The sequence below is a fragment of the Rutilus rutilus genome (assembly GCF_951802725.1).
Source record: "Rutilus rutilus genome assembly, chromosome: 17".
Taxonomy (NCBI): Eukaryota; Metazoa; Chordata; class Actinopteri; order Cypriniformes; family Leuciscidae; genus Rutilus; species Rutilus rutilus.
In genome coordinates, this window is record NC_140230.1 from 28,658,298 (window position 1) to 29,811,730 (window position 1,153,433).

Genomic DNA, 1,153,433 nt, shown 5'->3' on the forward strand with positions numbered 1-1,153,433 from the left:
GTTAGAAAAAACATTGCTGGAACGTTAGCATAATGTTGCTGGAACGTTATCTTAAGGTTAGCATAACGTTGCCGGAACGTTAGCATAACGTTGCTGGAACATTGTCTTAAGGTTTGCAAAATGTTTCTGGAACATTATCTTAAGGTTAGCATAACGTTGCTGGAACGTTAGCACAATGTTGCTGGAACATTATCTAAAGGTTTGCATAACGTTGCTGGAACGTTATCTTAAGGTTAGCATAACGTTGCTGGAACGTTATCTTAAGGTTTGCTTAACGTTGCTGGAACGTTATCTTAAGGTTTGCATAACGTTGCTGGAATGTTATCTCAAGGTTAGCATAACGTTGCTGGAATGTTAGCACAACATTGCTGGAACATTATCTTAAGGTTTGCATAACGTTGCTGGAACGTTATCTTAAGGTTAGCATAACATTGCTGGAACGTTATCTTAAGGTTTGCATAATGTTGCTGGAACGTTATCTTAAGGTTTGCAAAACGTTGCTGGAACGTTATCTTAAGGTTTGCATAACGTTGCTGGAATGTTATCTTAAGGTTAGCATAACGTTGCTGGAATGTTAGCACAACATTGCTGGAACATTATCTTAAGGTTTGCATAACGTTGTTGGAACGTTATCTTAAGGTTAGCATAACATTTCTGGAACGTTAGCACAACATTGCTGGAACATTATCTTAAGGTTTGCATAACGTTGCTGGAACGTTATCTTAATGTTTGCATAATGTTGCTGGAACGTTATCTTAAGGTTAGCATAACGTTGCCGGAACATCATCACAACATTGCTGGAACATTCTTAAGGTTAGCATAACGTTCATGGAACATTATCTTAAGGTTAGCATTACGTTCATGCAACGTTATCTTAAGGTTAGCATAACATTGCTGGAACATTGGCATAACGTTGCTGGAACATCATCTTAAGGTTAGCATTACGTTCATGCAACGTTATCTTAAGGTTAGCATAACATTGCTGGAACATTGGCATAACGTTGCTGGAACATCATCTTAAGGTAAGCATAACGTTCCTGCAACGTTCTTTCCCCCAAAATGTTATTATCAATACAACATTCAAAGAACGATAAAATGTCCACTTTCTTTCAAGTTAAAATGTTATTTTAAGGTTAGAAAAAAAATTCTGCACTATTCGTCCAACTTTATTTTTTTATTAACACAACCATGTGAATTATAAGTGCACACTTTTACAGTATATCAAAAAGCAGAAAATTTCATATGATTATCATACATTTTAAACGCTACATTATAGCTTAAAAAAACAACAACAAATATTTTCATATAAACATTTAAATGAAATGAAAACGGTGTTTAAGGGTTAGTTCACCAAAAAAATCTGTCTGTAATTACTCACCCTCATGTTATTCCAACCACGTAAGACTCCCGTTCATCTTCAGAACACAAATTAAGATATTTTTGATGAAATATGAGAGCTGGCTCACTCCTCCATAGGCTTCTAGGCAATTTTATTCTGGCGAGTTTATCAAGCGACGACAACAATTTTTGTACACACAAAAAAAAAAAAAAATAAAGACTTTATTCAACTATTAATTTTCTCCCGTATGGGCCTCTGAGTGACTTCACTAGTGCTGGGAGAAAAAAATCGATTCACCTAGGTATCGCGTTGTTGTTTTTTTTAAACGATCTTAAAAAAAATTTTTTATTACAGAATCGATATTAATTCAAATTAAATTGCTTTATTTTTGTCCTTGCTTATAGATGAGGTTGACCGAAGTAAGTCACTTTCGTTCCAACAAAGGATGAAATGTGTTGTTAAATTTTGAGTGTCGAGTAACGTAATATCCCTTTCAAGTGGATGCGTAAAAGCGACGTGAGATTGAATGCATTGAAAAGCCCTCGCGCTACTCATATACTGGGAGAGAGATAAGACAATAGAGCTGCACGATTCATCTTTAAAAAAATGTGATCTCGATTCAAACACCCACGCAATCTGCTTCCATTTTGTCTGTCTATTAAACCTTTGACAAAATCACATCGCAACATTTAAAGCTGTGCTGACTCAGAGTCGTCATGAAACAGCTTCACAAACAGTCTTTTCAACCTCATAGTATCATTATTTCTGTGATACAATAGTTAAAATTATCATAGAAGTACTAGGATAAAAGTTAAAATTTCAAATATAAACACTGATGTTTATGATAGCGATCAAAATAGAGTAAAGCCCCAATCACACCTAACGCGTTTTTCCGGTTCGAAAACGCGAGGCGCACAGCACTGCCCCAATCACACAGAACGAGCAGTGAACTGCGTTTTTTGTTGCTAGGCAAACACAGAAACCGCTGTCCTGTCAGACAAGTAAACGTCAAATCAGCCTTTTATTAACTTTGTTTATTTTCTGTTAACATTGTGGTAGTTACGATTCGTGCAGTAAAAAATCGTTACGAAAAGACAAAATCATAATACCAGCAGTATCAGCACCTATAGGGATGTTCGCCGGAGTCAAATGTGACGTCACGATATGGGCGTGGGCGCGAACTGGTTGGCAGAAAGAACCAAAACATGTCGCAGCAGTCTACCTGTGTTTTGTCAGCATATGTTAATTATTTGTCCGAAGAAGCTAAAAAGAGATATAATTAAGCTTTTATATAACCAGGGTTCATGTTCTCTGCCTGATCCATATCACCTGAGTGAGAATTTTTTGTTGTTCTTTGACATTTAAACGAAGTCAGCAATTTCGTTGGATTTACAGCTAAAAAATCTGGCGGCACATTACTGGAGTAAAAAAAGCATCTGTGAAAGCAGTGCAGTTTGAGTGTTTCGGAACGTGTATGTGATCGGAGAGAAAGATGAGGCCCTTCTCTGACTACGTTGGTGAGATGAGATGAGATGAGATCATGCAATGCTGACAGTACAATGACAGTTGCACAGATGTTGGGAGTTGGGAACCGGTGAGAAAATGTCCGGTAGCCTACCCGGTAACTTCACCAGTAATAACAATATTAATTTAGTTCTGCTTAACGGTTCCTGAACGCTGTAACTAACAGCTGCCCAGCCATCAACACAGCCACGTGTAATTTGTTTACATACGAGCTGCACTAGGTCTATATCGGTATTCTAAGAGTTATTATTACTTATGGATCTCGTTAATAACTTGACAGCACTTAAATGTGTATTCTTACAAGTTAAAGAACAAATGTTTGTGCAATTCCTTTTTTTCACCTTTTATGAGGCCAAAAAAAAAAAAAAACCTGTCTGGTAAAAAGTCAAAAAAGTTAACTTCAGGCCCTGTATATAACATTGGTTAACATACGTAAAAATGTATGAAAATACAATAATTTGCCCTTAATTTATAAGGATATGTACACAGATGATACACACAGTACAGTAACCAATCTTGCTGATCACACAGCACGATACAACCATTTTTGTTCTGTGTTTGCGCTGCGCAGCAAGCGGCTATTACTTTTCTTCTGCCAACCAGAGCGCATGTAACCGCGTCGTGACGTCACGGCGAAGATCCCTATCGTGATAGTATCGAATCGGGAGATAGTTGTATCGTCCCAGCCCTAGAGTTCACAAGAGCAGCGAGAACTGAGAAGATGACGCAGATGGGTCTCGGATGTAGTGCGGCACTTTTGTGAACTCACTCAGAGGCCCACAAATAAAAAAATTAATAGTTGAATAAAGTTGTTATTTTTGCACACAAAATTGATTGTTGTCGCTTGATGAATTTAAGGTTGAGCCAGTCACTTGGACTATTTTAACAATGTCTTGACTAAGATTCAATTTTGGTATGTTTTAGCTTACCTCAAGGGCATCCAAGATGTAGGTGTCTTTGTTTCCGCAGTAGTTTCAATTTTGATATTTTTAGGTCAAACCGTTCTTGTCTGTCAGTCATATCATGCAGGTCTATGGTTACTGTCTCAAAGAGCATGCACCATTAAATTAAAGTCCAAATTAAAACATCGTCCAAATTAAACAATTCCCCATCGTAAGTACACATTGATGGCCTAAGACACGAAACGAGCGGTTTGTGTGAGAAAACGACCAGTATTTATATCGTTTTTTACCTCTAATACACAGCCACGTCCAAGTGATCTGAGGGCAGGAGCGCATCCTGGTGTGTGACGTGTGCGCAGACTGGTGCATAGATATATACACTAGATGTCGCCTTGGCTACGGCAGTTCATTGGAACGAATGCCGTAGGCAAGGCAACATCTATTCTAGTATATATACATCTATGCCCTCAGATCACTTGGACGTGGCTGTGTACAAGAGTTAAAAACGATAGAAATACTGGTCGTTTTCTCACACAAACCGCTCGTTTCGTGTCTTAGGCCATCAATGTGTACTTACAATGGGGAATTGTTTAATTTGGACGATGGGGAATTGTTTAATTTGAACGATGGGAAATTGTTTAATTTGGACGATGGGAAATTGTTTAATTTGGACTCTGTGCATGCTCTTTGAGACAGTGACCACAGACCTGCATTCATAGGACTATCAGACAAGAACGGTTTGACCTAAAAATATAAAAATTCAAACTACTGCGGAAAAAAAGACACCTACATCTTGGATGGCCTTGAGGTAAGCTAAAACATACCAAAATTTAGTTTCAAAGTGAGCTATCCCTTTAAGGGATAATTCCAGTATTTAGCACTTTGAGTCTCTTTTCTGGTTTGTTTTGGATGAACTAGAGTGGTGGACAAATCGCCTTTGACAGCTTCAGAGTCGCTGGCTACCGGCATGCACGAACATGTCCTTAAAACAACCCTCAACGCTCGTTTCCAAAACTGTGCAACTCACCGAGTGGCTAGTGGTGTTCGTTGATGTTCCAAAACAAGTAGCGTAGCGAAATACAGTTTCTGTCGTGTTTTATTTGACATTTTGTAAAATCCCATTGATTTCTGTTGGAGGACTCATTGCTCGTTGATATTACTGTGCTTCAGACTCAAATATCGAGCGGAAGTTTATACGCAGTTGTGAGTTATCTGAATAAATAGTTCCACTATAGCAAATAACACGGATTGAAATCATACATTGTGCCGATATATTTGTTTTTAATCATCAACGAACACCACTCTGTGAGTTGCACAGTTTTGAAAACTAACGTTAAAGGTTGTTTTAAGGACATGTTCGTGCATGCCCGTAGCCAGCCACTCTGAAGCGGACAAAGGCGATTCTAAACGAGTCAAAAAGTCGAGACAGGACCCATCGTCAACATTTCTGTGTCCACCACTCTAGTTCATCCAAAACAAACCAGAAAAGAGACTCAAAAGTGCTAAATACCGGAATTATCCTTTAAAAGGATTAGTTCACCCCTAAATGAAAATTTCCCAATAATTTACTCACCCCAATGCCTTCCAAGATATCTATGTCTTTCTATCCTCAGTGGGAGAGAAATTATGTTTTTCGAGGAAAACATTTCTGGATTTTTCTTCTAACAACAGACTTCATTGGTGACCATCGTTTTTAAGTCCAAATCAATGCAGTTTCAAAAGTCTTTGAAGTGTTTAAACGGGCTGTACGCGATCACAGCTGAAGAAGAGGTTGTTATCTAGCGAAACGATTGGGCGTTTTCAATTTTTTTTTATAATTTATAGACTTTTTACCTTCAATAGTTCGGATTGAGATGATCAACAAACGGACAGGGAACTACGTCATCACGTTGAAAGGTCACGCCGGCACCGGCAGAAGTATCGCCTAGGGGTGCACCGATCCGACTTTTTCAGTCCCGATACCGATACCTGGGCTTTGTGTATCTGTCGATACCCGATACCGATCCGATACTATAGTTGAATTAATAATAAACTGTATACCTTCCACAAATACCTTCCTTGAAGAGACTAAAGGCACCAGACTTTACTAACTAAACATAACTAAGACAAAATAACAGATGTATGTAATGTGTTGTATTCTTATTTATTTAAAAAACAATTGTGCATTCAAAATCGAAAATAGAATATAATCAAACTTCTTTAAATAAATGTAATCGAAAATAGAATATAATCAAACTTCTTTAAATAAATGTCAAAAAAAAAAAAAAAAAATGTAGCGGTGGAAACAAAAAAACTGTGTATTGGTCAAACGTGTCACACCACCATCACAAACATGACCTGAATGCTCACTTAATCAGCAATGGCAAATTTAAATGTCAGTTTTAATGATCATTATGTTTCATATTTTTTAAAATGAAAACAAAAAGAAGCAGGGTTGTGTTTTATATTTCGTGTTGTTAATATGCAGTAAAGATAATCAATGTACGCGTTTGCCTGAACCACATTTATGTGGCCATTAATATGTTTAAGTTTTTTTTTTTAAATGAAAAGAGGCAGAGTGGTGTTGTATAACATACTTCGTTTTATTGTTGGCTAAAATATACATAAAGGGATTACCGGAGTAGCCAGAGCGAGCTGAGTGACGCGATCAAGTACACCGCTGTTCCATTTGCAGAATAACCGGACTCGCGTCCTCTCGTCCTCGGGAGTTCGTTCTCCTGAGTCGAACTTGGCAAGTCCGAACTACCAAGGAGGACGCAAGTCCGAAGTTTGCGTACTTGGTATTGAGAAACGGCCTCTGGCTCGCTCCATGTTGCTTCTAGCATGCGACACGCGTGAAGCTGACGAATGACGTAGGTTCTGCTGCGACGACGAGAAAAAAAAAAAAAACCTGGATCGGCCCGTGGATCTGTTATTTTTTCCGATCCCCGATCCAGCTATTTTATCAGTATCGCGGCCGATATCCGATCCTAATATCGGATCGGTGCACCCCTAGTATCGCCCCACTGTTTACAATGCGACCGTACGTAGGAGGATAGTTCAAATAGTATTGTTTGCAATTATATATAGTAATAGTATTCACTGAATATGAATAGTATATGAATAACATTCTGCTGAATATGAAAAGTAGTTCAAATAGTATTGCCGGCGTGACCTTTCAACGTGATGACGTAGTTCCCTGTCCGTTTGTTGATCATCTCAATCCGAACTATTGAAGGTAAAAAGTCTATAAATTATAAAAAAAAATTGAAAACGCCCTATCGTTTCGCTAGATAACAACCTCTTCTTCAGCTGTGATCGCGTACAGCCCGTTTAAACACTTAAAAGACTTTTGAAACTGCATTGATTTGGACTTAAAAACGATGGTAACCAATGAAGTCTGTTGTTAGAAGAAAAATCCAGAAATGTTTTCCTCGAAAAACATAATTTCTCTCCCACTGAGGATAGAAAGACATAGATATCTTGGAAGGCATTGGGGTGAGTAAATTATTAGGAAATTTACATTTAGGGGTGAACTAATCCTTTAAGGGGTTGGAACAACATGAGGGTGTATAATTACTGACAGAATATACATTTTTGGGTGAACTAACCCTTAAATATAAGTAGTGTGGGGGTGCCAAACTAGCACTGTGGTCCAGTCTCTTCATGCTGTGGTCCAGTCTCTTCATGCCCCGTCTATAAAGTGAACAGATTGACTGATGTTACTAATGGTGATTTATTGTTTCATAAACATTTAATAATAACATTGTGACTACTCAATAAATGTTAACCCTTAAGTTATTTAGGCTGTGCTTTGAGTCCTATAAATATTAAACCACACAAGATTAAAATGTAGCTTACAAATGTTATACAATGGAAAGGTTCAATAACACATTGTAAAGGATTAGCTACACCTGAAAATGAAAACTATCATTGAGGGGAAAATAAGATAACGTGCATCAAAATTCTGTACCTGCTAAACTTTTCTAATTTGTACTAATTTGCCATACTATATGGAAGTAGGAATATAATACTTTCATTGTATGACAATAGCAGCATTGAGAAAGGTCTTCTGAAGCTAACGTTATTATAATAAAATTATAAAAATGTATAAACCAGGGGTCAGTTGCATAAACATAACCACTATGTTAAGACTGTGTCTTAAGAACTAGTATGATCAACTAGAAGTTAATTAGGGGTAATAATCAGTCTTACTGTTCGGTGTCAAATTAGACCAATCTATTATGTTACTGACTTTAAAAAGTTATTAACAGTTTTAAAGAATAAAATTGGATGACTAACTTGTAAGACTAGTCTTAACAGTTTATGCAACTGGCCACAGGGCTTAGCATTAACCCTGGTCTTGTAAGTTACTTGTCCTTTGGACAAATAAATCGTTCATTCACTTGTTAAAAAAAAAAAAAAAAAAAAAAAAAAGTAGCTTGTCCAGGAATATATCTTTTTTTTTTAAGTAAGGTTATTAATCTGTGTGTAACGTATGTGTGTGTGTGCGGCTGTATGCTTAAATTAAAAGAGCACATTAATAATATAAAACGGTGATTCAACTGACTTGAAACTTGACTTGAAACGGTTGCATGTTAATACTAGGGATAAATGGCATTATAAAACCCCAATTTGCCCTCCAGGTGGGCATTCCGTCACGTGGAAACTATGAATTAACGGTCCAGTGAATACTTTTAAGATAATTTAGTTTAACGTTACTTCCATTCACATTGAAAAAATGCCAGCAAAACCTTTACAAAACCTCTGATTAAAAGCCTAAAGCCTAAACTTAGCAGCTAAAGTCTAATCAACCTAACCTTAACTTACCTTGACGTTAGCCTAAAAGTTGAGATGCTAACGGACTTTTCCCGAAGACACTAAAACCATTTCTATAAAGTAAATATTCAACGGAAGCGTATCATTTACATGAAAGAATGTGTCAGAAACATTTTTATGTACAATTTGTTTAATTTTGGTGACTAAACTTACCTGAAATTAGCGAAGAGACAACAGTGAGAGACGGAGTTGCTGCTTGTCGTCAGCATAGACTGTGGTGTGGTCGTCAGTTGAGCTCCCCGCCCGTTTCCATGGTAACTCCAGTTCAAATCTGGTTCAAATCCAACTCGAGTGCGCGCGCTAATTAAAAGACGTAGAAGTCACGCTCACGCAGCATTTAATATAAAAGAAGAATTGATGGAGGGAATTATTTGATAATCATATAAAATATCCTGAAATGTGAGGTTAACATTATTAAGTGTATGGCTAGTGGCCATCACCAAACTGTAAACGGAATGAGTATATGAAGTATGAGTGTAAAACAATGTTTACAAAATCATTTATATAATAGGTTAATAGGCTATATATAGTTATATATTATAATATAATGTAATATATTATATAGCTTTATAAATGGTTAACGTGGTGTAGAAATAAAATTGCAAAAACATTTATTAAAAACTAAACATGATAAAAGGCATGAATATATTTTGTGAAATATACACAATATGTACACATATTTAAAGATGTAACATGAGGAACAATTTAAAAGGTTTATGTTCAATGTATTTTTTAAATAATATATTTTCAAAATGTATTTCAATATATTTAACAGTGCTTCACATATTTGAATAGCATATCTATCTATCTGTACATCTATCCAAATTATAGGAAGGTCTGTCTGTCTGTCTGTTAACAACATTTTCAAACTTGACAGGTTTTTTGCTACGGGCACAAGTAAGTGCAGTCAGTGTAAAGTTTGACGTTGTTTGGATTAGAAATGCAAAAGATATTGTTAAATATATCGGTAAAAGAAGGTAATTGTCTAAAAATTAACATTCTGGCATAAACACTCTGTCAGCTACACTGTTTACTTCTGAATATTGTATTTTATTCACAGCTTTTCTCAGAGTTCACTGTAGCCTGCTCCCTGAATCGTATATAGTCAAATTTTACTTGGTGCTTTCTTCCATGCATAAATAAAAATGTCACTGAACTTTTGCTGTGTAATTGTAACAATGAGCACTCAAACACACCAAAACAACAATTATTAAAAACACACACAAAAACTGATTTTGCACGGGCACTTTCCCATCATTTGTAGTAGCTATTCACACACTGTTTGCTCAAGGGTAGCGTTTCCTCTGAGTTCACTGTGTAGCCAGCTCCCTGAATCATCACGCTTACTCATTAGTGGATGTTAACTGAATCTGTAAGTCAGCTATGCTGTTAACTTCTGAATATTTTATTTCATTCTGGTGCTTAACATTATCACTACTGTGTAATAGTAGCATGCTATTAACCAACAAAACATATCCTATTCAATGCATTCACAATCTCTTTCATGGGCATCATTTGTAGTAGCTATTCACAAACTGTTTTTACTCAAGCGTAGCGTTTTCTCTGAGTTCACTGTGTAGTCTGCTCCCTGCATCATGTAGTTCAATTTTTTACCTTTATTTATGTCATTATTTCAGGATCAGTACTTGCTTTCTACCATTCACAAATAAAAATGTCACTGAACTTTTGCTGTGTAATTGTAACATCAATGAGCACTCAAACACACCAAAACAACAATTACTAAAAACACTCAAAATATGATAGCCTATGATAGCCTATGATAGCCTAAATATAACATTCAGAAAATACTAATAACATTATAAGGACGTTCTGAGAATGTTGTTCTAAGAACGTTTTCTATCAACGTTATGAGAACTTTCATCAATCACAAATAACGTCATAAAGACGTTCCAAGAACCTTGTTCTAAGAACGTTTTCTATCAACGTTATGAGAACTTTCATCAATCACAAATAATGTCAAAAAAACGTTCCAAGAACCTTGTTCTAAGAACGTTTTCTATCAACATTATGAGAACTTTCATCAATCACAAATAATGTCAAAAAGATGTTCCAAGAACTTTGTTCTAAGAACGTTTTCTATCAACATTATGAGAATGTTCATCCATCACAAATAACGTCATAAAGACGTTCCAAGAACCTTGTTCTAAGAGCGTTTTCTATCAACGTTATGAGAACTTTCATCAATCACAAATAATGTCAAAAAGACGTTCCAAGAACCTTGTTCTAAGAACGTTTTCTATCAACATTATGAGAATGTTCATCCATCACAATATAACGTCAAAAAGACGTTCCAAGAACCTTGTTCTAAGAACGTTTTCTATCAACGTTATGAGAACTTTCATCAATCACAAATAATGTCAAAAAAACGTTCCAAGAACCTTGTTCTAAGAACGTTTTCTATCAACATTATGAGAACGTTCATCCATCACAACATAACGTCATAAAGACGTTCCAAGAACCTTGTTCTAAGAACGTTTTCTATCAACATTATGAGAACTTTCATCCATCACAACATAACGTCATAAAGACGTTCCAAGAACCTTGTTCTAAGAACGTTTCCTATCAACATTATGAGAACTTTCATCCATCACAACATAACGTCATAAAGACGTTCCAAGAACCTTGTTCTAAGAACGTTTTCTATCAACATTATGAGAACTTTCATCCATCACAACATAACGTCATAAAGACGTTCCAAGAACCTTGTTCTAAGAGCGTTTTCTATCAACGTTATGAGAACTTTCATCAATCACAAATAATGTCAAAAAGACGTTCCAAGAACCTTGTTCTAAGAACGTTTTCTATCAACATTATGAGAATGTTCATCCATCACAATATAACGTCAAAAAGACGTTCCAAGAACCTTGTTCTAAGAACGTTTTCTATCAACGTTATGAGAACTTTCATCAATCACAAATAATGTCAAAAAAACGTTCCAAGAACCTTGTTCTAAGAACGTTTTCTATCAACATTATGAGAACGTTCATCCATCACAACATAACGTCATAAAGACGTTCCAAGAACCTTGTTCTAAGAACGTTTTCTATCAACATTATGAGAACTTTCATCCATCACAACATAACGTCATAAAGACGTTCCAAGAACCTTGTTCTAAGAACGTTTCCTATCAACATTATGAGAACTTTCATCCATCACAACATAACGTCATAAAGACGTTCCAAGAACCTTGTTCTAAGAACGTTTCCTATCAACATTATGAGAACTTTCATCAATCACAAATAACGTCAAAAAGACGTTCCAAGAACCTTGTTCTAAGAACGTTTTCTATCAACATTATGAGAACTTTCATCAATCACAAATAACGTCAAAAAGATGTTCCAAGAACCTTGTTCTAAGAACGTTTTCTATCAACATTATGAGAACGTTCATCCATCACAACATAACGTCATAAAGACGTTCCAAGAACCTTGTTCTAAGAACGTTTCCTATCAACATTATGAGAACTTTCATCAATCACAAATAACGTCAAAAAGACGTTCCAAGAACCTTGTTCTAAGAATGTTTTCTATCAACATTATGAGAACTTTCATCAATCACAAATAACGTCAAAAAGACGTTCCAAGAACCTTGTTCTAAGAACGTTTTCTATCAACATTATGAGAACTTTCATCAATCACAAATAACGTCAAAAAGATGTTCCAAGAACCTTGTTCTAAGAACGTTTTCTATCAACATTATGAGAACTTTCATCCATCACAACATAACGTCATAAAGACGTTCCAAGAACCTTGTTCTAAGAACGTTTCCTATCAACATTATGAGAACTTTCATCAATCACAAATAACGTCAAAAAGACGTTCCAAGAACCTTGTTCTAAGAACGTTTTCTATCAACATTATGAGAACTTTCATCCATCACAACATAACGTCATAAAGACGTTCCAAGAACCTTGTTCTAAGAACGTTTCCTATCAACATTATGAGAACGTTCATCAATCACAAATAACGTCAAAAAGACGTTCCAAGAACCTTGTTCTAAGAACGTTTTCTATCAACATTATGAGAACTTTCATCAATCACAAATAACGTCAAAAAGATGTTCCAAGAACCTTGTTCTAAGAACGTTTTCTATCAACATTATGAGAACTTTCATCCATCACAACATAACGTCATAAAGACGTTCCAAGAACCTTGTTCTAAGAACGTTTCCTATCAACATTATGAGAACGTTCATCAATCACAAATAACGTCAAAAAGACGTTCCAAGAACCTTGTTCTAAGAACGTTTTCTATCAACGTTATGAGAACTTTCATCCATCACAAATAACGTCAAAAAGACGTTCCAAGAACCTTGTTCTAAGAACGTTTTCTATCAACGTTATGAGAACTTTCATCAATCACAAATAACGTCATAAAGACGTTCCAAGAACCTTGTTCTAAGAACGTTTTCTATCAACGTTATGAGAACTTTCATCCATCACAAATAACGTCAAAAAGACGTTCCAAGAACCTTGTTCTAAGAATGTTTTCTATCAACATTATGATAATGTTCATCCATCACAACATAACGTCTTAAAGACGTTCCAAGAACCTTGTTCTAAGAACGTTTTCTATCAACGTTATGAGAACGTTCATCCATCACAACATAATGTCATAAAGACGTTCCAAAAACCTTGTTCTAAGAACGTTTTCTATCAACATTATGAGAACTTTCATCAATCATAAATAACGTCATAAAGACGTTCCAAGAACCTTGTTCTAAGAATGTTTTCTATCAACGTTATGAGAACGTTCATCCATCACAACATAATGTCATAAAGATGTTCCAAGAACCTTGTTCTAATAACGTTTTCTATCAACGTTATGAGAACGATCATCAATCATAAATAACGTCATAAAGACGTTCCAAGAACCTTGTTCTAAGAACGTTTTCTATCAACGTTATGAGAACGTTCATCAATCACAAATAACGTCAAAAAGACATTCCAAGAACCTTGTTCTAAGAACGTTTTCTATCAACGTTATGAGAACTTTCATCAATCATAAATAACGTCATAAAGACGTTCCAAGAACCTTGTTCTAAGAACGTTTTCTATCAACGTTATGAGAACGTTCATCAATCACAAATAACGTCAAAAAGACATTCCAAGAACCTTGTTCTAAGAACGTTTTCTATCAACGTTATGAGAACTTTCATCAATCATAAATAACGTCATAAAGACGTTCCAAGAACCTTGTTCTAAGAACGTTTTCTATCAACGTTATGAGAACTTTCATCAATCATAAATAACGTCATAAAGACGTTCCAAGAACCTTGTTCTAAGAACGTTTTCTATCAACATTATGAGAACGTTCATCCATCACAACATAACGTCATAAAGACGTTCCAAGAACCTTGTTCTAAGAACGTTTTCTATCAACGTTATGAGAACGTTAATCAAATCAAAAATAACATCAAAAAGACGTTCCAAGAACCTTGTTCTAAGAACGTTTTCTATCAACGTTATGAGAACGTTCATCAATCACAAATAACGTCATAAAGACGTTCCAAGAACCTTGTTCTAAGAACGTTTTCTATCAACGTTATGAGAACGTTCATCAATCACAAATAACGTCAAAAAGACATTCCAAGAACCTTGTTCTAAGAACGTTTTCTATCAACATTATGAGAACGTTCATCAATCACAAATAACGTCAAAAAGACATTCCAAGAACCTTGTTCTAAGAACGTTTTCTATCAACGTTATGAGAACTTTCATCAATCATAAATAACGTCATAAAGACGTTCCAAGAACCTTGTTCTAAGAACGTTTTCTATCAACATTATGAGAACGTTCATCCATCACAACATAACGTCATAAAGACGTTCCAAGAACCTTGTTCTAAGAACGTTTTCTATCAACGTTATGAGAACGTTCATCAATCACAAATAACGTCAAAAAGACATTCCAAGAACCTTGTTCTAAGAACGTTTTCTATCAACATTATGAGAACGTTCATCAATCACAAATAACGTCAAAAAGACATTCCAAGAACCTTGTTCTAAGAACGTTTTCTATCAACGTTATGAGAACTTTCATCAATCATAAATAACGTCATAAAGACGTTCCAAGAACCTTGTTCTAAGAACGTTTTCTATCAACATTATGAGAACGTTCATCCATCACAACATAACGTCATAAAGACGTTCCAAGAACCTTGTTCTAAGAACATTTTCTATCAACATTATGAGAACGTTCATCAATCACAAATAACGTCAAAAAGACGTTCCAAGAACCTTGTTCTAAGAACGTTTTCTATCAACGTTATGAGAATGTTAATCAAGTCAAAAATAACGTCAAAAAGACGTTCCAAAAACCTTGTTCTAAGAACGTTTTCTATCAACGTTATGAGAACGTTCATCAATCACAAATAACGTCATAAAGACGTTCCAAGAACCTTGTTCTAAGAACGTTTTCTATCAACGTTATGAGAACGTTCATCAATCACAAATAACGTCATAAAGACGTTCCAAGAACGTTGTTCTAAGAACGTTTTTTACTCAACGTTACAAGAACGTTAATAACGTTGTATGAACGTTCCGAAAACATTATTTTACTAACGTTTTGTGCTAACATTTACACAACTTTTAAAGAACGTTAGTGAAAGTTGTGGGAACGTTCCCTGTTAGCTGGGAACCTCTTCGGGACAAAACATTGACTTCCTCAATGCTGGAGTTGATATTTTGGTCATGAATCATTTAGAGATCCGTTGTTCGTTGCCAGCGCTTAACTTCATATTTTCCCGGTTATTTCTGAGGCGTTTGTATTTTCCATTCACATCACGATCATCTTCTATGTTCCACATTTGCCAGTCCTCTCAGTTATCAGTAATTCTGTTCAATTTTTTTTTTTTTTTTTTTGCAATCCTTTGCATTCCTACAATACCATAGCAGACTGTAATTGCATAATTCTGGCACATTATTTATCATATAGAGCCGCAGAACAAGAGATAACATAATAGCTTTGGCCAGCTGACAACCTCCAATACAGTGGCTGCAAATTGTTGATTGTCACATAAATTATTTTCACATTCATAATGTAAATAGGGGGAGGGTGTACAAGGAGAGTAAATTTGATGTCTTGAGTCATTATTATTGTTGTAATTTGTAATAATGAATCTCTGGATTGTTGGGAGTGCAAATGAGCTCTTAATTTAGAGACTAAACATGAACATGCATTTTAATGACATCATTTGCATACATTAAGACGGTAAATGTGGCATCCTGGCATATTGGAGTGCTCAGGATTAATTGCTCGGCTGACCCGCTAAACAGAGCAGTTTAACATAGTGTGTTGTCACTCACTTATCCTTTCTGCCTCTCTTGATTAGTAACTTTTAACCTGTCGGGAGCTTCGTCTGAGTTATTCTGCAGGGAGATTTTTCTCCAAAACTGCTGCGCTGGCTGCTAGATGACAGTGTAATAGAATTTCTAAGACTTAAATAAAGAATACCACAGCTGTGTCTTTGCCGAATTGCTGTTTGAGATGGCCGACTAATCAAATGCAGTTTTACAAATTAATAAAAATGTTCAGCTTCAATACAGCTTAAGCGCCAACTTAAAACATTGGTGACATGCTGTCGGTTACTACAAATTTAACTTACATTTTTGTAACAGCACTTTGTTAATTATAATTTTTTGGTGAGACTATAGTATTTTAGGTTTTAAGTGTTGTGGTTATGCTGTACTTTTGAAAACAAAACACAAGAACAAGAGGAAATATGAGGATTTTTTGCACCATTAAAAAGAAATAATAGTGAAACCAAAGCTATTGGGTTCTGACAATATCACGTGAAAAAAAAATTCTAAATTGCTAGAAGCATAGCCTATTACACAGAGCAGAATAGAATTTACTATAATCAGACATTATTTTTCAAGAAGTGTGGGTATTCTTCTGATTTGATCAGAATACAAATTCATAATGACTACGACCTGAATAAATTTGATTAAAAGTCTAGCATATGGATGAAGCAACAAGAACATAAATTATATTAAATCTATAATATATGCAGTGTTTCTTTTGTATTCACTGGAGAGTGATTTTGACATCCACATGAGGTAATGAGGGACTCAGTGGAAAATTTGAGGATTTTAATTTTTATTCTTTTAACAAATATTGCTATATTTATAAATATTTCCTTTCTGACAAACTGGGCAGTTATTGTGTTTTTTTTGTTTTTTTTTTTTTTTTCTCACCATTGTCACTTGCTCACTGTTGGATGACACTATTATATGTAAAACTGCTTTGGAAGCATATTTAATTTGCTGACTGAATTAAAATATGTATATTCAAATATTATCAAATTTTTGACAGGTGGCTTTTAGAGGCTTTTGCGTCGGAGGTCTTCGTATTTTCCATGTAATATCTTAGTATTTTACAAAATACCCAATAATGTCATCGTTTTACACAAAGGGATCAGTATATTAAGGGATTCTTGACTTTAAAATTAAATATATAAAAAAAACTGACTCGGAGGACTTGTATGTTGAAATGACGTGACGCTCGTGCTCGTGATGTAATTAGGTCCGCCTTCACGCGCTTTGAAGATGGCAGCCGCCGTAAACACACCGACACCTGAGATCGCGTCAACGAAGACTGATGATGGTGAATATGACCAAAAATGTATTTTCTGTAAAATCGTGAAGGGGGAGATGGGAACTGAGCTCCTGCACAATGTAAGTGTGCTGTCAGTGTTTTATCTAAGATAACAAATAAGTGACAGTGAAGATAATAAAGTGTGACGATACGATGAGGCTAAAGATCACAATGCAAAATGTTTCATGAAATCTTGAAGTAATACACCGACATGTCTTTAATTCATAAAAGTATTACTTGCATTTTAACTTTGTCAACAACAACAAAAATGTATCAAGATTACTATAGTTCCATAGTCAGTTACTAAAGAATAATTTTACTACTAAAATAGCAATGTGATTAATTTGCACAGCCATCGTCATCAATTATTAATACTACTAATGAAGAAATTCTGCATATTAATATGAATTTGATATGGTTTTACAATAATTTAAGTCATGTTTTGTTGTTTATTAGTCACTTAAGCACATTTAAAACCATCAGAAGTAAAAAATAAAAAATAAACCTATCACTGTTATTTATTTATTTCAAATAAAACCTTTCTCTTTTCAGGATGAGACTGTATCCTGTTTCAGAGATATACACCCTGGAGCTCCTCATCACTATCTGGTTGTGCCAAATAAACATGTTGGCAATTGTAAATCTCTCAGAAAAGAGCATGTGCCATTAGGTAAACACGCTGTGATTTATCAGAGACTGGTGTAAATGTTTAGACGTATCTGACAGTAGCTAATCTAGAGCCTTTCTTTAGTAACAATCAGAAGTAATGAGTCAGTTTTACCATCACAATTCCCAATTTACTTACACATACTGCTGCATGCATGTTTGACAAAGCAGGCATCTCTGTATAATCTATGTTTGTGGTTTTTAGTGGAGAAGATGGTGGAGCTGGGGAAAGAGATACTTCAGAAGAACAATGTAACTGATTTAAATGATGTTAGGTAATGGATAAAACATCTGATACTTTGCCACTTATACTAAAATCAAGTCCTTGTTCATGTAGCATGCCAATTTATGCCAACATGTCAATCGTATTTCCAAGGTTTGGCTTCCACTGGCCTCCTTTCTCCTCTGTCACACATCTGCATCTCCATGTTCTCGCACCCGTCAGTCAGATGGGCTTCATGTCCCGCTTGGTCTACAGGCTAAACTCGTATTGGTTCATCACGGTAAGCAATCAAATCAACCGCCCAACAATCCACTATTCCCCCTATCCTCCAAGTGCACAAGTAAATTACATCCACTAAAACTAATAATCACATTCCCTTGGAGCAGGTTATTGATGCATTAACAAACAAAATGTTTTCTGAGCGTAGCAATTTATTACGCCCGTTGAATGAGACCTTTTGTCTTGTAATTGGAACAAGCAAATTGTATTAAATTATAATGGACAAGCTACAGTGGCAGGGGATGAAACCCTTTTTTGTTTTTGCCAGCAGTAGATGCTGCTGGAGGGATCTGTGTGCAGAAATGTTCTTACGAGTTCTACCACTACAACCTTTTTCTTTACGTTTTAAATAATAGAATTGTTGATTTACCCTTGCTTTTGAGTATGCAAATAGTCAAGTCACATTTATTTATATAGCGCTTTTTACAATACAGATTGTTTCGAAACAGCTTTACAGAGATAACAGGAAAATAATGCAAGAAAGTTTGTTTCCAGAAGAAAATAGCGTCACAGTCTGTGATGTTTCATTTTTGTTGTAAAAAAAGTTATTAATTTATGTTATTTATATATATATATATATATATATATATATATATATATATATATATATATATATATAGCCACTCTGGAGAAAACCATGATGTCATTGACCAGCTCAGTTCAGTTCTCATATAATGGTGTCAATGCAGGCAGATCAATATTATTGTTGAAAATTAAATTAAATGTTCAATTTAATGTCCCCAACTAAGCAAGCCAAAAGCCAATGGCAACAAAGGTGAAAAAGGCGACATAAAAACATAAGGCAAAAAAAGCGATAAAAAAAAAAAGCTTCAAAAAAGGTCTTTAAAAAAAAGATTTATATAAGATTTTTATTTATATTAATTTATATAAATTATTGCATTCTAGTGGCAAGGTATTTAGTATCTTTAGCATCTGATTTTACTTTTAAAGACAGAAAAAACTAATAACAATCTAGTTTTTAGACATTTGTTCACTTTGACTTCTTATTTGTTGGTTTAAATCAAGAATTTACATGGCTGAATATCAGTTGTGCCACCTGACAACATTAATAATGACAGGGAATATGCTGAATACTGGATTTTTTTTCCCATTTCAATTACAAATAAAAATGAAATACAAATACAAGTGTTTTAGTCAACAGTCTCTATTGAAGTAAAAGTGGTCAATTGATCAAGAACAGAATAAATCACATTCGGAACGCAAGAACTGTAATAAGCTACAGTGCAAGAGATTGGTTAAATACACTAGTTTGCTCAGCTACAACAGTTATGATGCATTATCATGCTTACGGTTATTACCTCAATTCATAACTTAATGTTTAATTTTATGTGTTATATTTTATTTCGAATTTCTTCTTATTAAAACACCATTTTAAATAGTTTTCTTTATAGTCTGTTTATTTCTGGGGACGGTTGAGCCACCTGACATTTTGGGTGTTTAAGATACCAAAATATAAAATAATATTTATTATTTGAATGTACTGAAAATGAATTCAAACTAAATAGGTTTCACAGAATGAAGTGATACATGTCAAATATCTTAAAAGGAAATAATGCCTTGGACACAAAAAAAATGCACGTCATGTCACTGACCCAAATGTATAGCTAACTCTTGTCTGTTTTCACTTTGCAGGCAGACCAGTTACTCCAAAAGCTGAACTCTATGAGCTAAATGTACAGGAAGTGAGAGGAACTCAAAATACATTCATATTTGAGATGCCCAGAGCCACTTACACATAACAACAGTCCAAGTCAATCTGTTTGTGATGACAAAAGGCCACAGACGAATGCCGCCCTCGGGATTATAATACTCATTAATGCTACTTTCATTGTTAGTTATATTGTCTGCCAGACGGGCTAATCAAATTTGCAGCTACAAAATTGTAGCTACTTTTGAATTGATTTAAAAAAAAAAAAAAAAGCATGCCTAATAGTAATGACATTGATAAACTTGACAAAATCATTAATCTTTTACGGTGAACAGTTGGGCTTCTTTCGGTCGTACTAAAAAAAAATAAGATTTTTAAGGATACAGAGCAGTGACAAAGACTTTTTAAAATATGAACGAGCTGAAAATGGCAATTAAGCTCAATAATAATTGGATTTAGCTTAGTCCAAATCCACTTCTGAATGATTTCAGCATCAGAATGCGGCAGTGTTTTGTCATTCTGTACTGCATCAGACAGTGATGTAAGAGCAATTTAGTCAGTTTTCCTCTAAATGAAATGTTTTACCTCTGTTTATGCCATGACATCGATTTTACTGTATAGATATAAAACATGCCTCAGATGTATTTAATTGTTGAGTGATGTAAAGTTGTATTTGCACTATATGATGTGTGTAAGCATGTAAACAAAATAAATAATAACCTTCATATGTTTTATGCTTTTTAATAGGTTTTTTTTTTGTGCTTCAAAAGTATCACATGATCGTCACTCTAGATATATTTTATATTAATTATATTTATAATAAATTCAAAGCAACTCCATACACAAAAGTAGACATTTCTAGACAATACTTGTAATATCCTTGCAAGTGATTCATCATATTAGAAAATGACATACAGTTTCAATAGTAAACCATTGTGTACCTTAACACTGTGCATCAAAGTGATGGCAAAAATGTGATTATGGTTAGAGTATTATGGCTTCTCAACACTACAATGTTGCATGTTATTGTAGGTGTTCATTTAAAGGCAAGGTTCACCCAAAAATGAAAATTTTGTCATCATTTACTGACTCTCAAGTTGTTCCAAACCTGTATGAATTTCTGAACAATTGATGGACCCCATTGACTTCCATAATATGGAGAAAAATTATTTGGTTACCGACATTCTGCAGCAGAAGAAAGAAATTCATATAAGTTTGGAGCAACTTGAGGGTGCATAAATGACAGAATTTCCATTTTTGGGTGAACTATGCCTTTAAAGGTGAAAGCGTGCATTTTTTGAAAATACATTTTATCCTATCACAGTTTAGTGTGCAGAGATATCCAGAAATAAGTAATTTATAGGTTTCCCTGTTGTTCCCTGTTAAACCAATCTAAGTTGGTCTCCTAACTAGACCTCTATCTGGAGAGTACTCAAAACCAGCAAATAGACAGCTTAACTGGCTGACAAGGAACATGTGAAAAGTGTAAGCGTTGTTGCTTTGCTTTTATAGGAGCCCCACATAACCAATGGTATGAGATGAGGGCGGGGCTACTTGTTTGGTTGACCAATGACAGACAAGAGTGTTTTGAAATCTTATCTAAAACATTATTTTTCCAATTCTACTTGGTGGTACAGAAATGACACACTTTGAAAGCATGAAAAGGTAACAGAATATACCAGTTTGCTACATTTAAATTCATGACACTCAGTTTAAAATAGTTTCTTTGGCCGAAAAACCGACTCCTAACCCCTGTTCAAGTAAAACGGATGTCTGTAAAGCAATGTTGGACAGTAATATTGACTTTGAGGCAGGCACGTGGTGTCCATCACTTCTGTAAATCACTGTAACAAGGTGATGAGAACTTCATCATCTCTCCCCTGCCACAGCATCTCCCCTTCAAAGTGCACCAGCCCTTGCTTGCGGGCCCGCAGAAGAACTCCCACCAGTTTGTCAGAGATGGTGACGTATCTCTCAAACAGCGCCCCGAACCGCACAGCCGGCCTGCCGTTGTCTCTGCTTTCTCCGATCTCCTGAATGACCTGGCAGAGCTCCGTGACCTCTCTGCTGATGTGGGAGTGGGCGTCTTTTCCTCTCTGCTCTGTTTTAGAGCCCTCTAAAGGCCTGCCGTAGCCCTCCTGTCCTCGCTGGATCTGAGGGGGAATCACCTTGCCGTTGCTGAAGGGATTGTGTTTCTGATACTCGCAGTGGTCGTTGGACCATTTCTGCCAGTTCTCTGTCAGACCTTTGACAGACACGGTGCAGGTCTCTGCCCTGTCGTCATTACGCTGCTCAGGTGTTTCGTCCGTCTCCATGGTGACCTTTGGCTCACAGGACGGCTCTAGTTTTCAGCATGCTTCACTGTTGGCACAACAAAGGCTGTGAGTGAGAAGATTGCATGTCAAACAGGCCTTAAATAACTTAGAGCCTCATGAAGTCTACAAGTACCACTGACCCAATGTAATCAATACTCTGTGCACTTAAACTTAACTATATTGTAAAGATATATTGAGTTACAGACTATAAATAAATACTGATCTCAAAATTTGAGGTAGAACCACACAAAGTGTAGGTACTAGTTCTGTCCTGTCATTTTGGATTTTAAGAAAAAATGGCCAGGACACGGTTATTATCGTTAATCAAACTATTAAAAACATTTGTTCATTGACATAGGGCTGAAATAAAATAAAATATAAATATTAGATGAATAACTTTAACTAAACGGAAATTAGAAATGTTGCAACTAACTGAAACAAGTTTCAGATGAAGCAACTAATTAATAAAAACTAAAACTGAATTCAAACTTAAACTGAAATAGTAATTAATGAATGACAAATGACAAAACATACAATGAAAACTTAAAATATAAAAAGACAATACAAATGATAAATAACATATATTAAATACGTGACATTTCAAAGATTGATTATTACTATGTTCATCAATTCATATGAACTGTTTATGGAAATATCCCATGTTCATAATGGAAAATAAAATAAATTATATTATAATGATCATTATATAAAAAACTGCAGATGGAGATTCCATTTTAATAATAGGCCTACTTCCTCAAAATTGGACAATTCTGCAACCTCAATTCGAATTCTATTTAAATTGAGAAACTGATTTTCTTCTCAAAAAGAATTCATTCTAAAACTTCAGAAAGATAGACATTAGAGATATTTTTCTCAGTTCTATTCTGAAGGTCGCACAGCCCAGCATAAAACGGCACAATATACAATACACATAATACAACAATACGAATCTATATCACAGTAAAGCTTAGTTAGACGATTTAGTCGACCTTACAAAGATTTAGTTGACATCGAAATATATACATCACACGTTAAGTGTAGGCTATTATAACACCTTACCGCCCTTGTTTGGCTTCTTGTGAATGGTTGTCATGATGTAACAGCGATGGAAGTGGATACATTACAAGTTGTGAAGTGGATACTTTTCTGACCGCTTGTGAGAGTGATTGACGTTGTAAACTAACCAATGAGAGCATGACAATCATGTCACTGTACGAGATGATGGACCAATGACATGGAAGATGTTAGCCCCTTAAGAAGTTAATGAGTGTGTAAATAAGATTAAAAGATATTATCAGGTGACACTAAATCGTTTCCATTTTCTAAAAAGACTATACATAAAATCACAGGGCAAATATGATTCAGCTTTCACGAAGGGACCGTTCTGTCGAGCACATAGGCAATTTACTTAATTTTACTCACGGCGGTATGACTTAGTTAAAACAGGCATTGAAAAATGCAACTATCTAATCCTTTTAGGAGATTTTCGAGCAGGCGATTTACGTACGGTCCACGGGGATGCCAAATAGGAACTTTTGTTACGGGCGTAATATACCCAATCGGATGATGTTGAATGTTGCACACAAACATGGCGCTCCACTCTGGTCGGGCGTGCTGCAGACAATATTTACTTCATCTGGCACATGATAACGTCGATTTTAGATTACCGGTACAAACTGTAAACCTTCAGTACACTTAGACCTTCGTATCAAAATGCTTATTTATTGGATTAAACTGCCAGAGTGTATTTTGAACTAATGAGCTCGTTATTCATACAATTTTTTGCACAGCTCAGTTCATTGTTGTATAGTTAATTATGTTAATTTGAACTGTATTTGGTAAACATTCATGAATCGCAATTTGAATTATGTATTGCAGGAAATAAAAGCATTGCTGTCTCTAAGGAACCAGTCATTTGATACATCAGAAACATTCATAGAAAAGGTAATGCTAAAATATATTTTTTTTTTTTACTTGACATAAGGGATTTGCTTTAAGTTGTTTTTTATTTCCTAACAATTCTAACTTTTTCTTCACAAGTCCCCCTTTTGGCAACTAAATGGCTTGTCGGAAGATGATATACGGAGTGTCATGTCCAGAACGGTTTGTGGCAAGTAGGTTGTAATATTTTATTATTTAAATAACATTTAAAATGCTTAGGATGACAAACTAGTATAAATATGAATATAATTGCATTTACTCAGCGATATTTATTTACCTAAATTTTGAGTTACTTTGCATATGATTCAGTGACCCTATGACCAGTCAGAACTCTGCATATATTTGAATGTAGCCAATGATTGGCTTAAGATCAATGTGTGAATATTAGATGGAAGAAAACATGGGTGTTTTTGTCAATATTATAACAAGGTTTCATTTGTTACTAACATTAGTTAACTTTAACAAAGAACAATATTTCTACAGCATTTATTTATCTTAATGTTATTTTCACCATTTACTACATTTTTTAAAAATAAAAAGTTGTTCCAAAAATGAATGAATTTCTTTCTTCTGCTGAACACAAAATATGATATTTTGAAGAATGTCGGTAACCAAACAGTTGATGGGCCCCATTGACTTCCATAGTATTTTCTTTTTACATACTATGGAAGTCAATGGGGCCCATCAACTGTTTGGTTACCCATATTCTTCAAAATATCTTCTTTTGTGTTCAGCAGAAGAAATAAATTCAGAACTATTTTTGGGTGAGCCTGCATGAACAAAGAGTGAACAATTGTATTTTTATTAACAAAGATTAATAAATACTGCAAAAAGTATAGTGCTCATTGTTCGTTTATGTTAGCTAACGCATTAATTGACTTTATCACATGAAACCTTATTGTAAAGTGTTACTAAAATAAGCCACGATAAAAATAAATAAAAAAGTGCGGTGACATTTATTAAATTGCTGGATTTATGTAAAGTTTAATATTGATTTAAATGTCAAGGTCTGCATTTGAACTTTGGGGTCATGGAAGAACAACAGACGAGTTGAAGAGGTCATTGTTGGCGTATCCAGCAGAAAGCATGGTTTGTTCATGTTTCCCTCACAGTAAAGTACAATGTGTCCTTGAGATTTACAGAGTGTATCTCTGAATAAACCGTCTATTGTATGAATTCTTCACAGGCTCCATATCTACAACAGAATTCAACTTATAAGATCAACGTCTACACTTTCAACAAAACGTTAGAGTTTAAAGACAGAATCAGTAAGATTGATGTAAGTATTTTTAACATGTTTGTACGCTTCGAATCCATAATTAGCGTTAATTTAGTAACAGCTTCAATTGCAATTTTTTGAATGTCTTAATTATTATTGACACAGGCTCTAGACTTCCTGCCGTTTGAAGGGAAGGTCAATCTAAAGGATCCAGAGCATATTTTCTGTTTGCTGGAGGATTATGGCTCTGATCCTAATGACATCCCAGAGGATCCTTTCCATTTGTACTTTGGGAGATGGGTGAGCAGCTCTTTCCGGATATATAATGTTTCAGAATGTTTCTTTAGTGATGTGTGCAAGGCTTCACGTTTGACGATTGTATGGATTTGTAAAACGCTTGATTTGTGCCCTAGATACTAAAGCTGAATGATGCTCTTGAAATAAGATGTAACATACTGTATCACCTCTTAAATGTTAAATAGGTTTTCTCTTCAGATTGCAGATGGTCAGAGAGAATTAATTCGCTCTCACAGTGTGAAGAAGAGACATTTCATTGGGAACACTAGTATGGACGCTGGCCTCTCTTTCATCATGGCCAATCATGCCAAAGTAAAGGCTGATGATTTGGTTTACGATCCTTTTGTTGGAACAGGTGAGGAAAAGTCTGTGCAGATAGAAGGCTTTGAAGTCTATTATGCTCACCATTCATTTGATCAAAACACAGTAAAACACTCATGCTGTGAAATATCATTATAGTTTAAAATAACTGTTTTCTATTTTAATGTATTTTAAAATGCCATTTATTCCTGTGAGGGTAAAGCTGAATTTTCAGCATTACTCCAGTCTTCAGTGTCACATGATCCTTTAATATCCTGATTTGGTACAACATTTCGTATTGTCATCAGTGTTGAAAACAAGTTCAAATAGAATATTATTGTAACATCAATGACTTTACTGTCACTTGATCAATTTAATGGATCCTAATTTATTAATATCTTAACATACCATCGCTTAAATTCTATATTAACCAAGGCATCATAAACTGAATATTTTCCAGAATAATATATTTTTCGCTTCGGTATGTTGCTTGTCAATCCTAAAGAGCGTACAGTTAATGAACTGTATCATTTGGTGGAAGAATTATTTGATCAATTAAGTACTATTTAATTATTTATTGACTACATGAAGGTTCTTTTACTTCATATACTAGTTGTCAGTGACTGTATAAGTTTCTCATCCAACACATTTCTAAAATCAGATATCTTTATTCTGCAAATTAATCATTTAGTCTTGTAGATTGTTTGTTTGGCAGGTTGTTAATCAGAAAAGTTTTGACTCTTCATTTTGGGCCAAACTGAAGCAGGTGTTTGTCTCATTCTGAGTGAAATCACATCTGACAGCTTGTCTGGATGATTGAGGATGTGTGCCATCATATTCTGTTTCTTATTTGCGTCTAACAGGATCCAGGAGCAGGTTTTTCTATAATCTTTTGTGATGGCTCACAAGAATTCTCACTTTCCCATCTCAGTTGGCCCACTTTTACTCTTTCTTTTGACTTTGAAAGGACCGATTTAGAGCGTCATTAGTCAAACGATGGATTGCTGGCTTTCTAAACAGCATGAGGCTGCATTTCTCTCTTTCTCAGGGTTTTTCCCAAAGCGAGGCTCACTGTAAAATTATAGCGTGCCATGATGTTGCCAGGCTTTATCATAAGTCTATTGTCACCACATGCACTGAGATCTGCTGGCCAGATGTGCTTATTTAGTTGAAAACTCTCTGGATGGCTGGAAATCCTTATAGGCCGTACTTTTAAAGTGTCATGCATATATAAAGATCTACAGTCAGATATATTCCAGAGACCACTTATTTAATTCTCTCATGATCATTGTGTTCCTCTTGTTTTGCAGGTAGTCTTCTGGTAGCGTGTTCACACTTTGGGGCTTATGTATGTGGAACCGACATCGATTATAACACTATCCATGGAATTGGTACTTTTTTTTTTTTTTTAAGACATCACTATCATTTTCTCCTTCTAGTTTTCCACACAATATAGGTTTAGTCAGTAAGTTTGCTGTGAGTGTGCATATTTGAGCATTTAAATCTGTTGCAGGAAAAGCCAGCAGGAAGGATCAGAAATGGAGAGGACCAGATGAGAACATCAGAGCAAACCTGCGGCAGTATGGGAATGAGAGTCTCTACGTGGATGTCATGGTCTCCGATGCTTCCAAAGCGGTTTGGAGGAAAAACCCACTGTTTGATTGCATTGTTACAGACCGTATGTTCCTACAAACTGAAGGCCTTTAAAGGTGAAGAGTGTCCTTTTTTTATGTTAAAATACTATGGTATACCTGAAAGCTAAAAACCAGCTACCAGGTTCCAAAACACCGCTACTACTGTAGCTTAAGCTGGATTTTTAATCACATACGTTTAGTGGCGTAGAAATGACACGCTTCACCATTAAGTCACATTTGTTTTGTTTTTATTTGTTACCGTTAACTGTTGTTTTGAAGCTTCAAGTGTTTTTCGTTTCCCTTACGCAGCTCCATACGGTATTCGTGAGTCCACAAGGAGAACGGGATCTAATAAAGATATCATCAAACCTCCTGAGGATTTGTAAGCATATCACTTTTATCCACCTGCATTTTTAATAGAACCACTTGAAACACTCTTTAGATGTGAGACAGTCATCAAATAAGCCTACTGCCTCACTACTAGCTCAACAAATAGCACAAGACTATGCAATTACACTACCATTCAAAAGTCTGGGGTCGATAAGGTTTTTTTAATTCGTTTTGAAAAAGTCTCTTATGCTCATTTTATTTATTTGATTAAAAACATACATTGAATGTAATTTATTCCTGTGATGGCAAAGCTAAGTTTTCAGCATTCATTACTACAGTCTTTAGTGTCAGCATTTATTTGAAATAGAAATCTTTTGAAACACTATGCATGTCTTTATTGTAAAATAATAATAACCAAAGCAACTTTTGAATGGTAATTAGAACATTTTGTATGACAGTTAGAACATATATTAATTCAGGTTAATAAAAAATAATGTATTTGAGACATTTGATTATCTTTGATTTGATTATCAATGGAAAATGATTATTGATGTTGAGTTTAATGTAAGGATGGTTCTGTGTATTGGAAACTAGTTCTTATGTTGTTTCAAATAAATGCGATTGTCTTTTTTGGCGTGAAACACAAAAAGCAATGTACAATGTATCAGTCACCCTTTTCCGTTCATTGCATTTGTATAAGAACTGTAGATTTTTCAAAAAGGACACAAGAGACCAAATTTTAAATTGATGTTTTTAAGTCTTCATGAGTGATGTGTGATCGGTGACTGAGATGTTCTTTGAGATAGATCACAAATAGTGTACAAATACCATGGATTACTTAATGAGTATATAGTACGTTTAAGGTTCTTGTGTTCTTTTTGAAGCTTGAAACCTTCTGTCCCGATTTATTGCATGAAAAAGAGCGAACAGCACGTTCAAAAATGTATCTAGATTATTATAATTTTTTTCTGTTCCACGGAAGAAAAGATTTTGGAACAACTTGACTGCAAGTAAATGAAGGACTTTCTATTTTTTGGTGAACTATCACTCTTGAGTTTCTTCTATTGATTATATTTTTTTTGTTTCATATCCCAATGCAGCTCTGGAGAGAATCACGTCCCTGTTTCTATGGCTTATCATCTGAGTGATATCTTTGCCGACCTCTTGAATTTTGCAGCCCACCACTTGGTTTTAGGTGGACGTCTCGTCTACTGGCTACCAATCTACAGACCAGAGTAAGTCAATCTAATCAGGCTGAATGGTCACATGCACTGTCTACATCAGATATAGCATATGTGTACTGAATTAGTCACTAGGGGGATATCTTGTACCTTCTTATGTCTGTAAATATGAGCTCAAAGCATATCAGTAGTTCAAGCCCCCTGTTTCAGTGCAGGGTGTTAAACCTGCTCAGGCTTGTTGACCTGTGGTCAGCCCAGCATTGGAGCAGGTGTGAAGCCGTGGGGTATTTTCCACTGACCACAAACAGCAGTGTCCACAGATCGTGCTATCCACTGATTACAGGGCCCGGGAAGAGTAGTGACTCAAAGGAGGGACCCGCTGCTTGTGATCTACACCTTTACCTCACCTCCAGCTCACTTGTAGACAGATTTTACATCATGTAGTTACGGGATTCACTCCCTCAGGATTGCTGATGCCAACAATCATGAATTTAGCTTGCGTCATCTGTTCCGATTTAAAAAATCATGCATCACACAATTATTTTTTATTAATGTTTTCATTCGTTTCAAAGTGTGTCTGGCAAAATGTTAACAAAATACTTTTTTGATTCACACTGCCATTCAAAAATGTTAGGTTAGTAATACAAATAAAAATAAAATCTCTCTCTCTCTCTCTCTCTCTCTCTCTCTCTCTCTCTCTCTCTCTCTCTCTCTCTCTCTCTCTCTCTATATATATATATATATATATATATATATATATATATATTATTCACCAAGGATGTGTTAAATTGATCAAAAGTGACAGTAAGGGCATTTATAATGTTACTGTTACAAAAGATTTTATTTAAAATAAATGTTTTTGCTGTTCTGAAAAGTATCACCGTTTCCACAAAATATTAAGCAGCACAACAGTTTTCAACACTGATAATAATAATAATAAATGTTTCTTGCGCAGCAAATCAGCATATTCTAATGATTTCTGAAGGATCATGTGACACTGAAGACTGTAATGATGAAAATTCAGCTTTGCATCATAGGAAAATATATTAATATAGAAAACAGTTCTTTTAATTTGTAATATTTCACAATAGTACTGTATTTTTGATCAAATAAATACATCCTTGGTGAGCACAAGAGACTAACAGGAAAAATCAGAATACAGACACCAAGCTAAAGTGTCAGAACCAAAATTGACAGAACTGAATTCTAGCATGTCTGGCCGACGGTTCAGAAGATGATATAATGACTGCTGATCTGAATATGTTTGAGTTTGCTGACAGACAGAAATGATTTAATTGAGAGCAATCAGTAACATCCACCACAAGGAGGCGCTGGCGTCGTGAACGATCTTCAGAGCTGGCCTTAGTATAGCAACACTTGTGTTTATAAATTTGGTGTCAGAGGAGCGGATGACTGCCGCTGGAATCTGGGGCTTCGATGTTGATTACCCTTGTAACAGTTAGAAGTGGAAACAGCCCTCAGTATCCGATTCATCCACTTCATCCTGTGGAGAAAGTTCACAATCCATCCCCAGACCAGATGAAAAAACATCTGCCATAGTAAATGTCAAGATTTCCCAATTTCTGGTGACGCAGCAGTTAATTCGTAACAAACAAAGTTAAAGGAGGGATGATCGAGTAACACCCTAATGTATTTTGAATGGTGTCCACAGTGATGTAGACATCAACATGATGGTGAAAAGTGAGTCTTTTGCGTCAAATGACACATCTTTGACCTTTACTTTAATTGTTTTGTTACCACTGCATATTGTTGCAAACAAAGAATAATCTCTTTTACAGGACATGGACGTCATGAAGAGAAAGCAGAGATGAGTGTAATCCACATGGGATGTTAGTCAGTCATTAGTACCCCATAATGCACTAGTCTGTTCTGACTCATTGCCCTATATTCAGAAATGTGATTCTGTCAGGTGATTTCTGTGGACAGAGTTCTCCAGAGGGCCCTTTACTGGAAAGCTGACATTTGTTAGACATTTCTCCAAGGTGACAGGAGTAGCTCCATGTAAACAGTACGATGGAGAATATGTATGCTTTGTATGGCTCCTTGTTTTACTTTGTCAGGTCCGTTGAAAAGAGGGCACATAATTTATGATTTGTTTGAAACGGAGCTAACTGCGTGTGCGCAATGGTTTGTGGATCAGTGGCTTTGTGTGGATGAGGTTCAGCTACAGCTAGCAGCGCTCGGAACGATTTTTTCATTGATTTCAGGCACTAGTCATATTTACGTAATCGTCTGAAAAATGAAGGGAGTCGGTGCGTGCGAACACGTCTGTCAGCGTGTGAATGTTAACAGCCCACCAGCTCAACTCCCTGTTGAGTTAATGTCCCTATTAACTGTCTTCACAGCCTCTTGGAACAATGAATAGTTTGGATCTTCTCAGTGTTTCACATAGTTGCGGCATGGCTCCAGATTGTGAATTTTTTTTTTTCAGAAATGCAACAAAAAATGTTGTAACAATCTAGTCACCATTCGCGATTTATGTTGTTTCGTCGGTTATTATTTCATTAATATAATTCATCGGCCTTTAAAGCGCACACCGGGTTTTCTTGCACACCGCAACATTGCAACATGCGTTCACACATAAACAAGCAATGTACAGTTCAGTTTTACTGAAAAAAAACAAACACTGGCATCCTAAATCTCAGACCCAAAGGTAAAAGCCTATCCCCCGGTTTCACAGACAAGGCTTAAGTCTAGTCCTAGACTAAAATGTAAATCTGAGCTATTTCAACTGAAAGAAACTTGCACTGACTGATCTTAAAACATGTCAGTGCATTTGTTTTGTCTTAAGATGCACACCAGTAATGCCTTTTTCTAAGGCATGTTTATAAAAATTACTTAAACGCCTAATTGAACTATGACCTAATCCTGGCTTAATCTAAGCCCTGTCTGTGAAACCAAGCCTATAATATGACTTTCATGGCTTTAAGACATCTAGTTTTGTAGATTTGTTCTAAACCAATCAGACTGATACCAAGTAATTTAGTCGCAAAACTTAAGCCTTTCCTAAAGCCGGGTGTGCCGTCTGAGACAAATTGAGCAAATCCTAAAAGAATCCTCTGATCCTAGGCTAAAATCTGAAGTCTTTCATCGTTAGTTTGACATGTTCACCGACAGCCGATTAATGACCGTTGCGACCAGATTTGACCTCAGACAAAATTCTGGCAGTGTCAGAAGATTTGTCTCACAGTCCTGCAGTGTGACTTCTCCAACGACCGTCAAATTGTCTTCGTTTTTCAAGACAGGCCATAACCACAATTAACGTTAGAGGTTTCTTTGTAGCCACCATTTCAATCCCGCGTATGCAGCTCACATCACCGAACGTGTCATTGATTGATGATGTAAAACTCCGGACAAGTTTTCTTGCGTGCGTCCGTTTTTAACACGTTTTGACTGTCGTACAGTCTGACATTGACAACTGAGATCTTACAGTGTCATGGCTCACAGCGATGATCATGTTCGGACAGTCTGACAAGCAACAATCCCAAAGGACTATTATAAATCGCACAGTGTGCATCCGGCTTAAAGTTGACTTTTTTGTTACACTGTGACATTTCCAAACCAGCAAGTTATTCAAATGTTCAAAACACTTTCAATAAAGTAATTATAAAACATTTTAGTATTGAGACACTTACATTAAATGACACCAACTTCCTGAGAAAATATAGTCCGAGTCATTCATAAGAATTTTGGACACAGCATTGAATTTGCAGTTTGAATCCAACTCGTTTAAGTCAGTTATTCGTTCTGAGGCGGTACTGAGTTCACAATCAACTCCCTCACTGAACCGCAACCGATCTAGCTTCATGTTAATTTAAGTCACTTGCAGCAAGTACAAATAAAACATATTTTATTAGATTGTCCTGGACTTAATACAAGCAGACTGCTGTTTTATGAAGTTATCTCACTTGGACTTATTTAGTAAGATTATGCCTGAAAAGGGTTTGGAAATTTTTTTTATCATATGTTAATTAAAAAATTCTTGTATAATATGACTTGCTGTTTTTGTTTGTTTGGTTTTTATTGTATTTATATGATATTTGTATTTTTGTAATTGAATTTTTGCCATGAAAATAGCTTTGAATGCTGACATGGCACTAAATAAAATAATCTGAATCTGAATCAAGTACAAATACAAGGGGTAAAAGTGAAAGTTAGTGAAGTTTTGTCTGTAACCCAACAAATGTGGTTGCAATTTTGTCGCTATATTTACGTTGTTGTTGTTGTTTTTTCATAATGAACACAGGCAGATATTGTAATTGCTATAGCAAGATGTCAAATGTTGTCCTTGATTGGCTAGAGCCTTAAATGTGACTCAATTTATGCATTGCTTCTGTGTTTATTTTGGTAACCTTCAACATTGTTTAACTTCCAAAGTGAGTAGGGAATGTAAAAAAGTCAGCCACTCATTTAATCACCCCCTTTCCATTGCTATACAGTGCATGTGATACAAGTGAGCAGTGGTGCAATTTTGAAAATAACAGTTGCTGGTTGTGACATCCCCTACCACTATCAAGGTGTTTCATTTGATAAGTGGCCAGCTGGCTGATCTAAAAACTGTACTGTTGTCTGCAGGTACTGTGAGGAGATGGTGCCTCTTCACCCTTGTTTGACTCTCATCAGCAACTGCGAACAAACTCTGTCCAGCCACACGTCTCGAAGACTCATCACCATGGAGAAGACCAAGGAGCCTGAGGTATGCAAGGCTTTTTTGGGTGAAGACCCCTTGCTCTTAAGATGAGCTTGATTTATGCAAACTGTTGGCATGTGCCCCTGAATATGTTTAATACGGTTACGTCTTTTATGGTGCCGCATTGAATGCTCTGAAAATAACCTGCCATCTGGCTGTGGTTGACTCGCTGTTTTTAAGCTGCTTTAATGACTTAATCACACATTGTATGGAAAATAATCCATCTTTGGATTTGACAGCCACTTCACTTCAAAACCCCAAATTGTTCCCATAAAAGCTTTCCTGAAACACACTCACGAATATCTACGCAGACTGACATTTGTCTCCTCTGACTTATGCTCCAAACTAGGGCTGCACGATTTGGGGAAAATGTCATATTGCGATAATAGAGGTCAATATTGCAACTGCGATATGCGATAAACAAATGGTTTCGTGAGTCAACTTGCTCGGTTCTCAAGGAAAATAAATGCACACACAGATTAGTGATAATCTGCCTAAAGAAAAAAGTTCTTTAATCAAGAGCAGTGAGTGTTTTTCTCTGTTCCCTTTGTTCTTTGATTAACTTTAGCGACAGATATAATTAGTGGCTACTGTGTACTGTCCCTTTAAGACCAGCTGCTGCTCAGAGAGGCGGATCTCACACGCCTCATTCTCTCACGAGTCACAACTCTTAACGTTCGTCATAAGACTACTCTTATGTTATGAAGATACTCGACAAAAATACATTTTGGCATAATTGTGTGTGTTATTGTTCGTTCAAGCTCGAAAGAGAACTGTATTCTGGCATGCTGTTTTGTGCGCACGCACGATATTAGCGCGAGTCTTTCTGTCTGTCACAGTCAGGACATTCACAGGCAGCGCGTTCATTTTGGCATACAAGTGTGTTGTTCGTTCTACCGCGAAAGAGAACTTGATACTGCCGCGCGTCTATCTGTGGGTCGTGTGTGTCAGGAGGACGTTCACTGACAGCGCGTTATTTTTTGTCTTATCGCGCATGAATGGTTAAGCATTTGCATGAATAAGAGCGGGATCATGTAACACTATAGCCAAAGGATGCCAAAAATGAACAGATGCTGCGTTAATTGCGTTAACAGCGCTAATTTGTTTATTTAATATAAAATCGCAGCATTTTGCGTAATTTAATCGCGTAGGCTTGACATCGCGATTGCGATACGATTAATCGTGCAGCGCTACTCCAAACCTGGAACGAATATGTTACCTACAGATGCATTGTCCTTGGCTTCCTCCTGAACTTGCTTCAAACCCGAAAGACAAAAAAAAAAAAATACTATCAAATGATTCTCTTCTGTGAAAAACTGGCCCTTTTCCCAAAGCTCAAGTATGTGATCTTGGCATCAGATCCCTCAGTACGATTATGGAGATCTCTGCCAAACTTCTCCTCATGTCCAGCAGTAGCTGAAAAAACATCTGAATAGTGTCCTCTGCTTGTTGTTTATGTAAGTTTATCCTAATGTCCTTGATTGGCTGTGTTAGCACCCTCAATGCTCTTCACGTGGGTTCTGTTACTTTTTTTGAAACAGAAGGAACATGTCTTGTTGCATTATGGGATAAATATTACCCAGTGAAGCTTATTTTTAGAACGGAAAACAAAACTTTCAGGAGCTTAGCAGATCTAGCATTAGTCTAGTACTGTCAAACAACTCTTGAGTCCAGATGAGGCCCTGTTCCTGCCTTGTGTCCTTCTCTTTCTCTCTGTTTCCATCTCTTACTCTGTTGTTTCTCTTTACATTTTGCATTTTGGCACCCAGAATCTGTGTGTCCTCATCTCCCCTTGTAAAGTATCTAGATCAAAGATCTGTTTGTTTTCCTGGTTAAAGGGTTAGTTCACCCAAAAATGAAAATTCTGTCATTACTCACCCTCGTGTAATTCCAAACCCGTATGACTTCGGAACACAAATGAAAATCTTTTTGACGAAATCTGAGAGCTTTCTGTCCCTCCATAGACAGCTATGCAAATGAAACTTTGACGCTTCAAAAAGTTCATAAAGAGATCGTAAAACTAATCCATATGAATTGTGCGGTTTAGTCCAAATTATTCTGAAGAGACTCGATCGCTTTATGCGATGAAAACAGATTGAATTGATAGAATAATTTATTTAAAAAAAGTTTATATATTTGCATTACAGTCAGAAGATTTTATTGTTCATTTTACAGTATGGTGCTAAGAATTGAGATAGTGGGATAAATGTGCATAATTGTCTTAAATAGACTATTTGTTCTATTCTGTTTGTGGAGTGAAATAGGACTTTGACATTTCGTGACTGTTTGCATGAGATTCTCTGTGCTTTTTTTCTTCATTTGTTCATCCTGTAATTCTGATTGACATTACAGCCCACTTAGGCCGCGACAGACACTAGGGTCTGTTCCTGTGGGCTTGTGTGGTCTGTCTTGCGCAAGTTGTGTTGTAAACTAAGGGCTCGGCGCGTGTGACCTGAACTGAGTCCTTGCTGACTGGCAGAAGGGAGTGTGTTGTAGAAGGTGCCGTTGATGGTTTGCAGGCCCAGATCTGGAGTCATCACTTTGAGCTCAGTCTTTCTGCCACCTCGTTAGCCTGCGCGCAGTGTGCTTCCCTCCAGCAGGTTCTGCTTAAGATCCTGGCCTCCACTCTGAGCAGGAAAATCTGAGGAACTTAGCACTCTGCTGTCTGTCATTAGGCACTTGACTGTGAAAACTTAAAAGTGTGCTGTACTAAGCCAAACATTTATGCCTGTTTCTGCCATTTTTCTTTAGCGTGCTTTTAGTTTTTAATGTACAGTACCTGTCAAAAGCATGAGTTTTTTTTTTTTAATGCTTTTGAAAGAAGTCTCTTACGCTCACCAAGGCTGCGTTTAGTTAGAAAACAATTATTTTAAATTGTAATATTTCACAATATTACTGTTTTACTGTATTTTTGACTATTTTAATCCATTTTAAAAGTACTGTATTCCTGTGATACAAAGCTGGATTTTCAGCATCATTACTCCAGTCTTTAGCATCACACGATCCTTCAGAAATCAAAGCTCAAAATAGATGTGGTTTTAGTTCTCGAATGATGCAAAGAAAAAAAGTTAATATTCGGTGGAATATCCCTGATTCCGTATGGACAAAATCACTCTTCTGAAGTTAAAACATTAGTATTGAGTTGTTTAAAAATGAATATGTACCATTTCAACTTCCCGCCATTGAAGAACTGCTTGAATCCTGCACTTTCTGTCTGCTGTTCTTTATTTAAACTGTTTAAAATGCTTTCTTGCAGGATTCGGACAAACTAGTGCACCTTGCTGACTCTCGCTTCACCTCATACCAGGGTCACAACTCTTTCAGAGAGAAATACTTCAGTGGTCTCACAAAGAAGAACGGAAAGGACAGCAAAGCCACCCCAAGAAATGATGATTAAAACATGAGGGAAAAAGAAGGTTTTAAATTGAATTTTTGTTTTGATACTTTGATACTATCTTTTTATAACTTAATTGTTACATGTAAATATATGTTGTTTCAATAAAAAAAAAAAAACATATGTTTACTTCACTTCTTTTTATCTACCTCCTCTCTAAAGCGAGCCCTGCAGACGCGATTGAGTTTGTTGCAGCATTAGCAATGTGTCGAAGATAAATTGGCGACAGGGATTAGCGTAATACCTGTTTCTCTGAGTGCTTGCGAAGTGGGAAGATGTAGGGGTGAAATGTAATGTGCCTACTGGACGTTTGCAGAGGAAGATGGAGCGCTGGGCCTGCTATCTAAACTCCCTTAAAGAGTTTTTACCAGGTCAGGTTGACATCTGACTAATGAATCTGTCTTAGACTTAAACTCACCTCAAAGAGAGCCGTCTTCAACATAATTAAGATCTCCTATGAAAATAAAGAGAGATCTTAGGCAGAGATTTAACGTGTGATGTCATAAACTGTTCGATGCATGTTTTTATTAGGATAGAGCTGCGAGCTGTCGTTGCCGTCTTCATTTTGCATTACTGAACCTGATCTCAAACAATATAAAACACTGATATTGTGTTCTGGCACAATTCCTATTTCCAGTTTCTCTGTCTTTTTTTCCACATTCAGGCATTCTTTAGAGTAAGCAGAAATGAAATGGATCAAGGAGATAAGCATCCTTCCATTCCTCAACTCTCCCCTGTAGAGGATTGATGAAGTGAAAAGCCACAGAACTGTCTGCACAGCCTTCAACTATTCTAGGCCGAAACCCACTTTCCATTACAAGATGAGCTGGCATTTGTTTCGTTTTTGCATAAAAGGGTTATGAATGAAAAATAGACTGCAAACTGTTGCGAACAAGTTAACAAATCAATTAGTGGACAAGTTGTTGCAGTTGCCTTCATGTCGAGTTTCTCCCCGTTGTGCCTCAATGTTCATTAGTTAAATGTTTAAATTCCTTTCAGACCATCCTATCATCATTATTCCAGGTTAGCAAAAAAAATATATTTTGTATGTAAACATGTCTAAAATATAATGTAACACTAAGTTTGTGGTCTTTACAATTTTTAAGTGTTTTAAAAAGAAGTCTCTAATGCTCTCCAAGGCTGCATTTACTTGATAAAAAAATTCATTAAAACAGCAATTTTGTTAAGTATTGCGATTTAAAATAACTTTTATTTTTATATATTTTAAAACTTAGTTTATTCCTGTGATGCAAAGCTGAATTTTCACCATCATTACTTTCTTCAGTGTCACATGATCCTTCAGAAATCATTCTAATATGCTGATTTGCTGCTCAAGAAACATAATTTTTTATCAGTTGGTCAGGCCCCATTGATAATTGAAAAGTTCAAAATAACAGCATTTTATTTTATTTTATATTTTTCTTAACAATATATAAAATCTTTACTGTAATTTTTGATCAACAAAATACATCCTTGCAAAGTATAAGCATTAATTCCTAAAAAAATTAACAAAAAAAATACACACTGTACATATATTACTGACCCTCTTACTGAACTTTTAAATGATAGTTTATATTTATAGTTTAGCCATTTCTGAAAACATACCAATGTTATTTTTGGATAAAATTTGAGGAACATCACAATTGTGACATTCACATTTTATTTACTTATTTTTTTTATTTACTAATTTATTGGAAATATTTTAAGGTCCCCTTAGGTCATGTTAGTGAATTCATTCACTAACATTAACAATCGGCAAAACATTTGTTACAGTATTTATTCATTTTTGTTAATGTTAGTTAATAAAAGTACAACTATGCATTGTAAGTTTATGTTAGCTCAAATCCATTAAATCATATTAACAGATATACAACTTTTGATTTTAATAATGTATTAGTAAATGTTGAAATTAAGATTAACAAATGCTAAGATTTTTGGATTAAACTATCCAAAAACCACTAAACAAAGTTATATATTTTGTTGACTTGTCTACTTATATTATCCCAAATGTTTCCAACAATGTTTAAATCCAGAGGAATCAGCTATTTTAACCAGTGTAACGGCCCGTTTCATTGTGCCACCTGTCATTGACGTCAGATCTGCGGTATCCTCAATTTCCTTAGAATTAAATCATGTGAATTTAAATGATCAAACGTAACTGTAACAAAGTTCAAATTCAGGGGAGGAGGAGGCGGTGAACGTTAAACGTAACTTTAATAATTAAATAGGCATAAACGATAAAACTAAAGGAGCGGCAGCGGCCGACTGCGGCATATAAGCATAGTAAAAACAGCAACGTAAAATGTCCCAGGCTCTCTGGCCCGCCTGCTTCATACCGCAGTAACGTTAATAAAACATGAATTCATTAGCTCATCCATGAATTTGATTTCAGTCCCGTCGGATTGCTTTCATTCGGCTATGGAGGTAAAGACGACAACTCCCATGATTCCACGCTCATTCACAGCGTCATCAAGCTATGCCTTTGTTATTGTTTTGACCTCTAGTGGCAAAACTGCATACTGTGCCTTTAGTTTTATTTATCTTAGTGTCGTGCTCCTGCCAGGACTGGACGTTTTCAGTTATAAGTGCTTAAAAATATCTAAATTGACTCTAATACCCAACATTTCCCTTTTGTTTTCAAATGAGCTGTGCAGTTTAAATGGGGTGCTCAAGAACAGCCAATAAAACTAATAACCAGCAAAAACAATAACGCTCTCAGCAGCGCAGAGCCTTAAGAGATCTTTGAGTCAGTTTTATTAGGTTCATATGGCAGCAAAACAAATATGTTGCTCGTTCACCCACACGCGCACAAAGGATGTTTAGGAAAAAGAGGAACAAAAGACCAAATAAAAATCAACAATTTTTCATAGTTAGGATTTAGCTTTTGTGTGTTCATATGGTTTGCATGTGCTCATGGTCCTTTTTCATCAACACTTTTGGTTTTGTGTCATTTACATTTATGCATTTGGCAGACGCTTTTATACTTTGCATTTCAAGGTACACATTTGCATTCTTATCAATTCTAGATTTCCCTGGAAATCGAACCCATGACCTTAGCGTTGCAAGCGCCAACGCTCCACTGTTTGAGCTACAGGAAAGTTGATATCTGCGTCAACCTGCAAAACAGAAAGTGAAGGATATTATTGTGTGCTTTTTCTGTGTGATTTGTGTTTTTTCAGGTTCCCTGTGATGATCTTCTCAAGCCCACCTCACTCCCATCTCCCCGTTACCTCCTCCGGCCTACACAAACAAACCCTTCAGAGGAACAGATGAGTCTAAACTTGTTGTGTTCATTAATTTCTCTCTGGAGCTCGGCCATTTTGTGTCCCTTGAATGTTTACTCACAAACTCTGGTGTTAAGAGTTTGTTATTCTGGCTCTTTGATTCCTTACGTTTTCAGCTGTGTCTTGTTAAGCTGTTTTGTGATTCTCACCCTCTCCGTCTAAATGACAAAAGTTTTTTGTTTTGTTTTTTTGGAACATTTTTACATGACATACTATTTATTTAAAGATGACATGAACTGCTATTTGCAATCCATTTTACTTCCACCATGTGACAATTCATTGTAAAACAGCATGTTCAACAAGAAATATAAGGCTGGAATTAATTTTGTTGTTTAGGAATTGATTGGATCTTGAAAAGTGGGCATTACATACCAGAATGAAGCCAGACTATTCCAAATAAGTGGCCATTTTTCTTCTTTAAAATAACATGTACTAATGATTCATTCATAGTAAGTGAATCAATTTTGATTTTATGTTGACTTTAAAGCTAAATTTGTAGTAATATTTTTGTCACATAAACAATGCAGAGGTAGCCTGAATGCCAGCCGAACTTAGCCCCGCCCACAACATTTGAGGTCGGGAAGTTCGGTCTGGACCTGATCCGTTGTGGAGCAACTATGCTCTAACCAGAGCTGTTCGGACCAATCAAATTGTCAGGGCGGGCTTTATACCATGATGGACAGATGATCAACAGTAACGCAATCATCCACGTCACCAAAGAGCGCTTGGGTTGAATTCATTTACAACAAAGATGGCTGCCGCTGGAGAATTGAGATGCATAGATTCCGCCATCGTTATAGAAGATATCGACAGCGTTTGGCATTTGTCGATCGGAAAGATGAATGAAGAACATACGTCACTTACTCCGTTGCTCTGATTGGTTGTAGGTCTATCTAATTGAGTGCAGAGGCATTTTCTTTCCTGGTTTGGTTGAAACGCCCCATAATCACAGCCCAATGGAGCAGTATCAGACTCATATTCTGACTAGAATCTGAGTATGACGACGTCAGGCTAATGCAGAGGTGCTTCTATTATAGCAAGGAATCTGAGACTTTAGTTAACCCTCTGCTAAGCCTTAGACGTCACACCCACGGACTGTTGGCTGAAAGTCTGATGCATAATGCACACAAAATGGAAAAATTTCAGCATCTGATTGGTTGAATTCTATATTGTGTCACATTCTTGAACTGCCCACCTGAAAACAAAGCCGCTGTGATCCCAAACCCCCTCATGGAAGAAGAAAGCCACCATGTTTACAACTGTGGCAATGAGCGCTTATCAGGATCAACTAAACGCTGGATTTTCAAAAGTATGTGAAGTTCACGGCATAGACTCTTTAAAATACATCCAAGAGTTTTAGACACCGGTCGGTTATTGTAGGGACATCAATGTTAGATTTCCACGCCCCTAAACATGATGCGGAACAAAACGAACTGATTGCCAGCCAGACGGCCTTGGCCAATGAAAGCTTCTGTCGTCAGTCTGAAGGTCTGGCTATGTGAGACTAAAGCTAATTAATATTCACAAGCAACGCCTATGTTGATATATTAACATCTAATTAGTATTTGCAGCAAGATGTTGTAGTTACGAACTCCTAAAATAAACATTATTTATTGGCATCTAGGTCCATGACGAACCTTTAACATGCATGGAAACTTTCCATTGCACAAAAGGTTCTTTATAGTGAAAAAAGGTTGTTTAGATTAAGATTGCAAACCCCCCTTTTAGAACCTTTTTTTAAGAGTGTCATCCAAACCTTGACCTATTGAGTGTAACTATGGTTGTTTTGACCGTTGAAAGCTAAGAGGAGCCTCTGCAAATGATAGCAATGGTCAATGACTCTTAAACTTTTCATACATTTCCATAAATATATGACAAAAAATTCTTTACTACTTTGGTGAGGGCTGTTCTGTTTTGACCGCGAGGAAGGCTCTACTCCTTCCAGCCGCTTAAATTATCATCTCACTTCCTCCCACTGGACATTCCACTACTGTCCCGACCTTTTCTCACTTCAGTGGAGTGGCTAGGATGCAATAAACCCGCTTTGATTATGACTTGCATCTTGAGAAATCCCAGATGAGTCTAGAACGCACGCCATGCTTTGAAAAAGTGGAAATTGAGAGTCACTGACCGGCCTGTCACAGAATCTCGTCCTTTATCGCGTCCGTTTCCTTGTGACCTGGCGTGACCTACAACTTACATAAGTCTTGCATTCTAATTTTGTTAAAAACAAAAATCTGTTTTCATCCCGTCGGTCAAACTGCATTTTATTACCTCTAGAATTTCAGAGGTAAACCACAAACTTCCCTTTTCCCCCATTATGAGGCAAGGTTGACAAACACTGAAAAAATGTGTCGCTGACACTATTAATGGAGTCGAAAGTCCCTAAAACATCTGTGCAGGACGTTAGCGGAAAAATGGCTTAACGATGGCCTGACATAATTATCCTCAATGAGGGGAACCTCTAACGGGGTTCATCCCACCACATTTTAATGACTAGTGGGTGCCAAGTGGCAAATGTGGTTACTATGACACCATCCTCTGCTTGTTTCTCTTTCCATTCCAATAGGCATAAACAAGTCTGATCAGTTTCAACAGAGGAAGAAAGCAGAGGTTCAATATTGGAAAATTTGGGGTAATTCTCTTCATTACTATTTTATAGATTCATTATTATATTAAATGGTGGACCACACAAAAATGACCAAAAACAGACTTTCTGTTAATAAAATCTGTCTTTGTTGTGTCAAAACTGTAAGCTTTTTTTTCTTTTCTTTTTTTAAACAAAATACTTTTTTTGAGCAAAAATGCATTAAATTGAAGTGGCATTAAAGACATTTATAATGCTGTTATTTTGAACATAAAAAAAAAAAAAATCCTGAAAATAAATTGTATTAGTTCCTACAAAAATAACGACTGTTTTCAACTTTGATGATGATAAATGTTTCTAAATCAGAATATGAGAGTAATTTCTGAAGAATCATGTAACACCGGAGACTGGAATAATGATGCTGAAAATTCAGCTTTGCCCTCTCAGGAAAAAATTACTTTTGAAAATGTATAATTTTTTAAAAAATGTATTAGAATAGAAAACCAGTTATTTTAATCATTTTTACAATACTACTGTTTTCACTGTATTAACTAAATAAATTCAGCCTTGGTGTGCATAAGAGACTTATTTTAGAAATATAAAAAAAAATTTACCAACCCCAGACTTTTGGACATAGTGTATTTATACATAACACAAAAATGTTTATTACTTGATGAGCCAATGGTTATATAAACACATTTTTAAGAATATTATAATCAATTAATATTATTTACTGAGAAAATACCAAATGAACACTCAGTGCACTGCCAGGATAATAATATATTTAAGAATTCATTTTTTTCCCCCCTCTGGGTCATTAGGTTTGTATTTCTGTGATCTGCTTAAGTGCACACAGGGAGGATGTGATTGCAGCGTGAGGGTGTGTAATTGGGGGTGTCGAGCCGCCAACACCAGGCTCTCACGTCTGACTTGCGCCGTGGAATGTGCAGTACATGTGGGTCTGCGTTAGCCAAAGCCAGGAAATACGCAAGAGACTGAATTCTTGCTTTCTCCCCCATGATTCCTCAAAGACCATCACCCCTATCGAGGCAGACAAATTTGTGCAGGTAAACATGGCCCCTGGAGGCTCACCTTGGCTGTGGCAGCATCACACCTGTCTATGACCCACAGGTGAAGGAGCTAAACGGGCCTGTTGGATAACAGCTCCCAGGCCCCTGAAAACCCTAGCCAGGAAAGTGCCTGTCGTCTGTGAACCCTGTGGTTTTATGGATGTTGTGTGCAGGGTACACAAAACCAGATGCATTTTAGATCCGAAGAACATCAGTAAAAGTAGAGTTTTAATGCAGCTGGGGATCTTGGGTGACGTAATGTACATCCACACAGAGCACTCTCAAAAATAAAGGTTCTTCTTTGGTGTCTTTTCCACCGTCGGGCCGAATGGTTCTAAGAACGGTAAGCAACGGTTCCAGTTATGTTTTCACTAGAGCCTGGTACGGCACGGCACAATTACAAACCGTTCTTGGCCCCTGGAATTCTCAGCACGGTTGGCTAACCGTGCCGAACCCTGCTGATAGAATGCGTGTCAGGATTGGTCACTTGTCTGTTGCCTGGCTACCAGTTTCTCATCCATATTGCTTTAAAATATAGCATTCTGTGCAGAAATCAAATGCGTTTTCGGGTCCGCGCCGACTCTGGCATGTGATACGCTCTGTGCTATTGGGTCTCTGGACCGCAGCAGACTTTACTGCAGGGGTTCAGACTTCATTCACCCCAATGGAAAGCATATTTACACTGTCTGAATCGTAAATGTGTGAACAAGTGACCGATTTTATCCGCAGCTTCAGCGTCTGTTTATAATGTAGGGGGCGGGACACTTCAGATCTTAGAGAGCATTTGATTGGACATAAAATCTGATGAGAAGCTGAAGTGTAGAGTGATGTCATCGAAATCATTGATCCATATTGGTGGAAGTGAGAGATTTTTGTCATTGTTTTGGAGCGCACCTGCTTATAGATAGCAGTAAGGCAAACATATTCATACTAAAAGCCAAAAAACTTCAATTTTAGATTTCACGGGGACTTTAAGAACTGTTCACTGAAAGTTTCTTTGGAGAACCCAAATGGTTCTTCTATGGCTTCGCTGTGAAAATCCCCATTTGAAACCTTTGTTTTTAAGGATGTGTGCTTTTCTAGCAGTTACTGAAGTGTTTTATGTGTACTTTGTGTTAATGTAGTGTGAACAAATCAGAAAGTACAGTTATTCATTCAGCACCTGCTCATTTCTAAGATAGATATTCTGTCTGAAATTTGATCTAGATCAATTAACTTTGTGGATAAGGATGAGCTTATTTTTCAAATGTGACCTTATCATTTACAGCTGACTTGAAAATGATTATTTTTTAGGATTTTAACATTCCATTTATTTCTATAAAAAAATATTATGTATACCATTAAATCAAAATAAGTGTCTTGTAATCAATGTAGAGATTTAGACAATTTCTTTATATGGCTGTGTGTTATAAAACGTGACTATGGACTCTTTTCTATTACAAATAGGGGCGAGTAAAGAGAGCAAAGAAGAATATACAAGTGAGAAAAAATGTCTCATTTGTTTGCGAAGACTTGTTGTCAATCAAAACACTTGAATAGCTTTCAAAAGTTGATGCCACAAATTTCATAAACCTTGATGAATCCTGCAATTAGTTATTTCTGAGATCTGAGAGCTTGTAAACACAATTTTGTTTCCCAGATTAAAAACTCCAGCCAACCAGATAGATGCTTCCCACTTTTTAAAAAAATTATTGCAATTTTAATATTAATATTGTGTCAGAGGCTCAAAAAAAAAAAAAAAGGTGGATGGAAGGTGGTGGTAGAAAAATATTTTTTCTATTTGGATCTTACCATGCTTCTTTTGATTAACATACTTGAAAACCTTGACAGTTGTGTATTTTAATTGTGCTTGTTTTAGTTTAATTGTAGTTAATGTTGCCGTGAGGCTTTTTTTTCTGCTCTGCAGCTGCAAATGAACCACAAAGCAGCACAGCTTGGTCACCAGTTGCTCAGTGAGACAAAATTACACTCAGAACTGTTTCTCTCATGGGGGCTATTTGATTTGGAAATGATTAATGGTTTTTGCGTGCGGGTTATTGCCAAATATGGAACTGGTTGCATAAATGAATGTGTGATAGGATTCCGATTTTTTTATGACACAATAAATAGTGTTCTGTATTGAAATGGTTTGTGTATTGCAGCGTAAATTCAGTTACGGGTTTGATGTGCGATTTCCATGTTTGTTACCAATATTTCTAGACCGTGATGTGTTTATTTTGATTGTTCAAAGAAATATACACTATACAGCCTTCAGACCATCAAGAAACCATTAATCAATGTGCATTTATCATAAGTTTTTCCATGTGTCATTCATATCCACAAGAAAACAGACTTGTATACATCCAATGGGGTCGAAAAGTCTGGAACCACATTGTAAATCCACACCAGATCTTTCAAATGTAGGCAAAAACGTGTCAGAACTCATATTTTTATTGTTTCCAGGTAAACAGGAGGAAAATAAATGAAACGGGAACATTTAAAAACGCAATAAAGTATAGCATGTGGCTTAACTTGGCAAGGTGTGTGTTGCTTGGTTGCTAACACCATAGTGATGGAAAGATGAACCTAATTTTTCTGGGTGTGCTGTTCACACTCATGCAGAGTTATGCCATCAGGGGACAACATCATAGGCTTTTCCATTCTGTTTCCTTTTGAAAGTTATTGAACCTCAGCTTTATTGAATTTGGCTTCCTGTATGCACTTCATTTCCTCATCTGTGGAGATCCAACAGGTCCAAGTTTCCATTTTCTAAACAATTATTTTATAGGGGTTTTTACACCCTTGGTACTAAATCCACAGGTCTTAAATGGTTACAAAATTCCACCTTGTTGGATTACGATGAAGACATGTTGAATTATTACAGGTTTGGTGAATACAGGAACAGTTGAGTGAAAATGAAAATTTTGCCATTATTATTCCAAATCCAAATACTGTTATATTTATGTGGAACACAAAAAACATTTGTGAAGAATTGTTTCACAATTTTCTAGTCTAGCAGGAGAAATAGGTTCCCATGTATCCGTTTTCAAGCTATCCCTCTTTGGGTTTGGTTGCTAGGGTGCTCGACAGGGGTAGCTAGTGCATGGCTAGGAAGCGTTGAAGGTGATTTGTGATTGGCTGTTTACTGCCCCGTGTCAAATGAGCCCACCCTCATGTTTCTATGACACTTCTATCCAAAGATATCCCTTTGACCTCTTTCAGTGGAAGTCTAAGGAACTTGTTGCTAGGGTACTTTAAATGGTTGCTAAGGCATGGATTGATGGCTTCTTGGTGATCCTGAGAGCCCACCCCTGTCTCTGACACTGTGATCCAGAGTAATGTTCAATACAAAATTCTTATGCTAGTAGGATAAACACTTATGCGCAATCCCTGTCTCATGGGTCGTCCATTTACCATAGTATATCTGTAGGGCAAAATTGGGCAGCTCTTGCCCCCCAGGGGTACAACTTACACCCAATTGTGAGGTGTTTTCTTACAGAGCCTGCCAGCCTCTTCAAATGTGGTAACCCATATGTTTCTACAAAATCCTTGCTCAGAGCTATGACTCGCCAAAATTCATTGCAATGTTAAATCTATAGACGCCTCATTCATGGGTCTATGACAAGCAGGACTAATGCAGGAAACTATTGCAAAAACATAATAGCAAAAGTTACATTGTATAAAATGTTTTATTTGCCTGTTTTTCACCAATAAAGAGTGGCTGTACCATGTCAACAACCTTTCCATTTGATTCCTGGTGTCAGAATTTTATGAAAAAGTGGGTTAAATTGTCTTTGTATGTTGTGTGGTTCAGGAGATATGAAAATCTGCATTTTTCGCCCCTAGCGCTGACATCACTTCAAGACGGCCGCCAAACGAACCCCATGGGACATTAGTTGACCTCAGCAACATCAAAAATTCTTAACCAGACACCATTAGGGTCCTAAAAAAATAGGTTACAAAAAAATGCCAAACGGGTACATGGGAACCTATTTCTCCTGATAAACTATTTGCTTTTCTATAAGTTTAATGGCCGAAATGTGTAAAAAGTTGATTATTTTATAAAACTTAGTTTTTGTCAAAAACTATTTTTTTTAACTGTAAAAATTGCTTAATTTTTTTATATACTTTTTTTTATTATTAATTTTACAGTTTAGAATGTTACTATTGACATTGGTGTTGTTTCAGAACAAAATTGCAAACAACATTCTATTCTAATATCAGAATTTTCCAAAATAATTTCAGCTGCTGATTCCATTAATAAATACATATCCCCTTCATTTTACACAACATTCAGGTATTAATATAATATAATATTTTTTATTGTAGCTTAACAGCCCCTGATCACTATGATCAACTATGAAATCTATACCTTAATTTTAAATTGAAAAATAACAACTTGCTTGGAATTACGAGGGTAAATATTCTTTAATTTTAATTTTATTAAAATTTCTTAAATCTCCAGTCTAGGTTGGAAAAATAATCAGTAGTTTTGACATCATAAGCAGTAAAGCCTTAAGTAGTACCCGTAAATCATAGTAGCTCGCTCTTTCAACAGTTTCCTTGGCTTATGAAGAAAGAAGAAATTCACCAAGCGAATAATAGCATATTATTTTTCAGCACCCCTGACGATGCAGTTAAACATCAGTGCACGGTGTAATTATTTAAGCCGCAGTTAGCTCAAGGTTTTTGAAAGCTGAAGAATAAAAGAGCCCTCACCTGATTTAGAGAGTGCTGATCTGCCTTTATGACACACTTAGCACCTCATCATACTTCCCCAGATGCAGCTGTAAAGATCTAGAGCCTCGCCCGCAACACTTGGAACAGCGCTGATATTTACACAACAGATCACAGCCTGCTGTTCCCCACATCACACCCTACTGCAGTGCTAGGAGAGTCAAAGTTGACATGTCACATTGTTACATTACTTCTAATTAAAGTAACCAATGTCATTGCATTATTAATTTTATGTTATTTACCTTTTCTACTTCTGTTAAAATCTCACATTTTGTTGTAAACTGTATGCGTTTTATTAAATAAAAAGAACCAGTTCATTAGAGTCATTCGTTATGGAAAATGGCTGCATCCGAATGCCTAAAAATGCTGCCTTCGGAGGATGCATTCCAAGGTTGGAAGGCATCACGTCCGAATCCAATGTTAGCATCACTTCCTGTCTCCTGAGATACCTTTTGAAGGCAGCATAGATGTATCCTTAATTCGATATCCCTTGATTGTGAACATGATTTTACCAAGGCTACAACATGTTCCTGGATCAACATCTTTGTTGATCCTGGAACTACATTCCAATCAACCAATCAGATTAGAAAGACAAGTTTACAGTTTGTCAAATAGGCTTACCACCAGGGTTAGCTACTTCTACATCAGTGTTATGCATCTATCATTTCCCTCTGGTTTTATAGATATGTAATAGGGTTATGTTTAGGGGTAGGACAACATTTTCAGACGGGAATGTTGTTCCAGGATCAACAAAATATGTTGATCCATTCCAGGAACACGTCTTACTTGGCAAAATCACGGTGATCATCCTTTGACATCCCGCGATCCTTCCACTCTGTTACGGTTAAAGGGTTAGTTCACCCAAAAATTATAATTCTGTCATTAATTACTCAACCTCATGTCGTTCACTCGTAAGACTTTCGTTCATCTTCGGAACACAAATTAAGAAATTTTGGATGAAATCCGATGGCTCAGGGGGGGCTCCATTGACAGCTATTTAATTAACACTTTGAAGGCCCAGAAAGGTAAAGACATTGTTAAAATAGTTCATGTGACTACAGTGGTTCAACCTTAATTTTATGAAGCGATGAGAATACTTTTTGCGCGCCAAAAAAACCAATTTATTCTCTTCCGTATCAGTCTCCGACGCGCGTTTACGGGAGCACCACGACGCAGTGAGTGTTAATTAAATAGCTGTCACACCACGCCTTCAAAGTGTTAATTAAATAGCTGTCAATGGTTTGGAATGACATGAGGGTGAGCAATTAATGACAATTTTCTTTTTTGGGTGAACTATCCCTTTAAGTAAAAAAAATAAAGATGGTGACTTAAATTTGCAGTTGGTGGTCAGTTTGTGTATAAATGTACTTTTTTGACCCATGATTTCCACTTTTGATGTACTTTCTAGTGAGAACTTAGTATTGTAGTAATTAAATATTTGCTTCTCACCAAAGCTCTCTCTAATTTTTAGTCATTAAACCATTATGCTGCCTCAGAAGTCTGTCCGAAAGCATTTTTAATTTTGCGAGATACCTTGGTGTGAAAATGCTTGGTCCTGCAAAGTCATTAAACTGATAAGGAAGTGCGAGGCAACAAGTCAGCTGACAAAGCTTTCGGATGCAGCCTATGACAACACTGGTTGCATGATTGACTTAGATTAGAAGAACCGGTTTATAAGAGTCATTACCGGAGAACCGGTAACAGAAATGAACGTTATTCAGTTCTGGAATTTGTTTCTAACCCTAGTGAACATGCTGTTGTAAAAGAAAAAAGAAAAAGACGGGTGCTTCCAATTTATCAGCAATACTTAATGTCCGAAGAGCAACAGAATGGCTGAAATGGACAGGAAAATATGATTACCCTGTAATAAGAAGCAGGTGCTGTGTCTGGTTAGTAATAAACCCTTCCCCTTGATCCTGTTAACAAGACTGAAATATGAACAAATGAATTAGCCTTGAATGCAGCAAAATTGCAAATACCCACAACTACGTAATGTTGGAACACATAACTGAATCTCCAAGCAATGCGCTGGACAGTATGTTTCGTGATGTTGAAATCCCTGTACATCACGCATTATCAAAAGGTCAAGAATGTGGTCATATCCTATCTAAGGATCAAACACAATGTGTTGAATACTGAATGATGTCAGGAGCTTGAAAGCATGGCAGTAAATCTGTATCATTTTCATCACCTACTTCAGATGACGTCTATGCATGAGACATTAAGGCTCTAAAAAATATGTGATTATTTATTGATGTCAGTGAGTCATACTTGAAAACTGAGGTACTAAACATTAGCTGAAAGTTATTTCCCATTTCTCTTCTTGGTATTTGTTTCCAGCTTTAAATGTGCACTGACAGATTTTCAGCTTGTTAGCATCTCCGAGCTCTGGTCTGAACTTCAGAGTGCTGGACGAGCTTTGGCTTACTGGCCAGAGTATAAAGAAAAGTGGCAATTAGACATTATACTAGTCCATAAAACGTCAAAGGTATGAAATCTGACATTTTTAACAGCAATGCCTGTTCAATATGAAAGCGATTGAGGGATTCGCTGTGTTTTTATTAAGATTTAGTTTCTGCTGAAATGGAATTAGACACAACAGGAATATGCTTCACGGGAATCTTGATGCAGCACAGGGATATTGCTGTTGTAGACTTAAATATAACTACGTACATTGATCAATGCTTTTAGCTTAATCCTGAACCTCATTTTTCTCTTTGCACAGTACATCTATTTTTAGACCATTCTCATTTACGCAATGTTTATCGTCTCCACATCATCGCCAAATAACTCGTGGTTTTTTATCACTCAGTAATAGAAGTAATTTAAGAGATTTTGTTACCAAATATAGATATTCTACCAAATATGCTCAAGTAGCCAATCTGCAATCAAATAAAGTTTTTTGAGGGAATGCAAAGTTTCTAAGGGGAATGGAAAACATTTGCGAGAAAACTCAAAAGCATTGTCGAATAATTTTTCCTTCCATCTCATTATTATTTTTTATTATTTTTTTTCATTACCATGTCCCTTTAGGTGCTCCATATCAATGGTTTAACAATATCATTTTTTATTGCCTTTGCCATTCTTTCAGCTTATTCAATGTGTTGAGTGTTGAGTGTTGAGATTAGAGACCTTGATCATTTCAAAATCTGTTGTAAATGTGTTTCAAGCAAAACCCAATTCACTGATTTTTGCTCATTGCCCTCATTTCACTCTGGTTATTCAAAGTACACTTGCCTGTTTACATTTTGACATCCAGAATAACTTGCATATTCAGTTTGTTTATTTGTATATAAACCCTTTTTAATGAGCTGATTTTTTGTTATTTCAGCAATCATGGTGATCTATTATACCTGAATGCAGCTGCTCAGCAAGTACAGGACCCCGGAATTTTTTGTAACGTTTTTTTGACAATAAATGTCATGTGACTGTACACTCTGCAGTTGCAGTGATGCACTTATATGATGATGGCACCACAAGGACATGCAAAGAACAGTATATTTCACACTTGTAAGAGCCCTCCAAAATATCTATACAATTAAATCTAATTTGCAAATTGCAATATTAAATGTTGCTTGCAAAAAAACAATCTATTTCTTAAGAGTATGGCTACATTTGAATAGCTGTTATCAGAGAAATATGCTATTCGCAGCCAGATGGTGTAGTTACGGCATACTAGCAGGATAGACGGATGAAGCCATTCTAACCAGCGTAACCTTTGCCCTACGGCTTCAGACAAGAAATTTTGAGATACGACAGTTGTTTGTGTGCCATGAAAATGCATTACCACTCTGAATGAGCTGCTCTTCAGCACTCGAAGCATCCAAATCCAGTTGTCACAGCTAAATTGAATGATCCCATCATATCCTTATATGTGCCAATCACTCAGATGAGGGGTGAGCCCTCTGGAAGAGCCCCATTGTTTGATTTGACAGAGTACAGTTAAGAGCTCTTCCTTTGAGTTGCAGCTGTTGGCCCGAGTGGACGGGAGGGAGACTACGGACTGCAGGTATGTGGAGGTGAGCAATGACAGGCTTTTTAAGCCTCCTCTTTGATGTCCTGCCCCCCTCTGGGAGCTAAAAGGGTAATGTGAGAAGTCAGGGAGCACAATGACTCTCTCACCTGCACCCTTTGAAGATCCAAGCATGCCTAGGACATCTCCATCAGAGGATCCACAGACGTTTATGGGCCCTTTTTCTTTCTTTCTTGTTTTGAGTGCACTCGTCAAACTACTCCCGAAGTCTTTGTGGCCGTGTGTTTCTCAGCACTCTGGTTACAGCGGCTCTTGTTCGGGATGAGACCCGGTGTCAACCTGTTCCATGGCCCAATCAGCATCAATCGTTCAGCCGCTGTATGTCAGTGAACCTTGAGGGTCACCTCCTGCACTGACCAATTCTCCAGCCAGATTCTCTTTCCAGGATGGTTTCTCACGACTTACCTCTGCAACTGTGACCTGCGCTTTTATCTATAAAATACTGTTGCTTCTCAAAATTTTCCTTAGGTATAGACTTGCAGCTGTTGCATGTGATGCAAGCTCCGGTTTGCCATACTTCCTAGGCAGAAGTCACAGTGACTGACCACGAAATTGACAGAGTTCAAGTTAAAGCTGAAGTTTCCTGCACCACTATCATTATATTTTAGAGAAGTGGTTCTTAAAAGGACATAGGTCGGTTATGATAGGGCCGAAGAGAAAACTGCAGGGAAAAACATTCTAAATCCAATTTATTTTAATTGGCATGTTTTATTAACAGTTAGTAGCATGTTATGTGCTTGCTAGGGTTTTCTGTGTTTTTTGTGTGTTTTTTTAGCATGTTGTGGTTTCTAACATGCAGCTTGGAGGTTGCTAAGGCTTTCTGAGAGGCTGCTAGGGAATTGTAGGAATGTTACTAGGGTGTTACTATAGCTGTGTCCCAATTCAGAGGCTGCATCCTTCGAAGGCCGCGAAGTTTGGACCAAGCGTTGTTAAATAACGCGCAATGAATTCTGGGATCAATCCTTCATTGCCCGGGAAATGAAGGATGCATTTTGAGGCCACTTTTGAAGGAGCCTTTAAAATGGGACAGCCTTTGTTGCGCCATCTGGCTTCCAATGGAGTCTTCGAAGGATACAGCCTCTGAAATGGGACGCAGCTTACGCCGTTTTAATGTTGTTTGGGTAGTTGCTAGGGTGTTGCTATGAGGTTGCGAATAATAAACTTTCATATTAAGCAAAACAAAGCCATGTCCAAAGTTCAGTTGATTTGCACAGGCTATGAATTTTCTTTTTTGTAAATGTTCTTATTCTTATTCAGCCTACATGTCATGTTAATGAGTTTGAGTGTTGGCCCTATATATGCAGGGCTTGGTGACATGAATACATTTTAATATTTTAATTTGTAATAGAATTTGGAGAAAAAAAAAAATCATTCATTGACAGGCACCTCTAGCCCTGACATGGCCACAGGAGGGAGTCGGAGGGTCAAGAACAATTTTCAGCTTAGTTATTTTAAACGGGTCTGTCTCTAAAAAATGCTGTACTAACGGATACTCTTGTTGTAGGATGCTCTACAGCCAAACCAGAGGAGCCAGTGTGAATCAAAGCAACTATAGCCAATGGCAACAGTTCATGTGCAGACAGGTGAAAAAGATACTTCTGTAGGTCAGCACAAGGTCATCAAGCAGAAGACAGATAAGTGACTCTGCATGAGGTAATACCGCATCAACCACGCACACCTATTTGGCTTGGCAAAGGGAGCTCTTTGTTAGTGCATCGAAGTGCTGATGGCTTCTGTCCCCCTCTGGTAGGGTCACAGGGGCCCTTTTCTGAAACAGAATAGGCCATGCACCTGACAAAGATCCAGCATCATCAAATATTGATCTATATTTACACTACCAGTCAGGTTTGGACTTGACTGAATTTGTTTTATATGATTTTAAAAACCTTTAGATTTTTCTCATGATTGCTTGAAAGTAGATTTGTAGACTTAAATGGTGCCTATGTATTTATTTTTTAGGTGAGTTGAAGTGTACATGCGAACTTCAATGCTGTATATATAAATGTATTTTATTTTTAAATATTATTTATTAATATTTAAAAGTAATTAGATTTTTTACAGAATTCCCTTATAATTCCATTTTGTTATTTATTATTAAAATGTTTAATTTATTTCATTTTTATATCATTTATTAATATTTAATTGCAGAATTCCTTATAATTCCATTTTGTTATTTATTATTCAATATGTATATGTATTTTATTTTTTATATTTTATATTATTTATTGATATTTAAATGTTTTACATAATTCCCTTATGATTCCATTTTGTTATGTAAAAGTTTTATTGACTTTACTAATATTCTAAAATGTGGAAAATAGAATGAGTAGGGGTGTACAAGCTTTTGACTGTATATTTATGTAAGATGCTGAAGCTAGACATGAACTATATCTTCAGTAAGAGAAATGCAATTGTATGCATATTATTTTGGAGGAGAATGGGGTAACGTGTCGCCCACTTAAACTGCAAAGCGATAACATTTTATTCTTTCTCTTTGCAGTTTTGTGTCACTCTCCGAGTCCTATCCTATTTCCATCTGGAATTAATGACCACATGAATCTGGTCTCTCTGTTACTCATCACCCATAATTCCCTGCTGCGACCTCTATGACCCTCACCTCCTCTTGTGTCTGTCCTCTTCTCCTCCTCATCCTCTTTTCCAGCAGCATTCACCTCTGAATGACTCGAGGCTCTGGCAGGGTGACAGCCCCTGTCTGTCTCTCCCGGACCAGCCTGAACCAACACCAGCCTAATCCCCGGGATCACCTTTCCCCCATGGGGACACAAGTGTGGATCAGTGGGACAGAGCTCCAGGAATCTCCTCATTTAATTTGGGTACAGAACCACGCAGCGCCATACACGAAACATCTTTATTAGAACAGATGTCATATTTTGAGCCCCATTTAATGAAAGTTGGAACAGGCACGTTTTGGTACTCAGGTGTGTCCTTAAAGCTGCAGTCCGTAACTTTTTTGGGTTAAAAATTATCCAAACTAATTTTTTGAGCAAGTACATAACCAGTCAGTGTTGAAAACTATCTGCTTGCCTTAGCTCGATTCAAAACGGTAAGCTTGTAATAATGTTTTTAATTCCAGTGGTACTGGTGGATTTCCGCGGGAAATGCAAGCATGTCTTTGCGTCATTAGGTCACATCTGTACACATAAAGAAGATGTCTCGGCTAGTAGGCTATATTGCGTGCGAGGATGTTGGAGGTGGAGATTTATAGCCTTTTCTCACAGCACTTGATATAATTAAACTTATCAATTAGATGACGGATTCAGAAAGGTTCAAACGACAATCACCAGTGACAACTGAAGATTCACCCGTTGTAAAATACAAAAGACTTCGGAGTGGCTACAGACAAAAAGAGACTGCAACCGGGCCCATGCGAAAACAAGGATAAATATCGGAAGGGCTTTTGAAAGGTGGGGTGAACTCCGTGTTTTGAAGGGGTTCAAAACAGACGCAGAGATGGCTTTTTTTCTGCTGGACAGGTAAAAACCAGTTCTAAGGAACATTCATTTGTTGGTATGACAATTGGAAATTAGACTGCACAGAAATGGAAACTGAACTACAGGTAGCCCTAATACACATTAAATGTAGTCACGCAATGCTGATGTTGTTAACATTAACAATTTGAGAACAAAGAATAATTTGCACGGTTTGACGTGATATGATGAGTGATCGTTAGATATAATCAGCGCAATTTACTGCAATGCTTTTTTTCCCCTTAGTTGGTCAGAACAAAAGTGAACTTACTCGTTCAAATTACATTTTACGGTGAAAATTCTAATACTTCCAAAAAGTAGAATCTGTAACTGCGAATGACAGTATCCACACCGGCTTGGTGACTGACAGCCGCACATTCTTCTCCAAACATTGGATTCATCCGCGCTGTGCCGTGCCAAGGCATAACCCACGTAAAGTTGATATTTCCGCAAATAACTGCAATTGCAGATTTCGAACAGAGATGGCGACAAAGAGGAAAAACTACGGACTGCAGCTTTAAAGGGATAGTTCACCCAAAAAGGAAAATTAAGTCATTATTTACTCAACCTCATGTTGTTCCAAACCTGTATGACTTTCTTATTCTCTGTGGAATACTAAATGAGAAAGTTAGTGGAATGTTTTGCTTATGAAAAAAAGTAAATGATAACGAGACTCTCATGTTCAAGAAATGACCACTGAAGTACTATAACAGTATATTCCACATGTTCTGAAGCTATATGGTATGAATTTTTAGCTGTTATTCACATTTTCTCCTCTGCTGCAGATCTCAGATATCATTTATATTCAAATGTCACATCCAGGCTTGTCATCACAGATTTGACATCAGTGGTGATGATTGTAATTGGTTCTCTTTTGTCTTGTGACCAATTGTGATGTGCTAAATTGTAATATGCATGTATTCAAATCACATAAATGTCACATAATGACATTTATGATCTCATAATCACATAAATGTGATTTGAGAGCTGCAGGGGAGGGCAAATTGTGTTATTCTTGCATATACACTACCGTTCAAAAGTTTGGGGTCAGTAAGATAATTTAATGTTTTATAAAGAAGTCTCTTAAGGGCAATTCACACCGCACAGACAATCCCAATCCCAATCCCAAACACGTTTGTTGGATTTTGTTGGATCATTGTGTTACATCTTTTGGTGTTGGTTGGGGTTTGTTTTCACCCGACTGAACATGTTCAGTCAGTGTCGTGTCTGCTGAGGCAGTGTAAACATGACAGCTATTTTTCAGAATTCTAAATCCAGCGGCCAACTTGTTTGTTGGCTTTTGTCTGTGCGGTGTGAATTGGCTTTTATGGTCACAAAGTTTGCGTTAATTTGATCAAAAATATAGTAAAACAATACAATTGTGAAATATTATTACAATTTAAAATAACTGTTTTCTGTTTAAATATATTTTAAAATCTAATGATTTTTCAGCATCATTACTCCAGTCTTCAGTGTCACATGATCCTTCAGAAATCATTCTAATATGCTGATTTGGTGCTCAAGAAATATTTCTTATTATTACTTATATAATAAGTATATTATATTTTTGTGAAAACCATAATATACAGTAATCTGCAAAAATCTTAGGCACGTTAGTATTTTCACCCCCAAAAATGGTTTTAAGGCAGTTATTTATATATTTTGCTGTAGGGTGTCAGTAGGAAATATCAGTTCACATTTCCAAACATTCCTTTTGCCATTAATTGTTATAATCCAGTGAGATATTTGTATGCTCAAAGAGTCTGACAACAGCTGATATGATCCACACAGAGATCTGATCTCACCATCATCGAGTCTGTCTGGGATTACATGAAGAAACAGAAAAAACTGAGACAGACTAAATCCAGAAGGACAGCGGCAACGTCTCCAAGACACTTGAAGAAACCTGATGTTTCTTACTTACACACAACAGCAAAATACAGTGGGTACGGAAAGTATTCAGACCCCCTTACATTTTTCACTCTTTGTTATATTGCAGCCATTTGCTAAAATCTTTTAAGTTCTTTTTTTTTCCTCATTATTGTACACACAGCACCCCATATTGACAGAAAAACACAGAATTGTTGACATTTTTGCACATCTATTAAAAGAAAAACTGAAATATCACATGGTGCTAAGTATTCAGACCCTTTGCTCAGTATTTAGTAGAAGCACCCTTTTGATCTAATACAGCCATGAGTCTTTTTGGGAAAGATGCAACAAGTTTTTCACACCTGGATTTGGGTATCCTCTGCTATTCCTCCTTGCAGATCCTCTCCAGTTCTGTCAGGTTGGATGGTAAATGTTGGTGGACAGCCATTTTCAGGTCTCTCCAGAGATGCTCAATTGGGTTTAAGTCAGGGCTCTGGCTGGGCCATTCAAGAACAGTCACGGAGTTGTTGTGAAGCCACTCCTTCGTTATTTTAGCTGTGTGCTTAGGGTCATTGTCTTGTTGGAAGGTGAACCTTCGGCCCAGTCTGAGGTCCAGAGCACTCTGGAGAAGGTTTTCGTCCAGGATATCCCTGTACTTGGCCGCATTCATCTTTCCCTCGATTGCAACCAGTCGTCCTGTCCCTGCAGCTGAAAAACACCCCCACAGCATGATGCTGCCACCACCATGCTTCACTGTTGAGACTGTATTGGACAGGTGCCTGGTTTTCTCCACACATACCGCTTAGAATTAAGGCCAAAAAGTTCTATCTTGGTCTCATCAGACCAGAGAATCTTATTTATCACCATCTTGGAGTCCTTCAGGTGTGCTTTCATGTGTCTTGCACTGAGGAGAGGCTTCCGTCGGGCCACTCTGCCATAAAGCCCCGACTGGTGGATGGCTGCAGTGATGTTGACTTACTACAACTTTCTCCCATCTCCCGACTGCATCTCTGGAGCTCAGCCACAGTGATCTTTGGGTTCTTCTTTTCCTCTCTCACCAAGGCTCTTCTCCCCCAATAGCTCAGTTTGGCCGGACGGCCAGCTCTAGGAAGGGTTCTGGTCGTCCCAAACGTCTTCCATTTAAGGATTATGGAGGCCACTGTGCTCTTAGGAACCTTAAGTGCATCAGAAATTTTTTTGTAACCTTGGCCAGATCTGTGCCTTGCCACAATTCTGTCTCTGAGCTCTTCAGGCAGTTCCTTTGACCTCATGATTCTCATTTGCTCTGACATGCACTGTGAGCTGTAAGGTCTTATATAGACAGGTGTGTGGCTTTCTTAATCAAGTCCAATCAGTATAATAAAACACAGCTGGACTCAAATGAAGGTGTAGAACCATCTCAAGGATGATCAGACGAAATGGACAGCACCTGAGTTAAATATATGAGTGTCACAGCAAAGGGTCTGAATACTTAGGACCATGTGATATTTCAGTTTTTCTTTTTTAATAAATGTGCAAAAATGTCACCAATTCTGTGTTTTTCTGTCAATATGGGGTGCTGTGTGTACAATAATGAGGAAAAATTTAAGGGGGCCTTAATACTTTCCGTACCCACTGTATATAAATAACTGGCTTAAAACCTTTTTTGGGTGAAAAAACTAATGTGCCTAAGACTTTTGCACAGTATTGTATATACTGTATTAGGATTTTTTTTATTTAAAAAAAGTAAAAAAAAAAAAAAAAACAGCATTCATTTGAAAGATTTGTTTGTAACCATGTAAAATTAACTTTTGAGCAAATAAATGCATCATTGCTAAACTTTTAGACGGTGATGTATTTAACAATCTGATGAGGTAAAGCAAACAAGACTTAAATTATTATTTTATTTTGTCATAAGATGTCGATATTTTTAATGCAAATATCAATTTAGTAAATTATTTTATTTGCAGTGTAAATCACGTCGAGTGTGCATCTGAGCTCATTTTCAGATTATTTTGTTGATCTTGCAAAGCATATTATAGCCTATTAGTACTACATTAAAGTGAAATATAATTTTTATCATCTGATATGGTACTGAATCATTACCATTTTCATATAGCCTACCATGATAATTGCATGACACGTCAAGGAAGACCATGATTACTTTTGTACAAAAAATGATTTATGTCCATCAGCATTGCTAATACTTTTTGCTAGGTAGGATGAAAGCATAAAACGTTCAAAGACGGAAATAATTCGTTTCAGATGAGTTTGACAAAAACTGCTTGATTTGTAGTGCGGGGGGGTGTTTCTTGCATCTGTATCTGAAATAATTTAGTTCTCCATAGCTGACACAGGCTCATCCAGATATAGCACTCGCACCAGAGTGGAGTGGTGTCAGAATCAGTAGCTCTCATGAAAAACTACTTGCGTCTGCTTAATTTCACTTCCCTTGTGGCAAGTCAGAGAATGAATTACCAAGAGGGAGGATTTATTAGCCATGCTGATTTAAACCCATGGGCGATCACTCTGTTTTGCGTCTGTTGGACTGTGAGAAGCATACATAGGAAAAAAAGCGCAAGTCGAACGCTAAACTTCTGGTGTCCGATGGTCGGTAAAGATAAGATCTAGCACAATGGAAACATTTCGGATGAGGAAATACCCTAAGACACCAGTAAAGGAGAGAGGGTGGGGGGGGGGGGGGGGGGGACTCCAGTCATGAGAGGCATCTTAGCTCTGTACACTCATATGTTCACAGGCTGAGGTCAGTGAACCTGAGAGTAAAACAAACCGTTAAGCTAACAGAGGGCGCCATGCATCACTGCACATGCATTCTTGTCAGTGGGAGATCTCATGGCTCACAGAACCAGACTGGTGGATGCGTTGTTTTTTTTTACAGCATGGTTTACCAAAGTCAAGGAGACTGCAAAGATTTGCACATTAGCCTGGTTAGATATTGTGATGTGTCTTTGCCAACATAGTCTCATAACATATGGTAACACTTTATTTCGATAGTCCACTTTAGACAGTCTACTTGTACTAACTATCAGTAACTTTACAACTACATGTCAACTACCTTTCTACTAGTACTAACTATAAGTAACTTTACAACTACGTCAACTACCAATCATTAGTGTATTTGAGACAATCTGCTTAATATCTGCTAACACTTTATTTTAATGCACTCCAACAGATTACTGACTAGCATTGCAAGTACTGTACATGACTACATGCAAACCCTAACCCTATCCTAACAGTTTACTAATACACTAATACTCTGATGGTTAGTTTGCATGTAGTTGCAAAGTTAATTATAGTTAGTACTAGTAGAAAGGTAGTTGACATGTAGTTGTAAAGTTACTTATAGTTAGTATTAGTAGAATGTCTAAAGTGAACTATCAAAATATTTATAATAATTCATATTTATAAAAAAATATATATATATATATATTTTTTTAAACAGCAGGATGCGATTACTTGCAAATAGTACTCAAATACTCGATTTATTTATTTTTTGATTACTCAAGTAAGTAAAATAACTGAATTGGCCATCTCTAGTTTGAATGCTCTTCTGTATGTGTGTTTGTCTGTGTAAGGGTGTGTGCTCCCACCCTCTGTGCCCCCTCACCCTGGTGCCCTGTGGTTAATTGGATTCAGACAGGGCTTGTTGATGGGAGGGAAGAGTGTGACTGCATTGTTATCTGAGGGTCTCGGTGCAGCATCGGCCTGATAACATAAGCTTTGCACTCCCTGAGCACTGACCCCTCAGAACAGAGAGACGCGCTTTTACACAAGACTCCGGAGCATGGCACAGCCGACCGGATACACACACACACACACACACACACACACACACCACAAACATGCTTCATCAAAGAAAGGAATCCTGCTTATTAGGAATGGGAATTTAACTGACTCTGTTTCTGATTCCATTTGATGCTGTAAAATGAACATAATTGGAAATACTACCACTACTGTTTAAATATACTATCATACTAAATACTACCTCTTTTGTAACATTTTAAATGTTTTTATTTTCACTTTTGATCAATTTAATGCATCCTTGCTGAAAGTATAAATTAAAAAAAAAAAAAAAAAAAAAAACCTCACTAACCCCAAACTTTTGAACAGTTGTTTACACAATATGTGACCCTGGATCACAAAACCAGTCACAAGTCGCACGGGTATATTTGTGGCAAAAGCCAACCATACATCATATGGGTCAAAATTATCGATTTTTCTTTTATGCCAAAAATCATTAGGATATTAAGTAAAGATCATGTTCCATGAAGATATTTAGTAAATTTCCTACCGTAAATATATAAAACATTTACTTTTGTGAGTGAATGCAGCACAATCGCAAACATAAATGGACAATTTTAAAGGTGATTTTCTCAATCTTTCGATTTTTTTAACCCTCAGATTCCAGATTTTCAAATAGTTACATTTCGACCAAATACTGTCCTATCCTAACAAACCATACATCAATGGAAATCTTATTTATTCAGATTTCAAAAAATGGACCCATGTTTTGTGGTCCAGGGTCACATATACAGTATATATGAATATAAACAGAAATATAAATATGGGGTCGTATTTAACATGATAGCTCTGTTTATTTTGCGTCCTTTTACAACAGTACAGTAGAAGAAAGTCATATGGGTTTAGAACAACATTAGGGTAAATGAATGAAATCAGCATTTATTACAACAAAACTCCTGTATCTTGAGTAACTTCAGTAATGGGTTACCCAGTTCATTCATTGATTCATTTGAACCTATTCATTAAAAAGAACCACCTGAAAAAAGTGATTAAAATGTGAATAGGGCTATATGACCTTAATTTATGTAAATCATTTGGGTTTTATCTTTTTTTTTTTTTTCTGGAATAGTTTTCAGCCCAAGTGCTCATGATTTTTCCCTGGTCTCCTGAGTTCAGGGAGGACCAGAGAAGGGAGAACAGCGAGCAACTGTGTATTTGTGGATGTTTGTGGGTGTTCATTGCACAGGGGTGGTAACTCAAGTTTAGACAGTTTTATATAGTTGAGTACACTCTGAAAAGGTGCCGTAAATCAATTTTATTTGCTGTTTGCTCTGATCACACCTCTCTTGACCTTTGACCTCCTCTGCTTGACAGATATTGTGCGGCTTTGGGTTTGCTTGAGCAGTTATGCCTGTTTATGTTTTCCTTTGTCAAATGTATGTGACTTTCTCCCTGCACAGCATTTTAGGGGGGGGTACATGCAATTCCTTAGTCAGAATTAAAACAGAGGTTCATGCAACTTTTCACTCCTTTTGTACTTCCAGGAAGAGAGAATATAATACAGGATTGGGTCCGTAAATAAGGACAGACTATGCATTACATCAAGAAATAGCCTGTATTGACTGTTTCTAGTGGTTGAGGCCTAGCACTGTATGTTGAAACACTGTTATACAGTGGTGGGAGCTTGTGATGTTCTGATAAGACAGTAAGCTAGTTGGAATATTCACTGTGTCTCTGACTCCTAGGAATGTCATCAGATAACAAACCATATGAAGTGAGACAGGAGTGTAAATCACTGTAAAGATACACAGCGAAGAAGGAGAGAGAAAAAGAATGAGTTAAAAGAGATGGATGAAAGGTCAGTAGAAGCGTAGATGTGGGAATACCACTGCAAACACTGTGCTTTTCTCTAGCATGTCTGGCTTGAATTCCCAGACAGCACAATATTGATCTGTTAATGGGTGATTCATCAATTAGGGGAACTTTGTCTCTGAAGATGATTAAGGGAAATGCTTAAAAAATATATTTAAAATGTAAAATTCTGATAAATCAGGAAAGTTCTATGTTGCACTAGATACCAAAATCCATTTGAATCCACTGAAGAATCCCTGATATACTTTACCAGCATTCTTTAACATAACTGCTGCTTCATTCCCATAACAAATTGTCCATTCTCCGATAGTCTCTTTGTTTTTCTTCAATCAGAATGGGTTTTCTGTGTTTTGCGGCCTGTTTAATCCATGATCTTGTTGTTGTTTGTCACGGTAAATGCAGGGAGTTCCAGTGTCCCCCGTTCACACGACTTCAGTCTGGCATGTCGTCATGCACTGTACCGCAGTGGACATAAACATAAAGGGGGAATGCAAACAGCGCGCACGCTTTCTACTTTAACTCACACTCACTCTCACTCTCAAAATCTCACTTCCACAAGTGGTTGCATTTCAAAAGGCCTCTCAGACAAAACTCTCGTGAACTCCTCACGAGAAAATTATGGTTAAATAAGCGCCGACTTAATGGATTGGGTTTGCAACTAGGCCATTTAGTTATTTTAATGGCATAACGGAGAAGTAGGAGACATACATAGACCAAGCAGGAAGTATCAAAGCAGCCAATCAGTATTGTCATGACATCATCCTGCAGTTCCAGAGTGATCAGTCATGTGGCATTTATTGCTCAGGTGATTGGCTAAAAACACCCATGAAATGTTAATGCTGTTTTCATTCCCATTCTGTTGCTTTTAGAAAAACTGTTGAAAACACACACACCCACAGCATTACTATCAGATGCATAATGCTGACATATATTTCACATGCAGGTTCATAATTTAAACAAAGACAGGAAGCCAGTGAGAAAAATGTTGAGTTATGAAACTCCCTCTAACCTTTTTTCTTCTCCAGGGATGAGATTCATGCTGAATCAACACCACTGGTCTCAGAACAGAAGAGATATTGTCCACATGGAGAGCACGCTAACATGTGAGTTCCTTCCAGTAGTAGAATGAAGGGATTGAGCAATCAGAATGAAGTATCCCTGGAAGCTGTATAATAAGTTATTCATCTCATTACAGAGCAAGTGTATGAAAAAGATGATTTTCTTCATTTTTTGCCCTCATGTTCAGTCTCTTATGTTCACCAAGGCCACATTTATTTGATCCAAAATACAGTAAAAATCAGTAATTTGTGAAATATTATTTAATATATTTTCAAATTAAATGTTTTCCTGTGATGGCAAAGCTGAATTTTCAGCATCATTACTCCAGTCTTCAGTGTCACATGATGGAACGTGGAAAGTTGCTGTTGAAAATAATGTGTCCTTGCTAAATAAAAGTATAATAAAAAAAAATCTTTAGATCTTATATAATGTGAGTTGCAGAACATGATATTTTCCAAGCAGATGAAAATTTTCTGTTGAAATTGACTTATGAAAATATATCTGCCCTATATCTTTTACCCCATGGAATATGAGTTTATATCCAGAGTCGTCCCTTTGAAGTTTTACTTGCAGAATTCCAGAGTTCAGGGATCCATGACTGACTGATCATACTTGCAAAAAAAAAAAAAAATCTGAAAATACCTTCACAGACCTCCTGTGGAGAAAAACGCCATAAACGCAGTTTCTGTCCAAGAAACATACACCCATGATCTAATACAGCCAGGAATCAAAGACTCCCATGATGCTGCAGGAAATGTATTAGCCAATACTAAGATTTTCCATGGTAGCATCTTCAGAGTTATCTCCACCAGTGTCATAGTAAAACATGCCAACATGTGATTTGCTTTATTCATATGGAATGAGTTTCAGTTGCCCACAACCATGTTGACAAAGGTTATTAATCCCATCATCTTCCATGAGGAGGATGTTCCTTTCATCTCTTAGGACAAGCAGACACATGTTTTAAATATAACTATTTTAAAAATGTTACGTTTAAGATACACTCTTTTCAAAAGGTACACCTTTGTATCTAAAGAGTGCATATAAGTCCCTCAGAGGTACATATTGGTACCAAACGTGTACATATTAGTACCTAAATGGTACATATTAGAACCATTTTGAAGGGTACTGTCCCAGTGACAGCTTTTGTACCTTTTTTTCTGAGAGTGTATTAGATGTTTAAATGCGGTCATAATGGCTCTGTGTGTTTCTTTGTTAATAACACATTCCGAGCAATGTGCATACTAATGAAATGTATTGCTTGAATGTGCTGTAAGTTGTTTTGGATAAAAGTGTCTGCCAAAAGAATGAAGATTGATATATAAAATGTTTTTAAATGTTAAATAAGTACAGGGCACAATGATAACATATTGAAATCCTTATTTTGCACCTGTTCACAAATCCGTATGTGGAGCATATTTACCAAGGTGTTATGACATTCAGCAGGAGCTGAGAAAACCCTTAACACGTTTCTCCTGCGAATGTGTGTGACGTACTGCAGCATTTAAGCACCTGTTTTAAGTTACAAATCAATGCTGGAGGTCCATATCTGATTGGTCCCTTATCAACAATGTTGAAGCCTAAACTTTGATGCACAATTGTTTGGATCTGTGCGCTAACATCCATTTCAGTAAAAAAAAGCTTTAGATGTCAGATATTATAGTGTTTAAATGCTTGTTCAGAATATATCTGTGCAGATCATATGTTATCTTAAAGTAATATCTGTAGAACACCTGTTTTAAAAAGCTTGTTCTTATCAAAGTCTTGCAACAAAGTACATAAAGGCTGTCTGAAGATTTATAATCCATTTACTCTGGTTTAAATTACGCATTGTGGCAAAACTTCAAACACTGGATTCAGTAGGACTTTTTTTTGAGCACCTGGTTGCTACATTTATCAGCTATGATAAAACAATTTCATGACCCCCATTACTTCTTCTGTTGACCTGCTGTGTGCTTTATTTTAATACCGAACAGAGCGCAACACAAATGAACCTTCTTAGGTAGCATTTCAATGGGTTCCTATCACTGATTGAAGAGCTGATAAATTAGATGCACATTGGGACAATGTTTGGAGAAGGTAATTCACTTGTTCTAATATACGGCCCCTTCTTAGACCCCTTGATCTATCTGTCCACTTTGCTTGATTTACCAAAACGGTGATATCCACATAATATTATAAATCTGTGGCTTCTTAAGTGGTTGGGAGTGATTGCAGCACACATCTAAAACTGAAGTATTTCACCAGTGACAGTCTGCGTTTGTGTAGCATTACGTCTGTCAGCCTTTGAAACATGTGTCTGCGGTCCATACGCTCACCTAACAAAGGCTGCAGTGTGGAGGAGGAAACTGAATGAAAGCTTATCACCTCCATAACTGCTGCTTTCTGTGAATGAGACTCGGCTTCACAAGATTAATGTAGGAAATGGGATGGTTGGGCCTGGTAGAATAACATATGGTGGTGTTAGTAGATGTGTGTGAAGATGAGTGTGATAGAGCTTTATTTCCAAGAGTTGCTACGGCAGTGGTCTCGAGTAAATGATGCATGAAGCTTTGGCGGAGACTGCCAGCACATTCCATCAAAACAGGAAGTGGAAAAATCTGTTTAGATGCTGATTAGATGCTATGTCTAAAGAGCATAATTATTTGTAATAGAAATAAAAAAGTAGAAACATACCAAAATGGATCTGTTATGTTTACATGTGTAGACAGGGCTTAAGTTTTTTGCTCACCAGCCACTGTGGCTCTCAGCATTTTCGCTGGGCACAATTTTTACCGATACCATGGGGAAAAACTGCCATTTAGATATTTTTTATGTTATCTCATAATTTGGCAGCAGATATATTAGATATTTTAGGCCGCTGTCACTTTAAGACCTGACGCACGGATCCATTACACTGTTACACCCGCTTTCTTTATCAACTGTTTGCGTTCATTTAAAACATAACTGACTGTGTTTAATTGAATACTCTCCATGACCGGCATTTTGACATTGTTTGTGTGTGTTTGACTGTTTCAATGCAATAAGCAGTGAAAAAGAACTCAGTTTAGAACTGAGAGGCGGCTTTATGCACGTGCTTTGTGTTTGAGCCCTGTAACATCAACAATATTTGAGTGAGTGAGGGGAGGCGGTTTGTGTGTCAACTCGCTGTCGGAGAGATGAGAGAGCGAGAAACCGCAGCTGGTATTGTGTATATTCTGTGGAAAATGATTATTGGAAACGTTTCAGATGTCAATATGTTTTGAAAAATCTAAATTTGACAACACTACATTGCACTTGTTTCAGATGCCTTTTTAAAAGACTACAATTGAAAAATGTATGTTACAAAAAAATTTCAACTCACCAAAGTGGCTAGAAGGAGTGACTGCATTACATGCCACGGTTTGCGGGTGTTATCAAGCCCAGGGTGTATATATTTTCCTCCTTTTGAAAAATAGTTTTGAGGTTGAAGATGTGTCTCTATTTAGCCAGTGTGAACCAATGCCACTATTTTACTGTACATACTTCTCATTCTCAATGTGTTTTAAGTACTTGGGAACAATATAAAAAAATAATAATTATTATTCTCGTATCAAAATATGGCAAGTATTAAGTTAAGATATTTTCATTTAGTTCTGGGTGAGATTACTTGTGCACTTATCCATGTAATTACAAGAACCCTCCAGCTGAAAATATCTGATTGTGTATGAAAATGTCTCGATCCAAAAGATTCTTAGCATCTGTAAATGAAACCCACATGAAATACCAGAACAAGAACTACCACTAATCAGTCCTTTGAAGTGTTGCTCCACTCCTTGTTTTTCTGTCGAAAACTCCCACGCTTACAAATTATGTTGTTTTAGTGGCATTCTGAGGTTAGAGTAAAATTAATATATATATATATACATGCAATAAACACTTAAAAATAAGTTTTCAATTACAGAAACCACATTGTTTCTTAACAGCTCAGTTGTTTTGTATCACAATTTATCAGTTAAGAAAGATCTTAAGCAGATAAATGAATCAGAAATGCAGATATGTTTTAAAAACACATTTTTTGCTCCATTAAAGGGGAGAAATGGCCGTGCTTTCACAGTTGTATTACAAACCTGTAGTGAGAATGGGGAAAAAATGAGTGGGTCGAGCTGATACATTTTATTAGTGAATAAGATGAATAAAGCCTGGGGCTATTCTCTTTCATTTTCAACTCAGCCAAATGCCAAAGCCCAGAGCAATTAATAGAAACCATAAAACATTGCCATTAAAATGGACTCAAAGTTCTGGCAACGGTTCAGCTCCATCTTATATATTAATTTATTTTTAATTCAACAAATGCTTTGCAGCTGTTTTACATTCTTTGAGCTCAGGGGACAAAAAAAGTAACCTACACCTAAAAAAGAAAGGAAATAAAAGTCTGATCTACAAAAGCTTTTTTATGTCGTGTTAAATGTTTGTTTTATTCTCCTGTATTGTTTTGTATTTTATATTGTTAATTTCTTAGTAGGCTATTATTTGCTTTATTACCATTACTGGCATTTTTTATGTCATTGGTTTGGTTTAAGCTATGGCAATAAAGTAATTTGCAATTATTTGAGTAATAAAATAATGACATTCTTGTTGCAAATGAAATAGCTATAATACCTACTGAGGGAATTAAAAGATCTCCTTAACAAAAAGGTTCAAACAAGACTCACTGACTCTAAATTTACACGTGAGTAAAATAATTAGGCAAAAAGCAGAATCAGATGAATAAAATAAAAAGTGTCTGACTGTTTTTTAATAGTACAATTTCTCCCTCTGGTCCATGTAAACACGCACAAAGCACGTGCTGGCGAGTGAGCTCTTTCAACGTCATCATCAGGAGCCGGTAGTGAAACGCGCGGTTTTTTGAATACAATAAACACAAACAGACGCTAGCTTTACTTTCGATCTTCAAATCCGTAAACTAACGCTTTCAAGCAGCCAAAACATGTCAAAGAAAGCACCGAGGGCAGCGCTGAAGCTCCATATGAAGAAGAATGCTAATATACGGATAGGAAAAAACGCGGACTTGATGGTGAGTCGATGAAAATGAAACACACCAGTTTCCTCCGTACAAACGCGCGTCGCATTCGCGTGAAAATATACTTTCAGATTAATCAAATGAGTAATTTAACTGCCAAATGACGTGTACCGGTTTGCAGTTGTTGTGTAGTCAGAATATTGCCTGTTTCGTTTGTAGGCTACGTTATATTTATTGAGTTGTATGTACATGCTGTCTTGGTCTGTGTTTCAAAATCTAGTAAGCTGCCTTCGTAGGGAGCATTTTAGGAAGCTCGGAACGTTTCAAACGCCCTAGAAGCCCAGAAATGCTGTAGGGAGCTCCGTAGGTTTTAAGAATCAGATAGGTTGTCATTAAGCAGGTAATTTCGTATTTTGAAAGACTAAAAACATCGTCCATATTACAATTAACGTTTACACGTTACAATCATTTTTTTTTTTTTTTTAGTGTTATGTTCTGTTAAAAGAGCAAGATCTGGTCAGATGTGATGTAAGTGGTGAGCATTATTATGCAGTAATGTGAGGTCGCACATTTATTAGGTTTTCTCTTTCAGATCTGCCTTTATACTTTACAAGACATTAGTAGGTAAACCCCTTATTGATTTGAAACAAACATTTTATATATAGCTTAGACGAGCATGGGTGAGTCTGTTTAATGAAAGGAATACAGCTGATGTAAATGAGCTGGATACATGTGGCTTCGTGGGCTCCTTTCATGTTGTCTTTTTGTAGACCTTATTATGGCAAAGATCATAAAGTAGCATTTTCCAAATTAGTGCTTTTCAAATGGAGGTGAATTTAAATGTTTAATGCAACAGTAGTCTGATTCATTTTATTGCTCATTTGCATTATTATCAGGAAGCATGCAGATCGTAACTTTCATAGTCAATACACCTGAACTCTTTAAGCAGATAATAAGCTACATAAGTTATTTTTCCCTTAGTTTTTAATGATTTTTGTTTGGTTTTTATGTACTACTACTACTAATCTTTTTGCTAGTTTTTATTGCTATATTTATTATTATTATGTGGAGTGGGACTGGTCAATTACGCTAGCCATATTCATTCTCACATTGTCTCCATGAGCTCCATATGTCAGAGCATGTGCAATAACTGCAAGACCATGGCTCTGGCAGTAATGACTTGTTTGCCACCAGTGTACATTTCTTGCCCATCTTGTCACTTAGCAAAAGATCTAATTCTAGGATCAGGAAACCACAAATGGGCAGACAAGCCATTAAATCCAAACCACCATGTTGTGACTTTTGAAGCTGGTTTTATTTGAAGGAACTTGGCCCCAGATGTTTACATTTGTTTAACGTTTTATATCCGAACAGCACTGATGAAACCAATTTGTTTTATGCATCATCACGTGAAGTGGCCACTGTAAATGTTGTTACATGCAATAGATGTATAGCAATGTCGCATGCCGCCTCTTTGATTGCTTGATACTGACCACTTCATAGCTCATGATGATTAAAAGGAACTTCTATTTTCAAAAGGGGAGTCTGGTGGTTTAGGTTGATTGAGGTTTGCCTCTCGGCAAGTTTGCCTAGTGTTTTTCGTGGGAATAGGGGAATTGCTTATCCGTTGTTTTTAAGTTGAGAGGCACTGTACATGGTTGATTGTACTCTGTGTGTGTGTGTGTAGGATGTCCGTGCACTAACAGGGTCCTAATTAAAGGTCCATTGCAGCTGGTCTCACTTTATGGAGACTGGAGGTGGGGATGTTAAAGCCGCCTGAAAGGTGCTCTGCTTTACAGGGGTCTAATCCAGCCATTAAACTAAAAGGAAAATTCAGGAAAAAATGAAAGAAAGGCTCCTTTTTTGCCGTCCTATGAATATGTCCTGGTTTGATCTGGTTTCCTGTGCTTTTAATGACAAAGTACCTAATAAGGCCCTTCGCATTTTGCTTTGTACATCTACTTGTAATTGTTGGTCAAGCTATGATTGTGTTTTTGGCTTTCTGATGAAGCCGTTAGTCTTGGTTCTCTGATTGTAGACCTACAAGTATTTCCGCCACTGATATTGAATCCCTTTCTCTTTTTTTTTTTTTTTTTTTTTGCTGGATTCACTCAAAATTCAGTGTAGTCTGATTCACAAACAAATTACTTTTACCAACCAGTTAATTTAATGAATCGCACCAAAAGACTCACAAACTAGACAGTTTGGCTGCATGTGTCCAAAATTGCATACTGAGTAATTACTTGTTTTTCGAATAAGTAATTACTTCACAACTTCTAAAAAGAAAAGTAGTCCTATGTTCTAAATAGTATGACTGTAATCCGGACATACACATCCTGTGGCCTCATGGGATAGTAAAGTGTCCATCATATGTGCACTTCAGAATCGTGCTGGAAATCATCCAGGTAGTACTTTTTGCTACTCTTTCATGAGGACTGTGAATTTGGACATACTCTTGTCATACACTGTTTTTCGCCTACTAAATAGTAGGGAAGTATGTGATGATTTCGGATGAAGCCTTTAAATTAGTCTGATGAATCCTTCAGTGTATGAACATTGAATCCTTCAAGTGTTTGCTTAATTAAAATCTTAGTCTATAATATATTCTATGTCTCGTGAAGTCATTTAACAGCTTGGTGTGTTTCTGAGGAACAGACTGAAATTGAAGTCATATGCAAAACAATCATTCTGTAGAAAACAGAATAATGTGTTTTGCAGGTATTTATATAGTTTACAGAGGCAATTTTAGGCCTTAGTTAACTTAAATAAGCTGTTAGAGTAGATGTCAAAATGTCAAATTAGAAACAGAGGTGTTTACACCCACTGATTTGAACTGTAAAACAATAACAGGAATACGGTTTCACTTTCCTCAGAAACTTCAGATCCAGATTTCCAGGACCATGACAATCACCTTGATGGCTTTTTCCTTATTATTCTGTGCCCTATCAAATGTGCTTAGACTCATGTTTTCTGTCTCCTGCATCAGATCTTACTGCATGAGCACCGAAACAGCTTGAGAGATTATCCCGGACGTACTATTTCATCTCTCCTGTTTATAAGTGCGTCCTGCCGGGTGGAGCAGTGGCTTAGACAGCACTTTGTTCCCCATGCCGAACTGAGATAGCCTATGCTGCATTTGATGGTTGATTGAACACAAACAATAATCAGCTGCATCCTGCAAGGAAGCTTTGAAAGTGTCTGTTTTCTTTTTCCAGACCACCCCCCAAATTTTCGACCCACTTTTGCTCCCCGACAGCAACGTTTCGTCCCTGGTGTTAAGGATCTCTGGGAAAGTGGAGAAAATCATGGGTCTGTTTTGGAGGCCCAGGCCAAGAGCTCCTGGCGTTTTCACACCAAGTCATTAGATGTTGTGCCTGGCTTGTGTACTGTAATTGGATGATGTGTTCCTGAGAGCGAATGAGCTGAGGTTTGTGGTTGCAGGTTATTCAAAAGTGTTTATTTAAGAGCTGATAATGCAAATATTAGTCTGTTGAATCTGGTCAGGTGAATAGTTTGAATTTGTGCTCCGCAATTTTTCTTCTCACACCATGCAGACTTCATTCAAAATGTTTTCACTTTAGGTGTGCTATTTTTAGTTTTTATTTTAAACTTAAGAAAGGTGAACATTTTGCATTGTTACAATTTATTTATTTCGCTAGAAGTTTCGGCATGAATTGCTGTTGGTCTTCTGTGTTTTATTTATTTGCATAATGAATTGAGATTGGACTTTTCTTTGTTACAGCCTATTTATTAATTATCTAATAGGGGTGCATTTTAATTCGAATTAAAAAAAAATATTGTCAATATTAGACTGAATTGTGGGTGCTCATTTACAGTAATCTTATTGTTTAAGTACTAATAATTTTCACAACCAAAACAGAATCAAAGCTTAAAGTGTAATAAACACTAATAGTTTTTGGTTTTGTTGGATCAGAGTGTTAACTTTTCTGGTGCTTATTGGGGCAGTGTGGACTAGGCTATGGCCTTAAAACTTATGCTTACTTGAAGCTTTAACACTATTTGTTTGCTGCTTTTTTTTTTTTTACACACAAGAACAAGATGCCATTTTTTGGAGGATCGCATTTGGATAGTGTGACTTCTGCTCTACACACTCTAAGGACTCTGTTCAGACTGGTTTTCTCTGCACTCCTTTGCCCTCGGTGAGGATTCCATGTGCTTTCCGTGAGTCAGTAGAAACGGCCTCTTCTGTAATCAGTTCAGCTCGGCCGTTTTGTTTTGGCAAAGCCTCTGGCACAGGGGAAACCTGGGCTTCTCAGTTTCCTTCTCGAAAACGCTCTCAAGACCAGCTGTTGTCGAAGTATTCAGACGCCCCAGAGATGACCCACAATTATGAAAATGAGGTATTAATAGATTTAAATTACATCCAAATGGCTGTTGTGTAGATGCACAAGGAGTGCTGCCTTTTTTCAGCTGAAATCATTAAGAAAACTAGCTGGATATGGTTCAGCGGATCTGGTCACTGGTTACGTTTGTGTGTGCGTGTTTTTGAGACAGAGCGAAAGTGCAGGAGATGATGTACAGAACTTTCTCTGTAGCAGTTTGTAGTCAGTACTCAGACCACGGTGCAGGAAATAGGTTTCTCATTGTTATTATGAATATCTTTCTATTATTTTGTTATTATAAAGCTCCTTCCCCAGTATACTCAGTCAGTTTATGAAAACTAAGCTGTAAAAACAGGCCAGAAATCATCAATATTATAATGTTAGAAGTCTTAAAGGTACAGTAGCAAAAACAGTCAGTTGAATTCTAAGGGTCAGTTGGAGAGTCGAATACATGGGCCTATATATTATAGGCAGATATTGGATATTTATTGTATGACATTGTATGTTTAATGGCCTGTTTTAATATTTAGATGACTTTTGCCTTCAGTCAGTTGTAACTTAAAGGCAAATGACAACATGACATGTAACAAGTTGGGCCCTATCTTGCACCCAGCGCAATTGACTTTGTACACCGACGCATGTATCATTCCTATTTTGCACCTGACGCACAGCAGACTTTTCCCTCCACAGACGCACGTCGGTAAGTTAGGAAATGAACTTGTGCTCCCGGGGGCGGTTCAGCGCAAAGAGGAGGCGTATTCCGGCGCAAACGTTCCCTTGTGCTATTTTGCAGGTTTAGAAAACAATTCCGCCACTGACCAGGAAAAACCTAGTCTGAAGTCATGTTATTCATATGCTATTTTAAGGGCGCATGCTTGGCCATAATCAATGTAGCGTGTACACAACGCACATACACTTTGCTTATCTCATCTACACACAGACTCATTTTTACACTCATTTTTAGAAAACCATACATTATTACAAGGAAAAATATTAACACACGAGGGAAATCATTGTTGTGTCCATGAAATCTAGCTTACACATTTACCCAAATTATTATACGCCTGTTTAACCGAAGCTAATTTGGGTGGGTTTCTCCCATTCCCATACAATGTAACTTCTCTGTCTTTTACGGCCCTGACGAGAACGTCGGTCTCCACGGCTGTGAAGCGCTCCTGGTGCACGCCTGGCAAATCTGCCGTTATAATAGCAATCCGCCATGGAACAAGCGCGCCTGCTCTTAAAGGGAATGTGAGATGTCGCTCTGATTGGTTTATTTCACGTTACGCCCAAACCACACCTATGAATAATGAAGCTACTTCAGACCAACCCATTTTAGATTTGCGTCGGGCGCAAGAGTAATTTATCCCGCCGGTATAATAGCAACAGAGCCCAAGACCCGCCCAGAAAGTTACTTGCGTTTCGCGCTTGATACTTGCGTTTCAGATCGTTAAAATAGGGCCCGTTGTGTTGTCTAAATTCACATTAAAAATACTTTACGTTTTATTGTGCTTTTTAAAATAAAGTAGTCAAAATGTATAATATCAGCCATTTATTGGTTATCGGTCATAGAACGAAAGTTGTTATTGGCTTTTTAGAAGAGATTATATTTTCATGCAAAGGAAATGAAATGCTAAACAATATGAGCATTTGAAGACTGGACACAGTGACATTTGGTAGATTGTAATGGCAAATTGTGATGTACACTCAAAAGCAGAGCCATGTGATCTTATTATGTATACAGTGAATGTTTATATACATGGCTTCTATGTGATTCAGAACCAGTGACCACCAATAACGTTTAATGATGGCAAATAACCCTAGCAATGGAAGGACACACCTGTACATTGACACAACAAGCAAGCTACACAATGAAGACACCTCTACGTTGAACTAGATTCAGTGACATTATATTTCTTTGTTTAGTTCTTTGGATCATATTGTTGTATATAGAGTAATTTATATACAATGTTGTCATGTTAGCACATGTTCCAGTGCAAGTAGGGCTGATTTTAAATATGTAAACCCAATTTGAGCTCAAGGCTGATCTGAAATCAATCCACAAGTGCAGACCTCCTTTCAGCATCTCGTGACAAGATGCGCTAAGACAGATGAAGTGCTGAAAATGAAACAATTTCCTGGTCTAATCCGACAAGGTTGCACAAGGGCCCTTGTCTTTGGGGAGGGCTGGAAGATTTATCTTTCTTGGACGACACCCTCCTTCTCCTGTTGGACCTGCCTAGCAGTTCCTGTAACATAATCCTCCTTTACTGTGGTACTTATCTGTGGATCCATGCACAGGTATAGGGAAAGCTGCAGCATACTACACCTGGCGGAACAACAGAGCATGATATTCACTTGAGTCGCTCAAAACATCGAATGGTCCTCTTGACTCCAAGCGTTTGGCCTTTTGTGTGGCAAGTCACTAAGAGCCTCTTGAAATGATTAGGCTACATGGTTGTCCATCACTCAAGCATTGTGGTTCTTTTTCTTTTTTTAGTTCTGGCTTAGTTTTAGTAGAATTTTTGGTTAAAGGAAACTGATATGTTTTCTGCCTTTGCGTGTTTATTTTGTATATATCTATATAAAGGCCATTTGTGCAATAATTTGTAGTTTGGAAATTCTGCAGACATTATTTCATACATCTTGACAAATTAAACCATTATTTAATTAACAGTTCATGTGCTATTAACAATTGTTCTCTGCGTTTTCCATTCACATGCTGTGGTCCCTGAGAAAGACACTTAGGTTATGTTTACACGACAGTTTTCAACTGAAAACGGAAAACTTTGTATGATTTTTGGCCATTCGTTTACACGACAGTGGTGTTTTTGGGGCCTGAAAACGTCTAAAAACAGGTTTCAAAGTGCAAGGTTTTGAAAACGATACGTGTTTGCAGGGTTTCTTGATGCATAATACAGCCTTTTTAGTAATTTTTTCGCAGATCCGCATGCGCGTGTCTAAGTCCATGAGACCTTAGGGTGTCCCATTTGTCATTTTAAGTTTCAGAAGGGTGTTCACGAGCGCTCCCTTTGCGGTCAATATGCGCACTTTTGCCAAGCCCGCACTGATGCGAGCTTCGCAACAGACTTCTTCCCGACAGTCAAAGCGCCGCTACGTCACGAAAGTGCGAACTCGTAGGAAGACCGCGAGTGCTTAGGGTGCCATTTGGGACAGGGCCTAAGTGTACTGTAATTTACTTTACATAAGTGTCAGCTAAATAACAAATTAATTTACTTTCCCTTGTGTCCACAGGCCCAGCTCAACCTCCTGATTGTCCTGCATCGTCTAGCAGAGGAGTCCAAGGTGAAGGCCTTTGAGGAGAAGTCAGCAACCATCAAAGTTCACCACGTCAGAGCTGTTGCAAAGGTATCCAGCACCACCATAATAATTTAGCTAATTAAGAGCCCTATAAGCTGCATTCGCTTTTTGTTGCCGGGTTCTATGGACAGATATTTTGTTTTGATTATACATTTATATTGTAGATTTTATTACTACATTTTTATTTTATTTTTGTATGAATTATTAATATTATTATTATTATTATATCATTTATTTTGTAAAGCATTTTTGTAGTATTTATTGTCATTTTTTTCATTGTTGAATGCAAGGCAACACTGTTAAATTGTTTAAAAAAAAAAAAAGATATATTGAACATGGTCTTATGCACAAAATATGCTACTTAGATTGAGGACTATCCACATATTTGTTCTTGAACCTTTGTTCTGTGAGTGTAGGTCTCTTATGTAAACATTTAGTTGCGTTTAAGTGATTTTTATCTCTGGTCTCTGCGCCGTTGAACTATCAAACAAAGTGTACTTCTAACTTCCCTCCTTTATTCTTCAGTTGATTTATTTTAGCCTGAGGTCCAACAATGTGTTGAGGCAGTGATGTTCTCTAACAAGCACAGTGGGTACCCTAAGATTGGCTGGGTTAGGTTTCCAATGCATATTAATTTAATCAGGCTGCATTGTTAGCAGATGTCACCCGTGGCCTCCCTATTGATCTTCTCAGCAGTATGTGTTACAGCAATCAATTTGGTCATTAGTGAACTGCCAAGAGATACATTATGTGAATGGCAGCTTATCTCCAGGTCTAGTCTACCATTCCCATTGCAGACTATTTTTTAGAGTGAGACTGGATGAGTTCACATCAACGCTTACAAATGGGAAGAAATTGGCAGCTGTGTGCACCCCTGTGCTGATTACGATAGATTCAGATATAACTTTAAACACCATGCTGGAGTGCATGGAATTTAGTTTTAAACAAAATCAGTACAAAATAGCAGAAAAACACACTCCCACTCCCAGTTCAATTACAGGTCAAAAAAAGAGAACAAATTATATTTTCCGTAAAGATTTCAGGTCTAATTTTAGGGCCGTTACGAGTTTTTCCACTGACACATTGTTTTGACCTGTAGATGTTCTTAGTGACATTCACACTAAAGTGATTAAACATTTTATTTTTTATTTTTTTTACTCAGTTTTCAGGAATGAAAGAATGTGTTTGATCGTGAATGCAGTCCATGCTTTGGCAGAGTTGACGTGTTGATTGCTGTTGGATTTAGTTTAGATATAGTGTTTTACTATAGATTAGGCCCAGCTGAATCTCCTGTAATTTCTATTTATTTATTCATCTATTGTTTTGAAGTTCAGGCCTTTCATGACCTGAAAAAGGAATTAAGGCAGCAAATGAACTTGCTCGTATTGCAGCCGGTATTCGGCTACATCATCTTGCAACCGCCCCTTTGATGGATATTTTTTTTCTCCAGCGCTATAGATTTGAACAGGGCAACACATCAAATGAGTCACAATAACACTGAACAGAGATCCGGCCAATTTTGAGTCATCGTGCTGCGTTTATTTTCACGAGGGAAGGCAGCTTATTTGATTAAGATGTAATTGTGTGCAGAGTGCTCCTTGTACAGATGCACTTGAACAGCAGGGGCATGAAAAATTCGATGCTTGTTCCAAATCAAGACTAAGTCATGATGGCCTGTCACAACTAAACATGTTAGGAATTACACGCTTTGCAGAGTTCAGGCGCAGACTGGTTCAGCATGGCCGCCTTTGAAAGCAGGTGTGTAATGTAGAGCTCTGCCATGGAAAGTGGGAATTTGAGGGAAAAAATGGGGGGCGTGACTGAGAAACTGGGTGTTACCACACAATATAGGCTATTAGTAGTTTCTCTAAATCAGGGGTCAGCAACTCTCTGTACATGAAGTGCATTTTTAGTAGTTTCACTGTGTAAATCTATTGAATCTATAAACTCAATTACATATATTTCAGTTCAGTTCATCATACATCTTAAAATACTTAATACTAAATGATATATAATATTTTATCTACATTTGATTTACATAGATACATAGATGCATATATATGAACACTCAAATACTGATAACTTCCAAGTGTTTTCCAGAAAGCAAAAAGCTGAACAGAGCCTAGGCTATCAACCATGCAAAACACACTGGTTTACTTACACTGAAAGTGCAGTGCTGCCCAAATTGATCAGAGGGTTGTGATACTGAAGTTTGTTGAATATTTCAGTTTCATCACCCTTTCATGGTGTTTGGCTTCCCATTCAGCTCATAGCTAAGAACCGAGGCAAGAATTAGATTGACATACAGGTGCAAAGGTCCTTTTTAAAATGTGTAAATAAAACAAATAAACAGGCTATTTATTGCGTGACAATGATTACCCCTCTGTGATTTTCCCCCTCCGGTGCCGACCCCTGCTCTAAGTAATTATATTTCTTCTTTTTGTTACAGAAACTGTTAAAGAGCACACGTGGATAACAGGAGCTCCCCACCACAACCCTTTGTTTGTTCTACAGCATTGACCATGTGACCTTAAATTTACTTAAAGACTTTAGTATGTATGATCTATGGTGTGAAGCACACTACAAATTTGGGACTGGTGAAGATGACCATTTTACTTCTATTATTTCCTTACGACTTTTTTATGTACAGTGGAATTTATGTTCCCTTAAGTTGGGCCCGTTATTAGGCTGTGATCCATGATCATTTTTTCTTCATGACTGTTGAACTTTTGCTTTTTAAGATTTGTGTGAACCATGAATGATAGACAGTATCTAGCCCAGATATCTAAAGTAACACATGTGTCCCTTATCTCTTTGGATCATATTATGACTTAATACCTGTTAATAAACAATTTGTACTGCTTTACTTGGGTAGCACATGATTGAGTAACCGTGCAGTGTTTCTTTCCTCGCTCTGTAAAGCAACAAGATATCTGGCTCTCGGCCACTGACAACATTGGGACCATTATCAGTGGCTGCTCACGAAAGCAAGTTTTTAGCAGTAAAGTTTGCTCGGATGATATTTCGCTCTCCGGTGTTGACTCAGTATCAAATGGACATCTTGTAATTTTCATTTCAAATTTAATCGCTACTATCTAACTGACCTATAAGAAAACACTTCGGTAAATCTCATGAAAATAGTCAAGAACATGTCCTTTTTTAGTGTTTCTGACATGTCCAAATTCAAAAGTTTAGGGTCGATAAGATTTTTAAATGTTTTTGAAAGAAGTCTCTTGCTCACCAAGACTGGATTTATTTGATCAAATACCATAAAAACAGTAATATTGTTTCTATTTTAATGTAATTTATTCCTGTGATGGTAAAGCTGAATTGAATCAGCACATGTGATACATGTGAATCAAAGATGAATCAGCATCATTACTCCAGTCTTCAGTGTCACATGATCCTTCAGAAATCATTCTTATTTACTGATTTGGTGATCAAGAAACACTTTTTTAAACGGTTGTGCTGCTTAATATTTTTGTGGAAACCTTGATACTTTTGTTCAGGATTCTTTAAAGAATAGAAAGTAAAAAAAGAAAAGCATTTATTTGAAATGGACATCTTTTGTAACATATCTCTATTTCTCTAATTTCGCTTTTGATCAATTAATTTGTATTAATAAAAGTATTAATTTCGTTCACAAAACAATTTTTTTTTACTGACCCCAGACTTTTGAACAGTAGTGTATGTAATTTCTATATAATTGTTCTCTTCAGGTGTCGGTCAGTTCTGTGCTTGTATTTGCTCCATGCTTCTTGCTCCATGTTGTGTGGTACCATAGGGCCTGACCTGACCCCAGGACCACAGGAAAGTAAATGTTTGGGTCTCACTTTTCGGGTGTATCCCACCAATGATCACGGGACATGGGAGTCACTCTCCTCTAATCCTTCTGTCAGAATTAATTGGGCTGCCAGGGATTGATCAGTGTTGTGTTTGTTCTTTCTGCCCGCCTTCGAGTTTTGAGAAGAGTTGCCTGTTGATAACAGTCTAGAATGTTCTCCAGACCTCTGAATCCACCTCTCTTATCTTCATCTTTCATGTGTCATCTTCATCCTGTTCATCCTCACCCATCTACATCCTCACAGTGGGAACAGTGCTGTTTATTCTTCTACTTTTTCCTCATCATGCTCTTTGAGATGTAGCATGTCTCTTTGACAGGAGCAAACTGGAAAAGCGATCATGATTAGCCTTGTCATGCATGACCAGACGAGGGCAACAATGAGAATATATCCAACATGTAGACAATTTTATTTATTTACACTAAATAGTAAAAAAATTGTCTGTTTCTCTGAATGCTGTTAAATGGATATCATGCATGTAAATATAACTTTTAACATTTAAAGACGTTTCTCATATAGATCCATATGTCCAGAACGGCCATTAAGTGTTATATAGAATCTGTTGGGCATTTATGTATATAAAGTAGGGTTACATATACATTGTCTCAACTTTGGTCATAATGAAACCTAATGAATGTCCCGCCCAAGTTGTGACTTGTTTATATCCCTCTTTACTGAGAGAGATTCCTAGATTCCTTGGTTAAGCATCGGCTTCTGGACCATTTCAAAGGAGTATCCTACTGTTCTTCAGTCAAAAGAGTATGTTGTCATCTGGCAAAAAATTTGAGGAGGTACACTCTCAGAAAAAAAAAGGAACAAAAGCTGTCACTGGGAAGGTACCCTTTAGAGAGAAAAAAAGTACACCTTTATACCTTATTTACCCCTAAATGGTGCATATTGCTACTTTAAAGTCGTCTTTTCTTTCCTGTTGTAATGTATATCTGAGTGAGATGGCTTTTCGAACAAGACAAACTGTAGAGCGGAACTTTATCTCATCCACTGGGAATTGATTGAATTGATCGTTGTGGTTTGCTATTGCCGTGATCTCATGTGAGTGACAGGTTGTCCCGCCCTTGTGCTTCGCGTCAGTAAACACATCATCAGAGAAGAGAAGAACTGTTGCTGCAGGAGGGAGGGAAGTTATTTTGATTAAAGATTATGAGGGCACATGAATTTAAAACAAATAATGATCTGTACAGAATAATCATTTATAATGAATACATATATATTCCATAACATTTTTTTTTTTAATTTGTTGATTTCATCGTGAGTTTAATGGTACATATTAGTACCTAAACTAAAGTGTACATGTTAGTACCTAAATGGTACCTTTTTGAAAAAGTAGTGCCACAGTGACAGCTTTTGTACCTTTTTGTGACTAGCTTCATCAAAGAGTCCAGAGTCTATCAAAGAAACAAGTCTCATACATTTCTCTCAGAATTACCTTGTTTTCCTTAAAAGGGAACTTAACTCTATTGATGTGTCTTTGCAAACTCCTAAGGTTTTTGTGACTCATGCAGCACTGAGCTAATGGAACTTACTGCCATTGCGATGGGGTATGGTGATGGTCCTCTTGGGGAGATGGTCCTTCTGCTTTCCCAGCCCAAACCAGCTTCAGGAGCCAAACGCTCCCTATCCCTTCTTTGAAGTAGCGTAATGGTGATGCCATATAAGCTGACCCTCTGTGGCATTGCGGTTTGTGGTAGGGATTCCTCATCCCCACCTGCTTATGTTACCCAGCGATCTGCACTGACCCTTGGCGTTACATGATTTAAAAGGGCTCCAGGCCCTCTGATGTCATGCAAGGTGTTCATGTGCCAGATGGGTGCCATGCATCGGTTAATCTTTTTACTTAACCGCGGCTTGCAAAGCCCTTAGCTTTTATTATTGAGCTAGAAACAAACCTTTACTCTCCAAATGATGTGCCATGATGCATTGGAAAGATGGTCACTATGGTAAAATACATGTGATGTTTCTCGGCCATAGAACATTGATCATTTAAAGTTTAAGACAAAGCTGGTTTTTCAAAACACTTTTTTAAAGCTCAGTGTGATTTACTAAATTTATTGCTAATTTTCCAGTTTTATTTTATTTTACTCTCGTACCAATAGCATCCATCACAGAACACTAAGAGATTATTATTGTTGTAATTTAGTTTTTTGACAACTTTTCTGTTTTTCTATAATATATTATATTTCACTTTGTCTATTCATTAAGTTTATTGTTCAGCAGTTCCCTTTCAGAGGTTCACTCAACGATGCGGAAGCCGTTGCTATGGGAACACCTTCGGTGTGACGAATGTCTGAAGCCCTTATACCATCACAGCATTTTTTTGGCCAGTAGGGCTTAGCACCGCCCCAAGAATGTCACGTATGCTTCATATCAGCGTGCTACATGCTATTTCATCATATTTCATTCCTTCAGGAAGCGAATTCTCTGCTGCCCATAGGAAAGTGTATTTCTCATATTCATTGCTACATTTCAGAGCAGATTTCACTCTCAAGTGGACACGAGTTACAGGAGATGCATCGACCTGTGCGACAGGTTCATCGCAGTAGGAGACACTCATGACAGGTGTGTGCAATGCTTCAGCCTTCAGCATGCTCAAGCCATGCTTAACGGCCTATCTGATTGTCGACAATGCGATAGTCTGTGTTCAAAAGTTTTGCGCTCGAGGCTCGCCTCCTTTCTGAGGAAAGAAGGTTTGTTCTTATTATCAACCCCCGCCATTCAATTTCTGCAGTTGCCAAGACTCTGCACGAGACAAACGCTTGGGGTGATTACGAGCCGGAGCACATGCAGAGCACATCTCCCCGAGCTGTGACTGCAGCGCGGACCTCTTTGTTTCCGTTCGGGATGACTTGCGGCCTACCCCAGAACCTCGTGATCTTTGATTTTTTTCAGTTGTGGCACATTTGACGATGAAAAAGGGCTTGCAACCCGGAGAGTGAAGGCTATATCCTCATATGGCAGAGGTTCAGCTGAGCGGAAGTGGATGTGTTTGCTTCGAGCATGCCTCTGGGAATAGATGCTCTGGCTCAGGAGTGGCCCAGGACCAGACTTTTTGCCTTCCCACCATTTTGTTTACTCTCAATGGGTGCTGCTCAGAGTACGAACAGATGAAGTGGGACATCTGTTGTTGGTTGGCCCAGTTCTGGCCCACTCAGATATGTTTTTCAGACCTGTTCAGTCTGTTAGTCAGCCCTCCTTGGGTGGTTCCCCTAAGATCAGATATATGATTTGGCACCCCCTTCCGGACTTATGGAACCTGTGGGTGTGGTCCCTGAGCGGGGCGCGTTAATGTATTCTGGTCTCTCGCCTGAGATTACAGATACTATTCTAAATCTTAACTCTAGGGCCCCTTCCTCGAGGCATCTGTATACTTTTAAGTGGAATCTTTTTGCCTCTTGGTGCAGGCAACGTGACCTGGACCCAGTTCATTGCCCCGTCGGTTCAATACTGGAGTTCTTGCAGAGTCGCTTTTCGGCAGGGGCAACCCCAGCCACTCTTTAGGTTTATTTGGTAGCTATATCTGCTGAGCATGTGCTTAAGGGGGCTGTTTCTGTTGGTCAGCCAGAATATTTTAAACTTACATGTGAAAAGGTTAAGAGAATAGGGGATCTATAGGCTCTTTCAATCAGCCCTCTTGTATGGATTTTGTCCTGGGTTGGTTAAAGTCTTGTTGCGACCTAGGCCAGGTTATGTTCCTAAGGTTGCTTCGACTCCTTTTTATTGCCAGCAAGTGGTCTTGGAGGCTTTTCCCCCTCCTGATTCGGAGACCGGGAGCAATGTGCACCCTCTTGGCCTTTGCCCACTGAGGGCGCTGAAGATCTATGTCGACCAGACATCCCAGTGGTGTAGATCAGAGCAATTGTTTGTGTGTTTGGCGGTAAAAACAAAAGAGCTGCCGTCTCCAAACAGAGAGTGTCTCATCGGGTGATCTAAGCTATTTCTGCGGCTTATGAGACACATGGTTTGGCTTCGCCTCAAGTTGTGCATGCTCATTCCACCAGAGGAATGGTTTCTTCTCAGGCTCTTTTTAAAGACTCTTCTTTGGAGGATATTTGTGTTGCTGCAGGATGGTCCTCTCCGAACACCTTTATCAAGTTATACGGTCTGCACGTGAGGATGGCTCCTGGCTCCCAGGTTTTATCTGCTTGAGCGGACGCTTTCCCTGGTCTTCCAGCTACTCTCAGGTATGTGAAGGCATTATGGTATATCGTTCCCATAGTAACTGCTTCTGCAGTGTTGAGTGAACCTATGAAGTTACGTATGTAACCTTGGTTCCCTGAGTAGGGAACGGAGCGCTGTGATGCCAGCCGTTCCCTTACCTTTGATAAGTAGCTTCCTTCATCTTGGAAATCTGATGAAATAGCACGTTGCATGCTGATATGAAGCAAACGTGACGTGTTCTTGGGACGGTGCTAAGCGCTACCGGCCAAAAAATGGCGTGATGTATAAGGGCTTCAGACATTCGTCACACCGAATGTGTTCCCATTTTCAACAGATTCTTCCTGATGTGTGAACTGGCCCAAAACTCTGGCCCATGGCCTTGGGCCTGTGGGCCATCCTTATTGTTAAACCCTGCGCTGTGGGTTTTTTATTTATTTATTTTATTTATTAGTATTAATGTGTCTATCTTGATACTCATTGGAGCCACTGCAAACCGTTAACTTCAAGTTACTTTAGATAAGCTTTAAAATCTTTTGGTGTACCAACTAAAATATGAACCTGCAAAGAATGAATCAAAACAAACAGATTAGACCCTGTGATGCAGCTTTTAGTAAATCTGTTTCTGCAGGTCATGGGCAGAAGAAGAGTATTGAAACGTATCTCCCACGCTTTGTTTCATTACACCACAGAAGTCATTACATTTAAATGGCTTTGCATTTGTTTGTTTGTGTTACACATGACCTGATGCAAGGCACCCAGCCTGGAGCACTCTCAAAACATATGTATTTGCACAGCTGGATATTTACAGATGCTGTTCCAGGTGAAGGAGTTTAACACTGTTCCTTACCTCACTAGTTAACCAGCTGGCTCACGGCCCACCTCTTTGTCTCTGGGCTGTGGTATATAGCTCTTTTACTCTTTCATGCCCCTAGGCCCTCTCAGATCTGCCTCTTCTCTAAATGCACATGACTGGCCTGCTTCTAATCTCACTTTTCTAGGGTCTTGGTTGTTTTACTTGTCCAGAATCCCACATAGCTCTTACAATGCCCGGGACCAACTCGAAGCATTCAGATTTAATTTGATAACCCAATGAAAACGCTGAAGAATTGAAATTGGACATGGTGTTTGGAGCACGCACTTGTGGCTTGACTGCAGCCAGTGACTTTTGTGAAAAAAAGAGAAGCTTGTTTTTTTTCTTCAAATAATTGCATATACACAAAGACTACAATATTCTTCCTGGAGAGCCCAGTGTGGTCAGTGGCTACAGTGTCTTTTAAAATTCTGGAATCACCCTAAGGCAAAGTGGGGTTTGGAAAATATCAGCATTTTCTGATGACTTTGCAGTGATAAGAGAAGACATAAACAATGAAGCTCATGTCAGTGCATAAAAATAAACAAGTTCAAAACATAGAAAAACTATTTTATGTCAAGAAATGGTAAGGATTTGCACAGATATTGTCTAAAACCCCATTTTGAAACCAAGCTCAATGTTTCCATCCAAGTTACAAATATCCATAAAGTTATATATTGGAATATCGAAAAAACTGTTTGTGAATAAAACAGAATAGCCATTCCTTTTAGATGAAAGCCTTTGGCTCTGAGTCCTGACACTTTAAGAATGACCAGAGTAATGTTTTTTTTTTAATGTTTTTTTTTAGTGTATTTCATTTTCATTTATGCCTTTTGGCAGATGCTTTTTTCCTTCTCATTTTTCAGGTCAAGAATTGAACCCATGATCTTAGTGTCACGTGCACCAAGCTCTAAGATTTTAACTATTCAGTCACATGACTTGAGGCACAGTCACGTGTCTTTTTTAAATGCATATTTGGGAATGTATTCCGTAAATGTGTTTATATCACAGTTTATGTGTACATCTTCTAATGAAATACATTTTGGACATTTCATCACTTTGTTTCAATCCAGCATTTCAATTCAATATCTTAAAATTCACTTTAAAATGTGGATGAAACCGTGGCTATTGAGACCAGGGCTGCGTCCGAAATTGCATACTCCCTTGAGTAGATACTTATTTTGAATAAGTAATAACTTAACGACTGCTAAAAAAGTACATTATTTATAGTACGAGTATGTGTAGTATGAATGTAGTCTGGACATACTACATTCGCCATGTTGTCATTATCATGTGACCTACTAGCATCAGTTACGTCGCTTCACTTTCATTGATAAATCCTCTCCTGTGGTCTCGTGGGATAGTAAAGTGTTCATTGTATTCACACTTCAGAATCTCGCCAGAAGTAGGAGGTCATCCGGGTAGGTTTTGCCTACTCATTTATTTATTTATTTATTTTTGTATACTGTGAATTTGGACATACTACTTTTGTCACATACTATTTTTCACCTGCTATATAAGGAAGTATGCGATTGCGGCTGCAGCCCAGGTCTTTATGTGAAATTATCCCTCTAGAGCACAGATGCAGAATGGCCCTTGATTTCAGAAAATGGTTTTGTTTTGCTTTAAGAGGTCTATATGTGTTAGATGAGGGGGAATCAATCACAGCTAAAGCTCTAGATCCTTCTGGCCTGTAGCCTAATGTTTAGATGGGTAATGGGATTACCCATATAACTGTCTACACCCTGGGTTGAAGCCAAAACCATATCAGTAACAGATACCTTTTTTTCTTGATTCATCCTCTTTTCCTTTGTCTTAGGCAAGATGCCAGTTATAATTTAACTACAGTACATAAACAGTCAATATTGCAGGATCTCCTTGATCCACATGGAAAGTTTGTTTTTAGTCTCTAAACCAGCTGTTTTTATTCCTAGACGGTTGATTCCAGTTCAAAACAATTCAGTATGCCAGAGCTAAATAACAACTGTTTACTCTGGTTTTACCCCTAAGCAGCGCTGGTAAATTCTTTGGACCTCATTCTCTAATAACAGGGATTTTAATATTAACATGATCTTCAGAGAGAATTAGAACCTGCACGATTCAGGTGCATTTGATTACAGGCAGTTCCAGATCTTCATTAGAGTTATTGGAGGTGGAGAACATTTGGAAGGTCCCGTGTGTCTGTGCTCTTCTTTCATCTAGCTCCCAACCCGCTCTTTGCGGATCATCTAATTTAGCCCTCTGTACCTGAGCTGAACTTTATTACTGCTATCATTACAATTGGTAATCAAAAATAATTTAATATCAACATGCATTAGGGCTTGCAAATGTTTTTTTTTTGTGTGTGTGTGTGTGTGTGTGTGTGTGTTCATTACCCATGCAGAAATTTCAGCCATGATGCTAGGGTTTCCATAATTTTTCTTGTCTGCCAAGCAAAATTTGTAAGTTAACAACACACCTTTCCTTAAAAATCTGCACAATTTGAGTCATTCTTGTCCGTAGCACACACACATACACATACACATACACATGTTGTACCAGCAGTTTCAATCTAATAAAACTGATTCTGAGAAGTCACTTTTGTAAATTACAGCTCAGTAATTCATGACATGCCTAAAAGAGACACTTGTAAACACTCAATGTAACGCGTTGTACTTCTCAAAGTATTTTGGGTTCAGTACAAATGATGGTTGTGTTATTGTATCATATACTGTTGTAAGAAATCCCAGATGCTGCATTATTAAAAAAGCCAAACATCTGCTCACTGGCACATAATGACAGATCTGCAGTAGATTGGTGTAATGCACGAATTGACTTTCGCACAAAAAAAACACACACATTTAGTTGTCTTTTCGAGCTCATTCCCACACTCTTCCCCTGTCACATGATTCCTGCTGCTTCTTTGCTTTGAAACATCTGTTGACAAGGGAGGAGTGTGTTGAATGGCCGAAATACTCCAATTCGCCTGATATTTGACTTCAAACAACACACCGAAGGTCCAGACGATGGGAGAAGACCTTCTAGAAGTTTTCACATGGTTCAACCCAATCAGTTAAGATGATTAGATAATATAATTACGCAGATGCACACGAAACCATGTTCCTTAGTTGTTGCACTTGGTCGTTTGCCTTAGATGAAATATATTAGTTCTCAGATAATTGAACAAAAATAGCATTGCCACAACTGGTTCATGTTTTAATGACTAACCCCTATTGAGCTAATTGTTTTTACAGGTCAGATACATTGCGGATCCAAGGTGTGAGAAGTTATGCATGGTTAGTTATTTGCAATGTTTATACCCTAATGTTATACCCTATTTAAGTGTTGGCCTTATCTCAACAAAGTTCCTCTGTTTGCAATGCAACACCTGCGTCTCGTCCACTTCTTGAACTTGCTCCAGCATGAAATTGTTCTCTTTATCTTGGTGCACAGTCAAGGACATTGTGAAAGTGAGATGGCAACATTGCTGATGTTTTTAAACTCAAACCGCTCTCTCTCTCAAAAGTGTGCAGGAGGGAATCATATGAACGGGCGATTCCAAGAGAAACGGACCTGTCACTGATACAAGCCAATCAAAACTGAAGGTCACTATGATATATTATATAATGATCCCAGCAGCATGAAGACAATCACATAAAAATTCCAGGTAATGTTTTCTAACGGGAGTAATTGTTTGGCGTAAAAGCCAGCAGGTTTGTGTTTGAGCAGATGGGGGAGAATTGGCCACGTTTCCCAAGGGATGAAATTTACTCTGCCATGGAGCCCGCCCCATGTTTATCTTTCAGCTTTATTGGATGTTGATGTTGGCCCAGTGAGAGAACCTCTTGTTTAAGGCTATTTTTAAGGGGTGAGCAGAAGGGGGTAGTTCTTGGACTTGAGTCGCTGCAGACCATTGTGCCGTCTCAAATTCAGTACAGAGGTAAACCTGGTAATCCTCCATGAAAAATACCATGGACTATGTTCAATCACCACACATACAGTGTTGGACAGTACTGCCCTACAGCAGTATTCTCTGTACTATACACTATGATTTTCTGGTCGGTAGATCTTTATCAGTTATTTATTTATTCCTCCATTGATGTATTTTTAAATATCCAGCTGCGTTTATGTTTCTTCAAAGCTCCTTTAAAGATCATCCAGAGCCCAAAGTCTAGTGAAACTGGCAGACGATATGAAGTAAAGCTTAACCTTTGTCCTCTATAGTGTTATGGGTGTCCCACCAGCTCTTCACAATATTTAAGTAACCATAGAAACCAATCCAAGAAACACTTTTTGAGGCTAAATATTATTTTTGCTGCGCTGGCCGTCCAGTGAGTGGATGACATCACACGATGTGTGTAAAACACTGGATGAGGGCACTGCGCACCTGAGCGGAGTTTATAGATGACTCATGGGAAAACAAACCCGAGGTCCAATTGCCCCTGACTGAGACTGGCGGGCTCTGCTACACTAACTGTTTAGCGCAGGGCAACATGGATACTGACCTGCTAATCTGAGGTGCTTCAGCAACACGGTTAGCATAGTGTGTGAACTGGTTGTTATTTTTTATCTTAGAAGTTGTTAGAAAAGCAATTCTGCCAATTTTGAAACTAGTTTTGTATACAATGGAAAATTCAGTTAAGTTATTTCACAAATCATCTGATGCTTTATTTCCTAAGCATGCTTTGTTTCTTTTTTGCACACATTTTCCAGAGTTGAGAAATATTTCACAGCGATATCTCTGCATCAAGGAAACATTCTGAAGTTTTTGGCTGCACTTCACTAGTAATGAGGACTTATCACTATTCCATGGTTTCCTATGCAATTATGCTGTTATTTTGCATTAAACAGGCCAACATCACAATCCAACCTGTTTGAGTTTTGTTCTTAGTCCAGGCACAAGGGTTTCTGTGAGGTTTTTGAACAGCAATTACTTACGTTGGATGTTTTGTTGATAAGATAAAATAATTTTTGACAGATGTATAGTGATTTACAAAAACATATCCTGTTCAGTGTTTCTACAGTGAGTGCTGGAGAAGCTAAAAGAAAGTTCAACCATACAAGTTTGCTATTTAATATGATTTAATATTTAATATTTTGATGATTTTCCTTGAGTAAGTTAAAGGTAGGGTAGGTAATCATGTTCAGAAACATTTTTTTTTATACTGGGTGAAATGGTCCTTCCATTCTGATAGTAGTCAATACATTATGTGTTCAGACAAAGGAATGAAAAAAATCTGACCTCTGTAGCAGCTGTAGGACAGTAAAAACTCTGACCAATCACTGCCATTCGGTGCGAATGTAAAGAACCAATCAGATGCCTTCATGTCTCGTGCTGTCACTCACTCTCGCAACCATGGCTACCACCCCTGTTGATAGATCTGCCCATATGCGCGCGCACCCGTTTGATTTGAGGAGTGTAAGTCAAGAGATGCGCGGAACCTACGTAGAGTAAAATTATGGCAGAGAAAGAGCATTCAAAATTCAAAGCACCTGCATATTCAGTCAGCGAAGGCAAACAAGGCAAAAACTACTTCCTCGGACCCTGGTTGCCCGCACTCTTGAACGACCTCCTCTGCTTCGCCCTCAACCCCGGACTTGTCTTCGAACCGACGATGAGGTACTTGTCACCGGACTGTAATGTTAGTCCTCATCAGAGTCAACAATGCTTTCATCATGGAAACTCTTACATGTAAAACACGTATATGTTATGAATCTAACACGAAATTCACCTTCATCACAGTGTAACTGATGGTAATGGAAAAACGTGTATCAATGCAACCTGTTTTTAGCTTTGCCTTATAAATATAGCTTGTTAGCTATAAATATAGCTCGTTACCGAATCAAACAAAGTAGCCTATATTTTAAACTTTACCAGCATCGATATGCTAGCTTGATAGTGAGTACTAAAATAAATCTTATTTGTTTATATTTATAGTGATAAAGTTAGGTATTTTATTACATGTGATTCTGACATGATGTCACTGTATTGCTCCTTCCTCTCCACTCGTCTCAGGTAAATAAATGCGTCTTCCAGCTGAGCCTGAGCGTTTGGCGTCGCGCGTTCATGTGTTTTGGGGGCGTGGCTTTGGAAGGAGCTCAGAAGGGAGGGGGTGGAGTGAATGGAAATAATGAGCTGTGTTTATTGCAGATTAAAAGGTCTACAGTCACTCGATTTTTATACTCTCTTTTTCAGAGCACTTACATTTTAATTATGTATTGGTAAATAAAGACAGTTTAAACAAATTTGAAAATATAAAATTTTATAAAAATCCTACCTTTAAGTTAGATGTTTTGTTCATAAAATATCATATTTTTTTCAGCAAGGAGTGCTAGAGAGGCAAAAATAAATATAGTTGAACCATCCAATATTTCTGTTCAATAAATTATTTTACAAAGCATCAGATGCAGAGCACCTAAGCGATTTGTTCTCTTTTTGGTTATCTTTTGTGTGCTTTTCTTAGTAAATATTGCAATTTCTTAAATAGGATGTTTTGTTGAGAAAATCCTTGACAGATATTCCAAGGTACATTTCCAGTGGGGTTTTTTTTTATGTAAAAATTGTTTATACAGTGTATCATCTTAAATGGTTCATTGCGATTGTTTTTAGATTTTAGCATGTTAATTTTGAGAGTTTGTGAAGTTTAAGCAACAGAGTGTTTCCAATGCACTCTACAATCCCTTGAGCACTCTGGGTAACGCACTGGCCAGAACCTTTTCAGCTACACCTCAGTGTTAGCATGATTGCCAAGCAAAACATAGAGGTGTATTTGGTTTCAGAAGAGCAGAAAAAAAGCTCCAAGTTGAGAAATGTGGCATTGGCTTGGTCTTAGTTTTGCTTAGTCTGCAGAATAACATGCTTTGTTGAAGAGACATGGACTTTACTCCGTGCCTATTTCAAACATGTTCTCAAGACCTTGGCGCGCCAAACTATGATCAATGTGCTTTTGATTGGAGCACTAATGGCTGCATTCAGAGATGTGTTCGGGACCGTTGACCTCTCTTTTGAAGAACTGGCCTATTGGCTATAATGTCAGCAGGTATTTTCCTAATGGCATTGCTTTTATGAAGATGCTGCTGAGGTTTTAGCAAACTTTGACAGACCTTAATCTCCATATCACCCATTGTGATATTTATTAGCTGAATTGTGAGAAATCTGTTTGACGCTATTGTACGAACACAAATGGTGAAATATATAATGCCGCTTGTCCGAGCCATCCAAGGGCTTTAATCACTGCTTCCTGACACTTAAATCCTGTAAAGAGCCCATTTTGGGGGGGAATCACTTCTGGCAGGACATTGTTTACATGTGCTCTGCCCCTCTTCACTCTGTCTGTCATCATTTATGGCTTTTGTCCACTCTCCACAGCCATACACGCTGCAAGACTTTGACCGGTCGGGTCGATGGCCGGTTTGAAGTAAGTGTGGGCCCATCTCCTCTAGCGATGCCATGCGGCAGCAGAGAGCAATGTGATGATGAACAGCCGTTATCAGTAGATGCCATCTCTGCCTCTGTCAACGGGGCCTTGCTTGGTCAGGGAGAAACTGAATGCACCGTGGCTCCTTTTCAAAGCATGTGCCAGACGTTCCCCTCTCTTTATGCTACATTTATTACTCCACTTAGATGATATCCTGTATAATTGTCCTTTTTATAAGGTAATGAGGTCATATGGCAGTGACTCAGAAACCACTATACTTTGGAATATGGAATGTGTTGAAAAGCACACTTCACCTCTAATGAAAACATTTTTGCAAATGTTCCTCCCTTTCACCCCACTCCCCAGCAAAGAGTCAGGGTGTGTGTAAACAGCCGTCAGTAGTTCGTTTGGCTCGTGGATTAAATAAATATTTAAGGAGGGGCGGTAGAATATGTTGAAGTATATTACATTACATCAAATTTTGTTAGAAATGTGGTGGGATGCAATCAGGGGAGATGCATGTTTTTTCGTGTCATTGACCTAGAGACCCTTCCAAAAATGTTTATTGTGAAGTGCAGGAGATTCGCCTAAATTATTCTAAATAATTTGTAATTCCATGTACACATACACTACCGTTCAAAAGGTTTTCTAATGCTTAAAGGGAAGTCTCTTATGCTTATCAAGACTGCATTTATTTGATCAAAAATACAGTAAAACAGAATTGTGATATATAATATTACATTTTAAAATAACTTTTCTATTTTATATATTTTAAAATGCAATTTATTTCTGTGATGGCAAAGCTGAATTTTTAGCATCGGAACTCCAGTCTTCAGTGTCACATGATCCTTTAGAAATCATTCTAACATGCGGATTTGGTGCTCAAGATGTCAGTTTTGTTCAATTTAATGGATCGATTCTGAATAAAAGTATTAATTTCTTAAAAAAATCTTACTGACCCCAAACTTTTGAACGGTAGTGTAGATTTAATTTCATATGAAGGAGGTGTAGATAGGAGACCACACATCACCAATGAGTGACAAAAGCCTCTCTGGAAATCTGTCCTCGCAGTGCAGGTTCCAGACCATTAAAGACCAGACTCTCACTGAGGTATGTGAATGCATCATTTTGTGCCTGGTGCTGCAGACCCTGGAGAAGAGTTTTTCAGTTCTTAAGTCATGCTGAGAGCTGAGGGGTCAATGGCGTTTTTGGACGTTTATCATTATTTAATGAGTTAGACAATTGAGATTTTGAGATGTCCTGAAGGTAAATTCCCAGACTTTAATGAGGAAAACCTTACGTTATCCCCAGATATCAAGCTATGCTCATTGCTTGGAGCTGCATGTTTGTGTAGAGTCTATCAAATTAGTTTTTATGTGATTCAATATTTCTCCAAATATTTCCAAATAATGACTGCCTTCTTGGGCTTGACTGCTTTCTTGCCTTTTGTCTCTTTCAACTATGAGCTGCAAACCAAAGTTGTGAGAAGTTTTTCTACACTGTATTATTTTCCAGAAAGTTCGCTTTGGCAAGCTGTTTCAAACTCCCAAAATGAACACCAAGCTAACTACTTTTTTTGCCTGATTTGGTTCAAAATTATGTCACGCCAGTTTGTTATTCGATTTCGCTTGAAATAAATCGGGGCGTTTAGACAAAATGTCAGTGTCTAATTAACATCTCAGTTTGGTTTTATGCACATTATGTAAATTGAATGTTAATGCGATTGCCACTACCTGAATTTTTCAGGAGTAAATTATAGTTGTAGAATGTGGTTGTCACTACTGAAAATTACAGAACAAGATTGAGCACTCAGAAGAGGGGTGAAAACCGTATTTAGCACTCTTTTTTAACACTTTTAGCACCCTCCAGTTCTCAGACTGTTCAATGGAAATTTTTGCTCATCAACACCCTTGATTTAGCTGTAGTAGTTTTTAGGGAGAATGCCGAGACTAGTAATATCCGGAGGTCTTCTTATTAAGTTGCTGTTTGTACACTCTTCTCTTGAAGAGACTGGAGCATCCTGGAATTTAAGGAAGCTCTGGTAAGGAGGTGAGATTCTGCGAGTAATACATTTTAAAACCCTCAAATGCATCCCCAAGAGAGCTGACCACAGTCTCGACAGGGAGCCTGAGCGCTCTCCACCACCACTAAACACTTACAGGATAGTAGCATTAATTGAAACCTAAGAGACGTAGAAAATTGTAGCAGTTATATTATAAGGGAGTTTTTTGTTTTAGTTTCTTCAGGTTCCTGGGTGTCATGCACTAGTTGTTTCTATTACATTCTCATAGTTCAAACAGTGAAACAAGACTTTTGCAACACCAAGGATTCACTTTGGATAAAAGCAGCTGCAGATGCATATGTCAAATTCTTTCTCTTTTTTTATTTTTTTATTGAAAACGTCCCACTTCCCTATAACATGGATACAGACCTACGTGTGGCACTGTGTCTGCTCCACAGGCTCGATGCAAAGCAACAAATCTAGATTGCTCGCATTTTACTTAAGGGGAAAGTTCACTCAAAAATGAAAATGTAACTATCCCTAACGATGCTGTCTACACTGCAAGCAGAGTAATGTTTAAAGGGGTCATAACATGGATTTTTTCGATTATTATTTTAGAATGGTCCTTGAGGTTCACTTGTAATATTACTAAAGTTTTTTGCACAAAAAATCAATTATTTTCAACCTTCATTCATTTTTAAGGAGCGGCTAAAGCTTGTCAGCAAACAGCCACAGCTATGACTTTATCAACATCCACTCACTATTGCATGAGAGTAAGTGTCTTGAAAACATTATGCAAATAAAACGGTCATGTACAGACAAAGCATTATGAAATCATTTACTTACAGTTTGTGATGCAGCTGCTGTCAGATCCAATACAGTTGGTTGTTTCATTAACAAAAGATTCTTTGCAAACTCTCCATTACACTGTGCCTCGTGTACAAACAAAATGCTCTGGAGTCTGAACAAACATATGATCCTCCAATGAGATCTGGGACGCCATTTAAAAAAAACCATCCACTTGTGTCCTAATGCTGGGATCCTTGTGAAGCCTGTAAAGAGACACAAATGACCTGTTTAAACTGGACAAAGTAAAAGTTCTTTCACTCTTCCAATTTTCCTGTTGTCAACAGGCTCAAGCGTGTAGAGTGTGTCAGAAACTGTACACGCATAACAGTGTAGACAGCATCAGTGACAATAATTATAATACAGTGTAAGCAAATGTCAGCCGTTAATCGACTGAATACTCTAAGTTTAAAGACTCTTTATCTTTAAATCATTTAAATATTTGCAATTAGGTTTTTGGTATATTTTTAAATATTAAGAAAATATTAAATAAAAAAATCAAGTATTTAAGTAGTGTCTGTATAATTGGTTCCTTTTAACGTAAGTTGTGGTGTCCAGATTATATTGACACATGCATGCAAAGTGCATAGTTAGCATAATTAATCACATTTGAAGTAAAACATATTTTTAACATAGTACTTTTAAAGGTAATGTTCCCCATCATTGTTTCCACTTGCTCATTCCCAGTGTTTTGAGCTCAGGTTGTTTTCATTGCAGACTTTTTGCCATCACTTCCTCCATTACCATCATATGAAATGCCTGTCATTCTTTGAGAGCAGGAAAGCAGGATGTGACCCTGCTTCTATGCACAGTTTTTTTTTTTGTCAAGTGTGTTGTATTATCTCTTGAAGAAGTGAGTTAAACGAGGCCTCTTGTCGCGTTGTATCTGAAGCTCTGCAGGACGTCCTAGCATCACTCTGAGCGGGTTAAGCGCCTGGGAACCACCGGGGAGAGTGTAATTAACTTTAGTTGGTGCCCTGCTTTGCTGAACCATGACCTCACTCGGCCCACCCCCTGTGAGTGGCATGTTAGAGCAACATTAGCAGTAATGAGCTTTTATTTGGCAGGTCTGTCTGTGGCAGGTTGCCTCCCAACGCTCACAGTCCGATACCGAGGGAAAATGAAGGCTCGAGAAATGATGCTAGTGGGAGGATGGAATGCACTTTTAGAAACAACGGGGGCGAAGCACAGGAGGTTCTGTGGTTGTGTGTGTGTGTGTGCGTGTTTTCATGGGCTCCTAGGGGCCACCCTGGATGTTTTTTACCGAACGAAGGTATTCACATAACGTTTAAATCATCTCAGTGTGACTTAACCTGCAGATGTAGAGAAACCGAGGAGCATGGGAACAATGGTAGAGGGAATTCTGCAAGGGTCATTATCCGAGAAAGGGCCTAAAAATATGACTGAAGGCTGAATCCGAAATCACATACTTCCTTACTATATACACTCTTAAATAAAGGTTCTAGATGATTCCATGAAGAACCTTTAACATCCGTTGAACCCTTTCAATGCACTAAGGTTCTTTATACTAGAAAAAGTTTCTTTTAAATACAAAATGTTCTTTGGGGAACCCAAAATGATGGTTCTATGGCATCTCTGCAAAACCCCACTTTTGGAACCTTTATTTTTAAGAGTCTAGTACAGTGTTTCCCAACCCTGCTCCTGGAGGTACCCCAACACTACACATTTTCCAACTCTTCCTATTTAATCACACCTGAATCAACTCATCAGCTCGTTAGTTGAGACTCCAAGACCAGAAGTATATGGGTCAGATAAAAGAGACATTCAAAATGTGCACTGTTGGTGTACCTCCAGGAGCGGGGTTGGGAAACACTGGTCATATGTGCAAATTCACAGAGCAGTTGGCAATAAGTACCCGGAGAGCATTTGTGAATGGCAGTGAAGCTGCGCAACTGATGCTGGTAGGTCACATGACATTTACGGATAGTATATGTCTGGATTACATTCATACTACACACATACTATAGAAGTAATTGATTATTCTAAAGTAGTATGTACTCAAAGACTATGCGATTTTGGACGCAGACATAATTTTTATTTATTTTTTTTAGATGAGAAACCAACTGTAGTGAGGGGGCTGCGGTGTGGGAAGTGTGATTAGCTTGGTCGTCAGAGGAATAAAGCAAGCAAGTGCAGGAATCTTGACCTGCGGGTTCGGTCCTCACTGCCTGCCGGGCCAGGAGAAAGAGGCTCTCCACAGAGGCGGCCTGGAATCCCAGTCCAGCCGCCCTCCCTTTCATTACTCTAGTGCTCCCGCTGTTGAGTTAGTGGGCATCAGCAGCTCAGTCTCCCCCTTCTCTTCATCTACACCTATAGATGAGGTCCCGGTCCTGAAGATGGAGACCTCCTGCTCCTCTACTCCCCCGTGTCCTCCTATTGTTGGGTTGGGAAGGGGGGTGAGTGTCCACCCTCTTGAACACACAAAGAGGGAAATGAAAGTTGTTTCCAGCATGTCTGAGGTCTAGGTGGAAGGCTTTAGTGGCCTCCTCTCAGGGGCCTGCTTACTGAGATGAAGCACAGCATGCTTGTGGGAAATCACCTTTTTTGTGTGTCTTAAAGCTTTTCTTCTGTGATATCTCAGCAGCTTGTTGTGTAGGCTCACAATGGTTCACATGAAGTCTGACGAAGGTATCATAGCATGTAAAAGCATGAAACTCAATATGAATAATATGTTTTTTGGATGTCTTAAACCATCCGTTGGTGCACTGCGGTTTATAATTGGTTACCTTAGAAATGTGGCTTAATGTGATTTACAAAAGGAATAACATTACTCTGCATCAGAGCCACAATCAGATTTTAGGGTTAGACATATATTGTGAAAGATGGGGTACTTTAATGCATTTTTCTTGATCAGAACATCATTATTTGTGAGATTAATTCCATCTGAACAGGTGTGAGGTTAAATCATCTAATATGTCATTATCATAATTTTTACACTATAAGACTGTAAAACCTGTTAAATGGTTAACGATAAGTTTGCATACTCTATACAGTGAAAAACTAATAATCTAATGGCACATTTCATGTCATTTTACAATAAAATACTGTTAAATGTATTTACATGTTTGAAAAAAAAAATCATTTTATAGTTTGCAATGAAAAAATGTAAATTGAGCTCTGTGTGACAGCTCACATTTGACAAATAACTGTTTCTTCTAGTGTTTTTTTAAGTTATGTATAGGGTTTTGTGACATTTTATGAATAAAATAATTAATTTCTCTAAAAATAACTTACCCAGAATCTTACTGACCCTAAAGTTTGGAATGTAGTATCTTTGATTGGGATTCTGTTCACAGCTAGGATAAATTGGCCGCTGGGACTTCTTGCCATAGATGGAGGATTATTTTCCCCCAGTACCTAGGCACGATGGTCCTTTTTATATAGCCTAATATATTGAATGATGTATCCATGTTGGCCAAACATTTTTGTACTTATGAGTATGTTCCTTAAGAATGTTGGTTAAGCCACTAACCACAGCCTACAACCATCATCCCTCTGATTATACTTAGCAATAGAGTTTGGCCTAGTATTGTCTGCTAGGAAATGTAGGAATGTTGTTTATGGAACAACAAAGGATATTTATCTAGGAACATGCCCTCATTGCCCTGCATGGCTCAATCACATGATGCATTCACTGTGCATTACTAATTTATGCAGTTTCCATCATTTTGACAGACATGTCAATACTTCTTATAATTATTGTCTTAGGTGACAAGCACGTCAGAACCAGATGATTAATTTTGTACTGAACCCATTTGACAGATTTTAGTGCAGCGTGTGTGTGGTTTATGAGGGTCTAAATTTGTATAATGATATGGGTATTACAACGTAAACATGGTTTATGAGGACACTTCCTGTGCCCTCGTAAACCAAATGGCTTAAAATACATACTGAACTGTTTTTGTTTTTATAAAAAAATTTCATTAAAAAAATGCCAAATGTTTTGTGTGATGGGTAGGTTTAGGGGTAGGGTTAATGTAAGTGGAGAGTCCCCGTAAACCACATTTTCAAGAATGTGTGTGTGAACATTTGTGTGTCCATAAGAAAAGCACTTCCTCTCTAATTGATATCATCAGTGGTAAAACCTAACAGACCCAGGAGGGGAGGTCTGGAGCCTGTGAGAAGATGTACTAATCCCTTCTTGCTTTCCTCCTCCCCTCTGGATCTATATATATTTGTGTGTGTGTTGTGTTGGTATACGCCTGCTGTTGTTGTATTTGGATGAGTACTCCAAATGGCTTTGACTGTGAGAGCGACTAAGGAGAGGAGATCATTGTTTGTGGCACTTTTCAATACTCCAGAGCTGCACCTCCAGAGAAGAACCCATAAAAAAGCACTCCCATCTAATTGGGGACGATATCACTCCCTTAGTGGTACAAACAAACAGACTGGGGAAGGAGGTGTGATGATGCACTAATCCCATCTTTTTCCTCTTCCTCCTCATGTGTGTGAAAGGGACACTGGGGCTAGTTGTCACTTTTCACTCCGGTCAGTGTTTCTCTGTGTATGTTTATTTTTGAAAGTTATTTTCTATATTGACATATATCTTAAAGTCTTAGTTACAGGATGCTATTGTAATCCACGCCTATGGGCCAGAGGAAAAGCATTTTGGAGGGGCATGTTGTCACACTTATTATGGGCTTTTCACAAAATGTAAATGGTAAAATGAATAGAAAGCCACAAAGTTTACGAAACAGAAATGTAAATTAATATTAAACCATTGTTTTGTCCAAAAAATATAGGAATTAATAATATGATGCCCTGCTCTGATAAAAATTACATGCCCAGACCAGAAATGTGTGTTTATGTGTATATATATATATATTGTTATAATATGCTGATTTGGTAATCAGGTAATATTTCTTTTTATTAATATCAATTAAAAAAAACATTTATTTAAAATAGAAAACTTTTGTAACATTATAAATACATTTACTGCCATGTTGATCAATTTAAGCAAAGCATCCTTGATAAGTAAAAGCATTCATTTATTTAAAAAAAAACCTTATACCCCAAACTTTTGAACTGTAGTGTAGACCTTGTTGACGTCCTCATGTGACAACTAGCCCCAGTCTTCTCTATAAGCAGCACCTAGTCTCTCTCTTTGCCGCTTCCACTTGGACGCTGAGTGTGTAGCTTTAGATAATTGTTCCTCAGCTTTTCTGTCAGTACACAATGGGACTAGTCTAAAGAATAATGATCTTCTTATTCTAAGTGCATATAAAGACCAAAATATGCTTTTAACAGGGTAATGATTCAAATGTGTTTTGTCAATGTTAGCTCAGCTTCATTTCTCATTTGCTCACTGATGTCAACTCATAAAACATCTCAACACCTCATCAGAACCGCTCAGGCTGCATATAATACGCCATATTTCTTCTGCTGACGATGCCGATGATGGTCTGTTGGGAGTTTGCAGGTCATAAGTATAAGTGTCAAGCAGAGTTCAATAATTATACCTATTGTAATATTTAAAACATCTGCACATGTTGCATGTTGAATCCTCATCGGCCGTCTTGTCTTACGCGCCCATCTTTATTTCCACTAAATATATCAATGTTTGACTCTGGTCTTTGCTTATTGAGAGCTGAATTGCGGTTCCATATTCTCGATGATGTCTCACCCCGAGATTTTTTTTGATTGAAATAACAGCAAACACCTGGACTGAATTTGCTCTACCTGAAAGCACCCTATCAAAGTCTATTTAATGCTTCATAAACGTTACTTATTGCACAATGTTTATATCAATATGAGGTCCGGGGGCCTCCAGAGCTGAAACCCGAGGAGACGGTTACCACAGCCTGAGTGGCCCATTAGCTTAATGGCTGTCTAAAGTTTCACTCAGGATGTATTGCTGTTATGGCTGAGAGCTTTGCGTTCCCCTTTTTTACGACTCCCTCGGATTCTCAACGCCCAAGAACCGGGAAAAGGAGAAGAACAAAACAAATAGGGAGGGAATGTGACACTTGTTCAGTATTGCTGGATTCTGTGCTGGAGTGTGGGTCGACTCAGCTTAATAGGCTTGACAGAGACTCAAGGTCTGATTTTAAGTGACTGTCCTGTTCAGTGTCTGTTGCACTGAGAACTGCACTGACCTCAGGTCAGACCTTTGACCTCGGTCTCCAGCTGGTGAATGGAGAACAGGGTGAGGTGTTCCCCTTTTAATCCAGATTCCCACTTGCTCGGCGGTGATGGAATGTCACAATCAACAAGTATGCAAGCATGCAGCTCCTAATTAAACCTCAATTTTGTTTGACTTAATTGGACTAAATTAAATTTGAAGTTTATTTATTTTTGGCCCAAAATACTGTGAGTGAGTGAGTGTGTGTATTGTGGCAGGAGGAGCAAACGACGGACACAGTGGGAGTGGTGTCAGGCCTCAGAGAGGCATTATTAAAGTAAATAAACATAAAATGTCCAAAAATGGGGGAAATAAAGTGTTAAAACAAAAGGGGATCTGGTGTCCTCGTGGTGCCAGGGAATCGTGAAGAATGGGTAGTGAAGAGATGGGATGGGTCCAGGTAAGGGGGCGGTGTCCGGCGGTCGCACGCGCTTCTCTCTCTGTTTGTTTGGTCTGAAGGCGCGAGGGGGCGGCGGCTTGTCCTCTCGGCTTGTCCTCTCGGCTTGTCCTCTCTTGGCCCCGACAACTGAAGGGATAGCGGCCCGGCATCCTAGCCCGTAAGCGGCGTCACGCATGTTTCTCCATTCCGGACCACGGGTCCGGCGACTCACATATTGGACGGCGCTGGAATCCCTCCGCGCTCCCTTCCTGGACCACGACGACATGTGTGCATGCACTGGGAAGAGGAGGAGAGGCGTGCTCAGCATTTAACAGCGGCGTTGATGAGGCTTAATTCTCGTCAGGTGTGCACTGGGCCCTCATTAAATTATGGAATAATTCCCCCAAATGTTTTTTACATAGGCCTATTTGTGGAAAAAAATACGTAATATTTGAGTTGCATAAAAGCTTTTTATTTATTTTATTTTCTTCCTAATTGTCCTTGAAATAGTGGTCAAGAACCCTCTCTCTCCCTCGCGCATATTAATCAAAATCAATTGACATGATAGTAAAAGGTCGGAAGACCGCAGTTTCACGTGAGGCATTTTTTTTCTCCTGAATTACAGCGGGGTGTGAATTGTGCTTAAAAAAAAACGTTGCCTTATCTTCTCTAAAAAGCGTTCCATCCATTCAGCTGACATAAACCACAATTTCAGTAAATAAAAAAAACCTATCCAGTGACGAAACACTGTGTCTTGTAAACACAGTAAACACAAATCTTGTGCGATGTCCTAAACTCCCGAGATAATCACACAATGCTAGGCTCTCACAGGTGTAGTCTACACGTCCAACGCAAACGAATGACTCCTTTGAACCGATTCACTTTAATGAATGGTTAAAACAACTGATCTGTCCAACACTGAGCTCACGAGAAGTCTGAATCGGTGAAAATCGGTAACACTTTACAATAATGTTCCATTTATTAAACTCTAGTTAACTACATTAGTTAGCAATAGCATACTATTAATAAACTGCACTTCTACAGCATGTTAATTTTAATATTTAGGCTAGCCTACATTATTGAAATCAAAAGTTGTATTTGTTAACATAGTTATTGCACTGTGAAGTAACATGGACAAACAATGAACAGAGGAAGAAGAGAGAAAGAGGAGAGGAAGAGCAATGGACGCGGTGGGCTGATTATCTCGTCCCGGGCCCAGGCAAGACTGTCAGCTGGCCTGACAACAATGTTAGTGAGTAAATCTACTGAAATGGCCACCATAACAGTGGAGTGTGATGTGTAAGATGAGCAGATGTTAAGTCGTTTGTCATGGTTGTAAAAAAACAATGGCTATCTGAACATCTTTTCCAAGCGCAAACCAGTACAGAAGTAATCAGTAAATTATCGGGGAGGGTCATTCCTTTTTTCACAATCATTTTGGAGGGTTATAGAAAAATGTATTGCTAGATCTCAAAACTCCTCCGGTAGCCCCTTAAAAAAAAAAACGAACAGTCCAACCATTATTTGTAGCGCGCCTCGAATAATCGCAAATAGCTCTGTACTTTGTTTCTTCTAAAAAGAAACAATGTGTCATCTTTCAAATTCTGTACATTTTATCACGAAATTCAAAAAATAAATGGCGTTTTGACGCTCCTAAATGTGACGTGACAGATCGCTTTAGCGCCTCAGAGTATATTCTTCCACTTTAATACAAATAATATCTAGAAAAACATGCATGAATATTAGAAGATAAGTTGAAAGATACAACCATATCATGTCTCATGTAATCACTCAATCAGTGTTTCAAAGATGTCAATAAAACAGCTTGTGAACAATGTCACTTAATGTTGCATTTATCTCAGGAAAGTCATCCTTAAAAAATAAAAAAATTAACTAGAGAGGAGCTTATTTACTGTTAATTATATATGTAGGCCTATGTTTTAATAAATTTGCCATGAAGACAAGTGCTTATGAAAACTACCTTATATGTGTAACTGAGTTGTAAACATTTCAGCTTTTATTTGAGTGCTAAATATTATATCTGGAAATAAATAGCAGTTGAATATAATAGCTATGTTGTTAATTTTAACCTCTAATATTATAGTGTACCAAATGAGACGGTTATCTTTATAGTTTGCAGCATTATTTGAGAGAGATTTTTTTTTTTCATAAGAAAAACCAAACTATCGGTATCGGCTGATATCATTCTGAATAATAATTCATATCGGTGTGTATTATTATAATATGTTTAATATATTACAAATACTATATATATATAGGCTGTGTGTGTGTTTGTTTTTTTATACTTGGTGATATTTCTTTTTTTTTTTTTTTTTTTACATATTTCCAATTTAGCCGGGACCTCTACCGGTGCCCCCTCAATAAGAATAGGTGCTTGACATCCCTGATTATAAGGACTTCAAAGACACAATTAGCATTATGTTGACATTATCTTCACTCAGTTACTATATTGACCCATTGAAAAGAGCTGTTGTGGTCATCATTACTGACTTATTCTGCATAGTCATGACAGAGTTACTCATACTATAATTGTCATGGACTTGATTTACGGGATACTGCTGTCTTCCTCTAAAACACAAATACAGTTGCAGCTGGGAAATGACACACTGCGTCAGTGGAGTAGCTCTTTCCAGTAAGAGAATTTTCAGCTTCATTTTTATTAGAACTGACAGAAATGTTTTTTTTCGGAGTCATTTGGGGAAAAAGTTATGTGTTATTCTTTTGTCTTGACCTTACACACCAGTTGTCCATCTTGCTAAATGTAAGCAGGGCCAGAAATGTAGGTGTCCAATCATCTGATGCTACTCTTTAAATGTCCGTAGTAACTACTGGAACATTTACTTTTTGTGCTTTTTACTGATCGCGGTCTACAGCTAAATGGTGTGGAATATTTTGGATGCAGTCCATCAGTCCATTAATTTTTGTTACTGATCATGTCTTCTTTTAAGTTATGCAACGTCCATGGTTTATGAGTCAAAGTCTAGGTCGTGATGCTTGTAATTGTGTTTTTTAAAAGTTTGTTTTGTTGGTCATATTAAAATGAAAAAAACACTTCATGTGTCAGAAACAGCTTCATATTTAGTCATTACTATAACTCATTATTTTGAGCTTTACAAGAAATGAGACTGAGAAAGAAAAGTGATTGAGATAATGAGGATATGTTCTCATTTTTATTGCTTGCTAAAAGTAGTCTTTGTCCTTTTTAATTCATGAAATTCTTATAAACACATTACCCACAAACAATCTTGGCACGGCGACGGCAAAGCTGTTACGGCCCAGTGAGTCTTTTCATGCTCAATAGCAACGGCTTGAGTTTTATTTCGGCTCCCGCGGAGAAAACCAGCATGCTCACTCGCATTTGTGCTCCTATACAGAGATGGTGTGATTACTTCGTCTCGAGGCAGTGGAGTGAACGGACGTAAGGTCTTGCTGTTGGATAGATGGATTTGGAGCTGTTATCTTTCCTTCTTACCGCTGTAAGGAAGCTATTCTCCATCACCCCGGTACTCTTGACCCTGCTTGACCCGGTCTGCCCACAGACCTCTTCGACAGGCTATTTCCACTTGGTACAAGGGGCTGAGCGAGCGCCAGGTTTGCTTGCCTTAGGACGGAAGCATCAAGCTTCCTCCTCTTGTCTATGTAAGGCCCTAGAATCTCTCGCACTCACACTTCTATTACCCCACGACTGTATGTTTATGTGTTTCACAGACCATGGTGTGAGATTCAGCCAAACGCATCAGCCCCTTTGGGGTCATTGCGCTTTTGACCTCGCTAGGAATTATTTGAATGATTTCATAGCTTTTACAGGAGCGATGGCCCCTCTCCTCGGTGTCAGAGAAGGTTTCTTTATATTTACACAAGTCATTTTTGGATAAAGAATTAGTCTTTAGAGGGAAACACTGATCATACCATCTGTAGCGTGTACATGAGCTATTTGTAATTTGAATGTCATGGCTTCAGCATTTGATTATTGACTCTCATAATAAAGGTTGTGCCTGTTATGTTTACAGTTTTTCGCAAAAACAGCTGCAGACAGGCAAAGATGGATGTGACCTGGTGAAATTCAGTGCCGCTTTTTTCGGATCACATATTTACAGTGAGCTTGACGACATATTGACTGTGCTTTGGGTACTTGTTGAGTTGTTGTGGAAGAAAGGGAGATGCCTCATGTCAAACCCTGATTTATGTGCTGCTCGGGGTAAATCATATCCCGAACTCACTTTTCCACTTTGTCATCTGTGATTAACATGCAGTTCACACGCACCCCTAAACAAGCAACCATTTTTCAGCCCGCCGTTGTCCGTCACCCTGTCTCCTTGCAGCGACAGCCACTCACCCCGGCGTCTTCACAACACGTCCAGGGCTCAGAGGTCATATTGGTGTGGTGAAGAGAGAGTGAGAAGTCACATTGTTGAAGAATACTTGTGATAGTGGTGTTTTTTAGGATCATGGGGGAGGGGGGATTATGTCTGCTAAACAGTCAACAGGCACATGGGAAGTCATTATTAATCAGCTCTTCTCTCTTCTCACATACCAGCTGATTTCTGTTTGAGCGAGTCACTGATTGATTGAACGCATTGATGATTAATCTGTCTACAGATGCATATAGCTTCAAAAATGAATTGTTTATGCCCTAATTTTGTATTTATCAAAGGTTTTTTGACTTGTGTGATGTTGAATAATAGTATTTTCTAGAAGAAAGGCAGAATTAAATAAGTCTGGTAAGTTAAATGTAAGAGATAAAGTTGCATTTATTAGATATACAATCATACTTACAAGATACTAGTGCAAAGTGCCCGTGCAAAAAAAAAATGTTTGTGTGTGTTTTTAGTAATTGTTGCTTCAGTTGCTCATTGTTACAATTACACAGCAAAAGTTCAGTGACATTTTTATTTGTGCATGGTAGAAAGCAAATACTGATACTGACATAATGACATACAATAAATATGGAAAATTGAACTACACGATTGAGGGGGCAGGCTACACAGTGCACTCTGAGAAAACGCTACACTTGAGCAAACAGTTTGTGTATAGGCTACTACAAATGATGGCCGTGAAAGAGACTGAACGCATTGAATAGGATATGTTTAGTTGGTGAATAGCATAGGCTGCTATTACACAGTAGTGATAATGTTAAGCGCACCAGAATAAAATATAATATTCAAAAATAAACAGTGTAGCTGACTTACAGTTTCAGTTAACATCCACAAATGAATAAGCGCGACGATTCAGGGAGCCGGCTACACAGTGAACTCAGAGAAAACGCTACTTAAGCTCCGCTGCTTTCCTCGACCCTCTCTGTCTCTGGTCTTGCGCTGTGCTCACTCAGTGTGCAGTGTGAGAGGGGGAGTGGCCAGCGGTGTGCTTCTTTTACCCATATATTTACCGATATCTTTTGCATTTCTAATCCAAACAACACCAAACTTGGCACTGCACTTATCGTGCCCGTAGCAAGACACCTGTCAAGTTTGAAATCTATCGGACTAACGGTTGGAGAGATATGCAAATAACAGACACACACACACACACACACACACACACACACACACACACACACACACACACACACACACACACACACACACACACACTTTTTAGTTCTTTTTAGTTTTTCTACTGTAGTTTTTAGAGTGCAAGCAAATTAGCTGGACCAGCCTTGATGCATGATTTTAGTCAAAGAAACAGTTTCTGAAGCCATTGTAGTGCTATTTTACTGATGATTTGACACATTGTCAAAAGTTTGGGGTTGGTAAGATTTTGTCTTTGTGAAAGCAGTCTCCTATGCTTACCAGGGATGCTTTTGTTTGATAAAAATATAGTAATGTATACAGTACAAATGTTTTCTATTTTAATATATTTTAAAACGTACTGTATTCCTGTGATGGCAAAACTGAATTTTCAGCATTTTCATTAACCCAATCTTCTGGGATTAGGACTGTTCGTAGGTTGATTTCATGAAGAGTGTCAACACTATTTGTGATTTTGGGGCAGCACCCCCTGTTTGTATGTAGAATGGGGGCTAGGTAGAAGGGGGTGGTATTGTTTGGGAAATCTGTTTGGAAACAATCAGTATTTGTGCAATTCCATTTCTCACCGCTAATGATACAGAAACTGCATGCTTCACCTTTAAGGTGTGAACCAGGAAATGCAGTGCAGTATTAAAGGGGAAACATTCTTATCTTTGCCTGATTAAGACACCGGGCCCCTGACCTTACTCGCCACTCACGTAACGCACAGAAACTTCCCAACATCTGCAGCACAGAAGACGGAGAGACAGATGGGGGAGCAGGACTTCTGAAGGTTTTCTCACGCTCTCTGTGAGTTTTAAGTGTAAAAGCATATTTACAGTAGAGGGATTGTGTGGAGCATGTGGCTGCCATTATCACCGATAACCCCCGTGGTCACTGCCATGGAACGGAGCCCCTGTGTGGGCCCTTGGCGGACTCTCTCTTGATGAGAGAGTACACAATACATCACCCCAAAGATGCAACTGATCGATTGATGAACTCTGAGAGATCACAATTTGATGCAAATTGTCTTTTGTGCCCTGCTTAGATGACATCATCTGACACACTGCTCCATTTCTGCTCTGAAACTAAGACGAGATTGGAGCAGTCCTCCAGATATGTTGTTTTCACGCCAAACGGGAGAATTTATTGCCCGTTTTAGGGTCGGTAACAGTTTACTGAGGAGAAAGGAGCTGAGCTTCATTGTCCGCCGTCATCTGGTCAGGAAGGCTCCTGGGAGCTGATAAATGGAGAAATTCTATAGTGAGGCAGTCCAGGGTAAAAAAGACTGACCGAAGGTTTCTCTCCATTACTCATCCTTTTATTTATTTATTTGTTCAGGGAATAAAGTGCTAAATTTATGACTTGTGCTGGCTCCATAATCAGAAGAGGAATTTGCAAGGCAGTAAAACGTTTCATTGTTCCAGTTGCCTCTCGCACACCATAATCTAAAATGAAACCAGTGTTCTTCTGTAAAAGAGGATGATTGTGGACTTATTGACAACTTAATTTGATTCTTCTAATGAAAATGTGGAGAAAAACTTGCAGAACACGTGTAGGGGGACACGTGTAACACGTAATAGTTCATCGCTATTAATACTTTTATAGGAATTAAAAGTTTGATTTCAGTTGGACTAAAGCAATAATTTTTCATATATATGTTTTAATCTTGCTAAAGATTAGTAAGCATTTCCCCCCACCCTAAAATCATGCTAACACACATTTCTTATGGCTATAATATTTCAACTGTATTTTAATGTTTACAGATTGGCCCTCAAAAGTTTGGGGTTGGTAAGATTTTGAAAGAAGTCTCTAATGCTCTCCAAGACATATTTGATCAAAAATGCAATAAAAAACTTAATATTGTGCTTTTTTCTATTTTAAAATATTTTAAAGCAGCCACTCCTGCAGTCTTCATTGTCTCATGATCCTTCAGAAATAATTTTTAATATGATGATTTGGTGCTCAAGAAACATTTATTATTATTATTATCATTGTTTAAAACCGATGTACTGCATAATATTTTGTTGAAACTGTTTTTTCAGGATTCTTTGATAAAGAACAGAATTTATTTGAGATATATATATATATATATATATATATATTTTTTTTTTTTGTAACAATGTAAAGGTATTTACTGTCACTTTTGTTCAATTTAATGTGTCCTTAGTATTTATTTAAAATAAAAAAAATGACCCCCAAACTTTGAATGGTGTAGCTCATTGTAAGCCAGGATCAGTTGAAATTCATTTTTGTGGTACTCAACATTATTCCCAGAATGCTGTCGATTTGACTTGACTTCTGAATACAGAATATTCTTTTAAAGCTTCAAATTTCCGGGTTACGCATTGTCATACTTGAACAGACAGATTACCGTAACTCGATTAGAACTGTGCAAGTAAACACCCCGAATGTTTCCGAAGATCTTTGACCTTCTGATTGGAAGATAATTCAACATTAGTTAGAAGAGCACCAGCTGGAGGTGACCTTATTTGACTGAGAGCACAGTGACGCATTGATTCTGAAGAGGCTGCAGTCGCTCGCAACCTGCTATCTTGCCTTTCAAACTTTTGAGGTTTTGAGACATCTGTCTCTGTGTTCTTTGACTTGTATGTTGTGCTTTCACTTTATTTATTTTCAAGTAATTATTTCCAAGTCCTGCAGCAGACTGATTTGGCACTTGCATGTAATTTGTGATGTAGCTTTTCAGCCTCTTCTAGTTTCCTGTTAACATGCATTGACAGCATCGCAGCCGCAACGGCACAAGATGGATGGGGGAGTCCGCTTGTGACATCTTAAACATGTTACTTTTGAATGTCTGTTTATTTGAATTCTTGAGAGTTGTGATCACATTTAAGTAATTCTCTCTTAGATTCACTCAAGCAAGTACTGTGGAAAACCGAGAAAGCACTGCGAAATGAAATGTAGTTTTATGTAGAACATTGGTTTATTTAAGTCAGACCTTTGAGTGTGGATGTAATATGGCACTTTTATTTATTTGTATTGTGCATAGTAGTAACTGATAGTAACATTGTGTTTTAAATTCTCCTTGTGCTATTGCCACCCATTATTATAAGCCTGTAGTCTTACAAAGTGAATATTTTTACTCTTGGATGTCATACTCCTGTTTTCATATGCCATAAAAACAGTGGTAGTCTGGGCAAAGCATGTACTTTAAAGCGTGTTAAACATTGCAAGATTTAACATGAGACCATCGTGTTCAAAGTTTTGCAGTCCAATTTTCTCGTGTCATGATCATGTAACTTTGAACCCTGTATAACTTTTGCACAATATGCAGATAGACACCAGAAAGGAATTACGCTGGTAACACAAAACCAGACATTAATAGGCCTAGAATTGTAGTCTCACCACTGCAATTTTACAGGTCAAATAACACATTTCAGAACGCAAGATGTGCTTTAAAAAAATACAAGTTTCACATTTCTGATTTTAAATCCCCTGCAATGCCTTTCCCCATAGACTTCCATTGTAAGTCTAATGGTTTTTATTTGTATTTACAAATTTGCAGTTCAAATTTGAGAACTGCATCAAACTATTTTCTACAAACCTTAAAAAAAAAAAAAAAAATTTGACTATTTGAACGGTATATTTCATTTATTACTCCCAAATGTGGTAGGTAAAGGCCTTGAGGTATTCAGGTGATCGATCAGCTCTACTAGCGCCAGTGGCTGTTCTCGCTCTTAAACACTGCCATCAGAAGGAAGGACAGCAGAGGCAGTTTGTCTGCAGGGGTGAATGAGACGGTTCGCTTCTGTCTGTGAACCCAGGTCTCGTACGGTCACATCGCAGATCAAGACCCCATCCAGGCAAGGACACACCTTTGTATATCTGCATTCAGTTCTGGCCAACCAAGTCTAAAGATTTTGTTACTGTAAGCAAGACAGAATGGAAAAAATAAAGTGTGCCCACTCCTAATGCCCTTGGCATCTAGTCCAGGAAAACTTGAGTAAGCACGCCCAGGGTTCTGTCCCCATTTCCACACCTCTATAGACTGATTTTATCTGCTTGCGTTTAACAGAGCTTGTCGTTTGCATTGCAATATTCCTTTTCTTCTCTCTAGTTTCCTGTGCATTTGTGGTATGCAAACTGGCAGCGTATGTGAAGAGGGTATTTTCCACTCAGACCCCTCCCTTTGACGTCTAAACTCCCAGATCTGACCACTTGGAAAAGGGTTCTCGCAGATTCCAAACAGGCACTGCGGAGCACAAAGCATGTGCTAAACAGCCCGAGTTGCTGTGTAAAAATTCCTTGTGTAATGTCAACAAACCCCCGCATAACAAGATCTCACCTCACCGACGTTATCACATCGGCTGATTTGCTTATACTTGTGAGGAGAAATGACAGTATGCTTGTGTAATTTTGCTGGCAGAACAGAACGAGTATGTTTAAAAATTCCACTTATTAATGCGTAAACGAAAAGCCCTGAATAACGTCAGAGTTACATATGTTAAAGCATATTTCAAATCCTATCTCTTGCGGTTTGGAAATGACACCACTGGGGCGCATTATAGGTTAATATGGGAAAGTGAGGTTGGTTATAAATGGTGAATATTATTCCCAAGAGCCTTAATGGCTCTTAAGACCTTTCCTCATGACCCTGCTCGGAGAGAAAAACAAACCTTGAGCGTTTCCCAACTTCATTCCGACCCCACATCCAGCCCCCTACACAAACACCAGACATATGCTTTCTCCCTCACACTTCCATGAATCTTTGAACCTGTTGTATATTCAAATCATAGATCTAAATCTCCTTTATTTGTATAAAAATTGCTTAAATTATGATTGATTATGCACTTTTTTTCAATTTTGTGGAATCAGTTACACTTTTACTTCTCTTCCAGCTCATTTTCCATGACCTATAAGCCAAGCACACACTGCAAGACCTGTCAGGCTTTCATTTTTTAAGTCTGCAACTATTTTGCGACAAAAGGTTCCAGATTGAAGCCAACTTGCAGCATGTGCCCATCACGTATTCTCTTGCTGCAACTAGTCACAAAAGAAAAAGTCATACTTGTTTGGGATGACATGAGGGCAAGTAAATGATGACAGTTTTCTTTTTGGGTGAACTATCCGTTTAACTCTCAAATAAAGAATGAATTTAAAGACCATAAATATAGTTGAAGAGGCTTTTATCTTTTAATTAAGGGGTTTTCAAACGTTTTGATGCCAGTGACCCAAATTCCTAAAATATGACGACTGCTATTTTCATGTATGACCCATTAACTATGTGTGAAAAATATTAAGTGTGATATAATAAAGACAACGTTATTTCCTAAATAATTAAATAATTCAATCTTTAGAAATCAAAATGAAACTAATATTATCAAACCAATTGTTTTAATGATTTTGCTAAACTTTTTATGGCCTTTTATATAATTTTTTGTTAATATATTGCAATTGAATGATTCAATCTTCAGAAATCAGTAGTTTAATCAAATAGTTTTTTTTTTTTTTTATTGTGTTAAAGATGCAATTAATGGTAACACTTTATTTTGATGGTCATTCTACTAAGTTAATATAAGTAACTTTGCAACTACATGTCAAATTGTTCTACTAACCCAAAACCTAACACATAGTTCAAGTTCAAGTTCTTTTATTCAGCCATGATGTTATTACAGACACAATAATAATCACATCAACAACAAAATAATAACATTCAATGCTGAATAGGAGCATGAGGAAGACATAATCTTGTAATTTCATGCCCCTTTTTTCAATAATCTGAGCTGGGACAGAACAGATGGCTCGCCGAACAAACATTGGTTGTTATGCTTCACTGCCTTCAAGTAAAAAAATTTCTTACATTTTATTGAATTGAACAATCGTGTTACATGATTTTTTAACAATATCCAAAGAGTTCCATAAACTGATCCCAATTACAAGAAAACCTTTTTGTTTTTGTGAGGTGCGTGAATATGGTACACAAAAATTACCTTTTCTTCTGTTGTTACTGTCTGTGATTAGCATGAATTTGTTTTGGATATGTATTGGCATTAAATTATGTTTCACTCTCCACATAATTTGTAGTATTTTAAATTTGACCAACTCTTTCAATTTCAAGGTCTGCAATTTTATAAACAGTTTATTTGTGTGGTCTCGTAAACCTTTGTAAGTCACAATTCTTATCGCTTTCTTCTGAAGTAAGAACAGCCTTTCTGTATAACTGGTGCATGCATTACCCCACACTTCGGTACAGTATGTTAAATATGGAACAATTAAGGTTAAGTATATAGAAGCTGTAATGAAGCTTCATCCAATGTGTGTTTAACGTTATAAAGAATACCAATATTTTTACTAACTTTACCTTTGATATGATCGATATGAGGCTTCCAGCTAAGTTTGCTGTCTAGGATAACCCCCAAAAATTTGATTTCTGAAACACATTCAATATTTACATCCTCAATAACTAATTTTGTACATTCATATAATTTGTCTTATCCCAATTTAAAAACAATTTATTATAATCAAACCATTTCTTTAATTCTGTCATTTCCCTTTCAATAATGGCCATTAATTCATTTAAATCTGTCCCGGTCTTGAACACAGTTGTGTCATCAACAAACAACAAAAAATTCATGTCTTTGGAAGCCTCAAATATATCATTAATAAATAATATAAAAAGTTTAGGGCCAATTACATAACCCAAACCCTAATAATACTTTAATGAGAGTTAGTTGACATGTAGTTGCAAAGTTACTTATAGTTAGTAGAATGTATAAAGTGGACAATCAAAATAGTGTTACCTAATTAATATCTCAAGTTAGCATGTTTGCCATTTGCCATTTAAAAAAAATGCATGCCCCGTTTACTCATCACACAACACACTGTGGCTCAAATCTTGTAAATTACATGTCACAATCATTCGCACAGATGTGGCTTCTGTCTGTTACTGATTTCCCTATCTGTTTCTCTTTTTCCTTTCTTTGTTTACAGTGACACATAAAGCGTCATCAGGGTGATTACATCTGACAGCACTCCAATACACACACACACCGGCCAGCCAATCACACGGACACAAAAACATATCATCTCATTCATCTTTATGCCATGCAGCACACATTTCGATTATACAAAGAGGAAAAGAATACTGTTTTAGTTTCTCGCCGCTGACAGCTTTCATAAATAGTATCAAGTCTACCGTCAGTCTAAGCAAAGCGTTGCAAACATGAGACCGTTTGATCAATTTCAAACAGACTGTTTGAAAATCGACTCTGTAACATTTGTTTCTGTAAACATTGGTGCATTTAGGTTATAAATCTTAATCCGCACGTGGGCGGTTGTGCCGCGCAAGACACTCGTGTCTAAACACCTTTGTCTCAGCTTCTGAAATATAGTTCAGGAAGTTTGAGTAAATAGTCCTGTCTCCCTAAGGACGTGACGGTGAACGGCGCTGCGAATGTAAAATAAAACAACAGCAACAACTTATTAAAGGGATAGTTCACCCAAAACTGAAAATTCTGTCATTAATTACTCACCCTGTTCCAAACCCGTAAGACTTTCGTTCATCTTCGGAACACAAATTAAGATATTTTTGATGAAATGTGAGAGTTTTCTGTCCCTCCATTGACAGTTACGCAACTACCAATTTGATTCTTCAAAAAGTTCATAAAGAGATCGTAAAACTAATCCATATGAATTGAGCGGTTTAGTAACATTTTTAGACTCTTTTATATGATAAACAGATTGAATTTAGTATTTTATTCACATAAACATTCAACTCACACATCAGTTGTGGAAAACGGAAGCTCAAGCGTTCACTTAATGTGTGAGAACCAATGAGGTTCATTTTTGTGTGTTAAGTGGCACAATTGAGCTTCCGCATGAACCGTTTGTTCTTGTGCGTCAAGCAGGTTCTGTTGAGCCTCGGTTTATGTTCACTGATTAGTTTTATGATCTCTTTATGAACTTTTTAAAGCGTTAAAGTGGTAGTTGCGTAGCTGTCAATGGAGGGACAGAAAGCTCTCAGATTTCATAAAAAAAATCTTCATTTGTGTTCCGAAGATGAACGAAAGTTTTAAGGTCCTTGCACACTGAGTCCGAAATTCACGTCCGAAATTTTCACACGTTAAAAAATAAATACGACTTAATGTTTTGTCAATCACACTTATACTCTGCCTCCGAAACTTTTGTCTGTCATAAAAAAAAATTGGATCGGGTTCGATTTGTAGCAAGCATTTTGAATGGAGTTTTCACAATTCAGAGCCACCGAATCACGAATATGAAAAAAGCATACAAAAATGCTGAAGTACTTGAACTCAGCGTGCGAGGACCTTTAGGGTTTGGAACGACATGAGTAAATGATTACAGAATTTTTCATTTTTGGATGAACTATCCCTTTAAGCTTTTTTTTTTTTCTTGAGCTTTGAGCTGTAGCCATATGGTGTATAATCAGTCTTGTTTGACCAATAGTATTACAAGTGCAATCACTAGGCCATACAGGCGTGGGAAGACTTAGTAGTTGGTCTATCACACATTCCTTCCCCCGCCTACCTGTATTAGATGACCTCCTAAACAACTCCAATTACCCGGCCACTGACAGACAGACAGATGAGACACTGCTCCGGGGGTCTGCAGACGTCTGAACGAAAAGAAACGCGTGAGGGAAGAGAAGGAATGAGGGAATGATTGAGAGAGCAGAGCTCAGACAGCGGAGGGAAGCACTGATTGACATTAGATAAATCTCTCAGCGGTTAGGATCTCTGCTAGACCATTAGCAAAGTCATCATCACACGTTGTTCTTCACCCTGTATGTGTCCCCCAAATGTGTCCTGTGCCGGTGTCTGGAGTTTCCCCAAGTGCTATTAATTGTCAACTTGTTCAGCGTAGTTACAAAATACACAGTTGATCTCGTAGCCAGGCACCACGATGTTTACCACGATGAGTTTTAGTCTTGGTGGAAACAGCTTAGAGGAGCAGTCATTAATAATATTAAATTATGTGTTTCTCATACACTATATGGGCAGACGAATGTGGGCATGTTTTATGAACATGTATGCCAAAACTTCACTATATAATGACATTCTAGAGAGTTGTGTGCTTCTATCTTTGTGGCAAGTTATTGGAGGATGCTTTTCTGTACTATGACAATATGCCTCTACACAGGACTGGGTAACAATATTGATTTGCCTGATTTTTAAATGTATTTGTGAAGAGCTGCCCATCCTGCAAATGTCATTGCATTCTGCTGCACTGACTCAGCTGCAAAGTTTGGCCACGAAAGAAATCAGGTTTTACCTTAGTTGGAAATGAGAGTTTGTAGTCGGTTTTGATTGTGATGTATGTGGTTATAAGACATTATTTGACAAAACATTAAATAGCAAAAGAAAAGGATTTCTTTTGAGTTGAGTTGTGCAACGTGTCCAGGGTAGCCCGATTTACGAATAAATCAGTACTCTTATCAGACAGTTCTTTTTAGTAAGTCAAAAACATGCAGCATGATCAGTGTTATTGGTAAGATTAGTTAAAAATAGTTGTGCTGCTTAATATTTATTAATATTCACCCCCCAAAAAATGCATCACTTACTCACCCTCAAGTTGTTCCAAACTTGTATGAGTTTCTTTCTTCTGTTGAATACAAAGATATTTTGAAGAATGTTGGTAATCAAACAGTTGATGGTAGCAATTGACTTCCATTGTAGGAAAAAAACCCTACTGCCTACTGTCTGGTTATCAGCATTCTTTAAAATATATTATTTTGTGTTCAACAGAAGAAAGAAACTCATACAGGTTTGGAACAACTTGAGGATGAGTAAGTGATGGCAACATTTTTATTTTTGGGTGAACTATCCCTTTAATACTTTAATAAGCAGTGAAATGTTTGAACAGCATTTATTTGAAATATAGATTTTTGTAACTTTTGATCAGTTTAATGCATTCTGAATAAAACAAATGCATGCTTTTTAAAAGTATTAATTTTGTTCAAAAAATGAACAGTAGTGTAAGCAATGGACATTATAACTGAAATAAACCCAAATCAGAATCCAGTTGAGTCAAGAGCTTGTGAATCTGTTTTGATACCTAGTCCTAGTGCACAAAATGAGGTCCATAAAAAAATGATTTACTTAGACATGAAAGAACTAGAATGGTATGCACAAAGCGTTGAGGTTGAAACCTTGGAACTGCATTCTAGAATTTCTTGGGTTTAAGTCATAATAAATTGAGCACCAACTGCTGTTGAGGGATCAGGAAGTGAAGCTTCGTCTGAAGATTTATTATTCTCTGAATTTATGACTCCTGTTTTCATATTTCCAGCAAAATGGCTTTCTGGTGGAATTTATTTCTCTCTGGTCAGAGGTGTAGCGGACTGTAGGTCCACTAAGGTGCGACCAGCAGTAAAAGGAAGCCTCATTTAAGTCTTTGAGAAGATTAAAACAGTAAGTCCATTGTCCCGTGCCAAAGCCATTCAGCACAATGGGTCCAGACCCACACTCGCAGTCACAAGACCCGTTTGTAACTGGAGAAAATTGCTGAGTGCAAAATCATATCCCCATTGATCAATGGCACATGGTGGTTTTAGTATCAGTTTCCTGGGAATGTAGAGGAAGCATTTGTACAAGATCAGTTGTTGCTCCCAGTGTACTGACACATGCAAAGACAACTCACTTGGATTAGCAGTCATCCACACTGGCAAGCCGATGTATTGGTTTCATCTGTTGTAACTTGGAGGTCCGTATCAGTGTTGACTGATTCCTTTAATTCCATTTCTGCCTAAAATATTGAAACTCTTTTTAACATGACTGATGCTCAAATTGTCGACCACCCTGCTGGATGATGCTGCCCCTCGGCCTGAATTGAATTTAATGTAAATGAAAATAAAAAAAACCCTGAGCTTTGTGAGGTAATGTGTAGATAAATGGACAGACTAACTTGTATGGAACCAGTCCTTTTGTTCTGCTTAATGTATTCAGCTTGTTGGTCTTGTTTAAAATGTTCTAAAGTTGAATCAGGTTCCATTTTGTTTTTAACCTGTAACTTTGATCATTGAACAAGCTTTGTTACTTATTATATAACACTTTAGCCTATTCGATTAGATTTTAAATGGCTGATCATAAACATTCTGCAAACATTGCAGCTGCATCAGGATATGGAAGGTTAGCTTAACTTCTTTTTTTTTGTCTTATGTTGTAAATAGGTTTGTGGGGTCATGTGTTGGGTGAACTTGTAATGACGATAACAATGAAAGCACACATTTGGCTAACCAGCAGCAAAGGAACACACCTGAACATATCTTGGGATTTAATTTATTCCATAAGCTTACGTTTTACTATTATTTTTGAAAAATTGGCCCCTGGTTACACGACCCTTTTTCCTGTTTATTTTGTCCAAAAAGCGAAAGAGCGAAAGAGGTCTTTGTCAGACAGCCCTTCGAGAAGTTCAACAATCAAAGAGCCTTCTCATTGGAAACAGATGACACTTTTTCTGGCTCGCACCACAGCTTTGGAAAAAGAGACGGGGTTGAATGACCTCTTAGATGCCAGTGCAATTTCGATTAAAACAACTTCTAAAATTGTTTGCATATTCATATGAATCAGTGCTGTGGTTTGTGTTTGCAGAGTATGAACTATAAGACAGCAGTTGAGTGAGACTGTTGAATTTATGTGGTCACTGTGGTATTTTGAAGTTTATCATACATACCAGTTTGGTAAATCTTTGGAGTTCCAACTAAATGATGTGTTCACAGAGATATTGAACAGTGCTAAATTATATTAAAGCTTCTCGACCACTGGTGGGCTGCTAAGCTGCAGGCAATGTTGACTAACACTGTAATTCTAACGCCGATGTTGAGTCAAATCAGTATTCGCTTATGTGATACTGCCAGTTCAGACCTTCATATAAAACTGTAGGCCAAACTATTAAGCTTTAAATTGTTTTTGTTAAAAGTAGTTATATTTGCTTTCTTTGGCCATGTCACACCATTCAAATGTTGAGATAGATATAATTTCAAAAGTGAAATCGCTCTAAGTTACATTAATTTCATAATAATCTTGACTAAAATATTTTACAGGAGACAGATCACATGAGCTCCACTGACTTCACTGACACACTGTTGATTCATCTGAATCTCAATTAGGATGACAGTCTAAAACTTAAACAGGTTAATTTATAAAAAATACAAAAATACCATAATTCCAAAGCATAGAGCTACAGGGACTCAAACTGGTGAATCAACTGAAATGAATTGTCCGAACCAACTGATTCACTAGAATGAGTCAGACTTTCCAAATTTACATTAGAGTGACAACCGTTTAGGACAAACCGATTCACTAAAATTAATCATACTTTCCAATGCTACAAATGAGAGGGAGGACTGTTTAAGATGAATAGATTCACTTGAGTGAATCATACTTTCCAATGCTACTTGAGAGGAAGGACTGTTTAAGATGAACAGATTCACTTAAATGAATTAGACATTCCAAGGCTAGATGAGAGAGAGGACAATTTAGGGTGAACCGATTCACTAGAATGAATCAAACTTTCCAATGCTACATATGAGAGGGAGGAATGTTTAAAATGAACTGATTCACTAGAATGAATCATACTTTCCAATGCTACATGAGAGTGAGGACTGTTTAAGATGAACAGATTCACTTGAGTGAATCATACTTTCCAATGCTACATGAGAGGGAGGACTGTTTAAGATGAACAGATTCACTTAAATGAATTAGACATTCCAAGGCTAGATGAGAGAGAGGACAATTTAGGGTGAACCGATTCACTAGAATGAATCAAACTTTCCAATGCTACATATGAGAGGGAGGTGCTTTTAGGATGAACCGATTCACTAGAATGAATCAGCCTTTCTTACTCTGCATACTCAGATGTTAAAAACAGCGATATAGCATTATTTGTGCTACACCACCACTTGTTGGATTAAAAAGCTATTTACTGGAAAAGCTACAATATTATGAAAATAGGTATTGTACACAGTATACTTCATTTTGGTTGCGCTCAAATCCGAATCTTTCGAAACCCGTATAAGAGAGACATAACCGGGTGGAATATTACACCCATGCCCGCAGTTTACCCAGCTGCTTTGCATGTTTAAAACAAACTCAACATCTGCTTTTACTTCATGTTTTACTCTTAGAAAGGAGGGTGAAGGGTTGAGTGAATGGACTGACTGAATACAACACTGTTGCTGGTTTCTTCTGGATCTGAGCAGGATATTAGACAGGGATTTGTACATTCTAAAGTTAGCTTAATTTGTGACTGGAAAAATCGGTCTGTGTGATGCCTGCCGTCGCACAGCAGGAATTTATTTAGCTTTAAGACCCCAGTCGACAGAAATAAATTGTTGTTTCCCCCCTCTCTTTTCCTTTCTAAGTCATTTCTGGTGACAGTCACCTGCTGTGATGTGGTTCTCCCTCCATAGTTTGACCTTTATCCGGACTGCTGCCTTAAGTAATCGCTCCTGTGTTCGCCAGCAGGCCAGGAAAAGATGAATGATTTGTTATTCCATAACCCGGCTCAGCTCTCCTCCAAACTAATTACGCACTTACCCACAGAAAACAAACAAACACGGCACTGAACTTCACTCGACTCTATTGACGGTTCCTCCTCCTTCTCTTTTCCCAAAGAGAAGCGCCTCAGAATGTATCCCAATAAACTTTCATACCTCTCCTTAGTTCAGTGGGGTCTGCCCAGCTTCGTGACCCAGCTGTTTGGTGCTGCTCCACGCATTAATTACGAGAACTGACATTTAGTGCAGCCCTAAAAATAACTGCAATAACGCACTGGTGACGGTGATTAGGAAGTGTTGATGCCCTGCTTGACGGGTAGCAAAGAAACGTCCCTCTGTTTCCTCTAGCAGTGTAGCCATGGCAGCGCAGTGACCCTGTCCCGCAGGTGTGGATGGGTGTTTGTTTTGAAAGCACTTAGTGCTCAGTTGCCCCTCAACTCCACGTCTCACTACACCTCTGTGGAATTTCTGGCATTCTGCGCTCTTGCAGCATCATGTTTTTTTATTATAATTATTTATTTAATTTTTTTATAGAGAGAGGGGGTGCTCAAAACTAAACAAAACACTTAAAGTACAAATAGGTGAGTGAGTGTCCAAAACAAGATGCTCTTTGTTGTGCAATTAGAGTGAGATCCCAAATCCAGGCACGTCTGGCATGGCCGCCGCTAAGCAGTGCGCAGTGTACGCAAAGAAACGCAAGCAGCATGCAGTTAGCGGTTGGCTGCTTCTGATGGAGATAACCTTCATAATCTGGCACTGGCACGCTGATGAGATGTGCTCTGTGCCTGTAGGTGTTGACTAGTGGGACTCGTGGACCCAGCTGTGAATCAGTGCTGCAGTTTAGAGTTCAGTGGCTCTGCATAACTATTTCGTTTTGGGCAAATAATATGTTTCGCTTGTAGTTGCTTTCTGTTTCTTGGTTTTAGATGTATCTTTGCACAGTAGAAGGAGATATTTTGATTTGTTAATTTATGAATTTAGTTTTACAACTACATTTTTAGTTTAGTTATGTGAGTTTTTCTATATAAAAACTAATGTAAATGATGCTGAACTTTCAGCAGCCATTACTCCAGTTTTCGGTGTCACATGATTCTTCAATGTTGATTTGCTCAAAAAGTTGTGCTGCTTAATATTCTTGAAGATAATTTGATATGATAATTGCTTTCTCCGTATTAGAAAGTTCAAAAGAACAGCTGTTGTTTAACGTACCTGTCAAAAATTTGAAAACTTACAATTTTATGTTTTTGAAAGAAGTCTCTTATGCTCACCAAGGCTGCATTTATTTCATCAATAAAATACAGTAAAAACAGTGCAATTATTACAATTTAAAAGAACTCTTTTCTATTTGAATACATTTTAAAATGTCATTTATTACTGTGACGCAAAACTGAATTTTCAGCATCATTACTCCAGTCTTCGAGTCACATGATCTTTCAGAAATCGTTCTAATATGCTGATTTGGTGCTCAAGAAACATTTCTTATTATTATTATCATCAGTTGTGCTGCTTAACATTTTGTGGGTATGGCGATACTTTTTTCAGCATTCTTTGGTAAATATAAAGGTCAATGTTCAAAGTTCAAGTCTTAAAAAAGGCATGTATTACATTTATTTATTACATTTATTAAAGCGTTTATTAACATAACATTTTGTAACATTATTAATGTCTTCACTGTCACTTCTGATCAATTTAATTCATCCTTGATGAATAAAGGTATTCATTTTTCTCTTTTTTTTTTTAATGCTTCCACAAACGTTTCAATGGTATCATTGTTTCCACAAAAAATGTTAAGCTGTTTTCAATATTGATGATAATTAATAAGAAGAAATGTTTCTTGAGCACCAACTGAGCATATGAGAATGATTTCTGATGGATACTGATGGATACTTCAGTGTGACACTGAAGACTGGAGTAATGATGTTGAAAATTCAACTTTGCCATAATAGAAAACAGTTATTTCACAGTAAAAAAGTTTTTGCTGTGTTTTTGATCCAGCAGGTCAGCAGAAGTGACTAATGTTTCCAAACTTTTGACAGTTACTCTTTTGTAACATTATAAATGTATTTACTGTCACTTTTTAATCAACTGAATGCATCCGTAATGAACAAAACTATTAATTTCTTGAAAAAAATCTTACTGACCCCAAGACAGATTATTTAATTCTTTGATTGTGTTTTCTTTTATCAGCCAATATGCTGTCATTATGAAGAAGATCCAGATTTCTTACATCATTGGGTTTGTTTACATATATTTCCTTCTCTGGTTCAATCTTCATCACTTAGCAGCTGTTGTTTTAAAAAAAAAAAAAATACACTCAACAGCGGGGCTTGTTTCTCGGTATGCTGATTAACTTGTTATTGTCTAGTTTGTGAGGTAGTGTATGAGAAATGAGATTACACTTGTTTAGCTCATGGTTTGGACTCTCTCAAATGTCCTGTAAATCTAGGATGCTTTGCTTTCATCACGCAGCCTAATGAGAATGCAGCAGCAGTCTAAACCACCATCATCATAGTAACAGCACATGCCAATACATGCGTCCAGGTCGAAATATCTTTGAAGTGTCCTAATAGTGTGCTTAGAGACAACCAGAGTTAGGAAAATGAAATGATACCATACAAATCAAAAAGATTAAAGGATATAAACAAGGCTGAGGAAAAGGAAACTTGCGTGCACATCTGAGATCTGTTTGCAATTTCAGTGATGATGTATGAAATAAAAGTTTCAGTACCTGAATTTTTAGTGCGGAATCAAAAAACGATCCATCATGTTGTGTGTCGAACGCATGTGCGTGTGATGAGGTTGAGTTTAAGGTAATTCGTTTTTAGTGTTGCATGCAAGTAGACCTCGGTCTAGAGCGCTTGGCTCGAGGGCCTGATGATACTTCCTGACCAAATGTTTAATTTCTCCCCGTTCAACCGCATGCACGTTCAAAAGGCTTTGGATGTATTTTATGAAACTTTGTAAACAAGTTTATCACTAGCATGAACCCTCAAAGGAAATTTCCACCCTTAGACACTTTAAGACTGATAAACAGGACATCCACTTGCCCAGCACAATGTCTTTTGTTTTGAAGGTTTGAGCTGTAGTCATTTATTTGTTTGTTTTTGTTTATGGAAGTAAAGTGTTTTGTTAATGAGCCCAGCCAATTATGAACAGCTTCTTCTGAAACCGAAAAAAGGAAAACTAAGAGCTAATTGGGGGAGAGACCGACAGAACCTGTAATGTAAATTCAAGGGATCACTTTATTTTAAGATGACGTAGTTACACGTTACTACATGTTGTTACTATAATGATAATAGTAAATAATGCATAATTACAAGTAACTAACCCTAAACCAAACTGTAACTCTATAGTAAGTACATGGAGTTAATTAATATTACTCAGTATCTGAGTAAGTATAATGTAACTACGTCACCTTAAAATAAAGTGTAACCAAATTCAATCTGTAAATTTGTGATAAATTCCCAATTATAATCTATTATAAACATAAGTATTTTTATAGCACATACACAATCAACTACTTTTTTCCCACAAATAATGAATTTTGTATGCCATTTCCCTTCTGCTCCTTCTTTCTGTGTAAAAAAATATAGAATCAATAAGTTGACAACATGTTTTACATTGCTTTAACTCATGAAAATAAGTTAACCAATTATACAATATTCAACTCAATTTTTTAAATCAGTTTAATGTAATTTAAGTTTAAATGACTTAAGCATCCAAGTTGATTGTAATTCAAATTTTAAGGCTGCAACTTTTTTTTACAATGATGTAAAGAAGCGGCCGGCTTGAAATATTTAGATTGGGTAATTTATTATTTTATTTTATTTTTTACTGTTTTTATTTCACTATTGAATCCTTGAATACTTGAATACCGCTGTTCTAAGTAAATCTAGCCATATATTGTGGCACAGTACCTTTGATTAGATAAGATAATGAGACTTTTGTATTTTATTTTCCTATCTATGCATGATTATATGGTTACTTACAGTAATTGCATTGTATTATTTGTCTTTGGGTCATGACCTACCAGTTGAGAACCACTCATATACAGCTCAACACACTCCCTGGTTAAAAAAAATTCACTCATTGGTAGTGTTTACTGCTCACCAAAGCAGTGAAACCACTTGTGTTTGCTTGAGTCATAATACCATGGAAAAAGCTGGCCTAAAAGTGAAAATCGTAGTCATTTTCAGTAACACGTCACCATAAGAAGTGTTTATAAAAGTGAAAAAAAAATTGCAATTACCATAGCAATAATTCTTAAAGAGACCGCTGGGTATATGTTAAAGTAAACACAAAAGAGTTGCATTTTCACTTTAACTGAAGTCATATGTGTGCTGCATCTCATTTGTGATGATTCTGACGTTATGTATGAAAGGCCTATCAAATGACATGCTAAAAAATGCATGGAACCTAAAAAGCCATAGAGAAAATTGAGATTAAACCACTGTAACATCTTAAATGTTCCCTGCACAAAGATATCATATGACTTTTTGTTCGACTTTGTCCTTTTTTGAGCTTTACAGTCTGTGGTCACTGTAAAAAGAAAAATGATGGCTTTGTTGGAAGAAATTGATTCATAGGAACATCCTTTGTCACAACAAACCAAGTGAAGTGTTTCCATTTGGACTTTAGTTAGATTGTAGTTTGAAAAGAGCCACATGACCATCATAAAGCCCTTTCAATCTAATCTGTGACATTTAAAAAATATAAAAAACCTTTCCTACTTGAGTCATAGTCCTTCGTGTGCATTTAAATCAAACTGAAAGTGTATACTATTTGTAATTTTTCTCCTAAAACAAATCTGTTTTGTCAGAACAGTGACTTGATTGGAAACTTCTGTAAGGCCGTCCGTCATCCCGTCAATATTGCGCAACATTTGCCTGCAACCATTCAAGTCAAATATGTCTAGTTGTGTTCATTTGTACTTACTAAACTCTCATGTCTGCAGCTTTAGTAAGAGTTCGATGTTGTGTATGGTAAGAAGGCAGTGTGACTACTGTTCAGTTTGCGTCATGGCTCTAAATGATATCTGTCATCGGTTTAGCCCATCCGGGTCTCAGTTGTTCTCTCGCTGTGAGAGCGTGCGACGGGCAGTGGGCACTCGAGGAAGTGGTTTTCCATCACTGCACATGAAGGTTAATGCATTTAAGGCCCTACATGTGTCTGTGATTGTGGTTTGACTGGGGAGAAGGTTTTGTTCAGTGATGAACAGCTACTCATGTGCTCAACAAAGGCCAGCTGAGGAGAAAAGCTCTGGAAAAATTAAACTACAGCATGTTTTGGCCAATGCATACATTTTTAATATTGCTTTTCACCATTGACTTATATAATCTATCATATATCACCATGTTAACTTGGCGCAACATGATAAAACAACTCTTCCATGTTCATCTGTTTTTATTTTTTATTGTGCATCTTTTTCTTACTTTACCTTGACTTTTTGTCAGTTGCTTGGGTTCTGTTTTTGTCAGATTGAAAACTAACACTGAAATTTCAGATCCAAAACCCTCCTCTAAATTGTAAATTTAAACGGCATATAACTGTGGCTATGTCATGCAATATTTTACTTTAAGATTTACTGTAAGATTACTTGTTTAAAGCTTAAAGTCAGAATGAGATGTGCATAGTACTTGGTATGGGATTCTGTAACAATTCCATTATAAATTATAATAATAGTAATAATAATCAATTTGTGCATTTTTATTTTATGGAAAAAAAAAATAGATTTGACATTTAGATTATAACCTGTTTTGATTACAACTTTTTTTCTTTTCTTTTTTTTTTGCAGGAAAATTGTTGGATGCACGATATATCAGTATTGTGTTTCAGCTGGTATTAGTGATTTTTCTTTTTGGTATCAGCTGATACTGCATATATATTGGCCAATACTGGATTTTTATTTTTGTCAGTTAATTCGCCCTATTTTTACATTTAACATCAGTCATTATCTAAAAACAGCTTAAAGTTGATCTTTAAAAACTCAAAATGTTGAATATAATCTTTAGCAAATCTCAAAATAAATATCCTTTTTTATACTGTTTATTATTTTTGTGATGCCTTAATCCTCTTGAAGCATTTAAATCAATTGATTTCAGGTTTTAGTGTTTAATTTTCAATTTATTTAGACAAAGTTATATGGAATTATGACTTTCAGCCATTTAATGGTTATTAGCCTGAACATAATGAAAACTCAATCAGCCAGAATTTCTATATCGGTGTATACCTTGTCATACAAGTTTTGAGTAACATGATAGTCAATAGATGTATATGGTATTGTTCAGCTTTGGGTCATCTGTGAGCAATGCTTGGTTTTGAAATTCCCATCTCTCCTCTGAAATACAGTGTGGGTCTGTCAGGTGGTAGATCAAAGGTTGCTGGCTGGTTTGTGCTGCAGATCTTGCAGAGGTACCTGTATGTGCAGGTTCAAGGGAGCTTTATAATGGTTTGCTGGAACCTTCTGTCCAGTACATGTAAACACCCGTAAACCTGCTGCTCTTTCCCTGAAAAACACTGTCAGGGATCTCAATGTTCACATTCCCATTGCCTGAGACAAAAGCTATATCTGTTCTCTCTCTCTCTTCCACTTCACTTATCTCCTTCTGTTTCTCTTACTCTTTTAGGCCTGTTTCACACCACACACATAAAGGCAATGAAGTGCCTTGAAACGCGCAGCATCATTCAATATGTTGACATCATTTCCACTGAAACAGCAAGACTTATAGGGCTCTATAAAATCTGTTTTATTTTTTCCCAAATTCCGTTTTTTCGGTTTTAATTTTTGCAAATTCCTTTTTATTTTATTTTTTATTTTACCCTTTAACTGTTAGCTTAGTCATAAAAAGAGTGCTTTTAATGTTAATGATTAAAATGTACACAAATAAAATAGGAATGACCTTAAATTTATTGAGGAAACAAACATCACATTTACTCAGTACTTTTCAGTAACAACAAAATATGAATGGTAATGAGCTTTATACTGTCCAGTAAAATAAATTATATAGTTTATATAAGTTAAAATAAAAGTGCTCCATTAGCTTTTTCTTTCAAGTAAAAAAAAAATAGGACAAAAATTTTTTTTTTCAGAGTTATACATAAAGTAGCCTACTTATAAGAATCATCTTTTCCATACTGTACATTAAAGTGCATCAAAAACAAGGCCAAAATACTGCGAGTAGGGCCTACTCCCTGAGTTATGAAATTAAAGTTGACTTTGTCATCATGTAACCAAGTTGAATGCAGCAGCAGTAATGCACGTATGTAGGGACGTGGTGGCCTTAGTAGCGTTATCATTGTACTTCTCCTTGTTCTTCACATGGCTTTTGGATAACAGGTGGTCAGTGCATGTATTTTTACGTATCCAGTCAACGGAATGTTGACAAAACTTACAAAACAAGAGTTCGCCTGACACATAAAAGTCACGTGGGAACTGCTCGGTTCGGTACTGAGGGCTTAGCGTTGAGTGTTGAGCCCACCAGCATAATATAGATAACCTTAAGGCAAACATCTTACTAAAAGCCAAAAAACTTGATTTCATGGGGACTTTAAGTTTCATGTATTTATATTGGCATAGTTATTTAAAGGTACATCATTCATACTGCACAAGAAAGCAGTGGGGAGCTCAAGTAGAAGAAATACATAAAGAATTCACCTATTTATCAACATGATCTTTTCACTGTTTTTCCGAACTGCTATCCAATTGTGTATATATATATATATATATATATATATATATATATATATATAAAAACTATAATTCAGTTGAATATAGTTATAGTTAAATATAGCAGGACAATTCAAAAATGTGTTGTTAGGCACAGCACTTAATAATTCTGACTGAATTATGATGATTTAAGTAGTTTATTGCTTCAGTTTGGGTTCTGTTCTACATAGGTTACCACCATATGTTATCATTGTAATGTAAATATATAAAAAAAAATTATATACACCACTGTTCAAAAGTTTCTTATGACCAAGGCTGCATTTATCAAAAAATGCAGGATATAGGCTACAGTAATAAAAGTAACAAAATACATTAATATTGTGAAATATTATTACAATTTAAAACAACCGTTTTAAATAATCATCAGCCATTACTCAAGTTTTCATTTTCACATTATCATTCTAATATTTCTTATTTGATGCTTAAGAAATATTTCTTATTATCAAAGTTGGTAACGGTTGTGCAGCTTAATAATTTTGTGGAAACTTTAATTTTTTTAAAACCTTTTTTTTATTATTCTTTGATATAATTGTATTATTATAAATTAATTTAATTTAATTTAATTTTGTGTAAAACACATCTTAAACCAGGGAAATACGGGCAATCTGAAAAGAGAGGTGCACATTAAATAAATATTATTAGCCTGGTTCAAGAATATTAAGTGATGTAATGTTCACCAAGTATACTTGTAACTCTTTTACTGAAAAATCCAGTAAGATGCTTGCTTTATTATGACTACAGCTTATCGGTTGTGCGTTTATTCATTTGCACACAGTGTGTTTGCGGTAATTTTTTCAGTTTTTTTATCTTTTATGTTTTAAGGTCAAGTAAAACAAAGTTCAAAATGACTGAAATAAAATGATAATTGCCCAAATAGTGAGACAGGTGGTTAAAATGCCTCTGCTTTAAACTTTTGGTGAATTACGCAGTAGAGAACACTGGGCATCAAAGGCTGTGTAGAGCAGAAAATCTCCATGATTGCAGTTAAAGCTTTGGAAAACTGACGCAGGGAAACCGTTAGAAGCTTGAAGTGGTCCAAGAAAAACCATTAAACATGTGGCAATTAAAAAAACAGTGTAAATCTAGTATATTTTTCTAAGTGTGAACAGCAGTCCATCCTGCTGGCATTGGCTGGCAACGTCCAGCTGAATTTCCAGAATGAAGTAGAGGCTTTAAAACTCCCTTTCCAACATGCCACTAAAGGCTTTTCCCTCGATTAGAGCAGCCCCGCTGTCTAAAACCCCTGAATGAAATATTTAGATGGAACCGATATCACTTGTGTGAATGCAGCAGAATGGGAGAAATGGGGAGGGGGGGGGTCTTCTTTTAGATGCTGCCAAACTGAAGTTTTTTAACAGTGCCAACTGCCAAGGGCATTCGTCTTGAGAGGTTTAATAAAATCCATAAATGGGTGGAATGTCTGGGATTGTGTGACGGACAGGCAACAGTATTACCGGGCAAATGAGAAGCAGTCAGTGAGCAGCTCCGACATGCTCAGAGGCAGAGCAGAGGTCACGACTCACACACTCATTAATATTACACTGATCTCAGGTCAGGTTTCAGTCTGCTGGGCCAGTTCTCTCGTTTACACAGACATCAGCGCGTGTTGGGGCCACAGGACACATGACAGCGTGGTGATGGACAGCTCTGTTGTGCAATGGTTAACTAAACAGTGCATTTCACAAAATACCACAGAAAGTGTGAGTATTTAAGTTGATAAAAGAGGAATTTGAGGCATTATCTCATTTCTTGTTTGCAAGATAAATTATCTCCTTAACGCTTCCTTTTTCCTGAGATGCACGTCTTTGCGATGACAGTGTTTAAATAACTTTATTTGTGACGTGTCTTTGAAGAACTCCCTTCTCATTAAGTTTTTGATAGAAAGTCTTTAAATAGAAGCCTCCCAAAAGGAACCCTCCTTATAACCACCGAGGTCAGAATCCAGTTTTCTTCTCATTAGTAATTGTAAGTATTCATGTGTATGCATTTCGGTATGTTTGCATAGACACTGAAACATGCATTTTAAACATGTTGCCAGCATCTGAAATGTAAGTCTATTTTAGAAAATTTAATCCACAGAATTAATCGGTTGGTTTTAATATTTAATTTACAAGATTAGTAAAATGTGTTCAATTCCATCACATTTATTTATATTTGACATTAGAACATTGCATATAATTGCATATTTAAATTTAGATTTTGTTCGCCGTTCGACAGCTGCAACAAAACAAAAAAATCATTTTTTTTTGATTTGTTGCAGATTTATTGCAGATTTATTGTTGCAGATTTATTCTATTTGTGCATTATATTCCAAGTATTCACAAGTCAGATGATATGATTCTCCCCTTCTGAAACACAGAGTCCCATTTTTGAGGAGGTGTTTTGACCTCGATGTTGAGTCTGAAGGTCAAGGTCACCCACAAGAACATCTCAACATATCTCATATCTCCAATTTGTAACATTACTTGCATTTATCCTGGGACCTTTATTACATTATTCAGTATTAGATTACTGTGTGGCAATTTTTTTAAAAGGCTGCATTACCTGCAATAGTAGAACTATGACAAAATAGCTATTTGGCTATAGATTAATAATAATTGGCTGTTCAGCCTTGATGGCGTTGACAGAACAAGTTACATTTTGAGGATTACGACTTACGAGAAAGTTATTAAAAATAACATGCAGTGGTTAATCATGCACAATAAGACTAGAAACATGCATTAGAAAAATAAATAGATTTGCTTATTAACTTTAAGTTGTATAAAAGTGTCTACCAAATGAATAAATGTAATGTGAATAAATCTAACAGTGCTCATAGGAAAAAGAGACAAAATCTAAATTCACTACCTTCAAGTCCTGGCAGAAAGGCTTTATTAGCCCACCCAGCACCTGTAGTTCAGTATGCCAAGTTGGTAATCAAACCTTACTCAGCATTCAGCGCCACATGTGAGGTGCCCATCCAAAGAATGACCTAAGACTGATGGAGTCACACTGTGCGCTAAAACACACAAACACTCTGATTGGGCGTCTCCGGTAGAGAGGGTGTGATGAGAGAACTCGAGCTGTGGGAGACGTTTTTGCAGCTCGTTAAACGCTCTTTAATCACGTTACGCAGCATGCCAGCGCTTAAGCCCTTTTTCTCTCCGTCAGTCGCGAGATGCTTGATAAATGTGTTTAATAACTTCAGGAAACGAGAGTACTTACGCTAATCATCAATCTAGCCGGAGGTTTAAAAGAAGAGTCTGGGAATCCAAATCCAGGAGATTTGACTTCAGTTCCTTTTCCAGATATGTGTAGACAAATTGTGTGTGTGTTTGTGCCTGGGGAAGGGGGTGTCTTTAGCACAAGACAGACTCACTTATCTGAGAGCAAAGGGCTTGTTTGTGTCCTTCAAGGGCACAGGTTTTGAGAGTCATGAGAACACTTTGCCTTTTACAAGTTGAAATCTCTGTGCTTTGGGCAATACAACTTTTAAAGGAATTCCTTGTGAAAAAGTGGTGTGCTTGAATGTATTCAATGTGCACTTGTAGTCTACTTCAAAACTTAAAAGATGATGGAATATTAAAGGGTTAGTTCACCCAAAAATGAAAATTCTGTCAGTAATTACTCACCCTCATGTTGTTCCAACCCTGTAAGACTTCTTCGGAACACAAATTAAGATATTTTTGATGAAATCTGAGAGCTGGCTCACTCCTTCGTAATTGCATCTGCTGGTCCAGAAAAGTTAGTAAAGACATCGTTAAAATAGTCCAAGTGACTACAGTGGCTCAACCATAAGTTTATCAAGCGTCGAAAAAAAGAAAAAAAAAGAAAATAACAACTATTCATTTTCTTCCATGTGGGCCTCTGACGTGAGTTCACGAGAGCGCCACGATGCATGCGAGAGAACTGAGAAGATGACCAAGAAGGGTCTCGATTTAGTGTTTAAAATGCTTCTTTAATGTGCATTTTCTGGATGTCCGAATCGTAAGAAACCAATGAGAAAACAACGAGAAAACGTAAAAGTGCCTTACCAATGCCGCAAAATGAATGGCTTACCTTTCACACTTTCCCATCAAATGATCGTGAGCATCATCTTCTCAGGCGTCGTGGCGCTCTCGTGAACTCGAATCAGAGGCCCACATGGAAGAAAATGAATAGTTGAATAAAGTTGTAATTTTTGTTTTGTTTTTCGCACAAAAAGTATTCTCGTCGCTTGATAAACTTAAGATTGAGCCACTGTAGTCACTTGGACTATTTTAACAATGTCTTTACTAACTTTTCTGGACCGGCAGATGCAATTACCTAGCAGGCTATGAAGTGAGCCAGCTCTCAGATTTCATCAAAAATATCTTAATTTGTGTTCCGAAGATGAACGAAAGTCTTACAGGGTTGGAATAATACGAGGGTGAGTAATTACTGACAGAATTTTCATTTTTGGGTGAACTAACCCTTTAATGAAATAAAAGGCCACCTAAAGAGAGTAGGCTTTCATGACTTTCATGCACTGTAATGTCAAATGAACGGTTTTACTTTAAAGTGCAAAACTCTTTAGTCTGGTTTTGAAGAAGTACACTTATTTTGATGTGTTGTTGACTAACATACTAAAGCAAATGTAAAGTACTTGATTGTAATTTTAACTGTAGTCTGTTAATGTATTTTAAATGTACCACAATGCTAAAGTGTACTACTTTTTCACAATGCAAAATCATGTTATTCAAAACCTGTGTGACTTGCTTTCTTCAAAAAGCTATATCAAAGTAGCATAGAAGTTGTCTATTTATCTTGTTTGCTATATTCCAAGTTTCTTAAGCAATATGAAAACTATGCAATAAACAACCTTAAAATATAAGACAGTTTTCACACACTCGTTCATATTCATTCTTCTTCATCACTGCTCTCAGTGACGCAGGTTAACGGTCAAATTTGTTGGCCTTTTGTTGTAATATGGCGCACAAGTCATGTTTTTGTGGTGTTTCTTGGTCACTATGAACAGTAATTTTATAGAAAACAGTTGCGTGAAGATTTTTCAAACATAAGGTTTTGGAACGACATGAGGGTAGTATATATGACATGAGTAAATAATGACAAAATGTTCATTTTTCAGTGAACTGTTCCTTTAAAAGAAACAAGCGAAAGACATTGATCATGGTTGCATGGAAGAGTATGGCTTCAGTTTGTCTTGGGTTTAGATGAAGCATATGTTTGCCAGTTTGTCTTGCTGTGTGTACACAACAGCACAACTTTGATCCCTTATGTTTTCAGCGCTCCACCCACCCAGCAGCCTCAGGCGATGCGAGGAACTCTCAAAGGTGGATGGACCTTTCCTCGAACCACAGCTGTGGGGTGTTAAAGTGTGAAATGGTGCGAACAGCAGGGCTTCTCTGGAGCCGACTGCTTTCAAACGGTCCATTGCGATCTCTGAGACATTCATACCCAGGTTTCTGAGTAAATAGCACAATTTCTCAGAGTTTTAAGCGCTTTGTTTTGCTAAATCAGTTGGGTCTGAACAGGATGGTGGACTTGTGCTTAATTGTTCATTCAAGTTCATTGTGCTAAAAAGTTACATGAACTCAGTAACTGATTATATTAAACTGAACATAAAGTTAGTCGAAGTTGTGATCATCTTTTTTACACTATTATGTGCACTGATAAATCATTTATAATAATTCCTGCAATATTCCATAAAAAATATGAATTGTCCATTTTGATTTCAGGGTGTGGGACGATGGCTGCGTCCGAAAACTTAGGCAGCTGACTTGTTGCCTCGCTGCCCCGCTGCCCTGCTGCCCTATAAGGCAATGACTTTGCAGGAAGCGTTTTTAAGATTTCGGACGCAGCCCAACGTCCTGAAAAGTGAAGCCAAAACATTTTGATCATCACCCCCTAGTGGCTGGCTGCAGCATAGGTCATAAACCCTGCACCCTCTCCATGTAATCGAATTGGACATGAGCCAAACTAAAATATCCAATTACACTTCAAATCATTTTTTTCTGAAGATGGTTTGTGTCAATTTAAGTAGTTCTTATCATACTGACGTATGTCCAAGTGTTTGATTTTTCCTAAAAGTTGGGTTTTATTTAGTTATGTGATGCTGTAAAAACAGGGTGTAATGTCATGATTGACAGTTGTGTTTGTGATCGAGTCTGCGGGAGAGGAAGTATGGGCGGGACCTTGATACTATGCAAGTTTAGTGATGGTATCTTTGTTAGTTATATTAACACAAGTGTGTTATTACAAACTACCCAATAACTGTAAAAGATTATTTCAATTAAATGGCAATGTTTGTGTAGTACAAAATCAAAATTTAAAGTTCTACTAACTTAATCTTTGAGTTTGTAAAACTGGGGGGAAAAAGATTACCTAAAATTGTTTTTGGGTGTACAGTGATTCAGTAACCTTAAAGAACCTGTTGAAAGGGGCCCCAGTCTTTCTTCACATGCATTAGGGGCCACACCCCCAGATCTGGGCTATCATTGTGAACCAGCATCCATTAGAGTGAGGGTCGGATTAACCCCTCTAAAGCATGCATGGTGCAGTCATAAACCTCTTCCCTTTATGCTGTTTACACTAACAATATCCAGTGGTGTGCACATGTGGGTGTTTAGTGCATTATAAAACCTACAGAATGCCGCCCTCTTATTCCAGATCTGTTTCAGAGTAAATCATCAGAGTATTTGTCAGGTCTCGCATTAAACAGCATGTTGCTCCCTAACATTCCCCTCAGTTTCTCAGTGCCAAAAAACAACGACTGTTCTTTACTGCAGGAAGTGTGGAGGAAACCAGGCTTCATTTATGGCCACCTTATACACTAGTTCCAAGAAACAGCATTACGCCGTCCTCATGTTTACGACCAGCAGCATGAAATGAAAGCTTGTGGAGCTTGATGCAAGTTGAGCTTAAATGCAGCAATTACTATAGAAATCGAGGTATTCTGAAGTGAGAGCTAAAGAGGGGGATGACGAACAAACACCTGCTTGCAATTTTGCAAACTGAGACTCTAGAGTCTGGTCTTGGTTGGCGTGTGCACTGTGCATCATTTTTCAGATAAGTTTGATATAGATCCAGTACAAGTATAAGCAGGGATGTACTTGACACATGGCCAGTGGATCAGAGAGACTGGCCACATGAAATTAAAAATGTAATTATACTCTGAGGCCGTTTTTTCTTTCCCAAAATCTCTCTGATGGAGCTGACCCATATGGGCTTTGTTTCTGGGACAGGACATGGAGCGCTGCTGGAGTGCTCTAAGAACGTGATCTCTGCTTGGGAAATTGCATTTAGTCATTTTGTACATTCTTTCCTTCTTTCTTTTCACAAATGAATATACTGAAGAATCTCCAGCGATGAAATCTGAAGCATACATTTGTGTTGCATTGTGATTTTTCAAAACTGGACTAAGGAAAAACTAAAATCTGAAACACTAAAACAGTAAATTATATACTGCAAAATACATAGTTTGTATTAAGTGAAAAAGTACATTGTTTAAATATAAATAATATTAATATCAATAAACAATATACTAAATAATAATACTACACAATTTAATAAATAAACGATTACATATAAATAGCATGTATTTAACTGAAACATTTATTTAAATAGAATTTAAATAATATTAATATAAAAAATATATTAAATCTAAATAAATTAATTATTCAATATAAAATGCATGGCATTTAACTGAAGTAGCCTACATTGTTTAAATATAAATAATATTAATATAAATAAACAAGATAATAAATGTAAACAAATTAATATGCATTATATAAAATATATAGCATGTACTTAACTGAAAAAGTAAATTGTTTAAATATAAAATAAATGGAATTTTAATAAAAAGTTATATACAGTGCAATGCATAAGTGAATACACCCATGCTAAAGTTGACTAAAAAGAGGAATAAAAAATCATATTTTGGAAATTGAACTTAATGCCTTAATTTAAAAAATTAGGAAAAATCCAACCTTTAAGGACACCAATTTTCTTTGTGAATGAATAATGTATCGTAAATAAATAAATGTTCTTCCTTAAAATACATGGTGCATAAATGTGTACACCCCTATGTTAAATTCCCATAGAGGCAGGCAGATTTTTATTTTTAAGTTTAAAAAAAAAAGAAAAAATTTGGATACTATGCATCCTGATAAAGTTCCCTTGGCCTTTGGAATTAAAATAGCCCCACATCATCACATAGCCTTCACCATACCTAGAGATTGGCATGGTTTTATTTCAGTTAGCCTAATAGCTGGTTTGATTTGCATTGAGAGATGATCTTATGGAAAGTACCCCATGCCAATCTCTAGGTATGGTGAATGCTATGTGATGATGTGGGGCTATTTTAATTCCAAAGGCCAAGGGAACTTTATCAGGATGCATAGTATCCTAAAAAATAAAATAAAAAAATACTTAAAAATAAAAATCTGCCTGCCTCTATGGGAATTTAACATAGGGGTGTACACACTTATGCACCATGTATTTTAAGGAAGAACATTTATTTATTTACGATACATTTTTCATTCACAAAGAAAATTGGTGTCCTTAAAGGTTGGATTTTTCCTAATTTTTTAAATTAAGGCATTAAGGTCAATTTCCAAAATATGATTTTTTATTCCTCTTTTTAGTCAACTTTAGCATGGGTGTATGCACTTGCATAGCACTGTATATATGTGTGCTCTATAGCCAAACCAAAAATTATTCAGACAACAGATATCATTTTTATATATTTTTTTTACTAGTGGGTGCAGGACACTATAGTTAATTTATGTAAGTGAGGATAGCAAGGTGTCTGAATAATTTTTGGTTTGACTATGTACGTGTATATATGTGTGTGATGAAAAAGTCACTTTTTGCCTAATCAGTGAAATTTTCTTCATTCTTTTATACTATCAACTCACTAATTGTTTTTTGACGCGTGAGTCTGTATGACGCATGCAGTTCTTGGTTCAATGAGTCTATTTGCACTATTGCTCGCTTGTAGTTGACTGCAAGAGATTCAGTTGGGTTACTTTGATTTTATTGTATTTTCTCAATTAATTTGGATTTCTGCTATACACAAGGCATTTGAGGTCACTGTTTAATCTAATGTTAAGAAAACCCATTTCCAATGTTTGGAACCAGTGTCCAAAACTAAATTAAGTTTAACCAATACTTTTCTTTGAGTCTGTAATTGGTTTAAACTGCAATAAGGAAAAAAAACAGAATAAACAATGCATGCTGTGTGTGACTCATGCATTCTCAGACGCTTCCTTAGCTGGCTGGTGAGAGCCATGCACTCTCCAAAGATGTATTGAACTTCATGCCTTTGAGCAAACATTTTGGTCTCCTTATCTTGACCTATACCGTTCGGTACTGATTTCCTGAGTGCAACCACACGCATTTTGTTGCTGGTTATTAGTTTGGCATGTGTGAGAGTCTTTCTCCCATGCACTGTACCTGCTTTGAATTTGATGCAGATATCCATTTACCAAACCGCACAGACCCCTGTACTCCTGCTCCGCAGTCAGGAGCTGATTCAGTCCCTGATCCAGAGGAACATCTCTCCCTCTCCCCTCTGTTTATCTCCCTTTGAATTTTCCCAAAGACGGGACTGGTTTTATGGAACACTTGCGATAGGAATCATTCCAAATGTCGGTGGTCTTGCGTGTGAGGCATGTTGTGATGTTGGCCTTCGCAATCATCTTTCACGTGGAGAGAAATAAAGCTGGAAGAGTTTATGTTAGGTCATAATATCAGTAGGCAACTGGAATGAATCTATTGCTAATCAAGACATTTAAATTTTGAATATGAAAAGTATGTGAGTTGTTGCTGAGGCATTCATTCCGTCATATTAGTTTTAATAAAAAAAATATTTTTATTTTTTTTAAAAAAAAATCTCATTTCTATTTGTTTACATGTATTATTTTCTCTTTGTAATAACACTAAGACATATTATTTTTATATAATACAGTAAGATAAAAACATGCATGATATATATATCATTTAAATATAATTACAATCATAGATAGATAGATAGATAGATAGATAGATAGATAGATAGATAGATAGATAGATAGATAGATAGATAGATAGATAGATAGATGAAAATGACACTAGGTGCCTGCATGAGTGATGCAGGCGGAGGGCATGCCCAGGTCAGAGACTGGCACGACCGACACGCTGGGTGAGTGTACTGTGTGTTTGGGCTGCGGGAGAGGAGGTGAGGCGGTTCTGTGTGCTCTCGCTGCGATAAGAGGGATGGAACAGTGACTCTGATTGTGTACCTAAAGCCCCGAGGCTGAGTGAGGAGCCGTGCAGGAATGTACACAGCCGTCGCAAGTTTGAAAACAAACACCTTTTGGACGTGGTCCTCTCTTTCACACCCAGATTGTCTCTCTGAAGAGCTGGAAAGGTGTTATTTTGACCCCGTTTGCCTTGTCTTTCTTTGATCGTCACCACTTTCACTGTGTTTGCACCGACACTTAAAGAAATGTTTGGTAAGGATAAATGGTATTGAGCTTTTCTATTTGAAGTTCAGTTCAGGATTGCTGCCTTCTCTCACTGCAAATATATGTGTGTGTGTGTGTGTTAAAATTCCTTAAAATAGTAACATAAAAATGTGCAAGGTATAAAGACCTGTTTAAATATAAATTGTAAATCGTATAATTGTGAATCTTTTTCTTGTTACCCTCTCAAAATTGTGTTAGATTTATGCATTAAACAAGAATCGGAATTTTGGGAAAGGGTAAGTAAATAAACTTAATTGATAAATTCTCTGAAAACAAGCCTACATAAGCAATAGCTTTGCTTATCATGCAAATACATCTTGTTTTTAAGGATGTTTTTACTGGAAAACAAGACAAAAAATGATTAAGAAAAAGATTTTCTTTCACGTAAAATAAACAGGTTGTGATTTATCTCACCTGGAAAGTTCTCGGCATCAGGGGATGGTGCCTAAACACACACAGCCAGAAACAAACAGAAATTGTAGTTCTTATCAATCACAGCACTTAACATTGAACATGTCTCTGAAGCTCTCTGTGTAAATCTTTGACAGATAAACGCTCTGCTTCTCCTGTGAGAACAGATTTTACTGCCCAGATCAGATGAAAGATTTCCTTTCAACACACAGCAGAAATAAACAGATCCAGAGGGATACACTGACACTGTAATGTAAGTTCTCTTTTCTGTTTTGCGTTTGTGCTTTGTCCTTTTGAGGCCCCATCAGACATCTAAACATTTGAGAGAGTGCACGTACTTCTCAGCCTGTATAGTAGTTGGTGTTCTTATCACGCAGCTCTATATAGAAAGTTGATTCTGATTGGTCAATCATGGAATTTGGTAGTCTTTTTCTTTTTTTTTTTCTTTTTTTGCAAAGACGGCTAAACTGTATAATTGACAAATGTCCTACATAGCTGAAAAAATGTGAACAAAGAAACATTATGACAAAAGTGATAATGTATGTTTAGGATTCTGCAGTATTTCTAGGTCACAAATAAAATAAGCTAATTTGTGACATGACTTCATGTTCATGCTCAAGTGCTGCTATATCATTAAAGCAAAGGTTGAACAAATGTACATTTTTCAACTCAAATAGTTGTTTTGATTTTTTCTAATGCAAAAAAAATTAAAAAATATCATAAAATTTGAAGCATTTTCACTCATGGTCTCAGACTTTTAAATCCCACTTCTCAGTGTGGATCGGATCAACCTGTTGAAATTTATGGTGATAACTGGTTGACCTCATTTATTTGTAGCAATAATTCAGTTTAGAGAGGTCAAATCAGATTAGTATCCAATCCATATGTAATTTCATAATGTCATGATATAAGAACAAATGTAAATTATTAAATTGCTGATACACAGTTGTTGGCTCTGTATAGCTTTGATTTTCCTTGCAGGTAGAAAGATAGAAAGATAAGTGTAGTTGGGTGAAAATCACAGCCTAGGGCTATCAGCTCAGCCAATCAGAGCCCTCTATGTGGCCCAGTGAAAGTATGGGAAATGGGGAATATGGGTAGATGGTAGAACTCCTCATCTGTGACCACAGCAATGCACTGATTCAGGCCAACCACGTTAACTACAACAAATTACATCTGGTCTGTTAAGTACATAAAACAGCGGAAGGAATACTTTCTCGATCCATATAGGTTTCCATCAGTGGTGATTATTTAAACTGTATTGTATATAATAATCAGTGGTGATAATTGATTCATATTGTTTGTTTTTGACTCTGGAAATATCCAGACCCAAACAACATTAGTTTGGTACACTAGGGTCACAAAAGAATTTTGGATCTGTTGCAACTTTGCTGAAGATGTTTTGAGAGGAAAGGCAAAAGAGCGTGGTGGGGTAAAGAAGGTGTAAAGTTTGATGGGGGCTTCTTAATCTGCTTTGCACTCATGCGGGTGAAGGAATGGCCCCATAGACTCACATCAAACCCATATACACAAAGAAATGCCTGCACCACCTTTTGCCTGATAAAGTCCCCTGGGTCAGAGCATTTAAGAGCAAATATGACTAACGCTATCTATCAAAATAGCATAGCTGCCATAGATATAAAAAAGCCATAAAAACAGTAAAATTGTAAAACATTATAACAATTTTAAATAACTCTAGTATGTTAATATACTGTATTGTAAAATGTAATCCTTCCTGTGATGGCTAAACTGAATTTTCAGCATCATTACTCCAGTCTTCAGTGTCACATGATCCTTCAGAAATCATTATAATATGCTTATTTGCTGCTCAAGAAACAAATCTTATCATTATCAATGTTGAGAACAGTCGTGCTGCTTAATATTTCTGTGGAAACCGTAATACCTTTTTTTCTGAATTCTTTGATGAATAGTACGTTTAAAAGAGTTTGCAATATAATACATACAAAATTCTGTCATGAAACATTAGATGGTGCGGGCTGATAGGTCCTTAACTTAATCTGTTTTGCAATCACATCATTCTCTATAGGGCACAGCTGATTGGTTCTTGCTGTATCAGTAGCCAATGAGCTTGCTTTTCAACCTTCAAATAGCAGTTGCAGTGCGCCTTCAGAAACCCTCCACCTTCCCCAGCTCCACCTGTATCGATCTGCTACTGGTAATTCATGTACACTATATTGTACAGCAGCAGCCTGTCTTACTTGCTCACAGCAGCATGTCATGTATGTATTGGCAGTGGCAAGTCCTTGCTCTGCAGCAGCAGCAGCATAGCAGATCTATTCTGCCAAGACCAAACATATCTACATTGTCATATACATTACCATGCCAAATACTCAAAGTTGTCATGACAAATGTCTTTACTGTCCCTTTTGATCAATTTAATGCATCCTTGCTGAATAAAAGTATTAATTTGTTGTTCTCTCTTTGACCCCAAACTTTTGAACAGAATATGCATGTTTGGTCAAATTTGAGCTTTTACATAATCTGTTTTACAGTTACTATTTTTGTCCTTTCTAAAAACACATTAAAATCACATACTGTAGCAGCTCTTAACAAAGGTTTTCATCTCTTTTTTGCTTTTCTTTCTTCGATAATTTAAATGCATGCAATAAAATACATTTTATCTTTGTTCCAAAAAGTATTTTAAACACATTTCCCATTTTAATTGAGCTGGTGTTGGTGAGAGTGCTGAACTTCTCCAGTACTAATCAGTTCGGTCTAGAAAAACCACCTCAAAGACATTCCTGAGTTCTTGTTGGTCTGTATTTAAATGTGTGACTCATGGTCACACCTACTACAACACAGGAGAACATTAACATCACAGAAAAGAAAAGAAAGTGAGAAACTCTTAAGAAATCCATTTGCACAGAGATGGAAGACAGTCATCAATAAAGGTACTGACAAATTGCTGAAAGAGAAGAGATGAACGCTCTGCACCCTAACACAAAATCACAAACAGACTTCTTTGAATATGTACACCGTAATAAAAGTATACATGCATCTTTATCTTCCTATAGTGTGTTCAAGCTACATCCATCTTTGTTTTGGCAGATAAAAAGTTTACCAAAGGGACAAAGGAAGAGTCGTTTCAACATCCAACATCTCTCTCTCTATCTGTATGTAGTCTGACTGACACTTCTCTATTGCCCGAGGAGGTTCTCTATCTGATGTGCCAGCCGGCATGTAATTGCTGTTCATTCAAGGTAAAAGTCTGGAAGTCTCTCCGGAAATTGGCTAAAAGCGGGGTGCTGGTGGCGTCCACGCTCTGATACAGCCCTGTGCTCTTGTCTGCAGTTACCTTGCCAAGAGCAAAGGCACATTTGACCTTCAAAAGCATCATAACATTTCATAAATGTATAATTATGTAGTTTATAAGAGTCTGTGTGCCACAAGTACAAGTTTTCTGAAGCAATTTGATAGCTTTGTTTGAGAAGCACATGGAAATCTAAGTTGTTATTTAATAATAATCCTGTAGATGATGTTTATATTTACATTTTATGCATTTGGCAGACGCTTTTATCCAAAGCAACTTACATTGCATTTCAAGGTACACATTCACATTCTTATCAGTTATTGCTTTCCCTGGGAATCAAACCCATGACCTTGGTGTTGCAAGCACCAACGCTCCACTGTTTGAGCTACAGGAAAGCTATGATTATTTATGATTTATATATAGTGCTGCTTTTGTATCTGAAACTTGAAAACTTAGTTCCCATTGTATTGTCATAAGAGCAATGACCAGTACATTATTCAGAATTTATCCTTTTGTGTTCTGTGGAAGAATTAGTCATATGGGTTTGGAATTATGCAGCCTGTGAAAAGTCAAACACTCAATATTTGTATACTATACCAATACGATTTTAATACTTTTATTCATCAATAATGCATCAGATCAAAAGTGACAAAGAAATATTAATATTGTTACAAAAGATTTTTATTTCAGGTAAATGCTGTTCTTTTAAACATTTTGTTCATCAAAGAATCCTGAAGGCAGTTTCACAGTTTCCAAAAAAACTATTAAGCAGCACAACTGTTGTCAACATTCATAATAACCGAATCAACACTGAAGACTATTATAGTGGCTGCTAAAAATTTAGCTTTGCTATCACAGGAATGAATAACTGTCAGCAAAGGGTTGCAAGAAAACTGGAAAATAAAGGCAGGATCTAATCGCATGCAGTTTTTTAATCAAAACATTTACATTTTACATTTATATTTTATTTATTCATTTAGCAGACGCTTTTATCCAAAGCGACTTACAAATGAGAACAATAGAAGCAGTTAAACTAACAATAGGACAACAATATGCAAGTGCTCTGACCCTTCCCAGTTTAATCTAACGCAGTACGTGTATTTTTTTATATATATTTTTTATGTATATATAAAGATAATAGATATAGAATGGAAGATAAGGTGTTAGTATTAATAGATCAGCCGTTTCTTGAAAATGGCCACAGACTCAGCGATTACACTAAAATACAATAAAACAAACTCAAAATTACACTCGGGGAAACAGAACATCCACTTATAATGAGACGAGATTGAAACAAACACAGGGCTATATATACACAGGGAACACTAGAGGCTGAACGAGATAATTAACAAGACACAGGTGTAACACATGAGGGCAAATCAAACACTATGACAACAGATAAACAAAGACATGAAACTGAACAGAACAGTGCAAAACCAACTCAAAGTCCAACTAATGCCCTGTACACATTGTAAGATTTTAGTCTACAACATGTCGTACCCGAGTTTAGATCCATGTCGTACAGTGTGATTTGTACGATTTGATTGATTGACAGTGATTTGTCACAGGCAAAACATGACTAACATTTTAAAATGTATTAAAATAGCTTTTTTATTTTAAATTGTAATAATATTTCATATCATTACTGTTTTATTATATTTTGGATTAAATAAATGCAGCCTTGGTGGGCATAAGCGCATACCTTTATATTGCTTATTAAAATTAGCTCATCAGTTGGAAATGGAATTGCATTTCCTTAAACTGCCCCTATTTTTCTATTGTTCTTAATTTTGTTTTGGAGATTAATATGCATCCAAGGTCAGAAAACACTTTAGTTTTCTCATAATATACATTGCACATCACCTCATTTCTCACAGTGTCTGAAAACGGTTTGTTCGAAGATTCAGTCTCTCTAAACCCCTCCTTTCCGCAAGCCTTCTCTGCTCTGATTGGTCAGATGGCCCAGTCTGTTGTGATTGGTCGAACACCGTATTACCATATCTGAATTTGAAAGCTCTGGAGGCTTCCTCAGTGCTTGATGCACAATGATATGAATGACAGTGTGGAAAACAGTCTTCTCGACATGTCCACAACATGAACTAAACTCTTCAAGGCCTCAGCTATAACTACTGTTTGTGGGTCAAAGTAGACATTGTTCTTGGGCAGCCAATGAAAACCATAGGCTGGCATTATGCAAATTTGTTACATTGTTATGTAGGCATGTAACAGGAAGTGAGAATTGCTGATGACTCGTTTGGCAATTTAGAATAGATTTTTTTCTTTTATGAGACAATGTCTTTTTATCGTGCACTTTGATCTTTAAAACTTTGCAAAGATTTTACATTCACAAACAGCTATATTACATACTGCATGAAAGGTCATATTCGAAAAACCACAATAGGGGCACTTTTAATGTACTAGAACTGTTAAAAAAAAAAAACACTGAGGAACCAGAATCATTCAATTCTTTTCTATTCTCATCATAAACTATAATGTCATATTTTTCCCCGATACCTCAAAATTCATCTTAAGTTTTGTCTGTGCCCAGAACAGGCCTTAATGGTTGATGTTGATGAATGCCTGTAAGGGATACGCTGCAGGTAGGATATGGTTACAGGTTGCACTAGTGGAGGGGAGGGCAGATAAAAAGCCACATGGGCCAGGCAGGATGTTTGTGTTCCAATGAGGCATGACCCTGGGATACTGGGCCAGGGCCTGGCCTTTGAACACAGAGCAGGGAAAAGCAACTGATCCCTATTTGTCCCCTTTTGATTTCTCCTTCATTATCCGTTCTATCCACTTCTCTGGTTCCCTTGCTTTTCACCCTCTCCTCACTCCGCATCTTTCACTTTCTCAACCTCTCTCTCTCTCTCTCTCTCTCTCTCTCTATCATCTTTCTCTGGGGAACAGTGCGTTTTCTCTCTACGCCGAGCAAATGTCATCACCAGAGCTTCCGACTGATGACAGTTCTCAATGGGAGCTCTGAGACAGCATTGTGTGGGGTGTTGGTGAGCGGTAGCAAAGAGAATGTGTGTGTTTGTGGTCGTTCAGTAGGGCTGTGGTGTTTGTTGATTTGTTTTCACTCTAAAGTTCTTCAAACAGTGTATGAAATACAAGCTGCCACAAGGGCAAACTGCAGCTTGCCACAGACACAACTTAGAAACCTTTGCGTACTGCCACCCAAAGCATGCATATTCTCAGTACGTCATGTGCTACCGTAACATTGCCATATAATATGCCATACTTGAGCTCACCAATAACTCTACACAACTTTTGTCTATACTAAGGGTCAGCAACCTGAAGCACATGCAAATGTAAGGGAATTCAACATTTCTAAAATAACTAACTTTAAACTCATTTAATTAAATACTTGCATTCTGTATTAATCTCTCTCGCAAGATTTTACTGGTTGTGTAACGATGCAGAAAATAGTATAAATAGTACAGGGGTTATGTGCAACAGTGATGAACAAAAACATGTCTTCAGATCAAGGGAGTTTTGTGTTTTGTGTATGTTTTTGCATTGTGAAACACAGGGCAGGATGGTGTATCAGTATTTTATTCCATTGCTGTAAAAGCTCTCGTGTTGTTGTAGTTGTAACCGTTGACATTAATATTTACAGGCCTGCCTTTTACAACTCAGAACGAGCGACCGTGGAAGTAAGAGGACGCCTGGGAGGAGCGAATCATGGATGGATAGACTAATATTCCAGTTGGGGCTTTGTGTGCACAGTAAAAGTGAAGAGAGAGAGGGCTTTAGTCAAGGGTTTGGACGAGCGGCGTGCCAGGTCGCTGTTAAGGCTGTGTTTTTCCGTTCTCACGAAACACCTCGCAGCTCTCATAAATCTCTTTCTCCTCACAGCCGCATTAAAATCTAGTAGATTAAATAGTTGGAGGATGATTACTTTATTGATGCTAAAAAGTATAAATAAGTCTTTATGGTCAGTCAGGCTTTTATCTGCAGTGTCCTGAGTTCCAAGCACTTGTCAGGATAAGGGATCGAAAAACAGATTGTCTAACCAAATAAGGAACGGCTTTCATATTAAGGCTATATGTGATGTCTGAACTGTATTGTTGGTGAAGTTGAAATGAGTAAACCAGAAACAAGAGAAGTCTGGCAAGCACGGTTAATTTGTGTCTTTGATAAAACGAGAGAACCACCTGCACTATAAACTTTCTGAGCCTTTGTCCAAAATAACAGTAAGAATCTCCATGTTTATGTTGTTCTGGCTCTTATTTGTCAACCGATATGACACTGAACTTTATACCAAGGAGGTATATATATATATAATATCCAGAGAGAGCTATGATTAATAGGAAAAGTCCTATTAATCTTGAGGGTAGTGATATATGGCCAAAAGAAAATTCTGGCTAATATATATTTGAAAGATATGCTAATACATAGGCTGTAAGTTGTAAACAATGCTTCTAAGTGGGAAAAAAATCTATAAAAACAAAGTTCAAAGACACTCAAAAACGCGGTTTGAAATCGAATTAAAACTACTTTACAACCAATCAAATCAATGTGCCGGTGGGCTTTAGAATATCATTAACTGCTGCAAAGCAGGGAAGTCTCAAGGGAAGCCACGTCATCCCGGGTTATTTTTCTGTTGATATGAAAAATCAGGTACATTTAGCAATATGAATTTACATGTATATGATGTTTTTCTCCACTGACGTTCTAAGTTGTTCCAAACTTTTTTTAGAAGGCAACTATCTGACTCTGATGGTGAACACTTTAGTAGCTGTTCGATAACATAGTCAAGCAAAAGGCTAATCATATTAATTACCGTTAGCGATATAAACGCATTCCCATTCTGAAACATCGGCTTGTACAGCTGGTGTAAGGGAATGGAGGCGGGGCTAATATTCATGGGTTCACAAACAAATGAAGCAAGTGTGTAGAATTACATTAAAGCTATTTAAAGGCATGAATGAAAACATTCACAGGAAAAGACATTTAAATATGTAATTTTGGTGATCAAAGATGAGTTTTGAGGGTTAAAATGATTGACTACAGGGGGACTTTAACAAAATAAAAGGGATCATACACGATGCATTAAGAGCTGGGGGGTAAAAACCTTTTGAATTTGAAGATCAAGGTAAATTGTATTTAATTTGTCCTCCGAAAAACATGTAAGTATCATTCTGTTATATTTAAACAAAACTATGTATTCGCACTCTTGGGTAAAAAATGGGTCAATGAATGGCTAAACACTAAGCTTTTAATTGACTTAACCACAAATTATTGATCAGGAAATTAGAAAAATGTAAGCAAATGCACTACTTGAAAAGCCATTTCTGTCTCAGAAAAATATCAAAGACAGAATGTTGAATTTTTTTGGCAGAATATGGGAAGTTGTGTGTGTGGAGTGATGAATCACAATGAAACACGAGTCACATGGTGATGCTCCAAAGTCCTGTCTTCGAAAATTTGCTGAAAGAAATATATGCATCTTTACCACAGTGAAGCATGGAGGAAGAGGTGTCATTGTGTGGGGAGTCTTTTTAGCTCCTGCATTGGTGGGCTACTTCTCTATGAAAAGTCATTTAATGCTTTGAATATTGCAGAATGGCTTGCTTCCAATTGAAAAGTTGATATCTAAAGAGGAATAATCAGGTGTTATTTTTAAACAAGACAATGCTCCTTCCCGAATTGCAAAGACAACCAAGAAGTGTCTTGAGAACAAGTCCATCAGGCTCATGTTTTGGCCTGGTCAGAGTCCAGATTTAGGGTACCCTATTGTGAATATTAGGTCTCACGTTAAACTCAAATGAACTGGGATAATTTTTTCAACTACTCATGAACTGTTTGAAGCCATTAACGTTGAGTGAAACAACACTGACTCTTCTTCTAGGACGATCTTTCTTTTCTCAGTGTAATTTGGAGGATAGGTCTCCCCCACAGAGAGATGTATTTCTCTCTCCCTTTTTCTCACATTCTTTCTTTTCCACCTGTTGGCCATTACAAAATTCCAGTAAGTTTAAATATAAGACAAACATGAGTCATCTATAATGGAAATTGCTCATCTCCGGGTCGTGCTTAAAGAGTGCCCCTTCTTCCAGATTATGCTGTTAGATCATCAGAGCTGGTTTCTCTCCAGCAGAATCTGCAGAGAGGAAGATCTGCACTTTGAGAAAATGCTCACAAGAATGTTCAAAACTGTACTTTTAGGCATACCTTAATATAAGGAAGTCATACAGATTTGAAATGCATTTATAGTAAATGATGACAAATTTTTCATTTTGAGGTGATAAATCCCTATACTCATATCCACCCTTAAGGAATATACAAGATTACAAAGGGTGTACTTTTTCTGCCCCAGTGATAAGCAAAAATGTTTGCTTTTTTCTGACAGTATATGTATATATAAATATAAATCATTTCTGTCATATCAAGTCTCAATATGCTGATATAAAACAACATGCGGCACATAAAATGAACTTGATAATGTTACTGTTTAAAGGGACCAAAAAAGATTTACTCGTCATTAAGCATTTTTATGTTGTTATTCTTTGCTCTATATTACAATTTGTAACATGTCCCAGATCCAAATCTACTGGATTGACATAGTGTAACTCATTAGAGCTACTGCTGAGGTGCTGTTGAGCGACCACCAGCATAATTAGCACAGGGTTTGTTTTATGAAGGGGCTATTATCACTCGCCATAAACAGCCAAAAGTCGCCATTCTCCACCCCAGCACTCAGGCAGGGGCTTTTTTACGGGCCTCTTGTACCTGACACACGGCACGCATGTGTTTCCTTTTGCCATCACAATCGATCAGCATCCCGTCACTTCAGTCAGTCCTAGCGAGGCCAGTCTTGTGGCCATTAGTTTCCACCAATTTTTGGTCTTAATTATTCGGTAGGTTTTGATAATAAAAACACATTCCTTGAATCACACTGTTTTATAGGTCTTTGGTATAGTTTTATATGATGGGCTTTTAAGAATGTAATTAGCGCCACTGAGTTTTAACAAGTTTGAACACTTTTATTTTTCTTTCAAATTATGAAATGCAAAGATCTTGTAACTTAATGGCCAAATGTCCTGACTTAATTTAAAACAGGCATCTTTCGGGTCCAGCATTGTTTGAGGACAACTATTAAGTTATATTTTATTTAGTTTAAGGTGCTAATGATGTACAGTTGTATTAAGTGGTATGAATAACAAGCGTGTTAGGTAGTATAACATATATTGTGTTCTTCAGTGTTCAAATTGAATTTATGTCTACCAGCTATTCAGTTAAACTTCTTAGTTATGTAATTCCTTTTTTGTATCTTTATGGTCTTCTGGTTCTAACAAGGTGCTTCAGGCTACAATTAGTTGCATGGTTTTGTGAAATACCTTGACTAATGCGGGTTTATAATGTGGCGATGGAGGGTTTAAGATGTTACTGACCCAAAACTGACCCAGTCAAAATCATAGCAGTGCAACTTACCCTAATTAGCATGCTTTCACTGGGCATCCAGGGCTGATGTTGAAGGAGTGAGTAACTGGGAGAGAAAGCGAAAGGAAAAATAGAAAAAAAATCCCAATGGCTGAACAGACGCAAGTGCCCAAATGCACCCTCCTCTATCATGGGCAGGGGGCTCATTTTATGGACATTTTTGGACACAATTTCCATTCTACTCAATCATGTGGTATTATTAAAGGTGGTTCTGCCACAACACATTCAAAGAGGTGAAATTAGTCTGTTTTTCATTCCACAAGTTTCCATTGCAAAGACCAAATGGAAAGGGAGGTTTTGTTTTTCTGAATAAAGTTCATGTTCCATTGTTTTTCAGGCTGATAATGTCTTTAACATTTTAAGGCTGGAAGAACGGTTTTTCTTTGAACTTCTTTAAAGGAATAGTTCACTCCCAAAAATAAAAATTCTGTCATTTATTCTCTGCACATTCATGAGAGTACTTTAGAAGAGATGCAATATTCAATTCATGAATCGTTCTTTTGAGTTGAATCTCAATGAATCAGTTGATCCGGTTCACAAACCGCAGTCTGAGTGAGTGAATGATTCAAAATGAATCCTTTTGTGATTCACAGATAAAAGAAAGTCACATGCATCTGCAACAACATAAGGTTGAATAGATGATGAAAGAGTTTTCAGTTTTCATTTTCAGATAAACTATCCCTTTAATTTTCAGGGCAGTGTCCTCAGGGCCAGGGGTAGGTTTTTTTTTTTTTTTTTTTTTTTGTCCTCCATGACCTTTTCTCAAGTTCTGTCCTCTGTAGAGTTCTGTGTTTAAGTATCCTGTCAGTTTTCTTGGTGCTAGAATGATTCCCAGTAAAATAAAGTAAGCTTAATAGCACCAAGGAGAGTCATTCCACAGTTTGAATTTCATGCTTAAAAAGTGGAAAATATAAAACTTCTGGCTGAGGAACGCCACAACTGCGCATACACACAACATAGGCTCTGTGTCTGTGTGCATTTAAGCTGTTACTTTTTAGACAGTATATCAAAATATTCCATCTTAACCATTTTGTTACATAATTAAAATAAAACTGGATTTGCCTTAATTTTATTGGCTGATGCATCCAACACAAATGTATGTACCATCAACCAGAAAGAAGAAAAAAAAACTTAAAGGGATAGTTCACCCAAAAAGGAAACTTCTGTCATCATTCACTCTCCCTCATGTCATTCCAAATTTGTATGACTTTCTTTGTTTTAAGGAACACAAAAGAAGATACTTTGTAGAATGCTGAAGTCACTGGATATTGAAACCCATTGCGTACCATTATACCATTTAGTTATTGTTAACTATTAATAATGGTTTAATTGAAATAAAACTGAACTAAAATAAAATATTAATATTAATGAAAAATACGTTGTGTTGGCTACTAACTGAAATAAGTTGATGTTGAAGTACTAAATTACTAAAACTTAAAAATAAATAAATGCTACATAGAAATATTTGAGAAAAACACTAGAACTAAAAATGACAAAAGCACATACAATTAATAAAGCCTGGAATAAACTGAAAATATAAGATAATTCTAAATATTAATTAATTAATAAATACTATAGTATATAATTAGTATTATTATTTAGTAATTTAGTATTATTTAGTAATAAAACGGCACCATGTGGCCAAAAAACACTTTTTTTTTTTTTTATAACTTATTTTGTTTTTCACATGAAGAAACAAAGTCATGTAAGGTAAATGATGAGAGAATTTTCATTTTTGGGTAAACTAACCCTATATCTACAGCTTTGTCAGAATTATGCATATGGAAAATGGATTTCAAAGCTACTGAGGCTGAATTACTGACGAGCAAGTAGAACGTCTGTGTTGAGCTGGTGGATAAGTTTTGACTTATTGTCTCCCTTCACTTGTGCTCTGTCTGATTCTTTAACTCCTTTTTAAACTCAGTGGTTGTCAGCTGTGCCTCCAGGTGTCCCTGCTCTCTCTCACTCCGTCTCATTAAGAGCCTGTAAAAAAAGTTGGGGGGTGGCATCATAAAATCCACACTATAATGAGTGTTTAAGTGCAAACAAACAAACGCGAGAGAGCTCAAGGGCAGCTGAAACGCAACACCCGTAGTGGCCTGGCAGAAAAACTGCAGACGTTCACACTCCAGGGTGACCGTTCCCCAATCCTCCCTGACATGTCCAGGGCAGAGAGTGATTACTGCGGGACAATAGGGCAGCCTGGGACAGACAGACCACCTGTCAGGAGGTGGGGAGGAACCTTAATCAAAATGAAAGAATCTAACGGCATCACGCTGATTAATATAAACCACCAGACCCTTTATAGACAGCCGATCCCCTCACTCGGAAAGGCCCAGGTTGGCTCACGGGTTGCTCAGCAACAGTGAGACTGAATGAAGTGTTGGAAAAGCTCTAGAGCGCCGTTGGTTGGACTCCTCTGTACCGAGCAGCTGTCTCGCCACAGGAATTCAGCAGCCTGCAAATCCCGCTCAAGTCTGCGTATGTTGTAGGCTTTGCTCAGTCTGTTCTCTCAGATTAGATCAATTTCGAAGAGCTTTCACACTTTTATTAGGTACATGTGTTTCATGTGGCAGCGGTCAGTGCCTAAAGAAGCAGTGCAACACACACCATTCTATGAGCAAGACTCTTTGTTTATTTAGATTTTAGGCAGTTCTGGCCCAGTTAAAATGTCTGAAAGCCAAGGTTGTGGAAAATTCTGGGTCCTTTTCAATTCACAAGTGTAAAATTGAATTGTCCACACTTCTAAGGAAGTAACCTGAATTTTAATTGGAATGACAATATAGATCAAAATGTATTAAAATAAATAAATATTAATAAACCTTTAATAAACTTCCTTTGAGGTGTGGCCAATTCAATTTCACTCATATATATATATATATATATGAAAATGATTTTCTTACTTAGTAGTTTTGTCTTGTTTCCAGTCCAAATATATAAAAAAAAATCTTAAATCAAGATGAATTTACTAAAGTAGTAAAATGCCATAAGATATTATGTCTTGTTTTCTGGGGAATTAATTTGGATTCATTCCCCCAGAAAACAAGACATAACATATTATCTAATTTTACTTATCTAGTAAATGCATCTTGATATAAGAATTCTTAGATATTTGGACTGGAAACCAGACAAAAATACTAAGTAAGAAAAGCATTTTTGTGCAGTGTATATATGGAGGCCTATTAAACATTTTTTTAATAATATTGAATTCATTAAACATTCAATTATTAAATATATTAATTAATTTTCTTATGAATTGAAAAGTATATATTAAATTATTGATAGATAGATAGATATAGGTCTATATTAAATTATTAAAATATTGAATTCATTAAATTATTAAATATATTGATTTATAATTTTATTTAATGTAGTCTATCTATCTATCTTGGTCTTTGCTTTTTCTTATTTTTTGTTAAAAAAAATTATTTCCAATTTATTTCCATTCCAGTTCTTTACATTCAAATTGCAATTCTGCATCCTTATTGTTACTTCAGTTGAAATCAAATTCAGACCTGTAATTTAAAAGGCTTTCTTCTCAATTCTGAAATATGCACAACTCTGCTGTTTGGAACTTCTGCCAGAAGACCTTACTTCTGCTGAGGATTTCGGGGGGAGCCGGTGAAAGCGAGTTTGCAGACCGCAGCGCACGTGTACACCTGAGTTTGCACGTCACTCACCACTTCCCTGTGTTTGTGTTTTGCAACCCTTGTTTATCTGCCCTTAGAACATGGCAGAATCTTCATCCTCTCCTGTCTCCTTCCTGCCTCAGTACCACTAACTTGTGCACTGTTTTAATCCTCTCGACTCCAAATAAGAGTATTTCATGATGCAACCGCCTATAGGTCATCTCTGCACAATAGCACATCACACCATTCCCTGCACTGGGATCTCTCATCTGTGAGGTTTATGGGTGGAGAATGTGATGGGATCAGGATGGATGAGAGTGCATGGAGCCATGTGGTCCACTCTGTAATGCCTCTTGGAGCAACAAGCTCCTGTAATAAAAATATCCTGTGTCTGGTCTTCTTAAATACTCCAGTGTCAGGATTAGACGCAGTTAGCATCCATACAGCCATTTACGCTGACTACTTCCATGTGTGATATTGCAGGCCTCACACATTTTCAGTTACCTTTGCTCCTTGTCGGCGTGGTGCACCTGCCCGGCTTCATTTCAGGCTGCTGACGGCTTCTCTCATCGGCCGTCACATAGAGTGACCAAATGACCTCACCTCCTCTTCTCCGCTCCCCGTTAGAGCTTGTCGCTGGGACTAATTTATCAAAGGAGTAGGGGGCACAAAGAGGGGCTTTATTCTGTCCCCCCTTCCCATATGAAGATCAACTCCCTTGGAATGTTCACCCCCCACATCGACAACCACAGACTAAACCATGTTTTATCCCTTACAGCTGAATTTACCAAAGACTACTCATTAATGAATAATCAAGAACAAAAAAACGGCAGTTAAATCCCTGTAATCTGAAAAGCGACCACCCTCTTCAGTGGTACTGGGCACGAACAACTGCACTTTACTAGAAGGAGTCCTCCAAAAGTTATGGCATTTTCCCCCTCTGCACCCATTGTGATTGATGGAGCAGCCACAACAGAGGAAACATTGGTCCACCTCATATTCTTATAAACATCAACATGCTGGTTAAGAAAAGCAGGCCTCCCCGTCCCACTGCCAGACGTGTAAATAAGATTCCCTGTGGGAGAAGAGGGAACCACTACGCTGTGCAGCGCTCTCACGTAGCCTATACACCAGTAATCACCACCATTGTTTATGCTCCACGGCGCACAAAAAAAAAAAAAAAAGCAAGGATTTGTCTTTATGTGGCCATTGCATGCATAACAACTGAAAATGCATCTCAGAGTCAGACGTGCTAAAACAAAAGACAGTTATTTGCCTGTACGCAGTCTGTGCTCAGCAATGTGGCTCTTATAGCACTGACCCCCTCTAGAGGATCACAATGGAAATTCCTCTATTATCGCAACCATATGTATGGCCAGTTAATATTACTAAGATGCTTTTGAATTTGGAATTAATAATCTGAAAAATATGAAACCTGAGAAAATGATATACTATAATTTATTATAAATACAAGTAAAAAAAAAAAGGCTTAACTTAATAATAAATTCAAATGTAACAGCAATGCATTTGTTATTGACTAAGTTGTTGGTTAATGTCTTGGATAAATGCGTGTTATCTATCTATCTATCTATCTATCTATCTATCTATCTATCTATCTATCTATCGTCTGTCTGTCTGTCTGTCTGCGTGTCTGCTTTTTCCATTCAAGTTCTCGAGTCTTGGAAAACGTGATATAATGAAAAAAGCGAGTGTTGGTAGCCCGTGGGGTGTCTGACGTGGGGTGCTCGCCCTCTAAATAAACTTTGGAGTTCAGAGGGGGGAAAGAGACTGCAGAGAGCTGAAGTCATCAGTTACCAGACGAGCATACGAGCTGGGAGCAGGCGAGAGAAAGGGAGAGATAGTGAATTGCTCAACCGTGAAGCTGTGAGCTATAGAGATTGAACAGAGAAGAGCGAACTTTCGGCGACTATTTACCAATCAAGCGCCAAAATTTCACTGAAAGTTTCTTCGAGATGCTGTGATGAGGATGACGCGAGGACCTCCTACATGCCAGGCTCAATAAATAAAGTAACCTTCACACCTGGACGTGTCGTGCTGGATCACAGAGGGGAATACACACAGTCATTAAGGAAAACAATCCAAATTGATCACCATGCCAATTTAATTTGATTCCCTTCTCCCTATTTTGCTTACAGTGCGCTGGATGGAGAACTAACACTTTCATTGTTTCCATGGAATGAGTGGCTCTCTCTTTGGATATCTCTCAGTGGCACATATGTGGATTGCCTCCAATATGTTACTGCCGAATCGGCCCAGGTGCATTTGGGCCATTGAAAATTCTGGTTCTCTTGCGCGTGAGCAGAGCTGGGGCTTCTGCCCGATTTAGGAATAACATATTGAGTTTTGCACAGATCAGAGTGCGCAAAGGGACATTGAAATTGACAAGACAAGCATCATTCCCCTGATTACTATGCAATTACAACTGATCTCCATTGTTTTGATCTTGCATTGTATGGAATACACAAACTGTCAGCAACACGGCTCCAGGCACCGGCAACACAAACGTAAGTTCTGCGCGCTGCTGATCTGATGCTTTGCGCACACCTGCACCGTGACTTGTAGGCTACTGGCTGTTTGTGTGGCTCGCTTAAATAGTGGTCATGATGTTTTAAAACTTTTTCTCATTTTAAGAGACTTAAAAAGTAAAATTATTGGTTATAAAAAAAAAAAAATTAAATCGCTAATGGAAGAATATTCGATAATGATCAGGTGATAGGAAACTGTTTAAGATAGGCTAAAGGTTTACATGAGAATGGAACATTTTATTTATTTTATGTCTTGGCAAGGAAGACGCGCCATTGCAATAAATAAATAAATAAAAATAATGTAAAACTCAAACTCAAAAAAGAAAACCAGCGGACTCGACATTTCTGCTGTGGTTCGGCATATGACAATAGGCAGCTGACAACTAAAGCAGTTAAATATTTCTTACCAGCTGGAAGAACTGTGATTGAGTTATTGTTATCGAAGTAGATATGCTATTTTTGTTCTTATGACCTATATCACTGTTTTCTTCGTTCATATTTTGTGACAAACGGCCTGGGTTGCCAAATGCGTTGTGTCCCGAAGAAATAGGCTACTTTTAAATTGTGGCAGCGGGATGATTTTTTCTTTCTTTTTTTAACCAGCCAACAACAGGTAAAATTAATTCAATTTTTTTTTTTTTTTTTTATATAAGATAGGCAGAATATCTATATATGGCAGAAACAATACAGTGAATGTAGTCTAGTTAAATAGTGTTTTAGAGTTAAGATAGGCCAACACAAAAAATAAACGATGGTAGCCTACACTTTATGCTGTTTATGTTCAATAGTCCTAGGCTATATGTCATGGGGGTATTTCTGTATACAGCCGTTTTCATTTGTGAAAAATGCAATATAATGTATCTACGCTGAGTAAGGTCCATATAAGTAATAGCAGGAACATTCTTATCCAAGTAGCCTGAAAATGGTATAGCCTACAAGTACATTACAACTAGCCTAGATTACGTACAAGTAGCCTACATTGTCCAAGCAATCCTCTGTCCAGTTAGCCTAAACATTTTCAGTGATTAACAATGCTACAAGTTGAAAATGCATAACATTGATTATAAAATGCGTGGAATACGTTGGTTTGTTTTTAAGGGGTTTGGTCTTAGCCTATTGGTGATTAGGCTGGTTTTGGGATAGTTACAAAGACCTGGCAACCCTGCAAACAGCGTAGCCTGTTGCTTGAGATGAGCCCGTGAAACTCCGCCTGTCACTAAAGAGTGACTGTGTTCCTCATGGTTTCGTTTTGATGGCTTAATTTGAGTGATATTTTTAGGTTTCGCCACAGCGAGTTTTGCAGAAAAACAAAAACAAACAAAAAAAACAGCTACTTAACCTTCTATTGGGAAATGTCGCGCTGAGGTAGCCTAAAAAAATAGAAGACGCGCAAGTCACGACAGATGTTTTCTTTTTAGTAGACACTTGTGGACAGACCGCTGGTTTTATAATGTTATTTAAATCATGTATTAGGCTATGTTGCAGTTCTTAAGCTTCCTTTCAATGGCGAGTTTTACTTGTGTTTTGCTTTACTCTCTCGTTCTGTCATTTTAGTTAACAGAGCGAGCATTAGTTCATCATTATTATAGTTTCGTTGTGCACTGTTCGTCTAGTATCTGGCTATCTATGGCCAGTCCAGTTTCTTGTTAGGATCGCTCTCTAGCGGCCACTGCATTACGCTGAAAACCATTGGTCCCTCGTGCGCTTGGTCCCTTTCACACATTTATTGACTGTTGCTGCTCACGGATACGAAGACACATCAGTAAGTTCAGTATTGACAGAAGTACAGTTTCCCCTTTTCTTTCAGTTTGCGACACTGTTTAATACATCCTTGAAAAACAAATGTTTATATGTAGTTGTTGGTTACACGTTTTCTGGCCCGAACCTACGCCTGCACAGGGCCATTGGTTGGTACATGTTTTATAATTTATTGGCCAAATTTTAATAGCTTTAGTTGATGGTAACATACGGAATTCCCCATTTCGTTCAAAAGGCCATTTTAATCAGAAGCATCAAGTCAAGGTTGTAACCAAATACTAAGGATTGTGGGGGACCAAGTGTAATTTGGAGGTCATGTCCCCCTCACTGTCTATGGTGGTTATGGCCCTGGATGAAGTATTTATATGAATATTTTTGTTTTACATAGGAGAAAGAAACACAAATTTGGTAAATAAGCAATGTATGCATGACAGGATCCAGAACTGTGGAACTGAGTATGATTTTTATTTTAATAAGCAAAGTAATTTACAAATATGATTTAAAAGGCTAGATTAGTATGAATGTATAAACATGTGGTCCAAATTAGTTGTGACAAAACCAATTAGAGCAATGGAATAGCTTTGGTATCAGGGAGCCACAAAAATGCCATTGTGGCTATGTGGCACTCACTGGATTATTTCAAGTCTGATAGAACAAAATTATATTATGGAATTCAAAATACAAAACCCTTAGCCATATTTTCTGTTTAAAACTGAGATGGTGCCAGAACTGTGGACTGTGGCTAGGACAGTGTCTTCAGCATACTAAGTATGTGCTCTCTCATGTGGCATATGAGAAAAATATGTATCTAATCTGACTTTGACAGCTAGTTGAGCACACAGCTGTTATTTTGAATTTAAAGAGAAAACAATGTTGGGTTATCCTTAAAGAACAGATTTGTTTCGCTCATTTCAGCATATTTTTTGATCAATTCATAGACGAGTCCAAATCTGATAATAATGGAACAACAGTTTTAAAAAGTGATTTTTTCACTATTTACAACAGGATCAGAATTTTCATGGGTTTAAATAAAATAGTTTTTGTTGTAAGAGACGATAAAACTTTTTGCTTAAAATGAATTTGGTAAAAAAAAAAACAAAAAAAAACTTGGTTTTCAAAAATCAACGAATTTGCGACAGATGATTGTAACATTTTTGTCAAGACAAACATGTTGGTCTCTGAGTAAACATGAAATATTTAAACCACGAAATAAACTTCATTCCGTAAAATAAGTAGGCTATAATGAACAATGCAAAAAAGCATTTTGAATGTCTACAGCACGTTTTATATTTACCCACAAATCAAACATATTTCACCTTATGCACGTTATCACGTCTGTCAAAAACTCTAGGCTGGATGTCGGTTGGAATATTAGAACTAAAATATTGACATGGGCATCAATCACTTCTCTGGATACTTGCCGGCTAAGAAATAAATAATTATTACCGATCCATCTGCTTTCAGATCCACATTATTTGAATCTCACGACATCAATGTCTGTCAAAAAAATAACGTGATATCATCGCTTTCCGAGAAGACGGAGAATATGGCGGCCTGAGTGGCTTCAACATGCTGTCCATCAGATATGATAATGTACATAATAGATACATTTGTTCTTCACTCGCTTAAATTAAATCGGAGTGAAATACTTCACACTGCATGTTAAAGATAATAAACGCCAATCCAATTGAACTTCGCCAGGTTAGTTAACATCGTCCAACCAACATCGTTGGACGATTTTCTTGATTTGAATATTTTCAAAAAAATCTATTCTTGACTGATCTTTTTTCATAATTTTGGCAATATATGAACTGTTAAATGAGTGAAACAATATTAAAATATTGTTTAATTTTCCAATAAAAGATTATACATTTTTACATGATTTGTTACATTTAATTACCCCTTAGCAGATTTTGACTCATTCTAAAGTGATGTTATTTTTAGATACAGGTGTGCAGGGTGATGAATATTTGTATGTATGGTCTTGATCTTGAATGCACCAGCCATCATCAGAGGCTGCTAATTAAGAGACTTTGAAATGCCTGTGATGGACAGAAACCTGGGTGAATGACCATGACTAATTTATCAGTTCACAGCGAGTGACCAAACGGTCGTCTGACCTCAAACACTTCCTGTGTTCTGTGTGTGAGTTTCTGTGTCTCTGTGTTGACAAGATACCACAAGGATTTGATTTGCATGTAAATGGACACCTTTTTAATGCCAAAGTTTTTGTAACATCTTATAGGCCTACTTATAACATCAGAATGTATTTCTTGCAAATGAATGCTTTGCAAGAGGGTTTTTTATTTTATTTTATTTTTATGTGAGTGTAGTTGTGGTACATGTATACACTTTTGTCTAATATGAGTGTACTAGGTCACAGAGAACATAAAAGGTGAGGACACCATTTAAGTCCCACACAGCTTTGTCAATGACAGTATGTGGTAACTAATTTCCTTGTGAAAAAAGTCATAGCTGTGTTTTTAGTAAATTATCTCTGCTTGTGTGTGGCCTCCCCATGCTGTAAATATCCCAGGAAATTAATTGTGTCGGCTCACACCACAAGTCTTTGGGCAATAAGCAAATGCTTTTGTTTAATGTCGATGTCTTACATTTTGTTATTTAATTAGGTTTTAACTCTGCCGCTTTACCGATAGATTCTGGGAATGCTTGCTTTTGTGGTCGTTGAGTTTGAACCGTGGCGAAGCGATTTCGAACGTTCGGATTTTAGGAGTGCTCGTGTGGTTGTTATGCAAGCCTACCCATGGGGCTGTGGCAGTGCAAGGGCATGCAGAATTCCTCTGTGTAAAGGGTTCTGTGAATTAGAGAGCTTTGGCAGGAACACATTTGGGCAAATGGACAGCAGTTGTAAAGATTGCTTAGATATGTCAAACAGAATATCCTTGATCTATGGCAATCTGGCGGCCAAGACTGAACTCTGAAAATCAGGGGAGGGAGACAGAAAAACAAAACAAAACAACGATGCCCGAGTTCAGTATAGGCTAGTATGGAATGTAAAAGCAGGTTGAAATCTATCTATCTATCTATCTATCTATCTATCTATCTATCTATCTATCTATCTATCGATTTATCCATCATCTTTCTGTCCATCTATCTATCTATCCATCTATCATCTACCTATTTATCCATCATCTTTCTGTCCATCTATCTATCTATCTATCTATCTATCTATCTATCTATCTATCTATCTATCTATCTATCTATCTATCTATCTATCTATCTATCTATCTATCATCTACCTATTTATCCATCATCTATCTATTTATCATCTTTCTTTCTGTCCATCTATCTATCTATCTATCTATCTATCTATCTATCTATCTATCTATCTATCTATCTATCTATCTAATCTATCTATCATATTTCTGTCATCCATCCATCCATCATCTATCCATCCATCATCCATTAACATTTTAATGTTAAAAATAGATTTCTATTTCAAATAAATGCTGTTATTTTGAACAAAAACTGTATCAGTTTCCACAAAAAAATTTAACCAGTGGAACTGTTTTCAGTATTGATAATAATAATAAATGTTACTTGAGCAACAAATCAGCATATTATAATTATTTGTGAAGGATCTTATGACACTGAAGACTGGACTAATGATGCTGAAAATTCAGCTTTGCCATCGCAGGAATAAATTATATTTTCAGTTAGAAAACAGTTATTTTAAATTGTGATAATATTTCATAATATTACTGATTTTACTGTCTTTTTTTTTTTTTTAAATGAACAAGTCACAATGAGTCTGTAACACAGAGACTCATTGTGAGTCTGTTTGTTACAGTGATGTTAGGGTCCTTCATTTCCTGTACTTTAACTGCTGCCTTATTGTTTAGATTTACTGATGCTTGTAGAAATCCTCACTATGTAACATTCTTTCAAGCCGTATCATTTCAAATTACATAAGTGAAACTAGAAGCAGAAGCAATTTTTTTTTGCTTCTGTTAAGTTGAGCTAGACCAATCTTCGCTTTGCCCCTAACTCACCCTCATCCAGATGCTGAGACAGGGTCAGTCCCTTCTAAAATGCAGAGCCTTTAACCATCTGAGACTGACCTTTGAGAGACACCTGGAACCGATTGACTTTAATCAGAGATGCTCTCTGAGGCACCTTCCATTTTTTTTACCTTACCGAATTCAACAAGGTACTGCACTGTACTTTACAGTATGATGCGAATAGATCAGTGAACGTCTGTTCTTCTCACAGTAACTGTGAACTCAATCACTTTTGACTTCTTCAGTTCCCGAGCCAAAACAATGAGGCCATAGTGCATAAACATTATTCACAATCCCTTGAGCAAAAAGCTGAAGAAAATGTTCTCTTAATCCCCTTGAACAGTCAGGAGGACTATTTCTCAGAAATACCATCTCTTTTTGTTTCAGAGTTGTTCTGTCCAGAAGGTTGTCAGGTCAGCGATCAGCTTTATAATTTAAGAGTAGATCTTATCTTAAGGGATTTGTGAGAGAGAGTGTTTTTTAAATATGTCACTATAGGACATTGAGAAACCTCTTTGTCAGGTGGGCAGCTTCAGCATGTATTCACTGCTGGAGGTCTCCGGTGGAGACGAGTCGATTCTGTCTGGGGTTTTGTCACAGTGTGGCCGCTCTGTTTGCGGGCTTATGAACACAAAGGCTACTGTGCTGCCGTTTGCGTGCAAACCCCGGTATGCAACGTGTCTCTGTTGATTAGTTTCTCTGCCGGGAGAATCCACAGATGACTGTGCTTCCTGTCGTGTTTATTATTACACTACATTATGGTCACTGTTGTAGCTTTAATTGATGGCTCTGTTCTTTCCTCAGAGAACCTGGAACCATTTAGTTGTACCCACCATTCCTGTTTGCTCCTATAAATGTTGAGAATGTCCAAGTAAATGCCAAGTATGTTTTGTTGTAACTAGGTGCTGACAGGAAAAAAAGAAAAATATTGGATTCCTGCATATTATATCTTTTTTTAAATGTGAAAATGTTTAACTGAAGTGTCATTTTTTCCATGTAAATTTGTCACTTTTTTAGAGGAAGTGGACAGAAGGGGGGTGGGGTTGCATTATAAATGTCTTTCCTGTCACGTTTGATCAATTTAATGCGTCATTGTTAAATAAAAGTATTATTTTCTTTAAAAAACAAAACGTATTGACCACATCACAAACTTTTAAACAATATACCATGGCATCAGGGCTTGAAATTAACACCAAATGCGGGTGGATTTCAGCAGTGGCGTGCAACGCAGTCACTCCTACTAGCCACTTTGGCGGGTTGAATTTTATATATAACATACATTTTTCAATTGTAGTCTTCTTAAAAGGCATCAAAAAAAAAAAAAAAAAAAAACTAAGTGCAATGTAATGTTGTCAAAAATATTGATTTTTCGATACATATCGATGCTGAAATATCTGAAACACTTACTATATTCATTTTCCGCTTAATAGATAGACTATAGATAGATAGAATATTGTTGGTTACAGGGCATATTGCGCATAATTTTACTCGTTCGGGCAGATTTTGTGCTCACACCCAAAGTGCGCGCACAGAAAGCTGCCTCTCAGTACAAAATTGAGTTAAGTGAACGTAAACAGTTGAGAAAGAAAACGCATGTGTAACAGTATAATGGATCCGTGCATTCGGTCTTAAAGTGACAGCAGCCTAATCTAACTGCTGCCAAATTATGAGACATTAAAAATATCTATCTGGCAGTTTCTCCCCGTGGTATCAATGTCAGTGAAAATGCTGAGTGGCTAATAACTTTGGTAAACCACTAGCCACAGTGGCTGGTGAGTAAAAAAAGTGTCAAGCCCTGCATGGCATTAAATGTGAATTGATGTAACACGCTACTAAGAGCTTCAAACAAAACTTTAAATAGCTTTCAAAGATATGATGATCATGCCACTAGTCTTGCAAACTATGGAAGTAATACAGTGATTATTTAGTCCTCAAAAGTGTCTATTGAATCAGTGACTTTATATACAGGCAGATGGATAAAAAAAAATCCTGTGTGCCCTTTACTCTTGATAAGATGCGTAAAAGCAGCCAACAGAGAGTAGTGAGACTATTAACACACATGAAAACTGTTGGTGGTGCAACAAAGTTTAACTTTATGGAAATGAGCAGTGATGATGCAGCAACTACTGCTTGATAAGAGAAAACTTTAAAACAGACAAACAAAATATACATTACATACAGTAACAGAATAAACATGTTACATTTGATCTAAATATGCTAGATTTTAGAATAATATCATTGACCTTTTTTTTGCATCTGCCCATATCCAGATTTTTGCTTTATTTTGCGACGACAAGCTGACTGCACATTTTCCCTCACAAAATATATAAGTAATATTGTAGCTGTGTAACACTTGGAAATGAAAGAAAAGGCCTGGACTGACTCCAGAAAATACATAAATTATGTATATCCATTACACTTCTCAGATCTTTACATTTTCATACATCATTTTGAGCACACATGTTATTTGATCCTAATGTGAAAATGATGTTTCTACCACAGAGGGTTCAGGGGTGAGCACCCAGGGATGCCAGGGAGGCTGTCAGACCTGCTCCGTTTACAATGGCTGTCTGACGTGCAAACCCAAGCTTTTTATTCACCTGGAGAGGGACGGGATGAGGCAGATCGGAGTGTGCCTGGCCTCCTGCCCCAATGGTTTCTACGGCACCCGTTCCCCCGACAGGAACGACTGCACAAGTAAGACGCATGTTTCACCTCAGCTTCTCCTCGAAATATTTACACTACAGACGGCTTTGTCTTAGTTACGGTATAATGAAACTATGGGCTTTGATATGCATGCTACAGCATTCTCTTCTCAGTTCAGGCAATGTGGTAATGAGTGCATAACCTGTCTTCCAGAGTGTGGGTCAGAGTGCGACTCGTGCTTTAACAGGAACTTCTGCCTGCGCTGCAGAGCGGGATCATACTTGCACAAGGGCAAGTGCATGGAGAGCTGTCCAGATGGGCTGGTGCCCAGCGATACCAAGAAAGAGTGTGTCCCTGGTGAGTGCTCAGTTTAGTGCCACTAGTTTTTAGCTTCCTTTTTCTGTGGCCACCAGTGTTGTGTAAGCTATACTTGAAACTGTAGCTTTCCAAGCTACAAGCTAATCATAATTTGATGAAGTAAAACTACACTACACGCTACATATCACTGTTGGGTGGAAACCTCTATATATCTCTAAAAACGCTACTTTCAGGAAATTGAAAAAAATAATTAAACAAAACGTTGTCAAAGTTGATATTGTGGCTTTATATATGGTCAGAGACTTGCATGTGCCATTATATTGTTAACATTTTCCCAAAATCGAGCTCAAATGGAGTTTTCATTAGAGAATTTCATTAGAACGTCTGCATCTGAGGCAGTAAGTGCATTGCATTATGTTTTCATCAACTTACAGGTTCTTAAGTTTACTGTAGCTATGTGAGTGCTCACTTTGTACTGTCATTTGGACAAAATCTCATATTATTAAAGACAAAGTGCTACGCAGGGATTATTTAATGACTCAAAAACAAATTCTAGACTAAGACTCTCTTTTCTGCTCATCAAATTCATAAAACATAAAGAAAATGATGTACTTATTCAAACAACCAGTTCTTTATTTACCCTTGCATTGCAAACAAGCAGACCCGGTTCTAAATGTGTAAGGCACTTCATTCACGGTAGAGTCAGGGTGGAGTTATGAGGTTTGAGTGACAGTTTGAGGATCCAATGGAGTTACGAGGTTTAATCACAAGCTCTTTTTAATACTTTTCATTGGTTAATATTTGCAAAACCCACAGACAGACATAAAGTGTGAACAATAGTAAATGATAGAAAAATTACGAAATGTGGAGATACAAGGTTTCTGCCCGACAGCGATAATATTAAAGAGAGGACCACCTGAATGAATCAATTCACTAGAATGAATTAGACTTTCCACTGCTACATATAAGAGAGAGGGCCGTCTAAAAACAGCCATGTGGAGTTTAGATGCACAACAACATTACTTGTAGTTTGTTAAAAACTACATGTCATGAAATAAAACTACTACATTGAAAAACATTGGTGTAGAAACATTTTCTCTCAGAAATTGAGCAAATTTCACAAATAATTACAAAGAAAGAATACATTAATACATTTAGTTAGTTCCTCCCCTATAATTCTAGTGAATTTAACTCTGTGTGTGTGTGTGTGATGGTTTTACAGCATGTCCTGTGGACTGTGACTCCTGTCAGAACAGTGACACGTGTACGAGGTGTGTGCCGGGACACTACCTCCTGCATGGGCAATGTCATCACATCTGCCCAGACAAGTTTGAGCCCAATGACTCAATGGAGTGCATCCCAACAGGTCAGTCTCTGACATACTGTAGATCTGCTGTCAAAACCCCTGCAGTGCTGTATGCGTGTGTTATGTGGCTTCACTGACTTGTTAACTGTGTTTTAGTGCACTGTGAAGTGGGCGAATGGAGTGAGTGGAGCCCCTGCTCGCGCTTGGGAAAAACCTGCGGCTTCAAATGGGGTGAAGAAACAAGGACCAGGAGGGTCCTACAGAATCCCTCTCCATTGGGGACCCCGTGCCCACAGACTTCTGAAAAGAGGGAGTGCTTTGTCAAAAGAAGAAGATGTAAGTGGCCAACATAATTATTGATAAATAGGCCCGATCGTCCCTGAAAATTGTAAGTCTGATCACTTAGAAAAGTAAAAAGCTGCATCCTGATGTATCATTCATGTTTGTAGAACAGTGTGGGATGAGGTTCACACCGAGCTGTAATATTAAGAACAAGCCCTTAACCCTATGTATAAGAAGTAATAATAGCGATGCTTGAGTTAGCGAATGGAATTGCTAGTAGGCTGTTATCCATTTTCCACATCTACAAAAACATTGACTCTGCTCATTTTATTATCATATAAATGCTTGTTTTGTATCGTCTGGATTGTAATTCTAAATGTAAGAGCCAGAATTATTTCCCAACCAATGCAAAACAAATACATGGAGCAGATTCAAAGATCTGTGCAGTTGTAATCTTAACCATATTTGGCCAGTTATGTTTTGAATGTTTATTTGTGTAGTGGTATTTGTGGGACATTGCTGCTTTATGACAGACAGCAGGCCAACTCGATGCTCCATCGCTCTCCACCTCATAAACAGTCAGGGCCTCAGCGCAGAGAGAGGGAAGAGAGGAAAATAAAGGAGGTGGAGATTTAAATGTGAACTTCTCTGACTCCAAAGAACAATGATATCGCTTGATCACGCACAAAAAACACGTCACGATTAAAGGCCCGTTCATACCTAGGATGATAACTATAATTATAACAATAAATATCAATTCTAAAATGGTTAAAAATATAAAAGAATAGAGTCCACACCACAACTATAACGGTAACGACACCGTTGGAACCGGTATGGTTGGAATCACTTTCAGAACGATTTTTTTTCTAGCTGATGAATGATTAAAACGACAGCCAATCAGAATCCACTTGCATTTAAAGCGCTAGACGACATAACTGCAGTGTTTGCTCAGTATAAAAATAAACGATATCGTCTGCTGCTGTGGACACTAATATAATTATTGTTATAGTTAACATATTATGAGGTTCCTTTTTATGTAGGAACAGAGCTTCCATCTCATCTTAGAAGTGTGTTCTCTCTTTCATCAGAACCTCTTTGCTTGTGCACTGAAAGACTTTTTGTTCCATGTTAAATCAAAGGAGTCAGTGCAATGTTGATCCGCCGGGGGCCACAGCTGAGGGGTGCGTTTCAGGCTCGGTTATCGACCTCGCCCCCGCTTGTGATTACCCAGCTGCCCCAACTCCTAGAACATCAACTGCGCGCTAATTATCTGCTGGGATTCTGTCCTGTCCGTGTTTATGTTCCACATACACCAGCAGGGTCAGTGGTCCGACCCCCGCCAGCTCAAAGTAATCCCAAGCCGCCCTCTGACACTGATACATCCTCCTTGTCCGCCCCCCACTCCCGATACACACACACACATGCAACTGCTTTACTTGTTGTTGCCCTAGCCAAATTCATTCTTCTCCCGTTACTTGTCATTTGTTTTTCTTTGGTGTTCTCCCTCTGACTAATCCTGACCTTTTTCTTACACATCTTGTCCAAACGCAACCCTGTGTCTGGCCTCTGTCCTTTCCCTTTCAGACTTTCTAAAAACTCAACTTCTGATGTCAACATGTGCTCATTTAGGTTTTTAATACTGAGATAGAGACAGACTGACTGACTGACTGAGATAGATAGATAGACAGATAGACAGACAGACAGATAGATAGATAGATAGATAGATAGATAGATAGATAGATAGATAGATAGATAGATAGATAGATAGATAGATAGATAGATAGATAGATAGATAGATAGATAGATAGATAGATAGATAGATAGATAGATAGATAGATAGATAGATAGATAGATAGATAGATTTTTGTTTGAGTTTTTGTGTGTGTGTATCTCAATGGTCCACTGAACTCTGTATGTAGCCCTGCACGCCTCTGCCGTCCACACTAGCACCAACCTCCCTAAGGGAGAGCAGCTATACTGGGCCTTCAAAGCCCGGGCATTCCTCCTGTGGGACGAGCCAGAGCCCTTAATCCCCGCCTGGCTCCTGCCAAAAGCCCCCGGACGACAGCACGCCTCCCTCCACCTCACCCCATCCCACCCCCAGGGTTCATTAATGAAAATGTGCCCCACTGCACCCGACATCATATCCTATTTCAACCACCTCTGCCTCTGTGCCCTTAGCAGCGGCAGACTGGGATGATTTGGGTTGTCAGGGTTGATTTTAGAGCGTTTCACATTTTCAATCTTCCATCTGTCCTGACACACTTTTCACCCTCTCATCTCCCTCCTCCTTTAAGATCTCCTTCTTTTCTCCCCTCTCAATCACTCTTTCAAGAATAATGTATAATCAGAGCCAGATGACTCCTCATTTCACCTATGTTGAAACATCTAGATAGACACAACTATGAGACAAACTTGTTCCAAACCATTCCTAGCTTGCAACATATCCTAGAGGAGGATGGAACTGCAATCCATTGATTCGCCCAGAAATGATGAATAGACCCATTATCATGTGGCTATTTTCAGCTGTTGATAGAGCACCTGTAAACTTATGCTCAGATTCAACTTTAAATGGAAGCCGTGTGCCATCAAAGAGTAATACAAAACTTTTAGAAAACACTTCATTTCTCATAAAATTTCACTTGCACTTTATTCTACCTTTCAAAAGTTTGGGGTCAGTGAGCAGTAAGATTTAATACTTTTATTCAGCTAGAGCTCTAAATCAGCATATTAGAATGATTTCTCAAGGATCATGTGACACTGAAGACTGGAGTTAATCTTACTTTAATGCACTTTATCTCCTTTTTTACATTTTAAATGCACTTGTCTAAGGCAGAAACAGGCTTCTAAAACTAAAGGAGTATCCCAAAATAATCTATTTCTCACTTGTTTCTCCTATAGCAATGAGATTAAATGGAGAACAAATGGTGACTTTTCCAGTGGAACTTTCCTGTTTTTTCAGATGGGGCTCCTGAGAAAAAGACACTAATATTCTCACATGCATGGGTCTCCTATTTTCTGATTTCTCATCAAATTCCTTTAAGCCCACATGATCTGCTATGCTACCCATTTTATTCTGTGTGACATAAATTGCCTTATTCGAGTCAAAATTGATACGTAAATGTAACATAACTCCATTAGGTCTCTTGCATGAGCATAGAAACAAGTAACCTCTGAACCATGACATTTTCCTCTGGGATTGCCTCTGCTACTGCAGTGGTGACCAGATGCTCAAGAACATGCTCCATCCCTAAGGAAATCACTTGGATTCATTTCGTTGCTTGACTGTTTACTGAAAACCTTGACAGCCTCCCATCTCCGAAAGAGTGGCAGTAAACATCTCCATAATAATTGGCACAGCGCTCTGGTCATGTTACGCCTTGGTTTATGGGAAAGGCAGAGGATTACGCCTAATCCGCTGATCTCCAAATCGTCACGACAAAGACAACAGTGTGCGTGAAGGGGAACTTCCTGTGTTTAAAGAGATGGCGAGAGGGGAGGTGACGACAGCGAGTGAAATGTGTGTGCGCGCGTGTGTATGTTTTGATCGGTCAGACACCGTACATGAGTCAGCCCGTTCAGAATGCACAGTGCAATCACAACATCCTCGAGCCCACGAGAGGTCGAGGAGGGGGATTTCACTTCAGTCACAAAACAAGAGTCGTCAGTGGCCCCCCTATCGCCCTGGCTAGACCCCAGGAATGTGTGGGTCAGTGTGGGTTGCAGTGGGCAGGGAGTCCGGAGAGAGTCCGGCTGATTAATAGAGCCTGCTTTGGGGGGGGTGGGGGGAGCAGAAGCGGGGGAGAGGTGGCTGTCCACCTCAGCACTTTTCCAATCCTCATCTGTGCCCCACCGATAAGCCTCTGACAATAATGGAAATTGGCTAGCCGTGAGCGTTGAGCAACGGCGAGATAAAGTAATATTAACAGAATTTGTATTTTGAGTCTTTCTATTTTTGATGTGCTAATCGCTTGTTAGCTTATTCTGCTGTCAAACATTCAGCTGGGCGGCTTCACCGTGGTTGCTCATCTTGACAGTTTTATTCCAAAGAGACGTACTGTGCACTAATTGCAGGAATCGTGTTCCTGGAAGAAACCGGACTGGTTGCTCAAGAGCACAATGGAGATAAAGTTATCTGACTCTGCAATTGATGGGTCGCCGCCTACCTTTTTGCATTTCCAGTGTCTAATTAATCAGAAAAGGAAAATGCTGTCATATTTACTCACCCTCATGTTGTTCTGAAACCATATGCTGTTATTTTTTGTTAAAGGTAGGGTAGGCAATTTCAGAGAGGCTAGCAATAGCGAGCTAGCTTTGAAATCATAAGATCCCACCCTCCCTTCACAGCGTCCAACATTTGCACTATATTCTTTCTGAAGGAATAAGTAGCTGTGTGAGAAACTGAAATTTATGATCGTTCATATCAACACTCAACATATTCATTCTTAATATTATGTATATACCATTATAGTATTTATTAATATTTTGAATTTTACTTTTAGGTTAAGCTTTAATAATTGTATTTTTGTTTTATTTCAATTTTAGTTTTAAAGTTCCTCATACCTCATAGATGAATTGAAGGTTAGAACTTTTTTCAGTAAACTATCCCTTTAAAACACGGATCAACCATTCTTTGACAGTGTTAAAGAAAGACAAATGAAATGGAAAAGGTTGTTGTACAAGACTGTCATCTTGTGGTAGACCAGACGCAACCAATCGCACACCCCACCAGATGGTTCTGCTGTTTCACAACTTTATAAATGGGTCTTCAACCTGGATTCCATCAAACTCTTAATAATCTATGAAAAATACTTTTATATAGAAGTGATGATTTGCTGAAGGGATGTCTCCCAGCCAAAACAGCCCAAAATTAAGAACAATGGTCATCTTAGGTTGAATGAGTAATTCCATCTGGAGCGGGAGAGAGATGAAGGATGATGGGAAAATCACTAAAGCCTGATTAATAGAATGATAGAATGATTCAACATGCCTGTATGGGAAATAAATCAGCTCAGATACCGGCCAAACTCTGACTGGTCATATTGTGTGTGCACTTTTTCTGGTTACAATACTTTCTTTTAATCCAGATTAATGAGCAAAAACATTGCAAGTAATTTTCCTGTAAAGTGTAAACATTGTGGTGATTAAAAACATTGCAATGAACACACCCCAAACTGTAAATGTAAACGTGTAACTTATTCATTTAATAGATTTTTTAATAGAATTTCAATTTTAATAGAATATATTTTAAAATGTATTTTGTTCCTTTGATAGGAAAGCTGACTTTTTTTTAGCATCATTACTCCAGTCTTCAGTGTCACATGATCCTAAAGAAATCATTCTCATATGCTGATTTAGTGCTCAAGAAACAGCTGTTTTTTATGTGGAAAGCATACTTTTTTTCATGATTTTTTGATGAATAGAAGGTTTTAAGTAACATTTATTAAATATAAATCTTTTGTAATGTTATAAATGTCTTATACTGTCAACTTTGTTCAATTTGATGCATACTTGCTGAATAAAACTTTTGAACTGTAGTGTAGGCAACATCAGATCGTGTATTTTTTTGGTACTATTGTACTATTACTTCTCTAAGTGATCAAATATTCACCTGGCAGATGATAAAATGGACAAAAAACACAGATTTATACTATATTTTAATGTTAAAAAAGTGTCTCACACTGTCACCAATTGTCCTTGCAGGTAAGCCAGCGAAAGGCCAGCGGCGGGGAGAGAAGAAAAAACGCTTCAACCTGCAGGAGAAAGACAACGTCGAGGCCCGTCGAGAGAGGAAGAGAGAACGAGGGAAGGAGACGATCGACCGAGAGGACTCGGAAAGCCGGAACAAAACAGAGCACCGTCGCAGGAGGGACCAGAGCAGGGACGCTGGAACAGTATAGAGAGATGCTGCTCCTCGCTGCTCCTCTGCTGCTGCTCTTCTTTCCCCTATCAGTCCGTGTCACCCCCTCACTCTCTTAACCCCTCGCCGAGGGGGTGTTGCTGCTACCTGTATAATTTAAACGTATACTGTATATGCACATGAGAGAGGGGACGCTCGTCATCCACACAGTTGCAGACAGTCAGGAGGACGCCCCTCGAACTTCTCCTTCAGAGGGCACCCTTCACCCCCTGGGCCCCGGTCTGGTGCTGGATTGAGGCTGAACTGTGTATCGCGGGGCTGGGCATGTCCGATGATCCGTGGAATGTTTTTTTTTTTTTTTTAAAGGGGGTCCAGGTACAGCACTGTATCATGGTTTGAATGTAGGTTTTTGAGACATTAAAGTAGAGTTGTTGTATAAACGTCTGTATTTTTTTATTTTGGGGGGGGGCTGAGTAAATTAAAAATGAGCATGCTTACTGCCACCGCGGACATTGCCTGCCGCCAGAGGCTGAGACTGCATGTTGATTGGTGTAAATGGCTAATGAACTGGCTTTCTTCATACTGGATGAGCAACAACACTCTCGCTGCAACGTTTTAACTTCAGTTTTCTCCGAACAGTGTTGATTCGCCTGTCTGTATAAACAGGATCTGAGCTTTCCATTGAAGCCATCTGACCAGAAATCAAAAGCACCTGTATGTCAAATAAACAATACTGAGTTTGTATTCGTTTGTAATTTATTTATTGTCTCAACAAGCATAAATATACATCAAACACAACAGTAGCTTAGCTATAAATGTTTGGTGATGCATAACACCATTTAAAGATACAAATATGTGATTTCTTCCTCATTTATTATATATCCACATTTAATTTTCTCTGTGAACATTAATAGATAGATAGATAGATAGATAGATAGATAGATAGATAGATAGATAGATAGATAGATAGATAGATAGATAGATAGATAGATAGATCGTTTTGAAGTGTTGATAGTAATTTACAAAAGTAATAAATAAATAAAAATATGATTTATGTTTATACTGTTCACATAAAAAATATAGGTAGACTGGGTACAGTTGAGACACTTTTTGCGTTTTGATTTTTCACACAAAAATAGATACTGAAAAGAAGTGAATTTCCACATGACATGCCACATGACATTTCATTAGCTTATCGACTAAGATATTATCAATCAATAATACCCAGAAGTAGTTTATATTTTCCACAATTATCTCATGAAAATAAGGTGCTTTTTGTCTCAACCTTGTCTCAACTGTACCCATATGTGGTACAGTTGAGACAGTGCATGGTACAGTTGAGACACCCATTTCTAATGATGTAAAGGTAACTAACCATTCATTCTAAATATGAAAAATAAAGACAAATAAAGAAAATAACAATTGGGCAACATTTACGTTTATTCAACCATTTATATTCATTCATTTTATTTAAATTAGCACTGGTTAAAATTGATAAAGCAGGAACAAGATATGAAACAATATTTATTAATTATACACAGTTTAAATATCACAAATATCAAATTTTATTTTCATTTGCGTCCTATGTTGGCTAATTACGACGTTTAACCTGTTATCATAACACTGCACAACTAAGCAGTGTGTTTCCTAATAGAACTCTATCGGGGGTACAGTTGGTACACGTGTGTCTCAACTATCCCCCGCTGGCCACCTCGCATATTTCTCTAGATTTTGCAATTACCTTGCATGACACAATACCATGAAATATGCCAGTTTTTAGGGCACAGAATAACGTTTGTGGTGATACCAGTTACGTTTAACAGTCATATAGGGATAGTAAGCTATTTATTGTGGAGAGTGCATGGTGAAGTGAACGTCCTACTTTAGAAAAAAAACTTTTCCCGATATTTTCGGATCGGAGATGCGTCCATTGTTAAAATTTCCCACGATCAAAGAGGACACTAATACGCATGTGCACAGCAAAAATCACAACTTGTGCTTGCTGCGAACGCAAGTTATTTAAGGTGTCTCAACTGTACCTATGTCTCAACTGTACCCAGTCTACCCTACACGACTTTGCTATAGGATGCTACAAAATTACTTTAAAAATAACAATATAGGCGTTTAAGAAAGATCTTCAAGGATTAATTAGTTTGTAAGAGTTCCAGTTGTATACATAAATAAATTCACAAACACACACACACACACACACACATATATAAAATGTAATTAGGGGAGAAATTTATACTTTTACGTTTTCTAATGTATCCTCCCTCGTTGTTTTATTTAGAAGGTTAAAATGATGTTATCATAAGACGTTTGAAATGTTTTGAAATGTATACTCATACAGTATAATTGTTTAAATCTGGCCCAGCATTGTAGTTAATACCAATAAAAACAGTGTTTTTGTCCTTTTCGCAAAGATTGGTCCGTTAACCAGGTCGTTGTGCGCGTCTCATCCAGTCCAGTAGGTGGCGGTGGCGGTTATGATCGTGGTCCTTCATCACCGCTGTAGCATTTCCCCGAGTGAGTAATACAGATATGTAGTAGATGATGGTGGCAACATGCGATCTTTTCAATCTTTGAGCTTTCGTATTACGTAGATAAACATACCAATATTTTTATTCTTAATCATTTTGCTCGCCTAATATATCGGTAGTTAAAGTACATGTAAGTATCTTAAACTATTGTGGGCGTCTTTTCATTGAGATGGCGGTGTTTAACTTTCTTTATTAACGTGCTGTGACTTTTATGATATAACTTCACAGCATCCGATTTTAAGTCGTCGTCGTCGTCAGTTTTAATCATAAAGATCCAGAGCTTAAACAGTCATGTCAGTGACAGGTAAGTTAGATTCGCTAACGTTAGAAGAGTTCGATGTTTCCCCCCATCATCAGCCCACTGATCTGAGTGAAAGGACACTGACACCAGAAGAGACGGAGAAACTCAGAAGTGACCGGGTCTTAGTCTCAGACTTCAAGCAGCAGAAACTCGAAACGGATGCTCAGAAAAACTGGGACTTATTTTATAAAAGAAACACGACGAACTTTTTTAAAGACAGACACTGGACCACCAGAGAGTTTGATGAACTGAAAAACTGCAGAGAGGTAAAAGATTTTGCGAGCATTTGCTGTAAAATGTTTGAGTTTGTATGGATGATTGTAACTCTATTCTTTCAGTCTCAAGGACAGAAGCTGGTGTTGTTGGAGGCTGGCTGTGGGGTTGGAAACTGTATTTTCCCCCTTCTGGAAGAGGATCTCAGTATCTTCATCTATGCCTGTGACTTCTCTCCACGAGCTGTTGAGTTTGTGAAGGTAAAAGTGATGGAATTGCGTTTCCTTTCAATGTAAAGGGTTAGTTCACCCCAACATTTAAAAATGATCCCATAATTTACTCAGTAATTTGACTTTATATGACTTTTTTTCTTTTCTTTTTTTCCCCCAGCCAAACCCAATCTGAGGTAACGTTAAAAAAATATCCTGGCTCTTCCATGCTTTATATTGGGAGTGAATGGTACCTTGTTTTTTGAAGCACAAAAAAAACGCACTCATCCATCATAAAAGTGCTCCACACGGCTCCTAGGGTTTAATAAATGCCTTCTGAAGCGATGTGATGCGTTTTTGTAAGAAAAATACACATATATATAACTTTATAAACTATAATCACTGGTTTGCGGTAACTGCTGTACACTAATCTGGTTCCGGTGGAAGAGTGACATCTGACCCGACGCATGACATATTGACGAACTCGGAAGCGCAGAGGATAGAGCAAAACAAAACACCAGTCACGAATTAGAAGTCTAAAACGAGAATCTGTAAAGAGAAATGTCTTGAGTTTGTTGCCGAGCCCTATTTGTTTGAACCGCGAGAGGCGTCTACTCTCACCTAAGCTTACGCCGCTCCTACATCCTACGTCAAACGCCAGAACTAGATACTCTCATGAACACGTGAACGGACATTACCGGAAGCTTGTGATTTACAGTTTATAAAATTATAATTATTCATATTTTTCTTACAAAAACGCATCGCTTCGCTTCAGAAGGCCTTTGTTTAACCCCCTGGAGTTGTATGGATTACCTTTATGATGAATGGATGCACTTTTTTTTAGCTTCAAGGTACTATTCACTCCCATTATAAAGCTTGGAAGAGCCAGGATATTTTTAATATAACTCTGATTACTTTTGCCTGAAAAATAAAGTCATATACACCTAGGATGATTTGAATGTGAATTATAGGATAATTTTCATTTTTTGGTGAACTAACCTTTAAAACCCACATCTGGTCAAACTTTATCCAGCCATATAATGTTGCACATTCATACGCTTATTGTTTTGTATGTAATCTGTCTTTATTGATTATTATTCATTATTATTGCAGCAAAATGCCTTGTATTGCACTGAGCGATGCCTTGCGTTTCAGTGTGACCTCACTAAGGATGATCTTCAGGCCACCATACAAGTGGAAACAGTGGATGTAGCCACACTGATATTTGTTCTGTCTGCAATTCATCCTGAAAAGATGCAGAAAGCCCTAGAACAAATTTTTAAGGTACTGCTGAGGTCAATCTGTGGTTTAAGGTATCACAGTGCATCAACTTTTAATTTAAAACAAGTAAACTTATGGTGATTTTTCATGTGTCTTTGCATAACTAAGTTTCTTTGCCTTCTGAAGTCATTTCTCCTTCCTAAACAAACTCTCAGGTATTAAGACCAGGAGGTATTGTCCTCTTCAGGGACTATGGACTGTACGATCATGCCATGTTGAGGTTTAAGTCAGGCAATAAGCTGGGGGAGAATTTCTATGTGAGACAGGATGGGACCCGTTCCTTTTTCTTCTCAAGAGGTCAGTGTAGAACTGCTTGTTTTTGATCATCTGTATTACTGCATTGAAGTTAATGTATTGTTTCTTTTTTCTTTCATTTGTTCTTCTTATAGAGTACTTGGCTGGTTTGTTCCAACAGGCAGGATTTGAGACTCTTGTGAACGAGTATGTGCTGAGAGAAACCGTGAATAAAAAAGAGGGTCTGTGTGTTCCCCGAGTGTTCCTGCAGAGTAAATTTTGCAAACCTGTTTCCTCGTAATGACTAGCATAAATAAGCCACATTTTTGTACATTTTTTTTCCCCAAAGTATTGTGCAGTAATTTATTGACTTTCTGCCGCAAATGTTTTTACCATCTCATAATGAATTAAAATGGATTTTTCAGTTATTTGGAATTCTTCATCTCATACTTGGGTATTGTCAAGTCACCTTTATTTATATAGAGCTTTATACAAAACAGATTGTTTCAAAGCAGCTTTACAGTAATAAACAGGAAAATAACAGTATCTGTGATGCAAACAGAGTTCAATTTTGCTGTAAAGCTGCTCTAAAAAGAAAATAGTGTCATTGTTCTGATGAGGTCAGTTCAGTTCAATAACTGTAAAGATCATCAAATTTGAAATCAGTTCAATTCTACTATAAAGCAGCGCTGTAGAAAACAGTGAACAGGAACATCGTCCCGTTCAGTTCTCATAGTGTCAGTACAGTCAGATCAATAATATTGTTGAATATTATGTGTGTTTTTGTACACAAAGATAGTGTATGGTGTTCTGGGCAGATTCTGGATTTTACATAAGTGTGTTACAGCGTCCCTGGTGGTCTAGTGGTTAGGATTCGGCGCTCTCACCGCCGCGGCCCGGGTTCGATTCCCGGTCAGGGAACGTAAACTTTTTCACACAAATAATATGGTCCGTCCAAGTCCTCTTGGGAAATTCGTACGTAAGAGGTGGGAACTTGGGAAGTCGTGTTTACGACGGCAGGTGCGTTCAAGTCATTTTCGTCGGAGGAAGATGGCGGAGTACTTTTTCTTAATTAAATACACAAAAGTACAGTAAGGTTCTTAAACTCTTGTTCTAGAATTTGAAGAACAAAGAAACGTGCATCAGATGTACTTTGTTTTTTTTAAAAAAATGTTTTTAATTAATTTATGAAGCCACTGCCAACTGTATCGTTACATGTTGCATTGTTATATTATAATGCCATCATATTCTGTGCAGGCAATTAGCTTACTGCGCTGTAATTAGAAAAGCCTGACAATATCACTGCTAAATACCTTTGTGTATTCCGTCATGTTTCTCAGTGACGCCCACAACTCGTAAAGACGGGACTTAGAGAAAATCCCGAGCTCCCCACTGGTATTTACGACATTGTGGTGGCGTTCAACTCGTAAATACGATATATACAAGATGACTTGAACCAGCTTGAACGCACCAAGTTTTGTTAGGTGCAACATGCCACCTTTTTTGTGCAAACCCTGTTTTCCCTGTTCACCTCACCCCAGTCGGCAACAGTCATTGTGTTAGTTAGAGAACTAAGATGGGTACAAGAAAACACATTGGAATCACACTGAAATAAGTTGAGAAGAACAGATTTGTAATTTACTTATTTTCATCTATCCATCTGCTTAAAGCCCATGTTGCAGGTTTTTTTTTTTATTTTTTTATTAATATAACCTTGTATGAAAATACCATATGAAAAGTAAATGCAGGATTAAAAATTGTTTTGCAAGACATAAGGGCACAAATTTAATAGAAAACGTGACCATTTCCTTGACCGTGTTGAAAAAGCGCTTTTTTTCACCATCGCGTCATATGACGTCACATGAGGTAGTCGTTCGGCTCTGCGTTCGCGCTCAGTGCAGAGATAGGTTGGTAGTCAGTTGGAGCGGTCATGATTCAGTGTGTTTTCTGTGCTTATTGTATTTCAATGAATCATCGTCGTGGTAAATGATTGTGAATTATGGCCTGTCAGGACATCGAGTCCACAGGTTTCCGAATAAGAAAAAGGACGGTGCAGTCTTCCGTGCCAGTGTGCGTTTTGTGCCGGGTAAGAGACGGGACTTCACTTCTGCTTCTGCTTTGAAAAACGCGGTAGTGTGGACCGAATGATTATAATCCCGGCGATATGTGCACACTGTCCCAGCTCCTTCATCGGGTCGCCCGGTGACGGTCCGCCATCAGCATGTGGTTCGGCCGCCAGCGGGAAACATGACGCTCACGGATCCGTCAGAGATCACTTATTGTACATCTGTTTTACAAAATGTGCCTTGTCTTAATTTAATTCATTAACATATCCTACATAAACTTGTAATGTAATGCATTTATGTGTTTGTTATTAGTCTGCAGCCGACACTATTATTATTATTATTATAAATATAATATATTATGTTCTATAATTCATTTTCAATCTGTACAAACCGACTTTAATGTTTGTGTTGGCTGTTTCTACATATAAAGTTTTTATACTTGTGATTGTGATCATTTATTTTATTCATCGTCACCAAATGGGTCAATTCAAAGCCTTTATAAAGTCCCTCTTCCTCTGGAAACGGTCTCCTAATGGCTAACACACACAACACATGCAGGTAAGGGTCTAAGTACTAGCTTTGCTATTGCCTGATACATGATGATAATAATCTGTACAGTATTGTGATCTAAGCATAGTGTTGTACATATCGTCGGCTAACGTGAATACATCTATAAACTAACACTGTTCTCTCGCCCTGTTCTCCTCACACCACAACTCGCCGTTCTGTCTAATCCTGGCCTGTCCTGCTCACTTGGCTTCATATCAGGCTCATAATTATATGATATCATCATATATATCAATTATAAATGAATTATATATATATCATACGAGTAAACATTTAGGCTACAATTCCCTTTCCGAGCTGTCATCCATTGCTTTCCTATTCGCTAGTTGATTTACTTTGACCGCTCTACCTCATGTTACGTCACTTCAGGTTCGGCGGTTTAAGCGATTTTCAAATGCGGAAGTAAAAATTTCTCACAAAAACGACCCCAGAAGCCTAAATAGCGTTTTATAAGTATATGTTTATATTTAAATCTAGTTCCTACATTATTTTTCTATACATTGGCTTACTGGGTACTCTAACCTGCAACATGGGCTTTAAATGACCGTGCTTAAATACATAGACATGCGCGCGTTCCCTCTGATGAAAAGAGTGCCCGACCGGGTATCGTCATCAAGTTGTCGTGGCCGAGTGGTTAAGGCGATGGACTAGAAATCCATTGGGGTCTCCCCGCGCAGGTTCGAATCCTGCCGACAACGAAATGTTTTCCGTTTTACAACTTACACCTTATGTTAAATAATGAAAAACATGTTAAGACCAAGCGTCACGTGACGTCCACATTGAGAGCATGTTAAATGCACGATATGTAGTTTTCGCCGCTACAGGTCACTTTTTCAAAACAAAGGCATATCTTGATAACTCCGTGAATGAGCATGGAAGGGAGCTGTCGTCTCCACTTCCTCAGGCGACGGAAAGGAATCCGACGGACTCGGGCAGAAATCATGTTCATGGATGAGCTAAAGTATTTAAGTTTTATTAACGTTACTGCGGTATAAAGCCGGACGGGCCGAGAGCCGTGAGACATAGAATGTAAAAAAAATGAAGATCTATTTGATTAAATCTGAGATATTTCTGTCCATCCATGATTGACAGCTACACAACTGACACTTTGATGGTTCAAAAAGTTCATAAAGAGATTGTAAAACTAATCCATATGAATTTGAGTAATTTATTCCAAATTTTCTGAAGAGACTCGATCACTTTATGATTAACAGATTGAATTTCGGCTTATATTCACATAAAAAACATTGATCAGAGAACATAAACAGCAGCTCAACCAAACCTGCTTGACACATGAGAACAAACATTGGTTCTTGCACGTCAAACATGCTTGAGCTTCCATTTACCACAATTAATGAATGTGTATATGTGAATAAAAGCCTAAATTCAATCTGTTCATGATATAAAGCGATCGTGTTCCGAAGACGAACTACTTGAAGGTGAGTAATGACAGACTTTTCTTTTTGGGGTGAACTAACCTTCAGTTAAGTTAACCTATATGCAAAAATATCAGGAGGGGACATCATTTCATCAGGAGGGGGCAGCATTGATCTATGTATCCCACTCTGTAGCAAATGAGGCATTGTTAGAATGCCTTCTATGCTTCCTTTAGCTTTTTGCACAGCATCAGCATGTGAGTTGTTGAAGCTTTGTTGAAGTCAACATGTCGCCCTCTTACAGATATGTTTTATTAAATGATTAGACTAGCTGTTAAAGTATGGAGTTTTCTTTTGTGTCTTTTTTATTCAATCAAACATACTGAAAAGTGTTCGAAATGCACAAAGACAAATAAAGGTTTTCAAAGATTTACATGCACTGCAAATAATTTTATCAACTTCTTTATTTTTGAGACTTTTTTGCTATCTTTAATTTTTTTAATTACAAAATAATTAGTTCTACTCTCAAACACAGTATGTTTGATTGAATAAAAAAAGACACAAAGGGAATTAAATATTAAAGAAACACTTTTGAACACGCAACATGCCACATTTTTGTGTCAATGGGTACAAGAAAAGATGCTGGAATATTTTAGTACTTCCAAATTGATGTGGGTTTTTTCCTCTGATTTGTGTGACCGACCGCATATACACTAGGGTATGAGTTCGGCCAAAGACAATTATATTATATTATGTATTATATTTGTTTAATGATGCAAATGTAAATCTGTGTGTGTGCCAATGGCTGTTTTGCCCCGTTGAGTGCTGTTCGGAACTGTTAGGACGTAATTTAGGATTGTTAGGACTTATGTTAGGAACAAGTTAGGAATTGTTAGGAATGCGTTAGGAATTGTTAGGACTTATTTAGATTGTGTTAGGAATGCGTTAGGAATTGTTAGGACTTATTTAGATTGTGTTAGGACTTGTAACAAATGGTTAGGAATAGTTAGACAGTCTGATCGCTGGAAAGATGTTGGAATATTTTAGATTTTGTAAAATCAGTCCCTCTGATTTGTAAAACAGTGACCGACCGCATACACTGTCAAAGATATGAGTTGTCGTGGCCGAGTGGTTAAGGCGATGGACTAGAAATCCATTGGGGTCTCCCCGCGCAGGTTCGAATCCTGCCGACAACGAATCGTTTTCCGTTTTACAGCAAGTCGGAAGCGTCATGTCCTCACGGAGAACACGTGAATGGGATGTTTACAGGACACTAAAGTTGATTTTGTGAAAATATAACCAGGGAAGCCTTTCTGAGCGGATAACAAATAAATGATCCACACGTTTCTATGGTAACAAACGTGGCGTTCTCCACCGAATAATAATGGCGGACGATTTGGACGATTTACTTGATGAAGTCGAATCAAAGTTTTGTTGTAGCACCTCGGCGTCCAAACAGTTAACAAGTTATGTTTCAAAACAAACGGACCAAAAGTGTGTGTATCCCAAGGACAAGAAACAGTCAAGGTGGTAAGCTAGCGGGATTAGCACCCGAGCTAACGTAGCCAAAATTAATCCAAATAAAGTCAAACTAAAACCTTTATGTATACAATATAGCCAAACACTTTTAATACGTTGTAGATGTGCGATATTTTATATTAGCAATCGGACTAAAATGTAAACAAACAAAACATTTTTTTTGCTAGGAGGCTAACAAAACAACGTCTGATCAATGCATTCTTATCGTCTCTAACATCTATACAAAACCAGATTCTTCCAAGTCAGATTTGTAATAGTTTGATTTTTATTTCCACGTTTTCCAGAAAACAAGGCGGTAAAAGAGCTGAACACGAGAATGATGATGTTGACGCTATGCTGCAGGAAATTCTGGATGATGATTATCAACCCATCAGCACACATGATGTAAGTGAACAAAGCAATACTTTTAATTTTTCAAATAACACTGAATAGCATTAATATTGCTAGTTGTTGCTGACAGTGCACATTCATCATCTGAAAACAATCTCTTATGCTCTGAACAGGAACCCATTTCAGGAAAGACATCCACAAGTGATTCCTTTTCTCAGACTATGTCCAAGAAGTAAGTTTTTGGTTTCACATGCATGTAGAAGTTATACAGGAGAAATTGAGCATTTTAAATGCGAAACATAATTAGATTCAAGATGTAAGATGTGTCTCAATGATTAACTCTTGTCACTTTTCCCTCAAACAGATGTTGCCCTGTGTTTCTTGGTGGAAGCGCTATACTACATGGTATTGGAACCAGCGTTTCTCAAAGGTGGAAATTACATCAGAATCCGTCTTGCCTGGTCTTGAGGGCCACATGCATATTTTAATGATATTTTAATGCACACATTAATAACAACAACCAGGATCACAATGCATATAGGCATTTTCCCCATTGAGAAAGCACTTCTGACCAAGTAATTCAGTCATGACAGATTTAGTTAGATGTGCAAATGTATTCTGACTGTAGTCTGTAACAAGAACTCTTGTTTTTGAAGGGCCTGCAACCAATTAAGATGTACCTCTTGTGACTTCAGCGTACTCACGTTTGACGATCACGAGTGGGACTTGTCCTGCAACTATTTATTTTTCAGGTAAGGTATCTGCAAAAATGTCAGGAGGGAACATAATTTCATCAGGAGGGGGCAGCATTGATCCATGTATCCCACTGTAGCAGATTAGGCATTCTAAGAGGCTCACTTAGCCCTTGTTTTTGCACAGCATCAGCTTGTCAGTTAATGATGCCTTTGTTGAAGTCATCATGTCATCCACTTGCAGATAAGCTTTATGAAATGTTTGGACGGGCTGATAAAGAAATACTTTTCAACACAAGCGTTCAACAACGCAACACACCACCTTTTTTTGTTCAAACCCTGTTTTCCGCCGGACACGTCATTTCCTTATTATCTTCATCACAGTGTCTTGCAGCGTCTCACTCAACTTTAGCATCAAACAGACAGTGAATCATTCGCACCATGTCTTTTATGTAGTTATCTTCCATTTTTAGGCCACGATGCACTTTGCTGCTTGCTCAGACACAGTCGAGCTATAAAGGGCCTTTGTGTTTTAATGATCTACTTTTTAGAGATGTTCAAGCTTGTATTTTTAATAAGGAGAGCATGTGGTTGGAATTTGTCAATGAATCTTTAAAAACTTTAACTTCAGGCTTCCCCTTTTAAACAGGTAAAATAAGAGCTCATCAAGAGACCACTTTTTCAGGATCGTTGCTCTATTTTACAGTTTCCATTGCTTAGTTTAAAATAAAAGATAGAATAGGTTTGAAAAGAACCCTGAAAAGAATACCTGAAGTATAATCTCTTCAAAATACTTTATGGCTGACAGACCATATCAGGAGTTTTTAACCACGTAAACAGTGGTTAATATCTGAGGATATTTGAATAGCTTGGAAAATTTACTTGGAACCTTATGTTTTTAATTGTCTTCACACGAATGGTTCTTGTATTTAATATTCAGGTATATAGCAGAATCCTACACAAGGTCATATTTATCTTCAAAACTGCATTTCAATTACGCAGAATATGAGGTGGAAATGTGCTTTATTGTTGTGGGAAAAAAAATAAATCTCTCTCTGAGAGATGTATTTTGTAATACATTCTCTTAAAGGGATACTCCACTTTTTTTGGAAATAGGCTCATTTTACAACTCCCCCAGAGTTAAACAGTTCAGTTTTACCGTTTTTCGAATCCATTCAGCCGAACTCCAGGTCTGGCGGTACCACTTTTAGCATAGCTTAGCATAGATCATTGAATCGAACAAGACCATTAGCATCTCTCTCAAAAAAATGACCGTGTACTAAGACCGACGGAAAATGAAAAGTTGCGATTTTCTAGGCTGATATGGCTAGGAACTATACTCTCATTCCTGCGTAATAATCAAGAAACTTTGCTGCTGTACCATGGGTATAGCAGGTGTAATGATATCATCAGCGCCTGAAAATAGTCCCCAGCTCGGTAACTTCCAACGTGACCGGGACTAAGTTTGTGTAGTTTCAGCCGGCAAGCAGGTTGTCACGTTGGATATGTTGACGAAAGTTAGCCTATTTTTAGGCGCTGCGTCATATCATTACGCCTGCTATACCCATGGTACGGCAGCAAAGTTTCTTGATTATTACGCAGGAATGAGAGTATAGTTCCTAGCCATATCAGCCTAGAAAATCGCAACTTTACATTTTCCGTCGGTCTTAGTACACGATGTAACTACAGAAGAGTCAAGTTTTAAATAGGAAAAATATCGAAACTCTTTGATTTTTTTTTGAGACAGATGCTAATGGTCTTGTCCGATTCAATGATCTACGCTAAGCTAAAAGTGGTACCGCCAGACCCGGAGATCGGCTGAATGGATTTGAAAACGGTAAAACTCAACTGTTTAAGTTGTAAAATGAGCCAATTTCCAAAAAAAGTGGAGTATCCCTTTAACCTAGTTTATTGTTCATTGACTACTATTAGTATGCCATTAACGGGTTTATCGGCCCCCAAAAGTGTAAACATTGCGCCTCCCAGGAACCATTAAAACATTGAAATCAGTCCGCTCCCATCTGTCAATCTCTATCCAGCTCAGCCAATAGCGTGAGTTTGGGGCGTGGCTACTTGTAGTCATTACAGACATGGAGGCTTTCGTATGCTATTGAACATCATCTTTAATGAACTATATGGAGAAAGAGACTGCATCACTTGTGCATGAACTTGTTTATCTGTGGGGAACCCCAGGCGCAGCCGGTGTGGGAACATGGCTGGCCTTGCACAGGAAAAGACATTCAGCTTCGGTTACAGAAGTGCAAGCTAAAATTCGCTGCATTTAAACTTTCAAAGATTATACAGGCCCACGAACACGTCAAAACAGAACATGGTCAACATGTTAACTATGTACAAAACCAGGGTTTTCAACAGCACAGATCTAGGATTCCAACTGCTCCTTCCTTGCTTTATAAAACAAACAGTACAACTGCCCTATCGAGATATTATATAGGAGAACTTCCCACTAAATTCTGCCCATGCCTTAAGTGGTTTGGTTTGGCTTTATTAATTCTCGCTGTTGTGCATTCTAACAGTGCAATATTTTTGAGATCTATTAGCCACATTTTAACTGCCGGAAACGAATATGCTTCATTTTTGTAATTCCGCTAGGTGCCACTAGTGTACCAGAAAAGCTTCCATTTTTTGTGCAATAAATAATAATACAACTTTTTTTTTTCTTTTTTTTTTATAATATTGCTTTTATTTTTCATTATGTTACTGAAATGAGACCTGGACAAAAAGTCTGAGGTAACCACTCGACTTAACAGCTTTTTTTGCTCTTGTTCAAAACTGCCAGTCCCAATTTGAAGCGATGAAGCAGACCCACATTCAATATATTAGTTCTAAAAAGTCTGATTGCAGTCGGTGATAAATTTCCAAAGATTAGCCGAATTGTGTAACTAAGCGCTCTTGGTAGAAATTGGAGATTTGTGAACTACAAGTACAGTAATATATTCAAATCCTCACAAAGCTTCTGCTCTTTTCCCTTTCTTTAGGAACAACATGCCAGACTATAACAAGCTAAAAGCCAAACTGAGGAGGAGAAAGGGAGTGCGTGCGTATGCCTGCCAGTGTAGCTGGCACTCTGCCCTGTCCCTCTCAGACCTGAGGGAGCAACAGCAGCTGAAGTGGGTTTGCGGAAAACACAAAGCATGAACTTGAGTCTGCAACAGTTCTCCCTCTGAAATCTCATCTGTGTCTCCCAGCAAGTGTTGTGCGCTCCCCTCCTCACAAAAGAGAATGCTGGTCATTTTCAAAAATATATATATTTTGTGCAATTTGCTGGGCTGGATAGCAAAGAATTATTTTCCGTTTTCTTCTTTGAGTGTAGTTTTTTTGTTTCGTGTGTGAAGTAATTGTGAGTCTCTTTGTCTATACTGCATTCTCCCTTAGAGTGATGAAGCTCAGTGGATGGTTTATATTATAGACTTTTTTTTTTTTATAATTAAAGGACGTAATGTGTTCAAATATTGTAAATACACATGCTAATTTTTAGGCATTTTCACAATTAACAAATAATGGGATGCTTGATAATGGTTTAGAATGTTTATTATAATATAGATGAACGATGTTGATTTATTTTTCTGTTCTTCCGGTATATTAAGAGATACTCAGGTATTGCAAGGGCCCATTTGCGTTACATTCCACGGTTTTCAGGGATGTGTTGTTGTGAATCATCTGTTCAAAATATTAAATACAAAACATGGTCCAGAGAATAAAAAATAAAAAATAATGATGTGCGCTTTTCTACATTTTTTTTTATACCTTACCTACTGAGAAAAATCTCAAGCAGTTATCATGCTGATTTCACCAGGTTTCAATGTTAGCGTAGTCACAATCGGAAGATGCAGCAGAATCGTCCTCCCTCTCTTTTATAGATGGTACATTCACGTACGATGCCTCTGATGTTGTACTACTATTATCTGTTTCTAAAATAAATTAAAAAAAAGTAAGTGCCAGTGAATTCTTTTACATTCAAATTGGTCCTGCTTGCTGTACAAGGTTCAAGGTTGCTGTACAAAAGATCCAGGTTCAAAAGAGCTGTGTGATTTCAGAAAGGAAGCTCTCTTTGCAAAGAAATATCGTCACGTGGTTAAGTACAAGAGGTACCTTGACTGAGGTTTCTAGTTACATGCTGTTCGTCGTGACCGTCAGTACTTTCTGTCGTCTGTGCAATGTGGGGATTCTGAAAAGACATCTCAGGAAGTGATGGGCTTTCCTCACCTTCCAAAAACAAGAGAGACCAATTGTAACTATTTTTAACTATCAAGCTGTTAAAAGATACAACTAGCATTATGCAGATAAGTCAAATATACAGTGGTTTACAGATCTGAAACCAAATTTTAGAGTTTTTTTTAAATATATTGAAATTGAACAAAAGTTGGGGGGCAGTTTTTACATGTTTTTGAAAGTCTCTTATGTTTGATGAAAAATACAGAAGACAGTAATAATTACAAGTTATTACAATTTAAATGAACTGTTTTCTATTTGAATATATCTAAAAAATATAATTTATTCCTGTGATAGCAAATGACTCCAGTCTTCAGTGTCACATGATCCTTCAGAAGTCATTCTAATATGCTGATTTGCTGCTCAAGAAACATTTCTTATTATCAATGTTGAAAATAGTTGGGAAATAAGGTTTTTAGGATATTTATAATTGTATTTAAAACAAAGAATCATGACAAAATGACAATATAAAAATTCTGCACTATTTCAAGGTCAAATAGAATTCATGTTTTGAATTTCTCAAAGTATTTTGCTGATAATACAAATGTGTACAAAAATACAAAAAAATGAAAAACCAAAGGATTTTTCACTTGTGGTCTTAGATGTTTATCTATTGCGATGGTTCATTCATACCATATCGGAGACAGCCGTTTTCATCAATCTCTGTGTTCTGATAGCACTCTTCTGATGAAGTACTGACTGAATCATTCTCATCTGCAAAGCAGAGAAGAATTCACACGCTTCCTTATCAAAATGCACAGTTGTCAATATTGTTGCATTGTTAAAACAAAAAGGTACCTCGACTGTGGGCACGAGGAACATGACAGCCGCCGTAACCAGCAGTGTTTCCTGTCATCTGAGTGCTGTGGGGTGTCTGTAGTGACTTCTCAAGAAGTGATGGGCTTTCCTCGTCTTCTGCAGAAGACAGATGCCTGAGGTTTAGCTGACGGAATGAATCCTCAGAATGCTCATTGACAATACCCATCAAACTTCAATTTAAAGGAATAGTTCATTTCAAAATGAAAATGCTATCATCATTTACTCACCCTCAAGTTGTTTCAAGCCTGTATGAATTTCAAAGAAGATATTTTGAAGAATGTCGGTAACCAAACAGTTGATGTACCCCATTGACTTCCATAGTATTTTTGTCCTACTATGGAAGTCAATGGGGTCCATCAACTGTCTGGTTACAAGCATTCTTCAAAATATATTTATTTGTGTTCAACAGAAGAAAGAAATTCATAAAAGTTTGACGGTGAGAAAATTGTGAATTATAATTTTTGGGTGAACTATCCCTTTAAATTGCTTGATATGAGCCTACCACAGTGGAGATTCTTGTCCATGTCCATCTCTGTGTTTTGATAGCACTCGAATGAAGATGTACTGTCTGAATCATTTACATCTACTGCTGAAGACAAAGAGGATTCATGAATGTGTTATGTATTTCCCTACTACAAGATACGGTTTACCCTTAAAGGCGAGAGAAATATTTAAAATCAGAGTGATAATCAGAGCTTTACCTTGACTGTCAGTGTCTGCTAATAACACAGTGTCACCATAAGACAAGGGTGCAAACTGTGAATTTTCATGCATCGATGCCGCTTCCTCACCTTCATGAGGGGGGGGAAAATATCAAATATTAGTAAATACGCCTACACATGTTCCCTCTGGATTAAATTACTCAAATTAACCTAATGTATGATTTATTTGTGCATACGTGACTTGAAATTGTTGTCTGTGTCGGTCTCTGCGTTTTGATAGAACTCTCCAGATGATGTACTGCTTGAATCATTCACATCTACTGCTAGAGACAAAACAGGGTTCATAAATTTGAAATGTATTTCCCTACCAAAAATACAACTTCTCATAGAGGAAATATTTGAAATCGGAGGTTTCAACCAGCTTTACCGTTACCTGGTGAGTTATGGTCACCATAAGACAGGTGTGTCAATGGTGACTTTTCATGAAGTGATGGTGTTTCCGCACCTTCATAAAAACATTTGATTGTTAGTATTTTATGAATATTCACAGTAATAAAAAGAATCATACTATTTTATTAATATTATGATGCATACATCTAGACATGTTCTCTCTGGATTAATCAAATGAAGGTGCATCAAAATGAACCCGAAATATGATTTATTTGTGCATACGTGACTTGGGAATGTTGTCCTCTGTGTTTTGATAGAACTCTCCAGAAGATGTACTGCTTGAATCATTCACATCTACTGCTGTGTATAGAGCAAAAATATATATATATTTTCTTACTAAAAGTTGTATAAATACGGTCACATTAGATCAGTGTACTTTGACTGTGGGTGTCAGGGATACCAAAAAACAGTGGTGTCAGTGGGGGTTTATCACCTTCAAAACAAAGAAAAAATAAAATATAGGTAATCTTTGGTAAGAGCAAAATATCCCATGTGTCCGATTGATTTATTCATTCATACCTGACTTGAAGGTGTCCATGTTGATTTCCACGTTGTGTGCATTTCTTTCTCCACAGCATGTACTGTCTACATCATTCATTTCTCCTGCAAGAATTCGTACATATCAAATATGGTTCTTCACAAGTCACTGCTTATCCTTTAATGCAGAGCCTTTGACTTTAAAAAGAATATGTGATATGTCCACAATGCTAAAACAAAAAAACTAGTGAACTATTTTGAAATGCTAAACTTTTAAAATTACCACAGTTTTTGACGGAACTTTATTATTTCTATTGATATAGAACCTACCCATGTCGGCTAAAGTATTTCTTGTTTCGTCTCTTTATATAAGTGAAAAGGTAGGACCCATCACATCCTGACATGAGTGTTATGAAAGATCTCAGACAAGAATCAAATGCCAGTGTTGCACTGAATTGAATATTATCTTGAATATTGCATATTTCTGATACCATAAAGCAGGGGTCCTCAAATAGAGGACAGCGCTCCGGTTCCGGACCCTGGCTTGTTACAACCGGACTCCGAGACATGATGACAACGGTATAACAATATTACCGTTTCTACAGTTTAAAGTGAGCAGTGCGTCAAAACAACGGAAAACAGTGCACAACACAAGCGCTCATGGTCGCTCAAGGTAATGATTTTTCGGTGCTTTATCCTCTAATATTTTTATCTAGAGCCAAACAAGCTTCATTCAATCATTCAGTTCGCGATGCTTCTCTCTCCCACTAAAGAAGCACCAGATTAAGAGCTGAAGCCGAAATGCTTATTCAAACAACAGCAAAAACACAGTGAACAGCAAAATAGATTGATACTTCTATTAAAATGCAAAATGCAGCAAATTCAATTATTTTTATCGGTCATACATAATGTTTATGACTTTGACAATTCAAATAAGCAAGTTTTAGTTTTTCATCTATACATTTAGCATTATTAATCAGCATGTTAAGAGCATTTCATAAAAAACAATGTTATAATTAGGGAAACTTTGTTTTCTGCTCAAGATGAGAGCGTTTTGATGATCATGTACATTGTTGATTTGTTTGTTTTTAGTAGATAGGCCTACTTATTTTAAGCAAAATATAAAAATATTTTCAAGAGGAAACTCCTGAACCCCCATACAGTATATTTTCTGTCACATGGCCTTCTGCCATACATCTAAATGTAAAAATAATAATACCCTGATAAAACATCGGATCCTACATTTTAATATTCATATCTCAAATTTTTTTTTTTTGAGAAATTCTCAGACTCCACTGCTTTGGCTCCAAGGGCCCAATATACTCATCTATGGTGACTATTTAGGTTTTTTTTTTTTCTTTAACAAAGTACTGCTGGCCAGATGGAAGTTTATAACTAATCCAAAAACAGTATTACCTCTGCTGGGAAGGAAATATAGAGGCTGGACCACTTGGAACTTTAATTGAAAACCCATGCAATTTAGAAAGGCTGTTGATGGCACTTTTGTACATCTGCTCTCATAACAAAACCTACTTTGACTTGTTTCATAAGGGAGATGTCAGAAGCTGGAGCTGAAGTGCTCAGTAGTTGCACTGATAGTGGTTTAGTTTAATGTGAACTTAAGTACAGAGGGAAACCATTTTTTCCTCCACTGACCCGCACCGACCTTTTTTTAAATCTAAAAATCTCTGTCGCAACTTTTCTTGATGCGTGACATTTTAAATAAGGACTGATTATATATCTGTGGTCATTTGCAGTAGAAGTGTTGTCTGCTAAAGCAGCATACTTGGTGAGTTGTTTAGATGCAGTCTTTGCGGTCGAATGCTGTTGTGATGTTCATAGTCTGAATCAGAGTCAGAGTTGTGAGTGGGTTGATTTAATCTCCTGCTGAATTTACGGCCATAGTTTGAGCTCATTCTCGGGCCAAGACTTTCTGAGGAATGAAAAACAGAAAGTGCACATTTACGTCAAATTTAAAGTTTGACCATTACAGAAATTACAAAACATTTCATGTTTATGGCAAATACAATCTCATTGTATATATATATTAATCATTACAGATCCAATGCATAAATACTGAATCACTTGTTTACAGAAATTGAAAAATAATGTGGTTTAACCCATATTTTGTGAAATAAATGAGAAAAATCACAAAATATTGGTTAATTTGATTTTGATTAATTTACATATCATGTACAGAATATGGCAAATTTTCTCAAGGGAAAAAATAGCTCAAATGCTGTAAACTAATCAAAGAACCCTGTCAGTTGGTACATTACTATACTATTAAAGGTTAAAATTAACTGATTTATATACAAACAGTTAAATTAGCGGTTTTATTGACATCTTTCCATGGTTGAAACACTGATTGAGCTCGAGACATGAAACAGATTTGTACTGTATTTTTCAACATACCTTCTGATGTTGATTTCATGCTATAATTAGCAGTAAAACGGAAGAGATGATCAATTCACAAGCTCTCTGCGCTTCTCTAAAAAAGCGATCTGTCATGCCACATTAAAAAGCGCCAAATCGGTATTTATTGATTGAATTTCGTAATAAAATTCTAAATGAGAATCGATTAAAATCGACAGATCGATATGTAGGCGACTAAATACTAAAAAAAGAAACAAATCAGTTATGAGGATGTAGAAATAAAATATATTGCAATACAAACCATACTGCTGCACCCTGGCATCCGTGACAATTTGTGTGTTATAGACTCCTATCTGTACATTGGACTGGTCCTCCAGGCTGGTGTGGGAATTACTGTGATGTTGATGAATCACACATGCTGTTGGCAAAGAGGATGAAAAAGAATTACTTAAACTTCCCCATGCAGCACTAAGCCTCTGCCTTAAGCTTTTGTATTGCTGTGGTAACTAATGTCAAAAGAAATAGTTCACAAAAGGTTTGAATCTCTTCATATTCTATGAAAAAGCATTTCCTGATATTTGAATGGAACGCACTAAATGCACACAGAAATTGGCAAAGAAGTGAGTAAGTGAGTTTGTTTGAAGTTTATAACAATAAAATATTTGTAAAAACTAAAGTGTTGTACTACTACTCAGAGATGTTCTAAATTTCATTTAGTTCTAAGAAAACTGGTTTGTTACTTCTTTTCCAATACCACTTTGATAAAGCAAAAATATATATTTTTCAGATTTTGTGATGACTGCTTTTGAATATAAAAAGTGATTATAATCTACTTGCCCTTTATTCTTTTGAAATGCACACAGACAGCAGCATTTATAATAATAAACATAAGTAAAACAATAGATAAGATGATGCAGCCAATCGCTGCTGCTGAAACTCCACGGCGGCGTTCTGTTACTGCCACTGCGGTTGACACTAAAATAAACAGAGAAGTTTTTATTGATAGAAATGATGCAGACCATTTTTTTTTTTCATTCATTTTCTCTTTTGAAAAAGAAGAAACTGAAGCATCACCTGCCACCGGTGTTGTTATCTCCAGCTTGGTTGTGCTGCCTGTGGGTGTGTTCTCAACACTTTCTGTATGAAAGACATTTAATCCACTGGATACATCAAAGAAATTCAAGACTTGTCACTCTGTATTTCACAACAAAACACTAACAAGCTGAAGCTTATATATGTGTGCTTTGACATTTCAGAAATACTGTTGTAAGCATGCCCTACTTTTTACCCATTTTCAGACCAACTGACGTGGAAATTATGTCCATCCGCCCCAAAAAGTTAAATCTGACCTACAACTGAGAATAAGAGCTGAAACAAAATGTGTTAATGTTCCACCTCAAGAGGTCACATACTACAACCTCAAATACACACAGGAAATGTAACATTAGGCTCAAAAAGTTAGTTCCTGCATCCCTATTCGCATACTATCCATCCTAAATAGTATTAGTATTAGTATCGAAATTGGAATTAGCGTGTCCCAAATCGTAGTATGTTAAAAATGAGTATTCCAAAGATACCCGGATGGTTTGCTCTTTCAAGTTAGAATTCAAAGTGCAGATCCATGCACACTCTAATGGCTCATATTTCCCTCAACCCGTTGTGCATTAGATGAAAATTCGACTAGAACTACAAACACAAATAAAAAGTGTTAAAAACTACAAATGTGGAGAATGTGCGAGTCCGACGGTTAAGTAGAGAGGTTTAGTGAAAAAATATTTATTCATTGTTTTCCACCATATATTTCATCTGCAATAGCATTGTGATTCTCAACTTTTAAATGCATCATTATGCAAACACATGAGGAGAGTTCTCCACATGAAAGACACATGCCTGGCAGATCAACGTGCTTCTATTTTCTCTCCAAAAGAATCATCCGGAATGTGGATGATATGAACTCCAACAAGATGATTGACAAGGCAGATGACAGGATGCACGTAACTAAGCAACAGAGCTGTCAGTTAAATTAATTATGACTAAGTAGTATGTCCAAAAGCTTGCCTACTTGCCTGTTACACACTCAAAAGTATGTACTTTTTCCTTCACAAAAACGGTATACTTTTAGGGCATATAGTATAAGTAGGCGAATTGGGAAGCAGTGAATGTCTACACATCAATTGTCAACATGAAGATGAAATTGCACCTTTTTACTTTCCTACTTCACGATTCATCAGTGCATGTTATTCCAAACAAAATGTCTTTGTTCTCTTTAATCTAAATATAATAACTTGCTTTCCTTTCAGTTGACATTCAGACCTTGTGGACTGCTTGGATAATGTTAAACAATTGCCAAATGCCTATTTAAAGGTGTTCCAAGCGATGTCACGCATTTTTTAGGCCAAAACATTTTTTGTCACATACAGGAAACATCTCCTCACTATCCGCTAGCTGCCTGTCCCCTGAACACACTGTAAAAAAAACGCGATCTCTGTAGACAGCCCAGGCTCCACAAACGGCAAGAAAAACAAACTGGCCCAGCCTGGACCACGAAACATAACAAACAGTGTTCTAGCTAATAACCAACAAGAATGATTTGGGGGTGGGGGTTGGGGGGTTATTGCGCGTGCACATGAAGGGGGGTGTCGGAGTGGAGGAGAGAGAAGCATGAAGAGGGAAGTTAGCTAGAGGAGAGATGTCCTAGACAACGACTAACGTTAAAAATTTATATTCTTGAGAATTTTGATATGGCCGACACACGACCAAAGAGACGACGTTCCGATGAACAAATAACAAAGAATAGGGAAAAGGAGAAGGAACGCGCAAAGTCCCGAATTTACATAGGAAGGTGACGAGAACTCCGCCGGCAGAAGGGCTTCCAATCCAACATTCAGGTGGCTCTGTTTTTGCTGGACAGGTGGGTTTTTCAAATCCAGTTTGGTTTTTCTAAATGGTTCATGTCTGTTTCAGGAAGCACGGAAGGGAGGGGGAGGGGACGGGAGGAGGAGGAGGGAGGGTCGAGCTAGCCTCCGTTTTGTTTGACAATACTTTGAATGTCAACAAGAAGTGACGTCACCCAACATTGCTTATTTCACCTTTAATACTGTTTAAACAAATTACGATTCTGCTATGTCCACGTTTTACCATACAATCAATTCCCACCCTACATATTTTCTAACTGAAAATTCTTTTTAACGGAAGTAAAATGGGTTGCAAACTTGAATTCACCTTGATTTCAATGTTCTTTCTTTGTGTAGAAAAGAGTGGTGTTTTATGTTATTAAGCATTTGCCAATTAAGTGTACATGTGTATAGTACCTGAACACACAATGCCAGCGTCTTCCTTATGTCCACAGTAGTTGGAAGTGTCGTTGATGGGGCCGCACTCCCATAAGTTCCTCTCTGTGCCGTTGCATTTCATTTTGCTGATGTGGATGGCTCCGCTGCCGGCCTCAAAAAAGGCGTTTCTTATTACACTGCCACATCTCAGCTGGGCACATACTACTTGTCCACTATTGATGTCAAAATTATCATCACACACCGTTCCCCATTGCCCAGAATGCACCAGCTCCACCCGTCCAGCACAGCGATCAGGTCCTCCGATCAATCTCACAGCCTGGTGCTCTGGAGGACAGAGGTTCAAATCACAATTAAAACATTGAGACAAAAGTAGAGCACTTATCAAAACATATCTGAGAAGATCTCAGATGACTCACCGCAAATGACTTCAGTTGCATTTGTGCAGTCGCCTTCTGCGGCTGTAGTGCAGTTGTGCAGTTTTGAGTCTTTCAAGATGCAGTCTGCAAGACAAGTGCCATTGTGCACCGTTGCAGTCGTGCCGTTCTCAAAGACGTGGCCACAACCAAAAAGTTCACAAATCTGGAGAGCAAACTTTTCGTCAGCCTCAGCATCCAGAAGTTTGAGGGTCACATGGACTGTAGTGTTCTGGTGAAGAGCCCTGAGCACATCAGAGCAGCCCTTGGACAGACTCAGTGTGGAGAGCTCAACTAGTTCAGAAGGAGAAAAGGGACATAAATGATTTCATTGACTAAATTCATGAGAATGATAGGAACAGTTAGGGTAGATGGTTCACATTTATATCTTCACAGCATGCTGGGTTGAGTCAGAAACTTTTCCAGCATCGCATCCTGGCACTGATCTTATCTGGGTGTTAATTCTGTTCTCAGTGTGTATTTCTAGCACTAGACTTTTATTTAGATCCAAACAGCAAAGTGAATATGTAAACCGTGGGGCATTGTTTTGTGTTGCAAAACGTTGTAGCAGTACACTGCAACACAGCCACATCCCGTGAGTCACTTCCTGTGGAAATGTCATATTGTAGCATGGAGGACACTGGGGAAAGAACTTTTTTTTTTTAGAAAGTTTATGACATTGCCTCCACAGTGTGGTTTGAGCATATGAAGTTCTCCTGATTTATGACTACAGGATGCAGATTGTGTCTGTGTATACTGTTTGTGGAATTATGATTCATTCTGAAGGCCTTTCTTTAGAGTGACTTTTAAATAGGGTCAGAGGTCACTGGTCTGGTGTTCCACTGTTGGTGGTGGGACATAAATGATTTCATTGAATACACTACGGTTCAAAGGTTTGGGCATGTTTTTTGGTTCATTGTTCATTTGGTTTTTTTCATGTTCAAGGTATGTTTTTTTCTTCTTTTATTCCGATTTTTTTTTTTTTTTTGATCAAAAGTGACAGTTAAGACATTTACATTGTTGCAAAAAAGTTCTATTTCAAATGAGTGCCGTTCTTTCTATTCAATACACTACGGTTCAAAGGTTTGGGGTTAGTATGTTTTTTTTCTTTTATTCAGTTTTTTTTTTATATATATATATATTGATCAAAAGGGACAGTTAAGACATTTACATTGTTGCAAAAAAATTCAATTTCAAATGAATGCCGTTCTTTCTATTCATCCAAGAATTCTGAAAAAAAAATGTATCAAGGTTTCCACAAACTGATTTCAACATGGTTATTAATACGACATGCTTCTGGAGCACCAAATCAGCATGTAAGAATGATTGAAGGATCATGTGAAACTGAAGACTGGAGTTATTTGCCATCACAGGAATAAATAACATTTTAAAATATATTAAAATAGAAAACATTCTTTAAAATTTGTAATAATATTTTACAGCATTACATTTATTTTTTGCTGTGCTTTTGATCAAATAAATGCAGCCTTGGTCAGCATAAAAGATGGATTTCAACAAAACAAAATCTTACAGACCCACTTTTGTAGTTTGGTATCTCACACTTTTCACAAATAGGGTACAAAATAGGTTCTGACACTAAAAAAAGGTTACCAAACGGTCGATGACAGGAGGTGCCGTGTGTTAATGTTAATCATCAACCTCAGGAGGTCATATTAAAAATGATATGAGAGTCTTTTATTTTCTGTTAATTTTCTCCAATGTTTGCAACTTTTACAACCCTGTTAACAATTTGTGGTGTTAAAAATAGTTGTGAGTGGAATAAAACTGTATAAAGTAATACTGATGTAATGAGGTCACGGCTTTGAACACGGCTCAACCAATCGGAACCATGGACAGAAAGAAACTATCCGTTTTATAATACTAATCAAACCATTATTTATTTAAACATTAAATAACCATCAAAATGTGTAAAACAAATAATAAAACATATCACTTAATAGGAACTTGCTAGTTTGGATGCAAATTAATAAAGTAAATAAAATAATAATAAAGTAAATAAAATTACACTTTCAAAAAGATAATTTATATTTTAATAAAATATAATTTTTCACAATAATTTGAATAACAGGGTTGATGAATACTATAAACAAAGCAATATTTTTACAAATTGGGAAAACAGAATGAGAATATTTACTCGTCTTCTCATGAAACCCGTAGAAAGGGTCAGAATTGTTCAATGTTACTATGTAAAATTACATTTTGAATAGTTAAAATTATTTAGTAATTCTATAATTTTAACGGACTGTCAATAGAATATCAATTCAACAACAGATTGTCAAAATGATGACATTATTATGTTTAATTGTTGGATACAGTCGAGAGACAAGGGTCTTCCAATTAAGTGCAGGGACATTTCTGTGGGACTCCAGCTTTTCTTTACCTTCTTCATGTCTGATGTCTGTGTGATTGTGTAGGGCATTTACTTGTACATATTAAACAGTGCTTAATGATTTGAAAATTAATTGTACTGCGCAAAAAAAAAATGAAGCGGCTGCCTCCGGGGTGGTAGATTGCTCTCACAGTTTTGTGCAATCTTACTGATCTCTTTTCTCTGTTCTGTTTGATGACAGCGGGTTGGTCTCAGCAGGCCTACCCCAAACACTGTTCTCATGCACATTGTTCATCAACATCTTGATTAACTGCTTGATTCCTCTATGGCCCACTTTAAAAAATGTATTTGATCATCATGAGATTGCTGCTAACTACACCCACTGATAACACTGATCTAGACATCATATTTTCAAAGGAAAGGCACAAGTTTTCTTAAGAGTAGTAGAAATCATTCAACTTACTCTGTTTGTCTGAATTATCAGCATGCTTTGCCATACTCTGGGAAGGAAGGTCATCTGTACTATTATTGAGCCCTGAAGATGAAAAGATGAACATCATGAGTTTTGCTGAGAACATATTACTTGAAGCCAGAGGGCAAAAACTGTCAATTAAGTGTAAAAGTAGAACAGAGCGCTCAAATCTAACGTCTTCCAATCTGCTGTAATTCTTCTCAGTCTACAAAGACAATATTCATCAAAGACAATATTCATCAAAGACAACAGCAATGAGACACTGTTGAACAAGACGCATTAAAAGTGCTCAGCTAAACATAAAAACAACAAAAATGATGCTCTGCAAAACTACGGTAATGTTTGTGTTGGGTTACAAAGTTGTCTACAAAGTTCGCATTTGAAGATTTTGTCATGGTGGAAAAACAATTAAATATAGGCCTACAATGTCCTGTGGTGTGATATTTGGCAGCTTAACAGAATATGAATGAGACTGTAAGATGAAATATGTACAAGCTACCTAATAATAAAGTTACGTCATTGTAGTGATTTATAACTATAGGACTAGTTCTTGAAACCCTGCTGTGTTTTAAAACAGACTAGATAAAATGGCTGTTGATCAGGTATTTCAACACCGCTTGGTTGTATTTCAACAACTTAGTTTCTCCATCCGTTGCATCTCCAGCTGATGCTCGTCTTGGTCATTATACTCAAAAAAGTCACCGAATAAAATTGATAATTTTTTTTTTTTTTTTATGCATTTGTGACACTATTTAAATGTTCTCAGGGAATCAAAAAAAAAAAAAAAAGATTACAAAAATGCCATGATGTCTATGTCCGCTTTTGGCACTTAAACAAAAAAGATTCTCACGGAATCAAATAAATGTAATAAGTAGCCTATAGGTTTATAATTAATAATTAGGACACTATATTTGTTGTAATAAAAAAATGAGAGAATTAGTTATTAAATAAAAATTTATTTGTGAAAATTTGATGTATACTGAGATTATTTGCAAACTTTTTCTCAGATTAACAGTTATTTTATACAGACCAATCTTATTCATCAAACACACTTTGTATTTGTATTATTATGCACTATTTCTGTCCGGATCCCATCTGTGCTATGCATTCTTCACAGCAAAACACTTATTCTATTTTTGAATCACTTTTCTAAGGCCTTGTAAAATGTCTGCTTGTCATGTTAATAACATCTGCAGGTTGTTGGAAACAAAAACTAAAACTGGCTATAAGGAAAATTCAGTTTCAGTTTTTTTTTATTTTTAGCCATTTTATGCATTTGACTTTCAAATTAAGTCATCTTTCTTCATTCAATCTCCTGTGAAGTTCAGCTTATTTATTCACCAATGTGTCACAGTACACTGAAGTGCACAGACGAACCTCTGGTTGCACTTTGTGCAAACAGCTCTTTGGAAAAGAGTCGTAATGAGCCGAGGCATCGATGTACTTTCTTTTATCACTTCAGATTGCATTGTGCTTCATTAGTTGAACTGAGCTTTGTTTTAACCACAAAGCATGTCGTACAAAAAGTCTTTTGTTGAAAGTGCACATTTGATTTTCCATCTATGATAGTGATTGTTTCTCAAGAGCTATTTAGATGGATTGTGCAACAGTCTTTGAGAATTGTACAACCTCTCTACTCAAGTATCATCAACTTAATAGACTTTTTCAATTAAATATTAGAATATGTTAAAAAAAAATGTTAGATTATAGAATAGAATATCGCAGTTGAACACAAGCTTTTCAGATGAAAGACCCAGTCTGCCTACACAACCATACATCAGAACCATTTTTACCTTGAGACAAGGACAAAGCCTGGAGAACAACACACAGCAGCAGAATCGGCATCTCTCAGTCAGTCAGCCTAACAGCCAAAGATTTGTGTTCGTCCCGTAACTCTCCGTTACTCTGACTGATGAACGTGACCCTGCACATTCAGCCTTTGGTGTTTGAGCAGTTGCAGCATGTGGTTTCCACTACGGGGCGAATTCGAGCATCATGCCTCACACATGCACTCACTACCACAAACACACACCCTATTTTGTTACCGTCACAGGTCAAGTGCACATGTTTGCGGTGTTAAACCTATAAACTTTCACTTCATATTTCACTGCTTTAAAATATGTTTCTGTGGATAATGGAGTTGTTTCAATTCTAGCATTAGTTTTATAACTAAGCTTTTTTTCCCCCTTTCATTTCCCTCCAGTTCATTAAAAGACTTGTATTGAGTTCCTTTGAATATTTAAACAAAAGGCTCAAGCTAGGAAGAATCGATCAAGCGTTCGTGGTCTAGCATGCAATTAATGAACTGAAGGGACAATGAATAGCTGCATGTTATTATCGTCAAGCCTAAATTGCAAACAGTGTTTGCGTCTAAGACTTCAAAGTAGACCCTCCTACACTTGTGCCCATTGTCCTGGACTTCAAGCAAGATGTCCATTACCTTGTCCTATTGGATTTCTACTGCATTACAGAGGAACTGATGGTCATGGCCCGAAAATGTTCAGTTTTTTTTCTGATATGAAAGCAATGAAAATAGCTAAAAGCATATATAAACTTCATTGAACAAAAGTAAACAAGCTTTTAGAATGGAGGAGAAAAGGTTTCCCATTTCTTTTGCTGTTGACATCAAAGGCCATGTGTCCAATCAATTGTTTTTTTGATGTAAATTCATCTGTCATTTGGTCCAAGCCAGCCAAATTGGGCAGATGTCAATACGGACAGGTTGCATGACATACCTTCATCTTTAAAATGCAGGGATGAAATTGTGCAAGGTAAAAAGGAAATATGACCTAGACTGCCCTAGTGAAAAAAAACCTATACCAAAATGTATTTAAAATATTTTTATTTCATACTAACTACTACAAATCCATTAATATATTTACTGACATTTCGCTTGAGATTATACTAATATAAATACTATAATTCAACTTTTTTGGAATACTTCTTTATTGCACAATGCATGCACATTTATTTATATTAAGCCTAAAATGTGTTTTAATATCACTATTAGTAAGGATAGTATGATCTCTGTATAACATCGGTCTTTAAAGAGATTTTAAGTGTGCCTAAAGTATTCTTGCAATAGTTTAACTTTAGCTCAATCAAATATACTTAAGTATATCTTTAGTTGGACCTCAGCACTATTTCCGGGTAATTAAAGTGCATTAAGTACAAAATAAGTTGTTCCAATTTAGCAGACTTTAATTAAAAGTACCAAAGTATACCAAAAGTACAATTGTAGGGTATTTAGCTATATTAATTACATACATATGTAAATGTGTTTATTTAGTATAAAATAAATGTATTTCAAATACATTTTGGTATATTTAGGGTGCATTAAATACAGGTTCACTTGCAGTCAAAATAACCATGTCTGTGCCAACCGCAATGTGTTTTGTGGTGAATTATTGGCTGCCAAGAGCATGATAGATAACACTGAAATTGAAGTTTCAATAATGTAGAAGCCAAAAAATTTTGCTGAAACAATAGTACTGTTGTGTTTGGGTCATTACTTGTCTTTCCGACTTAACGTTTTTACTTTTCCAATGTAAAAGCATTTTAGAACCACAGTTATATGAGAATATTATTAGACAGCAACTTGACCTTCGAAAATCATATGTTACAAAAATAGCCGCCTCCCACCTCAGAAACATTGCTAAGCTATAGAACATGCTATCTGTTTCTGATGCAGAAAAGCTATGCTTTCATGACCTCTAGACTAGATTACTGTAATGCATTACTTGCTTGTTGTCCTGCATCCTCAATAAACAAGTTACAGTTAGTCCAAAATGCAAGAGTTCTTACCAGGTCAAGAAAATATGACCATATAACACCAATTTGATCATCTCTACACTAGTTACCTATGAAGTTCCGTATCGATTACAAAGTATTGCTACTGACCTATTAGGCCCTAAATGGTTTAGCCCCAGTGTATTTAATTACTCTTCTATCGCCCCATAATTCAACATGCTCTTTAAGGTCACAAAACTTGAGAAAATGTGAAAATATCAAAATGCTTTAGGATATAAGTCCACTAAATGAGGGGGAGAGTTATTCCTAAACTGTGGAATAACCTTCCTGATAATGTTCGGGGCTCAGGCTCACTCTCCAATCTAGATTAAAGATGCATCTCTTTAGCCAAGCATTCATATAATGCATCACATAACCTTGTACTCCAGTTATATCAGATCAAACACACACGATTATATTTTGCTTGAAATTTTATGAACAGCAGCTACGCTAATTATTGCTGCTTTTCTGTTTCTACCTCGGGATGCCAATTCGCGATTTGAAACGATATGTATAGTGAAAAGCGCTATGCAATTAAATGTGAATTTAATTGAATTTCTGACTGCTATACCGGAAAACTGCAGCAAATTTTCTATATGAAATGAAAATACCTTTATTTCATGTAGACTTTTGAATGTGGTAATCTAACCAGATTTGTGGGGATTACTCAAACTGAAAATTTTTGGGAACTTTTGAGGATTACTCAAACTGAGACTCACAGAAACGTTGCAGATCTAATGCAGCTTTGAGTGTTTCTACCCACATAATGAACTGATCATTATGGGATGGTGTGGCTTAGTGGTTAAAGACCTGGGAGATGCGTTTCTCAAAAGCATCATGAGCTAAGTTGATCATAGAGACCATTGTTGGCAATGTACGATTAGGCTTTTGATGTTTTTGAGAAATGCAGCCCTGGGCTGGTTACTGTATGTCGCACGTTTGACCCCACAAAGATGAACCTCTGAGGATTGTACCTTAACATGGGCGACTTGATGTGAAGTCATGAAACTGAATCTCGTTCAAGAAGGAAAGGAACCCGGGCCAATCACAGAGACTCTTTTCACTTGGGACAATAAGTAACCCCCAAAAAACAACCCCCTACAACAACAGCAGCCTGACAACCACCAACACCACCATGTCATTGTGGCAGCAACTTTTGGATGGTCAAGCACAACCCTTTTTCCTTCTTTTTTTCTTGGTAAAATGTAAACACTGTAAAAATGTAAAAGTTCCTCTGGTATTCTCTTTAGCTGCATATCTGTGCATAACCACAAGAGGGAAGCTCTAATGTTATTTGATTTTCTTGAAGTACTGCTGAGATGTGAAAAATATCCACCATTCATTATCTATCACCTTTAATTTTGTGTTGTGTATTTCAACACCCGTTTCATGTTGGTATGTGATTTCAGGTCGACTGCAGTAGCCACAGGAAATATTATTTGCTGGTCAAAACACTGCTGAGTAAAAAAGATTTGCGTCTCCACAGTACAAATGCACTGAGATCTCTCTCTCTCGTCTCTGCTAATAGAAGACAAAACAAGGGATGGTTTTCTCAGCATTATGGCCCTCTCAGGAAACCTTCATGCTAACAGTACACAGTCCTAAAAGCAAAGCTGTTCAAGGACAACACTTAAGTCACTGTCCTCTCTGTCTTTGTGCAAATTGTACAATCAGGTTTTCCCCTTGCCAGGTTGTGCTTTCAGATTTAAAGGGAAAATTTACAGCCAGCCAGTCTGTTATCGTGTCAAATGTTACCAATCTTAGTCCCCAAGGAGTAGGCTAGTTGTGTAAAGCCTGAACAAAAAGAACCAAAAATATTTTCTTTAAACTATTAACCTGTAGGCAGTTTGCTGTTATCAGGCTAACTAGTTACATCACATTTTTATAAAATGTAATATATACATTACTGTTCAAAAGTTTGGGGCCTGTAACATTTTGTCATGCTTTTGAAAATAAGTATTTTAGGCTTACCAAGGCTGCATTTATGTAATCGAAAACAGAAATATTGTAAAATATTATTAATATTAATGTAAAATAACCATTTTCTGTTATATATATATATATATATAATAAATAAAAATTCATGTGATGGCAAAGCTGAAAATCTGGTGATTTTTATTATTATTAAAAGTGAAAACAGTTTTGCTGCCTAATATTTTTGTGGAAATCGTGATACATTTTCTTCAGGATTCTTTGATGAATCTAAAGTTCAGAAGAACAGCATTTATTTGAAACTGAAATATTTTATAATATTAAAAATGTCTTTCCTGTCACTTTTTAACAATTTATTCCTAATTCCAATTAATGCTTAAAAAAAAGCACTGACTCAAAACAAGATGGCATGTTATTCTCTTTGTAACATATGATCTATAATGGATTTTTTCATTATTTTTCATTCGACATCTATGTATATATCTATACCCGCCCGCGCCGTCAGATCATTTGGACGTGTGCTGTTTTCAAGAGATAACAACGATATAAATACTGTTCGTTTTCTCACACAAACCGCTCGTTTCGTGTCTTAGGCCATCAATGTGTACTTATGATGGGGAATTGTTTCATTTGGACGATGGGGAATTGTTTTAATTTGGACTCTGTGCTTGTGTTTTGAGCCAGTGACCACAGACCTGCATTATATGACTGACAGACAAGAACGGTTTGACCTAAAAATATCAAAATTGAAACTACTGCGGAAACAAAGACATCTACATCTTGGATGCCCTTGAGGTAAGCTAAAACATATCAAAAATTAATTTCAAAGTGAACTATCCCTTTAATACTAATGCCCTCCAATGCCATTTTACTGCAGTTGGTAGCTACCCATTTAGAGCCACAAGATGGCATCATTGAGCTATTCTAACTTACTTTGGCCTGAAAAGAGTTATAAGAAAGATATAAAAGTAGATCGGTATGTTGCCATGGCCAACGTTCAGATATCCAGTTTAACGCTCAATGGTAGCTGGGAAATCCAGACCTAAATCTGAAAGATTAATGGTCTGGCATCGACTAATGAAAATCGGCCAGCTCGAGAGGCGGGCACCAAGCATGCATTTGAAAATCTCACTGCACGCGATTGGATAACACTACGACCAATCACAACAATATAGCCCCATAAGCTTAGCTAGCTACCAGTGGAGCTAACTGGTAGATTAGACTCTTGCCGTATCCGGTCGGCAAAACAGCAAAAACGTCCTTCTTGCAAAGGAACAATTCGAGAGCCGTCTTCTGTTCCTCTTTTAGATAAAAAGCCAAGTCTATCTCGTTCATTGTAGCGCCCAAAGCCGTGTTCATCCATAGCCATCTTGCAATGTTTACTAATGACTTCGAAGTCACAGCGCTGTCGTCATCTGTTTAGCTCGCCTCTGGCCCGCCTATATCAGATAACCCGATGTGATTGGTGCAGCTCGGATACAAGGGCATATTTAATGAGCATCATTACTTGACACCAGAGCAAACTCGCTGAGCAAATTCAACTTGTGCTCTCGCGAGAACTCTGGATTTTCAGGGTAGCTCAATGGCACAACTGACCAATAAAAATCAAGTTTTCCAGAGACCTGTGTTTAAGTGTTACCTTAAGTGGACACACTTAACGACTGTAAGGCCAATTATGAATAAATGTGATACTTACGACTGATCATGTCCAAACGCGCCGAGTCAGAGACAGCTGCTTCAGTCGGTGTTCACACAGTCAGTGTTTAAAATCTGCTCCAGTCGTTGGAAAGTCTGTAAGTGTGTTCAGTTCAGTCTTAGAATGTTTCAGCTAGTCATTTAGTGTGTCCCTGCCCTGGCATAACAAAAACACATCTTTAATAATTCAGTTAGATAAAATAAAAACATCTTGCTCTACTGATGAAGCAAATTACAAACATGTTTAGTGCATATCAGAGATGACCTCTTCTGGATCTTATTTTTCCAAGAGACATCTTCAATAAATCTGGAGGTCATGCCACTTCTATAGACCTTACTCAAAGCAGAGCCATGATGAAAGCAAGTCATACAGTGTTTTCAAGGGAATCTGCTGTATAAAGCTGTATAAAACTCCTAGATCACATATAATTATCCACAGCTCATGTTGTCGGGAGTTTTTAATCTACTGAAATTTCTTGGAAAGATATTTTTGCAGTGTTTCATCAGCAGAATGTACAGTATGTCTATCCCTCACAGCCTCGCTTTAATTCCCATTAAAAATCAAAGACGCCGCTATTGCAGGTCTATTTGCATTGTTTAATTCATAAAAGAGATCAGAGAACACAGAAACCTGAACACTCAGTATGGCCACCAAACAACAAATTACTGTCAGGACATGAAACAGATTTACTGTCACAGTCAATGAGCTGAAATTACAGGTTGCTTTCATCAACAAATTGAGGATCAGAGGTGAACGGCTGACAGGCAAGTGATTTGACCAACACATGAATCTCTTGTATAAAAGGTCGATAAAAATCAAATGCAATATCTGGGAACGTCCCTCTATAAAACAAACATTTTAACATGCTGCACATCACACCAGGAAAAGCTAAACAATGTTGTGTGTGGCCTATTATTCTCAAGAATTGATCTGGTTTTAATTAAATCCTGCAGTTCAGAAAAACCTTTCTTTCCATCAAACTATGAGAAGACCAATGGCAGTGATTGTATTTTTTTTAATCAAATACACCTACGCCTGGTCATCCAGGCGACATTTCATTATTAAGCATAGACTATTATTTTTACTCAGACCCCCTCACAGAACAAGCAAATTCATAATAATCCATAAAGACTCATATTATGCTATTCAGTGAGGAGTTCTCTGACCTCAATTAAGACATCTAATGCTGGGTTCAGTCACATCTCTTTTCACAGGCAACCGCTATAGTCTTGCAACTACTTATTTCCTGAGATCCGAGTGAGTCAGGAAACACACCTTGACCCTTAATATTACTAGATTTTATATTTCTATAAAAAAACCCAAAGCTCCACTAGAGTTGTGGCTGGTTCAAGCTAGATTTTTGTGTAGTGTCTGTGTAACACAGACAGCTGTTCAAAAGCTAGTAAACAGATAAGATCTAAATAAAGATAAGATCTAAAAGTAAAATATTTATTGGAAAAAAGGATATGAACTGACACCCTTTTATTATACATATTTAGCTAAAATAACTGAAAACTTGTTTCTGAAAAAAACACACACAAAAAAAAAAACACTGTATAATTAGCCACGGTCCTGTGGGAAATATTATTGTGTCCTGGTTCTCCTATGAAGGCATGACAACAAGCAAACTGTCCAAGTGAATTGGCCTCTAAAGACTTTATTGTCATGGTGATGTTTGTCCTTTCATGGACTGTCCACAGGTAATGCAAATGCTTTTTTCTTAATTACCATGACAATTGGCATATTTGTCACACAGTAATTAAAAGAAGACACAGTGTGAACATAAAAGGCTCTTGAGATTCCTTAAGCATTCCACCAACCCTCAGATCGCAAAGAGCAGACTACCAAAAAGCATTCATTAAAAATGTATCATTTAATAATTATTCATACGCTAGGCTAGTGTATAGGGAGAAGGACCCTGACCATTATTTGAAGGATGAAACATCAAACCTTTTTTTTCCCATTTCACTGAACGGTGTCTAGAGCTTGCAGGTTTTTCTGATTTTGGCAACTCATTGTTTACTGACAAATAGCTAACCCCACGAAACCAGACCGTTCAACGCTTCTACTCAATGTAAAAAAAATAAGCATCAAATAAAGCATAGAAAATAAGTCCCAGAGTTGATCCTTCAATAAAAATATATAAAGTCCCACATCATCATCCCAATAATGACAAGGTAGGCTATATAAGTTACTCTTTACCACCAAAATAAACAGCCTAAGTAGGTAGTAGTGGCGGCTGGTGAAAAATATCTTAGGGCTGTGCCATATTCATTCAATTTCAATATTTGGTAACCATGGGAGCCAGGTCTGTGGCGTGCTCTTCCTCAAGACATCCGTCAAGCATCCACCCTTCTCTCCTTCAAAAACCTCTTAAAAACACCATTTGTTTGTATGTGTCTTTAACCTAACTTTCCAAGTGACCTCTGTATATTACTTTCTGTCCTTGGTATGTGTATTGCTTTTAACATCCTTCTACGTACCCCTTTCTCTGCAGTCACACCTTTTTCAGTAAGGGACAATATTTGCCCCCTTAAATCGATTTTTCCAGTGCATTTTTTACTTTTACAAAATAAATAATGCTTTAAATCATTGAAAAAGTTGTCTTCAATCAACTGAACAAATTCTTAAGCTCGAATGGATACTTTGACAATTTTAAATCTGGTTTCCGACCGCATCACAGCACAGAGACAGCGCTCATTAACATAACAAACGATATTCGCCTAAATACTGATTCAGGCAAATTATCAGTGCTGGTACTACTCAACCTCAGTGCTGCATTTGACACTGTCGATCACAACATACTTCTTGACAGGGTGGAAAACTGGGTCGGGCTTTCTGGGATAGTCCTAAAATGCTTCAGTAGCCTATGTATGTAGTAGCCTAGTCGGGGAAACCCTGATGGTCCTGATGACCAAATTTGTGAGCAAGTGCTCAACTTGTGGTGGAGTTTGAGAGGGATTGACTCATGACGGTCAAGGGAACACTGTGGTGACTAGTACAGATTACTGGTCTGGATTGGTACAGATTACTAATCTGGTGGGCTCAGATAATCCACGGTATATGAAAATCCACAGAAGAATACCAACCGTCATGGGGAAATCTCAGTCAAAATAAGATACACCGGTGTTTTGCCAGATGAGAAGTTTATTTACTATTTTAATTCATTTTACTCTAATTCATTTTATAACTGTTTCATTTATCTATTTTAATTCATTTTATAACTGTTTTAATTTCCCCTCCTTTTATTTAGTGTCTATTTTCTATGCAAAGCTCTATGAATTGCTATAGTGTGATTATTATAATTCCTTTCAAAGCTTTTAAATAACTGTTTGAATTTACCTTTTATTTTGCGATTATTTTTTATTATATTTGTATAATTTTTCACATATACTGGGTGCATTTAATATTTCAAATACTGACAATTTGTACACATGATTTATGTATTTACTTATTCATTTATTGCATGTGGCTCATAAACTGTGGTCTGGCTCATGCTAGCGCCCTCTATTGGCCAGCCGCCCCTACTAGGTACACTTGGTAGAAAGGCAAGAAATGAAGTTTGAGGTTGCACAGAAACAAGTGTTTACTGACGTCTTAATCGAGCATTCTTTCAATAATTGGCTGACAAGCTCCCTTTTGTGTTTTTACCTTCCAAAAATGGTGCCAATAGAGCTCGCTTGTGAGCTCTGTGTAAATGTCAGCTATTTACATACACAGTAGGCCTACACTGATATCAATCAAGGCTAGTGCGATTGCGAGCAAATAATATATTGCTTTTATATAGGATAAACAATAAGTTAATATTTAACAACTTACGTTTTAGACGCTATATTGTCCATTTCATTGTCCATTTAATTCCAAACGAAGCCACAATAGTATCACTTCCGTCTCCGAGCAACACAGAGCAGATTCACTGTAGGCTATATGAATGAATCAGAGTGAATGAATCGGTTGAGGGAATGATTCAATACCTCACTGTTCTGTTCCGTGTTTCGTTCTTGAACAAATTAGGGGTGTGTTTCCCAAAAGCTTTGTTGGCCAACTATTTAATTATTTTAGAAATTACACATTTGACTTCTTTGTGTTTTAATGTAGACTATTCAAAGTCATGGTTTGAGAAAAAGCTTTCTTCTATTAAATACTGGAAACAATAATTACAACCAAACTAGAAAGAAGCACAACAGACTCCTTTCACAATAATTTAATCAACTTAATTTTCTGATTTTGCTGCAAATGTGTTCAATTTAGGCTGTAATTAATGTTTTATATTCCTCCTGTCCTGGTGTCTCAAGGAGATGAAGATGAATTGTACAACAGTAATTGTGTGCTGTTTTTTCGAGGGCACTTGATGTCAACTACATGGAATTTCTAAGTCCCACTTCCAGATTTCAAACTAATGCAATTTACTTGTTCAGTTTCCTTGGCAACATGAATGAGAGGAAGAAATCTATTTAATAGAAATTAATTTGTTTTGAACTCTCTAGTAATCCAACAATCCAACAAAAATGTATCACAAGTTTACACAAAAATATTAAGCAGCACAACTGCTTTCAACATGGATAACAATCAGAAATGTTTCTTAAGCGCCAAATTGGCATAGCCTATTAGAATTATTTTTGTAATGATGTTGTAATGATGCTGAAAATTCAGTTTTGCCATCACAATAAATGAAAAATATAAAACATTTTAAACTGCATTTTAAAATGAAATATTTCACAATATTATTGTATTTGCTGTGTTTTTATTGATCAAATAAATGCAGCCTTGGTGAGCATATGACATTCAAAATCTTCCCAACCACAAACCTCTGCACAGCAAAGAAAGGTGACTAAATAATTTGGATTTTTTAAATCTAAAAAACACCATCAATACTTGCAAAAAAAATTTATAAAAAATTATTTATTAGCAAAGTTTCGGTCTCATGACCATCATCAGTGTGAATGAATCGGTTGAGGGAATGATTCATTCAATACCTCACTGTGCCACGTGTTTCGAATCAGGGGTGTGTTTCCCAAAAGCATTGTTGGGAAACTATGATCGCAATTTCCATTGAACTCTATTGGTAACGACGGAGCTAACGACAATAGTTGGCTTTGGGAAACGCACCCCAGATTGATTGAACGAATCGAATCGGTAAATAAATATATCTCTGAACTAACATAAATTCTATGTTAACTATGGAAATAGTTATGCATTTAGAAATGTAGGTTATATGGCACAAATAGTAAGAATCCTACACTAGAAAAATATTACACTATTCCGAATTCAGTCTACAAACACAAACCGGTTAGTTCCGGTTCTGTGACTCTTTCTGCAGGTTAAATCATTACGCCAGTAGGTGGTGACAAGTGACTGTCTTTATGAGTACAGTGAACACGAAGTTTTTTAACACTTGTATTCACAAAATATCACAAAAGTGGCATGTGCAAATAAATTACGTTGGACAATTTCTCATATCTATTGGTGAGCTCTATCAAAGGCTGAGGAAGTAGAACTGTGTGTTTCTGAATGTTGTCAGATAGAACCAGGATAGAACAACTGTCTGTTCTGTTGAACTTCCCTTCCCATCATGCACTTATGCTCAGACTCACAATCATCACCATCAGGCTACAAGAACATTGCACTGTCCATTTTCTCTTTGCTCTGTATTGATCTTTTATTTTTAGTTTACTTCAGCATCTTGATGCTACTACACTCACCTAAAGGATTATTAGGAACACCATACTAATACTGTGTTTGACCCCCTTTCGCCTTCAGAACTGCCTTAATTCTACGTGGCATTGATTCAACAAGGTGCTGAAAGCATTCTTTAGAAATGTTGGCCCATATTGTTAGGATAGCATCTTGCAGTTGATGGAGATTTGTGGGATGCACATCCAGGGCACGAAGCTCCCGTTCCACCACATCCCAAAGATGCTCTATGACAAGCTTTGTGACATGGTGCATTATCCTGCTGGAAGTAGCCATCAGAGGATGGGTACATGGTGGTCATAAAGGGATGGACATGGTCAGAAACAATGCTCAGGTAGGCCGTGGCATTTAAACGATGCCCAATTGACACTAAGGGGCCTAAAGTGTGCCAAGAAAACATCCCCCACACCATTACACCACCACCACCAGCCTGCACAGTGGTAACAAGGCATGATGGATCCATGTTCTCATTCTGTTTATGCCAAATTCTGACTCTACCATCTGAATGTCTCAACAGAAATCAAGACTCATCAGACCAGGCAACATTTTTCCAGTCTTCAACTGTCCAATTTTGGTGAGCTTGTGCAAATTGTAGCCTCTTTTTCCTATTTGTAGTGGAGATGAGTGGTACCCGGTGGGGTCTTCTGCTGTTGTAGCCCATCCGCCTCAAGGTTGTGCATGTTGTGGCTTCACAAATGCTTTGCTGCATACCTCGGTTGTAACGAGTGGTTATTTCAGTCAAAGTTGCTCTTCTATCAGCTTGAATCAGTCGGCCCATTCTCCTCTGACCTCTAGCATCAACAAGGCATTTTCGCCCACAGGACTGCCGCATACTGGATGTTTTTCCCTTTTCACACCATTCTTTATAAACCCTAGAAATGGTTGTGCGTGAAAATCCCAGTAACTGAGCATATTGTGAAATACTCAGACCGGCCCGTCTGGCACCAACAACCATGCCAGGCTCAAAATTGCTTAAATCACCTTTCTTTCCCATTCTGACATTCAGTTTGGAGTTCAGGAGATTGTCTTGACCAGGACCACACCCCTAAATGCATTGAAGCAACTGCCATGTGATTGGTTGATTAGATAATTGCATTAATGAGAAATTGAACAGGTGTTCCTAATAATCCTTTAGGTGAGTGTATATACACAGTGCTGACAACTGCCATGGTCTTTGAGGTTGTTAAGCGTTATCATGGTTCTGCAAAAAAAGAACAACAAAATAAAATGTATCCAACTTTGCCTGCAATTTAGAAGGCCAAGTTAGCTAGAAAATTTTCTTCACTATGCTCAACAGCATTGGGAATGAGAATGACTCTCAAAAAGGTCATATCATAACATCGGACCTGACATAATTAAAACTGAATGACCTTGTTAGATGGAAGATCAATTTGGCACCAGTGTCAGAAAAAGCTAGTTGTAGATCTGTCAAATGCATAGAAATTACACTTTTGACTTCTTTGTGTTTTTATGTAGGCTATTCAAAGTCATGGTTTGAGAAAAAAGCTTTCTTCTATTAAATACTGGAAGCAATAATTATAACCAAACTAGAAAGAAGCACAACAGACTCCTTTCACAATAATTTAATCAACTTCCTTTTCTGATTTTGTTGCAAATGTGTTCAATTTAGGCTGTAATTAATGTTTTATTTCTCCTGGTGTCTCAAGGAGATGAAGATGAATTGAACAACAGTAATTGTGTGCTGTTTTTTCGAGGGCACTTGATGTCAACTACATGGCAAGTCCCACTTCCAGATTTCAAACAAATGCTATTTACTTGTTCAGTAAATCCTTTATGTTCGACACAGTTCCCCTGGCAACTCTGTATCGTCACGGCCGGTTGAAATAAAACACACTGTACTTAAGAAAACAGGAACAAAATATTCAGGTAAAAGTGTAACAAAAACTGACAGTGAACTGAATGAAACAAAGCTTAAAAAGACAGACCAAACCAATCAACAAAATGGATAACAAGTGTGAAGATTAATCAAACAATGAAAAATCATTGCAGCAGATGAAAACCAAGGAAACTGAACTAAAACATGTGCCAGTACTATAACCACCCCAATTTCAACCCTCAGAGCACTTTTCCCCCCACTTTGAGCACTGGTCATACTCTCAGGGTTCATCTGTGTTTCTTTTGGTTTTTGGTGGGGTTTGCACATGTTCTTGTTCAGTTTCCTTGGCAACATGAGAGGAAGAAATCTATTTAATACAAATTCTGTTCTTTTGAACTTTCTAGTAACCCAACAATCCTTAAGAAAATGTATCACAAGTTTACACAAAACTATTAAGCAGCACAACTGATTGATAACAATCAGAAATATTTCTTGAGCACCAAATCAGCATATTAGAGTGATTTCTGTAATGATGTTGTAATGATGCTGAAAATTCAGTTTTGCCATCACATGAATAAATGACAAATATAAAACATTTTTAAACTGCATTTTAAAATGAAATATTTCACAATATTATTGTATTTGCTGTATTTTTATTGATCAAATAAATGCAGCCTTGGTGAGCATACGACATTCAAAATCTTCCCAACCACAAACCACAAGAAAGGTGACTAAATAATTTGGACTAAAAAACACAATCAATACTTGCAAAAAAGTATAAAAAAATATTTATTAGCAAAGTTTCGGTTTCATAACCACCATTAGGCATTTAGATTTTTGACGTTTTTTGGTCTTCTCTCCTACGCACCTATCTATTACCTGCAGGTGTGCAATGGTAATTGTTAATGGACTTTTAAAATAAAAAATAAATGCAAAACTTACAAGGACAAGGGAGTTGAAATGAGCAGAACAGTCTTTCATGTCAGCTTCTTTATTTACTCTTTAAAAATGGGCATACAATTAGCCTTCTTCAAGTCTCTGCAACAGGTCTCAAAATGAACAGGTTCTGTGGTTGTTCTGATGCAGACTCTCCCAGTGTTTCAGAGCATTGATCAATTTTCTATTATCTTCTTGGACAGGCTCACATCCTAGTGATTTTCCTCACCTTCAACTGCAAAGAGATTTGGAAAACAAATTCATGTGGTATAGAGCTGAACACTGTCCAAAGACAAAGAAGATTTAACCTTCAGCATCTCTTTAGCTTCATCTTAATGACAACCTGCAAACAGATAAAACACACTAACTTACGCATGGCTGATCATGATAATAACCTCATGCTCTGTATATATAAAATATTCGACACGGATTTCATTAGGTTCATGATAAGAGCAGTTTTGCTTTTATGGTGTCTGAACAATGAAGCAGAACATAGGCTTCAAAGTGCAGCTGAATAAGAGCATCCATTAGCGACTTTTGTTATAAAACCTTGAGTCTAGAGTTTTAAAGAGATCAGAAGTGAAAAGTAAGTAAAGAAACAGAATGAAAACCTCAGAATTTCTGTTTATTATCCAACACTTCAAAGTGACATTAGACCACAGAACGAAGGACAAACAGTAAATATTTTCTCTCAAATGGCCAGGCTGTTCGCTGCACTTCGGCATATGCTGAAAGCTTTTTGCACGTTCCGTGAGAATTGTGACCTTTATTGTAAAGTTGCTGAAGAAAGAACGCCTCTATATAATAGCATGATTGTGTGTAAAGGTAAATGTGCAGTGCACACAATGAAATTTCAAATTTCAGAGCATGCAGTTTACGGGTATTTTCACACAGCTTTCAGGTAATCAAACAAGACCTATGAGTGTGAAATTGGTACTACTTTGAGGTTTGGGTGGCAAATTCTGAGGGGATAAAAATCTTACTTCTGAAAGAACAGATTCCCAGATGTAACCCGCTTTAGCAATGGGCCCTTTATGGCTTTTTTTAATTAGAGTATCACAAGAAAACATGTATACTTTAATGCAGTTTTTATATCAATCTGATGTGATATTGATACAATGTCTTGATCAGATTTGAGGGACAAGTTTACAGTTTGTCAAGTTTAGGCTTACAACCAGGGTTAGGAGCTTCTACATCAGTGTTATTCATCTATCATTTCCCTCTGATTTTAGGGATAATTTATGGGTAGGGTTTAGGATTAAATCTTCGGACAGGAATGTTGCTCCAGGATCGTTGACCCAGGAACGCATGTTGACCAAGGAACACATCTAACTCGGCAATGGATGGATGGATGGATGGATATACATATGCCTGATGATGTAAAAGATGGCATTTTTTTTCCTTTTGGATGCTAAAGTTTATGTTAAGTTTATATACTGTAGAAGAAGTTTTCTTTCTAAAGGTAAAAGATTAAAAAAATTCCAAACATTCCAATATGATTTTAAAGTAGCTCCTATTCATTTCTAGAACACTAGATGAATTGTAACAGGGAGAGAGTTTTTTTTCTTGAAGATACCGACTGAACTGTTTGTGCAAGTGTACAGTGTGTAAACATGAATATCCCACAAGTTGCTCTGTGTAGCCTATAGAGGGTGTGTGTTAATGTTGTAACCACTAATTAGGTGTTATCTCACAGCTTTTAGACAGAGAGCGAGATTATTCCACCCACCGCCTGACATCGCTCGAGCTGATGTGAAGTACATCCTTTGCACTCTATTCAGAAACGCGCACAATTATACCAGTTACGCACTCATCTTCTGCCTGCCACATAACAGCACATTCCTGACCTACTAATTACTGTACAAGTCTATTAGTTCTTAACGTTAACATGGATTTGGTGAACTGACAAGTGCTGCGAAAACCTTTTGTCAACATCTCATCCAGTGAGTTTGATTTGGACACTTAGAGGGGATTCTTCATTTAACCCTGTCTAAGGCAGACATTGTCTTTACAAAATAAATTACCATGCATTGTGCCAGTTTGAACAGTACATGACAAAACGAGAGGGTGAGTAATGTTAAGATCTGGGATTTTTTTTTTTAAACCACACACGTGTCCTTCAAATTCTAGGACCACACAATAAATGCTTTATTCATTTACTGGTTCAAAGTATAGAGAGGTATAAATCAGAAAGGAAAGGAAATCTAGGCGCATGAATGTGAAGGCGAAGTCGGGAAGCGTAACGCATGAGAATCACGCCAATACAACACTTCTCAAACCTTAGATATCTGTAAATACTTTTACTCTTACACAAGCCGTGTTGTCTTTGATAAGATGGCATTCATCAAGCCGCAGCTGTGGAGCTTTTTTCCCCCATCGATTCCTTCTGCAGAATCTAAATAAAGCCACACACCATGGCTCTGCCACGTAGTGACAGTCAATCACATTTCCTTGAGGAAAAGCAATTTCCAAACCATTATCCAAAGGTTTCAGTGGATTCCACTTTACATGAAAGTTAATTGCTTTAAAATTGTATTCATTCAAAATATCGCAATTTGGTTTTGGGAAACAGAATAACTTGAGTGATTACTGTGGTGGATGGTGAATGAGAGAACATGGTATATTAAGATTATTGTTTTGTGTACTGAATTGAATATGGACATTGTTTATAACATATGTGCATGGTTCAAATAGAATTCAAATACTTCAAAATTAAGTATGTTTATTTACTTATTATTTCATATTTATTTAATTTTTAAGGTTTTGTATATTAATAAAGTAAAATGGAATACTACACTGAAATTACAAAACACTGTATCACAGTAGAATAGACTGTAAGCTTAGCTATAGCAACTCATAGAAAGAATATAGAATCCAGTCCACCCTAGCAACCACCTAACAATATAGCAACCTGCCACAACACATATCAACGGTGAATGTGATTTCACCAAGTACAACATGTTCCTGGATCAACATCTTTGTTGATCCTGGAACAACATTCCAATCAACCAATCAAATTTGAGGGACAAGTTTACAGTTTAAATGTCAAGTTCAGGCTTACAACCACGGTTAGTAGCTTCTACATCAGAGTTATTCACCTATCATTTTCCTCTGATTTTAGGGACAACATATGGGTATAGGGTTATGTTTAGGGGTAGGGATAGGGTTGGTTATGACTCAATTTTCAGACAGGAATGTGGTTCCAGGATCAACAAAATATGTCACTTGGCAAAATCACGGTAACCCCATCAACACCATGGCAAACACTGACAATACCTTAGCATTGTTGGTGAGTTTAGCAAATTCAAGCATTTTTTTTTTCTTCAGAAAATGTATAAATATGTTGTAAAATTTCCACAACATTTCTAGAGAAGAGAAATAATTTGTCGTTTTCACATCCAATTAACATTATCTGCTAGAAAATGTTCAATTACATCCAGATCCAGTCAAGCATATTTCTTGTGCTGACTGGTGTCCTTCAATAAAAGCTGTGTATGATAAAGAAATAGTAAAGCTAAAAATGTAAATGGTTGTTGTCAAGGCCGTGTATTGTTATTTTCTGTGGAACACAAAAGTAGACATTTTGGAACAATCATTACACCGCTTTCGCCATTTAATGGTTCACAGCACTGTCAAGCTGGACAGTGAAAAAAAAGGAACAAAAAACTACTATAAAAGCACAATCAGAGCTTGAAAATGAAGCCTTTTGTGTAGTGTTGTTGGGGGTTGCGTGTTACACAAAGCAAAGTAACATCAGAAAGCCCAGCCAGCTCTTAATTGTCCGGTCACAGAGCAGACTATTGCATAGTAATGATGGGTGTTAAGGAACGGAGAAATATCTTCCTCCTACTCTCAAGCATTATCTATCAGACACATAGGGCAAAAGCACATCCAGCATTTTTAAAAGATGAACACAGAGAGATGAAAGCCTCATATCCTGCAGTGTGTGCGTGTGCACTACTTTGATCATTATGGCTAAAGGAACAGTAAAGGATTGATGCTGCCTTAAAGGGTTAGTTCACTCCAAAATGAAAATTCTGTCATTCCCCCTCCCCCTCATGTCATTCCAAACCTGTAAGACTTTCATTCATCTTCTGAACAATGAAGATCTTTTAAATGAAATGAGAGCTTTCTGTCCCTCAGTTGACAGCTACACAACTGACACGTCTTTGACACCTCAAGAAGTTCATAAAGAGATCGTAAAACTAACTAATCCATATGAATTGAGCGGTTTAGTCCAAATTTTCTGAAGAGACTCGATCACTTTATATGATGAACCGATTTAATTTAGTCTTTTATTCACATATTCATCAACTGACACATCAGGTGTGGTAAACGAAAGCTCAAGCATGTTCGCTTGACGTGCGAAAACCAATGAGGTTCATTCTCCTGTTATGCAGCACGTTTGAGCTTCTGTTTATGTTCGCTGATCAATGTTTATATGTGAATAAAAGCCTAAATTAAATCTGTTCATCATATAAAGCGATCGTGTCTCTTCAGAAAATGTGGACTAAACCGCTCAATTCATATGGATTAGTTTTACAATCTCTTTATGAACTTTTTGAAGCATCAAAGTGATAGTTGCATAGCAAGGTGTCAAACCTGGGAAAGAAAGCTCTCAGATTAATTAAAAAGATCATTTCATTTTTGATTCATTCAAGATTCATTTGTGTTCCGAAGATGAACGAAAGTCTTACAGGTTTGAAAGGACATGAGGGTAAGTAAATAATAATGACAGAATTTTCATTTTTGGGTGAACTAACCCTTTAAAATGCACCTACATCTGATCTGGGCAGTCAATTGGCTACTACCAAGTAACACATTCAAGTAAATATGGAAGTAGTAAACTAAAATAAGCTATTTTTTTTCTGTCATACCAGTGGATAAGCATAAAACCTGAATCACAACAACACTAGATATCCATGAGCAAGATTTGTAAGTTATTTCTGTGACTTAGTCTTTACTTACTACTTTTGGACGTGCAGAAATTCTGATTACATGCAGAGAGCCTTTACAATATTTGTTCTGTGCAATTGCTGGTGGAGACTGCCACAACATCATTACTGAGGTAAAATGTTCCTCACCAGACTATTATTGTAGTTTCTCACGTAACATGTTTGTCATACAATCTTTTTCTGTTTAGGTCGTTCATGAACTCGACAGAATGACGCTAAAAAAAATCTTGACGAAGTCAAAGTTTGTTCCAAAAAAAAGAGTCGCCTACACAACTTTTTGCTGCCAGCAGGGGTCGCACTTTAGCTATCATTATGACGCACACTGTAAAACCGTCATGGTGAATCTCTTACATTCTGTTAGTTTCTTCCTTCCATCCAACACCTACAAAGAGACAGAACTCAACCTCATTGAAATGCATCTGATACCGGAAGTCAAACTCATTACTGATGCTTGATAATGCAGGCGTATCAACAACAAAAAAGAAAAAGAAAAAAAGATCACTGCATTTTTTTTTTGCAGTAACTTGTCATTTGAAAACTGCGTGAATTGCATATACAAACATATTTTTTAATCAATGCATTCAATCCTTAAAGTGAGTTAATAAAAAACACCATTCATGTCAATTAAAATCCGGTATCACCTTCTTCTGCGATTAACTATTTTTTATTATAATATTTTTTGTTTTCTTGGCTTGATTTTACGGTAGGCTAAACTATTTGTTTAAAGGTATGCTATAGTTGCCAAAAAATTGTCTTCATTTGCATCATCATGTCATGTCCCTCCAAATTTCAAACATATAGCCTATGACTTTCATTCTTCTAAAATCATTACCATTACCATCATAATCATTACCGTTACCATTGACTTCCTACATTGTATGGATAAAAAAAAAAGAGAGACATTTTATTCTATTTTATGGCGAACTACTTCTTTGAGCTAGTCTCGATGTAGAGACCGTTTCAAAGAATGAGTTAAATTAACTTTACTTAACACACCAACTTCTTTTAAATTAACTTTACTTAACATACCAACTTCTTTTATTCACAAAAACTAAGCACTTGTCTTTCCTTTTGTTCGCTTTATCTCTTCAAAATGGCACTTTCTCTGAGACCAAGGCAGAACATTTTAATCACCATGACTGAAAGGCAAAGGGCAAATGATTTATGAGAGAAAACCATGTGACTGCAGAGTAGGCTATACAGACAGGATTTCCAGTCTCCACACCATGACTACACTCATGATAACCACAGAGCGCAGAAAGGTATAGTTCACCTAGAAATGAAAATTATTTGTCATTTACATCAACTCATGAACACAAAAGAAGATATTTTGAAGAATGTCAGTAACCAAACAGTTGATGGGCTCCATTGATTGACTTCCATAGTATTTTTATTTTTTTGTCAATGGAGCCCATCAACTGTTTGGTTACCCATATTCTTTAAAAACATCTTCTTTTGTGTTCAGCAGAAGAAAGAAATTCATACAGGTTTGGAACAACTTGATGGTGAGAAAATTATCCCTTTAAGGGGAGTAAATGATGACAGTTTTCATTTGTGAGTGAACTAACCCTTTAATAATCTTAATAATGATTTAAAATGCAACACCAGCCGGGTGTGCATTGTTTCTGGAGTCTTAAATGTGCTTGCCCACGTGTAGAATATGGTAAACTTTAGTATTAGCACAAGAGACCAGAGATTACTCTGGTTATGGTCAGTTGGTAATTTATTTCCGCTTTCCAAAAGTTCAAAGGTCACATTACCATGTACAATCCTTGAACTTGTTTTAACTCTATCTTTCCACACTCTGATAACGGTTTGAATTTTTAAGATTTGTCTTGTCGCAACATGCACGTGATATATAATCGCTTATATCAACAGCATAATCCCCATGGGCAGAGCAGAAGGGTTCAAGATCTGCAGCTGAGAACCCTGTGAGAAACAAACAGTCCCAACAGGTTATCATACAGCAAAATGATCTGCAGTGAAACCTGTTATAAGTATAGACACGCCCGAATATTCGTCATGGTCTGGTGGTCAGGGTTAGTTAAAATGTCCCACAAATCATCTCACGGCAGTTCTGGGATTAAGTGCATCCTCACCTCTATTAAAAATACAGACGGTCAATTCGATGAAGGTATTAAGTGTGGAAAATGACCGAATATTGTTGACAGTCATGCCACAGCATTCTTGATTTAACAACCAATTTATTTCCTTGCTTGTCAATGGAAATGTGTGATTTTTGTTGAAATTTTTTTTTGTTGAAGAACAAATGATGATCAAACATAAAACAAGAAACCGTGTCAAATAAGGAATTAAAACACATTAACCCCAGTGACAAGTAATGTTGTAATCCCATATTACCTCGTGACATCACGTGGCACGGATTACCATAAAAAGGTTGACACAAATAGACTGTAACAGACCGATTATCCATCGCAATGACAGGCTGCAGTGCAGGCCCTGTTCAGACTGCCAGCAAAAAAAAAAAAAAAAAAAAGATTTGTTTGCATATTCATATTTTATCCAGATGGGTTTTTGAAAGTCTGACCAAACAAAAAACAAAACCAACACGGATTTTTTTTTTTTTATCTGATTCAAACCCCACATGGAGTTGGTTTGAAATGCGATTCCAATCAATTTTAACAGATGTGTCTCAGTCTGGACGCTCTGGCTGCTCAAATCGGATTTCAAACTGTCTTTTGCGTCACACAACAATCACTTCAAAACTGGTGACAGAAATGCCGAAAGTATTCATACAGTGAGTGTTATATGCAAATTGTATGTCCCAAAGATTTTTGAAAAAGAAATTTGGAAAATAAGTTCTGCACCGCACCTCGACTGCGCGCTTAGCCTATTTGAAGAGCGAGATGATGCGGTCTGCATTTTTCCTGCATCCGTTTTGAAAGCCTCGTCACGTACGCCTACCTCGCCATGCAGATAGGTGGTTGCCTATGTCTGGACACAAATCATATTTGATCACTTGCAATTAATAGTGTGGGCAGTCTGCCTGAAAAGATCAGATTTGAGAAAAAAAATCTGATTTGCCTGCAGTCTTAACGTTCTATTATTTATCAGTGTCGGAGATCTGACAAGGAAGACAGACGTTGCCTAGCAACACGCACCAACGCGCCCCCTTTCCTCGGATTTCACAGCTCGGAAGTCGGACAACCGTGAGGACACCGAGCAAGAATTCCGATACGAAATCCAAAATGGCTGCGCCCTGTGTGACTTGTAAGTATGAATTGTTTTCATTGTTTTTGGACCGCTTTGGTTGTTTAAATGACGATTTTAATCACTCGTATTAGTGCAATACCTTACTGCGTCCGTATCACTGTCTGCATGTTTTTTCTCCGACTCGGACGCGCAAAACATACCAGAACGCTTGAAGTGTGGAAGTGACGTCATATCCGAGGGCCGAGTCGGTTCGTTGACAACAATAGAAGAACGCAGCAGTAGCTAGGAGTTCAGTTTGGTTGTTATCCCAGGAAGTATAACTTCTGGTGACATGCAAGCCTTGCTCAGACTCAGCCCAAATCTGAGCATCTTTGTGCATATCCGATTGGAATCCGATCATATTTATCAAGTGTAAATAGCAACAAAAAAAGAATCACATGAAATCTGATTTTTAATCCGTTTAAACCTACATTCATATGTAGTGGTTTGAGATCTGATTCAAATCACATTTCTGGAAATCTGTTTAAGTCTGACCGCTCTGATCGGATTTTGTGTAGCTTCACTTCACGTCAGGCGATGTTTGTAGAAAACGTGCTGAATATCTTTGTAGAAGCAAGGTTGAGTTGTTGCGAAGTGCGAGTTGAGCAGAAAATTACAATGTAGCCTACACCTGGTCTACACACCTCTGAGACCGGTGAGTTTTAAAGCTGCGCATTCCAGTTTACTATGTTTCTGCCACTGCTTCATGAAACATGAAACATTTGTTGCTGTTTTTTTTTTTTTTTTTGGCATAGTCATACACACCAACTCAACGCGATTGTCATAGAAACCAATGCAGATATTCAGTCAAATGAAAGAGAGCCACGGGACCCGATTCGGATCTGAACCGTTATCATGACAGTCTAACAGTGTGAACGTAGTCTAATTCGTTCTAGAACCGTTACTTGGATTTGGCCAGTATTACATATAAGACAATGCACAAGAGTTTAAGCAATGCATATATTTCCACAAAATTAGTATCTAATAATGATGATATGACGGATTACATTCAGTTTTCAGCCCTTTCAGAGTTTTAAATGAGAATTAAAAATGGCAAATGTACAAGAAAACAGTAAATCCCAAAAATCTTTTAAGAACAGAGAATTATAATTTACATGTTCAAGAAATTGCGAAATAAAATAAATTGAAAGTAAATGCCAATCCTGTTTATACTCTACTCTGATGTTTTGCTCAAATTATTAAGATCTTGTATTTGCAGGCCATATGTTAAGATGTGTAATCCCGCCCACATCCTACACAGGCTCACCCCTCTCTTGTGGTTTAGAGAGAGTAAAGTGCTGGTAGCTGATCCAGAGGTGTTCAGGAAATGCACACATGAACCACACGGAAACGCTATATTAAGAAGAAAAACAGCTGCAAACCCAAGTAAGAGTAAATATATATCAAAAAACTGTACAAAGTTTACAACATGGAAAATCAAAATAATCATCTCAGGATATTACAACTGAAGCAGAATATTACAACATATAAGTAGAATTAAAACAAAGAAACCATCTCAGGTTAAAACAATTCATTAAATCCAACATTACGCCATATATAGCTATCCTGGATACTGTTATATTCCAAAAGCAAGATTAGATTATCCTAAATCAATCACTGTAAACCTATTTCTAAATCTCAAATAAGACACACAAATGTGTAAAAGCAACAAAAAAAAACTTTTCACTCAAGTGTATCTCGTTGCATATAAACTAGGCGGTCGGAGCGGACTCTTTAGCCAGAGTTAGGTTCCCTTTTCGATGTCAGTTTTGTTATTCTGACACAGGTGATCAAGTATTCAGCACTGAGACAGTCAAGAAGTTCAGCTAATTCTCCCACAAGCTTGACTTGTGTAAGAGGAAAAATTACTGTAAACCTGGTAGATCGTTAATGAAATATACTACTGCATTTCTTTAAGAGTCCAACACCACTATACCACTGTATAAAACACCACTTTGGAAAGATGTTAGTGCCGTTTTTATTGTGTTTAACAGCCATTAAAAAAAAAAAAAAGGTGGCTGTGTAGCTGTCACTTCCTCATAATGCTTTCGATTCCCGTTCAAAATCTGTAGGACTGACCGTAATGGCCTGACATGTGACCTCGCTAACATAAAGACCCCAATTAGAGAGGGCTTGGATAGCGCGTCCTTCGCCTTAGTGAAGTGCTATCCCTGCGAGCTGCATGTTAGTATGTATATTTCTATAGAGTTGAAGTCAGGGCTGGAGAGAGACACCAGTGTAGTTCAGGACATGTGGAGTACAGATGCAAGATACTGGAATCATGGGTCTAAAAGCTATTAGGACTGAGATAATATAACGATTTGGACTGTTCTCAACTGAAACTAACGGCCTAGTTTTGATCATAACTAGTGATATGGTCATTGAATGGTACCCTGTGTGCCTCTAAACAGGATATGTCATGTGGTGTGGTATCAAAAGAAGGCAGGTGTCTGAAAGTAAAAACATTTTTTTTACCCAAGTCAAACTGTAGTCTAAATATTTTCTCGCTTCCAGGATCTACTTCCTGAGGATAAATAAGGCACCGAGGCAGTGACGAGCTTGTCAGATGATGAATTATGCAAGAGACTTCCTACACCACAGCATTATATACACATTTACAAGCTTAGTAGCATCTATGATTTGTCATTTGCAATTACTAGAAACTGACTAAAGTGAGAAACAGAAGACCTTCACCCAAACACATACTTTCATGGTTTGTTAGTGGTTAGTTGTTCAAAGCATTAAATGCAGCTCCTTGTTTAAAACCTAGTTATAATGCACTACATAGTTTCACCTGAGGGAATGTATGCCTAGTAACAGCCCGCAATCACATTACCCAACATTCTCTGTTCCAGGGGATAGCAGCATAGTAGCAGAGAGAATAAAGTAGCAAAAAGGTAGAAACGAGCTCAAATAAAGTTGATGAAAGAGCACCATATCCAAGAAATATATGAAAAATGGTCTATAGAGTGAAATAAATGTGAAAGTAGAGCGAGCAGGCAAGTAGTGTTCATGAATACACAGGAACATTTCCCATCAAACCTTTTGTTCATTTGCACAGGGCCTTTAATTGTTTTGGGTAAGTGTTATTGCCACAGGAACCTTTGCAAACCCTGAATGAAAATTAGCGAAACTAAAAAATAAAGATATGATCTGTAAATTGTCAGTATTCCTAAAAGTGACCCTTAGTCACTGCTGTCGTCTTCATCGTCGTCGTCCGACATGTTGCTGGGAAACTCCGAACCGTGCCGGCTGTCCGAGTGGGAGGGAAGGGTGGCGCCCGTGGAGAGCTGCTTGTAACAGAACTCGCACACACGCACTGGTTTGGACGACTGACTGGGCAGCAGGAACTTCTTCTCTGAACAGGGGCCGCACACGACGAAGCCGCACTTCCGGCAGTGGTGGCGGCGGTTGACGGGGGTGAACTTCATCTTCTGGCAGCGCATGCACACGGTCGCTTCCGAGTCGGGCACCCAGACCGCTGCGTGCTCGCCGGTGGGAGATTTCCCGCTTTTTTCCAGCAGGTCCGAAACACACTTGCTGATGTGGCTCATCCACTCGGACTTCTCTGTTGCTGTTGCAGCATAGACGGCGAAGGATTTGGTGGGTGTTTTAATGAGCCAGCCATTGCGCAGTTCGCCCTCATCCTCCACAGTGTCTATGGTGACGCTCTCCAGAGGGATGATGTGCTGCTTATTGTATTTCTTCTTCAGGATGACGATGTTGCCGTACACCAGGATGTCATTGAAGAGGAAGAACTGCCGGGCTTTGGGCTTTTTGCGGCACAGCTTTGTGAGAACACCCTCCCCGATGAGCACTCGACCTGGGATGGCCAGCGGTTGACCTGCAGTGCCAAAGCATGCTTCCACAAACCCGATGCGCTTAGAGTTGGCCTCACTGTTTGCCAAGCGGTCCACCATCTTTCAGACGCCTGGGAAAGAGAAAGAGAAAAATAAAGGGTTATAATAGGAGCAGGAACAGAAAGTGCTCTGAAACTATCAGCCAGTCACATCGCTTTACAGTAGTGAATATCCCATCTCTATGAACAAAATGGATATGTAAAATATTGGAGGACACAGAGTGAGCCGCTGCGAGAAAGGTATATGATCCAAGCTGTTGCTTTATATTTATAAGCGCTGCAAACAAAAGCATGTTATTAAATGTTGTCTAACAGTTCAAGCATTACAAGTTCGGGAAGATGTTTGACGCGTGTTGCTTTTTCAAATGCACGTTATAAGTGACTCAAAGTCGCAGTGCTTTTAGAGATAGAGCAGCATTTACTACTGACCACAGAGCCGCCCTTCAGTGCATCTGCATAAATAAAAATAAAAAATTCATTAGAAGTCCTTGAAACTTTCAAGTTTTTCGGAGAATTATCAGGCTATAAATTAATTGTACAAAAAAACTCAGGTCTTAACTTTTAATTGCCAAACATCTATATCTATTTATTTGAGGAAAAATAATTTAGTTTAAATGGAGAGAATTCTTTGAAATATTTAGGGGTTCATATACCCAAAGATATCAACACGGTTATTTAGTCTAATTGTTTGAATCTCTTGTTTTCTTGACCGCGAGTAACATGTTCGTACCTAAAAAGTAAATCAGACAATGCTATTTTATCAAGTGGGTAACATGTCATAATCATAAAAAGAGCTTTGTTTGTAGTAACAGTAATAAAGCATTTTCTCCATCATACAATACATTTTAAAATTAATTGTATGCCATTTAGCAACACAAGTCATCCAGCTTTTATTAACATGATATTCTAATATCGATCTAGCTTACTGCAATGTGCAACAAGTGTCTCATATCAGCCATCGAGCGAACTCAGAGTAACCTTATAACATAACTTTCAACACACTCAAACGTATTTTAATATGATTGTTTTGACCAAGTAAAACAGTGCTGTGCAGTGTAACTAGTGCTGGGCGTAATGACCAAAAATTTATATCACAGTATTTTTTTAAATTATACCAGTTTCACAGTATATGACGGTATTTTTAACCACATTTTCTACTGATAAAAAAAAATAAAAAAAATAATCAAAATTTGTTTAAACTGTCTTTATATACCAATACATAATTAAAATGTAAGTACTCTGAAAAAGAGAGTATAAAAATCGAGTGTCTGTAGACCTCTCACGACTGTTGTAAACACAGCTAATTATTTCCATTCACTCCACCCCCTCCCTTCTGAGCTCCTTCCAAAGCCACGCCCCCAAAACACATGAACGCGCGAACGCTCAGGCTCAGCTGGAAGACGCATTTATTTACCTGAGACGAGTGGAGAGGAAGGAGCGCAGTACATACAGTGACATCATGTCAGAATCACATGTACTAAAATACCTAACTTTATCACTATGAATATAAACAAATAAGATGGCTTTTAGTACTCACTATCAAGCAAGCATATCGATACTGGTAAAGTTTAAAATATATTTAGTTTGATTCGGTAACGAGCTATATTTATAAGGCAAAGCTAAAAACAGGTTGCATTGATACATGGTTTTCCATTACCATCAGTTACACTGTGATGAAGTTGAATTTCGTGTAAGATTCATAACATATACGGTGTTTTGCATGTAAGAGTTTCCATGATGAAAACATTGTTGACTCTGATGAGGACTACACTCCGGAGACAAGTACCGCATCGTCGGTTCGAGGACAGGTCCGGGGTCGAGGGCGAAGCAGAGGAGTGCACGCATATGGGCAGATCTTGTAGCAACAGGGGTGGTAGCCATGGTTGCGAGAGAGAGTGACAGTCGCCCAAACCAATCAATTGTTTCGTCCCGGATGGAAATAATGAGCTGTGTTTATTGCAGATTAAAAGGTCTACAGTCACTCGATTTTTATACTCTATTTTTCAGAGCACTTACATTTTAATTATGTACTGGTATGTAAAGACAGTTTAAACAAATTTGAAAAAAAAGTTTTTTAGAAAAATCCTACCTACCTTTAAGAGAGGAAATACTGCAGTAGATTGACTGAGAATGCCCTGTTTTACTGTCATGCGTGAATATTGTAGAAAAATTACAATTACCACACTAGTATTATTAATACAGGTTTGCCAGCTGGAGGCGCTTTAGGAGCAGCAGAAATAGCGGTTTCCCCAGTAACGGCTGAACACAATGCTCATAAACGCTGCTTTATCAGGAAAGAAATAGATTAAATGAAAATAACATCGAAACTTTTCTAAACACAGTCAGTTCCCTTCAAAGATACATTCATATAAAAACACCCACGCCACATTTTGACTTTTAAACGTGCAGTGCTCATGTTTATTCACCGATATCAAAGCCTTTTGGAAAATCTATTTGTGGCTAAATGTTGATATTGTGAACCAATGTATGGGAAACACTAATATAATTTGACTGCTATCAATTATAGTGTAACCTATCCATCTTCACCGTCACATTTAGTAACGCATACAGCTGTGCCCTCACCACAGTGCAACAGTGAAAAGGGATCCCTCTCAAACAGTGTCGCGCCACCCCGCGTTCCGATCGTTGTTTAAGCGACACCATATTGCGGTATATTAAAAATTCTTATCATAACAAAAATAAACACTGGTGTTATTCGATATGAGCCGGTATACCACGCAGCACTAAGTGTAACCCCACAATTTTAATTCTTCAAATAAACTGACCTGTATGAGTAAATCAGCAATTGTGGTTATTCTGCGGTGAATTTAAGTGATTAAACGTAACTGTAACTAAAAAAAAAGTTCAAGTAAGGAGGCGGCGGATATTAAACAACTTTAATCATAAAATAAACAACAAAATGAAAAGAGTAGCAATTGCAGCATACAAGCAAAATAACTCCCGTTGTGGATGCGCTCTTCCCGTAACAACAACACTGAAACAAAAATATATTTTTAACAGTGTTCTCCTTATAATGTTGTATGTGGCAGATTGGCGGTGCACATCTTGCACTTAACTGTATTTTCATGATCAAAGTGATTCCAGGCATCACTGCGCACTTTCAAATCCATAGCTTTACTTCATTTTGCCAGTCTGGACCTGCATGCTGCTATAACCAATCAGAAAAAAAAAAAAGTAATATATTTTTTGAAGTCACAGCGATCATCATTTTCATGATCGATCGTCGCTGTCACGTCCGAGTACTCGTGCACAATCCCCAGTTGTAGCCCTAGTCTCTTACATCATCACAAGAAAGACAAGTCTGTTCAAAGGAGATGTGCGTTCCTGCAGAACAATACATCATTGTGGACATTTTTTGTTGTTGTTGTTGGAATAGCCTTCAATCTGCGAATTTTTTGATGGAGAGAATGGGTCAATGTGTATAAATGACAAGCTTTTACAATAAAATGGTAAATATAAAATTAATTTCAACAGATTATCAAAATTGTTATTTGCAGCTCTAATAGTAATCCTCTAATAAATCAAAACCAACTCAAACTGCATCTTTTTGATCACTACATTATTACAGAGTATCCTTTAACAGCGCAAGAGAGAAACAGAGCTAGATGAGCATGAGCTATTCAAGGTAGGACAACAGGATCTGATCATTCTCACATTACATCCTGTCTGTCCGCCTCTTCAGTCGCATCTGTGCCGGTCTAAGAAATGAACTACACCAGTTTTAAAAAAAACAACAACATGATGTGACAGCAAATGACAAACACCACATAAAGCTACTGATTCATTTAATAAGCAGGTGCTAAAATCAAGTCGGTGTGTAATACTAGTGTCACCCTTGTTTATTCACTCGCCTTTGGACACAAACAAATTACATAATCCAAAGCTTCTTCAGATGGCAGAGCAGATCATGACAAATCGCACACTGGTGTAGTGCCATGCAAAAGCTATCAATTACATCACTTCCTTTTTGTGAATTCAAAAACAATTATGAAACCGGGTATCACCATCACGCTGTCCGGGTTTCCAAGATACAGGGTGTTTGAAAATGGAGAATCTGAGGTCTGTATGGGGGTTATTGTATAGCATGGTAAGCTCATAAGTCACACGAGATTTTCATAAGATCAGTTAAACGCTGGGGGATTAAGAGACCAGAAAATAGTACTGGGCGTATTTCCATTATGCCATGGATAAGGTAAACCCCAGTTCTGGTTCTGTTATGACTATCATATTGTAATCTGATGATAAGGCACACAAAATGAGCCAACCAAGAGAGGAACACCATGACATTTAATACATCCTACACGTTGACCTCAATGTTGAAAAACCAAGCTTGCCCATGTGCAACTTCACAGTTAATGCACAAACCACATATTAATCTAATGCAATCTTATCCCTGAGCAGGAAACATCACCACACAAATAACCTTCCCCCCCAACTAGAGTTTCTACAAGTGATAGGCAAAGTAAAAAAAAATTTTTTTTTAAGATTATGTACATTGGCTGATAACTGGCTTGGCTAATGGCCAGCAACTTGACTTGCCTTGTTTTGGTGAATTTTAAGAAATTATTATTATGAGAATTGTTTAAAAGGATAATCCATTCAAAAATGAAAGTTGCACGCCATTATTTACTCAACCCCATGTTCAAAACCTGTATTACTTCTTTCTTCTGCTGTACACAAACGATGACACACATGATTTTTGTGTCCATACAATGATTGTTAAGGAGGTCAAAAACAACTTTGGACGTCAGTGACTTTAAACGCAAGGACAAAAATGCCAAAAAATATTCTACAAAATAGAAGAAAGAAAGTCATACAGATTTGGGCCAACATGAAGTGAGTAAATTATGACAGTGTGACCTATCCCTTTAATGTCAGCAAATTGCATCATATTAGACAATATCTCACCAAGTGCCAAAAGGACGTGGCACTAGACCGAATGCATAGATCTCAAGACGCTTTTAAAGGTTAGCCTATTTTTAACACAAGTGTCTTAATGGTGAATTGCTCAAATAACTGCACAAGACATGATGCAACAGCCAAAGACGTCCATCTGAATGTGTGTGGCCGCAGTGAAGGTGCTTTAAAGGGGAATAAGTTAGAAGATGCAACTTTTCCAAGAAGGTTTTACTGCAACTCGCCAATCGATTAGTCAGTTGTAGAACAACTAATCAAGCATTAACCATTTGTGCTGTTTACTTCCACATCCTAAGGACACACAATGGTTGGTGTCTGGGAAACAAACGATTGACTTATGAGTTAGCGATATAAAACCAGAAAGGAAAAGACAAAAACGTGTCACGTCTTTTACATGGACACTCAGCATGAATTTTGAAGTAACGTGATGGGCAGTAGCAGTAGAAGCTCTGTGTGCCTGAAACTCAGTGAAAGGACACCGCTGCCTCCTACACAACAGCACTTTCCTGACTCACTTCCTCCTTTCTAATGAAAATGAAAACTACTGTTAAGCTACTCCACACATGCTGTGGGCAATACTACACGTTTAGAATAGCCAAACATATTGCAGTTACAACCATTTTCATTTCCACAGCAAAAACCAGTGATACTCTGAGCATTATAAGCACTGTGCTTTACACGTGTCTGCAGTATTATCAACACGCTAACCTATCAAAAGACAGTAAATACTGTATTACAATGCCCATAGACAAATACATAAACATTCTAGACAGAATTAGAAACTACGTACCATAATGACAAATTTAAATTCCAAGCTAAATTTTCTCTTTCACTTGTGAAAAGCTAGTTTCAATGTTTTTAAAAGTATAGTAATTTACCTCATGTCGTTCCAAACATGTATGAATTTCTTTCTTCTTCAAAGGAACAAAACAAAGATATTTTTGGTCTCTACACTACACTACACACAACTTTGAACTCCACTGACTTTCATGGTATGGACAAAATGTATCTTTTGTGTTCCACAAAGAAAAGAAATCCAAAAAATGTGTGTCATGTGCTGCAAACACCCACTCCTTTCAGAGGCTTCCCTAAACCAGCGTCTGGATTAAAACCGAGAAGCACAAAGCGTCTTATTAGCTGCCTTGTAAAAGGTTTGCTCTCTTGTTGCTGAGTGACATAAAGGTCAATGATGAACACTTAGCAACTCCTAGCAATGGCACATTAAGCAGCTAAAGCTTCTTTCTTTCAGGCATTTGTGAGCGACACCCTCTTGGCAGCAAATGAGAATATCAAGCAGATAAACTACATATTCAAAGAAATAATACCAAATCAGGAATGAGAATTGCTGAGTAAAGCCTAATTTTACCTGGAATCAGCCTCAGAAAAACTGCAACAGAAATGCATACTAAACATAAAAATGGCATGTTCCAATGTGAAATCCTCAGATCCAAGTATGATTTTTTTCTAATGAAAAAGTATGATCTAATACTCTAAATACTCATTTTATATGTCTGTGTGAATGTCTCTTTGTGACTGAAGCCTTATCAAAGAACATTTTCTGTAACCCTAGTGTAACAGACAAAGTATTATCTCATCTTATCTTAACATCAAGTAAAAAAGAAAAAAAATTGTTTTCCAACATGTTTCATGTTGTTTTACATGTCAGACAGATGGTCTCCTGTTTGAGTGGGCTGTTCTTGGCCAGAACAAGCTGTTATGTTATTTATTAGGGCTGCACAATATATCGAAGTATCGCAAATGTATATATCGCTATGGGCTTTATGCACAGCTGCACTACTTCCTGAACTTCAGGCAGGTCCTTTGTTTCCTGTCTGCCATTATTGGACAAACTGATTAATTCAGGTGGTCAGGCACACCTGGATTAATCAGTTTGTCCAATCATGGCAGACAGGAAACAAAGGACCTGCCTGAAGTTCAGGAAGTAGTGCAGCTGTGCATAAAGCCCATATGCATATCGCAACGGTTTGCAATAACTGGGGTCATGAACGAAAGACAAAGAGAATATCACTCACTGCTCTTGGCTAAATAGCTTTCGTAGCTTTAAGAATCAGTATATATTTAATTCATACAGAAAAAACTAAGCAGTATTTTATTTTTTACATTTGATTATTCAGTTTCTGTTGTTAAATAAACCTAACGTAGGCCTCCCTGAAACCCTAAACCCCGTGGTTTACACTGATGTTAAAATAACACCTCTTATGCTACAGTAAAACACTGTGGTCACTTTTAGAAGTTGTAGGGATGTTTTCTTGTCACAAAAGAATGTGAATGTGAATGTAATTTTTCATTTTAATTAACGATTGAAAAGACCAATTAATACAAACATGCTTGAAAGTGCATATTAAGGCCTCGATATTCGCTTTAAGTACATCAGAGAATTTAATCACTGTAGCCTCTCAAAGCACAAAAAGAGAAACAGCCATATTTACAGTCTGCTTCACTAGATTGCTCAAATGCTTATTTCCATTGCTGAAGCATATGAGTCTGGTGATTAAGTCCCTGACCGTATTTGCTTAGATGTCCTGCTGGCACTGACTAAGTGAATCTGATCTGGAAGAGAAGCCTGGAAGGCTTACTCTGGACATGCAGGCCGTGTAGAGAGATCTCATCCTAATTCTGCCAGCCTTCATGACAAAGGCTGATGGATGGGTGCCTGTCTCCATAATTAGACTCTCTCTGCTATGACTCACTAGAAGCATTAGCCACAGCATCTATTTCACTCAGTTCGCAAACCCTGCAAAAAGCTCATTTATCATTCAACAGGCAGGAAACAAATATCAAGCGATGTCCAATCAAATATTTGCAATATATACAATTATAAATTATGTTATTATGATCAATTGAACGTGTCTTTGCTGATTTTGATTTGTTTTAGTCATGTTAGTTATAACCATTGTTACACAAATATAGTGTTTGTCATGTGTTTTTCCTCCATTTCACACAGTCGCCTTGTAGTACATCAGCTGCTATGTGGAAAAGCACATCTTGGCACTTTCGGACATTTGTACGGGAGATCAGAGACAGCTGCGGGTGGGAGAGGAGCAGCAGGTGCGGACCAGACCTTTTTTTCTCTGCAGAACGCTAATTTTGCAGGTCTAACAGCCAGCACCTGGCCCTCCAGAAGCCAAGCAACTTGATAGTCCATCTGCCGGAGGAAAGCCGGAGCTGTCAATCACACCAATCGACAGGAAAAACAAAGCACAAATGGTCTCTAATAGGCATTAACTGCTTTCTTGACGCAGATTTATGTGATTATGAGTGCTGTGAGACAGTATAGTGGCAAATCACAATGGTGTGCTGTTGATGAAATGACACATAATAGCTCAAAATATCCTAAGACTAAAGGAGTTTGGTATGACCTGGGTCACAAGCCTCCTCAAAATGTATCAGGAAGGTGACATAGGGTGGGAATGTGATGGAAGAGGCGGTAAAAGAAGATTAAATTCAAACAGCTTGGACAGCTGAAAGCTCAGACTACACCAATTAATTAATGACTGCTGGTTTCCATGTTTATCCAAGCACGTCTGGAGGGAGCATACTAACTGCAATTAAATGATTCAGAAAAAAAAGAAAGAAAAAAAAAACACTAATAGCCTTGCATAATAAATATAGATGCACTGATATTTATAAGATGATTGCTGATTAAACAACCATCAGTATATTATTGGTCATACTAATGTTACATGATGAAAGTGTTTTTGCGCATTACAAAGTGAAAATGCTGGATGATGCAATGTGCCAATGACATTTTTTTTATGTTTAATATACATGCAGCGTGGGATTTTCATCCAGTGATATTTCACTTTAAGTGGGGCTACCAAGCACAACGAAATAGAAACCAAGTGAGCGAAAATGTCGAATGCTTTATTGCATCACACCTGGTTAGGACACGGTTGTGACTGGTATAGACAGAGTAACCACAATAGTACAGCCTAAAAACTATACAAACTACACAAACAAAAACTGCATATCAGGCGAAATTTATGGCAGGGCTGCTATTTGGAAACTGTATGCCTCCAAGACCAATAAAAAAAAAGCACAAAAACTAAAACCTTGAGAAAAAGTAGTAAAATGGTCACATAAGTATTATAGTATTAAGTATTAAGTACTATTTCCAAAATAAAGATGGGTTTACATTTAAAAAGTCAAATAATCCCTCCAACTCACAATGTCTGCCGCCAGCTGTTTGGATAAATTTGTTATCGTATGGACCAGTGTACAATTCGAATGTAGGGTGGACATAATTGGGCCATTTTACAGTTTCTACAGATTAAAGTGAGCAGCGCGTCTAAACAACGGAGTGGTTCACACCACAAGCACTCAGTCAGGGTCATTTATGGTAATGATTTCATTCAAGCCCTTTCCACTCCGTGTGCATTGCTTCTCTCTCTCACTCGCTAAAAAAACGTAAAGAGCCACATTTAGAGCTGCAGATTACGTGGTTATTTTAACAATAGTAGCAGAAACACGATGAGCAGCAAAATAGATATAGTCTAGCAGGAGAAATAGGTTCCCATGTACCCGTTTGGCATTTTTTTGTAACCTGGTTTTTTTTGGGACCCTAATGGTGTCTGGTTAAGAATTTTTTATGTTGCTGAGGTCAACTAATTTCCCATGGGGTTCGTTTGGCGGCCATCTTGAAGTGATGTCAGCGCTAGGGGCGAAAAATGCAGATTTTCATATCTCCTGAACCACACAACATACAAAGACAAATTAACCCACTTTTGCATATAATTCTGACACCAGGGATCAAATGGAAAGGTCATTGACATGGTACAACCACTCTTTATTGGTGAAAAACAGGCAAATAAATAACACATTTTAGGCGTAACTTTTACTATTATGTTTTACTATTTTGGATTATGTACATTGTTTTTTTTTAGTAGTTTATTGCTTTGAGCAAAATATAAAAATGGTCCATATTTTTATTGAGGTAAACTCTGCACCCCTGCCAGTATGTTTTCTCAGTCCCAAGGCCTTCTATGTGCCATACACAAAGGTGACTAAATGTAAAACAAGTAAATAAATAAAAAATAGCCAGTTAAAACATCTGATCTAACCTTTTATATTCATATCTAGTTATATCTATATTTACTTTTTTGGGCCCAAGATTCTACTCTGATCAAAACTGGAACAAGCTCCCTGTAGCCATCCGAACAGCACCGTCTCTTTGTTTTTGAATCTATGCTTAGATCCTATTTCCTTGAACAGATGTTGTTAGTCTAAAATATGTTAGCCTATATAGTTCACTGAAAAAATGATTAGTTGAATTTAATTAAAAAAAATTATCGTAAGTGGTTGCACACAATTGATTTTAGCTACATTTAAACAAATGCATTAAGTTGCATTTCAACTTAATGCATTTGTTTAAATGTAGCTAAAATCAATTGAGTGCAACCACTTATGATGAAAAAATGTATTTAAATTCAACAAATCTTTTTTTCAGTGTTGTATTTTATCCCTTTGTACATTTTTAAATGTTTAATTTATTACATGTACAGCACTTTGGTCAACCCATGGTTGTTTTTAAATGTGCTTAAGAAAGAAAGAAAGAAAGAAAGAAAGAAAAAGAAAGAAAGAAAGAAAGAAAGAAAGAAAGAAAGAAAGAAAGAAAGAAAGAAAGAAAGAAAGAGGTGAAATGAAGATAAAAAATTGCATTTGCAATTCAAAATGTGGTTTAAAAACTTGTTTGCAGGAATGCACAATTTAGCCCAACATTTTGGATTATTAGGATTTTTAGGATTATTATTATTACTACATAAAAATATAAGAAAATAAGAAACATCACTACTGTAATATTTTACTGAAAAATAAAAAAGCGTATTAAAGAAAGAAATATTATAATTTTATTTTACAGCACAACTATAAAATTGCAATACTTTACTAACATTTACAGTACAACTGTTTTAATATCCCTCAAACATTAAACCATCAAAATGTTATTTTCACGGAAAACTGCTGGGAGCTCTTAAAGTTTCTCTTTTCTTGGCTTTAATCAAATAAATGCATAAAACTAACAATTTAATTAAACTTTTAAAATGTAATCAATTGAAAAATGTAACAATTCATTTAATTTTTTGGCAAACAAAGTGCTGCACTACAGAGATTTACTGTTTAAGTTAAATTGTGGATGGAAAATTGTGTGATATTCCTTAAAAAAAATTATGTTTTCATAAATTGAATTATTATTATTACTTTGAACCAAACTTTTATTTTGGCGGGTTGGCCCTGAAAACACCACTAGCATCAGGTGTGCTTGAGTATGTGTGAAACTGTGCCACTCATTCACACAGAGATGTGCAGAACATGCAGACTTTATATTTAAATAGCAGTCTAGCAGGATTTATTCTTCTTAATTTTGCCAAATTCTGTGACATTTTGCAATATACATTAAATTTCTTTTATGACTGGATTTTACAATTCTGTCTGCAAAATCATATGTCTCTACGTGTGCTCTTAAATGTACGTTATAAGCGACCCAAACCAGGTTTCAACCAGAAGTCGGCGCTACAGACAAAAATTATATAATGGCTTGTGTGCCTGTCCTTCTGGATTCGTCTCAGAGCACTATAACTCAACAAACCTGTCAAAAGCACCTGGAATCAGCAGTTTTGTGCAGTAAATGCCTGACCCTAAAGCAGCCAATAAACCATTCTGGGCAAAGTAAACAGTTAAATGATGCCAACATAGTGCGTTTCAGTAAGTTATATTACGGAAGTACAGCAGAACTATTCACAGGCTGCTGCTACACCACAGAATATTTTTATCTGTTAAAACCTTAACTACTTCAGATCTTTTGGTATCTCCATCAGCTCAAGACACAAACAAGATCTTCAAAGTGAACTATTTCTGAGCTACGCAAACCTTTGAGCCCACAAAATTAGATTAAGCCTGTTCAAATACACAAACATTCAGCATTCACACACAAAGTCTAACCATACATCCTGTCACATCAACATACCTAAATAACACACAAGTAAAACATGAGATCATGTTTCATTTGGGACTCTGGCTTAACAGATAAAGAAAGTAAAAATTGGCATTTATTTTGCGGTTCTCTGTACCAATTTCGGTACCAGAGCAAAAACTGTTGAATCAACAGATATGATTGTGATTGGCTACAATGCTCAACGCTCGTTAACCCCCCCCCCCCAAAAAAAACATGCTGTAATGTAAATAAAAACTTGTTTGCGAAGAGCGTCTATCAGTGGGTACCAAATGTACGAAATACACGAAAATTCGAGGGACGAATACGTGTACCGTTACACCCCTAATTACTATTTAATCAAATGTAATGGAAGAAAAATTAGTTGTGTGACGTAAGGTAAAGTGAGGTCAACCTTGACAATGGGCTAGGGCTAGGGCTGGGCTGCGGGCAGGGCAGCGTTCGGTACGTCATGAGTGTGTCGCGATACACACCGCGGGTGGTGGTGTATCGCGGTTTTGGGGTTCGGTTTGAATATCGTTACACACCCTAGCTAGTACCCTCAATTTTTTTTACATTTTTACACGGTACATGTGACAACCTGCTAACAATGTTAAACCATCATCCAGCATCATAAAAACGCTCAGCACTAGCCTGGGTTTCCCCATGCTGCTTTGCACGCAGCGCGATTTTATGCACGCTGCTAGGCAGCCTGGATACCATGGACCAGATTTTCCCCTCAAAAAGGGAACCAATCACAGAACGGGGAGGGAGCAGCAAGACGATGACGACGTCAATGCGACACACCGAAGCAGTTTGTTTATATCTATGGATTCAACATGGCAGCAGACGCGAAGTTACCTTTCGATGCAGCCTTAGATAGTGTTCTAAGTAGTTTAGAACGCAAGTTTATTTCGTCTTCTTCCTCGTCGAATTTCTGCCGCTCTACATACGTCATCTGGTATAATTGAAACGATTGGCTATGAGCTACGTACAGGCGCATTTGATAGACATTCGTAGCGCCCAACTCTGGGCATTCGTAAACCACGCCTCAAATACGAGAAAATGAACATGTGGTTCCCAGACCACGTCTCAATGAGAAAGAGGTCTGACGTTAGCCAGGCTAGCTCAGCACAGTCTAGGTACATGAAATCAGTGACTTTACACTAAATTCAAGTTCACATGTCCGTTAACTAGAAAATATCTCTGCAAATGAAACCTGTTGTTTCAGACTTAAGGAATATAAAGCATGTGTTGCTAAGTGTAATAACTCCAACAACTTGCTTGGTAATAAGCCACAGATTACACCAAACAACATGTTCAGGCTAAAGGAGGGTAACGATCTCAGAACTTCTCACACATCCTTTTGCGGTTTATACAAGGTTTATTGGAGTGTTTTGGAATCTTGCCCAACATGCACTGTCTGCATTTGAATAAGCTGTGTTCAGGAATGAGGTCAATCACTATTTCCAGGGACTTGGTTACGTTGAAGACCTAAGCCAATTTCCTACTAATCACCACTGGATCTGTTCTATGAATGGATTAAGCAACAGACACTTTTGTTTTGATGGCATGCTGAGGGGTGGGACTGGGAATCTTTAGGCACCTTGTGATTCAATTCAATTCCAAATGCTTTAATGGCTGATAGGCCTAGATGCTGATACCAACAATAAGGTGGGGACAAAAGCAAATGATTAATCATCACTTACTGAAGCTCAGGTATAAAACAATATGACATTCCAAAAACAGGTTATTGTGCAACCAAACGTTCCTATAACCAAAAAATAATGAAGATTAACATTGGTCTTTTTTTTTAACTATAAAAAAAAATGCACTGTGCTCCTGGCGATTCACAAACAGAAAAGAAAATTTGTATTCTTTAAATCATCTGAGACATATTACAATATAAATACAATAAATGCACCCTCTTTATGCACTTTTCCCAATGTTGCACACCGCATGGAACTTGACTGTATATGTAATGTTGTCTCACCTATGCTTTTAAATCAAACCAAATTGTTTTTGATGGATCAGTTCATAATTGTTAAAAATGTTGTGCAGAGTAGAGCCTTGAATTTAGCCTCCAAGTGCTGTTTTGACAACCATTTAATCTCTATGAAAATCTACCTTAAACTGTGTGTGTGCACAGCTGTCCAGACAGGAGGGGATCAAACAGGTCATTGACACACATTTGAGCATGCAAACATTTAAACCTTGTATGAATTCCTGCTAACTGGTAGTTTCAATACTATTAGGCAAGACATCTTAATAGGACAATCTTTAAAACAAAATCCACATAAGTAGCTTTTGCTTCATTACACTAAACAACTTTTCAATTTGACCTTCTGCCGGTCTTGCTGACACTGCCATACGCCTGTACCCATTATTATTACAGACATGACGAAGTTAGCAGCACCATTTCAACAACCTCTACTTTGACAACTAAGACAGACTTGCATAAGCACAAGCTGTTCCTTGGAAGTACAAAACTGTAAGATTCATAGGGCATTATGAATGGTTGACTCACCCTCTTCTTCAGAATACATAGCTTTTACATTTACGATTTTAGCTGAAGAAGAAACATATATATGTGCAGGCTACCTTTAATTCACTGTTTAATTCACACTCATCCATACTAACAACCATCCAACTCCAGTGGTTTTAAAAAAAACAACAACAAAAAACAGGTGTGAATCAAACAGCCATATGAATGCAGAAGCGAAACTTTCACTACAGAATATATTATTAAACATTACTAAGGACTCGGTTGAGTAAACTAAAATGAATGCTCAGTGTGTGGTCATAGGAAAATCATGTACAAGTATTCTTATTGTGAAGCAAAAAAAAAAAAGAAGCAAAATCAGTCCAGGACTGCTTCCTTAATTCATGGTTTTACAGCAACTAATTAAAAGTTTCATACTGCTAAAATTCACTACATGACTGCTGTTTAAGTCAGGAACGGAGTTGGGTGGTTTTCACTAACGTTAGTTTCGATGACTCACCCATCACTAGCTATCACACAGGCGAGGTTAAACTTAATAGTAAAACTTCTGATGTCTCGGCATCGTCAGACCAAAACCATAAAGGTTTAACCCAGAATGAATGAAGGTACTTTGTCATATACTTCTATTTTAAACTTTTTTTTTTTACTTACTGTAACATTAACTTGTTTTGACACACTGACAGCTCAACCAGAAGACTAGCAACTCTCACAGAGTTTTGCATTGACTGACTAGGTATTGAGCTATAAATTAGAGAAACACATTCAAACAGCCACCTATAGTGTTGTTGTCAATTTAGTTTTACATTTCGTCGTTGACAAAGTTTTCCCACACGTTAGCATGCTACAAGCTAACAAGGCGCATGGATTGTCCCATTCCGCACGAATAGTTCCTTGACCTCGTCGAAAAATCTTTCAAACTTACCTTACTGAAACACATTTCACCAACACTACTGCAGCCGAAATAATACAAAGTAACCATGGTAAACAAGTAGTAGTTCAACAACTGCAACTTGCTCTGACAGGCGCGAATGGAAACTAGACTATTCGCGAGCGCTTCGTAAGTTTAGGCACGCACGCACTTACCTCAAAGCAACTGATCAACGGCTGTAGACGCAAAGCCACAATCTCAGGTTAGTTTTCCAACGACCAAAATATTTAAATCCCAAATTCAAAAAGCGTTAGTTGGAAGTTCTTCTGCCACCTTCCCGGGCAGCCAAAGTCGGAAACTGTCGTTTCAATATGGCTGAGGGCAGGAGCAGGGAATGTAAACGTCACTAGCGTGACTCCGGGTCGGGGTGGTGTGGGAGAAGGGGCAGGGACTAATCTGGATAAATACTGAGCCTAGTATTTAAAGTTGTCGAGTGTTCCTGTAGTTCCTTTCACTTTTCTTCCTCGCTGTAAACATTAACTTAGCCTATGTTTCTTAGGAATAAACCGCAGATAAGTATTGTCTCATGTGGGTTAGTGTGTGTGGTAATCAATAACCAAGTTGAGTAGTAAAAGTAGTCCCAACTGATAAAAGTTGTAAAGGAATAATCTTTAGTTTTACAACTGGGCTATTGGGTTATGATGACAATGACTATTTTTTATTTAGGTTTGCTGCAAACACACATGGTCTTTCTCAGGTAAGTTGACATGAATGACTATGCAAAACAACAAACACAACAAAAAAGTTTTCTTATTTCCATCATTAAGTAATGCCATATTTTGCAGTGTTTTGCAACCATTCTATTGTCTTCAGGTCGTTTTATTTATAAAGGATATTCTATAAATATCAACCAGACCCACCTTTATTCATTTACATATAAAGACCTGTAAATATGTAAACATGAACTTTTTTCTCATTGCATTTTAAAAAAAAAAAAATTTTTTTAAAGACTGAAAAGCATAAATGTATATTATATTGTGGTGCATAAGTGTGGACTAAGTACTTCAGTCTAGTAAACACAAAATGTGGCAGCAAGCATTTCTCTGTTTTCATTGTACCAAAGAATCCCAAGAATGTTTTCCTGTGTTGTGTGAGGGAAGTGGCCGCTGGTGATTCAGCACATCTATATTAAGGCCATTCACTGTATTTCTTGTTTCTGCAGAGAATAGCATTGTCATATATACGTGATACCCATACCTCACTGAAACTGTACCTGATTTGCTGATTATAACACTGACAGCAGTTTGGACGTCATGGAGCAGCCTGACTGTTGAGGACATTGCACAGCTCTGTTTGTTTTAAAGATTATAACTTTTCATTTTTATTTTTAGCAATTAGGTTTCAGGTTATTTCTGGTGTGATCTGAAGAAATGACAGTAGCCTATGTTTAACTTTAAACTATAAATTAATATAATTATCTTATTAATATCATTAATTATATTATATTAATTAATATCGATGATATAATACATATATATGTATTAATACATTAACATATTTAATACATTCATATTAATTAAACATGTTTAATGCAGTAGGCTATTTTCTATTGCTTCACTGTTTGGTCAGAAATGAATCCGTTGAATGTATATTTAACCATAAGAATTTATATATATTAAGAGATCAGATGGCATATTTAGTTCTTAAGATAATTTTAGGGTTCTCATTTGATCCACCTTTAATATTGAAATGCAATTTGCATTGAAACTCTCTGCTGCCCCCAGGTGCCTGCCTGTTTGCAGGTATACACCCCTGTCTTATTAGGATGCAAACAATTCCATAATAAAACGTGTATTTTGGTTTTGGTCACTTTGTTCATTGCATTTAGTTGCAATTAAATTATGGCTTGCACACCCCGTCATTGGCAGTTTATTTTTGGCTATGGCATGGTGTTCTAATAACTGAGTCATTGTTTGGTTACTCATGATGATTGATCATTTTATAGCTTCCCTAATGCTTATGCCGCACTGTGGGCTAATTGTGGGAAAAGTAAACAATAGCCATTGGGGAATCCAGTGACTGCAGCAGTGCGCGTCAGACTGGCATTATTGCACGCGCTCAACGCTGTTCGTGCACACGCGGAATGTAAAGAGCAGTCAGAGAAAGGGAATTGCAGAGGACATTTGCCCATTTATAAAAATGCAAAACTAGGGCTTAGTTCTCGCTTATAAGTTGCTTATAGCCTAAATTGTGAAAAGATAAAAAAAAAAAAAAAAAAAAAAAAAAAAAAGTCTTGACAGAATATTCCGGACTGCTACAGAATATTTTCTCAAATGTGCTGAAAGACGACGAGAAGTTGGATTTTCGTTTTAAGGTATGTTCACAACAGCTGTACCTCATTACAATGCCATATGTACTTGCTCGCATATCTAGCCTATATTAATTGCTCTCGCAAATGGTCTTTACTCTTTTACTCTAATCGTGTTTAGCCTATAGTGTTTTTTTCCCAGTGTACATTTTGTGAGCGTCTTTGGCTCATTTCGACAAATGGGTAGCTTTTCCATTTTAAAAAGATGGTTTTAACGTAATTTTATTTTAAACATTCTATCAGGCAAATATTTAAATTATTTGGGCTAGTTACAATAGGGTTGATGCATCTGATCCATAACTTCTTCAATCAGACGTTTAATGTACACTAAGATCCAAAAATAACATAGAGAGAACACTATTTGACTTTCATTCACAATGTCCATTACTACTACACCAAGAGGACCTTATAAATGCATCATTTTTGTGGAATAAATGTCCCCTTCTTGAAAAGTGTGGCCATTTATTCATAACGTTATATTCACCATTATATCATTGCTCTTGGCAGGAGTGAATTTCTCAGTTTGGACACAGCACCATGCGTAGGTTGCCTTGCCTTGCCTCCGAGCCAAGAGGAGAAATACCATCGTGCTACTGACAGGAATTTTACGCGCAGCTGAACAAGGATGCCAGAGCTCGCAAACTGCAGTGTGTGTACCAATAAGATACTCATGGTGGTCTTCATGATATCACTGATACTTGCCATACTCTTTGGAAACATCTTGACATTAGCAGTGATCGTTGGAACTAAACACTTCCACACTCCACAGGGTTACTTAAAAGCCTCACTGGCCGTGGCAGACCTGGCTGTGGGAATTTTTGTGGTACCCGTTTCGGTTTACGTTGAAATATCCCTCATGATCTACAATTCAATGCCGGAGTGGACAGCGCGCAATTCCCAAACCACACCTTTCCACCCGTGCAGTTTCATCGGACCTGTGTTTGCGGGATGCACTTTAGTCTCCATTACAACCATTTTTCTCCTTACCATTGAAAGGAGCATTGCCGTTTTGAAGCCACTGCACAAGGAATCTGTCATAACTAAAAAAAGAACAAGCATACTAATAGTTTTTTCCTGGATGGGCAGTTTTTTCCTGGCAATATCTCCAATGGTTTTCAGCAATGCCATCGCGCTGGAATACAATCCTTGCAGCCGCATGTGCAATTACGCGCTGGGAAGCGCAGAATTCCCATCCCAGGCTTGGAAGATTCTCTTACTCTTCCCTGCTTTTGACTTTACGCTTCTCGGAGGTACTGTTGTCATCAATATCATATCGCTCACCACAATCCGCCAGCATTCAAAAAGAAGGAAACATCTCGCTGAGACAGAGAATCAAAGCGCAACCAAACCAACCTTCTCCGACATCAAGGCTGCCAAGACTATAGGCACTCTGACGTTGGCTTTCACTGCTTCTTTCACTCCCATCGCTGTGTTTGTAGTTGGAAATGTGTTGGGAAACGAATGGTGCACTTTTTCCTTTTTTTCCTTTTGGATTTTGACCACGAACAGTTGCTGGAATGTTATTATATATGGTGTGAGAGACCAAAAGTTTAGAAGTCGTGCGTATCAGCTGCTCATATCCGCTCATTTGAACACTGCGCCCAAAAAAAATGTGAGTGAAAACACTGTAAATGGGGGGAAACTCAATGAGGAAATAGTCAAACAAACCTAATTACTTATCTTACTGATCATAGCCCGATTTACATGGAGCTACTGTATTTATAACCGGCCCCTTAAGCTAGTATCTGGGCATTACACATAGAAAGCTGGTTATTAGCTGGCGTAGCTATAATGTTCCATGTACTAGCTTATAAAAATAGCTGGTTTGTTGCTGGTCCAAGATCCACCTTAGACCAGCTAGGCCACCTAACCTGCCAGCTTTTTCAATCTCCATGGATCAACTTGAGGTTAAGTGTCTTTCTTAAAGACACCTTGTGGATATGGATCATTCCTTGTAATCAAAATGTTTTTATTATCAGCCTAAATCTCCAACCATAGGCCACAGGTGCCTATGCCTTCATAACCACCTGCTGAGTGGCATTTGCTGCTATCACCTGTTTGTGTCACCTGTTTTGTTGAGTGTGAGATCTATTCTAAACGTTGCATGACTTTTCATTGTCACAAGATTTCACCATGCATTTGAACTGAATCATGAAAGTCCCAAATATCTGCATTAAGGTCTTTATACATACTTGTAACATGGATGCTTCTGTAGGATATTGATTTGCTTTTGTTTATTTTTTCATTGATACTGATAAGATATTGACTCAAGATATTGTGTGGCTTCAATAAAATGTGCATATAAAATACACTCAACAAGAACGGATACTTATGTAAAGGATCAATGTAAACATTGGGGGCTAAAGTACTAATTATTATAGGATTAATTGGTAACTGGCTTATGTAATAAAAAAAAGTGCTAGTGTGTGCCATACAAGACAAATGCATTTCTCATCAGTGTATTCATATGAATAGTTTGTTTCTCTTAACACAAATGGGCCAACACATACTATATATACCAAACTATGGTTGATGTTCAGAGATTGATTTATTATTTATTCAGACTATTATTCTTTTGCACAGTTTTGTACTATACAATAAAGCATTCTTCATTAAAGGTCTGTTTTAACTAATTAAATCCCAATCATGTTTTTGGTGATTTTTAAAGTATTTCTTTAACCATGACAATGCACTTTAAATGTTTCTTAAATTTGCAAAACATCTAATCCTCTAATAGACTATAATTAACTCTACTATATTATACATATTTGATCAAAATGACAGCAATATACTGAACAGCTCAGTCTCAGTGCTTCACCTTAAAGGCTCAAATGGACAACTTACCCGTCAAAATCTTTCATCTCTCTTCATGCAAATGCACTCACACAGATGTGATGCATCTGAAGATCCTGTAGAATAGGCAAATGTTAATCTTAAGTCAGAATTTACTAAGCTGTCTTTAATCTTGTTTTGGAGATTACTGTCTGGTGAAGCTCCAATCATTCGTCCCCTCATAGATGTGACAAGCCTGGAGGGTCCAGTTTTGTACCCAGGGTTGTTCAATTCCCATAAGACCTTGGGAGGAGGGCAGATGGCCTGGCTTTAGCATTTAAAAATATATATATATATATATATTTTTATGTCATTTCAGTGGAGCAATTGCAAGATTGTTATTTATCACAACAAAATATGGCAGCTGCCTTACTCATAGGGCCTTGTAACAGTGGGGAAGGCTCTGGAGAGCATGCCAGTCACGTGTATGTGCAGAAAACCAGTACATATGTGTGTATGTTCACCTCACTTTGAGGTCATATATAAAACACACTCATGCAATAGGTTCAATGGCACCAGGGTTCTTGACTCAATGCCAAAACGGTTCAATAGAGAGAAATTACTAAACCGATTGCATAATATTTTCATGTTTAATGGATTATTTCAATTTATTTTGAATGATAACGTATTTTTATGAGCTGTTTAATTGATAAAATGTAACTAATTAAAACAAAAAGGAATTATTTATAACTAAATCTGTAAAATGATCATGGGAACACCTTATGAAGCAGCTGACAGATTTTACATATAATCTTTTTGCTAAATGTAATTGAATTTATCGCTGGTATTGTAGTATAAAGTTCATCTCATTTATCACTTCATTTATTCTAACAGACTTGGTGCAACATTACATTTTAAGAAGTGTCAGCAAAGTGGTTTTCATTAATCCTGAGTTCCTGTTTGTCCATTTATACCCTGCAAAACAAAACTGACGTTTATGAGGTCATAATGAAGGATGCGTGTCTGGCATCCATAAAACATATGACCTGGAATTGCCTCTGTAAAACTAGCACATCAGGAGGAAGGTCGCATTACTCTAATTTGCCTTTGCTGGTGGCTGTCTGCTGCCACGGAACATGTGAAAGTCACATACATGCATGATGTATTGTTTTAATTTGTGACACAGTTACATACATTAAAATATAAAACCTCACAAAACTCTTTGGGAGAAAAAGTTATGCACATTTGCGTTCTTTAAAATCCGGCAGCATTTTAGCGGCTCTTTCCCCCACTCAGATGTCATAGCTGCTCTGTTTGGACAATCAGAATGCAGTTTTTACAGATCTGTTCCTGCTTGAAGAAAATTACCCTAAATATACCACTTTGGTGGAATCCATGCGAAAGTGAGAAATGACAGCCAGATGTCAGAACAGATCAGAGACACAATACCCCTCATTACACATGGCAGAGATGCAAGGGATGAAATGCATTCAGTGACTTCATATGCCAGTGATCCAACAGGATAATAGTGGCTGAAAGTTAAAAGACCAAAAGTGATGATATTCAACGATGATTCATGCTGGTAATAATTGGCTCAGAGAGTTAATAATCTATTTGCAGAGTGAATTCAAGTTTGGGCTTTTGTGTGCAGCATAATTACTCAAACCTTTATAAAATAATGAAGAATTTGACGTAAGAATGGATTCTTTTTAGAAAGCTTCATACACACTTTAAAAGAATAATAATAATACTTTTTATTTGTAACGCACTTTATATTTAAGCAAAATCCCAAAGTGCTACAATTTAGAAACAACCAAAATAAAGAAAATCATCCAAAAAAACCCCAGCATTTAAAAGCATCCATTGCGTGACCTAAGACTGGGAGCGGCTGCACAGAATAATAATGAAATAGTTCACCCAAAATTTTATATTCTGTCATTATTTACATTTTCCTCACATACCATATGATTTCAGAAGACTTATAATCCACGAGTCATTTGAACAATTGACTTTTTATGGTGCCTTTTTTGTCATTTTGTAATTTCCCATTCCCTTTCATTATGTGGAAAAGAGTGGCCAGAATATTAAAACATTCTCCTTTAGTGTTGAAGAAAGATGATGAAAGAATTTCAACTTCTTTCATTTATTGGCAAACTATTCTTTTAAAAGCTTTTAAAGGGACAGTTTAGCCCAAAGTGAATATTCTGTTATTGTTTACTCACCCTCAAGTCATTCCAAATCTGTATGACTTTTATTCTTCTGTTGAACACAAAATAAGATATTTTTAAGAATAAGTAATATTTTTAAGTTGATTTGTATCAACCTTTATGGTTTATTTAATGAAAGTCAGTTGGGTGAACCCCGTGAATTAAAAAAATGGACAGATGAAAATCAAGACTGCAAAAATATCGTTAGCCTCATAGCATAATTGCTTAAGTAATATTAGAAAAAAAAATGACTTAGGCAATTATGCTATGAGGCTAACGATATGTGGGAAAATACCATAGTTTTTTTCACTGCTCTAAAGGTCTCGAAGGGTCACTGCGTCACTTTTTAGATATTCTTTGTAGAAAGATAAAAGTATTGCTAAGAGGCTTTACATTTAAATCCTTTGTCTACTGTGCTGTGATTCTATAGTATTTAGATTGCCAATAAGGACTTAGATGCTAATTATAATTGGTTCTTTTCATGCTGGTGCAGTTTTTCAGCACATAGAGACATAAATGTTCACACAATCAAAATTGCTTCTAACTCGGCTGAAGCTCAATAATAAAGTAAATCAGAGGACAAAGAAATGGGTTTCTGCTCATCCAAAGATTCTGGCATTTCCTCTTAAGCGATTTTTTAGGGATATAGGGATAAATGGAGTTTTACCTTGTTATTTTGGTGTCAATGATCACACACACTTAATTTGAACAGAGATCATACTGGCATTCAGCTGCAAACCAGCTATGGATGGGTATTTAATGATTTTGACATGCTTTGTAATGACAGGTGTTTCATTTGTAGTCAATTATCTCCTAAGTTGATGAATAGTTGTTGTCACTTTATAAATAATAGGGATACCATTTACCACGGGTCATAAAATGAACAGCAACTCACCTCAATCTCAAGATCTAAATGCGAATAAGAGGGCCGTGATGGGCTAGCAGAAGCTGTCACTTCCATTTTAGAGGTGCAGTGCAGCAATTAGAAACTGTGTTCAAAATGCATCAGCATCTCCACTGGCCAGAATTTATTTATTTTTTTAATATACATCTAACTTTCTTAAAAGAACCTCTCCAAATTATTCCTGATAGAGAATTAGATAGAAGAGAATGTCATGGATATTAGAATAATGAGGCACACGAAATCAAGAAAATGTCATGTTGCGCGAAGGAGGGAAATGTGATGGTATAGCCTAAACGTTCAAGACGGTTAAACATGCTATGGATGAGATTTCTAAATTGGCTGGAAAAACAGAACTCCAGTCTTAAAAAGAACATGTCAGGAATCAGGATCAGTCTCATCTCACTTTTATTAATAAAAAGATTCAGTCTGACCCTATCTCAGTGAAGGAGGAAGTTATTTGCAAGTTTTGTAATGTGTCTCCTTTCATTTCTGCACATCTATTCGAAGAGGCAGAACTTAATCACTGACCCCCAGCTGACTAGATCAGATTTGAGAACAGAAATGAGCTTTAAATGTGCTTATTATCTACGAGCAGAAGTAGACTAATGAGCTCCAGACAGTGTTTTACAGTGTGTGGAGATTCATTGTTTTGAATGCATGTGCTTTTAACCAAATCATTTAAAAATCTATGGATAGGATCTCATTAATAACTATTAGAATGCATATTATGTACTTTCAAATTCTGTTTATAATCAAAAAGCTTGTTCTAATGAGATCATTTCAGTGGACTTATCACATGGCAATGAAATTCTGAAATTAAACTCCTCAAAAAACACAAATTTGTTTTTAAAAAAAACGTACCTATTGGGAAAAGCATCTTAAATCAGCCCAAACTGGTCTTAGCTGGTCTCCGAACCTTGCCAAGCTGGTTTAGCTATAGTCCTCAAGCTACTTTTCTTTATTTACAGAATGAGCATATATATTTGGCTACGAGTGTCACACACATTGCCGAACACAATGCTTTCACATATTTTCTTTCCTTCTGAGTGAGTTAAGCAAAGCAAAGCAAAAAGGACCTCACTCCCAGCAAAATACTCTCTGCAGTTCAAGAGCAGACACGAACAGCCAGGAGTTGTTTTCTTGTCGATCAGATGATAGTTTTTGTGGCAGAGGGAGGACTGTATTTTTCATGACTAAATAAACTCATGATTGTGCCATACAAAATACACCACCTTGCAGCATGAAAACAGAATTGGTTGACCTTGCCTATCAGGAGGGGGCATATGACACATTCCTCAGTTATAAATATTTAAAATTGGTGCAATTTTTTTTTGCAAATACCTAAATAATTGAATTCATTATGAAACCCGTTCCATGAGTCAAGTCGTGAACAGTTTGACATAGTTTGTATTATCTCTCAAAATGTGTTTTGCTGTTTACACATTTTTTAAATGAACGTAATTGGCTTTTTTTGGTTGTGGATGTTTTTCTATGAAACTTGGTAATTGTTTAGTATAAACTATTTCCTTTCATCTAGAGTATACCAGCATGAAAAAGGACATGAACACATAAAAATCGTCAACATACAGTGGCTAGATGATTTATTGCAAGTAGTTGGCTCGTTTGACAGAGACGAGAATCAGATGTTAATCAATAGATCTTCCTCCACGATCGTAAATACAGCTGAAGGGGCAGCATTGGATTCCTCTTCTGTAGGCTGGGGTGAAACACGTCGAAATCTACTTTCCTCACTCTCTGCAGGTAGTCCTCCAAAACAACCTGCGGCACAGGACACAAAGATGCTCAGGAACTCCTAGTTTAATTCATTTTGTGCAAGCCTGGAGGATGATACATTATTGAAACTACTTTAAAGTATAAAGAAAAAGAAAAAAAGAGTGGTGACATTACACAGCTTTTCTTTTTTATCATCTTTAAACAAAAAATTGAAAATATCTTGATGTTTTGGGGTTAAGATACAGCAGCAGGAAAAAATATGTGAACCCTTCAGCTTTATCTGGATTTCTGCATAAACTTGTTACAAAATTGCCTATTAAAAAGTCACAACAATATAACAATCAATAACACAAAATACATTAACTGAACATACACTACCGCTCTTATACACTACAAGTCTCTTATACTCACCAAGGCAGTATTAGTGAAATATATTTACAATTTCCAAAAACTGCATTCTATTTTAATATATTTTAAGTCGAATCATTACTGCAGTCTTCAGCGTCACATGATCCTTCAGAAATCATTCTAATATGCTGATCTGATGCTAACATTTTTATGTTGAAAACATATGTGCTGCTTAATATAGTTTTCAGGATTCTTTGATGAATATGAAGCTCAAAAGAACAGCATTTTTTTAAACGTATTCTTTGGAACATTATTAATGTCTAAACAAAATTTAAATCCTCCTTGCTGAATAAAAGCATTTTATTTCTTTAATTTCTCGTCTTGAACAATATAGTTTACCATGTAAAGATTCACAGTGGAAGATGGAAAAACATAGGCCTATGTAAATCCTTAGGTTATTGCTAACATGTCCTGAAAAAAAAATCTGGAATTTGCCATTCACAAAAACACATAAAAGTTTGTGTTCTTGTGAATATAGAAGTTTTCACATACTTTTTCTTGCAACTGTACAACAAAAATACATTCCTCAAATGTCAGACCTAATAGTACAGTCCTTTCGTGAGCACACAGTCAACACCAGCCAAGGCAAGTGGAGCGCGATGTGTCACTAGATGGCCTGTGGGGAAAGGATGGCTTTAAAGAATTCAAATGACAGTTAAACACAGGGATGTGGAAATGGAAAGTAAGAGCAGAATATTACAGTGACAGAAAGTGAAATAAAAATGCTTTACAGGCCATTTAGTTCACCCAAAAACCCCATTTCGCTGGCTAAAACATGAATTGTACTGAAAACTACAGTGTTTCCCTATGCGTTGCCTCGTAATACGCTAAGAGTTATTCCCTCAGCTCTTCTGAGGCGGGCTTCCTTTACTGTAAAAGAGTAAAAAAAAGGCTCAAGATGTGTAATCAGACCATGCGATTGTAGTGGCGCCTCCAGGGAGCAGGAGTCATGTGGGACGAAGGGGCTCCAGTCTCTTTGGAGGCAGAATGAGGATAAGCCACAAGCTTCTCTGTGTCACAACACATTAGAGAGGCATGGGGAGGGGAGAGAAGCTGAAAGAGATGAAATTACTCACCGTTTGTAGAAAGGCAGGCATGGCCGCATGTGGAACGTTCTCGTTGAATGATCTAGCCTGTGAGACAGACAGTGCAGTAATGAGATGACAAGATATCAAAGTTCACGCAACTGTGCTGTATAGTATATCACACAAACCCTTCAATTAGTGGGTCAGTCTCATGGTAAATCAAATTGGGTCAAACAAACCTGTCAAGATCATATTTCAGCCAAATATAAAAAAGATTTTTTTTTTTTCTCAAAGAGAATTATAGCATTTTCTTGCGTTGTGAATTTATTTTCATAACAATTAAGCACAGTTCTCCAATAATTTTCAATGGTAGTCTATACTGTACTGGCTTAATTTTGTAAGAATTATTGTATTGTATAAAATTTTATAAAAAGACAGTATTTTACAGTACTTTCTTTCTAATTATATTCTTATTATTTTAATACAGTGAATTTCTTTTACCGCTTTACCGTAACGAAAATTAACATTGAGAATAATACGAATAACAAAAAAAATAATAATACAACTAAAACATCTGAATGCCTTTCGATAATGCAAATTAATGGGGGGAAATGTGCTTAATTGCAAAATTTATTTTATTAAAAAACAGGCTATTATTTATGCAAAATGTAATTAATTGGGGCAAAAGACAATGTTTTCATAGCTCACCCAAACTGTGAACCCACACCAATACATAAAAAGTTAGATTAAAAGGATCAAATTCTAGTTTAGCCCTTGTTTGTTTGTGATATTTTAGACGTGGTCTTCACCAGTGAGTTCATTCGGCACTAACCTTGAGTCATACCACCCGCCCAGATATGCAAAGTGGGGTGAGCAACATCTGATGAAATCTCTGATTAGCATTTTCTCAGAAACACCCTGAAATGCTCTTTGGTTACACTGGACTTTTAATAATTTCAGTAATGAGGAGAGGGCAACAATCGAGGGTCATAAGTGCTGCTGGTGGAGCAGGGGTGCTCTCCCTTGTGGAATTTAATGAAGTTAGTATGCAAATGGAGAACATACAACAGTCAACATCTCCCATCTGACCACAGATATTAAATTGAAGGGCTTCGCATACGTGTTGGAGATGGACATGGGCTTGACTGGCAATGTCATAAACGACGTCCCTGACGTTCTGGTCCCTGCTGCCACGGATGAAATCCTCTTGAGACGCTCCGTGCTGGATGAGAAACAGTGAAAATGCATCATCAGTAAACCTCAGCTGATAGACAGAAAGAGGAGCTTGATGAGATCACAATCTTTTCCTTATCCCTCCATATTTCAGGCACCATCACAACAACATACCGGTCATATTTTACCCCAAAAATCAAAGAAGAAAAAGCACATATTAAGCACATTTTCCCCTTAAATTCTAATTACTGTAATAAAAAAATCACTCATCAGTAATAAAAATCATTATGTTATGTTATTATTATATATTTTTACTATTTTATTAGAACAAATCAATCTCTGTACAACAAAAAGAAATTACGTATGGTGTCAATTGTACTATTTTACAATTAAAATAATAGATTTTTGGCATAATAAAAAAAAAAAGTACATTAGAGTAGGCTACTGGAAATTGGCAAGGGGGAGGATGTGCTAAATTCATGAAAGTAAGCATGAAAATAATGTCAAAATACTGTCATGGTCTTAAATATAGGCTTAATTTCACAAATTCACACACAAAAATAGTTCTCTTTTTTGGACTTTGGGGTGAAAAACAACCCAGGCATTTCTCAGAACAAATTAGTATGCTGGATGAAAATGTGAAAAGTCTGTATGCAGAACGTAAGAGGTGGTGTGTTTACAACTCGGCATCCCAAGACTTCTTCAAAAGAAATATTTGCTGAAATTACACTTATTTATATTTGTGAAAATATTTTTCAAAGGAAGACATAAATGAACAAGTGTAAATTTCTTCTTGCCTTTGATTGCACTGCCCTACCTGAACAAACAAGAATAAATCCACGATAGCAAGGAATCAATAAACACATACTGCAAAAGCTTTCATTTAGAATTTAATTTAAAAGTCAATTGTTCCTCAAACAAAAGCTGTATGGCTAAATAAAGCATTGGCATGAATAACCAGGCAGTGTATTTGTAGGGGGGCTATCATTATTGATCTGATCTGATTATTGAATGGGGGTTTCACATCACGCAGATCCCTTAAACTGTGACAAAAATGACTTGCAGACACTCAGATGCTTGTATTCACAGTTTACCTAACAAAAAATACCCACAAGTACACCTTGCATTGTTTTACAAACACATTTGGCTCAGGGGTGTTTTCTCCGAGGAGGCGAGGAAGGCAGTGCCTCCTCAAAAAATTGGATAAGAAAATAATCCACATTACAAAAATAAAAATATGACATTAAAAAGTGTATAAATCACTTGTTTTTCTAAAGTAACACTGTCCAACCGCAACACCCGCAGGTAAAGTTACAGCAGGAGTCTGCATTTGGAATAAATGTAAATGTTCTGTTGTGAATAAACAGAACATTAATTACATTGTCACTGTAAAATACTTATTTTTTTAATTTTTTATGTAATGTAATGTAAAGTAATGTTTCTTTAACCGGAAAATGTGACAACATTAAGTGTAGGTATAACAAGGACATGAATTTATACTTGATTTATTAAAATAAACTGTGAGGACTTTGCCTCCATTTCAGAACACAACTGCGTGCCACTGATTTGGCTAATCTTGACAGGTTGCACATTAATATTTTTTACAATTCCCTCAGCAAATATTCTCTAAACAACTGCAATGAATGTAGATAAACATTCAAAGACTTGCCATTTCCTTTAATTCAACATTGTACTTGCAATGCATTATTAAAGATATTTGTTTTTGCCGATTGAACATGTTGTATCTGCATTTGTTGGGTCATAGAATGTCTAAGAAGTGACATAATGTAATCCGGTGATTGTCATGTTTGTCAGCGTCTGTTGGTTCGGTATTAGTGAGCATTTATCAATCTCAGAAATCAAACAACATCTTCACATAATCTATGGTGAAACAACAGTGCCCTCTTCTGGTGAAAGTGCAATCATACAGCAAAACAAATACAGTATTGACATCATCTTCATATTGCATAGTTGTGCTCAGTCTATTGTTTTATTTGTGATAACGCAATGAATCACATTTTTTAGTGTTTTGTTCTTCCCTCAAATTTAAAGTACTTTTAAAATACATATTTTGATGGTTTAATCAAACTTGTAGGGTCATTAAAAACAAATCCCCAAACCAATTCTCTTCCAGACATAATTTTGGGCCACTACTGTACATAACGCACTTTGATCTTAATACTCTAACTGAGATTAGTTGAGGATAAACGACAGATGATTTTCTTTTCTTTTGTTACACTAAGGAAAAGGATTCTTCTAAATCCCATTTCTAATGGTTTGTTCATGCTGCAATGGCGACAGATGGCTGACACAAAGCCCATGGGATTGGGCTTTGCAGGCGAGAGGGCACTAGGCAGCTTCATCCACGGATATGTCCCTAGTCCTTCACAACAGTAACTCTGATGTCAGAAAAGCTTGGAATTACAGCCAGCTACACACATCATAGGGTGACAGCAGATTTACCCACCAGCATGCAGATGTCCATGGGCAGGTAGACCTTGCGTCTGCTGCTGTTATAGGGGGTTGCCCGCAGACATGTCAAGATGCCCTGGGCTTTGCCAATGTGGCTTGCGGCGTGATCTGCATGGACGTTTTTCACACCTACATAAACACATGCACAAAGCACACAACTTCATGAGACCAGGTTTGAATTTTGTGTCATATTGTGAATATCCAATTGTTTTACTACGCAAAAAAAGTTCTCAGATTATCTTTTTAAATAGGTTATATAATGACAAAAAATTATAAAATAAAATAAGAGTTTTGATGTATTATAAAAAAGCATATTCTGGCTAAACTTCCTGTGTCAGATATTTTCAGCTTATGCATCATATTTGCAGTGGACTGTTTTGTGATATTGTAATGCAATGCTGTTATTGAAGGATGGGGCAATACAAACTACACTACCCATTTAAGTAAGTACGTTTTTTTTTTGTTTTTTTGAAAGAGCAAGGATGCATTTAATTGATCAAAAGTGACGGTAAAGACTTTTACATTAAATGAAATGCTATTGTTTTGAACCTTCTATTCATCAAAGAATCCTAAACAAAAATGAATAGCACAACTGCTTTTTACATCGGTAATAATTAGAAATGTTTCTTGAGCATCAAATCAGAATATTATAACGATTTCTGAAGGATCACGCTGAAGACTGGAGTAGTGATACTAAAAAAATTCAGCTTTGCCATCACAGTTATAAATTATTTTAAAAATATACAGTACTGTGCAAAAGTCTTAGGCATGTTAATATCCACCCCACCCCCCCAAAAAATGGTTTTAAGTCAGTTATTTATATCTTTTGCTGTAGTGTGTCAGTAGGAAATATCCGTTTACATTTCCAAACATTCTTTTTGCCATTAATTGTAATAATCCAGTGAGATTTCTGTATGCACAAGGAGTCTGACAACTGGATATTAACATGCCTAAGACTTTTGCACAGTACTGTATATATTAAAATAGAAAACATTTATTTTAAATAAAAATAATATTTCATAATATAACTGTATTTTTTATTGGAACTATATTAGCAAACCTACAGTACAAAAAGTGTTCAGTTATTCTGAATGGTTTCCGGGTGCAATGGAAAATTGTAAAGAACAAAAGACTGAATGTTAGGGACTAATTCACCATTCACTTTTATCGCATCTTTTTTTCTATACAACAGTGGACGTTGACTAAGGCTGTCAGCTCCTAATATTCCACCTAACATCTCCACCAGTGTTCCACAGAAAAGCTGCTCACCAAGTGTCTCCAGCAGCAAGTAAAGAAGCGAGGATTGTGTGTTTTCACCATAGGCCTCCAGATCCTGAAGGTTCCTGTACGCTCTGTCCTCCATGTCTTTCTCCTTTTCAAAACAGATTTTTTTTTTAATACAATTGCCAGAGGACAGACAGACTGCATAATGTGTCGACTCACAGAATGACAGAATTAGCCATGCATATCTCTCGGACAGCTGTCAGAGTTATTTTAAGAGAACTTTCCAGTATTTTCTTTAATCGTATATTAGGACAAAAATTACTACTTACTCTTTCAGATATGATTCTCAACATCCACCTCCTTGTTAATGTGTGCTTTCTTACTGCCTGAGAACAGAGAGTTATAGTATATCAGTGACTAATATTTTAAAGAAACATTGGGGTCACAAAAAAGTTGTATGGACACATTTTTCAAAAAGAATTATTTTGTGTTACACAGAACAAATATGTCATAAAAGTGTGAAACGACATATATGAAATGTAATGTAATTTATAAATGCATAAAAAGTAATTTCTTCCTGTGTTAGCAAAGCTGAAATTTCAGTCACATGATAATATAAACATCATAAATCATACTAATATGCTGATTTGGTGCTCAGGGAACATTTCTTATTTTTATCAATGTTGAAAACAGTTTACTGCTTGATTTTTTGTGGAAACTATGATACACTTTCTATCAGGATTCTTTGATGAACAGAAAGTTTAAAAGAACAGCATCAATTTGAAATGGATATCTTTTGTAACATTATAAATGTCTTTATGGTCTCTTTAGATTGGTTTAATGTAGCCTTGCTGAAAAAAGTATTAATTACTTTTAACAAATTGTAATGACCCCAAACTTTTAAGCCGTAGTAAATGACAACAGAATTGCATTTTTTGGGTGAACTATCTCCATCCCTAGTCATTTAACTCTTTAATTTACAGATGGAAGACCTACCCTCCACAGTTCTGCACCAATGGGCTGGGCTGGAGGGTCATCTCTGTAAATGTCTTCCACTGCGCTCTTCCAGAACTGCATTCGCATTAAACCAATGGTTTTCTGGGAAACAGAGTCCTTAATCTAAAAGAGAAGCAGCAAATAGTATATGAGCATATACAGGTGTATTTTACTACAAGCATTTTTATGTGTCAAGGCTTTGTTTTTATACTATGATACACAGTTAGAAATGTACATACATTTAATTAGTATAATCTGAATTGAATAAATAAGATTGTACATTGTTGCACTTATTCGCTGGAATACCTGCCTGTGCCAGTTCTACATTGAACGCCCTCAGTGCCAGTGTAGAGCGACGAACAGCCTCAGGAAGAAGCAATGAGCATAAAAATCCATCATAGTCCCTCTTCCTATGGGTGACAGTTCAATGTTCATACACTATACACTTGGATCTGCTGTGTCATTTACCAACCATTTACAAAACTGACTGAAATTTCATTTGGCATAACAATTGTCATTATCATATAAGGATTTCTGAATGAAATGGCTTCTATAATGAGAAAAATGTAGGGCGGGATTTGATTTTGTCCATGGGGAATTGATTGGATCGTTGTGGTTTGCTATTGCTGTGATCTCATGTGAGCGACAGTTTGTCCTGTCCTCGCGTCAGTAAACGTCATAAGAGAAGAAAAGAGAAGAGGCTGCAAGAGGGAGGGGAAGTTATTTTGATTGAAAGTTTACGAGGACACTTGAATAAAAAAATAAATAATGATATGCAATGATAAATCATTTATAATAATACTGCAAAATTCCATACAAATTAGGAATTTTGACTTAATGGTGACTTTAAACATCCCACTTAAAGCATATTTGCCAAGTTCTTAATCTTTAATTCATGCTTGTTTCAGTGTTGTAACCATCAGATAAAAAGTACTGAAAATCCATGCATAATACATACTGAAAAAAGTTGACAAGTAAAAAAAAAAACCATGACTTTTTAGCCAAATAACTTTTGCATTTCATTTATTTAATTTCAGCCTTTTAATACTTTAATAATATAGGTTTCTATTTCTTTTCAATATCTGGAAAGTTACACCATCAATACATTTCTAACATGGATAACAATGGAAAAGTCCATATTGCATTTTACTTTATTTTTGAGCAAAAGAAAAAAAAAACTGATTTATATTCATATACATGCACAGGAATACTACTCTGACGTATACATGGTATTTCCGGTTACATAAAAAAAAAGATTATTTGCTTTTAAGTAACATATTCAAAGTAAATCGATCTTTAAATTCACAACTTACCTTACAATATCAAAACAATACTGTTCATTGTGCTGTCCTGTCGAATTTGTTAATGCTCTTGTGCATTTGATCTCTGTTGGCCTATGTCTAAATGTAGGATAGGGAATCTTATTGTGCAGAGAGATTTTGGTGGTTAAAAGTCCATTCTTTATGTTTACACTGGATGCCATAACAAACCCCATGCGTCCAGTATCCTTGAGCTGTTGCGTGTGCGTCATATTACAACTCCCCTGTTCGCAAGAACTTCTGACAGTAGGTTCCGCTTCGATGTAAACAATCTGTTTTCATCCGAATCGAATTAAGCTATGTATGAGAGTGAAGCATATTAACTTTATGGGGAAAAATGTTAATTATTGTTCATGTGAATGCAGTCAATTAAACATGTTCGCACAATTGTTTGTCTGCGCTTAGGGAGAATAAATGATTGACAGATAAGATCAGTTGGCTTGATCATGTGATTTGCACCATATGACCAGCACAAATGAAAGTCCGTTCATCGAAGCAATCAGATAGAAACGGGATAGTAACTTATTTTATTTTTATGTGTTATACATATGTCTTATGGCAACATCGTCTGTGAATTTCGATCAGATTTCTTTGTTTCTAATATGTCTAGGAGTATGTTTGTGCCAGTGCAAAGACATCCGGTAAGGAAGTGCATCATGTAACGTTAGTGCAGTTATGATCAAACTCTTGAAGTTGTATAATGTTTCCAAATGATTTAGAAACATTTTTGTAAGATGTTTTTCATGAAGTTAATGTATGTTGTTGTTTTAACTTATTTTGCAAATCTCTTGCAATAAGCCTTTTTGATTCTAAAAGACTTAACCCTCTATGGGACATCGTCATTTATAAATGGCGCTAAGAAAATTGCATTTAAAATACAATAATAATGTTCAGCCAAAGAAATAAAATAATAACTTTAGTAATATCATATTACATCCCCTTCAACCAATACAATAAAAACGAATTACCATGTGCTTTAGCCTACATTTGTGGCAACAAGAAAGTGAGGGAGACATTAGCACATGTTTGGTCACATGCTGTCAGTGTCAAGGTTTTCTTAGTGAGTTCATTTTAGATTAGAATATATATATATATATATATATATATATATATATATATATATATATATATATATATATATATATATTCCATTTAAAAACATATAATTTTACATCCAAATGCGCCTTTTAAAGTTTTTGCTCATTTTTAATGCACATTTTGCAAAAACAATAACTCAAAGATCCGAAAACAAAAATCCTGCGTCGTTGGTTGATGTTAGTTAGATTTATAGAAGACAGAGAGGAAAAGCTGTGCTTTTCCAGAAAGTCTTGATGATAGTATTAGGGACTACAGTTCGTCAGAAAATGAGGTTGTAGTTAGAAAAAAAGTTGAGGATCAAGAAGGATAGAAGCGGTGAGGATAGAGATGAAGGATATAAGTCATAGATTGTTGTGGAAGTCAGGCATTTGGGTACATTATCCTATGTTAGTTTGGAAGATGTAATCCATGCTACAACCAGAGGTCAGGAAAGATGCCAATGCTTATTGGCCTCACTACACTGACAAGCAGGGATGCTGCAAAAATGTATGTCAAGTATAAGACATTCACATGTGAGTTCCAAATGAAATATAGAACACAAGATGAAATGGAATGTTAAGCTTTTCTGAAACACTAAGACCTTTTCACTCACAAATATTATTTACAAAGTCAGTTTTAAGTGACGGCATCCTAAAGTTTTAAAGTTTTTATTTTAAAGGTACCTAATTAATCAGCATTCTTGCTGTCTGTTTTTTTTTTTACTCTTTAGAGGCAAAGTATAACTGCACACTTGCTTCAGCATTTTATTTATTCTGACGGAAACGTCGGAATAAATAAAATGCTGAAGCGAGTGTGCCGTTATACTTTGCCTCTATAAAGTTTTTTTCTCTAGCTTACACATCAAAAAGGTGTGCATTTGCTCCAACACTTTGTTAAAATAATTGTTTCTGAACTTTTATCACAATATAGAAATTTAAGATAATTTTGCAGATCAGTAATTAGCCTATTTATTTTTAAAGAATTATTGGTTAAGTTTCATTAAAGTTTGTGTACAAATAGTTGCAGTACAGTACTTTACTCCAACTGAATCTACAGATAATTTGCATCTTGCATTTGCATAGTGAAAGAGGATCCAAGCAACCACACACTGAACCCAGGCTTACATAAGGATTGCACGATTAAACATCTGCTGCTCATTAATTGATTTGACTTTTTCCTCAGATAACATTGTTTTAGGTTCAGACTGAGAAAAATGCAAAATTGCAGGTTTCTTTAAAAGGAACATGTACGCATGAAAATGTGCTTGCGCTGCAAAACAATGAACAACATCCACATGCTACTTTGTACAACTTGGATGGGGATCTGTTCTCTCTGAATCAGTTATGACATCTCTCTGATTCGTATCACACAAGTTAACCTAATTAGCTTAAAAAACAAAATTTGCTGTTTATTCCTCTGATTTAATCATGATAATTTTCCACATTTTCTTGCCAGACATTCTTTGGATGATGACCTCTTGTTACCCTACACCAAATCCCACGGGCCATCTCATTCCCACCGCCATGTGAGAGACTGTCAGCCCATCGCCCATGGCAACGTAACCCACGAAACCTGGGCAGCAAGCAAACACTCGAGCTCACCAGTGTTCAAGTCAAATATATTCATCTCCGACATCGCCGATGACTCTGGTGCTCACAGATGGGCGAATGGCCATATCACAGAGGTGCTTGACCCACTGAGATCCGTGTCCATTCTGGAGCCAGGAGGCCCTGGAGGGTGCGAGCGGAATCACAGAGATCTGGTGGAGCTCACTGCCAAAACTAGAAAGTGCCTCATTGCCCAGAATGGAGGCTTCTTTAACACTGACACCGGGCAGTGTTTAGGGAATGTCGTAAGTGATGGGAAGCTGGTGAGGAACAGTGGAGGAATTCAAAATGCTCAGTTTGGCATCAGAAAGGATGGGACACTAGTGTTTGGGTAAGGGCATAGCTTGAGGTTTCACTCTTTGCAGTCTTTCTCCTGGCCCTCGTGATGTTTTGCATTACCACAGGGTTTGTTTTTGTGTGGAGACCGAAGAAACAATAGAAAATAGAGCTAGTCTCTCCTGGTTGGGTGCTGGTGTACTTTTGACCTGGCTATAATTAAGCTGTGCTTTTATATCTGTATTGCACTCTTAAAGGGATAGTTCACCCACATTTTTTTATTCTGTCAATATCTTCTCACCCTTAAAACATATGATTTAGTTGTTGTGGAGCACAAAAGAAGATATTTATTTAGTAGAGTGTACTTCCTCATTCTCAGTGAAATGTTAGTATATGTCTGTAAGTAAGTGGTTTTCTCCACTCTAGGGTGCTGTAGCTGCTTTCAGAACTAACCTCAACCTGAATATGGGTGCAGAATTTGGGAGGAAGTCAGTCGTGGGAACACAGGGCCCTTAGAACATCTGTTTCCTAAAATAGAAACCTTACAAAAACATGGCAATATTGCATAACGCACCAGTGCTCTTAATAATAGCCAGTACTTTGGAACTGCATGTACCCGGGGTGTCTCGGTCATTCATTATGACGTTAAGAGCCTGGTGTTAGATAAGGTGTTTACATAGCATATTTGGACATTCACCTGGATGAGCTTTAAGGAATTAAAACAGCATAACTGCTGTCAGTAAAGTTTATGTGTGGCTTTACTGGCACTGATAATCCTTAGCAAATCAAATGTTTTTCTTTGTTTTTTGCTGATTACGTATTTTTCATTTAGCTCATGCTTTTATCCAAAGTGAATTACAATACAGTTATTTTAGAGAAAGACCTTCTGGACATTGTCACAAACATTTTGTGGCTTTTAGTCCATGTCTGTTAGCTTTGAGTGAACTGGCATATAATCAAAGTTAAGCATTAACAGACACAGTCTCTACTGGCAAAACAGACCAAAAAATATTTGTATAATGTAAAGTAAAGTAAAATGCTCATTCTCTCCCACTAAAATAAAGTCTAGCTAGCAGTAATATAGTAGTAAGTAGCTAGTAGCAAATCATTGTCCGTGTGCCTTGGGTTGTGCTAGTATTTATACTTTATTGCCTTTCCAAACCATCAACCTTTTTTGTCAAGGAAGTAGCTGGATTAATTCATTTTTGAAAGTGCCTTCATTGCTTCCGTCCATAATTCAATTTGTCAAGTGTGTTTTTTGTTGGGTTGTGATGTACTCTACTGTTACATTTATAATGCTACAAACAATTTCCATCTTAAATAAATACTGTTATTTTGAACTTTCCCTTCATCAAAGAAACCTACAAACATATTCTTGGTGTTTTCTTGATCAAGAGCAGTACCCCTTGTGGAGTTTGAACCTACAGTACAGCATCTTAGTTATCAGCCCAAATCTTTAACCATCAGGCTGCACCACCTCATCTTGATCCATCTCACTTGCGCTTTCTCACTCACCCTCTTTCGTGCATTTTTTTTTTCTGTATATTTTTAGATACCTGTCTGAGGATGATGTACTGGATCAGGTAAATCCCTTCGTGCAGTTGATCAGTGGGGTGGTGTGGCTGCTGAGAAACGGCGAGATCTACATCAGTGAGAGCATTCAGGCAGAATGTGACAAAACACAGGAGACCGGTAAGATTTGACAAGATCCTGTCTGAAGTGTGACCATATAAATATGCTCCCTAACATATTTTGACCCCAGAGTCTATATCAGAAAAAAACCTGTATTTTCAACAGTAGTTCAGACTTCAGGTACTTCATACTCAAATATTATAATATAAGATTTAATAAGTCATTCATCTTTTATGTTGCAGGAAAATTTCAAGACTTTGTGGATGTGATATCTGCCCGTACGGCGGTGGGTCACGATGCAGAGGGGAAACTCATCCTCTTCCACATCGATGGTCAGACGCATGTAAGAGGGTGAGAATGGACTTTGAACCTGAGCTGATGTCAGCTGTTTATCACTGTAAACATTGATCTCTTCCCTCTGTCTGTGCATGCTACCACACAAACTAAACCAGAATGATTTATTGATCAATAAGCAGCAAAAGCAACAGATTTCAATCATTTTTCCAGTGAGGCCATATTCAAGACTTTAGTGCACTTGATCGCTTTATTCGCTTTAGTGCACTTGTAATGTTACTCAGGGTTACTTGCAGCAAAAACATGATAATATACTATTCAAAATTTGGGGTTCAATAAGATTTCTTTCTTTTTTTGGAAAGAATTTAATACTTTAATAAGTGATCAGGGGTCTCATTTATAAACGTGGCGTACGCACAAAACGGGGCTGAAAATGTGCGTACGCCACTTCCGACGCATAAGTTGTGATTTATAAAAACAAACTTGACGGGAAAATGTGTGCAGCTGCACGCAAACTCTGACCCATGCGTACGAACGTTTTGGAGATGGAGCAGTTTGGCGACACCGATGGTGAGCTGAAGTTAAGTGTCTTTTTGGTCACTTTTAGACAGAAAATCGAAAGAAAATTAAACATATACAGAAAGATAATACAAATATAATTTCACTCACCAAGCCTGTCATTTGAAGCAAATATCCATCCCTTCTTAAATGTCCGCGCCAGTGAGCGCGTTGGGCCGTTTAGTGAAACTGACGCAAATAACAGTTTAAATAAATAAAATAATGATTTAAAACTATGTTTTACTTCTGATATAAACGTTTAGATTAAATATGCCATTCAAATTAATAGAGTTAAAGACTTAAACATGAAATCATTACTGAGAAGTTACAAAAAAAATTATATTCAAATTCAATCAATAGAAATATTTGTTGTGGATGCAATGTTTTTGAACACTTTTCCCGTGGCGTGCCGTGTTTTAATGTTTTAACCACAGAGATGATTGCTTATCATGATAATACCAGATTGTCTGAGAAAATAGTTTCGTGCAAATAATGCAAGGCCTATCTGTTTCCATTAAAAATCTAAATCAATTAAAAATACAATTCGGCCACTGGAAAAGATTGAGAAAAACTTTCTCTGAAATGTATTTTATACACTATTTGATTTATGTATTCAAAAACAAGGCAAGGATAGGCAACTACATGATTTTTATTAATGTAATGTGTCTTGTTCCGTTAAATGTTATCACGTGGATGAATAATCATATGCAAATGATATGCAGATGAGGATCTGCATAGTAAAACTAGGCGTTGTAAGCTCCATATATGGTTATTTCGGGGTGGAGACGCATGTGCGCACAATCTTCCGCTGACTGGGATTTATAAAGTGAATTCTGCGCAGGTTTGCGTACGCCTTTTTTGACTTTCGGGCGCACGTACACTTTTAGTAAGGTTCCTACGCACAGTTTTATAAATGAGACCCCTGATGTTTATAATGTTACAAAAGGTTTCTGTTTCAAATAAATGCTGTTCTTTTGAACGTTCTATTCATCAAAGAATCCTGAAAAATGTATCTTGGTTTCCACAAAAAAATTGTAAGCTGCACAATTCTTAATAAGAAATGAGCACCAAAGCAGCATATTAGAACGATTTCTGAAAGGACCATGTGACACTGAAAACTGGAGTAATGGCTGCTGAAAAATCGGTTTTTCCATCACAGGAATGAATTACATTTTGTTAAATTAATTTTATATTGTAATAATTTATTACAATATTACTGTGTTTTTTTTTTTATCAATTAAATAAAACCTGTTTAAGCATAAGAGACTTCTTTCAGAAACTTAAAAAAATCGTACCAATCCCAAACTTTTGAACGGCAGTGTAGTCTTGTCTCTCTGATTTTGGGTCAATTGATTAAACTCACTTAAATTTGCACTTACATCAAATTAAACATACAAGATCTATATATAAATTTCCATTATTATGGCTAATTTGCATATCATTCGTATTCTCATAGTTGTGACATCTGATTTCCGATCATTTTTTGCAGCTTAGTTTTCATACGTTTCAGATTAGTTTTAAAAAGTGTATTCAAACCACAGTACAGTGAGCCATTTAAATCAGAAGGAAGAGTGCACATTTGTACTGTATACTAGGGGTTCACTTTCAGTTTGATTTATGTGTGTTTAATAAACTACTGTCTTTGCAGAATGAACCTCTGGCAAGTGGCAAAGTTTCTGAAGGATCAGCATGTCATTAACGCTATTAATCTGGATGGAGGCGGCTCGGCCACTTACATCCTCAACGGATCCCTGGCCAATTACCCTTCAGACCACTGGTGTGTAAAAGCAACAGCAAAAATACACATATACAAACAACAGTGTGGTGCATTTGTCAATTTGATCACAACATTTTCGCCTTCAGCGTACCAAGTCCGGAGTGGCGCTGCCCAAGGATGGTATCCACTGTGTTGTGTGTTCATGAGAGGCTGTGCCATCCGGAGGACTGCAGTGGCCACGGGCGCTGCGTGGAGGGCCAGTGCGTGTGCCAGCAGGGCTGGAGCGGGACAGGATGTGCCAAACTCATATGCCAGGCTGAATGCGGAGAGCACGGGATCTGCAGTGAGAGTGAGTCGCTCTCACACTTCTTTAGATCACAAGAGGAAAATATTATAACACTTTACTTGAAGCCTATTTATTTATTAATTATGCCTTGTAATTAGGGGTGGGCGATATACTGGAATACACGATTAACCGGTAGAAATTTGTCAACCGGTAGAGATTTTGGACTATCGTCTCTATCTCGGTTATAATCACGTAACGTTACTGTGCTACGCCGTCACAAAAGCTTATCGTTTGCATGTGTTTTTAGGTATTGCGGTTTAAAAACAAGTGATTTTAAACTGTTGAAGTGCGGTAAGCAGCGAAAGACAACTCATTTCGCTTTATACGCATGCTGTTTCTCAGCGCTGTCTGAGAGACACGCGCACTTGAAGCCACTATTTATAAAGCGTGTGAGAACTGTACTGAGTGCTTTTTGCAGACTAATATACATACTTAAGTGTCAAAGTGTTACTTTGCAGGTAAACACAGTCATTTATGTCTTAAGTGAATGTAAACAGTTGAGAAAGAAAGCGCACTAGTATATTGGATCCGTGCAGTCGCTCTTAAAGTGACAGCATCCAAATTGACCTGCTGTCGTTATTAATTTTAATCAAACAACAAAAAAAGAGAAAATCTCTCACTGCTCTTGACTGAATCACTTTTGTAACTTTAATAAGAATAAATGTGTATTTAATTTACACAGTGAAGACTATGACGTGTTTTTATACATTTTGACTTTTACTTTGTTCTATTGTAGTTTATTTTCCTATATGCTTGTAATTAGTTTCTTTAAAATCTCTAGATTTTGACAGATTGTTTATAGTTACTGAATGTTTTGTGACAAAGAAAATGCTCTTGCATTAAAGGTAGTATTTTTGGATAACCCCCATTCTCTTTATTTCTCTCTTCTTATCCCTGTCTCTGAACAGATGGATGTGTGTGTGATGCTGGATGGATGAGTTTAAACTGTAGCCAAGGTAAAGGCAAAGTTAGCTTGGCTTTCACACATATTCAGATTTTTCAAACTATCAAATAAAGCTCTGACTGGCTGTTTACTGGGAGATCATTACTTAAGTGTTCTATTGGTTGCAACATATTTGTTTCAGTCAGCAATTTTAATGATTCTAAACCAGTATGTTCATCTGAATGTACCTCATACTAATACAGTGAACAACATCTGTATCCTTGCAGTATGTGTGGCAGGTTTCTATGGTGATGGCTGCAATCAGACATGCACATGCACAAACGGAGGCTCATGTGATCCCGTCCACGGACGGTGCACCTGTCCTGCTGGTTTCCATGGAGATTCCTGCGAGCAAGGTATGCAGTCTTATCTCAACCGGTTTTATAAACAATTGATCCACAATTAATAAACATATTTAACATGCAACTGAGTGTCCTGAGAGTCGGGTGAATGTGGCAAGGAAGTATTAAGAAAATAAAGGAGATATATTTCCAGGTAAATGTTTAGGAGATTCCTAAATTTTACATGTACCCTGAATGCAACGCAAGTTATTTTGGATAAAAGTGTTGATTGAATATAAATTACTTTTTCTACATTGATTAGACTGATTTGAAACATTGTTCAGTAACTTAATGGCAGTGCACAAATTAGGTGATTTTGCCAAGTAAGACATGTTCCTGGATCAACATAGTTTGTTGGGCCTGGAACAGCATTCCTGTCTGAAAATTTTGTCCTAACCCTATCCCTACCCATAAACATAACCCTACTCATAAGTTATCCCTAATATCAGAGGGAAATGATAGGGGAATAACACTGATGTAGAAGGTCCTAACACTGGTTGTAAGCCTGAACTTGACAAAAACTGTAAACTTGTTCCTTTAAATCTGATTGGTTGATTGGAATGTTGTTCCAGGATAAACAAAGATGTTATACTTGGTGAAATCATGTTCCCCCAACTATTGGTTCCAATTGTTTAACATTAGCATGTTGCTAATCTAACAATGCAATGCTCATATAAGCATAAATACTATGTAGCTTATTCATGAGCGATGCATGCAGTGGTGCAGATTTTGGTCAAATATATCATATAAAACAGCTTAATATTGCTGCGTACTGTGAGAAACAGCTTAAATTTTGAGCGTGCACATATAGTGCCTAAGGCAACTCTCTTTTGGTGCAAATCTACTCTATGAATAGTTTTAACTTTGTAACCATGCTCTATTTGTCATCCCAGAGTGCCCTCTTGGATTCTACGGACTGAACTGCAAGCAGCCGTGCCAATGCCACGACATGTGCCCATGCAACTCTGTCACTGGAAGCTGCAATACCACATTCCAGGGGGAAAGAAACTTCAGTCTGCACAGAGGTGCGGTACAGCCCCTATTAGCACTCACACGACATGTAAACAACACATTCCCCCTGTGACGTCTCTATAGATCAGTTTAATGCTCACACTTCCTCAGCACATAACCCTTATAGTTTGACAATCAGCATTCCTCATTGCCCTTCTAAATGTGTGCGAATGCTAGTGTCAGTCCACACTCTGTACTATAGAACGTGGCACGCCAGTTGTCTGAAATATGAGCCTTCCATTTTTTTCTGTGATTCGCTGGAAATGTTTTCACTAGGGCTATTCATTTAACTAATCCATTTAATGCAATTAATTACAAAAAAATAAGCTTAAAGGGATAGTTCACCCTAAAATGAAAATGCTGTCATTATTTACTCACTCTCAAGTTGTTCCAAATCTGTATGAATTTCTTTCTTCTGCTGAACACAAAAGAAGATATTTTGAAGAATATGGGTTACCAAACAGTTGATGGGCCCCATTGACTTCCATAGTATGAAAAAAATAAAAAAAATACAATGGGGCCCCATTAACTGTTTGGTTACCGACATTCTTCAAAATATCTCCTCTCCCTTTCTCTTTCTCTGTCTGCACATTCACCATAACATGATTGCAACCTCTCTACTCAAACTTGCGCACACACACATACTCAAACAGTCTCTGATAAACAAAGCTACTGGTTGTTTGTGGAGCTGGGGGGTGGTGGTTGGAGGGGGTGGGTTGTTGAGAAAAGAGACCTTGGAGAATCACAGTCTACCCAACAGCCCCTTGTGTTAGTGATGACCTCTGCGACATAGAATCTGTCAAGACCAGAACCTGTCAGCTTGTTCTATCTTAACTCTCTGACCTCTGTCATTTAATGTGAGATGAAGATGCATTCTCAAGCTTCCCTGCAGAGAAATAAAAAGCCCAGAACCCCCTGTGCTCTGGAGTTCAGGAACAGCTCTTCACTTGACTCCACGGGCTCATTACGATTGGAATCTCCCGTCTGCTGTGCACGTGAACAGCTTTCTGCTTATCTCTCCCTGTATTCAGGCCAGGGTGACAGCCATCTCCATTATTCACTCCACGTGAAAGATTTCATATCATGAGAAATCCAGATGGAACTTTTCTGGAGGTTTAGAAATAATGAAATCATACTATATCAAATACTATATAATTTTCAAAATGTCAGCCCAAAAAGACTCTTTTTTTTTGTAACTTGTAAAAGCTGTTAATGAAAAATGGGGCAACACAAGCTGTATTAGACCTGTAGACAGTAAGGAGTGCAGCAAAGAGCTGTCACTCATTTTTCACACGCAAATTCGCTGAAATTTCGCTAATGTGACCGCACCTTTACTCTAGTCTAGAGGCACATTTAGATGTTCATCAAAGGTGCTCATCAGGTCATTTCATTGATAGTAATACACAGCATTGATTTACCACCACCAACAACAAAAACAGTTGCACTTGCACTTTTGTTTCCCACAGTTACATCTGAAGTTAGGAAAGGGGGAAAAGGCAAAATATGCCTTTAGAGGAGAGCTGTTGTCCCAACAAATGGATTTGATTCAAAAATGTGTTTTTTCCCCACATACTTTTAGCTGGTCACTGTCTGGCTACCCAGATGTGGAGGGAATGGAGACAAGAGGAGGAATCTCATGCTCCCAGACGCTATTTATCTGAGTAAGTGCTCCAAATATACACGCACACACCCCATAACAACAGCCAGGATGTGTCCTCTCACTGCTTCTTGAGACAAGGACAAACCATTTGGTCAACTTTTAATGACTTAGTATGTCAATACAGTCATATACAAAAATCATATGTTTTGTCATGTAAAATATTGATCAGAAATATGTAAGAATAGCATTCCATTACAAAAATGCAGCAGACATATAGTTTTTCTGGTGTTTCTAGGTGATAATCATATTAAAAATGAAAGAAGTGTCTAAAAATTTAGAAACATTTATTTATATTTTCTGTGATGGAGCTGAAATTATTGGCTCAGAAAATATAATATATTTGAAGACCACAACTCAATATTTTACGTAGACTAAAATATATATTTAATATATTATTCAATCATTTAAAATATAAATCATATATTTTGAAATACATATTTTTTGTTTTTTTGTTTTATTATACACTTTTTAACTGAATATGAAGTATTGAGTTGTTGTTTTAGAACAGGTGGTTTTGAAGAAATAAATCAATTGCATGGTGCATTTGTTGAAAACATTCTAGTGATCATCTGATTCATTTTAGAATGGAAATGTTTTTGTTTTTTTAACTAATGTCGGGTACAATTATATGACATGCTTTTTCCTATGCCTTAAAGCCACAGTTTCCACAACATGGGGAAAAAAAATCTGTTATCTCAAATAACTTGTCATTATACCATTCCCTATCTGCGTGTTTGAGTAACTTGATTATTGCCAAGGAAATTCACTCTAACAAATTCCAGGCCGTGTTTAGCAGAACGGGCTTTCAGACAAGTCTGAACCAAGTGCCCAGACTGTACTGATAAACAGCTCTGTGGCAGCGGAGTGGCACAGATGAATTTATTAGTCAGTTCAGCCTTTCACATGCAAGTAAGGGATTGTGCAGTGTTTCCATGGTTGCAGTCAAGTCCTTTGTGGAGGCTGTGGGCAGCAGCGGTGGAGTCAGAGGTCAAAGTGCAACTCCTCACCCTGAGAGTGTTTTGTTTATGTGTGTGCAGACAAAGCTGGCTGGTTGTCTGCGCAATCCTGGCAACGTCGCTGCTGGCCAGCCTCGCCGGTAACCTTATCCAGACGTGCAGAAAATGCAAAGCGCGCAAAAAGAGGGCGGACTACTCCTACTTGCCGTTGGGAGAGATCAACGGGTCCGCGGAGCGAGGAAGAGGGCAGGGGACAAAGTCTGGGAAAGTTCTCTTTCAGCAAGAAGACCCTGACTCGCAAGACTCCTCGTAATGTTTCAAAATGCGTGTGTGCGGGTTCACGCAAGTGTGCCAACAGCAGAGGGCTGAGAAAAACTAGCTAGCTAGCTACCCAGCACAAGCCCTCATTAGGAAAGGGTTTGGTCATGCTTTGAATCTGGGAGTTTTTGGAAGGGCCTCTTCGTCCTCGGATTTGGGCCGTCCAAATTGGCGATGATGCACAATGAGATGGGCGTTAGCATCTAAACAGCTGTCTGTGCTGTTCATATTCACCCCTGCTAAGTCTGTAGACGCCAGCCAACTCTGTTCACACATGCCAAGTGCCCTGATTGTGCAGTTTGACTGCCTTTAGCACATATTCTTGTTTGTTTGGGTTTTTTACTACAGTTTAGCTGCTAGCGATGTAAGAACCAGTTTCTCATGTTTAATCTATGTGGAATATGTCATTGAAATCAATGAAGCCTTTCATTTTGGTCTTTAGGCGAGAAAGAGAGCCAAGAAAAAGAGCAATATCACCAAAAAGCATTTTTTATTGAGAGAAAGGCACAGTTGTTCCACCTGTTGCCATAGGAATAGACTATGAGTTTTGAACTATGAACTCTTTTTGCAGAATCCTTCCTGCTGGAACTTGCCAAACTGCTATTTTGAAACAGGTTTATTGTATGATTTTTCACCAGAGGTCATTCAGTTTATTTTGATTCTACCGTCAGACCTTTTGTTTCTATGAACGCCTTGCCTGCCTTATCATGGGTGTTGTTTTGTTTGTTGTCACTTAAAACCAGCCATAGAAACACATTAGGAAAAAAAGAATAATCAAGGCCTGGTTCGTTTACACGCTCAAACGCAGGAGAAGGGCATTTCTTCTGTGCTTAGCACAAAGTTGCTCTTTTTCTCTGTTCTGAAACCAGGCTTTGGATTCAACGTGTTTTGTCAGGTTCTGTTTTAGCTATGACACACATATTATAGAAGAGGAACATTTACTCGGGTTAGTTGTTCCTGTGCTGTTTCCTGTTTGCATTAAAATAGATTTAGGCTTGTCTTGTTTTAAGAATTTCACATGCAAACGCAAGTGGAATTATGAATCTCATTAAACCTGTCAAAACATTACCCCCAAAATCAAAAGAAATCAGTTATTATATTTTTACCTATAGAAAATTAAGCCTATTTTGGACCATTAGCATTTTTCAAATTGTGACATTATTTTAATCACAACTAAGCACATTTTTCGTCTGCCCAATTTTCATCAATGTAATAGAACATTTCTAAATTCTCATGACTGACACACACAAACATTATATATTTACTAAATTGGGTTTAACTAACAAAATGATTTATACATCTTGGTAGTACTTGTAGTTTCTTTAATTTGTGCTGATTTAAATAAAAATACAGTAAAAGTAAAACACCCAGAAACAGTATGATAATGAGAATTTTGGGAGGAAATGTGCTTAATTGTCATAAAAAAAAGTTGTTACAGTGCAAAAAAAGAAAAGAAAATGTAAATAGACAAATTTCTTCATGCAGTATATATATATATTTATATATTTATATATATTTGTTGTTATTTTGAGGTGAAATGTTGTCCAGAAATGTATAGAGTTAAATATCTTTTAAATAGTGAAAGGCATTTGTCTGCAACATGATACATTTGACTGTTTATTAACTTCCACCTGGTTCATTTCCTGCTTTGCATATGATCTTCACTGCGAACGACCTCTATGCCGATCACCTTCTAAGAGTGATGCACTTCAATAGAGGTTTTTGATGTAGCTTTTTATTTAAATCTAATCAAGCAAGCAGATTCCACACAGGTTAGAGAGGGTACCTGTTTGTCCCCGCCGGTTCGGTCATGATGCTTTTTTTTTTTTTTAAATGGTGGTTTTAAGTGGCTGATTTTGTTATGTTGTGTGTCCTTTTGTTAAACAACAGAAATTGCAATCAAAAGAACATGCATTATAAATAATGGTACTATGTTTTTCATGAATTTGATGTAGCGATCATGGATTTGATTTATTCAACCTTATCAGATCATCTGGTTGCTGTCAGATTGGTTTGACATTGAGATTAGTTAAAGCCTTACCTATATGTGCCTGACCTGTTTAGCAGGCAACATCCCTCTTGTCCTCATAAATAAAGGCCAGGATGATTACTTGTACCCCTGTTCATTCTCCTGGGTTCATTTTTAACCTTTCAAATTCAAATGAACGTAAAAAACAAAATGGTTCCAAAATAATGTGAACTATGAGATTTTTCTATACAAAATGGTCATTATTTTTATATTTTGTATGTGTTTGCGCACAAAAAGACTTGTTTTCTCCTGAGCGCCCTGACAAAACAGTCGCCATTTGTATCTTCCTTGCACCGGATCAGTTGATAAAATTTGGCTTTAATTGACTATTTCAGCTTATATAAAGATTGTTACTACTGTTTTATACTGTTCAGGCTGATAATCGAATGCACTGCTGTTTTATAAGTTTTCAGATAGAATAGATAATGGATTTGTATTGTCAATAAGGGACACATTGCTGCAAATGAAAGGTGTGTTCTTCCAGAGAAAAGTTAAAAGCCGGTTTATCTTTGGGTGTTTTCAACGGAAAAGGTGTTTCACAGGTGTGTTACACAGAACAGTATGCCCTACCACTGATATGATAGTTCATGAAGAGCCTTTTATTCAGAAATTATCTGTGCTAGTTTGTCAGTAATATTTAACTGTCTGTCATTCCAATTAGCATTGTTTGCCACTTGATATTCCCCAAACCTCCTGGGGAATATGCGGGCAAAATTTGTTCTAACACAAAAAACAATTTGTGAATAAAATAACACCTAGTCCATTGGTCCAAAATAAGATCACCTGTAACTAACAAATTTAATAATAAAAGCCATTTGTGTTACATTTCCATTAAAATGTGTACATTACCACTAACATGATTATATTGATTGTCATTGTTTTTCATGATTGTCCGACTCATTTTTTATTTTTTTTGCTACATGACTCAAAACCCATATGCTTGTCATATTTTGCATCTGGCAAGGCTAAAGATGGTGTCAAATTAATCAACCGCTTACACTGCATTTTCTTCATCTAAACAGTTTTAAATGGTATTTTTCCTCAAGCCCTAAAGAAAACACTATCATAACAAATGTATAAGAATAATACTGTACACCTAGCATACCAGTGTAAAGGAGGTGTAATGATACATTATGTTCGTGTTTAATGATTATGTTGTTCAGGGCTTTTCAGGTCTCAACTTGACACATCATGCCATCACATTTTTTACTACATGCTTTAAGGTGTTTGGTATGCAGAGGCACAGGATTCCTACTACATTTTAACTGCAGTTTCTTAACAGGCCTTAAGTCAGCATGAAATCAAAATGTACTTTTGTTAGTGCACATTTGGTGAACAATTCATCGGTGCAAGTTGATTCACAAAAAAATATTGTCTTTGTAATCGTTTAAGGAGCCCCCCCTGATATGATTGTAAAGCGCTTTGGGTGCACAGTAGTACATAGTAAAGCGCTACATTAATGCATTATTTATTTACTCGCTCACTCACTCACTCACTCATTCATTCAATGTACTTCCCCTCTGGAATGGCTTTCCCTCTCTGATGACGAGAGTTTGAAGGCTTATTGGGTAGAACATTCCCTCCAGCTGTCAGTCTCCTGCGAGCTCTGACAGCGAGCTGAAAGGACTTTTCTAGAAGCCACGCCCTCTATTTTTCTCATTCAATATTCAGTTTTACTCTGGGAAAATACGTCACAATACTGAAGTAAAGTCGGTCGCACTCGCAACTTCCGTTTCCCAGTGACTTTAATGCAGTCTTCAAAATAACAGATAGTCTTGCACAACCTCAAAACCAACAGGTTCTGACTGACAGGATGTCACGGCTGGCGGCTCACTGACTTACTCATGCTTGTGCCTCCCACCTGTCTGTCCTCTTTACATTATGCAATCCTCTACCCAGATGTCACACTGTAAGCTTCTTTGCATCATCATCATCTGTTCTCATGATCTCCCTCCACTCAAACAGTCAAATATGGACCTTAGGCACTTTAAATGCTGAGTTTCAGTCTGCATGTGGAATGGCTTTTCATTTTCATTGATTTATATTAGATATTAATGAGGATTGTAATGTGATGACAGTTGTACATATAGTATCAGACAGGTTTGCTTGCAAGTTAACTCTTATGGGGTTTACTCCAATGGGGTCAGAAGCTTGACATTTGGATGTGTTTACAATAAATAAATAAAAAATTCAGTCTGCTTTGATTAACCTTAAGTAACATGAAGTAAACCAGTTAATTCTTTCAGAGAGCATGTCTGTCTACTTAGTGCTTTCTGTGATTAAGCTCCCCTTTTGCCTTTTATTTACATCAGAAAAAGAGGCTCTGAGAATGTAACAAGGATTCTGTGACATATATTAGTTCAGTCATCTATCAACACTTGTATAACATCAAATTAAGACACCTAAAAGGTTACCACTGAGAATATATATATAAGGACCACAACTTTTATCCATTCTATCGCTCACAGTTGTATTTTTATTGACTTCAAACCAAATATGTCTAACATGACTAAGGTTATTATTGCACAACAAGTTTGGTACATGCCCTAAACATTAACAGAATTACATCAGAGTGTCAAATGGACTTCTGAACAGCATACGCTAGAGTAGATGATGTTGTTTATATCAAGAAATGCTGTGGAATCATCATGAACAATATGTTCTGGTTTAGCAGGGTTTGATAAGAATCAGTTAAGACAACTTAAATTTTATGATCTTGGTTTGTTTTTGTTTTTTTACACTTTACACTTTACACAGGGTTGAAAACCCTGTATGTACTAAAACCGTGTTCCCGGTCAAAAATTACCGGCCTTTTAAAAAATTGCTCGTAAATCGTTCGTTATGCTATATTATCACCAAATATTGGTTTCAATATTTTTGTCAACTTGTTTTCTTTCAGTTAGGACGGGTTTTGTATTTATTTTTTAAACGGATTGATTGTAGGTCTCATAGGTCTTTTATTTTGTACAAAATGGATCAAAGTCACACTGGTGGTGTTCCCAGTCAAAGATGACTGGCCTATGCCAAAAAAAATAAAAAAATAGCTTATAAATCTCTTGTTATGCTCAGATCAACGAGGCCTACGATCAATGAGTTCCAAAAATAAATACAAAACCTGTCCTAATTGAAAGAAAACAAGTTGACAAAAAGATTGAATCCAATATTTGGTGATAATATAGCATAACAAGAGATGTATAATACATTTTTTGTAGGCTGGTCATTTTTGACTGGGAACAAAGGTTGAAAAAATTATCCCCAAAAAATTGGAAAGTGTATAAATAGTTATACCCTGTGTGAGCAAAGTCAGTACATTTTAGTCCAATGCGATAACATTAACTAATATTTTCGAGAAAAAGAAAAACCTCTCTGGCCCAATCACCACATAGGTGTTAAATTATTTATTATCAAATAATAATATTTTATAATATTTAAATTAGATTTTTTAGCTTTTGTAAAAAATAATAATAATTAAAAAAACTCAAAGATATAAATAGCACACATTTATCCAGATAGTTTTCCAAATAGTCAACAAATGTTTTAATAAGTTAGTTAAATGAGTGTTCTCACTTTTAAAGACAAGGTCAGGGTGGGTTGTGGCTTATCTTTATGGTTTAACCCAGAGTGGAGCAGGTATGGCCTTGTTTTGGAGTGTAAATAAAGGAAATAGAGGGAAAAACATGATGACAGCACATGAGAACATTGATTCACTCTCACGTCATCCTACAGTGGGAAAATGGATGGATAGAAAATATTTATCCGGCAGAAAGATTGTCCCTCTTGTATTCAGACAGCCAGGACCAGTGTTGATGTCTGAAAGAGTGGAAGTGGACTGATTTGAGAGGAAAGGAGACAAAGCTTTGTCCGAGACAATATCCAAACCAGGAAAGAAAGTTACATTTTTTCCATCCTGATGAAAACGTCATCCATCACATTTCGAGGGAAGACAGGACAAACGGTACAAAGATTATTCTGAGTCACACTGATAAATATATCTCTCTATGATGTGGTATATACATAATCATAAATGTGTTTAATGCATATATTAGCTATATAGATTAGTGTAGCTATCTGTAAATATAATGGATATATGAATGATGCAATAACATGCTTAGATTGCTTTATTAGACCTGATGACTCACCAGAGTGTAAGTCCTTTTGTTTAAACTTGCTGAATGGGCCTCTCACTGGTGACCTACATCTTCAAAAGGAAGGATTTCAAAGTTTTGTTTTACACATTTTACTTAACTTAAGGGGCAAAAAAAGACCATGTCATTTACAATGTACCCCAAAATGACAGTTTTGCTTAAGCTTTTTAATTATTGAAAGCTCTCTGGAATACTTGATTCCGATTAGTCAATTGTGGCATTCAGATATTTCTATATGATGAAGCTGTTCTATTCTAATGAAAATCAAGTCTATATTTTACATCCATTTATTTATGTGGTAAGTAAAAAAAATGCATTTTAATGGTTCATGACTGACTGACTGTACATTATACTTTGCTGCTCTCTTTGCAGTTTGTTTAGTTGGATGAAAATTGAGAAAGGTACAAAATTAACATAGTTGAACACACTCTGGTTAAACATGAACTTCAGTGAAAAGAATCCAATCATTTCAGTTATGCTATGTGACAAGATTATTGTTTATTATTTACATAATCATGGCCAGTCAAAAATGGTTTAAAAGTTAAGAACCATTCAAAAGTATAATAATAAAAACAAATTTAAAGCATATTTTCAAAAACTTTGTACAACCCAACAATTAGTGGGTGACACTCCTTAACATGGAGTGCTCTGCCTGGTCTTGCCTTTCTGGGGATGGGTCACGTGCGTTGGTGACAGTCAGTCATAGTCAGGGGCGCAATTTCATTGGCTGAGAGGGTTCCGACAAGCCCCGCCTGTGGGCCGTCCTCAGTGACGTAACGACCGATCAGCTGTTAATTTTCCACAACAATAACAAAGGGAGCAGTTGAGACCTCGGAGGAGAAAAGAAAAAGAACCGACTGCGAAACTCCGAACTAAAGGGTCCAGAAACTTTTAATTTCTTCCAGGAAGAATTGTATTTATATATTTTTATATATCGCACGACAAATATTCTACCTCATCTGTTTTTGTTCTTGAAGTCAACCCTCTTCCTGTTTACATTACTTTTTGCCGCAGGTGAGTTAAAACCTCTTTGTTTGTTGATCGACAGACATTCTGGTTTAATTCGTTAAAGAAAAGTTCCGGACTTAAAGAATACTACGAATTTTTCATCAATTTGGATCAATAGAGGTTGTAAAAAGAAATGTAAATGTAAAAAAAAAAAAAAAAAAAGTAACAAAATTGCATTTAAATATATCGACGCTCTGCACAACCTGTCAAGGCCTGCAGGCCATCTGAAATGTTCATTGTTTGTGTCTGTTGTTTCTGCAATGTGAGCATGTTTGGATTTTACGGATTAAGCTTTGTTCAGCAGAGCCAGTTGAAGCGTTTGGGTTCTCGTTCCGCCCAGTCGGTCGGTGTAGGGTTACACTCATCCCTCCCCCGGCCAGTCTCTGTGTGTTTGGGTCAATAAAACATCAGAATATGACAAGCAAATGCAGCTTTCGTGTATGTCAGCATCTTTGAAATTTCTATGTCCCAGTGCTAATTGCTTACCCAATGCATGTTTGCGTTGTTAACAGATTAATAGTCTATCAGCTAAGGGGTTTAGTTGTTTATGAGTGTTATCTTATGTATATGTATGAGGTATTTTGTTTTCCTGCTCTCCATATATGTTAACTTTGACGCTGTTTTTCTTTACTTCGACATTAAATGTTGTTCTACGATTTTATTTTCATTTATCTATATATTTATTTATGTTTTGCCAATGTCGACCAGTAGTTTGAACAAAGCTGTGAATGAATTTTGAAATATGAGCAGTGTTCTACTCTACATAGTGTTATGTAATTGTATGTTCAAGCTGCTGTAAAAAAAAAAAATGCTTAAACCAGTCTAAGATGGTTTGCTGGTTTTGACTTGTTTTAGAAGGGTTTTGGGCACTTTTCACCAGGTCTGGTGGGGAAACCAGTTGAGGACCATCTTGGCCAGGGTGGGAGGCCAGTCTTATAGTCTTAGAGTGCAGTTCCAGTTGCCTATATTCTGCTTTAATTGCATTATTTTCAGCCTAAATGGGGCCATTGTCATGTCATGGGCATAATCAGATTAATGTGCACTATATTACTGCACTTTGCATATCCCCCCCCTGGTTTTTGTTTTATTGCTCGTTTGACATGTAGAATCAATAGCCTTACAAATGACTTTCTTTTCATTTCTTTTCAGCCCTGTAGTGGGCTGCATTATCTGTACACATTAGGGCAGATTTGATGTATTTTATTATAGTCTGTACATCACCTTTAAATGGATGACTAGATTAAACTTTTGCTCGAGTCTCTTAGCTTTGAGGAATATATAGATATATTAGATATATAGAATGATCTCCTAAATATTGGGAATAAAAACCCAAGTTAAAAAATGGGTTATTTTTATACAATTCAATCTGACCTCTGGCTCTGAGCCATATAGTTTTCCTCTAGGCTGCTGAGACAAAGCCATCCCGGTACTGCTTATCGCTGCTTGTCAGTCTATAATCCTCTTTTTGGGGTTCTGAAGGGTGCTTATTATATGTTTGTGACCCCATAATAGCCCCCACCCCCCTAATCACACAAACAAAGACCGCTGCCATGACTATATGAGCAGGTGGGGAGGGAGTATGAATTGGTTGTCTTGTTTCAATAATGCTGTGGGGTGAAGAACAGTTTGTAGTCCTTCACTTCACAGATGTCTCTCTTTGTTGTCGCAAGCAAAACAACAGAACGAGTCCTGAACGAGGCTGGGTGTAACTGTGCAAAGATCAGTTTTCATAGGCATCAGCTTCACATGAAGAGGACAGGCAGTATCTGTGACAGCAGAGACACTTTAGACTGCTTTGTTTTGGCTGATCAGTTCTCAGGAATATCCGTCTGTCTTTTATAAGCATGAACCTGTCATTTATTGCTAATCGCAACAGAACATGACCTGCTCATCACCAGGAAATGTTGTGTACTTGAAGGCTGGTCAGTTTGTGTTGTTTGCGTCTACACTGTCATTAACAACAATGTTGTCTTCTCGCTTGTCCTCCAGGGCCTGTTTTTGCACAATCAACAAAAGCAATGGCTGAACTTCATCAGGTGTTCCTCAGCTGAGAAGGAGTAACTAATGCACTTCAGCACCTTTATTAAGATCTCAGTGAGCGGCTCCCGCAGCTGATGACCAAAGAGCTCGGCCCTCGCCCACTCCCAGCAGGACTGTCCAGCCTCACGCCTCTGCCCGGGACAAAAACATGTTTCAGAGGTTCACCAGCATCTTGTTTGGAGACTCCCTGGAGGAGGACAGTGGATGTCCTGTGGATCCAGACTTCAACGAGAAGGAGGAGGACGATGAGTGGATTCTGGTCGATTATCTAGGTGAGAGATCTTTCTTGCATCTTATCTTGTTTTTGATCAGCAAAGTGAAAAATGGACATTGTGTTCTTTTTAAATGCAGCTAGGAACAGGCTTAGTTTGCATCAAGAAGTCTCAGTTTCGTTTAACACATTCAAAGTCAACATGAAAATAAAATGAAAACCTTTTACTTTTTTAATGCACGTTCATTACCGTATCATGAATGATTCATCAATCATTCATCACACCTTTATTTATCATGGTATTCCAAATAAAACAAAATGTACTTGCTTTCTTTCTTTTTACGCTAACTGAGCCGAACTTTCCATGGGATAATGTTAAAGTTGGCATGAAATGAAAATGCATGTTATAGATCTTATTGTAAATGATTAATTTTTAGTGGAATGCCCACATCTCAAAATCGAATCAACAACCAATGCATAGAACAAAGTCCCCAAATTTCCAACTTATAGAGTCAAGTCTCGCTCTACATTTTTCTCATAGAATATCCCGTTTTACTCTGAAATAAAACGGGATTGCAAACTGCAATTTGTATTGAATTTTAAACAGAATCCTGCCTATTTCCCCTGGAAATCAGTGCAGATATGGCATGCAAACGTTCTCTTATGCATGATATGACCCTACCTCACCTCAGTTGATACTGATGACATGGTCAGCTGGAGCCATGTTACAGATTCTGTAAAACCTGGCACAGACGCAATGCCCTCATTAACATGATGCCTCTCATAAGCTGCCCAAATACAGGCCTTCTCATATTGTGTGTGTGTGTGTGTGAATATTTTAGGTGGAAGGCAATCTGGTTGGCCCAGTTTACCTCTGTTAGGACAGGAGGAGACAGACATGTTTATGGGCAACAAGCTTGTCAGACAAAAGTGTCTAGATGGGGTCTGCGGTAAAAATAGGACCGATTAAGTTACCGTTTATGCTCATAACGAGAGTAGGCCTTGAACACGGAATTATTACAAACATCAATCGTTGCCTGAAGGCTGAGTTAGACAGGAGGGGACTGGAGATTTAAAACATTGCTCTCATTTCATATCCATAAAGCTTGATGGAGATATCTTTATGTGAGAATTTTTCCATCATGGTGAGGGGATTGAGGGTTAACTGGCTTCTCAGGGACATTGAAGAGGGCCATAAGAAGGTTAAGAGCTTTCTAACCAGCTGATTTGAGAAAATGTTCGATGTCATCTGGCAGGATGCTGCAAGTCTACAGATAAACAAGGTGTGGCTCTATGCAAGGGAAGTTCTGTGTGTACTATAACATCAGTGCTATGGGTGTGGGACTTTCTAGTGACTAGTCTTGTTACATTTAGTGCAAATATATGAATTGTCATCACTGTTTTTCAAATCTGTCACATGAACTGCATGTGATTGCTGTCAAGTTTCTGCTCTGTTTGTTTAGTCAGTCCAAGTACTGGAGTGAAGGATTGTTCAATCACACTGCCATCTAGAGGCCACTGGAAGTGTAATGCTTCAAAGACCAAAAGCCAGCTGTTTATACCAGTTTTGGTTACCTGCCAGGAGCCACAAAGAGTACAAATAGAAATGAAGTGTGGGCAAAAATATTGACTCTCTTCGTTTCTGTCTATACACATGACTTGTTTTCCATAGAGCCAGTGACATGATGTTTTCGATATAATCCAGTGCTGAATTTTGGTTCCATTTTATTTACTTCACAAGTTTGATATATAAAAAAAATGTTGTGAACCTTTTTTCTGAAGAAAACCCACTGACAGACAGCTATTCTTAGTCAGTGCTGTATGGTTGTTAAGATGGTGATAGGTGCTTGCTAGGTCATTCTAGGCAGTCTTTTACTGTCCCAAGTCATTTTGTGCGATATTCTCCTCCCTACATATGACCTTAAACATATATATATATATATATATATATATATATATATATATAGTACTCCTTCAATTGCTTCAAAAATTAATAGCACACCTCTCCTCAACAAGCCAAGTGATTCAAGGTTTCATTAAAATTTCATGGAATATTGCAGTGTTCGTTATAAATAATTTACCCATGTACATTATTCGTTTTTTAAAATTACAATGATCCAATACTCCAATTAATTGCCAATGGACAAAATCAATTCCTGCCCTACATTTTTCTAATTCGAGAAGCTCAGATATACTACACAATAGGAAAGAAAAGATGATCACAACTTTAATGTTGTGAACAGTGCGAATGGAGTTAAACACTGAAATTTTATTCAAATAGTAATTTCACTGTAGTAACATCCTCTCTGTACATCCTCTCTGTAGCGAAAGCCTGCTCAGGTGTGTGTGGAGATGATCTGGTGGATGTGTGCTCTGATAATGTCGCTCCCCTGGACTCTCCTGTGCGCTGCTCCTCCTGCTCCTCTCTGGATTCGGCGACAGACACCGACGCAGAGGACGGCAACTTTATGCGTCTGGAGGCGACATGTGGGCTGGAAGAGAGCTGGTTCATCACCCCTCCGCCATGTTTCATGGCCGGAGGCAGAGCTCCGGTCCTGCTAGAGACCAGTCCTCTGGAGAACCTGCTGATCGAGCACCCCAGCATGTCCGTGTACGCCGTTCACAGCCCTCGTCAACGACCTGCCAAGGACGTCACCCGTGAGCCATCGATTTTAAGGTAAAGGGCAGATTCAGAGTTTTCTATTGTTATATAATATTATATTAGAATCTGACAGATTCTGTTTGGCTCTGTAGATCTGAAGTTCAGCGTCGGCCGAATCATCCTTCTGGCTGCTACGCAGCCGCTCTGGTCGCCGCTCACGCAGGGTTTCTGAAGCAGACCAAGAACGTCCGTCTGGCTCAGCGCATCCGTGACAATGTGGAGCGCCAGCAGCTGTCCCGCAACGCCCTTCGCCGCCTCAACCTGCTGCGCGAAGGTGGAACCAGACAGGCCAAAGCCACCGGAGGCTACGTTCACCAGCCAGGACAGAGGCAATACAACTACTGAGACGGTCCCCACTGCACTCCCCCGTCCTCCCCCGCACGCCACCCTCTCCTCACTGGGAGAATTCGCCAGAAGGAACGGAGTCCTTTAGAATCAATGCCATAGGTCACTTTACTTCACGGCAGGTTCCGCTCTACCTGAATGTGTCTGCATCACATCATATATAAGCTCCATCTGTTATGTTCGGTCTTATGTTATATGTCATGAAGGTTGAATAACCAAGTGTTTTGTTATAGTGAGCATGATGTTGTAAGTGCTCTGTTTCGAGCACGTGTAGGCAGCTTGACGCTTTCTTTGCTTTTTTGAAGCCATACCAATTTCAATCACATCAGTGATGAAATCATCAGCAGCACTTTTATGGTTAGGAAGGAACCTGCCTGTGACTCTGTAGATCAGTGCTTTCTTCCTCTTTGTTTTTTTTCCTCTTTAAAAAAAAATTGTAAAGTATACTGGGTTTATTATCACTAAAAGCCTTGTTTCCATAGTAGATTTCAAAATATATAAAATATATTTAAAAAAAACTTCCAAAATATTTTCAAAAGAAAAAAATATTGAATATATTACATATCAGTATGAAGTTGTTAAGAGTGTGTGTTATCGGCATAGATATGTATGTAAGCAGTTTTTCCTATTTTTAGTGATTGATTTGATGTATGACTGTGTAGTGCTAATTTTCCAACAGGTGGGAAAACCAACAACAACAAAAAAACACATCAAGTGTTGAAATGTTATTTTTCATGTTTGCTCTATATCTGCAGTACATGTCTCAGGGTCATCACTGTTCACCTTTGCTCTTTGCTAAGAATGCAGATTACTTGCAGATGGTAAACTGTCTCTGTACATACTAGAAAACCTCTAACTTTGTAAATGTCTATGTTACCATGTGGAAATATTTGTAATTGATGTAAATCTTTAACATAACGTGCATCTCACACTTTGAATGAAAGCAAAAACGCTTGCTTCTCCGAGGACTGTGAAACAAACTCTTTCTCTTAATTGACTGTTAAAAACGTAGACGACGGAGTGAAACTGTTAGCATTTAGATTTTTATCAATGTAGTGACTTTTTGTGTAATATGCCTCTTTCATGTTTTATTTAGTTACACGTTGTATATAAAAATATTTAAAGTAGCAATGAACTTACTCCTTATTCCTTTATCGCTCGAGACCTGGTGTTGTAAATTTCCCGTCACTCTGCCAAGGTAAATGTCTCACCTAAATGAATTAAACTGAATTCATTAACTCTGACATTCAGCCGAATGCATTTCATATGCATGAGCAACTCAAGGAAACCAACTACAGCTTCTCTTCTTTTCTTTTGCTTGCTTGCAGTCTGCGTTGAGCAGTATGTTGCATTTTCTGACATTTCTTTCTGTGGACGAAGGGAATGGAAGGGACGGAAGGTTCTCTTCATATTCCTCGAGTAATACTGGAGAGGCCCTCTTTCCCTATGTCAGTTTTTGATATTCACAACAGGGATTTCATTTTGCCTTGAAATGCATTTGGGGATCATGTGCCTTCCAGTTGAACAGTATGACAATGCATCCGTGAAGAACTTGAAATTTGTCCAAAGGGACACAAACAAATGTAATTTTACTACGCACAGAGGATTACCTTGTCTCTGTGAGCCACTTGCTCTGTCAACTTTTTACACGAAATGTAGCAAATGTTTTCTGTGTTCAATGTGTGAAGAATATTTTCTGTGGCATTGCTAAATTTTAGACTATGCTTTGGTTGATTTTTAGTTTACTGGAATAATACAGCACTTTGCCAAAAGTGTAGGGTTTTAGCATTGTTTATTTATCTTTTTCTTGAACTGAAATGTTTTGGATACATGTCATACACAAACTGTTTTGTATGGGTAGTATAATTTGCAAATAAATTGTTCATTTCATATGTCTTGAAACCTATTTGTCATTATGTATACTCTCTTCTCAATAAATGTTTTAATACAAACTAACGTTTTCTTCCTTTTCTATTAGTAAAATATGTATGTATGATGCCGGCCTTATAGACTAGACTTGCATGTTCTGGCATCATATGTGCAAGTTATACTGTAACCACCTCACCAACTTTTAATGAAAGCTTTCCACTCGGGAGCGTTTCAAGAACCCATACCAAGCTGTAACTCGACCCAACTAATCTCTCAAGAATCCCAAGCCATGATTAGTGCAAGCTTATTATTCATTGTACCAGTGTGGGCATTAACCTTAATAATGCAGATTTCTAACTGTACCCACTTAATCGTGCCCTCCTCATTCTTTTACTGGATGGTTACATGCATCCCAGTAAATATATATTTAAAATGCTAGGGTAAAATGGAAGTGTAGTGAGTTTCCTCTAGTGCCAAGTGACTTGTAGCTTGTACAGGAATCTGTATTCATAATGTTGAAGCTAATGTGGAGGTTTTTGCTAACTGATTAAGATCTGAAAATCTACCATATTTATTTTTTATGTCTTGACTCTTGTGGATTAATTGTGGCTGCTTTAGTGTTAATGATGCCAATATTTTTTAAATTAACAATGTATTTCAATTAATAATTATTTTTATTTGGCCAGGGAAACAATTAATGCACTCACAAAATTAGAATGCCTATTAAAATAAATTCTTTATAAGAAAGTTGATTTGTGCCAGTGGTAACGTAGTTAGGTAGGTTAGCTTTTTGTACTGGCTGAATTGTCTGGAAAGTCCTCTCAAGTGAATCCACCAGACAGAATTTATAGTTTTGAAAATGTTCATGAAACATAGAATATCGTGGATCTTTGCATTTGGGAGACATTCATGAAGTACACGAAGAAGTTATTCATTTTTATATTACACGTAGACTGCACTTTTCTTCACCCCGGATGTGACGTATTTTAACATACACAAAAGGTTGAGCGGGATTACTGTTGAAGAATTCGCGCCGATTTCGCTTCAAAAAAAATATTTTTGGGGTTTTGCTCTCTCGAAAGGTTGATGAAATGCAGTATTACTTGTTCACGTGTTTAAGTACGAAAGCGGTCGCGTTGATTTTATATGAACAGAGCTGTCTTTTCTGAGTGTTTCATTTTGTGTTTCTCTCGCCGGAAACAGTATGTATAATAGTGTGTTCATGTAATTTTATGGTTGGATCAAAATAACAAAGTAACCAGGGAGTAAGAGACATAGAAACGCCTTGTCAGAAAAAAATGGTATATCGTGACAGAATTAACATTTCTTTGAAAACAACAGAAAAAAAAAAAAAACCTTCTAGTTGATACATTTACACCTATGATTGTGAAATGCAAGTAATATTACGATAGGATTGATGCTAAAAATAAATTTCAACACGCTTGTCATTGCCTGTCAGAAGGGCTGCTCTGGTTTGTTTACAAGAGCACGTTGTTTCTCGTGGAATAACGATGATTGGTCAGACCGAATCAAATCCCCGCCCACGAGCAGCTGTCAAACTAGGAAGCGTCTCCTTCGACTAAAAAAACTCTCATAATTTCACATAAATGCAATGTTTAACATACAGACCCACTCGCATATGATGCATTAGGTCCTCGGGCCCCGGATTCGTTTAACCGGGAAAGCAGGAAAGCGCGTTTTTTACATATTTAAACCAAAGGTCGGCGCGGCCATAAGCAAGTCTACAAACCACAAACATTCCCGTAGGTTTCTCAAAAACGATCAACATAATCATTTCTAAATCAATGCGGATTTTTTTTAACTATACACATCAGGCTAACTGATCATTTTTAGCTCGAAAACACAATGTTATATATAGTTTTTTGGGTTGTTTTTAAAAGCTGAAAAGAGCGCCACGCATGCGCAGTAGCCGCGAACCGCTTGACTATATAATGCTTGGCGCCATTCATTCATTCATTCGCATTGAACTCTGCGGTAAGGACACTTACTTTAGTCTTCTTTCACCTATAATATTTCTTACTTTAATCTTACCTCTTCAAAATCGTGTTACAATCAAGTTTTAGCAGGAACCGTGCTGTTGTTTTATGTTACTGTTGGTTTAAAACGGATGTTTGAGCCTTTTAACCAGTCATCCATCTACGACTAGATGAAGATGGAAGATTCCTGCGGGACCCTTAAAAGCAGCTGTATTTAGCTTTATTATTTAGGAAAAAGGGACAATTCATATTTTCAGAACCATCTCATAGCCAAATGTTTACTGTAATGTCGAGCTCATAGGGGGGATGTTGCTGAAAGTTAGCCAGCTCTGCTAGGCGCCAGATTAGATCGTATGTACGTGGACGTGTCTTCGTAAACTCCTTTCTTAAATGAAGTAAATACTTGATATTGTGAAGAGTCGTATGGATTTTCTACATACTAAGGAGTTCCCTGAACTGTATTCTCGGTTAAACTGGTGTTTAATGCGCTTTTAATAGCTATCAGATGGGTTTTTGTGGGGGCAGCTGTAGTCTCCCGCTTCATGTAAATTGGCGCGGACTGTCCTTTCATAAACCTACAGAACTGGATCACGTATTTCTGGTTTCTGTAAAAACATAATACTACTGCTTGTGCAGACTTGGCATTTACTCTTAATGCCTTTTAGATTTTTTAACTGTTTGGCTTTTAGTTCGTGTGAATTATAGAAGTATGATAGACTATTTCTGGTCATGTATGTAACTTACTTGGCTCCAGGCAAATGGCTTAACGTTATTGTTAAGCCTTTTTGTCGAAAGTATTTCTCTTAAAACGCTTTATTAATGATATTTTAATAGTGCTTTATAGACGACATATGTAGTTACGTCGTTATTCTTCCTTTACTTGTGGTTAATTCACTTACATTGTGACTTAACGTTGTATGTTTCTGCTTCACAGGAGAAAAGCACACCATTTGTTTAGAAAATGTCAAGACGCAGGTAAGAACTATTTGTCGAATCAATATTTGATTTACGCTAACCCTAAATAAACGACAATACTTATTTCTGTATTACTTCTGTATTTCAATAGTAGTCGCCACACATTACAAGAAAGAAATGAAAACGCACCAGAACAGAACAAACCGCAGAGGAAAAGAAAAGGCGAGGTGAGATATTGCTATTTATTTGACATGTTTCTGAAAATTGTATAATCTTCTTTCCAATGTACGCCAATATTTAAATATCAAAACCTTATTTTCAGCAGTGCAATAGAAGAATCCCGTCAGCAGCTAAGAAACAAAATTATGAAATTCAGGTGAGCTGATTTGTATTATCATAAGTAAAAATGTATATTTGTACATGATTTGTATTATTCATCCAGAGTTAAAAGAGCCAAACTAATTGTGTTTAGTGTAAGGAATGTTAGTTTGTTAGCATATAGCCTATGTTAGTTTTTCACTAGCAGTCAGTTTATTATGCAGTAGTTCAGTCATGCGCAGTAGTGGTCTCGCTGGGATAATCAGCGCGCCGTGACGTCACGCCCAGACCCTCCCGCGTTTATTCCCTTTATTCACCAGCCCGCGAAAAAAAATATTTTTTAGTTTAGTATAGTATTTGTTATCTTTAGTATTAACTTAGTTTTGAAGCTGCTATATTAATAAAAGTTCAGAAACATGAAATGCTGTTATTTGAGACCTGAAAGGATATCCCTGTGTAGCAATACAGATTATAAACTATATACAATGCAGACTATAAGTGTTTTTATGAAGAAAAAAAAGTAATGGAAACACTATGCTTACTCTGTTCTTATTCATGCCCTATGTAAGTGTATTTGGTTGAGCCTTATTCATATAACCCAAGTAGTAACAACATACTTTTTTTTTTGTTTTTTTCCTAGAACCGTTGTTTTGAAGGTGATAATAATCCCAGTGTCTTAATCGAGACTCCTCAGAAGGAGACTCATCAGGAGACCGGTAATCTCTCTGGTTTTAAGCGCTTCACATTCAAGAACCTCTTTGTGAAGCCCTCTCCACTGCCATGCCTCAGGTAGGACCTGATCACAGCATCTCATGCTTTGAAAAGTGAAAGTAAATGCTTATAATCAATGTTTTGGTTTTTTACAAATATTGCATAATGAAACGAACACTTGATGACATTACCTGTTTTTTTTCTCCTTTGGAGAAACTAATCTAAAATCAGTGAAAACTATTTGGCTATTTATTACCAGCATTTTGCAATACACAAGCAGGATAAATTTGTGATATCCAGAACGCGTTTTATTAAGTTAAAAATCATTCAATGCTTTCTCTCTGGTTTAATGGCACACATTTACTGTTGTCCTGACAGTTGGGCCAGTTCAGATGATGTGTGGATAAAGATGCTGAACAAGGAGCTGAAGTATGTACATGACAAGGGCTTCATCCAGCAACATCCAGCCCTGCAGCCCAAAATGAGGTCTATTCTACTGGACTGGCTCATAGAGGTATGTTTGTTTTCATCCACATTTGTAAAGTTGTTTTTGTTCTTGTCATCTACATGTGTTTAAAATGATATTAAATTCTTTCTGTGAAGGTCAGCGAAGTTTATACTCTGCACCGAGAGACGTTTTACTTGGCTCAGGACATCTTTGATCGCTTCATGCTCACTCAGAAAGACACTGGCAAAGATCAACTGCAGCTCATCGGCATAACATCACTCTTCATAGCCTCAAAGATAGAGGTACTTCGTTTTGACAGTGTTAATACATTTTGTAGTCAATAAAGTCAACCGAAGAACATCACAGAACTCCACGGTGCCACTTTTCTCATAAATATCTGTTTGACAGGAGATTTACCCGCCAAAGCTGCAGGAGTTTGCTTATGTGACGGACGGGGCCTGTAATGAGGAGGAGATTCTTTCTAAAGAGCTTGTCATGTTGAAGGCGTTAAATTGGGAACTCTGTCCTGAGACGGTCATCTCATGGTTGAAGCTCTACTCTCAAGTGGACTCTTTGAAGGATGACGCCAGTTTCCTCATTCCTCAGTTCTCACAGGAAACCTACATCCAAATCGCACAGGTGAGACTTTAGCTTCTTTGAAGTGAGTATGTATATTGTTGTTTTGTTATATCTTGACGCCCCTTCTGACTCTTGAATCCTCTCTGCAGTTGTTGGATCTTTGCATTTTGGACATTAATTCTTTGGATTACCAGTATGGAGTCCTCGCTGCTGCTGCATTTTGTCACTTTACGTCTTTTGAAACGGTCCATAAAGTATCAGGTGAGCTTTCTGATCTTGGATGTGCTTTAAGGATGGAAGTTGTTGTGTCTGATCTGGGCTAAGTATTTCCTTTTTCTTTCCCACCAGGGCTCACATGGGACAGCATATCAAGCTGTGTGCGGTGGATGAACCCATTTGTGCGGACGGTACGTGAATGGCCCAGACCACAGCTGAAGGACTTCAAAAAGGTGGCGGCAGAAGATCGACACAACACACAGACCCACGTGGACTATCTGGCCATGCTGGTCAGTTCTCATTTTCATTGTCTCCTCAGTCAGGTTTATTTAAGGTTTAACAAGCTTTAACACAACCTTGTATGTCTCTTCAGAGCGGAGCACATGATCGGCAGCAGGACAGCTTGGACCGGATGTCTCCGTTGGCTGTAGCGGGAATATTGACCCCTCCTAAAAGCACTGAGAAACCTGCTGTCTGACGGGTTTGAGGAGAACATGGCGTAGCTAGTCTTCATTATTGCCATCACAGCCCAGAGATGTGAGACCTTCTAGACCAACGCATCCAGAGACACACAGTCGTGGTACTTTTTGGGCGGTCTATAGGAAACAAATCAAAGGCTGCGATGCCATAGCTCACAAAACTTAAGACGTTATGTGTGAAATTGAGGGAGAACCTAAATTTGGTTTCCCGAAGCAGTATTTGAAGCACTCAAAAGTGCCTTCCATCGAAGAATGGATTAAAATCCATTTTCTGAAGCTAGAAGTGAAAAGTGAATGATCTCAGTCTCAGACTTAACCTGCTTACGAACTTCTGGCCACATTGCCAGTTCAGAGGTGTGCACAAATGCTGCTGCTTCATGGATCACATGTTACCTTTTTATGTTGTGTAAATACAATTTAATTTTATTGCGTGTGTGTGTATGTGTGCGCTTGTTATGAAATGTTTTGTCATTAATGTGGTCCAATGTCAACCCAGTGGTGCTAAGTCTGCTTGTTAAACCGGACAACCCTGTAAGACGAGCAGAATCGGTTAGTGGTTTATTTTCTTAAATCTTTACATCTTTTGTGAACCTCATTCCCGTGCATTTATTCTCCTGCGATTGGAAGATATTCCTGTAAGACTTGACTGTTTTTACCCCTCAGAAGTGAGTTTAACCAAACTGAATTTAAGCAAGCTGCGTATTTATTTCATATAGGTAGATTTGTATTATTTGAATTGCAAATTTTCTTTCCTCAATGCCAAAGGCATATTTAATAATTTGAGGTGCTTGCTATTTATGAATTACATGCCTTGTTTGTAGCATAGCCTGATTTAAATTTGACCTGGACTTGAGCCAATGGTCTTAGCTACGTGTGTTGGAATAAGAACTGTAAAAAGTACTATGAATTGTACATAAGATGTATATGTGTACAAATAACAATGTCAATCTTCTGTAATTTACAATGTGAAGTTATTAAAAAAATGAAAGGAAAAAGAGCCATCTTCTTTGTGCTTAGACTAAGTGGTGGGTGAATAAAAATAATTAGCATGATAAAAACCATTACTCCAGTCTTCAGTGTCACATGATCCTTCAGAAATCATTTTAATATGCTCATTTGCTGCTCAAGAAATGTTTCTTGTTGAAAGCAGTTTAATACAATAGGCTTAATATTTAGTTGGAAATCATTATTCATTTTGTTTTTAGGATTCTTCTGATGAATAGGAAGTTCAAACAAGCAGCATTTATTTGAAATTATGACTATTTTACTGATCCCAGTCTATAAATATATAGCCTATATACACAAAAAATACCAGAAAGGTGTCATGGCCCTTCTATATATAAGCATTCATTTTAGGCTTATGCCACATTTAACTGTAAACATTCAATTGCATTAGATAATATATCTGAAAATAAATGCAAAAATTGAAAATATAATTTGTAATGGCTTTTTTAAATGATTGCCATATGGTGTGATATTATATATTGCGGTGAATTAATACATTTTAAGTGGCCCTTAAGTGTCTAAATTCTAAGAGAAATGTTTCACAACAGTTTTACATATATTGAGAATTTAATATAATTTTTACCCACAGAAATGCACAAACAATGGCTAACATGAAGCCATTTTGTCACCTCTTCACTGCAGCATGAGAGTATCATGGGGGAGCTGATGTACCTTTTGGTGGAGTGACAAAGGAAGAGCACTAAGGCAAACACATTTGAATTGCAAACTGTCCTAATGAGGGCGTTGAGGTGCTGTTGTGACGTCTGAGTCCCCTAAAAAGCCACTGGAGTTGTTGCTGTTTTCACCTCCAGATTAACTTTAGAGGAAAGACGATAAAGACAAACTCCTTTTGATATACAACGTGTGGAGCGTCTTTGACAGGAAACTGTTACAGCAGCTCAAGTTTGAGTGTTTGCAGGAGACGATCAGTTCTAGGATTAAGAGTTTTTCTTATTGTTAAAGTTGGATAAGGCATTGGTCTCTTGCTATGTTGTTACATATTCCACTCATTTGATAAATGTTATGGCAGTGGTCAGCTGGCCTCTATATAGAGGTGTTTGCCAGACATGTGGCTGGTGATGAAGACATGGACTTTCCTTACAATGCCTCTGTTGTGTGAGTTATTGTGTAGTTCTGGGGAACGAATGTCCCCTCCTTATTAAGCTTCGTACCCCTGAACTCCCAACCCCCTGCAAGACCCTCTGAGACAAAGAACCCACTCCAAACACATGCTTTTACTTTTAATGATGCGTGTCCCACATACCACTGCATTATGATGGCTTGGAGAACTTTCAGACAGATGGAGCCAGCAAATAATAAAATAAAAAATATGAACATATATGTATGTATATGTATGTATGTATGTATATATATATATATATATATATATATATATATATATATACAGTGCAATGCATAAGTGAATACACCCATGCTAAAGTTGACTAAAAAGAGGAATAAAAAATCATATTTTGGAAATTGAACTTAATGCCTTAATTTAAAAAATGAGGAAAAATCCAACCTTTAAGGACACCAATTTTCTTTGTGAATGAATAATGTATCGTAAATAAATAAATGTTCTTCCTTAAAATACATGGTGCATAAGTGAGTACACCCCTATGTTAAATTCCCATAGAGGCAGGCAGATTTTTATTTTTAAGTATTTTTTTAAAAAATGTTTAGGATACTATGCATCCTGATAAAGTTCCCTTGGCCTTTGGAATTAAAATAGCCCCACATCATCACATAGCATTCACCATACCTAGAGATTGGCATGGTTTTATTTCAGTTAGCCTAAAAGCTAGTTTGATTTGCATTGAGAGATGATCTTATGGAAAGTACCCCATGCCAATCTCTAGGTATGGTGAATGCTATGTGATGATGTGGGGCTATTTTAATTCCAAAGGCCAAGGGAACTTTATCAGGATGCATAGTATCCTAATTTATTTATTTTTTTAAATACTTAAAAAAAATATCTGCCTGCCTCTATGGGAATTTAACATAGGGGTGTACTCACAAAATACCATGTATTTTCAGGAAGAACATTTATTTATTTACGATACATTATTCATTCACAAAGAAAATTGGTGTCCTTAAAGGTTGGATTTTCCCTAATTTTTTAAATTAAGGCATTAAGTTCAATTTCCAAAAGATGATTTTTTATTCCTCTTTTTAGTCAACTTTAGCATGGGTGTATTCACTTATGCATTGCACTGTATATATATATATATATATATATACACACATATATATATATATATATATATATATATATATATACACACACATACACACACATATATATATACAAGAAGAATTTTACGAAGATGGTGACTCAAAGTTTATTTTCATTTATTAAAATTCATATACAAAAAGGAAAAAGTTAAGAACATCCCTTTATTCGCCAAATAAGCTTTACAGATACTGGAAAGGGTTTAAACGATGTCTTTCATACTAGTTCACTGAACCATAAACAATTATTGCATTGCAGCTATAATGAACAGTCCTTAAGAAGACACTAACAGTACAGGCAATAGACACAGAAGGTCACAGATCCAAAAACTCAGGACATTAAAGAGACCTTTCCACTGACTCTGAAAAACACGAGATGAAAGATGCCCAGGATCCCGGATCACCTGTGTGAACATGCCATAGTCCTGCAGGACTGCAGATGGGACCAGAGCAATGAACTGCAATGTCCGTAATGTAAGACACCTGAGACAGTGCTACAGGGAGAACAGCTGATCATCCTTGCAGTGCCAAACCATGTCCACCCAGACGTGTCCAAGAACTTGCAAGTGCCTTAGTGGAAGTCAGTGGAGTAACATCTTACAGAAGAGCTGCAGATCTGCTGCAGTCCACCAGGAGGAGATGCACTAGTACCTAAAGCAACTGCTGGCCACACCAGTTCCCAGCAAACACATTTACGTTGTGGCAACGTCTCTGGCACGTTGCATTTCTTCTATGGCAACGTCGCTGTCTACGTGCTCGCAACATTGTAACAATGTAGAATTGTAAGACGTGACAGGGCTGTAGCAACGTTGTTGCGCGACATTCAGCAACTGAGAGACGACGTTCTGACAATATTTGATATGGTGCATTTTGTTAGATAATTATATACTTTTATCGTTTATCTATATTTTTATTTAATAGGGCTATCAACACCTGCAAGTGTAGCCTACACTTTGAAGAGTAAAAATGACAGAAGGTTTCGTTAATTCAACTTTATTAAAACTGCATTTAATCAAATTGCACTTCCAAAAGTCATACATTTGTTTAAAAAAAAAAAAAAAAGAAATAAACGAATATACAAATTTATTTTAAGTATAATAAATAAAACATAAAAAGCAAAGGCAGATCAGAACATTTAATGAACAAAACCGGGTCTGTATGGCGGCCAGTAGCCGAGCAGGTGTCACCGCCTCACCGGGGAAACATCTCCACAAATCCAGAGGAGCAAAGAAACGAATGAGACTAAATAGCGGAAAAATCAAATGACAAACTAAACAGTGCAAGCGATGCTACATTAATCACATTAGAAATTAAAGTTGTAGGTTGTGTTTAATAGCTGGTATAGGCTAAATGTAATACTCACGTATCCTTGCTCGATGATGAATGAGAACACAATGAGCCCAACAGGTGGTTGGAATTAAAAAGTCTGATTTTCGCGCTTCAGGGCAGTGACGAGTACATTATGTAGTCCAGTGGTTGTCCAGACACCCTAGGCACAACCTTAAGCAATGGCCCTGAACGATGGTTTAATGTCAACATTGTGACAACGCTGTAACAACCTTCACTACACAACGTAGTTATAGCAACTTTTTGGCCATGTTGTTAAAACGTTGTTAGAAGGTTGGCTACGTTGCGCCAACGTTCTGTGTTTGCTGGGTTACTGACTGATACTTTTGATATTCAGTTTGTGTCTCAGTTGTTAAATCTTTTTATGTTCATACAAATATTTACACTTGTTAAGAAATTTGCAAAAAGCAGTTTAAAGTGAGAGGACGCCTTTTTGCCTCGTGACGCCCAGTATAGTGACTTAACTCCAAAATGCAAAACAAATAAGGAGAAATACACTGATGAGCCAAAACAATATGACTACCTGCCAGATATGCGGTTGGTCTTGCATTCTTCAAGACCCCTGAAAGTGTCCTGTGGGATCTGGCACCAAAACATTAGCAGCAGATCCTTCATGTTCACGGTGGAGCAGCAACGGATTAGATTTGTTCGTCAAGTACATCCCACATGTTACATCCACATGAATTGCCAGACCCAGGGTTTCCCTGGACTCATCGGACCAGACAACTTCTTCCACTGCTCAAAGGTCCAGTTCAGACGCCCGTGTGCCCATGTAGGTGCTTTCACCAGTGGACAGGGGTCATCATGGACACTCTGATTGGTCTGTGTCTACGCAGTCCAATGCGCAGCAGTGGTGTGACACATTCCTCCCATAACCATCATTCAAATTTTGTGTGACTTGTGCCACAGTAGACCTACTGTTGCCTCGGACCAGACGGGACGCCTTTGTTGCCCTTGTGCATCAATGAGCCTTGTCACTGGTGTGTGGTTTGTCAACACACAAGCCTTGCCGTTTCAGAGATACTTTGATTCAGTCGCCTTGCCATAACAGTTAGGCCTTTGTCTAAGTTGCTCAGGTGTTTACTCCTGCCCATTTTTCATGCAACATGTTTTCTACAAAAAATTATTCTTCGCTTACCATCTAATCTACCCATACCTTGACATGTGAAATTGTTAGGAGATAATCAATGTAATTTGGCCATAATGTTTAGGCTCGTGTATAGACAAATATTCGTGACAAAGTGGGGAAATTATATGATTGTGCCACAGGGAGGAAAACTGTCAAAGAACATAGGTGAGAACAGGCAGAAATGAATAGAGATTACAAGGCAACTGCAAATAATAAAGTAAAACCAATCAGCCTGTTATTACTGTAAGTCACCACAGGGTGGCAGTACAACAACACAAGAATATCACTGACATTGAGGCGTGAAATGTTGGATGGGGAAACTAGAGAAAATAACCACTCTCACACAGTGTCTCAAGGAAAACATTTCATTTATTAAAATTCATATACAAAAAGGAAAAAATTAGGCCCCTAGAAAAAGTATTTCTGTATGTACAGTATTTACATGGTACAATGAGCAGCACTGGTCTGTGATGGGTTGAAAGGAACTATAAGCCATTGTGGCAATGACCTCATGCTCTCGTTAGATGGTTTACAGGAGGCATGAAGCGACGTTGCCTTGGCCACTGCCCTTTTATTGTAAAGGATCATGTGTGAGATTCAACTCAATTTATGTCTCTGTATAGGTTTTGCTGAGCATTTATTATAGGGCTAACCTAACTGGATAAACCAATCTTATGGCTCACTGTTCTTACAAAATGCAGCCTGCACATTTTAGCAGACTAATATTTGTGTTTTCACAACAATAAAAATAGAACTATACAGATCCTTTGTAAGTATATTGCAATTGAAAATATTTATAAGCTTTTAGTGATTGTATCTGCGCTGCGTCTGGCCACATTTGAACTATTAAAACAGACTTTGACACAGTGGAGTCTCGACTCGGCTACTCAGTACACGATACATTCATCTGGTGTTATATGACACAGACGATAGTGTCGCCACGTTTCAGCACACCAGCATCAGAAATGATTGGCATCACACACTACGTCTCTCATATGAAAAAGACAAAGACAGATCAAACCTACACAATGAATATTCATGGCAGAAAGCAGATTTATACCGCCATGGACCGAAAGTAATGTAACTTATGCACTCTGCGCGTGAGTGGATTTGTGATTCATTGGCACATCAGTCACATATGAAGTCTTTCTGTGTCTTCATGACCCTCTTTTGGCAAATTTATGTGTCAGAGTTAAAATTCAGAAGTGGGCGTCCATCAAAAGTGCAGCTGGGTCCATTTAAAGAAGAGTGTTTTGGTCAAGTGCAGATTTTTTAAAACGTAACGCCCTGATCAGTAAAACTGCTGGGAATAATGCTGCGCTCCATTCAAAGGCGGATGTGGGATGTATTTGGTTTCTATGACTTCTGACCAAATAGCCTTGTTCTGTTAATTTGAGTTAATTATAACCTTTTTCTTATTATTCTTACTTTTAATTTTATTTTCCAGACATGAAAATGTTTAAAATACTTATATTTCTAGGTTTTCCAGTACCATGAACTCTGTTCAAGTGAAGGTTTCGGGTCAGTAAGATTTTTTTTTGTTGAAAGAAATGTATTCTTTTATTTAGCGAGAATGCATTAAATTGATTAAAAATTTACAGTACAGACTTTTCTAAAAAATATATAAAAAAATGAACTTTCTTTTCATTTAAAAATCATGAAAACTAATCTTTGCCATCAAAGGAATAAATCACATATTAAAATACGTTAAAATGTAATAAAATTTCACAATATTACTGTATTTTTAACCAAAGAAATGCAACCTTGGTGAGACTTCAATCAAAACCATTAAAATATCTTACCGACCCTTAACTTTGAGCGGTGGTGTGTATTCACATTTTGGCGAAATCAAAGTTCTTCGCAACCTTCTAAGATGGAAATAAAGCTAGAAATGGAACGCAGCATTAGTCACGTGTGTTCGCTACAATTCATCTCAGTTGTGACACGCTGGATGTGACCGTATACCATGTTCATCATGGTGAAGTCCTGATGATTCACTGGCTTTGTTCCCTATCAGAGCAAAAAATAAATACGGTACATTTAATATTTCACTCAATAAATAAAACAAATCAGTCCTCCGACCTCAGATGCTCCTCACCCTTAAAGCTGTGTGACTACATCACAAATGAACAGAAACCATTTCTTAGGACAAGTTTTTTTGTAGCGTTCAAACTGGAACCATATAAAGGCTATAAAACACTAACACAGAAACAAACGCTGGGCTTGAAGTGTTCGGGTCGTCCGATTACTGTCACTGTTCCTGGCTTTGGCTTTGCACCGTGTCCATGTAGGGGACGGCCAGCTCGGGTCTGCGATAAAGCTCGCTCAGGCCTTGGAACTTGGAGCCCCAGTGCTGCAGGGAGTCGTAGCTGAAGCCCTCCTCTGAGATGGCGGACCCCAGAGAGCTGAGGCTGCCCGCGCAGGAGCCCGTTCCCTCGATGCAGTACACGTGGTAGGTGTCCATGGGGAACGCCAGGCTGTCGTTGTCGGCCTCCCAGATGATGCGCGACACGTAGCTCTTGAAGTCCATGGCGCAGTGACCGCCGCAGCTGGCGTTGTGGTGGTAGGGAAGGGTGGCTCCGTTGGTGATGTTTCCACACGGGTGGACCTCCTCCTGAGAGCCCTGGGACGACTTGATGAGGGGGGCGGTGGTGCAGGAGGAGGACTGGGACAAGCTGGAACACAGCGGCCTCTTCAGCTCGGTGATGTCATAGGCATTCTGTTGGGCACATAGGCGACAGTTTTAATTCTGGAAAAACGCAATCGAATTTTATTTGGCCAAAATCTAAATCTAAAACACACTAACATTCAAAAGTTCGGGGGTGGTAAGATGTTATGGTTTTGCTCAATCAAACAATATAGTAAAAACAGTAATATTGTGAAATATTATTAGAATTTCAAATAACCGTTTTCTATTTTAATATATTTTATAATGTAATTATAGTCTAATTCCAGTCTTCAGTGTCACATGATCCTTCAGAAATCATTCTAATATGATGATTTGCTGCTCACCAAATATTTCTCATTATAATCAATGCTGAAAATGTAATGCTGTGTAAGATTCTTTGATGAATAGAAAGTTAAAAAGAACAGCATTTATTTTAACAAAAAAATGTTTTAACAATGTAAAAACCTTTACAAAGGCTTTTGATCAATTTAATGTGTCCTTGCTAAATAAAAGTATTATTATTATTTTTTTTTAAGTCTTGCTGACCCAAAAATGTTAACGATTGTGTATATAAACAGGTACCTTTTCTCATGTATCTCATTGTTCATTTCTAGAGCCACAATGCTCAATGTCACATTTTATTGTAGAATATTGGCTGTTAGGAATGCTGTTTCAGGAACAGCAAAGAATGTTGATCAAGAAACATTTGCTAAGTTTGGAATAGCATACTAATATATACTGTATATATATAACAGTATTCATTATGTATACTATGTGTGAATTTTCTGTATGTAACAACATTTAACATCTCATTATTTAAATAGACTGTCAGTTAAGACTTGAAATGCAAAATAATGGTATTTTATTTGGCAGATGGAACTGGATGCCACTCTCTAACTAAACCATTTTAAAGGATGCCATTGCAGTGTTGATGCTGATGGAGGTCATTCCCCTGACCTGAGTTTAACTGAAAGTAAATCAATACCTCCCCCCGGCTGGCCTGTGTTAATGGAATACCTGGTCCTGCTCTCCTCCTCCCTCCTCGTTGTAGTTGAGGATGTTCTCCCGGATGTCCTCCCAGCTCTCGTGCTCCGCTGGGATGTGGTACACACCTCGCTTGCGGAACTTATTCCGACTGCCCTTCTGATTCCATACGGTCACTGCCACGAGCACGGCTGCAGAGGGAAAAGAGAGATATTAAATATATAATATATGATATTATTTGAAATATAGAATAACAGATATAACAGAATCTTTTTTCTGTTTTATATTGTAATATTAGTTCAAAATATACTGTACTTTTGATCAAATAAACAAAGCACCGAATCCAAACTTTGGAATGATAGTGTAATTTAATATGAAACATTTCAAATCAATAAATTATATTTAAATTATGTCATTCAGAGGTTTAAATTAGATTTTGGTTCCCAATTTTTTGGATTCAGAGGCAGAGCACGTTATCACATTTTGACAATAAAATGTGCACCTAATTTAAATCAATCTCAATAAGACTAAAAATATGTATTGAACTAAACAGGGTTAGTTTTGATTTCATGTTGACTTCTAAAGTGCAAAAGTTTGACTGCAGGCTTCAGCTCTCACCAGCTCATGCCATCTAGCCAGTTCACGGAAGGTAAGACTCCTCTTTTCAATTAAAGGCAGATCAATCTGGAAATAACCCACCATTTTCTGCCAAATTTCTTTTAATCCCAACCAATCCCATCACATTTTTGCCTCAGTTGATGAGAGTTCTTCCTGCCTGCATGCGGTAATGCTTTAAAAAAAAAAAAGGATTTGTGTGTGTGCTTGCGATTTGTCTGATGGGGTGTCAGAGCTGGCAGAGAGGCCTGGAGGGCACTGCCAGCCTGTCACGTCATTGTTGTACCTGTCTGAGGCGCGCACCGCACACACACACACACACACACACACACACACGCCTGGCCTGCCTCGTAATTTTTACCCCTGTTTGTTAGCTCTCTATTGTCAGCATTCTTAATACGCTGACACAAACTGAGTGGGTCGCATCATGGTTCCACAATGATAACGGACACTTCACCTCAACACTTTATGACAATACATGGGTGTGTGTGAGGATATCCTGATAGTTACCGAAAAAGACGAGCAGACACATGCTGATGGCTAGGATGGAGCTCGGACTGAGCGGGGCGAGACGAAGGGCTTTGATTTGGCCGATCTCACACCACTGGCCCCTGAAGCCCTCTGGACAGCGGCACTGGTAGCTCTTGGTGGAGTGAGCCAGGCAGGAGCCACCGTTACGACATGTGGTGGGGCCGCAGGGGGAGGGGGCGCAATGCAAAAGACCTGTGACCTCATCCACCACTGCAACCTGATTGGCTGGACACCTGGAGAGAGAGAGTGGACGTTGAAATAAAGAAAGAGGAGTTTGACCGTTTAAAGCGCGCGAGAGAGAGTGTTCACCTGCACTCGTGTTTCCTCCACAGGTCTGTGCAGAACAGTGGACTCAGGCAGGGTTTGGCACTGCAGGCGTCAGAGTGGCAGCCGGGCACGACTCCATGCCGCTCCAGCACAGTACTGAACTCTGTGCCCTGACCATCCAGTGGCAGAGAGTGACCGTTCAGCCTTACATCACGCATACAGCCTGTATGGTAAAAAACAGGGTGTAACTTTGTCACTGTAACTTCTTTTAACAAAGCTGCGTTTTATATTTGTTACTATTCAGTATTTATATTTATATATAGGTGCACTTTTTTTTTTACTAGGCAATGTAATGGTTCTCTTGGACTATATAATGACTGTAATTTTGAATTGGGGTCCTGTTTGCCTTTAGATTGCAATTATGATTGCATGTCTGAATTATCTCACTCATTACACAGTTACTGACCAAATAAATCTATAATATTGTAAATATTTATTAAAATATATATTAAAATACTACATAATAGTTTAAACTACCTTTCGAAAGTGTGGGGTCAGTAAGATTTCTATTATGAGTTTTAAGAGTAAACTAAGAGTAAGAAGTATTTTATGCTCACCAAGGCTGCATTTATTCCAGCAAAATACAGTAAAACAGTAATATGATATATTTTCACCATTTAAAATAACTGTTTTCTATTTTGATATATTTTAAAATGTAATTTATTCCTGTAATAATAAATTAATCCAGTTTTCAGTGTAACATGATCATTTTAGTATTCTGATTTGGTGCTCATGAAAATGTTGATTTATCAATGTTGTATCAATGATATCAATATATCAGATGGTATCAATATCAATGACGTATCAATGTTGATTTATTTTTATTTATTTTTGAATCTGAGATACGTTTTTTCCCCAGGATTTTTGGATGAATAAAAAAAGGTCAAAAGAACAGCATTTATTTTAAAAAGAAATATTGTGTAAAATTATATATGTATTTACTGTCTCTTTGGATCAATTGAATGTGTCCTTGCTGAAACTAATTTCTTAAAAGAAAATCTTACTGATCCAAAACATTTGAACAGTAGTGTATTTATAATATATATTGCACAGTGTCAGATATTGTCTGCCTTTTTATACAAAAAATATTTAACCACAGAATGCTGAGACTGACCAATCAGAATCAAGCATTCCAGAAAGTAGTCGAGTATAAAGCTTTAATTATAAAAAGCATGAATGATAAAAACATCTGAAGAAGAAAACAAATTCATTCTCATCGGAGATAACAAAACAATATAGAGAAATGTATTGGTTTGAATTACAGCAATGAGGAAGAAAGGGAAGAGAAAACCCACCCTGAAAGTCTCCCTGCGTGTTTGGAGTGGCGTTGTTTCCCAGAAACACACTGGAGGGGTGAACTACTATTTCCTTCTTCTGACCCAGGACCCCCGTGACCTCTCGTGAACCCCCGCCCTGCTCCAGTCGCAGGGTAAAGATGTTGTCATGGCGATGAAGGCTGACCAAGACCCACTGGCCGTGGTTCACACGCTGGCCTGTTAGTTTGAGATGGTGAGTGCCGTCCCCAAGGTTAGCGCGAACAGTGAGGTACCCATCTGCTATCTGAGAGACAAAAAGATGACACAGCGTTACAGTTTTAAGACATATTCACTCACCCAAAGTATTCGGACACTTAAGGGATGCTTTAGAAGAATGTTATTGCATTAGATGTTATTGCATTGGTGTGTATCACTCACCTCCAGGATAATGAACTCACTGGTGTCCCGTGAAGCCATGCTGAGGAGACTGCCCATGGAGGAGCGTGTTCTCAGCAGGAGGTGAGCTTGGGTCCTGCGTGGACTTCCTAACCCTCTCAGCTGGTACCTCAACACACTGTCCTTCTCAAATGACCACTCAGGAAGTGCTATAACGTACACAAACCATAGTAGAAATCAGTACGATTTTTTTTAAATGAATACTTTTATTCAACAAGGACATTTATAATGTTACAAAATATTTATATTTCAAATAAATTCTGTTATTTTGAACATTCTAAGTATCCTGGAAACAAAATTTATCATGATTTCTACAAAAATAATAAGCAGCAAAACATTGATGATAATAAGAAATGATTCTTGAGAAGCAAATCATCATATTAAAATGGTTTCTGAACGATCATGTGACACTGAAGTCTGGTGTAATGATCAATGATGACATCACAGGAATAAATTAAATTTAAAATATATTAAAATAGAAAAGAGTTTCACAATATTACTGTATTTTTGATCAAATAAATGTAGCCTTGGTGACTAATGGTGAGCACTAGGGACTTCTTTCAAAAGCATAATTTTTTTTACCAACCCCAAACTTTTGAACGATAGTTTCAAGGATTTAGGGCCAATGAAATGTCTTGCTGCACATTACTTTACATAAGTGTGGTATTATTGTATTATTATTGTGGTATATGATAACAGTCACTGTCATCAAATATAGCCCATGAAGTGATACATATTGTGTTGGCTTGCCTTTGTCACACTTGTGCCCGCTGTATCCAGGCTGGCAATCACAGCTGAAGGAGCCCCATTCCCCCAAGCATTTCCCATGAACCCCACAGGAGGGTCCTCCAGCGGTCAGACACACACCATCCGTTAGGGCACATCCTGGCGCACTGTTCTCACTCTCTGCTGGACTGCTGAGGTCGTACACCTGAAAGAAATAAGACACGCGCAAACACAGAAAGGCCTGAGTCAGCACAATGCTGAACCTCATTGATCCGTATCGACTCGCTGTCAGAAAGTGGCTCAGGTGAACGTCTGTTCCGACCAGACAAAAGATTGTGGATTGGAACCCGAAACACATTCGGTCAGAATTTCAGCCATGAAAAAAAAAAAATGTTTAACACTAACAGAATACAAATATACTCATGTTTTGTGAATTAAGCTTTAAGTTTTAATGAGTAAAATGAATTTCTGTGCTAATTTACATACAGTGGTGCATATGTGACAAAAAGTGCATTTTACAAATGATTTGCAGCAGAATTCATATTGTTTGTTTTATGAATGAAGGCCAACTTTCAATAATAGAGAAAACATTTTGGAATCATTTTTAAAATAGAAATATCTACACTGTTCTAATTTACAAATTATCCATCCAAATAGTATTGGTGCTAATAGTATGCTGAAAATAGAAAGCCAAACATGGCCAAATGTTGTTGTTTTTGGAGTGTGCATTTCTGCGTGAGTTTTTGGGTAGTATTTCCCACAGTCACTTTATTAATGAAAGAAAAGGAGTTTGTAATAATTCATTTTTAACTTTTTCACTTGAGGAAAAATGCAGATGAATGTGAGGATGACCCTTCCACAGTAGTTAAGAAGGCAACTCATTTTAAATATGAATGTATTTCAAGGTAATGATTTTAGCTAAATGCTTACAAAGGCAATTGCAAACACTGCATAACTATGTACTTTCCCATTTCCAGTGAAGTACAAACATTTATTTAAAACATTTGCGTAGTGCAAGTATGCAAACTAGGATGCAATCTTTTTTTTAGTTGTTTTGTTAATATTATATTAATGTTTTGTTATATTTTGCTTCAGCCAAGACTCCCTCCAGAAAGCTAAGCTATACATACTATACTATAAGCAAATCGGCATCTAGAAAAATAATCACATTTACACTAGTTTTACCTGACTGTCCACCACAAGGTTCCTCATACATCCCACAAATCCTTTGTAATTGGGGTGTAATTTACGGGGTGAGTGTGTCTCTTTAACCCCACCCAACTGGAGAGGCTGGTAGATGTCCAAAAACCTGAAGAGAAAAGAACATATGTGCATTTAGTTTACATCAAAACATGGAACCATGATTTGGACCTTGCTATTGCTAGACAGAGGCAGCTTGTATTCTAGACAGCATTTTATTTGACAAATATTTGTATGTTCCTGAGTGAAAGATAAGTTAACATTAATTTTGGTCTGTTGTCCTGGAAAAGACACAAGCATATAGAAAGGTTTAAAATATGAGGCCATGACACTCTGATCAAAAATCCACAAAACTTTAGTTCCTTTTCGAATGGAATTTGACGCTGCGTCAAGATGTGGATGCCATGGGATCGGTTCTGCGTGACCGGTGTCTGAAGCACGTGTGAAAACATGAAACTGACGTGAGATCAGGTGATGTAGCGTAGCAATTCCATAAAAGGGCACCGACATCCCGGAATCCCTTAGATTCTAATTGTCCGAAGGAAGCCGCACAGGCATGCCAAAAGTGTGGCAATGTGACTCAGTGTATCGTTCCCTTCTCAGGGAATTGGGTTATATGTAACCTGTGACATTTTTATTTCATGGGTTCTTTAATAAACTTGGCTTTTAACAAATTTAGCAATTATGAACCAGCATGCAAATAGTCTAAGCTCCAGGGTTTTATTAAGATCAAGATTATATATTAAGATCAAATGTATTTATAGCAGCATGTTTTTACCTTTCACTGCCTGGCGTCTCTCCGGAGGCCTTGCACACCGACTGATCAGTCTCAGACATCTCTACTCCCAGGCCTTCCACCTCATTCACCATGGCACCAGAGCAGTAGTCCAGAATCATCTGTACAGTCTACACAAAAACACACATCCACACTCGAATGATTTTACTACAAGACAAAGTGTTACACAACATCTGAGTGCAAGAGAGGTCACGTTTTGTAATGGAATATTTTAGACCCAGATCCCAGAGGGCGATAAAGCTCACAATATGCTTAACCCAATGAGAACCTCAGAGCTACGTGATGATCTGGACTCTCTGACAGCTTCACATCTCAATGAAATTGAGGTGAGATTGAGAACATTATGAAGTTAAACAAAAATTCCTCGGGGAATGGCAACTGCCCAGTGTCTCATTCTGGTCGTGTGCATTTTCAATCTATGCTTATACCTTGCCATCGCTGATGATGTCAAGGTGATGCCAGCGGCGGTCCATGACAGTTGCTCTCGCGGGCAGCTGGAGTGTCAGAGTCCCAGAGCCGTGATTCACACTCAGCATAGGAACTCCATTTTTCAGCTCTATTGAATGTAACAGAATAATGGAATTTCATTAGAAGACACACGGAATATTGACATGAGCATTACAGGGATATAATGATTTTTACTCTCTTCAAATCTCTTGTGCTCACCAAGGCTGAATTTATTTAATCAAAAGGCAGTAAAAACAGCAATATTGTGAAATATTATTACAATTTGAAATAACTATTTTCCATTTTGATATATTTTAAAAAGTCATTTATCTCTGTGACGGCAAAGCTACATTTTCAGCAGCCATTGCTTCGGTCTCCTGTGATCCTTAAGAAATCATTCTAATGTTGTAAAATACCTAATATGTTTGTGGAAACCGTTGACACATTTTTTGTAACAATGTAGAAATCTTTACTCTATAAATTTATAGATAAATGATACATTTTTCTATAAATTATCAATTTTATACATTTATCATTTGAGGCATCGTTGATCACATTTGATACATTTAAGGCATCGTTGCTAAATAAAAGACTATATAAAAGACAAAAAAAATCCTTACTGACCCCAAACTTTTGATCATTAGTGTATAATTATGGTAGATCACTGAAGAAGCATTTCCACTGACAGGGAAATCTGGAACCACACATTTACACCACAAAAGGGCAGTTCTGGGCCAGAAAACTTGGGTAACTCATCTTTTTTGAGCAACGGACATGAATGACACCTCAAAAATGCAGCTTGTTACTTTTATAAGCATGATTTTTGGCCCATAAAATGGGCAGAACGATCCCATAGTTTTGACTCCAGGCTATTTGGTGCCACTAGTTGTGTAAAAATTACAAACTTTACCTTTAACAAGTTTTCAAACTCATCATAGGGAACCATATGAAGCACAGCACATGTCACAGCAAACGCATGTGACATGAAAATCTAATGCGGTTTTATGCCCCCTCAGATTAGTTTTGACCCCCAGCAGTAAAAAATGCTTATTCGTAATCAATTTGTGGTTAGTTTCGAAATTGCTGTCACTGCAGTGGAGGGTTTTGGCCCCAGTTCAATAAAAACATGTACCAAACTGATGATGTAAGCTTATGCAAGGCCACAGGAGGGTCGTTTCCTGAAATCATACGACCAGTTGCATAATACAGTATTGGACAGGTGGCACAGAATCTGAATATGTGACCTTCACTGGTGACCTGGTGTCAAGATCAATGCTGACCCAAACCCCACTCTCACCACTGCTGACCACACACATTTACAAACATCTATCATCAATGGCTCACTTCAGATTGTGCTTGTTGCCATTAATCGATTTTAGTCACACAATTAATTGGTAGACGAAATTAATCTCAAGCAGTGGTAACAAGAGAATCTTAAATTTTCTGTTTTCCTGAAGGCTGTTTTTCCATTATTGAGATTATTTTTGAATGCTTTGTTCAGTAAAAAAAAAAAAAAAAAAAAAAAGAGATCTCATGTTTACATATGCGGTTTTAGTCTGAACAGATTTCGAGTAATTTTTTCAGTAATTCGGAAAATGATGTGTATGTTATTGTTAATGAATCAATTGTTAAAATAAATGCTTTTAGCCTAGGAATCGAAATAAGCTGAAATAAAATAAAATATAAATATTAGATGAAATTTATTTTGGAGAAATGTTGCTCTGACAACTAAATGATATAAGTACCAAAATGAATTAAAAACTGAAATAAAAATAAATTAAAGCTATCCAGAAATAATAAAAAACTCTTAAAATTCAAATAAAAGATAATTCAAAATAATAAATACTACAATAGTAAATAAATAAATAACACTTTATATTCTAAACTAACACCTGTACAATAAACAATTTGCCTTACATACCCAGAGCAATAAAGTCCTCTTTTTCTCCGGACTGAGGTGTTCCTATTGGGCCATTGTAGAACAGCAGGCCATTGGCTGCCTCTGTAATGAACTCTAGAGAGATGTGGCTCTGGAAGCAAGGCCTTATGGGAGGGAACCAAGCATAGCCATTGCCGAGGAAACTGTGTTTGGTTTGCTGACATTCTGGCCCATCAAACATAGGGGGACATTTACACCTGTAACAGAGCAGTAGACCAAATGTGAAACTGCCATGGGATTATATGATTAAACAATGTTTATTCTATCATATAAAAAAAAGCAGTTATTAGCAAGACTTGAGTGTTAGAATTTTGTTTCGAGTGTTGTTTTACCTGTAGCCTATTTCACTATCCACACAGGTGCCTCCGTTCAGGCAAGGGTTTTGTGAGTACGAGGAGCAGTGCAGGTGAACGGCTTCTCGAGCGATGCAGCCACACTGAGCGCTCGCTTTGGCTGAGACAGACACCAAAGAGACGTTCCCATTGTTCAGTGTTTTAGGGGTGTCACTGAATGCCACCCTGCTAGAGCAGCCACCTGTCTGACCGCAGGCTGCATAGGCACACTCGTCCACCCCCACCTGTAGAATGGACACGCCCAGGGCGGACTCCAACTGAAAGAGAAGTACAAATCTTACTTGAATTCAATAATTCCACAATTTATAACTTTTAACTATGTTTTATAAGTTTGTAAAATTATTTATGTGCTTTTATGGGTCACCAACATAAGAAAAAGTACACAACAATTTGAAACATGTTTGTTACCCAATACCAAACTTTCATCTTTTGTTTCTCTTTATTCATTTTAGTTGTTTAAAAAAAAAAAAAAAGAGCTTAGTCATTCTACTAATAACATTTTTTATAATAATAAATGTTCATCTTTGGTGAAGAGATTTACAACAGGAATAATACAAGACAAGTGATTTACCACAATAATTTTTTTCTTTTGTGGTTGTGCGCGTTTGTTAGCATGAGTGTGTTTGTTCTGGAATGACGGGGGTCGGTCTCAAGGGCAGTCCATCACATCCCTCAGCAGCGCCTTTAAAAATGTCAGAGCAGCTTCCTGTGTAGTGCATCAACATCATCTCGGTGAGAGCATTAGCACCATGCTGGGGTGTGAAGAGCGGCCACTCTACACCTGATTTATAGACTGGTGGATGCTGCACAGAGAGCAACATGTTCTTTCTATCCCTCCATCCCTCCCTCCCAGCATCCTTGCTCGCCTCCCAGTCCCAAAGCGACAGCCCACCATCTCATACCTTACATGGAAATGAAATATTCATTGCCCCACTGCAAAGTGTGTCTCTGAGTGCAGGTGTTACACGTGTGTTAATGTGAACGGCTTCATAGACTCCATGTCTGTGCCTATGTGAAAAACACAGGAGACGTGGATTGGTGTGAAAGTGTGAGTTTCTGTGCGCTCGTCTTTGTCACCTTAGCTTTGTGCATGGACACGTAGCCGTGGAGCTTCTCCGGCTTGTAGTATGGGGAGCCATGGGCTGCAAACCACACGCTTAGGTGATGCTGAGCTGGCTGGCTGCCACTAGCCAGGCTGAAGACATCAACATTCTCCATATCAGTCTGGAAGAGCTCGGACAAGAGGCGACGGAAACGCATGTATCGGCTCTCCTCATTGGTTGATGCTCGGAAAAACTCATTTGCAGTCAGGTCTGTGCATAACAAACACACACATACAAAGAACTTACCAACAATGTAAAACCAAAATACATTTATTAACGGGGGGTTAATATTTCATTTTTTCCTAATTAAAATGTTTCCTGGAGCAAAAAATTTAGTTGCTTTGCTTAATTCGTGATTTAATTTTGCACAAACGGTTTCCACAATTTCTCTCACCCTATTTTGTAGGACTTTTTTTTACCCTGTCCCTTTAAGATTTCGACGCAAAGGGCCTCTTTGCATGTGAAATGAGTAAGAGCACTTACTCACGGGCTGCAGACTGCATTATTCTCATTCATCAATATCAGCCTGCTTCACATTGTGACAGGTCTACAAAATCTTTTTTTTTAAAAACACTTTTTCTAACGGGATACAGGGATTCAAATGCATTTTATTGATGTACAGGGTGGGCCATTTATATGGATACACCGTAATAACATGGGAATGGTTGGTGATATTAAAGTCCTGTTTGTGGCACATTAGTATATGTGAGGGGGCAAACTCCTCAAGATGGGTGGTGACCATCACATATACTAATGTGCCACAAACAGGACTTTAATATCGCCAACCATTCCCATGTTATTACGGTGTATCCATATAAATGGCCCACCCTGTATATTGACGTAACAATTGAAGAACATGCACTTTTTTTCTGCTTAGTTTATTTTACACTTGAGAAGTTACTGTAGAACTTACAGTATGTTTACATAGTTTTATTTCAAGCAATCAAGGAAAATGTCATTTTTCTTGTCAAGCATAACACTTATGCATGCATATGTTTTAATAATTAATTGATTAATAAATCAAAACAAAAGTGAGCTGGTCTATATTAAGATTTCAGTTTCCTTGAAAGGAAGTGTCACTCACTGGCCAGTCTGATGGACCCAGCATTCCTCAGCGCCTCCTCCTCCAGCTCCATCACCGTGACCTCGGCCGATGAGGTGACGTCGGGCCAGCTCTTATCTGCCACCCTCACCTGCAGGCTGTAGAATCCAGCTGCTGTGCCCTCCCGGATGCTCAGCTGACCGCTGTTCTGGTTCAGGCTGAACTGCCTGTGTGGGGAAAAGGACAAGAATTAATGCATGGCTCCAGATTCAACTAGTCAGTGTGTTGATCATTTTGATTTACTACCTTTAAATATTTATGATAATAAATATTAAAAAGAAAACGTATCATTTACTCATGTCGTAAAATTAAGATGTTTAGGATCATTTCTGGTCTTTTATTAACACAAAGCTATCTTTATAACTTTATAGGAGTTGAAATATAGTGCACAGGACATACTTTGAGGATTTGGTGCATTTTTGTCATTTTGGAGCTTGAAAGCATTTGTCCTCCTTCACTTTATCTTAAGGAAAAGAGCAGCATTTGGGTTTGGAACAACATGAGGGTGAGAAAATGCTGTCAGAGTTTCCATTTTTGGATGAACTATCCCCTAAGCCTTGACAAACCAGAATGAAAGTAACTGTACAGTAACTGGATATTTATTCCAAGGTTCATTCCTGGATCATCACACATGAGAGAGCAGCACCAAATGTTGTAAAGTGACTCAAGCTGTTTTATTAATGGCAGTGTGTATATCAGTGAAAGCACTTATGTCAACTCCTGTCTCCGTCTCCAGATGTGATGACCATGACAGGGACACTTCTGCTGCTCTGGATAAGATATTCCAGGAACAGCTGGGCAGCACCAATCTCTCTTTCTTAGTATGGATATGCTTTTTCTCTGTCTAGGTCACAGTTGTGTTATCCCTGCTCTGCATTCTGAAGTGTCCTGTGCATTTTCCCCCTGTTTTTTTAAGCATGAACCATCACTAAATTGTGTTAGATTTATGCTTAAAAATATAATCAGCACCAAATCAGCATATTAGAATGATTTCTGGAAGACACTGAAGACTGGAGTAATGATGCTGAAAATTCAGCTTTGCATCCCAGGAATAAATTACATTTTAAAATAGAAAACAGCTATTTTAAATTATAATAATATTTCACAATATTACTGTTTTACTGTATTTTGATACATGAACTTGAACAGTTTTTTTTATGAACTTCTTTCAAAAACAAGCACAACCCCAAATGGTATTATATAAGAAAAATCTACTTAAAATCCAAGATTAAGTTCTGAAATCTTCTAAAAGCTTCTCAAAAAAAAAGTATTTATTTTTTATTGAAAAATACAAGATTACAAAAATACAGATTAACAAAGTAATGTTTTGCATTGCTGTCTTATGTCATCATGTTGCAGAAATTATGTGTAAACTATTCAGTGTCAAATATAAAATCAAATGTCTTCGTGACCATATCTACTAACCCAAATTTGCATTTTCTTACAAAAGCTTAACGCACAGAACAATTTGTTTCAGGGAAACATTGAGGAAGGATTTGTGGTGCTTTTTTGTACTGTTTTGCTGAAATATATGGGAAATATATATTTTGATGATTGCAGACTTGCAATTTCATTGTCTGCTGCTCACTGCTATCTCATGGAACCAGATTTCAAACAAATTTTACATTTATTGTTGCATTTGCATCTACAGGCTTGTGTGAGTGATGAGCTTGTCTTGTAGTGTGCACTAGGAGGAAAAGGACACAAAATGAAAGTGACACATCTATTAAACAACACTGGTTTATGGCTCTTAATATGCTGTTTGCAGTGAAGCTCTGCTTGGTCTTGTAACTTCAGACATTGTGAAGCAAGGTCGCTAAACTCACAGTAGTCACTGCTCAAATTAAATTCAATCATGTTCATATAACAGGAATAGAGTTCCACCTCGATGGTAACCTTCAGCTCCGGTGCCAAATTAGGTACTTAACTGTCAAGTAAGCACATGAAAAACTGCTTGGATTGAAGCTACGCTCTCGTTGCCAAGAGATGTGTCACACTAGCAAGCATCAAACTGCTAATGTATTAATGTGTTAATTATCCAAATTAATGAGAGCAGATCCGCCACAACACACCGTCAGGCACAGCTCTGGATGGAACTTGAAATAGACTGTGATTGAACTCAAGACTAAACTGATTGAGTTGGCATTGGTTGCTGGAGTGTTAGCATAATCGCTTTGCTTGAAGGTGCCATTGCTGGCATGAGCCACAGAGTCTGGTTTGGACAAAGACCATCATATAGATGCAGCTAATTAGAGAGAACCTCTAGCCAACGTAATCTTTCTTATCAGTTACTAGGAGAGAATCTGTGTATCACTCCGGAGTGAATTTTGAAATTAAAAAGGCGAGTGACAGGCGAGATGTCAGTAAGCTAATATGCCGTGCACTGCACGCTATCATCCTTTATCTTCCCTCACTTTTGTTCTTTTTTTCTTCTCCTGTAAGTGTCACTTGACACAGTAGAGTTTGAATCAAACTTCAATAGAAGATCAAAGCACCTGGGGGGTTTGCCTTCGAACTTGTAAACCTTCTCGCTCCAATCATCAAGGTCAGGGGATTGAACCTGTCCAAGTACCGTTGTGGGGAGCGTACCTGGGGAAAATACATAATGAGGTTAGAGACAAGCTACCTCCATCTAGGCTGTGCGATACCTGGGGCGATGTGCGCGTGTGTGGGTGGGTGGGTTTACATATCTTTAAAGAGATAAGCAAAAAGCAGAGCATCTCATTGGCACATATGGACCCACTTAAACAGCACAGTGGGGGGGATGCAATGCTATTAGCATGCAACATTGCCATTTCTCCAAAAGGCAAAACGAAATGCTGTAATCCTGTTAGTCATGAAATCAACATCCTTTAAAATGGCTTGTGTGTATGTGCCTCTTAAACCTGGGATTTAAGTAAATTGTTAGCATCATGCCATGTTTGAGTTACATGACAAATTCTTATTAGAAGGCCAGTGCATTTCCATCAGAGAAAAGAGAAAAATGCTAAAAATATTTCAAGTAATACTTTGAAACTATAAAAGTACCCTGGAGTACCATGTAAATATCATGCTAAATTAACATTGTATTGGTATTAGCATGGTATTTTGGACTTGACCATGGTATTTTAAACTTGTACTATGGTACTACCATGGTATTTTGGGCATGTAGCATGGCAATACAACACATTTACAATGCAGTACCAAGTAAATATCATGCTGAATGAGTATGGTAACACTTACAAAAGTACCATGACACTACCATAGTATTTTGGACATATTTAGCATGGTAGTATTAGCACTGTATTATTTATTCTTTGGAACATACCCTGTAAGTTGTACACTATGAACTCGCTGTGTCCAGGTGCATGGGGATGGTCATTTTTATCTCCGATTATGACGGTAAGTGTACTGGTGGAGCTCATTGGTGGAGAGCCACTGTCAATCATCAGGATGGGGAGAAGATACCGCTTTTGCTGTTCCCGGTCAAAGCTGCGGAGAGCGGTTATCATGGCACTGCCATTCCGCAGATCAGTCAAGTTGAAATTAGTAACATCAGAGGTTAACATCAAAAGACGGATGGAAAAAGGCCCTCCGTTGGATGACGTGTCTCTGTCAATAGCATGCAACAGAACAGATGTGTCATTCATGTGAACAACTTGTGGAGCAACAGTGTTCTCCCACACAATGGGCCGATATGGAGCCTCAAACTCTGGTCCGTTGTCATTGACATCCTGTACGGTCACTAACACAATGGCAGAGCCGGTCAGAGCAGGGCTGCCCATGTCTGTGGCCAGGATTATAAGCCTATGCTGGGACACCTTTTCCCTGTCTAGAGAGTCAGCAACTACAACCCAACCACTCTTATCCACCAGGAATTGTTGAAAGGGGTCGGATTCTGGGGCGATGCTGTATGTAAACCTCCCATTTTGACCAGAGTCCAGATCCACGGCCGTCACCTGTGCCACGATGGTGCCCACTGGGACGTCTTCAAACATGGATCCTGCCTCATAGAACTGTGGGAAGAAGACTGGTGCGTGGTCATTGGAGTCTTCCACCTGAATGATGCAGTAAGCAAGGCTAAAGAAGTCAGCATCCTCCACTTTGACCGTCAGGTTGAATGTGCGCTCATGTGGCTTCTCAAAGTCAATCTTCTTCTTCAGTCTCACAATGCCACGGCGGTTTACCTTGTCTGTCTCGATGAAGAATTTACGGTCTTCATCTCCACCAATGATGCTGAACGTCATGACTGAATTTTCACCTTCATCCCCATCAGTGGCAGCCACTACCACTACCTCGCTGTTGATGTCCAAGTTTTCTGGCATAGAGGCCATGTAGACCCTCTGAGTGAACACTGGAGGATGGTCATTGACGTCGGAAACTATGATGGTGGCTGTTCCTGTTCCTGAAAGTCCTCCTCCATCACGAGCTTCCACCACAACGAGATATCGATCCATCACTTCCCTGTCCAAAGAGCGCAGAACAGTATAGATGGTGCCCGTGGCTGGGTTGATGGAGAAGAGGTTGAGATTGATTTCATTGCGCACATTCTGCACAATTCTATAGGTAAGGATAGCGTTCTTGCCAGCTTTTGGATCATCTAGGTCAGTGGCCCGCATCTCCATGATGGAAGTGTCTGCTGGGGAATTCTCAGGCACGTGCCCCAAAAAGCAGTTGTCCGTTGCACATAGGAAAACAGGTGCATTGTCATTGATATCCTGCACGTCGACCAGAACATCAGCAAACCCGGTAAGACCTGCCCCATTCTCATCAGTGGCAAGTACAAGGAATTGCCAGGCCGAGCGAACCTCACGATCTAAACGGCGTTGCACGAAGATCCTACCATTCATCTCATCTATGGTGAATTCGCTACCAGCTCCCTGCCCGTGTAGAGAATAGCGGACTGCACGCTGGTCTGCCTCTTGATCTGGATCTGTGGCTGAGACCTGTGAGAAGAGCAGATGGGGAAAAAGCAGGCATGCATTTAAGAATTCAACACACTAGTCACAGAACATACGAGGCAATTAAAAGTTAATAGTCACAGCAAAGGAATGCTGATAGTTCTCTCCGCCTCTTTTCCAGTATGTTTATGCAAAGTCTTTGAAGTCTATTTTTTACACTGACAGCACAGTAGACATCAATATTGAGACACGCTAGCAGAGAATGACAACTTTGGCAGGGTGTGTCAAAATATTAATTTCAAATAGGCTCAAACTTTCAAACTTTTTCTTCCAAAGATTTAAACTACATGAGGACATTAATACCCATTACATATAATTTCAAAGAAACCGTAACGAAACTGAAACCAATTTGTAGCAAGACATTCACAAAATGATTTCATGTCTCTGCAAAAGGCTGATTTTCCTCTCTACAACATTGCCATTTTCTTGCTACTACATGTGTCTTTGAGTGTTTTAACCCCTCACCTCTAGTACAAGGACAGGAAGCTCTGTAAGTTCCTCCATGACACTGCCGTGGAACTCAGTCTGAGTGAAAAGGGGTGCCTCATCATTCTGGTTGATGACATTAATGACAACCATTGTCTGGTTTTCCCATTTTCCGTCCGACGCAACCAGCCGTAACTCGTAGCGCTGCACCTGCTCATAGTCTAGCCGCTGGGCAATGAAGATTGTGCCAACCTCTGGCTCCACATCGAACGTGCCCATGGTGTTCCCGGAGGTAATCTGGTACCGCAGTTTGGCATTGGCACCTGTTTGGGGGTGTTTGGGAAGCGTTAGCATTCTAGGAAGTGTTAAGCTTGGCTGAGCTGGATAAAAAGAGAATGTCAGCATTAATCTGTGCTCATTTGATGAGGATTACATAAAGGACAAGAAAGCTCTAATGCACACAGGCATGATATGATTGTGCTTAAATACTGAAATCAACATGCATACACATACAAAATGTCACAGACAAACTGTTTTGTACATATTTTTTACATAACATACAGACAATCATCTTTACTCAATATGTCATTAAACAAATCTCATTAGATAATAATAATAATATATTTTTTTGTGCACAAAAATGACACACTTCATCTTTAAACGGCCCCTTATTTTTTTACAATGGCAAATGAATCAACACTGAACTTACTTAAACTGGACAATGACTTTCTTCTAGAGTTGCTGTACAGCCAAAACTATCTTTGCTGCATTCATTTCCTGTTATCACTGTAAAGCTGATTTAAAACAATCTGGACTTAACGATGTAGATCAGTGGTTAAAAATGTATCTCAAATTAACTCATTTAAACAATCACCACAGTCTAGATTTAAGACTGAATAACGGTTGTCATATGCTCTATGAAAACCAAATAATAATACTTATTATTAAAAATAATTCCTTTTATATGTGTTTGAAAATGTATCTTATTTAAAACTATCACCACAGTTTATCTTTCCTACTTTCTGCTGCTCCCCAGCTTGACCCCAACTGGCTTTATCCACCCATGGTACACTGCGGGGGGAAAAAGCTCTAGTTTCGCGCCAGCTCTATTTACCAGTCCGGATCAGATTCTATGAGACAAACACCATCTGGGCGTGATGTGTGAGGATTTCATTAGAACATGTCATGCTCATCCTGGCTACGGCCATCAAGGATGTGAAGTGTGATGTGCTGTGACGCTTGCTGAGGGGAGCTCAAGTGATTTTGCCAAAAGCAAGCTTCCTTAATGACCAGGCGGGCCATATGGCGCCCCCCCCCCCCCCCCACAGCACCACCACAGGCCAACCAGGTTAAACCTAACTACTGTGATCTATAGGATGGTCACTGGTGATGAAAGACAGCTGAAAGTCTAGGAGACCTTGTGCTCATTGAGCTGTTGAAGAAAGTTGTGCGTGTTTTACATATTCCATCATTGAAATCAGTCTGGAGTTTAATGAACAGCTCAAAGAGGGCACTGCTAATCAGCTTTAGGAAACACTTAACAGGACCATAAAATTCCTCCTCTCCTGCAAATCAGCTCCTAATTATTCCTATTCCCCATTTTCATCCCCAGCGTAATAAGAAATATTGCATTTTAATGGCGATCTCATTCATTGTGCCTTCCAAAGCAGGAAGGGGACAGAGGGACATCAAGGTTCGATTTGCATTTCCCTTCATGACAGTAGTGAGATATTAGCTTACGCTCTGCTCAGGACTGTCCATCCAGCCATGGCAGGTCATGTCACCCTTCTCACCTCCACAGCAGCGTAGGAGTCTGATCATTAATGAGCTATCAGACACCTGCACGTCTCCATCCCGTTGCCCGTCTCCTTCACTCCAGCCTGCTTGTTGACACGGCTCCACGCCACACGTAATTTGTCATGCATATGTAACGGGTGAAGCCGTGTCGCTGTGAGAGACATTGCGCTCCCGCCTGTTTGTTTATTTGACAGATGAGCCGAAGTCACCATGCCCTGATGGAAATCAGAGCGAGATCAGGTGGAAGAATCGTGCCACTGAGATGTGTGGAGGTGACAGCCTGGAATATTCTACAGGCAGAGGATGAGAAATGAGGGGGTTGGGCAGACAGGCAGGCTGCCGCGCTACGTTGGACAGAAAGGTGATTTGTCCAAGCCTGTCGCGCTCAGATTAACAGGAGCAACTCTATGGCTGTCGGAGGAAACAAGCGATGGACCGAATGTTCCAACAGGAGTAACAAAATCAACAGTAGAAGTCGCTCAGTAAACCGGAATATGCAAATCTGACCGACCACTGAGAGTTTGCTAGACTAATTCATAGCTGCTCATGCATTTACGTGGTTTCAGCTGCTAAGGTGATGTTTTCAGGCAGTGCTGAGATTGTCTGAAGGATATGCAGCTCTCTAAAGACATAAATAAAACATTTATTAAACAGCCAAGTTTCATTTCAGAGGTCAAACAACGCATAGCATTAAGGTAAAGTACGCTGTCAGCAATGCTCGTACACATGCTAATTTTGGCATCTTACATTACAGGAACAAAAAAATAAAAAATACAGACCATTTTCTGTAAAATGGTTTAATGGTGATAGTTACATCATTGCAAAGTGTGTGTGCTACTGAAATAAACATGAACTCCCTGCAGTTTCAGCTTGCCCTTGAGGGGTTCAGCATACTTTGGTAACAATACTAAAGGATGCTGCTGTGCGGAGCGGTTAGGACAACAAAAGTGCATGGTGTTCCTTTCTCTGCCTCTCTGTGTTATCTGAAAGAGATAGTTTGTCAAAAAATGGGAAATTCTGTCAGTATTTACTCATCTTCATGTTGTTGTGAACCAGGGTTATTATAGTAACTAAAACTATTTAAAAAATTGTTGCTTGAAGAAAAACGTTTTTTTTTCAGCTAGTTGCCAAGGAATTTTTTTTTCATTTTCATTTAGTTTAACTTGATTTATTAAAATAATTAAAACTGAAATAAAAATAATAAAAACTATATAGAGGTTAAAAAAAAAACCAAATGACTAAAAATACACAACAAAAGTACTTCAAATTCAACTAAAAGTCAAATGGAAAATACAAAAATAAAAACTAATTAAACACTATAATAGAATCTCAATGACACTAAAATAACAGTGTTGTGAACCTGTATCAAACAGTGCATCAATTTAAATTAAGCAAATAACTAATTCTTTTTTAAACTTTTCCTCACACAAACAAGTCAACTTTAAAAGTTATGGAATAAAGTGGACCAGTATTATGGCACTATCATCTTCTGTGTTACACACAATAAAAAAAGAAAGTTATACAAATGACATGAAGGTGAGTCAATTTTGTATACGTTTTTTCTTGTAGTTTGACTAACAGATAATCAATGAATGAATCTGTGCAGCTTGTTTAATACACTTGTTTTTTCCCACATTTAATCTCTGGTTAAGCCACCTAGTAAAGCCTCTCGGGAATTCTATCAAAAATGTAGCATTACACACTCCTTTTTTCATTTTAGTATATTTTATATATTAGGCAGAGCTGCCTATTTCGTTCCATTTAAAATCTCAATGGTTATTTGCCAGGGCCCTCAGATGTCACACAGCTCATGTAAATTTCTACGCAAAATCTTTCACACGAGAGTTTACTTCTATCATTAAAGAAGGCCTGCTACTTATTTATTTCTTTTTCTTGTAGACAACAAAGAAAAACAAATCAAAGAGACAAACATCAAATGGGCTGCTGAAATTGTTACTCCCACATTCACCACAGAGATTTGCTAACAAGCTCAGCACAAAAAGAACGAATTTTCCACCTAGATTTATTTCGCTCAATTTCTTTTTGCAACCCCTCCTCTTCCATCTCTGTCAAAAATATCAGTGGGCTGTCAGAAAGAAGTCAATGCACAAACAAACAAAACTAAAACAACAAAAACCACAAACTAAAGACAAGTGACAGGACCACCTGAATAAGATATTTGACATGCCTACATACAACCAAAAAATTACCTTCATCTTCATCGTTAGCTGTAACGGTAATGACCACGAATCCCACTTCCTTGTCTTCCTCCACGCTTATCTCATATACAGGCTGAGAGAAAGCTGGAGCATTGTCATTTACATCTGTGACAAAAACCCTCACGTAGGCTGTGTCTACAGGGTAAAAGAGGTGTGTATTACTTTCAGATCACATCAATACATCAAATATCTCAAGACAAAAGCTCTTCTTTAATTAATTAATAATTAATTTAGAAAATCAAACAAGATGTGACAACAGAAAAAACAACAAAGTCATTGGCATAAATTGTATAATGAAATTTAATTATTAAAATTCAAGTGAATGTGATTATGTGTATATATTTATACATTTACATGACCGTTCAAAAGTTGGGGTTAGTATGATTTTTGTATGTTCACCCAGGCTGCATTTATTTGATCAAAACTACTAAACAGTAATATTGTAAAATGTTTGTATAATTTAAAATAGCTGTTTTAAAATGTAATTTATTCCTGTGATGGCAAAGCTGAATTTTCAGCATCCTCACTCCAGTCTTCAGTGTCACATGATCCTTCAGAAATCATTGTAATGTGCTTTTTCTTATTATTATCAATGTTGAAGATTTTGTGCCGCTTAATGTTGTTGTGAAAACAGGAAGCAATTTTTTTCAGGATTCTTTGAAGAGTAGAAATTTCAAAAGAACAGCCTTTATTTGATTATATATCTTTTTATGTAACAATGTAAAAGCCTTTACTGTCCCTTTTGATCAGTTTTATGCATTCTTGCTATTTCTTAAATACATTTTTTATTTGTATTTATTATAATATTTGCAAGAACACAGACTCTTGTTAATATTTGTAAAAACGTGTAGTAATGATTTATTCTATAAATTGTATTAAACATCCTAATCACTGTTTAATATTAAAACTGAGGTCTAATTATATTATACGTGGCCTAAATTACACACAAATCCCTGGGTTGGCATTAGTTCTTCATTAGGCGTGACTCATTGAAGTCTTAATGAATGGAGTTCATTCTGGAGGCTGGTGAAGGAGGAAACAGAGTGACCGAGGGGTTAAGAAGACATGGTTGATGGATCACACCTGTGTTGGGTTGGCCCTGCTGACCGGGTCGGGCCGACTCGGAGCTGTCCTGAGACTGGACCTCGATCAAGTAGGAGCCTTTCTGCTCACGGTCAAAGGTGGCCCGGGTGTGGATGATGCCCGTGTAGGAATTAATGCTAAAGAACTGCGAGTCGCCACTTTGATCCTTCAGAATGATGTAGTTAATCTAGGTAGGAAAGAGTGTCAAACAAGATTAAAAGAGAACTGTGCATCAAATAATTTAAGAATCACATACAGTATTAGACAAATATTAAGTCATGTGATCTGGTAGTTCTAGAGTTTTAGAAAGAACAGATAAGGATCATACTCAGAAGATTCTCACCATGCCATGGAGACCAGAGTCCAAGTCAGAGGCTGAGACCTGAGCCACTGATGTGCCAATCTCTGCACCCTCTGGAACCGTTGCCTCATACGTGGATGACATGAAGAAGGGAACGTTGTCGTTCACATCTGGAAGGAAAAACAATGAGAGCAATCAGTTACAAATAAAACACTACTGAAACAAATCTTCCAATGGATTCATATGGACATGATAGATTAGGTAAACATTATTTTTCAATAAATACAGTGGCCCCAAAAAGTATTTAGTGTGAGGTTTTAATGTGTGGATTCAAATAATGCAGGTTTATTGTCTGGATTCTTTGCTCTTAGTGGATTACAGCTCCTCTAAACTAGTTGTTCCGTGGGCTTTTTGTCTCCTTTTCCCTCTATTTCAATCTCCATTTGCCTCTTAATTAATGCTGATGTGGTCTCAAGTGTTGTGCTTTGATGCCAAAGCTCTTCACTGTTCCTATTACACACACACACACACACCGTCACTCTGCGCCCCCCACCCGCCGCCTGTCATGCACTCATCAGCACACTAGATTTCCACATACACTCAATGACAGAAGAGAACACTTTTTGTGTACAAATGCACAGCACAGGCTAAATGAGCTATGAAGAAAGGGAAGAAAAAAAACATTAGCGTCAGCGCCTCAAACACAATCAGTGGATCAGATCAGACACTGCTGTGCTTCTGAGAAACCGTGCTGGCATGAAATGCTGATTGCTAAACTACCGCAAATGTGTTTACCTCTCCGAGGGCACACAGGCAGCGTGGAACCAGTTGTCGAGGCGTATTTGTAGCGTGCTAGTGAGAGGTGTCAACATGGACTATTATCATTGTGTCAGATTTGTACATTTTTGTTCTCCTTTCTTTTTGTCTTGCACAAAGGAAGAAGTACCATGGTGTTACCATGATTTTTAGACATGGAACCATGGTGATACATTTATAATGTTACAAAATATTTATAATTCAGATAAATGCGGTGCTTTTGAACTGTCTATTCATCAAAGAATCAAACAAAATGCATTGCATTTAGGCAACTTTTTTTAACATTGATAATAATAATAAGAAGAAATGTTTTTGAGCACCAAATCAGCATATTAGAATGATTTCTGAAGGATCATGAGACACTGGAGTAAAGAAACTGAAAATTCAGCTTTGCCATAATAAATTACATTTATTTCATGATAAATATATAAAAATAGAAAACAGTTCAAGTTGTAATCAAATTTCATAATATGACTATTTTTTACTGTATTTTTGATTAAATAAATGCAGCCTTGGTGAGTATAAGAGACAAAAACTAAACAATTATTTGCATGGCAATGTATATACATACTGAAAAGCATCCATAAATCAGTTTAAAACAATCTAAAATAATAATAAAATAAACAAATAAATACATAATTAAAATGTAAAAAAAAAAAAAAAAAAAAAACCTGACCCCAAATTTGCAGCACTTATATTCATGCTTAAATATAATGCAGCTGTAATTTCCAGAAGATCAGGGTATCTCTCACCTGTGATGTTGACATAGACAGTGGTGAAGGAAGCTAGCGGTACGGCCGCCACGTTCTGCACACGCACTCGGAGCGTAAAGAAACGCGTGGTCTCATAGTCCAGATTCTCTGCCACCAAGATAGAAGCAGAACCGTCCCTCCGGTTAGGCTTGATGTAGAAGTGCACAGGCATGTTGGTCTCGGGAACCTGACCTTCCTCCAGGTTATAAGTCACCCTGGGGTCACCAAGAGGGGACGTTGCCTTGATGGTCTGTTGGGAGGAGAAAATGAGCTTGAGGTGGGTGATATAAAATTAAACATGGCCTGCACGGTGAAATATCATGTTATGAAAAGGCCGTTTGAAAATGTGTCTGTTACATCTGAAACCTTTTGATGTGCATTACCAATATGGGTTTGTGTGTGCTTGGATGTGCTATAATACTTTAAACACATATTCATGTAAGATGTAAACACCTATTCCTAAAGCTCAAACAAGATAATTAGCATAATTTGTGAGAAGGCATTTGAAACTGTCGGGCAAGCACTCATTGACTGCAATGTGTGAATACATTAGACACGCTTCATCTATAATCCATTCAATTGCTTATTGAACTAATATTAACAGTTTTGGAGTAACTTTCTGCAGTAGTAGTTTCCAAAAGTCCTCCTCACAGAGCTATGTTTCTATCATATTTGATGACAAAACCAATGATTACACATATCCTCTTAAGAAAGAATACACTTTAGTGAGTAGAAATAAACTGAGAAGAATATTCAGCCATCACATAAACACCAATCAATGACGACATAAACAGAAATGCTAAACTGTAGCATTCTTAGCTAAGCTACTCATGATTTATAGTTAGGAGGATTCATAGTTAGTACATAGTATTTCTCTGGCTCAAAAACAATGAGGTATTTAAATCTCGATGAAGGTGACAGCAATAAACATGACAATGAGATTAATTTACTTTCAGATACTATTATACTTAATAAACTACAAAATAACAGTGATGAAATTTTCAGTTTTACTATAAAAAGTACTGTTGAAAAAAGTACTGTAGATTGTTATTGTAGTTATTGTCACTGCTGAAAAATGCAGTTGAATAAGGAGCATCGCTACTTTTACTTGGCTGTTAAACTGTAGACATGTTCTCATGGCATGTGCTGTGCAACAATCCTAGAAATGTAATGCCACAACATAAAAGTCAAAGCCATTGTTTAATTAGTGTTCAGACACTTGGATGACACTTGACATTAGTGTTCAGTACTTGGATACAAGACATATAGCCGGTTTTGGCTTGGAAAATCCAATATTACAGCTGGAACTTGTCTGCGAGGGGAACTCAAAGTCTTTTAGATGACTAAAACACATTTAACCCAAAACACCATCAACCAAATGACACCGTAAAGCAAACAAAACATTCCGATGACAATACGGCCAATGGCACAGCAAAGCCAACAGTCAAAACTCAAAGAGAAAGACCGAAACCATTTATGGTCATCCAGAGTGAGGAACATTTGGCGTCTAGCGCAGGTTATAAAACTTAGTCGACAGAGGAAAAAGGGCGAAAAGGTAGAGCAAAATAAAAGTGGATGGAGAGAGAGAGATGTTATAGAGGGAGAACTCTGTGTGTCAGAGAACATGGGTCCAGTCAGCCATTAAATCAACCCTGGCCATGATTTTGAGAGCATCCGCCCACTGCAACACAGAAAACAAGTACCTTAAAAGCTCTGTGGCTTTTGCTTCCTGCTTTTAAGTGTCGGCTTTGCCATTTGGTACGCGTCTCCCAACAGAAATGACCTATTCAGTGAACTTATTTGCAGTCACTTCGACAGAGCTCTACTAACTTCTCTGACCAATACTTCTCTCACAGTTCCAGTGCATCTCAATACTGATGCAGATCTCAGAATGTGTGTTTTAAGTAGTAACTGTTTTTGAGAAAATTTCATTAAGATTTGTCATGGTCTATTCTATCCGGCCAACAATATAAAACAACTGTAAAGGAAAAAAAAATATTTATTGTGGTAACACTTTTAAGGTGATGTAGTTACATGTTACTACATGTACTTACTATAGTAATAACAGTAAATTATGCATAATTACAAGTAACTAACCCTAAACCAAACCCTAACCCTAACTCTATAGTAAGTACATGTAGTTAATTAATATTATTTAGTACTCATCTGAGGAAGTACAATGTAACTATGTCACCTAAAAATTAAGAGTAACCTTTATTGTTATTAAAATGAATTACATTCATAAGAATTTGGGAGGAACCATTTCAAAATTACCATGAAAATATTTGTTTTATTATGCCATTACTTTCATGACTATTTTCCACCCAAATAATACATGTATGGTTTTTTTTATTAACAGTTTGCTATTGGAAATTAAGAGAAGAGTTAATGCATGAAAATATCACAATGTAAAACAAAACCAAAAAAAAAACAATGGCCTTAAAATAGGCTGCATTTTCTTCATGCTAAATTTAATTTCTTTTATTTCTTAATGTTTCACTGTGAAATATTATTTTATATAGTATTTATTTTTGATTTACACAACAAATCTAAGAGTTTAATTGTAAAATGAACATGATAAAATGGCATTTGTACATAAAGAACTTGTGGGGCCTGAAACATTAAAGTGGTTACCCACACACTCTTAGCACACCTCAAAAAAAGCTCTCAGAAGTTACCTAGACAGGTGCTCCTGTCCAATGGTACATCTTGCATTTACTTCAAAGCTTTAGGTTCAACTAATTCATCATGTAGTTGACATTCTTATCCAAAGTGACTTACAGTGCAGTTTCTACAGGGACAATCACCAGGAGTAATCCAAGGTTAAGTGTTTTGATCAATAGTACAATGGTGATATTTCACAGATCAACCGTTGTGGGATTTAAACCTACAGCCTTTCATTTACCAGCCCACCACCCCATTCTTTTGGTTAACCACTCATGGGATTAAACTATTCATGCTACCAAAAGTTCCCCTATTGAACTAAATAGAAATTTGGTCAACTTTCAAATCCCAACCTGTCTAATCTTCCCTCCAAGTGTTTATTAGCGGACGTCTCTCAGGCTTGATGAGAACGGCATTCTCATTATCCATACACACGAACAAGGCCCTTTAAATTACATCCTCAAGGTTGCAATTACTGCTTTTGAAAATGTGTTAATTAGCATTCCTTGAGATAATACCACAATGAGCTGACTGATATTTAAATTTTTAATTAGTTAGACAGAGAGACAGATAGACAGATGAAGGAGAAAAGCGAGGGGGGAGGAAGCGAGAGCAAGAAATGAATAGGAGCACTCGACGCACAACAAGGCTACTCAGTGTTGCTAATGAATGCATTATACTGTTTAACAAGCATAATTTGTATTTAGAGTTCTGAGGATGAATTAGCATGAAGGCTCCCAATGCACAGAACAGATTTGAACAGCCAGTTGCTACAGTTATTCTACATCAGGGAGTTCATGCTGTATTCAGAGGGTTGAAGAGAAAGAGGGCTCGACTGTAATTGTGGTAAAGCACTTTGTTTTTCAAGTCATATTACGGGTAACACCTCTGTGTTAGAGTTTCGGGTGCGGTGTGGGCGTTAAAGGGAGGGAAATAGAGACACGAAAGAAAGGATAAAGAAAATGAGGTTATTTGTCCAATTGCCAAGGTGTGTTCCATTAACAAAGTCAGTGATTGGATCTGAGTACTTGTGCAACCTGTGTTTTGAAACCCCTCGACTGCAATTATAATCAAAAGAAGTTTGGAGGGGTGATGAAGTAGTGTGAAAATAGAGTGGTAGAATATGATATTGAAACTCAACGGAGAGCAGGAAGGTAGGTGATAAAAAGCTCTAAGTAACAACACTTATCTGGTTTTCTGACTGAAGAGACACTGAAGGTGACCTCCAGGTACATCCTCCATTAGCAGAGCTATGTGAGTGGGCAGGGATGCACAGATCTGCTCTGACACACACTGCCCCAAGGACCATCACCTTCATGTGCACACGGTGGCGAGCTTAGTGCTAACACACACACATATCCAGACATGAAGAAATGTAACTTCAAACACAAAAGCTGAGACTACAGATAAAAGAAATACAGATTATATGATTCATGCCCTTCTGAACTTTCACACTAGTCAAGGCTGATTAGGCTAGATAGTGCCGGTTTAGGACTGGTTTAGCATGTTGATCAGCCATGCAAAATTACATTTATTAAATTAGCAGATGCTTTTATCCAAAAACACAATTGATGGGACCCATTGACTTCCATAGTATTTTATATTATATTTTATTCGCTTCTGTCATGCTCATTTTGCGATCTAGCTAGTTTTCAGTCAGCTGATGAAATGGTGAGGTTGTGTGACGTCGTTCTATGAAAGAGTGTGTAGTGCGGGTTTTAGGTTAGCATTGCGGGGCTACTGGAAGTGGAAACGCAACTTGATTTTGGGCTCGGTGCTTGAGGTCCGAGGTTATTTGCCCGGCATGTTGTTAGCCCATGGCTTGCACTGGCCCGACAGTGGAAAAGCAGCTAATGTTGCCTATCAACTGTTTGGTTACCCATATTCTTCAAAATATCTTCTTATGTGTTCAGCAGAAGAAAGAAATTCATACAGGTTTGGAACAACTTGACGGTGAGCAAATTATGACAGAAAAACTAAATTTTTGGGTGAACTATCCCTTCTTAAAGAGGCAACAATGCAAGAAAGTGGTATCAGTATAAAGTTTCCAACATTGTCTAGAATAGTACAAGCTTGAACACAGAGGGATTTAGAAGTAGTGAAAGCATAAGAAGTTTTTTCTTTTTATAAAGAGTCAGCAGGATGTAGTTATGTGCTCACGGAAGAGATGAGTTTTCAGCTGTTTTTTGAATATGGATTCGGCTGTCTGTATAGACTTAGGAAGAATCCTCCACCAGCAAGGAACAGTGAATGAGAAGGTTCTGTAAAGTGATTTTGTGCCAATCTGTGATGGAACCATGAGGCACCATTCACTCACCAATCGCAGGCTTCTGGGGGGAAAATGTAGCTAGTCAGAGGTTTAGCTAGTCATTTAGCATAGTTAAACTAGTTGAGCAAGGAAATCTTCCTGGTTATATTAGTTAAAGGAATAGTGCACTCAAGAATAAACTCAGGCCATTTTTTATCTTTTACCATTTGTTATCTTGTTCGTGTTACAGTGTAATAATAATTAATTACATGTACTTACTATAGGGTTATGGTTAGGATTAGGGTGTGGTTTAGGGTTAGTTGCATGTAATTATGCACAATTTATAGTAATTACTATAGTAACTACATAGTTAACTTGCAACAAGGACGGTGTTTGGTGTTTTAAGCCCCCAACGGCACCTTCCAGGCAGCGAGGGGATGGGTAGGTTTAAGGTTGAGGGTAGGGTTAGCTGCCTCTAAGGAGCCATTGGGGGCTTAAAACACCATCGAGCAACAAGGACACTGTAAATTAAAGTTTTACTCTATGCACAAATGCGACGATTCAATTCTGACGGTTAAACTATTTCTTTAAGAACATCAGAATAAAACATCCAAAACATATTCTAGTGACCATGCTAGGTTTTTTTAATCAGGGTAGACCTTTACACCAACACTAAATACTTATATAAAAGACCAAAACTAAAACTGAGGAACTCTTGGCCCTGAATTTGCAGCAGGTACAAACAAAGCCATAAATGGAAAGATGGCAGAACAAAAGATAATCTGAGAGCTGTGGTATCATGTCCTGTATTAAACAAAGCAAAACTATTCAACAAATCAGAAATAACAGCAAAAAAGCACTGAAAGAGACAAAGAGTAGCTGGTGAGATCCAGTGCAAAGGGCTGTTCAAAACAACATATCTGGATGATAAGATGGGTAATGGCACTGCCAACAAAATGAGTACAGCCTGAGGTGCCATGAAATTAGCAATAATTAGAAATTATCTCATTATACAGCAATGGCACCAGAAAGAAAAAGCTGATCAGAGATGCCTTACGGTCGCTCTTATTCGGTGCCCATCATAAAGTACACTTCAATGCGGTCACATTGGATATTGTGTCCTAGAAAGTGACAGTTTTACTTAAAACAAGCCCTGCTACATTTAATCTAATCATTTATACTACAGTATATAGAAGTCCGAGTTGCAAATATTTAGAGCCAAGCCATGAAAGTAGTACAGGTTCGAATGTCATTAGTATAAGTGAGGAGAGTTCTATAGGAGATGATTAGAGAGGTAAAGAAACATCTGTATTAAAATATGTAACATGCAGCGCGTGGAAGACCGATATTAATTTTCTTTGACAGTGATGCTAACAGAAGCCCTCAGAGGAGAGCGTGCTGTCAAGAGATTAATGCAGTTAACTGAGCTTCACGCTGCTAGTAAAGTCCCGGCCAATTAGAAACTACTATGCAACATGACGTTTAAGCTCTATCTATTCATCCATATATCTATCTGTCTGTCTGTCGGGCTGTCTATCAACAATATTTCTCTTGACTTGGCCGGCCATCTTAGTACATTCTGGGATTGCCTTATCCACAAATGATACATGAATTATTTCCCTAGAAATTGGACAAGTTATCTTATAAGGCAACATATTTTTGCAGCCTAACTTTTGGAAGAGCTTGATGTGGAAGTGCTGTTTAAAATGCTGTCTAGGAAGCCAACTCAGTAGGTTTTGGAACATAACTTCTATGAGTGTGTCTATCTATTTCCCCTTCAGTGCAAACCCTGTAGCTCTTCACAAACAGGTTAACAAAAATGACTAGCGAAGCAGTCCGCTCACTAAAACCCATGCCGATGCAACCACCCTTTACAAGCCAGCGGGGATAAAAGGTATTTTAAGATCAAACATCCCACCTAAGCCTATTTTACATCCTGTGGCAACGTGAAGAGGAGAACATCCCCGTCACAGTTTGAGCCACTGAGGACTGCTAAGACAGATGCGGAGGTTCATACAGATTGCAGAATAGCTGGCAGCAGCCAGAGGAAGCCGCTGATGTCAGGGAAACAGTGACTCCAGCAGAACTCCTCCTGGCGCTCTTTACTGATAAATCTGCTGTATGTGAGGAAAACAGACTCAGTGGACTGGCCTTTTTGCCCCTTTTGAATGAATTAGAATGGAATGTTAAGACAAGCAGTCTGCTTGAGTTTGCTGGACAGATGAGGTTGTTTGTGGATGCTGATCTCTCTGTGGGTACAAGCTCCCAGACGAATGTAAAATGTGACAGCGAATGAAACGGGCTGAAATAGCAAACAAGATGAAGGCTGGATAAGATGTGACAAGCCTCAGCGGTAAGAAAGTCACAACACTCTACCTCTGCTTATCACCAGCACAACCAAAGCAAAAAGCAATGTGAGTGAAAACCACTCTTATGTTAAAAAAACAACAGTGAATGTGAAAACCTAGTGAACTGCATTTGAAGACAGCATAGAAGTGGACCTGACGCAAAGGTTGTTACAAAAAGAAGGTATCTTAATTATGATGGCTTCTTAAATATAAAATTTTCTTTTTGTGGAGAAGACAATCCCAGAATGCACTATGAAAAGCTCAGTGAAAATGAACGCAACATGGCAGATGAAGTGAGAGATTTTGATTACAATAATTCATTCAATACTCAGAAGTATTGATAAACATATAAATAGAATATAAAAAGAACAGACCCAAAATTGTGTGTACTATGTACACAAGTGATCTACGTTCCAATGTGATCTAAGGGCCCTTTCACACCTGAAAGTCCGCACCAAGGTCCGCACCAAAGTTCATGTTTTGATACATTGTATACATTTGGTTAGTTTTGGTTTGGTTTCACATTGCAATTATGCGAGCGCACTAAAGAACTTTTCATGACGTACTTGCGTCCTGTCGTCATCATCTACATGGCTGCATATTGACATTGATTGGTTTGTAAACGGACGTGCGTCTGACGTCAGCGTGTTGTCAATTCGGCGGGTAACTTTGACAAGAATGAATGAACAGACGCATATTATCGTTGCCACTATGCTGTTATTATTACGGCATTACTCCCTCCAGCACCAACTATACTCGACGCTAGTTCAAATTCGCCAAATGAACGTCCTCGTTGTGCAAACAAATCATCGCCGGTAGGACGCAGGACAAATGTGTGCGTGTGTGTGTGCGCGCGCGCGCGAATCAGCTGGAAGAAACGCTGTGGGCAGGACTGACAGATCTGCACATAAATATTCTCCTTCAGTTGTTTATGCTACGCGGGAACCACCGGAACTTCCTGTAAATGGTCCGAAAGTCCGAACCATACAGAAAATGCTTTCACACTAGAAACGAACCAAACCTTTGAACAGTTTGATCCGGACCGAGACCACCTCTTTTCGTCCGACCAAATTTCGTCTGTTTGGTCCGGACCGTGGTCCGGGGGAGGTTTCACACCTGTAATTTTGATTCGGACCAAACTGAAAAGTCCGAAAGTCCGGACCAAACAAGGTAGGTGTGAAAGGGCCCTAAGTCAACAGGGCAAAGAAAAAACAATAATTATATCCAGAAAAAAATTGTATCATGGTTTCCAGAAAAATATTAAGCAGAAAAACTGTTTTCAGCATTGATAATAATAAGAAATGTTTCTTGAGCACCAAATCAGGATATTTTAATGTTTTCTGAAGGATCATGTGACACTGAAGACTGGAGTAATAATGCAGAAAATTCAGCTTTACCATCACAGGAATCAATTACATATAATAAATTTAATCAGTTGTTTTAAAATGTAATCATATTTTTGAATATCTTACCGACCCCAAACATTTAAATAGTAGTGTATACAATTATACTCTATGGTCTGTCTGAATAATTGATTCTGATTGGCTGGAAGGTGTGCAATAAAACCATTTAATTCACAGGTAGTTTCCAGGTCAGTTTAATCACAATTCTAGATTAATGCGCTGCTTTCATTGAAGACATCATTCGAACACAGAGATCGATCGGAGACTGCGATGCGCACACACAAAGGATTCAGGAGCACAGAAACCTGTTGCCAGCAATGCCCTATGACTTTGATAGATAAAATAGCTTCACTACTGAATCGCTACATTTTATTTATCAGCAACAATAATGCTGTTTTTGAAGTTTATAAAACCCGCGGCTTCACTATTAGTAGACACTGCACAGACACAGGTAATTCACACACGCATCTTTCATCTCTCTCTCTCTATAATTCAAATAAAAGTAATCTTACCGCAGTACTTTATCTCTGTGTCTGATTTCAAAGCAGGCAGAAGCTAGATCTAATGAGCTGTAACTGAAGAAAATAACCATAATTTTAACTCTTCCGGTCAATTATTACACTGCAAACATCCATAACATCTTTAACCTGTCAATTTTGGCAAATGACCATGGTATAAGTGTGATAATCCACAGCTAGCTGTGCATTAAACGATTTGAATGCACCTACGCTTTGCGTCTGGTGGTTCTTTGCCTCCATGCTGTGCATTAAAATCGATTATTGCACAGCTAGCTGTGGATTCCCCCTTACTTAACAGTTAGGTCCAGCTGCACAATTTGATTAGCTGAAAAGTCATGCATTTATGTTAAGTGGGTTTTAATTATGCAATTTCAGTAGTTGTACTTTGTGTTTGCCATATTTGATGATGTTTTATTAACAAAGTTTAGGAGGAGCACGTTCAGATAATCAACCCAATGAGCACGAGAGGATATACTGTATATATAGCCGACTTACCTTTGTCCCAGAACAGTTTTCCAGCATCCCTCCACCACCCTAACTCCTCACTCTCAATTATTTCCATCCCAGCCAGGGATGGGGGGAGTTCTCCGAATTCGGGCAAAATTCCGAGCTCAGAGCCCTCCCCTCGGACAGCACGCCAAATATGCATACTCTTTACTATATCTGATTATATGTAAGTGCGAACTTATGAAACACTCTTTTAAAAAGCAGAGAGGAACTTGTGGTTGAGTATATGAATGTCTCACCACTATTTTGCTGTCGCGTGGAGTGTTCTCCGGGATTGTGACCCAATATTCCGCCTGTTCCCACTGTGGGGGCTGGTTGTGTACATTGGTGATGATAACAGTGAGGTCGACCGAGCTGCTCCGACTCCCTCCGTCTGTAGCGATGATCTGCTGGCTGATCCGTGATGTCTGTCAGGATGAGAGACAGGTGATATAATACAGCCTAGGGGCTTTCAACATACACAGAAATAATACAGGTAAATAAACTGATACCGGCAAAGACAGGTGATGGTTTTTGTCAACGGGAATTCAGAGATGAGAAATCCCTGATACTTCCACCTGAAGAATTGGTCACCATTATCCATTGGATGTTTCACATCCAGAAAATCAACTACAGCTGCTTATTTAACTTTCAAGACCGAGGCCAGGTGAAATAAAATGTGTTTCATTCAAATGACTCCTAATAATCAAAAAGCTCTTCAAAGACTGAGTCAGCAGTAAACTTTGCTTAACTGGCTCCAAAATGTAGCATTTTTCAGGTCAGTAAAAAGGAAAGGAAGATGCAGACAGTAAGAGACAGACGGAGAATGAGAGGAGGCAAGAATAACAGTAGGGGGGCAGTTTAAGTTGTCAATTTGAAGACAGATGAGTTTAGTGTGGGTGACATTGCCGTTCTAAAACGGATCCACTCGGACATAAGTGATGCAAGGCAGTCAGCCTGGCTAATGAAAAACATGGACCAGACTTACATTATACAGTCTTAATGACCTGCTCTGTGGAAATTGCATCCACATTAATTTCTGTTAAGAGCTATGACATGTTAAAAGTAGTGTTGTTCTGGACGTAAACTGTGCATTAAGTCCTCGGATGCTTTACCTGAAGACTGCCATCTTATGACTCTATAAACAGGATGCAAGATGTCACCGAAGTACGACCTGTCTTTCTGGCCGCACTTCTTTATGTGCACACAGCATTTTTTATGTCAAATCAACCTCCAACATCTCAGAGCTTCTATATCCAGCATAGAAATGACACACACAGCCATTTGTGGGCAGAAAAGTGAAGACGATGACATTTCTGACCAGACCAAAGAACACACGAAAAACACAATTTACAAGAAATTTTCTTCAACTATGGAAAATTTGGCTTGTAAACTTACAAAATAACTCTTAAAACACACTTTTTTATACTCTCACTTGATTAATCTAATAATATCTATAGGGGTAAAATTGTTGGTCATGCTGGAAAGGACACCATAACATTCTCTTTGTTTAGATCACCATAAGTTTTACATGTAAATTTTTAGATTGCTTATTTATGATTATGACTGGGGTCTCAGACAAGAGTTACACAGGCATAAAGGCATGATAATAAGTTTCCATATAACGAAAAGGATAAAAAAGGTTGACAACATTTGTTAGTTTAATATAAATCAATTTCTGGGTCATAAAAGTGCCAAAAGACATTTGAAGAAACACCCAAAAATGAAACACAAAGTATAAATGCCATTATGCAAGATGAAAAAAAAAAAAAAGATGTTTAATGACGATAAAAAAGTAGGCAAGGTTCGTTTTTTTTAATTAACTACACTCTCTGAATAAAGGAAACCATACATGTGTTTATGCTTATGATAACAGAATGCTATCCCTCCAGACAAGGTTTGTACGTATATATAGGATCTTTCTTGATCCCAACCAAGTTTAATATGCAAAACTCTGAGGATCTGAACAAAGAATAAAATAAGATCTGGAGGATGATGAGTGAGAATATGTGTTCTACTCCAGCATTTAAAACACAAACATGCAAGTACCTGTACTACACTAAGTAAGGAGTTTTCTCAGTGTGTGTTTATGTGCACATGTACTTGTATCTTTAAACACAAGTTTGTTCATACATTTGTTCATTAATTATTTATATAGTTTATTTGTAACAATAGAAGCCTATGGCATGTCCCCATTTTGAAAGCAAGGTAAAGGTGTGTGTATGTGAGTAGGTGTGTGAAATGTGCACCTGTGAGATAGGCTGGTTGACGTAGATCCATCCTGTGCTGGGGTTGATGTGAAAGTAAGCTGGGCTCTGCTGGGACAGAGAGTAGGTGATGGCCGCATTGGTGCCCTGATCGTCATCATGAGCCGCCGCCCTCAGGAAGCTAGTCCCAACCGGCGTGTCCTCTCGCAGGAAGTCTGGCATGGGAAGGGTTAACACAGGCATCAACAAAAACAAATAACAACAGTCTTCAAACAAGAAATGCATGCTGCTATTAAAATCCATGTGCAGCGAAAAGAATGCGCGTCCCAGAAACATTTCAATCTTTCCCTTTAATTGTTAATGAGCTTTCTCACTAACGCTTTTCATGTGATGAAAAGGAATTCTGACATCCAACTTACTGAACTTATATTTGCAATTATAAGCAAAATCATTCAGAAGAGCCAAACAGATTTCTCACACTTTGAGCAAGCTTTCCAGGATTGCATTCGATTTCATCTAAAATGATTAGTGATGTGTTTATACTGTGTTCAGCGCATTAAAACTCACCTTCCTCAGACTGTTATGCATCTTTAATATTGAGGTTAATGTGTATTGACTACACTCTGGAATCCTGGACTTGAGAATTTGTTAAGCTTGCAAAATCCTTACTGCCCTTAAGTGCAATGTTAAAGGTCCGTTTATAAATGTTTAAAGAGTCTACAGCTAAAACTTGAGTTGTGACTGCCATGAATGCCTTCTTGCTCTCCTTTCACTCCTTTATATATGCAAATGAGCAGAGGAACAGATCTTAAGTACTGGTAAAAGATCCTATCACTGCAGACCGTTTGGAAGATTTCATACCATAGTTTGATTATGTAACAAATATAAAAAAACTTTTACTTATTGCATACTCTCTTGTACACTGTAGATAACTTCAGCATCAATTTGACCTAGTCTTCAATAAGAGTGATGAACATTTTTCAGTGGTTCTTACATTGGTAGCGGCTGTTCTCGAACTTGGGGTCGTTGTCGTTCTGGTCAGCAATGAGGACAGTGATCTGACAGATGCCGATGAGGGGCTCCTGTGCTTGGTCCGTAGCCGTGACTGACAGCGAATACTCTCGCTGCCTCTCTCGGTCAAAACTTACCGCGGTACTGATCACACCTGTGCAACACATGCAATGCACATAGTGGTGAATTGCTATTTTATTGATTTGACAACAAGTTTAACGCTAATAAACAGCATGAATTTGTCAACCAACCAACATGACAGCTCTTCGGTTCAACTGCGTTTAATCAATGATCTGGTAAAGGAGGAAGTATTCACCTGTGTCAGGGTTTATAGTGAAGCCTGGTGAGGCTCCGTCCCTCTGCATTATCCCATACTTGACCTCCCCGTTGACCCCTGTGTCCGCATCGTGGGCGTGCACGCTCAGGACGGAAGTGCCCGGGGGCTGATTCTCCAGGACCAGTGCATTCACGCTGTAGTTGTGGCACTTTGAAGAAACAAAACCAGTTTCAGACATGGATACTGCAGAATATGTACAGGTTCTTAGCAAATGCCTTGGCAAAGACCAATACCAAGGTCTCAAACAAAAACTAAATAGTACTAGATTGATGCTGGACATTTGGTTCCTCATAACAACAGAGAAAGAGCAAGGAAAAAGCAAGAATGGGAGAGCAAGACATGACGACGAGTTGTATTTAGAATAAAGTGTTTATAAATTCCTCTTGTGAAGTCCTGTCACTCCATAATAGGAGTAAACACTTATAATGAGCCCTCAACCTCCCTCTTCCTCATCCTCTTCTTGCTTTCTCATCATGCTCCCATTACAGAACGGGCATCTGGCAGGGCCTCCTGGTGAGCGGTGCCCACGAGGGAGCGGCATGTCAACTTAAGGCGATTAATCAAGTGACTAGATCGATACTGGGGCTAAAAGCTGGAATTAGCTTCCCTCCCATCCTCTGAAGAGAATTCTCACTGCGCTTTGCACTTCACACCTCTCTCATTGTCTTTCGACACACACTCACCCTTCTGAGAGGGCTTAGGGAGGATTTCTCAGTTTAGCAAGGGAAAAGACTCAAACAGATAGTCTATTGCCGTAATCTGTTGTGATATAAGGAGCGCCGGCAACCAGCGACTACAAAGCAGGGTGAAGGTTTGAATTAGTCTGAATGTCGAAAAGCGTGTGGGGCCAAGATGAGGGACTGTTATTGGGTGAACCTCAAAAAGCTTTTCAAGAACATGATTGGGTCATATTGCACTTTAAAATCAAAAGAAAATGAAGAAATGATTTGTTGCATAATGGGACCATTCATATTTTTTTTTTGGCATTTTGACAAGTTTCATAACATTTCTATCCCTGAATTGTAATTACTGCAATGAGTAATAAATCTTATTCTCATGCTGTATTGCAAAAAACATCATAGTAATATTTGTTGTATCGCTTTTAACTAATGCTAATTTTAATAAAACTAGATTTTAGCTAGATTTGCAAACAGATGTAAGAGAGCAGTCCAACCCAATGTAAATATAATGTTGACGGCATCGCTTCAAATTACATTTTGAATGCTGAACTTTATATTGACTTGTATAACAGTATATATCATTGAGTCAGTGAGAATTAAAATTTTGTCTTAAAAAATGGCAATATGAAAATGTGGGGAAAGGGAGCTCATTTGTCATGAAAATAATCAATCACAATACAAAAAAAGTACAAAATTGGCTTCATTTTCTTTGTACATAATATTCTAATTTATTTTATTGTTTATTGAGTGTCGCAAATGCGTTTTGTGCAATTAATTATTAGCTATGCAGAGCATATAACCATCTAAATTCAAGAGACATTTAAAAACCAAACACTCAGACTATAGAAAAGGAAAACTGCTGATCTGTTCTCATGCTAATACTAAAAAATTACCTCTAATAAATACATAGGTTAAATAACTATCAATGTTTGAATTTAAGCACGTTTTTGAACAATAAAGAAGTTTGGTGTTGAGCCACTGCTTGATGTAAAATCAGAGTCTCTTGAAGCCAGTTGAGAACCAGTGAAAGAGAATGGTCAGCAGGGCAGGCACAGAGAGAAAGAGAGAGACAGTGAGAAGAAGGAACAGGGCCAGATGTTGCCCCTGGGGCTCACTTAGTGCTTCTATTTCATATGCATCCCCTGTGCCGGTGAGTAATTCCCCCTTGAAATATTCATGGGCAGCAGCAGAGGAGGTGGCGGCGGCGGCGGCAGCAGAAATAGGGCCTGTGGGGCTCACGGAGAGTGTATAGGGACACAGCTCTGCCTCCTACGCACTCACACACAGCCCTCCTGCACCACCGGCCTGCGCTGAGAAGCTCTCCCACCGGAGACCTCCAAGAGCCTTTAGATCTCCTACTGCCAGCTGTCTGCTCTTCCCACAGCTCTGCTTTCACCTGTCTCTTTCTCGCTGTGTTTCCTTTTCCACATGCTCTTTAATATTTGCTCTCTTTTACTTGCTCATTTTGGGGCGAATTCACAAAATAGCTATTTTTTAGCCAGATGAGCAACGTATTCAGGAAGAGCATTTTGAAAAGCCAATTCAGGTATCAGGTTTGTAGTCTGAGTAAAGTATGTCAGATCATGTCAGTCTGCTACATCCTCAAGTCAAATCAAGTCAATACACCTTTAATTATATAGCGCTTTAAATAATACAGATCGATTCAAAGCAGCTTTACAGTGGTAAACAGGAATATAACACAAAAGCAGCTCTAAAAAAATCAATAGTGTCCTCATTGAGCTAAAGTCAGTTCAGAGATTGGTTCAGTTCAATAACTATGTAAAGTTGATCAGTTATGAAATAAGTTCAATTCAGCTATAAGCAGCTGTTGATTCAATTCAGTTGCCTCACACAATTCAGTGCCTTCACAATCTAGCATTCATAAACAACTGAAAATTAAGAATAGCAGGATGAAAATTGCATTCAGATATGATTTTGCGGGTGTGCTTGTGCAGTTAGTTGATTTCCATAGTGTCTTTAGTGATTGGGTGATAAAACGAGCCTGAGCATGTCATCAGTAGGCGTATTTCATTGTTTATCCTTTATCTTACAGCCTGTCTTCCACTCTATCATTTCTGTATATCAACTCCTATCCATCATTCTTTACTTCTTGTCCCCGTTGACTTAATCTCTGTCTCTAAACACTGCTATTACTGAAGTGTTCACAGTGTCACTGGTATTAAAAGCCTAAGGCACTTGATGCTAGGCAGATTTAATGAGAGAATATATTTGAATTCTTTACTCATATCAACACCGGTTGAGTCAGACTCTTCTCCTGCACACACTTTTGTGGTCTTTCAACTTATATATCTCTTCTCTTGTTAAAATCAGATTTTGACAAAGTTTTAAAAACATTTTTTAACCTCACCTCATCAAATACTGGCTTGTTGTTGTTGATGTCGTTGATGCCAACGATGACTTGGGCGGAGCTGCTGAGGAGGAGTGGCCCGCCTGCTGCGTTGTCATCGGTCGCCGTGACGCTGAGGACATACTGAGGCCCGCGCAGTTTAGGAGGAGGACTACGGCGCAGTTTGATGATGCCTGTAAATAATTCAATAAAACACTTTAGCTCATCTCACTGCCCCAGTGAAAAATATGTGTGCTCAACCGATTGTGTTAAATGTGCACTTGCAGTGTACTTCAAATTTGAAAAGTATATGTTTAAAAAAAACTGTACTTGTAAATATTAATGAAATAAAAGGACACTTAAGTGTACTTAAAGAGAGTACACTTCCATAAGTATGTTCCTTAACACACTAAAGTACACTTTTAAAAACTGCACTTTGTTATGATAAATTAACGGTTTTACTTTAAAGTACATTTTAAATCATTAATCATTGTCAAAGTATACCTATTTATTTTGTGTTGACTAACACACTAAAGCCCATGTAAAAAACTTGATTATAAATTTAACCATAGTGTCTTCAATATTAAATTTAAAGTAAATATATTTGAAATGTACTAAATAGCAACTTCATTACAAATATCAATAGAAATGACATAAAAATATATTTTAGTTTATAATGAAGGCTTGTCGGTGCATTCAGCAGTATACTTTAACTATATTTCATAAGACAATAGAAGTAATTGTGAAATTACAAGATGTAATTAAGTCCTATTTTAGTGGCTCAAAAAGCACTTTAAAATTCAGCTAATTGCATTTAATATGAATTTAAACAATAATACATTTTAATCTAAAACAATTAACTAATTAATTACAGTTAATAAAAGATGACAAAAAGTGCCAAAAAACATTACATTCAGTTCACACTGAAGTATAGTATTTTAAAGTGTATTATTTCCAAAATATAGAACTCTTTTTAAAAGTATGTGCACTTGTCTTACACAAGGGTGTACAACCAAATAAGTCATTGTTAGGCCCGTTTATGAATACAGGCACGTACCACACAAGGTGACAACCTCTCGAATCGAAAACTTTAATTTCTGAAAAGAATGAAAGATAACTGCTTTTGTGAATCATGCTTTACAATATTGCAAAATGGACCCGTAATGGCTGCACATTCACAAAACTGAAAAGCAGGGGGTTGTGTGCAAAAAAAGTGCTGCTGCATCTTTGAAGTGACAACTCCACGCAGCTTTCTGAGTGCTAAAGCCACAGGCCATCTCTCTGCTCTGGCCTGTAATGGGTTGGGTGGTGGAACAGCCGTGCCGAGAGGCTGATAAGACAGGAGAGAGCTTTAGCATACTCCTGTTTTTCAGCTCTCAGGCATAAAATGTGCTGGTAAACAAATGAAAAGCAAACACTGCAGACAAATGTAACCTTGAAACTGAAAGCACACAGGCAGGCAGGCAGGCTTGAAAACAGACAAACATTACATTCACACACAAGTGCACACACACACAAAACAAGAGCTGTAGACCAAAAACAACACAAGGGGTGTTTGTTTTTTCCCACAAATACCACAAACGTGAGCTGAATGATGGATGACAAGAGAGTGTTGAGCAGACAGGAAGAGGAAATTCGTTTTTTTGATGGCTTCGGATGTCCTTGTTAAAGACACCATCCCCAAGGCCACAGCAACTAGTTTTGAGTTTGCATCCCACTTGACTGTACTCACCCTTCTGGTTGTCCAGCTCAAAATTGCTGTCTTCGTTACCCCCGGTGATGGCATACGTTACGCCATCACCGTCTGGGTCTTTGGCATGCACAATGGCTACTAACGTCTCAGGGCCGGCATCTTCAGAAAGGAAAGTTTTATATCTGCAGAAAGAGGGAGACAGAGAGAGAAAGACAGACAGATCAGGCTAAGAACATCACAGACCCACCATCTGCTTCCCCAACACGGCCTCTGAAGTGTATCCCAGGGCGCACACAAACAACCATGCGGTCCCTGCACTGAGAAGAACCAGAGCAAATCCTAACATAAACACACACACACACACACACACACACACACACACACACAAACACACACAAACTGCAGCTCTAATGATGATACACCACCACCAGCTCCTTTATGTGTCTCCCAAACTCTTACCAAGGGAGACGATGTACTGAAATAGAGCCTGTGTGTGTGTATGTGTGTGTGTGTCTGTGTACAGCTCGCTTGCTACACTGTGATTGTTGTCTTTCCGCTGATTCGGACCAAATGTCTACCTCTCCTTCTGGCTACATTCAATAAATGCCAGAGCCGTATAGCATGACGCCCAGCTTTCATGGGACCCTCTGCTAGCTTCTGCTCTAATGAAATCCCATTGTGGAGGAGAAACAGTGTAAAACTCATATCTGTATATTCTTAGACACTCCAAGACAGTTGGAAGAGATACAGGGGGAAAAATTTAAATGTCCATTTATTTATTTTATATATATTATTTTTTATATCAAATTATTTGCAAAGTAGATGTGAAAAAAGTGGGATAATGTACAGTCATCCGGTCATAAAAAAAAAAAAAAAAGGTTGTTTGAGTTTAAATTAACTTACTATGTGAAAAGAAAGAGGCTGTTGAGTGAATTGAGAGATCAACGGTCAATTATATAGGATATATAGAATAAAGCATTCCAGAAAGCTTTGCAATAATGAGGTAGCAAACAAAAAGAAAAGGAAACCAGAAAGAGGAAAAGAATCATACATAGTTTGTGAAAAGACAGGGGCTTCATCGTTGACATTGGCCATGCGGATCCGGATGGAGGCTGTGCCTGTGCGAGGGGGCGTTCCCTTGTCCACGGCCACCACCGTGCACTCGTACATGTGGTTGGGTCTCTCATAGTCCAGCCTCTGACTGGGGCTCACCACTCCCTGAGATGAGATGTCAAAATCCACGCTCTGTATGAAGTAGGAAAGTTCTGCATTCAGGCCCGTATCACAGTCCCGTGCCAGAACTAGAGAGAGAGGGATGAAAGAGCCATGTTATACATCAGGTCACGTTGACTAAAAGCAACAGCTAGCAATAACACAGCAGTAAATTGTGGTGAAGGCAACCTTGGCGGGGATCTGTTCTGGGTCAGGCACTGAAAACAAATGTCAGTTCTCAATCATCTCTATGCTTTTCTCAGATAGTTGTGTTCTCATTAGGCCTGGAATGTTCCGGTATGGGGCTATTCACAATCAATTACAAGCTTTAATGTCACTATGACCAATGCTTGTGTGGTTTTTTGGAAGATTTTGTGTGCGTATCGGCGTGTCCTAAACATGCAATTAAAAGCAACAAAATCAGCCAGTTGGAAAATACTTTTTAATTAAACCTATTAAAACCTATCTATCTATCTTGGAGGGTTTTGTGAGATTTACCTAGTTAGGACACAGTATAACACTGAAAACCATCTTGTTTGAAGTTGTCGGACTTCTTGTGCTAAGTGCTTTTTAAATTACGTACGGTGTCATATTAATAGAGCCAATATTAATTAAAACTATGTAGCGGAGGCCAATTCTATATTTGATCAATTTAAGTGCCCATCTGTCAGTGGCACGGTAAAAAGCTGCTGTTGACCGAAGCAGATCAAAAGTAAAAGTGGAGGAAGGCTTTGCTGTCATTAGGCCCACAGCCAAAGTCAGACGTCCTGTATCATTATACTGCAGGCAAGCTGTCATCACACCCAGCCAGCCAGCACACTCATTTACTACAGCCACATGACGGACTTCTAATCTCCAAGGCAAATAGCTAGCACCCACAAATGTAGCAACGTACAGCAGAAAAAAGCCGAGGACTTGTTGCGGCGGTAGGAAGCAGGTGGGTAAGGGTGGGTGTCAGCGCCTCGCACGCGTAAAAACAAGAGTCGGAGCAGTCGAGCAAGCATATAAAGTCAAAGTCATACAGCCAGGATTCAAACAGAAGCTTCATTAAAAATACAAGCCCTAATACACTGTCTCTTAGGGCTACCTATTACCATATTTAATGCATGCGAACGAGAGACCAGGGCTAAATTAAACATACCAGTTAGGCGGCTTGGGAAAGAGAGAGAGCGAAAGAGAGAGGAAGGCTGGAAGGAAGGTGGGCTAAGGTTGGGCAAGTTTTAAGTGCGTTGCTTCGCCGTGCGCTAAATCCTCTCCGAGAAGTTTTCCATGCGATAATTGGAGCGCGTTCTGCACTTCTCTTCCTGCTAGGCCCTATTAAAAGCCGGCACCCAATTTACAGTCTAATCCCATTTTAAGGTAAACAACAATAATAATCTTCTCTCCCTTCTGCCAGGCTTTGCACAGTCGACGATTGCTCCGTGTTTTCCTTTTTTTTCCCCGCTCACAACAGAACACATTTGATAAGCAAATAACAGCCCCAGCTGGTGTTTGTGTGAACCTGCTGCTTTTACATGTTGAGAGCGAGAGAAAGAGAGCGAGGGAGACGAAACAAGAAGAGAAAGAAGACAGAGACAGAAAAAGAAAGTTGTTTTGCGTTACCACACTAAAACAGAAGAGCCAACTGGAATCAGAGGCAGGAATCATTCTGTTTGCATTCGGCAGAAAGCGAACAGTGCATGTTTTCACTCGGCGCAGCGATATGTAAACATAATTGAATTGCATAAATGCAGTTGGCATTCTAGATTTGTGCATCTGCCTCACAAAGCATGCTGTCTGCCAGATCTGACTCACTTCTGTTCCTTGTTGCTTTGCTTTTCTCTCTTTTCTGCTTCTTTTCATCAGAGTCGCAGACTTGTGGACAACAAAGTCTAAATTTAGGGTCGTTATTCACTGAAGATTCTGCAGAGAAGGTGAGGAGCGCTTTGTAATGGTGGGCATCTCTGGGCTTCAGATCTCAGATGAGCACTGGGTGAGAAGAATCTCCCAGCCTCTGAGCACAAAGCTCATTAGCTTCTGTTCAATACTAAGATAACCAGTAGATTGGAGACTGTTAATACAACTGGATCAGAGATGAAAAGGACACATGCATGTATTCACACATATAGTCCAACATCAACAGATTTAGTTTTACTTTTTGTACTGTGTTAATTTTGTTTGTTTACATTTTTATTTCACATATTTGTTATGTTGTTAACTGCTTTTGCCTGTAAGTGGTTTTTAACATGTTGCTATGTGGTTGCTAAGGTGCCCATGTCAAATAAGCTCACCCAGAGGTCTCTCTGATTTTCTGGTTTCTAGATATGGCTCAGATGCATTCCTCAATGTAATTATTGAATTTTTACTAGAGACACTTAATGTTGCCCATATTGTTGGTTCCATAATGGATCCAATAGCTAAAGTTTTTTTTTTTATTAGCATCAGTCAATACTGGATATACCTGTATATAGTATTGAATATTTAACAAATGTTAAGACTATCTTTGTCATCATATAATACTCACTTAAATTTATTCTTTAGGGGGGAAAAAATGAACACTTCAATATAATCTTCAGCAAATCTCAAAATTAATATTCATTTATCATACTGAATCACTTGTAGCATTTAAAATAAATGATTTTTGTTTTATTTTAAATGTATTTATACAAAACAGTACAGAATTTTGGCTAACATGAAAATAATTATGGCATAATTGGGCAGATTTATAATCCAATCGATGCATCCCTAATTATATAACCTAGTTGCTCAGAAAAGTAGCACACCTCTCTTTAAGAAAATTTGAGGTATCATTTAAGCGTGTAGCAAAAATAGTGTTTAAAAATTTTAAATCCCAAACGTTAAATATAAGCAATAGTAATAGTAATGTCTGCCTTAACATGGGCAATTAGGGCTACTTAACATTTATTCAAACTAATGCACTCAAGCCTCTTTCTGAAACGCAACACCACGACTCATTCATGTTTTTTAAGCCACTAAAACACCTTCAATTACAGCGATATGATCGCAGATAGGGCTGGCACAGAGAGATAAACAGGTCCCATCTTATTAATAATTGTGTTTTAGAGGAGGAGGTCACGAATGCCTCTTCTTCAGAGCTGCCTGTCTCTATCAGAAATGATTATCTGGAGAATATGGAGGGGGTCGTACCCCCCCCACCTCATCGTACCCACCCACCTCACCTATTGCTGGGTCACAGTCTCTGACCTGTGGTTATAGAGCCAACAACGTCAGCAAAGCACAAAATGGAGGATTGATGGCCTGACTAGATTGACAGAGGTAGTCAGGATGATGAGAGATTGAAGAGGAGAGGAAGACGGGGGCAGAAAAGCTCCTCTGCCTGGGAGCCACCAAGCTGGCTTTGATTACAATCCATTTACCACCCAGAAAGTGCTGCCATAATGAATTATTTCATAATTACAGGACTGAGTAGAAGAGACAGTTGCCCCCGCAGAGCAAACGGCAACAGCACCTGCCTCAAGAGCCGGACCGCCGGGGGAAAAACATGGACAGAGAGACAGAAAGTGAGACGGTAACAGAGATGGGAAGAGAGACAAATCGAGAAACAGACACTCACCCTGCAGTAATGATGTACCAGTTGGGGTGGTCTCAGGGACGTTGTCTCGACTGTAAATGGAGTGCATAAACTCTGGTGTGCAGTCATTCTCATCTGTGATGTGAACCACAACCTGCATAAGTAAGAAAACGAGACAGAGAGAGAGAGAGAGACGTTACTTATGTGGACAAGTATGGAAACATGAATGGTTAGCCTCCTTCCAAACATTCAAATAGCTTCCTCAAGTTATATTTAATTAATTTTAAAGCATCAAAATGCCTTGAATAGAGTTATTGATGGGTGAGTGCAGAGGCATTAACCATCAATTGTATGTCTTTTACCAAATTCTAAGAACATTAATGGATGATTTAAAATGCTTTACATTAAGTTGACATAGAAATCTGTTATCTGTTCTATTGTGTTATATGCCTCAAGACTAAAATAGCTCTTGCCACAGAATCTTGTGATGACGCGTTAAAAATACCAAACATTACAATACTTTACTGACAGATTAAAACAGAACAAGACAGAATATTAGCAAACCATCTCATCACAATGGTAGATAATGATTATTTATCACACAACCTCTGCAAACATACTCAGAGTCCTTACTGACCTTCCATGCAAAATTCATATGGCTATACAAAATGATTAAAAACATGCCAATATTTGCATTTTTATGAGAGTAAGTGAGCTACAAATTATCACTTGATGGATTGGTATTATCACTGGTATTCCATCAGTAAAATATTTTCTTGTCATTGTAACCAAATGCATTTTTTTAAATAAAATGTTTAATTACAATTCAGTATATGACAGACAATTTAACTTCCAGAAAGATGGTTGAGCTAAATATCTGTATAGGAGGCTATGTTTTCTACAGGGACTAAAACCCTGCATGAGTATAGACACAGTTAATGTCCTGAGTCGCTTGTCTTTCTGAAGGCTTTCGGTTAAGAACAGCATTAAACACGGAATAACATTAAAAGAGGAGACAGAGGCAGAACAGAACAGCTGTGGCAGAAGCCACTGAATGCAAATGGCTCAACCACCCCACAAACACACATAAACCGCAGTCAAACTCAGTGTGTAGACTTTAATGTAGCAGATCTCAACTGAAGCTCAGATAATAGCTTATGGAGGCCCTGTATCTACATTCAGGCTTCTCTCTGTGCAGCGATTTTGTGAGCATTCAAACTGAATACTGGCACAGGATTTGACTTTGACCGAACAGAGGCAGAGGGAAAGCGAGGTACGTGTTCTCAGTGGGAGCGTTAGTCATGGTGAGGGAGAGTCCCGCGAAACTGCTTATCTCAGAGGAGCAGAACTGCCAAGAGGAAAAAGTTCCTTACACATAACACACACAGCACCATAGCTGACCATACAGCTCTGAAGCCGTCAGGACAGCATCTTAAAGCTCATGTAGCGCTGCATTACAGGTTTCTTTTTCCCTGCTTTCGTCCCTCGGGAATCTGCCCACCTGCCCAACAGAGGGGAACGTTCTGTTTGTTTCATGGCTGCTAGAGGTTGAATATGGCAGTAATGAATCTGATGTCTGCTGCTGGAGGAGCATTACTGCTAATAACAACAACAACCGGGGTCTAAAAGGGATGAAGAGTCTTAGAGCAGAGCTTCATCATTATTTATGAAATTATTTTTCACATGCTAAGAGGACAGACGCTCACTCTTCTCTTCATTTCTTTTCTTGTCTCATCTAATCTCCTCCCCTCTCGTCTCATTATTTTCTCTTCTCCTCTTGCGTCATCTCACCTTTGTCTTTAGTCTCTTCTGTTGTCGTCAACTCATTTGGTCTTTTTTATCTCCATCTCTCTAGTCTCATTTCATTTTTTTGTGTTGTGTCTTCTTTTCTAATCTTGCCTCGTCTCTTTTCTTCTCACCTTGTCTTTTTTTACCTCTTCTCTTCTCTGTTGTCTATTCATTTAGACACTCTTTTCTTCTCACCTTAGTCATCTCCGTTCTCTCTTTTTTTTCTGATATTGTTTTGTCTATTATCTTTTCTGGTCTCTTCTCTTCTCCTCTTCTCTCATTTTGTTTCATCTAATTTCTGTTCTAGCTTGTCCTACTCATGGTCGTCTTCACAGATGGTGTAATGATTTGGCAGGGGGCAGTGACTCTGACAATTATCTAAAATGTGTTTGTGTGTGTGTGTGTGACTGGCGCTGGCACAGACGAAGTTACACATCACTGTGTCTCAGCCAAGTCCACCAAGAGGACTCAATTATTCTGGAGGAACTTCTGCCAAACAAAGAAGATCAACATGGAACAACAACAGTGTGAACAACACGCACACACGGATAAATACATTTGCGCCTCTAATAACGGCAGCAACAACAACATGATGGGTAAAATAGATCAAACATCTGTTATATTTCTTTGCCTTTGTCACATCACTTTATCTTACACATAAAGACACATGCACCACCAAGTCTCATAAGTGGCCACAGCTGTGGCGTGTTTGATGGCCTCAGTGCCACACAATCTCTCATTACTGCTTTTCTGCTGATATGTGTATGTTTGTTCCTGTTTGTGCTTATGTGTACCTTTATGCACATGTGTGTTATTGTGTTTATCAAAGCATATGTAACTTTCTCTTCTGAAAGAACCAGATGTGTCATGAAATTGTACAAGGCCTGGATGCGAATGACTGACAGCCACACATACAGAATCAAAATGTCAGGCCTAAAGGCCCTTTCACACCAAGAATGATAACTATTAAAGATAACTATATCCGCATACACACCAGCGGATGATATCATTCAGTTTATTCTAAGTGCCTGCTCGTCTGCCGCTTCAAGCTTGTTACAGCAGGATGGATTCTGATTGACTGTCAATGTTTTCAGCTGGATAAAATCAGTCTGAAAGTGATTCCAATGATATAGTTTCTCTGTGCCATTATCGTTATAGCTGTGGTGTGAACTCTGCTATTTAATGTTGAGAATTTTTTTTAGAACTATATCTTTACCGTTATCTTTATAGTTATCGTCCTTGGTGTGAACAGGCCTTAAGACGTTTAATAAATAAAAAAAAGCCACAAAAGAGCTAGTTGTATACTTCTGACCTAAATGTACATTTGGAGATACATTTTTTTGAAAAATGCTTTTAAATCTGAAGAAATTATAATTAGTTTAAGACCAATAAATGTAAGAGCAATACATATCAAAGGAAAGATCATATTTAGATAGCTAGGTAAAGGTGCCATGCTAACCTCTGCCATGTTGCTCAGTCCTGTATCTGGTTCAGAAGCTCTGACTTGCAGGTGATGGAGATGTTGTCCACTCTCATAGTCCACAGTACGTGTCAGGCTGAGCGCGCCACTCTCCTGGTTTATGCTGAACAGGTTGCCTGGGTTTACTAGAAGCATATAGGACAGACTCTTCCTTTGGAAAGAGATAGCCTGGACCACCGCCACCCTACAGACACATACAGGAAACAGATTCAGTGCACAGGCCAGCATTTAATTCATGTACATGTACTATGAATTGTGAGGAATTTCTCCTCTGAGAAGATAGAATTTCCAACTCTGTTCCAAACACAATGTGAGCTACCAAGCAAGACAGTATTTATTTTTATAATGATATATTTATGCATTTTATCAAAATACGAAAAGTACTACATATTACTATATTACAATTTATAATAATATAATTATTATAAATATATAACAATTTAAAATTTTATATTTTAATATATTTTCAAATGTAATTTATTTCTGTGAATGTAAAGCTGAATTTTCTGCAGCCATTACTCCGGTCTTCAGTGTCACATGATCCTTGATTTGGTGCTCAAGAAACATTTCTTATTATTTCATTTATTTATTATAATGTTACAAACAGTTGCTAAATATTTTTAAATAAACCATGATATTTCTTGGATTATTTGATGTATAGAACATTAAAAGAACAGCATTTATTTGAGACAGAAATCTTTTGTAACATTATAAATGTCATTACCGTCACTTTTGGTCAATTTAATGCATCCTTACTGAATAAAAGTATTTCAAATTCCAAATTAGCCCTTTAAGAATTATTTTTAAGAAATAGCCATTTAAGTTCAAATGCTCCCTGAAGCCCCATTCACATTTTAGCCTGCACAATGTTCATTTTAAGCAGCAAGAAAACATACAAATTATTTTCAAAAGCTATGGCCATTTGCCAGAATGGCACCAAAAAACAATTGCCCATTAGAGGCCAAAATATATATAATAAAATATATAATAATATATAATAAAAACACTGTCTGTGTGAACAGGGCTTTAGAATGCAGCTGCTTTTGTAGGCAGCAGACGGCAAGGCAACTCACAAGATTTTGGAAAATGGGAAATAATGCATGTCTGAGATATGGTGATACTTTTTGGCTCTCTTCCCATGTCATCTCCCCTCCACACTCTTTAATACGTCTCTCTTTTTAATATGTCTCTCTTTCCACGATTAGTTGTCCTCTCCTCCTCCACACAGATCATTATGCTCTGGTCTGTGCCAGTGCCCGAAGGGGGAAATTCAGACACTGCTCTTCATGTTTATCCAGAAGTTTCTTTTAATAAATATTTGAATTTGAACACGCTTTCAAATTCAGAGCCTGGGGACAAAATGATGCATCTGTGTTCCTCCTCTCTGCCACAACCCCTCCATTCACTCTGTCCCCCCTCTCTCAACCTCCGCTATCCCTCCAGGCGAATTGTTTCATGCAACAGATGACACATAAAGCTTCAGAGTTGGCCACGTTCACACAATCCTTCTCTTACCCTCTAATGAGCAGCAAATTTCGAATCTTCTTACACGCAGATGCACACAAACACACCCACTAACACATAGTTTCCTGTACTCACGCTTGGCCCACCCCAGTGCTCTCTGGGATGTAGATGGTGTAGGTGGTGTTGGTGAACTGAGGGGGCCGGAAGCCGGCCAGTATGAACACAGAGGCGAGCGGGCCCCTCCTGCCCTGCGGGTCCACGGCCTGGACGGTCAGTGTGTACTCCTTACTGTGGGTCAGAGGTCGCCCTGTGGTCTTCACTCCTCCTGTTGTTCGGTCCACTTCAAATGAATCTTCCCCACCTGTCACAACAAAACACACCCATTTAATGGGTCTATTTAAATATCTATTTAAATAAAATAAAATAAAATAAAACACAATTGTAAGTTAAGTCTAAGGGGAAAATATTTTAATAATATACTATACAGTATAAAATAAATAAAATAAAATAAAAATATTAGATGAAAAAAAACTTAAACATAAAAAGCTAAGAAACTAAAATAAACAGTTTAAGTTGAAGTACTAAAATTACTCAAAGTAAAATAATAATAATACATTATATTATATTATATATAACATTATAAAATAAAAGGTAATTCAAAATATTAATATATACTATAGTAGTAAATAAATCATAATAAAATAACACTGATTGTGGTCAACAGAAAATTTACATTTTCAAAAATAATTTTAAATAGGCTATATATATATACATTTTAGATGTAAAGATAAAAAAAATGTTATCCAGTATATGAAGTATATTACGACATATAGGCCTATTATCGGGACATGAAAATGTATTGCATAGTAGGAACAACCTGCCTAATTTTAAAATTATGACTTGTGGCATGTAGAAAAAAATCGTCTAAAAAACTGTGATATGGCACTTGTTTATAATCGCACATTAAAAAGAGCAACTCTTGTAAAGTTCAGCTCAAAGTGCAAGAGGATTACAAAGTCATAAAAGCCTTGAAGTCTTTTTACACACATTAGGAGTAAGGGACCCTTCTGCCAGCTGTAGTTCAGTGCATCTGTGTGTGTATGTGTGTGAGGAGCATTATGCTCCCCTCTGTTCCTCCTTCAGGACAATAGCAAGACAAGAGCTCATTTTAACCGCTGTCCCCTTGAGCGTGTCATTATTTGGGATTGGAGGAAGAGGAAGTGGATGAAGAACACAGCTGCTGAGGCGGAGCAGATCTCCCAGCTGTTCCCGCTCTGCCTTGCCCTTCTTGCAGCTGCTTGAAGACTCATCTGCAGAGGTTCTGATTCAGAATCATGCTTGATTCTGTCTTTACAAGCTCTCTTCGAATAATGAAAACTTTAATGATAATGATGAGAAATGTATGATCTATACCCATTATCTCCACTTTGCATCTTATTCAGGCTAAGAACTGCCCACTTAGACAGGAACAGGATAGTTTCTTGTTTTACGTTTTAAGTAAAATTGATGTAACAATTGACTATTCAGGTATACAAAATTACATGCTACTAAACAAAAGAAAAACATTTTTTATCTACCTGACATCAATGATTTTATTGTTATTTTTGCATACAAACCGTTCAAAGGTTTGGGCTTGGTCAGATTTTTTTATGTTTCTCACCAAGGCTGCATTTATTTGATTGAAAATAGAATATATTTTAATAGAAAATATTCAATATTGAAAAATTGATTTATTCTTTTGATAGCAAAGCTGAATTTTCAGCAGTCATTAATCCAGTCTTCAATGTCACACGATCCTTCAGAAATCTAAAGAAACTAACCTCTTGAACTTACCAACTTTTGAACAATAGTGTCTGCATTTATTGCATAATGAAATATGATTAGTGTGCTGTAACTATTTTAGCTGCCTTTACACTACTATATGAATATAGTCAAGGCTAAAGGATATTGTAAGGCACAACATACAGTAAAATGCCTGCAACCCTTTAGCTGTGAAAATATTCATAAAATAACACAGCCTTGATTTTGTTAAGGACGCAATTTTTCATTAAAATGTTATTAAGCAAACTTATTGTGAAACATAACATGGCTGAAATGCTGTAATGACCCATCAGCATCCAAGACCCGAACTGTCCGTTTTATATTTTCTATAATCTATGTTTACCTGAAACATTAAGACCATTTTTCTTGCAAGCGCAAGTAAATCTTTCTGTAAGTCCAAATTGTAAATTGCCTACTTGACTGATCAAAAACTTGGAGAAAGAGCGCTATAGGCAAAGACACCTAAAGCCAGATTTTATAAACATCTGAGTGTAATATCACCAGAGACAGAATATTTATAGCAGAGTATAAATCCTTATGGACCAGAGAAGTAATTTTGTAATGTCACAACATATCAGATGATGAATGACTAGCCATTGTGAGAGGTTATGATTTTCTGAAGATGTCCTAGAGGTACAATAAAACCAGTACAACACACCTGTCCTAACACACACACATAGATCAGCATGCACACATATGTTGTATGTTTAAAGAACATTTGGTCAATTTGCTTTTGACTAATTACTGTAGATTGAATTCCACAGTGCGTCAAATTCATTTAACCTTTGTTGGTCTCTGTGCACTAAATCATGTACATTAAACAGGAACGAATAACTATGGAAACGGCACGGATTACATTAGTGACTTAGTGCTTTATGCTATTTCGATTACAGCAGTAACCAACTGGCTAATGAAAAAGGCACGTCATTGCCATTGTTTCAAAATAAAAGCGTGTCTATGGTGTTCATTATGATTTCATGGCAACTCCATCCAATGAAAAGAAAATTTAACAAAAAAACTTTAAACATCCTGTCAGTACATTCCTAAGTCTGTGAATTTCTCTCGCAAACCTAAGCTGAGTGTGTTAGCTAAACCTTTTGAGTTTCAAGCATAAACAATGCATGAGGTTAAAATTATTGATCATGAAATGCATGTCTGCATGTGAGGCATCAGTCTAATTCCCTTTCTATCTAAAGTGGGGCAGTGTTGTTACTGGCAGCATGATTGTATTGACAGTTTTCCGATGATTAAAGCGTCTACCCATCAAACCCACCATCAACCAATAGGAAGTGAGCTGTTCCCACTGAGCCATCGCCAGATCGGGCCACAAGCTTGTAGACCACAGAGCCAGCACCAGTGTCAGGGCCCACAGCTGCCAGGTAGGGATAGGGGAACATGGCCCACTGAAGATCTGACAGGTTGGAGAGGGTCAGAGTCAGCCGGCACAGGTACCATTCATCCCCTAGAGAGAGAGAGAGAGAGAGAAAAAGACAAACATGTTTTGAATTATTAAAGAAATGCATCACATACTAAAAACTGCTTTATAGCTCTTTTGCACAAATGGTATATATACCATTGATATAGATACAGAATACAGAAAATACAGAAAATATGGGAACAAGAATTGCAAGATGATAATTCAAACTCCTAAATAAAAATATTTAAATTATTTGAAAATAATAATAATAATTTGGGGTGTAATGATACATTGTTACATCGAGATATAAAAATACGACGATATGTATCGTTGATGTAAACGATATGATTCGCGATATAAAGTTAATTTAGTTCCTCTAAACTAGATCCAATATCAAAAATCTTAATTGTAAAAATAATAAATTGAGTGGTCTAATCCAAATCCAAGTCTTTTGAAGAGACACAATGGCTTTATATAATGAACAGATTTACAATGACGCACATACTGTACTAAACATGGATGTATCAAATGCTTGCGTGACGTGCGAAGACAACATGAGAGTGAGTAAATACAGAATTTAAATTTTTGTATGAACTAACCATTTACAGTTTGGTAAAAGTCATTTTGACATGCGTTCCACTTCTTGCGATTAGAACTATGATTTATTGCATTGATCATCTGAAGCACATATGCGCTGCCAGAATGGCATTATTGTGGTTCTAGATCAAGAACATGAGCAACCGATCCATCCAACCATAGGCCCTAATGAGAGAAATTCAAGGCCTGTCATCTTCCCTCTCATGATACTCTTCTTGTTTTATCACTTTCATTGTTTTATTTTTGAAGGATGCTCATAACGCTGTTCATAATCTCTGTAATCTCAGCAAAAAAATCCCAAACACATCTGCCAGGCCAGAGTGTTGTGTTTGTAGCCCCGGAAAGCACATCTTCTAATCTCAATACTTGCGAAAAGAGCAGGAGGGATAGAGAAAGCCTTCAGCCACCCTGAGTTCAGTGACGCCTCTCGGCTTCAGACTCATTCAGCCCGAGGACGCTCGGCTAAAAGAGAGAAATGACATTTCTGTAGAACACGTCATCTCTGACTTCGCCTGTATGTCCTGAGGAAGATTTCTGTCAGAGACACGATCCGCTCCCTCAGACGGCCTCGGAAGATCAGACAGAGAAAGAAAGGACTTAACAGAACAGAAATATCTTTTTTGGGGTGTTTTTGTGTTCTCTTCTCTCTGTTGTTTGCTAGTTTCCAGACTTGCACCGTGTTGTTTTTGGCATTTCACGCAAAAGTGAGACAACAGTGAGAATAAGAAGAAACTTCACTTCTAAGCATCTTGTCAAGAGGGAACAGACTACCGTTACCCTCACTTCCTGTCTTTTCATAGCCACGCTTTGGAGTATGTCATAAGAGAGTGATCGAGGGAGATGCAAGGAAAAGACGAAAGACACAACGAGAGCAAAAGAGATATAAGGGTTGGGGGTTTGGGTGTCTTGCCACTATGTTTCCCCGTCTCTTGTGTTGTCAGGATGTGAGGCGATTGTGGAGACCTTGTGCAAACGGATGGACTGGAGGTCACGTTGAACAGACAGTCAAATAGATAAAACCACATCAATGCCAGCAGAGCAAAAACACAAACCAACAAAACCCCACAGATCACTGCACATGTTAAAGTCAACAAAAAGTGACATTCTCTATGCAAATACATGTAAATCCTGTTAATGTTGCTGTTGGTGTAATCAAATTCTGTGTCTGTCCACTTGCCGCTGTGATTCACTGACGTTTGAGGATAATACAGATAAATGATCAGTGGTCTACATGACTGAACCTAGCAAGATGTATGCTAAATACATTCATAAACAGAAACAGAATCTTAATGTCTTACTGAATAATATTTTATTACATTTTTATATTCCGGAAACTTTCGAAAGCTGACATAAACTCATGGGCATCAATCACTTTACTGAATACTTACTGTCTAACGTAGTGTCTAAACCGGATGCGCCGCAACAGCCTGCAGTTGTCTACACTAGACGAGACAAAGCGACCATTGCAAATCCATTTGTTCTTTGTATCAGAAGTAGCGTGAGTGCTTGAAGTACGTCAGAAACAGAATGGGGCATCAGTTTACAGTTGGGAATTTGTCGCGTCGCGCCACATCCAGTGTAGAAAGTATTTCGAATTATACGATCCATCTGTTTTCAAATGCACATCATTTAAATATCCCAACATTGATGTCTGTGCACAATACACTATTTATGAGAAGCAGAGGTCCAGGGAGTGCAAGCATTTCCTGGAAAACCCACACTACCGAATGTTTTGAATGCGTCATCGCTTCCCAAGAAGAGGGTGAAACTGGCGGCCTGAGTGGCTTCAACATGCTGTCTGTCAGAAATGATAACGTACACATAACGCACGCAAATATAAATTTGTTCTTCACTCACTTAAATTGAATCAGAATGATCAGGGAACTGAGTGAAATACTTCACACTGCATGTTAAAGAGAATAAACGCCAATCCAACTGAAAAACTTTACCGGATTAGTAAACATCGCTCAACATATGTTGGTTTTGACGGACATTTTTTATGCACGAACTACGCATTCTGATTTTGACATTCTTGATTTGAAAAAAATTATATTCTTGACTGATTCTTTTCATAATTTTACCAATAGATGAACTGTTCAATGAGTGAGTCTGAGATGAGTCCCTGTAAGTCGACCAATTTGACTCCTATATGCTGATGTATATAGGCTATATATTATTAACTTGACTTGGTGATTTTTACAAAATGTACTTTGATCACTATCTTCTAAGTGGTTTAAAAGGTTATGGCAATAATCAAAGTTTGATAAAATGTTGTTTAATTTTCAAATAAAAGATGATTTGTTACATTTAATTACCCCTTAGCAGATAGCAGATATGTGTGTATGTGTGTGTGTGTGTGTGTGTGTGTGAGATAAATGTTGTATGTAATGTAAAATGAGAAGACACTGTTTGTGTACATTAGAGGCTCTACATCTTTAAGTCTTTAAAGATCCACATTCTCCACGTAGACAAAGACCTTAGAAGCGACCCTTCCTACCTCACACTGTGCTCTGTGTGCAGCCCAACAGAAAGGTCCAACAGATGTGGATCAAAACCCAGCGGCCAACACCCACACCTGAGAGGCTAATGGGCCACAGGCTTAATCAACAAAACCTCCAGCAGAGAGAGGGCAGTCCAAGGGACACCCGAGGAACTCTGGCCAGGCTTTCAACAGAGGGATCTCTACCCTCTAACTCCTCCAAAACAGCTGTCACAGTATCACCACATCCTGAAGAAAGATAAACACCCCTCGGACAGCGAGAATGAGAGAGGGAGGAAAGTGAAGGGTAAAAAAAAGCCTTTTAGCTAGGATGGAAATAACGAGGCCAAATGGTAACAATGGAAAGTTTTGTTTTTTTATTCGTTTCATGACTGGGCATTTTGCTCTTTGTTTCAAAATAACACTATGGAATCCCAACTGGGATATCTTTCTCGCTCTGTGCATGAAACACAATGAAACAATTGCTTGATCGTTTCGGCATCGCAGTTTGCTAGTTTAGATAACGTGAGAAAAAAATCTGAGGAGAAAGCGCAAAGGCCTTTGTGCATTTGTTTACGCCTCACTAATCCAAGCTAAGCCTGGATGGCGGTGAAGCAAAGCATTGGATATAATATGCTCCATGTATAAATAGCTGGTGAATTTCATCTAAGTCCACCCAAAGCTCTGTACTAATTTGAATATCAATACAGAAGATGTCACGGATTGTTGTGTTAAAAAAAGAAAAGAAAAAGAAATGGTGCGTGCAGTGTTTGTGTTGTGTTTTCGGCCTAATTTGGTGTACGGTAATTTGACGACAGTACGTAACATAAGCCGATGCTGAAAATTAGATACCATTCAAAAAGACTTAAAATGGTCATCAGCTGCATTGAACATGTGCCACTTTTCTTTTTTTATCATGTTTGTCTGCATCTAAAAAAGCAACTCAAAGGCACTAGATTATCAGAAGAATGCAATGTATTGCCTTTGAGTGGATACGGACTGCTGAATCAATGTTGATTCACCATGAGCGCAAGACACAAACGACAGAGGAAAATTGCATTGCTTTGAGTTTGCCCTTCCATAATTAATAACAGAATCAATTTATGCTTCATTTATGTATCTGCTTTTAGTCTCAAATCTTTGGATAATAAAGCTCAGATAATTTGGTTTTGGAAGAATTTGGAAGAATGACAGAAGCAGAAGCAAAAGAAATTATGAAAAAACACCATCAAATTATTATATAATATTTTCAAATTATCTGAAGACTGGAATTAAAGTAATATATTAAATATTAATTTGAATTAATGAAAAAAGTAGTGGTGCATGAATTAAATGATTGAATGAGTTGTTTATTTGAATCAGTTGATTCAGTCAGCAAAACCTGTTAGAATGATTCATTCACAAAATGGACTGATCCAGTTCTTGAGTTCAACTGACTGTTCAATGATCCAGTCAAAGATAACGTTGGCATAAAACAGAAACGGCAATAGTCTTCTCTTTTTTGACATGTATCTGATTGAAATGTAGGGCGGGACTTGATTTTGTCCATGGGGAATTGATTTGATGTGGTTTGATATTGTTGCTCATGTGAAAGATTGTCTAGCCCTGGCACTGAAAGACATGTAATCAGAGAAGAGATGTTGGATAAACAACAAGAATTGGCAATTTTGATTTCATGGTGACTTTAAAATTTGTGCCATTGTTCGTCTGTTTGGGAAGGACTACATCAGGACCAAACCAAAGAATCTGAGAAGGCAGAAAACACCTCTCAGAAACAACCTAAAACCAGATGATCTGGAATTACACCCACACACAGGATAGGGAAAGACTTGCAGGCGCTTTCACACAGCGCTTTGAACCCGGGAAATTGCCGGCAAATTGCCTTCTGTGTGAACGCAAACATGACCCGGGATTGATGCCGGGTTGGGAACCTACAGTAGTAACATTGCCGTGTTTAGTCCCGGAACGTGCGCTGTGTAAACAAAAGCCGTAATAATGCCGTGTCATAGTGATGACGCTGAAGCCGGGATCGTTCGCCAGCTGTGAAACGGTACGTAAAGCGCAAGTTTATGATCGAATCAGAGAAAAAAATGCACAAGCGTGGCTTCTCGAGAGAGAGATCGCAGCTCATAAGCAAACTGAAGACGCTGCTGAGACATTACATGTCACGTCGATGTCACGTGTCTTTACAGGATTTTTACGGGTTGTGTGTGAACGCACTCTCTGATTCCGGAAAATCACTGGCAGTGTGAATGAACCAAAATCAAATGAACCCGGGTCAAATCCCAGGTCACTTTATCCGTGTATTTTCCGGAATCTCTGTGTGAAAGGGGCTATGGTGACTGAGATGGTGCAGGTGTCCCCCCGAGTCAAGTCTCCGTTTTGCAGGGTTACGTTTTTGTGACATCCAAACAGCACGCCAGTGAGCTCGCATAATTGCCTTGCCCTTGCTGGCCTGGCAGAAGCAGTTTTTGCGTTACGGTCTAAAAAGAGAGTTCTTTTCATGCTCAATTAAACAGTCAACGACGTATATCTCATTGTTGTTCTGATGACATGCTTTTTCAGGGATGTAATTAAGTTTTCAAATCAGGGCCTTTGTCTTCCTCTCTCTCTCTTTCTGTCACCCTCTCTCATGAACCCCACACTGAAATTCCTCTGGGTGAGACTACTCAAAGAGTGAGAGAAATGCAAAAATAAAACAGATTTTTTAAAACTGAGTTCATATTGAGATTGCTGACTTTGGCACCTTGGAAAACATGAAGTTCAAACTTAGGTTAGGGAGGTTCCAAACGTAAGTTCATTCACTCCTGTCAATCATCAATTTGAGCATATATAAACAGCAGTTATTGAGCCATCTCAGCGACAATTCTTCCAGCATCCCTCCACCTCCATATCTCCTCCTCTATTCCATTATTTCTCTTTCTATGCAATGTTAGGAGGATCGAGCCTCCTTTGAGGACAGCAAGCCAAGTTAGTTTACTATTAACTAATAAGACTTGATGGTCAGGCGAACTCGTGTACTGAGCACAATTGGAGACGTTGAGATCTCTTCTAAGACTCAAAGGCTGCGTTTACACTTGGCGTGCGATCACGTGATGCGATCAAGCAGATCGGATCATAAGCCAATCAGGACACGGTGCGTTTACACCTGTCCACAAGTGGCTTCTGTATCTGGATAACAGACCGGATCTCGCATTCCAGTAAAAAAAAAAAAAAAGAAAGAAAAACAAAGGATGGCTCCAGTGCAAAGTCGACCTGAATTGGTGGGTTTTCTTTTAAAAACAGTTTTCAGTCAGGGGACATTTTTCAAATCTCGCAAAATGAGGAGGATGAAGAGGCTGCAATTACTAATAATGTGGATAGATGCCGTAATGGAACCGGTACAGAGAAACGTATGGGTCCGAGAACGTTGCCAGCTGTGGTGGGAAAAATGCGCGTTCTTTACAGAAAATGAATGGCTCTGCAACATTCGGGTATATTTTTACACTTGTCTTTTCAATGTGTATGTGGACAACATCCGGATACAGGTCGCATGTCAATGCCAAGTGTAAACGCTGCCAAAGAGAAACATGATATTAGTGAGGACATTTGATCAGTGAAAAAACTCTAAGAAGCACATAAATGTCTCATTTCATCTAATCTCTAAGTTGTCTAAAACTCTTGAGATATTAAAGAGGCCTCATTCATGATGAGCAAGAGAGTGCTATCTAACACTGAGCAGGGTGAAAGGACTCTATAGCTTGATGAACCAAACACCAAAATGCACGCACACACACACAAAGGGAAAGAGAGCATGGTCGTTAGTGTAGGTGTGTAAGTGTGCATACTAATCTGTAGGCAGTAATAGAGGGCAGTGTGTGACAGATAGGGCCTCATTATTGAAGTACTGTGTGTGTGTTTGTAGACTGTGGGGGCTGTTCTGACCCAGCCAAAGCACGAAAGCACAGCGCATCCTAATTAATGATCTCGCATTGTGGCCCACTTTTATTCATATCATCACCCTGACACTTGTTCATAAATGCACATCACTGTATAATACACCTTCATTGATAGCTAACCATAAATGTGTTCATTTTACACTACTATTCAAAAGTTTGGGGTCAGTTTTCTGATTAATTGGTTTAACAAAGCAGAATTGAAATCTTTCCAAGCACCCTCTTGGGTATATATATATATATCTGTTTGGGAGTCACTGACTTATAATGTCAAAAGCATAGTAATACAAGTAATATTTTATCCACTTCTCTCTGAAACATGTTTTACAGGGAGAAATCAACCACAAAGCCACTTTCAACATTCTGCTTCTCTCCTCCGCTCTCATTTAGACATAGTTGTTGAAAAAGAAATACAATTCAGACACACGCTTCCACACATCATACACATTCACAAAGTTTCCTGCAGGTTAATTAAGCCCATTTTTCACCGCTGATGAGAGCATGTAGAGAGAGAGATGAGGGGAGGAACTAAACACATATAATTATGTTTCCTCTGTTCTGTTGATTTCAAACCGACATCTGTGTGGGATGTTCTTACACACAAACACACACACACACACACACACACACACACACACACGGTCCTTGTCTCTCACTGACGAATGCAACTGTTCTATTCTCTTCTTTGTTATATCAAAGCTTTGGCATGTTATATATTTCATACACTGTCATCTGAAATGCAAGCAATACTACACCAGGGGGGAAAAGGAAAACAGACTTTCAAATAAAAGAGAGAGCGCAGTGGAACTCTTACACAGAGGAGAGAAACCACTCATATAAATGCAACAACACGACTAAGAGATAGATCCTCCATCTTAGTGATGTGTTTTCTCTTTCTCTCTCGCTACCCTTTTTTCCACTTGCTGTTTATTTCCTTTTCATTTCAGCAACTGAGATCTGGTTGAAAGCCCCGAGGCTGTTTGTGGACACACATTCTCACTACACAGTGAAATACAGCAGGAGTCACCATTCAGGACAGCACAACGCTGATCTAAACCACAAATACATTCACAAACACACATGCGCTCCCCAAAACTGGTCACAAACCGTTCCTTCTTTCAATGGCAACTGAAACCATATCCTAAAAATAAAGTCAGGTCACCTTTATTTATATAGTGCTTTATACAATACAGATGGTTTCAAAGCAGCTTTACATGGATAAACAAAAAAAATAATGATGCCAAAGAGCGGTAAAGCAGCTCTAAAAAGAAAATAGTGTCATTGTTTAGCTGAGGTCAGTTCAGTGTTGATTCAGTTCCGTTCAATAACTGTGTAAAGATCATCAAATATGAAATGAACTCATTCAGCTATGAAGCAGTGCAGTAGAAAACAGTGATATTGTTCCGTTCTCATTCAATAGTGTCAGTACAGTCAAATCAATAATATTATGTGCCCCCAACTAAGTGAGGCAGTGGAACCCAAACTCATTCGGTAACAGAAATGGAGGGATAAAAGCCTTGAGAAACCAGGCTCAGTCAGTGTGCCAGTTCTCCTCTGGCCAAACGAACCAACATGGTGTGGTTATGATTCCAGGCTGCATTACAAGTCAGATTTTGGATTAGTATCATTAAGAAAATGTCATCCAGTTCCTTCAGCTTGAAGATTGAGAAATCATTCAGCAATGAACCATTTTCATTCATTTTCTCTGTATCAGGGTTCTTCAGTTGGTTAAATGGCTCATTGGAGACAAATGGTTGACCGACTAAACTACACGCAGGTGGAGACCTAACTGAGCTGGTAGACAATCTTAGTCAAGGACCCTGACTGAAAAACTAGATCATACAAAATCACTGCCCATACGGAAATGTAATATATGTAAATATATGTCCCTATATCCCGAGTAGTGTTCTCTATATATATATATATATATTTCCGTATGGGTGTAGTTATAGTTGGGGTTTGACATGTTGGCAGGTTTGTTGCTGGTGTAGCTGAGGCCATTGCCGTAATCAGCCAACTAAACTATGTGTCAATATCAGACCAGCTTGGACCAGCTACCATGTTTCAAAGCACAGCTTTCAAAAAACAGACCCGGTTTTCCAACAGAGGGTCAAAGTGAAGTAATGTCTAATTTCATAATCGTGTTCTGTCGATGAATGTGTCAGTAAATCAGCTGGGATTAAGACACTGTCTGACCGCAGAGAAAGGGAAATAAAGAGAGATATAGTAAAAGGCTTAGAAACATGGAAGGCAAGCACCTTTCTCTGACCACTCGTGGGCGAATCAAAGGCCAGTCAGCACAACACAGAAACTCAATTAGAGGCTCTGCATGTGTGTGCAAGGGTTATGGCTGCTGAGTACTAAGGTGCGATAATGATGACCACGATCAGCACCAGCACACACCTCTGAAAGGAAGCCTGCCAGTGGGCACACACTCACTCTCTCACTCTCCTGGAGCCGTTATATCAAAGGACGTCTCATTACCTCTGATGTGCTCCAACTCAGACCTGGAGTCATTAAAGGGCGAGAGAACTCCTCTATGTCCCCTCGCACACACTCCGTGGTAAGTCTGGGCAGTGTGAAACCAAAAAGAGGAGGTGGCTCTTGTTGCGCCAACTGATCAGAACAGTCAAGTCTGCACTGTCCAACCTTGTCTGATATGTTCTTATGTGACACCTGCCATTCCATTTCCATTCGTTTCACTGTAGGTTTAAATAGTGGTCCAATTGTTTTTGGTGATGCCCTCCTTTGAAAAAAGAAAAGTGCTCACTACATCTTAAAAACATTGAATAGTAAAAAAAAAAAAAAAAAAAAAAAAACTTTTATAATTTTTTACAATATATCATTTTGGTAACACTTTAGGTTAGGGTCCAAATCTCACTATTAACTAGTTGCTTATAAGCACGCATATTACTAGGATATTAGTACCTATAAAGCACATATTAATGTCTTATTCTGCATGACCATATTTTACATCCCTTAATCCTACCCAATTCCTAAACTTAACAACTACCTTACAAACTATTAATAAGCAGTAATTATGAGTTTAAAAGTTAAAAGGGTTATAACTGCATTAAAAAAATTAGTTTGGGATTTCATGTTTATTCATGTTTAATATAAATTTACAATAGGCTAAATATAAAATTATAAAATATAAATAGGCTAATGTTCATCCAGGCTGCATTTATTTGATCAAAAGTACAGTAAAACAAAGGAACAGAAAAACACTTATTGCAATTTAAAGGGGAACTTGGCAACTATTTCAACGTAATAAATCCGTTTAGAAATCATTTGGATGGTTAAATAACCTGTTCTGGTGAGAATGGTGACTTTCCCCACACCCCCCAGCGGAAAACCAACCTTGCTACATGGGGACTAACGTCCCGGTAAGTTGGAAATAGGAAGAACGAGCGAGAAACACAAACTGCTTTACGGCAATTCAACATAAACACACACACCATATGATACTATCTACAGTATGTATGATGTATTACTCACCTCGGTAGACATAGCTCCACACAATAAAGTTGGCCGGCTCCCATAATAACAAATGCACATGAGCAGCGCTAGAAAGGGGGAGGAGGGTGCCGGAAGTGAGATTTTTTTACTACAGTGTTGTGAAATATACGGCCCACAGCTGTTGAGAAAACACGCGACAACAAAAGGGAAAATCAGCGAAGAAATGGCTAGAGTTGCCATGTTCCCCTTTAAAATAACCATTTCCTATTTTAATACATTTTATAATCTAATTTAGTCCTGTGATGACAAATCACTCCAGTCTTCAGTGTCACAAGATCCTTCAAAAATAATTTTTATATTTTGATTTGATGCTTAAAGGTACAATATGCAAGAATTTTGCATTAAAATATCCCATAATCTCAAGGCCAGTGTTATATATTTTGTTAAGTTGATTACTTACAATATCCCAAATGTTTCCAACTATTTTTAAAATCGTGAGAAAATTGCGATTTTTACCAAGGAAACGGGGCGTTAGAGCAGGGGGGAGCTGGGAGTCGCCAGTCAATTGCGTCATATCCGCGTTATCCTCGGTTTCCGCTCATACTGCGTGGACTCCTGGACAAATGCGGAAGTTGTAGTTGTAGCATCTATCAAGCAACAGACGTTAGCTTGTTTCGTGCAGTCGTTATGGAACACATTTATTCTTTACTGATTGCAGCTTGTTCTGTCGACAAAGCATGCTTAATTTTATATTTTCCAAATGTAGCATTCTGTAATAGTTATGTTTATGTAAGGGAAGTATTATTGCTTTAGATTTGTGTTTAGTTCATTGACACTGTTTATCACGTCTGGTGTTTATGGCCATGTAAATAAATATAGCATGTGTTATACATAAAGATGAAATCAGTATTTTGGCAAATGATGTGGGTATGTTCGAATGTACTTTTACAACAATTGTTTAGAACACGTAAAACTGCACAGCGTTATCACAACAATGAATTCGACATACAGTAACATCTATGATAACCAATTTAGTATTAAACCTTACTTTTCTTGCGGTTAATTAATTTTAATGAAATAAAAGTGTGATGAGGTTTAAGAGTAAGGAAGGAAGAAGACAGGGGTCGGCGTGACTGGGACTTTATTAAAATAAAGCAAAACAAACAAAAGTCGCGCACAACGCGCATTCACCGTGGCAACCGCGACGGCACAAAACAGTTAAAAAATGAGAGCTCGGATCCACCGGTTTTCTTTCTCTGCGTCCAATTTTCTCTTCAGTCTCTCTCTCTCTCGTTCCAGCGCGGCTTATAAGCGGTCTCTCCAGGCAGATCACAGCAATAAGACACAGGTGTTCGTCATTTGCACTTGACCTACTTGCGTCCCACGCTCGTCTCTTCTCTCTCCCATTACAGACCGTGCTGAACCACGCCCCCCTCGCCACAAAAAGCATGTCATTATAAAAATAGAACTTAACCTCATCCATGAACATGATTTTTCGATTCCCGTCTGACTGATTTACATCCACGGTGGAGTTTAAAACGACAGTTCCCAACATTCCACGCTCCTTCACATCGTCATCAAGCTACGCCGTTGTTGTTGTTTGGAATGTAGCGCCCTCTCGTGGCAAAAAATTCTTGCATATTGTAGCTTTAAGAAATATTTCTTATTATCAATTTAGCAAAAAATTGTGCCGCTTAATATTTTTTCAGGGTTCTTTGTTGAATAGAAAGTTCAAAAGAACAGCATTCATTTGAAAATATGAAAAAAATATATATATATTTTTAAAAACTATAAAAACTGCCTGTTCTTCAAGTTTTCACTGTTTTATATAGTATATATAAATAAATATTATATAGTATATCAAAAAATAGTATACCATGGTATACAATGCATTAAAAATAAATAAACAAGCAGTGACACTGCTTTAGGGGGTTCACCCCACACTGGGTTACACCCCACAAAACCACTGGGTTAAAGCGCTACAGCAAGGGCATCTGTTTACCACAACGCACCATCAATATGTGATCAAAGGCCTGTGCCCTCCAACGAGAGACTGTTTTCGTCTCAGGTTGTTCGCACACATCATCTCACACATCAATGTGTTTTATTTCCCACATGGCATAGATGTGCTCTGCAGAACTCGGCTGGATCTATGAGATACCTGATCCTGGATCCATCTTTCCACTCTCCCCCTTTACTACGAGGAATTAAATCGATCGCTTGGGTTGTGAGGAATGGACAAACCCCAAGCAGCGTCTTTCCCTTTGATGCTGCCGCTGAAACTTCGGTTTCATTTCGCCTCTGCAGAAACTCAATTACTTTGGTGGAGTCTGACAGGCTTTACTGAAGAGAGGACCATGGGAAACATTTTCAAATTGATGTCAGGAGAACTGCAGGCACCCTTCCACAGTTGAGATCTGCTTGGTCTCTCCCACTCAATTAATCTGAAGTGACTTTACAGACTACGGCCTGCAAGTCCTCTGCTCCATTTGCTTTTTCTGCCCCTTCATCAGAATGGGCCGCACTGTGTTCAGTGGTGACCATGTGGGAAAAGTCATATTAAATGAGTCATTCTGTTCATTACAAAAGCTGACTCTATCCTGTCACTACTGGGGTTTAGCAAGACACATCTCTTTCCATATGTTCTCAAAGCAAGGAAGATTCCTCTGGCAAGATATCCTATAGGAAGGAAAACTCTTAATAAGATCTTGTTAACATCTCAATTGTTTCTCTTAGACAGTGAGGAGATTAAATAAAGAGCAAATGGAGACTTCTGCTTTTCAGATATTTCTTTAAAAGAAGAAAAGACTCTAGCAGTGTGTGTGCGTGTGTATTTACTGTGTATTTCATCAAAAAGCACCACACTAGCAATAAGAAATGTGACTCAGTAAGCTCCATGTGCAATAGTGAAATAGTCTCATCGGATGCTTTTAAATGCTCCAGTGGGTACGACAGTCAGTACCTACAGCTTATTCAGACAAATAAATCTGTCTGTTCTTCAGGGAGTTTAATTTCTTCGTAATGTAAGACAGGTGTGATGGAAGGAAAGGCTCAGTCCATGCGGAGTACTTAATTGTGAATGGCAAAGATAAAATGAGCGGAAGAACGAGGAAAAAAAAAGATGTTCTCGTCGAGCTTAATATTCCAAACTGCATGTAATAATACAGCTGTTTTTAAGCCCTATAAACCACCTCAAAGAAAGACATAAGAAAAATGGAGACAGAGAGTGTGTAGACTCAAGAAGTTAGCATATAGTACTTCCCATTTTCCACATTACACCCTCAGGACACACTCAATAATTCACCAGTCCTCACATTTACAATAATGGGTCCCTGAATAAGACTATTTTCAATGTGGTTTTCATCATCAAGCAAATGTCTCAGATCCACATTTCATAAGCTCTGTGGAAATCGACCAATCTAAAACATGGAAACTGTCAGTTAAATAATGAATATCTGAGAACTTTTGTTCAGCATTAAAAAATAAAGCCCTAAAAAATTGATGCGAGGGCTCATATCATATTTATGATTTATGCCAGGAAATTTCTTTAAAAAAGCCACAATCAGAGGTTCTGTGCTGCAGTGTGTGTGTGTGGTTTCATTACGTCAATATCATGAAGCTTGAAGAAAGGGGAGCTTTTGTACAGGATGGGAACTGGATCTTCTCAGGCTTGGACTAAATGGACAATGAGGAACTCTCTGAACATCCCGTGGATTATGGTCTTTATTGCTCGACTACTGACACATTTCTAAATGCAACAACTGGGTATGCATAAATATTAAAATACTGGCTGATACCAATAAGTTATTTATACTTTTCATATTATGTTCAATAACCGATAAATGTCAGATATTACAATTTTATCTAAATAAAACATTAAACACTAAAATAAATGGTTTAAAGTGACTTTAGCCATCAAAAATTATAATGTGTACAGTGTTAAAAATGGATATTAATTTTGAAATTTGCTTAGGATTACATTTAATAGTGTTATTAAATTAGTGTTTTTTAAGACGAACTTAAAGTGAGTGAGAAATTTATTTTGAATAAAAAATTCTATATTTTTTTTATGGATTGAATTAATGGATGGATAAAAAAAAAAAACTCTAATATAGGCCGATAATAATTAATATGGAACTGATATATTATGCATCCTTGGCAACCACATGGAAAGCGTCTTTTGTTAGAAGCGGTTGCATTTACATTACTTGTGTAGAGTATGCAAGTCTTCAAACTAACGTCTCTGTCTGTCTCTCCATCTGTCCGTTAACCTCTCACTATATTTGTGAGCAAACATTCATTAAACTTCCAGCAGGGCTGTCGACCATTAGGCTCGGTCTCAGGATAAAGCTTGTTAACGGCTCCACGTTCTGCTGTGTTAAACATGGGCCACGCACAAAGCATTCTGCGCAAGCACATGCAAATGCATGTTAAGTCATGCAAATGAGGAGCATAATTGCCGTTCTTTGTTTGAAATGTGCATTTCAGGGCTCAACGTTTCCACAGAAAACAACAGAAGAGCGAGAGAGAGAGAGAGAGACTGAATAAGAGAGTGAGAAAGAGATTTGCTCTTCATTATTCATTAGCGAATCATATGTCTGGCTAGATTTATGATGCTGCAACATGAGAACAAACAAAGTGGATCCTTTCGTCACTCATGCACAGCGCACTACAAAAAAGAAAGAAAATGATGGAAAACATGTAAAGTGCAGGATTTGTGCCAAAACATCATTCTAATTTAACGATAGCAATTATACACACAGATAATGACCCAAAGCCCTCAGAAACCCAAGGAGGGCTTGTGTGCTCTTAGGAAAGCTCATTTCCTCAAGGCTGAATGTGCTTGCATTTGTCTTTAACCCCTGTTGAGGCTACACTCTCTCTTTTGAATGGAGAAGTGCCATGCTGGAATGAGTCAGCGTACGTTGGTCTGGTTGAGCTTAGTGGCAAATCCTAACAAAACTTCCAGCCATTCATTCAGCCCCCGGAGTCCCCGCAGGGAAATCGCGGAGCTCCACCGCCAACATTCCCATGTCCCATTCAGGTGAAATACTCCCCTCCGTGTCTAGATTTTCCACTCAAGTGATTCTGTGAAGAAGTGGCACACCGAGCTGGATGGGACCTTGGCACACCCGCTGGGATAGTCTACAAAAAGCAGACGCACACATGGGCACATGAATGCCAATGTTTTCAAACACTGGAAGATGAAGAGAAAGCAGATCTGCTCGCATTTGGAAGAGATGAAAGGTACCTACAGCTGCGCCGCAAATTAGGTTCGGGGTTGCCCCTTCTGACTGTCTGATGGAGGATTTGCCAATGTACCAAAACAAACACATGTAACCCAACCAGTGCTGTTATTGTTAATTGAAACTATTACAATTATTTTCGATAATTAGGAAGCTAAAATAAAATAAAATATGAATATTAGATGAAAAACATATACTTCAGTACATTTAACAAAAACTAGAAGTGTTGCCTTGGCAGCTAACTGAAATTTTAAATACTAAAATGACTAATTTTTGAAATAATATTTAGATATTTGAAATAAAGCTGAAACAAATTAAGATAAAATATAAATATAAGATGAAAAACTTAAACATTACATTTCTAGTTTTTGTTTAAGTTTAAAAATAGAGTTGAAGTTGAAGTACTAAACTTCTAAATACAAATAAATGAGCTATACAGAAATATAAAAACTGACAAAAGAGCATAACAAGAATACAAAAATTAAAAAGAAAACTGAAAATATAACAAAATCGAATTCAAAATATTAATAAACATTGATAATACTAAAATTAGACAGTGCCCTACCCCCCCCCCCCCCACCCCCACCCCCCACCCCCACCCCCACCCCCAACTTAACTAAACACACACAACGCGGCTCAATCTGCATCCCTGAAGAGCAAAGACATGGCTCGGTGATCAAAGCAGAAGATTTGTCTTTTTGTTTGCATAAAAAATCGGCTAAATAAAGAACGCTAAGCCTGCCGTGGATTTAGGAAGGTTTGCGATTTCAAAAAGCGGACAACTTGCAAAGAGAAGCCAAACAATGACTGTGAGAATCGATAAATCTGGCCTAATCTCACTGAGCAGCCACAATGGCTTCCTTTCCTACAGGAGAACAGAATCATGGGAAAGTCGTCCAAGTCTACCTCAAATTTCTGAGTTGGTTTTTATTCTCTCTCCCTTGTTTCATTCTTTTATAAGTGCATGAAGTGTGACTTCAAGACTTCAGGGCCTGTGGAGACCGAGGATTAGATTCTGGTGTTGAGTTCTCACACTGGGATCTGAGGTATGATTAAGGAAGCCTCCATCTCTGCCCCCGTCACCTCTTCTCTGTTCCCTATGAATCCCTTTCTTCTCTCTCTCTCTCTCCCATGGTCCTTTCAGCACTCACTTCTTTTTTACATTCCTCACACTTTGGCTCCGAGATATCTGACAAAGACTGCAGAGGTTTATGAAATTTAAGTCGTTGTGAGGCTCTAATCGAAAGCCTGAGTCTCCCTCCGCTTGTTTAAAGGATCTCACTGCTGGAAGGCAGCTAGATAAGAAGCAACCACTCAAACCAGCTCTCAATCGGATTTCCAGTGATAAAGTTGTTTACTTCACTCCTCTGCTCTTTTCTCCTCTCACGCTCTGACTGAAGCTGTCTAGCTTCTGAGATGCTACGGGGAAAAAGAGGCAGACGAAGTTTCGCTTAAAACAAAGACTTAAGAAAGTTGTCCACAGGCTAGACGTTTGTCTGAAATGATAGATGGTGCAGAAAAGTTTCTCTCGAGAGGACAGTTTGATACTGGAGGTCCTCGTGTGGACGTGTAGAAGAGAAGGGGAGGAAAGGAAAGATGTACCAGCGTTGGTCTCACACGTTTTCATCAGCTCTCCCTCATTTTCAAACCTTTCTACTCAGTGACAAGACCAAAAAGACAACATGATATCAAATTTGACTCTATTTACTGGACTATCCTTATAAACATCTTTGTTTGTCTTTGCTGATGTAACTAAGCCTGTGGGGCAGGATTAAAACTGAAATGAACAAATAATACCATAACATATTTCAGGCTGATCAAACTGCACCCTTTTTATGTTATTTCACACATAACGGAAGTTTAATGCATTACAAATGCAGTTTCTGATAAAGCACCTAACTACATAAAATATGCCAATACACACTTTGACTAATGTAAGTTGTAATTAAACCTTTGTATTCTATGCAATGTTCCAACACCTAGAGTCATTTGCAGTGTGTCGGTTACATAAACGTGGGTGATGAGCCAAATTACAGTGTGTGATCTAACTAGAACCTGCTGCCATGTCGTGAGCTCTAACTCATCCAGCTCATAAGCTCATGACTGTGACTCAGTGTGTGCACATACACACGCTTTCATGCACACATACACACAAAAAAGTCAGGTCTTGAAATGAAACATGATCATCTTCAACTCTGGGTACTTTTAGTCCTCTCTTTAATAAAATATAATATAATATAATATAATATAATATAATGCACTTTTCAAGCTAACAAATTTGTCCAACATTAATGTTCAAAACTGGACATGCATTACAGGAGAATACTGTCATTTTTGTTCGAAATGTCATGGACATTTCCAACATATCTAAAATATTGTGTTTGATAATGTTATGTCGTGGAAAAAAAGATGATGAGGATGATGATGGAAATTACATTTTGAACATTTTTGTAATAAGGTAGGGCTAATTTCATTCTAGTATTTTATGTATCCTATACACGCAATTAAATAATATGTTGTCAGATTTGTATAATATAATAAAAGTTTGAAAAATATTATTTAATAGTGTATATCTAAGATCAATTAAATGCAATTAGCCTTAGCAAGACAAAAGTTGGCCATTTTATTCCAAAAAGTTTAAAATCTAAACAATGTGCATCTGAAAAGTATGGCCTGGTAAAAACTTTCCAAGACAGTTGCAATGTGACCTTCAAACAAACTAAGAAGAAAAAAAGAATTCTATTAGCTTAAATAAAAATCAATCCCTGGGTTGAAGAAACACCCTTTTAAAAAATATTTATGAATCTTTCCAGAAGCAAGGATAGAGCGTTTTGCTATGCACTATTTGAGCAGGACATCAGTGGGAGGAAGTAGATGAAGAAAGAGAGGAAGAGACTGAGGAAGTGTGTTTGTGTCAATAATGAGAAGCAGAGAGACAGCGATTATGCTAATGAAGCTTCCTCCTGGAACTGACCACTTGCTGCATTAACGACAACATTACTAATGGGCAGCATTAATAAGATTCTATCCTATTGGGATCCAGGGTAAATATCTCAATCCCTGTGTGAATGGACATAAGTAGGGACAAAGTCCCACATTCGTGTGGAGCTCAATGAATCATGTAGAGGAGTGCTATCGCTCCACAGCATCTTTTTTTTAATGTCCGTGTGCTTGCAGGCAAGTCGCCTTGAATAATGTGTCTACCTATAGTCAACCTTATACCCATTTGTCTATATTTGAATCTCATTCCCTCTTCTCTTTTCCTCAAGGCACTGCTGTACAGTCCATTCAATGGTCACAATTAAAATATGCTTTATGCTTTCCATAATGTATTCTCATAAACATTTGTAAAAATACTTTTTTTTTTCTTTCATCGACCTAATGGTCTGCATCCAAGTACACTATAATACCAGATGTTGAGCGAACATCGATCTCTCATGGCCTTGTCTTCATACACATCAAATCAAATGGTGTCTACTCTGAAAAAGGTCTATTATCTCAAATATTGATGTCTAAATGTGCTTGATTAAATTAATCTACTAACGTATTCAACAGAAGCTGACGGCTTTCAAAAGCATTCTAGTAACAATGAGGAAATAAAAAAAAGAGAAAAGGATGGGAGAGAAAGAGAATGGGGGAGAGAAACAGAGACTAATGCTCTAGAAGAGGTCTCCAGGTCCCTGCAATGAGACCATTAAAAGCTCTCTAAAGTTTTATAATTTGTCCTATTAATATTAAACACCTCCATTAAGGACGTAAGAAACTTAACAAAAAGCAACGTGATGATTAAATGAACCTTCCCTCACAACCTCTAAATTATCCCTGCAAACCTTCACCATAAAATCCCTTTAAATTTAGGGCTGTCAATCAATTAAAAATCAAATAATTTCATTATGGTTTTTTTTTTATTTTTATTAAATCACAATTAATTAAATATAATACCAGGGAATGAATGAATGAATGAATGAATGAATGAATGAATGAATGACAAGACCTGGCTCAATGTTAAACACCTGCACATCCTCCTCTAAAGAGGATATAGTTGCATACAAAGATACATACATAGACATCCTTGCAAAATCCTCATTAAAAGCATGTGAATATTAACATATGTCTGGTTCTCCTTCATGGCTAAATTGTTTGCTCACAAAAAAAATTCAAAAGCTAATAGCAAATTGAACTGCTCAGTATTGCACACCTGCTCTATTCCTCCAGAATGGTGAATATATTTGCCTATCGTTTTAAGAATAAATGTATTAGGCCTTTAACTTTTGCCAGAAAAAACTCGCAGACGGCACACTTCATTTAACATGTATTAAAGGGGGGAGAGAGAGCAGCGTGTTATTTATCTTCATTCTACAGAGAGCGGGATTAGTCAGGATTGATGTGCGTTTGCCTTCGGGAGCACTGGCAGCACAACAAGCTTTGAATAATAGCAAAAACCAGCAGGAAGAGCGAGTGATTCACCAGCGAGTGGAGACCATGTGCTGAGGAGGAAGGGGGGGATGTTTCTTTACGGAGCGGGATGCATCAAACTAAGGGGGAAGCTTTCACTTCAGCCCAAGGTCTGGGCCTGGGCCTGAGGAGGATTTCAGAAGGAGCCACTGGGCTTGCATCAGCCGCTTCGCCCCACGGACCAGCTCTGAAGAGCTAATTCTCCTCGACTCTGTCTCTTCCTTGCTCTGCTTATTTGTCACACAGTATGGTGATTGGCAAGTGTGCTCTGCACCCCATCTGCTTTTGTTTCCTTTCATTAAACACACTCATCCTGCTTTTGCAGAGGCTAGTGGATTCAATAATGAATACGCCAAGTGTTTCTCTAGCATGATTGCAGGAGGGATCAATAGCGCTTCAGACATATAAAGTGGAGGGAAATTACAACCTTCTTCCCAGTCCCAAGTAACATCACCAATCAAGCTCCACAAACCTCACCATTTCCATCAAGGATATTTACCTGATTATGCAATGCAAACACTTATAATCATACTTTGAATCTGTCACTGTCAAACTCTAGTGCAAACTTCTTCTAAGTTCTCCAAAGCCATACTCACTCACTTTTTACACACTACACGCAACCACTTTGTAAATACCTTCTTTAAAAATATATACTACCATTCAAAAGTTTGGGGTCTGAAAGATTTTTTTGTAAATAAAACTACAAAATTATACATGTTCATATATAAAATCACTGACATGAAAGGCAGGTTTAGCATGCTAAAAAAACTTTCTATATCATTTTGCTGGCTCACCACAATCCTGTTATAGACCTCTCTGATGACTACAATTGCTTTTGTTTCCTCTAATGCAGCTATCTGTCTCATTCTATGTTCTACCAATTAAAGCAGAGGCCCTTTGATCCGGCCATTACCGTGTGAAACAATTAGTCAGCACCTAGAAACAATTCAGGTGAGGATTGATCTGCCAGGCACAGCTACAATGTAGAAACAAGGTCTTTAATTCTTTTAATTAAACCGAGGGCAAAACCTTTTTTGTGTTCTCATTATCGATATTGTGAAGAGTGCCGGTACTGGAACAGAGCTAAGTGAGGTTGACTCTAAACACCATCAGCATATTCCCTCACTGACACTTATATACAGGTAATGACCCGGAGGAGACACCAGAAATTAACCAAGGAGAGAGGGAGATAGAGCTGGAGACAGGATACAGCTTACAACTCACTGATAGCAGCATGCCCTGCTACCCTGCATGAGTGCCTCCTGAAAAAAAAAAAAGCTTAGCGGATTCAGCTGATAATGAGCTTAAATATCCTGTTAAACCATCTTTTTATCAGTATAATGCAAGTTTTGGACACTTTCATGCTTCTTTTGGCTGGTCACCTCACAGGTGACCTACCTGCAATATTAACACAACATGATTAGGAAGCTGTGCCAGTCTAGTTAAGAGTTTAAGCTGGTCCATACACTATTTTAAGCATTATTTGTCAGCATGGACATAATCTTGACAACCAACAGAGGTCAATGCAAATACTTTAAACCATGCTAAACCCATGGTTATTCTCAAAATATGAGCAATTTTCAGTATCAAACAATTGAAAGTTTTTAATTTTCAATGAGAGTTTGAAGCAGCATGAGGGATTGAAGCAGCAAACAGGATGCAAAACTGCAATTTGGATTTGAATGTATGGAAGCAGAATTAAAATTGAACAAAATTCAGGGACGGACGGATGGACAGACATAGAAATCTTTGAACTGAAATTCAGTAACTTCCTCTTCCTGTTGATGTAATTCAAATTCCAATTTCAGTATCCAGTGAAATCCAGTCATTTCAATAGAAATCCAGGTGATAGCAAAAGATTTCCACACACAGATTTCACAAAGGCTTCAAGCCTGTCACACGAATTTGCTGCATTGACCAACAGAAAGTTTTCTGGTTTGAGAAAGGTGACTTTTTCTTGGTTTGAAGGTGACTTCTGTGTGGGCTGTGCTTAACACATCTCTACTGACAATGGACCTTTTTTGTTCATAAAATTTTGCTAACGTGACCACACCTTTACAGTAATACACTGCAACTGCAAACACCCTCGATGTCACAAATTTTGACATGATTGTATTGGGATCCAACTGTGGGATTCCCATGGTACCACAATCATCCCCTCGTCTTGTCTTCAGCCTCACAGGGCATCAAGGGGCAGCAATGGACACAGAGGATTGTCATGGTGCATTAGCATTCGTCTACTGGCCTCCTGGCCTGGATTCGCCCCACTTCAGGAAGGTGAGGAGCTTTTATGCTGCTCCTGTCAGTCTGTGGAGCCTCTCTGTCCTGTTCAGCCACAGCAGATCTCTCATCTCCTAGTCATGGATATTAACCTCCAGCTTCACGCCTGTTTCTCACCCTAAAGAGTGAGTGACGTCCTGGGGCCAGAGGCTTTCAGTGCCTGGGCTCAGACAGTCAGAACAATGATGCAGTGCAGAAAAGAGGAAGCATAATGGAAGTGCCTGAGAAGTTATGAGCAGTTTGACAGATATGAGATGGACAGAAAGAGCTTAAGTCTGTTGCATCTGAAAACAGACATCATCTGCTTTATTTAATTTATTGAAAGCAGAACAGGAAAGCGTGTTTTCAAATGACCCTACATGTTATTGGCATATGTGTAATCCTGAAAGAAAAACACTTTCGGTCCATCTGCTGCGATTCCAGACCAGCTGTGTGGCACACTGATGGGCAAGAGATTTTAAAGCAAATCCCAGAGGTGCCAGCCTCACCCTGGCAAACCGGATTACAGAGATTTGATTGGATTTGCCCTCATCCTGTTGAAACACCATTAATGCAACTCCAAATTTAATTCACCCCCTCTCAAATTAGACAAGGTTTTCATCTAAAGCCTTCCTGCTTCCTAAAAAGCCAAAACTGGATATCCAAACAACAAACTGCAGCATTTCTTGTGAGAATATATTAAAATGATTATCTCACTATGTGCTTTTCTCCTACTTTGACAGTTTGTTTACAGATATTCCACTGCTCGATATTATTTGGTTCCACACGCATCAATGTCTGAAGCAGACAAGAATAGATTGGAATCGTCTGTCCCGAATACATTTTGCAATAACAGCTCTCACTGACGGCTTTTTTCCCTTTTCTCGGCTGAGTGTTAGCTAAAAAAAAATCAATTTAACAGTCACTTGAAAGAATATTTTATCTAATTTAAAGCAGATTGCAGGCCCAAGCTTGTCTGTGCTTATTGATCTGAGGAAAAAGATAGCGGCGAGGTGGGAAGGGCAACAAAGATGCTCGGCTACACAGAACGTGACGTCTGCTGTGCTAATGCATTCACACGGCTTTCCTTTTAAGTATACTTCACAAAGTGTGTTTACATTACCTTGAAGGTGGTGCTGCATTTATTCATAGTGACTCATTTAAATACCCCTATTCGTTTTAAAAATTAGAGTAATGAATGGTGAAATTAAGCTATTAAGTCTGAAGATTCTATAAAATGTCAATTAAAAAAAAGTCACTTTAGCAACTTTACAACAGTGCTGCTATGAATGATGTTATTTCTTAACATCCCAATAGGAAATGGTCATCAGCATTCACACATTATGTATAGACACGACATCAAGTGTTTAAGGAGAGAGAGAAGGATGGAAGTAAGGAGGGACAATAGGAGAGCGAATACCAGGACCGGAGCCCATAATGAGACATGGCCGTTAACCTGATTACTGTTATCTGCAATAAGACTAATTATTTCCTCTACCTCTTAAAACATACTGAGTTAATCCTGTTACAAGGCCTGGTATTTTGGGTCTCTGCTTAATTGGCACTGGAAGGGGGTTGTATGTGTCACCAAACAGCAGCTGTAATTATTTGGGACAGTATTTATTTATTTATTTCCCCCCCTGGAGCAGATAGCGGAAGAGCGTAAGCTGCTTTCCTCCCTAATTTTCTGTATTAAATCAATTAAACATGCAATCATAAATCCTTGTGTTTCAATGACACATGCTGCTGTGGATAACAGGGGCTGCTGACTCGTGCTGGACATGTTTTTAGAGAAGAGAGAGACTAGATTCTGTTTGCTTGGGGGTTTTGGTTTTTTTTGGCACTATGATTGAATTCAAGCTTATAGATGGTTTACCAAATAGACTGACTCTCTCTCTCTCTCTCTCTCTCTCTCTCTCTCTCTCTGTCGCAAGGTTTGCCACAAAGATGCTGTGAGGGGTGAACAAAAGAAAGACAAGAAGCTCCACATAGACAGCATCCTAACTGAAACAGAACCTCAATCTAATTTGAAAGTCTTCATAAGCAGCAACCTCATGTGCAAAACATAGCAAGACTTGCTTTTCTAGAAGCATATTGCTAAAACAACGATGTTATCGTATCATAAGCTTAAAACTACACTGCACTGATCAATATTGAATAGAATAGTAAGATTTAAATGTTTTAAAAATATCTTAACTAAAAGCTTTCAGTACTGAATTGAAATGTAAGTATACTTTTATATATTTTTCATATTATAAATATATTCATGTATTATACATTTCTCATGACACGGCATATTGAATTTCTCACTGAGTTTGTCACAATGAATTCTGGGATTGCGTGAAGAATACAAAGTAGATGACAAGAAACACTTAGGAAATTTGACATGACCTCCAGTGTGACATGATATACATAACCTAAAACTATTTTAGAAATCATTTTTTACAACACTTCTATGAGATAATAAAATGGAATACTGTGTCACACTGCAGGACAAAGGTAAAAAGTGATTAAAAATGGTGAAATACTGACCACTTACCTTCCCTAATACATTCAAATACATTTTTACCTAAAATATCAATGTTGATGTTAACACATAATGTGTCAATTACAGTGCATTTGCAATCAAATTCAGCCAAACCAGGTTTCTTAAAAAGGCACAATAATGTGGAATAGCTTACGTTATGATGCTTTAAAATGCTGTCTAGGTATGTAGCTTGCCAGGTTTTGGAACAGACCCAGATAGAGTGATTTGGAAGGCTTGGTTGTTTTCCCAACTCTCTCTACTGACAGCAGTGGCAGTCGCATATCATTTTAATGAACCCCTCTGTTCTTCTCAGAGGGTCAGTCAACTACACTGCTGCACCTCACACTACAGCACACCTGGCTTTAACTTCCGGGCACACACACACACAAATTCATTTTACCCAACTGACTGCCCTTTACCCCAAGGGCATGAACACGGCTTGATCTCGTACCCTTTCTTCTCTGGCTGGGCTCAAATAACAAACACGGATTTGAATGGCTTTTGATAATTAAAGCAGGGCTCTCTAATAAAGTTCACATGGCAGTTAATGTCCCCTCAGCGGGATGCAGGCGACGACCGTCTGTCCGCTCTTCTGATGTGTGCACGTGTGTATGTGTAAGAGGATTGTATCACACACTCTGTGGCCTTTGCTCACATTAGTTTGACTCTCAGATGTTAAAACAGAAGCCCAGCTGCATATCAGAGACAAGAGCTAGAGAGGAAGGTCAGCAAAACAGGTCAGAGCTGTTCAACTTCAGATGGATCAGTTTCAAGTTTTATTTCACTTATTTACTGTGCTTCTGTTGCGTGTTATGGGGATTTTTGATTGACTTGTGTCCTAAATCTGTCTGGTGAAGATAGATGGCTGATCCTCCTGTATATCAGGATTCTAAACACATGTTTGCATTGTCTTTCTCTCTCTGTCTCCTTCTCTTCTCCATGCTCTGGTTTAAGCAGAATGCTGCAGGGTTTTGTGTGTGTTCTGTGTTCAAACTGAGGTTTCAGCTTAAGTAAACCTCTCTAACAGGCCAGATCAGTCTGAAGGAACTGGGTTGAATGCTGAAGTGTGTAATCTTTTCGAAGTTAAAAAGGGTCACACTGTGGCTCTGTATCAAAACATTTATCTGAGCAACCCAACAAGACTGACACAGCTAGAGTGGCATGGGTCTACATTGGCATGCTTTTCTAAAAAAGAAATTCATTCATTCATTCAGCAAAAATCATTAAGTTGAACCAGTTATTTTCAAAATATTACTATTTTGATCAAATAAATGCAGTCTTGTTGAGCATAAAATACTTATTTCAAAAACATTTTAAAAAAAGTTTCCAGACTACATTTAAAATAAACAAAAAAACATTAATTTTCTCCATTGAGCAATATATTAGCAATACGAATGTGTATGTCTACAACTTTGGAAGAATGTAAACTATTTATTAATTAATTAACAATTTGTTTATGTAGGGTAAATATAAAAATAAAAATAAAAGATTGATATAACATAAAACTCGTATGTGTATGTATGTAAAACGTGTATGTGTGTGTGTGTGTGTGTGTGTGTTTGTGTTAATTCTCTCATGTTTTCATTGTCAAAACAGCAAAAAAAAAATCGATTCTGAGAATCTGATTGGGTGAGACAGGAGCCACATCATAGCCAGAGGACATTTGACCTCTATCACTCTCTGTCTCTTTCTTTCTTTTTCACTTCATGCTCCAGCGTGTGTCCAGGCCCTGCAGTGCATCATAGGAAGTGGCAGAAACAGCACAGAATCCGAAAGAGCCTGTTAGGCCTTTACGTGTGTGTGTGTGTGTGTGTGTGTGTGTGTAAATAGGAGAGCTGAAAGTGTGTTTCTTCAAGCTCTGCATCAGTGTGTGCAAGTCTCTTTGGGCATCACAACAGCCACGCCAGTTGGCCTCAAGTTCAGAGCGGATAGAAGGCTCTAGACGCCTCTACACTGAGAGATAAGCCACAGCTCGAGGAAAAGGGAGAACGGGACCGCCATCACCCCCTAAAGCCACAAACACATACTTTACCATGCATTTTGCTTTCCTGCCTTCAGACATCAACCAAACATACACACACTAAAAACTTGGCCAAGAGTTGGGAAGAAGAGCCATGTGAGGGATCAATGGGATTGAATTTAAGTAACTCTTTATGATCAAAGCCTGTTCCTGTGTCCACTGACACAGTCTTCGATTTACCCTCACAGACATTTCAGATATCTGCTACATACTTCCAACAACATGTTTATGTCATATATATTTTATTTAGTCAAGCCAAGCCAAGCCAGAAATGTCTACGATGGAAAAAGTGTAGAATTTTCCTACCACTGTGAATTGGACGTCACATGCTCAGAACATCCTGCTCACTTTGATCTTTCAGCATCCTGTCATGTGTCCCACTTCACACACATTTCAACACCAACAAACACAATACCTCGCTCGAAACCACCTAACCTAGATGCTGAGAGACACAAAGTAACCATACACACCTGTACAGAACACCTGTTAATAATATCCAAAAGAAGATTGCATGGACTGACCTTCACTGACCCATTAAACCTTTACTTTAAAAAGAGGAGAATTGAATTTAGCATTTTCTGTAGAAAAGTAATAGCATTTCTCTTCTCAACAAGTCACATTACTTGTGGTATCATATGCTGAATTTTACACTCACTAGACTCACACTAGATTTAAAATCTGATCCCATTCACACAAAAGCGGAGTAGAATTTAGATCCCTATTCACAAACAACGCATTTCAACTTCCAGCTGGAACTGTTTCAGACTGGAGATGAGACACATCACGATTTTATTTCTCTGGAAAAGGTGGCTTTGATTTTTCCAGACTGTTCTGATGACAGCTCCGATCTCTGTTTGTTTAGCCCTTTGAACAAAGCGTCCTTCATCCTGGCTGCCAGCACCTGCGGTTTCTATGCTGCCTCTGTTTACTCATCCTGAGAAATGGACTTCTCTGAATACCACACAAATTCCTATGATGCGTGTTCCCAAAGACTGGCTTTCCGTAGCCGATTGCCAAGGCTGGTTGGGTTGGTGCAATACTCGGTTGAGAAGTTTAAGGTGGAGAGAAAAAAAGATATCATTCATATTAAATTTCAAAAGAAAGAAATGCATTTTATGGTATTTACAATGGATGTCATTTTACAGTGATCATAACAGACAATTAATGGGTTGTTAATACTTTTTTTTGGGGGGGGGGGGGGGGGGGTAATACTTTTTTAGCATATTAGAATGATTTTTGAAGGATCAATGTAATGATGCTAAAAAATCAGCTTTGCCATCACAGAAATAAATAACATATTAAACTTTATTTAAAAAAAAAGAAATTATTTAACTTATCAAAACTATATGATTATCACTGACAAAAATGAATCCTTCAGCTTTAAAGCAATTTTTTTTTTGCAGTGTAGGCAATATTGTTACAGTGCTTATTACCTATATGAAGTGACAGAATAAAACAATAGACCAATACACAGTCATGTCTGGCTGAGTTTGAAGAATTGTACAAACATGGGCTGAGAAAGGGCTATAGGCTATGTGCACAAGCGTCGCGACGAACTTCCGGTATTGTCAGAAGTTGGCATATCAGTTTCCGGTTTACAACTGTCTTCATCGGCATCCGCTATAAACAAACAAGATGAGTGCTGCTGTTGTACGAAATAAAGAGATATAATGTGCGTGACACATCTAAGTTTCTAAGAACTGCAGGTGGATCTAACGGCCGTTTCACACATCTCCGTGTGCAGTGTGTGTGTGTGCGGTGCAGGAGCAGCACGCGCTATATGCTTCCCATTATGATGCGTTTGCAGTGAATAACTGATTCACGGCAGTACCACAAACACTTACTATTTTTATTTAAAATCCAGAAGTTACGTTGCAACTTTTATTTAAAAAAAGTTTTGTCAGCATTGCGATTCTCTTTGTACACACATACACTCTTTAATGGACGCATGCACGTTTAAACACAATTTAAACAACGTTGGGCTATTATTCCATGCATTACGTATTAAGCAAGTGGCCAAATATTTAACTGTAAATTGACAAAAACAGCCGACTCTCATGCCTTTTCTTTTCCATTTAAATTTTATTAAAATAAATCTTGCATGTCACAAAGAACTTGTTTTTCCACCTCCACGAATGAGACGTGTGTTGTTCATATGTCGCCTTGTTGAAGTAAATTGTCGTATGTCATAATTTCGGCTTTTAATGTCATTTATGACTTAATGTCATGATTTCTGCTTAGTATGTCAATTTCAACTGCATTATTATGAATATGCAAGTCAAAGTTTTGACTTTTCATCTCATAATTGTGGATTAGTATCATATCGTCTTTTTATGTCATATTTTTATTGATGTTTTTTTATGTGGTGAAAATGGGCTTTCATACTAGACGGTTAAGGGTCGTCACAAAAATTTTCAAAATCGTGCAGCAGTTAATCGCATCAGAATAAAAGTTTGTGTTTATATGTGTGTGTAGCCTACTGTGTATAATTATTTTGTATATATAAATACACACATGCATGTATGCATGCGTTTCCCTGAGAACTTTGCATGCGTTCGCTCGTAATAGAATGCAAAGGTTTTGTGAGCGAAATTGAAGCTCAAATGGCTGTTAGCGACTTTAAGCAGAGCAAAGTGGCACACAGCAGTGCTTACCCAGATAGCAATGAGTCGGCGGACCACCGTCGGCGCTCCGGCGGCAGTAGAAGCGGCAGAATGGCGACATCGCAAACACGTTGGACGGCGCACCGCCGGCGGCAGCCGCTTTTTAAAAGCGGCTGTCCCGCCGCCGTTATATTTAAGGCGGCCCTTCCGCGGCCCGCTGGAGGCAAGCGCTATTTTCGAGCGACCTGCCGCCGCTTATTCTGGCTATATATTTATATATAATATTTAATATTTATAGCATGCAGTTTATCAAGAATAATGATTGCTCAAACCAGACAAATATCCATTTGGCATTTTTATTCCACATTTCAAAGTACATTAACTGTCATTTAAACAAGATGTGTCAGATCACTGAAACATTACAGAAAAATAAATAAATCAATATACTAACATGCAGGTTTCTTATTAAATTTTGGTAAAAAAAACAAACAAACAAAAAACAGCCTTACAAGCAAATTACAACTCTTACAATAATTGTTCATATAAAGAGGACAGCTCTAGGGTGAAAAAAATTACCTGTAAACATTATGACAAGTAAAGAGAATACTTGATACGAAATAATGTGCAGGATACCAAATAAATCAAAGTATGACATCACATTTACAAGCCATTTCTAACAATAGGTTAAGTGGTAGTAATTTATAGTAAAGCTCTGGAGTAGAATAGACCATTATAGCTGCAATGCTGACCTGTGCCACAAGGACTTACAAGCATTATTTGAAAAAAGAAAAAAAAAGAAAGTAATTTCCACAGTTAGTGAGTATAGTGTGACACTTCTGACTTCTTTAGGGGTCTTGATGTTACTGACTGCAAGATAAAGAAAGGATTCCAGTTGTCAGTGATTCTAGGGTGTCAGTAGTCAGCCGTGGTCGGCTGTGGGTCCCTCTCAGCTGTGCGGTGCCTTTTTCTGCCTTTACGGTCAGATGCTCCTTTCAGGTAACGCGAAACATTAACCTAGACCGCTTCATCAGTGGCATCCTGGGTTGCCAGGTTCTTCCGGATGGCTAATTTAGAAAATACAGATCTGTCATTTCATTTGAATTGCATGACGCCATACACATCTACTTAAATATAATTAAAAAAATATCCAACTTACTTTGAACAATGGTCTAAAGGAACATGTCTCTAAAACTTGCTTTATCCCCTACACCAAGCTGAAAATCCAAAAAAGTGTTACAAATTACATTTCTCTGAAGCTTGTGAAAGGCTAAGGATTCAGACTGTAATATATGCAGTATACAATCTTAAATTTTACTTTTTAGATATGGCGTTATAATCAGCAAACTTACAAATTGTTCCTGGAGCTTTTTATCCTGCTTCAAACTGTTGTCAAGACACGGCAAATCTTCCTGGGTGTGTAGGGGAGTAACAGATCCCCTGACAGGGATAACTCCAACAGACACAACATCGCCAAACTCTGCAAGACGTCACAGCATAAGGGTCTGATCTGCACCTACAGGGTTTCCCAGAATAAAATAGTCAGTCCTGGTCCCTCAACTACTAAACTATGACATTTATATCTAGGTCTACTACATGTACAGGTAGCCCCAGTGGGAATTAAACCAACAACCACAGGTGCTGTTTGCAAGTTGTACCTGATTGCCCAGTGCAAGCAAACGTCTTCAACATTGTTGAACTTGCTTCACCTGCTCTTGAAGTAAGCCGCTGTCATCCGAAGCTACAAAATGAAAGGCATATGGTAATTTTGGACTTACATCACACACAAAGAAGTACATTAAGAAACAGTGCAAGTTCTCACCTGCTCGTGCATTGCTTTCCCTCAGGGCTTGGTTCTACATTTAAAAAATAAAATAAAACAAACAACTAAAGGCACTATTTGCAATACTGTTAAAACACTGGACATTAAGACATAGGGCTAGAATATACCTTCACAGATGAAAACTTCATGCTTGACACGAGATGCCATTGGAGTACAAGGGCCAACAATAGAGCAATGACTTTCTCCCTCCTATTGATAATCATTGACATGTAAAAATATGTTTGAAGTTATTGCATACATTTCATTAATTGGACTTAAATGTAACACTTAGTTAAGCGCAACGTATTACATACCTCCAGAGTTTTCACCCATATGCTGCCAGGGTAAATTTGCTGCCGGGGGAGTAAAGCTTAGTACTTGATGAGCTGGGGGAGCAAACATAACAGCTTTCATTTCAATGCAGAGTATTGCATATTCAGTAATGAAACAATAATTGAACTGTGCAAAGCTAATGGAATGTACAACACACCTCAACACCTTTCATCCAGAAACTGCTGCAGCGAATTCCATCAAGTGTCCTAGTGAAAAACAGATTATGATTAAAGGATTCATCATCTTAAAGTCAGCATGAAATCAAATGTTACAATTTGTATTTTTATATGTAATATTGTAGTGTTTATGTAAATGATTCATCTGTGCACTTCTTTTTTTATTTTTTTATTCATGTACCCTTATAATATTTAATCAAATACATTACCCTTCCCTCCCCCCTCGAAACGACTTATCTTCCGGTCATGTGCAATGGCGTGGCAACTCCCCTCAAACCATTAGTCTGCTATAAGCAGAGATGGAGAGGAGGAGCGCTAGAGTAAAACCCTGCTCCTCTATTCAATATTCCCTTTCACTTGGAAATACGTCACAACATTGGAGAAAAGTCGTTTGTAACTTCCAGTTCATGCCAACTTTAAATAGAAGCAATAGTTTCCAAGACAAAAAAACTTCACAAATAACATCACTTACTTGTACTCAAACTCTTGGCGGATTCTGGATTACTGGGGAGAAACCTGGTTCTAAGAAAGGGGAAACATAAATTTGATGATGATAATAATAATAATAATGAATGAAAGATTCCGTTATCCACAATAAACAGACAAATAAATTACACAGATGAAATAAAGGAAAATCAAATGTACAAGTCAGACCCATTTACCTGCTCCCTTCATGAACTTAAAATGATGTTTCTCCCAGGTGCTGTGTGGAGGTGTGCAGCGGATGGCTAAATTGTTCCTTTTTTGCCAATGGCACATGCCCTTCGCTGAGCCACTCTTGCTGAACCACTGCAAATGGCAGATCCTCCTTGTTGATAAACTGAACAATGTGAAGCATCTAAAATAGAAGACACATTAGCATAAAGTATACTTTTTGATTATTTTTTTTCAGGCAAAATCAACAACATTAAAATGCTCACCCCTTCGAAAAAGCAGTAATTTTCACAAGTGGATCAACAGAAAACCATGTTCAGACAAACAAAATCATATAAACAACCTACATCGTTATTATAGTTAAACTAGTATATCATAGTTAAACTAGTCTTTCTAGATGTAAAGTTTGGCTACCTACTGTGGCTAGATACATTTAACATGTAACGTTAGAACATGCTTGAACTCAGTGTAAAAAAGGTGAAACAGCATGTGGTAGCGAACACTCTAATCTAGACTAGCAGCATAATTATGTTTAGTTAGAAAACAACACAAGTTATACTGATCAGTCTTTCTTGTCGTTAAGATTTTGCTAACGTTACCATTCCCACGTAGGCGGCAGAATAATTGTCCGTAGTTCAGGAACTGTAACGTTAGTTAATTCGACTGACCAATACTACCTTAAACCACATGTACTCACACTTGTATAAACATACATAACAGTTAAACATACTTAGAAGAAGAAAAAAAACTCAACGCCAGGAAGAAACGAAGTAACGTTAGCCTAGCTATGGCGGAAACATGGCGGAAACTTTGCAAACAAGGCTAACTTACTTTAGCTTGACTAGTTAGGCAAGAACAGATCTTAAGAAGAAGAACTAAAAACAATGTCAAAAATGAACATAGTAATATTGCGTTACACAAAAAGGAAAAATGTACTTACTTAAAAGATCGTATATTTCCTCTCTCCAAATACTGAAACCGTGTGACGAGACGAGTAAATCTGCTTCAGTTTTTTAGGTGCTGCCCCTCTCGACCGGTGGAGGTACTTCTCTGTTTGTGCTTTAACACTTTCTTAAACATTTGTACAGGTCGCAAAACTCGCAATTGCAAACTGCAAAGTAATCCCTTATACATGTAAAAGGTAAAATAAATTAAAAATTGAGCTTGTAAAACAATGAAAGACATAACCACAATTTCCAGGAGTGACAGAGAGACAAAATATTTATAAATATTTCACTTTATCCTTCAGGTCAAAACAGGGATTTTCATGTTTCTCATAGACATTACCATGGTTGCAAATTAATAAAAAAAAATATAAAGCAAACCCAAGATTTTGGCCAAGTTGCAGATGTCTTTCACTGTTCACTGATTTCAAGCATTGGTGAAAAATCTAACTTCATCCATGTATTCTGCTAAATTGTTCATACCATGAATGAAATATTTATTTTAAAAACGAATCAGAATCAGAAAGATATTTATTGCCAAGTAAGTTTTACAAAAGGAATTCTGTTTGGTCTATTGGTGCATCTCAAATTGTGCATAAATCAAAGAAATGTAAAGAATTGTCACCTTAAGTGAATAAAATAATTATATATATTTTACATATTATCGCTTCAGAGTTTCAAAGTAATTTAAATGTAATTTCCTAAACCTTATCATGGAATCAGAGTCAAATCTGTTATAACCCCTAATGGCTTTGGAGCAACAACAAAAATTGATATAATTCACATAATAATTATAATCGCTTTAAATGTGAAAAGTAGTTAAGATGCTGTCAGTTTCACTCATGGCTGGTCGATTTCAAAGCGGCTTGCCGCCAGCCGGCCGCGGTTCATTTAGACGGCGGCAACCGCCAGAGAGAATGAAGTCGGCGGCCCGGCGGCTGTTCGCCGGCGGCATCTCGCAAGAAATGGGAGTGACGTATTCGGCGGCAAACGCTTCATCGCCGCCAGCGGGGCGCACCTATAGCCGACAGCTTGGGGCCAGCGGCAAAAAGAAGCCGTGCCGATATTTTTTGCTATCTGGGTATACATAACGTTACCCATGCTAACAGGTTAGAGCTTTCACACTGCACGCGGTTGCAGTCCGTCGATCCGTTCCAGGTGCGGCAAATATACAGCATACAGAAGTGCAGAGATCGTTATTTCCGCACCGAGTCTATTTTTGCTGTGCTGCAAACGCTGAATTAAAGTGACAGCGCATGTTTCGTGGTCAAAATGAACAAAGATTGACCTGAAAATGTAGTAATTTCACCATGAATGGGTTTAATTAAATAAAATGTAGAAATCTCACCATAAATGCATTTATATAGGCCTACTATTATTTTTCAGTCATCTTTTTACTTTTAGAGGACCGGGGTAAAGCAAGGTAAACTACAATTTACTTCAACAAGGCGACATATTGAACAACACTCGTCTCATTCGTGGAGGTGGAAAACAAGTTCTTTGTGACATGCAAGATTTATTTTATTAAAATTTAAATGGAAAAGAAAAGGCATGAGAGTCGGCTGTTTTTGTCAATATACAGTTAAATATTTGGCCACTTGCTTGAGCAACTTAATATAAGTAATGCATGGAATAATAGCCCCACGTAACGTTGTTTAAATTGTGCTTAAACGTGCATGCATCCATTAAAGAGTGTATATGTGTGCTCCTGCACCGCGCGCGCGCACACACACACACACACACACACACAGCACACGGAGTGTGAAACGGCCGTTAGATCCACCTGCAGTTCTTAGAAACTTAGATGTGTCACGCACATTATATCTCTTTATTTCGTACAACAGCAGCATCATCTTGTTTGTTTATAGCGGATGCCGATGAAGACAGCCGTAAACCGGAAACTGATATGCCAACTTCTGACAATACCGGAAGTTCGTCGCGACGCTTGTGCACATAGCCCATTACTATCAACCATTGGCAAGGACAGAACAGACTGATTCTTTTTTTCCTTTGTTCACCCTCTTTGTTCTCCTCATTTTAACAATGCATCCATATTTTAAGAGACAAGGTATGCAATGACATTAATAAATAAGCAGCTTGCCACTTTTGATGCCTGTTCACAGCCAACGTTTCTGTGTCCTTGCACCCTTGGAACAAGCTTCTTGGCCATAGCTTCTTTCCATTTCCGTTTCGATCTTGTCCCTACTTCTCTTTACAATTTTTTTTCTTCTTTTTTTTAAATAGCTGACATGCTCAGTGGTTACAGCCAGGTCGGCGTAGCTGTCACACTGCCTCAGTGCAACCCAGGTGTTAACGCTACCGCTGCTAGAGTCAGCAGGGCTAAAGCGCATTTACTCCAACGCTAGGTCACTGACTTGAAGGGATACCCCCCTGAGGGGTGGCAGGTCAGGTGGAAGGAGGGACGATGCTGGGTACCGATCACCTGACAGCGGGGGCACAATGCATCTCCCCCGTCTAACCCCTCGGGGGGTTTTCTTGTCTACCTGTCAGCAAAGATTTGGGCATGTCGCCTGCCATCTCACACCCAGTTTCATACATGACCACTGTTGCACCCCAGGGGAAATCAACACTTGTGAGCGCACCATGTAGTACCACATAAAGGCCAAAACTTAATCAGAACGGGCAGTGATTTTCAGACATTAAGGGAAATCCTCCAAAATCACCTAGATCTACATTATAGGGGAAAAACAGGAGGTGAATTTGCTTGTAAAGCACAGACCTGCAGGAAATAGCTGACAGAGGGGAAAATACACAATTTAAATCTTTTGAGAGAAAAGGAACGGATAGGACGAAAGGATGCAACCGAATGTCAGAGTGAAATATGACATCAATTAGCACAGCGTGGCGCGTAATAGGAGTTGAAATGGCAAGCTCTGAGAACAAGAGCGGCTTCGAAGAAGGACGATTATGATAAATGCTATGGTCTTTAAAGTGCTGACGACATCAACGGTCAGGATGAGCGGCTTTGGGAAGTTTGGTCCCAAAACCAGGGTTGCGCCCTAAAACGCATGCTCTCTGAGAAGGTAGCCTACTTCTTTTGAATAAGTACTATATGAATGTGTATGAACATATCTGGATGTTCTACATTCATCATTTTGTCATTGTCATGTGACCTGCCAGTTTCAGTTGCATCATTTCACTGCCATTCACAAATCCTCTCCTGTGGCCTCATGGGATTGCAAAGTATCCATTTGATATGCACCTCAGAATCTCATCGGAAATATTTTTGCCTACTATTTTACATACCATTTTTCGCCTACAATATAGTGATTTCAGATGCAGACCAAGCCTTTAAAACAACTTGTTTGGTATGGGATGTGCTGAAAGCGGATTCGTATCACTCAGCGACACAGAGAATAGAGCTCATTCACACACACTCAGCCTGCCTCTAAAGTGCTTTGCTTTACAAGCAGGCGGGTGACCCTGTTGACCTTTGGCTCGGGTGCTGATATGGGGCCCTCTTTGAAGAACGAGCGCACGTCCCATCCCTCCTTTTTTCATTATCCTCCCGGTTTCAGCTCAGTCAAGTGCGGTACAGCGTGTAAAAAAACAACAACAAGAGCGGGAGAAGCGGGGTGGAATGAGAGCGGCTGGCAACTCTGTGTAATTTAATGAAGCTGAGAGAGAATGTTTACTCCACTCGCTCTGAAAGTCCTTTCACTGTTCTTTATAATTACAGATGAAATAAGCTGCCTCAAATAAGGAATTTCTTACTTCAGGGTTATTTTGCTATGCATTAAAAAGGCGTTCTGTTGTATTATCTTGCAGAACAAAGAACAGAGAGCGAATGATAATTGAGGGGGACTCAGGGTTAGAGGGACAAGAGGCAAAAGCAAATGAAAAATAGTGATTGAATGAATAAGTAAATAAATGAGATTCTATTCTATGTCAGCATCAGGCATGTGCTTTTTTTGTATGAACTGTATATATGTGCATATTTGTGTGTATTTATTTATGCAATAATAAATGCACAAAAAATAACAATTGCAATGTCCAGAAATCAATTTCAATAGTGCACTGAGTTGAATCTATCGACATAGAACTCATGTTTAATGTGATAGTTTCATCCTTACATCTACTATAATTCAATATATTATTAGGCCCGAGATTCTTTACATCAGTGAATAAATACATAGATCCTCAAATAATGCTTGTGTATCTTAATGGTCTGGTGGCAAAATTTTGCTAAGTGTGTCAGAGGTTCTGGGTTCTAATCCGCCCTCGTATAGTTTATTCATTAAAACCAGCTTATTATGTTCATTAGTAATTGTATATCAAGAGCGTATATCAAGATTGTATATCAGAGATAAAATAGAGATATAAAGTTTGTGCATATCTTAATATAAAATAAAAGTGAATTGAGCTTAGTGCTGTGTATTTGTTTGCCAATTAATTATGCACACCTGAGAACACTAAGGCCTGGTTTCACAGACAGGGTTTAGATTAAGCCAGGATTAGGCCTTAAAATGTCATTAACCTGTTTTAAGATATGTCAGTGCAAGTTGCTTGCAGTTAAGACAGCTCAAACATGCATTTTAATCAGGGACTAGTCTTAAGCCTTGTCTGTGAAACAGGGCATAAAAGGCTACAAATGAAGGAAGCAAGAAATCCAAAACTCAAGATATGCTGGTCTTTTCAGCCAGGTGCTTATTCATTTTTAAGCAAAACTTTAGAATGAAACTCTTAAGCGCATGTCTCAATGTTCAACACCAAACCCAAAGGAAATGAGACAGGAAGCTGGCATGAAGTCAACCGTGAGGCCTGACACTACACTGAATGGAAGCATTAGGAGCCTCCCTGGCCTGAACCTGTCTGAGTCGACTCACTCGCAGAAGAGCAGATGAGAGATGGGAGCTGTCACGGGCTGACATGGGCAGCGTGTTGTTCTGCGTGTTTTGGGGGAGGGGGGGCGCTCCAGGGCTTTCACTCTCTCTCGCTTTTTAGAAGTGTGGAGAAGGGTTTTGATCTGCCAGATCTTTGGGCCCTACACAAGTACCGTCTGTCGAGTCGTCCTGTGAAATGGAGATGTGCGAGCGAGTGCCCCTCACTCTGTTATTGCTGGGTTCTGTCAGAACAAGAGAAAAGCCTCTACAAGTATTTATAGCATGGAATATTGAGATGAGTGAAATCAACACACACCCAACTTTCAACAATATGCATAATGCACTGCACGCGTGCATGGGTCATGAACACAAAACCTGAGAACTGTTGCTCACTCAGGGACATTACAAACAGGCAGAGTCCCATGTTCACTAAAATAACCATCTCATGAGAGTTGGTAACCGCTCTGACCAATTCATTCAGTGAAGGATTTGTTAGACTGATTATCTTCTGAGTTTGTAAATCTTTTTGAATAATTCAATAAAAGAACCTGTACATAAGGCTCATGTGGAAGGACAATCAAATTCAGTTTCAAGCAAACCTACAAAGTCTGAATGTGAAAACAGCTTACAATAATAACTAAAGTCATGATGTTGTGGAAAGGTGGCAGTCTGAAGGGTTTAAGAAGGTGAGCACAGTGGGAGTACAGGACTTCCCGGCCTGGTAGTCTCTGGACGAACTCCATATAGCCCAGATGAAGGCAGCTGGATGCCCGGGCTGAGGCCCAGGGAGAGCTCGCTCCAGCTTCATCCTCTACCCATCACAGGGCTAGAGAATCCAGATGGACTCCGGCAAGGGAAATCAGTGCTTCATCTGCTTTGGACGCAACTAGAAAAACCTCTGTCGTAAACAGCGCCCCACGGGAAGTCAGACCATTGCAGAATCCAACAGTCCGTCCAAACTCTGGGTGCATTTCACTAGGACATTGAGGACATGCATTCTCTATTAAGTTTGACATAAAATGCTCTAAATTTATTGAAAAAGCAAGGACGTGTTCACTTTTTCAACCGGAGTGACATATTTACTAGAGTTTATGAGCAAGACAAGGTGACTCTGACTCAAGTGATAACTTGAGTCAGAGCCACTCTGGAATCAGTACTGAAAAGCTGTAAAGAACAGACAGACTGCTAGAACACGTAAGTGGAACATCATGAGATTGTATAAGGACTTCTCAATACAGAAGATATGCTTTACAAAACAAACTTGAAGTTGTATTTCTGACATTCTTTTATGCAGGTGGAGCGCCAGTAAGAAGACAAAACACATTCTGTGCTGAGGGTCCCTTACAACCCATGATGGCCCACACTTTTACACTTTGTGTTTAGCCTGCTTTGACAGACAGCTGCTAGATTAACTTATTTTTTTCCAGAACGCTATGTTTAATGAGCAAATAACTGACTGGTAATGACTTATTGTGAACTCAGGGTCTAAAATTCAATTCTGCCAACCATAGATTTTTCAATATTTCATTAATCAATTAGCAAACGCCATCACACACTTGCAGGTGATAGGTGCATGGGAAGAAGTAGGTAAAAAAAATCTACAAAAAACAAGAAACTCCCGCACACTGTCAGTACTTGCAAATGAGTATCAACATTTTATTAGCAATGTTTCGGTATATGCCTGATGAAGGTCGTGAGACCGAAACGTTGCTAATAAAATGTTGATACTCATTTGCAAGTACTGATAGTGTGCGGGAGTTCCTTGTTTTTTTGTCAATATTTCATTAAGAAATATAGTTTTGTGTGTGACAAATTAATTTTTTTTTTTTTTTTTTTCATATAGAGCATCGTACAAGTCTCCCAGAGAAGTAGTCACATCCTTAAAAACTATGAACGCACAATATTACAATTCTAGCCAATATGATAAGCCAATAATTATTTTAATAATAGGGCCATCTTATAAATCTAATCTATAAAACTTGTCCCTAAGAGGTACAAACCGTGACTTAACCACTTGGTTGGAAATGGAAAATTGTCTTTTTGTCTACTTTATTAAAATACGACAATTAAAACACAAAATAAAAAAGCACAAAGTGCTATTAAAGGGTTAAATCTTTGACACTCTATCCCTTCAAGTTTGTACTATATGATCGAAATCGAATGTAATCCTGTCTACAATGCTTTCCAGTTGTTTATTCAAGCATAATGGCTGAGCAAATCTCATGCTAACTGTAATACATCGGCACCTTAGCACACCTCTGACCACGAGGAGATCGGGCTATTATTAAAACAGTTTCAAAATAGAGACAGGGAGTATCTGAGAAGAGAAAAAACATCATTACTGAGTTGAGGGTTGATCTTTAGAGCTTTCTCACCCAACAAAGTGAAGAGTTGGCATAGCATTCTCCGGTTCAAGAGTTCAACTTGTGTAAAATTCAGTCCTGGGAACCTCCATCTCATGCTACAGTGGGCACAGTTGCAAAGTTCCCTAGCAATTTAATCCTGTCTTGCTGAACAGGAGGGTTTCGAAGGTCGGGGAAACACGTCAAACGTCATTCAAGTTAAATTTATGACTAAGAGGGACAAACCGTGACAATCACTTGGAGTCATGGGAAAATCAGAGAATGGAAAATTGTCTTTTTGCCACCCTACTTGCTCACCCTGCTATTAATTTGTATAGTCCTTAACTAAGTGAGGCATTTGCTAACTGTGTAAGATGACACAGTCTTTTATGTGAGCCCTCTGAGGCCAGGTAGTATCTGCAGATTCTTCGTTTCTCTCTCTCTCTCTTCCTCTGTCAGGACTCTCCCAGCAGAAACACACGAGGCAGAAAACTTCAAAGGAGTCCCTCACACTCGCTAGGAGCACAACTTCAAAGCTTGGACTTGTTACTCACTGCAAATATGTGTGTTCAGCTAAAGCTCACCCAAGATAACAGCCCCAAATACACTGTGGCAATTTCATACTGGATTCAGGCACCACTGCAACCTGAGAATAGACTTCTGCGGCATAATTAAAAGCGAGTGTTTGGGACGGGGGAGGAAATTGTTTCAAATATACAGTCTCCTCTGAGCTGCATCCTCATTGAAATGCACCTGGAGAACTTTGTGTTACTGCTGAATGCTCCTAGAGAACTTTTGATTCAAGGGAGTCTTTGGCTCTGCGTGCAAAAACACAGGGTATTAACATTCATACAGGGATTGAACTGAATTGGACAGCTCTAAAGTATTCAAGTGAGACAGACCACCTGAAACACATTCATCCCATCACATTCAAGTTCAATTAATACAATTCATTTGATTAAAATGACCATTCTGCTCAAAACATCATGTTTGCATTTATATACGACAATTCACCATGACGTCACAACAGTAACAGACGTTCTTCCGGGTGGCAAAAGCAAAAGCGTTCCTATGACAACGCTAGTAAATTGCTTGGAAAGGAGGCCCACCGTTGACAGTAAAAGTGTAATAAAAATAAAACATTTAATTAAATATAATGCATTTTTTCATCATAATAACAACTGTGTTTAATGATATAAGTAAAAATATAATAAATATGTAATATACTTAGGCCTACACAATCACATAACTAGCAAAATACTCTCTAGCTCTTTTTTTCCAGCCAAAATAACGTGCTATATAGCCTATCATGGTCATTAAATGGCTTTCCTGAGGTAACTGTTATGTGACAATGGTTCTCCAGCTGTTATATCGACCTTTGCGCGGTTGAAAAACACTGATTGGTCGATATATCATGTTTGAGGAATATTTAGGTAAGTTGCGCGAGAAAATGGATGTGTAGTGAGAGCGTGTGAAAAGTGACAATTGTATGAGGCGCCACGTAGGATTTAAATCAAACTTCGCTGATCAATACATACATAACACACGTGCATATACAATTATAAATTACTCGCATATACATTTTTGGGATGTTCAAAATACATATATGAAATACTCGTGCACACTATAATAATGAATGCTTATGAATAACTTGCATATATAGGCTACATATAAACTTGACGCACGCATACACCTATAAATACCTATAAACTTCCATGCATATACACCTACACTCGTCTCGCACATACATATACACTCGCAGCACGCAGACACACCTATAAACTCTCGCACATAGGCCTACATATAAACTCGATGCGCGCATACACATCCATAAAACACTCGCGCATAAATAAAACGCGGATGCAATGATGCATGCTTTAGTTGTGTAGGCTATATGTATGCGAGTATAGGTGTATGCGTGCGTCAAGTTTATTATGCAATATTCATATGCATTCATTACTAACATAATATGTATGAATTTCATATTAGTGTGCACATGTATTTCATATATGTATTTTGAACATCCAATAGTATACATGTACATGCGAGTAATGTATAGGTGTATGCACGTGTGTTATGTATTGATAAGCGAAGTTTGATTTAAATCCTACGTGGTGCCTCATACAATTGCGTGAGTCTCACGGTCAATGCAGTCTCTTCATCAAAAGAGACAATTTACTATTAGTCTTGAATTTCCCCGGCGGAAGATAAATGCTCTGCTGTGATTTTGTAGATGGACCGTTTTGAGAACACACGAAGCAGAGTTGAAGGGCAAGCAGGGTTGGCAGCAGATATGTAAACGTTGGATGAATCATAATTTAGCGGGATCGTTAAGATTTCCTACTTTTGACGACACGACGTCGCTATAACCACCCACAGGAAATCGATAAAACCTTACACCTTTTGCTGTATATCTGGCAGCGTAACCCCAAACACAACACGTTTTCATCATCGTTTCAACTTTGATCAACAACAATGTTTTTAACTATGTGACTGTTCCAGTCGCCGGCTGGATCTCTTCAGTTAGTCAGTGGAAGCCGCTCGCGTTCTGCCACCCGGAAGTTACTCGGCGCCTATTGTTTACAAACATTCTGAAAAGGCCTATTAAAATCTGATTTATATTATTTAACTGTTTTTCATCATATAAAGTGAATCATAACATGTTTCAGCTACCCAAAACGCTCTTAAAGGGTAAAATCTTTGCTACTAATCTATCATTATCCTATATCTAGTTCTTGATGATCGAAATTTTAACATTTGTGAAAACAATTAAATAGTCGTTATTGGACGCTAAATATTCAATGACTGATAATAAAAAAAAGTGCTGATTTTAAGTTAAATAATAATATATATAAAAATAGTGTGCCGACTTATTTTATCAGCATTCAGTAACACACACTGACATAGTAAGCAATGTGTGAAGTCAAAAAATTTGACTCTCCCCTCTATTAAATTTCATCATAAGTGGTCACTGGAGACATATTTAAAAAGCATGTTAAAGTCAACATGGAAGAGCTTTCAAAGCATATTTTTCTATATAAAACAGAATATTCAATGAGAAAAAAATACATGGCGGGTCTTGACTGTATCCAGCGGGAGTTAACCGAATTGTGAAGTATGACAATGGAGCCAAAAAAGGAAGATTGCAGAAACATAAATCATTCACAACATGACCAGGATTATATATCAAAATAAATACTGTTGGGTGAATTATGTTTTTATGTTGGCTTATACCACGTGTAAAAAGTGCCAAACGGACACAAAAAAGGACGTGCCGACTTTTCTCCTTGTCATGTCTTGGTAACAGAGCAGTGTGAAAAGGTGTTTTGGCATGAAAATAAGCATAGCGGATATTTCAGACTCCAGCACTCCAGCACGCCAGCACCTCTTTGTTCCCATTTCTCTCCCTGATCCCAAAAAAAAAAAAAAAAACACAGACGTGCGACGCACAGCACAATTTACACATCCACATCAGTGCACACAACAGGGGCAAACACAGGCACACTGCTTAAACAGGCAGCGCTTTTAACCCCTCTGGGTGTGTGTGTGTGTGGGTTGGAAGGGTGTGGGGTAGAAGACATACACACATGATTACACAGATGTTCATCACATCACATACAAACATCACATTTATACAGAGCGAGTGTGCGTGTTTGTGTGTGTGTGCTTAACAGAGGAAGGTTTCTCAAGTAGAGAGCTTTAACACCTTGCTGTGCTGAGTTTACAGTCTACCACCTCATTACAAAAACAATCTCAGCCTCGACACGCCACACTCTGCACCACGATCGACACACTGTGTGAAATTTTTAGCTCTTTCATCACCTTCTTAAAATACTTAAAACATTTCATTCTCAACCCATCCACACCTTTTAATGGCAGCTGACGTACTGCACCCCAGAGAACAGAGGAGACGCATCCAAAAAAACTCACATTCTCAGCTTCTGAGGATCCATTTTCTTCACTGTTTCTGTCATCACAGATAATAAATAGATTACAGAAATAATGCATTTTCTCAAATAAATGTGAGGGGTTCTTGCCCAGCATTGCTATGAAGGTTGATAAGGTGCTCTGACTTTTTCATAGTGTGCTAGGTGTCAAGTGACACCAGGGTCCTCTAGGTGGTTGCTAGTTCAAAAGTGATGAAACCAATATCATTTTTGTTTGTTTTAGCAATTTTACTTCAACAAATGTATAATGTAAAAAAAAATTTTTTAAATGACCATGCAGTTAAAATCTTTCATTTTGCATAAAACTTTTACTGTAATATAATAAACATCACGCAAGCCTGCTCATCACGCACTTATAAATGATATACAGGATCTTAAATTATTCATCATTGTTTATAAGAGTAATGAAAGATTCTGCAAAAAGCACTTACGAAAAAAAGTGCGAAATGAATGGCAATGGCAAATGTTATCTCTTTCTTGGCTTGCTACTGTCACAATCTTTTTGCCAGTAAACTACATTGATAATGTCTCCTTGCAAAGTAAAGTCAATGGATGAGAGGAAAGGTAATAGACCGAGAAATAAATGAGAAAAGAAAGATACATCTTGAAAATAAGATTGACTAATCCAGATACATAGCTAATGTACAATGGTAAACTATGCATGGATATGAAATAGAGTAAAGTACAGTAAAATAAAAATATGCTAGTGGCTTATTGCTTTAATGTACCATACCTACCTATAAAATAAAAGACTGCAGAATAGGGCTGCATGATATATCGTTTTAGCATTGTTATCGCGATAGTCACATTTGAAGATGTGCAATGTCAAGTATAGGGATCGTAGTTGATCCATTCAAACCAGGCCCCATGGTTTGAAGCACATGTGATTCTCAAATTAATTGCAAAGTTTAACCATCGTTGAGCGTGTTTTAGGTCCTGTCAGTTTAAACATTCAAGCGAACCATATGAGCACAAGAAGATGCGAAACAGAACTCAATTCGGATTTCATGCGTTGTTTTCTGTGTCAGGGTTCCTGCAGGTTTCAGTTTGTCAAATTTAAGACCTTTTTAAGACATTTTAAGACCATAAAGATTGAAATTTAAGACCTACACGACGCATTGCCAAAAAATATTCAAATCAAAGAATTCATTTTATTTCAATGAATTCAGTAATTGAAAAAGCATTAACTTAATTTACAGATAAAGAAAATCACATTAGTAACCTTCCAGACCCAACAACGCGTCAGAGAAAAGAACAGAATCAGATATAATTTTTTTTATAGAAAATTGTACTTTGCATATTATAGGCCTAGGCCTACTGTAAAAACACAATTATTAGTTGATTTTAGTTGATCATAACTAGAGATGAAATGGCATGAACATTTCATTTAATTATTATAGTGCCAAAAATTATCACTGTTATTACAGAATCCCGTTCAAAAAGTACTAATACTACACAATGAAATCAATTCACCAAGTTTTATGTCGAAAAACAGCAAATAACAAATAAAATTAGCATCAATACACACTAACATAAACATTAAAATAATAGATTAAAAATGATAGCCAGATTTTAAAAGTGTCTTGCAACATGTTATATACATGTACAAGTTCAAATAAAGTTGACAAAAAAAGGTTTTTATAAAAAGATAAACCTCACATATTTCAGACTTTAATTTATCTTTTTGACTCATTCTTTTTATAAAAAATGATTTAGTGACATTTACAATACACTTTAGCTTATCTTTTATTATTAATAGTAAAATTCGGTCCGATTTTCCCGTGGCGTCTGTCGTTGCTATGCAACTCCACAATGAAAAAACAGTTTTAGTGGCTAATGGATTTCCACCGCCGAAAAACACTTGCTGTAGCTCTGTTACAAGATTTATTTACGGAGAAGAGAAAAACACCCGTAGTGTTTGGGTGCACCCGCATCCTTCATGTCTTTGTTCATGTTGCTGCGCCTGGAAAAAAACGAGCGCGCGCGCCTACATTTGAATGAACTGGAGCGCGAAAAAGACGCGATATGTGAACTGCCTCTTGGCGAGCGACTTCGACACTTTTTTGCTACTTTGTAATAACTTTATGCGGCCAGCGTTTCTGGAAATGAACGAGGGTAAAATCTTTTTTTAAGACCTGACTAAATGAAATTTAAGACCGCGGATGAAAATCTGGCTGTTTTTAAGACGTTTTAAGGCCTTAAATTTAAAGTTCAGAATTTAAGACATTTTAAGACTTTTTAAGACCCCGCGGGAACCCTGTGTGTGCATAAACAGAGCAGTTTTTTCAAATATTGTGCAGCCCAACAGCAGAACTACTAAATGACATACAGATAAGGAAATGACCCCACAGCTTCTAAAAGAGACATGTGTTTCAGATTTCCCCTGCAGGAAGGGTGACCCATTGCATCTCTGACACCCACAGTCCCCTTCCCTCCAGAAGCTCGGAGCCAGAGGTCAGTGTGACGGGTGGCCTCCAAACAGACAGTGAACATGTGGAGAGCATCCAGTAACTTTCCAGATACTGCACTCTCTGCCCATCTTGGAATACACAGACCTACTTCTATAAGTCTTGCATTTAATGCACTCCTCTAACTCAACAAATAAAAAAATAAAAATAAAAATAAAGGAAATAAAAAGTGCAAAAAAAAATAAGAGCCCATGTGACGGACAGCTCAAAGGAGAATCCCTGACACAATAATGAATAAAAATTTCATTTAAACACTGTATTATTGACAAGAAACACTCAGATAATGATAAAAACGCTAATGCAAGGCTCAACAATAGAAATGTTATTAAATGGCTATATCATTTCTAGCTTGTTTAAAGTTTTAATGAAAAATATGAATATTTTTAGCATATTAGTATGGAAGCCCATTCCCGCCACATAAGAAAAAAAAACGAGCATAAAAACTCGAAATTATGACATTCTTAAGTCATTATTATGACATAAAATGTCGAATTTATGATTTACTAAATCGAAATTATGACTTTAAAAGTCATAATTATGTGATAAAAAGTCAAAATTTTGACATACCAAGTCGAAATTTTGACATACTAAGTCGAAATTATGACTTTAAAAGTCATAATTATGAGATAAAAAGTCAAAATTTTGACATACCAAATCGAAATTATGAGATTAAAAAATCGAAATTATGACTTTAAAAGTCAAAATTATGACATAATTTTGCTCGCGCATCGCGCTCTCACACAACATAGTAGGCTATCAGTTCTGGCGTTGCTTCATATCGCAGACTGCTCATTATCAAAATGAAACACAGTCAACCAAACATATAAAAAGTTATTCTGCCTAATTTAATTGGTCTGTTGTACAATATAAAGGGCAAGCCGTGCCGCACACAGTCCTACGTGTTATTCCAAACATTTCCCTTGCTGTGAAGACGCTGATTTAGCCTATAGGCTACGTGTATTTTGGGACTCGACTGAAGTATGAAGCCTTCTTTATATTAATAGTTAGCATCCACATGTTACATTGCAAATATGAAAACTTTTGACTGAATGAGAGATGCGTGACCGTTTCGATTTAAATAAATTTGTTTAGGCTTGGCGTTTAAAATAGGCTAAATGTTGTTTGTATAATCAAGGGCACAATATGGGCTATTTTTATAGTCTATGTAGCCTATATATTATTTAATTATACATGGCTACTTATTTTTCATTCTTGTTGTTTTCTACATTAATTTAAGGATTTGTCATACAGTAAGGGCGCGCCTAAGTCAACATTTAGATTATTTAACGTTAAATGCATTATGCTTGAGTCACTTTGGAATAAATAACAGCGTGTTTCATGATAAAAACGTATATATCAACAAGAATGAAAAATAAGTAGCCATGTATAATAAAATAATATATAGGCTACATAGACTATAAAAATAGCCCATATTGTGCCCTTTATTATACAAACAACATTTAGCCTATTTTAAACGCCAAGCCTAAACAAATTTATTTAAATAGAAACGGTCGCGCATCTCTCATTCAGTCAAAAGTTTTCATATTTGCAATGTAACATGTGGATGCTAACTATTAATATAAAGAAGGCTTCATACTTCAGTCGAGTCCCAAAATACACGTATAGGCTAAATCAGCGTCTTCACAGCAAGGGAAATGTTTGGAATAACACGTAGGACTGTGTGCGGCACAGCTTGCCCTTTACATTGTAGGCTACAACAGACCAATTAAATTAGGCAGAATAACTTTTTATATGTTTGGTTGACTGTGTTTCATTTTGATAATGAGCAGTCTGCGATATGAAGCAACGCCAGAACTGATACTATGTTGTGTGAGAGCGCGATGCGCGAGCGCCATCACTGCGCCAACTGCTGTTCCACTGCTGGGGAATAACTTAATACTCTGTTATTTATAGTCAGATAATATGACATCATTCGAAACAGTAAAATGTATATTTTTATTTGTGTACATTCAAAATGACTGCAAAATATCATGCCACTGAAAAATAAATAAAACAACAAGATGCGCTGCTTTAGCGCGTCTCTGTCTCTTTAGATCTTTCTGGCGCACACCAAAAATGAACCAAAATACAGAGAATAGCCTTCTTGGCGCGCCTACTTTTGAAAGTCAACATTTAGATTATTTAACGTTAAATGCATTATTATGCTTGAGTCACTTTGGAATAAATAACAGCGTGTTTCATGATAAAAACGTGTTAGCCTACAGTCCAGAAAATAGGCTATAGGTTATAGCAAATTCAGACCAACTGCTGGTCTACACAGAGAGAAAGTCCTGTCTAGGCTCTTCTGTTGTACCGAGCCATTCGTTAGTTGTTTGATGAGAAAATGGAGCCTAGTTGCAATACACGCGTTAAGTTTTGTAAGCTCCGTGCAACTGCTGCAGCAGAGGACTATTATTACTAGAATATTAGAAATCTAATACTCAAGCTGTTTTCTCATTTTTCTACTCTTAATATTAAATAATAATAAAAACGACTGAACGAAAGATACACGGATTCTCTTGAACCGCACCACCGCGTTTGCGGCAAGCCAAAATGCTCTGTTCGACTTTTCTGAGATCCTTTACTCTTCCCTGTGGTGACGTACTTTCTGTAAGATCTGATTTTTCTGCGGTTTGAATTTTAGAAAACTGAATTTGAAGTTCTGGATTTCTTCTTCATCTTGAAAACTTGAATCTGTATTTTTTAAAACTGAATATTTGAAGTCTAAGAATTCAGAACAAAAAAAATTGCTGTTTGAAAAACATGTCTAATAAATTCAGCCATAAACATATCATTTTAATTCGTTAAATTTCAAATGTTCAATATTCGTTTAAAGAAATCAAATTCAGAACTATTTAAAATACCACATAAAATTCAAATTTGTTAGATTACACATCTTGTAGCCTAAATAATTCAAATTTACACAATTCAAATTCAAATCATATTGTCATATTATAAGCTCCATACAGCAGAACTCTCACTGTTTCCCTATCAGTTACAGTCCCATTCATCCAACATTGTTGGTGCATCCATCTATAGCCATGACATTGCCCAGATGTTTGAAGTTGTTATTCTATGAAAGCTGCCACCTCCGCCACATCCGTTTTGTTCTTTCTGCGCCAAAGTTTGTTCTTGCTTAAAATCCTCTCAAGAGTGCGTTTGCTCAGAGCTATTCCATGGAATTTCATCATTTGTAAAACCACGGTCGAAATACTCCTTAATCTGTTCATAATTCATCATGTGTCGGGTCGCGTGCGTCAGATCAATGAGCGTGCCAGTCGGCAAGTCATAATTTCGATTTAGTTATGTCATAATTTTGACTTTTAAAGTCATAATTTCGATTTTTTAATCTCATAATTTCGATTTGGTATGTCAAAATTTTGACTTTTTATCTCATAATTATGACTTTTAAAGTCATAATTTCGATTTAGTAAATCATAAATTCGACATTTTATGTCATAATAATGACTTAAGAATGTCATAATTTCGAGTTTTTATGCTCGTTTTTTTTTTTCTTATGTGGCGGGAATGGGCTTCCATATATATGAAACTAAAACAATAAAAAATATTTTTTTAAATGTAATAGGGCAATGAAAATATTGCCAGACCAAGTAAAAGTTTCAGAATACTGACTTTACTGGGCATTTCTATCTTCAATTTGGACTAGTGCTAAAAAACGCTCTGCATGACAAAGATTACAACAAAATGAATGCAAAATGATTGGAAGAGTTAAGTAAAAGACGCCAAAAAAATCACATGCTCAAAGTCTATGCTGACCGACTGTGAGTTCTATCACCTGTGACTGCTTTCCTACTCTCTCCCTCTCACTTTATCAGGGCTACGAAAGAAAACCTGCTGGTCCAGTCACAGAGTTAAAGGCTTTAGAGAAGCCGCGCTACGCTATTTAGCCTCTAGCTTGGACAACACAAAAGGTAGATAGGTCACGGGAAACTCCTGTGAAGCTCAAGTGAGGACAGAACCTTTCCTGATATTCTAAGCAAGGGAGGAAAACGGTTAAAACTTCACACAGTCTGCTCATTAACGGGACCTTCTGTTTAACTGAGTTTCCTCTGCCTGTTCATAAATCAACAAACACTCCACAAGCTGCAGCTGAAGCCTTAATACCCTGTGTGGTGAACAGGCATCTTAAATAGCCTATAAGACTCACACAAAACAGACCCCTGTAGTCACATCCATTAATCTTTGAAATCGCATCTGCTCAGTGCAAAATATGTGCATACATGTTTCCAACGACAGGGTGGTGCTGCCCGACCTAGAACCAAGTTTTCAAAGCAGCAAATCAGTCTAGCAAGACCGATGCAATTTTATTCGCTATAATTTCTGACCAGGATGTGGTATCAAAGATTGCAATTAATTACTTTGGATGTTAAATATGTTTTCAGAACTTATAAAGAATCAGCACCTTTTTATTGGAAAAAAGAGCCACAGAATCTGCTGACATAAAGCCACTTAAATTGAGACTGAATGCTGTTGGTCTTCAGTGCTTTGTTTTAACCAGTAAGCTGGAGAATGTTGTTTAAGATAATAAAAAATAGATGAGATCAAACATTTAATAATTCATTCGTTCTGCTAAGGTGCTGGATTGTAAAATGATGTAACAACAGCATCAAACAGAGAAATTAGGCAGCCAAAAGTAGCAAGATGGCATGATATAGTTAGGAAGAGCCTTTGGTTACGTTTCTGTTGCGCGATATTTGCCTGTGGATACGGAAATGCCTTGTGGACGTGTTGCCCTCGTTTCCGGACGAGCTTTTGGTTCAGACTGTCGTTTGGATTTGGCATTGAATCTGACATGGCTCAGGGCAACACAATGCAGCTTTCATGTTTCCAATCACATCCCGGTTATGCAATCTGGCTCCGCGGGACGTGCCGGAGAATGGGTGCACGTAAAATGTTAGCATGCTGACCAGACCGGCATAATGTTCTGGTTAGGGCATCTCTTCCTGTCTGTGCTGGGCAGATTTCATGAGCTGATGGTAGGGGGATGCTGTTGTTAGCACTCCATTATGGAGAGATGATGGGAGAAACATCTGTTTTGTGAAAGAGACAGAGACTTCTTCCAAAGTGGCTTTAAAGTTTTAAGCTGTGTGGTTTTGTAAAAGCACACAACCCCACTTAAAGGGAAAGTTCACCCAAAAATTAGTACTCTTTTGGCGTAAGTCGACTTGCGTACAGCCGTCTACCGGAAGCTAGTTATTTTAGTCTATAAAGTTTTAAATATGGATATTTTTCTTACACGAACGCATCGCTTCACTTCAGAAGACCTTTATTAACCCCTCTGAGCCGTTTCGAGCACTTTTATCACGGATAGATGCGCTTTGATGGACTTCCAAAAAAATATACCCATTGACACCCATTATAACACTTGGAAGAGCCAGGACATTTTTTTAATATAACTCCGATTGTATTCGTCTGAAAGAAGAATGTCATTTACACCTGGCTTCAGGGTGAGTAAATCATGGGCTAATTTTCATTTTTGGGTGAACTATCCCTTTAAGAAGTAAAAATATGATCAGCCAAATCACATAAATAATCAGGCTTCACGGACATATGGAGAGAGAACAAAGGCACTAAGTCAGTACACTAAAGTCAGACACTAAAAATTAAATGAAAATTTTTAAAACTAGAGGGAAAAAAAGGTTTACAAGAAAGAGTATTATAAATTGACTATCAACATCCTAAACGGAAACTAAAATTTAATTTAAAGTAGGTTCAATTTAAATTATGGTACAAGAAGCTCAATTATGAGTAGGGTTGGGTATCGTTTGAATTTGAACGATTCCGATTCCGATTCCAGTTCCTTGTTTCGATTCCGGTTCCTAACGATTCTCGATTCCGATTCTTTTAAGAGGCAGGGTCAAAAAAGTTTAGATAAATTTTAATTCTATGAACTTTTTACTTTTTATGAACTTTACTATGAATTTCTCACAGGGCTGTTTTCAACTACAATATAAATATCAAATCTATTTTAAACAAATTTTTTTTAGGATATTTTAAATGAGCTAGCTAAGGAAATAGTCTGACCTTCTCCATCAATTGCTATTTTCACAGCTAAAATGGGCTATCAGGTAAAATAGGCTAAATAAGGTTGTTTACACTCATGTGTAAATGTGTTTTCATGATTATTATTTTTTTACGTTCGCCGGCATCGCGCGCAGTTTTCAAACGGACGAGCAGAGGACGAGAGAATATGGTTGTAACTTGCAAGATACCGAAGAATAAGAAAACATCATGTAAGTAGGTTTTTAAGGTTTAACGTCAGGGTTGTTTGCTCTGAATATACATTTTATGAATGATTTTCGTCTCATAAAATGTATCGGTTCGCAGTTTAGCATAACAATCCATATATGCTTACACCTGTGCTAGTAATACACGCATTTACCATGCCGTGTGTACGTTAGCTGCTACAGTTTACAAATGTTTAACTAATGTGGGGAAGTAGGCTACAGCTGTCAGTGTTCAGCGAGTTAACATTTGGCTGTTTGAAATCGATTAACGTTATGTAGTTACTTCAGTTCAGAATAGGGCTAGAAATGATCAAATTGGTAACTTAGACAGCGGTTTCTTCTTCCGGTCGGCGGACTGTGAATCGAAACTAGGAATCGAAATTTTAACTTTTGAACGATTCCGGGAAAATCGCAAAGCTAGTCCCGGTTCCAATCGATACTCGATACTCGATACCCAAGCCTAATTATGAGTAAAGAAAAGAGTACCATCAAAAATCAATCATCACATGACCCCATTCGTGACCAGGATCTGCAGTTGTTGCACACATCAAATCGAACTACTCAACATTTGGGCTCTGAATCTCTCTTACTTTGCAGTTCAAGACCAGTTTCAAAGCAAAATGCCAGGATCTATCCTCCAATGAAGCCAACAGACAAGATGTTCTTTAAAACGGGGCCATGGGGTTAAGTTTTCACCTGACGGGAATGTCAAGTGGTAAATTACCCAAACCTGTCTTCCCAGGCAGTGAAGATGGTTTCAGCTTCTGTAACCGGTCCTACTCGACCCGCTCCGAGCCCCCATTTGAACCGGGGTCTCCCGCGTGGAAGGCGAGCACGCTAATTAAGACGCTAAAGACCATAGCCGCTAGCGTCAGTCGCTGGCGCGCCTCTTGAGGCCAGAGGAATTAGGTTTACACGCACAGCTCTTACGGGCCTACGTCCGTTACACTTCTAAAAGCACTGACCTACCAAGCCTCGGGGCTTGAAATGTGATGAAACAGAGTAAGGTAGTCTCCCAAAGCTTTACCCTGAGAAAACATTCATTGTTCAAGCACATTCATTGTTTTAATTGAAGCTTGAAATAAAATGCTTTGCCTCCTAAAATCGCTCCTTTGGGTGCTACTTATGTTTTATACATTTCTGTTTATTTATCTTCTTCTCAATCTGCTATAATGACAAAAAAAATGAAGGAAAAAAACCCAACAACAAACGAATCCCAGGAATACAAAAAACTGTATGCAATCAATAGTTCGCCCCTTAAATCCTGCATGAGCCTTTATTTTTCCCCACAAAAGTATTTTTTTACTAAGATTCATGTAGTCAAATCAATATCCATTTCACAAACTTGTCATGTAAATTGAATAAATTATGCCTTTTGAGTCACACCTTACCAAGTGAGCAATAATTCTAGAAAACTATACCCATGGGGCCGAGCATCAGTGCTGTAGGGTATGTGTTTATTTCACAAGACTAGTCAATTTGCAGACATCTCCAGGACAGACTCCAATTGAATTTAAAATCTTAAACTGTGTTTGTTTGTTGATTTTCTGCCGTGTACAGACCTAATAAATCACTGCGTATTTGCTTAATTGAGTTCTGCATCTTTTAAATCTTTAAACGAGTCCCTCTTTCTGTAAGTTTATTTTCGCTCTTTGAAGTTGGCATTTCAAAAGAGGGAGCTGCAAAGCAATATGCAAATGATGATCTAGGACTGAGCCACAGCCCCGTATGAAATCGACAGTAACACGAGAGCTTTTCGACTCCGTGATTGCTTACATAATATTGATTTCCCATCATAGTTCATTGGCTCATGAACGTTCCAACACACGTTGATGTGTTCGCCTCATCAAAATGATCTGTCTCCTCTGACAACCAGCACGGCACCTACAGCTACACGCTCCCACTAGCTTTGCTCCAAGAGCACAAGCCAGGAACAGCTGGTGTCGGACTCCTGGAGACTGGAGTGTGCACGCGTGTGGCGCAGGTGTTCCTCCAGTTGTGGGCTAAAAGCCTCGCAGGCCCAGGTGTTCATTCACAACCTGCTGCATATTTGGGTCACAGTACTGGGACTGAAAGAAAGAGAGGAATACAGATCGGGATAATTCTTTGCCACCAGGTCTCAAGACCAAATGCAACCCAAGCTTGAACATATTTAATGATCTAATTAAGTCCCCATGTACTTAAAGTGACAGTTCATCCAAAAATTTACATTCTGTCATTATAATCCATCCATTTATTCTCCAAACCGCTTGTCCTCTGTAAGGCTGCGGGTCTCATTAGTTACTCACCCGTATTTCTGTCCAGTCTGAGAGGAACGTTTTTAAATGAATAACAGTTTAATCGAGAAAATAATGACAGAATTTTCATTTTTGAGTGAACTATGCCTTTAACAATGTATGCAAAGGGTCCTTTTTCCTTGGGTTGCATTCAGCTTGTGTTCTAGCGGTGACATCAGACAGTTGCCAAGATTCAGCAGACGCAGGCAAACTGTAGAAAGAAGAGAGAGAGGGGGAGAGAGAGAGAGACAGATGCTCGCCGCAAACAGAGTTCACATAATTACTGTGTGTCAGGGCTTTGGAGAGCTCTCATTTTCCACCGTACAAAGGAAGAGAATACAGGAAGAAAACATGCTGATCCCACAAACTGTATCGAAATGCTTGGCACACAAACCGGTCGGCAGATACAATTTTCATGTTAATGGCTCTAACTGTCAAATGACTTTAACAAAGTATCTGCACACTTTTCAAATCAACTTTATGCCATGGAATAACGAAGATTGTTTCTAGACTGAGTGCAGGACTCAGGCTGAACCCCTCTGACTTAAAATGTTATAAATAAAAAAACGAAATTACCATTTCAATGAACATAAAGTCCTTCACATTGTTATTGCAAATAATTAAAGCTAATTTAATCATTTTAATAAGATCAGACAAATTCTCTATTATACAATTTTATTTTATATATGTTTTAATAATTTTATTAAAATGTAATTTCATTTCATTTATTACGTTTATATTGACTTTTCACTTCTTTTTTTATATATATTATTTTATATTACGATCTCACAAACCACCAGTTGAGAAACGTCTCGGTTACCCTCGTTCCCTGACGTCACAGCTGATAGGGAACCATGGTGGAAATAAAAGAGGTAAAAAACAAAAAAGCTGCACTATTCTCAGGTGGACAATCACAATGGCAAACATCTCACCTTATATTTCCAAGGGCTATTACACAATGATAAGCACTGTGCAATTCTTTCCAGTGGCTGCACTTTCCACACAAAAGGGAACAGTTCGTCCTCATTGATCTCTTAATGGAAGAGTGTTCAGCTAGATTGAAAGACAAATCAAAACCTCACATTGGCAGAAGCCCCCAGCTTACTGATATCAGTTCAATCAGCCGAAACTCTGATCGTCAGCTTTGATAAATAAATTTGTGACTGAAATCCCACAGTGGAAGGTTTAAATTGAATGCACTTGAAAAGCAATTTCTTTTTGCCGTGAAAGTGAGGGATTTCCGAAAGGGAGGGAGGGAAGAGGAGTGACAGCGTTCTTCTCCAGGAATTAAAATAAATCCAAGTCAGCGTGACCAATTTAACAATTAAGATCAAAAACTGAGGCTGAAACAGGAGCCCCGTGTGGCTGAGGCTTGGTGCAGTTTACCACAGGGCGAGAGGACGGGGGTTTCTGACGACCTTGCCCTAATTCATCATTAAAAAACACCATAGCTCTGGGCCACTCTACATATCCTGTCAATAAACTATTATAGCACAATGGACAGGCGGCCTGCCATGCTGGCATGAAGCTCAATTAACTCTGAGGACAGGGTACAGACAGAGAGATCAAAACAGAAACAAACAACAAGCAGAGAAACTGAGCAATAGAGTACAATATAGACAGAGAACAGCTGTATTTGTATTAACTATACATTAATAAATACTGTAGGATATGCATTGCTCATTGTTATTTAATGTTAGTTACATTAACTTCTAATGTTAACAAATGAATCTTTATTATAAAGTGTTATCTAACTAACATATAAATAAAATGGAAGCGAAATTTGAATTGAAGCGAAAGTATTTGATAAACATATACTATGTGCGGAGAGCATTCGCTCAATATCATCTAATTGGCATTTAGCTGCTTTTTTATGAAGTCTTCATGTACAGTAGGCTATATTTACTTGTTTTTTACTATATTTACTAATTTGTATTTATTCTACTAATATATATATATATATATATATATATATATATATATATATATATATATACATACATTTAATAAAAAATACAAATATATGTAAATGTATACATAAAAATAATATAATTAATTAATTAAAATAAATTAATAAATGATTTTCATACTTATGTCCAGTAAATATTATTGTATCATGAATATCCTGTTACCATGATGTAAAGCTACTTGTAGCATGCAAGTATATCATTAATATAGTCCAAGTGACTACAGTGGCTCAATCTTAAGTATATCAAGCGACGAGAATACCTCGAGTTGGTTCACGTAGTGTTTTTGCGCAGCGTGTCTGTGTTGTACGTCACATTACACACATGACCAGCGTCGGCCAATAGTGAGCCTACGTGGTGATGTGTAACAAAGACGCGCTGCGCAAAAACACTACGTGAACCAACTCGAGGCCCAGATAGAAGGAAATGAATAGTGGAATAAAGTCGTTATTTTTGTTGTTTTTGCGCACAAAAAGTATTCTCGTCACTTGATATACTTAAGATTGAGCCACTGTAGTCACTTGGACTATATTAACGATCTCTTTAATAACTTTTCTGGGTCAGCAAGTTTCGGTCACCTAGAAGTCTATGGAGGAGTGAGCCAGCTCTCAGATTTCATCAAAAATTTCTTAATTTGTGTTCCGAAGATGAACGAAGGTCTTACGGGGTTGGAACAACATGAGGGTGAGTAATTACTGACAGAATTTTCATTTTTGGGTGAACTAACCCTTTAAAAAAAAAAAATACTGTTTTGTCCTTCAGTAGCAGACTTGACAATAACTGACAGTTTTGACTTTACTAACGGGTGATCTCACACGCCAAAAACCACATAAACATATGCGTGCAACAGCACTCAAAATACACACAAATCCTCCTTTCTCACCAGCCCTGTTCAGCCCTCAGTAACACTGATTCAAACTGACCCAGACAGCTCTCCAGGGCTTCATTTACAACCAAAAAAGATCATTCTGTAAAGCTTTGGCTTCGTCACAATAGTATATCCTGCAGCGGTCTCTGAACTTCTTACATACACACACTCGCAACAGCATGAATTTAAAGGCACAATTAAAATCGCTTCGTCTCAAACAACCGCCCATCACCCCGCGCGCAATGTGTGATCTTCAGAATAACTCAGCGCAGGGTGAAATCTCCTGTGCACATTGCTATAATAGTCCCTCTCTCTAGAGCAGGGGATCATGGTCAGGTCCTTAGGCTAACCACAGCAGATGGGGAAAGGACTAATTGTACAAACCAAACTAACGGGTGAGAAACGGGTGGTCTGAGATGCCTCTGAGCATTTGAATTCCTTCTGCCGGTTGAATGCGTCACTGAAGGGCACAGGGGACAAGAAGATTCCAAAAAGAAAACTTTCCCCAGAATTATGATCTGATGACAGGTGACTGATGAAATATTTAAAGAGTTATATTTAGTTAAAAGGTGTCTGGCAGGAGAGGAGAGTGGGTCATTGTTCTCTTATGGATTTATTGTCAGTGCATAAGTGATGTAGAAGTAATTAATGGACCACTACAGATAAACAAACCTCCTCAAACTGACAGCATGCCTAAGTGAGCATCACTTCAGATGACTAATGAGTGACATCTCTAATCACCTGCCCAAGGCGGCCATCACAACCATCTGCAACGTTCATATTTCTCATTCTAAATATCACATATAAAAACAACAACAACACCATTTCATATTGTTTATTGTTCCAATACTTTGTCATGGGCTTATTACAGGAACAATCCCACTGGAGTAACCTGGGGTTAAGTGCTTTTCAAGGGTGATGGTTCATGGCTCAATTCTTGTGAGGACCAAATTAACAACCTGCCATTTACCAGCACTCTCTGGTTCACACACTACTCTGCAAGGTTCACACTGAAGTGTATCCCAACTTGCTGCTTTAATATAGAATTCCTCTGTTATTTGTGGTGCATATATTCACTATTTAACTATATATTATATATACACACTACCATTCAAAAGTCTGGGGTAAGTAAGGTTTGTTCTCTTTTTTTTTTTTTTTTATAAATTAATACTTTTATTCATCAAGGTTGCATTAAATTGACCAAAAGTGACCGTAAAGAAAATTATTATGTTGTAAAAGATTTCTATTTCAAAGTAAATGCTGTTCTTCAACTTTATTAATCATTAAATATTAAGCAGAAATATTTAATAAGAAATGTTTTTGGTCACCAATTCAGCATATTATAATAATTTCAGAAGGATTATGCGACACTGAAGACTGGATGCTGAAAATTCTGCTTTGCTATTTAAACGAGGTCCACACAATTGTAAGGCATTTGCATACTTGCATAGGGTATTTTTTCTTTCCTGAATAGCAAAGAATAGGCTATGTGTTAATTTTTTCAGACTTTGCACCTGACCTGAGTGTCCACAGCTTGAGCTAGGCTAGTGTGTGATAGAAGAGGCAATACTCAGAACAAATCAAGTGCACGTAGGAGACAAAAGGGCAAGCTGCCCCTAATTACAACTAAAGTACACTCAACATTTCTGAGCTCGGAGAGAAAGGACGATTGGAATATAATGGGTCTTGAGCCAAAGGGAACTCCACAACACTGCCTAAAGCTGTGAATATCACTGTGAATGCAAGGTCACCGATCTATGCCCTTGCACTTTGCTGGGCCCTTTTTGATTTGCTTTTATTGACATGCATGAGGTGACCGAGGGTGAAAATGTCTAATGGATGCCGGATGGAAACTCCGTGTACTGATATTGCATTCACAATAACTTGCAATGGCAAAGTGGCTGAACGTCATTAATTTTCAATTGAGAGTTGCTGATTTCTGGCAACATAAGAGAAACAATAGTAGTAGCAGTGACCTGACAACACAGTTTGCCATCCATAACATATATGTTATACCATGAAAATATGCTCTTCCAGAGTTTTTTTTTTTTTTTTTCATGTGTATAAGTTTATCAACACACAAATCGCAATCATCAATCGTCATATTTTTTTTAATAAAAAAATGAGGGAAACTCATTATATTATAAATTGACCCTATAATGGAAATTAAGTGGAATTTTGGACTTAAGTTTAAAGAACAAGAACGTGCAAAATGTAGTATACCTTGTAGTGGGCCATGACACAAAGATGGCCACTGTTGTTAAACCAAGTAAAATAATAATAAAAAAAAGCTGGTGGTTTTGCAATATTAATACACAGAGCTAATTACTCAAAAAAATATGGTCAACCAACCAATTTTACAAATGTTGGACCACTTGCGATAGAATGACCCAGATGCTATGGTGTAAATTTGCAATAACTTACTTGAGAAAAGTTATCTAATTACATACACGTATGCATTAAAAAGTGTATCTGCACTTCTGCAGTGCACTCAAAGTAAACACCAGCTGACTTCCGACTGTCACTTGTCATTTTTTTCAAACATGCACCCAATCATTCACCCTTGCTTCCTCTTTTTGACCCACCAGACAAGCTCCTCAAGCAGACTATACAGTGTTCAGAGACAGATAAAGTTGTTCTTCGTAAGGCTTTTTTAAACTTTCATGAGTGTATGGATTCTTTAAGGCTGAAAAAGAGAAGAAAGCGTACAGCACGCAAACCATTATCAGTGTTTACCAAGCCAATGAAGGCACCACAGGGATGGTCTTTATGAGGATTAGAAAGCTGCCCGCGGTCCCGACTGTGTGCGCTGCATAGTAATGCTAATGCTAATTGTGCAGGACGAACTGTTAAGCCTCTCTGCTCTATAAGTGACTTCTTGATTAAATGGCAAGTGACATTGGGGTGAGTCAACCATACTGGTGTCTCTCATCCAGTACTGCCATTATACAAATGTGACAGGCCAATAATATAACAGAAATTCTGAGGGCATATAGTGCTCCTAGTAGAGTATGAAGCTAGCAGTGCCAAAGTCATGGGTTCGATTCCAAGGAAACTGGATAGACAGATAAAATGTTTATTGCAACCATACAAAAAAATATCAAAAGATAAAAAACAATTTTTATGTGCGTGCTAAAATCTTGTATTGCAAAGACGCTGGCAACAAGAACAAATAAACTGCTATTTACAATTCAATCCAAATTTCAACTAAAGGAAAATCTCAATTGAAAAATGTCTGGCATAAATGAGGTCTGCATCTATCCAAATGTGCAGTTGTTACCTAGAGAAGCAAAATTCTGAGTCAGATATCAAAGACTACAGGGACTATGAGTGAGTATGTCTTCACTCTGTTAACACAGATGGGACTTTCTCATCCAAACTTTGCTCATAAACGGGACAAAACAAACAGCGACGTCCCAAAAGCACTCAAACGGACTGTGTTAGCAAGCATGAGGCTACACAATGGATTCAAAAATAATTGTCTCCCAGAAGACCCTGCATTGGCTTGACTTCACCAAACAAGTGCTTGGAGAGAGAAAGTCCTTCAAACTGCCTCCGAAAATGAGACACAAACCTCTTCTACTGCCAACAGGACTGTGTTTCCATTGTGCTGAATTCTCACAGAAGAGTGGAGAGGACACTTCACTGTGTTGTAGTGTTTTAAAGAGAGGGCAGTGTTGAAATGACAGAGAGGATAAAACAAAACCTGTTCTGGTCTTTGTAGACCAGACTACGATATTAGAAAATGCAGCCCAGACAGTATTTTTGTTGGTGAAATGACAAAAATGGACAGAGCATGCCAAAAACGCAACCAGTGCAGTCATGAAAAAAATGACTCTTATGAAAAATGTTTTAGTGAATCAAAAATATGCAAATAGCTCTAAAAGACAAATTACCAGTCTAAAACAGTCTGAAAGACTGCAAAATGGACCGTATAACTAAAATGTTCCTAAATAAATTATATTTTAATCAAATGGAATCGAAATCTACTAAATAGCTTATCGGAATCAAATCAAATCTGTGAATTACAGGACAGGACTGCTAGAATGAAAATAATCAAATGAGATGAAGTAGCCTATCTTTCACTAAATTATCTTTTAAAAAACAAACCATGCAACATGTTTATTTAATATATAGCCTACACAATTTACAAAAATAAAGTTCTATATCGTCGCTGTGAAACCCCCATTTTGAAACCTTTATTTTTAAGAGTGTAGTTTTTCCAGCAAAAATATTCATATCCTCATGTATACAAGAAATAAAATAACTCTTATAAATAAGACTTTGGTCACACTGCACACCCATAGTCTAGACATATGTTAAGCAGATGATCCATAGATTTCTTAAGTGTAGGAAAAACCTCTTGTTTAATTTTAAAAAGCCACATGTGTTCTGTTCACTGTTGATGATAGAGGTACAAGCTCTCATCACAACTTAAATTATCCTGTAACTAATTCTCCAATCAGTAGATGCATGATCATTACAAAAGACATTCCTCAAAGGATTTGGAAGACTTTACAGAAATGTACATACTACATATTTTCTCTTTTCAAGGGAACACGTGGCACCATTTTTTTCAGAGGAGCAATTTCAGTAAACATGTCAAAAGATATATTCATCCGATCTCTGAATTCACTTTGTCAAACAATCACAGAGATGACCTCAATCAGAATCACAAACAACCCCAATGGTGTACTCAGGTGATGGACTGGGACCTTTGCTTGCAAAAACAAACATTTATATCCCCCAACGTCAACTACACATCTGCCCCAGCAAAGGTATTTGAGACCACATGTGCTGTCTGGTGACTTCCAGGTGAATAAATATCACTAATTACCCCAAACAAACATTGAATAAAGGTTTGCTTTTAGAGCTCTGATTAGCGAAATCAGACCTGCATGACCTCAACCACTTAAGCTAAGCTCTTAGTTATAATTAGAAGACTTTCTCCATAACATTTATGTTCACTTGAACCCAGTTACTTGATGATACAAAGTGATCTCATTTGAGTTCAGCCAACATGTCCTAATGTATCTGTTTCACAATAATTCAGTCTGAGCTATGAGATGTAGGCCTACCATACCATTAAAATTTAAACACCACATATGCAGCATCCCATCAACTAAAAACTCATTATGACGCATTCCTTTGAATATTGTATTACGTAAGCCTATTGTATGCAGTGGCGCCTCCAAGGGGGGGCCAGGGGGGGCCACGGCCACCCCCAAAATGACACTGGCCACCCCATTGGCCCCCCCAACCAGAAAGAGTGGAGTTTTTAGTATAGTGATTTTATTTTATAAATTAACATAGTTATTAATGAAACACTATATTAAAAAATTAAAATAATAAACTTGTATTATATGAGCTGTATAATACGCTCTCAACCCCTCCCCCTCTTTAAGTGCATTGCGGCAACTTCGCGCACTTTACACGTGCAGCCGCCATAGCCGCAATACCGCGAAGCATGCAGCACATGGACATGGTTCGTTCAAGTTCAGGAGGATCAAGCAACGCAGGAGAGTAAACTTAATGTAAGTAAAACTTGGTTTTCGTATGTCATATAAAAATTCTGTCATTAATTGCTCACATTCGTGTCATTTCTAAACGTGTAAGACCTCCGTTCATCTCCAGAATGCAAATTAAGACAGCAGAGTATGACGTTCAAGGCCCAGAAAAGTTCCTAGATGATCGAAAAGGTAGTCTATGTGACATCAGTGGTTAAACTGTAATTTTACGAAGCTACGAGAATACTTGTGCAAATAAAACAAAAATAACAGCTTTATTCCACATTTTCATCTCTGTCTGCGTCACTTGTGTTGGTGGTGGCGCTGACCGACTCGATAGATTTCATACAGCGTGAGTCTTTCAATTAAATTTAAACAGCTTAGTTAAACAACAAGTTTTAATTTTATTAAATTGAACAAGCGCAACATTCAGCATTCAATCAAATAGGCCTATTCTAAAAGATGTAGGCTATTATTAGGGTAGAGTGGGGGAAAACGCCCCCCTGGGGTAAAACGCCCCCCACCTGTTTTTCCCAAAATAACCACTAAAAGTAGTCAATATAGGTTTTTACTGTTGCTATGCACTACGTTGATAACGGGGATATACAAATCTCTATGGAGAAGCTGACACCAGCGACACATTTGAAGAGAAGAGGATTACATGGTAAATGCTATAATTTTCAGATATTAGTAAATAAGTGTTTAAGAGAATATTGTTCTGCAGGATATCACAGTGATGTATGATAGATGAATAGTGAAGTCTGTAGTTTGAGATCATATATTATTTATAAGGAATATAATTATATTTTAAAAATTAAACATTATTTTAAAAAACTCATAGCTTGTGGGGTAAAACGCCCCCTACGCTGAGGGGTAAAACGCCCCCCCCCCCCCGGGGGCATAGTTTCTCTATCATAATTACTATAATAAAATATTTCTGTCTATCAAATCCTTTGTTTTACACTTAATGCAGTATAACTAGGTGGTAAAATCAAAATATTTGAACAAAACATGAAAAAAATACCTCAAGTGAGCATTAACTAGCTAGCTTGCTAGCACAGTTAGCTCACTGATGGAAGGTAGTTAATTTTGCCTATTTTGAACATTTCTGAAATAAATATTAATATATATACATGTTGATACATTACTTGCCTTTTACCTTTAGAGATTAAAAACTATTGTCTGTTAATTTTGCTGTTTATCTATGAAGCAAACTGGTTGGTAAGAAAGGGGGCATTTTACCCTACCTTGGGGGGCGTTTTACCCCACCGCTGGGGCAAAACGCCCCCTTTGTACAAAAATATTTTCAGTGGAAATACTAATTAATTATGAAGGCTGAGCAATTTTAATATTTGGTGAATAACTCCTGCCATAGTCACTCAAAACCGGGATGGCAATTCTAGTCACATTTATGTTTTGTTTCACTGTAATGTCACATTTTCCTTAAGGGGGGCGTTTTCCCCCACTCTACCCTAATAATAATTTTATTTCAACACAATATCTAGTTATTTCGAAATAATATGTGTGCATGCATCTGTAAATCCGGTGACGCGTGTATTGATTTTTATTAATAAACAAGTGTTTTCTCTAAAAGTGTCGACTCGGCTGCAAAGATGAAGTTGACGATCGCCATCTCTGTGTGAACGCGCCTATAGAGAGAAATGCACATAAATAAGCCTAATGGATTACATAATCAGAGAGTAGCCTTTTTCTTTTTTCGTTTTGAATTATTTCGTTTAAAGACATTTCAAGCTTTGTGTATTTGATTTATTTGTCATGTCTGTGTGAGGCATACACCGAGTTTCGTTAAGTTAGGATGTGCTAGTTCACGTACAATGCAACAATGCAAGTGAGCGCGCAGGCGCCTCCGTTGTTTCATAGCCTATTCATTAAATACAGGCAATTGGTTGATGAAAAATTGATTAAAATTAAGATACAATTTATACAAAACGAAATTCACTTTAAAGAAGGCTTTTCTACAAAACAACTTCAACTTCAACGGTCAAAATCATGTCTGACCCGCTCCATGTCTCATATTGCACATCCTTACTTGCTCGTGTTGTTCTGTTCACTTTTCATAAATCAACATAAATGAAAAAAAAAAAAAAATAACATTACAATATTTTAACAAATATGAAACTAAATGCGTTTTTTAATGGCTACAACATTATAGTAGGCCTACATACCCTCTAGTTGTACAAATTTCTGCACATTCATTTAATTCTGAATTTTGCACAAGTTGAAAGGTATTTGTTCAAATCAAGTTCACGGATAATTACGCGTGCATTTATTAATCATTATGATACTAAAATCCTAACAAATAGGCTATGCTATGTACAAAAAATCGAGCTTCCCCTCGATGTTGTTATTCAACAGATGAGCCCATAATATGAACGCATTTACACGTTAAGCATTTTCCTCCCATATAAAACCAATGTGGCTTAATGCAGATTAGAATGTCCCCTTATTTTTTCGAAATAACGAGATATTATGTCGATACTAGGCTGTGTCCACCGCGTGGTCTCCTTTTTGATCAGCGGAAACGATTTTTGCTTGTTTCGGATCTGACTGTCCAGCGTATTTGAAAAAGTTAAGCAAACTTTCCTGTCTTTTTTACATTTTTCCTCTGAGTTAAACGATCGAGGCTATACAGCAATCTCGACTCGTACAACAAGCGCGCACGTCACAAATATTGAACACTACACAAAAAGTAATTTTATTTTTTTTCATTTAGGCATTTCATTTTAGTGACACGGGAGGTGCCGGATGATGGATCCAATAAAAAAGGTTCCGGATCCAATGTCGGAGGTGACGTAACGTGTTCCGGCTCAAATTAAGCGCTGGTATTGTGCCACCCTGACATTTTTGCTGGCCCCTTTCGGCCACCCTATGAAAAAAATCCTGGAGGCGCCACTGATTGTATGTGGATTTTCTTCCGTGAAGCTGTGAGGCACAGTGAAAAAAAAAACCAAATAATACCCTTAAAGATAGATACATCGATGGTCCAAAAGGATGCGCTCTCCTTTATGGACATGGTCGTGATCAGTTTTCAAATCGAATGCAAACTTAAAGGAACAGTTCACCTAAAATGCAAATTCTGCCATTAGGCTACTAAACCGACACGTTAGGCAGAAAGACAATCTCAGTCACCATTCACTTTCATTGTATGAAAAAGGTGCAATGAAAGTGAATGGTGACTGGAGTCTCATGTCATTTTGTGTGAAAATAAAGTCAGGTTTTGAACAGCATTGTGCTAAGTGAATGATGACATAATTTGCATTTTGGATGCGCTATCCCTTTAAATAACACAAATTAACGCATAAACTGTGAATTTAAAAAGGCTATGAACATACCTCTCATGTTGTGGATTTTAACCATGACCTCGGCTGTTGACATCAAACGATGCGCTAAGTACACGCGTCCCAAGTCTCTTTCTATCTGAATCGGTGAGTGTCCGTCCGAAACCACCTCGAACCACTTCTTCTCGAACTTCTGGTCCGGTACCGTAAAGATCAAGTCTCCGACTTTCACATCTTCGGAAACTGTAACGGTGTAGGATACTGCTTCAGAAATGGCTCTTGGCTTCCTAACTCGGCTTTTAACACCGGTAAGAATATCTATTATGTCAGTTGTTACGTTAAATAGTCGTGTATTGTCGTTTTTATCAAGTATCTCGATTTTAACCGCCACTTCTTCTGCTATGCAGGGCGGCAAGCGCGCGATCAACGCATAGCTAGATTTGGACTTCACGTCAAAAGTTTTGGTGGTTTTTAACACGAATCCTGTGTTGTCCAGATATTCAAGAGAGAAATCCGACGAGTTCTCCCCTGTCAGAACTGTTTCAAGTCCAGGCAAGTTAGATTTTTTGCATTTGTCTTCCAGAGGAAAAAGAAACCCAGCGACAACAGTTCCAGGCGGTGCGTTTTCCTCAGTTTGTCCATAAAAAACTGTCGAATGCACAAACGGAATGGCAATCAAAATAATGAAAAAACATGCAGTAGGAAATCTGAAAAAAGTCGGATTCCGTAAGTGCGCCCTCATTATTCCATCAATTCTGCCACTCTGTCCTTAAAATCTGACTTTTATCCCTTATGCATCAATAACATGCTACAAATGTAGCCCAAGCCACCATTAAATAAGATAAATTAGCTTTTTGCACACTATCTACGGTTTAAGTTTTCAATACAATATGTCAGTGTTTTGTGTGTTGCTCCTCGACCGGCATCATTCAACCACGCTCTCACTCATTCCCACATCCACCGATACACAGCATCTCCATGTGGTACCCAGGGCCCCGCCTTCAAAATGTGAGCCAATCACAGTGACGGAGGGGTCGGCCTGGAGGAATAGACCCTCCCACTAAATTTAAATAGATAAGCAGCTTTCAATAGTCAAAAGTAAGTAAAGTTTCCAAGGATGCAGATTAAATTGTTTTTACAGCGAAATTACTCAGAAGTCTGGGGGCAGTAATATATTTATTTTTAAAGATTCAGCAACACATTAAATAGATCAAAAGTGAAGACTTTTACATTGTTAGAATTTTTTTTTGTTTCAAATTAGACTAAATACAGTACTTTCTATTCATCAAAGAATCCTGAAAAAAATTATCACGGTTTCCACAAAACTACTAAAAGGCACAAACGTTTTTGACATTGATAATAATAAGAAAAGTTTCTTGAGCACCAAATCAGCAGAAGGATCATGTGACACCCGAGGACTGGAGTAACGATGCTGAAAATTCAGCTTTGACATCACAACAATAAATAACATTATACAATATATTCAAATAGAAAAGTTATTTTCAGTTGAAATAAAATGTAACAATATTACTGTTTAACTGTATTTTTGATTAAATCACTGCAGCCTTGTTTAGCATATGAGACATCCTTAAAAAAAAAACATAAAATAATTTACCATCCCAACTAGTCATTTATATAAGATGTCACAGATAAAAAAAAAGAAAAGCAATTTAACAAACTAAAAAAAAAAATATATATATATATATATATAAAAACAAAAGCCATCAAGAATCTAAACCATCGTTCGATCATCAGCAAAGGACCACCAAGATAAGTAACCTGCCATTCAACTACAGACTAACAACAAGAATTTTAACTGTGCCAGTTACATGGGGGTCACATTATTTTAAAAGCGTATATCAGATCTTTCCAGTCTTTAAATTAAGTGTCTGGATTGTGACAGAATAATGCTTAATTCATATTAGACACACTTTAGATTAGGGTTCAATTCTCACCAACTAAGTATTAACTTTGCTTCAATAAACTCCTAATTACTGTTTATTAATAGTTAGTAAGGTAGTTGTTAAGTTTGGGTATTGGTATTAGAGATGTAGAATATGGTCATGCAGAACAAGGCATAAATATGTGCTTTATAAGTACTAATAAACAGCCAATATCCTAGTAATATGCAACTAGTCAATAGTGAGAATTGGACCCTAAACTAAAGTGTAGCCAACACTACCAACATGTGGTACTTTTGTTTTTTCCAACCGAGAACATTTTCCAAATTCCTTCATCCATCTCCACCCAAAACCTGATGTGCCACCCTTGACAAGTGCATGCCGTGCAACTTACTGCTCTACAAAGGGCAAAATATTGTAACCACACATTTAACTGAATTATGATGCAATAACAGCAGTTCCATAAACACAGCCACTAAGTTAAGACCCATATCTTAAGAAGTGTGAACAACTAGCTAGCCAAGGCTTACTTTTTACTATCAGTTACTTTATGGATTCAAAGAAATTTGATATCAAATCAATCAAAATGTAATAAAAAAAACCTTAAAAGACATTTTCACTGTTGCCATAGTCACTGCATTATGCCTTTGTTGGGTGGCATATTTCATATGGCTGCTCTGAAACACTATTAGACAGAGGGTCAAGGTTTGGCTGGTTATAGCTTCAGCCGCCATGCTGGTAGATTCCATATCCACCCCTCACTCAATGTCATCTGGCTGATGGATTCAGTTTGAGGCACAATGGACATGCACAGACAGGTAGGATCGAAACAAATCAGCCTGTGATGTCAAACATCCTGCTGTTGGTGCTACAATGCCGAGCTAGAGAATATTTTATTCCGCAATCCGTATGGTAATAAATGAAGCCGCTTTGTATTGCAAACAAAACCTTTTTTTGCCATGAGGTCAATTCACGATTGCACACTCCTGATCATAATTATTTTCTTATTAAACCACATTTCATTTTTCCCTTTCATTCCTTTTCAGTTTGGTAATTAGCGCTGGTCTGTAAGTGCTGGGTATTCCGTGATGTTCCATCATAGAAACGCATAATGGGCACATACTGCATGTATTGTCTATATTGTCAAGGCAAGGAGATGAATAGGATGGGCCCGATTCCAGTCTCCTTCTTTTGATGTGTAACAATGTTTTTCAAATCAAACTGCTTTTCAAATGGAAATGAAATTAACAGATATGAGTGCTATTATGGATTCTGTAGTGGGTGATTCATTACAGAGTTGTTTTTTTCCCCTTAGCTCTTTGTGGTTCTGTAACCATTATATTGGGCATCTGTAAAGGAGAAAAATTATTCTAAAATTTTCAGGGTTTTAAAGTAATTCTCGTCACTCTGCAGAAATATGAAACAGTCAAGGCTTTTCAGTACTGAAAGGAATACATTCAAAATACTGTCATTACTTATAATCCGTTGTTCCAAACCCGTATGATTTTCCTTTTTCTGTGGAATACAAAAAGACAAGCTTTGGAGAATGTTTGTGTTCCTCTGTAGGCTAGGTAAATGACTGTTATTTGGCCAGATCTTTAGGCGCCGTTTACACCTGGTATTAAGACTTGGTCGATTTATTTTGGTTTGATTGGATTGGATAACACAAAGACGAGGGAGACATACACACCCGTCTACACCTGGTGTTTTAATCCGTCTCTTTTGTCCACTTCCAACCACTTCTGTCCTATGGGCGGGTTAATGTGTGTATTATTATTTTATTTTTTTTGATTTCGAACTAATGGACAAAATAAGCTTGCGCAATTTACATATGAACACGCCTGGAGACGACGGAAAAAAAATAACGGAGAGCAGCAGCTTTTGTTTATGGCTCATGAGTGTGTGTTAGAAATCAGGAATGGTGAGAGAACAATGTGCCTGGTACATTTTTCGTTTATGGAATGTTTATGCGTTAAGTCAGTAGGCGGAGAGTAGCTGGTCTTTTGCGGTTGTTCGAATGCATTCGACCAAGCGTTTACACTGCAAAAGCAATCTGGTCGAATGCGTTTCAGACTACCTCTAGAAGTGGTTGAAAGTGGACAAGCTCAAAATGTTTTAGTCCCTGTTTACACCTGTATTTAGCGTCGTCCACTTGTGATCCGATCGACCAAAATGCATCTTAATACCAGGTGTAGACAGGGCCTTGGTGAATACAACTCAGTGTAATTTGACTGATGAACAAACCACTCTTTTAAGGAAGTTCTTTGAATGAATTATTAACAATGCAGATTGGTTAAATAAATACTGAACTCCATACTTTTTGGGTCCTGTTGTTAATTTGTTAATGTACAACTTAAAGTGCCAAAATGGTAAGCAGAATGGACAGTATAACTGAAACTTATCCAAATGAATAAAAATGGAATCAAACGGAAACAATTTCTGAATTGAATCAAGAGCCAGTGAATCTGAATCAAGTCAAATTGGGAAATGTGAATTGATTCCCAGTCCTACTCCTCTTCCAAACAAAAGTGCGGTCATATGAGATTGAAATTATATGAGAAAGAGTGAACAATGACCAAACTTTGACCTTTTGGTTGACTATTCCTTTAATGTCTCTTGAGAGACGGGCCTTGGATGATGGTACAGTGCTGTGCACGTGTCCATATTGTGTTCAGATGTGCGCTGAACCTTTGTCAATTGTGATGAATGAGCGCAGTGCCAAAGATGAGGCAAGGTGGAAAAACAAAAGATCCACACATGGATATATTTATTCTCATTCCCATCAGCTCAACATGTGCCTCACCTTGTCATACCTCTACCGTAATCATTCCCATAATACAGAATATATACAAGATATGACGTGACATAACCTCTCAGAAATATGTTAATATCGCCATTTACTTGATTTCCAGAGAAAGAACCATCTGAATGGTGCGGTGTGCTCGGAACGCTAGCTGAAAGATGTGTGCATGCTTTAAATGGATTAAAGCAATCACCTGCACATTTCTCTAAAGTCAAATAGACTCGTTTAAGCATGAAAGCTCCCACTGCAGCCCGCCTCCTCCTCCTCACCTCTCTTTGAGAAGCATAACACAAATTACAGCAATTTACCCCAAGAGGCAGTGTGTGCGTGTGACAGCAGAATGGGTTTCGAGTTGACGGTGTCGAATGTCATGTCACAGCCACTCACGCCAGTCTTTCATCATATTTTGGCATGCCTCTCTGAGGAAAAAGTGACAGGAATGGAGAGGGAAAGACGGCAATCTCGCAAACCTTGAGTTTCTCCGTCAAAGGTCACCAGAACTGACAGGAATTCTCTCTCTTGCCATCACTGGCTCGTTTCCCCCTCATTTCCATCTGTGCTCTCTCTTTTCTCTTTCCATCCTTCCTGCACTCTCTCTTTAATCTGAGAACTTGACAGTCAAATGAATGCCAGGTGGATTTATTTTGCCTCCGCCCCTGTTGTATCACAGACAGAGAAAGAATTATTCAACAGCTATAGAGTAGCCCTGCTCGTCCATCTCCTCTCTGTGTGCACAGAATCGGTCTCTGTTCTCCTGTCTGGTGTATCAGATTGCTGACTGGTTCCTCATATGCTCACTGACAGAAAGGCAGACGTGACGGTCCCCGGGCCCGTCCCCGCAACTCTAGTGATAACATCTTAAATCAGAGTCTGCAGAGCTGCTTCTCTCTGTCACATCGTCCTCCTACCAGCTCTTCTCTGTCATTCTCAAATCCATCTCCTGCATTCTTTTCTTCTTCTGGCTTCATCCCATCATTATTGCATCTGTATTGTTCTCTCTTGTGCAGACGTGTGCTCATTACAACTTTCTACAGTTTTACCCTAGTTGGCTCAGTTTTAGAAGCATTTTTAGATAACCCAATGATTAGCCGATATTTTATTTTAATATCATAATACAAATTTGTTTAAATAAAACACTAAAAACAATCATTGTAAAAGCTACAAGTGAATTTAGGCATTACAACTTTATAATGTACAGTAGGAAAAATGGATATTCATTTAAGGTTTGATAAAGATTACATTTAACAGAGTTAATAAATTGTTAGCACTAATAAATGGAGAACATTTTTGAAAATACATATATTTTGCATCCCTACAAAACAAAATACTTTTATGCTTTTCCATAGGAAAACTGACAATCATTATAATCCATCTTATTATCCAGAGACAGCGATAAGTAATCCATATAGGTCAGTTGCCCAAATTGTGTAAATGCTGTGGTTTCGCAGAACTTTTAAATCGTGGCTCTGTTTGAAGGTCTATAATACCTGGAAAAGACTATTCATTGGGTGAGGGGATCCTAATCTGTTAAAAAATATCTAATATAACAAAATATTAGCTATATGTTGCCTGCAAAAATGAATGGCTGTCAAACGAGAAAGTTTTGTTGGTCCCGATTGTGTAGTTACAGCATCTATGAGCAGGTGCTGACCTGCCAAACCTTGACCCCTTGGTTTGAGTATCTGAACTAGCAAAACTCAGCAACACTGACTCCAAAAATGGTACAAGTTTGGGCCAAGACCATCTGTTTGTCAGATCAATGAAGGACAGAGAAATGTTCAGAATCCTATTTGAAAACAATCGTTATTTTGCTATCCAGAAATTCTACAAAAGACTCTATTTGCTCTACATTAACCGATACTGTATATTAAAGAGATCTAATTTCTTATTTTCTTTCCTACGGCCCAACACCAGAGAGATGTGCTCTTTGACATCTGGGACTCACAGGTGGATAGGTTTGTGTGAAAGATAATGCGTAGTTGAACATAAAGAGAGAAACACGATAAAGAAAGAGTGACAAAAACAGAGGGAGCGGGAGAGAGAATGACACCGTTCTTCTCCTGTGACCTATGCAATTGCTAGAGTAGAGACAGCTCATCAATCTCCCATGGTTGAACATCACTCTCTGTCTCCAATGGAGGGACAGCCTGTCTTGTCCTAATGCATGTGTCCTTACCTCTCAGCTCCTCTCAACAGATTTACACTCCAGCCCTCTGCCTGTGACAGCAGCTTTCCTTTCACTACAATCACCATCACTTTGGACCAAACCAGGGGCGTTACAAGACTTCAACCTTAGGGGGTCAGAGTGCCTCATCTGAGCTGTTGGGGATGAGTGGAATATTTCCTGGTTTAATAGAGAGAGGTCATGCGTTTGAATCTTGCTTGACTGACATTTAAAATAAATTAAAACCAAATCACAAGCAGGCCCGGCTCCACAATCAGGAGCTTGGCCCATCCTGGCCCCATGGTATATACAAAAAATTACATCAAAATACCCGTTTTGGCGAGTCTCCTCGTAAGCACAGTCTAAACTGAGTTCAATTAAAAAGTTTTAAGGAACGTAAACAGTTGAGGGTAAAAAATCTGATGTGTGTCAGATCCGTGCATTTGGTCTTAAAGTGACAGTAGCTTAATAATACTGCTACTGTCTTGTGTCATTAACGTTAATTAAAGAACAAAATAAAATAAAAAATAAAATCTCTGTTCAATTCTGCTCTTGACTGAATAACTTCTTTAGCTTTAATAGGATTACAGGAGACATCATAGTATTTCGTACCTGAATACTGTATCTTTGTTGTTGTATTTATTTGTGCTTTCGCTTGTAATTTGTTAAGTCATTCTTATTTTATTGCTGACAGTTTACTTGTCTTTATTTAACATTATTTATTAAAATACTATTTATTTTATTTGTGGCGGGGCCAGTGAACATTTTGGCAGGGCAAGTAACTAGTAAACTCTTAATGTTGAGTCCTGTGTGTTTATAAATAGAGTTAAAACCTGCCCCTTTGGTTATAAAATAAAGTTACAAAATCTGTTATGGAGAAAAATTTTAATAATGTTAAAACTCCAGCCCACCAGGAATGTCACTTGGCCAACCTCACATCTCAAAGCTGGAGCAGGGCCTGATCACAAGCGCATCTATTGGTCAATAGTATAAGCCCAAAAAGTATTCATATTCTTAAGGCCATTGCACACCGAGTCCGAAATTCGCATCCGAATTTTTCGGACGTTAAAAAATAAATACGACCTCACGGTATGTCAATCACGCTTGCACACTGCCTCCGAAACTTTCGTCCGTAATAAAAATAATCGGATTGGGTTCGATTTTCTGCGTTTTTCGCATCCACAGGCAGCGTTTTGAGAGGATTTTTGACTATTCAGAGCCACCATACAAGCAAACGACAACATCCAGAATGGCGTCTGACAAGTTTATACACTTGGTCTCTCAGCACAAAGCACTGTATGATAAACAAAATGCAGATTACAAAAACACTGAATATAAAGACAGATTGTGGCAGATGATTCTCGATCGTATTAGAAAAGGAACCACTCCTTTCAATTTGATCGAAATTTCGGATCGATTAAGGTGTGATTGAGCAGCCAATTCGAATACTATAATGTATTATTTGGTTAAAAAACGTAGGCTACAGCTGTTCTGTCTGCCCAGTGCTTCCGCCGGCTGGCCGGCCGTGTGTGTGTGTGTGTCTGTTCAGGATGGATTGGTTCACGATAATTGGTAGAATTCTTTTTAAAATGTGGTTCCAGTGTCGCTAGCAAATCGTCAAACTGTTCCACTGACATTCTGAAGTAAATTTTAAATCGCTCGGGATAATTTCGTAACTCCTTAATTAGGAGGTGAAACTCTCCTTCCTCTCGTCGCAAAGTCAGAATTGGATGGACTAATATTTCCTCTTTCTTTTCTTTTTAAGAAGAGACAGGGCAACAAAATCATCCTCACTGCTTGACGAATCCATTTTGTATTGTTTGCGTTTTTTCCGCAAATGTGTAAAAAATACGCATCGGACTCAGTGTGCAAGGTTTCTGTGCGTGACGAATTTTTAGGCTGACGAACACGAAAAAACGCATACGAAAAATTCGGACTCAGTGTGCAATGGCCTTTAGTCTTATTCTTGAACAATATATGCACCATTTTATAATCTGAATGTGAATTAGCCAGATATCTAACCAAACATGAAGAGATGCTGGTTCAAAGTGGTCTCCAAGCATGGCCAAGCTAGTGTTTAGCTGCAAAGTGTACTCTAAAACCAGTCAACAAACTTGATCAGGCAGGCAGACCAGCAAGCTTAGGCTGGTTTAAGCTATTGTTTTAAGCAGGGTGAATTCCATCGATGGCCAGCAGGTGTCGCTGTGCCGAGCCATGCACCGCTAATCGTGCCACCTGTGCCCAACATGTACCTCCATCTCTCTGGCCGCCAGCCACGCAAATCACTCAATCAGGCCTCCGGCAGCTCTGCCATCAGCGCCCTGCCTCATGTCTTATGGACAATCAGTGTTGTTTTTCTCTCTGTGCCACACGCACGCTGTTCTCAGTACAGCGCCCTCCAAACCATTTCTCCACAGTGTCTCCTCCACTTAGAGTGCCAGCAATCTCCCCCCAACTCCCTCTGATTGCAATCAATGAAAGCCCCTTCTAATTCTGTCTGCTCCATTTAGAAGCCCCCTTGAAACCAGTTAATGCTTAACCATTTGTGACAGAGTGTATCATCTGAGACAAATGATCATCTGTTATACCTGTGGCGAATCCCAGGCAATTCCCCTCATCAGCACAAGCTTTTTACACAGACTCTCAGCTAAAAGCGTCTCTTAAAAAATGTAAAACTTTCTCTATTGTTGGAAGGAATGTGACAAATAGAACTGGGTGTATAAAAATACATTCATGTCTTATTCAAGATCACAGAGATTTGAACACGAATTGCATCAATCTTTGTTCTTTTGTATACTACGCTATTAGCTACCACTTCTTTTCTTTAGTGTGCTAGCATGATCAATAATTCATACTTTTATTTAACAAGGACACATTAAATAGATCAAAACTGACAGTAAAGACATTTATAATGTTACAAAAGCTTTCTATTTCAAATAAAGGTTCTTTTGAATTTTCTATAAAAAAAATTAAATAAATAAAAAGTATGATGAAAAAAAAAGTTTACAACACTGATTATAAGAAACCCTTACTTAATTTTATATATACTTAAGAAAAGTTCAAGTATATTTTTTAAATATGTAGTAAATAGCAATGATCTAGTAGATACTTGTGTACTATTTCAATGCTGCTTGGGACAAAATTGGCCCACTTTTTAGTATATAAAATATACTTTTAAGTATACTTTAAGTGTAACACTAGTTTTCAACTATGTTTTTCGTTTGTACTGCAACTATACTACAAGTTAACTTATAGGTATACTGATAGTTTAGTTAAATAGCACATTGTTTATGAAAGTACACTTTGAAGTATACTCTTAGTAAACTAGTTTGATAGTTTTATACTTGTAAGTTTTCTTTAAGTAAACTCAACATCATACTTATAGCTTACTATTTAAATATAATTTTTGCATCAAGTGTATAGGCCAACTACTATGTTCCTAGGTATTCATTTTTATACATGAAATATACCTTTAACTGTACTTTAAGAAGATTTGAAGTAAATTCCTTCACTACCAGTGGACTACACAAAAATTCACATACTCCGTATTAGAAACGGAAGCCTATCTGTTTTGTAAGCAATGTAAGTTCATAAGACGTACATCTAATGATGTAAAAATATGTGCAAAAAGTATTTAATAGGCCACTCGAGCAAACAACTGCAAGCTACATATATAGAATACTTAATTATACTTTTAACTATATCTCGGTCAAAATATTGATTACAAGTATAGGCCAAATAGAGACTTTCTGTCAGTAAAAGTAAAGAACAGTTGTGTAAATTAAAGTACATTTCTAAGAAGTCCCTTAAAAGTAGACTGAGAGTAGCCTATACGTTATTATTTTTAGTTTAAAAGAAGTAGGCTATACTAAAAGCACACTTGTTTTTTTGAGAGAATTTGACACTGAAAAAATCAGCTTTGCCATCACAGGAATACATTACATTTTAAAATATATAAAAATAGAAAACAGTAAGGATTCTGTCAAACATTTTTTTTTTTAAACGTACTAACCCCAAACTTTTGAACGGTAGAATATTTAAAACCAACATTTCTCTTAACTACATTCACCATCTTTAATGATTAATCTTCTTTTGCACTTTATTTTAGAATTGCCAAAATGGGGTAACTTCATGTCTGGAGGATGTCCATGATGTCTTAAAGATGCACCAACTCATTAAAAAAAAAACACCAAAAGAAATTAACTTACGAAAAATCTGGTTAACATTCTTATTAGATAATGACTTAATCATAAAAAAACTTCACTCTGAAGTTGAACTGATGTTATTATGGGCTAATGAATGAACAAGAAGGGGATGTTCTTGCTTGTAACCTAGATGATAGAATAGGAAGAGCCACATTAGCCAGTCTTTCTGCACAATCTGATGTCCTCCTTTTCTTTTTATGTCAGTCTGAAAAACAACAGCATGGAAAAAACTCCCGACAAATGCTATGACAACAACAACTTGAAAAAAAAACCCACCTCAAAGGTCGAAGGGCAAAAACAAGAACGGCTAGCATTTTGTTTTGGAGGAACGGGCTAATTATAAAACCTCATCACTATGTGGGTTTAACAAAGCACCACAGAGAGCCTAGAGTTGTGTACGCGGTTTGGTGTTCGCAGAATGTGGGTAGTCTCATTTTCCGTTCACAAACAAGCTGTCTCGGTGCATCCCTGTATGCCTGAATACACTCAGCGCGGCCGCATTGTTGCTGCGACATCCACAAACAAGCTTTTGTGTGACTCACTCGCTCCTCTCACTTCAAGCAGACACGTGCTCTCTGCCCCTTTTTCAGGGCGCCACTGTCTCCTCTTTGCATCTGTGACAAAAATGGAGCACCTGACTATTTTCAAACACACTTAAAGAGGGATTTGTGTGCACTGTGGGTTTTGTGCCCTGTATTTCTGTTACATACGAGTCCACATCTTCCCTTGATTATAATATCGTTTGAAAACACAACAAAAACGAGTTCACAGTAGAGATGGCTGCAGAAAACACAGCAGCACAAATAAATGAGGCCACTGCAATAAAAGCAAATTTATGCAGGAACATCAATAACAAGGTGTAACCTTCTAAGTTATGAACACTAAGCAGCAAATATACAAACATCTACACTCTGAGTGCTAATATTGCTGTGAAGCACTATTAAAATACTGATGCCTAGAGACACATGGACTATCCTGCAAAACACTGTGAATGGAATCGGATTATATTGATCTCATCTCACAATGAGATGTCATGAATGACCAGTAATTAAAAGGATATGGCTTAAGGTTTGAACTGTTAGGATTTCAAGGGTTCATTTTAAGGTTAGAAGAGGGGGGGATGAAGAAAAGACATTTGGACAAATCTGAACAAATGACTGTTGGACAGCCAGTTTACTTCAGTAAGGAATTGTACTTTAATACAGAAATTAATACTTGCATTCAGAAAGGACAATTAAATTGATGAAAAATGACAGTAAAGACATTTTTAATTATGCAGATATTTCAAATAAATGCTGTTCTCTCAAACTTTATATTGAAAAATATTAAGCAGTAGAGAGTTTTCAACATTGATAATGATAAGAAATGTTTCTTGAGCACCAAATGAACATATTATAATGATTTATGAAGGATCATGTGACACTGAAGACTGGAGCAAATAAATAATAAATTGTATTATAAATAGAACATGTATTTTAAATTGTAATCCTATTAACATATACATTTTTTGTTTAATGTATTTTTGATCAAATAAATACAGCCTTGGTGGGTATAAGAGACATTGTCAAAAACAGTAAAAATAGCAGTAAAAGATCTTACCAACCCAAACTTTTGAACTGTAGTGTGTGTGTATGTATATAATAAGCAAATTAAACACTTTTTACAAACATTATCTGTTGTTTTATGGAAAACAGCTGCATTAAGATTCTTCTTTTGACATGAAGGTGAGTAAATAATGACAGTATTATCATTTTTGAGTGAACTATCCCCTCTAGAGAGAGTTGTCAGAACCCATGACAACCACATGTGACATTGACCTTTCTGGGAAAAAAAAGGCCAACAACTGTAAACCTGTGAACCCTGGACAAACAAAGAACTCTCAGAGCGAGATTTCCAGAACGCAAGGTTGAGTTTTGTGGATAAGTTTTCAAGTTCTTTCTGCTGCAGCACACTCACTGGTACTATATTAAGCCAAAAAAAAAAAAAAAAAAGGGTTTCCGGATTCATAAGAACCTGGCTTAACTAGTATTAAAGTTGACTTTGCTCCCTGTTTGTCAGTCACAGTCCCGATGAGGGAGTCTGGGAATAATCCAAGTAAATCACCTCTAGCCTGTGGTCAGCTCACTGAATAAATCCATCCAAATACATGCCACTGGAAAGTAAACAAACATAACAATTCTCCCCTTTTTCTAAGTCTGCCAAGCCATCTTCGATCGACTCCTGGCACCCGGCAACTCGCCTGACTGACGTTTCTGTGGAGTTACATTAAGGCCAATGAGATTAAATGGCTGAGGACCTGCTAGAGTGTTAGTGGAAAGACACGGTAGTGAAGGACAGAGATATTAAAGCTCTGTGTTGGCGCCTCGCTCATTGTGAGCAATTATTTCCAAGGCCAGCCATTATTTGGCCCTGAGGAAAAGAAAACCCTGGAGGAAGCAGGCTAATCAGGCAGCGTTTGTGGCTGTCAGCGGGTACCTGCAACAGGAAGACAAGCGCAGCACTGGTGCTCAAAGAGAACATGTGGCCTTCTCCGGGTCTGATTGCTCTCAGAGGGCTGAGGGGGGGTTGTGTCTCTGTGCAGCCTTAATGTGAAACATCAGCTGACACTCAGAGCCAAGCTCGACCCACACACAAATGCTACTGGGCTTACTACACTTCATTTCAGGTGGGGGTGTCTGTGACAAGCCTTCAGCTTGTTAGTCCAAAGCTGCATGACGTGCCTGTTGGTCTATTGGCCTCCAGCGTGAACCTCCATAGAAGAGACGAGACGAGATTGAGAAGAGAAGAGACTGAAACAAGAACAGTCGAGGTGAGATGGGAACAGAACAGAATATACAAAAAGATAGTAAATGAGACAATATTCTCTTCACATTGATAAGCAAATAGTTTTGTTAATCTCTTGTTTCCACTGGGTCCTGGACTAATGCCTATAAAATGATGCAGTCATGTGCTTTACTCAATAGCACTTTTTGTGCCCACTTAGGATTTATAAGATAGAAGATAGTGCTAAAGCTAGAAAACGTAAAATTAGAAGGCACCGAGTTGCCTGGCAGTGAAAGAAGACTTGGGTCAGACTTCTTGAGAAACACAGCTGGCAGTGTTTAAGGCCTGTGACCAGTTGCATAAACTGATTAGACTAGTCTTAAAAGTTTGTCATCTTTTTTTTTTTCTTCAAAACTGGTCCTTACTTTTTAAAGCCAGTTACATAAAAAGGTAGATCGGTCTGATTTGAACTGGAAAAGTAAGACTGATTATCTTGTCTAGATGCTAGTTGGTCAAACTATCTTAAGACAGTCTTAAAATAGTGGCTACATTTATGCAACGGTTTCACAGACAGGGCTTAGATTAAACCAGGATTAGGCCTTAGTTCAATAAGGACATTTAAGTAGCTTTTTAAAATGTGCCTTAACAAAAAAACACATTACTGAGACAAAACATCTTGAGACAAAACAATGGCACTGACATATTTTATAGTTTCTTTCTGTTAAATCAACTCAAACATGCATTTTAGTCTGGGACTAGGCTTAAGCCTTGCCTGTGAAACTGGGGGTAAATGTGATGAGTGAGAACGCTTGACTTAATTCACCCATCTTTCACCACTTTACATGAAGATGGTGTGATAGATGTTGAATATACCTATATATGCCAGGTGTTCAAATATCTCTCAAATGTCTCTGACTTTATGTACTCCAGGAATTTATGGAGAACACCAAAAAAGCTCTGACTCTTTCTAGCACAGTTAACCTTCCACATACAAACCCTAAAAACCCAAGACTCATACATTCTCATTATGATTTTGCTATCTTCTCTCACTCACTCCTCCTGTCAACCTCAATAACCTCATCCCTGTATTCATCTTTATCTGCTATTACTTTAGACATCCTACCGAAATGGGATGAATCTAAAGGCAGGGGCGAGGAACGGCATCGGGGGCCCATACCAGTTGCTGGGAAATCAGAACGCAATTGTGCTTCATAAGTGAAAGGTACATGTGGTGAAGATTGACAATAGTGGCTGTGTAATCCCTTTATGAAAAGCAAATTGAAGTTCATGCTTGAATACAGCTTGCAAAATGGCCCGAATTCAAGACATCAAGTGCAGCAGGCGAACGTGGGGAGGGGTAATTTATGACAAGCAATTTTAAGGCACAATGCCGCGATGACCGCTCATCTGCACAGACGTACGCGGTAGGCATATCTTTTTTTAAGCTAGTCATTAAGGCTGACACCTAGAGACACAGAGTGAGGGTGAAAGGATTTTGGAATTATTAATTTATAACAGAAAGCCATCCAAGCCTTTTCATGTTTAATCGCTTGTTCCCTTAATAGGAATGTTTTATATTCAGTTTTACATGACAGCGTGTCATTGTGTAACAAAAGAAAACAACCAACCCTGGCGCTCTCAAGCAACACGTTAAACGGAAAACCCGGGAAAATGTATTACATCTGGTGCAATGCTGATCTCTTCCATCACTGCCAGGATGAAGTCTCTCAGAGGGTCTCTAAATCCCATGTTAAAAGACGGCCATTACACAGACATTAACTGCAATGTTTTAAAGTGTCAAAGTGTGTTTATGCAGGGCATATAACTGAAAGACACATAATATGTCATGAGAAGCTGGCTTATTTCCAAGCTAAACATGCAATTGTATGTTAAGCACCCAAGATCTCCTCATCGAAACACAAAAGAGCCTCCAATTCACAGATTGGGGCTAAAAAACAAGATTTTTTAAATTGACTGCTTTGAGAAGAGTTTGACTGGAATGGGGTGGGGTGCAGATGGTAACGGTCACTATCTCTGTGAATATAAAATTAGACTTTGACGGTTGAAAGACAAAAGGCTCCTATACCACCTCCTCCCTGACATAAACCTGCAGAATGACATGAGACACCACTGTTAACCTTTACCGGTTGAGGCAGAAAGCATGTGTGATCTTTGTGCTGATGGGTAATTACTCACAGAACGGTCTCTGAGGGAATTCATATGTCCTGTGTACTGAGCTACAGACATTCACCCAACGGTTCCTGATAATTGGACAACATATGGAGCCATTGGTGAGATCAATGCAGTCACACCCTAGTCACATGAAAACAGCACTGACCTCTTCACATATAGGGATAGTTTACCCCCCAAAAAAATCTGTCATCATATGCTCACCTTCATGTTGTTCAAGCTTCCATGGAACACAAAAGAAAATATTTGTGTACTATGTACATCTGTACGATGCAATTGAATGAAGCCATTGACGGAATTTTCTGGTTTTCACTATTATGCATCTTCTGAAAGAGCACTGACTCTCTGTATCAAAACACAGGCAAAAATTGAGCAGAAACAAGTGATAAAAGCATTGCTTATGCACATGTAGTCACACACACAAAAAAGACATTTTCTCAGCTTATTGTTCAAAATGTTGCTTTTTTATGAAATGTACCCACATTCAAGGGTTGATAAAAAAAAGAAAAGAATGCATTTGGCTAGAATGAAACAGGTTTTAATCAGAGACTCTGTTCTATTGATATATTGCATGTTTGTTCAGATATTCATACAACAAAATATTCTGGGAGCCATTACATTTTTGTGAAAATAATCAAAAACACTGGCGGTGACTGGCAACTTAAAAAAAAAAAACGCTGGCGGGGAAAGAGTTGAGGTGCAAAAATTATGAAAAGAACCATAAAAATACAGACTTTTTGCTTCTGTTCGTCTCTCCGTCCACAGGATCCGCTTCAAAATATCTACCCATCTCATCCGGATGAGTCATGGCTGCCAAAGCCGAGCGCACCTTCAATGCAATTAAACCCATAAACTCATGGGAGAAATCATCAAGCACTTCGAGCAGAAGGGCTTCAGACTGGTTGCCATGAAGTTCGTTCGGAGGAGCTGTTGAAGCAGCATTGCATCGATCTGAAGGACCGGCCGTTCTACCCTGGAACCATCAAGTACATGAACTCTGGGCTGCGGATGATATGGGAGGGTCTGAATGTTGTGAAGTCTGGGAGGGTGATGCTCAGAGAGATCAATCTTGTAGACTCCAAAAACCTGGAACCAGGGGTGATTTCTGCATCGAAGTGGGCAGGAACATCATGGAAGTGACTCTGTGGACAGCGCAAATTAAGAGATCAGCCTGTGGTTCAAGCCTGAGGAGTTGGTGGCCTAAAAGAGCTGCACGCAAGACTGGATCTATGAATAAAGCATCAGAACCATCAATCTCTGCCTTTCTCGCTGAACCAGTTATCCATTATGGACTGGGGTTGTTTGTTTGGTCTTGTCTTTTCTTAAGCACTTGTTTGAATAAACGTGGACTCTCAAAAAAAAGAGAAAAAATACTAGAGTTTTTATTAAAATATCATGAGGTGCTTCAAGTAATGTAAAAACTTTGGGAATCACTGCTGCTGTATATTTATACATATACAGTATAGATATCCAAGTCTTTTGAAAGCATGCAATGGATTTGTCTGAGGAAGAGAAAAACATTTGAAGTCATTATACAGTAGCTCTGAAAATTACTTTTGAATTTAATTCAGACATGGGTATAGGAATGGACCATAGCTCTGAAAATGTATTTGCGTTTGCCATAAGACGCATCACACCACGTTTGAGAAACAATTGTGTTTGGTGTCACTGACATCAGCATTGCATCATGACACAACATACTTTCATTTGTTGTGCGAAGCTTTTGTATGGCTTCAGAAGACTTATGATATCCCAATAAATGGCAAATAAGTTGTATGGATCACTTTTATTGTATTTTGCTTCAGTCCTCATTTACTTTCATTGTTTAGAAGTGTGCGGTTCAGACATTCTCAAAATATCTTCACTGCAAAATGATAATTCCAGATTGTAACGATAAATTTTGCATGAAATTATCCTTTAAGAAAAGTTTATGCACACTTATCCTGTAGAGCTGCTTATAGCTGAAATGAACTCATTTCATAATTGAATCCACACTGAACTGACTTCAGATGAATGATGACACTATTGTCTTTAGAGTTGCTTTACAGCAGAATTGAACTATTTTTGCATCATTGATCATTATTTTCCTGTTTATAAAGTTGCTTCGAAACAATCCATATTGTATAAAAGCACTATATAAATAAAGATGACTTGACTAAAAGGTTTTGCACAGGACTATTTTCTTGTTGTTTGTCTTCCTGACTCTGACCTACAGTATACTCTGGTGAATTTTCCCTGATCCAGTGTATTTTCTGTCTTTCTTTCTTGTCTATCATTCTCCTGCTGTCAACAGTCACCATACCAGCTCATGACCTCTGGCCCAAAGAAGACGGGGGTACAATATTAATAATAAAAAAATGAACTCAATCGACGGAGACAAACATTTGCTGGACTTGTGTTTGCAAGAGTGAGCGGCATTACCTCAGCTCTACACAGTCCTAAATGCTCCATGCAAAGTGGCAGGTCATTGATATCAAGGTGACACCAGCCTTCACGAACACTTGTGATGTGATGGGAGGGACAGACAGGAGAGAAGCTCAGGGCCACTTTCTTTAAGCTCCATTAAGCTCAGTGGCAAATCATACCCTAATACCTGTTGTCACGACGGATTCACTGGAGTGAAAATGCTTTTCTAGGCCACCGGGTGAGACACACACACACACACAGCACTCTCGCTCACACGCTGTTATTCACTTACTTAAATTTATAAGCAGGCGATACTACGTGACAGGCGTGCAATCTCCCTGAGTAACCACAACACCTCTGATGCTTGAAGACATGATACTGACAGCAGTGGCTTGTGCTGGACTTCTGAAATAAGGCGGCAATTTTGGAACACCATTTACCGTAAGTATATATAATCACCAAGTAACCAGTATTATACTAGTTATAATTAAGCAATTTCACATAAGCAAGAGTGCTGGTGTTCTGAATGGATCCTTCTCACATTTCCAGGTTTGGAAAATTACAGAAGTCAATGGAGCCCATTAATTCTTTGGTTACCCATATTCTTAATAATATATTCTTTTGTGTTCAGCAGGAAGAAATTCACACAGGTTTGGAACAACTGAATAAATGATGATAGAATTTATTTTTGGGTGAACTATACTTTTAAATATTATTTTTGTGTTCCCATTTGATCTACACCAAAAGAAAAAAAATCGGTTTGGCTTTTCTAGGACTTTACAAAAGAGGAAGAAATATGAGAACTTTTCCCTCAGCAGCTAGAAACTCCATCGCATCCATGACTTTATGTAAATGAATGCCAGGGTTAAGGTATAGTAGTATAGTGTCACATTTTTTAATGCCATTTTTTTATTAAAAACAGATTTATTATGTTAATTCTTGTGAAAGTGAAACATTACATACCATTCCATCATCACATTATACACATTTGTATATTTCAATACTCAAGAATTTAATACTGAGTAACTTACATTTTAGACATATTTAGTGGCAGTTAGTTTGTTTATTTTTGCTTGGCCATCAAAAATATACCCAAAAGCCACAGCAGAATAAACTGTTGCGGATTTCAAGAAACAAACAGTAGCACAATTTCAGAAGGAATCAGCATTTTTAAATGAATCGGTTGAGTCAAATGATGACTTGACTCACTCATTGAACTAAAAAGTAGACAAAAAAACATGTGAAAAGAGTAGTATGTCAAAAGAGTAGTATGACAAAAATACCCAGATGGCCTACTACTTCCGGCAAGATGAACTGCGCATCTGATGATGAATACTTTACTATCCCATGAGGCCACAGGAGAGAAGGTGTGGAAGGCACTGCAAGTGATGCAGGTAGGTCAAACAGCAATGACAACAAGACGAATGTAGTATGTCTGGATATATGTATAGTACTATAGAACATACTTTTAACAGTCGCGACGCAAGTACTTGTTCAAAAAAGTACGTATCAATAGAGTATGCGATTTCAGTGCAGCCAGTGACTTGTTTCATTCATGAACGAATCAGTGCTTTTGAACGAATCAATTGAGTAAATAATCCAATGAATCCTCATGAAGACTTAAATTGCTGCTGAATGAATCATTGTTTTTGAATGGATCTGTTGAGTGAATGATTCAATGTTAATTAAGGAAACGAATCAGTAAATGAGTCACTATCGCTCATATATACTTGCTTGACGACATTTACTGGTGTAACGATGTAATGCAGCAGAGAGAGACTGAAAAACACCCTTGAAAGGCATCGGTGTCTGATCAATAACCTTCAACATTAATCAGGTCTGTTTTTTTTGTTTTTTTTGCTTTCTTGCTTGCTAACATTAATATGTTATATGGCATCCAAGTGCAGTGCAGACTTAATTACATTTTATGAAATCATATTTGTGGAGAGCAACCTCTCTTTCCTCTGTGTGTGTTCTATAGAGGCACAAAGCCACAGACTCTAAAGCACGAAAGCAGAAAGGCAGCTAAATAATGTCATTCTCACAGTAGCAATCTCACTGAATGGCTCAATGCGTTCAGCGTTCTTGCCAATCTTTTCGGTCTCGACGTTACAACGGCGACTCATTCTCCCAGCCCATTGTTTCCAAGCAACCGGACACAAAACCACCTCCCTCATGATTTGAGAGATGCCACGGGCACTGGGACATGATTATCACTGCCTCTTATCTCACATCAAACCGATACCCAATTTCTGGGTGATTTTCACCAACCAGCCCAAGTTGGCTCAAAAATGAGAATGCTTAACATATCAAAAAGTCAAAATAACGTGAACTAAAAACTAAATGTTTATCAAAATGTGCTCTGCTTGATATTTGATGTGGGGACTTGCTTGGCTGGTGTGCCCTGAGAGAGAGAAAGCAGAGGGAAAGCAAACGCATCTGCCACCAGTCAGAGAGTTTAGCATGACGACAGTGAGTCCACCACACTGCCTGTCTCTTTATCTGCCAGTCGAGCTTTCATCTCTCGATACCCTACGCAGAACCCAGCAGTGTGTCTGGGCCCCTGAATACACTCTACTGCTAGCCTGAAGAAGCTCTGTGGAAATAAAAAATTACCAAGATACTTCCAAAAGAGTGCAAAACACAAGCCCCATCATTATTCTAAAAGCAATTTAATTCTCGCCGAAGAATTATGAGGAATGAATTGGCAATTTAATCTGGTGCATTTCCATAAAACATACTCAATACAGTAGAACAAGATAAACAAAAAAATGAACGGTGGCTGATAATGGGGGAGCAGAGTAATAACCATTAGCCTGTTTTTAATGGGCCTTACCGAGACATACTCAATTCTAGAGAGAAAGAGAGGCAAAAAATAGCACTAATGAACATGCGCTTCACTATGCTTGAGACCCTTTGTCCTCTGCAGATGAAACGTTTTTGTGTGTTTTTCGCTCTCACTTCACACCCTCTCTCTCTGTGTGTGTGTGCCAGGTTGTTGTAATATGGCCTCATAGGTGGTTCTTAATGGCTTACGATGTGTTAGAAACTAAGATCAGAGCAATTTAACCTACTCAATGTTGAACCTGGAGACTACAGCTCATCAGAGAATATCCAAACATCTCCCAAAAGGAAAAAAAAATTCTTCAGAAGTGGATCTTTCTAAGCACAGGAGAGTTAATGCTAATTATCAACTTAATCTCATATGTTTAACCCTTTCAGGCATGAATTATGATAACCTCAGTCAGGATTTTTTTCCTATGTGTTTTTATTGCTCTTAGGGCATGAAAAAAAAGAATTGATTTTTATTTTATTTTTTTACAAATTTTTCAAAGAGATCTTCAGATGTCCACTTGAGTGGACAGCATGCGGTTATGGTTTAAACTTAACTTAAACAGATAAAGTATGTGAATTTAACAAACTAATCAATACTATTATATCAAATCATGTGAAAACTATAAAATATATACAAAAAATATAAATGCAAAATATTGCAAAGGCTTCATACAACTTCATACAAGTTGCACTTCGCGTATCTTTGATATCAGAACATGAGGACGTGATTCCATCAGAATTTTCTACAGTCTGTCAAGGTACAACTGTGGAAACCACTCAGATGCTACCTCCAGTGCACCAGAGTATGGAGATTTACCCTTATTAGCTGATCATTCTGATTATGTTCAAGATGGACATGCACATTTCTATCATAGCCCTCCTCTGAGAAAGCCTAGCGATATGTTTTTTCAATCTCATCTGAAATGATCAGTGTTGGGGGTAATGCATTACAAGTAACATGCATAACACATTCAGATTACTTTTTTGAGGTTACAAGTAAAGTAATGTGTTACAAGTAACATGCATTACCTAATCAGATTACTTTTTGATCTAACAGGTAATTAACTACAAGTAATCTGCATTACCTAATCAGATTACTTTTTGATGTAACGAGTAAAGAAACGCATTACAAATAACATGCATTACATAATCAGATTACTTTTTGATGTAACGAGTAAAGAAACGCATTACAAGTAACATGCATTACGCATTCAGATTACTTTTTTGATGTTACAAGTAAAGTAATGTGTTACAAGTAACATGCATTACCTAATCAGATTACTTTTTGATCTAACAGGTAATTAACTACAAGTAATCTGCATTACCTAATCAGATTACTTTTTGATGTAACGAGTAAAGAAACGCATTACAAATAACATGCATTACATAATCAGATTACTTTTTGATGTAACGAGTAAAGAAACGCATTACAAGTAACATGCATTACGCATTCAGATTACTTTTTTGATGTTACAAGTAAAGTAATGTGTTACAAGTAACATGCATTACCTAATCAGATTACTTTTTGATCTAACAGGTAATTAACTACAAGTAATCTGCATTACCTAATCAGATTACTTTTTGATGTAACGAGTAAAGAAACGCATTACAAGTAACATGCATTACGTAATCAGATTACTTTTTGATGTTATGAGTAAAGAAACGCATTACAATAACGCACATTACATAATCAGATTACTTTTTGATGTTATGAGTAAGGAAACGCATTACAAGTAACATGCATTTCGTAATCAGATTACTTTTTGATGTTATGAGTAAAGAAACGCATTACAAGTAACATGCATTACGTAATCAGATTACTTTTTTATGTTATGAGTAAAAAAATGCATTAACATGCATTACGAAATCAGATTACTTTTTGATCTAACAAGTAATGCATTACAAGTGTCATACATTATGTAATCACATGACTTTTTTCGATGTTAATGAAAATTACATTCTAATAATACAAATACATTTATTTACAGTAAAAAAAGTCACTGCAGATTAAGTTTTTAAGTTTTAAGTTTCAAAAACAATATTCACATTATAATTATGAATTGTAGCTGAAATATAGCCATTGCATGCATGACGTCCACTACAGTGGACGTGATTAATCAGAGTTTTCTCTCAATCTAAAATCAAAACTTGGAAAATTTTACTGTGATATGACTCATTAGATATTGCTTGATGCTGCAATATTTTTTTTTACCTACAAGAGTCTCCTAGGATAGAAGGAATGGGTGGATATTCTGGAGCAACTTGGCATGTCTGACTGACCCTTGGCCATCTTGGTTTGGAGGGGGAAAAAATCGAAACACAACGGCTTGCCACTTGGTTGCAATTTATAGGATGATGCACCAGGGTCCAATGAAGAGATTGATGTGCAACTTTGCCATAAAAACCCGTGCAAATTCAAGAAAATGCTTTTTTAATAGCTGTCCACTGTAGTGACCACTATGCGTGAAAGGGTTAATATAACTTAAACGTACTGGAAACAATGAGAAAATTGTTAAAGGGATAGTTCACTTTGAAATTAAATTTTGATATGTTTTAGCTTACCTCAAGGGCATCCAAGATGTAGGTGTCTTTTTTTCCTCAGTAGTTTCAATTTTGATATTTTAGGTCAAACCGTTCTTGTCTGTCAGTCATATAATGCAGGTCTGCGGTCACTGTCTCAAAACAGCATGCACAAGTCCAAATTAAAACAATTCCCCATCGTCCAAATGAAACAATTCCCCATCGTAAGTACACTTTGATGGCCTAAGACACGAAACGAGCGGTTTGTGTGAGAAAACGAAACGTATTTATATAGTTTTTGCCTCTTGAACAAAGCCGCGTCCAACTGATCTGACGGCGCGGGCGGGTATAGATATATACACTGATGTCGCCTTGGCTAATGAACTGCAATAGCGAAGGCGACATCTAGTGTTTCTATATCTATATCCGCCCGCGTGCGGGTATAGAAACACTAGCACTAGATGTCGCCTTCGCTATTGCAGTTCATTAGCCAAGGCGACATCAGTGTATATATCTATACCCGCCCGCGCTGTCAGATCAGTTGGACGCGGCTTTGTTCAAGAGGCAAAAACTATATAAATACGGTTCGTTTTCTCACACAAACCGCTCGTTTCGTGTCTTAGGCCATCAAAGTGTACTTACGATGGGGAATTGTTTCATTTGGACGATGGGGAATTGTTTTAATTTGGACTTGTGCATGCTCTTTGAGACAGTGACCATAGACCTGCATTATATGACTGACAGACAAGAACGGTTTGACCTAAAAATATCAAAATTGAAACTACTGCGGAAACAAAGACACCTACATCTTGGATGCCCTTCAGGTAAGCTAAAACATACCAAAATTTAATTTCAAAGTGAACTATCCCTTTAACTACACAGTTAGTCTAGTCTTAAAGGGATAGTTCACTTTGAAATTAAATTTTGGTATGTTTTAGCTTACCTCAAGGGCATCCAAGATGTAGGTGTCTTTGTTTCCGCAGTAGTTTCAATTTTGATATTTTTAGGTCAAATCGTAAGTACACATTGATGGCCTAAGACACGAAACGAGCGGTTTGTGTGAGAAAACGAACAGTATTTATATAGTTTTTACCTCTTGTACACAACCACGTCCAAGTGATCTGAGGGCGCGCGCGCTTCCTGGTGTGTGACGTGTGCGCGCGTTCTGGCTTTGTGCATACGTAATTGTTTTCTTTAACGTCGGTTTAAACATCCCGGATAAGCGCAAATTAGTACCATTTCTATTAGCCGTCTTACCTACAATCTCTGTTCTGTGTAAACAATAAGTGACGTACACGCACGAGAGATCACTTCCGGCGCTTTCCGGCGCTTGCGCAGACTAAGTCAGATCACTTGGACGTGGTTGTGTACAAGAGGTAAAAACTATATAAATACTGTTCGTTTTCTCACACAAACCGCTCGTTTCGTGTCTTAGGCCATCAATGTGTACTTACGATGGGGAATTGTTTCATTTGGACTTCTCTGTGCATGCTCTTTGAGACAGTGACCATAGACCTGCATTATATGACTGACAGACAAGAACGGTTTGACCTAAAAATATCAAAATTGAAACTACTGCGGAAACAAAGACACCTACATCTTGGATGCCCTTGAGGTAAGCTAAAACATACCAACATTTTATTTCAAAGTGAACTATCCCTTTAAGATCCATTTCAAGTAATTTGATCTGTAAACAGAAGTGTAAACATTTTGTGATCCGATAACTCAAACCACATTCGGAGAGGTGTTGTTATTGTTATCTAAAACTAAAAATATAAAAAATAAAGCTGAAATAAATAAACATTAATATTAAATAAAAAACGTAAAAAATTTGGCTTTGGCAACTGAAATAAAATAAGTTGAAGTGCAAAAATACAGAAAGTAAAAATAAATTGAAGCTAAAGAATTTTTTTTTAAATTTAGTATTAAAAATAAAAATAAAATGAACTAAAATGAAAACAAAAAATATAAAAATAAAAGGTAATTCAAAATAATAAATACTACAATACTATTCTATATAGGCCTAATACTAAAGTAACACTAATTAGGAAACAGTAAGTTTAAAATGTGTTTTAATATATCTTTTATAAATCTAAATACAGGTTCAGCTGAGAAGCAGATTTGCTCCCTTTTCCATCTCATTTCTATAGGAAAAACAATTGAGATATTAAAGAGATTAAGAGATTTGTGATGTCTCTTCCTATAGACAGAGTTCATTGCAAGATTGCGAGAAAAAAGTCAAACCAAAAAAAGGAAGAAGAATGGAGCATAAGGCTCAAATGAAAATTTTAAAGCTTACTTTATGCTTCTCATATTTTATTTGAAACAAGGATTTTGATTTTCTGATTTTATTTTTCATGGTCTCATTTTATGTTTTTATTTATTTTTGATGGGTCTGATGTGGGCCTGAGAGGAGAGCGCGTGTGTTTTTGCTAGTTTGTGTGCATCTGTTTGGGCCAGTAATGAGCGCCTTGTATGAATAATTATTTTTAATCAATACTTTCCATTCATTTATACTGCATGATTGTTTAATTTTTTACTATTTAGAATTTCTAATGGGAAAAAAAACCCTAAAACATAACTAAGTGATCCTCAGCCAGCAAGATCACGATGGTAAGCAGTTTCAGCACCACATGTATCCTTCATGAATACGACAATCCCAGAATGCAATGCGACAAGCTCAGTAAAGAGAGATGTTGTTCTCCTCTTTGTTGCTCTCCTTTCGGACCTCACACTTGTTACAGTGTAGTCTATGCCTCATAAAGTTTATAATTTAATTTTAAAAAGGCATTGTTTATTTACAATAAGTGTAAATAGCCAGCCTTGTTAGCAAAGACTTGGTACTTCCACTATTCATCAAACTATTAGCATAATTGCATATACATTTCTATCGCTATTTGCACTTTAAGTGCAAATTAAAATGCTATTTGCTGATACCAAAAGCATCAATAAAAGTACTTTCTTTTGGCTATATTGCCTAATAGTTATGTTTGCTATGCGTTAATAAAGTATCTTGCTGTTAGCGTATAGCAAAATGCTAATACTTATGGAAGCTTATTTCCGCTACAGAATAAAACAATTTAAAAGATAATTGTGACTTTATCTCACAATTCTGACTTTTTTTCTCACAATTGCGAGTTTACATCTCACAATTCTGACAGAATTGCATCATATAAAGTCGTAATTGTGAGTTATAATGTCAGAATTACGAGATATAAAGTCGCAATTGAGAGAAATAGTCAAATTTGGAGAAAAAAAAAAAGGCAGACTTTTTTTTCTCAGAATTGCAAGTTTATATCTTACAATTCTGACTTAACGTGCGATTGTGACTTTATATCATGCAATTCGGAGAAAAAAAATATAGGAATTGCAAGATATAAACCCGCAATTGCGAGAAAAAAAAGTCAGAATCGTGAGATAAAAAGTTGCAAAAACTTTTCTTATTTTTAATTCCATGGCGGAAACAAGCTTCCATAAATAATACACTATTAGAATCAACAGGCTCAAAGTAGCTTTCCAAAAAAATCGCTTATGACGTTCCATGCTGGTAGCAGACAATGAGGCAACTAGCACTTCCCATACGCCAAAAAAAGTAAATAAAGGAATAAGATATATGCCTATGGTTGTTTTGTTTAGTTTATTCTTCCACACACAACAAACACAGGACAGGAATGTCAGTGTCAATCACTGTCTGGCTTTATTGAAATCCAAAGGTAAAGACACACACCACAACTACACACAGCTCATCTGCCAGGGCATGAGAAGAGGTGTGATATTGCTTCGATATCCTCCAGAAAAACAGAAAGGACAGATGTAATATAAGAAAAGACCCAGTCTGGGAATGGCCTCCGCAATGGGTCGTTATCATCAGAGGGACGCCTGGCCTCACCACTAACCTTTAAGCAATGCACATCTCACATGCTCTTTCCTCAGCACAAATCTCCACTGACAGCTCAGCATGAGAGCTTCCCGTGAACACCAGTCCTGCTCTTCACACACACTCGCTAACCTTGCCTGTCTTTGTACAGAGAGGAAAAACTGAAAACATGTGTCAAGGAATGGCATCAAGGCCCACGTAGTGGAGATCCTCTTTCTGTGAGACAGATCCCCAAGTCTCACACACACACACTAATCCCATTATTACTGCAACCATCATCCTCTAGCTTTGGCAGTTTTTTAACTCTCCTCGTTCCTCTTCTAACTCTTAACTCAAAGGAAATCCCAGACTGTTTTGCTGGGCCCGCCCCATATGGCAGGACTGGACTGGAGGAGCTTAGAGAGGCACAGAGGATTTCAATACATGCACACACACTGTATTCCCTCCAGGCTTTAAGTGGCGTCTCCACACTCTGGGGATAATCTGCGGGAGAGATGCTAAATCAGCTTCCTTTACACTGCCTCAGGACCGCAGATCCTCTTGTGGTGTCTATGCCTTAAACTCTGTTCATAAAGCACAATCTTACACGCACTCGAGGGCCGGCACTGGAAGTCGTGCGAGATACGGGCATTAGGATAGTAGGCCATTTCTCAGAGTTCTCCAGTCCTCATAGTCATGTGACGCTAATACCGCTCGGTAGTCATGCTTCTGAACTTGTGAATAACTTATGAGGAACTTCGAAGCAGTTCTATAGCAGCATCAATTCTGCATATTTCTGGAGGACAAACCCACTCAGTTGTCACTCACAACTACTTAAATCACATTTGATCACTTTTCACCAATCAGTGAGCTGAGTTGTGCAGTAAATGATGCAAAGCCGCATAAAAGGTCAAAACATAACCTCATCACTTATCAGACTAACATCAAAACATTAAACAATTAAAAGAATATAAATCGTTGACAGTGACTATTTACACTAAGTGCAAATAGTCAAAATTGTTACCAAAGGTCCTTTTCAATAGCTCCGCCCACCATCGCTCAGATATTTTACCAAAATGCCATATTCATTTTATTTACACTTTATGTGAAAAGCATCTATCACTCTTTGTTTTATGAGCAAACACGATATTATTTGTTGTTTAGATTTCGTGCAAACAGTATTTCACCATCTTCCTCCTGTTCCTGTGAACTTTGACCTTGGAAGAACTTTTCCACAACTTGTATTGTTAAAATACAAAAGTTTGAAATAAAGAGACAATATTGATATATTCCTTTTTTTTTTTTTTTTACATTTGTTAGACTTTGTATATAAACCTGGTATACCAAATATTAATATAATTTATTCAAATTAGTTTTTTTTTATAATTTGAATGTTTTATATATTAATATAATTTTATCCAAATAATTGTTTTATATTATTAAATATAATATTATGTTATAGAATGATTGTATATAGGGATTCTTTAGTATTTAAATATTGTTTAATTACTAAAACATAGAGGGACACATTTGTCACCATATTTTGAACATAATTTGTTTCTTTATTTAGAACTTTCTACTACACGTTTTATTTTATTTCTCACTATTCACCTTATTCTGCGCCCGTTCTATTTCCCATGATTCATAGCGGGTTCAACTGACTAAACGGTTTTCTACTTCCGGTTGAAGTGTTTGTTTACATAGAATCAGAGAATGTCTAATATGGCGAGAAGTTTCACTCTCAGTACACTTCCGGCTTCTGAACTGGTTGCAGTTCCACTCTGATTCCATATGAGGGCGCTCACAGGACGAGTGCAGAATGAATGGAGGTCTATGGCGCTATACCCCTCAAAATCCACTTTTCTCAGGATATAATTTTTTGTCTAGTAATTTGAATATTGTATTCGAAAGGAGATGCAAAGAAATTACACATTGCTGGGTGTTAGATTTTTTAGAGTCACTTATTTGCTTTAAAAAGTCTTTTAAAGTGTCAATGACGTCATACACATCGTACGACCAGAGATACTGCTTTACGGCAATCCTTCACTCACTCTGGTGCTTTCGCGCTCTGCACTTTCTTTTCTCTTGAGGCATCACACAGCTGACACAGGTAAACACACGTGCTAGAAGAGTTTTTGTTTTGGTTGTTTCTGGTCCCGCTTCGGATGCCACGATGCCATCAAGCGGTATCTCTGGTCGTAATCAGTCCTTCACTGACCAATCAGCGTTCATTAGCAGAATGCTAGCGTGTTATGGGCAACAACAACTCAACCTGTAAGAAATCGAAAGGACATAAGTACTCGTTCATTCAACTTTCGACCTATAACCCATGTTGGACTTGCAAAACCTAATCAAATCTGAGATTTCTCAACGGCAATCGGGTGAAAGAGACAAATTTAGCTGTGTAGCCCCATAGACTCCCATTCATTTTGCACTCATGGCGATCGCCCCCAGTGGATCTCTGGTGGAACTACAACCAAAATTCAGTACAATAGGACTTAATAGGGAGTGGGCAGGCTCTCCGTAGACGGGCTCTGATAGAATGCTAGTCCTAGCGTAAAGGCTACGGTGATCGTTTGTAGTTGTAGACAATTTATAGACTGTAAAATTATGTGAAACGGATTTAGGGTACTCATAGTTCAGTGCAGATCTACATTTTACTGTAATATTGCATGTTGTGTGTGTGTTACCATTAATGAATTATTTTAGTCAGCCAGTTAAGAAGTTAGCATCATTCTGGTTTCCTAAATCCCAATCGGATTTTACCATTGGCTATTATATTATTGTAGAAAAGCTCTGTAACCAACAAAGATTTATGATTCTATACACTTTGATCATAATAACCTTCACAAATAAATCCCTAAATACAATTGGCAGACGTAAAAAGGCTAAATAGGTTATAAATGTGCTAAAATGCTAAATCACATCCAGGTTTTGGCGTACAAAAATAGGTAATTTCTGCAGCGCTCTATAGCCAAGATTGGTTTATTTTGCAATTATGACTGAGCAGCTGATTTCCTAATGATCTAATTATGTTTTTTTCAATGAATGACAATAGGAGAAAATTGTGCACTTATCCCCCGTTCTCATATATTCACTGCTGTCTTATGTGTGTGTGAGTGTGTGTGTGTAGAGATTACTGAAAAGTAGAGGGAAAAAGTTTATTTTTTAATAAATAAACAAATTGTGCACTTGACCCATGTCCTCATATATGCACTGCTGTCCTGTGTGTGTGTGTGTGTGTCAGCAGGGACTTGTACTGGTGCATATGAACAGATGATGTGTCCAACTCATGACTTTTAAAAATACTTGAGTGACTAAGAGCTGGCCAGCCTGCACCTGTTCGCCCCATTTAGACAGCACAGCCGTCCCACTATAGCGATTAGATCTAGCACATCTGCAGAGCCAGCTGAAAACTGCAGCCTCATTCAGTGATGGAGCAGATCCTCAGCACCAGTCATCTGGGGTGAGGAGTGATATTCCCCTCTATAGACACCAACCACAGTGGCAGGTGCCGCAAACATCGCCCATTTGGAGCTCCGAGCTTTGGAGGCCGATTCTGATGTGGGAGATAATAGGTAAATCTAACTTTAGCCTGGGAGTGAAAGCTGTGATGGTGTGTTTCACCTTGGTGCATGGACATAATGAGAGGAGTGGGGACAGAAGCAGGGGAGGGGGGGAACTCCAATTCTCTAATGGCATCTTCTGCTCAGGAGAGAGATAGAGGCAGATGTGTTTTCAGCAATGCTATAAAAAAAAGAAGCATTTTATACGTTTCCAAAAGCAGCTGAGGTGCATAATAAGGAGCCGCGGTCTTAGATTGCTATGGCTGGAAGTATGAGACCAGCTTTTAAAATGTGACCTTGCCTTCTAAGATGACAAAGGAAACTGAGGGTCCACACACACATTCATTATTCATGTGACCTCCTTCCTTTTGGGCATTCTCTCCACATTTTAAACACCACTGGATCTCATTTGGATGTTGGCAGCCGGTGAGGTTACATCTCTCTGAGCTGAATCTTTAATATTGTTTGCTGTTTTGTTAAGTTATCCATCTCTCTGTGCCCTCCTCTTCCTCATGCCTCTAGTCCGTTTAGTTTAAGGGGCTTGTTAAAAAGGCCCATTGTGAATTTTGTATTGAGTGTGAGACTTGCTCTGGCAATCAGCCAATCTCAGAGCACGCTGTCAAACCAGCAACGTGATAACAATAGGCTCCGCCCATCTCTAGCAGGTGGCATTGATTGGCATTAGCAGTAAATAGCTCTGCATGTGAGTGTCGCAAACAGACTCTGCTTTCTTGCCATTGAGGTGTGCATGTGCGTATCTTATACAAGTAAGTTGGTTTATGTATTTCAACTCATGTCAACTGTTTAATGAAATGCATTTGTTTGATACTATTTTGTCTATTCATTGTTTAAGGATACTTCACATAATTAGGGATTTCATTTGTGTTTATGCATTTGCATGATGTTGTTTACGTTTCATGGAATAATTTCTGCTGCATCACATTGTATGTATTTATCTTGTTATTGAATTGTTTTTGTTATGTTATATTGATATATATATATATATTGTATGCTTTGTTTTAGACCACACCCATACTCATGGTCTCAAGAATATACTCACCTGCACTCATGTGCTAAGCTTATTGAAGCATTATGAAATTGCTGTGGAGAAAATAAAGCTACAAAGAAAACTTTCTGCTCCTTCTTCATGTCTCTAACTGGACATCTGTGGTGAACTAGTCCCCCACTGGCAAACTCAAACTGATTGCAAACAACAGTTTTCTTTATGGTCCTTCGAGCCGGAGCAAGAGTTTTCCACAGTTATGGAGAAGCAGATATCAGCTGAAGTCCCTGTTGTGCGGCCCAGGAGACAATCGTCTTTTCCAGCACATTTGCAGGATTATGATTTGACTGGTTATAACCTACATAGATCCTTATCACCACCCAACTATTCTCACAAATCTTCTTGTGCTGCATCTGTCGACGAGGATGTCAGGATGGACACCCCACAGGCACCAGCACATCATAGTGATTATCACAGTCCACAACGGTGGTATATAACAGATCAGTGGGACCAGCAAATGGAAGCCCTGCGGGATGAAAATGCTGATTTAAGGAAACTCCACCGAGACCTGATTGTCACGGCTCAGCAGCTGAATGAGGAAAGAGATGATCTGAAGCAGGCCAACATTAAGTTCATGTCACAGATGTCTCAATTGGAAGAAGAGGTGAAAGAATTGCTAAGTTGGCGGAATCAGCAGTCACAGTTTCCTCAGCTATTATCTCCACTTCCTGTACCTGGTTCATCAAAGACCCAAGACCGCTCTAGACCAGTACCAGCCCCACGAAAGTCCAGAGTAATTGAGCCGGTATCAAATGCAAAAAATGCCCAGGCATCTTATGAAGCATTACAAGATCGTAGAACAGCGGAAAGTTCGGAAAGCTCAGACGATTCAAGCAGTCAAGAAAGTCATTCCTCTTCTGTTGATGATGGCATGAGAAACCTGCGTCTGCACCCATCCAGGTACCAAAAGGTTAACACCAGTCCACCAATTGACCGACAGATCAATAGGGGTCAAGATGGAAGACCTGAGGTCAACATGGTTCCAAGAAGTCATGTCCGATCACCATCTCCACAATCATCCATCAGGCCAAGGCACAAGTTATCATCTAGGAGTAGAAGGCATCACCACTCTCCAAGTTTATTGGTTGAGCAAGAAAGAGTATATCGTGGACCTACTCCTACGATTCCTGACCTGATTCACCCAAACCCCAGAGAGTTTGCACGCCTTAAGATTGCTTTGGAAAACATGCTGCCAGTTGATTCCACAGAGCACTTCAAATTCCATATTCTGCTAGAACATCTCAAGCTTGAAGAAGCACAGCTAATTGCTGAATCTTACAGCAGTTCACGTCATCCTTATACCAAAACCATGGGTGCCCTCAATAAGCAGTATGGTCAGCCACATCAGATGGCGTTGCAGCGAATAGTGGAATTGATGGAGGGGCCAAGCATCAACACTGGAGATATCAGAACCTTCCGAATGTATGCTCTGAGAGTGAGATCCTTGGTGGGAATGTTGCGACAACTAGGTAAGCCTGGTAAAGTAGAATTAAAATGTGGATCTCATGTGTCCAGACTTCTGGGTAAATTGCCACATGATCTGCGAAGCAGTTTCAGAAGATTCATCTATCCATTAGATGTAAAGATTCCAACACTCCTTGACTTCTCAGACTGGTTAGAATATGAAATCCAGGTTCAAGGAGATTCCACCAGATATGCAAGTCAATCTGGTAGAGGGTACTCGTCCAGGTCATCCTGGGACGACCCACCAAGGAAGACCAAATCTTTCCACAAAGGGACAGAAGTTCTACTTGGTACTGAGAAATACCCTTCAGCATCTCAATCACCTGTCACAGTTAAGACCACCATGGCAAAACCTTACTGCCCTTACTGTGATAATAACAAACACTCATTGAATAACTGCGCCAATTTCTCTCAACTCTCCAAATTCCAGAGGCAAGATTGGATTAAGGGCCAGAACAGATGCTGGCGCTGTGGACGGGACCATAGATCATCAGAGTGTAATCTTAAGATGCGCTGTAAGGCATGTAATGGGCGTCACTTACTTGTTCTTCATGAAGTTAATGTACGGAGCAAGGAGAGAACAGTACAAAGAGAGGACCCATCTGCTAGCCTTATCAGGGGGGAGGCCGCCAACGATGTACTATTCATTGACAAGCCCCCAGGAAGTCGGAAGGTACTGTTGAAAGTATGTAAAGTCATTCTGAGAAATGGAGATCGATCCATGAAAGCTTACGCCATTCTTGATGATGGCTCCGAAAGGAGCATTTTATTACACACTGCAGCTAGCCAGCTGAAATTGAAAGGTAAGCCGGAGGACCTGCCCCTGCGCACAGTCAGACAAGAGTTAAAGGTCCTGCATGGGGCGGCTGTATCCTTCAACCTCTCACCAGCCTGTCAGCCAGACAAGGTATATCCAATCAGCGGAGCTTTCACTGCGCCAGAGCTGGGGCTTGGAGTGCACTGTCATCCTATTAAGGCTTTACGGAAAAGGTACCGTCACCTTAAAGGACTTCCCCTCCAAGAGATTAAAACTGCTCATCCAGTTTTGCTCATTGGATCAGACTACCCTCATTTAATTGCTCCAGTCGAACCAGTTCGCTTGGGCCCCCCAGGAGGTCCTGCAGCGATTAAAACTCTCCTTGGATGGACTTTGCAAGGACCAGTTCAGGCTCTGCAACACAGCCTCACAGAGCAACAATGTCTGTTCACAAGTTTGTCACCTTCTGTTACTCTGCATGAACAAGTTGAACGACTCTGGCAAATGGATGTCCTTCCTTGGAGGGATGAGAAGACAAGTACTAGATCAGTACGTGACCAGCAGTCATTAAAACTACTGGAACAAAAAACTGTCAGAGTTCAAGTCGATGGGATTCAGCGATATGCTACCCCACTGCTCAGAGTCCAAAATATGCCCTCTCTTCATGCACCCAAAGCAGCGGTAATGCCTCAGCTAAGAAGCCTAGAGCGTCGCCTCAGTAAGTCTCCTGCTCAAGCAGCTATCTACCAGGCTGAGATTAAACGACTGGAGCAGGCAGGTTACATTGTTGAACTACAGTCAGGAGCCGAAGACACTCCAGTAAGTTGGTATATCCCACACCATATGGTTGAACATAATGGGAAACATAGAGTAGTTTTCAACTGTTCATTCCAGTTTCAAGGAAACAACCTTAATGAACTGTTACTTCCAGGACCTACCCTGACTTCCTCCTTACTGGCTGTGCTACTAAGATTCAGAGAACATTCTATCGCTATCAGTAGCGACATCAAAGGAATGTTCCACCAGATAAGACTCCTTCCTGAAGATCGACCCCTTCTCCGTTTCTTATGGAGAGACCAAGAAAGAGAAGTTCAGCCCAGAGTGTTTGAATGGCAAGTTCTCCCCTTTGGGACCACTAGTAGTCCATGTTGCGCCGTCTTTGCCTTGCAGAAGCATGTCTTGGAAAATAGTCAGCCTGGTGAAAAGATACATGATGCTGTACTGAAAGCATTTTATGTAGACAATTACTTGCAAAGTCTGCCCTCGGTAGATGAAGCAAAGCTCATGGTAGACCAGTTGCAGAGTACCTTGGCAGACGGAGGATTCGAACTCAGGCAATGGGCCAGTAATGCGCCTTTCACCATCAGTCACTTACCAGCAGCATCCAGATCGGACAGTGCTGAGCAATTGATATTCAAGGGTAATGCCTCAAACCATGAATCAGTGCTTGGATTGCAGTGGAACTGTCAAACTGATACTTTGTCCTATAAGCTCCGTGCTGTAAAGTACCAAGAAGTTACTATGCGCAATATATATAAGGTGCTTGCCAGTCAATATGATCCTCTTGGCTACATCATCCCATACACCACACGTGCCAAGGTGATTGTGCAGCGACTATGGGACAAAAGGAGGGATTGGGATGATCCCAAGTTACCAGAAGATCTGATGAATGCATGGAACAGATGGGCAGAGGAGCTTAGTGACTTACAAAAGATAGTCTTACCCAGATGCTATTGTACTGCACCGAAGGATGATCTTTTCAGCCAGCGAGATATCCATATCTTCTGTGACGCGTCTGAGTCAGCTTATGGGTCAGTCGCCTATCTTCGAACGGAAGACCGGCAGGGAGAAGTGGAGATCACATTCATAGTGGCCAGATCAAGAGTGGCTCCTAAGAAACGGCTGTCAATACCTCGTCTAGAACTATGTGCAGCCCTGACAGGTGCGCAGTTGGCGAAGACCCTACAGAAGGAATTGACTTTGCCGATTCGACAAGTTTTCATTTGGACCGATGCCACCACTGTTTTGACCTGGATTAGATCTGAATCCTGCCGATTCAAGATTTTCGTTGGTACAAGGGTGACAGAGATTCAGGACCTTACCAGCCACTGTGAGTGGCGTTATGTGGCTTCAGATAGCAACCCGGCGGATGATATCACCCGAGGCAAAAGGCTGGCAGATTTAGGGCCACAAAGTCGTTGGAATACAGGGCCCCCATTTCTTCATCTTTCATCTGATCAGTGGCAGGTTACACCCCCATCTTCTTTGATTGACAGTGATGAACTAAGAAACTCTACATTCTGTGGTCTGACTAATACTGCACATCGCTTGTCCATGCCCGATCTAAGCACATTTTTGACCTTTCAAGAATTACTGACAGCCATCGCAGAATCTCTCAGGGAGGATGGGGCAAATCTATCAGCTGAAGACTTTCAACAGGCTGAGATAGCTATCCTTCAGCAAGCCCAATGGGAAAGCTTCCCCTCCGAAATGGCACAACTTACAACGGGGAAACAACTGAATAGCAACAGTCGGCTCCTTAGCCTTGCTCCCGAACTTGACTGTGTAAGTCGACTCCTTAGGGTAGGAGGTCGTCTTCGCTGCTGTGAAGAGATTGAGCCTGAGTTGATGCATCCTATTGTTCTGGATTCTCATCATCCTGTCACTAATCTTCTTATTAAAGACTATGATGCAAAGCTGCTTCACCCAGGACCTGAGAGAGTACTGGCAGAAATGCGTCGAAAATACTGGATCCTTCGGGGTAGGGAAGCAATCCGACATTATCAGCGCAAGAATTGTTTAGAGTGTCAGAAGCTTCGTAAAAAGCCACAGATACCCAGAATGGCAGATCTGCCTCCAGCCAGACTACGTCTCTTCAAACCCGCATTTTATTCTACTGGTATTGACTGTTTCGGGCCATACACAGTAAAAATTGGACGGAGAAATGAGAAGCGCTGGGGTATTTTGTTCAAGTGCATGACAACTCGTGCGGTGTACATCGACCTCCTTCCAAGACTTGATTCAGACTCCTTCCTTATGGCCATTAGGCGTTTCATAGCCCGACGTGGGAAGCCTTTGGAAGTTTTATGTGATCAAGGCACGAATTTTAAAGGAGGGGAAAGGGAGCTACGACAGGCATTTGGCGAACTAGTTCCAGAGCTTCAGAACCAGCTTGCCAGTCAGCAGATTATCTTCCGTTTCAACCCACCTCATGCCCCACACTTTGGTGGGTGTTGGGAAAGGGAGATTCGTTCCCTGAAACAAGCTCTACAGGTCACTCTGGGAACTCAGTCTATACCTGAGGAAACTCTTCTCACTACACTCATTGAGATTGAAGGGATCTTAAATTCTAAACCCCTGGGGTATACCTCCTCGAATGCCTCTGATCCAATTCCTATCACTCCTAATTCGCTCCTTATGGGGCGGCCGGATTCGTCCCTTCCTCAAGTGATATACCCTCAGAGTGAAATACTGAGTCGACGTCGTTGGCGTCATAGCCAAGTCCTAGCAGATCACTTTTGGAAGCGGTTTATCAAGTTCTATTTGCCTGACCTTCAAACTCGTAGCAAGTGGCAACGAGAGTCACCCGATATCAAGGTTGGAACTACAGTTATGATTGTGGACCCTCAATTTCCCAGGGCCCTGTGGCCCACTGGTCAGATCTCACAAGTATTCCCTGGGGTGGATAATAAAGTCAGGACTGTTGAAGTGAGAATTAAGGACAAGGTTTATGTGCGACCTGTGGCTAAGGTTATACAGCTGCCTGAGATTCCAGACTAAAATTGGACTTTGACCTTTTTTTTTATAATGGACAGATTTCCTCATTTTTAGAAATCTGGGGGCGGCTGTTAAAAAGGCCCATTGTGAATTTTGTATTGAGTGTGAGACTTGCTCTGGCAATCAGCCAATCTCAGAGCACGCTGTCAAACCAGCAACGTGATAACAATAGGCTCCGCCCATCTCTAGCAGGTGGCATTGATTGGCATTAGCAGTAAATAGCTCTGCATGTGAGTGTCGCAAACAGACTCTGCTTTCTTGCCATTGAGGTGTGCATGTGCGTATCTTATACAAGTAAGTTGGTTTATGTATTTCAACTCATGTCAACTGTTTAATGAAATGCATTTGTTTGATACTATTTTGTCTATTCATTGTTTAAGGATACTTCACATAATTAGGGATTTCATTTGTGTTTATGCATTTGCATGATGTTGTTTACGTTTCATGGAATAATTTCTGCTGCATCACATTGTATGTATTTATCTTGTTATTGAATTGTTTTTGTTATGTTATATTGATATATATATATATATTGTATGCTTTGTTTTAGACCACACCCATACTCATGGTCTCAAGAATATACTCACCTGCACTCATGTGCTAAGCTTATTGAAGCATTATGAAATTGCTGTGGAGAAAATAAAGCTACAAAGAAAACTTTCTGCTCCTTCTTCATGTCTCTAACTGGACATCTGTGGTGAACTAGTCCCCCACTGGCAAACTCAAACTGATTGCAAACAACAGTTTTCTTTAGGGCTGAAGGCTGACGAGGCCTCTGGTGATGCATGGCGGATCCTTTTATAATCTGATCTCAGTTGATGTACTGATTTTGCATAGGGTGCCACCTCCCAAAGTTATGAGCCTTGTAGTATTTTCTTTTCTAAAACAATTTAGCTCTGTATAGATATAAATCACGACCGTTTAAAAGTTTGGGGCTGGTAAAAAATGTTCATGTGTTTGAAAGAAGTATCTCATGCCAAGGCTGCATTAAAATACAGTAAAAAAAAGTAATATTTTTAAATATTGAAATATTATTAAAAAAATAACTTATTTTTTAATATATTTTAAAGTGCCTCTATTATGCTATTTTAAAGGTTTTTGAGGTCTTTCATTTTCTCATAATATATATAGCCTATATATATATATTGCACATCACCAAATTTTTCAATGATTCTAAAAGGACTCGTCAGATGATTCAGTCTCTCCTTTCCGATAGCCTTCTCTGCTCTGATTGGCCAGATGGCCCAGTCTGTTGTGATTGGTCTACCGCTTAAAGCGCGTGTCAGAAGCTAAACGCCCATAACCATAACTGTACTTCAGCTCAGTCCTCAGCAATTGTACACACTGTAAAGACAGTAACGATGGCGTTGATTTTATCATATCAATCCGAGCGCGAGTCCGATGATGAAACATTGGAAGAACTAGTTATTCAGCCCGAACCTTCATCGCAAGGACGACTCGAGCAGGACGTTTCTGTGATACGCTACTCAGTTTGAGGTACATTATGAGATGTTGCAACTGTAATTCCTCACCATCAGCATTAACAAGTGTATGTCCATCAACAAACTGATGTATTGCGGTGCACATGCGGGAACCTTATTAGAGGTATAATATGTAAGAATTTTGTATCAAAATATCCACAAACCACTTGCACAGTGTTATATATTCCTTTCAATTGTGTACTTACATTATCCTAAATGTTTCCAAGAATTAGTAAATTCAGAGAAATTCACAATTTTAAATAGTGCCCGTCCCTTGTCGCCTGTCAATGACATTATATCCGCGTTATCCGGACAACTGATCCACTGAAACTGAAACTCTCTTCTTTTTATCATGTTGAATACAGTTCAACAGTTTACAATTGTTTAAGTTTAAGCAATTACAGTTGCTTAATATTTTTGTGAAAACTGTGATCATTTTTTTCCAGGATTTTTTGATGAATAGAAAATTCAAAAGAACAGCATTTATTTGAAATGGAAATCTTTTTTTTTTCAACTACGGTTATACCATAATTTATATTCTCAACATATATTTTTATTATGTAGTAACAGTTTAGAAATTTCAGTGGTTTGCTGCTAGAGGCCGATTTCCGTGAACCCATGAGCCAGTGACTTATGGTTTTAACTAATCTCGGATTAGTTTTATAATGTAGATATTTTAATTATACATTTGTATGATGTATAATTATAAAAGTAGAATAGTAGTTAATTGTGTCTTATTGCCCTGATTAGCTATGCCCTCCATTTAATATACAAAACAAGATACAACATACAAATTAATAAAAAAATAACACATATCATACAGACACTCAATATTTAAAGCTACACTTTAAACTAGATTACACTTTCAAGAAAACATTTGCAGTTTGTTTGTAAAAGGTGTTTTTATGCATATTTGGCTGCGTTTTCATTGCATTTATAGAGTTTAGACGAGCAGTGAGTCATTCTGCAAAGCAAAAACCAGCAGTGCTGTGTCATATTTAAACTTTAACCCCAATTCCTCGGCTAAAGGAAAAAAAAATTATGATATGTACAATCTCTAAAAAGTCACTATTTAACAAGCTTTATTAAAACGTTCCAAGTAGGCCTACTTCTTGGTTTAATAATCAAAACAACTAAAAAATTAGAAAATGTTATGGTAGTCATTTTCATGCATTATGAAGTAGGCGTCCTTTCAAGTGTTGTAAGCAATGGTATATGTAACTAGTGGGATACAGACAGATAAACTGTAGGTGTTGCTCTAGTTTGTAATAACTTCAGATATTTCAACCATTGGTCGAGTGCCGGTTCTGTCTAGATGAACACAGAAAAGCAGGTTGAGCTGTGAATCTTGCGGTCTGAACTCCAAAAGAAATTGATGGAATGATGAAACGGAGCAGTAATGATTCCACTATAATTCCTCTGCCCTTCACATTTTGCCACCAGTCTGACAAATCTGAGTGCAGAAATGAGGTGGGATGCATTGACTATGCAGAGCTGATCAAAGACAATGTGTTGTTTTGAAAAAGCGAGAACAGAAGGAGTCGCAGCACAAAGGAGGATGAGAGAGTGTGGCAGAGGAGATGGGAAAAAGAGAGGGCACAGGCAAAGTTTTAATAATGCAGCCTCAATTCTGGTGTCCAATTAAGTATAAAATATTCAGTTGTGTGCAAGCTTCGCTGTGGTGTGGTGTGGTGTGGTGTGGCGGAAACGACAGCGGACCACAGCTGATGTGTAAGAAAGCTTGGTGTGTTTGGGCATGTGATGGGGGGGATGGCAGTCTCAATCAGGAGCAGTTAGACCATGCCAGTGATCACAGAACCCGGAGATGGATAAATCCTCTGGTGACGTAAACTCAGTTTAGGCCTTCGACAGTCGAAATCGAAAGTCGTATTGAAATGTGTGACAGATGATTTTATTCCATGGCAGTTCCTGGTTATTTGGCCTAGGAAAGCCACAGCAGTAACTTCAATTCAGTGCATGATTTTGAAAGAATGGTGAAGTTCAGACTGCTTTGAAACATTCCATGAAATCAGTCCCAGTGTGAAATAAAAAACAACTATCACTCTTCACTGCCCAAATATTCACTAATGGATCATCATGCTCTCAGATGACTTCACTTAGAAGCCTTAAAGGAATCTTATGGCTTATTCAATTTAATTAAAATTGATTCAAATTCAAATTTTGATTCAATTCAGTTCAATTTGATTTAGCTTTCTTCAGTTCAGTTTCATTTCACTACAGTTGTGTTTAGCAGTTCATTATGTGCTGCTTAGTGCAGCTCTTTTCAATACAATTCAATTATGTTTTAGCCTACTTGTTAAAGATAATTTGAATTAGCTTTTATATATATATATATATATATATATATATATATATATATATATAATATATATATATATATTAAGTTTTCATTTTAGTTTTAGTTTAAGGGTGCACTATATGCTTGTCCATAAAACATTCACTGCTAGGCTTAAGAGATATAACCCATTTAGATGAAAAGATCTCAAGCTGACTAGCTGAAGACGTCAGTTATACCCATTGACACTTCCTTCCAGCACAGCACTACAACCATAATGAAATGACCCTTCACAATAGATGTTTTACAATTAACTCTGTTAGAGAGCTTCATATGGCATTTTATCTGTTAAATGCAATACCTTACTCACCTGAGTAATAAAAATGTAATCTCTGAGTCGCTTTCACAACATTTCAATCCCTCAGTTCCATCTCCGAAAAGCCACAGCCAGTGTTGATTCTTGTTTTATTATGATCCCTGTCGCGCTCTCTTTTAGCTGTTCGGGTTTTTGTGTTTGTTTTTTTAAAACGGGTGATTCTCCGGAGGCTCGAGATTTAGATGCTCCATGTCAACTTTACTCGCTCGTTGTGACAACTAACCTTCGCCACACACTGGTCAAACTTAAAGTTAAAGCAACTTTTCTCAATTTACGGATATTACGAGGCAAGCACGGGTAAACGACGTTCGCAATTTCCGATAAAACCATCCCGTCATGTCTAAAATAGGCTATAAACACTTATAACAGGCTTACCATAGTGAATCGGGGTAAGACAAAAATACGTTTTGGGAGAAATACTGATGATGTTTTGACTCATTATTTAAATAAAAAAAAGTTACATCTACCTTCGATTTTTAATAATTTTGTTATGTGCTTTTGTCATTTCTGTTATTTATATTACTAGTTTAATTCTTTGTTATTTCTGTTTCAGTTTTATTTATTTCCAGTTAGGCCTAATTTTAGTGCTGCAACTGAAACAAATCTCGGTTCCGCCAAAGCAACATTTATCATTTTCGTTAAGTTTCTAATCTAATATTTGTACTTTATTTTATTTCATCTTAATTTAAATTAACAAAATATTTGTAATAGTTTTCATTTTAGTTAACAGTAATAACCTTGATCCAAGGTTCATATTATGTTTAGTAGTTTATTTTTGGTAGTAAACAAAGGAAAGTAAACACAATTCCTTTCGAATGTCTACTGTGGAATGATCATTTGAAGGAAAACACATAAGGTGCATCCCAGTTCACATACTTAAAATGCACTATTTTATCCCCATTTGTAGTATAAATAGTGCGAGTAGTGTGTTCACACTGAAAATTCCCAAAAGAAAAATTGCACTTTAAATACCTGGATGATGCACTTAATTAACTGAAAAAGAGAAGTGTGGAATGTTGGACACTTCATGCACTCATCTGTCGCAGCTTTAATTACATAGGGAGGGGCTATTTGACTCCGATGTTCAAGAACAAAATAACCTTATAAAATTCATACACCACACGGTTGAGTACATAGTGTATAAGTAGTAGGCTTCATAGTGTATGTGTATACAGCATCATTTGGGATGCAACTACAGGCTTTATGCTTCAGTTCCTTGTTAGCATTAAAGTCAAATAAAGGTGAGTTCTCATTCTCTCTCTCAGCAGCACCCATCAATGACATCATTCTTCACCGGGCACATTTAAGGGCCCCACCGCGGCACTGTGCCATTTTCTAAACATCATGAGCAGAGAGCAGAAGAGCGAGTTAGAGAGAGAGCGTGCAGTTTGCGGTGGATCAGCATTCTGCTCATGCTCATTCTGCCGTCCGATTCCCCGCGTCGGCCCCGTCTGCTGGCAGTGACAGATATTCTGTTGCTCCAGAGGGCCCGGTTCATTTTGCCCCGCTTGTTTTCAGTGTGCTCCTGCCTCATTGTTTCTGAACCCAGACCGAAGTGAGCAGGACAGAATCTACATTTTCACAGTCTATTGGCATGCTGCAAACACAGGTGGGATTCTCTCTGCTGAGGGGAGAAATGAAGATGGACAGAAGGAGAAAAGACACGTTCACACAGCAGCAGAATATGGATGTCAGTCATGTATTTGAGTCCTTAATACAGTTCCGTTCACACACAGTTCAGTTATTTACAGCAGTGACATCCGCATTCCATAACCGAACAAACACCCGTAAATTTTCAGGACTCACAACCACATTCTCTAAAAAACCTGCACTGTGTGAACGGAACCGGACTGGACAGGTAGTTGTCCTTCATGTCATACAGTTCGAGAGAGCCGTTCTGCGCTGCAAAAACGTGTGTCCACTATGTGTTGTGGGTTTTCATGTATGGTTTTTCAGTAACTTACAGAGATGGAGATATGAGCTGTGTGTCATCTGAAGGTTTTAGATCCAGTCACTGTTCTCCACCAGATCTGCTCCTGTAGGTTTTGTCCTCTACGTGTGACACAAATGCTCCGCTTTCCAGTTTTATGGAAGTCGCCTTCTTTGATATTAATATTACTTTGGTCACTGTCGCTATGGTTTTTTGTCAGAGAATACGGGTTGACTCCTGTTGCACATTCATATAAACAGTATCCCGATGCAACTGTAAACTGCTGTGTGAATAGGACATTTCGAGACTCACACCTGTAAGTAAATTCGGTTGTTAATCCCAAAAACTGATAGTGAACGTAGCCCAAAAAGTTGAAAACAGACCAGGAAAGAATAGACAAGCAAGATATGTCAGTGTCAGAACTGAAAGTTTACCATCAGAGAGAGGCAAATACATTAAAGGTATAATGAAAACATAATCAATATGTTTTTATCACAATTGATTTAGCCCTAAAAGATTTTTTGATGTAAAATTCCAATATACTTGTGTTTATTTGAGTGTATTCTGTGCGTATTTTAATGTATAAAATTGTGCTAATGTGTATAAGCAGAAAAGAAACACCTCCCAGATAGCAACATTGAGTCTGCCTTGATCCGAACTGAACCTGACACGCGTGGAATGATAATCCGGCCCACACACCGCGTTAAATGATGCCACTTTGGCGGACCGCTCCAATTTGCCAGAACTGGGCCACAGCAGGCCATATAGCAATTCCGCATGTCAGCCAAGAGCAAATCAAATAAACCAGAACTGGACCTTATCTGGACAACAAAATCTGTATATATTCTATATAAAGTAATCTCAGCCTTAACAAGCCTGTTTACAAGCAGAATCACTGAAGAAAAAAGAGAACAGAAAAAAGAGACGAGCAGAAACACAACAACTACAACCGACTTCCAGCCACAGCCAGATAAAAAAAAAAACATCAAATCTGTCAAGATCTCATAGCAGAGGATGATTTGACAACCCCAAAACAGCATTACCATCTTCACTTATTACAAACCACTTTGCCTTTATTTCTTTGTTATAACAGGGCTCAAATATTTTTTATTTGAAATCACCATTATGGTGATTAGTGTTTTCTTTAGTTGGGCTCTTGACCCTTTATGCATTACATTTGTTAGGTTTTTTTTTCTGGATACTGTAACTGTGTTTATAAAACGTATTTACAGTCTCAAAAGAAGTCAAGACAAAATGTGATCAGGTAATGGTGGCTAACTACAGATGGCAATTATGAAGCGGCCTGATTCACTGATTTCATCTGAAGTCTTAGGCTGCATCCGAAATCGCACACTTCCCTACTATATAGTAGACGAAAAACAGTATGTGACGAAAGAAGTATGTCCGAATTCACTGTATAAAAGCTTAGGCAAAAAGTGCCCGGATGACCTATTACTTCTGGCGAGATTCTGAAGTGTGCATAAGATACTTTACTGTCCCATGAGGCCACAGGAGAGGATTTGTGATTCACAGTGAAGCAACACAATTGATGACAAAATGGCGAATGTAGTATGTCCGGATTACATTCACCTACACACATTCATACTATAGGACTATAGAACATACTTTTTTTTAGCAGTCACAAAGTAATTACTTATTCAAAATAACTTAAATATCTACTCAAGAGAGTGTGTGATTTCAGACGTAGTTTGAAGTTTGTTGGGTCATTAATACATTCAAATTTTGCATTTGCAGTTCAGTGACGCTACAGCATGAGATCCAGCAGTGTTGCAGTTATGATGAGGGATTTTAGAGACAAGTCTATTTGAGATTTTAGAGGAAATTGTGCAAATATAGTTCTGTCATGAAACTCTAGATGGCGCAGGCTGATGGGTCCTTAACGCAAGCTGGTGATATTTATAGTGTAAACTACTTGGCACAAGCTGATTGGTTCATGTCGCATCTGCAGCCAATGAGTTTGCTTACTCTACATTTAAATGGCTGGTGCATTCACTATAGCAGTTTGCAGCGCGCTTTCAGAGTTCGTCTAAAACCCTCCACCTTCCCCAGCTCCACCTGTACAGATCTGCTATGGTAATTGATATATGCTATTTGTGCAGCAGTATAGTTCTGTATTTGTTCTGCAGCAGCAGCAATAATCTACAACAACAGCAATAACCAACAGCAACAGCAATTCAGCAGCAGGGGAGCAGACCTATTCCGCCAAGGCCAAATAAATTAACATTGTCATATGCATTTCCATGCTAAAAATATCCAGAGAGTTGTCATGATAGAACTGTATTATGCAGCTGATTTTTTTAATTCTTGCACAAAAAATGCTGTGGCGTCATTGAGAGATGATTTCTGTTCCTGACACCTGTTTCTTTTAATATCTATTTCTGTAACAACATACAAGTGCCTTTAATAGAACACTATTGCAATTGTTGAAAGAGAATTAACTTCAAGAGCCCAACTAAAGCAAAAACTAATTTGGTGTCCACTAACATTATCTAGAGCTAAACCTCTGTTCGTTCTCAATAATAACTTTAGACACATGACAGAAATAAAGTCAAACTGGTTTGTAATAAGTTTGAAGGAAATTATAATGCTGTTTTTGGTGTGGTTTAGTCCTCTGCTGCAGATCTTCAGAGATTTAATGTTCTTTTATTTGCAGTTGGCTGTGGCTGGTTGAAGTTGTTGTGTGTCTGTTCATCTCTTTTTTTTCTGTTCTTATCTTTCCTTCAGTGATTCTGATAGTTGCTTGTTAAGGCTGAGATTACTCTGTATACAATATATACAGATTTTATGGCCCAGATAAGGTCCAGGTCTGATTTATTTGCTTTTTTTCTTGGCTTTCTTTAGCTCTAAGACATGGCAGGCCGTAGAACAGTTGGGATCATGCCTATGTTCCCACAGCCCTATGTTCCCACAAATGGCCTACCCCTGACCCCACCCCTAAACCTACCCGTAACTGGGGTTTAGACAAATTGTAAAAAAAAAAGAAAAAAGAAATTCTTAGAAATGTGGGAACATAGGGCCGTGGGAAGGCTGTGGGAACATAGGGCTGACCCCGACCAGGTGATACTCTTCCTCTTCCTCCAACATGAAAAGACGCCCAGTGTCATCACTTTCACTAACCCAAATGCAGTCCAGGACAGTCTAGAAACCCTCCTCAGCTGCAACCTGCCACCTTCTTTCTTTCTCTTTCTCTATCTCGCTCTCTCTCCAAAGTCAAAAGAGCCTGTGAGTGTGTGTAAGTATTTAGAGAGTACCAGCATGTTTACATCAGTGTGATATGTAGGATTAATGTGTAGATTAAAGGAGTCAGGGAGGAATGCTAATACTGTTGTAGAGGGAAAACACAGTAAAGCACTACAGTCATGCACTGAGAAGGGGTTCAACGTTCATATTTACAATTAGAAAATGTCTCATAATAACAACCTGATTGTCATGACATGTAGTCTGATAATATCCAGATAATGCAATATATAATAATCAATTTATGGTTCAAGGACAGGTAATGCTCTTATACATACATTAGCCTACTAATTAATACATAACTTATTTTTGATTGGCAGATTATAATATCTTAATTTAAATTTTAATAGATATTAAGTTATATTCTTATATTATATTCAAATAAATAATTAGGAGCATTTACTATTTTTAATCCAGAGTGTGCCAGTAAAAAAATATATAATAATAATATGTAGCCTATATATATATATATATATATATTCTTTTTTTTATATATATATATATAATTATTTGGAAAGACATTATTTGAATACTATCTCTTTAGAGGCGCGTTAAAAAATGATTGAAAGATAAAAAAGACTTCTACAAGGATAAAGTGTTGGTCAGTGGTGTGATGACTGATCATGATCAGACTGCATCTCTGTCTCCCCCCTGTGGCTAAAAACAGCACAGCTCTTACAAAAAAGCAGTACCATCGTACTGTAATGTTATCAGAAGATAATACCAATGCTATTTTAATAAATACCATCTTGAACAACACCCCTGAACAAATCAAGTGTCCAAGAATTAACAAAGCCCATGGTACAATTACCAAAGAGGTCTATGTTTGTAACCTATCAAATGAGCGCCACTTATAGTTATCTCTGCACATTACAGTGAAAAAATTACATGATGCACCTTTAACAGTTGCCATATTTATTCACCCCATTTATATTTGTCCCACTATCCATTAAAGTGATTTGTACACTGTATTTTAAGTTGCTAAAAATATAGAAGTGTGTTCTCTGAACGGCCTGTGTCATTGTCTCTGATGCTTGAGTCATTCATCTCATCCGCGTTTGACCGTCTCCTCGCCTGACCTTCGCCTGCTGTAATCAGAAGCCAATGGCAGCAAGCAGTTAGTTCGCCTTGGCAAACACTGTGAATCCTGACCTCTGTTGGATGGATTGCCTCCCATTCTGTTATACAAGCATAACTCACAGGGTATGTTTGGTTACAAGCCTGTCAAGGGCCATTGGAAATCAGGGTCAGATGTTGCCACACTGATATCTCTTCTAGAAGGACTGAATAGTAATTTATTAATAAATGTACTGTAGAACAGTGTTTCTCAACCGGTGGGTTGACTGGGGGGGACAAAGCTAAATGCAAATGTTTAAAGGGATACTTCAGGATTTAGCATTAAGCTTTGTATCAGTAGAAAACCCGTAGTGTTTTCGAATTACCGTGCTTTCCACCCTCATGTCCCCCTGAGACGAGAGATTTATGTATTTTTTGTCTGGAAAAAATCCTCCGATGACGCAAAATTCGTCATTTTGCATCATCTGAGGATTTTTTGGCTAGAGGCTAAAGACTACAGCCAGTAGTAGGGGCTGTCCCACATGTTTTCAACCTGCCCATAGAGGGTGGGATCTCACTCACAGAATGTACACATAGTGTCAGCCGTCTTTCTTTGGAAGCTAAGCTAGCTCTTGTTCTGTGGAGAAAGCTGAGTAGTAGGGGATACCATCCTCTTTTTCCCGGACATGTCCGGCCGTCGAGATCGTCCAAAATGTCCGGGATTCAGCTTTTGCTTTCTGCGGTTGCCATTCATTGTTTACATGCACACCTTTTGTTTCAATCTAACTGAATTCATTCCGATTGGTGAATCTGAATGTAAAGTTTACACGAACGCTAAACAAGTGATCGGTTGATGTGCTTTTTAACAATGCTAAGAAAATTCCCGCTCCTCCGTCGCTCATCAGTAAACACGCCACCGGCCTCGCGCCATTCTCCCGCGGCCCTCATGTCTCGTCCTGCTCGCCACAGTAAACATAATGAATGGCGACTGAAGAACGCAAAAGCCAAATCCCGGTCATTTGGGTGATCTCGAAATCCCGGGCAGACTCGTCACGGAGACGGTAGCCTAGTCTTGTTGTTTAACTGCGCACTCTTACCGGTAGGCGTGGCTTGGGAGTGGCCTCGTAGGGCAGCGAAGCAAGTGCATTCTGGGAGTTGTTGTCTTTCTTCCACATAAGCCAAAAATAAATTTTCTGGCTTTTCTCAGTCTAGAAGGCTCCAAATTCAAAAATAATTTCACATTTCTACTACATAAATGACCCATTTTAAATACACATTCATCTTTCCATAGGTGAAGTATCCCTTTAAATGCAGCTGATCACATGCATAGATAGAATAGCTAAATAAACTCATACAGGTGAAACTCGATAAAAAGTTATAATTTTGATGATTATGGCTTACAGCTTATGAAAACCCCAAATTCAAAATCTCAGAAAATTAGATTAAAATTATTATTTTAAATACAGAAATGTCGGCCCTCTGAAAAGTATAATCATGCATGTATATAGTTATATATAGTACCTGAGAGTATTACTCCTTGTTGCCCCCTCAAGGTGTGTAGTATAATTACAACACCCAAAAAAACATGTTAACAGGTTTGACTGTTACAACCTTTTAATTTGAATAACTGAAATACACAAACTTTTGCACGATATTAAAATTTTTCGAGTTTCACCTGTAGTTTTACAAAGTTTTGTTGTTGACGTCAAAGATTGCGCATCCAGTCAAACTCAACAGTATTGTGGCACAAATTCATCCTTCACTTGGAAGAAACTCAAATTCAAAGGTCATATTTATTTAGAATTACAAAATTTCTCGATTGTCATGACATGTGACGTGCAAAGTCTGATTCTTCCTAGATGTAAAGTATATACTTTATATAAACAATATTAAAATAATATAAAAATTATCCTATTTTTAATCCTGCGTGCTTGTGAAATAAAGCATAAAGTGCAAAAAACATCACAGTTATAATGTGTGATCCTGCATGTCCACTTAGAATGATCCATTACTGTATTTCTCCAGCCAAGGATGATAATATTGACGTCTTATTGTCTCATGCTGTCTGTAAGCCATCCTCTGTTAGGCAGACAAAAGAATCACGTCAAGTAATTTTAGTGAATGTGGGAGGGGGAAAGTCTTTGTGGAGTATAATAAGTGTTCTGGCTCCCATTGTGTGAAGCATCTGCACCACCTAAAAATAGCGTGCAGTTTCACGGTCGCATTTGTGCCAGCGCCGCAGCACCTCCAGGTCATGGCTATCTGTCTGAGACATACGGGATAACAGAGAAACACTAATTACAGCTCCCTGTGATGTCTTCCAAGCGCTTGACTATAAGGAAAGTAGGACAGATGCAAGAAAAGTCATTGCACATGAATAAAGATGCTCTGATAATGACAGAATAAAATTAAATGAAACTCTTCACCTCCAGAAAATGTTGATCTCACTTTGTTTCATTCACTTCTATGACTGAGGGCCAAACATAGTCCTTGCAAAAGACACACTGCTTTAGGTAACTTACAGGTACCTGATCTGTTCAGATTACTGATTGAAGCTGCTTGTTTTGCACCGGTGGCAGAAGCAAGGCAGGTTATTTATGTTTATATGAGGCAGCTTCTCAGAATCCACTAGTCAGGGACAGCACTGTAAACAACACCAGTCAAATACAAGGCCCTGCAATATCACACACACTTACAGACAGTCAAGCAAGACTTCAAACAACACATAAATCACTGGAAAATTAGCATATGCTTCTAACGTCAACTTCCAAATGAGACAAATGTTCAGAGAAAGTTTGCACATTCCTGAAAAGTTAGCTAAGGTAAGGTAAGGCATGTTTTGCACGTAAGCAGGGGTGCGCATAACTGGTGCGCAAGTGCGCATGCGTGGTAAAAAAATAAACGATGCGCACCAGAAAACGTGGAGGGATGTGGTTTTGAGTACCAACATTTTTGGGGACAGGGACACGTTTACTTACTGGAGTAGGATTTTTCTCCATCTCTGGTAAGATAGCAATCATGATGATAAGTGTGTTCATTAATTATTAGGGGTGCAACTGATCACAGTTCGGCACACGCACACATGAGATTCGAGGATTAACTGCTAAATTTAACCATCATAGAGTGAAAGTTTATCATTTGGACATGTTTTGTCTTGCCAATTTACACATTTAAGCGATTTTAAACGCGAAAGAAGAGGCGAAAATCGGGACTCGCGCGCAGCCACGCACACCCAAGCACGCGCACGCAGAAAGAGAGAGAGAGACTTTTGACTTTTAAAACCCTTTTGTTCAAAACAATTTAAGGGTTAAAAATAGGAAATATAAACAAAATACATTTACAAACAATTAAACGAATCAAACTACCAATTAAAAACTAAACTTATGTAGGCTATTCACTCACAGACAGTGCCTCTCTCACAGCCCGTCTCCATAAAAAAAGCAACATTATCAGTATATTGATAGTTATACTCAATGGTCACTCTGGTTTCTATTAAAGACTTAAACATAGCTATTAGCTACTATATCAACATATCCTTTCCTGCATGACTGAAGCTTAATTAGCTTGGCCAATTAAAAAAATTGCAAGAACACATTGTTGTTGCCACGACCTTCTATATTGATATCATAAAATAAACGAAATATTGTTAGGCTACATGAAAAGCCCAATTTTTCACCCATTCATCGCTGTGCGTCATTTTATGGGGTTTGGGGTGGGAGTGAGGGGTGGTTCTCATAGGGTGCAATACAACCTAGGCCTACAGCCACTGTCTGACACTGCATAAAAAGATGTGATTGTGCAATTCCTTTGCAAATAGAAATCACGTTTTCGTTTAGTCTATTGTTATTGTTGTGAAAAGAACGAATCAATGGATGTTCAAACATAAAAATAATCAAAACAATGAAAAAAAAAAATGATGGTTTAGTGGGGAAGTATTGCCATCTAGCGACCACACGCTACTTTTGAGAGGTTTGTGTTGAATATTTTACGAGAGTATTTAGCGGCCCCTAGTGTCATCTATGGGACTCATTAAATATTTAAAGACTGGTTTAACAATATAATTTTATTTTATAGAACATTAATATGTGTCTATCTTTTTCTATTGGACAAGAAAACATTCCAAGTGTGCTGGTAGACACTATAAACTGGCTCATTCCGACAGTTTGATAGATTCAATGTCCCCCATGAAACAATATATTTGGCTTAAAATGTTTAGCAACTTTCATGCCACATGGTTTCCATGCATAAATGTAAATCATAATGATTAGTACCTAAGAACAATGACAAATAAATAAATATAATTTTGCACTGGACAAATTCCCATACCCCAATCATGTTTTCTTAACTTAACTTTGAAATAAAGGTTACATATATATTACATAATATATTTCTAAATTAGAATTTTTAATATTAGTATATACATTTACTTATTCTCTTTGACAATTTATTGTGATACATATATTTTTTTTAAATGTGTAAAGCAGTTACATTATAGTTTGAACTTTAAATTCCAGTCCACCCTGTTACATTAGTGCTAATTGCCTTTTAAAATCTTAATTATTATGCCCTAAATCTGGATAGAAGTGACATCATTTCCTTAGAGGGAAAGCAACTCCAAGAAAAAAAGTATTAGTCATAAACCTTTATCTCTTTTTATCATTTTAGTAGTCTTATCCAATAACGTAAAACTTAACATGTCCACCCTGTTGTGTAAATTTATACTGGACATGAAAAAACAGATTTTATTTAAAAATTCCTCCTAAATGTTAATCTTCTTTCCAAGCAAGTAATGGGCTTAAAATGACCACCCTGTTAAAGTCTACCCTGTTACACTTTGCATTGTAAATATGTCATGTAACAGGGCTGACAAATATCCTATAAATTCCTATGGAATATTTGATCTGAATGATGTTATACTCAGGCTTGAGGCCTGAGCTTGACCAGTGCGTTTGCTGATCGACAGACATGTTCTCCCTCTGACAAGGCTAAAGAATAACTGAATTTTTAACATTATTTTCAACGAACCTGCTCAGTCCAAAATCCACCAAACTAAAGAAACGACCCAATAACATCATTTGAACTCAAAAATATCCATTTTATATTTTAGCTTATTTTTGTTTTTATGACAATAATTTGTACATTGGAACATACAGAGCATGAATATGATGAATAATATTATCTTAAACTACAAAGACTAGTTTACAGAGACAAATCAGTCTAATCAGTCTTAAGATAAGGGTGTGTACTTTTACTGGTAATATAATAATTAAATAAATAACTTATAAATAACATGATAAAATAAATAATTTGTTAAATTTATAAATATTTAGATTTTTATATTTGTTTTTAGCTATTTATATATATATATATATATATATATTTTTAGCTATACATGTGTTTAATACATGTTAGCTATACATATATCGTTTATTTTTACAAAATAGTTAAAAAATGTATTTAATTAATTAATTAATTAATTAATTAATTAATTATATAATAAATGTATATTTGTATGTATATAATGTATGTTTTAAATGGGTGTATTTTTGCCCCTTTGAGATCGATGAAGTTGTGTTTTATTGCACGGTCAACACAAGATGGCACTAAAGAGAGCAGCTCATGCTCATTGCTAGTCCAAAGAGACAAAAAACCCATCCAAACACCAAACATTCTTTGCTGGGAGTGGCTGATTCATCCTTTACCCTGTATATTTCCAAACCACATGTTACTACACGACCTGCATAATTTCACAGAGCATAAACATAAACTGGGTTAATAAGGGATTTGTGTGAACAATATGAGAGAGCATTTACCTTGAGATATTTCATTACTTAATGAACAATCCCTATTGTCCGCATGCCATGGAATTTCCATATGAGCAATTTCTTTGAAATTGTATAACTTTATTTATTATAATACTATGACTTTTGAGAGAAAAAAACTTTCAGTTTCAACTTACCAGTGTCAGAAGTTGCTCTTCTGCATTACAACCCACAACTTGCACATACACATGTTTACACAACACACACATGCTTGCACATGTCAAAAGAGGAACAGGTGTGTTGTTGTACGTGAGACATGTGCACGCCTCAAGGCAGGAAGAAGACCCCTCACATTCATCAGCATACATGTTTACTCATGTCAGTGAGAGAGTAACAGAGAACACCATCATCCGATGACCGAACACGTTACTGTCGTAACTGTCCTGCCCTTCCCTGTTAGGGCCTCTTTATGACAACATTAGGGATATACTGTCCTCTGTGGTTGAATTTAAACTCACCATGTTTATACCTTTCATTTTAAATCAGGGTACTTGATGTAATTAAACTCTTGAACTGACATGCAAAAACTTGGATGCATTCTAAAAACGTGGCACTCAAATTTCGCAGATAAGTGAACAGACTTTTCTGGAAAGGGACTTTGGCTTTGTCACACAAACGTTAGGGAAATTAAGGGTACATTTACTCAACAACAATGTAGTAAAAAATCAAAAACTTTTGTACAGAAGACAACGTTGTCAAAACGATCCCCATTCACACAGATCTGCGAAAATGACTAAAAATGCTGTATTATGCATGACAGGCCAGTAGTTGGCGATGTCACTTTGAAACACTACGCGCATAATGGGCCCTGTTTTAAGGATCTAAGCGAGTTTTCCCGTCGTTAAACTAGCAAAAGTGGATTCAGAGCGTGTCCGAATCCACTTTTGCTAGTTTAACGATGGGAAAAATGGTCAGCGCGCCCAGCGCATGGTCTAAAGAGTTGTCCATATTCTCTTAATGAGTAATGGGTGTGTTTTGGACGTAAAGTACAAAAAAAACAATCAGAGTGTAATTTCCCATTCCCTTTAAAAGCCAGTTGTGCTCTTTAAATAACAAAAAAATATATTGCGAGGTCTATTTCAGTTGCCTCAAAATAGCAACGCACCAACAATGCGCCTGAACACACCTCGTTTTTAGACCAGCAAGCCCATGGTCGCACAAATGGCCGCAAATGCATTTGATATTTAAACAATGTGGCGCAGGACGTGAAAATGATAACTGCGTCAGGCTGAAACTAGCAAAACACACTTGCGTCGCGCTTGGTGCTGCATTGCGCCGGGTGTATGATAGGGCCCATAGACTGAGTACGTAATATGCATGCGCATGATGTAGTTGTTTTCACAAACTCGCGTTTTTGTAGTTTACACGGAGACGATGGTATCGTTTTCAAGAACTTGCACTTTGAAACACGTTTTCAAATGTATACGTTTTCAGGCCCCCAAAACGTCGTTGTAAAACGCACTAAAAGTTTTGCAACATGACATCATGACTTTGCGTAAACATACACGCCACTTTCAAGTCAGGTGGCGTGTTATCTATACGCATTTTGAGCTATCCGCGTGTATGTCCACGCCGGCATCTTCCGCGTGTATGTCTACGCCGTTAAATGTCCGAGTGATTCCGCGTGTATGTCTACGCCGTTAAATGTCCGAGCGAAACGAAGCAAAATGTAAATCTACATCTGGGGAGCGATATTTTTTTACTAGGATGGTAGGGGAAGACTCATAAATGATATTAACCCCAGTGACGGGTAGGTTTAGGGACGGGGTTGGGGTAAGTCATATATATTTATATATATATGTATATATATATACTTAATGTAACATTAAGTCAACGGCGTTGATAAACACGCTGAAAAGCGATTATGCGTGTTGATAGCACGCCAAAAGTGGAAATACGAATTGGCGTGTCATACATACGCCATTTCATGAGATCAGTCTGAGTTTTCAGTTTTTGGCTGAAAATGATGTCGTTTTCAACTAAAAATGTGTTGCCTATGCATGTCTATACAATTTCAAGTTTGAAAATGCATGACTCACATTAGCTTTGAGGCTCAAATCTCAATTTGATATGGGAAACAGAAGCGGGGATATCTTTTGTGTTCTTAAGATGAAACAAAACAACATGGTTTTCGAACATTAATTTTAACGTGATTGTTGGGTGACTAGCTGAAACTAGCTGAAGCGGTAGAGTTAATAAAGAATATGCCACAAAATATACCGGATATTAATGTTCCTCCAATGGTGTTCTCTGATTTTATGAGTTTACCCTGAATTAGCCTATGGTGTGGAGACTCAATCTCTAACCTGACAGTTGTTTACTTGTCTAGTCTTATGGCAGTTCTAAGAATAGCCCCCATATTTCCACACTGAGTGACCACTATCAATAATTGTGCCACTCCACAGTACACGTTTTGCTATTTACTTCACGTTGTGATTGTTCTGGCATGAACTCAGCTGTGTAAGCGTGTGAAAGTTCGTGGCTTATGGCGTGAGCTGTTGAACCGCACCAACAAGTTCGTAACGAACTGTCTGCTGATTGCAGCGCTTCCAATCACAGCCGCCAGCCACACTGGGCATTCGGAATGGAAATCCAGTGAAAGTCAAAAAGAGCGGGAGGGGGGAGTACGCTGTTGTAAACATAGCCATTAGAGCTCGCGCGTGTTGGCTGAAGCTCAAGAGCCGAGGGCAGCCAGTGCAGCTCAAACACGTGCTCGTGCTGTTCACAACACAGACACGGTCTTATATCACGGGGGAGGGGCGCTGATTCTAGGAAATCATAACTGACTGAGACAAACTTACATGTGGCTCGGAGTAGCCTATGCCTCCTTATTTTGAGCAATATGCAAGCTCATCATAGCTAAATCACACGCACACCCTATCTACACCAGGCAGTCATATCTATTCCTAGACTGATGTCATGAAGGACGTAAACACTTGTTTGTTAAGGGGAATCTTTATGCTCATAACTTCATGACATTTAAGGGTTAGCTTCACCCAAAACTGAAAATTTCTTTCTTCCGTGAAACATAAAAGAAGATTAATTTATGTGTGATATTAAAGGTGATTTTTAAAAGTCAAGCTATTGGAGAAAAAACATTTTGATGCAATTGAGAGATTCTTTTAATAACATTTTAACAGCATTAAAAGAAACATGATACCCTACATTTTGCAATTTGTCACTACTGTATGTGTATTGTACATGAACCAGAAGTATGAGCTGTTTCGTAAATCATAATAAATGGCAACAGCAGGTATATCCAGTATTTCCAGAAGAGATAAGCAGGAAAAGAATGTGCATGCAGATTATATGCATATTCCATTAGACGTGGAGCTACAACATCTTAGGTTTCACCTTAATCTGAATATGCATGTATAGTTGTACACTACCATTCAAATGTTTGGGGTCTGTATTTTTATGTTTTTTAAAGAAGTCTCTTATGCTCAGCAAGGCTGCATCTATTTGCAAAAACAGTAATATTTTGAAATATTATTACAATTTAAAATAACTGTTTTCTATTTTAATATATTTTAAAAATGTGATTTATTCTTGTGACGGCAAAGCTGAATTTTCAGCATCATTACTCCAGTCTTCAGTGTCACATGATCCCTCGGAAAGCATTCTAATATGCTGATTTTATGAAACAGTTGTGCTCCTTGGTATTTTTGTGGAAACCATATTTTTTTCCAGGATTCTTTGACGAATAGAAAGTCCAACAGAACAGCATTTATTATTATAAATGTCTTGACTGACACTTTTGATCAATTTAATGTGTCCTTGCCGAATAAAAGTAGTCCTAACTGCCTCACTGACCACAAACTTTTGAACGGTACTGTAAACCTGGTTGTTGTCTCACTATTTCCGCCTTCACACTTTTGTGTTGCAAGTACTAAATTTATATAATGATTGTATTGCAGGTAATAAATTAATACAATTAAAAAGAGTACAGTATAAAAGCTTGCAACTGTCATCCTTCCAGTGCTGTTCCCACTGTAATCTCATGCTCTGATCAGGATGAGCCTCTCTAAAGTTAGACTGTTGGAGATTTACTAGTCCCTTGAGCAAGAAAAGTCTGTGTGCTGAAGGCTAATCCAGTACAGCCCAACCCCCAACTGTAACTGAGATCTGAGTGCACTCGTCTGAGGAGCTCGACACCAGGCAGCTACAGTAACACTCCTTTGATACAGGAGGAGCTTTCTGGAACAAATCTAATTGAGTGTTTTGTCTGAAGTCAGAATTGCTTTGAGTGTTTATTCAACTACCATTCATCCACCCCCACAATTCACACAGGTATACAATGAGTCAGACAAATGCAACCTGACAAAGGCACTGTTTGGAGGCCTTTAAAACTTTAAGAGAGCTATCCGTAAAAGCAGCTGCTCCATTGGCCCAGGACCCCACGGAAGTATGTGATTTGAAATCTGCCAACTTTGTTCATGATGGTCAATGTAAAAAGAAACATTTTGGCCTCCAAATGATATAGGCCTACACTCTTAGAACAAAAGGTAGAACAGTTTAAAAATGTTAAAGAAACCTTATGACAAAAAAGTTCTATATAAGGATAAATGTCTTAAATGATTGCATTAGCCTATACTTTTATGTTAATTAGTTTTTGTTCAAATGGTAAACGGGTGTTTCTAAAGTTGGATCATTACTGGGGCACAAGCCCCCAAAAAAGTTACCCAAGTACCGAAAAATTTCTAAGGGGGTCCGGGGGGGCATGTTCTCATTCAACGAAATAATGCAAACTCACATACTACTCATCACATTCTCTCCTCAGCAACAACGTTGTATATGAATAATCGTCTGACTGCAAGTCGAGGATTCCACAGGGAAAAGTGAAGGAGGAGGGGCGTGTGATTAAAGAGGATGTGCCGGATATTTTTCGCTTAAGGTGGCATTACAGCACCCACTACTCTGAAACCTTATCAGACAATGATTTGTCAGGAAAATTTCTTGCAGACAAAGTGTCTAGCGACGTAGTGATAAAGTATGTCCAATTCATTACATTTAATTCAAATAAAAAATGAAAGGATGATAGGAACCCCTAAAAGGTTCTATATATGAAGGGCCTGACAGACAGAACCCTATATTATGGCATGTGGAACAAGGTTCTTTATTGGCATGGTTCCATGAAGAAACTTTAACATCTATGGATCCCTTTTAAATGCACAAAAGTTTCTTTATAGTGAAAAAAGGTCCTTTAGATTATTAAAATATTCTTCACGCTTAGGAAAAAAAATAAGGTTATTTCAATAAAAGGTTCTTTGGGATCCCAAAATGGTTATTTTATGGAATTGCTGCAAAAACCTAAGTATAAAGAACAACATTTTTAATCTCTACACTAAATCACAAACAGCTAAAAGTTGATCATTTAGTCATATATGTCTATTATATATGATTATATGATATGTGATTATATGTCTGCAATATCTTATAATAAGCATGTTACCACTTAATCTTAAAAATAACAAACTATTAATGTCAATACACTTATTTCTGGATATTAGACTATAATTTAAACAGGAAGAATTAAGCAATAAAGCTTCTCCCTTTAGGACAGGACAGTAAATCAGCAGGGAGAGGCTCTCTGTCTTTCACTGCCGTGTTTACACATTCACTTGCTTATGGATTATCTCCTTGGTTACTTGGCCCTGATTTGTTGAATGCTTCCATTTAAAAACAAAGCACAGAACACTTAGAAATACCCAGAATCCCTCAACCCTTTATTCGAAACCAGACATTTCGAATCCTCAAACAGACAGGTCTTCCGTCTGCACATCATGGATCTGTGTTAAGTTTTTCTGTTAACTGGCTTCTCCCACAACAAATAACCCATGATCCCCACCTATATATACTTCAGGGACTAACTTGTCCAAAAAAAAAGACAGGCCTGTTCTTCCTTTCTGAGAAACGAATCTAGCTAGGACAGTCCAAAAGAGACAGGGCAGGTTTTACAACTTTCATGATAGCATTATTGCATGGTGGAGGAGATTGCAGCCTATTATCTCTCCATTCATATCACATCTTTTATTTAGATGTAGACTATAGGTTTTCAAACTTTTTTATACTATAAGGTCCAGCAAACATAATGATCCTCTTCCAAGGGACCTCTGTTTAAAATAAAAAGCAATTTATTTGCACAAAGATCCATTTATACTGTAAAAAAGGTGCTATTATACTAAATTATATCATTTACTTTTATATTGTTACTGTATTGAAGCCAAAGCAAATGATTCAAATGTTATCTGGAAAATATTTACATATATTTTGTCTACCCAGTATTAGAGTAATATAAAATTCAAATCATACAGCACTTCTCACTATAAATATAATTTGAAAGTAGATTTAATTAAGTTTAATTAAAATACCTTTTTAAAATCTGTAGGCTACATATGTTATATAGATATTATTCTATTAAAGCAGATGAGATATTTTTTGCTTCATACAATGTAAAAAAAAATGATATGATCAATACGTTATGACAACATGTTTTTACATTGCTTTAACTCATCAAAATAAGTTAAGCAATTTTTTATTTATTTTTATAAGTTATAAGGCAGCATCGTTTTTACAGTTGCTTGTAGGTTTTTGCAACATGAACTGCAACCATCTTTTTAATTTCAATGTTTATGAATATAACAAAAGCACATACATTACAAAAGACATTTTCTGAAGAAATGAAGTGTGCTTGTGTGCAAAAGTTTCTGCTGCAATGCTAATATATTTGCCAGGGAGTTGTTTTTTAAACGCCAAAGTCAAAAAAGCAAGTCTGGTATGTTTCAGTTCCTCCCTTCAATGCAAGTCAATTGGGATTTCTTTGCTAAGTCTGATGCTTTGAAAAGTAAAACTGCACAATTTGAGAAATCATTAATGTCTGTAGCACCAACAAAGATCTATAATGTTAAGGTTTAACCCTAATATAATCAGTAGTGAGGAATCACTAATAATTGCATCAATCAATCGGTGACTGAACTCTATGCACATGATCAGACAACTATTTAAATATTTACTCTTACCACGGTAAACAAAAGTGTTTGAATAAAAAAGAATGACCACGACCTCTTTTATCACAGAGGCCACATGGCACAGTGGGTTCTGGGTAAGGTGAATTCTGAGAAACCAAGTCCCTGTGGGCACGCTGATGACTGAAACAGTGAGCAACGGCACACCAGTAGTCTGTGTTTGATACTTCAACAAAGGCAGTGTGTGCTTAAGACTGTTCTCCTGCTGTGAGGTAAACAAGGAAAGCTGCCATGGATGTTCGGCCACAATCTGTGCACATACAAAATCAAATGGTGAAACCAGATGCATAATCATTTGCTCAAACATCTGAATAATAGTTTAAATAGACGATACAACCCCTCGATTCACTGAAACAAAATCAAACAGCTCTGGTCAGAAATCATACTAATCGTGTACATAATGTAACTTAAAAGTGACGTTGCATTGTATATGATCAATAAAACTCACTTCCTTCTTTATCCACACACACCCCTTCCCTAAGTGTTATGTAATACAGATTGCAAACACTGGTTGACCAAACCCCTCAGTGATCCTAAAGGGTGGGTAATGTGATATGCAAGTATGTTCTTCTTTTTCTGCGAACTCGATCAGATTCATACTTGATTTAAACATTGTTAGTTCATGAATGTAACCAATCTCATTAATAGCATATTCAGTGCAGTGACCAAACAAAATGATGCAAAAGTTTGGGGTGAATAGCCAAAACTGGCAGACTGTTCTGGTGTCTGCACACACTGAGGATAAATTATTACACTTGATTTATCAGACGATAATTGCATGGTTTGGTGCCAAATGCAACCAAATGTTGTTGTGTTAAAATAGTTCACAACTGTTTCTAAGAACTCTGAAAGAGGACGTGGTTAGACTGACACAGAACAGAAAGTGCCAGAGCAGATTATAAAGATACACCAATTCACATTTTGATCATGGTTAAGCATGTTGGAATAATGCCACATTTTGTATGGGTTCAGATGCTTTCAAAGACACAAAAACATTGAGAAAGTATCATAAAAGTAATCCATATGAGTTTTATGGACTGTGGAATTGTATATTGTCAGATAGATTAACATCATCATTCACTGATAATCTTCTCACCGCCGTGACAGAGTTGAGTCAGAGAAGAACCGGATCAATCAGATTTGTAAACAGATCGTTCAGACCGGTTGTGTGAACTAAATCGTTGAAAGGATGTGACTCAATAAAATGTATTTGTTCAAAGAGTGCAAGGGTGGATGCCAAGAATAATTAACGGATTAGTTCACTTCAAAATGATACCACTATTTTTTTTTTCCTACTCTGGAAGTCAACGGGGTACATCAACTGTCTGGTTACCGACATTCTTCAAAATATCTTCAGTATAGTGTTCAGCAGAAGAAAGAAATGCATACAGGTTTGAAACAACTTTAGGGTGAGTTAAAGGGATAGTTCACCCAAAATGAAAATTAGCCCATGATTTACTCAACCTCAAGTCACCCTAGGTGTATTTGACATTCTTCTTTCCGACGAATACAATCGGAGTTATATAAAAAAATGTCCTGGCTCTTCCAAGCTTTATAATGGCAGTGAATGGTCGTTTCTGTTTTGGAGTCCATTTTGAAGCGATGAGTTTGTGTTAGAAAAATATTAATATTTAACACGTTACTTCCAGCCATACGCAGTCTACTTACGCCTAAAGCGCAACTTGTGACGTCGGAAGTAGCGTAGTGTGTCATGGCGTATAGCGTAAATGTCAGCATTACGTCGCATTACTCGCATAAGTTCGTTTGGCCGGAAGCTAGTTATTTAACTTTATAAAGGTTTAAATATGATATATTTAAGATATTTTTCTTACACAAACGCATCGCTTCAGAAGGCCTTTGTTAACCCCCCAGAGCCGTGTGGAGCACTTTTATGATGGATAAATGCACTTTTATGGACTTCAAAACAGAAACGGCCATTCACTGCCATAATAAAGCTTGGAAGAGCCAGGACATTTTTTTATATAATTCTGAATTCTGTATTCATCTGAAAGAAGAATGTCATACACACCTAGGGTGACTTGAGAGTGAGTAAATCATGGGCTAATTTTTCATTTTTGGGTGAACTATCCCTTTAATGATGACAGAATTCTCATTTTAAAATGAATTATTATTTTAATAATGTACATTTTGGCCTGTTTCTCAGGTAAGTAAATTATGAAGAATTTAGATTTTAGGAGGAACTATTCATTTAATCTTGATGATTCAACAAACATACTGCAACAACTAACTGCTGTAATGAGTCAGTTGCATGTCTGTATAAAAGCCCAGGTATTAAGTGAGATTTTTGACACAATTCCATTTTAGACCGCACACACCTTTAATGCTGGGATGACTGAAAATAGGAGAAGTAGGGGAGCGCGGGGCACAACCTAACACATTTTGGTTTTGGCTCAATTATTAAAAATAAGTTAATCTTCTTTTTTTTTACACAAGCAACATACACATCTCTGCTACAAAGTTTTTTCTAGGACCTACCATTTTCGTACAGTTGCACTAAAAGTGACAGAAGTGCAAATGTTACAACTTACCCCATATGCAGGGTTAATTGTATAACAGACAAAGGGGTTAGTTAATTCAGTTCTATTTTTTCTGTGTAGTTTGTACATCTGTAGATATCATACTTCCATCCCTCATCCAATCATACTTCTATTATGGATCAATATCATGGATAGAGATATAGGAAAGGGCTGCACAGTTTTGCAATAAATAAATAAATAAAATCATCAAATATTGTAATTGCTATTGAATTATATTTGTGTGTGGTAGCTGCATGCAAAATTATTATTATTAATAATAACAACAACAGTAATAATAATAAAAACATGCTCAAAATCACATTTTAAAGGGTTTATTGCATGAAAAACAGGCTGTTTAATAAATAAACAAGTGATCAATGCATAGTTAACAAATGTGAAAAATTCCAACATTGTTTGTGAAAGTCCAACAAAGTTAAATATGGCAAAATAAATAAATAAATAAATATATATATTAAAAAAAAGGTTGTGTGGCTCCCATTTTTCATTTCATTATCGTTGTACACTTGGAGGCTTAGCTGTAACACTGTGCTACAACTAACCCCGCTGGGTAAAACATATTTTAAGCCTATAGCTAACAGTTGCTAGGAGTTGCTGATATGTTTCAAAATGGTGCTATGTTTTAGCCAACAAGTGATTAAGGTAATATAAAGTTAGATTTGGTGACGTACACACCCAACTCAGACTCCGAAAAAATTATGATGAAGAAATGCACTTGCATGGTGTCAAAACACTCTTTGTCCAGTATCTTCACGGAATCTTATCAAAACTTTCCACAAATTCGTGGGAGACCGTCTTCTGGCAGCGAGAGATAAAGAGTGGAAACACAACCTGCTTGACCCTGACTAACTATGTAAAAGGTCTGTGTTACATTTAACCCCGCGTTAGGTTGTGCCCCGCGCTCCCCTACACACACGACACACCCAAAGAACATTAATAAGGGCCTTCTTGCTATTTGCAGCCAGATGTTGTCTACCAACAGGAGATAACACAACCATGCTAACCAACAAAACCTTGACCCTTGCTAAGTCTAGGCAAAGAGGGTTCAATCTTTAAAGGTGATGATACATGGGCAACTTTTTGAGCAATGTGTCTGGGCAATGTTGCTGTCAACGGGCAACAGATGAGACACAGGGCCCACGGCCAATCTAAAATATCCAGATAGAAATTTGTTGCCCATTCTCAATGGGAAAGTGCCCAAGCAACAATCGCTCGGCAACATTGCCCAGCAACACTGTTCAAAAAGTTGCCCCATGTATCCTCACCTTAAGATGCCACTGATCCCCAAAAATGATCATTCTCATACGAGGGACCCCATTCTAAATGTAAAATTCAGCTATATTCTTAGAAGTGTATTCTTATAATTGTAAAGACCCTATGTATACAGTATACTGTGAAAAACTAACATTATAAATATGTGATAAATAATAAATTGAGTTCCCCCAGAACCCAGTATGAAAACCCCTGGGCTAACATGTCTGATGCAACTGTATTTTAAGGTTCCCTGCCTGGCACGTGCCACACGAGGTGAACGGGTCTTCGACTCCCCAGTTCCAAATATGGGAATTTAGTTATCAAGAAAGATATTGATTCGATGGCATATTGTTGCAATAATTCATAACCTTTTTAGAAATCAAGTACATCTAGTCTAATGTCACATTCAGCTGCTCCAGCATAAGAGTGCATAGAGTTCGCACATGTGTGGCTGTCTACATCGTTTTTTTATGCACTCGGTTATGTAATGCAATGATTGATGATACAGAGTTCCGCGGAGACGTATGGCCGTGCCAAAATAAATATAACCACCAAGAATGCTAAACCGAGCGGAAAATGATATTATGTTGAAGCTGAAACGTATAAAACCTCTCTCCAACTTTTGACAACAACATAATACGTGTTTACATTTTAAAACTGAGCATGCGCCCCCATCCTTCAAAAATGGTACGTGCCGGATTCAGCGTCATCCATTGTTTACAAATCAACCCTTGAGCTGTTTCTGTTGAGCAGCGTGAGCGTGGCGGACGCCGGGTAAACGATCCCATCCATTTGAATAAAAACAATTATCACGACTGGATATTATTGTACATAAAGATATATTCAAAATGCCTTGTCGAAAGGAGAATTATATCTTTTTGGAACAGTCGGTAACGGTGGATTCTAAGGAAGTAGACGCTCTCGTGTCGAAAATCGGCGAGGCGCTTCAGCTTCACAACAATAGCTCGAGTCAGAAGGCGATGTCACGTTTCCACGGTCTCACCAGCAGCAGCAAACCGCCGAACGGCGGCAGCAACAACAACAACAGCAGCAGCGCGGCGGGCGGTCAGCGGTGCATCCGTCTTCGCAGCCGGAGTTTACGGACCAGCCGGGCCAGTCCGTACAACCCGCCCGGATCCAGCGATCAGGAATGGGACCATTTCAAATCCTCGTGGAACCGAAAGAAAATCGACGAGGACGATCCACACCAGCTCCTCCAGGAACTCATACTGTCGGGGAATCTGATCAAAGAGGCGGTCAGACGACTCCAGTTTCCCTCGGAGCCACCGGAGAACGACATCTCCAAACCTGTAGACTGAGTTCACCAGCCCGCAGATGCATGGACGTCGTCACGTTTTCAGATCATGGGGCAGCCAGCTCGTTGTCATACGTTGGTTTTACAAACTTTGATATCACACCCTTATAATTTTTCTATTGTATATTACTGAGATGGAAATGTTATGTACTTTGGACTGTTTTGCAATGTGACCCTCCTCATTTAGTAATTTTTTTACATTGTTTATCTCAGTGTTTGAATTGAAATGCAAATGTGATGCAAAAATCTAGTGGTTTATAGCATTTTATAATAGTATTAACTGGCCTCTGGTTGGTTTGTCCTAGAATGGTGCATCTTGTTTTGGTTTGCTGGAGTTCAGCACTGTGTGTCAGTAGCAACCGAGAACTGCTCAACTGCTTTGTTTACTGGTGTAGATGTGGTCGGGCTGCTTATTTGCAGTCCTCGCCTAGATCAGGCAACGGGTCACACTTTTTGTTTACTCATCAAACTATATTTGGATACCGACATATCGCTATTTTGATTTCAAACTGGCCCTGTGTGCACCTCGGGAGGGCCAATGTCCTCTGTCCCTTTCCATGTGAGGAGCAAGGCCAACACTCCTTCTCAAAGAGACACTGAGATCAAACTCACTCACATGCGTGTGGGGGTATGTGTTATACATGGGGGATGTGATCACTGATCACAACACTGCCACTGCGGTGTTTTTTTTATTTTTTATTCCAATGTGGAGTCCTCATGTTTGTTTTTTGTTTTCACTCTGTGTAAACTCAGCGTATGCTTCGCAACGAAGTGTTTTTAATAACTCTGATTGTTCAGGGAATTTGGTGTCTAATAAACATGGTGTGTTTTTTTGCATAAGATCATTTTAGTTGTCTATTCTTGTAATCATTTCTGGTTAGAAAATGGTGATATCAGGCGATAATTATAGTAGGCTATTTTGATGCCATAGTATACACATACTATAAACAAGGTACTTAAAAGAACGCATTACCAAAATACATGTCCAAAAAATACAATGCTAATATGGTACTTTTTGACTTGTGACTCAATGCATTTTCTCTTGTGGCATTAGACTTCCCATATTTATAGGTGTGTGTAACTCAAGTAGCCTACTATGTTTTTTTATATAGTCCCTTAAGTAGCTAGGCTACTATACAATTTAACTACACTTATAAAGGGGGTAAAAAAAAAAACGTGTTCAAGAATGAGACCACGTGTGATTATGAGCGAAAACACAAGCTGACTCGCCACAGCTATGATATCTGAAGTGATATGGTCTTTGAACACGGTATGCGATTTAAAGTTAATAAATGACTAAGTAATTCATAAACGCAGCATTATTATAGCGTCTACTCTAGGTAAACCCTATGACTTTGTTTTGTTTGTTTTTTTACCATAATTATGAGGTTAGAAGCTTGGTATTTTGTCTAATCGCCCAGCAGATGGCAGCACAATGTAAATCACATCAGTTCAGCTTGGGAAACGTCTGTAAATCTGAGGGACATAAACATACCACAGCTTTTCTACGTAAGTAGATAAGTTGAATTATGAAAGAATCAGCATATGCTTCATGAATTAAATACAGTTTTATTTATAAAAAATGCCCCTCAAGAATGCATTTTTATCAACTGCTTACAGAACACAAAAGTGAGTAAACAATAAGCCAAGAGGAAAGGCCAGGGGTTCAGGGATGGCCAAACATTACATAACATTTGAATCCAGAAAATTATTTAATTTTTTTTATTATAAATAAATAAATAAAGACGAAATAAAGCTTATATAGGTCATTAACAAATAACAATCCTCTTCACACACATACACAAATTACACAAAATCACTCAATCCTATTTTTTTATATAGGATATAGGATGATTTTATATAAATGTATTTAGGCCTAAATAATATAAATTAATCTTTTTGAAAGCAAGAAAAATGGGGGATAACTTTTATAGTCTTACATTTGTGGATACAATATTTTACAAGCCAAATAATACAAAATAAACATTTTCATATTGCTTCTCAAAAGTGAAAAACCCAAACAAAACATCCTTAAAATAAATCTCAAAGTCTTTATATATGAGGTGTACAATATCTTCTTGAATGACCACAATGCTTAAAAAGATGTGAGAGAGTTTCTGGTTGTGAATCACAGAAAGTACAATTCACATCTACTCAATTGAAAAAATCTCTTTGACCTTATTTGCCAATAGATACTTTTCAGGAAGAGTCCAAACTTTCTTCCACAAAATATTTTCCACTAACCTCTTCCATCTTAAAATGACATGAGGAGTGGAGACAAAATCATTAAGAAATAGGAGACGTATATTTCTATTATTTTTTGATGTGGATGATTTAAAGCATAATCTTCCTACATACGAGTAAGCCTGGTCTGGGAGAGGTGTGTCAGAACCTGACAAAACTCTATTATAACTCTTAAATACCATAATATTATAGTACCAAATACAGTGGCAAACTGTTTTGGAGTGTTTTGGAGTTAAACAGCAATTCTTGATATGTAAATATGTAAGCATCCTGATTAAATAATTGATGATTGATCCCATTATTATTTAAAAAAAAAAGACATATGTTTATGACAAATATCCTTATTATTCCAAATTAAGTAATTGGTTGGAGAAAATGTTATTAAAAATCATAGACCATGCTAATAGAAATGAGAGAGAGCAACAGGGATCTTATCAATACTGAAGTTGCATCACAATACAAAATTGAACACATTATTTTACACATTATCAGAGGTGTCAAAAGTATTCACATTCATTACTCCGGTAGAAGTATAGATACTAGGGTTTAAAAAGACTTCTGTAGAAGTTGAAGTATCAACTCAAGCTTTTAGTTAAAGTATAAAAGTACTTGTTTTAAAACTACTTAAAGTATAAAAGTAAAAGTAATGTAAGGAAAAAAATGCAATTAACTCTCTCTCTCTCTCTCTCTCGCTTACCATACTGTCTATGCGCTTACCGCATCTAGGTTTCCTTCGGAGGAGTTTTGGCGCTGCGCACAACCAAATGTGACTACAGCCTCGCACAAGTTAGAAAGACACCACAACGCCAATCAGTTTAGCGATGTGTATTCAGGAGGCGGGACTCAGATCTAAACCGTTTGTGTAATTGGCCAATTTTTTTTTTTTAACGACGACAAGCCGGAATGAAAACAAGCCGAAATTAAATAGGAGTAACGAGGCTATTTTTTAAATGTAAGGAGTAGAAAGTACAGATAATTGCGTGAAAATGTAAGGAGTAGAAGTAAAAAGTCGTCAGAAAAATAATTACTCCAGTAAAGTATAGATACCCCAAATTTCTACTTAAGTAAGGTAACGAAGTATTTGTACTTCGTTACTTGACACCTCTGCACATTATTCTATCGAGGTCTAAAGAGATGGCTGCATATGTCAGACGTGAGATGCCTTCCGCCAGAGAGCTCAAGGATGCATTACAATGGCTGCATCCGAAATCGTATACTATATAGTAGGGAAGTATGTGATTTTCAAATAAGCCTAGGCGAAAAACAGTGTGTAACAAAAGAATATGTCCGAATTCACAGTACTCATAAAAGAAGAGGCAAAAAGTACCCGGGTGACCTACTTCTTATTCCGGCGAGATTCTGGCTCTGTCCCAAATGGCATACTAAGCACTCGCGGTCTTCCTCTGAGTCCGCACTTTCGTGACGTAACGCCGCTTTGACTGTCGGGAAGAAGTCTGTGTGAATACGATGCATTTACTATCCCATGATGCCACTGGAGAGGATTTGTGAATGGCAGTGAACCGACTCAACTGACGTTGGTAGGTTACATGATAATGACAGCATGGCAGATGTGCGTCCAGATAACATTCATACGTCCGGATAACATTCATACTACACACATTCATACTATATAGAACATACTTTCTTTAGCGGCCGTAAAGTAACTACTTATTCAAAAAAAGTATACTCAAGAGAGTATGCGATTTCAGACGCACCCATTGATTTGACTCAATTTGATTGACATGGATTTTTACTTGATTCTGATTGGTCAATCATTATGTCACTGTGACACAACCATCCATCAGCCCATCGTCACCAGATCAGCACGCTGATTGTTGTGCTTTGCCATTTTTATTAGGCTATAGCTTTTGTTTTTTAAAGATGCACTATAATTATTTATTTTTTTGCTCAATTTAAATTATCAATCCTTCCAAAATGTGTTTGTCTTAACCTGATTCACTATGGTAAGCCTGTTATAAGTTTATATTTTGGAGACAGGATGGTTTTCGTGGGAAACTGCATATACACCTCACTCGCCCATGCCAGTGTTCTTCTGCAAAATGCATGCAGTTTTGTTTTTTAACCGCTAGAGGGCCAAAACTTACATAGTATACCTTTAAAATAAATATTTCTATAGCTGTTTATTTCACATTTAGTTTAAGTAATTTTAGCACTTCAACTTTTCTAATTTTCGAATCGATGTAATTTTCCATCTAATATTATTGTTTGATTTTATTTCAATTACGAAAACCTATTTTTAATTTGTTAACAATAACAACACTTGCACTGAGTGGTCAAATGTTTTTGTATATAACAACTGTAGCCCATAACTGGATTGAAAATACTTTCAGAGAATCAGAGTACTGAATTCAATAAAGATCTTATTTCTCAATCATTGTGTAGTATGAATACATTACCAGACATAGCCTACTACATCCTCCATGCAACCATTGATCTTTGACCTGACCACCTATTACAAAAACAATGATGTTAAATAGTCCAATGTAACAACAAAGAACAACTTTCTTGGTACTAAAACACTTTAACACTAGAAAAGAGCACACAGATTTCCAGAATTAACAATGCTGTCATGTGTCAGTCTTACTCTTTTCATACTAACACAAGTTAGACCAGATCATTGGCGCCATCTTGCAATACAAAAAGGTATGGTAGAAAACTAGTGAGGCTTGAAAATGGGCTTGTGGGACTTCAGTGTAAAGATTATAGTGAATTTAAACCTTTTGATATATGGCTAGAAGTTCAGGAGTCTCCGGTTCAATCAAGAAAATGAAAACATTACTCAGAACAAGGTACCAGTAAGAAACAATGAACTAGATAAGAGAGAATGTACACTCTTAAAAATAAACGTTCCAAAAGGGGATTTCACAGCAATGTCATAGAAGAACCATTTTGGATTTCCCAAAGAACCTTTCTGTGAACAGTTCTTAAAAGAAAACATTCTTCTTGTGTATAAATAAATACAGACCCTTTCCAAAAAATTTGAATATCATGGGGGAAAAAAAGTTGATTTATTTCCATAATTCCATTCAAAACGTTAAACTTCCATAGATTATAGATTCAGGGCCCACAACTTAAACGATTTCAAGTATTTAGTTGTTTATTTGTACATAATTTGGGCTTCCAGCTCATAAAACCCACGAAAACAGGATTTCAAAAAATTTGAATATTACATGAAATCACACAGTAATTACACAGTGATACCATGGTCATTGAACCAGGTTTTGGTTCTTTTGGCAGTGTGGGCAGGTGCAAATCCTGCTGGAAAATGAAGGAAGCATGAAGTGCTCTGAAAATGTCCTGGTAGACGGCTGCGTTGACTCTGGATTTAATAAAGCACAGTGGACCAAAGTCCTCTTTTCTGATGAGAGCAAATTTTGCATCTCATTTGGAAACCAAGGTCCCAGAGTCTGGAGGAAGAATGGAGAGGCACACAATCCAAGATGCTTGAAGTCCAGTGTGAAGTTTCCACAGTCTGTGTTGGTTTGGGGAGCCGTCTACCAGGACATTTTCAGAGCACTTCATGCTTCCTTCAGCAGACAAGCTTGATTGGAGATGCTGACTTCATTTTCCAGCAGGATTTGCACCTGCCCACACTGCCAAAATAACCAAAACCTGGTTCAATGACCATGGTATCACTGTGTAATTACTGTGTGATTTCATGTAATATTCTAATTTTTTGAAATCCTGTTTTCGTGGGTTTTAGGAGCTGGAAGCCCAAATTATGTACAAATAAACAACTGAATACTTGAAATCGTTTAAGTTGTGGGCCCTGAATCTATATGGAAGTTTAACGTTTTGAATGGAATTATGGAAATAAATAAACTTTTCCATGATATTCTAATTTTTTGGAAAGGGTCTGTATATTTTAATAATCCGAAGAACCATTCTTAAAGAACCTTTTGTGCAATGTAAACTATCATCTTAATCATTTGATCAAATAAATCAAGTCACAGTGCTTTTGATTTAGCAGCAGCATTTTTTTGTAAAACACAATGCATAATTTACTCCACCTCAGAGAATCTAGAGAAGCTGCTTTTTAACTTTGCACAACACACCAGCTGTCGTTGTCTGCTGAATTTAACCGCTCATCCTCAAAGTCACACGGGAATGGCACAGTTCTCACCTGAAATCCCCAATCCACCAGAGGCTTCTTCTGTTCCTTCAAATGTCACAAACACCCGAGGCTCAAACAATTATACATAAGCCTTACATAAATTTTTTTTTTTTTTCATGTTCTGTCCTACATTCTGACCTACATCACAAAGTGACGATGATGAAATAGGGAATCCAAGATCCAAACCAAAAGTGTTGCTGATTTTCTAGCTTTGAAGGCGAGAATGAGTCACACCGGCAGTTGTTACGCTTTTGAGATCATGCGGTGTCTCCTCATTCCTTATGATGTGTAATGCAGCTGGACATTTTTACTTAAGTTGGCCAAATGCAGCATGCAATGTTTTTAATGTGTTGCTATATGGTTTGGTGAGTGCTGGATGGTTGCTAGGATGTTCTCTGTGGTTGCTAGGCTGGCCCAAGTGAAAATACAAGCGTGCACTGCCAAGTTAGAAATGACCTGTTCCTCTTCCTTTTGTTGTTGTTGTTGTTTTGTATATTTTGCCCCAGGGAGGCATCGCTTCCCACTATCATAATTACCAGTTACCATGTTCTGAACAACACATCCTTTGTTTTTCCATCAAATGTAATCAAAATAGGTGGTTGAATAAAATTTTCGGAAAAAAATTGGAATTATATAAAAAAATGACCTCAAGTTAACATCCGCTAGCTAAATAGCTAGCCAGTTAGCATCAGCTAACAATATTTTTCAAATAGCCTGATTTTCAGCATGGTTACTTTAATAAATATGAATATTTATCTACTGTTATTTTGGCTTTGGCTTTTTCATTTTAAAGCTACACTGTGTAACTTTTTAAGTTGATTCTTAGCAAAAAACACTTTGTTCTATCAAAAGTATATGTGCTCATTCATGTGTAATTACTTCCACCAACTAATAAAGTATTCTCGTAAGCGTAAAATCTACCATTTATAATACATACTAGCGAGTCGCTCGAATGGCGGCAGCCATGTTTCACCTCCATCTTGAAAATACATTCGCCAAAGAGGGACATACCTTGAAATTCAAGCTTCGCCTTTCGCGTTTTACACTCAGTGACACCTTGACAAATGCGAGGGGGAGATTACTCGCGACTGCCGCCAGATTTGAAAGATTGCTGAAGATGGAGGATCACGTCTATTTTCGAGGACATGTAGCAGAGTCGCAAAGGAAGCGAAAGAGAGAATTAAAACGTCAACGCGACAGGCAAATCAGCAAGACCAAAGTCAATATTGGAGTAACTTTTCCCAGATGGAAAGAGCTCATGAGGAGCAAAGATTTTAAAACGGACGCCGAAGTTGCCTGCTTTCTTCTCGACAGGTAATTCAGCCTATTTGTGTAAATTCGAAGTTTTATAGTTGCTTGTCTAACCATAGCATGGTTGTGCATAACGCCAGAACGACCTCAAGTATAACTTGCGTTACTTTTCCTCGCGTCAATGGTGAAAAAGTATTGTTTACCTTGTAACAAATCTGTGCGGCGACGGATCACAGGTGATGAATAGTTCTAACCTCATCACTTGAAGGAACACTCATGGACGAAGTCGAACTGGAAGCCATGTTAATCTTGGAATAATACGGCCACCGTAGGAGTTAAAACGCCCTTGGAATTGAAAGGAACAGAAACTAATATTCACTGGGTAGTCATATACAATTTCACCGCTAGATGGGGGAAAATATCACACAGATTAGCTTTAAGCTAATGCTGCTTGTACTCTGATTTTGCTGTAAATGTATAAGCAAATTGCTTTGTCAGAGTGGGGGCATTTTACCCCACCTGTGTAACATAGCAGACTCAGTGAGAGCTGAGGGATCCATTTGCAGAGAATTATTAGAAGCAAGGTTAAATCACAGAGCCACGAGCCAGGCAATAAAGTCCAGGGTCAAAAAACAAGAAAACAGTCCAAACAGGCAATAAAATCCAAAACACAAACTGAGAGTAAACAGTATAACAAAGCAGATAATCCTAAATCAAAGCAAGATACAACAATGGGACAACACTTAGAATTGCAGACCAGGCAAACAATACTTCGCAATGAACAAAGGGAATCAGGCTCCTTATATAGGAAGGAGAAACCATGTGACAGGAACCGAGGATAGAGTTCTGTATATGGGAGAGGGCGCCCTCTGGCGGTTAGGAGGGGGAACCTCAGGTTGGGATGTTACAGAATCCCCTCCTTCATGGCCGACTCCTGGAGTCTTATGTGGCCGTCCTCATGGTCTGGGAGCTGGGCTATGAGGTTGATCCCCATGAAAGTCTTTGAGGAGAGAAGGGTCAAGGATATCACTGGTGGGAACCCAGAAATGTTCCTCTGGCCCATATCCCTCCCAGTCTACTAAATATTGTAGTTGCTTTCATCTAAATCTGGAAGCTATGATTTCCTTGACCAGATAAGCTGGGTTTCCATCAATTTCTAATGGTGGTGGTGGTGGTATGGGTTCTGCATAAGTTGCAGGGTAAGCGGGCTTGAGAAGAGAAATATGGAACATAGTTAAGATTCTGTAAGAAGCAGGGAGTTGGAGACGGTATGTGACAGGGTTGATCATTTTAATGATTTTGAAAGGGCCAATGAATTAAGGACTTATAGTTTCTTGCAAGGAAGACAAAGCTTGAGATCTCTGGTAGAAAGCCAGACTATTTGACCAGGTTGAAATGACAGGGCTGCTTGTCACCTGCGATCAGCAGTGATCCATTGTCGTCGGATAGCACGTTGAAGGCTTACATGGGCAGCATCCCAAATCTCTTTGCTGTGTCCGGAACTTCAGATGGTTTTTCAGTGCAGGGGAACAATGGAGGTCGGTATCCTAATACACATTCAAAGGGGGTTAAGCCTGTGGAGGAATTGATGAGTGAATTCTGTGCATATTCTGCCCATGGTAGGAATTTGTTTCATTGGTTCTTTGATCTATGGCAATATGAACGTAAGAACCTGCCAATTTCTTGATTAAGTCTTTCCACCTGTCCATTGCATTGAGGGTAGTAACTCGAGGTTAAACTTTGTAAATTTGGGTCCACTGTCCGATACAATGTTTTCAGGTAGGCCAAATATTCTGAATACATGGCTAAAGATTGTCTCTGCAGTGTCAATAGCACTGGGCAGTCCTTTCAAGGGCACCAACCAGCAAGACTTAGAGAATCTGTCCATTATAACCATGACAGTGGTATAGCAGTTCAAAGGAGGGCAGATCAGTAATGAAGTCTACGGCAATATGGGACCAAGGCCTTCACAAACTTGACATCCTTCGACATAATTGGTGACATAGGTAGCCAGGGTTGGCCACCAGAATCATTGTCTGACCACTGGTGCGGTTGATACCATGGTGTCCAGAACTAGGTGATGTGTGAATCCATTGAATAGCTTGGGTGCTTTGGTTTTCAGGCACAAAGAGTTCACCTGCAGGGCAGTCAGTGGGAATTATACCAGGTTGTTGGGAGTACTCGATGTCCATCATGATATCCCACAGGTGCAACAATTATAGACGGGTCTAGAATGTGGGAGTTGGAAAGGTTCACTTGAGCCTTTTTGTAAATACGTGATAAGGCATCAGCCTTGCCGTTCTTGCTTCCAGGTTGATATGTGACAGTAAAGTTGAATCTTGTGAAGAACAATGACCATCTTGCTTGACAAGGATTCAAAGTACAATGAATGAGAATTTGGCCCCCTCTAACCAGTGTCTCCATTCTTCAAATGCGGATGTGATGGATAATAGTTCCCTGTCTCCAACATGGTAGTTCAGTTCAGCAGGGGACAGTTTGCGGGAATAGAAGACGCAGGGGTGAAGCTTGGCTGCATCACCATCTCTTTGTGAGAGTATGGCTCCAGTTCCAGTGTCAGAAGCATCAACTTCCACAATGAAAAGTTTGTTTGGGTCTGGATGATGAAGGATGGGAGCTGAAGTTAATCGGTTCTTAAGTGTTTGAAAGGCTGTATTATCGGTGTGAGTCCACTGCAAAGTCTTGGGTTTGCCTTTTAGCATGGAAGTCAGGGGGCTGGCAACAGAGCTTTAGTTGTGTATGAATCGCCTGTAGAAGTTGCTGGAGGTAGGTTTGCATTTCCTCAATTTGCTTCCGGAGATGCAGCAGTTTTTGTTAAAAATCTAATAACATGAAAACTCTTTCATGAAAAATAACATTTTTCATACTTGGTTTATAATTTATGTCATTGTCACTGAAAACTAGGCTAACTGCTCTTGACACATTCAACTTTTGTTTCACAGAAAAAAATCACACAGTCCTTAAGGGGACGTTTTCCCCCACTACTGTGAATTCAGACATACTTCTTTTGTCTCATGCTGTTTTTCGCCTACTATATAGTAGGGAAGTATGCGATTTCGGATAGAGCCATTGATTCAACCGAGTTGTCCAAAAACACACTCAGCAAGGATTCACCATTTTGTTGCCCAGAAAAAGGCAACAATAAATTCTGAGGTGACTTCATTGGGAAATATTGTTGTTGGTGGATTAAAATCAGATAGGGTGACTGGCAAAATTGTACCTAAAATTTAAGTTACTCAGTATCGTCTTTTCTTGTTTATTGAATGGTTGTAAAGCAACGTCACAATCGAATTTGCTGTTTTCCCAAGTATTCGGGAACAACAGCCCCCTTGTTCGTGTGATATTGTTTTGATATTACTAATGTTTCCCTTAAACAACAAAATGGCCAGTTCATACAGAACGAGTTTTTGCGTTCCACTACTGCTTTCAATAGCTTTTCTGTAAAAATGCCTCTCGCCCATAAGTGTCGCGTTTTAAAGCCACAATGTCAAATAAGAATACAAAAACAAGAATACAAGAAGTTTATTTCGCCTATTTATTCATTTAAAATGCACCACTAGACACTTATTTTCAATTGGTCTCGCATTTTTATAAAAAAAAACGGTCTAAATTACATCTTCTGCACCTACCAGAAAACATAACATCAGAAAAATGTATTTTGAATGCAAAGTGGAAGACACTGATTTCAAAGCAAACCACACACAGACCCAGATGCACACAGTCTGCTGTTCTCTAATTAGTGCCCATTGTGTGGCACCATTTTCTCTGATCAGATACCCGTTGGTTCACAGGGTCACTTCAGGGCACACCTGTGAGCAGTTGAAACATGAACAAACAACTTGAAAGACTAATGAGTAGCTAAAAGCTGAGATAATTAACCTCATCATCAGGGTACACCTGGGAAAAGAACAACCATGAGAGTGGCCAGCAACCAAAAAAGCAGCTGTAAATAAATACAGCTAAAGGGGCACATTCATATTTGATTGAAATGGTAGTCATCTATTGTCCTCGATCCAAACACACATGCGGCACTTAAGCTTTAGATAACACTTTAACACATTTTTTTTGCATGTTCTTTCACAGAGTTTCCTTTTTACCAGGGCCGTCTAATGACAGTACCGTGAGCAGAACAAAAGCAAATGGCATATCTTGAATTAGTGTAAAAGTACACTGATACACCCATACTTTGCATTTTTAAGACAACACTTTAAAAAAAACGGTGTAACCAAGGTATTTTAAACATGAGTATTTTGGACATGTACCATTTTTATTGACATCAATGATTCCATAATTAACCTTTAAAATCAATGGAAATTTTCAAATGCACAAAAGCTTCTTTAAGTGGAAAAATATTCTTTAGATTATTAAAAAAAGATTTTTTAAGAAGGGTTCACTGAAAGGTTCTTCAGTGGCACAAAATTTGAACTTGAGCGCAGCGTATTTGAATAATTGCCGTGTCATGTGTGAGACGTTGCAAAAAATGTGAGATATGAGCGCATAGGTTAAGCACTTGTTTACATGGGAAAACAATGGAAAAGTATAGAGAAGTGGAATGGGAAAACGCTTTCTGTGTGAACGGCCTCTAACAAATTTCTTTTTTTATAAAACGTATTGCTTGGAAAGTGTTTGTGTGCTATATTTCTTTTAAAAAAAAATTTCTTGTCTGATATTTTGTTATATATCATACAATGATATCCAAACATTTTGTAAGTGTGAATTATGTGTCCAAATACTTTTATGTTTCCCTGTATTTTGAAGTATTACCATCCATACTGCCACATTTCTGTAAGGGAAGCTCTTGAGAAACAATACATTGGTTCTGAAAGAAGGTTTCTCACAGTCTTTGTGAATTACTGCTTTTGTCATCCTAAACAATTGCAGTCTTTGAGAAAGTGCACAGCACAATGGGCGTCCACAGCTTTCCATCTCTTTTTGATTCTCTTTCCCATTCCATTCTGTCTCCCTCTTTTCTGGCTGGCATGATGATCCATGAACGGTCAGCCCCCTAAAATCCCATCTTCAAACATGTTCAAGCTTGTGACTCCCTTTTGCATTTTTGGCAGGTATTTAAAAGCTGTCTGAAATCCCTCACACCATGTGTTATAGCTGATTAGCACGTGACATTTGTGCTAGAACTTAAATATTTGTGTTTGACAAGATAATACAGTTTGAGATTACTCTTCACATTTATAAGCGTGTAAAGAGATTGTGCTTTAAAATGATTTGTTGAATGCTGTTTGGGTGTTTTTGGAGGGAAAAAAACATTCTACCTCTCAAACATGCCGTTTTGTTTTGTTTCCCCGGAGAACAGCCTTTTCTACATTTTTAAAGCAATATCTCTGTTCCAAAACCTGAGCTTTATTTTAAGGCATCAAAAACACACAGATGGGAAATCTGTTCCTAAAGCTATAGGCAAGAGCAAAAATGTGTTTTTGATGTTATGCACTGAATGCATCCTTCTCCATTACAATTTGTGTGCTGGTATATGTTATGCTTATTTTACCATCACTATTTTGGGAACCGAGCTAATGTGACATTATGTCTCTAAGAACACACTTCTACTCAACTTACTCTGTTTACTGTGTCATTTCAAAATGTTGAATATTTTATGAACTCTGTACATGCTTGCCTTTGCTCTCCGAATATGACAGCAAACTGTCAGATTCACCATATAATCCCTCCATCTTTCACATTTTACATGTGGAGAGTATCAAGAAAAATCTTTGGTGTACAAGCAATGTTTTCTGACACAGTTCTGCTTCAAATATGGCATAACATATTCCTCCCACTGACACAGAAAAGAGAAAAATATCAGCCGATCTTCTCTTGAGCTACATAAGTAGCACTAATGTTTGAACCGTTGCAAGAAGTGCTGTAGATAGCAGTTTAATCCACCATCACAGGTCTGCAAAAGGACCAAAGAGTTGCTAAATTGAAACTGGTCCTGCTGAAGGGCTTTACTTAAACACTGCATCTTTCTGCATTAATGCAGTGCTAGAGATATGACTGTGCGGATAGTAGACATTTGAACAGATGATCGTCCCAGTTACCCATTTCTCCCTGGCCTTGCGAAAATCATTTTGTGAAATTGGATGGGCTAAGGTTAAGGATGGGCCAAGGATAGTCCTTGGACAAAGAGTTGATACAACTCAGTTTATCAGTCCTGTCATAAGACAGGGACAACCATTAGCACTAACAGGTTGACTTCAGATGCATAAAGCTTCCTCCCACTCACCCTACAGGCAGCAGTCCAATTTTAGCTGTCTGTGTAACACAGACTGTTTAAAATATGAAAAAATAGAGCAATATTTTTCAAATTTCATGCACTGGAAACTGTTCTAGAGCAAGAGTGCTTCTGTGAAGGCTTAAACTAACTATGTCCAAAAGTCCGTTTTTTTTAAAGACTGACAAATGTTTGAAGTCTGAGATCAAAGACTTGTGCTCAGGCAATCATTATTTAATCAAAGGAATATTTATTTATTTATTTTTTAACTGTACAGCTGAAAAAGATAAGTTATACAACTGAAATTATCCGAAGGCCAAAAGACTTGCACTTTGGGTGAAAAGTCAGCGGTTCTCCAGCATGAATTTTTTGTTTGCATATTTTAAGGTCATTGCACAATGATGTGATCTCGGCAGATTGAAATGCTAAGATATTCAAGATTTTTCATACAGCTATAATAAGCACACCTTTCCAGTAGCCTTGTCCTACTCATGTGTCCCAGCTGTAATTTGTTTGCGTGTCTGCCTTAGGCTTTCTTGCACATTCTTCACTTGTATTTAGCTACTTCACCTTCACCTGCCCTCCATTTGGACTTTGCTGCTGTTCTGCCGCAAGACTGTTTCTAACATTTTACTCAGGTATTGGACAGCTAGATGCATAGATTGCAGGGTTGGAAAAAATTCAGAATTTAAGGATGAGCTTGCTTTTAAGTTTTTAGTTGTATTTTGAAAAATAAAATATATTATTTAGTCATTATTTGGATCTATCTATCTATCTATCTATCTATCTATCTATCTATCTATCTATCTATCTATCTATCTATCTATCTATCGTTTTCTCTCTTTCTGTCTGTAAGGTCTGTAAAACCAATCTACCATTCTAGGCTATACAAAAGGGGACAACTTAGACCCCGTTTACACGTACATGGCTATTTTGAAAAACGGAGACATTTCTCTTCGTTTGTCCGTTCGTTTGTTTACACGCAAACGGAGAATTCGCCTCTGAAAACTTTTTTAGAAACTCTTTCTAAAAACTCCGGCCAGAGTGGAGCTTTTGGAAAACGTCGTTTGCACGTAAACTGAGAAAAACTGAATTTTAGGCAGCGACGTCACAGAATGTAACTATTTTCGGGATTCTGATTCTAACGTGGGCTTGAGCTTCTCGTTACACTGCCACCTAAGTTTGGCATGCTCTTGACACCATAGGTTCGTGTGCACGATGTTATTTTTGAAAACGAAGAGGGGTTAAATGTCCGTTTATGAAAATAGCCATCCACGTGTAAACGTTGGTAGGGACACATCAAACCGAAGAATTAGCGCTGATGAATAATTAAGAAATAAGCTGATTGTCGCGTCGGGACATAAAAGCTGCACTTGAACACACAGAGAGAACTACAACTGTCAACTAGCATGCACGTTCAGCGCATAGGTTCTGCGCCTGCATGTAAATGAGAAAACTGTCTATTTCTGCAGATATATTATTCTATATTCGTCAATTAAAAAAGGGAAACCAACAATGCAGATACCGTAAACAAAGAACAGCCTTCTATCTGTACCGTTTTGACTTCTTTGCCCTTTGTTTTGCTATTATTCTTGTGCACTGACTTGTTCACTAATGCCGGGGCCACACTTAACAACTAGCTGAAACATTCTAAGACTGAACCGAACACACTTACAGACTGTTTCCAATGACTACTGGAGCAGATTTTAAACACTGACTGTACGTGTGAACACCGACCGAAGCAACTGTCTCTGACTCGGCACATTTGGACATGATCAGTCGTAATAGGCCTTAAGTGTGTCCCTGGCTTAAGCTGAACAGCCAATCAGAGTTATCTCTCTCACTGACGGCCCGACGGTGATTCTACATGTTGAATCGGCTCTTTAAAAAACCTGACGATGTCCGACTAGAGCTAATGGTCCGGAACAGACAGAAAAAACTATGGTCGGCCGACGCTCAAAAACGGCCCAACGTTGCCCGACGGCCGATCTTCGGCTTGGTGTGTACCGGGCTTTACTTGTTGTTACTGAAAAAGTATGGTTGTTCGATGACAACCTTTGCTAGTGTAATGGAGGAATGAGTTTTTTTGAGACATTTATGATTTTTTTGTTGTTGGTATTTTCAATGCATTTTGAAATGAACTGCTGCCCCAATCTGAAAGTTTCTAAGGAGAACTGTGTGATACGTTTTGAAAAAGTGACCAAAGTATTGAGAAATGGGTCCTATAGCGATTGTAAAAAAAAAAAAAAAAAAAAACTGTGAATAGTTCACTCAGATAGATGCTCCAAGAGACCGTGGGGGCGTACAACTGTATCGCCCTGGGCTTGTTCATATCAGAGAGGGAGGTTGGTGTTAAAGAAGTCAAAGAGCACAATACTGTGGCGCACAAGCACAAGAAGGTTCTAACTAGGAAAACTACTTTACATACAAAAACTTGTTTCCTTCTGCATGGATGATGTGAAATCCATTTTAGTGCAACATATATTATTAAGGATGATCATTGGGGCAATTGTGCAAACACAGCGGGTCAATGACAACAAGATCTTCAGCCATTAAGGCAAGTGAATCAAAAGGCAATTTGTTTAGTGAGCACAATATGCAGAGACAGGAGAGCTAGATTTTACATTCTATTAGATTGCCGAATGTCAAGATGAAGTGGTTAATTGGACAAAAATAGGACTTTCAGATGAGAGGCTGGAGAAGTCTTTCATGTCACGCCTCAAGAGATCTGCTCACATTACATTGGAATCCTAGAGGGTCAGACTTCACTATACTATTTTGATATGAATGAGGACCTTTTGTATAGATGATATTGATTTAGATTAAACCTATTCACCATATCAACAGTGAAACATTAGCCGCCTACCCACTGAAATTACCCGGAACAATTTGTCCCAGGAACTTTTTTTCCCCTAGACCTGTTGCTAGAGTAACCCCTCCACCCGGGTCCTACTCGCCCTGCTCTGTGCGGGCCTCGAACCCGGGTCTCCGGTATGAGGGTCAAGCGCTCTAACAAGGAGGCTAAAGAGCGTCTGTCGCTTGAGCGTCTATTGAGATCAGAGGAGTGAGGTTTAATCGCACAGCGACTACTAGCTGGCCTCCGTTACACTAGCCGCATTTCCACCACAGTCTAAAGTACCGTGAAGATTAGGCAAATAGTTTGGTGACGTAGGACTGCGCGCGACTTTACAGTTCCCACTGGATTTCATCCTCTTAATTTAAGCTTAATAAAGCCTGAACCTCGTTGTTGGTCCATCGGTCGTATTTTAAACTCCATTGTTGATTCGAATAGCAGAGAACCCAAAGTTCCTAGTTCCTGGGGAAAGTTCCTGCGGTGGAAACGTGGCTATTGAGTAATTGTACATCTTTACAAACAGTGTCTTTTATAGTCTTTTTTCTAAGCCAATGGTCGTCTGTCTCTCAGAAATGGCCCTTACCCCTTCCCAGGTGCCCTGACCTAGTTGTGAGAGACCTCCTGGAATCACGAGTAAGCACTCATTTTTCATCACCACTCTTAGGTCTCACTGGGAAAGAGAACAGCTTGATCAGTGTCCTTGGCTTCAAAGGAAGGATTTCCCCTTAACCAGGTGAACGGATGATTTTGTACACATTAGAGAAGTGTCTGTAGTTTTATAGCCATATCTAGAGATCAGAATATTGTATAGACTGGGTGGGTTCTTTTAAAATTCACCCTATATATTTTCTAAATGCATGTTATGTATCGTATCGTTAGCAATTCATCCGTTCAAATGTAAAAAAAAAAAGAGTTGTACCTCATAATGTTATATATCAAAGACCTGGTTTCACAGACAGGGCTTAATTTAAGCCAGGATTAGGCCATAGTTCAATTAGGACATTTAAGTAGCTTTTATAAATGTATTTTTCTAAAGAACATTACGGTACAAAACCATGGCACTTACATATTTTTAAGATATATCAGTGCAAGTTGCTTTCAGTTAAAACTGCTTAAGCCTTGTCTTTGAAACTGAGGGAAAGTGTTATAACTGGATCTTCCGGTGAAAGCGACAGATTTTTCTATGGTGACAAATGCAGGATTTGTCCAATCATTTAGTCTGCTTAAACCCCTCCCCTGCACTCTCATCAGCCTCCATTGTTTATTGCAACGCCTTCATCTCAAAATCCAATCAACAACTAATGAATAGAACCAAGTCCCTGCCCTACATTTTTTCTTTTTCCATAATCCGTTACACTCGGATGTACGTCACAATGCGGAAAAATAGATCTTAGTTATAGAACTTCTGTTTCATCCCGACTTTAATGTGCCTATAAGAAAATAGCAGCTATCCAGAAATCTCAACAACCAAACAGCAACATGCTAAAAACCACTGAGAATACCCTTTAAACCGCATAGCAACACCCTGGCAACCCCAACATTGTGGTGATGAGTTTTGTACAGATAATCATTTCATAAACTTTAAGAAATGTAAAATTCTATTAGTATACTAATTGTGTTTATCATTAAAATATTTGGGGTGACTGTTCAGATGCACTTTTCACAGGTTACTCTATGGGGATTTGGTTAGTGTTTCCTATATGTGATTTGAAAGCTGCTAGACTCTTCTGCTGACAGTTGTTCCAAGACATTATTCTGTGCTCAGACAAAATAGTCTCAGTAAGTGCTTCTCTTATTAGAGTCTTCTGCTTCTGTGCTTTCCGTGGTGAGCTGATGTAGTGTTGGCACATATAGGGGCTTGTGTGACTGGAAGAGCAGCATTTGGATAACACAGTTAATGTTTTCTTTCTCGACACTGATGTGTGGCCCATGAGCCAAAAATGTTTGTAATATTTCTGTAAAGTGATAAGCAGTTTATTAAGAGCTGGTCTGTGTGATGTACAAGGAACACAAAACTGTAGATAACTGCATGCTGTTTGATTCATTCTTATATTATTTGCAGGTCATTTGTAATCTGTATTTGGTAAAGAATACACTATAGATACCATAAGATTGTTTTGTTATAAAAAGTCTTTCACAATTTAAACAAATTATGTTTGACAAACCATGAACTTTCCGCATGTGCTGCAGCTTTCAGGATTCTTTGATTGAACAGCATTTATTTGCATTTATTAAATAAAAATCTTTTGTAACATTTTAAATGTCTTCTCTGTCACTTTTGATAAATTTAATCATCCTTGATGAATAAAAGTATTAATTTCTACAGCAAATGTTTGAATGGTATCATTGTTAAACAGCAAATACTCTTTTCAGCATTGATAATAATAAGAAATGTTTCTTGAGCATCAAATCAGCATATTAGTATGATTTTTGAAGGATCATGTGACACTGAAGACTAAAGTAACAATGCTGAAAATTCAGCTTTGCCATTACTTTAACCGTTGACTTCCCCTGAGATATTATTTATGTCTCCTTGTCCCTTTTCTTTCAGCTCACACATGCATCCGTGCACACTCACAAATGCAGCAGGATGGACAGTGCACTCTAATTACACAAGGGCCCCTTGGACTCACATCTGGATTTCTGGTGCCAGAAAGACAGGTTGTGGAGGTATCCAGGGAATAGACACAGCCCTCATCTGTAGATCAAACACATTCAAATGCACACTATATATAGCTCAACCAGGGCACGCAGAGTGCTGTTGTCCTTTTGAATCAAATCAATTTGAATTTTATGAATGTAGTTATTCTTACTCAAATAAAGCACTTAAAAAAAATGCAGATCTTTTATACAGAAACAACAGGTCCAAAATTTGTATTTTGTCTGACTCTCACTTAGGATGCAAAGTCAAAGAAAATTTGTACATATTGTACATTTCATTGAAATCTGGACAACCTCTTAAAAGAAGAGATTGACGTTTCTTAATCTTTTTTGCAGGCCTTGCTGTTTTCCAGCTGAAAACAATCCACTAAAGACAATAACAGGACAACAGTTGTTTCACTATTAAATCTTGCACTAACCATAATAGTTATCAAAATCTCTTATTTTTAGATGCATTTACATGGTTACAGTAGTTTAAACTTCCTTAAGGTATCTAAATATCTTCAACGCTCAGGAGTTTGAGCCAGTATCCCTTAAATGTCCTGAAAACCATCACTTTCATAGTCTGATATTTGGTAAGAGATTGAGAGGAGGTATTCTTTGTTCACTTGGAAAGTTTTCAGAAGGCACAAGAGATAGAAATAGCACAAATCCGACATATCTCCAGGCTGTGGATTTAGCATTCAGCTTGGATTCAGTGGATTTGTTAGGGAAGCAAGCCTGGTAATTTTTTTTCCCACAGACATGGTGGCTTTTCATTGATTTATTAATTTCAACCAAAAATATTACATTTCCCCCCCCCCTTTCACACATTCCTCACAAATAAAAGCAATAGGACAGCCAAAAAAATTTTTATGTAGCATTAATTTTTCTAGCACAAACAAAGCAGGATTAGTTACTTGAAAATAAATGAAAGCTGGGGATCTGAATGAAAGCTTATTCCTTCTATTTTTGTACGATAAATTTCACTGAAATGTAGATTTAAGGCTTGTCCGTGTACATGTCGCGTCTTGTCATATAATAACATATTCCTGCAGTGCAAATCATTTTTACTGTCTAGCTGTGCCCAGTGGAGCGACTGATTCTAAGCTTTTAAGCTCTGAATGTCTAGCTGCAACTGTTACAGAGCAATGTTTCAAATAAGCCATGCGTATTTGAGCAGACCTGTTGAGTCTTACAAGGTCATTGTAATCTTCAGGCCATTTGTGATATTTTAAAAGGTTCAACAAGTCACAGGGAAAAGTGTTGCTCTTATGTAAATGTAAACCAAAAAGTACCCAAACGAGAAAATTGAAACATATTTTATTACATGTATTCAACAATAAATAAGTTGCACAAATACAAACAGAACAGACATGTAGCAATTTTGAAAAATAATTTTGATAAGTGTAAATTTGCATTAAAATACTTCTCCTGAAATACTTCTCAATATGGAGTCATTTGTGGGTTGATTGACTTGATTCAGTCAAAACTTGGCTCTGTGATGCTTTTAGAATTGCTATGGTTGTTTTGAGCAGCATAAGCATAGCAACACTGATTCAACCAATGGTGTGAGTTTGGGGTGGGGCTACTGAAACTGTTGTCCAATCAATGGCACAGTTTGGGAAACCTGTTTGAATTAAAGGGATAGTTCACTTTGAAATTAATTTTTGATATGTTTTAGCTTACCTCAAGGGCATCCAAGATGTAGGTGTCTTTGTTTCCGCAGTAGTTTCAATTTTGATATTTTTAGGTCAAACCGTTCTTGTCTGTCAGTCATATAATGCAGGTCTGTGGTCACTGTCTCAAAACACAAGCACAGAGTCCAAATTAAAACAATTCCCCATCGTCCAAATGAAACAATTCCCCATCATAAGTACACATTGATGGCCTAAGACACGAAACGAGCGGTTTGTGTGAGAAAACGAACAGTATTTATATAGTTTTTAGCTCTTGAAAACAGCACACGTCCAAATGGTCTGACGGCGCGGGCGAGTATAGATGTATACATAGATGTCGCCTTGGCTACGGTTTCGTTCCAATGAACTGCAGTAGCGAAGGCGACATCTAGTGTATATATCTATACACGCATAGATATATACACTAGATGTCGCTTTGCTACGGTTTCGTTCCAATGAACTGCAGTAGCCAAGGCGACATCTATGTATACATCTATACTCGCCCGCGCCGTCAGACCATTTGGACGTGTGCTGTTTTCAAGAGCTAAAAACTATATAAATACTGTTCGTTTTCTCACACAAACCGCTCGTTTCGTGTCTTAGGCCATCAATGTGTACTTATGATGGGGAATTGTTTCATTTGGACGATGGGGAATTGTTTTAATTTGGACTCTGTGCTTGTGTTTTGAGACAGTGACCACAGACCTGCATTATATGACTGACAGACAAGAACGGTTTGACCTAAAAATATCAAAATTGAAACTACTGCGGAAACAAAGACACCTACATCTTGGATGCCCTTGAGGTAAGCTAAAACATATCAAAAATTAATTTCAAAGTGAACTATCCCTTTAAGTCTTTATTTTTGCAATTCAGTTGTGTGCCAATAGTGGTACAGAAATCACACACATCCCCTTTAAATAAGTCTATTAAATGTTTGTTTTTGATATTTTTGCCCCCTGAGGTTCATTTGAAAAAAATAATTTATAATAACAATTTATTTATATATATTTTACAATTAATAATAACAGTTATAATTTATTTTTTATTAACATTTTCTACCCTTTGTTAAATGGTCTGTTTTTGCTGATGTTGCCTTGAAAGTTGGCATCAAAAATAATTTTCGAAATGCATGTTATTGAGCTCACTGTAAACGATTCATCCCATGTATATATTTCATTTTTAAATTACGTTTATTTTCATAATCTTGAATCAAAATGTCTTTGAAACTTGATCTTCCAGCGAAACGTCAGACTCTCTGGTGATGCATGCTGGACGTCGAATCATTACAGCACCTTTAACTGTCACAGAATGGAAAGCACAGGATTGTGGGATATCAAAGGCAGCGAAGGATACATCTATGCTGCCTTCCATAATCAATCAGATGAAGGTATCTCAGGAAGTGAAGCTAACATCGGGTTCGGACATGTCTTGATGCCTTCCTACTTTGGAATGCATCCTCCAAAAGCAGCATTTTTAAGCTTTCGGACAGCGAAGTGGATGCTGCACACTGGTGGTGGTTGAGGAGAGACCCCTGATATGACTGTAAAGCGCTTTGGGTGTACAGTAGTACATATGAAAGCGCTATATAAATGTCTCATTCATTCATTAATTCTATTCATACTATGACATACATCTGCGTGAAACGATTATTAAGACAAAAAACAATGTATGGCGGGGACTTGATTCTATCCATCAGTTGTTGACTGGAAAGAGGCCGATCTGAATGTGAGCTTGCAGTCGATTGTGAGAAAAAGGCGGGGTTTAAAGATGGCATACGAAAGTTGCGGTTGGTGTGTTAATGAACAACGTTTTCCACTTCTGATGACATTTCTAGTGAAAATTACTATTTTAGAAATTAAATATTTGCTTAGTTTTCACCAAAGCTCACTCTATTTTGCTGTAGATCATTAAACTATTACGCTGCCTCAGACGTCTGTCCGAAATCAGTTTTGCGAGGTACCTTCGTGCTAAGAAGTCATTGCCTGATAAGGCAGCGAGGCAACAAGTTGGCTGCCTAAGTTTTCAGACGCAGATAATATCTGCGTAATATACACATTGTGACTTTAAAAAACGCCCCGTTTGTATGTAAAATGAGCAACCGCTGTATTAGATCGTTACAGGATTGCAATTAATTGCAGGTTCATGACATCAGAAACAACAAAATCTGTTTCTCTCTCTCTTTCTCTCTCTCCGGGCAGCTTGAAGGCCTACTATTACCACCAGAGATCTGCTGCACTGCTGCGTGTGCTGGCTCGCTCTCGCCCCTGCAACCGCAGCATCTCCAGCACACTTCTGGCGTAGGCGTCCCGCAGGTTCACCCCTACCGCCGACATATCTGAGGCCGAGTTGCGCGTCAGTCGCTTCAGTGCCTCCCCGTGCCTCAGCGCCGCTTCCTTCATTTTAAGCGTGAAGTAGCAGGCAGAGAAACGTTCGTTGATAATGGCAATAGGCAGCGAAAGGATGAGAATGCCAGAGAGGATGCAGATGAAGGCCATCACCTTTCCTAGTGTCGTATCTGGACGGATGTCTCCGTACCCCACTGTGGTCATGGACGTGGTGGCCCACCACCAGGCGCTGGGAACGTTGGTGAAAGTGGTCTCTGGCATGTCGTGTTCGATGGCGTATTCCACTGTGGCGAAGATGGAGATGCCCACAGAAAGGAACAGCATCAGGAGGCCTACTTCCTCGTAGCACTGGGCGATCGTCATGCCCAAAGACTTGAGACCTGATGAGGAACGCACAAAGAAGATAAAGTTCCTTAATCTAAAGGCCCGTTAACACAAATGCTTGTCACGCTTGTCACAGAAAAGAAAGAACTCAAACAATATTTACATGTTTTCAAATAGCCGTTCAGGAAAAAAACTAATATTCGTGTCGGTATGAACATTATGCATTAAATGGATAGTTCACCCTCTTGTCATTCCAAACCTGTATGCATTTCTTTCTTCTACTTAACAAAAAAGAAGATATTTGGAAGAATGCTGATAACCAAACAGTTTTGGTTCCCCTTCACTTCCATTGTATTTTTTGTCCATACAATGGAAGTCAATGGGAACTGAATCGGTTTTATTACCAATATTCTTCAAAATGTCTTCTTTTGTGTTCCGCAGAAGAAAGTCAATCAAAGTGGTGTGCACAGGCCTTCAGACTAATATGAATGAATAGAGAATATATTTATAGATTAATATAAATTGTATTTTAGGGCTCAATCAAATAATATTCTGATTAAATGATCAAATGAATTGCAAATAATTCAATGTAAAAAGTAATTTCAGAAGTCAATAAATTGGTTGTTTTACTTCCATATCGGGTGCATGATTTTCAGGTGCATGTTAGTTTTTTTTATACTTCTTAATATTTTTCATAATTGAGTGCACTAAATAAATGTGTTAAATTAACAGACCTAATTTTAACATTATCACTGCATGCCAAGAGGATAGGTCCTTTTTTCTTAACCTTAGAACAATAGCATGAACAAGGAGAGGCCTCTCAATTAATTAGGGAAGGAAAATCATGATGGCACTTCTCAGGTAATTTGTGTCATGTCAACTTTCCCCAATGCATTGAACTCTATGTAACAAAGAATTAAGCATGTTATATTGTGTCACTCTTTTTTAACACGATGCTCAAACAATTTCATCTTTGACCCCATTTGCCACTGACCAACTGAAGTGTAGCCAATGATTACTGAACGGCTTGCATGCCAAAACATTACTTCAGTACCTACTAACATATAAGATGATGCTGTTGATAGAATTTGAATCAGTGACCGCATGACTTTATTTCTGGTGTAACATGTTCTACAGAGATCATGAATTTCTCTAAAGTGATAGATGTAAATGTGTCCAACGGATTTCCATATGCAAACAAGTTAAAACTATAAAGGATGGCTAGATATCCTCTCTATAGAAGTACTATTATATATGTGTGTGTGCATGTATGTTTGTATTAGGGGTGTAACGGTACATGTATTTGTCCCGAACATCACGGTTATAAACGACTTATACAGTCAGTCACAAACAATCTACTCTCCAGTCCAGAAGGGGGCGCACTCTGTAATGCAATGCTGTTTGCTAACTGTCACAACAGGAAAAAGAGCAGAAGAAGAAGAGACAATCTACGCACCAACCCAAAACGAGAGTTCAGATGGCCTCCGTTCATCTTCGGAACACAGTTTAAAATATTTTAGATTTAGTCTGAGAGCTTTCTGTCCCTCCATTGAAAATGTATGTACGGTATACTGTCCATGTCCAGAAAGGTAATAAAGACATCATCAAAGTAGTCCATGTGACATCAGTGGGTTAGTTAGAATTTTTTTAAGCATCGAAAATACATTTTGGTCCAAAAATAACAAAAACTACGACTTTATTCAGCATTGTATTCTCTTCCGGTTCTGTTGTCAATCCGCGTTCACGACTCCGCAGTGACGCTGCTGACATAAGACGCTGCTGAAATGCACACTTACGTACCATTTTTAAAAATATAGCAATACCAAAATACAAACAATGTAGAATAGCTTGAATACAGCGTGCGTCTCCCTCAGACTGTAAACGAAGCTTGGGCGCACCAGATAACACGTCAGCAGCGTCTTACGTCAGCAGCGTCACTGCTGAGTCGGGAACACGGATTGAATACAATGCTGAATAAAGTCGTAGTTTTTGTTATTTTTGGACCAAAATGTATTTTCGATGCTTCAAAAAATTCTAACTAACCCACTGATGTCACATGGACTACTTTGATGATGTCTATATTACCTTTCTGGACATGGACAGTATACCGTACATACATTTTCAATGGAGGGACAGAAAGCTCTCGGACTAAATCTAAAATATCTTAAACTGTGTTCCGAAGATGAACGGAGGTCTTACGGGCTTGGAACGACATGAGGGTGAGTCATTAATGACATAATTTTCATTTTTGGGTTAACTAACCCTTTAATACACTAAAGGAGGCTGTACTGTACCAACTACCTAGGGGGGACTAAATGCCACTAGGTGAAAAAAATGTAATTTGCACTACTGTCTGTTCAAAATAAATGAAAAGAAACCTAGCATTGGAGATTTGTTGATTTTTCCTGTTGTACCTAATTCGTATCGAACCGCGACCCCAAAACCAAGGTAATTATACCGAACCGTGACTTCCTTTGAATTTGCATCTGCCAGTGTGTGATGTGTGAATCTCACCGCAAAGGATCAGTCAAGAAGTAATATAACAGTAATGAAATCATCCAAGATATTCTAGCCTTTAAATATAGGCACCTAAGAACAGCTGCTACACTTTCTCACTCCAAAATGGCACGGGCACGGCTTCTTGAGAAATGCTTTATTTATTCTTTTTTTAGCTGCCTTGCTGAATACATTAACAGAAAGAACATCAAGCATCTAAAGTCAACACCTAGCCTACTTATTCTGTGTATCAAAGCATGTCCTTTTATTTTTAGAAGTAGAAACCGTATTTTGTTATTAACACGCTGGCTTTCATGGGCCCTTGACCCACGTCTGAGGTATTAGCGAAGAACTAGGTGTCTATTTTGAGAAAATGAAAATGCACTGGGGAAACACTCGAAACCTTGATATTGAATTATTTTTCTATTCATTTCCATGCTGATCTTGACCAATGTCATGTGTCACAGTTTGGTCTTAACACTACACTGTTCATTTTTTATGTTTATGGCTATTGGGACCGTCTGCCTTCGTTTGGTTTGTGTCTTCTGATCAGATTAGCTATTACTGAGAATAAACACCTTCAGACTGGCAGAGAATGCCGCAGACAAGAGAGACCCCATTATTAAAATGTGACGGATATGAAAATTGGCTCTGCCATCGCCTCTGTGGATTATCTGTCAGTGTTTACTTCAGATATTTATCCTGAGAACAGAGCCGACATTGTCTGCTTAGAAATGTGTTAACAGAATTATGGTGAGACCCTGTAAATTAAAATTCAGTCTGCTATTTAGCCACAAAATAAAATAAATATTGCTTTCCCTATTAAAAAAAAAACTTTTGGAATTAGTTCCCAACCAAAGGATTTAGAATTTGTCCTTATTTTACATTTCCATATTGAAGTTGATAGGACATGAGAAGCCCCAGTCCCATCAAATTCCCCAACTACCCTCCTTTTTTAGCTCTAGGATCATCTTGTTTAATTTATTCATGACTTTGAGGCTGCATCTTAGAAAGAGATTCTTTCCTTCAAAAAAAATACAAGATTAAACCCACAAGTCTGTGCTCGGTAACTGTTTGTCTGGATCTTCCTCTAAGTCTCCATGGGATACTGTCAAAATATGAATGGATGAATAAATTTACTCACTCTCCCCAAAATAGACTGACATCTTCATGAATTATTTCATTCCCCAGGATGAGAGTCCATGACGAGTCGATAGAGTGTTAAAATGCCCAAATGTTGAGGTGGTATGTGTGTTTGAGAAAAAAATGCTTCCATTTCTACTTGATTTTATGTTTTCAGAGCTTCAGCTCAGTTTTCTTCATCTTCATTAATAAATCAATTCAAAATGTTCAGTACAGGTTTCGACTTTGGCACCACTTAGATTTTTCCATGACCACTTCAATACTTTAAGGCAGCAGTTAAACTTAAATTTTTAAACGTAAATGATGTTGAATTTTTTTTTGCCAACATTTTTTTAGTTGACAGTGTAATTTTTGCTTGCTTTAGCTAACATTCTAGTTTAAGTCATGTCATCTAACAACGTATGATGCTTCATGTGAGAAGCAGGCTAAAGTTTTAGCATTTATTGGATGAAAATCTTGCCTTATACTGTATGTGTCAATAAATCTATTTATGGTTACATATTTTTAAACTGGTCAGTTAAGTGATTTGAGAGTGCAATGTCAAACCTGGTGAAGTGCCTGATGCACCATGTTTAAATTCTTTCAGTAAATTACATCAATTTCAGTCTGTTCCTCAAAGTGTGTTTGTATTTTTTTCTTCACTTAATTACAAGGTGCACTACTTTTCAAAAGTTTGGGGTCAGTAAGATTTGTTTTTTTATATAAATCTTTATATATATATATATAAAAAAAAATTTCAGCAAGTATGCATTAAATCCATCATAAGTGACAGTAAAGACATTTACAATGTTACAAATTTTTTTATTTCAAATAAAAAAAATTCAAAATAATCCTGAAGAAAAAAATATCTTGGTAGAATCTAATAATTCTTGGGCACCAAATCAGCATATTATAATTATTTCTGAAGGATCATGTGACACTGAAGACTGGAATAATGATGCTGAAAATTCTTTTGCTGAACATAAATTACATTTTAAAATATATTAAAATAGAAAAAAGTTATTCTAAATTGTAACAATATTTCACAATATAATGTTTTTACTGTATTTTTGATCAAATAAATGTAACATTGGTGAGCATAAGAGACTTCTTTCAAAACATAAAAAAAAAACGTACAGACCCCAAACCTTTGAACGGCTATTGTATGATTATTATGTGAAATGTTTCAATAGGTATATCACCTGTGGAGTGTCGGCCAAGTTTAAGCATCCTGAGTGACCTCAATAGCCGCAGCACCTGAACAACCCGTCCAACGTTCTCCAGTTCGGTAGACTCTCCATGAAGGTTTTCCACGGCCAGAGTCACATAGAAGGGCAGAATAGCCAGCAGGTCAATGATATTCACCACACTCCTGCTGAACTTACACTTATCTCTGACACACATGAACCTGAGTACCAGCTCACCGGTGAACCAAATAATACAAATGTACTCAAGAACATCTAAGATGACAGGTGCACCAAGTATAGTGAAGTCCAGCGAGATCAAAGCCATGTTCACGATGGACACCACCAAAAAGAACATGGACAGCGTCCCAAAGGTCTTGGCCGCCTTGGAGGAGTCCGGCTTCTCCATGAGGTCCCAGATTTGTTGGCGTAAGTCCTGGCACAACGCTCCGGTGAAGTCCTCCTCCTCGTTGTCCATTATCTCATCATCCTTACTAATATCCATCGTCTCTTTCATCTCCTTCCGGCGGTAGTACTTATCCCTGCAGCAACTGTCTATGCGGAGCTCATCGATGCCCCAGTACTCGATCTCCTGAAGGAACGAGATCACGCACAGCTCCTCTCGAACATGTAAGTGACCTGTCTTGTAGAAGTTCATGATGTACTGGAAAGTCTGCCAGTTGCGGTCAAAGAAGAACTCATTCTCCAAGAAATCTGCATCGTCGCACAGGTCTAAAGCAGAGTCTCGATTGGAGAGGGCCAGCTTGCCCAGGCGAGTTTCTGGGTGAGAGGCCAAAAGTTCCTGAGAGAGGATATAGCGGCTACCTCCGACATTTATAATGAAGAAGTCCAGCTGTTTGTCGCTCGGCAGTGCGGGCTCGCTGAAGAATACGCTGGAGTCCAAGGACAGCAGTGAAGCGTTGTCCTCGTAGAACTCTGCCGGACTTGATGAATCCGTGATCATGTTGTTCTGGGTGATGTTGAGCCCTGAGAGAGCCAAAAGAGGACATTTAAAGTGCATTAATATGACAGACTGAAAAGAGCAGTATCAATAATAATGGGGATTTGGCTGCTGGTAAAATGATAAATGATGACACATATTTGATATTTTCACACATGTTCCATGGTTTACACTGTTCATATTTTATCATGGTTTAGTAAATATGCTTGAGTAGCCAGGTTTTGAGATTTCACACTGTAGTGAACCATTGGATAATGTTCTTATTTTACATTTATGATATTAATACTACACACAACTAGAAATATATCTGGTTATCTCAAAGTAGTAGTGCACCCAAAAATGAAAATTCTGTCATACTCTCCATGCAAGTCAATGGGGTCCAATGTTGTTTTGTACAAAAACAGGCGAAACATTTGACAAAATATCTTCGTTTGAGTTCTGCAGAGGAACTATCCTCTTATTAATGCTTTTGCAATATCGCTATATTTTATTTTTTTACTGTTTTCTTCAGATGCTGGAAATTCAGTTTCTGCAATTAATGTACAAAGCACATGAATAATTAATGAGGAAAGAACTGAGTTAAAAAACAACAACTCACCATTACATTCAAGCAGCATGTTGTTTCACTTTGATGCCTCGAAAGGAAAGTTTCATAATCCACGGTTAAAAGTTGCCTTTACTCTGGGTTTAAACAGTACGGTTAATTGTAGTGTGAAGCCCTAGGTGTGTGTTTTATATAACATACAGTGCTTCATCTGCTACTATTCCTACATAATGCACTTTAATAGATATAAGAAGACAGTTTGGAAAGTATGTGTATACAGTAGGATATGTGTTATACCAACTTGAAAGCTCTGTGTATTGAATGAGCAAATTCCCTTAATGATTTTTTTTTCCCTTTTTTACGCCATCACTGGCAGACATCAGACACGGTGGGACGGAGAAGAAGCCTTTGGCAGTGTCCTACTTCTTCAAAGCTGCATTGAGATTTAAATATTTTAGCTGGCCTGTCTAATTAATTGAACTAATGTACTATTCTTGTAATCATTAATTCTCTTTGGTAAGCTCTTCTGTAATATTGTCATGATGGTCATTTTAAAGCCAGGTTTTTAACAAGATCCAATGGGATAACTGTAAAGAGGTCTGAGCACAATGTGGAGACTGAGAATACTTTTCAAAAGGGAACGATGCATTTCATTTAATTTTGTTTTTCTTTATTAAATTTAAAGCAACCCACTGTAAATAAATAATCCTTGCTACACTGTAAAAAGTGAATGCAGGCACTGCTGTTTCATCTGATCCTTAAAAAAACGTGGTTATTCCAGTCACATTAGATTTATATAAACCAGTCAATGCAGTTGTTGTTACCATGAATTACATTTTAAAATAACTGATTTTACGTTTATATTTTTTATAGTGTAAACTTAGAATTACGTGTTTGGCCTGTTTACATCATTAACAATGATCATTTATGTTGAAAAAAAGAAAGAAGGCATTGTCCTCTCTGAGATGAAAATGAAATGTCCGATTTTTACAATTTTCAGTGGGTAATATAAATAAGAGTTTTTGTGGATCTAAAGTAGCTAGTAATAACAACAAATTAAACAACAAATTTATTAAATTAATTTGATAAAATACAACTAATATCAATCTCTCAATCTTTAAATTATTTTACTATTTACGATTATCTTCTTATTTAGCGTCGGATAGACAGTAAATGCGCTATCTACAGTTAGGTTACCTGAAGACGAAATAAAATTTGTTTGGAATAAATTAATAGGCTAGGCTACTCAAATAAGCTTTATTTAAATAAGTCGCAAACAAACAAATGCAACATTTATTATTGACGACTAAAAATACATAACAAAGAACATTATACTGGAATACCAGTAACTCTGGACACCCACCTTCAGCCTATAAGCCTACACTGAAAGCACGCGCGCCTGTGTGAGGTGAGCTGGATCCATCTGGCTCTTTACTCTGTTCCCACTTCAAAAGATGTTGATCCTCTGTCGATAAACTGAAGAACATCATGCAAACGCCTTGTGATGTTCAAATCCGAAATGTTCACAGTGAAGAACTGATGCAACTCAAGGTTTCACAGGTTCATGAGAGTTCGGAACAGTTCTGACGCGCTCTCGTGCACCTTTCCTTTCCACAAGCGTTTTAACGGAGAGAGTGCGAGCTATCAACCAATCAGGAGACACTTTCAGGCTGCTAGGCAACAAACTCCAGACACTTAATACAACCAGTAAAAAAAATTAGACGCATTGTAATCATCTGGAAAAATCAAAGCCTTCGCGGTCACGAGATTTACACCTGCGTGCGCGCAGCACCTAAAAAGCAAACTATTCTTTGTTCGTCGTGGGTGGGTCAACTTTGACCTTAAACCTACGCTTGATTCAAATAACTTTTCCCACACATTTCAAAACAAAGTCCATGGTTGGGTAGTATGAACAGAGTGGACATGCATCTGCAAGTTGATTTATCAAACTCGGGTTTTATAGCCTAAAACCTGATAATCAGTGTTCTGTGAAGGGAATATGTTGGGAATATGTAGGCTAACTCTCAAAAAAAAAGGTACAAAGCTCTTACTGGGGCATTTCCCTGGTACAAAAGCAAAACAAGGAAAGGAAGAAGGAATCAAATTAATCACTATTGACATTTTTAAACGTTTATTACATTTGCAGTAAATGGTTAGCAGCTTTAGAGAATGGGTGTCCATGTAGTACCATGGTAGCCGTTTCTACTGTACACAACTGTGGGTTATTAAGGTCAGCCCCTGGTTTTAGCAAACCTGCAATGTAAAAGCATAACATATCACAAAACTCTTCTTAAACACCTCAGGTGTTGATTTGACTGGTTTTAAATGAATATACTCTTAAAATCAAGGTTCTTTATTGACATTGATGGTTAAACCTTTAAACATCCATGGAACCTTTTCATTGCACAATTTTGGAAAAGGGTTCTTTAGGTTATTAACATCACACAAAGAAAAACAAAGAACAGTTCTTTTAAGAACTGTTCACTGAAAGGTTATCTTAAAAGTTATTTTATGTAATCGCCGTGAAATCACCCCTTTGGAACCTTTATTTTTAAGAGTGTATATTTGAACATTGGATAAAATGTGCAATCTACAAGATTGCTCATTTCACTGCAGGCCTACATATTATAATTGCATAACTGACCATGTGTCAATGAATGAATGTATAAATGAATGAATGAATGAGTAATTACTGAATCAGCAGGTGAGATGGATCATAAATGATAGGAGATATGTGGTCAGAATAGAATAATTACTCTAACTTACTATCACTATTGCTGTGCGCATAGAAGACTTGTACTGTACAGTGTTGTATTTAGTTATGATCTTTATTTGATATCAGTCCTTAATAATGTAACGTTTCTACTCAAATTTAGAAATGCTAAATAACTACTTTTATGATTATAAAAAAATACTTGCTGAATGAAACATGCAATGTGATTATGTGACAAATGATGCATGCACCAAATGTAGTGAATACTGTCGAAATGTTATTTTTACTGGTTCACATTGTACAGTAGCTTTTACCATGTTGCCCCCTGCTGTTAGTAAAAGTATTGCTGCCACCAAATTAATCAGATGTAAAAACTAATGTAAAAACACAATTCCCTTTACATTGAGAGAACATAATTTCTTAAATAGGCCTAGGCCTATATTTTATGGAAAATAGGCTATTTAAATAAAAATTTCCAGACATTGTATCTGAACTTGTATCTGTATCTGGTCCTAAATGAAAGATTATACATTATAAAGTGGCCCCAACATTTTTTAATGCCACACATTGAATTTACTCAGCCTCATGTAACAAAGATGTTAGAGAACATGTTAAACATGTTACTGACAGGCAGCTTCAATCACCATACACTTTAATTAGATCTTTGGTCCTTGCAACGAAATAAAGTCATACTAATTTGGAAAAACATGGGTGTGTAAAAATGACAGAATTGTATTTTTTTTGGGACATGTCCTTTTAATATGAATTTATCCGCGTGGTCACGTGATAGCCCGCCCTTTCTTTTCAAACGCCATGTTTACTGCGCACGTACATCACCACCAATAGGCAGCAACACAGTGAGTATATCTATTAAAGTGTGAGCGCAAGGGTTTTATTTAGGTTTTATAAACTGTATACCTTTTTCTAAGTTGTGTTTTTACGTACACGAAGGCAGGTTTTGTCATGGTTTGTTGCAAAAGGGAATATAATTGTGTTTTGGTGAGCAAGTAGGCGGGACAAATAAGCTAGTCTGCTGTGCTATCAATCTCGCGCCGCCAAAAAGGTTTAAGTCTGAAGCACATGCATATTGAAAAGTTAGATTTTCACTCACTTTGCTTATATATCTTACATTTTCACCAGTTTACCTTACATTTGGTCGTAATTTTATAGTTTGTTAGCATGCTAAAGGTTTGTGTCTGTGCCTTATACAACTGGGATACAAACACGCGCCAAATTCGTTCTGCAGTAACAGTGCATTCACTGTTATTGATGTGATATGCGTCGATGAATAGAGGTGTCGTTTGTGTATGTAAATTATATAAGTAATACTACTACTATGGTATTCTGTTGAATTTGACGATTACAACACCGTTCTTTTATCTAATCTAGGAATCAACTGAAAAAAATTAATCATGAGTAAAGAAATTGAAGCTGTCAAGACAGAAGATCTTCCTGATCCTTTCCTGGAAGAAAACAGCATAAAAGTGGAAGAGGAGGAGGAGAAGAAGAAGAAGAAAAGGAAGAAGAGTCCATCTGATGATGCAGGGCAGGATGAAGCGGAAAAACCCAAAAGCAAGTCTAAACCCAGAGTCAAATTGTGTAAGTTGAATAATACCAACAATAGATGCCAAATCTATTCTTTCAAGAAATGTTATTCATGATGTCAATTACTGTTAAGGAACATAACTTTGTATTGAGCTTTTATTTAATTGTCATCAGCTCATAAATTAAATGAAGCTTGGATTGCCCACTCAAAAGTTACCATCATTGTCCTTTTGTAATTGTCTTTTCAGTCGAACCTGAAATTCTTGAAGGAAAACGGGAGAAAAAAATCATCCAGAGACTTGATTTAATGGGTAGACAGAAAGAAAAGCTGAAGATTGAGAGTACGGGAAGAGGTGACAAACTGGGAGACATTGCACGGATTAATCACTCCATCGGAAAGCTTAAAGTCCCTCTGCTCAAACCTCTGCATAACATTGTATATGATCGACCGGGAACTGTAAGGTTTAGTTTGAGACCTCACTTAACAAACAAATGGCCAAAAACCATATGTTACAGATTGATATTAACTTAATAATGCTGATTAATTTTCATACAGGCATCAGCTCTACGGAAAAATCTTCGGCTATTTAATGGATTTCCTTTTGGGCCGGACAGTGACCTTTACAACAAAAAGGTGGAGAAAGTGAAAAAGTAAGTCTATTTAACTGCCTTGGATATATATATATATATATATATATATATGTGTGTGTATGTGTATATATGTGTATGTGTATGTATAATTTTATTTTATTTTTTTACACATCTGTGATAAATCAAGGCATGAAAACAGAAATTATGAAACTATTTTTGCCATGTCCGATGTTGTCCCCGCCACTTTATAAAAATAACTCACAGATGTAGCTGTTACAGAGGAGGCATCTTGAACTTAATAAATTTTTTTGGTTGAGATGCATTGATATTTGAATTCTGGCCAATGCTGATAATTAAATTTGGAAGCAAGTAAATATACAATATTGGCACATACTCATAAATAAAAATACTGTGTATATATTTTAGGACAATAATGTTATTTTTGTGAAGTGACGCCATGTGCATGCACATAATAAAACCATCAGTAGTTTATTCTGTCTGATGTGAAATCCAATAATTAAGTTGTGATTGGTTTAAAGTGGGTGTGATAATGATTTTTGTCTGTCTGGCAGGCTTCAAAAGGGACTGCTCAAAACCATCTGTCAGACTCTTGATCTGGAGAGGACTGGAACGCAAATTGTTCTTTCTGAGAGGATCATGAGATTTCTTGTACAGCCAACCAACTCAGGAAAGGTAAGATCTTTCTCTCTGAACAATAACAATACACATTTAATGCCACTGTACAGCCATTGTACTGCTGGAGATTAAATGTCTGATGAGTTTTTCTTTTGCTGTTTACTAATGACTTTGTTTATCCTCTGCAGCCTGTCTTAAAGAAGAAAAAGAAGATGACCAAAGATGCCAAAAGAGAAAAATCTTCATCCAAAAGTAAAAAGCCACAGAAAAAAGTAGAAAGTGGAAAGTCCAAACCCATTGTCTCTGATTCCAGCAGTGATGACGATGACGATGACGATGATGAAGAAGAGAGTAAAGAGAACAGTAAGGGCACTGAGAAGTCAGCCACAGCAAGTCAAAGAAATAAAGACAGTGAAGATAAATCTTCTGATAAATGTAAAGATTTTATTGCTCCTATAGAAGACAGCGACGAGGAAGAAGTGAGTGAAATGTTTCTTTTGCTTTTCTGGGCGTTATAGTTGACACTGTGTGGTCAAAGATTTTAACAAATTCTACACATTTATATTGTTCTGACAATCTATAGACAATCATATTGTGTTTACATTTGCTTGTGTTTTGTCTGCAAATCAACAGAAATCTCCTCCTCAGAAGAAATCTTCCACTATGAATTCCGCAAAGAAATCTGACCAAAAGTCAGATCAGACTACATCAGATGATAGTGACCGAGATGTTCATGAAGAAAAGACTGTAAAAAAGGTTGGACACAAACACTTACTATTAGTAATAGTTTTGCATTCTGAAATGTCTTTTAAAATTGTTAATATAAATTCAAGCTTTTATAAATAACAAATTACATTTTGGAAAATTATTGCAATGCAGTTTGTGTGCAAGTCCGGAATGGAGATCAGCCAAAAAAAAAAAAAAACAGTTTCAATTTATGGGCGGTCAACTGGTGCATCTATACTTATTTGAGCTTGTAGAATAAAGTGTATGCTGTAAGTCAGGCAAAAATGCTGAATAACAATTATTTTATTTGAACCTTAATTTGATAACAATGAAAACTGTTATATCTTTCCGAAGAGTTTTGAACCGCCTCTGAAAGAAATAGCAAATTTACATTTGACACCTTCAGAACATTTCTGAGATTTAATTGACACTGGAAATGTGACACACATGACGACGATTTTAACATGAATTCTCCACATTTATGGTTTTATTGTTCAGACCATCTATAGGCAGTCTTACTATGTTTACATTGCTTGTGTTTTGCCTATAAATCAACAGAAATCTCCCCAGAAGAAGAAATCTTCCACCATGAAGTCCACGAAGAAATCTGACAAAAGGTCAGATCAGACTTCATCAGATGAAAGTGACCAAGATGTTCATGAAGAAAAGACTGTAAAAAAGGTTTGGACACAGACAATTACTACTAGTAATATTTTTGGACTCTGAAATATCTTTTAAAATTGTTAAAATAAATTCAAGCTTATTTGTAGGGATGCACCAGTCATGACTCTTTGCAGCCTCCATCTTCAGCATGTCCCGTCTCTGGCCTGTGATAATGTCCTGTTTACAGACTTTGCAATATTTCCACACAAATTACATTTGGGTAATTATTGCAGTGCAGTTTGTGTGCAAGTCCGTTATAAAGTTAGGCCAAAAAAAAAAAAAAAATCCAATTTATGGGTGGTCGACCGGTGCATCTATACTTATTTGAGCTTGTAGTTTTGGTATGCTGTAAGTCAGGCATATGTCAGCAAAAATACTGAATAACAATTAGGTAATTTGAAGCTTAATTTGTTAAAAATTAAAACAATATATTTCCCAAGAGTTTTGAACCGCCTCTGAATGAAATAGCAAATTTACATTTGACACCTTCAGAACCTTTCTGAGTTTTGGTTGACACTGGAAATGTGACACACATGACAACAATTTTAACATGAATTCTCCACATTTATGGTTTTATTGTTCAGACCATCTATAGGCAGTCTTACTGTGTTTACATTGCTTGTGTTTTGCCTGTAAATCAACAGAAATCTCCCCAGAAGAAGAAATCTTCCACCATGAAGTCCACGAAGAAATCTGACAAAAAGTCAGATCAGACTTCATCAGATGAAAGTGACCAAGAAGATGTTCATGAAGAAAAGACTGTAAAAAAGGTTTGGACACAAACACTTATTGCTAATATTTAAAATAAATTCAAGCTCATGTGAGCTTGTGGTTTTAGTATGCTGTTTAAATCAGGCCTGTATCAGCAGAAATGCTGATTAACAGTTAGTTCATTTGAAGCTTAATTTGATGATAACGAAACCTGCTATATCTTTCTGAAGAGTTTTGAACCGCCTCTGTCAGAAATGGCTAAATTTTATTTGACACTATAACAAGAACATTTGTAGCACTTTAGATTTACAGATCTGCTGATGCTCCAGAAATGTGTTACGTTATTCCAACTGATTTTCTTTCTTGCAGTAATATACCTATTTGATAATTGCATTAAAACTGACATCATAATTGACAACTTTTTTCTAGACAATCAAGAAGCCTGCGGCAAAGAGAAAAGCTCCAGCAAAGCCTGTCCCTAAAACCAAGAAAGCTGACAGCAGCAGCAACCGAAGGAAAAAGATGGCAAGCAAGATCAAGGGTAATAATGCAGCAAATTCTTCTGGATGCAATACCAAAAGTTAAAATCGAAAAAAAAAAAATCTTTTTTTCTAGAATTAAAATTACATGCAATCCTTTAGCATCATATCAAAACTGCAACTAGACACTTTGGTTTTGCAAAGTGCTGAGTTTGACATGCTGTATATTTTTCCTTCCAGATGAAAGTGAAAGCTCTGATGATGATCAGCCATTGATCAAGATGCTTAAAAAACCACCAAATGATGACCAGTTGAAGGAGGCGATCCAGGATCTCCTGAAAGATGCGAACTTGGAGGAAGTTACAATGAAGCAGATCACCCGACAAGTATGTTATTTCACAGCATTTCTCTGGGACAAAATGGCTTATTCTGAGAGCAGGGTTTGTAAGGTCAGGAAAAACCTGGAAAAGTCATGGAATTTTAAAATATCAATTTCCAGGCCTGGAAAAGATTTGGAAAAATAAATAAACCCAGAAAGTTCTGGAAAAGTCATGGAAATTTGTTTTACAAATATCTGTATAATAGAATATGTCAACAGTGTTCAACAATGGCTACGTTTACATGCAACCAAATAATCCGTTAGTAATCGGCTCAATCGGACTGAAAAGCCTTCGATCAGAATGAAGTTTTGATCTGATTGAAAAGGGGTGGTTTATTCCTTTTCTAATCCGATCGAGAGGGCATGTAAACACTTGATCGGGTTGAAAACCTAAACTGAAAGGACTGCGCATGTGCAATGACGTTGAAATAGCGTAATGACGTATGACGCGCTGGACGAGCTGTTCTTCCTGTTGAATAAAGTGTCATATAAATGAGTGTCCCGTCATTCTAAAATTCTCCTTTCACTCAGCGTCTGAAGTGGAGCAGGACAACGTCCCACCAGTCCTTGTTCTGGATTCTCATCACTTATTTATTTTTATTCTTTATTTATAATTTTTTATATAATACGCTTTTTTTTTTCTTTTTTTTTCTAAGTTTGTTTTAATTATGTTATAATATTATGTTGTTAAATGTTTAATATGTATCTGCCATGTAATAGCCGGTGATGCTGATATGGCAATAAACTCAAATACTACAACTACTATGGATTCTCATCCACAGACGACTGGTTTTGGGCGCAGGGAGGGACATTTTTACAGCGTTATGAATAAGCAGCACAAAGGTTTATATGCTCATTGTCTCCAAATTATGACCAGAAATGGATAAGTATTAAGTCTGCTGTTTAAGACAAGTAAAGATCAAATGTAGGAGAATGGTTATTATGCGCAAACAGCAGGAAACTCTGTATATTCGTGCAGTGTGCGCATGTCAAAAAAATCTATTCCGATTTGAAGCTTGTGACATATAAACACGCACATCAGTTATTTGGGAAACTGAAAAGTTTCCAAATAATTGTATAACTTATGAACTTCCTCTTTGTTGTAGGTTTACGACAAGTATCCAGACTTTGATTTGACCAGCAGAAAGGAATTTATCCGGGTTACAGTTAAAAGTGTAAGTACCTCCAAAGTGATAATCCAGTATTTTATAATCGATTGGTCAATAAGAAGCTGTTATAATGGGTACATTTCTTGTTTTTCAGTTGATATCATGAAGTGAAGAGAAGAAAATGCCTTATTTAAAAGGACAGCAAGGGTGAAGATCGTATACAAGACTTGATTTTCATTACACTGTTCGCAGTTGTGTAGGTTTTATTTTTATTTTATACAAGGTTTCTCAACTTTCCAGCAAATTCTGCTTTTTCGAATTTTAAAGTCTTTTTTAAAGTTCACAATGTAAAGTTCACATTTGACAGCGACTGATTTAGTTTGTTAAAATATACCACATTTTGAAAAATATTTTTTTTCCCACTTACTTTTATAATGGCTCATCATACATAGTCACTTAATTGCATTTTGACAGTCTTAGAAAAGACTGGCTGTGGCCTGCAATTACATTACAGTTGATGTTGCCAAGATATTGTACGCAATATTTAAAAATGTATTTGGTATCTGTTATTAGCGCTGGGTTTCATTTTTGAGGTCCTGAATGCTGATTTGCAAAAATGAAACTTATTTAGAAATGAATGTTTTTGTCAAAAAAAAATTCCAGCATGCAATTTGAAAGTGTCACCTTCCATTTCAGTGTTGTGCTTAGAATAATTTGGGGTTTTAATACTAATTTGTAAAGAGCGAAAAGCATTTAACATCTTTTTTTTTAAATCGTTGTTTCAGTTTTGTTTTTGTAAATATGCTTTGCATGTTCAGTTTTCTTTCCTATATTTTTTAATACTAGTCATAAGGATCAAACATAACTTAAATCCGTATCTTAAATGTAATTCGTACCTGCAGGTCTGTATTGTAGATTAGGTTCTCTGACAAGAGTTAAGTTTGATCTGTTGTATACACTGACCTTAGTAACAGTTTTATCAGTTATCATCCATCATATTACTCTGTGATAATGCATCAAAAACTACAAAACAGAAATGAAGATGTTTATTTTGTAATAAATTGATTTTTCATAGAACATAACCTGTCTGTTTCTTAAGACTAAGGTTCAGGTGCCACTTTTTGATAGTGTTTCTACATTTTTATGTCACAGTTAAAACAATTGAATGTGTTACTCAACCTTTTGGACTCGAAGGTCATCCATTGTCAATCCAATTCGGCTATAATTATGACAAAAATGCTTGTTTTTAATTCTGTGTTTTGATTGCCAAGGTTTACTGACATTGTATGAACAAATATACCTCCGAGGTAAAAAGAAAAAATTCTGTTCCCTGACCGGGAATCGAACCCGGGCCGCGGCGGTGAGAGCGCCGAATCCTAACCACTAGACCACCAGGGAATGTGGTATTAAACAAGCAGAAATACAGCTGTTAAAAGAAATCAGTATCTGGAATATTTCCCGCAAAAAGTTAAAATGTACTATCCTATCCTTCAACTACGTTAAGCCATCAAAAACTGTCCGAAGCCTCACGATTGTAAAGGACCACTGTTTAAATGCACCTGTCAGAAAACAATGACAACTGACAATTTTTCTTACATTACAATACAACGGGTTCATACAATGCTACAATTACTTAACTTTTCACTTTTTACATAATTCGATTCAAGAAGTATTTTTTTTGTCTTTGCTGTACACTCCACTTCGTTCCATGTTGTGGCCAGTCGTACCGTTTTATGCGTTTTAGAGGTTTGACATTTCCCATTATGGCCAATAGAGGTCGTAGATTGACGCGTTTTTAGTTTTGTTCTGTTGGAGGTTGAAGTTGAGGGGTCATGTTGCATAGTAGTGGCTTACTGTAGCTGACATGATGCAGGCAGAACAGTAGAGACTTACAGCCACCTGCCTGCAGGAACTGAACAGGAGCGACTCACCGATAAAACAAGCCCTCGGAGAGCAAGGGTAGAACCTGTCACTAGGGTAAGCGATGATTTGAACGCTGTTTTTGTTTGTTTGTGTGCTTATGTTGCTAAATTAGAAGCATGGCAGGCCCTTAGTGTTGAAGTGTTCACTATTACTGTTAGCTCGTCCAGTAACATGCTGTCAAAGCGCTTCCTAGATAAATGTGTAACGTTATAGCTTGCCGCCACATTGAGGGGATGAAATGTATAAGCTCGTTTATTCTGTTTAATGCATATGTAACTTACGTCAAACCAATACTATTAAATACAATTTAACTAGCAGCCAGGTGCTTTATACATGAACTGTTGCTAATGCTAAAGCGTTAGCCGTTCGGCTAAAGTTAATATCATGGAACCGTGTATCAGGTTCATCTCCTCGCACAAGACAAAGATAATACATACTATCTGAGGGATACTGTTAAAGGGCATTAACGCAGTTCATGCAAAACTGTAACGTTAGTTATATGTTGTTCAGCGACTGATAGCTTTAGCTCTGTTAGACTGGTCTCAGCTCAGCTAATGTACAGTTTAATTGACTGACAATAACGGCAGAAGAAACGTGGGAATTACATCAGCCTGAGCACCGCACATTTTATTATTTCAATGCAGTAGCAGCTACGTAGTTCGTGCACTACCTACCATAAACGTACTACTACCTATTCTGTGCAGTTACATCTAAGTAATGTAAACCATTCAGTTGCAAGTAACGTTACCATGGTATTACCGTCTCGTACACCTGCACCATTATAATACAACAGTATTGCTTTGTAAGTAGGTTAAATTTAAAACTGCAAACCTGCAAAAATCGTAGTTTTTGTTGTTAGTGCAAATTCAATTTGATTGTAAGCTGTTTATACTGTTGTGTATGATTTCGACTTTAAGTATCTATGAGATGTTTTGGAAATAGTTACTTTATATCATCATTATGTTTTGGTTATAAATAATAAACAATGATATGTTTCTTCATGATGTGTTTTGACCAACAATTTTGCACAAATATGAGCTTGACACTGGTTAAGTTCAGCAAAGATTTGCAAAAATATGAGTTTGACTGTCATAGGAGTTGCTGGTTAGGTTCAGTTTTCCTTAACTTCTCACCCCAAAATGAAAATTCTGTCATTAATTACTCACAAACTCATAAGACTTTCGTTCATCTTCGGAACACAAATGAAGATCTTTTTGATTAAATCTGAGCGCTTTCTGTCCCTCAGTTGATAGCTACTACCACTTTAACGCTTCAAAAAGTTCATAAAGAGATCGTAAAAATAATGCATATGAATTGAGCGGTTTAGTCCAAATTTTCTGAAGAGACACGGTCGCTATATAATGACCGGATTGTATTTATGCTTTTATTCACATACATTCATAAACATTCATCAACACACAAGTTGTGGTCAACCGAAGCTCAAGGATGTTCGCTTGATGTGCGAGAACCAATGAGGTTCATTCTCATGTTACGCAGCACGTTTGAGCTTCAGCAAGAACCAGTGAGGTTTGTTCTCGCACGTCAAGCAGGTTCGGTTGAGCCTCCGTTTATGTTCGCTGATCAATGTTTATATGATAATGTTTATAAGCCTAAATTAAATATGTTCATAGTGGTCGAGTCTCTTCAAAATGTTTGACAGCTTGAAGCTTTGAAGGCATCTACATTTCAGTCTTTTCTCATGCATGAGATGGACTTAATGTTTTCATTTATTGTCCAGTTTCTAGACTTTAAATGTCTTAGTTTTGGAAACCAATATGTAGCGGTGTATTTTAATTGCCCTATGTGATTGCCACATACTGTTACTATTGATCTGGTTGTAAATCGTTTGATGGTCCTGTCTGAAGCAGCACAAAGTTGTAGCCCAGCATGCATGATAGAATTACCAGGTCCTTGTGTCTTTAAACTTTCAAACATGATTGTTTTGCACTAACCGGTGCGTCGGTCAGTTTATAATGACCGCGCAGCACAATCCCTCAAGAATTTGAAGTCATTGCCTGTTTCCATGCGGTAGCTTTTGGATTTGCCAGAATGTTCAGGCTTTTGAATGGTGTCTCTGGACTCTGCCCTCTTGAAAGTCTCCCAGATTCGGCAATAGACAGAGAGAGGGAGTGTGTGAATGCAGTGGAGAGAAAGAGACTCTGTGTCAGATTGAGACTCAAACCTATGTGCTGGAATGGGAAAGAGACTTTTTAAACGTAGTCATTATTTACTCCATCTCATGTATCTATATATCTATAGATATATCTATATTAGGGTGGTCCTTATCAAGTCCAATTTTTTTTTTTGTGCAAAATGTTAGTGTCTTAACCTCTTAAACTGTTCCTTTTAACTTCAAAATGAGAAATATGCTAAAATGTTGACAAAAAAAATGATATTTAGAGGTAGCTCAATCATGTGGAAGATTGCCTATGTTAAGCTGTGTGGCGTTATTGTGATATGCAAGTAATATTAAAAGTTGCTGCAAATGAACTACATTTTATTGAAATCAGAGCAACACTGACAACAATCTAAAAAAAAGCACAAAGTTTTCAACAATCCCTCATTTCTGATGCTCAGCAGCCAGTGTTGACTTTTTGCAGTCTGGATAGATCCGTCGGTGATCTTCCACCACATGAAGGAGAAACTGCAATTGTTCTTCAGAGTGTGTGAGATAGCCACTGTATTCTTGAATCAGAGCCAATCCTCTCTTGGCGTGATCATTGACTACTTTCATTGCATGTATGGTTGCCTGTGCCTCCTGATAATCTGCTTGATTCGGCCAAAGTTCCGGGTCAATTTCAAGGAACGTAATGTAATTTTTTAAACCAAAAAATGTGCTCTAAACCCAAACAATAACCAAGGTGATCATCAATAGAAATATGTATTGATTCCACCAGGAAAGATAAAGATTTTTTTTGGAATTTTACTAGCCAGGTACAATACCAATTCAAATGATCTGTTTTTACAAAAATCATCAAAATCTCAGAAAGTTTAAAGCTATTGAGCTACCAGTAGTAATTATTATGTTACTGCCATAAAAGTTGGCATGCTGTATTTTCTTATATAAAGGAACAATTTAAAGGGTTAAGAGCATGACAATTGGAGACTTTAAAAATAAGGACCACCCTAATATATATATATATGTGTGTATATATCAGGGCTCGACAATAAGCCTTTTCATGTGCTTGTCCTTTGGACAATTAAATCTGTCATTCACTTGACAATAATAATAATTTATGAAGCAATATTCTCATCACTGTTCAATCAGCTTTAATGTATTTCAATCTGCTTATTGTCATATCTGCACCTTTAAAGGGCACCCCCCCCCCCCCCCACCCCAGAATATTATTTAATGTATGCTTCATTTTAAAAATCCTAAATTTGATCAAATTAATTTAGAATAATAAGACACTATAGGGCTATTTCCCTAGGTAGGGCTGATCAAATTCAGCACCGAAAGTGCATATGAAGTGTGCCATTTGGGACAGGGCCAATGGGTCATTGAATCTTTGACTTCAAAACGCTAAACCATGGTTTTCCTGTTATCTTTGTTTGGAACTATTTTCGCCGCTGAAACAGAACAAAAACAATATTGCATCTAAAATGTAAGTGACTTTGATTTTAATTATTGAACTGTTCAAATCAGTCGTGATGGTATTCAGGAAAACAGCACTCTTGGTCGTGTGATGTTGCTTAACTGTATCGTGTCACAAATATAAAAACTCCACATTTTTAATTTTCACTTGCCCCTTCAAAAAATCCTCTTGTCGCGGTCAAGCATTAATGTCGAGTTCTGTATAAGGCTATGTATAATTGTATGTTATTTTTGAGTAAACAACTCATTTAAGCCATATGAATCCTCATTCCATTATAAAACACCACTAAGCTGCCCATTAGAGATGTTTCAAAGAAGCCTGATCCTTTTGGTGAAATGTTCTCAACTCAGCTTAAGTTGTTATATCTGCGGGTTTGACAGAAAAGAGGTGCTTGGATCTTATAAAAAGAGAACATTGCATTGACATCATTGGAAAAGTTCTCTTTCTCAGTCTGTTTTTTATGAAATCTCTTGCATCATGTCTTGATGCAAGTTCCCCACACTCTTGATGTGTAACATCTCTGTGAGGTTTTATGTGTCATCACGTTTAATGTAATATTTATAGAAATGCATGAACGGGAGGCACTCTGGAGGTAGATTCCGGGGAGGAATGTTTCTGCTCTGTGGTGTAGTCACAGGGGCACCATTAACAAAAAAAGAGCTCTTTGTAAGCCATAGACCACTAGTATAACCCTTGAACCCTCTGGTGTCAGAATCCACCTCTGTGGGCAAAGGCTTCCTTGAACAGATTTCTAAAGCTTGCTGTTAGCAGAGATGTGTTTAAGGAGGTTAGTTTGGTTGGTAACACATTACAATAAGGTTCAATTAGTTAAAGGTCCTGTTTTTTCCTGTGTTTTTGAAGCTTTGATTGTGTTCACAGTGCGCAATATAACATGTTCATGTTTCGTGTGTAAAAAAACCCCAGTATTTTTCACACAATTTACTTATCTGTATACCGCTGTTTTCACTGTCCTAAAAACGGGCTGATGACTTCCTTGTTCTATGAAGCCCCTCCTTCAGAAATACGTAATGAGTTCTGATTGTGCCAGCGAACCGCTGTGTTGTGATTCGACAGCAGCTTAGCGCACGTTGCCCGGAAAAGTCACGCCTCTTACCATAACGTGGAGATGCATGCGCTCAGGCCAAACAAAGGTGATTTGACTCCGGGATGAAAATAACAGCGTCTCGACGACATGGCGACAAACACACTCTACAAACGCAACTCTTCCTCTTCTCCGTGGGAGCGCAACAAGACCACGCCCCCTTTTTTGTGGAGATTAGTCAAAAAACTGTTCTAGTGACGTCATTAAAGCAGGAAGTAGAGGGATGTAGTCCAAACCGGCCGTTCGCTGCATGCTTTGAAAGGGGACTTCTGTTAAATAAAATATCTCGCTTGGCATTGAACTTTGAGCTTTATAATTTTACAGGTATTATTTATGCTCTAACAGCAACATTACACACTAACTAAAGTTTGAAAAATGGGATCACGAAGAACAGGACCTTTAACATTAGTTAATGCATTGAGAATCATTAACGAACAATTTTTTACATTTAAAAAAAAAAAAAAAAAAATCCGTTCAAAAGTTTGGGATTGGAAGGCCTGTAAAATATTATTACAATTTAAAAGAACTGTTTTCCATTTTAATAAATTTAAAATGTAATTTGTTCCTCTGATGGCAAAGCGAAATTTTCAGCATCATCATCACTCCGGTCTTCAGTGTCACATGATCCTTCAGAAATCGTTCTAATATGCTGATTTAGGAAATAGGAAAAAAATCATTTGCAGAATTTTTTTTTTTTTTTTTATGAATAGAACATTCAAAAGAACAGCATTTGTTTGAAAACTTTTGTAACATTATAAATGTCTTTACTGCTACTTGTTATCAATTGAATGATCAATTCTTCAAAGTATTTCTTTCAGAAACAAAAACCAAGGTATGCTAAGTTTTAGGTTGTGTTCTTTTAAATTAATGTATTATGAACAAACGTGAAGTAGCAATGATCAATAATGTACTTATACATTAACCCAGATGAATACATTCTGTGATTTTTTTTTTTTTTAATGTGTAATTTATTAACTAATGTTAAATTAATCAAACCTTATTGTAAAGTCCTACTGCTTGGGTTTATGTATCATTTGATGCCTTGTACCGAATATGTGCATGTGAATTTTTGTGTACTAAAAAGCTTGTATTTTAAATCGCATCTCGTACAGCCAGTTTATGAAGCGACAGGCCTGTTACAAATTTCCCATAATTCTCTGTGGCTGCATGAGAACGATATAAGATAGATAATGCTTTTAATATGCATCAACTGCTCTAAAAAGCATTTGGTTTTTATCAGCAAGATGAAAGCTCATCCATTTTGTCCTACTGAAATCACTTTACATAACAATAAATGAGGTCTACATTTAGTTACATGCTGTGTTTGCCCAGATCCCTGGATGCCCGCCGGTGCCCTCGCCCTGGCCGCACACGCCGACTCGATGGCCATCAGCTGACCCCTCCCCCCAGGATGACGGTGAGAGAGCGGCTTCGGCAGAACATCTCGGCCGCCTTCTACCGGCACGGCCTGCTATGCGCCTCCTACCCGGTTCCCATCATTCTCTTCACCTCTGCCAGCATCCTGACCTGCTGGTGAGTCTGATGAATCCTTCATGATTTTTGATAAGACCAGGAAGTAATGGGATTGGGAAGTATTGTGACTGAGATGTGAACTAATCAGGCCTCAGCTCTGATGGCCTTTGTCAAGTTTGACGTTATTCTGTGGGTCAGGAAAAAGAGCTTATCTGTGGGTGGGATGTTTTCAGATGTGAAATGGTGAGAGAGGGTCACAAACGAATGAAGCTGGCTTGTGGTCGGTTGTTTTCGCACAGTTTGATTCGAAAGCAAGATCGTGCCAAGATAACTGTGTGTTGCACGAACACAAAAGTGGAGCACTGAGCAGGAGAAAACGTTTTTCTCATGCCTTCTCTTTTTTGCCTCTGTCAGCAAAGTGTGAATTAAATCTCTGACGCTTTGGATAAAGGACGAAATCCATGTGGAAAAGAGTGAGTGTGTGAACATTTCTCTCTGAGAACATTCCTGTGTCTCCAGCTGCCTGGAGGAACAGAAGTAAGCTTTGTGAAAATGGCAACTACTTGTCACTACAGACGCCCGAGTTCTTTCTGAGCTCGAGAAGCGAAGGTACCGGGCAGTTACACAGAATAGCTCAGCCTTAAGACAATTATTAAAGGAATATTCTGAAGTAAACACAATTTAAGCACGGCTGATTATGGATTATGACAAAAAATTATATTGATTTGTCCTTCAGTTTGTTTGTACAGTAATGATTGCACATCATCTAAGAGGCAAGGCATTCCCGAGGGTTTAAAAGCAGAATGTGAAGATTGTATTTCTTAAATCTAAAGAGGTTTTATGAATTTGTCCTTATAATAACAAGTGTTATTTGCAGCGATTATAAGTAAGATGTTTCTGTCTGAGCAGAAATTGTATATTTATGTCTTAAACAGTTGGTGTAATTCTTAAAGTTTACAGTAAAAAAGTAATAAAAAAGATAATTTCATTAAATCGCTGCGTTTACTGGCTGTATATGAAGTTTTTATGTAACTCTTTGCACAGTTCTTATACACTAGTTTTAGTGTAAAGGCCCGTTCACACCTGGGATGATAACTGTAACTACAGTAAAAAGTTGTAAAAAATCATAATAAAATGGATTTAGCAACAGATTTTTTTTTTTTTCCTTTTGTAATGTACATCCGAGGCTTGTAGATTATTGTTTGCGATTTTGGGATGTGGGTGTTGCACTCAAAGATGAATGCGATTGTTCAGGGGTTGGGTTTAACTGGACTAAGTGATTGGAGTAGTCAAATGAAATGCAGTGAATTTTCATTTCATGCCGACTTGAATAATCGTTCTGATTCTGTGAGAATATGGAAGTTAACAATAATGACAGAGAAATGATTTAATTGGAATCACTTGCATAACTATTTTTTCCAGCTGATGGATGATTAAAAACATAGACAGCCAATCAACTTTACATAATTTGAGGATTTAAATCGTCAGATGACATAACTGCAGTGTGCTTTTATAATAAACAGAATGTTATTGTGCATTGATGTGGATGCAAATATAATGAACCCATCTACCTGGTGCAATCACAAGCCTGCAGCTCACCTGAAAGAAATATTTAAGTTTGATTTGATTCTTCACTGAAAAGCCGTGGAAAGAGGTTGAGGCCTGTTTAGGAAAGGACACTCAGGTATTGTAGTTTGCACAACAGCCTTCTGTTTCCCTGATGTCAACAGTGTCATGTGATTTAAACCGCCTGCGCTCCTCTCTTTAAAACACTGCTGTTTTGGGTGGGGGATTTTCAGGGCATTTCAAGACCCATTTAAGAGTGACGGATGTTTCTTTTGTGAGAAAGTAGGGGTTGCTCAGATAGTCCATCTGGAGGGTTTACCAGTCCCTCAGTGTTTGTACTGCAGACAGTATTGTGCGCTGTCTTGTGCAATCACTTTTTCCTAGAAAGTATAGCGATAGTTATCTACTTTTTGTAACCTTATCCTTCTGAAATCTTGCTAGCCTGAGGATGTTGCCGTTTGCAAATGGCAAATTACATTGATCTGTACGTTCTTCTTCTGCTCCACCTGTGTGTGACTGAGTGAATGCTATAAGAATGTCAGTAAGAAATGCATTATTATTGCCCTTTTCATTCAAACATGATTTGTGTTACAGTCTTTGTAGGGGGCTCTGTGTCATAAAAGAAAGCCAGCCTTCTGTTTGGAGATGCCTTGTCTGTGAGGAATGCAGCTTGACGTTGGTAATAAAGATGGATTTGTTATTCTGTAATCACGCTTTCTTTTACAGTTACCCTCTGCTGAAGCTGCCTCTGCCAGGAACAGGGCCTGTCGAGTTCACCACTGGAATACGAGATTACTTGGTCCCATCCCATGAGTCTCAGGGCGATCTATCGGAGCGCCCTGATTGGGTAACATGAAATGCTTATTTGATATACAATAATATAGACTAGTGTTGTCAAAAATATCAATATTTATATATATATATATATATAGGATATTGGTCGCACCAGCATATGATTTGGTCGCACCTTTTCTTCTTTTTTTGCTACATGCCATGGGATTAATCAATGCATGCTGATGAATAGTGGTCTTAATCTGCATACCCTAGTTTTGCACTGATGTAAAAAGACTGACAGTGACACAAGACCTCATGTTAGCAAAATGTTTTAATCTTTTAACTCTCAATGTATGTTCTTTAATGTTTGATTATAATTTTACTGTCTTCACATAGGGATGGGAATTGATAAGATTTTATCAATATCAATGCCACTGATTCTGCTTATCGATCCGAATATTTAACGATTCTCTTATCGATTCTTGATAGCACTGTGTGGAAAAATTTTGTCATATGCTTTTCAAAAAAACAAGTGGTTTTATTGATTTTAAAGCTTGAGTAAGCAAACTGTAGCCTACTTTTTATGTAATAAATAGAACCTTATTGTAAAGTGTTACTGATTAGTTATACACCGATTCAGACGTCTCCTGAGTTCACTGTTGGAAAGATCAGTTGTTTTAACCATTCATTAAAATGAATCGGTTCAAAGGAGTCATTAGTTCGCGAATTGGACGTGTCATGCGCACTGTGCGATTATCCCAGCAGTTAGGACATGGACATCCAAGATTTCTGTCAACACAGAAAACATTTCATCACTGGATAGTTTTTTTTTTCAGTTAAACATGCGCCCTGTCACAAGCGCAGCAGTTCATCTACATTACTCACCGATCAAATAAGACTTTGGCGGGAGCTAAAACAAGTTCAATGCAGGAAAATTCATGCGTGAATTTAACTTAGTAGGCTACATGACCATGCACTCGCACAAATGCGACCACATAAAATTTTAACTCGCACATTCTCAAAAAATGGTCGCAGTCTGGAACCCTGCCAATACTCCTTTTCTGCAGTATCGATACACCGATACCAGCTGCTCGTTCTCACTCTCCCTTCTCTGTAAAGGCTAATTGACAGTTTGACACACATCTGCCTCCTGTCACTCACTCGTCTCATTCACTCCTGTTGAATAGTGTTGGTGTTAAGCCAGGTCCTGAATTTTGGCAGGGGGTTGCGGGTATTGCGCATAATTTTACTCATTCCCGCAGGTTTTGTGCTCACGCCAAAAGCACACGCACCACTGATCTATATAAGTGGCTGGCACATAAAGCCACCTCTCAAACAGCTTATTAGTCCCTAATTTAGTTCTTTTTTGTAGCTTATTGCACTTAAAAGGTCAAATGCACACAAAATTGTGTCAAAATGTTTTGTTTTGTAAATAGGTGAGAAAAAAAATGCATATTGTGTATTTGTTCTTATGTTACCACTGATTGTTTACTTGTCTTTTTTTGTAAATTTAGTTCAGAGTTCAAAATAAAACCTCCTTGTGCTGTTTAAGCTATTGCAGCAAAATTACCCAAATTATCAAAAAAAATTGAGATAATAAAAATGTATGTATGGTGGTTTTATCCATGGTATCGAAAATTGTATTGAATATCGATATTTTTCAAGGTATCATATCGAAGTTAGAAATTCCAGTAACACTTATATACACTACCGTTAAAGTCTGGGGTCAGTAAGATTTAATTTGAAAGAAAGTAATACTTTTATTCAGCAAGGACACATTAAATTGATCAATTCTTCTTGCAGTATCGGGGTCCTCCAGTGGCTTACATACAGCAGGTGTTGGTCAAGGCAGCGGTCTCGCCATGGGACAACAGTCTGGTTCCTGTGGATGTGTTTCGCTCTCCCCTTGGGCGCGTTTTCAGTCTTCTGGAGGAGATCAGAAACCATGTTTACACGGACAGGTCAAAGCTTTCCAGCCTGACTTTTTTTGACATCTTGACTCATTTTGACCACACATTTCTCAACCTCATTCTTCCCTGTTTTCCTCACTTCTCTCTTCTTAGAAGTTTGGAGGCGCTGTGCTTGCAGGTGACGGACCTGTTGCCAGGGTTGCGGCGCATGCAGGCGGTCCTTCCAGAGCACGGCTGCCTGCTGGTATCCCCTGGCAACTATTGGCAGAATCAGCGTGACCTGTTTGACGCAGATCCAGACCTCCTGAAGACAGTCCACCAACATGAACCCAAAGGCCTTCATACTTCAGCCACTCTGAGAGGCAGGAAGCTGCTTAAATACAAATTAATTCTGGCCAGAATTAAAAGTTTATTTAGGGTCTGTGCGCTCACCCCATTTTTACTGTGTGATTTTCAGACTTACTCTTTGGTGTCCCAGGGATGCAGACGGGGGTAAGCCTGTACGGCAGGAAGAGAGTGGTGACATACACCATCACAATTGCACTGAGCTCCTATGATGCAAGGTCAACCTTTGTAATATTTCAAACACGCATCGCATCTTCTAATCTAGATCTTGTAGTTCTAATAAGGTTTGTTGCGAACAAATCATTGTTTCTAAATGCTTTGTTTCCTTTTGGTTGTGTGTGTTTCTGAACAGGTTTGTAGCTAGTCTCCGAGCCCGTCTGAAACAGCTTCATCCTTCAGCGAACTCGACTCTGCGTGAAGACCACATGGTGCACGTTCATTTCAAAGAAGAGATTGGCATCGCTGAGCTCATCCCTCTTGTCACCACCTACATCATCCTCTTTGCTTATATCTACTTCTCCACCCGTAAGCGTCACCTCTACCTATCTTCTCTGTCATTGTTTTTCCTGTTATTTGGAGAGAGTTTTATTTGCTTTACTTTATTCTGGAACATACACTACCTGTCCAAAGTTTGGTGTCTACATGGTTGTACGTGATTTGTTATTTGTACATGCTGAGTTAGAACAGAGAGCACCACTGTGTTTCAGTGATTTTAGGACAATTGATGATATTCTGTTAACATGCTTGTAGAAGATTCCAGAAATTTGTATTTATTGGGCCTCATACTTTCAGTATTTTATGTGCATTTAGATTGTAATATTTGCATGGATCAACATTTCAGTGTAAGAGAGTTTCGGGCCACTTGACACTGACAGAAATATTACCAGTGCTTATCTTTGTATGTTGGATAATTATATGCACACGTCTCTTTTTTTGCCTTGAAAACATTTGTTTGTTTTTTGCAACATATTGAACATTTTTGTTATAAATTCTGCTGTGATGTGCTGTTATTGGATGCATTCAACAAATTGGTATGATTTGCATCTTATGCCATTGTTTTCCAACAAAAGTGTAAATATGAATTCCAGCCTTTATTTTTGATTATTTCTAGAACAAGCAACTACAATAAGTCCAACCAGACAAGCAGTCAAAAATCCTTATTGTTGAGCCTTGATTTGTGTCCATTCTAGTTATTGTACTTCACGGGAATGGCACAATTGATCAGAATCATTGTGGACAGAAACAATATTCACAGGTTTCTGGCATTCTCCAGATCTCTATGGATGGTTCATATATCTCTAAGAAAATTAGGCATGGCCGTAACCAGCATAGACATAATCAATATTTGATATTTTCAGCATGAGAATAATAGTGAATGTGTATGCACACACTGTGAATGCATTTTCAGTCATTTTTAACAGCTTTGATATTAGGAAGTAATATGACATTGTGTTGAAATTGGCCATATTGCCAGGTCTCTGGACAAAGCAGTGAGTTGGCAGCAGAAAGCTTTCAGATTAGCATAGCTGTTTGGTTTCTGACTGAGCTTTCGCCAAAAGGTGTTTCAGTCTGGCCTAGCGATTATCCCCAGAACAGCACGTTCAGCATCATGAATTCATGTCTGTGTACCCACATTCCAGCAGGATTTTACATGGATGTTCAAAGGGAGTTAATTCTCATAAAATGCTTTTGGTTAAAATAATTCTTATTGCACTCGTTTGATCTTTCCCCCTTACTTTACAGGAAAGATCGACATGGTTAAGTCCAAATGGGGCTTGGCGCTGGCTGCTGTTGTGACGGTTCTCAGCTCTCTGCTCATGTCTGTGGGACTCTGCACCTTGTTTGGCCTGACGCCCACGCTGAACGGAGGGTAGGAGTTCAGCCAAAACACAACTTCATTCATATACCACTAGAATGGTTCATATCACTAGTCTGCTATTTACTTAATCCCTCAGGAATTAAAATTTCACTTTTGTTCTTTTAGCAGGTTGATGAATAACCAATTGTCAATAATAACGGGTGTGCTTTAGGGGAACTTCATTGCCAGGAAGTGTTTGAGTGGGCAGGCATAGTTTTCCGCCAGCCTATAAGGTTGCATGTATGGACATACAATCATAGTGGTGTGAGCTCAAGCCTTTCAAACTAATTTGGCTTAGTTCACCTGGTTCACTAGGCTACAGTCAATACAAAGACACTATCTGGGCCACATGCGTGCACCATATTGATCCTAGATACAACTGGGCTGCGGAAGGTCAAGTCTTTAGTTAACAGCAATTATTTTCAGAACGCTAGAGTAAATTTATGTTCAACTTTTATCATCTGTTCAATAATGAGCTTGTGTATTTATTCCTGACGTTGCACACATTCAATTTGTTATACATTGGTGCATTTTTTTTTTCACATCAAACATTATATAAATTATTTTCTTACTTTCTGGTTAGTTTTAATAGATTTTCAAAGGTTTATTAGTTTTATCTGCTGCTGTTTTTCAGGGAAATCTTCCCCTACCTTGTGGTGGTAATTGGTTTGGAGAATGTCCTTGTCCTCACCAAATCTGTTGTGTCAACGCCTGTTGACCTTGAAGTCAAGCTGCGTATTGCTCAAGGTCAGAGATGATGTCATCACTGTTTCAATATGTACTCTGAAATTTTCTCTCCTAGTGTTTTGAATCTATCTATCTATCTATCTATCTATCTATCTATCTATCTATCTATCTATCTTCATCTAAATATATTTTTTTTCACTAAATATTTCATAGAAAGTATGGCATGTTAAAATTAGACCAAATTAAATGTTGTCTACCCCATCAAAGGTCTGTATATTTAAAAAAAAAAAAAAATTGATTCTCTCTTAAGGTCTAAGCAATGAGAGCTGGTCTATCATGAAGAATATGGCCACTGAACTGTGCATCATCCTCATTGGATACTTCACATTTGTACCAGCAATTCAGGTGAAGCTCTTCTAAATAATAAATATATGACCTGTTTTTGGTGGTAGTGGTCAGTTGCCGATTACAAACAACCTTTGCTTCTTCTTTTTCTTATGTATGTAGGAGTTCTGTCTGTTCGCTGTGGTCGGTCTGGTGTCTGATTTCTTCCTCCAGATGTTTTTCTTCACCACTGTGCTGTCTATTGACATCCGCCGCATGGAGGTGAGAACCACCCACACATGGAACATTCTGGAAAGTTGCTTTTACAATTCCATGAGAAATACATGAATCATTCATTGCTTCGTCTGAGTGTCTTGACCTTACTGTTCAATTTTATCGTGTCAGCTCTCCAAACTGTCTTCTCATGTCTTCACACATATAGTTGGCTGACCTGAACAGGCGTCTCCCGGCCGAAGCGGGGATGCCTCCGCCTAAACCGGGCCCTTTACGTCCACGAGAGACGCCTCCGCCGCCCCGCCCCTCTCCCCACACGATCACCCTGCAGGCTCCTGCATTCCGGAACCTGCGCTTGCCCAAGAGGCTCAGGGTGGTTTACTTCTTAGCCCGTACTCGCCTGGCACAACGAATTATCATGGTAAAAATTACTCTTTAACGCTGCATTGTAACATTCTGCGTAGCTAGATAAATGCGTGCTATTATTAGGCACATAGCCAAGTGTTTTTGGGGAGTGTGGAAGATAAAGTATTAGTGCGCTTACTGCATGACACCGGCGTGATCACTTGCATTTTTTTCCTGATAACAGCGGAAACAACTCCGTCATTTTTGGTCATATGAGAGTAATAGATAAGATAAAAACAGATGCACTTTCTGCAGTCTTGATGAACTGGAATGTTTCACAAAAATATACCAAAACTCAGCTTATGCTAGTTGACTCACAGACATGAGAATAAAAAAATGAATAAATACAGTTCAAAAACAATGAAAAGGGCATTTGTCTCAAACTCTTCTATACTACAGAGATAGAGAGTCAGCATCGTCAACTTCATCTTTGCAGCCGACATTGACTCAATACTATTGACAAAAATACTACCCCCCCCCCCCCCCCCCCCAGTATATATTTTTAGTAATTAAATTAATATAAACATGCGATCAGTCGACTAATGGCTTAAATTAATGACTACTAGTCCACTAGAAAGATCTTTATCTGGGTGCAGCCCTAAATATTACACAATATTACTGTTTTACTGTATTTTTGATCAACCTTGGTGAGCATAAGAGGCTTCTTTCAAAAACATTAAAACATCTTACAGACCCCAAACTTTTGAATGGTAATGAAATAAAATGAATAAAGCATTTTTATGTTATCTAAATGTGTTGTTTATTTATTGAATAGGTTGGCACTGTTATCTGGATTGGGATCTTGGTCTACACGGACCCTGCTGGTCTGAGGACTTTCCTTGCTGCCCAGGTGTCAGAGCAGAGCACTCTTGGGGAGGCGGGGCTTCCTCCTCACCTGGGCGTGGCTCCAGTATTTCCTGGTGGAGACCCAACCAGCACACTGAGTGTGCTTCCTGCACCTGAACCCACCCCTCTACCCGAGAACCAATCCCAGGGCCACCGAGCAGCCCGCCCAGGAGTTGCCCCTGTCTCCAGTCCTCAGATCACTTGGGGCCCTGAGGATGAGGAGCTATGGAGGCGGCTTTCCTTCCGTCACTGGCCCTCACTCTTTAGCTATTACAACATCACTCTTGCAAAGAGGTGTGGTACTTTCTCACCTCATAATAACTGATAGAGTTCAGGCCCTCTCTTATCATCTCAGTTTATCTGTGTGTAACATATTTTCCTCTCTGATTCCCTCAGGTACATCAGCATTCTTCCAGTCATCCCCGTCACGCTCCATCTCAGCCCACAAGAAGCCATAGACACACGTCACCCCCAGGACACACACCACGCTCCTCCTCCCAGCATCAAGACCTCCGATCTGCAGACAGACTTCACACTCTACAAGTCAGTGTTTCACTTCAGCTATTTGGCTATGTACCATAATACCTGCTTTTATTAGTGTTACTCGTTCACATTACTGAAAAACATTACTGAACAAAACTTTTCATAATTCTGTGTACATTATCTGTACAGTGCAACAGCAAAGAGCTTGTTTAGAGCTTGTTTACGTTTTATACTTGTTGCGATACTGAACAGGATATAATATTGTTTTAAAATGTAATTTATTATGGTGATGGCAATTTTCAGCAGCCATTACTCCAGTCTTCAGTGTCACATGATTCTTTAGAAATAATTCTAATATGCTGATTTGCTGCTGAAGTAACATTTCTTTTTATCAGTGTTGCACTGTTGTGCCGCTCAATATTTTTGTGGAAACTGTGATGCATTTTTTTCAGGATTAGGATGTTTAGAATATGGGTGGGATTTCAATATGAGTAGAATGTTCAAAAGAACAGAATTCATTTGAAATATACTTTTGTGTAACATTACAAATGTCTTCACTGTCACTTTAGTACTGACCCCAAACTTTTTAAGGATTTTGTTTTATTTGATTTTATTTTTAGTTATGAATTTAGTTTAAGTTTAATGTATTGCTTGTTTTGTTTTTATTTGATTTTATATAAACATGCCCCCAAAAATTTCAGTGGACATATTACACAGTGACACTCCTAAATCAGACCAATTACATTTTCTTGAGAAATTTTGTGGTACATTTTGTGGCGTATTCTCAGAAACAAATTCCATCAGCCCTGTCGTGTTACAATAAACAAAGACTCCATTATCTTTTTTAAAAACTCCTACGCTATTTGGGTGTTCACCAGAGGGCTGTAAGGATCAGAAAGGAATTTTTTTCCCCCACCTTGTTATATATACATAGACAGTAGTCATTCATTGTTAATCTGTAAGTTGCTCAATGTACTACCGCTTTCCTTTGTGATTTTTCTGTGAACAAACCTCATGGCCAAAATATTCTTCTACAAACAAACACTTACATTCTTCATATATACATGAAAAAAAAAAACCTGTTTCTGATTATCTATGCGCTCTCATTCATATCTCATGCTAGCATACGCTGGAGGTCCAAATATGTAACTGTAGAGACAAACAATAGTCTTTCTCATTAACAAACAAACACACTGAATGTGGTGTTCAAGGTCATTGTTCAAAGGCCTCGCTCTTATCTATGAGGCTGTTATGGTTGTTAGATACACATCAGATGGATGTAGGTCAGTTTGCTCTAAAGTTTGGCCCCTCCCACTAATGCTTCTCTTGGCCCCCTGCCTAGGTTCCCTTTGTTTTCTGTGCTGCATTTACCCTGTGAGGATTGATCAAGAATGTGAGCATATGCTTAGATGTAGTCCAACTTTCTGCATGTAACGCTTACCTTTGAGGAATTTCAAGAAAGACTGGTTTTACAGTGACCCATTCATTAAGTGAAGTGTGTAATTTCTGGGGGAGTACGGTACATAACAGATTTGGGGAAAAATAAATGACAGGTTTCTGAAACACTCCCCCATCTTGCATTATTTGGACCAATGGGTAGTTTTGTACTATCATTTTTACTATTCTGTGTTAACATCATTTATTATAATGTGTGTGTTTGTACAGGGTGGCAGCTCTTGGACTTTTCGCCGGTGTGGTGTTAGTGCTCTTACTCTTCTGTTTGTATCGTGTCCTTTGCCCTCGTAACTACGGGCAGAACGGGGTGCCCCATGGTCGCCGTCGCCGTGGAGACCTGCCCTGCGACGAGTACGGTTACTCTCCGCCCATCAGCGAAATTTCCCCTTTGCTGCTGAGAGGCCACAGCATGGTGAGAGTCGAGTCAACATGCAATGACGTTTCTTCTATGAAGGAACTCTGAGATATATAAAAGTACCTTTGGCACCTCTCCTCAGGACATTGAGTGTCTGGCTAGTGATGGCATGCTGCTGGCCAGCTGTTGCCTGGCGGGACAGATCCGTGTGTGGGACGCACAGACAGGAGACTGTCTTACTGTTATACCCAACAATGGGTAAGGAAATGCATTAACTTTTCCCTAATATAGATAGATAGATCAAGAAAATCTCACTGACCACAGACCTTTATGTTTATATATGTATAATGTTCATATGTATAATATTATTTATTGTTAATAATATTACATGTAAAACAAAATGTATATGTTATGTGTGTGTATCTACTGTAAGTCTGCGCAGGAGCAGCAGCAGCAGTGGTTGTTGGGAGCATCGTGATGGCTGGGATCACATAAGTGCTTGTGAGGCCGAGGGCTACCTGGGAGCAGACTTTCGGGAACCAGGAGGAGCTATGGGAGGGCCAGATGTAGATATTTTTCCAATAAGAAGGAGGACCACCCCTGCACACCCTTCGCTGTTTGGGGACCAGCCAGACCTCACCCCTCTCATCGACACTAACTTTGGGCCTCTGCCCCCATCTCATGCTGTGGTCAGCAGCTCTGGCTTTGACTTTGGGGGACTGGTGGAGAAAGCGTACCAGGAGCATGAGCCCTCGCCAACACTGGCCTTCCCCCCTTCTCCTCCAGCTTCACAGCAAAGGCGACGTAGCCTTGGGGACCAGCCTGTCTTACCACCAGAGTTCCCCTCGCAGAGCAGTGGTGACTGGGACAGCTCAGTGTGGGCCATGGAGCTAAGGGGCAACCTCATTGCCACGGGCCGCAGCAGCGGCAAACTGGAGGTGAGAGAAAGAGAGGGCTTTTATAAGGAGAACATCTTGAACCATCAATGTCTTTAACCTGTCCTCCTCATTTCCTGTGTCTCTTTTTCCTATCAGCTGTGGGATGCGGTAGAAGGATCATTACGATGCTGTAATGAAGATGGATTATCTGGAATCACTGCCTTGGCTTTTCTTAACAACAGGTGCGTTCACAACAACCTGAAGCTCACACACACACAACCACTAAACTCATGTTTTCCTGCTAACGGGGATATTTTCAATTGCAGAATTGTGGCGGCCCGTTTAAATGGCTCGCTGGATTTCTTCACTGTGGAGATCAACAAGCCTCTCGGGTTGCTTCAGTATCGCGGTGAGTCGTCAAAATATTCGAAAAAGCATATTAAAGTACAGTGTTCCCACTGTCTTGTAAAACATGGAAATATGAGGGAATATTGTGTAATTTCTAGGCCTGGAATTGTCGTGCAAATAAAGCAATAAAGGTGGATTTTTTTTATATAATGAAGATACATTTTTCTGTTTATACAAATTTTTTACAGGTAAACTCTTTTTTTTGTTTCTCTTTGTGATTTGTATAAAACATTTTTTTTTAAAATCTTCAAACCCTAAAAATAGGAAGATAAACTTTGACAGTTACTCAAAGGGGAAAGTGGTGGTCAAACGTGAAATTGGTCAAACATTTTAAGCATTTTACCTGGTTTTGTGTCTCAGGACCCCCAGGTCGAGGCAGTCTGCCCCCCTCCCCCTGTTACAGCAGCGAGGATGTGATCAGCTGTCAGCTGACCCGATCAGTGCAGTGTGCCCACCAGAAACCCATCACTGTGCTCAAAGCAGCCGCTGGCAGGGTCGTCACCGGCAGCCAGGACCATACAGTCAGAGTAAGGGACGCATGACACACAAATTACATAAGGAACCGTTTGTGGAATGGTTTTAAAAATGGTAAAACACGTTAAATATAGCAGAGAACACAATGCTCTGGTTACTGAAAACATTAGATACGGAATATTTAGTAAACATGTAAGGATGATCTGTGGTGCTTCTGTGAAGGATTTGTTCAGTCTTCAGCAGAGCTTCCTGTGCGTACAGATTCTGTGCAGGGCTACAGTTAACTCCTGCTTTAGTTTGGTGTTTATTTAATATTTTTATTTTATAGGTGTATCGTTTGGAGGATTCTTGTTGCCTCTTCACCCTGCAGGGCCACTCAGGTGGTATAACTGCCATCTACATAGACCAGGTCAGAATCACATCACTAGAAACCTCTCATTTCAAATACTGTGAATTAACTGAATGGATGGGTGGGTGGATGGATGGATGGATGGATGGATGGATGGATGGATAGATAATTACATACATTCTTGGAAATACAATTAATTATAATAAAAAGCATTGCACAATTATTTGAATGCGCAAATCTCATGTTGCATACAGAGATATTTTGTTCAGCTAAAATGTACTGTGTTGTAGACCATGGTTCTAGCCAGTGGGGGCCAAGACGGGGCCATCTGCGTGTGGGACGTCCTAACAGGCAGCCGGGTGAGCCACGTGTACGGTCACCGTGGTGATGTCACCTCGTTGGTTTGCACAACGTCCTGTATCATTAGCAGTGGGTTGGACGACCTCATTTGCATTTGGGATCGTAGCACAGGCATAAAGCTGTACTCCATACAACAGGTGTGTGATTTTTGAGAGTATGGACTGCATGATTTGGTCATATAATGATTATTACAAAGATAAAAATAGCACCATCTCTAATGTATTTCTCTCTTCTCCCTCTGTTTCAGGAGGTGGGGTGTGGGGCCAGTCTGGGGGTGATCTCTGAAAGCCTGCTGGTGACGGGAGGACAAGGTTGTGTGTCATTTTGGGACCTGAACTACGGAGACCTGCTGCAGACGGTGTACTTGGGACAGAGTAGCGAAGGTCAGAGCGTCAGGCAGCTTCTGGTTCTGGACAATGCCGCCATAATCTGTGACTTTGGTAATGAGCTAAGCCTAGTCTACGTGCCCTCTGTTCTGGAGAAGCTGGACTGAACATACACACACGCAAACACCAGCCCACAGATTTAGAAAAATGTCAGAGTGGCCGGCACAAAAGCACTCGCCCTTTAACCTGTATCACGCAGGTTTATTGCAGACATGAATGGCGTTTCTTGTGTCCTCTCGTGTACCGCCCTACACTTAGTAGAGAGGGAGTGGACACTTTTAACCACATCTGAACAGGATATAATTTAAAACCTGATCCTATGGTGTTCAGCAGGCCTCAGGTGCTCCATCAGAGCATTTTGTGCTTTTGGTAGAACATTATACAGAATATTCTGTGTATGAATTCAGACAGAATTACAGGAGGGTAGTACAAAACCTGCTGACAGCGAAAGGTGGCTCGCTAGGCCTGCCTTAAGGTGTGTGTGTGTGTGTGTGTGTGTGTGTGTGTGTGTGTGTGTGTGTGTGTGTGTGTGTGTGTGTGTGTGAGTGGTAACAAGCTCATGGTAAAAATGCCAGTCTGCCCAGCCCAAGATCTCTCAACTGTGTGCCAGCTAGAGGTGAGAGAGTTCACAATAATATGTTTGCAGGGCGAGAGGAGGAACGAAAGGTGGTCGTCGGGTTTAGAAAAGTCCTTGATCTTTCCTGCTGAAAGGAGTGTGTCTTTGTGTGCAACTATGTTTGAGTGTTTGAATCTTATGAAAGCTGTTAAGAAATCTTCAGGTTGTATTTCACCCCATAATCAAAAGAATTCTCAGAGATTTGATTAAAGAGCGAAACTTGGAACATCTTAGTAACTGCATAGAAATTGCATAACCTTGCAGAAAGACAAAAATAACTATTTTGGTTTTATTTTAGGACCATTGCGTAATTTAATGACAATTTAAAAAACCTGCCTAAAATATTGTAATTTGTAAAGAAAATGTACTTTATTTTCAGTACAGCTGTAAGTATATTTACATTATGATAGTATTTGTTATATTGAATTTAATTTATGCTCATTTTTAAAATATTGTGTCTGTTTTTTCCCCTTCACATTAAATTAAAGAGAATTTAGGAGGGGGAGTGTGCTTATTTGTCTCAAAATGTCACAATGCAAATCATTTTTATAAATAGACTTTTTTTTTGCAACACATAATTTATTTTCTTTTGATTTTGGGGTGAAACATTGAACCGGATGCTATGTTTCTGTGAGTGGTTGTGTTTTCAAGATGAATGCTGTATACGTCTGAAATTAATCTCTGGGTTTGTGGTTTGGGATCTCTTTTTAATATTGAAATCAATTATTTATTAGTGAAATTTCTAACAATTTGTATAAAACTTGGCTTAGATATAAGTTAAAGTGGAGACGTGGTCATAAATTTTAATATACAAGAAAAGCTTTGACTAACTTATACTATAATAATATGATTATATCGATCACTGACAGACGTTTTGGTTTTGGTGTAGTCTACGTTCCCTTCCTAGGGCAGCAAGCCATAGAAAAGAGATGTTCTCATTCCAGCCCTGCTTTATTAAACATGAGAGAAATGCTCCTTGGCACACGCTGTGATGTCATATCTGTTTCCTGGACTTAAATCCTGAATGAATATTTAAAACGGTTCATTACTACCTGTATTCCAGGTGTGTTTTAGCTAAGCCGTCAGTACGAATCACCCAAAGTCATTTGAATCTAAATGCAGCAGATGATGTTGAACACATTTAATCTGACAAAGTGATGGATAGGGCTGCTTTTTAATACTAGATGTGTATATTTTTATTTTATTTTTCCTGTATTGAAAAGTGTTTGTGTTGTAGAGCCGTGAGCAGTTTACAGGTTTCACTGAGATTATGTTGACCAGTAGTTGTTACTGTACGTTTTGTATGACGACACATTAGTGTATCCAGTCCAGCCCTGCAGAACCCACACAAATGTGTGCTTTGGTTTGGCCTATTTTTAATACAGCCATATCAATATATTTTGGATGTGCTAGTAGTGGGACAGGACAAATGCATACATTTGTTGTCCTGGGAATTGAAATTGAATTATTAAAATGCACTGAGACTTCTTTAGTTTTATTAGACAGTAGCAGAGATTTAAACATGGTTCATTTTCTATGCGTAATTTAAGTTTTTCTGCATGTGCATTCCGCTTTTTTTTCCGGCATTCTGCATTTTGGCTTATGATTTGGTAAGAAATTATACCAAAGGTGTCCCTGTTTTTCATGCAAATGAGTCTTAAGTGGTTTTTACTGCTTTTTAAAACTTCAATTTGAATCATGATGCTTTAAAGATTAATAAATAAAATGTATAAATTTTCCCCCTGTTCTTTAGATTTTTGCAAAAACGACTATAGTCCCTTAAACCAATGAAACCAGATTTCTGGTCGCTCGGGGTAACCAGGAAAACAATTTCCATCTGATTATATGGGGAATTTCCATGCAAATCAACAGAAATGCATGTGACTCAGTCAATTATTAGCCATGTTTTACACATGTAAATATTAGTTAATAAATTTGATGAGAGAACTGTTGTATTATTAGTTGTTGTTTTTACTACATTCTTCAAACCATGAAGTAGCATTGGTCAAAACTTTTTTCTTTTTTTTTAGGGTTTTTTCTTTTCTTTTTTTTTTTTTATGTTTGTGCATTTTTTAATGGGTTTGTGTTTGTGGCATTGATATGGCTGAACTTTCATTAGACCTACTGGTCTTACAGATTGTGCAGCTGTTGTGTGTAGAGCAAGGGTGCTCAAATCTTGTTAAAACACGAGAGACATAGCAAAAAGCAATCATTTTTACCATGAGGAAATGATGTGTGGCCAGTTATCACTAAAGAACATTTGTATGGCTTGCAGCTCTTATCTATTTATTAGAGTGGTTAGATCTTGTTTTTAGGTATCAGATAATGAGATTAAGCATTAACCACATGAGAACAGAGATGAGAGAAGACAATAATCATTTCTATGACCATACTGAAAAGCATTTTCTTGATGGAAGGGGTGGTATATTGTGAGGAGTGAAATAGCACCGAGCTCTATTGTGTTCATTTTAATGCTCTTTCTCCCTTTTTAGAGGAGCACATTCCTAGACATGATTCAATATGTGCGGTATTCAAGTGAAATACTGATCTTGGACTTGCTGTATCTTACTGCTGCTGAAGTAGAAATGAGGTGGAGAATGTTTAAAATGATGTGAAATGCCTGAATGTTGCACTGTTTCTGAAGATTGGGAGGGGGCAGAGAGAGACTGTGTGTAAATATTGCTCTGTCTTTTTTTGGGCCTGCTCTGCCCTCTTCTGTCTTTCCCAAATACACTACTACACAGTGTAACCAGACAGTAGAGGATGTAACTAATGCTCTGTTCTATTTTTAACACAGGAAAAAAAAAAACTTTTTACTAATTTGCAAATAAAAAGGCTTTCATACATTGTACTTTTCTTTCTCTTTGTTGTCATTTGTTTAACTTCTGGTATTAAAGCATTATTATTATGGGTAAAATGCAACAATCTCTTATTAACAGCATTTGTAGCTTGCTGTAATTACCACATAGAATTATTTATTGTTAATTGACAGTAATGCACTTTGTTTAAACGCAACAATTTAGCTCTCATAGGTGTAAGATGAGTTGGCTTAGTGGTATTGGTTTTCACAATTTTAAATTAAGCAAAACTGCTACTGAACCTGATAGTGAACACCATGCATTGCCATTGAAATAAAAAAAATCATATGAATTACAACATGAGTAAGAACAACAAATGTATGTGATTTCTGCCTAAATAAAATTTAGATTTTAACTTGAATTCAAATCCAGTTTGTTCAAGACTCTGAAGGGGCACATGGTGCAGCAAACAGAGAAAAATATGTAAATGTAATGCTTGCAAGTGCCTTCCAAAAAGGACTAAAACTATAAAATAATGAAGGCTTTTTTGAATAGCCTTCAAAGGAGATGCTCTTTGCAGCCAGATGTAGTTACGGCATCTACCACCAGAGGCAAATGAGACCATGCTAGCAAAACCTTGAACCCTTTTCACTCTTTTTTTTAAAAGCAATAATCAAGACACAAAAGGGTACTGACATTTGTTAAGATTTATTTACACAGTTCAAAGAATGACAAGTTAGAATCAACTCATAAAAATGCTATGATTTCCGAGGCGATTCAGAAATGTAAGTGTTTTAAATATAACGAGTACATCAAGTCATATCAAGTAGTATCTTCGATTTGTCCCTACATATAAGTTGCAGATCACTGTAGCTCAAAGACAGGTGCAGTGACTAATAATATACAACCCACAGCGCAAGCAGCATGTGTACAAAGGGCGAGCAAATAGTCGCTCAATGATACTGTTAATATGTTTTTTGATAATGACAATAGTAGTTTGGATGTCAGTTTCTATCACACTATTTCCATTCTCAGTGTTTACATTTTTTGTGTAGAGGCAGATGCCCACTGCAGAAGAACCAAAACTCAGGCACCTTACAGGCAATCACAAACACCATGGCATTAGGAGTGCATGCTAGGAGACAAGACTGGATTTATGGAATGTAACCTGAAACACCAGGATCAGTGCTGGAAAACTGCCAACTGAAAAGACTTATCAGGACACAAGCAAACAGACAGTGATGAGGTTCAAGAGGAATGAACATGGACAAGGTGTTACAAGGGGTCAGAAACAGTTCATAAGAGGACTGCCTGTGGTGGAGAAGATAAAAGAGAGTTGTGTTGTTTGCTTCAGCTTTTGTTGAGTGTCCAGAGAGGATCCAAACTACTGAGTGGATCATCGCCCTCTGGAGGTCCCTGCAGGCCTTTGCCTTCTTGTGGGTGAAGGAAGCTTTGTTTGTTAATCCTCGGTTTTCCTCGATGGGCACTGTCCAGCGTGAAGGCTTCAGGTGTGAGAGAAGCCAGCAGGTCTAAAGATGAGGAGGTGGGTGGCGAGGGAGCATGAGGCGCAGCTTCAGTGGAAGGGTGATGATTTGAGACAGGGGAGACAGGAGTGGACCCAGTGAACCCATTCCCGTGGCCGCCAGGAGGCGAAGGTGACTGCGTCTTGCCTGGAGAAGAAGTGCAAGAGAGGGGGGGACTGATGGAATCAGGCATCGCTTCATAATAAAGAGGGTCCTGAGAAGGCTGAAGTGGCATATTTGTAGGATCTGGTTCCCCTATGCTTGCCGCTTCAGAGGCAAAGGGAATCTGGTCTTGGCTGGGCTCTTGTTCATGGTCAATACTGGGAGGTCGAATGCTTAGTTTGGCTACGGTGGCCTGTATGGAACTAATAGGCATGTCTCCTCCCAGAACAATGTCTTGAGATTCCTGTCGTGAGTATGACTAGAAAGACACACACCGTTAGATCAACAGTCACACAGATGTTTTTTTGTTTTTTTAAACAGATAAGCAAGTAAATAAGAGGTTACCTTCAATGCAATGTTGTTTGGGGTCCTAGTGCAAGGGGACATTATGATGCCATGGCGTTGCAGAACCTGCTCTGTATGTTTAAGAACAGCCTCGTAGCAAAATTTGAGGTGAAGCTGTGGAGATTATTTAACAAAAGTACCATTATATTCTATCGATTGAACCTTGAATTGCAAAATGTTAAATCTCACAGTAAGTGAGCAATTACCTTTTCTTGAAGCATGTTCTTCCTCTGCTGCCTCATCTTCCTCACCAGTTGGATCAAGTCAGGTATACCATTGCCAGCCTCGATTTCTTGCAGTGCTGCATAAAGCAGACAGAAGGCGCCAGTACGACCAACACCAGAGCTACAAGAAACAAAATTCTTATACTTTCCTACTTATGCTTAGCTTTGTCTATTTGTTCAATGTCATTAATAATGTCTATGAGGTATGTTGAAATATTGTACCTGCAATGCACCACAACTGGAGTGTGTAGCGGGCGCTGAAGCAGGTAATGTCCATGGACTTCTTGAATGAAACAGATGAGGTTGCTTTTACTCTCTGGAAGGCCCCTTTCCAGAAAAAATAAACCAAAAAACATGAGTGACAAGTGTTTCAAGAGGCAGCACTGATTCTGAATATGTATGGAGAATAAGTCCTCACAGTTCAGGCCATGAAGTAAACTGGAGGTGTGCAACAGTGCGTCTCAGACTCTGGTCCCGATACTGTAGTCCTATCATGCGCTCTATATGAGTTGGAGTGCTCTTCTGGGTGGTCATGGTAAGGGTGATTGGACCCTGAGCAAGTTGTTGGCCTCTCTCTGATGGAAAGTAACGCAACACCTTTTGCTGGGAATAAAAACACATTGCAAAACTTTATAAATATCAACAGCAAATAATATTCTAGAAATCATCAGGAGGACCCTTGCTAAAGCATATTTACCTTCTCCAGTTCTTGCTCAGACACTAGCATGACAATGACAGAAACCTTCTGCTCATAGACCATGAGCCAGAAGTCAGCTGCGGTGCCAGTGAGGGGAGCCTGTGTTGCAATGAGCCGGGGGCAGTATGCAGATAGGTCCTCAATGAAACTGGCATTGACGTAATCGTCTTTACCAGAGCTCAAGACAACACGATTGCAGTCATAAGGCATCACATCTTGATGGCGGTTCTTCATGGTATAGCAACGAGCAATGGCAATAGAGAGCTGGCGAGTATCCTTCTCCTGTTGCTCCTGCAGTTCTTTCCATTGAATATCAAGTTCTGACAGACCTCTCTTCCCTGTTGGGAGCTCTAAGGATTGGACTCTTGATCGAAACCGTTCTAGCTGTGCACTGAGTTTTGAGACCCTCTCTGGTGCTTGGTAAGGGTCTCCCTGAATGAGTCTCACACCCTCCGCTTTCTTTCTGTAATGTTCCTCCTGAGGGTCAGCTTTGGTGGGTAGTAAGACATTGGCGGTGTCCTTGGTGCCTCCATGTTGGCTCTCAGGGCTTGAGGAAAGCAAGTCATCAGTTCTAGAGTTCTGTCGCTGAAACAAAGTGGAGTCAGGTGGAGCTATGGGACCAGTGGGAGTTGGAGCCTGAACTGAGGACTGCGGCAATGCTGCTCCTCCAACTGGAGTAAGAGCAGGAGATGGTCGCTGGGTGACCATACCAAGGGATGGAGGACCAGGAGAGGGAGAAGGTGATGGGGCAGGAGAAGGTAGCACATGAGACTGTGGTGCTCCTGAGGATGGAGGAATCATGATTTGAGGCCCTGGGGGAGCAGCAGCTACAGGATGCTGCATTGGTCCTGGAGGAACGTTACCACCTTGTGGGCCAGAATAAGATATTGGGCCTCCTGGAGGTAGCTGTTGTGGGGCTAAAGGCTGTGAAGTAGGTGGCTGGGATTGAGGTTGCAGAGAGGCCACGGTCTGGTTGGAAACCATAGGAATACCTCCTTGAAAACTCAAAGGTGCAGAGCTAGAAGGAATGGTTGGCTGAGGTTTGTAAATATTGTGAGGGAGTGCTGGAGGACAGGACTGGGGATGGATTTGAGGATGAGGGTGGTTTTGATGTTGTAAAGGAGTGCTGGGGTGCATTTGCACATGCGATGAGTGTGGGCTATGGGGTACCTGAGGTTGAACAGGAACAGTAGCCCTCAGAGGGACTGCTGGGTATGCTGGCTGTTGGTTGGATTGATGAGTAGGGATTATCTGGGACTGGGGGCAGTGAGATAGCGGTTGGGAGACTGCAGGCATTTGTGGGTGAGATGGAGGAGACATGTGAGTGGATGGCGCAAGCATTTGTGGTTGTTGGGGAGGAGGTATCTGCATATGGGTTGCAGGGCCTAAATGATGAGAGGATGGGTGTATCTGAGGGTGAGGAGCATGGGGCAACTGATTGATGATGGGAGGTGTTTGGGTCTGGGAAGAAGGGGGAATCTGTTGATTGACATGTGTTAAGTGTGGCATTGGCATAGAGGGTATTGGTTGGGAGGACGGAGGCATTTGCTGATTAACATGAGCTAAGTGTGGCATTGACATAGGAGGCATTTGTTGGGGGGATTGTTGCATCTGTGGAGGTATGCCTGGATGTGACATCTGCCCCGGGGTGACAGTGTTAACTTGAGGAGGTTGGGAATTCGGAGCAAATGAGACAGGAGAGTAACCCTGATGGGGCTGCACATGGGTAGCTGGAGCTCCAAACTGTCCTTGGATTTGAGGTTGCTGAAAGTTTGGTGGTCCTGGTTGTCTCATTTGGCCTATGTACTGTGGGAATTGAGGCTGAGTGTGCTGTGGCCTAGTCGAATGTCTTGGAATTTGTTGAGTCGGGTAAAATGACTGTGGTTGGCTTTGACCACCTTGTTGAGTAAATACCTGCTGGGGCTGAGTATGAGACTGTGGATGACGGGCTGGCATTGCTTGTGGAGGATGACCCATGGGAACACCAGGTTGTTGCATGTACTGGACATGGGGTGCCATCTGAGGTGGAGCTGCATACACTGATGACACCGGTTGGTGTTGGCCAGGAGGAGGCATAACTGCCTGGGCAGATGCAGGACTGTAACTAGGAATAGGTGTCTGTACACTATCCACTGTAGTGGTGGAAGGTCGGACTGGAGTAATTTGTGGGCTAGGTTGGTTCTGAGAAGATGGAGGGCAGTACCCAGACACAGGTGGTGGTGGAAGGACCTGAGGGTTGGGCATCTGTGGGAACTGTTGCTGTGTGAAACTCTGAGGTGGTGGAAAACGGGAGATTTGAGCAAGAACTTCAGGAGGCGGTAAATTTGGTGGAAATCGGGGTTGCGCAAAGAGTAATGCTGAGCTAGCTCCAGGCCAGCGCAGAATTGAGCTAACAGCGGCCCCGGAATGTGTTGCAGGATGACCAGATGGTGGAATCGAGAGTTCAGGAGGAAGGCTGCGTAACTCTTCTGGGAGATCTCCACCAAGGGCTAGGATAGCTGCACTCAGCTCTGCCAGTTCAGGGTCTTCGGAGATGGCAGGATCTACATTTTGGCCTTTCTTCTGGGGAGGCTTTGGGGCAGTGGGTCTTTGGGGAGCCTTTTTCTTTAGCTCTCTGTCATACATTAAGCAGAATCAAATTAATTGGAGGTAATACATTAAACTTTCTATTAAAAATGTTTGACAAACTTTTTTTTTTCTATGCAAAGAAATATATATGTTAATAGATTGGTGAACAAACTCCTAGTTACCTTTCCATAATGGTTTGTCTCTCCTCCTTTCGGGCCTTGCAGACAGTCTTGGCTCTCTCCAATAAGCGAGAGGACTTTGTTTCCAGATCCTCATAGAATTCTTTGCCCTCCTGAGATTTCTTCATTAGGTCTTCATAGGCCTCATAGGAGGCCACAAGCATCTGTACAGTGCTGTTCCATCTAAAAAGTAAAAATACACCGTTTATATACTTAAGAAGTATTCTGATGATGCTACACTTGATAAAGTTTTTGCATATTTGTCACATTTAAATGTTATCCCTTAAGTCATACTTGTGTTCGGTTTCTGTCAGGCCCTTGCGCACAGTGGCATACTGTACATTAGCCTCCGTCAGTGCCTTCAGGATATTCTCTTGAGCTGCCAGGTTCTGATCAATGTATACTTTCACCTGCTCATACTTCTTAAGCTGCTCCTCAAACAGTTTCTATGAGGGAAAAGTAAGTGAGCAAAGATAAAACTACAACGCAGTGACAGATTTCTAATAAAAACCCTTTAAAAAGAATTGCCACAGTCATGTCAAGCCCATACCTTCATGTCAGCACGTTCAGTTGTGACCAGAGCAGTAGTGATGTCGTCCTGCTGAATGAGGTCTCTAAGCTGCTTCTCCAATGAGCTTCGTTGGTCCCGCATTTCTTGCACTTTACTCAGAATTCTCTTCATAGTCTGGAGACCTGCCATCTCATCTGAAAATCTCAAAAACTTGTAATTCTCATAAACATACATAACATGATGTTTTTTTTTATTATGTCGTAACAAAACACCCACCCTCACTGAGTTGAGGTCTCGGCAATGCCTCTCTAAGAGTGTCTAGTGGTCCACCAAGGAGTCTCAGATTGCTGATGTGCAGATTCATGGCCCGATGAAGTTCTGTATTGGTGAAGCTGGCTTTCTCGTGAGCTTCCAAATACTTTTCCAAGTCCCTCCGCAGCTCTGCCAGGGTTGAGGGCCGATCTGGTATAGCCTGCTTCCCAGCAGCCTCTTCTAGTCTTCTTTCCTCTGCCTCATCCTCATCCAACACATCTCGAATCTCCCGCAGAGAGGCTTCCACGTCAGTGAACACACCTGAGAGGACTGAGGATGGAGGAAGAATTTAGACTTTTTCCTGATGCTTAATTGTATATTTTTAAGAGCTGCTTAATAGCTTGAACTGAGAGGCACAACTAGTTTGAATAATCAAAGCTAAATTAATTAGCTTTAAATACTGGTGCAAAATAAAATAACATGGGGGGACTTCATAAAGACATCACTAACCCTGCATTGATTGGATGAGATTTTTTACAGTGTCTGGTCTCACGCTCAACGCAGCACATTTTTCCATCAGCACCGAGGGAAGGGTATTATACATCTCCATATTGTCCACTGACTCTGGGTCCAGACCGAGAGAGTCCATGAATTGCCTATAGAAATATAACATTTAGACATTTAGATACATACTGTCTATGTGTTTCATATACAATATAAAAGCTGTTTGCACTCACTCTAACGTCTCACTCTTGCCATCTATTTTTGCCATAACATCCCGTAGCAGCTTGGCCTTCTCTTCACTGTAAATTTGACAGAAAAAAGGAAGAGTTTTTTTTTGCCCCATACTTGATTCCCATCAAATATAGCACAGGGGAATTAAAATGTATCAGAATGAGGAACTGCAGAATGAGGTAAGATATACTTTAATGTTTTACATCTTGAAGGGTTTTATTTTAGTCTTTTGTTTTCAAGTTGTGTGTGTATGTATATATTTATATATATATAAAAAAATATATAGTGAAATAATAGTTAGGACTTGAACCAAACCTGTAAAGAGAGGAGGCCTCATGGGCAGCCATTGGCACCAGCTTTGCAAAAATGTCTGGGCCAGTGACACTAGGATCTGTTGGGTTTACAGGCAAAGCTTTCACCAATGGGGCACCTGTGAGGAAGGCAGGAGAGTGTTAATCCTTAGGACAGCATTTTCCGGTCACTAGCTAAATTCTGCGAGCATTGTCTATTTTCAATAGAGTAGAGATGTATGAAGCACAGCTCACACAGAAGTCACTTTCAAAACAAGCAGCTTTCTGTTGGTCAATGCGGTGAATTCACATGACCACCTTGAAAATGAGTGACACTCGCATAGGGAACTCTTTTGCGTTCACATGAAACTCCTGATCACACGGATTTCTATTGGAATAACTGGATTTTGCTTGTGAAATTTCGCCGAGCAACAGTAAATGTGACCGCACCGTTACTGATACTTTTTTTCATGGAAATAAGCACTTATTCTAGTCATGCCATATAACTAATGAATGACATCACCAAAGAGTACAACAACATATGTTAGCCAAAATACCTTTCACTGAGGTCAATGTCTCCAGAGATGGCACAGATTCATGGTAAATGAAGTCATTGTCTTTTTTGGCAGAATTAAATCTAAAATGAGAAGTGACACAAATGTGTTTCCTGTGACTTTTATAAAGAATGAATGATGTTTTTGGTAAACTGTTAATAATAATATATGCTTACTTTCCCCCAATGACATCCATGGTAAATTTAAGGGCTTCCTGTACACTGTCTGGCTGACCCTTAGCCATCTTAATTGCTTCGCCGAGTTTGTCTAGTGAGCTTTGAAGGTAAGCAACCTGTTGAAAAATTAAATAAAGTATTAGAGTAAAAAGATTTACAAAACAGCTGGTTCTTTCTAGGTTCATTTCAAAACCATGCTCTTCCTCTGATTAGTTTCTATATCAGGGATGGGCAACTTCGATCCTGCCCTGCAGAGTTTAGCTCCAATCCTAAACAAACACACCTGAACCAGCTAATCAATGTCTTCAGGATTACTAGAAGGCTAAGCGAGTTTTATCAGTGTTGGAGCTAAACTCTGCAGGACAGTGGCCCTCCAGGACCGAGTTTGCCCATCCCTGGTCTATGGTTTCATCTAGAAATGGAAGTAAACAACCAGGAACATTAGTTCTTCTAGACTGTTCTTCTTAAATAAATAAAAAACATCTATAAATTACAATAGACTAGGATGAGATTGAAACTAGTTCTCCATGGCAACATAGCACAGATGGCCACTAACTGAAATTGAAGACAGAAAAAAAGCAGGTTGTACCCTCTCTCCATACTTCTGCTGCTCTTCGGCCTGTTTCCCCATGTGCAACTGTTGAGAGACAAGAGGATTTAGGGCGACTTACTTAGAAACATAATAAACGTGACCATCCTGCGTTGAATAGAAGACTCACATGAGCAACTGCAGCAAAGTAGTAAATCTTCATTTGCACTAATTTCTTCCAGTCTTTCTGTATCTTTCCTAACATTGAAACGGTTTCTGAGTTCTCCAGAGCTCTGCAAGCCTCTTTGTAATAGTCCACCACCTAAAGACAAAAAGATTTCATGTCCAATCAGATGTTAGATTCATACTGCAGCTAGTAACAAACTGTAAAAAAATAAAAATCTTTGCCATGGATGTAGCTTAATTTTAAGGAACTAAATGGTTAAAAAAAAAAAAAAAGTACCTGGGCACTAATCCGTGCAACAAGGAAGCTCTTCCGGTTGTCCAACATAGATTTTTCCAACAGGCACTCTTGGGCCTGACCCTGAAAAGAGCAATTGGTACTTTAGTCCTAATCTACAAAATGGCAAATGAAAAAGATGTATATAACATACATACATATATATATGAAAGCAGTTGAGTGAAACTAACACATGATCATACCAGCATGAGGTTGATGTTGAGATTAAGGATCTGGTGACTCATGTCCACACTGAAGTTGTGACTGAAGTGATCGCGCAGGTAGGTAAACGCTCCAGCTGAGCACTGAAAGTGTGTGCAAGATACTTTCATTCCCTAACAGTGAGGGGAAGAGTGAGAGTTAGGACCCTAGAAAAAAAAATACTTTTACTGTAAATTGCCGTAATTAATTGTGAGTTCCAGACCAGTAAAAAATAATTTTAGATGAAATCTCAGACCTTTCCTACTTAGTCACAACCTCGCACAGCACACCCACAGACCGTCCACAATCTGTTCGATGACTGTCAGATTTATATTGCTCAAAAACTCTAAAGCACTTTCTGTGTGTCAGGTAAAAAAAACTAAAATGGCTGCAAAATAGCTAATGTACCACTATGAAAATCTGTTCTGAATTCATAGTGGTTCATTAGCTTTGTTCTGTAAATATGTTATCATTTTACTATTGATGTCTTAAAGTCCACATGAAATTGAAATTCACACTATTTTCTAAATGCATCTTACTGATCTTATAGTGAACATTTCATCCATGCATAGGTTTCAGTTTTAACAAAAAATGTTTAACCTCAAACCGTTCAATCAAAATTTCATGACTTGCCAAACTTCTAAAACGTTAGATGTATTCGACTTCATGCCGCACTGCGCAGACAGTTTATTTATCCCTGAACTGAACAAACCAATCGGCGAGAGTTGCCGCTTGCAGTCGAGGGCGAAATTGAAAACGGAGCCGTCAAGTCAGACACTTTCTGCTTCCCGTAGTGACGCTTGAGCGGTGTTTGCATACTTTATCACAGACAAAGTGGATTAGATGCAATGTTTGTCAAATCCACAGATATTTCAGACGTTTTCATGAAGCAACAGAAATCTAGTTAATGTACTGCTTAATACAGCACCATCTGTACGAGAATAAAGTTCAAAATTAGCCTACACTATTTAAATACCAATAAAGTGGGTATATATATTTTTTATCAGTTTTATTTTGATAAAACATTATGGTAACATGAAAAGAGCTTTTACTGTTATAAAAACATGGATTTGTGAGCATTAGCGGAACTGAAGGTGTCAGAATAAGCACGAAACACACGTTATTGTTGTCATCAGTGAATCCGGCCAATCGTGGAACAGCTACGTCGTCATCAGAGCTTGTCCAGTCACTCTGAAGAATCTGGCGTCAACGCTGTCTGAAGTCGGACAAAATTTGTAACCGGCATGCACCGCTTCAAGTCAGACGCTGATCGGTCTGCGAAGCATGAAGTCGAACACACCCATTTAAGTCTGCTTAAACCCGACCCCTTTCTAGGGGTCGCAAGCTCGCATTCCAATCTGCCTCTATCCAATCAACAATCGGTGAATAGAAACAATCACCCATACTACATTGGATGTCTCATTCGGATGTACGTCACAATTCAGAAGTAAATATCCGTCGCTACTTCCGTTACATCGCAATTTTAACAACACACCAAAGTTTGAATTTTCTCAAAAAAAAAAAAAAAACATAAATATGTTTGTTATTTGTGAAGAAGTGCTGAAATAGAAATAAATAATCTCTCAGCCTGACGATGTGTGAATATTTCAGAGTTGAACCAGCAATTCCTATATGGCGCGCACACTGCATTAAAATCACATGACATTTAAATGATTCCTTCTGCAGTTCAGCTCACCTCTTCAGACACCCTGTTGTCCATGGCTCCCAACATTGAATGGAGTGCTCCTGCAGCATGGGAAACATGACTTGAATCAGGAAACAGGCCTGATCTTGAACAATGCCCTCTTCTCAACGACACACTCGTTATTTATCGCAGACAATGCAGTCATTGACTAGAGGAATAATACGTATCAGTCTAGTACTACTCACCCAAATTATAAAGGATGCAGGCCTGCTCGTAGCAGATGTCATCATGGGTCACTGTCTTTCCAGAAAATATCTCTGTCCTATATATTAAACAAAAAAAAGTGTAAGGGGAAGCCGAAAGGCAAGCACACAAGTAAGATGGCTGGTTTGGAGCCCTCACCAGGAGATAGGGACAGCAGCTTCCTGCCCAAATCCCAGAGGCACACGACTCTGAATATAATGCAGCTGCCCGAAGTACTTCCTTAAGGTACTGCAGCCCTCAAAGTCACGTGTGACATTCACAGCACTCTAGAAAGACAAGACAATGCAGAGAATGTAGAAAAGGTATAGACTTCACGTATACCTGTTGCTGAACTGGTTGAGCATGGTGCTAGCAAAGCCAAGATAGATTTTCAGGGAAGACACATAATGATTAAAAGTATACATTGAATGCACTGTAAGACTCACCTGTCTGAGTTGCTCCAGTTTCTTCAACTGCTCATTATAATTGTCAGGATTTTCCCCATAGTTCTTCAGTATGAACTGAGAAAAGGGAAAAAGAAGTTTGTTACAGAGTTATAGCGCAGCAGATAAAGATTGGTAACGGTAAAAGATTGCACAGGTAAACGAAAAAAACAAAACATCTATTTGGCCATTCAATAAAAATAAATAAAAAATATATATTATTATTATTATTATTAATACTAAAACTGTGATTTTTTTTCCCCAGGATAAAAGGAAAAATCCAAGAAAAAGGAAATATGTACTGGTGATTGAAAAGCAAAGAAGTATTTTGATATTTTTGGCCACTGACAAGACCATTCAATACAATACACATAAAAAATAAATAAACAGTTTAAATTATTTTACAGCAGTTCCTCTGCTTCACTAAAATATCATAGTTCTGTCATTTTGTTTGCATGCAACACTATCAACAATTACCATGCATAAACATAAACAACCACCTTTAACAACCTGAACCTGCCATTCATCCTTTGGCCTAGTTTGTTAGGAATGGATCTGATAACTAACATAACACAAGCTAATAAAAATTCCTGACTGCTGGGAAGAGGTGGAGGATAAGGAAGCATGTTTTTGTTTTGTTTTTAAGTTTAATACATTCATATAAACATTAAATACAGTATAACACAGAAAAAAATATTCTAATGTATCCTCAAGGACGGACTCTCTGCAGTAATAATAATAAATTATTATACACATACAATAAAACATGACCAAATAAACAAACAGGTTCTGATATTTGATTTGTTAAAATTTCTGATTAGGATGCATATAAGCACTATTTTGCTTGATTGTAAGTGTTTTTCAAAACCCACATGACTTTCTGTTTCAGTGGAACATAAAATTAGTCATTTGTAGTATAACGTCTGTTTTTTATTTTTATAAAATAAAAGTGAATGGTGACCACAGTTGTCAACAAATATTTGTATGCCTCTCTGTACGTTTCACACAGAAAGCTATAATATGGCTCCAGAAGATTCGAAATAAAGCCCAAGAGTTGACCATTACTATGACGCTCTCTTGTCATTTAAGTGTTGGACAGCACCAGTCCCCATCCACTTTCATTGTATGGAAAATATCGATATGAAGATTCTATAAAAAGTTAACATCATTTTGTGTTCGCAAAAGACACACGATTTGGAATGACATCTAAGTAAATAATAATAAATAAATAAATCGAAGTAAATAATGACAGGCTTATTTTGGTAAATTAGATTTTTGGTTGAACTGTGTCTTTAAGAAAACACAGAATAGCTCAAGTAACGTTAATAGCTGGAAAAACAGGGCACGGGGTTAAAACTTTAATTTTGTGGCAGGTTACATGCATAAAACATGCTGTTTTGTTTATTTTCGATGTATAAAAGCAATGATAGTAGTGTGTGATTTGAACAGGCCTGCTTGGTCCCTCACCTGTTTGACAGTCGGGCTGAACTGAAACTCTCCAGCCTCCTTTAGATCCAGCCAAATCATCGGCATTCGCGGCACGGCTTCCATCGCAGCCGCCGATTTCGCTGAGCCGACTAAAGTAGAATAGTATTATAGCGTTCAAGTACTTGGAAAAAAATCCTGCGAAAGTATTATTTTGAATTTTACAGCTCTGAACGACTGTGTCATGTCCCCATTTACATCCATACAGGAAGCGATTGCAGCCTCGGGAAGTGACGTCATGATATCTGAATTCTGACTCTGGGAAATGCGGTTCTGTGTTTTCATCATGTCATGATGACAAAAAAGAGTACAGATTGAAAGGATACCGTGTCGAAATTTGAATTAAAAGTCAAATATCTAACAAAATTTCTACATGCTCATTTACTTTTAAAGATTTAAAGTTAAAATGTTTTCCCTTATAGCTTTGGAAGATCGATAGATGGCAAATAATGTTAGAAACTTTAGAGACTTAAAGATAATTTTCTGTGGGACCATCATTACTAATGGTAAGAAGGAAATGACAGTGTTGTTCTGTGCAACTTCTTCTTTCATTCTGTCCTTTTTCATAAAGAGACAAGAAAACATCTTCTGTGAGCCAAATAACAGAAACAGTGAATTGAAATGCTACAAATTATTGTAGGCCTACTTTTCCTGCCTGGTAAGAAAATATTTTCTTAAGTCTTAAGTCAATTTTGTCCGTTGTATATTTCTAATTAACTGATTTAATTGATTTCAGATTGCAACAAACTGAATAGTTATTAATTTTATAATATGTATACCTTGAGACAATCTATTATAGATATTTTTATCGATTGTGACATTTTTAAATAAATAATTTACTGAATCAATAGGCAGTAATAGAGATACAGTGGGATCCAAATCTCTGAGGAAACTAAAAATGTCTATTTTGTTCTTCTAATTTGATACTGAAAGGCTGAACAGGAAAATGTTCAGAATTTCTTACTGTAATATGTTGTAGCCTATGGAGTTCACATTTGCTTGTTTGATTAGTGACATATAAATAGTGCAAAAGCTTAAATATGTCTTATTTATTTATGCCATAACTTTTATTAATTTACTTTTTTTTTATTCTAAAACTTTGTTTAAAAAAAAAATCCTAAATATTCAATGTGGTCTCAGACCTTTGGATCCCACTGTATCTCTATTATTGATTCATTATGTAAATTATTATTTTTTAAAACAATATCTATAATAGTTTAAGATATATTTTAACCATCCATTTTAATCTACAAATTCTCTAATTAAATAAAGTGTTTTGTGCTCCAGGTGTTCTCAGTAATAATGGGTGGGATGTGATTTATCCTCCACCGATTTGTGCTGTGAGGGGATCCAATGCCACTATTGCCTGTTCATTTACATATCCAGCTGCGAAAGTGAAGCAAGTGCTATGGTGTTCAATGATATCAAACTATGAAGGCTGTAGAGATAAGCCATATGTTTTTGACAGTGATGCCAACGATAATCAAAGTAACTTTCAATACATTGGAGATAAAAAATCAAATTGTTCTCTTTTGATCAGTAATATTAATCAAACACATTCTGGAGAGTATACATTTAGATTTATAACCGATTTGCAAGGTGGTCTATGGACAGGTGATCCTGGAGTGGAAATTTCAGTACGCGGTAAATATAAAAGGTTTATTCTGGAAAAAAATTACTGGATGCTTTTGTTGTTGCTGTTTTGTTTTCTAAAAGAATCCCTCAATTTCATTATGGGCTATTTCTCTTGTTTTCTGATAGATTTAAAGGTGTTAATGACCAGATCAAGAGACAATGGAAGCATAATAGTAGGAGACTCTTTATATCTGACATGCACACTCGACTGCTATAATTTAGATGAAGTTCAGTGGTTTAAGAATGATGAACCGATGAAACATTCAGACCCCATCCTCACCTTCAGCAGTGTAACTACTAAAGACTCCGGGAATTACTCTTGTTCTTTGAGGAACTTTAAAACAACTGTATCTGAAGAATTTAGAATTTACATTGAAGGTTGGTTGAACTGGTAAAAATGTTATACATATTTTAATTTAACGATCATATTCATATTTGGAAAATGACAGATTTGTAAATACTTTAAAGTAAATGATATCTATCCCTTTGTCCTCAATAGATGTTGCTGGGTCTCAACAGTTCAAGAGTTCAACAACAGTTCTGATTATTGTCGTGTCTTTAATCTCACTTGGCTTTATTATTGCAGCTGTGATGCTTATAAGAAGGTAAGAGTTTTTGTATTGTTTGTGCTTGTATAACTCTTTCAGTCAGTCTGAATGAAACATTAACTGACCTTGCACAATTCAGAAAACACATAAGAAAAAAAAAAATTTAAAGTGCATTTTGTGTGGCTGCAAGAGAGTTGTATGTTGGTGAGGGCGAGTGATTGAGGCTTGCGACACAAAGACTGCATATATATATATATATATATTTATTTGTTAAAATAAATAATTATTTTAAACATTTTCTCAGAATCAAACCCTTTTCTGAAATCATCCAAGATCTTGTATCAGCTAAATTATGCAATTTATAATGCATGTCTGTCACATTTACTTTTTAAAGGAAAGTAGAAACTCGGGGCAAACCAAAGGAGGAAGGAGAAGAAAACCAGGTTTCTCAATACAGCACTCACCAAACAACTGTAACAATATTTGTAAAACCTAAACATCATGTAGGCCTATATATAATGTATTTTGTACATGTATCTCCTGTAGGGAGTAAATATGCCATGCATAAGAACAAAAACAAGTGTTATCGTGTTTAGGATTGTGTTAAGTTATACAGTAAATCGTAATTGTACAAGATGTACATACCCTGTTGAGATGACACCAACATGTTGTGTTTTGCATGCTGGTGTTTGCTTAAAGGGATAGTTCACCCAAACATGAAAATTCTGTCATCATTTACTCACCCTCAAGTTGTTCCAAACCTGTATGAGTTTCTTTGTTCTGCTGAACACAAAGGAAGATATTTGGAAGAACGTTTGTAATCAACAGATCTCGGTCCCCATTGACTTCCATAGTAGGAAAAAAATATACTATGGTAGTCAATGGGGACCGAGATCTGTTTGGTTACAAACATTCTTCCAAATATCTTCCTTTGTGTTCAGCAGAACAAAGAAACTCATACAGGTTTGGAACAACTTGAGGGTGAGTAAACAATGATAGAATTTCCATTTTTGGGTGAACTATCCCTTTAATTAGCAAGCCTCCTTTGGTCAACCGGTTTCATCAGAAAAAAACATTCTGGTTATGCTGAACTAAGCTGGTCTCATCAGCAGGGCATTAACAAAAGATGACTGTTGTTGACATGCTCTGTGCCGTCTTCTGTAAGGCTAAAAGAGAAACACCCAGAGTCTCCACAAACCTAGAGGAAGCAGAAGATGTGCTGCAAGAAGATGAAGTGCAATATGCATCTGTCAACTTTCAACCTAAACAACGGCTTCAAATGTGAGCATTCAAGAGACACATATTTCTTCGTGCTGTGCTTACATTTTGTAATCTGACCATTAGATAATGCAACATGTTTAATCATATTTGACTGTCTTTCTTGAAGTAATATTGATAGTGAATATGAGTTTGTGACAATTTTACTGAAACGATTATCTTTATTTCTAGGTCTGCCAGCACAGCACAGGAGAATGATTCATCCATCTACAGCACAGTAGTGAATGGTTAACCTTAGATATAGTGGATATACCTCTCTCTCTCTCTGCATTTGTTTGTGTGGTCCTGTCATATGTTGTGACTTGTGAGGACCAAATGACCCCACAAGGAAAGCAATACCAGTATTTTTTTTTACTTTGTGGGGACATTTTTGATCCCCATAAGGAAAACAGCTTATAGACCACACTAAATTATGTTTTTTTGGAAAATGTAAAAAAAAAATGCAGAATGTTTTCTGTGAGGGCTGTTTAGGATTAGGGGATCGAATAGACAGTTTGTACAGTATAAAATTAATAATGTCAATGGAAAGTCCCCATAAAACATGGAAACCCAACGTGTGTGTGTGTGTGTGTGTGTGTGTGTGTGTGTGTGTGTGTGTGTGTGTGTGTGTGTGAGAGAGAGAGAGAGAGAGAGAGAGTGTGAGTGAGTGTGTGTCTGGTTTTCATTTTTGTTTAAATTTAATTTATTTTTCTGGATTAAAAAACTTTGATTACATTAATAGATCCATTTAATTAAGAAATATTCTGGAACAAAATGTAAATACAGAAATGAATAGTGATGGTAGCTAGGCTTCTCAAGAACATTCATCAGGTCCACACTTAATTTTTTATAAACTTGTTTTGTACATATTTTTACATTTATTTACATAGCATTTGACAGTGTAGGACATACAGGTTTGAATTGAAATGCTTTTTTTAATGGTAGTGAATTGAATTAATGTGCAACCATGCATTGTTGTAGACCAAATATGCATAATAAATATTTTGTGATATAAATTGGTGATATTTTAATTGGTCTTTAATTCAGTTATTATTTTAACTTTAGCTAAGCCTACATGATCCTGAAATCTGATGTCAATGTCATAATGCACTAATTTACTGATCAAGTTCCACTGATATCCACAACCTGACTAGCACATCAACATTATTTAGTAGACAGTCAAGGTCAGCGCCATCTAAAGGAGAAAAACTCCTCTGCACTGTTCCCATGACAGCGACTTAACACACAGGAAGTTTAGAGCAGTTGGTCGAACGAATTTCCGACCCACAGGTGAGGTTAGAAAAATCTATCAACTCTAAAAATAATTTTTATTTAAAATAGAGAGAACAAGTGTGGTGAATTAGATTTAAAAAATAATGTTTTGATCATTAAATTTGTTAGGTATGGCTATATGATGAAAAACCAAATTACATTTGTGCAGTATTTTTGTTTTATTTTGCTTTTGCTACGCATGTTGACGAGAGAAAAGTCGTTCTTATGATTCGAATGTTGTTTGTATTGCTTATACTAATTTTTAAATTCAGGAACATCAAATACCAAAACACTAAAGTAAGTAAACAAAAGAAAAAGAAATAACGTCACGAGAGCATTTGTTGACATCATCTCTTTGCAGTTTGGCTGCACTGGATTCATGACTGAAAAATGCCCAGATTTCGTGAGCGTCCAGGACAAACACACTGTCATCCTGCTTCTCCCACACAAACATCTTCTGACCTGAGCAGCCTGATAGCGAACAGATACATCATTCAGCAGAGGCTCGGGAAGGGAAGCTTCGGCACTGTGTATCTTGTTAAAGACACAAAGGCAGTCGCAGCAGAGAGACTGTAAGTTAATACTTGTTCAAAACAATCACTTTAGCGAAGTTTGGACTATTTTCGGTTTATTTTGATTAAAATAAATATTATTTTTTGTTCAATAAATATACTGTCATTGAAATATGTTCATTTTAACAATACAAAAAAAAAAAAATATATATATATATATATATATAAAAAAAAAAGATTCTGAAAGCATTGAATCCCATAATAATTTAATAAAGCTTTACAGTAGTATCAAATTATAAGATTAATGATATATTTTTAAATAAGATGGTTTCATTTTAAATATAGTGATTATCTCTAAGGTGGACGTCACCCAATTTAATATAAGATATTTATCTGAATCTAACCATACATGAATTAGCCAAAGCAGGTGGGGCTGGGGAAGGTGGAGGTTTTCTGAAAGCGCAGAGCACTGTTAAATTAATTGCTGACCAAGTATTTGAAGTTTTAGCAGCGAGCTCATTGGCTACTGATACAGCAGGAACCAGACACCTGTGCCCTATAGAGAATGGTGTCATTGCAAGCTAGGGGACATATCATGAAAATCTGACTTTTTCCGTGTTAAAGTGCTATAATCTGGTCCCCGCTGCATCTACCAACCCAGAAAATGTGAAAAGTTACAACCCAGTAACTTTGTTTTGGTAAGCCTTTCTCTGCAAGCATGTCAAAAAATAAGCCGATCAGATTTCGCTGGAAGGGGATCTTATTATAATATTACCGCCCCTTAATCTGCACGTTTCCACCCATGGCGCCCCCATTTGGTTTTTTGCAAGCGACGCAATGGCAACAATTCGAGCAAAGCATGCAAACTGTTCTGTCGTTGCTGCACAGATGAGCACAGAACACTATTTGACCAAAGAATGTAACAATTGTCTTAAAAGACCTCATGGAACTGTCAACTTGTGTAAAAGTTCAACTTGATGGTACATGCAGATTGATGAGATGAATCAATGTAACTCCACAACATGAAAACGACCCATTCTTGCTCTCACCCAAAAAGGGGCAAATTTGACAAGCTATAATAAATGATCTGGAGGGTATTTTGAGCTGAAATTTCACAGACACGTTCTGGGGACACCATCGATTTTTATTACATCTTGCGAAAAGGGGCATAATATGTCAGCTTTAAGGACCAATCATCCTGCGCCATCTAGAGTTTCATGACAGAACTTTGTATGACCACCTATCTAAATAGTGTCTGTATTCTTTTATAATTCCAAATGACTGAATGAATGATGATGCAAATAGAAAAAAAATGTGTTGAGTTATCAAAACAATTGTGTATTTATTTACAATATGTATTGTTAAAAATTCTATAAAAAAAAGAAACATGATAATTGGCCTTAGTTGGCAACATGCCTAGTTCATAATAGGTTTTGAAGTTTTCTTACCTGTTTGGCAAAAGGGAAGATTTTCTCTGTTTTCTCTGCACTTATTTCGAATTTCTACTGTAGGCAGCCATGTTTTATCGAAATCCCATTTTGAAGTAAATAGTACCCCTTTACTGCATGACGTTTACAGGGATTATTGAGGTTTGTCCTATACATACTTTGTATTAAATTACGCATATGTTTTTTGTGTTGGATTTAATGAGTTATTCCAGATGCATCCTGTGCATGAGAGAAAATATGCATGTGCACTGAATTAATATTGTTGAAATAATAAAAAAAATGGCAAATTCTCTTCTCTTGTCCGGCCACCTGAGAGCAGCATTGGTCTTTGTTACTACTAACCAGTCATTATTGGTTTCCTTTGAGATAATTGAGGAATCCTTCATGTTACTACCAACACATCTATTAGGCCTATTCTTTATGATCATAAATGGTATACCATTAAATTCTTTATTACGCTTTCATTAGAGAGCAAAATGTATCGTTTTAATACTCTCATTGCTTGATCCAGTTTTCATTGTTAGTAAATATTTATTTTTCTGCATAGGTGCATTTGTTAGAGAGAATAAATGGCCTGTCACTGGAATATTACCTAAATTGCATAAAGCTTTTTACATTCAAATCTGTTAAGAGTCCTGAGGGAAGCTTCGCTGGTATCATCTGAATGTGTTGTGAAATATGTTGTGAAGTTGATTTATTGCTTCTGTGGAGGCCCGCAGTCTTAAACAGGCAGGTTTGCTTTTGAAACAGAGATAAGAAAAGAAAAAAGGAAATTGTGAGTCATTATTTCAGGAGATCGTGGCAATATTACATCTTACCCGGATTCAGTTCGCAGTGAAGCTCCCACAGTAAATTAAAACCAACGGGTCTTAGTTTATGAGGACATTGCTCTCAGAACAGAACAAATGTCTGGCTGTGTCACTTCTGTATTTATTACATGGCTCTTGATTCTGGTGCCAAAATATCTTTGTATAACGAGCACTAAACTATTGATAATTTTCATAGGCAACTGATTTTCTACATGCAGTAGGTTCGTGTCTCTTTATAGACATCTGAGAATCACAATGACACTATCATTCAAAAGATGTCTCTTATGCTCAGCAAGGCTGCATTTAAAAAAAAATCAAAAATGAAGAAAAAAACTGTGATATTGTGACACATTATTACCATTTAAAAAAAACTGTTTTAAATTTAACGTAGTTTAAAATGTATAGTATTCCTGTGATGGCTAAGCTGCATTTTCACATGGTACTTCAGAAATAGTTCAGTGTTGAAAAAAGTTGTTGCTTAATTTTTGTGGAGACTGTGGTGCATTTTTTCAGGATTCTTTGATAAATAGAAAGTTCAAAAGAACAGCATTTATTTAAAATAGATGTCTCTGCTGTTATTTTTGATCAATGTAATATGTCCTTGCTGAATAAGTAATGAAATTCTCTAAAAAAAAATCGTTGCAAAATCTAACTAACCCAAAAAAAGAATTGTGACAGTCACTCTTTTCCATGAAATTACAGTTCATGGCGATGCAAAAGCACCATAAAAATATCATAACTGTAGTTCAAGTCTTCTAAAGTCATAGTTTTCTGTGAGGAACAGACTGAAATTCAATTTGGAGATGTATATGGGCCATTTCAGCAACTGCCATTAAGATGAATGGGATTACAGTAGTTTCATCCGTTTAGACCTTGAAGCGCAGAGCCCTGTCCCGTTCACCCCTTTTGCTCACCACATTTATTTAGCCGTTTAGAGTAGACCAACTGATCACATATTATTCTTCACATATTGATTTCTACAGTTTTTGGTCTGTGAGTATAATTAGATTCATAAACAGAACGCAAACCATTTGGAGAAGAGCTAGTTGTCTGTTCATTTGATGCTTTTCATGAAAGTTTTCATGAATTCAAAATCTTATTTTTTTTTATGGAATATTGCAGTATTTATTATAAATGATTAATCAATGATTTTTTTTTATTCATGTGCCCTAATAACTTCCTCTCACCCTACATTTTTTCTTGTTAGAGGAGCTGTTTCTCTCAGATATAAGTCACACTAAGCATGAAAAGACTTCTGTTTCATGCTGACTTTAACTGTTCTCTCTGTCTATCACACTTGATGACGTAGCCTCTCTGTGAAACCCGTATCAGACGAGGAGATGAAACTGGAAGCTAGAAGCTAGAGAGATGCTGGTGGAAATGGAGGCCAATTAGGAAGAGCTCCACACTTTAGCTGCCCACGGGCGCGTGCATGGCGTCATGCTACGGGTTACTGTTCCTTTAACCCTGAGCTTTCTGCTTGTTAGTCCATCGCAGCTGTTCGCCAGCTTCTGACCTGTCACATGCAGAGTGCTGGCACCAAACCTGAATGCCCACCTTCAGGAGACCACCACACCTCCTGTCCATTTCTCCACTTATGCACCAGTTGTCCTTCCTTAGTCTTTTCTCAGCCTTAAAAAAAATCCTGCTGTGTGTGTGTTTTGTTGTTACTGCCTCAGTGGCTCTTACAGTGCTATGAACTCCTTTGTTTCTTTGTGAGAGCCAAATGTCAGTGCTGGGCGCTGTGAGCTGAGACTGCCGTACCCCTTTCCTCCAGCTGGCTTCTCACTGGGCTTTATTAGCCCAGATAAATTACTTCCTATTCTGGATTTGCCCCAAAAATAGGGCTCACATCCTGTGGGTCCCTTGTCAAAAGTGCTCTATTTGTAGTCTTCCTGGAATCTTATAGGCACACAAATTTCATGATTTGATTAAATTTCGATTGTGATTCTGTTTGATTTTGAATAGATTCAATTCGATATCGATTAATTGGAGCCTATCAGGTACAGTATATTACAAATTTCCTCAAGGAAAAAAATATATCTCAACTTATGATGTAAACTGTACAGGGAACCCCAGTTGGTACAACAAAAATGAACTGATTTGTAGGCTACTTAGATTTAAATTACACATAAGGAAGTTTTTATAATAATAACATTATAATAAATACGTAAATATGTTTCTACTATGGATTTATTCAAACATACATTAAATATTGAAGAACAGATTAAGATATAAAAATAACTGGTCTAGAGGTTGTTGTTTTTTCTAGCTGACTAACGAGTGTTTTAGTCAGCGGCCACTGACTAACGACCACTGACTTACGAGTGGTCATTGAATAGCTTTTCTGAGGTAAATGCGACATTGTTTATTGAAGTCTTTCCGCAGTTGAAACACTGATTGAGACATGGTACGGATTTCAGTAAGTTGTACTGTATCTTTCAACATACCTTTAGATGTTCATTGATGCTTATTTCGTGCTGCAAATAGTAATGAAGCGGAAGAGATGATCGGTTCAAGTGCTCTCCGTGCTGCCGCTTTGCTTGATCTGTCACACCACACTAAAGAGTGGCAAAATGGTATTTATTGTTTGAATTTCATGGTAAAAGTAGACAGAATTTGAAAGCTGAGACATTGTTTCATATAGAAAGCACCAGTTTATTGGATGGGCGGTGCGCGCACTACAGAGCTTTGTTCGTTCATCAACTGAAAACAGCATAGACTTATTGGATTTAAGAATTGATATTGGTTCTTCAAAATTAGAAATGGATTAAAATTGAGAAATCGATATTTTTAACCCAGCCCTAATAGGCAGATGATGATGTAAATCTGTAGACACTGTGTATTTTTAGGTTCGTGCTTCTTGCTTATTTGTGATTTGAAAATAATGTTGAGGTCCCTTATAACATTTTAAGACACATTTGTTTTACACTTTTACACAAAGTTGTTTTGGCGTATTGCATACCTCTGGTCTGTGTTTGCTTTCACACCTCATTTATCACTTAAAAGTCACATAGAGACTTGCAATATAATACACAAGTCATTTACTTATGATGCTTATTTAGCTTTTTTGCATGATAAAAGAGCAGCTCAGACATTCTGCTGGACGTTTCTTTTTTTGGGTTCTTTTTGGGTCAGAAGAAAGACAATAATGAAACGGGGTTTTAATTATATGAACCATTTCTTTAAGATTTCAAATATTCAATGTGACACGATCTGTGTTTTATCCAGATGGGGAGCCATTTTGAGAAGTGTGACCTTTTTACACAAACTACATCTTTATTAACAAAATGAATGTGAGCAGAGAAGAGCTGCCTGTCATCTGCTCTGGTGTTCATTAATGGTCTCACAAATGTGCCAAAAGTATCACTGTGTGGGCGCAAGGGTGTGTTGTATTCTAATTAAATCCATATACTTATGGAACAAAGAAGATTATTATATAGCAGGTGTGTTATTTAAACACCTTGTCCTGGTTCAGGTATCACAATTCATATTGTATAAGGAATAATTAATTCACATAATTAATCTTCATCAGTGTTATTGTAGTATTATTTCTATTGGCTACTATTATAGTATTTATTAATATTTTTAATTATCTTTTAAAATAATTTTTTAGGTTTCAATTTTAGTTAAAGTTTTAGTTATTTTGTTGTATGCTTTTAACCCCTCATTTACACCGCACACGTATGCGGCGCATTACGGCTGCGACACGGCTACCGGAGCTGATCGCGCCCATTCTAGTCAATGCTTGTGTTTACACCGGCCGCGACTCGGCGCGTTTCAGAAGCCTCCGCGCCGCTTCGCAAAATATAAGTGCCTAGTCTATTTTTGACGGACGCGCGTCCAAGTCGCACCAGAAATACAAAATAAAAGAAAAAAAAAAAACATTGTCAAATTCAAAATAAACACCCTGTGCAAACTCCCAAACGTATTACACACCAATATCCTTGGTAGAAACCATGACTGTATGGTAGAAACCCCAAAATCAAGAAAAACCACGTCAGACAGGCAAATCACGTGGTCTCGCGCATCCAGTCGCTCCGCTTCTGAAATGCTCCTGGTGTGAGTTGGCACCGCGTGGAGGACGTAATAAAACCTTGTCGCAGACGTAATGCACCGCACATGTGCAGTGTAAATGAGGGGTAATATTTCTATACAGCTTTATTTTTATTTATTTATTTTCAGATTTAGTTTTAGTAATATTCAAGCTTTAAAAATAACACAAAAGAATACAAAACATTTGAGTAACGAACAGATCGAAATTTGTTGATTGAAGTTGAAATCAGTCTGGGGTGCGTTTCCCGAAAGCATCGTTCGCAAACTATTGTCGCGAGTTCCGTTGATACCAACATATTTCGATGATTTGGTGTTTCCAGAAAACAATAGTTTCAACTAGCATTCGCAAACAGCATCGCAAACTTACGTGGTTGGAACAATCTCTGGATGTGGTTAGAAGCATAGTTTCTTGTTAAATGACATGTGGACTTTGTCTAACATTCAGTGCATTCTACTGTATACCGTTTTTTGAAGAGTGCACATGTGCAAGGGAACTCCAGAGTATGATGTATGAGGGAATCCTCAATGAATCAAACATCAAATAAAGAAAAAATACATGGAAGAGAGAAATAATCATTAGGTGGCATGTTCGGAACAGCAGCATCTCAGAGATCTCGAATGGATTAATTAGCAGAAGGAAACGCACCCTTGATTAGTGAACCATTCATTCAGAAGGCTTTGGGTATGGATGAATCAATTAATGGAAAAGATCGGACTCAAACGAATCACTCATGAACTCTTTTGAACAAGGAGTGTTTGTGATGACAGAAGTGGTTCAATTTGAAATTAGATCAGATTTTGAATGGTGGAAACAAAATGTTTTTTCCAGTCGTTTGTGACTGCTGATTTGATCTCTTGACCCCTGTTGAGTATTTCCATTTTAAATTGTCCATTGTCCATTGTCCAATTTCCATTGTCTCTTTATTACAATGTGGCAGTCATTTAACACAAAACATTAGTGACTAGCAGATCTGGATCATTCTGAATATCATTATATTCTCCTCTCAGAGGCCAGAGGCAGCTAATCTCACTCAAGGAGGGGAGCGTTTCTCTCCATTTGGCCCCGCGAGCCCACTTTCAGCTTGTCCTCAGTGGATTTGCCTGTCAGACAAGATTCCCTGGAGCCTCCTAGCAGCAGTGCTTATTTCTGCTCACCTCATGATCCAGCTCTCAGCTATGCAACCTTCCACTTGTGTCCAGGTCCACCAGAAATCTCCCAATTTGTTTTCAAGTGCCCAGACTCTCGTATAGACTGGTCTCTCTCTCTCTCTCTCTCTCTCTCTCTCACAGGCACCTCTATCCTTTTCTTTGCACACCATTGCATGACAGATTTGGGGCTTTCTTGGTTGATGCAGCTACATCCGTTTGCTGACCTGGTTTATGTATCATGGGGATTTTCTCTCCATTTATTTTTTACTTTACACATCATGGTAATTGCAACAGTACCTTTTAAGGTTATCCGGCCTTAACAACACCTCAAAAAGTAAAATATTTTGCCAGAGAGTTGCTCAGTTACTATGGTTGATGATAAACATTATCCTTTGATATTGTAGCCAGGCTTTTTCTAAAATTGATGTAATGGTGTATGGTGTAATTATTTACTCATAGATAGGTTGACAGTTCAATTTTGGCCAAGGCTTTGGTTATATTAATTCAAAGGATATAGATTGCAAAAATGAGCAGGAGTCGGTCAACATTTACTCTCATACCTGCTTCCTCTGATCTCGAGGTTGAAATAAAATATGGAACCATGCAGTTTAAAATTGCAAAGGATTGCTGTTGGTTATTTGCTCAGCTTTCCTATATCCTTAAAATAGATCTCAAATTACCTCTATGCCTCCAGAGAGAGACTAAGAAGTGGGACATGAACGCGTGTTCAATTATTCACCACAGGAAATTTCAGTGATTGATGTTTTTTATCGATGGTACAGTATTTTCAATCTGAAGAGGTCTAGCTAAGCTTTTCTTTAAATTGTGAAACAATATGGTAAGGTTAAAATTTAAATCACACAATTAGGATAAATTAAATTGATTTCTTATTGCGCTAAGAAATAATATAGTAACTCTGCAGAGGAGAGTGGGGCACAACCTAACACATTTTGGTTTTGGCTCAATTATTTAAAAAAATAAGTTAGATTAATCTTTTTTTTTTTTTTTTTTACACAAGCAACATACACATCTCTGCTACAAATGAGCACTTAATGTTTTTTTCTAGGACCTACCATTTTTGTACAGTTGCACTGAAAGTGACAGAAGTGCAAATGTTATAACTTACCCCATATGCAGGTTTAATTGTAACAGACAGAGGGGTTAGTTGTAACACTTGTGTGTAACACACATAATTCAGTACTATTTTATTTGTATAGTTTCATATTGTTTGTGCATCTGTATAGATACATCCATCCCTCATCCAATCATCCTTCTATTATGGATCAATATCATGGATAGAGCTATAGGAAAGGGATGCACAGTTTTGCAATAAATAAATAAATAAATAAAATCATCAAATATTGTAATTGTAATTGAATTATATTTGTGTGTGGCAGTTGCATGCAAATTATTATTATTAATAATAATAACATTAATAATAATAAAAACGAGCTTAAAATCAAATTTTAAAGGGTTTATTGCATGAAAAACAGGCTGTTTAATAAATAAACAAGTGAACAACGCATAGTTAACAAATGTGGAAAAATTCCAACATTGTTTGTGAAAGTCCAACAAAATTAAATGTGGCAAAATAAATATATAAATAAATATTCAAACCTGAAAAATTGTGTGGCTCCCTGTTTTCATTTCATTATCGTTGTACACTTGGAGGCTTAGCTGTAACACTGTGCTACAACTAACCCCGCTGGGTAAAACATATTTTAAGCCTATAGCTAACAGTTGCTAGGAGTTGCTGATATGTTTCAAAATGGTGCTATGTTTTAGCCAACAAGTGATTAAGGTAATATAAAGTTAGATTTAGTGGCGTACACAGCCAACTCAGACTCCGAAAAAATTATGATGAAGAAATGCACTTGCATGGTGTCAAAACACTCTTTGTCCAGTATCTTCACAGAATCTTATCAAAACTTTCCACAAATTCGCGGGAGACAGTCTTCTGGCAGCAAGAGATAAAGAGCGGAAACACAACCTGCTTGACCCTGACTAACTATGTAAAAGGTCCGTGTTACATTTAACCCTGCGTTAGGTTGTGCCCCGCACTCCCCTATCACATTTTTATACTTATGTCTCCCTATTAGAGAGAACAGACGCACTTTTCTTTATTTATCTTCAGAGATAAACGTAATAATAAGATTGTACAGCAGTATATTATTTATAAAGGAATAAAGGAGTTCAAATGACCCATATCTGTCATTGACACATTTTTAAAACTAGAAACTGTAATGAATTATGGAAGGGGTTCAATACTGTATTACAGTCTTGGTAAGAACAAATAATATAGGCACATATCTGCTTTGACATGAAGGAATGTCTATCTGTCATTATTTAATGTTGATAAATATGTTTACATATTGTGACTGAGTGAATTTTCATGTATTATTCATGTACAATAGCAATAAGTGCTGAGAGTCTTCATTGCCTTATGCTAAATGTTCATAAAAAGGTTACTTTATTAAGCACATTTATTAAGTGCCATCTTACCGCAAGAACATAAAATCCCTGACATGTTTTCATCCTATAAACTGTAGGTTGATGTTGATGATCAGTTGTGAATAGTCTAGTTTATGCATTCATTGACTGGATACTTTAAATGAAATGGATAAACACAAACATATCTTAGGTGATGTGACAGCCTTATGGATGATAATATTATGTGGTTGTTTTGATCTCTTGTCATTATTTAGGGTAGAGGCTTCTAATGTGAATCCATAATGCAGGGTGTTTAGTTGATGTTAGTCTTTCCACAACATCAGCTCAATGGTTCATTAGATTGCTCTTGTGACATAATGCATTATAAAGGTATGTTAGCTCTAATGATACATGAGAGGACGTGGCCAAGACGAAATTAGATTTTCGAAATTAGACTGACCTGTCAAAGTCAGTGTAATGATTCTCTGTGTGTCTCTTTATTAAAGTGAGTCCTGCTAGTGTGAGCTTCAGAATGGTGTGACCTATAGTGTTTGTGCCATTAAAATCATTTTTTGTTATTTGAGTTTTTATGACACCTCATCAAGTTTATCATACTGGAAATTGTTTGTTAATGGTGGTAAAGACTTGTGGTTAAAACCCTGTTCAAACGTAATTTCTAATAACGTTCATAATTTATTATCTTTATTATCTAGATGAGAGGAAAATTATATTTTAATGCTTTTGCATTTGCTCGCAAAACTTTTGCATTCTCTTGCAAAACTTTTTTTTTTTTCAAGCGAATGCAAATTTTCCTCTGTGGAAAGCAAACGTTTTTCGGGGGAGCAAAAAAGCATTGAAATATCATTTTTATCACCAAATTCTCTTAGAGGCTCTATAGCGAGTTCACAAAATCTTCCTGAATGTTTCATTCATGAAATCAGACTGATCTGTTTCAGCTCACTGACTCATGATCCAATATATAACTGCGATTAATGTCGTTTTGTCACACAGCTGTCCAGTGGTCTCAGAAGACTTAAGGTATGGTCACATTTACCACTGTGGAATTTCAAGAGGAATCCGTGCGATTGGGAGCGGAAAATTTCCCCACTCTGATTTCACACGAATTTGCCGTGTTCACCAACAGAAAGCTGCTTGGTTTGAAAGTGACTTCTGTGTGAGATGTGCTTCATGCATCACTACACTATTCACAGTGAACAATTATTTTGCCTGTGAATTCGCACCGCAATTTTGGTAATTTGACGCCACCTAAATAGCACACTAGTCACATAGAGGACTTTTGTTTTGGAGCTTAAAAGCTCCAGTGCCCAATTGCCCATTCCTTATTATTGTATTCAAAATTATGACCAGCAGAAAATGACTCAAGACGTGTGGGCTTGGAACGACCTGAGCCGCCAGCGATGAAAGAATTTGAATGACTCCATTAAGGAGTTGCTTTTCTGCATCTTTAAAAACACATTAGCTATTAGGTCCGTGTCTCAGCTTCCGGGAAAACGTGAAGAATGAGAGCAATCCATGACCAGCATTGCTGTGCTGAAGTGCACTTTACCTGTTCCCTTTGCTGTAATGATTTTCAAGTAGGAAGAGGAAAGAACAGAATGTTGAAGTAGAGAGAGGTAAAAGAGAGTTCTCCTTCAACGAGCCGAGAACCAATTTACAACAAAACCAGGAGGCAGATGCAGTGCGTTCATCTCTGTTGGTGGTATTTGATTAACTCCCTTAAGGTCTGGAAATAAGGTCAGTAAAATATGATTTTAAATCCCTGCTTTGTGTTAAATGCTCATTTGCATTTTTCTTCTTGCTAAAAGCCGATGGGATTAAATTAGCCGCTCTGAGCATTCCTTATTTGTCCCTTCAACTTGAATTATGAAGTGCATAAAGTTTGATCTGCAGATGTGGCGATCATATTTTGCTGCCGACTGGAGGAACAATTATTCTCCACAGAGTTCCTCTCCATTTATCATATAGATCATTCTTAGTTTTTAAAAACGGCTAATGATCACAATTTCTGCATTATTCAAGACCATTAGTTTTTAGAATTTAATAATGGCATGATAATTTATGCTTATCGTTTTCATTCAGATGTCTTGCCTTGAGTGTCTTTCATCTGAAATGCATCAGAAGATGGCTGATTTCTCGTTGCAAAAGGTCACATAGGCCAAGGCAACTTTCTATCAATGGATGTGTCTCTCCCTTCATTTTATCACTAAAAGCAGAATAATTACAATGACCCTTCATAATTTGTGCGCTAATGACAGACTACATTTTAAAGTGTGGCCCTGGCTTCCCGATCCCTTCAAGCTTGAAAAGGTCAGGGAAAACAATCTGTTCTTCCCTAAATGACTTTTTTGGAGCCAGGCTACAGCTGGTAATTGAGGAACGTGACGCTTATATAAATACAGTGCAACTCAGCATTGGTGGCAGGTTCCAGACAGTAGGAAATTTAAGAGAGGCTGTGCAAAATTAAAGGCTGAACAAGCAACGAGATGAGCAGTTTGATTTTGAGGGCTCTTGAGAGCAAAGCCCACAGCCCATCTCATTAACAACTTTTTTTTTTATTTTGCCGGTTGGATAAGCTGTCAATCTAGAGCTTTCTGTGAAAGTAGAATGCTTGAATAGAGTATATACTTCATTTTTATTGCTGTTTCTGTCATTTGATAAAGTACACTGGTCAAAAGAATAATGAAAGAAGTCTCTTATGCTTACCAGTTCTGCATTTATTTGATCAAAAATACAGTTAAAATAGTAATATTGTGAAATAAATAAAAAAGTTTTCTATTTTAATATATTTTTAAATATAATTTATTCCTGTGATGGCAAAGCTGAATTTTCAGCATCATTACTCCAGTCCTCAGTGTCACATGATCCTTCAGAAATCATTCTAATATGCTGATTTGGTGCTCAAGAAACATTTCGTGTTATTATTAATGTTGAAAACAGTTGTATTGCTTAATACTTTTGTAGAAACTGTGATACACTACCATTCAAAGTTTAAAGTAATTAAAAAGCAATTAGGTAAAAGTAATTAAACTGATTGATTAAATTGATCAAAAGGGAAAGTGAAGACATTTATAATGTTTCAAAAGATTTCTATTTAAAAAATAAAATATTAGCAAAAATATTAACAATGTTTTCAACAATGATCATCATAATAAGACCCATTATTAATAAATGAGCACCATTAATAATTGATCATATTTGAGCATCAAATCAGCATATGAGAATGATTTCTAAAAGCTCATGTGACACTGAAGTCTGGAATAATGATGCTGAAAATTCAGCGTTGCCATCACAGGAATAAATGACATTTTGAAATATAGTAAAATAGAAAACGGTTATTTTAAAAGTAATCAGATTTCACAATACTTATGTTTTTACTGTTTCTATGATCAAATAAGTGCAGCTTTGGTCAGCACAAGAGACTTCATTCAGTGTAAATTGCATTTAGTATTGAAGCATATTAATGATGCTAAGATAGTATAATTCAACTCAAGGTATGTTATTTACCCTCCTCGCTGTGGTTTATTGTGCAGGAAGGTGCTAAAAGAGATTCATGTTGGCGATCTGAAACCCAATGAGACGGTCCATGCCATTCAAGAGGCTCAGCTTCTCTCTCAGCTGAACCATCCTGCCATCCTCAAGTTCTACACCAGCTTCCTGGAGAGAGACACCTTCTGCATCATCACTGAGTATTGTGAGGTAAACTGTCTTCTGAGAACAACTGGTTTGGTTTCCGTTAGTCTCTAGTTGTCATAATAGGTCTGAAGCAAGTCACATGATCTGGTCTTGGTAAACAATGTTGACCTGTTGTGATCACATTATTAGCAAATGTCTTGTTATGTCCTTGAAACACACACTGGGATAGGAATACTATTTGCAGAGACGTTCATAATAATAATAATAATAATTTGTTACATTTATATAGCGCTTTTTCTGAGACCTCAAAGCGCTTTACATAGATGGGGGAATCTCCTCAACCACCACCAATGTGCAGCATCCACTTGGATGATGCGACGGCAGCCATATTGCGTCAGAACGCCCACCACACACCAGCTTACTGGTGGAGAGGAGACAGTGATGAAGCCAGTCAGTATATTAGTATATTAGTCCTAATGAAAGTGAGTGATACACAGTGTCCTATCCTGACACGATACGATAAGATTCCAGCGACAAATAATTTGTCTGTCCACACTAGACGCGACATGACTGCGAGATGCGTAAAAATCAATCAAAACCCACAGCCAATCAGAACAGCGTGTGGGCGGAGTCTCGCGGCAAGTAATCTTGATGGCACTCGCAAGAAAATGGATAATTATGTAGCCTAGTGAAAGTGTCACTTCAGGAACATCCCTTTCCTTAGGGCCTAGGCCTTTATAAAATGTACATGTGATTGTTTTAAAGACAACATGAAATCAAAATGACATGCTCCTGGTGTTATTGTGCAGGATTCATCTGTGCAAAAAGTCATGGAGTAATAACTTGATTGTTTCTTTTTTTTTCTTTCAATTTACTTTTGTAAACACATCACATTATGGAGGTCAAATGGGTTGCACATGCCCTTTGGTTGACTTCCTAGTCATAATTCTGGATTTATTTGTTCCGAACCAGCTTTCCATCACTCTGCTTGCACTGTCCAGCTCCTCTCCCATCTCTGCAGAGCCTCTTCTGTGTTTAGCGATGAATCAGGGATGCCTAGAGCATCCTGACATCGCCCAGAGGTCACGCTCATCTCCTCTACAGCTTCTGTGCCTATCTCACCATCTGATCTTTTCATCTATTCCTTGCTTTAAGACATATATCTGCAGGTCAGACCGGGCTCATGTCATCTCTGCCCTATGCTTTGGAAGGTTTGGCCAGTGATTATTACATTTTGCACATCTCAGTTTCTTTGGCACTCAAGAGTTAAACTCTCAGTGAATTTAATGGACATTCCCATCCTTTAAAAATCAGGAATGAGATCTCTGCTTGTTTCTCCTAGAAAGCATTGAGAATAAATGGAGAGCAAATTAAGACTTTTGGTTTATCTGCTTCTCTGATTTCTGAGATACTAAAATATACACTAATCTTATCTAGAGTTTTAGAAGAGATCTCAAATGTCACAAACTCTGCTAAGGTTCAACAATTGTCTCATTTGTGGCCATTTCTATTTCTCCTCAGGTGAAATATAAGGTGAAACATGTGAAACTTAGATTTAGAGAACTCAGTGAAGTCTCCCAGGCTACTGAGTAGTAATAAAATGCTGTGTTTTTTTGTGTGTTTTTTTTTCTGTTTCCATGCCTTTTTTTGTCTCATGTCAAAAGCCAAAGTTTTTTTTTTTTTTACTGAGATGCTACAGCAGCTCTATAATGTTACCTTGGAAGTGTGTTTTTTACCCTTGGAATGTTATGGAAATAGCTTGACTTAGGACACCACACTGATTTTTTTCTTGTCCAAATTGCTGTACTAAATTGAGTCCATTTGAAATTATTAGTATTATTAGACTTGTCACATAGTTTGACCCCGTGTTGATCTGAACCAAATATTAAATGTCCAACATTTGCAAAAGTGAAAAGTCTAATTTATTTTTTGTAAAACTATCCTCTTCATATCAAACATGACCATATGAGAACACAGATAATTATATGAGATGGTGAACTTGTCTAAACATAACCATGATTTTAAAGTGGAAATGAAGCAGGCAGTCAAGTTGATATTTAGTAAATGGATTTAATCAAAAATTATATGACAAACAAGATAGATATAACCATTAAAAAAAAAAAAAAAAATTATAGCTTTTGTAGCAAGGGCGCCGCCATCTTGCAGTACTACAACCTGCGATGTCACTGGGTGGGTTTGCTCCGTTGGATTAATAAAGATTATTATTGTTTCGATTCTGGTCTTTGATTTTTCTGCTTAGTTGCTGCAATCGTTACTAGTAATAGATACTCATGATACCAGGGTTGGGAACCACTGCTCTATTGGATTGAGATCTGGTGATTGTGGAGGCTATTTAAGTAGTGAACTGACTGTCATGTTCAAGAAACCAGTTTGAGATGATTTGAGCTTTGTGACATGCTAATGGGAATAAATTGTGGTCATAAAAGGATGGACATGGTCAGCAACAATACTCAGGCTGTAGTGTTTAAACAGTGCTCAGTTGGTACTAAGGGGCCCAAAGTGTGCCAAGAAAATATCACCATTATAACACCACCAGCAGCCTGTTGATCCAAGGCAGGATGGATCCATGCTTTCATGCTGTTTACTCCAAGAAATCGAGACTCATCATTCTAGAAAACGTTTCCAATCTTCTATTGTCCAATTTTGGTGAGCTTGTGCGAATTGTAGCCTCAGTTTCCCATTCTTATCTGACAGGATTGGCACCCGGTGTGTGTTCTGCTGCTGTAGCCCATCTGCTTTAAGATTGGATGTGTTGTGCGTGCAGAGATGCTCTTCTGCAGACCTTGGTTGTAATGAGTGCTACTGTTCTATCAGCTTGAACCAGTCTGACCACTCTCCTCTGACCTCTGGCTTTAACAAGGCATTTTCGCCTACAGAACTGCTGCTCACTGGATATTTTCTCATTGAACCATTGAGACTATTGTGCCTGAAAATCCCAGTACATGAGCAGTTTCTGTAATACTCGTTTGGCACCAACAACCATGGCATGTTAGAAGTCACTTGAATGAACTCTCTTCCCCATTCCAATGCTCAGTTTAAATGTAGCATGTATCATGTCATGGCTGATTAGATATTAGCGTTAACAAGCAGTTGAACATGTGTATCTAATAAAGTGGCCAGTAGTACTATATAAATAGTGGTAGTATTTTATTTAAATAGTAAAATACACATTATGATAGTGTTTGTTGTACTGAATTTGAGTTTTTACAGAAATGATTACATTACTGTATTACAATAATGAGAATGATGTTTATCCCATAACAATAATGAGAATTTGAGGGGGAAATGTTCTTTGTCTTGAAAATATTGTCACAATGGAAAAACCTTAATTATATCTTAAATATTTTTTTTAAAGTTGAATTGATAGTTCATGACCAGATTTTAAATGTCCAACGATCACAAAAGTGAATATTATGTTCATAAATTTGTCCTCTTTATTTCAAACATGACAATATGAGAACACTGACATCTTAATTTATGTGTGAACTTATTAATCTTACCAGTTATAATCATGATTTCCAAGTTGAGATTTTGCCATCTCACACAAATGATTATATGTCATGAGAATGTTAACTGTTTTCAGGGCTGTATGGTTGATGAAGTTTAAAAACTTGTGAACTGTGCCACATTGGCAGTTTTGGGGCAGAATAGAATGAAACGCAGAAGAAAATGAAACACAACAGCATTTTTACCAGCTGTTGATTCCACATTGTTTCCAAGCTGTTGAAGAATAAAAGATGACAGATGCCATAAAAACAGTTCTAATGTTAATGCTGCTTTGATTGTGTTCTCTGTGCTCTGGATTACTGCATGCAGCTCTTCATTTCTACATAGATTAAGGGAGATGCCTCCTGTGCCAAGCGTGTGAATTGAGTTCCTTTCTCCTAGAGACATGGGATAAAGAATAGGAAGAATCTTGTGTCTTTCCTGTTCTCAATGTGACGACAACGTAACTCGCTGCTTATCTATTATGATGCATCGTTGAAGATATCAACTAGCTAGTCACGACTGTTTCCTGAAACCGTACGGTCGCATATTTGTCGTTCAACCATGTTGGTTGCTGATGTCATGCAGGTGGTGGAGCAATACATTCTTTTAATGAATCTGTTTGAGATAAAATTAATGCTAGATTTTTTGCTAGGAATTACGGACATGGAATCTGAGGTCTAATTCTCATTTTTCTCAAGAAAATAATGTCAAAAACCTTAATATTCGACTGCCATCGACTGCCAGATTTTTAAAAAACAAATATGCAAGAGTTATATGAGTAGTCTGTGACTGTATTCAACATGTGCTATAAAAGCACAATGGGTACAAATATGGAGCTGGATTTGTATGTTTACTAATGGTCTGGCATACCACCATGCAATTATTTGTGGAAATGGTGCCTTTGATGTAGTCACTAGAAACCTATTCTGTTATAAATTAATAGCAAATTTCCTCTACATGACTCACTGCAGATCTCATTACCTCCTACTCCGTTGGATAAATGTCATATATTCATGTTAAGAGACTGAAGCCATAGATACACAGAGAGAGAGAGAGACAGAGGGATGATTATTTGCCTGTGATGGGTATGACATCTTTTTAGAAACAGCTCTAGGTGAGGAATCATTAGGGCATGGGAAGCCTCTGTTATGCTCCAACTCTTTGCCCTTTCAGGAACATGCACAGACACTTACATAAAGAAAGTGTTTTGATTGCCCCTGAGCACCTTGCACCTAAACGGTTGAACTATACCTGAGAGCTGATAAAGGATGGAGGTCTGCTCGCTCTCTCTCTCTCTCTCCAGTGAGTGAATGTGGCTAAGATCTGTCCATGCCAGTCATCTCACCTCCTTCAGCAGGCCAGTCTTCACCCCACCCGCTGTACCAATATACCTCCCATCTTTGATAATGCATGGGGCACTCAGTATTTTTAGTTGCACTGTTCCCAGGATCATAGGCAACCTGGAAATTTCTGTTTTATTTATTTATTATATATATTTTTAGCCACTGATCTTGACTGAACTTACATTGCATGTTAAATTGGTTAAAATATTAATGCAAATAAATTATATTGTTACAGAGGCGGTTCCCGTACCGTCTCCTCCGCACCACCGGAGGGATCCGTCTCCGGAATGTTAACCACTCTCTCCCAAACTCAAATTCCCATCATGCCTCACACCTGGGACTGATTGCGCAACACACCTGCACCTCATTTACACACACACACACATAAAAGCCACTTCCACACCACACTTCTCTGCAAAGTCTTGATTTGTCCCGGCTATCACTACTGAGCGTTATTTCCCGTGTTTGCTTTCTGATTTCTGACCTTGGACTGTTTACCCATTTTCTGATTGTCTCTCTGCCTGGCCTGACTCGGATTGTGTATTGGATTCTGATTATTGCTGCCTGCCCTGACCTCTGCCTGTTTCTCGGATGTTCTCTGTGTTCTCTCCATTGCCCTGTTTGCTGTTACTGACCCTGCCTGTACGACTATTCTTAATAAAGCTGCAAATGGATCCAACTGAGTCTGGTGCTTCGTTACATATATACACCACTGTTCAAAGGTTTGGGCTCGGTAAGATTTCTTAATGGCTTTGAAAGACGTCTCTTATGCTCACCGAGGTTGCATTTATTTGATCAATTTAAAAATTCAATATATTAAACAAATATATATTTTGTGATGACAGAACTGCCATTACTCCAGTCTTCAGTGTTACACGATCCTTCAGAAATCATTCTAATATGCTGATTTGGTGCTTAAAGGGATACTTCACCGCTGGAAAGATGAAAGTGTATTTAAATTGGGTCATTTATGTTGTAGAAATGTGAAATTATTTTAGAAGTTGGTGCCTTCTAGACTGAGAAAAGCTGTATTTGTATTTCATGTGGATGAAAGACAACAACTCCCAGAATGCACTTGCTTTCGCACTCCCAAGCCACGCCTACCGGTTACAGATGGCAGTATCGGAAGAAATGATACAATTAGGCTACTAGTTGACTCGAAACTGAAAAGACGCCGTTTTAACGTGAGTCTCTGTGACGAGTTAGTCCGCCCCAGCTCGAGTCTGCCCGGGCTTTTTGGACATGCCTGGCCGGGATTTTGAGATTGCCCAAAATGTCCGGGATTCGGCTTTTGCTTTCTACAATCGCCATTCATTATTTTTAAATTATTTGACACTGACATGTACGTGCCAGCTTTGCAGGTCATGCATTCTGCTTCATACGGATCCCGACCGAGACGAAAACACAGGAATCTTCTTAGCAATGCTAAAACGCACATCAACCGATCACTTGTTTAGCATTCATGGAAACACTACATTCAGATTCACCAAACGGAGTGAATTCAGTCCGATTGAAACAAAAGGTGTGCATGTAAACATAATGAATGGCGACTGTAGAAAGCAAAAGCCGAAATCCCGGCAAGAGGACGTATGGTCACCCCTACTACTCAGCTTTCTCCACAGAGCTAGAGCCTGTTAGTTTAGCTTAAAAAAAAAAGATGGCTGACACTATTTGAACACTCTGTGAGTGAGATCCCAACCCAGGCGTGTTGAAAACATGCGGTACTAGCTCCTACATCCTGGCTGTAGTCACTAGCCTCTGGCCAAAAAAGCCTCTGATGACGCAAAATGACGATTTTTGCGTCATCTGAGGTTTTTTTCCAGACAGAAAAAATACAGAAATCTCTCGTCTCAGGGGGACATGAGGGAGGGAAGCATGGTCATTCAAAAATACTACCGGGTTTCGTATCCCTTTAAGAAACATTACTTTATCTTTGTTGAAACAATTATTCTGCTTAATATTTTTTTTTTGGAAACTGAGAATGTTTTTCAGGATTCTTTAATGAATAGAAAGTTCAAAAGAACAGCATTAGGTAACACAGTAACACAGGTAATAACAGTAAATTATGCTTAATTACATGCAACTAACCCTCAACCAAATCTTGATCCTACCCAAACCCTATAGTAAGTACATGTAGTTGCTTAATATTACTGAGTACTTAAATATATAATTACACTGTAATAATGACACCTTAAAATAAAGTGTAACCCAGCATTATTTGAAATAGAAATCTTTTGTAACATTATAAATGTCTTTACTGTCACTTTTGATCAATTTAATGGGTCTTTGATGAATAAAAGTATGAATCTCTTACTAACCCGAAACTTTAATAACCAATCATTTTTTTTGTATAGAGATTGCTCTCTGACGCCCCTGGTTTAGATATATTTGCTAAAAAAATCAATAAGTTTCATGTGAGATCCATGAGATTTTGATACATGAGAACACTCTCTTCTGTAGTGAGTGAAATGGAGGTACTCCTGGCCTACAGGGAGGTTTTCATTACTTCTGTTCATGCTGCAATGCTTATTCCAGAGTTCATTGGCCAATTAAACCTTTGCACTCATAAAAAGCACTGAAAGCTTTTTGAAAGTATTCGAGGTGGCTTATTGAGTGATGATGGTTATAACCGTAGATAAATATCTAATGGGGGTGACAAATTAGCCCAATCCCAAGTACACTCATAATGCGACTCATCCTTCGCTTATACACGTGGCGAGCCACACTTACATTGAGCAAACGCTTCCCTCGGGCAGTGAACAAGAGGGCTTATCCAAAGATATGCCTTATGCCTGTCACAGCATTACCGATATAAGACTTTCCTAAGATTTTTCCCTAACTCACTCTCTTGAGACATTGACAAATGTCTGTTGTTATTGAAATGAGCGGTGCTGAGTTCAGTGTTGTGTTCAAACTGAGCTCCGCTTGAGTCGTATCATTAGTGGGATTGATTATTCTCTTGGCGGCACTTGGTGAAAACCGAGATCCTTAAATATGCTGCAGTTTTATATGCGCAATCTAATTTCATTGTTATTATGCATATAAGAATTAGTTTACTCGAAAAATAAAAATGCTCTTTTGTTGTTTCAAACTTTTGGATCTCATTTGCACTGGTGGTGAACTTTTAAACTTTGAATTGCAATAAGTTCAACTGTTCTAAGCATATTAGATTAGATTAGATTAGATTCAACTTTATTGTCATTACACAAGTACAGGTACAAGGCAACGAAATGCAGTTTAGGTCTAACCAGAAGTGCAATAGCAGCAAGTGCAGGATATACAGTGGTTCATAAGTGCAGAACATGGATATGTACTGAATAAATATAGAGTTGAATACTATTATAAACAAAAATTTACAGATAGATTGTCCTATGAATATAATATACAGATAACTATTACTGTGAACAGAATTTACAGCTAGATATGTACTGAATATAATAATATACAGATGGCTATTACTATAAACAGAATGTTTACAGATAGATATGTACTGAATATAATATACAGATGGCTGTTACTATAAACATAATTTTACAGATAGATATGTACTATGAATATATATACAGATGGCTGTTACTATAAACAGAATGTGAGCATAATATACAGATGGATATTACTATAAACAGAATTTTACAAATAGATATATGTATAAGTTAGGCTAATGAGCAGTATAACAATGGATTTAAAGTAGTGCAAATAAAGTTTGGACAGAAGCTATCCGAGTGAGTGCAGTGGAAAGTAATTGCATATTACAGTTAAGGTACGATATTGCAATGTATATATAAACAGTCGGTACTGTAAATAAACAGTCGGCAGTGCAAATGAGCATATTCCAGTCAAGGTAGTAGTGCAAGATGCATATGTAAACAGTTGTTACTGTAATAACAGTCAGCAGTGCAAATGAACATTATAGTATTGCAAATAACAAAATGGAGGCAGGTGTGAGGAGGGAGAGGAGAGTCAATCAGTATATCAGTATATATATATACTATATGTATAGGCCATACTACACAATAAAAGTAAATGGTGTCAAATGTTGTCTTGGAACCAATTGTCATTCAAGGTATGGACTATAACAGTTCAGATATCTTCTTTTGTGTTTCGCAAGAAGAAAGTCACAGGTCTGGGATTTGTTTATTTGACCAGTGAATCGTTTACATGGGAAGGGAGGGAGAAGACATTTTATGTGTATTTACAGTTCTTTTGGCAGGAAAGCTGCAGGCACGATATAGGTTGTTCTTTTATGCTCCACGGAAGGAAAGAAATCCTATAGGTTTGAAATGACATTGAGTAGGCTTTAATGATTATAGACTTCATTTTAGGGGGAAATATTTTTTATTTTACACTCTTAATTATTTTTAAACATCTTTGATCATTAGCAGTGGGGTCTCTGTCTCTCTCTCTCTCTTTTGCTCTCTCTCACGCTCCCTGCAGAAGTCTCAGGAGACTCTGGGCATCGTGACTGGCGCTGCCAGTGTGCATGTGAGCAGGGAAATGTGGGTTTTGTCTGAAGTGTAAATAGATGCCCAAAGGCTCACATTCTTAAAGAAAGATCAGAGAGAATGAGAGAAACATAGTAAAGTAGACAAAACAGCACATTATTATTCTTTGATGTATCTTTTTGGAAACAAAGACTGTTTATTTAATCAGCTTTTTGTCTGTGCTATGCAGCTTTGATTAGAGTCCCAGTGCTTCATGCAAAAAAAAGAATGGATTTTCATTTATAACATGTTTGCCTTTTTATTTTCTCACTGTTCCTCAGGACAAAGATTTGGACTGTAAGTTAGATGAGCTAAAACGGACAGACAGGGCGCTATCAGAGCCTCAGGTCTGTGAATGGCTCTGTCAGCTTCTATTGGGAGTACATTACATACATCAGAGGTGAGCAGAGAACACCACTCCTCTTTCTCCCTGTGAATAATTCATAACTGACCTATTTTTTTTATTTTTACATTCAAAAGTATTTGTTTTATGTCTTTTATTGCTCGCCCTTACACAAAAAATGTGCACTTTGCAAGACAAATATGACCACAACTGAACAACACATCTCTAAATGTTTTATTCTTGCTGCTTCGGTGTCTGTTGATTCTTGTTTGTCTTGCTTAAACAGGAGAATTCTTCACAGAGATCTAAAGGCCAAAAATATATTTCTAAGGAAGAACATTGTTAAGATAGGTAAGCTCTGCTTCGCAGCCCAAAGGATGCTTGATGTGTTTGATGTTCTTGCAACACTTTCAGATGCGACTTTTAATGACACCAAAAGCCCAAACACCTCCCATTTGGTAAAACAGGCCTTTCTTTTATGACAGTTAAAACACTCATCTACAAAGAAACAGGATCATTACCCAGTCAAAAAAAAAAAAAAAAAAGTATGTCAGTCAGCTACGGCAGATAGAAAGAAGCTGTTCTTCTCGGAGGCAGATAATCATCACTTTTATATTTTTTCTATCATAAATAGGTGCATTAATAAACATAAAAATTTCCTGTTATACATTTTTTTTTGTCATCACAGCATAAAGTTGTCACTTTTTAGCATATTTCTGTGCAAAATAATGTATTTGTGTGTTCTTGGAGGATGAAATTATTCCGTACAGCAGACTCTATTATTTGCATTTGTGTTGCTTTACGTCAGTTTCTCGCCTTAGCCTGCCAAAATAACAGGGTTTGCTTCAATCTAATTCTCAGGTCACACTGTAAAAAATGAAATGTTGAGAAAACTCATAATATCATTTCAGCATTATGCAAGATATTTTCAAGTTCTGGCCAAAGTGCTTAACACAACTAAAATGTTTATTTTTGCACTATGAAAAAACGGTCACAATGCATTGAGATTTTGGAGTTATTCCGGCAAGTGTGCAACAACTGTCCTCAGTACTTCAGCCAACTTGTATTTGTACACTCACTAAATGTTAAATGTATAATTTACAGTATCCAATTAATTTGTGTCAAAGCAAACCACAGGTCTCTTTTTCAGCAGATGTTCATTAAACAAACCAAGGAAGCTTTCATTTGTCTATTACATTTTAAATGACTGCTTGGCTCTGAAGGAGATGACATCTTGCACGGCTTTTTGTCTCTAAAAAAGAGCACATCTTGCAACCTAATGTTGTTTCATTACATTTCTACACAGGAAGACACATATAGACTCTCAACACTTACAGTAACGCATATAAACCTCAACGGCTGTATAATCATCAAGCATATCATTAGGAATAAGATGAATGCTAAACACACACACAACAAACTATGATGACAAAACAACTACAGAATAATAAAAAAAGTGAAACTATAACAATCCCATAACAGTGCATGTATTATTTATGCTGTAAAGCATGCTGGTAACTCCTAAAGCTTTTACAAATCCACAGCATTTGTCCAGTTAAATCTCTTTTAAGCTCTTTTGGGGGACAGTTTTTGGAGGAATATTTTTGGCCTAACATTCATAAATTATTCATATTTCTTACTATTTGTGACTCAAAAAATAATTTTCAAGTGGGAATCTCAATGTGCATGTTAACTCACAAATAGTCTCAACATTCAAAAGCTTATTTGGGGCCATAATAGTGTTTGTCTAAATAGAAGGGTAAATATTCCTTATTTTGTTACACTGTAAACAATTTCCTTAAGTTTTGTCTGCAAAACTCTTTTTAAAAGGTGTTGTGCTGATGGAACTTTTTCATACATTCTTTAAAGGTGACTTTGGTGTATCCTGTCTGCTGATGGGGTCATGCGACCTGGCGACTACCTTCACAGGTACCCCGTACTACATGAGCCCTGAAGCCCTCAGCCACAGAGGATACGACTCCAAATCAGACATCTGGTATAAATAACTAAACCATTGAGTCATTTCAGTTCTTAAAGGCACACTATGCAAGATTTGTACCTTAATATAACAGCTTCGAAATCATTTCGATGGTAAACTAACTAACTAGCACGCATTTCAGACGTGAATCATGGCAGAGTCAACGAAGAAAGCGTGGTCGGAAGAGTGCAGAGACGGCTCTGCGCGAGTGGTATTTACGACAGTAACGTTAAATACAAGTATTCCACAGTGACTCTAGGGGTCGCTGTTTGAGAAAAACGGAAACTGCATAGTGTGCCTTTAACCAACCAAGACTTCGGTTATTGCATTGAATAGGTTTTACATTTCCAAATACAGTACACTATGTACATATATGTATGTATATACTGTATATTTATTCAAGGAGTTTTAGTTCTCAGTAAGTAACTTGCAAAGTTATTCCCTCACAAAGTCAAAACTTATAATCTTTAAAAAAAAACAAAAAAAAAAATCTTTATGCATTATGCAAAATTGCAGGTAATGAGGTATTATGTTTGATTGCTATCAAATTGCAAGTTCTGGAAAAAAAAACTGAGGGGGAAAATGACCAGAAAAAAATAAGATAGAATGAAGGAGAGAGAAAAGACAATCTCATTTGCCAAACGGCTACAGGCACTTGCTGTTAATTTAAGAACCATGCGTTTTCTCACACACTCACCTCAATGTGTATGTGCCAGCGAGAGCTGAGGTCTCTGTTCAGACTCATAAAGCATGGGAATTGGACTCTTCACTCTGTGCTCTCGAGCCTGCAAGATCACAAGCACGAGGCACACTGGAGGAAGGGGGTCACTGTGCTGCTTAATAGAGATAAGCTAAATGAATAAAAATAAGCAAGAGAATGGGCTAAAATAGAGACATCCTTGCACAAATTCTTCTTCTTTTTTTCTCTCTATTTGTTTGTGTCTATTCAACTAAAGCGAGATACAACCTTTTTACTATAATGATAACTGCAAATTGTACCAAAGTTCATGTGTGGTTCATGTACGATTGTCGCCTATGTAAACAAGTTCGGGAAAAAAAACACTTTCACACTAACCAAATGAACCAAACAATGATTTTAAAATGAATCTGATCTTCACCAAAAGCTCTAGTGTATATGTAACTGAAGCAACGTTGTAAAGAAGAGTGGGCCAAAATTCCTCCAGAACAATGCGAGATACTGATACTGTCATACAGAAAATGATTCCTTCAACGTTTTGCTGCTAAAAGTGGCACTACAAGCAATTGAATCATAGGGTGTACTTAGTTTGTCACCCATGGCTTTTCCATTTTGGCTTAATTTTTGTTAATTAAATAATAACACATGTGTAAATAATATAATGTGTAATATGTCATTTGTTGTTGTTCATCTGAGGTTGTACCTCACTTTAAGACCTGCTATCAACCAAAATCATTTTTGAATATGTTCTGATACATAAAACCATAAAATTCTAAAGGGTGTCCTTTTTTTCCCACATGACTGTTTATGAAAACAAGCGTCAACAGGGATGCATTTCTTACTTCTGCAGAACATAAAAGATGTTTTTAAGAATGTTTGTAACCAAACAGTTTTGGTTCCCATTGACTTCCATTGTATGGGGAAAAAAATCAGTGGGAGCGAATGGGAACCACAAACTGTTTGGTTACCAACATCCTTCTAAATATCTTCTTTCATGGCCCACAGAAGAAAGAAAGTCATACAGGTATTTTTTTGGGTGGACTGTCCCTATTTCTTTTTATTATTCTCTTTGTGCAGGTCTTTAGGCTGTATTCTCTATGAGATGTGCTGTTTGGTGCATGCTTTTGAGGGGCAGAACTTCTTGGCTGTGGTGCTGAAGATTGTGGAGGGACCTACTCCATCCCTGCCAGAAACATACTCACGGCAGCTCAACTCCCTAATGCAAAGGTACCAGAAACAGATGCTGCCCTGCTCCAGGCACGAATCGGGCCCATGTCATCCCACACCGCCAAGCTATATCTGTCCGTCTGCCCGCTGTGGATGAGTAGATAGACACAAATCAATGGCTTGTTTGATTCAGCAGTTTTTCAAAGCAGATTATGCAAAATCCGAGCAGGTTTAGAAGCATTCAACTAGAACTATCAGCATTTCATGAGGTCTTAAACATAATTCTCTCTCTCTCTGTTTCTGTGTTTGCCAGTATGTTAGAAAAGGATTCTTCACGCAGGATCTCGGCAGCAGATGCTCTGAGGAGCAGGTTCGTTGAGGAGAGCTTGCAGGTGAGGAGATGCCGTTGATCAGATCAAACAGACAGGAGGGCATCCGACCAGCTGTTCAGAGTATCTGTTTCAAAGGTTAATGGGAAGGACCAGAATGCACCAGGAAGATTTTGATTGCTGGCCAAGCTCAATAGGTTTCTAAATGTCTGTTATGCATGCTCATCACATCATCGATTCGCCATCACATTTGACTCACCCTGTGCGTAACCTTTTCAGATTGTACTGTTGAAATGTCAGTGATTGGCATTGTTGCTGCTTTGTGATTGTATCGATTGTGGCTTGTCATAGTTCGCTTTGTTCCCCGGCATATATGAATTTTTTTGCATCTTTCAGGCAAATGATCAGTCTGTAAATGTATAAAAGCTGAACAGGACAACTTTTCTCTGAGAAGCTTAGATACATTTGTTTTTTACATATTTCAATCCTGTCTAAATTTCTCAAACAACAAAAATTGGTCTGTACCAAAAGCATTCTTTTTTCTTTTCTTTTCTTTTCTTTTCTTTTCTTTTCTTTTCTTTTCTTTTCTTTTCTTTTCTTTTCTTTTCTTTTCTTTTCTTTTCTTTTCTTTTCTTTTCTTTTCTTTTCTTTTCTTTTCTTTTATTTATTCATAATATTTATAATTAGAACCTTATTTTATTCTATTTGGCCCGGGGCCACTTCAGGCCTGTCACTTTCAGGTCAATGTTGCATTACTTACTACTAAAAAAAATATGTTAATTGATCTTGCACATCCTTTTTTTTTTATACTTTACGAAAAAATTTACTACTAAGATCTAGCTGGCTAACATAGATTCAGTTTTGTTGAATTTGCTATATTTAATTAATAATCTTGAAAACATTAGAAAGAATGCATTTAGAAATATATGCCAGTCATTTAACTGTGCATTGAATGCCGTTTTCCAACAAAAGTGTGTTTATTAATTTATAGATTTATAGCTGAATAATTTACAACTTGTTGCATATTTTCAGTTTGTACAAAAATCGGGAAAAAATAAGGTATTTATAGTTTTTAAAAATGAAAAATCTAAATATTTCAAGCAGTTATTAAAAATTATTTTCTAATAGTGCCAAAGAAAATGTTGGCCCGACCGTGCAAAATGCAAACAGACGAATCCGTGTACTGTACATTGAACATTGAGCCCTGTAGACGGTTTTAGCTTACTCTTTTCCAAATCCGAATGTGATTATTATATCATATTTTTCACAGCGTTTCTCCTCATTTATTTTCACCTTTGTCAATTACCATAACTAAAGCTAAACTCCTCCTTGCGCTGCCTGTTACGACTTCATTATAGATCTGGGCCTTTTTCCAACTTTCTGTGTAAAATAACAGTTGGTGGTTGAAGTACTGCTGGCATCTCATCCAATGTAAAAATAAAATGAAAGGAGGCGAGTCAGATCACAGACCGCTCAGAACAGCTGCATCAGATATGATCCTTAATAAATCCTTCCCCTAATTATGTACATAATCCATCATTATATCACATACAGCATATATGTTTTGTTGGATGCAAGCATCCAGATCACAAGACCTTCCATAACGCCCCCATCCAGACAAAATGTCTTCTGTTAATAACTACAATCCGTACATCATGTAGAAATCGAATCCAATGGCTGCTTAAACTCCAAGAGCTACTGTACATGTCATTAGTATTTTTCATCACATAAATCATCACACTGAAAATATAATTGCTCTCTAGGCATCTAATCCCATTGATTTTTTTTTTATAGCCCCTGTTTAATGCGTCTCGGTTACAGTATTTGCAGTTATAGCACCCTTTCATCACTCACATTCATACTGCATTGACTTGTTTACATCAGGGTGCTTAGTAATACGTTTTTGCCTTTGGAAGCTAGTGATCCCCTAACCCCTATCTAAAAGCTCCTGGTTGGTATGTGTCTTCCACCAGCTATTACACCATCACCATCTCAGAAACATGTAATCAGAGAAGGAGAGGGCATCTAAACCACAACTCTGAAACACAATACTCTCTGATGGCTTTTCCCTCCTCAGTTGTGTACAGTTTCCAAGGCTTTCTTCTGCCTGTGTAATTTGCGCCTTACAAATGTCTCGTATTGTTCTTTAAATGTGCTCGTGGCAGATTCCTCCCCGAGGATGATTATATCAGTCTTTCTCTCTCCTTCCCATTCGCTCTGATTCAAGAGTTCTGAGAAATGCAGGAGTGAAACACAGGCCTGTGCGACGGTTTATTCTGATTGAACACTAGCTTTGCTTCTGCTGTTTTGCTTTCATAGCTCCTCAGGAAACTAGAGAACAGCATTAACAGATATTTGATCTCTTTTGCTATTTTTCTCACTACAGAGCATGAAACACAAGTTCTTTAGCCTTACACTTCGAGACAAGTCGATGGGGGGAGAGAGAGACACGTCGCAGATCCTGAGAGCACTGTAAGTGAATCCACAGTCACAAGTCCCTGAGAGAAAGAGACATTTATAGGCAGTCTCACTTCTCTGTTCCTGCAAAGATGCTGTCAGCTGAGAAATGCATGACTACACCAGGGATCTCTGGGAACAGGACTGTTTTTGTGTTGCTTTTTAAAAAAATCAATTTTTTTTGCCATTTTCACACAATCTTGTCAGGGGGACCTAAAAATATGTACAGTAGCTGTGTTGCTGCTGCGTACCCAGTGTTTGGAACATGTTAATCAGGTGGCAGTCTATGAGCAGCAGACTTTCATTCATTCGCTTTCTACACTAATTAAAAATGTTGTCACCATAGCATGTGCCAATCATAGTGAAAATCTATGCAATGTTAAAAGCCAACAGTGCATAGCAAAATCAAACAAGTGCAGGTCATTGATTCTTGAGTACTGGGACAAGGTTGCAAAATTGAAAAAAGTTTTGTACACTACAGTTTAAAAGTTTGGGGTCAAAAAGTTTAACATTGATGAGAAGAAATGTTTTACTAGTGTCATCTAGTGACCAACGTTAAATACTAAGGTCCCAGCCACAGAAACCCAACAGACAGTCAAGGTTGCATACAAAGAAATACACTTTATTAATGGGCCAGCAAGCACTAAATAGGAAACACTGATACATAGGGGAAAGAGTTCACTAAAATCAAGTCTCTGAAACCCTTTAGAGAGGTTAAGATTCAGTGACTGGGTGGCTTCTCAGTAGTTTGCTCCAGCTGTCCTCCCTCAAAGCAGTCGAACGGACACATCCAGAGGATCACGGTAGTCGTCAGACCCACAGGAAAGTTATGGTACTCCAAGCAGCAAGCGTTGAGGGAGGTTAGAAGATAGCCACACAGTCTTCAGGACAATGCCAGATGCCGGAACCACAGGGTGGGTATTGCCGAGGCTAGAAGCAAGCAACCACAATGAACACCGACACCACAGATAGCAGAAGAACACACATTCACACTGTGTGGTAGTAAAATAGTTACGGCCCTTCAGGCAACAATAGCGAGCGCTGAGGGAGGTTCGAGGATAGCCACACAATCTTCAGGACAACGCCAGACGTCGGAACCACAGGATGGGTATTGCCGAGGCTAGAAGCAAGCAACCACAATGAACACAGATAGCAGAAGAACGCACATTCACACTGTGTGGTAGTAAAATATAGTTATGGCCCTTCAGGCAACAATAGCGACCGTTGAGAAAATCCAGCTACAGTACACAGGTGTTCAAGCAGAGAAGCCTGGGAACCTGGGCTTCATTTACAGAGCAGGAGCGTGCACTGAACACAATGGCAGCCGATCAACCGCCACCAAGCAAGTCCTCCTCTCTTTTTCTTCTTCTTAGGCGTTTTTCGGTAGTTGGCAAACCAGCATCCGCCGCTCTCTTCCAAAGGACCAGTTTTTATCTTCCTTCAACCCAGGCATGGCCAGCTGGTAAACAATTAGTCGCTAATTGAAATCATCAGCAGCAAGGCAGAGGCAATAATAAAGTTACTCAATGACAGGAAGTATCGGCCAAATATGGGTAGAAAGGTGGAGCATTATAATGAGTTCTAATAAACCAATTTCGTCACATTAGCAGGGGAGGAGCACAGTCCAAATATGGGCATAGTAATAAAACAGGAAGCGGGTTGCCAAGTTTGTTCATGAGCGGGTGTCTAAAAAGAGTCAAGTAGGGCAGATTAAGTAATAGCAACAACAAAACCCACTACAAATTTGATGCACACGCACAGTGAATAACCACTACAATTCAGAGTGCAAATATGTTCATGCACACAGTAAACACCATCACACATGATACACCACACACAGTAAGGCCCTAATGCCTCTGCCAATTAAAAATAAAAAAGTACTAATTCAACCTGTGACACTAAATCAGCACATTATAATGTTTCTGAAGGATCATGTGACACTGAAGACTGGAGTGACGATGCTGAAAATGCAGCTTTGCATCACAAATAAATTGCATTTTAAAATATACACAAATAGAAAATAGTTATTTTAAATTGTGATAATGTTTCACAATATTACTGTTTTTACTGTATTTTTGATCAAATAAATGCAGCCTTGGTGAGCGGAAGAGACTTGCATTAAAAACATGAAAAAAAAAAACTTGTAATGGAATTATTTTGAATTAGTCAGTACCCGATATTCAGAGTTATGTTTCAAGTGCACTGACAAATCTAGCATTCACTTTCCATGTATTAAATGCAGGATCCATTTTGTTTTTTAGGTGTTACTACAAGTCAAGTGAAGTCACCTGTATTTATATAGCGCTTTTTACAATACAGATTGTTTCAAAGCAGCTTTGAAATGACAACAAAGATTGTTTTGGCCGTAAAACAGAAAACTTTACTTGCGTTCTAGCCATTTATATACTCGAGTCACGGCAACAGTGTTTTGGTGGCATTTCAAAGTGCAAGTTTTTGAAAACGATACCGTTATCATCTCAGTGTAAACTTCAAAAACGCTAATCTGTGAAAACGGTGACGACATGCACATGCGTAATACATGTTTAGTCTATGGGCATGCGCGTTTGAATGCGTATGTGCGCAGGCCTCGTAGTCTTTCATTACAAAGTGACATCGCCAACTACTTGTCTGGCATGCATAATACAGCGTTTGTAGTCGTTTTCTGCGGATCCGTGTAAACGGGGATCATACTACTACATACTACCGGTAGCTTCTGTCAGCACATACAGGAGTATTTCTTTAAATTATAATATTTTTGTCTTTGTAATGTAAGTGTAATATTTGATTCTTCAGTATTGAAGTAATTATTGCGTAATGTTATGAGGTTGAGGACATAGTTTAGGTAGTAAGTTATAGTGTACATCATCATTTTGATAAAATAATTAAATGAAATGGTACAATGCTGGACAAAACATTCTAGTGATGTTGAAAAACATATTAATGTTACTACAGTATGGCAGGCACATAAACAAATGGCAGGCACAGAGCTAAGCTCTTTGCATGAGGCTATATGCAGGCTTAAACTGGACTGAGAATCTGACTGAACCTTTTGCTCATTAGCTTTTTAATGTTGTTCTAGTATGCCTGGTGTCCAAAGACTGCACACAAAGCATCTGAAGCTATCTAACACAACTTCTCATGAATAACCTAATGATATACGTTGTCTTGTTTGGATTCTACTCTCTTTTTTTGTTGGATTAAATCCTAACTTCATATGGAATTGCCTATTTCTTTTGAAAATTGCATGCTCTGATCACACAGTCCAAAAAATGTATGTAAAGCAAAGGAGTAGTCGTTAGTCATTTCAGTAAATCTAGTCCTTGAAACCCCGCAGGCAGAAGAAGGTACATCTGCAGACACTGCGGGAGAGATCAGAGGTGCAGAAAATGAGCCCGAGAGAACGCATGCGGCTCCGGAAACTCCAAGCTGCAGATGAGAAAGCACGAAAGTTGAAGTGAGTGACGTTTAGTGCACTGACCGTGTCACACTAAATGTTAATCAAATGTGACTCGCAGTTCATTTTCCATAAGGTTAGCATGAGTGTCAGGGCTTTTCTGTTTTCATGGTGCAAGGATTTTTGGCAGTGTGTCACACGTCAGCTCTGATTCTTTGTCTAATATATGTTATGCACTGATAGAATCGGAACAGTCAACGTTGACTCGTGTCACACTCTAAAACAAACTGATGTATAATGCACATTATTACACTATATTATTTATTTTTGTTTACAGAATATATGATGTTTAGAGAAGAACATTGGGGTCCAAACAACGTTGGTCCTCGTTTATTTTAAATGTATGGATAAAAAAATTGGATAACCCTTTAAATTAAGGTTTAATTTGTTAACATTAGTTAACTACATTAGTTAACACGAACTAAGAATGGACAATACTTCTATTGCATTTATTAATCTCAGATAATTTTAAAGACCCTCGGTGGTGAAAATCAAGTTTTAATGTTGTTTAAATGTCTATGTGGTGTTTTTAATATACTTTAAGACAAACCATGTGCAAATTCATCAGTCAACACCATTGTTAAGTTTTTTTCTCCTGAAAACTGCAGTGAAAAAAACATTGTCGGGGTTTCTTGTGCCACAAACTATCTTGTAACCTACCATGTCAACATGCGGGCAGGAGAAGCCATGGTTATCCTGGTATATTTTTTGGTTGATCTGAAAAATCGAGTACATTTAGCAATATAGCAGGTGAATTATGCATATTATTTATATTACGATGTTATGATGAACTATATGTCTTTCTCCACTGACGTTCTGAGTTGTTCAAAGCGTTTCTAAGGATACTGATTATTAGAAGGCAGCTGTCAACCAAAAACTATGTTCTTCTGCAGAATGCATGCAGTTTTTTTTTTTAACCACTAGATAGCCAAAAGTTACATAGTATACCTTTAATTAAACATTTACTCATAGATTTTTAAAATCAAAAGTATTTATTACCATTATTTAATGTGCTGTGAACTAACATTAACAAAGATTAAGAATTGTTGTATGTATGTGTGTATATATATATTGTTTACTGTTTATTCATGTTAGTTATACTTTACAATATTATTTCATTTGTTAACATTAGTTAAAGTTTTACCAAAAATGTAGACATTTATCTTCTTTTGTGTTCCACATTTTTGAGTGAAACATGCCAGTTACATATACTATAAAAAAGTTATATATGCACATACTCTTATTGTCTTACTATAGGAAAATTGTGGAGGAAAAATATCAAGAAAACCATCTTCGCATGCAAGAGTACAAGTCAAATTTTCAGAAAGTCAGTGTGGATGTTTTAAAGGTATGTTGAAAGGATTCCTGTCAGACATTATTCATAATTAACAGATTTGAAATCACAGCTGTAATTTGTTTTTATTACATTTGTTCTTTTTTTCTTTCTTTTTTTTCCGTTTTTTATATTGAGTGAAATAAGAAACTAAGATATACTCATCCCTGAGCAACCTTTGGTAAAGCATTTGTGTTTTTACAACTTTTTTCCAAGGTGAAAAATGAAGGAGTTAACAAGACTCAACCGATTCAGAGTGAGACACCAAAAAGAAACTCAGAACCGACGGGAAGCATTTCTCATCTCTCTGATAAGATGTGCAAGTCTGTGTCAAAAGACCATGGTGAGTTGTATTTCACTGTAACTAAAGGTCAAATGGAAGAAATTGTAGCTCTGGGTTGACACCTGAGCTGACAATGGCCAAAACCCAGGGTTAAAAGCATTGATTAACCCTCGTTCAGAATCATAAGAGTGAAACATTGCATTTCCGAGGGTTAAAAGTGGCCCTTAGCCTAATAAGACGATTACCCAGGGTTAAGTCTGGCAAGAAAAGCTCTTAATTTGGAAAAGACAGATTTTTTTTTCCCGCACATTTTTCAATTAAACTATCAGCAAGTATATTAATTAAAGCAATCTCCCCTGATACTTTTCTCTTGTTTTTTTAAGTCTATTATGAAATGTGTGTCTGATGGAATGCCACCATCTCTTCAAATCAGAAAGTTTAACTTTCCATCAGAGATTACTTTCTCTTTCTTCTACATCTTCATTAAAATTCATTGTGTGCTTGGCGCTCCAGTGCCATTTATCCAGATCTCACTGTACATCAGAGATGGCCTAGTAGTGTGCACTCGATCTCATTAATCAAGACACATTCAAATTCAATAATTTGCGTAACAACCTGTTTTGAATACAGCTTAAATGTACATAATCTTAGTATATAAAGATAAATAAAGTATGATATCCCACAGTCATGTGCATGTGGTTCAGCAGTTGGTGGAAAGTGGTGTTTTATGGATCGATTTAATCAGGTTAATTCATAAATATGCTGTTGTCATTTTGCTTCCAGTTCCACTGAAAAATAAGCATTGTAGTCATTAAATTGCTTGGTTATGTCTAAAAATGCACTTGAGTGATGTAATGTGCCTTATAAATCAGTTTTTGTTTGAGGTTTCTTCGCCTGCTGAGTCATTAGCAGATGGGCAGTAAGGCAGATGCTTGAGGTTTCAGACACAGCCCTTGACACATTGGTTAAAAGTCAATGCAAAAATGACCCAGGAAAGTGAAGTTACTTTGAGAATTGTTCCACTGTAGCATCATTAGTTTGCAGATGCCACGTGGTTGATATATTATTGTCTAATGCAATGACATTCAGACATTTTAAATGTATCCAAAAGTGTCCAAATACTGTTGGTGGGCACTGTATATTATTTAGCCATGACTATCAGATAATGGTTCATATTTCTGTTAGGCATGTTTGTATAAGATGACCTGTCCCCTTCTGATGGGTACTCATTTGCTTCATTAATCAGTCATACAATCGGCCTAACATAATATTTGTGGGGAGGCCGATAACCAGATTTTTAACACGTTTTGACTTTGTCATTTTGCATTGGCTATGAGATATGTGCGGAATCTGATTTGGCATATTGCTGGTTTTCAGTGACTCATTCTTTTACCACCGTCATTATATGCATCAAAGGAAAGATAAGTTATGGCCAACATGCCTCCTTAATCGGGTTTTGATATCATTATGATAAATCTCAGAGACGTGTTTTCTGGAAGTCCTGAGAGGTTATCCATCAGGTCCTGGCTCTAATCACTTTATATTCCTCTGTAAATGAGATGTTTTAAACGAGTGCAGAGCCACAGCTGTGCTCTTAGACGACACGGTGATTTATCGATAGAGGACGCCGGGGTGCAATCACTGTGAATTTGAAGTGCGTGTTTGTCTGAGTTATTGTATGTTACTGGGAATAAAGGGGAAAGAAAATTGTGTAAGTATGTGGATTTGTATTATTAAAAATTAAAGAAGTGATACTTTGCGGCGGGGTTTTGAGACTAATGGAGTCAAGCCTTTTGTCCTTGAAATTAACTGATGTGTTTATTATATAGCTTCCATAAAACCTCATGCATCAAGTAATCTCGAAGGCAAGGAAAACTCATTGCATGAATAATGCATAATTAATGCTACAAGTATAATTGTGTGCATGTTACGTAGAGTCGCCCAGCAGAAACACTGAGCAGGTTAACCCAGCTACATCATAAACAAAATTAAATGCTCTTTTAGGATGGAATATTTATTCAGATATCATTATTTTACTTCTCTTGTCATTTTGAGAGTTCATAGTTTCATATTTGCATGTTATTCAAGGACCTAGACAGCCCTTTCTGATAATCTTCTTGAGTTTGGGAGCAATTAAACATACGGTCTGATCCTGCTCATGTCTGGAGTTAAACTATAATGACTACACCAGGGACTTCTGTGCCTTGGAAAGATGCCGTTCAAATGAATAAGCTCTGACAATAAGCACAGTATGTGCAAACCTTGTCAGCATAATTGTCTCCAGCCTGTAACCGGCTCTATTTGTTTGCATACATCACTACTGTTAGTATTATTAATTAGTATTCTGGTGTAAATAGAGTACATATAATAGAGTACTACATCACATGAATTTTCTTTTTTTATTATAGCAGTTAGCCACGAGATGAAGATTATCTATCTATCTATCTATCTATCTATCTATCTGATGCGGCAAACACAAACCGGACCCATTATAATCCGCGATTCTGTCTACACTGGATGCGGCGCGACACGATGATTCAGTTTAACATACTCCAAGTGCAACTCCCTTCGGACGCTACTTCTGACATGAAGGGCAAATGGATTTACAGTTGTCGTGTCCGGTGTAGACATAGTGTAAGGGTCATTTGCTGGGGAAATATTGGGAAAACTTGACCCCCGGTAAGTGCTCTCAGTATTTAAGTGGAAAGTAAACGGCAAGAAAACAGCTAATGGTTGTTTGTGTCATTAACATAGCTAATTTGAATCAATAAAGTTAGGAATCGGATGGTTCTCTTAAAAATGCTGACTGTCTTCCATAGGGTTTTTCATTTATCTTGATCATTTATCATTTAAATGTGATTTTAATGGATTCTAAAGGTAAAATAAAAAAGGAATACGTCTTGGATGACCCACAGTCCTCTACTTTAGAACAAACTTCTACAATCCTTGGCAAACTACAACCTAAAGTTCCTCACAAATGTGCATAAATCCTCCTAGAAGAGGATACACATTTTTTTGTGTGGATATTTCTGTATAAAACAGACATAAACAGAGTCAATGAGGCAGGACTGAGGTCTGAACACATGATCATTTGAAATGACACAGAAGCTTCCTGCACAGTGATACAGTAGAATGCTCTTTCTGCTTTTTGTCATGACTAATCCTCTTTACTGGATAAAACAGATCTACAGTGTTGTAAATATGCTCCCATTGCTTTTTTCTATATTTCTAAATTGCAAGTTGCTCTTTCATTGGGGGGCAGCAATTTACTAGTTTAGACAGGCCTGCAGAGGATGGTGTGATAGGTCTCAGGTTTCTCGGCTTATTAAATCACACACACACACACACACACAAAACATGATTGCAAAAGAGATGTATTTTGTGAAAATACATGCTAATGATTGGCTGTTTATAAAGAAAGATGCTTTTTGCAGCCAGATGGTGCAGTTCCATCATCTACCAGCAGGGGCTAACTGGAACGTGCTAACCAGCCAAACCATGATTTATTGGCTTTTGTTCTGTTTGTACCTGGGTGTGCATGTTATCCCTGGTTGCTGGCCTTGTAAGGTGGATGTTCAGGGGATGCAGGTGTAAATGTGCATGCTGATGCATTGAACTGATGCGTTCTCTCTCAGGCCGAAGGATAGTGCTCAGTTGGAGAGCTCTACAGAAGAAAATGAAACTGTTGAGAACGTGAATGGGAAACCCCACAGAGTAAAGTACAGTCTAACAGCCCTCTCATGCTCCCTCCATCTCTCCTGCCATCTTTGTGTCTGATTGTGGAGGTCCAGTCGCTGGCAGCTGTCTGATAGAATCAGATTGGTCGCAGGCCCAGGAATTCATGCGTGTCTGAGAGGTTGTCTGTGTTCATTTGTTCACAGAAATGTTTGGTGTAGAGGTATTCGACAGCGCAGTGTAATCAAGCAGAAAATGTGTTAAAATGTTAATGATAGAGGCTACCTGTCATTTCAACACACTGCTCAACAATTTCGAGTATCGGTTAAATCTCTGCTACCTTTTAATCGTTTCAGCAATCCCAGAGGATCCTCAGGTGGCAGAGGCATTTTATTTCGTGGATGAATTTGAGTCATGCTCGGAGGCAGATTCAGATGGAGAGGAAGACTCAGAGGATAATCTCCCCACAGACCCTTCCTGTCAGACATGTGGACAGGTGAGGAGAGATCCGCCGCCGGAGAGAAACTCCTGTCAATCAGCTTGTGTGACTGTGTGATATTTACATTTAAAGATGTCTCCATAAATTGTACGCACTGTCATTAGAGTTTTCATATGAGATCTGGCAGCAAAACAAAATAAATATATGTTTTCTTGTCACAAATTAAGCTTTGAAAATACATCACAAATTAAGGTACACTACCTTTCCAAATCTTTAAACTTTATAAAGAAATTAATACTTTTATTCAGCAAGGATGCATTCAATTGATCAAAAGTGATAGTAAAGATATTTATTATGTCACCAAAGTTTTGTTTATTTCAAATATATGCTGTTTTTTTTTTACTTTTTGATTCCTGAAAATGAAAGGTATCACTGATATGTGTCACATGTATGATTTCAATATTGACAATAATAAGAAATGTTTTTTGAGCATATTAGAATGTTTTCTGAAGGATCATGTGACACTGAAGACTGGAGTAATGATGCTCAAAATTCAGCTTCGCATCACAGGAATAAATTAACTTTTAAAATACAATAAATAGACAAATTAAAGATAAAACAGACAGTAATAATATTGCACAATATGAATGTTTTTACAGCATTTTTGATCAAATAAATGCAGCACTGGTGAGAATAAGAGACTTTTGAATGGTAGTGTATATGTGGTAAATATAGTAAATTCCTGGACTTAAACACTTTTAAACATTTTATCATTGTTTTCTAATTATTATATAGCTTTTATGACCTCACATGAATTGAAATACATATGTACTTTTAAAAATGTATTTGTTGCAATGCAGATTTGAATCTAAACTGCATCAACTACCCATATATGTTAATGCCATATTTCCTTCCATCCTCAAGGTATATCCTCAAGTATCCTCTTTTCCCTTTCAGTATCTTTTTGAATTATTCACACCAAACTAAAAGACACACTCAGGTCGTAATAAGCTCTCATTGACAAGATCATCTGTTTATGAAGCATGGAATAAGATGAATTCAGTCATATCTCACAAGCACTCAAGTCCACAGGTAATCGTTAATGTACAAGTAATATGATACCACTCGTCTGCGGTATTATAGTCTGGATTATGCAAATGCATTTCGCCCATAGAAGGTTCTCAACCAAGCTCAACCTCATTATTGCAAATACTTTGTAGTGCTGGAGTTCAGTGGCACAACAGCAAACACATACGTTAGAGCCAGGGGCTCATCTGGACTCACAAGAGATCAAAAACTACATCAGCAGACTCTTAAAACGGCAATCCAATACCAGGCTTCAGCACGATTCGATCAGGCCAGCTGAGAATAGATTAAAACTATTTGTCACAATTGAGAGAGAGGGAGAAAAACAACTTCGAACTGAGATGGTATGAAACCAAAGGAGAGAGTGGAATAGACTTCTGCCCCAGTGGATATTTGATAATTAGCTGGCTCACAGTGAGAGTGGAGCTGGTGGTATTTGTGCCGCCAGTCTTGGCTGGGTGAGATTCCCCGTAATTGAGGACAGAGGAATTGCATTTTGTAAATAGCTGCATAATACATACTGTAGCTGGTCCTTATGTGATGGTAATGTTTCTTTTTTTTTCTATTCTCATTTCAACGTTTTGCACAGATGGCATGACTTGATACCCTTGAACTGCCCAATGGCCTTCCTTCACTTATGCACTTGTGTCTCATACACAATGAATTTTGCCCTGCTTTCTGCAAACCAATTGCAGTTTGAATATGTTTTTTCTTTAACAACATTTTGTTTCTTCAACCTCTGGCACTTTTCTTTTTGCTACATTTCAAATGTATTTTTATGTATATTTTTATTGTTTTATCCTTCTCCCAGACCAGACTTTTAATATTAAAATATGAAATCCAGCATGAAAATATTGCATTTTTAAAACTGATAGTTACTGAGTGAAATAACCATGAATCATTTTCATATTTTATTTGTAATCAATTATTTACAGTTGTTTTTTAAGTCTTGTATATAAAATGTGCATAATTTCCAATCAAATGTTAATTATTATTATTATTATTATTATTATTACATTTTGTGTATTTGGGGTATATGAATCTGCCATTTATTCCAAAAATATTGTAAAATTAGCATTTGATGGAAATGTTCCTGATGTTTCACAAAAATGAAAATTCCTCGTGATAAATGTACATGTATACTTTTGGATATTTTTAGTAGAATTTTTTTTTTTTTTGTGAGGGTGTGAATATAGGACTTCATTTTCTAAAAGTCTACAAGGTCCATTGTTGAAGAAACACCTAATTTTGTTGCTGATGGACCTTTAGTCCTCCTTCAGACTCATTCAGTCTGTATGTTCCTTGAGACTTTCATCAACTAGGGGAAGGCCTCACGGGAGTAAAAACCATTCAGGTTTCCTTTATCATGGTGCCACTTCCTCCCTCCAGGTCATGCTATCATTACAGATAGGAGACCTGTTGATCCCAAATGCTGTTTATAGAACCTGCATTTCAAGACCTTTGTGTGCCTAGACTGTCATTAGGGAGTCTAGCCACAATCACGGTTTGATCTAAACAGAAGAAACCCTGTAATTTCCACAAATATTGTAATGTCTCTGTAAGTAGGCCAAAAGGAACATATGGTGTGTTTCAAGCATCCTCTATCATACATCACAGCCTGAACATGACCCTTTCATGTGTGTCCTTGTGTATCACAGGACAGTGACCTGGAGGCCATGGTCAGACACATGGAGAATGTTCTGGATGGTGACTCAGATGGTGAGTACGGCTTATGTTCTCGGTCATTCCACACAAGACAATTTATTGGTGATAGGCCTGTGTACCAATACAATACAACCCCACTGGCAGGTACACTCCATTACCAACATGAGATATATAGCATATTTCTCCAATACTGACTGGCCAATTACATGAGAGGTCAGTGAACATACACAAAACTGCTTGCTGAAGGTCACAGGCCTGTAAAATGACACTTCTTCTGAAGACATGTGAGCATGCTCATTTAGCTCCATACACGTCGAGTGAGTGATCCATTTGCTTGGTGCAGGCCTCTGAGCGCGTGATATTGAGGTTTTTTTCTTGTTCCTGATGACTCTGGAGTGAGAATGTCAGGAAGCCTGTTTGTCTGCCACTTGAAGCCATGGCGACATTGATTAGATAATTCAGTGAGGCTATTTACAGGCTCTGACCACATCCGATCAGTTCTGTGCATTTCCTCATCGAATGAACTGCAGTATTTCTGTTCAAGTCTCAGTTTCTTTCCTGGTTTATTTGACCTTCTTAGGTTTCAGATGCTTTATAAAAACTGGCATCTTGAACCACAATGACATCTTGAACCACTGAATTTATTTTGTTTTTTGATTTTCCTAAAAAGTAGACAAATACCACACTGAATGTGCACATTCATAGTGAACATATGCTTATTTTATTTTATAATTTATTTAAAATATATATTTTTTTTATTTTTTATTTTAATAATGCATTATTTAATCTATTTTGATGTCATTTAAAACCAAACAAACTTTTTAAAATGTTTGGTTTGAGAGGTGTGCTTGTGCATTTCTTTAAAAGAAATGCCACTTTTATCAAATACAATGGCATTCATAAATTTTGAAGTGTGGTTTAAGTGTACAAATACTTTTTTAGGCTACTGTGAATGAGTATTTGTATTGCATTATAGCATTTATTTGTGAGTGTGTTGATGTGCATTCTGATATCTTCATTTCTCAATAGTCTGTATGTCAAAGTATTGTTTAGATACATTTCTAAATCCTCATATCAGGCCATATACTTCTGAACTCTGCTTATCTGCAGAGTTAGATAAATGATAGCGGTGTTAGGAAATTTGTCTTGGGATTTTTATCGATTTAAAAAAGGCTTTTGATACGATTGACCATGAGATTCTTTTGAAAAAATTAAGCAAATATGGGATTAGAGGAATTGGTCATTCCTGGATTAAGTCATATCTAAATAATAGAAGTCAATTTGTTTCATTTGATGGAATGGACTCAGATTCCTTAAAAATACTTTGTGGGGTGCCCCAAGGCTCCGTATTAGGACCTAAATTATTTATTTTATATTTAAATGATTTGTGTAAAGCGTCCAAATCGCTTAAAAGTATTCTTTTTGCTGATGACATAAGTTTCTTCCACTCAGGCAAAGAGTTGCAGGACATAGTGAGGGTTGTAGAGAGAGAAATGGTAACGGTTAAAAAGTGGTTTGACAAATAAATTATCGTTAAATATGAGCAAAACTAAGTTTATGATTTGGGGGAATTGCAAGGTACAGGAGATAAAAGTAAGAATTGGTCAAGGGGAAATAGAGAGAGTAGAGGAAATTAAATTTTTGGGTGTTATACTTGATTGTAAATTGGGATGGAAGAGGCATGTTAATTTTGTTAAGATGAAAATATCGAAATCAATAGCAATACTAAACAAAATTAAGGGATTGTTGAATAAACAGGCATTGTACTTGTTATACTCCTCATTAATTTTGCCATATATCACCTACTGTTTAGAGATATGGGGAAATACTTATAAGACTTATACCCATTCAATTTTCCTTTTACAGAAAAGGGCTATAAGGATCATTACATATTCTAAATATAGAGATCACACTAATGATTTATTTCTTAAATTAAAAACATTAAAGTTTTATGATTTGGTAGAATATAAAATTGCACAGATTATGTTTAATTTAAGTTTATAATAATTTGCTGCCAATTAAAATCTTAGTTATGTTTGAAAAAAGGGATTGCAAATACAGATTAAAAGGAAGAAGTATATTTAAAAAAAAGAAAGTTAGAACAAATACTAGATGTAGGACCATCTCCATAAAGGGGGTGAATGTATGGAACAATTTAGATGATGAATTGAAATTGTGTCAAACCATTAGTAGTTTTAAGAGACTTCTAAGAATAAAGAGATTGGAGGTTTATAGATTAAGTGGGTTATTCAAGTGATTCAAGTAAAATAAATCGTGAGTTTGTTTGCATTCTATGTTATACTATGATGTTATAGAGTAAATTAAATGTCTGTTTGTATGTTAAGTGAGAAGGTTAGGCGCTATAAGCTGTCAGCTTCAGCCTAAACCTTTTTTTTCTTTTTTGGTTAAATACTGATACATGTTATGTTACATGTTATATGAAATTGTTTGTATGTTCTTGTTTTATGGTTTGTATGGCCAGAGAGAAAAAAATAAAAAAAATAAAATAAAAATAAATAATAAATAAAAATAAATAAAAATTTCTCAATAGTCTGTATGTCAAAGTATTGTTTAGATACATTTCTAAATCCTCATATCAGGCCATATACTTCTGAACTCTGCTTATCTGCAGAGTTAGATAAATGATAGCGGTGTTAGGACAATGCATGATGGGTAATATCAGCACAGCCCAGGGTTGATCTTTTAGACTCAGTAAGAGAAGAAACACTTTTCTAAGCTTATCTCCTTTCTTTCTTTCACCAGCCACCCTGTCAAGACAATGAGTTTCAGATTTGCTCAGCCATACCAAAAAGAATGGAGAGAAAAAAAGGGAGAGAAAAATAGTTTTTGTGGCTCAAACTCAAAGTGGGAAGCAGTAGATTTGATTTCAGGTGGTGCATTCATGTCGAACTATCTGACTAAATGGCACTTCAAAAAGATGGATGTATGTGTACTTTTAATGGCAGGTCAAATATAGTAACAAAGTGGTGCTATTCATTTTATGATTATGCTGCCAAATGACCAACAGTGACATTTGACATACAGTTGACATACAAACACAATGCACAAGGTGGTCTGACACATGACTTCTGTGTGTGTGTCCTCATCACCTGCTGACTTCTCAAACACACACACACAATCTGGTTTGGTTTGGTGTACATGTCACTGTGGCTGACAGCTCAGAAATGCAGCTTTCTGCTTGAGCTCCACTTTCACATCTCTGACTTCATTCAGCACTGGGCTATATAATAGCTTAGCTAAAACTTTACCAAACCTTTTGCTTTATGTACCTGTGTAAAATGTCTTCCCTTGGTACCTATTGTCCTCCATTATTCTCTAATAGCTATAATGTCATGTAAGTCGTAAACTATAATATTCTGCCATGAAAATGGCCTTTTCATTAGAGATTTGCTCATAAACATTCACAATAAACCTGAAAAATATGTTCAGATAAACACATTTATTGCTCTGAAGTAGATGCGCTGTGTTGCCTGCTTTTGATTTTCTCTTTTTTATTATATTAATATTCTACAGCTTTCCTGCATCATAGACAGCTTAGGACTGTAATTTATCTCTGTGATAAACTGAATCAATAAGAAAGCTTCCTTTAGCTTCAGACCTCTCACTTTTTGGAAACCCAAATCATTTGTATATATAGTCTAACCAAAATGTATTCAGACACCTTCAACATTTCTCACATTATCACTGTTTATTCGTTATAGTTTCGAAAATTACCAAGCAATGCTTAATTTTGTGCATTAGCAATTGAAGAAAAACACTTAAGCAAAACATGGTCAGGTCAAAGTGTTTGAATAATATTTGGTCCCAAATTTGTATACATTTTACTGGTAGTCCACTGTATGAAGAATTTTTGGGTATAATATGTCACAGTTTACTTTTATTTTGCTATCATCACTTACATAAATGAACTATAGTGTCCTGCACCCACTAGTAAAACCATTATATCTGGCGTCTGAATAATTTTTGGTTTGACTGTACATACACCACTGTTAAAAAATTTGGATTGGTAATATTTTTAATAATTGTAAGTTTTTAAACATTTTAATTTGTATGTTCACTAAGGCTGCATTTATTTAATCAAAAGTAAAGTTAAAACAGTTATATTGTGAAATATAACATTTAAAATAGCTATTTGAATATATTTTCAAATGTAATTTATTCCTGTGATGGCTGAATTTTCAGCATCATTACTCCAGTCTTCAGTGTCACATGATCCTTCAGAAATCATTCTAATATGCTGATTTGCGTATTAGCGAAACAAGAAACATTTCTTGTTTCTCTAATACAAGAGACATTTCTTATTATTATCAATGTTGAAAACAATTGTGCTGCTTCACATTTTTGTGGAGACCACATACCATTTTTCAGGATACTTTTATGAAAAGAAAGTTCAAAAGAGCTGCATTTCTTTGAAGTTGAAATATCTGTGAAATTATTTTGATCTACCTTATTTTGCAATGGAAGTAAGCTATTTTCTCTTCTGTTTTATTAGCCGCATTACTATTAGTAGAATAACAGTGAAGTAAACGGTAAAACTGTTTGCTCTAACCAGTGTGTTCGACGTCCGACGTATATCCGAGTAAAACAGCTTCTGGAATGAGAAAAAAATGTAGGCCAAAAAATAGACAAAAAGATTTGTCCATTTTCATTTCATGGTAACTTAAAGTCCAGAAACATACAAATTCTGACAAGTGAAGTCAGTCCAAACTTTTGTCTGATAATGTACATTGTGTGTGTTTCAGGAGCTGAAGCAGAGGAAGAGAAGCCTCCGCTGGGTTCTCTGGGAGTGAGCAGCATCAATACCTCCATGGCTGAGGGCAGAATAGAGCGGATGAGACAGTGAGTGTTTCATCCTTGACTTGTTCACAGCCATCACCTGTAAGAGTTTCTCTCATTCCCCAGGCACCTCACAATGAGTTTTATTCACTAAAATTTGCATTTACCTTCACGCTCAGAAAAATATTTATGGACAACCTATCCTTGATAAAGCTGTTTAGTTATTAAGTTTCTTTATATGTATATATATATATAATTTAATGCGTTAATTTAATTAATTTGTCATGGAAAAAATAACCTTAAAACGATAAACGCATTTAACACACCCGTCCTGCCCCAGACCTACGTAGTTCATCTTACATTTCATCCAGCTGACTGGTGACGAACATGATGCAGGGCAACAACTCGCTGCATTATGGAGCCTAAAATGCCGTTAGAATGCATTTTCCCTAAAATTCAAGAAATTGGGGCAAAAAATGCCCCAGTATGAGTTTTTGTCTCAGATTTATATCATATGATACTGTAGTTAAGCAATATCACATTTTGAGTAATGAGTAGCACACGTGTGCTGTTTTTGCCCTGAATAGCATGAGTACAAATGTGATATTACTTAAATACAACAGTAAATATTGTGTTATATTTTAGACACAATTTTGTCTGTTTTTGCTCAGTTTTGCGAACGAAAATATTAGCTAAAGCCACAGGAAAAATGTTGTATATCTCTGAGCAACACACAGTGGTGTTTCATTACTGACTGAATCTGCGTTTTCGACGATTTGGGTGAACCAATGATTCAATGCCCCATTCATAAAGAGAGCCATTTCATTACTGCCATTTAAACTAATCAAGTCAATGAATGACTCAATGACTTACTCATTCAGACATTTACCACCACCTACTGGCAGTTTTAGTTTCTTATTTAGAGTAGGCTATCATTTCATTAAAAAAAATAATTCATTTCCATATTAATAAAAAATCCATTAAAAGGATAGTTCACCCAAAAATGAAAATTCATTTACCCACCCTTATGTCGTTTCAAACCTGTACGCCTTTCTTTTGCATGATATAGAAGATATTTTGAAGAATGTTAGTATCCAAACTATATTGGTTACCATTGACTTCCATTGTCCGAACAAAAAAAGTAGGTCATACAGGTTTGAAAAGTCACTTTGCTTTACGAGCCCCATTAAAGACCACGACTTTACATTTAATGTAATCCACCTGCTACTGCAGTCAGCATGTCGTCTGACACCGTTCTGTATTTGAATCTGCTTTTCTTGCTCCGGAGGCTCCTAAAACCCCATCCTGACATTCTACGGTCCCTAAAGCCCGAGTCTGATCTTCACATTAACCAGCGTGAGACAAGCGCTGAACTCCTCCAATGATTTATCAGAAATAGTAGAATAGATGTATCAGAAAGTGCGTCACCGAATAAATTAAATGCATTTAAAAAAAATGCCATCAAAACTGTAGTGTTGGTTCTTGATTGTTTTAGCAATGATCATTTAGCAGTTTAATGGCTTTGTGATTTCCTTTTATTTCAATATTCTTAAAATTGCATTAGATTGCAAGGGCAGCTTCTGGTACCAATTTCCTTTTTGTATATCACTGTTCTACGTGTGATTCAATTCAAGCATTGTATGAGCATGGTATGAACATTATATGAGCATTATATGAATTCAAAATGAAATTTAGGGGCCTCTGAACAGCATTCCCTAACGTGAACAAATGTCTGAAAGCACAAAAATGCATATTTATTGGTCTTTCTGTACGCTGTTATACATATCAATAAATGCGCCTGCTGTGTTAGAAACCCAATAATCTTGGTAACTCCACCCTGTGGTGTATTTAGCCACATTTTAATATGAGCTTCTGCTTGGAATGTCATTTGTGATGCATGCATACAGATAATTTACTGTCTTTCAGGTTATTGTGCACAGATGCTTCTCCATTTTTCCTCCTGAATTCATCTCTGTCATTTTCTCTCTTGTCATTTTATTCAGCTTATTTTCTCATTTCTTATGTTGTTTGTACACATCTTTTTTTCCACAGAGCTTATTCTCTTCTTCACTGTCTTTATTATCTCCACAAGAGCAGCAAATTCTTTCCTGCTAAAGTTTGGGGTCAGTTAGATTATTATTATTATTTATTTTTTAAAGAAATGATTACTTTCAGATATAGCTATTTCTATTTACAATCAATTATTATTCTTTTGAACTTTCTATTCATCAAAGAATTCTGAAAAAAAAAAATAGTAATCAACTACTTTTAACATTGATAATAAGAAATGTTTCTTGAGCACCAAATCACCATATTAGAATGATTTTTGAAGGATCACTGAAGACTGAGGTAATGTCTGCTGAAAATTCAGCTTTGCCATCACAAGAATAAATTACATTTTAAAATATATTAAAATAGAAAACAGTTATTTTTTATTATAATAATCTTTCACAATATTACTGCCCAGGCTCCACAAATGGCAATAAAAACAAACTGGCCCAGCCTGGACCACGAAACATAACAAACAGTGTTCCAGCCAATCACCGACAAGAATGATTTGGGGGTTGGGGGGTTAGTGCGCGTGCACATGAAGGGGGGTGTGGGGAGTGGAGAAGAGAGAAGCATGAAGAGGGAAGTTAGCTAGAGGAGAGATGTCCTAGACAACGACTAACGTTAAAAATGTATATTCTTGAGAATTTTGATATGGCCGACACACGACCAAAGAGACGATGTTCCGGTGAACAAATAACAAAGAAGAGGGAAAAGAAGGAACACGCGCAGTCCCGAATTTTCATCGGAAAAGCGTTCAAAAGGTGGCGAGAACTCGCCAATCCAGTTTGTTTTTTCTAAATGGTTCATGAATGTTTAAGGAAGCACGGAAGGGAGGGGGAGGGGACGGGAGGAGGAGGAGGGAGGGTCGAGCTAGCCTCCGTTTTGTTTGACAATTCTTCGAACGTCAACAAGAAGTGACATCACCCAACATCGCTTAGAGCACCTTTAACTTCTATGAAATCATTGTTATCTTTTTTCTACATTGTATGGTTCCGGACCCCATGCAGTTTGAAAAACCCTTCCCTTACGTACCATGCTATACCATACTTTTCTATTCCATACTATGGTGTACCATTGCACACTTACTTCTGCATCCCAAACCAAACCGTACTACTCTGTACATTCCACGCTGTGCCGTTCTGTTCCACACCACACTATAGCTTGGTGGACTCTATGCCTTCCTTTTAGCATGACTGCAGAACCTCTCCTCAGGGTGGCTCCCGTACTGAGTGTGGGCTGAAGATATTAATAACAGAAGCGCTCTTCCTGTGAGGGCACGAATTAGAGGCTGTCAGCTCGCTCTCCGCTAGCCTCATAAGAGCGTAAAGATGAGGAGGAGGGAGAAGGAGAGCACAGGTAGCAATTTACAGCAGCTGCATTTTCCCTACACAGCCTCTCTTCAGCTGTGCGGTGACGCTATAGTCTTATTCTTCCAGATGCAGCATTTCTCTCATTCGGAGGGAATAAATTCTCAGGTTACTGATGCTAGTGCTGAACAAGTACTATTCTCTTACTTATGGGTGATTCTTCAAATAAGGAAACTTTTCGATCCTCTAGGATGAATTTGAATTTTTTTATGTATATAATTTTGAAGCATAGATTGTAATAGTGTTAAACTTGTTTTATTCTGTTTCTTTACTTATTTTACATTCACAAGACTAATAAATAAAGGAATGTTGAAAGGTACATTTTACAGAATTTCATTTTGGGCAAACTTTTTAAAACTTCCCCTCAATAATAATGTTTAAAAAGTGCAAATTAGGGAACTTGCATGGAACTTTTTATGAGAAATTTGAAAAGAAAAAGAAACATTATCATATTTTATTTTTGTGTACAATTTGTAATTTTTTATAACAAAGAATTGTTGTCCACCGATACTGCTGTCTTTACCATCACACCAGATATTTTAGAGATAAATTGAGGTTTTACAAATATTATTTTTATGATGGAAAAGAAAGAGACGTGACGAGCAGGGTAGAGAAGTGACAGTTTGATGATCAGAAAGATTTTTCCATTATAAACTGAGAGCAGATTTTTTAGTTGTCATTACTAACTGTCCATTTCCTTTTATTTTTGTAAAATGATAGTTATTTGACTGCTCGCTAACTCGCTGTGCAGAAGAAACATGTAACTTGATAGGTTTCATTTTCATAGAGTTCATGTAGTCAAAAGCAGTGTTCTTTTCTTTTGTTTTGTAGTATATATTACTATTTTAAATAAGCTTGTTTTTGTTTTTAAGTTTTATTAATTTTGTGCTTTTTTCTTAGTTCAATTTTAATAATTTCAGTACTTCAGGTTATTTTATTTCATTTAGTTGCCAAGGCAACATTTCTAATTTTCTTTACAGTTTTTCATCTAATATTTATATTTTATTTAATCTTTATTTCCATTAATGATAACAATTTTAAATCGTTTTAGTTATAGTTAACAATAACAACTTTGGTCAATAAATACCCTCAACTGAAGAATCCTGCTTTGTCATTTTTGTATTAGTTTGTATTGTAGTTTTCTATTTTTATTTCTAGAAATTTTGTTATGTGCTTTTGTCATTTTTATTAGTTTTGGGGCTTTTTTCTATTCCGCTTTGAAAATATATTTATTGCAGTTTTAGTTTTAGTAAAATTCAATGTAGCAATTCAGTTTAGTAAAAGCTCCAATTTGAAGTCCAGCATGCTCTTCCTCTGAGAAGGCTGAATCATCTTGAGTCAGCCCTTCTGACAGATAGAACTCTTTCGTTGAGCTCTTTAGATGTCAGTACATTATATACTATGTGCATTTGGGGAATAACTTGAGGACAGCACTCAAGGGTATATCAGAAAACAAAAGCATCTTCTCCAGTAGATGTTGTTTGATGTGATCGTTTGATGACAATAACGCTACTCATCCTTCACCTCGCTCATCTCTGCGTGACTCGTGAGTTCTCTGAAACTTGTTAACGCACTGTATTGCGTCTTCCGTTGATCCTTCTTTTGTTGACTGCAGCTCATTACGCCTCTCAGAAATAGCTGATCAAAGCAGTAGCAGGCAGCATACATTCACAGAGATATAGGTTCTCTTTCATCAGAGTAAGAGGAGAGAACCGGTGCCGGCTGAAAAACGTCTGAGCTGACGACGGAACAGCCCAGAGCTGTAGATGCATGTAAGACATTATGCTTTTGCCCAGGGTTTGGGAAGCTCTCTATTGTAGGATGGAGAGTGGTGACTGTGGAAGAAAGAGCCTGTGGTTTGGCTGAGAGTGGATGGGCGGGTGGAGGGTTGTGTTTATCATGCTGGGAGTGGGGGCTGATTGCAGTTCAGCCTTGATTACCACCACTAATCAGCTGGAAATGGACTATGAGTGGGCATGTGTGTGCATGCGAGTTTGCAGCGAGTTTGTCGACTTGGAAAGGAACGCCTCTGTTATATGAAAGCACTGTCTGAAATTGACTTATGAGACAACAGCGTTGAAGAGGGCCGGTCCTTGAGATCTCAAAGGCCTCTCAATTGTAATTGTCTTTATTCTTGGCTTCTTGACAAAGTCATGAGTCATAATAACAAAGGGGTCTGATTGATTCTCCTTTTAACATGTCCTGAACCTTATGACTAGCATATGCAGATTTGTCCTTCACAAAGAAAGGACGGGCTTATTATGCCTCTTGATTTAGTTACATCACAGCACAACTCTGTTGGTATGTGCAACAGTTTTGAAGTACGCATGCACTTTATTACTTTTTTGAATGCTGGATCATACACTACACCTCTTTTTTGGAAAATGAATGAATATAAACAACATGCATACTTTTTCACAAAACTATGCAGGTAACTTGCTCTGTTGTTCCAAATCCTTAGTTTTCATTAATTTATTATTATTTGAAGATAGATAGACAGACAGACCAACGCTATATCATGACCAATTCGTACGATTTGTCTAAACCCAGTGATGGGTAGGTTTAGGGGCGGGGTCAGGGGTAGGTCATTCGTACGAATTCATATGAATTGGGCAACTCGTAAAATATGTACGATTTAGCAAAAATCGTACGAGTGAGGTCGTAAGAATTCGTACGAATTAGCCACCTCGTAAATATACGTACGAAATACGAATTACCGTGACATCTGGTTGGACAGACAGACAGACAAACCAAATCAGGATACTTTAATGATTTCTGAAGGGTCATGTGACACTGAAGACTGGATGCTTAAAATTCAGCTTTGCCATTACAGGAATAAATGAGGTTTTAAAACACTTTTAATTAGGACAGTGTTTGACAATGCTGTAACCTCCTCATCATGACTGGCCACTTTAAAATCACTTTAAATGAACTCATACGCATATTCCATGCGGTTCATAAAGTAAAATAATTTGCTCTCTCCATTTCACCATGCTGGAGTGCTCAAATTTCCAGAGTCACAGTGAAACTCCAGGGGAGCGTGGAGAGAAGGAGACAGCAATTACCTCACGCTGAAGTGGGCAGGGGGGACAGTCGATTTAATCCCAGACCGCACATGCTCATATCCCGTCCCCATTACTGCAGAGGATTGAGCAGGCTGGAGGATTGCGTTCACTGAAGCCCTGCCATTCCTCGGCATCAGCAGCTGTCTGCTGCTCATCAGGCTTGACACCTGTATGAAATGACTGAAGGTATGACTGGTGTCAGCCTCGAGGAATAACTTTTCCCATAGACAGTTGACATTATGGAGACATGTTGTATATCATGTTAAGACGGCAATAACTGAACTAATGAGAAGTAGGGACAACAGGTTTCCTACTGGAAAACAGCACGGTTGGTTGTAACAGTTTAGTTTGGCAAGGCCAAAGTGGAGGATTGTTCTATGATATGGTTTAAAATTCATTTCTGTACTAGTTTAAACATTATATTATTGACATTTGATAAATTTGTGTATTCAGAAATGTAACGGGTAAAGGGTAACACTTTTACAGTTTTATTTGGCAATATAAGATTTCTGTTCAAGATCGTAAAAAGGTGCTTCATAGAAAGAGAATTGAATGCTAATATATCTAAAAATATGAATGTTTCATTTTTATCAGCAGTTAAATGGTTGCTGGATTTTTGTAGATGTCACTGTCATATTAAGTAATAATTTTCCACTATTATAGTATTTATTTAAAAAATGAATTAGCTATTATGTATATTTTCTTTTTTCATTTTAATTTTATTTAGTTTTACTAATTGTATGGGCTTTTGTCCTTTTTCTTTTCATTTTCCAATTTAACCACAAATAATTTTTCTAATTTTCATTTCTAATTTTAAGTTTTTCATCTAATATATATTTATTTATTTTATTTCAGCTTCATTTCAATTAACATTTTTATCATTTGCTTCTAGTTGTCAATATCAACACTTTCATTTACAGATATGTATATGTGGGACAGAAATGGCCCCCGTTTTGTGTAATGGCTTTGGAAATCCAATCAATATTCTAATTGGAGCAATGAAATAATCCACACCCTATCAGTTCATCATGTTAAATCTACTATTCATATGCTAATTAGTTAAGTGTTTCACTAACTTCATGTCACTTTCTCTCTGTAATTACTAAAATGATCCTTTGTTAAGGCTATTGGGCCCCGATTTTTTATGCACAGATGTTTTATGCCATTACCAGGCCCACACGGAATCTGCACTATTGATATTAATTGGAAGTTGTTCCTCCCTAAAGGCTTCCAGTCATCTGGAAAGGCTGCATGGCCACTGGATGTTGCCTGTGAGGATTTGCTTTAATTCAGGAACAAGAGCTTCAGTGAGGTTTGGAATGAATTTGAACATTCCACATAATTCCCCTAACGATAAAAACAGAAAATGTGAAAACAAAAAGTGCACAAATTCTATGTGGATCTGGCCATTGCGAGTAACCCTACAAGCCCAGATGTACTAGCAGCAACTTTTTTTCCGTTCTTCGCTTTGGGAGTACAAAGAACTTCGAAATACTTGACCAACGGTATACTGTTAGTGAATATCCCGACACATTCCCCTATTTTAAACTGAATGCGATACTCAATAGGGAGCCAGTTCAGTTGCTGAAGGATGGAAGTGATGTGAGCTGATTTTGTGTTAAATGTAAGGGCACAAGCAATAGTTGCAAACAATTTAAGGGCTTTAGTGTGTAAGCCACAAAACAAAGGGTAACAATATTCCAGACGCGAGGTTATAAAAGCATGGATAACAGTTTCAGCATCTTTGAGATTTAGCAGAGGTTATATACGTACAATGTTGCGAAGGTGGAATAAACAGGATTTAATAAGGTGGCTGATATGGGCTTCAAACGTATACGTATACCCCAAGATTCCGTGTAGTGGGTGATGGATGAACTATAACCATGAATAAAGAAGTCATTTTGGGAAAAGACAAAGGATTTAGGGCCCACTAACAGTATTTCTGTTTTGTCCAGTATTCAGTTTTAAGAAGTTTTGAGCCATCCATACTTTGAGATCTTGTAGACAGGATGTGATGGAAGGGGAAGGAAAAAGAGTATTGGGCTGAAAGGTAAGATAGATTTGTGTATCATCAGCGTAACTATGGGAATTAAGACCATGATGCTGGATGATCTGACCAAGAGGAAGCATATATGAAATAGAAGTGGACCAAGAACGAATCCTGGAGGTACACCACGGGAAACAGTAACAGAGCGAGATTTGTGTTTATTAATACTAATAAATTGTTGCTTATCCAAGAGATATAAAGTTAGCCACTAAAAGACAGTACCGGTGATAACAGTTAGACGAGATGGGTGTACTAAATACCAAACAGTATCAAAAGCGACACTCAGATCCAAGAGGACCAGGAGGCTGAGGGCATCAGAATCAGAGGCAAGAAGGAGGTCATTCACTACTCTTAAAAGAGCAGTCTGCACTGTGGAGAGGACGAAAATCAGACTGAAATCGTTTGTGCAGATTGTTTTTATCCAAATTAAACTGTAATTATGTGGCGCCCACCTTTTTTAATACTTTAGACAGAATGGGAAGTTTGGAAATTGGTCTAAAGTTACATGTTTTTACTTGCGGATGTCTGACCTCGGTGGACTGAACAGAAGAAAAAAAACGGAGAAGATTTCCACGTCAAAGAAGGCGGAGCCTCAGCGCACACCTACCTATACGTAATCACCACGGACCAATGGTAGTTCCAATGGTAGTTCGAAGGTGTTTACCAGCTGGCGCAAACTCTTCCAGAAAGTTCGCTTTGGCAAGCTGTTTTGAGTCCCAAAACGAATTCCAAACGAACTTGGTTTTGGCCTGATTTAGAAAGGACGTTTCGATTTTGCTTCGGGGTCGTACTTGAATAACTGCACCTTGTTTCACAGTAGCTTTTTGAGATCTTGAACGCAGTGATATGCAGATATGAGCTAATCAGTTCAAAAATGCATTCATTGCATAGAATGACTCACAAACGTCATTATGGTCATTTTCCACTTGCTTCCACCATGCTTTATTCAATGCCTCTCAACACCCCCTCCTTTCATTTAACCCGTACCTCCACCTACCTGCTCTATTCAGTTCTTCTCCTATAATCTCATCTGTCACCCCTGATCTCGTATCAGTATTCACCCTGCCTCTTTAATATTCAATCATCATTCCCCTTGACAGTCATTCATGAATAATCAATTCATAAGTGCTGCCTTACATTCAAAGTAGTTCATTTCTTTAATGATGCCCTTCTTGGTCCTGTTTTGCTTCTGTGTGTTTTAAAGTCTTGTTGTATTCCTTCCTGTTTGGTAATGCCCTTGGCATCAAAGTTAAGGCAAAAACAAAACTTTGGTAAAAAGAAATATGCTCTCAAAATGTGTTTCATTCTACACGAGGTGTCTTTTCCGTGAGCCATGAGCATTATGCAGCTTGAGTTCACTTGTTTTAATAAAGAATGTATTTTGAGCCTGTCAGACCTGCAAATGTTTTATGTTCCCATATTCCTTGAAAGGTAAATCCCATGTTTCTATAATTGAAATTAATTTTCAGTATGCCATAAATAGATAGTTCAAGTTAGATTTGTTTGCTGTCTACTACATATCAAAATTTCAAGGTCACAAACTATCATCCATTATGATAGTTTGGTCAAACTGATCATTGTATCTTAAATATTTTATTCTTTCATAATTGTATCTGTCAAGTTATGCCCTTGGTTGCTCATCTCCAAAAACAACCCCACTATTTATATATTTCTTTGTAAGTGCTCAGCTGAATCATAGAGATCTTTTTGGTGGTTGAAAGCCTGATCAATGTCACAGTTCTTTATACTGTCAGAAGACTGCTTTTGTGAGTTTTATCAAGACTGTATAGATTGAGATGGTTTGTACAGTACTTGACTTTACAAAGGGGCTAGAATGAAACATGATACCATGTAATAATTCATTTAAAATGATGGTCACATTAGTCCTCATGGACTAAAGATGCTGCTTCTGTTGTTTATATCTTTCTTTCAACTTAGGGGCCATTTACATAACACCGTTTTCAACTAGCTTTTCAATTTACACAACAACAACGTTTAGGGGCCTGAAAATGCAAAGTTTTGAAAATGGGGTTCATAGGATACGGGTTTGAAAACAATATCGTTATTGTCTGTTGAAAAATGCAAAGGAAAACGGAGTCATTGTCATGTAAATGTACCTTTAGAAATGTGCTACAGATGGACTGCCACAAAAAGAAAGACACTACATCTTTTGGACCCCTTGTGTCTCTTTTAATTGGGTGTTTTAGGGGGATGTCGTTCATCTCTTCCAGCTGTCTCTTTCATTCCTTACATCCTCTAACTGATGACATTACTTTGGCTTTTGGTGACTGAGTGAAACTAACCCAAACCTTGTAAGGTTGAACCCTCTCAGATGATAAACCTCTAAGCTCCTGCAGTCAGCAATCAATCATTTACTCCAAGCTTTTCACACTTTGAGTCACAAATGTTACATTATCCTGAAGAATGAAGCGTCCTGTCTTGGAAAGTCCAAATTAATTTAGTTCCTTTGACCAGAGGAAATCTGATTTCTGTGGCTCTATCCCTCATAAAAATTACAATTCCTGATATTACCAAGATGGAATTAATTACATTTTCTTCTGTTATCTGACCTTCTCTGTTGTGCTCATTCTCTGAAACCATTACTACCCTCCTGTCTCTTCAATCTAGTCTAGACTATATTTTTTTGTGAAAGAAATGGACATTTCCATCCTTACCAAAACTGATCAACACTTACATCAACTCATAAATCATTCACACATCTCACTCTCATGCTAAATGGACATATTCACAAAGGCATTACTTATTTTTTAACTCTGCTTAAAGGAAAAGGAAGGACGTTCTAATTTTGGTCTGCCAGCAGTTGACATACAGTATTTCACCTGTGTGTGTGTGTGTGTGTGAGTGTGTGTGAGGGGCAGTTCTGCTCTAGCTGAGGGGTCCAGAGGTGCCGATAGAGATCACACTGACATTGAGACAAGGAAGTGATTCATGGTGCCTGCTCACAAACCAAACACCTGTCAGGGGGTGTTTTTACAAAAGGACCCGCTTGGATGCATCCACTGTTATCCCACAGACTTGAGAGACTAAATGCTGTAGAATATATGTAGAACAAGAAATCCAGAAAGCTGTTTTGAAAGAATGTATTTGCATTTGACTTTTGAGACTTCATAAATGTGACCTGGATTATTTTAATATTCATTCTAATAGTCATTTTAATTTGGTGTTTTAGGTCGGTGTGTCTGAGGCTTGGAGAGGAGGTGTTCCTGAAGGTCTATGATTACCTGAAGCAGGCCAGACAGGAGCAGGAGAGCGAGGAGAGCATCAGACAGGCTCTGGTCCAGCTGGCGGAGAAGCCCAGTGATTGCTTTGAAGTAGATCAACTTCTTTATTATGAGGAGCTGCTCTTGGCTGCACAGGAAAACTTTGTAAGATAACAACGAAGCAGATGTTACCTGTCAAGAACCATATAGATCAGTTTATGTACTTTTAAGATCTGCCTGTGATGCAACTTAATATTATGAGAGCTCCACAATCAACAACAAATACCAGTGAAATACTTTGTTAGGGTTGTTCAAAATTCAGAATTTAAGAATTGAGTTAGAAATTGAAACGGCAGACAGGATGTAGAATTGCAATGGATGAGGAATTTTACTGAATTGTTACATCAGTCCAGTTCTGATTGCACACAAACCTGATATTTGTGAGGTGGGATGAGTTCATTTCTTTTTTTTAAAGAGCTTATTAGGTCCTTAGCTTTATATACTTCATATTCGTATGAAGTTACTTAAACAACTTATTTAAAGTTAAATACTGTTTTGGAATATGTACTGTACTGTACTGTACTTTGTTTGGAGATTTGGTACAAAAATAATTAAAGTGATGGATGGATGGATGGATGGATGGATGGATGGATGGATGGATGGATGGATGGATGGATAGATAGATAGATAGATAGATAGATGTGTAAAAAAACAAGGTTTACATGTTACTTAAAGTTAAATAATGTTTTTGGAATACATACTGTATATTTAGTTTGGAGATTCTGTACAAAAAAAAAAATAAAGCTATTTATTGTGTTCAGACTAAATATATGTGGATGTTTTTTTATTTGCTACCTCATGTGATTTAACTTCTGATGGGTCTAACTGTCACTATTTCATTCTTTTACTTCTTTTAAAGAACTGCAGTGTATTGATATATTACATTTTCACTATCTTCTGTAAACCCCTGGTGTTTTATGATTACAGTTATTAATCGGCCGGTTTTGTGGTGCCTGTTCACCAAAAATTGGCACATTTCTCACAACTCAGAAGTTAGCGAGCTGAATAAAGCGCAATAGTCTAAGATCAATAGCAGAAAACACTGCAGCTGAGATACCGCTCCAGTCAGCCTTCTCTGTTGTTCTGTTATCGCTGAAGCAAACCGAGACATTCATTACAAATTATCGACTTTTCTATGACATGAATGTAAGAGAGTTGTTGTTTTTCCCCTTTAAAGATAGTCCAAACTCGAAAGATGGCTTTAATAATCTTGCCAATTGAACTGCACACATTGTATCAAGAGTGTTCTTCACAGTCGCATCACTAATTTAATCAGATAATGTATTTGTTTCTAGAAACAGCTGTTTGTTATAGTGATGGATTACTAGTAATGCTCGTTATCACACTGTTAGTGAATGAAAGTTCAAGTTCAAGGTTCGTGTGTGAGGGGAAGAGAGTAAAAGAAAGTGATTCCCTCATTTTATCAGCATTTAAGTACGATCAGAAATGTACAGTGCATTTTAGCACATTGTGCAGTCGTGCTGTGCTTGTTAACTCTCATTTTCCCTTTTTAAATGATGTTTCAGTTTGCCGTTAAGTATTAACCGCACACCCCACGTCCTCCTACTGTGCACACTTTTCCACATGTCAAAAAAAAACTAAAGCTTTCAAACACCCCACTGCTCAAAGGTTCAGAGATCTACGATAGCGAAAAATCCATTGTTTTGTAATACTAGTTAACAACAACACTGTCTCTTTACTTTGACGGGGTTATCAGACACCTTATCCCATTCCGTTCAGACATCTTATCACGTTCCACTGGAAAGAGGCAGAATATTGTCTCGGACAATGACAAATGTTGTGAGGGATTCGCTGCTTGTGCTTCCTCCAGTCAAACAAGAGAAAAAAAGATGTTTATAAAATGGATGGAGCGATTGACCGAAAGATAGTGAGTTTAGTTTTGACAGGCTACATTCACTCAGTCAGTGTTTGACAGGGGTCGACAGCTAACACGTGTGATAAAAGGGTCTTGTTAATAGAACAGCTTACAGAAGCGGCTTGAATACTGTCTGTATGAACAAGAATGCGATGTGAACACGTGATAGGCATGTGCACGCCATCAGCGTTCTCACAGCTTTGCGTTTTTAAAGTTTGCGCAGAGGTTTTCTTTTAAAACGGTGTTGTGTTAGCGGCCCCTAAGATCGTTGCGATAGAAGTGATTCAATCAAAACTAACTTTAGCTGGACAATAACTTTATTCTGGAGCTGCTGTAAAGCCAAAACAATCTCTGTTACTTTAACTTCCTATTATCGCTGTAAAGCTGCTTTGAAACAATATTGTTAAAAGCGCTATATAAATGAAGGTGACTTGACTTGACTTGAAGCCTCTTTTCCAGGGTTCGAATTATGATTTCATCTTTGTGGGGGTCTCTTGAAAAAAAAAAGAGTAGCCTATGAGCAGGCGCGGCGTAGCTTAATAATGTAATATAAAAATTTGTAAATATAATACAAATTTAATAAAAAAAAAAAAAAAAGCGTTGGTAACACAATTCAATTTAAATAGTACATTTGGTTTAATTTGATCTGGCACAACTTAACCCAGGCCCTTTGGCACAAATCACCCCAGACCCACAAGTTTGAAAAACTAGCATGATCCAGCAGTTAAGAGCTAACATCATGCTAACTGTATAGACTCATTGTGTAGCCTACTAAAGCACTAAAACATGTGTGAAATGTTTTCAAACTTGTCTATAATTGTTCAGACACTACAATCAAAAAACCTTAATCATAGAAATTTTACTTTGAAAGGGAAAAAACAGTTTTTTGCACTAAAATGTGCTTAACTCTCATGCCATGTGTCTCTCTTCTTTGGAGGATGAGTAAAAGTGATTGCTTTTCAAAATTATGTGGTCACATGACCAATTTCTTCTATGGTTTTCCAGAAACAAGGGGTGGAACTACTTCCCCCCCTGGCACAAATCACCCCACTCTCCCCTATAGTGTCCATCCAGGATCACCATATTTGCAGGCAAGTAGTTTCCTTAAAGCATTCTTTGGTGAATAAAAAGTTCAAAAGAACAGCAATATTTTGCAACATTATAAGTTTCTTTACTGTCACTTTTGATATATTTAATGCGTCCTTGCTGAATAAAAGTATTAATTTCTTTAAAAAAACTAATCTTTTGAATGGTATCGTAGCTTTAACCAGCACAGCATACAAGGTGTTCATCATAGTTTGACCTGGTTATTAAAATGACAGTGGAATTGAGGTGATTGACGAAGTCACTAAGATTCTCTAAGCTCTGCCTCTCTAGGTTTCTGTTGCTAATGCAGACAAGATAGAACAGACAACCAAAACATCCCGTAGCAATGGACTAAATATTTAATTGAACAGTGTGAATATGTCAAAATATGTTGATAAATTATTCCTTCATGGACAGGAATGAATTCTGACATTGCAAAGGTTTTGTAACAGGAAAAACTGTGAAGAGCACAAACTGAATTGAGTTTTTGCATATTGTCCATAAGATTTTGCACAGATCCTTGTCTGAAGAAAATGGCAGATGACAAGGTGGGGCCTCTCTCTTTGAGTACAGCATGCAACATTAAAAAGTCTGATTCATTTCAGTGAGTTGGTATGTTCAGGCTGTTCATAAATGAGTGTTCCTCAAATCCTGCGCTGGAGGGCCACTATCATGTAGAGTTTAGTGATCAAACTCTCCTACCTGCGATTTTCCAGTAACTCTGAAGACCTTGATGAGCTTGTTTAGGTGGATTTAATTAGGGTTGGAACCAAACCCTCTAGGACTGGATTTGAGGAACCCTGAAATGAACCTGCCTGAACCAAATATATAAAAATACATCGCCCTAGAGTAGCTTGACTGTAGTTGACCTACTGTAAATTATGATTAGCATGTAGCTTGGAAAGATTTAAAGTAGCTTCCCCAACACTACCATATCCCTGTAGCCTACAAGAGTATCCATGAGAAAATCCTTGATAGCACACAACCGTTGGGTGTTGCAATCTATAATTGTTGCAACTCTGTCAACACCCCTGTGTTTGCACAGAGCGCTGTATTGACCTCAGAATTACAGTGATCACTTAAGGAGGTCTCAAACACAAACCGAACAGCATTTCGAATTCTGTGAGTGTTCAGCTCAGCAAAGAGCAAGACATAATTAGACACGGATATAATAAGCACCTTTTTGCCTCAATTTTACCAGTATGGCCTAGAATTTTAGTTGACAGTATGTATTGTATATATATATATATATATATATATATATATATATATATATATATATTTATATATATAAATATATATATATATTTTTTTTTAGTTAGTTAGTTAGGACAATAGGAGAGAAGAAAGGACATTTTTGAAATGTTTAAATTTTAATTAACAAGAAATGTGCAAAATTAAATCAATCATTTGAACATTGTATATATTGATTAAACATTAATCAACATGTAAAAACTGTTGTGAACCTATTCTCTTCTAAAATAATAATAAATAGTTTATTTTATATAGTCACATTTTCATTTTATAAATTTTCAAAAATGTATCTAATATTAATAATTAAACAGTCATTTAAAAATGAAAACATTTAATTGAAGAACAAATTTAATAAAATAAAATATATTAAAATGATTTAATAAAAACAAAATATCGCCTCCGTGCACATTTTTTCTCATCTTCATTACTGTTGACGAAATGTTAATCAATTGACTTTGTTCATGAACATTCATTGTTAATGAACATGTTTGGCACTAATTTCATTGATGATATTGATAGGTGTGTCAAATAGCAAGTAAAAAACTTTGTTAGAGTTTAGATGCACATTATCTCAACGGTCCCCAGCTGTAAGTTTGCCAGTAACAATTTATTTATAATTAGTCCTATAAGTTGTGGTACTTTCCCGAGTTTGAGCTTGATGACTTACAGAAGAAGCAACGCTGGGCGCAGGTGCAGGGACCCGATTAAAGAGCAGGTTTTGAATAAGAGATGCTCTTAGGAGATCCCACCTTCACAGATTCTGCAATCAAACACACACCTGCACTGTGAATGCAGCTCAGTAGAAATCGTTGTTGGCTCCAGCAGTGCTTTCCAGTTACTGTGATCTGGGAGATCTGTGCCTTTGTGTCCCTCCTCCTGTGGGCTATATTAGTATTCAGCTCAGCAGGATTCTGGCTGCCAATGGATAAATAAATTGGTATTTTGACGGTGGAGAGCTTGCAACAGTTCTTCAAATTGACCCACTATCCCAATCACTGAGTTCATGCTTTAATTTAGATCACCAAGATTTAAACATTCTCAAAATGCATTCAAAGTTGTTGTTTTTGTTGATAATGATGATGGCTAATTTGAACAGAAGTCTTCATCAATTTGAAAAGGTTTTTTTTTTTTTGGACTGTATAGTCCTCGTTATTATAAGCTATTATCAGCAAATGGATACATGTACTTTAGACTTCTTTTTAATTTTCTGAAAATATATTTGTATAGATGTTTAGGAAATTGGTAAACGGAAGTATCCTACTTCGTGTTACAAAATATTTCAAATAAATGCTGTTCTTTTGAATTTTCGAATTCAAAGAATCCTGAAAAAAAATGCATCACGGTTTCCACAAAAATATTAGTCAGCACAATTGATTTCAACAATGATAATATTAAGAAATGTTTCTTGAGCAGCAAATCAGCGTATTAGAATGATTTCTGAAGGATCATGTGACACTGAAGACTGGAGTAATGATGCTGAAAATTCAGCTTTGCCATCACAGGAAAATATCTTTTTTTATTGTAATAATATCACACAATATTACTGTTTTTACTGTATTCAATATATACAATATATATATATATATATACACAGTAGTTAACATTTGAAGTGGATCAAAAAAGTTAATCAAAGACAAGAACGGGTATTGTTCAAAATTCATGTATAGCTTTGATGAAAGGTTTTGATCCACTTCAAATGTGGGTGGATGGATGGAGGCATTTATTATAATGGGTGATGTTTGTTATAGGTTTATTTAAATTAAAAGTTAGATCACATTGTCTAAGTTTGTCTGCTAATAAATTAAATTGTTTTCAAATACAATATTAAATGGGTATATCACCAATTGGTGTAGCAAGAATAAGCTGCAATGTGGACAATTTTTTTGTATTTACTGAAAGCCAGAAATCTGACTGTACAAGACTATAGTTCAAACTCTCAAAGCTTAACCAACTGCACAGATCGGTACATCCAGGAGTCTGTAAGTGAACACACTGTCTCAAGGAATGTATGTTGTTAAGGCCTCAAGCTAGACAATCATGTCTTGATCCTGATCCTCGACCGGGCATATCCAGCATCTGACTCATCTCTGTATTCCTCTGCCTGCCGCTTTGTGTCATCAGGTTCGGGTGGAGAGTGGGCGTTCAGTGCGCTCTGGCCGTAACAGCTGTACCTGTAATGACTCGTTCCCATCAACCCTGACTCTGAGTCCCAGACCAAGTGCAATGAGATATAATGCCATCGAGGAGATGATAATGCCGCTGAAGAGAAGTAATGCCTCCTCTTACTGAGAGAGAGAGAGTGTGTGCACTGCAAACTGTACATTGTTTACATTCATCTTTCTCCAATAGCATGTCGGAGGGACCTGAGGCTTAAAGGGTTAGTTCACCCAAAAATGAAAATTTGGTCATTAATTACTCACCCTCATGTTGTTCCAACCCCATTAAACTTTTGTTCGTCTTCAGAACACAAATTAATATATTTTCGAGATAAACTGAGAGCTTTCTCACTCCTCCATAGACTGGAAGGTAATTGATATTTGCCATCCCAGAAAAGTTAGTAAAGACATCGTTAAAATAGTCCAAGTGACTACAGTGGCTCAACCTTAAGTTTATCAAGCGACAGGAATACTTCTTGTGCGCAAAAAATAACGACTTTATTCAACTATTAATTTTCTTCTGTGTGGGCCTCTGCATGAGTGAGTTCACGTACTGGGTTGTACGGCAGAACGTAGGCTCACTATTGGCCAGCATCACACACATAACCAGCGTCGGCCAATAGTGAGCCTACGTTTTGACGTACAACCCAGAAGCGCTGCACTGTTACACTATGTCAACAGCTTAGGAGAATGACATGGAAGAGAAGAGATGGTTGAATAAAGTTGTTATTTTTGTTTGTTTTTGCGCACAAAAAGTATTCCCGTCGCTTGATAAACTTAAGGTTGAGCCACTGTAGTCACTTGGACTATTTTAACGATGTCTTTACTAACTTTTCTGGGATGGCAAATATCAATTACCTTGCAGCCTATGAAGGAGTGAGAAAGCTCTCAGATTTCATCAAAAATATCTTAATTTGTGTTCCGAAGATGAATGAAAGTCTTACGGGGTTGGAACAACATGAGGGTGAGTAATTACTGACAGAATTTTCATTTTTGGGTGAACTGACCCTTTAAACACATTTCATGTCATTTTTACCCACCTCCCAGTATGAATTGCAAATATTGACCAACATAATATTGTTTTATTTCTGTTTGAAGTACTGGAGATTTGGCAGATATTTGCTCTAGTCTTGGAGGGCAATGAGCTGTTTTGCTGTTACATTAGTACTGGATTATGTTTACGTGATGTCTATGACATTTTAAAAGTTTATGGTCTTTAGGGTCTGTTTACACAAATCGATCGTATTGCTATCTGATTGGATATGCACATTTAATTTACACTGGGATACTTGGCTGAATTGCACCGCTATTCAAAATGTGTTTACTAATTCCAGCTATGGATACTTTAACTCAACACTTAAAAAAATATTTTTTCTGCTTGATTACGAGCTAGTGCAGCAGAGTTTTAAATCTGATTTTAAATATGTTGTCACAACTCCGTTTCATTGCTATTAATCTAATAAGTCAGACTAAATGAATCATTTTGTTGCATTAACTGAAAGGCAGTGGATTTTTCCTGCATATTTAATATATTTTAAAGTTTTCCTGTGATGGCAAAGCTGAATTTCTGTCTTCAGTGTCACATGATCCTTCAGAAATCATATTAATATGCTGATGCTGGTGCTCAAATCTTTTTTCTTATTATTACAATATTGAAAACAATTGTGCTGATTAATATTTTTGTGTAAACTGTGCTACTTTTTTTCAGGACTCTTTGATTAATCAAAAGTTCAAAAGAACGTCATTTATCTAAAACGCATTTCTGTCCAATGTTAAAGTATAAGTGTTTTCTAAGAAGTGCTGCACTGGGTGCAAGTATCCGAGTATAAAAACTAATTTTGGATACGTCCACACAAGCTCTTTATAAGCAGTTTGTTAGAGTGAAAAATTGTGAACTCACTTTCAGTGTGGGAATCCTCCTTCTGTGGCCTCCTTATCATTAGACTTTGTCAGCATGTGATGGATTTAGTGAGGATGCCCACATGTTGTGCGAGATTGAAGAGGAAAGCTTTCCTCCAGCTCATGCCTACAGGATAAGACTGTCGCGAGCGATTTCCTGGCTGTGGCAGTGCCATAATTGGTTGCTATTGCATCTTTTTTGTTTTCCTCAGGTGTTATGTCGGTCTTATTGTTTTATGTGACTAGACAAAAGGGAACGTCAGGGCCAGTAATATCAATGTGCCTCTCTCTTTCCCTTTGCTCCATTCTTTCTCGCTCTCTTCACCTCTACCTACATTTGTATAATGGGAAAGGTCTAGGCCCTTTACTATCATATGCAGCTAAAACTGAGATGACAAGCTTAATGGCTGAATGGGGCTTTAACTTATCAAATCATTTATTCGTACTGGGCAGCAACAGCACCTGTGAATGAAGGTTAAAGGGTCTAGAGGGCATTCGAGTGTTTCACAGATTAGATTGGGCTCCTTCAATGATATATAAGGCATCACATTTCAGTTCTTTTATCAGCTATCATGCAAGGAAAGGAGGTTTCAGGGGGTTTTCTGTCCAAAGAGTTTTTTATGAATTGTTCGTTATCTTTGATATTTCTCAAAATGCTTTTTATTAACCTTGTACACGGGGTGGAAATGTTTCTTAATGCTTATCCTCTCAGCCTAAGACTAGATGTTCTTTAGAGGCAGAACAAAAGCAGACAAGGGACATGTAGAGATAAAAGTGAGAGATACCATGAAGACTGCTGATGAATAGAAATGACAGTTTTCTTGTGATCGGCCAGCAGTGGGCATCAAACTGTGATAGTTCATCTAAAAGTGAAAAGTCTGTCATCATCCTCATCCACACGTCGTTCCAAACCTGCGTGATTTTCTTTCTTCTGTCAAACACGAGATCTTTGGCAGGATGTTCATGCTGATCATTTCCTTATAATGAAAGTGAATAGTGTGCTGTGAAGCTTCAAAATGACAGTGAAAGGACTTGTGCTCTATATTCCAGTATTCAGAAGCCATATGATAATTTGTTGCTTATTGAAAATATTCCCCTCCTTCATAGCTCTCAAATCTCATCTAGGGATGCTCTGGAACAGGGCCAGTTATAGGATTTTAGTCTTAGGCAGGCTCAAACTTTTACTTTAAATTTATGAACTACTGGTAAGAAGGGGATTTGGAGGCTCGATGGTGTTTTAAGCCCCCAATGGCTCCTTAGAGGCAGCTAACCCTACCCTCAACCTTAAACCTACCCATCCCCTCGCTGCCTGGAAGGCGCCGTTGGGGGCTTAAAACACCAAACACCAATTTAGAGTGAAATACCCACAGATATCTTAGTGCAACTGCTGCTTTCATCAAACAAAAAGAGAATTCACATAATAAGAGATTTTTACGGGTAGCTCAAGTTCTCTTAATCTAGCAAAATCTCTGGAAGACCTCAAATGTCATTTGTGACATCAGTTCCGTGAACTTACCCAGTCTGTGAGTAGCACTGCGATTTCTCTGAGTGCCTGTTAGCAAGAGGAGCTGCAGGGTTACAGCAAGGGCATCTGAGTGATACCTGACATCTTAAACTCTTACTGTTCCGTCCTCTAGATATCCTCGTCCATGTTTCACTGACACTGATACACAATTTCCTGTTGACTGGACAGTGTATCCAGTTCTGCACAGCTCAGCATTACGTATTATTTACAAGATTTAAGCGTTTGGATACACTGTATGTGTCATTACGAGAATATGAAGTACATGTAAAAAAGACATCTGGCTAATGGGACAGATAAATGTAGGCACTTAATCGGAGAGGTATCGTATCTCATTTTGTTGATCTTAGACAAATGTGTGACCTTGAGGTGCTTTGCTTTTCTTTCCTGGAGAAATAAATCATGCTCATTAAACACAGGCAGTATGGGAGGCATCACTCGTAAGTTTATACAAAGGACAAGAACTTTCGTTCATTATCCCTGGTTATCTTTTTGCTTGGCTGTTGCATTTTTCTTTAATCCCTTAATAAAAAAGCCAGGCTTATAGAAATCAATGGGACCACCTTTCCTTCCTATTTAATTCATGCTTATCCTTGGAAGGCTCTGTGTCTTCCTGTTTTGAGAGGAAAAGGTCTTTTAAGTTGTGAGATCTAATTAACCTATACGCCAACGTTCCTCCATCACAATCCACAAAATATTTCTTAAATTCGTGTCTCAAACTTTTAGTGTAGTCAGATTGGTTGAATTTCGCCCTGGTTATGAGAGATTGATGCTATCCTCAGATGAGCAGTTTACTCTCTGGAGCAATTTGAGATCTCATTTTGAATGAGCAAAAAAAATGTTGAGTTTGTTTAACTCTGGCTTACCTTTACCCTCTCTTATTAAAAAGCTTGGAGTGACACATATTATTGCGATTGTCAGTTTCGATTGGCTCACGACCACGGGACAGGTGATTTGGAAAATGGATAGTGGATGAACTTGGATGAACGATGTTTCAAAAGTGCTGATATTTCATATAACACCACCTGTTGTATTGCATCCCTTCACTTGTCTTTGTGTTGCATTGTTCCAGATAGGCTATCAGTCTATACTTTGCCTGGTAACATGCCGAACTTGTGGAAAATGGCAGTTGTGGCAGGGAAAGTAATTACACTTTTAAAAACAATGGTTCTTTATTTGCATTGATGGTTTAATGAAGAGCCTTGAACATCAATGGAAACTTTCCATTGCACACATGTTTCTTAGTGGAAAAAGGTTCTTCAGATTATTAAAAATGTTCTTTACACTGAGAAAGTAATGGTTATTTTAAGAACTGTTCACTGAAAGTTTCACTGAAACCTTCATATTAAGCGTGACCTAACTGGCCACATTTTGTCTGAAATGCAATTTACAGAATACTAACTTCTTGTTTATCGAATTTTATCTTCATGCTTCCTGGAAAATTACTGATACTTAGAACAACAGCACTCTAGCTTGAATGGTATTGCTTAAGTGTGTAATAAATCTGTCATGCTAGACTTGCTGAAATGAGTGTTACAGGTTATTTTTGTGTTGAAGGCTAACAGCTTTGTCTCAGCATCTGCTGTTCCTAAGTGGAAAACATCCACATTTAGCTACAACACTGATTAGATATTTAAAGGGAAAGTTCACTCATAAATTCAAATTCTCTCATCATTTACTCGCCCTCATGTTCAAAATCTGCATGATATTCTTTCTTCTGAGGAGCACAAAAGGACAAGTTTATTAGACTGTGCTGGTCTTTATTTTGCATGCAATTACACATAATGACAACTGAATCTTTGGAGGGTTATTTCAACCAAAAATGAAAATTCTGTCATTTACTCACCCTCATGTCGTTCCAAATCCATAAGACTTTCGTTTATCTTGGGAATGCAAATGAAGATCTTTTTGATGAAATCTGAGAGCTTTCTGTCCCTCCATGGACAGCTACACAACTGACACTTTGACGCTTAAAAAGATCGTAAAACTAATCTGAATGAATTGAGCGGTTTAGTCCAAAATTGCCTGAAGAGACACATTCACATTATATGATGAACAGATTGAATTTAGGCTTTTATTCACAAACATTCATCAACTCACACATCAGTTGTGGTGAACGGAAGCTCAAGCATGTTCGTTTGACGTGTGAGATCCAATGAGGTTCATTCTCATGTTACGGAGCATGTTTGAGCTTCAGCAGGAACCAATGAGGTTCATTCTCCTGTTACGGAGCATGTTTGAGCTTCAGCAGGAACCAATGAGGTTCATTCTTGTGAGTTTGAGCAAGTTTGAGCTTTCGCAAGAACCAATGATGTTTGTTCTCGAGCGTCATCCATGTTCGGTTGAGCTTCAGTTTATGTTCGCTGATCAATGTTTATATGTGAATAAAAGCCTAAATTCAATCTGTTCATCATATAAAGCGATCAAGTGTCTTCAGAAAATTTGGACTAAACCGCTCAATTCATATGGATTTAGTTACGATCCCTTAATGAACTTTTAGAAGCGTCAAAGTGTCAGTTGCGTAGCTGTCAATGGAGGGACAGAAAGCTCTCAGATTTCATCAAAAAGATTGGCAAAACATTTGTGTTTCAAAGATGAATGAAAGTCTTACGGGTTTGGAACAACATGAGGGTAATTAATGACAGAATTTTCATTTTTGGGTGAACTATCCTTTAAAGAGGCTACATGCGATTTTCTTAAATTTAAACTCGCGACTGACACTTGTGGCCAAAAAACGGAACTGCTCTTCCTTTCTGTTTGCTCTCGTACGTGCACACTTCACAAGTCATCCGCTGCAAAGAAGTCAACATTATGTTTACAGAGGTAAGAACAGTCAAATACATATATTGTTTGAGAAACTAAGTTTGTTTAGTGGCAGAGTGATCTGAAACGTTTAACATGAACGCGCTTGACGTCACATCCGCAGACAGCGCGCGAAAAATCCGACCCGACAGAAAATAAGAAAAATAGGATACAGGCTTATAGGTGCACCCACTGTGAGCTGACAAGGTGTCAGTATGCTCATCAGGAGATGTTTGAGTCATAAATGGTCAAATAAAAAGGCTATTGTTATGTTTATTTTGGGGAAAAAGTTGCATATAGCCTCTTTAAGCTAAAAAAAAAAAAAAGATTTAGTATCATAAAAGTGATTCATATGACTTACCCATGACTTCTCAAGTCATACAATAACTTTGTAAGACACAGGCTGAAGTTTACCTCCAGTCAGGTGTGTTCCCTTTCGAAAGCTACAATCGATGCTGCGCTGCTCAGCGCATTGGGAACATATTTTATCGTGACCAGCTGTGAATAGTGTGTATAACACGTCGATGGAATTGACCCGGAGGTAATATAGCCTCGGTCGGTGACGTCATCGGCGCGTCCCCGCGACACGAGGCTATAAGTAGATGAGCCACAGGTGCATCGTCAGGTCTTTTGTCTTCAGACCATTACTGTGCAGTGTGTGCGTTGAAACTCTCTCTACCTTCGTTCTGATACAGATCTGTTGCTAGGAGTTAGTTTACTACAGGCAGTGTGCAGAATTTTCATCTCTCTCATTTCAAAAATCTTTTTCTCTCTCGCTACATCATAGAGTTTAAAAAGTAAAAAAAGAAGTGAAATGAGTCAACAAAGCAATAAGCGCTGTGTTCCTCCATGCTCCCGCCCCATGTCTGAGCTGGATACACACGATTATTGCTTTGTTTGTTTGGGGGAAGAGCACGCGGTACTGGCGATAGAGAAGGGCGGGTGCGAGCATTGTGATCAGCTCACAGTTAAGATGCTCCGCTCCCGTCTGAACTATTTCCAGTCCGCACCCGCATTACCATCGTGGGGCTCTCGTATGGATCTGCATGACGAGCAAGAGACGGGTCCGTCCCTTTCGCTTGCTGCGTCACCAGATCCTAACATCCCTTCCCGTGATCTCGAAGCGCGCTCCGGTGCTTCTTCGGTTCACGAGGGGGATGATATATCTCTTGGTTCGTCAGATCATAACGAGCAGCCAGCCTCTGAGCATTCCTCCCGTGAAAAAAGATCTGTCGAGGAATTGCTAGAGGTGGTGACTCGCGCGGTGGCCAGGTTACAGCTTGACTGGCCACGCGACCAAGAGACCCCCAAACCCAGTAAGCTTGAGGATAGGTTTCTGTCCGGTGGCAGGGGGGAGAGAACATTACATCAGTCTCTCCCCTTTTTCGAGGACCTCCATGACGAGCTGTCTAAGTCATGGAGTAAACCATATACTTCTCGCGTTTTTGTGCCCTCGACGCCGACTTTTTCGACTATCGTGGGTGCGAAAGCGTGAGGGTATACGGAGATGCCTCGGGTTGAAGAGACGCTCGCGGGCTATCTCTCACCCGAATCGGCATCTTCGATAAAGAAACCTACCCTCCCCACTAAACCCTGTCGTATAACATCATCATTAGTGGGGAAAGCTTATCAAGCTGCAGGTCAGGCTGGTGCTGCGCTGCACACTATGGCAGTGTTACAGGCGTACCAGGCTGACCTGTTGAAGGATTTGAGTGTGGGCAGTACGATCGACGAGGAAGCGTTCACGGAGCTTCGTCGTGCCACAGATCTGTCTCTCCGTGCGACCAAGCAGACGGCCCGTGCCATTGGCCGTTCTATGTCTGCTTTAGTCAGCACGGAGAGGCATCTGTGGCTTAATCTGACAGGGATTAAGGAAAAAGATCGTTTGTTTCTTATTGACTCTCCCGTATCTCCATCTGGGCTGTTTGGTGACGCGGTTAACACCGTTGTCACACGCTTTAAGGAAGTCAAGAAACACGAGGAAGCGTTCGTGCAGTTTCTTCCTCGCTGCACTCAAGGGGAGGGGCCGTCTGCCACCCAGCCCCGCCCCGGTCCTTCAAAAGTCAGGGAGGTAAAAAAGCAGAGCGTGGCGAGTCGCGCTTCCCCTCAGAGAGACTGGAGGCAGACTCGCCAGGCTCAGCAACCTCCCAAGCCAGACCTCAGGACTATCATCAATAGAAAGAGGAAGTCCTGATGGTCTGGCGCCCAATCTAGTGGGGGTAGTCCCCCGCGGGATGGGGCGCGTTCAAAATCTATTCGTCCCTTCCCGCTACCCTCACAAAACCTCTCCATCCCCGCCACCTCTCGTGCTTCGGGGGGCAGCGGTTTCCAGCGAAATATTAGATGTTCCGTTGTTTCCGGCTGTCATTCCGGACACGGAACATCTAATATCCCCTCAAAAGGAAGTATTAAAATTAATACCACTCTCAGAAAGTCTGGCAGCGTGGGAACTTCTGCCGGGCGTTTCTGCGTGGGTATTAAGCACAGTACAGTTAGGATACAGAATCCAATTTATTCGTCGTCCTCCGCGTTTCAACGGCGTGATTTTCACTACCGTGAAACCGGAGCAGATGCATGTACTGTCGCAAGAGCTGCAAACTCTTCTGAGCAAAGAGGCCATAGAACGTGTTCCTCTCCCAGAGAGGGAGTCAGGTTATTACAGCAGATACTTCCTAGTACCCAAAAAGGATGGGGGGTTGCGTCCAATCTTAGATCTTCGAGGTTTAAATCGCACAGTCAAAGCACTCAAGTTCAAGATGTTAACCGTCAAGACGGTCGTGTCGCAAATACAACATCACGATTGGTTCGTCACGATCGATCTGAAGGACGCATATTTTCACATAGAAATATTGCCACAACACAGGAAGTTCCTGAGGTTCGCTTTCGGGGGCGAAGCGTACCAATTTCGGGTTCTTCCATTCGGTCTAGCACTGTCACCCCGCACATACACAAAATGCATGGATGCAGCACTGGCTCCATTACGACTCCAGGGCATTCGCATTTTGAATTACATAGACGATTGGTTAATACTAGCACAATCACGAGAGATGGCGCTCCAACACAGAGACATCGTGTTAGCTCATCTAGTTTCTCTAGGGCTGAAACTCAACACCAAGAAAAGTGTTCTTTCTCCTGCTCAGAGAACGAATTATCTCGGGATCGTTTGGGATTCGGTTACGATGCGGGCACAAATGTCTCCCGCTCGAATCGAGACCATTCGGCAGACCATGACCAAAGTCAAGCTAGGCCAAGATCGTACTGTTCGACAGTATCAAAGAATGTTAGGTCTCATGGCATCAGCCTCCACGGTGATTCCTCTGGGGCTGTTGCACATGAGACCGTTTCAGTTGTGGCTAAAAGCCAGAGGTTTTCATCCAAGAGCCAATCCTCAAAGGCTAATAAAAGTGACGCGCCGCGGGCTTCGTACACTATCTCTGTGGCTCAGACCCCGGTTCCTCGCCTTGGGTCCCACTTTAGGGGCGCCGTGTCGTCGCAAACTGCTAACGACGGACGCCTCCCTGACAGGCTGGGGAGCGGTCTTGGATGGCCGTCCAGCTCAAGGGGAATGGGAGGGTCATCAGCTCGATTGGCACATCAATTGCCTCGAGCTGATGGCCATATTTCTGGCTCTGAAATATTTTCTCCATCAATTGAGGGCCTGTCATGTCCTAGTGCGGGTGGACAACACAGCAGCAGTCTCGTATATAAATCACCAGGGAGGTCTGCGCTCACGCAATCTGAACAGAATAGCGAGGCAGATTTTTCTCTGGGCCCAGGGCAAGTTCCTGTCACTCAGGGCAGTATACATCCCAGGGCATTTGAATGTGGGAGCAGATCTATTGTCCAGACAGACACTACCGACGGGGGAGTGGAAGCTCCACCCAGAAGTAGTGAAACAGATTTGGACCAAATTTTACGAAGCGGAGGTGGACCTCTTCGCCTCACAACAGACAGCGCAATGTCCCCTCTACTTCTCTCTGAGTCACCCAGCCCCCCTGGGTATGGATGCGATGGCGCACACATGGCCCAAAATGCGCCTGTATGCGTTTCCTCCAGTTTCTCTGCTCCCGGGAGTTCTAGCCAGAGTTCGCCAACAAGGGTCTTGCCTCTTGCTGATAGCGCCACGTTGGCCGAACAGAGTGTGGTTCTCGGAGATAATAGCTCTCCTCGACGGCTCGCCGTGGGCGATTCCGGAGAGGAGGGACCTTCTGTCTCAGGCGGAGGGCACGATATTCCATCACAGGCCCGACCTGTGGAATCTTCATGTTTGGCCCCTGATGGGAACCAATTAAGAGACACTGGGCTTTCGCCGGATGTTATTGAGACCATTCTGAGTGCTAGGGCTTCCTCTACTAGAAGAAGTTATGCTATTAAGTGGGGTGTTTTTGAAAGGTGGTGCGTTGAACACAATGTAGATCCAGTTAACTGCCAGATTGCTTCAGTGCTGGACTTCATGCAAGAGAAATTATCAACAGGCACATGTCCTGCCACTCTTAAGGTTTACGTGGCCGCTCTTTCGGCTTGCCACGCCTTAGTTGACGGGGCGCCACTTGGGAGACACCCTCTGCTCTCACGCTTCCTTCGGGGAGCCAGGCGACTGAGGCCTCCAGTAAGAACCAAGGTCCCTTCATGGGATTTAGCTATAGTTCTTGAGGGTCTGGTTGACACCCCCTTTGAACCAATAGAATCAGCGTCTGATAAACTTCTGACTCTAAAAATGGTTTTTCTGATGGCAATAACTTCCTTGAAGAGAATTGGGGATATGCAGGCTCTGTCTATCTCGCCATCCTGCTTAGACTTTGCCCCAGGTATGGTGAAAGTGATTTTGCATCCACATCCTGATTACCTGCCTAAGGTTCCGTTTTCGGCTGTACATCCTGTCACTCTTGAGGCTTTCTGCTCCCCGCCGTTCTCAACGCCGGAGCAGGAGAGATCTCATAGGCTGTGTCCAGTCCGTGCTCCTCAGGCTTACGTCCACCGCACTAGCCAGTGGCGTAAGTCGGAGCAATTGTTCGTCTGTTATGGGGGCAGCAACAGAGGAGGAGCTGCTACCAAGCAGACTTTGGGCCCTATCTTGCACCCAGCGCAATTGACTTTGTACACCGACGCATGTTTCATTCCTATTTTGCACCCGCGCAAAGCGCGCTTTTCCCTCCACAGAAGCACGTCGCTAAACTAGGGAATGAACTTGCGCTCGCTGGGCGGTTCAGCGCAAAAAAGGAGGCGTGTTTTGGCGCAAACGTTCCCTGGTGCTATTTTACTGTTCCATAAAACAATTGCGCCACTGGCCAGAAAAAACCTAGTCTAAAGTCAGTGGCGCGTTGCGCGTTGTTCATTATGCTATTTTAAGGGCGCATGCTTGACCATAATGTATAGAGTGCACAAACGCTCATACACTGTGATTCTCTAATCTACACAGAAGCAGCAGTTTTCATTTTTGCAAATCATATTATTACAAACGATAGATAGATAGATAGATAGATAGATAGATAGATAGATAGATAGATAGATAGATAGATAGATAATTTATTATAAATATAATAATTTATTATAAAAGCATACATCTAGCTTACACATTTACCCACATTATTATATGCCTGTTTAGCCGAAGCTAATTTGGGTGTGTTTCTCCCATCCCCAATGTCACTTCTCTCTCTTTTACGGCCGTGACGAGAGCGTTGCTCTCCTCGGCTGTGAACCGCTCTTGACGCGCGCCTGGCAAATCCGCCGTTATAATAGCAATACGCCAAGGAAAAAGTGCGTCTGCTCTTAAAGGGAATGTGAGATGATGCTCTGATTGGTTTATTTCACGTTACGCCCAAACCACACCTATGAATAATGAAGCTACTTCAGACCAACCCCTTTTAGATTTGCGCCCGGCGCAAGAGTCATTTATCCCGCCGGGAAAATAGCAACAGCGCCGAGACCCGCCCACAAAGTTACTTGCGCTTTGCGCTTTGACACTTGCGTTTCAGATCGTTAAAATAGGGCCCTATGTCTCATTGGGTCAGGGATGCTATCGCTCTTGCTTATGAGGCGCGTGGGCAAACTTCGCCTATAGGTCTTAGAGCTCACTCCACCAGGGGGGTCGCCTCTTCTAGTGCTCTGGCAAGGGGGGCCCCTTTGCAACATGTTTGTGATGCGGCAGGTTGGTCCTCTCCGCACACATTCATAAGATTTTATAGTTTGGATGTTCATTCCACTCCGGGCTCTCATGTCCTTGAGTCAACATCGCAAGCTAATGTCTAGGCCTTCTTACGTTCTTGTGAAACACACCTGCACAACCGTGGGAGTCCAGACATGTTCAAGCACGGCGGCGTGGGTATTCTCGTTCCCAATGCGCTGAGCAGCGCAGCATCGATTGTAGCTTTCGAAAGGGAACGTCTCCGGTTACTTGTTGTAACCTTGTTCCCTGAGAAAGCGGAACGAGATGCTGCGCTACTTTGCCGTGCTGAAGATGTCCCGGGACTGCTCTTCAGACAAAATATCCTGACGATGCACCTGTGGCTCATCTACTTATAGCCTCGTGTCGCGGGGACGCGCCGATGACGTCACCGACCGAGGCTATATTACCTCCGGGTCAATTCCATCGACATGTTATACACACTATTCACAGCTGGTCACGATAAAATATGTTCCCAATGCGCTGAGCAGCGCAGCATCTCGTTCCGCTTTCTCAGGGAACAAGGTTACAACAAGTAACCGGAGACGAACCACTGCAACTGGATCTTGAACGAATCATTTAGGCAGGTTTTGTGAACCTTGAATGATTCGTTTACAAATAAGAATGCTCTCATGAACATGCCAAGGAGAGCTAGATTTATTATTCAGATTTTCAGTGAATAATACAAATTTTGTTCAGCTTCTCACACAAACATATAAAATTACTTCAGAAGAATTGGAATGTGGCGCATGAGTCATGGTGTTTTGCATCCTTTCTGAATCTTGAAATCTTCAGTCGTATTTCACACTTGTATGAATTGCCTTTGAAAGTTTGGTAATACTTTAGTTTAGGGTCCAATTCTCACTATTAACTAGTTTCTTATTAGCATGCATATTACTATATATTGGCTGTTTATTAGTATTTATAATGCACATATTAATGTTTTATTCTGCATGACCATATTCTGTATCCTTTTACCCAATACCTAAATTTACCTTGCTACCTATTTGTAACGTGTAAGCAGGGACGAGGCAGAGAGGGAATCCAGATGCAAGCACAAGTTTTAATAGACAAACATAAAAGCAAAATAATCCAGGAACAAAGGTAAAATCCACAAAGAGAAGGCAGGGCAGGAGAACAACAACTGGAATACACAAACAGCAGTAATGACCGACAAACAACAACTGAAGCACAGAGGTTTAAACAGACTGGTTAACAAGGGGCTGATGAGGGACAGGTGTTGGTGATTGATGTCATGAGAACTAATGAGGGTAACTATGGTGACAAACAAGGTACAAGCAGAGAATGTCTAATATGGCGAGAAGTTTCACTCTCAGTACACTTCCGGATTCTGAACTGGTTGCAGTTCCTCTCTGATTCCATATGAGGGCGCTCACAGGACGAGTGCAGAATGAATGGAGGTCTATGGCGCTATACCAATAAAAATCCACTTTTCTCAGGATATAATTTTTTGTCTAGTAATTTGAATGTTGTATTCGAAAGGAGATGCAAATAAATTACACATTGCTGGGTGTTAGATTTTTTTGAGTCACTTATTTGCTTTAAAAAGTCTTTTAAAGTGTCAATGACGTCATACACATGTACGACCAGAGATACTGCTTAACGGCAATCCTTCACTCACTCTGGTGCGTTCGCGCTCTGCACTTTCTTTTCACTCGAGGCATCGACAACACAGCTGACACAGGTAAACACACGTGCTAGAAGAGTTTTTGTTTTGTTTGTTTCTGGTCCCGCTGCGGATGACACGATGCCATCAAGCGGTATCTCTGGTCGTAAGCAGTCCTTCACTGACCAATCAGCGTTCATTAGCAGAATGCTAGCGTGTTATGGGCAACAACAACTCAACCTGTAAGAAATCAAAAGGACATAAGTACTCGTTCATTCAACTTTCGACCTAAAACCCATGTTGAACTTGCAAAATCTACAATCAGATCTGAGATTTCTCAACGGCAATCGGGTGAAAGAGACAAATTTAGCTGTCTAGCCCCATTGACTCCCATTCATTTTGCACTCATGGCGATCGCCCCCAGTGGAACTCTGGTGGTACTACAACCAAAATTCGGTACAATAGAGCTTAATAGGGAGTGGGCAGGCTCTCCGTAGACGGGCTCTGGTACAAGGCAAAACAGGAACCAAACACAGGAAGTGAACACAGAAACAATAGGGAACTAAGAATAGGCAAGGCAAGGCAAGTTTATTTATATAGCACATTTCATACACAATGGCAATTCAAAGTGCTTTACATAGAAGAAATTAAAATAATAAAAAGAAATAAGAATAATTAAAACAGTTTAGAAAAATACAAAATAAAATACAGTACAAACAGTCGGACGAACATTGGCACAGTGCTCATTTAGTAAATGCATAGTTAAACAGATGTGTTTTGAGTCTGGATTTGAATGTGACTACAGTAGGAGCACATCTGATCTCCTCTGGAAGCTGGTTCCAGCTGCGGCTGGCATAATAGCTAAAAGCGGACTCGCCATGCTTAGAGTGAACCCTTGGTATTTCTAGCTGATATGATCCTAATGATCTGAGTGATCTGTTGGGTTTATATTCAGTGAGCATATCTGCAATGTATTTAGGTCCTAGGCCATTGAATGATTTATATACCAGTAATAATACTTTAAAATCAATCCTAAATTTAACTGGGAGCCAGTGTAAATACCTGAGGACTGGTGTGATATGTTCATATTTTCTGGTTCTGCTCAGAATCCTGGCGGCAGCGTTCTGTATGAGCTGCAACTGTCTTATGGTCTTTTTGGGAAGGCCAGTGAGGAGTCCATTACAATAATCCACCCTGCTGGTGATGAAAGCATGAACAAGTTTCTCTAAGTCTTGTCTGGAAACAAAGCATCTTATTCTTGCAATATTTTTCAGATGATAGTATGCTGATTTAGTTATTGCTTTGACATGACTACTGAAACTAAGGTCTGACTCTAGTGTCACACCAAGATTCCTGACTTGATGTTTAGTTGTTTGACCCCTAGAGTGAAGGTATGCGTTCACCTTGAGAACTTCATCTTTGTTTCCAAACGCAATGACTTCAGTTTTGTCTTTGTTTAACTGAAGAAAGTTTTGACACATCCAACTGTTAACTTCATCAATGCATTGGCACAGGGAGTCAATGGGGCTATAATCGTTAGGCGATAGGGCTAAGTAGAGCTGTGTGTCGTCTGCATAGCTGTGGTAAGCAATTTGGTTCTTTCTCATTATTTGGCTCATTGGGAGCATATACAGGTTGAACAGGAGTGGTGCAAGAATTGAGCCTTGAGGGACTCCGCATGTCATGGATGTCCACTCAGACTTATGGTCTCCTATACTCACATAATAACCTCTCCCATCTAAGTATGACCTGAACCATTTTAGGACTATCCCAGAAAGCCCCACCCAGTTTTCCAGCCTGTCCAGAAGTATGTTGTGATCGACAGTGTCAAATGCAGCACTGAGGTCGAGTAGTACCAGCACTGATAATTTGCCTGAATCAGTATTTAAGCGAATATCGTTTATTATCTTTATGAGCGCTGTCTCTGTGCTGTGGTGCGGTCGGAAACCAGATTGAAAATTGTCAAAGTATCCATTCGAGCATAAGAATTTGTTCAGCTGATTGAAGACAACTTTTTCAATGATCTTACCTATGAAAGGAAGATTTGAGATCGGTCTATAGTTGCTTAATATGGTCTTATCCAGATTGCTCTTTTTCAGGAGGGGCTTGACAACTGCAGTTTTTAGGGAGTTTGGAAAACTACCAGAGAGAAGTGAAGCATTTACCACTTCTAGAAGATCTGCTTCTAGACTGTTTATCACACTTTTGAAAAACGATGTGGGAAGTGTGTCAAGAGCGCAGGTTGATGTTTTAAGGTGCTGTACGGTTTCTTCCAAAATTTTCCCATCAATTTCTTTGAAATCAGACATAGTAACTACTTTCTCAGGTGGTTTGATCTGTCTGACCCCAGCGCAAGTCAAGGATGTGCTGATCACCTTTCTGATATTATTGATTTTCTCAGAGAAGAAAGAAGCAAACTCACGGCACTTGTTGTCTGAGAGCATTTCACTGGGAATCTGGCTTGGGGGGTTTGTCAGTCTCTCTACAGTAGCAAAAAGAGTGCGAGTGTTGTTTAAATTGCTGTTTATAATATTTGAGAAGAAAGTCTGTCTAGCTTTGCCTAGTTCCATATTGAAAGCATGAAGGCTGTCTTTGTAGATGTTATAATGGACTACAAGTTTTGTCTTCCGCCACATGCGCTCTGCTTTTCTGCATTGTCTTTTCATATTTTGCACTGCTGTTGAGTTTCTCCAAGGTGCCTTTTGTCTGCCACTCTTCTTCCTGACTTTAACAGGAGCAATATCATCAATTACACCTTTAACTTTTGAGTTAAAAGAATCAAGGAGAAAATCAACAGAGTCAGCAGATATGCTTGGTGTTAAGGATATAGCCTTCATAAATAGGACACTAGTGTTCTCATTTAAGCATCTCTTCTTGACAGACACAGATCTAGCTTCAGTGGCAGGAGAGATCAATATATCAAAGAAAATACAGAAATGATCAGACAGTGCTACATCCTTAATAACAATCGATGAAATGTTTAGACCCTTACTGATAAGTAAATCTAAAGTGTGTCCACGATTGTGTGTGGGTCCATGTACATGCTGAGTCAGATCAAAAGTTTTTAAAACACTTTTGATTTCTTTTGCCATATTGTTTTCTGCATTATCTATATGGATGTTAAAATCTCCAGTAATGGCAAAACAGTCAAACTCTGAGGTAATTGTTGATAACAGTTCTGTAAAGTCCTCAGCAAAGGCTGGAGAGTATTTTGGAGGCCTGTAAATAATGATAAGTAAAATGCGTGGAGCACCTTTTAACACAATACCCAGATATTCGAAAGACAAGTAATTCCCAAATGATATTTGCTTACATTGATAGATATCTTTAAAAAGAGCAGCTAGACCCCCACCTCTCTTAACAGCTCTGCAGACACTCATAAAAGTAAAGTTAGGAGGGGCTGCTTCATTGAGGATTGTTGCACTGTAGCTGTCTTCTAGCCAGGTTTCATTTAGAAGCATAAAATCCAGGTTGTTTGTGGTTATTAAGTCGTTGACTAGAAGTGATTTATTTTTAAGTGAGCGAATGTTTAAAATAGCTAACTTAACAGACTTACTTTTCCTCACAGCAATATTAGTTTGACGTGTAATAGGCACCAGATTAGTTGGGTTTGCTGTACGGCTATTGAAGGCCTTTACTTTCTATCATGTAATAGAACAGCAATAGAGAAAGATACAGGCACACTGGGTTCCCGCTTGTTTTGTAAACATTTGAGAAAGTTACTGTTATCAAAACGGGGACCCGACACATATCACTGAGAGCTGGTATCAGTTGTTTTTGGTTCACCTCGAGCAGAAGGAGGAGGGTGTGGGCCCTGGCGTTGTGGCAGAGGCCGAAGAGCTCTCACAGGAGGAGGGGGAGGGCGAGCTGGGCCCGCAGGCTTTGGTGGTAGTGGTGCCTGTCTTTTTTTAGTTGGTATCTGGGGGCTTGCAGCAAAAGAGTGGGATAGTCTGGTTCCAGCATGCACCAGTTCTTCCATTTTCTGTGAGAAGCACAGTAGTGGCGTTGCAGGGGAGAGGGAGAAAGTGTCTGGTGAGAGGGGCTGTTGCTCTGGTGTTATAGGAGGCTGTAATATGCTGTCCTGGCTTCCCTGGCTGTTTTCCAGGAAGTCGTCCTTGGGTGCTGAATCTTCAAGCAGTTCTGATATGGCTGTCTGTGGTGAGCTCTGTGTGCAGGGCTCAGCTGAGATTGTGTCCGTGAGCAGAGGTTGTTGTGGCGGAGTGGTGTTATCATGTCCATTTTGCTGCTGAAGTGAAGTCCCGTGGTCATTCATACTGTGTCCAGGTGTGTGTGTGCCGTTCAGATTGAGTGGATTGGCACAAACCGCAGAAGGATGATTTAGGGAGAAGTAGATATTGTCCTTTAACACTCTTGAACCAAGTTTGTTTGGGTGATGGCCATCCCGATGAAACAGTTGTCGTTGACTCCAGAAAAGATTGAAATTGTCAATGAAGTTCACTGCTTTTATATTGCTGGTTTTTTGCAGCCATGTATTTAGCCCAAGCAACCGTGAAAACCTGTTTGTTCCTCTTGCTGGTAGTGGTCCACTGATGAATGTTTGAACTTTCAGTCTTTTAAGTGTTTCAAAAAGTTCATTGAAATCCTTCTTAAGGAGTTCTGACTGCTCTTTATGAATATCATTCTTCCCCACATGTATGATGAGTCGATTTGCAGTCTTATGTTTCATCAGAATGTTCTGAAGTTCCCTGTTTATATCAGAAGTTGTTGCTTGTGGAAGGCAGCACGTAGTTGTATCCCTGTTGCTAATGTTTCTGATTATGGAGTCCCCCACTATCAGTGTCCTGGGCCCGGCTGCGCTCTGAGCTGAGTGCCGCTGTCTGCTCGACCTTGAGCGCCAGTTAGCATCAGTGTTAGCTACTGGCCTATTCAGTCTGTGTTCGATCACATTCATCACATTTGTGGATTCCTCATTTACATTCATTAGTACTTCAAATCTGTTCTCAAGATGTATAGGCGGTGGTAGGAGGCCAGTGTTTGCAATCCTTGTCAGAGCTGTATCTGGGGTAGAGGATGCTACTGCGGTAATATGTGAGGCTCGTGACAATCTGATGTCTCGAGTGCCTTTGGGTTTAGCTCCCTGTTTGTGCCATCGATTAGTAAGTCGATCGGCTTGTTTCTCTACCTGTCGAGGAGTACTAGTTTCATGGGACTCACCGGCTGTATGCTGAGGGTGTCCATGACGAAGCTCTGTTGTGTGCTCCGTCTGGTTTGGTGGTCCCGTAAATAACTTTGTTTCTAGAACTGCAATCCTTTGTAAAAGTCTGTGGCAGTTAGTGCAGCAAGTAGATTCCAGAAGAGGCATTTTCTCTTATCCTTGTAGGCAGTTGTGTTTTCCTTTCCCGGTATGTAAGCTGGTCGGGTAAAAGAATTCTCAGTTTTTGTAGTAATCCAAACTTTGTCGCATGAGCACTGTGCTGATTTGCTGAAGTTAAAATTAGGTGATAAAAGGAAATAAAATAAAGGAAATCAAATATAGAAAAAATAGGAGATAAAATGTAAAAGCGATAGAGCAAAGCGCGGAGCAGTAAGCAAGAGCGTCCGAACAGTAGCTGAGCAGGAAGTGTTTTTTGTATACACTTCATCATAAAAGTCCTACAAAACACAAGACAGTACAGGGGTCGTGACACTATTCATAAGCAGTAAGGAGTTTATTGAGGCAAAAGTCGTAGTTAATAGTTATAGTTAATAGTGAGAATTGGACCCTAAACTAAAGTGTGACCAAAATTTCTGCTTTTATTTTCCATGGAAGAAAGAAAATTATATAAAAATCATGAAGGTAAGTAGCCTAAATGATTGTAGAATGTTTTATTTATATCCATATATCAGAAGTGTTATGACAATAGCCCCTTTCACAGGTAACACTTTATAATAACGTTCAGTTGTAAGTCATTTATAAGTGGTTAGTTAATGATGAACTAGTCATTTATAGAACATTCATAAATGAGTAGCAAGTGATATACTAACATTTTATGTATGTTTTGTAAATTCCGTTACAAGTCATTTACTAGTGATTAGTTAATGATTAACTAATTATTTACGAAACATGACTATGCGTTCATAAATGATTAATAAGTGATATGTTAATTATTGGATGTATGTTTTGTAGATTCAGTTATAAGTAATTTACAATTGATTAGTTAATGATTAACTAGTCATATACAAAACATGAATGTGTTTCATAAATGTTTAATAAATGTTTGTTTTTTGTATATATGTAGCAATTAGAGGGTGCAGAAAGTGCTGTAAATGCCTTGAATACATGTACAGATCATTTGTAGGTATATGTAACACATTTACAAGTGATGAATAGTTTACACTTTAGATTAGGGGATGCAGAAAGTGTTGTAAATGATTTATAACACATTCTGCATCCCCTAATCTAAAGTGTAAACTATTCATCACTTGTAAATGTGTTACATATACATTCGTAGATAACATTCGCAGACCTTATGCCTTTTTGATTCTTGAAGTGGTAATCTACGAATGATGTGAAAGACATTTACAAGTGATGAATAGTTTACACTTTAGATTAGGGGATGCAGAAAGTGTTGTAAATGATTTATTCATGCGTTTACACATCTATAACAGGTGTTGAACACTGTAGTGTGTACTGCAGTGTAAGTGCTGACTGGTGAGGGTATAGACAGCTTCTCTGAAACACATGGAGTCTTTAACCACTGTGCACCTGATGTGAGCAAAACATGCACAAAAAATGTAACATCATTTATTAAACATTTATAAAATGCATAGTCATGTTTAGTAAATGATTAGTTAATCATTAACTAATCAATTGTAAATGACTTATAGCTAAATCTACAAAACATATAATGAACATATCACTAATTAATCATTTATGAATGATTAGTCATGTTTTTAAATGATTAGTTAATCATTAACTAATCAATTGTAAATGACTTGTAACACAATTTACAAAACATACATAAAATGTTAGTATGTCACTTGCTACTCATTTATGAATGTTTTGTAAATGATTAGTTCATCATTAACTAATCACTTATAAATGACTTACAACTGAACATTATTATAAAGTGTTACCACCATTTTTTACCAGTAAGATACGATTCACTCATCAGTTCAAAAATACCAGTAAATCATCAGAAATGTCCTTAAAACGCAGAGTCATTTTCTTTATCCACTTGATACTGTTTAATTTGACGACTTTTTTTTTTGTTTTTTTTTGTTTTTTGAGTGACAGGCGTAAGGGGATGATCACATAGAATGTGATTTTGTTCTTCAAATAGTTACTATAGTAGCCTATTGCAGTTACTATAGTAGGCCTACTGCAATAACTGTAGAGCCACAGCGCTGATGAATGGAAAAGAAGGCGAGCGCAAGACACGTCCGTCTAGTGCTTGTTTACATAGAAAAATAGTTAATAGCTGCAGAACTTACAATAAACAGCTTAGACAAAGCTTTATGACTGGCCCAAAACAGACTTTTTATGTCCGCATTTTCGTACCTCGTACATGCTCTTACCGATAATCCGGTTCTTTGGCCACACAGCATCATAATGTACTGGTAATATCATTACAACCTCTCGTACCGGTAATTGCCAGAAGTGATTTACCTGTAATTTTGAAAAGGTCCTTTTCACACGATCTCTTAACGGTAATTTGCCAGTAAAGACTGTAGGCCAAGTGTGAAAGGGGCTAATAATGTGAGACATCAAAAAAACTTTGACTGCCGCCTTTTGTGGATAATTGCACGTAAAGAAACTGTCTGCCAGAGTCAAGCCTTAAGAAGATGAATTGCAGGTGTTTTCCTTGGTAATGATTCTCTAAAACACATTGAGCTTCTCATAGTATTTCTCACTCACAATGCTGAGCCACAGTGCTCAATCACAATGAGTGGACAGGCCTGTGCAGTTAAAGCGCTGTGGGTTCCCTTTCGTGGTCACTCCGAGTTACGTCGGATGACGACGATTGGGGTTTCGCTTAGAAGCCTATCACCTTCGAGTATATAAAACGAGCCAATGGCAATGAAATGCCATGGGTCTGCGGAATTTGCATAGCGTAACTCCGCCCGCCGCAGGGGGTATATAAGGAAGTACGCTGCACAATGCAGACATGCTTTCGCTTCGGAGCCGAGAACTTCTCCACTCCTGCAAGCCAAAGATTCTGAGTTAGTCTTCTCTTACCTTCGAGACGAGCGAGCTCTCCGGTGTTGGTGTGACGGCGATTTCAGCGAGTGCACACTTCCCTGCTGATCTTGTCAGTGATCTGACAGTTAGTGTGATTTCTCCCTGTTCGCTTCAACATCCGCGGAGTTTTCCTCTCACAAAAAGAGCATTGCATGTGGCACGTCTTTTTAAAGATGTCTCGCCCGTGCACTTCTGGTTGTGGTCGCGATGTATTTTCTCCTGATGGGCACAATCTCTGCTTAGCGTGTTTGGGCGTTGATCACGCTGAAGCAGCGTTTGTGGATGATTCATGTTCTCATTGCGGGAACATGACCATCTCCATGCTGCGGTCGAGACTCAATGAGCTCATCAGAGCGAGAGTCCCCTCATCCACACCCCGATCTACGGTCTCCCCGAGAGGCTGTACTTCGGCTGGTGGCCAGGGTGACCTGAGGGTATCTGTGTGGGACAAACCGCCGATACGTCCACGGTCCACACACCCCTCTTCAGCATTGGTACCCGCGAGCGTGCAAATCGAAACCGCCGGTCCCTCTACGGAGGCCCCGCGCGTTTCGTTTGGCGTTCCACAGGAGGATGCAATGTCGATCACTGCATCACAAGGTGGGCATGAGTCCTCGGGAAGTGAGGATTCGGCTGTGTTGCCGCCCTCGGGCGTGCCAGCATTGCCCGAGTCTGATCCCGAGCTGACTGCCATGCTTTCCCGGGCAGCCGCGGCCATTGGGCTCGAGTGGTCCCCGCCGCCCGATCCAGTGCGCTCGCGGCTGGATGATTGGTTTTTGGGAGCGGCCGCTGACATTCGTCGCCGCCCAACCCCAATACCATTCTTCCCGGAAGTGCATGAGGAAGTCACGCGGTCCTGGAAGGCTCCCATGTCTTCCCGCGATCGTTCGTCGGCTTTCTCCGCCTTTCCTCCCCTCGATAGAGCTGATGCTTGTGGGTACACTGGGATTCCCACGGTTGAACGTTCTGTCGCGATGCAGCTGTGTCCGGCAGGCGCTTCATCACGTGGTGATCCTAAGCACCCGTCCAAAGCCTGTGGATTCTCGTCCACTCTCGTGGCGAAGTCTTACAGTGCGGCGGGACAGGCAGCTGCCTCTTTGCATGCCATGGCCATTCTGCAGGTCTACCAGGCCCAGATGCTTCGTGACATGCACGAGGGCAGGACAGACCCAGGGCTCGTTGATGAGCTGCGCGCCGCCACCGACCTCGCTCTCCGAGCGACGAAGGTGACCGCGCGCTCCCTGGGTTTGGTGATGTCCACAGCTGTGGTCCAGGAGAGACATCTCTGGCTGAACCTGGCTGATATGTGTGAGCCCGAGCGGACTCGTCTGCTGGATGCTCCCATATCCCAGGCCGGCCTTTTCGGCGGTGCGGTCGAGGATTTTGCCCAACAGTTCTCGACCGCCCAGAAGCAGACTGAGGCTATCAAGCACATTCTGCCCCGACGCTCTGCTGCTCAGCCGTCGGCACAGAATCCTCAGCCTGCTCGCCGCCGAGGGCGCCCTCCCGCGGCCGCCCCTCCCGCACGGCCCCAGCAGCAACCTTCACCCGGGCCGCGTTGTGGAGGGAGCCGCAGGCAGGCGCCACAGCCCTCTCCAGCCCCGCCGCCCGCTAAACGCCAGGCCGAGCGGCGCTCCTGAGACGGGCTGCTCAGGGTTGGCTTCAATTCTGTCCCAGGAGCTGGTAGCAGGGCCACTCCTTCCCCCGGTGGAGGGCCGGGGGAGAATCTTTTGTTCTCCACTCCCCGCTGCTCGTCCAACGACGAGCAGTACTTTGATGTGGTTGAAGACAGAATTGAATTCCCCAATCCTGAGCCGACAGAGTCCGAGGGCTGCAGTGCGCGCCACCCTCGGGTCCCGCCACTGCCGCCCTCCTCTGTCCCAGAGGTGTGGGATGACAGCACGCGCCGCCCACGGGCCACGCTCCTCTCATCCCCCTCTGTCGCCAGACCCCTGCCAGAGCACGCCCCCGTGGGACGCGTGCCCTCCCCTGGCCTCCTCTGGCAGGACGCGGTTAATGACCGTGCCCCCGCACAGGGCCGCTATGCCACCCTCGCCGGTGCCGGTCATTCCGCCTCGCTGCCCCACCGACGGTACGTCTGTGGTTCGTATGACCCCGCTGGTGCACTTTCTGGAGGCCTGGCTAGAGCTTCCCAGACTGTCCCGCTGGGTCGCGAGAACCATCAGGCTCGGCTACGCGATTCAGTTCGCGAGATCTCCTCCCCGCTTCAGGGGAGTCCGCTTCACTATGGTCGGTGGCAATGCCCCTGTCATGAGAGCGGAGGTCGCCACCCTGCTGGCGAAGGGTGCGATCGAGATTGTCCCTCCAGCCGAAATGAAGTCCGGCTTCTACAGCCCTTACTTCATTGTACCCAAGAAGTCCGGTGGGTTACGGCCAATCCTCGACCTGCGCGTCTTGAACCGCTCCCTTCACAGGCTGCCATTCAAGATGCTCACGGCCAAACACATCCTCCAGTGTGTGCGGCCGCAGGATTGGTTTGCAGCGATCGACCTGAAGGACGCCTACTTCCATGTCTCCATTTTACCTCGACACAGACCGTTTCTACGGTTTGCTTTCGAGGGGCAGGCATACCAGTACGCGGTTCTCCCTTTCGGGCTAGCCCTGTCCCCTCGCGTCTTTACGAAGGTCGTCGAGGCAGCCCTTGTTCCCCTCCGGGAACACGGGGTTCGCATCCTGAACTATCTCGACGACTGGCTGATCCTAGCTCACTCTCGAGACCAGGTTTGCGAACACAGGGACCTAGTGCTCCGGCACCTAGTCCGTCTGGGCCTTCGGGTCAACTGGGAGAAGAGCAAACTCTGCCCCGTGCAGAGGATCTCTTTTCTCGGTATGGAGATCGACTCGGTCGCCATGTGCGCGCAGCTTACGAGCGAGCGCGCGCAGTCACTGCTGACTTGTCTTCGTCAGTTCGAGGGCAAGAGTGCGGTTCCACTGAAACTTTTTCAGAGGCTCCTGGGGCATATGGCATCCGCAGCCGCAGTAACGCCGCTGGGATTGCTTCATATGAGACCGCTTCAGCTTTGGCTTCGCGATCGAGTCCCGAGGTGGGCATGGCAACACGGCACGCTCCAAGTCCCAGTGACTCCAGCCTGCCGTCAGACCTTCACCCCGTGGGCGAACCTCAGTTTTCTACGGGCCGGAGTGCCCTTAGAACGAGTTTCCCGGCATGTTGTTGTATCAACAGATGCCTCCAACACGGGCTGGGGCGCCATGTGCAATGGTCATGCTGCCGCGGGCTCCTGGACAGGACCCCAGCGCCTTTGGCATGTCAATTGCCTCGAGTTGCTGGCTGTACGTCTCGCCCTGCACCGCTTCCATGCGCTGCTCAGGGGTCAGCACGTACTAGTCCGATCAGACAATACCGCAACAGTAGCGTACATCAACCATCAAGGTGGTCTACGCTCCCGCCGTATGTCGCAACTCGCTCGCCACCTCCTCATATGGAGTCAGAAGCATCTGAGGTCGCTTCGAGCCATTTATATCCCGGGACACCTGAACCAGGCGGCCGACGAGCTGTCTCGAGTTCGGCCTCTCGCTGGAGAATGGCGACTCCATCCCCGGACGGTTCAGCTGATTTGGGATCAGTTCGGCGACGCACAGGTAGACCTGTTTGCCTCCCACGACTCGTCCCATTGCGACCTGTTTTATTCCCTGACCGAGGGCACGCTCGGCACGGATGCACTGGCGCACAGCTGGCCGCGGGGCCTACGCAAGTATGCGTTTCCCCCAGTGAGCCTTCTTGCGCAGACCTTGCGCAAGATCAGGGAGGACGAGGAGCAGGTCATTTTGGTTGCCCCGTATTGGCCCAACCGGACCTGGTTCTCCGAACTAGTACTCCTCGCGACAGCACCTCCCTGGCCAATTCCTCTGAGGAAGGACCTCCTTTCTCAGGGACGGGGCACCTTATGGCACCCTCGTCCCGATCTTTGGAACCTCCACGTGTGGCTCCTGGACGGGACGAGGCAGGTTTGAGTACCCTACCACCTGCGGTGGTGGCTACCATCACTTCCGCTAGAGCATCGTCCACGAGACATGCCTATGCGTTGAAGTGGAACCTCTTCGTCAACTGGTGTTCTTCTAAACATCAAGAACCCACGAAATGCCCGATCAGTGTCGTGCTTTCCTTCCTGCAAGAAGGGTTGGAGCGAAGGCTGTCTCCCTCCACCCTGAAAGTGTATGTTGCCGCCATTGCCGCACATCACGAAGCAGTTGAAGGTAAGTCTCTGGGAAAGCACGACCTGATCGTCAGGTTCCTGAGGGGAGCGAGGAGACTAAATCCTCCTCGTCCTCCCCTCGTTCCCTCTTGGGACCTCTCAGTGGTTCTAACTGCCCTGCAGAGTGCTCCCTTTGAGCCTTTGCAATCAGTGGAGCTTAAGTTCCTGTCAATGAAGACAGCGCTCCTGGTTGCATTGGCCTCCATCAAGAGGGTAGGGGACCTGCAGGCATTTTCGGTTGACGAAGCGTGCCTGGAATTCGGGCCGGCTGACTCTCACGTGATCCTGAGACCCCGGCTTGGATATGTGCCCAAGGTTCCTACCACACCCTTTCGAGACCAGGTAGTGAACCTGCAAGCGCTGCCCTTGGAGGAGGCAGACCCAGCCTTGGCACTGCTCTGTCCAGTACGCGCCCTCCGTGCTTACGTAGACAGAACGCGGTGTTTCAGGACCTCAGATCAGCTCTTTGTCTGTCATGGTGGGAAGCTGAAGGGAAAGGCTCTCTCAAAGCAAAGGTTATCTCACTGGATAGTGGATACCATTGCTTTGGCATACCAGCAGCAAGGTCGTCCGTGCCCCCTTGGTGTGAAAGCCCACTCCACACGTAGTGTCGCTTCCTCTTGGGCTCTAGCGCATGGCGCCTCGCTAACAGACATTTGTAGAGCTGCAGGCTGGGCGACACCCAACACATTCGCGAGATTCTATAATCTCCGCGTAGAGCCAGTTTCTTCTCATGTACTCGCTTCAACCAGCCGGTGCTAGATTCTGCTCAGGTGTCTTCGCTTGCTCGCCATTCCTCTCCACGGACGGGATACGTGCGATTTTCTTCTCAGGTGAGTCTGATAAGCTCTGAGTTTCCTCCAGCACTGGTGACGTCAACGCCTGAGTTATGCCAATCTGCCATAACGCAGCTTTTGCGCTTGACTAGGTGCCTCCATGTGCATGGTCCCCCCTCTGGGCGACCCCCACATGTGTATTCCACTGTAAGTCTCCTTGTGAGCGTGTGTCTTTCCCTTGGCAAGCCACCTTGCCACCCCTGGGGTTTAAAATTCCACCTGCGGCTGGACACCCCAGTGATTCTCCATATGCATCCCTCTGGGTCATATGTGTATTCTAAGTCCCCCCCATCAATGGCTGGGCATGATTGCATATTTCTCTCTGGAGATATGCTTCCCAGTGTACCTTGGTATCCCTGTGTTAAGTAGGACTCCTTCGTTCGTGCTAGTCTCACAACAGGGAGCTCAGACTTACGCAGGGCACTGGAAGACAGCCGAGGTGGCGTGATTAGACTGGAACCCCAATCGTCGTCATCCGACGTAACTCGGAGTGACCACGAAAGGGAACGTCTCGGTTACGGATGTAACCCTCGTTCCCTGAGTGGGAACGGAGACGTTACGTCTTCCTGCCACTTCCGCTGTACCGCTGAAAAACGCCTGGGGCCAGTCTCGGCTCCTCAGCGAAGGCATGTCTGCATTGTGCAGCGTACTTCCTTATATACCCCCTGCGGCGGGCGGAGTTACGCTATGCAAATTCCGCAGACCCATGGCATTTCATTGCCATTGGCTCGTTTTATATACTCGAAGGTGATAGGCTTCTAAGCGAAACCCCAATCGTCGTCATCCGACGTAACGTCTCCGTTCCCACTCAGGGAACGAGGGTTACATCCGTAACCGAGACGTTCTGTTGGGACTGAATCTTGATTCTGAGTGATGGTCGTATTATATACAAGATTTAGCATTATATTGAAATGAGCCTCAGTGTGCAATTATTGTCTTCTCTTGGAAGTAGAACTTTTTTCAATGGTAATTTGTATTCAGTGACTTTTTTAAAGCACCTGGAAGTGCTTTGTATAATGAAAGCATGGCACTTATATCTCCTGTGGTTTTATATGTCAGTTATCATGTGAAATGTTAGAGATAAAGAACCTAATTGGTGCAGGATTCTCACTTGTGCCCTAATAACAGCAAGGATGTGGATCCTTCCAATTAATTGGGCAAAGCGGTCACACCTTCTAGTTTCATTAAACACGCACACACACAAAATAAGACTTAACCCTAGACATAAATGAGGTGCTCCGAATGGGAGTGGTCATTAACAGTTGAAATCGCCCTCTAGAGCTCATCACTGACCCGCTGATGCCCTGAGATCCCACTTTCACTTATCCCACTGCTGTTTCCTCTAAAAATCAGAACTGATGAGAGGTAGCAGGGGGTAATGACGTTCTCTTATCTCCATAAATTGGGCTTTGAGATGAATGTGGATCGTGGGATGAGGCTGACAGACCATTACTTATCTTTAATGGAGTGCCTCTTGTGCAAATAGGAATAGACTTTTATAGAAGTCTGGACTCAGATGTCTGCCAAACGACAACAGCAACAATAGGTTTATGCAAGACGAATGCATGATTGAATACTAAGTACGACTTCTCAAGTCTCAGTATATTGGAAACTTTTATTTGTGTTCGCAAAAGCAAGCATCCTTGTTTCTTTAGCTGATATTTAGGATTATTTGAACAAACCCCTAACCCTAAGGATTCAACTTTATTTAAAAATTAAAAACAATATTTAATATTATTTTGTATTTCATTATTATTATTTTTATTTAATTTTAATTACATAACATTTCTATTTTGTTGATTTTGTATTTAATGTTATGCTGTTTTTAATTTTAAGCTTTTTTTATTTTTTTATTACTTTATATTATTATTATTTTTATTACATTACACTTATTTTATTTATTTAGGATTTTATGTTATCTGTTGTTATGTTTTGCATTCTCTCGCAGAAGTTTTGTGAGCGGCTGCAAAGTTTCTGGGGGAACGCAAAACATTTGCGAGAGGATAATTTTTCTATCAATCATATCATTTTTCCTCCTATCTCATAGTTATCTATGTAGGCCCAGTAGTTATGCTATTTTTAGTTTGTTAAAGGGTTAGTTCACCCAAAAATGAAAATTCGGTCATTAATTATTTACCTTCATGTTGTTCCAACCCCGTAAGACTTTCGTTCATCTTCGGAACACAAATAAAGATATTTTTTTATGAAATCAGTTCTCGCGCATGCATCGTGTTTTAATACACAACTAACCCTTTAAGCTGGTTTTATTTAATTTTATTCGTATTATATTCTTGTACATAAAATAAAATAAAAAGTTATGTAAATTAGTGAAATAAAATATAACTTAAAATATAAAAATGTTATGTGGTGTAATAGTAATAAAATAACATAGTAAAAATGAAAAATGTCTGACTGTGCATTATAAATTACATAATAATTGAAAGAAAGCAATAAGCCACTTTTGAAACACTGGATATTTTTGTATAATATGTAATTTTATGTAAATTAATTAAATAAAATCTAAAATAAAAATGTAATGTAATAAAAAAAAAAAAGTTTTAACTGACTTGCATAATAATCAAAAGAAAGCAGTATGTCACCACAAAAAAAAAAAAAAGATTGAAAATAAAAAGAATCATATTTGATATTCTTTTACATAATTTCATTTTATGTAGGCTATATTTTATTTTATTATATTTTATTCATATGCAGACTGGACATTGCTGAATATCATCTCAAAACATCTCCAGTTACCTTGAACTTTCTTACTATTGCACCTGTTTGTTATTTTCTCAAATGGCATCTGTTTTCTTGTGAATATCTGAATGGGTTTTGAGAACTTGGAAACCAAGGACAAATGTCTATCATACTATCTGCTCCATGCACCTGTCTTAAGCCTTTCTTTCCTAAACTACCAGAGAGTTTTAACAACAGTGTGGCGTGTTCCTATATCTGCATATGCCACTTACGCTGAGTCTGGCCAATTGGTTTGGAGATCTCACGCTGATAAAATGAGAGGATTTATATGCAACAACACCTCCATGCTATTTTATTGACTGAGATTATATTTCATGTTCCCGATGTTGAAAGTGTTTTTTTTTTGTGTGTGTTTTTTTTTTATCTCTTTTATCAAGACACAAAGCCGCACATTAATATGTAAGAGGTCATAAATATTCATTCACTCACATATAGGCAGTGCAAAGAATTGACAATATGTCTGCTGCAAAAGTGCAGTGCGTTCTCGGATTACCTTTTCCATCGAGTATTCAAGGCAAGCTGCCTTAGAATGTGACTAAAATTAAGTATCTGACGAGGCAGCATAATGAAGTTATAGATTTTGTCATTACCTTCTCATAGAGTGTGTGCTGTAGGATGACGACTGCTGTGCCTAATAAAGGACATCAAGGCATTAGCACAACCTGCTGTAGTGAGAAGCCTCCTGACACTTCTTCACATTAGTCAAATGACCTCTGGTCAAGGACCAGAGAGAGATCATGATCAATGCCTTTAATATGTATCCTGACAGCCCCTATTTACACAAGTACCCTAGTGGGACGTGGCAAATCTGAAAATCAGCATTCTGTGTGCTGGTTACTGGGTTACTAGATTGGAAGCTGAAGTCAATATTGTAAGTGCTCAGTTGGCTTCCTTCAAACTTATCAGCCAATACGACAGGAATTAGAAGACCCATGTAGAGTCATTTAAGGCACTCGCAGCCTCATTGGAACAGACTGACCACTGGCTACAGCTGTAAGCCTGCAAACATAATGTGCATTATAACAGGAGCTGGGATTCATAAAAGCACAAAGTGCTTTTAGTATGTAGAAGAATATAAAATATGATTTTATCTTTTTTATTTAGTTTATTTTTGGTGGTGACTTGAAACTGTTTCAACAGTTGCACAGTCAGCTATTTAATGTTTTTACATTTGTATTTTCTTTGATTAATTTACATAACATTTTTAATTAATAAAATAAAATAAAATAAAATAAAATTGCTTTCAGCCATCATGTAAATCATTTTTTCATTTTTAGTATTTTATTTTATTACTATTACACCACATAACATTCTTATTTTACATATTTATTTCTTTATATTAATTAACATTTTTATTTTATGTACAAGAATGTAAAATATGTATATTTTTTGGTGACGACTTATTGCTTTGCACAGTCAGCTATTTTTATTTTATTGCTTACATTTTGTATTTTTGTTTTATATAATTTTCTTAACATACATGTTATGTACAACCTGTATCAACCTTAAGTGGTTTATTTTGCAAAAATCAGTGGCTGATTGTACATTATCCTACTAATTACATGGTTACTTAAATAAATAAATGAATGGGCAGATTTAAAATATTGATTTGAAGAAACTGAATCAAGGTGCAGTAAGCGATTTCTAGAAACGCTGTTGAAAGTGGATCAGGCCAGAGAGAGCAAGAGGAAGATTTAAAGAAAGACTGTAGATAGAGAGATGACTGAGAGACATTACAAAAGAGAAAAGGTCTGAGGAATATCACTGTTATGATCAGGCAAGAGCTTTGTTTCTGCTCCATACAGTAACATTGTTTTTTTCTGTTTCACAGAACCAAGATATGTTGTTGTAATGTTAGTTCTAGTAACAGGACAGTTTTGAGTGTCACTGTTTGTCTGGAGCTGGTGTGCTGCTGGCGACTAACAACCAACTCTGCCTTCTATACACTATTGCTGCTATTTTCTATGCATTTTTTAGTACTAAATGAAAATATATTTAATATTAGCTTTTCAATATATTAAAGGTTAAACGTCGAACAACTTTGCCATCTTGGATAAACATTTTACAGTCACAGTGCATTCTACACTTCATTCTCCTTTAGATATTGGCCAAACAAGGTATGCTATTACTATGTGCATGTCTACAAATGTTGCTTTGGTAGGCAGCTCACTAGGGTTTGGCTAATGCATAAGAAACAGAAGGAGGTGGGCTTAATCCCTGATGTTTACTAAAAGAAAGAAAAACACAAAGTCTGGAACAATTAAAAATGGCAGCTTTTAAGTATTTCTGAAATATAAGGTGACTCACAGCAGCTGGTAATTAACAGACCCGACTTCATTAACAGTGTCTGCCAGAGAACTGATCTCAGATGGACGGGAGAAATGGACTCTGTCTCTGTCCTGTCTTCCTCTGTCAGGCTCTGAACGTTTTTAGGCCAATTTCATCCTTCAGTCAGGTGAAGGTCCAGGGGTGACTAAATTAAATAGTTTGAAATTGTCCCATCTCTTGGCCCAAAAACTTTGCGGTGAAGCATTTTGCCAGGAAGAGGACACCCTCTTTTTCATTCTTTTATTTTTCTTTTTGATGTATTTGGATTGGATTTAGATTTTTCACTAAATTGGACACTTCCTTGCTTTCTGATTGTAAAAAAAAAAAAAAAAAAAAAAACACTCTTCTCGCTTTCAGAATATGCATTATGTTTTAGAACAATCACCCTTGAGATGCGTGGTTTCATTTCATATCTAAATTAGGACATGTATCAGGATATGTGGCTGTGGAAAGAGATCCGGTTTTGATTTCACGACCGGATGAAGAACGCTTCTTTGTGAACACTGTGTTTCCTCAGATCTGCTCTTCGCAGGCTTGATCTATTGTGCTATCGGCATAGAAACTCTGGGTGTCAATAACCCAAACTTCCTCTGTATTTATCACCCAGCACTACACAGGTGACATAACCTTGAGCAGTGTCCCGGCACATTAGGCCAGTGAATATCTGGAAGTTTCTCTGTGACCCATTTTTTTTAGTTTACAAAATGTTTGCAACCTTGCACCCCGATCTCATCTTCAAAATATTGGTTATTATGTTTCACAGAAGAAAGAAAGTCATACAGGTTTGGAAGGAAATGAAGGTGAGTAAATTATGACTGAATTTTCATTTTTGGGTGAACTATCTCTTTAAGTTATACAGTTTGCACAAAGTGCTTAAATGCACTGATGAAAATTAGCCTTTGGCTAAAACATGAAATGGAAACATTTACGTAAAAATGTACATGGCCCCTTTATAAATAAAATGATGTATTTAAAGAGAGTAGACTTTCATGTTTCTTAACACACTGAAGTGCACTTTGTAATGTTAAATTGAAAGTTTTACTTTAAAGTACATTTTATATCATTGTTTTAAATATATTTAAAGATGCTTTAAAGATGTACACTTATTTTGATGTGTTGACTAACTTAAAGTACTTTAATCATTTAATATATTTTAAATGTACTAAACTTCCTGTGTGATTACATATATATTTTAATATACAAGGAATTACATTAAATTATATTATACATGCTTGTAAGTGCATACAGCAGAACACTTTAACCATACAGTATTTCAAAGAAAATAGATGGGTAAAAAAGCACTCTAAAGTTCAGGTAATTCCATTTAATATCACTTTAAACTAAAATACATTTTCATCTGTTGCAATTAACATGCATTAGATGTCTGAAAACATTACATTCAGTTTGCACTGAAGTATAAAAAGTATGCTAAAGTGTACTACTTTCTCACAGGGTATAATCTGAAGCTGAACGAGTTATTTCCATGCAAGTTTGGTGTTATTGTAAGGTGGAAATTGGACCAGACTATATCACACTACTATGTATTTAAAAACATCTTTTGACAGCATCCTACATATTTCATTATATATTTGCTGGTGTGGTAGCCCTCCCCTCCTCAGACAAGAGTCTTCACTGGCTGTGGCTAATTTGAATATGATACACACGCTCAGAGAAAGTGAGAAATACAAAGAGAGAGAAAGGTTGCGGGAACACGCAGAGACAGAAAAATTCCTCCACTGATCCAAACATACTCAGTCGGCTGGATCTCATTTGCATTCATTATTCAAAAAGATGTTCATTTTAGTGGAATATGTAAATATCAGCTCTAGTAGAGCCAGAAACTTGCCCAAGCGCTGTTTGCTCTATAAGTAGAGCGCTTCTCTGGCTCTCATTAATTAAACCACAGCTATAGGTTACTTCTCAACTGCTATGTTGTGAAATGGGTCATGAGAAAAATGAGAAAAAAAAAAAATATCAATGCTAAATTTAAACTTATCATATAATCATGCAGAGTTATCATAGAAAAAGAGGCTTAAAAATGTTTTAAAAGGAGGACAAAATGCTCTTTACCGTATTTTTTTTAATTATTTTTTTCAAATGTGTCCCTTGAGAGAAGCAAAGGTAGATACCAGGTCACTTGATATACTGTATCCTCTATTCCTCAAAAATCTTGAACAAAACTGTAAGGTTAAAGAAAAATTGTGAGTATTCCTATCAGCCCATATTGTTTCAGTCTCAGGGAATTTTATTTACTTTTACACAATAAAAAAAATAGGGCTCAAAAATGTAAAATCTGGATCTTGATCTCAAGACTTGTTTTTTTTATGATACACTGTGTCAGTGTCAGCGTGACAGCAGATCAAAGGAAGGTAGGACATGGATCCACAGAGGATTAAAAAAAAAAGTTACATTTTTTCAATGTTTCAACTTGAAATGTTGCCATGGGAACTGGTCAAAGACAGTGAAATCACCCATCCAGAACAAGCTTTGCCTACGGAGGGGTTCTGGGTAGAGGATCTGTCATCAGCAAACCGCAACAGCGAGCTGGAATATCACAGATATCAAATATCAAAATCAACGTTCCATTATATTCATGATTATTATGCATGAATCAGTGCTCAAAAAGATTTAAACCCATGCATTGTGGAATTGTGTTAGGAATTGTTGCAGTGTAGTTGCTAAGGTGTATGGAGTGCCTTTTAGTTTAAAAGAATCGATTCGAAAAGTAATAATACACCTCTTTTTATAGAGCCACATGATCTGAGGTATCAATTATGTCCATACAGCACAAACAATGTGGGAGCAAACTCTAATCAAAAGTATTACAATTGCACTATTACAATCAAATCACCCAATTACAAAATCAAGAACGACAGCAGGAGCCCAAAGAGTGTGATTATTACAGGACAGTTCGAGAGGATTCATTCCCGTGTCACTGAGGCGAATGTCGCTCTGCGCGTCAGAGTACGTGAACGGTCCCACTCACACACTCTTCAAGGCCAGCTCTGGGCTCCGAATAGAGCCGACAGCACTGCCAATCACCTTCTTCCAACTGACACCCCCCTCGAGTCCAAAAAGTCCTCCTGCTGAGCATGTTTACAGGCAAGTGGGTAAATGTCACGAGGAAATGTCAGCGGACACGAGGGTTGCAAAAAACCCTAAAATGTGTTTGAAATTCTCCTGAAAAGCGGCATCTGGTTAGCCTGCCAGGTACAGAATAATAATATTGCAGGTTTCCGAGGAATAGTGGTAATTTATACAAAACAGTAATCTCTCCCGAGGACCAGCTCGCTACCACAACTCAATTAGTTTAATTCCACAGGACTCACGGTATGCTAATGGGTGCCTCACTTTTACTCTTTCACTGCAAATGCAGAGGCACTCGCTCACCTTAAACCATATTCCTCCTCAAAAACGTTAAAGGATTAGTTGTATAAGGTCTGTGTGCTTTCAGAGTCGCAGGAGGTCTTCTTAAAGGTCCTTTGCAGCTGAGAACATAACACAATATCAATAAGAATAATTATTTATTACAGAACTGTACTTATTTTCGCAGAATATTTAAAGGAAAAGGACAGATATTTACATATTTATTTTATTTAAATATTTAAACCAACAAAGTAAATAAATAATGGGAGTAGAACTGATACAAGAAGACTATACAGCTTCTGTATGTAGAACAATCCATTAATTACATTAAAGGATTATGTGGATAAAGTCTGTATACTTTAGTTTTCAGAAGGTCTTTTTTTAGACTTAGAAGAAATTGCACTATAAATGGTGAGAACAAATTTCACAATGGATTAATCGCACTTGTCATTAACTTTTTTTGCTCACCAATCACTGTGGCTATTGGTTTTCCAAAGATACCATGACATCGTTTTTGACATCGATACCATGGGGGAAAACTGCCATATAGATATTTTTAATGTTATCTCATAATTTTGGCATATATTAGGCTGCTGTCACTTTAAGACCTGACACACAAATCCATTTTATGTTTTCTTTCTTAACGGTTTACGTTCACTTAAAACATACCTGACTGTTTATGTGAATACCCATCAAGAGTTCTGAGAGGCGTGCATGCACTTTGGGTGTGAGCACAAAATTTGCAGGAAAGAGTAAAATTATGCACAATACGTGCAGTCCCACAGCGAAAATCAAGTCCTGTAACAGCAACTATATTCCTCCGGAGCAAATGAAACGAGTGAGTGAGGAGAGGCGGGTTTGTGTGTCAGCTCGCTGTCGGAGAGATGAGAGAGCGAGAAAGCGCAGCTGGTATCGAGTATCTATTCAGCAGGAAATGAGTATCGGAAGCATTTCAGATATTTCAGTATCGATATGTAACAAAAAATCTCTATTTTTGACCACTACAATGCATTTAGTTTATATTTCAGATGCCTTTTTAAGAGACTACAATTGAAAAATGTGTATTATATATAAAATTCAACCCGCCAAAGTGGCTAAAAGGAGTGACTACGTGAAATCCACCCGCATTTGGAGGGTGTTAATGTCAAGCCGCATGTGTGTGTGTGCAACTTTTATGTTTGATGTGATTAATCGTGATTAATCGATTTGACAGCACTACAACATGTTAATAGAAATATTATTTTTACATAATTGGATGGATTGGATGGATATGAAATAGCTTATTTAGCTGATTTAGCTTATTATTTTAAAGGGCCTATGTAGAATTCAGAAACCCTTGATACCCTTCTTACATACAGTATAGCCCCTTTAATATAGGAGTAGAGCTTACTTAATGATACAAGAACCTTAGTACAACTGTGCAGGAACTCCATTGACAAAAATAGGCAGTTTATAAAAATAAAAAAATTAACAACAATAGTCGACCAGAGAACGCCTCAAATGACCAAACTACTTCTTACTGCCAGCTAATTTTTAAAGATTTTATAAAGTTTCTTTGTTCTTTGGTTTCACTTTAAGCAAAGTTTCCCCTTTGTCCAAGACTCAAGATTGATAGGTACATTCAGACACTCACTGTCAAAGCCAGGACTTTATAAGAGAGCATGAGGTTACCATGGTGATTTTGACAACGGCATACGTACAGTAGGCCTACGTTGCTGTTTAATGAATGTTCCACCGGACTGTTTTCTATTAACGCCTGCAGCCTAAAGCCCTTATGTTACTAAAGTATTCAATATGTATTTTAATCTTAATGAAAGTGAAACAGGCTCTGAGAACACAAAAAGAAGCTTTAAAGAATGCCAGGACCTTTGTAAGCTCATTTGCAGCGCAGCCCTTCCTGATCCTTTGTTCAGTGAATCTTATCAGCTCCAATCACGGATCTGTTCCTCTAGACTAGACCCTCATTAGACTAATACCTGTCTTTAGACTATTTATAAACCGCTGCCGAAACAAAAGAAAATCTTAGAAGTTTTAATCACTTGGCAAATTGGGACGAGACAAGCTTGTTGCCTTATAATTACAAGGCAGATGCCAGAAGGGTCATTGTTTAAGACGCTCCGAATATGAAACGTTGATTGGTGAATTTGAGCATGCACACAGAATTAATCAGCTTCATGTCAAATTAGCATTGGATTTCCTGTTCTGAATTTTAATTATCTGCTTTATATTTAATAAGAAGTGATTTTTTTACTGCCTGCAAAACACTGTGAACGCATCTTTGTTGATCCTGGAACAACATTCCAATCAACCAATCAGATTTGAGGGACAAGTTTACAGTTTTATTTCAAGTTTAGGCTTACAACCAGTAAGGTATAACATGTCTTGGCGAAATCATGATGTTACTCACAATTTATTTTGATGACTAGATTTATATACTTACTGCAGTTGCACTAAGATGACAATAATGCTATTGAACTGACATGACTTTCTTTTTATATTCATACTTTTTATTGGAATTTATCTCATGTTACACTTCTAAACTGCAGCCTGGGCCACAGATCTCCATGACAACAACACAAACTGAGCCAATCACCAACCAAAGCTCTTCAGAACGCATTGGCCTAATGATATTGGATCCTGTGGTCGTCCTCAAGTGGGAGATCAATGATGGACCTAATAAAATACAAATGGCCCGTGTAGGCTTTTAGGGAGTCACGACATGCTCTGGTTGATTGAGAACAAATGAGATAATGAAGTACAGAGAGCGCTAAAGCCTTCAGGGACTTATGTCTGGATTTGGTTTTAGCACATTCTTCTTGCATTTCACACAATAAAAAGTGTGTTTTTGACATATCCGCCATTACGTTTTTTCTTTCTTTCTAGATTTAGAGCCATTTGGAAGGGACCAGGCTTGGAAGCTCTTTTATTTATCCAAATTTTGTGCAGGTGCAGTTGTAAAATAGTTTATGTTCACACAGCTCAAACAGTCTGAATAAAGTCCCGAAATGATTGTTTTCTTCAAAAAAACATTGTTACTGCATAGTTAACATCTTGTGTATTTTTGTTAACAGTGTTTTAATGAAATATCATTTTCAAGTTTCCCCCTTTTATATCTTGTCTTTTTTGATTGTGGAAATAAAAAAGAATAACCTTTAGCAGTGTTGGGAAAAGTTACTTTTAAAAGTAATGCATTGCAATATTGCTTTACTCCCTAAAAAGTAACTAATTGCATTACTTATTTACTTTTTATGGAAAGTAATGCATTACATTTACTTTTACTTTTGTGTTACTTTTTCTCATCTGGGCTGTGTTGGGCTCGCTTGTTTGTTTTTAATAAAAGCTCTATTTTTGGCAAATGTAAAGGACCTTTCACATCAAAAGTGAAATGAATAAGCCTCAGGCTGAAGGAAATGCAAATTCACGCCAGAACAGCTGCTGGATTGCAGGAGAATAGGATGCAGGAGGTTCAACACTCTTACTTCAGCAATATAAAAAATTAAACACAAATGTGGTTTATCTTAAGATTTTGCTTATTATCTGGTTGAATTGGATCGTCGAAGGTCATAGCTTAATAAAGTGTAAATAAATACAGAAAATTTGTGTAATTTAAAAATTAAGTAGTTTTTTTTTTTTAAATATTATGAATTTGCATTTCACTGTTTCACTGTTATTCATTTTGAGGAATACAGAATCTGTTTTTTACGAGTGAGATGAGTAAATGCAAACTCACATTTTGTCTAGAACAATAGCCATCATGTTCACACACCTATGCATTTACTCCCGGTTTCTCTCAGTATGGGGACAGAAGAGGTGTCTGGCAATAACTGTGAAAACAAAGTAACTTGCATTACTTATTTGAAAAAAGTAACTCAGAAATTTTGTGAATTTAAAAGCAATGCACTACTTTACTAGTTACTTGAAAAAAGTAATCTGATTACTTTACTTGTAATGCGTTACCCCCAACACTGTTCTTAAGCAAACATTTTTGAGAGTAATTTTGTTGACAAAAACATGTTAAAGTGACCCATATCCAGTTATAGTAGTGATGTACAAGCAAAGGCTTCTCTGTGATGGTCTTCAGGGGAAAGCTGAAGTCTTGTAGCAGCCGTGTGTGAGCGCAGCGGCTCGTCGGGTTCATGGCAGGTCTGTCAGCACGCATTATGACATTTTGAGGACCCACACGCATTGTTGATGCTTTTTGCATTTTATGTTTGTGGAAAATTGTCCCCCGACATTACTTATAATGAGCATGTCAAACGGTTTCTAAAATATAGTTGTCAGCTCTGGGAAGCCTGAAACTGAAGAACTGCCTACTGCAAAGATACATGGAAATCTCATTAGAAAGTGTGTATCACTTGTAAAAAAAAAAAAAAAAAAAATTTATATATATATATATAGGCCAACTTAGAAGTGGTTTTTCAACAATGTGTTGTAGTCCATCAGTCCGATAGATAGATAGATAGATAGATAGATAGATAGATAGATAGATAGATAGATAGATAGATAGATAGATAGATAGATAGATAGATCTAAAGTGCAGCCAGTAAATGATTACAAAATGTACATTTTTGGGTGAACATTTCTTTAATGCTTTATCAAAACATCAATTAACATTATTTTTGTTTGGATGCTTCAACATCGGTCAAAATCCACACAAAAATACATCATTCATAACACAAACATTATTTTCAAACAATTTGTCACATCATCACTTAAAACTACCAAAAAAATACTTCATTCTAAAGTCTTATTTGTGGACAGGTCAGAAGAGCAGCTTCACATGAACTCATATCACTCGCCCCAAAAGGAACCGATAGAAAAACGAGGCTGGTTTATTATTAACATGCAAAATACAATCATGCATCTGGCCCTGCATTTGCAAAAAAAGAACGAGAGAGAGAGAGAGAGAGAGAGAGAGAGAGAGAGAGAGAGAGAGACTGAATGTCCACAGATATTCTAATTCAAATAGCTGTTCATTCTCTAAGATCCAAAATGCTTTACAATGTAAGAACATTACGAAATTTAGCAAAATCTCAATAAACCTTTATATAAAAGAAAACAACAGACGATCCATGTATTTCTTCAACTACTGTAATCCCAGTCATCATGCTTAATTCAGTAGGTCTTTTTGAGTTTGTGCTTTCTTCATAGTTGTAAGTCTGTACATGTACACATGTACATAATAGGAACGGTAGCATTGCAACACCTATGCAAGCCTCACAGGCTACGCATGCAAACAGAACAAAGTAGAACAGATTAGGTTGGAAATTCACAGAAACGTGCTAGTTTTTGTAATGGCGCTTCAGTGACCAAACGTCCTGGAAGACTCATACTCGCTGGGGCACTTGGGCTTGATCCCCTTGCTGTTGTAATAGTCAACCACCTGGTTTGGGACTTCGGCTAAGACACTTTTTGCCAAAGCAGCAGGAGAGGCCTGAGAAGAAGAACAGAAACAAACAATTGCAGGGCCATTTTTCCATTTCGCCATCTGGTCCTGCACTAATGATGTGTGAAGATACTGTACTTGCTGAAGCCCACATGCACACTGATGAAAAACATCCTGAACCTTCAGCAAAAGTGACTCAAAGACGCCTCGAGGAGCTGAGAGGAAATCAGAGGATGCCCACGTCAAAGGAGACGTGACAAACCCCTCCAACCCCTGTTGGCCAATTAGATGGAGGACAGGAGAGGAGACACGGCTGAGAAGATGGTGTTGTTTATCAGGGGCCATCAATACCGTATATGTCTGGAGAGAAAACAAGCCTCGGCACTTCTCCCGAGAGGATCCCAATAAACTGTCACTTTGGCTTGTATGAACACTCTGTCACATTTAGAGACATGCCATGTCAAATGTGTAGATTCATTCATTCTGTGTTCTGTATGTTGACTGTTGTAGTAAGTTTAATATTGATATTATAGACACTAACGCTCAAAAGTGTGGGATTCGAAATGTTTTTGAAAGACGGAGCATTTGATCAAAATTACAGTAAAACGGTAACACTGTCAAATATTATTAGGTAACGCTTTATTTCGATGGTCCACTTTAGACATTCAGTATAACTTGGCAACTACATGTCAAATACCAGTCATTAGAGTGTTAGTAGACTGTCATCTTTTGACCATTTTCAAAATAATTTAATGGCTTCCAGAATATTTTGTTGTATGAATATCTGAAAATGCAATAAATTAAAAGAAATAGCAGCTTCATATATTATTATTTTTATCAACACTTGAATGTGGGTAAGTTTCATTAAAAAAAAGCAACATTTTGAACAAAATCGCATTTTTTCCAAAGACCACGTCTGGATTGCTTTCAGGACGATGATCAAAACATAGATGGAGTCCATCATCACTCCCAAAGCTTCACAGTCCACCTCGTCCTGGGTCGATATTTCATTCAGTAACGTTTAGCAGTTTTGATCTGGTGTTTGATGTTTGATGATCATGTTATTTATCATTTGTTTCTGCTTCTTTTTCGCCTGTGTTTTGATCAGGAGATTCTGTACTCTTTCAGAAGATGCGTAATAGCGCCCCTACCGTATAAGTGAAAACATGGATAGCCGTTTGTGGGGCCGAACGAGTTAATAGCCGCTTTCCGACTAAGTAGTTCTAGGAACTGTCCACTTCTAAACAGTTCTAAGAACTACTCTCCCCTAAACTCGGTTTTGCTGTTTGCGTTCGCACTGGCCAAGTGGCCATAGGAACTGGTAGGAGGAGTAAGGGAGTGACGCAGGCACGGTGACTTTTATTTTGACGGCGCGACGGACCTTTATTTTGGCGGCGCTGAGAACGCCAGAGCAAACAATGCTCGCATTCTCTGTGTTTATTAGTTAGCAATCTGTCTAACAGTACAGTTTAATATGTTATTAGATAGAACTGTAATAGAAAGTAGACAGTATATGAAAAAAAGGTTATTAGCCTATGTGGTTGATGTCCAGTGTTGCTAGCTGGGCAGATAAACATAATCATGTTTGGCTTGGTCCCCTCAAAGTTGCGTTGGATTTTCTCTTCAGCATAAAGGTTTAGAGACCCATCTATCACTGTTTTCCATGTTTGTATAGTTAGTTTATGGAGTAAATATATAGGCTATAATCTGTGTGTTTACATTCTAGCTGTTTTAAAAATGGCGGGTGCTGGTGTTCCGCGTGCGTTCGGTCAATCAGCGTATACTAACGTCACGGGTAGTTCCTATAGTGCTGGTTTAGACCCTACTCTGAAGTAGGACCCAAATTAGTTCCTACAAATGGAGTTCTTAGAACTAAAATCGTTCCTAGTTCCTGCGGTGCGAACACGCCGACATCCGGGTACTTTAGCCAATAGTTCTAGGAACTGTGAAAAGGTTCCTCCGGTCGGAAAGCGGCTAACAATTTATTTTGATGGTCCCCAAACCCTAATTCCCTAATGATAGTTAGTTAACAAGTAGTTGCAAAGTTGCTTATAGTTAGTGTCCCAAGTGGACCATCAGAATAGTGTAACCTATTATTACATTATTATTCTTTTTTTATTGTAATATATTTTAAAATGTAATTTATTCCTGTGATGGTAAAGCTGAATTTTCAGCATCATTACTCCAGTCTTCAGTGTCACGTGATCCTTCAGAAATCAAGAAACATTGGTGCTCAAGAAACATTTCTTATTACAGTACTATCAGTGTTTTACAGTTTGTGGAAATGGCAGGAAAAAAAATTCAGGATTCTTTGATAGAAATTTTAAAAGAACAGCGTTTTTTTTTAAATGTACATATTTTGTATCATTACAAATGTCTTTACTGTCACTATTGATATTTAATTATTGATGAATAAAAGTATGAATTACTTTCAAAAAAGTCTTACTGACCCCAAACACGATTGAATTTTCAGAAAAAAACCCTAAATCGCAGAATCCACAATGTTCCTCAGACCTTTCGGCTCTGTATTAAAAAAACACAACCCTCTATGTCATGTGAAAATGTTGGGGTTCGTTTTGCGCTAGTTAACCCACTCAAGAGTTAACCCACTCTCTGCATTCTGTGGTTTGTTTTCCACCAGGGACCGGCAGTAGATGTGGTAATTAATGGAGCAATCAAGCTAAAGGTTATTAGATTGCTCTGAGACTGGGTGGGAATATAAGACGGAGAGCGAGGAGGAAGGAGGGAGTAATTAACCAGGAGAGATTCTCCTTAGAGGTACTTCAGACCATGTAAAGATGCTGGATGAAAACCTCTGCATAGCAATGCACTGATTAAAGGGCATGATCTACAGTTCTGCTGCATGTATAATCATTTTAACTTCCAACTCCAAGTAAAGGGAGCTCAGGCGTGGGGCATGAAAAGATCTCTTTAGCTGTGAAACATTAACTAGTAAATAGACGTGATAAACATTTGCTATTCCAGTGATTTCAACCTTGACTCTGTTGAGGGTGTCTCTTAAAATTCAAGCAGCTCTCGAGGACATCACGCTCGACCTTTTGGCGATAATACTAAATGCAGTGTTGTTATTGTTAACTAAAGCTAAAACTATGAAAAATTATTTTCTTTAATTGAAATAAAGCTGAAATAAATGACAAATATTCAATGAAAAATTTAAATGAAAACCGAAATAAAATCAATAAAAAATTTATAAAAATAAAACAAAGTTTAGGTTAAGTACGAAAATTAAAACAATTTTATACAAATATTAAAGTATTAAATATTTGTATTAAAAGTATTAAAGTATTAAAAGAAATACAATTTTAATTTATAAAAAAAAAAAAAAAGCTAAAGTATTCATTAATAAAATAACAGTAAACTTACTTTCCACAAATAAGGTACACATTACTAAAAAAAGATTTTGATGTACAACAATCACGTTTTTATGAGTTTGCTGTGATGTTACACTATTACTGTATCTAAAAAAATTTATCTGGTATTTGGCTGGTTTTAAATGCCTTAAAGGTCTGCATCGGCCCCTTAAAATGGGAATTTCGGCATTCTTGACCTTCTCGACTGTATCCAACAACTAAAATCATGTCATCATTTTGCAGTTAAAAAAAATCTTACAATTGTGACACCCTATACATAAAGTAACATTTTAGTAACATATTGTACATTTTTACATAAGTTGACTGCATTGCAACCATTGTTAGCTCACACTGACTGAGTTTAATTTAGTCTAAATTGAAAAAAAAGAAGTATTTATTCATTCTTATTTATTTATTTAATACTTTTAATTGTTTATTGCTTTATTGCATTTATTAGGGCCTATTTTGCACCCTCATTGTGGAAAATGTCAATATCAAAACATATTTTAGCACAGCTGGAACACAGTCTATTTAATAAATGGCTATTTTACTGTCATTTAAATGATTAGATATAAACCCCATGTAAACTCACATGTTTGAAGTTACGGAACGGCACAAACTGTACGATGTCACGCAACACTGGTTCCCCTTTAGGCGAACGAAGGATTCCGTCATCCCCGTCCAGCATCTCCATGTCAGTGAAATCTGCACTTCCAACTCCCACGATTATGACAGACATGGGCAGGTGAGAAGCGTGGACGATCGCCTCTCTAGTGTCCGCCATATCTGTGATCACACCGTCCGTCAGGATGAGCAGGATGAAGTATTGCTGCATCAAGGCAAGAAAGGACAATCAGAACAAGAGGAACTTTAGAGATGAAAAGAGCTGGGATAGAAACACACTCACCATGGCCTCTTTGGTGTGCATTTCCTCAGAGGCAAAGTTGGCCACTTTCTGAATGATCGGGGCAATGTTTGTGGGACCGTACAGCTGAATCTTAGGAAGGCAGTTCTGGTAGGCCTCTACCACACCCTGGATACCTGCAACGTTTAAGAAGGAAAGTCTGGAGCTTTTTGGATGTTACTTCGGTTACACTTTATTTGAAGGTGTCTGTGTTACAGTGTAATTGTACATTTAAGTACTGAGTAATAATAATTAAATACATGTACTGTACTATAGGGTTATGGTTAGGATTAGGGTTTGGTTTAGGGTTAGTTGTATGTAATTATGCCTAATTTATAGTTATTACTATAGTAAATACATGTAAAGTGTAACAAGGACACATTAAAATGAAGCTAACTAAATACCAGGGTTATTGTTGTTAACTAAAACTAACCTAAAAAAAATAATAATAATAAAAAAAAAACATCAAAACCATTAAAAACATATATTGTCTTTACTTTAAATAAAATAAACATTAACTGGAATAAAATAAAATAAAAACTACTACTATAAACTACATCTCATTTTCATTTAAAGTTGAAATATTAAAATAACAAAGTAAAAACTTGACATATTCAAAGAAATCCACAAAAAAAATTCTCAAATTAATGAAAATGCAAAAATATAATAGTATATCAATGATACTAAAATAACACTGATAAATACTACAAACGATTTACTTTTATTTTTCTTATATTTGACATGGTTATTATAGCTAACTGAAACTAAAGCTAAAACCATAAAAAAAAAAAAACATCTTTGTTGCCAAGTATAAAATAAACATATACCTGAAATAATACATACGTTTTTCAACTAGTTTCAACATTTTCAGCACTTTCAACATTTCTCATTTTCATTTAGTTTAACTTGTACTACAATAACTAAAACTAATAAATAAATAACTATACAGACAGACATATTAAACACAAAATTGAAATATAAAATAAAAACTAATTCAAAATATAACAGTATTTCAATGATACTAACTGATATTTGATCAATCAAAAATATTCTGCATGGGCAATGTAAACGAGTATTTAAAGGACTGGAACGAATGTCAGTGAAGGCTAAATCTCGGCAATGAAGCAGTAATGCTGTTTACTGACTCGATGAGCATGAATCTTAAGGTCAGCCTGTCTTTCCTCTCCACGCCTCCAGCTGTTTCATTTAATTAACACCTGTGAGCTTGAAGACGCTCAAACAGGGGCTCAAAGGTGAAAGCATGCCATGCTGTGCAGCGGCAGAATTAAGATGAGAGGACTTTCAATCCGGAGATCAATGGATGTAATCGCTTCAGTGGCTTCCCCGCAAAGAGAAATCAAAGATGCTCAGGACCCTAACAGACTCAACTATGACACACACACTGCACTCTCTTTAAAGGATATGTCATGCTTAAGACGTTAAAAGGCTTGAATTAAGCTACTGCTGACGTCCTTTCGTCATAACACCTTTTAAATTTGCATGCATCGTCAGTGACATGACATTAGGCCAGTTCACACCGCTGCTGTGAGAATGTCTCACCTTGGGATGTGCATGTGGCCTATATGTGTCTGCCTGTATTGTTAGCACAATGAATTAAACTCCACCACCCTCCGGAAATAGAATGCCGTAAACGTTGTTCGATGTGATATTGCATTGGGAATTCCACCTATAGGACTCATTGATAGGTGAACCGTCCCACAATCGCTCAGGGAAAACCACACACACACACATTGCACTGTCAGTCATCAGCTAAATGAGCTCTTTGCCTATTTTTACCCCATTTCTAATTACAGTCTACAGTAATTGCATCGGCCAACAAAAGTCTCCTCAGGGCAGTAGCTTGTGTGAATGTGTAAAAGTTCTGCTGTGTTTCAGTCGAGGAGGTCTACCAGGGGGAAAAGAAATAACCATTACAATTCTCATTCATCTCAATCAGTTGCTTGGCTAGCGCGGGACCCCCTGAAGTGTTCGACATGCTTGCTCATGGGAATTCTTGTGTCATATTTATAAACGACCAAGTGGAAAACTCTGAATCCTAGATAATACTCGGGTTGAAAGAGGCATGTAAGTGTGAAACATGGCAGCACGAAAATAATTTAATATTAAGGTGTTATAGATGGAAAAAGCATATAGACATGTAAAGTAAATAAAGGTTTGCTTTATACAAGATAAATGTTTTTGTTAAATACATGCATAAATACAATAAGCAATAGAAATTCAAATAATATATACTGCCGTTTAAAAGTTTGGGGTCCAAATTTTTAAAAAGAAATTAATACTTTATTTCAGCAAGGATGCATTAAATTGATCAAAAGTGACAGTGAAGACATTTATAATGTAATAAAATAAAATAAGATTTATTTTTCCAATAAATGCTGTTCTTTTGAACTTTCTATTCTTTAAAGAATCCTGAAAAAAAAAGTAGCATGGTTTCCACAAAAATATTACGCAGTTAAAACAACATAATAATAATAATAATAATAAATGTTTCTTGAGCACAAAATCAGCATATTAGAATGATTTCTGAAGGATCATGTGACACTGAAGACTGGAGTAATTCACCATCATTGGAATAATTGAAACTACTAAAATAGAAAACACCTATTTTAAAGTATAATAATATTTCCCAAAAGTACTGTTTTTACTGTATTTTTGATCAAATAAATGAAGCCTTGGTGAGCATAAGGGACTTTGTACCGTCCCTAAACTTTTGAACGATAGAGTAAAATAATAATCTAATAAAAATGATAGAAAAGTTGTATTATTTAAACTTGTGTGACTTGAATGTGTGACTTGTATGCCTCTTACAAAAAGTACAGTGCCAGAATTCAAGGCTACTTTTGAAAGGTTATAACCGGGAAAATTAGAATGGCAGCAGAATGGTTTAGTCATCATTTCATGCTAACCAGTCAAACCTTGAGCCTTTGTCTGTAGCAAGATGTTTACACCCCACTGTCTACAGATGAACAAAACTTTTTAAAAGCTTGCCAAAGGAGTGACTTTGGATGAGTCTGAAAAGTGGCCTCTTTCATAGAAAGCAAACAGCCATGCTCTCTGGACGCCTCGCCACAGCTTGTCAACAACAGGTTGTCAATATTTCGAAAGTAAAAATTCTTTATAATTGCACACCAATGTCATTCACGCTATCCAAGGGCTTTGTGTGTCTCGTTCGGGTTTGTTGGAACCGCATTACTGTCATGCCAGATTTTCCAGACAATACCAGGGCGTAAAGGTGCGCTCTCTGCTCGGGGGAGATTGGCTGGCATGTGTCCTGGTGTGGCTGAGAGCCATTTGCTATTCCTAGAAGAGACCTGGCTGGTTGATCAAAAGCTGAGTGGTCTGTGCTCATTCTGGGCGCCACCCTGGTGTGTCTGCGCTGATAGAGGTGGTACAGAAATAGCAAGGGAAATTACATGACACCAATACACTGGAGCGATGATCAATTTATCCTGCTCGTGGCCGAAGACAGGGATGATGGAAAAGCCAAGTACCAAACAAACTGGAAGCAAACTAAATACAAAATCCAATAATTTGCAACTTCTGACCTGACTTCCACAGTAACACCATCCCAAAGAGAGCTAGGTTACATGCGAATGCAGAGATCGCTCTGCAGGGGCTTTCTCACAATAACAGAATTATCATTTATATTACTTTACTGTCCCATCTGTTTCTGTGTTTCTAGCACTCACTGTTATCATATTCTCATCTTTACTTTCTGATAGCAACCACCGTTTTAGGAGACAAGTTTCAAACTTTAAACAGGTTGTGATGATGCAAGCATACCAAGAGTAAATATGTAAACGTATCCTACAATATTAAACCACGTCCTAAAACTCTGTACAAGAAGTTCTGATCTAATGCAACCAGCTACAATAATTTCACCAGGCCTTAAAACATTTTGTGCTGACAGTCATTCTTGCCTGCTGTCAAGGCCCAGAGAGACTAATTATTGGGGAAGGGGAGGGTGTGATGATGACATCATCCAGGTCTCCCTCCTTCAGACATTCCCCTCAGGCCGTATATTTTATAGCAGCATTAAACATTAATGTGTCCACTTTTGTCAATAGCTTAGCTCTGTAAGTCAGCTTTGTATATATTGATCTCCTTTGTGTGGGGTGACAACACTATACTGAAGGGCTGTTTGACTTTGCCAATGTTATGTTGAGGCTTTGAGTTGTTCGGTCCCAGTTGGCAAAGGTCACATTGGGAAGTTAATGGATCTGTATTGACGAAATAAATTAAGATATACGGTCTAATATTGGAATGAATGCTCTATCATACCTGCACATTCCGGGTTGTCTTCGTTGAAGTTTACTGCAAAGTCGTGCGACACCTGTGAATTAAAAAAGAAAAGAAACAAAATTCTTATTTGTGACATCTATAATGTACTTTTCAAGAATAATTCATACCACACAGTTGTTAATTCCTTTAATTTGATCGGCTGAGCGACGTTCCAAGAGTGCTATATACGATCCATCAGCAAAGGGACTTTTCACTGCCATTTTTCAGTGACTATTTCTGCAGGTTACATCGACACACCAGTAGGTGGCGACAATTCGCGGTTTTATGAGTGAGTCAGATCCCTCCTTCATTCAAAAACACAGGCTTTATGCCGAATGTCACATTAACAAACAGGAAAACCAATCTGCATACACTTGTTGGAGAGTGTTAACGGCAGTACTAACTGATGGCGATATCTGTGGACTTTTAAGGTATTCAGCAAACCTAGTTCTTTTTACTGTTGGTGTTTTATTCTATTTAAATATCAAAATTTTAGTGAGAAGGAGAATAAAAAAATAAAAAAAACTTGTAGATATCAATCAGCATATTCGGCAATGCACATCTTTGCTTGCTCCTTTGAAGGTATCTTGAGTAAAACGGCTCTATATTTAACGAAGCACATACAAAAGAGACTTAAATATTAAGTCTTGTTACACTTGTAACTTGTTACAGCACTTGCTTCTGTTGTTCTCCTCATTTGGAAGTCGCTTTGGATAAAAGCGTCTGCTAAATGATTAAATGTAAATGTAAAAGACCAGACCGGAAGCGATGCAACCTGTTTTACAGAATAAGGACGTTTGTTGCCCATAACCCCCATTCATTTAGGAACTAAACATGACTAAAAATGACTGTCTTTATGAGTGAGTCACTGAATCATTCACTCAACTGATTCTTTCAAAACGCTGATTTATTCAGAAATGAAACACACCATGAGGGGAAATCCAATTACCGCAAACTGAACGGTTCTTTTGGACAGTTCGTTTCAGTGAACCAGTTAAAAAAATGGTTCATCAGTTATTTTTCAAGTAATCACGTAATTCTGACATCCTGCATGGCGTGTGTACACTCATTTTTATATTAATTTAATAATAAGTTGATTCAAGAACTGCTGTGATCGGTTGAGTTGTGATTTTTACTCCAGAACTTTTGAAATCGGATCCAGAGCAGTTAATTGCAAAAAAAGAGTTAGCAAAAGCAGACATTATGGTTTTAGGAACATATTACTCACTTTTGAGTCTGAAAATTGGACACATTTGAGAGACCAGTTCACTGATCAAGTCAAACTGATTCAAATGATTCAGTCTGATTTGGTGAACTGGTTCAACCTGTTCACTGAATAAACCGGTTTAGTAGCTCGTATTTTGTGTTGCTCGGAGAATCAAGGGCCCTATTTTCATGGTCTAAAAGAGTTGTCCCTATTCTCTTAATGAGTAATGTGTGTGTTTTGGGAGTCTCATCTCCCATTCCCTTTAAAAGCCAGTTGCGCTCGCGCCATGGTGGATTGCTATTTACATGACAGAATTTGCAAGCGGAAAGACTGAACGCTTCTCCAGAGAGGAAACAGAGCGCGAGCAAACCATCTACGGGACAAGCCTTACTTGATTCTGATTGGTCAACTGCTGAATTTAGCAGTCAAACATTTTTATGTACTGACTGCTAAATTATCCCAAGCATCTGATTTCTTACATAGCTGTGCTAGTGTCATATCTTAGCTATCATTTTGCTGTCTCTATCTTCTCACATAATAAATAAATCAAACTTAAATGAATATTTAATATAGATTTATTTATTTATTTATGTGAAGTCAGTAGTCTTGAAATAGGCTAAGCAGGATAATGTACATTTAGCTGGTCAATATCGCCGGTCAATAACCCCTGCAGGGGGATTCAATACCCCTTGCTTCATGTTGTAAACAAACACAAGATTTTCTATATCAATTTTGAATACTTTAAAGAGATTTTAACAATAAGTCTGGAGTGAGGGCTGCACATCCAGATATTCAATCTATCTAATCAAAAACGCTTGAAGCTTAAGATGAATATAAAACACTCTCAGCCCAGCACAAAGACACATTATGTCACAGAGAAATTAACCTGCTGATATCAGTTCATACATTACTCCTGCAGTAGCCTAGTTAGAAGTATCGCTCAATCTTCATCCCGTTAATACAAAATAAAAAAAACGCTATAAATGCTAAAGAAGTTACCTTGAAGTCCGGAGGTATTCGAGCACCAAAGCCAAACGCCGGGAACATTTTGTCACTGCACGGAAGTGAAAGCGGACAGGAGATTAGAGCTAGCAAGAATTGAGGATCTTGGGGATTAAATACCAAATTTCCTATCATGCTTTCCTTTCTCAATGGCCTCTGATCATTGCTCATTTGTAATAGACACAGATTTGCATAATTGTTATCGTTAGTGCCTGACAAATCAGCATGCGCTGTGATTTCAGATTTCATCCCAACCAAATGGCCTGATGGATGTGTATCCATCTTGTTCTGGAGTGAGGCCATAGCTTGACATCGACATTAGTTTTTGAATGACCTTTCAGAGAGCTACAATAACAGCTCAGTTACAGTGGTAAAAATGCTGGGATTTAGAATGTTATACAAAGACTGCTTCAGGGTTTCAAAAGAATCAACTGTTGAAATTCAAAAAGTCACAGGTCTAAAAAACAATCTTTAATTAAAACATGCCTATTCTGTGAATTACACATTCCACTGTTTCTCCTGCAAAAGGCAGGTAAAGGTAAGTAAATTGGGATCAAAATAAAAATGTATTGTTTGAAATGAAAAGCATAAATATATGTATTGTGTTCTGTCTTGGTTACGTCACTATAACTGATTTCCTGTTTAATATCTGAAGGTTAGGGAATCACATTGTCGTAACATTGCTGTGTCTGAAACTATAGCCAGCAAGTCAGTCAATGACTTGGACTTTGTTTTGTATGAAGGTACCTCCCAAGGAAACTAGTTTCAGACTGGCTTCCAAGGCACCATAACATCATGTTTAAGTAAATATACAACCTGCATACTGCCCTCTTTGCCTCAGGGCTTTCAGTTTTTCCACACACAAAAAAAAATTGACACTGATAAAAAACCTACTATCTTATGAAATATTTATTTATTTCTTGGAAAAAAACATTCTTTGGTCAGAATACATGGCTACTTTTGAATGTCTGTCAATGGAGAATGATGCATCTACATCTACAAGGTTTTGGAACCATGCTATCCAACCAAACCTTGAACCTTTGATTCATTCACTTCACTTTTTTTTCCTTTTAGACAGACTACACATTCACTTCATCACACACAAAATAAAACCCCAATGCTGGGGCTCTACTTTACTCACTATACTTTCAAAATCCTGCACACTCTGAGAAAGAGAGCTCGCATATGTGTGAACCTAAACAACTGTCGTGTGAAAAAAGTCAAGAACCTAGAGAGCAGAAGTTGGGATTTGATTGGCTGTTCAGCCTGCTCACCTGTCATAGTCTTGGCAAATCTCCCCCACTGCGACTAAAGCTTTCAGATACTCGTTTGGCTGGTAGGGGTGGATGTAGTGTAACGAACAACTGTTCTTCGGATCCCCATTTGAGGCTGTGAAATCAATCGCTACCTGAAAAGACAAGCACCAATCAACGTGGAGCTTTGAAGCTAATTACTTAAAAAGTACACAACACATGTGGAAAATCTCCACAGAGCACTGTCTCCTAACAGCATTGACAGAGAGTAAACAGCTTGTAAGAGCTGTAGTGCTGTAAAATGCATGAGTTGGGACTATGTAAATAAAATATACTTGGTTATGACACATATTTCATAACACAATATTCATTATAGGCTATATACCAAAAGAAATGCACCAAAAGCCAAAAGTTTGGGCACACTTGACTGACTGTTTCTTATAGACACCCACGTCATCTAAAGTAATGGTTCTCAAACATCTTCAGGAGGACAACCAATAAAACAAAAATTGCGAACCATATAACACTCCTAATCAGGGGGAAAGTAATACCTATTCCCTATTTCTTGAAATAGTCTCCATCACCAACCCATCAATTCATTGTATTTAACTACATTTATCACAGATTAATGTAATGTAACATATAATTCAATGACTCAGGCAATTAATTAAATAAAGGTTGGTGCTTTTGTCAACTATAATTTTTAAAATCAAATTAGTAAGTTCACAGGTTGAAGTACAGTCCAAGATTACATTATTTTTCAGCCAGTGAACCCCAATGGATTTTATAGCATTCATCTAAAGTGCCTGAACCAACATTTAATTAGCAATATCCCTGAAAGTAAAATCTCTCTCCTTGGTAACAAAATGTTCTATTTTAGAAAAAAAAAAGCCATTTTGCTTTCTAGAGAAATATCAACAAATTGCACGTTATATAAATTCATTAAACAACCCGAAAGCCTTTAATTGAAACTAATTATAAAAACCTTTCAGAAGACCTTACATGACAACAATTCAGAAAGATCTCATAGTGACAGATAATAAAAAATAATGAAACACTGCAGTGCACACAGTATCATGTGAAAATAACAGTGCTGTATAAGCAGGTGAGACAATAATTGTTTAATAAATTATGCACAAATTGAACATTTAGAATGACACTTTGTTTTTCCTGTTCCCCATTAGTATGTACATATTAATGAATAATAAATCACGAATGCTCTGACTAATAAGAACATAATTCATTAAACAAAGCTGGAGGCTATGCCAATGTCAGAGAAAACAAATTATAATGGATGATAAGTTTTATTGATATAAACACAGATAAATTAACTCCATCGACTAAGAAAACACGAGGGGTATCTGCCTGGACTTACTGTAAACTGTATTTGGCAACCTCCCATGATGTAGTCCAGAAAGGAATGCATCTTAATTATCTGTGGAGACAAAAGAACAGGCTATTGTGAATGCAAGCACTTTTTTATGCTGCTATCTTCTTCTCATCACTTCTAATTTTCATCAACCATGATCAAATTCAGTGGCCATTTACAGAGCCAGGATCTCACATTTTAGCCGGATGTAATGACTTCTAGCTGTGTGAAGTTCCCACCTCCATCTACTGTAACCATCAACGCCTCTGCTAACAGTGTGACACTGCCGCTTTTTGAAATACACGGCCTTCGTGGAGACAAGGGCCAGATGTCCTCTAGAGAGCATCATTATATGATGAAAAAAATTACCTTGCACTGATTCAGAATGACAATCCCAGAGTTCTTGTAATTCTTCTTCTTGACTTTATATTTGGGGTTTATGCATTCCCACTGGACCTGTCATTGTTTAAAAAAAAAACAAGTAAAAAAAACAAACCATTAGCTTTCCATCAGTACGGGTTGGAGTGCTTGATCGAGACAACCTGGACAATGAAATAGCTTCATTAGAATGTGTGAGATGGTGCATAATCGCTTCCCATTGGAGCAGCAAAACAAGAGCTTCATAGACAATAGACTCAGAAAACAACAATTTTAGTTATAATAATGAGGAATGATGTCAAGCCTGGAAGCAATGTTCTAAAATAATTAGCAGAGTGTGGTACTGATGCCTGCGGTATTGAGATACCAGCCCAGAGCGCTGGGACTTCACAAGTGAACGAGGTGTCATCCAGCTGTAGCTGTGCATTTTAGCGGAGTTACAATTAACTGACAGCTTAAAAGACAATGGCTTATTGTTTTCAAAATCAGAAAGAGATGCGGTCTTAATCAAGTCTTTAGCAGTAATGGTTAATCATGGAGCCATTTTTAGTGTTTAATGGGGATGTACTAAAAAAAAACTCACAGAACAACATCCTTATTATTGATTATAAAGGAGGATGTGCTTCTTTTTGTGTGAATTTTCAACCTTACAAATGCCAATTATCCAGTTTGCTTCCACTTTCTACACAGCATTGTGGTCTTGAAATGCGGAATGACTTAATGGACACTTAGAGATCTAAAAGGTACAGGGATATGAACTCTGATGTGATGTTTTTTGTGTGTTCACATGACATTTAAAGTGTAAAGCAACATGGTGTTTTGCAACAGACTTACAGAAAAACGTTTCAAAGTCATTCCATCATTTGTCATTAAGGTTTAAAATGATTCTAATTATGCAATTATTCCACTGAAAATTCCATTAGAGCACATTGTTTGTTTCAAAGCCAGTCATTTTGAGTTTAATTATGTTTTTGGAATGTGTATGTCAGGTCCTTCTTAGAGGGATTTGGTTTCAAAGTCTGTATGTGTGTCTGTCTGTCTGTCTGTCTGTCTGTCTGTCTGTCTGTCCGTCCGTCCATCCATCCATCCATCTATCTATCTATCTATCTATCTATCTATCTATCTATCTATCTATCTATCTATCTATCTATCTATCTATCTATCTATCTATCTATCTATCTTTTACATCTGTCACTGTAAAATTATCTATCCATCCATCCATCCATCTATCTTTTACATCTATCACTGTAAAATGATCTATCCATCCATCCATCTTAGCAGTTTAGGTCAGGGACACTTGAGGTAATTCTCTACAGAATGTAGAAGAAACTAAACTGACTGTGACCCACATGAAGATCTCCTCATGTAACCTCATTTCTCTTTCATCTTTCACTTTTGCTGATTACTCTTTGAACCAAACTAGTTCCTTCTCATCATTAGCTTAACTTGCTATATCTCAAAGAGCTGTTTCAAATAAAGCCAATTGGATTTAAAAAGCTGCTTGGCTTGTGACTTGAAAGTGCTCAAATAAATTGCAGTATTTTTTATAACAAGTTTAAAACCGTTACCTGTTTTCCATCCATCGCCAATCTCATCTCTTTGAACGTAGCTTGAAACTCCCCAATGAAATCGTGCTTTCCGTTCGAGTCCCAGTCCCAAACTGTACACTGGATGTCAAGGGAAGAACACAACAAGCAAAAAATGATCAAAGGCAAACAACAGATATTAATAAGGCATCTAAAGCCCCATATCACAATCTTAAACCTTGAAATCGATTTCATTAGATATTAAATTAAATACGTTAAAATATCACTAAAACCTATATGGTATGTGTTGGTCCAGTTGTTATTGCGTGATTCAACCTCTCTTACACTTCTGCTTTTTTCCATGGAATTTTTTCATCATATTATATTTCTTTTCTCTTCACACTCCCCATCCCCCTCACATAGATACACATATTTGTTTTCTCTATAGATGTCTAGTTTGGATACCATTATTTTTTTTCAGCATTCCTCTGGAGCATACATAAAAGATATTCTGAGGGATGGGGACACCATATCCTTGTTGAACCCACTCTGTAGTTGCCTACATACAGTCCACAGAGAGCGCTGAACACCAGAAATGTCTGGAACCCGAACACACAGCATACAGAACTGGAGCAGACTCACCATCACTGTGCCCCATGCATCCATGCATTAAACATAAAGTGACATGACAAATTAATTAAAGTTTGATGGTTTCCTGCAATTTCTAGGACAACAAGGGGCTGACTTGTATAATGTTGCTGTAAAAGATGAAACCAGTACATAGTGTGGTTGCTTCTTCACACTTATATCTCACACGTCTTATCTTGAGCAATTTGGTTACCACATTATCATACTTTTATGATGCAAGACGGAAAGGAGCTGTATGTAGAATTCAGAAACCCTTGTTATATTGGCGACACCGGTTAAGAGAACTACAGCAAGCAACTTACTGCTCGTGCTCGGACTTGTGCACGCGTAACGTACAAGAGACTGAAAGTGATGCAATGCCCCAATATATTTACAGCTAAATTCTTTTTCACATAAAAATCAGTCTACAGGCTTTCATAGACAAGTTAGGAAGTCAAGGAAGGTCTCGTTTTTTAAGTTTCATTACAAGCTGTTCACACGTTGGCAATAAAAAAAGCGATTATTGCATGAACATTTTTATATATAGCCCCTTTAACGGATATTTTTATCCCAACATATGCCAAGACTACTATAACTAAGCCAGCTTGACACAGCAACAACTAATGAAGATAGTCGGAGGCAGGACTATCTGTATGTCCAACCGATGGAAGACAAAGTGTTTCTGATATTTGTTTGGAAACAAAAATATATATATTTTTGCAATTCTGTTTGGTGTCATTAGTGGCAGTGAAATTACACACTTCAGCTTTAAAGTAAAGAATAAATACATTCCAAAATTATCAAAAAATAACTTCATTCCTAAACCATTGAAGCCGACTTTGAGAATGAATTTTGATGTTATAACATGCTGTATTTGTCTGAATTTCAAAATACAAACATCAAAGAGTATACTTCATAATACTGTAATTTGCACAACATTTAGGGGACAAAAACTAAACTGTAAAATTAAGCAGAAAGGTATGAGAGGACACAACTAATGGTAAAACATTTCAGGTGTGATATTCACATTATATTTATAAATAACTATACGATTTATAGTTCTAAAAAATGAATAATAACTTTAAGTTTTGAAATAAATGCAAAATTCTTTAAACTAAGAAATATTAGTCATATTTGCATGCAGAGAAATCATTTTCAGTCAAAATATGTTATTACAATTTAAAATAACTGTTTTCTGTTTTACTAAATTAAATAATTACCAAGTATCCCAGATTTTCAGCAGATTTATTCAGTCGTTAGTGTCACGTGATTCTGATTTGGTGTTCAAGAGAAATGTATTATTAATTTTCTTATTAAGAAAAGTTTTCATTGGCAAAAACAGTTGAGCTGCTTCATATTTTTGTGGAAACTGCAATTCATAAAGTAAAATTTAAGATATTTTGAGTGGAAATTTAAAAAGAACAGCATTTAATTTAAATAGAAATCATAAATGTCTTTACTGTGACTTCTACTGTCAATTTAATGCATACTTGCTGAATAAAGGTCTCACTGCCCCTTAAAAATCTTGAATGGTAGTGTATGCTATAGTAAGCTTGTTAAGCTTATGGACATCAATGGACATCAATTCAAGTTACAGCTGTCCTCAAAAGGAGACTTGTGTCATGATTGCTGACATTTTATATTTACTGGATCTCTGAACCACATTAAGAACCAAACAACTGATGTACCAACAGCCATGTTAAGCACCCGGTAGAAAGACTGAGAGTTTAATGTTCATGAGAGAGTCTGGTTCATCATTTTAACTGTTCCTCTGTTAGAAGGAGAGTGAGATGTCAGTGTACACAACAAGAAAAATGAAATCAAAATGCTTAATATTTCATTAGCCCACAACAAATACGCTTCACTGGAGCCATAATAAGTCCTGTCGAATATCGGAGGGATTCAATCAATCACAGCCATTACGAGTTAACCACACATGGCTCGATCACGGCACTCCTTAAGTGTTCAGTAGGTTCTAAAAGGAAGACATGTTTCCCACACTGAGCGTTGTTGCTCTGAGTGGTGAGGCAGCAGCGCTCTAATGGACTCCTAAAGGGCAGGTCTGTGAATGGAGTGAGCTCCAGCTGTGAGTGGTGTGATTCTGCAGATGGCATGGAGGATGGAGTCGTTTGCTGTATTAAGGTCTGTGTTCTGTTAAGTCATAAGTGGGCAGAAGGGAGGCCACACGCAGTCATATGCTGATGCACTATATGAGCAGAAAGAGGCACACAGGTGCCCTTAAGAGATGTTTATAGAGGGACCAAAGCATCTTGTTGTTAAACGGACTCATTTGTTGTTCATTGAGTACACAGACTCCAACACCCCAGTGTAACACTGCACTTTAAAGTACACTACCAATACCATTTTGTTTTGTTTTGATCTATTTAATGCATCCTTGAGTAAAAGTATTATTCTACAAGGATGCATTAAATAGATCAGAAGAGACAGGGAAGACTTTTACATTTATAAATATTTAAATATATATATATATATATAAAAATGATCATGGTTTCCACAAAAATATTAAACAGCACAACTGTTTTCAACTGTCATAACAATGAGAAATGTTTCTTGAGCACCAAATCAGCATATCAGAATGATTTCTAAAGAGTCATAAAGTAAAAAATTAAAATAAAATCTTACAGACACCAACTTTTGAACTTTTAGATATAATAAGTCTATGGGCCCTATTTTAACGATCTGAAATGCAAGTATCAAGCGCAAAACGCAAGTAACTTTGTGGGCGGGTCTTGGGCGCTGTTGCTATTATACCGGCGGGATAAATTACTCTAAAATGGGTTGGTCTGAAGTAGCTTCATTACTCATAGGTGTGGTTTGGGCGTAACGTGAAATAAACCAATCAGAGCGATATCTCACATTCCCTTTAAGAGCAGGCGCGCTTGTTCCATGGCGGATTGCTATTATAACGGCAGATTTGCCAGGCAGGCGCACGCCAGGAGCGGTTCACATCCGAGGAGACCGACGTTCTCGTCAGGGCCGTAAAACACAGAGAAGTTACATTGGGGATGGAGAAACCCACCCAAATTAGCTGCGGTTAAACAGGCGTATAATAATTTGGGTAAATGTGTAAGCTAGATTTATGCCTATTTTTTCACATCTTCATGGACACAACAATGATTTCCCTTGTGTGTTAATATTTTTCCTTGTAATAATGTATGGTTTTCTAAAAATGAGAACTGCTGTGTCTGTGTGTAGATGAGATAAGCAAAGTGTATGCGCGTTGTGCACACGCTACATTGATTATGGCCAAGCATGCGCCCTTAAAATAGCATATGAATAACATGCGCAACGCGCCACTGACTTTAGACTAGGTTTTTCCTGGTCTGTGGCGGAATTGTTTTCTAAACCTGCAAAATAACACCAGGGAACGTTTGCGTCGGAACACGCCTCCTCTTTGCGCTGAACCACCCCCGGGAGCGCAAGTTCATTTCCTAATTTACCGACGTGCGTCTGTGGAGGGAAAAGTCCGCTGTGCGCGGGTGCAAAATAGGAATGATACATGCGTCGGTGTACAAAGTCAATTGCGCTGGGTGCAAGATAGTAGCCTGGTTCTACCAGACTCTCGTACATTTCATTTGTACAGAGAGTCTGGCCTCGCTCCATTGAGAAACGTTTACTTCCTTGAAGGCGGGTTCTCTGTTAAAGTTCAAAACTATTGGATCTGCCCAGAGTCACTCAGGATCTGCCATAACCAATCGCTAACGTGTGGTCGTCCGAATGATCAGAGGATTATGTTTAGAATAAGATGTCTGTCTTTTATAAAGTTTATAAAGCGACGAGAATACTTTTTGTGCGCAAAAAAAAAAAAAAAAAACGACTTTATTCCACTATTCATTTCCTTCTCTCTGTTCCTCGAGTCTTGATAAAGCAGCGCGTCTGTGTGTTGTACGTCACACGTAGGCTCACTATTGGCCGACGCTAGTCATGTGTGTGATCACATCAACGTCATCGTTCTCAGCCACTCCCTCTATTCGCTGATTGATCCTACAAAAAATTTGTTTCTGGAAACCTAAGAATATACAGCAGTCCCAGACGTAGTACTGAAGGAAATTGAAATTGAGCGGAAGTACGTAGGAGGGCGGAGCCAGGCTAGCAAGATAGGGCCCTTAATCTAAACATCCAGCAGTTCATATGTTTTTACTATTAACAAATTAATCAATGAATCAACTATAGGAATAATATAGGAATTTTTGCAACTTGAGCAGTGAGGATAAACATGGTTTGTGCTGATAATAATGTTTTGTGAATTATTGAATTTTAAGAACATGAACCTTAAAAATTCAAGAGACATTTTTAAACAAAAAAACGTATATTTATGAATAAAATACATAGAAGAATAATAACATTTCTATAATGTAAAAATGTAGACAAATTACAGCATCATTCATATAAAAAATAATTAATTTATATAATAATTAAATAATCATTTAACAGGAGTTACTTTAATTCAGATTCCTGCGGGAATTTACTTTTAATATTAAATTAGTGTGCTTGAACACATTGTTTAGCTCAAACTTTCCCTGAGTAATTCCTTTCCCAATTAAATCAGGCAGTCTTTGATGAATATCGAACGAATAAATGAAGCAAGAGAAGGCAAGAGACCAGATAGAGGAAGGCAAATTAGGGAATGTAAAAAACACATGGGAAATCCTGGTGAATCATTGCTTAAACACATGCTCACCAAGCCACATAATCCTGAGCCATGTGACTGATGAGAGTTCCTGCCCAAGATATCTGATCAACACACACGGTGGTCCAGCAACACATGAATTTCAAAGTAGGATGATAATCCGCAATGCTCGTCTGTCCGCGTAAATGCAACCTCACCAAGCTTGTCTAGCTCTGCTCAAGAAATCGTCTACCAGTAAAACGGTCAATTCTAGATTAAGAACATAATTTAAATAGTGATATTAATAGAAAATCAGTTATTTTATCGGTTATATACAGTATTCTGTAAAAATAAGACCCTCTTTTTTTGTATTCCGATTCTGACATTTAAAAGGCACAACAAGAATTTTCTTTTCTCTTATTCCGTGGATATCGCCTATTTTCCTTCATTTGTTACCACTGTTTTTCTGCTACCACAATGCGCGTGCAACTGCAGTGACATAACTGTGACGTCTGCTCCCAAATGGTCTATAGCTTAATTCTACACTCCCCAAATAATGATAAAATCTCCATTAAAGGGATAGTTACCCCAAAATGAAAATTGTCATCATTTACTCACCATCAAGTTGTTCCAAACCTGTGTGAATTTCTCTCTTCTGCTGAACACAAAAGAAGATATTTTAAAGAATGTCGGTAACCAAACAATTAATGGGTCCCAGTGACTTCTTTAGTATTTTTTTTTCCATACAATGGAAGTCAATGGGGCTGTCAACTGTTTGGATACCCATATTCGTCAAAATATCTTCTGTGTTCTCCAGAAGAAATAAATTCATACAGGTTTGGAACAACTTAAGGGTGAGTAAATGATGACAGAATTTTTTGGGTGAACTATCCCTTTAAACATGCTAAATATCGATGCCCCAAAACAAACAAAAAAGTACGGGCTGTCAATCTATTTAAGTATTTGTGCATGATTCATTTCACATTTTATCTAGTCATGTTGATGCCATAAATTCCTTTTTAAAGGGTCAGTTCACCCAAAAATGAAAATTCTGTCAGTAATTACTCACCCTCATGTTGTTCCAACCCCGTAAGACTTTCGTTCATCTTCGGAACACAAATTAAGATATTTTTGATGAAATCTGAGAGCTGGCTCACTCCTCCATAGGCTTCTATGTTATTGAAACTTGCCGGCCCAGAAAGTTAGTAAAGACAATTTTTTAAATAGTCCAAGTGACTACAGTGGCTCAACCATGTTTATCAAGCGACGAGAATACTTTTTGTGTGCAAAAAAACCCCTAAAATAACGACTTTATTCAACTATTCATTTTATTCGGGCCTCTGAGTGAGTTCACGTAGTCCAACAGCGCAGCGCTTCTGGGTTGTACGTCAGAACGTAGGCTCACTATTGGCCGACGCTGGTCATGTGTGTGATGCGTGTGATGCTGGCCTACGTAATAGTGAGCCTACGTTCTGACGTTGTCTTTACTAACTTTCTGGGCCGGCAAGTTTCAATAACATAGAAGCCTATGAAGGAGTGAGCCAGCTCTCAGATTTAATCAAAAATATATGAATTTGTGTTCCGAAGATGAACGAAAGTCTTACGGGGTTGGAACAACTTGAGGGTGAGTAATTACTGACAGAATTTAAATTTTTGGGTGAACTAACCCTTTAAGGCAAAAATATATATATTATGTGCAGTTGTTGGGTGGATCAGACTGTGAGGATAACATATAAATATATATAGCAAAATACATGAAGGCATACTGACAGATCTTCAGACAGGTCTCACTTACACACAAAAAAACAGATTCTATATTTCTGAAGCCACATCAAAATAGACCGGAAACATTGAAATGTATTAATTAAAACAACTTTTCCCAAAGTGCTGAAGTGCATTTCAACTGAAGTGTAGTAAAGTTATTGATGGGTAAAAAGCAGAGCAGCTACATCAAATTACAAACACAATACATGTACTTCTAAGCTTCTTACAAGCTGCCGTCTGCCAGGAACATGAATTGCAAATGTAAAACTAAATTAAAATGGATCCATATATTTATTTGTTAGTGTCAGTCAAATACACATGACCACACATTCATCTCCTACAGCAAGTGTTGATAAATCATAATTTACCTTCAGTATTCTTTCATGGTCTCCACTACAGAGCGAGTTAAGGGATGTCTTGAAGGTCTTCCACATGGGGTTGAGGTTATTCATGATGGTCTTTGTGAAGAGAGGGGAAAAAACAATTCAACGTCGCTGAAGCACTATCACAGGGAGATCTTCGAGAGAAACTGTTATCCTACCTCTGTTCTGTGCACTAGCTGCTGAGTGGTGTCATCATTTACCCTGTAGATCTCTAAAAACGGATCTGACTTGCTGAAAAAATCCTGAGGGAAGAACAGAAGCATACAGATTCACTGCTAGCATCACAAACATGACCCATAAATGTGATCCAGGAGAGATTTTAGAGGTTACACTTTATTTCAATAGTCCACATTAGATATTTGACTAACTTTGCAACCACATTTCAACAAACTCTCATTAATTTGCAAATACATATCAACTAAATCACAGAGTATTAGTGGACTGTTAGGTTAGGGTTAGGGTTAGAAGTTGACGTGTACTTGCAAAGTTACTTATAGTCAGTAGAATTTCTGTCAAAATAAAGTTTTAGCAGATATTAAGAAGACACTTGATAGTTGACGTAGTTGCAAAGTTAGTTAGCAGCATGTCTAAAGTGAATTATCAAAACAAAGTGTTACGTGTTTATATTCCATAATATGTGTTATGCATCTAATATGCATTTATGTGACCCAGCAGCATCGTCACTACATGAAACATCGGTTTTTAGCAACTCACTGTCTTTATTACATCAGTTTACTCACTGCTTCAGCAATACTGTAATACACATGCACTCCACTGCTCTTTCCTGGGATTGCACCTGCTCTAAATTCTGCCTGGCACCGTCAGTGAAAACTAATTGTGTCCTTGCTGGTGACTTCTCTGAGCAGCTCTCTGTGCAACCACTGTCCCCATCCCATCTCTGCTGCTATCTGTCTGATAGGGGTCTCTTCACCTGCTGGGAGCCAAATGTTGAGGAGGTGGATGTTACATTAATAGCACCATAATAAATGCAATCAAATTTGTCCTGTTACTTAGTTTATTTATTTTTAAATGTTTTTCAAAACAAATCCCTTTTATTATTTATGATTTAATAATGTTGACTCTGCAACGTAAAAAGCATTTAGCTATTAAATATGTCTGAATAATGACATTATTCCTTATATAAAATATAATCAAAATCAAATGACCTGCAGTTAATTAACTGGATAATAATTGTGCACAAGTAATTAAAATGAAATAAATTAAAGTAAATGAATATTATAGGTAACACTTTGCAATAAGGTTTCAGTATTTATTAATCTTAGCTAATGTTGATCTCAGCATGCACTAATACATTTGTAATATTAAAAGTTATATTATTTGTCATGCACTGTGAACTAACATGAACATTTCTGTTAACTAACAGAAACATATACACACACACTGAACTTGGTAACTATGGGTAATAAAATACATTTTTCAGAATACTTACAGTAAGTAAAATACCATTAAAAAAAGAATCACTCGCTTAATGGCAAATCACTTTCTTAAATTGTAAACAATTAGAGGGACGGACTGTATTACCTAGACCACAAATATTTCCCTTCTTTTAAACTATTTTCACTACTTGTAAAGTTAGCCTACATAACATTAACATTACATTTGAAATATGAATTTATACCTCCCTAATACTGTATAAATCTTAAACTAGAAAACTTATTATTATCTGCTGACAATATAAGAAACTAGCATGCATGTCTTTAAGTTTCCTACAGATGCAGATTTTCCTCAGTTAATTAGTCACTTTTCACTTTTTCTCAGAGGTATGCTGAATGATCAAAACTGCACTGAATTACCAGGAGCCATTTTCAGGACTTCCAGATCTTTCTGAAAAACTTTAACACATAAAAAGAGCAGAACGCACAAAAGAGTCAAAACAGACCACTCACAGCTTAACGTTCAAACATGATGTCTACAGCAGTAGTGTTCTCCTAAATCCTTATAGTCATTCAGTCAAAGTTAAAGACGGGGGAATGAAGTCAATGAGAATTTTGACAGCCTGGGTCTCTGATCTCTCCACCAGTCTAGAAGCTTAATTAGAGTTTTAATAACTCAGATGCAGAGGATATGATTTTCACTGAAGGATTATGACTAAGGAGAAGAAAAGGGCTCTTAAATGAAAAGTGATTTAAAGAAGGCTTTCCTGTTCTATTGTAGCAGGGTGAAGTGTACCCTCGTTGTTCATTGGCAAGTGTTGCACAAAAAATCTGAGCTGGGGTTTCATAATATAAAACGGGAGGGGTTGGGTTACCTGGGATGCGTTAGCATTCATACTGCCCCTTTACGGAAGTTCTCCATTGAATGAGATAGTGTTTGGTGTGGCGTCTCTGTGCATAGGCTGCCCCATGTTTTCAGGTTGGTATTTCTGTTTTAAGAGGGATTCTCGTCAATGAAATGGTTTATTTATTTGAGTTTCTATAGTTTTTCCATGAACAAATAGCTGCACGTTGATATGGTGAGCGACCATGCATATTACCGTGTTGTGAACATCTCTTGGTATGTACGATAGTCGTTCTCTTTTCTTTTTTGTCTTATGATTGTTTTCTGCCGTTTCATGTTCGACAGGTTGATTGCACGTCCAAGGGTTTCATCGATTTATTATGGAGTGTAATGTACATCTACTGATGTAACGACACTTCTGCCTTGCCTGGGTCTCATTTTCCAGGTGTATTCCAGGTGTTGTGGTCGAGCGTTAGTTAAGAGTTTCCGGTGTCTCCCTATCATTTTCTCAATTACCTGATGGTCCTGTCACACTACCATGTGACGTCTTGTCAAGCAGCAGTACGATACGCTCCGTATGAAACCAAGACACTCCTGCGGATCATTTGTTATGCTTGTATTAATCCCTCTTCTTAATTTTAGTCCCATGTAATTACCTTGCTGACAAGAGTTGATTGTGTCTCCTAGAGGAACAGTATACTCTCTCTGTCAATCGCTCTCACTCTCTGCCTTTTTCTTTCTCAACTGTCTGACCGCATATCCGAGTATGGGGACTTCAAGGCTGAAGTTTGTTTTTAACAGCATCCCTGATCATTTCCGTCTGTTCTCAACAGTTTGAGCAGCTCAATTCATATTCCTCTCACAATATAATGCAGACTTTGCCAAGAGGCAAGGATGAAGGATGGGAGAGCTAAACTATATTTGACACGTGATAAACACAAGTCTTAATGCAAGAGAGCAGATAACTGCTCAGCTGCAAAAACTGGACCGTTTAATTCTAGGGATCGGAAGCCGCGTTTCCATAACCCTTCAAATTGCGCAAACTGAAATTGCGAATTGAAAATACGCCCAATGGAAACACGTCAATTTTGCAAAAACTCCCATTTATTGCAAAAAAGTTTTTACGCTTGCATGAGGTGGTTTTTCAGGCAATTCGAAAAATAAATATTTCACAAAACTGCAATGGAAACAGTTTTTGCGCATTTACAGGTCACCTGACGTAGATGACGCGGTATGCTTGGACAGAATACGAGACAGTTCTTTATTAAATTCATATAAGACTCTAGATTCTAAACCTCAAAGAAATGCCACAATCAAGACCTCGAAGCAGAAATGAGGGAGAAACACCCAGAAACACCTCATATGTGCCGCTCTCAAGTAGCCTGGTAATACCAAACTCTGCTACTTCGCTTTGCTTCGTAGACAGAATCTGGCATGGCATAATTGAAAAGCGTTCTCTTTCTCGCGGGGAGGCGCTTGTCTGAAGTTTAAAATCATTGGTTCCCGTAAGCCAATCACATAACGTTTGGTTATGGCGTGTGTTAAGCGCATGCTCAGCTGCATCTAACTTCCACTGTAAAACACATGTAGTATGATGCGAAAACAAAACCATCGAGCGAAATACCGGAGTGAACATGGCTGTGAACGACTTTTGCAGATTATGTGAAGTAAATCTACGCATCCACGGTACAATCAGTCTCTACGTCACGGCTCTCAGCCCGCCCTCTGTTCGTTGATTGGCCGGCTGTTTTCAGGCCGGAGGAAAACGGAAAGCTATTACGCTGTCTCAGACTGAGTACAGAAGCGAAATGAAATTGAGCGGAAGTAAGAAGTCTGACGTAGTCAGGCTAGCTCTCAAGTAGCCTATAAGGGTCTTTCCTTGCCATTAATGATCGGATAACACACATACGTCTCCTTTGATCAATAATGGCCAGTGCGCTGGCTGAGATACATAAACCTACCAACGTCCGTTGCTATGATTTTTGGAATGACTTATCGCGAGAGGAAAAAATTACTATGTTTTAGTCGCATAACATCGGTTAATGGAAACGGCGTCATTTCGCAATAGCTTTTTGTCGATATTTAGAGAAAAGGAGTTTTGCGCAAATCTGTAACGGAAACGTGCCTAGAGAGACCGTGGGAAAAGGTTGAAAAAAAATGTAAAGGAAATTATTCACTACTATTCAAAAGTTTGGGGTCGATAAGATTTGTAATGTTTTTGAAAGAAATCTCTGCTACCCAAGGCTGCATTTATTTGATCACAAGTGTAGAACAGTAATATGGTGAAATATTGAATATACTATTTGAACATCCTGTGATGGAAAAGCTGAATTTCCAGCATACATTACTCTGATTTCTGAAGGATGATGTGACAGAAGACTATTCTAATATGTAATCTAATAATATTTGGTTCTCAAGAAACATTTCTTATTATTATCAATGTTGAAAACAGTTGTTTACAATATTTCTGTGACAGCTGTAATAAAAAAAATCAGGATTTATTAATGAATAGAGAGTTCAAAAGAACAGCATTTATTTGAAATAGAAATCTTTTGTAACATTATAAATGTACTTTACTGTGACTTTCGCATCCTTGCTAAATAAAAAAAATTGTACTGACCCCAAACCTCAGGGTTAAATGGACCTTATGATATGAACGCTTAAAAAAGTATCATATGGCATCATATCCTTGTTGTTATGGAAGATCATTTTATATTCTGAATAAACATATACACAGGATGTCTTCCTACCTTATCATCCAGCTTCCTCGCACTGAATGAGAGTTCAACATAATCGTTATTTCCTGTCAGCTCCTCAGCGGTGATCTGGAGAGATTGAGAATGATGAATTGTTTCTAGCAGAAGAGAAAACTGAATCAGAAGCTAACCATTTGTTTGACATTTGTTTTATAGATCTCGTTCCTCTCACCCACTGAGCCTGGCATGTTCAACTGTTGCCACTGCGTTCTGTCAGCTTGTATTAACAAGCATCTCTGGCTATTTTCTACCATATAGCCCGCCTTCAATACCGCACCTGACTGTTTTGGAAGCTTCTTGTGTACATTGAAAATTTGCTCTGTTTGCCTGGGCTCAATAGTGGCATTGATAATTCTAAGCACCTCTGTCATATAAAGTGCAAAGCTTTTAAAGGTTAGACCAAAAAAAAAAAAACTTGCCTTGCCATGAAACGCTTGCGTAAGGCCATTTGCTGGTGTTGTGCACTGCTGGATGTTTGCATAAGTAGAGCGTGAGAGAGAGCAACCAGATACATTTTGGATTTGGGAAAGTGCTCACCGTAATAGACGATTTCCCAACTGTGTTGCCCTGTTTAAGCAGGGCTTTGGTGAATTTTCTCTGGGAGATGATCTATTTGGAGAGAAATAAGATATTTTCAGTCGGTCGGAGGCTGTCTTGTTTTGATGCTGCTTTTAATGGACAGAACACACACATAAAAACACAAATATGTGCAGAGAGCAGCACATAATAACACCTCAGGGAGAATTTGGCATGTAAGCTTAGTTCATAATTACACCAAGAAGTCTTATCCACTCCAGATAAATGCTTCATTACTAGATGTTAAATATTTATAAATAGGAGTGAGTGTTTTATTCCGCTAGAAACTCTGTACGAGCGAGCGTCAACACCTCGCTCTCTCCCTTTATTAAACGCAGACCATTTCAACAATTATCCTCTCCTCTTCCCCCTCCAACCAAAACAGACTAAAACAAACAACCCAGCTCCCCGGAGAGAAAACCAGACCTAGAAAGTGGCTTTGATGCAAAAAGATAAACACATGAATATTGAACAAAATGAACATTGGCATCCGCTGTACATTATAAGCTTCTCGTCAATTCTTTACTGAGAGACTGCAAATCTAAACCATCTGGCGGAAGATCATGTGTCTGGTTTTCCATTTGCTCAAACTACAGATAAGAGAGCGGCATGGCCCATCTGGGCTGGCATTCCCCCCACACTGAGGCAGTTACACAGACATCTCACGTTTCACAATTCAATCAGCCGTAAAATGTCCGGAAATGCTTTTAACGGTTGTTGGTGTGATTATTTAATTAGAAGGCTTCATCTGATTTGGGCACAGTGCCGGCCCTACTCTTCCCTGACTGTGTGTAATCAATGATCACACAGAGATCCTGTTGCAAAAATGAGCATTACCAAGCAAAACATGAAAAAACATAATAATTACACATAACATGCTTGAATTTCTATGCATATTGTGAGATGGTTGCTCACTTGGCCCAGTGTGCACTCAACGGCTCCCAGGCAGTCCGCCTCTCTCATGCCATTATGACTGCTGCTGATGTCGTAGAGCTCGAAACGTAGTCGCTGAACCTCTTCGAAGTAAAAGTCCAGGGTGAAGACCTTAGAAAACGTGGGGTTTATACAACTCCGAATCACCTCCGTCCTGTCCACCTGTAAACAAATACCTACTTGGATTATGTTCAGAATAGCACACTAACATACTGTACTACAACGCTACTATTTTTGCAGTAAGCACACAATGTGCAGGACATAAAATGTCTGTATTACGAGAAAGAAAGACCTATAATATTGCCCAAATTTACAGTATTGCACAGAATACTGCATCATACAATGCAATGCATTCAACCTTTCCAGTGTGATCTAGAACAGTGGTTCTCAACCTTTTTGACCCCAAGGTCCACGGTCCACGATATTCAAAGGCGCCATGACTCGTTCGTTATTTACTGGATAAGGATTAAGGACAAAGATTTTTTATTCAATTTCTAACATACTTTAAATCTTGACATAACTAGAATTTTTTTATTTGGTTATTTTATTATTTTTTATATATAAAAAAAAAACTTGTGAAACTGCTCTGACACTCAGAAATGCCGTGGTGACACAAATAAGATTTCGCAAAGAAAGAGTGAAAACACAGCCCAGATAGCAAAAGACATCTGGCCCAGTTGTGGCTCACATACCACATGGAATGACAGCGACCACTCAACTTGAGCGTGGCTGGCAATAGCATACATATCAGGGCCACATCTGGGCCAACTATGGCACATATGGCTCAGTTGTGGCAGCAGCAAAGGTCACATGGGCCGCACACAGCAAGCCACAACTCACACTAAAACCAGCTTAATGTGTGTGGGCCAGATACAGCCCATATGATTTTCTGCTGCCAGAACTGTGCCATAGTTGGCCCAGATGAGGACCTGATATACATGCTGTCTGGGAGGGCTTATATAGGCAGGGCTTAACAAGCTAATGAAACACAGCTGAACCAAATCACAACATAATGAGTCCAGGCAATTATGATGAGATAGCCCAGGAGTCAGGAGAAGCGCCCTCTGGTGGAGATTGCACTCTTTATGATGAGATAGCCCAGGAGTCGGGAGAAGCGCCCTCTGGTGGAGATTGCACTCTTTATGATGAGATAGCCCAGGAGTCGGGAGAAGCGCCCTCTGGTGGAGATTGCACTCTTTATGATGAGATAGCCCAGGAGTCGGGAGAAGCGCCCTCTGGTGGAGATTGCACTCTTTATGATGAGATAGCCCAGGAGTCGGGAGAAGCGCCCTCTGGTGGAGATTGCACTCTTTATGATGAGATAGCCCAGGAGTCAGGAGAAGCGCCCTCTGGTGGAGATTGCACTCTGGTGGACTCCAGCTGGCGTATGTGACACATTTTGTGGGGTTGAATTAACATAAGAAATATCTTGATTTTTAGTTGTTTAAGCTTATTTGAATGCTTATTCTGTCTTGTATTTGTGTAAATTATCTTTGAGGCCCCCTTAGAAGTTTTTGTTTGATTTGATTGACAAGAATTCTGCCCTTTTAACATAAAATCTGAATAAAAATGCAAAATAGCTGTTCTGAGATAAATGGATATTCTGAGGTTATTTCTAATTGGATGCCACTCACTGAACTAAACATTAGGCTTGTGTCGACTTCATGCAGCGTTGTGCAGACCGATCGGCGGCTGACTTGAAGCAGTGCATGCCGGTTCGAAATTTTGTCCGACTTGAGACAGCACCGACGCCACGTGACTGTGACGTATGCCATCAAAGTAACGCGAGAGCGATTCGAGAGCAGCCGGCTGGTTCATTCTGCGCAGCTTCTCCAGAGCGGCTGCATGAGCTCTGATGATGACACACACAACTGTTCCACGATTGGCCATATTCACCGCATGACGATCACGTGTTTTTCGTGTTTATTCTCACACCTCCAGTTCCACTAATGCTCGCAAATCTTTTTTCACATTTTTTATATATACTGTAACAATAAAAGCTCTTTTCATGTTATGCAATGTTATGTTGTGTCATGTTTATCAAAATAAAACTGTTAAAAAAAACGTAGACCCCACTTCATTGATAAAACATTGACATTGTGCAAGTTCCCAATGAAAGGGAATCGAATAACATGCGGATATTGACATTAGTATATAATGACATGTCTTTTTTGGGGGAGAAGTCTTTAAATTGGCATTGGTTGGAAACGTTAATCATTACATATTGCATATTGTTTCACTTTTTTTATTTAATGCACACACTGTATGCTTTTGTATTCAATTCAAAACACAGCCTTGGCTTCAGCTAAGCTGACATCACTGAAGTGGATATTCAGGAGTGTCTCTACTTACGTTAATCAAGTTAACAGCTTTCCAGGAGGATTTCTAAAGTCAATATTCCAGCTGCTTGATAGGGAAGTAACAAGACGTTTGACAAGTGCTGATCAACTTAGACTCAGTGACCTGGGAAGTGACCTTACAGAACGGATCAATTTGTACTTTACAACCCCAATCCATTTATACTTATCTTACCATTAACCACCAAAGGCAACTCTAGTTGTTTTTCCTAGTGCGCTTATAGCCTAATGGCCCTAATGTATTATCATCAATCTCAAGTAAAGTACAATCTACTAACTGACAAGTTCTAATAGCTGATATAGCAAAGCATTTTGATGCAGAGGATTCAAACAAGGTTTAGTTCACTCAGGAGATATGGTATGCATTAAATAACCCTTATTATACCCTCATTTGAGACCTATAATCACCTAAAGTTAACTTTTTTACTGCTGTTTTAAATGAAACCAGCAAATGTAATAAAGCCATGTCACTGCCAAATCCCTTTTCTTGAAGAATGTATCTGCCTCTCACCTCACACAGGCAAAGAAAATGGTTTGTTTTATCTGACATGCCTCAGCTGCCTAGTCATGGTTTAGTCTCAGTTGTTTAACTTTCCTCGGGCAGCTTAGAGACTCAGGATTCTGTTCTGTTTTTCATTTCAGTCTGCTCTCTGTGAGGGGAAGTGCCAACCTTTCTTTCTTTATTTCTTTCTGACTGAGGTCTTTTACCATTTAAAAAGATTTGATCATATAAATGTCTGGCACAATAATGCATTTCACTTATGTTTATCGTGAGCTGTGTCTCACATGTCATTTGTGTGATATCATAAACAAAAGCTTAACATTTAAGCACTTTTCCAAATTTCAACTTCAACATATTCATATTCAGCATACTGGTTTCCAAAGAAGCAGGAAAAACATGGCTCCGGGAGTTCCTCCTCTAACTTTTTCCTGCCCGCTCGAGAATCTTGTTTACCACAAATGCAAAAACTATCATTTTATTTTATTTATCCAAATCTTTTTTCTTTTTAATTTACCTCACCATTAAATTGGTCTGTTTGCATAACTCAGGCTACCCGTTTCATTTGAACCAACCATCTGGAGACACCACCATTCCTCTTCATTAAGATCTATAAATATTTGCCTGACTCTTCCAGGTGTTTTCTTTTTGTTTACAGGGGCTTCCTCTGGGCAGCTGGAGCTGTTTTATTGAGAAAGTTGCGTATGTCATCTACTCAGCATGCACCTGGAGGGAATAAACATCAATCGGGGAGATATGGACCTCAAAGCAGCTGCTTAATTCTGCTGGTGAATATGCAAATAAATCTCACTTCTCAAAGCGAAAATAATACAGTTCTGATGACGCTTAATACACATCACTTCTCTGTCTAACTGTTGTTTGTACAGGGAATTTTCCGACACTGCTGTCAGTAAACATATGCTCTGTTGTACATGAGATAACTTGTTAACCTCTCAAAACGCTCCTTGTGATTATTCATCTGAAAAGAAGTAATTGCCACTGTTTTGTGACATCTGGTCTATTAAAAGAAAGTAAACATTTAAAGAGCATGTTAAGCAAGTCAAAAACAGGTTGGTGTCACACGAACTGTGAGAGGATTGAACATTGTAAACCTTAATAATTATAATATACTCAGAGTAATTGAGTAAAATTAATTAAGTAATCTCTCAGATACTTCAACCATAGTCAAGGTCTTTATGATGAGCAAGTACTCTAGTTGAGTTTTGGCTAGAAACACAAATCACTACTGAAATTTGGCGTTTTAAGCTTCTGGCATGATTTGCTGTGACTGAAAGGTATATTAGAAAATTAACTGTTATGTTTTGTATATGTTAAGTAATGTGGAGACATTTTAGTGTTGAATACTGTATAGTTGTTTTGTGGGCATTGGTTAACTAATCAACCAATAAGGCTACGAGCACAGCAGCTAAATCCGATTGTCAGTTTATCTTTTATTGCTTAATCGTGTTCTATACACACACAGTTCAGTAATTTAAGGGAGTGACAACCACATTCTTCAACCAAATTAATTCCCGAAAAATTTATGTAGTGACAAGCGTGAAACCGAACTGAAAAACCAGTTGTTAATGGCGTATGTAAAATGTGCCTCTCTGCTGTATGCGTGGTGGAGAAAATCACAAGGAACGAGGTACATGCCTTGACTCATTCATGTTGCTAGATCTTGAGAAAAAAAAAACAGCAAACAAGAACAAGCCCATAACAAACATAAACAAAAATAAATCAAAATGTTTTATATTGAAAATAAGTCTTTAAAGGGATAGTTCACCCAAAAAATTTAATTATCCCAAGATTTACTCACCCTCAAGCCATCCTACAATCGGAGTTATATTAAAAAATATCCTGGCTCTTCCGAGCTTTATAATGGTAGTGAATGGCGGCCCTGATTTTGCATCCATCCATCATAAAAGTTATCTATATGACTCCAGGAGGTTAATAAAGGCCTTCTGAAGCAAAGCAATGTTTTTTTGTAAGAAAAATATCTATATTTAAAACTTTACTAAAATAACTAGCTTCCGGCAGACGGCCTACGCAAGTCGACTTACGCCAAAAGAGTAACACTTGACGACGTTTGACGTAGGATGTAGGAGTAGCGTAAACTTTGACGCTTCTCGCGGTTCAAACAAATAGGGCTGGGCAACAAACCCAAGCTCCTCTTCTCTTATATTGAAATCCTCCAACATTTCTCTGTTAAAATTCTCGTTTTATACTTTTAATTCGTGATTGATGTTTTGTTTGGCTCTATCCTCTGCGCTTCCGCGTTTGTCAATAGGTCCTGCGTCAGGTCAAGGGTTAATCATTTGCCGTAAATCGATGCGGATGGCCATCTATCGGAAGGAAGTTGTTTTAGTTTATAAAGTAACATCCGTGAATGTCATTCACAAACAGTAGTTGGAACGCCCACTAGTTGGAACGAGACCTCACCGCCAGCCACTTGCGACATGCAATGACAAAGTCGCTGGTAGTTTGAATGCAGCTTTACTATGAATGGGAGAAAGTGCAACACGTAATATGTCTAAATAAAAGAGCCAATCGCTGATTGATAAAGTCATCGCGTCACTGCAGCTGCCGTTAGAACTAAGTCCCTTTAAAACAAGTCATTTCACTTGACGGCCATCTTTGAAACGCTCCTCAGGCATGCAAGTGCAGCTCCTATCTCTTTGAATGGGAAAACATCCAATTCTCCAAAATCGTTCGCCAAGCTTACAATTAGATTTCATATTTGAAATCACCAATGAAATCTGAAACCAACTGTCTCATACATTTTGTTTCTAAACACACACTGTAAACCCAGATTTTGTTTCTAATTAAACTTACGAGTGATCATTACTTATTGTTTTATGTTTAGTAAAAACCTGCTATCATTCCTAAACAACATTAGTTGTTTGTACTATTTAGCTGAAAGATTCATTGCACTAATCAGGTTTAGCAGAGATAACTTGGTATGTTTACTTTCATAAGGAAGGGGAGAGGGCTAATTCAAAAACCTGCCTGGTCACGTGAAAAGACCAGTGTCTAACGTGCGTCCAAGGGGCTCTGCACCTGGCGGGATGAGCACAGGCCTCGGCGGTACCCTGACAAGGAAGCAACCTTACTAATATTACCAATATTGAAGACACCTGATGTTAACAAGCAGAATCACTGAAGGAGAAAACCACATTTTTTAAGACACCGTTATGGTGATCAGTGTTTGCTTTAGTTGGGCTCTTGACCCTTAAACTGTTAACATTAGATTTTGTTTGGCTGTTGTATCTGAGTTGTAACTCTCAGATGAACAAAGAGAAAAGTTGATCAGGTGGTGTTGGTTATGTTTTGACATAATCATAATTTGACCTGAATCACAAATCTCATTTAGAGAGTTATGTCTACCTTGTTGATTACAGCAGCCCTGTGATTCTACAGCAAATGTTTTTCAGCATTTTCAATATAATCCAAAATATTTCTTAAAAGTTGTTCTGATCAAAAGACTTTGAAAATTACTTTATTAAGACACACTGACATCAGCCTGTGAATCTCAACAATGGTGACAATAATAAAGCAAGTTGCAGTGCATTCTGGGTGCCACCAATCAAAACTCATCGTGGCTCCCATCATGCATTGCGGTATGAATAAATTATGATCTGAATTGTCTTAGTAATTTCCTTTCCCTAAATGAATATTCTGTTTGTCACCGTTGTTGAGATCCATACACTGATTCTTGATGTCTGTGTGTGCCTAAAAGAAAGATTTTGTTTTATCAGAACAACTTTTAAGAAATCCTTTAGATTATTTAGAAAATTCTGGATCTTATGCTGTAGAATCACAGTGATGCTGTAATCAACAGTAGAATAAGAATAAGTAATGATCACTCGTAAGTTTAATTAGAAACAAAATCTGGGTTTACAGTGTAATAGCTAGTTTTATCTAATGATTTTGAGAACACACTACTAATAAATATAAATACTAAACTTAAGGTTCCGTGTTAATACAACTCAACATGTTTAGTTTCAGTTGTGTAAAAACTAAAGTGGTATAGGGCAACGGGTTTCCACGCGATTTGCGTGTAAAGTTAACTAATTCGGGTTAAGAGTACATGAATCATGACAAAAAAAATGCATTTTTCAGGCTGGACCAAGCTAATGTGCATGTGCAGCATCCCAGTTTCTGTAGGAACCGCAGCTTCTAACGACGCAATGACTTTACCAATTACAGATTGCCTCTTTTCTTTAGAAGGCGGGACTTATTCCACACTTTCTCCCATTCATACGAGTGCACCGTCTTTCTATGTATAAAATCTTTGGTTAGAAGCTCCAGTTGCTATATAAACAGTCAATGTTCTGAGATGCGCACCTATGATCGCACATGTGCATTGGCTGCTCCAGCCTGAAAAATAAGCTTTTTAATGCTATTTTAACAGAAGAAACCACATTTATGAGACATTGTTGTCAGATTTCATTGATGATTTCAAATATTACATTTATTTGTAAGCTTGGTGAACAGCTTTAGAGAACTAGATGTTTACTCATTCAAAGAGATAGGAGCTGCACTAAAATAACTGAAATAGCTGCCTGAGAGATGTTTCAAAGATGGCCACCGAGTGAAATGACTTGTCTTAAAAGGACTTTGGTTATATTCTATACACACACGAAATGATAATTATGGGGATTCACTCTCGTTTTTAAATATGGTTGTCACCCCTGAAACTTTACAGAGTGACCATGGTCGAAGAGACTTCTTAAACCTGTGAGTTTGTTTGATTCAAAAAAGAACATTTGTGTTGTCAAACCTCATACATTAATGATCGTGAAAAACAGATATTCATCTAACTTCACTTTTTAAATGGAATAAAAGTTCATGGAAAAGTTCATAAAAAAGTGTAAAAATAAATATAAAATAATTCTAAATACTCATGTGCATAGTGCATGACCAGTGCTAATGCTGATAACAAAGTGGTCTACAGTTGACATTATATAAGATATACATAATATACTATTTAATGATAGCAAATGAGATGCACACAAAATTGCTGAAATTAAATGAACAATGATTTTATTTGAAATTCACTAAGAAATAATTCAAAACAGAAAATGACACAAGGGGAACTACTACAAATATTCCAAGACCAAAAATGTAAATAATGGCAGAATGGCATAATATTGACAAAAACTTAATTTCATTGCTCATTGATAATAAATCAGGCTTTACAGGATTTTTCCTCAGGCAAATAAAAAAGTGACCTGGAACCATAAAAGCGGGACTATCCGAAACCAAGCCTTCCATTCATGGATATTCCATCACTCTACCATACACATCAACAAGCAGATCCCACATGACAATTTCTGACAAGAACGCCTGGACAAGCCAGCTTTTCAGAAAAGACGTGTGTCTTCTCAGCCTTAGAAAAGTCCCTTTTTGCCTGCATAAACAGGGCCTGAGAGCATCTCTAGACTGGACTGACAGTCTTTTGGCAGTGAAGGGCAGAGCAGTCAACACCTAGACAGCAGAGCTCTGGAGATACAAATAAATATTCAAGACACCACTGGTGGAAAGGCTTATAGTCATTCAGTTGTGCTTCAAAGGACAACTGCTCAAATGGTGATATCAATATGTTGAACAATTATGATTTAAGGCAATTGAAAAACTATGATACCCATTTTTCAGGATTGATAATTTGATAAATAGAAGGTTCAAAAGAGCAGTGTAATATACTGTTTAATATTTTTGTTGAAACCGGGGGAAAAAATTCAGGACTCCTTGACCCTGTTTACACCCGGTATTAAGATGCGTTTTGGTCGATCGGATCACAAGTAGATGAGGCAGACACATGCATGTTTACACCAGGTGATCCATCTCTTTTGTCCACTTTCAAATACTTCTATTTCCAGTCTTTTCTATTGGTATTTTATCAAGACATGGATTATAGGACATAATTAAATGTCCAAGAGGACATGGATTATATATACACTGAAATGATCAACAAACAAAAATATGTCTTTGCCATAACATGTCAAATCCCAAACCCTAACCATCCCCACACAACGGAGGGAAAGAGAAAATAAATAAATAAACAAAATGAAATAATAAGTAAACTAAAATAAATTAAATAGATAGATAAATAAATAAATAAAGATAGAAAAAGACACACTATTCTCTCATGAATAACGCAAAGCAAGCCTTTAATAAGGGATCACAGATGTTACTAAAGGGTTTAAGAGAACTTCGAAGCATGGACCTTAAAGGGCCCCACCTTGAAAATGACCTTTCACGTAGTGTGTAACATAGCTCAAGTGAACAAGTGAATGAAACATAACAAGTGAATGAAAACATTCTGCAAAGTTTTAAATCTGAAAGTGCACTATATAAAGTTATTGTCTTTCAAAAGTAAGAGTTGACTCTGAGTCAATGAAATGAATTGTTTTTCAAACGAGTCATAAGCCGCTTCGTTGTGACGTCAATACGAAACATTAGCATATTGCCAGCCCACTTATTGCGCTCAGACACCAGGGAAAACTTGAACCTCAAACACTGCAGCTGATTCCTGTGGATCCTGGATAGCATCATGTCGAGAAGACATGTTAGTTCAAAGCTGTGCTCTACAATGTGAAGGTAAAGCCAGTTTTTTTTCACTGCCCAAGGACGAGCATGTGAAGAATCAGTGGTTAAAGTTCATCTTTACCATGACATCACAGCAGTTTAATCCTAAACTTTTGCTGTGTTCCCTTTATTTCACTGACGACTGCTTCTCAAATCTCGGAGTTCAATGCAGGATTCACAAACCGCTTGCTCTTGAAAGATGGTGTTCAAAATATTTAGTTTTGAGTTTTATATTGTGTAGGTCTCCTGCTAACTGGTTACTCACATTATTACTGTCTTACTGAAATTCTTCTGCTAATCAAAACTGTGTCTATTAATGCAGATCGTCTGTCGTCCTCACTACTTTGAGTAAAGATTAAGCATGGAGCAAGATCTGTTTTACCAACGTTTATGTTACATCAGTCATTCACATCGTTTATGTTACATCAGTCATTCACATCGTTTATGTTACATCAGTCATTCACATAAGTCATAGAGCTCGGCTAATGTATACATTGCATACATGCACTGTTATTGACACAGTTCCCACATGTTCACCTCAATAAATTAGAAAAATACTTGGTAAATAAATTAGTACAAGTAAAATAATCGGTTTGTTGATGGACATGCACTTGTTAATGCTGATGGTGAGGAATTACAGTTGCAACATCTCATAATGTACCTCAAACCGAGTAGTGTATCACTGAGAAACGTCCTGCTCGAGCCGTCCTTGCGATGGAGGTTCGGGTTGAATAACTAGTTCTTCCAGTGTTTCATCATCGGACTCGCGCTCGCATTGATATGGTAAAATCGACGTCATTGTTCATTATTGTCTTTAGTTTACGGTGTAGGAAGCCTCCGGACACGCAGACCTGACGTTGTTATGGCAATGGGCATTTTTGTTTTCGACACACGCGCTGTACGCGGTAAACCAATCACAACAGACTGAGCTGTCTGGCCAATCAGAGCGGGAAAGGAGGGATTTAGAGAGATTGATTCATCTGACGAGTCGAGTCGTTTGAGAATCACTGAAAATGTGGTGATGTGCAAATGTATATTATGAGGAAATTAAACAGTTTTTTTACCTTTGATGCATGTAAACATGTTGTAGGAGACTCCGCAACAACATTAGGAAACTTTAAAATAGCATAATAGGGGCACTTTAATTTCTCCAATTGGATGTAGAAAAAAATATCTTTTCATCCATCTATTGTGAGTAGGGGAAGTAGCACATCTCCATTTAAGGAGAATATTCTTTCTGGCTAATAGAGTAAAAGCGGCCACCTGAGCAATAGAGCTAGAGGAACCGGTAATAGGTAGATTCCAGTTCCTTTACCGGTATTCACTCCCATTATAAAGCTAGGACGAACCAGGATATTTTTTTATATAACTCTAATTGTGTTCGGCTGAAAGAAGAAAGTCATATACGGCTTGAGGGCAAGTAAATTATGGGATCATTTTCATTTTTGGGTGATTTAACCCTTTAACTTCTACTAAACCTGGAATATTCCTTTAAGTATGGCCTGGAGAGTGTAACTGTGTTAGCAGTTATATATTGTTGTGTAAGCATTTTAAAAATGTCTGATCTACTGAAAGAGAATGCAAAATAATCTACTATAAATGGTTTCACACCAGCCTTGTTTCTTTGCCTTTCTTGTGAGTGTGATATGCCGGATGGAAGTTTGGCAAGCATAAGCATATTTCATAAGGTTTCATCACATCCATTTTCACACATACAAAACACACACACACACACACACATTCATACACAAGTCACAAATAGCACTGCCCCAAAGGATGAGCCTCAACATGTGCAACATCCACCACACATGGGTCTAATTGCCCCTGGAAGCCACATTTAACTTCCTTTCCTCACAAAATCCCATGTCTCAGTGATTCCTTTGCAGAACGTGGGGTCTCTGATTCTGCAGCCACATTCACTCTGAATAGTTCATCTCCACACTTATGATAGCAGGCCCGAGAGGAGAGCTGCAGGGTGCAGAAAGAGCTATCATTAACCATTTCAACTGCATGCCAGCACCGCAGATAAGTTGTCCACTTGAGACCTCGCTTGCTATCTTTAAATACATGTGAAGGAGACACTAAGGCAGAAAAGTGGATTTTTCAAAGAGGAAGATAAAAGGATGGAGGAGGAAGAACCAGAAAGTGTGAATATCCCTTTTTAATTGCTATTTGCAGAAATAAAGCTATTCTGAATAGCGTACTAATGTTTATATTTTTTTATGAGATACTATATCTCACAATGCAGTGCACTCAAATGGACTGTTCCCAGTGTGATAAATGAGCACATCAAGGTAGTGTAACCACTGTTCCTTTAACTTTGAACTTGCGAAATACGTTTCCAGCAGTGTCTTTAGGAACATTTAGTGTCTTCGCTCTCTTTTTGTATCCTGTTCCCTGTTTGTGAAGGGTGATGATATATTCTCTTAACTTTTTGGAACATTCTTTTTACTTAGCCATATTTCTAACATGCAGTCAAACGTGACACTCAACAAACTTAGCCAGTTCACATATGTCATGTGTTCTAGGTCAAGCACACCTGGTGCAACTAATGAAGCCCTTGATTAGTGGCATCAGGTGTGCTTGAGACAACACCTGTTTTGCAGAATTGAACTGTTGTGAGGGATTCTATTCAGGGGGTTGAATAATTTTGAGACTGCAGTCATTAAAAGTTGCATTTTCAGTTGGATTTGGGGAAACAACTTGAAACATTTGTTGTGTTGAGCTATTTCAATTACTTTAGTTTGATTTGATCATTGCAAACACCTGAAAGTCTGCACATTTTGCAAATAAACCTGATTTGTAATGGGGGTTGAATAATTTCGATTACAACTGTATATATTTTAAATAAATGTTGTTGTTCTTTTGTACTTTCTATTCATCAAAGATTCCTGAAAAAGTTATCACAGTTTCGGTTAAATTATTAAGCAGCACAACTGTTTACAACATTGATAATAATAAGAAATGTTTCTTAAGCACCAAATCAGCATATTAGATTGATATCTGAAGGATCATGTGACACTGAAGACTAAGAGTAATGATGCTGAAAATTCAGCTTTGCCATCACAGGAAGAAATTACATTTTAAAATATATGAAAATATAAATAAAAAAAACTCTTATTTTAAATAGTAATATTTTTTCACAATAGTCCTGTTTTTACTGTTTTTTTTTATTAAATATTATTGCAGCTTTGTTGAGGATAACAGACATAAAAAATGTACTGGCCCCAAACGGTATTGTTTATAAAGTCAAATGTAGCACACGACAATTGTAAACATTTATAATGGAATAGTGCCTTACTCACTATCTTTAAGGCAGTAGTAGAAACAGTATACTAGAAGGAGACAGATGCCTTGTAAAACTCAACACTAAAATCACAATGCTTGATATGGCACCTTCCCATCATCTTTTTAATAGCATACACAATAGCTGAACCTGCATGGAAATCTGCATAAATTCAGTCAAAGAAGCAGCATTTGATACCTATTATCCAATTTTATTGTTAATTTGAAACTTATTCTCAAAATGATTCTCAAAATTCATGTATAGGCAAGATCAAAATAGTAATTGCGAACATAGTCATATAATTCCTACTAAAACACACACATTTTGAAACAGTCAGTGAGGCAAGATGCCGCAAGAAAATGTCCATTTAGGGAGAAACTTTCAAATTCAAGTTTGACTGTGATAAATTAATGATGGTGAAACAGAGCTCCCAAAGAGATGTTCAGCCCCATTCCATCGTGCAGATGCAATGGACAAAAAGAACAGCGAGCAGACCTTGCACATGCACACAGAGGGGTGATGGAACAGAAAGGGAACACACAGAGAAAGGACGTCTGCCATCACATGACTGACAGATTGTAATCGTGAGTGCCCAGATGACCCACGTCTAACCGCATAACTCTGTCAGCCTGCTATGTTTATGCTTACGCTTCATGAATATTGATATTATTTCTGAAATATCACTGAAGTTTAGAACCTGCATCATGATAAGCCACAGCTTCACTTCAGCAAATGCCAAAGCAAAAAAAAAGTTGAACAGACAAACGTGCCTCTCAAATTCATGACTGCACAAAACCTGGAGTGTAAATGATAGAAAAGAAGACATTAACAGGGGCAGAAGAAAAAGAAGGAAAAGATGAAGAAAGACAAAATGTTCACTTTCAGAACTGATAAGCCATGGCAAATAGAATTTTAATCACCAAAAGGAGAAACAAACTTGTATTCTACTAAGGCAAGCATCGAAATTACTACTGCTTATTTTACTCAGTCTTTAAGTAATAAGCCCAGCGAAGTGGAGTGCCTAAACCCCCCTAAATTCACTGTAAAACACGGCTTCAAGGGGCTTATTGCTTTTATAAAACGGTTACTACATCAAAATATTCATTTTAATATTTATTTTATTCATAAAATAAACACCAGCAACAAAAAACATAACGTTATAACACATTTATTCCTCCTCCAAGCAATGTCCAAAGAGGTTGCCAAGCAACACATGCAGCAACAAAGAATCACAAACGGCAGTTGCGCAGTAACACTAACGTAATGCGGTCACAGGTGTATGTTTGTTGAGTAATTTACAACGGCTTCGTTGAACGCGGCTCAACCAATCAGAATCAAGGACCGGAATTATCCGTTTTATAAAATGTAATTTATTCCTGTGATGGTAAAGCTGAATTTTCAGCAGCCATTACTCCAGTCTTCAGTGTCACATGATCCTTCAGAAATTGTTCTAATGCTGATTTGGTGTTCAAGAAACATATTAATGTTGAAAGCCGTTGTGGAAACTGTGACAGAAAGAAATTAACACTTTTAGGACACATTAAACTGATAAAAAGTGACAAAGATATTTCCACAAAGTATTAAGAAGCAAAAACTGTTTTCAACATTGATATAATAAGAACCATTATTAATAATTGAGCTCCAATATTAATGGATAATAATCAGCATAGTCGAGTCACCTTTTATTCTTATAGCACTTTATACACAATGGAAATAGTTTAAAAGCAGCTTCACATATTAATAGCAAACTTCATCAAATATGAGACAGATTCAAATTATGACAATAGTGTCATTTTTCAGCTCAATGCAGCTCAATAACTGTGTAAATTCATTATGAAACAAGTTCAATTCAGCAATAAGCAGCTCTACTGAAGACAGTAATGTCATTATTCAGCTCAAGTCAGTTCAATTTTGATTCAATTCAGATAAATAACAGTGTTGATGTTGCTTCAACTCAATTCTGAAAACAATTGCTTAACCTATAAAGCAGAAGATAACAGTGTCATTATTCAGCTCAATTCAGTTCAATTAGAATAGACAGACAGAGAGACAGATTTCAGGACGATTCAGGACTTAGCAACAACATAGAAATGGTCTGGAAAAACAACCACAACACCCTGGTATCAGTAATGGGCAAACATCACTATATAGGCCTATGTCACGAAAAAATTGAAGACCGGAAGTACGTCTTTTAGTAGGGATACGGCTCTTCCGGTAAGCTTTTTACAATGGCAGAGTCTGATAGATACCGCTGGATCAAATCTCTCCGCAACCTGCCTGAAGTCACATATGACGATGTGGTTCGGATGGTAAATGAAAACTCTCAAGTGGAAACGTCAAAACTGAGGAAAGGGTACAAGTTCTTCTGGGAGAAATTCATTTTCAATTACAGAGGTAAGTGTTTGAATTCCGCTGACAGGCTGTAAGTAAGGTAAACGTTTCTATGGTAACAGCGAGTTGGACCAATCAGCAGACGTTGCTGCTACGCTTAGGATTGTGGGTAGTGTAGGTTTTTTTTCATAAGATTGCGGATAAAACATGTTTTTCTTAAAACAAGGTTTATTTCATACAAACTTATAGCTTCTACAGGAGCAAAAACCTTCGTTTCACAACCTCATAGCTCGTGGTCAGTCTACCTCGGATGGTTTAGACATTATGGCTGATAATCTAAATCCTTATCGAGAAATACTGTTGACCGGAAGTTCTGAATCCCTACTCCGCGTTCCGGAAGCAGGAAGTGTGACATAGGCCTATTGTGCGATTGTGATGAGAGGATCCCTAGTATGACATCACTACAGCTTGAAGTTTTTTTTTTTTTTACATCAATATCCAATTATTTCATACCATGAAATCAGTCTAAGCGAAAACTAGATTGCACCCTGAAGCGAGCGATATGGAGATACCCTATCCTTATTCAACAGGAGTGCTCCCTGCTCCTGTGATTGGCATTCTAGGTAGATGAAAGAACAGCTCCACCTGCCACAGTCATTCACATGTGCGACTGATTGCTGTAGGTGACAGACTCTTATCTTCAGTTCTGCCTTTTGTCTGGTTATTGGTGAGAGTTGACAGCCATGGACTGGGATCTGACATGCTGACAGGTCATTATAGCCAATGGCAATGTAACTTTAGAGCTGAATATTTTTTGTGTGTTCTTCACATAGCCTTCATTTTTAGAGAAATTGAGAGGGTGGTGTCAGTTCTATCAGAGCTCACATTATGAGGCTCTTTGAGTGAGAAAACCTTTATTTATTGGTATTTCTCACACATAGAATTGGAAATGAAGTGTTGGATGATTCAGTACACAGGGTTCCCACACCTTCTGACTAATAAATTCATTATCGCTGGACAAGGATCATTCAGAATCATTGTACTTGCACTCATAAAGTCAATTTCTCTCCATTAACAAATTTAGAAGAAAGTCATGAATATAAATAAAAACCTAAAAGGACTTTTCAAAATTGTATTTATATTCACAACTTTTCCTGGCCTTGAAAACACAAATTTAAAATGTTGTAGTATTTCTAGGTTTTGCATGACTGTAGAAATCCTGACCATAATCTGAATATAATAAATGTATTGTATTTATAGGAAGTAATATCTTAAAGGAAGTCATATTTTGTCAAAATATTAGACATTTTACGAAATTATAAAAATATAAAATTACCATAATAAATATTATAATTAAAGTATGCATATTAAATTCAATTAAATAGAAATCAAATACATTTAAATAAATTTACATAAATTTAAAAGTCCATTGTTCCAAAATAATAGTAAACTGAAATAGGGTGCTTTTTATTTATTATTATTATTTGAGTTGTTAATTATTTGTTTTAACTAGATTCTTTAAAAGACCTTGATAGATAGATTAGATAGATAGATAGATAGATAGATAGATAGATAGATAGATAGATAGATAGATAGATAGATAGATAGATAGATAGATAGATCACATTAGACCACTGCTCAGGACCACTGAACAAAATCCTCTTTGAAAGGAGTTGCCATGCACAAATGTACTTTTTCACAAATGTACTATATTTTCAAGGGCACAACCTGGAAACGTCCGGAAATACAGTACATTAAAGGCCCTTCACCCCAGAGACTGAGGGCCCATCGTGATTTTGTGTCTGCAGTCAGCATTATGGAGTGCCTTCTTTGTGATTCAGAGCATACTGGATTTGCTGAGAGTGTTTGTGACCATCTCTCTCTGTATGATGGTGCTCGAGCTCTGGCTAATCGCAGGCAGGGTCAGCAGCAGGTCTTTACTCTCCCTGACTGCCGTAGTTTAAAAGCATGTTTCCTGTACTTACACTCACTCAGGAGCCATCAGCTAAACAAACAAACACTAATCTTGATCAAGGGTCAACAGACAAACACTGCTGACTATGAAAATTCATAATGCAACACTATTTACAGGTGGTATTTTTATAGTAAACCCATTTTCAAAGTACACTACTGTAAGATGTTTTAATGTTTTTGAAAGAAGTCTCTTATGCTCACCAAGGCTGGATTTGTTTGATCAAAAATACAGTAAAAACTATACTGTACTGTACAGTAATAATGTGAAATATTATTACAATTTAAAATAACTGTTTAATTTTAATGTATACAATTATATATTGCAAAAAAAAAAAATTTTATGTTACTGACCCCAAACTTTTAAATGTTACTAGCCACTCAGCATTTTCACCGGCCACAATTTTGACATCGATACCATAGGGAAAAAATGCCCTATAAGCCATATATCCCTGGGTCAGGTCTTAAAGTGACAGAAGCCTAATGGGCTATACCTGCTGCCAAATTATGAGATAATATTTAAAATATCTATATGGCAGTTTTTCCCCATTTAATACATAAATTCAAATTTGTATCTATTTAATTTATTTTAAACATGCATATAGATACTCTTTTTAAAAAAAGCTGTATCTGGCATTTTCTCTACCCAAACCAGTGACCTGAAACAGTACATAGAGTTTTCTCCTCTCAAAGCTCCAGATGAACGAGGGATATTCTTGGAAGCGAGATACAGACCGAATTTAATTAACACTGTCATACTTTAGCTAAAGATTTGATAATGCCTCCCAGTGTAGTTGGAAATTGAGAGATGAGCTATAACCGGAGAGAGAGACTATCACAGTGGGATATTCCACTCAAATTAGATTTAGCCAAAACCCACGGATATGAAATTTAAGTCATTGGGGCACTCAATACAATAGCATGTATAAGTGACATTTTCAGATAAATGAGTTTGACCCATAGCACTGCATACTGAGGAAACAGGTTAAGAGGTGTGAAGAGAAATGCAATCATGACTGCAATAAATCACATTGCTCTTGTTTGTTGCACTAGAAATGTAAATCTGCTTCAGGCAGCATCAGAGAAACAAAATATCATGATATTTAGCTCATAGCTCATAAAATGTGTTTGGTTTATTGGCGTTATTTTAATATTTATGACATTATACACAATTCCACACGTAATCCCATTTAAAATCTCCATTGTAGTGCAATGAAGTGAAATTGGAAAAATGGTAGAAAAAGCATGATGCAACAGGCTCAGCCAGCAGCCCTTAAAGAACAAACAGTACAGCTAAACAGAAGACGTTCTTCAAATGTTCTTCATAGCGGGATTTCCAGGGGGAATGAAGAGATCCTTTGAGAACATGTACGAAGCGGTTGCAAAATTAAGATTTTAGAGTGGGGTTTCCTTTAGAGACACACACACTCAGCGAGCAGAATCACTATAAGTGAATATGTGAATGTTTAATGAGACAGAGCGTGGTGAGAACAGATTCCCGATGGTGAGCTGGCAAAGCCTTCATAACCTGACAGGGAGATTTCTCAGTGTACATATGCTGTCTGCTTCTCTCGTTCACTCACACACAAATATATATATATATAAAATTCTGTCATGACAACTCTCTGAGTGTTTGGCATGACAATGTTGGTATGTTTGTTCTTGGCAGAATAGATCTGCAACACTGCTGCTGGTATTGCTGCTGCTGCTGCATAGTAAGTCTGGGACTTACTACTGCCAATACATATACAACACGCTGCTGTGAGCAAGTAAGACATGTTGCTGCTTTACAATGACATACAGTACATGAATTACCCTATACAGGTGGAGCTGGGGAGGTGGACGGTTTCTGAAAGCACACTGCAAATTTCTACAGCAAACGCTTACCAAGTATTTGAAAATTAAGCAGCAAGCTCATTGGCTGCTGATACAGCAAGAACCAATCAGCTGTGCCCTATAGAGAATGTGATAGCAATATTGAGTGAAGGACCTATCAGCCTGCACCATCTAGAGTTTCATGATAGAACTTTGTATTTCTCCTGAAAAGAACAAACAGCTTGTCATAGATCAAGCATACATGGGAGAACCGTTGGGGGAAAAACTATACTTTAGGCAGGTTGGTTATGAGGCAATACTGTGGATTTGTGTTATGCCTGAGGTCCTTGTGTAGCTCTCCCACACCGGAGACCACGGTTCGAAAGCGGCTCGAGTGGGACCAGTTACACATATAACAGTGAAAACATGGATTGCTAGAAAATGACTTCAATGGCGGGAAAGCATTGTGTCATAAATAATGGAAAATTATGTCAATGGCGGGGAAAGAGTTAATAATCTAAAGAACCTTTTTCCCCTTTTGTGCAATGGAGAGTTTTAAAGGATGTTTAAGATTCTTCATGGAACCACCAGTGCCAAAAAAAGAGTGTATATACCCAAAACTATGCTCATGTGAGATATGGGGCCCTATTTTAACGATCTGAAACGCAAGTATCAAACGCGAAACGCAAGTAACTTTGTGGGCGGATCTCGGATCTCTCGCAAAATTACTCTTGCGCCCGACACAAATCTAAAATGGGTTGGTCTGAAGTAGCTACATTACTCATAGGTGTGGTTTGGGCGTAACGCGAAATAAACCAATCAGAGCATCATCTCACATTCCCTTTAAGAGCAGGCATGCTTGTTCCATGGCGGATTGCTATTATAACGGCGGATTTGCCAGGCAGGCGCACGCCAGGAGCGGTTCACAGCCGAGGAGACCGACGTTCTCATCAGGGCCGTAAAAGACAGAGAAGTGACATTGTATGGGGATGGGAGAAACCCACCCAAATAAGCTTATAGTTAAACAGGCGTATAATAATTTAGGTAAATGTGTAAGCTAGATTTATGCCTATTTTTTCACATCTTCATGGACACCACAATGATTTCCCTCATGTGGAATATTTTCCCTTGTAATTATGTATAGTTTGCAAAAATGGCAACTGCTGCGTCTGTGTGTAGATGAGAGAAGCAGAGTGTATGCGCGTTGTGCACACGCTACATTATGGCCCTTAAAATAGCATCTGAACGCGCCACTGACTTTAGACTAGGTTTTTCCTGGTCTGTGGCGGAATTGTTTTCTGGAACTGCAAAATAGCACCAGGGAACGTTTGCGCCGGAACACGCCTCCTCTTTGCGCTGAACCGCCCCCGGGAGCGCAAGTTCATTCCCTAATTTACCGACGTGCGTCTGTGGAGGGAAAAGTCCGCTGTGCGTCAGGTGCAAAATAGGAATGATACATGCGTCGGTGTACAAAGTCAATTGCGCTGGGTGCAAGATAGGGCCCATGGTGTGAAAATTAGTGTAAAATTGGAAGAAAGTAGCAAAGGAATGTGTGAAAAGGCACAAGTGCTGTGAAAAATGCATTGATACGGTCCACAAAAACGATTAGAAGACCTTATTACCTAAAAATGATTTCATTTAGTCACATAACCAGAAATGTTATGCATCTGACTGGAAAGACAAACCCACCTCCAACCACTGGCCATGAGACTGCATTTTGATGACCACGCAGGGATCAGGTTTGTTGAGGGCATCCCTGTCTGAGATGCCTTTACAGGTGACCCGCAGCTCTACTTTGGTCAGGCAGGGGCTGTTGAACAAGCCCAGAGAATTGGCTGCAGACTCGTAGATGTCGCTCATGTTTCAGGAGATACTTGTGCTGTAAGGAAAAGAGAGATTATATATTTTATTATATTTTTCTTTTAGTTGTGATATTTTTTTATGTGATTTATTACAAATAATTTAACAATTTTAAAATACAAAAATGTGTCCTTTGTAAATGGTCCCTACTTAGAAGCAAGTCTACCTCAGAGAAATCGACATTAGCAAGTCAAAATCGAAGTTGTTTGCAAAATGAGCTGCTTTTGACTGTAAACCAGTTATTCAATATGAAAATAAAACACACAATACTATGTTGACCTATAAAGTCACTTTTTGTAATGTCTATTCAAAGATTTAATCACTTGACAGCCTTAATGATTTAGTATTTTTGTATCACAAAATCAATGACATTAAAAGGGATACTTCACCGATAAGCATTAAGCTTTGTATTAGTAGAAACCCGGTAGTATTTTCGAATGACCATGCATCCCTCCCTCATGTCCCCCTGAGACGAGAGATTTCTGTATTGTGTGTCTGGAAAAAAAACTCAGATGACGCGAAAATTGTAATTTTGCGTCATCTGAGGCTTTTTTGGCCAGAGGCGAGAGACTACAGCCAGCAGGAGGAGCTCGTTCCACATTTTTTCAACCCGCCCACAGGGGGTGGAATTTCACGATAAAATGGCGTCTTTTCAGTTTCGAGTCAACTATAGCCTAGTTGTATCATTTCTTCCGTTACTGCCCTCTGTAACCAGTAGGCGTGGCTTGGGAGTGGCCTCATAGGGCATCAAAGCAAGTGCATTCTGGGAGTTGTTGTTTTTCATCCACATGAGCCAAAATACATTTTCTGGCTTTTCTCAGTCTAGAAGGCATGCAAACTTCTAAAATAATTTCGCATTTCTATTACATAAATGACCCAATTTAAATACGCATTCATCTTTCCAGCGGTAAAAACAGTCAGATAATTTATTTAGTTTTTAGTTATTTTCAAAGAATGCAAATAAATCTGGTTATTATGCATGGTGGATATGCATTTTTCAAAATATCTGCTAAAGAAAAAGACGTGTGATTTAACGTCCCATAATTTTTCACTGGGAATACATATTTAATCACTGTGTGTGTGTTTATGGTGAGACATATGGGAAGCCTCTAGAGACACAAATTTATTGAAATGCTGATGAGTGGGAAAATATCTAATAAGAATTCCCCAGTTATAATATAGAGCAATTGCAAATCATCTGAGCTAACTAAAATTACACAGCGTATGCGGAGAGGAGGGAGAGAGAGAGAAATCTGAGCCGATGAATAGATAGATATTGAATGATGGATGGATGTCTTAATATAGAGAAAGCAAATTCCCATTTTTATTCCCATTCCCGCAATAGTATACGGATGTTTGCCATAGCAAAAAAACTTAAAAGAGAGAAAACACATTGGTCTTTAAATTCCCAGTTATGATGCTTTAGTTACTGTCAGATTTAGGTAAATAGTAATAAATTGTGGCTGTGCCTCACACAGACCAGTAGAAGCAGACCATGAGAGGTAGATCTGACCACGAGAACAGCAATGCAAAAGAGAACAGCTCAACGAAAGGATAATACTCTGCCAATGCAAAGTCATCCATCACTCCCACTGTATCGCACTGACAGGTGACAGCCTCATACATTATAGGTCAGTAGCAATAATACGGAGGTGGGCAGTTCTCTTCCTCAATGTATGTTTGCAAACTTTTCAACAGCGACGGCAAACTACGTCATCAGTCTTTCATCCTCTGGATGCTATTTTTGCCACTTGAGTGTTTTCTCAGCCAATTTCCCATCTATTTCTGACTCTGTTAATGGCTCTCATTAAGCCTCTTCACATACACACACAATTTTTGCAAAAGTCTCAAGAAATCTTCAATGTTAAATTACACCCATTAAAAACACTTGAACTGATTAAACCCCTTCTGATTGGTAAATAAATCTAAATACGGTATGCCGTTTCATAATATAAGCTATACTTTTAACACAAAATGTATACATTTTGCAAACATAATCACAGTTCATACTGTATATCAGTTTTCACTAGCATTTTGACAACAGGACAGAAGATTTGTACATATTTGCACATCTTTAAAGTTGAACACATGCTATCAGTATATTGATATCATGAGTTTCAGTGTTTTTGCATACTTGCACAAATAAATCTAAAATCCCCCAGAAAACCTCATGAAATGACCTCCACAGAAGGCAATAACCTCAGATGGCCTCCCCTGTGGACCTGCTCCATTGCTGACTACCTCATTTATGACTGCTTTCTGACAATACACAAGGAAGCATTGAGCCATTCAATCAAACTCCATTAAAATCTAATGGTGGCAGTTATTGGTTTCTTATGACTTTAAAGACAACATTAAATAAAAATGGAACCATTTGCTTTCTGAATAAATAACCCTGGTCATATTGTGCATGATTTATCAGTGCATTATTCTAAAGAAAAAGCTTGATTTTATAGTCTTTCATCAAAATATAGCACCATAGTGCACAAGCTCTGACATATTGAGTCCTGGTGCTCACGCAGCTGAAGTGAGTTTGAATCCATTTTCTCAATTCCCCATCTTCCCATCTCTCTACCATACTATGAATAAAAGTGGCATATAAAGGCCAAAAAAATGCAATTTTGCCTCTGCAAAGACCAAGAAAAAAATAGTATCAGTGTGAATGAACTGAATAAAAAAAACATGCCCAGGTCACATTTCACTCCAAATCAAAAGAGAGAGAGAGGGGGAAAAAAGTTATTTTGCATAATGAAAATGGGTTTGATCCATTAGGATTTTTTTTTTTTTTTTTTTTTTTTCATGAGATTAAACACATTTCATCTCTCAAAATTCTCATTATCATAAGGTGCACAGGTATTTCACTTTTATATATTCTCATTCTTCTCAGTGGTGTTTGTCATTTCTGCAACATAGTATTTATTTATTCAGATTTTCAGGTGAAATATAACCCAAGCTCTTTTTAAAATGTTTAAAACTTTTTCCTGAGATTCACCCACTCTTTATGGGGCAAGTAACCATATTTAGTCACTTCCGCACACATTCAAAATGCCCTCCCCCTGCTCCATTTGGAGTTGTAGAGTCATGTGGTTTTCTCTCAGCCAATCAGGGGAGATCAAGCTATCTGACAGATATTGACATCAAGGCATCTGACCAATCAGCAGTGGCCTGGAGCACCTCAAACACAGCCATCTTGCAGAAATCATAAATATTGCTTTTTTGAACCTGGCTTCTCCCACAGCTATAGTAATAACATCATAACTAATTAAACATGGTAAGTTGATGTAACTCACAAATTATTTGGTTGAATAGCTGTGTTAAAGATATTAAGATATGTTATGATGCATAGCATTTGTAAAAATTAGCTTAATGTTTGGCTGAAAACTAAATGGACCATATTTGATCATATGCCATAAGACTAGCAAGTGTCCATTTTTAGACATATGCCTTATGAATGTATGTTTTTTTTTTATTATAGTTAAATGGCACGCACACACAAATAAAAACAGGGACACTCTTAGGCATCCAAGTGTTTTGGCTCAGGGGGACAGCATGTGGTCCCCCATGTGTGCACAGTCACACACTCACACTTACTGTGGTTCTGGGTGCATGGAAATTTAAAAATGTATGTAAAACAACTATTTATACAATAATCATTCAATTAAAAAGCCCTTGTAGCAGCTGCCACAGCTTATTTGTGTCATTTTATTTGCAGAAAAAGGCACAGATTTACCACCGCTTGATTTTTTATATATATCTTATTCCTTTATGGGGCAATTTATACGGTAATTTCTTTTACCCTAGACAGACAAGTGCTCATATATGGTCACTTCATTGACCTTGATTTGTAATGCAAAGATGAAAAAAATTGAGAACATTATTTCTTTTTTTAAATGTCCTGTAACATCCCCCATTAGCTTTCTGAGGTTAAAATTTAGAATTTCCAAATATTTCAATGAGTGCCCTATAAAGGGTTAACCAAAAATATAGCAAATATATTTCCATTGCTAAATGCTGTTTCATTTGTCAAATGAATCTCAAATGTCTATGTATCATGCATAAATATGAAAGTAAAGGCTAATTTTAAGTCTAATGCACATATTATATGAGGTTAGGGTTAGAGAAACATGTACAGACTTGGTATCCCCAATGTCATCTGGAACATGCTCGGAATAGAGGTAGTGCTGAAACCCCCTCTCTGTATTCATTAAAGTATCAGTCTCAATAGAACAGCCACACAGTGGAGCTGATGGGGCGGCAGGTAAGCAGCGCTCCTGTGAGAGACTCCACCGGTACATGTGGTCTCCACCGGTGAGAGTGAATGAGAATTTGAGGAACTCCCAGCGACAACAGCTGTAATCATGAAACAGGATGCCTTCCACCGATCTGACAATGTTAGTCTAATCGCCCTCTGCTTTCTACAACATTTCTATACAGCATCCTGCTTGTTAAAGCAACGGAAGTCAAAATGTTTCATGCATCATAGATTTTTTGGAAGCAGGAGGGTGGAAGCAGTGCTTGACAAACAAGGCAGATTTCTGAACACTGTGTCTTGAAATCCACAAAGAAATCCCTCAATTTGCCACACAATTCCTCCGGCTTCCAGCTATCCATTTGATTTGGCAGAACTACGGGACTGTCATCGCCACTATCATGATTCAGATCCCCTTATTTGGCCTCATAAAACCCACCAACAGTCAAAAATTCTGGTATTTGTATGGCAACCAAAGCTAATTGGAAAACCATGCCGGTGGCAACATTTCTTCAAAATTATATTTTTTCTTCTTGGGATCTTTCATCATGACTCGTGTTTCGCAGGTGCAAGGCTGTACCAGGTGACCTACCGTACCGAGCAAGTTTACTATGTCAGAAAAATTAATCAAGAATCTGCCACTTTAATAATAATTTGTGCGAAAAGGATTAAACATTGCTAATGTTTTACTGCCACTAGTTTTGTAAAATCCTCAAAAAATTCCTCAAATACTTAAATTAAAAGATCAAAATTAACCAGAACTCAAAAGAGATAGTTTACACACAAAAAAATATTCTAATTGTAATTATTTACTCACCCTCATGTCGTAATGTGATATTTTTCACATGGAAAACACAAAAAAAGAATACAACAACAGTAAAGACTTTTAGTTAGATACTTTTATGATGTTTTTTGTCCTTTTTTGGAACTTGACAGCCACGTTTACTAAGAACTCTCAATCTATAATCAATGTGAAGTCTCTTTAAAAAGTCCTTTTTGTGTGTTCCACAGAAAAACCACAGAGCATACGAGTTTGTTCCAACATAACTGAGTAAATAAAGACTTGAGATATTTAATATCACTTTCCTTTATGGGATTCAGCAGATGCTCTTATCCTGAGCGAGTAAAGTTTTCATATTTAAAACTGCCAAGGTAAACAGATGGCGAGAGCGCACTTCTGAACGGTTATCTGCAAGCCGTAGCAGATATCTCCCTTGACAAGTATTTTACAAGCAATTACCTGGCAGCAGCACATTCCGTAGGCTTGTCATACAGTAAAAATATCAAGTAGCAAATAAACAATCAAAAACATTTCATAAAGGGTTAGCTTGGCAACAGCTATTCAGCAAATTATGGGCTGATCTGAATTACGCTGGTCACTTTGACAGGTAACGTCTACCTGCCTCTTACATTGTCATGAGTTGTTACAGGTGTTTCTTGAGATGCAGGCACAGTTATAACACTGGATGAAACACTTCACTTGTGCTTCAATCATAGACAAGTATAAACAAAAGACAGATTTCCAGCTGAACCCTTCTCTCATTTCTCATATCATACAGAGTTTCTCCACAGGGGAGCTGTCGCCTGTCAGCATGGATATATACCATGATACTATCTCCCCAAGACTCCAAAAGATGCTTCCTTTTACAGAATGCATTACAACCATAATATTGTTAACACTCAAAGCCCTGTAATTCAAGATCTATGCGCAGAGCTTGAATGCTGAACCATTCTTTGCAGTCCTTAACTTCATACACTAGTCTTAAATTCAACAACAGCGCAGTTTAGAAAGACAATGAAACATTAAAATTGCAACATACTGACTGCTTATAAAATGCGTTCAACTTTAAAGATGCACAAACGTTTATGAATCTCCTGTCCTGTTGACAAAATGCTAGTGGAAACTGATGGTATAGAACTTAAACTATTTCAAACGTTTGGGGTTGACACCATTTTTTTCATGTTTTTGAAAGAAGAGATTTGTTCACCAAGGCTGCATTTATTTGATCAAAAATACAGTAAAACAGTAATCTTAGGAAATATTATTACAATTTAAAATAACTGTTCTATTTGAATATATTTTAGAATGTGATTTATTCCAGTAACGGCAAAGCTGAATTTTCAGCATCATGACTCCAGACTTCAGTGTCACATGATCAGTGTCACGCGCTCAAGAAACATTATCATTATCACAAACATTATCATCCATTTTGAAAACAGTTATGCATCTTAATATTTTTATGGAAACCATTATACATTTATTTCAGGATTCTTTGATGAATATACAGTTCAAACAGCATTTATTTCAAATATAATCTTTTCGTAACAATGTAAATGTATCACTTCTGATCAATTTAATGCATCCTTGCTTAATAAAAGTATTAACTCCTTTAAAAAAAATCTTACTGACCCCAAACTTTTGAATGGTAGAGTATAAACAAAACATTGCTCCTTTATTTAAGTCCATATTTATAAACAAAAATCAATTGCGATCTTTGTATGGTAAAATTGCATGGAAATAATGGCGTTCAATTGAATTCAATATCTTATAAACCTTTGTGGATGATTTGAAAATATATCTCTAAAGTTATTCCACTTATAAAGTGCTAGCTGTCAAAAAACGATTTGTGTGCTAGAACTACACTTTACATATCCATACCTGCATAAATATTAATGAGATCATGTCAGAAGGTAACATATCAAATCCAGCAGCACACAACATGACAGCTTACACAGTTTTAAATGTTGTGATGATATGTTCTAGGTAATAGATTCAGGAATAATCAATAAAGTTATTCAGCCTGTTCAAATAATCAAGAATGAAGAGTTCTGTGTACAGTAGTGCACTGAAAATCCCTGTTTAAATTATGTGGGCTCTATTTCTTCACAGTCAGTTTCTTGGTGCTGTGAGTAATAGGTTTAAAAACAGCACAAAGCATTTAGTTTGAACCCTTCATAATGATCTCAGTGTATAAATCAGCCCTGTTGATAAATGAACCTGTATGTGTGAAGTGTTTGTTCCCAGCAGGAACAGGTTCTTAATCATTTCTGCAGAGGCAGAGGCCACGGGTCGTCTCCAAACCCTGGTGCCTTTGATTATCCTTATATTAGAGCCAGAAAATATGGCTTGTTGGAGTTGATTTTGTCTAAAAGCAATAAAAATAATGTATGCAAATCATGCCATGTTTGCCAAATGATAAAAAATCAATAAAAATAGAATTTCTTAGAATTCAAGTCTACATGGTTAATCTGGATATAGCAGATGATTTAAGGCGGTGGTTCTAAGCTGGTTTTGTTTCACAACTCAGAATTTCCAACACAACACAAACTTTTGCCCTTAAATCAAACACTGACAATATTAATATTATCAAGATATGCATAGCCCCACCAATATGCTAAATTATACATATCCACACTTGTCTTGAATGTCAAAAGAACCAGCATTTAGATTACTATGGAAAAAAGTTAATTACAACTTTTTATCTTTACATTCTGACCTTTTTTCTCGCAATTGCGAATTTGTATCTCACAGTTCTGACTTTTTTTCTTACAATTTCATGTTTATATCTCACAGTTCAGATTTTTTTTCTTACAATTGGAATTGAGAGAAATAATGTCAGAATTGCGCGATATAAACTCAGAAATTGCAAGAAAAAATCAGAACAGCAAGTTATAATCTAAGAATTACGAGATGTAAACTTAGAAATTGTAAGAAAAAGTCAGAACTGCGAGTTATAAACTCATAATAAACTTATAAAACGTTATAGTCCGCAATTGTGTAATTGCAAACGAATAAAAAGTTGCGATTACTTTTTTTCTTTACCTGGGTGAAACAAGCTTCCATAGATTACTGTTCAAAATGTGTTGTTTTTTAAAGAAATTCAACATTAAATTGATCAATTGTGAATTCATACATTATATTTCAAATAAATGCTGTTGTTTTTAACTTTCTATTCATCAAAGAATCCTGGAACAATAAATGTAAATATATTAAGCAGCACAACTGTTTTCAACATTAATAATAATAAGAAATTGTTTTGTGCACCAAATCAGCATATTGGAATGATTTCTGAAGGATCATGTGACACTGAAGTCTGGAGTAATGATGCTGAAAATTCAGCATACTAAAATAGAAGCTATTTGAAATGACAATAATATTTCACAGTAGCACTGTTTTTACTGTATATTTGATCAGATCAATGCAGCCTTGATGAGCATAAGAGACTCTCAAAAACATTTTAAAAGACATACCAAGCCCAAATCACTGAACGGTATTGTATATAACCACTAAGCCACTAATGTGACATGAAAGACTGTTTTTCTAAACTTCAGTGAAGTTGGATTAAAGCATGCTCTAATGATGACTTCTCGTCATCACATTATTTTTTAAGTACCAAGCATTCAGCATCATTTCACTTATGCTAAAAACAAACATCAGGAGTGCCATGTCAGATACAACCTCTGAGGCCCATTTGCGTGTTACGCCTTTCTCTCAGCATGATGATAACCACATTTTTCTCCCCATCTCTCAGCAGGTAATTTCCTCTCCGTACAGTCAGTGTGCCTAATTTGACAAACACCAATAATGGCTTTCAACAGAGAATGAATGATGCAGTCGAATGGAATCTCACCAGAGTCTTGCATCCTGCCATCTCAGCTCATTTAGCCTTATTTCCAGTCATTTACAACAAACCAATTATTCACTTGGATGTGATGGTCTCATCAGCCTGCTCGATTACATGAGGATGAGAACAAGACCGCAGGCAGCTATTGAAAATGAATCAGCTAATTATTCTTTAGGAAGTTGGCTAATTAGTTGGAACATAACACACTCTGTAAATGGAGAAGCATTAAATACTTGTGACACACAAGGCACCCATGAAACGGCAATGACATAATGGAAAGATGGAACCCTGAACAGATCATCCCTGGTTCAGAACTAAAATTCATCAAACATGTCCTCAAATAAGACATTAAATATATATATATATATATATATATATATATATATATATATATATATATATATTAATGTCTCTAGTGTCTTAATATATATATGAGATAAAGGAATGTGAAGATAGTAATAGTATTGACATTAAGGAAAACTGAAACCCAAAGAAACATTTGAATGTTATGAGATGACACACTCCATAAATACAACCAGGATTTCTAGGAATGTTCTTGGAATGAATATCCAAGACTCAAGCAGAATGTCTGTATGACAATATACTAAAAATCACAGTCTTCAGTGTCACATGATCCTTCAGAAATCATTCTAAAATGCCGATTTGATGCTCAGGAAACAATTTATCACTTTAAACATATTATCTGTTGAAAACAGATGTGCTACTTATTATATTGTGTAAACCATTCTACATTTGTTTCTAGATTCATTGATAAAGTTCAAAATGACAGCATTTATTTGTAATAAAAAAAATTTTTAACATTATAAATGTATTTTCTGTCACTTTTGTCATTTTATGCATCCTTGATAAATAAAAGTAATAATCTCTTTCCAAAAAAAAAATATATATATATATATATATATAGGCTATATATATATATATATTGAAAGACATTTTTAGAAAAAGCCAGTTTTAATTAACTTTAACTTTTCACTGTGACACTTGTTATTACAATTACATTCTACAATTAGTAATGTAACATTAGATTGAGTCACCAAAATGGTTGTAACATGGTCTCTGCCATATGTGCATATAAATACACATAATACTGTTAATGTTTGTCCATAATCCCATTACTAAGTTCTCATGAACATCCAGCTAAAACAAAAGTCTGTCTATAGACATGTGCAAGTAAAATAAACTTAGGATGGTCTCATGCACATCACTTGCTTTAATTGTTCACCCCCATCTGGACACAGAAGGAATCGCGTCTTTATAAATGAAGGCTGTAAGCAGCCAGGCCAAAAAAAAAACATAAAGAAAGGTACCATTTTAAAAGGAAAGTAAAAGAAAAGTAAGTGACAGCCTACAGTGCTTTTAAAATTATAGCCTACTATGCATATTTGTAAATCAAAACAGACTTATGGCCATTTAAAGGCACTTATAATTATTAGGCACTAATAATTTTGTTTTCTGGTTTTATAGCCTAACTGTTTTCCGTCCAAGTTAAAGCAGTTATACAGTATGCTATCCAATAAAGACAGTTTAACAAATTAAACAAATAGCCTAATAAAGTACATTTAAATAATGTAGGTTTTTCTCTGGTTAATATTACAGAACAATATTGTATGCAGGCTTCAAATTTAATAATTAAAAACTTCAATGATTCAATGTGCATGAAGGCCTATTAGTGCATTGGTAAAAAAAAAAAGAAAAAAAAAGAGCCTATTAACAACTTTATAAACAGAGTATAAGACATTAGTGCCACAACTTAAGCTTGCAAGAGGGTATCATCAAGTTCTCTACTACTGTAAGCCAATAACCCCCCCCCCCAAAAAAAAAATCCTCCATCCTCTTTTACTTTAAAGTGATTAAGGTGCAAATAAAAGCGCGCGCTTTTATGCACCTGCGCTCGTGAGCGGCACTGCAGTGACAGATCAGAGAACGTTTCACTCACCTTTAACGAACATGAACAATAATTCCAGGCAAATAGAGTCTGCTTGTCATCAAACACGGAGCACTGAGAAGACATATGCTCCACACAAGGATTCGAGCTCCATCCTCAAGCCGCTGTGCAAATGAGTGAAAGTAAAGTACAGCGCGTTCATCTCGCGCGCCGGTCCCTCCCCTTCACGCGCTACTGAAGAATCTTTCAGCGGTTACGCGGACTTTAAGGGGAGGTTCTACAGGTAAACACTCTCGAGTGTGCCCCTTCTCCTTAATTAAAATGTGCAATATATGTACAGGCATGTGAAAAAGATAGGAGGACACCCTTTAGAATTTGATGGTTTTAGCTATCAGAACACAAAAACCATCTGGTCGTTAGGTCTTAACATTAGGTAAGTACAACCTCAGATGAACAGCAACAAATTACATATTACACCATGTCATTATTTATTTAACAAAAATAAAGCCACAATGGAAAAGCCATGGGTGACAAACTAAGTACACCCTGTGATTCAATTGCTTGTAGAGCCACTTTCAGCAGCAAAACGTTGAAGGAATCGTTTTCTGTATGACAATCAGTATCTCGCATCGTTCTGGAGGAATTTTGGCCCGCTCTTCTTTACAATGTTCATTGAGGTTTGTGGACATTTGTTTATGCACAGCTCTCTTAAGGTCCTGCCGCAACATTTCAGTCGGGTTGAGATCTGGATTTTGAGTGGGCAAGTGCAAAACCTTGATTCTTTTCTTTCAGCCATTATTTGCTGGTGTCCTTGGGATCATTGTCCTGTTGCATGACACAATTTCGGACAAGCTTTAGCTGTCAGACAGATGGCCTCACATTTGACTCCAGAGCAGTTAATGGTCGACTCAAAGACTGCAAGGTGCCCAGGTCCTGTGGCTGCAAAACAAGCCGAAAATCACCAACCCTTCGCCAGTGTGATGGACAGCTGGTATGAGGTGTTTGTGCTGATGTTGTGTTTAGTTTTTCGGCTAACTTGGCGCTGTGCATTATAGTCAAACATCTCCTCTTTGGTCTTGTCGGTCCAAAGGACATTGTTCCAGAAATCTTGAGGTTTGTTCAGATGCAACTTTGAATGAATTTGCTGGGACGTCCACTCCTGGGAAGATTGGCAACTGTCTTGAATGTTTTTCGCTTATGAATAATCTTCCTTACAGTAGAATAATGGACTTCAAATTGTTTGGAAATGGCCATATAATCCTTCCCAGATTGATGGCAGCAATAATTTCTTCTCTAATATCATTGCTGATGTCTTTCCTCCTTGCCATTGTGTTAACACACACGTGAATGCTCCAGACCAGCAAACTGCTAAAACTTCTGCTTTCAGAGGTGATGATCACACTTGCTGATGATCAGGTAGTCAAAGACATTTGATTAGCAGCGCCTGACTGTTACTTTCCCTCTTAATTCCTATGGAAGCAGTAAGCATGTACTTAGTTTGTCACCCATGGCCTTTACATTTTGGCCTAGTTTTTGATAAATAAATAATGACACAATGTAATAGATCATGTGTCGTTGTCTATGTATTTACCTAATTTTAAGACCTGCCAAGGACCAGACGATTATATCCTGATTCAAAAAACCATAGAATTCAATAGGGTGCCCTTTCTTTTTCACATGACTGTATATACTGTGTGTATATATACAGTGAGGAAAATAAGTATTTGAACACCCTGCTATTTTGCAAGTTCTCCCACTTAGAAATCATGGAGGGGTCTGAAATTGTCATTGTAGGTGCATGTCCACTGTGAGAGACATAATAAAACATTTTTAAAAATCCAGAAATCACAATGTATGATTTTTTTAACTATTTATTTGTATGATACAGCTGCAAATAAGAATTTGAACACCTGAGAAAATCAATGTTATTATTTGGTACCGTAGCCTTTGTTTGCAATTACAGAGGTCGAACGTTTCCTGTAGTTTTTCACCAGGTTTGCACACACTGCAGGAGGGATTTTGGCCCACTCCTCCACACAGATCTTCTCTAGATCAGTCAGGTTTCTGGGCTGTCGCTGAGAAACACTGAGTTTGAGCTCCCTCCAAAGATTCTCTATTGGGTTTAGGTCTGGAGACTGGCTAGGCCACGCCAGAACCTTGATATGCTTCTTACAGAGCCACTCCTTGGTTATCCTGGCTGTGTGCTTCGGGTCATTGTCATGTTGGAAGACCCAGCCTCGACCCATCTTCAATGCTCTAACTGAGGGAAGGAGGTTGTTCCCCAAAATCTCGCAATACATGGCCCCGGTCATCCTCTCCTTAATACAGTGCAGTCGCCCTGTCCCATGTGCAGAAAAACACCCCCAAAGCATGATGCTACCACCCCCATGCTTCACAGTAGGGATGGTGTTCTTGGGATGGTACTCATCATTCTTCTTCCTCCAAACACGTTTAGTGGAATTATGACCAAAAAGTTCTATTTTGGTCTCATCTGACCACATGACTTTCTCCCATGACTCCTCTGGATCATCCAAATGGTCATTGGCAAACTTAAGACGAGATTGACAGTCATGTTTAGCTTCTTCCATTTTCTAATGATTGCTCCAACAGTGGACCTTTTTTCACCAAGCTGCTTGGCAATTTCCCCGTAGCCCTTTCCAGCCTTGTGGAGGTGTACAATTTTGTCTCTAGTGTCTTTGGACAGCTCTTTGGTCTTGGCCATGTTAGTAGTTGGATTCTTACTGATTGTATGGGGTGGACAGGTGTCCTTATGCAGCTAACGACCTCAAACAGGTGCATCTAATTTAGGATAATAAATGGAGTGGAGGTGGACATTTTAAAGGCAGACTAACAGGTCTTTGAGGGTCAGAATTCTAGCTGATAGACAGGTGTTCAAATACTTATTTGCAGCTGTATCATACAAATAAATAGTTAAAAAATCATATATTGTGATTTCTGGATTTTTTTTTTTTTTTGATTATGTCTCTCACAGTGGACATGCACCTACGATGACAATTTCAGACCCCTCCATGATTTCCAAGTGGGAGAACTTGCAAAATAGCAGGGTGTTCAAATACTTATTTTCCTCACTGTATATATATATATATAGGCTACACACACACACACACACAACGGTATTTACATTGCGAATTTATCCATTCAAGTTTTTTAAACATGCAAATCAAGCATCATCTTGTTAAAATGTCCCTGCTAAAAACGCATTAAACCAGTCTAAACACGTGCTGCTGTCCCAGTCTGATCTGTTAAAAGGTGCTCTAAAACCAGATCAGTTTAAAGACTTCTTTTTTCAGCAAAAGCTTTTTATGATAAAATGTTGCATAAAATGTGCCATAACACCACTCTGCCAAAGACTGTGTGCTGATCTTAACCGATTCCTGCTGTCAGCTGACTGGTTTTATAGGGATTTAGGGAACTTTCAAACTGGCCAAACTGTGAAACTGACTAAAAGACCAGCAAGCCACCCTACGCTGCTTTAGGCTGAATAAATCATATTATAAAACATTTAGGACCTACTTTATGAGCAATAAAGTCATTCATGTCACTTCAAAAATTCACAATTGTTATCCAAACAAAACCATACTTTATGCCAGTAGTAGGCCTCAAAAAGTACCTCAAATTTCGATCATCTGTAGATGGTAACTTTGCAGGCAGCGACATCTAGTGTTAGCTTTAGGGAAATACAGTTTTACGAAATAAAGCCTGTCATCTCTCTCGTGCGAATCAACTAAATAAATTCACAAAAACAATTATGTATTTGGGCTACATTTAGATACTGAGATCAGAAACAGTTACAAACATGCAAAATAGCATAAATCTGTGTAGATGTAGTAGATGAAGATGAAGAGTGCAGTGAACTCAATGTGAAACCGCTGCACGTGACTGAACCTGACTGAACCAAAGAACCACATAAACCGTGTTGTTCAAGTATAAATTCCTGGTTTGTGAAGTCTACACAGGCATGTTTCCGAACAGGCCACATATAAAAACAGGAGTCTTATATTTGGACCCAGGAGCTATTTATTGCTTAACTGGAATGGAAGGATGTTTACAAAAAAAAACAGTGCTGTAAAATGTTCCATGTGACCATTTGTAAAAACAATGCTGGTATTCAAACTTTTTGCATTTTAAAAATCATAAAGCCCTTAGCTATAATCAAAACTAACCAGATGGTCTATCCATATCTTTAGAAGTTTTAGTAAGAAAGCTGGTTATTTTCAATACATCAACAAAATATGTGGTTTTAAAATATACACTTATGCTTAATTAACACAGAAAGCAGCAGTCAGTTGTACAGCACAGGAGGGTGGAAGCGTAAGGCAGATTAGTGTCTCGGAAAACTTGCAGTCCGTTCATCTCCGCGGGCATTTAAACAAACAGATTTGGGCCTTTCACGCACTACCTCCGAATAAAGACATCGGTTTGGAATCAGATTTAAAGCACTTCATCGCTTAGCATGCTTACAAAAACACAATCTGGGCTTACATGGAACAAGATAAAGCACAAAAGTAAAATATACAACATTTCTAGTTCCACACAATACAAAAATGACAGATTGTTTCAATAAAAAAAATCTATGACTGTACACCCCTGACATCCCTTGCACAGCGAAACATGATAATCACAGGGCCATAAAAACATCGTCTTGCTGTCACCACATTCATCTCAACATCTTAACAGTAAAACTGACTTAAGGACATTTGTGTATACAGTGCAGACATTTCATGATTGTATCCAATATTATATCCATATTCCTGTGCCATAAAACAGGTAATTATAAATCATTCATTTCAACATGATCGAACCCTGATTTTTATCCAAAATATATTATTTCAGGACATATAACTATAAAAACATCAGGAATGAGTACTTCTTTTAGAAATACAGTGCATCTTTTTGTACTTGCTAACTCATAAGTAAAGACTGCAATGGCGCAGAAAACACACTCCAATAGGGCCGAAAACTTCATTTGTGTACTCGTACAAAAGAATGACTTTTTTTTCTTTCTTTTTTTTGCAATGGCAAAATAATAGAAGCGATTCCCAAACCGAAAAACCAATAGATAGGAATGATTTCTACTTCAACTGTGAAATTTAAGACTTAAAATAAAAAATAAAAACAGCTAAGGCACAGTTTAAAACTGGTCCAACATGCCAGTTAGTAACTGACTGAAATGGAAATATTAAGAATTTTTTTTGCTGTGGGTAAAAAAACATTTCTCATGTATAAAACAATTTTTTGTCAAAAGGGAAAAAAGCTTTTGAATACAACAGCAGTTTGCTGGTGAAAACACGAGCAAGCCTCATTCAGTTCCATTAGAATTAAGTTTCTCATTCTCTGGTCTTGGTGTGTAGTCTGGTGGTTGGTTGTTTCCCTTTCGGCAAGGAATACCGCGAATTTTCAAAAAGTAGACAAAGTCAGCAAAGAAGGCCACCGTGGCCATGAAGCCAAATGCCTGTAATACAGGAAAGACAGGTAAATGTTAGCCAGTTGGTATGTTGTCATATCATATAAAGCACAGATGAAGCAGCATCATACCACAGTGCCCTTCTCCAGGCTCGTCTGATTATTGTCTGCCGCAAACACAATGCTGGCCATGAGGAACAGGAATGCCATAGCTGTTGTGTATCCAAAATCCTATGGGAAAATTAAAAGAAGTTTAAATTGGATAAAAACTGTAAATTAGAATACTTGATTCTGACTGGTAAGATGCAGTCAAATATTTTAGTGTAGAACATAATAAACTAAAATGTATTTTTGTTTATGATTTTTTTTTTATTAATATGTATATATATATATATATATATATATATATATATATATATATATATATATATATTATCATCATCAACATAATAATAATATGTTATTATCATAATAATAATAATAATAATAATAAGTAGATATTATCATTCATAATAATGATATTATTGTTGTTATTATCATCATCATCAATATCAAATAATATCATCATAAGTTGATATTATTAACAATATATTAATATTATTATCATTATAATATTAATAACATTATTATTGTTGTTAATGATAATGTTCTAATGAATATTTCAATAACATTTCTTATAAGTTAATATTTTATTATTATTATTAACAACAATATGTTGATATTTAAATAATAATAATAATAATAAGTTGATATCATACCAACAATATTATTATTATTACTATTATTATTGTTGTTGTTGTTGATGATAATGTTCTGATTCATATTTTTACATGTCTTATTATGATATTTAAATAATAATGAGATATTATTATTTCTATGCTATTATTATTAATAACAACAACAATAATATCATTATTATTAATATCAACATATTGCAAGTAATAATAATAATAATAATAATAATAATAGTAGTAGTAGTAGTAGATTTAAAAGCATGTTTTTGTGTTTTTGACTTACCAGAGTAGGCCAGCTGTTAATTCCAACTCTCTGGTGCAACGTTGTGGCCAGGAGGATGAGGAGCAACAGTGTGAAGAGGAAGGCTGTGCAACTGACAAACTCAAAGAAGTAGAGCGGTCCACAGTGTGAACAGTTGGACACGACCTCCTCCATCACAAACGCCACGAACGAAAGGAGCTGAGGGGACACAGAAATTAAATCCAATTGCATTAATTAACCACCAGCTTTCAGTATTGGCTGATTTAGTGTAAATACCTCTATCCTGTAATACAAGACAATATGAAAGATTTGTTTGGATTTTCCTCAGTGACAAAATATTGTATTTAATCTGAAGGAAGCTGCTGTATTAGGGCACATGTATACGCAGGTCACAATCTGAAACTGAAAGAAGCAGGTGTGCTGTAAATACAGCAGTTACAGGTAGGGGATTCCCATTACCAAGGACACTCACTCTGGGAAAACACACACACACCCAAGCAAAATTTATTTAATTGTGTTTCCTTTTCACTAATATCACATGCATGAAAGACGTGTGATATCATCATGCTGAACTCATTCTGTTTAAGTCACATGGAAAATGATTAAATGATCTTCCAGTCCAAAGATGAAGTATTCACAGTTACATCAATTCCAGGAGACTTTTCACTCCACTTCCCTTTAGAAAACTAAAACAGGCACAAAATGATACTGTAAATGACGCAGCAAAGCTATGAGGTGACTCAAATAATTATGAGAAGTCCCTCAAAATAACCCTGGCTATTGTTTGTTCTGATGAATATTTCTACATCATTTCTGCTGTTAAACTAGTGTCTTGGTAAGGAAATAATGCATTTTTAAATCATTAAATAAAATGCATAGCAATAACTAATATGCTTTACAGTTTGAAAACCTAAATACATTGTTATAATACTATGACAAGGAGGAAACAGCATGGAAAATAATAATAATAATAATAGTAATAATAAACCATTTTATCAATCTTCTAACATGCCCATCACAAACAGTTGGTGTTTGTCTGACATTCACCTGGTAAAAAGAGAACAGATTCAGGGAAAAATTAAAGGCAAAAAACCTGTATAACAGGTACTGAGGAGGAACAGGAAATCATAAGTGTTCTCATTTATACAAGTTACAATTTAATCAGAAGCAACGTCAAAGCCAGAACAGCCCACATGTCTGACTCATAACGCTTTGAGCCCCGACTGCTAGGAAGGAACAGGGCAAGTCCACAACACACAAATGAAACAGAACCTTATCGCTACCACACAGAATCCATTCAAAATCTTCCATTCAAATGAGCCGGATAAACCATAATTGCTGTTCAACGGAATAAAGTCACTGCCCCCTCCCCCCTTCAGAAAACCTTCAGAGCATCACATCTCTTCACACTACAGTACAGTAACTTGATTGCGGTCAGATATCGGTTCTCTGCTGAATACACTGGGTAGATCGGTTTCACTCGACACAACTGGGTGTGCCTGCATAAAAAAGCTGTCTAGCTAACTTAAGAAACATTTAAAAAAAACTTAAAAAATACACAGAATATCTGTATTTTTAACAGACATTCAAAGTGTTACCAATGGGAATTCTTTGACTATTTTAAACAGACACAGATATTTTCGTACCACTGAGATGTTATTGTAGTTTTTATTAATATTTGGGTGAACTATCCCTATAACATTTATTTAAATTTTTATGACTTTAGATTTAGCTTCAGGTAATAACCATGAAAAGAGCAGCTGCAAACATCCAGTGGCTTTATATAGTACTTAAAGGTACAGTAAGCGTTTTTCTGAGAAGCCCTGTTGAAAGTGAAACGGACCAGAACCAAAACACACTTGTAGCCAATCAGCAGTAAGGGGCGTGTCCACTCATTAGGGGGAGGTGCCTGTGTTGCATAGAGACAGAGCGCATTTAGGCCACGCCCACACCGAGGGGGAAAACAATCCAACCGTCTCCATTGACTTTGCATTGCGAGAGGCTGCCTCCTTGTCATTTCTTGCTTCATACACGTAGTGTATTTTAATGCATACTGAGTGTCAGGATCCCACAATTTACCCATTTGTTCCAGCCTGTATCCACTTTTATGTCCTCAAACCAGGGATGGAAATTAACTTTTTTGTCCACCGGCCACTGTGGCTGGTGGATTTCAAAATCTACCAGCCACTCAAAGTTTTTACCAGCCACTTTCTTGTTTTTAACCGACAATGTGTAACTGCATGTGAAAATTAATACTACAAGATCTACAATACTTAAACAGTTTATTTAATCTCAAGTCTCAATGAAATACTGACATTTTCTCTTTCTCTCTTATATAGGCTATATTTCTCTTTTTTACCTGGATATCGCATTTGAATGATTTGTGGTCTTTTATGGCTTCCAGTTTTAGGTTTTTAGTCCCAACAATGAAACTAGGGCTGGGCGATATGGACCAAAAGTCATATCCCGATTATTTAGGCTGAATATCGATATACGATATATATCACGATATTTTTTCCGCAAAGTGAGAGCAAATGTTCAGTCAAAGTCAAAGCCAAATATGACGTCACAAGTAGTTTTATTTGAAACCGGCTATTTCCACACACACAAGTACTGTCCCCCTTTACTTAACATAAATTGTAAGAATATTACTAATAGTAAAGACTAGTACTAATAAATAAGCATTAGGCCTATGCTAAAGCTATTAAATAGCAGTCCCAAACTAGTTTTTGTTAATACAATGTTGGTATGAGCCACTAGAGTCATTTAAAATATAAAAAATAACACAAAGAAAAATAAAGTGGCATTTTGGGGTTAATATGGAAACGACAGTTACCATGGTGAATACACAATATTAATAATAACTGTTAATGAACCATGGAAACTGCTCCTGGTGAATAGTATGAAAATCATCCCTGCATTACTTTTATTTTGTGTAATTTACAACGTAACGGCGTTGCATGCTCGTAGTTTATTTTGCACTTTATATACAGTGAGGCGATACACAGCGCGCGCCGCCGCATGCGCGTGCAATTGAAGAGTGTTCGCTACGAGAACAGGATAACGGCTGACGTGACAGGACAAGAAAGTCCGTTTTTCTGAGGTGAAAGACTTTATTTCAGCGTACACTTATGTCCTCTAAAAGTGTCCGCCGTCTGTGTGAAACAGTATATTTTTATTTACCCGCCACGGTGGCCGGTAGGTGAAGCGAGTTTACCCGCCACAACACAAAATCACCCGCATTTGGCTGGTGGCGGGTGCTAATTTCCATCCCTGCCTCAAACGCTCGTTTTTTCGGGTCGACAGCTTATGAAAACTTATTTCTGGGTTTCTTAGCTTGTTTGCTGTACACCTTGTCACATAGCAGCTTTTAGGCATTATTCTGTCTTTTGTTAGAAGCAAGAAATGACAAGGAGGCAGCCTCTCGCAATGCAAAATCAATGGAGACGGTTGGATTGTTTTCCCCCTTGGTGGGCGTGGTCTTCAGATTATGACGCGTTGCGCTCTGTCTCTATAGCATGTTTGTGAATTTGGGGGCGGAGCTATAAAGATGGGGGTGTGCTTGTTTTGGTGATTTCAAATATCAACAGCGTTTCTCAGAAATCGCTTATTGCACCTTTAAAAGAAACATTTAGGTTTGTAGATAATAGTTTGGTAAAGTGGTTTGGATGTAGATGAGGAAAGATCCTCTCCTTACTAGGGCCTCTAAGAACCAGCTTCAGCATTGCAAGTGATCTAGATGAGGTTTCACATGGAAAGTACCAGGTGTTTCAGGAGAAAATTAGAAGTAAGGAATTTCAAACACTTTAGGGCATAAAAAAATAATAGTCTTAATCTCAAGATATATTATGTTTCTTAATTCAAAGGAAGAACAGACTCAAACCTCAGAAAGAAGTATTGTTTACAACTTAAACTGTACATGATTAAATTCTAAGTCATTAGGTTTTTGTTCCGTGTCATTAGATCAATGTGTGTCACGAGGAGAACACTAGGGTACATGGACAAAAAAAACTCCAGCAGCATTTCCCTGAATACACACAGGAGAAATACTTGATAAAATCTAATTTCCTAAGAAACATGAGACCAAGCCATGGACTGTATGAGTATATACTCATAAGGATTTGACCTTTATGTGGTAATCATTGGCTAAATTTAATGTGTTCTGATGTGTACTTCCCTGTACTTAAAGATTCTTGCTTTCAGAAAACTTTTTGACTCGCCACAACATACTGTGAAAGTTGAGTCTGTAATTGGATTTAGCATCTGCTCTCTAATTGCATTCACAGTTTAAACCCAGACAGGCATTTCTTACACCTGATATCACTTAGCATGTCACATGCAAGCAGACAATGCCCTTTGGTCTTTTTTTTTTGGATGTGCAAATTCAAACACTTAAATAAATTGACAACCAATGAGTGACGCTGAAAATTATCAAACTGATATAGGTTGTTCAATGGCTAATGCTAAAAGCTAAAGATTAAGTAGGCTATACAGTGGACTGGATTCTGAATTTTTCACACCACATTCAAAGTCTAATATAAACCACAAAATAAATTAAAAGTATTTAATTTAGTTTTAAAACAAAGAAACTGAATGAACTAAAATAAGAAACCTGAACCATTTCTAAGTCACTCATCAAATCAAGAAAATGTACCAAATTGAATTCCTTGAATCCCCATTTAGAACATTTTCATATCCAATAACATGGAGCATCAGATCTTGCATAAATCTGTCGAGTCAAGTCCATGCCAGTATTTGGAATTAAAAAGGGAAGGTCTGTCTAACGCTTATTGTGTCCAAGATAAGCAACGTAAACACTGCAGTAGTTAAAGAAGAATGACATTGAACTTTTATACGAAATAAACCATGACCTACATGAGTCTACTGCATTTCTATCCAAAGCTCAAGCAATATCTACTAAGTAGCCACTCGAACAGCCAGCACTGAGTGAACCAAGATGCATTCAGCATGATAAATTACACAATTCAGTTTGACACATATGGAAGATACCACTGAAATGGAGGGAATCTCTAACTTGAACAATGGCCAACAGTCTCAAACTCCCAATTTTTGTACAAAAAGCCCCATGATCAACAGCCAAGCGGCATATGACTGCAATTCTGAAATGCCCAAGCTTGTTAAGAAAATAAGCGTGGCTTATAATTGCAGACAAACAGTTGCCACAGCCAAATTAGGACATTTTCATTATCAAAGATGTGTGAGACATGGCAGTGGATTCATTTAGCAGAATGCTTCATTAACATGTAACAGTAACACTTTAAAACAACAGCAGTCATATTACAACCCCACCTTTTACATATGTCAACGTACTGCCAGCATTGCTGTTTACTATTATACACTTTCAGGGAGACTTACACAATGGAGTTCCAATAATGCCAGCTTAACTTGAATTGTGTTTTAACTGTCATTACACCAGACTGACCACTTAGACACCATGACCTCTAATTCAAACCATGTCCCATTGTTTACTTTTGTTTGAAGTGTTATACACAATACCGGTCAAAAGTTTGGAGACATTAATGTTTTTGAAAGAAGTCTCTTAAGCTCACCAAGGCTGTATTTATTGTATCAAAAATACAGTAAAAACAGTCATATTATTAAACTTTAAAATAGCTGTTTTCTGTTTTAATATCATTTTAAATGCTATTTATTTATGTGATGTCAAAGCTGAATTTTCAGCATCATTACTCCAGTCTTTGATGTCACACGATCCTTCAGAAATCTTAGTAAAATGCTGATTTTATGCTTAATTAATATCAGTTATTATTGGTGCTCAATTATCAATAATGCTTCTGATTTTCATGAATGTTGAAAACCACTTTTGCAAGTTTAATATTTTTGTGGAAACCGTGATACATTTTTGTCTGGATTCTTTGATGAATAGAAAGGTAAACAGAAGAGCATTTATTTGAAACACATCTTTTGTAACAATATAAATGTCTTTACTGTCTCTTTTGATCAATTTAATGCATCCTTGCTGAATAAAAAAATTAATATTTTTTAATAATTACTTACTCCAACCCTTTAAACGTCTGTGTATCATGGTTTCCAAAAAAAAAATATATATATATATATATATATATATATATATATAAATAAGCAGCACAGCTATTTTCAACATTGTTAATAATAATGAATGAATGTTTCTTGAGCAGCAAATCAGCATATTAGAATAAATTCTGAAAGATCACGTGACACTGAAGACTGGAGTAATGATGCTGAAAATTCAGCTTTACCATCACAGAAATATATATACATTTTAAAACATATTAAAACAGAAAGCAGTTATTTTAAATTGTAAGCCTACTAATATTTCACAATATTGCTGTTTTACTGTATTTTTGATCAAATAAATTAGAGCAGAAGAGACTTCTTTCAGAAATATAAAAAATTCTTAATGTTTCCAAACTTTTGACTGGTAGCCTACATATAAATAACGTATTTAAAGGCAGTAATACTTAGAGATCACATACTACAAATGGTCACATTTGTTTTCAGACCAACGTGCTACTTACCACTTCAACCACTTTGATCACAAATCGAAATTTCTCCAGATTCTCTGATGGCACGATTAACCATTTTCTGGATTTGGGCTGCTGCTCTGTTGTGGTGTTGTACACAGTGTCTGTAGTGGCCATACTGTAGTTAAATCTGAAAACGAGAAGTATATTACACAGTTTAGCGGTGTAACCTGTGCGTAGAAATCAGCAAAGGTAAACATGATACTGCAAAGGAAACAAAGTAACGAAACATCGACAGCTGCTGTTCTCGTTGAGAGAAGCGAAAGTAAACTAGTCAAAGTTAAATCTAACTAAGCTAACAGATCTGATCGATATAAACAAACTGCTGGATGTAATGCGACCGATTATGTGTGATAACAATATTGAGAAATGGTTAAGGGTATAGGCCTACCTGTTTGTTTGATCGGACGGTTGTTTTAATGTGCTCTGTTTATGCCGTTCACGCGTCCTTTGTGTGGCCAACTTGTGTCTCACTTCCGCACTGCCTCCGTTTTCTTGAACGAGGATGGACTTCCTACGGAGTTTGCCAAAAACCCTGACTGAACACAGAAGGGTGTTTTAGTGTTTTCTTTCTGCTATTTATGCGTCCCTGGGTTTGTAACAGATTTCAACTCTTATTTTTGTTATCGCCTGAAACGTTCTTGCCACGCCTTAATTCATTTGTTTTGAATGCCTTTAATGAAAATGTTAGTGCTCTAACCGCGCCCAGACTGTAATAAACTTTATTATACCATTTTTAATATTACATTTAAACCGATGATGATCTGAACAAAGAGCGAAACGTTCATAAACCTTTGCAATATTTAGGCTATTTTGCGAAAATTATTATTATTATTATTATTATTATTATTTTAAAGAGTATTTCAAAGAGATTCCCTCGGTTTTGGACATTTCCACCACATGTAGCCTAATAGTTTTGGACTTTTACCAAAACTTGGTGTAAGTTAGCCTACATGGTTACTAAGAAGACATTAGTGTCAGTCAAGAGTAGGCTACGTTTGAGATTAGACATATGATGTGTGTAGAAAAAGAAAATTATACAGAATAAGTTTATTGTTAGAAAATTACAATCAAGCTGCAATTTTGTCATATTGGGGAGAGTGGTAACATTTTTTCTCAGAGACTGTTTGTATTGGAAAGCCAAAATTGAACCCCATAACAGGGGACAGATGCAACAGTTCACAGGGGCAGTTTTAACATTCATTAAAATGTAATAAAATCATTCTTCAACATTTGTTAATTGATTTATTTTAATTGTGCACAGATAGGGTCTTCACTAAGTTAAATTGGCTGACGTCGACGACTAGTAAGTAACAAGGCATTTTGAAGTAACAACCAGGTTTTGGTAAATTATAGCCTATTTGAACTAAATACAAAATATTTTTTTAATCAAACTCAACACTGAAATATAATAATACTTCTGTGAAAGCTTACAGAACTGTGTGTGTTTCAGTGAATGTTGGAATATATTCTTATATATTCTTGCACGGTTAAATGGCAAATGGCAAAGTCTTTTGCCTCAGACCTCAGTGTCCTGCCTTTATGCTTCACTGTTTTTGCTGCAAACATCAGAACTGAGGGACATCACTATGCTCTGGTGTGCATTTCCTCTCTTGTGGCATTCTGAAAACAGAAACGGTCAGATGTGGCTGCTTTCTTCCAAGAAGGAAAGAGGGGCTAACTGAGCATGTGTAAAATCAATATCATGTGTAAATATCAGCTCATTCCTGATTGGAGAAATATGTTGCAACTGCCACCACTCTCCCCCCTTCTGCCAAAAGTGTGAAAATATGATTCCATTATTTGTATTATGAATGCATAAAATGATAGCTATGCTATTTTATTCCAAAAACTATAAAATTATGATGATGATGATGACCTGTTCTCAAACCCCACACCTTGTGCATGTGATCTTTGTTTTAATTGACTTAAAGGTGCAATCTTTAGGAGGACCTGTAGACAGAAATGCAATATAATATACATAACTATGGTTTCAGTGGTGTATAAAGACCTTACACAATGAACCGTTATGCTGTATTACCTTAGAATGAGCCATTTCTATCTACATACACCGCGGGTCTCCTTACATCAACGTGTTTCTACAGTAGCCCTAAACGGACAAACGCGTTTCGTGCTACTGTTCTTTGTGCAAAGAAGCTAGTTAAAGTCAGCGAATAAAACACTGGCACAATGATGAACAAGTAACAATAATATTCGCAATAACATATCGTTTTACTGAATAATAAAGTAAACATCATTTCTTAATTTATCTTTGTAAAGAAATCTCATTGCTTAACTGGCTACTCTCTGCTGTCTCAGACGATGACATCTTATCCCGTCGGGACTTTTGTTGGTTGCAATTCACAATCTCACCACTAGATGCCGCTAAAAATCACACACTGCACCTTTAATAAAACGTTTTGGATGGGTACTTGGAAGATGATGCAGATAGAGATTTTGTGAATGCAATACATTATTTAAAATAAAATAAAAAATTTGAGAAAACTGTTGTTTTAATTCCTGTCTTTGAGCTGTTCTCTCCTCTTTAATGAATTTGATTATAACCCTATGTGGGTCTTAACCTTTCTGTGCAATGAAATAAACTTGAAAAGACCGGTGTGAACTGACAAGAGCCTAAAGCCACCCACATTTCATATTCAAGTCTATTTTACAAAATAGTCTAAATGATAAACAGTCCAAAGAGCAATGGACTTTATTGTTAGCTATGCTCAGGCCTGAATATACAAGTAAACTTGGCAAAAATACACTTGGCCAGAATCTAACAAGAACTCTGAGAATATCCAGACATTCAACCGCTAGAGTTGATCTTGTGAGAAAAGGCAGTAGGATTCAAGTGTTCTCATGTATTCTGTGCCTCCGCATACACACACCCACCTGAGAGTACTCTTGAGTCAAAAATAAAAACCCATGGCAATGATTAGTCTCATCATGTTTGATTGTATCTTGTATTTTTTTCTATTTTATGCAACAACAAATTTTTAAAAGTTAACTCTCTGATTAGGCATGTATACAGAATGTTTCATTATTCTGCATGCTAAGGAAGTTTGCGCACTGGGGTCATGTGTGAAAGGGATAGTTCACCCAAAAATGCCAATTCTGTCATTAATTACTCAACCTTCATGGCGTTCCAAACCTGTAAGACTTTCGTTAATCTTCGGAACAAAAAGGAAGATATTTTTGATGAATTTAGCCATTTAGTCCAATATTTTCTGAATAGACACATATTTATATGATGATCAGATTGAATTTAGGCTTTTATTCACATTATAAACATTCATCAACGCATACATATCAGTTGTGGTAAACAGAAGCTCAAGCATGTTAGCTTAGCTTGACATGCGAGAACCAATGAGGTTCATTCTTGTGTTGCACATCACGTTTGAGCTTCTGCAAGAACCAATGAGGTTTGTTCTCACATGTCAAGCAAGTTCAGTTGAGCTTCTGTTTATGTTCGCTGATCAATGTTTGTATGTGAATAAAAGCCTAAATTAAATCTGTTTATCATTTAAAGCGATCGAATCTCTTCAGGAAATTTGGACTAAACTAGCCTACTCAATACATATGGATTAGTTTTACGATCTCTTTATGAACTTTTTGAAGCGTTAAAGTGTTAGTTGCGTAGTGTTGTGGAGAAAAGTAATCTCTTTCTTGCAAATGAAGCTCAGGAGGCAGAGATCCAGAAGTCGAAATAAGACTATATTGAAGAAAGCAACAAAGCCTATAGATTCCTGCAGGACATCTGAATTTGTCTCTGGCCAAGGTGCCATTCTTACACATTTTTGACTAAATTTACATGTGATTTTTCCTCCTATCTCCAACAATTAAGTTCCTCTTCTCTCGCCTTTCTCTCTAATTGTGAAATCCTGCCATTTGATGGTCAGCCCTTTCTCAGAGGCAAGATGTAACATTTTCCAAGAAGCCTTCAAGTGACGTATTTCTGACTTTACAAAAACTTCTCAGTGGGCCACAAGACTTTCTCAGACGCATCTGACCTTTGTAATAATTATTTCTCACAGCATCATAATACTTCTGCTACAATTATTTTCTATAGGATGAATAAAATATTTCATCAGTAGCTGTCTACAGAGAGTCCGAAAGCTCTCAGATTTCATTAAAAAGATCTTCAGTTGTGTTCCGAAGATGAACGAAAGTCTTACAGATTTGGAACGACATGAGGGTGAGAAATTAATGCAAAGAATTTTCATTTTTGGGTGAACTATCTCTCGTTTCACAAACTGCTGTCTGACAGTCAATAAGCAAGATAGACTCTGAAAGTAAAGAACAAAACATTATATTCTGAGTTAACGGAAATATGTTTCTAAAATCATGCCAAACTTTTGCACTCAATAAAGAGTGATTGTGGTTAGATCAGTGTTGCAAAGTCTTTGATCTAATAGTACAACTTGATTTCAAATTCAGATTTTATTTATTGCTACATTCTTATGCAATAATAAATGAATTTATGACCACATACCTGCACATAACTGCTGAAATATGAAGGCATCTAAGACCTGCAGCGCCACCTCCAGAGGTCAGTGTTTTACCAGGTGGGTGAAAGCCACATTTAAAATCAGTTTCACTGAAGATTTGTTAAAGTTACTCCGAGTTTTGTGGCATTTAAAAAATGGTTTGAACATTTAAATGCTTAAAGCAACTGAAAAACTGAATGCTTTAAAACTCTCTAAATTTCTTGCAATATGATGTTATGTTTTCACTTTCATTTAAAGTGTTAGTAGCTAATGTTGAGTGTTGTTGTAATTTTTTTAAATGTCTATATAGGTGTATTAATTTTCATTTTATTTCGTTTCAGTTATTTTAGTAGGCCTACTTTACGTTAGACTAGCCTAAATGAAAATGAGAAATGTTGCATCGGCAACAAGCTGATAAAACAGTATATTATGTACAGTTGTATATTTTATTTTAATTTCAGTTAACGTTTATTTTATTTCAAGTAACGGAAACGTTTTCGGTTTTAGTTTTGGTTTTAGTTAACGATAATAACCCTGCACTGAAGACCGCAACTGACCACAAGAGGGCAGACGACATTCATTTAACACATAGACTGTAAACATTTTTGTAAAAAAATAAACACGCGACCACAACAGACCATAAGAGGGCAGACGACATGACATTAATACATAGACTAATATATATATATATATATATATCCTCATGGAGAACAAAAAACACAACACCTACCCTTACCCCTAAACCTAACCATCACAGAAATATGTGCAAAACACTCAATTTAAATAATCACTTGTTTTGGCCAATATATATGCCTTTGTAACTATAGTGACTTGAGTCAAATGTCCTCACTAGTCAGTTGTCATATTTCACAAGTGAGGATATTTATTGAGACTTTCCATAATGGAGACTTTATGGAGACTTTCCACACACACACACACACACAATCCACAAAGTGCTTTTTAAGGTCTTGTATTTAATTCCAGGTATATGTTTAAGTGTATCTAGGTTATGTTCTGAGGGGTATAACATCAAGATCAGTATGTTTCCAACATCAGTAGCAGACCACATTTTGTGGGTCTGGGTCTTTCAGGGTTTGTGCTTGAGTAACTCTTTCACTTCTGTAAAGTATAACCCGCCACTGTGAGAAATTCAGTACCTTTCTTCCTCTATTACACACCATTTCCCCCTTTTTCCTGTTTGTTGGGGCATTTCAATGTCGTGAGTGTGAGTATAAGTTACCAAAGAACCATGGTTCACTTTACTTTAGCCAATGGGAGAGCTTCTTTCAATGGGCTTACAGTACTCTAGTCTAAACAGAACCTTAAAGAGGAGTTAATATGGGCGTGAGTCGTGTTTCCAAATTAGCTGGAATACTAAAATGTAATGTGGGCAGCTCTGTCCATTTCCCTCCCTACATCCATAAATACAGCATAATTATTCCCTACGGAATTCATTTCCTCATTCCTTCCCCATTACAGCAGACTTACAACGACCTACGATCTAGCATGTCAGTATATTCTCTTCTTTCTCTTTTGGAGGGATTTCCCTGATTGTGGTCAGGGTGGTTTACTGTATCTCTTGCCCAGCAACACCCACTTACTGTAATCCCAAGAGTAGTGAGCATGATATGAGTCACTTCTGCTGGATGTCTTAAACATTTAAATATGTAGCATGTCTAATAAGCCATATCATTTTGCTATGTTGAAGTCACACTGACTAAATAGGAAAAGGATAATAGCTGTAACAAACACTTGGCCAGAAAACACATACCAAAACCAAAAGAAAAAAAGTAATAAAGAAAAAAAAAATGTATGACCATTGTGACATTATTTTGATTTCCTTTCACAATTCTCATTACCGTAATGCTTCCAGACACTTTGCTTTTTATTACTGTAATACAATATTTTTGTAATCAGGAGTACCTCAAATATTACGATGTATAATCAAGTGTAAACACTTCAATTCAATTTACTTTTTTAACTCATGTTAATGAGAATTGGGGAGATTTGCTTGTTATAAAAATGTCACAATGCAAACATTTTTTTTTTAAAATACCTTAATTTTATGCTAAATAATATTTATTTAGATTTTGAATTCAAATGTGACACGTTCCTGGCTTTTCATGAGTGTTATTACCATGCAACAAATGCAAATTCTACACTATCTTGTATTACCACCTGTTTTGAGTCCCAAATTCTGGTTTTGAATCAGAGAGGAAGCAACACGCAACATACACAACACTAGAAGACTTTTAACCTTTTATCACACAGTGGACAAAACAAAGGGTGAACAAATACATTCTTCAAACTTTACAGTTGTGTTGCATATAATAATGTCATATATAGAGAAACTGTGAAAAGTAAAAATACACTTTAACTCTTGTGATAATAATAATAATAATACAGCATCAATCCTTCATGAACACCTCACTTCAACCTAAATATTCTTTGATCGCAGCCACTGAATCAAATCTGCATCACATGAAATACTGTCAAATAAATAATGTAAACATTCTTGTGCAGAAATGGCCCCTTTTAGTTGCAGACATCGCTGATGAAAATAAAACTCTTAAAATAATCCATTACTACTGGTGGAAAAGTTGATCCCAGCTGCTGCGCACGCCGAGATAAAAGAGACAGTTAAGTTCATTGAGGCACTGAAATTTTGATGAAGAAATCTACTCTTGAAGCACGCATCTTCCAAAACATTTCAAAATGTCCCTTCCAGGTCCTCAAAGCACTCATCATCCATCTAGAACAAATTGAGAATTTTTCCAGCTGGTTGGACAGTTTCTTCCTTCTGGTTACACTGCGGCACCTTCAAGAGAGTATTAGCAGCAGATTATGCAATTAAATTCAACAGGTTCGTTCTGTTAAACTGTGTTCACAGATTTCATATTTCACAAATGACATTATTAAAACGGTGTCGGACTCACCAGTTGGTTGAGAGCCACATGTGACCTTATAAGAAGTCCATATGCTGATTGCAATAAGAAAAGTAGCCATAAAGCCAAACACCTGTGTTTATGTAAAAACAGGGATTAGTAACATATTAAAACGCACTTATTATGATATTTTAAAGGTTCCTGGTTTTGTTTTGAAGCTCTCCTACTCTCCTTTCTGAAAGCCTACTCTGCTCTGATTGGTCTGCTGTGATTGGTGCAATCGCCCAGTTGAACTAAATCTAGTAATAAAATGAAAATGAAAATATAATAAAGTGTCGATTGCGGCATTAAATTTAGATCTGCTCGTGTTGCATCATACTTTTTACACGTTTTTACAGCGTCGCACACCATAACCAATCACACGCGACTCTGTTGAACTTATGAATGCAATGGCCAATCAGAGGCATTAAGATTAGCCATCGCTGAAACACCGGAGTTTTGTTCAGTGTGTGAGCTGAAAACTGAATTCTGCACTCTCGCGAATACTCTCATCATAAACCGATAAACACAAGCAGATTTGGTGAATGTGCTCTTGGGAGCGTCGAAACTAATATAAATAGGTTTTTCTATTTACAACGTATTTCTGCAGCGTTGAGCAATGTAGCCAATCACAAGCATATCTGATGATTTCTTGAAAGCAATTGCCAGTCAGAAGTGCTGAGATCTACACACTCAAATCCTCTCCATATAAATAATAGTGTCGAAAATGTAATATAAAAAAAAACATAATTGAGGCACTTTAACAATATTTTACAATTATGAATTACCAAACATAAAAAGTCATTTTTGATGCTTAAAAGAGCTTTATGAGAATTGCACATGCACTGCCCACAGTGCCCAGGCGGTAACAGGACACGATGCGACATTGCAGATACGTATTTCCTGCTTCCTCTTCCTACACAAGAAGTCTTTGTGCATTTCCTTGGCCAATCAGCGCTGCATGTACTGCACATACTGCAAGCACTCACAGATCCAGCGATTAAAGATGAGTTCCCATAACTCTTCACAGCTACAACGATAGAGGCGATAAAGACCAGGATTCCTCCTACAGCATAATGTAAAAACTCCTGTGAAAGCAATTAAGAGTTCATTAGAGTAGCATATAAACGACACCTAATGCCATGATCTTCAGTTCGCAGATGCGTAAGTGAAATGTGAACTGTGCCGACTTGCCGTCAATGTCCAGTTGATGCATGTGATTTTGCTTTGAAGTCGAAACAAATACATGAGGAAGAAGAAGAAGAAGACGACGAGAAACCATGCAGTGACCACCTCAAAGTAGCGAAAGGCAGAGTGTGCATAGACCCGCTCACAGTGCACACAAAGGAAAGCAATCAGGAGGATCACCTGATCAAAACCAAATCAGATGTAGACAATTTAGGCTAATTTTTACAAATCCCTTGCCTTTCACAGACAAACACTAATATAATTACTTAGACAGAAACCACAGAATGAGGAAGCAATGCTTTTGCTCAGTAACACCTGGGATTAACTTAAATAACAAGATTTCAACAAGATAATATAACTCAGTAAATAAAACAAGACATTGGACAAAAAGGAATAATGAAGTTTCTGTTATTTTCTTTATCAGCATTAGTGACCAACATAAATTATTTTTATATTTAAGTGTTTTAATTTTTAATTTTATATTTGTTAAATGTTTAAAAAATATATCTTTTTTATGAATTATTGTCCTATTTCTGCATTGTAACACAATAATAAATACCTTACCAATTAGAACAATAAAAATGTATGCATATTATTACATTACATTATTAGGTATTAGTTATGCACAGTGTTGGGTAAGTCACTCTGAAAAAAAAGTAACTAATTACTAGCTATTAATTATATCTTCAACAGTGTAATTAGATTACTGTACTATTTGCTCTCTCTAAAGGCATTACTTATTACTAATTACTAACAGTACAAGGATAGACTTGAAATTGCTCTTTTAATTCTTTCAAATAAATCATGTAAAATTGCATAAATTATTCTTGAACTGGCCAAAGAATTTAAACAGAGAAGGTTACATTATAAACACACATTTTAACATTAGATGTTACATTTTGATGTTGAATCCACTATTGTTTTATAATAGAATTGTTCCATACAGTATTTAATACAGAACATGTAACTACAGAAAAATTAAGAGTAAAAGTAATTACGATGCAGGCTTTGCAATCATATTTGATTTGGGCTATATTACAGTTTAAGCTCAAAATATGATGTATTTCCACTTCAGTACGAACTGCTCTTGAATAGAAAGTTGAATAATTTATGCAAACACTAAAGTGATATTTTCAAGTATATTTTCCTGTAAACACTTGTGTCCTGTTGAACCGATTTCTTTGGAAATCTTTGGTTTTGGTTTTGAGGTTGCGATGTTTTTTTGTGTGGTTTCAGGTTGCAGTGCTAATCTCTCTAAATCTCTGTCATCACCGCAACCATTTCAGGAGCCGGCTGTTCCTGAGCATCCGGGGTGTGTGAGTCTCTACAAATTATCACTGCCTGTCATCACTTACCACACGCTCTCTCTCTTTCTCATGCAGCACTAAACAAAACTCTGACCACAAAACACAACAGCTGGTTAAGTAGCCAGGTTAATAAAGACATTATTTAATTTAGATAACTTTTGGGATTTTTCCTGTACGTGCGAATAGTTGTAACATCATTTCTCAAATTCCGTTTTGGTGGGTTTTGTTGTGGGCCCTCTCTTTTCACTGAGGCCCCATGTGTCACATGGCAATCTGCCATGGTACTTCGATTTACAAAATAGTTTTGAATGATTTTCCTATTCCTAATACCATGGTGTTTAATCCAACCTTTTCAAATAAGTCCATGGTCCACAAGTCCATGGTACACTGTGGTGTTTTTTTTTTTTTTTTTTTTCTATGAAAAATAACACGGTTCTGTCCATAAAAATACATTATAATAACATGATACATGTAACAACACAAAAAACAAAAACATGGTAATACCACGGTAGTTACGTTTTAGCACTTTTGTTAGTGATAATCAGGTTTAGATTTAACTTCTGGTATACTTTGCAGAGATATTTAAATAAATTAGCAACTGTAAATAAATCCACTGATTACTGTATCTTGAATGGTTCGTACATAAGCAAAAGTATTCATTGAAACTAGGAAGTTCCGTTAATCGGTCAATGAAGCACAGTGGCGGTGTAAAACAAACAGTCAGTTTCAGTTAGGCTACCATCCAACTAACGTTATCTTCCTAAAATTTTGGATTCCGTGCCTACGTTTACTTCATAAAATAAATGTGATGTAAGTAGCAGTATAACTTTATCTTACCACTTGGCCGATTTTCAGTAATCCTTGAAATGAGCGAGCATAAGCGATGTTGCAAAATCCTCCATCCACGGTGGACGTTGTTGTGGAGGTTGTAGTAATGACAGTGTGAGACATTCTGTTATATTTATCTCATTTATGAGGAACTTTACAAATAAAACAAGATTATTTTTATTTAAAGCTGCTCACATGGGACCAATGGTTGAGACAGGAAAAGTGTGTAAACTTTAACAGGGTGTGTCGGAGTGACCATAGACGTTGTTAAAACTAGGAGTCATTGCTCCTAGCGGTTTCCCATGTTATACAAAACTACCTTCGTCCACGAGGGAGCGCGTCAAGGCCCAAAAGCTGAAGCTTCCACTAAGCTGCATTCAAAACTCTCGACGTTTTTCGTCTTCTTGTAAACAAACAATTATACTCAAAAACATACATTTTTAAAATATATGAACTATAATAACTTATATCTGACCTACGAAGCAAAACACACCATACAAATATTTATAAAGTGATTTTTTTTTTATTCTCATATTGTAATCAAAAACGACTGTGATTGGTCCAGCTTGATCAGCACCTTGAAAAGTAACGGAAACCACGTGATAACACCGTTAACGTGCAGCTTCAGCAGCGATCTCTGGATAATAATTTACACATTAAAGTATAATAGTGAGTGAATTGAATATACACGTAAAGAGTTCAAATAAAAACAAATATTACTCACCTTCGTACCTGAATAAAACACAACTTCTAAGATCACTAAGCCACGCCCATTTTAATATTTACTGTAAAGGGATTGACATTTCTACCCACCTGCTCTATTTCTATTTCTATGGCTACTATAACACCAGAAGAGGAGGGACCAAAATCAACAACAGTATTCTACTATATCTAGTGTTGAATGTGTGGCCATGTTTAGTCTTTAGTTTTCTCCTGAATATATGAGAATTTTCCACCACAAGCGAAGGGGGTGTTCACAAATCACTGAACACACAAACTCACAGGTGGATATGTATATAGACTACATTCTTATGAGGATTTTCCCTTCAAACTGTGGTTATTTGGTAGTTTCTATGTTCAATTTTTTTTGTAAGGTTTCAGATAGCTCACATGCTGCAATAAAAGCTAGTTATATTGAACTGCTGCATCACACAAATAAAAAAGGAAACCAAGACAAATGTCAAATTTTAAGCTGCAACTTTATTCACATAAAATATTTAAAGGCCAGATTTTTTGTTGTTTGTTGCTGTGTTTAGATACACTTGATATCCTCTTTCAACATCGGTTTTATTTCTCTTTGAGGTCTGTTGACAAGAAGTTGGTAAAATCTATGAAAATATATATGGAGCCTTCATAAAGGTCAATTTAACTGACCCTTGACTGAGACAATGCTTTTATGATATTACACATAAATAGTCCTTACCTTTCACTTTTCACTGGTGCCTTCCGGGGGTGAGGGAGGGTGTTGGGTTGGACGGGGTCCTCGGGGGCGGACTGGGTTTGGATTTTTGTGATTCTGGGGCCCAGGAATCAGATCCACCTTTCCTCCCTCTAGTGACACCCCTTTTGAGTACATGTCATCTTGTCTAGTTTCAAAACCTATAAAGATTAAAGGATTAGTTCACCCAAAAATCATTTACTCACCCTTATGTCATTCCAAATTTGTAAGGCTTTCGTTCATCTTGGAAACACGAATGAAGCTATTTTTAATGAAGTCTGAGAGATGTGAATAAAATCCTAAATTAAATCTGTTCATCATGTAATTAATGAAAGAATTTTAGTTTTTGGGTGATCTAACCCTTATATGTGTACCTTACCCAAATATATGTACACATAACCTATATTAAAGGGTTAGGTCACCCCCAAAAAAATTCAATAAAATTAAACATATTTAATTGTCCATTATAGTAGTGTATCACATAGTAATAATACACATGTTAATATGTGACAGTACTATAATGGACAATTAAATTGGTTTTATTAATGGTTTCATACTCACCAACTTGATAAGTGCTGACATTGGCATATACTGTCTCATTAGCTTGATATATAGAGCTTTGAACCCTTTGTACATCTATATGCCTGAAAATGAAACAATTATTATGACACATTAAAGATTCCTTATTTCAGCGGCCAGTTTAATTGAATAACATTAATTCTTACTGTTGCATGACTCCCTGCACGCTTCGTCCTTTTTATGGAAATAATAACAGACACAGCACATCAGAATTTGCACAAACTATTTTAAAATAAAAACAAAGATGCACAAACATAACTTAGAAAAAGGTCATACTTACTTCTGTTTATCACATCTATAACGAACGCCACAAGCCCAAGCAACAGCAAACATCCCAGAAAACAAGTCGCTACCAAAAGACCCAAACAGTTTGGATGATTTGGTGTAAATGTTCTCTGATCTCGGCCCAGCGAGTTCACAGCTTGGCAGGTGTACACGTCCTGGTCAGAGAATGGAACTGAGCTGTTGACTGTGTAGTTGCCGAGGTCTGTTTTAATTGGACCATTTTCCAGCAGTCCAGATGAGGAGGTCCATTTCACTTCTGGAACCGGATTCCCTTGAGCAACGCATTTCAGCATCACACAGTGAGCTTTGGCATCTAAATCCAGAGACAGGCTGAGGACTTGTGCTGGAGCTACAGTTGACCATCAAAAAATATATCAGTACATTTAGTGGTCCCAATAATAATATAAACATTATATGTTTGTGTATGTATGTATTTTGAAACAAAACAAACTTAATTACACAAATTTACGGTTAGGGTTACGGTTTGGTTTAAGTTAAGTTCCTTGTAATTATGTATAATTTACTGCAATTTACTGTTAACTTATGTAACTACATCACTTTAAAATACAGTGTTACCATTGTTTAAAATCAATACAATGGTTGTCAAACTTTGTGGAACATGTTTATTTTTAATATAATGAACTACACTGGTGAGAAGTGAAAGTACTGAGAAATACTGTCCAAATACTGTCCAAATACTTAGATATATTGTATATATTACCAGCAAAGTGTGAAATCCCGGTATTGTATAGAATGCCTGATGGTTTTTGGCAAAAATACATTACCTAATTCTATACATTACCTAGGCATTCTATAGAATGCCGGATTACACACTTTGCCGGTAACATATATACCACTGTATATTTGTGTGATCATAAAAATGTGTAAAACTCACCAGTGATATTAAGCTCTGTGTATGTCGAAGAACATTTATTATAATCCAGCTCCACCCTACAGTAGTACCTTGCAGCATCGGTAAACTGTAAATTACTGATACGCAAGGAAATGTCTCCTTCCTTGGGGTTACCGTTAAGCGAGAGCTTCTCTGATGAACTTAGAACGGTGCAGTTGTTGTTGTCTTGGCTATTTGTCTTGTTGTGAAGATTGCAGTTAAAGATGAGTTCACTGCCCTTCATCCATTTGACAATGATGACGCCTTTGTAATTGTTTTGTTTTAGATGTGTGAAGACGCAGGGGAGAATCACATTCTCCCCCAAAGAGCCGTTGACCTTAGGCTGTACTGACACGGTCCATGGTGAACATGTTAGGTCTGTGGATGAGAACAGAACAATATACAATATAATAACTTCAGATTCTTGAGAAAATCTAAATCTGTTGTATCCAGTTTATATTAATTGCTTCAATTTGAATTATTTCTTACACTATAAAAATTAAAAGATAAGACTGCTAGACCAGAAGACATAATATATAAATAGAGACATAAACAAAAAATACCTTTGAGACTACAAATAAAAGAAAGGAAGCCAAACACAAAATCTCGCTTCTTTAGAGAGAACATTCTTGGATGTTCTCACAGAGAGACACTGTAAAAATGAAGGCATGCTGACTAAACTTGATGGTAAGTGTTGACTAAAACAAGGAACTGTCTGCTTACGTTTCCCAAATAACTTTTTAAGTGAACTGGTATGTGCAGGTATTTTTTTTTTCTGAAAGGCCCTGCTGCTGTTTATAATAGCATCATCCGTTAGAGAGAGAGAGAGATAGATGAAAAGAAAGAAATTATTAATGTCATGAAGTCAGTAATGTGTGATGGTGAGTCAGAACTAGGAACATGTTGCAAGTAGATTTTTTCTTTTTCATAATGATTCATAAATGTCTGCAATGGACATGCAACGGTTCAGTAAAACTCTCGGTCTGCTGGTGGTCCTTCATAGTGCAGGTGAGATTATTCAAAATAGAATTACTTATTAGAATTATTTTGCTTTGAACTTCTCAAGCTTTATAAACATCTTTCTCCAGCTACAGCCAAAGACGATGACGGCTGGTTGATGAAAGCACCAGCTGAGGTGCGGGCGACCGAGGGGTACCCGATAGTGCTGCCCTGCTCTTTCACCCACCCGCACCACACCCATCCCTCCTCCATGCATGTGGTGTGGACCCTGGGCCACGGACGGGCTGCCACAGTTCTGTTCCGCTGCACGAGCCTGAACAACAGCCAGCAGTGCCAATCCAAGACCAACCAGGACCAGCGCTACCGTCTGGAGGGCAACCACCGAAACCATGACATCTCACTCAGGATCAACAGCGTGACCTTGAAGGATAGTGACCGCTACTACTGCCGTGTAGAGTTACCGGGGCACCCTCATACAAGCTTTGAAAACACGCTGGGAACCCGTCTACGAGTGGAGGGTGAGAAAAACAACATTTGACTTGTCTTGACATGCTTTGAAATGGGAAAGGAAATAAATTGTAACATTGCATCTTTATGTTGACCAGAATTTTGCTTCCTGAATCAACATGTTTTGTTGGTGCTGGAACAACATTTCTGTCCAAACAAACATAATCCTGACCCCAACCAATTATAACCTAATCAATAGCTATCCCTAAAAAGAGAAATGTAAATAAAATAAATAAATAAAAAACCTGAATATGTTGGTATGAACTCTAAAGATACACAGGGCAACTTTTTGAGCAATGTTGCTGGGCAATGTTGCCGTCAACGGGCAACCAGATGAGACACTACGACTGATCTAAATTATCCAGATAGAAATGTATTGCCCATTTTCAATGTGAAAGTGTCCAAGGAACAATCGCTCGGCAAGATTGCCCATCAACATTGCTCAAAAAGTTGCCCTGTGTATCATCACCTTAACACCAAATTAACTGGTTGTTCCAAGACCAATAAGAATGGATTTGGAATTTATGGACCAAGGTGGATGAGCACATCGTTTCTCCTAATGCTTGTTGAATTTCTCTTATTAGAGCGCAACAGTAATGATGTATTTTTGTAGATCAACCCAGAAGTTAGTTTCACCCCGGTTCCCTCAACAAAACCCCAATTGGATTTTTCCTTTGGCTTTTGGATTATTGTGGAACATAAGTTCTGTGGCCTTATGACTTTTACAAGTTTTATCAAGATAATCTTCACAAATTAACACAAATTTTGAAGCCTAAATGAAAAAAAGAAGCTATATTTAGACTATAAACAAACTACAACATGGTCGACCTTCAACGTCACCACCAAGCTTTCGAAAACTCTTTCACTCTTCATTTAAAATATACATGATGGAAAGTTTGAGTTAGAATAGTTTGCAAAACACATCAAGGCTGTAAAAGCATACTTATTAGAGTAGATAAATTAACATGATGACATTTAATATCCCAGAAAACCTCTGTTGGCCATTTTAGCTACTGCCTTTTTCAAGGCACATATAGGCCTTGTTTCACACACAGGGCTTAGACTAAACCAGGATTAAGCCTTAGTTCAATTAGGATTTTTCAGTAGATTTTATAAACGTGCCCTTGAAAAAAACATTACTGGTGTGCATCTTGAGACAAAACAATGGCACTGACATATTTTTAAGATATGTCAGTGCAAGTTGCTTTCAGTTAAAACAACTCAAACATGCATTTTAATCTGGGACTAGGCTTAAACCTTGTCTGTGAGACTAGGGATAAAAGCTTAAAAGACCTCGAGTAGGGTATGACACATGTATTTCATGTTGTAGCATAAAATGTACAAATATTTTGAGCTTGTATTAACCGCAGACCTTATTTCAGGCATTTAACCAAAATTAGATTAAAAAAAAATCGATTATCGATGAATCCAGAAGTGCAAAAATACTTGCTTCTGGGTATTAGAATTCCTGCAGCAATTCAGTAAATTCAATGTCCTGTCAAATTCCAATTCAGTTTGGCCAATACAATTCAAATTCCACCTCATGCATTAATAGGGAGTAAAATCTTAAATTCTGACAGGCTTTGTTTATATCATTACCAGCTGCACCACGAATCCTGAGTTTGTCAGCTGAGGGGAGTGAAACATCTGGCTTCAAAGCCGTGTGTCACGTTCAGGGTTCCCCTCTTCCAGATGTTCAGTGGATCGCAGCAGATGGTGTTCTAGAGGGAGATGCTTCATTCTCACTTTCTCAGGAGGCTACCGGGCAATACCGCACATCAAGCCAACTACTGGACATCAAACCTGGAGGACAGTACATCTGTGTGGCTTCAAACTCTCTGGGGAAGGATCAAGCCACTCTCTTTGTTTTGCCCCCCAGCCCAGAGAGGTCAACCGCAAAGAGCTCCTTCTCTCTCCTTGTGTTGCTTCTTGCTCTGGCGTTGGGGACCAAGCTGCTATTGGCTCTGGGTGTGGGAGCTTGGGTGATCAAGAGGAGGTTCAGCAGCAGTGTGGACCAATGAAAAGACACAAATGTCATGCTCAAATAATCAAAACACTCTGGTCTTCAAAGTTGTTTCTTGTTCCATGTGTGTTAAAAATACAGTCTTAAAATAAAACTTCCTGTTTTGAGGTGAGCCATATCATGACTCTGACTTCCGTCTTTGTCTGACCTGTCTGGATAATCTAATAAAGTGACTTATAAAATACTAACTGATCAAATCCACAAACTGCAATTATCTGTTAAATAAGTGTCAAATAAACATTTTGAAAATTAAATTGAGTTGGAAAATATAGGGAATTTTGCATTATTTTTTGTCTTAAACCAATATAAAAAATATATTTCTGTCTTCTCGACACTTTCAAGTCAACATTAAACGGCATTCATCATCACAATTCATAGTGTTTTTTTTCTCACAAATCAAATAAAAAAAACAACAGACTGGGACTTTATTTTATCCATCAAAAATGTATTGAATCCTGTAAAATGGTATATATGACACATCCTTAGAGGGTTTGGAAAGTAAGATGACTTGGTGACAGCAAAAAAAATATATATATATTGTAAGAATTACTTGACTGTTACAGTAGGCTATTATTTTTTTTTACTTTAAATAATGTACATCTAATGACTTTAAAATGAATATCAAATAAAGCCCATGACATTATTTTGTATTTTAAAAAGGCTCTACAGAACTCCACAAAAAGTCTAAGGACTCATTTAGTTCTATTAACATTCTTTAATTAATTTCACTGTTTTAAAGCATAACCTGAATACACCTCAAAATGCATCTCAACTTGAACACTAACATATAATAGGCCAATAAGTCATATTTAGCCTAAAAAGAAAAAAAGTTAACAGTATCTTTAATGATATAGTCATTGCCCACCAAATAACATATAGGCCTACTAAGTCTAGTTTAATATAGGGGTATACAGTCAAGCATACAGTCATGAAAGCCAAAAATATATTTGAAGTTTACATAAGTATTGTATAATTGAGACATAAGTTGTTTACAGTATTAAAGTATCACTGTAAGTGAGATATTTTGTGGTTCTATAGCAAACAGGTTTCTTTTTAGAACAGCAGCGTGCGCTCTTCCACTCTAATTTATTGCTGGGGTCCAGGGAAACTGAGGCACACAAGCCTTTCTCAGGTTTTTCAGGTTGTCCTCTCTGCCAGTAAGTGAAGTTCACAGTGGATGGGAAATCGTCCTCGTTTTTCCAGTACCACTCTGTTGTGAACAAGTTGCGCCGCAGACTGATCCAGCCCTCATTGGGTTCTTGGAGTGTCATGTTCAAAACCATAATATTCACTGTGTTTTTAGCGACGATCCTGGCAAACTGATCACCGTTTTCCAAGCAGTACTTACGGGACATGAACCAGGTCATTTCATCTTTACCAAGTACAAACATCTCCGGAGTCACCAGACAACCATTACCATCTAAACACACACAAACAAATATTTGGCGTCAGTTGGTATTGAACCGTTTCCAAAGTGCTGATCAATTAGCATAGCATGCTGCTAACCGATTAACCTGACTAAAAGGTCACAGTAGTATGAACATTTCAGTATGTACAGTGAGGAAAATAAGTATTTGAACACCCTGCTATTTTGCAAGTTCTCCCACTTAGAAATCATGGAGGGGTCTGAAATTGTCATCATAGGTGCATGTCCACTGTGAGAGACATAATCTAAAAAAAAAAACCCAGAAATCACCATGTATGATTTTTTAACTATTTATTTGTATGATACAGCTGCAAATAAGTATTTGAACACCTGAGAAAATCAATGTTAATATTTGGTACAGTAGCCTTTGTTTGCAATTACAGAGGTCAAACGTTTCCTGTAGTTTTTCACCAGGTTTGCACACACTGCAGGAGGGATTTTGGCCCACTCCTCCACACAGATCTTCTCTAGATCAGTCAGGTTTCTGGGCTGTCGCTGAGAAACACTGAGTTTGAGCTCCCTCCAAAGATTCTCTATTGGGTTTAGGTCTGGAGACTGGCTAGGCCACGCCAGAACCTTGATATGCTTCTTACAGAGCCACTCCTTGGTTATCCTGGCTGTGTGCTTCGGGTCATTGTCATGTTGGAAGACCCAGCCTCGACCCATCTTCAATGCTCTAACTGAGGGAAGGAGGTTGTTCCCCAAAATCTCGCAATACATGGCCCCGGTCATCCTCTCCTTAATACAGTGCAGTCGCCCTGTCCCATGTGCAGAAAAACACCCCCAAAGCATGATGCTACCACCCCCATGCTTCACAGTAGGGATGGTGTTCTTGGGATGGTACTCATCATTCTTCTTCCTCCAAACACGTTTAGTGGAATTATGACCAAAAAGTTCTATTTTGGTCTCATCTGACCACATGACTTTCTCCCATGACTCCTCTGGATCATCCAAATGGTCATTGGCAAACTTAAGATGGGCCTTGACATGTGCTGGTTTAAGCAGGGGAACCTTCCGTGCCATGCATGATTTCAAACCATGACGTCTTAGTGTATTACCAAGAGTAACCTTGGAAACGGTGGTCCCAGCTCTTTTCAGGTTATTGACCAGCTCCTCCCGTGTAGTTCTGGGCTGATTTCTCACCTTTCTTAGGATCATTGAGACCCCACGAGGTGAGATCTTGCATGGAGCCCCAGTCCGAGGGAGATTGACAGTCATGTTTAGCTTCTTCCATTTTCTAATGCTTGCTCCAACAGTGGACCTTTTTTCACCAAGCTGCTTGGCAATTTCCCCGTAGCCCTTTCCAGCCTTGTGGAGGTGTACAATTTTGTCTCTAGTGTCTTTGGACAGCTCTTTGGTCTTGACCATGTTAGTAGTTGGATTCTTACTGATTGTATGGGGTGGACAGGTGTCTTTATGCAGCTAACGACCTCAAACAGGTACATCTAATTTAGGATAATAAATGGAGTGGAGGTGGACATTTTAAAGGCAGACTAACAGGTCTTTGAGGGTCAGAATTCTAGCTGATAGACAGGTGTTCAAATACTTATTTGCAGCTGTATCATACAAATAAATAGTTAAAAAATCATATATTGTGATTTCTGGATTTTTTTTTTTAGATTATGTCTCTCACAGTGGACATGCACCTACGATGACAATTTCAGACCCCTCCATGATTTCCAAGTGGGAGAACTTGCAAAATAGCAGGGTGTTCAAATACTTATTTTCCTCACTGTATGTATGTGTGTGTGTGTCCCTAGGTGACATTTATATGCAATTTATTTGATTGAACACTGTGTATATATAGATTTACACAATTGTGTTGATTTATTTTTAAATTAGCATATTGTTCAGCCATTTAAAGGTGCTGTATGTAACTTTTTTTATAAAATGAATCCTTTTTTTATTGCCCGTCTGTGAAGGGGTTGTAATCACACATTACAATGATCCACTTTTCGCGTTTTGCTATTACCTCTGAAGGCCAGTATTCCTATTTTTATGTGAATTCTCCGGGTCGGATTTTCTGCGAAATCCACCGGATGTGACGTGCATGCGCGCTCCCGAGCCTCTCCGTTTTATATATACAGTCAGCTAACGACATGGAGTCTGATAACACCAAAAAACGACCTGCCTCCAGCACAACACAGACTCCAACACAAACTCCAAAAAAAAAAAAATGTATCTGCTGAAGCTCGTCAGGCCAAACGTCAATCGGATCGACTCAGGACGAAAACACGGATCAACATTGGCAGAGCGTTTGAATTATGGAGAGACCTCCGCTTTGTTTTAGGTATAAAAACAGACCCTGAGTTGGCTTGAATCTTTTGGACAGGTAAGCTAACAATACTTCAAAGCATGTAAAATATATTGTGATTTTGTGCTTTAGTTGGCTCAAGTTAGACATCATTAGTTCGCCAGCTAACGCCGACCATTTGCTAACGTTATCTGATGTGAAAGACTACAGTTGAAACTTTATTGCTTTTCACGAGCACGAGCGCTGTTGTTGCAATCTGAAACATCACCGCTAGAGGCCGCTGGATCCTACATACAGCACCTTTAATTGCATCATGATTATACTTTTAAAAACATGTATAGAGTATATCTATATAAAATAATCATATTTTTCAAAATGACAGTCTTAGTAAATATGTGTAGAATACAATTATGGTAGAACATCACAATTCTTTAAACACACAGACTTACCTGGGTCCTTATTTATAGCCATTGCTGGGCTCCCATAGATACTGTCGGACTCCAAGCGTTCTATCATATATACACCAATCTTTGAGGTAGGATGCCAGATAGTGCCTATATTTTGTGCTTCCACCTTAGCCCAAGAGTACTCTGTGCCAATCATAACAGTCCAGTTGATGTCTGAAAGCTGATCATTTATTCGCACACCATTAGTGCTGGATGTATTAGCGATCACCAAAGCCTCACTCCTTGGAGAATTAAAACCTAACAGATAGCAGCCAGAGAACATGCTTGTCGGAATGAGGTCTAGAATGAGTCCAGGACTGATTAATCGGAGGGAAACATGCACAGTGGTAGAAATAAGCGAAGGGGTGTTCGCGAATAACGGCAAGATGTCTGTAGAATTTTGCACCAAAACACAATTACTAAGACCCTGACAGACGTTGCAGGATTGATTTGTTGTCACAAGTAGCTGTTTGGCACTGAAGATAGAGGGCACGAGGAATGTGGCTGGAATCTTGTCAAACACTGGGGGTCTGAGCTGGTTCAACACCATGTTGCAAAAGCAGTTTATTCTGTCAAAACACGGATGGGTCAGGAGCACAGCCACTTTGTCCGTTGCATCTAATTTTCTCACTGTCCCATTAATCTCAATCTGGAAAAGCTCGTAAGGACCGAGTGTTATTCTATTTGCCTGGCTCTGACCTCTTTCGTCAACCTGTTCGATTGTGACATTGTTGTCTCTGTCTACTGCATTGATAATCATCAGCCTAAAAGGGAGAAATCTGACCGCCGATGTCATTGAAAGGCTAAAGGACGCGGCTATCTTGGTGTAATTCAGAGCGGGGACCTGATATACCGTCCCGAGATGTTGTTCAGGCTGGACAACATGAGACTGGAATCTCCCCTGCCATCCACTCACAGAAAGAACTGTGATGTTTTTATCACTGGTGATTCGAAAAGACTTATTGGAAGAAACAAACTGGTGTTCTTCAACATTCTTTGTCAAATTCACTGTCAGAATGCTCCCATTTCTGATGCATGCAGTGGTGTTGACGGTGCCGTTGGCCATATAGGTGACATTGATCATAGTGTTTGGGTGGAGGGTGGTGATTTTCAGTAGGTTAATGGTCTTTTTATAATAGACAGCAATATTCTCAGGGAATGCAGTGATGAAACTAGTCCCACGACTGTCCATTGAAAGCCCTGTGAAAGTTCAACAGCCCAATAATCAATCAATCACAGTTTGTTTTGCTATTTAATCCAATTTATTTTCAGCCAATGGTAATCACTACTGATGCACCAATATTACTCTGTTGATAATGGAAGGTAAATACTTCTACTTGGTATCAGTATCATCATTATCATGTCTCTGAGAACACTGAAATGATGACTTGATTCGACAAAATTGGACTACTTTGAAAATATCAAAGATTTGAGTGTTGTTTTTTTTAAACAAGAACAAAAAGAAAGACTGCCAATTGTAATATATGTATAAGCGATTTCAAGGGTAGGACAATTTGATTAAAAAAACATAATCTTCTGGAGTTATCTTATGGTATTAGTGCATCCCTAGTAATCCCATTAAATAGTAACTTACCTTGACTAAACATTAAAATGGTCAACAGAACAGTCAACATGACTGCGTATTCTGCCTATACAGCTCCTCGTTGAGTGACTCGTGAAGCTGGTTTCAGATGGTAAGCCACTGCTGTGTGCTGAGCTGCCGAAAAAAGAAAGAGTAAATGACTAATTATTTAGTAGATTTGTTAAAAACACTCAGTTGATCCAGTGTTTTCACTGTACAAAATTGACGTGCACTCAAAAAGACGATAATATTTTTCCACTGAGGAGGCTCTTGTTACAGTTAGTCTTGTTACAAACCAGTGCTGAAACAAGACTACTATGTAAATTACCTGCTTTCAATATATTTTGTCTCTCATTTGCAGTTTTTTTTTACGTTAAAAATGCAGTTAAAATGTTATATTGTTAAGATATTATTACAATTTAAAATATATATTTTGTATTATACTTTTTTAAATTTTTTATATATAATTGATTCTTGTGATGGCAATTTTCAGCAGTCTCCAGTGTCACATAATTCTTCAGTAATCCTTCTAATATGATGTGGTGCTCAAGAAACATTTCTTATAATCATTTCTGAAACAAGTTGTGCTGCTAAAAAAAAAAAAATGTGTGGAAAGTAACATTATTTCAGGAATTTCTGACGAAAGTTCAAGAGAGCAGCATTTATTTGAAATAGAAATATTTTGTTACTTTATCAATTACTTTTGGCCAATTTATTGCACCATAAAAGTATTCATTATATATACACACACATACATACATGCACATCTAGGACTGTCATTACATGTTTTCAGGTGGCAGTGAAATTATTACACTGAACAAGCAAGTAAATTAAAATGAATAAGACAAATAGACATTTTATAGCTATCAAGAAGAATATATGAAACACAATCCTGATGGTTACTATTAAACAACATTAATATTTACTCTTCAGCAAATGTGTTGAGCAGCTTCAGATTGAGTAGTCACATATTAAATAAAGGTTTTGTAATGTCATATAAAGTATATTAAATACCATTAACAAAACTATTTGATAACAGGTAATATCTAGGAGGCTGTGTTAAAGCTTTTTATTCATCAAAATAAACCGATTTGTCATGTGCTTAAATTGTTGGTATTTCTAAAGAATTAACAACCGTTTATAATGACGACATCCAATTATTCTGCATCGCCTTTAATTCGATTCCCTTCTGAAGAAAAATGGTCTACATATTGTTATAGTGCTACTTTTGAAAGAAAAACATTCAGAAATATTGAAGCATTTTTATTGACTCAAATGTAATGAAAAAAATATCCTACCTTATATTTTGATCAGCGCTCTTCCTCTATTTGAACAGAATGAGCCGTGCATTCTCTGTTCTTTCAGTAAAAGAACATTTGACATTCAAAAATCGTTCTCTCCTCTCCCCATGTGGTTTTGCATAAGATGCTGGAAAGATTTGAGTCTTAAGATCAACAAGTTTCAAATAACAAATGTAGAAATTCGCCAACACCTTCATAAGAATCCACACTTTATTCACTCAAAATAATTCTGTTCCAAAACAGTATATTTTCCATGTTACATTTTTATCTGCCACAGAACTGACCATTGTTTGTATCAACACGTGATCACAACTTTCAATTCTACTGTTTGAACTTCTCTTTTCTGAATTTCACAAAATAGAAATTTCCTAAAGAATACATAACATTAAATTCATTATATCTCTTAAGTGTTCACTCTCTTTGTAATTTACCCCAACAAACATGAGTCTGCTGCTGGGAAAACATTATGAAATTCATTTAGAGTTTTGTCTGAAGTTGGGCTGATATGCCCAAATCTGATCCAATAACATGTTTTCCATTTGAACTTTACAATATATATTAAAAAACAACTCCCAATAACACATCTAGATCTGCCTTTAGTCTTTCTGAGCTGTGACATTAAAAAAAAACACTGGCGTTTGGTCAGAGCCCTTTAAGCCCAAATTTGTGTATTTTCTGCAGACATATTTGGTATTCAAAATACACAATTTCCTTTCCTTTGCATAAAATAATTGATATGTTAGTGGCAAATGATGACATAGGCTATTTTCATTCTTCTGATATGAAAAACTTTGCCTGGTACTTCATCTGTTAAGCAAATCTGCAATAATATAATACATAGATCAAATTAATTGTGTTTGTTTACTTCAATATGGTTTGAATTGCTTCCTGAAGCGGCAACCTAACTAACACTTCCTCTAAAAAAATAAATAAAAAAACATTTCCCCATTTAAACATATATGATTTGGCCAATTTGGATTAATCTATACATTTCTAACACAATTCTTTAAACAATTTATACCATATATGCTGAAAAAACAGCCAACACAATCATCTCTAAAGAAATTGTTTTTGAAATAAGAGATTCTAACAAAAAAAAAACATGCTGATGTATAAAAAAAAGGAGAATACCTCATTCTAGTCTCTGGCACAATAGATCAATCTGGAAATTTAGTTTTAGGCCTTTCTGTCTAATGTATTTAAAGGAGAAGTTAACCAACAAAAAAAGAAAAGAAAACATTTGTCATGATTTACTCACCCTTAAACCTGAGAAGCTCCAAAATGCATTATAAAAGTGGCCCATTCTTTCATTCAAACTTGTGTGTTATATTTCAAGTCTTCTGAATCCTTCATGTGCAGAAGGGATTCATATTAAAGTCACTATTAATTGAAAACGTGCATGGCTTTAGAAGACTGGGATAAGAGCGCACAAGTCATATGAACCACTTCTATGGTGCTTTATGGAGATTGACAAACGTGATCACGATTGAATAATGTTGTACGGGCATAAAAACCCTTCAAAAATTCTCCTTTTGTGTTCCACAAAAAAATGTTTTAATGGCATAAGGGTGAATAAATAATGCCAGTTTTAAATTTGGGTGAACTGTTCAGGGACTGAACATCTATTTTATGACAGACATCCTCAAGAATCTGCTTATTAGATACAGCACTGAATATTCTTCATCAAAATGCGTCCGTCAGCATAAACCAAGCTACGGCTGTGGCAGGGAGCTGCAAAATTCATTCATTCCTGCCCACCCCCAGCATGACCTAGAGGTTTACGTGAACCTCCAGGTCGGCCCGAGTGCTTGCGCGGACCCTTTCCTCTGCCCGCCCCTTCTGCCCTTCCAGCCCCCGTTCCTCCCCTCTTCCTTTTCTGTTCATGTCTTGGGGTTGCCGCTTCCTCTTTGAGAGCCTGAGCCCAAAAGGCATCAAAAGAACCTGGCGCTTGGTAACCCGGCTGGTTCCTATCAAGTGGGTCTCTGGAGAGCAGAACCCATACACTAGGTACATTTCTGCTGACCGTGAGACTGTCCAACCCGGCCTCAGGCTCCAGGGGCTCCCAGACCTCCTGAACCGTGCGGTAGGCCAGCTTGGTATGCTGGTGTAGGCAGCGAACACGGCGTTTCATGATCTCCACACACGTGATGGCTTTAGCCACGCTCTGACCCACACCTGTGAACACGATTTGGCGGCATAGATTCTCCCCCGACCCAACGCTCACCTCTGAGCCTTCACAGGTGTCTGGATGATCTTTTGAAGGGGCTTTCTCCTCCATACGGCTTAAAGCAAACCTCATCAGGTTGCGGACTTTGCTGCCATCCTTCACTCGAACTTCGGGAGTGTTGCTGGGCAGGTCGGGGAACGGACACGGGCAGGGCTGTTCAATTGTGCGTGCTTTTCTGTAGTTCTCCATGACATTTAGCCTTCACAAAGGACAAAAGGCAGAATGAATGACTGTATATCAGTTATGCAAGTATTAATGTATTGTGGTTCAAGAGTATATGTAGTTTGTTTTGAAGAAAAAAAACTAAAAAAAATCTCACAAAAATTCCCCACATAAGTATATTAGGAACTGTAATGCCCAACTGCAAAAGTGCGTTTTTTGTATCAATGACGTTGGTTTCAAAGACGTCCATAATGACGTTGGTCTCAAAGATCCCCATGTCCACATAAAGTAGAATAAACAACCATTTTCCAAACTAAAACTAATTAATATTTGGCAGTGTCCTCAGATCAAGGATGATTTTCATAAATGACAGCTCGTGGCAAGTTGTCACATATGTGTTTATATGTTATCGAAAACAGCATCATTAGAGTGACACGTGAGAAATATTATGACAAACTTACTTTCGTTTCCTTTGCTAAAGTAGCGATCAGGCTAGCAAGATCAGATGGCTGTAGCTGTTCTTCTAAATAATTGCGGGCTTGTGTCGTTCCATATAAATGAAATGTGGACGCTTAGCTTCGAGAATCTTTTTATTTTTTATGCAGAGTTAACTGACTACAGCTAAACCGACACAATTTACTAAATTCAAACGTTCAGCTACAGATCGCTTATCCACATGTAACGCCGCGTGACGTCAGCTCTGCCGTAAAGTGCCGCACATGTTCATGGGAAGTGTAGTTTTGATTTAGTAATTTTTTAAAATTAAATACATATAATATAACTAATTATGTAATGGATTCGTTCTGCCTATAAATATATTTTGTTTCCTTTATGCTTTGCTCACATGCATTAATTAAATATTTTGTGAAGGGGTAAAATAAATGTAATATTAACAAGCGAGCTCATGCAAAGACCACATATGAGGAGAATAATGTATTCAGAATAATCTCTGGAATTACTGAGAATTCAGTCAGGATAACATTATATGAACTAAAAAAGTTTTGCTTTTGTCCTCAATTTTATTTTATGATTTAAAATGTAAAAATCCATAAATCTTTACGTCTTCATGTATTTTTATTTTTCTGATGGTCCCTTGTAGCCTAATAAAACAGCTGTTGTAACAGCTCAGACTGTGAATAAGAGTGATTTATTAGAACGCAGCGCCACCAAGCGTTCAGAATTAGGAACTGATAAACCAGTCTGAGATTGAATCTATTTTTTACAGTCTATGGATTGAATAAGGTTCGAAATAAACTGAAATTGAATCATAAATAGCACAATCATAAGTAGGCTATACCAAAAGTATATTCATGTTTTAATATTTTTTTATGATAGGCTACTGATAAAACCGTCTATAGAAGACATTTGCGAGTATTGTTTCATACTTTAGGTAGATATGACCTCATCCATTGCTGTTTTTGTTTTCTGTATTATAAAATATCCCGTTACGGTGTGTGAGAAATCGCAGCAAACGATTCAGTGTGTGAGACTGAACTGTCCGAATGAATCAAACTGAATCGGAAACTATTTCAGTAGGCTATCTTTTGCAAACACACAACGTTTACATGACTGCTGAACTATTACCAGGAAAATCATTATCAGGTCGGTGTACACTCTTAAAAATAAAGGTTCCAAAAGGGAGGGGTTTGCAGCTATTTGTTTTCCAACCGTTTTTGGTTCCTCAATAAAGAACCTTTGAGTTAACAGTTTTTAAAAGTTAACAGTTCCTTCTTCTTTTTTTCTTCGTGCGAAGAGCATTTTAAGAACCTTTTTCTCTATACAGAATCTGTGGAATGGAAAGATTCAATGGATGTTAAAAGTTCTTTATTAAATGATGTCAATGAAGAACCTTTATTATTATTAGCCCATCATGGGCCTGCCATTGAGGATTTTGTCCCCTCCAAGGAAAATCTTTTTTGGAGCTAAACAAAACTTAAACCAAGTGATGAAGCAGGAAAAGAAAAAAATGCATATCTTACTTATGTTTGATCATTTACTTATGTTTTATCATTTAATCATTTAGATCTTAAATATACTTTAATCAAATGTAATCATCAAATTCTACGAAATCATTATCATCATGTTGATGTGTTTCTCATTACTATCATGTGTTTACCATTATTATAATTTGATGTTTAATGCTTTTCTTTTATTAATCTTTATGCCTCAAATCTAGCTGATTGACTCAGGGTGAACTTTTGTATTTGCGGTTTAGATGAGGTCAAGAATCTATAAGTTTCCAATAGACAGACCACAAATGCTCTAATGTCTCAGAATAAAGTGATAAACGAATGTTATCTTAGCTAAAGATCTTGCAGAAGAGACATGTTGTTAACATGTAAGATGAACAACTTTCTGACACCTTTGGGGTACGAGACAATGTGTGTACGGCGCCCCTCCACGGTGTGAAACCACAAAAGAACGATATGTCTTTGTCGTTAGTGTTTGCTCAATGTGATTAAGAGGAACTTAGCCCTGTGCTGATAAGCATCTGCATAAGAGGAAGAATATTTTCTGTAATGACCAGTCTCAACTTGCACGGGACCCTGTTCCTTTGGCAACCTGTCTTTTTCAGAGAGCTCTCTCAAACAACTTACTTGCCTTTAGGCAAGAATATTATACTCAGAGTGTTTTTTAAGTATTTAAGTACTATTCTAAGTATTTTACTTAGAAATATTAGAAGTGATTTTAACTGTTCATTTATGTTTCTTTATTACACTTTTAATCCTGATTATGTGAATTCATTTTACTTTTCATTTATTATTTGATTGTCTGCTGTTTTGACTTAATCATCTGACTGGATCTCCTCCCTGCATCACAAAGGATGATTATAGATTTAAGAACTCATGTTTCACATTATGATACTACGATCAGTAAAGACCAGGCTGTGGTCTGTGACAGACAGTCATAGACTCCAAATTGACCTTTGAGAAGAACTGTGAATCTGTAGCCTATGTTAAAAGCGACACCAGCATCTGTTTTACCTCAGAAAACTATCCAGATTTCACATTGATAAATCTATGATGACCCCTTCTTATCAGGCTTTCTTTGAATCAATCGTGTCCTCCTCCCCTGTGTCGTGGTTTGGTATTAGCCTATTAAAGTTTGGTATTAGCCATCCTGTGTCTCTATTAGCCTATTAAAGACTGTTTCCATGTTGGATTCCAGCTCCTTTGTTCTTGTCGGTTTGTGGCATCTAGGTGGAGAACAAAACAATACAGGAATGCTTTTGTACCTGCAGCGATTGCATTTTTAAATAGAAATAGTAGATGAGATGACGCACTTTGCATGGCATTTTAAATGGATAGTTCACCCACAAATTTTGGGTGCAAATTCTGTCATCATTTACTCACCCTCAAGTTGTTCCAAACCTGTAGCCTATGCATTTCTTTCTTCTGCTGAACACAAAAGATGATATTTTGAAGAATGTTGGTAACCAGGTGATGGGCCTCATTGACTTCCATAGTATCTTTTAAGTCTATCTGGTTACCCTCGGGTACTAATAAAGACGGTCTTGCGACAATGCTGATCATAGCATCCATTCCATTGAACCATTAATCTGAAGCTGGACAGACTTGATCTTCTCTTGAGTGCTTGTCAATGTTTGCTTCACTATAGCATCTCTGCTGACAATAGCCTGAATGTACAGTAGCTATGACATATAGTTGTTTTACATTCCGACAAGTTAGTGCTGTGGGTAGTAAATACCCTCATCTATCCAGCCTTGGTTAAAGAGAATTTGCACCTACAAAAAGCACTCAACACACACATTAATTGGCTCTAGAGACTATAATATTCTAGAGAATGTTTGGTATGCTGTGCTTTATGAAAGCATATTTATTTATTTAATCAAATAATAGAGATTTCTTTAAATCATATATAGTTTTCAAGGCTCAAACATACAGAACAATGCCATAAGGGATGATTACAGTTATTAAAGTCATAAATAGGCTGATTAATGGTTCCTACAGGGTGAGATCAGAGCTATTAAGCTCACCAAGCGATACATTTGATTCATGCAGTCCTGCAGAGTCAGATTCAGTTCACATCAGGCCTGAGACAATGTCTGTTGAGTGGATTCTGTTTGCACACAGTGATATTTACAGATTTTCTTTGATACAGCAACTTGCTACTGTACACAAAGTGGATTATATTGGTCACTAAATGTTTTACTAGATACATGTACACTATGTTTATCAGTCTCTATACTACATTTTGAGCATTACATCAGCAGATGATACCATAGAAAGTGGAGAATAAATATTTAATAAGGAACAAATAAGGACTGCATACATTTTTAAAAAAGCATAATGCATAACTCATGACTGATACCAAATATCATGCTTTACAGAATTTTTATTCTATACATTTTATTGTTGATGTGGCATTCATAACTCCAGGATTTATTTCCTGCTTCCATTTGAGTTGATGTCCAAGCTAAGTTGAAAACATAATTCAGGATCCATATGTGTGAATGTTTAAAACATTTCCATACATTCATGGTATCAACGCAACTGCTTGACATAATTTCAGAAAGTCATTAACCTTATTTAATTGTATTATCCGTCTAAAATAAATCTAATATAAAGACAAATTACATTTATTTTAAAATACAGCTCAGATATGCAGGCGGTGATACAAATATAAAGTTAATGAGCCTAAAGAAGAATAGCATTATAACAAGCACTAAACTTAAGGAATATAGTTTTGAAACCAGATTTGTGAAGGATTGAGGCATGCTGGCCTTTTGTAGCAGACAGGCTTCTTTTCTTCACAGCAGCGTGCACTCTGCCATTTGAAATCATTTTTAGGGTCCAGGGACATTGAAGCACATAAGCCCTTCGAAAAGTCCAACGGTTGCCCATCATCCCAGTGGACGTAACTGACACCGGGTTCATACTCCTCCTGCCAGTACCACTCTGTAGTTAGTAGACTGCGGCGGAGACCGATCCAGCTCGTCCCGTTCTCCGTGGTCAGGTTATCAGCCATGTCCTTCAGGACGGTTTCGCTTACAGGACAGGCAAACTGATTTCCATTATTCATGCAGTACTCAAGCGACTTTGTCCAATTCAGAGGGTCAGGTCCAACTGCAAATGCTCCAGGAACCAACACACAGCCATGAAGATCTGAATGCATAAATAAATGAGCATTTTTACCTTCACAATGACATGCCTTGTAGCTGGGGATGTGCACCATTCAGAATTGAATTGAGAATGTTTCTTTTTTTATTATTATTCTATTAATTCAGTTCCTGAAATTGAATTGAGGTACCAAACAGGATTCAGAATTGGGTAGCACTTTAGAATACTGTTCCGTCATTAATGAAGAACTAGGAACAAATGACACACTATTAACTTAGTAAATATTAACTAACAAGGGAACTCTAATTAAATAATTAGTAATAGCGCTTAGTCGATTGTGGTAGTTCACTATTAGCATAATGTAATTAATTCTAAAGTGAAGATCACGGTGACTCAAGTATTACCAAATCCTTCAGAAGGAATGACTAATTATTTGGATCAGTATTCTAAAGTGAAAAACATGAAAGCTCTCTAGTAATGACTGCAATCATCCAGCGTTTGAGTTTTTTGTAAGGTTTTAGATAGTAATGACTCAAGCGTTAAGAACTACTAATCATTTGGATCGGTATTTTAAAGAGAAAACCATTCTGTTACCCAGAATTGCTAATCAAATTTGAATGAAAGGAAGTAGAATTAACATCATACAGTATAACAGTAATTTTAACAAAAAAAGAAAAGTTTATCTAGATAGATAGATTTTTTTTTTTTTACCTGGTTTTTCATTGATGGGAATAGCTGGGCCTCCAAAAACTACTTTCGCAGACATATATTCCAACATATATACAGCAATCTTTGAGGTTGGATGCCAGATTGTGGCACTTTGGTCTGCAATAGTTACTTCAGTCGAAGAGTACTTTGTGCCGGCAATTGCAGTCCATTCAGATGCTGAAAGCAAACCTTTATGTGTGCGCACATCATCTTTGCTGTCTGTTTCAGCTATCACCATAGCCCTGCCATTTTGTGAATGAAACTGCAGCAGGTAGCAAGCAAAAAACATGGTGTCTGGGATCAACTCCACAATGAGGCCCGGACCGACAAGTCTGAGGGACACTCTGTCCGAAGCATTTACCAGTTGAGATGTCTCCAGGTTTGAAAACGGCAGAAGATCTGAGTAAGTAGCTTCCAACTGGCTACCATTGTGAAAGAGCGAAGATGAGTTTTCTGACAGCGCAAGTAACTGGGTCTCGACCACATTGAAGATGGATGGTACGATAAAGCTCCGACCCTGAAACTTTGTGGGAAGAATCTGAGTCATTACCATGTTACAGTTACAGTCTGCAGTCTCAACGCACGGGTGGGTGAATATCACAGCTACTTCTTTGCTAGATCTGACCCTCAGCACGGAACCGTTGGTCTGAAGCTGGACCAGCTGGTAGGAATCGATACTGAACGTCTCTTCTTGAACATCTGTTGATGTTTGCTTGACTACAGTGATGGTGTTTTGACTGTCCACCGCATTGATAATGAGTAACTTGAATGAGCTGTATTTCATGGTTGTACTGACAAGCCTAGGGAGGTCGAAGGATTCAAGATACCCTGGGTAATCCAACAGAGGGATCATATAGTCTGTACCGAGATTTACCGTGGGCTGGACGACACTGGTCTGGATGCTTGATGCCCGCTGGCTTAGAGAAACCACTGTGATGTTTTTGTCACTGGTAACTCTGACAGATAAGATTGAAGAACCTAGCTTATTTACTTCAGCAGAATCTGTAAACTCCACATCCATGGTCTGCCCTGACTGCTGGATTTGTACGTTTTTCTGAGTGTTTTTGTAGAATACCGTGAATGTAGTGTTGTCATGAAGGGCCGTGACTTTTAGATAGTTCCTGGGAGACCACGGAAAGAAGAAACCGAGGTTCTCTGGAAAGGCAGTGATGAAGTTGTCTCCATAGCTCACTACTGTAAGACCTTAAATAAAAATATGTATTGTACATGAGCTGTACTGCATTCAAAATAACTTTTTAACATTTTCAATTGGTATTTAAGAGTACAACAGAAACTGCCCAATCTGGGAGAAACCAGATCAGAAAATCATCAGTAAATTAATATTACATTTATTCACTTAGTAGACACCTTTATCCAAACCACAGACATAGAAGATAGTAAAAGAGCTTCCCTTACCTTGGCAAAACATTGATGCGATCAGCAGAACAACAAGCATGATTATGGCGTTAACTTGCTGGAAGAAAAGACAAAAGCTAAGAAGAATAACAAAAATTGATTGTAAAATATGTTTTGGCACACATTAATGTATTGAAGGTTTTTAAATACATGCAACACAGAATCCCATCACAAAGCAACTAATTAGAACAAACTGATGACAAAAAATTCTAAAATCCATAGATTGTCAAAAAAGTAAAAACAATCTAATATCATCCAGGTAAAAGACAATGAAACAACAAAAAAAGTTGTCTTATATGTCTTAAGGTTTTCTTTGCAGAAACTCAATTACAGCAAAAACTCTTACCAGATGTCTTGGTCAGCACTGTTCTCCTCTCTAAGAATCACCTCTTTGCCCTTATTTTAGTTAAAACACATTTGACTTTCAAAATGCTTGTTTTTCTCTCAGATTTGCATAGGATCCTGGCTACGCAATTTACTTATACATGCTTAATTTGACATAATGACCTTCACAATGCAAAATCATGCTACTAAATTCCTAAAATGCCATACTGTACATCCACCAGATTTGCTCAAGAGCATTTAAAAACATGTTTCCAATTGTTATTACAATCGTTTCGCCACGGTTGTTTACAGCATAGACACAGGCAAATGTGGCACTACTGATAAAAACAACACTGTACGGCACAAGTTCACTCACGTGATGTTAACAATTCACATCTATGATAAACATATACATTAGATAAAAACATTTTAGAATGTAAACTTGGATTATGGCTACACTGATAAATGACAAATACTAAAAAAATACATTACGTCCCACAGGGGTAGAACACAATAAAGGGGAAGACACAAATTATGAATTAAAAATGAATTTATTGAAAACAATTGAATTTGTAAATTAGTTACACAAACTAACTTATATAACTATATGTACATACATATATAAACACTGTATATATGCTGTATATATATATATATAAATATATATACATACATTTTATATATATACACTGTATATATATATACAGTATATGTGTGTGTGTATATGTATGTATGTATGTATGTATGTATATATATATATATATATATATATATATATATATATATATATATACACATATATATATACACTGTACATACAGAAATAAAAAAAACTATCTAACAAAAGCAGGACCAAAAAGGATTTATCAGATCAGATTAACCAATCGCTGTTATGAGGTACAAAAACACTCGCTAGAGAGTTTATATTTTGTATTTTATATATGTAGTAACAACATAAATTTTGTAACAGATACTTTTAATATTAAATAGAATGGTCTATGCTGGTTTAAAACTATGGTGACATTTAGACAAGCAAATTCTTGTAGCAATTATAGTGAGCAAGAAATGTTTTATTTTTTTCATTATATAAAGTCTGTGCCCTTTTGGATTTTATAAACCACATTTATGATTCAATAAAATGCAATTATCCCTATTTTGGGTGTCTGTGTTTAAGAACCCTAGATTTGTCTAGATGACATTGCAGCATGGAGGCGATGGCAATCTGTCACTGGGTAAACATACCCAAAATGCACCACAAGCCAAACAGGCTTGAAGGAGTGGCCCTTTTCAAGAGCATTGTGAACGTATGACATATACTTGTATTCACCTTAACTAATTGCACTTTAGATCACCCTACATTACATCTGACATTACAACAGTTTTTACGGTTGTCCAGCTTGAGAGCCTATTCAGTTTGTGAGATAACAGTGTAAGCCATAAAATATTTCATTAACTATCATGGACAATAACATATTTTATTGCGTTTTCAAAAGAGCCACATATTTAAATGGCTTTATATTATGCATAAAAACAACAAAAAAATACATAAATTAACAGACATGTAATAGTAAAAGGTTTTATATAATTGAGAAATTAAATTAGTCATTATATCATGATTAAATTTTTGTCATTGAATTCAAATAAAAAGAAAACAATATGGATATAAAGGACAGACCTTTTAGTTAACGATGTAAAAATGATTATCTAGTTTATCAAAGGTCAAATCACTGAAGTATAGGGCCTTTTTGTAGCAGACGGGCCTCATCTTAGAGCAACAGGGCACACTCTTCCAGGAGAAATCACTGTTGGCGTCCTGCGCCACAGAAGCGCACAAAGATTTCCAGGGGTTCTCTCGATGCCCATCGGCCCACTTCGTGTAGTTCACGCTGTATTCGCTGTTATTGCCGTTCTTCCAGTACCACTCTAATGTGAGCAGACTGCGCCGCAGCCCGATCCAGTACATGGGACCGCCGTCTTTTTGCAGAAACCTGGTCATCTCCATTTGGGCCCTTGCGCTGCTTGGTGTGCTCAGCTGTAAAGTTGCATTTAAGCAGTACTCATGGGACTCGGGCCACGTCATGACTTCAGTAGTGCTGTTATATAGTGCAGGATCTGCCATACAGCCATCACGATCTATGTGCATTCAAACATACAGTGACGGTTTCAGTAATCACTGGGAATTTTGATTTCATTCATACTTTAATGTAACTTCAAGTAGGATGATATATTAGTCAATTACTGTAAACCTCAATTTTGCTTTATTCATCTGTGCATAGATAGGAAAATGTGTGATGCACTTACATAAGAAAACAATAGGAACACATTTTGTTTGTTTGTTTGAAGATTATCTGATTATATTTTCTATGTGATGAAAGACTGATTTTTACTGTCAAGCTCTAAAAATTTCTGGGGTTTTTTTTTAATGTTTTTAAAAGAACTTTATTATGCTCACCAAGGGTGCATTTATTTACATTTACATTTATGCATTTGGCAGACGCTTTTATCCAAAGCAACTTATATTGCATTTCAAGGTACACATTTACATTCTTATCAGTTCTTGCTTTCCCTGGGAATCGAAACCCATTACCGCCAACGCGCTACTGTTTGAGCTACAGGAAGGCCATTTGATTAAATACAGTAAAAACGTAAAATTGTGAAATATTATTGATACAAAATATATTTAAAATAACTGTCTTCTATTTGAAAATGTAATCTACTCCTGTGAAGGCAAAGCTGAACTTTCAGCATTTTCTCCAGTCTTCAGTGTCACATGATCCTTCAGAAATCATTTTAATATGCTGATTTGCTGCTCAAGAAACATTTCTTATTATTATTATCGATGTTGAAAACAGTTATGCTGCTTAATATTTTTGTGTAAACCATGATACATTTTGTTTTCAGGATGCTTATTTAAATAAAACGTTTAAAAGTCCCTTTTGATCAATTTAATGCATCCTTGCTGAATAAAAGTATTGATTTAGTTCAAAAATAAAAATCTTACTAACCCCAAACTTTTGCACGGTTGTGTATAAAAGTAGTTTAATTATACAGTGCATTGTAAATAAATAAATATATATAAAACATATTGTGTCTGAATCCAGTTTCATGTCACGTGTCATTCAAACATCCAGATGATAGCATCCAGGTTTTGCTGATCACTAAAGCGATCCAATCACAAACCAATTCCTGATTTGATAAATTAAATTAAATTAAATTCTGCCGTACACTCTCAGAAAGAAGGTACAAAAGCTGTCACTGTGGCGGTACCTTTTCAAAAGGTACACCTTTGTACCTAAAGAGTGCATAATAGTCCCTCAAAGGTACATATTGGTACCAAAAGTGTACATATTAGTACCTAAATGGTACATATTAGAACCCTTTTGAAGGATACTGTCCCAGCGACAGCTTTTGTACCTTTTTTTCCTGAGAGTGTACAATTTTTTTCTTCAGAATTACGTAACATTTCAGAAGTCAAATAGGTTGTAAAAAAAAAAACCATTTCATGTTGACTCTAATCAGTCAAAGTCATGATCACATTCACTCTAGAATAAGAAAGGTATCACTTTACCTGGATCATCATTTAAGATCACAGCTGGGCCTCCGTAAGGAATTCCACTCTCCATTCTCTCAAACATGTACACTCCGATCCTGGAGGCTGGATGCCAGATGATATGCGTGCCACTAAGCGACACTGATACCGAAGAGTAGTTTGAATCGGCAACGGTTTTCCAATCGGTGGATGAAAGCAAATCGGCGTCTACATACACATCACCTCTACTGGCTGTTTCAGCTATGATCAAGGCCTCAGCTCCTGTTGAGTTCATCTGCAGCAGGTAACAGGCAGCAAACATGCTCTCTGGCATGAGTTCTAAGACGACGCCTGGACTGATAAGCCTGATGGACACATAGTTTGATGCAGTGATGAGCTGAGGTCCACTTTTGAGGTACGGGAAGGTAATTAGATCTGAAGAATTTGAGGCTAGAATCATTATATTCTGACTTCTGAGCATGACATTCGTTGTGGATGTCACTTGCAGCCAAGTTGAATTCAGGTTATTCACCGACGGCACAACAAAAGTCCGACCCCACAGATTTTCGGGGAGAACGTGGTTCATCACCATGTTGCAATCACACCGGGTAGTTTCAGCGCACGGACGGGTCAACAGCACAGCCACGGTGTTCCTAGAGTACACTTTAATATCTGACCCGTTGGTTTGGAACTGGTAAAGTTCGTACGGGCTGAGCGTAACGTTAAAGGCTTGTTGAGCATTCATGCCAACTGTTTGGATGGAGATGACGTTCATGATGTTCCCAGCATTGATAATGATGCATCTCCAGTTGTCCAGAGCGAACAGTTCCTCTGTGTTGTACAAGGATGCCAGCATCTGATTGTAATTGATGAAGGGGATTGAATACAGCTTTCCGAGATTCTTTACAGGTTGAACGAAATTAGACTGCACGCTCTCGCCTCGCTGACTGATCCAAAGAACCACGATCAATTTGCTGCTACTGATTCTGACGGAATAAAAGGAGCGTGTGAACCGATATTGCTCGACATACTTGGGAAAATGTACAACTTTAGTCTGCCCAGATTGTAGCTTTTCATTATATACGTTTGTGTAGTTGATGGTGATCGAGACGGTGGTGTCGCTGTAGAAAGCAGTAATTTGGAGCGTGTTGGAGGACTCTTGTGGATGGTAGTTGGCAATGTTCTCCGGGAATGCCGTGATGAAGTCCTTTCCATAGCTCTCCACTGACAGCCCTGTCAAATCGTCAGTTTAGAGTTCATTATTTTTATACAGAGTATAGATGATATAACATTCCCACAATTACAATTTCCTTATTTGTTAATCAGCCATATTACAAGTAGGAGAATGTACTGTCAGATGGTTTAATAGCAAAATAAACTCAAACATGGTGAAGACCTGGCTATCTTCTTAATGACCATCTAATTACACACTCTTAAAAATAAAGGTTCTCTATTGGCATTGATGGTTCTAATAACTAACTAATTTCCATATTAACTAATATGGAAACAAGCTTAATCAGTAAGTAATATCAAATTTAGGACTAAGATAGTTCCTTATTAGGTAATCAATAATTGCTGAATGAGATTCAACTCACTTCAACTTCAACTAATTCTGACAAATGATAAAGAATTACCAATGAATTACAAATCACAACATTATTGTGTGTCTGAGACGTAATCAATCATCTTTTTTACACTGAATATAGTCATAAAATGCATCACCTAGTCACTACTAGTAATCTGGACCATTATTTTAAAGTAAAAAAGATCACTAGTAGTTCTTGAAGAGTGACTAGTAACACTTGAGTATTTAGTGATGCATTTTACGACCACATTGAGATTAAAAAAGACTATTGCTCACATCTCAGACTAGTAATTAATTAGTCATTCTTTATAATATGTCATAGTTAGTTATTAGTTCTTACTGATGCAAATCTCATTTATTACCTAATGAGGAACTATCTCAGTCCTAAATGTAATATTACTTAAATATTAGTTAATCTTGTTTATTACATATTAATAGTAACACATACATTAGTATGCTGAAGTGTTAATGTAGTACTACTTATTCGTCCTACTTTGAACATAAATGTGTAAAAATGTGAGAGATTATTTACCCTGGCAAACCAGTGACATGAAGAGAAGATGAGACAGCATCACCGTTACTCCGTGGTTCTCAGCTGATCTGAGCAGCTACTGGTGTTATATCGGACAAATCTGACAATCAAGAGGAAAAATAATGATGAGAGTTAATTACACAAAATGTGAAATAACAAAACTAGATTAAAATAGAAAGATGAACACTGTAGAAGCTGTGCAGCTTACTTTAAGGACATATTTCTACCTGAACTGACCTTAAAAATCAGGTTGAACCAGTCATATTAAATAACATATTTGACTTATATTGAATTTATACTGAATAAAACTCTGTAATGTAGACGTTACATTGATGAAAAGCTTTGAGTTATATAAAAGTGCACTGTAAAAAAAAAAAAGCTACAGCTAAAATTACATTAACTTAAAAAAATGAATTCAATCTTGAATAACTTTTGACAAAGTTGAAAATTGGCTAACATATTTTGATGAGTTAAAGCAATGTATAAACATGTTGACATAATTTAACGATTCAAACTGAATCTTAATGAAAAACTTCTTGATTCAAACTGTTCTTAAATGTATGATTGCAATACAGACAGAAAGTTCATAAGCATGCCTATGTAGTTCAGTATTACTATCTAACATTCTGTTATGTCATATATCAACAAGTCTTACCTGATGCTTCAAGGCCTCAGTTCTTCCACTCTCTGAGCAAAATAATCTTCATTGGTGTGTTTATCCAGCAACACAGGCACATTTAAGGCGAGACACTACAGGTGAATAGGGTAAAATTTTTAAATAATAGATATCACCATGAAACTTCCTCAGTTCATTACTTACACAAGTTCATAAAAAAAATGTTTTACAAGTTTTTGAAATTTGTATGTTTAATTATGCAAATTAGGTATTATCTCATTAAATATGTGCAATTTTGCATATTTTTTCAGTAGATATATCTGAAAATATGATAAAGCCAGAAGCAAAATTATTTTTTCATTTTGATTACACACAAGATGGAAAAAGATGTTCAGAGGGATTTCAGGATATATGCTTTCATTAACTAGGAAATCAAAATATACTGTCCATAGCCTTAAAATATCGATTTTCACCATTTTTTTTTTTATTAAAATGTCACATAAATCAGGCCAGGAATGATTTATTAACAAATCCCTCTGAACAGATCTTCAGAATACTGCTAAGTGTATAACTGGAAAGTTTGGTGTACACAGGTGCTACATAGGCTGAGATGTTTCTACTGGAGAATGACAAAAAACGCAAAAAAATAATTTTGCGAAAATGGCAGTTAAAGATTTAATAGTTCTAAATGAGATTTCGTCGTTAGCTTTAAATCCCCCTTTGGACATTCACGATTGGTTACTGATAGAAAGGAAATGCCCATATTTGGGTTACATAGCGTTGTGCGGGAGACTCAGAGCTTTACAACGATCCCGGACATGACAGACTTCAGTGAACAGACGGAGCTCGGCATGTCGCGTTGGAATACTAACTTCCTGGTAAATTCGGGAGAAACTTACTGCCGCAAGTAAACAAAATGTAATAAAATAAACATCGTAATGTATATTTTCAGCGTTTTCTTTATAGCAGCTTGAAAGAATACATATTGAAGGAGTAAACTCGGCCAAAATCTCAAAACTGACCACTGCATGAAAAATCGATGTTTTTGCCTGCCGTGTCTCGCCTTAACATTCAAAACACATTTAGTGTCGCCACATTAGTTTGCATAATGAGGTGCTGACATAGAGCTATTTGTCATATAACACATGCTGTCATCACTCAGTTTCTCAATGCCATTAAAGGCTAAATGATGCATGCACTAGGTTTGAGGTCTGAATGCTTATGTTTATTGAAATACTACAACTTCCTAGACATGTATACAAATATGACATACAAACATGATGATGCAATGTGGAAATGGTTTTTAAAGTCACCATGAAATCAATTTACAATTCTTGTTTTTAAATTGAATATTGCCGTATTTATTATAAATGACTTCCGTGCACACATCATTTCTTAAAATTCATGTAATCTTTTGTCAAAATAACTTCCCCTCCCTCTTTGCAGTGTCATCTCTTCTCTGATGATGTGTACTGACGTGAGGGCGGGGCAACCTGTCACTCACATGAGATCACGGCAATAGCAAACCACAACCATCCAATCAATTCCCCATGGACAAAATCAAGCCCCGCCCTACATTTTTGTCTTATTAGAGAAGCCATTTCACTTACATTTGGGAACAAAAGACTATCATAACTTATGTTTCATGTCGACTTTGTACCTTGAAATCTGTGAATTTTTCTTGAATTTGTCTTTTTTTTTAAAGTATACATCTATAAATACAAAGTGCTGATAACTACATATAAATCCAAGTTCCAATAGATAAAGTGTGAACATTGTACATAATATCTATACATACAATATTCATGGTCATAAAGGCAATGGGAACTTCCAGGAGGTATTTGTGACCAAACAACTACATGTCTACCTATATGTGATCTAGCATCTTTAATCTGTTCTATTTACTAGCATAAAATATAACTATTTTGGAAGTTTAAGTAGGTTTGTATATTAACAATATGGCATTTAATGCCATGAATTGTAAAATATAAAGAAACAAAAATGTTATCCTCAGATGTCACTGATTTGTTCCTTAAATATTTTGTAATTTTTTGTGCTGGCCAGTTTTTACTATACATCTCATTTAGCATTACTACTAGAATTATTGGCGTTCTCATTTGAGGGTAAATCCAGAAGAAAGTATTGAGTACTTGTGTAGCAGATAGACTTCAACTGAGCACAGCAGGGCACACTTTCCCAATGGAAACCCGTGCTTGAATTTGGGAATACTGAAGCGCACATGCCCTGCACAGCAGCACGTGGCTCCTCGGTTCCCCACTGCGTGTATGTCATATCGTGAACTTCCTTACCCTTCTGCCGATACCACTCTAATGTGAGCAGACTACGGCGCAGTCCGATCCAGAGCCTCTCATTTAAACCTTCACTATTCAGAATGTCGACCATCTCCATTTGCGCCGCATTATTGCTCGGACTGAAAAGCTCGTCACCTATGAGCATACAGTGTTGATGGGATTCAGGCCAGGTTTGAGGTGTTAAGATGATGTCGAACTTAGGAGGGATCACTCCACAGCCAACAGGGTCTAGATGCAGACAAGCACAACACTCATGTTTGTAAGTACGTAAGCAGTACAGGCTTAGCATAGGCTAGTTGTCACACTCAGTAACTAAAAGGTTTAAAGACAAAAATCCATTTTCTTTAGTTAGTGCTTTTGCAAGTTGGTTTCAAATACTTTATTCAAAACTGTCATAAATTAGTATAATTTCTGTGATTTGACCTCTCCAGATTCAAATATCATCATATTGTATACAGAATAAAACCACATGTGTTCCAAGTGTTAACTATGGCAGATTTTTTACTTTGCTCTTAGTTAGGACAAAGGTGTATAAACAGTTTATAAATAGTATTATAATTTTAATTTTATAATTTTATATTTTATCATTTAAAATTTCTGTGAGAAAAACAATGTTTGATTTTTTTGTATGTTACCATATACATATTTGTTGTTTCACGAATTGTTTAAATTTTGCTGAAAAATGTATTAATAATGGGAGGCTTGGGTCAACATGTGTTAAGTTAACTGTATCTTTTTTTTTCCCTGTGCAATAATAGTTAAAAAATAACAAGATGTGTGTCTATATAGAAACTGACTTAAAGGGTAGTTCAACCAAAAATGAAAATTCTGTCAGTAATTACTCACCCTCATGTTGTTCCAACCCCGTAAGACTTAAGTTTATCTTCGGAACACAAATTAAGATATCTTTTCATTTTTGGGTGAACTAACCTAACGTTAGACATAGCAGTAGTGTGACAACTAGCCCCATTTCAACATACTTAAAGGGACAGTTCACCCAAAAATGAAAATTCTGTCATTATTTACTTGCCTTCATTTTATTCCAAACCTATATGATTTTCTTCTGTGGAAGACAACAGAAATATATTTTTAAGAACTGTTTTTGCCCTTGCAATGAAAGTCAATGGGGTCCAAAACAACATATATGGACTTGAGGGAAAGTAATGACAGAATTTTCATTTTTTTAACCTTTAAAGCATTTCATACTTTGTGTTGATGTTAGAAGAATACAATACGCAATACAAAAATAACAATAATGAGCGTACCCATCAATAAATAGGTTTCTTACCTGGGTTTGCGCTTAAAGATATAGCTGGGCCTCCATACAGAGTTGTGCTCCTCTCAAACACGTACACGGCAATTTTTGTGGACGGATGCCAAATGATATGCGTGTCATTAAGAGACACTAATACAGACGAGTACTCTGAATCGCTGATAGTGCTCCATTTAGTGGATGAAAGCAAATCACCATCTACATACACACTATCCCTGTATTCCGTTTCTGCTATAACTAAGGCCTTCGCACTTGCCAAGTTGACAGGCACCACTAGGTAGCACGCAGAGAACCTGGATAGTGGGATCGGTTCAGTGATGAAGCCTGGACTGACAAGCCTGAGGGAAGCTGGATCAGAAGTGTTGATGAACTGAGATCCTAACTCCAAAGATGGGAGAGACAGGAGTTTTGAGGAATAGGCTTCAAAAGTACCCGATTGTATATTCCCGCCACTGGCATTGATATTCGTCGAGGACGTCAGATGTAGCCAAACGTTCAGTATTCCGGGTACAGCGAACCTGCTATCCCACAGAGTGTCGGGATAAAGTTGGTTCACCACCATGCTGCATCTGCATTCTGGAATCTCTTCACATGGATGGGTCAACATCACAGCAACTTTATAATCAGAATTAACTGCAATTTCTGTCCCGTCGGTTTGGAGCTGAAGTACGGCGTACGGATCAAGAATGGAAATAATGTTTCTAGGCTTTTTTACAATTGTGATTAAATTACTCATATCTTCTCCATTGATAATGACCAGCCTGTAGGAGCTGTATCTCTTGCTTATATTTCTTGTCGACTGAAAGAAAGTATTTATCATCTTGCTGTAATTCAGTGCGGGGATGGAATAAAACGTACCGAGATTTTTCATAGGCTGAACGACATTAGTTTGGACACTATCTCCTCGCTGACTGATCGACTGCACCACGATGCTCTCCGTGCTGCTGATTTTGACGGTCTGAAGAGTTTGAACGAAACTGTATTCCTCAATACCTAGTGGCAGGGTCACAGTTACAGGCTTTCCTGCTGGCAGTGTGTCCTGGTATGTCCAGGTACTATCTGAGATGGAGACTGTCACAACGGTGTCGGCACGGACAGCGGTGATATTGAGAGCATTCACTGGATTAACTGGATAGTAAAAGGCTATGTTCTCTGGAAATGCTGTGATGAACTTTACCCCAAGGCTGTCCCATGACTGGCCTGTCAAATCAAGAGTTATTAATATCAGGAACATGTCAAATGAACATGCCTTTTATTAGGCTTCAAGAGGATAAAATGACACACCGCTTACCTTGGCCAAGCATTGCCGTGATCAGAAGAATAGTCAGCATGACTTCGGTCCTGATTTTAGTCAGTGATCTGAAAGAGCATGTGACCCATGTCTCGGTATTGTGACTTTGCAATATAATTTTACACTGCTTGCTTTGTAACGTCATCAATCAATGATGTAAGACTTAAAGGTGCACTTGTTTTCAGCATATATAACTATTTGCTACATTGTAAAAAAATAAGTTGTTCTTAGAAATAGGAAAAATGAAGGCAACGTTTTGAATGATTATTTTTTCTGCATTTACTCAACTTAAACTATCAACTTTAAATTGCCATCACTATGTCAGTTAAATATATGATGTTATTTTAAAATGTAACTTAAAAGGATTTATTCAAATTGCTCTCTTTATTTGTTTTAAATTATGTAATTAATCTAATGGAATGTACAAAGCGCAGACAGTCGACAGACCATTAACTTGCGCAGATGTCAACACTTGATGCATAAAGCACTACAAGTCACTGGTCATTTTAAGCAGACAAATAAAAATATTGTCGTTAGATTTTCTTTTAGTTATACAATTTTTTTTTCAAGATTCATGAAGAAGCAATTTCATGAATGAGAATGAACTAATAAATATCCTACTGCAAAATCCTTCATTATAAAATAGGCAAACAGTTGCCTATTAACCCTAACCCAATCATAATATCACAAAAATACTAAAGCATCATGTTGCTGTTTCTACTTCACAGTTATTTTCTACAATTCTTACCAGTTTTATTAATGTACAACCCCCCAAAAGTACACATTCCACAGGACGTTGTCTTTCTTAATGGGCCTTATGACCATTATACAGCCCTAAAATCTATCTATCAGTAAGCTTCTCATAGATATTCTTACCTGATCAGCGTATCACAACCTTCTCACTGAACCGAATCGCATCCGTGTCGTGTTTCATTTATAGCAAAGCATATTTGTCATTCAAAATGCATGCTCTTTTAACTGCTTTGCATAAACGGCCTCAAACTGCCTAATAGAAGATAAACATATTAGGCTACATGAGGCAGCCATTTTCGTTTTCAACTTTGATAATGAAAAGCAGAGAACTGCAGCCGCACAATCTGTTGATTTCACATGTTCTTTAAAACATCACAGTGTTGTTCTGATTCTGAAAGTCACAGTTCACAAACTTGCCAACTTATCCTAAATGTGCTAACGTTGTTGTAGGGGAGACCGGGGACAGTTGCAACAGGGGGAAATTGTGTCATTTTTCTCCAATCAGAAACAAGCTAGAGTGATGCATTAATTTGTCACTTCACATTTCTCTAAAACAAAACAAGATGCGGCCTGTCATATCTCTTAGATCAGGGGTGTAACTGCAACTGCAATACACAATGTGTTTTGCACAGCAAGAGGGTGATGATTCATGCCATAGATAGATAGATAGATATTTTAGAAGACAGCTTATTATGCATTCACACACCTATTTTTATTTTATTTTTTAGGTACAAGAACACTCACTATTAAGATTTTTATAAATGTTTTGTGTATAGGCTATTGTAACATAAAAATAGTAGCCTATAGCAGAGATAGCCTTTTTTTTTTAAATAAAAAATAGCATGGTATGAATATCCATGTGTGTATATTTTATGTTACTTTATACATATATAGGTCTATTTAAAATACAAAACGTTCAGGACTATTAACAAAACGACTCTCGAGTGTTTTTTACCACACAACAGAGATTGACTAATCTGATTTGTTTGGTAGAATTATTAGTGTTTTTGTAGGCTATATAAAGCCTATGTTGACATGTTAAGTATCCATGGCATCCTCGTAATTATGATGCTGCAGCCGCCAAGTTTCGATTTGCAATTCCAAACGTCATACGGTTAAGTTTCGGTTTCTTGTCTGTTTTATATAATATCTGCGTATTATTCGGATAGGCTTACTTGAAGCTACAGACGTCTCACACACTCTCATTCCTCAACATTCGGTAAGTTCTTTTCAATTAGTAGCCTACTTTAAGATTATTTCTACTACTAATTTCTATTACTGTCGAATTGTATTCCGACCAAGTCAAGAACTATATTCGACTTTTGATATAAGAGGAATTATGAAGTTGATTATTTATTTTGGAAAAACGCTCCATGCCTGTAAACATTTTGCATGTCATTATCGTAACGGTTAAAGGAAAAGAGATACAATTATGAAATAACATTTTATATAATGAAAATGATGTAGAGTTTTTTATTTCTATTTATTTTAATACGTTGATATTAAATAGGGCTGAATTCAGGTTCATTGGGACACCTTTTCCCCAGTTATCTCAATGGCAAAAAAAAAATTATACATTCATTTATTGTATCTCAATAATTAGAAAATTATTCATGTTTTCCCAGCTCAAGTAAAAAACAAAATTGCTGAAAGTTGGTGAGGACTGTTTGTCAACATGGGAGTCCAAGGATTGAAGACATTCATTGAAAGCAGCAACAGAAATTATTTAAGGAGCTGGGCTTTTAGAGACAAACGACTAATAATCGATGGATGTAACTTATATTATTTGCTGTACTTTAACCGCAAACTGGATCAGCTGCATGGAGGAGACTATGATACTTTTGAGAAGCTGATCATACAGTTCTTTGAGAACCTTGCAGCCTGTGACATTAGCCCTTACGTTGTACTTGATGGCAGCGACGACCACACAGACAAAAAAATGTACACTATCATGAAACGAAAACAGCAGAAAATAAATGAAGCCTATGCCCTGTCAGTGTCTATGGGGAGGAGAGGGAGAGTCCTTCCTTCGCTCATTAACAATGTGTTAAGACAGCTCCTTCATAAGCTCAAGGTACCAATGGTTCAGTGTCTTGAAGAGGCTGATTGGGAAATTGCTGCCTTGGCTAAAGAGTGGAATTGTCCTGTTTTGTCCAACGACAGTGACTTCTATATATTCAACCTCAGAGCGGGAGTTCTGCCAATCTCACATTTCAAGTGGAAAAAAGTGAGAGTGGACCAACGGACAAACAAAAAATTCATCAAAGCCAAACACTTCACATTGGGAAAATTCTGTGCATCTTTCAAAATGAATGCTGAACTTCTCCCAATCTTCGCTTCCATCTTAGGCAACGATTATGTGAAGTTACAAAATATGAGGTACCCGAATTGGGAGGAGTACTCGGTAACCGGCATGGAAAATGCTCGTATTGATGGGATGCTTAACTGGTTATCCCAGTTTCAAGGGCCGGAAGAAGCTATAAGTGCCTTGCTGAAATTTACAGACAACAAAAACAAAGTCATAGTCCAAAAAGCACTTTTGAAAGGAATCAAAGAGTACAAGCTCATCTCTGGCTCTCTTGCCCAGTTCTTCGACTCGAAGGAGATTCCACAGTCAGCTTTGACAGGTCCTCTGCAAGTTCTACCTAAATGGACCTTGAGGCCTCTACTTGAGGGGAGGATGAGCTCCTCTGTTATCGATGTACTGGTACACCAAAGGGTTTCCTTGACGCCCCAGGTTGAAAATTTCCAACTCCCTTGTAGCAGTGAAATCTCTCGTCCCATACGCCAGGTGATGTACGGGTTACTGTTGTTGGGAGGAAAACAGACAGCAAATAAACAAGCGTTAGCCGTTAAAGCACTCACTGGCACAAGCAAGCGCTATGTAGAGGAATACGGGAGACAACACATAACACTAAGCAGTCAGAAGGTTGAAGCCATACAGACCAAGGCGATGGAAGAACTTCAACTGGAAACATTATACAAGGTAATGAAGATGTCTTGGCACTGTTTTCAAGTGAAATGAAACTTTGTTTTACAGCGTTTGTCTTTCTAATGATTCTAGGAACCACATGACGTGCGACTTAAGGTGTTCCTTGACACTTTAGGTGTGTCATCTGCAATGTTAAGAGGGATCCCACATGCTCTACAGCTGCAAATGTTGGTGACACGTTACTGGCTTGTAAACGCGCAACCTCAGCCGTGCCAAGTGCATCTTTGGGGGCTGCTACTGGGAATGGTCTATGGAAAGCTCAGCAGTACGCCTAAAACAGAAACCGGTATTAACATTATCATACATCATCATTCTGTTCGATGTTTTTTATAGCATGCAATAAAGTAATAAAGCAACCTCCGGCACAGATGCCACCATTGTCACGCAAAAAAGGTGATATGGTGTAATGATTAGCTAAATGTCATGGGCAAAATGGTGAAACATTGCTGAGGTTTTCCGAAATGTGTGTTGAGCCAGTTCATAACATTTTGGAAAAAAGAATGTCAAAACATGTTCATTTGTTGTTGTTTTTTTGGTTTGGGGGTTTAGACATGCTGTTTAGACTTATGGATGAAGCAGCTCATCTATACAGCCAATGGCAGTCGTGCCTGAAGTGGAGTCTCGATCTCAATCGTTTACTGTTGGATCCGCTATCTGAACCAGAGTGTGCACGGTACAACATCCTTTATTACTCCTAAACCATTCTTTTTTTAATCATATTTATCCTTTTGATCTCCATTGTTACAAATCCCTGGTTCCTGATTGCCAATTCTGTTCCTCTCTCTCCACCCTGTGCTTTCCTGTCTGATCTCTTCACCATAGACCATAACAAGGCCCAAAATATAACTTAAATATATACAAGTTCTATATATAGAACAGGTTATATATATATATATATATATATATATATATATATAGTTATTTATATATAGAAGTTGTGTATTATATTTTTAAGTTATATTTTGGGCCTTGTTATGGTCTATGGTCCCCAAACCATATATGGCTATTTACATCTTAAGGCTGATTTATACTTCTGCGTCGGACCTACGCCGGAGCCTCTACGCTGTAGGCAACGCGTTGGTTTTCATTTATACTTCTGCGTCGTTGTCCGCGTTGACGCACAGTTACACATGCAGAGGGAGCATGTGAAACCCGAGGGAGCGGTCCTAGCAGACCAATCACAGCTCTTGCGTCCGCGTAGAGTTGAAGCGTTGTTACATTTTTGGAGAGGTGCACGTCAGGGTACGCCGAAGGGTATGCGCACTACACACAGCCTACGACGTAGCTACGGCGTAAGTTCGACGCAGAAGTATAAATTGGGCTTTAGAAGTGTCTCATTAGTGTTGTTGGAAATGAATACTAAGTGTGTTCTGGTGTTGTTTAGCTTGTACCGTGGAACACTGGTGCACAAGGTTGTTGGAGAGCTCAGGAGAGGCATCGCTCTGGAGTCTCTGCTGATGAGGGGCTCAAGCGCTGAGCAACTCTTCAAACAGCTGAAGGATGCAATCGTGAGCTTAGTGGGTGAAGACTTCATCAAGAAGATGAAAACTGGGCTCGAGAACAGAGATGCTGGGAAAACACAGAGTGGCTACAAAGGCCAGAATCAGCCTATAGATGACCTGAGCAGTTTCTTTGAACATCTGATGTATGAGGATATTGATGACAATGAAGATGATGATGATCTCAATGGGTGGAATAAGGCCAAGGGTCACAAGTGGGAGATCCCTGACTGTTTGTACACTGCCCGTACCAGACACAAGGCTAAAGTTCGCAATGTTTATAATCCCTCCAAGAAATATGAGAGGAGATGCTTTGAATGGTAAAAACAAACAAAAAATCATTAGTTTGCAGTAATGCACTTACAATGGAAAAGGGCAAGGCATTGCACCAGAATGAATGTAAAAAATTATATGTCCACTGTATGATATCAGTCACGTCACACACTATTTTTGCTATCCTGTATTATTTACTGCATGACTTTGGTTTTCTGATTGAAATTATAATAACTTGATTATAAGATATTTGTATTTATCTGTTGGACATTGGTATCAAGAAGGATACATTCTATTTACCAGAGTATTTTAAGGAACATATTTAAAAACATGGAACTTTTTAATTGAAGTATTAAATTATTTTTCTATTTTAATCTTTCTTTTGTAATAACTTCACAGATTTCTGTTTTACCACAATGTATGAACTTGCAACTTAAATAATCAGATTAGTCAGTGATCAACTTCAGATACAGATTTTATTTAATTTGTAAAAAATTGTATTGTACAATTGTGTTCTGAAATGACCACAACAGATTACTGGTTTCAGCTGTGCAAACCACAATAAAATAAATACAATCTCAAAAAATAAAAATAAAAAACGCTTTTTACCTATCACCCTTCATTTAATTTGTTTATACTGTTTATTATCAGTGTATTACATTGTTTTGTTTTCAAAGCAAGAGCGATGCTAGAAAACAGAATGGGCATTAAAGAAATTGCACAATGTGGCCATAAAGAACCACTATCTGCAACACAGAGGAGAGGGATAAGATCAGACACTGTAAAAACTCAAGTGCATCATCTTTTCCTGTCCAACAGAAACAAGATACAGAGTTGGCAGATGGGAATAATTCAATGCTGGTAGGCTGCACTGAGGTTTTTCGGCATGGGGTTCTTTACAGCCAACATGAGCACCCATTTAACCAACTACATCATTAAGCATTCACCTAACCAAGCACCAAGCAGGTGAGAAAATAAATAACACTATACATAAAAGCCAAATTAAGGTGAAAAAGGCTAAATCTATCTTCAGATACCAGTGTATTAACATAAGGAAAGTAATAATATAGTACTGAAAATATGTAAATACAGAGGAACTGATAAGTAATTGTACAAGCCAGTTGTATTAACCATCAGTCTAATATAAAGGGAAAAGAACTTTTAGTGCATGTACCTTGAAGGTCGTCATAAGGTGGGACCCTGTAATCTCGTAATGCTAATGCCATCATATTGTGGGATCCTTTATCTTCAACAGACTCGAAACAGGGCCTGTTGCAAGGTGTTAAATTTGGTAACATTTTTCTAAGTAAATGATGTGATGGTTTGGCACATCACATACGCATTAATTCACACCCCCAGTCTCATCATGACCCAAAACAAGGGGTCCGTTCCACCAAACACTGGAACACTCATGATTTAAGAGGACAAAAGAAAATAAATGATTTTTCAAGCATAATTTCGATTAATTTTAGAATCTGGAATGCAGAAAGGCATTATCCATATTGTTCCACAAACCTCTTACCAGAAATGTTTAAACAATAGATTTAGAAAGCACAAAATCCTTTTAATAATAATAATAATAATAATAATAACAATAATACAGAAAAATCATAATACATCCCTTAAATCATGAAATCAAAACAGCCACTGTATGGACAGATACAGCATCTCATAAATAAAGTTCGCCCAGATGCTATGGGAAGTAGTACAGTCATAAAGCAGCACACCAAAGTATCTCCTCCGGCAAGGGCGCACGTCAGATTGCTCCAAAATCAGCCCCTGGTCTTGACCTTCAGAAAGGAACTGCACATACAGGTCGGGCCTGAATGATCACTCTGGATTGTTTCGTACGGTATGAGACCGGCCGGAGCGACATGCTAAACCACACGCCGCAGCCCCACCCACCATCTCCTGCACGGGACACAATGTGTGTCATACATCATGGAAATCCTCAGTGTCTGCCATTTTTTCTCCACCTCTGAGTCGCTCTAATTTCTTTATAACTTCCGATACCACACAGACAGAGGACGTGAGGCCCAGCAGAAACAGCAGATCTGCACGGAGAGGACGGTGCATATATCAGTGAACATGTTATGTGAAATATCCTAAACACAATAAGTGCCAGTACTCAAATAAATGAACAATTAAATACACAGAAAAAATGGTTTTCAAATTAATTGCAAAATATGCCAAAAAAAATTTGTTGTTAGAATTAAGAATTATTATTTTATTAGCTGAAATACGAAAATTAACATTTTGAGAATTAATATTTGGGGCCAGATTTACTAACAGCTTGCGCCAGGGCAAACCCTCTTTTGGCATTAAAAAAACTACAGTCAGGATTTAATAAAGACATGCAGTGAAAAGCGCTGATAGTGCTGAAAAGGCATGGACATTATTTTTGTGGCTGACTTTATTGCATATGCATTTGTAGGAGTTTCCCTTTCAGACGCTAAATTTATGGGAGGAAAGTATAACTGAATCATGCAAGGTGATTAACTAAGGTTTCCGCTAGTCAATTTACTAGTGTTTGCACCATTATTTACTGCCCAAAAAAAACAGAGGCTAATTTGCGCTGCTCTTGATAGATTGCATTGGTCATTATGGAAATGATCCGGCTGCGTCTGTGTTCTTTAATTTTCACGTGCAGAACTTTCCATTCCCATCTGCACTTTTTTGGAATTGCGCTCTCACGCTAATGTTTAGCAAATCTGGCCCTTTGTATTAAACTAGTGGATTTTTGAATGCTGCAATCATTAATGTGAACATGATAATCATGTTCTCTAGGACAGCGCTATTTACCACTAAAACCAAGTTTAAGCTGAAGTACAACGTTTTTTTTAAACTGAAATAAAAATAAAGATAAATAGAAATTAACTCATAAAAATGACAAAACAACTAAAAATGGACAATCACAACTAAAAAAATAAAATGAAAACTGAAAATATAAAAATGAAAGTTGATTCAAAATACTAATATATACTATAATAGCGTATAAATAATGCTAAAAAGAACAAAAAGTTCTAGGATGATTCGAGAATGTTCCCATGAGAATCTTGAAATTCAATGGAAGCAAGAACATCTGACAGAGTTTGCATGATCAATGTCACATATTTACTTATTAGAGGACTAGAAATAGCACAGAGTCGATTTCTTCTGTATTTTACATCTTTTTTGGACTCTACAGCGTGCGGTAAGAAAAATGTGGTGTACTATGGTTTCCTGTATTTTTATGTTTGCAACTTTGCATACCTAAAATGCTGAGACTCTCTGTTTGAAAGACCTTCTGTAGTGGAGGGAAGTATATGACCAGGAGTTGGCCCATGATGGAGCCCAGCACAGCATAGCAGAACATCCTGTTACTGCATAAGCCCATCTCGTGCACCATCCGTGTCTGCAGGATGACAAAAACAGTGAAGAGAGACCTCTAATGATGTACTGGCATAATCCAGGCCTTAAAGACACCAAAACGCACATTGCCATTTTGAACTTTTTGAACAACATGACTCGTATTCCCTACAGCAGGTGGCAGTGTTTAGGATTCTGCTCACCACACATTCTTAATACATCCCATGAGAAAGTTATGGAAGCTTGTTTCCGCCACAAAATAAAACATTTTAAAAGATAATTGCGACTTTTTATCTCACAATTGCGAGTTTACATCTCGCAATTCTGACTTTATTTCTCAGTATTGCGAGATATAAAGTCAGAATTGCATGTTATAAAGTCCGAATCGCGAGATATAAAGTCAGAATTGTGTGTTATAATTGTGACTTTTTTTCTCGCAACTGCGACTTTGTCACACAATTCTGACATCTTTTCTCAGAATTGTGAGATATAAACTCACGATTGTGAGATATAAAGTCCAATTCTTTTTTTTTACCTCAGAATAGTTCATATCTCACAATTCTGACTTTATAACACGCAATTGCAACTTTATATCGTGCAATTCTGACTTTATATCTCGCAATTGCGACTTTATTTCTCAGAATTGCGACTTTATTTCTCACAGTTCTGACTTCATATATCGCAATTGTGAGAAAAAAAGTCAGAATTGTGAGATAAAAAGTCGCAATTATTATTATTTATTTTTCATTGGCAGAAAACAAGCTTCCATAGAAAGTAAACCAGAAACATGCTTGTGCATTTTATTGATTTTTGATGTTGCTTATACCTGTGATCGAGAACTGAGAGCGTTGAACATATCGAAGAACACAAAACAGGTAAACGTCATGGTGGTGTCCCGTGGGGTGATCTCGTTGTCACGCAGCTAAAAACAAAAAATATATATTTATTAGACCGAAGTGAAGTGGTGGGAGAAAAATTAAATAAAAATAAAGGACCTGCTTTATTGGTTCCTTGAAAAGCTTTTAGCATTGTTCCTGTAGCTTTCAGGAGACAATTATTTCATCAGGTTTAATGTACTTAATTTTCCAAAGCCGTTTCGATGCTACTTACCCAGATAAAAACAGTACTTGATCATTTTACAGCTCTTGTTTAAAGTGTTGCTAACCAATTAAAGGCTAGGAAAGGTAATTGCACTCCTGTACCAAGGCTCCAAATTAATTCTCAAGTAGACTGGCCACAAAGGTAATATAGAAAAAGCATTGCATGATGCCTTTAACAAACAAGTCAAAGTGTTAACAAATTGTTTAGTCATTTACCTAATGCCCTGTTTTGAATATAAATGGAACACAAATGAAAAACAAAGCAGAACACAAATGATGTGCAGGAAGGCCTTCATCAGCTGAATACTGCCTACCTCTCTCCAGAACACAAACAGAGTGCCGCAAACGATGATGAAGGACGACACGAGGATTTTCACTATCAGACTGCGTGTGATGATGCTGTCTCGGACGTTCCGCGGGGGTTTCCTGATCACGTCCCGATCAACAGGCTCCACTCCCAAACTAGAAAAAGATTTAAAGTTCATTCTTATTCAGATTATCAATATTCTTGCACCAAAAATTGTTTTCCTGACCAATGGATAAATCTGTTTGTAATCAATTTATTACCTTTGGGCTGGCGGCCCGTCCATGATGATGTTGATCCAGAGGATTTGCATGGCATTCAGAGGGTTGGGGAAATTCATAAGTGTTGCCAGGGAGATGAGGGTAAGGGCAGCAATGCTCCTAAAGAAAGTGAGCACAAAGATTCAGAGATTATTTTATCATTATTCATAACCTGGATCGTCTCAAATATTATATATTATATATATACACAAGAATTTTTTTTATTGTATAGTATAAGTAAAAGTAATAAAAGTCAAATGAATACAAAAATATAAAGAATATACAATATATACATTTAAATGTTTATATAATCACATAAATAACATAATATAAAAAAGAAATTAATAATTCTGTTCATCAAGGATCCATTTATTACCAAATATTTCTATTTAAAATAAATTCGGTTCTTTTGAACTTTCTATTTCTATAACTTTATAAGGAACACAAGTGTTTTCAACATTATTAATAAGAAAAGGTTTTTGGGCGACCAAATCAGCATAATAGAATGATTTCTGGAGGATCATGTGACACTAGCTATGTTTCCATTCCATTTTTATGTGCATTTTGAAGGGAATCCCTTAATTCACAAAAAAAGTTTGTACGCTCGCTTGAGGTGGTTTTTGAATAGTTGGTAACTAGGTTACCAATACCACCGCCATCCGCTCGAACAACTTAATGGAAACGCACCTAATTCGCAGTAGTTTTTTATTTTTTTGGCAAACTTTGAAAAGATTTGCTTCACGTTTGGATGGAAACCTAGCTTCTGAAAACTGGAGTAATGATGCTGAAAATTCAGCTTTTCCATCACAGCAATAAATTACATTAAAAATAGTTTTATTTATATTATATAAATATGCCAACTCACGTGCTCAGCTGAAAGCGCACAAAGTTCTTAATGTTGTTGTAAATCCCTTTCCCTTCTTCAATGGCAGACCTAGAGTGAGAAACAAAGGCTTGAGGACGTGTAAACGCATCAGATGTCACATCAACAGTCCGCAAAATTCTGATAAAGCCACAAAAAAAAACAAAAAAAAACAAGAAGCCGTATGCTCACAAGATAGTTTGAAAGTCGTCGTCTACGAGGATCATGTCTGCTGCCTCTTTGCAGACATCAGTGCCGGTCTGACCCATAGCCACACCGATGTCTGCTGCCTTCAGAGCCACCGCGTCATTAACACCGTCTCCCGTCATAGCCACAACTGCACCGATGTTCTGTAAGGACTGAAGCCAGAAAAACAGGTTAATAAACATGGCCATATGCGGAGTACAATCACGAACAATCTGTTTTGTGCACTCACCTTAACTATCTTTAACTTGTGTCTAGGGCTGGCTCTGTAGAATACCGCTATCTGTGGAGACAGGTAACAAATTCATTTCATGCTGCTTCTTAGGGCCGGTTCACACAGAACCCGTTTTTGCTGTTAAAAACGTGAGACAGCATGTCAGTGGAACGAAGAAAAAAAGAAAGAAAAGTGTTTTAACTTTTAACTTGAGCGGCAAATTTTTTAAACACTCATCCGTCTAGCACGTGTTTACATTGAAACAAAATAGAAAAGTAGCGCAGTGGAATGGAAAAGACTGCTCTTATTTGTATCAGCTAATGTACAATGCTCAAGACTGTTCAACACTTGTGGATTTGAAATCCATCCAAAACTCAGCTGTGGATCTTTTGGATCGTAGTGCTGAGAGGAAGCTTGGAGTGTGTAAAGGCATGGTCATACCCTGGACACTATCTGAGAGAGATGCTGGATGTCCATCTGGTCGACTTCATCTCCAGACAGAGATTGAGAACCTTTAGTATAGAGACCCAGTCGACTTGCTGTGGTGGAGAAAGGCAAAAGAATAAATGTATGCGAGTAGGGAGTCATATTGGATATTCATGATATATTCACAATGGCTTTGCTGATGCTGCAAAATTAATTATCTGAAATGCTTTCTACTTGGCCATTAAAGGGGGTCGCACACTGGACGAGAAGCGCAGCGCCGCGTCGCTCAGCGCCACGTCTTTAAAATTCAAACACATTATTCTCTATCAGTGTACACACACCGGCGGCGCCATTCGGCGTCTGTCCGCGGCGCCCAGCTACAGCTCAGGACCTTGTTCAAAATCCTGCCGCGCCACAGAGCGCCATTTACATAGTTTTATATTAAATTTACATTTATTTGTCTCAAATCGTCATTAATGTATATACTGACTTCATCCTGTGCTGCAATATACATTTAGTTTTAAATTAATTTACAGAAATCAGCTGCGTGGATGAAAACTGCTGATGTTATCGGATTTTCAGGTGATATTCTCAATTCATTCAGTTAACGGACGCTCTGAGGTAAAGTGTGCAGACTTATCAACGATTGTATTTAATTGTACAGTACAATCATAACATAGTACAGACATTATCTTAATTCCATTATGTCCTTAAACATAACAATATTGCTGGCCATAAACTGAGAAAGTGTGCGTCCGGTGTGCGATATCTCGAGTTGTCCTAGACGTGGCGCGGCGCTGCGCTTCTCGTCCGGTGTGCGACCCCCTTAAGTCTACTTAAATTAGTTCTTCCTAGTCTTGCTACTCATGAGAATGACAATATACGTGTGTGTGTGTGTGTGTGTATAATAACAAAAATACATATTGTGCATATATTTATTTAAAAAAAGCATATTCAGAATGTTTAATGTCAGAACTAAAAAGTTAAAATCTATAAAAGGCATCTTTTATTTTTACACTTGATTCAAACTTGTGACTTCAAACTCAAAAACAAAGTCATTAGAGTTAGTAAGTACAAAATCTATTTCCAAGAATGTATGGCTGAAGGCTGAAAAAATATCTAATTTGGTAGCTATATTTTGATGTTATAATTGTTGAAGATGTAGAGAGACACCACTGAGACAGAATAGGAATAACACGGTTGAATGTCATACCAATTGACACTGCAGTCTCTTTAGAATCCCCTGTGATCATCTTCACTGCCACTCCAGAGCTGATGAGTGTCACCACAGCCTCTTTCACTCCAGCTCTGGGAGGGTCGATGATGCCCACTAGCCCCAGGAAGGTAAGAGCGCCCATCTCAGATCCAGAAGCAAACGCCAGCACTGCCAGAGGACAGATGAAGAGCATCAGCTTCTGCCAAAACCTGCTTGATCTCAATAATATTATTGTGTCCTCCATGAAATGTCTTTAATTAAAGGAAGCTACAGAAGGAAGCTGACATTCCTCTCTGTAATAGAGAGGAATGTCAATAAGTGAAAGCACTTCTCCTGCGTCCTCTGAGACAATTCTATCTTATCAAAACAAGCCAAATGATAAGCAGGCCAGCTGTAAGATGGAAAAAAGCCTTGCTAGGGAGCAACTAAGGAGACACTATAAGAGTTGACACAAAGAGCATGCGTGTCATTTCAAAGTTATGTGTGATTTGATAATGGCAGGAAAGCTGTTTGACATTAAGCCACAGTTCGGAAAACCAAAGGAGCTGAACTTTTCAGGAATGCTCTTAAGAATCATATAAGCTGTGACTGAAGTTTAAAGCATCCTTAAAGAACAAATGTATTCATTTCTTAAAAAAACAAAACAAACAAAAAAACAATCTTACTGATGTTAAACTTTCAAACGGTACTAGTGTAACAAGTGCTGTACCTCTGAGACCTGCAGTGCCCATATAGCTCTTCTGCTGCTGGTACAGTTCTCTCTGCTGGTGAGTCAGAGGCAGATTGACGCCTTTACTGTTGTAGGAAGTACAGAAGCGGATGATCTGCTCATAGGCGCCCTTCACAAAGAACATGGCAGGCTTATCCTGTTATTTAAATCAGATGTAAGGAAAGATAATTAGTTTCGTATAACCAGACTTTTGACTACAGAATAACTTTGTAGCTTATTCAGACCAAGTACTGCCCAGTTAGAAAGGAAAGGGCAGTGTAATGTATATGTAAAGTGACCACCCTTTTAACATTTAATGCCCCGATATACAGTACTTCAAGCTAAAACGAAGAATGTGATTCTGACTGATGTGACATCTTTTCGAACAAAATCAGGCCAAAATTAACTTTAAGTTCGTTTTAGGAGTTCGAAACAGCTTGCCAAAGTGAACTTTCCAGAAAAGTTTGTTACGGCTGGTAAAAATGTACATATTCATCTAACGTCTGGCGTCAGATTCTTAGTGCTTACTAACAGTATATCGCTGCTCAAGTATTTCAAACATCAGTTTACCCTTTAACACTAGGTGAATAATGAAAAATAATTTTGCCCTGAGTATACAGGGCCTTGAAGGGGTCACCACCACATTAACAGACCAACATGCAATAAAATGTTAGCTCATTTAAATGATTACCTAAGTCTTCGAGAATGGTCATACACACAAACTAGATAAAACGATTGATTGAAGACTCTATGATCAGAATTGATGTCTAACAATTAAGTTCCGACAAATTCCCTTTAAGGCAAGTCCTTTCACTCGGTGGCCATCTTTGAAACACCTCTCGGGCAGCTATTTCAGTCATGCAAGTACAGCTCCTATCTGTTTTAAATGAGGAAACATCAAATTCTCTAAAGCTGTTCACCAAGCTTACGATTAAATTTGTATATTTTAAATCACCAATGAAATCTGACAACTGTCTCATAAATGGTTTATTTTTATGCTCAAATAGCGTTAAAAAAAGCGTATTTTTCAGGCTAGACCAACCAATGCACGTGCGGTCTTAAGCAAGCATCTTAGAATAGCAATCGGAGCTTCTAACGACAGCTGAGGTGCTGTGATGACTTAACCAATCGTCAATTGGCTCTTTTATATAGAAGATGGACTTATTCCTTATGGCGGGACAAATGAATATGAGCTGTCTATGTGTACATAAAGTCTTTGGTACAGATTATTTCCAAGGCATAACACAGAAAACAAAGCAGTGAATCTAGCAAATAGTTGTTCTTAAGCAGCAGCCTGGTACCTAAACACACTTGTTTCCCGGTGGACTGATAAACAGTTGTGCATCCTGACTTCCAAAAACTGCATGAAGCTGGCCACACAGATTGGATCTTAAGATTTCCAGAGAGTACTTTAAGAGAACTCAGTCTCAGCCTGAGAGAATAATAATAAATAGCCAGCCAAGTGGAAAAACATTTGGGCACTGTCCATCCATTTTAAGACATGTTTGTTAAGTAAATCAATAGGATCAGCAAAGTGAATGTAAATTTCAACATGCACTATTGTGATATTGCCAAGGATTTTCAGCTCCAATTACCTTCCACCATCTATTCTAAGTTTACAAAGTGCTTTATGCCATGTGGCACAGCTTACTTGCTGAGTGCGATGGACGACACGGACTGCCATCCACTTCTGCTCTGAGGAGAAGGGAATCTCTTCCAACCGCACAAACTCCTGCTGCAGTCCCTCCAAACCCATCTATAAACAACAGAAAATAAATGGACATGTGGTTACATACTCAGCTCACTTGAATCCTTAAAGGAAGATATAGAAAATCCAATCTAATCTCAAAGAGACTGATCAGTTCTGGTTCCATGAAAAACTCGGATAAAACAGAGTGGATAGATACAAAATCAGAATATAAAAGAAAGGCAAGGTCAGATAATACGAGACAAGGTCTTTGCCGCTCATGTGGAAAACTGAAGCAAGGATGCCTCAACAAACCTAAAAATTGTAGTGCCCAATACAGCAAGTGAAAAGTCTGAAACTCTTTCACACTGGCCCCTGTGCAATTCTTATAGTTAAGGGCCTGACCTAGAACACCCTAAAATTGTGGCTTTGAGTTTTGTGCAGACAAAAAAAAAAAACTTGTCCTTGTATTTGAATCACAATTCTCTCAGTTTAAACCCCAAGTAAATGTCCCTGTGGTGAAACCAATATTATTAATGTACCAGACGTTAACAACCGGGACCCTCAAGGGAGATGCTGCTGCCACAGCAAACTGTTCTATGGGGTGTGAAAGCATGTCTGCTCATCTTAATTAGCATGAGTGAGCTCAAACACTCTCTGTTTGCCTAAATAAGGTGACAAGAGGTGACAGACAGTACCACGCAGGCATTATTGCCACAGGCTGCCTCATGTTTGAACAGGTGGGAAGAGCCAACACAGGCACGTCCAACCATACTCTCTGGGTTTAGTTAAGATACAGTTGCATGTGATATCACAAAAGAACAATAATTATCAGAATATCATGCAGGACGCAACATACTGTACCTTCATAGCCAGGGCGATGAGGGCGCCTTCGGTAGGGCGGCCCATTAGGGTGTTGCTCCTGATCAAGGCATCATTGCACACACAGCCAGCCTACAGAATTTCAGACACCAAACGAAATGTGTCACATTATAGTATCCAAAAAGCTCTGCTTTTCATAATATTTACCTCTTAACCTCACCTCCACGATCTTGCTGATGGAGGTGTTGGAGAAACCATGCACCACCTCACCATCCAGCAATACCTCGCCAGAATTATTGTACCCGACGCCGGTGACCTGTAAAAGAAGCTAAATCAGTTAAGAAACATCTTAACACCTTTAAGTCAACATGAAACAACGTTCACAACCTATTTAACTTAAGTAGTATGGCATTTATAAGTGAAACAAGAAAGAAAAGGTAGGATGGGACTATGTCGAATTGAGATTTATAGAGATATGAGACTATTTTTAAAAGACACTGAAGGAATCATGAAACATTCTTTCCAAGGAAGTTATTACATTTTGAGGAAAGACTTTAAACTTTAACATACACGCAAATGCACTGTCACACAAAGCTCGAACACAGACGATAGATGACTTTTAGCAGTCTTTTTGACAGTGCTCTGTTTGAAGCCCAGAGGGATGTGAAATAAAAAAGCATGATGTAATAGACCTGGGAGAAGCGACCTAGTAAGTTTAAATAGTGAGAGACTCAATCTACTCCTCAGCCGACTGCTTTGAAGATTTATTAGAGCACGCCGATAGCACAGCAATGAATTCAGGACTATACAGTGATGCCATCAGGCATCTGAGACACTGCTTCTGTTCCTGGGAGAGAAAACCAGAGGCTTCTCTTCAGATCCATAGGGCTGATGAAACACTGCAGCATTAACACTTCAGATTGCATATTTCTAATGTGGTAATGGCTTTAGGACAAACGAAACCTAACAGAGCAAGGCACAACAATAACAAATTTTGTCCCTTTCAAAGTTTGGAGTTGGTAAGATTTTTGTAAAGTTTTTGAAAGAAGTCTCTTATGCTCACTAAGGCTACAATTATTTGATCAAAAACACAGCAAAAGCAGTAACATTGTGAATTATTATTACAATTTTAAAAAGTTGTTTTCTGTTAATATATTTTAGATTGTAATTAATTGTAATTAAATAATTTTCAGCACCCATTACTGAAGTCTTCAAAATCACATGATCCTTCAGAGATCATTCTGATGTAATGATTTAATGCTCAAGAAAGATTTCCAATTATACATTTATACAATTTTGTGGACGCTCTGATAAATTTCATTAATTGAAAGTTCAAAAGAAAAACATTTTTGAAACAGAAATCTTTTGTAATATTACGAACATATTTACTGTCACCTTTGATAAATTTAATGTGTGTTTGCTGATTAAAAGTATTAATTTAATAAGAAAACTGACCCCAAACTTTTGAACTGTAGTGTACTCATTCTAACTGATGTTCCAAAGACTTTCACTAGTCATTCTCTCAAATTGAACCTATCCTTGTGTGGCCAGCCAGCCACTTTGGTAACAGGCATCATCAGTTTCGAGAGCAAATCGCTGCATTTATTTTCCAATGTGGGGTGGAAAATCTTCCTAAAACAGGAGCTATAAGGACGGATTAACTACCAATTAAAATGAAGTGCCCAACAATCACATATGGCTTTAAGTGTTTGGGTGTCCACATTCTTTGGTCATGTAGTGTAATTTTGCCCTCCTGAAAGTTTCAAGGCTCTTACCTCAGCATGCTGTCCATCAGAGCTGAACAGGTGAGTAACTGTCATCTCATTTTTAGTGAGAGTGCCTGTCTTATCGGAGCAGATCACATTACAGCAGCCTGGAGAGGAGAGGGAGGTTTCTCAGTTTAATACAGACAACAAAGATATTCTGATTCACATGAAATCAGTGCAAGAGAAAATGCAAATGAGACCCAGTATTAAAAATACTGTCCAAGACACCTACACAATGATATTTTCACATATTAACACAAACAACATTTGTGTGGAGTGACAACACCCCTATGATAAAATGTAAATGTATGGCCTTTGAGTGGTAACAGTTTTACAAATGAGAAATGGCTCAACTAACAATATTTGAGTTGAAAAATTTTATAACTTTTATTTATATAAATAAATTAAATATGTTTTGTTTTATTAAAAAAGAAATAATGATGTCAAATAATTAAATATATTTTATAAAATATGTTTATAAAACAGTTCCAGTCCTGTATTGTGATTGGTCAATCCAATAGCTTTTCTATACCAAGACACTAAGTATTCCTGTTTTACCATCTGCGATTAGTTCAGCCCAAACTTACAATCAAATATAGTTTTAGAGATAAACTACTCTGCACGCTGCACCAAACAATCTTGGTCCTGACTATGTCCACAATATAGCACATCTTTAAGTGCTACTAAGCAAAAGCGTTGTTTCATTATTAGTAAAAAGCCATTAAGTTCATCACATGATTGAAAATGGTTCTAAAATGTTAAAATGTTACTGACACCCACAAGAGCATTTTGGTCCGATTGAATGTGTTTACTCGGCATTATATTAGTGCATGTTCAGTGTGAGTGTGGCTGGTCATTTGACTCTGTGGGCTGACTGATTCTCATGACTGATTATTATGTAACGCCACAGAGGGGAGAAACCACTAAAGTGACTTTTTTGTTCTCCTGTGAGCTGGCCAACAGGAAGGAACTTCCTGACACAGGGACTTTGTCAGAACATTAGATGAGAGTTCCATTGACAATAGAATACAGATCATTTACAGCGTGTCCTTTAATTCAATTGATCAGTGTTTTGTGAACATTCCCAACCCTTTGCAGATAGCATGAAAAAAAACTTGCTAAATAAATTCAATGGTATTTTGCACAAAATTCATTGCGCCTTGATTAATTCTAGCCAGATACCAACACAAGTAGGTTTGCGTGTCATGCCCTCAGACTTGGAATGTGGGCATGAATAACTGCCCACTACAATGTGCTTTGAGAGAGAAACCATTAAAACTTTTTGCATGATAAACAATTTTGGTAATCTACTGGGTCACCACATGATGTCCAAAGCAAAATCTGGGTCATGAACCAAAACCACTGGTTTACGTCACAATGTAGAGCATACCCAGAGTCTCCACTATGGGCAATTTTTTAATGATCGCTCGTTTCTTCACCATCCTCATCACTCCCAGTGCCAAAGTCACCGTCACCACGATGGGGAGGCCTTCTGGGATAGCTGCCACGGCCAGGCTGAAGAGAGGAGCAATGATGCAATACTTAAAAGACTGAAACCTGCACTACACATCAAGTCACATGCTTCCAGGCTAATTAAGGACATACCTGACGCCTATGGTGAACATGTCTAGAATATTCTTCCCCTGAAGCCATCCGACCATCATGATCACCCCTGAAAATGGAAATATATTAGTGCCATCACAGAGAGCGAAGGCAGGTATGACAGAATAGAAATTAGGGTTTGCATATTTAATGAGATGTTATGTATCACTAGCTCATGAAAGTGCAATGAATGTTAATTGGACAATCTTAACAAGATGTCTACCGATTATCCCAAAGGAATAAAGGGAGAGCTGTTTTCCCAGCAAATCCATGCTTTTCTGTAATGGGGTTTTAGGAGCCTGTTTAAAAAGCAAAAAGAAAGAAAGAAAACATTTAAATATGAAGCAAATGTGTTTTTTAGAGCATCAATCTCTCTGGTTTATGCTTGATTACCTCCTCTGCTTGCATCATCTTAAAAACTTCACCAAATTCAGAATTTTCTCCAGTGCCTATGACAATGCCCTACAATTTAAAAGCAAAATTATTAAAAATGTGTGCAAATGATTAATCTCATTTAATGAAAAAAAGAAAAATGTCTAGTCTCACATAGATTCTTTATGCTTTTTTCACATTTTATAATTATGAAGGGAAAACTGAAGAATGGATAAATAACCAAATAAATAAACAAACACTATTTAATATGATAAAATAAAATAAACAATTATTCAATATTTATTTTTATTCCACTAATAAAACAAATTATTCCACAATAATTAAGTGAATATCTGAGAACTTGGACATCAACAATGAACGTTAAGGAGAACAATAACTGTGTGACTTGACTTTGAACTTCAAAACTTTTCACACAGATCACAATTCAGTGATAACTATAAACAGACATGTTTAAAAGGGGCATTTTTTACATTTTGCAAATGGTTATGGTGTTATTATTGGTGGTGCAGAACTTGTCAAAAGCTTTGGAAACATTACCATTTTTTATGTTTTTGAAAGAAGAACCAAAAAAACAGCAATATTGTAAAATATCATTTCAATTTAAAAGAATTGTTTTCTATTTTAGTAAATTTAAAAATGTAATTTATTCCTGTGATGACAAAGCTGAATTTTCAGCATCATTACTCCAGTCTTCAATCATTCTAATATGCTGATTTGCTGCTCAAGAAACATTAATTATTATTATTATTATTATTATTATTATAATTGTTTTCAAACTTTTGACAGGTGCTGTACCTTGTGGTCCGATGCATCAAATAGCAATTACAAAGATGTAACAGTACCTTAGCCTTCCCACAGTGCACCAGCAAAATTTTACCTTATTGAAACATTTACTCTTTCAAAATGCAATTATACTGAAGAAAAACAAAAACATGCAAGCAGTGGGGGATATGTATAATTTTATGAATGAAGGCAGCTTGAATTATGAGTTCTTTGAGGACCTCTATGGAGGGGTAGATTCAGTTCAGGTCTAGATGTAACTGTACCTTGGCCTTCCCACAGCGCACCAGCGTACCCATGAAGGCAATGTTACTGCGGGACGTGATATCGCCATTGGTGGCAGACGGCTGAGGGGCAGAGGTCTTGGTGCAGGGTGTGGTCTCTCCAGTCAAACTGGACTCATCAACTGTCAGATCCAACGCCTGCAGGGCAGGGAAGGTTCAGCTTCACTAACAGGCCATTAGAACATTGCTGCTATTTCAAGCACAAGAATTTCCACCACTAACTGCCATTTGAATGAGCAATTCAGAAAGACGCAAAGCACATATTTGTCTGGCATGTGTTTGACTGCAACAGTGTAACAGTAATAGTTTAAATGTGCATCACTTTCCAATTAAGTCCAATTCTGGATAAGCCATCATTTAATATAACACAAAAGTAACTTTGTTTGGACATTCTGTTACAGTGAATATTCTGAATTAAATGTCTCTAGAAACTGTAGTATTGGCTTAATCTGTTTATGGTAATAATAAATAATTGGAGTTTACATAATCAGAATATGCCCAAATTATAATTCATAATAGAATATTGTGCATAAAAGAGACACATGGAAGAGGAGAAAGAGACAAGGAGAGATATATATATATATTCATTTCACACCTCGAAAAGACGCAGGTCAGCTGGGACTCTCTCTCCGACTGATAGACAGACAGTGTCTCCAGGTACAAGCTCTCGAGCCAGAAGATGCTCCAGACGTCCTTCTCGAACACTGGAGTACAAGGAGAGAGGAGATGAGTTGGAAAGAGAAATAGAGAGGGCATCAGAGGGATTGAGCGTTGAACGGTTTGAAATTAGGCCAGTGAAGTCGTGTGGACAGACCTTGAGATTTGTGCCCTGCGGACTAGATGGAGGTCATATACTTTTGTGAATGTAGTTCCAACAGTCTTGGCAATAAAAAAAATGCTTGTTGCCAGAGTCAGAGAGTCAGAGTGGCAGAGAAAAGGAGGATAACACATTGTGGTGTGTGCTGAGTGCTGTTCTACAGGTGTTTGAGAACAGAGCTCAAGACTGTGGCACGGCCCAGTTTTGAAGTGCAAATATGAGACATTGTGTGTTTGAAATGGAAATTACACCTCTCGTTCTAACTCTCCATATGTTGTCTGAAAGGCTGTCTTTTTCTCACACATTTGGTGGGTGTAAAGCTCTGGAAAATACACCTAAGACATCAAGACCTTACCCACAGATAACCCTCACATATCAAATAGTCAAAAAAAAAAAAAAAAAGTTAAAGAAAGAAGCTTATTTTTTAAGTCTATTGACATTGATGACTGGAATAATGGCTGATGAATATTCAGCTTTGCCATCACAAATTTTAAATTGAAATACTATTTCACAATATCACAGTTTTACTGTATTTTTGAGCAAATATATGCAGCTTTGGTGAGCATAAGAGACTTACTTCAAAACAATGGAACAGTAGTGTAAATACTTTCCCAAAAGCAGGATTGATTTTGTGTCATTTATTTGTTAAACCTGAGTCAATTCTAATTAGAGCTTAGATCGGGCCCAACAAATCAAGCCCGACCCTACCCGAGCCCGAGCCCGTTGTGTCCGAACCCGGCACGGCCCGACACGTTCACTGTAATTATGAGCCCGAGCCCGATTTAAACCCGACCATTTTTAATATGTGGGCCGTTATAACCAGAGGCGGAGCCAGAATTTTTTTTTAACGCAGGTGCTGCTGTGCTAGATTATTTAGGCTACAGGGGGGAGCTGCGCAGTTATATATATTATATAAATACTATTAATAAATGAGCAAAAAAAAAAAAGGCCACTCAATATTTAATATTCAATTATTTTAATTATCACTATTAAAGTTTTAATTTTACTAAATTTAACAAGCACAACATTCAGCATTCAATCAAATATTCTTAAAGATTAATTATTATTAATAATGTTACTTCAACATTTTGTTATTTTAACATAATATGTGTGTGAGCAACAAGCAAGATGTGCATTTGTAAATTCGGTGACAGCGTGTGTTACGAGTTTCAAATGGTGTAAGTGACCGTGGCGCGCCGGCGACTTCATGTCATGATTATAGTGTCTGCTATATTGCTTTTTATGTATTAATGGGTTGATGAAAAATGTATCAAAATTTAAGATACAATTTATACTAAACGAAATTCACTTTAAAGAAAATCTTGCTTCAAAACAAAACTTAACAAACTTTAAACTAAATGTGCTTATTTAATGGCTAAAACACGTAAGGTACTTGGTACTCTTTTTGTACAAATTGCAGCACATTCATTTAATTCTGAATTTTGCACATGTTGAAAGGCATTTGTTTGTGCATAGTAAAACATATCTGTAACATTTATCACGTTCATAATTGTGCCTGCATTTATTAATTATTATCTTAATGAATAATGCGACAAGGAAGAAGCATGTAAACTGCGTTGTTTATTCAGAAATAATTGAATGGATCGTAAATGGATCTGAAATTCCGAATGAAACGTAAAAAAATAAAAATAAAAAAATAAACCGTGAATAATGATGAACACCGAAAATGATGGCCTAAGACTATAGGCCTACTACTTTAATATAATTAAACAATGTTTTAGAACATATCATATTTTTTAAACAAAATAAATATTTGTAAAGCCTATTATAAAACGTAGGTCTATAGTGCAAAAACGCTGCTCCAGTCTGGTAGCCTCCTGCTGTGCTGTGTATGAGCCTGTAGATGAAGTGTGAGAAATTGATTAGGCCAAGGCTGCCTGCTATATATGTAATCATTATATAATACCATATTAATCACAAAGCTATAGCCTACTTACATGGTTCTACATGTTGTCATGCAAGAACAAGATTGCGTCCACAGTTTCTGGTTTCAGAGCGGTCCTCCTCTGCTCTATCGTTCGGCCAGCTGCGCTGAACACCCGCTCGCTGCTGCTGCTGCTTGCTGGAATGCAGAGGACGGATCTTGCCAGCCTGGCTAGTTTTGGGTACACCAATCCGTTCACTTTCCACCATTTCAGTAGGTCCCGGTCGTCATCCATGGCATGCTTCTGTGAATTGTACATAGCCACCTCATCCTCATCTGGTTCGTTATCATCGTCTTGGTTCTCCCACTCAGCAAATTCGGAGTCTCTCCTGGGCCTGGCTGCTGGTGGTGTGAAGCCAGTACTGCTGCTCATTGCACTGTCAGCCGCTGCAGCATCTTCCTCCACAGGCAAGAGTAGGGTGCGAACGTGGGCATGTACTTCAGCTATCTCTACAGGAGACATCATCCTCAATTTGTTGAATTTGGGCCAGAGGAAAAGAGCAACTTTGTGCAGCATGTTCACCTTGATTTTTTGCACAATGAACTCGGCATGTCTCTGGCGCACAAATGCTTGCTGCGGTGAGTCGGTGGGAGAGGGCTGGCAATGTCTCTTCAGTCTCTCAACCCAGAGGCAGACCAGGTTTATGGTTGCATATTTGTCGCCCTCCAACTCTCTCTGGGCATTATAGAATGGCTCCAAAAATGTGACCAGAAAGCTCAATAAGTCAGGTGCAATATTTTCGATGCGCTCAACCTCACCGCGGGTCTCCAGTTTCTCCCGTAGCTCTGAGTATATGTCTTGCACTGACTTGAGTGTGAGGTACACTGTGCTGAATCGCGTCTCCCCCATCTGTAGCACTGTCTTTGACAATTGCGCAACCAGGCCAGATTGTTTTAGATATCTTACAAGTCCTTTCGCAGCAGATATGGTCTCTCCTATATCCGGCGCGTTTTCGGACAGTGCGTCGGCATGCAGACCGTGGCGAAGGACAGTATTAATTAGGTGATCGAGACAAGAAAGCCTCCTATATGGTTCCAGGGCTTTGATTATGTTGCTGCCTTCATCTGTTACCCACACTATTCGGCTGAGGGAGCTAGGGTCGAGGCCAAATTTGTTGACCAGCAAGCACACTATCTCGCGTCTGATGTTTTTTCCCGTTTTAGCATCTTCCACGGGAAACATTGCGGTGGTGAGAGTTTTACCAACTAAATTATAGTCGTCGGTGATATAATGGCACGTTATTGCGATGTAACTTATCTTTTTGTAGTCATCAGTCCACATATCTGTGCTCATCGCAACGTCTCCATTCTTCAGAGCATCTTTGAGCGTCTGTGCCAGAACTTTCCTCCTCTCATCTGCCTTTTCTACGCAAGCCTTGGAAACGGTGCTATGGTGAGGCAGAATGGACTGGGCCGATACACGACCATATGTAGCACCAACATTGATTAATTCTTGAGCTAGCCGCTCGAAGCCCTGGCCACTTACAACGTAAAATGGCCTTATGTCCCTGCAGCAAAACTCAACGCATTTCTCTGTGATGGCTTGCCTCGCCCTCTGGGGAATGCTTGGAAAAGTAACAAAAGAGGACATTGAGGGCTGAGGCTTACTACTTTTATCATTTCTGTCATGGCAAGCCTGCTTCATGTGTCTGTTCATAGTCGATGTCCCCGTTTTTTTGCTGTCGTAGGCGAGCAGCGTGCCGCATTTAATGCACGAGACAAAGCCAACACATATGTTGTCACTCCCTACGACTAGCTTAAAATGTTTCCATACCTCCGATTTTCCTTCAAAATTGCTCAGAGTTAATTCGCCTGTTTTTATTTTTTTCTTTGCCTCTACAATCTCCATGTTGCACTATAGTACAGAATAGTAGGCTACAGCACGCACAGCAGGTGTGATACGTCGAGCGTGCGAGACTTCGAGTGGACGAGACGCTGCGCATGACACGTGACGTGATTTATCAAGGGCCCGACCCGACCCGGCCCGAGGACAGTGGCGGGAAATATCGGCCCGACCCGGCCCGCGGGTCGGGTCGGGTCGAGTCCGGGCTCGGGCTCGGGCAGAGAATCTAAGCTCTAATTCTAATAGCCACTTATTTTTGACATATAATCTATTAAAGCACTTTTTGAATTGTGTAGATAATGCTCACCAATGGCATTCTGGAGGCACAAGTTTCCCTAGTTCCTCCAGCGATTTTTCTGAGCGGTATTCCTGAAATGAAGCAGAACAGAGTTGACAGTAAATGTCCACCACACTTACACTCTCACTACACCTCATTATATAGACTTCAAGTTTTTCCAAAGTATCTCAAAAAGTATTCTGACATTTGCATACGCTCTCAGGTCTATAGCTTCAGGTAATGTCATCAGTGTATGTTGGATTTACCTGTACAAAGGCAACTGTAACAACGATAATAATGGCCTAAAAAAGAATGACACAAGAGTGTTAATAAACTGATCAAGTACTTCAAGGAAATCAAAAGTCTGACAGAGGGGGAGTGAGCAGGAACTTACCACGGTGATACTGACGGCATCGTCAAACTGACGCATCAACACGCTGATGACAGCGGACGCCAGCAGCAACAGGATGAGTGGGTCTTTAAACTGGAGACCAAAAGAAAGAGAGAAAAAAATCAGAAAAATAGACTGCATGGGGGCGCAATGCTTCTCAGAATTCATTGTATCCCACATCTCTAGGTGAAGGTCTGAGTTTATCTGCCTCTGGGTTTGAAGTAGAATAATCAATGTTAGCTATACATGACAGCAACAAATATCGACCTCTTTGTTATATAGTCTGCTTTTTCAGATACCACAGGTACATACACATCTTTACAGACAGCAAGAGACCACAGCCCGAAACGATTTGCAGTATTAGTCTACAGTGCTCAGAAAAAATTTCTATGCTGTAAAATAAGTTAGTTTAATAGGAAAAATCCCCAAAGAGTTGGGTATTTCTATTGGTTGACGTAAATTACTTATTTTGAAATGTACATTTCAGTGATTCATTTAAAAACACTGATTTAATTATTTGTTTGAGTTATCACTAAAAAAATATTTAAAAATGTTTTAGTGTTTAAAAAAGTTAAAATTCATAATTTGCTAATTTAAATGTGAAATCGCTTTAAATAAAATTTTGAATCCCAGATTCGCAATAGTGGTAAATTTCTATGCTTTTTTTGCATAGTAAAAAAAAAAAAAAAAAAACCTCTGTTGCCAGACTTTATTTATATTTTTATATATATATATATATATTTTTTTTTTATAAATACATTATATAAATAATTGTACAAAATAAATACCTTAACCACGTTGTGTTTTGTTCTTCTCTCATATTTAAAATATTACAAATATTAAATATTTTCCTCATATTTTGCTGGTTTAAAAAAAACTTTTAGGGTTATTAAAAACAAATATATCCCCTCCAGACATCACTTTTAGACACTACTGTATAATTATGTGGAAACTTTGTTGTTTAAATAGATTTTTAATCAATTTACTGAGCAAATACATATTAAGATGTACTGAATATCATCAGAAAACTGAAAATTATTTGCATATTTTTTATCTGCATCACCCAGCCCTAGGAGAGACATGTGTCATGCAAAAAACATAAATGATAGACAGGGTATAGAAATATATTAGTTCTCGTTCTACAAACACCAGTTTTATAGTCTACTGAAAAGAAAGGCCTGGTTTCAGAGACAGGGCTTAGACTAAGCCAGGATTAGGCCTTTGTTCAATTAGGACATTTAAGTAGCTTTTAAAAAAACATGCCTTAGAAAAAAACATTACTGGTGTGCATCTTGAGAGTTGAGACAAAACAATGGCACTGACATGTTTTAAAGTCCCCCTGTAGTCAATTATTTAATTTCATCCCTTAAAACTCATCTTTGATCACCAAAATGACATATTTAAACATGTTTTTCTTGAAAAAAAATCTTCATGCCTTAAAATAGCTTTTATTTTAGTAAATGCGGTTCTATGACTATGCAAATAAGCCCCGCCTCCACTCACTCACAGCAGCTCAAAGATCCACTCGTTGACGATCACACGTTGTTGTGTGATTGGTTACAAGGTAGTTTGTGACGTCAGAAACACCAGCGTTTCCAAAGCGCATTTTTTAGACTCTTTTTTTCACACCCGTTTAAAGAGAAAATACTCAGCAATGGTGTTGACTTATGATTTTGTATATGGTTTGTCTTAAAAACCACAAAGACATTTTCGCCACAGGGGGACTTTAAGATATGTCAGCGCAAATGAATTTCAGTTAAAACAGCTCAAAAGTGCATTTTAGTCAATGCATGCAATTGCTTGCAGTGGACTGACACTTCTTAGACAGGAAATGTATGTTATTTGGTTTATTTCAAAACCCCCAAGGTCACCTGATAACCAACAGCACCAGAAATGACTAATGACAAATGGTGGAAACCAATTTCCTCTTGAGGACAAATAAATAAAGGAAGGACATGCTGGTAAAGCTCTAGAAAGTGAAGATTAAAACGATGGGATTGTGGGTTGCTTCCTTTGATTGGCCACATACAGAGATTGCAGCTTTAATCTACGGCAGGATCTGACACCTGCGGATCGTCGCGTCTGCATAACCGCAATTAACAGCATCACGCAAGATGAGCTCATCATTTCTTTTGAGCGAGCAACACGGCAGACTTTTTAAAAACCAAACCACGGCCACACAGTACCAGTCAGGTTACACACAGGTAACAAACAAACTGGGTTTGACTTTGCTGTCTGTTGAAAGTCCTTTGACGTTCTCTCACGTCTACTGTGACACATCAGGATTTACGGCGTGTTTTTAAGCTTAGGGCTGGTGGCGCTGTGATAAAAATACCGCTGAGAATTTGAATAAATCTGAAGGGAAAAGAAAGAAGTATGGGAGATTATTTTAAAGCAGTGCTGGTGGTCGCGCCTGACAAACAAAAAACCCTGTCTGATACGTTCTGGTCCGTGAAGCATGGTGCAGTAAACGGGGAGGGTGCCTAGAAGAGAGAGAGAGAGAGAGAGAGAGAGAGAGAGAGAGAGAGAGAGAGAGAGAAAGCAGGGGGGAAAACAAAAGAGAGAGACCGAGGGAGGTCGGCACATCCAAAAGCAAAAAGCGAATGTGAAGTGACAGATTAAAGGCATGACAGCTTGTTGCTCTTAAAACGACTCTCTGAGACGCAAGTGATACCTCAGACAGCTTTGTTCACAGACTTAGACGCTTTTACTCGCCCAAAAAAACAAGACTTTTCTACTGTGAAAAGCAGAGGTAAGACAAGGGTGAAACTGGGAACTGAGCTTTGGCGTCTTCATAAAATTAGTGTGTTCACAGGTGTTAAATAAGACAAGAAGCCGCCTTTGTAATTAAGAAGTAAAAAGGTTAGCGGTAATGAGAAATAAAGGCCAATACATTTTCACGCAACAATTATCAGCATGAACCACGTCGCACTTGACAGTCGTGACATGACATATTTGTGATACAAGTTTTCCAGTTAGAAATATACACATGCAAAAGAAATGGGGGTGTAAAATATCGCACTGCAGGGGAAGCCAAAAAGGATGAAGGCGACAAAGTGTGCCAGCTCTGAAGAAGGCCCGGGTGACTGTGGGAAAAAATACAATTCCTCCCAGTTATAATGCTATATTTAGCCAATCAGCACAAACCTCCTGACCAGGGTGGACTGAAATCTTTTTACAGAGGACAGCGACCCGTCATCTCTATATCTGAAGTAAGAACTGTATGAACCGGGTCGTTTTACAGCTTTAAGGCATATTCACAATAGTTTTATTTTTTTGTTGCAAGACTTGAAATAGAAACAATGCTTAAGGAGCCCTTCAAACAGGGTGCAAAAATTCACAGTGATTTTTATTTAATTTTTTTTTACACAATATTTTTTCTTCGATGTCTAAAGAAAACTCACGACCAATAGGATTGGGTCTACAACCCCACAGCAAAAGAAGTCATATTCTACAGTCTGAACTCAACGAGATAACATTACAGTGTTGCTGATTAACAAGCAAATGATTCTTATCTTGCTTTTGAGCCATTTCTTTTTATTTTATTGCTATTAATTTATTTTTTCATAATTTTAATGTTGACTCTGTACGCATTACTTAATCATTCAAGTAAAGAGTTTATAAATAATTGTTTTAAATTAATTCGATAATATTTATATTAAAATTTAACTTAAAGGACTGTGTTATTGTGTTAGATGTGGTATCAAGATTCACTAGAAATTCTGGTATCATATTAGCAAGTTAAGGATTTTTTTATTATTTTTTTTTTTGCTTTTATTTTTTTAGCCACCCAACCTGAGATATATATTTTTTCCAGAGTGGTTCATCTTCGCTGATGTCAAACTCGTTCCATCCATGGTAGACGCGACGTCTTGAAACCTCCTCCTGGGTGAGACCGAACTGCAGGTCAGCCTAACCGAGGGAGAGAGGGAGGGAATTAAAGTCAGAAAAATGCAGCCTTCCCAAAATAACACTCATCAGATGTGTAACCATGACAACTGACATTAACCACTAACAAATAAGAATGCTGGAGCCATGGAAACAACTAATAAAGCCAGTGTCCTGGAACTTGAGCTTTAGTAAGTCTCTTGTTAGACAGCAGTCACCCACAATGCATCTCTGCTCCCTGTGTGGAAAAAGATCTTGAGACCGGAGTGAACTGCATGCACTGCATCGTGAACACAAGAGAGCATAAAAGCTAGATCCCTGCACCTAAAGACCTGCTGTCTGGGCAGTATTAGGAATGGGGGTCAAAATATTGCTGAGATCAACCAAATCTGACCGCTTTGTATTATTTTACAACAAACTTCTGATGGCACACAAATGAAAAACATGTTCTGTTTTATTTTCAATTGAAATAGTAATAACCAAGGCGTTATGAATGTTGATGACAGTGGTCTTCGAAAGACTCAGAAGACGAGCAGATGGTCATGTCAGTGTGGTGATGGACATGGCACTACAAGCTCTATCATCCACGCTGACACTGCAAGAGCATCCCAGCACTCTCTAATCTTCCTGGCGTGATTCATTAAGGGACACTGTGTGATATCCGCAGGGATGGGCTTTGAATTCCTCAGTGTCAAGGCATGCATTCTGTACTTTTGGTGCATGTTTGACTGCATAACGAAATTCAATTGGGCTTTCGCTGCTGCTGTTTCTATAGGTTGTTGCTATACATTCAAAGTTTAAAGGTTTAAACAAGTAGAACATGATCCAGGATCAAGATCCTGTCTTGTTCCTGAAACATAATTCCTATCAAACAATCATAGTCCTACCCCTTACCCTACCCTGGCATTAAAATCAGATAGCAGTGCTGATCTAAGAACAACAAAGGATATTGACTTAAAGTCAACACTCAATTTAGTTCCTAGAAGTTCCTAGAAATTGTTTTCTGGAAAGCCTGATTCTAATTGGTCAAATATTTATTTATTAGTATAATAACTAATTCACATTGTTATCCTGATTTTCCTGCCGGAGTAATTTTGCAATAATTATGGACTATCCCATATCCCACTGGTCACATTTGTGACCAAAATTTGACGAACACCACTAACCACTCGGTGAGTTGAACAGTTTTGAAAACGAACGTTAAGGGTTGTTTTAAGGACATGTTTGTGCATGGCCATAGACTCCCATTCTAAAGCGGTCATGGGCAATTCTAAAATAGTCAAAAAGTCGAGACAGGAACCATTGTCAAAATTTCTTTGTCCACCACTCTTGTTCATCCAAAACAAACTACAAAATAGACTCAAAGTGTTAAATACCGGAATTATCCTTTAACAGTTTAATACATTTAGTCCCTCTTTTTAAGAAAAGATCAAATAATGTGTGACAAGAATATACCTGCAGTGTACAGGCAGCCTCGTTCACAGGTAGTTCACTGGCTTTTTTTGAAGTCAGTACTGGAACCATGGTCTCATTTTCACAGTGGGGTTGATACTCGGCAAGCTGAAAAAAGCGAAACAAAAATAAATAAATTTTAAACAGATTAAAACACAACATCAACAGAGGAGGATGTTAACATCTAAAACTGATAACCCATGTGATCTCACAGAGAAAATGTCATCATAAACTAATCTCTCCTCAAAAAAACCTGAGTGCAATGTACAAAAGGATTACAGGACCAGAAAACTTTGACCCCTTCAGTGCTGCACAAAGAAACCATAAAAAAATCTAGGTAAAACACATGGACTATTTTGACCAGACCAACCAGGCATAGGACGGAAGTAAAAATCATCTGACACTTTCTCAAATTGCATAGACTTTCAGCTACAAAAAGCACCATTAGAGCAAGCCACAGCTGTGCCTCAGTCTGACTGGAGAAATATCGTCCGACAGCAATAATGGAGCCCAACAGATGGACTGGAGCGCATTAGGGAAGAGAATGACATTAAAATCTAGATAGCCATGATGAACATCAGGTTCAGCCTCACAAAGAGCATTATGAACATCCTTGCAACATCCTATTTGCTTGGCTGCATATTGATCTGGTCAACTAACCAGAATCTTTTTTAACACCATCTGCCACTCAAACTCACAAACAAACATACAAAGGGTGATTCAGTAAACAACAAACAGACAGGATAAATATAATAGATTTTTCAAATATTCTGATGAAAACACGAGCAACACTTGCTTATGCAAAACTTGGTCGCTAAAGTGTTCTGGCTGGTTACTGAATTAAGTAACTGCACCATCATTCCTTGTTCAACAATAGTTTAGAAGATTGGGATCAGTATGTTTGTTATTTTTATATTATATTATACTTTTCAAATATATGCACCCTTGGTGAGCAGAAGAGACTACTTTAAAAAACAAAGAAATCTTACCAACCCCAAAATTTGAACGGTAATATAAGTCTTACTAGGGCTGTAATCTCCCAGTCGATTAGTCGATTATTTGGTCGATACGTTCTGGCTCGACGAAAATTCTGATTGGTCGATTTTTTTCCGCGTTCATTTCATCAGGTGGAAAGCACTAATTGCTAATGGTTCACAGGTAACAGTCTGTCTTCAGAACACCCCCCTTGTTTTCACTTCTTTTGGATTAGCCCAACCCACTGGAGAAGAGAGACAGATTGAAGAAAGTAGGCTAAGGTTTGCTGAATATTATTTATTTAATTGTGAGAGCGTTCAATTCATAATCAGTCAGTCCTCTTCTACCATGTCAACAAAGACATCGGCAGTGTGGCCGCATTTTTTTTCAAGTTAATAGTCTATTCGTGTCTCAGCCGCGAAGCTGAGCTCCACAGAGCGGCTGAAATGACAGTGTCTGTCAGTTATTATAATACATATGACAAAAACAATTGTCTAAATTATGTTGCATATTCCTCAAAGGTTCTTGTGATGATATCACTAGTTGACAACATTTGATTGACAACTATTTTCGGAAATCACAGGCTATGATATTGCGCAGATGCACGTGATGCAACGCTGTTAGAGCCGACAGACTCGTGTGTCAGTCTCATTTCAGTCAGTGCAAAATAATTAGGTCAAAAACGATTTAATATATTTAATATAGGCTACTGCAAATAGCCTACTAGTTTTTTATGTTTATTTATAATTCATTTAGGCGGACAACAAGGCTACCAAGTACTGCGCACGGTGCGCAGCTAATTAATTTAGTTTTTTTTCCCTAACGTAATTTTTAGTCTAAAATTTCAGGACTTCAGTCGACCAAGATTTTCTTTGGTTGATTACAGCCCTAAGTCTAACACATTTGTGGATTGCTTGAAAACCAACACACTTTGACTTGTCAAGTATGCACAATTGTAATTTTAATAGTGGCCAGGGTCAAACTACATTCTCTGCCAGTTTGGTTTTTCTAATTTCAGGAAGTTTCAGCTTCCCTTTGACCAATTATTTACGTGTCCTGTAACTTGTGATAGGTAGATGAACAGAAGTTAAGTTAATGAAATGTAGATATATTCTTGGGTCATTCGGAACTACCCAAGGTTAAATGTTTAGAGAGTTTATATTAGAGTCCTATGTTTTAAACAAACTAGGTTACAATGGAAAGAACAAAACAACCCAGATGGGTGTTTACATTTTTAAGCACAACATGCAAATCGAAACAAAATCTTGCTGTGTCTAGATTTCAGGACACGGCTGCAAAAGAGACCAGACAAACAATTCGCTCAGAGCCCATTCTAAACGCTCTGAGAAGTGAGAATGTCCTTTTAAGAGAGCTCCCCTCAGGAAGGATGTCCTTGTGAGTCACTTTGGATGAAAGCATCCGCTAAATGAATAAATGTAAATGTCATTGGCAGGTATCATTCAGAGTGTTGCTCTTCTAAATTACAACAAAGAGAAGACAACAGAGAAGAGATCTTAAAAGAAATAGAAAATCAGGGCTACCTTTTACAGTCCGTATCATGTTAAGCATCAAATCCAGCATGAATCGTACAGCGACTTATACATCAGCTTAGCATCTTGAAGTGTTACACATCATTCTTCCTACACTTTCACTCAGCAGTTCCAGCGTAAAGCTAAACGTATCTTACTGAAGATCTAGTGAGTCTGAGCCTGAGCGGATTCCCATAATTAAGAGTGGCAACAGCTTAAACCTGGATGAACCAATCCCTTGTTCTCACCTCTCTCTGACTCTATAAACTAATGAATAAATGCTATTTGAGCTATCCGGGTCAATTTGCAAATTGATGGTCCTAGAGATGTCATGATTCCTCGATTTAATTCGAGTACTACATTTTTAAAAGTCCTCGATCGCTTCGATTAACCGGCAAAACACCGCAAATGGTGCATTCCACAGATGAGAATCCATGAACTGCATTATTAGACCATTTTCAAAGGCTGCATGATATATTAAAACCATTTAAAATCATAATATAGCATAGTGCTATTGTGAAATCCCAAAGGCTGCGATTCAGTTAAATAAATCTATGCGCTGCGGGTTTCTGGGCGAATTGCGATACTCCATTTCTGCATATGCTGCTTATAACGTTCATCTGGGAATGCAACGTGTGCCATTTCACTGGATTTGTAACATAAATCATTTATACACCTAAGCCAACACAGGAGAATGCATCAATATGTTTCTAAATATGCTATATTGCATGTTTTGATGTCTACATGTTCTTGTTCAAGAAATTACAGTGGCTGCAGCATCGTAAAGTTGCCAAATATTAAAGATTAAGTGGACATTTGAATTAAACGATTGTTGCCTAATATTAAACAACGATGCTGCATGTGTAACAACAACAATCACCAGGCCATTGGCGCCCTCTGTAGGCATTTGTTATAATATGTAATGTACATAAGTTAACAATGTTTATATTATGTATATTACATTGTGGATTTTAAGAGTGTTGGCCAATAAACCCATATGATTAATTGTTTTTTAAACTTTATTTGAAACAATTATTATTGCCTCATTTCAATTCTACGCATGTATTTTAAGTCATTTTAATGGTTATTAGCCTATTGTTCACTTAGGTCTATTTTTATTACCACGAAAATATGCATCTGATTATTCGTCAAAATAACTGACCGATTACTCGATTACTTAAATAATCCTTAGTGACAGCTCTAGATGGTGCTGTACCGTGCTACATTTTTTGTACCATGCAAATACCGGTATAAAATGCATACCTACTCAGAAACACCCTGACACTTTATCATTGTCTGTTGTCATTCGCAATTGTGAACATTACTTTACATTACTTGTCCCCAAAATAAAAAAAAAAAAAAAAAAGTTTAGGGTCGGTAAGAAATATTAGTTTGTCAATTTTGATCAATTTAATGTGTCCCTTGCTGAATATAATTAATTTCTTTCAATTAACTGATGAGCTAGAGTTCTTAAATTATATTCACGCTTGTGTTCAATAATAAAAAAAAGACAATTAAGAAGCATCATGCCAGGTTTGACGTCGTCATTAAACACCATTGATTCTTGCATCTTTTGTAATTTAGGCTAGTTTGAAAACAAATGCAAATTAGATGGTTCCTTGCAATTGTATAGTTTCAGAAGACTAGAAATACTCATGCAGTTGTTGTATATGGACTACTTTTCTGGTACATTTTGTACCAAATGTGGTACAGAAGCTCAAAAAAAAAAAAAAACCTCCTCATGTTTCGAAAAAAGAATAAAGAAAATAACACAGGGTTATAATAACCTTTAACATTTTAGAGATCTAATAATAGCTCAGCATCTCTCTAACTGTATTAGGAATATGATGTGGCTCTATCTATTATAACCAAGATGTGCTAATTGATTGACAGTTTTTCCTCTACATTTACATCACGTTTCAATAGTAAAATTCTAAATCAGTTACTAACAATTGTGATATCGAAAGCAAGATCAGCCATTTATCTTCTCACTTAGCTGGCGACACACACATCTAAAATAAATAAATAAATAAATAAATCAAGCTTTAATTGTTTTTGCATCTCCCGGGCCCCCGATCTGGGTCTCAATTACAAACTGTGCCTGGTTCTCCCTCTGACAGAATTGGGCCAAGCGCAGGTTCAAGGCCATCCAGACACAGAACAAACTGCTCTCTCAGGGTTCTCCATTAGATGATCGAGACTGATCGTCTGCAGGCCGCTGAGAGGCACAAGGTCACATTCACTCTAGCAGAGCCTCCACGGATTTGAAACCGCACCCTCTCCCATCAACCTCTCTTCACCTTTTCCAACTGTTCTAGGGTAGGAGCTCACGTATGTGGTATGAAAAGAATCTGTTAAGAAATGCTTAGTGCACAAAAAGAATAAGGAAAAATGCAGTTCACTAAGACACCCCAGCGCCAAGCCCCAGCCATGCCCTTAAAAAAACCTCCATCTGACGTAAGTTGAGCCTTACACAATGCTCCTAAACAAACCAGGACACAAATACGTGCAAAATTGTCTTTGAATGGCCACACCTCTATTTCTTTGATTTTCACCAGTCTATGGAAATTCTTGGACATTTGATAGTCAAAAGTCAAGGGGAGGGGAGACCTTTATTCCTTTGCTTAGAGAGAGAGAGAGAGAGAGAGAGAGAGAGAGAGAGAGAGAGAGAACAACAACACATAATTCACTTCTCTCTTACCATGTACAAAAGAAGTCGGGTTGGGCGATACACAGAACATTCAAAATGTTTTCAATACTATGAATAAAAAATAAAATAAAAAGTACCAACATCGTGAACACCTACAGACTGTGCCTTAGATATTTTCTGTGCTGTAACTAACTTTATTGCTTATTGCTGTAACAATAACTTTAGTTATTGCATTAACTAACATCATCTAACAATGAGCAACAGCTAAATTTGTTACAGTAGTTATTCTTCTTAGGCCCCGTTTACACGAAGGGAAGACGCAGATATTTCCCTGCGGTTTGGCCTCTCATTTACACGAAAACCCCGTTTTTACCACAGAAAACGATTATTTCTAAAAACTCCGGCCAAAGTGGAGATTTCTGATAACGCCGGTTGTGTGTTGCCGTGTCAAGAAACGGGGTTTTAGGTTCTCAAACGTCACATTATGCGCCAGAAAATGCTTAACGTCATGTGAGCGCCCTATGTTTACAGTTCTGATTGGCTTGCATGGCTTTATCCTTCTCCCTACACTGCCGCCCATAGGTTTGGCATAGTTATGATGGCGCTCAACGGTGTATTTATGCGGGTTGATGTAAATGACAACTTTTTTGAAAACGATGTTGTGTGCACAATGTTATTATTGAAAACGGAGGGGGGGGGTTGTTTCTCTAAATACCCGGCTATGTGTAAATGTGGCCTTATTATTCCAAGATATTTTTAGAAATGTCTCAGTATTTTTCATCCATATAAATGGAACTCAGTTGTCATCAAACAATATTTTATTATTCGTTTCAAAGATGAAAAAAGTAAAAGGTTTGGAATGGCATTTTGAGTGAGCTATCCCTTTAAGTATTGGTGGAATATTATAAGAAAAAAACATGTGATATGATATTATTGACACAGCCCTACTAATAAGTATGAAGTTATGAACAGTGCTTATAATGCCCTATTAAGCACAACTAATAAGATGAGAATAAAACATATCCTGAGAAAGAGGTCTATTTGGTGTGTTAGTGACCAAACTAAAAGGAGTAAACCTTGATTCCTTATTTACAAAGCGGATTCAGGATACAAATTCAGCATAAGAACAAATAAAAGATTATCATTTACAATGGAATAAGTCCAGGCTCAGAGATCATACAGTTCAGCGAAAACAAAAAGCACTATTGTCAACTTTGAGAGTCTTCTCTGAGAAGAGTGTTGTTGAAACAAGAACAGAGCTTCCCACAGAGAAAGAAAATCTTTTTTTCTCCAAAACCAAGGTAAACAAGGGACCAAATATCCCAGCACTGGCTGCTCAGCGGTGGGAAAATCGAAAGATTGATTCCACTTGTGAAAATACCAAACTAAAACTTTCAGGATTGCATCACAATGTTATACTGAAACACATGCTACCAACTGCCTGCCTTACTTAGGCAATTAATTTCACAAAAACGTTTGTTCTGAATTTGTTGTTGCATTTCCTTAAAATTGTGCATTTCTGAACAAGACTGGGTTAGGCGCCGATCACACCTGTGAAAATACATTCATGATTCTATATTAAAATGTCGATACAATGTAATGTATTTTCTCTGGCTCTTGTTTTAAATTTTGTTGTCCCGTTATTATGCTTGTTGTTGTCATATGTTGACGTTGTACAAGCAGAATGTGGCGGTTGGTCGGTGTGGTATTAGTCCCGCCCCTCCTCCACTGTGATTGGACAGTTGGGTAAAAAGTGACAGTGATAAGCACTGCGTTTTACCCATAGACTGTAAAAAAAAATATGGACGTAGTGTCCGTGACGTCACCCGTAGGTTTCTGAAGACCGTTTTTGAAGCCCAAAGTGGGTGTGGCCGACCGGTAGCGCGTCACTCCCGAATTTATTTATTTTTACAGTCAAGACAATAGGGGTTATGCGGAACATACTTCCGGGTTCTACAAAACGGGTATAACTACTTCCGGTCGTCAGCTACTGAGGTAAACACAGCGTAGGAATGGCGACCTTTTATAGCCGGTGTTTACAGGAGCTACCCATTCTATCCATTCCAGATGTACATCGTATTGCCAAACGGACGTCCAGAGCCCCGAGTACTCCGTTAGATAAAGGATTTAAGTTTTTACGCCTCCTCATTTATTCATGATTATGAAGGTATGTAAGTTAGTATATGTAGCTTTTGCTAATGGCACCCGATGTAGAGTTAGCTAACTATCAGTAAGTTAGTTTAGACTTGTATGCTATCATAGTAGTTTAACCTTTTATATTTGCTTGCAGACGATTAAAACAATCAAATGAAGACTGCATTTTTTTTATTTATTTTTTCTGATACTTAAGCATTCGTGACATTTTTATTAAAACAGAAATAAGAATTGTATTCTAAAAAAAGCGCAAAATAAGTTACCTCAGAGATAACCTACAGCTGCAGATGCGTACGGTAATGCAAACCGGAAATGTTTATACCCGTTTTCCGGTTCGAACGTTGGGCGTTCCGCATAACCCCTATTAGCTGAGGTAATGTGACGGCCAACAAACAGCAGACAAACGGCTAATGATGACTAATGACCACTGCAGCGGGAATCCACCTGTTACTCAAAAGTGGACACTTAAGGCTGGCTGCAAAAGTGAGTCAAATCCGCATCTCCCCCATGTTAAAATGCCCAACTTTACAGCAGAAAAAAAAACGTTTACAGCCTGGAGCAAAAAGTGGCTTTGGTCTATACAGCTAATTTTGCCCTTCATGACAACTGTGAGGGGGGTGAATTTTTTTATAACTCATCCGTTTAAATTGTATTAAGTCTTAAATTTCTGCATAATTAAGGGTGTCCACTTTTGAGTGACAGGTGGATTCCTGCTGCTGTGGTCATTAGTCATCATTAGCCATTTGTCTGCTGTCTGTTAGCCGTCACGTTACCTCAGTTCATTGTCTGACTGTAAAAATAAATAAATTCGGGAGTGACGCGCTGCCAAGATGGCGACGGTCGGCTACGCCCACTTTAGGCTTCAAAAACGGTCTTCAGAAACCTACGGGTGACGTCAAGGACACTACGTCCATATTTTTTTACAGTCTATGGTTTTACCCAAAGTTGAAAATTCTTCAACTCTCGGCAACCTGTAAAAAACGCTCAGCGCCTCGTTACGCTCATGGCGTTTTAAAAATGCGGCGCTCCCATTGAAAACAATTGAAAAAATACGCTGCGCACTGCCAGTTCTGTGTGATTGAGGCCAATTGGCAGTGCTGTGTGCCTCGCGTTTTAGAACCTGAAAAACACGCAAGGTAATTTTCTCAATCTTCAATCTGTCTCCTAAAGCTAATGGGAGCTTCACAAGTTAAATGCACTGCATAGTTATATATAGATGGAGCAGGGGCTGCTGGGACAGAAAGCAGTTTATAATCTTCCTCCTGGCTGTCCTGACAGTGCCTACAGGAAGAGGCTCTCTGGAACTATTAGATAGCAGAGAGATGTCAGTCCACAAGTGCTGTGAAAAACAGAGAGAAACAGAGGACAGGGCAGCGGCAGAGAGGGAAATCCAGTGGAATGAGGCGGTCTTCTTCACACACGCAAATCCCATAACACACACATGGAAAGAACAAACATATACCTTACTCATCATCGTCCAAAAGGTGACCAGTCAGTCAGACACCCACTAAACTCTCCCTCACCTCCTCAATCATACACAAACACATCATACTGTGATGATAAGCGTTGCACAGAACTATTGGGTATTACTTCAGCCTGTAGAGCGCAACACTGACCGCCCGCTTTTAAGAATCCACAGTTATGTAAGTACTTGCCCTATTCAATGTCTCCACAGGGACCACAGAATCACAAAATTACAAACCTAATTTAAAGCAAAAACAATACAATACACACTGCAACACATGCATAATACAATTTGTCATAATTAACCAGCGACATAACTGGTGGTTTCTTTATTAAAACTTGTGTGAAACGGAGAGAATAAACTTCAAACGAACTTGGTTCACTTCACTTTTGTTCAATACGCATTTAATAAAATCGTCTCTAATCACACTGAGAAACAACGGCTTTCAGAGTTTGCTTATTTATACAACCTTTTTCTTAATTAACTAGGCTAACTGTAGGAAATTAAATGAACACAAATTAAAAAAAAAATTTAAGACACAAAGAATTGATGCAATTTGAGTACAAAAATCACAATATTACATTGAATTTGCACAGGCCTAAATGTCTGCACATAAGGTGTAGGGCTCTATAGATACAAATAAAGGGGTTTTCACTTCCGGAAACCTATTGTTGTGCTCTATTATTGCCTATTATTATATAACTAGTGGATCACATTAACTAGTCACGTGACACTCGACTGATTTTGTTTGTTTCACCTGCAGGCACATCAGAAAACGCCTTTGACGAGTCCGTGGCAACAATGCTATAGATCATAATGAACATACTATTGCAACATGCATGTCTGCAAATTACAACGACACCTATGGCACGCAATAACTGCGAGAAAAACCTCCTTGAATTCGGTAATTTGACCTGATCAAGTGTTCAAAATCTTGAACTTGCCAACAATGCCTAAACATGCTGTCTAGCAGGCATCTAACTAAATTTTGAGAGACAGCCTTCATGAATGCATTGCATTCCCTCTGCCAGAGCACGATGAACTGGACTTTTTGTCATTGGTGCTTGTACAAGCCTCTAGTCAAACACACCCCACAGTGCCAATGGACTTTAAACACTGCATTAGCCAGAAAACGACAGCAGGTTGGTTGGGGTGCAGTTTAACTAGTACTCATGTGATGCTTATTTGGTTACTCTGAGGCCTATTTCTCGAAATAATACAATAGTTCCTGCCCTGTTTGTTTAGGTGCAGATGGCAGATATAGCTGTAGATAACAGCTGAAAAATCAGGACACGTCTGACAGGATGTAACTATAAAGTGCGCGCGACTGTATGTCAGATAAAACCGCTAAAATATATATTTTTTCAATGCTCTACTACAAATATATGTGTTACATACGACCAAAATAAAACAATTCAATCCCTACTCTTTGGCTGGATGCATCACTTATTCTCACTCTCAACTAAAGTTTCAAGCGTTCTCAGCCGGAAATGCGCTTAAGTGCATCCTACTGTTTTCATCTATAACACTAATACATGTCACGCGAGACGGTTAACGTTAACTGGTTATTTTGGTCGGACACTGACAGCACAGCACATGACGGCTGACCTTAAACCTTCTCCCGTCGCTTTTCTAGCCTGTGTACGATGCTTTCCGTTGAAGCCGTTCATTTGAATGACGGTTGCTCGCCTAGCGCGAGCGGCGACAGCATGCTTTCTGCTAATGTTTAAATCACACCAGCGGGCTTCTAATTATGTTTTAGCTGTGTTTCATGGCATACATTCACACACAACGTAGTGTGGAGTAACGTCTAAACAAACGAGGCTTTGTCTGAGCCTCGCAATGGGTATTTTAGAGCGCTATAAAGCCGGCAACGGCTCAAGGAAAAAAGAAATACGTCTTTTCTTGAAACTTACCAGCGGGTCCTTTTTCTTTTGCATCTTCCGTGAGCTTTCGTCGAGTCTGCCTGACGGCCACTGATGGCGTAATCGCGCAGGGCACGCAAAAGGGGCGGGGCGACGGTCACGGTCTCGGAAAGAGACTTGTGAACTGTCAATAAACAACTCGCTGATCGCAAGCATAGATCGCATGTAAAGAAAAGTTGTTGATATAGTGGCATTGATGCGTTCTTAGAAATAAATTATAATCGAGTGACTATTTGCACTAGGAGTAAATGGCCTCTGCCAAATAATATAACTAAGTATAACAAGTAGGTTACATGACAGCTTCTTTGTCTCTAAATTTTGAATCTAACGTTAATACTATTGTCTCTTTTTAAAATTTATTTTCACTTAAACAGAAAAAACAATAAGACAAATAACTGAACCAAAATAAATCAAATAAAGTCCAATAATAACAACAATCTAAACCATACATATACATATACATACAGTAAGTAGCCTACTCCGAGTAATTTTATATTTTGTCAATTTTATGAGGATTTTTTACATTTCTTTTTTATATATATTTTTTTTTTAGTCATTTTAGTACTTAACTTATATATTATATTATTTTTTCAGTTATTAGGCTATTTTAATTACATTATTTCAGCTTTATTTTAATTAACGAAAACGAGTTTTAATAGTAACAGTAACAGCAATGCACGTTTTTGTTTATTTAATTTTTGTTTGTTTGTTTCAAACTTTTAAATATATGAAGTTCATTCCCATATTTATTTTCTTCAAACTAAACTACCAGATCTGCAGCGCCACACAGTGGAGATTTGAATAAGTGAATCTTTCTCGTTTCCAACGACAACTGTTCAAACAAACTTAGTTTAGCACAGAAATTCGCGTGTAACTTAAAAAAAACTAAAACAAATAGGTTAAAGGTGTTGCTTTTCTAAATATCGTGTTCTTGGGAATGAGGAGGGGTTGTGTTTTACATTGTTTGTTGATACTTTTCTGTATTCTAGACATGATCTTCTTCAGAAGCGAATAAACTCGTGTTTTTGGAAACATGAGCTCACCGCTGTCCACCCTGAGGAAGAGCAAACGAGCTCCTCTACCAGAGATACAGAGAGATGATGATGATGATGGGTAAGTGATGACAAAATGCACTAGGCCGTGAATGTTAAATACTGACAAATACTAAATCATAAACGCGTGTATATTTGATAAAAAGCTGTAAACACTGACACTAGAAAACATTCAATTATTTTTTAGGAAATCCAACTGCGCTAGAAATGACATTCTAGACATTCTTTTTCTCTGATTATCACATATATTGTCATATAGATATAGATATATACATACAGCTCTCCCTCTCTCTCATATACAGTATAGGCTATATGGGCATTTCTCAGATTAAGGGCCAAATTGGGTTGCTGCAATTTTGAAAATTAAAATTCCAAATTTGACTAATTGGTATACATCAAATTATCAGTCCTTAAGTCAGGAGTGATGTTATGAGCTTGGTTGAGACCATAAGATAAGGGAATTTATGATTTTTTGCCATTTTCTTAACTATGTGAAGTAAATGTGTCATTACCATCACATCATCGAATATAGGTAAAAAATAAAACTTAAATGATAAATCAGTGCTTTTAAAACATTTTGTGGTTTCACATAACAATCTTTTTTATCTTGAACTTGATGGGATTGTTTATTTTTACTTGCAAGATTAATTATAGTCATCTTAGTATCTAAATTTCTGATTCATCAATCTACCCTGGCTTGGAATATAAGCTTATTTTAAGTGAATGCCATATATCAAAACTTTTTAATACAGTGATAATTTAGACTGTCCAACATTGTCAGAAATATATAATTGTAGGATGTTGTTGTAATTTATACATAATTTATGAGCAAAAATATGTATGGTGATGGTGATGACACTGCAGTTCTGGTAATGACAGTTTGTTGCGGTGATGACAAATCACTGATTATAAGCTATTGTAATTTAAGTGCCTAAGTGACTTCAGACTACCAAAAAAAAAAAAAAAAAAAAAAAAACACCAGCTAGTAATCTGTTTAAACATCAAAACATAGTTTAATCTGATCATGGAAGACCAAACATGAACTGTGTTCCTTGTGATCAGGATTTGTTCAGTATAATTATAGTCTAAACAGACTATTTAATCATCTGGAAAATGAAGTCAGCATCTCCATAAAGCTTGTCTGCTGAAGGAAGCATGAAGTGCTCTGAAAATGTCCTGGTAGACGGCTGCGTTGAGTGGACAGCACAGTGGACCAACACCAGCCGATGACCAACACAGACTGTGGAAACTTCACACTGGACTTCAAGCATCTTGGATTGTGTGCCTCTCCATTCTTCCTCCAGACTCTGGGACCTTGGTTTCCAAATGAGATGCAAAATTTGCTCTCATCAGAAAAGAGGACATTGGTCCACCGTGCTTTATTAAATCCAGAGTCAACGCAGCCGTCTACCAGGACATTTTCAGAGCACTTCATGCTTCCTTCATTTTCCAGCAGGATTTGCACCTGCCCACACTGCCAAAAGAACCAAAACCTGGTTCAATGACCATGGTATCACTGTGTAATTACTGTGTGATTTCATGTAATATTCTATTTTTTTGAAATCCTGTTTTCATGGGTTTTATGAGCTGGAAGCCCAAATTATGTACAAATAAACAACTAAATACTTGAAATCGTTTAAGTTGTGGGCCCTGAATCTATAATCTATGGAAGTTTAACGTTTTGAATGGAATTATGGAAATAAATAAACTTTTCCATGATATTCTAATTTTTTGGAAAGGGTCTGTACATATATATATATATATATATATATATATATATATACACAGTACTGTGCAAAAGTCTTAGGCATGTTAATATCTATATAATATATATATCTTAATATATATATATTGTCAGATTCCTTGTGCATCCAGAAATCTCACTGGATTATTACAATTAATGGCAAAAATAATGTTTGGAAATGTAAACTGATATTTCCTACTGACACACTACAGCAAAAGATATAAATAACTGACTTAAAACTATTTTTAATAGGGACAAAACATGTTTTGTCTTAAAATGCCTAAGACTTTTGCACAGTACTGTATATGACCATTTTAAATGAACTTCGATTAGACAATTATGTTAGTCTGCTGTAGCCTTTTATTGAAAGACGTTCTTAAATGTCAACACAATCATATTGCATTTTTTAAAGTTACTATGCTCTGCGTTACAAGAATGACCCAGACAATCTTTGAAATAATCAGATGTCGTATCTGTTTTTGTGATCTAGGGAAAGAAAGCCATACAAAGAAAGGTCAGACACTGGTAAGACATTTTACAGTTTCCCCATCTCTCCTAACAAGCAAATGAAATGGCAAGATAAATGTCAAGAGTCACAAGAGTTTGAACTGCTTTTCCAATGCCATACTTTACAGATTATATAAATGGCAGGTTTCAGTCCATATATAATAAAAAATATACAAAATGCAAAGAACACAATACATCAATACAAGAAATAAACCATCTGATCACATAAAATCACTTACATGTACACATTCTTATGTTTCAGACTACGAAGCCAAATTATTCCGAAACATTTTCCCACAAAACCAGCCAGTGCCGCACATCACGGACAATCTTTCCACTGTAAGATCAAAGGTCGTGCAAAAGAAGAAGGCAAAAGAAGGTACCATGACTGAATCGACCAAGTACCATGTGTCTTCATCACAACTTTAAATATGGTGTCTTTTAAATCTTCTCTAAATGTCACAGCTCCACCGAGTGATTTTGAACTGATGTCAAGTATGATGCAGAAGATCAGTCAGCTTGAGAGAAAGGTGAAAACTCAAGCTGTGGATATAGAGCATAAGGTAAGACACTTGCTTTATTCTTACATAAAGAATTATGTGATTTTATCACTGTCCTACAGACTAAACACCTAAATCTGCTTTGCTGTAAGTGTCCAAGTTTGTGTTTCTAATTATCAGTGTTATGTCAGATGTCTCTCTGTGCACAAGTGATACCATTTTTCATGTGTCATGTTGTATCAGCACTTCTTTTTCTTACACTTCCTGCTCAAGGCAAGACGAATAGCAGTTCTGGAAGAGAAACTCAATCTTTTGCAAAAGGCAAAAGGTAAGCATTATGTGTTAAACAAACAGGAGTTCAAATTGCAGCAAGATAGAAATAAATATCACATTACAATAAGAACCCATAAAGAAAACACATTATTACTAGATTTAAATACCTTTTAAATCCCCCAATTCACCTTACAGTAATGAGAAAAATATTATCATATATTATTTAAAATTGCGATTTATATAATTTCAAGTATTTATTGCTGTACTCTATGGTGTTTTTAATAATATAAAATAAATGTAAGTATTTATTGTAATCTGTTCTGATTTTAATTAAAATATATGTATATATCCATATATGATTCTCATCATTGTTTTAACTATTTTTGTCGTAAGAATCAAATGAGACATGTCAAACATCTGGACATTATTACAGGGCTGAATAGATGATTTGGGGTTAACATTTAAGTACTGGTTTTTGCTAATACTTTTAACCAGTTTACCAGTTCTAAACAAATGTGTTTGTCTTTGGCTTTAGAGAAATCTGCAAGTAATGAGAACCAAGATGAAGAATTGGTTCAACTGTGCCTCAAGCTTCAAAACCAAGTGTTGGAAATGGAGGTGAGGAGCTTTGTGTGATTGTTGTGAGGTTTATAATGACGGTTTCTTCAACCTGTTACTAATGTATGTTATGGTAGGCAGAAAACAATACACAGGTTATTCCTGTATAATTGCAACAAAATCGTTATTAGCAACTCAACACAATGGCATTTTTCCGCCCACACAGAAGTTTCTAAATGATTATGGAATGATCTGGATCGGCGGTTATGACGAGCACGCCAACAGCCAACTTCCTGCAGTAACTTGCATACGCAAGAGTTTCAAAATGAACTATGACCTGGTCATGCAGAACATCCGAGATCTCAACATTGTGGCAGGGGAAGGGGAGTCCCATGTGACCGCCATTCCCGGCGGGGCCAAACTCACCCAGAAGTCTTCCATACCTCTTTGGCTCTACAAAAACGGCATCGTCATGTTCAGTGGTCCATTCCGCTCCTATCAAGAGCCAACCACACAGGTTCAGTTGTTTTCCTGCTTTCGACTTACAGTACATCACTAAATTTGACTACAGAAATACTGTTCATTTCCTACAGCCAGCTTCGGTTTACTTTAGATGAATGATCAAATTGAGTGTTCCTTGTAACATTTACCTTGTTGTTGCAGGAATGCATGCAGGACTTGATGGATGGGTTTTTTCCTTCTGAGCTTCAGGAAAGGTTTCCTAATGGTGTGCCGTTACAGGTGTGTACTGGGAATTTATGCAGTTATCATCATTACTACAATTGCTATTGCTCATATAGGGTAAAAGATATACCAAACCCCTAACCCTACACTAATGTTTTGGGTCTGTAAGATTTTTAAATGTTTTTGAAAGTCTATTATGCTCACCAAGGCTGCATTTATTTTATTCAATCAAAAATACAGTAAAAAAAAAAGTATGTCATGAAATATACAATTTAAAAGAACGTTTTTTTATTTTGATATTTTAAATTTTAATTTATTAAAGGAGAACTCCGGTCAATTTTAACATTGAGCTCATTTTTTTGTACATTTGGAGTGCTGTCAATACAGAGAACAACGACAAAAATCGGTGTTGCCTACACCGAGTTATTCTATTTTTAAAATTTGCACCCTATTGACTTCAATGGGGCAAGTAGTAAGCCTGCTTTTTAGCCTCTTAACATCCTTTAAGTGTCATTACAAGTGCACAGAAAATGTGAGTGATTCCTTCCGAGTGAACACGAGTGGATCTGACTGCAGTAGATGTTAGAGATATTAATAAAAATGAAGTTAATTCAGCCAGCGCTCATACCTTTGTTTACATCCTGTTTTCGGTGGGAGGCCATAGTAATCGATTGTCGAGTTCACGCGCATAGGTTTAGTACCTATGATCACGCGCGTGAACTCGACAATCGATTACTATGGCCTCCCACCGAAAACAGGATGTAAACAAAGGTATGAGCGCTGGCTGAATTAACTTCATTTTTATTAATATCTCTAACATCTACTGCAGTCAGATCCACTCGTGTTCACTCGGAAGGAATCACTCACATTTTCTGTGCACTTGTAATGACACTTAAAGGATGTTAAGAGGCTAAAAAGCAGACTTACTACTTGCCCCATTGAAGTCAATAGGGTGCAAATTTTAAAAATAGAATAACTCGGTGTAGGCAACACCGATTTTTGTCGTTGTTCTCTGTATTGACAGCACTCCAAATGTACAAAAAAATGAGCTCAATGTTAAAATTGACCGGAGTTCTCCTTTAATGTGATGACAAACCTACATTTTCACTCACCCTCATGTTGTTCCAAACCTGTATGAGTTCCTTTCTTCTGTTGAACACAAAAGAAGATATTATTAAAGAATGCTGATAATCAGGAAATAATACTATGGAAGTCAATGGCTGCCTTCAGTTGTTTACCAACATTCTTCAAAATATCTTCTTTTGTGTTCAACTGAAGAAAGAAACTCGTACAGGTTTGGAACAACATGGGTGAGTAATGACAAAAGTTAAATTTCTGGGTGAACTATCCCTTTAAGTGTCACATGATCCAAGTGTACAGTAGACATGCATTATACCTTTTACCAAATCTTGTGACCTGTTGAGAAGACATACGTTTTTTACTTGGCATGTGTAAAATCCCATATACTTGAATTAATGGAAGGACTCCATGTTTATTAGTTATAGGCCTGGTTTCACAGACAGGGCTTAGATTAAGCCAGGATTAGGTCATAGTTCAATTAGGCGTTTAAGTAATTTTTATAAACATGCCTTAGAAAAAGGCATTACTGGTGTGCATCTTAAGACAAAACAAATGCACTGACATGTTTTAAGATCAGTCAGTGCAAGTTTCTTTCAGTTGAAATAGCTCAGATTTACATTTTAGTCTAGGACTAGACTTAAGCCTTGTCTGTGAAACCGGGGGATAATGTTCTTGAACCACACAAACAGGTTCATGACAAACGGGACGAGGAGTTCGTAGTGAGGCGACCATGGTCTGAGTTTCCTGGAAGAGGACAAACTATAGATGGAGAAAGAAGGCAGTCGGTGGACAGATCTGAGCAGACCCTCTCCACAGCGCCAAAACAGAGTCAGATACCAGGTTTGAACCTGTTATGGGTATGACTTGACAATGTACTGCTACTGTATTTATTGTACTTTACATCTTGGATTTGAATCCATCTTCTGTGGCATTTAGGCAAAAAACTGTCTATGGAACAGTTTCTGCAAAAGCTCCCAGAGACCGTAGTGAAGGCAGGCAAAGTGATTAGTATACGCGACTCAGTGAAGGCTCATCTACAGGTCAGTATGGTCATGTTTCAGTCTGTTCTGTTTAGGGTCGTTCAGTCAAATTTCCCATTGAACTGAATTTTTGTTTTGTTAAGGGCTTCCCTGATGGTGCCAAGAGTTATTCAGCAACCACTGTGGAAACATCCGCCCTGCGGGCTTTGAGAGAACGGTATCAAAAACCTTATCTTTAAGTCATGACCAAACAGAAGAGCTTTGATATATAGCATAAAAGTTGATTACAGTTGCTGACTTGAATAATTCACTTTTCCAATCCATGTGGTGTGATTCAGTGAGATAGATTTTACACTATCTGCAAAAGACGTCACCACACTGCGAGTGAAGTCTGAGGATGGTATGGAGACATTTATCATGAAAATGTACTTCACTGAGACTGTTGGAGATCTCCGTCATTATCTGGACATGAAAAGGTTTGAGATACTACTAGCATTTTAAATTATCATAAATATGCTTGAGACAAAATCTTATCTTGCCCTACATTTTTTTCTTGTTCGAGAAGCCATTTCACTTGAATATGCGGCATAATACGAAAGACCATCACGACTTCCATGTCATGCTGACTTTATCCCTTTAAAATTTGGCCTTAGTTCCCCCAAAGATGAAAAATCTGTCATCATTTACTCACCCTCAAGTTGTTGCAAACCTGTATGAATTTATTTTTATTTTTCCTGAACACAAAAGATGATATTTTGAAGAATGTTGGTAATCAAACAGTTGACGGGACCCCATAGACTTCCGTAGTATTTTTTTTCCATACTATGGAAGTCAATGAGGCCCATTAACTGTTTGGTAACCCATATTCTTTAAAATATATTTTATGTTCAGCAGAAGAAAGAAATTCATACAGGTTTGGAACACCTTGAGGGTGAGTAAATGATGACAGAATTTACATTTTTGGGTGAACTATCCCTTTAAGGCAGCATTCTGTATAATCTTTCCAAAATGTACTGTATCTTGTAGATCAGGAGAAATTCAGAAAGAAATACTTGTAATTCATTCAATACTGAAACACAACAACAAAAAATGCATAAAATAATTAAAAACCCACAATGTATGTATGCATTCTATAATAATAAGCAGAATTACTGCAGAAGTTTTCATACTTTTCCAGACAATAATTTGAGCCGATCTATTTTGACAGAGGACCGGGTGCTGCGCCATATGACATCATTAGCGCATTTCCACAGCGGTGCTACAGTGATGACACCCAGACCCTTCTGTCCTGTGGTCTGACTCCAAATGCAGCGCTGCTCCTGCGTCCACAAGCTGCATCTCACAGACAGAGCAACGCTTAACTAAAACTGAACAACCATTCGCACGTATCGTCATTAGCACACTTTCACAGCATTGTCGACTCCAAATGACTCACTGATCATACATCAACAAGAATGTTTTAGAAATGGATAAATCCATAATGAAATGTCCAAACACACACACATAAAAAAAAAAAAAAGAACAATCAATTTGATTAAATTATAAATAAAAACCAACTCAAATTACAATATTTAAAGGGACAGTTCACCCAAAAATGAAAATTAGCCCATGATTTACTCACCCTCAAGTCATCCTAGGTGTATATGACATTCTTCTTTCAGACAAATACAATCGGAGTTGTATATATATAAAATAAAATAAAATTCCTGGCTCTTCCAAGCTTTATAATGGCAGTGAGTTGCTGTTTCTGGTTGGAAGCCCATAGAAGTGCATCTATCCATTATAAAGCTTGGAAGAGCCAGGACATTTTTTAATATAACTCAGAATTGTATTCGTCTGAAAGAAAAATGGCATACACACTTAGGATGACTTGAGGGTGAGTAAATCATGGGCTAATTGAAATTTTTGGGTAAACTATCTCTTTAAGTTATGATAAAATGGAAAACTTTATTTTTCTGTTATCTGTAAATGAACCAGGATGTGACGCTGTCAAAGTGGTTTATGGTTTGTTAAACTCCCATGTTATTGTAAATCTTTCAACTGTTGAACATATGGCACTATTTGTATACATTTCCAGGGAAATGTTTTAACTTATAAACTGTCTGTGAGGTCAGTTACACTGAAACATCCAGCTATTAACGGGTTTGGCTGTTTGAGCTACTCCCGTCTTTTTTGTAGAATACTACTACTTTTCTGTTTTAATGAAAATGGAAATTTTATCATTCCTATATTACCAAATTATAATTAACTATTAGAAGTTCTAATAATTTCTATATTACCAAAAGAGAATATGGGAAAGAAGGGTGGGTCCGAGAGCTGTAGGAACGGTGCGAGGAACACCAGCCTCGAGTCCCACGGAGGAGCTCCGGAAGGATAAAAGGAGGAGTGACGACAGTGCAAGACAAGAGAGGACCAGGCCTGGACCATTTATGTTGTGTTTTATTATGTTTCTATGCGGCAGCCGTCCATGAGGGGCTGCCGCTTTACTTTCATTTTGTAGTGTCTATCTATTTTGACATTAAAGTTTATGTTGAACGTTCGCCGGTTCCCGCCGCCTCCTTCCCTGAGCCTTTAAACCTCGTTACAATAATATTATATGATAGATGACACTGCTCAGATACTCAAGATTAGGACACATTCACAGAATATCATTATCCATAGGCTACTGGAAACAAACATTTCAACATAATGTTACATATGAAATACAAATCTTTATTTCTAAAAACGGAAACAATTAAGAAATATTTATATATATTATAAACAGAGACATTTAGTGTGTTGTTATAAAGTTTTTGGCATGTAAAGCTTGCCTGGCTGGTTTTGTATTAAGATCTTACAACAGAAAACACATCTGCTGCATCGTCTAATTATATTCACACTTGTTAGTGATGTTTCTGGACCTAAGACAACTATTTATCATGCAATACTTCCCACAATTTATGGTCCCTTTTTGTAAAAGAATCCCAATACCTTGGCAGTCGCACATTACAGTAGAGAAATACAGTTAGTGTCTACATTGGTATATTGTGCTGTAAAACTTAATACAGATTATGACACTGAATGCAAGGCACCTGTTACCATGTTTGACATTCATTAATACAATATTTGCTTCACCAGTTCATTTCCTCTGATGTATTGATTCAATGGCGTGGCTATTATTATAGCTGACTAAAAAAATTATAAATCAGACAGTAAATATGGAGTAGAACAAAGTACTTCATGTATCCTATTATTTTACTGGCAAGATGGTCCTGCCCCTCAACACACATACAGAAGCAAATGTTACCCGTTTAAATGATATGACCAAAAAATATATATATATTCTAAAACATTTTTTGTCTGTGTTAATTTTGCAGCAGTAAAGAACCTAATAATGCAATGAGGTTCTCAGGACAACTTTGAAAATAATGATTATTTAAGAGATCAACTTAAACAGAGCATGAACACTGTTTACAGAATCTTTATATGTATCTTAAGGAAGAGAACTTTAGAACTTAGAACTTTTTTATTTAACAGAGAACCAGAATTTAATATTATGCCTACAAACCTGGCTTGCTTTAAAATGTCCCTATTTATTGGTCTGCATAATGCTCTGTACATCTCTGAAATGGTTCTGACCGGTTTGCCTTTGATCATATTGAACTTTGGTTGTAATATAATATTAGGGAATGTTTATCCACCACCTTAACAACATCAAAAGTTTTACAGATCATCTATGTGTGATCTCAAACAGCCAGAGGTGGCCAAATATTTCCATAGCCTTAGATTTGTGTTTGATATGGCACGCTGTGTTTACTGTAAGATAATGTATGCTAATTAATGGCCTTTCGTTACACACCACCGTGCGTCACTCGAAACTACAGGTTAGAGATTAGATATTTTCAGTTGATTGTCAACTTCATCACAGGCGTTCCCAAATACATGGAAAGGTTTATATTAATTAATTCTCTTTCCACCGCACACAAAGTCATCAGAATCTTAGAAAAATACCTTATGAAACCTTTGTATAAAAATAGCGCTCTGTTTTGCAAAATTACAATGTCCTTAGTGTCGTTAGTCCTCCGTGAAGAAGATTTGTTTTGGTAGAGATTGTAGTGTCTTTAAAGGCATTCGTGATGTGCAGTTACCCTCACTGAGCACAAGCCGTACTGTCCGAGCTCACTGAGTGATGCAGTTTTCTCCCATATCCTGAGCATAGTGGTCAGAGACTGTGGTTCTCAGTTCCTCGACGTCTCGACGGAGTTGCTGAGCTTCAAGCAGCTTCTTCTGCAGCCCCTCGGGGCTCAACCAGTCCTCCCACTGCTCTCCAACTGGAGGGGGAGCTGCTGCAAACAGACAGACAGACAGACATGGAGTCAGTCACAGCTGATAACGGCCACAACACAGACAACAACATTAAAATGAAAATTTCAATTTATCAACAATTAAAATGAAATATTCTTTTCATTAATTCCTTTAAAATTCGTTTAATTCCTTGATCATTTAGAATTTTACTGTTTTAAAGGGGTGGTTGATTATGATTTCACTTTTCTAACTTTAGTTAGTGTGTAATGTTGCTGTTTGAGCATAAACAACATCTGCAAAGTTACAACGCTCAAAGTTCAAAGCAAAGGGAGATATTTTCTTTTAAAGAAATCACTTTTTAAGGACTACAACAAATGGCTGGTTGGGACTACACAACATTTCTCCCGAGTTAGTGACGTCATGAACCCTAAAATGTACATAAACCCCGCCCCCAGAACACAGTTTATAGATCATCAAGACAGCATATGCTAATCAATGACTAGAAGATAACTACACATAAGCTACATAAAATAATCAACTAAGCATTCAGAAATGTTATCTACATGTTGTCACTTTACTTGAGTCTCTATCTTTGTCTGACTCCGGTTTGAACATAAAAGGCTAAAAGCTTTAGAAATTTTCAGTGCATGTCTGTGTGAGTGGAAGCTGTTGAAGCTCTGCCCTCTGTGCCGGGAGGAGCAGCTCATTTGCATTTAAAGGGACATTCAAAAACGGTGCGTTTTTGCTCACCCTCAAAAAGTGACAATTTTAACATGCGATATTAAAATATCTGTGGGGTATTTTGAGCTAAAACATACACACTCTGGGGACATCAAAGACTTATTTTACGTCTTGTGAAAAGGGCATTATACCACCCCTTTAACTCTTGAATTAAACATTTCAATCTTTAAAGCTACACTATATAACTTTTTTAAAACTCCAAACTATGTCTTTACCCAATTACACTTTGATAAACCAATAATAATGATTTATATTTTCGAGCTATCTGTATGGATTTCGCTCATAATTGCATACATGTGTCATTACCACATGCATCACATCATTTCCATACAAAGTGAAAAGTAGCTCCAACTACTGTGGTGCTTTTATGGTGTGCAAGTAGCGTGAAGCTGAAAGTTTGACGGACTTAAAAAAAATAAAAATAAAAATAAATAAAGGACCATAAATCATTTAAAAACAGCAAAGCCTCTGGGAATTGCCAGCTGTATAAATACAAAAACATTTTTTTATTAGCCTATCTACTCTTATAAGATATCCTGTATCCATGTGTATCTGTACACATGTGCCTCGAACCACATTCATCTGCACAGAGGAGAAGCAAAAGGATGTTGTTCCACAAGGCATATGCAGTTTTATAGCCTGGGTTCTCCCAAGGTTTTTTTTTCTCCATTGGGTCACCTGATGGAGTTTTAGGACACCATTAGGTCATTTGATGGAGTTTTTCGGTTCCTTGCCACTGTTGCCTTTGGCTTGCTCAGTTGGGGATATTCTGGGGATATTTAATCTGATTTTATCAATCAATAAATTCCACTAGAAACAAACCTTGTTGTATTATTTTAATTTAATACTGTGAAGCTGCTTTGATACAATCTGTATTGTGAAAAGCGCTATACAAATATACTTGACTTATTTTTAACCGCTAGAGGGACAAATGTTACATTGTGTAGCTTTAACATTGACAATAATGGCTATTTTGTTGAATTGTAAATAGATTGTTGAAAAATAAGGAACAAAGAAACAAAAACTCATAAGCCATTGTAAAGCAAATATAGAGATTATGGATTATTCCATTAAAAAAAAAAAAGATTACAAATGCAGGTGTATATATTCAATTATATCTAGGCATTATCTGATGGAGTCCTAGTCTTCTCTATAGCATTGTTACGTCCCAGGACGTATGCATTTGTGTTTTATAATGTGTAAGTGTCATTCATTGATTTGAGTGTGTGTGTGTGTGTGCTGCCAATGGACGCAACGGCCTGCTAGGAGTTGTAGTTTTGTTGTATGTTTTGTCCAATTTCTTGTGCTCCTCCCTGTCCTAATCTAGGTGATGAGACCTACCAGCTGTTTCTCAATGGCAAGAGGATCCAGTATTTAAGCAGAGCTGGAGAGAGAGACTGTGAGAGATTTCTTCTCCCAAGAGCTTGAGACTGTTGGTGTTACAGACTCAGAGTGTTGCTCTTGTTGGTGTATGTTAAGCTTAAATGTGTTGTTACGGCTGTAGTGGCAGCTTTGATGTGTTGGGCTTAAACCAAGGTCAATTTAAATGTCTTGTGGCTGTAGTGTACAGCTTTGAATTGCTTGCCTATTATTGAGTGTTGGAGCAGTAGGGAGTGGGTGCCATTTTCTTTTCTCATTTTCTCCTGTTTTTGTTAGCTAGGAAGTAAGGTAAGAGTTCTGTTGTTTATTTGTGTTTATTGTTGTAGGTTAATTAGTTACCTTTAGCTTTAAAAGGTTACTTCCCTTTTGCCCCTAGAAAATACCAACTGGGAACGTAACAGCATGAATACAGCAGAGGGCGCACTTACATGCAATGCCGAGCAGCATGGAGAGGTTTGGGTCGTGGCCCTGAGCCCGCTGCGTGAGGACGTTGCAGAGGGAGCGGAGGTCACACAGACAGGCGGCCATCTCTCCATACAGCCTCTGGGTGAGCCGGGCTCCCACGGGGAGCAATCCACGGCCACCTTGCGGCCCCTCACCCTGAAGACGCTCTTGCAGTGTCAGATTGTGTTCCATCAGCTCCTGGTTCTGCACTGAAAGCTGAAATACAAACACATGCACACCTCAATTCTCCTGTGTGCTGTGAAAACACAAAGGCAAAGAGCTGAATATGCATTATGGTCAACAACTAACCTCCTTCATAGCAGTGCGTAACTGCAGCAGACTCTCCTCTTTCTCTGCCACCTCTTCTCGCATGGCCTGACTACTGCAGTCCTCCTGAGAGAGCTGCTCCTCCAGAGTCTAAGTCAACACACACACACATTATTAAGGTTGTAAATTTGGCTAATATAAACTAAACTGTGACTGCTTTTGGTGCAAAATAGTTTGACTAACATTGTAAATGGACATGGGTTAGAAAATGCTCTAAAAAGTGTTAAATATATAGACTTAAGACTTTTTTTTTCTATCATTAAATTTTTTTTTTTTTTTAATCAGGTATTTCAAAAGAAGCCTCCTACTTTGTGGAAGCTGTTTGTAAAGATTCCTCACCTCATAGTTACTATTGTAAGTACATAGCTGAGGATTTAAAGATAGAATATGATGCCTGGCTCTTAGTGATGGGGATTTACTTAAATTACAGATAATTACAGTCTTCCAAGTTGAGATTAAAAAGACCAATTCTTATTCAGAACCAGTTCCATTTAAAAAAATAATAATACTAGAACAGAAAGACGCAGTTTTCCTTTAACGGTTCTTATATATCATTTGCCACATGCACAACCATTTCAAAGGTTTGGGGTCAGCAAGGTATTTTTACAGAAATGAATACTTTTATTCAGGACAGAAGCATTGAATTGATCAAAAGTGACCGTGAAAGACATTTATAATGTTACAAAAGATTTATATTTGTTCCTTTAAAAATTCCCATCAATGAATCCTGGAGGAAAAGTCAGTTTTCACAAAAATATGAAGCAGCACAACATTGATAAGAAATGTTTCTTGAGCACCAAATCAGTATATTAGAATGATTTCTGAAGGATCATGTGACACTGAAGACTAGAGTACTGGCCAAAATTCAGCTTTACCATCAAAGGAATAAATTACATTTGAAAATATATCAAAAAAGAAAACACTTATTTTGAAGAGTAATACTATTTTACAATATTACTGTTTTTACTGTATTGTTTTATCAAATAAGTGAAGCAGGGTGAGCAAAAGTGTCTTCTTTCAAAAACATGAAGAAATCCTAGTACGAAACCCAAACTTTTGAATGGTAGTGTATGCAGACAGAACGCTGTAATAAAATACTCTGAACAGTGTTTCTTGAACCAGTAAACAGCAGCAGTGCCAAAAATGCACCTGTTAAACAAAATAAAACTTTACCCTGATCTGTGAGCTAAGCTGCTCCATTATCCTGAGTTGTTTTTCGATGACCTTAAAAGAAAAATTCATCAAGATAGTACCTTAATATATTTGTACAGAACATACATTCACATTAATCAACAGAGCCATGATACAGCACTACTAACAAACCTCTTTTAAGTGTTACTGCAATTATTGTTTAACAAGTCCTTTAAGAAACTACTGTGAATAAAAACCTTTTTGAGTCGCAGCTGCTCATCTTTCAAGGTAGTGTTTTCTTCTCGTAGCTTCTCTATGTCAAGAGAGGGCAATCTCACTCCATCCTCAAGGCTCTCCTGTACTCTGTTCTGGAGACTAAAAGCACAAGCAAATCAAATAATATTAGACATTAGCATAGCAATGCTCCAAAACCTTATCAGTAGACTCCTGGTTTTGAAACATCCATTGTGTCTTTTGTGCATGGTTGAATGGGTTTGCATGGTTTTTCCTACCTGGTGACTGTTGTAAGTAGTTCTCTCTCCTTGCGTCTCTGTTCTTCCAATTGGGTCTCTTTGTTGCGCACAGCACTGCAGGCCCCCTCCAGTTGGACTTCTAGATCTCCGACGGTGGCCTGCAACTGAGCTGCCCTCTCCTCTACCTCCTCTAGCTGCAACACAACATTCATAACTGCACTATAACCAACTGAGAACAACAGTTGCTCAAAATAGTGGTCAACCGATATGGGTCTTTCAATACCCGATGCCAATACCAATATCTAAAAAGTCAGGTGATAAATGAGCAATATAATATACAACATAAATACAATATACCATTCAAAAGTTTGGGGTCTGTATGAATTTTTAATGTGTCGTTGAAATTAGACTCTTATGCTCACTAATGCTGCATTTATTTGATCAGAAATAAAGTAAAAAATAAAATAATGTGAAATATTGCAATTTAGAATAACAGTTTTCTATTTAAAATATCATTATTCCTGTGATGGCAAAGCTGAATTTACAGCATCATTACTCCAGTCTTTAGTGATACTTTTTTTGCAGGATTCTTTGATTAAGAATTTCAAAAGGAAAGCATTTATTTGAAATAAATTAGAAAAATGTAACATTACAAATGTCTTTACTGTCACTCTGATCAAAATGGATGCGCTCTTTCTGAAAAACTAAATAATATATTACAGACCCCAAACCTTTGAATGGTATTGTAAAAGAAAAAAGAAAAAGAAAAAAGTACAATACCAAATGAAGTTCTATGTGAGATTCTGAAACTGGATGATACTCACTAAAATAAAATCTCATCCTTGCCATCTGATGCAAACAACATAGATTAATTTATTTGTTCTAAGGCTATTTTAAATGGCAAGAACAGGGAATAATCAGCTAAAAATCACTAAGTAAACAAGTTAATAAAAATATTTAAAAAGGCATAAACAAACAGGTTAACTAATTTACAGAAAAATAAAATCTAAGATGTTTTGGTGCATTTGAGATTAAAAAAATACTTTAGCAAACAAAGCACAACCAAAAACAATGACTTGGAGAAAAAGCAGAGTGGGGCTGGGATTTTGTGAGTCAGCAGGGTAAGGAGTATGTTATTTTAAGATAAAGAACACAATAGGACCAGATGTGTGATATATGGGTGCAGTGGATGCTATAAAGGCGTCTGGCAATAAAACACAAGAGAAGCATCTCAAGCTGAGCATTATGAGCAGTTTTTTTCCTGAGACCACAGGAAAAAAAAAGGCTTTTGTTTTGTTGGCTGACCATCAGAGAGAGCGGTACCTTTTTGTGCTGGGCCTGGTAGTCTTCCATGGTCGGGAGGTCAGCCAGATATCGCTCGAGTGTTTCAATCCGCTGCTGTTTTTCTCTGTTCTGCTCCGACTCCTTCTGGCACTTCTTTTTCAAGCTGTTGATGTGCTTGTCCCGACTGCGGATCTGTGTAGTAAAGAGCAACAACAACGATGTAAAATCAAACATGAGGTTCAATGAGATTCAGGGTCATATGTGGTAGGCCACATGAAGAAGCTTGGATGTGCTCACCCTCTCCTCTTGTTTCTTTAACTCCTCTGCATGTTTTTCACTGCTCTCTTTCAAGACCTCGTTCAGACGTTGCGTTTCTGCTTCCACTGCGCCCAGTCTCCGGTCTGCTTCTAGCTTCTCCTTGGTAAAGCAGTCGTTGCGCTCTGCAAACTGGGCTCGCAAAAAGGCATTTTCCCGCTGGGCTTCCTATCACACACACACACAGAGAGACAGACGATTCACTGAGATGTTTTGATATAGAGTGAGGAAAAGGCTATGTGCATGCATGTGTGCTAACCTGTAGTCTCAACAGACACACATCGGTGTAAGGGGCTCCACGTCCCATGAGGGCACTGTGCACCTGCAGCTCACTCTCTCTGAGACGCTGTTCCAGCTGAGACATTTGCTGCTTCTGCCTGCAATGCACAAGTTCCTACGTTTAGCATAAGTTGATGTTCACAATCTTTGTAGGATATAAGACACTACTGAAAACTTGGCATTACCTTTCAATGGTAAGTTCTTTCTCTTTCAGTAAGTTCTCGTTGGCTTTAATGATAGCATCCCACTTGCTGTTCTCCGTGTGAGGAGTTGCTGGATACAGAGATGCATACTGTCCACTTCCTCCAGTCATTAACTGCAATAAAAATGTGAAGCAGGAACTCTTATTTAAAACAGGCATAAAAACACAGTAAGCCCTAGACTGACACCTATGTTAACTTTAAAGCAATGCCAAATGACACTGAATATTAAACAAAAAGAAAAATACTTCCTGTCAATCAAAAGAAGAAGAATTTGTTGGACCATTACAAACTCATGCAGTGAAGAAAATGTCTCTGGCACGAAGTTGACAGCAGAGTTGCAATTTGAAGCGTGAAAGCAGGGCAATTCACACTCATAATATGTGGTGCTTTTTGTTTCAGTGTTTGTTAATAGCAGTTTGAATTTTAGATGTGTAGTTTATTACTGTCAGAAATATTAACAGCACTGGATTTTCAATCTCTGCAATAATTCAATACTGAGAAACTGTTATAAATCAAGTTATCTTGTTAGCTAAATAAACATGTAAAACATGCTATAGATAATTATTTAAACTATAAATTATTCAAAACCAAGACAGCAGAAAAAAAAAACAGAACCCCAAACTATCAGGTAATGTTATAAATAATCTGATACCGGTATCGGCACACTAATTTTACATCTCAAGTTATTAGTTGTTAGCCTAAATTGCAATTGATTTACATTTTCCCTGGCTGCATGGCCTACGTAAATAAAGAAAAGAAAAGTTGTTTTAGAGGCAGAGCATTACATTTTACATGTTTGTTAACTAACAAAAGAACTATTAAAAACACTTCAAAAAAATTTATAAATACTAACGTATACAAATAATATTAAAATAACACTGATTGATGAAAGATATAACAAAGTCAAACACGGTCTATTTTTGCAACCACATGCACTGAAGAATTATAATTCACAATAAGACTCAGAACACGTGTTGAATTAAACAGAGTTAATTTCTTAGATAGATGATTCACGATTACATAACTGTTCCCTTTTCCTTTCATGTACGCAGCAGGACACAAGATGAACTCTAACCTGCATTTGTTCCACCTGAAGCCGCAGACTCTCGAGTTTCTGCTTCTGCTGCTGCCAGCTGGCCAGCTCACAACAGCGTTCCTGCAGTAACGGATCATAAGCGCCTGTGTTGGACTGGTCCCTCAGGAGAGCCTGAGTCTGCAGGCCCTGAGGTACGGAGAACATCCTGCCAGAGGCACCAGACCCTGGATGAATGTTCCTTTGGCTGTATGGGTCTACAGGACAAGCGAGACCTGCCCTAGCCTCCGGTAGGACTTTATAAGTCTGTTCCAGCAAGCCTGTATTGTCCTCAAGCCCGGTCAATTGCAGCTGCTGCCGTACATCAGGGCAAAGGCCCCCGAGCAGAGCCGACTGATTAAGCGTTGGCTCCATGGCAGGTACATCAAATTTCTGGGCTTCATCCAGCCGCGTCTGATCTCCAGAGGGGAAGAGCGAGTGGTCGAGACCGTTTACTAGGCTGAGATATCGGCTCAGGCAATCAGGCTTGACTGCATTCAACTCTAAATTTCCATCGTGCTGAGCTTCCAGGTTGGGGGAGGATGCAGATTTGGGGAGGGATGACTTAGAGCTGGAAGAGCTGGAGGACGCCCGGGTTTCTTCAGAAACATGTGGCTTGATCTTAGAGGCCAGAGTTCCGGCCGTGGAAGGCATGACATGGGCGGTGGGGATGGGGATCTGACTGCGGATGGGCTGGAAGGATGGACTGCTGCTAGTGCTGTAGATGTCTAGAACAGAAAATGGAGTAAGACATAAATAAAAAAATTTATAAAAAAAGCTGTCTTTGGTGTTCTTTGTATAGCGGTCACATTTTTTTAAATTAAATTAATGTGCTATATTTTAGTTTGATAATGTTTTTTTTATTTCATATTTTGTATTTTATGGGGATTTATGACACCAAATTTGATTTACGCAGTAGTTATAATCCATTCACTTTTCGAGCATAGATCTGAAAATGAAATTTCCAAGTTAAATTGTAATAAATCTTGAATGCTTAAGTTTGGTCTCTTTTTAAAGAAGACACTTGGCAGAATGCTGCCAAAGGTTTTAAAAAGTTAAGTTTATTGTTATGAGAAAAAAAACTTCTCATTTTTATATTAATTTTATATGAAATATACATTTTTCAAAACATAATTTACTCTCAAGAAACTCTAAAACTGCTTTCAATAAGATTTTGTTTGGGCGCATTACCAAACGTTTTCACCAGTCATCTATGTGACTATTTTTCATGACTTTTTTTTTTTTGTTAAAGTTAATATTTAACCAAAGGTCTATGATTATACAGTTGTAGAGTAATGGCATGTTTTCAATGTTTATTTTCTAAATAACTGTTTGTTATTCACTGATAGACATTGTTTCACACACTAAATTGGAGAAAGCCTGGAATATTACTTAAAGTCAGTCATATTTGAACTGTAAAATGTAAAGGAAGTCAAAAATCAATTAAAATAATAAATAAAAAAATAAGAAGAAAATAAAAAGACAGCTCTTCCATTTTGCTCCACAGTTAAATCATAAATCCTTAACAAATTATATAGACATTATATAACAGCAAAAAGTATGTTGCTAAATTAGCCAACCCTTCTATTTTGGCAAAAAAGAACAAATTAATGCTAGCTAGTTTTGACATCTAACAAACAACAAACCATTGGCAAAAATTTTTTTTAAATGGTACTCACCTTGCTAGCAGTAAAAGCGATACCAAAACATGATAACATATTCATACAATGAAGGACAGTAAGGCATAAAAAAACACTCCTCCAAGTGCATCTTCAGTAAGAGGTTTAGACAAACTACTGATCTTAAAACACGCCCACTCCGTCTGACAGAACTCGTCCTTCAAAAAATGAAAGTCAAGCTCAGGCAAGGTGAGTACCTGCTATGAGAGTTTGTTCTCTCTCCTACAACTGTGTTAGTTCAGGAGAGCATACACACAGAAAGGTTAGCGGTATTTATAGAGCACTCTCATGTTACGCTGTGAGGTGTCTATGTGTGGGCCTCCTGCTTTAACCATACAGCTCACCTCACACTCATACATGCCTAATGGTCCTTAATACTGTAATACTTCTGAAGTGCATTTAAACAAGTTCCTCAATACAACAATTAAATGAACACACACAAATCAAGTGGAGATGTCGAGAGGCAGGCAGCAGTAGGAGGGTCTGCCCTGCGGGTGTCTCTTTTAAACATCTGCTGTGTGGACAGGTTTAAACAATTATTTGGGTCGACGAAAGATTCTTAGAGGCTTTCTTGCCATTACAAGAAACACCCAGAGCAAAACAAAGCCGTCACCATCGCAACACAGAAGCCCACAGACATTCAACCATATATTTAGAACCTCTAAAGTGAAACGGCTGCCAAGAAGTTTTGTGCCGCCACCGTTTTGGCCGTTTTAAAAACAAATAAAAGCCGTCTTATTAGTGTGTCAGAATAAGTTATACTTAGTTGCTAGGTGCCACAATTGTATGTATGAACACTCAATAGACTGAGCAGTTAATCATTACTGTTTCTATGGGAACTATCTGAGAGGTGTTTCAGGATAATGACAACAAAAAAGACGGATTTATGCTTTTCAGTAGCTGATACCAATATCTAAATAAGATAAAACAGATAAAAACAGGATCTAATAATGAATTTTCAGTCATTTATGATAACAATTTTAAAATCTTTTTGATTCAGACTGATGCACTAAAAGCTTGGGGTCAGTAAGATGTGCATTTTTTTTTTTTTTTTTTTTATTCAGCAAGGCTGCATGAAATTGAACTGAATGTACAGACTTCACATATAAATAAATGCCGTTCTTTTGAACTTTCTATTCATCAATATCCGGAATAAAAATGTATCACAGTTTCCACAAATTAATCTTAAGCAGCACTACTGTTTTCAACACTGATAATAATTAAGAAAGAACGAAAAAAAATTAAGCACCAAATCGTCATTACTATTTTTACTGTATCTCTTTGATTAAATACATGCAGCATAACAATTCTCTTCAAAAAACAGTGTCTATAACTTCTATAGAAAATTCCACGACTTTACCAGACCTGGAAAGAAAACTTTCTCTGATATTTCCAGGTTTCCCTATGAATGTAAATGGTAATCCTGGATAAAATGATAAGTTACAGCAAGTGAGTCAGAAATAATAATGTCGTCATTATGTTTTGGAAATCGCATAAAACTTCTGTTAATCGGGGATGGTTATGCCAATAATCAGCCTATCACTGAAAATAAACAATCACACCAGGCCAAACAACACGATTACAATATTGTAAAACATAAGCTATACATTAACAGAAAGGTTTTTAAACCCACTGCACATTCAGTACAGATCTGTGGTAATCGACAAACACCAGCTCTTCAGTCTTCAGTACAGCTAATCTTTGTGTATTACATGCTTAACGAGGCAGAGAGAAGGAAACAAGACCAGGATCAGAGTTTCCATTCGGCCCTCCAGGTCAGGCCCTCTTAATGAGACCCCCATCAGTGGAAGTGCAACACCGCCTGGAGGAATCTATGGTATGGAATATCATATCCTCCTCCAAATCTCATAGGAGATCCAGAACTCTGAGCACATCTCCATGACTAAGAATATTACAGCTTAGTCTAAAAACAGCCGGCGGGATGTTAATGTCTGTTGTAAATTAAAAAGGGTTCTCTTTAAAACCAATGATTGTTCGGTGGAATTAAAAAAAAGAAAAAAAAAAAATCACTAATTAATTCAATTTGGATCCATGATGTCTGAAGATCAATATATTAATTCTTAAGGTGACAAAACTTCTATTCTTGTACACGGGTACGCAAGCATTGTTAAATTCCTGGAAATCTAATTTTATTTTTTTCAATTACATGACTAATGTTAAAATGAAGGGGCTGATGAGGACTTGCTCACGTGAACTCGGGTCTATTACACAACAGGCAAGTCAATGAACATGACAATATCTGAACACCCGCAGAGTTCTCACCTTCAGTGTGGTCAGAGGTACCCAGTCCCGTGTCCCCACTGTCCGCTGTGCTGGGCCGCCATCCAAAACGGCTCTGGAACTTCTCAGACACAGCAGGTGTCAGCCACTCTGTGTCAGAGTGTCCTGCTGGAGCAGAAAATAACCACACTATGTGACAATCTATTATGGTTATGAGGTACATGACAAGGATAGTTCACCCAAAAATGAAAATTCTGTCATTAATTACTCGCCCTCATGTCGTTCCAAACCTGTAAGACTTCCGTTCATCTTCGGAACACATGATATTTTCAATGAAATCTGAGAGATTTCTGTCCCTCTATGGACAGCTACGTACTGTAACTGAAACTTTGACACTTCAAAAAGTTCATAAAGAGATCGTAAAACTAATCCATATGAATTAAGCGGTTTAGTCAAAATTTTCTGAAGAGACATGATCACTTTATACGATGAACAGATTTAATTTAGGCTTTTATTTACATTTAAACACTGATCAGCGAACATTAACAGAAGCTCAACCGAACCTGCTCGAAGCAACGAGAAACCTCATTGGTTCCTGCTGAAGCTCAAACGTGCTGCGTAACACGAGAATGAACCTCATTGGTTCTCACACGTCAAGCGAACATGCTTGAGCTTCCGTTTACCACAACTGATGTGTGAGTTGATGAATGTTTATATGTGAATAAAAGCCTAAATTCAATCTGTTCATCATATAAATCCCTTTATGAACTTTTTAAAGAGTCAAAGTAGTAGTTGTGTAGCTGTCAATGGAGGGACAGAAAGCTCTTAGATTTCATCAAAAAGATCTTCATTTGTGTTTTGAAGATGAATGAAAGTCTTACGGGTTTGGCGAGTAATTAATGACATAATTTTCATTTTTGGGTGAACTATCCCTTTAAGTTCATCCCTAGATCTGTACCTGTGATTTTAGGGTTCTGGTATTTCTGTGAAGTGGTCATTCCTTGTGGCAGTCACCTGTGGACCAGATACATTAGTGAATTAAGTGTAATATCATTATAATAATATTATTCTTAATATAATTTTTAGTAGTAGCTGCTAGTGGTTTTCCAGAACTACTGTTTATTTACACATATATTTAAAAAGTACGCAAAATCATTCGTTGATTAACTTAACTCTTTCAAAATATCTTTTTTGCAAAACATGAAGCAGAAAATATTTTCCAAAGCTTAGAGCTGGAATAGTTGTCAAAGTTAACTACGTTATATTCATGCTATTTTTTAAGCTAGTACATGTGCCTTCATTTCTTAATTTACAGAAGATATCCCTAGAGTTCAATAGCACGTTATATTAACGTTATAGCACAACCAAAAAGCCAACAGAGAACTTGGTTAAATGTTATCAAGAGTCCCAGATTATTAGGGCATTAAACTCATTTAAATGTTCTAAATAACTTTGAAAACCACCTCTCCATATGTTGCTACTTCAAACAAACACATTAACACATCGCACAGATAACCAAGTTAGCAAACGTAAAGAGTTTAAAAGGTCGGTAAAAAGTAAACAACTCCACGTACCTTGACTCACGGGCTGAAAGGGTCTTTACTAAAGTTAACAATGACGCGAACACAGCCCAGAGGGACAATAATAAGCTTCATCACATGAGACACGCTGATTGGATGCTAAAGTCAACAACAACGACACAAAGCAGCAAAACTAAAAGCGGCCTCGAGCTTCAAATACCCGCCGACAGTGGAGCCACTGAAACTCGCGACTCTTTTTTCAACCGTTATTCTAATTCTTCCTCTGCGTTTGGCTCGCGTGGCAGGCTGAGACCACAAGCGCCCCCTGTCGCTTTCTTCGTGAGCTGCAGGTGCGCAAACCAGACACACATCTGCTTTTATTACGAATTTTTTTTTTTTTTTTTTTGTGAGTTATTCGCGAGACAATGCCATATTAAAATATTCGATTTCATATTAGGAGGGGGTTCCAACTAACAATACGCCATATTTTGGGGGCCCTGGCATAAAAAAAAGTTTGGAAAACCCTGCTCTGGGGTACACATAGCTCACCCCTGGTTGGAAAACACAGTAAGCACTCCAGCCCAATAAGGGGAGCTTGTCTGCAACTCAGTTCATGCACCTTCATTGAACAGAAGCAGCAATAGCAGCAGTAATCGGTGGCACGCTGGTGGCAAACTGGCAAAGCAACGTTTATTCCCGTGTAATTATCTCAAAATATTGTTTTTGTGAATGATTGCACGCCGGTGCCCGTACAATAGATTGCAATGGCACCGGACTGGCAAGAGATCGCTTCACAGCATGTGGAGCAGATAACGGGATATGTCAGAGAAACCCTGTCGACCGGCCTCGTCTATCTGAAGTCTGAGCTGGGAATAGACTTGGGCTTGAATCCTGATCTGTGCGCTCCATGGCTGCTCCTTTTAACAGCTTGGGTCGGACTGGTTTTCTTGATCATTTTATGGGTATCGGTCTGTCGTGGTTTCTCTAAAAGGCTTACAGGTACAGAGACCGGAGACACCGCCGAAAACACCGGTCCAGGGCAGCCGGTGAAGAAGGCAGATGAGCCCAAGAGAAGGAACAGAAAGAAGAATGCTGAAAAGGTTTGCTTCGTTTAGGCCAGGGGGAGGGGTTACTGACTCGTTTCTTTTGAATCGGTACCAAAAAGATTCGTCTGATTCGTTTAGTGCAGGTTGTATCGTTACGCCTATTGGTGGAGACAAGCGAAATGAATCATTTACTCAAACGATTCATTAGTCATTCACGTTTAAAACACCACTAACTGACATTCAGGCATCCAAATTCTATTAAAAACAGCTTTCAATTGGCATAATCAGTAGTAACTTTTACATGTATTACTATCCCATTGTGTTTTATTTTAAAATAAATGTTTCACAGAAGGCCCAGAGAAATGGACTTGCTGTTGAACCGCAGGAAGATGCCAAAGTGCTGGACGATCAAGAACTACCAGGGGTGAAGACTGACAAGGTCATAATGATATGCATTGTGTCATTTACTTTGACATTTAGGTTTAAAGGGATAGTTCGGACAAAAATGAAAATGCTGTCATTTATTTATTCTGATGGTTTTAGGCAAAGAAGAATAAGAAAAAGCCAAAGCCTCCTGCTAAAGAGAAAAAATCTTCTATGTCTGTTGACGGCAAAGAACCTGATGAAGGTATATTTTGATTAATATGAAATAAATAGTACAAAGGTTGTACAAAATAAGTGATTTATTAGATAGATCAATGGCTAATTATGGATATTTTTATTTGTAAGCCTACATCCATAATGTTATTTATATATATATATATATATATATATATATATATATATATATATATATATATATATATACATACAGTACAGGCCAAAAGTTTGGAAACACTACTATTTTTAATGTTTTTGAAATAAGTTTCTTCTGCTCATCAAGCCTGCATTTATTTGATCAAAAATACAGAAAAAAATAATATTGTGATATATTATTACAATTTCAAATAATTGGTTTTCAATTTATTATACTTTCAATTATCATTTATTTCTGTGATGCAAAGCTGAATTTTCAGCATCATTACTCCAGTCTTCAGTGTCACATGTGACATCCAGTCTATCACATGATCCTTTAGAAATCATTCTAATATTCTGATTCATTATGAGTGTTGGAAACAGTTCTGCTGCCTAATATATTTGATGAATAAAAGTTTAAAAAGAACAGCATTTATTCAAAATAAAAAAATATATTTTCTAATAATATAAATCTTCTTTACTATCACTTTTTATCAATTTAACACATCCTTGCTGAATAAAAGTATTGATTTATTTCAAAAAAAAGAAAGAAAAAAAATTACTGACCCCAAATTACTGACCAGTAGTGTATATTGTTGTTACAAAAGATTTCTATTTTTAAAACATTTGTTTTTTTTATTTATTTATTGTTTTACTTTTTATTCATCAAAGTATCCTAAAAAAGTATCACAGGTTATGAAAAAATATTAAGCAGCAGAACTGTTTCCGACTTTGATAATGAATCATCATATTAGAATAATTTCTAAAGGATCATGTGATAGACTGGATGTCACATGTGACACTGAAGACTGGAGTAATGATCCTGAAAATTCAGCTTTGCATCACAGAAATAAATGATATTTTAAAGTATAATAAATTGAAAACCAATTATTTTAAATTGTAATCATATATCACAATATTATAATTTGTTTCTGTATTTTTGATCAAATAAATGCAGGCTTGAAGAGCAGAAGAAACTTATTTCAAAAACATTTGGCCTGTACTGTGTGTATATGAAGAGTTCAGATGCAAAAGCCTCTAAGTGCCATCTGAAATTTTCTTCTAGAATGATCATTTTTATCAAGCTCGTATATTTAAGGTCAGTAATTTCACTTAAATGGCAATGAAAATGACCTATTAATTGTCATTTAAGTGAAATTATTGAACTGAAATATACGAGCTTGATAAAAATGATCATTCTAGAAGAAAATTTCAGACGGCACTTAGAGGCTTTTGCATCTGAACTCTTCATATATACACACACACACACACACACACACACTCACTCACACTTTGGTAACAGTTCTTCTAACCCTAACTGATGGAGTGTGTAACTTTTCATTTCTTAAACAACCATGCAGGAACAAGACACATCATGGTTATATTCAAAGATGACAATGTCAAGATTTATCAGGCTCAAATTGTGAAAGAATGGTTGGGAGGAGCATGAAGAATCATTTTCACACATGAATTGGCACCTCTGAGTCCAGACCTTAAATTCAATGAAAGTCTTTGGGACATGCTGGAGGAGACTTTACAGAGTGCTGGACTCTTGCATTGGCAATACAAGATATTGACCAAACATTGATGCACCTCTTGCCAAGATCTTGTATTGACAATGCAAGAGTCAAGAATTGTATGCTAAATATTCCAAGAATGTATGTATTTTTGTGTGTGTGTGTGTGTGTGTGTGTGTGTGTGTGTATATTATATATTATAAATAAAATAATAGTTCACAGAAGTTATTTGCCTAATAAATTCTTGTGGCTCAGAACTTGAATTTTATTTGCATAATGGTTGGAACATGTTTGTCATTGTAATTGTATCTGTCAGGTACCTGGGAGACCAAGGTCAGTAACCGTGAGAAACGACAACTGAAGCGGAAGGACAAGGCTCCAGGTGATGGGTCAGGCAGCCCAGTAGCAGCAGCAGCAGCTTTGACTGATATTAGTACAATGGAGCAGGTCCAAACCACCCCAGAAGAACAAGAAACCAACATCACCACCGCTGTTTCTACACCTCCAGTCCAAAGAGAAGTGGAAGGTATATATGATCACTGTTTATAATTTGTTATGGTACATTACAGTTGTGAATATATAATGGTTGAAACAAAACAATTTTTCCCCCAACATTTTAGTTGACCCACCTGAAATTGAAGCAAGTTTTGTACGAGATACTGTCGTTCCTCAAGGTAATGAATCAAATGTTAACAGATTATAATGTGAAATATAGATAGACTTATTTGTTTGTTTATGCTTATATTGATCATGGTAGTGACACCATGTTGGGAGGAAGGGCTGGCTGTTAATGGTTCTGGCTTGAGTGATGTGGGCCTGCAGCTTCCTTCTCAGATGGCCAGTGTTCAGGCAGAGAGCTGGACCAGCATGACTGTCCCGACTGAGCGTCAGACTAGTGAACCCTCTGTCTGGTCCCAAGATATGGAAGGTACTGAGAAAAAAAGTTTCAGGAATCACAATTTCTTCACGAGAAGGGCATGTTTTGTCTTATTATATCACTTATTGTATGTGTCTTATAAAATTATGGACTGGTTGAGCCTTGGTGCTCATGCAGGAGATGCATGGTGTGAATCTGACTTGAAACTTGTCAATCACATTTATCTTAATGTCTTCTCTATTAACTCAGTCAATGAAAACTTTTTATGAACACCAGTGAGTTGGTTTATTAATACTTTAAATGAATTAATTCCTTAATTAATACTAATCAAAAATGATAGTAAAAACATTTAAAATGGTACAAAATAATTCTATTTCAAATAAATGCTGTGCTAATGAAGTTTCCATTCAAGAATGAATCCTAAAAATTATCATGGTTTCCACAAAGATATTAAGCAGCACAACTGTTTTCAACATTGATGATAATAAGAAATGTTTTTTAAGTAGCATATCAGAAAATGATTTCTGAAGGATCATGTGACACTGAAGACTGGAGTAATGATGCTGAAAATTCAGCTTTGCATCACAATAAATTACATTTTTTAAAATATATTAACATAGAAAACCATTCTTTTAATATATAATAATATTTCACAATATTACAATTATTTTGTGAGCATAAGATACTTCTTTGTGTATACACTGAATGTAAAATGCACGTAGATTAATTTGTTTATTTTTTATTCTTAATACAGGCTCATGGACCATTGTTTCATTCAGTGGATTGACTGCTGGTAATTACAAACTTATGAAATAAATGCGTAACTAAACTCAACTGTAGCTCTGCTCATATTCAGCCAGGAGCTGTTTCTCTGTACCACTTAATCATGTACAGTATCTCCAGTTTCACCATGATCTGTCGCATATAAAAATAACTACATCCAAAAAATTAAAAACGTGTTTACTCTGTTTACAGTCCCTGACCTGAGTTGGAGTGCTCATCCTCCTGTACCAGTTGATGACGAGTGGTCTGGAATAAGTAAGAATCTATACATGCTTTCATTCACATATACAGAGTCACAGACTTACTAAGAGTTGCTGTTGTGTTCCTAAGAAAGCACATCTGCAGATCCATCGTGTGACTGGAACGCTCCATCAGAGGAGTGGGGGAACTATGTTGAGCAACAGCCCGTGAGCACCCTACCGCTGGAGCCGCCGGTCCCAGAAGTGGCACAGGTCAGTCCTGGAAGTGGCACAGGTCAGTTCGTTGTGCAGCTGTAGGCCTGTGGAAACAAACTTCATTTTTACCTCTCTGAATTAATAACGAGAAGGAATCGAAATCAGTTTCTGATCTGGGTTTTGATCAGAATCGGTTTCTACATTTTAGAAATATTGATGGTGATGAGAGAGAGAAAGACTGCTGTTGCAAATAGAAATTTTTCACACTACAAACAAACATAGTTTTATTACAAACTGCAGGGGGCTTGTGACTTGATAAAGCTAATAATTATATCACAAAAAAAAGTCAAATAAATAAGGTATTTATTAAACCTATTAAAAAATATTTTATTTGTTTACCTGCATGTCATGTGACTATAAACCGATATCAAAGGACATGCGAATGGGTTGAAATATTACATTGAAATCTGAAGGGGTAATAGAAAATATTTTAGATCAAAGGGGAAAAAATGTTTTAAAAAAAATAGGGAATCCTTGGGGTTACTAATGACTCTTATGAGTCGGTTCTTTTAATGAATCAGTCAAAATGACTCACAAATGAATCTCTATAATCCCGACTTCAAATAAATGCATTAAAGATAAACCGTTTTGAGTATGCTTTACAATAAAGTTCCATTAGTTAACACAAACTAACAATGTAAAATACTTCTAAAGCATTTAGATTTCAGCATTTACTAATATATTATTAAAAGCTAGAGTTAAAGTATTGGATGGACCTTAACTAACTTGAACAAGGAACAGTTTTTAAATACTGGGTAACACTTTACAATAAGGTTCATTAGTTTTTACATATTATATAGTATTAACTAACATGAACAATACATTTGTTATAGTATTTATTAATATTTGTTAATATTAGTTAATAAAAATACAGCTTATCATTGTTTGTTCATGTTAGTTCACAATGCATTAACTAATGTTAACAAATACAACCTTTGATTTTAATAACGTATTAGTAAATATTGAGATTAATATTAACTAAAATGAATAAATGCTGAAGAAGTATTGGTCATTCTTAGTTCATGTTAACTAAGGTAGTTAACTAATGAACAAACCTAACAAATGTATTGCTAAAATGAACTACTGGGACTTTATTGGAAAGTGTTGCCCAGTTTTGTTGTAATAAATGGTACTTTGAAAAAGCATTGTTAAAATAGTATGGTTAAAGAATCGTTAATAGAATAAAAATTTAAGTAAATCCTGACAATTCGCATCCCTATAACCAAGAAGTTGAAGCAAGGCTTCATTAATTTTTTTCATTACAGGAGTCTGATGACGAGAAAGATAAAGACGAAGCGGGCGCCCCTGGTAGCGTTAAAGCTAAGAAGAAGAAAAAGAAGAAGAAGAAAGTGGAAGATGCTGGACCTTCTGCTCCGGTGAGGATGTTTCCAGAAATTATTCACAAAGGACTGAACTGTTACTTCAAACCTAATGCAGAAAATCTGTATCATATTCAGTCGCAGATGAAGGCAGAGAGAGACACGAGCACACCGGCACCGGCACAGGCACAGAGCGTGACGGGAAACGTCTCAGCTGCCACAGCAGGGGTGAGAACTCTTTGTTTTTTAACATTCATCTGGCTATTAGCAACAAAAACTAGCTCCTAAAGCTGACATCATCTTCACAGCCACCGTCAGCTCCGGTACAGACGCAACAGAGAACGAGCGGACCCGAGCCGGCTGACAAATCCACTCCTGTACCAACACAAAGTACGTTCAACCACCATATAAAAGCGTTTAAGTTTAAAGTGCCCCAATTGTGCTATTTTTAAGGTTCCTAATTTTGTTTTGAAGGTCTCCTACAATTGGTTTAGATGCATCCAAGGTCAAAAAACATTTGAATTTTCTTATAATATACATAGTAGAATCACCTGTTTTGTCATTGTCTGAAACTGTAGAATTCAATCTCTCTAAACCCCTCATTTCTGAGAGCCTGCTCTGCTCTGATTGGTCAGATGGCCCAGTCTGTTGTGATTGGTCTACCGCTTACAGCACATGTCGGAAACAGAACGCTCATTACCATATCTGAATTTCCGCTCTGGAGGCTTCAAACAGTAATGATGGTGGCAGTTTTACCATATCAATTCGAGCCCGAGTCCTCATCCTTTGGAAGTGCATACGGAGTAAATTTCCTTTTGCTTAAAAAAGCGTCTTCGCGACATGTCAAACCAAACTCTTCCAGGCCTCAGCTGCAACTACAGTGTTTGAGGGCGGGTCAAAGTTAGACGTTGTTGGTGGTAGCCAATGAAAACCACAGGCTGGCGTTATGCAAATTAGGTTACGTTGATTCATGCAGGAAGTGAGACTGGAATTACCGACGACTTTCAGGCAGTTCAGAATCGGTTCTTTGTTTCGGGAGACAATAACTCTGCACTTTTACATTCACAAACAGCTATATTACACACAAAATGAAAAGTAATTTCCAAAAAAAGCATAATTGGGGAACTTTAAAGGTTTGCAAAACACTATCTCTTCTCCACCAGAAAAAACAGATGACAGCCGGGAGTCCCCGAAACCACCAGTCAAAAAGAAGAAGGCTAGAAGAGAGACATGAAGAGTACGGAAGAGATGACAACATATGCAATCTTGGGGTTGTACAGAATTTCATACTTCCCGAGTGACTCGTTTTTTGATACCCTTAATCCACTGTGTTGTGAATCCCATCCTAGTGCCCACATCCCATTAGGTATATCTAGACAATGTACTGTAACGTTACCCGTCACGTGAAGGGACACTTCAGATTAGTTTCTTTTTTTTTTATGTTAATTGCTAATTATACAGTAAATTTGAAATGATTTGTATTTGCAGCAAAATGTTTTTGTAAGAAGATCCTGGTGATCCTCATGAAGCACTAGGGACGAATCAAGAACACTTAAGATTACGCACAGAAACCTATAGATCATTGAGCTGTTACATGAGAGCGTTGTCTCATCTTTCATTCATGAAACACTATGGCGGATTAGAGTGCACTAATTTAGCCGCGCTGTTTTGTTTTTCTGTCGTTAGGAGGAAAAGCAAGAAATCAAGCCATACCGTACCGAACTCTGAGAGACTTGCTGCTGGTGAGCACGAATAGATGATGCTATTATCAGACAAACAACTTCTTACTGTACGCTTTGGTGAAGTAGTAGTGACGTCGGCCGGGTTTTTTGTGATCAATGTTACACCAGGTACAGCAGTGTCAGGAAAATTTTAATGCCTTAACTTGTGTTGTGCAAGATGGCAGCAACGATCTGTCAGCTGCATGCGGTTTCCTCTTTCGTATTTATTGGTTAATATAAGTCATGTTTAACGAGTATTGCAGATTAAAGCGTTTCTTTGCACAGCTGTGTTAATGTCTGATTATTCGGTTTTAAATTTGTCATTTTCACTCAAAAATGAACATTGTGTCATCCCAAACTTCTATGAAACGCACAAGAAGATATTTTGAAAGATGAGACTCCAGTGTTGTATTGTGCACCACTGACTTCAACTGTATGGACAAAAACAATAAAAACATTCTTTAAAATATGGGTAACTTTACAATAAGGTCTCATTTGTTAATTTACATCAATACATTCGCTAACTATGAGCAATATATATTTTTTTTTACAGCACTTATTAATCTTTGTTAATGTTAGTTAATAATGAGACATTGTGACGATTATCGAAGGAAAAAAATTAGGATGGGGTCCTGGTTTTATTCATCAGTTGTTGATTGGATTTTGAGATGTGGGCGTTGAAATTAAAAAATAAATGTGAGTTTGCTGTCGATTGTGAAGCGGCTGCGTTTAAGCGGACAATGATTGGAGAATCCCGCATATGTCAGCAGAGTGGATTAATCCTTGATTTGTTTAAATATTACAAGGACAAAAGTGAACGAATGAAGGATGAATCTCTCACAATAACATACATTTACAAAATAGGCTGAATTTTTTTATTTAATGCTGAGTTTAAGAAGAATAAATGCTGTAGAAGTATTGTTTGCTAGTTTTTGTTCATGTTAAATGGTAAAGGTTCAATGTATGTTTATAGTGGTCAACCAATAAGGGTTTTTTAATGACCAATGATATGTTAAGTGGCAGATATATTACTTATGCATAATACAATTCAATGATAGTAAATCAGAAGTAGCTTTATTGCCAAGTACGTTTACTGGGATGAGGAATTTGTCTTGATGACAGAAGCTTCCACAGCACAGACAGAATGACAGCGACAAGACACGAATAATAAAAATATATGATACACAATACAAATATAAAATAGACAGTGTATATACAAGGGTTGTGTGTACTAAATAAGTATCTGAGCTGATCCAGACAGTAACAGAAGTGCAGAGGACAGACTCAATGACTGCAGAGTAAAACTGCATCAGCAGCTCCTTCTACAGATGCATGCAAACTTGCTGCAATGAAAATGTATTTTACAGTTACTCAATTGATGAACAATTGAAAACCGCAATTACGATATACATTGCATTCACAAAGCTGTCAGTAGAAATTAGAAAGACTTTTCAGATTGGATCTGTGGCAACATTTCCACAATCACAAGTGGTTAAAACATCACGTAGTACTTGTCCAATCAATGCTTCAGACCTCATAAATATGCAAATAAGTTTAACCCAATATTTACTGACTATCCAGGGTGAAGTATGAGCCTTACATTTACCCAATATTTAATTTGAGGGAAAAAAAATTCCCTCAAGATTATCAAGCAACGGTATTATTTTTAATGAAGGGTTGTAAAGTTTTTTTGGCAGCAGTTTAATCCAGTTTAAAACTGTCATTTAAAAAAAAAAACACACAAATCAAATAGACCCTTAATTGCACAAATCTCTAAAACACACCAGTCACAAAAACACATGAGCCATTTAGTACATTAACATTTTATTAAATCATCATAAGGCCGCAGAGTAGTGTGCAGACGTCTTAAAGAGAAACATATACCCCAAACGTCTTCAGAGCACTGCCCACTGAAAAACTGGAGAAAACTGATGCCCAGTAAGGCACATTTAGAAACATCTAATCCATCACCCCACCTGAGTAGTGTGCAGCCTGTCATCTGTAGAAATCAAACTATGCAATTCATGGATTTTTCAAAGTACCTTCTATGATGATGATCTGAACAATTATCAAATATAAATTCTCAATGTGAAGAATACACATCTCGGGCCACCCATTACATCCCAAAATAACTCAAATGTTTACAGTCATTACACTCAGGTTTGATATGTGAGCCAACAGACTTGGGTAAGGGACATATTTAATTAACCTGACCATTAATGACCACTTTAACATTTTGTAAAAAAAAAAAAAAAAAAAAAACTAGTTCTGTTAAGCAATAAAAAAAAAAAACATGCTTGTTAAAAAAAAAAGAAAGAAAAAAAGGATGATATGAATTTTTGGTATCTCTGCCTTAATGGCATCCAATGACTTCTTTCAATGACCCAACAACATATTTTTTTTCAAATGCCCCATCACAAGCTCCCAACAGCATACAAATTAGTAAAGAGGGGAGCGATACCTCCACCTTTCACATTCCCACAGAGAACAGCAGCAATCGGTAAACAATGTATGATCGAGTTCTCTGTCTCACAAACATAAATTTGAAATGCAAGTATGCCTTCATTCACTTGCCACACATGCACAGATCAGTTTGAAACAACTTGACCATCACAGAGTCCATGTCACCATGAGACTTAATGCAGAAGACGTTTAGAGGTTAGACGGAAACGAGACGAGGCGTGGCAAAAACAAGGTTTACATTAGCCATTGAAGGCCAGGATTTAGACTCATTTTTAATAGTGATATTTTCCTAAGTTAATAAACAGTTTTGCAGTTGCATCTTTAAAGGTGAAACATACAAAAACAATTTAAAGTGTATTTTGTCATTCGTGTCAGTCAGCGAGAATTTACTTTTTTCTTCGTCCGATTTTGCCAATAATGGGTCTCATTCATGAACAAGTAGAACAACCAATGTGTCAATTGTTCGGTTGCATTGAATGTTTCGTGAACATTGGCACATGGAATTTAAGAGGATAGTTTACATAGGATTGAAAAGCACGTATGATTCACTGCAACTATGTAAAAATGGTTTTACAAACATTTGTGTATTAAATTTGAAATGCAACGTAAGAATGGTTTAACAAATATTGACGCATTGATATTGAGTGAAATGCAATAATTTAACAAAGAATGGTTAAGGACATTCACGCATTAAATTCAAATGTAACAATTTTCTTAAGAATGGCTTATGAATTTTAACATTTAATTGAATGCAAAAATTGACATTGATTTCATGATTGTTGGCGCATTTGATTTGTTGCACCAATTTACGCAAGAATAGTTAAGGAGATTTGCGCGTTTAATTTCATGCGGCAGTTTACTTAAGAATGGTTTTACAAAAGTTAGTGCATTTGATTCAAGGAACAATTTTACTGTAAAAAGTGATCAGTTGACAACTTAAAATGAGTGAGGAAACCCGTTGCCTTAAAATTATTAAGTAAATAAACCATGCATAATTGGAAGTTATGTGAAGTTTATTTACTTGATAATTTTAAGGCAACAGGTTTCATCACTTTAAGTTAAATCAACATAACAGTTTTATGTAAAAATGGTTTTACAAACGTTAACGCGTTCAATTCAATCCAACAATTTACATAATGGTTTTAAAGTTAACGCATTTCGATTAATTGATTACACCAATTTACATTAGAATGTTTTTTACAAATATTAGGGCATTTTATTCAATGGGACAATTTACGTAAGAATGGTTTTACGAATAATTTACACTCAAATGAAAACTGAATGTCTTTCTAAGGATTCTAGGCAAAAATGTAGTAAATGTTGGACTCAAAGCAGCATAAACTCTTTACGAAGCCAACCCGAACAGAATCAACGTGATGGCCAAGAAGAGAGATTCGGCTACATTCAACAGCACTATTACTAATCCAAAGCAAATGACAACACGGCACACAGCCAGCCAATCATAAAAAAGGATCAAATACAATGTGTTGAGTAATTCATGAAAATGAGAGGCAGCGCGTTGATTATTAAAGCCAACGTTTTTACTAAGACAACCAAAGGCAAAAGGAGAACATCGGTATATGTAGAGTGGTTATTACTACCAAAGAGGCCAGTTCTGAGCGAGTTACCCGAAATGGAAGATATATAACAAAAATATCACTCCATTTGTCTGGATAACAATACAGTACATAACCAAAAGTACTAATTTACTGAACAGGAAATGCACCAGACTCACAGAGTAGTGCAGAAAACAGCGTTGCTTAAGCAGTACATCGGCCTGCTTCACTGTTTCCATCACATGGCAAAAAAAAAATCATTTTACCCTTCCCTAAGAGTCGGCCTCACCCTACTACGGGAGGCCGAATCTATGTTTCAGTCGTCATGAAAGAAATGTAAAGAGAGAGTGCAGCTTGATTCTAAGGCAAAAGAGGTTTTTAAATGGTGCCAATGGGCACAGAGGATGTTTGAACAGTCTGTCCGTCAGGAAACACATCCTTCCTGCAGAGTGGTCCAATACCGATTCTGCGAAGTGGTCAATATGTGGACCAGTTGATGAAGTTTCTGCAGCATCCTGACTTATAAAGTGAACCAGAGAGCACAGGATCAAAATGTTAAACTTTGGAGAGAGAGAGAGAGAGAAAGAGAGAGAGAAAGAGAGAGAGAAAGAGAGGGGATCATGTGACCACTAGATGGAACCACCATTACAGAAGAAAAGTCTGTGGTGCAGTAAAGGCATGATGTCCCGTGGATTCACTGGCCATGTGCGTGTGGGCGAGTGGTCTGCAGGCAGAGCGGCATTGGCGCTAAGACTTGTGCCTCTGGGATCCACAAGAATGCTGGGAGCATGCTAAGAAGCAGTCTTTTTATTGGGAGGGTGCAGCCCTGCCTCGGTGCCAATGTTGACCGTGATGTTGGTGAAAAGAGGTTGATAATCCCGGGACACGATCTCATACTCCACCGTATTCATACCGTCATTTTTCCATGTGTGCCGGGTCTTAGCCAACATGTTAAACCTGCATGAGAGCAAACATCTTAAGCAGAGGAAGTACTAGGAGATGATTTCATCATTTTAAAGGGGAATGTTTTAAGGTGCAGTCACGTTTCCATTGGGCATACGTCAGAGTCGATCATTCTTTAAAGATGATGCGTTATGTTTGGACAGAAGACGAGACAGAGTTATTTACTAAACTCATAAAAAACAAAAGTATCACAGGAATACTGGATTCTAAACAACAACAACAAAAAAATGCCAAAATTTATGAAGACCTTGAAGCAGATAGGAGGGAGACCATTAATGCTTGAATAACACGCCTACGTCTTCTTCGATTAAAAATAATGGCTAGTGCACTAGCTGGGATACACATAAACCCACCAACATCCGTTGACTTGATTTATGACTTATGACTATGATAATTTCGCAATAGTTTTAATTGCAATTAATAGTGCAAGTTTTGCGCAAATCTGTAATGATTTTGTGGGCAAAATGCAGTCCTTTCAATAGGAATCCATGCCAATGGGAATTTCACGAGAGGGCGAAATTTTTCCAAAAAAAGATTGCTCCACACTGACCAATAGCAAGCTGCTTGGTTAGAAAATGAGCTGTGAGTCATATCACACTATTAACGACAGACAATGAAGCTTTTTTGACTGTGAAATGTCGCTAACGTGACCGCACCTTTAGAACGTTAATGCACTACGGCATGATGTTAAAACACATCTTGTCAAAGTTTGGGCATTTATCAGATGCTTGTAAAGTGATTCTACCTTTTGGGATTCACTTCATTGCCTTTGTCATGCTTGTGTTTGATCATCTTATATCGGCCCACTTTTAGAGACGGACGACTGATCAGCATTCCTCCGAGTGAGACCCTGAGAAGATGAAGAATGTTAGATAGTGTGCAAAAAAAAACAGGAGACACTCAGGATTGAGTAACTGGTTCCCTTTCAATTCATGAGTGTGAATGTAACTGAGTGGCCCACACCCTCAGGAAGCTGTATTTGGAATTTGAATCAGAATGGCAGGAAGAGGAATTTACTGAATTTTATTCAAAGAACTTCAGCACAGGTAAAGATTTCCATTTCAAACAAATGCTGTTCTTTTTAATCCTGACAAAATTTATCACAGGTTCCCCCAAAATATTACGCTGCACAAATTTGTTCAACATAATAATTAGAAATGTTTCTTGAGCAGCAAATCAGCATATTAGAATGATTTCTGAAGGATCATGTGACACTCAAGACTGGCTTAATGATGCTGAAAATTTCAACATTTTAAAATATGTTAAAATAGAAAACAGTACTTTAAACTGTAACACTATTTCACAATTTTTACTGTATTTTGAACAAATAAATAGAATAAATATACCCTTGGTGAAGAGACTTGTTTCAAAAACAAAAACAAATCTTAGTGACCCCAAATTTTTAAACAGTAATGTATATAAACTAAAATTCTATAAGTGGCATTTAAAACATATAAATCTTCAAACTTTAAAACTTTTTAAACTTGTTTTCAAGCCACCATTCTAAGTCGGTCTTGACAGACGTTGCTTTTTTCGGGTTAAAAACTACAGTTATATGACTTTTAGGGCTGCGCGATATTGGATAAAACTGACATATTTTGTTTTTTTGCAATATATACTGCAATATAAAAAATTTCACCAGATGACTTAAATAGCTCTATTTGGAAAGAATTAATCATTCTAGAATGAATGGGGTGATTTGAGTGCATCCGCATAGAAAATAATAAACATATGACAAGCATAGATAAATACAATAGAGCAAAGATACATATGAAATAAACAGGGCTTTGTGTTTTTTAGGTAAGTCTAAAAGTTTTCGCTATTCAAGGAGAGAAATTTGTCAAATGTAAAATAACACTGCATAAATTAAATATAATTAATAATGATAATATATGATATGATATAATTGTATAAATTAAATATAATTAATCTTTGTTAAAGCTACAAAAGTGATTTATTATGACACCTTTGGCAACAGGAATATTAAGCTGCAGTCACTTTAACAGCCAATGCACAGATCCAATAAAATGTTACGCATCCGTTTTCTTTCTCAATTGTTTAAGTTCACTTAAGACGAAAGCAACGAGGATTTTTGCCGAGACAGGCATTTTGACATCATTTTGCTAATAATAGTATCTGTTCAGGCACAAAAAAAATGGCTCTGTGTGCACACAGAAAACAGGGAGAGTGTTCCGAATTGAGTTTTGCATCTTCTTGTCCTTGAATGCTTTAAACTCACTTGAATGTTTAAACTGACAGGACTTAAAAACAAGTGTAAACATGTAAAAACTTTGTAAACAACCCTGTGATGGTTAAACTTTGCAATTAATCCGGAAATCTCAAGCGTTCCAAACCAAGGGGACTGGTCAGTACTGATCCTGGATAAACTACGATTCCTATAACTTGACATGGCACATCCTGCGATCGTGCAATGTGACTACCGTGGATGCGCACATTGTGTTGTCGATGCTATAACGATATATCATGAATTTCTTTGTATTTAACCTGATTTTAAAATGTATAGCATAACAATATTTGATCCTTTGTGGCTGAGCTGGTGAGCCATGACTCTGGCTATAACTTAATAAAACATCAGAACACACAATCCATCCCTATAAAGCACAGTAACACACCCTCAGATGTTGACACTCTAGCTTTGAACTTGACAAAGCTAGCATAAGACAGGTGGTTCATGGCCAGCTACATCACAAGGACAGATCTCCTCCCATGCAAACCTCTCCATTAATGTACACACACACAAAGCATCCGTGCACACACTCAACCCACCCCAGCAAATAAACGCACTCGCTCACTCACCGGATGCCAATGTCATCGTCCTCACCACCCCATCCCCAGTAATTGTTTGGGAAACCGTTCATCTTGAGGTATTGATCAGGGGTCAGAGCTGACACTCCTCCAAAATACATCTTATAAGGCAGTCTGAGTGGTAACAGGAAGGGAAAATGCACAAAAATACTATAAATGTAATTATTCAGTTTAGTACAGTGTCATATTAGTTCATGTGTTTATTCAACTATAGGCATTTTATTATTACAGGGATTTTTCACATTTTTGTCTTTTATCATCATTTATTTTTGCTACTTTTAAAATATACATTTTGTGTGGGAATCCAATAAAATATATTATTTATTTATTATTATTTAAATATTATACCATTTTTAGCGAACATAACATGGTAAAGAGTAATTTTATCCCACAAATTCTTATTTATTCCACAAATACATGTGTTGTAAATTTATCTGATAGTAAATCATATACATGTGCATAATCTATATGTGTAGGTGTTGAAGTAGAAAACAGGCAAATTAAGTCAAATGAAATGCAGAGCTGAACACTGACTTGTATCCAAATTTGTCCATGGCAATGGCGGCGTGTTTTGGGTGAGCGTCGCAGGCGTAGGTGTTACGGTCGTCCTCGGGAATAAGGTCCACGTCATGAAAGAAAAGACAGTCCCAATCCTCCTCCCTCATGGCCTCACGAAATCCCACGTTCATCAACTTTGCTCGGTTAAAGGTGTAATTACCAGCCTACACACACACACAGAGCGTCATTGTTATGACAATTTATAATAACAAGATACACAGACTCAGCAGTGCATAGATTTATACTCATAAATATGGACTGAATCTATAATGTGGTCAGGATTTTCAGAGACGAGATTGAGGATTACGGTCTAATCCTTGCCCTCTTGATAAGAGGTGGGAATATCAAAGTCAGAGACACATATGAAAGGAGATGATTTTCTTCTGATAGTAATCCACTGTTTTATAGTCTATAAACAGTATTTATTTGAAATAGATTTTTTTGTAACAATGTAAAAGTCTTTTCTGTCACTTTTGATCAATTGAATGCATCCTCCTGAATAAAAGTATCAATTTCGTGTTTGTTTTTTTTAAAGTCTGATTACAACAGCACAAAACATGTGTCCAAATAAAAGTTCAACTCAACTAGCACAAATGGGATTTCAATCTCGTCGAGCCTCTCAGGTCAGGAGCAAAAACAATTCTATTCAAAACTCTGCAAACGTTTCATGCCGTTCATCTATAATCCTACATAAAACTGTATTAACCTAGGAAACCCACAATAATAAATCCAGACATCGAAGCTCTGGAAAACAGCTCTGAATCTGGCACACTGTTGCATTAGGATCGTCGTTCACTAAAATTGGAGATCAGCAAGGGGAGAGCAAAAGACGACCAGCGATTGACCTGTCAGAGTGAGTTGTACAGGTTTGCATCTAGATTGACAGATATAACATGATAAAGTGATTACAACAGGCTCTGGCAGGAAACAGCAGGAGGCACGGTTGAGTTGTATCGCTGCATATCTGATATGTAACCAAGCAACAAATACATTTTATACACCATGTGAAACTGTGAGAGCACGGTCTAAAATGAACACTCGCCAAAGTGCCAAATGAGAATAAAAATTTGCTTTGGTAACCAAATAATGTACGGCTTAAATTAGGGTTTAAATGTAAGAACGATAGTCTGACCCTTGTTGATGTGAGGGAATCAAAATAAATATACTACCGAAGAGATCAAACATTTTTCAGAAGGGTTTGATTGACAGTTTCTGGGAAATGTACCATTAGCCACTTAGCTATGAAGCCTTTTTCCTGAACAAAACTAACTTGCAATGTTTGCTGTCATTTCACTGAGAGACTATGTAATGCTGAAAGTGACACAATGACCCATAGACTAACTATTTCTTGTTGGGGGGGGGGGGGGGGGGTGGGCTTTTTAACCATTTAAAAAGCGATTTCTGCATCACCAAATAAAATGACAACAATAACAGACTGCAGGCGCACCTGGTGAATGATATAGATGCCATAGTTGAGCTGCTGTCGCTGTAGGAAGGGATGCAGATAGTAGAGGAGGAACTTGAGGTGGTGCTCCCTATTTCTGTGGGGAATGATTACTGCAGTGCGATGGCGTGGCTCACAGTTTGGTGGCCTGTAGCGCCCCCCACGGACAACAAGGGGATTCTTTCTCTCAATCTCGGCAAGTGTAAGCCCAGAGGGGAAAGTGACATGAATAGGTCCACCTGAACATAAGAAAAGAGTGTGAACAATGTATTGACTTAGGCCTAAGACTTTTAATAAGTAAAAAAAAAAATATATATATATATATAGTAGATTTACATTACCATTGTTTATACTGAGCCCAAAGTTAGTAGACTGTAAAAGTTTAATTACAAAATTACAAAAAAAATGGAAAATAAATAAAATAGAATAAATAAAATAAAATAAAATAAATCAAAGAGTGCGTATATTTATATTACTAATATATTTTTTATATAAATTTTGGGTGTTTTGTTTTCTTTCTTTTTATAAAAAAAAAATAATAATAAAAAAAAAAATAATCTCTGTTATTAGGAGGAAGCTACCAGGCTATTTATTACAACTAACACACTGATATGATGCATTCACAATAGAGAGATCAGAAACTTGATAACACACTACTGAACTCACCAATCAGAGGAGACTGCTTCGGGCAGTAGGGCATGTCCTCTTTATTAACAGGAGGGCCTAAAAGGGAGAGGTTGGCATACACATCCGTGTGGTTGCGTGCGACGACTGCATGTCCCGTTGTAGGATCAGGCTTCCGGAAAATCCGGAAAAAATATGACACTCTTTTCTGGTAGCCCTCTCTGGAGAGAAGAGCCATGACCACTAACTGGACACCCAAGAACATGATCAGGTAACGCCATTTGGACTGCAGCGTGTACATGGTGACGGATACGTACAGAGGAAGTGCTGCACCACGTTTGAGAGTCAGATGAACAGTCTGAGTGAGCTTAGGTTTTGATAAGTTTGATTAACGGAACTCTACGGTGGTCTCATTCCTCGTATCTCAGATACTTCAGAGTCTAACTCTTATGCACGCAAACGGAAAACAAACAAAAAAACAGATATGTCTTGGAAAGCTATAAGGCCTGGAGATGTAAACAAATGAATCTTAAGGACTGGATCAGATATGTGGAGTAGAGGTAAACAACAGTTGGATGGAATACAAGGCACTTCAGATGTGGTGGATGAAATGGCTAAGGAGAGGTATCATTTCTTCAAACAGACGTTCAGGCCTGTTGCAGGTTGAATTAGATTTGCTTTGCTCACTGGCAGTCTTTAGCCTATTAATGTACAACTCCAAAGGGAAACTCCCAGTGGTCCTCTGGTGTTTTCATGATTCAATGATCTACTAAGCTTCCGTCAAGTTCCACCAAAGCCGTAGGAACTGGAAGGTTGTGTCCACTTGCTGGAAGGAAATTGATTGTTTTGTTCCCAAAGGGTTCTCAACAACAGCAGCAGCCCTGTATAAGTCTCATGGCCCCTACAAAGTAAAGCATGGGGGCCAGAGAGGTCCAGGGTACTGTTTTGTAGTGTATTGGTGTAAGATAGTGAGTATGTATATGTGTCTTGGATATGTAGGAGGAGGAAACAAGGGGGGAGGGATGATATCCAACACCCCCAGCTATTGTCTCATTCTGTCGCTGTGCAGGGGGAGGGTCCAACACCCCGTCCAACGCCAGCTGGTCCAATGACAGGAGTCAGTGTCTGAAAAACAAAGAGGAAGGCATGAGAAGTGACCTAAAACAGAGGCTTTACAATATGTTAAAATTGTTTATTTGCCTCAATACTAATTCACTCATGCTTCTGAATGATAAGGGTAGCATGCTAGTTTGCAGTCAGCTGTAGTCTGTGCTGTGTGTTCAAGTGCAGCTTTTTGGTCGAGACGCAGCCGACACCACCATCGGTTTTCTTTGCCGCTAGTTCTTTGAAGTCGGCTTGGTGTGTCCCAGGCTTTAGAATGATTTCTGAAGGATCATGTGACTAAATAATAAAGACTGGTGTGTTTTGTTGCTGAAAACTCAGCTTTACCATCACAGAAAAATATATATATATTAAAATAGCAGTTATTTTAAATTGTAATAATATTTCACAATATTACTGTTTTTGTCTGTATATTTGATCAAATAAATGCAGCCTTAAAGAACAAACTCTCAAAAACAAATCTCACTGATCCCAAACTTTTCAACTGTAGTTTATATAATATGAATAATATAAAAGTACTATTATTTGTATTATTAATAAAACAGGAAAAATTGAAAAATACATTTTGCACCCCATGTACAACTGTTGGAGAGCAAACACTACCAGCTTGTGTCGCTCCTCCCTCCACTGCTCTAAAATGTGTTTAGAAGAATAAAGCCTGCACTTGGTCATGGCTGACTTCCCAGACACTGGCCTTGTCCAAGGGGAAGAGGGCAAACACCCTCAGCAGGAACTCTGTAAGATCGGTCCCGAAAGCCACACACCCCTGCTGGGAGTTCTGTCCCACCACTACCAGGATCACACATTGGAGGGGGGCAAAACAAAGAGACCTGGGGCTTCAAACAAGCTTCATTTAATCTTCCTGACACAGTCTGGTGGATCTGTGCCTACAAATCAATTACAGCTCATTAAAACCACCACTCACAGGCCGGTAATCCTAATCTGGGGAATGGCGCAGGGATTAGTGGATTGGCACGAGGGGAAGAGGAGGCGACGATGTGAGGAGAAGAGTCGTCTCTTACTAATGTCATCTTCAGCTGTTCCTTCTCACACTTTTGGTAAGGCTTCAGTGCTTTCAGGAAGAATGAGAGATAGGGCTGTCACTTTTGTGAAAAAATCCTGTTCGATTTTTGAGACATAAGTGTTCATTGAATCGATTACAAAATCGATTTTCCATGTCTAAAGACGTTTCCATTTTAAACGCCAAATATGGGCAAATCCACGGACAACTAACAGGCATTAGGATGAACGTAAAGAGGGCGCTTGAGATGCGCACAAGTCAGCAAATATTCCTGATGATTTATTGCCGTGAAGTTTCGTGCACAATGACAAACAGGTGTGCAACATTCTCGAAAAACAATAAGCAGAGTGGACTGCCATAACATAAATGAAAAACACTACTGCAGTCTTCAACATGGCTGTGTTTACGATTAGAAATGTCAAACAAATTTCGCCTACGTAGGCGATTGAAGCCCGTAGCCCGAATCTGTATCTGTACGCATGAGACTGTCTGCATACCAGCAGAATTCACAGTTTTGTTGTAAAAAGAGACACATTATGCAGAAGTATAATTTGCTGTTATGCGTGTTTGTCAGAGCCTGCAGTTGCTGTGTGACGCGCATTCGCTGCGGGCGTATCGTGACGCGCTCCGAGAAAAGACCGTTAAAATCGATACCCTATTTTCGTTTTCGAAACTTGCGTTGGTTGGTCCGATAGATTGTGCAATCGATTTTCGAACGTAAAGTGACAGCCCTAATGAGAGATGGTTTATACATCTCTATGTGATGAAGGAAGATCAAGGAGAGGAAAAGAGAGAAGCAATAGAAAGCTGGAAGAGATACTGTAAATGACATCATTCCACTATAGTGTTGTCACGATACCAAAATTATTGTTTCGATACCAAGTCAAGAATTGCGATTTCGATACTTTTTCGATACTTTTCCTGAAAAGGGAGAAACACTCTCAAATATCATTGCTGTGCTTTATTTTAAAACCGGGACAACATTCTAATCATATAACACACTAATAAATGAACATATGAACAGCAAATATATTAAACATTTGAACAAAATATGAAATATAAAAATATAAAAAATTAATTAGAGCAATGACATTCAAGGTAAAAAATTAAATAAATTTAGCAGCATTATCTCAGTTATCATAAGAAACATAAGAGTTACCGGTAATAACTTTATCTTGATTCTGAACTTTGAATAAAAATATGAACAGCGATTATATTAAACAATGTTTAATATTGGTAACATATGATAAGCCTCATTGGTGATATATTTGACATGTGGGGAGAGAGTTGTGGAAGGCCTATACTTCATGTTAAATATAAATATATAGCAGCAAAGACAACGTCGGCAGTGTTGACGGCAAAATAGGCTACAGAATATTTCGTTCTGTATTGAGAGGTGCAGTATTTGAAAATCGATAATATTTTTTTAAATTACATTTATATCTGCATTTATGTCAAACCCTAGAGACTTTCAAACATCAAAATGTCATTTATTAATATGTATTCATGTCAAAATGACATAGAAACATCTTTTCCTATTCTATTTTGCCTGGAAACGCTTACAACACGCTTGCGTGTCGCGTGAAAAATAGGCGTCGGTTCTATTTCTAGCATGCACGCGATAGCTCGTGCGCGCGTGTCACGCAGGCAGTGTGCTAGCTCTAACCTGTTAACAAGGGAGCCGAAATAAAAACGGACACGCCACGCAGCTGAGACGCTCACGCCACGCATCCAGTGTGTCGCCGGCCTTACAAATCTGGAAGGCGGTCATTCTTAGAAGTATCGATACTAATAAATTTAGGAATCGTGACGTTTTTAATTTCCGAGAATCGCGATACTTTTTAAGTATCGGTGCACCGTGCAAGTTGCAACACTATTCCACTATAGTAAATATAGTCAGACTCAGAGAGCATGAGGTTTGACTCAACCTCACCCATTAGAATGGACATTAAAGTTATTTTCTACTCTACTTTATGTCTATGAACTACATCAATGTTGATTACCACTAACAACCATTTAAAATAAAATAAAAAGAAGAAAAAAAAGAATATTTTTGATATTTAGACCATTTTGATATTTAGACCATAACAACCATTTAAAATAAAGAAAAAAGAAGAAAAAAAAATATATTTTTGATATTTAGACCATCAGCACAATAAAATCCCTAAATGTCGTCTTGCTTCTAAATTCGTACCTTTTAAAAGAGAAATTACATCTAAGTGAGTCTCTAAGAAAAATGTCAAAATGGGGTCAACCCAAAACCAACCATTATATCTGTAACTAACTACACATTGTCAAAAGGAGATTTTGATATGGGTTAATGAACATTAAAGTACACAAAAGATGCTTAATATCTAGATTAGCATTACTAAAATAATAATAATTTTCAGTTCAGTAAGTGAGATTCATTATGTTGACTCAGTAACCGCTGAATCTTTCAGTGAAAGACTCATGATACTGATTCAAGTTTTATTGGCATCCTTTTCTCACCATATTCGAATCAATATATGAATCATAAAATATGATTTCTTGGTACTAGATATTCTACTAAACCGGTTTCCAAATTCATTTTTAAAATGCATATTTTTCTGTAGTAATTGACAGTATGCCAGATGTGGGACACACACATTAAATTGAGAATAACCAGAATATTGCTTTAAACATCAGTGTATAACCTTCAAGTGATGCTCTGACACAATCTGACTGGCAAGATGACCATATTTGAACCCAACTCAAATTTCATAATCTTTGTAGCATTAATGATACCAAAAATAAAATAATTGAATAACCTAGAGGCACTCAAGAAAACCAAAAAGCTTTCTGGGAAGTGTAGTCAAGCGTAACAGGTCTGTAGCTTCTGGACTGGAACAAAGTCGCAGTCTTACTAATGAACTAATGGAGATGGGAAGAAAGATGGACAGGTAACCAATATTAAAATGGAATAAAGAAGATGGAAAGAGAATATTGTGTGCTTTTCTTGCCGAAACATGTCGCACGGACCTCCTTCCATTCTGGCTTCAGATGGACAGCAGTGACATGACTAACTGCACCTTCACAAGCCAAGACACACCATCTTTTATCTTCTTCCCTTCACTCCCCTCACACAGCAGTGATCCATGCATCTATACAAGTCATGCACAATGTACCATGCCCAAGGGCTTTAAAATTCTTTTTATATACACACTACATAGACCACTAACAAACACAGTATAATGGGCAGATGAATGGGTATAAAGCGCATTAACATAAACATACTGAGAGATCTTTCCTGCTGTGCAGCCCGTGGCGACTCGTGTGGCTTTGCTCAGCAGAGAAAAGTGAAGAACTGCATGAGGTTTATATGAGGCACCAATATTCCGGCTTGACTGAATAATGAGACTGCATCTGCGCTAGCATCTAACAAGACTATATTAACATCAGCCAATAACTGTGTGTAATTAACATAAGTGGACATTCTTTTTAATGTCTGTTGTTCTAAAATCTAGCAACAGACTTGCCATTGGAAACTGCATGTTTTTTAGGGCTGGGCGATATGGCCAAAAAAAAAAAATATCACGATAATTTTTTTTATATCAGTCGATATCGATAATCATCACGATAAAAGTCAAATCTTTATTTCTTTCAAGTTTAAAGGCAGATTTTTGCTCCTAAGTGAAAGTTGTAGAAACCAGAGCGTTAATTGTGGTTTTAAACTACTCTTTATTGTCAGAACATATCAGGACAAACACTTGCCAAACTGGTGAACATTTCACAAATCTGAGGTAGAACATTCAAACATTTGTCATTTTTCCTTAACAAAATAAATATCTTTATTGGACAATTAATTTCTTAGTTTCTGCATGTGCTAATTTTTATTTGGTAAAACGTAATATTCTGACTGTTTGAGTTTTATTAAACTTAACCATTGGTCATCCAGTATCATGCATTTAGATCATGATAACCTCACTATCATGGCAAAATGTAACTTTATGGTTTCTATGGTATTTGTATGACAAATAACAGTAGCCTAAATACATTATTAAATACTGTAATTATATTCCATCAGTCCTTTAATACATCGTCTACATTAATAATATAATACAATTCAATATGTATATCCCCAGGGGCGTAGTTTGTGGGGGGGGGGGGGGGGGGATAACCCCCCCAATATTTAAATCTATGCATTACAACCCCCCCAATATTTATACCATGATCACAATATCAGGAGGCATACCCAAACTTCAACCCCACCCAATGTTCAAACCAAATCTACGCCCTTGTATATCCCACATTTCATGGTGCAGTTAATATTACTAGGGTAAACGTTACAGTAAATCCATGGTAAATGATGGGAATTTGTAGACGGAAAAGCCTTCTGACAGTATCGTTGTGCACAGTGTTTCTCCTGTTTGTCAGTGTTGTTTCATCTGCCTTTAAACTGGTTTAAATCACTGAGACATTGTGGTGTTCGCTGAATTCAAGCGCTTCTCACTGGATCTCGTGACGAGAGCGATCAGAGTAAACGCATCTGCTCTAGTGAGCTCGCGCTGCGCTGCTGTTTGGACTTTGAGCCGAGCGGATAAATGGTCCGTGTGGCGTGCTGTTCAAATGAGTTTCGTTCCGATTTTGGCGCATAAACATTATCGAACATTTATCGAACTCTTGATATCGTTTTATCGAGAAAAATTATATCGCAATAATTATCGTTATATCGCCCAGCCCTACATATATTGTGAATTGTGCAAAATAATTTCATATATATAGGGTAATCTTATATATTAGTTCATGTATAACCTTATTTTTATTTTAAACTAAATGTACATTATAAATATTTATATATTTTGTAGAATTTTACTGTAGCAAATTAAATGTATTATATTTTAATTAAATTAAATTTCACTGTATCAAATAAGATAAATGCATTGTATCAGTCATTGGCTAACCTGCTCTCTTGATCATATCAACAATACCTACATAAATCAATACATAATAAAAATCTGGATGATTGATTTTTACATATAAATATAAATAAATAAATAAAAATGCCCTTTTATGAGCATTAACAATCTGTTTAGAAACATTCCCTGATAATTATTACTAAGCATAATACTACAAGTTCAAAAAGAGAGCAAGTATTATAAGCGAAAGGAAGAGTGAATAAAAGTTAAGAGGCTTCAGTCAAACCATAAAAATTCTTAGCCAAGTCAGCGAGACAAATGAAACGTTGGCTGGAGCTATACCGAGCATCTGGATCCCATGTGTTAGATTATGAAACCGGTAAGAATAGTCTAAAGGATTTTGTGAAGAGGGTTGGATTCCCTGGATCCTGCAGCCTGCTGTCAATCAAATCTTAGAGAAAACAATCCCTCGCTCTCCTGCTTCATTGTCACAAAAGGTCAACGGTCAATCTATCAGCCAATTCACCAACATCTGTCCATGTATAGCAAAGCATGTCCCGCTAAAGCCTAGAAGATCACTCAAATACACACCATCTGTACAGTAAGCTACAGAGAGCGTACAATAATGTAGCACAACCCAACACCAGTATGTAACTTCACAGTGCCTGACTGGCAGTACTTTTCAAACATGTCTACAAAAGGCAGATTGTGTCACAAAAGTCTTAAAACAACAAACCGAACAGACATCCGATGCTCAGCAAATTTGTTCAGGTGCTTGTCACCCTTATTTGCTCATTACTATAATAATAAAAGGTTAACAACAGAGCCCAAACTATTAGCCTAAATTCAATTGATATTTATTTTTAGATACAATAATCAACACTCAAATAACAAATTGTATGCAAACATGTAAACTGCATATAAGGCAGTTTTTGCATTAACTTCTAAATCTAATTATAAAATTATGTTTTTACTTTTACTTTTAATAATCATTTACACAGTGGCTGTTATTTTGATGACAGATTTATTTAAACGTGCATTAAATAATCAAGCTTCACTAACAGATTAAGTAAAATACAATGAATAGCCTATTTAGGCTAATGTAGTCAGTGCATGGGTCACTGACGAATAAGGTTTTTAGATATAACTATATTTGAAACCATTTTTTAGTTTACCTAGGTGTTAACAATAAGATTTTGTGGTTTGTACAATCAATTAACACTGTTTTTTGTCATTTTTTACAAGATGGAAAAAATTTGTTACCAAAAAAGTCATTCGGTTTTAACCACTGATTTGAAAGTTAAAAACTGATTTGACATTGATGTTGAGATAGTATATAGTGTGTACCACAGAAGAAATATTAAATAAAATGATGACTGATCTCATAAATGTAATCATTTATTGGACTACTCTAAACACTCCAACATATTCAAGTAAAACATTGCACAGGGAAAGGAGAAAAGAGTCTTATCTGCTTTATATTTGTATTATTGTAGTTCCTTTAGTTATTAAAAACAATATTATTCCATTTAAATATTTACTATATCAGTTTTACCGAATGACCTTTTGACGCTTCAAAATCTTTAAAATACCTTTATATGTAGTCAAATATAATTAAAACCTTTTGGATTCAGTAAAAGAGATCAAGTTGTAGGCCTACTACCTTACATACTTTGGATGTTATATATTTGTTTTTTTTTATTATTATTAAGGCCTTTGGACAAAAAAAATGACCCGTCACGTCATTGACCCGCATATATTTAGCGAAACAAGAGTTAATTTCTCTAATGAACCAACTTGCCTGAGGTAAATGTAATGCTGTTGAGCGATTACATGAGATATGATACGTTTCAGTAAGTTGTATTGTATCTTTCAAGATATCGGTATCGTTCATTCATGTTTATCCTGTAAGTAGTAAGAAATGACGCACGATTGACAAACTTTACAACCCTTGATTTCAAACCATGCTGCGCTATATTCAGTTGCCCACTATGACATATTCACAGCATTTTTACTGTGCTGTAAGTAAAATTAGTGCTACCTTGTTTTTATTTCTTTTTAAAATATGGTTCAGTGTGCACAATCTTACCAGATTACTAAGTGCCCTGTTGGTTACAGTGTTTACTTCCTTTTTATTAATATTTTTTAAACATAATTGTTAAATTATAGGTGTTTTATAAAAAAAAAATTGTAAAAAAAAAATAATAATAATAATAATACTGTAATTTGATTACAGAATCAAGAAGTTGGCATCTAATGTACAAGTCTGTTTAATTTATAGATATATTTTTTTATTTATGTCTAATTTATTACATTTTCAGGTACTTCATCCACCACTGCCCTAAAGCCATTCCCATTTCATTTGACAGTAGGAAGACCCATGCAGTGTTTTCATATTATATGAGCTCATACCTTTCTTTTTTGATTTGTGCGTGTGATTTGAAATAATGTCACCTTAGGGTTTGGGGAAAAGTCTTCAGCACATTGTGGAAATTTGCATCTTGGTGCTTCCAACCAGAATGTTAAATGCAATATCCTGAAATATTTGCATAAAAAAACACAGATGGAAATCCCTGAACATCAAATGTACGTGGCACTTCCTGATCAAATTCCAGATCCAAAAGTACGAAAACTTAAATTAATATAATATAAAATGACAGCTGGGCACAAATGGTTTCACAATTGCATGTGTAAAAACAGGCCTGAGCTCAAAGTACATCAGAACAACTAAAGGGAAAAAGGTCACTCTTTAAGGACTATGGCATTTGGCTGTCACAACTTTAACTCGGTCAAATCCGGAGCATTTATATAACATCTCTGCACATAACCTGAAGGGAAAGTAAGAGCCAAGCATGCCGAATCCAGACAGACTTGATGCAACAGAAAAAAAAGGATCTTCCTTAAAAATAAACAACATACAACATCAGAGTTGTTTGTGTAAGCTATGGGTTCAAACGAATCAAGAAAAATCAATTTCCTGATCCGGGAGGGCAGCGGGAATAATAGTCAATGGTGACGCAGACAATCATTTGTAGTGCTAGAGGATTTGGTTTGTGCCCGCAGCAAGAGTACCAGGAAATATTTTCCCTCAGCTATATTACTCGGCTTACTAAAGCTGCTTTTAATGTCTCACATGGAAACAATGAGGGGAATCAACTGGAATTTATCAACGCATCAGTGGTGAAAATAAGAGGTCCATTTACAACAAACTAGTTGCTTTTTTATCTAAAAAGGCTTCATCTTTATAGGCAGAATGTTGCGCAAATGTCGACGTGGCTTGATGCCTTGCCTTCCTAATGTCCATATACTGTCTGCGAAGGAAACACGTTGAAAAGCCTTGGTAGAAAACATTCCAGTGACTCAGTAAACCTGGATCTGATGATCCAGTAATTGAACAAGCAAGCACCATAAAAAATAACAATAAATCACAGTACAGCCCTGCACATGGTGTACAAGTACACAAAACCAAACTCTACTGGGGCTTACTAGACTTAAAATGCATCTGGTTGATGTTCAGATCAGATCAAGATCTTCAAGACTTTTTCAAAACCTAACACCTTGTACTTCTTTCCAAAAGTTAGAACGTAATAGAGCAAGCAAACATCCGGACTCCTCTGTAATGTCAATGTATAAAGTAGAAATTATCTATTAACTCTCACTCAACAGATATCATTTCTTTGACCATGATGGTTTAAAATGATTCAAAAGCTAATACATATTTCACTGACCCATTTTGGATTTCGCCGTTCCTGCTTTCTAAAAGCCTTACACGCCACAAAGCTACAGGGAGAGCAAAGCCTAGAGAGCAAGCAGAACAACCTGCTGCTGCTTGGATCTGTAACCAAGCGATAAGATCCAGGGAGACTAAAAACGGCAACCCATTAAAAAAAAAGTCATGGTTTCAAAACAAAGCAGAGAAATGTATTATCAGGAATAGCTGCAGTGTGCAATAAGTAAAACAGGACTAGACAACAGCTTTCACCAGAGAATAACAACCACACATTCCTAGTGAAATGATGATACAAAAATAATATTACTTTCTAAATTAACAAATCACACAGGGCTTTCTTTCTAACAGTTCTGTCTGGTCCTTAAGCGGTTCATGAATCACCTGCAAAGGAGCACAAACATCATGAATTCTTAAGCCTCCTTATCACAGTATAAATCACCTCTTCCTCAAAGGAAGTTCAAAACTCTTAAATACATTTCTTTCCTTATGACGCTTTACAAGAAATATTTAAAACAGACAAATTTAATCTACTCACTGACTGTGATATTTACCTAAACCGTTCCGCCAAAGGCAAACTTTCAACAAATGATTTAGGCAAAACCTTTCTACATTGCCAAACACTATGAATTTGCATGACAAAATGTCTGTAAACTGTCCAGAACAGGTTTTTTTTTGGGGGGGGGGGGTTGTTTAAACAAACAATACACACAAAACAAAACAGATGACTATCTTCTTATAAAGTGTTACTAACGTTTCTCTTCCCTGAAATGCAGATTGATCTACTTTAAGTAGGGTGATACTATCTTGCGCAATCATGTCATGAGAAACCAGATATCAGACTTGAAACTGAACCATTTCAATAGTAGGCTACTAAACAAATCTGAGATTTTGCTACAAAAAAAATTAAATAAAAACTGGTTATTTAATAAAAAGTTGCTTATAACACCACAATAATTTGATCAACAAACTGTTATCTTGTTCTGTTGAAATAGACAACAGTAAAATTAAAAGGCAAACTGACAGAAACAAAAGTGTGTAAATATGGAAGCATGTATTATATCATATTTTGTAGTAATGGGAAACACAGCAAGACACTACACAGACGTTAGACAGTCACACAGGTGAATAACACAATATTATAAATATAGTAACACTCATAATTTGATTAGACTATATTTTTTTAGATAATTAAAAAATATATATCATTTTATTTATGCTGTTCTTTAGGTTTTGTTGTTGAGTTCAACCAATAAATTGCACCATTTGGTGGGTTTCTAAAAAAACACACACACACAAAAAACCCCAACAAAAGTAAAAAGCAAAACAACTAAAGTATTATAATTTAATGTATTGGGTAACAATTTAGAATAAAAATGTATTGTTAGCTCTTGCTAGATCAGGAACCTTATTGTAAAGTATATGCATCAATAACAACAACAACAAAAAAGATAATTATATAATATTTATATAGTTTATTGATCGTTATGCAAGTTTTGATAAAAGTGGAACTTGTTTAAAAATCTAAGCGGTAATCTAATAAGAGGTAGCTGTCGATTTCTAATAGACATGAATATGTATCAAGATAAATATTGAATATGTGACAGTGGTGCGTCGTCATAATTGTGTTTAACAGTCACAGCTGGATATAATGACACACTATAGCCGCTGAGGCTGATGCTGTAGGTGTTGTCAGGGCGCCTGTAAAACGCAAAAAAGTCGTTTCCACATAAACATGGGTTTTTTTTAGACCTCAACTTCAGAGGAAACGATGCTGTGAGGTTAGCTACAGCAGGCTAGCACAACTGGGGCTTCTCACATACTCACTAACCCTCCAAAAGGTGAGGAAATTACACTTCAACAAAGCCCAAACGAGGAAAAAAAGACCTTGATGCGAGACTTTAGAACTTACCTGGTTAAACTCGGACAGTTTGGTGGAGTATTCCCCCAGATATTCCGTTCCTCCTGTCTATTTGTCTGACTTCGTCGACTCCGACGGTTGTCCAGTCGGAGTTGAAAGCGCCCAGCATGCACACTTGTACAGGAAGTGATGCGCGCTCACGCTGCTATGCTGTGCTGTAGTGAGCGTATGTGCGCGCACACTAGAGCACTTCTCTTTTTGCGTAGTGAGGGTTGAAACACGTTTTATGTATGAACACACATTTTACCACGCCCTCTGAGTTTTTGTCCCGTTTGTCATTAACCTTGATATAACACTCGTCTGCTTCAAATAGCTACAATCTATTCGTCCATAATCACAGCTACATGAATGTAAAATAGTTCCTCTACTGTGGTTTGCAACACTAATAAAGAACATGGATATTTTAAAAGTGTGTGAATATATTAATAGATTTACTTGGAAGATGTACAAAACTAGAAAAGCCAGGCTACTTTATTAACTCTTGTCTTGTAAATCCTAACTTTTTTACACAATCTTCCAACCTCTGCTGTGTCACCTCAGGATGATCATGTATTTTTGTGATTTCTTTCCTGTAGCTCATTTCTAATTGGCTAAACTGATGGTGTTACTCAACCTATTTTACAACACTTGTATGACATCAGCCACCCACCATTCATAAATTACTATGTCGTCATCATTATTTTCCCTCATGCAATTGAGATAAGATATTTAGGCCTATACTGATAAAAGCAGTATAGCAAACAAAGTTATAAATGAAGTGTGACAGCACTGAGCCTTAGTCACTACAAATAAACTCCATTAGGCTAATTAAAATACAATTAAGTGCCAATTTTAGATGTTTTTTAGATGACCTTGGCGGTGGCAAGAGATACTCTTTTGCATCTCTGTTCCAAAACTGCTCAGACCTGTTGAATCTGTGGCCTGTTTCACAAAGCTGGTTTCAGTCGCTACCCAGGTAAGTTCAAGATAAGTTTGAGCAAACTCTGGTTTTTCAGGCTCAGGAATGCGGATTGGTTTTTAGCAGGGTTCGTCGCCATGGTAACTTACTGATACGGCTAATCTGCTCCGGAGCAGGTTTTATTCTTGGTTAAGAGATCGCAGACCAAAACTGGGCCTGTCAATTGTGAGCAAAGTGTCATGTATCTGATGCAATGAAGCCACTTCCCCGGTATCTCTCGCTCCAAATTAAAGCAGTTTATAGTGGAAAAACTTTAGAGACAAAATCTCTAATTTTGTCTCTATGCTCATCTTTTGCTGCTAATTATTTATTATATTTATATTATATGAATTATAATACCGTTTAATTCATATAAAATATTAATATAATTAGCCTATTAACTGATAAGTAATATTAAACTGTGCTTTTAAATTAATATAAACATAATACATGCGTGCATTGGCTGTTCGCTACTGATGTCACACCTAAACTCAGGATCAAAGCCTAAGTTGATAGTTGATGATCAACATCATGGTACCAACAAAGCCTGGTTGGACTGGTTTGGTTTTGTCACCTCTAAACTAATCCTGTAACCCTGAGTTTGTTCAACTATCATCATGGTACAGGCCCCAGGTGCACGCACTTCACATCGCAAACTCTGGATCAAACTTGAGTTGACAGAGAACGTTTATACCCAGCTTTGTGAGACCGCTAAACCTGATGTTAACCCGGTTGGATTTATCTGGATTTGTCAACACTAAACCTACCCTGAAATGTAGAGTTTTTTCTGGTAGCTTCGTGCGGGCCACTGTTATTAACAAAACAAACATGAATGTGCAAAACAATGCATTGTTGATTAACCCAGTGTTTCCCAACCCTGTTCCTGGCTGGAGGCACACCAACACTACACATTTTCCAACTGTTCACACCTGAATCAGCTCGTTAGTAGAGACTCCAAGGTCAGAAATAAATGGGTCAGATAAGAGAGACTTCCAAAATATGCACTGTTGGTGTGCATCCAGGAGCAGGGCTGGGAAACACTGGATAAGCCTTCAAGTGGAAGCCATACACAATGATAAGAGAACGCCAAAGCATAAAAGGTTTTCTTTTTTTTTTCATAATACTGAGAAGGTCAGTTTTATTTATTACCAAACTCTATCTTGTGGTGAAAGACAGTAATGCAATACTTGCGATTCAAAATAAGAAAATTATGAGAGAGGTTTGGTTTGAAATTGAGGTTTAGCTACTTGCAATCTCAGGACAAGGTTATTTCTTAGAAACCTCAGGTGTTTTGTATGTTTATATAAGGGCTATATACAGTTAACTGAAACTAAAACCTTTTTTTTTTTTTATTGTTGCTAAAATATTAAAAACCTTAAACGTATTTTATTTCAGCTATTTATTTAAACTTTATGTAGTTTAACCTGATGTACTAAAATAACTAAAACTGAAGAAAAAAAAAGAAAGAAAAAAACTATAGTAGACGTTTTCATTTTAAACTAAAATAAAACCGAATTCAAAATATTAACAAAAACTATAATAGTATCTGAATGACACCAAAATAACAGTGGTTTATTGTGCTGGATAGTAACTGATTATATATGTAATCTTGATTACACTGTCAAAAATAAATGTAATATTATACGTTACTCTCCTGTACTCCAAAGCATTAAATGGCTTTTCAGTGAAGCAGCTCACAATGACACCTCTTTCTGTGGTAGAGATGCATTCATTATTATACTTCCACCATGCACCTCACTTTACCATGATTCATCACTCGACACAACTCTGCTGAACCAAACTTGACAAATTCTGTCAAAAACTTCATTCTGTCTTTGGTGTTTTTCTGAGACAGCAATTGGGCTTTGTAAGTAGTGCATTTGCTTACATTCTGCTAATCTCCTTGACAAGTAAAAGCTTAAGAGTTTAGCCATTTTGGGCTCAACCCATTTTTTTTTATGTGTATATATTAAAAAAAATATTACATTTTGCAACATTAATATGTCCAACAATTACCTCTTGCAAAAAAAAAAAAAAAAAGTGTTAGTATCAGCAGGGTGAAATCTGTGTAGTTGTCAAATATAAATGTAATTTCTAAAATTCCTTTCATGTCTGTGCTGAAAATCACCTCAACTATTATCTCCCAGCATTCATTAGGGTTGTATTCAAAAACATGTTTATTTAGAGTCATTATGGAAACATTTTTAATGGTTGTCTTTCTTATTCACTAAACAGAATACATAAAATGCTTACAAGATGTACATGTTTGTTTTTCCATCCATATTTTATATAATGTAAATCTGAAACAATCCTTTGAAATCAAAGTCCCAGTACAAGCAGTGTAAACCCTGAAGGTTAAAATCAAGGTTCAAGTGTTATGTCCTCAACATTACACTGTACGTACGAATAAAGGCTGAAACAAACAAGGTAAAAGCTAATGCCGATATCTAGTTGAGTATTCTATTTGTAGAACTCGTGTTCCTGCTCGTCTTTCTTGATAACAGTCTTGTAGGCCTTCTCGAAGTCCTTAGCCAGCACAATATAACGGTTCTCACGGACAGCCAGCATTCCAGCCTGTAGACACAAGAAACGAGATTGATCAAAACAGAAAACATATGAGGAGTTCAGATGCAAAAGCCTCCAAGTGCCATCTGAAATTTTCTTCTAGAATCATCTTTTTTTATCAAGCTCGTATATTTCAATTCAGTAATTTCACTTAAATGGCAATGAAAATGACCTATTAATTGTCATTTAAGTGAAATTACTGAACTTATAAGAAGATTTCAGATGGCACTTAGAGGCTTTTGCATCTGAACTCTTCATATGCTTCCTGAAGAAATGTAATCACAACTAAAATAGAAATAAATAAACCATTAAAAATGTTTAATGTCTCTTCTAACTCACCTCCTGGCAAATTGAGTTGATATCTGCACCAGAGATCTTGTCAGGCCTTGCAACATCTGCATTTTTGTTAAGTGCAATTATAAAATATGTATTTGGTCTTGACAGTCACATATAACAGTCTTCTAATACAAGAGATTCAATACCATTCAAAAGTTTGGGGTCAGTAAGATTTTTTTTTTTTAAAGAAGTCTCTTATGCTCACCAAAGCTGCCTTTATTTTCTCAAAATACAATAAAATAGTAATGTTGTACATTTTTTATAACAAATAACTTGTAAATAAAATTATTTGTGATGCAAAGCTGAATTTTCAGCATCATTCATCCAATCTTCAGTGTCACGTGAACCTTCAGAAATTGTGTTGCTTAATGTTTTTGTGGAAACAAACTTTGATGAATAGAAAATTCAAAAGAACATAATTTAAATAGAAATCTTTTGTAATATTATAAAATGTCTTCACATCCCTGCTAAATAAAATATTAATATTTTCAAGAATTATTTTACTGACTCCAAACTTTTTTCTGAAAAAAAACGTCTCATATTTTCTGAAATATTTTCTTCTACTCGCATGTATTGAGTTTCCCTCATTTCTTCTTCTAAACGATTAAATGTAATCATATTCATAATGAGAAAAACATAATTTAGGGTCAAGAGGATACAGTCCTCCAGATCAACCTCCTCAGAGAGGTTCATCTTGCTGGTAATGGTGGTGAACACCAGGCGTTTCTGTCGACGGTCAGGCAGAGGGAACTCAATCTTACGGTCCAGTCTGCCTGGGCGCAAAAGGGCTGGGTCCAGTGTGTCAGCCCTGTTGGTGGCCATGATAACCTGTCAATGAAAGAATAAATCAACAGAACGAAGAGAGTAACACTATACCACACAGTCATAAAAAACAAGAAATGACAAAAAAAAAATGTTTTGCTAACCTTCACATTCACATTCTGGTCAAACCCATCCATCTGATTAAGGAGCTCAAGCAAGATTCTCTGCACTTCTCTATCAGCTGCAAACATATATATATAAAAAAATTTTTTAGTTCACATTAACAAAAATCTCTGTTTATGGGATTAGTAGACTTGAAATACAGTGCATAACTTGTGTCCCTAAATATCTTCTTCAGGATGCCATGAAATGAGGCATGATTGATGAGTGAATTATGACAATTTAAGTTTTTTGGCTAATATGTACACTTCTGTTCAAACGTTTGAGGTTGCATTTATTTGATCTGTAAAAACAGGAATATTGTGAAATATTATTAGATTAAAAATAACTTTTCTATTTGAATATATTTTAAATTTTTATTTCTTTAATGGCAAAGCAATTACATTCAAAAAAGCAAGTTGTTATTCAGCAAGGACGCATTAAAGGGATAGTTCACCCAAAAATCAAAACCGATCCCTTTAATGCGCCCTTGCTGAATAACAACTTGCTTTTTGACCCCAAACTTTTGAAAGGTAGTGTATAATATTATGAATAAAAGTTTTTATTATTCATAAAAAAAGTTAATACCACACATCTAAAATACCCGAGCAAAAGCTTTGAAAGGTAACGAAAGTTAGAAAAACCTGAGAGGGATGCATACCTCCAGTCTGTGCATCAAAACGCTTGGTAGCAATGGCATCAATCTCATCAATAAAGATGATGGCTGGGGCATTCTCTTTGGCCAGTCGAAAGACATCTCGCACCATGCGTGGACCCTCTCCGAGATACTTCTGCACAAACTCAGATCCCACCACACGAATAAAGGCCGCTATAGAACATAAAAACACAATTATAACAGTTGTAATATAACAATGCGCTTCAGATGTATTCATTTATTTACATCTATGTTCAGGAATGAACTACAAAGCTCAATAAAGGTAAAAACAGCCGCTTTTTCCACCATCGGGCCGAACGGATCTATGAACAGTAAGAAATGGTTCAAGTTATATTTTCACTTGAGCTTGGTTTGGCACGGCACTATTGCAAACTGTTCTCGACTTGGAATTCCCGTGCTGGTAGAATGTGTGTAATGGATTGGTCACTGACTTGCCAGTTTCTCTGTAGCTGACCTGACGGTGGAAAAGCAGCTATCGACAGCCTCTAGCCACAACTGAGTCTACCTGTAGTGTGGTGAGCCACAGCTTTTGCCAACATAGTCTTGCCACAGCCAGGTGGGCCATACATGAGCACTCCTCTAGGTGGGTCAATACCAATCTGAGAACAACAGCAGAAAGTGAGTGGACAACCAAAACTGCTACACACCCACTTGTTTTCCACAAGCACTTGAATGCACATGCTAACCTGTTTATAGAGCTCAAAATGTGTGAGAGGGAGCTCCACGGCTTCCCTCACTTCCTGTTTCTGGATGTCCATTCCTCCGATGTCTGCGTACATCACATCTGGCTTCTGATCTAGGATCAGGTAGAGAGGAAGCGCATTAAAAGTAAAACAGAGGCGCAACTGACTCAGAAGTGGGAAATGAATATCATAATACAGGATAAACAAGGAACTTTGTTTGATACCTGAAGTGAGCATCATGATGCTGCTGTCAGCCTCTGGAGGCAGAACGTCCACCAGAGCATTGCTGTGCTTGTGCAGCGCAACGGAGGCATTGGGTTTCAGCAGCTCTCTGTCAATTGTGCTCAGAATCCGAACATAATAATTGGACCCTGAAGGAATAAAAAATATATATATATTACTGTTTTAGAATTACTGACAAAGCCAAATTGTGTAGTATCAAATGACGAACATTTACAATGTCATAAAATGTCTAATGTACACTTAAGCATGATTAAGGCAGATTATTTTATCCAAGCAACTTAAGGCCTATAGTTAACTATAACAATAACTACATTAGCGTTGACACCAGCCGATGATATCGTTCTGTTTATTCTTAAAGGGATACTCCACTTTTTTTGGAAATAGGCTCATTTTACAACTCCCCCAGAGTTAAACAATTGAGTTTTACCGTTTTCGAATCCATTCAGCCGAACTCCGGGTCTGGCGGTACCACTTTTAGCATAGCTTAGCATAGATCATTGAATCGGACAAGACCATTAGCATCTCTCTCAAAAAAATGACCAAAGAGTTTCGATATTTTTCCTATTTAAAACTTGACTCTTCTGTACTTACATCGTGTACTAAGACCGACGGAAAATGAAAAGTTGCGATTTTCTAGGCTGATGTGGCTAGGAACTATACTCTCATTCCTGCGAATGAGAGTAAATTAAAGTCTATGGATGATATTGTAATTAATACTATTACATAAAGATCAGTCCTTTTACCTGTGGTCGAACCCACAATGGCAGTATTCTGGTCGACTGCTTCCAGGAACTGTCCAATGACCAGAGGGATGCTCTGTATCCTCTTCACCTCCTCTTGGGCATGAAGAAACTCCTTTTTCAGATTCTTCTGTTCATCTTTAATGTATTCCTCCTGCACCTCCAGAAACTCCAGCTCCTGCTGCAACTTCTGCCGTGTGGAAATGAGGGCCAATTAACATTGGTGATTACATGTCAACAAGTGGGGTAGAGTCAATATTCAGTGGACAATATTGTGAAAGACAAGTGGCATGTCAATAACACACACAAAAAAACTAAACAAAAACTCACAAACCTTGTATCTGCTGTAAAGATCCTCCAGATCTTCTGGTTCGGGGGCCAAGAAAGACAAGCCGGTCTGGGGCCTTGAATTCAGCAGGGCCGGCACATCCTCCTGTAGGGAAAAAATATCACAAATATGTAGATGCAAGGCAATATTTCATGAACACACAATTAAATTAAATCTAAAAGACAGAGAATGTTTTAAAACAATCAGGGTTGAAAATGGGGGGTATATCTGTGGTTCAAAAATATAAAATATGTCCTCAACCAGTGAATCTCTGCCATTTCCAAATATGAACTACTATTATTATTATTATTATTAAACCCCTGACTTTTTAGATTTAATTTGATTAATAATTCAAAATAAACAATTATCACACAAAATTAACATAACATGCATAACAGATCATAAATTAACGCTTATTCGAAATGTTTTAATGAGCATCAAGAAACAGATAAATTATTTATTTATTCATACATTTTAAAATTTGAAAGTAAATGTACTACAGTTCTGTTAAGCATTATATAAGGTGTGTTAAAAAATAGTCCTTATAAGATGTTAATAAAATGACAAATACAATTGCTATGCTACATAGCTAACCTAACGTTATAGGTTAACCGATGTAAGTTAGGCTATAGGCTAATGTTCTGTGGCTGTGAACGAATAAAGAAACCTTTTCATAATAGTAAAATATACAGCTCAAATATGATCAAAAGTAAATATTTGAATTTGACAGGTTAGCAGTGAGCATTACTCTTCTGTAAATTAACGTGAGAACACATGCTAACGTTAGCCGCTGTCAGAGAATGGCATGACTGAGCATTTGCGGCGAGCTGAATGAATCGGCATCTTTTCACTGTTTATTTTAAGCTTTAGAGTTGTCTTCTTGCTATATATATGTGTTGTTTGCATAGAAGAGAACTTTTTAAAGATAATAATGATGTATATGCCAGCCCTGACTTCGTAAAATGTTTAAAAACACAACATAACATCTCACCTGAGGTTTCTCAACCATCACTCCACCGTCCTCCATGTTTGCTTGCAGCAACTGACGTCACGTCGCAGAATATATGTGAAGTTCCGTCACTAATCACCGGGTCCTAAAGGACTCCATTTCTAATGCAATCCCAAATCGAGTTGTAACATTATTGGGAAACCCTGGATTCTCCCCTCTTTACATGGACCAACAACCTTTCATAGTGATACTATATTTATTGAAGATATTAATATTGCAAAAGATAACATTAGAAGTGTAGGCTATTAAAGAAAACATATTTGCCAGTGTTTTGGTCATCTATGAAAACATTCAGTGAAAAAAAGGATTGTTCAATAACAAACACATTTTTAGAAATAATAAAGTAGCCTAGAGAGCGTCCTTTAAAATGCTTTAAAGTACTTTTACACAGAATTTACCCTGTTAAGGGGTTAGGCTACTTAACTTTTCAATTTGGAAGACTTGTGTGAAATCTGTGGTGATGCTAAAGAATCTGTAGGCTAATCCATTGTTTCTTTGTATTTTGGAGATTTTTTTGGTTGGATGTCTCTAACTTCATTTTAATCTGTATGATGTCATTTTCTTTTTTGTACAAGATTCCATTTACTCCAAAATAACTTTTTTTTTAATCATAACTTTTTATTTTACTTGGAAAATATCACACTGTGGAGGAATGGGCTAAAGCTAAGCCAAATTGTGAACATTTTATAAAAGAAATTAAACAAAATGGCACTACTTTGGATATTAAAAACAAAAATACTTACAAAGCATTTCGTCACTTTAACTTCTTGTAATTTTTTTTTTTTTTTTTACCTCTGGCATGAATTGTTTTTCTTTATACACTCCTCATATATGTATATTTGTTTTCATATTTATTGTGAGTTGTATATGTTTGTACAAATTTGGTATTTTCTGTAATAAAAAGGCCACCTCTTCCTGTATATGTTTTTATAAAGAATTAATACTTTTATTCAGCAATGATGCATTAAGTTAATTAAAAGGGACAGTAAAATATTTCGAATGTTTCAAAATATTTCAATTTCAATTAAATGCTGTTCTTTTTAAACTTTCTATTAATCAGAGAATCCTGAAAAAATATAACATGGTTCCACAAAAACGGCTTCATCAGAAAAAAAAATTCCATCAAAACTTGTAGTCATTTTTTACAAACAACATCTGATCTGAACAACGATTAAGCCTTTTCATACTGCCAATGGTTTTATTTAAATGTTTATAAATATTCATCATAAAATAATATTTGTGCTATAGCCTACAATTAATTGTTAAATGCTGTTTAAATAATGATTAAGCACTTTTAATGTATTTCATAACCTTTCAAATGTTTATCAACAAAGGAATTTGTTTTAGATGCACAATGAAAATTGATTTGATGATCATGATGATTTTTTGTCATCATATTTTATTTGCGTGTGGATGCTTTATAAGCTTAAAGTCAGGGTCTGGGGTGTAAAACTGGCACAAGCAGTAAAGTCTGGCTTCTTGCCATCAAAGGCAAATCTTCAAACCAGAGGAATGGATAGACTCTTTTTGGTGGCTATGCCCTCCTCATCTTGACACCCTCATCGTCAAATGAACTCTGAAAAAACATGAGATTCCTTGCCACAACAACACTGTTCAGCTTCACAGAAACAGAGGTCATTTCCAGAACAGACATGTTGGTGGACACAACAGGACGTTCACATATAGATGTGCGTTTGTCCACCCTCACTGGTCGACTTGAAAGAATGCGTGGTGGTTGTAAGGGTGAGGATTGGCTTTCAGGTCAGACTCACATGAAGGGTCTGTGCCGTTTCTCTGTATTACATTCATTAAATAGGTAGGAGGTCTGTTCTTATATTTCTATAAAAATATTCTTATTCTATTCTGTGTGTGGATGGAGCTTAAACAGTATCAATTTGATAAATATTAGAACCTCAGTGTGTCAGAAATATGGGGGGAACAGAATCCGACGGCAAATAGTTCAGCTGTCGAAATCCATTCCCCCACCCCAGTGATGAGAGATATTGATGTATCGGCTTAAAATATTCTTATTCTATTCTGTGTGTGGATGGAGCTTAAGCAGCATCAATTTGATAAATATTAGAACCTTAGTGTGTCAGAAATATGGGGGGAACAGAATCCGACAGCAAAAAAACAGCTGTCGGAATCCGTTCCCCCACTCCCATTATGAGAGGTATTGATGTAATGACTTAAAAAATGCTGAATCAGTTTAAAGAATATATTTTTTGCCTTTTATTATGATAGGAAAGTATAGTATCAAGAAAGTTCGATGACCCGGGACTTGAACTCGGGTCGCCCCAAAGCTAAAAAAAAATATTGTCAGGGGACTGACCACTAGGCTACTGAGGCTTGCAAAATGCTGCAATTTAATAAATATTAGAACCTTATTGTGTAAGAAACATAGGGGGAACGGAATCCGACGGCAAATAGTTCAGCTGTCGAAATCCGTTCCCCCACTCCCATTATGAGAGGTGTTGATGTAATGGCTTAAAAATGCTGATTCTATTTTGTGTGTGGATGGAGCTTAACTTGCATCAGTTTAAAGAATATATTTTTTGCCTTTTATTATGATAGGAAAGTATAGTATCAAGAAAGTTTGATGACCCGGGACTTGAACTCGGGTCGCCCTAAAGCTAAAAAAAAATATTGTCAGGGGACTGACCACTAGGCTACTGAGGCTTGGAAAATGCTACAATTTAATAAATATTAGAACCCTATTGTGTAAGAAACATAGGGGGAACGGAATCCGACGGCAAAAAGACAGCTGTCGGAATCCGTTCCCCCACTCCCATTATGAGAGGTGTTGATGTAATGACTTAAAAAATGCTGATTCTATTTTGTGTGTGGATGGAGCTTAACTTGCATCAGTTTAAAGAATATATTTTTTGCCTTTTATTATGATAGGAAAGTATAGTATCAAGAAAGTTTGATGACCCGGGACTTGAACTCGGGTCGCCCCAAAGCTAAAAAAAAATATTGTCAGGGGACTGACCACTAGGCTACTGAGGCTTGGAAAATGCTACAATTTAATAAATATTAGAACCCTATTGTGTAAGAAACATAGGGGGAACGGAATCCGACGGCAAAAAAACAGCTGTCGGAATCCGTTCTCCCACTCCCATTATGAGAGGTGTTGATGTAATGGCTTAAAAAATGCTGATTCTATTTTTGTGAGTGTATGGAGCTTAAACAGCATCAGTTTGATAAATATAAGAACCTCAGTGTGTCAGAAATGTGTCAGAAATATGGGGGGAACAGAATCCGACGGCAAAAAGAAAAACAGTTGTCAGAATCCGTTCCCCCACTCCCATTATGAGAGGTGTTGATGTAATGGCTTAAAAAATGCTGATTCTATTTTGTGTGTGGATGGAGCTTAACTTGCATCAGTTTAAAGAATATATTTTTTGCCTTTTATTATGATAGGAAAGTATAGTATCAAGAAAGTTCGATGACCCGGGACTTGAACTCGGGTCGCCCCAAAGCTAAAAAAAAATATTGTCAGGGGACTGACCACTAGGCTACTGAGGCTTGCAAAACACTACAATTTAATAAATATTTGAACCTTATTGTGTAAGAAACATAGGGGGAACGGAATCCGACGGCAAAAAAACAGCTGTCGGAATCCGTTCCCCCACTCCCATTATGAGAGGTGTTGATGTAATGGCTTAAAAAATGCTGATTCTATTTTGTGTGTGGATTGAGCTTAACTTGTTTAAAGAATATATTTTTTGCCTTTTATTATGATAGGAAAGTATAGTATCAAGAAAGTTCGATGACCCGGGACTTGAACTCGGGTCACCCCAAAGATAAAAAAAAATATTGTCAGGGGACTGACCACTAGGCTACTGAGGCTTGGAAAATGCTATAATTTAATAAATATTAGAACCCTATTGTGTAAGAAACATAGGGGGAACGGAATCCGACGGCAAAAAAACAGCTGTCGGAATCCGTTCCCCCACTCCCATTATGAGAGGTGTTGATGTAATGGCTTAAAAAATGCTGATTCTATTTTTGTGAGTGTATGGAGCTTAAACAGCATCAGTTTGATAAATATAAGAACCTCAGTGTGTCAGAAATATGGGGGGAACAGAATCCGACGGCAAAAAGAAAAACAGTTGTCAGAATCCGTTCCCCCACTCCCATAATGAGAGGTGTTGATGTAATGGCTTAAAAAATGCTGATTCTATTTTGTGTGTGGATGGAGCTTAACTTTCATCAGTTTAAAGAATATAATTTTTGCCTTTTATTATGATAGGAAAGTATAGTATCAAGAAAGTTCGATGACCCGGGACTTGAACTCGGGTCGCCCCAAAGCTAAAAAAAAATATTGTCAGGGGACTGACCACTAGGCTACTGAGACTTGGAAAATGCTACAATTTAATAAATATTAGAACCTTATTGTGTAAGAAACATAGGGGGAACGGAATCCGACGGCAAAAAAACTGCTGTCGGAATCCGTTCCCCCACTCCCATTATGAGAGGTGTTGATGTAATGACTTAAAAAATGCTGATTCTATTTTGTGTGTGGATGGAGCTTAACTTGCATCAGTTTAAAGAATATATTTTTTGCCTTTTATTATGATAGGAAAGTATAGTATCAAGAAAGTTCGATGACCCGGGACTTGAACTCGGGTCGCCCCAAAGCTAAAAAAAAATATTGTCAGGGAACTGACCACTAGGCTACTGAGGCTTGCAAAACACTACAATTTAATAAATATTAGAACCTTATTGTGTAAGAAACATAGGGGGAACGGAATCCGACGGCAAAAAAACTGCTGTCGGAATCCGTTCCCCCACTCCCATTATGAGAGGTGTTGATGTAATGACTTAAAAAATGCTGATTCTATTTTGTGTGTGGATGGAGCTTAACTTGTTTAAAGAATATATTTTTTGCCTTTTATTATGATAGGAAAGTATAGTATCAAGAAAGTTCGATGACCCGGGACTTGAACTCGGGTCGCCCCAAAGATAAAAAAAAATATTGTCAGGGGACTGACCACTAGGCTACTGAGGGTTGCAAAATGCTACAATTTAATAAATATTAGAACCTTATTTTGTAAGAAACATAGGGGGAACGGAATCCGACGGCAAAAAAACAGCTGTCGGAATCCGTTCCCCCACTCCCATTATGAGAGGTGTTGATGTAATGACTTAAAAAATGCTGATTCTATTTTGTGTGTGGATGGAGCTTAACTTGCATCAGTTTAAAGAATATATTTTTTGCCTTTTATTATGATAGGAAAGTATAGTATCAAGAAAGCTCGATGACCCGGGACTTGAACTCGGGTCGCCCCAAAGCTAAAAAAAAAAAGTTGTCAGGGGACTGACCACTAGGCTACTGAGGCTTGGAAAATGCTACAATTTAATAAATATTAGAACCTTATTGTGTAAGAAACATAGGGGGAACGGAATCTCGACGGCAAAAAAACAGCTGTCGGAATCCGTTCCCCCACTCCCATTATGAGAGGTGTTGATGTAATGGCTTAAAAAATGCTGATTCTATTTTGTGTGTGGATGGAGCTTAACTTTCATCAGTTTAAAGAATATATTTTTTGCCTTTTATTATGATAGGAAAGTATAGTATCAAGAAAGTTCGATGACCCGGGACTTGAACTCGGGTCGCCCCAAAGCTAAAAAAAAATATTGTCAGGGGACTGACCACTAGGCTACTGAGACTTGGAAAATGCTACAATTTAATAAATATTAGAACCTTATTGTGTAAGAAACATAGGGGGAACGGAATCCGACGGCAAAAAGACAGCTGTCGGAATCCGTTCCCCCACTCCCATTATGAGAGGTGTTGATGTAATGACTTAAAAAATGCTGATTCTATTTTGTGTGTGGATGGAGCTTAACTTGCATCAGTTTAAAGAATATATTTTTTGCCTTTTATTATGATAGGAAAGTATAGTATCAAGAAAGTTCGATGACCCGGGACTTGAACTCGGGTCGCCCCAAAGCTAAAAAAAAATATTGTCAGGGAACTGACCACTAGGCTACTGAGGCTTGCAAAACACTACAATTTAATAAATATTAGAACCTTATTGTGTAAGAAACATAGGGGGAACGGAATCCGACGGCAAAAAAACTGCTGTCGGAATCCGTTCCCCCACTCCCATTATGAGAGGTGTTGATGTAATGACTTAAAAAATGCTGATTCTATTTTGTGTGTGGATGGAGCTTAACTTGTTTAAAGAATATATTTTTTGCCTTTTATTATGATAGGAAAGTATAGTATCAAGAAAGTTCGATGACCCGGGACTTGAACTCGGGTCGCCCCAAAGATAAAAAAAAATATTGTCAGGGGACTGACCACTAGGCTACTGAGGGTTGCAAAATGCTACAATTTAATAAATATTAGAACCTTATTTTGTAAGAAACATAGGGGGAACGGAATCCGACGGCAAAAAAACAGCTGTCGGAATCCGTTCCCCCACTCCCATTATGAGAGGTGTTGATGTAATGACTTAAAAAATGCTGATTCTATTTTGTGTGTGGATGGAGCTTAACTTAGAATAGAATAGAATAGAATTCAACTTTATTGTCATTGCACGTCACAAGTACAAGCAACGAAATGCAGTTTGCATCCATCCAGAAGTGCTTTAGCAAGAATATAGATATATTACAAAATATAGATATATTTTAGATATGTTACAATGTACACGGTATGAAGGAATGTTATGAGTGCTATAACTATAAGTATACAGGCTATAACTGTAGTAAGTGTACAAGCTATGTACAGGCTATGAACAGGTTATACGTATGGATATAAATAAAAGACTATAACAGACTATAAATATACAATATGCAAGTATTAATAACAGCTGTAGAACTATAATTATTGTATTGTATTGTACAGCATGGTTGTCTATACAGTATTTACAGTAAGATATATATGAATAATTTATACAGTAGTAATATTAAAGTGCATGTGGCTGTAAGTGGTGGTAAGTGTGGCTGTAAGTGTGGCTGTAACTTGCATCAGTTTAAAGAATATATTTTTTGCCTTTTATTATGATAGGAAAGTATAGTATCAAGAAAGTTCGATGACCCGGGACTTGAACTCGGGTCGCCCCAAAGCTAAAAAAAAATATTGTCAGGGGACTGACCACTAGGCTACTGAGGCTTGCAAAATGCTACAATTTAATAAATATTAGAACCTTATTGTGTAAGAAACATAGGGGGAACGGAATCCGACGGCAAAAAAACAGCTGTCGGAATCCGTTCCCCCACTCCCATTATGAGAGGTGTTGATGTAATGGCTTAAAAAATGCTGATTCTATTTTGTGTGTGGATGGAGCTTAACTTGTTTAAAGAATATATTTTTTGCCTTTTATTATGATAGGAAAGTATAGTATCAAGAAAGTTCGATGACCCGGGACTTGAACTCGGGTCGCCCCAAAGATAAAAAAAAATATTGTCAGGGGACTGACCACTAGGCTACTGAGGGTTGCTAAATGCTACAATTTAATAAATATTAGAACCTTATTGTGTAAGAAACATAGGGGGAACGGAATCCGACGGCAAAAAAACAGCTGTCGGAATCCGTTCCCCCACTCCCATTATGAGAGGTGTTGATGTAATGACTTAAAAAATGCTGATTCTATTTTGTGTGTGGATGGAGCTTAACTTTCATCAGTTTAAAGAATATATTTTTTGCCTTTTATTATGATAGGAAAGTATAGTATCAAGAAAGTTCGATGACCCGGGACTTGAACTCGGGTCGCCCCAAAGATAAAAAAAAATATTGTCAGGGGACTGACCACTAGGCTACTGAGACTTGGAAAATGCTACAATTTAATAAATATTAGAACCTTATTGTGTAAGAAACATAGGGGGAACGGAATCCGACTGCAAAAAGACAGCTGTCGGAATCCGTTCCCCCACTCCCATTATGAGAGGTGTTGATGTAATGACTTAAAAAATGCTGATTCTATTTTGTGTGTGGATGGAGCTTAACTTTCATCAGTTTAAAGAATATATTTTTTGCCTTTTATTATGATAGGAAAGTATAGTATCAAGAAAGTTCGATGACCCGGGACTTGAACTCGGGTCGCCCCAAAGATAAAAAAAATATTGTCAGGGGACTGACCACTAGGCTACTGAAGCTTGCAAAATGCTACAATTTAATAAATATTAGAACCTTATTGTGTAAGAAACATAGGGGGAACGGAATCCGACGGCAAAAAAACAGCTGTCGGAATCCGTTCCCCCACTCCCATTATGAGAGGTGTTGATGTAATGACTTAAAAAATGCTGATTCTATTTTGTGTGTGGATGGAGCTTAACTTTCATCAGTTTAAAGAATATATTTTTTGCCTTTTATTATGATAGGAAAGTATAGTATCAAGAAAGTTCGATGACCCGGGACTTGAACTCGGGTCGCCCCAAAGATAAAAAAAATATTGTCAGGGGACTGACCACTAGGCTACTGAAGCTTGCAAAATGCTACAATTTAATAAATATTAGAACCTTATTGTGTAAGAAACATAGGGGGAACGGAATCCGACGGCAAAAAAACAGCTGTCGGAATCCGTTCCCCCACTCCCATTATGAGAGGTGTTGATGTAATGACTTAAAAAATGCTGATTCTATTTTGTGTGTGGATGGAGCTTAACTTGCATCAGTTTAAAGAATATATTTTTTGCCTTTTATTATGATAGGAAAGTATAGTATCAAGAAAGTTCGATGACCCGGGACTTGAACTCGGGTCGCCCCAAAGCTAAAAAAAAATATTGTCAGGGAACTGACCACTAGGCTACTGAGGCTTGCAAAACACTACAATTTAATAAATATTAGAACCTTATTGTGTAAGAAACATAGGGGGAACGGAATCCGACGGCAAAAAAACTGCTGTCGGAATCCGTTCCCCCACTCCCATTATGAGAGGTGTTGATGTAATGGCTTAAAAAATGCTGATTCTATTTTGTGTGTGGATGGAGCTTAACTTGTTTAAAGAATATATTTTTTGCCTTTTATTATGATAGGAAAGTATAGTATCAAGAAAGTTCGATGACCCGGGACTTGAACTCGGGTCGCCCCAAAGATAAAAAAAAATATTGTCAGGGGACTGACCACTAGGCTACTGAGGGTTGCAAAATGCTACAATTTAATAAATATTAGAACCTTATTTTGTAAGAAACATAGGGGGAACGGAATCCGACGGCAAAAAAACAGCTGTCGGAATCCGTTCCCCCACTCCCATTATGAGAGGTGTTGATGTAATGACTTAAAAAATGCTGATTCTATTTTGTGTGTGGATGGAGCTTAACTTGCATCAGTTTAAAGAATATATTTTTTGCCTTTTATTATGATAGGAAAGTATAGTATCAAGAAAGTTCGATGACCCGGGACTTGAACTCGGGTCGCCCCAAAGCTAAAAAAAAAAAAATGTCAGGGGACTGACCACTAGGCTACTGAGGCTTGGAAAATGCTACAATTTAATAAATATTAGAACCTTATTGTGTAAGAAACATAGGGGGAACGGAATCCGACGGCAAAAAAACAGCTGTCGGAATCCGTTCCCCCACTCCCATTATGAGAGGTGTTGATGTAATGGCTTAAAAAATGCTGATTCTATTTTGTGTGTGGATGGAGCTTAACTTGTTTAAAGAATATATTTTTTGCCTTTTATTATGATAGGAAAGTATAGTATCAAGAAAGTTCGATGACCCGGGACTTGAACTCGGGTCGCCCCAAAGATAAAAAAAAATATTGTCAGGGGACTGACCACTAGGCTACTGAGGGTTGCAAAATGCTACAATTTAATAAATATTAGAACCTTATTTTGTAAGAAACATAGGGGGAACGGAATCCGACGCCAAAAAAACAGCTGTCGGAATCCGTTCCCCCACTCCCATTATGAGAGGTGTTGATGTAATGACTTAAAAAATGCTGATTCTATTTTGTGTGTGGATGGAGCTTAACTTGCATCAGTTTAAAGAATATATTTTTTGCCTTTTATTATGATAGGAAAGTATAGTATCAAGAAAGTTCGATGACCCGGGACTTGAACTCGGGTCGCCCCAAAGCTAAAAAAAAAAATTGTCAGGGGACTGACCACTAGGCTACTGAGGCTTGGAAAATTCTACAATTTAATAAATATTAGAACCTTATTGTGTAAGAAACATAGGGGGAACGGAATCCGACGGCAAAAAAACAGCTGTCGGAATCCGTTCCCCCACTCCCATTATGAGAGGTGTTGATGTAATGGCTTAAAAAATGCTGATCCTATTTTGTGTGTGGATGGAGCTTAACTTGTTTAAAGAATATATTTTTTGCCTTTTATTATGATAGGAAAGTATAGTATCAAGAAAGTTCGATGACCCGGGACTTGAACTCGGGTCGCCCCAAAGATAAAAAAAAATTTTGTCAGGGGACTGACCACTAGGCTACTGAAGCTTGCAAAATGCTACAATTTAATAAATATTAGAACCTTATTGTGTAAGAAACATAGGGGGAACGGAATCCGACGGCAAAAAAACAGCTGTCGGAATCCGTTCCCCCACTCCCATTATGAGAGGTGTTGATGTAATGACTTAAAAAATGCTGATTCTATTTTGTGTGTGGATGGAGCTTAACTTGCATCAGTTTAAAGAATATATTTTTTGCCTTTTATTATGATAGGAAAGTATAGTATCAAGAAAGTTCGATGACCCGGGACTTGAACTCGGGTTGCCCCAAAGCTAAAAAAAAAAATTGTCAGGGGACTGACCACTAGGCTACTGAGGCTTGGAAAATGCTACAATTTAATAAATATTAGAACCTTATTGTGTAAGAAACATAGGGGGAACGGAATCCGACGGCAAAAAAACAGCTGTCGGAATCCGTTCCCCCACTCCCATTATGAGAGGTGTTGATGTAATGGCTTAAAAAATGCTGATTCTATTTTGTGTGTGGATGGAGCTTAACTTGTTTAAAGAATATATTTTTTGCCTTTTATTATGATAGGAAAGTATAGTATCAAGAAAGTTCGATGACCCGGGACTTGAACTCGGGTCGCCCCAAAGATAAAAAAAAATATTGTCAGGGGACTGACCACTAGGCTACTGAAGCTTGCAAAATGCTACAATTTAATAAATATTAGAACCTTATTGTGTAAGAAACATAGGGGGAACGGAATCCGACGGCAAAAAAACAGCTGTCGGAATCCGTTCCCCCACTCCCATTATGAGAGGTGTTGATGTAATGACTTAAAAAATGCTGATTCTATTTTGTGTGTGGATGGAGCTTAACTTTCATCAGTTTAAAGAATATATTTTTTGCCTTTTATTATGATAGGAAAGTATAGTATCAAGAAAGTTCGATGACCCGGGACTTGAACTCGGGTCGCCCCAAAGCTAAAAAAAAATATTGTCAGGGGACTGACCACTAGGCTACTGAGACTTGGAAAATGCTACAATTTAATAAATATTAGAACCTTATTGTGTAAGAAACATAGGGGGAACGGAATCCGACGGCAAAAAGACAGCTGTCGGAATCCGTTCCCCCACTCCCATTATGAGAGGTGTTGATGTAATGGCTTAAAAAATGCTGATTCTATTTTTGTGAGTGTATGGAGCTTAAACAGCATCAGTTTGATAAATATAAGAACCTCAGTGTGTCAGAAATATGGGGGGAACAGAATCCGGCGGCAAAAAGAAAAACAGTTGTCAGAATCCGTTCCCCCACTCCCATTATGAGAGGTGTTGATGTAATGGCTTAAAAAATGCTGATTCTATTTTGTGTGTGGATGGAGCTTAACTTGTTTAAAGAATATATTTTTTGCCTTTTATTATGATAGGAAAGTATAGTATCAAGAAAGTTCGATGACCCGGGACTTGAACTCGGGTCGCCCCAAAGATAAAAAAAAATATTGTCAGGGGACTGACCACTAGGCTACTGAAGCTTGCAAAATGCTACAATTTAATAAATATTAGAACCTTATTGTGTAAGAAACATAGGGGGAACAGAATCCGACGGCAAAAAAACAGCTGTCGGAATCCGTTCCCCCACTCCCATTATGAGAGGTGTTGATGTAATGACTTAAAAAATGCTGATTCTATTTTGTGTGTGGATGGAGCTTAACTTGCATCAGTTTAAAGAATATATTTTTTGCCTTTTATTATGATAGGAAAGTATAGTATCAAGAAAGTTCGATGACCCGGGACTTGAACTCGGGTCGCCCCAAAGCTAAAAAAAAATATTGTCAGGGAACTGACCACTAGGCTACTGAGGCTTGCAAAACACTACAATTTAATAAATATTAGAACCTTATTGTGTAAGAAACATAGGGGGAACGGAATCCGACGGCAATAAAACTGCTGTCGGAATCCGTTCCCCCACTCCCATTATGAGAGGTGTTGATGTAATGGCTTAAAAAATGCTGATTCTATTTTGTGTGTGGATGGAGCTTAACTTGTTTAAAGAATATATTTTTTGCCTTTTATTATGATAGGAAAGTATAGTATCAAGAAAGTTCGATGACCCGGGACTTGAACTCGGGTCGCCCCAAAGCTAAAAAAAAATATTGTCAGGGGACTGACCACTAGGCTACTGAGGCTTGGAAAATGCTACAATTTAATAAATATTAGAACCTTATTGTGTAAGAAACATAGGGGGAACGGAATCCGACGGCAAAAAAACAGCTGTCGGAATCCGTTCCCCCACTCCCATTATGAGAGGTGTTGATGTAATGACTTAAAAAATGCTGATTCTATTTTGTGTGTGGATGGAGCTTAACTTGTTTAAAGAATATATTTTTTGCCTTTTATTATGATAGGAAAGTATAGTATCAAGAAAGTTCGATGACCCGGGACTTGAACTCGGGTCGCCCCAAAGCTAAAAAAAAATATTGCCAGGGAACTGACCACTAGGCTACTGAGGCTTGCAAAACACTACAATTTAATAAATATTAGAACCTTATTGTGTAAGAAACATAGGGGGAACGGAATCCGACGGCAAAAAAACTGCTGTCGGAATCCGTTCCCCCACTCCCATTATGAGAGGTGTTGATGTAATGGCTTAAAAAATGCTGATTCTATTTTGTGTGTGGATGGAGCTTAACTTGTTTAAAGAATATATTTTTTGCCTTTTATTATGATAGGAAAGTATAGTATCAAGAAAGTTCGATGACCCGGGACTTGAACTCGGGTCGCCCCAAAGATAAAAAAAAATATTGTCAGGGGACTGACCACTAGGCTACTGAAGCTTGCAAAATGCTACAATTTAATAAATATTAGAACCTTATTGTGTAAGAAACATAGGGGGAACGGAATCCGACGGCAAAAAAACAGCTGTCGGAATCCGTTCCCCCACTCCCATTATGAGAGGTGTTGATGTAATGACTTAAAAAATGCTGATTCTATTTTGTGTGTGGATGGAGCTTAACTTTCATCAGTTTAAAGAATATATTTTTTGCCTTTTATTATGATAGGAAAGTATAGTATCAAGAAAGTTCGATGACCCGGGACTTGAACTCGGGTCGCCCCAAAGCTAAAAAAAAAAATTGTCAGGGGACTGACCACTAGGCTACTGAGACTTGGAAAATGCTACAATTTAATAAATATTAGAACCTTATTGTGTAAGAAACATAGGGGGAACGGAATCCGACGGCAAAAAGACAGCTGTCGGAATCCGTTCCCCCACTCCCATTATGAGAGGTGTTGATGTAATGGCTTAAAAAATGCTGATTCTATTTTTGTGAGTGTATGGAGCTTAAACAGCATCAGTTTGATAAATATAAGAACCTCAGTGTGTCAGAAATATGGGGGGAACAGAATCCGGCGGCAAAAAGAAAAACAGTTGTCAGAATCCGTTCCCCCACTCCCATTATGAGAGGTGTTGATGTAATGGCTTAAAAAATGCTGATTCTATTTTGTGTGTGGATGGAGCTTAACTTGCAACAGTTTAAAGAATATATTTTTTTTGCCTTTTATTATGATAGGACAGTATAGTATCAAGAAAGTTGGACGACCCGGGACTTGAACTCGGTTCGCATCGCAATAAGCTGAAAAATCAATGATTGTCAGTGCACTGCCCACTAGGCTATTGGGTCTAGTCATTTGCTGCAGTGTGATATGTATCAGAACCTAATTGTGTAAGAAACATAGGGGGAACAGAATCCGACGGCAAATAGTTCAGCTGTCGAAATCCGTTCCCCCACCCCAATGATGAGAGATGTTGATGTATCGGCTTAAAATATGCTTATTCTATTCTGTGTTGGATGGAGCTTAAACAGTATCAATTTGATAAATATTAGAACCTCAGTGTGTCAGAAATATGGGGGGAACAGAATCCGACGGCAAAAAAAAAAACAGCTTTCGGACCTGAACTCGTCGCTCAAAGCTAAAAAAAAATATTATCAAGGCACTGACCACTAGACTATTGAGGCTAGCAATTAGCTGCAATTTGATCAATATTAGAACCTTATTGTGTAATAAACATAGGGGGAACAGAATCCGACGGCAAATAGTTCAGCTGTCGAAATCCATTCCCCCACCCCAGTGATGAGAGACATTGATGTATCGGCTTAAAATATTTGTATTCTATTCTGTGTGTGGATGGAGCTTAAGCAGCATCAATTTGACATTAGAACCTAGTGTGTCAGAAATATGGGGGGAACAGAATCCGACGGCAAAAAAAAAGAAAGAAAACAGCTGTCGGAATAAGTTCCCCCACTCTCATTATGAGAGGTGTTGATGTAATGGCTTAAAAAATGCTGATTTTATTTTTGTGTGTGGATGGAGCTTAACTTGCATCAGTTTAAAGTAGCCTTTAATTTCTCTGCAATTGTGGCTCACACCTCATAGATGAAAGTGTACCTCCCTCTAGAGGTGAAACACCGATATTACAACTGTATTTAATTCAGTCCAAATGAAATTACTGTCTGTGGATTTACTCAAACTCGTTACAAACCTGTAATTTCTTCTGGCAAAACGAAAAGGATACGATATCTTTGTGAGGAACAGATGAAAATTTCAGTCACTGAAACTCCAAACATGCTCTTCTTTCCGAGTTTATAAAGTGTTCATTAAAAAAAAAGTCGTGATGTTCGATTCGTGAATGAATCTAGAATGATCTGTTCTCGAATGACCCAACAGCTACTCTAATGATTTAAGATAAGACGCGTCTTGCATCAGTATAGGCTACTGCGCCTCCGAGTGAAACGTAAGGACGATAAACGATCTATTTACGCTGACTTGAAATTGTAACTCCCAGAAATCATGCTTTCCATCCATCCCACTTTACTGCAATGCATCAGTCTGCATATCCCTCCCCCATCCCTGCTCACCTCCCAGTCCCTCCTCGGAGTCCTCGCCTATCCCAAACGCAGCATCTTCCCTGCATGTACATATCGTCAATGAACGCACCACGTTTTGGCTTAACGTGTGGTGCTCCGGTCCTAACGGATTCTTTTGTGCATATCATAATTTCAAGACCGAACATTTATGCAGGAACGGCAGCACAATCTGGTTAATTTCCGTGAACCTTAAATAAACACCCCGCGTGACGTGACCAACGGATTGATTTAACCGCGCGAGCGAAGCGACTTCATCCACAGAGAAGCCGTTTTTTGGGGGATCGTAACCAACTGAATGAAAACCAAACGTGGGGAAGAAATGTTGTTTTGACTATATGGTAATCGGAAACGGTAGGCTGAGAGATATTCAAACCTCAAAACAAGCCCCCTGAGGTCACGTAAGAAATAAGAAAAAGGGCATTGTACCCACTGAATATTGTTTAAAAGACTAAAGGGATGTATTTGAAATTATCTTTAATTCATTTATATGTAATGTAGACCCATGAATGATGTATTATTAGCATATTTGTTGGTGATCATTACGCGCTGTTAGACATATGCCTTGATGTTTGACATTTGGAAATACAGACGCTTCATGGCAAAAATAACAGATGGCATGAGCATAACTACATCCGGTCATAGTAAACATTTACTGCATGTGTTAGCGACTTCACATGCATTTATTTAAATGAGAGAAAGACACAAACCAAGTATTGAATAGGTAGCCTCTACTGTTGATATTTTATGTACAGTGCAATGTAGGCTAAATTACCTCATTTCATACATTTAGCTGATCATTCCTATTCATAATTGGCTATAAGTCTATAACTTCAAGTTAAGATCAAGATCCTAAGAGATATATCCTCTCATTCACTCATTAACATAAGCAATAATTCACAAAATACATAAGCAATACAATTTAGCGTAGAAGCGAATGTCTTAATGTATGTTTGCAAGAAGCCAAAGGCACATAATCATTAAGGAGATCCATTTTCCAATTTAAACTCACTGTGGCAAAGATTGGATCACTTCAAATGTTTTTTTTTTTTTCCTTCTCAGGTTAAATCAGTCAACTGATGTTTAATGTAAACGTATAACACAAAACCCTTAGTTAATGTCACTTGTCTTCCATTATCTGCATAACATTCTCATTCAAAACTAATCGCAACCTCAGCTCCAAGTCTTCCACTGTCAAGAAAACAAGAAAACTTTGTCATTTAGTGAATATCTCTCTATATTTTAGAAATCAGATCAGATATTCATCAGAATATTCAATCACTTAAAAAAGTGTTTTAATATCATTATAAAGTAAGTACTGGCTAACAAATAAATAGGTCAAGAAGAACCGTTACTGACTGAAACTCGAGTGTGGCATCTCAGCTCTTTTTTCTTTCATGGAGTAACTGAATACTCTGGACTTGTTGGATCGATTTCCTGCACAGAGGGCGGGCGTCACATCTCTGATACTCCCTCACTGGACTCCCTTGCTCCTCATCAAAACACTCATCTCCCACCCAACAGGAAAGACAGGAGGAAAACATCATCTGCTTTCCACACTGTCAAGCTCATCTGTTCACAGATCCAGGGGACGCATTTCCTTCGCAGAGCTCCTGTCTCACTGTGGACTACTTGCCGAGACCTCCTGCTCTTCAGTTTGAGCCTGTTTTGTGTCTGTGTGAGTGTGTGTGTGTGTGTGTGTGTGTGTGTGTGAGAAAGACAGAAGCACGACTCTGAAAGCAGCGGCTATCACCTGTGAGGATGTCTGCAGTGCGACTTCTGTGGGTCCCTGTGCTGTTGTGTTTAACACACGGTGAGTGTCTTAAGCGCACTATGAAACATTTGAGACACACATTTTAAGCCTCACACCCTTTATCTGTGTCTGTCTGTGTCAGTCAGGCCATGATAAAGCTGCAGGTACATGTATAGCAGGAATCCGCTTTCAAGATAAATTGTATCATGCGTTTTTTATTAGTATTTTTATAGATGGATACTATAACACTATACACTATAATAAAGATAATTCCAATTTACACAATATACATTATATAGATACGCATTTATTATTATTTATAGATTTTTAATTTTATATTTCTATTTTATATATTGCATGTGTTTGTATATAAACATTTAATATACTGTTTACTATATATAAATAGTATATATATAGTATCATTTAATATATATAGTAAATATATATAGGCTACACTATATATTAAAATAATTATATATATTGTATAATATAAATAATATTATATATATTATATTATATATACACTTTATCTTTATCAAAAGAAATAGCTCATGTATTCTTGAGATTTTGGTAATGAATTATTAGATGTTATATTAAAAATATAATGCAACTGAAGTGATAAATTGCTTTAATGACACTGATTTTTATTTTTATTTCTTGCTGACCCAATCAGGGCAATTTAGCACCGGTCCAGTAATAGTATGTCTTTGCTTTTTGTTTATTAAGAATTAGCTCAACGTGGTTGTGTTTATGGGTTTTGGGGTTCCTGTATTGTTGAGTAAAAACCCAAACCAGCTGTCACTTTTAGTAGAGCATGTGTTGATGTTAAAATGGAGTCATGGGTGATCAAGGTGGTCCAGACAGAATTATAGCTCTTGCCCAAGCTCGGTTGCTTCTGTCACAAGCTGTTATTATCTTCCATTAGATCATGAATTCTTTGTTTTGTGTTGTGCTTCTTGAATACTAGGTTTTATGGTGGGTGTTTAAAATATGTGGCTGTCGGCGCTTGTTCATAGCCTGAATATCTTTCGTCTGTGACTGTAAGAAGGGAAGTGATGGAAATAAATCGCTCTCCGGGGAACAGGTGTTGTCAATTATGCCTCAGTGATAGATGTCCTAGTTTACGCAGTGAGGATTTGTCTTGTGTCGGGACACCCATTATGAGGATATGTGTTCAGTATATCCTGTACTAGCAGGTTATGTAAACCGACCAGTTGTCAGCTGCTTAAATGTTAAAATGTTTTATTATGCACTCTCAGAAAAAAAGGTACAAAAGCTGTCACTGGGACAGTACCCTTCAAAAGGGTTCTAATATGTACCATACCATTTAGGTACTAATATGTACATGTTTGGTACCAATATACCGCCACAGTGACAGCTTTTGTACCTTTTTTTCTGAGAGTGTGCCTAACGAATGCAAGTCTTTATTGTTTCATATGCTAATTCTCTTGAAGTATTGTAACTAAATGATACAAACTTTTTAAGTCACTTTTGTAAGTTTGTGTCTTTTTGCATGATGAACTGCACTTTATTGCACTAAATTGCCCATCTAGATTACTATTTAAAGCATTTAGCAGACCCTCTTATGCAGAGCAACGCACTCTAAAAATGTAATATTGCTTCATATTTCCTTAATACTAGAGAAGGAGTAAAAGTGTTGGTGCAGAAGGTTAAAATAAGAAAAGGAGAAAGTTCAAAAGGAGAGCTGTTACACAACTGTACTTGAGTAACACCTTTTTGGTACAGTAATTAATCTCACAGGACAGGATCACCAAGAAAAAGGGGATTTAAGGAAATTAAGTTTTTATTCAGATGAAACATTTTATTGGAGATGAAACGTAGGAGTGAGCAAAGGCAGATGGACAGAAAGATGTGTGAGAATGAAAACTTGAGACAGAAAGATAGTTCCCTGTGTTCGCCTATCTCCTTGTATTACACACTCTCAGAATGTCCAAACTACATCTCTGATTTGATCAAATTGTCACACGGTCAGGGCCGGTGTAAATTATTCCTAGCATTTAATGGCAACGTCACCATATAATGACACTACAAACGTATTACAGCGACATTCTCCCTTGAGCAACCTGAGGTTAAATGCCTTTTTCAAGGGCACAATGGTAATGGCTTATCATGATGACCTCACCCTACGTATGAGCAATTATGATAAATGGTGATTCTAAGGCAATTAAAAGATTACAGTGAAGAAACTGAATACATAAATCACTACTGTGACAAAACCGAAATGACGAAAAAAAATATGGTTTCCATATTGCTTGATTCTTGCTGATCAAGCAATCTATGATGGATCTGCTGGCCAACAGTCAAGACGGCACCGCTGAGCATTAGCAGACAGGAAGGCTATTTTGCTGATTAGACCTATTCGTACAGGCTCGGGGGAGAAGGAAGATGGCGATTAATAGTTTAACAGAGGTTGAAAGCGGTGGCCTAGAAACAGGCAAACCAATGAGGAGCGAGGTCTTTGTATTCTAAGCAGATTTTCAGCAGAATCCAGCACTGTCATGCTCCTTCAGAAAACAGTGTCTGGCACTATGGAAAACTGATGTGCATGTGAGGAAAGGTGTGTCTGAGTGCGTGTGTGTGCGTGTCGGAAAGAGGATGAGAGAGCGTGAATGCTAAATCTGGGCAAGGGTGAACGAGGACATATTATATGAAGGACTGTCTCTTGCTGGTTATTCTTTATGGCAATTGCAGCACACTCGTTATCCCAGCGTCAAGAACCGATTGTGAGAATCCCAGTGTCTTAAAGCTAAAAAAAGAAGAGGCTTTAAATTTTACTGCCGTTTGCCATTTACCCTCGACTGGTGGGTCACCAACAGTATTGTTCATTGTAGATTCATTTTAGAGATTAGATTAAAGACAGGAATGGACGGCGATGAGAATATGTGGGTTCAACAGGCTGATTGTTAGACCACAGCGACTAAAATACTGGCCAACATCATGTCACATATTGGGCGATGTATCAAAGAGCTTTTGTTTCTATGGAAAGTCTCCACCCTGGAGCTCAGTGTTCGTCACAGATCTTTGCCATTTCCCGAGAGGCCGGAGTGTATATGTCACTGGCTGCTATACAGTTTGAGACTGCTGGCTGGCATGGAAACCCTGTCCTTGGCTTCTTGTTTACATGTAGAAAGCCTGAATCAAAAGGCTTTTTCTTCTCTTTCCTTGCATCTCTCATTGCACCACAGTGTTCCTGTAGCTCAAACAGTAGAACATGGTGCGAAGAAATGGGTTCAATCCCCAAGAAATGTATAACTGATAAAATGTTTACCTTGAATGCAGTGCAAATTGCTTCGGATAAAAGCGTTTGCAAAACTGACGGAATGTCTCTCACATTTCCGTCCAAAAAAGCAATTGTAAAAATTCTACTCTTTAGTGCATTAATTCAATCCTGGGATTAAGCGGGCATTGTGCAGTCTAATCTGGAATAAGTTGCATAATGTAATCTCTGTAAAAAGGGGTTATGTAATGACCCTGCCCCCGCAGTGACATTGCCAGAAGTTTAGACGGCAGTTTTTGACTGTCTGAGGTCAGCTTATTGCGTGTACACTGTCCCTCCTTGGCTTTTAAAGGGAAAGGGAGACGTCTCCTTTCCTCCCACCCTTTATTGTGTCCTTTGATGTCCCCAGAAAAAAAATCCCCTGATCTACTTTGCTGTCACTAAAAGTCGGCATGAAATCAAAATTCAAATTGTATGCCAATCAACCGATGCATAGAACCCAGTCCCTGTCCTACCTTTTTTTTTTTTTTATATATATAATCCGTTACACTCGGATGCACAAATCAAAATAAAAGAACAGATCTGACGCTCCTTACATTTCATCACGACTTTAAAGATAATAGTTAAAAACAATAATAACACCGTTCAATGGAAATCTCAAAATTGAAATCCATTGTCATTCTGTACATTCCAAAGTTTTATTAGTTTAATGTTATGAATTAGTCATAGTATAGAATTGAAATATCAGCCATTTATTGGCTTGCTTGTTTTAGGAATGTGTCAGCATGATGTGATCAGACCCTTCCTCCCCTTTCCTCTGAAACTGTAGTACTTCTGTATTGATCATTGTTTTTCCTCTCCAATCTACCCTTGTTCTTCCTCTCCGCAGCCAATAAATCAATAATCTGTCAATGATAATCAGTGATGTGATGGATGTAACACTGAAAACGTTTAACTCTCTGTTTCCCTCTTTTTCCCTTGTTTTCTTCCCTCTCTTGTCTTCCAGTTGGGGTGGCACCAATTTTTACTTTTTCATCCTTCCTCCTTTTCTCTTAGCAATCAAAAGCAAATTATAAATGTTGTTTTCCTGAATATTACAGTAAAAAAAATCGAAACAGCAGGACGACTGTAGTTAATAATGTAAAGATGTTGCTGTGATTGATGTGTGTGCAATGTTTCTTGTCCCTCATCTCATTGCGCACATATAAATACTTCTCCAGAGGTCAGAATTGCAAAAAGATCATTGGTTGAGAGCGATGCAGATGTCTCTGTGGGAACAGGAGGGTGAAGTGTGAGAGAAAGATACTTGGAATATCAGGTGTGTTACTTTCTGCAAGTGTTTGCGACTTCTAGGCATATATAGAGACATCTATATATTGCATCTATATATGAAAGTAGACTAATGACTCAAAAAGGATCACAGTTCACAACTATTTATTTCCCCTCAAAGAATTTTGAAGACAAAAAAAAAACAACATTTAAGCAAATACTGTGGTCTGAGATGCACAGTTAATTAGGACTATTTTGACTGCACAATCAGTTTTTATGAGTGGAAATAAAGCTTGCAAGAAAATGCTCTGCCTTGAACTAAAAATGCCATCATGCATAACCCCGCCCCCCCCCCACCAAAAAAGGGAATGCATGCAAAAAAATATATATTTAAACGTACTAATGCCTGTCAGTTCAAAACAAAAAGTGGGCATCAGTAAGACTTAATAGAGCATTTTTACGAACTGAAGCAGGTGTGTCTATGTTTCTGTCACTGAATGTCTTCCTCTTCCTGTAGCTTGGCTCTGCCATGGGGCGTGTGTGGAGGTGGACTCCGACACGGAGGCAGTGGCGGGTGAAGGATTCAAATTGGGCTGTATCTCTTGCAAGATGAGAGGGGAAGTGCCGGCCTCTGCCACAGTGGACTGGTGGTTCAAGGCCACAGACGAGAGTGAATTTACACACGTGAGTATGAGACCAAACACCGGACTTTACAGCTTGACTTCACGTGTTTGAGAGACACAGATGTTGTTCCCCCCGCACAACGCATTACCTAAATTAACGTGCAGATGCATTTTTACACGTGCAAAAAGCTGTAGCACAGCTGTGTGGGTGCGTACTGACATACACACAGGAATCAATGCAACTTAATTATTTCCATGGTAAAATAAAACATCCAAACCCCAAAGCTGATTTGAGACTGCTGCATTTTTCATGCAAGGACAATATAATGCATTATTTATGACCATCTTTGTGGCCAGAAGTGAATTACTGCACATTACAGCACTTTACTTTGAGTATGTTTACAAGGAGGGTAAAGAAGTCCTCTGCCATTAGAACTACTAGTTATACTAACAAATAGTGTGTGAGATAGTTTAGCATAGAATATTACTAGAATTATATTTGTTATGCAAGAATGAAAGAGCATGAGATACACTTTTTGACTGTTTAATATTTACTAGTTTTTTTATATATTTGTATTCATATTTTAATAATTCTATTAAAATGTGAAATTATTGGCGTAATGCACAGCATTACTATGTCCTGCAATTTCCTACACTTTTGTGGGAATTCATTTCCATGACCTCTCCAGATATTCATAAAGGATAAGGATTTGTAAAATCAATATTTAAATGTAATAAGGTGTAAATGTCATAAATGTATTTGATCATACTTCTTAGAGTCTAACAGCAATTATGTTATCACTGTGGCTTGTGGCAGATTTGACTCTACTAAGACCAAAATCTAGCCTATGAACTGATTTAAACAAGACTAAAACTCAAAACCTTTTTTTATTTCCTTTTTAATTTTAATCATTGCATTGACTTTGGAAAACCAAAATTGAAAATGGCATGGCATTTACAGTTCTCTTCTGTAGACCGGGAGCAGTGTTGAGCAAAATACAGACAATAACAACAGTCAATCACTGACCGTGTCTCTTTTAACTGCTATTTTTAGACAAAATATTGGAGAATAACAAAAAGCTTGTTTTGGGTACTGAATCAAATATTGTGTACTTCACACTGGTTATTTGCCATAGAGGTCTCACTCTTATTTCTTACAATTAGATCTACAGTTATGCAGATATGTCAAGCTACATACTGGATGACCGATTCGATGAGCGCCTGGCCTGGAACGGCAGTAAAAAAACTGATGATGTGCAAGACGGCTCAATTTACATCCTCAACGTCACCTTCAACGACACCGGCATCTATCGATGCTATTTCGACCGCATGCTCTACTTCCCCTATTATCAGTCCCGCTCCAACACCACCAAGTTTATCATCCTCACCGTAGTGGGCCATGGTATGTCAGTTAAAAGAGAATGAAATTTACATAAGAGGAAACAAATGTAAACAGGTTTTGAAATGTATTATGCAGGCACAAATCACAGTTAGAGGGTTATTACATCACTGGCCTGACAGAACACACACACAATCCTCTGCAAGTGTGTTCATGAAGACAGATGAGTCAACACTGAATAGAAATGCCTTTGAAATGCCAAAAGCAAGGACACTGTCATTGCCTTTTCATGGCCCTGAAAGCAAAGTGTTTTCATCGCAGAAACACCAGGGCTTTCATTCCCTGTGTCCTTGACTCACCAAATGCTTTGTGTTTTGAAAGCAAGGTGTTTTATTTGAGTTATTTGCATTTTTCTATTTCTTTTTTCAATATTTGCATTATTTATATTGTGGATTGACTTAGCAGCATTATACATTTTTCTTTCAGCTTTTTCTCAAATCAGTACTTTAACTGCTCCAATAATCATAAAACTGTTTTTGGTAAATAAAACTATTGTATATCATTTTTGTCAATTAAAATAAAGCTGAGATAAAATAAAAAACAAATATTATATGAAAAACTTAACGAAAATAAAATGTTTAAGTTGAAATACTAAAGCTACCAAACCTGAAAAAGACATAAAAAAAAAAAAATACTGTAAATATTGAAAAACTAATAAAAATTACAAATCCACATAGCAAAATTACTCAAATTAAAATGAAAACTGAAAACTGAAAATGAAAAATACCAAAATAACAGTGGTAGTGAAGTAGTGTAAGGGGACCAGGATCTATGGATGCCTATTTCCACAAATAAAAATAAAACTTCTATTGTGTCTTTTATTTCTCTTGTAATAATGTTATTTCTCACAATTAGGACTTACTGTAATCTTCATTTCCCAAGTAAAAACAGGCTTCTACAGGGTTCAAACCCCAAACTAATGTACCATTATAAACATTTTGACAGCCAGTGATCACAAGGCAAAATCTCCTTTTGTAGTGTATGAGGAATGGCCAAATTATCAAATTGTAATTTTTTGTTGGAAGCTACACTCAAAATCAACTTCTGAGGAATCTGAAGGGACACGTGTCTGCTGAGAACATGTCTGTCCACTGGGACAGAAGCCGTCCTGTCACATATGCTGACGGTGATAATTCAATCAGACGGGCCTACATCAGCACTGATGTCACTACAGATGTGTATGTCTTACATAATACTGACTCTGAGTGCTGAAACCTGCACAAATAAATTCAGAACGTACTTTAAACGTATCAGTGTTTGATCATCGTTTTAAGAGTAGTAATTCAGAATAAGTCTGATCAGATCATGATTAAGGATTATATGAAAATGTGAAAGTTATGAAAGAACCAAATATAGATTTGTGAACTGAATTTGATCTCACTTACCCCTAGCTACACGAGGCATGGCGTCCATCTTATCTGAGGTCATGATGTACGTGTCTATCATCGGGCTGCAGTTATGGCTGTTGGTGGAGATGGTCTATTGTTACAGGAAGATCGCAGCAGCGGGAGAGGAAGCGCTGAGAGAGAGCGAGTGAGTCACGTTTCCATTTTCTAAACACTTCCTCGCGGTTTGCTCTTACTCGATAACGAACACCTGTCTACCACATTAGGGACCATTAAGGATGTCCTATTAAAACAGGAAATTTGGGGCAAAATATACTGAAGAAGTGTAAAGTGAGTAAGTGGAAGATGAGCTGAACTCTATCTGGAGTGCATTAGCATTTAGGTGGATTCAAAGCAAACAAACATGCACTAAAAAACTTCAAATTCAATTTTATGTATTTAATTAATAAATGTGTGTCAAAAGTTTGGAATAATTAAGGTTTTGTAATGTTTTTGAGTTAAGTCTCTTATGCTCACCAAGGCTTATTTGATCAAAAATACAGTGAAAACAGTGAATAACATTAAAATCAATGTTGAAAACAGTGTTACTGTTGATACACTACTATTTAAATGTTTGAGCTAGACGCATTACATTGATTCAAGTAACAGTAAATACTTTTAAAATGTTCGAAAATATTTTTGAACTTTCTAGAGTCTGTCTAGAGAAATTATACAATGATTTCTGAAGGATAATGAGACACCGAAGACTGGATTAATGATGCTGAAATTCAGCTTTGCATTACAGAAGAATGTGTTATTTTAAAAATGCAATAATATTTCACAGTTTTACTGTATTTTTTAATCAAATGAACAGTTCAGAAAATAAAAATTATTCCAAACTTTTGACAGCCAGCGTAAAATCGAATAGTTACATTTCCGCCTGTCTTTTATTAGTTTCCACTGCTTTTCTTCCTTCAAATCTATATTTCCCACAGTCCCAAAAAGATCGATATCTTTCTGCAAGCTGCTTTTCTCGTAACTTTTGAAGTTCTTGTTGCTGTTCTTTTCTTCATTACCTTTTCTGTCCCTTCTGCCTTCTTTCCATCCTTCCTATTCTCTTAGGGCGGAATATTTAGCTATAACCTCGGAGAGCAAAGATAACTGTACAGGTGTAGCAGTGGCAGAATAACACAGGTGGGATTGTTAAATGTAACTCTTATGGTCACATCCAGACTTCCTCTATTTCGTGTCTGTTTAACCATCTGCTTTTCGTTTCATTTCAGGTCCAAAAAAAGTCTCAAGCCAAAAGCTTGAAGCTCCATCCATTATGACATCACCAACGGCCTCCTCCATCACCCACACCGGCGCTCTGCCATAACCACAGGGCTGCTGTTTTCACAACAACCGTGACAGAACCGCCATTCTAAACCATCAGGGAAATGCAGTCACACATTACGTATAAAGTGTTGCGTTTTAAGGTCCTAGACCACAACTTTAAGGTTAACGAATGAATGATGCATTAATGATGCATGAGTCTGTAACACTGAACACAACAAATTGTACTGAACATGACTTGTACTGTACGTGTTTTAGCTTTTAACACCTTTTTTTACTTTTTTCCACACGACAAATCAGCTTTAAATGTGATACAAAATGACTCACCAGTATATCTACTGAGCCAGAGGACATCAGAAATATTATAGTGTATAAAATCTGTCACTAGTATATTTACTGAGCAAGAGCAAAAAAAAATATATATATATATATAAAAACATGATCTAATCAAATCGAATTATATATGTGAAAACATATCTATTTATATCATTATTTTAAAGATCACAAATACATAAAGTAATATAAAAATAGGAAAATAAAAAAACGTATTAAAATATATATATATTAGGGGTGTAACGTTGAACGTATTCTTTGCGGGGTTGTTTTAATGCAGAATTTTTCTGTATGCAAAATGTAATTTGAGTTTCGCACTTTGGGTGGGAAAGTTGCATCCATGTCTGTAAATGTATGAAATTCACGCCAGTATTTCAATTTTGCAAAATGCAAAACAAGTCTCCATTAATCTCCACAGACTTTGCTGAATGAGCGCCGGTTTTGTGCCGAATTCAACTCTTCCAAATTGTTAGACCCCTCGTTGAGGCCGAATTTGCCACGACACTGGTGTCGTCCTGACTTCCGACTCCCGCCCCAGTATAGGTAGGTTTAGGATTAGGTATGGGGGTGGGGTTAGGATTAGGCAATTAAATAAGAGGCTTCAACAAGGGCTAATCATTTTGCAGGGAGTTGAAATTAGGCACAACACCTGTGCGCATTAGAATGGGACCGCAAGAATTCTGACTAAAATATACATTATGCAAAAATATTTTGCATCCAAAATTGGAAGCACTTCAAATCTTTTCCTGAAAAAACGTTACATCGAAGCAGGAAGAGTGTTTTGCAGCAGTATTGACAGACTTTAATATTTAAAGATAGAAACATAGTTTGTTCACTAAAGCACTGTTTCCCCTCCTGCTGTACCAAAAACACACCAAACCGTGACTTAATGTACGTATCGAACCATTATTTTTGTGTACACCGTTTAACCCCTATTATATATAGAAGGAGAAATCAGACCGAAAATCTCACATTTGGCAGCTGGGAACTGTGAATAGCATTACATAACTAATGCCAACAAATAATAATTTACAACAAGAGCTTCCTATCTGAGTACAGTCCCTCTCACATACAGGGGATTTGAACCAGAACTAATTTAACAAACCACATGCAAGCTAACCATTACTTTTAAAACTTTCTTACTGAATCATAATAGTTCACTTAAAGGTACACTATGTAACTTTTGGCCCTCTTGTAGTAAAAAAAACAAAACTACATGCATTTTGAGAAAGAATATTGTTTTGGTTGTGCTTGACTTCGGGTATGAATATGACCCTTCACAATAGATATTGCTTTACAGCTAACTCTGTTAGAGAGCTACATGGCAATTTATCTGTTCAATAAAATACCTTACCCGTTGAGTAATAAAACCCTATCCCCGCCACACTTTTACAACATTTCAAATCCCTCAGTTCGTCACGTTCTCTTTTTGCCAGCAGACTGGATGTTCGAGATTTAGCGTTCTCCGTGTCTCCTTTTTTGCTCGTTGTAACTACTAACCTATGCGCCAGACCAGCAGTCTCAAGCTGTGTCCCATTTCTAAGGCTGCATCCTTCGAAGGTCGGACTGAGCGTTGTATTTGAGCAAGTTGAAACCCAATACTTACATTTAAAAGTGTAATCCGGCAATTTCTCTAAAAATCAAATAAAACTCCTGTCCTCACTGGCGCGCAATGAATTATGGGGTAGGCAAGGCCGTTAAGGATCCATCTGTTGTATCCTTCATTTCATGGGAAACGAAAGAGGCATTTGAAGGAGCCTTCGTCACGCGGCGGTAGCGCAATCGGCCTTCGAATGCGCCTTTGGAAGGATGCAGCCTCTGAATTGGGACGAGACATCAAACTGGTGTTGGGGTGGGGTTGGGCATTTGTTAAGGTTGAGCTTAGGCCCTGTTTACACCAAGAGTGCCACACGAGTCCTGAAAAGTGAAGCCAAAACGTTTTGATCGCCCCCAGGTGGCTGGTCACAGTATAGGTCAAAAACCCTGTCCTCTTCAGGGACGAAGAGATTAGAATAGTAAATTAGGGTAAGACGTTTTGGAAGAAGTATTGATGATGTGACTTATTTAAATGTTGTTAATTTTGAACAAAAAAAGTTACATAGTGTACATTTAAATAGTTCTTTTCATTTACAAAACAGTACACCAGCTCTCTGTATTTAGTCTTTACTGTCTTGGTGTGAAACAGTAAATATATTTAGCACCATAAAGCACAAAATATCCGTTCATGGTGAAAAGCAGACATTGCCAGTAGCATATAAAGCTATTCAAATCGTTCTCTTAAAAGAAATAAATGCAAGGCAAATGAATGTCACATATATGTTATAATCATAGACGTGAAGTACACTGTTGACTAAAATTTCATAGTCTAGATCAGCTACCGAAACTAACGTGATAATTAAATATATCAAGAATGTGCCGTATAGGATCTGTGCTATTAATCACTTCTAATGTTGATCTGATCATCCCTCCGCTTTTCGTTTTGTCTTTCCTGACAAGATAATCAAGGGCTGCATGAAATCGATTGAGAATGACTCAGAAAGGACGGATGCGCGAGCCTCTGGCTCTTAATGCATGATGATTTCTAAAGAAAACGGATTGGGAAAGCAGGAATCAATTGTATTCATTCACAAGTGCGGTAAAAAAAAGAAAAAAATAACTTCCAGTCTTTCCTCTCCCTCTTAGTAGCCAATTTCGGGTAGTGACTACAGAGGGCAGCATTACACTGCGACAGTCTCACTGCCTTTTATGCATGAATGAACATTCTTGAGACTTCTTAGCTATGGCTTTCTTACTTTTATATCTTTCATTCGTAGGTTGTTAAATTGGTAGATTTCTACTGCATGATTTTAAATGCACTTTTATGAACACCGTCATAAACGCGCAAAACTTTAACACGACCACATATGCTTTTAGTGCTGTGATTACTAAAACATAGATGGTATCATACTAACACTTAGATGTCACTATCTGACAATGTCTGCACCTCTGTGGAGCCTGTACAGTAAATGCACACAACGACTTCACAGCCTCAACACTTCCAGGATGCATTTCATGTTGAAGTGAAAATGTTGCTTGCCAAATAAATGATGACAAGACATGATAGTATGAAATAAAACACATTTAAAAAAATACAGCTGGTCTTTTTTTAAATATATATATATACATACATACATCTCTTTTTCTGAATGTCTGCTGTTTTTACCATTTGGGGTCAAGAATGTTTTTAACATTTCAAAAGATTTCTACTTCAAATACATGCTGTTCTTTTGACATTTGAAACGTCAAAAAAATCCTGGGGGGGGGGGACTATACAGTTTCCACTGTTTTAAACATTGATAATAAGCACCAAATCAGCATATTATAATAATTTCGGAAGGATCTTGTGAAAAATCTCAGAATAAATTCGATTTTAAGATATATTAAAATGGAAATCATCTATTTTGTAACTTTTGTATCAATATTATTAAATTGACTGTTTTTACTGTATTTTATCTAAATAAATCCAGTCTTGGTGAGCATAAGATCTTTCATACACATGAAAAAAAAAAAAGTGTGTGTGTATATAGGTTAAAGGAAATTATATTCCAATTAGTAATACACACAAATTTTCACTTTTTTTTGGCATTTTATTATGCATTTCTGACTGTCACAAGTCATCTTTACAATCGTGTCTATACAATACATCCCACCTTCGCTCTCTCCCTCCATGACCCGAATAAATAGCACATGCTTTCATCACTCAGCAAGGGCTTTGCACAGCAGCGCCCGCAGACAGACATACAGACAGACACTCTGATAACACTCAGAGGAGGGAGAGATCACTGAGGCTGAAGGGCAGGACAAAAAAATCATCAGTAACAGACCGTCCAAATGAAATAATCAAACATAAAACAGAGAGAGAGAAAAAATCAACTCATAGGTGAATCTCACCAAGCCTGTCAAGAATTTCAAATTAAAATCAATAGAAAAAATAAATATTTTGCATTGTGACAATATTTTCATAATGTCAAATTACCTAAGATTAATAATATATTTATATATTTTTGTTATTTATACCACTTGGCAGTATTTGTTTTACTGCTTTTAAATAATGCTTATTTTAATTTAGAAAAATAATTCATAAAAGAAAAATTAACTAAAAATTTAAATTAAAAATAGTCTGGACAGGATATTTTCATTTCACAGTAATTGAGGGGTGCTTAAATGTCAGGAAATTGTAACAATGCAAATATACGACTATATATATATATACTTATATATATACTTATTTTTTTCTTTTGATTTTGAGGTGAAACACATGGACATGTTCTATGTGAGATTCGCCCACAGTGTTGAATGAAATGTACATCACATACTCCCCTCCTGACCTTGAGTTCTGCTTGGTCCTAAACGTCCAGTCCCAGGAACGACTGAAGTCCTCCAATCTGTGTGTGTGTGTTCAGCTGCTCGAGCTAACAGTAACTCTGAACAGTTCAAGTTTGATTCCAATGAAACTCTACAAGTTTCCCGACACCTCGACTACATGAAACAGCTCCTCTCACCCCTAAGTTATAAATACACAGGGATTTAAAACAAAAATAATAACTGAAACATTAGGGAGAAAGAAGCGATGGTTAAAATTGTAACAGTGTGTAAAAACAATCGTCACTCAGATACTCTTATCTTAACAGCTGCACATTTTACTTGTACATTAACTTCTAATTGTCATTACGATTTTTCCACGTGATTATTGCTAAAATGGAAATTCATATTCATACCACTCGTTCCACCCATTTCTACACTGGTCCTCGTTTGAGCAGAAACACAATGATGTTAGACTGTAATTCAAGTCTATTAAATAAATACTGTAATTGGTCTGACACACTTTCAACAAGTTGCAGCAACAGCTCTGAAATCATCCAAACAATACCAAAACAGAAGAGAAAATGAAATTTCTCTTCCATGAAAACACAAAAATACGTTTGTTGTGAAAAGACAAGTTGAGAGGTCTCTCGGAGCAGACTGGAGGTTGATTTCAAACCTCCTAAAGAAGAGAAAGACACTTCCCTCTTTGAAATCTCAAATGCATCTCTCAAAAAAGCTCTTAAAAAAACAAAAAAAAAGGTCCCAGATGAATTGCAGTTTTCTACAAGCTCACACTGAGCTTCCTCAGACACTCAGTACGGACCAAAACGGCTCAAGATGCAGCACAGCTGAAAGTCACAGACGCTCCCGTACGTGCGTGTTATTGCTTCGGTCCCAGAGTTCATGGTGTTCAGAATCAGATTGATAGAAGAGTTGAGTTAGTTTATAGTCCTGTAGCTGCTGCTGGGGCACTTGGGTAACCTAAAAGCTACCCATATCAATCCCAACGTTGATGTCACTGAGTAGAGCACCGTCTCCTGTCCATGATTTATGTCACAGGGCCCAGAGTCAGTAAACGGTTGTGTGAAGGGGTTACCGTATGCTCTTCACTGATCCGTCAGTGTGTCTGGTGCTGGATCAGACTCCTGCTGCACCTCTGGTGTGAGCATTCCTCCGTGGAGCTTCTCCAGAGACTGTTTCATCTACATCAGAGAGGGGGAACCATTTGAAATCAAAATCAACCCTTTTTACTTTCATAATAAATGCCCCTACATTATTTATCATAAAGAAAACCTAATATCATAAGCCTAAACTGGTTTGTTGTCCCAGCCTGTGTAACGTAGGCTGTTAAACACGCTGTGCGTGTAAACCTCACTGCCTTGGCCTCAAGAGGCCCGCTAGCAGCCGATGCTAGAGGCTGCCGCCTCCTTGTTAGCACGCCAGAGACCCCGGTTCAAATCCCACTCGGAGCGGGTCTAATAGGACCGGTTACACCTAGTCATGCAGGTCTGCTTTTTTTTTTTAAAGGCGTTTTGGGCACTTCAGAGAGACATGGCAGCTTAGACTGGTTTACATCATTTTTTTCAGCAGGAACTAACCTTTCTTTAAAATGTATCTTTCTCCAGCTTTTTTTACACTAAAGAACAGAACATTCACAAATATAAAGACAATAAGCTAAATATTCTAAGAGGGTTATACATGAGATTCTGAAATTGGCCATCGAGGGATTTATTCGGTAAATGTGTTTCCATTGTAGTTTTTGTGTACGTCTTCTTATCGGATAAATAAATATTTATCTGCCTCATTTGAGTGCATATTTTTTGAGTGCATTTTTAGAATTTATACGCATCTTGGCATTTCCATCCAGTGTTTTTAAGTGATATCCCAAAATGCGCATAAAAATAAATGGATGGAAGCTATTGTCAAAGACAATATTCGAAGGGCACCATTTCTGAAATTTCTAGAAAATTAGCAGCTTTGTCATTACAGTTTAATTTACAGAAACTAGGAGTGGAAATTTTATATTTATATTTTATATTTATAATAATAGTATTTTATTAAAATAATTTATTACAATAATTATAAATAATTAAATTCCATAAGTTTCAATAACTGAATGTTCTGAGTTTACACTTTCAATTACTAATGAATTTACATTTTAGATTTTTATTTTTGCTCATAATTTGGACCTAACAAAATATCTTTGAGCTTGACATTATTAGAATTTTTTTTACATTTTAATATTTTATTAATTTCCATGTTTTTTCCCAGGTCTGGAAATCACAAATTGAAAGTGGGCACGTGGTTGAGAATCACTGGTGCATATGCAAGACAAACATATGCACATATGCAAGACAAAATCTCGTAAAAAGTAATATAAATGTTCACACTCTGATGTTAATACTAATTTCTTTTTTTCAGAAAATACAACATTTTGAATGCCTGCTGAACATCTTAAGTTTAAGTTTAGCTCAGGAACACACCTGATCCAGAAGTGTGACAGAAGACTGTAAAATCTGCTGCCATTTGTTCAACTGGGCCTGGTGGAACTGCCTCTGGAGCTGCAGTACCTGCGCCCACTCTCCTGCTGACTGGGGCAGAGGGCTGTGGACAGAGACATTCCCGAATCAGCATGCCAAGAAGCACTATGTGTGTAAGCCACTCGGATTGTTTTAACATACCTGTCAGTTAAAGAGTACGAGTGCCAGGTCTCGAGCGTGTGTGCAGCCCGCTCGAGCGCCCAGAGTTTGTAGAACAGCATCATGTTCAGAGCCACCAGAACCACCAGACTGGAGGAAGACAGAAGACATTTAAATATAGTCGTCTGCACTCATTTTGTGTCATGAAAAATATGTGTTTTCCTTGAAGCACAAAGACAGAGGCTCTACCTGACACAGATCCTATACGCAGGAGGAAGCGAGGAAAGCGAGACGAGAAAGACAAGAACAGCAAAGAGAGATATTAGTATGCAAAAAAAGGGAGGAACAGAAATGGAAAGAGACAGAGAGAGAGAGAGAGAGAGAGAGAGAGAGAGAGAGAGAGAGAGACTCCTTAGGTGATGTTGGTGTTATTATAAACAGGGTGTGATATTACTATGCACGGAAAAGTGTGTTAATAGGGATAGTTTACTCAGATATTATTTCTAATACCATATACTCACCCTCATGTCACACTGATTTTTTTCTTCAGTGGAACGCAAAAGGAAATATTTAGCAGCATGTCCAGGCTGCTCTTCTTGTACAGTGAAAGTGGATGGGGACTGGAGCAGTTAAGCACTAAAAATTACCATTAAAGTTGTCTACATGACTTGTATGCTATGTGCAAAGTTTTCCAAAGCCGTATGCTTTCTGTGAAAAATATACGCATTTAAGTTAATATTTACTGAGCCCCAGTGCCTATCCGCTTGAATTGTATGGAAGTATGCAGCAAAAAAATCTTTTTGTGTTACACAGATGAAAAAGTGTTTCAAATGACATGAGAATGGGTAAAAGATGACAGATCTTTCATTGTCCTAAAAATAAACATCACCAAAACGTGTTGTCCACCGTGTTAGTTAATATGGTACATTCAAATCTTCAGAAATCAGAGCCGAGCTTAAAGTCCTCATGACCAGAAAAGACGCTGCCACTGCAGTGATGACAACCTGTCAGCCTCAATGAGCTCAGATTGAATTTTGTTCATCTAAAGGGAGTTTGATTTCATCAGCAGCTCACATTAACGCTGACATTACACAAATGCACACAGAGGCAATGATCTTTACAGAAAGCCAAAGCTAAAAACACTCACATGAAGCTCACAATGAGCAGAACGGTGGAGATGCTGCTGTTGTTGCCTCGCCACCTCTCTCCTAATTTCACATATTGAGCACCTGGAGAACAGCAAAAGAACTCATTAAGCAGGCAAGGAAAACCTGAATTCTTAATTATTATTATTCAAATTATTATTTATATTTTATTAAATTATACAATTATATAATTAGAGCTGTTATTTTAGATGAAAATATTTATTTATAATATTAAGTTTTTTTTTTTTTTATTATGATTATTTTATTTTGGATTTACGCAATTCATGTGGTTCATTCAGGTTGGAAAATACGGAAAACTCACATCCTTGTTTATTCCAGTAAAAAAAACATAAATAGATCTTATAATGTTCTAAAATATTTCAATATTATTATTCAAAATATTAGTTTTATTCCATTAAATTACAATTACATCATTATTAAACAAATCAATACAGAAATATTAATAGTGATGTACTGTATTTAATAATAATAATGAACAAATTGTTATAAAGAGCAACAGTGAAACTTATATATTATTATGCTGTCTTAATTCATTAAAATTATTATTATTTTAAAATATTAGTTTTATTTCATTACATTTTAAAATTACATTAAAAAAAAAATCAACAAAGATAGTATTGTACTGTAAAAAATAGTATTTATTAATAATAATAATAATAATATTATAATAATTTATTTTACGTAACAGTATGGCTGTCTTAATTTTTTCGTACTTTCAATCATTAAACCAGAGAGCTCTTATTTTGATGGAAAATATCTATTTATATGATTAAGATTATATTTTTTCTCAGTCATACTTCTGAGGTGGGAAACTATGGAAATCAGCATAAAATATAGAAAAATTACAGTAAATCCAGTAAAAGCAATTCCACATTCCACCACTAGATGTCAATGTGTTTCACATGAAAATTCAGCTCATGCTCCTCTGTCGACTGACTCACCAGCTTCTCTCCTTTCACGATCATCTCCAATTCCTCGGTCGCCCCGATCCCCGCCTCCTCCTCCCGCTCCCTCCCTTTCTCTCTCCCGCTCTCCCGCTCGTCTCGGACAGTTGCGTTTGCGTCTGCGCAGGCCGGGAGGCGTCTTGGCGGAGTCCGCGGAAGGCACTTCTCCAGAGCTCACCACGGAAACCTCCGACTGTAACAGCGTCTCCAACTTACACACCTCTGTCTCTGACAACGAATGCAGGGGATAATGTTTAGCACCAATACCGCATTAAAGGTTTACACTTGGATGAGAACCTGCTTACCCATGTGTCTGTAATACTCTTCAATGCCGCTCCAAGTGTTCTTCTCTATCAGAGCTTTCACAAGACTCCACGGTTGCTTCCTGTAGCAGATATTAGACGAGACCCTGCAGACACACACACAATGGGTCCCTCAGCGGTGTTTGCATTTGAAGCATAACAATACGTGCATTACAATGGCCAGGAAGTTCTACCTGAGGCGGCTCTTTTGCTTGTTGACAGAGGTGAGGCAGTATCTGTGTACAGTGTAGAAGTAGTCCTGGTAGGGGATGCCTGAGGTTATGACCTCTGAGTCCACCACATGACACTCCCCCCGAGAGCTGCTCTTGTGGAGAGTCTGCACAACATGACAAAATACACCAAACTGACATTACCATCTGCTTAAACCCATCATTAAAGGAAAGGTTCTGTTTTCCCTCAATTTGTAAAAACAAAAACTGTGTTTACATGAATGCACTTTCAAAGGAAGTCTTTAACATTTGGGAATATTAAAAAGCAGCAATATGAAGCTTCTTTTTTTTTCTGAAGCATTTATGTTTATGTGTGCATGAGCTGAAAAGGTGGATACATCGTTTTAGTGGTGGGTTTACGGTTCTAGGTGGATGAACTTCTAGTAATAAGTAAACCATGTGAATAGGGCACAACATTAACTAATATTAACTAGGGCTTAACAATTCAGTGAAATAAAACCACAACATGGCTTGTGATTTTAATAACACAAAAAAAGGGGCTCTTTCTGGGATTTTCCACCAAAATAAAAAATTGATGGTTTAATGTTTGAAAATGAAGAAATGAAGACAGGCACAAATTTTTGTATTTTAATTGTAAAATAAAAAAAATGACATTAAAAAAATGTTAAAATAAATATTAATGTTATATTTTCTTAAATACACAATTTTTTACAGTGAAATAGTATTATAACAATGGTAAAATTGTTATTATATTTTTATCATCATTATTTATAGTAATTTTGATATATGATCGCATTTCTTTACTAATTCTGCAGAACCACAAACAAGCACAGCAAACCTGTGTTTATTTAAAAAATATGAATGTTTAATCTTTTTCTGGTATCTTTGCACATATCATAAGAGTTACCAGATTTATCAGGTTTACATGGTCATGACAAGATTTGAAATATAACTGCACAAGTTTAGAAAGCAATTTTAAACTGATGTTAACATATTAACCCCCGGTTTCACAGACAAGGCTTAAGCCTATAGTCCCAGACTAAAATGCATGTTTGAGCTGTGTTAACTGAAAGTAACTTGCACTGACATATCTTACAACATGTCAGTGCCATTGTTTTGTCTCAAGATGCAATTTTTTTTAAGGCATAGTAATAAAAGTTACTTAAATGCCCTAATTGAACTAAGGCCTAATCCTGGCTTAATTTAAGCCCTGTCTGTAAAACCAGACCATAACAATGTTTCAATATTGCAGATATAAGTGTGTATTTTAATACTTATTTTAGTGCAATGCCTTAGTGCGTAGACTTCCATTGTAACTGTATCTCTATAAAGAATTTTTTTTATTAAAAGTCTAGGATATAAAATAATAATTGTCTCAGGGTGTCTACAGATATCAACAAGTTAAATGTAAGACTTTTTAAGACCTTTTTAATGCCACTTTGAATGAAATTCAAGACCAAACCTGTGATGGAAAAGGAAATACACATTATATTACATGCGTATATGTAATAATTAACCTAAGTAATTGAAATAATTTAATATTAACTACTAAAATCAATGTAACATTTGCAATCGTGAGAATATTCAGCAAAAAAACTCAACATAAAAAATAAAAAACTCAACATTTTGAATTTTTACCTCAGTGTGTTTCATATGTGTGAATGCTCATGTTTCGTTATGCTCATTTGTTTTGATTTCTTACTATAAAATCTATCACAGAGACAAGCAGCGCGAGCCTCAACAGCGTTACCAGAAATAGCCTACATTATCATTATCAATCGCTGTTTAAGTAATAAAATCTTAATCATTTTTGCGATTCGATGCTTCACTGGTTATTTGACGGACATTAGGTCCGTCAGACTGGAGAAATTTTAGCGGTAATGTGACCAAAAATATTTAAGACCTATTGAATCTGAATTTAAGACATTTTATGGACCCGCGGCCACCCTGTGTCTATTACATCAAATTCTCAATAAAATTTTTGTGGCTTTGTTCTTTCAAATGTAAAGGAATGTAAATAAGTGTTTACCTAAAAATTAAAATTATGCCATAATTTACTCACCCTCACATAGTTTCAAACCTGCATGACTTTCTTTCAATAGTGGAACACAAAATAACATTGTTCATACAATGGAGTCCAAAACAATATTGGACCCATTGTACAAAAAGTCTAAATAGCCTCTTTTTTGTTTGGCAAAAATAAATACATACAAGGTTTGAAGCAACATGTGGGTGAGTAAATGATGACAGGCTTTTCATGTTTTGGGGGAACTGCCCCTTTAATAAAAAACGAGGGAGACTGAAGAACAGCTGAGATAAAAACAAAGAAAAAGAGCTGTGAGGACCCACCTGTGTTTCCACCACAGGAGCGGTTTTTGGGCCCAACGGGTTGTTGATGGCGATGGTGTAACTCAGAACTCTACTGCTGTTCCCACTGCTGCTGTCCTGCTGCCACTCGTGCACAGAGAGATCTGAACCAATCACACGAGAGAGAGAGAGAGAGAGAGAGAGAGAGAGAGAGAGAGAGAGAGAGAGAGAGAGAGCAGAAAAAGAACAGTTAGAGAAGAGGAAGGAAGAATAATGTGTGATTACAGTCAGAGCACTTGCAGGGGCACAGAGAAGGGGGCAATTATCCATGCAGACAACATAGACAAAGAGCTCAGCATGAGAAAAAAACAATTCTCACACTGTGGTGCGGAGGCTATCATCTCTTGATCTATCATGACTATTTTTGACATTATTTGCTGTACAAAATAAATAAAGTTACCAAGAGAGAAAAAAGAATGAGACCATGGTACTTTATGCTATAGAACATAGTGAAACCAAATAGTGAGTTCTCATTATCTGCTCCAAAAGCCCCTATAGGACAAAGAGCATGAAAAGAGAAAAAGGGAGGGGGGAAATGAGGACACGTGGGATCTGAAAACTGCAGGAAAAGGCAATTACAAATCGGCCATGCATAGAATAGTTATCAACACAGTCAAAGATAAAATGCTAGCAGGAGCTCCAATCCACTAGAGGCAGTGTTTCAATAAGTAAAGTATGCTAAAGGGCAAATGAGTGCTACAGTAGGGTTCTGGAAGAAAAGAAATGGCATTCACAATCTTCACAGGGAAATCAATAGAACACTGCAGGTATGAAGTCAGAACCCGGAAGTCTAATTCACCGCTGATTCCTTTGAGATTTTCCTATGGGGTTTAATAATGGGGTTTTTGATAGCAATCATATATAATATATAACGTCTGTGGAAGGCATAGGACCATAAAATGTTCGCCCAATCATTGCATCTGAATGCTATGCAGAGTAAGACAGATGTCAGTCACCGCCTTTTACAGTTGCACCTGAACCAAAACAATGAACTTATGCTGCTTTCACGCCATAACTACTGTATTTTGGAAGAGCCTCTCTATTAGTAGCCTCTCCGAAAACTACCTACCCTACCTTTAATAGCTGAACTTCCGATGAGAGACCCACCAATCAGAGAAGGTGATGTAACCATGATAATGGGAAAGTCGGTAAATATAGAATAGCTAATCCAGCTAGCTACCCTTTAATGTTAGAATAATACCGGATGTAAAAGCATAAATGATAGCAGAAATGTTTTCTGTTCATGAAACATATTAAAAAGACACAAATCAAACTAATTGTATTATATAATTTAAAATATTTGAATATCATTCATATTGACATTTTTAATATTTATTTAATATACTTTATAATTTAGATTATTAGTTCTTTTTTTTTCCTAATCTTTTTACCACATTTTTGTATTTTAAATTAAATATTGTACTGTAGTGATTCAATTTGGAAAATAAAAGTATATAGAAGTCGCAAGAATGGAAAACTCAACAGAAAAAAGTGTAAACTGACCAGTGAAGTGACGTTGTGAGAAGAGGTGCTGTATGAAGTGAGTGTCCGAGAACAGAAGGTCGTAGAGCTTGTCCACGCTCATGCGAACAACCGTGTTGATATGCAGTCGGCCGTTGAGGTCTGGACAGAAAGACTCCACCTCACCTGTGGAGAGTAAAAGTGTTCAAATGAACCAGACTGACTATCAAGGACATATCTACTTAACACATATGCATCTACTCTGTACAAAAATGGTTTCAAATCTTTAAAAACTTTTTTTTTAATCTGAGGTCAGTTCTCTCACTCACTCTCTTCTTGAGTGTCAGAGGAATTGCTGGGGTCAGTTGGGAGATCCTCATCATTGGTCATATCCAATGAGGAGAGGTTTCCCAGGCTGTGTGGGACAGTGAGAGGGGACTGAAGTGACTGATTGGCTGATTCTGATTGGCTGTCCCCACCTTCTTCCAAGATCTATAAAAAGAAGAGAGAGGAAGAGAATAAACACTCTCAAACAAGTGTTGTTATTGTTAAAACTAAAACCACAAAAAATTGTTTCATTCATTGAAAATGTAAATAAATAAATAAATAAATAAAAAGTATACACACACACACACATATATATATATATGTGTGTGTGTATATAAGTATAATTTATTTACACTTTGATACACTGTATCATTAGTCATTTGATCTATCCATATCAATGTATTGTTACACCCCTACTAAATAGACATAAAAAAAAAAAAAAAAAATTTGACAAAAAAAATATACAATATTAATAAATACTATAATAGTATATAAATAATACTAAAATAACAAAGTCATAGAAGTATAGGCAATATTTCACAATAAAACATCTGCATGACGTTGTTCAAAAACTGTAAAAACCTAAATTAAATGATCATGGGTGTAAATAATTTTTTCTGATAATGATTCAGTTCTATTATGATTATAACTTCCTATGACTTTTCATTAATTTGTAATTTTTGTGAATTTGTGAACAAACAGATTTACTAATGAATCCTTAAGCATGTTTACATGCACACCAATATGCTGATAACTACCAAAAATCAGTTTATTGAAATAACCAGATTTACCGGTTTACATGTCAAATCAACAACCTGGCACGACACATTAAAGAGCCGCAAAACGTTTTTTATTGTTCAAATTTCTTTATTTAAAAAAGATACGATTTGAAAGTTGAGACTTTGCTTCATATCAAAAAAGTAACCTGATCTGTCCTGTCTGTCAGCGTGTTGTCAGTGTCTTCTCTGCTCCGCGGTGTATTTTTCACTCCGTGAGAACATGGTGGGGCATGAGAGCGACGTGGCTTGTCAGACATAGCAACAGTAACTATAGGGGGCGGGTCAATTAAACTGCATTTACAAGACTGCATTAAAAAAAAACACGTTATTTCCTGGTGGTGACGTCAAAACGTAAGCATTTATGTATTTCACTCAGAGTATTCTATATTTATGTGAGTTATGTTAAATAAAGCATTAAAATGCCAGAGTATTTCAAAATATCAGCAGGAAACTTGCAGAGACTCGCTCGCCTCTCCTTTTGTAAGTTTCTAGAACTGCACCACTTGTCCTTTGGCTGCACTAGATGAGAACGCATTTTTTACATTTCTTGAGTCAAGAAAAAGTTGATATATTTCTTCTCCCCTACTGCGAAACACTTGCTATGGCAGGATGCCCTTAAATCTGCTGAATAAGGACGCTTTCCTGTCACATATCACACATGCACACTTAAATAAGCCGACAGAACGAAGGTTAAGCTGTTTAAATGCCGGGGCGAAATCAGAGTAAGGGGAAAAAATCTAGCTCTGTCGATTGGTTTATTATTAAGCCGTTTATGACCTTATGCCGATAAAGGAAAAAGGTTAAACGCGTTTACATGACCACACACGTTGTCGGCTTATTAAGCATAATCGGTTTAAGAACGAGCATGCAAACGCACTCATTAAGACTGATTTGTTAACAGATTAATAGAAAAGAAATGACACTCAATGACTCACCCACAAACTAAGTAGCATACTAGTATGCACACAAGCAGCATATTTCTAAAATATTTATGCATCAATGGATTTTTGCAACTTTTTGTGTATAAATCTTCCATTGTAATGTTATTTGAGCATAACCAAGCTGGCTGGTATTTCACAGTAGCTTGACACTTACGGTTGAGGACAGGGCAGTTCCAGTGTTTGTGGTTGGGGTTAGTGAGCTCTGGGAGCCGGTTGGACTGGGCTCAAGTTCGAAGGTGGCCCGAGTAGATGGCACCTCCACAGGCTGGCAGGAAGAGGAAGAGGAGGATGGAGGTGAAGATCCTGAAGCACAGGGAAGAATTGAGGCAGACGAGGGTGGAGAGGAGCCCACCAGAGCCACCGGCACTGATCCCAGATCCAGCAGGTCAGTGACGGAGACCGGCTCCTCACCTGGCCTACAGAGACAGTGAGACGCAGGTGTCAGGCTTGTTAAAGGGGACATTTTCTGCTACTAGACATAGTCTAATGTACAGAACACCCTGATTATTTATTGAAGCCAAGCTGCAAAAATGTCATTTGTTGTGTTGCGCTATTTCAATTACTTTTGTTTGATTTGTTCATTGCAAACAGCTGAAAGTCTGTCAATTTTGCCAATGGGGTTGAATAATTTCGATTGCAACTGTATATAATTCAAGTAATGTATAGAATACGGCCTATTTGAACAAAACAAAAAAATTCATAAAAATATGGAGTATGTATATATATGTGGTGAAGATAGATAAGCCTACTATACTACCTATCTATCTAGATAAGTACATTTTAATAAATAAAATGTATTAAACAACTTAAATTCTAGTCATGTATATAATTGTGGCCTTTTTGAACCAAAACCTAAAAATAAAATAAGATACAGGTGCACAGTGACCTTCTGTCTGTCCTTGTGTTTATCAGGTAAATAAAATTTCATAAACAGATTCCTCTCAGTGTGGACTCACAGCAGGCCGTTCATATGTTCAGCAGTAGGGGAGACATAATCATCATCTTCACTAGTGAGCCCCAGCTCAGTGCCGTAACACTGGTGAACGATGTGCCATAACTCCTTAGGAGACAGAGTCTGTGGATGAGAAATATAATATCAGTACTTCAAGTAGAAGATCGGTATGTAGTCGTACAGGCTAAAAATTGCTTAAATAGCATTTCTGTGAGGCAGCAGAGGCGGTGACTGATTTAAGACTTTAAAGCGCCATTTAATTACATGAATCAGCCTGCTAATGCTTTTAGCAAACAGTGTAATAAGGACAAAGAATGCATTACAAAAACTGTTAATTTCATTAACTATTTTCATCTTGATTATATTTTTTATAACATTATTTTAATTACAGATATTATTTAACTACTTTATTTATATCTAAACATTTTTTTTAAAAGAAGCAACATTTCCATTGACTCCATTGATGCATTCTGAAAATGATTAACTCACGTAAAATAAATGCAATTTTGTGATGCCTACTAGTTTGGAACAATGCATATGATCTAAAAAAATAATAAAGTACTGTTAAAGACTTTTGAGTCATTTTTACGTTTGACAGATTTTTTTACTATATTTTGAACTGAAACTTACAGCAGAGGAAAACATTTCAGCAGTTGTTGAACTGTTAGTTGAACAAAAAAAGCTGCAGTAGCTTTTTATTATTGTTAAATTCTAACCGACAAGCTTGCTGAATATTGCAATGCATCTGTACAGTCACCACCTGCATCTTGCCAAATGCTAATTATTATGGCCGATGGCCAAGCGATGTTGGTCGCCGGCCATATAAAATTTTCTACACTGACAAATACACAGCGCACATTCTGACAGGAGATTTATGTCTTATGGCTATGTCTTATAGACAAATAAAATGTGCACTAGTGCAATTCTTACCTTATCCATCAGTGCATTCTGCCACAGTCTGAAGATCATCATGTAGCTGCGATCCCTTGCCCCGAATGATGTGAAGAAGTGCTGACAAATGTAAGATCGGAATTTTAATCAAAGGCAGATTATTTATTGGCTTGGGAGTTTCAAAATGGAGCTAACAAAAGAAATCCTTTAATGGTAATTTTAGCATGCATATCCGATGTCTGCAGCACGGTAGACGGTACCTTCTCGTGTTCAGTGCTAATCTGGATGGCGTTAGGGATGAGCTTGGCTGTCTTCTCCTTGGTCAGACTGGTCACATCTTTCAGCAGTATGGTTATCTGTTGATACAAAGAGGGAGAAAGAATATTAAGGATTTACAAATACGGTTTGCCTGAGTCAACTGTCCAAAGCAGAGGTCGCACAAATGGCTTGTTCAAAAAAAAAAAAATTTCAAAATCGATTAATATGTTGAATATGCAAATTTCAGTTTATACTCTACAGCTCAAATTTCAATGAATACTTTTATTCAGCAAGGATGCATTAAATTGATCAAAAGTGACAGTAAAGACATTTATAATGTTACATAACATTTCCATTTCAAATAAATGCACTTCTTTTGAACTTTTATTTATCAGGGTTTACACCAAAATATTAAACGGCACAAGTGTTTTTAATGTTAAAAAGAAATGTTTTTTTGATCAGCATATTAGAATGTTTTCTGAAGGATCATGTGACGTTAAAGGCTGGAGTAAGGATGCTGAAAATTTTGCTTTGCTTCACAGGAATAAATTACGTTATAAAATATATAAAAATAAAAATAAAGTTATTTTGAACAGTAAACATATTTCACAATATTACCATTTTTACCATATTTTTGATCAAGTCAAAGCAGCCTTGGTGAGCATAAGAAACTTCTTTCAAAAACACAAAACAAATTTTGTGCAAAAAAATTATTTATATACATATATATAAGATATGCATTTTAATCATAATCTACATTGACTTTTACCTGGGGTCCATTCTTCGTACCTCGCTTAACACTTCTGAGTTGATTTGACAGATGCCAGATCTTATAATTGTGATAATTCATTTCTGGCTAATTTGGTTCTTCAAACGAATTCGCTGATTTGATAAAAAAATATCTGGCGTTCTTGCATTCATTGGAAAGGGCAAATATATATATATATATCGATACTCGAAACCATGATCAACAATGCAGGTTATCTGCATCTCCTGCACAGCATCAAGCCACCAGCATAATAGCTGTCACAATACAAATTAATGTGCGGTTTATGTCAAATCATCAACAGTAAAAATCCACATAACTTGGTAATCCATGTACGAAGAACGGGCCCCAGGTATGATTACTTAGAAATTATTTTTTATGTAAGAGAGTACTCTTTATTTTTATTTTATCTTTAATGTTTAATTACCTTAAAACAATACTTTTAAACAAACCAATATTGTTTTGATCCGAACAAATATGCATCATGTGCATTCTCAATGAAATACTTGAAGTTTATCCACTAGGAAATTTATTTTTGATTATTTTCATTATTGAGTCGTTGTTGGAGCACTAGTTAATGTGAGGATTACCGTTGTCTCCCATCGGAAGATATTACTATAGAAGCAGAGCCAGTTCTCAGACAGGTAAAGACGGCCCTGGAGCAGTATGTCCTTCTGCAGTGCGCATGAGTAATCTTGACATAAAAATAAAATAAACACAACCAAAGGCCATGTGATCATCAGATAACCACTCCAAGGACTGTGCTAGACATAAATAATATCAATCATTACATTCTGCTTGCTTTACCCATGAAGTAGAAAAACTCACCCACTATGAGACGCTCTGTATCAGGCAGCTTTTTAAAGAGTTTACGAAAGTCTTCATTCCTCTGTTTGTACGTGGGGCTGAGCACCTATATAGCAGAGTGAGATGTGAGTGGAGGGAACCAGCACGGTCAGCTAAAGCACAAAACACTGAGGCATGAACTTCTGAAGACCCCAGGATACTTACATTATACCAGCTCTGCATTTTCTGAAACAGAGAGGAAAAGATGAATGAGGGTCTTAATTTACACTCTTTCTCAACAAAACAATCAAAATGGACACCATTTACTTTCTTTAAAAATGTTTTGGTCTTATTGTGCCAATTTGGCAATAATAAGAAATATTTACTGAGCACTAAATCCGCATATCAGAATTACTTCTGAAACAGTCATTTTAAATAGTATTAATAATATTTCACAGTATTAGTTTTTACTGCATTTTTGATTAAATAAATGCAGCATTGGTGGGCATAAGAGACTTCTTTCAAAAACATTCAAAAATAATAAAAAACCATTGAATTATTGCAAACTTTTGACTGGTAGTGGATAATAACAAGTCCCGCCTAATGCTTCCCTCAGAAATAAGCCATATTACAGAGGCAAAATGGGTTTTGAATGTTGTTTTACGTGCACGTTAACTATAATCTGTTTAATACATTTTTTGAAAAACATTTTTTAAGAACAATTTCTAAATAACTGTTTGCAACACTACCATTCTTCCTGCCTTATTCACTCCAAACAGGACATGATTCTGTGCTCAGCATGAGGGTGGAAGAGCGAGCGCTAGTCGTATCAGACATGAGAGATGACCAACAATCTCACCGGCCGAGAATGTGGCTTACCTTGGCATTGCGAGTGAAGTGGCGGGCCGTGAGCGGGTATGAAGAGGTTGATGAGGAGGGAGTAGACGGCAGGGGACTGTCTGAACCTCCAACACTTCTGTCCACACCTGGCTCCCCTTCGCTGGCTCTGCCTCCCAGAACACGACGGCGCAAGGAGGGCGAGCTGCCGGGAGTGCTGCGCGGAGAGTTACTGGCTGTACTGGAGACGGAGGAAAAGTAAGGTCAGAAAGGAGATACAGACAGTCATCTGGCATTTCAGCACTCTTGCTTCAACCGCCCTTAAGGGCATCAGGGTTGTGCACAAGGAAACAACAAATAAGACAAGGTTTATCCACTATTTACCAAACAGCACGTACTGATTACAACTAACTGATTCTGGTCTACAACATCCGTTGTAAGTTAAGGTACGACTTTAAAGTCTCTAATATGTTTCAAAATACAATCAAGCTGTCATTCAGAAGAGTTTTAGCCATCACACTCTGAACAAACTGAAGGAGTGTCCAGGATGGGTCCTATATTACAAGTTCAGGTTGAAGCCCAGGAATAAAGAGTGTATTTATAATAACAATCGTTTCCATAGAAGCATTCCATTCCTGTTCCAGTAAAATAAAGGTACCAACACAGATAGAGGCTTCTGTACACAAACACAAAGCCTTATCTGTTCACCAGCATTTGATCAGTCTGATGAGACATTTAAATGGCAGACATATGAGACCTGTTTTGTCATAGTGGCTTTAAGGCATGCAAAATCAATCCTTAATACCATTTGTTCTTACTAGGGTTGGGTGATGCAGCAAAAAAAATTAAAATGATATGTATTAAAAGTATATATATATATATATATATATATATATATATATATATATATATATATATATATATATATATATATATATATATATGTCAACATTTGCAGTGGATCAAAAAAGTGCATCAAAGTTGTCCAAAGACAAGAATGGGTATTGTTCAAAATTCATGCATAACTTTGATGAAAGGTTTTGATCCACAGTCCACTTCAAATGTTGACTACTTTTATGTATATTCACAATGTTGCTTAATTTTATGGTCACCAGAAAAATCATTAGGAATATATTGTGAATATTTAATAAATCACCCAGTCCTACTATTACAAAAAGCATGCAAAACATTTAAGACTTGTTATACATGTATTTTATACATATAGCACTAATGAAAATCAATTAATTTAAAGACATTTGAAACATCTAAAAAATATATATTTTGGCAACCTTGACCACAAGTTTTCCTGTACATATTGCATTTGAGTGGCGAGTCCAGTTAGTTCGAACTGAATGTTCAGTGCAAGAAATGTTTTGAAACCACCTTCAAAAACACCATAGAAATCCATAACAGACAGTAGTCACACTTCAGGACATTGATTAGACACGCCTGATGCAAGATGAGAAGATGGCGAGTCACAGCGTAACTACACACTCTTACAAAAAAAGCACTGTGGCATTGTGCAGGGATGTAACCAAATACCCAAGTTTGGAAAGTACCAAAAGTAATAATTTAAGAATCACAAATTGAAAAACCCATGTTGATCAACCACTAATCTTAACATTGTGTCACAGAAAAGTATAACAGTATACTTGTTGATAGGCAAAATAAACTATAACTGTTTAATTCAACTTCAGTTTTCAGTCTTTAACAACTTTAACCTCTGTCTGCTGATATCAGGGGGGGTTCAGAGAACACACTTCTCACTTAAAGGGATAGTTCACCCAGAAATGAAAATTATCCCATGATTTACTCACCCTCAAGCCATCCTAGGTGTATATGACTATCATCTCTCAGACGAAAACATCTGAGTTATATTAAAAAATATCCAAGCCTTCCAAGCTTTATAATGGGAGTTAATGGTGCAAAAAAGCACATCCATCCCATCATAAAAGTAATCCATACGGCTCCAGGGGGTTAATAAAGGGCTTCTGAAGCGAAGCAATGGGTTTTTGTAAGAAAAATATAATTTTTTATAACTTTATAAACTATAATCACTGACTTCTGGTAACGGCCGTACGCGAGTCTAGTTCTAGGTAGAGTGAACTCTGACCCGAAGCATGATGTATTGATGAACACTGAAGTGCAGAGGATAGAGCAAAACAAAACACCGGTCATGAATTAGAAGTCTAAAACGAGAATTTTTAAGAGAAATGTTGGAGGATTTTGATATAAGAGAAGAGGAGCTTCAGTTTGTTGCCAAGCCCTATTTGTTTGGACCGCGAGAAGTGTCTACTCTCATAGCTTACGCTACTCCTACATCCCACGTCAGAGGTTACTCCGATTGTGTTAGTCTGAAAGAAGATGGTCATATACACCTAGGATGCCTTGAGGCTGAGTAAATCATGGGCTAATTTTAATTTATGGGTGAACTATTCCTTTAACTATTTGATCTAGTAGGCTGTTTTTTTTTTACTTGTCAGCAAAAACACAGTGACACCGATTCCACAACAAAACAACAGAGCAGTAACACAACATGCAATGCATATTTAATAATATCCTAACTAAAGCCAGAATAAATCACCAAAAGTAAAACCCTTTTGAAAACTATTTAACGGTAACATATTTTTGACAGCAAATTACATCAAATCTTCATGTAAAGTTTCACAAACAAATGAAGCGAAAAAAAGAAAGAAGGTTAAAAAAAAAAAACTTGAATCAGAGTCTAATGTCATTGACATGCAAACCATGTATGTTGACAAAACTGTCACAATCAAGTAATAAAAAGTTAATTATCAGTACATTGAATGTGTTCTTATGTCTGATATATGGCTATTAAAGTGTTGTTTTAGTCCATTAGTTAAATCTTGTTCCGCTCGATGCTTTCAGCTCAATCATCGATTGTCATTACGAGTCGGGCATGTTCGAAACAACAGGTTCTCAGTTGAATGAATCAATTTGTTGATTCAAGAACCGCTTGAATCGATTCTATCCAGTTGATGAGCCGGTTCGAACCATTTGTTCTAAAGAATCGATTCAATTGAACGAATCGCTTGAGGAAACGTCAAGAAGAGAATGAATGGGTGCTGTAATGCTTAAGCTAAAATACGAATGTCGCGAGCTTCACTTACTGACATCAATACTGCGTAAACCAATGCAATTTACATAAAGTAAACGTAAGACGAAAACGCGATTTGCATGCTAAACCTGCACAGAGTAAAACTACGGCACGCGCCAATCTAATCCTCAGTGCTGAACGTGCATTTGGGCTCACTGGACTGATCAAACAGAAAGAATGTCGATGTCATCAGTGCGGTTTGGGGATGCAATCGCAGTTGCATGCGTGTTAACGCCTTAACCTACTACTACACTGTGATGCAAGAACAACCGATAAAAGTGAATCGTCAAACAACATTAGCATACGGTTTTGTACAAATACAACATTCGCATGCATTGCATAAAAAGAACTAACCCATTTGCTACTTACTCGAACATGTCATTGGGTGTTTTCTCAAATCAATGCGTGATGCCCACGTTTATTTTACAGTAGCCTCTCAATATGGCACTGCGCCGACATAACAGACGATACATTCAGATTAACAAGCCGAATGCATTGGCGACACCGCGTCCTCTGTTTATCTGCTGCCCGTTCTAGTCCAACAGAACGCGATCGTTCAACATCCCCATCCCAAACGAGGTACCAGACCCCCTCTAAAACGCAACGACCACCGCGGTCTCCACCATGAGCGCTCCGGTTATCCTAAAGCAACCTACACACTGGGTAAGAGGGGGAGGGGGAGGAGAAAAGAGGCTGTTCAGTGTGGAGGAGGGAATCAACACCGTTTGAGGCAGTGGCCCTCTCTTTACCACCACACAGCAGAGCCAACACATAGGGGATTATGCTTAGAGTTTATGTGGAAGCACTTGAGTCAATAAAACTGGATTGAAATGCTTTGCTGGTGGCCTGGACACCTGGAGTTGGCAAGGATACAAAGTCATTCAAATTGAAAGGAATTATTCTGATTATCAGAAACTGGGAAGTTGGTTAACCCTAAATGCACTAATAATGATCATAAAATTGCATAATAATCCTCAGCGGTCTGGCTGTCTCCATAATCTGTTTTCCAGGGAGAGGCTGCCATAATCTCAGTAAGAAGGGTTAAGGGAAGCCAAGACATATAGATACAGATTTCCGTGTCCAAAAACTCCAACTTATGATTCTAAATCAAATATAGCATTAAGTAGACTTTTACATGTATTACTATTTGCTATGGATTAAAGTGTCTGCTAAATGAATAAATGTTAAAACTACAATTTTGCTCTAAGCATCTTACCTCGACCGTGGGGTCACACTAAAAACATTAGACCATATTTTACGAAATATAAATCACTTTTATTTATTTTTATATATATATATATACTCTGAAATGTGCTGTGATTTATATTCCCAAAATGATTTATATTGTGCAGTTAACCTCAAGGAAGCAAAACATGCACAAATTTGGATTTTTTTTTGCCAAAAGAGACAGGGATACATGATCTCGAGTTTAATACTTTTTTGTTGTGGAGTGAGGAAACTTCGCTTTACCAGTATTAAAAAAAAATGTCTGAATATAATAATAAAATGTGACTTAGTTCACACCAAGAAAGATAACTATAACGATAACAATATTAGCATCTACACCTGTGGACAATATTGTTATGTTTATTCTAAGCCAGTTTTGTCTTCCGCCGCTTTAAATGCTCGAGCTTTTTGCCGTCAATGTTTTAATCTTTCATCAGCTGGAAACAGTTGTTATGAAAGTGATTGCTGTTATCGTTGTGGTGTGGACTCTGCTATTCCTTTATATTTAGAATGATTTTTATTTTCTTTATACACTGATGCGACTTATATGCGTTTTGTTTTCTCTCAACAGTGCAAATTTAACAACGCACAACTTTTTTTTCTGTAATATACGGTATATTACAGTACAGATGCAAGTCAACAATGTACAAGTGTTCTGTCGACCTCATGGGTGATCAATGTCACTCAATCTTTCACTTCTGGGGCTTTATTGGCATTGATCAAACTCAGACAATGCTCAGCCTGTGCAATTATCACCTGGATTGAGGGTTTGAAGCTCAAAGCAAGTCAATCTATTTCTGCAATCACATGTCTCTGGAAACAGAGCTTTAAATGTGTTGTGATCCTAAAAGGATCTCAACAAGTTTATAGGAACATATGTCACCCCAAGCACATCATGGTCAGAAAGGGCCAAAGCACTCCAAAGAGGCTTAGACAAATGAAATCTTCAGACTTAAGAAGCAGCCGATGTAAACAGAGTGAACCTCAGGCAATGAAGGAGAAATCAAAAAGCAATATAAACCTGGTTATGTTTGCCACATTAGGAGGCAATAGATACAATAATCTTTTTAACAAACAATGCTAATGTTGGCGGCAAACCTAGAACTTTCACGTCTGATGTTGTGCAAACTTGCATGTCAGGAATCTGCATTGATTTTGGACAGAGAAACAACCTACAGACGTTGCTAAACAGACAAGGCCAATTTTACAGTCAGCGAAAACGATTCATGCAAGTGAGCAATAAACGGGCTTTACCTCTTGAACTTCAGATTAGCACAGTTCTGTCTACAAATAAACAAAGTATGGCTTTTCCAAAAACCCTGTTGTTTCATGATCATCACATGTAAATGATTCATACTGTAATACTCATTCATGTCTGTCTGAATCATTACAAGGGTTATAACTGATATACCCATAAAAATGTATTTATACTGTTTTCAGACTAACAAGGATTGTGTTTTTGAATAATTGTATGGTTTAAAGTTCTAGTAAGGTAATAAATAAATTAATGCTCTTAAAACACCACAATAGGCTCGAATTCAGAGCTAGTCTTTGAAATGGCTGAGCAACACAACAAAAAGAACTAGGTCAGTGAAACCGGTTGGTAGATGAGAAGGACAAGGGCACAGCTGTTCATGTGGCATGCATAAAACACCTTTCGCTCTCTAAGCTCGTCTTTTCACTGGCTGACAGTCTTCACTGCAGCATCAAAACAACGGCTTCTGATTGGGCAGCAGTGACATCACCAGAAAAGGCGGAACACTCCTACTGGGTAATAGTGATGTCATGCGTACAAGAGCCAGACGGCTCAGATAGAGCCCCACCTCCATCTCTCCACTGCCAAGAGCACTCCTCTTTTTTTCTGTCACTCTATCATCTTCCTGTTATTCATGAAAAGGACTCGAACCTCACATAATGACAGTGTTTTAGGACTCTATGTTTAATTTGATCCCTGGAAATACTTCTGTGTTTTAACTGGACAAATTCACCATAATTATAACTAGCAAGCATGGTGTTTATACATAACGCATGAACGAAACCGTTACTAGGCTGTAATTCTAGAGTTGACTGAAAGATGCCAATTTACTAGGGTAAATCATTACATTTGCATTGAAAGAATATTTTTGGATCAATACAAGCTAAACTCTGTTGACAGCATTTATAAATATCTTATGGTAAATAGAAATGTATCTCTCTATACCCAGTAAAAATGATCACAATTTAAATGGACTGTTTTCTATTTTAACATACAGTACCGTGTAAAAGTCTTAGGCACGTATTTTCACCCCCAAAAAATGGTTTTACGCCAGTTATTTATATATTTTGCTGTGGTGTGTCAGTAGGAAATATCAGTTTACATTTCCAAACATTCATTTAGCCATTAATTGTAATAATCCAGTGAGATTTTTTGCATGCACAAGGAGTCTGACAACAGCCGGTGTGCTGCACATCTCACCATCGAGTCTGTCTGTGATTACATGAACAGAAAAAAACGGAGACAGACTAAACCCAGAATAACTGTGGCAACGTCTCCAAGGCGCTTAAAGGAGCCTACAGTAAAACTACCTGAAAAGTGTGCAGAAGACAAAAGCTGGTTTAAATACAAAGGGTGGTCACCAAATATTGATAAATATTAGTTAATAGAAATTAACTAATAAAAAAAATGATGTAAATAAATAATTAAAAATATACTTTACGGTATTTTTACACAAGTGTCTAAAACATTTCACAGTACTGTAGCTTTGCAGGAAGGTTTCTTCAAGCGTCTTGGGGACGTTGCCACAGTTCTTCTGGATTTAGTCTGTCTTTTCACGTAATCCCAGATGGACTCAATGATGGGGAGATCAGATCTCCATGGAGCACACCGGGTGTTGTCAGACTCCTTGTGCATACACAACTCTCACTGGATTACTACAGTGGCAAAATGAATGCTTGGAAATGTAAACTGATATTTCCTATTGACACATTACAGCAAAAGACATAATAACTGGCTTAAAACCTTTTTTTTGGGGGGGGGGGGGGGGGGGGGGATACTTGACCTTTTTAAACATCTAAAGTGCAAGGCCCATTATTTGCATGGTGTGTGCCTTACAGTAACCATGTTACTTGCTTGCTTTATAAATACAAATAAGGAACAAGTCAAATATATTTTCTGTGGTAAATGACATGCCAGAAGAGAAATGAAACAAACACTCCTTTAAAGGTTGTATCAGTGATTTCAGGCCCCAAATTTTTTTTATCACATTCATCTAATCTTTCCTAACGATCCGCTAGCTGCCCGCCCCATAAGCATGCCGTCAAAAAAACGCGTCTCTGTAGGCAGCCTAGGCTCTGAGATCCGCACACAAAAACAATTGGTTTCACCAACCACTCAAAACCAAAACAAATAGTGTTCCAACCAATCACCGACAGAGGGAGGGTGTTGTGAGGTTTTGTGCTCGTGCACGGCTGCACGCGAAGTCGGAGCTGAAGAAGAAGCTGGCTCAAAACCTCACAACACCCTCCCCCTGTCTGTGATTGGTTGGAACACTATTTGTTTTGGTTTTGAGTGGTTGGTGAAATCAATTGTTTTTGTGTGCGGATCTCAGAGCCTAGGCTGCCTACAGAGACGCGTTTTTTTGACGGCATGCTTATGGGGCGGGCAGCTAACGGATCGTTAGGAAAGATTAGATGAATGTGATCTTTTTTTTTTTGGGCCTGAAATCACTGATACAACCTTTAAATCAAGAAATAAAATAAAATAAAATAATCACACACCACAGAAAGAAAAAGACAAAAACTCTGGAAAAGATCATGCTAATAATCGTGGATCTTAAAACTAAAATCATCTCCTCCCTAACCAGATCTGTTTCTTAAAGAGTTTCTACTCCTCTTCTCATTGCATCTGCACCTGCAGGAATATCTCTCTGAGCATCCAGAGTGGATGCACATCTTTTTTTTTAAGCCAGCGTAAGGGAATGGTGCTGTCTGTGCAAGTGGGAGGGGGAAACACACTGACCTGCTGCTGTCACAATCTGAATCCTTGCTGAGAAGGCTACGGATAGACCAGCGAGAGCGTCTGCTTAGGGAAGAGCTCCGTGAACATGAACGAGATGGGGGTAGGAGAAGCACAGAGGGGCTTCCCTGTTCTTCCTCTTCTACATTAGAAACCATCAGAGATGCATGTGATGGGCTTTGATCTCTATCTCTTTCCCCTTTCCCCTTATCCCAATGGTTCTCTGATGCGTCTCTTTGCTGTACCTCCTTGGCTCTCCTGTTCTCTCGGTTTCGGCTGCGTGAGTGGTACCGGTGTGGCCGTGGGCTCGGGGAGCGGGACCACGACTCCGTATCGGACGAAGGTGGAAGAATGTTCAGGGTTGGAATGGGAACGGGCTCAGCCATGGTGATTACAGGTGGTGGTGTCACAGCCATCATCAACAGACTTTCATACATCACCTAGAACTTTTCTGCATCAGGATAGTCTACGGCTGACAGTTTCATTGAGTACAAGTTTCATCACGCACAATCATTCGTTGAGAAGCGCCATATATTTCCTCTATCTAGTCTCTTCGTCTTCTACATCTGGTCTGGAAATTCCACTAAATATTCTATTGCAGAAATACAATCTGATGAAATTTGGAAAGGTCTGCATCCATTTCAACTCGCTGTCCTGAAGAAAGGAGTCAGCAGTTGAGCTTCCTTCACAGATGTACAGCGTATATACGACATAAATTCCTGCAGCAGGAACTGAAAGAAAGGGGCGGAGCCATCACTGAATTCTAATATGCATAAAAAAAGTGCAGTCTTGTGCATGTCATTTGAAAAGTTGAACTTGCTTGCATCGAAGACTGCTTGATGTCAGATCCATCTTCCTCCGTTTCTCTGCTGCTGTTTAAGCATTCTTTCAAAAAAGGTCTCTGCCCCTTTTTCTTCCACAAGCAGAGTTCACAAAAAAATGCAGTTTTGCAATCTGCCTCGTCATTGCGATTTGCAGATCAGGTGTGATAAGATCATGTTGCTGAAAAGGGGAAAAACTACATTTGTCTTTAACTATTTCAAGCTACAGACTGAATTTTTTTTATTTGAGCTACTTTATACTTTACACAAAACGTATATCTTTACAGATCAATTGTATAATGTTGTGGTACTTCACAATATATCAGGGATGCACATACAATATTAACATCATTAAACACTTAGGGCTGATTTTGATGCATTTCGCAAGGCACTGTTTTATTTTAACAGTTTGGCCAAATGTTGAAGACAGAGACTCAAAACTACATGCATAATAAATATAAGTAAAAAATTATATTGTATACCATTCAAAAGTTTGGAGTCGGTACGATTTTTTAAAATGTTTTTGATGCAGTCTCTTATGCTCATCAAGGCTGCATTTATTTAATAAGAAATACAATAAAAACAGTAACATTGTGAAACATTATTACAATTTAAAATGACTGTTTTCTATTTAATATATTTTAAAATCTGATTTATTCCTGTGACAGAATTACCATAGTGTCACATGACCCTTCAAAAATATTTTGTGTACTTTTAATATGCTGATTTGGTGCTCAAAAACCATTATTATTATTCAATATTGAAAACAGAAGTGCTGCTTAATACTTATGTATTTTTATTGTTTTTTTTAACCATACATTTCTTTTATTTTCTTTTTTTTAATCTTACTGACCCCAAACCTTTAACAGCAGTTTCTTAAATGGTCATGGTATTGCATTCCTAATATATTTCCACAAAATTATAAAACCCTTTTTTAAAGAAATTTCACATGCAAAGTTTAAGTCAATGGTCTTGTTGGACTATATTCTCCCATATTCTTATAGTATAGCTCCTCTAAATGAGATCCAAAACAACACAAACATAAAATCATACGACAACAACAACCTGCACACCTGGCAGGTGGTGTTTATACACGCAAGCTGTTATTAATGTATGGGTGGAGTAACCGTTGGTTGATTACAGTACAATGTAGCCATCATCCCTCTGTGATTGTTCATCATTTGCCACCTGAACACTTTGAAAAACACCTCTATTTAACTAGGCTGCTAACATGAAGGTTGCAGACTCTATTCAGAGAAGAGGTGAACCAAAACCTCTTCTACTGTATTGTTGGATTTTATCATGTTGGTGAACTTGCTTCAAAGGGAAGACAACACATTTTGTTCATGCTATGGGAAGGCACATGTAAATATTATTTTCTCACCTGACTATCAGCTTTGCATGTTTTACCTTGTAACATTTGTGCACAATGCACATACATAGTGTTTGCTGTGGGTAGAGAAGAAAAGTTTCCCACAACTAAGCACCTTTTTAAACAGAGCTAGGTTTTTTTTTTTCCTGTCACTTGGTACCACAAGCTGGTGAGCCATGCTGAGACAAATCAACCACAACAATACAAGAGCAGCACAGTGTGTCCTCTTTATTGTTCACTTTCTTTCAGAGTAAAGATGCCTTCCTGTACTCAAAGAAACAAACAATTCGCAAAAAAAAAAAAAAACTTTAAATACAAATTTAAAAATAAAAGTGAACCAAAATAGAAGAAGCATATTCTCATCACCAGGGGATTGACAAAATAACGCAATCAGAAACCTGACCTTTATAATAATTCTGTAGAAATTCCTAGTTATTGGGGGATTAATACAAATTCCTCTGAAAACCTCCTAGACAGAAGAGTTTCATTACAGGCTTCAGAACAAGACTGACAGCCATTTATCAAGGGCAGGGACGAGATCTGCCACTTTATTTACTTTCCTGTTTGAACAAGCTAAATCATGTCCAGGTTTTGTTTGAACAAATCAAACTAGAGCTATTAACACTTTCACTTACACATTGAGTAAGTGTAAAAACCACCACAGTGCAATAAATAAAAGTTATATTATAGTCAAATGAAGGACATCAATGACAGATACTTTTTTAACCTAATAAAAGGCAAATAAGTCGGTAACACTTTACAATAAGTTTTCATTTGTTAACATTAGTTAACTACATTAGTTAACATGAACTAATAGTGAACTGCACTTCTACAGCTTTTATTAATCTTTGTTAATGTTAATTTCAACATTTACTAATACATTATGGAAATCTACTGTTGTATTTGTTAACATTAGTTAATGCACTGTGAACTAACATGAACAAACAACTGGATATTTATTAACTTACATTGACACAGATTAACAAATACAGTAACAAATGTATTGCTCATGGTTAATTCATGTTAGTTAATGCATTAAATAATGTTAACAAACGAAACCTTATTATAAAGTTATTGTAACTCTAACTTAATAATACAAATAAAAATAATAATTCCTACCTTCCATTGGACGAATTACCCCCATTGTTTTTTTCCTGTTCGGCCTCATACACCAGACGGGCGACAGTGCGAGGGGTGATGTTAAAATCCACTTTTTCGCAAGAACACATCAGCACCCCTAATTTAGCCGGCAAGCTAACAAAAAAGTAGCTTTCGCTGCCAGTTTTCAGATTAAGCCGTTTTCTAATTATGTATTTCGGCTGAACTATTTCGGATCAACATTACATACGCTGAAATGCGTAAATGTCAAATCATACTGCAGTAAACAAACCATGATAGGCGTTAGCAGTGCTAACGAACCGGTCAGCCGTACTATTCAGACAGACAGTTGCCGTTGGGGAGAATACTAGTTGCTAGTTGGCTAGCATGCTAATGATACCGGTGGGAGAGAAAACGGTCCTCTGTTTACTTTTTCTTATCCGTTAAATCGCCTTTCCGCCATTCCAAAATCATAGTCACAGGACTAGGTGATGATCTCATGGTTTGGTCTATTAAAATATGCCAACGTATCTAATACATTGTAAATATACGAACTTTCCCTAAGTTTAAATGCTACGCGAAGAGATAGTAAGATAGAGAACAGTTTCCAATGCGACGGGCAAAAATCTGACAGGGGTAAATTCAAACACCAAGATATGTACAATGACGCTCTGTGACTTAAGTAAATTAAAGTTTTAACTCACATGATGAGAGTAATCAATATGAACATTGTCGATGTTAAAACACGGCATAAAGCGGAAGACAATAATTAATGAAAATGATACTTAATTACATACACCCCCTGCCGGTTTACTCAATGGTATAGTCGAGAGAGAATCCATCAAAAGGCTCTTCAGCGTGCGCAGACAAAAAGTAACGGGTGTTTTGGCTTTGTTCACTAACAGGCCAGTACATAAATAATTCATTTTAAATAGCTTTAATTGTCTAAAAATGAAATTAATGAATAGTATATACGGAATATATAAGACCAGCGCCTTATTAAGAGAAATAAAAGTAACCAATGTTCATGACAATTCATCAAAAATCCTATTTATAGGCTTGAATAAACATATAGGCTAATTAATATACACATTAGATATTTCTATACTATAGTTAATTTAATCAAATGAGTATTTGTCATTGATGTTAAATTTGATTTCTACTCCACTAATCTTTTCCAGGCTGACATGATTTATTTGCTTATTGCGCCCTCTTCAGGACTTTAAGAGTAGCGCGTTTGACCTAAACTATATTTAAAAAAGAGGAATGAAATACCATAATAATATGGGAGTCCAACAATGATAGTTTGAACATTTAGATTGGTAACAGTATAGTAGGAATTTTAAAAGAGTGAAGTATGATAAATTCGCTTACCTTGAATGCTTGTTGCAAAGCTTTTAACAATCATTATTCTGGACTCGATTAATGAGAGATGAGTGTGGAATTGATATTCTCTTACCCTTTCAGCCCGTTTCTCGCAAAGAACACTGTAAACAAAAACAAAACAAGAAGTTGCTGTCTTAAATTTTTAAGTTGGCTACAATCAACTTGGATGTCATTTCAACTTATATTTCGACTTGCAATGTAAGTCGCTTTGGATAAAAGCGTCTGCCAAATGCATAAATGTAAACATTACATTAAACTGACTTAGCCTACTTGATAAACTGACTTGAATCTTGTATGCTAACTTAAAAAAAGGTTGAAAATTGCTTAACTTATTTTGATGAGTTAAAAAAAAAAGTAAAAAAAAACATGTTATCATAACTTTGATCATATATGTTTTATATAGTGTACGTTCACCTTGCTTTTAAAAGGCTGAAGAAAAACACAGACACCTTATTATGGCTAGCGGCTAGCCTATTATTAAGGCGACTTGGTAACGGCCCATCCCATAGTAAAACCTTACCTGGCTGAATATAGGCTGTATTGTTAAAATAAAATAGTATGCTATACAAATCATCTCCTGAACTGTGAATCCTCCTAGATTTACAGTAGGCTAAAGCTGCAAGTTAAATGGCCTAACCGTTTATAGTTTACGTGTCATTATAGGCTAGTTAAATGCTGAAAGCGTTGTGCTATAGATTATTTGATGTAGCCTATATACTATGCTATGTTAACTGTTAGGCTATAATATGTTCCAGTCTCTTCAGCTTTTCCTGTTAATCGGGTTTCCGCGGGAACGTTTTGTTTAATATGAAATAACCTTGACTCACCTCTTAATTCGATTTTGACAGGGTTTCAACACTTGCTCGTGACCTGCTCGTGACTCGTGCCTTTGAGTCGTCTGGTTTTATGAGTGTGTTGGCGTAGTGGAGAGATTCCATAGAGTTATGTTGTTGCTGTACGTCTGCTGGTATTGAATGGGCATTTGGAAACTCGAGCGGTGCTAAATATAAGTGTTCACCTGCTCGTGGGAGAGTCGGTAAGGAAATCAAGCGGCACGCTTTGCCTGTGGTTGTGTTTGGGGAGGGTGGGCTTGACGCGCGGGGGACCAAAACAACCTTCACTCCGTAGTTTCTCAGTAAACCTCTGACGCAATTTGACATGACATGACATGTCAGTATAAATATTTTACCTCAACACACTTACCAGATCTGAAGGACAATGGTTTGACCAAAAAAGAAAAGAGAGAGAAAAAAAGAAAAACTTTTTTGTGATTTAGCCTATTTATTAAACATTTTGTGTAAAAAAAAAAAAAAACCTTTCTAATAATAATAATTAGATAATCGAGATAGATAGTGGAATTATTTTTCATTAGGGAGGATTTTGTTAACCTTGCTCTCCAATGAAATGGCCCTGTGCTCCAGACTAAGTAAATTGACACTGAGCATCAGTGCCATGAGTTGTGTGATAAAGCATTATTATTTGGTATTATTTTCCATTAGGGAGGATTTTGTTAACCTTGCTCTCCAGTGAAATGGCCATGTGCTCCAGACTTAGTAAATTGACACTGAGCATCAGTGTCATGACTCATGACAAGTATATAGAGAAAAAGTAAATAGGGTAAAGTAAATAGGGGAGTTGTGTAATAAACCATAAAGCTGCTTCACTACATAAACAGCATATAGCAACTAAACTTTACAGCAGCAGCAAACATTTTAAAACTTTCACAATTGCAATATACATTTTTTTATGAATATTACAATCCGTGAGACTTTATTTCCAGTGATGTCACACATTGTGAAGTGTAAAATTGTAAATAATACAGTGATCTATACCTGTCAAAAGTTTTGGAAACATTACTTCTTTTTTTTTTTATTGAAAGAAGTATCTTACACTCACCAAGGCTGCATTCATTTAATCAAAAATACAGAATAATTTTTTTTTACAATTTCAAATAATTGTTTTCCTTTTTTAATAAATGTAAAAAAAAAAAAAAAATTATTTCCTGCGATGACAAAGCAGAATTTTCAGCTTTGCTGAAAATGTTTCCTGAGCAGCAAATCAGCATATTAGAATGATTTCTGAAGGATCATGTGACACATAAAACCTGAGTAATGATGCTGAAAATTCACCTTTGTCATCACGTGAATAAATTATAAAAAAATAAAAATAATGTTTTATTCAAATAGAAAACTGTTTAATCTGTAATAATATTTAGATGAAATAAATGCAGCCTTGGCGAGCATAAGGGACCTCTTTCAAAAACATTAAAATATTGTAATGTTTCCAAACTTTTGACTGGTACTGTATGTATTAGGAAATAAAAAATCTATATCAACATTTCCTCATGGAGAACTAATGCAGCTTGCAAATCTTTACAGCTCTCCTTTTATAGAATAGACTTCATCTTTGAAAAGGCCTCTATTGTTGTTTACTTACACTTATTTGTCAGTGAAATTCTGCGGAAATTCAAGCAGAACTCTTTTGCATGTAGACCTTATGTGTCCTGGCTGTGACATCAAATGGTCACAGGGAAGCTGTAATAAAAAACTAGTTTGTGGAATGTTGTGATAGTGGTGTATACAGTACATCTGCAGCTGTCTAATAAAGGAGGAGTATATGCAAATTTTTTCCAAGCGCAATTTAGAATGGAGATTTTATATGAGAGGAGATATAGTTTATTATAATCAGTTTCCACACTACATAGCCTATGTGTTTATTCATTTTCACGAGCACTACTAACCACAACAACCCAAAAGGTTCAGGGATGTCATTAATGTCCTTGACTACTGGTTTATGGTCCCTGAAATGATCTCTCATTAAGAAGTCCAAAAAAGCGCATCCATCCATCATAAAAGTAATCCATACGGCTCCAGGGGGTTAATAAAGGCCTTAAGTGAAGCGATGCATTTTTGTAAGAAAAATATCCCTATTTATAACTTTTTAAAACTATAATCACTGGCTTCCGGTAATGGACGTACACAAGTGTAGTTCTGGCGGAAGAGTGACCAATGACCCGACGTTTGACGTAGGATGTAGGAGTAGCGTAAGCTTAGATGCCTCTCACGCTTCAAACAAATAGGGCTCGCAACAAATTGAAGCTCCTCCAACATTTCTCTTAAAAAATTCTCGTTTAAGACTTCTAATTCATGACTGGTGTTTTGCTTTGCTCTATCCTCTTTTCTTTCGCGTTCGTCAATACGTCGGGTCAGAGGTCACTCTTAGGGCCGGAACTAATTCCGAGTTCAGGACGTGAACAGCTCCGATTATCACCTCGTAATCACGGTTACGACATGGCATGAATGCGGCATAAGATCGTTGTTTTGGTTCAGGAGGAACTGTTAAAGGTGGCTGCTGTTTGTTTGCGGCACTCGGTGACTGTCTGATTAAATCTCTTGAAAGGCGCTGATGACGTGTGATATTTGCACGAGCGAGTTAGAGGTATGGAAATACATGTTGATAAGCGGACATAGGGCATTGTATCATTGCATTCAGACCAAATGGAATGATTGGTTGAACATTTTTTGGTCCAGAGACGTCCACGGAAAATATATTTACATTTTTTATTATTTAGACCACTTACCTTATTGATTGTTATCAGGATGTGAAAAAAGTTTTAACCAGGATAACAAAAACATTGCTTATACGAGTAAAAAAGCAAGATAGATGCTGTATTAGTGTCTTATAAATATGTACTAATATCTAATAAATACAAACTAATACCAGTATTTATTGGAATACATGCTAAGTGATTTTTTGGATATCTGAACCTCAGTGATTCATAATTCAATGCAATGTATTACCAATAACAATAAAACCAATTAAACTGAATATTAAAACTACTAGTAGCCTATTAAAAGTTAAGTGGAAACATTAAATAGAAAATAGTTCAAGGGACTAAATGTTAAAACGGCATGCCACGTGATGATTGGGTGATCGTATAGCAACTGGACGCCGCTCGCGCTCGCGATCGTCCGAATCTCACGTCTCAAATTCCGTGTTGAGTTGCAAGCACAAGGATTCACACGGTCTATACTTAGCTCTCTCCTAAACGTCAAAGTCTGCTGCAAAACACGATCTGTTTCTTAGTCTGACGTGATATAATTTTAAAGCTTTAAACGCTTTCTTGAAATCAATTGAAGGCTGAAAGATTATGTTTAAATGTAGTTTTTAGGATAATCAACTGAAGATGCGAGGAACTGAGGATGTTGAGCCCAGTAATGTTTAAGAAACTGTGATTATAAAGAAGAAAAGAGAAACGTGGGACAAGGAAGCGATTTCAAGGAGGCGATTTATAGTTGAGTGCATCGGTTAAAGCTGTTCGTGAACTGTGAAAATGTCAATGGGAATTATTTCATTTTTGGCTCTCAGCGTCTTTTTTAGTCGAGGTAAGTTACAAAACATGCAAGTGTGAAATTATTTTAAATGGTACAATTATTTAGAGGTCATTATACAAACCATTATTAACATTAGGCATCAGATGTTAGTAGTATTGTAGGCTGCATTAATAACATCCCTCGTTAAGTCTTATGCTGCTATAGTGTTAGTCTGTCCATGCAAGATCCTGTAGTAGGCTACATTTATCTTTAGATGTATTGCTCAGAAACGTAACAATCGCGAAACGCAAAATATTAAAATTAAAGATGCATGATAAGCAAATAAAGAAAATATTATATATATAGCCTATAGCCTATATAATTTTCAGTCTTGAGGATCTAGCCTGCAAAATGTCCCACTGCCATAACATCTTTGTTTAATGCTTCTGAACTATAATAATCTTGCATCTCTTTTTCTTGCTTGTTCAAAATGGCTAATTTTAGTGCCTCAAGGCCAAACTGGATGTGCTGAAGTGGATTCCATGACAGAGGCTGTGGCTGGAGAAAGTTTTCTGTTGGGTTGCATTTCCTGCAAAAAAAGAGCAGAAGTGCCAGGTTCTGCTATTGTGGACTGGCACTTCAAACCAGCTGGAACTGATGAGTTTATCCAGGTTAGTACGGAGATTACATGGACCAGAAAGCCCGTTGTCAGGTTGTTCGGTCAGCTTTACATATTTTACACTCTTAAAAATAACGGTTCCGAAAGGTTATTTCGCAGCAATGCCATAGAAGAACCATTTTGGGTTCCTCAAAGAACCTTTCAGTGAACAGTTCTTAAAAGACATTTTTTTGGGGAAGAACGTGCAAGAGTGTGAAGAACATTTTAATAATCTGAAGAACCTTTTTCCATCTTCTGTAATGGAAAAGTTCCATCAATGCATCTTTATTTTTTAAGAGTGTACAGCAGAGCATACAGTAGAACACTAATCAATTTAAATGAACTGATTTTTATTTTTATTTTCGTTTAAATCTTTACATGGTTTTATTAGTAGCCTAATATCTCTGTCCCTATCAGATTTTCCAGTATGAATATCCTTTCCCCACTATTCTTCATGAAAACTTTGAGGGAAGATTAGACTGGCAAGGGACTATGTGGACAAAGGATGTGCAAATTGGTGCCATCTCCATTAACAATGTCACATATAATGACACTGGGACTTACCGCTGTACCTTCCACCGAACGCTGTACCTTTCTATGAGTGAGGAGCATGTGATAATAAACAAAGAGGTGGAACTCACAGTTGTGGAAAAAGGTGAGACTCATTCAAACTCCACTCGCAGATGACAAATTTGCATTTCATCTAGTAATTTGAATATGTGAATTTGTCGCTCCCCCAGCCAACCCCGAGCTGGCGACTGTAATCTCTGAGATCATGATGTACGTGTTGATCGTAGTCCTGCAGTTGTGGATGATTGTAGTGCTGATTTACTGCTATAAGAAGATCTACGCCGAGAACGAAGCTCGAGAGGCCAGAAAAGCTGCACGCTCTCAAAACAAGTAAGGCTTACTTTTTTTGCACACAGCATATACACTGGCAGTCAAAAGATTGGAATAAGGCTGCATTTGTTTGATCAAAAATAAAACAGTAATATTGTGAAATATTGTTACAAGTTAAAATAATTGGTTTCTATGTTATTCCTGTGATGTCAAAGCTATATTTTCAGCATCATTACTCCAGTCTTCAGTGTCACATGATCCTTCAGAAACCATTCTTATATGCTGATTTGCTGTTCAAGAAATATTTCTTGTTATCAATGTTGAAAACAGTTGAGCTGCTTAATATTTTTTTGGAAACTGTGATTAAAAGTTTGGGGAATAATAATTTATTTATTTTATTTTAAAAGAAAGAAATTAATACTTTTATTATAAAAGGACTGTAAATGTATTCAATTGACAGTAAATCATCTTATTTAAGATTTCTAACTTTTTTTTTTAAATGCTGTTTTTTTTTTACTTTCTAACAATAAATGATAGTAATTGAACACTCAGCATATTGAAATTATCATGTGACGCTGAAGACTGGAGTAATGATTCTGAAAATTCAGCTTTGTCATCACAGGAATAAATTATATTTTAAAATATATTAAAATAGAAAACATTTATTTTAAAATGTAATAATATTTCACAATGTTACCGTTATTGTATTTTTATCAAACACTCAGCCTTGGTAAGCAGAAGAGACTTCTTTCAAAACATTCAAAATTATTCCAAACTTTCGACCGCCAGTGTATAAAGTTGTTTATTATTCTTTTTTCATCTTTTGTTTTCACAGATATTTTGACTCGAAGGACCCTTGTGATGGTGTGTATTTGGAATAACTACAGTTTTGGTTAGTAGGCTTATTCATTTTCAGTGAATAGACACTATAGGTTTACTAAATTAATGCCTCTGTGTATTTCTAGGGACATTTCTAGCATTGCATTGACTAAGCTAATACAGAACACAGAATGATTAATAATCCACTTGGTAATAAATCAGATACGACATTGTATCAACAAGACGGAACGCAAAATTGAATCAGGAATATAAAGAGTCTGAATAAACAGATAAATTAAAAGGATAAACAGAAGAAATTAAAAGGGTTTGTAGAAAAGAAACAAAAATCTGGTTTCTTAACTTGGTTGTTTATTGGTGATAAAAAAGATAAGTATGCGAAGACATACAGACAAGTGTTTTAATCATCAATAAAGATGTACTTGTTTTTGTTCTACCATGCAATATTTTGGACCTGATTTTGTGACAGGTTGTCTGCTTGAAAAAATAAAATAAAAAAATAAAACCCAGTAAACAAAGCAGAGGAAACAACATTCAAACTTAGCTGGTTTTGCATTATGTGATAAAATGTCTAGTTTTAAAACAATGGCAATTTAAATTTGAGTAAAGTAAAAATGTAATAGATTTCCTTATTTCTGAGCCTCAAGATCTTTAATTAGGAGGGCATATGAATTCTTGAGAGCTTTATATAAAATATCTTTCCCTCCAGTGCCAGCAGATTTAATTGGGCCCGTTAATAAAGCTCTCATCTTCGTTTGTGGGGTTTTCTCAGCACGAATGGCACTGCAATCCTCGTCTGAGATGACATTCTCATCTTTAAGTTCATCTAGGATGGGGTCCACATTATGAACTCGATTTATCAGCTCTGTCGCATTCTTATCGATGAAGTGTTTCTCTATGAAAGAGATGTAAACATGCATGTGGTCAGATTGTGAGGATACTGATGATGAGTTCATATTAATATTTTGTATATATGAAGTTATGGTTTATTTGGTAATAAATAAACACCCTCATTGTCTTCACCAAAGAGTGAAGAGATTTAAAACCTACCTTACCAACCTATACTCACCATTAGATGGAGCACTCGGGCCTTGTTGAAGAACAGCTGGAGCTACTGAAAAACAAGAGGAAGTTAATGATTCTCGTATTTAATGGGGGTTACAAGAAGCAAACTGAAAGTAAAATTAAATTCAAGTCTAGAGTACAATTACATATAGGAATCTATTCTGATTCTTCTTAACGAATTAGGCTACTTTGAGGGAACAATTCTGTGTATTTGACAAAAAAAACAAGTAATAAAAACTCTGAGTGAAAAAAAACTGAGTGTTTTAGCGCAATTTTCTGACGTCATGGGATCACAACACTAAGAGATAGTAAATCTTTTCCTGTATTTTTTTTTGTGCGTTCCCGAGATTAGACCTTCCTTAACATAATGCCGAAAACCCGAAATCTCTAGGTGGTCTGGTTGAGGAGTAGATAGAAGTGCAAGATTGGTGCGCACAGACAGAACAGAAATCATGAGTTAACAATCGCAATTTTGTCCGGTGGAAAATTGCGCTAAAAAAAAAATGCAATTTGAATTTGCATTAAAATACTTTTTACGTTTTACTTTTAAATGGAACAGGTTCTAAATTCTGAAGAACTGGTTTTAGGTTTCCAACTTATAATTCTACACCAAGGAAAGAATAATTCGGCCTTGTAGGCTACTTTGTCTACTCTTTCTGAATTTAGTTTTCTATTCAAAATAGTTTACTTACTGCGTTCTATGTTCTCTCTGAGCTCCTCTGCCAGTTCATTAGCTTTAATAGCCTTTAAAACTTCGATTGTCACATGAACAGCGCCTCTCGATGTGAAAGTGTTCACCATTTCATCGGCGAGATCTAAAGCGTCTTTAATTTTGTCGATTGTAGCTTGTCGCACTCGCGGTTCTTCCGTCCGATCGCGCAATTTGATTTTGAACTTTCTTAGCTTTTCCTCCCCCAGATCCTCAAAAGTATCCTCCAGTGCTTGCTTAATTTTTCTCTCCATGGTTCCTCAAAGTTTCGTGGCTCTTCTACAGGCGTTTGACCGGCGGAGAATGAACCGCTGGAAAAGAGACCTCCTGTTTTGCGCCGAGATGAAGGCGTGTCTTTAGACTTTCAGTATGACATTTACATTGAGCATTTCCTTCCTCATTAGATAAACCGTTTCTTGTAAATGCTGGGGTAGCTACAAGAAAGTGTACTTTGGTATGTTTTATCTACGTTGGTATGATATTTAAGTTTATACCAATCAATTGTACCACAGAGAAAGTGCATGAATAGGAGGCACCTGCATCTCCTTTCCCATTCTGCATATTTCATAATCCAAAAAATATAAAGATGATTCAATGAAACAGTGAAAATTACTTATATTACATGCACACATACATCTCTGGTTCCTCCTATATCAGTTTCAGTTTGCTGTAGTGATTAATTATGTGACCAAAAGTAATTCATTTTCCAACCCGGTCACACTAAATGCGTCTCTATAGGACGCATTGTGTTTATCGTGCAATTTATACGCCAAAATGAGTTTTTGCGTGCATATGAGACGCATAAAAACTAATTTTCGCGTATAAATTGCACGATAAACACAATGCGTGCAATAGAGACGTGGCCGATTTTAGTTTTTTTTTTTCTGTGGAGCTTATGTGATCCCATAGATATAAACACTATGTCGCCTTGGGGTTCTAAACATGCGTCAAAACCGCCGCCATCTTTGAACAGGGGTCTTGCCATAGGAAGTAGCTAGGTAACGCTGCTATCTCCGCCTATACTTCAATTTTATGGATGATACCGGACTTTTGTGCTGCGTATGGATGTTCACACGAACGAAATCTAAACCAGACAGCATGGGATTAGATTTACTCTGTGGATGGTAGTAGTCAAGTTGTTTTTTTATAAGTTCAGTGTACATTTCTCTGCTTGGAGGAAGAAAATGAACTGTGATTCTCGCACAGCTAATGAACTGTGAATATTCTTTAGATATTATTTGAAATAACTCTTGTGTTTAAAATGTACAATATGCAGGAGTTGATCCTCAATACCCACTTTTGGCTGTGATGTGCTGTGTTGTTCCTAACTTTTGATTTTTTACCGAGTGTACTCAAACCTTTTAATTAAAAAAATAAAATAAAAAAAAAACTGTAAGTACAGTCCTAATAGTATGCTGGTCCTCTCCCTGTCAATCTTCAAACAGTACATCCATGATTATTATACATAGAATTCCGCAAATCTTATGTAGGCTATGTGTGCGTTTTGCACAAGGACAGTGGGCTCAAGGGCTTGTTTCTTTTCCTTGCAAACTGGGGATGGAGGTGTGGAAGGACACTGAAATTTGTGAAAATGTCAACTGTTTAAATCCTTTCTTTAAAGTGAATTTCGTTTTGTATAAATTGTATCTTAATTTTAATAAATTTTATTCATCAACAAATTGCTTGTTGATATAATCATGGAGGCGTCCGCGCGGTCACTTACTTATTGCACGTTAACTGGAGCGCATCTCATCCTAACTTAACGAAACTCAGCCTATGCCTCACACAGACAAGAGAAATACATCAAATACACAAAGCTTAAATAGTCTTTAAACGAAATAATTTAAAACGAAAGAAAAAAGCTAGGTTACTCTCTGATTATGTTATCCATTATGTGCATTTCTCTCTCTGGGCGCGTTCACTACGGAGATGGCGATCGTCAACTTCATCTCTGCAGCCGAGTCGACACTGTCAGAAGTTTATTAATAAAAATCAATTCACGCGTCACCGGATTTACAAATGCACTTCTTGCTTGTTGCACGCACACATATTATGTCGAAATAACGAGATATTATGTTGAAATAACATTATTCTTAATAAAACATCTTTTAGAATATTTGATTGAATGCTGAATGTTGCGCTTGTTCAATTTAATAAAATTAAAAATTTAATTGTGATCATTAAAATAATTGAATATTAAATATTTAGTGGCCAAGTTTTGCTCATTTATATATGTATTATATAGCAATAGTTTATTCTAAGTTTACTCAAGTGGAAGAATGTGACTAATAAACGTAGGCCTACTAGCACTATGCAATATATTTTGAAAAAGAAGTAATTATCTTAATATCAAAACCTTAAATTTCCTCTGGACTCAATGATAAATACATGACTGACCGTTGGAACGAACCATAAAAACTAGAAAATCGCATTCATGACGATTTATGGTGATTTTATTTCCGTTAGACCTTTGCCTACATTGACGCTGATGCATTAAAGAGGAGGGGCTCCCCTGTTCCAAGATGGCGGCTCTATTGACGCATTCGTTCCAATGAACTGCCGTATACAAGGCGACATCTAGTGTTTATATCTATGATGTGATCCACCCAACGTTACCTAAAACCGTTGCTAGTTAACACTGTTGTTGGAAACATAATGCAGCCGCTTTACTTCCTCAATGCCAGCCAGGTCAGTAAGAAACGTCACAGATAGCATTTATTTTGTGAGAAAGTACTTTCCCAGCTAATAAAAAAAGGTCACCAGAACGTCCCCTAAAAATGGCCTGTGCGAACGTCCCCATCTTGATGTCCCGCGGACGTTCGCGAAGACGTCCTCCGTACGTTCAAGAGGACATAGGACCACCAGCGGCCATTCGGAACGTTTAGGGGACTTTCGCGTTTAGTCCCCTCCCTGAATATCATTTTATTTTATTTTACTTCTGGCTAACCAAAGAAAACAGACACGTTGTAAGGAACAAAGTACATTTATTTTATTTGAACAATTGACCGTTCGCAAAAGCCACGCCCCCTAGTTATTGTTACTACGCCCGTCAAACAATTGAGACCCAGACACATGAGCTCCATATACCTATTGGTATAAGTGATTGGTTTTGGAGTAATGCATGTTCCTGCACTGCCGGGTAAGTAGCCTACGTTTTAAATTTTAAATATTTTCCCAGCCAACATTCTCTGTCATGTGTCAGACCTAACAATCTAGTTTAGGTTACAAAGATTCAGCTTCTAACGTTACCTGTTCTATCAGAGGTATGACAGGTTAGCTATGCAAGCTAAGCTAAGGATGACGACCAGCCTAAACAAGTAGCCTACAGTTTCCCCACCTCTCAAGTTTACCCAGGTGAAAAAAAAGTTCACTAAAATACATTTTATTTAAGTGCACCTAGTACACTTCCATAATGTAGCCTACTTAAAGTGCTCTATTTTTGCGCACTTATTTTGTACTTAATATACTAAAAGCTTATCTTTAGTACTTCTTAAGATAAACTTAAGATCATCTTAGTGTAGGCCTACTCAACTGTGCTATTTTGAGACACACTGAAGATGAACTAAAGTGTATTTTTAATATAGTATTTCAGCTTTTAAAAAATGTATTTTGTTACCACTTTTAGTTAAACTGAAACCATCTTTAATGCATTTTAAGTACAATAATAAATTATTTAAAATATAATAATAATAATAATAATATATAATAAATATATACAAATTATACTTATAATGTATTAATAGGTTAAAAAAGTGCACTAAAATACATTTTATTAAAGTACACTTCCATAATATACTTAAAGTGCCCCATTTTCGCACACTAATTTTGTACTTAATATACTAAAAGTTTTTCTTTAATACTTCTTAAGATTTTAGTGTACTCAACTGTGCTATTTTTAGACACACTGAAGATTAACTAAAATATGCTTTTAACATACTATTTCAGCTTTATTTTTTTTGTTACCCCTTTTAGTACAATTGAACCCATCTTTAATGCATTTTTAAATACACTTGTAAATTATTTAAAATATAAGAATATATAATATATACAAATCATATTTATGTGTTGCTCACATATTTTTTATATAGTAAATTTATTTCAAATAGATTTCAACTATGTTAACAGTACCTATATAAAACATAATTAGGCTAAATATGTTAATGGTGTATTTTAAAAGTGGTCAAGTACACTATTACTGTGTTATCAGTAGCATTTTCTGCCTTATTTATGCTAAAATTATGAAAATAATATATTTTTTATTTATATTTTTCAATCCGTACCCCTTTCGCCCCGTGGCTCAAAAGAGACACAACAAAAATAGGGACACACGAGAAAGCCAAAATATAATGCAAAATTTATTAACAAAATAGAACGGTGAGAAAAAAAAGAAAAAAAAACTACGTATTGCCTACAACGGTAACAGTGAACAAATTCATAATCCGTACACGCTCTCGCAATCTAGTTGTTAGTAATATTCAGTTCCTGTGAAAAATTGTGAAATACTGTTCCAATAGGTGAAGTTACACAACAGTATGCTGATTGATTACATAACAATATTTGGATGTAATATTCAGTTCCAGTGAAAATCTGTTCCAGTTAATGGAATAGGCTATAGGCTACACAGGTGATATTCAGTACCAGTAAACTCCACCCGCTGGAACAGTTTCTTACAGTAACTGAATATTACACAACATCACCTGTTAAGTTTAGAAAACTGTAGCCTACTCACAGATTTGTGGACTATACCTTATTTTAGAAATCAGTTTTTCTGTATATTGATTTGTTGTGTATTGTTAAGATTAATACAACTGTCTTAACTGAATTTTTCTATGGTTTGGCGATGGGGTGTGTAATGTATATAGATGACATGAAACCGCATGTGGTAGAACTGAACCCCCGTTATCCTGCTATCCATTTACATTTACTCATTTAGCTGACGCTTTTATCCAAAGCGACTTACAATTGCTATATATGTCAGAGGTCGCACGCCTCTGGAGCAACTAGGGATTAAGTGTCTTGCTCAGGGACACATTGGTGTCTCACAGTGGATTCGAACCCGGGTCTCTCACACCAAAGGCATGTGTCTTATCCATTGCGCCACACATTTATTATAGCTAGCTGTTATAAATATAACATTAGCAAAACCATTTATTTTAAAGTGTATCCATGTGTAAATTTTCCTGATGTATCATTTTTGATACTCATTATTTAACATGATTTTTTTCTAAAAAGTGATGTATGCAACCTAACTAAAATTTCTTCAGTCCAGTAAGTGTTTTTTGAAATATTACTAACAATATAAAAGTTATTCTTATGTGTAAAAATCAGTAAAGATTTCGCAAAAGGATACGTGCCACAAACTGGATGGGAATGTTTTTAGAATTAGACTAAAAGGTCTAAAAAAGTATAAACTATCAATCAGAGGACAGAAGGCATGTGATTCTGTAAAACAGGTTTTTCAGCAAGGTTTTGATCATGTTGATAATTCAAGAGCCTTAGACATCTTCTTTTCAAATATGATACAGTAGGTTACCTTTATTAACAAAATAAAGTATTGTTTATGTGAAAATACATTTGAGAATTATTATGTATCAGAACAGGTTTTCTCTTCAGAGGAAATGCAGCTAAACCATTCAAGTCAATTTCTTTGTAAATTGAAAAAGTTGTTTAATAAAGGTTTTTCTTTTTTTGAAAGAACTATTTTTTCAGACATCTGGAAAGACTTTTTAGGAAGGCAAATGAGGGTCTACAGAATTCACAGATGAGGAGAGAAAAGCATGTACAATCAGCGCCCAGGAAACAGGTAGAACCACTTTGCCAGCGATGCTCTGTCTTTACACGCCATTTGCCTAAAGCCCCTGGGCATATCTGGGCTGTCAAAACATCCTATAACCTGTAAAAGGAGAACATGATAAACATCTGTGGCACGAAACGAACATTGGAATGGCCATGTACACACAGAAAAAATATTTTGACCTTTTCAAAGGAACATAATTCACATAAGTTGCTCTTGCAGAAGCATGTGATTTACCTTCATGAACAAATCCTCAATGTGATCCTCATGTGCATATTTCGTAAACACATCCACTATGTACTGGACGTAAAAAGTTCCATTGTGCACATGCCTGTAAGATTTGGTTTCTGTAGAAAAAAAACTCATTAGTGGAGTTAGGATCTTTCAGACTTTCCACAATAATGAAATGGATATTGTGTATAATGACTGGTTTTACACTGAGAAACATCTTCAAATAATAATAAATAAAGTTCAGTTGAATACAAATGAGCTATTTTATATAAAATAATTGTTCACTCTTATACACTCTAATTCTACAATCTTAAAGTGTTTTATAGGGGTCCATGTGGTTTTATATAGAACCGTAAGGTTCATGACTCAATTTTAAAGAAAACTTTCTGCCAAAAAGCACTTTACCCGGGGTACAGGACATCAGAGAAATGAAGTCTTTCTCCTTGTGCACAAAGTCATCGCCCTCTATTTCCATTGGCTCATCAGGCTCCCCGTCACAGGCCCACACGCGCCCATGCTCCTCTGAACAGAGATTTGGTTAAGAGTGTGTCAGCCTTCTTCAAATAGGACAACAATCAATGGTGAGTTAATAATATACAATGATGTCCTGAGAATTCAACAACGAACAATTGTATTTTTAGTCATTTTCATACCTCCCCTGCAGGCCTGGATAAGAAGAACCTTCGGTTTATTACGCAGAGCTGGACAATTCTCAGAGTTCAGATGACGGTAGATATCATCAACAGGGAAAGTATCAGAGGGGTTGTCTGTTTTATGATAATGGACACCCAAAATGGCATCCCTCTTTCCGTGGGACATTATAACCACAAATGTGCTGTCTGAACTTGCATGTTCGTCCCGTTCTGCAAAGTCCTTGACTGCTTGCTTCATTTCCTGCCAAACAAATAAACTCCATTAAATAAATCAAGAGTACAATTACAATTAGAAAAACATATTTGCTTTAGTTCAATAAAAAGCCATATGTTCCATATGGATCATTTTCTCTACATGCAGTAAAAAAATGTCATTTGAAGTCATATAAATAATAGTTTTTCTTATGAACCTTTGCAGAGACATTGGTGTATTTGACAACTTGATAATCCAGCTCCTTTAATAGCCATTCCATGTTCTCTTCATCTCTCTCTGCCCCTCTCCTGGTCATATCCTTTTCATCAAAATCTCTGTTGTTGATAAGCAGGGCAAGACGTGTTCTTGCAAACTTGTCTTTTGGTGTATAAATCTAATAAAAACAACCAAGAGATGTTAATGCAGAATTTAACCACAACTAATGCACTAACTGTCATGCTATAGTAACATTAGCGTTGTATCATTAGAAAGACTACTGATGTGTAGGCGTTTTATTAACATGACTAAATTGAACTATTTTACCTTTTCCTGGTAATGTTTTATGAATAGATGTTTAATACTTGCCTTATCTCCCTTTTCTTCAAGTATTTTGTTTCTAAATGTTTGGCTGCACGGAGTAACCTGCAATTCCCTCTGCCAATCATCTGACTGAGGCGGCTCAGCCTTCAGACCCTGACGTGATCTTGCGTCCACAGGTGGCTGAGACACTTTTAAGCCTAGAAAACACAACGCAGCTCATGAGCACATCATTCATCATAATCTAACATATCATATTTTTCACCCCTAAGTTTTGACATTCCAACCTGAAACCTGAGATTACAAGTCGAGGATAATTGCCTGGAGCTTTGTGAAACGTTTGTAGAAAACTCGAGTGAATTGTGTACTGTGATATTTTTCTTAAGTTAAATGAACACACTCATTTTCTTCACCAAAGAGCAGGGGTGTAACGATACCCTCGTGTCACGATTCGATACATATCACGAAACTGAACTCACGATTTTATTGCGATACTCCAAGACATATGGTAAAATGTTAACAAAAAAATAACTGTTAGATTTTTAGATTAGATTACATTGGGGGTGGAAATGAATAGGCTTGGTCTTGGTAACTCAATGCACAGGAAAATGTTGAAACCAGAATAAAAATATTGATGATTCTGAAGCTGAAAATACAGAATTATTTTAGCGAACATGCTTGCACTCTGTCACTGACTAGATATATTTCAAATAATGTAGGCCACTTTTGGTATTATCAGGAAAGACATTAAAGACATTTGGTATTATCAGGAATATTCCCCCATTGCATTATTAAACATTATATTCGATATTATGTACAGTATAGTTTAATGTAGTACTGACACTAAAACTATACACAATACATATTGTTGCATTTTTGTATTGTGATATATTGTGACACGATATATTGTTACACCCCTACCAAAGAGTGAAGAGATTTAAAACCCACCTTACCAACCTAGACTTACTCACCATCAGATGAAGCCCCCGGGGCTGGTTGAGGAACAACCGGAGCTACTGAAAAACAAGAGGAGGATATAGAGTTAGTTCACTCAAAAATGAAAATGTTGTCTTAAATTACTTAGCCTTACTTAAATGTTGTTCCAAACCCAGAAGATCTTCGTTCATATTCGGAACACAAATTAAGATCTTTTTTATCAAATCCGAGAGCTTTCTGACCCCATATATATGTTATTACCACTTTCAAGGTCCAGAAAGGTAGTAAAGACATCATTAAAATAGTCCATGTAACTACAGTGGTTCAACGGTAATGTTATGAAGCGACAAGAATACTTTTTGTGCACATTTTCTTCTCTTCCATGTCTGACATTGTTCACGTGAGCACCACGAAGCATGCGTATGGTGCTGACGCCGACCAATACTGTTTACAAAGTGAACACCATCACAGAATGACAGGAAAAGAAGAAATTGTTGAATAAAGTCGTTATTTTTGTGCACAAAAGTATTCTCGTCGCTTTATAACATTGAGGTTTAACCACAAAGCTCTCAAATGTCATCAAAATATCTTAATTTGTGTTCCGAAGATGAACAAATGTCTTAGGGGTTTGTAACAACATAAATTAAATTAAACACAACTAGGCCTATACATGGATTGGGATATATTAATGAAGAATTCAGCTGTAATTATTATTATTATTATTATTACCGATTATTTAACTGGCCTTTCCCGTCCTTACTATTCTCCTCTTCAAAACATTGTAATCAAGTGTTTAATGGGCGTTACACTGAGGAAATTGAAATTAAAATTTAGTTCTAGTCTAGAGTAGCCTACAATTAGAAATAGGACTCGTAAATAATGTAAGGATCCTGCTTTCGATTCTGAATTCTTAACGAATCTTTTAGTAGGCTACTTTTGGGGAACAATTATTTGCACACAAAAAAAGAGAGGGAGAGGGAGAGAGAGAGAGAGAGAGAGAGAGAGAGAGAGAGAGAGAGAGAGATGCCAGTCGCATGAAAATACTTTCGGTTTTACTTTTAAATGGAGCCGGTTCTTAAGAAATGGTTTTCCAACCAGCTTTCCTACTATTTATAGGCTAATTATTAAACATTCATAATACATAACTTCGCTAAACGTGCACTCTTCTCCTAATTTGTGGTTTGTTAAGATTCAGGCAGTTTCTTCACTAACATGAAAGAGAACTACTATACTTACTAGTTACTATAGCCTACTACTTTGTTTTCTTTCATAACAGTTTACCTACCGTGTCTCGTGTTCTTTCTGAGCTCCTCTGCCAGTTCATTAGCTTTGATAGCCTTTAAAACTTCGAGTGTCACATCAACAGCGCCTGTGGAAGTGAAAGTGTTCACCATTACATCGGCGAGATCTAAAGCGTCTTTAATTTTGTCGATTGTAGCTTGTCGCACTCGCGGTTCTTCCGTCCGATCGCGCAATTTGATTTTGAACTTTCTTAGCTTTTCCTCCCCCAGATCCTCAAAAGTATCCTCCAGTTTTTCCTTAATTTTTCTCTCCATGGTTCCTCAAAGTTTCGTGGCTCTTCTACAGGCGTTTGACAGGCGGAAGATGAACCGCTGGAAAAGAGACCTCCTGTTTTGAGCCGAGATTAAGGTGTGTCTTTAGACTTTAAGCCTGACATTTACATTGAGCATTTCCTTCCTCATTGCATACCCACTTTCTTGTTAATACTGGGGTAGCTACAAGAGAGTATGTTTTGTAGAAGTTTGTAATGCATGCTGTATCCTATTCAAATGACATAACTAGCAGAGAACGGAAAAAAGCTTGCTGTTAAACTGAAGCAGCAATAGACCTCTGTTCCTCAGAGAAAGTCATAATTTGCTGGAGACACCTGCATCTCCTTTCACATTCTGATTTTTCATGATCCAAAAAATATAAAGATGATTCAATGAAACAATGAAAATTACTTATATTACATGCATGCACACAGAAGTCCCCTTACGAAAATAAGTAGCCATAGACACTTCAAGTTTATTTTAAGTATAGCCTACTTTATGTAGTAAGTATGCCTATATACTAATATGAATGTACTAGAATAACTTCTTGTAAGTGTACTGTTTCAATACTACTTGGGACTAAATCGGACCACTTTTTAGAGTATAAAATATAATTTTAAGTATACTTTAGGTGTAACAGTACTAAATTTTGAGTACACAACTAGTTTACAACGTTTTTATTTGTACTGCAACTATACTACAACTAAACTTATAGGTATACTGATAGTTTACTAGTCAAATACTTGTAGCACATTTTTTTTTCGTTTATAAAGGTAGGCCTACACTTTGAAGTACACAGTATAGGCTACTACTACTAGTGTTTTATACTGAAGGTAGGCCTATACTTGTAAGTTTTCTTAAAGCGAACAAGTCATCACTACTAAGTTCCTATATTAGGTATTCATTTTTTATAGCCTACTTGAAATATACCTTTAACTGTACTTTAACTTTTTCCAATTTTAAAAACATTTTATTCTAGTTTCATGCATTATTTATCAACACTTGAATGTGGGTTACTTTCATAAAAAAGCAACATTTTGAATATTTTTGTCAGACTACGTCCGGATCGGATTCAGAATGATGATCAAAGACGGAGTAGATCGAGTCCATCAACACCCTCAAAGCATCACATTTGTTAACCCTTCCTGGGTCCACATTTCATTTGGTAACTTTAGGCAGTTTTGAACTTACTTACTGTATATGCAGTTTAATGTTTGATGAACTAGTTATTTTTCATTTGCTTGAGCAAGTAAGCAAATTACCAAGTTTTTTTTACCATTTCGATGAAGTAAAAAAAAATATATAATAATAATAATAATTTTTTGCTCAAAAATGACCAGAGAGCACTAGAGGGTTGAATATATTGAGCAATGTGCAGGTCAATTACCAAATTCTCACTCACTAAATACTATTACTAAATACTCACTCACACTCCACCTGTAGGACATAGTAGGTGACACGTGCTTTACTGAACTATTGAACTATGTTCATTGCATCATTGAATTATTTTCCTGTTGATCACTATAAAGCTGCTTTGAAACAATCTGTATTGTATAAAGCGCTATAAAAATAAAGGTGACTTAACTTGACTAAATGAAACCGAGTAACAACATTTTTGTGAAAAGACACATACTGTAACATTCAATTTATTTACAAGAATTCACAATCTGATGTCAAAACATCAGTTTACTTAAGAAAAAAAAGAAAAAATGTACAAGATCAGTGTTCCAACGTCAAAAGAGGTAGCTAACAATGTTTTCTAAAGGCACCTAACTGCATTTGATGGCTGATTTCAGATCTGTTTTTAAATATACGTCGCTCATTCAAAAGTCCAAATCATTTTAAAGTACATATCTTTGAACGGAAAAGTCAGTCATTTCTTTGTTGCTACTATTTCCAGTTCTTTTCGATCATTACAGGCATTTGAAAATGTCCTCCTCTAATGCCCCCAGGACTCTGTGTTTTCCTCCGGTCTGGTTGTGCTTACAGACTGTGGAGATACTGCATTTGGTGGAGAGATGTTTAGACTTGCAAAGACCTCGTGTGCCGTTTTTCCAAGCATGCCTTGCACGTCACAGACAAAGCGGTAGACGTAGCGCTTCCCTGCTGTTTTGTGAATGATGTTTTTGTGGTAGTAGTAACGCAGACCTCGACTTAGCTTCTCGTAGTTCATTTTGGGCTTGTTCTTACACTGGCCCCACCGCTTCGCCACCTGGAGGATACAAGGGAGATGTTAAGCCAATCTTTATCTTTAGGACAACTGAGCGAATGTGAAAATTCCAGATGTAAAGATAACAAATTCTCTTTTGCTTACATCGTCATGATGTTTTGAGACTCTACGTGTTTTGTTTTGGTTGAGGTATGAATCTTACCTCTGCAGGATCTGACATTTTAAACTCCCAGCCATCCCCAGTCCAGCTAATGAAAGTGTGGCAAGCAGAATCGAGCAGAAGTTCAAGCAGAAACTGCCAAAGCTGTATAGGCCCAGATCCTGATGGAGAACAAACAGTACTAAGTCATATATCCTGACCAGACTAAATGATTCTCATTTTCTGGAATGAAAAATATGCATGCTTCAAAGGCTTCTGAAACAATTGCTCACCTGGGTAGGCGGACATTGGTGTCATTTCACCCTCTCTGTCTGATCTTTGAGATGGTGCGCTACGCCTTTTGACCACACGGGGGCAGAACTGCTCAGAGGATTGAGTAACTGGAGGCGATGAAGAGGATGCCGGCTGCCCAAGCATGGAAGTGCAGTAAGTGGGTGAGGGGTAGTCGGACCAGTATGAAGGCCTGCTTTGCTGCTCTGCTTCATACAAAGCATAAGGTCTCTCTGCATCACCTACACAAGAAAAACAACACTTAGTATTTCAATATTTTAGGTTATTTTAAAAATGAAAGAATATAATAAATAAATATATAAATAAATAAATATTATATAATATATATTTTATAGTTATTATATAACATTTATTACATTAAATATATCATTTATTTATTTATAACATTATATATATATATATATATATATATATATATAAATATATTTTTTATAAGTTAATATATATATATATATATAGTATTTATTTATCCATGTATTTATGCATTAATATCTTTAATGCATATATAATTAATCATTTGTTGATACTTTACTCTTTAAATAGGTAATATAATACTTTTAAATGTCATCAATAACATATGATAACTTCTATTTAGCTTTGCCTGAAAATGCATGATATATTTGAAACAATATGAATCTCTCAGATGCCTACCCAGATGGTCCAGATTGACGGTACCGGTTGCTCCTCTGTGACTCGGACCTTTCCCAGGTTGGTAATGGCTGCTGGTGTCCATCCCTGGGCTGAATGTGCTGCTTTGTGCCGGAGTGCATAAAGGGACGAGGTTCTGGTAGGTTTGAGTAGATTCCTGAAAGGCAACCTGCTGTCGGTCTGCTACCATTCCTTCTGGAACTATGGAAAGATTACATAGTATGAGGCCAGGCCACTTAAAAGATGAGTTTGTACACTGTAAATGTAATATATATATTTGATACTTACTATTAGTGTATGATGACCAGCAGCTAAACTCAGGGAAGGAGTCCAGATTAAATAGTCCAGAGTCTACAAGAGTATGACCTATACAATAAAAACACACATTAATGTTTGTAATCATTAAAATACATGTTTGCATTATTACTATAATGGCCAGGAATCTGTGCATCGTGAGATGCTTACCTTTAGCACTGTGCAAATGCTCCTTCTGGGGCTCTGAATAGGTTTCTGGATACTGCTGATGGACAGGTCCTTTGCTGTCTAATAAAAAGGACAGGTCTTCACCACTGCAGTCTGGAGGTACATTATCAAAGATGTGAAATGAACGAGAGCCAGAAGAAATCGTTTATTCTAGAATTAACAATGGATTTATGTATGCAAGCTCCCATAAAGTTTTCTACACCTAGTCTGAACTGTGCTAGGAATAAAAGCGTCTGTGACAGAGTGATGAAGAAGGGAGTAGGAGAGGGGGTGCTAAATCTGTTTGAGGAGGAAGTCTGGAGGAAAGGATTAGGAAGAAAGGGAGGGAGCAGAAAAAAAACGGGTGTATCTTTAACCCAACCACCCCTTTTTTTTCTACATCCCTGGTTTGGACATTCCTAAATCTCAGAGCATGCATAGCCTGACATCCCCTTTTCCTGATGAGCTTTGAATTAGTGCACACAAACAAGATGTCAAGGTCTAATTTTTAGGGTTTTGACAGGGGTGTTGCGATTCTGGCATTGCAGCTCAAGGACAGAGGAAATGTTTTGCACGGACATTCAGGAAACAAAGCTGGAGAAATACTAAATCCCACAAAATCTGACAGATTTTCCCCCTGAGGGCAAACTGAATCTGATAACTTGCAAATATGGGCTTTGACGTTATCATTTAGGCTACACACTATTTAAACACTGATCAGCCTATTTAAACACTGTATAGATAAAAATGTGTTGAAATAAGATTTTACCATATGAGCTGAAGTCAAAACCACCAGGAACCTCCTGAGTTCTGAAGTCTTCTGTGTAAAATCCAGCTTGATACATTTCCATATCTGAAGAAAAAAAAAAAACAGCATCATGGGTTAATTCTCAAATTCTTTATAATTTATTAAACACATCAGTGGGTGTAAAACAGTCCATTATTTTTAATGCCAGTCAGTGATTCAAACACTGATAATACAAATTAAAAATCTCAAATTGACAGATTAAAATCTAATTGAAGAGAAAACCTTACCTTTACGTTCTCAGAGTCCTTATCCCAGATATAAAGGATTTACTACAGCCTCAAGCGCTGACTAACAATCCTGTTGACTGTTGGTGCTTCACCGGGACCGTTATAAAGAGGCCGCGCGCGACGGGGCGTGTCCGCGCGACTTGTGAAGGAATGCGTCGTGACTGCGGTTCCCTCCTTTTACTAATCGTGACGTCAGACAGGAGTCACGACCACAGATTTGTTACCCTTTCATTCATAGAAAAGGTGTCTATGGGGGAGCAGAAAAAAACATCACCAGACAGGTTTGACTGACATGTCCCTTCACATTTATTTTTCCAAATACAAGACCGTTCGACCTAAAAACTTCGTTTAGAATCGTTGTAAGATTAAAAGGCTGAAAATACGATAGACATGTGAACCCTATTAGACGCCATACGGTTTCGCGAATTAAATTACAGTCCGCTTAATTGGGCCTATACTGTTCTGAATAAGTGTTAATCAAACAGCTTGACGAAACATTGAAAAACTATTTTAAAAATCCTGGTGACACGAAACTCTGGAAACTATAGGCTATTGAAGATAGGCCTATAGCATATGCCCACCCAAAGTTCCTGGTGACACGAAACTGTGGAATACAAACTGTGACACTCAACAGACTGTACAAACCATTGTAGGCTACGTCTCTTCCCTCATAGCCTTTCATTCATGAAAAACTTAAAATGGCGGCTTCCAAGAATAATAATAATAATTATTATTATTATTATAATAAGTAGTCTATGATAATTACTATTATAATTATGATTTGACAGGGCATATTTAGTCATATTATTAGGTAACACTTTTTTTTTACAGTGTCCTTGTTACACGTTACATGTAGCATATTACTGTAGCAATAACTACCTATAAATTAGCTATGCATAATTAGATGCAGCTAACCATAAACCAACCCCTATTCCTAACCCTAGGCTACTAAGTAGCCTAGCTAGTTAATTAATTTAACTGTAACACGGACACCTTAAAATAAAGTGTAACCAATTATTAAATATGAATGTAGACTACAACAGCAACGTTTCGTGGTTTTGCACGTGACTTGTTTTAAGTCAGGATTTAGGATACGAAATATGTAAGAATATATTATTTGAATTGCATTCAGTAGATTTTTAACGGAAATATATGACATAGGCTAATATAGGCATAGAAGACCAACTAGAAAAATTTAAGTTATTTTTTGGCGGTCTACTATCACCAAACCTATCAAAATACATCACTATAAAGTTACGAGAGGAAAAATGTTCTAACTGGAAGTTAGGAATAAGATCAATCAGAATCAGTAACTTTGACTTTAATGAGGGTTTCGTATCTTTAAAAGCCATTCAAGAGAACAATGGTCTGTAAAATTCCGAGTCAAGGAGGCCTGAAATCACGGCGTGAGTGCTTTGGACAGATAAGACCAACCCAAGGGTCTTGTATAAACAAACACCTCAGGCCATTTTCCTCCGGCGTGCAGAAAAAATACATCTGGAAAAGTAAGTTGCCAAATCGTGCAAGGGCTGAGTCGTGATTGAAGGAGTCGCTCACTGAAGAGGATACAATCAGTGTCAAATTCCCATGGCACCTCAACCCTTGCTAGACGTCGAATGTGTCGAAACAATTGTTTTTTTAAACATATCTTAATGTTGTTAAAATTCTTTCCCAGAATAATCCAGTTTAAAATATTCAACAATTAAGCAATGTTTAAGGACTAAACAATATCTGCTTTATATTCTTATATGAGGGCTATCAATATCCTAATAGCCTACACACAATCTATCGGCTACGTTCATAACGCAATCGATTATTTTCAGTTGTGTGAGTTTTGTAGAGCTTTTTTGCAGCTGTTGATTCATGATACTGATATGGCGTTTCATATCACTGGTTTGCGGTTTGAGAATTCAACTTAAGTCGCGATTTCCTGTCGCTATAAGCAATGTTTGGAAAAAAAATGTAAAAACACATTAGCTAATAAAGTAGGCTAGGCCTAAATAACATAAATAAAGCTTGTTGATCAATCAACGAAAAAGGGAAATACTTTAATTGGACTAAAAATAAAGGATCTTTATTGGCATCAATGGTTCAATGAAGAACCTTCAGCATCCATAGAACCTTTTTTTTGCACAAAATGTTCTTTATAGTGGAAAAACGTTCTTTAGATCATTAAAATGTTTGTCATACATAGAAAAAAGGCTATTTTAAAGAACTATTCACTGGTTCTTTGGGAACTTATGGTCCTATGTCATCGCTGCTTACAAAAAAGTGAAATAAAGTGAAAGAACTTTTTTCCACAATGAAGAACGTTCTGTGGAATGGAAATTTCCAAAGATGTTAAAGGTTCTTCATGGAACCATAAGTGGTATATAAAAACAAAGATTTTGTAAAAAATGCTTATACAATTTACACATAGCCTTTAAATCAACTTTAAGGCTGCCATTCTTCGTTTAATATGAAGATGGCAAAAAAAAAAAGAAAAAAAAATGTATAACATGTTAAGAAAAAGGTCAGATTAAAAAGTAAATAAATGAACAAACTTTGTAACTGATTTTAAAATCTCATTATAATCAGTGAACTTTAAATAGGGCGTTTTGGTTTAACAAATATTCTGAGGAGTTGGTGCAATAAGAGTTCACCAATAAGGAACAGAGCTAGATGCTTTTGTGTGACTTCACTTCCCAATTTTAGAAAGGAGAGCTCAAAAAGAAAAAAAAACCGTTGCCATCCGGTTATGGTCTAAGCGAAAATAGTATGGTTTGCGCTGATGACTAAATGCGCCTGTGCACACAAGTCGATGCGTTTCAGCTGGGTTATCAAAGTACCTAGGTTTATATAGCTTAAGTTTACCAAAGTATTTTCTTCATGAACTCCACCGAAATCTGCAATGGACTGTACTATTAAGGTAGGCGTTTGATCTGGTTTATTGTCTGTTCTGAAAATGAGTAGCGAGTGCGCAACCACCCACACGGTTAGCGCGACTACTGGTGAGAGAGGCAAGGCGGTGATGCAGGTCCCCACTCTTTCCTTCTTGTACAAAATTTCCTCTTCCTTCCCGTTCGTGGTTGAATGTCGGCTCTTTAATAACACAAGAAACCGCTACAACATTTAGACTCAGATAAAAACCGAAATGGTGTCCAGAGCGCGCGCGAGAGAGGGTATGCACAAATTTGTTCTTCCATTTGTTTTTATTTTTAAACAGTTACGCACTAGTATGCACAATGGCATATTTAATGATCTTTCCAAGACGGTTAGTTACACGTAGCTAACTTCTTTTTCAATTACCAAAGAACAACGAAAACTCAAGAAAATGCCAACTGGAAAACAATATACTGAATTTCACATATGGCACAATTATGGCGGTGCGCTCTCGAGGCAGGTGGCTTTATGGCGCCAACAACAAGGTATTCTGTGGATAGGCTACTTTAAAAAAAAAATCACCAATCTAGAACTTGAATCTAATAGCGTCTGATATTGTTATGTATACTTTCAGCTCGTTAAATTATTAATGACACGTCGACAAGAACAATATATTAATGCGTATTAACTGTGATAGACTAACAGAATTTATTTGGATTTTATTGGGATGATAACAGTATGCAGAAAATGGTGGCAAGCAACAGCGGATGTTATTATTAATATATTACTTGGCTAAAAGTGTTTTATTCGTTATGAAAACTATCGAATATAGCTACATACATACATGTTGTGAAGTTTAGAACACGAACCAACCTTCCACACGCTTGGTGAAGGCTATCGTTATTTTAGAACATCTTAAATACACTTGTACATTCATAAAGATAAAAAAAAAATCATAAAATGACACAAACATCGCTAAAATCCCATGCAGGCATTATCAGCCGTATTGAAATTCATTTTAAAATACTGAAATAGTAACTAACCTAAAACAATTTAAGTTATTGTTTGATAGTTGTTTCCTGATTATTTTATATGATTTAGTAGGCTTAATAATAGTTTTTTTTTTCTTTATCGACTATATTTCGTTTTAAATTGATGTCGTAAACGCAATTTAATCTGTAAACAATAATTCTAATTTAACGTCTCAGTTTGTTCGATTTGGCGAATAACTTGAATGTAACGCATTTGAAAGTCAGTCATCAGAGTTGTTGTGTTTTTATTTTTTTTATTGTTAATTCTGTTAGCGAAAATTAGTGTTGATTCAGCTTGTCGACTTTACGCAATGATACATCCCCTTTGTAACAGAGCAGAGAGGTATTGCAACAATTCCTCTGTTACGTGTTTGCAGGCTATTCCATGCCTGATTTAGTTCTTTAAGGAATAATTTATAGCGAAGTGCTGGGCGCTTGTCAGGTGTCGTTATCAGAACTCAGCAGGCTTCCTGTCTCAAACCTCAGACTTTCCGCACACACTTCCGGAGTCTCTATTCGAAAAAAGGCAACAAAGACTGAGAAAAACAAAATTGATTCGATAGATGTGCGATGCCAATGCATTGTTCCAGATTTCAATTAAATTATCCGGACATTAAACTGAAGCAAAATCGAACGTGTTTCGTCTCCACGCGCTGTGGCGGTCTAGTAAAGCAGGCTCTCCTCAGAAAATCGCCCCCATCTTGCAAGATGCTGCTGATTAAAACTTGTGAAAACCACAAGTGTTTTTGCAGCTCAGAGCGCAGCTGCGTGTCTCTTTGCAAAATCAGCATGCCTTAACGTCAACTTCTGCTTTCTTTCACTCTCGCAAAATGAACATGACTAACATAACTGTAAAAGTTCTCGCTATAGATTATGATGCATGAACACATTTGAATTCGCGTGCATCAGACAGTTACAGCTCTTAAAATATCTATAAAATATCTGTTATATCAAACTATAAATTATAACCCAACTTTTATAAATTGTATAACTAATAATTTGCATTATTATTAGTAGTGGTATTACTATATGATAATGTTAATATTTTAGTAATTTATATAGGCTATCATTATTATTTGTAAAAAAAAATTCACTAAATTGAGAAATCCTCACACGGATAATGTAGCCATTATGTCAGTAACTAAACGACCAAACGAAACAAATAAAACGATTTGTTCCCTCAGTCGTGACGGTCCCCGCTGTTAAGTATCAAAGCTGTAGGCTATTCGGTTTCGTAGATTGTACTAACTGCAGTGTAAGTCAGTCAGTCAGTCAAATAAGATGCAAACATAGGCTACAGAAAACGAAAAGTGAAAATGTGGTGGGTGAGACCAGGGTCGGTTGGCACATTCTTCATTCTTTGTTAAAGATCTCTGGCGAAACAGGCAGCAGGATCACCCAGATTAAATAAAACCCCATTATTGTGGGGTTGGTTAGCACAATGTTAAAGGCAGTAGAAGAAACGACAAACAAATGATAAAAATGGGTATCACTTAACACATGGTATAATTATTATTTTTATGATAAAATGTACTATAATTTGATCTTCCAGTTGTCATATCACATAGGCCTACTTCTAGTTTTAAATGCATGGATTTATATTTGTGTACCTTAAGGAAGGTTTAATCTTTCTTAGTTTGTATAGCCTACAAACACTGATAAATTATGCCACCAGCTGAACAAAATTGATCAAGTCTTCCAAATATTAATTAAAACAAATAGTTCCTATATCTATTTGTTCTGAATCAACGTTGATATATCAACTAACACTGATATATTTGAAATATTTTTCTGTAAGTTATTTTTTATAAAAATTTTTAGTGACCCTGTTCTAAACAACTCCGATCTTCCCTAATAATACATCTTTTTTTTTCTTTTTTTCTTTTTTTTTTTTATTGGGTTCATATGGCAAATAGCCAAACTAGACATTATTAACTCTCTGGTGCTGTTCTGTTATTTTTTATTAAATGTTTTAAGTTTTGTTTTTTTAGCTCTTTTTTTTTAATTCATTGGAATGGTACGAAACTTGGTAAAGGTTTTGGCACTTGCTAAGTGAACATGGTGATTCATGGACAAAATAAATAAATAAATCATGGACATGATTCGAAAATGTTTAATGGGCCTAAAAAAAATTCACAATTGTATTGCTGGAAATGAATGGGAGACTCATTTTATCTAGTGGAAACATTTGGTACTGCGCCCCAAACAAAATCTTACTAAAAGCTCATTTTCTGAAGTTCAAATTTGGAACAACTAGTTTACATTTATGGCTTTGAGTTTCTCACAGTTTTAGAGTAAAATATTTTCAGGTCTATGCTCAAAAAATTGTTTACTTGTAATAAATAGCTATTCCAGAAATATAATCCAAAATATTAAATAAAAAACATCAAACTAAAATATAGTACATTCATTTCATTGAATATAAAAACAACAACCATTTTGTCATTTTTGACCACCACACGAGCAGCACCAGATAGGGTTAAATATTTTTAATGCATAAACTATATTACAACAGGCAGTTAAGGAATTGCACACTCATTTATATTTAAAATGATGAGAATGAATCATAATAATTGAAATAATTGTCATGCATGACTACGGTATACAGTGCACTTTTTGTGAGTACATGGGGTCAAATAGTGTAACCTGGGACATTTTTTTGCATGTCTGACTTCTGCAATTTACTGTGATTTTCACCCTGATACTTCAAGCCAACAAATTATACGTTTTGACCACGTTTAGACTACCAACATTTTGTCTGACAAAGACCTGTCTGGTCAAATCGTTGCGCTGTTTGGCAAAAAAAAAAAAAAATTGCAGTGTGCACACTTTTTTGTTTTGTTTATTCATCCTGCACCTGAGCCCAAATTGGATTTCGGATGTGCACACCTTATTTGTATTTTCGATTCTAACAAATTACCACAACAAACCAGCTAGAATATGATTATGCCAACAGTCTTGTTTGTGATAGAGAAAGAAATATACACATCAACCTTAAGATGTCCCATTGTTAGGAAAGGGACGTTTCATAACCTGATTTCATTACTAAAGATTGACCACAGTGCTCTTAGGTTCTTTACGTAGCATGCATCAGATTACATATATAGATACAGCTTTAAAAAAAAGAGTCTAATTTCTTAGTTAACTAGCAGTAATCTAGTAAATCTGTTTGCAATGTGTTCCACCCTCTTGATGGTGATTTACTGTGCGATTAGTTTCTGTGCAAAACCTCCAAAACCTAAAAGCACTGTGCATTTCTCCATGCAGCGTAGCTCTACCACAAGCTTTGTTGTGACAAAATGAGAATTTCTTTCACAAGACCAAATGGAGGTCTGTTGCAATTGACTTGAAAACACTGCATGCATGTCACAGGCACCCAGCAGCTCCAAGGACAGCACAACAATGGCATGACGGTTTATGTGCATCACACTTTGTTTTTGATGTGAGATGCACATTAATCTCACTGACCTTGACTTCGACATTTTGCACACAGCATGCAGTTTATGTTTGCTAAAATATTGCATTAGGTTTCTCAGCAACAGAGACCGATATGAAACTCATTGAACAGGAAGTCAGTTGTGGCATTGGTGGCCAGGGTAGAGTATGTTTATGTTCATCACTTTGGAGGACATAGAGCAGTACTATGTATGTGGTTGTGGTTTAAAAGGTGCAGAATAATTTTAACTGCAAAATTAAATAGCTTAATTAAAGCTGGCTGTAAAAGTGGCCTGGTATCAATTGTGTTTTAGGATGTAGAATGAACTGAATACATCAGGTATCCAACTAGCACATTTGCTCCATGCTGTTTGCATTTGTATACTGATCCAAATGAACCGTTTTAAATGTACCTCAAGTGAATTGTCAAATGGTGTTGGACAATGCGAGAGAGGCTGCACATACATTTTTAGTGCATGCCGCCTCTCCTACTCCGATCAGCAGCAAGTTTAGCATCATCTGTGCACTTTGTTCGCTGTTGTACATTTGTACACAAGACTGACGCTAGCAAACGCACACAGACTAGACTGTGAAAACAGTTTCAGCTCTCGGCTTGGCCTTGTTTTGAGATTGCTTTCACTTCTCTACTAGAGCAGAGATCACATAATGCTTGTGCTATTCACATCTAGCTCAATAAGAGAATTGGAAAGAGAGCAAGATTTTCATAGTGGATTATAACAGGCAAAAATATAAGACATTTTACGAGAAACCAGTAATACTGACTGAGACTTCTTGGCTTGCTGCCACAAATCAATCAATCCATCCATTCATCCACCGTTTGTTACGTCTATAAAGCCTAGAAACCTTCAAACAAGGCACGGTCAAGCCAACATTCAAAGTTGTGTCAATGCATCTTATGAATTGTAATTCTACTTCCTAACATTCAAATTTGAAGTGCAATTCTTCATCCTGTTTGCTGCCTGCTTCAATTCAAATTCCGGGATCCTCAATCCAATTCTGATTTGACAACATAACCAAACAACCGAAGATGGTGTTGGTTGGGACCGCATAGATGACATTCTTCTCAGATAGACTTAACCTAAAAATATGCATAATATAACATTTGACCAAAAAGCAATTTATAGGTAAACGATGCCATCACAATCACTTCATGAAACTGAACACCGAAACAGCTTCTCACAGCAAGTTTGCAATACTTAGGTCAGGTGAAAGCACTCTACAATGCTGTCTCCTCCCTGTTTGGTGACCCTCAACCTCTCAGCATTCAGAACAAATTTGTTTTTCAGCTTTAAATGACCCACATTTCTACCACTCCTCTGTTTCCTATCTCATGCCCCATGCCAAAAGGTTTCACTGCACATGGGGGCCAGATTTCCTGTGAGCCACCGAAAAAGCTCAGTGCTGACGTATGTCAGCCCTAAAGACAATACTAAAGCCTTCTAAACAAGCTGCCTGAATTCATCTATAACACAAACATTTATTCACACACAAACACTTACATACATTTGAATGTTTAAAACGTCTTTTTGAAGTTTCAAACAGACACACCTATACCAGAGCTATTCAGTGCAGACTACCAACATTAAACACAGGAAATAAAGGCACAGATGTCGCAATTTCTAATTTGACTCACAACTAATTTGACTCTAGTGCCAAGTCATATCTACCTGGAAGTCGAAAAACGCCCTAAACTATTCCGATAAACTGCTATTTTTAAGTTTCAAAATGAATATTTGCTGAACATCAAGTCATTTTAGCGGCAAATTAAAAATGTTTAAGGTGGCATCTCTTTCAGTCAAAAGACTTAAAGGTAGACTAATTAATTAAATTCTTATGACATCAGCCACTGATTAAAGTCACAACATAGCGATAGTAGCGGAAACCCGTAACATCCGTGTTCTTGAATTACTGACTAAATGATATACAGTTATTTCTATCCTGATTTGTTATTCACCTAAATCAAGTGGTTGGACAAATTAGTTTTTCGTTTACATAACCATTGTGTATTGTGTATTGTATACATCACAGGAAGCTCTATCGGTGGTGAGTGAAGACCAGTCCATATTCGAGTCGCCGTTCAGCGGTCCCCAGGCCATGCACATGAAGGGAGAGATCACCTCGCCTACGGTGTTCAGACAGGGTTCTGAAGAAAGCCTAGAACCGACTGAGCCAGACTGGACCGGATCAGCCACACAAAACCCTGCCAAGAGAGCAGAACACATCAACGGTACCAGGTGGGGAACCAAACACGGATGTCAGAATACCAGAGTCTCCACTTAAAGGGCTCATTCCCTCAAAACATTTATTCTGCCATAATTTACTCCCCTTCATGTCATTCCCAAATCTATATGGCTTGCATTCTTATGGGGACAAAATGAGAAGCTAAACAGCATGTCCAAGCTGCTCTTTTCCACACAATGACAACAGACACACATGCTGTCATGCACCATAAAGTAGTCCATGTGGGTCATAGGTGCCATTTGAATTAAGACGTATTGCATATTCACACTTTTTTATACTTAAACCCGCCATGTTGCTTGACACGTTACAAGCGAGAAACCAGTGCCATTCAGCATCACTAATGTCAAAACCTGTCATAAAGCATTTTCAGGAGACATATTTAAACTGTTACTTTAACGTCATAACTGTGCGCATTTAAAACAAAAAAATTTGGATTGAGCCATTTCATATTTTCTTCATTCCACGCCATAGCCGTGAATCCCCAGTGGACTGCAGTGTGACTAAAAGGACCCGACACATGAGTAACAGTGATGGGGGACCACTGGCCTACCAGGCCTCTTATCCAGAGCCACGGAGTAGCCCACAGAATGCCACCCCACCCAGCAGCGTCACAGAGGAGAAGAGGGTGATTGTACCAGCAGGTGAGATCTGTAGTTTCCATATGAGAGTAAATGGTGTTTATACAGGAAGCTGTGTCTGACTGTATTCATGAAAAGGCATTCACAAGCCTTTTTACTTCTGTAATGAGACATGCACTACATATACTAAGTTATTATTATACTTATATTCAGCAAGGATACATTAATTTGATCAAAAGTGACAGTAAAGACATTTCTAAAAAAAAAAAAAAAGATTTCCATTTAAAATATATGCTGTTCTTTTGAACTTTGTATTCATTAAAGAACCATAAACTGAAAATAAATCACATTTTCCACAAACATATTAAGCAGCACAACTGGTTTCAACATTGATGATAAGAAATGTTTCAAATCAGCATATTAGAATGATTTCTGAAGATCATGTGACACTGAAGACTGGCGTAGTGATGCTGAAAATTCAGCTTGGCTTTACAGGAATAAATTCTATTTTAAAATATACTCAGATTAGAATAGTTACTTGAACAGAATTTGATTTTATCTATAAGGAACTGATTGGATCATGTAGTAGGTCTCTGTAAGCTTGGTAATTTGGTTATTTTGATAAAAAGTTCAGATTATAATTTTATGAAAGATTACAAAGAATTTTTTTTTTCTCCTTTTGAGATACCATGCGTTTTAGCATATTTCAGTTTTGACTTCATGTCGACTGTTGTTGTCAGCTAAAACATTACAAACCATATTTGGTAAATTTGGAAAAAAAAATTAAGCTAAAATAATATAAAACAGCAATATTAGATGAAAAGCTTCTCTTAAGTAAACTTAAATTGAAATTAAAATATACAAATAAAAGCTAATTCAAGATATCAATAAATACTTTAATAGAATACAAATAATTCTCTAACACTAGTTTTTTGAGAATTTTTAAGCACTAGACAGATTTAGTCTGGAGTTGACCAATTTTAAAACTAGAGGATGTATAGATGTCTAAACAAAGATATGTGGTAATTATGCAGTGACCACAGGCTCTTGCATCACTTAGGAACTTGTGCTTTGTGGGAAAAAGGCAGGTTTGTAACAAGGGCATTAGTGTGTGTGTTTTTCTCCTTTTACAGAAAAACACACTGATGCTTTTCCTTCTACTAGATCCCAACAGACTAAACTACGAATGATTGCATATTATAAATTCCAACAGAGATAATCACTCTTTACTCACAAACCAATTAGGATGCTGGGCTATCTTCAGGGAGGTGTTTTAAGGTCGCTGTAACATTATTAAAATGGCAGTCAGTGCATTGTGCGACAGTGAGTGTTATGGGATACCTCCTCATGAGTCACCCAGACCAAACAATTATAATGCTCATAATACTCGGATATGACGTCATATTTCAAGGACAAATAAGAGAGCATGGTGGCTTATAACAGGAGGTCTATAATACTTGGAGAGAGATATCCGTTAGCATTCCCATTCATCTCAAATGGCAGCTGCTCCAGACAATGGCTAAAAAAAAAAAAAAAAAAACTTAAAAAGCAACAAAGAAATAAAGTAGAAGAAAATATCATATAAAATATACAATAAATAATTGAATCAGAATACAGTGGAGATGCTTTTTGAGTGTAGTTATGACATTTACCAGCAGGGGCTAACTGAGCCACGACCGTGATCCCTTGGCTTATAACATTACAAACCCCTTAAGTTGATTACAAAAAACATCAGCACTATCTTAGTGAGAGAACAATAACAAAGAGTGCATTGACTCTTCTTTTACCTCATGTTTGAACTCTGAGTCTGATCAGTCCAGCCACAGCTGAAGCACTTGTTCCTCATTTTATTCTTGCTTCTGTGCTGCTTTAGACCCAGAAGTATGGACACAAGACCATGTGCGGCAGTGGGTAGACTGGGCGATAAAGGAATACGGCCTCTCCGATGTGGACGTGTCCCTCTTCCATACCCTGGATGGAAAAGCACTCTGCAAAATGAGCAAAGAGGACATGATGCGTCTCACTTCCGCATACAATACAGACATCCTGCTTTCCCATCTAAACTACCTCCGGGAGAGTAAGGAACTTCTCCCATAATTCCATATGAATAATCCATTACCATTTGTTGATTCGGTCAACAAAACATCAGGAAACGACTTTTATCATTCAGGAAATAACTGTTTATATATATATACACAGTAGACTGAAAGCTTGTTTTCTTTACTACTGTTCACTCAGGTAGTCCCACTTTTTCCTACCCAACAACCCCAACCCCAACCAATACACAACCACAGCCAAGACTACAGGTGAAAGCTGGTAAGTCAAACTTCTCTGACATTTTTTTTGAGGATAAAATATGTTTTATGTACTTCTGTTTGCAAATGCTGATTGAATGGGCTGAACTTGGAGCCTCTGTATAAACGTACACAATAGTTTATATTAATGCAACAAAATGAGATATTTTCAGGAACTGTAATGACTCTTTCCAGTGAAATATAAATATATATATATATATATATATATATATATATATATATATATATATATATATATATATATATATATATATATATATATATATATATATATATATATCATTCTGCAGTTTCTGCCCTCCGATAAGTCACATGCAATGTTCCCTCTAAGCTGCGCGCAAAAAGAATAAAATGCTGCGTAGAGGACTGACGCAAAGTGTGTGGGGAAATCCATGATTGTAATCTAAACGAGAAATAATTGCAGTGCTCTGGTCAGCCGCTATAGTTTGTGTCGCTATAGAGTTAGAACCGGTGAATGTGGTTAACAGGTTTCATAGAAAGAGAATATGAGTGCGTATGAGTGAGCCAAAAGAAATCATGTTGTTTTTTGCTATTAGATCGGTGTAAATGCTTTAGTGTGTTTTCCTTATAATTTTATAATATACTATAGTATTAAAACAAATTGAAGCATTTAAAGATTTTTTTTTTCTCTTGGTAAATGTGCTTCATCTAGTGCATTCTGAATTAACTGCTTGTTTTCAAAATTTTTTTTATTTAATATCACCAAGTTACATCAAGGGTCAAGCCAAATAGAAATGGCACATTAAAGTTAAAAGTTACAACTGCATGATGTAACCACTTTTTGTGTGTACATACTCTGTATGGTCTGGTATAGATAAACCACACAGGTCTGTGTTTACAGGTCTTTTTGTGTGTACAGGTCTGATATAAAGAATGTTTTTGCTCAGGTGGCCAGTTTGCTCAGCAAGGAAACATTGATCACATGGTTACTTTAGTTTTACACTCCTAAAAACAGTCCTAAACAAAGCTAAAAATACTGTAAAGCATAGCCTCTGGTGGTAAGATTTATTGAAGTTATTGTTCTGAAATAATTCCATTGGCTAGGATTGTATATAGAGAGGTGCTAAGGACTGTGGCGTGTTTCTTCAATGAATTTTGCCCCATGTGTTGCAAGGTTTTTGAATCGTTGCGTTTTCAGACAGGAAACAGCTGCATCATGACAGGAAGTAAAGGGTGTAGAGCTCAGGTTAGCACACAATTGACTATTCTGTGGCAAAGAGAATCAGTTAGAACAAAAGGACAATCCCCTGAGGAACTGTGTGCCATCTTCAGGACTTCTTACCGTTTTGCTCCTGGCTTTGTTCTGCCCTGTGTCTCTCCTTAGGGATCTTTAATGCAGGACTTCCTTCCTTCTGTGGCTGCCATTCCCCTTACTCTTTAAAGCCATCCTTTCCTGTAAAATCTCCCTTTTGTTAACTGCTCCTATCTGACTTTGCCTCCACACAGAAAACAGCTTTGAGGAGATCGGCAGAAGGAACAGTTGGTCCTCAAGCGCCTTGCCAGCTGTCCCAAAAGGTACGGTCGCTCTGCGATCACAAAAACATCATGAAGTTACAAAACGTTATACAAATATGGAATCGTTCACCATAACCACATAAAAAAAACCCTCACCTTTTACAATCACAGGTTCTCCGATCGAACATCAGCACAACACCAGAATTTCAGAGCCTCCACCAAGACTTCCACAAGGTCGACAACTTCTTTTAATCATCTTTTTGTTACACACTACACCCTGAAATATCTAATCAGTATTGTATATTTTCCATCTTTGCAGACCCCTACCAAGCATTAGGTCCCATTAGCAGTCGTCTTGCAAATCCAGGTAAGAAATAATCATGAAATTGTAAATGCATTACTGTCAAATGACCAACAAATGTGGCCTTTTTAGAGTATGGAATCTTTTGATGCACAGTTATGCCCTTTCATAATTAAATAACTGAGATGAGACTATATACTTGGGTTCAGTTATTATATCAATTAAATAGCTGAAAGTGACAAAGTGATCAAAGTGACAATTAAGACTCGCATGGTTACAAAAATTTTTTTTTGAACTTTCTATACATCAAAGAATCCTGAAAAACATTAAGCAGCACAACTGTTTTCAACATTGATAAGAAATATTTCTTGAACACCAATTCAGCATTTAAGACAGATTTCTGAAGGATCATAAAACACTGAAAATTCAGCTTTTCCATCACAGTAATAAATATATAAAAAAACCATTACAATAGAAAACAGTTGAAAAAAAAAATAAATAAAAAAAAAATTCCCAACCCCAAACCTTTGAACATAGTGTATATTTAGATTTTTTTTTTATGTTAAGACCTGAAGGCCTAAAAATAAATAAACAATAATTTACAAACCAAGCACATCATGATCAGTATGACTCTGTTTGCCCGACCTTCTTCACACAGAAACGAAACCATTCCACACCAAGATCCGAACGACCAAACAAAATTCTAACAACCTGCCCGTCACCAGCACTGACAGGACTGTGGGTAGGTGTCTGACCAACCCACATTCTGTTTCTGTGTACAACATACTAAAAAGGTCACATTTGGAGAGAAAAAAAAGCTGCCTTAAAAGGGCCTTCAATCCTCTGCTAAAGATCTCTGACACTCTTTATTTTCACGCAGGCTCTGGTCAGATTCAGCTGTGGCAGTTCTTGTTGGAGCTGCTGTCTGACAGCAACAATTCTACAATCATCACCTGGGAGGGCACAAACGGAGAATTCAAGATGACCGACCCAGATGAGGTGGCCAAGCGCTGGGGGGAGCGAAAAAGCAAGCCTAACATGAACTATGACAAGCTCAGCCGTGCCCTCCGCTACTACTATGACAAGAACATCATGACCAAGGTGCACGGCAAGCGTTATGCATACAAATTCGATTTCCAGGGCATCTCCCAATCCCACCAAAACCATCCTCCAGATGGAGGCGTGCTCAAATACCAGACCGAAGTGCCGTATGTGCAGAGCTACCACAGCCACCAGCCAAAAATGAACTTCATGGGCACTCATTCAACCCCTATGCCTGTTTCCCCTGGGAATTTCTTTGGGCCTCCTACCACCTACTGGAACTCAGCAACAGGGGTTGTCTATCCCAGCTCACCCATGCCACGACATCCCAGCACTCACTCTCATTTGAACTCTTATTACTGAAAAGGCCTAATTGTAAAGCCCTGGCTTTCATACTCTTGGTCTGCTTTCTGACGCGTTAAGATGCTGAAGACAACCGAGAATAACAGAATAACAAACTGGCAACTTTTCGGGGATCATTATCCAATCCAAAAACCATTGTAGCAATATCAAAGTATCAAGTTCTCCATCTCATGGCATTTTTTGTACAGTTTATGCATAATCATACACAACTGTACATCTTCGGGGCTAAATTGTAAATATGTTTTGCATGTTTCATATAAGGTTTCATAAAAGACTGCTCTGACATCCCTAAAAAGCATAATCATCTCTTATGTTTTAAATGTAATATGCCTTTATATGCAAGTGTGCCTTTGTACAGACATTTTTTTAATCAAATAACGTCACGCCCCTATGTTTAACATTATATTTTAAACCAATAAAACATGTAGCTCACTTAATGCATCTGTGAATTTTATTATTGTAGACATTACCCATCTATTCATTACATTAAAAAAAATAGCCCTTTCAATATTTGTGTGCTCAGAAGTCAATACATTCAATGTTAGTTCATTTTATTTGTATACTGATTTTCAAAATGGCTTTTGCTCTAAAGCATCTCTACTAAGAGACACAATCATCCTAAGATTTTTTTTTTTTAATGTGCTTTTATGCATGGTTATTAGTTCCCTTGTTTTAGTTAAATCAAAAGGAGGGAACAAATTAGTACAGAGTGGTCATGATTTAGTAAAACAAGAGAAAGAATTCTTAATTCATATTTTTGTCTGCATGTCTTCGTAGTTACGGTCCCCTTGGTTATCGATTTGTCCTATTGGAATGGATTCGAGATTTCTATGAACAACATGACTTTCAGTAAAATGTGCTCTGCTCCTATCAGCTAAGAACAGGAAGCTGAACATATACTGGACATGTGATCAAAACTGTGTGACTGAATAGGGTGAACTGGCAATTTCTGGCACATCATCAAGATAATGTAATAAGATCTTTTTTCAAGCAGCAAGAACTCATGGGCTCACCCTGCCCTGTTGTTTATATTAAATGCAGCAGGGAGGGTTTTTGTAGTCTAGACATTTTGTTTTTAAATATTACAGATGTTACATAGAGTGTAGTTTTTGGGTGCATTGGTAGAGTGTTCAACATGTACTTATCCTGATCAAACACATTTAGCAACTTCCCAAGTTACAATTACTAACTCGCACCATATTTCAGTAGCTATGTTTCCATCCAAAGTTGCAAATTTAACTTGGAATTTAAAATTGAAATGTCGCATTACACAAAATGCATTAAATGTGTTCAAGAAAACGAAATCATCACTTCCTGAGAAACAGGCGCAAAATATCTGTAATAAAAATGTAAGTTGCTATAATCAGGAGCCACTGTGGCTCTTTTTTTTTCATACATCATAAATGACTTGCGAATCAGAATCAATGCACAGATGATACGTTATAAACACCGTCATGTTATCTTGTGTTCGGATGCCTGGTGTTTGAGGAATGCAATCAAGTGAGACGCTTCTGGGAGGGAATTTAACCAAACTATTGTGATGACAGACTTTGTCTCAGGCATTTCAGAATGATCAAACACAAGTTATCCCCTGGTTAGTCTATTTTTTTTGCGCATCAAGGGATTAATTCGCTGACTGCGTTTTCATTGTAGTTTAAGCGCACGTCTTCTTATCGGATACATTTTTTTATCCACCTCAATTGAGCGCACAAGTTTTTTTATGTGCGTTTTTAGAATTTTCCATCCAGCATTTCTTTTTGCAATATCCCAAAATTCGCATAAAATAAGTGAATGGAAACATAGCTATTGATACGTTACCTAAAATGACACTATAAAAAGCTAAAAACGGGGGAGAAAAAACATGCAAATTTCAAAAGTGTCTCATGTATTTATTAACACTTCAAGTGCAATTAAGCTGTGAAAACTAAATCAAAATGTCTTTATTAAGTCCTCTTTGTTTAAACCAATCCAAATACCTCCTCAAAGGTTCTGCGTGTCTCTTCAAATTTGTTGTCTTCCTCCACTTCTTCCACCACAGCTGAGGCTGGCAAAAAACGACGAGGTCCAATCTCAGCTGCCGGTGTGGTTATTACATAAACAAAACCTGTTCCCACCTCCTCTGGCAGGAATGGAGTTGTTTGCTCTTCCTCAACTAGGTGCAAATCAGACTCCATGATCCAGGGCTCACTGGTGATGACCTTACTGGACACTGTACATGGAATAATGAAAAAGGGCTTGGTGTCAAATCTTATTACTTCCATGATGTGGCAAGACTTTTACAGGCATTATTGCATCTACCCTCAATGCAATGCTATGAAAAGATCTATATATACCAACAACATACTTCATAAAAACCTGTTAAAAACTATTCAAATTGTTAAAAGTAGGATCACTTGAGGTATCTCACCAGACAGGTCAGAAGACAGACACGTGGAGTCGCAGCAGAGGCACACAGCATTTGAACTGTATAATTCTTCCCATCTGAAGAGGAAATTATCTGAATTAGTACCAAACCAGTTTAGAATTATCACAATGCAAACCAAAACTCAATATACCGTTTTGTTGACTGGTTATAAGTGCAGGACTTTGAACTTGGCGTTGGATCTAAACTTCCGACAGATATTTCACAATGCATGTAAAGATGCTGAGAATAAAAAGAACAGGCAACCTCAACATTCATTATTTTTCTGAAATTGTATGACAGCAGCATGCAATTATGGCTTATTATTTAACCTTTCCCAACATTCCATGGAAATGAAAAGCATCCAATGAGAACCGCACAACATTCCTTTGTCCACTTTGAATGAATCTGGACCACCTGCTGCTCATGCTATCAATCATGCACCTGAAAGAAAAAAAAGTGCATACATTTTGTGTCAAGTTATGTCTTCAATTCCCCCCTAACCCCGTAAAGTCTGGCATATGTAATAATAGCCCCCCAAAAATGGAACAGTTTTAAAACATAAAAAGAAATCTAAAAAAAAGGTTTGCATGTGTGTTGTTTGCAGAGTATAATTTTTGATACATCAGGCTTTTACGGCTCGCATAGTACGATATAGAAGAATGTGGAGCTCATACTCGAGGAGGAAAAATAAAACAATCCTCAATTTTATCCAGAGGCCCAAAACTGAGCAAAAATCTCCAATTTGATTCAGTTGCTGTGATTTACATGGTCAAAACGTAAAATGAATTTCTGATAGCTTGTAAAGTGAGAAAGTAAATATCAATTGTCACTCTATAGATCTTAATTACATGTCTGTCAGATGATATTTAAAAGCTTGTGATCAAACCTCTGTAGTTTTAATTGTGGGGGGACAAAACACAATGCAATGCAATACAATGTTTGAGAGATGTACAAATCAGCGTTCCTGAAAAGCCTGTGTTTGATACATTTTGCGTATTCTTACGTTAACTTTATAAAAATTACAGTTTTGCCTGCTAAGAAAGTATAAACTATCAATCAGATAACAGAAGGCATGTAGCAGATTGTGTACAGCAGGTTTTTCAGAAAAGGATGATGTTGATAATTTAGTGGCCTTCGAAAATTTGTTTAAAATACGATACAGTAGGCTTTATAGGGTTAAATGACCAGAGTGTTACCCGTGGTTTTCAATGACTGTAAATTGTGGCATAGACAAACGAGAACTGCTGACGGTCACATAACAGGAATCCACAAACAGCCTCTTGTCCTCAGCAAGAGGGGGTCCGTCTGCCTGAAAGTACATAGGGTGACCAAGGGTGTACTCTTCTGTGGGGGATAATCTTCTCCACAGCTCTAAAAGACAGAAACGTGATGACTCATTGACTGAAACAGAATGGCGTTCTAATTTACATTAGTCAAACCTTATTTACCATCACGGGGACTTAGTACAACGCTGTCCACTGTTCTCAGGGGCTTGAAGTGGTTCTGAAGTCTGACTTGTGGTATGTAACCAATTTTGTATGAGTAATGATATCTGGGGGAAAAAAAGATCATGGGTGTTTGATTGTTAAGAGAAAAAAAAATCAGTGATTGATTAACAAATGAACAAAATGGACACAAAAATGTACTGCAAGTTTAAGTGGAACATATAATCAACACAAATCTGGTACAACTAAAGACATTGATTTACCTGTTAAAGTGACACTCAACGGGGAGCGAGAAAGGCATGGCACGGCGGACTGGCGACAGGTTCACATCCGGAGAGAAGTGCAGTATGTTGGAATATGTTACTCTTTTGTTTATTAACTGCATTCAAAAAGAAAAAAGATAATTTCAAAGTTTATCAAGTGAACATGGAGGCCCTGAGTTGAATGAGTTCAACTATGAATTTTTTCCAAGCGCCTTAAAGTGATAGTTCACACAATTAAAATGTTGTCGTCATTTACTCACTCTCCAGTTGTTCTAAACCTGTATGAGTTTATTTCTTCTGCTGCTGAACACAAAAGAAGATATTTTGAAGAATGTCGGTAACCAAACAGTTGATCGGCCCCATTGACTTCCATAGTATTTTTTTTCCTTCTCCATACTATGGACGTCAATAAGGACCTGGGCCTGTTTGGTTACCCTTATTCTTCAAAGTATCTTCTTATGTGTTAATTTCTGGGTAAACTATTCCTTTAACTTTTTCCATACAATTTTTTTTTGCTGTAACATGTAAGTTAGCCTATTAGTTTCCACAATGTTTGCAAACGCCTATTGTGAAGTTATCAAATTAAAAAGTAATAGACAAAAATACAACAAGCAACACGGACATACAACATACGAAGCCCTTTAAGTATGGAGGAAAAATGCAAAAAAAGAAAAGCCAAAAAAAAAAAAGAAACAACCAAGAAAAACAAACCAGCTAAGCACACCTCTCTTTTACTGGCACACTGATCCATGTCGTAAATAAACACATAATAGTGTTTTGTAGTCTTGCTGATGTCACATGTTCCCAGTTTTAGCTCAGACCCCAAGCCACCGAGTCCTAAAATCTGTTTGTTGACTTTAACGATCATTTTCTTCATTTGGCAAACGACGTTTACTAGTTGTGATCGACCGCGGGGACGGGAGCTCGCGCGTACTCTGGCGCGCGGGACGAGGACTTTTTTCGTCTCTTCGGGCAGTTGCTCACGACCTGACCCATGCATTGGAGTGAACTGCTTTTTGTCCAAAAGGGGGATTCTAGAATGCTGGAAAATGGGAAGTTGCAAATATGGCGAACTAAGATGCTTGACAGCAGATCCTTCAAAATCTTCTCCAAATCTTATGTCCAGTTCTGACTCTGAGGTCGAATTGATCGCCTGCTTAGGCGCAGCTCGTAACGCGTAAACATATGTGGACAAAAAGACCACTAAAGTAAATAATATTGGAAAATAAAGCTTCATATCTCTAAACAGCATCAAAGTACTACTCACAATCACTCAAACAACCTTGACATATTACACATAACCGAGATGGGTAATTAGAGCACCTGTCGTCTTCAAGCACTGTTGATAGAAGTGCGATTCATTTCCACGAACCGGTTCTTTCGATTCGAGCAGGTCTCAGAACAGATTCAGCGTTTCTTTTACGTCATTAAGTGATCCCTGGTTATTATTGTTTTTTGTTTAACCTTTCTGCTTGTTATTTATACATCCAATGCACTAATAATAGATTTCATTGTTAATTTACATTCTTGTTCTTATTATTATCTACAGACTGTCTGTAATGTTCCTCAAATTTATTCTGGTGATGTCTAAACTTCCCTTGCCTGTATTTTAGAAAACATTTTGGTCTAATTAATCTGATGTGAACAGCAACACGCAACAGGAGTTATAATGAAATATGACACCCCCCTCTTTTTCACACAGAATGGCTTTAATGTTATCCAAATTCACTCTGGTAATGCCTAATCTCCTTTGTTTCATAATCCAGAAAGCATTTTGGTCTGATGTGACTAACTTCAGACATACTAGCACGCACGGTCATACAATCAGACAGTAGGCCTACATTAGAGATTTCTCTGTTCTTTATTCTTAAATATGTCTATTGTTCACAAAATTCATTCATACCATGTCTAATCTCTGATTTTTTAGAGAGTTTATGGCCATGTTTAGGTGGAGGATCTGACACTGACAGCCCTCCTCAAGTTACAACTGACATTGTCAGGAATATAAAATTAATCATATAAAACAGCTCCAAAACTTTTCAGATGCTGCCTTGTTGTCAGTTGCTTGAAACTTGGTAAATTTTCCCAGCAGATTTTTACTTTATGATACCGTTGCATATTCCTCCTAAGAAGTCTTTAGTTTAATTCCAAATGTAAGGTAGAGTTGCTTATGATTTAGGTTATATTATTTATATTAGATTATAGGCTACTTCGTATTTTTGCATAAAGCAAATTAAACCCATTTTAGGACCATTGAAAATCTCAGTCACGCTTTACAATAAAGATTTCATTTGTAAACATTAGTAAACTACAGTTAACATGAACTGACAATGAAAAATACTTCTACAGCATTTATTAATCTTAGTTTAACTCCACATTTACGAATACCTTTTTTAATATCAAAAGCTGTATCTGTTATAACATTAATGAACTGTAAACTAACATGAACATTTTAATTAACAATAGCTGCAAAAATGTATTGCTTATTGTTGTTCATGCATCAATTAATGTTAACAAATGATACCTTATTGTGATCCCTAAAGTGTTACCAAAATCTCATTACTGTACTGTACTATATACATTTAATTTCATTATTCACTTAAAATCAGCTTCAAATTCAGTACAACAAACAATACTATGCTGATAATATCTGATATAGTGTATAGCACCTTGGTCAACAATTGTTGTTTTTAGTGGTGCTATATAAATAAAGTTAAGTTGAGTTGAGAATACTACCTTTATGTGAAATAAAGACAAACGCGCCAAAAAAAAAAAAAAAAAAATCTTATTGGTCATAGAAATAAGTTACAATTATTTTAAAGCATTTTTCTTTTGATTTTGGGATAAAATATGAACTGTGAGATTTTCCCCATAAGAATAAATTGTTTGTTTAATAATGAGAGGTATCAAAAAGGTCACAGGACATAGGATCAGAGAAGAAAAACGAATGATCAATCAAAAATATGTTTTAATATTCCGATGACATTACAGTGGATGTCAGTACTGTACATTGAAGCATTCCATCATATTATGCACATTCCTGAATTCAGTTGAATCCATGACCAAAACACTGACTTTAAGAAAGTATGCTGAGATCTTCAGCCCCACAGATGCAACTCCAAAAAAGGTCCAACAAGGATCCTATAACAGAAATAAATAAATAAAATAAAAAACACTAGAAAAATATAAAGGAACTCTTATAAAGTGGAGCTAAATTCAGAATAAATGAATTAAAGCGTCATACCTTTGAGACCCTGGAACGAGCTCAAACGTCAGTCCCCCATTTCTCGCTCACTGGGTAGGTTAATGTTCATCTTTATTCCACTCCATTGGTTCTTGTTTGGCATTTAAAAATACCTCTTCATCCATCGCCATGTGTGAGGGTACCTGCATGCTCTTCTCAAAAACTTCAGGCTTTATTTTTCTCTGGTAGTTAGACAGTTCTTCTCTGGTAATGTCAGTTCGTTCATTTAGTCCACTCTTGCTGGACCCTTTGTCATCATTAACATCTTCCAAAAGCTTGGTGCTCTCGAGTCTCCCGGCATCCTCCTCGAGCTCTACAACACTATCCATCTGTTCCCCAACAGACATCACTTTTCCAGAACGATCGCCCTCCTCATCCTTTACAGCAGTTGTTTCCTCTGTCCCAACAATTACTTGTACATCCTCAGCCAAGTTTTTCAAGGGCATCTTTTTATTTTCTTCTTTTGCTTCCATTTGTTTTTCAGTATCAGTCACCGTCTCCACTGTATAACCATCTTTCTCTTTACTGATTCCTTCTGCGCTCTTGAATCTCCCAGCATCCTCCTCGAACTCTACAACACTATCCATCTGTTCTCCAACAGACATCACTTTTCCAGAAAGATCACCCTCATCCTTTAACTCTATAGCAGTGGTTTCCTCTGTCCCAACAATTACTTCTACATCCTCAAAGACTTTCATGGGCATCTTTTTATTCTCTTTTGTTTTCATTTGTTTTTCAGTATCAGCCACAGTCTCCACTGTGTAGCGATCACCTTCCTCTTCACCGATTCCTTCTGCGCTCTTGAACTTCACCTCCTCTGTGTCCTCCTGAACACCGAACAATCCTTTTCCTTTGATTAACGACTGTTCGTGCTTGTCCATAATCCAGGGTAGACTTGTTATCAGGGATTGTGTCGTACGGGGCAAAGCAGCTGTTGCGAAAGCAAGAACAAAACATTGATGTATAGTGTTTTCATTTCAAGTTATGATAGTCTCTGAAGCCTTCTACTTACAAGTTGCTTCAATTTCACAAGTTGAATCACAACATGCACAAACGGATGCATCAGTGGTGAGTTCGTCCCACCTGTTGGTACAAGATAAGAATCTTGCTTCTCTGCATTTACACAGTATGTTGCACATGTGTGAAATACAATTATTCACCTTCTCTCTGCATTGTTATAGGTACAGGATTTTGCTGTTGCGCTTGTGGCTTTGTGAACCGATATTGTGCAATGCAGGTAAAAGTGCTGTAAAAATTAGGAAAAAATGCAATCAACACTTACATTCACATAATATATTTACACATACAATTTGATTTAGCATATTTTACTGTTTACATTTTGATGAAAAGGCCATCAAATATCCTGATTTGTTATGGGAGATGGCTTTTTATTTTATTCTGGAACTGATTATCATCAAATTAATGTCAATAAAACAGCAGGTTTCCTTTTAAAGGAACACTTCGACTTTTTGGGACTTTAGCTTATTCACCGTATCCCCCAGAGTTAGATAAGTCCATACATACTTTTTTTAATCTTCGTGCGTGCTGCAAGTCTGTTTGATGCACCCACCGCTAGCCTAGCTTAGCACAAAGACTGGATGTAAATGGCTACAGCTAGCATACTAATCCCAATAAGTGACAAAATATCGCGTTTGCTCAGAACATTTCACTGAGGACGACTATTTCGAAAAAATGGAATTTGCCACACGGACCATGAAACGTGTGCAGAAGGATACGGCCATCCCATCGATAGTAAAGACAGGACAAAGTGGATCACCTGCGGCTGCGGTAAGTGTTCCGTTATGTTTTTAGATGACTAGTCTACTGTTACAGTGCCAGTAGCTAGATGTAATGTAACCTTAGTGACACTATTACATGAATAGGGTGCTCACTACTATTACAGTTGTTCCCGGGCTCCATGTATCCCCTGTAATGTTAGTTTTGTGATGTCACAAACGCGCTCTATCGCCCCAGTAACAAATAAGTGGCGCTAAAGGTAACTTTCAGGACTGTAGCCTTCAACTTGCTAATGAATTGGAGGGGGGGGATGGGCAGTTTTCATTTTTGAGAAACAGTGACCTTGTTTGTGAAATAGTAGGCTACTCCCGTTCTGATTCTCCCCTCGACCTCAGTCTGTTTGGCATCTTGTCTATCAGCTTCCAAAGTTTGTAACTCCTCGTCTGTGTATTCTGGCTCAAAACGATATGGTTCTGGATCTTGGTTTGATACCAAATAAAAATCCTCTGACAATTCCTCAAAGTCAGCCATGATCACGAATCACGTTCGCTACTAGCTAGTTAGTCACGTTGGTTTTGTTGACGGAACGGCGCTTCTCGGGTGCTGCGCTAATCACTCCGCCCAAGTAGCAGTGCTTTGCCTTCTGAGAAAATAGTTCCCAGTATTTAAACGTTTAAAAAATGGCTGTGTCTCATATGACCTTGTTATTTGTACACACTGTGACTATACAAATCACAACATGTAAATAGGAAAATGTTGGCGTTATTTTGTCACTTATTGGGATTAGTATGCTAGCTGTAGCCATTTACATCCAGTCTTTGTGCTAAGCTAGGCTAGCGGTGGGTGCGTCAAACAGACTTACAGCACGCACGGAGATGAAAAAGGTATGTATGGACTTATCTAACTCTGGGGGATACAGTGAATAAGCTAAAGTCTCAAAAAGTCGAAGTGTTCCTTTAAGACAGCTTGCTCCAGTCCATATAATGTGACAAAATGACCCATAGGTCAATTGTGTTAGAAAAGTTATCTGCAGCTAAAACTTCAAGGTGTGGAACTATGAATAAACCCAATATCAAAACCCCATCCTACAAATAATCTCTGGAGTTAAAAGAGAGACAACTAGCCCGGGTCTCCAATATATTAAAAACCCATTTAAGAATGAAAACATTACCTTGCCAGTAACTTGGGGGAGTAAAAAGGCATCAACTGAAAACCTTATAATCTTTGACTGTCTTTGGAAAAAGCGGGAGAGACTTCCTTGTCTTCTGCTGTCCTCCATACACCTGAAATTGAGGTTTGGTGTTTATTTCTTTCTTTCTCCACGCTGAAAGTGTCTTTATGTTAAATAAAAGCAGAGTGTGCCAAACAGCTTACCCATAATTACAAATAACACTGTGTTGTGGAGTGGACTTTGGGTCTTTGGATGCTGTTGCATAGCAGGAGTCAACAAAAATCCTTTCGTCTTTGGACATATGAGCGGCACTGACTTCAAAATACATGGGCACCCCAAGCACAAAACTCACATTTTCTTCAAGTCTTTCCCAGCGTTCTGGAGTTCACACAGTTTAATAGACCGATGGGCACCAACATCATATTAAGAGGTCGAACAAAACATGGAATTATATAGGAGAGGAAAAGCTTACCATTACACACAGAAATACTAAACCTGGCCCTTCGCTCAAAAATCTTGTGAAACATGCGCTCCCTCGGCACAGGCAGGAAGCCTATTTTGTAGGAATAATGAAATCTAGAAATTGGAGAAAGCAAAAGATGAGGTGAATTTCATTTCCAACTCCGGAAACCTCTTCAGATTCATGGTTTACCTATTGTACAGGCACTGGATGTTTAGCGCGAGGGGCACCGCTCGGATGACTGTCCCTTGAGGCTCTGGTGTATAGTGCAACGTGTTAGAATACACGATCTGGCCGTTCGTCATCTGAGGAGGATCAAACATTGTAATATAGAAGGTAAAATCAAGATTATTAATTATTATTTGAGGAATATTTTCAGTATTGATTATAAGTTATCCATGCACATCATTACTTTTTATTTTTAATTCATGTGCCCTCATAATCTTTAATCAAAATAACTTAAAACAAAAACGAATGAAATATTATATTATATAAAATGTACACATTCTACTACATGCCTTCTGTTGTGTATTTGATAGTTTACCTTTTTTTTATTTATTTTTTTATTACATTACAGCCCATCAGAATTTCATTTAACTTTTGGGCCACACAAACATCAGCAACTGCACAAAATTGCATAATTTTGCTCAGTTTGGGCCTCTGAATAAATTCTTTAGATTCTCGAGTAAGGTTTAATATTCTCCTATATCATAATATGAGTCATAAGAGCCTGATGTCTCAAATAAGATAGGCTTACTAAAAAAAAAACACATATGCAAACTTTTAAGATTATTATGAGAATTTGACATTACCATATCCAAATGTGCTCTAGTTTTCTAAACAATGGATTAGTGATTAATCACACATATCTTGACACTTTTAAACAATTGACCATTGTATGGTATAATTTTTCAGATTTACACAGTATTCTAATAGTGTGTTGAAAACAGATACTAGCCTTTTTACTATACTAACTTAGATAATTTTTTTGCACACATTTATGAATATTTAACAGCACAAATATGGGCAGCTATATCTTTTGCTGCCTATATTTGGGCTGTTAAATATTCAGAAACTAAAAAATGATATGATCAATAAGTTATGACAACATATGTTTTTAACATTGCTCAGAATAAGAAGCAATTATCTACTTTTTTTACACGTTACACAGGATTCCACACTAATTTTCCTTTTAGTCAGTTAAAATGTAATTTAAGTTGAAATGACTTAAACATCCAAGTTGATTGTCCTTAATTTAAGGCAGCAACTTTTTTTTTTTTTTTTTTACAGTTTATATAGAAACCTCTGACAAAAGCGGACCTTTAAGATTAGGTTTATCGTATACAACTAGCGTTACTTACCGTTAAAGAGCTATCACAGTCATTGAGGTCGTAATGGAAATATAAGAAATCCTTGTCGGAGCGTGAGACAGGACATGTTCCCAGTTGAAACAAAGACGGTGAACTTCTGAAGCCCAGCAGATTCTCATTCATGCGCACCGAGATCTTACTGTAACCACACCAAACCTCTACGCCACGAGCATTACGCACGGGAGACACTTGGGCAAACTGAGGGTTCACTTGAGGAATTAGAAGACTAGTCAAAAGGTTTGGTAAGTGTCGTCTCCCGGAGACAGGCCTGAACAGATCCATGTCAACGAGAGGAACTGGAACATGTTGGAACATTGGGAAAACGTGATATGGTCGTATAACCGGAGGATTCTTCATAAACTCGCTCTCTTCTGTCCACGGCCTGACAGCGCCTGACATGGGTTGCATGGCAAGGACTTTCTGCTTCGTGGATACGACATTGCTATATTGGTGACCCCCGGTCCCATGATTGTAAGCTTTGACGATGCACATTAGGCCAAGAAAATACAAAGAACAACAAAAACACAAACTCGTGCGCTCCATGATAGCCAGTGACTCTTAAATGTGACATAAAGGAAATAAATAAAACGCCGCTGAGAAGAACGCTAGTCGCGCCCTGTAGCCACCTGTTGATTGATGACGTGAGGGCTAATTAACAGTTTAGTCATGAATCGTTTTTTCGAACAGTTTCAATGAGCCGGTAAAAAAAAACGTCATCACGTAATTCACGCAAGCCCCATTGAATCCTTTATTAAAGCACATATAACGTTTATTATTAAGATTTATATATATATAAAAAATCTTTATTGTAATTACGGGTATCTAACGTTACCATGATTTAGCATTAGCCTACATATAGCCTAATAATTTTGTATATAACAGTACGGAAATCAATTTAACGTTACATCTTTTAGCTGTTGTAACTACCTATTATTTTTCTATTTAATTATATTCTAGCTTCTTAAAGTCAAGTTTATTTCTTATGCGGTTTGATTTTTTTTTTTTTTTTTTTTTTACTTGTTACATCCTTGCTAATCGTTTATTAAATGAACTTACCTCACACTTCGGTTCTTTGCTCATTACGAATTTGACACGTTTGAACTATGCAGCTCATGGTTCACTGAGTTGGTGACTCGAGAGAATCACTCGCACCGAATCAGTCCGATTCGCAAAAGAATAATTCAATGCGCAGTTAGTACTTTGGTCTAATTTGTCGCGTATATATATATATATTCAGTTATACGGCTATCGCATGCAAGTTTTCTTTTACATTTCAACACAAAAAATGTGGTTTGTAACTTATGCTTAGTTAGAAGCATATTGAGATCCAAAACTACTGCAAATAGGGGTGTGGAAACTATTGTTTTTGTAGAAAGACGAATTCAATGCTAAGTAGCACTTTTTGACTGGCCTCAAGAACAAGCTAGTTTTTATCCTTACACCATGACTCTTACTGTGCAACAGACTGGTCTACTTTTAAGAAATGTCTTACCACGAGCACTTAATCTAGTCTAATTCATTCCAGTGCTTCATAAAAGTAAAAGACCAGCAATATACGTTTTAGGTGCAACTTCCAGTTACTTCTGATTTGTAGTAGGCCTATCTATATACATTAAAAATGCTATCAGCCAGCTTGAGGCTTAAGGTATTAGGCCTAAACCAAACCAGTATAAACATCTTAACGTACGTGTTCTCAATTACATTTAATAGTTTGATGTTGTCCCCCCCTTTAGATGCTCCTCCACTTCAACAGAAGTTTTGGTTTATGTGAGGGTTTTATTGAGAGGTGACAGGGCAACAATTTGTTCTGGATGCTGTCCCCCGTTAACCCCTCCATAGATAAGATATATTTCCTATACTCTTCAATAATGACAGAGTACACACACAAATCTGTAGTTGTGTTATAAGCAGCTCAGAAACATCTGCATTTTTCAAAGTTTATCAGTGCTCAGACACGTTTCTGACAGTGCATGGTGAGTGTGACATTTATATGGTGACCAACGTCTGCTAAACATAACAAGATTAGAGGACCTACAGAGGCAACTCTCTCTTTAATAAAGAAACCAAAACTGATGATAGCATAATACTTCAGACATTATGTTCTCATGAAGGATGATGTTGGAAAAAAATGACAAAGTAAAGAAGCCAGTGAGGCCAATTACAAGTTTTAACTGGTTATTAAGAACATAAAGGACAGCAGTCATCATCACTGATCTGAGCAGAATAAGGTAGTTTGCAGGTCCTGATGCCTCAAAGGTCGCAGGTTCGAATCCCAGTCACTAGAATTAACCTCGAAAATGACATTTCACCCTAACATTGCTTTAACGTTAACTGGATGATGCATGGATGCTATGTACACAGATTACAATGGATGAAGATGTCATCAGTTAATTAAATATATGGTATTGGTCAGTCATACTGAATGAGGCTCGCATCCAATATGAAGTTCTCACATGATGTTTGAATCGTCATGGATTTCTACACAGTTGCATGAGGCTTGAATTTTAGCTATACATATAATAAACCTTGATCAAACTCCTATAATCCTCTTCTGTTCAATTCCGTCCAGTGGCTGACCAATAAATCGAGGCACTTGTTTAATACCATGTTTCCGTTACATAATATAAATGTCAAGCTTTAACCTGTACCAAGAAAGAAAGCAAACAAAAAAAACAGCAGAAAACAGATTTTTCTTTTTTTCTTTTTTCCTTGTTAAATAGTAATAAATACATGAGATGCAGTGGTTTATTTTTCATTTTTCTGAAGCAGGAGGGTTAAAAAGTTCTCATTTTTATTTATTTATTTATTCATTTATTTATTTATTTATTTATCTGTCTGTTTTCTTTAGCAGCAATCCGAACATGGTTGAGAGTGGAGATAGCAGCCGAGAGAGAAGTAGTTCACTTTTTTGACTTGATGGCAAACAGCACTCACAGAGTGTTGTGAAGGAGGAAGGGGAGGAGGGGGAGAATAAAGACAAGAGAAAGCAAAATGAGAGGCAGGAAATGAAGTCAGAGTGGGAGGGGCTGCAGTCAGGAGGGCGTGACAGTGTCCCTTCATACTGAAGTATTCCGCCCTCCTGCTAAATCTCGCCCCAGACTCTTCCTTCCAACAGAAACATGGGGTAAGCAAGAAAATAAAAAGAGAGAAAGAGAGAGAGAGAGAGAGAGCTACAGCAAGATTTGGCTTAGCATATCCAGAGTTAATACAAATGTGTTAACGCTTTCAGTTTTCTGTCCAAAACAAAGAGGGTTAGAAAAAAAGAGAAAGAGACAGAAACCAAAGTAAGAGAGGGGTGAGAGAGAGAGTCTAGTGAGATGGTGAAGAAGAAGAAGAAGAAGAAGAAGAAGGCAGACTATTTTTTGAAACGAACAACAGGGAAGCATTTTGGTTTTCCTTCTGGCAAAATGTTTTGATGTTTTTCAAGACTTTCCTGTATCACTTCCTCCTTTATGTGAAGTCGAGTTACGTTCCCCCTCTCCTCGTGAAAGCGGCTCATGATTCAGCCTCCTCCTCTAGTTGTTAGTTGGTGTTTCTCACTGTGTGGCGACTAAAAACAGTTTCTGTCATTTGCTATTTCATTCGTAGGATTTGTTTCATAGTTTGAGATATATAAGCCAGTGTGTCAAGCGAGATAAAGACTGGAAACATTAAAAAAAAGTAACAAAAATGTGAGTGTATGTCTTGTGTATGTGTGTGTGTGTGTGTGTGTGTGTGGGTTATGCTCAACTAGAAAAAAAAAAGCAACCAAAAACAACAAAATGAAGCAAAAAAAAAAAAAAAAAAAAAACTCAAACCCAGTTTGTTGGTTTTCTAAGCATAAGTATCATCTGTCTGAGCCCAAATAAAACAACTGTATAAATAAAACATTGAATAAATAAACCCCAAAAATACCCACCTCTCAATTTAGATCTCTTTCTAACCCCTTCTCCCGTTCCCTATGTAGTGATTCTTAATAAATTAAAAATGTACAATTACGGCAAAACCTCAGAAAAAAAACAAACCAAAAAAATAATACAAAAAAAAACCATAAGGTACTCTCTCTCCCGCTGCTGTCGTCTTGACAAAAACATTCGATTTATTTTCAACACAAAACTCTCCTTTCCTCGCCCCCCAAAAAAACGGCAAATAAAAATCTCTCGCTGCAAACCTGTCCTGAAATCACATAAAATCAAATAACAAACATTCTGAAACCTTCTGTTGCGACTACTTCGCCCGCTGCTCTTCTCCTTCAATTAAAGAAAAACAAACAAACAGAAAAATAACGATAAAAACAGTTTCAAATCCCTCCCTTGACCTTCTCCCCATGCAAAACCAAAACAACGAAACGAAAAAACAAAATCAACTGTCTGATATTTCACAAGTTTTTCTCTGCGATTCTGTTACGTGTGGCCGCGCGCGTGTATGTGTGTGTGTTGTACGCTTACTACGTGTAATGTGTCGTGTGTGTACGTGTGGCGCTTTTTGTCACTGTTATGTTGTCGTTAAAATTTTCGTATGGCTTTTGGAATTTGTTCAAGATTTATCAAGAGTTGGCTGCACTCTGACCGCTCCCACTCCCGCTGCCGCACACTGCCATCATGGCGGACTCCTCAGAGTCCGGCCGCCCCCCAGCTCCCCCGACTCCTCTGGGCGGAGGCCCCCCGGTGAGCATCCCCCCCACTCCGACGCTTCCCTGCGGCGGGTTGTTATTGTTGTTGCTGCCGGCGTAGCACGGAGGGATGTATCCCAAACCGGAGGCAGCGACCATGCTGTCCTGGGAGGCTGGGGCCTGGGGCAACTGTTGCTGGGAAGCGGAAGGGGGCTGCTGGGGGGCCATGACTGTCCTAGTCCGAAAGGCAGAGAGGCCCAGGTGGAGGTTGGAGGAGCCGTACTGACTGGAGTCCAAGCTCGACGGGGGCGGCTGCATGATGGAAGACTGACCCAGGTGGTGGTGGTGGGTGAGGCTGAGCTCGATGCTGTCCTGCATCTGCGGGGAGGAGACGGGCATCAGCGCTGGGCCCTGCTGGCCCTGCGAGGCCTGGCCCTGCGGCTGGTTCTGCTGCTGCTGCTGTTGCCGGAGCTGTCTGCCGTTGCTGTGGTGGCTGCCGTAGATGGGGTGGGGATGGTGCGGCTCCATCATGCCCCCTATGTTGCCCAGGAAGTGGCGCGAGTGCTGCGTGGCTGCAGGCTTGTGCAACATCAGCTGCGGGTAGGAGGAGTCGCTGCCGCTGTTGGACAGCTGACCCATGCTGCTGTCTCCTCCTGGCCAGATGCGCAACTGCTGCTGAGACGGAGCCTGGAGGGAGAAGAAGCGACCAGAGGGGATCAAGACGAGTCGTTTAGGCATCTTAAAGAGGAGCTGTGCGGTGCGCTAGAACAATCACTTACTTGTGGGCTCTGCATCTCGTAGTCTGTGTGAGTGACTGCACTATTGTAGTACCGGTTACTGTACCGGTAGTTTCGGTTGTCGTTGGAAGAACCGCTAGATCCACCTGGGTTGGGAGCAACAACAAAGAGCTCATGTTAAAGGAGTCCTTTACCTCTAGTTTTACTGTCCCCAAGTAACAGGTTTAAAGCGCGGTCACACTACACTTTTCATTCCATCGAATTCATACGCAAGCGAATGTGGGAGACAGGAAACACAATCTCATGCAAATGCGCTGCAAAGTTCAAGTTTGCCACAAATTCGTATAGTAAAAGATCAATACATCACGCTATGACCTCTTAAGCTGAATAAAAAAAAAACACAAACTTTTAATATGCAGGATTCCAGTACACTGGAGTTAAATTTGTACTTGTAACACTAAAGCACTCTTTACTGTTTACACAGCTCTTTGAAATGCTTGATTCTGATTGGTCAGTCACAACATACTGAGGTTACGACCGTCGTCAATAGCACCCGCTCATCTGGGAATCTGAAGCTGGCGCTTCTTTCATGTCTCTTGTATTACACCATGGTCCCGTTCTCTCTCGTTTCATTCAAACGCAGTTGGTGCCATCTCGTGCCTCAGTTATCAAATGTGTTTACAGTAAAACTAAACCGGCAGTATTAATAGTAGGTCTATGTTAATATTGTTGATACGACTGTAAATGATCCCTTAAATGTCTTGTTATAACTGGTTACCTCGCCTGGGACCTGTTTTTCTTTGCATAAGCTTAAACATTTCAATTTAAATAAATATTTTGTGTCTAATTGTGGCAAGTAGCCATGTAATAAGTAGGATAATGTATATCCAGCCGGTTGTTATCGCAAAATAAACCCCAAATAAAGGGTGATCTGGACCCCGACGCAATCTGGATCCCTTACATTTTGGATGTATTATATGTTTTTTTTTAAAAAGCTGCCGCCGCAACCGTTCCAGAGTCTGTATAAATCTTGCATGCTCAAAGTCTAGTGTGACCGCGGCATTACACACACATACCGGAGCTAGAGACGGAGCTAGTGGTGGAGGTGGAGTGGCTGTGGTCCATGGCAGGGCTGGTGGAGGTGGAGCTGCTGGTGTTGGTGCCTTCATCCGTCGTCTTCTTAAAGAAGTTGTGCTGCAGCGCGTAAAAGGGCGTGATGCGCGTCTTGGGATCGTAGTCCAGCATGCGCAGGATCAGGTCCTTGAACTTCAGGTAGTCGCAGGGCGCGTGGCCCTGCTCTCCAGCTCGCCTCCCCCCTGGACCTCCCGTCTCCACCCCCAGGATCTCGTGCAGTCGTCGCGTGGCAGGTGGTTTATATTCCTGGAGTGACGAATCAACACAGAGGAAGGGAAGAGAACGAGGCACAAACAAGTAGCATTTAGTGAAGTGCAGATAACAGTTGAAATGTCATCATTTAAAAACAAAGGTTGATGAACTATCAGTCCAAGAACATATTTTTATTACCAAGCTGTATAAGTAATAAATAGATACATCTACTAATGTTAGAAGAATAAACTTGTTATGTCAATTAAATACTATAAAGTCAACATGAAATGGCGTTTGTAACCCACTTGAGTGAAACAATAGTTAATTGTTATTAGAACTGACTGAAACGTGAAAAGTAGGTTTCATACTTTTCATGAAAATTCCATATCAAAATAGAGCCTGATGTGAATGCAAGTTTATTTACAGTAACATTAAACCAGAATTAAACTACTGTGCTAGCTACAGGCAATAATAGGCATAATAGGCTAAAAATATTTAGTTTAGGCAGCAGTACCTACAACAGCAGCCTAAAACATTGCTGAAATGGGTTAGGAAACATTTTTATTCTTTGGAATATGTATAGGAAAGTCAATTTTGATTTCATGTTGACTTTAATAGGAAACTAATCAGTCAAAGAAATCATTAATCAATGCAGGTGAAGGGGACTGAAAATGAGATATGTTTGTGGTTTTGTGGGAATAATGACATTTGCATAGGAGCTTTAAGTGTCATACAGGGTTCAACAATGAGGCTTTTTGAAAGAATTTCAGTTGAAAGAACTACACAAAACCATAAATCATTGTATGCCATCATGTGTTTATACCCGTCATGGAATTACAATAAAGATGCATGATTTCCAGCTATTACGGCAAATTAAAAACATAAGTTTACTACAAATAATGTATTTTTGTAGTAAACTTACTTTCTTATTTTTCCTGAAATATTACAATATTTGTGAAACTCCATATTGTTGAGCCCTGTCATACACACAGTTTGAGAACCTTTGACACAGAACCTATTCTGTGCTATTATACACTGTATCCTGGTCATAAATACTACAATAAAGGCTTAAAATGAACCAACATCTACATTGTAAAAGAGTACAAAGCAAAGCATTCAAATGTTATTGTCCACACAGACGTACAAAATGCATGCTGGAGCATTTGAGGTGAGTCTCTGGATGAGTTGGCAGTAAGTGCCAGACATTAATCCTGTAAAACAAAGTGTATTAGGACCTCATCCAGACTTTTACCCTCCACCTGCTATCAGCTTTGCGTCTTAATCTGCGACCACATACGTACGCACGCACACACTTTCTAGATTCTTAACCTGATGCTACTTTCACTTATCTTCACTGGAAACAGGGTCATTCAAGCTACTGGCTGCACTCGCTTAACCTGTGACCCACGTGTGTCGTTGACTAGACTGAGAGCTGCTAAGAAGTAGGGCTCTGCCAATGTAATTATACAAATTATTTTCTTACAACATTGCATCTATACTGTAAATCTTTAAACTGATATTTTAGTACCACTTTACAGTCAGGTTCCATTTGTTAAAATGAGTTAATGCACTAAGAATTAACATTAATGAATAACGAACTGTATTTTTATTAACTAGCATTAACAAAGGCTGATACACGTTTGGCCTTTTAGATCTTATTAACTGATGCATTCAATTAAAATGGACAAATGGAATCTTATTGTAAAGTCTTACTATTTTATTTACACTACTGTTCAAATGTTTGGGGTCAGAATGATTTCTTTCATGTTTTTGAAAGAAATCTATGCTCACAAATGCTGCATTTATTGGATAAAATACCACAATAATGCAAAATGTTATTAAAGTTTAAAATAACTGTTTTCTACTTTAATATAATTTAAACTGTAATTTATTCATGTGTTGGGAAAGCTGAATTTCCAGCATCATTACTCCAGATTTCAGTGTCATGTGATCTTTCTGAAATTCAGCTTGAATAGAACGTCAAAAAGAACAGCTTTACTATCACTTAAGTGTGGAATTATTAAAGTATTAAATTCTTTACAAAAGAAAATTGTACTGACCCCAAATGTTTAAATGGTAGTGTACACTGTTTGGCCAAAAGTATCTGGACACCCCAACCTCATATAATGAGCATTTAACTTAAAAACTATTTGCATTAATAAACAGGGTGGCTGTATATTTTTGGCCTTTTAGTTTACGTATCTCGATGTGTTTCGTATTGTAAGTGCTACTGACATGCCTGCTCCTAACTGGTGATTCAGAGACAGAATGATGTGAAAATGATCATGATGAGGGCAATGATGCTGATAAGGAGAACAGATGCTGTAGGTTGGGGTTTAGATTGACCTTGTGATTCTGAAAGCACAGGCGGGTCAGTGGAGAGAGGAGGAGGTTCACTAGCACACATTAGCCTTGCTTAAATTTCATCCCCAACCTTTTTTTTCCACCCTCCTCCATTTTAGCCCAACTTTTTTCTCTTCCCCTCTCCCTGAGGATAAGGTGTGCGTCGGTGTGGAGCAGGTGATGATGAGGAAGGAAGGGTGGTCTTTGGGAGGAGGGCGAAGGATAAGTAGAAGCAGAGTTTTACTCACAGAGGCCGAAGGATAAAGTACCTTCTTAATGTCCTTGTTTTTCTTGACGGTCCACAGGCCGTCGGACAGCTTGTCGAAGTACTTGCGTGCTTTAGGGGCCTGATCCAGCATATGGTTGGGCGGGACCCCCAGCACCTCCACTATTTTATTCATCTGGTCCACCTGAGAAAGATACAGCACAGTGTCATCAGGGCAAAATCCAAATGGACTTAGTTGCATCTGACATGTCAGCATATATTAAATATCATATATATAACAGACCAAAATGCATTTATTACTTGAGGTGTTGATTACAGGGTGTATACACAGGATCTTGTGTTCAGACCAGTATTATTAGTACTATCTATATCACAGTATTTATTAATATTTTAAATTAGAATTCAGATTTTTTTTTTTTTACATAGTGCAGCACATCAGTGTCAGTTTTAAAAACTCGTTAGTATAAGTCAGGGATGGGACAAGTGCCATCTCTTGTTTTGAATATTTACAGTAGCAACTGTAATCTGCTCTGTCTTAATGTCTTTAAAATAATTATAATATTTTAATAATGCATAATGTTGACAAGCCTGGGAATAAAAAAAATTAAAAAAATCTGTCTTATATCCTGTTTGTGTGGTTCTTACAAGTGAAGTCTTAGGATGAGCGTCAAAGAAAGACGTCACAAACGCTTTGCACAGTCATTGTGTGACTAATCCCCGAGCCGTACCTCATTGGAGCCGCTGAAGAGCGGTTCGCCCGTGTGCATCTCCACCAGGATACAGCCTAGGGACCACATGTCTATAGCCAGGTCATACGGCATGCCCAGCAACACCTCAGGAGAGCGGTAAAACCGACTCTGAATGTACTGGTAAATCTAAGGGAGGAGGAAAACAGAAATGAATGGCACGCACAAACACAGGATGCACAAGTAACTACTACATTTTCACTTTTCTCCACTAGTGGGCAGCAGAAGCTGAAAGATAAGAAGGGTGCAGCACTGCCACTAGGAATCTTAAGCAGTAAAATCCATTTCAGCTGTGGAAAAGTCCTCTAGAATGTGCTCTGAATGCACATCCCACCAACTAAGAACATTGCACGTTTTTATCTCTTACAGATGCCTTTATCATTAAAAGTTCCGCACGGCATGTCTCCACTATTCATTGTGTTTATTTAAATGCAAGTTCACTGTAGTTGCTACTGTGTGTGACCTTATCAGCATGTTGTTAACAAACAGTGACGCAAATGGGCCTGAGACGCTGTCTCACCCTCTGTCCTAGCTGGCAGGAACTGCCAAAGTCCACGATCTTGATGGCACTGCGCTTGGGGTTGCAAAGGAGGATGTTCTCAGGCTTGAGGTCGCAGTGGATGATGCTGAGCTCGGGCGTGGCCAGGAAGAGCAGCGCCGTGCACAGCTGCTGAGCAAACTTGCGTGTCAGGTTGAGCGAGACGCCGCGGAAGTTGGTGTTACGCAGGAGGTCGTACAGGTTGTAGGAGAGAAGCTCAAACACCAGGCACAGGTGGTTACGGAACATGAAGTGCCTCTTTAAGTGAACTGAGGAAACAAATATGAGGAAGAAAAGATGTATTAGAGAGGCTCAAAGTTATCACAAAAAGAGTTGAAATAAGAAAAACTAGATATCCATGCAATCCAGATTGTCCATTATGCTTTGCTTTCCGTCTATGAAATAGTCTAATGAACTACTTTTAGTCTTGAGTACTTATTGCTTTTGGGTGGGAGGAAATTCTCTTGCCATTAGGTCAAAGGTTTTTCTACGGAAGACTAAATGTAGAGTAACAGCTGCTTGTCGTATTCTTGTACGTGTACAGACGAGCGAACAGCGTCTGTTTTTTTTTTTACCTATGTAGTACTTCATCTCAGTGTCGTGTTTGTTCATGAGCTCAAGAAGCCGCAGCTCAATCTGGGCCTGGTTCAGGAAGGCTTTCTTGTTCTTGATGATCTTGATGGCCACCCACTCCTGCTCATGGTGGTCATAGGCTTTCACCACCTACACAAAAAAGGAGCAAATTAGCGCACAGGTGGCAAAAAGTTTTATTTTTACAACAGAAAAATTAAGTAGCAACATAAGATATTTCATATACGATGCACCAGAGTTTCTGTACTCAGACTTTCAAATTCTTCATATTTACTTTAACAAATGCTTATTTTGTCATTTATTTGACCATTCTAGTCTGTAGTGTGGTTTGCTTATAATATGCATTAATTGAGAACACAAAGCACTCCTTTATTTTCATTATTTTAAACATTTTTATTTTTATAAGTTTCTATTCAAATCTAATGTAACGAAACATTACCATTTTTTGTTTTGTTTTGGGACAGAAAAGTGTACATACACCAGATTTGGAGGCAGGAGCATATTAAAAACTACGGTTATGTACAAATTGTCATCAGTTTTCCACCAAAATAAAATAATGAGAATAATGATAGTTCAATATTGTTTTACAATATGATCATGTTTATGCTGACTGTGTTCAGTTTCCTTTCGGATTAAATTAAGTTATTTTGGAGACAAAAAAGACATCACTTGCTAGTTTGTAGTTAGTCACAAACCCTGTTGAACACAAGGTTTTAGTTTGATTTTGATTTTATGCCTGTATTCTTTTAGTCTTGACATCTATTCTCATCTTCAGGGTTATGCTTTACCTGTCCGAAGGAGCCCTTGCCAATAAGCGAGTCGATCTCGTAGCGGTCCAGCCACTTCTCCCCGTTCTTCACAATATAGTCATAGTTGTCATCATCGTAGCCGTCGTTGTACACCTTGCGCTCTTTTTTGGTGCTGGAGTCCTCAGGCGGAACCTGCTGGGCTCGCCGTTTCTTCTTCGTGTAATACACCTGGAATACGAGAAAAATTTTTAATATTTGCACCTCTATTGCTGCTTCACTAATAACTAGGTGGTTGGTACAATTGGTCTAATCATAAATTGGTGAATATGAAAAAGCCTGAGATGGATTCACCTCATTGATGTGCTTGTATGTCTTGATGAGATCGACTGAGAGTTTACGTAGCGGGGCGCTGGCAGGATCTCGAAAACTCGGTGGAATCCTCCTCTGCAGGATGGTCATATCTGACAGCACCTGGAAAAAGTGACACCAAGACAACAGTAAGAAAAAAAGAGGGGAAACAGAGGAAACACCATAACAAAACAATACACTGTACAATATACAATACACCATATACTGTATATACACAAAACATTAGAACGTTAATTTAAGTACTTTAATAAGTATGAAAAGTTTACTAATGAATACAGCTGTTAATTTAATGCATTCATTTAGTGTGGTAAATTATGAACAAATGCTTGCAATAAAATATTAAGCACATTATTTATCACCCTCCTGACCCGTAAAGGGAATCTCCAACCTACATGCAATAGTGATACAATAGCTATTGCCGTCAATATGCATGTATACACAGACCATTCATGTAATATTGCACAATATAACTACATGTTATGGATGAACAAACCACTTGTCTACCTCAGACAGACAGACAAACTCAACCTCAACCACATAATATAGATGTGAACTGTAGGCCAGTGACAGGAAATAAAACAATATAATGACTTCTAAAGTCACTTTTTTTTGTAATGTCTATAGCTATGATTTACAAGTCAAACACAATAATATGTTAATCTTCATTTGAGGGCTTTTCTTAGCATTTAAATACAGTATTATGCATATATCAGCATGCAACTGTTATTTATTTATTCGATTGCAATTCTAAAACAAAATATGATGAGGGACAAGTCACAAACACATCTTTACACAACACAATAACTTTGTGAATGATGCTTTACATACGGGTCATGCGATATCATTTAATTTCAAGGGAGCGTGTTTCTGGTACCTGCTGCTGGTCGGCCATGGAGTGGATGTTACTGAAGGAGGGGTGGCTGTGCTGGCTCGACATGGTTGGCTCAGCGGGGGAGAAGCCCAAGGCGGCAGGCTGGCAGAGGGTAGAGGAGGGGGGCTTGCATCCTGAGCTGCTTCCACCTTCATAGAGAAATAGGGGGAAAAAAAACGAGAGAGGTTTCAGAAGACACATTGCTAAAGTGCATCGCACAAGCCAAGCAAATACTGACATGGGTGTGGGGAGAAACACTGCACTGCAGGGGGAAGTAGAAATATGAACACAGACTCACACACACCATATTGGAAGTCAAACTGAAGGCATTTTCAGAGATCTTTGAAATCTCCAACAATCGGATGGAACAGTGATAAGAATGATTACGGTTATCCTCTCAAGAAGCTCCAGTTCATTTTGGCTGGGAAATTACAGCACCGTTCCTCAGGTCAGCATGACAAGCGTGTATTGGAGGTGGGAATACTCTGCAATACACCTTCAAAGCCCTGAGAATGGTTTCCAAATCAGAATAATTCTCTCAACTTTTCTAAGCAGCATGTGTTTTTCCAACAGCTACGGGCGGACAATATGCAAACGCCAGAAAATCACTGTACAGTGTGTCACTGCCAAACCGGTGGAACAAAGAAAAACGGTCGTATGACATTGCACACCAAAATCTCAGTGGATGATGGGAGTGACTGGGAGGCAAGCAGAGCTATCCATGGTCCTGTGCTGCCACTCGTTGGCCAAGAATATGCTGCAGCTATTACTTTCAAATACAGCCTGCACATTAGGCTGCCTTGCTAGAGTAGTGCTGACCTCAAATTAAAGGTGAATCATTGTAAAAGCATGTCATTTTTCACAATTTTGTTTTATATATATATATTTTGTAGGTCCACAGTTACTTTTTAGCATTGTTTTAAGCATTTTTCTCATGATAATTAAGCACAATTTCCACTCTAATGTGTAAAACTGTAATTTTTCTACACAAAAACTAAACTACACATATATATAAGCTATATATATATATATATATATATATAGCAATTAAAGTAACAAGAACAGAGCGTTGTTTGCATTAAATAAATAAAACTTGGGGAAATATGCTTGAAAATAATATCATTGTCCAAAAAATAATAATAATAATAATATTAATCTTAAAAACAAGCTTGATTGTCTACATGCAAATAACAGTTTTTAAATTGTTATGACCTAGACATATTCTTTACCGGTTTTGTGAGATCAACCCTTATAAACTAGTATAGAGCCCCTAACCAAGAAATCTGAGACCATCAAGCATAAAAACGGTGTATATTAATTGCATGTAAACATGAAACCTTTCACAATGTAGGCCAGTCAAGTTTTTGGAGCTAGTTATGTGTACAAAAGACCAAGGGACTAACAGAGCACTAAACTACAGGCTTATAAAGAATTAATGCTGTCCCAAATTTGATGGACTGAAATTTTAAATACAGGATGCAAGTTTTTTTACCCACAAAAATCCACTAGCACATTGAACATTCATAATGTACAAAGGAAGTATTGGACATCTCGGGAAAGAGGCGAGAATGTGCCGAGAGTACAGTAATTAAGTAAGATTGCTGAGTGCGGAAGCAGGGAATTAAACGTCTAACGAGGGGATATGAAATGGATGAGATATTCCACAGTGAATGCTTTTATTGCTGCTTTCAGGGGCTGACAGGTGAGGAGTAATGGGGGTGAAATTTATCAATGACACATTACAACTTGAAATGGCTGGGCGATCAATGGCCGTAGCTTAAACAAAGTGCAAAACGACACATCTGACCACCATCAATCCCAGGGAGTGACGGCAAGCATTGCTGTTACATGCCCATAGGAGGAGTCCCAGTACCGACTCACTGACAGGAAGCCTGTCTGGATGTACATATGTAGGAGTATCTCCAACTGGTGTCTTTCTATATGGACCCTGTTGCAAATGACAAGACAGCTCAATTAAAAAGGCATACTGTTTTAAAGGCATCTAAGAAAACATGACTTTGTGCACTGCACTTAGAATCAACAAAATCCCACACAATTTCATTTCTAATGAGTAAAATCACTTTCATAATGCCCTGAAGAGAAACATGCTCTAATTTCAATTGATTTCCTTGGCCTCATTTTCAGAGTGAAACAATGACTAAAAGAGCGTGATCTGCTGAGCACCAGGAAAAATGTCACACTGTGCCTTTAAATGCTGAAATGAACACATTGAGAACTTCCTGAGTGTGACACCCCCCTTCCTCCGCTCTGATTGGCAGAGGCCCCCTCCCTCTCTCCCTCCTGATTGGCTGCTGGTATCCAAGGGCTGGGCGGCGAGGTCTCTATAAATAAACCTGGTAGCTTGTGCTGTATCAGCAACCCTTCCCACAATGCCGCTCTCGCCCTCCCTTTCCCTGCCTGTTACCTCTCTTCTTCCCCCCCGCCCCCTTCTCGCTTTCAATCTACGCTGATCTGGCTGTAGCGCTTGCATAAATGTTGCCCCCGATGGGAACGAATATTAATAAAATATAACAGAGGCACATGCTCCTCTATAGACACACAGGTGCCTGGGTAGAATTTATTGTCACATACACAAGTGTCACGTCGCAGTAGTTAAATATATCAGGTGGTGGATGAAGTAATCATCCGCTGCAATTAACCATGCAAAGACTCCCCCACTAACCAACTCACTCCACATCCCCACAGCTGACCAAACACAGCTGCCAGCTGCCAATCACAGTGTCACCATGGCAACAGACCAGCCTACTCCCTGTCTCTAAGGCACAGGAAGAGGATGGTTGTGTGTGCATGCGAACAGCTGAACACCCCTCCCCATCACTCCCACCTCACCCTTCCCATGTCCGTACTGACCCCCTATCTTATTCCCTGTTAGGGTAATGGGAACGCTGGTGCTACCGAGCCAAAGTTGGACACACCATGATAGGCATGAAGGGAAAAGAGGACCGTGAGGAAAGTCTGGGTACTATCCACAACTTATTTCGCTTTTTGCCCCACTTTGAACTTTTTTGGAAAAGCACGAGAAAAACAAGTTAAACAGCAACAATGTGTCCCTAAAGAGCGACTTGAGGGGCTCCGTTATTCCCATGCATCATAAAAACTAAAACTTGACCTTATTATGAAGCAACAAGTTGGTGTTGCTTGAGCACAGAACACCAGGACCATGTGTCGGAAAAAGAGACATTGAAGACATACAGTACATAGAGGTGAATTAGGCAAGGATGTGTGCGTCACATCATGCCCGCTGTCCAAAGTGCGTGTGCGTGACCGCAGATGGCAGCTCACATGGATGTCATGCCAAACACTGGAGGACTTCAGGATTCAACTCTGCCCAACAATAGTGAGGGTAGTTGTGAGCAGGTACGACAAAGATCTCCTACAGAACCAGAAAGAATTAGAGAATGAAGAGACGAACATCACTGAATCTCCCAACATGCAACAGGATCATTTGTAATCTCCTTCTTATGTGCATTTAAAGACACACATGCATTGATCACCAAACTAGCATTGGGGAGTTATACTCGCAGCTTACCAAATTAAAATTTTAAGAAAGATTATTTATTTAAGAACTGAGTGAGCTTGTGCCACCACCTCCCAGAATCTCCCACCGGTCATCTCCACTTTTGATTCTCAGAACTCACTCATTTGCAAGAGGACACCATCCTCAGAGAGGCTTCGGCAAAACTTACAACCTTTCCACTAAGTTCAGCACCTGCGTTATGCGATATAACCCCGTCCAACCTTTCCTTGGCGACCAAAGCCCAAACAGTACCACAGAGAACTTTTAACAGTCAGGCCTCCATAGCTGAGTCAGACTCCACACTATTAATAAAAAAAACCCATCTGGCTGGACGCCTCATACAGTGACACTGGTAAATTGAGAGGTCACTAAGTGCATTAAAAATGAAATAAAATGAATCCCCCAACTCAAAATACATCATTAGCTATAGATGCATAATAAACGTCCACAGAAACCGCCAACACTAAAACAAGCACATTGCGGTCTGAACGTTGTTATCAAATGCTGATATGGATTTGTTGAATGTTCTGAATAAAAATACTATTAGTTCACAGTGAATTAAGTAATGTTAACAAATACATATTTTGATTTTAAACTGTATTATTAAATGTTGAAATTACCAAACATTATTAAATGCTGCGTAAGTACTGTTTATTGTTAGTTCATGATAACTAATGTTAATAAATGAGATATTACTGTGAAGTGTTCCCCAAAAACATTTGGCCGACAGATTTTGCAAATGTTTATGGCCAAGCAAATATGGTTATTGTTTGAATGTGATTTGAAAATGGCCTAAATATTCAAATGAATAATAAAAAGAGCCAATATATTAGTCAAATCACCATTTAAAACGGTTTAAAAAAGTTACCGTTTCCATGCCATCACCAATGAGTTTAAGCCCGCTTGTTGTAAACAGATGCACGCTGATATGCACAATGCTGAATCTCCACCCCTCTTTATCCTTGAGTTTTAAACACGAGCAGCGGGACCCTAAGGAGCTTACGTGCTGATCTCTCGGTGAGACTGCACCTTCACAGCTCAAGGCGACTGCGAGCTAACGTTAACACCAGACTGGCTAATCTAAAGTGACCACCACTAATCAAGCGCCCCTTGAGTAAAGAGCCACTTGCTCCAGTGGAGGTGGATGTTGACACAGAGCGAGGAGTGCAGGCATATTCACATTGTTTACTTTCTTTCTTGGAAAGAGCACAGAAAGGATGATGTGAGAGTGAGTCAGGAGACACCGATACAGACAGAACGACAAAACGAAAAATGTGAATGCTTAAAAGTGTCTGTGAGTGACAGAAAAGGGGATATTGGGAGAATGATAAGGAGAGATGACTTCAGTGTTGTTTGCTGTGCTCTCCGTGGCGGAGTTGAGCTGGGGGGTGGGGGGGGGTATCAGCGAGATGTTGGGTGGATGGGGTGGGATCGCTGCTCTGCTCTTGCAGGTACACAGTGTATGCATCTGGTGAACAATAACATGTTTTTGTTCTGATTCAGGCCCACCACTAATCCAGCAGGAGGTGGGGAGTTGGAGAGCCAATGAGCATGAAGGGCATTTGTCACTTTTTCCTCTGAATATGTGAAACAACAGATTTTATCGGCATGCAAAGATGACAACTATAGGCAGACATTTTTCCACAATGGCTCGTGCACGATTATAGGTGAGTTTAATAGACTAGACTAATTGGATCGTTGAGGAAAACAGAATTATTTGCGGTTTTAATTAGGCTGCAAAAAAAGATCCAGTAAGTTTGTGGTGCAAAGCAAATTAAACGGCTTTCAATGCTTCGAGAATCAACAGCCAAACACATCTAGATGTCATCATCACCAGATACATACTGTTAGAACCAAAAGAGATCGATTTAGCTTTGAACCTTTACATATGCCTAAACACTGAATGATAAAACATCCATAAAACTGGACACATATCAAGCATCTGTATAGCCAATGCTTCAAGTTAAGTCAAAACCTTAACTTCTTGTATATACATTTATGATATAGCAACAAAAACAGCCTATATTCTGTGTGGGAAAGCAAACTTTACGATTCTGGATTTTACATGGCAAAATGGTACATTTCACCTTTAAACTGAAAATCGGCAGGCAAACAAACATGAAAGGCAGCGTGAGGGAAAGGGGCAAAGGGCAAGGAGTGGACGGGTTGTTTGTATGAACGCTGTGACTGTCTTTCTGTCTTTCACAGTCCAAACTCCATGCACCTTGATTCGGGGCTGTGATTCTTGGCTGATATGATGTCTTCAGGGGCCCTATCAGCTCTTTTCTTTGTCTCATATAGGTGGATCCACAGACCAGAAGTATTCCTGCAGCTTTCCCTGCACCCAATAGGTTACTTGCAGTTATATCTATCTTTAAAAGAGTTACTCAGGCTTCTGAAAGGCAGTTATACACATAGTGCTTGACACGCCAGACTGGGGTGGGGTGACAGAAATAGCAACAGGAGAAAAGTCAGCTGGATACACAGATAAAAATAAAAATTTAAGGCAGAAAATGCAAAAACATTCTAGGCATATTCAAACAATGATCCTGTTAACTTCTCATCCCACATATTTTAACCAGTCTATTAACAATCATGAACAATCGTCCATTTGGAGGGAGGTTTAGGTTATGAATTGAGGTCAGCAAAATATCAACAGGCAGCAGATGCGATGCACAGACAGCAAAATGCCTGACAGTCTACAAGTCTCTTTCAGGATTGCTGTGCAACAAGTGTGTATATGCATATTCATTGCAAACTTTTGGACTTTATGGTCTTGTTTTGATAAATAGCACAAACCAGGTCATTAGGTCACACAACAAGACCCAAAAGATGTCGAATTACCAAGGATGCTTCATGACATTCTCTTCATGGCCCAAGTTAAAATGGACATTGGAGTTTGAAGCTAAATCCAGATTTGTGTGGTGTGGGGTTAGTACTTTGCAGTGGCTGTAGATTACTTGTTTGGAAACTTTCTTGAAATGGGCCAATTAAGCAATTATATCGTAACTGCATTAAGCAGCTTAATGCTTGACGGATAATTGAGTCCTTTAATTCCAATCCTGAACTGACAGAGAATGTGAGAGACTGCAAATAATGAAGGTTGGGCTAAACAAGCCTATGTCTAACAAACCAATTGCCACTGTACATTGGTATATATTCAAACAATGAGATGGCCATCACTGCACTTCATCGACTTTCCTACTGCCCCCAAAATCGTAAGAACTATACCACTGCAAGCTAGTTTTATCAACCAATTGTCACTTATATAATAGGGTCTTTTATTTTCTTTATGTTTTTTGTTGTTGCTTTCCTGTGGCCAAAATAATCTACTGGACAATATTTAAGCCCTCGTTCTACAAAATCATCAAAAGCAACAATGGCCGTTGACATATTTCTGTAAATCTATGTAAAAAGAACTAGACAAAAATTCACAGGAGAGCAAACCTATACCACCAGTGCAATAAAAGCAAAAATCTAAAATAATCTGCCATGACAACAACCATTTTTTAGTGTCATCACAACTTGTCTTCATCATAAAGTCTTAAAATATGGCTAACAAACCAAGAAAAGCTGTTTTGTGACGTACATTGTGCACAATACAGTACATGCTGGTCTACAGAGCAGCATTCTGCTGCAGCTCTAAGATTCCCAGCAACAGAGCGATCACTGTGAGCTCACACCGCACGTAGAGCTCCCATAGCACACAGCACAAATTACCGCGCAGAAGTGACGCAAAGATCAAGCAGCCACTGAAACCGTTCGAGAATGTGCCAATTCCCATGATTGTTTGAACAAGTTATGTTAAGACAATGATGGGAAAAGGAGTGAAGTTCTTTAGGGGTATCTGAAAGTGTGTGAAATATTTGAGTAATTAATGTCTGTTCTGTCTAAAAGGGAAATGGCCCTGGGTGGGCCCTTTTTCTATCTTGAATCACCCAATATTCATTTATAAACAAAGCATTTTACTGATTTTTAATAGTTAAGCATTCACAATTATGTACATCGTGCCACGGTTGATCTGCTTTCACAGAAAAAAAAACACTGACAATAAAAGCAAGGTTGCGGATTACCAATGTATGAGACAATGCTTTGACCAAACTGTATTTGCATTCTCAATACTCATCCAAAAGCGAATGTACTTCCTCAAATTCCAAAGCCCTGTTATCATCACAATTCGCTTGCTTTTCCCTCAACATTCCATGCAGTTTTTGGTGTTGAAACTTGGTGTTGATGACTGTTAAAGCCATCAGGATTTCTAATGTTTACTATTGGCCAAAGGTAAATAAGAACTTCAACAGAAACCAATGTTTGACAAAGAATTGGATGTGAATTCCTTAACCAATAGAACTGACCTGACTGAGTGAACACCTTTTTCTTTTTAATTACTTCCAAAGAAAATGATTGCTATAGAAAGAAATAATGTATTATCGGACACAGATTTCCCAACATTCATGCATGGTCAAATTTTAAGGCCACTGTCTCACGTAGCTTTATTTTTATAGGGACAAAGAGAGGTTTTACTAACTTCTTGCCGGCTTCCGTAGTAGGTGTGATTGGGGTAAGAAGCGATTCTGATCTGGGCTGCCAATCCAGGATTCGGTCGGCAAGTTTGCGACCATTCTGTTAGAAGGCTGCGGCTTCTCCTCCACAGACGAAGTGATCACCATCTGAAATGCTTATGCGTTGGCCCGTGATATCCAAAGAATGACTCTAATCAAGTTTGTTGGGGATCCCAAAAAGTACTGAAAAAGTCGCTGACATCAAGTATAGAATAATCCTTCGCACATGCCTATAACTTCGGAAAATAATCCAGTAGGGTACATCCAATGGTAACTAAACTCAAGTTTGAACCGTAAAGGCAAGTTATAGAGATTAGGATTTAAATTTACGCACAAAAATATCTTTTAATTACTTGCGAAATCCTGAAGTGACAGACAGAAGAAACTGATGAACGAAAAAGGCACCATTTAGTTATTTCAAACACCGTTTCATTTCTGTCCTTGCTATTCCCTTTATTACTATAATATTCTAAGGCAATGGATTGGGTTTCAGGCAACAATGCTCACTTTTGGCATAAAAATATACATATTCAAACTATGTATGTCTTGTATACTTTATAGAGCTATATATATATATATAATCTGCAACACACACACATATAGATATATTTCTCTGTTTATATGGGGATGAGCTTATTTGGTTACTAAAGTTTGATTTACTTGTACTGTATCTAGATTCATTGTCCCACAATATGGAGTGGATTCCATTTGATAAAATATCAATAACTTTTGGAGAAACGGTTCAAAAGAGTGGGATAAGATTGAGATCCTTGTTGAGACAGGACCCCCCACTTCAATTTTCCAATCCAGATAATTCAGCAGCTGACAAGGAAACCAGAGCTAAACCTGGAAGTGTTGGTAGCCTTAAGGGTGTGGGTGGGGGTCTCAATTTTCAACACCATTTACCCCATCACTCTTGCTAAAAATAGCAGGCGTTTCTTATATTCTGTCTAGGTATCCTACAGTAGCTTATTTTAGTCAAAAAAGGCAGGTGCGTTTGGCAACAATGGTTGTGTTGCCACTTTCCTCAGTTACAATCTTAATCCTGAAATCCTGATGAGCAAAAAAAATGCAGCTCCAGGTAAGGTGTCAGTGACTTTCTTATGGGGAAAAAATAGTTACCCTTCCCCCTTGAATGCAACTGGCAAAGTCTGCAGGTGTACCAGCGACCTTATTAGCTGGCAAGTCAAAAAGAAAAAAAGGGGAGGAGGGTGCCAGGAGCTCAAGACATGGGTGACAACAATCTATAGCTTGTGATAAATGTTTTCGTGGGCTGCAGGATCAAAACAAACACGTGCAAGCACAAATAACTACAACGAGTCAAAGTGCTGAAGTGCAAGTTACAGGCACAAAAATGTACAACTACTGGAGAAGGGAATCAAAACTAGCCGCTTTCACTATGATACTTTTTCACAAATACAATGTGGGTGAGAATAGAATTTAGTCTCAATTATCGAGCGCGAACGTCAAACGAATAGACAGGTAACGTTAACACAGAGACTGCGATTCCCATCGCACAACCTCTTCAGTTCTGCGAAACGTTTCGGTTGCGCGAATGTGCTTGGCATTTAAAAATAAAATGGAAAAGATATCCAGAAATGAGTCCAAACAATCCAAACGTCCAGTTCAAGCAGTGACAATTCACTCAAAAGTTAGGGTTATAATGGTGGGTTGCTCGCGTTGTTGTCCAACCGTGCGCTGTCAAGTCGCCTCAAAGAACAACAGATCACCGTTAAGTTCGCGACTGACAATTTTCAACTTTCCGTCGACCATAAAATTGAAATCAAAGCGTCATCAAGCGTTTTCGTGAAGAACATCGGCTGGCAAAAAAATTGACGTTACTTCCATCCTGAGCTGTCACCGCGATCGCAATTCCGTGCAGTGTGGTTGGTCTTCCGCGTGCGCTTTCACAGATTCATTTGCCCTCGTTTTACTCCCGCTTTTGGATATCAACCCTCAACCGTTAGTAACGCTCCTTTCGTTTTAAAGCTTCTCCTTGATATTTGTTTTCCCTGTATAAAGTCGTTCTTTTCCACCCAGTCTCAAGTCATACTCGCTGCTTGCCCGTTATTATTCCTTGTTGTCGAGCCTCTCTGGCCGGCACTGGATCCACACCCTGCAATGAGGATTGTTCCATCCACATTCAAGAGTAGGGGGGGATCTAGGAGAGCCGCTCTTTGGAGGAGCTCGGTTGACGCAGCTCCCCACGCTTCAATGTTTAAACACCAAAAGCGGAGGGCTGCCTGAGAACCATGAAACACGTTTCAAAAGGAGTGACGCATGACTATGTGCTTATTTACTCAGATTTCATCAGATCAAACAAGGCTTCACCACAAAACATATTCACAAGCATTTATAAGACCCTGCATCCCCATTTTCAGTTTAGTAGCGCCACCAAGCCACTTCTCTCCATTTATAGTAACTCTGCAGATATAGATATTCACACGGCGCATATAGACCGCTGGAATCAATAGAAACAAACCTGTGAACACAATTACAATGCTTTTATGTAAGCGAACAAGTGTACACCAAACAAACATCGTGCAGGCATAACTTTTGTAATGCACAACGCTTTAACGAGGGTGCGAATTATGAGAGGTTGAACCCTCTCAAATGAGCTCAAAAATGGGGTCTTAAAAGTGTTTTCACATATAATGATTCAGTAAGCACAAAAGGTAATCAGACTGCACTAAATGTATAGTTATTCTGAGTCAGCCAGGTAACTAGTAACAATCGTTAGTTTGTTTACAACGTCAGGGACCCTTTTCACAGACTGAGACTGTGATGACTCGGTCATCAGCATCGTAAAAATATATAAGATTATTATTATTTTTTTAAATGTACGTTAATTTATAACACTACAAAAAAAAAACGAATTAATGATACTGTGATGGTGTTTCTAATGGAGTGACGGTCAAATTGACATATTTCTGTTTTAATTGAGAGTCTGACTGCTGTTATCAATCTCTCTCTATTTTTTTTTCATCTTTTTGAAAGTGGTGAAAACACTATTGTGGAGATTTTATTTTGCTATTTGAGCAAATGGGGTTCTTAAAAGTAAAAGACGCCAAAAGACAAATTGGGTGCTCAAGACATTGCACCCATTAAATTACTGACAAAATAAGCAACTGGAAGAAATGTAATCATTTGTACACACACTGCAACGTTTTGCACGGAAAACGTATACAAACAACAAACACATCAAGGTCGGCACCTAAACACCCCCATATGAAAATATCTTTATTAGCCTAAGAATTCATAGCCTGATGTCACTGACATAATCTGAAACATTGAATTCTTTATTTGTAACAATAGCTTTGGGAACTGTGTGTATATGATAAGGAAGTTATTTTTCTGTGCCCTTTAAGTTTCATCAAACTTTTCTGTGCTAAAGCGCGCACACACGCCGATGTTCCCTTCCACAGAAACTGCTCCTCAAATCTCCCCCTCCTTCCTGATAACGCGCGTGCATGGGTGCTACATTCTCCACCCCCTGTGCGCGCGTTCGTAGGGTCTGTTGCTATCCAACGCCACGGCAGCTTACGCGCGATTGGTCAGAACTGGTCCCCGTTACTGTTTGAATTGGTCAGCTTGGTATGTGGGCGGAGAAGAGACGAGAGACTGCCCTTTCCCCTAGCTCCTTGTTGTCTCCAAAATACGCCGCGGAAACAGGATGACGTGCCCGCGGAAATAACACAAGACTTCAGGTAGATTGATATGGAGGGGGAGAGACAACAGTGAAAAGTTGAGAGAGAGAGAGCCTCCTGATTCGTTCATCACACACGAAAAAAGAGGCTGAGAATCTATGTGAGAATTGTTGCATTAAGGGCAAACTTTTAGAGATCATTAATCACTTATATTAATTTTTAACTTAGTTATCATACCACTGCACTGAAACAGTTATTAAAATAAAATGGTGATTTAACAAATAAGAAGTATCAAACATCAAGCTTATATAAGCTACTTCAAACTTGTATCCATGTTGTCATTGTATATTACTAATAAAATAAAAAGAGCTCTAATGACAACCTGAATAACTTATGAATAGTCTTAGAATGCGCATAATTTATCCGAAACAAAGACATTTAATGGGACCGTTATTAAAAAAATGAAAACTTTATTAAAATGATATATTATGGCCTCACATACAGTTAACGTTACTGTACTGTACAGTTTTAATTTGCCCGCATTTGTACTAAATACTGTACATAAAGAAAAATATGTTTAATAGGTCTATATTTATTTATTTAAATTTTACCATGTTGTGGTTAGGAAACATGTTCAAACCCCATTGCGAGCGGGTTGGTAATTCCTCTGTTCTCCCCTAAAAGAGTATAAGGGAGGGGGTCGATGGTGGTGCAAAACGAGGTTAACCATGCCGTCATTCATCCTCCATGACTCCACAGAAGCTCGTTTATATGTATCTTTCACGTATCTTTCTCTTGCTAAGAGAAAAAGATCGATATGACTATTTTAGGTGATATGCAAGCGTCTAACCATTTAAAATATCATGTATTAAAATAAATAATTCGCCCACTTTGGAATCATGTGCAAACAAATTCTATATAATTATTGTTAAAAAAAAGAAAGAAAAATTCACACTAATTAAAGATAAAACGAATTACGAAAGGCCATATTAATATGAACACATGCACTAAACAACAGGCAAGTAAACTAATAAAAATATATATATATATCTGAATGATGAACTTGTATCCAGTAGCACTGAATGATCGAATTTATGTGAAGCAAAAGTATGTTTTAATATTATTTAATAACATTATTAGTTGCTAAATGCATACAAAAAATACTGAAATAAATGTGGGCATCTTAATATAGTTTGCTTTCAAATAGACTTCAGTTTAAACTTCAAGAAATTCAACTTTCCTCCTTTCTCTCCACCGCTACAGCAGTGCGCACCCCTGTGACAGCTGCGGCAGCCCCTTATGTGTCACATTATTATTTTGGTTTGTAAAGCATAAATGTACAAATAAACGTCTACGTGTATAAGTGAGCTGGTTCTTGAGAGGAAATGTGACTCGGTTCCAATAAATCACCTTTGCAAAGCTCCCAGACACCCGAGATTAAAAACGCAAGGCGAAGATTCCGGGACTCACGTGCCTTGCAGCAAAATTCCACCCGGCAACTACACATTGTACCATGGTAACAGCCCTGCCATTGGTCCCGGGTGCGTTTTGAAATGACCAATGGGAGGGCCGGCAGCGGGTGATGCGTGTTGCTAGGTAAACATGATGCAGTGGGAAGATACGGTAGTCGAACTTCACTGAAGAAGCTAGCAAGCGCAAAAGGAACGGCGGGGTAACACAGCAGCGAATTACAATTACACTGCGGGGAGGTTGCCGGGGTTGTGTTTCAGCTCTGCTCACGCCAGAGATGTTTTTTTCTTCTTCTCGATTTTAAAGTGTGCATTACAGAGTTACATCTGTCTGTTTGGACACATGCAAGTTAAATAAGGCAACAAAATGGGCTTTATAGGAGCAGAAGATGAGGACGGCATGCTGACCAAAACAAATCATATACTTTTCAGTGCTTTATTTTCAACCTCCTTATTGACAGGCAGAATGGCCAGATATACATCACAGCACTCCCAGCAAACACTTCCCATTGGCAAATAGCTCGTCTACCAACAGTGAGATATTTACAACAGAGTAAACCTGACCTCTTAGTCCCTAAATATTTAAAATAGCCACCTAAAGTGTGTGCCTTCTTTGGACCCACCTCTATTCCATATATCCAAGAGCAGTAAAACAAAACATGCCAATTATAGAACGAACACTTAAAACAGGTGGGGAACAGGACATCTAGCTATAGGGTCTTAGCAATATTTATTGTAAAGTGCCCTGTGCCATTCAAATGGCAAACAAAATGACAATAAACGTTTAAATATAAACTATCTTAATATTAAACAAAGTTTTTATTTAGTTTTTCAGTGAATCTACAAGTTGTAAGTGAGATAGACCTCTTTGTTGCGCTCGGTAATTCAGTGGTTTATGTATGTCACTCAAATAGCATGGTATAAAAGCACATGCACAGAATTTGAAGCTGTAAAAAACTTGTTTCCAAACAGAACAGTTGTCCTCATTACACTTGTGTTACCTGCGACAAAAATGGCCCAATGTTGCTAGTGCCGTGGAAGTTCTGCCAAGAAACCTAAGATGGGTTAGGTTCAAGTTTACCATTACAGAAGTTTGAAGTTTCATCCATAAATAGGTTGCATGAGGAGCCATGCTTGAACAGTTGTGGACACGAACGATAAAGATGTCCAACACTTAGGCCATGGCACCAGCATTTCAAAATCACTTTTAAGTCATAGCTGAGCTGTCACAACTTTAGGAATCAAAATACTTGCATAACTACAAAAAAACAATGTTAGACTTAATCTTCAACTTTTTTTTTTTTACGGACATATTTACAAAAACAGAGCATCATGTACACTACCGTTGAAAAGTTTGTGGTCATACGTTTTTTTGAAAATGAAATGAATACTTTTATTCAGAAAGGGTGCATTAAATTGATCAAACGTGATAGTATATATTTCTAATGTTACAAAAAATATATATATTTCAAACATTTAGTTTACAAAAATGCTGTTCTTTTTAACTTTATTCATCAAAGAATCCTGAACAAATGTATCATGGTTTCCACAAAAATATGAAGCAACTGTTTTCAATAATAATAAGAAAGCACCAAATCAGCATATTAGAATGAAGACACTGTGACACTGACATGTGACACTGAAGACTGAAGTAATGATGATGAAAATTCAGCTTTGCAATCACAGGAAAAAATACCTTTTACAAATGTATTACAATAGAAAGCAGTTATAGTCAACTGTAATATTTCACAACCCTGTATTTTTGATCACATAAATGTAGTCTTGGTGAGCACAAAATACTTCTTTCAAAAACATTAACAAATCTCTGATCCCAAACTTTTGAACAGTAGCATATGTTAGACAGTTTTTGGATAGTATATTTATTACACAGCTTTCTGGAATACTTGATTCTGATTGGTCAGTTGCAGAAATCATCCAGTCATCCAGGGCATCACTGCACAACTGTTCAATCAATCCGGGAAAACAGTTTCCTACAAAGTTGTCATGTAAATGCTCTCTGCACTCTATACAAATAAGATTATTTTATTATATAAACTTCTCTCCATGCATTTATTTATTAATAATAATAATATTGATTAATTAACAAAGTAGTTGTGTGTAATAAGCCAGATAACGTAAAGTTAGCCAGTCATTATCTCAAAATAGGCCCTGATCATACTAGATGATATAGTATTAGATATAGGTTTATTTTGTGATAATGACAGGTTGACTTTTCCTTTACATTAGATATTATATTACTTGAAAAAGGTGTGTGTGCGCGTGTATAATATATGTAATATACATATACATTTTGTAACTTCAGTAATATAGCCTAATATTTGAACACACTCAATGAATAACGGGGAAAAAAAGAGTTTATTTCAATGGCTTTATAGTCTTAAAAACATAATGATGAAGTGATTATTACATCACAACATGCTAAATTATTAAATATGTTCTGGTAATAATACATGGGACACAATGATCAGGAAGAGACAAAGCTTGACAGTATCTGTCCACACGTGTCAGTGCACTTACGCCTGACCCTTTCGTGGAGCGAGACGCAGGAGAATCCCCACTGTTAATCCCTGATGAGCCTTCCCCCCACCCTGCCCTCCCTTCCACAGTGCGACCTTTCACCTGAAAACCACACATAACAGTCACACAGACACTCAATGAGAGAAACAGCGAGGGCGCTGTAGCCCAGGTCACACCAGTATCATCCTTTTTAGTGCAATTAATCTACTTTTTTTTTTTTATGTGGGTGTTTTTTTTTTTTTCACAAAGAGTAAACTGCTTTAATGTATGCATTAGTGTTTCTAGAGTTCAGGGAAAGTTCATAAGAGTGATCAGGTTGCTCATGGGTCATTCCTACAGTGCCACTGGAAGCCTTGGGGTGACATAACAATAAGCAGCAACACATACGTATTACAGAATTTTAAAAAATGAATACATTTTTTTTGTAAACCTACATAACTGCTGATATCAATGCTTTACCAGGGATTAAAAGAGAAAAGCATACATGGGGCTGTGATAATTGAGAAGTTACTGGTGGTCCCTCCTCTGCTGCCTCTAGTGGCCAAGCCAAGTCACTGCACGAAGGGAGAGGAAGCATTGGCAGTGGGAGAGAAAAGCCTTTTTAGATCAGCACTTGGTGAATCTGGTAAATCCGTGAATCAAGGACGGGTTGGATATTGTTTTCAACCACTACCTTGTTTCTAAAAAACTTCCACATGCACACACACACACACAATTTTGATGTTTACCTAAGAGAGCATGTTTTCAATGCAGAATTTGGATTTCCAAAAGTCTTTAAAAGGAAGAACAGAAAAAAAATGAGCACTAAAAAGTTTTGATAAGGTCTGTAACAAAGTTTAAGGTGGAGTATGCAAGATTGCTAAACTTTGCATCACCCGAGAACAAATGAACACAGGCCAAACTTCTCAAAGTTTCCTGTACTCCGATTCACAAATAGACTTAAAATCTCTTATGGCAATAATATGTAAACAAAGTATTTTTGTCTGTTTCTTTTTAGACTATGTAGCATCAAGGTTTACAGAACCAAAAATAGCAGCTCAGTACTTTGATGAACGTGATCTAATGGCAGGACTGGAATAAACTAAGGCCATTAGATTTGTCAAAGGACAAACCCATTAAAACAAATCAATCTAAAACACATCACATATCTCTCCCCATTGCAAGGCATGAGTGCAGATATAGACAATCTATTTGAGTGGAAATTATGCCCAACTTGAACATTTCGAAAAAAAAAAAAAAAAACCTATACAAGTTCAACTGCTTTGTCTTTCACCTCATGTTCACACATAAGCAGCCAAATCTTTGGGAGGTTCGACACATTTATTCAACGTAATTTGCAAAGCAAAACAAACCGTTAGGGTAACAAAATAAGTAATTGATATGTCTCTTGACAAGTTTCAGGGTAGCATCCAAAAACAGATATCAGGGTATCATATCGCCCTACTTAACATAAAGACATCACTGTTCAATTGGCCTGTTACGTACTTGATCAAAAGGTTTACACTCAATAAACGGCTTTAACAATCATTCCTCACATCACTGTAAAGTCTAGGGTGATTTCTGATCCCTTCCAAGTTCTCTTGCCATCTGGAGTTGTACTTTTTCCCAGTCACACTAGTTAATACAAAATGCCCACATTCGGTGCTGGAATAAAAAAAAAATTATCTTTCTTTGGGAGGTTTGAAAAAATTATTAAATGTAATTTAAGCAAATTACATTGAGAACATTGTTCAAACCCCACAAAGGCTTGGTTGCTCACATTTGATGAAAGACAAAGCAGTTGAAAGTACAAAGGCTAAAATATTTTATTTATTTTTTGCTATTTTAATAAAATATGAATTAGCAATTGTAGCTAATGTGGATGTACAAATTGTAGCAATTTGTGGATGGTCAATAACTAAATACCATCCACAAAAATAAATAGAACCAATTTCAAACAGTCCTGATCAGCATCTCAATATGCTCTTAAGAAAAGTGACACTGATTAAAACAAACATGTGCATAATATGTTATACAAAGTATGTTAAAGTAATTTGTATGTAAAAAAAGTATGTTAAACATGTTAACGTTCAACATTTAATCAAAACATATATATATATATATATATATATATATATATATATCTCAGGGATGGAAATTAACTTTTTTGTCCACCGGCCACTGTGGCTGGTGGATTTCAAAATCTACCAGCCACTCAATGTTTTTACCAGCCACTTTCTTGTTTTTAACCGACAATGTGTAACTGCATGTGAAAATTAATACTACAAGATCTACAATACTTATGCAGTTTATTTAATCTCAAGTCTCAAAGAAATACTGACATTTTCTCTTTCTCTCTTATATATATTTCTCTTTTTTACCTGGATGTGGCATTTGAATGATTCGTGGTCTTTTATGGCTTCCAGTTTTAGGTTTTTAGTCCCAACAATGAAACTAGGGCTGGGCGATATGGACCAAAAGTCATATCCCGATTATTTAGGCTGAATATCGATATACGATATATATCCCGATATTTTTTCCGCAAAGTGAGAGCAAATGTTCAGTCAAAGTCAAATATGACGTCACAAGTAGTTTTATTGAAACCGACTATTTCCACACACACAAGTACTGTCCCCCTTTACTTAACATAAATTGTAAGAATATGACTAATAGTAAAGACTAGTACTAATAAATAAACATTAGGCCTATGCTAAAGCTATTAAATAGCAGTCCCAAACTAGTTTTTGTTAATACAATGTTGGTATGAGCCACTGGAGTCATTTAAAAATATAAAAAATAACACAAAGAAAAATAAAGTGGCATTTTGGGGTTAATATGGAAACGACAGTTACCATGGTGAATACACAATATTAACAATAACTGTTAATGAACCATGGAAACTGCTCCTGGTGAATAGTATGAAAATCATCCCTGCATTACTTTTATTTTGTGTAATTTATACAACGTAACGGCGTTGCATGCTCGTAGTTTATTTTGCACTTTATATACAGTGAGGCGATACACAGCGCGCGCCGCCATTTGCGCGTGCAATTGAAGAGTGTTCGCTACGAGAACAGGATAACGGCTGACGTGACAAGAAAGTCCGTTTTTCTGAGGTGAAAGACTTTATTTCAGCGTACACTTATGTCCTCTAAAAGTGTCCGCCGTCTGTGTGAAACAGTATATTTTTATTTACCCGCCACGGTGGCCGGTAGGTGAAGCGAGTTTACCCGCCACAACACAAAATCACCCGCATTTGGCCGGTGGCGGGTGCTAATTTCCATCCCTGATATATATATATATATATATATATATATATATATAAATGTTATTACACTCTCCACCTCTGAAATTACAGTCCTTTTCTGCTAACGTCACATGCTAGGTATCATGGGTGAAATTATGCTGATAAACAGCCAAATAGCATTTATTGTTTTAGCAAACTTACATTCGCATATGATATAGTAACATCTGCATTAGCTAACATTATAAAAGTAAAATTGTTTGCTAATGGTAAGTTAAACTCTTCCAGTCTAGATAGCTTGTTTTGGGTAATATCCATCTACTATGCATACATTCATGTATTATAAAAAAAAAGATCCAATAGTCATTGGTAGCTGAAACAGTTTGAAAGCATCAAGTTCAAAGATTTCTTTAGTTCTTGCACAGGTGGTTTTCAAGAGCAGTGCTTCTGAACATGCAAGAATAATAAAGGTAGACAGCTAACATCCACAATGCTCCTTTTTGGATCAAACATACCCCTAAAATTGGAACTTTCAAAACCGCAATTCTTAGACCTTGGTCCACGTGAACACCTAGCGCCCCTCTGCCACCTCTCCTCTTCTTCTTCTTCTTCTTCCTCCACTGTCTGTTCTATTCCTCCTTTACTGCACATACGATGTGATTAAGCTTCTGTTAAGCCAGGCATAATCTCTAGAAGCTCTGGCTATTTAATTCTTGCTGTGCCAGCTTAGAGCAGTCATGGAGCCTGGCAAGGGGTGTGTGCAGGCATGCAGGCACACAGACAGGCACTTTGGCTGTCACAGTCAGTGCATGAAGCAGTCTCACACTCCCACGGTGACAACAGGGCCTTTTACATGGACACATGCAGTTTACTAACCATGGGCTTTAAAACAGGCATGTTTCAAATATATAGGCTACCATGACGCACATACAGATGTTTAAGGACGGGCACATGTGCACATCTAGAAATGCATGCATGTGCACAAACAGCCAGCCTCTTGCATTCAAGTGATGAAGCAGACTGACAAATTTGACAATTTGTGGAACCCGTTTATGCAGTATGGGTAATATAGGCCAATTCGGATGGATGTCGTCTATAGGTAGGCCAGCGTTTGCGACTAGGATCACCACAACCCTGTGTCCAATCACCTTAGGGTTTCCAACAACAGCTTTTCCTGAAATACAAATTAAGCAAAGTTTCTGAATTGCTGTATCACCAATGTGTTTGCAACATCTAACATTTCTATCTTTGGCAAAGCGGTCTAAAAAGAGCGCTGGATAAGATGGTGGCCAACCTGATGGCGAACGTCACAGTCACTGTATGCAAGAGTTGTGTAGTAGACTGTATGTAGGGCTGTAAAGAGTATCAAAGTGCTAGTTCACAAAAAAAAAAAGATAATTCTGTTATGATTTACTCACCATGATGAACAACATTGGACCTATTGACTTGGAACAACACGAGGGTGAGTAAATGAGAGAATTTTCATTTCATTTTTGGGTGAACTATCCCTTTAAATTGTGGTAAAATCCTGTCACCAATTACTCGCTCTCTTTTCGTTCCAAACCCGTAAGGCTTTCGCTCATCTTCGAAACACAAATGAAGATATTTTAATAAAATCTGAGAGATTTCCGTCCCTCCATTGACAGCAACGCAACTGACAATTTGACGCTTTTAAAAGTGCATAAAGAGATTGTAAAACTAATCCACATGAGCGGTTTAGTCCAAACTTTCTGAAGAGACACGATCGCTTTACATGATGGACAGATTGAATTTAGGCCTTTCTTCACATATAAACATTAATCAACTCGCACAATAAGTTGGTAAACGGAAGCTCAAGTATGTTTGCTTGATGTGTGAGAACCAATGAGGTTCGTTCTCGTGTTACGCAGCACGTTTGAGCTTCAGCAAGAGGTCTGTTCTTAAACATCAAACAGGTTCGATTGAGCTTCTGTTTATGTTGGCTGATCAATGTTTATACATTAATAAAAGCCGGTCATAAACATAAATACGGTCTCTTCAGAAAATCTGGAATAAACCGCTCAATTCATATGGATCAGTTTTATGATCTCTTTATGAACTTTTTGAAGCGTCGAAGTGGTGGCTGCGTGAACTGTCAATGGAGGGACAGAAAGATTTCTCTGAGATTTTATCTAGAAATTTGTGTTTCGAAGATGAACAAAAGAATTACAGTTTAGAAACGACATGAGGGCGAATAACTGATTACATTTTTTGGGTGGGAGTGGGGTGAACTAACCCTTTAACCGTGGACCCAGGACTACGGTCACCCCATCAAGTGATACAAACTGATTCTACGTCCTGACATAATTACAGAATAAGCGCTAAACAAGTTTGACTAATCAACACTGGTGCAACAGACTAAAATAAAGCTGTGTGGCATGTTCTCAGTTGCTCCTGATTTCCTTCCTTCTCCTCTCATCTCTTCCCCCAGCCCTGACCCACTTTCATCTCCCTTTGAAGAGAGAGTGACCCAGCAATGTCCCTGATGAGGATCCTATACTGTTCTGCCCCGCACTACCCCCACGTCACCGTATCCATAGAGACATGGGCCATGTAAATACATCCCATATTCAACAACACGCAAGCCTATTGAGTGCTGCCATGCCATTCCTAAAGTCTGTGTACGAGAGAGGAAGAGCAAGTGAGATTTACAACTTATTCATTCCAAAAACTGGCCATAACAAACACAATATTCTCTCATTAGTGCACTAATAGCGAGATAAAGCCTTATCATACTCAAATATGAACTAAAACAAAGTGTCTGTATTTAAAAACAGGCATTTCGACAATGCTCTATTGTGACAGTTGTTAGATCACCATAGATTTGGTCCAGAAGGCTTAACTTCTAACTTTCTGGACAAGTCTGCAGTAAATGGAGTACTATTAAACCCGATCCCATGGTGAATTAAATCATAGCAACAGGGTGTGGCAATATAAAACACAGGCCTCATCACAAAAATAAATACAATTACTAAGCTATAGCTGCATATAGCGTAGCTCAAGTTACCCAGTTCATCAAACTCCTAATCAAACTGTCTTTTTTGCAATTCAACTAGTATCTGCCTAGAGAGAGATACATGACAACTTTCAGAAATCATTGTAATATGCTGATTTGCTGCTCAAAAAACAATTTCGTATTATTAGCAATTATCAATTCTTTGATGAATAGAAAGTTCAAAATGAAATCTTTTGTAGCGGTGTAAATCTCTTTACTATCACTTTTAATCAATTTAATGCATCTTTCTGAATCAAATATTAATTTCTTGACTGAATGGTAGTGTATGTGTCTGTTAATTGTCCTATTAATTAATGGCCAGTGGCTGATATGATTTCAAATTCATCAAATGAATCAGTTCAAAATAAAATCAGTTATTTATTTTACAATATTTACTCTGAAAATGTGCATTATCTACAAGGCTATTGATGTTCAATTTCAGAGCAGATACTAGGCTATATTGATTGGCCAATGAGGCACAGTTATCAGTCGATAATTTCAAATATTAGTCAAATAACCCAACTAGTGGATTATACATCAGTCTACCCGTATTAGGAGTTTTTAGCTAGTCTGTTGTCTCTTTTCTAAACAAGTTGACAGCAAATGTTGTATTGAAAATGTATGCAAACTTTATTTTTTAACTATCCCTGACTTCATAGGTAAAAATAAAGTATTACAATTAGGCAAACGTATAAAAGCCAGACCTGAGGCCTATCATAACACATGCTACATGTGAAGCAATGGTGCTCAAGCAAGAGATGCAGGTTTGAATCACACACACCCTGTCCCAATTCTCCCTCTTCTCACCATCACCTTTTAAGTTTTGTTATAAATAAAATAGCAAAAAGAATAGTTTGATCTAAATTCAGTTTTAATAAACAACACAATAAAATCATGTCTTTTTCACCTTGGGAACTTGCAAATGAATTCCATGTTGTGGTCATGTCATGCACTTGACTTTAAATGACTATTCTCTCATGGTGCAGGGATTTGCACGGGATGGATAAAGATTACTAAAATGATGAAGAAAAGTCTATTTTGGGAGCAGCTCATAACATCTTTATCCCATCCGGCTCCACCAATGACTTTCTCGCTCTCTCTCTCTGACACACATACACACACACATCCATCTTTACACCTTTCTTTTTTGTCTTTCGACTGAATAGGAGATCCATTTATCTTGATTTATCAAGATCTCTTCTCTCCCAGTTTATTCTACCTCCATGTTACCTTTCCCATCTTCCAGACTCACTCCTCCATATGTTTAAACTCATTCACCCTCACTCTCTCTCCATCTCAGAGCTGCGTTAAGCAGGTCAGCAAGGCAGGGATGCTGAGAGGGAAAAAAGATCACCATGAAGATGAGCAGCTCCTTCTTATCACACACATGCAAAGAGGATGCTAAAGCAGACATGCATTCAGAGAGACATCATACTGATCAAACACACACATGCATCACAATAACTCAATTGCACACAATGCAAACACAATGCTTAAATTACAGCAGAAAGGTTCAGCTACTTAAGGTTTGCTTCCACAAATACTGCTCTCGGATATTCATTGATAGCCTGACTCCTTCTGGAAAATAGTATAAAGGGGCTTTCGCTACGGATAGTTATAGGAACTCAGTTATATGAACTCGCCACTAGGGTGGTCCCCCGAGAACTACATTTTCCCCTAGGGCCATTTTCCTGGTAGGAACTCTGAAGTGACGTAAGCCGGGCGACAGCGACGTCATTTAAGCGCAGCATTTAACAACGTCAACAACTGGAGGATGGAGGACGGCGTGATCGGAGCTGTGTTTTTGTTGTGTGCCGTGGGTTTCGTGATAACGGAGATGGAACGTAGACGTATAAGTTATGTGTTTGAAAGAGCAAAAAAGAGGGCTAAGAGACTAAATCTCCCTGGACTTCAGCGTCGGTCCATCTATCACTGTTTTACATGTTCATGGAGTAAGTATATGTTAACTGTGTGTTTTCACGACTTTTTAAAAATGGTGGGTGCCTTTGTTTCGTGTGGCATGTGTTTGGTCAATCAATGTACACTTCCATAGTTCCTATTGTGCTTGGTTAAAAAAAAAAAAAACTACTCTGAAGTAGGAGCTAATCTGGTCCCCCCCAATAAGGCATTCCTAAAACTAAAATTGTTCCCAGTTCCTGCGCTGTGACCAATCCAAAAAGCAGGAACTTCTAGCAAAATGTATAGGAACTATCAAAATGTCCCTCTGGTGCAAAAGCCCCTTATGTTGTCAGAAAACTTTTGAGGATGTCTAACTAGATAATCTGATGGTGTGTGTGAACACAAAATGTAAGTGCAATACTTGCAGCCATGATGCTAGGGAGTTGCTAAAAGCGTTCTAAATCATTTTTAGCATGTTGCTATGCAGTTGTTAGGGTGTTCTCTTAGTGGTTGTTATGGCATTGCTAGGTGGATGGTATGCCTCACTATCGGCTGTTTCTATGGGCGGCTAGGCTATACGTAAGCCGTCCGCCATGTTGGAACGGTTAAAGCCAGTCCGTGAACACTCGAGAACAAGTTGACTGTGCGTCTGCAACCAACGTATGCATATCTGTATCTGCAATAGACTTCAGCAACAGATGATTTTCATAGGATTTAATACAATACGAAGGCATCAGCTAACACGACATTAAAAAGTTACCATAGTAAAAGTAAAAACACTCAAAGTATCATTGTAAAAACATGTAATATTGAGTTAATGCTAGAGATGCACCGATTGATCGGCAGATGACCGGAATTGGCCGATTTTCACGTGATCGGCCATGACCGGCTACCGGCCGGTCAGTCTGACATATGCCGATTTTATGCCGGTCAAATGCACTCGGGCGCCGCATGATTAACCTTTTGAGCGGTACGGTCTCATATATGAGATGTGTATGTCTGTGCCCATGAGAGTACGGTGCGGTGCCACATAGATGTTCAGTGACGTCGCATAACTGCCAGATTCAAACTGTGCTTTCGCGCGTTGGCTGCCTGGCGCTGAGCCAGAGTCGGACGCGTTCAGCGCTGTTATGGCACAACTAAGCAGTGTTTTCAACCTCATAATGTTTATTTTAGGTTTCAGATATTTAAATACACATAAGCACGATTAAAACAATACATTTGGAGTTTGTAAAACACACACTGATGTCTGTGGAAGCAGCAATAACAATCTATTCAAATATAATTTGCCGACATGTGTGTTATTCATATCAGACAAACATAGGGGAAGTAACTATAAAGTTTACTCTATTCTTCTCAGTTCACCGGCCACTTTCTTGCATTTATTTCGGAGAAACTGATGAATTCACGTGCTGTAAATCCGACTGACAGGTGTGTCCTGCCCATCTCATTATAGATCAAGATTAAAGGTTTTTAAACGACCACTCACTTACACGTATTTGAGAATCGGAATATCAGATAGGCTAGTTGATGACATGGTAAGCAAGTTTGTGAATATTTTGAATAAAAAAGGAAAAGTGAAATAAAAGCGACACATCTGTCATACAGTTTTATTGTGGCTGCGGTGTATCGCGTGACGCGTCGCCATGGAAACATTAAAGGGAACGTTCGCGAAAAAAACTCACTCTGGGGGTGGGGGTGTCAGTTAGAATATTTTAAACTTACGCGTGAAAGGGTTAAAGAAAAGATGGAAAATAAATATTTGTGTGTGCTGTAAAGTGGTTAGAAAAAAATTAAATCGGAATCGGCTAAAATCGGTATCGGCAGGTCAAACTCAGTGAAAAATCGGAAATCGGAATCGGCCTAGAAAATTGTAATCGGTGCATCTCTAGTTAATGCATATAAAAACACAAACCAACACATTCTCACCTATGACAGGTTATCCCATTTCTTCGGGAATTTAAATCTCGAACAACCAGAAGCTGCGCAATGTTGTGGCATCATTGATTCTTACTGTGAGTGGCGACACACTGACCGTTGCAAGACGGCTGGTGCGCCGACGTTTCTGGAGAAGTCGAATGTGCCATCTATATATGGCTTGCAGGCCCGAGCCAAAAGTTCACACACTGCAGGTCAAATCTGATTTCATTTTTCTTAAACTGACAACTCAAATTGCATTTTATATTTGGCCAGATTTTTATGTGATTTTTGTTCTATTCAGTTCTACATTCAGTGCGTCGGAAAGGCACTATATAGGCCTATATTTTCTATTTTATTTATTATTATAATTATTATTTTTACGACAGTTCCCATGATATATATGGCCAGATCAAATTTCATTCTGTTCAGACTGCAGTTGCTTTTCCTAGCACATACACACTGGTTGTCGTACCTTCCAAACAAAATAGATTCATTTACGAAGGTGAATCAGAAAATCTGCTTAAAAATGGATTTTATTCAGATAGATTTTCTTCAATATAGAAATAAAAACCATGTTGTCTGTGTGAATAAGGCCCATGACAAGATAAGACTCAAGAACATCAATGTCAGTATAAAAACCTTAAGTTAGAACACTTCGAAATGTAAATGATTTAAGGTATAATATATTTCCATATCACATTCGATAAAGGATGAGTTACTTTAATACTGGGGGTTAAGGGTTTGTGCTTTAGCAAGCTCTAGTAATTATGTTCTATAATGACTGGCTTAACTCTACAGCACCTTGAATTTCTAGATTTGGAAACCGTATTGCACTTGGTCAATGAAGAGCATTGCTGAAACTTACAGGGTTTCTGGGCTTATTCACTTCAAACACTGACCAAGACTGCATCATGTAGAGGTGGGGACTAGACCAGAATGACTCACTCACATACATTACTGCTGCTAAGGTGTACACCTCAGCAAGGCAGGCTGCTCTGATATGTGCATGCAGTGGTCAAGAAAGAGTTGAGACACAGTAAAGGACATAAACACTGAATTTTTCCCCTACCGGAAAGTGTCCACATCACAACTTGCACCATATACCGAAGACAGACTGAGAAAAAGTGCCATCCATACTGTTGCAAAAGAGATTACAAGTTGGTCTGGATATAAGAGTGATTTCTGTAAGAAAATTCTCTAAGAGCCAACTTTCATCTCCATCAAAAGTCACCAACACCTGACTAAATTACAGCTATATAGCCTCTCTCATACCCTAGGTATCCACCAAGCCAGTTCAACATCTACAAAGCCACCGTGTGCTTTTCATTACCAATTTATGAGCCACTGGAAGCAGGAAGAAAACTCCATTAAAAAGGGACAGGAAGTAACAAGCTTGTGGAAGGAAGCTGGGAGCAAGCCATGAAGCCAGCTAAGATGCTCTTGACCAGAAGTCTTCTCTTTTTTTGGCGGCAAAGTTTACTTTAGCTGTAATACAGGGTCACAAGACCTGAATTAACTTCCTGCAATGTGACTGTGATCAATAAAAAGAAAAATCAATCCATCACTCATGCGGTTAGCAAATGACACCATGAGAGACCCATTCAACTTACGCCCATTGACATCTCATGAATTACAAAACTCTAGTTTTGCAGCCTATTTTGGACTGGTTTACATTAATGTCATTTTTATTTGTAAGTTCAATGATGAACACACCTCAATGTCGTTTACTACCAAATGGGCAGGGCACCAAAGTGATGATACTCAGAGGTTGAATGAGCTTGCCGAAATGGTGGTTAATGGCTTTAACTACGATCCCTTACAAGACAAAGCAATTAACGTTTAGGACGATGGCTGTAAACGCTGCTCCATTTCCTGATGCAATTTCCTTGTAATTCCTCAATTTGATATGTAAATTAATTATGTTGATGTGGATCTTACTTCTGGTCATGGATTCAAAGCAATACAAAAACTCGACTCAGGTGGTCACTTTCTCATCTGGCAGTTTAGACGAGCAATAGGGCAAGTGTAGTTTAAAATTTCAAGATGTACATAAATTACGATACACTTTAATAGCCTGGACAATCTCAATGGAGAACACACTTCACACTGTTATCCTCCACACAGCCACATGTTGACCCCGCATGAAAGCCATGCTTTAGAGGAAAAGCTTGTTAAGAGCCACATCCAAATCGATGTGTTAGGCTATATGCCATCTGATGAGTGAAGGGATTTGTCCTGATAGAAAGGGCAAAGTCACACAGGGACAGACGGACAGAAAGGGAGGTGGGCTAAAACAGCTCTTTCCTACTCTAGCATTTATCATGAATTTACACAGCAAGAAGAGCGCTTTGCAATGTTTGGAAGAGCCTAAATGTAGCTTATGCTGATCATCAAAGAAGTCAGAGACACATAAACAGGGAGACGGTATATAAACTTTGCACTTGTAAGTGTGTGTGTGTGTGTGTGTGTCCTCTCCTCCCAGCGCTATCAAATTTACAAGTATGTTGCAAGATGAATAGGGAATACTGCCTCAGGTGGTCTCTGAAAAGACTAACAAGCTTGTGTCCATCCCAGTTTAGTTTATGTCAGCTACAAGAAATGAGAAAATGTGGCATTAACAGCAACTACAAGCCTGTCAAACAACCAATAGGAACTTCCCGCAAAGCAACTTCACAGAATATATACCTGAAAGTTGTTTCTGTTATACACATTACACAATATTGTGTCCATTTGAGACAACATGGTAAAACTGGCCCGATGTCTTGTCATTGCAAAACTTCTAAAGTTAAAAAGCTATAGAGAACAAGCCATTTTACAAAAAGCCTAATGAAACACATAAAAGCATTGCCCATCTATTTAAATGAAGAGATTCGTTTTCATTTTTTTTTCCTGCCAAAGAAAGACCCGTTTAAAGTAATTCCACAGTACGTTTACAGTCATTGCAAGATTTTGTACAATGAAGTTAGTCTATTCACATCCCTGTGTCACTCTGCCACGGACACCAAAAGAAATCCAAAAACAGAGCTGGTCACACATAAAAATAAATAGAAACTAAGGGTAGATTAATAAATGCTCAAGCCAGATGTTTGGAAAAGAGCACAAGAAATGCATGAAAACAGTATAGATGATTTGGGGAAAAGAGATAAAAGATACACTAGGGACATCTAAAAAGATGTCTCAGAAAGACCATCTCCTATTAGGTATCTTTTTTTTATTACAAAAACCTCCAAGACTTTAGAAAGGTGATAGTATACAAATTAGTTCCAAGTTGACTAAATCCAAGATTCACCTAAAATCCAAATGATTCCACCCATTTTTTTTCTTGGGAAAAATCTACATGATCCATTAGCAAAGCATGAATTCTAACCAACACAGTGACAATATGGACGTTTAAAACCATTGCTAAAGTTGACACGTATAATGATGCAGTAAGAAGGCTGATCGAGATGGCAACATGCAAAAGAAGAGCAGAAGCAGAAGTGTGTCCATTTTGAACCGGCATTGCTACTTCAGCACCACAGCAGAAACCTTGCAGAAAACGCTATGGAGATGAAGGGTGTAGGCATATCCAGATTTATCCACACACTGGGCTACTAGACTTGGGTATATGTGCCACATCCAAATGTATTCTAGAGGTGGATGGAAATAAGAATCGGCCATAAATCTCCCTCCAAGCAACATGCTTGTGAACGTATGAACATTATGAAGAAAATTGTAACGTCACCCTACAATACAGAGATCCTTGGAATAAAGTCGCGGTTTTATTCGCAAAATATGACCTATGGACGGTCGTATGTTGTGTGAAACGGTAAATATATTGACCAATGCGTTGAAAACCAACAAGATTATCTGTCAAATGTCGATAGCATTCAAGCATTCTGTGCACAAGATTTGCATCCCATGCAACACCGCAGTTTTGCATTAATGTAATTGTGGCCGAACTGATGCTCTTGGATTTTTTTCTTTTTTAAACAACCATTAAATGACGACTGGGTGTCTAAACAAACGTGATGGGCTAACCTGACTCATCAATCTGAGTAATGAAAAACGATAACCAAGAGATGCATTGAAGGTCTCATAATCGAACATGTTCATGGGTGCATGGCTGCAAACGCGGTTCATGCAATGGATTTGACTGATGCTTATTTTGTATACATATATCACAGAATAAGCGGTTTAACACTCGAAATGGTTCAGACCAGATCAGGAAAGATATATTGCATGGTTTTAATCATTGCAAATCACATCCACTGACAAGCAACCTGACTGCCATGAGTTGAGCCGCTGCTCTCTGGATGGCACAGGAGGATAACGTTTAAATACCTGCCCGTGGTCTTTTGCATCTGACCCAGTTTACATGAAGTAGCAAGCCGAATATGTCCCCACTCCCTCCCCATTCCCCTGCCCAAAGCCTCGGCCTGTGCATCAGGCATCTTCGGGAACACGGTGTCTTGCGAGGAATAAGGAGGGAACAGGCTGAGCCCTAAAAAGGCGATACTAGTGTGTCTGCATGTAAAGAAACCAACTGTAGTCTTACCTCAGCTTCGTGTCCAGCTTCCTGAAGCAGCCATTACCAGTATTCCCCCTCTACCGTCCGAACCTCCGCCACACAGGTACCGGGGCGGACCGAAAAAACCGGCAAAACGACCCCCCTCCCCCCGAACCGCCACCCCTTCGGACGGCTTGCTGCGATCGTCTCCCGAAAAAAGACGAAACGCGCAGGCTATCGTCTTGTCGTCGCTCTACAAGCCCTCTTCAGCACATTTGTCTTTCTTTTCACAGTCCCCCAAAAGCACAGATGAGCGCGACAGGAGCGTCTTCAAACCCCCGGCGCGGCCAACCGCCAGTTCGATGAGCAGCAGAACATGCAACCGTGACAACCGCCGCAATATTCCGCCTTGACGTGGTGTGTCCCGTCTGCTCGTTAAGAAAAAAATCGCGGCAGTAACGGTGGTGGTGTGTGGGTCTCGGCGGCTAGCGCTCAGGCTAACCGCGATCACATCGCCCAGCAGCGGCAGTATAACGTTAGTAGCGGGTCGCTCACGGTGGTGTTGCAGCAGCAGCAGCGAGGGGGTGGAGGGGTGAGAAGAAGAGTGATTAAATGAAAATGGAAAAAGAAAGAAAAACGAATGAACTAAAAACCGGGGTTTCTTCGTCGCACCGCTACAATTAGCGATGTGCATTCGCCAGGGACCCCCCCTCACTGCCCGTTAATCTCGGATCGGCTCCGCGGCTGCTTGTCGCTTAGAGAGGGTCTGCACGGTAAAGCGCGTCCCCGCTACAAAGCGCGCTCGCTTCAGTGTGTGTGCAGTGTTCACAAAATGGCCGCCTAAACAAACCCGACAACGGGCTGCACCCAGCGGCTGTTAGCGTGATTTGCCTCGGCATTTGCCTATGTAGGGGAGAAAGACGATGCTTTTACGGGAACAATAATTTAGAAAACGCGCACTGGAGTGCCTTTTTGGCCCGTTTCAAGCTATTAGAAATTGATAGGTTGATTGGTGCCAAGGCAAATGAACAATGCCGAGGCAGTGGAGATGTGAAGCAGCTTACTTACAGAGCTAATCTGCGACCATAAATGGCTATGGCTAAGAAAACTTTTTTTTATTATCTTAATTTAGCTTAATATTTATATATTCAGCACAACAACAATGATGTGATGAATTAACGTTATTTGGGAAGTTTCCACGTATATATTTTCGTAGGTCATACTGTAAGTTAACGTTACTTTAAAAACAGTTAACACTCTGGTAACACTCTGTCCAGATCGCATGTGTCCCTCAAACTACCAGCTTAAACCAGCAAACAACAACGAACATGTTATTTTCTGCAAATTGCGCATCCCTTTGTCACAATATTTTCGACTTTACAGACGAACAACTTGATGCAAAGTTCGTTATGGACTTCATGAGCTTTAAAAAGCGCAAAAGCATATTACACCAAGCTACTTTTGTCACGATAAGCATGCTTCTAAAAACATAATACGTTGTATTATTCTAGTCACATTAACCGACTATTGACACTAAACAGAAAGCATCTCTCACCCACATACGTGTTAGTGTGTGCCTATATATTTAAGTTATTTATGTTCTATATCTGTTTCAAAGAGTCGCATCATCAGAATAGTGGGGTGTAGGGGGAAAGCATTATATTATGATAGAGGAGGTCGTGAAGTGGATGTGAAACTGATTAAGTAAACCGGTCTTTATATACATCCTCCTTTATCACCATTACATGGAGGCCGAGGGTAACATTTAAAACGGCCTGAATGTGTCGTGTGCCAATGGGACAAAAAGACAAGGTCACAAATGTGACCAACTCCCCCCACGCAAGACATTCACCCCAAACATATTTATAGGTGCCTATTGTTCATAACCTTTTAGTCACACTGTAAGCTCTAATATTCACACGTCCATAGGATTTTTGTGGGAACGTTCAGACTGAACGTGAAAATGACCCTTATGTCCCCCTCTCTCTCTGCTGTTTCTTCATGCGTGAGACCTGCCGTAGTTTATGACAAAACGCAAAGGTATACATTTAAATTGGATATAAATTAAATGGGCCGCCAGGTCAACCTAGGTTACGAAAATTTAAACATGCAGGAAGTTCGTCATCAAATTCAAGGTGAAAGTTCATAGCGCTACCTTTACCTCTGCATTACATTCCGATCCGACGCCATCTAGTGGTCTACAAAAACAGTGCAGTCAGTTCATTGAAAGCTAGATTCAAACTTCTTCAGGCCAAGTATACACTACTGTTCAAAAGTTTGTGCTCAGTAAACGTTTGAGAAAGAACCTAATAATTTTATTAAGCAGGACTGTTCAATGTTATAGTAAACTCTTTTTAACATTGATACGTTTTTCTTTCTTTCTTGCGGACCAAAGCAGCATATTAGAATGATTTTTGAGGAATCATGTGACACTGAAGACTGGAGTAATGATGCTGAAAATACAAAAAAAGTCATATTTTACAATATTAGTTTTACTGTATTTTTGGTCAGATAAAAGCAGCCAAAGTGACATCTTTTAAAAACATTAAAAATCGTACCCAACCCAAACTTTTGAACAGTAGTGTAGTGACAGAGATGAGAAGCCCTGTATACATATTGTAGGAAACTGTAATGTAGCATTTTAAGACTGGACAATAATAACACGCACAGGATGCCATATTAATGTATTTTCATACTTTGTTATGGTGCTTATTCACCATGTCATAGTGCTTATGCTTATTACTGTATAATTTGTTAATGCATAAACCGGTCCAGATCAGGTTGACACTAACATGGTTAACAGAGTTGTCTAATCCATTGCCAAAGTGTAATAAACTGAAGGTGATGATACATGGGGGAACTTTTTTGAGCAATGTTGCAGATCGATGTTGCTTGGGCACTTTCACATTGAGAATGGGCAACAAATTTCTATCTGAATACTTTAGATCGGTCGAGTGCCGTGTCTCACCTGGTTGCCTGTTGACGGCAACATTTCTCAAAAACTTGCCCCGTGTATCATCACTTTTAGGTAGGTTTTGTACAAGAAAGCATATAAAGCAACATTTTGTGCTGCTTTACAAAAACACTCAACATTCAGTCACTATTCTTCAGTTGTCTTATTAACGGTCACTGCATGCATGAAGCAAACAAATATTAAATATACACAATTTTAAAATGTACATTTTTAAATTAAATGTTTTTATTTATTCAATGAACTAGACTTTTTCCTGTGCAATATCATCCTTTGACGAGGTATAATGTGTCTTCTCCAGTTCCGCACACCAGTTACCCTGATCATGGTAGCTCCTAAGCACTTTAACACCTGCCACACCAAAACACATCTCCTCCAGCTCTCCCTGCTGGAAGACATGATAATAGCGGTGAAATACGGGCCTCTGGCTTGTGTTGTCCACGGGGACATCTGTGCTACTACTCGTTGATCCCTTGTTCTTGTCCGCACTCCCTTTTAAGTGCCACGGCACCAGAAGATCTTGGGAAAGGAAAGCTGTGCGGTTAGTGTGGACGTGGATTCTGGGTTGTGTCACGTTCCCAAAACCGTCCTCTGTGCGTTTCATGTCTGAACTCATTTTCCTATCATGCTCCTCCGGTTGGTTGGACTTATTTTCTTCAGTTTTAAGCTCCTTGCCATTCTCCATGCTAGTTCCAGTTGTTCTTTCTTTCAGATATTTTGATTTCTGATTATTGTATTCCTGCTCCATAGCCCAAACGTAGATCAGAGCTCTTCCTCCCACCTTTAATAACCGGATCAGCTCTCTGACAGCGGCCTGTCTTCTCTCCTAAGAACACAAGCCGTTTGTTCAGCATCATGTCTCACTTAAACATTTTTTTTTTTTTATAATTGTACAAAAAATATAACATGATCCCTTAAAGTGTTTCCCCCCTGAATTAGCGAGGTTGCTCACCTGTGTGGAGAAATGATGAATGACTGCAATGGAGATGCAGGCATCACAGCTGCCACTGCGCAGGGGGACAGACAGCGCATCTGACACGAATCCCTCATGACCTCGTTCAATGCATATCTGCACCAGATTAGCACTGCGGTCGCAGCCCACCTACAGATGGACAGACGATAGAGGCTCCATCACAGTTCTCCATTTTTTAAGGGGTTATAGTAATAGAAATTATCTTAATTGTAAGCAGAGGTGTAAAGTCCAGGGGTCAGAAAGTAAAAGTCCTGCCATTTGTTTATTCCACCCATGAAAAGGCTGAAAAACTGTGCTAATCAGCAAATCCAGGTGATCGGAACAGGACTTTTACTTTCTGAACCTGTACTTTACACCTTTGATTGTAAGTGATAACCATGAGATGTCTGACCAGGTTTATGTCACTTCCCGGGAAAGTCTGCTGTGTTGTATTACTTACCGACATCACTTCAGGGTTGATCCCCAGGTATTTGCCGTTGCCACATCCGATGTCTGCTAGAACACCACCAGGTGGCAGGGACAGTAGGAAATCTCGCACCTGAGGCCACGGTGAGTGCCGTGTGCTGCTGAAGTGGGAGGAAATCTCTTCATAGACCTGATGGACATACTGTGACTCCAAACGACAGGCATCGCCTTCAGCAACAGGCACAGTGGGTGGAGAGGGCAGCCGCTGGCTATCGCAGGCAGATGGATAGGCTACAACAAGAAATAAACAGATTCTTGTCATTTTTACATCTACAAACATATACAAATGCAAAGAGACATTCATATGATTTTGATGTATATTCACTATTGAAAAAAAACTGGGGCCAGTATATGATTCTTTTTGAAAGACGTCTCTTATGCTCATCAAGGCTGCATTTATTTGATCAAAATACAGTGAAAACAGGAATATTGTGAAATATTATTACATGTCACATGATCCTTCAGAAATCAGTCTAATACGCTATTTTTTCAGGGTTCTTTAAAAGAACAGCATTTATTTGAATAAAAAAATCTTTTGTCACATTATAAATGTCTTCACTGTCACTTTCGATCAATTTAACCCTCTGGTGCTTCTCATTTAAGGGTCACACCATACTCCTCCCAGTCAAAAGTGGCCGAACACTTCAAATACAACTTTATTTTCCAGGAACATCAATGTAATATATTTTTGTTCAATTGTTTTTTTATTTGATTAATATTTTGGGGGTATTTTATTGTACTAAGTACTATGTATGCAATAATTATGACCCATTTGTTTCCACAATTTTAACAATCCAATACAAATAATAAATCCATACCATTTTTTTTATTTAAAAAATATATATATTTTTTCAATTAATAATTGATTGCTGTGTGCTTTTTTCTGCATCATGGCTGATTTGTAGATTATATCCAAAAATTATCTATATTTTCATTTTTTTATTATTATTATATCCTATTAATTTTAATGGCAGTCATTTTTGACCACAAGGGGTACAAGTGTGACTATTTTTTAGGACAATTTAATCTTTTCGAATCATATCCACAATATAAAAAAAAAAAAAAGTTAACATCAAATGTAATACAAGTATTTTATTAAGAAATTTCTTTAACGCTACACTGTGTAGGATTTTCTTCCATCTAGCGGTGAAATTGTTTATGACTACCAACTGAATATTACTTTCTAGCCCCTCCCATTTCGAAAGTGTTTTAACTCCTACGGTGGCCGTATTAATTCAAATCTGCCGGCAGTCGCGAGTAATCTCCCCCTCGCCTTCGTCACGGTGTCACTGAGTGTAAAAACGCGAAAGGCGAAGCTTGAATTTCCAGGTATGTCCCTCTTTGGCTAATGTATTTTCAAGATGGAGGCACAACATGGCTGCCGCCATTCGAGCGACTCGTTCGTATGTATTCTAAATGGCAGATTCTACGCTTACGAGAATACTTGATTAGTTGGTGGAAGTAATTACACATTAATGAGCACATATTTTGATAGAACAAAGTGGTTTTTGCTAAGAATCAACTTAAATTACACAGTGTAGCTTTAAAAAACATAAAAAATAAAAAATATATATATTTTTTTATATATATATATATATATATACAGTGCTTGAAGTGGGGGGAAAAGGTGCCGGTACTCTCTTGCATTGGCAAGTAATCATGACATTTGAGATTTCTACAGTGAAAAACAAAACTTGGAGATATTGCTGGTACAACAACAATTTATTGATATTTATTAACAACATAAATGTATTTAAACAAGTTGTGTATGTGTGTGTGTGTGTGTGTGTGTGTGTGTGTGTGTGTGTGTGTGTGTGTGTGTGTGTGTGCGTGGCATGCGTGAAAATGGAACTACTCCAAGTCTGCAAGTACAAAAATACATTTATGGTGAGATTACTACATTTTCATGTCATATTCTGTGTTAATTTTGACCACGAACCATGCGCTGTCACTTTAATTCAGCGCGTGCAGCACAGCGAAAATAGACTCGGTGCAGAAATGATCGTTGGACTGCTGTAGTATACGCACCGCATACGCATTGCAAACGGAGTATATGTGAAATGGGCGTGACACTGACGCTTTTTCTGTCAGTGGTAGAGTACCGGCTACATGCGAGAAGTAGCGGTACGCAAGAAAAAGTGCAGGTACGCTTTGGAGTAAAATGCAGAAGTGCCGGTACTGCGTACCGGTGAGTACCGCCCCACTTCGAGCACTGTATATATATCTCTTACTGACCCCAAACTTTTGAATGGTACTGTATTTAGATAAGAATTTTTTTTTAAATGTAGCTTGCATAAGTAAATACTTCACACGCTCACCACAGTTGCAGGGTGTATGGCGGATTTTTCGGAACGTCATCGATATCCTGGTACCACGGCGGCTCAGGGTCAGATTACTCAAGTCAGAGGTCATGACCCCTGACCCTCCAGCCTCCAACACTGGTACCACATCAAACTTCCGAGGTGTAATGCTGACATGAAACACACACAAAACATGTTCATATCTCCCTAGAACAAAGAATTTATAATTATATTATGTTATATATTTTGTAAATAATAAATAATAATTATCAAGTAAATAATAATATTATAATAACAAAATACAAGAGAATACAAAATTCAAAGAACATATGGCTGTAGTGTTTGGTTGGTTGCATATTTTTTGGGCATTTAGTGTATACAGAGGGTTGATAAAAAAATAAAATAAAAAAAATTCCAGTTTCTCACCCGTGAGTCCACAGATAACGGCTCTCTCCTTTCATCACTAGCAGACTTCGCTCCGGCAGCACCACAGCGACAGAACGTCCGTCAGGATGTTTAAAGTCCATTACTGTCTATAAGAAAATCGGAGGAAAGACAGAGGATAGATGTTAAACAGAGATATCCATCCATGTAGGAAAATCACGAGGTTCATTTTCCATCTCCATCTTTGTTTTGACAAAGGAAAATCAGATAATCAATAAAGTTGCTGTACCATAACCAATCAATAAGGCTACAAACAGGTCTGGTGTAACAGAACACAATCCCACACTTTATCACACCATAATACATCAGTAAATGAAAAACATGAATAAAGTATTGTCAACAAATGAAAGAAAACAATTAAAAAGTAAACATATACTCATAATCCATAATAACTGACATTTTATTGCTTCATTTATTCATACCTTTGCACCGAGACTCAAGGAAAGAATGGGGTCTTCAAATGCAGAGTGAGTGTCCACATGAGGAGGAATTCCTGCAACAGACAATAACATTTACTCCTATAAACAGGCATAAATCTCGCCTCAGGTGCGTCAATACATGAATGTACTACCTTGTCCACTTTGGTATTGGTTTACAGTGAGCTGGTCTGGGAGGACACTTATGTGGCCATCAGCCAAACATCTTTGTAGTAAAGCATCACATTCCGCCGGCAGGCCTGAAATGACAGGTGTCTATTCAATTTTAGATTATATATGTAAATATATGTATACTACCACTCAAAACTTTGGAGAATATTAATACTTTCATTCGGCGAGGACGCATTTAATATATCAAAAGACAATAAAGACGATTATAATGTTGCAAAATTTCAAATGTTTTTCTTTTGAACTTAGTTTTTATTCAAGAATCCTCAAAAAATGCATCACAGTTTTCACAAATAAATGAAGCAGCACAACTGCTTTAAACCTTGATAATAATAAGTAATATTTCTTGACCAGCAAATCAGCATATTAGAATAAGTTCTGAAGGATCATGTGACACTGAGGACTGAAGTAATGATGGTGAAAATGATGCTTTGCATCACAGGACTAAATTTCATTTTAAAATATATTACAATAGAAAACAGTCGTTTTACATTGTAATTCTATTTCACAAATTACTGTTTTTACTGTATTTTTGATCAAATAAATGTAGTCTTGGTGAACATAAGATACTTCTTTAAAATATAATTGCAAAATCGTATCAATCCCAAATTTGTTGAATATCTGCAACTACTTTATTATCATCAAAATGTGGAATTTTTATACTTACCACCTGGTAAAGGCTGGTCTTTGTCCACGTTATTATTATCGTACCGAAATTCATACCCATAATGCTTCACTCTTCTGTGTTTCAAAGCTTTCTGCACTGATATATGAAAATAAAGTGAAAATGCTATTATTACTATCATGTTAATACTAATAGGTTTGCCTTCATCAAAATATTATCTAAGGGAATAACTCTGCTATAGATAAATATATGACAAAGATTAAGGAGCGAAGAATCGAGGAAGCATCAATTTGAGTATTGAGAAGCACCCCAAGCATCTCTCACCCGTGACATCATCAGTATGCGGTGTCCAATCAACAGCATGCAGCAGTTGCAGCTCCTCCTCTGGAGACACAAAATCCTCCAACACCAGCAGACCAGGAGGTAAAGCACAGGATACACTCCGGTCACCGTCCACTGACAAACAATCAAAGATGAGAAGCATCAGAAACACTGTTCACTGAACAGCTCACTGAAAAGGATGATATGACCTGTGTAACGCACCTTTCTCGACATAGCTTAAATAAAGTGTCACACTTTGCTCCTGACACTGCAGTGCTCGTCCATTGAGATGTGTATATGCATTCTGGCATGCTTCAATTGATGAATATGTTACAAATGCATAAGGTTTCGCTGGAGGGGTGAGGAGCGACTCAACAGTTCCTCCCTCTTTAAGAACCTCCAGCAGCGACTCTCGGCTCACTCCATTCCCCAGACCTCCATTAGACACCACCAGATGCTACAAAACAGACATTCGTAAACATTGTTGAGAACTTTATTCGTGAACATATTATTGACTGATTTTGTGGGTAATTTATGCAAAGCAATGCACTGCATATTTCACCATTTGAGAGGCATCATCAAGATCACTGTTAATGTGAACATAAAATGGTAAATTATTGACCACTCAATCTGCTATGACCTCTTTAGTTAAGCTTGGCATCTTATTTGTATCCATGTTATACGCAAAGACACGTAACTTAGCCCTTTATTCAATGTGGTTTACTATCATTGTTGGTGACTTGACTGGAGAAGTCAACAAATCATTTATATCTCATATCCTAATTTTACTGCATTCGTTGAAAAGAAGTAGTAACAAACAGCTTATATATGTATACACTGTAAAATTAGTATTCAGAAATATTATATACATAATGACAGGAATCTAGCAGCAGTACATTTAAACTATGTTCCTGACTGTCTGAATCGATATCTTTCTGACAATTCGGCAAAAGAAACTTCGTAGGTACCTTTGTGGGATGTGACACTGTGTTTATGCCCTCGTGTTTCAGTAATGTGTGACTGGTTTTAATTTGCCTTCGAAGCAGTTTTTTCTCCTCTTTAGATCTTCTGACACTTTTTAAGCTGTCCATGCTGCTCTCCATTGTGCTACCACATATTTGTCCCCCCGTTCGCACGAACTGCACAGTTGGTTCCTAGAGGCGTGTGTTCCGGTCTTTTATATGATTTATTGGATTCTAGTTTTATCGTTTCCATTCTTCGGCAGTGACATTATGAACACAAAGTAAACTTGAAAATTATTTAATTTCCAATTGCTGAGCGAATAGAAAGCCGCATCGAACCATATAAATCAGGCCGTCTTCACAGGTTTTTTTTAATCTAAATGTAGCTTTATCAGGGCGTGGACAATTATCTAAGGCTTTTGACCAAGGGACGTGCCGAAATAGCTCGATTTTGGATTTGGTCATAAACGGTCAATGTATGTGCTCTTGACGTCGTCAACCTCATATATAATTTATAAACTTAATTTTTGAGCAATGAACTGAACAAACTGGTAACTTAAAAGTTATGAATTTCGTTGAAAATTTATTTACACTCTCTGTTTATGTTCACAAAACTTCTGGACAAGGAAACATCTGGACCTTTAATTCAGATTCCTAACAATTTCTTTAAATCACAACTAGACATGCTCACACAGTAAAATAAGTTTGAATATAATAATATGTCTAGGGCACTTGTCAGATAGGAGAAAACCAGATCGACTAACCTAAACCTAAATCGACTAACTTTTAATATTAGTAATACAAATTTCTCAAAATTGGTATAAACCCCATATCTAGCCCTTCTATGGCAGCAAAACAAGAGGAAGTTTTGAATTGTTTCAGAGATTTGTGAGGTTACAAGCATAATACAGAAAATAGGAGATGGAACTAGAAACAATGGTGTTTTCTGTAAATATTCCACAAATAACAGCCATGACATTCGATTGTTAAATTTTTTTTACTAAAAATATTCAAAGAAACAAAAACAAATGTATGCTTTGGAAAACTCTTGATTTAGTTAACACCACATTTAGCTTCCAATAATTCTTACAAGCAAAGTACAAACTTCATCTCTCAGTACAGTATATCACATGACAGAGGATGATCATACAAAGGAAAAACGGGAGCAGAGATACTCTCCATAAACAATATGTTGCCTGTGCCATTCGGGTACAGCGGGATACACTCCCATCCAAGCGGAAACAGGAAAATGGTTCAGATATATCAGTCTTTTGTCATCTGCAAACTTTAGGTCCATCTAGTGGCCGAAGCAGTTATTTCAGGAGCAAAGGAGGATGTGAATAGTGATGACATATTTCAAGACCTCATTTCTTCTGCTTGGGTGGTGGTCTGCAAAAAAAAAACAATAAAAATGAGCAAAACTGAGCTATACAAAAAACATTTCAGACCACAACTTTAAGTTACACAATTGCAATTCAGGCCTAAATAAGAAGCTGCTCAAACCAGGAGGCACATTATTGTGCAAAACATTTTTTTTTTTTTTTTATGTCTGAAAGTTCCTACATGGTTCTTTTAGGTTTATGCATCAAGACTCACCTGTAAATTCCCACAACAACTGCATGATCTCTCTCATACGGCTCCAGTGTCAGCTGCTCCTGAGGTTTCATGTTCTCAGAGCTCATCTTCTTAACCTCTGACGCAAACACTGCCTCTGGAGCGGCTGTTGAATCAATGCAGTTAGCCTGATGAAAAGAAAGGAAAAGTTAACAACTGAAGATTTACAGCAGCAAAACCCATGATCAATGTCAACATATTAGCAGCATTACACTACCTTGATGGAAATAACAAAATGGCCTCCATTTTTCAGGAAATTGTGTGCATTGAGGGCGACGATTCTTGTTTGATCAGGCTGAGCAACATCAGCAAAGATGACGTCTACCATACCTTAAAGAAAACAGCAGTGCTTTAATAAACAACCTTGCAATAAGCATTCCCTACTCTTCAAATGTTCACATTACAGGAACTTACCAACAAGCATGCGGTACTTGTGCGGGTGTCGTGCATCTTCAATGATGGGAATAATGTTGGTTCTCTTTTTGGCCACATTCAGCAAGTCTCTGCCTGATCTGTGAGAGAATTCGACAGCGTACACCAACCCCTCCTGTGAAGAGCAAATGAATAAAATTTGGACAATGTCAAACAGGACATCCAGAAATACTGTCTAACAGTGTCATGTCTGCAAGCCAAACCAACAACGCAAAATTGCTTGAATATGCATCGGCTCATTCACACACACACACTACACTACAGAGCTGGAAATATCTGAACATTTACATTACTTAAATTAACATTACTTGGTGATATTAAAGTCCTGTTTGTGGCACATTAGTATATGTGAGGGGGCAAACTCCTCAAGATGGGTGGTGACCATGGTGGCCATTTAGAAGCCACAAACAGGACTTTAATATCACCAACCATTCCCATGTTATTACGGTGTATCCATATAAATGGCCCAACCCTGTACATATAAATAAATGTAACATTAATTTTAACTATTAATCAGTATTGTTAAGTAAAACTATTAAAATAATGTTCTGTGATTGAAATAATGCTAAAATATATAATTACTGAGACTACAACTGAAATTAAGTATTAAAGTATAAATAAAAATAAAGCATAAAAGCATTAGAAAAATATCAAAAACTAAAATGACAAACTCTTTAAACTAAAATAAAAACGAATTCAAAATATGAATTAACACTTTAATGTATATAAATACAATCACAAAATCAATCAAAACTAAATAACTGTAAAGTGTTCCTATTGTTTAAGCTCAAATATGTATAGGTTTTTTTTTCTCTGTTAAAATGACATCCCAGCAAAACATTAAACTAAGTTTATAATAGCAACTAATATAACAATACACAGAATTATGCAGAAAACACACACTTGAACTTTAAACGTTTCAGTGTTTTATATTTGCTGATGATGTGGAAATGTATATATAAAAAAAATAAAAGGAATTCCACATACCGGTCCAACAATGTCAGAAACGTGGGATACAGTAGTCCCCGACGCGGCTCCTAAGTACATGACCTTTGCTCCCGGCTTGATGTGAATCTGGTCAACACCTCCTAAAATGGCTGCAGCCAGCTTTGACCGGAAAGGATTCCATGCTCTGTACTCAATTTTAGTTTCCCCTTCCTTAAATCAGGAAAAAATAACATGCAATTAATACAATATCTAGAACTACTCCAGTGAACATCATTGACATGCTACTACAGGCTCACCTCAACATTTATTCTCTTCTCTCCGTACACAGACTCTCCAATCACCATGTTCTTTGTGACCAGGGCATCCTCCTTACCACGGCAGATAAACACCCCTGTCAGAACATTAGCATGTAACAATGTCAGCAACAGCAATTTCAACTCCAAAATGTAGCCGATGATTTCTGCATTTGATAAAGTTGTGACATTGATGACCCACCTTCATGTCTATGGGGCTCTACTGTCACCCTTTTGCCCCCTCTGAACCCTCCTCGTCCACCTCCACGGCCTCTAGGAGTGCCACGGAAACCCCCTCGTCCACGGAAGCCCCCTTCATCTCCAGGGGACCTGAATCCTTTATCAAACAAGAGACACAAATGTATCAAAACAAACAACATGGAAAATACACTGCACATTTTTCTGACATACTAAACTAGAAGACAAAGGGTTTATAAAAAGTTCAGAAACAGTGATATATATAGTGTGTGTATATATATATATATATTTATATATAGAAGTTTGGAAAGTTCTTGAAAGTCTCTTATGCAGAAAAAAATTATATTTTGAAATATTACAATTTAAAATGGTTTTCTATTTGAATATACTTTAAAATATAATTTATTTATGTGATGCAAAGCTGAATTTATCAGCCATTACTCCAGTCTTCAGTGTCAATTATTCTAATAAGCTGATTGATTATTAATGTTAGAAACAGTTGTGCTGCTGCCCTGTGATACTTTTTTCAAAAGTAAAAAAGAACAACATTTATTCAAAATAGAAATCTTTTCTAACAATATAAATCTTTACAACTTTTTTTATGACCAATTTAACATCCTTGCAGAATAAAAGTGTTGATTTCTTTCAAAAAAATTAAAGAAAGAGATTGCTGGCCCCAAACTTTTGAACGGTAGTGTATATTGTTAGAATAGATTTCTATTTTAAATAAATGCTGAAAGAATCCGGAAAGTAAGTCCCACAGCCAGGTTATAAAAAAAAATATTAAGCAGCACAACTGTTCCCAACATTGATAAATCGGGATATTAAAATTATTTCTGAAGGATCAAGTGACACTGAAGATTGGAGTAATGGCTGATGAAAATTCAGCTTTGCATCACATATTTTAAAGTACATTCAAATAGAAAACCATTGTTTTAAATTGTAATTTCACAATATTACTGTTTTTTCTGTATTCATTCAAATAAATGCAGGCTTGATGAGCAAGTTACCAAACTTTTGACTGGTACTGTAATATAGTTAATTAAATACCAAATATTTAATTCAATTTGGTTTTTTTAACCAAAAGTATTTTGTCAACATCAACTAACTTTTCCATTTCCAACAATACCAGAATTAAATATGAAAAAAATAATTTTAACATTTTGCTTACCACCACCTCTACCTCCTCGAAATCCTCCTCTTCCACCCCTGTCTCCTCCTCCTCCTCGGCCTCCAAAACCTCCTCTACCTCCGAAGCCGCCTCTACTCCCACCTCCAAAGCCTCCTCTACCTCCACCTCCTCTCGGGCTGAATCCTGTCAAGAGAAATCAGATGTTAATTGATTGAACCAATAACAGTAAAACTTCGTTGACGCCAAAACAAGGGACGGTGTAATTCAATGTGTCACTCAGAAAACTATAGTCAGCTGCAACAAAACCTTTATATTAGGAAAACCTTTAATTATAAATGCTTTATGACAAAGTTGAGAAAGATATTAAAGATAATTATATTATAAACAAGGGTTACAACTGGGCCCTGTTTTTTTTTTTTTTTTTAAACATCCTCAACCACTAGTAAAGTTTAACAAAGTTACATTTCATTCATTGGTGACTTTGGGTTGTGTATAATATTTGATTCTGCTATCTTACAGGTTATCCACTAAACCAAAACTACTCGTTTTGACTAGTTTATCGACATGGTCTGACAGAGTTCCTCAACAAAGTGTGTAAACTCCACCATTAAAATAAGCCTTGAGCACAATGTCCGGCCAAAATCAAATCGATAAAGAGTACGATTTTTATTTAATAATAAAAACAACGCAACTAAGTAAACTAGACCAGTAATCTTAAAAACAAAAGAATAGTTTCTATAGTTAAGACGAGCCATGTGGGGCTTCAGCACCGCGTGCGCAGCATGGCTCGTTTGCTCGCACGCGCCAAGTTGTATACTGCAATAAATATAATTGTTTACATTGAAACCACTTTTTATAAGACCACTCAAATGTTTAACTGTATACTAATAAAATAACCAACAATGTCATTACATTTCATAAATAAAGGAAAAAAGAAAGGGCGATTCGTGCGCAAACACTTTAAGCGCGTGGCTAATTTGGCCGGCATGTTCACGAGCAAAACCAACACATAAACACTTATGTTTTATAGCGCGACCATGGAAACAAACATAAATGCATCAAAAACTAGAAACAGCTTACCTGGTCTCATTTTATCTTACTATATGTAGCTAATCCGGTTTTAATTCTACAAATAGCTGCCGATGATACAATCCCGCAGCTCTTCCTCCAGACTCGTTTAGTTCTGATCAGGTGGTGGCAACATGTGCGTCGAACGTCTTACCCATAATGCACTTGCAAAAAAAAACGTGGCTCTTGCTCGTTGTTCCGCCATCTAGAGGCAAACTACAACCATGCACTGCGGCATTCATGTGATTGGAATGAGCCAACAGTGTGTAACAGAAATAAATGTTTATTAGTTTATGAAAGACTACACACTGTACTACCACGTGTAGCCTACCATAGTATAATACCATGTTTGGACAGTATCCTTTTGTAAGTTGCAGGCCAAAATGTAAATATCATGTTTAATGAATATGGTAATCATTCAGCACTATGGCATTATGTATTTCATTAGGAAAGCTCTTTGATCAATTTCTAATTAAATATGCTAGCTAGAGCTATACATTTGTTTCATACTGTATTGTATAATCAAGTGGCACCAATATGTTTTCATAATTATAAACAAAAGGAACATGTCAGCTATGTCTATAGATTTTAAAACTCAAAGGACTTAATTAACAAGGATTCACTTTATAAAAAGAGGTGATAGGGGGAAATACAACAATAACATCAATGGTGGTGACAACTGAAAACTATACCTTGACTGAATGTTGCAAAAAGTATTTTTGGCTGAACCCATGCAGTTGGTTATTGGATCATTATTCAGGAAAAAAGCGCTTGTTTTATGCTCCAAGGTCACTGGGGAAATTTTATTTGAGGAGGGAACTATGTAATGTACTTTGTATTATTCACTATAATTCTGTGATATTGAGTTCTACTGTAGAAGCCACAGAGAGCAGTTAATCTCATTCTTTAAAACTCTTAAAATCTTTTTTTTTTTTTATCTGGAGAAATTACCACCAACAATAGGCATGATTGAGAATATTGATTAGAGAATATTGTTTGTAGTCTTTCATGCACCTTGGTTTACAATGACATCAATATGACTCAATAGGAATTGCTTTAGTTTCTTATAGGCATTGCATATCATATTACTGGGTCTGTCAGTTGATGAAATACATTGTAGATTAAAGATTTCTTTGACTCAACATTAGCACACACTTTCCAAACTCACAAGACATGTGATGAGGAAAGCTTACAGTTTTGTCCAGCTATGACACAAGGATGTTGAGTTCTGCAGGTTAATTTAGTATAAAATGTCTATGTATTAATGCAGATGCAGATGCTCTTTGCAGACCAACCAAAGTAACAAGAAAGAGCTTTAAGTATATTAGAGCTTTGTGTTAAAGTCACCATGAAATCCAAATGTGACATTTTATTACTGAAATATTGCAGTATTTATTATAAATGATTTATCCATGCTCATGATTTTTTTCTTATTAATGTTTTCTTTCTCTTGCTCTGATGATGTGTTTTTTTGGTGCAATTGAGGGACAACCTGTCACCACAACCACAACCATCAAATCAATTCCCAATGGACAAAATCAAGCCCCAGCCTGTATTTTTTTCTGTTCCAGAAGCTGCTTCAACTGATATATACAGTAGGCTTACCTGTCAAAAGTTTGGAAACATTTTGTTGTTGTTGAAAGAAGTCTCTTATGCTCACCAAGGCTGCATTTATGTAATCACAAATACAGCAAAAACAGTAATATTGCAAATATATTTTTTAATCTCTATTTTAATTTTCTTAAAGAAAACATACACACACACTGTCACCAAAACAGTAACTGAACAGTTGATTACTCATCAAGTCACTCTAAGCAGTAGCCTACCATTGTACATGCTAGGTTACTTTGAACTTAATAAATTAATTAAGCTGTAAGTGCAGAATACACAATATTTTTACCTGGTGAACAGTAACAAACAACAATATTGCTAAATATTATTACAAATTAAAATAACCATTTCAATACATTTTATAATGTTTTTTTTTTTTTCCTTGCGTCTACCACGACGCATGCGCGAGAACTGAGACGATGGCGCAGTTGGGTCTCGTGTAGTGTTTAAAATGGTTCTAAAGTGTGCATTTCCTAGATATCCGAATCGTGAGAAACCAACGAGAAAACGTAAAAGTGCCTTACCAATGACGCAAAATGAATGGCTTACCTTTCACACATTCCTATCAAATGATCGTGAGCATCATCTTCTCAGTTCTCGCGCATGCGTCGTGGCGCTCTGGCCCACACGGAAGAAAATGAATAAAGTTGTTATTTTTGTGTGTTTTTTTGCGCACAAAAAGTATTCTCGTCGCTTGATAAACTTAAGGTTGAGCCACTGTAGTCACTTTGACTATTTTAACGATGTCTTTACTAACTTTTCTGGGCCGGCAGATGCAATTACCTAGCAGCCTATGATATGAAGGAGTGAGCCAGTTCTCATATTTCATCAAAAATATCTTAATTTGTGTTCCGAAGATTAACGAAAGTCTTACGGGGTTGGACCAACACGAGGGTGAGTAACTAATTACTGACAGAATTTTCATTTTTGGGTGAACTAACCTTTAAGCTTTTGTTGCACACACAGAAGAGGCTGTTTTCTGGTGGCACATATACGTTTTATTTCTGTCACAACACTGAGATCTGCAAGTTCAACAAAGAAGACAACAATATTAGTTTCTGTATAACAGTGTTGAAATAGCTGGCAGTGTGACTTCTTCAGATCAACAAGTGAAACGCCATGCGACTCACTACACATGTATCTGTTATAAAGCATGTTCACAGAAAATTAAAACCATGTATTCCACCTTTACTGACATAAACATTTCAGTATAAGCTTATAAAGCTCAATTGACAAAAACTAACTCTATACATGCAACATTTAACGTTATAACTATAACTCTCTTCACTAAACCATTGAGTGCACTGAAACATAATTAATCTCATTTAAACATTGTAAAGACGCGATCTCCCGCACGACATCCGACAGCGCGGCCGCGGACATCCGCCTTCAGCAGCGCGGGCGAACACATCCGCCAGCGCGGGCGAGCAGGCCGCACTCCCGCCGCGGGTGCGTCGACGCGGTCATTCTTATCGATTCCATAAAGCAAAAGCATCAAACTAATACATTGAATTTACTTATACAACAGTTATGATGTCACATCACTTTTCTTACCTGCAAGTTCAACAAAGAAGACAACAATATTAGTTTCTGTATAACAGTGTTGAAATAGCTGGCAGTGTGACTTCTTCAGATCAACAAGTGAAACGCCATGCGACTCACTACTGCCCCCTAGCGTCACCCTCCAGTATTGGCAGGTTTAAGTGATATTAACAGACACCTATACTTAATAAATGTTAACCAACTGTACATAATAACAATAACACATATGAATAACAATACATAAGAGCATTTGAATCTATATGACTACACCCTCCCCCACTAATAAAAAAAAAATGTTCCTTGACATTTTACCACAACTTTAGAAAGATATTCCCAGGCTGACCTGTTCATGGCTGCATGACAAAAAAACACAAGGTAGGTTTTCAGTTTATATTAACTCTGTGCATAAAATCAGTAATCCCCTGCTTGCCATGGCTTGTTTCTAGAAGAGCAAGGGGTCACTCACTACTGCTACATGTTCTGACTATTGCACTTTTCCATTAATCTGATTATTTCTACCAGCAATGTTAGTATATGTAAACAGTTACATCTTAATTAGATGAATCTTACCCTGTAACCAGACTCCATAATTATCGGCCACTTATTCACTTAGTCTTGTTACCTCTTTCTTTTTTCTGTTTACTTTACAGGTCTCAGGTATGTAATCTCTTTCTGTTTTCCTCTTCTATCTTTTTTCCTGCTGTGATATTTGATTGCCTTTAGTTTACCATCCTGTTGTTAATTAAAGTCCATGGCCTCCACAGGTTCTGACCACAGGCAGTCTGGAAGTCGATCTCCTTCAGAACTAGATTTCTCTGTACCACTGTCGGTTCTCCCAGTTCATTATAAGTCAACATCTTTGGCTGATGTCTCTGTCTTTTTGGGTAAGTTGATGGTTGGGGCACCTCCAGTTCACTAACAGAATTTTGATCCTCCTCCTCAGAAACACTATCCTCTTGTGGAACATTCTCCACTTCAGCCCCGGTGACGTCTGGATTCTCTTCTCCTCCAGAATCAGGTAGGTATGCGGGTAAATCATCATTTATTATTGCTGGTTCGAATGGTTCTGCCTCAGGATTCAGCATGATGGGTTTCACAATTTGTTTAGAACTGGGATGAAATTTACAGCACAGTTCATACTCTTCGTCATCATCACTGTCTGAGTCTGGGTTGGTTTGTTGTTCTGGTGCCTTCCTGCTCTTTGCTGTGTGCTTTCGTTTCTGTGTTTGGCATTCTCTTGAGTCCGGCTTTTCCACAGGTAAACTGTCACAGGGCAGCAGGAGGTTCCGGTGTACCACTCGACTCTGTCCTCCTTTCTCTGGTCTGATCTCGTACACTGGACCATCAGGACTTTTCCTACTCATTACTGTATACACACAATCTTCCCAGTGTGAGCGCAGTTTACCTGGCCCTCCTCTTTCACTTAAGTTCCTGAGTAAGACTCTGTTGCCAGGCCAAAGTTCAACACCATGGACTTTCTTGTCATAGTATTTTTTTCCTCGCAAGGCCTCTTTCTCGGCAGTCTTTGATGCAATTTGATAGGCTTCCTGCATTCGTGTTTGCCAGTTTGCTACATAATCTGCATAACTCGGCTGCTTCTCATTCGCCTGCAGGTTAAACATGAGATCGATGGGGAGTCGGGGTGAACGCCCAAACAGCAGGTAATATGGAGAGAACCCAGTCGCTTCACTGCGGGTGCAGTTGTATGCATGGATCACTTTGGACAGTGAGTTCTTCCAGTCTGCCTTTTTAGCATCACTCAGTGTCCTGAGCATGGACAAGAGCGTCCTGTTGAACCTTTCAACCTGCCCGTTGCCCATTGGGTGATATGGGGTTGTGTGGGACCCACGCACACCACAAACCTTCTGCAACTGATCCATCAGATGATTCTCAAATTCTCTTCCCATATCATGATGGATTTTCTCAGGAAAGCCAAACTTGAGGGCAAAATCACAGAAGATATGCTGTACCACAGTTTTTGCAGACTTATTTCTTGTGGCGTAAGCCTGGGCAAAACGTGTGAAATGGTCCATCACTACAAGTATGTACTCGTAACCATTTTTACACTTCTCAAGGTGAAGAAAATCAATGGACACAAGCTGGAAAGGGTATGTAGTTTGTATAGTAATCAATGGGGCTTTAGTAACCCTGTGAGGTTTTTTTCTTTTCAGACACTCACAGACACGTGTCACAAAGTGCTCAGTCTCTTTTTGCATCTGGGGCCAATAGAATCTCTCACGTATCAAACTTAGAGTTCTCTCCGTCCCAAGATGCCCCATCTCCTGATGCAACTCTTTGTAAACCGTTTGATGATGTTCTTTTGGTAGGATCAGTTGGTTTCTCTTTCCTGCTCTTCTGTACAGGACACCGTCATCGCTCAAGTGCAGTCGTGTCCACTGTTTCAGCAGGAGTCTGGCATCATGAGATTCTTTTTTGAGAGTACGGCCAAATGGACGACTGTTATCCCTTTTGTACTCCAAGACACGGCTGATAACAGGGTCTCTCTGTTGAGATTGTTTGATCTGCTCCTGCGAAAGACAAAGATTAGTGGGAAGTGAGATTTTGTCTTCCACCAGGTGTACAGCTTGTATGTCAATTGCACTCGTCCACAGAGGAGCATCCTTGAAAGGTAACATCACACCCTGCACTGTAGCACTTATCACATCTGGGTTTATCTCCTCTGTGCACAGTTTTATGTACTGGTCAATTTTTGGCGGCATCCTCGACAAGCCATCTGCATCTGCGTTGCATCTCCCTGGCCGATATTTGATGGTGAAATTAAAATCGGCCAGCTCTGCGACCCAACGATGCCCTGTTGCATTGAGTTTGGCTGTTGTCAAAATGTACGTTAAGGGATTATTGTCTGTGTACACTTCGAAATGTGGAGCATGGAACAAATAATCCCTAAAGCGTTCACAAATGGCCCACTTGAGAGCAAGGAATTCTAGTTTTCCTGAATGCATGTGGTAGTTTTTCTCAGGTGGTGTGAGTGTCCTTGACCCATATGCAATCACTGACATCCTTCCTTTCTGTTTTTGATAAAGGACTGCCCCCAGACCGTCCTGTGACGCATCACAATGGAGGACAAGCGGTAGAGTCAGGTCAGGATAAGCAAGAATTGGTGGCTCTGTTAAGTGGTCAATCAGTGTGTTCAATGCATCTTGATGTGTCTGTGTCCAAGTTATAGGTGTGCTGGGGGATGCCTGCCCTTTTGACCTGGTACTGACTCTTTTTTTCTTTCCCCTCGTCTCAGCAGGTAATGTGCTTTGTGGTGGTGCGGCGATCAGCTGATAGAGAGGTCTTGCCAGGCGAGAGAAATTGGGTATATATGTTCTATAATAGGAGAGGAATCCCATCATTTTTCTCAGATCTCCGACTGTAGCTGGTGTTCGGAGCTTCAGGGCCTGTACTGGGGCTATTTCGGCTGGATCCATGGAATATCCATCCTCAGACACAATGCGGCCCAAGAAACGCACTTTCCTTTGAAACAGTTCACACTTGTGTGGGCTGAGTTTGACTCCATGTTTCTGGTATCTCTGGAGGACTGTGCGAACATGGTTCACATGATCATCGAAAGAGGTACTATGAACCAGGTTATCATCCAGGTAAGGCTGACAGATAACATCTCGCAGATCCTCCAGACAAGCTTCCATGTTCCTCTGGAACTCGGCTGGAGCTGAGCTAAGGCCAAATGGAATCCTGTTCCACTGAAATAGTCCCCAAGGTGTTATAAAGGCTGTTAGAGGTCGGCTCTCTGCATCAAGGAATCCTTGGTGATAGGCCTTCCCTTGGTCCAAGACCGAAAACCAAGAACTGCCGCTCAGGGAGTCCAACATATCCTGGATCCTGGGAATGGGGTGCCTGTCCGGTACAGACTTACGATTTAACTCACGATAATCGCAGCAAAGTCTCAAGCTTCCGTCCTTTTTCCTCACACATACCACTGGGGAGGAGTAAGGGGATCTTGACTTGCTTATCCACCCTCGGTTCAGCAGATCTTGAAGGTACTCCTTCACCTCCTGTAAAAGTGGCTTGGGCACAGAGATATATGTCTTTTGCACAGGTGTTTTGTCATGGAGTGTGATATGCATGTTAAGTGAGGGGATGTAACCAACATCATTGTCATCAAAAGCAAAAGCATTGCACTCTTCCCTTAACAGTTGTCGTACAATCTGTTGCTGTGACTCTGTTAAGTGTTCAAGGTTTATTGGGGGATCCCAATGACTTGGTTTCTTTGATTGATGCGGTGTAACACTCACCCCACATGTCTGCACCGTAGATGTTGACTGTTCTATCAAAGAGTCTGTTGTTGCTGGGTAAGTTGTTTTTATCACTTCCAGGTGGCCTAGTATGAGTCGTGGCGTAAGTATGACTGGGTGTTTGGCTGTATTAGCGATGGCAATTGGCACTTTCGCTGTCTTTTCTGTACCGACTTTGACTACGCCTTCTTGCATTACCAAACCCTCAGGTAGTGGTGATGGTTCACTTGGAGAAAACAACAGGCTTTGTTCTGGAAATCGCCCCCCAATGTGTGCTTGCGCATAGACAGTGGTGATTTGCCCTGCGTTGAGTCTGATCTTTTGTCTACCCACTCGCACTGTTCCAACAGTCACATTTGAATTCACAGTCTTCAACAGTCTTAGCATTGATCTTGCCTTATTTATTGAAATCGAGAAAGCTTTGCTTACCCGACCGACAGTACTGGATTGTGGTCCCAGTTTCTCCCACCTGCCAATTATCTCCTCAATGATATTGTAACCGATGATAGGGTTTTCTGCCACACTAGAATCACTTGCCACGAGCATGGGTACTTGCAGGGTACCTTCTGTGCCTGTATCATCACTCAATGTATCATCACTCAATCGAAAGCTCACTTCCACCCAGCCATCAAAGGGGATCTCTGTGTGATTGGCAGCCAATCCAGTTAATGTTCCTGGCCCTAGGAGCTCCTCAATCGGTCTGACAGTGGTATGTGGTAAGTGTAGTTTTCTCCAGTCTGCGTTGATAATACTGGCTTGGGCTCCTGTGTCCCATAAGGCTTCAACCGCAACATCATTGAGCAAGCAGTGGATCAGGCACCTTTTTCCAATAATGTTCAAAAGTCCAGGCGTGGTAAGTGACAGTGACTCATCAACAGGAGTGATTTCATCTGTATAAATAATAGGTTGGATGTTATTTTCTTTACTACCTTGTTTGCTGAGTACAGGTCTGGATGTCTGTAACACTTCTGAGCTCGCTTGGGACCCGAGGACAGAATGGACTACTGTGGGGTCCAGTTCAGCAGTCCCCTCCCGTTTCCCGATGCCGGCCTCCGTTGTCGACAGCCCCGTGACAGATGTCCATCTTGTCCGCAGTGATAACAGTGCCTGCACTCTTCACCTCTTTGGGCCTCCTGGCACGAACGGCAGCCTTTGGGCCTCCTTTCAGTCCGTAGTGGAGTCACGGGTGGATGAAACTGTGATCTGGTCGCTTCCATTGTCTCTCTGAACACTTTGGTCATTTCCATGACGTTGGCTCTGAGGTCTTCAATCGCTTTAGTAGTGTTGTTGTCATTCTCTTTGCTTTGTGCCAGTTTCTTCTTGTCTTTGCCAGTGATACTGTCTTTCATCAATGACTCTTTCTTCTGGCCGTGAGTCTCAATCTCGCCACTCATATGTCGCTCAGTGTCACAGACGTGTTCTACTGCTTGAACTTCACTTAGTCTGAGAGGTTTTAGAGTCGCTGCTTTCTTTAACTTTGTTTGTCTCTCCAATTCTAGATTAGCGGCTTCACCAATTTTCTCAATCAGAACTTCATCTGCCACTTTAGAATCACTGAGGTATGGTTTGACTTGAAACTTAACTGCATCATTCAGGAGGCCTGTCTCCACAGAGCGAAGGAACTTCCGTTGAATGAGCTCAGGGCTAAACTGTTCTCCATCCTGCTCATCTCCAGATGTCCACAGTAGTTTCTCCCTCAGTTCGATGGCTCGGAAGAGAAAACTTTGAGCAGACTCCTTGGGTTCCTGTGAGATGTTCATGAGCCTGTGCAGTAGATCTGATGAGGAATCTATTTTATAATGTCCTCTGAGGATGGTCTTCAATGTGGATAGTGTGAGGTCTCGCTTTATTTCAAGGAGTTCCCTGAGGGGAAGGCCAGGACTCACTGCTCTGATAACTGCTTCAATGATTTCTGCCTCAGCGTACCCCTTTCTCACTCCTGATTCGATCTGGTTGTTAAGGCTAGTGTACGACAATTTTTCCTTTTGGCCAGCCTCCCCAATCTGTCCAAAGACTCGGAACTCTCTCCTCATAGTAACTTCAGGAATCAAATTGTGTCGTGTTGCTTGCCCTTTCACATTTGTTTCAACTTTTCCTCTCTGGCGTTTTTCTTCCAGTAGCCCGATCTGTTCCTCTAATGCGTGACAAGCATTTGCATGTGTCTGTTGTAGTTCTGCATACTCTTTTCTTAGCCTCTCTATCTCAGCCAGAGTTACTGGTGGCACTTCAAGCTCAGCTGGTTTCTTAAGGGACTCGATGAAAGACAGAAGTTCATTAAGGTTCTCTGCATACTCTTCCCCTTCTAAACTTTCCTCAATTTCATCCAATGTTTCCTCTGCCAGCCTGATCAGTGCTCGCCTCGTTTGGCCTGGGAAACCTTCACCCGATGGTTCGCTGCACTTTAGGTGGAGGCAGACTTTTATCAGGTCATGCTTCTCCAGCGCCAGAAACTTGGAGCTAACACAGTCTTGAAGTTGTTCCATCTTCTTTTTTTTTTGTCTCTATGATGTACCTTATTCTCTGTATTGATGAATTTCCGTTATTTCTAGGTTCGTCTCAAGAAGGAGCTGTCTCTCTCACATCCAATCAGCAGTCCTCCTGGCTGGCTCGCCATGATTATGTTGCACACACAGAAGAGGCTGTTTTCTGGTGGCACATATACGTTTTATTTCTGTCACAACACTGAGATCTGCAAGTTCAACAAAGAAGACAACAATATTAGTTTCTGTATAACAGTGTTGAAATAGCTGGCAGTGTGACTTCTTCAGATCAACAAGTGAAACGCCATGCGACTCACTACACATGTATCTGTTATAAAGCATGTTCACAGAAAATTAAAACCATGTATTCCACCTTTACTGACATAAACATTTCAGTATAAGCTTATAAAGCTCAATTGACAAAAACTAACTCTATACATGCAACATTTAACGTTATAACTATAACTCTCTTCACTAAACCATTGAGTGCACTGAAACATAATTAATCTCATTTAAACATTGTAAAGACGCGATCTCCCGCACGACATCCGACAGCGCGGCCGCGGACATCCGCCTTCAGCAGCGCGGGCGAACACATCCGCCAGCGCGGGCGAGCAGGCCGCACTCCCGCCGCGGGTGCGTCGACGCGGTCATTCTTATCGATTCCATAAAGCAAAAGCATCAAACTAATACATTGAATTTACTTATACAACAGTTATGATGTCACATCACTTTTCTTACCTGCAAGTTCAACAAAGAAGACAACAATATTAGTTTCTGTATAACAGTGTTGAAATAGCTGGCAGTGTGACTTCTTCAGATCAACAAGTGAAACGCCATGCGACTCACTACTGCCCCCTAGCGTCACCCTCCAGTATTGGCAGGTTTAAGTGATATTAACAGACACCTATACTTAATAAATGTTAACCAACTGTACATAATAACAATAACACATATGAATAACAATACATAAGAGCATTTGAATCTATATGACTACACCTTGCATCACAGGAATAAAAAAAAATAATAAAATTTTTTTTTGATTAAAACAATTATTTTAATTTGTAATAATATTTAACAATATTACTGTTTTTACTGTATTTTTGATTAACCCTTGTATGGTGTTCGGGTCTGTAGGACCCGTTTTCATTTTTTATCAATGATACGATTAATTATTTTTTCAACCTCAGACTCATTGGCCATGGCTCATTTTCTGTGAAGAACATATATCAGAACACATTTTCAATGACTACACACTGTACACGCCCCCTACACATTTATATTACACAAAGGATGTTCGGGTCCACTGGACCCGGGGCTAATAAAAGTGTGGAAATTTTAGGTCCTGTGTACCTTTACTCTGTCCTCCTCCTGTCAGGGCTTGCTGTTATTGTGTGTGTATGTGTTCTTGTATATGGTTTATGAGGACACAAATGTGTATAATGACATGGGTATTACAACGTAAACATGGTTTATGAGGACATCTGTGTCCTAAACCAAACGGTGTAGGGGGAAAGATTATAGTTTGTACATTAGTAAAACCATTACGCCGGAGAGTCCCCGTAAACCACATATCCAAGTGTGTGTGTGTGTGTGTGTGTGTGTGTGCGTGCGTGCATGTGAGAGAGAGATTGTGTGTAAGTGTGAGAGAGTGTGAGTCCAAAAGTGAGTTTTGTTTCTACCACTGCCGTTCCCGCACAAGGTTGCAATTCTTAAATGTGATCTAACAAAGCTAAAGAGGAAATATTAACCATATATGCTGTTTATATTGCTTGTAATTGGGATGAAGTCAACATCTGTTGAGTATTTTAACATAAATTGTTTGATTATGTTAGATTAAAAACCCCAAAATGCAGCAGGTCCACCAGACCCACGAACACTGGCTGAATAACAAAAATATGAACACCACACAAGGGTTAAATAAATGCAGCCTTGGTGAGCATAAGAGACTTCTTTCAAAAACATAAAAAATGTCTAAACTTTTAACAGGTATGTTGAAGTGCCTGCACAGTGTAAACAGCACATAGGCCTAGTGTCTGAGAAGAATAATATTAATGAATTTTTCACTTCCTGTAAATAAAACAGAAACAGAATTTTATTAAATCTGGTGTAAAAAAAAAAGAGCTATAAATAACAGTGAGGGTATTCCTCAAGCGGAAAAATGAATGTTAGACATAAGATCTGGAAAATGACTAAAAATAGTAGCTACAATGTGTTTCATAGATTTTCAATACAATGAATGAGGAACAGTTACATTGTGCTTTCTGTTTGCTGGGTGTTAATATCCAACTTTTAGAGTTTATGATACATACCTGTTAATTATTTTCAATACATGAGTATGTTTATGACTCCATACATGATGTGCAATTCTAAGCATCTTCAATATTCCCTTTATAGAGAATGGAATGTCCTTCATTAATGAAAAAAAAAAAAAAAAAAAAAAGTTTTTTTACCAGCAGTTTTACACAGAAAATGCTGTAGCATAGTTATAAGCACCATCTGGGCCAATAAATCGCAATCCATACAAATAAACTGGATTTAGAAATAGCCTACTTATAAACCTCTAAGCAATGATGCAAGCTCAGTAGCGTGTGTTAAACAAGCACAGCACAAAGCTGCAAATATTTACATCTTATTTAAATAAATTGCATTTAAGTCCAAGCTGAAATAGGTTTTCATTTTTTGCGCCTAAAATGCAAAAACTTACCCATGTGCAATTTTGCTCTATCCTTGAAAACAGTTAATAAACAGTACCAGTGTGGGGTCAATGACAAAATGTAGGCTTATAGATTTGTAACTTTATGTTGCGTTTATGTGGCTGAAGTGAGTTTTTCTATCTCTGTCTATTTCCATCTGCCACACAGGGGCAGCAAAAGATTGCAGATTGCAGTGAATCAAAATTCTTGCTCGCATTCCAGTCTGTTCACATCACCATTGCTAACAGTCTCTTCTGCTTCTGCTGCTGCTGCTGCTGCTTCTTCCTTGTGCTCCTCCTCGGGCATCTCCTTTGGGCTTAGGGGCTCTCCCAGGGTTGCTGGGGGTGAAATAGGGGGCGAAATAGGGGGCGAAATAGGGGGCAAAGGGATAGCTTCCCCTTTCTTTGCCAGTTCTGCTAGCTCCCGTGCGGAGCAGGAAGGGGTTGGAGAGGGATATGTGTGGTGGAAGGTGTCATAATCCACCTCGTAGAATCCCTCCTCCAACGAGAGCACAGGGGTGAAGCGTTCTCCCCAAAGCACCTCTGAGTTCAGGTACGAGCTGCGGGCTTGACATGTCATTCCTGTGGGAAAAGACAGAAGGAAAGGGTTGTGAGCGGCACAGAAAAGAACAACAAAAATAGCAATGAAAACAGAAAGAGACCCTGTTTCCAAATTACTATGGTGTGGACAATCATATATTAGGCTACGTTCAGACTTCAGGTAAAAGTGGGCCAAATCTGATTTTCTTTGCTTATAATCTACCACATGGAATCTGATCACATCAATTCTGATTTGGGTCACTTTCATATGTGTGATGTCATATGAAGGTTTGCAATGCGACCTCAGTCTAAACAGTCATATCGGAATTCATTGGACTATTACGTCATTCGTCACAATTCTGCGCTGATGGGAGTCACTCCAAATATTTTGCATACCGTTGTGCTGCGTCCCAATTCTCCTACTTTTAGGGCATGGTAAAAGTATACATACTTTTTTTGTGGAGAAAAAGTACATACTTTTGTGTGTGTAGCAGAAGAGTATACGAGCTTTGGGAAATAAGTCATAAAATTGCGTCTTCAACGGACGCTCTGTCACTAGTTACATACATCCTGTATACACTGGCCTGTCAATCATCTTGTCACAGTTAACATCCTCCACATTTAATTTTGTTTAATTTCCTACCATATTGGAGAGAAAAGTAGTAGCACGTTGATCTGCCAGTCGTGGGTCTTTCATGCAGAGAATTCTGCTCATATTTTTGCATGATGTTGCATTTAAAAGTTAATGGCCAAACAGATCTTTTTAAAAGTTCACATTGTTGTTGCAGATGAAATATAACACGGATAACATTAAATTAATATTTTTTTGATCAGGTTAAATGTTGATATTTAGTCACTCAAACCCCTTTATCTAAACCTCTCTACTTAACTCTCAGTCACGTCCATCCACCATGTTTGTAGTTTTTTAACACTTTTTACTCATGTTTGTAGTTCTGGACCAAATCCTCCTCCAAAGCACAATTTTGTGGGCAATATTAGGCATTAGAGTGTGCACGGATCCACAAAATCTACCTTTTGGCATACTCTTTTCAACATTATATCCTTTGGGACACACTTAGGCTCCATCCGAAAGCTTAGGCAGCTGACTTGTTGCCTCGCTGCCTTATCAGGCCATGACTTTGCAGTATGCCATGTTTATTTCTCTAGCTCAACTGTCACAGAATGGAACACACAGGATTGTGGGATATCAAAGGCAGCGAAGGAAACATCTATGCTGCCTTCAAAAATTGATCAGATGAAGGTATCTCAGGAGACAGGAAGTGAGGCTAACATTGGATTCTGACGTGCCTTGAAGCCTTCATACCTTTGAAAGCATCCTCCGAAGGCAGCATTTTTAAGCTTTCGGATGCAGCCTTATTCTAATCTACATACTATTTAGGATGGATAGAATGCACTATGCACATTGGGACGCAGGGCTGGTTCTTTGAATATGGAAGGCGGCAGTGAAGTTAGTCAGTGGAGGAACTGTGCGCCGTTATAAACTCATAAGAATTATGGTGACAGGCAGCTAAGCAAACATTGGAAATACTGTTCGAGAAAAACGATCCTCTCTTTCTCTTTATCCTCGTCTGCGCACAAATTGGCTGGTTTCTGCAGCACATCACCTTATAAATGAATGCGTATATGTTGACTTAAGTAACCTCCATATTTACTTCTGCATCCTGTATTTGCTATCGTTCTTTTGTGCATGCGAGGAAGTTCAGGATCGTGACCTTTTCACACTTGAATCTAATATTGGCCACATTTAAAAAATGTTTTAACATCAAACAAAACCATAAGATCTGGGCAATAAATCAGAATTGAGCACTAAGACTTGCAGTGTGAGCATGGGCTTTGTTCATTAGAGAAAAATTTAAAGAATCAAGACTCTTGTTAAATTAAAGCAGCACTCAGTAGCTTCGGAATTTCTACGCTGTATTCTCGCTTTTTGCTCGCAGGTTTCTCTCTAGAGCTCCCCCACAGCTTCGGAATAGATATTTGACAACACTGTTGTAAAAACTCGTTGGTGATTCTCAGACACCAGAGGCTAGTAGATCAACGACATCAAAGCAGATGGGACATTCTTTAAAACGTCGTCTTCATTCAGGTTCGGACAGCGTGAGGGAGCGCAATAATGACAGCATTTGAGCAGATTTCTTTTGGCCATAAAGCAGTTGTTTACATCGCGAGACCTGATATCACGCGATACTTCCTGACGCGGCGGCCAGCGGCCCGCCGCCCCAAAGTTGCAAGTGCGTATTTTCCGCTCACGGGCACCAGGGGGGTGCGAAACGACCACCATTCAACCCGAAATAAGTATTATAACCATTCCAGTGACTCCGAAGCTGTTCAGTTAAGGTAAAAAAGTTACTTAGTTCACCTTTAAATGCAAAGTAGGACAAAGAGCAACATTTGGAATGTTGAAAAATAAATACATTATTAGATACATACAGTGGGTACGGAAAGTATTCAGACCCCCTTAAATTTTTCACTCTTTGTTATTGCAGCCATTTGCTAAAATCATTTAAGTTCATTTTTTTTCCTCATTATTGTACACACAGCACCCCATATTGACAGAAAAACACAGAATTGTTGACATTTTTGCACAATTATTAAAAAAGAAAAACTGAAATATCACATGGTCCTAAGTATTCAGACCCTTTGCTGTGACACCATATATGTAACTCAGGTGCTGTCCATTTCTTCTGATCATCCTTGAGATGGTTCTACTCCTTCATTTGAGTCCAGCTGTGTTTGATTATACTGATTGGACTTGATTAGGAAAGCCACACACCTGTCTATATAAGACCTTACAGCTCACAGTGCATGTCAGAGCAAATGAGAATCATGAGGTCAAAGGAACTGCCTGAAGAGCTCAGAGACAGAATTGTGGCAAGGCACAGATCTGGCCAAGGTTACAAAAAAATTTCTGCTGCACTTAAGGTTCCTAAGAGCACAGTGGCCTCCATAATCCTTAAATGGAAGACGTTTGGGACAACCAGACTTCTTAGAGCTGGCCGTCCGGCCAAACTGAGCTATTGGGGGAGAAGAGCCTTGGTGAGAGAGGTAAAGAAGAACCCAAAGATCACTGTGGCTGAGCTCCAGAGATGCAGTCGGGAGATGGGAGAAAGTTGTAGTAAGTCAACATCACTGCAGCCATCCACCAGTCGGGGCTTTATGGCAGAGTGGCCCGTCGGAAGCCTCTCCTCAGTGCAAGACACATGAAAGCACACCTGAAGGACTCCAAGATGGTGATAAATAAGATTCTCTGGTCTGAAGAGACCAAGATAGAACTTTTTGGCCTTAATTCTAAGCGGTATGTGTGGAGAAAACCAGGCACTGCTCATCACCTGTCCAATTCGGTCTCAACAGTGAAGCATGGTGGTGGCAGCATCATGCTGTGGGGGTGTTTTTCAGCTGCAGGGACAGGACGACTGGTTGCAATCGAGGGAAAGATGAATGCGGCCAAGTACAGGGATATCCTGGACGAAAACCTTCTCCAGAGTGCTCTGGACCTCAGACTGGGCCGAAGGTTCACCTTCCAACAAGACAATGACCCTAAGCACACAGCTAAAATAACGAAGGAGTGGCTTCACAACAACTCCGTGACTGTTCTTGAATGGCCCAGCCAGAGCCCTGACTTAAACCCAATTGAGCATCTCTGGAGAGACCTGAAAATGACTGTCCACCAACGTTTACCATCCAACCTGACAGAACTGGAGAGGATCTGCAAGGAGGAATGGCAGAGGATACCCAAATCCAGGTGTGAAAAACTTGTTGCATCTTTCCCAAAAAGACTCATGGCTGTATTAGATCAAAAGGGTGCTTCTACTAAATACTGAGCAAAGGGTCTGAATACTTAGGACCATGTGATATTTCAGTTTTTCTTTTTGCAAAAATGTCAACAATTCTGTGTTTTTCTGTCAATATGGGGTGCTGTGTGTACAATAATGAGGAAAAAAAAAGAACTTAAATGATTTTAGCAAATGGCTGCAATATAACAAAGAGTGAAAAATTTAAGGGGGTCTGAATACTTTCCGTACCCACTGTATTTTTTTATATTTTGATATCTAATGCTATGACATTCATACAATTTTTACTGTGGCTTATGTTTGTAATATGTTAAATATAAAATATAAAATTGATCATTATTACTTCATTTTGAAAACAATACTAATTGTTTAATCATTTAAACTCAGTTTAAAACCTAACAAAAAAAATGTTGCGGCAAAATGTTTACTATTATTTGATATTTTATTATGTACAAAATACAACTTTAGTGTAGTGTAAATATATAATATAGTACACATATGACCGTTGTACGAGCTGAAAATGCTTGAAAAGTGTAGAGATAAAACAGCAATGCAGAAAATATTCCAATTTTCATCCTGATGAGATCAGTTCAGCGTTGGCAACATATTAATCCCTCTATAAAGCCAACTTCTGTAACATTTACTGAAGAACCTGTTCCATTTCATCTTCAAATACCTAAAGATCACTGTGCGTCTAATTGTGCTTTTGACCTTTTAAGGTTTGTGATGATCCTGCCAATATGTCAACAGGAATGTGCTGTAAGCTTAATTAATTGAAAATATCATATTTCCTGTGAAACGCACAGACATGTAGTATGCACATGTCATGCACCGCTAAATATTTATATGCACACCTCCTAAAAATAGAATACAAGCTTCTTAATCATCTGCTTAAGTGAAGCTTAAATGTACGCATCAATTACTCCAGAGACACGCAGTGACAGAGCAACAAAACACTTTCAACAAGCATCACTTTTACAACCACTTTTAAACACACACATAGTGATATATAGCAGCTGTCATAATGAATATAAATGATATCCAGGAAAAACTCAGCAGATAACATCCATCAAACACATCATAATTCATGAGATTCCCAGTGTACAGCAGTTCAATAACCACACTGGGTATGCGTCTATAATCAATGCATGCTACTGCAAAACCACAAGAGAAGCTTTAGTTTCAGTGCTAATGCTCCGCAATTGACTTTAACACCTCCATTCGGACATTTTAAACATGAAGTCTGTTCATTTAAAAACATTTAATTGTGAATAAAATGCTTTGTTAGCCACCCAGTGCAATTCCAAAACATTAGACTAGAACCAAAACCAAAGCCTCGCTGGTAATAAAGCCTCAATTTATAAAAGGAAAGTGGTTTAAAAACATCTAAAATCCTGCTAAGAGCAGCACCCCGTGGGCAGTTTAAAAGGCTTCATTTAAGGGTATGTTCCAGGTTCAACACAAGTTAAGCTCTCTCGACAGCATCTGTGCCGTCGACTACCACAGAAAATAATTTCATCCCTCAGTTTGTAAAAATGTGTTTGAAATAATGGAAGTCTATGGTGCAATTAATTGCAGAGGGTTTAAAAGCTGAAATGTGCAGCTTGAATTTTCTGTTAAAGCACTTACATTAATTCTTTCATACAGAAAGACTATTGAAGCTGTAAATTTGTCTGAATCATCCTTTTAGTGGTGACACTATTGTTCTAGGTGGATGAACCTCGGGTTATGCAAGTAGTTCCTTCGATTTGTTCATGACAGTATTGGAAATAACTTGCACAGATATGATTGCACAGATATGATTAGTAAGCACTTCTATCACAATAACATCTGCCCCCGATTTCACAGACAAGGCTTAAGCCTATAGTCCCAGACTAAAATGCATGTTTGAGCTGTTTTAACTGAAAGCAACTTGCACTGACATATCTTAAAATATGTCAGTGCCATTGTTTTGTCTCAAGATGCACACCAGTAATGTTTCTTTTCTAAGGCGTTTATAAAAGCAACTTAAATGTCCTAAATTGAACTAAGGCCTAATCCTTGTGAAGAATGTCAGTAACCAAACAGTTGATGGACCCCTATGGAAGTCAATGGGGCCAATCAACTGCTTGGTTACCCATATTCTTCAAAATATCTTCTTTTGTGGTCAGCAGAAGACACAAATTCTGGGGTGGGGATGGGGGGATCACGTGAACAAAACAGGGAGTTTTAATACAAGACGAAACCAAAAAAATGACCGGTGATAATCTTACATAACCACAGAAACAAACAAGGAGATAATCAGTAACCAAAACTGTACAGAGCAGAGAAACAGGAACTAAACAACACACAACAGAATATCAAAATAAGAACCCAAGTCCAGTTCCAAACCTGTATGACATTCTTCCTTCTGTGGAATTCAAAATAAGATATTTATAAAAGTGTGTCAGTGTTGTTTTGACCATACAATGAATCATATAATCCATACATGTTGTTTTGGACCCCATTGACATTCATGATATGGACAAGAACAGTTGAAAACTTATTCAAAATATCTTCTTTTGCATTCCACAGAAGTGAAAGTCAACAACATGAGGGTGAGTAAATATAAAACTTTTTTTTTTTTTGATGAACTACTCCTTAAGAGTGAGTTTTTGCTCAGGTTGAGGCTTAAACTAGAATTGTTATGAGAACATTTATCATTGTTATTAGACTAAGTTCAGTGTCTCCCTGATGTCATTACCCTGATTGGACATGAGTTATCAATCTTACTTCCATTACTAATAACTGTAAGACATGAAAAGGGAGACGTGAAAAAGAAATCAATAATTATTCTTTATAATTTTCCAATTTCATTAGGCCTTGAGGTTCAGTCCTGACCTGAATAGTTTGGTATCATTTCTGAAACTGATTATTTTACTGTTATCCTGCTTTTTGTCTAATAATAGATAGGTTAAACCTACATCGACTGAAAGTGGGATGCTCTTGAATGTCAGATGTGTGACAAAAAAAGTATAACTGCACTGAACAAGCGCAATGATTGTGGACTGAATCAAGCTACTCACTGCATCCCACTTCTGAGCGATGATTCATTATTTCAGATGTAGGAGAGAGTGTGTTAGTGAGCCATGTGTGTATTTATGTATGCGTGAGAGTGAATTGCATTATAGTTCTTTCAATTGTCTTCTGCTCGCTAATTTCCCCGAGGCGGATCTATTGACAGGCCATGAGCTTGTCTTACTGAGAAACATCTCAAGAGTCCTCCGTCTTTCTGCTCCATGCAAGGCAGCATTATGTGTCTATACTGACATAAAGCACAATGCAAAAGCTAATTAGCCTAGTGTAATTGCAACTGCTGTCACATGAATTCACTGTCAATATAATTGGTGAATCCCATGAAAATACCACATCACGCCCCGCTGTCAGCATTCTGTTACCAGGGGAACTGTGGTAAATCTGGTCACTTTTCATATTTGACTTTCAAGCAACACCCATTTAAATACCCATGACTCAGGAGCTCTGATATACCTAGAGGTAGGCATTCACAAAGCTTTTTTTTTTTTTCCCATTTCACATTGTTAAAGGAAAAGTTCATCCGAAGTTAAAATTCTGGCATCATGCTCTCATGCTTATCAAAAACCTTATGATCATCTCCCTACCCTAGAAAATAAAAGGTAATTATTTTGAAGAATATCCTCACAACTCCTTTTAATACAATTGAAGTAAATGAGGACTGAGGGCGTCAAGCTACTTAAAGGACCCAAAAGCACCATAAGATTTTCATAAAAAACGACTCGCATGCTATATTCCAAGCATTCTGAATGTTTTCATATCATTCAACAACTGCAACCAGATCAGAGAGTTTAACTAGATCATTCTTATTCATTAATAAATCGTTTGTTTTTTTGTGAACTGAATCAACAGATTCATTGAAAAGATTCAACAAAAAAATGATTCAACTGCCTTTTCATCCCACAAAGGTATAATTAAGCTTATGAAGACTTGAAATATAGAAATATAAGACTTACAATATACAATTTTATGATATCATTTTGTAGTTCTTTGTTGTCATTTTTGAGCTTGACAACTTCAATTCTTAAAAAAATGCTTTCCACGGAAGAAAGACAGCCATACAGGTTTTAAATGACAATTTTCATTTTGGGAATTTTAATATTTTATTATATGATGTAAAAATTTACATTTTAAATAAATGGATACTTTTTTTTTTACTTTTTTTAATTAAGAATTGGTTAAACATCTACTTTAATTATCAAATATTTGTACTTTAAATATTGCTTTTTAACTTCAATACATGACTACTTTTGAATGCCAGTCAATGGAGAAACATGTTGTTTTGCCTGCATAATGTTGTAGTTATGATATATGCCAGCAGGGGAACAAAACTCATCGTTCCAGTTACCCTCGCTCTCTCATTCTCTGTTTTCTACACTCACCTGTGGCCTCTACCATTCCTTCCAGGATGACCACTATTTCAAACTCTTCTCGTGCCAGTTGCCCCTGAGAGATGTTCCAGAAGGGGCTGTTCTTGTTGATCTCATGGCAAATGATCAGCGGTGACACCAGAAACAGTCGATCGTCCCCCGTGTCAAAGCCCACATTAATGTCCGTCTGGTTTAGGGGGATGAACTCTCCTTCCTTGGTCTGTTTAGAGCGGATGAGCTTGGCCCTAATGGAGGCCTCCACTATGTGCGAGTTTCGCAAGTCACCGACACGAAACATCAGACACAACTTGCTGTCCCGCACGGATACCACAGCTGTGTTGGAAAACATGAGTGTTTCGGCGCGTTTCTTTGGCTGTGAGATTTTCACAAACATGCAACCCACCATGAAGGCATTGACGATGGAGCCCAAGATGGCCTGCACCAGAAGCAGGAGGATGCCCTCGGGGCATTTGTCCGTTATGACGCGATACCCATAACCGATGGTGGTCTCAGTCTCGATGGAAAAAAGGAACGCAGAGACGAAGCCATTGATGTTATTCACACAAGGCGTCCACTCGTTGTCATCAGTATGGTCCAGATCTCCACGGATGTAGGCGATGAGCCACCAAATGAGGCCAAAAAACACCCAGGTGGTGGTGTAGACCAGCGTGAAAACCAGCAGATTGAACCGCCACTTTAAGTCCACAAGCGTGGTGAAGATGTCCGTCAGGTAACGGTAGGTTTCGCGCACGTTTCCATGGTGGACATTGCACTTGCCGTCCTTTTCCACGTAGCGCTGGCGCCGTTTCTTCACCGGACCTCCTGCAGGACCGGAAGCATCTCCTCCTCCCCTGACAACCATCGTACGGTCTGTGGGGATCTACAGTCATGTGCGATTGAATACAGCAAGAATAGAAAAAGAAGAAAAAAAAGAAACATTTCAAGATAGGCTAAAAAAATAAATAAACAGTAGCAGAATCCATCAAAATATGGTCAACAAAACTTAAACGCAGGACAGTCAATAGCCGCTTTCCGACCGGAGGAACCTTTTCACAGTTCCTAGAACTATTGGCTAAAGTACCCGGATGTCGGCGTGTTCGCACCGCAGGAACTAGGAACGATTTTAGTTCTAGGAACTCTATTTGGAGGAACTAATTTAGGTCCTACTTCAGAGTAGGGTCTAAACCAGCACTATAGGAACTACCCGTGACGTTAGTATACGCTGATTGACCGAACGCACGCGGAACACCAGCACCCGCCATTTTTAAAACAGCTATAATGTAAACACACAGATTATAGCCTATATATTTACTCCAGAAACTAACTATACAAACATGGAAAACAGTGATAGATGGGTCTCTAAACCTTTATGCTGAAGAAAAAATCCAACGCAACTTTGAGGGGACCAAGCCAAACATGATTATGTTTATCTGCCCAGCTAGCAACACTGGACATCAACCACACGGCATAGGCTAATAACCTTTTTTTCATATACTGTCTACTTTCTATAACAGTTCTATCTAATAACATGTTAAACAGTACTGTTAGACAGATCGCTAACTAATAAACACAGAGAATGCGAGCATTGTTTGCTCTGGCGTTCTCAGCGCCGCCAAAATAAAGGTCCGTCGCGCCGTCAAAATAAAAGTCACCGTGCTTGCGTCACTCCCTTACCCCTCCTACCAGTTCCTATGGCCACTTGGCCAGTGCGAACGCAAACAGCAAAACCGAGTTTGGGGGAGAGTAGTTCTTAGAACTGTTTAGAAGTGGACAGTTCCTAGAACTAAGTTCCTGTAACTACTTGGTCGGAAAGCGGCTAATATCACTGTTGGTGAGTTACTAACTAAAAAAACTAAGTTTTTTCAGTAACAAGCTAGTTTTTACAGCATGTAGCAGTGTGTTTCAGCAATGATACATTAAATTGATCAAAACTGACAAAAAAAGACATTTCTAATGTTAAAAGATTTTTATTAGGGCCTGAGCACCATTGGTGCGAGGATCCTCTTGGAATTGCTCCGTTTATTATTATTATTTCAAATAATTACTGTTCTTTTGAACTTTCTATTGATCAAAGAATCCATAAAAATATCAATCGGTACAACTGTTTTCAAAATTCATAATAAAAAGAGCTGTTTCTTGAGCAGCAAATCAGCATATTAGAATGATTTCTGAAGGATCATGTGACACTGAAGACTGGAGTAATGATGCTGAAAATTCAGCTTTACCATCACAGGAATAAATTACATTTTAAAATAAAATATACTTAAATGAGTTCTTTAAAATTGTAATTGTAAAATTGTTTGTATGTCTGGATATTTGATCAAATAAATGCAGCCTTGGTCAGCATAAAAGACTTCTTTCAAAAGCATAAAAAAATTTCCCAACCCCAAACTTTACAATGTAGTTACATTTGTTAAATTGACTGTAGCTGAACTACTGTAAACTATGAGTAGCTTAGCAAGCAACAGTTCCAAAGTAGCTTTCCCAACATTCACTCATGTAAAACAACATTAAAGAACAGTAAATGTGATAACTGAACTTACTTTGTCTTTGGAATCAATCCATTTTTTTGGCAGCTTGATGCCCTGTTTTTCCACATCCTGGCCCTTAAAACTACTCATGGCCCGGAAGCCGTAGACGTCGTCACCAATCCAACACAGTAGCTGGAGCTCTCCAACTATTAAAAGCAAACATGACAGCTAGTCGGTTAAACTGGTAATGGAGAGCAAAGTTTGGAGTAACTTACCACAAATGGTGAGACAAATGTGCCTTAAGCTTGTTGCTCTACAGTGTTGAGGAATTTTTATGTATATTTTTATTTACAGCATAGGATACTGGTGTCCACACCGGCTAACCACAAAGACCATCCCAGCTACGGAACATTCTCGGAACTTTGGCTAATGTTCAGCCAAGGTTCTCTCAAAGTTGTGAAAAAAAATTTGTTCAGTTATCTGGTCTTTAATAATGTTCTTAAAATGTTAGCACATGATGTTCACATAACCAGAAAAAAAAAAAAAGGCTTTTTAAACATTTAAAAAACTGGATGCATTGAACATTCAGAAATAAGCTTTTTTTATAACTTAACGGCAATATTTTGTTGGTGAACAGAACGGCTATGCTGGTCCACCAGCCCAGACTAGGACTAAACCAGCACAGTCTATTCAGAAGGGGCTTTACCATGAGTATTTAGCATACAAAAATAATAATCATCACATATTCGAAGTCCAATTACTTGACAATCAACATTTATCTTAAAGAAAAGGCTACAAAACCCTGTACATGATTTTGTATCAGCCTCATCTCTCTTACAAATCCGTATAACGCTTTATTTCCATATTATTGATCTTGTTCACTGACTGCAGAATTCCACATCTGTCACCACAAGTTAGCCATTAGCTCACAGGTCTCCAGTGACACTGCGACTCTCTGCCCAAGTATCACCCAACAGCACCGACAGCAGGTGCGGGCGAGTACCAGTGGGTTTCTTCATAGCACACAAGTAAAAGCAATATTAATGATGGTGGGCTCCATGGGGAACATGGAGCAAGGCAGGCTGTGGCAGATGGGGACAGACGGCACCCACTGGGAGATCCGACATATATGTATCATGTATCAGATATGAATCAGACATACACAGGTCCAGAGAGAGAGAGAGAGGATAAAGGGAGAGAAAGTGACTAACTCAAATGCAGATAAACTAAAGCAATGTGAAATGATTTATTGTGTGAACTAATGAATTATTTATACAGTGCTAATATCTTGACTTGTTTGTTTTTCCATTATTGTGGCATGACAAATTTCCTGTGCAAGATTAGAAAGGTGTATAACAAATATCTTTAGGAGCCAAGAAGACAAATCGTCCCTATTTACAATAGCAGGACCATAAACAAGCTAAAAAAAACGTAATACATATTGCTGAATATTTTCTTCAATGTGTCCTTCAAGCGGTAAAAAGTTATTTTGCTGGTTACTTGCTATTTTTGCTCCTCTAATGATAAAAAAACTACAGAATAATTACCTGTGTCATCAATCAGGTGTTACTGATTGAAACAATGGTTTTAAATGAATGATTTGAGTGAATGATTCAAAGACGGTGTTCCTGAATGAATCAGTTGGTGAATTCGGAAACTGCATGTGAGCATACTACTCTCACTATAACTGCAATACACTCCTACTAAAAATAGTAAGAGTTGTTTGTGGTTCTGAATTCAGAAAGTGTTTTTGAATGAATCAGTTACATGAATGATTCAGTGACTCACTCAAAAAGACAGCGGTTGCATCCGAAATCGCATTCTTTCCTACTAAATAGTAGGCGAAAAAACGGTATGCGACAAAAGAACTATGTATAATGGACACTTTACTATCCTACTATTTACTATACTCATAATAAGTACCTCCTCAAGAGAGTATGCGATTTCAGATGCAGCCAGTCACTTGTTTCAAATTCATTCCTGAATGAATAGGTTGAGTAAATGAATAAAAAAAAATAAAAAAATCACAATCAAAACTGCCACGCACTGCCATATCGATGTAACCTGGTGAAAGAGTCACTGAAAAATCTCTGTAACTGTTGTGTATATAAAAATATGAAAGGGTTAGTTCACCCAAAAAAAAAGTTCTGTCATCAATTACTCACCCTAATTTTGTCCCAACCCCGTAAGACTTTCGTCCATCTTCGGAACACAAATTAAGATCTTTTTAATGAAATTTGAGCAATTTCTGTCCCTTTGTTGACAGCTACGCAACTGACACTTTGACACTTCCAACTAATCCATAGGAATTGAGTAGTTAAGTCCAATTTTTCTGAAGAGACATGATCATTTTATGAATTTAGGCTTTTTTTTTAAGGCTTGAACAGATTGAATATAGGCTTTTGATTCACCTATAAAAACATGAGGGTGAGTAATTGAAGACAGAAATTTCTATCCCTTTAAATATGTTGTAATATTTAAAAGTTTATTTATGTTTCAATATGATGAACTAAATACAAATAAATATTTTGCCATTCAAAAGTTTGTGGTCAGTAAAGAAGTCTCTAATTTTCACCAAGGCTGCATTCATTTGATAAAAACAAAAACAATAAAAACAGTATTATTTAAAAAAATATGATTATAATTTAAAATAAATTGTTTTGTATTTTAATATCTTTATAAATGTTTTTTATTTATCCTGTGATGGCAAAGCTCATATGCTGATTTGGTGTTTAAAAACAACCGTGATACATTTTTGTAACAATGTAAAAGGCTTTACTGTGTGTCACTTAATAACAATATTCATTTCTTTAAAAAATGAAATTAAAAAAATTCTTACTGATGCCAAACTTTTCAATGGTAGTGTAGCCTATATATTGCCTAACTATTACAGTTACAGTTGAATTTCTATTCATTTTAATTGCACTTACTTTCAAATTTGAGTTGCAAACTTGCAACTCTGTCTTTTACCTCATTTTAAAATCAAATGAAATCCAGGAAATTAAATTGGGATTCTTAATTTAATTCCAAACAGCACACAAACCCAGGCTTTACCAGAACTTTAGTGTGGAATTTCATATACCGGAACAATGAGTCCGATACCATTAAAGAGGCTTTGCCACATAATTGAATAAGTGCTGTGGGCAGACACAGACGCTAGGGTTGACCAAACTGCAGAGACAGCAGCAATGCTTCCTGCTTTTCATGTCTGTAGCTTATCCTTAAGTCAACACAAACACAAACTGATTTCATCAGAACTGGAACACCGGACATTTACAAAGCAATCCATCTCCTGTCCCTTGCATGTTCGCTGATTAAATATTTTGACCAATTTCAATGTACCACTAAAAGTGCAGAGTTTCAGCAAATCAGAACCCCAGGGCTGAATTAACCAGGACACTGTCCTCTCTGCCCAAGCTACATTTTGCAGTCCACCCTGCAGCTCGGCCACAACTGTGCCACTGTCACTCTGCCTAAACTGGTGCATCATCACAAACAGGAACACTGGATATCACCAGGGGTCATTGTAAAATATCACCAACTGGAGTGAGCAGCAGGAGAGCACTCTTGTTCCTCTGTGCCTCTCACTGAGACGGAGCAGAGCAAACAACCATGACAAGCCGTGAGAGATTGAAGCACTTTGCGTCTTTTTGATCATGGTTTCAGTATGACTTGAATCTCTACTGGGCTGAAACGATGTGTTGACATTATCGATTACGCCAATTACACACTGTATATATTCATCCCTTATCCCCGGTCGTGTTTCACAATTCACACAAAACAAAACTCTAGAGCAGATGCTAGTGGATAGTATGGCAGCGCCGCTTAGTATGAGCCTGCACATTTTCAGGACTCACAACAATTGTTAAAGAACCAACAAGGACTGTAAATGCTTAGTAACCGAGTGCAGAGAGTACGTTTGAGCTGCGTGCCTTTTGGAGCTGAACGCAAATAATTTCTCCATCTCCGTGAGTAAACTAAACCCGTCATGATTATACAGTTCACTGTGGCTCTCACATTATATGACGTGGCAGACAGCTAGTGGTCCAATGTGATCCATTCATTCAGTGCAGGTTTGTCGAGAATGCGGTTGTGTATACATTGGTTGTCTAAAAAATTTATATAAATAATTTAAGCGCAATAAATATTTAAATGTTTTACTTGTGTTTTATTTAAATGTTTGTTCTGATTTTTCAAAAAGAACACATACACACACACACACACATATACAGTGCTATGCATAAGTTTAGACACCCATGCTAAAGTTGACTAAAAAGAGGAATAAAAAAAATCATCTTTTGGAAATTGAACTTAATGCCTTAATTAAAAAAAATGAGGACAAATCCAACCTTTAAGGACACCAATTTTCTTTGTGAATGAATAATGTATCGTAAATAAATAAATGTTCTTCCTTAAAATACAGGGTGCATAAGTCTGGACACCCCTATGTTAAATTCCCATAGAGGCAGGCAGATTTTTATTTTTAAAGGCCAGTTACTTCATGGATCCAGGATACTATGCATCCTGATAAAGTCCCCTTGGCGATAAAGTCTAGGGGGGCTGATAAAGTCCCCCTAGAGATTGGCATGGTTTTATTTCAGTTAGCCTAATAGCTGGTTTGATTTGCATTGAGAGATGATCTTATGGAAAGTACAGTACTCCATGCCAATCTCTAGGTATGGTGAAGGCTATGTGATGATGTGCGGCTATTTTAATTCCAAAGGCCAAGGGAACTTTATCAGGATGCATAGTATCCTGGATCCATGAAGTAACTGGCCTTTAAAAATAAAAATCTGCCTGCCTCTATGGGAATTTAACATAGGGGTGTCCAGACTTATGCACCCTGTATTTTAAGGAAGAACATTGATTTATTTACGATACATTATTCATTCACAAAGAAAATTGGTGTCCTTAAAGGTTGGATTTGTCCTCATTTTTTTAATTAAGGCATTAAGTTCAATTTCCAAAAGATGATTTTTTATTCCTCTTTTTAGTCAACTTTAGCATGGGTGTCTAAACTTATGCATAGCACTGTATATATATATATATATATATATATATATATATATATCAAAGTCTGGGTCTGAGATAATAGTTAAACAATAAAACCTATACATAAAACACATTAAAAAACAAAACAATTATAGGCAAGGTAAAAAGTTTCCAAGACAGTTTTACCGTGACCTTCATTAAAAAACGTCAGACAGAGAAGACATAAAAATGACTATAATGCTGAAATCCATTGCACAGTGCTCGAGGAAAAATCCATTGAGATGGCTTAGACTGATCTCCGCCACAGGCTCTGACCTTCACGCAATCCACCGTTGTTTAAATGTGAAAAGTCTTACTTCACTTGCTTTATGATCTACAATCAGTGGTGAAAAAGCCTCTGACTACCTCAAGGGCAAAAACAGGCTTTTCTATTGCAGACCCATCCAACACTGGGGAACTGCAGAGCGGTGACATAGAACACTAACTCACTGACTGCTCCCACCATTTGCATAATTACCTTTTCAACAATTTTTACATAATCCCTCTGTTTCTGAGATAGACTGGATCATCATTGCCAATGATGCCTGGAGAGTTCACCTTGAGTTCAACATTTAGCTGTGGTCTAATTGCATCATGGATGTCCTGTGTGTATTCAAGTATTAAACTGCACTACATGCTACATGCATCCACTGATGACTCTTCAACCTTTGCTAATGCTGACATAAGGAAAGGTCTGATGCTCTGGAAGCTTGCCAGGACATCAAATTGGAATTCATAACCTCTGACATGTCAAACCACTGAACCCTGCACCACACAGAAGGGAGACTCTAATGGTTTAACTTACTTATGAAGCGTCTTTAAAAGCCGATAATAATTTGCATGGAATTTCAGAATAGCGCAACCTGCATCTTATACACCTTATTTAATTTCAAAACATTACTGCAAAGGATAAATACACAGTCTGTTCAGGTCCACGTACCTTCAGATCATTTCGTTTTTTCTTATTTTCGTTTTTGTTTTCATCACAATTCTAATGGTTCTAAAGCACCAAATAAAACCAAAATAGATAAACAGCTTGAATATTTGATCTCTACATGTGGGCGGGAATGAAACGGCCCTTTCCACTGATTGGTCAACCAAAGATCAAACTGTGCCATCATCAGTTCTTCCTCAGTTTCGCGCAACAGAAAAATAGTCATCTGCTGCTACAGTTGTATGGATTATTAAAACTGAATTGCATACATTACATTGCATAATTTTGCAATGAAATTGAAATTGCACACTTCATCTTTAAGACAGTACAACCTACTGAATGGACCCGTATGCTGAGCCTTGTTTTCATTCACAACAAATTAAATACGGCATCTACTCTGAATAAAGTCCAAGGATATGTTATCTACACTGTAAAAATATATTTTTATAGTTTGTTATCACAAAATTGTTTCTTTTGTCAAAACAACTTAGATCATTTTTCGCGGTTCAGATAACATAATATTTTGAGTTTCTATTGATTAAACCAATCTCTTGTATTAACTACATTTTTTAATTTCAATTACCTTAAAATTAAGGCAACCAGGTTACTTACTTTTTTTAATTAAACTAACAATAATTATTTTACAGTGTATCAATTTGGTAGAAAAAAGTATGCTTGAAAATAAAAGAGGTTCTAATTTTTTAGCAATCAAATCTATATACAATATTGTTCAAACGTTTCAGTTTCCACAAAAATATTAAGCAGCATAACTGTTTTCAACATTGATAATAATAAGAAATATTTCTTGAGGATTAAATCAGCAATCAGCAAGACTGGAGTAATGATGCTGAAAATTCAGTTTTGCATCACATAGGCTAAATAAATTAGATCTGAAAATATATGTAAAAAGACAATTATTTTAAACTGTAATAATATTTCACAAAAGTACTTTTACTGTATTTTTGATCAAATGAATGCAGCCTTGGTGAGCAAAAGAGACTTATTTCAAAGAAACTTACTGACCCCAGATGTTTGAACGGTTGGATAAATCCTATATATTATTTAAGTAGGCCTACAGTGAAAAACTAAATAACATCCACATACAATCAGTTCAAAATAAGGCAGGAAGGATAAAATGCAGGAGGGCCATCATAATTTTCCATCATATACGCTGTCAGAATGGAGATGGTCTCTCATTATGCACTTGTCTATTTACAAAGCCCTTTTATCAGCAACGGAGGGCATCTTCATCTCAAGCGATAAAATAATTTGCCTGTATCTGGCAGCTGTCTATTCTCTGCAAAACAACAGATACACACAAGCGAGTGGAGAGGAGAGAGCTGTCCAACATGGCCCAAAAATAGACCTGCATTTTCAAAGCTTTTGGTTCACTGATGCCACTCCACTCGTGTAGAGTAGGTAAGGGTTCGGACAACAATTTCATACATATCATCTTATGTAGCTTTCAATAAATGAGAAGAAAGATAAATCAAAATCTTTAAAGGGATAGTTCAGCCAGGAGTCTTTCTACGGTGGCACAAACAACATTGGACCCCACTGTGTGAAGAAAAAAATATATATTGGTGAATAAATGATGACAGAATTTTAAGTTTGGGGTGAACTATCCCTTTAACTAGGGTATCCCCCCCCTGACAGATCTGGCACTCTTCTGAGACCCATTTGAAAAAGTTTGAGCCTTGGATTTCCCTTGGGGATCTCCTCTGAGAAAACTGCTTGTCCTGTTTCATTTTGAGTTTAATTACAGCCTTGGGTTACATTCTATGTCTCCATTTAGTCTCAAATGAATAAAAGAGCGCTTAAAGGAACCTGAACAGGGCCTTACCGTTTCCTCATTAATCTATGGAGCCGGAAGGTAATCCATTACATTTATGAAGTGCTATGGGTCTCTTTTAGCCTGAGGCGAAAATGATTACCTTAAAGAATGACGCTTGTCTCCATTCAAATAGTAATTAACTGAGACTATGATGGGATAAACTTATATTGCTCATTATGTCTTTGACAATTTCAATATACCAATTTATTGCACATGCACGGGAGCAATTTTAAACACATTATTGATTAAAGATAAAGCAAATTTCTGTCATGAATTCTACAGCTAGCACTAAAAGACTTGAATTTGAAATATTCCACCTTTTAAATCACCCAACAGTCCCTCTGTTCTCTCGACCAGAGTTCACACTAAGAGCGTAACCATGTCTCGCTTAAGTTCACAGACACCTTGGGGTTTGTGCTACATTGTAATGGACTGTAAGCTGTGATCTCCATAAGTTAGAGGAAATGGACAGCGCATCTCACCCTGAGTTGACCTTGACACAAGCAAAAAACAACAACAACAACAATGTGAGCCGGGATGCCCAGCCAAGCAAAAGCAGCACTGCTTGAGTCTATCTCCACTGCTGATGTCAAATATCCTGATGGCTATATGTGGGGAAACAGGCGAAGTATCACAGTTTTCCCTGAGCATTTCCATTACACTGCCTTTTGAGAGAAAACTAATGCAACTTTGGGTTAGTTACACATACTTTAAAGCAAACATGCATTTATGGACCTCATACGCTGATTTCACGCAGCCGTTATTTTGAAATCGAAAGCGAGGCTCCGGTGGGAAGAAAACCGGAAGTGTCGCCTTTAATCATAGGAGAGTCGTGAATGCGATGGCGTATTGTTGTGTTTATTGATGTTGTGTCAATTCTAAAACTGTACATACATTTCTTTCATACTTTAGACTATATACAGTGACATTTATTTATAAATAAAATAATTTTTTTATATATAATTCAGAGAGTAAAAAATGAAGCAGGAATGAAGTATATACATATCCTATATTAGATATTATCTTCCAATAGTGTAAATCGCGGCAGCAGCTTCAGGTTGGTAGTCCAAGGCATTGTTGTTTATCTGTACTTCCGGGGTTCTTCCCACCGGAGCCTCACTTTCAAGTTCAAAATGGCGGCTGCGTGAAATCAGCGTATTGTATTGCAGACCTAGTCTCTGCTGTTTCACGTACGATGCAAGTCTTTGTCACAGTATGTGATTGTCTTTAAGTGCTGTAATCAGCTGTGCATCAGTGTGCTTAAACGTGGGAAAGACATTTGGTTCCTGCGAGGAAAAAAAAATGCTGGGTGAACAAAGTCAAGAGGTTTACATGAGTTAATTTATGCAGAAAGTATGGAGTTTATTTCTGGTAATAAGTGGCACAAAATGAAGGGATTGCTTCAAAGACATTGTTCAAAATGAGAATTCTGTCTTCATTTACTGACTTTCATGTTGCTCTAAACCAATTCGGGTCTAAGAGAGTAAAATTTCAATTTGATTTGAGACCATCTTTCTTGACTATTTTTCTTCATCAGAACACAAAAGAAGATTTTTTTTTAACTGTTTATATCCATACAATTACGGTCAGTGGGAACCAAAACAGTTCAACACAGATGCAAAATATATTCTTTCATGATCCATAGAAGAAATTAAGTCATACAGGTTTGAAACAACACGAGGGTCAATAAATTAAGACAGAATTTTTGGTTCAACTATTCCTTAAAACAATACCATCTCTCTCTCTCTCTCTCTCTATGCATTTCTCATACTTTTAATTTTTGATGATGCATCTGAGACGCTCAAGACTGAAGAATTTGAAATATAAGCATTGTCCCAAAATGCCATCTAAGCAGCATCCTAATACACCTCATAAAAGATTTAGTGGTAGACCTCATAGCGGCTGGATGTTGTTCGCCTTTGAAACAATGTTCACCCAACATATGCCACTGCACTGGCTAGGGAAGAAAAAAAATACTAAATTTGCCTGTAGGTCTGGTGAGACTTTGCCTTTTTAAAAACATTAATATGACAAACAGGGTTTGATGAGCTCACCATTCCCAAGGCTCATTCCCTGTCAGTTCGAGAACGATGATTTATTCAATAGCCTCCTAGAAGCGTGAGTGACAAACAGTCGGCTCCTGTACTCCCATAAAAACCATGCTCAGGTTTATGTCTGAATTAATCATTCATGCATGTCAATTATTTAGGCATACATGTAATTCTGATAGAGAAAGTCCCATTTTTCAGAAGACAGCTGTGAACCACATGTAGAAAAATCGATAAACGTGTCACGGTTATTCAAAAATATCTGAGTATTCTAATGACATTTGAATTGTAAAACATGTCATAATTTTCACACATTTGCAAATAATTCATTATATTATAGTATATATTTCACAAGTGCCTGACTCTTTTTGGAGGCTCTTACAATTGTAAAAATGACTTCTTTTCCCCTGTCTGCTGCATTTACCCCCAGTTTCACAGACAAGGCTTATACCTTGCATGCTTGTTTGAGCTGTTTGAACTGAAAGCAACTTGCACTGACATATCTTAAAAATATGTCAGTGCCATTGTTTTGTCTCAAAATGCACACCAGTAATGTTTTTTTCTAAGGCATGTTTATTAAAGATACATAAATGTCCTAATTGAACTAAGGCCTACTGGCTTAATGCTAAGACTAGTCTTACAAGTTAGTCATACATTTTTCATTTCATATCTTTTTCATGTCAGTTACATAAAAACGTAGATTGGTCTAATTTGATACCGAAAAGTATGTCTGATTGCCCCTTGACTAACTGCTAGTTGTTCGCACTAGTTCTTAAGACACAGTCTTAACATAATGGCTATTTATGCAACTGAGGCCTTATGTTATAGCTCAGGATACTCATTAGTAAAGGATTAACTGTGCATTTCCTTGTATCGTCATCAGACAACCAGTGTTGTCAATATGTAAAGAACTGGAAGTATAACTGAGCACCCTTGGGCAAAGAAGGGGTCCTGCAGCTGAGGAAGGGAAGTGCCAATGAAATAAATGGAAACACTTAAAGCCAGTTAGTCACCAGTTCAACCAATCAGAAATGAGCTGAATGAGATGAAATCCCTGTCGTACATGAACACCACTCTCCTGAGGTGACAATGTGTAGAAATATAAAGGATTTACAGGACAAAAAAACAACAAACAACAACAACAATGTGAGCTGGGATGCCCAGTCAAACAAAAGCAGCACTTAGCAAGCACTTAGATTTGGGTCGACAGACCTCGTCTCATCTGAATTGTGTTGAATTTGCTAAATAACATCTAACCAAAAAAAAAAAAAAAAAAAAAAAAAAGAAGTATAGCTGCTGACCAGACTGAGGAGGGTTGAAACACTTCTCAAATACCCAAAGAGGTTACACAAAAAGTGTATACATTTTCCACACTGTTATGATTTAACCTTGCTAACATAGCCTACTATATCAATTTGTTCTGTATTTGTATCCAAACTGTATATGCTGGCTGAATTAAAATGTTTCCCTTAATTATATGAATTGAAATAGTTCAATTCAAAATAAAATGAGGGTGGCGAAATGGCATAATAATCAAGTGAAATGTAGGCATATGACTACAATAAACAAAATAACTAAACAGTAACAAATGACTGTTTTTATCAGTAGTGAGGTATAGCATCTTTGTGCTTGACATTAACTTACACAGTTTGGGGACAAATAGTAGGTTTTTAAACTACTTTAATTTGAAGCAGACGAATATGGGAATATTATACAAAAGCATGAGACATACAGCAGAAAAACAACAACACCTGGCTACAGATGTTAAAACTCCTCGGAATTACACTGAAAACAGGTGAGCTGTCAAAAGCGCGTCAATAAAATGTAAATCTTGAAATATCAACAAAACAATCATGCAGCAATTAAAGACAATAAAAATGAATCGAAATACTCACTTTCGTAGTTCAAGTTAGTTCCTTGCTTTGCTTCCCAGTGCCTCTCCAATCTGAGCTCATTTAAAGAGAAGCGCGCGCGCCAATGTTTGCTTTAAAACATTGTCTCCAAGCGTATAACAGACAATATGTCGACGACTTGAAGGTCTTTAAACCGTTTCGGGTTAAAACCACATCCCATGAAGTCAGACGAATAAAAGAATGAGTCGCGCAAAGCGCAAAGCTAGGGTTCTGGCCAGATCTCCGGTTCTCTCAGACCGCGGGCAGATCCACATGAGATGAAGGTGTGTTGGATCGTAGTGTCAGTGAGCTCGTTCACTCGCAGGAACACTGTGCATAATGATGTGGAATCGGTAGGCGAAACACAGGAGCATGAGCGAGCTCGTGATACACATGTCCCCTCCCACAGGTCCTGTCTCTCTTCAAGCGCGTGCAGCACACAGATGCATTTCTCACTTCAGGATAATTCAACAATGAGGTCTGTGATGCAACTGCACAGTGAGATCAATGACAATGATGTCTCATTGTCTCATGGCAGGGGGCACATAAATGTGTAACATTAGTGATTTATATATATAAATATATATTTGGAGATTTGCATTATTCAAACTGCACAAAAGCAAAAAGTACAGAATAATTAAATGCACTTGACATCATGATGTACTGAGTTCTCATCAGTGTTAAAGGCTAATTCAAATTCTCATTATTCTCTTCATTATTGTGGAGCACAAAATAATATATTTTGATTGTTCTTTTCTTACAATGATAATCAATGTTTTTTTGGATGCCAACATTCTTTGGAATATTTCCTTTTGTGTTCTGCAGAAGATAAGAGTGAATAAATGAATTTTCATTTTAGCTGCACTATCCCTTTAAGAAAAACACATCAAGTAAGTTCTGTACTTGCTTTACACATTTATTTCTACGAAAATATTATTTTTCATGAGCCAACAGCAGATTGTTATATGGTAGAATATTAATATTAATCATCATCGAAGTCCAACAAGTATGACATGTAACTCGTGAGTGAAACACGATAATGAGAAGCCCTGTGATGCAAAATGAATGCAATACATTTGGAAATAAAAATAAAATATATATTTAGAGGTGAATTTCATTAAAATCACGTTAATGCCAAAAACTTATAAAAAACAGCCCTATAAAAAAGTACCTCTTCCTTTCTACAAATAACTCTCTATTGGAAATGTGAGATGTTTATATGGTACTCCAAGGTAATTCAAAGAATACCATGGTATTATCATGATGCATTCAAAACCAAAATAAAGATATGTCCAAACAAACACTAATACCATGGTACTGTTTTTTAAAATATTCTGTGTCACTGCATACTCTGCAAGATGAATTTAGGATAATTGGGACACTTTTTGCCATTAAGATCACTGGGGGGAAAAATGCCCCAATTATCCTGAATTCACTATATTATGTAAACAAAAAATCTCAAACTGTTCAATCAAAGGTATCAATACATTTTGTTTCATATTATCTGCAGATAATAGCAATCGCTGACACTGGCACTATATACTTTTTTCCTTCTCCGTGGTGCACATATTACCGTTGTAAAAGTAAAGAGAGGAGACACCACAATTGAACCCATGGGGCCGAACTCTGCAGAGGAGGCTCAGATAGGACAGCACTTTGATGAGATAGGGATGATGGTCAGAGCGGGACGTCTATGAGGCTCTAAAGCACAGAGAGGTCACTGAAGTGCAAAGCAATAATGATCCATGATTACCTGTGGCAGTATCTCGACTTTCCTGCACATCTGCCGGGATGGCAGAACAGGCGGTTTATGGAAATAGCTTCTTTTGTTATTAACTCAACCCTCGTTACCCAAGAGACTGGGGATGATGGTCACGAAAAAATATCATGAAACGGCAAAAAATGACACATCGTTGAAAATACACTGTCCTTTCTCATGTTCTCTTTTACTCATTGACCTTCAGTTATTGTGTAGCTTCAATCTAAAACAAACCTTCTAAAAGGTGCTCTAAGCGATGTTGGGTGATGTCACTTCTTGTTCACATTCAAAGTATTGTCAAACAAAATGGAGGCTAGCTCGACCCTCCCCCTTTCTCATCCCGTCCCCCCACCCCCCTCCCTTCCGTGCTTCCTGAAACAGTCATGAACCATTTAGAAAAACCAAACTGGATTTTCACACCTGTCCAGCAAAAACAGAGCCACCTGAATGTCGGATTGGAAGCCCTTCTGCCGGCGGAGTTCTCGCCACCTTTTGAAAGCTTTTCCGATGTAAAATCGGGACTTCGCGCGTTCCTTCTCCTTTTCCCTATTCTTTGTTATTTGTTCACCGGAACGTCGTCTCTTTGGTCGTGTGTCGGCCATATCAAAATTCTCAAGAATATACAATTTTAACGTTAGTTGTTGTCGTTGTCTAGGACATCTCTCCTTTAGCTAACTTCCCTCTTCATGCTTCTCTCTCCTCCACTCCCCACACCCAAAATCCCCAAAATCATTCATGTCGGTGATTGGCTGGAACACTGTTTGTTATGTTTCGTGGTCCAGGCTGGGCCCGTTTGTTTTTCTTGCCTTTTGTGGAGCCTGGGCTGTTTACAGAGACCGCATTTTTTTTACAGTGTGTTCAGGGGACAGGCAGCTAGCGGACAGTGAGGAGATGTTTGCTGTATGTGACAAAAAATGTTTTGGCCTAAAAAACGCATGACATCGCTTAGAGCACCTTCAAAAGGACAAAAGCATGCAGGTACTTTTACTATGATGAATGCACACCATTGTGTTGAGCTCAGGGCTTTATGTGGGGTATTTCACTTTTCCATTACAGCTCAAGCCTTAAGGTATATTTATTATGTCCACAAAAAACATTTTGTTTCATATTATCTGCAGATAATAGCAATCGCTGACACTGGCACTATATACTTTTTTCCAGCTCCATGGTGCACATATTACCGTTATAAAAGTGGGTAAGGGTAAGGTAATTTCTCCAATATCTGACATCACAAGCCAGTTTTATTACTTACCGCAAGTGTTAAACATGAGAACAATGTCTGAAGTACTAATATGTGGACTATAATATAAAGATCTATATTTCATGTTTTACAAATTTTAGCGTGGTATTTTTTTTTAAATCCTCTTTGGAGCTTGACAGTGAATTAACACCCAGCCCATTATATTCTGCTAAACATTTCCTTATGTGAAAACCACTACATAAAAAGTTTTAAAAGGTTACTTGAGATGTGAGATATCTCTATATACATAACGGTTTAAAAGTTTGGGGACAGTAAGTTTAAAAATAATAATAATAATAATAATTTTATTCAGCAAGAACACAATAAATGTATCAAAAGTGAGAGTAAACTTCTATAAAAGATTTATATTTCAAATTAATTATGTTCTTTAAAAAACATTCAAAGAATCAAAGAACTTCATGATTCCATAAAAATATGAAGCAGCGCAATTGTTGATAATAATAAGAAATATTTCTTGAGCAGCAAATCAGCATATAAGAATGATTTCTGTAGGATCAGGTGACACTGAAGTGTAATGATGCTGAAAATTCAGCTTTGCCATCACATGAATAAATAATTATTTTAAATATATTCAAATCTATTTTAAATTGTAATATTTCGCAATATTACTGTTTTTACTGTATTTGTTTAAATAAATGCAGCTTTGAAACAATACACATTTTAGACAAATATAATATAAATGTATAATGAGGTTGTACATCACAGCTTCTGTATTAGACAGATTCAGAGCTACCTTGTTATTATGTATTAAATATGGGAAACATAGAGTCCCTCGATTTAACTGTTTTTGGTTTACTGGACTCTTTACAGGAAACCTCAACAATAAATAAAAATTATAAATTTTTCTTCATTGCAATCCAAATATACAATAGCCCAGTTTTTCAACTTGATGGTTTGCTACTTGCTTTTGCTATAGAAAAAGTTACAGAGGACCTTCCAGCCTATCAAAAGATATGAGGGTCATTTATCGAATTTGTAGAAAGTTCTCATTTTGCAAAATTGAAATAGCCTACCTTTTTGACATGGAACAGTCATGCGAGCAGCAATCTGTGTTCTTGTCCCAATAAACCATTGAGCTTTTGTATAAGACAGAAATGAGAATTCCTGTAGTAAGAAATATTCGTTAAAACATTTGCAAAATGTAACTGAAAAATGAAAATTAAACAAATAAATATTATCCGGGCAAAACAATTATTTGCTTTAAAAAAAAAAACTTTTGTATATAAACACAATGACTTGAACTGGAAAAACGAATCCTGCCTCCCAGGAAATTGGTCTAGCCCTATTACTCTGCCTTTTAAAATCCAGAGAAACACAATGTTCATTCAACAACACAGCGAGATGCACTAGCTCTCTAAATATCATCTCAGTGAAATGTGGAAGCCCCCACTGCGGCTTCATTTCCGACTCAATCACTCCCAAATAGCCCATCACAATGACTGTACATGCCTAAATGCTGGAAATGACTCTTCTACAGTCTCTGCCTTCAAGGGTTCCTTTGAACGATGCATAACCGCTTTTTCCTTCTGTGGCCAGAGACGCATGAGGAATGAATAAGCGGGAGGTAATTTGAGAGAGAGAGGGTTGAGACAAGGGCAGATAGCTATCAAGTGAAAGGCGATTTGTATTTTGACGAACAGCCATGTTCCCCATAATTACATGGATGACCTGGTGGACACTTCAGAGGGTTAATCTCACTGCAAAATTACATAATACAAGGACTTATTCCGAGATAAGTGACACAAATAGACATGCCCTCGTGTACAAGTGCAGATGTGACTGTGATGAGACGGGCTGTTTTAAATTTCGTCCTATTAGTGCAAAAGTGCTGAGCCACGTGCATTGATGGGTAAAAGCTACTTACAACATTAAAGCAACAAATTAAAATCAGAAGGCTTACAAAGGTAATTTTCTCTGGAATATTTTAGGAATTTAACCATCATGCTCTTGAAAGAGACTCCAAGGCCATTTTAAAACCTCCAAAAACATACTTAATATTTAAAGGGGACCTATTACATGGTGTTTGAACATAAATGTGTGTCAGCAGTTTGTGTACACAACCACCCTATAATCCACCCACTCCCTTTTTTTTGATCCCATAAATCATAAGCAGTGTCTCAGAATAAGCGTTTTCAGTTTATATGCAAGGTGACGTCACATATGCTTAGGCCCCGCCCACGACTGCTGACGGACTCTGCCCTATTAGCATAGACCCGCCCTGAGTGAGCTGTACACAGTACGCCATGTTTATCTCTGCCCAGAGCATTTAACAGCGGCATTCAAGTAAGAAATATATTCTTATTAAAGCTACTAAAGTTATTCAGTCAAGAGCAATAAGTTATTTTCTGTTTTTCTTTTGTTGTTTGATTCATATTAACAGCATATATTGCAGTAGGTCCTGTATATTATGCTGCTTTCACTTCAGTATACAGATCTAATTATACACATGCGACTTCTTTACTTGATATTATGTTCACAGACATAACCGACTGTGTTTATGTGAACTTTGTGTGTTTTTTACATAACCTTGTTTGTATTTGACAGTTTAAGCGCAATAACACAAAAGAGAACTTAGTTTAATACTCACATTGCTACCATCTGACATCCAGCCTGTGTGCACGTGCTTCGGGTGTATGCTCTCAGAAAATCATATATCAGAAGTTTAGACTGACATGGCTTAAAGCGCATGCAGATAATAAACTTTAATGATGATGAAGAACTGCAATATCAAGTGAGCATGACTAGGACTGTGATAAAGATGATAATCAAAACCCAACAGATGTTTTGTTAGTTTTTGGCAGAGTATCTGATGCGCGAGCTGTAGGCTCCGCCCTCTTCTGGAAAGCGGGGTGGGGAGCAGCAGCTCATTTGCATTTAAAGATACATGCACGAAAACAGCATGTTTTTCCTAACACTCAAAAAATGCCCATTTACAACATGGTGTAATAAACGATCTGTGTGGGCACAGGCATTGTAGATGTATTGTACACTTATACCAGTTGTTTTATTGTATTTTTCTACAAAATGTTTTTGCTGGGGTCAAAAGTGGTAGTTACTCTTGGTCACTTGCATTTAAAAGACCAAGTGTCAATGCAATCCAAGAGGTGGTTTGAGATGAGCAAAAGGCATGGCTTGGCCAAGTGTAAATGCATCTGATTTCACGGCCCTATATGCAAACTTTATGCATACCAAACAGAACAGCATTTCTATATAGTGCAGAAATGATCATAATTTTTCTGGAATATTTTCCCATTTGCCTAGACTGGTGTAAATGGGACAGAAATCGGATTGAAGTCAAACCTATAATTGACTCAAAACAGTATCATTTTTAGGTTGCACTTTATTTTACAGTACATGTTACATTACAAATATGGGTAATATAAGGTAACCCAATAGGTGAGGTTTAGGTGTAGGTTCAGGGTTACCTAGTTATTACCTCGTCTACAGTATTTACTGTAATAAGTACAAGACTGCAAAATAAAGTGCTACCCATTTTTACTATACTAAATAACTAATACCTTCTTTAAAAGTTCATGCAAACTTAATGATATTACAGAAGGTTAAAGCTTCAATAATACTTGACTATAGCATTCAGAAAAAAAAAATTTGTTTATTTCAATTACTAATAATGTTTACACATGCAGCATTAGAGCCTTTGGTATCCTAAACATACAGAACATGAAGAATAATTCATCAACACATATGTGAACACATATTTTGAACAAATATATTTTGATGTGAACAAAGTGATTGTGGTAATAATATTTCAGTGAACAAAGACATTTTGATGAACTTTGGGATCTAAACAACAGTGGACCCCATTGACTTTCACTGTATATACAATACAAAAAAAAATGCACAGAAGAAAGGTTTCATTTTTGGCTTACCTATCACTTTTATATATTAATGGCTAGTTTAATATATTAATGGCACATACTAAAATGTGACAGAATGTGGAATGTAACTGCCGACAAATATCTGAAAGCAGATTGATGGGTATCATTTTGATGCTTCTCAACACGAACAGTGTTTTGTTCGGTCTCTGACCCTCTTGACACTTCACATTTGGTTTTAGATTTTCTAATTCTAACATGGCTAAAAGAAAGGCTGCTTTCTTGTCAAAATACCTCATGCATTAATGATTCAAGTTGTTTTGCAAATGGAACACACTTTAGGCAGTGAAAGTTAATGAAAGAGAACAAATCTTGTCAGCGCCATTGCTTCAGTACGTGAGTATGTGCCTGTGTGTCTGTGCGGTTTTAAAAAAGCCCTGCGACTGCTTTGGTGAAAAGGGCAGGCTGAGAAAAAGAGAGAAATGGAGCAATACAATGAAAGATTTGAAGGCCAAACATAAATTTGATTGAACTAATTTGACTGATAGGCTTTAATGATCAGATTTCACACACTGTTCAATAAGCATGTCATATCATCACAGCCCCTCACTGAAATCAGGTCCCTGCACTACATTAATTGAGCACCAAATGACAATAGGCTATAATAATCGCTTCATTATTGCAAAGCAACTTCAACCCCCAAGAGATCAAACAGGAAGTATGAGATTATTCATCTATATTACATTAGCTTCTCTCTCACTGAATCAGCCCAATCTCTCTTCCGTCTCTTCTTAATCATCCTCCTCCATCTGACTGAGACATGTGACCTGCACTACATGTGACCTCTCTGTTTTGCTGACATTTTCTCTCAAAGAGTCCCCTTAATATACATGTGCAAATATCCTTAAAAAGACACTCTATTATCCAGATACTCACCCTTATATTACTCAAAAGATGCATGGTGTTAGCTTATTCTCTAGAACACAAAAGGAATAAGCAGAATACATAAATCTTATCTACACATATTGCATTTAATCTACCCTAAACAAATTGTATTATTCCATAAAAATCATTATGAAGACTCAAAGCAACCACATCCATGCTCTATCCCGAGGATGCAAAATGACTGACAGGTAGAGAGTGATTCTGATTGGCTAAGAGGGTTCTGACACTCCCCCTGACTTGTTTTTGCTGTTTACAGTCAAGTGCTGATGTGATATCTTAAGATACCAATAAATAAATATAATATACAGACTAGTACATTAAACAGATCTAGTCACAGAGTATTCCTTGTTAAACTGATGCACAGACGCACTTGAAACATTAACTAGAGTTAAAATTAATATTTTTTTTTTTTTTTTTCATTCATTCATTTCACTAGTTTTACTTGACTGTTTACAGTCAGTCTGTCAGGTAATATATACATTTTATATGTTGTACTAAAAATAAATAAATAAATAAGTAAATAAAGTTAATTAGTTTAACTAATTTAGTTTTTTTTTTTTTTTTTTTTAAATCAAATTCACTCCAATTTTACTTGACTTGTGATATATTAATTCAACGTTTTTATTATTATTATTTTAAAAAATTCCACTGTGCATTCTATATAAATAATCTTGCCTTGCCTTTAAAGTGCACAACTTTGTGTCAGGATATTGGAGGTCATGGAAATGAACGTTTCAGACATTAATGATTATGTCAGTCAGTATTTCATTTATGCATTTGGCAGATGCTTTTATTCAAAGCAAATTGCATTGCATTCTATCGGTTCATGCATTTTGTGGGAATGGAACCCACCACCTTGCCGTTGCTAGTGCCATACACTACAGTTTGAGCAACAGGAATGCATAGAAAGTGCAATGTGTTTCCATGACATCCAGAGCTTTTGCTGCAAAAAAATTTAAGCTTTCAGTGCCTTTTCGATCAAATATGCTCAAGGTCTCACACTGTACTGAGAATGACCAAAAGTGGCCTATAGCGTCATTAGAGGACACACACACACTCACACTCACACTCACACACACACACACACACACACACACACACACACACACACACACACACACACACACACACACACACACACACACACACACACACACACACACACACACACACACACACACACACTCTGCTGTAGTCTCACTTCAATGGTTCATCCTCAGAATATCAACACACTGGTATAGACTTCTCTCATTCTCATTCTCTCTTGCCCCTCAATTTCTAAACACAAAGGCGCTAAATGTTATCCTTTCAAAACCACGCCAACCCTGTCGAGTATAATGAGAACATCGGTGCAAAATTGGCTTTCCATTTACGCAAAGGAATAATTAAAAACTCTGACAGTACAAGGCACATCAAGGCTATAACAAGAGGCTGCAGCCAATCTGTGCAAATCAAGATCTCGTTTCAAAGACCAACATTTGCTCTTTCGGATTCACAGACAAGGGACACAGATCTGTCATTTTGTGGCATGAAATGAAAAAGTCTGACACTTTAAATCTTGGCAGCCACAGAGCATCCGAAAGTCTGATGCTGCCGAGTTCAGAGCCTTTGAGGATACTGTGGATGTATTTCAGGTATTTTAAGCAGGGGCAACTGAAGCCACAGTATAAACAGTTCTCCATATACACCATCAGGACAGTGACTGAAGCCATTTCAGTCGTTTGGCTATCTAATTTAGTTAAATTAGGCTTTTGCAATCTCTTCAGCCACACACACTCTGCAAAAGCTTTTCCTTGCATTTCACTCTATATATCAGACAATACTGTCAGATAAAAAAGTAGTGTCAAATAACTGTCAGAAATATTTTAATAGTTTAAGTTTAACATATCATTAACAATTTGGGGTCAGTCAGATTTTTTGGTGAAAGATATTAATACATATATTCAGCACAAATGCATTAAATGAATCAAAAATGACAGTAAAATCTAGTGTTACAAAAGATTCATAGTTCTTGTGAACTTTTCATTCATGAATCCTGGAAAATAATTATCATGGCTTCCACGAAAATAACTGTTTTCAGCATTGATGATTATAATAAATGTTTATTGAGCAGCAAATCAGCCTATTAAAATAGTTTCTTAAGGATCATGTGACACTGAAGACTGGAGTAATGATGCTGAAAATTCAGCTTTGCATCACAGGAATAAATTATAATTAAAAATATATTACAATAGAAAACAATTATTTTAAATTGTAATAATTTTTCAATGTAAAATATTTTTTGATCAAATAAATACTGCCATGGTAAGCATAAAACACTTCTTTCAAAATTTGTTTTAATAATAATATATATTTGTTAAATTTACTGCCACTTATTTTACTGAATGAGTTTAAAACTGATTTTCATGTCCATGTATTGAACCGTTACCACAGTCAAACAAATAACCGTACACAAAATAACCCAATTTTACATATCATACATGTTTTTCTAGTATTGCTAGAACAAGGGATTACTTAAAGTGAGGGAAATTATCTAAATATCTCAAACAATTGTGTAACTTGAGTTGACATATGCTGACACAAAAAGAAAAGAAGAAGTTGTGTTGTATGTACAGTTGTGCAAGGAAATCCTTGTAAGTGCAAGTGTACACATGTATTTAATCTTAAGCAAACCAATTCTCACAAGTCATTTTCATTTCATTTAACCGATTCCGTCTGGCCTCAAGGGCATTGGCGCCCCTCCATCCAAACAATTTTCATTTGGGTCAATCAATGTGTAAAGAGGCAATTAAGGGGACAACAAGCCAGACTGAAACTGATACAGACAGGAAACAACACACAGCATGGAAGATACGACTGATGATGATTTAGCATTTATTGCTAAGATAACAGTGAAAAATATAAAGCATTCTGGCGGCATCAACTCTGCAGATGTTAAGTGACAATGCTGGGAATGTAACCAGTGCTGGATTGATTCAGTGTAGCGGAAGTAAAGATGGCATCTGTCCGCATTCTTTGTTTTATAGCCTTATACAAGGAAATATAAAAGTTTATAAATATAAATATTTCAAGCTCCCTCTGAGTTTAGGTATAAGATCAGCAGGGTTGGGCAGGGGTCAGTTCCTGAATTCGAATTGAGATAGCAGACATGGGCAGAATTTAGATATCTAATCAGTTGAGGAAAAACACATATTCAACGCACCATATCAGGGGGAAAAAAGCAGGCATAATTAGTCAAAATTAAAGTGACACAAAACATGGGGTAAGACTATGTTGAATTTCTTCTAATTAAATTATAATTCAGTAAATTTTTCTTCCTGTCATTCAGATTTGAATTCAACATCCTGTGTCTGTGTCTTGGACAATTCAATTTATATCCACTCTTGAAAACTGAAAGAGAGCAAGTTCTCAAATTCTTAATTATCTCTGTAAAATTAGAATGCATACGTTTTATTTTCAGAAAACATTATTCATCATTTTGAAAGTCATTTACAGTATTTTATAGGTATATTTATATAAATATATCAATATTATCTAACATATTATTAGATACAAATATATAAAAAATATAATATTAGAAATATACATTTATATGTATTCATTTGGCATATGCTTGTATTCAAATCGTCTTATAAATGAGGAACATCACAAGCAATTTAATAACTCACAGTGAATTTACATGCAGTAATTTTATTTTTATGGAAAGTTTTTTTACTGCAGCTTTTATACATTCTTTTGACACCAGACTACTTTTAAAAAAAACAGAATAAACATAGTTAGCAAACTAATGTGGATTATTATATATGCAGTCCAAATTAGCATCCAATGTGAAAGTTAAGATACTTTACATAATCCACTGGAAACAGAGAATAAGATTTGAACAAAGCTTACAAATACAAAACTTGCTATGTTATGCCAGTTAAACATTATTATTACATATTCAAGTCACTTTTAATCACTTATGAATAATTAGAGCCCAGACAGACGCAAATGTTACTGAAATATACATATACAATGCAAGCTACATTAATGTGAGCTAAGGAAGCGGACAATCCATTATTTTGCTGAAAGCAGAAAAAAAAAAAAACATTGGCAGTATATAAAGTAATAGAGGCAGCGGAGCTAAAATCACCCAGCCAGCATAAAGATTTCTCTCTAAAACCAGTCTGGGCCTCAGCTTCCAGGTCTGTGTGTGTGTGTGTGTGTGTGTGTGTGTGTGTGTGTGTGTGTGTGTGTGTGTGTGTGTGTGTGTGTGTGTGTGTGTGTGTGTGTGTGTGTGTGTGTGTGTGTGTGTGTGTGTGTGTGTGTTTGTGTGTTTGTGTGTGTGTGTGTGTGTGAGGTAAAGTCAATTGGAACACATTTTTTTCATTTTCCTCACATCCCGTCACCCCCCTCTTGACCTCCTCAATGGTCTAACAACGTGACCAGCAAGCTGCAAGCATATCAGGCTTTGGTGTTTAATGCCAGGCACATCTTAGAAACAAGAGGGAGCATCGGTTAACTGTGAATGCCATTGCCCAGTGACTGTGGCTGCAATTACATGGTGGAGATATCTGCTATTTATTCCTGTCATCTCCAAATGTTAAATCATGCAAATGCTGGGCACAGACCTACAGAAGTGTCCTTCATGTGTGGAGCTTAAGGCTAATTGCAGCACCTCTGGTTCTCATTTTGTTTGCTTGACTCAGAACAACAGGGAACACAGGGCTGAAATGAAAGCCCCTGTGCTGAGATTCTCTTAGCATTGATTGATTTTCAACAAGAGGATTCAGAATATCCTTTCAAAATAGCATTACCATCACCTGTGAAAACATTCACCGTAGGAAACCGGCAGCTGCTGTTGCCAGAAATTGATTTGAAAGAAAACAGTGACGTCCAATTAACTGTTAAACTGACTGATATAATGTTAGTAAATTAACCTGCCTGAACTACTTAAATCAATAGACGCACTAAAATAATGCTATAAACATTACCGTAAAAATGAAACATAAAACATTATAATCTGCATAAATGAAGTAAGAAGAGAAATTTTACAATTTAAATCCAAAATTAAAAAGGTGATTTGTTAGAAATGGTTTTCTTTTTTACTGTTTTTCACTGGAAACTATTAGATGATTTACATTTTTTACTCACAAAAGCTTTTAACAATATTTTACTGTAAAGTACATTTTTTAAATATAATATACATTATCACTGTAAATTCAAATACATACTGTAATTCTGAGTTATTTACAATAATGTATATATATGTGTGTGTGTACATACATTATATATATATTATAATATTCCAAATATATCATATATAATTTCTATAATTATATAATTAGTAAAAATTGATCATTTTAAATCGAATTTATTAGACCTATCAACTGGTGTTCCACAAGGGTCCATACTGGGCCCAATTCTTTTTAGCTTGTATATTAATGATTTACCTAAGGAGTGTGAACAATGTAATATTCTAATGTATGCTGACGATACAGTCATTTTTACACATGGTAAAAATGCAGAAGAGGTTGCAAAAAAGTTGACAGACGTTATGGTAAAAGTTACATCCTGGCTAAATCAGAGTTTTCTGAGGTTAAATGTGTCAAAAACAGTCTGTATGTTCTTTTCTAAAGGACGTAGGCCTGATATAAAGCAGGACATTTTTATTTCAGGAGAAAGATAACAGGTCGTTTCAGAATGTAAATATTTAGGGGTACATCTGGACTCCTGTCTTGGTTTTAAAACTCACATAAAAAAAGTTTGCAAAAAGATTAAATTTAACTTGGTTAACTTTAGGTTTATTAGAAATTGTTTATCAAATGAGGCAGCAAAGATATATTTTCACTCTATGATTCTTTCTCATGTCACATATTGTTTGACAAGTTGGTCAAATACACATTCTATAGTCCTAAAACCATTAGAATCACTATACAAACAAGCACTTAAAATTTTAGATAAAAAACAATTCAGCTTTCATCATTGTCACATTTTAAAGAAGTATAACTTATTTAACTGGGAAATTCTAATCAGCTTTAAAAATGTTTGTTTAGTTTATAAGATCATGCATGGTTTGGCTCCTCCTCCTTTGGCTGATTTTATTAAATTTAAATCTATTGAAAACAGAATTACAAGAGGAGCAATTAGAGCGGATTGTATAATTCCACGTAGGAAAACATCGTTTGGCCAAGCTGTTTTCTCATACAGAGCTTCACATCAGTGGAATACTGTACCTCACTCAATTAGAGAGTGCTCAACATTTAACTCTTTTAAGCTTAATCTTAAGAAATGGCTTCTTCATAACCAACAATGTGAACATTAATGCTGCTCCTCTATTATTATTATTATTATTAATCTTATTATTAATTTTATTATAGACCTAATCAGTCATATTTAACTCATAACAATTTTTTTTCTATTGTGTGTATACTATATTGTCTTTTTGTATAATGTTCTTAATTGTATTTTATAGAGGTGTTTACAAGTTCTAGATTTATGATTGTTGTAGTGTATTGTTGTAATGTTTAACCTTTTTTCTTTTTTCTAGTTTAGAGCCTAATAACATCCGGCAAAGGGACTACCAATGAAAACTAGCCTTCGGGCTAATTTGGGTACATTTACATTTATGAATGTTAATTAATGTACATTGTCCCTTTTCTAAATAAATAAATAAATAAATAAATATATAAATATTGAACTAAATGTTAAAAATATATCATTTATTTACATATATTCACGTGGCAGATTCTTTTATGCAGTGATTTACAAATTAGGAACTTCACAAGCAATTTTATACAATTTACAGTAAAATTACATGTATCCGGTTAAATTAAATATTTTATTTTATCATTTAAACTCATCAAATTAATCGATTTTTGATAGCTTTTTTTCTATTAAAAAAAACTATTTTTTCCTTCTTTTTTTTTAACAGTGATCTAACACTGTAAAACTGATGGTAAAACTGTCAGTGAATATGGTAGATTAATCCTAAATTACCATGAGTATAATAAAGCACAATGGTTTACCAGCCGATGCAATCAGTGTACCATGGTATACTACAAATTTAGAAAACAACTGACAGTAGAACAACAACTCAAAAAGCACACCTGTTCCTTGAGCATTATTAGTTCAATTCCCTGTTTTGACCAAGGCCAGACCATCAGAGAACTGCAAGTCCAATGACAGGACTATTGTTAGCTGTGAGCCTTTGGGAGTTTCCTTCTCCTGAAACACCTGACCAGCTCTCATGTCCTTCACCTGCACATGGCTGCCATTCTGCCGTCAATGTGCAATTCCAATCCTAATTTGAACAGTTTTAGATGTTTAAAATAGATATACTGTTCAAATAAAGTAGAGCTTCAGGACTAATATATGGTTGCATTTGAGCTTATTCTTCTACAGATGTGTAGGGACTAATATACGCGCTGCGTTAGGATCTTACGCTGTGTGAATGCTGGTAGTTACACAACTCTAAATCTCAAAGGACGCTGAGTCTACTTTTATTACAGAGGACACATTTCAAGCATTAAGAGTTCTGCAAGGGGACTTAAAACCTTTCTGGCTCAAAGGGAAGAACCTTTTCCCTCTGGATTTGATTTAATTTTGTATTTGAGGTTGGGATTTAATTCAAAGGCCTGCAAGGTTCACTGACCCACTAACTTTGAAGCTCCCTCACTAAAGAAGTTCTTAGATAAAAGTGTCAGCTCAGTAAGGTGGCATGAGAATAAACTCAAACAAATGTGTAGTAGCCAGTGTTGTTATTGTTATCTAAAGCTGAAGCTGTAAATAAATGTTTTTGTTAGTTGAAATAAAGATGACATAAAATAAAATGAAAATGAAAATATTAGACGAACTTAAACTTAAAAAACCTTGGTAACTTAAATAAAATAAGTTAAAAGAAGCACTAAAATGAGTAAAACTAATATTAAAATAATAATAATTAAAAATGACAAAAGCACATAAACACATAACACTAAAATAAAAGCTAAATTAGATAGATAGATAGATAGATAGATAGATAGATAGATAGATAGATAGATAGATAGATAGATAGATAGATAGATAGAATCTGATCAGATCTGCATCAGATAACACAGCAGTGTCTCGCCTTCCTGCACTGCAAACCCTTCCAGCACCAGAGATCAGTGATTAAATGGCTATTGTGTTGCACTCTGTTAACATGTGTCTCTCCCTGCAGTGTATGTGTATGTGTTTGTGTGTGTGTGTGGTGGAAACAGGCTCATCAGCGTGTTTTCCCAGAAATTGGTTGCTGTGGTTGAGATGCACACTCTCCTCAGGTTTGTGTGAATATGTGTGTCGGATAAACTATATGCAGTTAATCTATATGCATTCATTGAGTCATCTGGTATATGTACAGTGTTCATAAATTAATCCTTCCCAGCACAAACAAGCCAGATGAAACTTATTTCTAAAAATATTTTGAACGTTTGACAGACAGATGGATGGATGATAGATAGATTACTTTAATTTCTGTGGTTTGCTCAGCAATCAATCCAACTTGCTGGCTTCAGTCAATGCTGAAATGTCACTCAAAATCGCTTTCCAGTCCACACATTATTTGGCTGAATGTGCATAGGATGTGCCAGTCCTCCCTTCTATCCACCAGAGACCTGACAGTGATGAGAAGCATTTAATAACAGGGAAAAGAAATGGGTCTATATTAGGTTTCAGCACTTTTTATCACGTGACAAACGCTGAATCTCAATCATTATGAATCTGTAGCAGTTTTGTATTTTACATTGAGCTTAACTCCTCAATACAGTGAAACTTGCATGTTTCCATTGTCTAACAGTCAGCAGTCCTTTTTCTAGAGTCTGTTAATAATAGAAAAATTACATTACAGGTAAAAAGTATGGAATAATTCATTTAAAAGATCAATTTTTGTCTCTTTGCAAAATATAATAAACATTTGCAATAAAATAAATATATAAATAAAATAAATAAAGAATAAAAGTTCATAACATTTATACAATATATAGCAAGTCTTGATTTCCTCCCAAAATAAAGCAGAATTTGTACCTGCATGGCCTCAGTTGGAAAGGGCCACTGTATCATCTCCAGGAATGGCTCTTATGCCGCCGTCTTGACTTACAGACTGGTGTACGACAGGTGATAAGTGACAGCACTTCTAATTTGGCCAAGCACAGCCCCTTCCTCACCTATCCACACAATCCTACTCCACCATTCCAATTAATATCCACGTCTATCAGTCACGATTCAGACAGGAGATGAGAGAACGGAAGGGGAAAATATAGCAAATTGTTACAGACCAATCAGTTTTAGGGATTGAAAAATTCAGTCCCTGCCAGAAATCAGTCTCTGATGATCATGTATTCATTATGGAAGATGTCCCAAAGCCTATGAGCTCCATTAATATTTTAACTAGTCCGCCGCAAAAGAGCGTAGGCAAGAGGGAACGAGATTTATCCACTGTCATAAACTGATCTGAAGCGCAACCCCCACTCTGCAAAACAGTATAACTTTTTGATTAATTAAACTCCTGTGGATTACGAGCCTGACTATGCTGCCTACCGAAGTGTGGGGTTAAATGTCCGCCGCAGCTTTGCAGATAATTGCATTCGAAGGCAATAAGTCTTTGTTAATATGTTGGGGAACATGGAACAAAACACTGGTAGAATAGGATACGGGTCCACTATTGCAGGAGAGCAGCAGTTCGTGAACGACTGCAGACCCGAGGGCTTTCCCTATTGAATTCACCGTGCTGATTGAACGTTTAAAACCAGCGCCTCAATACCACCCAAAAACTAAAGCTCCTCCTGAGATCCCATCGCGCTGTATGAATTTCAAACAGGCATAACTACGCCTCCTGCTTTAATTACGAAACAATTTGGAGGCCTTTTCGCGTCGACGGTAGTAAATGAATTTTTTTTCTGCTCTGTGCAATCAAGCCTGCTGTCATTTCTCCTTTATATTTCTCATCATCTTCTTCTTCTAATGAGGCATCGGGGGAGGATTATCTCATGTCTCTGTCTATTCGCCTCATTGGTCGACTGCACTCCAGCTGACCAGAGGTCACACTCAGATGCTTCATTCTGGTGTAAGGAAGAGCACGTTGTGACAAGCAATAGGGGAAACAGGAGACTGCAGAGACTGCTGATGGACAGTTCAGGCTCCAGGGGAAGTCCCTCATATGTAATGAACCTGCAATGGCACAATAACAGTTGCCAGATTAAATTACTGTGTATCATGGGAGGAAAAGGACAGTTTAAACGAAAGCAACACCTTGAGAGTATTCATGAAATATTGTCATGCAGGGGGAGACAGCCCACACTGTAAAATAAAATTGTATCTGGGGCTGTATGTAGACTGTTTGTAGTCTGGGGCTGTATCCTCTGCCCCCTGGTTATCTGATGTTCTCCGCAAACATCGTTCTAAACTCAGGGAGAGGAAGTGGCGCAAATCGAAAGATCCTACTGACCTTGGTCTTTATCATTCCCTCCTCTCTTCCTTCTCTGCTAATATCTCTACTGCTAAAATGACTTACTATCACAACAAAATGAACAATTCTGACTCTTGCATGCTTTTCAAAACCTTCTCCTCTTTTCTCAACCTTCCTCCTCCTTCATCAACCCTAACAGCTGACAATTTTGCCACATTCTTCATAAATAAAACAACCACTATCAGCGGCCAATTTACCAATCCACAAACTAACACACACATTCTATCCTCCTTCTCTCTGAGGCAGAAGTCTCCAAACTCCTCCTTTCCAATCGTCCTACTACCTGCCAGCTTGATCCTATTCCCACTAACCTATACTTCAAGGCATTTCTTCCTCAGTTGTACCCACACTCACGCACATCATCAACACCTCTCTTAACACCTTTCCCACAGCATTTAAGCAGGCTCGGGTAACCCCACTGCTTAAGAAACCCACTCTAAATCCAGCACATCTAGAAAATTACAGACCGGTATCCCTTCTTCTATTCGTTGCGAAAACACTTGAACAAGTTGTTTTCAACCAGATTTCTTCCTTCCTTACACAGAATAATCTCCTGGACAACAACCAGTCTGGTTTCAAAGGCGGACACTCAGCTGAGACTGCCCTGCTCTCAGTAATTGAAGCTCTGAGACTGGGAAGAGCAGCTTCCAAATCCTCAGTTCTCATCCTGCTGGATCTGTCTGCTGCCTTTGACACAGTTAACCACCAGATCCTTCTGTCAATCCTAAAGATAAAGGGCATCTCGGGAACCGCACTCCAATGGTTCAAGTCTTACCTCTCAGGTAGGTCCTTTAGGGTGTCATGGAGGGGTGAGGTGTCTAAGACCCAACATCTAGCTACTGGAGTGCCTCAGGGCTCAGTGCTTGGACCTCTTCTCCATCTACATGACATCACTAGGATCTGTGATTCAGAAACATGGCTTTTCCTATCACTGCTTTTCCTATCAACTAAACCTTGCGAAGACAGAGCTGCTTGTGGTCCTGGCCAACCTAACACTTCATCACAACTTCACCATTCAGCTAGGCTCGTCATCCATAACTCCATCAAGGTCAGCCAGGAACCTTGGAGTTGTAATTGATGATCAATTGAACTTCACAGACCACATTGCTAGAACTGCCTGGTCCTGCAGATTTACCTTGTACAACATTTGGAGGATCAGGCCCTTCCTATCAGAGCAGGATGTGGAAATTACGTCAACGCATCATACAAAGCTGTGCGTTCCAAGGCACTTCAGTGGGGCCTCAAATAGGCCTACACTGAAAGAATGGTTTTTAATTAAAATTAAAATTATGCCAACTTGACATTTAAGTTCAGTCAAGACATTTACTAAAGTAATTTAATAATAAAAAAATAATAATAATAAAAAAAATAATAATATAGGCTATATATATATATATATATATATATATATATATATATATATATATATATATATATATATATATATATATATATATATATATATATGGGTGGACCTATTGGAAAAATAATAGGTTGTCAATGAATTTTTATCCTGCAAGGCCTGAACAAGCGATATTATGTTATGGTACAAATGTGGCATTAATGTGTTTATATTTAAATATCATAAATGGCTCTGGTCCAAAATCTAGCTACCTAAATAGGCATATCTTCTAAGCTGAAATTGGCCATTTGTAATTTTATTAAATATTTTTCCATTCGTTTTTGCTATTGAAGTTTGGCCAATGGTGTTCAACTGGTTCTTTCAACCTGCCCAGCTGACAAGTGCCCAAAACTGCTCTAAAACCAGCAAACCAGACTAGCAGTACTTAGAATCCTCTTCTGAGTGGCTCATCTGAGAATCTTTCCAACATTAAATGCTGAGCTCAGCAATCAATCCTGGAAAAAGAGCTTGTCGCTGGGTTATAAACAAGCAACAGTTTAGAGGCTGGGAGGCTGATGTCTATTTGTTTGGTAATGAAAGATGTTTTTCTCTCTCTAATCACATGGGGGGAAAATCATTTTATTATCTTTGTACATAGCTCCTGATGCGTGAATGTATTATGAAGGTAAATCATCTCTGTTTATCACACGCTCTTTGGTGCAGCGATGACAATAAATCATATACACAGTAGATGTGGGGAGAAGTGTCAATGAATAAGCTCACAAACTGTCAGCCAGACGGATGATGATGATCAGGAATAAAGTTCAAATGCAGCGTTTAATAACAATCCAACAGGTAATACGTACGCTAACACAAACGAGACCAGACCACCTCTGAGTGAAGGAGTTTAAATTCACATGGTGATAACCTTAATGACGAACAGCTGTGATGATGATTAGTGTCAGTGGGAACTGATGAGTGGGGGAAACTCAAACAAAGAAACACATGTGACTAATGCAAACAAACTAAAAGTCCATGAAAACTAAACTAAGAACAACACGCACCTGAATAAGTGTTACACAAAGGCATTTCAATTCAGATAAAATGTAAAGGAATATAGACACTTAAAAAATGTGCATGTTGCATTTTACTTCAAATGAGCAAGCTTGAGTTGGCCCAGCTTGTTTCCGCCACTGAATAAAAAAAAAAAAAAGGAAGGCAACTTTTTATCTCACAATGGCGAGTTTATATCTTGCAATTCTTTAAAAAAACAATTTCGAGATATAAACTCGATTTTTTTCTTGCAATTGCGACTTTATATCACACAATTCTGACTTATAACTCACAATTGTGAATTTACATAATCGCAATTCTGAGAAAAAAAGTCAGAATTGTGAGATGTAAACTCACTGAGGAAAAAAAAAGTTGCAATTACTGTTTGCATTTTTAATTTGCGTGTCAGAAATAAGCTTCCATAGCCCACATAGTTTATCATTTGAGATGCTTAAAGTCAACATGAACATGACTGGTTTACAACAGTCTTACTGATGTAATTGGCATTTTTCCAAGTGAAACACAGGATATTCAATGAAAATTAGGATGGGACTTGATTAGGACCTGATCCTCCAGTGGGAGTTGATTGGATCAGAGCAGTGGTTCCCAAACCTGTCCTGGAGTACCCCCAACACTGCACGTTTTCTTTGTCAAGAAAACATGCAGTGTTGGGGGTACTCCAGGACAGGTTTGGGAACCACTGGATCAGAGAATAGTGGGTTTTACGGACCTGAAAGGTGGGGAGGGGAAGAATCAAAGTGGAATCGTTGATGTGGAATGGGTGAAAAGTAAAGTATTAATTATAATATGACAAAAAAAAAAAAATAACATGAATTAAGTAAATATGGTCATTTCATATAGACATTTTCAATGTTGATAAATGTCAAACATGTAAAAGGTACCTTAGAAATGGAAGAATGAAAAGCATGTGGATTTGAACAAATTTGCATTTTAATTGTCTACAGATTCAGTGACATGCCAGATCTTCATTTTATAAAAAAAAAATATATATGCAGGGGTAGCAAACAGAACAGACATCTATGGTGGAATAAAAAAGAGAAATAAGGACTCAGTGATGCAAACACGCTTTTAAAAAAAGGAGAACACCAGTGGGAAGGATAATAAACAACAGAGATGAATGGAACTCTCTGGTGCCCAGACAGGTGGAAATAACAGAGAATTTAACTGAACGAGAATAAAGAAAATCATCTGTCTTAAAGTATCAAGGCCATTTGCATCATGAGATGCAGAGCAGTTTGTTTGATTTCCTTAAGGTATATGAGTTAATGGGATTTGGCGGGATATAAAATAACAAATAAAAGACATAATCAGATGCTTCTCATTGATAGTTAACAAGCAGGTTTGCATTATGACATCACTGTTTACCTGCCTGCAAAAACAAAGAACTTTGACTATTTAGAACAGTATTCAAAATCCTGTCTTTCTGGATGTGCTTTTACAAGCTTTAAATAATCCAGGGATGATCGAACTGGCTGTTCCAGTGGATGTGGCATTATTATGCAAAGCGCTCCTCACTATTGACTTAAAAGAGCATATCAAAACACAAACAAGTCTTAATTATAATATTTTATTCTAAGAAGATGAAACTGAAGCCAAATGGTATCTTAGAGATGTTGAGTATTTAGTGACCCAGATTGAGCGTGAAATATATGCAGACGGCAGGCGAATTTCAGAGTCCACCAAATAGCTTTTATGATCATAATTATATGCCATTTGGCTTATGATTTTCATACATTAGAAGCTCTTCAAGAGTCGCTCTGTCGACAGAAGGAGCATGGCGCGGCCTCGCGGAAATGACATAAAAAGACAAAAGACAATTGACCTCATTTCTCAACAGGGCTGTCCCTCTGACTCGGCTCACATGTGAGTAACAGCGATCATGCATATGGAGAAGATGGAGGTGGGCTGAAGATACTTATTGTAGACAGCAGGAAGAGTCACATATTGTTGCATAAACATAGCCAGACTGTGTCTTAAATACTAATACGACCAACTAGCAGTTAGTCAAGGGGCAATCAGACATACTTTTTGTTATCAAATTAGACCAATCTACCTTTTTATGTAACTTGACTTGTAAACGTTATAAGCAATCTTGGCAGTTTATGCAACCAGCCACAGAATATTCCATAAAAAATCTGTGCATGCATAACTTCAAAAGCGCTGCAGATTTCCACAGAGCTGTTTGTAGTCCTAAAACCTGCAAGAGAATTAGCATATTCAAGCCACGGATTGCCTTGGGGAATTTCCCATTGTGGTTATGAATTTCTGAGTAAATGAAGTGGGTAATATTACTTGTAGAACAAACGGTGAAAGAAAACTCCAAGAAACATTATTATTATCAATTTTGAAATATCAATGTTGTGCTGTTTAATATTTTTGTGGATCTCTTGTGGAAACCGTCTTCACTTTTGATCAATTTAATATGTCCTTGCTGAAAAAAAAGTATTAATTAAAAAAAAACATACTTTTGTACAGTAGTGTTTATGATTTGAACAACAGTTTTAGTCCAAAAATGTGACGTATACAGCTAATTATCAAATGAATAAATAAATAGGCATGAAATATAGATGTTTCATTATTCTACACAGTTTTGAAATTATTTAATTCAACAAGAGTGAGACATATATAAGCACATTTATGCCTCAAAATACATTTTAAAATAAGAAATAAACTTATATTGTGAAATAGTCACAAACGACAAAATAGTTTAAGTTATGATCAATAAATTCAAAATTGTTACACTGAAAGATATTAAAACCACAGTTATGAGAAATGAAGTCACTATTGAGATTTAAAGTCACATTGGGTAAAATATAGTCACACTGAGAATAAGATCATATTAAGTGGCAATTATGAGAAACAAGTTGCAATTGTGAGATATAGCTGAAAGTGATATGAAAATAATTAAACTGGCACAGCTATGTGTGTCAAATTACCACAGTCAATTGCATACTTAAGTGTGCATATAATTATACAAAAATGTTTGTACAAGAATTGGGCTACTTTTAAGTTGTTGCCGAGTGATACGTTTTTCCAAAGGTTGATTTCCACTCCTGTACGTATGATTTCGGCACTCCAACAACCCCCAAAACACCCCTCCCAGATGTACATATTCAGTGGAGAATTTGGTCGCCTGACGGAGAAAATCTCATTTGGCTATTTTGGGGCTACTTTAGTTGCACAGACCTGGCAACCCTGCCAATGAGAATCAAGTATTCCAGAGAGCTTGTAAGTATGCACTCTGCATCTCCTTCAGGATGAACAAACCCAGTATAAAATTGTTTTAGTGGCCCAGAAATAAAACAGAGGGACATACCAGCTCACAGCAAAACTGATGCCAGGCTGATTCTGTCAGGAGCAGAGGACGACTGCCAACCGCTCCCGAAGGAATGCCAATGTGTCTCTTTCATGCTGTTGTATTCTCTTTTACAGCCATGTTTTCCTTTCCCAACATTTTAGACATAACCATATGCTGTTCTTTTTTTAAATGAAGGAACTGACGGGAAGCGTGGGCATGAAATACAACAATGATAAACAATAGAACTGTGGAAATCTGGATCAGTGCCGTGACTCTCCACAAGGACTTTCATGATATAGAATTATTGGTAGCAATTTATTTTACAGTCCTGTTCTGAATGTGCTGTAGGCTACATACTATGTACTTCTTATAATAATTATAAAAATTGGATAATAACTAGGTACTAACCCTGAACTTACCCATGAACCTTATCCCATGTTGTTACCTAGGTACACTGCAAGTACACATACTGTAAAATAAAGTGCAACCGAATAATTAATCAGATTTTTGAAACAAAGGTGGTGTTTAGCCACACAAAACTCACCGCCAGATTGTTGCTTAGCAGTTTCTAAAGGTTACTGGTTTTTTTAAGCACGTTGCTAGTATGTGGTTACTAGGTGGTATTCTAGAACCTGCATATGGCTTGAGTTCTACAATGTAAATATGGGATTTTTTTTATTATTGTAAATCTGATCGAAAAGTAAAAGCACACCTTACTTCAACAAGTATTGACACTCAAAATTGTGTCAGAGTGAGTCAGACAGGACAGGATATCACTTAAAATGTGCAAATTACAATACCAACGAGGAACAATACATTTCAAGGTTGCTGGCTGGCACAGTGTTTTTGTCTGTGTTTGATAGTGTGTCTTCAGTCAAATAACTTTCCAACTGAGCTGTCAACAGACCCAGAGGTAGAAACAACAGAAGCATGTCACTGTGGACAATAACATTTCAAAGTGAAATTACCATTTGTCAGATAAGGGTTTCAGGGGGTGGGCTTGTGTAATTTGCACATTAAATATTTAATTTTGGCTCTGTGTTTTATAAATGTAAACTCCTGTTAAGCTGCAGGCTTCTTTGCTTTAAACTGTACTGGCACCGTTCACTGTCTGCTCATTAATGGATATCATTTATTAAACAGTTTAACCACATTACACGCAACAAACCAAACACATCTCCTTTATTTATCATTATCAAGACAATCGTATAAAATACACGATCATTTATTGAGCGGTTGTCATGGAATTATTATTGTTACATTCTGCACAATTCATTGACATACTTTTTAGTCACATTCACTGTAAAGTTAAACACCAAAGGCTGAAAACGACACAATCAGTCTCCATTGCATGTGGATCCATAATGTGACAATGCAATATAAAACTGCTTTTACTGCTGTCTCACAAGTACTGCATGAAAAAGGTACACCTGTGCATTTCTCTGATAAAACATTATTATCTGTGGCACATTAAGACAAATGCTTTGCAAAGCATGTGTGTGTGAAACAAATGGCTCTCAAGCACCCATTAAAGTCTGCTTCTCTGAGTAATAGTAAACTTTGATCTTTTTGAAAAGTAAACTTTGAAAGTCAGTGACAATGCAGATGTCCAATCTGCTACTTGGCTCAAATGTAAAATAGAAGCTGTAAATTTGTCATTGAAGCCACTTCAGTGTAACGGCATAACATTTTCAGAGCAAAATGTCTTTAGTGTGTCTTTAATGGTACTTCACATCAGCCTGTCCAATCATAATCTTTCAGACAAATTGAAGAAACCACACTATATATATTGAACATTTGAGATCTCTGGCCATTTTTGATAGTTGCTGTGGTGACTTGAACGTAGGTCAGCGTGATCTTTCCTAATGGGAAGCGTGACTTTGACAAACAGAAGTTCTGGGTGAGATACTAGTAGCAATTGACAATTTCTCAGCCCAAGAAACTGAATGATGAAAAGATATTATATACCTCATCCACGTTTAATTTTCACCACAGATGAACATCATGGAACAATCATTTGACTGATATTGCTGATAAAGTAAATTATTTTACTACATTTTAAATCTTTTTTTTTCTTTTTTTTTGTAGAAAATATCTAAACCTGTTTAAAACATTTACTTAAATTGCATGAGAATAGAGGTTTATTCTTCCCAAGCCAGCTGCTTTTTTCTTGTTTTAAAGGGGTCCTATTATGCTTTTTCACTTTTTCAACTTTAGTTTGTTTAATGTTGCTGTTTGAGCATAAAAAGATCTGCAAGGTTACAAAGCTCAAAGGGAGATATTTTATTTAACAGAATTCACTCTCTAAGAAGTAAAACGAACAGCTGGCTTGGACTGGTTCACAGGTTTTTTTTTCTGGGCTTTGTGAAGTCATAATGTTACTCATTTAAATAATCCGCACCCACGCAAATACGGAGACGAGCCCTGACTGAGCTGCGCTAGAGAAGACAGTGTTGTCGCTCTGTCAAAGAGAGACTGTTTTTTCCACCCCGTTCCCAAAACTCATTTGTTTTACCTTCCTAAGGCTGACGAACTTAGAGTGGTTCAAATTTATTTTAAAAACTGTTCCTGAACATTATAACTCCAACGTTATCAGTGTGCTGCACATTATACGGAGAACAGCTTCCAGAACCTAAGAGAAAACAATGCAGGCTACGCACAAAAGCTTCTCCTGAAATGGAGCGGTTCCCACTTTGTCGGGACAATCTGTTGTTTGTGGATCACAACTTGTAAGTATGTCTTATTATTTGTAGTTGCGTTTTCTATTAACAGTTCCAATTATAAGTGTTATGTTGTTGCTACGATGTAAACAAAGGGCAAAGCTGTTTGGCTCCACTTGCTTGCTAGCCAACATTAGTGTTGATAATGTTTTAGCTTTTGTAAGCTCTTGCTTTTGTAAGGCTGTTCACCGCCCCTTAGGAAAATTAACCATGGTTTTGTGATCAATTACTGTTTGCATTACCATAGTTTTCCGACAAATATCATGATTAAATGGTGTATAACATCGTATCTTAAATGTATAAGAAAATTGTCCTGTGAAACCCATGCTTACAAAGCCTGTGCTTTAAATCTGTTCTGTACGATCCTATTATTTGTTAACATTCTTAAGTCTGATTCAGGCCTGAATTGGTTTGAAATTGATGGCATCCTTCATTGATCAGATGAAACTCACGGTTATGGTAAGGGGAGGGGCATTTCCTGAACTCACGGTGCCAATCACAACACACTGGGCCAGCTAACCAATCACAGCACATTTCATATTTCAGAAGGAGGGGCTTCATTGAAGGAAGTGTTGGAGCCAGACTGGGGAGAGAGGTGCTGTAATAATGCAAAATATGTGAAAAATAATGTGTTTTTTGAACAATAAAGCATGAAAGCATATTCTAGTACAACCCATAAACAAAATCAAGAAAAAAAAAGCATAATAGGACCCCTTTAAACATAAATGAGAATTTAGGGAGGTTTAACAAAGACAATGGAGTACAAAAAAATAAGAAAGCAAAAACTGTGAGAGAAAATATCTTGAGTTAAGTATTCATCAATGTATCTCTTTTAATGACATTTAAATATTTCTATTTTACTGGAAACAAGATAAACAGAATTAATATCAAATTATATAAATAATGATTTTTGAAATATATTACATTTTCAAACAATTGGATGTACATTTTCCATCCTGGGTTCAAGTAAAGCAAGATCCTTCCCAAAAAAAATCCCAATCAAAACATAAAATCTTCAATAAAAGCATCTCACTCTGTCAAAATGAAGTTAGTGCAAGTCATACTTTTCCCACGAGACCCTCAGCTGCAGTCCGCCCACTAAATATAACATCATTGACAGAGACACCATCGTAGGAAGCTCCCGCCAGTGTAAGGGGCAGATTGTGGTTGCTGATGTATTGCCTCATCTTTTCTGAAAATAAGAAATGGGCACAAACAACCCTCATTTACATGACTCGGGGAACAGACAGTGGAATGAGTTTGGGGGATTGATAAACTTACCAAGTCGTTTCCAGTGTCCTAAATGATACTGCGGAATGCAGTCCTGAAAAAAGAATCACATTGATAAAATGATTTAATAACAGGAATAACAGAGCAGAAAAAAATAATAAAAAATACACAAAAGAAATGACATTCTTTCATCAAAAAGATGAATATCTTCTAGATATGAGATTCCAGATAAAGTAGCGGTCTGAATATCTCTAGTCTCTGTGAGAGTGTATAAGGGTAATTAAACTGTTCAAAAGACATCGAGACAATGTAGCATGAAAAAATGTGAGAGTGGGCGCAATAAGGTGGAAATTTTCTTGCTCTATGACCATATAATTAGGAATAAGTCAGTCAGAAATGAAGCAGAGGAGCTAGTTGCTCCTCTCACCCCCCCCAACGACAGTCTGTCATCTCCGGCCTGAAAACCAGTGACCCTCTCGGAGCCCTCCTGCCACAGCAGCGCTCGCTTCTGTTCTGATCACTGAACTCCCTGAACCACACAGAGAGATGGAGGGCAGGAGTAATCTTTAAAGAAATGGACCATCTGCCTTGATTTATGTCAGAACTGAACCCCAGAGAGACGACTGAGGGCATCTGGTGGCTGTGAGCTCCATAAAGCTATTGCTATGCATGGCTGACACAAAGGAGAGCTTGGATAGTAAAAAAATCTTTTGGCCTTTCTTCAAATGAATGTGAATCAATGAGGTCATATTCTACACTTTTGAAGCAATTACATTTTTCTTCCAAGATGCCTTCCAAAAACAGTCTAAATTAGTTTTACATGAGCATTTTATACCCTTTCTCTGACCCAGAGAAGTACACTGGCCATTTTTATATTCAAAAGAGCAAGAAAGGTTTTTGTTTTCCATGATGTGTTCCTTAAGCAAAAGTTTTTATATAAAAATATATTAAAACAAAATTATTATTATTAGTAATATTGTTATTATTATTCATATTTATTAAAATTGACTTTTTTTAAAATTTCATATTTGCCACCATTTCATAATAGCAATGACCAACTCAATGATATGTTTACAGATATATTCACATATACACTGGAAAAATGTAGTTTTCACACAGAAAATGCTACATTTTGTTATTAAAAAGAAATGGTAAGTTTCACATTGAATTAAATGTGAAATTTTGAAGCAGAAAGACTGAAATAGTATTTTCAAGTAAAAAAAAAAAAAAAAAGGCAAATGCTTAAGAGTCTATGATTGGATAAATATTGCAGTGATTATTATGTTTCTAACATGTTATATATTTGTGAACAGTTCTTTTAACCCGAATTGATGGAGTGTGTAGCTTTTCATTTCTCAAACAACCATGTAGGAATAAGATACATCAAGGGCATATTTCAGGATGACAATATCAAGATTCATCATGGTTGAGAGGGAACATGAAGAATCATTTTCACATATACATACATACATACATATCTGGACTCAGAGGTACCAATTCATGTGTGAAAATGATTCTTCATGCTTCCTCTCAACCATGATGAATCTTGACATTGTCATCCTGGAAAATGCCCTTGATGTATCTTGGTCCTACATGGTTGTTTGAGAAACGAAAAGCTACACACACCATAGAGTCATGCTCTTGATTCATTTATAAATATTTACATTTATATGTATTTTTTTTTACTTCATAAAAGTCATTTTTTTTTTACTTTTTTTGCCTCCATTTTAAAATAGCTATAAGCTACTCATATAGCTTTGACCAAGGCAAATGGGGCTTTATGCACGTTGCATAAAAGTGGTAAAATCACTGTAATGCACAGCTTCAATGGCTTATTGCTTTTTTTCAACATACAGTCTCACCTTGAGTAAAGCAACAAAGCTCCACACAGGTTGTGAGGTTACGCCCAGGTGAGAGGTCACGGCCTGGGTGGCTCGATCCAAAAGCTTCTGCTCCGTCACTGAATCAGGACTACCAAACGTCTGCTCAAACCACGCTCCCCCCATCATCACCTTCACGCAAACACACACAAACAGCTAGAGCACAGTAATTACACCAGAAAAGAACATCATTCACAGAAATGGCTTCTGTGATGATAACAGCTGGAATCGTCCACATAACATCAACTCACGGGACTGATCTCGCAGCCGGAGGGAGTTACATTATGTTATTCAGGATGCTAACATTGCTCAAAGCATATTTCAGCTCCTCTAATGGCACTCAGTTCCTGTACGTTTATGACCTCTCGACTATACAGATGTTTTCAAGCACAGGAAAAACAACATGTTCTAAGCAAAGGACATCTAACTTTTAAATGAATAATGATTTAAGTGGGGGAGAAATGAATAATGCAATAGCTTTTTTTGTTGTGAGTACCACAGAGCACTGAAGGCTATTTTTATTACCGCATGTAAAATGTTCCTGATAGGGGACGGGAGAAAAATTCTTGACAGAGACTCCGGCCCTGTTTACACCTGGTATTAAGATGCGTTTTGGTCAATCGGATCACAAGTAGATCAGGGGGACACATTCCCGTTTACACCTGGAGTTTAAACTGTCTATTTTGTCCACTTTCAACCACTTCTGTCCTGATGTCTTCGAGGGGAGGGACTATAGGCGTATATTAATGTAAGGGCTTTTTCACATCTTTCGACCTAATGGATGAAATAAGCTCACGAAAAAGTGGTTAAATTGAACAAGATCAAAGCATTTTAGACACCGTTTACACCTGTATTTAGTGTCGTCCGATCGACCAAAACACATCTTAATATCAGGTATAAACAGGGCCTCACAAATCGCTGTTCGGGGTATCTGTTTATAGACGCATCTCTCCAGAGCCGATCAGACCTTCAGGTTATCAGGTTCATTTCCTATACTGGTAAATATTCACCAATATGTCTTTAAAGTTTCTTTATTTAATTTGTCTTCATTTTCAAGAGTGTTATTTTCATTTTGCCAAATTTCTATTTTCTAGCCTTGTCCCCATTTAAATGTATAACTTCAATTTTATAATAAAATGTAATAAAATATTTTATTAAAAAATATATTTACAAAAAGTAATAATCAAAGCTAAAGATAAAAAAAAACATATTCTCAATTCATGTGCTATTTATGTGTATAATGTGCAATATACACTACCATTCAAAGTTTGGGGTGGGTAAGATTTTTTCTGTTTTTGAAAGAAGCCTTTAATACTCACCAGGCTACATTTAATTGATCAAAAATACAAAGAAAAAATATGATTACAATCATTCTTATATGCTTCTTTCATGAACAATAAGTACCAAAGAACAGCATTTACTTGAAATAGAAATCTTTTGTAACAATGTTAAAGTATTTGCTGAATAAAAGTAGGCTACTAATTTAATTCAAAAAAACAAAAAAACCTTACTGATCCCAAACCTTTGAGGGTTAATATTTATGAGTGGTCAGTCTCACCGTCAGCCTAGTGGTCGGTTTTCCACTCTGATTGTGTTGTGGAAAGGGAACAGAGTCGTACACCACCCCTAACAGACCTGGATCTTCTGAGGAAGGCACCAAATGTCCAAAGCCCTGAAATATTCAGAGCATGTGCACATTTACATACACACTCATTATTAATAATGCCCACACATACATAAAGTGCTTTGATGTTTGTACAGTGCAGTTAGGAAAGATCTTCCAGGCAATGAGAAAATGAACTGAACAAAACAAGCAGACTTGAGCATTTAATGGTCTAGGGCAGTGGTTCCTGAACTGGGGTACACGAGGTGACAGGGGGGTAAGCGAACAAATTAGATTTGCCATTTGTTTAATTCTGCCCCACCTTAAAATAACAAAACCGAGCGTGCATTTCTAACAGGCAAAATGCTACTTCTAATGTAAAAACAGGAAAATGGTAGTGCAGTAAAAGGTCAAATTCATGACATCCAATCAAATTACCTCATCTTTTGCGGTCAAACTTGACTGCATCCACACAAGCAGCGTGCATATGATAGGCTGCCTTTGCAAATTGCTCTACATCACTGCCGTTCTCAATGTATCTTTGTAAAAGTTGGGATTTAGCACTTACTGGCATGACGAACAAATATAGACACAGACTGTGCAGTGCATAGAGACCGATTTAAGACTCAAACTCTCTTCGATACAAACACATACCCTGTGTAAGTTCTTGTTTTTAAAGTTGATAATATATTATAGTAGCAAGAATATAAAAAAAGTAATTCTTGGGGAAAAATGCATTCTTGCTCCTATTCATTCATACAACCTCTGAATGAATAACTGAATAGGAGCAAGAATGCATTTTTTCATATTTCTCTACATTGTAACTGAATTCATGCCACCTCTGAGCAGGAATAAATAGACGCAGCTTGTGCCACTGCAGTGCAATGATTGAAATGATTGATGATTTATTTATTATATTAATAATTCAATTAAATGGAATGTTAAGAATTTGACAAAACATGACGTACATTTAATAGGGTTAGAAAAACGTTGCTTTTATAAAAGGTAAAAATGCACCTAAAAATCTATTTAAGGGGGAAAATATTGTCCGCTCACAGAAAAGGTGTGACGGCAGCCTAAGAGAGGGAAAAGAGGGGGAATGCAACTGAAGGGTTGGGGTCAGAATCCCTTGTCTCTTCAATATATAAATATATATCCTTCTGAGTGCTTACATTATTCCTATAAAAATTAATAATCAAGTATAAGCATTTTTACATAATCATTTCTATAGTCAATGAGTGATTCACATATACTTTCAACCACCTGTTGCTGTGAGTGTTTAACCAGCTTCTTTCTAGGTGCATTCTGATGTCTGTGACTAATCTTTGGGTTAGGGTTATAAAAACAGGCTGTTCGTAGTGGAAAACAGCTACCAGAAGAGGTCGGGTCTGAAGAAGACCCTCACAATGTATAGACTATATATCTGTTCTAGCTGACTAGTTAAGGTTCCAGGGGTCAAACTCTACGTGACTTACCTGATTTGATTTACAGAATTGTACTACATGTGTTTCTTTAATGAATAAAATGAATATTATCTGCACTTCTTCCTGAGCGGGGAATGTTTTATCAGCCTGTTTTGGTAGTCTGTTCTGATGATAATGAGCTCAGGCCCTCTCCAACCTTGAAGATACTGTGATTCTCTAGTGCTTTGTATATATGTTGGATTTTCTGTGCAGGTCTTGAATAGGAGTTATGAAACACTTCGGTAAGTGACCACAGACCCAGAGACGCCTTTCCCTGACCTCCGAGGTCACTACAGGACTAAATCTTGGAATCGGATGACAACTATCTTGACAAATGGCGATATGCCCTCATTTATCCATATGTGTAGATTTGTTTAGACTTTATGCTCTCTTAGCCAATCAGAAGTAGCAATGATGTAATGCCTGCCCTTGGAAATGGTATAATTGGTGTAAAGATTTTGTGTAAGGTAGAGTTGGCTTGCGACCTCCTCGTGAGACTTTGACGCTGGCTCTGCCGATGAAACTGCAAACTGTTCTTCAGTAAATATGTATCTATTTGATTGAACCTCACGACTCCTGGTCTTCTTTCATCATATCTGGTTCTGGGTCCTTAAGCTGTCACCCCCCTAACACAGCTATAAAAAGTTTGTGAACCACTGGCCTAGGGGTCTACACTCTAGCAACTTTTCAACCATCGGGCCGAACAGTTCCAGTTATATTTCCACTTGAGCATGGTTCAGCACACAACGATTACAAACCATTGTCGGCTCGGAATTCTCAGCACGGTTGTACGTGCTGTAAACTCTTGCGTTACATTTCAAAGAGTTATCAGCCCCGCAGAGGAAAATAAAACCATATCCGCACCAGCTGGGCTGGATTGGCACGGAATGGAACGGTGTGGCCTGACAGTGGAAAAGCAGCTTCTGTTACTCTGTTCTCTCTTTTTGTCTCCATTTAAAATCACTGAGGGAAGACTTACAGTAACAGGAAGGATGAAGCCTTCATATTCCAAATTCACCACGGCAACAGTAACTGAAGCGATGGATCGCAGCTGTTCCGACAGGGGATGAGAAGCAGGGGGTAATACAGAAGCCAAAGCTGGTGAACATATAGAAATTGCTTTAAATAAATACTTTCAATAAATTGACTAAGTAGAGCACAGTGTGTGCATCTACAGCGCCACACCGAAATAAATCACATTTTATGTTTGTTGTAAGATTTCAGTCTGAATTTAATGTGAGAAAATGCACAATGTCAACATTTCTGTTCAACCTTTTAGTTTGAATCAATCTAAGGATCCGAATCATGCACTAAATAAACTGACTAAATTAGACTTAAAATGAACCAGATTAGGAAACATTGGAGTTCAACACTGTAAAATGAGTGCATTTACCTGATGCAGGCAGGGCAGAAATAACATGATCAGCTTTCAAAGAAGTCCCATCATCTAGTTTAATCTAAAACAAAAATGTTTAAGAACACACTCACTAATAATGATGGACTACAAGACAGAGTCAGACCATCTTAGCTAAATGTCAAAGTATGTTACTTAGTGAATAAGACGCTTCATGTTGGGCCATCATCTCACCTCCCAGCCTCCCCCGTCCATGTTCAGACTCTTCACTTTGGCATGATGATGAATCTCCACTCGCTCTTGCATCCTCAGCTTGTCCTCCAGGGCTTCTGGGAGTGTCTGCATGCCCCTCTTTAGAGACCACTGAGTCCAGGACTCTTTAGACGCTCTCTTTGCCAAGTCTGAAGGGACTACTTCAGGACCACCTCCTTACATAACATGAATTAAAACAAACATTATTCGGTAACCCCTTCTATGAAATTTGAACATATTAAGCATTACAAAAGGTCTTTTAATGCCATTATAATTAACATCAAAATCCATTAAATATAGCATTTCATGCATTTTATATATAGCTGTATATATATATATAAATAGTGGTGTTGTCAAAAGTACCGAAGCTGGTACTTTTGACAACCCTATAGTATATATTATCAATAGTATATATATATCTTTGATCAAAGAAATTGAGCCCGGTTTGCACAAAAACATTAAGCAGCACAACTGTTTATGCATTGCATGGTGGCATTATGAAAAGAAAGAAACAAAAAAATGCATAAAAGGTAAACACTAGGTTTACACCTAAAGCGCTCACCTGAACCCATCAGCATGCCGAGCACGATTGAGCCCCGAGACTGCTCTGCTTTATAAAGAGGTGGAAAACAGGACCGTACACTCAACTTTCTGCAGTCTCCAGCAAAAACTCCTCTACACAGGCTGTCTATGGCTATATCTGCCATCTGCGTAGAGAGAGAGACAATCAGGTGGGATGAATTGGTTTCAGATTCTCTCCTGTCGTGACACATTTGAGACTGATTTGCCGAATTGCCGTGACAGTGAAGCATGTTGGACAGCACAAGGACGAAATGGATCGTTTAACAGGTCATTGTGCCTATACGCTTGTTCTCACCTCAGAACCCAGTCGTCTGGACACAAACGCATGCACGGATTCGTCCTCCTCTTTCCCTTTACTGATCAGTATCTCCTTCAGAACGCTCTGAATTATGGGACGAGAGAAAGGAGGGACGGTGCGGAAAACCCCACTGGAGGAAAGGAGAACAAGATGAGAAATATTTATGACTTTAAATGGGTAACTGTACGCACGGTGGACTTTTCTCTCACCCAGGTCCTGATGGCATCTTGTGCAGCTGTCCCTTCACATACAAGAAGCGGTTCTTAGACGCCACATGATCCTTCGTAATTGGCAGGATTTCAGACTCGAGACCCAACTCAGAGACCTGCACAAGAAAACATTAACTAGAACAGTGTTCATCCTCCATAAATATGAGCATTCATCCGTAGCGCCCTGCAGAAAGGTATATTGTAAATACTGCATTTAATTTAACAAAAAACATTTCTGTTAATTGAAATGCAGCTGAAATAAAATAAAATATTCATAAATATAAATATTGAGTCAAAATATGAATTAAACTATTAAAAAAAACTAAAATAACACTGCATCTGCAATGTAAATGTATGGCGGCCCTCTTGTGGCCATGCAAAGGAACAACAATAACAATGGCCAAGACCTAGCCTAGAAATCTAGACGCACCCTAGCGGCAGCAAAATGTATTTTGCAGCCAGGGCAATCTAGCAACTCTCCATAGACTTTCGAGCTGCAAAAACCTAAATTGGGTCAGGCCAATCACGTCGCGTTATAGAGTATGCGGGGTGGGCTTAACATATGACGACAGAGTTGCGACGGTTCCCTGGCTGCTACTTGAAAACAAAGAATGACGGCTGGTCATCGGCTTTGGTTTTTCTTTGAGAAAAGAGCCAAGAACGGCACTTAAGTCATTCTTAAAAAAAGGAAGATGTGTTCGTAGTTTTGCCGGCCAGATATGGCAAAAGTTGAATCTATCAACTAGCTCCGCTGGTGGGAAAACGCTCTGGTTGGTTGAAGCGCTGTCCTATTGCGTGCAGAGGGAATTTGAAAGACAGCCGTTTATCCCGCCCCTTGGATTGAGCGTGTCTATGGTGAGTTGCCAGACCAAACATCTTGATGTAGGTCTGGCTTGCCAGGCTAGCCAAGACCAACATTATGTCAAAATAATAAGTTAATGACTAATTTCTTAATTCTGACTCAATTCTTGCATGAAGCTGATTCAAAATGAATGCAGTTTTATTTAGCAAAATCATACGTTATTATTATTATTATTATAATAAATAAATGTAACTATTGAACATTGGTCTTTTATAATATTGCTGTTGCCTCCCCATTTTAAAAGCAATAAGCCATGAGAGGTTGTGAGTAACAGTAATTTTTACGCACAACACAATAATTGGTTTTACATACCAATTATAATATCGGAGATTAAATGCACGTGATCATGTGAATTGCAATTCTTAAAATATGAAAATAAATGACTATGTAAATGTGTGTCAACTTTCACATAGCTTTACATAGATTTTTCCATGTACATAAGTTCACATATGCATACCATATTCAAAGTGTTCTGGCCGACAGCCCCTGCAGGTCGCACCCCTCGTGGTCCATGCTCGAACACCGCCCCGTCATCCCTCCGTATGGAGCTCAACCAACCCCCACATCTCCCAGATTCCTCCAGCAGCACCATCTACAACACAGTGGTTACATGTGTGCTGAACTTCATGTTGAATGTACCAATGAAAGCAGATCTATTGAATCAAATCATCACATTAAAAGCAGCTTTAGCAGCAATGACCGTCATTGCCTCATCTAGATTCACAAGTGGTCTAGGTCCTCAGGCTACCAGGGTTGTGGAAGTGGAAAAATTTTCAAATGAAGAGCATGTTTTGCCCGTGATCTTCTACCCTACCGTTCAAATGTTTGGGGTCAGTGAGATTTCTTTTATCTTTCAAAGAAATTAATAATGTTTATTCAGCAAGTACAATGAATTAAAAGTGACAGTAAAGGAATTTCCAATTTTACAAAAGATTTCCGTTTAAAATAAATGCTGTTCTTTTGAACTTTTTATTAATCAAGGAATTAAAAAAAAAGAATCCGTTTATACAAAAAAACTCTTTTCAACATTGATAATAATAAATATTGCTTGAGCATTAAATCATCATATTAGAATGATTTCTGAAGGATCATGTGACACTAAAGGCTGGAGTAATGATGCTGAGGATTCAGCTTTGCCATCACAGGAATAAATTACATTTTAAAATGTATTACAATAGAACAAAGTTATTTCACATTTTAACAATATTTCACAATATTACACTATATATATTTTTATTCACAATATATGTTTTTTTGCAGCCTTTGTGAGCACAAGAGACTCCTTTCAAAGACATTAAAAAAATACAATTTTGAACAGTTGTGCAAATGTAGATTGGCTAAAGATATTAAGCATATTATTCACGGATACTGTACCTTGGAGACATTAGGACTCTTGCTCAGATGATGACAGGCCGACAGACCCCCAATCCCCCCACCAAGCACTGCTACAATCTTCTGCATTCAGCTCCAAACACTCCCACACCTGCAACAAGACAAACCAATGACAATAGATCAACATATCAGCAAGACCATGAGTAAATAATACAGAAGTGGGTAACACTTTATTTTACAGTGTCCTTGTTACATGTACTTGCCATAGTAGGCTAATATAAGTAAATTATGCATAATACATGCAACTAACTAACTAACCCTCAACCAAATCCTAATCCTATCCTACCCTAACCCTATAGTAAGTAGCTACATGTTGTTATAGCCTACTTATTAATCATGCAACCTGTCCTTTCATAATTCAAGAATAAACAAAACACACAAATTTAGGCACATTCTGCCATTTGGTCATATTGGACATTGAATGCATCTCTGACAGTTAAAAGATTAAGAAGGGTACACTGCCATGAGTCGAGGTCTGATGGGAGTAACAGGGTGGCGGCCCCTGATAAGGTCATTTATCATATTCAAACAAAAGAGGGCAGAAAATGTGTTATCCAAACTGGCCGTTATCTGTTCAACTGGTCAGAGTTGAACTCAATCCATACATAAATATATAGAGCGAGTCATATACCAGTTATAAAACAGATACACGGCAAAACATCATGCACATAATCCTTGTAGTTATTTAGAAGAAAGTGACATATTAAAAATAAAAGTCAATGTTTGCAGACTTTCTTTCTAACATGCTTTAACGTTACTTGCCTTTGCAGACATAACATTTGCTGTGAAAAAATGTGTAACGTTTGCCTAAAACTCAGAATGAATGCTAAATTAAACGCAAATTATATTCATAAAAAAATTGAGAAAAAACACTTCTTACCTGCAATTATGTAATTTGGAAAGCTCGGCTTCTGCTTTCACATAGTGACACAAGGGTCTAAAGTGGGAATGAAGCGTCAAGCCAGCGGCAACAGTGATGGAAACAGAACAAGTGTTTCAAAATAAAAGCCCCATCCGGTTTAAGCACTTCCTGTATACTCGAGCATGTAATGGAATATTCTCAACCACTAGATGACAAAAGAGACCACGGCATTTTCTTTGGATAGTAATTGTTTCAAGTTCAAATGACTGCCACAGATGTGTAACATATTTGTTACGTCTAAACCCAAAGAGCTAACGTTATATCATATTATATAGGCTATTGGTATATAAACCATGCATGGTCTCTTTTGTCATCTAGTATATGGAATAAGGAAGAATAGGCTATGTATGGATGCATTACAACAATAACAATTGTTATGATAATGTGTATTATTATTATTATTATTATTTTTATTATTTTAGGGAGAAATGTGACCTAGGCGTGTTAGTCTTTTAGAAATTAGAATATATTTTGACCTTGTTCATGTGCAATATGCATCATGGTGGACTGTGAATGATTATCACCTTGATGGTACGGTCAAATACCTTATTTCTTAACACTTTAATAATTAAATGGTCAATAGTTATATTGTGGAAAATATCAGTGTTTTCTGTGATTTATGAAATACAAAAAAAAAAAGAAAAAAAAAGAAATGTGTGAGAACCAAAACTCTGACACTGAGTGTATTAGGTTTCACTAGCAGGTCATTGTGTCTTTGTGTCACAGAGAAGCTAATGGACCGTGCTAATTTAATCCCATGTGACACAAAAGGTGCCCTGGAGCTCCCTGCAGTTCAAGAGACGGCCCTGTTGCTTTCGGTATTTCAGAGGCCGCTTTGACCACACGTCGTTGTTCACACTCGGTTCTGTAAGAACTTTACAGACCATGTTACCAAAACCACATCAGTTCAGCCTAAACGGAGATCAGGTTCGGTAGATTGATCATGTCTTGAAAGCATGCGGAAAGGCGCTTGGTAAATGAAGTCCTCATGCAGTGGACCTGCTTTGAGTTTTAATTATATCGTGTTAAGCTCTCTTAAAGGGATAGTTTATCCAAAAATGAATAATCTGTCATCATTTATTCACAATTAAGTTGTTCCAAACCTGTATGAGTTTCTTTCTTCTGCTGAACACAAAAGAAGATATTTTGAAGAATATGGGTAACCAAACAGTTGATGGACCCCACTGACTTCCATAGTATGGGGGAAAATACTATGGAAGTCAATGGGGTCCATCAACTGTTTTGTTACAGACATTCTTCAAAATATCTTCCTTTGTGTTCAGCA

General features: G+C 37.7%; 53 protein-coding genes, 1 long non-coding RNA gene and 1 pseudogene across 100 annotated transcripts; 23 read left to right on the forward strand and 32 right to left on the reverse strand.

Moving 5' to 3' along the window:
- The first annotated feature begins 17,117 nt into the window (after positions 1 to 17,117).
- hint3 (histidine triad nucleotide binding protein 3) lies at positions 17,118 to 20,769 on the forward strand. 2 transcript variants are annotated; one of them, XM_084435355.1, is made up of 5 exons: positions 17,118 to 17,280; positions 17,753 to 17,870; positions 18,072 to 18,141; positions 18,243 to 18,369; positions 20,022 to 20,769. In XM_084435355.1, the coding sequence occupies exons 1-5, from the start codon at positions 17,152 to 17,154 to the stop codon at positions 20,058 to 20,060; spliced, it is 483 nt and encodes a 160-aa protein (XP_084291481.1). In that variant the 5' UTR covers positions 17,118 to 17,151; the 3' UTR covers positions 20,061 to 20,769. The 2 variants fall into 2 exon arrangements, with proteins under 2 accessions (XP_084291481.1, XP_084291482.1); XM_084435356.1 differs by having other exon boundaries at positions 17,140 to 17,280; positions 18,312 to 18,369.
- Positions 20,770 to 21,273: 504 nt separating this feature from the next.
- LOC311276256 (actin-binding Rho-activating protein) lies at positions 21,274 to 23,501 on the reverse strand. The gene is made up of 2 exons (XM_084385826.1): positions 23,412 to 23,501; positions 21,274 to 22,398 (listed from the first exon to the last, which is right to left on the reverse strand). The coding sequence occupies exon 2, from the start codon at positions 22,350 to 22,352 to the stop codon at positions 21,879 to 21,881; it is 474 nt and encodes a 157-aa protein (XP_084241952.1). The 5' UTR covers positions 22,353 to 22,398; positions 23,412 to 23,501; the 3' UTR covers positions 21,274 to 21,878.
- Positions 23,502 to 23,652: 151 nt separating this feature from the next.
- Positions 23,653 to 37,988, forward strand: trmt11 (tRNA methyltransferase 11 homolog). The gene is made up of 13 exons (XM_084384630.1): positions 23,653 to 24,021; positions 24,231 to 24,296; positions 24,393 to 24,466; positions 25,301 to 25,382; positions 25,480 to 25,572; positions 25,678 to 25,812; positions 26,008 to 26,164; positions 27,420 to 27,500; positions 27,623 to 27,787; positions 28,053 to 28,125; positions 29,174 to 29,308; positions 33,851 to 33,971; positions 37,222 to 37,988. Exons 1-13 carry the CDS (start codon positions 23,926 to 23,928, stop codon positions 37,360 to 37,362), a joined length of 1,419 nt encoding a protein of 472 aa, XP_084240756.1. The 5' UTR covers positions 23,653 to 23,925; the 3' UTR covers positions 37,363 to 37,988.
- Positions 37,989 to 69,874: 31,886 nt separating this feature from the next.
- cenpw (centromere protein W) lies at positions 69,875 to 80,592 on the forward strand. The gene is made up of 3 exons (XM_084385806.1): positions 69,875 to 70,116; positions 77,661 to 77,774; positions 80,176 to 80,592. Exons 1-3 carry the CDS (start codon positions 70,030 to 70,032, stop codon positions 80,200 to 80,202), a joined length of 228 nt encoding a protein of 75 aa, XP_084241932.1. The 5' UTR covers positions 69,875 to 70,029; the 3' UTR covers positions 80,203 to 80,592.
- Positions 80,593 to 154,287: 73,695 nt separating this feature from the next.
- On the forward strand, positions 154,288 to 533,376 carry dek (DEK proto-oncogene). Of its 6 annotated transcripts, none has more exons than XM_084435653.1 (13): positions 154,288 to 154,297; positions 526,663 to 526,872; positions 527,067 to 527,275; positions 527,375 to 527,469; positions 527,982 to 528,102; positions 528,234 to 528,524; positions 528,679 to 528,801; positions 529,330 to 529,452; positions 530,079 to 530,204; positions 530,575 to 530,686; positions 530,865 to 531,010; positions 532,110 to 532,178; positions 532,267 to 533,376. In XM_084435653.1, the coding sequence occupies exons 2-13, from the start codon at positions 526,686 to 526,688 to the stop codon at positions 532,276 to 532,278; spliced, it is 1,614 nt and encodes a 537-aa protein (XP_084291779.1). In that variant the 5' UTR covers positions 154,288 to 154,297; positions 526,663 to 526,685; the 3' UTR covers positions 532,279 to 533,376. The 6 variants fall into 6 exon arrangements, with proteins under 6 accessions (XP_084291779.1, XP_084291776.1, XP_084291781.1 ...); XM_084435650.1 differs by lacking the exon at positions 154,288 to 154,297 and adding an exon at positions 526,057 to 526,130; XM_084435651.1 differs by lacking the exon at positions 154,288 to 154,297 and adding an exon at positions 526,128 to 526,578.
- Positions 157,090 to 174,799, forward strand: rspo3 (R-spondin 3). The gene is made up of 6 exons (XM_084384631.1): positions 157,090 to 157,842; positions 166,146 to 166,340; positions 166,503 to 166,646; positions 167,830 to 167,973; positions 168,070 to 168,249; positions 173,899 to 174,799. The coding sequence occupies exons 1-6, from the start codon at positions 157,749 to 157,751 to the stop codon at positions 174,093 to 174,095; spliced, it is 954 nt and encodes a 317-aa protein (XP_084240757.1). The 5' UTR covers positions 157,090 to 157,748; the 3' UTR covers positions 174,096 to 174,799.
- mettl6 (methyltransferase 6, methylcytidine) lies at positions 176,525 to 179,261 on the forward strand. 3 transcript variants are annotated; one of them, XM_084384854.1, is made up of 6 exons: positions 176,585 to 176,725; positions 176,824 to 177,162; positions 177,235 to 177,369; positions 178,432 to 178,602; positions 178,755 to 178,896; positions 178,989 to 179,261. In XM_084384854.1, exons 2-6 carry the CDS (start codon positions 176,887 to 176,889, stop codon positions 179,132 to 179,134), a joined length of 870 nt encoding a protein of 289 aa, XP_084240980.1. In that variant the 5' UTR covers positions 176,585 to 176,725; positions 176,824 to 176,886; the 3' UTR covers positions 179,135 to 179,261. The 3 variants fall into 3 exon arrangements, with proteins under 3 accessions (XP_084240979.1, XP_084240981.1, XP_084240980.1); XM_084384853.1 differs by having other exon boundaries at positions 176,525 to 177,162; XM_084384855.1 differs by having other exon boundaries at positions 176,561 to 177,162; positions 178,474 to 178,602.
- On the forward strand, positions 183,990 to 188,942 carry cfap418 (cilia and flagella associated protein 418). Its single transcript, XM_084386065.1, has 6 exons — positions 183,990 to 184,369; positions 184,666 to 184,765; positions 184,885 to 184,943; positions 185,076 to 185,141; positions 185,368 to 185,463; positions 188,400 to 188,942. Exons 1-6 carry the CDS (start codon positions 184,227 to 184,229, stop codon positions 188,557 to 188,559), a joined length of 624 nt encoding a protein of 207 aa, XP_084242191.1. The 5' UTR covers positions 183,990 to 184,226; the 3' UTR covers positions 188,560 to 188,942.
- LOC311276419 (uncharacterized protein) lies at positions 188,935 to 202,894 on the reverse strand. Of its 6 annotated transcripts, none has more exons than XM_084386064.1 (19): positions 202,739 to 202,894; positions 200,937 to 201,008; positions 198,127 to 198,417; positions 197,729 to 198,034; positions 195,492 to 195,554; positions 195,255 to 195,392; positions 194,719 to 194,835; positions 193,828 to 193,974; positions 192,084 to 192,167; positions 191,787 to 191,861; positions 191,548 to 191,619; positions 191,351 to 191,434; positions 191,154 to 191,243; positions 190,955 to 191,041; positions 190,432 to 190,548; positions 190,267 to 190,347; positions 189,514 to 189,627; positions 189,174 to 189,332; positions 188,935 to 189,081 (listed from the first exon to the last, which is right to left on the reverse strand). In XM_084386064.1, exons 1-18 carry the CDS (start codon positions 202,788 to 202,790, stop codon positions 189,211 to 189,213), a joined length of 2,112 nt encoding a protein of 703 aa, XP_084242190.1. In that variant the 5' UTR covers positions 202,791 to 202,894; the 3' UTR covers positions 188,935 to 189,081; positions 189,174 to 189,210. The 6 variants fall into 6 exon arrangements, with proteins under 6 accessions (XP_084242190.1, XP_084242188.1, XP_084242189.1 ...); XM_084386062.1 differs by having other exon boundaries at positions 191,351 to 191,437; XM_084386063.1 differs by having other exon boundaries at positions 190,955 to 191,038; positions 191,787 to 191,864.
- plekhf2 (pleckstrin homology domain containing, family F (with FYVE domain) member 2) lies at positions 226,385 to 244,635 on the reverse strand. Of its 2 annotated transcripts, none has more exons than XM_084385064.1 (2): positions 244,327 to 244,635; positions 226,385 to 228,928 (listed from the first exon to the last, which is right to left on the reverse strand). In XM_084385064.1, the coding sequence occupies exon 2, from the start codon at positions 228,915 to 228,917 to the stop codon at positions 228,183 to 228,185; it is 735 nt and encodes a 244-aa protein (XP_084241190.1). In that variant the 5' UTR covers positions 228,918 to 228,928; positions 244,327 to 244,635; the 3' UTR covers positions 226,385 to 228,182. The 2 variants fall into 2 exon arrangements, with proteins under 2 accessions (XP_084241190.1, XP_084241191.1); XM_084385065.1 differs by lacking the exon at positions 244,327 to 244,635 and adding an exon at positions 244,166 to 244,309.
- Positions 247,014 to 249,107, forward strand: LOC311306824 (RYamide receptor). The gene has a single exon (XM_084435404.1). It carries the CDS (start codon positions 247,105 to 247,107, stop codon positions 248,149 to 248,151), a length of 1,047 nt encoding a protein of 348 aa, XP_084291530.1. The 5' UTR covers positions 247,014 to 247,104; the 3' UTR covers positions 248,152 to 249,107.
- On the reverse strand, positions 253,938 to 263,186 carry ndufaf6 (NADH:ubiquinone oxidoreductase complex assembly factor 6). 3 transcript variants are annotated; one of them, XR_014630221.1, is made up of 9 exons: positions 262,708 to 263,125; positions 261,705 to 261,804; positions 261,395 to 261,517; positions 260,728 to 260,784; positions 260,444 to 260,546; positions 259,170 to 259,303; positions 256,650 to 256,751; positions 255,044 to 255,637; positions 253,938 to 254,141 (listed from the first exon to the last, which is right to left on the reverse strand). XR_014630221.1 is itself a non-coding variant. In XM_084435358.1 (9 exons), the coding sequence occupies exons 1-9, from the start codon at positions 262,923 to 262,925 to the stop codon at positions 254,013 to 254,015; spliced, it is 1,023 nt and encodes a 340-aa protein (XP_084291484.1). In that variant the 5' UTR covers positions 262,926 to 263,186; the 3' UTR covers positions 253,938 to 254,012. The 3 variants fall into 3 exon arrangements, 2 of the variants coding, with proteins under 2 accessions (XP_084291484.1, XP_084291485.1); XM_084435358.1 differs by having other exon boundaries at positions 255,581 to 255,637; positions 262,708 to 263,186; XM_084435359.1 differs by having other exon boundaries at positions 255,581 to 255,637; positions 261,701 to 261,804; positions 262,708 to 262,920.
- nagpa (N-acetylglucosamine-1-phosphodiester alpha-N-acetylglucosaminidase) lies at positions 262,977 to 276,890 on the forward strand. Its single transcript, XM_084435357.1, has 11 exons — positions 262,977 to 263,354; positions 265,246 to 265,728; positions 267,226 to 267,365; positions 267,548 to 267,656; positions 269,806 to 269,934; positions 270,021 to 270,223; positions 271,129 to 271,176; positions 271,391 to 271,519; positions 272,398 to 272,529; positions 274,095 to 274,176; positions 275,213 to 276,890. Exons 1-11 carry the CDS (start codon positions 263,269 to 263,271, stop codon positions 275,442 to 275,444), a joined length of 1,773 nt encoding a protein of 590 aa, XP_084291483.1. The 5' UTR covers positions 262,977 to 263,268; the 3' UTR covers positions 275,445 to 276,890.
- On the forward strand, positions 282,425 to 289,841 carry tp53inp1 (tumor protein p53 inducible nuclear protein 1). The gene is made up of 4 exons (XM_084435515.1): positions 282,425 to 282,637; positions 284,621 to 284,943; positions 287,208 to 287,559; positions 287,637 to 289,841. The coding sequence occupies exons 2-4, from the start codon at positions 284,820 to 284,822 to the stop codon at positions 287,887 to 287,889; spliced, it is 729 nt and encodes a 242-aa protein (XP_084291641.1). The 5' UTR covers positions 282,425 to 282,637; positions 284,621 to 284,819; the 3' UTR covers positions 287,890 to 289,841.
- ccne2 (cyclin E2) lies at positions 291,735 to 296,489 on the forward strand. 2 transcript variants are annotated; one of them, XM_084384632.1, is made up of 11 exons: positions 291,735 to 291,753; positions 292,690 to 292,730; positions 292,822 to 292,897; positions 292,993 to 293,046; positions 293,629 to 293,777; positions 294,078 to 294,213; positions 294,303 to 294,449; positions 294,556 to 294,786; positions 294,876 to 294,987; positions 295,075 to 295,232; positions 295,316 to 296,489. In XM_084384632.1, the coding sequence occupies exons 2-11, from the start codon at positions 292,717 to 292,719 to the stop codon at positions 295,418 to 295,420; spliced, it is 1,182 nt and encodes a 393-aa protein (XP_084240758.1). In that variant the 5' UTR covers positions 291,735 to 291,753; positions 292,690 to 292,716; the 3' UTR covers positions 295,421 to 296,489. The 2 variants fall into 2 exon arrangements, with proteins under 2 accessions (XP_084240758.1, XP_084240759.1); XM_084384633.1 differs by having other exon boundaries at positions 291,744 to 291,753; positions 292,996 to 293,046.
- On the reverse strand, positions 302,761 to 426,803 carry LOC311275870 (neural-cadherin). The gene is made up of 33 exons (XM_084385151.1): positions 425,954 to 426,803; positions 358,484 to 358,672; positions 355,525 to 355,750; positions 353,905 to 354,109; positions 350,700 to 350,811; positions 346,965 to 347,214; positions 345,953 to 346,095; positions 344,242 to 344,414; positions 341,173 to 341,341; positions 340,840 to 341,010; positions 339,888 to 340,060; positions 337,899 to 338,066; positions 327,972 to 328,221; positions 326,446 to 326,573; positions 326,103 to 326,289; positions 325,011 to 325,154; positions 321,043 to 321,326; positions 318,945 to 320,562; positions 318,133 to 318,226; positions 315,620 to 315,804; positions 314,510 to 314,745; positions 313,412 to 313,689; positions 313,062 to 313,276; positions 311,122 to 311,249; positions 310,676 to 310,803; positions 309,883 to 310,006; positions 308,722 to 308,902; positions 307,954 to 308,120; positions 307,555 to 307,819; positions 306,242 to 306,422; positions 305,912 to 306,165; positions 304,820 to 304,977; positions 302,761 to 303,853 (listed from the first exon to the last, which is right to left on the reverse strand). The coding sequence occupies exons 1-33, from the start codon at positions 426,639 to 426,641 to the stop codon at positions 303,386 to 303,388; spliced, it is 8,340 nt and encodes a 2,779-aa protein (XP_084241277.1). The 5' UTR covers positions 426,642 to 426,803; the 3' UTR covers positions 302,761 to 303,385.
- Positions 388,550 to 392,380, reverse strand: LOC311275871. Of its 3 annotated transcripts, XR_014625001.1 has the most exons (11): positions 392,130 to 392,380; positions 391,198 to 391,373; positions 391,008 to 391,057; positions 390,517 to 390,565; positions 390,341 to 390,412; positions 390,155 to 390,236; positions 390,027 to 390,060; positions 389,863 to 389,945; positions 389,557 to 389,720; positions 389,364 to 389,421; positions 388,550 to 389,271 (listed from the first exon to the last, which is right to left on the reverse strand). It is a non-coding gene; the product is annotated as an uncharacterized lncRNA (long non-coding RNA). The 3 variants fall into 3 exon arrangements; XR_014625002.1 differs by lacking the exon at positions 390,155 to 390,236 and having other exon boundaries at positions 392,130 to 392,379; XR_014625003.1 differs by lacking the exon at positions 392,130 to 392,380 and adding an exon at positions 391,789 to 391,803 and having other exon boundaries at positions 390,027 to 390,236.
- On the forward strand, positions 442,732 to 443,162 carry LOC311275830 (nucleoside diphosphate kinase-like; annotated as a pseudogene). The gene has a single exon. The product of its transcript is annotated as a nucleoside diphosphate kinase-like (transcript).
- gbp (glycogen synthase kinase binding protein) lies at positions 491,868 to 493,379 on the forward strand. Its single transcript, XM_084385649.1, has one exon. It carries the CDS (start codon positions 492,071 to 492,073, stop codon positions 492,539 to 492,541), a length of 471 nt encoding a protein of 156 aa, XP_084241775.1. The 5' UTR covers positions 491,868 to 492,070; the 3' UTR covers positions 492,542 to 493,379.
- On the reverse strand, positions 514,439 to 524,130 carry kcnv1 (potassium voltage-gated channel modifier subfamily V member 1). Its single transcript, XM_084385807.1, has 4 exons — positions 523,924 to 524,130; positions 522,615 to 522,651; positions 521,074 to 522,042; positions 514,439 to 516,309 (listed from the first exon to the last, which is right to left on the reverse strand). The coding sequence occupies exons 2-4, from the start codon at positions 522,631 to 522,633 to the stop codon at positions 515,798 to 515,800; spliced, it is 1,500 nt and encodes a 499-aa protein (XP_084241933.1). The 5' UTR covers positions 522,634 to 522,651; positions 523,924 to 524,130; the 3' UTR covers positions 514,439 to 515,797.
- Positions 533,377 to 533,938: 562 nt separating the features above from the next.
- Positions 533,939 to 557,770, forward strand: scap (SREBF chaperone). The gene is made up of 23 exons (XM_084385416.1): positions 533,939 to 534,089; positions 540,066 to 540,266; positions 542,499 to 542,619; positions 544,350 to 544,507; positions 544,610 to 544,818; positions 544,914 to 545,019; positions 545,154 to 545,326; positions 546,545 to 546,671; positions 547,294 to 547,406; positions 547,657 to 547,751; positions 547,854 to 547,952; positions 548,113 to 548,325; positions 549,085 to 549,449; positions 549,552 to 549,698; positions 551,304 to 551,505; positions 551,591 to 551,706; positions 551,882 to 552,386; positions 552,483 to 552,568; positions 552,653 to 552,735; positions 553,095 to 553,261; positions 553,537 to 553,617; positions 553,848 to 554,054; positions 554,165 to 557,770. The coding sequence occupies exons 2-23, from the start codon at positions 540,145 to 540,147 to the stop codon at positions 554,408 to 554,410; spliced, it is 3,741 nt and encodes a 1,246-aa protein (XP_084241542.1). The 5' UTR covers positions 533,939 to 534,089; positions 540,066 to 540,144; the 3' UTR covers positions 554,411 to 557,770.
- Positions 557,771 to 558,409: 639 nt separating this feature from the next.
- On the reverse strand, positions 558,410 to 571,162 carry ptpn23a (protein tyrosine phosphatase, non-receptor type 23, a). The gene is made up of 24 exons (XM_084385271.1): positions 570,922 to 571,162; positions 569,458 to 569,532; positions 569,171 to 569,298; positions 569,014 to 569,090; positions 568,820 to 568,869; positions 567,126 to 567,257; positions 566,926 to 567,006; positions 566,653 to 566,784; positions 566,523 to 566,570; positions 565,934 to 566,049; positions 565,761 to 565,840; positions 565,229 to 565,343; positions 564,916 to 564,981; positions 564,689 to 564,834; positions 564,203 to 564,508; positions 563,966 to 564,120; positions 563,710 to 563,861; positions 563,419 to 563,598; positions 560,669 to 563,282; positions 560,390 to 560,574; positions 560,194 to 560,298; positions 559,954 to 560,092; positions 559,748 to 559,861; positions 558,410 to 559,661 (listed from the first exon to the last, which is right to left on the reverse strand). The coding sequence occupies exons 1-24, from the start codon at positions 571,003 to 571,005 to the stop codon at positions 559,068 to 559,070; spliced, it is 5,874 nt and encodes a 1,957-aa protein (XP_084241397.1). The 5' UTR covers positions 571,006 to 571,162; the 3' UTR covers positions 558,410 to 559,067.
- Positions 571,163 to 571,244: 82 nt separating this feature from the next.
- LOC311275634 (uncharacterized protein) lies at positions 571,245 to 575,402 on the forward strand. Of its 7 annotated transcripts, XM_084384774.1 has the most exons (7): positions 571,458 to 571,597; positions 572,227 to 572,583; positions 572,701 to 572,952; positions 573,074 to 573,179; positions 573,517 to 573,595; positions 574,288 to 574,403; positions 574,572 to 575,402. In XM_084384774.1, the coding sequence occupies exons 1-7, from the start codon at positions 571,561 to 571,563 to the stop codon at positions 574,630 to 574,632; spliced, it is 1,008 nt and encodes a 335-aa protein (XP_084240900.1). In that variant the 5' UTR covers positions 571,458 to 571,560; the 3' UTR covers positions 574,633 to 575,402. The 7 variants fall into 7 exon arrangements, with proteins under 7 accessions (XP_084240901.1, XP_084240903.1, XP_084240900.1 ...); XM_084384775.1 differs by lacking the exons at positions 571,458 to 571,597; positions 572,227 to 572,583 and adding an exon at positions 571,245 to 571,445; XM_084384777.1 differs by lacking the exons at positions 571,458 to 571,597; positions 572,227 to 572,583 and adding an exon at positions 571,245 to 571,445 and having other exon boundaries at positions 572,797 to 572,952.
- A 610-nt stretch (positions 575,403 to 576,012) lies between these two features.
- On the forward strand, positions 576,013 to 635,032 carry nek11 (NIMA-related kinase 11). The gene is made up of 15 exons (XM_084385917.1): positions 576,013 to 576,223; positions 589,607 to 589,772; positions 599,325 to 599,443; positions 599,673 to 599,737; positions 601,256 to 601,382; positions 603,139 to 603,288; positions 603,542 to 603,620; positions 605,944 to 606,029; positions 609,349 to 609,468; positions 610,726 to 610,816; positions 611,018 to 611,144; positions 615,116 to 615,255; positions 617,943 to 618,003; positions 622,713 to 622,809; positions 634,468 to 635,032. Exons 1-15 carry the CDS (start codon positions 576,042 to 576,044, stop codon positions 634,670 to 634,672), a joined length of 1,815 nt encoding a protein of 604 aa, XP_084242043.1. The 5' UTR covers positions 576,013 to 576,041; the 3' UTR covers positions 634,673 to 635,032.
- Positions 635,033 to 681,217: 46,185 nt separating this feature from the next.
- Positions 681,218 to 742,912, reverse strand: cpne4a (copine IVa). Its single transcript, XM_084386066.1, has 16 exons — positions 742,794 to 742,912; positions 731,792 to 731,981; positions 711,235 to 711,414; positions 710,281 to 710,352; positions 709,738 to 709,812; positions 704,908 to 704,991; positions 704,735 to 704,824; positions 697,388 to 697,486; positions 695,811 to 695,897; positions 695,448 to 695,507; positions 694,094 to 694,227; positions 692,817 to 692,871; positions 690,611 to 690,662; positions 686,312 to 686,445; positions 685,997 to 686,233; positions 681,218 to 682,081 (listed from the first exon to the last, which is right to left on the reverse strand). The coding sequence occupies exons 2-16, from the start codon at positions 731,960 to 731,962 to the stop codon at positions 681,950 to 681,952; spliced, it is 1,662 nt and encodes a 553-aa protein (XP_084242192.1). The 5' UTR covers positions 731,963 to 731,981; positions 742,794 to 742,912; the 3' UTR covers positions 681,218 to 681,949.
- Positions 742,913 to 746,951: 4,039 nt separating this feature from the next.
- cmtm6 (CKLF-like MARVEL transmembrane domain containing 6) lies at positions 746,952 to 757,854 on the reverse strand. The gene is made up of 6 exons (XM_084385786.1): positions 757,746 to 757,854; positions 756,096 to 756,243; positions 755,699 to 755,834; positions 749,184 to 749,360; positions 748,299 to 748,397; positions 746,952 to 748,215 (listed from the first exon to the last, which is right to left on the reverse strand). The coding sequence occupies exons 3-6, from the start codon at positions 755,819 to 755,821 to the stop codon at positions 748,063 to 748,065; spliced, it is 552 nt and encodes a 183-aa protein (XP_084241912.1). The 5' UTR covers positions 755,822 to 755,834; positions 756,096 to 756,243; positions 757,746 to 757,854; the 3' UTR covers positions 746,952 to 748,062.
- A 4,587-nt stretch (positions 757,855 to 762,441) lies between these two features.
- cmtm7 (CKLF-like MARVEL transmembrane domain containing 7) lies at positions 762,442 to 766,903 on the reverse strand. Its single transcript, XM_084386170.1, has 5 exons — positions 766,451 to 766,903; positions 764,313 to 764,486; positions 764,108 to 764,206; positions 763,131 to 763,212; positions 762,442 to 763,012 (listed from the first exon to the last, which is right to left on the reverse strand). Exons 1-5 carry the CDS (start codon positions 766,562 to 766,564, stop codon positions 762,999 to 763,001), a joined length of 483 nt encoding a protein of 160 aa, XP_084242296.1. The 5' UTR covers positions 766,565 to 766,903; the 3' UTR covers positions 762,442 to 762,998.
- Positions 766,904 to 767,622: 719 nt separating this feature from the next.
- siglec15l (sialic acid binding Ig-like lectin 15, like) lies at positions 767,623 to 770,328 on the reverse strand. Its single transcript, XM_084385083.1, has 7 exons — positions 770,199 to 770,328; positions 769,639 to 770,013; positions 768,739 to 769,092; positions 768,605 to 768,632; positions 768,441 to 768,523; positions 767,865 to 768,040; positions 767,623 to 767,745 (listed from the first exon to the last, which is right to left on the reverse strand). Exons 1-6 carry the CDS (start codon positions 770,260 to 770,262, stop codon positions 767,868 to 767,870), a joined length of 1,077 nt encoding a protein of 358 aa, XP_084241209.1. The 5' UTR covers positions 770,263 to 770,328; the 3' UTR covers positions 767,623 to 767,745; positions 767,865 to 767,867.
- Positions 770,329 to 770,560: 232 nt separating this feature from the next.
- LOC311276488 (sialic acid-binding Ig-like lectin 15) lies at positions 770,561 to 773,370 on the forward strand. Its single transcript, XM_084386169.1, has 3 exons — positions 770,561 to 770,643; positions 770,724 to 771,113; positions 772,705 to 773,370. The coding sequence occupies exons 1-3, from the start codon at positions 770,577 to 770,579 to the stop codon at positions 773,121 to 773,123; spliced, it is 876 nt and encodes a 291-aa protein (XP_084242295.1). The 5' UTR covers positions 770,561 to 770,576; the 3' UTR covers positions 773,124 to 773,370.
- Positions 773,371 to 773,832: 462 nt separating this feature from the next.
- On the reverse strand, positions 773,833 to 780,255 carry LOC311275538 (uncharacterized protein). 2 transcript variants are annotated; one of them, XM_084384634.1, is made up of 4 exons: positions 780,132 to 780,255; positions 778,846 to 778,968; positions 777,255 to 778,451; positions 773,833 to 774,545 (listed from the first exon to the last, which is right to left on the reverse strand). In XM_084384634.1, exons 2-4 carry the CDS (start codon positions 778,883 to 778,885, stop codon positions 774,115 to 774,117), a joined length of 1,668 nt encoding a protein of 555 aa, XP_084240760.1. In that variant the 5' UTR covers positions 778,886 to 778,968; positions 780,132 to 780,255; the 3' UTR covers positions 773,833 to 774,114. The 2 variants fall into 2 exon arrangements, with proteins under 2 accessions (XP_084240760.1, XP_084240761.1); XM_084384635.1 differs by lacking the exon at positions 780,132 to 780,255 and having other exon boundaries at positions 773,996 to 774,545; positions 778,846 to 778,986.
- A 71-nt stretch (positions 780,256 to 780,326) lies between these two features.
- rpp25l (ribonuclease P/MRP 25 subunit-like) lies at positions 780,327 to 783,230 on the reverse strand. Its single transcript, XM_084384637.1, has 2 exons — positions 782,985 to 783,230; positions 780,327 to 782,560 (listed from the first exon to the last, which is right to left on the reverse strand). The coding sequence occupies exon 2, from the start codon at positions 782,548 to 782,550 to the stop codon at positions 781,879 to 781,881; it is 672 nt and encodes a 223-aa protein (XP_084240763.1). The 5' UTR covers positions 782,551 to 782,560; positions 782,985 to 783,230; the 3' UTR covers positions 780,327 to 781,878.
- A 3,914-nt stretch (positions 783,231 to 787,144) lies between these two features.
- Positions 787,145 to 788,859, reverse strand: LOC311276398 (uncharacterized protein; the record flags this gene model as incomplete). Its single annotated transcript, XM_084386032.1, has 2 exons — positions 787,145 to 787,649; positions 788,316 to 788,859. The coding sequence occupies 2 exons, from the start codon at positions 788,857 to 788,859 to the stop codon at positions 787,216 to 787,218; spliced, it is 978 nt and encodes a 325-aa protein (XP_084242158.1). The 3' UTR covers positions 787,145 to 787,215.
- Positions 788,860 to 791,692: 2,833 nt separating this feature from the next.
- LOC311306718 (IgGFc-binding protein) lies at positions 791,693 to 795,911 on the reverse strand. Of its 2 annotated transcripts, XM_084435261.1 has the most exons (4): positions 795,699 to 795,791; positions 794,666 to 794,814; positions 793,621 to 794,567; positions 791,693 to 792,185 (listed from the first exon to the last, which is right to left on the reverse strand). In XM_084435261.1, the coding sequence occupies exons 2-4, from the start codon at positions 794,794 to 794,796 to the stop codon at positions 791,731 to 791,733; spliced, it is 1,533 nt and encodes a 510-aa protein (XP_084291387.1). In that variant the 5' UTR covers positions 794,797 to 794,814; positions 795,699 to 795,791; the 3' UTR covers positions 791,693 to 791,730. The 2 variants fall into 2 exon arrangements, with proteins under 2 accessions (XP_084291387.1, XP_084291386.1); XM_084435260.1 differs by having other exon boundaries at positions 793,621 to 794,814; positions 795,699 to 795,911.
- A 1,609-nt stretch (positions 795,912 to 797,520) lies between these two features.
- LOC311306825 (IgGFc-binding protein) lies at positions 797,521 to 802,442 on the reverse strand. Its single transcript, XM_084435405.1, has 4 exons — positions 802,067 to 802,442; positions 801,191 to 801,258; positions 799,915 to 801,099; positions 797,521 to 798,854 (listed from the first exon to the last, which is right to left on the reverse strand). Exons 2-4 carry the CDS (start codon positions 801,228 to 801,230, stop codon positions 798,394 to 798,396), a joined length of 1,686 nt encoding a protein of 561 aa, XP_084291531.1. The 5' UTR covers positions 801,231 to 801,258; positions 802,067 to 802,442; the 3' UTR covers positions 797,521 to 798,393.
- Positions 802,443 to 803,065: 623 nt separating this feature from the next.
- On the forward strand, positions 803,066 to 807,306 carry aste1a (asteroid homolog 1a). Its single transcript, XM_084385273.1, has 5 exons — positions 803,066 to 803,162; positions 803,569 to 804,929; positions 805,008 to 805,221; positions 805,485 to 805,608; positions 806,320 to 807,306. The coding sequence occupies exons 2-5, from the start codon at positions 803,619 to 803,621 to the stop codon at positions 806,756 to 806,758; spliced, it is 2,088 nt and encodes a 695-aa protein (XP_084241399.1). The 5' UTR covers positions 803,066 to 803,162; positions 803,569 to 803,618; the 3' UTR covers positions 806,759 to 807,306.
- Positions 807,165 to 844,058, reverse strand: atp2c1 (ATPase secretory pathway Ca2+ transporting 1). Its single transcript, XM_084385272.1, has 27 exons — positions 843,987 to 844,058; positions 833,301 to 833,405; positions 831,753 to 831,869; positions 827,961 to 828,050; positions 827,833 to 827,868; positions 827,597 to 827,658; positions 823,280 to 823,388; positions 822,667 to 822,822; positions 821,621 to 821,689; positions 821,451 to 821,526; positions 821,231 to 821,297; positions 821,016 to 821,140; positions 819,635 to 819,732; positions 818,080 to 818,175; positions 817,902 to 817,991; positions 817,002 to 817,106; positions 815,351 to 815,507; positions 814,639 to 814,809; positions 813,441 to 813,538; positions 813,018 to 813,068; positions 812,774 to 812,940; positions 812,585 to 812,653; positions 811,723 to 811,839; positions 811,470 to 811,617; positions 810,882 to 810,977; positions 809,960 to 810,101; positions 807,165 to 808,761 (listed from the first exon to the last, which is right to left on the reverse strand). Exons 1-27 carry the CDS (start codon positions 844,008 to 844,010, stop codon positions 808,640 to 808,642), a joined length of 2,763 nt encoding a protein of 920 aa, XP_084241398.1. The 5' UTR covers positions 844,011 to 844,058; the 3' UTR covers positions 807,165 to 808,639.
- A 24-nt stretch (positions 844,059 to 844,082) lies between these two features.
- Positions 844,083 to 852,878, forward strand: ubxn11 (UBX domain protein 11). Of its 3 annotated transcripts, none has more exons than XM_084385276.1 (14): positions 844,083 to 844,279; positions 844,985 to 845,108; positions 847,282 to 847,316; positions 847,561 to 847,677; positions 847,764 to 847,861; positions 848,072 to 848,126; positions 848,607 to 848,689; positions 848,856 to 849,146; positions 849,293 to 849,370; positions 851,083 to 851,233; positions 851,330 to 851,433; positions 851,517 to 851,590; positions 851,712 to 851,849; positions 852,581 to 852,878. In XM_084385276.1, the coding sequence occupies exons 2-14, from the start codon at positions 845,029 to 845,031 to the stop codon at positions 852,732 to 852,734; spliced, it is 1,458 nt and encodes a 485-aa protein (XP_084241402.1). In that variant the 5' UTR covers positions 844,083 to 844,279; positions 844,985 to 845,028; the 3' UTR covers positions 852,735 to 852,878. The 3 variants fall into 3 exon arrangements, with proteins under 3 accessions (XP_084241402.1, XP_084241401.1, XP_084241400.1); XM_084385275.1 differs by having other exon boundaries at positions 844,097 to 844,461; XM_084385274.1 differs by having other exon boundaries at positions 844,101 to 844,279; positions 848,042 to 848,126.
- A 1,186-nt stretch (positions 852,879 to 854,064) lies between these two features.
- On the reverse strand, positions 854,065 to 869,313 carry cep85 (centrosomal protein 85). 4 transcript variants are annotated; one of them, XM_084385278.1, is made up of 14 exons: positions 869,296 to 869,313; positions 868,185 to 868,240; positions 867,269 to 867,394; positions 863,310 to 864,034; positions 862,217 to 862,347; positions 862,012 to 862,129; positions 861,735 to 861,920; positions 861,477 to 861,629; positions 860,193 to 860,347; positions 859,938 to 860,055; positions 859,723 to 859,773; positions 858,532 to 858,639; positions 858,207 to 858,438; positions 854,065 to 855,698 (listed from the first exon to the last, which is right to left on the reverse strand). In XM_084385278.1, the coding sequence occupies exons 2-14, from the start codon at positions 868,222 to 868,224 to the stop codon at positions 855,532 to 855,534; spliced, it is 2,310 nt and encodes a 769-aa protein (XP_084241404.1). In that variant the 5' UTR covers positions 868,225 to 868,240; positions 869,296 to 869,313; the 3' UTR covers positions 854,065 to 855,531. The 4 variants fall into 4 exon arrangements, with proteins under 4 accessions (XP_084241404.1, XP_084241403.1, XP_084241406.1 ...); XM_084385277.1 differs by lacking the exon at positions 869,296 to 869,313 and adding an exon at positions 868,801 to 869,046; XM_084385280.1 differs by lacking the exon at positions 869,296 to 869,313 and adding an exon at positions 868,801 to 869,037 and having other exon boundaries at positions 867,269 to 867,391.
- A 19-nt stretch (positions 869,314 to 869,332) lies between these two features.
- Positions 869,333 to 877,481, forward strand: mtdhb (metadherin b). Of its 3 annotated transcripts, XM_084385282.1 has the most exons (14): positions 869,360 to 869,846; positions 870,142 to 870,231; positions 870,336 to 870,420; positions 872,361 to 872,570; positions 872,665 to 872,718; positions 872,802 to 872,972; positions 873,676 to 873,714; positions 873,897 to 873,959; positions 874,035 to 874,156; positions 875,425 to 875,535; positions 875,617 to 875,706; positions 875,787 to 875,868; positions 876,642 to 876,749; positions 877,165 to 877,481. In XM_084385282.1, exons 1-13 carry the CDS (start codon positions 869,511 to 869,513, stop codon positions 876,710 to 876,712), a joined length of 1,524 nt encoding a protein of 507 aa, XP_084241408.1. In that variant the 5' UTR covers positions 869,360 to 869,510; the 3' UTR covers positions 876,713 to 876,749; positions 877,165 to 877,481. The 3 variants fall into 3 exon arrangements, with proteins under 3 accessions (XP_084241407.1, XP_084241409.1, XP_084241408.1); XM_084385281.1 differs by having other exon boundaries at positions 869,333 to 869,846; positions 876,642 to 877,481; XM_084385283.1 differs by lacking the exon at positions 873,676 to 873,714 and having other exon boundaries at positions 869,333 to 869,846.
- Positions 877,482 to 878,891: 1,410 nt separating this feature from the next.
- On the reverse strand, positions 878,892 to 900,455 carry LOC311275936 (beta-1,4-galactosyltransferase 3). The gene is made up of 7 exons (XM_084385284.1): positions 900,293 to 900,455; positions 887,676 to 888,758; positions 887,013 to 887,248; positions 885,542 to 885,729; positions 884,999 to 885,121; positions 882,927 to 883,031; positions 878,892 to 882,175 (listed from the first exon to the last, which is right to left on the reverse strand). Exons 2-7 carry the CDS (start codon positions 887,932 to 887,934, stop codon positions 882,010 to 882,012), a joined length of 1,077 nt encoding a protein of 358 aa, XP_084241410.1. The 5' UTR covers positions 887,935 to 888,758; positions 900,293 to 900,455; the 3' UTR covers positions 878,892 to 882,009.
- Positions 900,456 to 903,088: 2,633 nt separating this feature from the next.
- Positions 903,089 to 908,853, reverse strand: psmc4 (proteasome 26S subunit, ATPase 4). Its single transcript, XM_084385918.1, has 11 exons — positions 908,722 to 908,853; positions 907,737 to 907,835; positions 907,406 to 907,592; positions 906,644 to 906,790; positions 906,423 to 906,532; positions 906,242 to 906,335; positions 905,722 to 905,889; positions 905,066 to 905,142; positions 904,799 to 904,967; positions 904,143 to 904,198; positions 903,089 to 903,812 (listed from the first exon to the last, which is right to left on the reverse strand). Exons 1-11 carry the CDS (start codon positions 908,755 to 908,757, stop codon positions 903,699 to 903,701), a joined length of 1,257 nt encoding a protein of 418 aa, XP_084242044.1. The 5' UTR covers positions 908,758 to 908,853; the 3' UTR covers positions 903,089 to 903,698.
- A 15,186-nt stretch (positions 908,854 to 924,039) lies between these two features.
- Positions 924,040 to 935,366, forward strand: scn1ba (sodium channel, voltage-gated, type I, beta a). Of its 2 annotated transcripts, XM_084385922.1 has the most exons (6): positions 924,066 to 925,829; positions 930,794 to 930,960; positions 932,064 to 932,301; positions 933,690 to 933,831; positions 934,746 to 934,817; positions 934,907 to 935,366. In XM_084385922.1, the coding sequence occupies exons 1-5, from the start codon at positions 925,778 to 925,780 to the stop codon at positions 934,810 to 934,812; spliced, it is 666 nt and encodes a 221-aa protein (XP_084242048.1). In that variant the 5' UTR covers positions 924,066 to 925,777; the 3' UTR covers positions 934,813 to 934,817; positions 934,907 to 935,366. The 2 variants fall into 2 exon arrangements, with proteins under 2 accessions (XP_084242049.1, XP_084242048.1); XM_084385923.1 differs by lacking the exon at positions 934,746 to 934,817 and having other exon boundaries at positions 924,040 to 925,829.
- Positions 935,367 to 939,573: 4,207 nt separating this feature from the next.
- gramd1a (GRAM domain containing 1A) lies at positions 939,574 to 969,234 on the reverse strand. 3 transcript variants are annotated; one of them, XM_084385919.1, is made up of 21 exons: positions 969,086 to 969,234; positions 968,247 to 968,359; positions 963,585 to 964,583; positions 955,285 to 955,483; positions 954,631 to 954,651; positions 954,448 to 954,532; positions 954,210 to 954,313; positions 952,856 to 952,951; positions 952,635 to 952,715; positions 951,709 to 951,827; positions 950,907 to 951,168; positions 949,035 to 949,197; positions 948,748 to 948,891; positions 947,227 to 947,348; positions 944,881 to 945,023; positions 944,690 to 944,793; positions 944,382 to 944,612; positions 943,422 to 943,503; positions 942,317 to 942,424; positions 942,119 to 942,239; positions 939,574 to 940,837 (listed from the first exon to the last, which is right to left on the reverse strand). In XM_084385919.1, the coding sequence occupies exons 3-21, from the start codon at positions 964,016 to 964,018 to the stop codon at positions 940,742 to 940,744; spliced, it is 2,715 nt and encodes a 904-aa protein (XP_084242045.1). In that variant the 5' UTR covers positions 964,019 to 964,583; positions 968,247 to 968,359; positions 969,086 to 969,234; the 3' UTR covers positions 939,574 to 940,741. The 3 variants fall into 3 exon arrangements, with proteins under 3 accessions (XP_084242045.1, XP_084242046.1, XP_084242047.1); XM_084385920.1 differs by lacking the exons at positions 963,585 to 964,583; positions 968,247 to 968,359; positions 969,086 to 969,234 and adding an exon at positions 966,894 to 967,486; XM_084385921.1 differs by lacking the exons at positions 963,585 to 964,583; positions 968,247 to 968,359; positions 969,086 to 969,234 and adding an exon at positions 958,730 to 959,113.
- A 2,947-nt stretch (positions 969,235 to 972,181) lies between these two features.
- On the forward strand, positions 972,182 to 975,345 carry LOC311276315 (sodium channel regulatory subunit beta-1). Its single transcript, XM_084385925.1, has 5 exons — positions 972,182 to 972,643; positions 973,076 to 973,242; positions 973,647 to 973,884; positions 973,970 to 974,129; positions 974,905 to 975,345. Exons 1-5 carry the CDS (start codon positions 972,592 to 972,594, stop codon positions 974,948 to 974,950), a joined length of 663 nt encoding a protein of 220 aa, XP_084242051.1. The 5' UTR covers positions 972,182 to 972,591; the 3' UTR covers positions 974,951 to 975,345.
- pycard (PYD and CARD domain containing) lies at positions 975,238 to 977,046 on the reverse strand. Of its 2 annotated transcripts, none has more exons than XM_084385926.1 (3): positions 976,664 to 977,046; positions 975,976 to 976,020; positions 975,238 to 975,801 (listed from the first exon to the last, which is right to left on the reverse strand). In XM_084385926.1, the coding sequence occupies exons 1-3, from the start codon at positions 976,932 to 976,934 to the stop codon at positions 975,536 to 975,538; spliced, it is 582 nt and encodes a 193-aa protein (XP_084242052.1). In that variant the 5' UTR covers positions 976,935 to 977,046; the 3' UTR covers positions 975,238 to 975,535. The 2 variants fall into 2 exon arrangements, with proteins under 2 accessions (XP_084242052.1, XP_084242053.1); XM_084385927.1 differs by having other exon boundaries at positions 975,976 to 976,017; positions 976,664 to 977,040.
- A 5,149-nt stretch (positions 977,047 to 982,195) lies between these two features.
- On the reverse strand, positions 982,196 to 986,701 carry caspa (caspase a). Its single transcript, XM_084385928.1, has 8 exons — positions 986,310 to 986,701; positions 985,060 to 985,104; positions 984,137 to 984,288; positions 983,769 to 983,945; positions 983,359 to 983,599; positions 983,111 to 983,227; positions 982,712 to 982,821; positions 982,196 to 982,573 (listed from the first exon to the last, which is right to left on the reverse strand). The coding sequence occupies exons 1-8, from the start codon at positions 986,578 to 986,580 to the stop codon at positions 982,466 to 982,468; spliced, it is 1,221 nt and encodes a 406-aa protein (XP_084242054.1). The 5' UTR covers positions 986,581 to 986,701; the 3' UTR covers positions 982,196 to 982,465.
- A 1,506-nt stretch (positions 986,702 to 988,207) lies between these two features.
- Positions 988,208 to 991,447, reverse strand: etsrp (ETS1-related protein). 2 transcript variants are annotated; one of them, XM_084385709.1, is made up of 8 exons: positions 991,344 to 991,447; positions 991,078 to 991,161; positions 990,312 to 990,389; positions 990,135 to 990,212; positions 989,850 to 990,047; positions 989,180 to 989,419; positions 988,950 to 989,068; positions 988,208 to 988,789 (listed from the first exon to the last, which is right to left on the reverse strand). In XM_084385709.1, exons 2-8 carry the CDS (start codon positions 991,157 to 991,159, stop codon positions 988,517 to 988,519), a joined length of 1,068 nt encoding a protein of 355 aa, XP_084241835.1. In that variant the 5' UTR covers positions 991,160 to 991,161; positions 991,344 to 991,447; the 3' UTR covers positions 988,208 to 988,516. The 2 variants fall into 2 exon arrangements, with proteins under 2 accessions (XP_084241835.1, XP_084241834.1); XM_084385708.1 differs by having other exon boundaries at positions 990,312 to 990,422.
- A 2,619-nt stretch (positions 991,448 to 994,066) lies between these two features.
- fli1rs (Fli-1 proto-oncogene, ETS transcription factor-related sequence) lies at positions 994,067 to 1,007,444 on the forward strand. Of its 4 annotated transcripts, none has more exons than XM_084435360.1 (10): positions 994,067 to 994,251; positions 1,000,721 to 1,000,926; positions 1,001,405 to 1,001,574; positions 1,003,385 to 1,003,588; positions 1,003,750 to 1,003,827; positions 1,005,294 to 1,005,362; positions 1,005,474 to 1,005,536; positions 1,005,622 to 1,005,669; positions 1,006,262 to 1,006,345; positions 1,006,484 to 1,007,444. In XM_084435360.1, exons 1-10 carry the CDS (start codon positions 994,234 to 994,236, stop codon positions 1,007,005 to 1,007,007), a joined length of 1,464 nt encoding a protein of 487 aa, XP_084291486.1. In that variant the 5' UTR covers positions 994,067 to 994,233; the 3' UTR covers positions 1,007,008 to 1,007,444. The 4 variants fall into 4 exon arrangements, with proteins under 4 accessions (XP_084291486.1, XP_084291487.1, XP_084291488.1 ...); XM_084435362.1 differs by lacking the exon at positions 994,067 to 994,251 and adding an exon at positions 994,315 to 994,504; XM_084435361.1 differs by lacking the exon at positions 1,006,262 to 1,006,345.
- A 1,427-nt stretch (positions 1,007,445 to 1,008,871) lies between these two features.
- zp3d.2 (zona pellucida glycoprotein 3d tandem duplicate 2) lies at positions 1,008,872 to 1,012,747 on the reverse strand. The gene is made up of 8 exons (XM_084385808.1): positions 1,011,844 to 1,012,747; positions 1,011,120 to 1,011,235; positions 1,010,860 to 1,010,963; positions 1,010,608 to 1,010,782; positions 1,009,741 to 1,009,852; positions 1,009,563 to 1,009,651; positions 1,009,415 to 1,009,488; positions 1,008,872 to 1,009,216 (listed from the first exon to the last, which is right to left on the reverse strand). Exons 1-8 carry the CDS (start codon positions 1,012,369 to 1,012,371, stop codon positions 1,008,966 to 1,008,968), a joined length of 1,449 nt encoding a protein of 482 aa, XP_084241934.1. The 5' UTR covers positions 1,012,372 to 1,012,747; the 3' UTR covers positions 1,008,872 to 1,008,965.
- Positions 1,012,748 to 1,014,069: 1,322 nt separating this feature from the next.
- zp3d.1 (zona pellucida glycoprotein 3d tandem duplicate 1) lies at positions 1,014,070 to 1,019,759 on the reverse strand. Its single transcript, XM_084435522.1, has 9 exons — positions 1,019,093 to 1,019,759; positions 1,017,924 to 1,018,036; positions 1,017,744 to 1,017,847; positions 1,017,475 to 1,017,649; positions 1,017,272 to 1,017,383; positions 1,015,524 to 1,015,609; positions 1,015,376 to 1,015,446; positions 1,014,364 to 1,015,294; positions 1,014,070 to 1,014,260 (listed from the first exon to the last, which is right to left on the reverse strand). The coding sequence occupies exons 1-8, from the start codon at positions 1,019,642 to 1,019,644 to the stop codon at positions 1,014,423 to 1,014,425; spliced, it is 2,085 nt and encodes a 694-aa protein (XP_084291648.1). The 5' UTR covers positions 1,019,645 to 1,019,759; the 3' UTR covers positions 1,014,070 to 1,014,260; positions 1,014,364 to 1,014,422.
- Positions 1,019,760 to 1,021,930: 2,171 nt separating this feature from the next.
- Positions 1,021,931 to 1,063,300, reverse strand: dyrk1b (dual-specificity tyrosine-(Y)-phosphorylation regulated kinase 1B). Of its 4 annotated transcripts, none has more exons than XM_084435518.1 (11): positions 1,062,535 to 1,063,300; positions 1,032,192 to 1,032,337; positions 1,031,300 to 1,031,419; positions 1,030,988 to 1,031,176; positions 1,030,184 to 1,030,331; positions 1,029,591 to 1,029,877; positions 1,029,053 to 1,029,199; positions 1,028,347 to 1,028,508; positions 1,025,506 to 1,025,809; positions 1,024,472 to 1,024,575; positions 1,021,931 to 1,024,379 (listed from the first exon to the last, which is right to left on the reverse strand). In XM_084435518.1, the coding sequence occupies exons 2-11, from the start codon at positions 1,032,252 to 1,032,254 to the stop codon at positions 1,023,627 to 1,023,629; spliced, it is 2,277 nt and encodes a 758-aa protein (XP_084291644.1). In that variant the 5' UTR covers positions 1,032,255 to 1,032,337; positions 1,062,535 to 1,063,300; the 3' UTR covers positions 1,021,931 to 1,023,626. The 4 variants fall into 4 exon arrangements, with proteins under 4 accessions (XP_084291644.1, XP_084291645.1, XP_084291643.1 ...); XM_084435519.1 differs by having other exon boundaries at positions 1,023,153 to 1,024,379; positions 1,028,368 to 1,028,508; XM_084435517.1 differs by lacking the exon at positions 1,062,535 to 1,063,300 and adding an exon at positions 1,040,255 to 1,040,748 and having other exon boundaries at positions 1,023,153 to 1,024,379; positions 1,028,368 to 1,028,508.
- A 2,287-nt stretch (positions 1,063,301 to 1,065,587) lies between these two features.
- alkbh8 (alkB homolog 8, tRNA methyltransferase) lies at positions 1,065,588 to 1,072,336 on the reverse strand. The gene is made up of 11 exons (XM_084385929.1): positions 1,072,159 to 1,072,336; positions 1,071,413 to 1,071,647; positions 1,071,194 to 1,071,325; positions 1,070,912 to 1,071,007; positions 1,070,211 to 1,070,315; positions 1,070,062 to 1,070,132; positions 1,069,622 to 1,069,728; positions 1,069,214 to 1,069,365; positions 1,066,870 to 1,067,126; positions 1,066,410 to 1,066,559; positions 1,065,588 to 1,066,283 (listed from the first exon to the last, which is right to left on the reverse strand). Exons 1-11 carry the CDS (start codon positions 1,072,291 to 1,072,293, stop codon positions 1,065,702 to 1,065,704), a joined length of 2,022 nt encoding a protein of 673 aa, XP_084242055.1. The 5' UTR covers positions 1,072,294 to 1,072,336; the 3' UTR covers positions 1,065,588 to 1,065,701.
- Positions 1,072,337 to 1,073,130: 794 nt separating this feature from the next.
- fbl (fibrillarin) lies at positions 1,073,131 to 1,078,050 on the reverse strand. Its single transcript, XM_084386171.1, has 9 exons — positions 1,077,850 to 1,078,050; positions 1,076,809 to 1,076,952; positions 1,075,642 to 1,075,776; positions 1,075,443 to 1,075,537; positions 1,075,186 to 1,075,356; positions 1,074,181 to 1,074,313; positions 1,073,984 to 1,074,096; positions 1,073,749 to 1,073,894; positions 1,073,131 to 1,073,541 (listed from the first exon to the last, which is right to left on the reverse strand). The coding sequence occupies exons 1-9, from the start codon at positions 1,077,857 to 1,077,859 to the stop codon at positions 1,073,517 to 1,073,519; spliced, it is 972 nt and encodes a 323-aa protein (XP_084242297.1). The 5' UTR covers positions 1,077,860 to 1,078,050; the 3' UTR covers positions 1,073,131 to 1,073,516.
- An 11,618-nt stretch (positions 1,078,051 to 1,089,668) lies between these two features.
- Positions 1,089,669 to 1,113,840, reverse strand: kcnj21 (potassium inwardly rectifying channel subfamily J member 21). The gene is made up of 4 exons (XM_084385285.1): positions 1,113,411 to 1,113,840; positions 1,101,741 to 1,101,874; positions 1,099,210 to 1,100,077; positions 1,089,669 to 1,091,006 (listed from the first exon to the last, which is right to left on the reverse strand). Exons 2-4 carry the CDS (start codon positions 1,101,816 to 1,101,818, stop codon positions 1,090,624 to 1,090,626), a joined length of 1,329 nt encoding a protein of 442 aa, XP_084241411.1. The 5' UTR covers positions 1,101,819 to 1,101,874; positions 1,113,411 to 1,113,840; the 3' UTR covers positions 1,089,669 to 1,090,623.
- A 27,075-nt stretch (positions 1,113,841 to 1,140,915) lies between these two features.
- Positions 1,140,916 to 1,152,215, reverse strand: ppox (protoporphyrinogen oxidase). The gene is made up of 13 exons (XM_084384856.1): positions 1,152,107 to 1,152,215; positions 1,151,209 to 1,151,317; positions 1,150,292 to 1,150,426; positions 1,148,973 to 1,149,088; positions 1,148,761 to 1,148,893; positions 1,148,446 to 1,148,590; positions 1,147,866 to 1,148,059; positions 1,147,671 to 1,147,734; positions 1,147,257 to 1,147,375; positions 1,144,770 to 1,144,883; positions 1,143,194 to 1,143,343; positions 1,141,383 to 1,141,425; positions 1,140,916 to 1,141,293 (listed from the first exon to the last, which is right to left on the reverse strand). Exons 2-13 carry the CDS (start codon positions 1,151,293 to 1,151,295, stop codon positions 1,141,160 to 1,141,162), a joined length of 1,434 nt encoding a protein of 477 aa, XP_084240982.1. The 5' UTR covers positions 1,151,296 to 1,151,317; positions 1,152,107 to 1,152,215; the 3' UTR covers positions 1,140,916 to 1,141,159.
- Between the last annotated feature and the right edge of the window lie 1,218 nt (positions 1,152,216 to 1,153,433).

Bases quoted from the DNA above. Each gene is read 5' to 3' on its own strand.
- dyrk1b (XM_084435516.1), bottom strand. From the start codon at position 1,040,396: ATGGTGATCACTTCGTCTGTGGAGGAGAAGCCGCAGCCTTCTAACAGA. The intron at 1,029,878-1,030,183 runs GTAAAAAAAAAA...TTGTTTCCTCAG, and splicing joins TGAGATGAAGTACTACATAG to TTCACTTAAAGAGGCACTTC. The intron at 1,024,380-1,024,471 runs GTAAGTGATTGT...TTCTCCCTCCAG, and splicing joins ACGAGATGCAGAGCCCACAA to GCTCCGTCTCAGCAGCAGTT.
- cep85 (XM_084385278.1), bottom strand. From the start codon at position 868,224: ATGACCACTTCACAGAAATACCAGAACCCTAAAATCACAG. The intron at 862,348-863,309 runs GTTAGAGTTCAT...TTTTTATTGCAG, and splicing joins TTCAGGTGGAACAAATGCAG to TTAATGACTGGAGGAAGTGG. The intron at 861,630-861,734 runs GTGAGCACATCC...TTTACTACACAG, and splicing joins TAAAGAAACAAGAGGAGAGG to ATCCGCAGTCGGGACAAGCA.
- ppox (XM_084384856.1), bottom strand. From the start codon at position 1,151,295: ATGCAGAAGATTGTAGCAGTGCTTGGTGGGGGGATTGGGGGTCTGTCG. The intron at 1,148,591-1,148,760 runs GTGAGAACAAGC...CTCTCTACGCAG, and splicing joins CCAGACGACTGGGTTCTGAG to ATGGCAGATATAGCCATAGA. The intron at 1,141,426-1,143,193 runs GTGAGACTGTAT...TTCTTTTTTCAG, and splicing joins GCTTTGTTGCTTTACTCAAG to GACTGCATTCCGCAGTATCA.
- LOC311275634 (XM_084384772.1), top strand. From the start codon at position 571,561: ATGCTACAAATTATTGTAGGCCTACTTTTCCTGCCTG. The intron at 572,953-573,073 runs GTTGGTTGAACT...TGTCCTCAATAG, and splicing joins ATTTAGAATTTACATTGAAG to ATGTTGCTGGGTCTCAACAG. The intron at 573,180-573,516 runs GTAAGAGTTTTT...TACTTTTTAAAG, and splicing joins GCTGTGATGCTTATAAGAAG to GAAAGTAGAAACTCGGGGCA.
- LOC311276488 (XM_084386169.1), top strand. From the start codon at position 770,577: ATGTCTGCAATGGACATGCAACGGTTCAGTAAAACTCTCGGTCTGCTG. The intron at 770,644-770,723 runs GTGAGATTATTC...ATCTTTCTCCAG, and splicing joins GGTGGTCCTTCATAGTGCAG to CTACAGCCAAAGACGATGAC. The intron at 771,114-772,704 runs GTGAGAAAAACA...TATCATTACCAG, and splicing joins AACCCGTCTACGAGTGGAGG to CTGCACCACGAATCCTGAGT.
- zp3d.2 (XM_084385808.1), bottom strand. From the start codon at position 1,012,371: ATGCTGTTTAGAGATATGAAGCTTTATTTTCCAATATTATTTACTTTA. The intron at 1,010,964-1,011,119 runs GTAAATCAATGT...TTTTTCCCCCAG, and splicing joins GTTGAGTGTCACTTTAACAG to ATATCATTACTCATACAAAA. The intron at 1,009,217-1,009,414 runs GTGAGATACCTC...TTCCATGTACAG, and splicing joins TCTGTCTTCTGACCTGTCTG to TGTCCAGTAAGGTCATCACC.
- fbl (XM_084386171.1), bottom strand. The intron at 1,075,777-1,076,808 runs GTAAGCAAAATG...TGTTTGATAAAG, and splicing joins TCGAGGAGGTAGAGGTGGTG to GATTCAGGTCCCCTGGAGAT. The intron at 1,075,538-1,075,641 runs GTGGGTCATCAA...ATGTTCTGACAG, and splicing joins AGAGCCCCATAGACATGAAG to GGGTGTTTATCTGCCGTGGT.
- LOC311276315 (XM_084385925.1), top strand. From the start codon at position 972,592: ATGTCAATGGGAATTATTTCATTTTTGGCTCTCAGCGTCTTTTTTAGT. The intron at 973,243-973,646 runs GTTAGTACGGAG...TGTCCCTATCAG, and splicing joins GAACTGATGAGTTTATCCAG to ATTTTCCAGTATGAATATCC. The intron at 974,130-974,904 runs GTAAGGCTTACT...TTGTTTTCACAG, and splicing joins GCTGCACGCTCTCAAAACAA to ATATTTTGACTCGAAGGACC.
- fli1rs (XM_084435360.1), top strand. The intron at 1,000,927-1,001,404 runs GTGGGGAACCAA...TCCACGCCATAG, and splicing joins GAACACATCAACGGTACCAG to CCGTGAATCCCCAGTGGACT. The intron at 1,005,537-1,005,621 runs GTCGACAACTTC...CCATCTTTGCAG, and splicing joins TCCACCAAGACTTCCACAAG to ACCCCTACCAAGCATTAGGT.
- alkbh8 (XM_084385929.1), bottom strand. From the start codon at position 1,072,293: ATGGAGAGCAGCATGGACAGCTTAAAAAGTGTCAGAAGATCTAAAGAG. The intron at 1,071,326-1,071,412 runs GTGCGTTACACA...ATTGTTTGTCAG, and splicing joins TTTAAGCTATGTCGAGAAAG to TGGACGGTGACCGGAGTGTA. The intron at 1,069,729-1,070,061 runs GTATGAATAAAT...ATTTTCTTATAG, and splicing joins CCTTGAGTCTCGGTGCAAAG to ACAGTAATGGACTTTAAACA.
- LOC311306718 (XM_084435260.1), bottom strand. From the start codon at position 795,738: ATGCTGTCTCATCTTCTCTTCATGTCACTGGTTTGCCAGG. The intron at 794,815-795,698 runs GTAAATAATCTC...ACGATTTGACAG, and splicing joins CATGTCACTGGTTTGCCAGG to GGCTGTCAGTGGAGAGCTAT. The intron at 792,186-793,620 runs GTAAAGTGATAC...GAATGCACATAG, and splicing joins GATCTTAAATGATGATCCAG to ATCGTGATGGCTGTATGGCA.
- psmc4 (XM_084385918.1), bottom strand. From the start codon at position 908,757: ATGGAGGACGGTGGAGTGATGGTTGAGAAACCTCAG. The intron at 907,836-908,721 runs GTGAGATGTTAT...TTTTCCCTACAG, and splicing joins TGATGGTTGAGAAACCTCAG to GAGGATGTGCCGGCCCTGCT. The intron at 907,593-907,736 runs GTTTGTGAGTTT...TCCACACGGCAG, and splicing joins ATCTTTACAGCAGATACAAG to AAGTTGCAGCAGGAGCTGGA.
- LOC311275538 (XM_084384634.1), bottom strand. From the start codon at position 778,885: ATGTTGACTGTTCTGTTGACCATTTTAATGTTTAGTCAAG. The intron at 778,452-778,845 runs GTAAGTTACTAT...GAACTTTCACAG, and splicing joins CATTTTAATGTTTAGTCAAG to GGCTTTCAATGGACAGTCGT. The intron at 774,546-777,254 runs GTAAGTCTGTGT...GTGTGTGTTTAG, and splicing joins GGCTATAAATAAGGACCCAG to ATGGTAATGGTTGTCTGGTG.
- rspo3 (XM_084384631.1), top strand. From the start codon at position 157,749: ATGCAATTACAACTGATCTCCATTGTTTTGATCTTGCATTGTATGGAA. The intron at 166,341-166,502 runs GTAAGACGCATG...CCTGTCTTCCAG, and splicing joins CGACAGGAACGACTGCACAA to AGTGTGGGTCAGAGTGCGAC. The intron at 167,974-168,069 runs GTCAGTCTCTGA...ACTGTGTTTTAG, and splicing joins AATGGAGTGCATCCCAACAG to TGCACTGTGAAGTGGGCGAA.
- LOC311306824 (XM_084435404.1), top strand. From the start codon at position 247,105: ATGCCAGAGCTCGCAAACTGCAGTGTGTGTACCAATAAGATACTCATG.
- caspa (XM_084385928.1), bottom strand. From the start codon at position 986,580: ATGGAGAGAAAAATTAAGGAAAAACTGGAGGATACTTTTGAGGATCTG. The intron at 983,600-983,768 runs GTTCATAAGAAA...TTTGTTTGGCAG, and splicing joins ACACCAATGTCTCTGCAAAG to GAAATGAAGCAAGCAGTCAA. The intron at 982,574-982,711 runs GTAAATCACATG...CTCCTTTTACAG, and splicing joins TTGAGGATTTGTTCATGAAG to GTTATAGGATGTTTTGACAG.
- cfap418 (XM_084386065.1), top strand. From the start codon at position 184,227: ATGGCGGACGATTTGGACGATTTACTTGATGAAGTCGAATCAAAGTTT. The intron at 184,370-184,665 runs GTGGTAAGCTAG...CACGTTTTCCAG, and splicing joins AAGGACAAGAAACAGTCAAG to AAAACAAGGCGGTAAAAGAG. The intron at 185,142-185,367 runs GTGGAAATTACA...TTGTTTTTGAAG, and splicing joins GGAACCAGCGTTTCTCAAAG to GGCCTGCAACCAATTAAGAT.
- pycard (XM_084385926.1), bottom strand. From the start codon at position 976,934: ATGGAGAGAAAAATTAAGCAAGCACTGGAGGATACTTTTGAGGATCTG. The intron at 976,021-976,663 runs GTAAGTAAACTA...CTTGTTTTTCAG, and splicing joins CAGAGAGAACATAGAACGCA to TAGCTCCAGCTGTTCTTCAA. The intron at 975,802-975,975 runs GTGAGTATAGGT...TCTCTTTCATAG, and splicing joins CCCGAGTGCTCCATCTAATG to AGAAACACTTCATCGATAAG.
- rpp25l (XM_084384637.1), bottom strand. From the start codon at position 782,550: ATGGAGAACTACAGAAAAGCACGCACAATTGAACAGCCCTGCCCGTGT.
- kcnv1 (XM_084385807.1), bottom strand. The intron at 516,310-521,073 runs GTGATATACCTA...GTTCCTCATCAG, and splicing joins ACTTGGCCGACACTCCACAG to GTCTCAAGTCTTTGGGCATG.
- ptpn23a (XM_084385271.1), bottom strand. From the start codon at position 571,005: ATGGAAGCCGTGCCGCGAATGCCGATGATTTGGCTGGATCTAAAGGAG. The intron at 569,299-569,457 runs GTGAGTCTTACA...TTGTCTTTCTAG, and splicing joins AACTGGAGCAACTCAGACAG to AGTGCTGTGAATGTCACACG. The intron at 566,571-566,652 runs GTGAGTCTTCTA...GTCTCTCAACAG, and splicing joins ACTTTGCTGCAGTTGCTCAT to TTGCACATGGGGAAACAGGC.
- aste1a (XM_084385273.1), top strand. From the start codon at position 803,619: ATGGGAGTCCAAGGATTGAAGACATTCATTGAAAGCAGCAACAGAAAT. The intron at 805,222-805,484 runs GTATTAACATTA...TTGGGGGTTTAG, and splicing joins TACGCCTAAAACAGAAACCG to ACATGCTGTTTAGACTTATG. The intron at 805,609-806,319 runs GTACAACATCCT...GGTGTTGTTTAG, and splicing joins TCTGAACCAGAGTGTGCACG to CTTGTACCGTGGAACACTGG.
- LOC311276419 (XM_084386059.1), bottom strand. From the start codon at position 202,790: ATGCCGATTCTGCTGCTGTGTGTTGTTCTCCAGGCTTTGTCCTTGTCT. The intron at 192,168-193,827 runs GTATGCTGCTTT...GAATTCTTGCAG, and splicing joins GCATCTAAACAACTCACCAA to GAGAAATGAATGATGTAGAC. The intron at 189,628-190,266 runs GTATGAATGAAC...TGTTTTTGGAAG, and splicing joins AAACGGCTGTCTCCGATATG to GTGAGGAAAGCCCATCACTT.
- cenpw (XM_084385806.1), top strand. From the start codon at position 70,030: ATGTCAAAGAAAGCACCGAGGGCAGCGCTGAAGCTCCATATGAAGAAG. The intron at 70,117-77,660 runs GTGAGTCGATGA...TTGTGTCCACAG, and splicing joins GAAAAAACGCGGACTTGATG to GCCCAGCTCAACCTCCTGAT. The intron at 77,775-80,175 runs GTATCCAGCACC...TTTTTGTTACAG, and splicing joins ACGTCAGAGCTGTTGCAAAG to AAACTGTTAAAGAGCACACG.
- LOC311276256 (XM_084385826.1), bottom strand. From the start codon at position 22,352: ATGGAGACGGACGAAACACCTGAGCAGCGTAATGACGACAGGGCAGAG.
- cmtm6 (XM_084385786.1), bottom strand. From the start codon at position 755,821: ATGGCCACTACAGACACTGTGTACAACACCACAACAGAGCAGCAGCCC. The intron at 748,398-749,183 runs GTAAGTCAAAAA...ATTTTCCCATAG, and splicing joins TTAACAGCTGGCCTACTCTG to GATTTTGGATACACAACAGC. The intron at 748,216-748,298 runs GTATGATGCTGC...CCTGTATTACAG, and splicing joins GCCTGGAGAAGGGCACTGTG to GCATTTGGCTTCATGGCCAC.
- LOC311275936 (XM_084385284.1), bottom strand. From the start codon at position 887,934: ATGTACACGCTGCAGTCCAAATGGCGTTACCTGATCATGTTCTTGGGT. The intron at 885,122-885,541 runs GTCAGTGTTCAG...GTTACCACTCAG, and splicing joins ATGGACAAATTTGGATACAA to ACTGCCTTATAAGATGTATT. The intron at 882,176-882,926 runs GTAGAATCACTT...GCTCTCATGCAG, and splicing joins AATGAAGTGAATCCCAAAAG to GTTTAACATGTTGGCTAAGA.
- kcnj21 (XM_084385285.1), bottom strand. From the start codon at position 1,101,818: ATGAGTAGTTTTAAGGGCCAGGATGTGGAAAAACAGGGCATCAAGCTG. The intron at 1,100,078-1,101,740 runs GTAAGTTCAGTT...ACATGACTGTAG, and splicing joins GGATTGATTCCAAAGACAAA to ATCCCCACAGACCGTACGAT. The intron at 1,091,007-1,099,209 runs GTGAGTGTAGAA...CTTTTCCCACAG, and splicing joins AGGAATGGTAGAGGCCACAG to GAATGACATGTCAAGCCCGC.
- zp3d.1 (XM_084435522.1), bottom strand. From the start codon at position 1,019,644: ATGGAGCGCACGAGTTTGTGTTTTTGTTGTTCTTTGTATTTTCTTGGC. The intron at 1,017,650-1,017,743 runs GTAAGCTTTTCC...TGTGAACTCCAG, and splicing joins TAGTATTTCTGTGTGTAATG to AACGCTGGGAAAGACTTGAA. The intron at 1,015,610-1,017,271 runs GTAATGTTTTCA...TAATTTTTACAG, and splicing joins TCCCCCAAGTTACTGGCAAG to CACTTTTACCTGCATTGCAC.
- atp2c1 (XM_084385272.1), bottom strand. From the start codon at position 844,010: ATGCAAAAGAAAAAGGACCCGCTG. The intron at 815,508-817,001 runs GTAAGCTGTGCC...TTTAAATAACAG, and splicing joins TCGTCCATCGCACTCAGCAA to GATAAGCCTGCCATGTTCTT. The intron at 810,978-811,469 runs GTAGGCAGTATT...TTTTGTTTTTAG, and splicing joins TGTTTGTGTTCTGGAGAGAG to CTGCGTGACAACGAGATCAC.
- scn1ba (XM_084385922.1), top strand. From the start codon at position 925,778: ATGTCTGCAGTGCGACTTCTGTGGGTCCCTGTGCTGTTGTGTTTAACA. The intron at 930,961-932,063 runs GTGAGTATGAGA...TCTTACAATTAG, and splicing joins ACGAGAGTGAATTTACACAC to ATCTACAGTTATGCAGATAT. The intron at 933,832-934,745 runs GTGAGTCACGTT...CTATTCTCTTAG, and splicing joins GAAGCGCTGAGAGAGAGCGA to GGCGGAATATTTAGCTATAA.
- tp53inp1 (XM_084435515.1), top strand. From the start codon at position 284,820: ATGTTTCAGAGGTTCACCAGCATCTTGTTTGGAGACTCCCTGGAGGAG. The intron at 284,944-287,207 runs GTGAGAGATCTT...TCCTCTCTGTAG, and splicing joins GATTCTGGTCGATTATCTAG to CGAAAGCCTGCTCAGGTGTG. The intron at 287,560-287,636 runs GTAAAGGGCAGA...TTGGCTCTGTAG, and splicing joins CGTGAGCCATCGATTTTAAG to ATCTGAAGTTCAGCGTCGGC.
- etsrp (XM_084385708.1), bottom strand. From the start codon at position 991,159: ATGGAAATGTATCAAGCTGGATTTTACACAGAAGACTTCAGAACTCAG. The intron at 990,048-990,134 runs GTAAGTATCAAA...ATCTTTCCATAG, and splicing joins CTGGTCATCATACACTAATA to TTCCAGAAGGAATGGTAGCA. The intron at 989,069-989,179 runs GTGAGCAATTGT...GTTCTCCATCAG, and splicing joins ACCAATGTCCGCCTACCCAG to GATCTGGGCCTATACAGCTT.
- LOC311306825 (XM_084435405.1), bottom strand. From the start codon at position 801,230: ATGCTGACTATTCTTCTGATCACGGCAATGCTTGGCCAAG. The intron at 801,100-801,190 runs GTAAGCGGTGTG...TTGATTTGACAG, and splicing joins CACGGCAATGCTTGGCCAAG to GCCAGTCATGGGACAGCCTT. The intron at 798,855-799,914 runs GTAAGAAACCTA...GTCTGCATCTAG, and splicing joins ATCTTTAAGCGCAAACCCAG to ACCCTGTTGGCTGTGGAGTG.
- LOC311275870 (XM_084385151.1), bottom strand. From the start codon at position 426,641: ATGAGGGCGCACTTACGGAATCCGACTTTTTTCAGATTTCCTACTGCA. The intron at 350,812-353,904 runs GTTAGCATGGCA...TTACTTATGCAG, and splicing joins GACTGAGCAACATGGCAGAG to GTTGTGGTTCACATCACAGA. The intron at 304,978-305,911 runs GTAACTATCAGG...TTCCCTCTGCAG, and splicing joins GTGTCTGCTCGTCTTTTTCG to CCGTGCTCGTGGCAGTGACC.
- cpne4a (XM_084386066.1), bottom strand. From the start codon at position 731,962: ATGAGCGACATCTACGAGTCTGCAGCCAATTCTCTGGGCTTGTTCAAC. The intron at 695,898-697,387 runs GTAACGGTTTTA...AAACAATGACAG, and splicing joins TGGCGATGGATGGAAAACAG to GTCCAGTGGGAATGCATAAA. The intron at 686,446-690,610 runs GTATGATAGAGC...TAAACGTTGCAG, and splicing joins AGACAACCCGGAATGTGCAG to GTATCCAGGGTGTGGTAGAG.
- trmt11 (XM_084384630.1), top strand. From the start codon at position 23,926: ATGTTGCACACAAACATGGCGCTCCACTCTGGTCGGGCGTGCTGCAGA. The intron at 24,467-25,300 runs GTAGGTTGTAAT...TTAAATGTCAAG, and splicing joins TCCAGAACGGTTTGTGGCAA to GTCTGCATTTGAACTTTGGG. The intron at 26,165-27,419 runs GTGAGGAAAAGT...CTTGTTTTGCAG, and splicing joins CGATCCTTTTGTTGGAACAG to GTAGTCTTCTGGTAGCGTGT.
- hint3 (XM_084435355.1), top strand. From the start codon at position 17,152: ATGGCAGCCGCCGTAAACACACCGACACCTGAGATCGCGTCAACGAAG. The intron at 18,142-18,242 runs GTAATGGATAAA...CGTATTTCCAAG, and splicing joins ACTGATTTAAATGATGTTAG to GTTTGGCTTCCACTGGCCTC. The intron at 18,370-20,021 runs GTAAGCAATCAA...TTCACTTTGCAG, and splicing joins ACTCGTATTGGTTCATCACG to GCAGACCAGTTACTCCAAAA.
- plekhf2 (XM_084385064.1), bottom strand. From the start codon at position 228,917: ATGGTGGACCGCTTGGCAAACAGTGAGGCCAACTCTAAGCGCATCGGG.
- gramd1a (XM_084385919.1), bottom strand. From the start codon at position 964,018: ATGTATGAAAGTCTGTTGATGATGGCTGTGACACCACCACCTGTAATC. The intron at 955,484-963,584 runs GTCAGTGTGTTT...CTCCGTCTCCAG, and splicing joins TCAGATTGTGACAGCAGCAG to TACAGCCAGTAACTCTCCGC. The intron at 944,613-944,689 runs GTAAGCAGGTTC...ATTCGTTGTCAG, and splicing joins AGAGTATTACAGACACATGG to AGACAGAGGTGTGTAAGTTG.
- ubxn11 (XM_084385274.1), top strand. From the start codon at position 845,029: ATGAGCTCACCGCTGTCCACCCTGAGGAAGAGCAAACGAGCTCCTCTA. The intron at 851,234-851,329 runs GTTTGAACCTGT...TGTGGCATTTAG, and splicing joins AAAACAGAGTCAGATACCAG to GCAAAAAACTGTCTATGGAA. The intron at 851,434-851,516 runs GTCAGTATGGTC...TGTTTTGTTAAG, and splicing joins CAGTGAAGGCTCATCTACAG to GGCTTCCCTGATGGTGCCAA.
- nek11 (XM_084385917.1), top strand. From the start codon at position 576,042: ATGCCCAGATTTCGTGAGCGTCCAGGACAAACACACTGTCATCCTGCT. The intron at 610,817-611,017 runs GTATGTTGAAAG...CTTTTTTCCAAG, and splicing joins TCAGTGTGGATGTTTTAAAG to GTGAAAAATGAAGGAGTTAA. The intron at 611,145-615,115 runs GTGAGTTGTATT...TAATCGTTTCAG, and splicing joins GTCTGTGTCAAAAGACCATG to CAATCCCAGAGGATCCTCAG.
- ccne2 (XM_084384632.1), top strand. The intron at 292,898-292,992 runs GTGAGATATTGC...CCTTATTTTCAG, and splicing joins AGAGGAAAAGAAAAGGCGAG to CAGTGCAATAGAAGAATCCC. The intron at 293,778-294,077 runs GTAGGACCTGAT...TTGTCCTGACAG, and splicing joins TCTCCACTGCCATGCCTCAG to TTGGGCCAGTTCAGATGATG.
- mettl6 (XM_084384853.1), top strand. From the start codon at position 176,887: ATGTCAGTGACAGGTAAGTTAGATTCGCTAACGTTAGAAGAGTTCGAT. The intron at 178,603-178,754 runs GTACTGCTGAGG...ACAAACTCTCAG, and splicing joins CCCTAGAACAAATTTTTAAG to GTATTAAGACCAGGAGGTAT. The intron at 178,897-178,988 runs GTCAGTGTAGAA...TTCTTCTTATAG, and splicing joins TTCCTTTTTCTTCTCAAGAG to AGTACTTGGCTGGTTTGTTC.
- dek (XM_084435653.1), top strand. From the start codon at position 526,686: ATGAGTAAAGAAATTGAAGCTGTCAAGACAGAAGATCTTCCTGATCCT. The intron at 526,873-527,066 runs GTAAGTTGAATA...TTGTCTTTTCAG, and splicing joins TAAACCCAGAGTCAAATTGT to TCGAACCTGAAATTCTTGAA. The intron at 530,205-530,574 runs GTTTGGACACAA...ACTTTTTTCTAG, and splicing joins AAGAAAAGACTGTAAAAAAG to ACAATCAAGAAGCCTGCGGC.
- siglec15l (XM_084385083.1), bottom strand. From the start codon at position 770,262: ATGTTCTCTCTAAAGAAGCGAGATTTTGTGTTTGGCTTCCTTTCTTTT. The intron at 768,633-768,738 runs GTAAGTATGACC...TTCCATAAAAAG, and splicing joins TATAGATGTGATAAACAGAA to GACGAAGCGTGCAGGGAGTC. The intron at 768,041-768,440 runs GTGAGTATGAAA...TAATCTTTATAG, and splicing joins TGTCAGCACTTATCAAGTTG to GTTTTGAAACTAGACAAGAT.
- cmtm7 (XM_084386170.1), bottom strand. From the start codon at position 766,564: ATGTCTCACACTGTCATTACTACAACCTCCACAACAACGTCCACCGTG. The intron at 764,207-764,312 runs GCAAGTCGGCAC...TTGCTTTCACAG, and splicing joins GCATCAACTGGACATTGACG to GAGTTTTTACATTATGCTGT. The intron at 763,213-764,107 runs GTGAGTGCTTGC...ACATAAACACAG, and splicing joins CATCTTTAATCGCTGGATCT to GTGTTTGGCTTTATGGCTAC.
- nagpa (XM_084435357.1), top strand. From the start codon at position 263,269: ATGGCAACATCGTCTGTGAATTTCGATCAGATTTCTTTGTTTCTAATA. The intron at 270,224-271,128 runs GTGAGTCGCTCT...GTCTCTGAACAG, and splicing joins GCACGGGATCTGCAGTGAGA to ATGGATGTGTGTGTGATGCT. The intron at 271,177-271,390 runs GTAAAGGCAAAG...GTATCCTTGCAG, and splicing joins GAGTTTAAACTGTAGCCAAG to TATGTGTGGCAGGTTTCTAT.
- scap (XM_084385416.1), top strand. From the start codon at position 540,145: ATGACGGTGAGAGAGCGGCTTCGGCAGAACATCTCGGCCGCCTTCTAC. The intron at 547,953-548,112 runs GTGAGAACCACC...TCACACATATAG, and splicing joins TTGACATCCGCCGCATGGAG to TTGGCTGACCTGAACAGGCG. The intron at 552,736-553,094 runs GTGAGTCGTCAA...TTTGTGTCTCAG, and splicing joins CGGGTTGCTTCAGTATCGCG to GACCCCCAGGTCGAGGCAGT.
- ndufaf6 (XM_084435358.1), bottom strand. From the start codon at position 262,925: ATGACGCACACGCAACAGCTCAAGGATACTGGACGCATGGGGTTTGTT. The intron at 261,518-261,704 runs GCAGGTATTCCA...CTTCTCTTTTAG, and splicing joins TCAATGTAGAACTGGCACAG to ATTAAGGACTCTGTTTCCCA. The intron at 260,547-260,727 runs GTAAGTAGTAAT...TGTTTTGAAAAG, and splicing joins TGAGAATCATATCTGAAAGA to GAGAAAGACATGGAGGACAG.
- gbp (XM_084385649.1), top strand. From the start codon at position 492,071: ATGCCTTGTCGAAAGGAGAATTATATCTTTTTGGAACAGTCGGTAACG.
- mtdhb (XM_084385281.1), top strand. From the start codon at position 869,511: ATGGCACCGGACTGGCAAGAGATCGCTTCACAGCATGTGGAGCAGATA. The intron at 872,571-872,664 runs GTATATATGATC...CCAACATTTTAG, and splicing joins AGTCCAAAGAGAAGTGGAAG to TTGACCCACCTGAAATTGAA. The intron at 874,157-875,424 runs GTCAGTCCTGGA...TTTTCATTACAG, and splicing joins CGGTCCCAGAAGTGGCACAG to GAGTCTGATGACGAGAAAGA.